This window comes from Hordeum vulgare, chromosome 7H (genome assembly GCF_904849725.1).
Source record: "Hordeum vulgare subsp. vulgare chromosome 7H, MorexV3_pseudomolecules_assembly, whole genome shotgun sequence".
NCBI classification, from domain to species: Eukaryota; Viridiplantae; Streptophyta; class Magnoliopsida; order Poales; family Poaceae; genus Hordeum; species Hordeum vulgare.
Genome location: NC_058524.1, coordinates 315,826,851 through 316,980,283, shown reverse-complemented (window position 1 = coordinate 316,980,283; position 1,153,433 = coordinate 315,826,851). Strand labels below are relative to the sequence as shown.

Below are 1,153,433 nucleotides of genomic sequence, written 5' to 3'. Positions count from 1 at the left end.
TTTTGGAGCTAAATTAGTCATTTTAATGAGCTAACCAAGGTTCTTATAATGTTTTTAACTAACTATGCTAATTATGTCATTTTGGAGGATAATTAACTAAGTATGTGTTTGTTGGGGAAAATAACCTACGTAGAAGAAGAAAGAGAAGAATCAAGAAGAGAAGAAGCAAGAAGAGAAGAAGAAGGAGAAGAAAAAGTAGAAGAAGAAGAAGGAGGAGGAGGAGGATAAGGAGAAGGAAGAGCAGAAGAAGAAGAACAGAAGAAGGACAAGAAAAAGGAGTAGAAGGAGGAGAAGAAGGAGAAGGAGGAGTCCTTCTCCTTCTTCTCCTTCTTCTTCCTCCTTCTCCTTCCCCTTCTTCTTCTCTTCTTCTTATCTTCTTCTTCTTCTTCCTTCTTTTAATTTTTCATCTTTGTTCTCCTCTTGTCCCCTTCTTCGGGCTAAATTAGCTAATTATGCCTTTTTGGAGCTAATTATGTCATTTTGCATGATAATTAGCTAAGTATATGTCATTTTTATTAAATTGGGCCATTTCGGAGCTAACTAAGCTAATTATGTCATTTAGGTGGAAGCCAAGCTAAGTATAGGCCATTCTAGAGCTAACTTGGGTAAAATATGTCATTTTGGAGCCAACTATGATTATTAAGGCATTTTGGCGCTAAATTGGCAAATTATATCATTTAGGTGGAAGTCAAGCTAAGTAAGTAATATTCATGAGCTAACCAAGGTTCTTATGCCATTTTTAGCTTATTATTTCATTTTTGAGCTAAATTGGTCATTTTAATGAGCTAACCAAGGTTCTTATGATCTTTTGACCTAACTAAGCTAATTATGTTATTTTGTAGGATAATTAGCCAATTTAATATTTGTTGGATGAGTCTAAGCTGCGTAGAAGAAGAGAAAGAGAAGAAGCAAGAAGAGAAGAAGAAGGAGAAGTAAAAGAAGAAGGAGGATGAGGAGGAGAAGGAGGAGGAGAAGGAGAAGGAAGAGGAGAAGAAGAAGAAAAGAAGAAGGAGAAGAAGAAGGAGAAGAAGGAGGAGAAGAAGGAGAAGGAGCTTCTATCCTCCTTCTCCTTCTTCTCCTTCTTCTTCTCCTTCTTCTTCCTCCTTCTCCTTCTCCTTCTTCTTCTCTTCTTCCTCTCTTCTTCTTCTTCTTCCTTCTTTTCATTTTCCTCTTTCTTCTCCTCTTGTCCCCTTCTTCGGGCTAAATTAGCTAATTATGCCTTTTTGGAGGTAATTATGTCATTTTGGAGGATAATTAGCTAATTATATGTCATTTTGTTATTAAATAGGCCATTTTGGAGCTAACAAAGCTAATTATGTCATTTAGATGGAAGCCAAGCTAAATATAGGAAATTTCGGAGCTAACTTGGGTAAAATATGTCATTTTGGAGCCAACTATGATTATTAAGGCATTTTGGAGCTAAATTGGCTAATTATATTATTTAGGTGGAAACCAAGCTAAATATATAATATTCATGAGCTAACCAAAGTTCTTATGCCATTTTGAGCTTATTATTTCATTTTTTATCTAAATCAGTTGACAGAAGGCAGATGGCAATGGACTAACACATGGCAAAAATACTATTTGCCATGTGTCGGCCCTTTGCCGTCTGCCAGCGGACGGCAAAGAGACCCAGGGAAGACGGCAAAGAGGACGGGTGGGTCCCATGTGTGCCATGTCCGAAATCCAGGGACCTTTGCTGTCCGCGGGCCTTTGCCATCTGCCGTGGGGCCCTTTGCCGTCTCGGGGCGGACGACAAAGGGGCCTCCCTATAACGACCGTTAACCCCCTCATCCTCACTGTCTCTCTCTCCCCCCGGCCACTCGCTCACTGTATATCTCCACGGCGACCCCCTCCCCGCGGCGACCCCCTCCCTGCGGCGAGCCCCCCCCCCCCCCGCGGCGAGCCCCTCCCCGCGAGAGCCCCTCCCCGCGGCAACCCACCCCCGCGGCGAACCACCCCCGCGGCGACCCACTCCCGTGGCGAGCCCCCTACCGCGCGCCCACTGTCGCTCGCCCACCGCCCCCCTGCCGTCGTCCACCGCCGCCTCCGCCCCCTGTTGTCGTCCACCGTGGTGAGTTGAGTTCTTCTTCTTTTTCTTTTTAAAAAAGTTAATTACTTTAGTTAGTTTATTAGGTTAGTTTTTTATTATATATAGGGTAATTTAGTTAGTTTATTTGGTTAGATTATTAGGCTAATTAGGTTAGTTAGTTAGGTTAGAAGAAAAAAAATAGGAAAAGCAGAAGGAAAAAAATGAAAAAGAAAAAAGGAAAAGAAGAAAATAATTAGAAGAAGAACGAAAATAAGAAGGAGAAGAAGAAGAAGAAGAAGAGTAGGAGGTGGAGAAAAAAGAAGAAGAATAAGTAGAAGAAGAAGAAGAAGAAGAAGAAGAGGAGGAGGAGGAGGAAGAGGAGGAGAAAGAAGAAGAAGAAGAAGAAGAAGAAGAAGAAGAAGAAAAAGAATAGGAGGAGAAAAAGAGGAGGGGGAGTAGGAGGAGAAAGAAGAAGAAGAAGAATAAGAAGAAGAAGAAGAAGAAGAAGAAGAAGACGAAAATAAGAAGAAGACGAAAAGGAGGAGAGAGGAGAAGAAGAAAGAAGAGGAAAAGGGAACCCCGGCACCCCTAAAGTGACCCTCGACCCCCGACCCCTTACGCCCGATGCCATTGACCCCCCGACCATCGACCCCCGACGCCACTGACCCCCGACCCCCGACGCCACTGACCCCCCACAACCGACGCCACTAACCCCCCGACCCCCGATGCCACCGACACCCGACACCACCCACCCTCGACGGCACTGACTCCCGACGCCACTAAGCCCCGACCCCCGACACCTCTTCTGCCTTCTTTTGAACGAGAAGGTGCTTTTCGGCTTTCCAGAGGCCCACGAGGTCATAGTTTTGTAAACTATGAGTTAGGTCACATATTTTCCGATTATGTTAATTATAAAAACATCGTATTTGTGTTGATCGTGTGAATTTCAATGTGCAGTTGTTCGACGACCTCCTCGTTCGTTGGACGAGCTCCGTCCTTGCGTTTGTTGGTGAGCACAAATGACTTCTCCTTCTACCCCCTTAATTTGCTCTGTCTCGGTCTTCGTGCCGATGAAACTTGCTAGCTATAGGTTTCTTCAATCATGAGTATGCGTGACCAGTATGCGTCTCCCGTTCGAAAGGGCGACATCTATAAATATGCATTTGTTTGCATATTTATAATCGCCATCCTTTCGAATTGTCCAACATTATCCATGGACAGCCCGAGTATGTGTAGATTGGGTTTGTTTTCCCGTATGCCGTGCTCCGGATCCGATGCGGAATTACGTCAGTGCCTCCCCTATTGTTCTCCGGGTACACATCCTCTCTGCTTATTGTCGAGACATGTATCAGGAGAACAGCGGGGAGGTGCTGCCGAAATTCTGCGTCGCATCTGGAGCAGAGCATGGGAAAACGAACCCAGTCTACACATACTCGGGTGGGATTAGGACCTATCTTTACCTATTAGCGTGTAGGTTGCATGGACGTAATAAAATTGACAAACTTGATTAGCGTATGAATAAAGATGATGAATTATATATTTATTTCTTGTGCCCCCATAGGTAGCTAGGCAACATGAGTGATCGTGCTTGGATGTACACTGGTCACCCTAGTCAGAAATACATGACCCGTGAATGGTTAACAAAAACCAGGGGGTTTGTGAGAGCCGCATTTGCAAATGGCCAACAAAAAACATGGTGCCCCTGTCCCAACTGCGTCAACTGGAAAAAGGAGACAGAGTTTGAAATGGGTAAACACCTGCAGAAGTGGGGTTTTACGCCTAATTATACGGTGTGGACTTTTCATGGTGAGTCTGACCAACGTGCCAGAGCTGACGTGATTCGTCCTCGGACCGACGAGCATGGTACCGGGATTGAAGACATGGTGCAAGACTTTGATGATGCTCGGGATTCGGATGATGAGATGGAGGAATCTGCAACGGCCTTGTATGAAATGTTGGAGTTTTCAAAACGTCCTCTCCAGGAGCATACTGAGCTTTGTCAGCTGGATGCCATCGCGTAAGTAATGGCTATGAAGGCTCAATTCAACCTAGGCAGAGAATGCTACGACGCGATGATGATGATATTTGGACGCTTTCTACCCAAAGGCCATGTACTGCCTGCAAACCTGTACCAGTCAAAGAAAATCCCCCGTGTACTTAAGATGGCCTATGAGAGGATACATGCCTGTGAGAATGGATGTGCCTTATTTAGGCTTGAGTATGCGGCCTTGAACTATTGCCCCAGTTGCAATTCTTCCAGGTATATTGTGGTAGATAACAGCATGGGTGAGAAGAATCAGACCAAAATCCACATTAATGTTCTTCCGTATCTGCCAATCGTACCAACACTTCAACGTCTTTTCATGGTCGAAGAGACGGCCAGCCAGATGACATGGCACAAATTGGGCAAAAGAACCAAACTAGATGCGGATGGGAACAAGATGCTGGATATTACGTCCATGCAACCTACACGCTAATAGGTAAAGAACCAAACTAGATGCGGATGGGAACAGATGTAGACAATTTTCCTCTCTCTCTCTTTTAGGCGCGTCACAATAAGTTGGAGGCGCCACATATGTACGACATGTATGCGATGGCCCATACTGGCTCGTACAAGAAGGTCAAGGCATTCTCTGAGTCTGACCTCGAGCATCCAGAAAACTTCACCAACCTCCCCTCCCACCACAAGCTCGTGAACTACAGAGATCACGGGAAGGCGAGGAAAGGGGAGGACTTTAACCCGAGCGAGGGGCATGTTGATCCAGAGCTGGTGATGATAGCTGGCAACGGGAGGCCCCATGGCTCGATCGCCATTGGAGACGGCCTAATACGTTGTCCTAGCACTCTCCGGCAGATAAAGGCATGCCAAACGAGCTCTTGTCTGGAGATAACACGTCGTCCACGGCCAGTCGAGCTCGCCATCGAGGTTAGTTTAATGGACTCAACTATCTTTCCGCATTTTGTGGTGCGTTGGAACCAATATGATTACATTGGTAACAATAAGTTGTGTTGAAGGATGCTATTCAGAAAGAGAGAGAGGCAATGCAGGCGGCTATGGCGGAGAAAGATAAGGAAATTAGGGACCTGGAGGAGAGGACGACTACATTGGTGGAGGCGGAGAGGGCACAGAATGATGCGTCTAACAGGGCCATATACGAGCTCTTCGTGGTAAGTTTCTTCTTCATGTTATTTCAAATCTTGCATTTGAATGTCCGTTTCATTAATAAATAAAAAGTTTGACTTGTCCCTCCGTACAGTCTATGTGGGACAAGAACGAACAAGTCCCTCCGTCGATGCCAGTCATTAACGTGGCGGGGACGGTGAGTTTCATTTCAGTGCAGTGATCTTAAGAGTGTCCTCATGCTAAGTACACATTGCAAACGATGTTTGGTGCAGAATATCTCCCGAAATGCATCGCACGACCCTTCTACAGTCGAGCCTTCTCCAGGGCAGCCTTCTCCAGGTGAAACAAGCCAGAGCCACCGTGCTTCACCGCTGTGATGACGATAATCATATGTTATTTCTAGTGTTTTAATAAAAAATAGCTAGACTTCCATCTAAATGATATAATTAGCTTAGTTAGGTACAAGAAAGGCTAAATTGGCTAATTATCCTACGAAATGACATAATTAGCTTAGTTAGCTCCAAAATGACCTATCTAATAAACAATGACCTGTAGTTAGCTAAGTTCTCTCCTAAATGACATAATAAGGCTTACGTAGCTGCAAGATGACCTATTCCCCCTAACTTAGGTATTAAATGGCCTATAATTAGCCTAGCTAGATCCAAAATGGCTTAATAAGCATAGTTTGCTCCGGAATGACCTATTTTACCAAAGTTAGCTCCGGAACGACGTATAGTTAGCTAGGGTTCCACCTAGATGACATAATTAGCTTAGTTAGCTCCTAAATGGAATATTTAATAAAACATGACCTATACTTAGCTAATTATCCTCGAAATGACATAATTAGCTCCAAAAAGGCATTCTAAGCCAATTTAGCCCGAGGAAGGGGACAAGAGGAGAAGAAAGAGGAAAAATGAAAGGAAGGCAGAAGAAGAAGAGGAGAAGAAGAAGAAGGAGAGGGAGGAGGATAAGAAGAAGGAGAAGAAGGAGGAGAAGAAGGAGAAGGAGCTCCTCCTTCTCCTTCTTCTTCCTCCTTCTTCCTCCTTCTCCTTCTCCTTCTTCTTTTATTCTTCTTCTCCTCTTCCTTCTCCTTCTCCTCCTCCTCCTCCTCCTCCTTCTTTTACTTCTTCTTCTCTTTATCTTCTTCTACGTAGCTTAGACTCATCCAAGAAAGGCTAAATTGGCTAATTATCCTACGAAATGACATAATTAGCTTAGATAGCTCCAAAATGACCTATTTAATAAAAAATTACCTACAGTTAGCTAAGTTCTCTCCTAAATAACAAAATAAGGCTTACGAAGCTGCAAGATGACATATTCCCCCTAACTTAGGTATTAAATGGCCTATAATTAGCCTAGCTAGATCCAAAATGGCTTAATAAGCATAGTTTGCTCTGGAATGACCTATTTTACCTAAGTTACCTCTGAAACGACCTATAGTTAGCTAGGGTTTCACCTTGATGACATAATTAGCTTAGTTAGCTCCTTAATGGTCTATTTAATAAAACATGACCTATACCTAGCTAATTATCCTCCAAATGACATAATTAGCTCCAAAAAGGCATTCTTAGCCAATTTAGCCCGAAGAAGGGGCCAAGAGGAGAAGAAAGAGGAAAAATGAAAGGAAGGAAGAAGAAGAAGAAGAGAAGAAGAAGAACGAGAAGGAGGAGGATAAGAAGAAGGAGAAGAAGGAGGAGAAGAAGGAGAAGGAGCTCCTTCTTCTCCTTCTTATTCCTCCTTCTTCATCCTTCTCCTTCTCCTTCTTCTTTTCTTCTTTTCTTCTTCTTCTCCTCTTCCTTCTCCTTCTCCTCCTCCTCCTCCTCCTTCTTTTACTTATTCTTCTCTTTCTCTTCTTGTACGTAGCTTAGACTCATCCAAGAAAGGCTAAATTGGTTAATTATCCTACAAAATGACATAATTAGCTTAGTTAGCACCAAAATGACCCATTTAATAAAAAATGACCTACAATTAGCTAAGTTCTCTCCTAAATGACATAATAAGGCTTACGTAGGTGCAAGATGACCTATTCCCCCTAACTTAGGTATTAAATGGCCAATAATTAGCCTAGCTAGATCCAAAATGGCTCAATAAGCATAGTTTGCTCCCGAATGACCTATTTTACCCAAGTTAGCTCCGAAACGACCTATAGTTAGCTAGTGTTCCACCTAGATGACATAATTAGCTTAGTTAGCTCCTAAATGGTCTATTTAATAAAACATGACCTATACTTAGCTAATTATCCTCGGAATGACATAATTAGCTCGAAAAAGGCATTCTTAGCCAATTTAGCTAGAAGAAGGGGACAAGAGGAGAAGAAAGAGGAAAAATGAAAGGAAGGAAGAAGAAGAAGAAGAGAAGAAGAAGGAGAAGGAGGAGGATAAGAAGAAGGAGAAGTAGGAGGAGAAGAAGGAGAAGGAGCTCCTCCTTCTCCTTCTTCTTCATCCTTCTTCCTCCTTCTCCTTCTCCTTCTTCTTTTCTTCTTCTTCTCAGCTTCCTTCTCCTTCTCCTCCTCCTCCTCCTGCTTCTTTTACTCCTTCTTCTCTTTCTGTTCTTCTACGTAGCTTAAACTCATCCAAGATAGGCTAAATTGGCTAATTATCCTACGAAATGACAAATTAGCTTAGTTAGCTCCGAAATGATCTATTTAATAAAAAATGACCTACAGTTAGCTAAGTTCTCTCCTAAATGACTTAATAAGGCTTACGTACCTTCAAGATGACCTATTCCCCCTAACTTAGGTATTAAATGGCCTATAATTCGCCTAGCAAGATCCAAAATGGCTTAATAAGCATAGTTTGCTCCGGAATCACCTATTTTACCCAAGTTAGCTTCGAAACGACGTATAGTTAGCTAGGGTTCCACCTAGATGACATAATTAGCTTAGTTAGCTCCTAAATGGTCTATTTAATAAAACATGACCTATACTTAGCTAATTATCCTCGAAATGACATAATTAGCTCCAAAAAGGCATTCTAAGCCAATTTAGCCCGAAGAAGGGGACAAGAGGAGAAGAAAGAGGAAAAATGAAAGGAAGGAAGAAGAAGAAGAGGAGAAGAAGAAGGAGAGGGAGGAGGATAAGAAGAAGGAGAAGAAGGAGGAGAAGAAGGAGAAGGAGCTCCTCCTTCTCCTTCTTCTTCCTCCTTCTTCCTCCTTCTCCTTCTCCTTCTTCTTTTATTCTTCTTCTCCTCTTCCTTCTCCTTCTCCTCCTCCTCCTCCTCCTCCTCCTCCTTCTTTTACTTCTTCTTCTCTTTATCTTCTTCTACTAGCTTAGACTCATCCAAGAAAGGCTAAATTGGCTAATTATCCTACGAAATAACATAATTAGCTTAGATAGCTCCAAAATGACCTATTTAATAAAAAATTACCTACAGTTAGCTAAGTTCTCTCCTAAATAACAGAATAAGGCTTACGAAGCTGCAAGATGACATATTCCCCCTAACTTAGGTATTAAATGGCCTATAATTAGCCTAGCTAGATCCAAAATGGCTTAATAAGCATAGTTTGCTCTGGAATGACCTATTTTACCTAAGTTAGCTCTGAAACGACCTATAGTTAGCTAGGGTTCCATCTTGATGACATAATTAGCTTAGTTAGCTCCTTAATGGTCTATTTAATAAAACATGACCTATACTTAGCTAATTATCCTCCAAATGACATAATTAGCTCCAAAAAGGCATTCTTAGCCAATTTAGCCCGAAGAAGGGGACAAGAGGAGAAGAAAGAGGAAAAATGAAAGGAAGGAAGAAGAAGAAGAAGAGAAGAAGAAGAAGGAGAAGGAGGAGGATAAGAAGAAGGACGAGAAGAAGGAGAAGGAGCTCCTTCTTCTCCTTCTTATTCCTCCTTCTTCATCCTTCTCCTTCTCCTTCTTCTTTTCTTCTTTTCTTCTTCTTCTCCTCTTCCTTCTCCTTCTCCTCCTCCTCCTCCTCCTTCTTTTACTTATTCTTCTCTTTCTCTTCTTGTACGTAGCTTAGACTCATCCAAGAAAGGCTAAATTGGTTAATTATCCTACAAAATGACATAATTAGCTTAGTTAGCACCAAAATGACCCATTTAATAAAAAATGACCTACAATTAGCTAAGTTCTCTCCTAAATGACATAATAAGGCTTACGTAGCTGCAAGATGACCTATTCCCCCTAACTTAGGTATTAAATGGCCTATAATTAGCCTAGCTAGATCCAAAATGGCTTAATAAGCATAGTTTGCTCCGGAATGACCTATTTTACCCAAGTTAGCTCCGAAACGACCTATAGTTAGCTAGTGTTCCACCTAGATGACATAATTAGCTTAGTTAGCTCCTAAATGGTCTATTTAATAAACATGACCTATACTTAGCTAATTATCCTCGGAATGACATAATTAGGTCGAAAAAGGCATTCTTAGCCAATTTAGCCCGAAGAAGGGGACAAGAGGAGAAGAAAGAGGAAAAATGAAAGGAAGGAAGAAGAAGAAGAAGAGAAGAAGAAGAAGGAGAAGGAGGAGGATAAGAAGAAGGAGAAGTAGGAGGAGAAGAAGGAGAAGGAGCTCCTCCTTCTCATTCTTCTTCATCCTTCTTCCTCCTTCTCCTTCTCCTTCTTCTTTTCTTCTTCTTCTCATGTTCCTTCTCCTTCTCCTCCTCCTCCTCCTCCTCCTCCTGCTTCTTTTACTTCTTCTTCTCTTTCTCTTCTTCTACGTAGCTTAAACTCATCCAAGAAAGGCTAAATTGGCTAATTATCCTACGAAATGACAAATTAGCTTAGTTAGCTCCGAAATGATCTATTTAATAAAAAATGACCTACAGTTAGCTAAGTTCCCTCCTAAATGACATAACAAGGCTTACGTACCTGCAAGATGACCTATTCCCCCTAACTTAGGTATTAAATGGCCTATAATTGGCCTAGCAAGATCCAAAATGGCTTAATAAGCATAGTTTGCTCCGGAATCACCTATTTTACCCAAGTTAGCTCCGAAACGACCTATTGTTAGCTATGGTTCCACCTAGATGACATAATTAGCTTAGTTAGCTCCTAAATGGTCTATTTAATAAAACATGACCTATACTTAGCTAATTATCCTTGAAATGACATAATTAGCTCCAAAAAGGCATTCTTAGCCAATTTAGCCCGAAGAAGGGGACAAGAGGAGAAGAAAGAGGAAAAATGAAACGAAGGAAGAAGAAGAAGAAGAGAAGAAGAAGAATGAGAAGGAGGAGGATAAGAAGAAGGAGAAGAAGGTGGAGAAGAGGGAGGAGAAGAAGGAGGAGAAGAAGGAGAAGGAGCTCCTCCTTCTCCTTCTTCATCCTCCTTCTTCCTCCTTCTCCTTCTCTTTCTTCTTTTCTTCTTCTTCTCCTCTTCCTTCTCCTTCTCCTCCTCCTCCTCCTCCTTCTTGTACTTCTTCTTCTCTTTCTCTTCTTCTACACAGCTTAGACTCATCCAAGAAAGGCTAAATTGGCTAATTATCCTACGAAATGACATAGTTAGCTTAGTTAGCTCCAAAATGACCTATTTAAGAAAAAATGACCTATAGTTAGCTAAATTCTCTCCTAAATGACATAATAAGGCTTACGTAGCTGCAAGATGACCTATCCCCCCTAACTTAGGTATTAAAATGGCCTATAATTAGCCTAGCTAGATCCGAAATGGCTTAATAAGCATAGTTTGCTCCGGAATGAACTATTTTACCCAAGTTAGCTCTGAAACGACCTATAGTTAGCTAGGGTTCCACCTAGATGACATAATTAGATTAGTTAGCTCCTAAATGGTCTATTTAATAAAACATGACCTATACTTAGCTAATTATCCTCGAAATGACATAATTAGCTCGAAAAAGGCATTCTTAGCCAATTTAGCCAGAAGAAGGGGACAAGAGGAGACGAAAGAGGAAAAATGAAAGGAAGGAAGAAGAAGAAGAAGAGTAGAAGAAGAAGGAGAAGGAGGAGGATAAGAAGAAGGAGAAGTAGGAGGAGAAGAAGGAGAAGGAGCTCCTCCTTCTCCTTCTTCTTCATCCTTCTTCCTCCTTCTCCTTCTCCTTCTTATTTTCTTCTTCTTCTCCTCTTCCTTCTCCTTCTCGTCCTCCTCCTCCTCCTGCTGCTGCTTCTTTTACTTCTTCTTCTCTTTCTCTTCTTCTACGTAGCTTAGATTCATCCAAGAAAGGCTAAATTGGCTAATTATCATACGAAATGACAAATTAGCTTAGTTAGCTCCGAAATGATCTATTTAATAAAAAATGACCTACAATTAACTAAGTTCTCTCCTAAATGACATAATAATGCTTACGTAGCCGCAAGATGACCTATTCCCCCTAACTTAGGTATTAAATGGCCTATAATTAGCCTAGCTAGATCCAAAATGGCTTAATAAGCATAGTTTGCCCCGGAATCACCTATTTTACCCAAGTTAGCTCCGAAACGACCTATAGTTAGCTATGGTTCCACCTAGATGACATAATTAGCTTAGTTAGATCCTAAATGGTCTATTTAATAAAACATGACCTATACTTAGCTAATTATCCTTGAAATGACATAATTAGCTCCAAAAAGGCATTCTTAGCCAATTTAGCCCGAAGAAGGGGACAAGAGGAGAAGAAAGAGGAAAAATGAAACGAAGGTAGAAGAAGAATAAGAGAAGAAGAAGAATGAGAAGGAGGAGGATAAGAAGAAGGAGAAGAAGGAGGAGACGAAGGAGAAGGAGCTCCTCCTTCTCCTTCTTCATCCTCCTTGTTCCTCCTTCTCCTTCTCCTTCTTCTTTTCTTCTTCTTCTCCTCTTCCTTCTCCTTCTCCTCCTCCTCCTCCTCCTTCTTTTACTTCTTCTTCTCTTTCTCTTCTTCTACGTAGCTTAGTCTCATCCAAGAAAGGCTAAATTGGCTAATTATCCTACGAAATGACATAATTAGCTTAGTTAGCTCCAAAATGACCTATTTAAGAAAAAATGACCTACAGTTAGCTAAGTTCTCTCCTAAATGACATAATAAGGCTTATGTAGTTGCAAGATGACCTATCCCCCCTAACTTAGGTATTAAATGGCCTATAATTAGCCTAGCTAGATACAAAATGGCTTAATAAGCATAGTTTGCTCCGGAATGAACTATTTTACCCAAGTTAGCTCCGGAAAGACATATAGTTAGCTAGGGTTCCACCTATATGATACAATTAGCTTAGTTAGCTCGTAAATGGTCTATTTAATAAAACATGACCTATACTTAGCTAATTATCCTCGAAATGACATAATTAGCTCCAAAAAGTCATTCTTAACCAATTTAGCTAGAAGAAGGGGACAAGAGGAGAAGAAAGAGAAAAAATGAAAGGAAGGAAGAAGAAGAAGAAGACAAGAAAAATAAGGAGAAGGAGGAGGATAAACAGAAGGAGAAGAAAGAGGAGAAGAAGGAGAAGGAGCTCCTCCTTCTCCTTCTTCTTCCTCCTTCTCCTTCTCCTTCTTCTTTTCTGCTTTTCTTCTTCTTCTCCTCTTCCTTCTCCTTCTCCTCCTCCTCCTCCTCCTCCTCCTTCTTTTACTTCTTCTTCTCTTTCTCTTCTTCTACGTAGCTTAGACTCATCCAAGAAAGGCTAAATTGCCTAATTATCCTACGAAATGACATAATTAGCTTAGTTAGCTCCAAAATGACCTATTTAATAAAAAATGACCTACAGTTAGCTAAGTTCTCTCCTAAATGACATAATAAGGCTTAAGTAGCTGCAAGATGACCTATTCCCCCTAACTTAGGTATTAAATGGCCTATAATTAGCCTAGCTAGATCCAGAATGGCTTAATAAGCATAGTTTGCTCCGGAATGACCTATTTTACCCAAGTTAGCTCCGAAATGACCTATAGTTAGCTAGGGTTCCACCTAAATGACATAATTAGCTTAGTTAGCTCCTAAATGGTCTATACTTAGCTAATTTCTCTATGAAATAACCTATATATACATTTTTTCATCTAGTATTATTCTTCCAACTTTCTTATTTGTCATTTTGCAGATTACCTTCACTTCACGGGAAGCTTGGATTATATTGATGGAATGCTTGAAGATGATTTCTTGTACCGTGGCTTGTATTGAAACTATTGTAGTATATGGATATATATGAAACTTTGTATGCATGTGGAGGAAACTGGCGTAATATATAGTTTGGTACGGATGCAACTTGCATAATATGTATGCACTATGGATGAGAGTTATCTTAATATGGTTATGAGTACGGAAGGAAATTTATTTATGTCAAATATATATATATATATATCCTGATTATTGTTAAAAATGCTAGATATAATAAAAAAATAATTAAAAAGGGGCTGGTTCCCCCCTTTGCCGTCTGCCCCACATGGAAAAGGGGGATGGCAGACGGCAAAGGGGGGAATCTGCCCCCTCTCTCTCCCCACTTTGCCGTGTGCCCCCACATGGCAAAGGGGGGTGGGCAGACGGCAAAGGGGTGAATCAGCCCCCTCTCTCTCCCCTCTTTGCCGTCTGCCCGAACATGGCAAAGGGGGGTGGGCAGACGACAAAGGGGTGAATCAGCCCCCTCTCTCTCCCCTCTTTGCCGTCTGCCCCACATGGCAAAGGGGGGATGGCAGACGACAAAGAGAGAAGGCCTGCCGTTAACACTTAACGGGGCCGTTGCAGTATATGCCGTTAAAAGGATCAATATGGTTGACTAGAGGGGGGCTGAATAGGCAACGACCACTTTTTAATTAATCTTAGCAAGTTAGGGTAAACAACATACGGGTTCACAAATATAACAACAACGGGGTGAACCGTAATGAAGCTAACAACGAGAGCTACTAAGACAAGTAAGAGATAGACAACAACATAAGCATTCACAAAGTAAAGGTTAGAGATAACCACAAGTGGAACCAATGAAGACGAGGATGTGTTACCAAAGTTCCTTCCCTTTGACAGGAAGTACGTCTCCGTTGGAGCGGTGTGGAAGCACAATGCTCCCCAATAAGCCACTAAGGCCACCGTAGTCTCCTCACGCCCTCGCACGATGCAAGGTACCGTATACTATAGGTGCCCTTGAAGGCGGCGACCGAACCTTTACAAATGAGGTTGGGACAAAATCCACACAAAGCTTGGAGGCTCCCAACAAGGCCACGAAGCTTCACCACAATGGAATGTGGCTTCGAGGTGACCTCAACCGTCTAGGATGCTCAAACACACAAGAGTAACAAGATCCGCAAGGGATTGGTGGGGGAATCAACTTTTGTCTTGGTGGAAGTGTAGATCTAGGCCTTCTCAACCAATCCCTAAAGAATCAACAAGTTTGATTGGCTAGGGAGAGAGATCGGGCACTTTTGAGCTTAGGGAGCAACAATGGAGCTCGGGAGGGTAAGAGATAAGGTTCCACAGCTAGAAGAACCCCTTATATAGTGGTGGGGAATCCAATCGTTTTCCCACTCACAGCCCGTGCCTAGCGGTACTACCGCTGGATGCAGCGGTACTACCGCTTGAACTCCAGCGGTACTACCGCTGGGCCCATGGTAGTGCATAAGCACTACCACCGCCAAGAAAGTCTTCGCAAAAAGGTCCGTCCAAGTTCAACCGCTAGGAAGGCGGTACTAAGCTCCTGGAGCGGTACTACCGCTGACGAGGGGCGGTACTACCGCCAGCTAGCGGTACAACCGCTGGCTGCAGCGGTACTACCGCTAGCACTCCAGCGGTACTACCGCTGAGGGACCATTTGGAAGGAAGAGAGAAACACAAAGGCGGGAGCCACTCCAAAGTTGCCGGCAAGGGGGAAAAGAGGTGAAGTGTGCGCGTGCAAGATTGATTCCACCGAAACCTTTCCACTACGATTCCCCTCTTAATAGTACGGCTTTCCTATGACTCCAATGAAGAGAATCGTAGAGAACACCGTGCTTCTGTTCCATGAAAGAGGGGGCGAGTCGTCTTGTGCTGTTGACGTGTGTTATCTGAAATCTTAACACACACGGTTAGTCCTTTGCGGTACTGTCATCAATCACAAAAATTACTTAGGCATAAACTATGCCCTAACAATCTCCCCCTTTTTGGTGGATTGATGACAATACCGGATTTGCAAAGTGAATAACATGTGAACAAAAAGGTAGAGATATATGAAAATTAGGAGCATATGACTCACAACATATGATGGAAATAAATCTCACACTAGTTCATGTCTCACGTCACACAAAGCAAAGATAGCAAAATAGAAGCAAACCAAGTTCGAAGCAAACACGAAAGATAAGCAAAGTTCAACTCTCAAATCAAAATCAAATCCAGCTCCTAGACTCTCTCCTCCTTTGGCACAAGACACCAAAAAGGGGTACACCTAACGACACAGATGGTCACTCATCATCCTCATCATCCCCAGACTCGTCCGTAGCATCCGGATCGTCCTGCTCCTCTTCATTGTCCTCCTCCTCCTCTTCATCAGACCACTGGTAATGTTGAGCCCGCATCCAAGGAGACTCTGAGTGATGTCGTCCTCTGATCCACTGGAGATGTCAACATCAAGTGTCCTCAGGACACGCTTGTGCCTCTGACGGTTCTCCTTCTGGGCCACGTGCGTCTGATACTGTCCCTTAGCCTGCATACAGAAGAGAGTCTTCATCTTATCCTGCAGTTTCATGACCCAAGATGGCATGGCAAAAGAGCGGGACTGAGAAGCGGTTCCTGTGTCAGCAGCAGTCTCTGTGTCAGTGTCCATGTGCTATGATGAAGTTGATGGGTTGTCCCATTTGTCCTTGATGCGGAGCTTGATAGGATCGTGCACAAAGTAATCAGCCTGAAGGTGGAACTCCTCAAGCGGATAGGTGTCTTGCCACTTCTGACGAATATAGGCAAACAAGTAGGGCCCATAGATGGGAACCTTGCGCATCATGATGCAGTTCCAGAGATCAGTGAACATCACATCAGAAATATCAAGAGGGGCAGAATCCTTAGTCATAGCCTCCTCACAAAGCCGAAGCATCTCAGCCAGAGAGCCATGTACCTCATCGAAGTTGCCAATGCGAGGAAAGAGGGTGTTGCGGAAGATCCGATGCATGATATCCAGGTGCCTGGGGAGCACACCTTTCTTCACATAGAGTTGCTGCAACCTGTCCTTAGCAGGGGCTCTATCAGTGGGAGCTACAACATGAGGACGCGACCCAACTGGAGTGTCAGCTCCCTGAAAGGCAATCTTGAGAAATGCCATGAATTCACGCCAGGAACCTGTCATCTTCTGAGTCCCAGTCATCCAAACCAGGGAGCGGTCCTCATCAGGCGAGAAGTGAACCGTGACATAGAACTGGGCAACAACATCTGGATCAAAGTCTTTCTTGAAGGAGATGATCTCCTTAATGCCCAGCTTGTCAATCAGAGAGAGAGCGTCACCAAAGTAATCCAGGTTTCGCTGAAGGTGAGCCAAGTCAATCCACTGAACAGGAACAAAACTCTTCTTGAAATGCTTGATGATGTCACGATAGATCCTGCAGTGATCCGTTGCCCAAACATGCTCGACATTCCTGATCACAGCCCTCTCTTGGAGATAGTGATTTTGGTGGCGGAACCGCAGAAAATCCTCACGGGGCATAGTGCGAACGTTGACCCCCTTGTCCTTGTGAGTGGCCATCTTGAAGGCCTTCTTTTTGGGTTGCAGACCTGAAGTGGCGGAGCCCTCTGGAGCCTCTGGATTGCGATAATGCTTTGACTGTGTGCCCCATGGGGGGTTCGAGCGGCGAGCACCACGTGTGACACAAAACACACACTGAAAAAGAGCGACAGAAGGAGTCAAGGCAATGAACAAGAAGAGGCATAAAAGTAAACACTCATTGCCAAGAAAATGAAAAGAAGAAATAGAGTATCCTCCTAGCGGTAGAACCGCTACCCCTGGCGGTAGTACCGCTGGGGTTTGATTTTCAGATCTGAATATGAAAAGAATCCATAGAGATGGCTACATGGAATTTATGAGGGCCATGGGCTGTGTATAATCACTAAGAACTCCACCACAGCCCTAACCACATGAGGATCACAAGTACCATCTAAATAAGGACATGCCTAGTCAAGAGAATGCAAGTTTTAGATCTAATCCAAAAATAGAAGAAGTGCTTGATCTAAAACATGAAAATCCTAGGGCATGGCAATATAAAAGCAAAGATTCATAGGACCTACACTCCCCTCGAATACCTCCATCCAAGAACAAAGCACAGTATCAAAGACATGGATCCAAACCACCAATGATCCTAACCCTCGGACAAGAAAATATCAACCAAGAGAAGAAAGGGACGAGCTTTACCGGGGTCCATGGTACTTGGAGGAGGAATGAGAAGTGGAGCAAACCCTTCAACTCAACGGAGAGAAGGGGCTCCACGGATAGAGATCCAAATAGGGGGAGTTCGGGGTTGGGGAGGGAGGAGCCACGAGGAAGAAGAAAGAGGCAGGAAAAACGGGCTCCCCTCCTTTATATAGCCCAAGGGGTACAGGCCAACGGTAGTACCGCTGTGGTCCTGGCGGTAGTACCGCTACCTAGCAGTAGTACCGCTGGTTGCAGCAGTAGTACCGCTGGGGTCCTAGCGGTAGTATCGCTCCCCCTTGAGACAACCCTAAAAATGTCCTAGTTAGGTCGTGGTAGATTGGGGTCCTGGCGGTAGTACCGGTATCCCTAGCGGTAGTACCGCTGGGGTCCTGGCGGTAGTACCGCTGGGGTCCTGGCGGTAGTACCGCTACCCCTGGCGGTAGTACCGCTGGGGTCCTGGCGGTAGTACCGCTACCCGTGGCGGTAGTACCATTGCAAATGTCACAATGGGACCTAGGAGATGAGAAGAACGTGGGCAAATGACAAGTTAGTGAAAATAAGAAAATAGCACCAGCAAGATATACTGACTTGTCATTTTGTATCCTTTCTTCCATATGAGAGAAAGGTGGGGGGGGGCCGAGGCCACCTATGTTTGAGACAAAGGTATGACACCGCGAAGAATTATCCTTGGGTTCATGACCAACGCTCGTCTTTGAAGCACAAGTGCCATTTGACAATGGCCAAAGTGAAAGACTAGATCGATTTATTCATAATGGGGGGAGGAAGAGTTCATTGAGAGAACAACACTCCCCCTATGTCCATGCCTACATCTAGAACAAGATAGAATGCATAGTAAGGTGCAACATGCCTAGATTCAATCCACATTACTTCAATCAATGATATTTAGCTCATGCCTTAACTCCCGAAACCTTGCTTCATCTAGGGGCTTAGTGAAAATATCTGCAAGTTACTCTTTTGTGTGGATGAAGTGAACCTCAATATCACCTAGCTTGATATGTTCACGAATGAAGTGATGGCGAATATCAATATGCTTGGTTTTGCTATGTTGCACTGGGTTGAGGTAAATCTTGATAGCACTTTGATTATCACATAGAAGAGGCACTTTGTCACAAGTGACACCATAATCCTTTAAAGTTTGCCTCATCCATAGCAATTGTGCACAACAACTTGTAGCTGCCACATACTCAGCTTCAGTGGATGATAGAGAGACACAATTTTGCTTCTTTGAAGACCAACTTACCAGTGAGCGACCAAGGAATTGGCATCCTCCAGAAGTTGAATTCCTCTCCACACAATCTCCCGCCCAATCTGAGTCAGAATAGCCTACTAGGTTGAAGTTTTCTCCTTTGGGATACCATAGGCCAAAGTTTGGGGTATGAGTCAAATATCGAAAGATTCGCTTAACAACCATATAATGACTTTCTTTTGGTGCGGATTGAAACCGTGCACATATCCCTACACTCAACATAATATCTGGTCTAGATGCACAAAGGTAAAGGAGGGAACCAATCATGGAGCGATATACCTTTTGATCCACTGCTTTACAATTGGGATCACTGTCAAGCTTGCATCTTGTTGGCATGGGGAACTTGACCGGTTTGACATCTTCAAGCTCGAACCGTTTGAGCATGTCTTGAGTGTACTTGGGTTGTTTGATGAACGTACCTTCTAGGCCTTGTTTAATCTCGAACCCGAGGAAGAACTTTAACTCTCCCATCATGGACATCTCAAATTTCTCAGTTATTAGTGCAGCAAATTCTTCATTGAAGAAAATGTTAGGAGAGCCAAAGATAATATCATCAACATATAGTTGGCGTATGAACAAATCCCCGTTAACCCTCTTAGTAAAAAGAGTGGGATCTATCTTCCCAATTTCAAACCCAGGATCTTGTAACAACTCAGTAAGATACTCATACCACGCACGTGGGGCTTGTTTAAGGCCATAGAGTGCCTTATTAAGTTTGTACACATGTTTGGGGAGCTTGGGATGTTCGAATCTCGGGGGTTGTTTGACATAGACCAACTCATTTAAAGGACCATTAAGAAAGGCACTTTTCACATCCATTTGTTGTAATTTGAAGTTATGATGAGAAGAAAATGCAAGCAACATGCGAATAGATTCTAGATGAGCAACAGGGGCAAAGGTTTCACCGTAGTCGATACCCTCGACTTGGGAGTAGCCTTGAGCCACCAATCTTGCCTTGTTTCGAATCACAATCCCATTGGCATCTTGCTTGTTCTTGAATATCCATTTGGTCCCGATGACATTATGTTCCTCCGTTGGCCTTGGCACTAAATCCCAGACTTGGTTACGCTCGAAGTTGTTAAGTTCTTCATGCATGGCCATAAGCCAATCCTCATCATCGAGCGCTTCCTGTACCTGTTGAGGTTCACAATACGAAACAAATGCATGATGCTCACAATAATTCCAAATCTGTTGACGGGTGGATACTCCCCTTTTTAAACTGGCAAGTACATTCTTCATAAGATGTGACTTGACTCACAGCTTGTTCGCAATCTTGGGTGCTTGACGCTCCAAGATTTCTTCATTGGATAACTGGGGAGCATCGACTTGTTTACTTTGCTTGCCCTTGCGTCTTGAGCCTCCATTGGCACAGCTGTTGGTGCTGCATAAGGGAATTGTGAGACAGTATCCTAATCATCTTGACTTTCGACTTGAGCAGGTTCACTTGTTTGTCCTTGTACTTGTGGTTGCTCTTGATCTTGATCTTGTGCTTCTACTTGGTCTGGATCTCCTGGTTGCACTTGATCTTGATCATGAGCTGGTTCGGAGCCTTGGGTGAGTGCTTGAATATCGTGGGACACATCATCATTGTTGGGCAATTTATCTTGACCTTGAGCTTGTTCATTTTGTTGAGAGTCTTCTCTTTGTTCATCGGAAGCGTGTGGGGCTTGTGGGGGTGATGGCTCCATTTGAGTAGAGCATTGTCCTTCTCCTTCAGCCACAAGGGGTTCCTCAATGGGGAGTATTTGACCAATCCCCTTTCTTCTTATGGCTTGGGGAGGAATTTCATCACCTACATCACGGAGACCACTTTGCTCCACTTGGGAGCCATTATTTTCATCAAACTCCACGTTACACATCTCCTCAATGAGTCCGGTGGACTTGTTGAGGACACGGTAAGCATGAGAGTTTGTAGCATAACCAACAAAGATGCCCTCATGTGCTCTAGAATCAAATTTAGCTAAACATGCACCTTTCTTGAGAATGAAACACTTACAACCGAATACCCGAAAGTACTTGAGATTGGGTTTGTTTCCAGTTAGAATCTCATATGGTGTCTTGTTCAAGCCTTTGCGGATATAGATCCCATTGGACGCATGACATGCTGTGTTGATGGCCTCTTCCCAAAAGTTATATCGAGATTTGAATTCCGCCAACATTGTTCTTGCAGCGTCTATCAAGGTTCGGTTCTTCCTTTCTGCCACGCCGTTTTGTTGAGGGGTATATGGTGCTGAATATTGATGTTTTATTCCATCATCACCTAGAAACTCATCCAAGGTGTATTCTTGAACTCGGTGCCGTTGTCACTTCTAATCATCAAGATCTTTGCTTCATGTTGACGTTGAGCTTCATTAGCAAAGTTGATGACAGTTTGTTGAGTTTCACTCTTACTTTTGAAGAAATATACCCAGGTGTATCTTGAGTAGTCGTCAACAATCACCAAGCAGTACTTCCTGCCTCCAAGACTATCAAATGATGGAGGGCCGAAAAGATCCATATGGAGGAGCTCCAATGGCCTCATAGTCTAGATGAGAGTCGTTGGACGATGAGAAATTTCATGAATCTTTCCTTCAATGCAGGCACTGCAAGCACGATCTTTAGCAAAACTCACATTTGTTAGTCCACGAATATGGTCCCCTGTTAGAAGACTTTGCAGAGATCTCATATTGACATGAGCTAATCGGCGATGCCAAAGCCAGCCCACATCAACTTTAGCCATTAAACACGTCGCGGTCTTAGTGGGTCGCTTTGAGAAGTTCACCACATAAAGACCATTTTCGACATATCCAACATAGGCTACTTTAAGAGTCTTGCTCGACATGAGGACCACAGTATCAAGATTAAAGAATGTGGAAAAACCCATAATTGCAAGTTGACGAACCGAAAGTAAATTGTAGGCAAGTGACTCAACAAGCATGACCTTCTCAATAGATAACTCTTGAGAGACGACCACCTTACCAAATCCCAATACCTTTGACGAGGATCCATCGGCGAATTGGACATGTGTGGGCATAGATGGAGAAGCATGCACATCCACCACTAAGTCCTTGCTTCCGGTCATATGATTTGTTGCTCCACTATCGAGCAACGATGACACCCCACCGGAAGCAAACTCCTGCAATAGATCAAGGCTTGGTTGTAGGTACCCATTTTTTAATGGGTCCTTTCATGTTAGAGACAAGGGTCTTAGGAACCCATATAGCCCATTCAATGTACTCATAGTAGGAACCAACAAATCTGGCATAAACATGCCCATCACTAGCACGACATAAGACATAAGAAGAATTGAGTTTGTTGGCTGTGTTAGTACGAATCGTTTTGCCCTTCTTGACGCTTCCATCGTCCACCTTGTTCTTGTTCACCTCCTGAGTCCCCTCACCCTCTTTGACAAAGATGTCCATGAGGGTAGGAGATCGTTTGTTCCTGTTCCTCCTTTTACCTTTTGACTTGGAGGTAAGTCCAAGTCCCTCCTTTCCTACAACACCTTTTTGAGTGCTGAAGAGGTTGTTCACACTCTTCTCACCTTGTATGCATGCCACAAGGCCCTTCTCAATTTTCTCCTTTAACTTGGCATTTTCCTCCACAAGATGTACATGCTCACAACAGGGATTAGTTGCACAAGCATTATCAATTAACACAAAGGGAGGACAAGTAGAGATCTCCTTGGTAAGCTTTGCTTGGAGTTGAGCATGAGACTCTTTCAGAGAGAAATGAACACCTTTCAAGACCTTGTGGGCCTTGTCAAGTGTGTCAAACTCCACTTTGAGTCTGTCATGGCCAACCCCAAGAGCATACTTCTCAGACTTAAGCATACGAGTAAGAACAGTATCATGATCTAGTTTCTTTTGCATTTTAGCGCAGTCATCGTTATATGACTCCTCAAGACCCAAACGAAGAGTGTGCTCCTTTTCTAGAGCAATGGATAATTCAGCAATTTCATCAGCATAGTCACGACTGTGTCCCTGAAGCTCGGAGATGGTCTCCTCATGAGACTCAATGAGGTCATTGGCCTCACCCAGTTGTTCCAAGAGAGCAACAAAGTGCTTCTTGGATTCTCCCTTAATAGTGCACAGAAACTTGTCAAGATCATGCTCATTGAGTTCCCCAACATCACTATCATCAACACAATTTAACAATGAAGGAGCAGTAGCGATGTTGGTCTTAATGATGGGGGTTACCTGATTGATACCTTTTGCCATGAGGCACTTGGTGATGTGGTTCTCGTTGGGAGCGTTGAAGAGAGACACCTTCTGGGGAGAGGTAGTGGCAATATCAACAGTTGTCGTTGCCACTGTATCATCATCATCATCATCGTCGGAAGGATACTCTTCAAGTGCCACCATCCCTTTCGGGTGGGGTTTCTTCACAAAGTTGTTCTTGATTGGAAATGATTTGGTTTTGTCTTTGCGAATGAGCTTGCCCCCGTTGTCTTCCCTTTTCTCATAGGGACATTCGGCCACGAAGTGGCTCACGTTACCACAGTTATAACATGTCCTCACTCATTGCTTGGGTTTGAACCCACTCGAGTTGTTCTTGGTGAAGGTGGGTCTTGAGTTCCTCTTGTTGCCCCAGAATTGCCTTGACGCAAGAGCCATGTGCTCATGATAGGCATACTTTGTGTCTTCAGGGCAGCTCTCCTCTTCCTCATCCTCTTCTTCTCCTTCAAACATTGCTTTTGCTTTTAACGCAAGGTTCGATGAAGTTGTCTTTGAGCGAACACGAGCAAGTGCATTGTCAGCTGTTTCGTTCATGATTGACATTGCAATAAATTCATCCAACACCTCACTGGAAGACAAGGAGTGGAAGTCTGGTCGCTGACGAATGACAGATGACATGGCTTTGTTGAAAGGCATGATGGCTTTGAGAAACTTGCACTTGACCCCATGTATCATCCACATCTTTGCTCCCATGATCCTTGAGTGCCACAGCAATAGCAGTCACCCTCCGATAGAGATCACGAGGGTCCTCGTCTTCCTTCGTCACAAACTCATCGTCCTTATCAAGTATCACTTCATAGTTGGATCGTTGAATGCTTGAGCTTCCCTTGTAAAGCACCATAATATGCTCCCAACAATCCTTGGCCAAAGTGAAGGGACGCAAGTGAGGAAGATCTTCAGGTGGCACTGCGGACTGGAGAATAAACAAAGCGGAGTGATTGTATTGATTGTCTCCATCTTCTCTTGGAGTGAGGTTGCTTGGATCATGGGGATAATATCCTTGCTCCATGATTCTCCACAAATTTGTTGAGCTTTGATTCAAATGAGACTTAATAGAAAATACCCAGTTAGCAAAGTCACCTTTCACAAGCTTAGGAGGAGGACCAACAGGGTTAAGACGCGGTGTGGGAACGGATCCTCCATAGACCATGGGGGGTGGAACGGAGGCATAGGTTCCAGTCCCATCCTTTTCGTGAGATGAGGAAGGTCGCCTACCTTTAGCCGCTTCCTTAGAGGAATTGGCCTCCGAATCGGTGATGGTGGGTTTAACCACTAACGTCGGTCCGGGTGGACTTTTAAATCCCTCAATTAACTCTTTAAGCATGGTCTTGACTTCGTTCGTCATGGACGTCTTGAGGGCGGCCATAGCCGTATTCAAGTCGTCCCTTGTGACCGAAGTCAAGTCCATGGCCTCGGGTTGCCCATGGGTAATTCCCTCTTCGCCTTCTATACTCTTCGGGTGGTGAAACCCTTAATAAAGAGACGTGGCTCTGATACCAATTGAAAGGATCGATATGGTTGACTAGAGGGGGGGGTGAATAGGCAACGACCACTTTTTAAATAATCTTAGCAAGTTAGGGTAAACAACATACGGGTTCATAAATATAACAACAATGGGGTGAACCGTAATGAAGCTAACAACGAGAGCTACTAAGACAAGTAAGATATAGAGAACAACATAAGCATTCACAAAGTAAAGGTTAGAGATAACCACAAGTGGAACCAATGAAGACGAGGATGTGTTACCGAAGTTCCTTCCCTTTGACAGGAAGTACGTCTCCGTTGGAGCGGTGTGGAGGAACAATGCTCCCCAATAAGCCACTAAGGCCACCGTATTCTCCTCACGCCCTCGCACGATGCAAGGTACCGTGATTCCACTAGAGGTTCCCTTGAAGGCGGCGACCGAACCTTTACAAACGAGGTTGGGGCAAACTCCACACAAAGCTTGGAGGCTCCCAACAAGACCACGAAGCTTCACCACAATGGAATGTGGCTTCGAGGTGACATCAACCATCTAGGATGCTCAAACACCAAGAGTAACAAGATCCACAAGGGATAGGTGGGGGAATCAACTTTTCTCTTGGTGGAATTGTTGATCTAGGCCTTATCAACCAATCCCTAAAGAATCAACAAGTTTGATTGGCTAGGGAGAGAGATCGGGCACTTTTGAGCTTAGGGAGCAACAATGGAGCTTGGGAGGGTAAGAGATAAGGTTCCACAGCTAGAAGAACCCCATATATAGTGGGGGGAGGGAATCCAACCGTTTTCCCACTCACAGCCCGTGCCTAGCGGTACTACCGCTGGATGCAGCGGTACTACCGCTGAGCCCATGGTAGTGCATATGCACTACCACCGCCAAGAAAGTCTTCGCAAAAAGGTCCGTCCAAGTACAACCGCTAGGAAGGCGGTACTAAGCTCCTGGAGCGGTACTACCGCTGACCAGGGGCGGTACTACCGCTGGATGCAGCGGTACTACCGCTAACACTCCAGCGGTACTACCGCTAGGGCTAGTGGTACTACCGCTAGGGCTAGCGGTACTACTGCTAGGGCTAGCGGTACTACCGCTGAGGGACCATTTGCAAAGAAGAGAGAAACACAAAGGCGGGAGCCACTCCAAAGTTGGCGACAAGGGGGAAAAGAGGTGAAGTGTGCGCGTGCAAGATTGATTCCACCCAAACCTTTCCACTACGGTTCCCCTCTTAATAGTACGGCTTTCCTATGACTCAAATAAAGAGAATCATAGAGACACCGTGCTTCTGTTCCATGAAAGAGGGGGCGAGTCCTCTTGTGCCGTTGACGTGTGTTATCTGAAATCTTAACACACACAGTTAGTCCTTTGCGGTACTGACATCAATCACCAAAATTACTTAGGCATAAACTATGCCCTTAGAGCCGTCCCAGTTAATTTGCCGTCTGCCCCCTCATGGCAAAGATTCTTTGTCGTCCGCTTTAAAAAAGCAGATGGCAAAGAACGTCTTCGCCGGATTTTTTTACCATCTAGTTTGCCGTGTGCTGACCGACGACATAGCCTTTGTCGTCTGTGGTTCCCCCCTTTGCCGTCCGCCGTGGCAGACGGCAAATTTCTGAATTTCAGTAGTGGTAGAAGAAGAGAAAGAGAAGAAGCAAGAAGACAAGAAGAAGGAGAACTAGAAGAAGAAGAAGGAGGAGGAGGAGAAGGAGAAGGAAGAGGAGAAGAAGAAGAAAAGAAAAAGGACAAGAAGAAGGAGAAGAAGGAGGAGAAGAAGGACAAGGAGCTTCTCTCCTCCTTCTCCTTCTTCCCCTTCTTCTTCCTCCTTCTCCTTCTCCTTCTTCTTCTCTTCTTCTTCTCTTATTCTTCTTCTTCCTTCTTTCCATTTTTCCTCTTTCTTCTCCTCTTGTCCCCTTCTTCGGGCTAAATTAGCTAATTATGCCTTTTTGGAGCTAATTATGTCATTTTGGACGATAATTAGCTAAGCATATGTCATTTTTTATTTAATATACCATTTTGGAGCTAACTAAGCTAATTATGTCATTTAGGTGGAAGCCTAGCTAAGTATAGGTCATTTCGGAGCTAACTTGGATAAAATATGTCATTTCGAACCAAACAATGCTTATTAAGCCATTTTGTATCTAGCTAAGCTAATTATAGGCCATTTAATACCTAAGTTAGGGGAAATAGGTCATCTTGTAGCTGAGTTAGCCTTATTATGTCATTTAGGAGAGAAATTAGCTAAGTGTAGGTCATTTTTTATTAAATAGGTCATTTTGAGCTTATTATTTCATTTTTGAGCTAAATTGGTCATTTTAATGAGCTAACCAAGGTTCTTATGATGTTTTCACCTAACTAAGATAATTATGTCATTTTGTAGGATAATTAACCAATTTAGTCTTTGTTGGACGAGTCTAAGCTACGTAGAAGAAGAGATTCAGAACAAGCAAGAACGGAAGAAGAAGGAGAAGTAAAAGAAGGAGGAGGAGGAGGAGGAAGAGAAGGAAGAGGAGAAGAAGAAGAAAAGAAGAAGGACAAGAAGAAGGAGAAGAAGGAGGAGAAGAAAGAGAAATAGATTCTCTCGTCCTTCTCCTCGTACTCCTTCTTCTTCTCTTCTTCTTCCCTTCTTTTTCTTCTTCCTTCTTTTCATTTTTCCTCTTTCTTCTCCTCCCCTCCTCTTCTTCGAGCTAAATTAGCTAAGAATGCCTTTTTCGAGCTAATTATGTCATTTCGAGGATAATTAGCTAAGTGTAGGTCATGTTTTATTAAATAGACCATTTTGGAGCTAACTAAGCTAATTTTGTCAATTAGGTGGAAGCCTAGCTAACTATAGGTCATTCCGGAGCTAACTTGGGTAAAATAGATCATTCGTGAACAAACTATGATTATTAAGTCATTTTGGATCTAGCTAAGCTACTTATAGGCCATTTAATACCTAAGTTAGGGGGAATAGGTCATCTTGGAGCTACGTAAGCCTTATTATGTCATTTAGGAGAGAACTTAGCTAACTATAGGTCATTTTTTATTAAATAGGTCATTTTGGAGATAACTAAGCTAATTATTTCATTTAGGCGGAAGCCAAGCTCAGTATATGTCGTTTTGGAGCTAACTTGGGTTAAATATGTCATTTTGCACATAACTATGCTTATTAAGCCATATTGGACCATTATGCGGTTGTTGAGCAAAACACTAGAAATAAGATACCATTATTGTCATCACGGCGGTGAAGCACGGTGGCTCTGGCTTGTTTCACCTGGAGAAGGCTGCCCTGGAGAAGGCTCCACTGTAGAAGGGTCGTGCGATGCGTTTCGGGAGATATTCTGCACCAAACATCGTTTGCAATGTGTCGTTAGCTTGAGGACACTCTTAAGATCACTGCATTGAAATGAAACTCACCACCCCGCCATGTTAATGACTAGAATTGTCGGAGTGACATGGCCGGTCTTCTCGCACATAGACTGTACATTTGGTTTCGACAAGTCAAACTTTTTATTTATTAATGAAACAGACATTAAAATGCAAGATTTGAAATAATACGAAGAAGAAACTTACCACGAAGAGCTCGTATATGGCCCTGTTAGACGCATCATTCCGTACCCTCTCCTCCTCCACCAATGCAGTCGTCCTCTCCTCCAGCTCCCTGATCTCATTATCCTTCCCCGCCAAAACCGCCTGCATTGCCTCTCTCTCTTTCAGAATAGCAGCCTGCAACACAACTCTTTGTTAGCATTGTAATCATATTGGTTCCAACGCACAACATAACGCGGAAAGATAGTTGAGTCCATTAAACTAACCTCGATGGCGAGCTCGACTAGCCGTGGACGAGGTGTTATCTCAGGACAGCAACTTGTTTGGCGTGCCTTTATCTGTCGGAGAGTGCTAGGACAATGTATAAGTCCGTCTCCAATGGCGATCGAGCCATCGGGCCTCCCGTTGCCACCTATCATCACCATCTCTGGATCAATAGGCCCCTCGCTTGGGTTAAAGTCCTCCCCTTTCCTCATCTTCCTGTGATCTCTGTACTTCACGAGATTGTGGTGGGAGGAGATGTTGGTGAAGTTTTCTGGATGGTCGAGGTCAGACTCAGAGAATACCTTGATCTTCTTGTACGAGGAAGTATGGGCCATCGCATACAGTTCATACATCTATGGCACCTCCGTATTTTTGTGACGCGCCTAAAATAGAAAGAGAGGAAAATTGTATTAGTAAAGGGCTCAAGATAGCATTAAGAATGAATTGCATGAGGCATGAAGCAAACCACATACCCAATTCTCGCCAAATTGTATTAAGTTGACGCTCCCTTGATGGTGTCGCACACCAACCATTTTCCCACGCCTCTCCTTGGTGTTGTTGTGGCCGGCCTCCCACATTTTGGAGCACCACTGATCCACCAAGGCATCCCAACAATCCATCTTATCCACACACCATCTCGTGGGTACCTAAGTTAATAAAGAGAAATTTGAGCGCGTAAGAACCAAATCAAGGAAACTAACTACAAAGCCTTAATAATATGTAATTACCTTCATGTAATTCTCCTTCTCCATCTTAGAATCACGACACTTCACCTTGTCCTTCCTAATACGCCGCGAGGCATAGTAGTCTCGAACAGCCTGCACCCGAGCCTCGTGCAGAAAGTTTTGAAGTAGGCGACGACATTCGGTTTCGATAACTTTTGCCGCGTCCTCCTCGTATCCCTCCTCACACTTGTAGTAGGTATGCAAATGAGACAACACCTATTAGTACAATAACTAGCTATGGTTGATTTATAATTGTGTGAAGAAGAAATTACGCAGAACTGTCGGATCACCATGTCGGCCCTCGTGTGGCACAAAACACCGTCGATCTCCACCTTCGGCGGGGCCGGGCCACCCAAGTAGTGCTCCCAGGTCATTCCTGCCTCTCGCTCCCGACCGGGCAACATAACAAACCCTGAGAAGTTTTGATGGCAAAGAACACCAAGGACGATGTTGGGCTTGTGGACACCCTTGGCAATAATCCAACCCCTACAGTATGACAAATTAAAGCCAAAACATTAGATATTTGAGAAAACATGAAGGCAAAAGGTTAAATAAGAGTAAATTAACTTACTTGTCCCCATTTGGCTTAATCGACAACCTCTGCTCGCGGGTCGCCGACACGAGCGGGAGCCCCGAACTACCACGCTGGTAGACGGTAGCCCCCTCACCCAGCTCCTCGTCGCTATCAGCATGGCCACTTGGCTCAGCCCAGGTATCCCACTGGGTCTCTGGGATGTACCCTCATCCCTGCTTTGCTCCGGAGTCGCCTGGAACGAAGCCTCTGGGACACGAGTCTCATGGGTCGAAGGTTCGTCGACCTGAGGCTCGTGAACCGGAGACCGTGTAGCCTCCACCTCATACGAATCCACCCTAGAAGTCCTGTGCTCAGGTGAATCAGCTTGGAGTGGCGGCGAGGAAGGCGTGGCAGCCACCGCCCTACCTCTCCCACCGCCACATGTACCTTTAGTACAACATAAATACCAACATTTGTATTAAAATGTATATAAATACCAACATGCATACAACATGAGTAGAACATAAATACCAACATGAGTAATACCTTTAGTACCTCTCGGCTTCGCGAGGGGTCGACGTCCTCTCATGGTGGGCGCTCCATGCAGAGTAGAGAGCAATGTTCTCCGAAGAGGCGAGGCAGGAATGGAAGTACCCATCCCACCATCCGCCAACGAAGAAGGAGTCATGGAGTGCTTTCGACCCTTTCCCACCATCTTTCAACACCTGTCATGACAAACAGTAAATGAAATTAGTATAACATAAATACCAACATGAGTAATAAAATGTATATAATTTAAGTGTATCATCGTCATAAATACTAACATGACTAATAAAAATTGAATACCTAACATGAACTCAAAATTTATATATAGTAATAGTTGAATACTTGACATGAACTAATAACAATCGTGCTCGTCTATATATGCTTCGGGGTCAATAAATGGATCATGATCATCACTATCATCAATAAATGGATCATCATCATCACTATCAGGAAGAACATGTGGAAGGCCACCATTATGTAATTGGTCAAGAAGTGACAGGTCATCCGCAACAGTAACCTCTTCTTCTTCCAGCTCTTCCTGTTTGGGCTCAGCGGTGAAGACAGATTCACTGTCGCTGTCTACTTCAATGTTCTGGGGTGAAGTAGAGCGGTTCTTGAAACATTTCTTGGACATACGTGTTTCTTGGAAGAATTCTCCTTCATCTGTGTCTAGGTTAATGTGAGCTTCGTAATCCTCTTCATTGAGGGTAGGTGGTCTAAAATGTGGTGGCACTTCATAAACGACATCCCAACCTTTGAGACTTGGATCAGTTTGGTAGGCCCACGGTAGATAGAAAACTTGTCTCACCTGTTGAGCCATAATATAGACATCGGGAACATCTAAGTGGGTGTTTTGGTTGATTTCGACTAGTCCTATATGTTGATGAGTCCTTCTAGTCTCCCTCGGCTCAAACCAATAATATTTGAGGACTACCACGGTCGACGGGTTTTCACCACAGAATAGAAGTTCATAAATTCCGTCAACTCTTCCATAATACTCGGTGCCTCCTTCGCCGATAGCAGAGACAGAACAATTTGTAGTCTTTAGGTCAGGCATAGATAGCTCTTTGCCAAAGGTACGAAAGTGATACCCGTTGCGGTTGTATTTGTCAAATGAACGGACCTTATAGTCAAAACAATTAGCGACTTGTCTTAACTCGTCGTCCACAGCTCTGCATCAACCTACATGTTTAATATGAAAGAATGGATGCATTAGCCGCAAATTAGACCAAGAAATCAAATGGGCCATTAATGATAATTAATTACCATTTGTTTGAACCAAGAGATGAAACCGGGATAGTCGCCTCCATGCTTTGCGAGAAGCTCATACTCTTCGACGGAATCCTTTTCGATGACTGCTCCATCCGAGAATTCGGCGACGTATCGACTATATCAAATATTCGGGAATAAGAGTAGTTCAAAGGAGTTAGAAGTTGCGGAACAATAATTTACCGAGAACTTACTCAATGTACGACCGCACTTCTATTAGGTTGGTGAAGATATACAATGAAATGGTCCGCCATTCTTCGACATCCAAGGATTTCCCTTTCGAAGCACCGGATGGTGCGAGCTTACCTTTGAATAGGCTGAGGTTTGATCGAACTTTTTTTTGATCGCCATTGTTGTACCGAGGCTTCGTAGTGTGTTGTCACGAAGTTTGTCGCCTCCTTAGTAATGAATGCCTCGGCCATCGATGCTTCAATTCTACGTTTATTTTTACACTTATCTCGAAGCGTCTTCTGCATCCTCTTAGAAGAGTAGCACCATCGATTTTGAAGGCCCCCCCCCATTCTTGCCTCGGTCGGGAGATGCAAAATCAAATGCTTCATTGGACTTCAATTCTACGTTTATTTTTACACTTATCTCGAAGCGTCTTCTGCATCCTCTCAGAAGAGTAGCACCATCGATTTTGAACGGGCCCCCCCATTCTTGCCTCGGTTGTGCAAAATCAAATGCTTCATTGGATTAAAGAAGTCCGATGGAAAGATCTTTTATAATTTGCAGATCAACTCTGCCGCCTACTCTTCCATTTCATGTAGCATGCCCGGCGATAGTTCTTTCGCACAAAGAAAATAGAAGAAATAGCTCAACTCTGCCAGTACTAGCCATTCATCCTGAGGGATAAAGTCACGCAACATCACCGGCATTACGCGCTCAATCCATATGTGTCAATCATGACTCTTGAGACCAAATATTTTCAATTTCTCAAGACTCGCTCCCCTCTTTAGATTCGCAGCATACCCATCGGGGAACATCAACCACATTTTCACCCACAATAGCATTTCCCTCATAGCTGCCCTTTCAAGATTGAACCATGCCTTTGGCTTCTCTATGCTTTGCTTTCCTTTCCGTTGTTGCAAGTTTTGCACCGGTCTATGACATAGAGCCTCCAGGTCGATTTTAGCCTTAGGATTATCTTTTGACTTCCCTCTATGCCGAACAATGTACCAAAAATGGCCTCCGCAATATTCTTTTCAGTGTGCAACACGTCGATGTTGTGTGGGCACAGGAGGTATTTGAAGTAAGGCATATCCCATGAGCATGACTTGTGAGTACAGGCGTGTTCCGTATTATACCCTTTGAAGTATCCTGGACGCAAAGGATCAGGCTCGAGAGCGTTTAACTTATCAAGGGTCTGTTGGCATGTCAACGCAGCTGGTGCAGTGTTTTTGACAACTCTACCTTTGATGAAATTCTTCTTGTCTTTTCTGAACTTATGGTCAAGATCCAGGAATTGTCTATGCATGTCGAAGCAAGAAAACTTGCGACCAGCGTGCAGCCAACGGAACTAAAGAGCTGCCTTGCATGTGGTGCATGGGTACCTTCCATGCACACACCAGCCAGCGAATAGCGCAAACGCTGGATAATCATGCGTCGAGTACATGTACCACACATGCATTTTGAAATTTGTTTTGGTAGCCGCGTCGTAGGTCTTGATCCCATTATCCCAGGCTTCTTGCAACTCATCCTTAAGTGGCTGCATGTACACATTCATATTCTTCCCCGGATAGTTGGGCCTTGGAATTATCAACGTCAGGAAAATGTTCTTTCTTTTCATAATCTCTCCAGGTGGCAAATTGAGTGGAATGACAAATACAGGACAACAACTGTATTGTGCTGCCATCATACCATACACATTGAACCCATCCGTGCTGATGGCAAGTCTAGGATGCCTTGGATCTTCCGATTTATCCTTATGTAATGCATCGAAGTGCCTCCATGCAAAACCATCTGAAGTGTGTACCAGCATCTTGTTCCCATCCGCATCTAGTTCGGTTCTTTTGCCCAATTTGTGCCATGTCATCTGTCTGGCCGTCTCTTCGACCATGAAAAGACGTTGAAGTCTTGGTACGATTGGCAGATACTAAAGAACACTAATGGGGATTTTGGTCTGATTCTTCTCACCCATACCGTTGTCTACCACAATATACCTGGAAGAATTGCAAATGGGGCAATAGTTCAAGGCCGCATACTCAAGCATAAATAAGGCACATCCATTCTCACAGGCATGTATCTTCTCATAGGGCATCTTAAGTACACGGAGGATTTTCTCTGACTGGTACATGTTTGCAGGCAGTACATGGCCTTTGGGTAGAAAGCCTCCAAATATCGTCATCATCGCATCGTAGCATTCTCTGCCTAGGTTGAATTGAGCCTTCAGAGCCATTACTTGTGCGATGGCATCCTGCTGACAAAGCCCACTCTGCTCGTGGAGAGGACGTTTTGAAGACTGCAATATTTCATAGAAGGCCTTTGCAGATTCCTCCATCTCATCATCCGAATCCCGAGCATCATCAAAGTACTGCACCATGTCTTTGATCCCGGTACCATGCTTGTCGGTGCAACGACGAATCACCTCAGCTCTGGCACGTTGGTCAGACTCACCATGAAAAGTCCACACCATATAATTAGGCCTAAAACCCCACTTCTGCATGTGTTTACCCATTTCAAACTTTGTCTGATTTTTCCAGTTGTCGCATTTGGGACAGGGGCACCATGTTTTTTGCTGGCCACTTGCAAATGCGTCTCTCACAAACCCCCTGGTTTTTGTTAACCATTCATTGGTCATGTCTTTCTGACTAGGGTGACCAGTGTACATCCAAGAACGATCACTCATGTTGCCTAGCTACCTATGGGCGCACAAGAAATAAATATATAATTCATCATCTATATTCATCCACTAATCAAGTTTGTCAGTTTTATTACGTCCATGCAACCTACACACTAATAGGTAAAGATAGGTCCTAATCCCACCCGAGTATATGTAGTCTGGGTTCGTTTTCCCATGCTCTACTCCAGATGCGACGTAGAATTTCGGCAGCACCTCCCCACTGTTCTTCTGATACACGTCTCGGCAATAAGCAGAGAGGATGTCTACCCGGAGAACAACAGGGAGGCACTGACAAAATTACGCATCGGATCCGGAGCATAACATACGGGAAAACGAACCCAATCTACACATACTCAGGCTGTCCACGGACAACGTTGGACAATTCGAAAGGATGGCGGTTATAAATATGCAAAGACATGCATATTTATGGATGTCGCCCTTTCGAACAGGAGACGCATACTGGTCACGCATACTCATGATTGAAGAAACCTATATCTAGCAAGTTTCATCGACACGAAGACCGTAACAAAGCAAATTAAGCGGGTAGGAGGAGAAGTCATTTGTGCTCACCAACAAACGCAGGGGCATAGCTCGTCCAACGCACTTGGAGGTCGTCGAACAACTGCACATTGAAATTCACACGATCAACACAAATATGATGCTTTTATAATTAACATAATCGGAAAATATGTGGCCTAACTCATAATTTACAAAACTATCACCCCCGTCAGCCTCTAGAAGGCCGAAAAGCACCTTCTCGTTCAACAGTAGGCAGAAGAGTTGTCGGGGGTCGGCTCTTAGTGGCGTCGAGGATCGGTGGTGTCGGGTGTCGGTGGTGTCGGGGGTCGGGGGTTAGTTGCGTCGGTGGTCGGAGGTTGAGGGTCACTGGCGTCGGGGGTTGGGGTCTTTTCGGTCAACAAGAGGCCGAACTGGTGTTGGTGGTCGGGGGTCGAGGATCAGTGGTGTCGGGCGTCAGGGGTCGAGGGTCGGGGGTCGATGGTCAGTGGCTTCGGGGGTCGAGGGTCAGTGGCGTCGGGTGTCAGGGGTCGGGGGTCGAGGGTCAGTGCCGGGGTGCCGGGGTTCCTTTTTCCTCTTCTTTCTTCTTCTCCTCTCTCTTCTTTTTCTTCATCTTCTTATTCTTCTTCTTCTTCTTGATCATCTTCTTATTATTATTATTATTATTCTTTTTTCTCCTCCTCCTCTTCTTCTTTTTCTTCTTTCTTTTCTCTTTCTCCTCCTCTCCTCTTTCTTGTTCCTCTTCTTCTTCTTCTTCTTCTTCTTCTTCTTCTTCTTCTTCTTCTTCTTCTTCTTTCTTCTAGTTTTTTCTTCTATTATTTTCTTCTAAGTTTTTTGTTTTCTATCTACTTTATTCTACCTAATAAACAAACTATCTAATTTAACAGAAAAAAGAAAAACACTGACTATCTAATCTAAAAAAACAGAAAATAAGGGTACCGGAGGCACTCACCGGAGTTGGGGACGACCGTGAGGGGAGCGGCGTCACCGTAAGCTGGTGAGGGGAGGGGGCGGCCCAGGGGCCGGCGCCCATAGCTTGTGAGAGGAGGGGCGACGTAGGAGTGAGGGGAGGGGCGGCGCAGGAGTGAGGGGAGGGGCGGCGCAGGGGGCGGGTGAGGGGAGTGCGACGCAGGGGCGGGGTCGGCGCAGGGGGCGGTGGAGGGTTGGCCAGCCGCCGCTCGTATTGGAGCGAGGCGGGGCGGCGCCGGGGGCGGGTGAGGTGAGGGGAGAGAGAAACAGTGTGTGGGGGTTAGTGGAGCGAGGGGAGGGGGTGACGACCGTTATAGGCTCGTCTCCTTTGTCGTCCGCCCCCGGACGGCAAAGGGCCCCATGGCGGACGGCAAAGGCCCCCGGATGGGAAAGAGTCCCTTCCGTCAAACACGACAGGCATGGGACCCATCTGTCCTCTTTGCCGTCTACCCTAGGTCTCTTTGCCGTCCGCTGGCAGACGAAAAATGGCTGACACATGGCAAATAGTCTGTTTGCCATCTGTCAGCCCTTTATCGTCTGCTTGATGTCAACTGACGGCAAAGAGGTTCTTTGCCATCAGCTAGCAGACGGAAAAAAACTAGCTGATGGCAAAGAACTGGATTCTAGTAGTGAGAGGGTGTGTTTGTGGGTGAAAGGAGGGCAACAATGGTGGAGGAAAGGAGAAAGGAGGAGATAGGGAAAAGGGGGGAGGAAGGGGGAGAGGGGGTGTATGTGGGTGATAGGTAGAAGGAAGAGAGAAGAAGGATCGCAATGGTGGATAAGTAAATATGGTGGAGAAGTAACTTAGAAAGAGGAAAGGAGAAAGGGGGGGATAGGTAAAAGGGGGGAGGAAGGGGAGAGGGGGTGTGTGTCAGTGAAAAGTTGCTCAAACTAACAATGGTAGCAGTAGCGCTGGTTCCGGAGGAGCGCTAATGCTATTGAACTTAGCAGTAGTGCTTTTACCATGCCAGCGCTGCTACAACAACTACTGTCAGTGGCCTCGTTAGCCCCCTTTTAGTAGTAGCGCTGGATGCAGTGCAGCGCTACTGCTATGGACCTTAGCAGGAGCGCGGGAATAGGACCAGCGCTGCTACTATAGCTACTGCGGGTGTCCTCGTTGGGCCCTGTTTATCAGTAGCGCTAAAAAGAGAGCCAATGCTACTACTAAGGACATTAGCAGTAGCACTTTGTATTTCTAATGCTACTCATAAATAGTAGCAGCACGTGCTATTTTCCAGCGCTACTAATAGGCTCCTACCTATAAGGTTTTCTCTACTTGTGTGCCTTGGGCATCCCCAACCTTGAACTCTTGTCTATCCTTATTCTTCTCATATCGATACGTCCTCGATCTTCGTAGACTTTATCAACATAAAACATGATAGAACATTTGTTTGAATGGTAGTACATATAACATAAAATCCCATTATTTCCTGCCATAACATTATTGTATAACCATAATCCAACATTACCTACTATATACTATCACAACTCTATGGCTACTAAGTCAATAGGGCTCAACAAGAACTCAAACATAAGCACAAAAAGCGACTATAACAACAATGTGTGAAAAATAGGACAACCTATAAATATGTAAGTGATACATATACTTCTGTAACTCACAATTTTGAAACATTAGGACATGGTAAAAAATTGTATAACAGTATTGTGTAATTGTTTTAGAAACTTTCGATGTTCGAGTGAAATAAGAAAAATCAAGCACTGTAGCTACAGTTTTAGGTTACCCACTTTATTTTTATTTTTGAAAAGATTTTAGGTTACCCACTTTATTTTGTGTTTTAAATTAATTTAAAAGCACAAACAGAATAAATTTACTTTCTAAAACTTCTCGATTGTCTCCCTGACAGCACTTTCTTTAAAGCCATTAAGCTAAGCATATAGTGCTCGAGTAATTGATCCACCCGGATCCCAAGTTATATAAAATCCAATTTTAATTAACAATGATTGGTAATTTAAGAGTGAGAACAATGTAATATGTAGCATGTAGCAAACATGTCAAACTCTCTTCCTATGCATTGGCCCATGTCTTAAAAGAACAATTCGTTCACATCAAGTAATGGCCAATACATAGCACAAATAGTTTCTTTTAGTTTTATCATATTGGAAACATAGATAGGTGAAGATTTGGTTCCTCTATAATAATAACTGAAATTAGGAGAAGCAAGCACATGCATATTATGTTCATAAAAATCATCAAGTTTAATGGTAAAACGTAACCCATGAACATAATCCTTAATAAGTGAAAACTTCTCTGATATGGTATAGCTGGGAGAATTCAAAAAGATAATATGACTATCATGTGTGGGCGCAATAGAAAAAATTGCTTTCTTAACATAAGTAACTATAGCAAGTTCATCTGCATAAGCATAATTCATATTGGCATCATGGCTACAAGCATAAAGAGCATCAAGTTCATCAAAAAGGGATATTTCAAATGAATCCAAGGGATCATAGCAATCATCATAGCATTCATCCTTCGGTAAGCACGATGGGAAACTAAAAAATGTATGAGTTGAAGATTTACTCTCATTATAAGGTGGGAACGGGTAACTAATCCGCTCGTCCTTATTTCGTTCTTCGCTCTCCTCCTCATCTTTTTCATCTAATGAACTCACAGTTTCAGCAATTTCTACTTCCATAGATTCCTGCAAAATATTAGTCTCTTCCAAGCTAGCAGCCATTCTCTCAATAAAATCATTAATATTGGCATTGTATTCATAATTGTCATAGCAATATTTAAGTATGGCTAAATTTTCAGGTCTGTAAACAACATCATCATAGTTATCATACTTTTCAAAGAAAGATTTAATTTCATAAGCACCCTTAAAAGCAACAAATTCTTCTATTTGTTCCCCATCATAGTAATCATATATACCACTAACATAAAAAGCCAAGGTTTCACTATCATTAAATTCACATTGAAAGGGAAGGTGTAGACCCTTAATCTTAGAGCAACAAGTATAATCAAATCACAAGCATAAATTCCAAGCATACAAACGGAACATTTTAATTTGATCCCATAAGTGTTTCCCTTTTTTAGACAAGTGATAATACCTAAAGTACTAATGTGTCTCCCATTATCAAGTTGAATGGGGATTTCTCAGGATTATCAATGTAGTATTTAATGTTTTTAACATAACCAACATCGAAGGTTTTAGGAGGTTCCCCATCTCAATGAGTTGTAAGTACACCTATTTTTTTTGGCGTTTCGTGTTCCATATCCATAATTAAAGATATAAAAAAACTTATAACATAAAATAAAATTACTTAGTGACAAAGAAAACAATCACACACGGAGAATATCAACCGCTACACTATTGCTCCCCGACAATGGTGCTAGAGAAGGTCTTGATAACCCACAAGTGTAGGGGATCGGTTGTAGCCTTTTTTGATAAGTAAGAGCGAGAAACCCAAAGAGGAGTTGAAGGTAGAATTAATATTCTCTCAAGTTCTATCAACCAACAATACAACTCTATGTATGCTAATGCTTACTTTACCTAGAACAAGTACGAAACTACTTTGCGAGAAGGAAACTAAAAGTACTTAGTAGGTGTAATAGATAGTTTTGCAAGGTAATAAAGAACAAGTAAATAAAAGTTAGGGTTGTTTAGGTAAAGGTTAATTAAGTTAGTTGTTTAATAGAAAGATTTTTTGTGTAATGCAAGAGAAATATTGTCCATAGGCAATTGAATATAACACGATAGATACTTATCACATGCAATGAGGGAGAGGCATACGCTAACACACTTTCCGTACTTGGATCATATGCACTTATGATTGGACCTCCAGAAAGGATATGCAACTAATAGAAATCATTAAGGTAAACCCAATCATAGCATTAAACATCAAGTCCTCTTTACTCCCTGATACTTGTGATCTACGTTGGGTTTTCCGTGAAGAGGGACAAGTGATGCAGGGCAATATAGGTAAGTATTTCCCTACGTAGAGAACCAACGTTTTCTGAACTAATAGGAGTAACAATCAACCCCCGTCTTGAGCAACTGCATAAAAAAGAAACAAACACTTGCACCCAATGAGGGCAAGAGGGTTGTCAATCTCCTTGTCTCGTTATTAGAAATCAAGTAAGTAGTGTCGGTGAAAGTTCGAAAGTGAAAAGTACATAACAAGTAATTAAACTCAGCAAGTGACGATGTACTAAAATATGGGGTCTTTAGTAAGCGGACTTGTACACAGGCAGTCACGGCCCCCGGACCGGCAAGACCCTGCCGGACAGCATCAACCTTCAAGCAATAACAAGCGAAGACCAGAAACAAGGCCCCGGCAAGCCACCTTGCCAGGAGGAAGAAGACGTGACAATCATCGTGCCTGAGAGGGCCCCTCTGCATCTCCACCCGCTCCACCTCACCAGGATGATTGTCAACATCAGTGAGGTGTCGAGCAAATTATGTCACACCATGTGTTTTGCCTCTCTTGACTAAGTAAAAATAGCTCAAAAATTAGGACCAAATAAAACTTTTTTGTGTGCTTGTGATGCTTGACTTGATTGTGTTTGCTTGCTTGCTTGTTTGTGTTTTAATTCACAAAAGTCCTCCTACAGTCATAACTCATCTTCATGATCCAAATCCTTGCCCAATGACCATGCCATGTGTATAGGAAATAAAACTGTTTTTACAAAATATTATTTTCACCAAAAAGCATTTATTTGATTTAGCTTTTAATAAACCTCCGAATTGAGATTTGTACTACAAGTCCTAAAATTAGGGAGGATGTTTTTCCCCAAATATTTTATTTGGATCCTATTATCAAATAGACTTCTCAAATAAACAAAAACTTTATTTGAGAAGTTATTTTTGTATTTTACTAAAATACCTTTTTTGAGGCTAGAAATGGTCTTTTATAAGTGAAAATTATTTCAATGTTTCAAAAATATTTGAGGAAATTTCGGGAAGAAAAGTGGACATATATTTTTCGTATATAAGAGTTTCTACACATGGTCATGTTCAAAATATTTGACAAACCCCTCAAAAACCCTTTGTGCCTATTTCATGTTTTTGAAATATTCTCAAATAAATCCAGGAAAATTCGAGAAAATCCCATATGCCATATGTGTTGATCTTGCCAAGTTTCATATCAATACCAATCATTTTGATTCACCAAAATATTCCAAAACCCTCTCTATCAAGATCCAATCATCCGCGACTTTACATTGCCAAATGTTGGGTAACGTAGCATAAATTCAAAAAAAATCCTACGCATATTCAGATCTTCCTACGGAGATACCAGCAATGAGAGAGGGCTGAGAGCATCTTCATACCTTTGAAGATCGCTAAGCGGAAGCATTGCTAGAACGCGGTTGATGGAGTCGTACTCGCGGCGATTCAGATCGCGGTGTGATTCCGATCTAGTGCCGAACCACGGTACCTCCGCGTTCAACACATGTGCAGCCCGGTGACGTCTCTCGCACCTTGATCCAGCAAGGAGGAGAGAGAGGTTGGGGAAGATCTCCGGCAGCACGATGACGTGGTGTCGATGGAGAGACGAGGTCTCCCGGCAGGGCCGCGCCGAGGGAGAGGGAAAACCGTGTCTCCAAAATCCCAAAAGTGCCCACTTTATATAGGAGGAGGGGAGAGGGGCTGCCACCCCTAGGGCTCCCAACCTAGGTGGTGCGGAAGCCCCCCAGATGGGACGTGCGGCGGCCAGGGCAAGGGGGAGGGTGGCGCACCCCTAGGTGGGCCTTAGGCCCACCAGCGCATAGGGTTCCCCCCCCCCTTCTCCACCTCCTGCGCCTTGAGCTTAGTGTGGGGGGGTGCACCAACCCACCTAGGGGCTGGTTCCCTCCTGCACTTGGCCCATTTAGCCTCCCGGGGTCGTTGCCCCCTTCCGGTGGACCCCCGGGGCCACCTCCAGTGGCCCCGGTGGTCCCGGTACGTTACCGGTGACGCCCGAAACACTTCCGGTGTCCGAAACCATCCGTCCTATATATCAATTTTTACCTCCGGACCATTCCGGAGCTCCTCGTGATGTCTGGGATCTTGTCTGGGACTCCGAACAACTTTCGATAACCTTGTATAACAATTCCCTATAACCCTAGCGTCATCGAGCCTTAAGTGTGTAGACCCTACGGGTTCGGGAGACAGGTAGACATGACCGAGACACCTCTCCGGCCAATAACCATCAGCGGGGTCTGGATACCCATGGTGGCTCCCACTTGATCCACGATGATATCATTAGAGGAACTACGATGTCAAGGATTAAATCAATCCCGTATACAATTCCCTTTGTCTGTCGGTATAGAACTTGCCCGAGATTCGATCGTCGGTATACCTATACCTTGTTCAATCTCGTTACCGGTAAGTCTTTTTACTCGTTCCGTAGCACGTCATCGTGTGACTAACTCCTTTAGTCACATCGAGATCATGATGATGTTCTACCGAGTGGGCCCAGAGATACCTCTCCGTCACACGGAGTGACAAATCCCAATCTCGATTCGTACCAACCCAACAAACACTTTCAGAGGTACCCGTAGTGCACCTTTATAGTCACCCAGTTACGCTGTGATGTTTGATACACCCAAAGCACTCCTACGGTATCCGAGAGTTGCACAATCTCACAGTCGAATGAAAAGACACTTGACATTAGAAAATCTTTAGCATATGAACAATACGATCTAGTGCTACGCTTAGGATTGGGTCTTGTCCATCACATCATTCTCCCAATGATGTGATCCCGTTATCAATGACATCTAATGCCCATGAACAGGAAACCAGGATCATCTATTGACTAACGAGCTAGCCAACTAGAGGCTTGCTAGGGACACATGGTGATCTATTTATTCATGCATGTATTACTGTTTCCTGTTAATACAATTATAGCATGAACAATAGACGATTATCACGAGCAAGGAAATATGATAATAACCATTTTATTATTGCCTCTAGGGCATATTTCCAACTCCAAGTGTCTCCAATTATTTTCAAACCATGTGGACATGTTCTAATCCTCTAATAATGCATCCACCCAAAGTGGTGCATCAAGGACCACATATCCAGTTTTTCAAATCCCCCTAAAGCCATTTCTACTGATTTCTAGAGTTGGGAAATTTTGCATTTTCAAGTTTCTCCAATTAGTCCCAAACTTTTTGGGCATGCTCTAATCGCCAAATGATGCCACCACACCAAGTGGTGCATTAAGGAGAATAGAATTGCATGAATAGATCTTATGAAATCCAATTCTGCCCATTTCTAAGATTTACCAAGTTTGCATTGTCAACTTTCTTCAAAGGAGTTGAAAACTTGTGAGCATGACCAATTGGACTTACCATTTACTCCTGGTAAATCTCACCGCCGTTGAATACCCCTAGATGCCCTAGGAAAAAATCAAACACCTTCAGCCATAAGCTTGTGGACAAGCAAAGTTGACCGAAAAAGGTTCTCTTTGACTCCAACTTTTTAGCACAGTATGTTCTAACCCTGTTTTACCTCTAGTAACTTTGCTATAGCCTCATCTCAATTATTGGGGGGGGGTAACTCCCTCAATTTCCCTCTCTTTTTACCATGGAAGCACCTCTCTTCCCCTCTCCTTCTATCCTGTTTATAAAACTGCCCCCAAAACTTCACCACAATTCTATTTGCATGTTCATGCATCAATCCAACCCCAAAGATGGCATGCTTACGTGGAAAATATGAGCAAACCACCTAAACCTAGACTTTGGGAGTAAATGTGGCTTTGAACTACAAGTGCCATGTCAACTTATCTCCCTAAGCTGAATTTTTGGTGTACTTGTAGTCCCTCTATAGCTAAGCCACACACACAACTTTTTAGCTTTGACGCACTCTAGTAATAACCCCTTATCTGGCCCCCAAGTTTGCTGCTGCAAACCTACCTTATGTAGAAAGCACTCCTAACCAACTCCATATGGGTCCAAACCTCACCAGCACCCTTTACCATGAGTGCCTCACACACTAAAAATTCTTGGTTGACCAAAAATTCACCGTGGACAAGCATTGGCGTGGTGACCACACAGAAACGACGCTCTGCCACTTGTCGTTGTCCTTTAGCTCGTGTCCGAGAGCGGCAGGATGCCCACATGTGCGAGGGAATCCCTCTAAGTCTCCCACGCCCCTCCCCGGCACCATAATGCATCCAAGGCGGCTCTACCACACGTGCTAGTCGCGCCACAGGACCTCGAGCGGCCACCCGAGCCCTCGCGGTCCCCCTCCAACATCTACCTGTCCCCGAGCGCCTCAGATTCCCATGGGCCATTCCATTTCCTCACATGAGCCCCCCCCCCCCCCCCCGAGCCCCATTCATCAACTCTTGCCGTCCATCGACAACCATGGTCGAAGCCTTGCCATAGGCCTCTTCTCAAACTGAAGTTCCTTGTTGCCCCTCTCTCCCTCCTACCCATGGAAAAGGGCCCAAATGACCTCAACAAACCTCCCCTCGGCCCGTTCCTTCTCTCCTCGATTGCAATGCCCTGCCCGAGATCACCGTCATTGCCATACTCCTGCTGGTGTTGTCGTCGCTCCAGTGGACCTCGTCGTCGGCGTCATGCAGGGATTGAGGTATCACGTCCTGTTGGTGTCAAAATCGGCCGATCTCGAATAGGGGGTCCGAACTATGGATATAGTGTTGATGGGTAACAAGAGACGATGGGGACGGTGTTTTACCCAGGTTTGGGCCCTCTTAATGGAGGTAAAACCCTACATCCTTCTCTTGCTATAATTGATTAGATAGTATAGGGGTACAAGGTTGATCTACTCCGAGATCAATGTTGTGGTCTAAACCCTAATTGTAATGAGCTGGATGTCCCCTATGAACTATGACCGCCTGGCATATATAGAAGCCAGGGGTGCAAGAGTTACATGATGATGGTTAAAACAGAAAAGGAATATGGCGATGCATATATCTCCTTTAATGGCACACCAAGTCTTCGGAAGTGGTCATCTAGAATACAACACTTTTGCCAAAGGTTGGACTACTAACAAAAGCCCGACCCAGGCGGATAGGTAGGTGGCCCAAGGACCCCCTAGTCCTGGACTCCCTAAGTAGCCCCCGAACAAGCCTCCAACACAGAGATCCTCCTCCAGCGTTAACGTCATTGGATACAGCCTTGCAAGGCGAGTTCCTCCTTTATTTTTCGACCGAAGATAGCTCGGCTCTAGATGATGCCTTCCCTTTTAACCATGAAATCAAATATATAAATTTCATCTCTAGGCCTACCATTTTAACAACGGGCAGAATCTTTCGCAAAGCAAAAGTGAAAGCTCATATCCTCCCTTGGTGGTTTTCATAATTCATAAAGACATACATTGTCTCTTGGACTAACAAGTTTAACTAGTATATTATAGATATAGTCCACACAGAGCTTTGGCTATAGGATTGTGAGGAGATACCCCTTGATGCAATAAAGGAATAGGATTGGCTCAAGCTTCAAGCAAGAAGACTCCTCATTTTATACTTTCTGAGAAATCACTTTCAGTCCATAGGAAAGCCAATATTATTAAAAGGGGATGAGGTATTATGATAAATTGGTTCCTCAAGTGCTTAGAGGTATCCACCAAAAAATACTCAGCCATTCTGCTGCAAAATATCTCTCTCCGAACCCATATCAGCAAAATCGATACCACCAAACTTTTCCATACGGCCCTACCGATTTTACACTCGATAGAACCTATGCCAAACCCTACCATCTCTGTACCACCTACATTCCTATCGGTGCCACCGAGATTCTGTGACCAACTTTGGATTGAGAAGATTTCACAAATCGGAATTTCCGAGTTTGAAATCGGTCCCTCTCGGATTTGGAAACCAGTCTAGGTCATCGCAAATGGTACCACCGAGATTCCTATATCGGTCTCACCGAGAATTCAAAAGTTGCCACATTTAGTGCAACTTGGTACCACCGAGATTCATTTAGGTGTCACTGAGTATGCCTATATACACCCTCCACCTACCTCTTATTCATAGAGGAAGCACTCAGAACGTTCACTCATGTCATTTGGATATATTATGCTCTTCCTTGCATGACTAACCATTATAGGTGAAAAGTGAACCAAAACAACAAGGGTAGCTCCCAGTTCAAGATGATCTTCATCAAGTTGGAGCATTCACGACAAGTTCACCTACATGCCATGTCATCAACATCATTCGAAGGTTTGTACTCAAATCTTTGATAAAGCATAAATGTGTTTCTGTGGACAAAGACGTGTTTCTATTATTTCCCTTTTATCTTTGTTATTTCCTTTTAATTGATGGATATTTTCTGTCTATTTTGAGTCTAGGAGTTGTTTTTCATTGCAACTCTGTTTCACCAATATGGGAAACTCGGTCCAACAGATTTCTCCGAGAGGCCTTTTATCATTCTCGGTTCTACCGAACCATATGGCCTTGTTGACTCCGAAAACTATTGCTGCCTAAGATTTTCAGATATTTTCTAGATTTTGCCTTAGGGGGTAAGATTGACAATGATCCCTACTTTCATTACCTTCTAAGATCTTATTCAAAATTTTGGGAAACAATATTAGTTTTGTCATTATCTTTGAGGGGGAGAAAACTTCTCTTGGGGGATACAATCTCGATGATCCCACAATATAAGAGGGAGAATCATCCAGGACCCCTAACATAGGGGGAGATAGGTCTAGGAACTCTTATCCATTCTTAAGAGGATAAAACTCAAATTAAAGGAACCCTTATCAAAGAGAGAAGAATCGAGGATCCCTTTCTCTCAATGAGCCCTTACCCTCCGACCTTTTTGGAAATTAATGCCAAAGGGGGAGAAATATCAAAGCTTCCAATAAGCCAGCATAAAGGGGGAGAAATATCACCAATAAGCTTAGACAAAAGGGGAGATACATGTTCCTACGGAAAGGTTTGCCTAAGGGGAGATCTACCTAAAGGGAGACATATGAAACCTTACATACTCAGGGGGAGAAATAACATTAAGGGGGAGAGAGCCAATTTTTTTGAAGATAGCAGTAAACCTAAAGGGAGACATATGAAACCTTCCAATCAGTCTACATTCTACTACTATCTTTTGATTGAACTTGTCTCAGCCTACCTACTCCCAATATCTACATGCTATGATCGAGGGGGAGAGGAAATTTTACATATTCATCTTAGGCGAGAAAGTTCTAAATTATCTTGGAAGATATATCTGTCATCGAATCCTATTTCCAATACGTATTCAATATCTTGGTACTTTTGAAGATCTTTGCATCATTACAATAGAGAACTCTTATGTTATCTAACATTTGTTTTCCAAAGTGTACTCCTACTACTAAGACGCTCAACAACAAGAAGGTACGTATATACATCATATCCTTTTTCATGATGATCTCTTGTCTCTTGGACATACTGTTTGCAAGAGTGACTCTTGAACATGGAAGTTATTTATTCGCATATGTTTGATGCATATAGCAAAGATGTATATGACTTGTCCTGTGCTTCTACCATGTGTGTGCGCATGCAGTCCAAAGCAACTATCCTTAAAAAGGGCGGATTGCACACATTTAGGGAACTTGTACTAGTCATATATTCTTTCAAAGTTGTCATATTCTAATGCTTATCTTTATTTTAACCTTTTTTTGTATGTTGTCATCATTTACCAAAAAGGGAGAGATTGAAAGCACATATGCTTCATTGGTGGTTTTGACAATTCATGTAAACATTCATTGTCTCTTGGACTAACACTTTTACCTAGTATATTTCACGTATAGTCCACACATAGATTTGGATCTAGGATTATGATGAGATGCCCCTTGAGGCAAGAAAGGAATAGGATTGACTCAAGCTTCAAGCAAGAAGACTCTTCATTTTATACTTTGTGAGAAATCATGTTGAGTCCATAGGAAAGCCAATACTATTAAAAGGGGATGAGGTAATTACAATGAATTGGTTGCTCAAGTGCTTAGAGGTATCCACCAAAAAATACTCAGCCATTCTCCCACAAAATATCTGTGTCCAAACCCATATCAGCAAAATCGATGCCAGCAACAATTTCCATTCGGCCCTACCGATTTTACACGTAACAGAATCTATGCCAAACCCTACCATCTTGGTACCACCAACATTCCTATCGGCGCCACCGAGATTGCGTGATCAACTTTTTGTTAAGAAGATTTCACAAATAGGAATTTCTGAGTTTGAAATTGGTCTCACCAAGATTTGGAAACCATTCTAGGTCATCGTATCGGTACCATTGAGATTCCTATATCGATCTCGACGAGAATTCAAAAGTTGCCACATTTAGTCCAACTCGGTACCACCGAGATTCATTTCGATGTCACCGAGTTGAGCAATAATGTTGTAACGGTTGGATTTTTGGGGATGCCCATATATACCCCTCACCTACCTCTCAATCGTAGAGGAAGCACTCAGAACACACATACACTTGCTAGATCCATTTTTATGAGAGAGAGTCACCTACTCATGTGTTGAGATCAAGAGATTCCACTTGAACCATTTGAACCTTGATTTCTAGACTCCCCAAGTTTCTTTCCACAAGATCAATCTCTCCTACTCCTACCAAATCTAAGGAAGAGTGATTAAGTGTGGATGAGATTATCTTTTGAAGCACAAGAGCAAGGAGTCCATCATCTACCACATCCATTACTTTTTGGAGGGTGGTGCCTCCTAGATTGCTGAGGTGTCTCTTGGGAGCCTCCTACTTCGTGTTGTGAAATTGAACCAAGATGTTTGTAAGGGCAAGGGGATCACCTACTTCGTTAATTTCTATCGTCAGTGAGGCTAGTCCACTGTGGATGGAAGCCGTGGTGGAATAGACAAGCCTGATTCTTCGTGGACCCCTTGTGGGTGGAGCCCTCCGTGGATTCTCGCAGTTGTTACCCTCCGTGGGTTGAAGTCTCCTCTAACATTGACGTACGATAGCGCCACCTATCGAAACCATGCCAAAAATAGTTGTATCAACTTCATTGTATTTGATCTTCCTAAACTCTACTCCTTACTACATGTGCAAGTTCTTTACTTTCCGCTGCCATACTTGTTGATTAGCATGCGTAGGGTGCACTAGACTTGTTAGAATCGCTAAAATCTGTCAACCATTAAATTGGGAAATGTCTAGGATTTTAATTTATGCAAGTAGTCTATTCACCCCCCCCCTCTAGACACCTCTTCTATTGATCTCACAGAAAGGTCACAATTTTGTTTTGAACGAGAGGCTCGAGACTATTTTATTTGGCACGTCCCATCATGGATATATTCTTCAATTCCTCCAAATCTTGAGAAGCGACTAAGTTTTACCTCTTTCTCTTCTCTTCCTATTTCCCCCCTTTCATTCTTAGATCTCGGGGCGAGATCTCCTGTTAGTGTAGGAGAGTTGTGACAGCCCGAGACCGACGCTCCAGAAGATTTCCCTTTTATGCCATTGCTGCCGTGTGGCTAGATTGTCTGTCACACTCATCACCGCATCATGCGCATCATCAGCATTGCATTAGCACTCCGTTGCCGCCAGTTTTCAAAACTTGCATCCGTTATTAGTTGTCGGTTCTCTCCGTCTTCGTCGTTGACCGTTTTGAGACGAACCACACACGCACGCACCCGCGACATCGCTAAATTATTGTTATAAAAAGTGTGTATAAATTATTCTCTGATTGGGTTGAAACTTGCCGTGCAATCTTATTTTAATATAGATAGGCCGTCTCCCGAATTTCTTCGCAATCGGAATCCGTTTGATACCCGAATGGTCGACAGTAGCGGCACCGTCTTCGGTTTATCGTCGGACGTTTTTTGGTGTTTTAAATTCTCGTTGCCGGGCCGCACCATTTCCCTCTCACCCCTACATAGCCCAACTACACAGCCTAATAACCTAGCCTAAACCCTAGCCATCGTCGGCGTCGTCCAATCGCGATCATGCGGTCCTAATCGGGGCAAAATTTGCCAACCCTAGCCCCATCTGCTATAAATAAACCTCAAGATCAGAAAACCCTAGCCCCTACCTCGAAAACTGCCCCTCACCAACCCCTAGACGCCGCAGGCCCGCCCGAGCCTATTTGAGGCCCGCCGGTCCCGAATCGCTCGGGGCCAAAACACCTAGTCGCCCCCGAGCCTGCGCTTTCCTGTGCCCGAGAGCAGGAGCCCGAGCTCCCCTCACGCCGCCCCCCTCGCCCTGCGTTGGCTGACCACCGGAGCCGCCGCCATGCCCCTCGCAGCCGCCGTCCGAGCTCCATGGCTGCCTTCGCGAGGTCTCACCGGCCCGATCCGGTAGGAGCCTCCCGGATCCGGCCTCTGGTGCACCCCCGCCTACTTGGCTCCCCTCCGCGCCTCCCCACCGGTGCCAGCCGCCGCAGTGGCCTCCAGCTTGAGGCAAGCAGGGAAGCGGCCGTTCGATCCCAGTTGCTAGCGCGTCGACCTCCAGCTGGGTTGCGTCACCCCAGCCCAGCTGGATCCCGAGCCGGCCCACCTCGTGTGCCAGGACCAGCACCCCGTGGGCCATCTCTGCTCTAAGCCGGCCCAGCCGCCTCCCCCCTGAGCCCCCGATGAGGCCAGTGTGAGCATCCCTAACATAAGCCATGTGTGTTTTCTTATTATGTCACCCCCGTGTACTGTAGGCCCATCTGCTATAGAATCCGACCCGTGTAGTTTTTTTTAGCACCTCCGAATTTATTAATTTCATAGAAAAACATTGATTTTAAAACGTTCGTAGTTTTTAAACCGTGCATCGAACCGGAATAGTTTATATATATAGCATGTAGAATTTCGCGTAGAATATTATTTTCCAACGATCATGCTTGTTTAAAGCTGTTAGACATGTTGTTTGCATCAGTTTATGTGATGACGTGATAGAAACGGTTTAGGTCATAGTTAATTAACCTTAGCTCCGTTGGAGACGAGCCATATATGTAAATGGAATAGAACGACAAGAAGAATCACGTGAACCACTTTGTTTTGCCGTTTAATAAATATAAAATGTGATTAAGAAAAATCTGGACAGAATTAGAATGTAACGCGTGGGGTAGTTTCGGAGATGCTATATGTCATTTCCGGCCTCATTTAAAATGCCTAGAGCGTGGGAGGTGGGGCTCCTCCGGCGGTTCTCTCATGATACTGGTGGTGGTCAGATGCGGCAGACGCGGCGTTCCAACTCCGGCGGTGGTGAGGTGAACTCCGGCTGTGAGCGGCGCCCTCGTGCTACTACAGGGTCCGGCGAGATGGGTTTCGCCCTAGGCGAGGACGGTGGCTACGCGGTGGTCAGGCGAACGGCGGGTGGCAAATCGAATCGGACAGCAGGGAAAAATGAATTGGGACAGGGCTTCGGTCGTGGGACTTATTCCCTCGCGAATAAAAAGAGTCCTACTCGGTTCCTAGCAGAAAAATGAGGCAGGCTGAGTCCAGATCGTGTGCTGGCTCCTAGAGCACCTGGCGATGGAGATGGGGTCCCTTGCGCTGGGACTCTCGCTCGTTCCATGGAGCGCTGGAGCCTCCTGGCTCGTGCAATGGGGCTGGCTGGGGCTCTCGGTCCCGGGAGCTGGTGCGCTCGTGGTTCGGTGCCTGGGCGATGCACAGCACCTAGGGCTGGCTCGATGGGGCATGGTGCGCTGGGGCTCGCTTGCCTCGATGCACTGGTGGGCTAGCCCCGGTGGCACGTGTTGTTTTTTTTAAATAATACTGCTACATGAAAAAAAATACCTACTCATATATATATATATATATATATATATATATATTTCTGGCTAAGAAAATACCAGAAATATTTAAAAAAAATACTATTACACACAACAGAAAATATGAAACTAATATATACTAAAGGAACCCTAGTTCCACCTAATGCATATTTGGAAAATAGATTTTATGCAATAGGCCACACAAGGAGCATTTAAAAACTCGACTAAAAATAATTTCGGAGATTATAAAATTTGCAAAACTAAATCACATAACTCCAAATAATATTCTAAACATTATGAACTTTTTATTCGACAGGGGAGAAGTCACATTATCTCCACTCCAATATAAATTGCCCTCAGTTGCATAATGAATAGAATTTTTGAGAAAGAACAAATAAAGCATAGGAAAATATGAGATGCATATGAATGATCTATTAACATCCTAATTTAAGAAAATTGGGATGTTACAAACCTACCCCCCTTAAGATGAATCTCTCCCTCGAGATTCGGGTTGGCTAGCAAATAGGTGTGGGTGATCCTGCTTGAGATCCTCCTCTCGTTCCCAAGTAGCCTCTTCTTCTGTACGATGATCCCGCTGAACTTTGCATAACCTGATTTTCTTGGTGCGAGTAACTCTCTCTGCTATCTCCAGAATCTTAACAGGCTTCTCCTCATACGTCAAGTCAGTCTCCAACTGAATTGCCTCAAATGGCACTGTATCTCTCAAAGGAACATCTGCCATCTCTGCATGACACTTCTTCAGTTGAGATACATGGAACACATTATGAACTCCTAACAAAGCTTCTGGCAACTCCAGCTGATAAGCTACTTCTCCTCTACGCTCCAAGATCCAGTAAGTCCCCACAAAGCGTGGTGCTAACTTACCCTTGATTCCAAACCTCTTAATTCCACGAAGTGGTGAAACTCTAAGGTATGCACGGTCTCCTACCTCATATGTCACCTCCTTACGCTTTGCATCTGCATAACTCTTTTCTCTAGACTGTGCTATCTTTAGCCTGTCAAGAACCAACCTGACTTTCTCTTCAGCATCTCTAATCATGTCTGGTCCAAAGAACTGACGCTCTCCAACCTCATCCCACATCAATGGTGTCCTGCACTTCCTACCATAGAGAAACTCAAACGGTGCCATCTGCAAAGTAGCCTGATAACTATTATTATATGAGAACCCTGCATATGGTAAATTATCATCCCAACTGGACCCGTAGTCCAAAGCACAAGCTCTCAACATATCCTCCAATATATGATTCACCCTCTCTGTTTGCCCATCTGTCTATGGATGGAATGTTGTACTAAACTCCAGTATAGTACCCAATGATTCATGCAACTAACGCCAAAATTTAGAAGTGAACTGAGTACCTCTATCAGACACTACCTTCCTTGGAACTCCATGCAGACAAACAATTCTGGACATATAAATCTTTGCTAGCTTAGCACTGGTATAGGTAGTCTTTACCGGGATGAAGTGAGCAACTTTAGTCAAACGATCAACAACTACCCAAATAGAATCATAACCTGATCGAGTCCTGGGTAACCCTGTGATGAAATCCATACCAATCTCATCCCACTTCCAATCAGGTATAGGCAAGGGTTGTAACAAACCTGCTGGTTTCTGATGCTCTGCTTTAACTCTCTCGCACACATCACATATTGCAATATACTCAGCAATTTCCCTCTTCTGGCTAGGCCACCAAAATCTCTCCCTCAAATCCAAATACATCTTAGTATTACCTGGGTGAATAGAATAAGGTGAATCATGCGCCTCCTGAAGAATCAACTTCCTTATATCTGCATCCTGAGGTACACAAATACGCTTCTCAAACCATATGGTTCCTTGTCCATCCTCATGGAAATCTTCTGCCTTCCCTTTCAGCATATTCTCCTTTATCTCAGCAATATACTTATCATCCTTTTGAGCTTCTCTAATTCTGTCAAGCAAAGTAGGCATTTCCTCAAGTGTTGCCAAATAGCCTCTAGGGACCATCTCCAGTCTCAGATTTCTGAACTGCTCACATAACTCCGGTGGCATATCATCAATATTAATTGCATTAGCATGGCTCCTATGACTCAATGCATCAGCAACAACATTTGCCTTACCAGGATGATACTGTACATTCAAATCATAATCCTTAATAAGCTCCAACCATCTCCTTTGTCTGATGTTCAACTCCCTTTGAGTAAAAATATACTTCAAGCTCTTATGATCAGTAAATATATCACAATGATTACCAACGAGATAATGCCTCCAAGTTTTCAATGCATGCACAACTGAGGCTAACTCCAAATCATGTGTAGGATAATTATGCTCATGATTCTTAAGCTGACGTGAAGCATAAGAAATGACTTTACCTTCCTGCATCAAAACACTCCCAAGTCCCTGACGAGAAGCGTCACAATATACCTGGAAGTCTTTGTGTATGTCTGGCAGAGTTAAGACTGGTGTTGTAACTAAACGCTGCTTCAACTCCTGAAAGCTAGCTTCACAATCATCGGTCCAAACAAACTGATTCCCCTTCTTCAACAATTCATTCATAGGCTTTGCAATCTTTAAGAAATTCTCAATAAACCTTCTGTAATAACCTGCCAGGCCCAAAAAGCTGCGAATCTCACCAACTAACGTGGGTGTCTCCCACTCTGTAACAGCAGCAATCTTGGATGGATCAACTGCAACTCCATTACCTGATATAACATGGCCAAGGAATGCTACCTCATCCAGCCAAAACTCACATTTACTGAACTTGGCATACAACTGGTGCTCCCTCAGTTTCTCCAATACCAAACGCAGATGCACTTCATGCTCTTTCTTATTCTTGAAGAACACCAATATATCATCAATAAAAACAACCAAAAATTTATCCAAGAACTCCAAAAATACCTTGTTCATCATATTCATGAAGTATGCAGGGGCATTAGTAATCCAAATGACATAACAGTATACTCATACAACCGATACCTTGCAGTGAAAGCAGTCTTTGGAATATCTTGCTCATGAATCTTTAATTGATGATAACCCGAACGAAGATCAATCTTAGAAAACAGAGTAGCTCCCTCCAACTGGTCAAAAAAATCATTTATCATGGGCAAAGGATACTTATTCTTTATGGTTACCTCATTCAGAGAACGATAATCAACACACATCCTCAAGGTTCCATCCTTCTTCTCCACAAACAAAGCAGGGGCTCTCCAAGGTGATGAACTTGGGCAAATAAATCCTTGTTCCTGTAATTCCCTTAACTGCTTCTTCAATTCCTCCAAATCTTGAGGAGGCATTCTGTATGGTCTCTTTGCAATAAGCCCAGTACCAGGCATTAAATCAATGAGAAACTCAATATCTCTATCTGGTGGCATATCTGGCAACTCCTCTGGAAACACATCTGGATAATCCTTCACAACTAGCACCTCTTCCAGGCTACCCCCCTTAAGAGAGTTTACCTGCATCCGGTTATGTTGGTACTTACATACATATTTGATTCTCTTCCCTCCTGGTGCACTGAGAGAAATAGATCGACTAGCACAATCGATAACTCCTTCGTATAATTGTAACCAGTCCATACCCAAAATAATATCCAGACCTTGTGATTTCAATATGATCAAATCTGTAGGGAACTCACTCTAATAGGCATACTCAGGGTTTTGGTGGGAAAGAGTAGATAAGAAATAGATAGAATAGGTCTAAAAGAATATATCATGCCCCCGTTTTCGGGAATATGGATCTCGTCCCATCATGGATATCATGCCCCCGTTTTCGGGAATATGGATTATGGCTTAAGCTTATCCCATGCACCCATAAACGCGATTTTATCGGGCAGTGGTGGAGTTTACAGTACAACAACGAGTCATTCGATAATCTAGCAAGTCATAAAAGGTAAAAATTATCACCTCAATGTCCTCTCGCACATCAGATCTCGCTTGACATTGTCGTGCCCCTTACTCGAAGCTCCAGCGCTCTAATCCATCCTTCTCATTCTAAGCTTTCGAACCCTATCTTCAGTCTGGCAATGGCCAGTGCTAGTTATAGGGGCAAGTGGGAGGTCTCCTCCGTCTCTGAAAAGGACATCTTGGAGCTGAAGTGTCGTGGCTACCTCCCGGAAGACATAGTTCACCATGCGCGGGAGGAGAACCAAGTTATCCCCACCCCAAGGGATAGGGAAAGATTGGTTTTTGTCCCTTATTTCATTAGAGGTTTTGGCTTTATCCTTCACCCCTTCGTTTGGGGGATCAATTTTTATTATGGTCTCGACTTCCACGACCTCCCCCCGAACTCCATTACCCGTATCTCGTCCTTCATCGCGGTCTGCGAGGCTTTCTTGTGGGTCCAAACCCACTTCGGCCTGTGACAAGCCCAAGGTCGTCAATGGTGAGCAGGCTAACTGCAGAGGGGCCATGATTGACAACTCAATGGGGCTACATGGCCATAGGGCACATTCATCGACACTATCAAGTCATGGAAAAAAGAGTGGTTCTACGTCACCAAGCCACGCAACACTGGCGAGGTAGCCCCTCTCGCTTTCAGATCTGGCAATCCCCACGCGCCTCACATCCTGGACGGAAAACGCCCTAGATTGGGAGAGGCTGCAGAATTGAAGGATCTCACAAACAGGATCTTCGACTTAATGGAGAAGATCAACCTTACCAACGTGGTACACGTTATGCTAAATTGCGGCCTTCTCCCCTTCCAGCATCGGTCCGCCTCGATGTGGGAATACGATCCGGCGAATCCGGATAGTTTGGCTGGCCCGGTGCAAAGCTTTTTTCATACCACACTCGAGAAGCTGTGGAAGGCCCTATTCAAGTCACAAAAGACTTGGCCTAACGAGGAGGATGCTGATGGCCTTTCCCTCCTCAATCCTACTGGGTCAGTAATGTTTTTATCAAATTGTTTTGACTTTCATCCCTCCTTTAATAAGTCACTTACCCTTTGTTCCCTAATATCTGCACACGTGGCTAAAGAAATTTGGATGGATTAACTGCTCGACGCCTCTCCCGGAGGACGCTATGTCCCCTCTGCTAGTGGCCATTTTGGTCAAGAAACCGTACACAGCTCCAAGGGAGAAGAACGAACAAAAGAGGGGGAAGAAGAAGATCCGTGGAGGGTCCGATCGAAGGGTCCCTCGAAAACTAAATTTGAAGAGGCACTAGCTACATCCCACATGGAGGGCGAAGAACAGGATGATGAGGAGGAGGTAAGTGACTCCTCTCATACCAAGAAGAGAGCAGAGTCCAAAGACGCAGATGGAGAAGAAGCTCCCATTCCTTCGAAGGAGCCATGGAGGGCCCCATGGGCCTATTCGATAATATTCCGGACTCAGACAAGGAGTCTACGGATCAATCATCGGCCCCTCGAAGGATCCTCACGGTGAAGACCAAGGACAAAAGGTATGTATGAAAAATCTGAATACACCTTCTATCTAATAACGTGGTTCCAAGTGGGCTCATTATTTGTATTATAGCCCATAGCATGATCTTCCCACCGATTATATTTAGGAGGGGGATTCCCTGCGAGCTAACCTGGCTGAAAGCGGGATCGATTCGCCCTACTCACCTCCCCTTATGGCTGAAGGGACCGCAAAAGCGACACCTAAGGAGGCCCCCCTGAGCCGGATACCACGGCCGGGGGTTACGATACTATGGCCGAGGCCGATACTTCGGCCACCAAGGACCAAGAGTATGAACTCCTCTTGGCAATGAAGGAGGGAGGCACTACTGAAATTCAGAAATTTGCCGTCTGCCATGGCAGACGGCAAAGGGGGGAACCACAGACGGCAAAGGCTTTGCCTTCGGTCAGCAGACGACAAAGTAGATGGTAAAAAAAATCCGGTGAAGAGGTTCTTTGCCGTCTGATTTTTTAAAGAGGACAGCAAAGAATCTTTGCCATGAGGGGGCAGACGGCAAATTAAATGGGACGGCACATACTGCAACGGCCCCGTTAAGTGTTAACGACATGCCTCCTCTCTTGTCGTCTGCCATCCCCCTTTGCCATGTGGGGGCTGACGGCAAAGGGAGGAACCAGCCCCCTCTCTCTCCCCTCTTTGTTGTCTGCCATCCCCCCTTTGCCATGTGGGGACAGACGGCAAAGAGGGGAGAGAGAGGGGGCTGATTCCCCCCTTTGCCATGTGGTGGCAGACGGCAAAGGGGGGAACCAGCCCCCTCTCTCCCCTCTTTGCCGTCTGCCATCCCCCCTTTGCCATGCGGGGGCAGACGGCAAAGGGGGGCACCAGCCCCTTTTTAATTCATTTTTATTATATCCAGCATTTTTAACAATAATCAGGATATATATATATTTGACATAAATAAATTTCTTTCCGTACTCATAACCATATTAAAAAATCTCTCATCCATAGTGCATACATATTATGCAAGTTGCATCCGTACCAAACCATATATTACACCAGTTTCATCCACATGCATACAAAGTTTTATATATATCCATATACTACAAGTTTCAATACAAGCCATGGTACAAGAAATCATCTTCAAGCATTCCATCAATATAATCCAAGCTTCCCGTGAAGTGAATTTAATCTACAAAATGACAAATAAGAAAGTTAGAAGAATAATACTAGATGAAGAAGTGTATAAGTATAGGCCATTTAGGAGCTAACTAAGCTAATTATGTCATTTAGGTGGAACCCTAGCTAACTATAGGTCGTTTCGGAGCAAACTTGGGTAAAATAGGTCATTCCGGAGCAAACTATTCTTATTAAGCCATTTTGGATCTAGCTAGGCTAATTATAGGCCATTTAATACCTAAGTTAGGGGGAATAGGTCATCTTGCAGCTAGGTAAGCCTTATTATGTCATTTAGGAGAGAACTTAGCTAACTATAGGTCATTTTTTATTAAATAGGTCATTTTGGAGCTAACTAAGCTAATTATCTCATTTCGTAGGATAATTAGCCAATTTAGCCTTTCTTGGATGAGTCTAAGCTACGTAGAAGAAGAGAAAGAGAAGAAGAAGTAAAAGAAGGAGGAGGAGGAGGAGGAGGAGGAGGAGGAGGAGAAGGAGAAGGAAGAGGAGAAGAAGAAGAAAAGAAGAATGAGAAGGAGAAGGAGGAAGAAGAAGGAGAAGGAGGAGCTCCTTCTCCTTCTTCTCCTCCTTCTTCTCCTTCTTCTTATCCTCCTCCTTCTCCTTCTTCTTCTTCTCTTCTTCTTCTTCTTCCTTCCTTTCATTTTTCCTCTTTCTTCTCCTCTTTTCCCCTTCTTCGGGCTAAATTGGCTAAGAATGCATTTTTGGAGCTAATTATGTCATTTCGAGGATAATTAGCTAAGTATAGGTCATGTTTTATTAAATAGACCACTTAGGACCTAACTAAGCTAATTATGTCATTTAGGTGGAACCCTAGCTAACTATAGGTCCTTTTGGAGCTAACTTGGGTTAAATGAGTCATTCCGGAGCAAACTATGCTTATTAAGCTATTTTGGATCTAGCTAGGCTAATTATAGGCCATTCAATACCTAAGTCAGGGGGAATATGTCATCTTGCAACTACATAAGCCTCATTATGTCATTTATGAGAGAACTTAGCTAACTATAGTTCATTTTTTATTAAATAGGTCATTTTGGAGCTAACTAAGCTAATTATGTCATTTCGTAGGATAATTAGCCAATTTAGCCTATCTTGGATGAGTCTACGCGACGTAGAAGAAGAGAAAGAGAAGAAGAAGTAAAAGAAGGAGGAGGAGGAGGAGGAGGAGAAGGAGAAGGAAGAGGAGAAGAAGAAGAAAAAAAGAAGGAGAAGGAGAAGGAGGAAGAAGGAGGAAGAAGAAGGAGAAGGAGGAGCTCCTTCTCCTTCTTCTCCTGCTTCTTATCCTCCTCCTTCTCTTCTTCTTCTTCTGTTGTTCTTGTTCTTCCTTCCTTTCATTTTTCCTCTTTCTTCTCCTCTTGTCCCCTTGTTCGGGTTAAATTAGCTAAGAATGCCTTTTTGGAGCTAATTATGTCATTTCGAGGATAATTAGCTAAGTATAGGTCATGTTTTATTAAATAGACCATTTAGGACATAACTAAGCTAATTATGTCATTTGGGTGGAACCCTAGCAAACTATAGGTCATGTCGGAGCTAACTTTGGTAAAATGGATCATTCCGGAGCAAACTATGCTTACGAAACCATTTGGGATCTAGCTAGGCTAATTATAGGCCATTTAATACCTAAGTTAGGGGGAATAGATCATCTTGCAGCTATGTAAGCCTTATTATTTCATTTAGGAGAGAACTTAGCTAACTATAGGTCATTTTTTATTAAATAGGTTATTTTGGAGCTAACTAAGCTAATTATGTCATTTTGTAGGATTATTAGCCAATTTAGCCTTTCTTGGATGAGTCTAAGCTACGTAGAAGAAGAGAAAGAGAAGAAGAAGTAAAAGAAGGAGGAGGAGGAGGAGGAGAAGGAGAAGGAAGATGAGAAGAAGAAGAAAAGAAGAAGGATCTCCTTCTCCTTCTTCTTCCTCCTTCTTCTCCTTCTTCTTATCCTCCTCCTTCTCCTTCTTCTTCTTCTCTTCTTCTTCTTCTTCCTTCCTTTAATTTTTCCTCTTTCTTCTCCTCTTGTCCCCTTCTTCAGGCTTAATTGGCTAAGAATGCCTTTTTGGAGCTAGTTATTTCATTTCGAGGATAATTAGCTAAGTATAGGTCATGTTTTATTAAATGTACCATTTTGGAGCTAACTAAGCTAATTATGTTATTTAGGTGGAAGTGTAGCTAACTGTAGGTCGTTTCGGAGCCAACATGGGTAAAATAGGTCATTCCGGAGCAAACTATGCTTATTAAGCCATTTTGGATCTAGCTAAGCTAATTATAGGCCATTTAATACCTAAGTTAGGGGGAATAGGTCATCTTGCAGCTACGTAAGCCTTATTATGTCATTTAGTAGAGAACTTAGCTAACTATAGGTCATTTTTTTATTAAATAGGTCATTTTGGAGCTAACTAAGCTAATTATGTCATTTCGTATGATAATTAGCTAATTTAGCCTTTCTTGGATGAGTCTAAGCTGTGTAGAAGAAGAGAAAGAGAAGAAGAAGTAAAAGAAGGAGGAGGAGAAGGAGGAGGAGGAGGAGGAGGAGAAGGAGAAGGAAGAGGAGAAGAAGAAGAAAAGAAGAAGGAGAAGGAGGAAGAAGGAGGAAGAAGAAGGAGAAGGAGGAGCTCCTTCTCCTTCTTCTCCTCCTTCTTCTCCTTCTTCTTATCCTCCTCCTTCTCTTTCTTCTTCTTCTCTTCTTCTTCTTCTTCCTTCCTTTCATTTTTCCTCTTTCTTCTCCTCTTGTCCCCTTCTTTGGGCTAAATTGGCTAAGAATGCCTTTTTGGAGCTAATTATTTTATTTCGAGGATAATTAGCTAAGTATAGGTCCTGTTTTATTAAATAGACCATTCAGGAGCTAACTAAGCTAATGATGTCATTTAGGTGGAACCCTAGCTAACTATAGGTCGTTTCGGAGCTAACTTGGGTAAAATAGGTCATTCCGGAGCAAACTATGCTTATTAAGCATTTTGGATCTATCTAGGCTAATGATAGGCCATTTGATACCTAAGTTAGGGGGAATAGGTCATCTTGCAGCTACGTAAGCCTTATTATGTCATTTTGGAGAGAACTTAGCTAACTATAGGTCATTTTTTATTAAATAGGTCATTTCAGAGCTAACTAAGCTAATTATGTCATTTCGTAGGATAATTAGCCAATTTAGCCTTTCTTGGATGAGTCTAAGCTGCGTAGAAGAAGAGAAATAGAAGAAGAAGTAAAAGAAGGAGGAGGAGGAGGAGGAGGAGAAGGAGAAGGAAGAGGATAAGAAGAAGAAAAGAACAAGGAGAAGGAGAAGGAGGAAGAAGGAGGAAGAAGAAGGACAAGGAGGAGCTCCTTCTCCTTCTTCTCCTCCTTCTCCTTCTTCTTATCCTCCTCCTTCTCTTCTTCTTCTTCTCTTCTTCTTCTTCTTCCTTCCTTTCATTTTTCCTCTTTCTTCTCCTCTTGTCCCCTTCTTCGGGCTAAATTAGCTAAGAATGCCTTTTTGGAGCTAATTATGTCATTTCGAGGATAATTAGCTAAGTATAGGTTATGTTTTGTTAAATAGACCATTTAGGAGCTAACTAAGCTAATTATGTCATTTAGGTGGAACCCTAGCTAACTATAGGTCGTTTCGGAGCTAACTTGTGTAAAATAGGTCATTCCGGAGCAAACTATCCTTATTAAGCCATTTCGGATCTAGCTAGGCTAATTATAGGCCATTTAATACCTAAGTTAGGGGGAATAGGTCATCTTGCAGCTCCGTAAGCCATATTATGTCATTTAGGAGAGAACTTAGCTAGCTATAGGTCATTTTTTATTAAATAGGTCATTTCGGAGCTAACTAAGCTAATTATTTCATTTCGTAGGATAATTAGCCAATTTAGCCATTTTGGAGCTAACTAAGCTAATTATGTCATTTAGATGGAAGTCTAGCTATTTTTATTAAAACACTAGAAATAACATACCATTATCGTCATCACAGCGGTGAAGCACGGTGGCTCTGTCTTGTTTCACCTGGAGAAGGCTCGACTGTAGAAGGGTCGTGCGATGTGTTTCGGGAGATATTCTGCACCAAACATCGTTTGCAATGTGTAGTTAGCATGAGGACACTCTTAAGATCACTGCACTGAAATGAAACTCACCGTCCCCGCCACGTTAATGGCTGGCATCGGCGGAAGGACTTGGCCGCTCTTCTCGCATATAGACTATACATTTCGTTTCGACAAGTCAAACTTTTTATTTATTAATGAAATGGACATTCGAATGCATGATTTGAAATAACATGAAGAAGAAACTTACCACGAAGAGCTCGTATATGGCCCTGTTAGACGCATGATTCCAAGCCCTCTCCGCCTCCACCAATGCAGTCGTCCTCTCCTCCATCTCCCTAATTTCCTTATCCTTCTCTGCCATAGCCGCCTGCATTGCCTCTCTCTCTTTCAGAATAGCAGCCTGCAACACCACTCATTGTTATCAATGTAATCATATTGGTTCCAACGCACAACATAATGCGGAAAGATAGTTGAGTCCATTAAACTGACCTCGATGGCGAGCTCGACTGGCCATGGACGACGTGTTATCTCCGGACAAGAGCTTGATTGGCGTGCCTTTATCTGCCGGAGAGTGCTAGGACAACGTATAAAGGCCATCTCCAATGGTGATCGAGCCATGGGGCCTCCCATTGCCAGCTATCATCACCAGCTCTGGATCAATAGGCCCCTCGCTCGGGTTAAAGTCCTCCCCTTTCCTCGCCTTCCCGTGATCTCTGTACTTCACGAGCTTGTGGTGGGAGGAGATGTTGGTGAAGTTTTCTGGATGCTCGAGGTCAGACTCAGAGAATGCCTTGACCTTCTTGTACGAGGCAGTATGGGCCATCGCATACAGGTCGTACATTTGTGGCACCTCCGTCTTATTGTGACGTGCCTAAAAGAGAGAGAGAGGAAAATTGTATTAGTAAAGTGCTCAAGATAGCATTAAGAATGAATTGCATGAGGCATGAAGCAAACCACATACCCATTTCTCGCCAAATTGGATTAAGTTGACGCTCCCTTGATGGTGTGGCACGCCAACCATTTTGCCACGCCTCTCCTTGGCGTTGTTTTGGCTGGCCTCCCACGTTTCAGAGCACCACTGATCCACCAAGGCCTCCCAACAATCCATCTTATCCACACACCATCTCGGGGGCACCTAAGTTAATAAAGAGAAATTTGAGCGCGTAAGAACCAAATCAAGGAAACTAACTACAAAGCCTTAATAATATGTAATTACCTTCATGTAATGCTCCTTCTCCATCTTAGCATCACGGCACTTCGCCTTGTCAATCCTAATACGCCGCGTGGCATAGTAGTCTCGAATAGCCTGCACCTGAGCCTCGTGCCAAAAGTTTTGAAGTAGGCGGCGACATTCGGTTTCGATAACCTTTGTCGCTTCCTCCTCGTATCCCTCCTCACACCTATAGTAGGTCTACAAGCGAGACAACAACGATTAGTACAATAAATAGCTATGGTTGATTTATAAGTGTGTGAAGGAGAAATTACGCAGAACTTTCGGATCACCATGTCCGCCCTCGTGTCGCATAAAACACCGTCGATCTGCACCTCCGACGGGGTCGGGCCACCCAAGTAATGCTCCCAGGTCATTCCTACCTCTCGCTCCCGACCGGGCGACGTAAGAAACCCTGGGAAGTTTTTACGGCAAAGCACACCAAGGATGCTGTTGGGCTTGCGAACACCCTTGGCAACAATCCAACCCCTACAATATGACAAATTAAAGCCAAAACATTAGATATTTGAGAAAACGCGAAGGCAAAAGGTTAAATAAGAGTAAATTAATTTACTTGTCCCCATTTGGCCTAATCGACCACCTCTGCTCGGTGGTCGCCGGCACGAGCGGGAGCCCCGAACTACCACGCTCGTAGACGGTAGCCCCCTGACCCAGCTCCTCGTCGCTACCAGCATGGCCACTTGGTTCAGCCCAGGTATCCCACTGGGTTTCTTGGGACATACCCTCATCCCTACTTTGCTCCGGAGTCGCCTGGAATGAAGCCTCTGGGACACGAGTCTCGTGGGTCGAAGGCTCGTCGACCTAAGGCTCGTCGACCTGAGGCTCGTCGACCCGACGCTCGTGAACCGGAGACCATGTAGCCTCCACCTCAGACGAATCCACCCTAGAAGTCATGTTCTCAGGTGAATCAGCTTGGGGTGGTAGCGGAAACCGTGTAGCCGCCACCTCAGAAGGCATGGCAGCCACCACCTTACCTCTCCTGCGGCCACGTGTACCTTTAGTACAACATAAATACCAACATGAGTAATAAAATGTATATAAATACCAATATGCATACAACATGAGAACAACATAAATACCAACATGAATACAACGTGTACCTTTAGTACCTCTCGGCTTCGCGGGGTGACGACCTCCTCTCATGGGCTGCGCTCCTTGCAGAGTAGAGAGCAACGCTCTCCGAAGAGGCGAGGCAAGAATGGAAGTACCCATCCCATCACCCGCCGACGAAGAAGGAGCCGCGGAGTGCTTTCGACCCTTTCCCACTATCTTTCAACACCTGTCATGACAAAGAGTAAATGAAATTAGTACAACATAAATACCAAATGAGTAATAAAATGTATATAATTTAAGTGTATCATCCTCATAAATACCAACATGACTAATAAAAATTGAATACCTAACATGGACTCAAAATTTATATATAGTATAATAGTTGAATACCTGACATGAACTAATAACAATCGTGCTCGTCTATATATGCTTCGGGGTCAATAAATGCATCATGATCATCACTATCATCAATAAATGCATCATCATCATCACTATCACGAAGAACATGTGGCAGGCCACCACTATGTAATCGGTCAAGAACTGACAGGTCATCCGCAGCAGTAACCTCTTCTTCTTCCAGCTCTTCCTGTTCGGGCTCAGGGGTTAAGACGGATTCACTGTCGCTGTCTAGTTCAATGTTCTAGGGTGAAGTAGAGTGGTTCTTGAAACGTTTCTTGGACATACGTGTTTCTTGGAAGAATTCTCCTTCATATGTATCTGGGTTATTGTGAGGTTCGTAATCCTCTTCATTGAGGGTAGGTGGTCTAAAATGTGGTGGCACTTCATAAACGCCATCCCAACCTTTGAGATTTGGATCAGTTTGGCAGGCCCACGGTAGATAGAAAACTTGTGTCACCTGTTGAGCCGTAATATAGACATCGGGAACATCTAAGTGGGTGTTTTGGTTGATTTCGACTAGTCCTATATGTTCATGAGTCCTTCTAGTCTCCCTCGGCTAAAACCAATAACATTTGAAGACTACGACGGTCGGTGGGTTTTCACCATAGAATAGAAGTTCATAAATTGCTTCAACTCTTCCATAATACTCGGTGTCTCCTTCACCGATAGCAGAGATAGAACAATTTGTAGTCTTTAGGTCGGGCATAGATAGCTCTTTTCCAAAGGTACGAAAGTCATACCCGTTGATGTTGTATTTGTCAAATGAACGAACCTAATAGTCAAAACCATTAGCGACTTGTCTCAACTCGGCGTCCATAGACTCTGCATCAGCCTACAAGTTTAATACGAAAGAATGGATGCATTAGCCGCAAATTAGACCAAGAAATCAAATGGGCCCTTAATGGTAATTAATTACACTTTTTTGAACCAAGAGATGAAACCGGGATAGTAGCCTACATGCTTTGCGAGAAGCTCATACTCTTCGATGGAATCCTTTTCGATGACCGCTCCATCCGAGAATTCGGCAACGTATCGGCTATATCAAATATCCGGGAATAAGATTAGTTCAAAGCAATTAGAAGCTGCGGAACAATAAATTACCGAGAACTTACTCGATGTACGGCCGCACTTCTGTTAGGTTGGTGAAGATATACAAAGAAATGGTTCGCCATTCTTCGACATCCAACGATTTCCCTTTCGAAGCACCGGACGGTGCGAGCTTACCTTTGAATAGGCTAAGGTTGGATCGAACATTTTTTGGATCACCATCATTGTACCGAGGCTTCGGGTTATGCAAATGATGATTTTTGGCTTCGTAGTGTGCTGTCACGAAGTTTGCCTCCTCCTCAGTAATGAATGCCTTGGCCATCGATGCTTCAATTCTACGTTTATTTTTACACTTAGCTCGAAGTGTCTTCTGCATCCTCTCAGTTGCGTAACGAGCCCCCCATTCTTGCCTCGGTCGGGAGATGCAAAATCAAATGTTGCATTGGATTAAAGAAGCCCGGTGGAAAGATTTTTTCTAATTTGCAGATCAACTCCGGTGCCAACTCTTCCATTTCATCTAGCACGCCAGGCGATAGTTCTTTCGCACAAAGAGAACGGAAGAAATAGCTCAGCTCAGCCAGTACTAGCCATTCATCCTCAGGGATAAAGCCACGCAACATCACCGGCATTACCCGCTCAATCCATATGTGCCAATCATGACACTTGAGCCAAAATATTTTCAATTTCTCAAGTCTCGCTCCCCTCTTTAGATTCGCAGCATACCGATCGGGGAACATCAACCGCATTTTCACCCACAATAGCATTTCCCTCATAGCTGGCCTTTCAAGATTGAACCATGCCTTTGGCTTCGCTATGCTTTTCTTTCCTTTCCGTTGTCGCAAGTTTTGCAACGGTCTATCACATAGAGCCTCCAGGTCGATTCTAGCCTTAGGATTATCTTTTGACTTCCCCTCTATGCCGAACAATGTACCAAAAATGGCCTCCACATAATTCTTTTCGGTGTGCATCACGTCGATGTTGTGTGGGCAAAGGAGGTCTTTGAAGTAAGGCAGATCCCATAAGCATGACTTGTGAGTCCAGGCGTGTTCCGTATTATACCCTTTGAAGTATCCTGGACGCAAAGGATCAGGCTCGAGAGCGTTTAACTGATCAAGGGTCTGTTGGCCTATCAACGCAGCTAGTGCAGTGTTTTTGACAACTCTACCTTTGATGAAATTCTTCTTGTCTTTTCTGAACTTATGGCCAGGATACAGGAATTGTCTATGCATGTCGAAGCAAGAATACTTCCGACCAGCTTGCAGCCAACGGAACTGAAGAGCTGCCTTGCATGTGGTGCACGGGAACCTTCCATGCACACACCAGCCATCGAATAGTGCAAACGCCGGATAATCATGCGTCGAGTACATGTACCACACATGCATTTTGAAATTTCTTTTGGTAGCCGCATCGTAGGTCTTGATCCCATTATCCCAGGCTTCTTGCAACTCATCCTTAAGAGGCTGCATGTACAGATTCATATTTTTCCCCGGATAGTTGGGCCCTGGAATTATCAACGTCAGGAAAATGTTCTTTCTTTTCATAATCTCTCTGTGTGGAAAATTTAGTGGAATGACAAATACATGCCAACAACTATATTGTGTTGCCGTCATACGATACACATTGAACTCATCCGCGCTGATGGCAACTCTAGGTTGCCTTGGATCTTCCGATTTATCCTTATGTAATGCATCGAAGTGCCTCCACGCAAAACCATCTGAAGTGTGTACCAGCATCTTGTTCCCATCTGCATCTAGTTCGGTTCTTTTGCCCAATTTGTGCCATGTCATCTGTCTGGCCGTCTCTTCGACCATGAAAGGACGTTGAAGTCTTTGTACGACTGGCAGATAGGGAAGAACACTAATGGGGATTTTGGTCTGATTCTTCTCACCCATGCCGTTGTCTACCATAATATACCTGGAAGAATTGCAAATGGGGCAATAGTTCAAGGCCGCATACTCAATCCTAAATAAGGCACATCCATTCTCAGAGGCATGTATCTTCTCATAGGGCATCTTAAGTACACGGAGGATTTTCTCTGACTGGTACAAGTTTGCACGCAGTACGCGGCCTTTGGGTAGAAAGCGTCGAAATATCGTCATCATCGCGTCGTAGCATTCTCTGGCTAGGTTGAATTGAACCTTCAGAGCCATTACTTGTGCGATGGCATCCATCTGACAAAGCTCAGTTTTCTCATGGAGAGGACGTTTTGAAGACTCCAACATTTCATTGAAGGCCTTTGCAGATTCCTCCATCTCATCGTCCGAATCCCGAGCATCATCAAAGTCTTGCACCATGTCTTCAATCCCGGTACCATGCTCGTCGGTGCGACAACGAATCACCTCAACTCTGGCACGTTGGTCAGACTCACCATGAAAAGTCCACACTGTATAATTAGGCGTAAAACCCCACTTCTGCAGGTGTTTACCCATTTCAAACTCTGTTTGCTTTTTCCAGTTGTCGCAGTTGGGACAGGGGCACCATGTTTTTTGCTGGCCATTTGCAAAAGCGGCTCTCACAAATCCCCTAGTTTTTGTTAACCATTCATGGGTCATGTCTTTCTGACTAGGGTGACCAGTATACATCCAAACACGATCACTCATGTTGCCTAGCTACCTATTGGGGCACAAGAAATAAGTATATAATTCATCATCTATATTCATACGCTAATCAAGTTTGTCAGTTTTATTACGTCCATGCAACCTACAAGCTAATAGGTAAAGATAGGTCCTAATCCCACCCGAGTATGTGTAGATTGGGTTCGTTTTCCCATGCTCTGCTCAAGATGCGACGCAGAATTTCGGCAGCACCTCCCCGCTGTTCTCCTGATACACTTCTCGGCAATAAGCAGAGAGGATGTGTACCCGGAGAACAACAGGGGAGGCACTGACAAAATTCCGCATCGGATCCGGAGCACAGCATACGGGAAAACAAACCCAATCTACACATACTCGAGCTAACCATGGATAATGTTGGACAATTCGAAAGGATGGCGGTTATAAATACGCCAAGAAATGCATATTTATAGATGTCGCCCTTTCGAACGGGAGACACATACGGGTCACGCATACTCATGATTGAAGAAACCTATAGCTAGCAAGTTTCATCGGTACGAAGACCGGGACAGAGCAAATTATGTTGGTAGGAGGAGAAGTCATTTGTGCTCACCAACAAACGCAAGGGCGGAGCTCGTCCAACACACGTGGAGGTCGTCGGACAAGTGCACATTGAAATTCACACGATCAACACAAATATGATGTTTTTATAATTAACATAATCGGAAAATATGTGACCTAACTCATAATTTAGAAAACTATGACCCCGTCGGTTTGTGGAAGGCCGAAAAGCACCTTCTCCTTCAACCGGAGGCAGAAGAGTTGTCGGGGGTCGGGGGTTAGTGGCGTCGGGATTTAGTGCCGTCGAGGGTCGGTGGTGTCGAGTGTCGGTTGCATCGGGGTTCGGGGGTTAGTGGCGTCGGTGGTCGGGGGTCCAGTGTCGTCGGGGGTCCAGGGTCAGTGGCGTCAGGGGTCGGTGGTTAGGGGAATTTTCGGTCAACAAGAGGCTCAAGAGGTGTCGGAGGTCGCGGGTTGGGGTCAGTGGCATCGGGGGCGGCGTATTCTGCCAGGGCGTCGTCAGGATGTCGTGTCGGTGTTTCGGGCATCGTGTCGGGGTGTCGAGGTGTCAGGGTGTCATTTTCTTCTTCTTCATCTTCTTTTTTCCTCCTCTTCCTTTTCTTCTTCTTCTTCTTCCTTCCTTCCTTTTCTTCTTCTTCTTCTTCTTCTTCTTCTTCTTCTTCTTCCTTCTTTTCCATTTCCCTCTTCTTCTTCTTCTTCCTTCTTTTCCTTTTCCGTCTTCTTTATTCTTCTCCTCTCTCCTCTTTTTCTTCTTCTTCTTTTTATCCTCCTCCTCCTCCTCCTCCTCCTCTTCTTCTTATTCTTCTTCCCTTATCTACTTATTCTTCTTTTATTCTTCATCTTTTTTCTACTTATTTCAATTATGACTATGTAGAATCTAAACCTATCACTAAACCTACCGCTAAACCTATATAGCACTAAACAGCAAAAAAGATAACAAAAACAGAATCTACCAATCATGAACTAAAAAAGAATCTACCACTAATTAACAAAATAGAATCTACCTCTAAATGAACAAATAACAAATAACCTAGCACCAAATAACTAAACCTAGGACTAAATCTACTATTTAACTAAAACAACTAACTAAACTACCACTAAATCAAATAACTAAATCAACTAACTAAATCTAATTAAATAAAAAAACTCACCTATGGGCGGTGGGCAGCCGGGGAGGAGGGGCGGGAGGGGAGGCGGCCGGCTGCTGGGAGGGGAGGCGGCCGGCGGGCGGGAGAGGAGGCAGCCGGCAGGCGGGAGGGGAGGCGGCCGGCGGGCGGGGAGGAGGGTGTGGGGAGGAGGGCGCGGGGAGGAGGGCGCGGGGAGGAGGGGGCGGGAGGGGAGGCGGCCGGCGGGCGGGAGGAGAGGCGGCCAGCGGGGGGAGGGGAGGCGGCCGACGGGCGGGGAGGATGGGTGCCGTGGGCGGGCACGGGGAGGAGGGGGCAGGAGGGCAGGTGGCCGGCGGGTGGGGAGGAGGGGTGCCGCGGGAGGGAGGAGGGGGCGGGGGAGGAGGCGACCGGTGGGAGGGGACGCGACCGGCGGGCGGGGGACGAGCGGCTGAGAGAAACTGTCGGAGCGGAGGAGACTGGCCAGTGAGAGTGAGAGGGAGAGGGAGACGACCATTAGGGGTGGGGCTCTCTTTGCCGTCCACCCCCCGACGACAAAGAGCAGGAGATAGGGGGGACAGGGTGGGGAAACGGCCGTTAGGGGGGGGGGCTCACTTTGTCGTCCGCCCCCTGACGGCAAAGAGAAGGAGGGCAGACGGCAAAGGGAGCGCCCGTTATGGGGTGGGAGGGGTGTGCGGTGAACTCTTTGCCGTCTGCCCTCCTGCCCTTTGCCGTCTGCCAGCAGAGGCAAAGACAAGACTTATGGAAAGAGTACCTTTGCCGTCCGTCTGCTTATTAGCCGTCACTTTTCTGGTGACTCACAGCAAATAGGGTCTTTGTCGTCCGCTGGCTGACGGCAAAGAAGGGGCTGACGGCAAATAACTGAATTACAGTAGTGAGGGCTCGGACCCTCTAGGTCTCCTTCGAAAACTACTTCGGAGAATCCCCCATCTTCGACGCTAGCAGTAGTGGTCTATCCGCTAAGGGAGACTACTACGATGCACCTGGAGCGACCCATAATGGATCCAGTCCGGACTGGATGGTTAGAGTTAAGGGAGGAAGGTCTAAATGACCCCTCTATTCCCGAAGAATGCCGCATTGCAACGTATTCAGTCCATTTATAGTGGTCTGAAAGGAGCTTTCGAGGCACTGTTAGCGGGCATCAAGGTAATCCACATACTTTTCGGTTTATAACTATGCACTATCTAGAAGTTTTATTATGCCAGTAGCCCCAAACCCCGTGTGATTTGAAAGACTCATGCAGTGGTTAGAATTATTTGTAAAACAATGCGTGCAGCCCCCAAGGCTCTGGTGGTTTAACCAGAATGCATCGTGTCAAAAAGGATATTTGAAAAATGAACAAAATTTGTTCTTTTGTATGCTTGTGCAACAGTCGCAGCCCGCAACTCTCCAGAGTGGGAGGACATGAATCGTAAATTAAAAGTTTCCGAGGAGGAGCTAGATCTCATAAACAAGCATTTTGAAGACGCTCAAAGTGAGTGCATGAGCCTTAGCATTTATATATATTTATGAATTGTTTTGCCTCTAAATGAGAGCTTGTCAACTGATTAACATAGCTATGGCCGCCGATGTTGATAGGCTCAAGGATGAACTAAAACAAGCCAAGTAGGAGGCCACGAAATAGAGGATGGTGGCTATGGAGGCGAAAGCCCTCAGCGAGTGTCTAAAGCTTGGGTCAATGAAGTTCAGTAGGAGCTTAAGGAGGCCATCATTAAGTATGAGGCTCTTGAGCAAAAATGAAAATAAAAATCAACTAAACTGACATTGGTTACTGCTTCCCTTCAAGAAGCATGGAAAGAGGTGCACTATAATACCCAAGATGCGATCATATCCTTATGTTGGGACGAGGGCCTCGACAGGGATAGAAGCACATCTTGTCATTTCACAAGAATGGATGTGGTTACAAATACATGTACAAAAGAGATGAGTATATGGAATTTGCTTACACTTGCCACAAGCTACATCATGAACATTACAATACAACAATACAATCAATCACCATGCAGAACAGAAGGGTCCGACTACGGACGAAATCAAATGATAAAATGACGTCCATCCTTGCTATTCGAGGTTGCCGACCTGGAAACCATCCTATGATCGATGATGAAGAAGAAGAAACTCCAAATAGAACTGTTGGGGAACGTCGCATGGGAAACAAAAATTTTCCTACGCGCACGAAGACCTATCATGGTGATGTCCATCTACGAGAGGGGATGAGTGATCTACGTACCCTTGTAGATCGTACAGCAGAAGTGTTAGTGAACGCGGTTGATGTAGTGGAACGTCCTCACGTCCCTCGATCCGCCCCGCGAACAATCCCGCGATCAGTCCCACGATCTAGTACCGAACGGACGGCACCTCCGCGTTCAGCACACGTACAGCTCGACGATGATCTCCGCCTTCTTGATCCAGCAAGAGAGACGGAGAGGTAGAAGAGTTCCCCGGCAGCGTGACGGTGCTCCGGAGGTTGGTGATGACCTTGTCTCAGCAGGGCTCCGCCCGAGCTCCGCAGAAACGCGATCTAGAGGAAAAACGGTGGAGGTATGTGGTCGGGCTGCCGTGGAAAAGTCGTCTCAAATCAGCCCCAATACCTCCGTATATATAGGTGGGAGGGAGGGGACCTTGCCTTGGGGCTCAAGGAGCCCCAAGGGGTTCGTCCGAGCCAAGGGGGGAAGACTCCCCCCCCCCAAACCGAGTTGGACTTGGTTTGGTGGGAGGGAGTCCTTCCCTTCCTTCCCACCTCCTCTTTTTTTTCTCTTGATTTTCTCTTCTTGGCGCATAGGGCCCTTTTGGGCTGTCCCACCAGCCCACTAATGGCTGGTGTGCCACCCTCAAGGCCTATGGGCTTCCCCGGGGTGGGTTGCCCCCCCCCCCCCCGGTGAACTCCCGGAACCCATTCGTCATTCCCGGTACATTCCCGGTAACTCCGAAAACCTTCCGGTAATCAAATGAGGTCATCGTATATATCAATCTTTGTTTCCGTACCATTCCAGAAACCCTCGTGACGTCCGTGATCTCATCCGGTACTCCGAACAACATTCGGTAACCAACCATATAACTCAAATACGCATAAAACAACGTCGAACCTTAAGTGTGCAGACCCTGCGGGTTCGAGAACTATGTAGACATGACCTGAGAGACTCCTCAGTCAATATCCAATAGCGGGACCTGGATGCCCATATTGGATCCTACATATTCTACGAAGATCTTATCGTTTGAACCTCAGTGCCAAGGATTCATATAATCCCGTATGTCATTCCCTTTGTCCTTCGGTATGTTACTTGCCCGAGATTCGATCGTCAGTATCCGCATACCTATTTCAATCTCGTTTACCGGCAAGTCTCTTTACTCGTTCCGTAATACAAGATCCCGCAACTTACACTAAGTCACATTGCTTGCAAGGCTTGTGTGTGATGTTGTATTACCGAGTGGGCCCCGAGATATCTCTCCGTCACACGGAGTGACAAATCCCAGTCTTGATCCATACTAACTCAACTAACACCTTCGGAGATACCTGTAGAGCATCTTTATAGTCACCCAGTTACGTTGCGACGTTTGATACACACAAAGCATTCCTCCGGTGTCAGTGAGTTATATGATCTCATGGTCATAGGAATAAATACTTGACACGCAGAAAACAGTAGCAACAAAATGACACGATCAACATGCTACGTCTATTAGTTTGGGTCTAGTCCATCACGTGATTCTCCTAATGACGTGATCCAGTTATCAAGCAACAACACCTTGTTCATAATCAGAAGACACTGACTATCTTTGATCAACTGGCTAGCCAACTAGAGGCTTGCTAGGGACGGTGTTTTGTTTATGTATCCACACATGTAAATGAGTCTTCATTCAATACAATTATAGCATGGATAATAAACGATTATCTTGATACAGGAATTATAATAACAACTATATTTATTATTGCCTCTAGGGCATAATTCCAACAGTCTCCCACTTGCACTAGAGTCAATAATCTAGCCCTCACATCATCATGTGAATTACATTGTAATAAATCTAACACCCATACAGTTCTGGTGTTGATCATGTTTTGGCCGCGGAAGAGGTTTAGTCAGCGGATCTGCTACATTCAGATCCGTGTGCACTTTGCATATATTCACGTCCTCTCCCTCGACGTAGTCGCGGATGAGGTTGAAGCGTCGTTTGATGTGTCTGGTCTTCTTGTGAAACCGTGGTTCCTTTGCTAATGCAATGGCACCCGTGTTGTCACAGAACAAGGTTATTGGATTCAGTGCGCTTGGCACCACTCCAAGATCCGTCATGAATTGCTTCATCCAGACACCCTCCTTAGCCGCCTCCGAGGCAGCCATGTACTCCGCTTCACATGTAGAATCTGCTACGACGCTTTGCTTGGAACTGCACCAGCTTACCGCACCCCCATTAAGAATAAATACGTATCCGGTTTGCGACTTAGAGTCGTCCGGATCTGTGTCAAAGCTTGCATCGACGTAACCTTTTACGGCGAGCTCTTCGTCACCTCCATACACGAGAAACATCTCCTTAGTCCTTTTCAGGTACTTCAGGATGTTCTTGACCGCTGTCCAGTGATCCACTCCTGGATTACTCTGGAACCTACCTGCCATACTTATGGCCAGGCTAACATCCGGTCTAGTGCACAACATTGCATACATGATAGAACCTATGGCAGAAGCATAGGGGACGGAGCGCATATGCTCTCTATCTTCATCAGTTGTTGGGCACTGAGTCTTACTCAATCTCGTACCTTATAAAACTGGCAAGAACCCTTTCTTGGACTGTTCCATTTTGAACCTCTTCAAAACTTTATCAAGGTATGTGATTTGTGAAAGTCCTATCAGGCGTTTTGATCTATCCCTATAGATCTTAATGCCTAGAATGTAAGCAGCTTCTCCTAGGTCCTTCATAGAGAAACTTTTATTCAAGTAACCTTTTATGCTCTCCAAAAACTCTACGTTGTTTCCAATCAGTAATATGTCATCCACATATAATATTAGAAACGCCACAGAGCTCCCACTCACTTTCTTGTAAATACAAGATTCTCCAACCACTTGTATAAACCCAAATGCTTTGATCACCTCATCAAAGCGTTTGTTCCAACTCCGAGATGCTTGCACCAGTCCATAAATGGATCGCTGGAGCTTGCACACCTTGTCAGCATTCTTAGGATCGACAAAACCTTCGGGTTGTATCATATACAACTCTTCCTTAAGGAAACCGTTAAGGAACGCCGTTTTGACATCCATCTGCCAGATTTCATAATCGAAAAATGCAGCTATTGTTAACATGATTCTGACGGACCTAAGCATCGCTACGGGTGAGAAGGTCTCATCGTAGTCAACTCCTTGAACTTGTGAAAAAGCCTTTGCCACAAGTCGAGCTTTATAAACGGTCACATTGCCGTCAGCGTCCGTCTTCCTCTTAAAGATCCATTTGTTCTGAATAGCCTTGCGGCCCTCAGGTAGTACCTCCAAAGTCCACACTTTGTTCTCATACATGGATCCTATCTCGGACTTCATGGCTTCTGGCCATTTGTTGGAATCTGGGCCCACCATTGCTTCTTCATAATTCGCAGGTTCATTGTTGTCTAACAACATGATTGATAAGACAGGATTACCATACCACTCTGGAGCAGCACGTGGTCTCGTCGACCTGCGTGGTTCGACAGAAACTTGAACTGGAGTTTCATGATCATGATCATTAACTTCCTCCTCAACCGGCGTTGCAACGACAGAGGTTTCCCCTTGCCCTGCGCCAACATCCAGAGGGATGAGAGGTTCGACAACCTCGTCAAGTTCTATCTTCCTCCCACTCAATTCTCTCGAGAGAAACTCCTTCTCGAGAAAAGCTCCGTTTTTAGCAACAAACACTTTGCCCTCGGATTTTAGATAGAAGGTGTACCCAACTGTCTCTTTTGGGTAACCTATGAAGATGCATTTTTCCGCTTTGGGTTCCAGCTTTTCAGGCTGAAGCTTTTTGACATAAGCATCACATCCCCAAACTTTAAGAAACGACAACTTTGGCCTTTTGCCATACCACAGTTCGTATGGTGTCGTCTCAACGGATTTTGATGGTGCCCTATTTAAAGTGAATGCAGCTGTTTCTAATGCATAACCCCAAAATGATAACGGCAAATCGGTAAGAGACATTATAGATCGCACCATCTCTAATAAAGTACGATTACAACGTTCGGACACACCATTACGTTGTGGTGTTCTAGGCGGTGTTAACTGTGAAACAATTCCACACTGTCTTAAGTGAGTACCAAACTCGAAACTCAGATATTCACCCCCACGATCAGACCGTAGGAACTTGATCTTCTTGTTAAGATGATTTTCCACTTCACTCTGAAATTGCTGCAACTTTTCAAATGTTTCAGACTTGTGCTTCATCAAGTAGACATAACCATATCTACTCAAATCGTCAGTGAAGGTGAGAAAATAACGATATCCGCCGCGCGCCTCTACGCTCATCGGACCACACACATCGGTATGTATGATTTCCAACAAGTCACTTGCACGCTCCATAGTTCCGGAGAATGGAGTCTTAGTCATCTTGCCCATGAGGCATGGTTCGCACGTGTCAAGTGAATCAAAGTCAAGTGACTCCAAAAGTCCATCAGCATGGAGTTTCTTCATGCGTTTTACACCAATATGACCTAAGCGGCAGTGCCACAAAAATATGGCGCTATCATTGTTAACTCTAACCCTTTTGGTCTCAATGTTATGTATATGCGTATCGCTATCAAGATTCAATATGAACAATCCTCTCACATTAGGTGCATGACCATAAAAGATGTTACTCATAGAAATAGAACAACCATTATTCTCAGACTTAAAAGAGTAACCGTCTCGCAATAAACAAGATCCAGATATAATGTTCATGCTCAACGCAGGCACTAAATAACAATGATTTAAGTTCATCACTAATCCTGATGGTAACTGAAGTGACACTGTGCCGACGGTGATTGCATCAACCTTGGAACCATTTCCTACGCGCATCGTCACTTCATCTTTCGCCAACCTTCGTCTATTCCGCAGTTCCTGTTTCGAGTTGCAAATATGAGCAACAGAACCGGTATCGAATACCTAGGCACTACTACGAGAGCCGGTTAAGTACACATCAATAACATGTATATCAAATATACCTGATTTTTCTTTGCCCGCCTTCTTATCTGCGAGATACTTGGGGCAATTGCGCTTCTAGTGACCCATACCCTTGCAATAGTAGCACTCCGTTTCAGGCTTAGGTCCAGCTTTGGGTTTCTTCATCGGATTGGCAACAGGCTTGCCGCTCTTCTTCGAATTGCCCTTCTTGCCTTTGCCGTTTCTCTTGAAACTAGTGGTCTTATTCACCATCAACACTTGATGCTCTTTACGGAGTTCAGACTCTGCGACTTTCAGCATCGCAAACAACTCGCCGGGAGACTTGTTCATCCCTTGCATGTTGTAGTTCAACACAAAGCCTTTATAGCTTGGCGGCAGTGATTGAAGGATTCTGTCAGTGATAGCTTCTTGCGGGAGTTCAATCCCCAGCTCAGCTAGACGGTTTGAGTACCCAGACATTTTGAGCACATGTTCACTGACAGATGAGTTTTCCTCCATCTTGCAGGCATAGAATTTATCGGAGGTCTCATACCTCTCGATCCGGGCGTTCTTCCGAAAGATAAACTCCAACTCCTGGAACATCTCAAATGCTCCATGACGCTCAAAGCGACGTTGAAGTCCCTGTTCTAAGCCATACAAGACTGCACATTGAACTATTGAGTAGTCCTCCTTACGTGCTAACCAAGCGTTCTTAACATCCTCATCAGCCGTAGCGGGTGGTTCATCTCCTAACGCAGCATTAAGGACATAATCCTTCTTCCCAGCTTGTAAGATTAGCTTAAGATTATGAGCCCAGTCTACAAAGTTGCTTCCATCATCTTTCAACTTAGCTTTCTCTAGGAACGTATTAAAATTCAGGATGACTCTCGCGTGAGCCATGATCTACAACACAAATATAATTAAAGTGGACTTATACTATGTTCAAGATAATTAGAGTTTAACTAAATCATATTATTCGCTAAACTCCCACTCAAAAAGTACATCTCTCTAGTCATTTGAGTGGTTCATGATCCACTTACACTAGCTCAAGTCCGATCATCACGTGAGTTGAGTATAGTTTCAGTGGTAAGCATCCCTATGCTAATCATATCATCTATATAATTCATGATCGACCTTTCAGTCTCATGTGTTCCGAGGCCATGTCTTCACATGCTAGGCTCGTCAAGCTTAACCCGAGTGTTCCGCGTGCGCAACTGTTTTGCACCCGTTGTATGTGAACGTTGAGTCTATCACACCCGATCATCACGTGGTGTCTCGAAACGACGAACTGTAGCAACGGTGCACAGTCGGGGAGAACACAATTTCGTCTTGAAATTTTAGTGAGAGATGACCTCATAATGCTACCGTCGTTCTAAGCAAAATAAGGTGCATAATAGGATTAACATCACATGCAATTCATAAGTGACATGATATGGCCATCATCACGTGTTTCTTGATCTTCATCACCAAAGCACCGGCACGATCTTCTTGTCACCGGCGCCACGCCATGATCTCCATCAACGTGTTGCCATCGGGGTTGTCGTGCTACTCATGCTATTACTACTAAAGCTACATCCTAGAAAAATAGTAAACGCATCTGCAAGCACAAACGTTTGTATAAAGACAACCCTATGGCTCCTGCCGGTTGCCGTACCATCGACGTGCAAGTCGATATTTCTATTACAACATGATCATCTCATACATCCAATATATCACATCACATCGTTGGCCATATCACATCACAAGCATACCCTGCAAAAACAAGTTAGACGTCCTCTAATTTTGTTGTTGCATGTTTTACGTGGTGACCAAGGGTATCTAGTAGGATCGCATCTTACTTACGCAAACACCCCAACGGAGATATATGAGTTGCTATTTAACCTCATCCAAGGACCTCCTCGGTCAAATCCGATTCAACTAAAGTTGGAGAAACTAACACCTGCCAGTCATCTTTGAGCAACGGTAGTTACTCGTAACGATGAAACTAGTCTCTCGTAAGCGTACGAGTAATGTCGGTGCAAGCCGCTTCAGTCCAACAATACCGCGGAATCAAGAAAAGTCTAAGGAGGGCAGAAAAACGCACATCACCGCCCACAAAAACTTTTGTGTTCTACTCGAGAAGACATCTACGCATGAACCTAGCTCACGATGCCACTGTTGGGGAACGTCGCATGGGAAACAAAAAATTTCCTACGCGCACGAAGACCTATCATGGTGATGTCCATCTACGAGAGGGGATGAGTGATCTACGTACCCTTGTAGATCGTACAGCAGAAGCGTTAGTGAACGCGGTTGATGTAGTGGAACGTCCTCACGTCCCTCGATCCGCCCCGCGAACAATCCCGCGATCAGTCCCACGATCTAGTACCGAACGGACGGCACCTCCGCGTTCAGCACACATACAGCTCAACGATGATCTCGGCCTTCTTGATCCAGCAAGAGAGACAGAGAGGTAGAAGAGTTCTGCGGCAGCGTGACGGTGCTCCGGAGGTTGGTGATGACCTTGTCTCAGTAGGGCTGCGCCCGAGCTCCGCAGAAACGCGATCAAGAGGAAAAACCGTGGAGGTATGTGGTCGGGCTGCCGTGGAAAAGTCGTCTCAAATCAGCCCCAATACCTCCGTATATATAGGTGGGAGGGAGGGGACCTTGCCTTGGGGCTCTAGGAGCCCCAAGGGGTTCGGCCGAGCCAAGGGGGGAAGACTCCCCCCCCAAACCGAGTTGGACTTGGTTTGGTGGGAGGGAGTCCTTCCCTTCCTTCCCACCTCCTCTTTTTTTTTCTTTTCTCTTGATTTTCTCTTCTTGGCGCATAGGGCCCTTTTGGGCTGTCCCACCAGCCCACTAAGGGCTGGTGTGCCACCCTCAAGGCCTATGGGCTTCCCCGGGGTGGGTTGCCCCCCCCCCTGGTGAACTCCCGGAACCCATTCGTCATTCCCGGTACATTCCCGGTAACTCCGAAAACCTTCCGGTAATCAAATGAGGTCATCCTATATATCAATCTTCGTTTCCGGACCATTCCGGAAACCCTCTTGACGTCCGTGATCTCATCCGGGACTCCGAACAACATTCGGTAACCAACCATATAACTCAAATACGCATAAAACAACGTCGAACCTTAAGTGTGCAGACCCTACGGGTTCGAGAACTATGTAGACATGACCCGAGAGACTCCTCAGTCAATATCCAATAGCGGGACCTGGATGCCCATATTGGATCCTACATATTCTACGAAGATCTTATCGTTTGAACCTCAGTGCCAAGGATTCATATAATCCCGTATGTCATTCCCTTTGTCCTTCGGTATGTTACTTGCCCGAGATTCGATCTTCAGTATCCGCATACCTATTTCAATCTCGTTTACCGGCAAGTCTCTTTACTCGTTCTGTAATACAAGATCCCGCAACTTACACTAAGTCACATTGCTTGCAAGGCTTGTGTGTGATGTTGTATTACCGAGTGGGCCCCGAGATACCTCTCCGTCACACGGAGTGACAAATCCCAGTCTTCATCCATACTAACTCAACTAACACCTTCGGAGATACCTGTAGAGCATCTTTATAGTCACCCAGTTACGTTGCGAAATTTGATACACACAAAGCATTCCTCCGGTGTCAGTGAGTTATATGATCTCATGGTCATAGGAATAAATACTTGACACGCCGAAAACAGTAGCAACAAAATGACACGATCAACATGCTACGTCTATTAGTTTGGGTCTAGTCCATCACGTGATTCTCCTAATGACGTGATCCAGTTATCAAGCAACAACACCTTGTTCATAATCAGAAGACACTAACTATCTTTGATCAACTGGCTAGCCAACTAGAGGCTTGCTAGGGACGGTGTTTTGTCTATGTATCCACACATGTAAATGAGTCTTCATTCAATACAATTATAGCATGGATAATAAACGATTATCTTGATACAGGAATTATAATAACAACTATATTTATTATTGCCTCTAGGGCATAATTCCAACAAGAACAATCATCGTGTTCATGTCAAAGTATCGATTTACCTGTACCTGCAACTGTTGTTGTAGTAATCTGTGAGGCTCAGGGACTCATCAATCTCATTTTCAAAGGTATCAAGACTAGCAAAGCTTAATGGGTGAGGTATGGTTAAGTGGTGAGGTTTCAGCAAGCACTAAGCATTTATTTGGGTGGCTAACTTACGAGTACAAGAATAAGAGGGGGTGATCTACACATAAATGGAAGTGAACTAGAATGATGATGAAGTGATCCTGAACACCTACTTACGAGTCAGACCTAACCTCACCATGTCCTCTTTCGGATATAGAACTCACAAGAAGAGACAGTCACAGTTACACACATAGTTGGCATATTTTTATGAAGTTTACTTCAAGTTTGCTATGATAGGGGTTTAAACAAACTTTATAAGTTGCCACATAACCATGGAAACGGCTTTTCGAAAGATTGAACCCTGCAGGGGTGCTCCAACTAGTCCATCACAAACTACCAGAAGCTGCCCTGGAGAGAAAACCTCAACCTCGAGATAGACCAAGGTATCCTCGATATCCAAGTGCACAAGACTTTCGATAAGAGTAAAAAAAATCTAGCAAGACCACCAGGCACGCAAGATACCAATAGCATCTGCGCATATCTCTTTCTCGGGAACTACCGGATGAGCAATACGTACGGTGGCCAGATAGAAATCCCTCGAGTTGCCTCGGGTGGCCCCCGCAAGTTGCTTTGTTTGGACGAACACTCATGAGGAGCATTGGCCCGGGTTGTTGATTAATTATCCATGGAGGTCGTCTGGTCCCTATGCAAGTTTATTAATTATTAGGCAAATGTAGTACCAATGTTGGGCCTTGCCGAAAGAGTTTTATCCCAAAACAAAAATCAACTGGGTCCCCATAACAACCCCAAGCATGCCAGGAGCGCTCAATATGGAACCTAACACCGTTACAGAAGTAACCAGGGCAGCAAAGGTGGAACAAAACACCGAGCTAGAAGGCCAAGCCTTCCACCTCTTACCATGTATATAGGTGCGCATTAAATTAAATAGCAATAATATGGTGATATATCAAGGAACCCATGTTTTCACATGCAAGCAACTGCACTTGTAACTAGCAACACTATAAGAAAGGCTCAGCAAGTGATAACATAACCAAACAAAGGTTTGCTGGGATGTGCGGGGGTTAGAGGCTTTTCATGGCAATGTTGGGAGGCTTTGAAATAATAGATGGCAGGCAGCGAGACACAACAAAAGAAACGATACAACTAGCATCGCAATGTCAGTAGTGGTATCTAGGGAAATGATCATCTTTCCTGAGATGTCGCTTGGAAGAAGAACGAATCCGTGAAGTAGACGAACCAACATAGTCGAACGAATCCTCACACTCTGTAGCGGTTCGGAACAATATTGAGAAGAAACAATCCGGAAACAACAATAAACACACAATAAGCACCAAAACATATGCAAGACTTGATTCGCAAACAAATATGATGCATGTTCACTTAATTATGCATGGTATGTGAAACAACAACAATCAACTCCTACACATCAAGTGAAGCTCAATATCCAATGAGTTGCATATTGACCAAACTTCACATTTGAATTACGTAGTTCACTCCCGTTTAGGGACACGAAAATGTTAAATGTTTCTAAACATGGCAAGAGGTGAAGCACAATTAAACTACACTGTATAGGCATTTTAAATGGGGTCGGAAACAACATATAGCACTTTCAAAATAACCCCATGTGTTAAGTTCGAAATTGGTCCAGATCTGAACTAAACATATTTTATATTTATTTAACATCAAAATAAAGTGGGCCATGTGATTCTACACGTCATTCTAGTCGATTTACATATATAGATCATTTAAATCGAAGCTATGATCTAAAAGATATGACAACACAAGACGATATGTCATGAATGCAAAATGTATGCAAATGACAGCCACAAGCATGTTAAAACATGGATGAACAAGACACTATGAAACTACATGAAATTCTAGGCAAGTTTAAATGAGGGCGGAACAACGAATAACAATTCTGAAAAGCCCCGATAAGCAAATTAAGATTTCGGTATTGTTCTGCCTATAACCCAATTTTAGAGTTTTGAAATAAAAAATAAATGTCACGAGACATTTTTCTAGTTAAGTTACATTATGAAACATTAAAATTAGAGCTACGGTTAATTAGTTATGAATTAAACCGTTTTTACATGGCATTTGTGCAAATTAAATTAAAACAACAAGTTAAACATTTTAAACATGGATAAAAGTTGGTTATTGTGAAACTACACCAAATTCTAAGCATTTTTCATGTATAAAGTTTTTAATTCCAATGCATGGTTAATTTGCTATGAATTAAATCATTTAAATATGGCATCAAGAAAAACAATGCAAACAACAGGTTTATATATTTGTAACATGTGTGAAAGTGGGATATTATGAATCTACATGAAATTCTAGACATCTTACGTATCTAAATTATTTTAATCCGATCACAGGTAAATAATTATTAATGTTTTTAAATGATGAATTTTATGAAATATGCAATTTACTAGATAATTAGTAAATTCGGTAGATGAAGAAAATCATGAATCGGGCCGAATCTGGAGCTTCGGCCTAGCAGAGCATGAGCACATATACTATACTGCGCATGCAGCGGAGGACAAGGGGCTTGGCGCTCACCTCGTGGGCTAAGGCCCATGCGGAGAAGAGGAGGCAACAGGCCGACTCGGGATTGGGGTGATGGGCCTTGGCGCTACAGCAAGCTCGGCCTTGCGGGCCGATGGTGGGATAGCTTGGCCCGACTAACGGGGCGGCACTGCTAGGCGTGGGGGCAGTGCTGCCTAGAGTCACTCGCGAGTCTGCACTGGCGCTCGACCGTGGAGGCAGGCCTATGGGTGCGGTAGATGGGCCGACCTTGCTGGGTCGTGCGAGGTGAGGCGCTAGCTGCATCGTGCGTTGGCCCAGTTCAGCGGATTGCTCACTCGTAGCCATGGGCACGGTGTCGTCCTCCTTGGACGCACAGGAGGCACAACATGAGGGCGGCGATGCGATCCCTTACCGGTCCTTGCCGGATCCGGTGGAGCTGATGGCAGGGGCGAATGGATCTGGGTGGCAGGGATCCGTTTTAGGTGGCTGTCGACAGTTTCGAGATCCTATAGACTATGTCCATGCTAGGGCTCCTCCCTGCGTGAGAGAGAGAGAGAGAGAGAGAGAGAGAGAAATGAGGCACACAGGGAGACAAGAGGGTGTGAGAGGGAAGGGGTGTGGGGAGGAGGTCCGGCGTTCGCCGGAAAGTGGCGCTGCTTCGACGGAGCTCCGATCAGCGAGCGGCAGGCTCGAAGTGGCGCAGGTTTGGAACTCCCTACCGGCATGTTGTGGGCACGAGCGCTATGGCTGGTTGCAGGAGCGAGCACAACTACGAGGTTGTGTCCATGGACATTGTCCGGGGTGGGGGTTTTCTACGGTTATGGACCCTTAGATCAAGATTCAAAGGCTAAAAACGAGCAGATGGTTAGGGTTATGGGAACTTGAGGGTTTGGGTAACTAGGGGGCGGTTTTGGAGGGGGTGGCTACCAAATTAGCTAGGGGAAACCCTAGAGAGTGAGAAGGGCCTCTCTATGGGTGGTCTTTATATATGAAATGGACAATGGTGGGTTGGACCTCGTCCGTGTGATTATGATCCGAAGGCCACGAATAGGGGGAGGGTCTAGGTGGGTGTACTGGGTTGTCTAGATGGTCTTGGGCCAAGAAGAGAGGGAGGTTTGTGGCCCGTGGCAAGATTTAAAAACACTGAAATATCTCACAATTAAACCGGTTATAGTGTCGCTATAGGTTTGTCCGCTGGGTATCAAACGACCTCCGATTAAGACGTAATTTGGCAAACGATCTACCTACATGATAATAGGACTGCACGCCCACTTTCAAGCCAATCCGAGATCATTTTATGCACACTTTCAAAAACAATATTTTAATAATGCCGTGGGCGCGTTCGTGTGTGGTTTATCCCGAAACTGTCAACGAAGATGCAAGTTTGAAAAAAATGATGGCAAGAGAGTGCCGATTTAATGTGGATGATGCACATGGTGCAATAATGAATGTGACAAGAAAATAAATCACACGACAACAACAGAACAAAAGGGGAATCTTCTGGAGCGTTGGTTCCCGGATGTTACATGCATCACCTCCGGAAGGAGGTTCTTGCGATCAAACAAATCGCAACTGGGAAGCAGTATTTATTGCAATGTACCTTTGGTGGGCGAAGATTTGTATCCCTTAACCGAGTATGGATCTCTTCTATTGAGATGGCCGATCTACCGAAGAGTATGGTCGAGGCTGAAAAGTACTATGCTTCTCAAGAGGATGTGTCACATCAGAGGCTTTTCTAGGCACATTTCCTGAATGCGAAGCATCCTCAATAGGCATCTGACCAGTTGAAACCACTGATAGAGCTGCACAAAATGACTGAGCCGACCATGAAGGACCTATGCATCATGTTGTAGTCGGTCGAACCGTTGCCCAACAGCTACTTCGGCTTGGTTAAGAAGCTAATTGTTGTTTCGCCTCAAATAGATGTCGTGAAGCGCTCGGTTTACATCAAAGGGCTCACATGGTTTTTGCGAAAACAATGATGCACTTGTCAAAGTTGGAGCCCACAAAGATGGCCACGACACCTCCGTCGCTTGGGAAGGAGCACAGGCTCCCCGAACGTTATTCCGCCATTGCTATGGAGGGTGCCCGAGCTATAGAGGCACTATGCACAAAGAACACAATGCTTGACTACAAAATTCTACCATGTAAAAGTTCTCGTATGATACAATGCCTTTCAGTTTTTGCAAGGCAGATTCATGATTTTTGAATTGGAACTGTTATTTTGGTTACTTTAATACTGAATGTTTTGGGTTGTCGACTTTGGGCCCCTGCCAGAATAGAGCAAGGGTCTTTTTGAACTTCCACATATTTACCCTTATCCAACGTCTTGGCACCATGAAGGTGGTAATGCGGGGGAAAACCAGGCAATCAGACCATTGGGCTTTACCACTATCGTTTGACCAGAAGAGCATGATCATGGGTGCTAAGTAGAACACTTTTTTTATTTTTGTCCTATAAGGTGGTGTGAAAAAAACGTTTAATTACTTGGTTTAAATGACTTCAAAAGCTTTCACGAAAAAGCGATGAACCCCTAATGGTTCCTTAGTTTAACACTTGTCTTCGGATTGCGACCAGTTCTACTTATCATGTCGGTTAGTTTTTCACTTTCTCCACTGAGTTACTTGACCACACGAACTGTAAATACAATCGCACTTTTTCTCCTTTTACCCTTTTAGACGAACTATCAGAATGTAAATGGGTAAACATAGGAGTGGGGCAACCCAACGTTTGACCAAAGACATAATTCGGAACTCATGCATATAATGCAAATCCAAGACCCCGCACAAGTGCAATAGCAATATGACAATTTGAAAGGGGTGGTTTGTGGAGACCAAGCTCCATCAATTCAGTCAACATGTGCATGTAAAATAAGACTTGTGTAAGTATTTGGCAAGTATTTTGGTAAAGGCACGAGGCAAGATATTATTGCAAAGCTCATAAGTAAAGAATGAGCTTCTCGTACTTCCGAAGAGTTATGAATTGTATAATCCGTACTTCATAAAGAGCTGTTCATATATAGATGAATAAAAATGGTACATAGTAAAGATTTACACAGATTTGGATATGGCTACTTTGATGTTCCTCTAAGCACCCTGTTGCATGTCTACACATTTAATTATTGGAGGACACCCCTTGGACAGGAGGGATCTTCTTTAAATGGCTCTCGTGGTCAATGGTGGCCTTGAGAAGCTACCGATGTATATATGTGCTTTACGTGGAAATTGGTCCTTGATGGCACATGTGTATGTATAGGGACTACATTCTCCATGGTTCGGTTTATCTGAACAGTAAGCCGTGTGTGATTGTCTCGTATAGCTGCCCATGGAATCTTAAGTGCAAAGTTGTGTCTTAGAGGTACATACTTTGCTAGAGGCAAGGTTCTTCTATGAGGGGTGTATTCCTATTTATCCACCGAGATATGGGACTATGGTGGAGCGCGAGCCTGTTTATGTTCCTTAACAGGTACAGTTGGGTTAGGAGTCGTGTCTGTGGCTTGTACTTCGGCTGCTAGGGTTGCAGTGTGTTCCTCGGTACGAAGGGGTCCTTCGGTGTTACCATTGATAGTGGTAACACCCTTGGGTCCTAGCATTTTTACCTTGAGGTATGCATAATGGGAGGCGCTCTTGAAGCGAGCGAACACCGTACGGTCGAGGAGTCCATGGTACCAACTGTAGAAAGGGACAATATCCAAGATTATATCTTCACTTTGAAAGTTGTTGGGTGAGCCGAACACTACATCTAGGGTTATCATGCCTGAAGAGCCAACTTCCACACCAGGAATTACTCCTTCGAAGGTGATTTTTACTGGGCTTAATTCATAATGGATCAACACCCATCTTCCGCATTGTATCCTCGTAGATAAGGTTAAGGCTGCCGCCCCCGTCCATGAGGACTCGTGTGAGGTGATGTGCATCAATAATGGGATCAAGTACCAAGGCCGCTAAATGTGTGTTATATCAACTAGAGGTGGGTGAATAGGCGATTTTGAATTTCTTCACTGAGGAAATTCCTTGTGAGGAAATTCCTCAATGATGAATTAAGTGTAGCGGAAATAGCGCAGGATCAGGAGTGCAAAAACGACTACAACAGAATACACGATGACGTTTACGAGATTCGGTTTGCACAGTTTGCAAGTACAGAGTACGCAGGTGAAGATTAACTCAAGTGAAGAATTTGAGGTTGAGGAAATTGAACGAAAGTCTTCAGACAAATTCTTCAAACAACACAGATGAATGTCTTCAACATACAATTTGAGGAAATGAAAGAGTTGAAGAAATAGAACACGTAGCTCGATGAAGACAGTTTTTGATGACCTAGTTCCAACTGATGTGACAGTTGTACGTCCAGTTTGGAACGGATTGGTATTGAAACCAAATGAAACATAGTCCCAGGACACACATTCCCTACCGTATTCTCCTTGATCTAAGGACACAAAGTACTCGCCCAATACTCGTGGTATGTCTTTAGGGCAGACTTCCAAACCCTCACAAACTCGGTCACCGGGCGATCCAGAATTGACTACTGGATGCTTTAGACCATGATGCCTAACCGTCTGGAGGATGCACAGTCCTCAAAGGTAACAGGCTTCAGTTCCATACAGGAACAACTTCTTTAGTGATGTTCAATCAGTTGGTTTTTGGTTTGGGTTTGGTGTTTGGAGTATTTCCTCACTTGATGATTTTCACTCGAGGACTCTAAGGAATTTGGGTTGCTCTAAATGAGAAGTGTCAATTTCTCTCGGAGCATCTAACCAGCAAGTTGTTGTGGGGTTGGCTATTTATAAACTTGGAGCATCCTGACATGATTTGACATAAATGCCCTTAAATAATGTGACCGTTGGGTGGATAAGATTAGTTAGGTGGCGCGTGGCGCGGCAACGGTCAGAACTTTCAACTGTGAAAGTCCTCATGTCTCTCATATACCTCAGTTTGAGGCTTTGGTAGATTTAGGCTTGGGTTCAGCATCATGAGGAAATTCATTCCGTAGTTTTACCTGAACCCCCTTTAGCAGTACGGTGTTCCTATGACTCAAGAGTAAAGAAAATGGAACAGAAAGAGTAAATCTTCAGGCTTCAAAGTCTTCAAACTATTTTCTTCATGACACACCGAATTCCTCATCTTCAATATCTTCATGAGGAATATCAATTTCTTCGCAATTTCTTCGCGATCAAAGTCTTCAAGGAAGGACCAAAGTCTTCATCCGAACACATTCAATTTTAGGGGTCGATATTCATCAGATAACTCAAACTCCTCAGCGACTTATAGAGCATGTGTACACTCACAAGCATATTAGTCCCTTAACCTATAAGTCTTCAAACCACCAAAATCACTAAGGGGCACTAGATGCACTTACAACTAGATTCAAACCATCATCTCCCCCTTTTTGGTGGTTGACGACAATTAGGTTAAGTTTTCAACGGGGATAATAATATGGAATGTAAGTACTGAGTTTGAGGAATTCGAAATCAAGATATAAATAAATTCCCCTGAAGATGTGCATATTTTGAGGAATTTGCTTTGAGCAGCACATGCACATTGATGATTTATATCATGGATAGCTCCCCATGTATTTTACAATTCATGCATGTATTTGACATATAGTATGAGGAATTAGATATGCATGACGAAAAATGGTGTCTGACGAATTTCAACATGCCTGCATTAATAAACTTTGAGGAATAAGCAGGCTAGAAAAAACATCCAAAAGAGTCAGAACAACATCGGGCGTAAGTTACAACTCATTACATCAAAAACTTCAGAAGGGCCTAGAGTTTGTAACTTAATAAAGTTTATAAGGCCCATAAAGTATCCCGCTTGAAGACTAACTCTCAGATTTCCCCCTTTCTCATTAAGTGACGAAAAGGGACAAAACTGAGGACTAACACCCTTTAAGAAATTCACTTCTTTGACGACGTAGAGGCGTCAGCATCCTTGGAGACAGGCTTCTTTCTTGGGCCAGTTGAAGTGTCTTCAAGTTCTTCATCTGATTTAGTAGTGCGGAATGAAGAAAATGAATTATCCTCCAAGTCAGGAACTGGAATTGGCTTGAATTTCTTCTTTGGAGGCCACGACCAGTCAAAGTCTTGAGTAAATTCCAATTCTTGAAGTTCCTAGGGAGTCTTCAGGTGAGCCAAGGTGGCCCAAGTGCGATCAAATACCTCATGAAGATAGTAGTGATTTTTCTTCACTACATTTTGAGTCTCGTTGAGGGTTTTCACAATGACACCAAACTGGCGTTTCGCCCATTTATGATTGTAATCGACTTTCTGGTGAAGACTGAGAAGAAGCTCTTTGTTAGTCATAACCCTTCGAGCAGTTGGGCTTGGAGGATCTTGAGTAGCAGTGTCATAATATGAGGAATATGAATCAGCCTTGCGAAATTAGCCATCAAGGGGCCTATTTCCTTCGTCGATCACATATTTGTCTTTGCCTTCAACACGTTCAAAAGATGACTTGATGACTTTGATCGACGGTAGATATCCAAGGTGATTCTGATAATCAGCTTGATAGTTGATGCCTGAACTGTTTCTGATGAATCTCATGATCCAAGGCGCATAAGTCTTCAACTCATATGGTGGCAGCGCATTATCAACCAAATTCCTCAAGAATAAATCATGAAGATCCATAGGGATACCATGAATGACGTTGAAGAGGATATTCTTCATTATGCCTACAATGTCTTCCTCATTGTCATGCCCTTTGATAGGTGCGATGGCATAGGACAAGATCCTGTACACGGTTTTGGGTTCATACTTCAAATCTTGTAGCAGATATCGAGTCTTTGGAGGTTGGCCCTTGGCCAAAGGCTTCATGAGGACTTCCATAAGCTTGTTTGGCAGTTCTCGTTCATCATACATTTTTACTGCGTCCTCTAAGGGAATTGATATAAGGAGAGCTCGAAGCAATTCAGTAGCTGGAGCTTTGTAATGCGTATGATGAGTCATCCAGTCCAATACCCATGTGGTGACGTCTTTTGGGTCGCTTGAGATATGAAGTGTGGCATAAAATTGAAGAATTATTTCCGTTTTCCAATCACTGATATCTGTGCAAAAAGGCAATAACCCAGCTTCATGAAGAACCTTGAGGACTGGGACGAAGCAATGTATTTCTTCCATATCACAGTGAGGAATATGAGTGTGAAGAAATATCCTCTTTCTTCCACAGAGCACAAAGGCATAGTAGTTAAGCTGATTTCTTGTCCAGAATTTCCTGTGTCTGATACGAAGCTTGTCATACGGATTCTTTCCCATGAAGTAATGACGTTCATAAAATAAAGTTTCCTTCTGAAACTTTGGCCTCTTGGAGAAGGGTTGATTTGGCTTCGGCTTAAGATTGTGCTACTGAGCATCTTGAGGAGTTGTGGCTACTATAATGGCAGTTTCAGGATTCACCACGACAAGTGCAGTTTCATCATTTTGGACAAAAGCATTTTCATCAGCTTGAGCATTTTCCTCAGTTTGAGGATTGTCTTCAGCATGAGGAATTTGTTGGCTTGAGGAAGCAGTTGTAGTTTTCGATCCTGCATTTTCTTCAGCTGAGGCAGCTGACTCACGGTCTTTTGCTGAGTTGGAGGAACATGGGCTGTTTGTAGTGAGTTAGGATGAGTCTGTTCCCACAACTCATCATGGATCACAGGAGTGTTTCATCCATTTTCTTCATCACCCTCCTTTTCTTCAGTGGTCATCGAAGGTGTGGTGATTTGACGAATATCATCGATTTGTATTACCTCATCCATTTCTTCATCCTCTTCGGGAATGACATAGTGCTCACCGAAGGGAACAATCATGTATGATGGCGCTACATTGAGAGGAGTAGCATCCACTGGGGCTGATGAAGATTCTGAAGGCATGATCTTCGACATTTGGTTTGTGATGATTCTGAAGCCATTGAAGCTTTTCTCTTTTTAGCTTCTTTTTCAGCCGTTTTGGTCTTCTTTACATCTGATGCAGACGGAGTCACCTTTTTCACTTTTGATGATTTTGGTGACGGAGCAATTTCATCAGGCACTGGTTCATCACTGTTAGGCCTAGCAGTTTCTTCAGCTGGAATACTCTGAGGAATTTCTTCTGCAGCTGGTTCTTCATCTTCATCTTCCTTAGTTAGGTCAACTGTATAACTTGGTTGAGGGTTTGTCTGTGGCTTTGGAGCGGCAGCTCTGCTATTGTCTTCATCAACTCAGCAGAAGCAGCCTTCATGAATTTCACTTTGACCCCTTGACGATCAGAGTGAAGACTTGTATACTTGTCCATGAGGGTTTTGAGTTCAGCCTGAGTTGAAACAAGTACTTCTGGCAACAAGTTGAGGAGATTCTACTTGAGGAATTTCTCATTTTTGACTTTGGCAGCCCTAGCTTGCTTGGCTTCCTACTCTTTCCATTTAGCTTCATTGATAAAAGAAGCAACCATATGGCTTACACCAAGGGGAAGCTTCAAATCATCAATTGGTGTATTTGGGATCTTCGTACCAGAGGTCAATGAAGTCCAGCAATACCTTCGGGTCCATAGCAAGAGGAATGGAACTTCTAGAGGCTTGTGCAACACGTTCATGTTTTGTTTCTGATGATGGCTTGCAGTGTTTCATCATCAAATTCTTCACTTCCTTCTGATGCAGAAGGAACGTTGATGATTTTGTTTGGACTTGGCCTGGTACCTCTATCGACAGTCATTTTAGTATTCAAAAGACTTGGTGAAGACTTTAAGACGAAGCCAACAGCAGATGGCACAGAGGAACTCAGACTTTGAGGCGGAGCCAGCTGCATTTGCGGAGGAGGTGCGAACTGTTTTGCAGTTGATGATTTTAAAGTTGGTGCAACTTTCTGAGGTAATTGCAATTTTGACACATCAGTTGAAGCTTCTGGTTTCTTCAGTAGAGTCTTCTTCTAAGGAATTGCAGTAGCAAAGGCCTCAACAGTTGAAGAGGTGGCAGCAGTGGCTGCAACAGCGGAATCCTCATTGAATTTCTTCATAGCATCTTCTTCCTTTTTCTGCAACTTAGACAAGTATTTTTCTTTCTCATCGGGATAATCCTCAATAGTGGCTACACTTGAGGACTGAGCTTCTTGTTGATCACCCCGTGGAGGCCTTTGCAGGGTGGCTTGATGTAAACTTCTTTGCATATTTTGGAGTCACATATCTGTACTCCTTCCACTCTTTAGCCCACCTGCGCTCAACCTTTTGAAGCCGTATTCTGTGCTTTGCCAGGGTCTTTTTACCATGTATTTGTTCATCAGGTGTACAATAATCAACATATATTTCTTCAAGTATTTCAAAAGCAGTATTATGCTCCAGTTTCTTGCCACCTTTCTATTTCCGGTCTTCTTCCATTTTCTTCACCCGAGGTTTTTTTTGAGGAATTTGAATTCTTGATGATTCTAAAGACACAGGTAAGGTTTCTTCGAGAAATGCTGCAAATGAGTTAATTGATGAGAACCTAGAGATTCATCAGCTAGCATTTTGTGCTAGTGAATAGAGTATAGGTGCGAAGAATTTGGAGAGGTCATATGCGTTCTCAGATTTGAGGAAATTGAATTTTTTTAAAAGTTGAGGAATTTGACAAGTTAGTTGAGGACTTTGAATAAGCATTCTCGTGACGATTTTTTGTAACTTAGTGAAATTCATCAAGTGTTCTAGGCATGAGTGTGCACACGAGAGGAAATTTCTGAGGAAAAAGTGATTTCACGAATCTAATGTGAAATAAAAGATCAACACGGGCATTAAAATAAGATTTTATTTACCATGTGCGGAGAACACGATGAATTGAGGCAGTAAAAAGAAGAAGTTCTTCGGTTCAGATCTTCGGTGCCCTTAACTGGCGACTTAAAACAGCTACGGTGGCGGCGGAGGAGGATATTCCATTGTCGGCGTGAGTCCGGCGACAGCGAAGGCGGGGCAGTGAAGCTCTTCCTCACTGTCGGCGAAGAAGTTAGCGGCAGCACTAGGGTTTGAGCTCGAGCAGAGAAGACGAGAGGGAAGCAAGAGTTTTGAGTGAGGGGGGTAAGGGGATATTTATAGCTCAGGTGAAAAACTGTTCATGCAGAAACATTCAGACCGAACTGCCTTTGCCCCTTTGTCGCCGGTTGACACGTGGTGCCCATGATGGAAGCGGTGGAGATCGTGGTTATTCGAACGTGAGTAGTGGGTGCGGTTACTGTTGCAACGGTTAAAATTTGAATTTTTAGGATTTCGTTACAAAGTCCTCAGCTGACAAGGACTCAGTGAGGATTTTGAACAAGTGTCAAACAGAACACATATGAAGAATTCAGAATTGACTGGGTTGAGCTTAGCATAGAGGGCAGCCGGGTCCGATCACATTCGCTTAGATGAAATATCGAATTGAAGACTGAGCTATAAGTGAACGCTGTTGAGGACTTTGAAAGCTCATTCTATATATATACTCAAATGAAAATCATCAAACATTTTGAAGAATTTGAAGATTTTAAGGATTTTTGAAAATTTGAGGATTTTGGGACAAAGTGTTAGATTGATGAATTTCAGTTTTGAAGGAAAACCAGCTTGAAGAATTTCAATGTTGGGTGGTGGCGTGACCCACCATATAAGAATGATGATTTCAGGCGCCGCGTACAATTGTCGTAGGGCCGTGAGAACCAAAATATTAATTGATTTCTTCACACTTAGAGTGGTTTTCTTCATTGGTTGAGAAAAATCATTGCTTTGTGTGTTGCAAATCTAAGTCATCAATTTTGCATAATTTTTAGGATGTGTGCAAGTTTACAAGACATTCAAAGATTCTAGGATTTTTAGCTCACACTGCAACTTGCAAAACCTTCTCTCATCAAAGGACTTTATTAATATATCAGCTAGTTGATCATCAGTCTTCACATGGTCGATGATGATATTGCCCTTGAGGACATGGTCACGACTAAAATGATGACGAATCTGGATGTACTTGGTCTTCGAGTGTTGTACTGGGTTGTAGGCGATCTTGATTGCACTCTCATTGTCGTAGTAAAGGGGCACATTCTTCATGTTGATGTCGTAGTCTCTTAGGGTTTGCTTCATCCATAGTAGTTGAGCACAGCATGATCCAGCAGCAATGTACTCAACTTTGTCAGTGGAGAGTGATACACAGTTCTGCTTCTTTGAGGACCAGTAAACTAATGATCTTCCGAGGAAATGGCATGTGCCTGATGTTGACTTCCGATCCACACGGTCACCAGCATGATCCGAATCGGAATGTCCAACGAGGTGAAGATTTGAGCCCTTGGGGTACCATAATCCTAGTGTTGGTGTCTAAGTTAAGTATCGAAGAATGTTTTTCACAGCCTTATGGTGTGATTCCTTCGGTTTTCCTTGAAAACGAGCACACATGCAAACACTAAGCAGAATATCTGGCCTAGATGGAGATAGGTACAATAAAGAGCCAATTATAGAGCGATGTACCTGCTGATCAAAATCTTTACCTTGTTCGTCAGTGCAGAGGTGGCCGCTGGTAGGCATAGGAATCTTGACGACTTTGCATTCATGCATGTTGAATTTCCTCATAACGTCCTTGAGGTATTTCTCCTGAGACATGAAGATGCCATTCCGTTGTTGACGAATTTGCAGACCTAAGAAGAATTCCAGCTCCCCCATCATAGACATTTGATATTCTTCACTCATCATGTAGGCAAATTCATCACTGTAACGTTTGTTAGTACAACAGAAAATAATGCCGTCGACATATATTTGGCACAAAAATAGTTCATTGTCATAGGATTTTGTGAAAAGAGTAGGATCAAGTGAACTAGGTTAGAAGCCTTTCTTCATGAGGAATTCCTTCAATGTATCATACCACGCCCGAGGGGCTTGCTTGAGGCCATAAAGTGCCTTTTTGAGTTTGAAGCCTTTGTCTGGATGCTTCACATCTTCAAAACCTAGAGGCTGAGCAACATATACTTCTTGCTCAAGCTTACCATTGAGGAATGCACTTTTCACATCCATCTGATATAGAGTAATATTGTGATTATTAGAATAAGCAAGTAATATTCAAATAGCTTCAAGTCTAGCAACAGGTGCAAAAGTTTCATCAAAGTCAATTCCTTCAACCTATGTGTAGCCTTGGACTAGAAGTTGTGCCTTATTCCTCACTACCTAACCATCCTCATCTTGCTTGTTTCGGTAGATCCACTTGGTGCCGATGATATTGTGCTTGCGAGGATCTGGTTGTTTGACGAGTTCCCACACGTCATTGAGCTTGAACTGAAGAAGTTCATCTTGCATGACTTGAATCCACTCAGGTTCCATGAAAGCTTCATCAACTTTTGAGGGTTCTGTGATAGACACAAAAGAGGAATGCCCACAAAGTTAACTAAATGTGAAGATTTTGAGCGAGTGAGAGGACCTGACGCATTGATGTCATCGTGGATTTTGTCAACTTCAACTTCATTTGCAATCCTCGGATGAGCTGGTTGATGAGTTTGGTTGGTTTGAGGAATTTGATCTGTAGCATTTTCCTCAGGTGCACCTGCTTGAATTTCCTCAGTGTTGGGCACGACTTCTTCAACAAGGGGTTGTTCCTCACTAGGAATGATATCCTCAGTTGCCTTGAGCTTGATGGCTTCCTCTGGAGGTAATTTGTCTGGCACAGGAGGCAGTTGCTCTCTTTGCGAGCCATTAGTTTCATCAAAATGCACATCTACAGTTTCAAAAACCTTGTTGTGATAGGTGTTGAAGACTTTGTACGTGTGCGAGACCTTTCCATAACCAAGCATAAAACCCTCATGTGCTTTAGGTGCAAACTTTGAGATATGGTGAGGATCTCTAATCCAGCATTTTGCACCGAAGACGTTGAAATAACTTACATTGGGTTTCTTGTTAGTGAGGAGTTCATATGAGGTTTTATTGAGGAATTTGGGAATATATACCCTGTTGATGATGTGGCAAGCAGTGTTGATGGCTTGAGGTCAGAAACGACAAGGAGTCTGATATTCTCCAAGCATAGTCCGTGCCATTTCAACCAGGGTCTTGCTTTTGTGTTCAACGACGCCATCCTGTTGAGGAGTATAAGGAGCAGATAATTCGTGAGTTATACCAAGTTCATCAAGATAATCATCAAGACCAGTATTTTTGAATTATGTCCCATTATCACTCGTGATGTGTTTGGTCTTAACATCGAAGTTCGTTGAGGCCCTTGAAGAAAATCGTTTGAAGACTTCCTGCACTTCATTTTTATAAAAATGATGTGTACCCAAGTATAGCGAGAATATTCATTAACGATGACAAAACCATATAAAGATGCTGCATTGGCTAGAGTAGCATGATGAGTAGGTCCAAATAGATCCATGTGAAGCAATTCAAACGGACGAGTAGTAGTCAAGATAGTCTTTGAAGGGTGTTTGGATCTGGTTATTTTTCCACATCCACAAGCACCGCAGAGATGGTCCTTGAGTATTTTGATGGATTCGATGCCAATGCCATGCTTCTTCTTCGCCAACGTGTGCAAATTCCTCATGCGTGCACGACCTTGACGTCGATGCCATAGGTAGCCTTCTGAGGTTTTTGCTAGTAAGCATGTGGCTGGTTGAGGACCTATAGAAAAGTCAACAATGTACAAATCTCTTCTCCCAAAGCCTTCGAAGACTTTGGACTTGTCAGACTCCATGATGACTACGCATCTGTATTTTCCAAAGATAACGACCATATCAAAGCATTGAGACTGACATGCGGTTAAACCCAAGGGATTTGACAAGCATGACTTTGTCCTTGTGCCTGTCCTTGGAGATAGCCACTTTGCCAAGTCCCAACACGTTGCTTTTACCTTTATCAACATAAGTGATTTGCTTCAGTGTTGATGGAGTCAGTGGCATATTCATCAACAAGCTTTTATCACGAGTCATGTGAGTTGTGCAACCACTGTCAAGAACCCACTCTGTATTCTTGGGTTTGTCATCCTGTAGATGAATTAGTAGAGCTTACCATCTCATATGCTTAAGACTTGAAGAATATGATATGAATTTCATCAGATAAGTATTTCATCATAAACAGTAAATTTGAGGGTGTGTGAAATGTTATCATTTCATGAATTTTAGCTTGAGTCCAATCAAACAATTTCCTTAGATCTCCAACAAATTCTTCAGATGATAGCTTTCATGTGGACACCTGACCTGCAGAAGTTATTAGTTTAAAATCTTCACCACCCATATCTGAAGGGGTGGAAAAGAGTTCATCATCCTGCGCGCACCATATGAGAATGGAGGCATTGAGGCTAATGCACTTATTTTCACAGTAGGGGCGTTAGAGTACTCAAATGAATAGGCATAGAAGTTCTTGAGGATTTATGAACTTAATGATTTGAGGAATAACGCTCATATTCATATCCCTTGTAACTTCCCTGCATATCAGAAGCATTAGCACGAGTACGAGCATAGTATTGACCATTTGAGGATTTTGATCCTCGTGAAGACTTTGGTCCACCTCAGGAATTTTATTTGGGGTTCAAGTTCTTCACAGGTGGTGTCATGAGGACATTCACCACAAGATTTTCCAAGCAACTTTTGGGGACCTAGAATTTCCTCAGGGGTGGTCCATTCCTGCATTTAGTTCCAACATATCGAGCAAATACTTCACCAGATTTATTTTTGAACAGTTTATAGTTGGAGTTAAATGACTCATCTAAGGAATAGGATAATTCACATGCAAAGCCTATTAGAGTGGATGGATCGATTGGAGGACCTTTAGCAGCAACCCATGAGGTTTTGGGGTACTACGCGGGTTTCCAGTATTCAAAATCTGCTTTTTGAGCACTTCGCAAAGGGTTTAATGACCTTTGAGACTTTTGTATATGCCTGTCGCATACAATTCCTTTAGCCCTTCATTTTCGTCAGTAGCATTTGTGGTTTCTTCAGGTGAAGAATTTGATACCATAGGAACAGTTGAAGAATTTGTAGCAATAGAAGCATTTGATGATTCTGGTGAGGAATTAGTAGTTTCACGCTCGATGCATTTCAAACATGGTGGAGTGAATTCAACCTCAGCGGTACTGATCTGTTGAGCAAACAATGAATCGTTTTCCATTCGAAGATCATCATGCGACATTTTCAACTTCTCAAGATCAAGTTTCCTTTGAAGAAATTCATAGGAAAGTTTCTCATGATCAGCCAAAAGTGTGCCATAACGATCTTGAAGAATATCATACCTAGACTAAATACTTTTCACATCTTCACTGAGGACTTTAGTCCAATTCATTTCACCATTCAACGGATCATTGCTTCTGTCTAGCAGTTTTTGAAGTTTTTCAATGGCACTTTGTTGCTTAGTGGCAATGTTGGCAAGTTTGTAGTAACTAGGTTTTTGATAGTCATCAGGTTCACAGTCACTAGAATCAGAGTAGGAAGTATGGTTTGGTACCTTTGAACCTTTTTCCATGAAGCCATAGGTTGGAGCAAAGTCATCAGCATTTTCATCAGTGTAGATAGCGTTGTCATTTTTTCTTCAAGGTTGAAGATTGACTTGCACACGAATGTGGTAGCTAGTATAAGACTTGCCAAACCAGACTCTGAATCCTCTTCAAAACCTTCCTCTTCATCACATTCCTCGGATTCTTCTTCAGAATCCATTTCCTTGCCAATGAATGCCCGAGCCTTTCTGAAACTGGTCTTCTTGTGCAATGAGGACTTTGAAGATTTCTTCTTTTTCTTCAAGTCATCAGAACTTTCATCCTTGTATTTCTTCTTCTTTGATTCCTTCACGATTCTCTCTTTTCTTCTTGTTGGAATTCATGAGTATTGAGTCTCTCGAATATATCAGCAGGATCAAGCATTTTGTAGTCTCTTCGTTCTTGAATCGTTAGAACCAGTGTGTTAAATATTGGATCAAGAGATCTTAGCAGTTTCTTCACAACTTCATGGTCAGTGATGTCTCTAGCTCCCAATGCTTGCAGTTCATTTGAGATGTCAGTGAGGCGATCGAAGGTATCTTGACAGCTTTCATTGTCAAGCCTCTTGAAGCGATTGAAGAGCTTGCGAAGAACTTCAACACGAGAGTCACACAGCATTGAGAATCCCTCATTGACTTTGGACAGCCTATCCCAGATAAGCTTAGTTGTGACCAAAGCACTCACTCTGCCATACTGACATTTGCTCAGATGGCCACATATGATATTCTTTTCATGTGAGTCAAGTTTCTTAAACTTCTTCACATCAGCGGCAGAGACAGTAGCAGCGATGGAGAGAATACCATTTTCCACAATATACCAGAGATCACTGTTAATAGCGTGAAGATGCATCTGCATCTTCGTCTACCAGTAGAGAAAATCCTTTCTTCGAAGGTAGGACATCCTGCAGTAATCTTGATCATACCTACGATCGACATAACTAAAACTCCAGGTGGTTAAACCAAAATCACACAGAACAAGGAAGTACCTTGCTCTGATACCAATTGAAAGTGCGTTATATCGGCTAGAGGGGGTGAATAGGCGATTTTTAGAATTTCATTGTTGAGGAAATTCCTTGGGAGGAAATTCCTCAATGACGAATTAAGTGCAGCGGAAATAGCGCAGGATCAGGAGTGCAAAAAGGACTGCAGCAGAATACACGATGAAGTTTACGAGATTCGGTTTGCACAGTTCGCAAGTAGAGAGTACGCAGGTGAAGATTAAATCAAGTGAAGAATTTGAGGATGAGGAAATTCATAGAAAGAATTTAGAAAAATTCCTCAAACAACACGGATGAAAGAATTCACCATACAATTTGAGGAAATGAAATATTTGAAGAAATAGAACCCGTAGCTCGACGAAGACAGTTGTTGATGACCCAGTTCTAAAGATGTGACAGTTGTACGTCCGGTTTGGAGCGGATTGGTATTGAAACAAAAGGACACACAGTCCCTATCGTATTCTTCTTGAGCTAAGGACACACAGTCCTTGCCCAACACTCATGGTAAGTCTTCAGGGAAGACTTCCAAACCATCACAAACTGGTCACCCGACGATCCACAATTGACTACTGGATGCTCTAGACCATGATGCCTAACCGTCTGGAGGATGCACAGTCCTCAACGGTAACAGGCTTCAGTTCCACACAGGAATAACTTCTTTAGTGATGCTCAATCACTTGGTTTTTGGTTTGGGGTATTTCCTCACTTGATGATTTTCACTCGAGGACTCTGAGGAATTTGGGTTGCTCTAAATGACAAGTGTCAATTTCTCTCGGATTAGCGATCCAGCAAGTGGTTGTGGGGGATGGATATTTATAGCCTCAGAGCATCCCGACTTGATTGGACATAAATACCCTTAAATAATGTGACCGTTGGGTGCATAAGATTAGTGAGGTGGCGTGTGGCGCGGCAACGGTCGGAACTTTCAACTGTGAAAGTCCTCATGTCTCTCATATTCCTCACTTTGAGGCTTTGGTACATTTAGGCTTGGGTTGAGCATCATGAGGAAATTCATTCTGTAGATTAATTTACCTCGACCCCCTTTAACAATACGGTGTTCCTATGACTCAAGAGTAAAGAAAATGAAACAGAAAGAGTAAACCTTCATGCTTCAAAGTCTTCAGACTATTTTCTTGAGGACACAACGAATTCCTCATCTTCAATATCTTCATGAGGAATATCAGTTTCTTCGCAATTTGTTCACGATCAAAGTCTTCATGGAAGGACCAAAGTCTTCACTCGAAGACATTCATTTTTAGGGGTCGATATTCATCAGATAACTCAAACTCCTCAACGACTTATAGAATATGTGTACACTCACAAACATATTAGTCCCTTATCCTATAAGTCTTCAAACAACCAAAATCACTAAGGGGTACTACATGCACTTACAGCCGCTGACCCCTCATACCTAATACTGGTAGGGTGGTCTATGCAATAATAGGTGATCCGACAAGTCGACTATGAATTGTACTCTGGGCTACCTGCTCTACGGCGTATATGTTCCGAAGCGCGTGTTTCCTCTCCTTTTTGTGCAGATGGATAACATAGATCATGTTCACTGTCTTTACCTTAGGAGGAATGTGTTTTTTCCCCCATTGTTCGGGCGACGGGGCCCTTCATCATCCTTGTTGCATGGGCTTTTGGCCTGGTCTTCGGTCATACTTTTACGTGACGCTTTGAACACCCAACAATTGCGGTTGGTGTATGTAGTAGGTTTGTCTTTAGTGCCATGTATCTGACATTGCCTCTAGAATATTTTGTCCAACACTGTCAACCAGTCCTGATTTCCCTCGAAGAGCTTCTTCTTGGGTCCACACCTAGAATTGGTGAATCTAGCATCGCTGCTATGTCATCGGCCTCACCACCGTCGTGTCGGTGCTTCTTTTTGTTGCATCATGGTTTTCCATTTTTATCCCGGACTATGGAAGTGCCAGGGTTTGAGGGAGGATTATTCCGCCGAGCCAGCCAAGTATCCTCACGTGCACAATTGGGTCAAGAGGGCGGTGAGAGCGGCCATTTTGCTCGGCCGTTCCAGTCCCAGTGCTTAGGCGATCCACGCATCCCGTATATTATTGCGGAAGGAAGCCACTGCTTCGACGTCTGAATCAAAAATACGGTTTTTCTTCATGAGGCATTTATTCCAGAATTGTCGGGAGGACTCATTGTGCTGCTGGATTATGTGGCTTAAGTCGTTGGACCTAGGCGGCCAATCATAAATGCCTTGAAAATTGTCTTGAAAGGCGTCTTCAAGGTCCTCCCAACTCCCGATAGAGTGTTTGGGGAGGCTGTTCAGCTAGTGCCTTGTCGGTCCTTTGAGTTTAAGAGGTAAGTACTTGATGGCATGGAGATCATCACCATGAGACATATATATATATATATATGTAGGATGAAATATTTGATCCATTCGGCCGGATCTATTGTACCATTGTACTATTCTATATTAACGGATTTAAATCCATAGTGGAACTGATGCCGCATTACCTCGTCTGTGAAGCACATTGGATCAGCGGCTCCCCTTATCTGAGTTGCATCGTGCTAGAGCTCTGTCCGGGTCCTACCGTGCTGAGTGTCCTGAATACCATCGTTCTGGTTGGGATGAGCTTGGTATTTGTTTGGTCTTGCGAGAGTGCGACTTTCAGATCCATAAATAGATTTGGTTTGATCTGCGTTAGAATTAATTTTCTGTCACAGGTCATATCGATCTTTCGTGTAGACCGGATCTTTTTGCTTACCCATCCTCTAGGGATGGTTTGGTTGATCATCTTGTGCGAACCAGGGTGGTGCAGGCTCCAAGGCCTCGTCCTCGAATTCCGGTAACAGGGGCCGACGTGTGTAGCTCTTAGCTGGACCCTGTCGCTCCTGACTATACCATTCTTCTGGAGACATGGCTTTGGTCCATCTTTAACTAATGGAGTCTTGTACGACTTTGAGTTGTCTCTGCCTTAGTTAAGGCTCCGAGCAGTGGCTATGAGATGTTTCCTGAACACCTCTTGGTCTAGTGGGTCTTCGGGGACAATAAAGTTTTCGGCTTCGAGTCTTTCGTCCTCCTCGATTGGAGGAATTTAGTAGCTGTCTTCGGAGTCGTCAAGATCCCCAGGATGGTCAGTATCCATGTATCTTTGTTAATCGGGATTATATGCAGGGTCTGGGGGTTTTGGGGATTTGGCGAGATTTTTCTTATCCTCGGGATCCGGGTTTTCCCCTGTGCTTGTATTGCTTTCCTTGCCCTTACGAGCTTTAGGCTTTTTGCGTTGGCGGCAGTGTTTAACACGCTCGTCGCTGCTGTTTTTGGATGGGGTTTCATCATCACTTTTTTCGGTGACACCTTCGTCCCTCGGAGTCTCCACAATTTATACATCATAATTAGAGGTGGCAGTCCATCATCCCTTGACATTAGGTTCAGGTTAGTGAATAGCTATGTCCATATCTACGACTTCTTCTAGAAAGAAATCTAACAAATCAGTTATGTCTTCAATGGTGGCGAAAAAGTGGTTGGTGGACGGGGAATAAAGTTCCCGGCACGTAGTTCCTGAGCCAAAAAGGTACTGAGTAGGATACCGCTCGTCCAAATAGTAATTGGTTTGTGCTTGTGTCTTAGAATCATTTGACCATGAGAGATCTGCCGGACTTGCGATCGAAGCCTTGATAGGACTGCATTCCGAAGCTCCGGCATGCGAAGTGTGTTCGGGCGAGATGACCCTAGCGCCTTTGAATTGTAACCGGATCTTGGTTCGAGCCCGAATCGTGGTCAAAACCTATTCCGAACTCGAAGTATAGATTAGGGTCCGAAGTTAAAGCTTCGGAGTCTCTGGTGTTTTCGAGCGCAACTGAGTCCTCGGAAAAGATCAGGTCACCCCGAACGTTGGCAAGAAATTCTAACTTGCCAAACTTGAATTCCTACACTGGGGTGATCCCTTTGATCCGATGATGAGTCGCCTTGATATGCGTGGTAATGCAAAAAGCAGAGGTTTGGCTCGACACAAATATATCTCCGGACTCAGTGCCGTTGTTTGCGACCAACCGAGCCATCAATCCTTCTCGTGATCCCGCATTGGAGCTCTGAATGAAAGCATCAATGACAGTGTCAAAACTGGCCGATCTTGAGTACTGGATCCGAACTATGGAGCTAGCGTCTTTGGGTAACAAGAGACGATGGGGACATTGTTTTACGTTGGTTCGAGCCCTCTTAATGGAGGTAAAACCCTACGCCCTGCTCTTGCTTTTTTTGTTGAGGCAGTACAGAGTACAAAGTTGATCTACTCCGATATCAATGTGGTGGTCTAAATCCTAATCGTAATGAGATGGATGACCCCTACAAACTATGCCCCCCTGGCTTATATAGACGCTAGGGGCGTCAAGATTTAGATGAGGTCGGTAATAACAGAAAAGTCATATGCCGATGCCTATATCACCTTGGATTGCATGCCAAGTTTTCACAAGAGTCCATCTAGAATACAACACTTCTATCAAGGGTCGGACTACTGAGAAAAATCCCGGTCCATGCGGATAGGTAGGCGGCCCAAGGACCCCATAGTGCCGAACTCCCTCACATCCTCCCATGCCCGAGGATGGTCGGGGCAACACCGAAGGTGGCCGGTGCCGCCGGTGCAAGCCCCGGCCCCACCTCTCGTGTTCCTTGTTCGCACCGGCGGGAGGTGAGGGAAGGTCCCGCCAAGCGGTCCCCGCTTGTAAGGGGCTATCCGGCTGGGCCCGACATTAAGTGGAGGCGCCTTTGCACAACCGGCCTCCCTACGAAGGAAGCTCATCTGAAGAAATACGTCGTCGGCGTTGCCTCACTCTCCAGGCCAAGTCACTCGGTCGGCCAAGGTCCTAATCGGCGCCCACTGCGCGGCTTAGCCGCTTAGGTAGTTATTTATTTGTTTCTATTTTCTTTTCTAGAAGATAAAATATTCATAGGAAATTCGTTTGAGCTCAAAATTTAACGATGCGGATTCCTAGGAGCTTCTAAAATCATGAGCTATGAAATTATGTGCATTGTACATTTTTCCATGTGGCATTTTGTGCTCCACCATTATTTTTGGTTATTTCTCTCATGTTAACTCCCACTTTGTAATATCTCTAGAGAATTCATTATAGATCCAAATGGAGTGATTCAAATTACCATAGTCTCTAAAAATCTTGCTCTTTTTATCTACCCATGGTCAATATTTTTCCTATGCTTTATTCTGGTTGGATCAAATAAATAGCCCCATTTCCATTTATTTAATCTTAGGAAATTAATACCAACTCCAAATTCAATGAAACAACTTTCTAATTCCTTCAAAAATTACCCCAAGTTAATGAGTTCCTCCACTCATTTTTATGAAAATATTTTCTGTAGACTTCTTGAAGATCCAATAATCCCCCCATTTCCACCTTTCAGAAATTCTAGGTGATCCAAATCTAGTAGAAACTCTTTGTTTATTTTTCTTATAGCGAGAGGTGTCCCATACAAATAACTTCCTAGTGAAGAACACTTTTATTTCTCTGCTTGTTTTGTTTCTTATTATCGTTGTTTTCGGCGGTAGTTGACAAAGTAGACGAAGTGCTCAGAGTTGGACTAGAAACTTGTGAAGGCCTTGAAGACTTTGCTCAACCAGACAAATAACCTTTTGACCATGTCTACGAAAGACTTTCTGCATGGCATATAGCACTTACTTTGTTGCATCCAAATATGAATGAAGTGGTGACCACCATGGTGGGTTACCTGCGTTTCTTTCCTCATTGCTACTTGCACGATACATCACCCTACCTTCCTATGAGGGTTGTGCGGGTGGGAAGTAGTTAGGATGCTAAGTACTTGCTACGCAAGTGGGATGGGAATATGCATGGTGTCAGAAAAGAAATAATTTCAAAGTCTTTTTGAAAACTTCGTCGGCTGCCACTAATGCCCGGGGGAGATGATGTCGAGCTAGGTAACCACTTGAGAAAGAAGTGGTGTACCAAGGCAAGTTGTGTGTGTGTTTTTGAAAATCGAGAGATTTAAGATATCCTGACCTCCCCAACCTTACTTCTGCGACCACGATAGCCTATTACGGGACGGGGTTTGTTGATTACCTTGGTCAATGCTAGCAGAGAGCCCACATTACTAGTGCCGGGAGAGCCGAGTCACTCTCTCGACGCGGGGTCGTGCTTGGTAGCGCGGCCAAGGGATGTTTTCACAAACACCGGGCACACTGTTGTGTGCCCTTAGTGATGGTATGATCTTGAGCGAGTCTCATATTATGTGCATCATGAGTACGTGGGCCAACGAGTGGACTCTTTGTTTAGTGCCGCTAGGGGAAAGGCATTGTTCGGGGGCTTACCTTGGGTATGTAATATACCGTGAGTGGTGGATGACATGGAAGTTCCCCCAATCTTGTGGGTGAAGTGTGCAACCTCTACAAAGTGCAAAACTATTCGAGTAGTCGCGTCTACAATCATGAAAGGTTTCGGTCCTGCTTAAACTGCGTCCATATGTTTCTGCAGAAACTTGGTGTGTGTGTGCGTGGGAGAAAGATGATACTTGACCTAAGTCGGGTGACTTGACATGATAATTGAATATGAGATGTTCAAGCCTTGCTTATATTGATATCTATAACTTGTTCATGTTGATATCTACAACCTCATGATGCATACATCTTCAAGTCGATTGAATGTGACATTGCACCCAAAATTAGCTTTCTGCAACTTACCTACTTAGTGCTATATCATGCATAGTTATTTCCTTCTTCCAAATATGCGTTTCGTGTGAGTATATTCAAAGTACTCATTGGCTTTCCACTGGTTTTTTTGTCTGCCATGCATGAAAGCACATGATATTATGAAGAATACCTTGGTGACGTACGTGCGAGCTAGGATGTTCCCTAGTCAAAATGCGTATAGGGTTATCAAAGATGGCATGGTTCCATGCTATCGTTGAAGACTTATGCTGCAAATATATGAAGACTTGGCCATAAAGGCCATGTTTGAGTAAAATGATATGTAATGTATGTAAGACTTTTGTTGTTTAGTTTCTTTGTGTTCAGCGAGCATTGATCCGTGGGATCATTATGCACATACATTCGGTGATTACGACCTATGAGTCGGGGTACCCACAAAGGTGGTATTAGAGCCATCCTTAATGTAGGATGTTGTAACGCCCAATTTTTTAAATTGGATTTCTTTGACTTTGAGTTGATTTAAAAGGGATTTAAAAATTTGGTTGTTGAAAACTCTTGAGTTTCCTTGAAAACCTTTTAAGAAAATATTTTGAACTTTCTTTCCCAATATGTCTGGTTTAAGAAGTACTTTTGTTGACTATATTCCAAATGAATTGGTTTGAAACTCCTATTTGTTCTTTTATCAAACGATGGAATAAATTTCTCCTTCTTCAATGTTTCTCCATCCTCCATCCCTTATGATTTCTATCTTATTACACCTCTCCATCATCTAGGTTTTCATCGTAGATGGTTTCTCAAAGTTTTAGAAGGGTTTAACCACCTTTCATATTTTATTTGAATTAAAAGGGTTTTCTGTAATCAGTTTAGACCCCACCAAAATGTCAAAGGAACTCATAGTTTCCATTGGACATTGAGACCCATGCTTAGAAGACCTCAGTAACCTAAACCAATTTCGCCAAAAACCTTGGGTTCACAAGTTTGAAATTTTCAAATCTAATTTGACTCAAGTTTGATCAAAATATTATGTTTTTATGAAAAACCTAACTTAAACATTTCCAACAAAATTGAAAAATTGCAGACTATCTCCACACCCAATGAGAGGCCATCTCATCAAAATTCAGCTCCAATACCTTTTCCGCGTGCCATTTTGAATTGATCAAGCACATGGTGTGCATTGGCCACACTCTGTGAAACTAGTTCAGTCAAAGTTCAGAATCTTCACAGCTTCGCTGATTCAGTCTCTGCCGCCTCGTCAATCTCAGCAGTATCAACGCGGATTGCTGGCCCCTATGCATGATCGTATCCCCTTGCCGCACGTTCCCTTGGACGCATGATGGCGTCGATGGTGAGCTAGCTTGAGCCAGCCAGCTCCTGTAGCAGCTCCATCAGTGACTGTCGTGGCCACCAGAGCCCCCTTCTGCAGGCCTCGCTGTTTCGGCACATCCCATCGCCCATGTGAGCTCCACCTGTCCCTAACCTGTAGTGCGCGCCATAGCCGTCGCCACGCCTCGGGCACGGTAGAGCACGACATGTGCTGCCGCCGTGCTCAGAGAGAAACATAATGTCTAGCCGCCTTAGCCGTCGCCACGCCTCATAATGACTAAGCTTGGACCGAAAATGGATTTCCCGAGGTGAGTAGGTACTAACCCGACCACCTAACCATCCGATTAAGCCCCTGGATCACTTAAATTGATCGCCGGAGTTAAGCTCTACAGCACCTCTCTCGGGCTTCTATGAATAGAGCCCCTCCGATGCTGTCGAACTCCTCATCAGCTTTACCAACTCCTCCACTCACTCCGAAGCCTTGCCTAAGTCATAAAAGGGCCTCGGAGAGGCCTTCTTCTCCAACTCCGACCACTTTGATCCACCCCTGTTCTCCATGGCGTTCCAGCAAGGTAAGCGGAGAGGTGAGCCCTCGAGCCTCTCACTAGATCCCTGGTGAGCTCCTCTTCCTAAGACACTCACCAATTTGGTCGCAGACCATTCCTTCGGTGAACCTCGGTGGTGATCGACGTCGTCGTCCGCCGGAGCTACGTCGCCGTCGACAAAGAGCACCCTCTTCAGTCCAATCCATCTCTCATCGACTCGTGGGAACTCAGTGAGTACGTAGGTGACCTCAGCTTGTCCTTCCCCTCCTTCTATCGCTGCCGGTGAGCAGCGGACGGCTTTCGCGTGTGTGAGATTAGAACCAGACAGGGTGGTACACCCTCGTCAGAGTTCTATTCTTTTTTGAACCGTTATTGTCGAAGGCTACTTCTCCAGAAGTTGTTTTCTCTGCGGGTTGGCGCATAACCCTTCGGGCATTTTGAGTTTTCTCAAACTAGACCCTAGACAGATTATGTTTTATTACAAAATGCTTCTTGAACTTGTTTTGCCTATAATTATTAATCTATAACACCTTTTGAATTGCTTATTTTTGCAAAATCTTGCTCTCAGGGTCTAGTTTGTTTTCAGATTTATTTGAAAATTGTTTGGAGATAGTTGCTAGGCCTCAATTCTTACGATGGTATGTGTTGTATGACGTAGATTCCGACGAAGGAAACACCAATGGTAAGTTCACTAAGCTCGATCATGACTACGTGGAACCAGGCAAGCATGTTTGAACTTTTAATGCGTTGTTTGCAAACTAATAGAATTTAACATTCATCCATTGCATAAATCAAGCATATTGCATCTCTCATAAACAATGTTAAAACATGACTATGGCGTGGAATGGTTGTGAGAGGTCATGGATAACCTAGTCACACGGAACGTGATAGGTTATGTCCTGGTCATGACAAGTGCACGATAGTGAGGGAAAGATAGTAATAACTCCAGTATCCACCTAGATCGAGTCTTGTCAGTGTCTTACTTTTATTATCGTTGTGGGGACACCGACTTACGAGTCGAGATCACCGAATGAACGTGTTCAGTGATCCGAGAGATCAATGCGCACCGAACACAGAGAAACAGAATAACGAGAGTCTTACATCCATACATACCATTTTATACAATAAATGACCATTGCAATCAAGTCTTACATATATAGGGCCTTGAAGGCCAACACATCAACTTGACCAATAACAGAGATATAGGTAGAAAGCTTGAACCCATGCCATCAGTCTTAACCTACAGACATTCTGACTGGGAAGCGTCCTAGCTCACAGGAACATCACCAAGTAACTCTTCACCACTTCCTGTTGGCTCATACTTGGTGAATGCATTAACCAGTGGCAAGCCAATGAGTACTTTGAATGTACTCGCAAACAGCCCATGATGTGGAACTAGTCAATAAAGGAACATGAACTAGCATAAGACTATTGCCTTTACGGAAAGCAGGTTTTTCATTAATTGCAGTAACATGGTCAAGGGTAAGTATAATCATGCATCATAAGGTAGATGGTAATCATGAAAACAGGTTACTGATATCAACATATCTGCTAAGGGCTGAACACCTCAGGTTCACTCTATACGCCAAGTAACCAGACATGACAATATCATCTTTCTCAACCACACACACACACGCACTTGGTTTATGCGAAAACACCTGGACGTAGTTTAGTAAGGATTACCCAACTGTCCTTGACCGTGGACACTGCTGTTCGAATAGTTTGACACTCTACAGAGGTTTTATGCGGTACCCACGAGATTCGGGAAACTTCCGTCTCATCCACGACTCACAGTATATAACATACTCGGGGTAAGTACCCGATCAATGCCTTTCTCCTGACGACACTAGAAAAAGAGTCCACTCAATTGGTACCTAGCTCACATGATGTAGGTCCTACGAGCACCAACTCTGGACCATATCATCCATGCCAGGTCCAACGATGTGCTCGGAACATGTAAAAATGGCATAGTCGACCTACCTGGTACGACCCCATCACGAGAGTGACCATATCACTCCCGCCACTAGTAATGCAGACTCTTTTTTAGCACCGACTAAAGTAATCAACGAAGCCCCGTCACATAAAGGTGCATCGTGGTCGCACATGTAAGGTTGGGACAGTCGACACATCACAAATCTAATCCCATTTCCGAAACCACTCACATAAAACCTTTCCGGTACACCACTTCTTTCTCATGTTGCCATCCAGCTCAACACCATCACCCTAGGGCAATAATGGCACCCGACGGGGTTTTTGAAAAACCATTGATTTCATCTTTGTGTTACTATCATCATGCATATGCTTATAGTATGCGTAGCACTACTACTACTTGTCATCTTTTATCAGCGTGAACCTCATAGAAGGTAGGATCATGCTCAATGCAAGTGCTCCAGAGGATATATCGAAAACACCATGCCGGGGTGTACCAATTAATCTTGACTATATGCATCGATATAAAATAATCTACATCTGATGCATAAAACATTTTCTTAAACATGGTCAAAGGGATACTTGCCTTTGCTCACATAAGTACTCGGGGTCTTCGAGGTCTTCCGATCCAACTCGTTGTACTCCATCTACTGTCTCAACTATCGTCGGAAACAATCACACTAAGCCACACAACAAGCAGAAACAAAAGTGCTATATAAATAGGAGTTTTATTTTTCTTGTACCTCTCTGGTCATAAGGAAAATACCTGAAACTTGCTCTAGGAGATTTGGACCCTCAGGGATTTTTTAAAGGACGAAAGGAGGAATAGGTGATCCTTTAAGAAGCCTACATAAAACATTCTTCTAAAAATGAGTGGAGTCACTCATTTAACAGAGCATGCTTTTAGAAACATTTAGGAAGTTGTTTCACTGGATTTGGAGTTGATATGAATATTCTAGGGATTTTACAACACTGGATAAATAGCAAAAAGGAGCTATTTATTTAATGCAACAGAAACATGCTAGATAAAAATGTTGATCAATGCTTCAAAAATGGTGCATGATATTATAAGACTCTAGAAATTGGAATCACTCCATTTGGAGTTGATTTAAATCCTCTAGGATTTTTGAAAGGTGGTGTTTAAAATATTCAAATGGGTATTTGAATATTAACCCCACAGAAAATTCTTTTGGAAAAATGTGCAATGCACATATCTGGATAAATCTTGAATTGAGGAACCTGTTGAAATTTGAATCATGAGATTTGGAATAAAATGAATATATTGTGGATTTAAGAAGTTTCTGATAAAAGAAAAAGAAAGGGGAAGAGGGCTCATCGACTGGCTATGCGGCGCCCAGGGCGTAAGATAGCCAATGGGCCAGCTCATCTGCATTGTGGCGTGACGCCCAGGCTACACCGAAGGCGCATTTCTATGAATGTGTCTCCCACGAGGGGGAGGCGGTCTTCGGCTGAAGGCGCGACCACTTAACGGGTCGGGGCCACCCACCAACCCCACTGGCCAATGATAGGCGGGGCCCGCCCGCTGACGAGCCCGTCTTCAACCTCTCGCTGCGGGGAGGCAGAGGGGGCCCGACAAGTCTTGTCGGTGCCATAGGTCACCACTCCCGACGGCCTAGCCACCGGGGCGCTCATGGGGTCGAGCCACAACCCCCTAGGTGCTTCACCCTCGTCGGAGGCACGAGGCCAAGTGGTGCACCGGCCGCAACGGCCCCGGCGACGGCGGCCGTGGAGGCGGTGTCTCCGGCCACCTAGAAAAGGGAGAGGAGAGCGGAGAGGTTGCAGGGGCTCCTTCGGCACCTCTCCGTAGTAGTAGGAGAAGATGGGCGTCGGGGGAGCTCGGGAAGGTGCGCTGCACTTGCGGCCATGGCGGCGGCCATGCCGGTCGTAGCGGAGGACATATCGCTCGTAAGGAGTTGAGGGCTGGTCCAGGAAGTAGCTTAGGAGGGAGGGAAGTGAATCAGAGGGTCAGGGCACTCGGGGGGCAGCCAAAAGAAGAGGCGGCAACGAGGAGGACCTCAGATGCGCTAGGATGTTCTGCAGACGGTGGCCACGTGTGTGCCTGGCGCCCTTGGCTTGACCCTAGCATCAGGGAGTAATGTTGACGGTCAAGGGAGGCTCTCTGGCGCTCTAGGACACGCTGCCCTCGCTGGACCCGAGCTAGAGCAAGAGGCCAAGGTGCAGAGCACCGTTTCTGCATGCCAGGGAGGATGTGACCACAGGCACATGTGTCTATAGGGCCTTTATGACCACTCAAAGGTGTATGGGGTGTGGGGCATCCTTGCTGGGGTGTGACTGAGGAGTTTGGTCTCTTGTGGATCTTGTTTGAATTGGTTTTGACTGTTGTTTGGTTTGCAACAGCAAACTTAAGGCTGAAAATGAGGGCACTTACTGCAGAGATAATGGGGTGAAACCATGTCTAGTAGTCTTAGGCATGGAAGGACTACAGTTCTACAAAGTTTCAGCTTAGGGGGATGAGTTTACCTAGTAGTTGTAGTGCAAGGCTACAATTCTGCCAGAAATCAAGTTCGAGACGTGCTGCTCATTTTTCCCACATAAACATGCTATATTTTGATTTTAAATGGTGCATTATCATGCTTGAGATGCCCTGGAAGAATGTGGGGCTTTGGCTTAAGCAGAAGTATAGCAAGAGGGGTAAAACAGTGCTGCCAAGGTAGAAGTTGAGAGGTAGATACATGGAGTCATCCTAAAATAATTGACAAGTGGCCATAGAAAGGTTACTGGTGGTAAAAGGGAACTACGGAAGGCTGTGGTAAAAATGAAAGCCCAAGGAGATAAGTGGAAGGGGCGAAAGTAGCAATTTTGATATATGCACACAAGGTGTTTGATGGATGTTAGGGCTACCAGATGGATTCCAATTGATATGAAGCTTAACAAGATCACATAATAGATGAAAATAAGTATGGACACCAAATTGGGGATTTGGTGGAGAAGGTTTCTGATGTAGACTTGAAAAACCCATGAAATGGGCAGAAATGACATTCTGCCTACAAAACCATGCAAATAAATTCCCATAAATCCAAAACTTGGTGTGCGGGCATTATTTGAGCATTAAAGCATGCCCAAAAATTTTGGGATCAATTAGAGAAACTTTATAATGTAAAGTTTCCCAAGGTTAGAAATCAATAGAGAAGGGTTTGAGGGGTTTGGGACAAGTTCATCTATTCTCCTTGATGCACCACTTGTTGTGGATGCATTATTGAAGTATAAGAACATATCCACCAAATTTGAGCACAATTGGAGACACTTGGCAATGTAGAGTTGCTCAAATCTGGATCTGAACAAATAGGGTTTTAGAATAATTAAGTGAATCAAATCAACTTGGATTGAGATGAAACTTGGTAAGATCATCACATATATAATATGTGACATGCTAGAATTTTACAGGAATTTATTGAGAAGATTTCTTATAGAAATATTCCAAAAGCTTGAAATAGGTAGGAAGGGTTTTGAAGGGTTTTGCCTAATATTTTGAACATTACCATGTGTTGAAACTCTTATATATGAAATATATATGACCACTGAGTTTCCCTAATTTTCCTCACATATTTTGAAAGCAATAAAAATAGCTTTCCTTCAAAAGGGACCATTTCTGGCCTCAGAGAAAGGTATTTAAATGAAATTGTGAAAATAACTTTTAAAATAATAATGTTGTGGTTTTGTGAAGGCGTTTTAATAATGGGAAATAAATAAAATATTTGATACTAAATAACTTCCCTAATTTGAGGACTTGTAGTACAAATTCCAACTCTCGGTTTTTTTGAAAGCTTAAATCAAGGAAATGCGTTTTGTTGAAAATAGTATTTGGTAAAATAGTTTCTGGTCCTATGCACATGGCATGATCGTTAGGCAAGGATTTGGGTCAAGGAGGTGAGTCTCGAGAGTAGCGGGAACACTAGATTCAAGCACAAGCAATAGGCAAGCAAGCAACCATTACATCAAGCATCACAAGGATTCACACAATTTTTAATTGGTCCTAATTTTTTAGATAAGTTAAATTAGTCAGGAGAGTTAAAATAGAAGGTGTTACAGATCTTACCCCCTTAATAAAATCTCGTCCTCGAGATTTCTAGGCTAGGCGTTGGAGAGATACTAAATTTTTAGTTGGAGGTAGTCTTCACGTCCCCATGTTGTTGTTGTGGGTCTTGAGGTGCTTGATGATACAGCTTCGAATGCTCTGCACGTCCTTGCGTGACCGTGAGCGGGGTTCTGGCAAAAAGTGAGGCTTGACTGAGGATCAAGGGCTTGGTGCACTATGTTCTCGCAAGTTTCTGACTTGCATGTGTATCCCAAGGTCGGAATACGTGGCAAGGTAACGTGTCTGGGTTGGGCCTCGTCCATGAGTCTAAGCTCAAAGACTCGGTGTTTAGAACATGTTCTACCATCTCGGAAGGTTCGTGAGGGGTCCTGGATGAGATAGCTACCCAAGAGTATAGACCAGTCATCCACTCCCAAAGTTTGTGTCTCGGCAAGCGGGTGAATCACCTTTAGGAGGTTTTCACCATGATCCAATTAGGACCCTCATTCTTGGTTTGGACCTAGAAGAAGCTCTTTGATTTCTCTCGCTTTCCGAAGGTTTCATCGGCTTGAATCGTCGAGGCCTCTTGACATCGTTTATGTAGTCGACGCAGGATCAGTGGTTGACTTCTACTGCTTCTTCTTAATCGTCGTGGTTTCCCTAACCACTGTGGTTCTTTGTGTTGTGTTGGGAAGGATAGACTTCCGTTGTCTTGAGGTCACTTCGAGAAACCCATCCTTTTGAGATAACACCTTACTCCCGAGAGGCATCGCGATCGGTGTTCCTGGGGCTCGTCCAAACAGGACCAAAGTGTTCCTCCTCTTATTGATGGATAAGTATGTCATCCATGAGGATAACAACATACTTCCCCAAGCATCACATAAAGCACAATGCTCATGAGACACGTGAGGAGAACTGGAACTTGCTATGGGTGGTAACTGGCCGACAGGTTCGTGGTCCAACATGATCTGGTACCTCATGCCCATGTTCACCATAGACACGATGGGTGGTGGTCGGGCGGAGTACAGGCCATATTCCAACGACCTAGAGCCATTTCCTATGGTCATAATCCAATCACCTTATAGCTCGGTGAAGCATTGGGGTTTCAAGGAACTTAGGTAGTGAGTGAACATATATCATCTTATCCTAAGCACATTCCTTAGATGCCAATAGTCTGACCTCTCACTCTCGACAAAAATCACCCTATTTCATCAAAGATACCATCTCACATAAGTCAACTCCACACCACTCATGTTAGTCGACTCCGGGGTTGAGGGAGGGACTAAACCCAACACCACAAGTATGATATAGCAACATTGCACATACATTCCTATGCAAGAACCTCGGGAAGGCATACAAGCTCCTAAGCTTGAATTAAGACACCACAAGTCCAAATGTCCAGCTAGATCATGCAATGGACAGGGTAGTTGTCGCATTTCGGGCTCCGCAAAACCCTAAAGATTCGAACTCAGGGGCGTGTACGAAGATCTCTCTTGGGCTCGCCTCACCTAACTCGCTACTCGCTAGGGATAACAGAGAACTCACTTGATGGTGAGGAAGACACAGAACACGGTAGTTTACCCAGGTTCGGGCCACTGAGAAGCGTAATATTCTACTCCTGCTTTGGTGGATTGCCTCCCGTGGAGGTTGGTGGATGAACTAGTACAATGTTGAAGGGCCTACGGAGGCTCGGTGGCCTTTGCGTGGTGCCAGTGGGTGAATGAATGAATCGGTTTGGATCGCCCCTTCTATGAATTAAGCTATCCTCTATACATAGCGGTCGCCCGGGTTGTCTTCCCTTATTGCGAGGGCAGGAAGGGATCCCACAACAGGCAATTTTGAAGGGGAACAGGGGAACATGCTCCCCTGCCCAAAGGTGGTCTTCGCCTGCAAAGTGGCTGCAACGTAGCAGGGGCGGGTCAAGGGATGACGTCCGTCCTACTGGCGGGCGGTGGTGGACTTGTTGCGCCAGAAAGGAAACCTTTGTAAGATGCCTTGGGGACCCATGTACGTCCTTCCCTCCTATGCACGAAAGGGGAAACTGCACCAGCCTGCAATCCGCTCCTCGTGTGTTCTTCCTCCGCGTCATCCTTAACTCCTGAGATCAGGTCTTCGCTCGGAATCTTCGCTGCTCTGGAGGGTTCCTGAGGAGCCCCCCTGCGGGTCTTGGTGCTCCTCCTCCTTGTGAGGCTCGAGCCCTCAATGGGGCCTTGCCCGGAGTGGTGTCGTGCCTGGTTGCGTTTAGTCGATGAAGTGGGACAGCCCTGGTCTGGGTACCCCCATTCCCAGAACACCGACAGTAGCCCCCGGGCCCAAGGCGTTCTTGGGCCTGCCTCGGGGCGGAGCCTTAGGGTTGGCCCGGAGCGCTGCAGGTCCTATATGCCTGCGGGCCAGGTTTGGCAAGCGTCACGCGGCTGTAGTTGGGTTTCCCTTGCCTTTTGTCTTCACTCGAGTTATTAGGAACCCGGCTCGTTGCGTTGGTCCATTATTGCTTTCCTTTCTCCCACACACGCTCTTCCTCCTCGGTCTCCAACTCCAACCGGCGTCTCCCAGATCCAGCACCGCGCCGTTCCCTTGTTGGTTCAGCGATGGCGCCCGCAGACAAGCGGAAGCCAGATACGCAAGGTCCTACTCGGCTCCTCCGCTCCTGGAGTGCGCCCTCTCCAAGCATGTGGATCTTACCCCCATGCTCCCATGGACGGTGGCCGAGTCCAGCGAGCACGGGTGGACCCTGGTCTGGCCCGGCGCCATGGCAAAGCGGCCCACATCGAAGGCGGTTTACCCCTTCTTCCTCCATAGCTTCTTCGCTGGGCTCGTGCCGTCTTTCTCCTCGTTCTTCACCTCCATCCTGAACCACTATGGGATCCAGGATCTTCACCTCCAGCCCAACTCCATCTTGCTCCTGTCCTTCTTTGCTTTCTACTACGAGGCCTTCGTTGGAGTGCGGCCTTCAGTAGCCCTAATCCGCCATTTCTTCAGCATGCGCCTACACGAGGGTGCCCATTTGTCGACGTGCGTCTCCTTCGTAGTGGCCCAGAGCAGCAATTTGCTCCTGAAGGCCAGGAAGAAGGTGGAAAACTTCAGGCACCGTTGGGTTCTTATGATCCTCAAGGACGCCAACCCTCGGCTGGAGGTGCCGAAGATGCTGCCACAGAAGACTTCTGCGTGGATTTCAGCAAAGCTCTCCGACCCTCGGGCCGTGCCCGTCCTGGAGGGCTTCTCCCGTGACATCAGCGCCAAGAGGCTGACCTGTGGGATGATAGTGAAGGAATTCTTGGCGCAGCGTGTGGCGCCCCTTCAGGCCCATTCCACGCCCCTGTGGGACTACCAGCTCGGTGATGACGAGCTGAGGCTCCCAGGACCTTCCCACTAAGGAGCTGAACACATTCGTGGCAACCCTGCTCGTTGATAACCCCGGTCACCTGCCCGAGGCTCTCGTTCCACTGTACCGTCTCGACGACATGGCCGACCTGATCGTTGTGCTGCCTGTCTTTGATGAGCGAGGGCTCTTCCTGGCCGAGGTATCTCGTCCGGGAGAGGTGTCATCAATGACACCTACGGTGGGGAGGACTCGGACAAGACCGTCGTGACTGCCCGGCGAGCTCGCCTCTCCCGTCACAGGACATCCTTCTGCGTGAGGTTGAAGATGATGATGTCACCGGCGAAGTCTCCCTGGTGATCTCCCCGCGCTTGACCAGGATCTCCAGGGGACCCGCGTCGGGCCGCGTGCCACGTGGTCCACGTGCGTGCTCGCCCCCCGGAAGCACGGCGCGGAGTCGCCCTTGCCGCATCCTGCCTCCGCCTGTGGGAAGTATGAGGTGCCGGGCTCGCCCCCCTCCGTGGGGGGACTTGTCGCCCTGCCGTCCTCGGGGAGGAGAGAAAGAGGAGATGGGGCAAGATCCAAGAGTAAGTGACTCATCTTGGCACGCCCCATGCATCCATCGTCCGCGCATGGTTGATTCCCTTTTTGCCTGATGTCCACGGGCGTTGCCCCGCTGGGGGCGAAGAAGATGGTGGGCATCAAGCCGAAGGCGACTCTTGACGCACCGTCGACCATCCCCAATGCACCGCCTCCTGCCGATGAAGATGGGGAGGCTCGCGAGGTGACCTCCCAGGTCCTGGTCGCCGAGCCCCCCGAGCCAACGAAGAGTCCTGAGGCGGTCATGGCGGCGTCGTTGCCCGAGGGGTAGGCTCTTGAGGCCCCTCAGTCCACTGATGTGCCAATGCTCGCAATCTCCAAGCAACCATCGGAGCCCCCTGTCCCTCGTGACGCTGCCTCCCTGACGACACTGCCCGCGGCAGCAATAGAGGCTCCTCAGGGGGAGATCCGGAGGACTCTGGTATACGTCCAGGGCATCCTGCACGAGGCCTTTGGTGCATTGGGCAAGGTTGCGGTTGTGATGGGGAAGGGTCAGAAGGAGGCAAAGGTTGCTCGTGCTACACACGAGGAGGCGTTGTAGGAAGCCGAATCCGCTCGCGCCGCACGTGAGGAGGCGATGAAGGGAGCCGCAACGGCTGCCAAACGCTGCGAAGAGGCGGAGGCTTGCCTAAAGGCCTTCCAAGAAGAGCAAGCCTATCTAGACAATCAGCTTCGATCGTGGGAAGAAGAACTCGAGGCCCGCAAGACCAAGCTCGTCCCCCGGGAGGAAGAGCTGTCCCAGGAGGAAACTTGCCTGGGAGCGAAGCAGACACGCTTGGACCAGCAGGAGAAGAAGATCGCCTCAAAGAAGTCCCTTCTCAATGCCAAGGGTTAAGCCCTCGCCGCGGCCGAGAAGAAGAATGCCGCGGAGATGGTTGGCTTCCTTGACATTGAGCTCAGGCTTCGTACGGCGCTACACACCCTCCGCCGGGAAGGGTTCGACGAGCCTGTTGCCACTCCAGAGGGAGGCTTCACCGTTCTCGCGGCGGAGCTCGTCGTGGCGTTGGAGGACGACGTCATCCAGGTGGACAAGATCATGGACAACGAGTGAAGCGACCTCTTTTCTGAGGCAACGACACGCGTCTTCAGTCACCTTCATCTGCGTGCCCTGGGGTTTGACTTCAACTCCGTGATATTGTTGGTCCCTACCGAGGCCCGTGACAGTGCTAGAGAGGAGGTGAAGGGCCCCGTGGAAGTGTTGGTGAAGAGGTTCGCCTGCGTCGTAGTTCCCCCTTCTCCGGATGCCGTTGAACCTGACGGCGGGGAAGACGACACCACCCACACTGACGACGAGCCCCCTGAAGATGGAGCGACCGGCGGCGGCGGTTCCTCCTGATCTCTTCCCCCTGTTTTTTCCCTGCTATGCACATCGTGCCTCGTGGAGGCATCAAACTCATTTGCATTTTAAGAACTTGTTAAGGCTTGTAATAACTGGGTGGCTTCTTGAATGTTTTCTTCACCCCGTTTCTTTCATGTTTGTTGTGATACTCTGCGTCGGCCCGGCCCGGCCTGCACATACCTCAGCCTCCATTGAACTGACCGGATTCTAGGACGGCCCGAGAGGTGAGAGGCTATGGGTCCAGTCAGGCTCCTGAGTCGCGATGCTCAGGAGTCCCCCTTCACGTGTGAGCAGCCCTCATGATGGGAACGCGGCGAGGAATTTGAAACTTCAGAACACCTTCAACACTCTGCGTCGGCAGGGCCCGCCGTGCGCGTACCTCCGCCGCTAGTGGACTGACCGGATACCAGGACGGCCCAAAGGGGGATGGGGCTACGAGCACAGTTAGACCCCTGAGTCGCGATGCTCAGGAGTCCCCTTGACGTACGAGCGACTCCAATGTACCTCCTAAGAAACTGACAATTTGAGACTCTCGAACTCCTTCAGCACTGTGCGTCGGCAGGGCCCGCCCCGCGTGTACCGTTGCCGCCGTTGGAACGCATGGGCGGCCCAAGAGGGAAGGGGCTACAGACGCAGTTCTGGCTCCTGAGTCACGATGCTCAGCAGTCCCCCTTCACGTACGAGTGACTCCAGCGTTCTCCCTAAGGCATTTTAAATGGCTTGTTGCATGCACAAGGCTCTGCACCGGCAGGGCCCGCCCCCGCGCGTACCTCCTCTGCCTTGAACGGACCGGATTCCAGGACAGCCCAAGAGGGAACAGGCTACGGGTGTAGTTAGGCCCCTGAGTCGCGATGCTTAGGGGTCCCCCTTGACCTACGAGCGGCTCCGTACCTCCAGTTGTGTGTCCCCCGTGATGGGCGTGGGCGTAATCGTAGGTGGACTGGTTGACTTCCTGGCCAGCTGTGGGCATAGTCATTTGTGGACTGTGTTGATTTCCTTGCCAGCTGCGCGCGTAGTCATTGGCAGACTGGGTTGATTTCCTTGCCAGCTGCGGGCATAGACATTGGCGAACTAAGTTGATTGCCTCCGTCTTCTCCCCAACGCGGAGCGTAGGGGTGCCACTAGGCGTGGGCGCGACCCCTCCACGTCCTCGGGGGGCCCCGGGCGCATACAGCCGCACCTTGTTATTACGTGAGAGTGTCATGGTGGGGTATATCTGGGAGGTCACGATGACGCTTTGGCCTCGCGAGAGTCCCTACCCACGAGGCATAGGTGCCTGATTCCTTTTAGGTCTTCACCCAACATGGAGCATAGGTCATCCACTCGGCATAGGAGGGACCCCTCCGCGTCCTCGGAGGGCCCCGGGCATATACAGCTACAACAAGTTATTACGTGAGAGTGTCACGCGGGGGTGTATCTGGGAGGTCGCGAGGACGCTTTGGCCTCATGAGTGTCCCTCCCCGAGTCATAGGCATCTAATTCCTTTTGGGTCATTGGTAAGCCCTGCTGACTTCTTCTTCTTTGGGAGTGAGGTTGGGTGTCTGCTGAGTCAAGGCGTGCAAGGATAGGCTTCGGCTGGAGCCCCCAAGCGGCGGGGGGGGGGGGCGACCGTCCAAAGATGCAAGCAAGGTAGAATGTGGGTTTGACAGAAACAATTGAAGGATACGTAAATGAAAATGGCGGCTAGGGAGTGCCCTGAACTCTTGGAGGCGATATGGCCCTGTGGGCGCCCTTGGGCAGAGTGAGCCAAAAAGTTACCCGGTAGTAGCCAACAAAAAGTCACCTAGCAGCCATGCCGCTGAAGGGCCGAGGGCGCCGTCGTCGCCCAATCTCCTGCTTCCACGATTGCCACCCTCACGGGTCCACCATCTCCCGAGGATCGGGACCTTCTCTTTGCCCGGGTCCTCCTCTTCCTCACCACGCCCCAGCAGTCAAGGCATGAGCATGGCCTTCTGGAGCCACCGGTAGGTAGCAGCAACATTCCCTAGCCCGGAGGGCATGAGGGTGTTGGTTCCCAGGCACACCCATCGATGGTTAGCTGGCGCGGGCCAGAAGGGGCCTTGAGCCATGGCTCTATCGATTGCAAGCGTACCGATGCAGATGCGAGGCCGATCGACCGTGCCGACGACGGGGACTACGATTGGTGATGCAGGGCAGTCCATGCCTCGCACGGCCTGGGCCTCTCAAATTTCTTGGATTGCTCTGATGACGGACTCACGGGAGTTGGGCGGATGCGTGCCGGAGTGCGCCCTCGGGTTGTGCTCGAGTGCCACCCTCGCCTCACTGGTCAGGTCAGGAACCTCCCCGGTGGGAGCCCCTAGTCCTTCCCCAAGGGGGGCGCCGAGCGTGCCTACCTATGCAATGGGAGGCAAGAACCCGTCCCTGGGCATGGAGTCCGAAGCCCCAGGGTGCTCCATGGGGAGGAGCTGCTTCTTCTTATTGTGTGGGTCCCTCCATACTGGCTCATCTTCTTCGTCATCCAAGCGTTCCGCCTCCACGGCTTGGTAGGCGCGCTCGAGTGTACAGACGACATCCTTCTCGTCACAGCCAATGGTGATGGCGTCACCGCTCCCTGGCATCTTGAGGACGTTGTAGCCATGGTGGGTCACTTCACTGAACTTGGCAAGAGATGGGTACCCAAGGATTGCGTTGTACGGTAGGTGGATGTGCACGACGTCGAAGACTATGATCTCAGTGTGGTAGTTCTTGCGCTCGCCAAAGGTGACTGGCAGACGCACCTGCCCGATGGGCACGTTGAGCCTTCCGTGACTCCTGAGAATGTTGCTGAGCCAAAGGTCTCGACAAAGAGGATGTTGACCCCTGTTCCACTGTCGATAAGGGTCTTGGTGATGAGGATGTTGCTGATGGTCGGGGTGCACAGCATGGGGAGCTTGCCGGCCATGCACGAGCACCTGAGCTGATCACTTGGGTAGAAGGTGATGGTGGTCTGGGACAAGTTGAGGGGGTGCATCGCTTCAGGCTTCGGGAGAGCAGCATTCACCTCCCGGGCGAACTTCTTGAAGCTGCGGCTCAAGGCCGGGGTCTCGGCGCCGCCGAGGATGGAGGCCACCGCCCTGACCTCCTGGAAGCCCCCAGCCCCATCATTCAGCCTGTCTTCATCCCTCCTTCTGGGTGGCGGAGGCAGACCAGCCTCATGAGGGCGAATCTCATGAGACCGACCGCGGCATTGCCCCTCCTAAAGATCGTCGAGCCAGCGGTCCTCCTAAGGCTGGTCGCGCCAACGGTCTTCATGAGGCCGTTCATGCCACCCCTGACCTGGCTCCCGGTCATCCTAGAGGCCTCCACTACGACCACCGCCGCGCATGGGGCCTCTATCTCCCCGTCCAGGGTGCCTGCTGATGTGCTCGTCACCGACCTGTCGGAGCTCGTGGCATTCTGTGGTATCATGGCCGCTTGTGCCGTGGAAGACGCATGTTGCCCCCCCTCCTAACGATGCTCTCCCCCTTGGACGTTCTTCGCCTCAGGCTCGGCTACGAGCACCACCGGAGCCTTGCACTTCACCTCCTTGGCCTTGGTCTTATTTTCTTCTGGTTCCGCCGCCTGAGGCCCGAGGAGTGGCATGCGACCTTCTTCAGCCGTCGTGCACTTGTTTGCCAGGTTGAACATCTCCAGTGCAATGCTCATTTCGTCACTCATCGCGAGATCCTCCTTCATCTTGAGGTCGGTGACTCCGTCGGAAAAGGCCGAGATGACAACCTTGTCTGATGCCTTGGGGGTCTTGAGGCGCATGGCCGTGAAGCGCTGCATGAACATGTGAAGGGTCTCCCCTCCTGCTGCTTCATGCGCCGCAGGTCATTCACGGTGGGAGCGCGGTCGCGGGTGCCCTGCAAGTTGGCGATGAAGCATTCACGTAGATCATCCCAGGAAGTGATGGACGCCCTTAGGAAGTTAAGGATCCAAGAGAGTGCGCCGCCCTTGAGCGCCATGGGGAACCAGCATGCCATGACCTTGTCGCCCCCTCCTGCCGCCCTGATACTCAGCATGTAGAGTTGCAGGAACTCAGCCGGGTACAGGGTGCCGTCGTAGCGCGGCGGTAGATCAGGCTTGAACTTGCAGGGCCACGTAGTTGGGTAGAGCTCAGGGGCGATGGCGAGGCACCCACCGGCCTGGCGGATGCAGCACGCGCTCGGGCAACCTGGTCCTCTTGCGCCAACGAGTCTGCTTCGAGCACGGCATGCTCGCGGCGCAGGATATACAGCACCAGGAGCGCACGCGCGTCGGCGCGTGGCCGAGGAACCACCTGACAGCTTGCTTCATCTCCTGGCCTCGCCATGGGTTCACGAGGCCGGTCGCGAGGACACGCTTCCTACCTGGACACGAGGCGCGCGCCACGCAGCGGATGTGGGGGTGGCGCGTCTTGCTCCTCGTCGTTCGCCAGGAATGGCTGGGTTCGAAAAGAGCTGGAGAACACCGCAGAATCACCGGCACCGGCGACAAGCTCCTCGATGCGCTGGAGCTAGTCATTGTGGTGATCAGGGGCGGGCCGGTAACGGAGCAGCTTGCTGGCCATGGCAAGTGCGCGCCGGCCATGCGGCGTCTCCGATAGGGCGTGCGAGGCTGACCCGGAAGCCCGGACGAGCTACAGAGTGGCGGTGCGGCCGTCGGGCTGCTCGGTAGCCGGCTGGGAGGACCTTGCTGTTCTTGAACGTCGGGGCCCGTGGCGGCGTTCACCATGAGCGATGGTGACCAGCACGCGCCGGCGGGGCCCACGGGCGTCGTCTGAGCAACGCGGGTGGCGTGGCGCTCGGCGCGAGCCCGGCGAGCGTCAGCCATCGGAGTGGCAAGGCTTGGTGAAGGCGGAGCTTGGAGGAAACCTTGACACGCCCCCTACCCGGGCCGCCAAATGTTAGATTTCGGGCTCCGCAAAACCCTAAGGATTCTGCCTGAAATCCGACATTTCGCGCGCCAGGTAGGGGGCGTGTTAAGGTCTTCTCCGAGCATCATCTTCCCTAGCCCTGCTGCTCCGATGGCCGGCGCCTAACCAGTCTCTTCGAGCCTCGTCGAGCTGGCCTCCGACGGCCACATCACAGCGGTCGGGAGCACGCATACAAGCGTTGTGGTACCAGGCGGCTCGTACCAGGTCGTCAACATCATCTCCACTGTTGCAACCACCCACGCCACCAAGGCACACGGCTGCTGGGCGGCGTCCCAGGCTCCCACGACGCGCCGCATCAACTTGGGGGACCTCGGCGCGCATGACGCGCTGTTGTTGGCGAGCGAGATGCTCCGACAACGACCGATGCAAGGGGGCTCGACGCATGGGCGGACCGCATCATGGAGTTGATCGCCATCGCCTAGAGGGACATCCAACCCCCGGTCTTCTTCAAGGCGCAAGCGTCGGGCGCTGGGGGCTCACACCTCATGCTGGCCCCCAGGGCGGCAGGCAACGGGGCCCCTCCTATGCCGGGCGGGGCCGAGAGAGACACGCCTCATGCATCCGTCCTCCTCCTCCAGGTTCTGGCGGCCGGCCCCGAGGCGCATCACGCCGACAACCACCAGGGGCGCGAAGAGAACGGCGGAACCATCGATGCACACACCTGTCGGCCCCCGACAGTCCAGGGCGGCCAGACAGGAGCGCTCCCTCCGGCACAGCCAGTAGAAGGCGGAGGCGTCGACACGGGCGAACTACAAGAACGGAGACACACAGGGGCACCAAGGGGGGAGTCAGCACCGAGCGGCGCCGGGATCAACCAACGGCAGCAACACGAACAAGCGACTTTGCGCGGAGGCTTATCGCAGGAAGATATTCGAGCAGCACGGCCGGTGGTATCCCCCTCCGCCATCGAGAGGGACTGCCACCATGGCACTATTGAATGTCTTCGAAGGACGATCGGGTGCCTACATGGAGCCGTACGTACCGGAGTATGAGGCATCACCGGACCCTACCGACGAGGAAGAGCCTCAAGCGTCTCTCCCGGGCGCCTATCCTCCTCAGGAGTGAGGAACACTTTGGGGCCCCTCCTTGAGCCATTCCCAAGAGGCACGGGCAGGGAGGCGCCCCCAAGCCGTGGGGCGTGGCACCAACTACCTTCCCCTCGGAGGAACTACGAAGGGCTGAACCCCGGGCCTTAGGAGGACGAGTCAGATGCAACGACGAGACATAAGTGTCATGGGCCATCTACGGCAGCCACAAAGCTGAAGCAGGCACCGAGTGTCGGGCCTCGCGAGGCGCCCCTCATGTGCGGAGAACCTATGCGAGGTAATTTTTTGGGTTCACTGCTCTAGGGAGTGCCTGCTAACTGCAGGAACTTCGGGTGTTCGCAGCATGCCCCTTCATATCATATCATTTACTCAGGTTTTTGTAACTCCCGCGGCATCCATTCGGAGGCCTGACACATTGCCTTTCTTGCATCTTCGAGCGATCTATCCCCCCCCCCCGCTCGGGGGCTCCGGCCGGTGCGCGTTGCCCCGACTCGGGGGCTAGAGAGGCCCCGCGGCTCCCGAGGGCCACGATCAATGGGATAAAATTTGAGACACTTGAGCGTCAAAAGGGGGCTCCTGAGCACCGCTCCTTAGGGGCCTTACCGGTCACAAGGCCACCTGCCGCCCTTGATATCGTCCACGGACATTCGGTCGTTATCAGGCGTGACAGGGCTTGGCCCCATAGCAAAGATCGTCCATTCGGTCGCAAGTAGCGGCGGTTGGAAAATGTGCAGGACTAGGTCCTGGCAACGCAGAGTCGCTTGAGCGTTAAAAGGGGGCTTCTGAGCATCGCGCCTTAGGAGCCTTGCTGGTCACAAGGCCACCTTGCTGCCTTTGATATCGTCCGCGGCCATCCGGTCATTATCAGGGTTGGCAGGGCTTATCCCCATGGCTACATCCGTTCATTCAGTCCAACACAACAACAACTGGGAAATGTGCAGGACTAAATCCTAGCGATGCAGAGCCGCTCGAACGTTAAAGGGGGCTTCTGAGCATCGCGCCTCAGGAGCCTTACTGGTCACAAAGCCACTCGACCACCCTGGTGCCGTCCAGATTCGGCCGGTTTCGGGGGGTGTGGGGGCCTTACCTCGTGAGTTTCCTCACGACGGCAAGGAAATGCACGGGAGTAGGACCTGTCGACGTAGAACCATAAAAGCCCCCAACCGGCCTGAGGAGAAGAAGTGCACAAGACCTGCATCAACCCGACGCACCTCTGCATTGTCTTTCAATCCTTCCGGTACCTACTTCACATTGTGACACTCTCACATAATAACGAGCCTAGGCTGTATACGCCCAAGGCCCCCTGAGGACGCGGAAGGGGTCCACCCCATGCCTAGTGGAATATCTATGCTCCACATTGGCTACAGATGGAGGAAATCAACATAGTCCATCAATGACATCCCGAATTAGGCGTCTATACCTCGGGGGTAGGGACACTCGCGAGACCAAAGCGTCCTCGTGACCTCCCACATACACCCCCATCGTGAGACCCTCACGTAATAACGAGCCGAGGCTTTATACGCCTAGGGTCCCCCGAGGACGCGGAAGGGGTCCACCCCACGCCTAGTGGAAGACCTATACTCGATGCTGGGTGCACCCACGGGCAATCAACTTAGTACACCAATTACTATGCCCGCATTTGGCAAGGAAACCCATATAGTCCACCAATGACTGTGCCAGCCTAAGTATCGGACGCGGCGTTTGCTTGCTTTTCCTGGATTTCGAACTATCTTCTGCCAGACTCACATATGCCAATTTTAAAACTTGATGTTCGAAAAACAAAAGGGGGGAATTTTATCTTGTGCCCTCTCGTATTCGCCAGTTTCGAAGCCTCTTTTTCTGGATAACTCTCTCTGAGGAGCTAAATGCTCCGCACGGCACCTAGGGGGCATGGAACGATCGCTAGGACTTGTCGTCCCAGGGGCGAACATTTTTGGCGATCAACCCCCGCTCGGGGGTTTAGATCGAAGCACAGTATCACCAAAGAGGCCTCGGGGCGTCCTGAGGTGATGACCAAAGAAACGGGGAAAGGAATCGCTCAAGCACCAAAGGGACCTCCTGAGCATTGAGCCTCACGAGCCTCGCCGGTCAAAGGAGCGGGGCCAGGGTCCACAAACATGGAGGGCCGAAAGGGTCTCCACCCCACCCCGCCTACAGAGAAGGAGCTAGTCAGGAGGGGCTACGCAAGGGACTGGCGCAAACCCACGAGCTAAGTACCACGCAAGCCTAGACAGGGACCAACTGGTTTCACATCAGACTAATGTTGAATTACAAATATGCGCACTAACGAAGGGATACACAGCCTAAGGATTCTGCTGCAGCGAGGAAGGAGGCCATCGACCAAGCGTGCGGCGACGGGGTGGTACCTCGGGATGACTGGACCTCCTAAGGGCCCCTGCCGCCATTACTTTTGAGCAATGGCTGGGACAGCGATGAGCCCTATGCAAAGAAGCCGACCTGCACGACTACCAGCAAGCGAGCAATCGACCTACGAGCGAAAGGAAAAATGGAAAACGACAAAGGTAACAAACAAAAGTTTAACGCCCAATAGGGCAGAGTTCTTGGTCTGACGTTATAGGGGAAGAAAACGGAAGCTGGGAGTCACCTAGGGGGAAAGGCCGCCGATGCCGCCCTTGGCTCCTATGGGCTCGGCGTCAGAGGCCTCCTCCTCGATGGAGACAGGCACCCGGACGTATTGCTCCACCAGGGCATCCACGTGCGGGTGCACTTCGTCCCGGAGAAGGCGCCGGGGATCAGCGGGCACCGGCTCGACGACGTGCTGGAGATCGAGCTCCGGGACAAGGCGGCTCAGGTTAGAGAAGACAAGCGTCAAGGCAAGGCCCGGAAACTCACGCGCGTCAGAAGGCCTCCGCCTCCATGTGGGATACGCGGGCCTCCACTGCCTCCACCACCTTCTCGAGAAAGGCGAGGTAGCCACCGTCGCCCCTCACGTTTGGCAGCGCAGGGGCCTCCCCCGCGAGCCGGCGCGTCGCGTGATCCGCCCGGCCAGGGATGCGAGCGAACTACTTGGCCCGCTCGGACGCCATCATGCGGGCGAACGATGCCTCGTCCTTGGCGGACAAGACGGCTTCGGTTGCCTCTGGGACTTGCTTCTAGAGCGATGTCAGCTCGGCCTTGGCCTCCACTTCGCCCTCGCGGGCAGCCTGGAGGGTGGCCTCACCACTCGCGAGCGGAGCCTGCAGCCCCTCAATCTCCTCCTGAAGCTCACCTAATTCGAGCTTCTTGGCCGAGGGCACTCTAGAGGAAAGGAAAGATCAGCCAACAAGTAGCAGATGAGGCGACAATGAAAGAAGATGCAGACGAGGGGCCTACTCATCGCTCAGGGCCCAATGGTGGCGGACGCGAGGCGACTCGGAGGGCCCTCCGCCGCTGACCCCGGGGACGGACGAAGGCTCGGAAGGTCCCGTGCGCTTCCCCTGTCTAAGATCACCCCCAAGAGACGCCATGAGGACGAGGAATGAAGGGAAGAAGTGGTTTTTTCGCGGCGAAGAAGAAGACGTTGAGAGGGAGCTCAAGGTTGTGGTGCCTCCCCCTTGATGGGGGCGGGGAAGATTTATAGGCAAACCATGGCCACCAACCGTCATGGGAGCGCGAGCGTTGCGCGCCCCACGAGGGTCACGAGGTGGGCCTACTTGAGAGCTCACACTCACATCTCTTCACCTGTCCACCGAGCGGTCACGCATCAAAGGGCCGTCGGGTGTGGTCAGGCCGCACTGACGCCATTCAATGAGAAGAATGATGGCCTGCATGGTTCTTGGAGATCGTGCCGTCGTGGCCTAGCGCACCCCGGACGCCTCGAGGAGCGAGCGCTTCACCACATGGACGCTGGACGGGTGTGCCACCTAGCCCACAGGCAACTAGGGCCTGCGACGCTTCGAGTCGCCATCAAGGCTTTGCCGAGAAGCCAACCCAGGCGTGCCTTGGGCCCGGGGGCTACTGTCAACGTTCTGGGAATGGTGGTACCCAGACCTACCTGCCTACGGCCCAGGGCTGCCCATTTCATCAAGCAGACCAACGAGCCCGGTATCACTCTGGGCAACCCCTCGTGAGGGGCCAAGCCTCATGAGGAGGAACAACATCGAGACCCGTAGAGGGCTTCCTTAGGACCCCTCCGGAGTGGCGTATATTCCAAGGCGAGGCACAATCTCAGGAATAAAGGATGACGCAGAAGAAGGACATGCGAGCAGCTGACAGCAGGACGGAGTAGTTTCCCCTTTGGTGCAAAGGGGGCAAGGACGAACACACGTTCACAAGTCATCTTCTAAAGGCTTCCATTCTGGTACAACAAGACCCTGGCCGCCTGCCGGTAGGACGGACATCATCCCTGTGCCGGCCCCTGCAGGACTGGTAGCTACTTTGCATGCAAAGATCACTTTTGGACAGGGGAAGCATGTTCCCCTATCCCCTTCGAAATTGGACGTTGTGGGATCCCTTCCCCCTGAAACGATTAGGGAAGAGGACCAGGGATGCCTTTATAAATAGAGGATAGGTTGCTTCATAGAGGGGGACCCGGGCCCCAAACCAAATTCATTCACCCACTAGCACCACGCAAGGTCACCCATCCTCCGGAGGCACCCAATCACTATACTAATTCATCCACCAACCTCCACGAGAGGCAATCCACCAAATCAAGAGTAGGGTTTTACGCTTCACAACGTTCGAACCTGGGTAAACTGATGTGTTCCGTGTTTCCTTCACCATCGTGTGAGTTCTTCGCCATTCCCATCGAGTAGAGTGCTAGGCGAGATAGTGTCATCAGAGATCTTGTACATGCCCCTGAGTTCGAATGTTTAGGGTTTTGCGGAGCCCGAAATCCGAAAACACAGAACACGGCAGTTTACCCAGGTTTGGGCCACTGAGAAGCATAATTCCCTACCCCTTCTTTGTTGAATTGCCTCTCGTGTAGGTTAGTGGATGAACTAGTACAATGTTCAAATGCCTCCGGAGGCTAGGAGGCCTTTGCGTGGTGCTAGTGGGCGAATGAACGAATCGGATTGGAGCGCCCCCTCTATGAAGTAACCTATCCACTATATATATCGGCGGCCCTGGTCCTCTTCCCTTATCGCAAGGGCGGGAAGGGATCCCACAATGGCCGATTTTGAAGGGGAACTGGGGAATATACTCCCTACCCACAGGTGGTCTTCGCCTACAAAGTTGTTGTCAACGCAGCAGGGGAGGGTCCAGGGATGACGTTCGTCCTGCCGGCGGGCGGTGGTGGCCTTGTTGCGCCAGAAAGGAAACCTTTGGAAAATGGATTGGGGACCCACATACGTCCTTCCCTCCTTTGCCCGAAAGGGGAAACTGCACCACCCTGCAATCTATTGCTTGCCTATCCTTCCTCTGTGTCATCCTTGACTCCTGAGGCCGGGTCTCGCCTCAGAATTTCCGCCGCTCCGGAGGGGTCCTAAGGAGCCCCCTACGGGTCTTGGTGCTGCTCCTCCTCGCGAGGGCCTTGCCGGAGTGATGCCGTGCCTGGTTGCGTTTAGTCGATGAAGTGGGCAAGCCCTGGGCACAGGCAGGCAGGTCTGTGTACCCTCATTCCCAGAACGCCAATAGTAGTGCATTCCTATAATAAGGAAACACGTAGTATACCAATCCGAGATCTGGTTTCCTTTCTACGAATCCAATCAAGTGGTCCATCAATCCGTTTGGTCATCACTGGACCCATCATCTACAAATCCAATGCTGATGGGGTCCTACATGATCACTTAGAGTCCTCATGTTCCTCATATTATCGCCTGGACTATGTCATAGTGTATCCACCAACTTTCAATATAATGGCCAACTAATGTCCGAAGCCATCTTATATAGGGTCATAATCAATTCGACGACTCCAAGTACTTGTACTTGTGACCCACCGAGAAACATGGTATCGTGATTGAGATCGCCAGGCTAAATCCAATTCACTCCGAACCTTGTGGTCTTTGTCATCAGTGCTACTCTATTGAGATTACCTATTTAAATCCAAACTCAAGTCCATCAAGAACTCTTACTTTCTACTCCAAGTCATTATTGTAAGATCATCAATCTATGACTACTAACTGATAAGGCCAATTTATTATACGATCAAGAATTTCAGATCGGGATCATAATTGTCCTAGTGAATCCAAGCTTACTCCAGGAATATGCAGGTTATGCGGCTATGTCAACTTGTTCCACCAAGTTCATCTACCATCCTAGGGTCATACGATCCACCAAGATAGTCTAGCTATATCCCCGAGACACCTATCATCATCACAACAAACCATGGTCTACAAATCACATATCTGAGAACCGTCACTCCTATAGGATCCGGGTTCTGGTGCTAGCTTTAAGAATGATGGATACTTGTGAGGTTTAGGTTGGTCTAGGCAGGGGTTCCCAATCTCGAGGGATAGCAGAACTTCTACAGGTCAAGCCTGGTTGAATACGTTATAGTCAGTGTCTTTAGTGTCGGTCACTTGTCGAAGTTGATCCTTGGTGCATCTTGTTTGGCTGGTCTCCAGTTTTTGAGAAGGGTGATAGAGAATAGCAACACAGAGGGGAGTGCCTAAGGGGTGCTATAGTGCAGGTGCAATCAAACAAGTGTCGTAAAGTCAACTCAAACATCAAGATAAGACAAGTGATATAATCGTGTACTTGTTGTCTGAGGCAAACGCTTAACTTATTCCAAGGCACAAACAATAAAAACAAGCAACACATAACATGGTTACATCCGAACCATTTCGTGGACTCAACTTCGCATAGGGGATTCATGACTCATCCTACCCTAGGGCTTCTTGGACTCAACGGTCATGCTTGCTTCCTGTCTCGAGAGGGTCTGCTCAGTCTTCTGGTTCTTCTCATGGTGTTGCCATGTCTCTTATTGTTGTCTGCCGAAACGACTTGGGTCGAGATGGAAATAATTATTGACGACTTTTCGCCTGGTGAGCTGCTGACGAATGTGGTTCCTCATGGTTGTCACTGACAGGGTCTTCTATTATCTTTGCAATCTTGTCATTGTCTTCTTGTCTTCCAAGGCATCAGAAGTTCCAAGTGGACAACTTTTATGCAATGACATCAGCAAGGCATCATAGAGTTTCGACGTGTCTTTCATGTTGATCACAATATCGACACCTAGAGTGGGGGATGAAGAGAACCATTTTCCTGCTCACTAAGGTGAGGCGGACCAAATGGAGAGGTTCTCATCCACCGGTGGTGGTCGACATAACCTTGATGTTGACAAGGTTGCTCTATTAGCGATGCAGACCATGGTCGTGCACAGATTACATCCTGATTATCATAAGAATGGAGCCTTTGTGGAAAGCAGGTTTTTCTTTAATTGTAGTAACATGGTCAAGTGTATGTATAATCATGCATCATAAGGTAGATGGTAATCATAAGAACAGGTTACAGATATCAACATATCTGCTGAGGGATAAACACCTCAGGTTCACCCTATACGCCAATTCACCTGACTTGACAATATCATATTTCTCAACCACACACACACACTTGGTTTATGCGGAAACTACTAGACATAGTTTAAGCAGGATTACCCAACTATCCTTGACCATGGACACGACTATTCGAATAGTTTGACACTCTGTCGAGGTTGTACGTTGTACCCCCGAGATCCGGGAAACTTCTGTGTCATTCATGACTCGCTGTATATAACATACCCGAGGGGAGTAACCGATTAATGCCTTTTCCCCGACGACACTAGACAAAGAGTCCACTCGATTTGTACCCAGCCCACATGATGAACGTCTTATGATAACCAACTCTGGACCGTATCATCCATGCGGGGTCGAACGGTATGCCCGGAACACGTAAAAATGACATAGTCGACCTACCTGGTACGACCCCATCACGGGAGTGACCATATCATTCCCGCGAGTAGTAATGCATGCTCTTTGCAAGCACCGACCAAAGTAATCAACAAAGCCCTATCCCATAAAGGGGTATCGTGGTCACACATGTAAGGTTGGGACGGTCGACACATCATAAATCTGATCCCATTTCCGAAACCACTCACACAAAACCTTTCCGGTACACCACTTCTTTCTCAAGTGGCCATCCAGCTCAACACCATCACCCTCGGGCATTAGTGGCACCCGATGGGGTTTTCCAAAAATATTTGATTTCATCTTTGTGTTACCATCATCATGCATATGCTTATCCTATGTGTAGCACTACTACTACTTGTCAACTTTTATCAGCGTGGCCCTCATAGATGGTAGGGTCATGCTCAATGCAAGTGCTCTAGAGGAGCTATCAGAAACACCATACGGGGGTGTACCGATTAATCTTGACTATATACATCGGAATAAAATAATCAACATGCCATCCATAAAACATTTTCTCAGACATGGTCAAAGGGGTACTTGCCTTTCCTCATATAAGTCCTCGGGGTCTTCAGGTATTCCGGTCCAACTCCAAGTACTCCATCTACTCCATCAACTATCATCAGAAACAATCACAAGAAGCCACACAGCAAGCAGAAACAAAATTGCTATATAAATAGGAGTTTTATTTTTCTTTGACCTCTTTGGTCATAAGAAAAGTACGTGAAGCTTGCTCTTGGAGATTTGGACCCTCATGGATTTTTAATGGACGAAAGGAGGAATAGGTGATCCTTTAAGAAGCCTGCATAAAAAATTCTGCTAAAAATGAGTGGAGGCACTCATTTAATAGAGCATGATTTTAGAAACATTTAGGAAGTTGTTTCACTAGATTTGGAGTTGATATGATATTCTAGGGATTTTACAACATTGGATAAATAGAAAAAATGAGCTATTTATTTAATGCAACAGAAACATGCTAGATAAAAATGTTGACCAATGCTTCAACAATGGAGCATGATATTAGAAGACTCTAGAAATTGGAATAACTCCATTTGGAGTTGATTTGAATCCTCTAGGATTTTTGAAAGGTGGTGTTTAAAATATTCAAATGGGCATTTGAATATTAACCCCACAGAAAAGTCTTTTGGAAAAATGTGCAATGCACATGTGGATAGATCTTGAATTTAGGAACCTGTAGAAATTTGAATCATTAGATTTGGAATAAAATGAATTTATTGTGGATTTTAGAAGTTTACTGATAAAAGAAAAAGAAAGGGGAAGAGGGCTCACAGTCTGGCTATGCGACACCCAGGGTGTAAGATAGCTAGTGGGACTCCTCATCTGCACAGTGGCGCGACGCCCAGGCTCTGCCGAAGGCGCATTCCTAGGAATGCATCTCCCACGATGGGGAGGAGGTCTTCGCCTGAAGGCACGACCACTTAATTAGCGGGGGCTACCCGCAAGCCCTACTAGCCAATGACAGGCGGGGCCCTCCCACTACCGAGACCGTCTTCAACCTCTCTCCGTGGGGAGGCATAGGGGAGGCGCCCTGCACTTGCGGCCATGCCGGAGGGCAAGCTCGGGGAGGCGCGTTGCACTTGCGGCCATGGCGGCTGGGAAGCTCGGGGAGGCGTGCTCCACTTGCGGACATGGCGGAGGGGAAGCTCGGGGAGGCGTGCTGCACTTGCGGCCATGGCGAAGGGGAAGCTCGAGGAGGCGCGCTGCACTTGCGGCCATGGCGGGGACCACAACGGTTGTTGGGGAGGACATAGGCCTCAGAAGGAGCCGAGGGCTGGTCCAAGAAGTAGATTAGGAGGGAGGGAAGTGAAACTTAACAAGATCACATAATAGATGAAAATAGGCATGGACATCAAAGTTGGGATTTGTTGGAGAAGGTTTCCAATATAGACTGGAAAACCCCATGAAATGAGCAGAAATGACTTTCTTCCTACAAAACCATGCAAATAAATTCCCACAAATCCACAACTTTCTGTGGGGGCATTATTTGAGCATTAAAGCATGCACAAAAAGTTTTGGATCAGTTCCAGAAACTTTGTAATGTAAAGTTTCCCAAGGTCAGAAATCAAGAGAAATGGTTTTGAGGGGTTTGGGACAGCTTCATCTATTCTCCTTGATGCCCCCACTTGGTGTGGATGCATTATTGGAGTATAAGAACATGTCCACCAAATATGAGCACAATTTGGGACACTTGTCAATGTAGAGTTTCTAAAATTTGGATCCGGACAGATAGGGTTTTAGAATAATTAAGTGAATAAAATCAACTTGGATTGATATGAGACTTGGCAAGATCATCACTTATATCATATGTGAAATGCTATAATTTTACATGAATTTATTTAGAATATTTCTTATAGAAGCATGAAATAGGCAGCAAGGGTATTGAAGGGTTTTGCCTAATATTTTGAACATGACCATGTGTTGAAACTCTTGTATATGAAATATATAGATGACCACTGAGTTTCACCAAATTTTCTCAAATATTTTGAAAGAAATAAAAATAGCTTTCCTTCATAAGGAACCATTTCTGGTCTTAGAGAAAGGTATTTAAATAAAATAGTAAAAAAACTTTTAAAATAACAATATTGTGGTTTTGAGAAGCCATTTTGATAATAGGAATTAAATCAAATATTTGGTGCTAAATAACTTGCCTAATGTGAGGACTTGTAGTACAAATGCCAACTCCGGGTTTTTTTGAAAGTTTGAATCAAGGAAACGCTTTTTGGTGAAAATAATATTTGGTAAAATAGTTTCTAGTCCTATACACATGGCATGATTGTTAGGCAAGGATTTGGGTCAAGGAGGCGAGTCTGGAGAGTAGCAGGAACATTGGATTCAAACACAAGCAATAGGCAAGCAAGAAACCATCACATCAAGCATCACAAGCATTCACAAAAACATTAATTGGTCCTAATTTTTAAGATAAGTTGAATTAGTCAGGAGAATTAAAACACAGGGTGTTGCAATTGTGCTGCCAGAGTTTCTTGAATGAGGATTCGGTTTAGTCGGTCGTAGGCCCATTATTAGTAACACAACAAGTAGAGGGGCCGTGATGAAGGTACCCATGGCCGTGGACTAAATCCAGTCATCTTGTCAGGGGGCATGGGTTTTTCTAGTCTCGGACCGTGAGGGAGGGCACTCCCTTGTAGTGCGAGGTATGAATTTGATCCCATGCTAGTCGAGGTTGGAGCCTCCCCGTCTTATGGTTTTTCCATGGTAGCGCAGTCCGGGTGAACCCGGACTTCGTGGGGGTAAAATGGGTGTGTGCTTATTTTGACTGTCTGCTTCTAAAACACCATACACGGGATTAGTCATATGGACTATCGGAACCCATGAGCTATGGTTAAAGAGTACATCCTCTATAGAGTCAAAACTATTCGAGTAGCCATGCCCATGGTAAAGGACGGTCGTTTAACAGGTGAAGTGTCAGTCTTAGAGTGGATCCTTGGATCACAAGTTGGTTGAACGATAATGGTAGTGGATTTCTAATGATATTGTGGAAAATTTATTATTAACATCTTGGTTGTAAAAATTTCCTGAAGGTTGGTGGTACCACCCGGATAATTCATATACATTTTATACCCTTTTGCGGTATCGCAAAGACGCCCGACTACGGTTGTTATTTATTTTATGCCCGTTTTGTGGTGTCGTTAAGACGCCCAACTGCGGCTTGTTATTTATTTTATGCCCTTTTTGTGGTGTCGCTAAGACGCCCGACTGCGGCTTGTTATTATCTTATGCCCTTTCTGTGATGTCGCTAAGATGCCCAAGTGCGGCTTGTTATTTATTTTATGCCCTTTCTGTGGTGTCGCTAAGACGCCCGACGGTGGCTTGTTATTTATTTTATGCCCTTCCTGTGGTGTCGCTAAGACGCCCGACTGCGGCTTGTTATTTATTTTATGCCATTTCTATGGTGTCGCTAAGACACCCGATTGTGGCTTGTTATTTATTTTATGCCCTGTAGGAGGTGTCACTTAGACGCCCGAAGGTGGTAACTTATTTACTTGTTAACCTTTCAAGGCATCGCTCCAGACACCCGATCGGTTCATTTTATTTTTCTGTTGGGATATCTCGGGAGGATTACCGCCTGATTTATCCACTTAATGAATTTATTTCTAACATCTCTATTTGATAAGTTATGATCTGAACCATGCATATTATCAATTAACTGCATGCATCTCATGTTTTGGGCAAACTATTTGCGAGTACTTTTCGAAGTACTCACTGGCTTGTAGATGTGGCCAGATATGGATGAAGGAGACCTCATGGATGAAGAGTTCGATAGCGAGTCCTATGTCCATAGGAGTCCCAGTCAGTCTTGTGATCTTGGAGTCCACCACTGTATTATTTCAATGCTTCCGCCACCACGAATAAATCGTCAAGCCTCACTCTGACGCTTGGCGTGTAGTAGTACTTGTCATGCCACATTGCTCTGATGTGACATGCCCCCTTTATTGCAAGCATTAGTGTTATCCCATGACCACTGTCGGTGTTGCGAGGTCGACACCTATGGGAATCAACGTGACACCTTTGTGATCATAGGGCGAGGAGAGGTTACGTGAAGAGTAGAGCTAACAATCAACACCCGACAAGCCTTTTTAACCAGGTTCGGGCTGCTTAGTTGTAAAACCCCACGTCCTGCTTGTCTAGTTCTATTAAGCGTTTTTTTGTCGATTCTTACAGTGACCGTTGATGATCGTCTTATGGGTCGATGTCCAAAGAGTCTAACCCCCTCGAAATGAGCTAAGGGCCTCCTTTTATAGGCAAAGGGGTCACCTACAGTGCTTGGTGGTAGGTTCACGAAGAGTTACAGTGAACCTAGGGCATTGCTTATCCATCTACCGCTGTCACGTGCACTTAATGCACGTCTTGTTCTTGTCAGCGATGTGCTGGTGAAGACACGTATCCACGTGTTTCGACACCTGGACGCTGCGCTGGCGCATGCGGAATGCGCTGTCACTTGGGGGGCGGTGGCACTGGGGCAAGGGCGGTTACCCAACAGTGTCCAGGCCTGTCATCCCGGCAAGGAGCTTGCCGGGGCCTTGAGTCTTCATCCCGTCAAGGGAGCTTGACCGGGGCTTCAGTCGTCATCCCGGCAAGGGAGCTTGTCGGGTCTTGTACTTGCTGAGTTCATCATGCCCACCGAATGGGCGCGGCCTTGGTCATCTTCCCGACAAGGCAGGCTTGCCGAGGCCTTGATAATCTTGGGGGTTGCATATTGACTGGGTTCTACCATGCCCTGCCGGCAGGGGCTCTTCGCGCTCGTGCACATGTCTGGGGCACTAGGGACCCCAGTCTTCAATGCACCGACAGGAGCCCCCGGGCCTGGGCCACACACACATGCGAAGCGTTGTTGGGCCACGCCCAAAGTGGTGCATGGGCTTTCGTGGCTGTATTCGCTTGAAGCTGCTTTTCCCCACATCGTGCATTGGACGCGTGAAGTGGGGGGTTGTGCGCGGAGTGGCCTTTCCGCCTCCTGCAACACCTCTTCCACGCGCGTGGCATGCACAGTCATGGGTGGACAGGTGGTAGACGTGGCCTTAAAAGGCGCAGTAGTGGCTGGGCTCGCCCGTGCATGCATTGGTGCAGCAGGGCGGTTGCCTGTTCGCCCGTGAGCACGAGCGATTGGGCGAGAGGGGTGGTGGCTTCTAGAGAAAGGGAGGCTAGTCCCCGCGCACCGTCCTACAAATAGGGAGGGTTTGCGAGGGGTTTTGCTCATCCAACTCCTTCTGAATTCACCAACTCCTCAGCCTTGGTCTCCAGAGTCTTCTTCTGTCTGTAGGTGGTGCTCGCCCCTAACCATGGTTAGGGGACGGGGTCGGCCGCCGTCGAACGCTAGGGTGGCAAGAGGATCCCGTTCAGGTAATGCCACAACTTCTGGGGGCGCCGCGCCGGAGGACGGTCTGAGCGCCCGTGGCGGAGGAAGGGCGAGGGGGCCGCGGTCGTCGTGGAGGTCGAGGTCGGGGGAGGCGGAGCGCTACTCCAACGCCTCCGTCTTATCTGAAGCTTGCTCCTGCGGCGGTCCTCCATGCTGCTTGGGCGAGGCCGTAAGGCCTTTGCCCGCGCCCATCTCCTCGAGGACTGGCATGTCCTCCGCTCCAAGCAAGCGGAAGCGGACATGATGTCCGTCAAGTTTTATGGGCGCCCACGTGTGCTTCTCGGCTGCTGCGAATATTGCTCGAGCGGCATTGAATGCCCCGCTTCGAGCGACGGCGGAGGAGGGAAGCAGTGGTGACGATGCTGGGCCTAGTCCCAAGCCCGGGGGAATCGAACCGGAAAGGCGATTCCCCCAGTTAGGACTGAGTGCTTCCTGCACTGGCATGGCCCGGTCAAGCCCCTCCCTCTCCTGGAAAGGGGGAGAACTCAACCGGATATGTCGCCCCATTCCCGCGGCTTGATGAGGCCAAACCCTCTTCCGTCGATACAACGCTGGTCCCGGGGGAGCTAACATGGATGTACTGCGGGCCTTGCCACGCCTTGTCTTCATGAACTCCAATTCCTCCGCATAGGTTGATCCTCGTCGAAAGACAGTCTTTAGGTTAGGATAACAACGCTTTGTAAGTGGAGTCAAATGTATCCATTCAAATGAATGGAAGGACTGTTTTCCCTTTTCTTGATTCTATTCTTTGTATGATTCGTCTTTGCATTCTCTGGGAGCTTGCCAGCAAGTACTGGCAAGGCTCCTTGCCACGTTCAGTGCAGCCATAGAAATTGCCAAGCATAGCTTGAGACGAAATCGGGCTCTATGTAGCCGCCTGCTCTGTTGATTAGGTTCGAAACAGTTGGAAGGCGCTCTGTAGCTGTTCAGGTCGTTTGAACGAGTTCGAAACAAAGACAAGGTGCACTGATCTTTGGAAAGGTCCCAATATGCGCACACTCCACACACAAAGATTGGAAACTTTCAAAGGGAAAGCAGAGAATATATCTACTTTAGATCTGAATCTTAAACTTAGATCTTATCTGCTCACGCCGTGGTTGCATGGCGCTTGAATCTTTTGCCGGGGCGTCGGGGTCCCCGTCAAGCAGGAAATTACCGCTCCCGACAGCTTTTTCTCCGGGAAAGACTTCTTGCCGACAGTCCGCGACCGTCGTTTGGAGAAAAAGTTGGCCAGGGTGTAACCCCTTTACTTTTCTCTTGCTAGGTTGTGCTTGCGAAGCCCCCAAGCGCATCTTGGGCGATGATACGACGCTCTCAGGGGCACAACACTTACGCTGGAGTGCACGCCGGTGCTTTGGGACCGTTTGGCGCATCCTCAACGACTATGCATCACTCCGCAGAGGTGCGTCTCCTGGAGTATGCACTGAGGCCTCTGTGAAGCTCCCAGGTACGCACTCGACAGATGCGCGTTGGCCCCGAGCGACGCATCGGCCTGACGGCGCCGCCTTTGGAGCCTCCACCTCCCTACCTCGCGATCGCGCAACAACGCGCTCACGCATTCCTCCGGAAGCCGTAGCAGAACATAGCGTCCGCCACGGTACCCCGTTTTCGGGGGAATGGCGGCGCAACACCCAAACTTCCAAGAATCTGGTACTGGGTTTCCTCAGGTTTGCGCAAAACTCCACGCCCCCTATCCGGCGCGCCGAAGATAACGGCGATGTGAGGTCGACACCTATGGGAATCAACGTGAAACCCTTGTGATCGTAGGGCGGGCAGAGGTGACATGAAGAGCACAGCTAATAATCAGCACCCGTCAAGCCTTTTAACCCAGGTTCGGGCCGCTTACACGTAAAACCTTCGTCCTGCTTGTCTGGTTCTATTAAGTGTTCTGTTGTCGATTCTTACAATGACCGTTGATGACCGTCTTATGGGTCGATGTCCAAAGAGTCTAAACCCCTCGAAATGAGCTAAGGGCCTCCTTTTATAGGCAAAGGGGTCACCTACCGTGCTCGGTGGTAGGTTCACGAGGAGTTACAGTGAACCTAGGGCGGTGCTTATCCATCTATCGCTGTCAGGTGCATTTAATGCATGTCTTGTCCTTGCCAGCGATGTGCTGGTGAAGATACGTATCCAGCTGTTTCAACACCTGGACGCTGCGCTAGCGTATGTCGAATGCGCTGGCACTTGGGCGGGGGGGATGGCACTGTGGCTAGGGCGGTTGCCCACCAGTGGCCAGTCACGTTATCCCGGCAAGGAGCTTGTCGGGGCCTTGGGTCTTCGACCCGGCAACGGAGCTTGCTGGGGACTTCAGTCGTCATCCCGGCAAGGGAGCTTGCCGGGGTCTTGTACCTGGTGAGTTCAACACGCCCACCGAATGGGCGCGGCCTTGGTCATCTTCCCGGCAAGGAAGGATTGCCGAGGCCTTGATAATCATGGGGGTTGCATCTTTACTGGGTCCTGTCATGCCCTACCGGCAGGGATTGTTCGCGCCCGTGCACATGTCTGGGGCACTAGGGACCCCAGTTTTCATTGCACCGACAACCACTGTATCATATCCGTCTGTGAGAGACTTGGACATGTTGTAATAATTTGTAGAGCTACCACCGCTCTACTCTGTTTAATATTAAGTACTACTGGTTTTCTGTATCAAGATGAGTCTATCAGTCGGAAATATTTTTCTACACTCGTAACACTCAGAGCGAGGCTGGCTGTAGGAATCCCCTAGGCGCGATTGCTGACCAAATTAGATATTTTTCTTATCCTGCATACTGTAGATACTTTTCTGTTAGTCAGCATATATTTATGTTATGACTATAAGAAAATTTTGTCTACTTTGTAGATGGCTGGCAGTGGGTGCCCGTCTCAGGTGTTCGCCAACGAGATGGCGGGATTCTTGCGAGTACTTTCCGTCATTGCCAAGATCATCATTGGACCGACAACTTGCACCGAGTACACGTTCTACCGTCACAAGATCAGCGACTCCCTGACTATGCATCATGTGTTAGTGCATTTTATGGGTGGGCGACCGGAGGCCCGTCGTCTTTGTTTCGTTGGGAGATACATACCTACAGAGAGGCAAGTTATTCAGATAGCATCCAGGGAGGCGATTGCCCGTCTCCGGGACACCCTCCCAGTGATGAAGACTAGTGCCTTATCACTACCTTCCATGCCATGTGTCGTACACCAGTCACTATGCCTTTGCATGTCCCAGAGGAGAGGAAGACATAGCCTTGGAGTCAGCCTTTGACGACTTAGTGGATGACTTGGTGGTTGCACGCATGGAGGCCCTTACTCGTCCTCACAGCAGGACTGAGCTCCTTCGCCCCGCACCACCTAAATCATGCCCATCTACCTCTGCTTCATGCACTCCGCAAGCCCAGCTTCGCCGCCAGCTGCCTACGATTGAAGAGTTCAATAAAGTCATTAGTCTTGCCCCCATTAGAGTTGCTATGCCTGCTAGTCTAGTTCTTGCTTCATCGTCTCGTGTAGTCTGCCTAGAGCCCGTGCTAGAGGAACTGGACTCCCTAGATCCTCATTTGGGACTTTCCCAGGGCCAGCTGATCTAGGTCCCTTCTGACTCCACCTAGAGGTGGTGCAGCAGAACGTCCCTGCGCTTGTATGATATGTATGATATGTATGATGGTGTGCTCTTACACTGAAGGGAAGTAGTAGGGTTGTGTCATGTAGGACCAGGAGAAGTGCCCTAGCTTAAATAACATGTCACGCATAGGAGAGTACGACCTCGGTGATACGTATAATTATGGGGCGCAGTTCTTCTCCAAACGCAACGGTTATTTTTGAAAAAGATTTTCATGGTGTTTCCTTGGATAATTTTTTTATTTTCATCTTTCCCTTGAACTTGGGTTTCTCATTTGGTTTTTACGACATTAATCCAGCTTTCACTCAAGGACAGTCAAGCCAACACGAGAGCGGCCCATCATTTTCGAAAGTTTGTCGTCTTTGTGAGCAGAGCCACCAACATCACACGAGATGATGAATCAGCTAATGAATATGGGAAATCAGTGTGGGCCACACCCACAACACTCTAGGTTGGTTGAATTACAGAGGACACATCCGCCAACTTTTTTGCACACCAAAAAACCTATGGAAGCAGACGATAGGCTACGTGACATTAAAAAAAAACTTATTATTGCGCAATGTTCCGACCATGAGAAGGTACTCTACGCACCTCACTATCTGACTGGAGCCGCAACCTCGTGGTGGGAAAATATTCTCCGCATACACCCTGACGAGAACAACATCACGTGGGAAGAATTCAAGGAGAATTTTCGTGGTGCGCACATTCGAAACGACGTCATGAAAATCAAGAAGATGGAATTTGAAGTCGTCAAACAAAGGAGTTCCATTGTAATGGAATACTTGGACTAGTATAATCTATTATCTCGTTATGCAAGTGAAGACTTTAAGACAGAAGAGAAAAGAATGGAAAAGTTCCTGGATGGACTTGCTTCGGCATTAAAATGCTAGGTGGTAGTTCATACCTTTCCAGACTTCAAAACACTTGTGGACACGGCCAACATGCTTGAGGCCAAACGTCGCAGTCTGGACGACATTGGTAAGCGTCGTCATCACAACTCGGCACCAACTCGCAACATCAACCAGAAGAATGAGGATACAAAGAATCAAACTCCTCGTGCCCCAACTTCAACCAATAGAGTCAACACACCCTTTTATGCAAGCAACAAGGATTTTACTCCCCGTCCTGGTGTCACATGTTTCGCCTGCGGAGAGGTTGGACACTTCGCTCTATAGTGCCCAAAGGCCGGGAATGGTACGACTAAAGCAAACCCTCCCAGCTATGCAGCATAGAAGTGCAACAACTTCAATCCCAACAACAACCACAGGAAGGGTCACATGAATATTCTCACCCAAGAAGATGCTATGAATGCACCACAAATAGTACTCGGTCAGTTTCCTGTCAACAAAATTCCTGCCATGGTTTTCTTTGGTTCTGGAGCTTCCCATTTGTCCATTTCGGAAAAAAATTCCTTGAAACACAAATTTTCGACCCTCCCCATGGAAATTGGATGACCATCAAGTCCCCGGGAGTACAACAGATTACACAAAAAAATTGCAAGGAGGTTACCATTGAGATCGAAGGTTTGACGTTTTGGGCAAATCTCATCGTGATCGAAAGCAACAAATTGGATGTCATTTTGGAATGGATCGGCTCAATACCAACAATGGATTTATTGATTTCTTCATCATAAAAGAGTAAAAGTTGCAGCATTAGAAAGGAAGAAGTCAACACAAGCTCGACTGAATAAGATGGAAGCTATTGAACTAAAGGAAGTTCTAGTTGTGTGTGAAATTCTAGATGTATTTCCTGACAAACTACCAGGTATGCCACCAGACAAAGAAATAGAATTCGCTATTGAGCTTGCACCTGGTTCAACCCCAATATACAAGAAACCATACCGCATGGCACCTACTGAATTAGTCGAACTCAAGAAATAAATAAAAGAGTTGTTGGACAAAGGATACATCAGACCCAGCTGTTCGCCTTGGGGATTGCCACTATTTTTTGCCAAAAAGACAGATGGCACACTAAGACTTTGTGTCTAATATCAAGCCCTCAACATGGCCACCCTCACGAACAAATATCCACTGCCCAGGATAAAAGATTTGTTTGGCCAGTTAGCACAAGCAAAAGTATTCTCAAAAATTGATTTGTGGTCAGGGTATCATCAGCTTAAGATACATCCAGAAGACATTCTGAAGACAACATTTACGTCACGATACGGATTCTATGAGTTTACTGTAATACCTTTTGGACTAACGAATGCGTCGGCTTACTTCGTGCATTTAATGAATAAGGTATTCATGAAGTACATGGATAAGTTTGTCGTAGTCTTCATCGACGACATACTTGTCTACTCCAGGAATCCTGAAGAACATGCATAACACCTGAGCATTGTGTTGGGAGAACTGCGTAAGCATCAGTTGTTTGCCAAGTTTAGCAAATGTGAGTTTTGGCTGAAACAAGTTGAATTTTTGGGACATGTAGTGACCCAAGAAGGCATAGCCATGGATCTTGAGAAGGTCAAGGCTGTAAGTGAGTGGCCGCAACCGACTAGCGTGACAAATATACGAAGTTTCCTCGAAATGGTGAGATATTACGGAAGATTTACTGAAATTTTCTCCACTATCGCCAAACACATGACCCAGCTACTCAAAAAGGACAAGAAGTTTGAATGGACTCAAGCTTGTGAGAATCGCTTCCAAGAGCTAAAGAAGAGACTGACCACCGCACCAGTACTAATAGTTCTAGACTTAAACAAAGATTTTTGAGGTATATTGTGACGCCTCAAGGAAACACCTCGGATGCGTACTTATGCAAGAAGGGAAACTCGTGGCTCATGCCTCAAGGCAAATACGGCGACACAAAGAAAATTACCTCACACATGATTTGGAGTTGGCCGCAGTGATACACGCTCTCAAGGAATGGAGGCACTTCCTACATGGAAATCGCTGTGAAATATATACATATCATAAGAGTCTCAAATATATTTTCACATAGCCTGATCTCAACCTAAGAAAACATCGTTGGCTGGAATTAATCAAGGATTATGACGTGGGTATTCATTACCATCCTGGTAAAGCTAACGTGGTAGCACATGCTCTCAGCAGGAACCCCACCTCAGACAAAGACCGGGTACCAAAGCTAAGACCTGAAATTGCTAGAGAGTTCGCTCTGCTAAACCTACTTCTTGTCCTAGGAGGCACTCTGGCACAACTAGAAGTACAACCCACGCTGGTTGAGAATATCAAGAAGGCTCCAAAGGAGCACCCCAACATTGAAGGCATAGAGAGAAAGGTAGCCCTTGGTAAGGCACCAGAATTTATTATTGCCGAACACGGAATATTTTGGTACACAGATCGACTATGCGTGCCAGATCAAGAGGACCTAAAAAGTTCAAATTTTGGAAGAAGCTCACAATGTGCCATACTCAATCCATCTCGGAGGTACAAAAATGTTCAAGGATCTACACGCAAAATATTGGTGGCACCGGATGAAAAGGGATATTGCTTCTTTCAATACCTGTTGTGATTCATGCCAACGAATCAAGGCACAACACCAAAAGCCAGCAGGATTGTTGTAGCCTATGAAGGTACCTGAGTGGAAGTGGGATGAGGTAGGAATGGACTTCATTGTCGTACTACCCCAGTCACGACACGGACACGATGCTATATAGATTATCAAATATCGACTCACCAAGGTGGCTCACTTCATTCCGGTAAAGACTACTTACTCCACTGACATGCTGGCGAGATAGTATGTCGCCCATATCGTCTGCTTACACGAGATACCTAAAACTATTGTATCCGATAGAGGAACCCAGTTTACATCAAGGTTTTGGGATTATTTGCAACAAGCATTGGGAACCCAGTTAGTGTTCAACACAACATATCACCCTCAAATTGGATGACAGACCGAACGTGTAAATTAGATTCTCGAAGACATGCTCAGTGCTTGTGTGCTCGCATATGGAAATAGTTGGGAGGACAGCTTGCCTTACGTCGAATTCTCGTACAACAACAACTACCAGGCAAGCCTACAAATGTCCCCTTTTGAAGCCTTATATGGAAGGAGATGTCGTACACCTCTAAATTGGACAGAAACTGGAGATAGTCGTATCTTCGGCCCGTAACTGCTTCAAGAGGCCGAGGACAAGGTAAAGCTCATAAGGGACACACTCAAGATTGGCCAAAGCCGTCAGAAAAGCTATTACGATCAAAAACACCATGACATTTGATCCAAATGATTATGTGTATCTCAAGGAATCACCAATGAGAGGAATACAAACGTTCAAGGTTAAGGGCAAGCTTACGCCCCGCTTCATCGGTCCATTTTGGGTAATCGCTCGAAGGGGCCAAGTTGCCTATCAACTCGACCTACCAGCGGAACTGTCATATGTGCACAACGTGTTTCATATATCTCAACTAAGGAATTGTGTAAGGAACCCTGGTCAAAAGGTAGCCCATGATAGTATGGAAGTGAAACCAGACATGTGCTATCAGGAACACCCAGTGAGAATATTAGAGAGGTCAGAAAGGAGGACATGTCAGAAAGTCACCAAGCTATTCAGAGTACAGTGGAGCAACCATTCAGAGGATGAGGCCACTTGGGAAATAGAAGATTTTCTGCACAAAGAACACCACAGCTTCTGGAGGACTGGCTGAAATCTCGGGGACGCGATTTTTCTTAAGGGGGTAGGTGTTGTAACACCCACAATTTTTATAATTGCATTTCTTTTAATTTCAGTTGTTTTAAAAGGGATTTATTGGATGTTGAAAACTCTTGAGTTTCCTTGAAAACCCTTTAAGAAAATCTTTTGAACTTTCTTTTCCAACATGTCTGGTTTCAGAAGGGGTTTAGTTGCCTCTCCTCAAAATGAAATTGTTTGAAACTCCTATTTATTCTTTTAACAAACCTTGGAATCAATTTCTGTAGGTCCACTTGTCCCCCCTTCTTCAATGTTTCGCCTTCATCCATCCCTTCTGATTTCTATCTTATGACACCTCTCCATCATCTAGGTTTTCATCATAGATGGTTTCTCAAAGTTTTAGAAGGGTTTAACCACCTTTCATATTTTATTTCAATTAAAAGGGTTTTCTGTTATCAGTTTTGACCCTACCAAATTTTCAAAGGAACTCATAGTTTCCTTTGGACTTTGAGACCCAAACTCCCATGCTTAGAAGACCTCACTAACCTAAACCCATTTCACCAAAAACCTTGGCTTCACAAGTTTGAAAATTTGAAATCTGATTTGACTCAAGTTTGATCAAAATATTCTGTTTTTATTTAAAACTTGTCTTAAACATTTCCAAAAATTCTGAAAAATTGCACACTGTCTCTCCACCCAATGAGAGGCCATCTCATAAAAATTCAGCTCCAAAAACCTTTTCCACGTGGCATTTTCAATTGATGAAGCACCTGGTGTGCATTGGCCACACTCTGTGAAACTAGATTAGTCAAAGTTCAGAATCTTCAGAGCTTCGCTGATTCAGTCTCTGTCACCTCGTCAATCTCAGCAGTATCAGTGGGGCTCGCTCACCCCTGTGCACGATCCTATCCCCTCGTCGCACGCTCCCTTGGAGGCATGCTGGCGTCAGTGGTGAGCTGGCCTGAGCCAGCCAGCTCTAGCAGCAGCTTCATCAGCGACTGTCAGGGCCACCCGAGCCCCCCTCCTGCAGCCCTCGCCGTTTCGACACCACCCATCGCCCCTGTGAGCTCCATGTGTCCCCGACCTGCAGTGCACGCCACCTTTGTCGTCGCACGCCCCTGGCACTACATAGCACGACCTGTGCTGCCGCCTCATGCAGAGACAACCGCAACGTCGAGCCACGTCCTGCATGGATGATTGACCTAGCTTGGACCAAAAATGGATTTCATGTGCTGAGTAGGTACTGACCCGACTACCTAACCACCCGATTAAGCCCCTGTATCACCGGAATTGATCGTCGGAGTTAAGCTCCATGGCACCCCTCTCGGGATTCTATAAATAGAGCCCCTCCGATGCTGCCGGACCCCTCATCAACTTCACCTCTTCCTCCACTCACTCCGAGGCCTTGCCCAAGCAAGAGAAGGGCCTCGGAGAGGCCTTATTCTCCAACTCCGGCCACTTCGATCCGCCCCTGTTCTCGACAACGTTCGAGCAAGGTTAGCGGAGAGGTGAGCGCCCGAGCCTCTCAGTAGCTCCCTGGTGAGCTCCTCCTCCTAAGCCGCTTTCCAATTTGGTCGCAGACCATTCCTTTGGTGAGCCTCGGTGGTGACCATCACTGTCGTCCGCCAGATCTAGGTCGCTGTTGACAGAGAGCACCCTCTCCAGTCCAATCCACCTCTCATCGACTCGCAGGAACTCGGGGAGTACGTAGCTGACCTTAGCTTGTCCTTCCCCTCCTTCTATCGCCGTCGATAACCACCGCACGCCTCTAGCGCCGGTGAGATTCGAACCTGACAGGGAGGGACCCCCTCGTTAGAGTTATATTCTTTTCTGAACCGTTTTGGTCAAAGGCGCCTTCTCCAGAAGCTATTTATTCTGCTGGTTGGTGCATAACCGTTCGGGCGTTTTAAGTTTTCTCAAACTAGCCCCTGGACATATTCTGTTTATTACAGAATGGTCCCTAATCTTATTTTCCTTATAACTATTAATCTATAACATGATTTGCATTGATTCTTTATGCAAAATCTTGCTCTGAGGGTCTAGTTTATTTTCAGACTCATTTGAAAATTGTTTGGAGCCAGTAGCTAGGCCTCAACTCTTACGATGGTATGTGTTGTAGGATGTAGATTCCGATGAAGGAAACACCAACGTTAACTTCACCAAACTCGATCCCGACTACGTGGAACCAGGCAAGCATGTTTGAACTTTTGGTGTGTTGTTTGCTCACTAACAGAATTTAACATTCATCCATTGCATAAATCAAGCATATTACATCCCTCATAAACAACATTAAAACATGACTATGGAAAGTAATGGTTGTGAGAGGTCGTGGATAACCTAGTCACGTGGAACATGATAGGTTATGGCCTAGTCATGACAAGTGCATGATAGTGATGGAAAGATAGTAATAACTCGAGTATCGACCTAGATCGAGTATTGTCAGTGTCTTACTTTCATTATCATGCTGCCACAGTTTCCTGAATTAGGATTAGGTATAGTCGGTCGTAGGCCTATTATCCTATACACACCAAGTAGAGGGGCCGAGATGAAGGTATCCATGGCCCTGGACTAAATCCAGTCATCCGGTCAGGGGGCATGGGTGTTTCTGGTTTGGGACCGAGAGGGAGGGTACTCCCTTGTAGCGTGCGGTATAAATTTGATCCCATGCTAGTCGAGGTCGAAGCCTCCCCGTCTTATAGTTTTTACCTAGCAGCATAGTCTGTGTGAAGTAGGGCTTCACGGGGGTTAAGTGGGTGTGTGCTGATTTTGAGTGTCTGCTTCTAAGATACTGTATGTGGGATTAGTCATATGGACTATTGGAACCCGCGAGCTATGGGTAAAGAGTGCATCCTCTACAGAGTCAAAACTATTCGAGTAGACATGCCCATGGTTAAGGACGATCGTTAGACAGGTCAAGTGTCGCTCTTAGAGTCGGTCCTTGGAGCACAAGTTGGTTGAACGATAATGCTTGTGGATATCCAACGGTATTGTGGAAAATTTATTATTAACATCTTGGTTCTAAAATTATCCTGAAGGTTGGTGGTACCACCCGGATAATTCTTAGTGATGTCGCTAAGACGCCCGACTGCGACTTGTTATTTATTTTATGCCCTTTCTGTGGTGTCGCTAAGACGCCCGACTATAGCTTGTTATTTATTTTATGCCCTTTTTATGGTATCGCTAAGACTCCCGACCGCGGCTTGTTATTTATATGATACCCTTTCTGTGGTGTCGCTAAGACGCCCGACTGCGGCTTGTTATTTATTTTTATGCCCTTTATGTGGTGTCGCTATGACGCCCGATTGTGGCTTGTTATTTATTTTATGCCCTTTTTGTGGTGTAGTAAGACGCCCGACTGCGGCTTGTTATTTATTTTATGCCCCTTCTGTGGTGTTGCTAAGACTCCCGACTGTGGCTTGTTATTTATTTGATGCCATGTGGGAGATGTTGCTTACACGCCCGACGATGGTAACTAATTTACATGTGAACCTTTCGAGACGTCGCTCCAGACACCCGATCCGTGCATTTTATTTTTCTGTTGGGATATCTCGGGAGGATTATCGCCTAATTTATCCACTAACTAATTTATTTCTAACATAACTATTTGATAAATCATGATTTGAACCATGCATATTAATAACTAATTGCATGCATCTCATCTTTTGTGCAAACTGTTTGCGAGTACTTTTCGAAGTACTTACTAGCTTGTTGATGTGGCCAGTTATGGATGAAGGAGACCTCATGGATGAAGAGTTCAATAGAGAGTCCGGTGTCTAGAGGAGTCCTAGTCGGTTTTGCAATCTTGGAGTCTGCCGCTATATTATTTCACCGCTTCGGCCACCACGAATAAATGGTCAAGCCTGACTCTCACGCTTGGCGCGTAGTAGTACTTTTCATGTCACATTACTGTGATGTGACGTGCCCCCTTTATTGCGAGCAGTAGAATTATGCCATGACCACTGTAACATACCCGTCTATGTGAGACTTGGACATGTTGTAATAATTTGTGGAGCCGCCTCCGATCTACTCTGTTTAATATTAAGTGCTACTCGTTTTCTGTATCAAGATGAGTCTATTAGTGGGAAATATTTTTCTACACTGGTAGCGCTCATGGCTGATTTCCAATAAATTATTTTATTTGGAAACCGGTACTGACAAACGCCACAATTAGCATGGACGTTAGTTAGGACAAAACTATTTTCCACACCTTTCGGACCACCGTCAAAAACATCCATATTTCTTAACTATTCCAAATTTTCAAAGGAATCAAAGGTTTTTCCTTAGCACATCCACATTTCTCTCTTGGCTCTCCTCATATGCTTTTTCAAAAACTTGCAAACGGTCGATATTACCGTTTTGCCCCTGTCTATTGGGTTCCTTGTAATCCTCGTGTGTAATCTAGAAGGAAGCCACCTTGCCGACATTCACCCACATTTCTTGAATACAAGCTTGGCAACAGCACGACAAAACAATACCAATGGAAGATAATGTTGGTATACTAGAGAATGGGGTCTCGTGTGCCTCAGACTTGTGCACGGGCGCCGGCAACACCCTTGGTGGCAGTACATAAAGAAGGACCAATGGGAAGATAACCCAGGCTCGCAAAGGTCACACCCCTCAAAGGGTGTGAAGCACCAGCCCAAGCTACAAGACCTCGGCAAGCCCTCCTTGCCGAGAAGACCCACAAGGCCCCGGCAAGCCCTCCTTGCTCGGAAGACCCACAAGGCCCCGTCAAGTCCTCCTTGCCGGGAAGACACGTAAGGCCTCGGCAAGCGTTCCTTGCCGGGAAGACGTCCAATGCCCCGGCAAGCCCTCCTTGCTAGGAAGACGCGATAGGCCACCGGCAAGGGCGTGAGGCCGGCAAGCTCCCTTCGCCCGCCAGATGTCCCTCCTCCCACAGTGCCACTGACTGCCACCGCTCCAGCGCATCCCTCATGCGCCAACACAAAAGCCCAGGTGTCAATACACTTGGGTACGTGTCGATGCCACCTTGATGCAGGTCAGGGGCACCTAACAAGAAATTTACTGCCCCATACACTGCGGTAGATAGATAGCGGTATACCATGTTCACTATGCGACCCGTGAACCCACTTTAGAGCACTATTGGTGACCCCTTTGCCTATAAAGGGAGGCCCAAAGCTCAGTTCTAGAGGTTGGACCTTTTTGGGTTTACACTCTTTGATCATCAGCCGAAAGGCAATTACTATAGCAAGTAACCCTATATTAAGCACCCAATACAACAAACAAAGCAGGAGTAGAGTTTTACGCGCCAAGTGGCCTGAACCTGGGTAAAAGACCTTGCCGGTGCTGATCGCTAGTTTTGCTCTTGGCGCCACCTCTCTCCCTCTGCCGAACGGTCAAGGGATCCTTGGAGGTTCCCATAGGTGTCCTTTTTCCCAATAGATCCTTCTCAAGGAATGAGTACATCAATACTCAGAAGATGGTGACACCCTTGGTACTTCCCTAGAAAGATGCAACCTTGGCCTACGATGATCTGGGCATAATATATGCAGGTTAATGATATATATCGCTAATAGAGCAACCCTTCCCTTACCATTGTTGACTGGACAACCATCGATAAATGAAAACCTCTCCATTTGGTCCACCTCACCATAGTGAGCTAGAAAATATTATCTTCATCCGTCGATCTTGGTGTCGATATTGTCATCAACATAATCGACAGGTTGGAAATTTATCATGCCTTGTTAATGTCATTGCATAAAGAATTTCCCACTTAGAACTCTCAATGCCAAGCAAGCCAAGAATACATTGATAGGATTATGAAGACAACATAAGACCCTGTCAATGTCAGCCATGAGGAAGCACCTTCACCGTTAGCTCACCAGAGAGAAGTGGTCAAAGATACTTAAATAACAACCCGGATCATTCCGATGAACAATTACAATGGACATAGCCAAACCTGAGGAAGACCCCGGAGCCTCAAAGTCTTTCTCTCCAAGACACGAAGCAAGCACGACTGTTGAGTCCGAGAACCCATAGGGTAGGATGATTCGTGTATCCCTTATGTGAAGTTGAGTCTGTATGATGGTTCAAATGGAACCATGTTGTGCATTGCTTGTTTTGCTTGTTTGTGCTTTGATATAAGTCGCACTTTTGCCTTAGGCAACAAGTATGCGACTATATCACCTACCTCATCTTGATGTTTGTGTCTGGCCTTTTTGGCACTTGTTTGATTGCACTTGCACTATACCACCCCTTAGGCACTCCCCACTATGTTACTTTCCCTCTCCCCCATCTCGTGAACTAGAGACCATCAAGACAAGATGCACCAAGGATCCACCTCGACAAACAACTAGAGCTGAAGATTTCGACTACAACATACTCAACAACGCGCAATCGTGAAGAGCTATGCTTTTCCCTCAAGATTGAAAACCCCAGCTCAAATCTCCGATCACGTGTTTAACACATGGGACTATGAGATCACCTGTTGATTTTCAATAACCCCTGCTTAGCACTGGGTTCATTATGGAACGAGTGGTCATAGTGAACAAGCATACTTCAACCTTAAGCTAGAACCGAAACCTTGATGCAATAGGAATGATCGTTCTAAGGATATATGACTTGTAGACAATGATTTTAGGTGACTAGAATAGGTGTCTTGAGGATGTAGCTAAACCCCTTGGTGGATCATAAGACCCTTATGTTCATAGATGAACTTGGTGGATCCAAGTTGATAGAATAGCATAACTTACTTCTCCCTTGAGTAAATTGGATTTAGTAGGACAATTATGACCACGAGCTGGAATTCTTGGAGAAGTAAGAATTGGACATGTCCAGATGATATCGTTAGAAAATTGGAGATCTTATGATAATGACTTGTAATAAAAAGTAGGAATTCTCGTGGGTACGAAACTTGGATCTAAATGAATGATCCTAATAGAGTATTAATGACAAATGGGGATTACATGGTTCAGTGTAATTTGGATTTAGTCCAATGATCTTGATCTTGACACCATGTTTCCCAGTGGATGATGACTTAGGAAAATTAGAAGTTGTCACAATTGATTTAAATATATATATATAAGGTTGACCTTGGAGTTTACTAGATCATCATGATGGGAATGGGTGGATATACTATGATAATAGTCCTTTGAATGATTTGTTTATTATAGGTACTCTAGGGGTTTATATGGAACACCATCAATATTTGATTATAGGAGCAGTGTGGCATGAAATGATTGATGGGATTGGTGAACCACTTGATTGGATTCTTAGGAGGGAAACATGATCTTGGATTGGTATGTTACATGTTCCCTTAGCAAAGATGTGCGGCACCTGAGATGTTGGATAGGTTAGATGAGCAGTTGGATTTATAGTATCTTATTCAAGCTTAGCAGCTTGTATGCTCCCGAGGATTTTTACACAGGGATATGTGTGAATTGGCTATAATATACTTATGAGATATGCGTTAGCTCTTATCTCGAAGCCGTGGAGACATGTATAGCATGAGTGATGTTGGAGTTAAATTATATGAAAAAATACTCTCAATGATATAGGATGATTTTGTTTGGAGAAGTAGGAAGGACTATTGGCATCCAAGAACTATGCTCCAGGATAAGATGATAAACGTTCACTCACATCCTAAGCTCCTTGAAACCTTTTGGCTTTACCGAGCCATAACATGGTCGAATTTTAGGCCTTGGATCTTAGCCATGAGATCATAGCCAATACACCACCTCGACTACCACCAATCAGGTACATAAGGAAGAAGGACACGAAGATGTAGATTACGTTGGACCACCAGCCCCTTGGAGAAGTAACTATATGGAATAAATGCCCGCTCCTCTCACAAATCCCATGAGCAATGTGTTTATGCGATATTTGTAGAAATATGTTGTTGTCCTCAAGGATGACATACTTACTCACCCAATAAGAGAAGGAACACCATAGTACAATTTCCATAAGCTCTAGAAGCATTGATTGTCATGCTTCTCAAGTGTAAATTTTTCCCTTGAAGAAGTTGGACACCTCAAAGCACCCTCCAAGCAACATAAGACAATCTTACCCAAGTAAGATGAAGATACAATGTGGTTGGAAGCCACGAAAATGAAGAATAAGCAAAAGAAGTCAACCACTACTACTCTGCGAGCTACATCAGCTAGACTGTGTCGAGAAGCACCGATGTTCAAGCACAACGAAGCCTTTGGTCGTCAAGAGAGATTGAAGGGCCCCCTTTTCGTCCAATCAAGGATGTGAATACTGACTGGATCATGGTGAAACCCCCCTCAAAGGTGGTTTGATACGTATCCAACATATCTACTTTTCCAAACACCTTTGCTCTAGTTTTGGCCTCTGATTTGCATAATTTGAATGAAACTAACCCATACAGCCGCTGTTTTCAGCAGAACTACCTTGGTGTTATTTTTGTGCAGAAATAAAAATACTCAGAATTGGACAAACCTTTTTTGAATTACTTTTGGAATTTATAAGAATTTATGGAGCGAGGACCTGCCGGAGGGGAAGTTCCACGGGGGCACAAGCCAACAATGCCCCCTAGGTTGTGTTCTGATGACTTGTCGGGCCCTCGAGGCTCCTCCGAACATATTTCCACTCCAATAAATTCATATTCCCTGAAAAAAAAATAGGAGTGAATTTTTCATCACGTTCTACGAGACGGAGCCTCTGCCACCTCTTGTTCTTCCTCCGGAGGGCTGATTTGGAGTCTGTTTGGGGCTTCAAAGAGGCGAATTCGTCATCGTCGTCGTCATCAACCCTTCTCCATCAACACCACCTTCATGCTCACCATCGAGAGTGAGTAATTCCTTTGTAGTATCGCTGGACAGTGGTGGGATTGGATGCGACTGATCATGTAATCGAGTTAAGTTTGATAGGGCTTGATCCCTAGTATACACTATGTTCTGAGATTGATGTTACTACGACTTTGCTATGCTTAATGCTTGTCACTAGGGCTAGAGTGTCATGATTTCAGATATGAACCTATTATGTTTTCATGAATATAAGAGTGATTTGGATCCTATCTTCCAAGTTATAGTTACCTATTATGGGTCTTGATCCCCATACCCCAAGGTGACAATAATTGGGATTCTTTCCAATGATTGTCGAAATTTGAGGAGTTACTGTATTCACTACGTGTTAATGCTTTGTTCCAGTTTTGTATTAAAAGGATGCCTTAATATCCCTAAGTTTCCAATAGGACCCTACTGCCACGGTAGGGTAGGACAAAAGATGTCATGCTAGTTCATATCGTAAGCACATATGACTATATATGGAATACATGCCTACATTATATTGATGAATTGGAGCTAGTTCTTTGTCACCCTACTATGTAATTGTTATATGATCAATGTCATCTAAATCATTATTCACTACTGATCCACGTTCCGACATGTTACATATACTGCATATTTCTAAGTTACTACTATTGCTTCTACTTTCACACTTACTACTCAACTGTTACTGTTACTATTAGTACTTGTTCTGCTACTAAATACTTGTTGCACAAAGATATCCCAAGTGCGGTTGAATTGACAACTCAGTTGTTAAGGCCAATAAATATTCTTTGGCTCCCCTTGTGTCAAATCAATAAATTAGGGCAAAAAAATACGTGCACACTATCGTCATTCCCTATACTTGTGGATTATCAAGACCTTTTTCTGGCACTGTTACCGATGAGCATAGCTCTATTTATTGTTCGACCTAAGGATATCCAATTGCCATTATGAAGAATCTGAAAGTTAATCGAATCAAGATCGCCCCATCTCAAACGAGAGGAGGTAAGGAACTATCATCTAGCTCTACTTTTGATTCACCTACTGTTTTGAATCAGCTTGTCACACCACCACATGTTACTCGACTTGTTATGACACACGAATTTGATGATGCTACTTCTGAAAGTAATGATGATATTATTGCTACACATGAGAAAACTAAAATTGCGCCACTGAGTGAATTACTTGATGCCCATATTTCTAGAGCTACTCAACTTGAAATCACTAAAACTGATGAAGACTTTGAAATACTTGCTACACCGAGTCCTCCTAATAGATACGAATTGCCTTATGTACCTAAAGTTTATGTTATGTATGGTGAAGTAGCTAGGGACTTTCTCGATTGTAATCATAGAGATGATTAGTAGAAATTACTAGGCAAAATAGAAAAGAAATCTATGATGCGAAAAATGAAATATGATCCTAAATTTGCAAGTTCTACTATATTTGTTACTGACAAGGACTATGAATTTGATATAGACCCTGAACTGATTCCTATTGTGGAATCTGATCCTTTCCATGGCTATGAAAACAAAACTGTGGTAGAACACCTTGTGAAACTGAATGATATTGTTGCCTTGTTTACCAATGTTGAAAATATACGATACTATTATACCCTTAAGCTCTTTCCTTTCTCACTGAAATGCGAGGCCAAGGAATGGTTCATTTCTCTTGCTCCTGGCTGAATGCGTAGTCCCCAAGATATGCTCTATCACTTTTCTGAAAAATATTTTCCTCATCATAAGAAACAAGCTGCCTTACAGGAAATATTTAAGTTTGCTAAAATTAGAGAAGTGAATATCCCTCAAGGTTGGGGGAGGCTTCTCCAGTTACTAAGAGCTTTTCCTGATTGTCCTCTTAAAAATGAAATTATGGATATCTTTTATAGTGGACTAACAAACTCTTCTAGGGATTTCCTAGAGAGTTGTGCTGGTTGTGTTTCAGGGAAAGAACCTCTCAACAAGTCGAAAATCTATGAAATAATATGCTGCAAAAAGTTGATGATTGGGCACTCCTTGAACCACCACCCGAACCTATCCAAAAGAAGAGAGATATTCTATTTCTCAGCCTTGAAGATATGCAAGAAGCAAAAAAAGAACTATAAAGGAGAAAGGTATTAAAATTGAGGATATTAAGAAATTACCACCGAGCGAAGAAATACATGGACTTGATATCCCGACACAGGTAGTAGAGGTAAACTCTCTTCGTTCCTTTAATGAGAATGATATACCTTATCCTAAGTCTCATGATCAATGCATGGATGAATTTGATAATTACATTGCTAAGCAAGAGCAGTTCAATAACTATGTTAAGGATCTATTGAGAAATAATGCCATGATGATAAATCGTTTGAGTGACTTGATGTTTAGAATTTCTAATGATGTGAAAGGTCTAGGTAAAAATTCCCTATGTTAAGGAGCTAAGTCACAAAATGATTTCCTTACCGAGATGAATAATATTAATGATCATGTTTTTAGAGTACTGACTAGATGAGGTAGAATGACTCAAGAGCCTCTTTATCGTGGAGGTCACCCTAAAAGAATTAAACATGATTCTCAGAGAATGAAGGATGATACACTTAGTCCTTCTAGGAAAGAATGAAATGTTAAACTGATAGGACTTTGCATGCTCCTAGTGAACCCGATATAGAAAAAACTATAGAGAACCACAATGATGTTTCTATTTCTCATGCTCAGACAAAATCTGGTAGTGAACATGCACCTAGTGATAATGAAAATGAAGTGAATAATAGGATACATGTATATGTTCCACCGGTGAGTGATAAAGAACATGATAATGATATAAAGATAGAACCTTCTAAGGGTCTTGATAACCCACCTCCTAGGAATAAATGCTATGATAAGAGAGACATCATTGCTAGAAAACATGGTTAGGAAAGAGAACCATGGGTTCAAAAACCTAGCCATTCCCTCAAAGGTCTTCCAAAAGTAGGTATGATGCAGATTTTGAACGCTTTACTGAAATGATTAGACCTGTCTTTTTGCGTACTCGCTTGACTTATATATTAAAAATGCCTCTGTAGCTAATATATGAAGGATATTATTACCCATAAGAGAAAGATACCTGGAACTGAAATTTCCACCATGATTCCTAATTATTCTTTTGATGGTGGAGTACCTAAGATCGATGTTGGGACATCCTGGTATCCCCACTATACCTTGCTCCATTAAGCAAAATTATGTCAAAACTGCATTATGTGATCTAGGTGCCTGTGTTAGTGTTATGCCTTTCTCCTTTGTAAAAGACTTGAATTGAATAAGCTTACACCCACTGAGATATATTTGCAAATGGATGATAAATCCACTGCCCTACCTATTGGAATTTGCTAGGATGTCCCTGTTGTGCTCAAAAATGTTACTATCTTAACAGACTTTGTTATTCTGGATATGCCCGAGGACGACAATATGTCGATCATCCTTGGTAGACCCTTATCAAATACCGTAGGGGCTGTTATTGATTGCAAAAAAAGCAAGGTTACCTTCAATGTCAATGACAAGCAGCATACGTACATTTTTCGAAGAAGCAAATTTGGGTTAATAATATTAATTTTATTGAGCCTTGCGACACAGTCATCATCGGAGACTTTCAAATTCTTATACCTACTACCAAGGAAAAGGAATATTATAATCTTTACGTTGGGGATATGCCAATCCCCATTGAGGTAACCTAGTGAAGTATGAAAGCTCTTTGATTTCATGTTAATAGGAATCGGTTATTAATAAGACTTGATCAACCTTACTAATGGATCCTCTTTGAAAGACATGAAATTGATGAAATTAGTTTTCACAACACTGTGTACCCCAAGTTTATTCATAGTTCTTTTGTGTGTTTAGAAATAAAATGCCATGACTTTCCTGTTTTCTAAGTTTTCCGTGCATTAGAAAGATGACCCAAAAATAAAAAAGTCTAAGATTGCACCAAATTTTAACACGATTGTTTTTGGAAAAATCAGATTTTTGGAGTAAAAATTGTTGCAGGGAGGTGCACCTGTGGGCCATAGGCCAACTGGGCACCCCCGTGGGGGCGCCCTATTGGCATGTGGGGCCCATAGGGCCCACTGCCTTATCTCTTTAGCTCACATCATCTCCTACCTCTAGAAAAAATTTCATAGCTCTCTCTTTCCCGTGTTCTTCCCCTAGAAACTAAATTTTTTGATCTCTTTGCTCGGGACTCCGTTTTTGAAACTGTTTTGAGGGAATTGCTCCTTGGTATGTGAGTCCTCCATCACTCCAATTAGTTCTCCTTAGTGTTTATATTTTGCTTCAATTACTTCACTTGGTCCTACAGAATATGACCTTGCATGTTAAAATATTTGAGTTCCAAGTATCATGAATGCTTGATATAGCCTCTAAGTACCCATATAAGTAGTTGTTTTCACTCTTGCAAAGATTTATTGACTTAGTTTTTGAGGTCTGGAAATTTCAGAAATTTGTACTTAGGAACATGAGTTTCTTTAGGAGGAGCTCCTGGAGAAGGTGTAATGTTAGTGAATCATCGAGTCAGAGATCAACACGACAAGCTTACATTGAGCCTCAGGCCAATAAGGTAATCATGGCTCACACAAAATCGTGTCCGTGGCCAAGTGATGAGTTAATGAATGGTGCAAGTATCAAGGAGAAATTTGATCATATCATTTATAATACCGGTCTCACCGACTTCCTTGAAGATAAGTGTGCCTAACATTACAACCTTACACAAACTTTCATGAATGGATCCCATTAACTCTCTAGTACTTCTAGAGTATTATTTACTCTATATGATAAAGCCTTTAGCATGAGTCTAGAAGAATTTTCCATTGCATGCAAACACCCACTTTGGTGTTCACTAGAGAAACCTTCAAAAACTGATTATAATATGTTTTCTTGAGATCCGGTGCGTTGGAGAAAATAGAGGAGTAATGCAGGCTAGAATTAAAAGCATTTGTTTTCCCTCTACTCACTACTTTGCACTATTTAATGAAAAATGCGTAGTAGGGAAACAAGATTGCAGTGCGCTATGTGCCCCTGACTTGAGCCTTATTCACACTACTGTGAGTGGTGAGCAACATTATAACCTCGGTGCAATTCTTGCTTGAAGGATGCATTCCAACTCTAGCAATGGTGATTTATATGGAGGAATTTATGCCTCCTGTGTAGCTGCACAATCAGGAGTGGCACCCCAATTTAATGATCCTATTTTGCCTAATAGATATTTATACTTTGAAGCCATGTGTTATCATGAATTTATTGTGAACCGTGCTAGAGTATATGAGTATAACTTAATTTTTGAAGAGTACATTTCATTTCCTGTTTTTTTTCTACACATGGCCTCTTTAATTTCCAGGCTCACCAAAGATACTAAATTATTGTGAACGAAGTGTGGGAGTACAATGCTGCAGTAGAGGCTGCTCGCCTGGTGAAAGAGGCATTCAGGAATGCTCCAACAAGTTACCATCTCAACAACTTACTAGACTACAAGTGGTGATTACTAAGCTAGGCAAAAGCCTAAGCTTGAGGAAGTACGTATTTCCCACCGACATTACATTCATGTTCACACACTTCATATAAATTGTCGGTGTTCATCCTCTTTCACTTTATATTCATGCTTAGCTTAATTTTTTCCGCTTTCTTCATGTGTGTTCAAAAAACTTTAGAAAATCCAAAAGATATTTTGCATTTATTTTCGTTTTTTGGTTCGTGTTTAGTTGGTTGTAGAATTAAAAGTGAACCAAAAATATTTCCTCTTGCTCGTTGGGAGCTTTCTTGTATAAATAGTTTTTCTCATTCTTGATTTCCCTTAGTTTATTTACTTCCCTAAGAAAAACAAAAACTCCAAAAAATATTTTAGAATTTTTCTTGAATTTCTTTTCCCATTGTAATAAGGAGAAGACGACGATGAAAATGTTGAGTTGCACCCACATGCTTTGTTGTTCATCTAACGAAGAGCCAATATTACCATGTCTTGTCCTTTATTTAAAATTGCCCTACAGTTTACAGCTTAGTCCACGACATCCTTGCACTTTTATTATTATCACATCGTTTGGTCGTGCAAGTGAAAGGCAATAATGACGATATATGATGAAGTGATCGTGGCAAAGGAAACGGGTATGAACTCTTCTTGTTTTTCGTTTTTCTAAATATCTTGGCTCGTTCAATCTTGATTCAACATATCATGACTGAACATGTTTTTACGACAATTAGAGATCATAGCTTTTCATGCCATGCTTAAATACCTAGGAGTTGAGATAATTTACCTTGTGTGTAAACATGCATTAAAATGGTTATGATGTTGTTTGTCTCGGAGGCATGGTATTTTCCTGTGAGTAATTCAAGTTGTTTGTCTCGGCCCATGTGTAAACATGTAGTTGATTCAAAACTAATGCAGCCTTCATGATATTTGAATTTAGAATGTTTATATCGTATTCATGCTTTGTCCAAAGTTGATTATTTTCAATGCATGTTCATGACCGTTGTTGCTTTCTAGCTGGTCACTTCTCAATCTTTTGCTAGCCTCCACCTGTACTAAGAGAATATGCTGCTTGTGCATACAAAATCTTTAAAACCAAGTTATTCCACATGAGTCCACCATACGTACCTATATACGGTATTACCCTACCATTCCAAGTAAATTGGCATGTGCCACCTTTAAAAACTTACAAATAAACCTCTATTTTGTGCACTCGTACCGCTCATGGAATGACAGGGCAATCAGTATCAGTAAGTTACAATTAAGATGGGCGTTTATTCGCCATCATTACATGCGGGAGCTTGGTAATAAGGGTGCCTAGCTCTGCTTGACCAAAACTAAATTAAAAGAGAACTCCTTCGGCAAGATGATATCTTGGAGGGCACCCATGAATTCAGATAGCCATGGTTGTGTATGGATGGTAGATGGGAGTATATAATGACTTTAGCATGGAAAATACTGAAACCTTTGTTGTGACGTTGGCAGTAAAGAACACCACTCAAAAACTATTCCTACTCTGCTTTAAAATTTGAGGTCTGGCACCGCTGGAAATCAATGCTTCCCTCTGCGAAGGACCTATCTATTTAACTTTTTATGTTGAATCATCACCATCTTACTAAAAGCACCCGACCAAAGAGCACTATTGTCATTTTTATGCATTGAGTCTAGTCAATGCTGGTTATGAGTATGACTAGGATCTTTTCTATTCTGAATTATAATATTTAGTCACTGCTTGAGTGTGAGAGGTGCTCTGCTTTTATGTTTTGAGGTCTCAGAAAGGGCTAGTGAGATATGACTGCAATCTTTGGCGATGGCTAGACGAATGCTGATGACAAAAAACCTTCCCTTGCAATGGCACCAGAAGAATGCTGCTAACACTCCCCGGCAACGGAACTAGAGGAATGATGTTGATGGCCCACCAGCGCGTGGGTTCGCAGCAGTTTTCGAGGGTAGAGTATTCGACCCAATTTGTTGGTTTGCACGACGGGAGGTGAGAGAATACTCTCAAGTATTAGCAGCTGAATTTACCAGATTCAACCACACCTAAAAGATTAGTATCTGCAAGCACAGTAGTAACAGCAAAGTAACGAGTAACGGCAAAGTAACGAGCAATAGCGACGGCAAGGAACAGCAGTAGTGACAGCAGTAGCAAGTAGCAACAGTAGAAAGCGATAGTAATAGCAACAGTAGTCGCAGGAGCAGCAGAGCAAGACAAGTAACAGCAGTAGCAACAGTAGTAGCAGCAGCAGCAGAGCAAGACAAGTAACAGCAGTAGCAACAGTAGTAGCACTAGCAGCAGAGCAAGACAAGTAACAGCAGTAGCAACAATAGTAGCAGCAGCAGAGCAAGACAAGTAGGAGCAGTAGGACAAACTCGTTGGCAATGGGTCGGTGATTTGTTTGGATGATATTCATCATGCAACAGCTATAACACGGAGAGATATGTGGCTAGCTCCCGTTTGTCAATGTGATGTAGGCACGCATTCCGTGTGTCGTCATACGTGCTTAGGGAAAAGAACTTGCATGACATCTGTTGTCCATCCCTCCCGTGGCAGCGGGGTCCAAAAGGAAACTACGGGATAATAAGGTTCTCCTTTTAATAAAGAACCAGATCAACGCATTAGCACTTGGTGAACACATGAACTCCTCAAACTATGGTCATCATCGGGAGTGGTTACAGGTATTGTCACTCCGGGGTTGCCGGATCATAACACATACTAGGTAACTACAACTTGCAAGATCGGATCTAAAACACACATATATTGGTGACAACATAATAATTTCAGATCTGAAATCATGGCACTCGGGCCCTAGTGACAAGCATTAAGCATGGAAAAGTAGTCGCAACATCAATCTCAGAACATAGTGGATACTAGGGATCAATCCCCATCAAAACTAACTCGATTACATGATAGATCTCATCCTACTCATCACCACCCAGCGAGCCTACAAATAGATTACTCACGAACAACAAAGAGCTTCATGGAATTGGAGAGGCAAGAAGGTTGATGATGACGATGGCGACGATTTCCCCTCTCTGGAGCCCAAGACGGACTCCAGATCTGCCCTCCAGATGAAGAACAGGTGGTGGCGGCGCCTCCATATCGAAAACGCGACGAAAACTTCTCTTTTTATTTTTTCTAGGACGAAAGGGATCTTATAGACCTGCAATTAGGGGCGGCAGAGCCGTGTGGGCCCCACAAGCCTGCCCACCGCCAACAGGGGGGTAGTGGCGGAGCAAGGGCTTGTGGCCCACTGGCCCACCCCCTGAGGTGGAACTTGGCGCAGATATTTTTGATATTTTCCAAAACTGCTACCTGTAAATTTTCACGACGTTTGGAGAACTTTGCTTTCTGCACAAAAATAACACCAAGGCAATTCTGATGAAAACAGCGTAAGTCCAGGTTAGTTCCATTCAAATCATGCAAATTAGAGTCCAAACAAGGGCAAAAGAGTTTGGAAAAGTAGATACGATGGAGACGTATCAACTCCCCCAAGCTTAAAACCTTGCTTCTCCTCAAGCAACTCAGTTGACAAACTGAGAGAGAAAGAAAAATGTTGACAAACTCTGTTTGATCTTGTTGTTGCAACTATGTCTAACTCATAACCAGAATTTCAGCAAGATCACAAGTTAACCACATAAGCAAATGACACAAAGGTCTCATGGTAAACTAATATCAATGGCATAATCACCTAACGAGCAAATAATAATGAGTTTCAAATACCAACACTTCAATCAAAACAAGCATGAAGCAATATGAATAGATGGTATCTCGCTAGCTCTTTCTGAGACCGCAAAACATAAATACAGAGCACTTTCAAAGATCAAGGGCTGACTAAACATTGTAATTCATAGCAACGAAGATCTAGTCATAGTCATACTCAATATCAATCAAAAGAAAAGCATAAAATTGACAGAGATGCTCTCTAATTGGTCCTTATATAAGAGGAGGATGACTCAACAGGAAAATAAATAGACAGGCCCTTCGCAGAGGGAAGCATTGATTTGTAGAGGTGCCAGAGCTCAAGCTTTGAAAATAGAGATAATAAGTTTGGGTGGCATGCTTCTATTGTCAATAGAATGACCAAGAGTTCTCAATATCTTCCATGCTACTCATGCTATAGGCGGTTCCCAAACAGAACAGTAAAGTTTTAACTCCTCCACCACCAATCAATCACACTCCAGGGCTAACCGAATCCTCGGGTACCGTCCATACTAACATCATTCAGGGGGGAGTCTTGTTTTATAGTTATGTTTTCGATTTAAGCGTGGAACTAGGCATTCCAATTACCGACCCCTTTCTCATCGAGGATAAGACTCCTAGCATGGAAGATACAAATAGCCCTCTGTCACCACATGAGCGGTTCGGGCATGCAAAACAGATTATTCTTGAAGGTTTAGAGAATGGCACATGCAAATTTACTTGGAACGGCAGGTAGATACCGCAAATAGGTAGGTGTGGTGGACTCTCATGGAAAAACTTTTGGGTGTATGGAAGTGGATGCACAAGCAGTATTCCGCTTAGTACAAGTGAAGGCTAGCAAAAGACTGGGAAGCGACCAACTAGAGAGCGACAACAGTCATCAAGATGCAAAGAGTTTGAGTAACATTGAATGCAAGCATGAACATGATATAAATCACCATGAACACGAACATCATAGAGGCTATGTTGATTTTGTTTCAACTACATGCATGAACATGCGCTAAGTCAAGCCACTTGAAACATTCAAAGGAGAATACCATCCTATCATACTACATCATAGTCATCTCAAAATCTATGTTGGCATTCAAGACAAACCATTATAAGCTCTCAGCTAAATAAGCATGGCATCAGAAACTATGATCTCTAAGATGTCATTGCAAACATGGTTCTCTCACAACAAAGCTAAATCTGGGTCGTCAAGCTAGTCATATTTACAAAAACAAAATAGATAGAGTTCATACCAACTTTTCAGTCTCAGTCACTTCATCATATATCATCATTGTTGCCTTTCATTTGCACGATCGAACGATGAAAACGATAATGAGTGCATTGGACTAAGCTGAATCTACAGGCACACACAAAGGAGAAGACAAAGTAATATGGCTCTTTGAAAGCTAAACAGGTAAGCATGCAAGAACCAATAGACATTGTAACCAATATCTTCTACCTTGACACAAAGAAAAAGAAAACTATTTACACGGGAAAGCTCCCAACAAGCAAAAGAAGAAAGAAAAATATTTTTGGGTTTTCTCAAAAGGACACAAAACAAGAAAACAAGGAAACGAAAAGAAACTAGCATGGATAATACAGTAGCAAAGTGTAAACACTGGGTAACAAAGTGAAAGCATAAGTATGAATGTAAAGTCGGTGAGAACACGTACTCCCCCAAGCTTAGGCTTTTGGCCTAGCTTGGTCTACTCCCATGGTGGGAAATAACCAGCTCCGAGATACTCTGGAGCAGACTGTGGATGCCACTGCTGTGTGAGCTTCTCTGGTTCCCATTGATAAACTCGCGTCTGGTACTTGACTGGTGGCTCGGGCACGCGCCCCTGTGTTTGGGTCAAGCCCCAATATGCGTAGATGTCCGCAGGCATAATAGTGTACCTGCGTGCCTGAAGATCAAACAAAGAAGGAGCAGGCAAAGTAATAGTCTCTCGAGTACCCTGACTTAACACCAGGTTATAAATCATCTGTCTACTAGCATCTCTATCCAGAAAATCATGGCGAACCATGCTGTCATAATCCAGATATCTCTCAGGGAGAAGCATCTCTCCTTCCTCTCCCAGTCTAATCGGTATCTCAAAGTGTCTGGCAAGACGGGTAGCATAGATACCTACATAGTCGACACCCTTAGAACGGTTCTGGTTCAATCGTTGAGCTACTATAGCGCCCAAGGTATAAGTCTTATCGTTATAAAGGCCTTCGTGCAAAACCACAAGGTGTGGAGAACTAAGTGATCCAGCCTCCCCACGGCCAATCAAACATTTTCCCACAAATAAAGAGAAGTACCGAAGCACAGGAAAATGTATGCTAGCAATTCTAGCGCGAGACACTCCTCTCTCCTCTCCAACAGCAATAGAACCAATGAAATCCTCCAAGTCCCGTGGACGAGGGTCACGGATATCCCCAACATAAGGTAATTTGCATACATTGCAAAAATCCTGCAGCGTCATGCACTGGGGACATCGTATATCATGACCTCAACCATGGGAGGATTCTTCCTCGGATAAAAGTTGAAGCTTTGAACTAAAATATTGGTGAGGAGGAGATATTGTGGGCACTTATCTTCAACAAACGCAATAAGACCTGCGTTCTCCACATAGTAATGTAAGTCTTCATAAAGTCCGGCGGCGCGCAAGAATTCAGCACTTGGCCACTCGCACGCTCGAACTTCTGTGACTCGAGGGACAACGTACTTGGGGTGATTCTTCTCATCCTCCTTGGGGTTACGGCGTGAAGAGCCTCTTAATAACCTCCTCATCTTTTCCTTTTTCTAGCTCTGAAGAATTCTAAAATTTTTAGAGACTTCAAAAGAAGAGTGAATAAGGATTAACCCAACTTGTAGCAACTACTCCTACTAGTGCCTAGAGACCGTATCACGCGCTAAAACTACATGGGACCAGCTAAAATCAACTTTTCAAGCTCAAGAACAGGGTCACCAAGGTAGCAAGAATTCGCGAAGGATAAAGCACTAGAGAAAAAACTAATTGGACCAATGGAGGAGTCACTTACCAAGGAGTAATTTCCCCAAAACAGTTTGGAGAATGGTGCTTTGAGCAAGGAGATCGAAAAGCACAGCCAAATGAGCAAGAACACGGGTTCGAGCTGCGAAACAATTTTTTCTAGAGGTGGAAGAAGAGGCTGGGAGCTGGAATGAGTGGAGGGCGTGCATGTGGGCCCCACAAGCTTGAAACCCCGCCACCAGGGGGTAGGTGGCGGTGGCAGGGCTTGTGGCCCACTGGTCAGGCCCCCAGGCCACCTCTCAGGCCCAGAAATTTTCAAAAATTCCAGAAAAAATCATACTAAATTTTCAAGACCATCGGAGAACTTTTATTTTCGAGGTATTTTTCTCCGGGACGCTAAAACAGAAAACAGGAAAAACTAAACTAATTCTATCATTTTTCTTCTAAGCAACTGAAAAGGAAAACTCAAATCAGAGGTATGTGAATCTTTGATTCATCCATTTCATGGTTATTGAAAAATATCCGTCAATGGGATTGATCAAGTCCTTATGACAAAACCTTCTCGAATCGCAAGAGAGCACGGAGAATTTTTTAATAGCCACTAAGTAACCTCAATGGGGATATGTATCTCCCCAACAAGCAAATCATACTTCATCTTGACACGAGGAATAGGGCATTCAAAGCTCAAAATAGGAATCGATGAAGTCTTTTCGATAGCATTGATGCAATGTACTTGATATCGTTTCTTTGGAAAGTGCATAGTGTGCTCATTACCGTTGACATGGAAAGTGACATTGCCTTTGTTGCAATCTATAACAGCCCCTGCAATGTTTAAAAAGGGTCTTCCGAATATGATAGCCATGGCATCGTCCTCGGGAATATCCAAGATAACAAAGTCTGTTAAGATAGTGGTATTAGCAACCACAACAGGCACATCCTCGCAAACGCCGATAGGGAAAGCAGTTGATTTGTCGGCTATTTGCAGAGAAATTTTAGTGGGTGTCAACTTATCCAACTCAAGTGTACGATAAAGAGAGAGCGGCATAACACTAACACCGGCTCCAAGGTCACATAAGGAAGTTCTTACGTAGTTTCCTTTAATGGAGCAAGGTATAGTGGGCACTCCGGGATCACCAAGTTTCTTAGGAGTTCCACCTTTGAAAGTATAATTGGCAAGAATAGTGGAGATCTCAAGATCTAGTATCTTCCATTTATTAGTCACAATATCTTTCAAGTACTTGGCATACGGAGACATCTTGAGCATATCAGTTAACCGCATCTACAGAAAGACGAGTCTTATCATCTCAACGAAGCGCTCAAAATCCTCATCATCCTTTTTCTTGGATGGCTTAGGAGGAAATGGAATAGGTATCTGAACCCATGGCTCTCTTTCTTTACCATGCTTCCTAGCAGTGAAGTCATTCTTTTCATACTTCTTAGGTTGTGGATTATCCGGATTAACCGTAGTTTCAATCTCCACATCCTCGTCATGGCTAGGTTGAGCATTATTATGAACATCACTGTCCATATTGTCACCAGGTTCATGTTCATCACCAGATTGTGTTTTTGCATCAGACGCAGAGATATCATTAGGTTCTTCAGGTGTGACGGTATTTGGTTAACTGGCGTGCAGGTTTCTATCATCCTTCTTCTTCTCCTTAGGATGACTAGGTGTATCAGCATTTATTCCTTGAGAATCTTGATCAATTCTCTTGGGATGACCTTCAGGATACAAAGATTCCTGAGTCATTTTGCCTCCTCTAGTAATGACTCTGACAGAGTTGTCATTTAATTCATTGAGCAAGTCATTCTGAGCTTAAATACTTGTTGTACCTAAGTAGTAATCATAGAGGCATGTTTACTCAGAAGCTTCAGATCATTGACATTTCTGTCTACACAAGCACTTAAATGGCTAAGCATACGAGCACTTTGTTCCAAATGTCTCCTAACATAATCACTGAAATTCTATTGTTTGGCAACAAAGTTGTCAAATTCATCAAAGCATAGGCTAGCAGGTTTATCAAAAGGAATATCACTCTCATCAAACCTACGCAGAGAATTCACTTCCACTACCTGTATCGGGTTATTGAGACCATGGATCTCTTCGATAGGTGGTAGATTTTTGACATCTTCGGATCTAATGCCCTTCTCTTTCATAGATTTCTTGGCTTCTTGCATACGTTCGGGACTGAGGAATAGAATACCTCTTTTCTTAGGAGTTGGCTTAGGAGGTGGTTCGGGAATAGTCCAAGCATTATCGTTGATCAAGAGGTTATTCAGTAGGGTCTCAGCTTGTTCTACAGTTTGTTCCCTAAAAACACAACCGACACAACTATCTAGTTGGTCTCTAGAGGCATCGGTAAGTCCGTTATAGAGGATATCAAGTATTTCCTTCTTCTTAAGAGGGTGATCAGGCAAAGCATTCTGTAGCTGGACGAGCCTCCCCCAAGCTTGTGGAAGACTCTCTTCTTGGAGTTGAGCAAAGTTGTATATTTCCTGCAAGGCAGCTTGCTTCTTATGGGCAGGGAAATATTTCTCATAGAAGTAATAGACCATCTCCTTGGGACTACGCACACATCCAGGAGCAAGAGAGGTGAACGAGGCTTTAGCGTCATCCTTTAGAGAGAAAGGAAACAGCTTAAGGATATAGTAGCGGCGGATCTTCTCCTCATTAGTGAAAAGGTTGGCTATTTCGGATAGTTTGGCAAGATGGGCTATGACCGTCTCAGACTCATAACCGTGAAAAGGATTAGATTCGACTAGAGAGATTATCTCAGGGTCGGCAGAGAATTGATAATCCTTATCGGTGATAAATATAGGGGAAGTGGCAAACTTCGGGTCATTTTTCATCCTAGCTTCCCGAGATTTTTCCTTCCACTTGAGAAGTAATTTCTCAGTGTCATAGGCATCCTTACACGCAAGAAAATCCTCAGCTATCTCTCCCTCCATAACATAACCCTCAGGTATATCAGGCAATTCATATCTAGGAGAGCTAGATCTAGCAGGAGCAAAAGCAGGTTCTATCTTAATAGTATCGGGAGTTTCAGAAGCATCACCAGCATTGGCAGTAACTCTAGCAATATGAGCATCAAGGAACACTCCTAGTGGAACATCAGGGAAAGGAGTATCTCTAGCAGTATCAAGCATAGCATCATCAGGCAAAATAGCATCTCTAGCATCATCAGGCAAAGCAGTATCAAGCATAGCATCTCTAGCAGTATCAGGCATAGTATCAAGCATAGTATCATCAGGCATAGTATCAAGCATAGCATCTCTAGCAGTATCAGGCATAGTATCAAGCATAGCATCTCTAGCAGTATCAGGCAAAGCAGTATCAGGCATAGCATCTCTAGCAGTATCAAGCATAGTGTCATCAGGCATAGTATCAAGCATAGCATCTCTAGCAGTAGAATCATAAGCATCATCAAGCACAGGCGACATATCAAGATTTCTAGCAGGAGGTGATGCACCAAACTTACTCCTAACTGAAGGTGAATCAAGTGCAGAGCTAGATGGCAATTCCTGACCTCCCCTCGTATTTGAGGGCAAGACTTTGGTCTTCGGATCCTTCAGATTCTTCATAGTGATCAGCAGATATAAATCCCAAGTGACTCAAAGAATATAGCAATACCTCCCCGGCAACGTCGCCAGAAAAATGTTGATTGCAATCTCTGGCGATGGCTAGACGGATGCTGATGACAACAAACCTTCCCTTGCAATGGCAGCAGAAGAATGCTGCTAGCACTCCCCGGCAACAGAACTAGAAGAATGTTGTTGATGGCCCACCAACGCGTGGGTTCGCAGCAGCTTTTGAGGGTAGAGTATTCGACCCAATTTGTTGGTTTGCACGACGGGAGGTGAGAGAATACTCTGAAGTATTAGCAGCTGAATTTGTCAGATTCAACCACACCGGAAAGATTAGTATCTGCAAGCACAGTAGTAACAGCAAAGTAATGAGTAACGGCAGTGTAACGAGCAATAGCGACGGCAAGGAACAGCAGTAGTGACAGCAGTAGCAAGTAGCAACAGTAGCAAGTGATAGTAATAGCAACAGTAGTAGCAGCAGCAGCAGAGCAAGACAAGTAACAGCAGTAGCAACAGTAGTAGCAGCAGCAGCAGAGCAAGACAAGTAACAGCAGTAGCAACAGTAGTAGCAGCAGCAGCAGAGCAAGATAAGTAACAGCAGTAGCAACAGTAGTAGTAGCAGCAGAGCAAGAGAAGTAACAGGAGTAGGACAAACTCGTAGGCAATGGGTCGGTGATTTGTTTGGATGATATTCATCATGCAATAGCTATAACATGGAGAGATATGTGGCTGGCTCCCGTTCGTCAATGTATTAGCACTTGGTGAACACATGAACTCCTCAAATATGGTCATCACCGGGAGTGGTTCCGGTTATTGTCACTCCCGGGTTGCCGGACCATAACACATAGTAGGTAACTACAACTTGCAAGATCGGATCTAAAACACACATATATTGGTGATAACATAATAATTTCAGATCTAAAATCATGGCACTCGGGCCCTAGTGACAAGCATTAAGCATGGCAAAGTAGTAGCAACATCAATCTCAGAACATATTGGATACTAGGGATCAATCCCCATCAAAACTAACTCGATTACATGATAGATCTCATCCTACTCATCATCGCCCAGCGAGCCTATGAATAAATTACTCACGAACGACGAAGAGCTTCATGGAATTGGAGAGGAAAGAATGTTGATGATGACGATGGCGACTATTTCCCCTCTCTGGAGCCCAAGACGGACTCCATATCTGCCCTCCAAATGAAGAACAGGTGGTGGCGGCACCTTCGTATCGAAAACGCGACAAAAACTTCTCTTTTTATTTTTCTGGGACGAAAGGGATCTTATAGACCTAAGATTGGGGGCAGAAGAGCCGTGTGGGCCCCACAAGCCTGCCCACCGCCACCAGGGAGGTGGTGGCGGAGCAAGGGCTTGTGGCCCACTGGCCCACCCCCTGAGGTGGAACTTGGCGCAGATATTTTTGATATTTGCCAAAACTGGTCCCCGTAAATTTTCAGGACGTTTGGAGAACTTTGATTTCTGCACAAAAATAACACCAAGGCAATCCTGCTGAAAACAGCGTCAGTCCAGGTTAGTTCCATTCAAATCATGCAAATTAGAGTCCAAAACAAGGGCCAAAGAGTTTGGAGAAGTAGATACGATGGAGACATATCGAGATACTATGTCACCATATTATATCGTGATTATTTTGACAAATTTTTGGCATGTGAGATATCTTATTATTGCTTAGTAGTTGGTTATGTATTGCCATGATTGTATATGATGCTTAAATTATCATAGTGGATGTGTTTATTTATGATTTATGCTGAAAACTTGAACACTAGCTAACCATGTGTATAATAACGAGAACAAATGAGTTTGTAATTGTTTTCATTATCACTTTCATTTTATCAACTGAATTTCTTGAGGACAAGCAATGAGTTAAGCTTGGGGTAGTTGATACGTCTCCAACGTATCTACTTTACCGAACACTATTTCTGTGATTTTGGCCTCTAATTTGCATGATTTGAATGAAACTAACCCAGACTAACGCTATTTTCACCACAACTACCTTGGTGTTATTTTTGTGCGGAAATAAAGGTTCTCGGAATCGGATGAAAATTTTTGTGATTTTTTTGGAATTTATAATGATTTATTTATCGAATACATGTGGGAGGGGAACTGCCAGGGGGGCACAAGCCAAAACTGTGCCCCCTAGGGCGTGCCTTGATGGCTTGTGGTGCCCTCGAGGCTCCTCCAACCCTAATTCCACTCCTATAAATTCATATTCCCTGAGAAAAAATAGGAGATAAGTTTTCATTGCATTCTACGAGACGGAGCCTCCGCCACCTCCACTTCTTCCTTCGGAGGGCTGATGTGGAGTCTTTTTGGGGCTCCGAAGAGGGGGGGGTTCATCGTCGTCGTCATCACCAACCCGTATCCATTAACACCACCATGATGCTCACCACCGGGAGTGAGTAATTACTTTGTACGCTTTTTGGACATTGGTGGGATTGAATGAGATTAATCATGTAATCGAGTTAAGTTTGATAGGGATTGATCCCTAGTATCCACTATGTTATGAGATTGATGTTACTATGACTATGCTAGGTCTAATGCTTGTCAGTACGGCCTGAGTGACATGATTTCAGATCTAAACGTATTATATTTTCATGAATATAAGAGTGATTTGGATCCTATCTTGCAAGTTATAGTTACCTATTACATGTCTTGATCCGCATACCCCAAGGTGGCAATAATTGGGATTCTTTCCGGTGACTGCTGTAGTTTGAGGAGTTCATGTATTCACTATGTGTTAATGCTTTGTTTTGATTCTCTATTGAAAGCATGCCTTAATATCCCTAAGTTTCCAATAGGACCCCGCTGCCATGGGAGAGTAGGACAAAAAATGTCATGCAAGTTCTCATCGCAAGCATGTATGAATATATATGGAATACATGCCTACATTATATTGATCAATTGGAGCTAGATTTGTGTCGCCCTAGTGTGTAATTATTATATGGTCAATGACAGGGTTATGTCTCCTGTGTACACCAAGGCGGAGGAAACCCCATTCCAAGACATTTGGGGGGCGCCTGGCCCCTAGGCACATTGGCAGCAGACGGCCCGTCTCGCCGTCGTGTTGCTGGCGTGCTCGCGACATCCGGCTTGTCCGGCTGGCCCCAACGGCATCCGATGGGTCATCACCCGTCCCATCCGCCCTTACTGGCATACAACGACAAGTCAGGACCTTGATACGGGGGCACGCATGGCTACATTCCACGTTGACAAGTTCGGCGTGGCTACGGGACCTCGTGATGCAAGCACGGCAAGGCTACACGACCCCCGGTCACTACTGAGGCTGACCGGGCGAGCCGACCCTGTAGCAAAGCCTGTGTGTACCTACTCCATGTCGACCGGCATGCTGGCCACTGTTTCACCCATCTAGCGGGTCCGCACTAGGAAGAGTTGACAGACAGCGGGCCCCACAGCCAGCTATGGAGGCTGGCAGTCTTGTCCCGTCCCTTTTCCCCCACTATTGTAATCCTCTGGCAAGCCTATAAAGCTGAATCCCAGCCCCCACAGAGAGGGGTTGGTTGGCACCCGAATACTCATTACACACGACATTCCAGAACCCACTTAGGCAGCAAGACTGGTAGCGAGAGCTCCATCTTCCTCCTCACAAACAGCTCGAGGAGCACCCTTGTATTGTGATCTCCTATAGTCACGTTGGCAGAACAAGGGGTTTTACCTCATCGGAGGGCACTGAACCTGGATAGATAGGCGTCATGGGTCTTGCGCCTTCACCAGTTCCCAGATCCAGTCAGCGCTTGTCATCCTAAACCACGAACTAAGCCACCCCGTGGCATTTTCCACGGAAATACCACGACAGTTGGTGCCTACCATGGTTTCGGCAGCATCATCGGCCGGAGTAACGTTCCAGGCGGGATCCTTCACCCGTTCCGGTGAGCGCGTGGCACACGGTCTTGACAGGCGTTATGGCGCCCTCGACTTTGTCAATGACTACGCTCACCGCCCCTAGGACACAGGGTTCCCCATCGGCGGCTCCACCGTCCCCTCCCGCATGCAATGTGTCTACATCACGGTGATCCCCGACAAGTAACCTGCCAAGGTGCTTAGCTGCGACGAGTTGTCATCGTTCGACGATGAAGACCTCTTCATCGACCTCGATGACCTCTACACCAATGTGAAGGTAATGACCACAATCTTGCTGAGCGGTACGTCTGCGTGACGGACCCTGCTTCATGCCACAGTAGACAAATTGCACGCGCCCATCCCAGTTGTGGTCGACCCTGCGGCCGCAACCGCATAGCTCGATAGCCATCAGCAGTGCCTGCTCGCAGAGGCACAAGCGCTGGAAGCCACCCAGCGTGAGTTCGAGGCCACTTGGCGCGAGTTAAATATGGCCAAGAACCTCACGTCGGCTTCCCTCAGTCAAGCCTGCTAGGGGAAGTTCGTCGTTACGGCGGTGCCGTCGGCGAGGAGCTGGCTGGTGGCCGCCCTGTCACACCATGTTTTCACTACCACTTTTTCTGTAATTCAAAAATCTGAGTTTAGTAAAACTTTTTCAAACTAATATTATGAGTGCCATGATTGTCATTGTATGCTTGTATGCTTGATCATGTGATGATAAAAACCACATTTCTCAAGATCAAATTATTTTCAAAACCCTTTTCTTATTTCTGGTTAAAGTAAAAACCTTGCTTTGAGTTGCACTACATGCCCTTGATGGCAAGGAGTGTTCTCACCCAAAAATGGTGATCTGATTCTAGAACCATTTTAGTGCACCAAAACCACAAAATAATAATTTTTTAATTATTTTTTCAAATTTATTTGCATGTCCCTTTGTGAGACCATAAATGGTATTCCTATATGGAAAAATACTTTTCTGCCTTAGAAAAATCTGCTTAAATTTGGAGATGATCAAAAGGACATATATTTTCCATACATATGATTTTTAACCCCTATTTATATTAATATTATTTGAGTAAAACCCTGAAAACCATTTGTGTCTGTTTCGACCTTTTGAAATATTTCCAAAGGAAATATTCTCAATAAAATCCTAGAAAATTTCAGTGGTATCCCTAAGCCATATTTGGTGTCCACATAAAGTTTCACCTTGATCCAAGGTGATTAAGGACACCAAATAACAGCAAAACCCCTTCTGTCCAGATTGGAGTTAGAGCAACTCTACATAGCAAAGTTTGTCCAATGGAGTTGAAACTTTGCAAGAGTGCCTAATACCTCAAATGAGAGTTCCACACCAAAAATGGTATTTGTGGGACTTAATTTGCCCACACTCTCCTTGGAAGGTACAGATCTGGTCAAATGGTGAAGTTTTTAAGTTTGCAAACCTAAACTTGTCCAATGGAGCTCAAACTTGGTGAAACCCCATGTTTTAGCACCAAACCCAAAATTGTTAAGTTGCAGAACCAGTGGTGGGGTGCAACCACCCCAAACCATTGTCGAGCACCTTGTGACAGATGGGTAAAAGCCCCTCTAACCTTAGCTAAACCCTAACCCCTTTTCCCCAAACTCTCAGATTAGGTGGCCAATATCAATGCCCAGCCCTAGTCAACTGGCCCCTCTCTGGTTCAAAGTAGAAATGACAAAATCCCCATTCTAAGCTTAAGCCCAAGGCTGACAGCACCTATTTCTCTTGTCTCCCTTGACCAGTCGAAGCTCCCACGGGACTTCAACGGCTAGCCTCATCCCAACCAGTGCCCAGGACATGCTAGACACGTCCAAAGCACCCCAGAGCACACCAACATGCCGTGGCATGCCAAAACTATGCTCTGGGCGCGCTACAGAGAGCACCAAGGTGGGGGCGACGCTCTCGACTAGTTCTAGCCTCCCTCGATGTGTCCAACCTCTTCCCCGACAACCCCTCTGCATCAGGCAACCATCAGGGCCCCTCCTCTCGGGCGCTAAGAGCTGGTGCAACGCGTGCCCACGCGCACCAGAACCGCCCAGGGATGTGCGGCCATGGATGCTCGTCTCCTCTCTCTCTCCCTTCCCCGCACTAGGTTCTGGCAGTCCAAAACCACGTCCTGAGACCGTGGTTTCTACCCCAGCTCCTCTCAGCACCCCATGCACCCCACGGTGAGTCACCGGAGCTCCCGAATCGGCTCACCATCAAGGGCCTATATGTACCTCCCCCTCGCTCCTGCACCCCTCAGACAACATCGCAGCAACCTCTAGCACCTCCCTAGCCACCCAGCAAGCCAACAGAGCCCCGGTGCTCGAGATCGACCGAGGCCCCTCCGCCTCGGATCTCCGGTCGATCTTGGGCTACACATCGGCTCATGCCTCCCTCTTCTCACTAAACCACTCCCCGTGACACCAGGGATCTTCATCTTTCCCAAGCTAATCCGTTCCCCTAGCTACCCCTCCACCTTTGCCCGAAACTCCTCCGCTGCGGCTACCTCATCGTCGGTGAACTTGAGCCCCTCCGTCGTTGTCTCGACCACCATCAGGTAGGCGACGACGAGCCGGACCCATTTTCGTCTTCGTTGGGGCCCGAGGACGTCGGTAGCCACGCCGGTGTGCTCCTCCTCCTCTCTGGCCAGAGGTAGGAGACGACCCCGACAAGTGTGACCCACGTGTCGGTGGCCCATCTCTCTCTCCATCGCTGCCCGCAGTCGCTGACCACAGGGGCCCGCGCGTCAGGTTCAAACCGGACGGCGCGCGTGCCTGGGCAGGCTAGCTGGCTGGCCTTTGCGCCGGCCCAGTCCCAGGCCAAGCCAGGCCAGGGTTTGTAGCCCTTTTTCTTTTATTTTAAAACTTTATTTTCAAATATTTTTATAAAAAGATTTTATCACTGTAAAAATATGATTTTTCCACTGTTATTCTTCTAAAAATGTGTAGTATTTAATAGAACCATTGGATAAATTTTTGCAAGAACTATTCTGTTTTATAATAATAAAAAGGATTAATTTGGAATAGCTTGCTTCTGTTAAGTTGATTTTCAAAATATTCCTCCATTAGACACAGAAGCAAATATTTTTAAAATAACCACCTAGATTTATCAAAATAACCAACATTTTTAAAATGACTTTGTGATTTGTGAGCTACTTATTATTTTATTTTTATACGACGATAGAAAACCCGTGTGATGAAGGAATCGGAGTGGAAGACCTCAAGGACCCCAGATACCTAGCTGACCAAGGCAAGCAGCCCTTTGACCATGACTGAACATATGTTATATTACATGCTAGTGTAGCAAATATTTCCGTTGCATATCATCATAAGTGCCGGTAAATCATCGAGGTGATGTTACCGATGGCTCCTCCGGAGCTCATGTGTTGAGCTTGATCCTACCACCTATGAGGGTCATGCTAATATCATGTTGACAAGTAAAGTTAGAGTAATATTAGCATGAGCATGTTGTTGGTACAAATCAAAGGTTTACGAAAACCCCTTCGGGTGCCACTAATGCCCGAGGGTGATGATGAGTAAGGTGGCCACTTTCGGTGAAGTGGTGCACCGGGTATTTGTGTGAGTATGGTTTTGGAAATGGGAATAGATTTATGATGTGTCGACCGTCCCAACCTTACATGTACGACCACGTTACCCCTTATGGGACGGGGCTGTGTTGATTACTCTGGTCGGTGCTAGCAAAGAGCCACATTACTAGTGGCGGGAGTGATGTGTGGTCACTCTCATGATGGGGTCGTGCCAGGTAGGGTGACTATGTCGTTTTTACATATTCCAGGCACACCATTGGTCCCCGCACGGTTGATATTGTCTAGAGTCAGTGCTTGTAAGACGTACAACATGTGGGCTGGGTACGAATCAAGTGGACCTCTTTGTCTAGTATCGTCAGGGGAAAGGCATTGATTAGGTACTTACCTCGGGTATTGTATATACCGCGAGTCGTGGATGACACAGAAGTTTCCCGGATCTCGTGGGTCCAGCGTACTACCTCTGCAGAGTGTAAAACTATTCGAATAGTCATGTCCACGGTCAAGGACATTTGGGTAATCCTGCTTAAACTACGTCCAGTCGTTTCCGCATAAACCAAGTGTGTGTGCATGTGTTAAATGGTGTTTATATGAAAGATTTGATATGACCAAGTTTGGTGACTTGGCATATAGGGTGAACCCGGATGGTTCAGCCCATGGCAGATATATTGATATTTGTAACCTGTTCTTCAAAAGTAGTTTACTTATGATGCATATCTATGATCATGTTTATTTACCACCAAGAAGATATCCACCAAAGAAGCATGTTATAGTTATCCTTCAGTTGCATTGTTCATATCATGGGCTATTTGCGAGTCCATTCAAAAGTACTCATTGGCTTGTCACTGGTTATATTATTGACCGGACATGGAAGGACCGGAGTTTGGAGATGAGTACGTCTTCGGAGATGCCCCTACGAACTAGGACGCTTCCTAGTGAGAATGCCTGTTTGTGTAGGCTGATGCCATGGGCACCCGCTTAGCCCTAAGATTTCCACTACTAGTTGTATCAGTGTGATTTGGCCTTATAGCTCCTACCGTGTGAACTTGACCATTCAGTCATGTGATGTAACAATTCGGTACTTGGATGTAAGACTCTTAATATTCAGTATATGTGTGTTCGATGAGCATTGATCTCTGGGATCACTGAGCACGTTCATTCGGTGATCTTGACTCATAAGTCAGGGTCCCCATAGAGCTGGTACCAGAGCCATTCTGACTATAGGAAGCCTTAGGTAGCATGGATGATAGCCAAGACGACTAGTGCACTTAGACCTTAACCTGAGATTCTGCACCCACGAGAAACTTTCTAATCTTCTATCCTACATCTTGTAGATGGCCGCCGCACCTGAGATGCTTCTGGAGACGGGCTTTCCCTACTCTTGGGTGATAGCCTCGAGAAGTGCCAAGTATGCCGCACGCCCATCTTCCTCTGCCACGAACACTAGGTCAACGCCAACACCAAGGAGTATCACATGGATGTGAAACTGAAGGCTAATGACTCCTCGACTAGCTGGTTCTTTGAAGGACCACATATGGAGGATTTGATGCCGGCAGTGGAGACAGTCGCACGAGAGGCGCTCGTGCGTCTCCGTGATATCCTTCCCAAGATGGCTGACAAGCCAGCAACTCGTCACCTACCTTGTGTTAAGGATGGGATAGACGGGAGTTGCACACTCAACCCATCTTCCGAGGACGGGACGCCAATAAGGTTTCAGACCTACTTCAGCCTCTCCTCTGACACTTTGACGCACCTTTTGATCAAGGAGTCAACGAAGATTCGCCAAGAACTGCATCAAGTCACGGATCTAATCTGCATGGAAAAGATGAAGAACCACAAGGTGAAGAAGGAAGGAGCACCCGAAGGACGATCAGGCGTTGCTTTCCAAGGAGGAGTACCACCGCTTTAGGCCACTCCTATTCAGAGTCGCCGCCTGACCACGGAAGAGTACACTAAACTCTTCGCTGCCTCGCCAACCAAGAGACATCGTGATGGACCGCTTCCTTCCCCCACCCCTCTGAAGGAGGGAAGTACTGATGAAGATGAAGATGAAGATCGTGCAGAACCCACCTATGAGACCAAGCAGTCCGCCTCTTAGGATTAAGACGTAGGCAATTAGGATTTTCCTCCCCGAGCGTTGGAGTTCATGTATCGGTTCATGTGAACCATGAGTGTTGTGTAAGCATGTTTGGATGCAGGTCGCATTCTGCCTTAGGCAGCTTGTGAGAGACTACATCACTTGTTTTATTCTAATCCATTAACTTTTCCAAAAACCTTTGGCTTAAATATTTCACACTATCACAGCACCAGACACCCCCTTTTTACTGGAACATCATCCCTTGTGATCCGGCCAGTTCGGAAAATTGACCTGTCTACTCCCCTAACAGGATGGTGATTGCAACTCGCACCAGCACCTTCGGCAACCCCGACTCTGCCACTTCAGGTCAGCAGCAGGGAACCGAAGGGGAAGCTCAAGCTGGAGATCACCACGAGCAGCAAGACAATGTTCCACCGCCGCCACCTCCTCCTGAAAGCTTGACTATGGCTCAGTTCCTTCAAGCTCTTCGAGAGGAACGTCAAGCCAATAATGCCGCTATTCAGCAGCTGGCTCAAGTCTTGGTGAACAACCCGCTGCAGAACGGGAATGGCAATGGTCGCTCTACTCTCTCTGAGTTCATGTTAACAATGCCACCCATATTCACGGAGATGACTGAATCATTGGATGCTGATGACTGGATCCGTATAATCGAAGACCTCCTCGCGCTGGTCAAATGCACTCATGATCGTGAGAAAGTCATCTATGCTTCTCACTGTCTTGGAAGCACAGACAGGGCTTGGTGGGATGGATTTCAGATCATGCGAGCAGGGCAAATCATCACCTGGGCTATCTTCAAAGAGGGATTCCGCATTGCTCAAATTCCTCCCGGAATGATGACCATTAAGAAGCGGGAATTCCGAGCCTTAAGGCAAGGCAGTGGATCCGTCAAGGAGTATTTGCAGAAGTTCAACCTCCTGTCAAGATATGCACCTAAAGATGTCAACACTCAGGCCGCCAAAGTGGAACGCTTTATGGAAGGACTGTAGGAGTCACTCCAGTACCAGTTGGTTGTATGTGAATGCCGGGCCTTCAACGATCTGGTTAATAAGGCCCTCATGTTGGAGGATAAGCGTCATGCAATGGACCACACCTCTAAGCGCAAGCTGATGGGTAGTGGAGGACCTAGTAACCCGAAGCCACGCCCATGGTAGTCAGCTCTAGCAAAACCCAATTATCAACAACAGCAGTACAAGTATCCAACATTGCGCCAAAACTACCAGCCTCAGCAGCAAGTCAACACCAAGCCATCATTCAACCCACCAAACAATAGTGGAGTCTAGACCAACCTTCCAGCACAAGTTACATGTTTTAGATGTGGACAAACTGGGCACTATTCCAGGCAGTGTCCCAACAAGAAGCCCGACGCACCGCGCCCCAATGCGCCAAACCAAGGCCAAGGAGCACCAGGCAGGAACCAAGCTCCCCGCAACCAGCAGTATCACAGCAGGGGGCGAATCAATCATATCTCCGCAAAAGAGGCACTGGAACACCCGGACTACATTCTGGGTACGTTCCTCGTCAACTCCACCCCAGCAACAATATTGTTTGATTGTGGTGCTTCGCATTCTTTTGTTACACAAAGATTTGCGGAAAAGGTCGGGATTGTCATCACTGGTATAAGCTTCTCAGCAGACCTCATTGTCATCAAGTCGCAAGGCCTAGAAGTAATTCTCGGCGTGGATTGGTTGGCAAAACGTTAGAGCATCTTGGACTGTGCCAACAGGGCTATTACCATGACAAGCGACCAAGGGGTCAAAGTCAAGTATGTCTCTGAGCCAGTAACCACTCAAGTACCGCAGGTTAACAACCTATCAGGAGAAGATCTCGATCGAGTGCAAATAGTCTGTGAGTACCCGAACGTCTTTCCTGATGAGCTACCAGGGATGCCTCCTGATCGGGACATCGAGTTCATCATTGAGCTCATGCCCGGATCACGACCTATCTATAAGAAGCCTTATAGGATGGGATCCGAAGAGCTAGCGGAGCTGAAGAAGTAGCTGGATTAGCAACTCAGGAAAGGGTCCATTCGTCCGAGTGCGTCACCTTGGGGATCACCTGTTCTGTTCGTGTCTAAGAAGGATGGAACCATCTGACTCTACGTCGATTACCCTTCTCTCAATGAGGTCATGATCAAGAACAAGTATCCACTCCCCAAGATTGAAGACTTGTTTGACCAGTTAAATGTAGCTAAGGTATTCTCCAAGATCGATCTCTGATCTGGATATTAACAACTGAAGATCCGACCTGAGGACATACCCAAAACTGCAATTGTGACCTGGTACGGTCTATGCGAATGCACTGTTAAGTCTTTCGGGTTGACTAATGCCCCAGCTTACTTCATGTACCTCATGAACAAGGTCTTCATGGAATACCTGGATAAGTTTGTCGTCGTATTTATTGATGACATATTAATCTTTTCCAAGTCCGAAGAACAACACGAGAAACACTTGAGGTTAGTGTTGGAAAAGTTTCGAGAGCACCAACTTTATGCCAAGTTCATCAAATGCTAATTCTGGCTGAACGAAGTTGGATTCTTGGGTCATTCCATGACAGCAAACAAATTGGCAGTTTATCCCTCCAAGATTACTATGGTAACCAACTGGGAGTCGCCAACTGATGTGAAGGAAGTCAGGAGCTTCCTCGGGCTGGCGGGATACTACCGCAAGTTTGTAGAAGGATTCTCCTGCATCGCTCGACCCATGACTCAGCTGTTGAAGAAGGACAAGAAGTTCCAATGGACGCCGGAGTGTGAAGCAAGCTTCCAGGAGTTGAAGAAGAGGTTAACTACCGCCCCGGTATTGGCCACTCCAGATATCAACAAGGAGTTTGTGATATATTGTGCTCCTTCCAGGACCAGGCTCGGTGGAGTTCTAATGCAAGACGACAGAGTCATGGCGTATCTGTCACGACAACTGCGTCCGCATGAGGGGAATTTATGCCACCCATGATCTCGAGCTAGGAGCCGTAGTGCATGCTCTAAAGACATGGCGACATTACCTTCTAGGGAAGCGATGTGAAATATACACTAACCACAGAAGTCTTAAGTATATCTTCACTCAGAGGGAATTGAATATGAGGCAACGAAGATGGTTGGAACTAATCAAAGATTACGACCTCAGCATTCAATATCACCCTGAAAATGCCAATGTGGTGGGTGATGCCTTAAGAGGGAAGACTAGCACCTTGAACGTCATGCTCAAGGAAAGGCTACCCGCCTTATATGAAGAAATGGAGAACTTCGTGTTGGAGCTAGTGGAATCAGGATTCCTAGCTAGCCTCGAAGTCAAACCAACGCTGGCTCATGATATCAAGGAGGCCCGGAAGGGGCACAAGAGCATTGAAGGCATCAAGAAGAAGATTCAAGAAGGCAAGGCCCCAGAATTTTCAGTGGATGAACAAGGAGTAGTGTGGTTTGGGAAACGTTTGTGCGTACCCAACAAGACAGAACTCAAGGATTTGATCTTGCAAGAAGCACATGATACACCTACTCTATTCACCCCGGTGGTACCAAGATGTATCAAGATCTCCGAGAAATTTTTTGGTAGCATGGCATGAAGAGGTAAATAGCGTCTTATGTTGCCAAGTGCGATGTGTGTCAATGGGTCAAGGCCGAGCATCAGCGACCTTCTCGACTGCTACAACCTCTCCCAGTGCCAAAATGGAAGTGGGACAAAGTAGGCATGGATTTCGTTACCGGCTTACCAAGGTCTAACAGAGGCCATGACTCTCTGTGGGTCATTGTCGACCACCTGACCAAGGTATTTCATTTCATTCCGGTCAGCACCACGTATGGGGGCGACAAGTTGGCTAGTCTCTATATTGAGCGCATTGTGAGCCTTCACGGAGTTCCCAAGGAGATTGTATCTGACCGAGGCATGCAGTTCACCTCAAGATTCTGGAAGAAGTTCCATGAAGCCCTCGAAACCAAACTCTCTTTTAGCACCGCTTTCCACCCGCAAACGGGCGGAAAACAGAGAGGGTAAACCAGCTACTCGAAGATATGCTCTGCGCATGTGTCTTGGCACATGGAGCCAAATGGGAAGACTATCTTCCGTTCGCTGAGTTCTCATACAAGAACAGCTACCATTCCAGTCTCCAGATGGCCCCATTTGAAGTGTTGTATGGACGAAAGTGCCGCACCCCGCTCAACTGGTCCGAAACCGGTGAAGGATTGATTTTCGGGCCGGAAGTTTTGCAAGAGGCAGAAGAGAAGGTACACCTTGTCCGAGAAAACCTAAAAGTAGCCAAGTCGCAACACAAGAGCTATGCGGACTCTCACCACAGGGAATTGGAGTTTAATCTTGACGACCAGGTGTACCTCCGAGTCACACCTCTCAAGGGAACCAAGCGTTTCCATGTTAAACGGAAACATTCTCCAAGGTTCATTGGACCTTTTAAGATCACGACAAGGCATGGATAAGTTGCTTACCAATTGGAGCTACCTCCGGAACTTTCGGGTGGGCACAATGTCTTCCACGTGTCACCATTTCGGAAGTGTCTTCAAGCGCTAACTGTCCCGATCTTTACAAGGACATTGACCATCAGGCCATCGACCTTTAGCCAGACCTCACCTTCCGCGAGAAGCCGATCCGCATCCTGGATAAAGTAGAGCGTTGCACAGAAGCCGCACCATCAAGTATTACAAGGTTCAATGGAGCAACCACACCGAAGCAGAAGCAACATGGGAACGTGAAGACTATCTCCGATCTGAGTTTCGATACCTTTTTAGGACCTAGCTTAGGAATCTCAGGGACGAGATTCTTGTAAGGGGGATAGGTCTGTCACACCCTGTATTAACTACCACTTTTTTCTGTGATTCAAAAATTTGAGTTTATTAAAACTTTCTCAAACTAACGTTGTGAGTGCCATGATTGTCTTTCTATGCTTGTATGCTTGATCATGTGATGATAAAAACCACATTTCTGAAGATCAAATTATTTTCAAAACCCTTTTCTTATTTCTGGTTAATGTAAAAACCCTGCTTTGAGTTGCACTACATGCCCTTGATGGCAAGGAGTGTTCTCACCCAAAGTTGGTGATGTGATTCTAGCACCATTTTAGTGCACCAAAACCACAAAATAATTATTTTGTGAATTATTTTTCTAATTTATTTGCATGTCCCTTTCTGAGACCAGAAATGGTATTCCTATATGGAAAAATACTTTTCTGCCTTTGAAAAATCTGAATAAATTTGGAGATGATCAGAACGACATATATTTTCCATACATTAGATTTTAACCCCTATTTATATAAATATTATTTGAGTAAAACCCTGAATACCATTTGTGTCTGTTTTGTCCTTTTGAAATATTTCCAAAGGAAATATTCTCAATAAAATCCTAGAAAATTCTAGTGGTATCCCTAAGCCATATTTGGTGTCCACATAAAGTTTCACCTTGATCCAATGGGATTAAGGACACCAAATAACATCAAAACCCCTTTTGTCCAGATTGGAGTTAGAGCAACTCTACATAACAAAGTTTGTCCAATGGAGTTTAAACTTTGCAGGAGTGCCTAATACCTCAAATGAGGGTTCCACACCAAAAATGGGATTTGTGGTTCTAATTTTCCCACACTCTCCTTGGAAGGAACAAATCTAGTCAAATGGTGAAGTTTTCAAGTTTGCAAAGCTAAACTTGTCCAATGGAGCTCAAACTTGGTGAAACCCCATGTTTTAGCAGCAGTGGTGGTGTGCAACTACCCCAAACCACTGTCGAGAACCTTCTGACAGATGGGTAAAAGCCCCTATAACCTTAGCTTAACCCCAACCCCTTTTCCCCAAACTCTCAGATTAGGTGGCCAATATCAATTCCCAGCCCCAGTCAACTAGCTCCTCTATGGTTCAAAGTAGAAATGACAAAATCCCCATTCTAAGGTTGAGCTCAAGGCTGACAGCACCTGTTTCTCTTGTCTCTCTTGACCAATCGAAGCTCCCGCGGGATTTGAATGGCTAGCGTCATCCCAGCCAGTGCCTAGGACATGCTAGACACCTCCAAAGCACCCCAGAGCGCACCAGCATGCCGTGGCATGCCAAAACTGCGCTCTGGGAGTGCTACAGAGAGCACCAAGGTGGGGGAGACACTCTCGGCTAGTTCCAGCCTCCCCCGAGGTTTCCAACCTCATTCGCGACAACCCCTCTGCATCAGGCGACCATCAGGGCCCCTCCTCTCATGCGCTTAGAGCCGGTGCGACGCGTGCCCGCGCGGACCAGAACCGGCCAGGGATGCGTGGCCACGGATGCTCGTATCCTCTCTCTCCCTTCCCCATAGTAGGTTCTACCAGTCCAAAACCACGCCCTGAGACCGTGGTTTCGACCCCAGCTCCTTTCTACACCCCCATGCACCACAACGAGTCACCGACGCTACCGAATCGGCTCAACGTCGCGGGCCTATATATAGCTCTCCACCTCGCTCCTGCACCCTTCAGACATCATCGCAACAACCTCTAGCACCTCCCTAGCCACCCCATCAAGCCAGCAGAGCCCCGGTGCTCGAGATCGACCGAGGCCCCTCCGTCTCAGAGCTCCAATCGATCTACGGCTACACGTCGGCTCCTACCTCCCTCTGTCCACCAAACCACTCCACGTGACACCAGGGATCTTTCCCCCATCTTTCCCAAGCTAATCCGTGCCCCTAGCTACCCCCTCCGCCACGACTTCCTCGTCACCGGTGACCCAGAGCCTCTCCTCCGTTGTCACAACCACCATCTGGTAGGCGACGACGAGCCGGACTCATTTCCGTCTTCGTTGGGGCCTAGGACGTTGGTAGCCACGCCGGCGTGCTCCTCCTCCTCTCTGGCCAGAGGTAGGAGACGACCCCGACAAGTGTGCCCCACCTGTCGTTGGCCCATCTCTCTCTCCCTTGCTGCCCGCAGTCGCTGACTGCACGGGCCCGCGCGTTAGGTTCAAACCTGACTGCACGCGCGCCTCAGCAGGCTAGCTGGCTGGCCTTTGGGCCGACCCAGTCCCAGGCCAAGCGAGGCCAGGGTCTGTAGCCTTTTTTCCTTTATTTTAAATCTTAATTTTCAAAGATTTTTCTAAAAAGAATTAACCAGTGTAAAAATATGATTTTTCCACTATTATTTTTCTAAAAATGTGTAGTATTTAATAAAACCATTGGATGAATTTTTGCAGCAACTATTCTGTTTTATAGTAATAAAAAGGATTAATTTGGAATAGTTTGCTTCTGTTCAGTTGATTTTAAAAATATTCCTTCATTACAAACATAAGCAAATATTTTTAAAATAATAACCTAGATTTATCAGAAATAACCAACATTTTTAAATGACTTTGTGATTTGTTTGAGAGTGAGCTACTTATTATTTTATTTTTATACGATGATAGAAAACCCGTGTGACGAAGGAATCGGAGCGGAAGACCTCGAAGACCCCGGATACCTAGCTGACCAAGGCAAGCAACCCTTTGACCATGACTGAACATATGTTATATTTCATGCTAGTGTAGCAAATATTTCCGTTGCATATGATCATAAGTGCCGGTAAATCATTGAGGTGATGTTACCGATGGCTCCTCCAGAGCACATGCATTGAGCTTGATCCTACAACCTATGAGGGTCATGCTAATATCATGTTGACAAGTAAAGTTAGAGTAATATTAGCATGAGCATGTTGTTGGTATAAATCAAAGGTTTATGAAAACCCCGTCGGGTGCCACTAATGCCCGAGGGTGATGATGAGTAAGGTGGCCAATTTTGGTGAAGTGGTGCACCGAGTATTTGTGTGAGTATGGTTTCAGAAATGGGAATAGATTTATGATGTGTCGACCGTCCCAACCTTACATGTACGACCACGTTACCCCTTATGGGACGGGGTTGTGTTGATTACTCTGTTCGGTGCTAGCAAAGAGCCACATTACTAGTGGCGGGAGTGATGTGTGGTCACTCTCGTGATGGGGTCGCACCAGGTAGGGCGACTATGTCGTTTTTACTTGTTCCAAGCACACCGTTGGTCCCCTCATGGTTGATACTGTCTAGAGTCGGTGTTCGTAAGGCGTACAACAGGTGGGCTGGGTACCAATCGAGTGGACCTCTTTGTCTAGTATCATCAGGGGAAAGGCATTGATCAGGTACTTACCTCGGGTATGTTATATACCGCGAGTCGTGGAAGACATGGAAGTTTCTCGGATCTTGTGGGTCCAGCGTACTACCTCTATAGAGTGTAAAACTATTCGAATAGCCGTGTCCGCGGTCAAGGACAGTTGGGTAATCCTGCTTAAACTACGTCCAGTCGTTTCCGCATAAACCAAGTGTGTGTGCATATGTGTTAAATCGTGTTTATATGAAAGATTTGATATGACCAAGTTTGGTGACTTGGCATATAGGGTGAACCCGGATGGTTCAGCCCGTGGCAGATATTTTGATATCTGTAACCTGTTCTTCAAAAGTAGTTTACTTATGATGCATATCTATGATCATGTTTACTTACCACCAAGAATATATCCACCAAAGAAGCAGGTTATTGTTATCCTTCACTTGCATTGTTCATATCATGGGCTGTTTGCGAGTACATTCAAAAGTACTCATTGGCTTGCAACTGGTTATATTATTGACCAAACATGGAAGGACCAGAGTTCGGAGATGAGTATGTCTTTGGAGACGCCCGTGCGAACTAGGACGCTTCCCAGTCAGAATGCCTGTTTGTTTGGCTGATGGCATGGGCACCCGCTTAGCCCTAAGATTTTCGCTACTAGTTGTATTAGTGTTATTTGGCCTTATAGGCCCTACCGTGTGAACTTGACCATTCGGTCACGTGATGTAATAATTCGGTACTTGGATGTAAGACACTTAATATTCGGTATTTGTGTGTTCGGTGAGCATTGATCTCTAAGATCACTAAGCACGTTCATTCGGTGATATCGACTCATAATTCGGGGTCCCCACATGCCCCGTGTATGATACCCCCATCAAGGACATGAGAGGCGCGTAGGCTGCCGTCAGCGATCTAGGAGAGGTCGAGGGACTGGCCCGCAAAGCGCAGCATGAATGCATCTGTGTTCTTGTGGATGCTGCTAACACGTAGCAGGAGCAGTCGGTCCAGTCGTTCCATGACCCATTCGGTGCTCGCTCAAGGACCAACAACAACCTCATCGAACCTCTTCGGCCCGCGACTGGCCGGCAAGACATGCATCAGGAATCCTCGCCTCTCGATGTGAACCGTCGCGGCGATACCCGCAAATGGGGAGCCGTGGTCGGTGATACCACACCCCGTTGGTTATCAACGGTCGCGCGAATGAGCTGGTTAGCCTGGGCAACACCCAGCCAACGCGTAGAAACCCTCGCGGAGATGGAGACCCTGACTGGGCGGCTGAGCTGCCGACGACTTGTTGCCCGGTTGCCGAACGCGTTGGCCTACATTTGCTGGATGCCTAGGACGCCCACTTCCACCTGGAACGGCTCGCGGAGTCCCAGGTTGTCGAGGAGTAAAGCACAACCAATGCGCCCTGTTGCGGGATGTGCATCCGGAAGGAACAGTTCCCCAAGGGCTTCACCTTGGCGCGCAACACCCCCAAGTACGACGACTCAACCAAGCCTAAGGATTGGTTGACAAACTACACCACCGCCATCGGTATCGTCGGTGGCAACAAGTCTGTGCACATATGCAACGCGCCCATCATGTTATTCGGATCGGTCCGGACCTCGGTTGGCATCCTGCCGGCCGACAGCTTCAACGGCTAGGTGGACTTCTAGGAGGCATTTGTGTGTAACTTCAATGACACGTACAAGTGTCCCGGTCGGCCCCGCCAGCTTGCCTTGTGCGTCCAGTGCCCGAACGAACTCATCCACGACTACGTCTTGGGGTGGACCGAGCTGAGCAACTCCTGCGAGGGCGTCCATGAGGTACAGGTGATCCCGTACTTCATTGAAGGATGCCGAAACGGCATCCTCCTCAAGCGCACGCACATGTGCTCGGAACCAGCGACCCTGGCATAGCTGATAGCCATCGACGATGAGTACACCATGACTGAGTCTTCCATGAATCTCCCGATGCTGGTCGACGCGATTGGCAAGCCCACCTTGGCCAAGACCACTGCCACCCCGGCAGCCGAGCAATCCCAACCGGATCTGGTCAAGCGCAAGACTGACTAGCCGGATGACAGTTATGGCAGCCGACAGGTCGCTGTCGTCAAGGACGGCAAGATGGCTCACGGCCCGAGCTCTAGCCAGCATCAGCGCACCAATGAGTCCAAGAAGCCCTAGCATCCTAAGTACACCTTTGAGGCGATGCTCGATGGGCCCTGCAAGTTCCACAGCGAGGCCAAGCCAGCTACAGACACGGCTCGCTAGTGCAGCTGGTTCACCAATATCGCACGACGCGCCGCCCTGCAGCCCACGCCACCTCTGCCACCACCATCGACGCCCGCTCCATTGGCCGGCAACGCTGGGGATGACTATCCCCGCTAGGACGCAACCTACGTTGTGTTCACCACTGAAGACGATGAAAAGCATGGCCAGCGCACGCGTGCCCTGGAGGTCAACACTATCATCCCTCGGATCCCCTAGTACATGGGTGGGTTGAACAAACCCATCACCTGGGGTCGCGAGGACCACCCGACCGTGATGCCCATGCCGGGCGGTTACACGCTGGTCCTCAACCCCACCTTTGTCTCCAAGCGGACCACCTGCCGCTTCACCTGGGTGCTCGTTGATGGTAGTAGGAGCATCAACATCATCTACCACGAAACCATGGACAAGCTCGTCATCCTGGAGTCTGAGATACAGCTGACCCGGATGATATTCCATGGCATCGTTCCTCTCAACTCCTCCTCCTCGATTGGCAATGTCCTGATCGGAGAAGGTGTTCCGACGCGAGCCCATATTGTTTGAGGTGTTCGACCTCTCCAACCCCTACCAAGCTCTCCTGGGCTAGCCCGACATGGCCAAGTTCATGGCTGTCCCTCACTATGCCTACATGAAGAAGAAGCTGCTGGCCCCGCATGACATCATCATCATCACCACCGACTATAAGAAGTGGACCGAGTGCACTCTGGCCGGCTCTAAGCTACTAGAATCCATCGTCATCCCCGTGGAGCGATGACAAATTGATCGGCTCGTGGTGCTCATTGATACGTCTCCAACGTATCTATAATTTTTTATGGTTCCATGCTATTATCTTGTCAACTTTGGATGTTTTGTATGCATTTTATATCTTTTTTGGGTCTCACCTATTAACTCAGTGCCAAGTGCGAGTTCGTGTTTTTTCCGTGTTTTTGACCCTTTTCGGAGGCGAATATTAAACGGAGTCCAAACGGAATAAAACCTCCGGAAAGATTTTTTCCGGAACAAAAGATACGCAGGGAACTTGAGAACCAAGGCAAAGGACTCCGGGGGAGGCCACAAGCCCCCTAGATGAGGCCTGGGGGCGTGCCTAGCAGGCTTGTGGGCCCCCCGTGGCTCCTGTGCCCTACCTCTTCCACCTATAAATTCCCTAAAAAACTGAAACCACGGGAGAGAGCCACGAAAATACTTTTCCGCCGCCGCAAGCTTCTGTCTCCGCAAGATCCCATCTAGGGACCGTTTTGGTGCCCTGCCGGAGGGGGGATTCGAACACAGAGTGCTTCTTCATCAACACCATTGCCTCTCCGATGATGCGTGAGTAGTTCACCGCAGACCTTCGGGTGCATAGCTAGTAGCTAGATGGCTTCTTCTCTCTCTTGGATCTTCAATACAAAGTTCTCCATGATCTTCATGGAGATCTAACCGATGTAATCTTCTCATGCGGTGTATTTGTCGAGATCCAATGCATTGTGGATTTATGATCAGATTATCTATGAATGTTATTTGAGTCTCCTCTGATCTCTTATATGCATGATTTCGTATCCTTGTAATTCTCTTAGAGTTGTGGGTTTCGTTTGGCCAACTTGATCTATAATTCTTGCAATGGGATAAGTGCTTGGTTTTGGGTTCATACCGTGCGGTGTCCTCACCTAGTGACAGAAGGGGTAGCGAGGCACACATTGTGTTGTTGCCATCAAGGGTAAAAAGATGGGGTTTATATCTATTGCATGAATTTATCCCTCTACATCATGTCATCTTGCTTAAGGCGTTACTCTGTTTGTTATGAACTCAATACACTAGATGCATGCTGGATAGCGGTCGATGTGTGGAGTAATAGTAGTAGATGCAGAAAGTATCGGTCTACTAGTCTCGGACGTGATGCCTATATGTATGATCGTTGCCTTAGATATCGTCATGACTTTGCGCGGTTCTATCAATTGCTCGACAGTAATTCGTTCATCCACCGTAATATTTGCTATCATGAGAGAAGCCTCTAGTGAACACTATGGCCCTCGGGTCTACTTCACTTCATATTTTCAGCTCTACACTTTCACTTTGTTGCACTTTCCGCCTTCAGATCTTACCTTGCAATCAATTGTGAAGGGATTGACAACCCATTTATAGCGTTGGGTGCAAGTTTTTTGGTTTTCCGCAGGTACATTGGTGACTTGCCTTGATACTCCTACTGGATTGATACCTTGGTTCTCAAACTGAGGCAAAATACTTACTGCTACTGTGCTGCATCACCCTTTCGTCTTCAAGGGAAAAACCAATGCAAGCTCAAGAGGTAGCAAGAAGAATTTCTGGCACCCTTGCCGGGGAGTATTCAAAGTGAAGCGTATCCAAGTAACTATCGCAAACTCATCTCTTGCATTTACATTATTTGCCTTTTGCCTCTCGTTTTCCTCTCCCCCACTTCTGAAAAAAAAAATTTACAAAAATATTTTCCTTTTTCATTTGCCTTTCCTTTGCTTGTGTGATATTTGCCTTCAATATGCTTGCATCTTCGCTTGCTGAAAATCTATTGATATGGATCCTCACCCACTTGCTAATCTCTTTAAGAGATCCAATTATGTTGAACCAATTGCTAGTGAGTTTTGCGCACTAGATTATCTTTATGAAGTTTTGCTTGAGATGCGTGAATCTAAAAATTGTGATGAAGAAATTTATGAAGTTCGCGAGGGCTCCTTGAATGAAAAGCATGGTTGCAATGGTTTCACTATAAATTTTATTAATGACAATCATGCTAAAAATATGCAAAACCCTAAGCTTGGGGCTGCTAGTTTTGCTATGTTCACTACTTGTTGCAATGATCATGATTGGGGCGATGATTTTTCTTATAATCTTGAAATTTTGTTTAAGCCTCATGATGAATATGATATTTTCTATAATATTGAAAGTGGGTTTGGAGAAGTCATAACTTTAGTTGATGATAATCCCACTATTTTTGAAGAGTGTCAACTTTGCATGCATGTGGATCATGAAAACAATATCCTATGTGATAGTTATATTGTTGAATTTGAATATGATCCCGCATGTAATTATTATGAGAGAGGAAAATATGGTTGTAGAAATTTTGATATCACTAAATCACCTCTTGTTATGTTGAGATTGCTATTGTCTCTTTCTTCTTCCTTGCATATGGTAACTACTGGTTGTCTTGACAATTTGTTTTCCTATAAAATTCCTATGCATAGGAAGTATGTTAGACTTAGATATGTTTGTCACATGTTTCATGATGCTCTCTTCTTGTCCGATTACTATCTTTTATGTGAGCATCATTGAATTATCAACGCCTAGATAAAGGGCGTTAAACGATAGCGCTTGTTGGGAGGCAACCCAATGAATTTATATTTGCATTTTTGATTTGTGCTTTTTGTGTCCACACCATCATAATTCTGTTATGGTTGTGTTTTTATGTTTCTTTTTGTGTTTATGCCAAGTAGAACATTTATGATCAGTTTTGGTGATGGTTGTTTGATCGTGCTGAAAAAGACAAAAACTTTGCGCTCACTAAATTATTTTTCATTCCTACCCAGAAAGATATTTTGAGTTGATTCTTTTTTCTGCTGGTTGATATGTAAATTGTTCTAATTTTCATAATATTTCAGAATTTTTGGGATAACATAAGTATACGAAGTATATAGATTGCTACAGACCGGTATGTTTTTGACAGATTATGATTTTGTGGTGTTCATTGCTTATTTTGATGAAATTATGGATAGTATCGGGGGGTACTAGCCATGGAAAAGTGAGAATACAGTAATATAACACCAATATAAATAGAAATCAAGTTTGCTACAGTACCTAAAGAGTTGGTAGTTTGTTTTCTTGTGCTAATGATATCACGAGTTTCTGTTTAAGTTTTGTGTTGTGAAATTTTCAAATTTTGGGTGATGTTCTCATGGACAATGGGATAAAGAGTGGAAAGAGCTCAACCTTCGGGATGCCCAAGGCATGCCAAGTGAATTCAAGGACACCAGAAAGCTTAAGCTTGGGGATGCCCCGGGAAGGCATCCCCTCTTTCGTCTTCAATCCATCGGTAACGTTACTTGGCGCTATATTTTTATTCACCACATGATATGTGTTTTGCTTGGAGCGTCGTGTATTATAGGATTCTTTTCTTTTTGTTGTGTCACAATCATCCTTGTTGCACACCTTTTTGAGAGAGACATGCACTCATCGTGAATTTGATAGAATACTCATTGATCTTTGCTTATATCTTTTAAGTTAGGCAATTTAGCTCGCATGCGCTCACTTATATCTTTTGAGCTAGATAAATTTGCTCTAGTGCTTCACTTAGATATTTTTAGAACACGGTGGTGTCATATTTTGGAGAAATAAGCACTCTCGATCTTCACTTATATCTTTTTGAGAGTGCTCTCTCTGAGTAACTTGGTAATTGGCTTGTGCTATGAAAGTAGTCCTAAAGATGATAGGCATCCAAAGAGGACATAATAAAAACTTCCATATTCATGTGCATTGATTAGTAAAGAGAAGTTTGATTCCTCTCAATTAGTTTTGAGACATGGATATGGTAATATTAGAGTTATGTTAGTAGGGTGTTGTGAATCTAGAAATACTTGTGTTGAAGTTAGTGATTCCCGTAGCATGCACGTATGGTCAACTGCTATGTTAGGAAGTCGGAGCATAATTGAATTATTGATTGTCATCCTTTGTGTTGCGGTCGGGATCGCGCGATGGTTAACACCTACCAACCCTTCCCCTAGGAGTATGCATTTAGCACTTTGTTTTGATTACTAATAAAATTTTCGCAATAAGTATATGAGTTCTTCTTGACTAATGTGAGTCCATGGCATAGATGCACTTTCACCTTCCACCATTCCTAGCCTCTCTAATAGCACGCAACTTTTGCCGGTGCACAAACCCACCATATACCTTCCTCAAAACAGCCACCATACCTACCTATTATGGCATTTTCATAGCCATTCCGAGATATATTACCATGCAACTCCCACCATTCCGTCTCATAACACTTCTTGTCACTTTCACATTGCCATTGCATGATCACAAGATAGCTAGCGAGATGTTTCCACATCCCACGCTAAGCTAGATGATTGCACATTCCGGTAAACTGCCGGAGGGATTTCCTATAGAGTCATCGTTGCTCTAAGTATTGAGTTGTGAGTAAATAAAAGTGTGATGATCATCATTATTAGAGCATTGTCCCATGTGAGGAAATAAAAAAGAGAGGCCAAAGATGCCCACCAAAAAAATGAAAGGAAGAGAGGCCAAAGAGCCCAAACAAAAAAATGAGAGAAAAAGAGAGAAGGGACAATGCTACTATCTTTTTCCACACTTGTGCTTCAAAATAGCACCATGTTCTTCATGATAGAGAGTCTCTTGTTTTGATACTTCCATATACTAGTGGGAATCTTCATTATATAACTTGGCTTGTATATTCCAATTATAGGCTTCCTCAAAATTTCCCTAGGTCTTCGTGAGCAAGCAAGTTGGGTGCACACCCACTAGTTTTCCTTTTGAGCTTTCACACACTTATAGCTCTAAGTGGATCCATTGCATGGAAATCCCTACTCATTCACATTGATATCTATTGATGGGCATCTCCATAGCCCTTTGATACGTCGAGTCGATGTGACCAGCTCCTCCTTTTTGCCTCACAACCTCCACCACACTCCATTTCACCTATAGTGCTATATCCATGGCTGACGCTCATATATTGCGTGAGAGTTGAAAAAGGTTTGAGAAAGTAAGAGTGCAAAAACAATTACTTGGCCAATACTGGGGTTGTCCATGATTTCAATTCGTTGTGTGGGGATGATGGAGCATAGCCACACTATATGATTTTGTAGGGATAACTTTCTTTGGCCTTGTTATTTCAAAAGTTCATGATTACATTTCTAGTTTGCTTGAAGTATTATTGTTTTCATGTCAATGGCAAACTATTGTTTTGAATCTTACGGATCTGAACATTCATGTCACATGAAAGAAGTTTCAAAGGACAAATATGTTAGATAGCATTCCACATCAAAAATTCAGTCTTTATCACTTCCCTACTCTAGGACGAGCAGGAGTTAAGCTTGGGGATGCTTGATACGTCTCCAACGTGTCTATAATATTTGATGGTTCCATGCTATTATCTTGTCAACTTTGGATGTTTTGTATGCATTTTATACCTTTTTTGGGACTAACCTATTAACTCAGTGCCAAGTTTGAGTTCATGTTTTTCCATGTTTTTGACCCTTTTCGGAGGATAATATTAAACAGAGTCCAAGCGGAATAAAACCTCCGGAAAGTTTTTTCCGGAACAAAAGATACGCAGGGAACTTGAGAACCAAGGCAAAGGACTCCGGGGGAGGCCACAAGCCCCCTAGCCGCGGCCTAGGGGGCGCGCCTAGCTGGCTTGTGGGCCCCCCGTGGCTCCTTTGCCCTACTTCTTCCGCCTATAAATTCCCTAAAAATCTGAAACCACGGGAGAGAGCCACGAAAATACTTTTCCACCACCGCAAGCTTCTGTCTCCGCAAGATCCCATCTGGGGACCGTTCTGGTGCCCTGCCGGAGGGGGGATTCGTACACGGAGGGCTTCTTCATCAACACCATTGCCTCTCCGATGATGCGTGAGTAGTTCACCGCTGACCTTCGGGTCCATAGCTAGTAGCTAGATGGCTTCTTCTCTCTCTTGGATCTTCAATACAAAGTTCTCCATGATCTTCATGGAGATCTATCCGGTGCAATCTTCTTTTGCGGTGTGTTTGTTGAGATCCAATGAATTGTGGATTTATGATCATATTATCTATGAATGTTATTTGAGTCTCCTCTTATCTCTTATATGCATGATTTCGTATCCTTGTAATTCTCTTCGAGTTGTGGGTTTCGTTTGGCCAACTTGATATATAATTCTTGCAATGGGAGAAGTGCTTAGTTTTGGGTTCATACTGTGCGGTGTCCTCACCCAGTGACAGAAGGGGTAGCAAGGCACGCATCGTGTTTTTGCCATCAAGGGTAAAAAGATGGGGTTTATATCTATTGCATGTATGTATCCCTCTAAATCATGTCATCTTGCTTAAGGCGTTACTCTGTTTGTTATGAACTCACCCACCGTAATATTTGCTATCATGAGAGAAGCCTCTAGTGAACACTATGGCCCTCGGGACTACTTCACTTCATATTTTCAGCTCTACACTTTCACTTTGTTGCACTTTCTGCCTTCAGATCTCACCTTGCAATTAATCGTGAAGGGATTGACAACCCCTTTATAGCGTTGGTACATTGGTGACTTGCCTTGATACTCCTAGTGGATTGATACCTTGGTTCTCAAACTTAGGGAAATACTTACTGTTACTGTGCTGCATCACCCTTTCCTCTTCAAGGGAAAAACCAACGCAAGCTCAAGCGGTAGCACTCACCCGCGAGTCGGTGGCCATGTTCGCGAACAAACTGAAGTAGCCAGCTGGGGAATCCCAGATTGAGGCGGACACCAGCAAGGAGACCAAGAGGGCCCACATGGACCCGGCCGACCACACCAGCATGTATGTCGTGGTGGGGGATAGCCTCGGCTACAAATAGGAAATCAAGGTCGTCGACTTCCTTCGTGAGAATTAGGACATCTAAGCCTCGACTCCAAAGGACATGTCGGGAGTCCCGAGGAAGTACGCCGAGCACTTCTTACACTTCCTTCGTGAGAATCAGGACAAATAGGAAAGCTTGGTCGCAATGTGCATGTCTATGTGGACGACGTTGTGGTCAATACCGAGAAGAGTTGCACCCTCCTGGATGGTCTCAAAGACATGTTCACGAGCCGACGCATGTTCATGATCCGGCTAAACCCGAAGAAGTGTGTGTTCGGTGTCCCGACCGGCCAGCTCTCGCGTTTCCTTGTTTCTGAGTGAGGGATCGAGGCCCATCCGGAGAAGATCAGGGCCATCAAGCGGATGGCTCGGCCGACCAACCTGCCCGGCATCCAGAAGATCACTGGCTACCTCGCCTCACTTAGCTGCTTCATTAGCCGGTTGGGGGAGAAGGCCCTCCCCCTCTAGCGCCTGCTCAAGAAAGCGGACAACTTCGTCTGTAGAGACTAGGCGGATGAGGCCATGCGCGACCTCAAACATGCACTGACCATTGCACCCGTTCTGGCCGCGTCGGCTGACAACGAGCCGATGCTGCTCTAGATCGCGGCGACTAGCCGGGTGGCCAGCATCGTCATGGGTGTCAAGCGCTCGAAGGTGGGACGAGCCCAGCCCATTAAGCGGATTGCTCGGTCGACCCACCTCCAACAAAAACTACACTCGCTACCAAAAGATGTGTTACAACATGTTCCTGGTAGCCCCAAAGCTCAAGACCTACTTTGAGGAGCACCCGATCATGGTGGTGAGCATCGATCCCCTCGGGGAGATCATGGGCAACCGGGAAGCGGCCGACCGGATTGGCATGTGGGCCATGAAACTGGCCAACCACCACATCACCTACGAGTCCCACACGGTCGTCAGGTCCCAAGCCATGGTGGATTTCCTCGTCGACTGGGTTGAGACAAAGTACCTGTCACCGCCTCCCGAGTACACCCATTGGCGCATGCACTTGAATGGACCAAATATACACACCGGTATCAGGGCCGGCATCCTCCTCATTTCCCCAAAGGGTGCCCGGCTGTAGTACGTATTGCAGATCCACTTTGTTGCCTCAAACAATGTGGCGGAGTACAAAGCGCTCACCCACGGCCTTCGTCTGGCTAGGAAGATAGGTGTCCGGTGCATTCTGTGCTTTAGCGACTCCGACCTTGTGGTGCAGCAAGTCACTGGTGAGTGGGACGCCATGGATACGAACATGGCCAGCTACCGCTTCCTTGTCCTGTAGCTGACCGACGGCTTCTAAGGCGACGAGTTCCACCACATCCTTCGAGCCGGCAACGAGGCCGCTGACACGCTCACGAGGATTGGCACCACCCGGCAACAAATCCCAGCCGGCGTGTCCCTCGAGCACCTGCGTAACCCACCCCACCCCCCCACCCTGAATACGCCATCTCTAGAGTCTGAGTCCATCTTCATCCGTGCGAACCCGGGGGCTGTTCCGCCTGCCTAGGGGCTACGTGCACCGACTCGGGGGCTGCCGCCGCCGGCTCTCCAGCCACGGCCCCGACCAACTTACCGGTTGCCTCAGCCGGCCCGGGGACCGCTCCTCCTAGCCCGGGGGCTGCCGGCCCCGACTCAGGATCCACCCCGTCCGGCTCGGGGATCGCGGCAGGAAGCCCGCCGGGTGTCGACCCCGCCTCAACAAGCCTAGCCATGGTGGCTGTGCTAACGATGGTGATGGCTCCATCATGGGGGCAAGTCTTCCTTGACTACCTTGAAAGCGACAAGTTGTCCGCCGACAAGGTCGAGGCCCGACAAATCCAACGGCGCTCCGCCGCGTACACCATCATCAACAACGAGCTTGTCAAACACAGTGTGTCTGGCGTGTTCAAGAATCGCGTCGAGTGAGAGAAAGGTCGCGAGATCCTCGAAGACATCCACCAGGGCGAGTGTGGTCACCAATCTGCCTTGCGCTCCCTGGTGGCCAAGGCTTTCTGCCATGGTTTCTATTGGCCATCCGCCCTCGCGTATGCCAAAGAGTTGGTTGACATGTGCATCGGCTGCAAGTGCTTCAAGGTGCGCACTCACCAGCCGACTGCAGCCCCGCAAACCATAACTCTCACATGGCCTTTCATTGTCTTGGGCCTGGACATGGTGGGTATGTTCAAGACCGCCCGAGGCGGCGTGACGCACCTCTTGGTGGCCAGCGACAAATTAACAAAATGGATCCAGGCCAGGACAATCATGAAGTTTGACGGCACGACAACCGTCACGTTCATCAAAGAGATCCAAGTCCGTTATGGGCTCCCCAATAGGATCATCTCCGAGAACGACACCAACTTCGCCAAGGGCTTGCTCGCTCGCTACTGCAACACATAGAGAATCTGGCTGGACCTCGCGTTTGAAGCCCAACCACAGTCAAATGGTTAGGCGGAGTGGGCCAACGGCCTCATCATGGTCGGCCTAAAGCCACGGCCGGTTGAGCCGCTGGAGCGCTTTGCCGACACCTGGGTCGAGCAACTGCCAACTGTGTTATCAGACCATGCACAACCGGTCAACCGGTTTCACCCCCATCTTCCTGGTGTACGTGGCCGAAGCTATCATCCCCACCGACATCGAGTTTGACTCGCCGCCCGTCACCCTCTACATAGAGGTTGACACAAAAGAAGCTCGAGAAGGCGACGTAAAGCTCCTCAAGGAAGCACGTGAGCTGGCACTGTCCGGGTCAGCCATATACCCGCAAGGCCTACACCGCTATCATAGCCGCCGAGTCAAACTCCTCTCATTCCGAGAGGGCGACCTGGTGCTCCGGCTGATCCAATGGTTAGCCGGCTAGCACAAGCTGTCCGCCCCAAGGGAGGACCCCTTCATCGTCAGCAAAGCGTTGAGCAACAACGCGTACTACATGATCGATGCACAGAAGCCAAGAGAGAGCAAGAAGGACGCCACCGGCTCCGAGGCAAAGCGCCCGTGGAACGCAGAGCTTCTCCGCCCATTTTACAATTGAAGCAAGTCTATTTATGTATCACCTCCTTTTGATAAAATCAATGAACAGCCGACACCCTCCAGCAGGACTCGGACTACCTTTCCATTCCTATCTATCGAATAGTTATCATCATTTTTGAGGGCTAGACCTGGACCGGCGCAGTCCGTTGTGGGACTAGCCCTCCCACCCAATCCCTCCCTGAACAGGCAAAGTACTATACCCCCTCCCCCGCGGCCTAACCCTTGCCCGACTATAGACTAGAAACTGGTTATCCGGACGGAGGGCACACAAGCAAAGGGGCAAATCGGATAGGAAAAATGCAATAAGGGGTGGGTCGGGTCCAGCCACGCTAATTGGTCCGTTCAAAACCAAACTTGCAAAAGCATGAAGTACCAACAGCCTGCCCTCATCCCACGTTCATTTCCCATACCAAGTCATCTGACTTAGCTCAACATCATCTTTATCACACCATCACATTTTTCACAAACACACCCACTTGGTTTATGCGAAAACAACTTGATGTAGTTTAACCAGCACCACCCAACTGTCCTTGACCGTGGACATGGCTATTCGAATAGTTTTACAGTCTGCAGAGGTTGCGCGTTGTACCCACAAGACTCGGGGAGCTTGTGTGTCATCCATGACTCGCGATCTATCACATACCCGAGGTAAGCACGAGAAAAATGCCTTTCACCTGGCGACACTAAACAAAGAGTCCACTAGGTTGTTACACATCCCTCATAATGTACAACATACGAACCTCGCTCTAGATCGTACCATCCATGAAGGGACCAACGTTGTCCCCGGTGCATGTGAACACAGCTCATGGTCACCCTACCTAGCACGACCCCATCACAAGAGTGACGACAACACTCTCGCCACTAGTAATGCGGCCTCTGTGCTAGCATCAACCAAAGTAATCAAGAAAGCCCCGTCCCATAAGGGGTATCATGGTTGCACATGTAAGGTTGGGATGGTCGACAATTCTTAAATGTAATCCTGTTTCCGAAAGTGCACACACAAAGATTTTATTGGTACACAACTTCTTCCTCAAGTGGTCACCCAGTTCACACCTTCTCCCTCGGGCACTAGTGTCACCCGAAGGGGTTTTCGAAAAGCCTTCAAAATCATTTCTTTCATTGTCACCATTCCATTTGTGTAGCAGCTACTAGTAACCTAAGTACTTACCACCTCCACAACCCTCATAGGTGGTAGGGTAATGCTCATGTGCAAGAATCAACGAGGGGTTTCTCGGAGACAAGCCACCAAGGTCGGCACCGACTCACCATGAATCAAATGCAACAGAATATAGTGCTATATGGCATGCAAAATAAAAGGTTTCTTAGACATGGTCAAAGGGCCGCTTGCCTTGCTCCACAAAGTCTTCGGGGTCTTAAAGTCTTTTCTCCTAAATCATTCGTCGGAAATGCAATCTATCGTTGCAATATTAACGGGAAAAATAAGAACACCACAAAAACAGGAAACATAATATGCTCAATAAAATGTCATCCTATTTTTGTAAAATACTAGGGTGTGTGTACGTATTGTAAAAATTGTTGGTTTTTATTTTTGAAGTGTAAAAAGTGTTGGAAATATGCCCAAGAGGCAATAATAAATTGGTTATTATTATATTTCCTTATTCATGGTAATCCTTTATTATCCATGCTATAATTGTATTGATTGTAAACTCAAATACATGTGTGGATACATAGACGACACATTGTCCTTAGTGAGCCTCTAGTTGACTAGCTCGTTGATCAAAGATGGTCAAGGTTTCCTGGCCATAGACAAGTGTTGCCACTTGATACCGGGATCACATCATTAGGAGAATGATGTGATGGAAAGAACCAAACTATGAACGTAGCATATGATCGTGTCAGTTTATTGCTACCGTTTTCTGCACGCCAAGGATTTGTTCCTATGACCATGAGATCATGCAACTCCCAGACATGGGAGGAATACCTTGTGTGTACCAAACGTCGCAATGTTACCGGGTGACTATAAAGGTGCTCTACAGGTATCTCCGAAGGTGTCTCTTGGGTTGGTGTGGAACAAGACTGGGATTTGTCACTCCGTGTGACGGAGATGTATCTCGGGCCCACTCGGTAATACAACATCACAAAAAGACTTGCAAACAATGTGACTAAGGAGTTAGTCATGAGATCTTGTATTATGGAACGAGTAAAGAGACTTGCCAGTAACGAGATTGAACTAGGTACAGAGATACCGACGATCGAATCTTGGGCAAGTAACATACCGAAGGACAAAGGGAACAATATACGGGATTGACAGAATCCTTGACATAGAGGTTCAACCGATAAAGATCTTAGTAGAATATGTAGGAGCTAATATGGGCATCCAGGTCCCGCTATTGGTTATTGACCAGAGAATGTCTCAGGACATGTCTACATAGTTCTCGAACCCATAGGGTCTGTACACTTAAGGTTCAGTGAAGTTTCTGTCTAGTTGAGTTATAGGTTTTGCTCACCGAAGGTTGTTCGCAGTCCTGGATGAGATCCTGGACATCACGAGGTGCTTCGGAATGCTCCGGAGGTAAATATTGATATATAGGAAGTCCTCTTTTGGTCATCGGAAAAGTTTCGGGCATTATCGGTAAAGTACTAGGAGTGACGAATGGGTTCCGGGGTTTTACCGGGAGGGGCCACCCACCCGGGAGAGAACCTAATAGGCCTAAATACACCAGCCCTTAGTGGGCTGGTGCGGCCAGCCCAAGATTGCCTATTTCGGCCAAGCAGCAAAGAGGGAAAAATCCCAAAGGGAGAGGAGGAATATTCCAAGTGGGAGGAGTCCTACTTGTAGTAGGATTGGAGTAGGAGTCCTCCACCTCCAATTTTGGCCAAACCTTGAGGGTTTGAGGCTGCCTCCTCCCCTCCCTCCCTCCTATATATACTAGAGGATTTGAGGGTAGACCTAACACTAATTGCCACGTGCTCCCTCTACTTCATCTAGATCGTTTTCTCCTCTAGTCTAGTTCAGCGGTGCTTAGGCGAAGCCCTGCCGGAATAGTTCCACCACCACCACCACCACGCCGTCGTGCTGGAGAACTCATCTACATCTCCGCCCCACTTGCTGGATCGAGAAGGCGGTGATCGTCATCGAGCTGTACATATGCTGAAAATGGAGGTGTCGTCCGTTCGGCACTAGATCGGGATGGATCGTGATGAGATCGCGGTACGGATCGTGATGAGATCACGGGACGGGCTGAAGATGTTCAACTACATCAACCGCATTATATATGCTTCCACTTAGCGATCTACAAGGGTATGTAGATTCACTCTCCCCTCTCGTAGATGATCATCACCATGGATAGGTACTACATGTGCGTAGGAAAGTTTTTGTTTCCCATGCGACGTTCCCCAACAGAAAGTGGAGAATTATTTTTAACACAAGGTTGAAATGTTGAAAAGTAAGTTTTCAAATAAAACCATGAATAAAAGTTTTTGTAAAAATCACACAAGTGGCATCGTAAAATACTACACATTATTACAAGATTTTAGGTGAAGGAATAAATGGATTTGGATGCATTTTGGCTTCTGTGGAATTTTTGCAAAACAGAAGGAATTGGAAAAATAAAAAGAAAAGGAGGAGGACTAAGTGTGTGGCCAGAGGCGCCAACAATTGGGCCGGCCGAGAGAAATCGGCCCGGGGCGAAGGGGGGATGCATGCGGCAGGTTTGAATTCAAACCTGCACACGAGCCCCTCCACACAGTGGGAGAGGGAGGAGGGGAGAGTCTGACACGCGGTCCCCCCCCCCCTGTAGTTGTCTTCCATCTCTCGACATGAGTGAGAGGAGCTCACCGGCAGTGACCAGCACAGCGGCTCGGGGCGCCGAGGGAAGGAGCTAGCCAATGGCACCTTCGCAAGTCGGGGAGGGATGAGCTAGGCCGTCGGAGGTGGTCGGAACCTCGATGGCATCTAGCCCAAGCAGCGGCTGAAAAGCTCGATGAGGAAGGGCTCGGCTCCACATGCCATACGTCTAGGGGACAAGGGGATTAGCACCATGGGCCACAGGGGAACACAGAGGACGTGGAGAGAGGGGGAATGGGGCTCTACACCTCCCGGACGGTGGCAGTCGGCTCGATTCCGATCAAAGAGAGATGGAAAGGAAGAGGGAGTGGAATGGGGGTTCGATTGGGGTTGTGTTGGGGTGGAAGGGAGGGAGGAGGAGACACCAGGTCCCCTTTTATAGTGGTGGCGCTGGTGTACCGTGCGCTGGTGCTCCAGCAGGCTCGTGGCCGAGGCCAGGGGCCACGAGAGTAGGCAAAATGGGTGGGAGGGTGCTCGAGGATGAGCTCCACGGCCAGGGGAAGCAAGCGGGGAAGAGAGAGACGCGCGCGTGCGAGCTCCCGCATTGACTGGCTCGGGCGGCATCGGGCACGCGCTGGGGCTGGCTGTTGCAGAGAAATAGATAGAGGAGTGCCTCGACTGGCCTGAGGGACTCGCTCGAGGCGGTCTGAATCAGGCAGGAGAGCGAGGTCAAACCCCGGAGAACGGTTTTGGCCGGCATCATTGCGTTGCTGACGCGCTCTGACATGGCATCTCCTGTCTAACAGCTGAGGGAGAGAGTAAACAATGGGAAAAGTAGCATGGGGCACTCTGGAGGCCATCAGAGAGAGAGAGAGAGAGGAGTGGAGAGAGAGATGGGATTCTTCTGTCTAGAAGGGGAAATGGGGGGTTTATCCACCAATAAGTGAGCTAAGGCCATGTGAAACTTACTGGGGTTAGAAGAACACCAGAAGAAGGTGTCGTGGAAATTTGAAGTGAAGGGGGTGAGAAAAGGTGGTGAAAGGAGAAACTTTACGAAACTACGAGAAGGTGTTTGATGATTGTTTGGGAAAGTTAGCATTACCCAATTGATGTGGAAGTTAACAGGATTGAATCATGGTAAAAACCAAGAGTGTTCACCAAGTTTCGGCTCACTACAACAAAATTGGCAATGTAAACATGAAAATCCCCAAAAATAGACCAAATCAGATTCCTGTTGACTTTGCTGAACAAATGAACTCCCACAAATGCACAACTCGGTGTAGCATCCTTAATTGGGGTCTAGATCACATCTGTAAAATTTGGGATCAATTAGATAAACTTGGAAATGTAAAGTTTCTCAAATTTGGTTCTGGACATGGAGGTTTTTGGGGTTCTTAGGTGAACCAAAGCAACTTGGATTGAGATGACATTTTGTAGGTTCACCACATATACCATGTGTGACATTCTAGAACTTTCCTGGAACTTATGGAGAATATTTCCTATGGAGATATTTCAACAGCTTGAAATAGGCCAAAAGGGTTTTGAGTGGTTTTGTCCAATATTTTGAACATGACCATGTGTTGAAACTCATATGTATGGAAAATATATGTCGTGTGAGTTTCCATAAATATTCCCAAATATTTTTAAAGCAAGAAAGTAATTTTTACGGACAAAACATCATTTCTGGCCTCAAAAAATGTGTTTAAATAAAATAGGGAAATAACTTTTAAATTACTTATTTGTGGTTTTGAGAACTCTTTTTGATAATAGAATCCAAATAAAATCTTTGGGGTAAAACATCCCTCCCAAATTAAGGACTTGCAGTACAAATCCCAACTCACAGGTTTTTGAAACCTAAAAATAAATAATTGCCTTTTTGTTGAAATAATATTTTATAAAAATAGGTTTTGGTCCTATACATATGGCATGGTCATTGGGCAGGGGTTTGGGTTCAAGGGGAGGAGTTTTAGAGAGAATAATAATTTTGGTGACTTAAACACAATCAATCACACAAGCAAGTTGCAATCAAATCAATCATCACAAGCACTCAAAAACCTTTAATTGGTTACAATTTTTTTTAAACATAATGTGGCAAAGTGGTACAATCATAGGGTGTGACAGATCTACCCCCCCCCCCACTTACAAGAATATTGTCCCCGAGATTCCTAGGCTAAGCGCTAAAAATATAAGGGAACTCAGATCTAAGGTAGTCTTCATGCTCCCATGTTGCTTGTGATTTTGTGTGGTTGCTCCACTGGACCTTCTAGTACTTGATGGTGCGGCTTCGGGTGCAACGCTCAGCTTCATCCAAGATGCAGATTTGTATCTCACGATAAGTGAGGTGAGGCTGAATGTCGATGGCGTGATGATCGACGTCCTTGTAAAGGTCCGGACGATTGGGAACTTGGAGGCACTTCCAGAGTTGTGACACGTGGAAGACGTTGTGCACATCCAAAAACTCAGAAAGTAGCTCCAGGTCATAGGCAACTTCTCCTCGCCTTGTGGTGATCTTGAAGGGGCCAATTTATCTTGGTGCAAGCTTCCCCTTAACATGGAAACACTTGGTTCCTTTGAGAGGCGTGATGCGGAGGTGTACATAGTCTTCGGTGTTGAGGTCCACTTCTCGGAAGTGTGAGTCGGCGTAGCTCTTCTGTCTCGACTTGGCAGTCTACAAACTTTCCTTGATGAGTTGAACTTGCTCCTTGTCTTCATGGAGAATATATGGTCCAAGGATCCGTCCTTCTCCTGTATCATACCAGTTGAGGGGAGTGCGACACTTTCATACATAGAACACGTCAAATGGTGCCATCTATAGACTGGACTGATAGTTGTTGTTGTAGGGGAACTCGGCAAAGGGCAAACAGTTCTCGCAGTTGGCTCCATATGCCAAAACATAGGAACGGACCATGTCCCCGAGTATCTGATTTACTCGTTTCGTCTGTCCTCCTGTGTGAGGGTGAAAAGCAGTGCTGAAGGAAAGCTTCGACCCCATAACTTCTTGGAACTTCTTCCGTAACCTTGAGGTGAACTAAGTTCCTCGATCTGACACGGTCTCGTTTGGAAATCTGTGTAGACACACGATGCGGTTGATATAGAGGTTGGATAGCTCTCTTCCATCATAGGTAGTATTGACGAGAATGAAATGGGCTACCTTGGTCAGGTGGTCCACAATGACCTAAATGGAATCATGTCCTTTGCTTGATCTGGCTAGACCGGTTATAAAATCCATCCCAACCTTCTCCCACTTCCATTCTGGCACTTTGAGAGGCTGTAACAGTCGAGCTGGTTGCTGATGCTGAACATTGACCCTCTGGCATATGTCACACTTAGCAACATAAGAAGCTATTTCTCTCTTCATGACATGCCACCACAATCTCGCCTTAAGGTCTTGGTACATCTAGGTTCCTCCAGGGTGGATGGAATACAGAGTGTCATGGGCTTCTTATAATATCAGGTTCCTAAGCTCATCCTTGTTGGGTACACAAATGCAATTCCCGAACCATACAACTCCTTGTTCATCCTCTGAGAATCCTGGGGCTTTGCCTTTCTTGATCTTCTTCTTGATAGCTTCGATGCTCTCGTGTCCCTTCTGAGCTTCCTTGATATCATCCATCAACGTAGGCTTTGCTTCGAGGTTGGCGAGAAATCCTGGTGTGACTAGCTCCAATCCGAAGCTTTCAAGCCTCTCATACAAGGCGGGTAGCCTTTCCTTGACCAAATCATTCAAAGAACAAGCCTTTCTGCTCAAGGCATCAGCTCCCACATTGGCCTTTTCGGGGTGGTATTGAGCACCGAGGTCATTATTCAACTCATGTTCAATTATGTTCAACTCCATGTTTGATCAACTCCAACCATCTTCGCAGGCTCATGTTCAACTATTTTTGAGTGAAGATATACTTCAAACTCTTGTGGTTTGGATATATCTCGCATCGCTTCCCCGGAAGGTAAAGTCGCCATGTCTTCAAGGCATGAACTAATGCTGCCAGCTCCAGGTCATGTGTGGCATACTTCTCTTCATGAGGGCGTAGTTGTTTGGAGAGATATGTTATGACTCTGCCTTCTTGTATTAGGACACCTCGAAGCCCGGTCCTTGATGCATCACAATATATCATGAATTCCTTGTGAATATCGGGGGTGGCCAAAACTAGGGCCATTGTGTTGGGGAACGTCGCATGGGAAACAAAAATTTTCCTACGCGCACGAAGACCTATCATGGTGATGTCCATCTACGAGAGGGGATGAGTGATCTACGTACCCTTGTAGATCGTACAGAAGAAGCGATTAGAGATCGCGGTTGATGTAGTGGAACGTCCTCACGTCCCTCGATCCGCCCCGCGAACAATCCCGCGATCAGTCCCACGATCTAGTACCGAACGGACGGCACCTCCGCGTTCAGCACACGTACAGCTCGACGATGATCTCGGCCTTCTTGATCCAGCAAGAGAGACGGAGAGGTAGAAGAGTTCTCCGGCAGCGTGACGGCGCTCCGGAGGTTGGTGATGATCTCGTCTCAGCAGGGCTCCGCCCGAGCTCCGCAGAAACGCGATCTAGAGGAAAAACTATGGAGGTATGTGGTCGGGCTGCCGTGGAAAAGTCGTCTCAAATCAGCCCTAATACCTCCGTATATATAGGTGGGAGGGAGGGGAGGAGGCAGCCTCAAAACCTAAAGGTTTGGCCGAAATTGGAGGTGGAGGAGTCCTACTCCAATCCTACTTGGAGTAGGATTCCACCTTCCCACTTGAAAACTCTTTCCACCTTGTGTTTTTTCCTTCTCAAACCTTATGGGCCTTAGTGGGAACTTATTCCAGCCCACTAGGGGCTGGTTTATCTCTTCCCATAGCCCATGAGACCCCTTGGGGCGTGACACCCCTCCCGATGGTCCCCGGCACCCCTCCCGGCACTCCCGGTACACTACCGATGAGCCCGAAACTTTTCCGGTAATGCACGAAAACCTTCCGGTAACCAAATGAGGTCATCCTATATATCAATCTTCGTTTCCGGACCATTCCGGAAACCCTCGTGACGTCCGTGATCTCATCCGGGACTCCGAACAACATTCGGTAACCAACCATATAACTCAAATACGCATAAAACAACGTCGAACCTTAAGTGTGCAGACCCTGCGGGTTCGAGAACTATGTAGACATGACCCGAGAGACTCCTCGGTCAATATCCAACAGCGGGACCTTGATTCCCATATTGGATCCTACATATTCTACGAAGATCTTATCGTTTGAACCTCAGTGCCAAGGATTCGTATAATCCCGTATGTCATTCCCTTTGTCCTTCGGTATGTTACTTGCCCGAGATTCGATCGTTAGTATCCGCATACCTATTTCAATCTCGTTTACCGGCAAGTCTCTTTACTCGTTCCGTAATACAAGATCCCGTAACTTACACTAAGTTACATTGCTTGCAAGGCTTGTGTGTGATGTTGTATTACCGAGTGGGCCCCGAGATACCTCTCCGTCACACGGAGTGACAAATCCCAGTCTTGATCCATACTAACTCAACTAACACCTTCGGAGATACCTGTAGAGCATCTTTATAGTCACCCAGTTACGTTGCGACGTTTGATACACACAAAGCATTCCTCCGGTGTTAGTGAGTTATATGATCTCATCGTCATAGGAATAAATACTTGGCACGCAGAAAACAGTAGCAACAAAATGACACGATCAACATGCTACGTCTATTAGTTTGGGTCTAGTCCATCACATGATTCTCCTAATGATGTGATCCCGTTATCAAGTGACAACACTTGCCTATGGCCAGGAAACCTTAACCATCTTTGATCAACGAGCTAGTCAACTAGAGGCTTACTAGGGACAATGTTTTGTCTATGTATCCACACAAGTATTGTGTTTCCAATCAATACAATTATAGCATGGATAATAAACGATTATCATGAACTAAGAAATATAATAATAACTAATTTATTATTGCCTCTAGGGCATATTTCCAACAGTCTCCCACTTGCACTAGAGTCAATAATCTAGTTCACATCACCATGTGATTCCAACGAATCCAACACCCATATAGTTATGGGATCTGATCACGTCTTGCTCGTGAGAGAGGTTTTAGTCAACGGTTCTGAAACTTTCAGATTCGTGCGTTCTTTACAAATCTTTATGTCATCTTATAGATGCTGCTACTACGTGCTATTCGGAAATGCTCCAAATATCTACTCTACTATACGAATCCGTTTCACTACTCATAGTTATTCGGATTAGTGTCAAAGCTTGCATCAACGTAACCCTTTACGACGAACTCTTTAACCACCTCCATAATCGAGAAAAAATTCCTTAGTCCATTAGTTACTAAGGATAAATTTTGACCGCTGCTAGTGATTCAATCATGGATCACTCTCTATACCTTTCAACATACTTTGAGTCAAGGCACACATCAGGTGCGGTACACAGCATGGCATACTTTAGATTCTACGGCTAAGGCATAGAAGACGACCTTCGTCTATTCTCTTTATTCTGCCGGGGTCGGGTTTTGAGTCTTACTCAAATTCACACCTCACAACGCAACCAAGAACTCCTTCTTTGCTGACCTATTTTGAACTCCTTTCAAAAACTTGTCAAGGCATGCATCTTGTTGAAACTTCCGTTAAGTGCTTTTCGATCTATCTCCATAGATCTTTGATGCTCAACGTTCAAGTAGCGTAATCCAGGTACTCCTTTGAAAACTTCTTTCAAAACAACCTTGTATGCTTTACAGAAATTCTACATTACTTCTGATCCACAATATGTCAACCACATATACCTATCAGAAATTCTATAGTGCTCCCACTCACTTCTTTGGAAATACAGGTTTCCCATAAACTTTGTAAAAAACCCAAAATCTTTGATCATCTCATCAAAGTGTATATTCCAACTCCGAGATGCTTGCACCAGTCCATTGAAGGATCACTGGAGCTTGCATACTTGCTAGTATCTTTAGGATCGACAAAACCTCATGGTTGTATCTCATACAATGTTTGCTCAAGGAAACCGTTGAGGAAACAATGTTTTGACATCCTACATGCAATATTTCATAAATAATGCAGCAACTACTAACATAATTCTAACAGACTTTCAGCATCGCTACGAGTGAGAAAGTCTCATCATAGTCAACTGTTTGATCTTGTCGGAAACATCTTTGCGACAAGTCGAGCTTTTCTTAATAGTGACTTATCACTATCATCGTCTGTCTTCCTTTTAAAGATCCATCTTTACTCAATAGTCCTATGACCATCAAGTAGTTCTTCCAAAGTCTACACTTTGGTTTCATACATGGATCCTCTCTCGGATTTCATGGCTTCCAGCCATTTGTCGGAACCCGGGCCCACCATCGCTTTCTCCATAACTCGTAGGTTCACTGTTGCTCAACAACATGACCTCCAAGACAGGGTTACCGTACTACTCTGTAGCAGTACGCGACCTTGTCGACCTACGAGGTTTTGTAGTAACTTGATTCGAAGCTCAATGATCATCATCATCAGCTTCCACTTCAATTGGTGTAGGCGCCACATGAACAACTTCCTGCGCCCTGCTACACACTGGTTGAAGTGATGGTTCAATGACCTCATCAAGTTCTACTACCCTCCCACTCAATTCTTTCAAGAGAAACCTTTCCTCGAGAAAGGATCCGTTTCTAGAAACAAACACTTTGCTTTCGGATCTGAGATAGGAGATGTACCCAACTGTTTTGGATATCCTATGAAGATGCATTTATCCGCTTTGGGTTCGAGCTTATCAGACTGAAACTTTTTCACATAAGTGTCGAAACCCCAAACTTTCAAGAAACGACAGTTTAGATTTCTCTAAACCTCAGTCTATACTGTGTCATCTTCAACGGAAATACGCGGTGCCCTATTTAAAGTGAGTGCGGTTGTCTCTAATGCATAACCCATAAACGATAGTGGTAATTCGATAAGAGACACCATAGTATGTATTATACCAAATAGTGCGTGGCTATGATGTTCAGACACATCATCACACTATGATGTTCCAGGTGGCATGAACTGCGAAATAACTTCCACATTGTCTTAACTGCGTACCAAAACTCGTAACTCAGATATTCATTTCTATGATCATATCGTAGACAGTTTATCCTCTTGTTACGACGAACTTCACTCTGAAACAGAATTGAACTTTTCAATATTTCAGACCTGTGATTCATTAAGTAAATACTCTAGTATCTACTCAAATCGTCAGTGAAGTAAGAACATAATGATATCCACTGCGTGCCTCAGCACCCATTGGACTGCATACATCAAAATGTATCACTTCCAACAAGTTACTATCTTATTTCATCTCAATGAAAACAAGGCCTTGCTCATGTGGTATGATTTGCATGTCACTAGTGATTCGAAATCAGGTGAGTACAAAGATCCATCAGCATGGAGCCTCTTCATGCAATTTATACTAACATGACTCAAGCGGCAGTGCCACAAGTAAGTGGTACTATCATCATTAACTCGTATCTTTTGGCACCAATATCATGAACATGTGTGACACTACGATCAAGATTCAATAAACCATTGAAGGTGAATATTCAAGAAAATAGAGTAACCATTATTCTCCTTAAATGAATAATCGTATTGCAATAAACACGATCCAATCATGTTCATGCTTAACGCAAGCACCAAATAACAATTATTTAGGTTTAACACCAATCCCGATGGTAGAGGGAGCGTGCGACGTTTGATCATATCAACCTTGGAAACACTTCCAACACGTATCGTCACCTCGCCTTTAGCTAGTCTCCGTTTATGTCGTAGCTTTCATTTCGTGTTACTAATCACTTAGCAACCGAACCGGTATCTAATACCCTCATGCTACTAGGAGTACCAGTAAAGTACACATCAACATTATGTATATCAAATACACTTCTTTCGACTTTTGCCAGCCTTCTTATCTACCAAGTATCTAGAGTTGTTTCCACCTCAGTGACTGTTCCCCTCATTACAGAAGCACTTAGTCTCGGGTTTGGGTTTAATCTTGGGTCTCTTCATTAGTGCAGCAACTGCTTTGCCGTTTCACGAAGTATCCCTTCTAGCCCTTGCCTTTCTTGAAACTCAGTGGTTTTACAAACCATCAACTATTGATGCTCCTTCTTGATTTCTACTTTCGCAGTGTCAAACATCGCGAATCGCTCAAAAGATCATAGTATCTATCCTTGATATGTTATAGTTCATCACGAAGCTCTCATAGCTTGGTGGCAATGACTTTGGAGAACCATCACTATCTCACCTGGAAGATTAACTCCCACTTGATTCAAGCGATTGTCGTACTCAGACAATCTGAGCACACGCTCAACGATTGAGCTTTTCTCCTTTACTTTGTGGACAAAGAATCTTGTTTGGAGGTCTCGCACCTCTTAACAAGGGCACAAGCATGAAATCACAATTTCATCTCTTCGGAACATCACTTATGTTCCGTGACGTTTTACAACGTTTTCGGCGCCTTGCTTCTAAGCCATCAAGTATCTTGCACTGAACTATCGTGTAGTCATCAGTAACGTGTATGTCGGATGTTCATAGCATCCACAGACGACGCTAAAGGTGTAGCACACCGAGTGGTGCATTAAGGACATAAGCCTTCTGCGTAGCAACGAGGACAATCCTCGGTTTTACAGACTCAGTCTGCAAAGGTTGCTACTATCAATTTTCAACTAAATTTTCTCTAGGAACATATAAAAACAGTAGAGCTATAGCGCAAGCTACATCGTAATTCGCAAAGACCATTAGACTATATTCATGACAATTAGTTCAATTAATCATATTACTTAAGAACTCCCACTCAAAAAGTACATCTCTCTAGTCATTTGAGTGGTACATGATCCAAATCCGCTATCTCAAGTCCGATCATCACGTGAGTCGAGAATAGTTTCAGTGGTAAGCATCCCTATGCTAATCATATCAACTATACGATTCATGCTCGACCTTTCGGTCTCATGTGTTCCGAGGCCATGTCTGCACATGCTAGGCTCGTCAAGCTTAACCCGAGTGTTCCGCGTGTGCAACTGTTTTGCACCCGTTGTATGTGAACGTTGAGTCTATCACACCCGATCATCACGTGGTGTCTCGAAACGAAGAACTGTCGCAACGGTGCACAGTCGGGGAGAACACAATTTCGTCTTGAAATTTCAGTGAGAGATCACCTCATAATGCTACCGTCGTTCTAAGCAAAATAAGGTGCATAAAAGGATTAACATCACATGCAATTCATAAGTGACATGATATGGCCATCATCACGTGCTTCTTGATCTCCATCACCAAAGCACCGGCACGATCTTCTTGTCACCGGCGCCACACCATGATCATCCATCAACGTGTTGCCATCGGGGTTGTCGTGCTACTTATGCTATTACTACTAAAGCTACATCCTAGCAAAATAGTAAACGCATCTGCAAGCACATATGTTAGTATAAAGACAACCCTATGGCTCCTGTCGGTTGCCGTACCATCGACGTGCAAGTCGATATTTCTATTACAACATGATCATCTCATACATCCAATATATCACATCACATCATTGGCCATATCACATCACAATCATACCCTGCAAAAACAAGTTAGACGTCCTCTAATTTTGTTGTTGCATGTTTTACGTGGTGACCAAGGGTATCTAGTAGGATCGCATCTTACTTACGCAAACACCACAACGGAGATATATGAGTTGCTATTTAACCTCATCCAAGGACCTCCTCGGTCAAATCCGATTCAACTAAAGTTGGAGAAACCGTCACTTGCCAGTCATCTTTGAGCAAAGGGGGTTACTCGTAACGATGAAACCAGTCTCTCGTAAGCGTACGAGTAATGTCGGTCCAAGCCGCTTCAATCCAACAATACCGCGGAATCAAGAAAAGACTAAGGAGGGCAGCAAAACGCACATCACCGCCCACAAAACCTTTTGTGTTCTACTCGAGAAGACATCTACGCATGAACCTAGCTCATGATGCCACTGTTGGGGAACGTCGCATGGGAAACAAAAAATTTCCTACGCGCACGAAGACCTATCATGGTGATGTCCATCTACGAGAGGGGATGAGTGATCTACGTACCCTTGTAGATCGTACAGAAGAAGCGATTAGAGATCGCGGTTGATGTAGTGGAACGTCCTCACGTCCCTCGATCCGCCCCGCGAACAATCCCGCGATCAGTCCCACGATCTAGTACCGAACGGACGGCACCTCCGCGTTCAGCACACGTACAGCTCGACGATGATCTCGGCCTTCTTGATCCAGCAAGAGAGACGGAGAGGTAGAAGATTTCTCCGGCAGCATGACAGCGCTCCGGAGGTTGGTGATGATCTCGTCTTAGCAGGGCTCCGCCCGAGCTCCGCAGAAACGCGATCTAGAGGAAAAACTATGGAGGTATGTGGTCGGGCTGCCGTGGAAAAGTCGTCTCAAATCAGCCCTAATACCTCCGTATATATAGGTGGGAGGGAGGGGAGGAGGCAGCCTCAAAACCTAAAGGTTTGGCCGAAATTGGAGGTGGAGGAGTCCTACTCCAATCCTACTTGGAGTAGGATTCCACCTTCCCACTTGGAAACTCTTTCCACCTTGTGTTTTTTCCTTCTCAAACCTTATGGGCCTTAGTGGGAACTTATTCCAGCCCACTAGGGGCTGGTTTATCTCTTCCCATAGCCCATGAGACCCCTTGGGGCGTGACACCCCTCCCGATGGTCCCCGGCACCCCTCCCGGCACTCCCGGTACACTACCGATGAGCCCGAAACTTTTCCGGTAATGCACGAAAACCTTCAGGTAACCAAATGAGGTCATCCTATATATCAATCTTCGTTTCCGGACCATTCCGGAAACCCTCGTGACGTCCGTGATCTCATCCGGGACTCCGAACAACATTCGGTAACCAACCATATAACTCAAATACGCATAAAACAACGTCGAACCTTAAGTGTGCAGACCCTGCGGGTTCGAGAACTATGTAGACATGACCCGAGAGACTCCTCGGTCAATATCCAACAGCGGGACCTGGATGCCCATATTGGATCCTACATATTCTACGAAGATCTTATCGTTTGAACCTCAGTGCCAAGGATTCGTATAATCCCGTATGTCATTCCCTTTGTCCTTCGGTATGTTACTTGCCCGAGATTCGATCGTTAGTATCCGCATACCTATTTCAATCTCGTTTACCGGCAAGTCTCTTTACTCGTTCTGTAATACAAGATCCCGTAACTTACACTAAGTTACATTGCTTGCAAGGCTTGTGTGTGATGTTGTATTACCGAGTGGGCCCCGAGATACCTCTCCGTCACACGGAGTGACAAATCCCAGTCTTGATCCATACTAACTCAACTAACACCTTCGGAGATACCTGTAGAGCATCTTTATAGTCACCCAGTTACGTTGCGACGTTTGATACACACAAAGCATTCCTCCGGTGTTAGTGAGTTATATGATCTCATGGTCATAGGAATAAATACTTGGCACGCAGAAAACAGTACCAACAAAATGACACGATCAACATGCTACGTCTATTAGTTTGGGTCTAGTCCATCACATGATTCTCCTAATGATGTGATCCCGTTATCAAGTGACAACACTTGCCTATGGCCAGGAAACCTTAACCATCTTTGATCAACGAGCTAGTCAACTAGAGGCTTACTAGGGACAATGTTTTGTCTATGTATCCACACAAGTATTGTGTTTCCAATCAATACAATTATAGCATGGATAATAAACGATTATCATGAACTAAGAAATATAATAATAACTAATTTATTATTGCCTCTAGGGCATATTTCCAACACATTGTCAATCTCTTCTTGAGCTCCTGGAAACTTTCTTCACACTTCGGCATCCATTCAAACTTCTTGTCCTTCTTCAAGAGTTGTGTCATTGGTCGGGCGATGCTTGAGAATCCTCCAACGAACTTGCGGTAGTAACTCACCAGTCCGAGGAAGCTCGTGGCTTCCTTCACATTGGTCAGAGGTTGCCACTTTGTCACAGCTTCAATCTTGGCAGGATCGATCGACAATCCTCGTTATGTCATCACGTGACCCAAGAATCCAACTTCATGTAGCCAGAATTCACACTTGCTGATTTGGCATAAAGTTGGTGCTCTCGAAGCTTGTCCAGGACCATCCTAAAGTGTTGCTCATGTTCTTCTTCAGGCTTGGAGAAGACGAGTATTTCATCAATGAAGACAATGACAAACTTGTCCAAATACTCCATGAAGACTTTGTTCATGAGGTACATGAAGTAGGATGTGGCATTGGTTAACCCAAATGACATGACCATGTACAGGCCATACCTGGTTACAAATGCCATCTTCGAAATATCTCCGGGTCTGATCTTCAATAACCCAGATGTGAGATCGATCTTGGAGAACACTCTGGCACCATTTAACTGATCGAATAGGTCTTCAATCTTGGGGAGTGGATACTTGCTCTTTATGGTGACTTCATTGAGAGAACGGTAATCAATGCAGAGTCTGATAGTTCTGTCCCTCTTGCACACAAATAGAATAGGCGATCCCCAAGGAGATGCACAAGGGCGAATAAATTCTTTCCTGAGCTGCTCAGCCAGTTGCCTCTTTAACTCAGCAACTGCTTTGGACCCCATTCTATAGGGCTTCTTATAGATGTTTCTTTCTCCACACATTAGCTAGTAATGAACTTGATGTCTCGGTTAGGAGGTATTTCGGGTAGTTCGTTAGGAAAGACATCTGGATACTCACATACCGCTGGCACTTGGTCCAACTCAATTCCCGAGAAGCAATGAACCTGAGGGGCTTGAGCGGAGGGGGTGGGAACATACTTAACTTCAACTCCCTCGCTCTTGGTCATGGTAACAGTCCTCTTGGCACAGCCCAACTAGCCTTGGTGTTTGGTCAACCAATCCATGCCAAGGATCACATCCAAGCATTGCGACTTCAGGATGATAAGAGCTGCCAGGAAGTCTACGCCGTTCATATTAATCCCAACTCCTTTACAGCCTATCTTATACCTTAATACTGCACCCGGGGTTTGTACTATTACGTGACTACCCAAAGGTGTGGTCTCCATACCACTCTTTTATGCGAACTTGTGAGTAACAGAAGAATGCGAAGCACCACAATCAATCAGAACTATTGCTAGGGTTGGGTTGACAAGGAACATACCCACTATAACAACTGGGTCTTCTTGGGCTTCCTCGACATTGACATGGTTCACACAAGCTTTTCCACAGTTGGGCTGGTTGCGGGGAGTGGGGTTCTTGGGTGGCGCTCCATAGCCTTGTCCTAGATTAGGCGCATTGGGGCGCTGTGCATCGGGCTTCTTGTTGGGGCATGTCCTCGAGAAGTGCCCAGGCTGACCACTACCAAAACATGTGACTTGACCTGGGTTGCTGTTTATGGAACCACTATTGTTGGGATTGTTGTATGCCGGCCTGGGGTTGACACAACGCTAAGGCTGGTAGCTCGGACGAGGTGCATCGGGCTTGAGTTGCTCGGGCTGATAAGTTGGTTTTGCTTGGGCCATCTTCCAGAGGCGAGGCTTCTCATTGTTGGAAGTGCCCATGTTGATCATCTTGCGCTTGCGAGTGTCCTCCATGGCATGACACTCGTCTTCAAGAATAAGAGTGTTGTTGACCAACTCGAAGAAAGTCCGACAGTCGTAGACAACGAATTGATATTGCATGCCTTGCTGGATCCCTTCCATGAAGCGTTCTATGTTGGCTGCCTCAGTGTTGAAGTCTTCAGGTGCATACCTTTACACAAGGTTGAATTTCTACAGGTATTCCTTGATAGAGCTACTTCCTTGCTTCAGCGCTCGAAATTTTTGTTTCTTGATAGCCATAATCCCAGAAGGGATATGAGCGGTGCGGAACCCTTGCATGAAATCAGCTCATGCGATCACATGGTCACCTTGCATGACCTTGAATCCATCCCACCAACCTCTGTAGGATCGAAAGTATGTCTAGAGGGGGGGAGGTGATTATGTCGGATATCGGGCTCCGCAAAACCCTAAAGATTCAAACGCATGGGCGTGTAATAAGATCTCTTACTCGTTCGCCTCACCAAGCTCGCTACTCGCTTGGGATGGCAGGAAACTCACTCGATGGTGAGGGAAACACAGAGCACAATAGTTTACCCAGGTTCAGGCCGCTGCGATGCATAAAACCAAACTCCTGCTTTGGTGGATTGCCTCTAGTGGGGGCAGGTGGATGAACTAGTATAGTGTTCTTCGGCCTCCTGAGGCTAGCTGGGCTTAGTAGTGTGAATATGGGTGAATGAATGGTTTTGTTCGGATCCTCTCCTATGAAGAAACCTATCCTCTATTTATAGTGGCGGCCCCGGTCCTCTCCCCTTATTGTTTCAGCGGGAAGGGATCCCACAACGGCCAATTTTGAAGGGGAACAGGGGAACATGCTCCCCTGCCCAAAAGTGGTCTTCGCCTGCAAAGTGGTTGCCCGTGCTGTAGGGACTGGCCCAGTGATGACGTATCTCCTGTTGGTGGGCAGTGACGGCCTTGTTGCACTAGAAGGGAAACCTTTGGAAGATCCCTTTGGAATCCTGGTAAGTCCTTGCTCCTCTTTGCACTAAAGGGGAAACGGTTCTGCCCTATTGTCTGCTGCTCGCCTATCCTTCCCTTACGTCACCCTTGACTCCTGAGGCCGAGCCTCACCTCAGAATATCCGCCGCTCCGGGGGTCCGGAGGAGGCCCCCTGCGGGTCTTGATGTCGTTCCTTTTCGTGAGGCTTGGTCCCTCACGGGGGCCTTGCCTTGAGTGGTGCCGAGCCCGTTGGTTTGCTTGGTGAAGTGGGCCGACCCTAGGCCGCAGGCAGGCAGGTCTGGGTACCCCCATTCTCAGAACGCCGACAGTATCCCCCGGGCCCAAGTCGCGCCAGGGTCGGCTTCTTGGCAAAGCCTCGAGGTGAGCCTGAAGCGTCGCGGGCCCTAAACGCCTGCGGGTTATGCCTTTAAATGGCGGACCCGTCTTCTTTGTGCAGGAACTCCTGATCCATGCCTATACGCCGCCTCTTCCTCCTATTGATTCCGCCTCCAGTTCTTCCTCCCGGCCCCCGCGCGCCGCGTCGGCTTACCCTCACTCTTCTCGCCATGTCCCCGAAAGGTGTTCCTCGGCCCACGTTGGGCCGGTCAACGATGGAAAACTTCGAGGGGTTGGAGAAGCTCTGACTGGTGGTCGCGGCCGGCTCCAATGAGTTGGGGGCCACCAAGATATGGCCAGGTTCATGGCCTCGGGGCGAGACGGAGTCCCCCGTGGTTCCTATTCATATCCACGCCCTCCTTTTAGTGTACTGCCACCGTTCTCGAGCTTCCTCGGTGCAGTGCTTTCACATTACTAGATCCACGCGCTCCATCTTGACCACAGCTCTTTGGATCTCCTTTCGGCCTTCGCATTCTTGTGCAAGGCCTTTGAGGGTGTCGCCCCTTCCGTAGCATTGCTCCACCACTTCTTCTCCCTTGAATCGATATCCACGGAGCAGTGCTCTGGATGCGTGTCCTTGAAAGCGGCCGACTCATCGGTCCGGGGGGGCCTTGGCACTGAGCTCCTCCCCGAAGCAGAGGGGTTCCGGCCGCAGTGGGTGCAGGTCGAGACTGTCGAGGCCGGGGACCTATTCTAGCCCCCATCGACCCCCGCAATGCCGAACCGGGGGTGGACACGCGAGGAGCTCGATGATCCCCGGCTCGACCGGTCCTGAACCGGTTGGAGAGACTGAAGCGGACGGGGGTGACGAGGGCGATGGTGGTGCGGAAGTTTATCTGTCAGTGGATTGCTCCTCTCCAGCACCACTCCCATCCAATTTGGGCCTATACAGGACCTCAAGACCCAATGAGGATCCAGATCATGCCTCTTTCATCCGACGTCTTGTGCGTGCTGCTCCATAGGCTGACTGGTGGCAATCCCGACGAGCTTCCCTTGAATGGCCTCCCATTATATAACTTCAAGGCCCCGGAAGCTCTCGTCGCAGAGATGCCGCTCTTTGATGAGTGGGGGTTCCTCCCTAGGAAGGAGGTGGCCCCATGGGTTTCGACCCTTGGGGTTCAGTCCCACGGGAACTCTAGTTGTGTCGCCCCTCCCGTAGCCGGAGCGGGCGATGCATCGCCCCCTGCACCCCCGGTCCTTGCTTCGGGTCAAGTCGGGGTCGACGGTTGTGACCGGTCGATGATGAAGATTGTCGCCCCTTCCCTTGAGCTTCGGCTGAGGGACACCAAGCCCACTTGCTAGGCCACCCATGCCGGTTGGAAAAGGAGGTCGCCCGGGGGCGGCCGCCCCCAAACTCAGCGGGCTCTTATGAAGAAGAAGTGGATCGCCATAGATGAGTAAGCTATTGTATCCTCCTTCGTCATTTCCTTCCGCGTCTTCCTTCTGAGCCTTTGTTCCGCAGGCTTCCCACTGGCGACAGAGGAGGAGGGTCAGTGCTGCCTGCCCCTGAGATCACCTTGCATCCTGCGGTCTTGTCCCTTGCATCCCGAGGAGTTCAACCTTCTGAGTCTCTCGTGTGTGAGCCTACTGCGGTCTTCCTTGCCCACGGCCTCCGGCTCTCCGAAGGGGTGACACTCCCCTCGCATCCAATCCCTCCTAGGGTCATGCGGCGCCCCGGCCCCCCTCTGGACCCCCTCCGCTTGGCGATGTGGGGACTCAGGGGGCGCTTACTCCCAATGAGACGCCTGCGCGTGAGCCCCCAGCCCCCAGCCCCCGAGCATGGACTCAGGAAGGGAGGCTCCCCGCGCGCTTCTCCCGTTCGCCGCGCAGAAGGTGAGAACTCTTGTTGGCCACTCGATCCTGTCGTGGGTTCGCGCGTCGTGCCGTGGGGCTTCCTCTGTACCGTGGCGGGTGCACTTCAATACCTGGGGGCGGGGTTTTCTTGTCACGAAGCTCATCGGGAAAGTGAGTGCCGGCACCTAGAGTGAGGGTGACGCCCTCTTGAATTCACCGTGAACCATGGTCGTCTGTAGCAAGAGGACGCCCACGCAGAAGCACAGGCGTATCTTGCCGCAGCGGAGGAAGCCTGCGAGCACGCTCTCTCCGAGGCTCAGGAAGCTGATTGTCAGTGCAGGGCCTTCCAGGATCGCCACAGGGAGCTTCGTGCCCTCATCGCTAACCTTGAAGACCAGGTTCAGCAATGGGCCGCCATAAGGGGTTCGCCTGCTGAGTCCTCCCCTGCCGGCGTGGCCTTTCGGGTGTCCGTCGATTCGCGGGCGCTTGCAGAGGTGGAGCAGAGCCTGGAACATGAGTGCCTAGAAGTGAGAGAGCGCCAGGTGCCGCTTGCCGATGAATCCCTCGCCTCTCGTGAGACGGAGCTTTAGGAGAGGTTGGAGAAGGGGGTGGCGAAGCTCAGCGTTCCCTTCTCCTTTTGACTATCAAGCAAAGCCGAGGCTCTAGGAGTCCCGCTTTCTTGAGAACCGTGGCCACCTGAAAAACGAGGTCAACACCCTCTGGAAAAGGTTGGATCAAGAAGTGAAACACCGACAGGTCGTGCTGGATGCCGAGGCAACTGCCGAAGGTAAACTGTGTCAAGTTTGCAAATAGGTGAAAGGTGTGACTTCCCTGGTTGAAGAGGTCTCCGAGGAGGCGGTCCGTGCTCGCAGCCTCCAACTTGAACGCTCTTGGATGTTCCAATCCCTCGAGAGGAGAGCCTCCCATGCTTTGAGTGACATCTGTGACGAGCGTGCCTATGGCCCCCTGGTCCCCGACGACGGTGGGTACTTGGGCTTCTTCCTCCGCATCGTGTAGCATCTTGAGGAGAGTTCCGCGAGGGCCCTCGCGCTCGCGGAGGAAAAGAGTCGGGACCTCTTGAGTCAAGCGGCCTCGGACGTCTTCAGCCACCTCCTTCGCCTCGACCCAGACTTCTACTTTGCTGAGGTTCTTGATCCAGTGATGAAGACAGTCCGTGCCGCCTTGGCCAAGTGGGTCGAGGTTCACGTGGAAGACCTGGTGGAAAGGCTTGCTCCCGAAGGCCATGGTGTGGACTCTGGCGACGATGCATCCCCCTGATCCACCACTTTGCTCTCCTGATAGGGTTATCTATTTAGTTTAACAACAACTTTGATGTATCTGGTGGGTACCTTTAAACGCGTTTTCTGAAGACGAGGTGCGCATGATACTTCGCTCTTGTCCATGGCCGCTGCCAGCCCGTGTTATCGCAACGCTCACAGTCTAGCCCGCGAGCGTGGCTTCGTTCATGGCGCCTCCTCCCTCCTTGTGGGGTGGTTTGAGGACCCTTTTGGCACTCTTTGTCTGCAGGTCCCGGCCCCGCACATTTCCCCGACGTCATGAGGCACAACCGTTACCAAGGTTGTCCCCCACGGATAAACGCCCCGACGCCCTGGGTGCCAACATGGGTGGCACGTGGGTGGCCAAGTGGCCTTGCGAGCGGCAAGGCTCCGGAGGCGTGTTGCTCAGGAGTCCCCCTTGACACTTAAACCACTCTACGTTGACAGGTCCCAGTCCCGCACATTTCCCCAATGCCGTTAGGTTTGATGCACTTCATGGGGCGGGGCCTCGCCGCTCTTGGCATCGACCTGAGCCCCAGGACGACACCAGGGGTGGCGAGTGGCCTTATAACCGGTAAGACTCCTGAGGCTTGATGCTAAGGAGCCCCCTTTGACACTCGAGCGATTACGCACTCCGCCCCTTTTAACAGTTACCTCGGGAGGCCCGGGGAACTCCCGAAGTTCCCGCGAAACACCAATCAGAACAAAGGGAGAAAGGAACTCGAGTTTGGTAAAACGAGAGAAAACAAAGAAGAAATTATTGCCCTTCTTTTCTTTTCAAAACATTAAGCAAAGAAGCCTTCGAGCCTTCGATAGCTCAGAATACAAAAAAGGGGAGGTTGTGGTGGGCCACAACTTAAAACGCAAGGAAGGAACGAGAAAACGGCCGCACCCGGCTATTCACCGCCTGTGTCTCCCCCCAACGCTAAGCATAGGGCTTCCACTAGGCGTGGGGTGGACCTTGGGGGCCTGGGCGTATAGAGCTTCGGCTCATTATTACGTGAGAGTGTCACGGTGGGGGTGTATCTGGGAGGTCGCGAGGACGCTTTGGCCTCGCGAGTACCTACCCCCAAGGCATTAGGCGCCTAATTCCGGAAGTCATTTGTGGACTGTGTTGATTCCCTCCGTCTTCTCTACTAGGCGTGGTGTGGATCCCTTCCGCTTCCTCGGGGGGCCCTGGGTGTATACAGACTCGGCTTGTTATTTCGTGAGAGTGTCACGGGACGAACTAGGTTCTGGAAGGATTGAAGGACGATGAAGGGTCGATGCAGAGGCGGTGCTGAAGCGGTGCATGGGCGTTGCATAGGCGTCATGGGCTGATGCAGGTCCCGGGCACGCTTCGGAAGCCCCATGCCCCATAGGCGCGTTCCCCGCTCGTAGTCCCCGAGCTCATAGTGGCGTGGCGTGCTCCGTCCTGAGCGAGCCCTTGAGCGTGGGAGGAGCCCCCAGCGCCCGTTGGGCGGAGGGCTCGCCCGGACAGTAGATCTTGAGTCCCTGGGGCGCTGCCCCAACGCACCTCGCCAGGGCTCCCCAGGTTCCCATGTTGGTTCCCTGGGCCATGCCCCCAGGCCGGGCTAGCCCAGCCTAAGAGCAACGGAGGATACCCGAACACCTACTAGCAATCGAACGAAGCATGCACTGGTGACATGGGCGTGTGTTCCACCCTCCGTCTCCAGGCGGGCGTCGCGCGCCCTGGGGGCAGGGGCGGATAGACCACCCCATGCCTCCAGGTTGGGATCGTCTGGCTCCAGAATATGGACGTATGTTCCACCCACAATCCCCAGGCTGGGGCCCCTCACCTTGAACACGAGGATGCGTCCACCCTGTCCAAGGCGAGAGGTCCCCGGTCCCCAGACCCAGACATCTGCTCGAAGCAGCTCCCGACCAGCAAGTGTGCCCCGTGATAACACCTGCGCTGGGCGCCCTCGCAAAGCCACCCCCGCGGTGCTGTTCATACCTGTTCACGTGGGGGTTGCTTACAAGGTCGCGCGTGTGCCTCCTGTTGTAGTGATGGTCTGCATTGCTTCCTCCGTAGCCCGAAGGTGCGCCGATGCGGTCGTCGTCGGACTGTGCGTGCCTCCAAGGGTTAATGTAGTCCGGCCTCCGGTACTCCCTCCTCGCTCCGTGAAGCACGTCGGGGAACGTTGGGTGACGCCTTCCTAGTGAAGCCAAATCTCGTGCCTCCATCAGCTCCCGTCGAATCTCTAGTAAGGGCGGGCATGAGTGGATGTTCGGTGCGCGCCCACGCAGTCCTCCCGTTGCAACCCCTAGCGATACGGGCCTACGAGCGAGGCTTGCATGGGCACGTGCTTGGGTTTCACCGACGGCGTCGCGTCCGAGATTCCACCCGTGACATCTGACGTGGCGGTGTCGCTCGGTGCGCTGGCGCCTGATCTCTTGCGCCACCAGGAGCGCGACATGCCTGTGCGTCGGGTGCTGACCGGCACGGAAGGGGGAAGGAGCTGCCTGGACGTGTGGAAGGGCCGAAGTGATGGGGGGACGCCATGTGGTCGGTAAAGGCGGCAGCCCTCAACGCCCGTTGGAAGCTAGTCCAGCATGGACGCCGGTCGTCGGGGTGGCAGAGCGTCGTTCGGCGTCTTGGCGTGCCTGCATCGTCCGCGCCACGTGGATGGCCCGCCTCTCCGCGCGGATTCGCCATTTCCCCGCCATGGGTGTGATCAGCTTCAGGGAGCCGAGCGCTAGGAGATACCTCGACACGCCCCCTACCTGGTGCGCCAAATGTCGGATATCGGGCTCCGCAAAACCCTAAAGATTCGAACTCAGGGGCGTGTACGAAGATCTCTCACTAGTTTGCCTCACCTAGCTTGCTACTCGCTTGGGATGGCAAGAAACTCACTCGATGGTGAGGGAAACACAGAACACAACATTTTACCCAGGTTCAGGCCGCTGCGAAGCGTAAAACCCTACTCCTTCTTTGGTGGATTGCCTCTCGTGGGGGCTGGTGGATGAACTAGTAAATGTTCTTCGGCCTCCTGAGGCTAGCTGGCCTTAGTGGTGTGAAGATGGGTGAATGAATGGTCTTGATAGGATCCCCTTCTATGAAGCAACCTATCCTATATTTATAGTGGCGGCCCCAGTCCTCTCCCCTTATAGTTTCAGCGGGAAGGGATCCTACAGCGGCCAATTTTGAAGGGGAACAGGGAAACATGCTCCCCTGCCCAAAGGTGGTCTTCGCATGCAAAGTGGCTTCCAGCGCTGAAGGGACGGGCCCGGGGATGACGTCTATCCTGCTGGCTGGCGGCGACGGCCTTGTTGCACTAGGAGGGAAACCTTTGGAATATGCCTTTGGAACCCCGGTACGTCCTTGCTCCTCTTTGCAGTAAAGGGGAAACTGTTCTGCCCTGCTCTCTACTACTCGCCTATACTTCCCTTGCGTCACCCTTGACTCCTAAGGCCGAGCCTTGCCTCGGAATATCCACCGCTCCAGAGGGGTCCTGAGGAGGCCCCATGCGGTTTATGATGTCGTTACTTCTCATGAGGCTTGGTCAACTCACGAGGGTCTTGCCTTGAGTGGTGTCGAGCCCGTTGGTTTGCCTTGTGAAGTGGGCCAACCCTGGGCCGCAGGCAGGCAGGTCTTGGTACCCCCATTACCAGAACACCGACAGATTAGACTACTTGACAAGATTTTTTTGCCTTTTCCCAATTTTACTTGAGAGGGAGCTTTGGCAGTAATAACAAGTCAATTACACCCTACACATGCAGTTCTAATATTATAGCAGTGGAAAGTAAACATGCAAGTATAAATAGAGGAGTAAGGTAGGGAGATCAAACACATGAGGTTGACACGTTGATTTTTGGCATGGTTCCGATAGGTGGCGCTGTCGTATGTCCATGTTAGTGGAGACTTCAACCAACGGAGGGTACGGTTACGAGAGTCCATGGAGGGTTGCACCCACGGAGGGTCCACAAAGAAGCGACCTTGTCTATCCCACCACGGCTTCCATCCACGGAGGACTAGCCTTACTCACGGTAGATCTTCACGAAGTAGGTGATGTCCTTGCCCATACAAACATCTTGGTTTAACTCCACAACACAAAGTAGCGGGCTCCCAAGCGACACCTAACTAATCTAGGAGGCACCACCCTTCACAAGGTAATAGATGGGGTAGATCAAAGAACTCCTTGGTCTTGTGCTTCTAAAGTTAGTCTCCTCAACAAAAATCACTCTCTCATAGAATATGCATGGGTAGGAGAGGTTGATTTTGTGGAAATAAGTTTGGGGAGGCTAGAGATCAAGTTTCGAATGATTAGATTGGAATATCTTGGTCTCAACACATGAGTAGTTCTCTCTCAGAAAATGGACCTAGAAATGAAGTGTGTGTTCTGAGTGCTTCTCCCACAAATGAGAGGTGGGTGAAGGCATATATATAGGCAGCAGCCAAAATCCAACCCTTACACACAAAAGAGCAAACTCGGTGACACCGAAGTTGGAAGCTCGGTGGTACCGACTAGCACTAAAGGTGTGAACTTTTGAATCTCGGTGAGACTGATATATACAACTCGGTGGCACCGAAAAAGGTAACTAACGGTCATATGGCCAAACTAGGTGGCACCGATACTAAAACATGGAAATTATGATTTTGTGTATCTTGGCAACAGAATCTTGGTCACCCAAACTCGAAAGCACCAATGCAGTTTCGGTTGCACAGATTTGGTGGGAATAGCTAGGATTTTGTATGATGTCCAAACTCGGTGGGTCCGATGTGGAAATTTTGGTGACACCGAATTTGTGAATATGGAACTTGACAGAGTGGATATGTGGAAAAAATGACTGAGTGTTTTGGTGGCTAAATTTGAGCATTTGAGCAATCACTTCATGTTACTACCTCACCCCCTTTTAATAGCATTTGCTTTCCTATGGACTCAAAAAGTGATTTCTCACAAATATAAAATGAACAGTCTTCTATCCTGAAGCTTGAGCAAATATTATTACTTTCTTGCATCAAGGGGCATCTCCACAAAAACCTTAAGACATAGCATCTTTTGAACTTTTCTGAAATATACTTGGAAAACACATTAGTCAAATGATGCATATGATGTGATCAATTATCAAAACAACCCTAGGGAGCAATTGTGCTTTCAATCTCCCCTTTTTGGTAATTGATGACAACATATAGATCAAAGCTTCGAAAAAACATATAATCAATGATTAGAGTCGACACTTTGAGAAGTATGTGAAAATAAAGAGCTCCTCCTAAATTTGTCTATTATTAAAAATTTTTGTTTGAATGCAAATGCACAATCGATTAGGATTATGGGTTACTATTCCATGTCACATACATCTTGGTGGTGCGTACAAATAATAGCAATGCACATGACACCAACAAGATAAGTGAGTGATCATCACAAGGATAGCTAAGAGATGATATCATAGCATCACATAGAATAAAGCGTATGATGAATCACACAGATAGGATAAAGTCATCCAACAACCAAATTTTTTAAAACCAAATGAGAGCAAATAAAGTCAAAAGCTCTCTCTCAAATGGTGTCTATGATCTATACCTTTCGCCCCCTTTGGCAACAAGTTACCAAAAAGTTTAAAAGTGTAGAACTACTCGTCTCTCTGGACAGCTGATGATGGAGTCGATAGAACAACGTTAGTGAAGTCATCTGATGATGTCCCTGGAGCCGGAGGAGTTGATTCTGGAGGTGCTTGAGCTGGAGCAGGGGCTGAAGCTTGTCCTGAAGATGTCTAACCAGTCTCCTGAGCTAGAACAACGGATGACCGAGGCCTGGTGCCGAACCTAGTAGTAGTGGAAGGAGGAGACTCATCCTCATCATCATCATCATCTTCATCTTCATCTTCATATTCATCCTCTGAGCGTGGAATCTCGACAGAGTCAACTTCATGTTGAAGCTGTCTGACAATGGTGGTCAATTCAGTTACCTTCATATCCATGTTGTGGAATTTTGTCTCCACAACTCTCTCAAGACTCTTCTGACTTTGCAGTATCTCCTGAATGTTCTTCTCGATGCCTTGGACCATGCTCACTAGAAATGCCATTTCCTTAGCTCGGGTTCTGATCTGTGGAACTGGAGGTGGCCTATTTCTAGCAGCTTCAGTCTCTGCTGCCTCTGCTCCCATTCTTGTTGCAGCTGAGTTGGGATCATTGTCATCCATCACAACCCCACTATCTTCAAATTCAGGCTGAATAGGTATATGGGGACGATCAAGTAGCTATGCATTCTTGCCTAGCTTGGCATTGATGAGCATCTGAATGTAAGGTGCATATCCACAGGATCTCTTCTGATCTGCAGCAGTTCTCCGGATAGTCTCACTCTGAATCTGGTATGAGTGTCTAGAAGGTGCAGCAGGTTGATGGAATGTCCTCTAATCATCTTCTCATCACCTTACTTAGGCATGAGGGTGTATCTCAGAATAGTATTTGTTGTAGGAATGCCAGCTTATAGAAAGTACAGCGAACCCATCTTGTGACTAGCCAAGTACTTGTGTGCAATTGTATTGTACATATTGCCCATTGAGTTGTGGCTCTGCTTTGCTTCTGCATACACATCTACATCTCGATCTTCCTACTTGGGGGCACCAATGATAGCAACCAATTCAACAATTATGGCTTCATACTTGTGACCATCAGTCATCCATACTAAAGAATCATCATAGAAATGGACGCTTGCATAGAATTGCAAGATCATCTCATCATTCCATGGGGTCATCACTTTGCAAACAATATTTTCAATGTTCACTAACCTGAAGTTCTCTTGGACATGGGGAAATAAATTCTTGTTTTCTTTGATATATACCCAGTCGACATACCTCATATCACTGACAGGAGGACTCTTGTTGTTCCTTGGTGTGAAACCTTGGATCAACAAACAGTTCTTCTTCTGACAGCATATGGATCATTAGTTGTACACTTTATTACTCCAGCATCCTTCCTCTTCTTCACATCTTCTGCTATTGGATGAGCAGCATTGTGAATTGGAAGGGTTGGTCTGAGCTTCCTGAGAATTGGTACATTCTCATCTTCTTCCTCCTCTACAGCATAGGCATTGGATGCAGGGCCTTTGCTCTTGACAGCTACAAGTATGTTCTTGGTAGTCCTTTTTTGAGTTACAACCTTCTTTGCTTTGGCAGGAGGCTTAGGAGCAGATTTAATAACATCAGCCATCAACTTCTTCTTCTTGGGAGGAACTGGGATCTCCTCAAGAGCTTCTTCCTCGGCATCTTCTCGGTCTTCATATATTGAAGAATTTCTCCCAACAAGATGAACAGTTCTCTTCTTGGGCCTCTTCACACCAGCCTTCTAGGAAGGTACTCATTGGAAAGTGATGTGCTCTTCCTGGCATATTCTGGTGCTCTCAGATCAGCATGGGTAGCAGTTACTTTCTTGATAGTCTTCCTTGGAGCCTTTGAAGGAGCTGAAGTTTCATCTGGCATAAAATCCAAGTCCTTTTCATCAGAAACCAGCTTCTTCCTTTGCTTGGTGCCTGCCTTGGGCAAACCATGAGAGGTGGGAGAACTTGGGTCTGAAACAAACTTCTCTGGACTAGTGCGTGAGTCCCTATCAACACTCTGCTCTGTGGAGTCATCTTGACTACCTTCTGAACCATACATATCTAACAGGCAAGAATAAACTCAGCAACAAAACCTATGAAGTGGATATAGGTAAGAGAGAAAGGATGAGCATCAGAAAATTCAGATAATTTTGAAAATTTGAAGTCTGAAACTTAGGGTATGATCCTCTAAAGGATGTAAATCGGTAGCACCGAGTTGGCATTTTCGGAGTCACGGAGAAAGCCTACTCGCATAACAGAAACTTGGCAGCCATTTTTGGGGGCACCAAAAAGAGTTGCTCGGTCTCACCGAGTTGCTTCACAGGAACCCTAAAACAAGAATCGGTGGAACCGATTTTACAAACTCGGTCTCACCGAGTTGCATACTGCAGCAGATCAGATCCAAAATTTCCCACTTCTACTAATCTAAGGTTTGCACACGGTGGTATGAAGAATAAAGATTCCAATGTGGGAGAATCGGACAGGGAAACGCAAAGGAGATCGAACCGTACCCTAGCTCGATCGCGGTTCGGCTACGGCGGCGACGGAGGAGTAGATTGCGTCGACGGCGATGAATCCCAGAGGTGGCGGCGCTCAGGGACACAAAGGCGATGACCTGCTGTCTCGGTGGGGAGCGAGGGTTTGGCGAACGAACCATTTTGACGAAGTGATATCAAAGGATTCGGTCCACGGATAAATATACCCGTGCGCTGCCGGTGTCACCGAGATGGCAAAATTGGTGTCACCGAGTTCCTCAACTGTCAGTAGACAAGTAAACTCGGTTTAACCGAGTTGGCAATTTCGGTGGTACCGAGATAGGAAAACCTGATCAACTTTGAAAAATCGGTGGGGCCGAGTTTGTGGAGTTGGTCACACCGAGTTTTTCAAAGAGGTTTTGGAAGGCAGCCTTTGACGATACGAAACTCCGAGTGCACCTTCACACAGGGGGATCGACAAGTCCTGGTTCAAGTTTTGTGATGAAGCAGGAATAGAAATTGAGATGAGATAGCATAGATAGCTAGAGAAGGGTCCTGGGCATTCTTATCCGTCAGATTGGCAAAAGCTAAATCAAAAGCCAAATAACAAGAATTGGATGTCCTCGAATGATCAAACACATGCAAACCAACATGCTCACACAATAAGAATGATGAATAAAACATGGTGAACATGCACAAACATCCTAGCAGCTATCAATCACTTGAGCGATGACAAAGTCATCTATATTTGAGTATATTGACATAGGAGCCAAGTAAGAATACTTGATCATAGGTCATACTCATCATTAAACACAAGTGGGGTTACCACTTTTACATAAGCATTAATGTGTTCATATTCTTAGGAGATGCTTATACTCAAGTCTTAGAGTAAACATCCCCCTTGATATGATATCCCCACTAAGATGGATCAACTAACCTTGGGTTTTATCGTAGAAGACTTCAAGTAGGTGAAGTAGTGTGGGATGCTAAACGTTGATGAAGATCATCTTGAGTTGGGAGCAATACTTGTTGTTCTCATACTCCTTTCACCTACATGGGTTATCCCAAAGCAAATGGAACATATGCAAGAATATCTATGGACATGGAGTGAAGCACACATGGGACAATGTCCAAAGATGCATTAATTACCTTGTTCGTTGCTTACTTTTGAGGGAAGTTGTGACTCCTTCAACTAATGCATATGGTTGAGGTTGATTGCCTATAGTTCTTGCAAAAATGAAGAAGAGTGAATTACATTAGCATAGTCACCCCTAAAGAACGTATAGTTCTTCCTCTTGGTAATCCACACCAAATTGATGGGAATCCTTGGAGTTGTGGTAGCACTTGTTGAGCTAGAACTAGTAGTATCCTTGGTAATCCACTTGACCTTGGCTTGAGGTTCTTCTTCAAATTGGTTAATGTCATCTTGAATCTTTCCCTTGCCTTTCTGGCTTGTGGTAGAAGGCCATCTTGTGAGCTCGTTCCTTTGGAAGGAGTGGAATCACACTTCTCCTCTTGGGGAACAAACTTAGGAGTGGGATATGGACCTTCTTCTCAAACATCTCCATTGATGTTGAAGTAGCCAACACCTTGTTTCTTCTGATGTCCTCCTTTCTTGCGAACAATTTCCTCAAATTGCTTACTTCCGGCAAGACTCTTGAAGACATCTCTCTCTATAATCTGTTTCAATACATCATTTTCTTGCTCAAGTGTAACTTGGCTAACAGAATCGTTAGTGGAATCAATAGAGTTACTTTGAACAACATTATTGGATTTAGCTTTAGCATTTTTGTTACTAGATGAAGAAACCTTCTTGACTTTGTTACTAGTGTTCCTAGGTTAAACTTGTGGAACAAAGTTAGACAAGAGTAACCGTTTGGCTAGATAAGATGAACTCTTCTTATGAAGATCATCATTGATTGCTTTTTAAGAACTCATGCTCTTGCTCCAAGTTGAGCTTCTCGAAGCGTAGCTTCTCATGGGTTCTTGCAAGCTCTCTAAGATCTTATAGAGTAGTCTCATGAGCTAACTTAAGAGTTTTTAATTCTTGAGTTAGTCGTTCAATATCTTTCTTATCATCATCATTCGATTTCTCTTCACCGGCATCATAAATAGCAAGTTCATTTTATGTGCATTCACTAGTTTTATCTAGAAGCAAGTCATCTTCTCCTAACAAGTCATCCTCATCACTATTGCAATCAAGATACTCAGGATGTGATACCTTGGGGCCTTTAGCCATGAAGCAGTTTCCGACTCCCTCATTTGGTGAATCAAATAAGTCATAGGAGTTGGTGGAAATAAGCGCAATCCCGGCAACACCTTCATCTTGACTATAGTTGGAGTTGGAGCGTGATAGCTTCTCTCGAAATGGTGATTAGACTCGAAGCCAGAGACCCATTCACCAACATGATCTTGATGTCTTCTTCTTGAACTTCTCTTGGTGTAGTTGTCGTTCTTCTCTGATACTTGCCTCTCCGTGAGTGTCTTCGTTCATAGTGATCTTCTCTACTCCTTCTCTCTCCGAGGTGACTCATCTCTTGAGCTTCATCTTCGAGGTGAATCTTCTCTTCTTTTGTAGGGAGACAATCACTCATTTGAGTAGTGTTCGGGCTTTCCACAATTGTAGCAGTTTCGGTCACGACTGGACGAGCGTTTCTCATCATGTCTTGAACTTGAGCTTCTATCTTTGCCTCTACTCTTGTAGAACTTCTTGAATTTTCTAACCATGAGGCTTATCTCTTCATGAGCGACAAGATTGTCTTTTGAAGTAGAGGGAGAATCACATGAAGCTTTATAAGCACCGCTTGACTTGTTGTGCAGCTCATCTTTGTCCTTGAGTGACATCTCATGAGCAACAATCCTACCAATGAATTTAGTTGGCTTGAGATCTTTGTAATTTGGCATCATTTGGATCACTGTGCACACTATGTCATACTAGCCATCAAGAGCTCTAAGTATCTTCTTGATCATGAATTTGTCGATATTCTCTTCAATTCCGAAGCCGACAATCTCAATGGTGATGAGAGCTAGCCTAGAGTACATTTCAGCGACTACTTCACCATCCTTCATCTTGAACTTGTCAAGCTGACTTTGAAGCACATCCAACTTAGATTTTATGATAGAATCAGTACCTTCATGCATATCAACCAAAGTATCCCAAATTTCTTTTGCATTGTCGAGACGACTGGTTTTGTTGAATTCTTCGGGACAAAGTGTCGGATTTCGGGCTCCGGAAAACCCTAAAGATTTGAAACCTGGGGCGTCTACGAAGATCTCCCTCGGGCTCACCTCACCTAGCTCGCTGCTCGATGGATAAGTCAGAGAACCCACTCGATGGTGAGGAAGACACAAAACATTGCAGTTTACCCAGGTTCGGGCCGATGTGAAGCGTAATACCCTACTCCTGCTTTGGTGGATTGCCTCTTTGGGGGGTGGGTGGATGAACTAGTACAATGTTTGAGGGACTCCGGAGGCTGGACGGCCTTTGCGTGGCACAGGTAGGTGAATGAATGGATCTCCCCCTATGTGAAGTAACCTATCATCTATATATAGTGGCGGTCCCGGTCCTCTTCCCTTATAGTATCGGCGAGAAGGGATCCCACAACGGCCAATTCCGAAAGGGGACAGGGGAACATGCTTCCCCTGCCCAAAAGTGGTCTTCGCCTTCAAAGTGGCTACCAGTGCTGCATGGACGTGTTCAGTGTTGCATGGTCTTGTAGCACCAGAATGGAAACCTTTGGGAGATGCCTTGGATACCTGTGCGCGTCCTTGTCCCCTTTACACTAAAGTGGAAACTGCACCGTCCTGTTGTCCGCTGCTCTCCTGTCATTCCCCCACGTCACCCTTCTCCTGAGGCTGGGTCTCGCCTCGGAATATCCGTCGCTCCAGAGGGGTCCTAAGGAGGCTCCCTGCGAGTCTTGATATTGCTCCTCCTCGGAGGCTTGGTCCCTCGCGAGGGCCTTGCCTTGAGCGATGTCGGGCCTATTGGTTTTCGATCGATGAGGTGGGCCAGCCCTGGGCCGCAGGCTGGCAGGTCTCGGTACCCCCATTCCCAGTATGCCGACAGTAGCCCCCGGGCCGAAGGCGCGCCTGGGTTGGATTCTCGGCAAAGCCTTGAGGGCGGCCTGAAGCGTCGCGGGGCCTATTTGCGTGCGAGTCAGGCAGCACACATGTCCAACAGCCATGTTGTGACGCTCTCGCTCCTCAAGGAATCCGGGGTGCGCCAGTCCACGATGGCACGATCTCCAAGACCCGCGCAGGCCATCGTTGTTCTCATTGAATGACATCGGTGCGGCCTGACCACAATCAACAGCCCTCGCGGACGTAACCACTCGGTGGATAGGTGAAGCGACGTGGGCGGCAACGCTCCCGTCGACCCACCTCACGACCCGTGTGGGGCGTGCGACGCTCGTGCTCCCACGATGGTTACTGCCCGGGGTTCATCTATAAATCTGCCCTGCCCCCATCAAGGGGGTGGCACTGCAATCTTGAGCTTCTTCTCTGCTTCCTTTTGCTCCATCGAGAGAAACTCCTCTCCTCTTTGTTTCTCTTATTTCCAGGGTGTCTCCGGGTGGCGAACCTGGGAAGGGGAAGCGCGCATTTCCGTTTGCGCCCCCGTCCGCCCATGAGAGCAGCGGCGGGGGGCCTTCGGGGCCGCCGTGCGTCCGTCACCGATGAGCTCTGGCCGACGAGTAAGTCCCTCGCATGCGCCTCTTTTCCTACTTATCCCGTCTGCAGCTTGGTTGTTGATCTCTCCTCTTCTCCAGTGCGCCCACCACAAAGAAACCCAAGCTTGGCAAGCTTCAAGAGGAGGTGCAGGGGCTGCAGGCCTAGCTCAAGAGCGTCGAGGCCGCCCTCCAAGCCGCCCGCCGGGGCGAGGCAGAGGTCAAGGCGGAGCTAGCATCGCTGCATCAGCAGGTCCAGGAGGCGACCGATGCCGTTTAGGCCGCCCAGGACGAGGCAGCGTACGCTCGGATGATGGAGTCCGAGCGCATCCAACAGTTCAAGGGCAGCGCTGGCAGGGCGGCAGGCACGACGTGCCGGTTCGTGGGGGACACCCCGGCGTTGCCGAATGTGAGAAGTGACGGGGGCTACCTCGCCTTTTTCCATAAGGAGGTGGAGATGCTGCAGGCTGGCGTCTCTCGCATGGAGGAGGAGATCGCAGCCGATGTGCGCGAGCTTCTGGGCCTTGCCTTGACACTCGTCTTCTCCAACCTACGTCGCCTCGTCCGAGCGGCTCGACCTCCTGCACGTTGTTGAGCCGGAGCCCGCTGAGTCCCTTGTATTCTCAGGGACGATGTCCGCCCGCACATGGACGTCCTGGTGGAGCGGTACGTCCGGGTGCCCGTCTCCAGCAAGGAGGAGGGCTCGGACGCTGAGCCTGCAGGCACCAAGGACAAGTTCGGCGGCCCCTCCACCTTGGCGCCCCCAGCTGCTTCTTACCTGCTCCTGCGATGTTGGATCAAGAACTCTGCCCTGTTAGGCGTTAAGCTTTTGTGTTATTACCTTTGTCGTTCGTCGTTTTCCCTTTCGCTCTTGAATTGATGGTTTGCTCGCTGGTAGTTGCTGCGGTTCGATTTCCTCGCATAGGTCCTGCCGATGACCCAGCTGTTGCTCGGGGGGAGTGGCGGTCAGGGCCCTCATGAGGTCCCGTCCTCCCGAGTCCCCGCTCTTGCCGTTGCACGCTTGTTCGATGGCATGCGGGGTACTTAACTCGTGGGTTTGCTTCGGTCCCTTCCGTAGCTCCTCCCGAGTAGCTCCTGCTCTGTAAGTGGTATGGGGTGGAGGCCCTTTCGGCACTCTATGCTTGTGGGCCCTGGTCCCGCACCTTGTGATAGACGAGGCTCTTGAGGCTCGATGCTCAGGAGCCCCCTTTGGTGCTTGAGCGATTCCTCCTCCCGTTTGTTTGGTCATTGCCCTAGGACGCCCCGAGGCCTCCTGAGACTCTTTGCGGTGATATCGTGATTCGATTAGGACCCCCGAGCGGTGGTTGATGGCCAAAAATGTTTGCCCCTAGGACGGCAAGTCCTTGCTTTTGCTCCTTGGCCCCTAGGGGCAGTGCGTAGCATGCAGCTCCTCAGAAAATCCAGAAAGAGAGACTTCAAAGCCGAGAAAGCCCAGGAGAAAATTCCACCCTCCTTTTTCTTTTTAAAACATCAACTTATTAATTGACAGATTTAAGTCCGACAGAAGATAGTTCGAAATCCTGGAAAAAGAAAGCAAATGCCGCGTCCGATAGCTAGGCTGGCATAGTCATTGGTGGACTATGTCGGTTTCCTTACCAGATGCGGGCATAGTCATTGGTGGACTGATTTGATTGCCTCCATCTTCTCCCCAGCGTGGAGCATAGGGCTTCCACAAGACTCGGGGAGCTTCCATGTCATCCACGACTCGCAGTATATCACATACCGAGGTAAGGACCCGAATAATGCCTTTCCCATGGCGACACTAAACAAAGAGTCCACTCGATTGGTAACCAGCCCTCATGATGTATATCATACGAGCCCCGCTCTAGATCGTACCATCCATGAAGGGACCAACGGTGTGCCCAGTGCGTGTGAAAAGAGCTCATGGTCGCCGTACCTGGCACGACCCCTCACGAGAGTGACCATGCCACTCTCGCCACTAGTAATACGGGCTCTTTGTTAGCATTGACCAAAGTAATCAACAAAGCCCCGTCGCATAAGGGGTATCATGGTCGCACATGTAAGGTTGGGATGGTCGTCAATTCTTAAATCTAATCCCATTTCCAACACGACACACACAAAACGTTTATCGGTACACTACTTCTTCCTCAAGTGGTCACCCATTTCACACCTTCTCCCTCAGGCATTAGTGTCACAGGACGGGGTTTTCAAAAAGCCTTCAAATCATTTCTTTCATTGTCACCATTCCATTTGTGTAGCAGCTACTAGTAACCTAACTACTTCCTATCCGCACAACCCTCATAGGTGGTAGGGTCATGCTCATGTTTAAGTATCCACGAGGGGTTTCTCGAAGACAACCCACCAAGGTGGTCACCGACACACCATGAATCAAATGCAACGGAATATACTGTTATGTGGCATGCAAAATAAATGGTTTCTTAGACATGGTCAAAGGGCTGCTTGCCTTGCTCAAGAAAGTCTCCGGGGTCTTTAAAGTATTCTGGTCCAAATCCTTCATCACCAGCGCAATCTATCGTTGCAATATTAACGGGCAAAATAAGAACACCACAAAAACAGGGAAAATAATTTGCTCAATAAAATGTCATCCTATTTTTGTAAAATATTAGGGTGAGTGTAGGTATTGTAAAAAGTGGAGAAAAACATTTTAATAAAAGGTTAAAGTGTTAAAGACTATATTTCTAAATAAAACAGTGCTTAAAAGTTTTTGTAAAAATCACACAAGTGGCATCCCAAAATACTACACATTATTACAAGATTTTAGGTGAAGGAACAAATGGATATGAATGCATTTTGGCTTCTATGGAATTTTTGCAATACGGAATGAATTGGAAAAAGAAAAAGAAAAGGACGGGGCCCTCAGTGCGGGGCTAGCTGCTCCAGCAAGTGAGTCGGCCGAGAAAATTAGCCCAAGGGCGAAGGGGGGTGCGTGAGGCACGTATTAATTCAAACCTACACGCGAGCCCCCCCTAGCAGCACGAGAGGGAGGTGGGGAAAGGCTGACGCACGGGTCCCACTCGTGGTCATATTCCACCTCTTGACCGGGGCGAGAGTAACTCATCGGCGGCGATCTGCGCAGCGGCTCGGTGCATCGATGGTAGGAGCTTGCTCAGGGCACCGTCGCTAGTCGGGGAGGGATGAGCTAGGCCGCTGGAGGTGGCCGGAACGTCGGCAGCGTCGAGCCCGAGCGACATACGAGAAGATCAAGGAGGAAGGGCTCTTCTCCGCCTGCAATATGTCCAAGGGACGAGGGGTTAGTACCGTGGGCCACAGGGGAACACGGAGGAGGTAAAGAGATGGGGAATGGGGCTCTGCACCTCCTAGACAGCGGTGACCAGAAGCGTCGGCTGCCGGCTCGATTCCGGGCACAGAGAGAGGGAAATGGAGAGGGAGTGGGACGGGGGTTCGATTGGGGTTGTGTGGTGGTGGAAGGACAGGAGGAGGAGGCACGGGGCCCCTCTTATAGCGGTGGCGCTGGTGTACCGTGTGCTGGTACGAGACAGGTTCATGGCCGAGGCCAGACGCTACGGGGGGAAGCAAAATGGGTCAGAGGGTGCTCGAGGACGAGGTCCACGGCCAGGGGAAGCAAGAGGGGGAGATAGAGAGAGACGAGCGCATGCAAGCTCTCGCATTGGCCGACTTGGGCTGCGTCGGGCACTCGCCAAGGATGGCCGTTGGAGAGAGAGAGGAGAGGGACGACAAGGGAGATTGTCGCGGATGCCCATGCGCCTTTACTGGCTCGAGGGGTGTCTTAAGGCTGTTTGAATCGGGCAGGAGAACAAGGTCAAACCTCAGATGCTCTCTAGCGTGCTCCAGAGCACGGTTTTGGCTGGCATCATTGTGTTGCTGACGTGCTCTGGCATGACCTCTCCTATCCATAAGCCGAGGAAAAGAGTAAACAAAGGGTAAAGTAGCATGGGGCACTCTAGAGGCCATCAGAGAGAGAGAGAGAGAGGAGTGGAGAGAGAGATGGGTTCTGCTGTCCAGAAGGGGAAATACGGTTTTTACCCCACCCATAATTGAGCTAAGGCCGAGGAAAACTTAGTGGGGTTAGAAGAACACTTGAAGAAGGTCTGGTAGAAATTTTAAGTTAAGGGGATGAGAAAAAGTGGCGAAAGCAGCAACTTTATGAAACTACCAGAAGGTGTTTGATGATTGTTTGGGAAAGTTACCTTTACCCAATAGCTGTGAAAGTTAACATGATTGAATTGTGGTAAAAACAAAGAGTGTTCACCAAGTTTCGGCTCATTTGAGCAAAGTTTGCAATGTAAGCATGAAAATTCCCAAAAATAGACAAAATTAGATTCCTCTTGATTTTGGTAACCAAATCAACTCCCACAAATGCACTACTTAGTTTAGCATCCTTACTTGGGGTGTAGATCACCTCTATAAAATTTCGGATCAATTGGATAAACTTGGCAATGTAAAGTTGCTCAAACGTGATTTTCGACGGGGAAGGTTTTGGGGTTCTTAGGTGAACCACATCAACTTTCATTGAGATGAAATTTTTTAGGGTCACCACATATACATGTGTGACTTGATAGAATTTTCCTAGAATTAATTGAGAATATTTCCTATGGAGATATTTTAAAAGCTTGAAATAGGCAGAAATGGTTTTAAGGGGTTTTGTCCAATTTTTTGAACATGCCCATGTGTTGAAACTCATATGTATGGAAAATATATTTCCTTTGAGTTTACCTAAATTTTCTCAAATATTTTTAGAGCAAGAAAGTAATTTTGACCCACAAAAGATCATTTCTGGCTTCAGAAAAAGGTGTTTAAATAAAATAGGAAACTAACTTTTAAAATAATTATTTTTTGGTTTTGGGAAGTCTTTTTGATAATAGAATCGAAGTAAAATCTTTGGGGTAAAACATCATGCACAAATTAAGGACTTGCAGTACAAATCCCAACTCAAGGGTTTTTGAAACCAAAAAATAAATAGCCTTTTTGTCGAAATAATATTTTATAAATATAGTTTCTGGTCCTATAGACATGGCATGGTCATTGGGAAGGGGTTTGGAGGGGAGGATTTTTAGAGAGAAGAATAATTTGGGGGATTTAAACACAATCAATCACACAAGCAAGTTGCAATCATGTCAATCATTACAAGCACTCAAAAAGTTTTAATTGGTTCCAAATTTGGTAAAACATAATGTGGCAAAGTGGTACAAACATAGGGTATGGCAGGTATTGCCGTTGTTCATCTTCTCTTTGGCTTAAGTTTTTGAATATTGGAACTAGGGCAATGCATGCAGTTGTTTGATTTTTTTGCCCAAAATCTAGGCATGAGTAGGACGTGAACTGGATGCTAGATAGAGATAGTAGTTGATGGATATCGAAAGTGTAGATTTTTGGTCACTAGTACTATCGGATACTTGTCGAAGAAGTGGCACCGAGGTCTAGGTGGTACTACCGCTGGTGCTCGACCGGTACTACTACTTTGACACCACGTTACTACCACTTAGCTCTTAGCGGTACTACCGCTGCTAGGCGTGGTACTTCCGCTTGTGACCTTGTACTCCAGACTTCCTATGTTTTTGCCTTCATTCCTTCTTTGTGAGTTACAGGTGACGGTAGCTCCGTTCCTCTAGTTCACTGCATGAATCCATGTAGGTCTGGTGGTTCCAAGCGTTTCTGATCGTCTGAGGAAACCGAGGCTAGTTCAAGTGCTCAACCCCAGCGACAATTTATGAAGAAGACAGTTGGCAAAAAGAAGGCTGCCAGAGATCCTGAGGATTTGAATGCGAAGGAGTTTTTGGAGTTTCATCTATGCAACCCATATCAACATCCTCAGGACAAGACACTTGTTGGATATCCCTTCTAGAACAAGGCTCAGTCACTCATATATGTGGGAGTTCTAAAGCACAAGAGGAACCTCTACATGGATGTCAAATCTATTAACATGGTGTACATGGGCAGCAGTCCTCACATTGAGTACTTTACCGAACCTCATGCTCTCTGTGTGCAGTGGGTTCTTTTTGCCATTCTCAGTTTCAACAATGACTTTGAGAGCGAGATTGTGGCTCAATTCTATGTCACTGTTCATTTTCACCAGGATGAGGAGAGAAACTTGACAAGGATGACTGGTAGCACACTGTTGCACTCCAACTAGAAGACCTTCATGTCACACCCTGTTTTTCACCACAAGTATTTTTATGTTGCAAAATCAGAGCTTGTTAAAACTTTTTCAAATAATGTTGTGAGTGCAATGTAAGCCCTTGTATGAGTGAATGCTTGCTTGCTTGATGACTCAAACCCATGAAAAACTTATTATTTTGTTCTCTTCAAAACCCCTTTTTCCTTTATATCAAGATCACCTTCATCATGTTGGGATACACTACTAGCTCATGAAGCCAAGTGGCACTTCCAACCAAAGTTGGTGATCTCATCCAAATATTATTTTCATTCATTAAAAACATTAATTGGTGATTTAAAATATTATTTTCCAATTTTATATTTATGTTTGTTTCTAAGGCCAGCAATGATATTCCCACAAGGAAAATTGATTTCCTGCCTTAGAAAATTCTGAGTAAATTCATGGAAGCTCGGAAGGACATATATTTTCCATATATAAGATTTTCAACCCTATTTTATATTAATATTATTTGAGTAAAACCCTGAAAACCATTTCTGTCTGTTTTAGCTTTTTGAGATGTTTCCAAAGGAAATAATCTCAATAAATTCCCATAAAATTACTGGAGCCTCCCAAGCCATATTAGGTGCTCACATAAAATCTCACCTTGATCCAAGGTAGGGAAGTGCATCAAATGAGCCCAAAACCCTCTCTGTCGATAGAAGAGTTGGAACAACTCTACATTGCAAAGTTTCTCCAATGGAGCTGAAACTTTGCAGAGGTGTTTGACACCCCAAATAAGGACTCCACACCAAAGATGAGATTTGTGAGACTCTGATTCGCCACACTTCCTTTGTAAAGGACAGAACTGGTCATTTTGGAGCATTTCCAAGTTTACAAAGCTAAACTTGTTCCATGGAGCTCAAATTTGGTGAAACCCCATGTTTTTACCCCAAGACCAAACCTGTTAAGTGTTAGTTCTAGTGGTGGAGTGGAAGCACCCCAAATCACTGTCGAACACCTTCTGACAGGAAGGTAAAAACCCTCCTAGCCACTCTTTTACCCAATGACAAAGCCCCAAACTTGGTGAGTTAGAGCCCCAGAACACCCTGAGCACACAGTCAACCAGCCCCTCCCCAACTCGAAGCACAAGTGACAAGATCTCCAATTTGAGCCACAGGCCAGGGCTGGCAACACTGGTGTTCCTTGCCTCCTTTGACCAGCTCGTGCTCCCACTAGCACACAACAGCTAGGCACACTCCCAGCAACACTAAGGACATGGAGGACACGTCCAAAGTGCCCCAGAACACACCAGCATGCCGTGGCATGCCAAAACTGCGCTCTGGACGCGCTACAGAGAAGCTCCAGCAAGGGGACGTCGCCCCCGGCCAGTTCCAACCTCCCCAGTAGTGTCCAAACGCTCCGCCGACAACCACTCTGTGCAAAGCTACCATCAGGGGGGCCCTCTCCTCGTGCAAGAACTCAGGCGACGCGTGCCCGCGCACGCCCGACGCGGCCAAGCATGCACGAACGCTGCGGCTCAACCCCACTCGCTCTCCCTCTGAGGCCGATGCACCAGAAGGTCCTAAACCAAGTCCCGAACCCGTGGTTTCGCGGCCAGCACCTCACTGTGCACACACGCGCGCCACGGTGAGTCATCGGCGCGCCCGAATCGGCTCACCGTTGCTGGCCTATAAATAGGTCTCCCCAGTGCCCCAGCACCCCCCAGGCAGCTTCAGCACAACCACTAGACTCCCCCTAGCCGCCCAATCGAGCTCGCAGAGCCCCGGTGCTCGAGATCGACCAAGGCCCCTCCGCCTCGGAGCTCCGGTCGATCTCCGGCTACACGCCGGCTCCTGCGCCGCCCGACCTCCCATTGCACTTCCCTTGACGCCACGATCATTTCCCCCAACTTCCCCGAGCGAATCCGTGCCCCTAGACACTAGCTCGACGCCATCCCGAAACCTTTCCGCCACGGTCACCTCATCGCCGGCGGCCTAGACCACCTCCGGTGACGTCCCGACCACGAGCAGATAGGCGGAGGAACGAGGGACCCATTCCCGCTCCTAGATTGGCCTAAGGGCAACGGAAGCCTCGCCAGCGTCCGTCTCCACCTCTCTGGCTGGAGGTAGGAGAAGGACCCGACAGGTGGAGCCCACCTGTCGGTGTCCCGGGGCAGCCAGCGCGCGCAGCCGCTGACGCTGACCCCAGGGGCCCGCATGTCAGGTTTGAACCTCGCACGCGCGCGCCTGGTGGCCGGTCTGCTGGTTGGGCCGGCTAGGTCCCCCCCCCCCCCCCCCGCGCTGGCCTTTTCGTTTATTTTTAACCTGCAAGCTTAAATGATTTTTATAAAAATATTTAGCCAGTAGAAAAATATGATTCTTCCACCAACAATTTTCTAAAAATGTGTAGTAATTGATTATGTAGTGTTTGACATTTTTCAAAAACAGAATCTGTTTTGGTATAATAAAATGATATTAAAAGCATTTGTTTGCTCCTGTTTGCTTTTAAATAAATATGCTTAGCTAATAAAAACCATAGGAAACATTTTCCAAAATAATAATCTGAATTTATTCAAGCTTTGCAACATTTTTAAAAGCACCTTGTGATCTGTTTTGGTGTGAGCTATTATTTATTTATTCCTTTCTTGACGGTAGAGTTACCGAGTGACGGTGGATTCGGAGCGGAAGACCTCGAAGACCCCGGATACCTAGCTGACCAAGGCAAGCAGCCCTTGGACCATGACTTGAGCACATACATTGATGCGTGCTAGAATAGCAAGTACTTTTTGGTTGCATGAGATCACAGTGCCGGTTCATCATTCGTGTGATGGTACCGAAGGCTTCTTCGAAGCACTTGCATGATAGTGATGTTATTCATATGGCTCCTCGGAGCACAAGCATGATGAGCTTGACCCTACCATCTATGAGGATCATGCTACTGTCATGTTGACTAGTAAAGTTATAGGATCATTACACTGAGCTTGACCCTACCCCTTGAGGGTCACGCTTATACCATGTTGACAAGATAGAAGCATATTATCATGAGCATGATGATGAGTTAAATAAAGAGTTTATGAAAACCCCGTCGGGTGCCACTAATGCCCAAGGGTGATGATGAGTTGGTGATCACTTTTGGTGAAGTGATGCACCGGTGATTTTGTGTGAGTACGGTTTCGGAAAGGGGATTAGATTTATGATGTGTCGACCGTCCCAACCTTACCAGTACGACCACGATTCCCCTATATGGGACTGGGCTTTGTTGATTACCCTGGTCGGTGCTAGCAAAGAGCCACATTACTAGTGGAGGGAGTGATTGTCATCACTCTCGTGATGGGGTCGTGCCAGGTAGGACGACTATGCCATTATTATGAGTTCCAGGCACACCGTTGGTCCATGCATGGTTGATACTGTCCAGAGTCGGTGCTCGTAAGACGTACAACATGTGGGCTGGGTACCAATCGAGTGGACCTCTTTGTCTAGTATCGTCAGGGGAAAGATGATGATCGGGTACTTACCTCGGGTATATGTGATATACCGCGAGTCGTGGATGACACGGAAGTTTCCCGGATCTCGTGGGTCCAGCGTACTACCTCTGCAGAGTGTAAACTATTCGAATAGCCGTGTCCACTGGTTATATTATTGACCAGACATGGAAGGACTGGAGTTTGGCGACGAGTACGCATTCGGAGACGAACCTGCAATCTAGGACGCTTCCAACTCAGAATGCCTGTCGGTGTAGGCTTGATGGCATCGGCACCGCTTAGCCCTTACGAGTTTCCGCTACCGGATGTATCTGTTTAATTGGCTTTAAGCTTCGCTCTTGAACCTGACCTTCTGGTCGTTTGATGTAATAATTTCGGTACTTGGATGTAAGACTCTATTATTCAGTATCTGTGTTCAGTGAACATTGATCCTTGGGGTCACTGGGCACGGCAAACTCGACTTGCTAGTCAGGGTCCCCACAGAACTGGTATCAGAGCCAGGTTGACTATAGGAAGCCTTAGATAGCATGGACGTTAGCCGAGAACGTTAGAACGCCAGCCTTGCACAAAACGTTTGCACATACAACCTTCTGACTTCTCTCCTATACCTTGTAGATGATTGCCGTACCTGAGATGCTTCTGGAGACCGGCTTTCCACTACTCATGGAGGATTGTCTCGAGAAGTGCCACGTACGTCGCACGGCCATCTTCCTCTACCAGGAGCACTGGGTCAACACCGACACTAAGGAATATCACGTGGACGTGATAGTGAAGGCTAATGACTCCCCGTCTAGTTGGTTCTTCGAAGGACCACAGATGGGAGAGCTGATGTTGGTAGTGGAGACGGTCGCACGAGAGGTGCTCGTGCGTCTCCGCAGCATCCTCCCTGAGATGGCTAACGAGCCTGTCACTCGTCACCTACCTTTCATTAAGGAGGGAGTGGATGGGAGTTGGACACTCATCCCAGCCATGGAGGATGGGATGCCATTAAGGTTTCAAACCTACTTCAGCCTCTCGTCGGACACCCTGACGCACTTCCTCGTTAAGGAATCAGCCAAGCTTCGCCAAGAGCTGCACCTAGTCAAGGGCCTGCTCCGCACTGAAAAGATGAAGAATCGCAAGGTAAAGAAGGCAGGCGCACCTGAAGGAAGGACAGCTGTTGCTACTAGGGGTGGTGTGTTACCCACCCAGGCAGTCCCTCTTCGGAGTCGCTGCCTGACAGCGGAAGAGTACACTGAGATCTTCGCCGCCTCGCCTAAGAGATGTCGTGATGTGCGGATTCTTTCTTCCACTCCTATAAAGGAAGAAGATGTTGATGAAGACGAAGACGAAGATGAGGATCCTGTTGAACCCGCCTATGAGACCGAGCAGTCCGCCGCGTAGGATTTAGCGTAGGCAATTAGGAATACCCCGAGCATAGGGTATCCATGTATCCGTTTTTAATTTACGTATGTGTGTATGATGGAAGTCACATATTGCCTTAGGCAGCCTGTAAGTGACTACATCACCTAGTTTTTATGAATGCAATTTCCGTTTGTCAAAAACTTTGGTTTTGAAAACTTTGCACTTGCACGCATTGGACCCCCTCTTACTAGGAACGAATCCTTGTATTTCCGAGCAAGGTGGCATTTTGACATGTCTGTTTCTATGACAGGATGGTGAATGCAACCCGCAACATCACCTTCGGCAACCCCGGCGCCGGCTCCTCAGGAACGCCGTAGGGAACCGAAGGAGAAGCTCACGCTGGAGGTCACCACGAGCAGCCTAGCGACATTCCGCCACCACCTCCTCCTGAGAAATTGACGATGGCTCAGTTCCTTCAAGCTCTTCGGGAGGAGCGTCAAGCCAGCAATGCCGCTATTCAGCAGCTGACTCAAGTCCTGGGGGACAACCCGCCACGGAATGGGAATGCCGGTGGCCGCTCTACTCTTTTTGAGTTCATGCGGACTACGCCCCCCATATTCACGGAGACGACTGAACCACTGGACGCCGATGACAGGATCCGCACCATTGAAGACCTCCTTGCGCTGGTCAAGTGCACCGACGATCGTGAGAAGGTCCTTTATGCTTCTCACTGTCTCGGAGGCACCGCCAGGGCATGGTGGGATGGATTCCAGATCATGCGGATAGGGCAACTCATCACTTGGGTGATGTTCAAGGAAGGATTTCGCGCGACTCACATTCCACCTGGGATGATGACCATTAAGAAGCGGGAATTCCGAGCCTTGAGGTAGGGCAGTGGAACTGTTAAGGAGTACCTGTAGAAGTTTAACCTCTTGTTGAGGTACGCGCTCGAAGATGTTAACACTGAGGCCACTAAGGTGGAACGCTTCATGGAAGGGTTACAACAGTCCCTGCAATACCAGCTGGTGGTTTGCGACTGCAAGACCTTCAGCGAGTTGGTTAACAAGGCGCTTATGGTGGAAGACAAGCGTAGTGCGATGGACGACACCCGCAAGCGCAAACTGATAGGCAATGTAGGACCCAGTAGCGCAAGACCAAGACCATGGCAGTCAGCACCTGCAAGACCCAACTTTCAGCAGCAGCAGTACAAGCACCCGGTGTTCCGTCGGAATTATCAGCCTCAGCAGCAAGCCAAGCCAATAGTCAACCCGCCTAACAACGGTGGAGTCAAGACCAACCCTCCGGGGCAGGTCACCTGCTTTGGGTGTGGTCAGACCGGGCACTATTCCAGGCAGTGCCCCAACAAGAAGCCCGACGCACCGCGTCCCAATGCACCCAACCCCGGTCAAGGTGCACCAGGAAGGAACCAGGCTCCCCGCAACCAGCAGTACAATGGCAGGGGCCGGATCAATCACATCACTGCAGAAGAGGCGCAGGAAGACCCGGACTGCATTATGGGTACGTTCCTCGTCAACTCAACTCCAGCAACAGTGTTGTTTCATTGTGGTGCCTCGCATTCTTTTTTTACTCAAAGGTTGCGGAGAAATGTGGTTTAAAACCCACTCTACTCCGTGGGCAGATGGCAATTCAAACCCCGGGAGCAGTATTGAGGACCAGCCTAGGGTGTAGAAGGGTCGAGATAGTTATCAATGGAACGAGTTTCTTGGCAGACCTCATTGTGCTTAATTCGCAAGGTTTAGAAGTAATCCTCGGCATGGATTGGTAGGCCAAGCACCAGAGTCTTTTGGACTGTGCCAACAGGGCCATTACCATGACAAGCAACCAAGGGGTCAAGGTCAAGTTTGTCTCCGAGCCAGTATCGGCTCAAGTGCCTCGAGTCAACAGTCTATCCGAGGTAGAGCTTGATCAAGTGCGTGTAGTCTGTGAATACCCGTACGTCTTTCCTGACGAGCTACCCGGAATGCCTCTTGACCGAGACATCGATTTCATCATTGAGCTCATGCCCGGATCAAGGCCTATATATAAAAAGCCTTACAAGATGGGTTCCGAAGAGCTGGCAGAGCTGAAGAAGCAGCTGGATGAGCAACTCAGGAAAGGGTTCATCCGTCCGAGTGCATCACCTTGGGGATCACCTGTTCTATTTGTTTCAAAGAAGGATGGTACCATTCGACTATGCGTCGATTTCCGTTCTCTTAATGAAGTCACAATTAAGAACAAGTGCCCGCTCCCCAAGATCGAAGACATGTTTCACCAGTTAAACAGGGCCAGGGTATTTTCCAAGATCGATCTTCGATCGGGATATTACCAGTTGAAGATTCGACCCGAAGATATACCCAAGACTGCATTCGTGACCCGATACGGTCTATATGAATGCACTGTCATGTCTTTCGGTTTGACAAATGCCCTAGCTTACTTCATGTACCTCATGAACAAGGTCTTCTTGGAATATTTGGACAAGTTTGTCGTCGTGTTCATCGATGACATATTAATCTTCTCCAAGTCCGAAGAGGAGCATGAGCAACACCTGAGGTTAGTTCTGGGAAAGCTTCGAGAGCACCAACTTTATGCCAAATTCAGCAAGTGCCAGTTCTGGCTGAACGAAGTTGGATTTCTGGGTCATACCATGACGGCAAGTGCATTGGCCGTAGATCAGTCCAAGATTACTACAGTGACCAACTCGGAATCACCAATGGACGTGAAGGATGTCAGGAGTTTCCTCGGGCTCGCGGGATACTACCGCAAGTTTGTAGAAGGATTCTCCAGCATCGCTCGACCTATGACTCAGCTCTTGAAGAAAGGCCGAAAGTTCGAGTGGACACCGGCGTGTGAAGCAAGTTTCCACGAGTTGAAGAAGAGGCTAACTACCGCCCCGGTATTGGCTACCCCACACATCAACAAGGAATTCGTGATATATTGTGATGCCTCTGGAACCGGGCTCAGTGGAGTCCTGATGCAAGATGGAAGGGTCGTGGCGTACTTGTCATGGCAACTGCGACCGCATGAGGAGAACTACGCCACCCATGATCTCGAGCTAGCAGCCGTAGTGCATGCTCTGAAGACGTGGCGACATTACCTTCTGGGGAAGCGATGTGAGATATATACAGACCACAAAAGTCTGAAATATATCTTCACCCAAAGGGAGCTGAATATGAGGCAGCGGAGATGACTTGAGTTAATCAAGGATTACGACCTCAGCATTCAGTATCATCCCGGCAAGGCGAACGTGGTAGCCGATGCCTTAAGCCGGAAGACAGGCTCCTTGAACGTCATGCTCAAGGAAAGGTTACCCGTCTTGTATGAAGAGATGGAGAGCTTCGGGCTTGAGATAGTCGAACCAGGATACCTGGCCAACCTAGAAGTCAAGCCTACTCTAGCAGATAACATCAAGGAAGCCCAGAAGGGACACAAGAGTATCGAAGGCCTCAAGAGGAAGGTGCGAGAAGGCAAAGCCCCAGGATTCTCGATTGATGAGCAAGGAGTACTGTGGTACGGGAAGCGCTTATGCGTACCTAACAAGGCCGAACTTAAGGACTTGTTCCTGCAAGAGGCTCATGACACACCGTACTCTATCCATCCAGGTGGTACCAAGATGTACCAAGACCTCCGAGAACGATTTTGGTGGCATGGCATGAAGAGAGAAATTGGCTCCTATGTCGCTAAATGCGATGTATGCCAGCGAGTCAAGGCTGAACACCTGCGACCTGCTGGATTGCTGCAACCTCTTCAAGTGCCGGAATGGAAGTGGGATAAAGTCAGCATGGACTTCATCACCGGGTTGCCCAGGTCGAATAAGGGTCATAACTCCATTTGGGTCATAGTCGATCATTTGACCAAGGTGGCCCATTTCATCCCCGTTAACACCACCTACGATGGCAGCCAGCTGGCCAGTCTATACATTCATCGAGTGGTGAGTCTCCATGGAATTCCCAAGGAAATCGTGTCCGACCGCGGCACGCAATTCACCTCAAGATTCTGGAAGAAGTTTCAAGAAGCTCTCGGAACCAAACTCTCCTTCAGTACAGCTTTCCACCCGCAAACGGGCGGACAGACCGAGAGGGTAAACCAGATACTTGAGGACATGCTCCGCGCCTGTGTTTTGGCTCATGGTGCCAAGTGGGAAGATTGCCTGCCATTTGCTGAGTTTTCTTACAACAACAGCAACCAGTCCAGTCTTCAGATGGCCCCATTCGAAGCGTTATATGGGCGGAAGTGCCGCACCCCGCTCAATTGGTCCAAAACCGGTGAAGGACTAGTTTTCGGACCAGAAGCACTACAGGAAGTAGGGGACAAGGTTCAGCTTGTCCGAGAGAACTTGAAGGAAGCTAAGTCAAGGCAGAAGAGCTATGCGGACCCTCGCCGCAGAGATGTGGAGTTTATTCCCGGAGACCAAGTGTACTTGCGAGTCACGCCTCTCAAGGGGACCAAGCGTTTCCATGTCAAGGGGAAGCTAGCTCCAAGGTTCATTGGACCCTTCAAGATCACAGCAAGGCACGGGGAAGTAGCTTATCAGTTGGATCTAACTCCTGAGCTTTCGGGTGAGCACAACGTGTTTCACGTGTCACAGCTTCGGAAGAGTTTGCAAGTGCCGAACCGTCCCGATCTTTACAAGGACATTGATCATCAAGCTATTGACCTTCAACCGGACCTTACCTACCGCGAGAAACCGATCCGCATTTTGGATGAAGCCGAACGTTGCACCAGAAGCCGCACCATCATGTTTTTCAAGGTTCAGTGGAGCAACCATACCGAAGCAGAAGCCACGTGGGAACGTGAAGACTATCTCCGATCCGAATTTCCCGAGCTATTTAACGCTTAGCTTAGGAATCTCGGGGACGAGATTCTTGTAAGAGGGATAGGTCTGTCACACCCTGTTTTTCACCACAAGTATTTTTATGTTGCAAAATCAGAGCTTGTTAAAACTTTTTCAAATAATGTTGTGAGTGCAATGTAAGCCCTTGTATGAGTGAATGCTTGCTTGCTTGATGACTCAAACCCATGAAAAACTTATTATTTTGCTCTATTCAAAAACCCTTTTTCCTTTATATCAACATCACCTTCATCATGTTGGGATACACTACTAGCTCATGAAGCCAAGTGGCACTTCCAACCAAAGTTGGTGATCTGATCCAAATATTATTTTCATTCATTAAAAACATTAATTGGTGATTTAAAATATTATTTTCCTATTTTATATTTATGTCTGTTTCTAAAGCCAGGAATGATATTCCCACAAGGAAAATTGATTTCCTGCCTTAGAAAATTCTGAGTAAATTCATGGAAGCTCAAAAGGACATATATTTTCCATATATAAGATTTTCAACCCTATTTTATATTAATATTATTTGAGTAAAACCCTGAAAACCATTTCTGTCTGTTTTAGCTTTTTGAGATGTTTCCAAAGGAAATAATCTCAATAAATTCCCATAAAATTACAAGAGCCCTCCCAAGCCATATTAGGTGCTCACATAAAATCTCACCTTGATCCAAGGTAGGGAAGTGCATCAAATGAGCCCAAAACCCTCTCTGTCCAGAGAAGAGTTGGAACAACTCTACATTGCAAAGTTTCTCCAATGGAGTTGAAACTTTGCAGAGGTGTTTGACACCCCAAATAAGGACTCCACACCAAAGATGAGATTTGTGAGATTCTGATTGGCCACACTTCCTTTGTAAAGGACAGAACTAGTCATTTTGGAGCATTTCCAAGTTTACAAAGCTAAACTTGTTCAATGGAGCTCAAATTTGGTGAAACCCATGTTTTTACCCCAAGACCAAACCTGTTAAGTGTCAGTTCCGGTGGTGGAGTGGAAGCACCCCAAATCACTGTCGAACACCTTCTGACAGGAAGGTAAAAACCCTCCTAGCCACTGTTTTACCCAATGGCAAAGCCCCAAACTTGGTGAGTTAGAGCCCCAGAACACCCTGAGCACACAGTCAACCAGCCCCTCCCAAACTCCAAGCACAAGTGACAAGATCTTCAATTTGAGCTACAGGCCAGGGCTGGCAACACTGGTGTTCCTTGCCTCCTTTGACCAGTTCATGCTCCCACTAGCACACAACGGCTAGGCACACTCCCAGCAACACTCAGGACATGGAGGACACGTCCAAAGTGCCCCAGAGCGCGCCAGCATGCTGTAGCATGCCAAAACTGCGCTCTGGACGCGCTACAGAGAACCTCCAGCAAGGGGACGTCGCCCCCGGCCAGTTCCAACCTCCCGGGTAGTGTCCAAACGCTCCCCCGACAGCCACTCTATGCAAAGCTACCATCAGGGGCCCCCTCTCCTCGCGCAAGAACTCAAGCGACGCGTGCCCGCGCACGCCCGACGCGGCCGAGCATGCACGGACGCTGCGGCTCGACCCCACTCGCTCTCCCTCTACGACCGATGCACCAGAAGGTCCTAAACCACATCCCGAACCCATGGTTTCACGGCCAGCACCTTACTGTACATGCACGCGCGCCACGGTGAGTCACCGGCGCGCCCGAATTGGCTCACCATCGCTGGCCTATAAATAGGTCTCCCCGGCGCCCCAGCACCCCCGAGGCAGCTTCAGCACAACCACTAGACTCCCCCTAGCCGCCTAATCGAGCTCGCAGAGCCCATGTGCTCGAGATAGACCGAGGTCCCTCCGCCTCGGAGCTCCGGTCGATCGCCAGCTACACGCCGGCTCCTGCGTCGCCCGACCTCCCATTGCACTTCCCTTGATGCCAAGATCTTTTCCCCCAAATTCCCCGAGCGAATCCGTGCCCCTAGCCACTAGCTCGACGCCATCCCGAAACCTATGCGCCACGGTCACCTCGTCGCCGGCAACCCAGACCACCTCCGGTGACGTCCCGACCACGAGCAGGTAGGCGGAGGAACGAGGGACCCATTCCCGCTCGTAGATTGGCCTGAGGGCAACGGTAGCCTCGCCGGCGTCCGTCTCCACCTCTCTAGCTAGAGGTAGGAGAAGGACCCGACAGGTGGAGCCCACCTGTCGGTGTCCCGAGGCAGCCAGCACGCGCAGCCGCTGACGCTGACCCCAGGGGTCCGCATGTCAGGTTTGAACCTGGCACGCGCGCGCCTGGTAGCCGGTCTGCTGGCTTGGCCGGCTGGGTTCCCCCCCTGGCCTTTTCATTTATTTTTAACCTACGAGCTTAAATTATTTTTATAAAAATATTTAGCGAGTAGAAAAATATGATTCTTCCACCAACAATTTTCTAAAAATGTGTAGTAATTGATTCTGTAGAGTTTGACATTTTTCAAAAAACAGAATCTGTTTTGGTATAATAAAATGATATTAAAAGCATTTGTTTGCTCCTGTTTGCTTTTAAATAAATATGCTTAGCTAATAAAAACCATAGGAAACATTTTCCAAAATAATAATCTGAATTTATTCAAGCTTTGCAACATTTTTAAAAGCACCTTGTGATCTGTTTTGGTGTGAGCTATTATTTATTTATTCCTTTCTTGACGGTAGAGTTACCGAGTGACGGAGGATTCGGAGCGGAAGACCTCGAAGACCCCGGATACCTAGCTGACCAAGGCAAGCAGCCCTTGGACCATGACTTGAGCACATACATTGATGCGTGCTAGAATAGCAAGTACTTTTTGGTTGCATGAGATCACAGTGCCGGTTCATCATTCGTGTGATGGTACCGAAGGCTTCTTCGAAGCACTTGCATGATAGTGATGTTATTCATATGGCTCCTCGGAGCACAAGCATGATGAGCTTGACCCTACCATCTATGAGGATCATGCTACTGTCATGTTGACTAGTAAAGTTATAGGATCATTACACTGAGCTTGACCCTACCCCTTGAGGGTCACGCTTATACCATGTTGACAAGATAGAAGCATATTATCATGAGCATGATGATGAGTTAAATAAAGAGTTTATGAAAACCCCGTCGGGTGCCACTAATGCCCAAGGGTGATGATGAGTTGGTGATCACTTTTGGTGAAGTGATGCACCGGTGATTTTGTGTGAGTACGGTTTCGGAAAGGGGATTAGATTTATGATGTGTCGACCGTCCCAACCTTACCAGTACGACCATGATTCCCCTATATGGGACTGGGCTTTGTTGATTACCCTGGTCGGTGCTAGCAAAGAGCCACATTACTAGTGGCGGGAGTGATTGTCATCACTCTCGTGATGGGGTCGTGCCAGGTAGGACGACTATGCCATTATTATGAGTTCCAGGCACACCGTTGGTCCATGCATGGTTGATACTGTCCAGAGTCGGTGCTCGTAAGACGTACAACATGTGGGCTGGGTACCAATCGAGTGGACCTCTTTGTCTAGTATCGTCAGGGGAAAGATGATGATCGGGTACTTACCTCGGGTATATGTGATATACCGCGAGTCGTGGATGACACGGAAGTTTCCCGGATCTCGTGGGTCCAGCGTACTACCTCTGCAGAGTGTAAACTATTCGAATAGCCGTGTCCATGGTCAAGGACAGTTGGGTGGTGCTGCTTAAACTACGTCCAGCGTTTCCGCATAAACCAAGTGTGTGTGTGTGTGTGAGTTCGGTGAATGGTGTTAATAACCGGAGTTACTTGAGGAATTGATATGACCAAGTTCAGTGACATGGCATATAGGGTGAACCCGGTGTGTTCAACCCTTGTCAGATATGTCGATTCTGTAACCTGTTCTTCAAGAGTAGTTCTTTAACTTGTTGCATATACGTGATCATTCCACCAAATTTTATTCCACCAAAGATACATGTTACTGTTATTCTTCACTATCAATGTTCATATCATGGGCTGTTTGCGAGTACATTCAAAGTACTCATTGGCTTGCCACTGGTTATATTATTGACCAGACATGGAAGGACCGGAGTTTGGCGACGAGTACGCCTTCGGAGACGAACCTGCGATCTAGAACACTTCCAAGTCAGAATGCCTGTCGGTGTAGGCTTGATGGCATGGGCACCGCTTAGCCCTTACGAGTTTCCGCTACCCGATGTATCTGTTTAATTGGCTTTAGGCCTCGCTCTTGAACCCGACCTTCTGGTCGTTTGATGTAATAATTTCGGTACTTGGATGTAAGACTCTATTATTCAGTATCTGTGTTCAGTGAACATTGATCCTTGGGGTCACTGGGAACGGCGAACTCGACTTGCTAATCGGGGTCCCCACACTTCATGAACTCTTTGGGATATGCTGATCGAGGCCTCGATGAGGATATTGGACTCAGGCCACCCACTGCATTTGCAGCAATTCACAAGTCCAAGCTTATTCGTTATTCCAGGGTGGTGCAGACTTCCAAGGGTTCCCGCAACGAGCTTACTTGTTTTCTGGACATTATGCTCCATATCTTTCGCAACAATATGTTTCCTTGCGTTGGGAACAAGGATCAGGTTCACTGTTATCTTGTGAATATGCTCCTTATGGGCATGAGGGAGAAGGGCAACGAATCTACTTTGTATGTTTCCGAAATTATGTGAAGGATCTTTGTTTAGCTGTGCTTGACATGAAGGTTCCTATATATGACACCTATCTCTTTAAGCCGATTGAGGGTACTTGGACTACTATGTTCCGCGATGAGCATCTTGAGACTGACCACATGGTGATTCTTAAGCTCCATGTGAAGGAGAATTGGGGCATTCCTCCTTTGGTTCCTGAGGTTGCCCCACTTTCCCGAATGATGATCAAGAGACGGACTATGAGTTTACTCTAGCATCTTAGAGTGAACCTTCATGGGCTTCCAAGCTTAAGGCAAAGATGAAGAATGTTCTCTGCTTCCCTGTCAAGGGTCAATACAAGGCACATGTAGAGGCCAAGAAGGCTCCAATTCGTGACAAGATGATCATGAGGAAGATTGGTCTGGATGTTCAAAGAGGGGCTGAGGACAGGATCACTAACGAGGAGGAGTGGATCAAGAAGAAATGTCCATGGGTTGAGTCAAAGGAGGGTGTATCTTCTACTTCTACTGAGTCAGAGGAGGAGGATGATGAAGAGGATTGAGCTCGCCATCACATTGGATCGTCTTAGTCCGCTATGCCCCTTTTGGTGTCTCGATGCCAAATGGGGAGAGAGTGTTTATGGATTTGTTGAGTCACAAGTGTTTTATCATTATCTATGCGTTTCTTCTCATGTGAACTCGTTTATTTGTTTGCTCTCGTTTGTGTTGTCCATACTTGTGAGTGCTTAACTACGGTGTAAGCCATATGCTATCTTGCTACTTTTTATTTTGTCTACATTACTTATTGCGTGATATTGTACTTCCCATGCTTTCTTACATCTTCATAACTCTTATTTCGCAAGTTTGCAAGTATATGGCCATGTCTATAAAATATAGAGGGAGTGTTGGTCATAGTGTGTGGTCTTTGCATTTCGGAGGCATATTGAAATAGAGCACGCATCTAGGGGGAGCCTCTCTATATTTTGTAGACGTTGGGTTTGCTTCAACCTCATTGTATATCTTAAATAGCAAATCCCGTGTTGTCTACAAGCCACCAAAAAGGGGGAGATTATAAGAGCATATTTTCCCTAAGTAGTTTTTGTGGTTAATGACAATGACATTTGCGGACTAACCGTGTGCATTAAGCTTTCAGATATTAACAGGTGGCATGAGACAGTTTTCTGCCTCTAGTGGGTAAAAGAGAGGACGGTTATTTTCTGATGATTTAGAGTTGGTGGACTTGAGTCATAGGAAAATTTGTACTATCAAGAGGGGGTATGCATTTGGAAAGGTTGGGTGGAATCATCATGTACACACTTGCACACCTTTCCCTTCCCCGCACTTTGGAGCTCATGTTCCCTCCCTGATAACCTCAGTTTCACCTAAGCGCCAGCGGTACTACAGCTCCATGGTGCACTGGCCACTTCCGCCTAGAGGAACTAATGGAGCCTTTGCCTTGTTTAAGCGGAAGTACCGCTGGGCTGGAAGCGGTAGTACCACTCGGGCGGTACTGCCACCCTCCACTTCTGGGGTACTACATCTTATTACATTGCCCCTGGGTAACTGCCTTGCTCGAGCCAAACCAGAGAAACAATGGACAACGATAGTACCGCTACACACGGTACTTCCCTCGTGTGGTTTGGCTAAGTCCCTCTTTCTCTATAGTGCTTAGTGGAAGTACCGCCGGGAAGGAAGCGGTAGTATCGCTCTGGCAGCAGTACCGGCCCTATGGCTATGTTAGTTGTATGGGTGCCCGGAACTTCCGCTCAAGTGGAAGTACCGCTCACCTGAGCGGTACTACCGCTTATGTGTGTCATGTGAGTAGAAGACGGTCGAATTCTTTTGCACTATATAAGTGGGTCTTCTTATCCAAGTGAACTCACCTCTTTTCCCAAAAATCTCAATTGTTACTCCTAAGCTTATTTTTCCACAATCTCTCTCCCTAGCCATCGAATCTTGTTGATGCTCTGGGGTTTGGAGGAGAAGGCCTTGATCTACACTTCCACCAATACAAATTTGATTCCCCCACTAATCCCTTGCGGATCTTGTTACTAGTGGGTGTTTGAGCACCCTAGATGGAAGAGGTCACCTTCAAGCCATATTCCATTATGGTGAAGCTTCATGGTGTTGGTGGGAGCCTCCAACTAAATTGTTTGTAAAGGTCCGGTTGCCGCCTTCAAGTGCACCGCTAGTGGAATCACAGCATCTCGCATTGTGTGAGTGCGTGAAGAAACTATGATAGCCTTAGTGGCATCTTAGGGAGCATTGTTCCTCCTCACCACTCCAACAAAGGCGTACTTCCCCGGAGTGGAAGGAACTTTGGTAACACATCCTCGTCTTCATCAGTTCCACTCGTGGTTACTTCTTAACTTTACTTTGTATTTGTTACTTGCTTGTTGTTATTGTTGTTAGCATCATATAGGTTGCTCACCTAGTTGCATATCGAGACAACCTATTTGTTGCCAAACCTAATTTCTTAAAGAAAAGCTAAAAATAGGCAGTTTCCTATTCACCCGCTCTCTAGTTAACCACATCGATCCTTCCATAAGAGGTAACCTTCCGTGGACTACAAGGATAAAAGGAATTTCCACTGCAGTCTAGCAGTAATAAGGCTATATGCTTCCGTCATTCTGCACGCAAGATTGAGTGAAAAGCAGATTAGACATGAAGATAAGAGGTACACTACCTCTCTAGTCATTTTTTTTACCAAGGGAGCCAACCAAAATTTTCCAAGCGAATACTCCTGTGTTTGTTAAGCAAGTAATCTCCAAAGTAGGAAAGTGGGTATTCTAGCATGGAGAGGTATTCACCACCTTGTGAATTTTACCACGGGAAACATATCCTAACAACATGGCCAACTAAAGCACCATACATGATTTTCATATTATTTGTTACTTTCTTTCTAACTTGTAAGGCAATCGGGAGACAACGAAAGAAGAAAAATAAGATAAAATATGGTCATTATGTAAACTTTCAAAGGATGCACATGAAAGGAATCATTGTAAAATAAGTTTAATTTTTTGGATTTCTATCTTGCATACAATTTGCGTACTTTGAACTTTCAAACTAAATCATTATCTGTTTGTTTTAACTTTTTTTGTAGCCCTACTATTATTGATTATGACGGCTACTACGTGAGTCTCAAAGAACTTGCACACTGAATGAAGAATTAGGGATTTGTTAAGAGTCATGTTTTCGAACTAATTATCGAGTCTATATTGCATAACTTTCCTCCAAACTCAAAGAAGATTATCACGCGAGATAGATTTTCGGCAAATATTCATTAAACTCTCTTGTGTCTGTTTGATTATTTGTTGCATCTTCTCTCTTATAAAGACCACTTTTTTACTTAATATATTGCAATTTTTTAGAAGCAGCATGATAGTTTTCTGCTCATTCATTTTTCAACACATGGTATACGATTAATGTTACATACATAGTGGTCTAAGTATGAACCATGAGAGTTTGTATAAATTGATATTTCCGTCTTACACTATGTAGGACTACAAAAATAGTATAAGTTTATCTGCATCGATTAGAAGCACAAACAAGAATTGGTCTGTAGCCATAATATTTTTTACTTTAGAAGAACTCCATGGTTTTTTAAGCAAGGGTTGTGTACAATCACATATGTATTTGCGTACATAATCAACAAGAGTTGCTATGAGATTTCTAAAATTATTATGAAACACACAATATTTTTTCGTTCCCACTTTGGTGTACTCATGTGCATTCATACTATTTCTTTACTAAGCATTCCATTTCTTAGACAAAATACCACCTTCTTGAGTTGCGTGTTGTCATAGAAGCACTTTGCCTACATGGTTGAAAAGACTTGCTAATAATTTCCATGTTGTTTTCTTATACCATATAAGTCTTGAGCAAATGATTTGGTACATATAAGACATAAGGAACATATTCAACAAGAAAAATCACTTGGTTCAAAAAGATATTTTCAGCATCCCTTTTGATTAGACAGTTTTTCGTTGATCAACTGTGCCATTTTTAATTTTCTCGGAGCAAATATATATAAATGATTTCCTGACTTCATCTTCTGTTTATTCATCACGTCATGTAGATAATGTTCCCAATTCTGGAGAACCTAGAAACTGCAAATCTTGTAAAGAGAATCATTATTGGTTGTCCAATGCAAACATGTGGGATCAGAGGTTCGAGGTTCTTGAGTCATGGAGAATTCTGTGACAGAGCAAAACTCTAGACGACAATGCAAGGTTCATTGCAACAACAATGTGTTCCCCATGGGACCAACAGTACAATGAATCCCGTGTAAACCTGAATGATTTTGTCATCCAGGATATCAATATACCAAAACAAGACAATGAGTACGTTTTTCATCCTCCTCGTGTCTCTCTCCTATGTACAAAAAATACAAAACATCCTTTGTGCCCCTCTTTTTTCTACAATTCTCACAACTTCTTTGGCATTTTATTCTTTTGGTGCACAAGGTTCGATTGCAGGATTTTTGCTGCGACATTTGCAAATATTTGTGAAGCCAGAGTTGTGCCAAACTTTGGTCCTAGCAATATCACTAACAACATGAGGATTCTCACATGTGCATTAGTAAATACCAAAGTGAACAAGGTGCCATGGCGCAATGTCCTAACGTTCTCAACATGATGACGGCTAGTTTTCAAGGTTTATTTTTTCCACACCATATTTTTGTATTATTTTTGTGTACCTTAAAAGTTACATACTTTTGCCTATAGTTTTCTCATTAGTTTCCCAACATGTGGGATCAAACCATCATAGCATTAATAATATATGAAACCCTTTTGTTGCGACATTTGCTGGAGTAGCCCTTTTTTGTCTAAAGGCCAAGAGCGATAATAAACAAAATGTGAAAACTTGGAAAACCCCAAAGCCTTCACCAAAAAGGACTAAGTACAATAGAAAATTTTAAAGCAAAACAAAGGTCAAAAAATATAATTATTACATCACAAGCAACACCCAAAAGATAAAACCAAATGTATGACTTCATTCAAATTCTTCTAGTCCAACAAAATCATAGATTCCTCATGCATGATACACCAGTTACTTGTGTTCCATACATAAATTTCTAACTTACAACTAAAAATTCAAAATAGGGAGTTATACTCCAACATCCAATGCGAACATGAAGCTTTTAGCATAGTAACCACCTTCCCCACCACGTTATCTTTTACGACCTCTCAAACCAACCGACCTAGCAATTTACAATATTGTGGTCAGCTGGACTACAAATGGATCATTTGTTCTTTATCTTTGGATGCAACTCAAGTAACAAGTCCAACATTTTACTCTTCGCGTGCACATTAGTCATTCATTTAGGTGGATCCCTAGGAACTCCTGTAATTGGTGCAGACCCACTTAGGCATGATGTGGTTGTCCCACCTCTAGAGGGTGTCATATGAGTAGTAGGGTGTGTTGTACGACCATCTAGTGTAGGCATATGACAAATAGGAGGAAGTGCAGGGGTGCTAGTGTGTTGTGTAGAGCCAACCAGGCGTGATGGCTGACCGTGTTATGGATCAGCAAGTCCTTTTGTCTTCTTTTCTTTGACTTGTTAAAGAAGTTAAGTTATATGTGTGTTTCCTTCATGTGCTTCTTTAGAACTGTTGCAGTAGCACCTCACTCACTAGCAACCTTGCAAGACTAGCAAAATCCATCGATAAGTTTGTATGATGGAGGTTCTTCTTCGATGCTGGTGGCATCACATTAGACTCTGCCTGACGAGTGCACGCTGCTTCTGGTATATCTTGTTGTGTCCACCTCCTAAGTATGTACTCGCTAGGGATTTCGTCAACACTAAGGCGTGTAAAAATCTTCAAAATGTGGCAACACAAAGTTCTATCTTTGGACATTTTGCAGCAAACACACTTGTACTCTTGAGCATCAACTTATATTGTCAAAAAATAGCTTCTAGGGCCATAATTAGCAACCCATCCTTCTCTGTTTGGATAAAGCTCATAGATGTGACCGCCATGGGGACTCACATTGTACTTTCCAATCAACTCAAACTCGGTACGAAATTGATGGTAAATGTTTGTAGTGTATGCAACATAGGATTGCTTCTAAATTAGGAAACCGGACCACAACTCAGCCTACACGTGGTGTGTCATGTAGTCATTCCCACCCTCTTGGACTAGCACATGCGTCCGAATCTTCTTGTACTGCTTCACAAAATCCAAACAGAGTTGTGTGGGATAACCTAACCCTTAATAACAACATTGAATCCTTCACTACATTCCATTGACTACAAGAAGTGGAAAACATATGCTTTAAGTAACATGGCACAAACATTGCCCGCTACTCTTAGAGCTTATCAAAGTGAGTGCCAACAACAACCGGCCACTTTAGTAGAAAAGAAGCCCACTTTGCCACAAACTCTTCAGGTGTGATGCTGAAGTCAATGCAATCATTCAAATCAGCTGACATTCTTCATTTTCTCCTTAACAAGCCACCACGTTTTTCTAGAGCTTTCTTCATGACATGCGAGCGACATCAACATTGCAGAGTAGTAGGGAAGATGTTTTGAATTGATTGCGCCATCGCACCATCTTGGTCAGTGACTATGTTGTCGGGTGCTTGACCATGCATTGCTTCAAGGAATGTTCCAAAATCCAATCAAAACTAGTTTCCAATTCTTGCCTAATAAAACCACACCCCAACATGAATGACCGTCCATGAGGATTGATCCCAATAAATGGAGCAAATGGCATGTTATACATGTTAGTCATGTATGTTGTGTCAAAGAAAATACAATGTAGGGCCATAAACCCAGAATATATTCTCCACCTTATCCTTTGCACAACGCTTTACCTTATAAATGAAATCAGGATCTATCTTGTGTACGCAACCGTCTCAACCAAATCACCCTCCTTTGTTGCATTTCTTTTCAAGCTCGACTTGAGGTTTGGGATGTGCTTGGTAGTATAAGGAACAATCAAATATGTGTCGTAGTACTCTGACATGATGTGCATCATTCATCGTGTGTGAAAAAATAGTATATTACTAGGTAGTCAAAATGGAATATAACAACTACACAGGCAACTTAAGGCAACTACAGAGTAGATGTAAGCAACTAGCACCCAATCTTAAGGTAATTTTTTGCTATATTTTAGAATCCATAGAGTGGTACTAGTTAGTGTATGTCACTAGGTAAACCAAGTTAGACTATGATATTTATATTTGGTGACCACAAGCAATTGCACACAGCACATGAAAGCAACTAAGACAAAATCTAAGGCAATTTGTTAAACATATTAGAAGTCGGAATACAAAAATAGATAAACTGCTTTTACCCTGCAAATAATTGTTTTCAAAATATGTTAAAATTCAAGAGGTTACTAAGGTTACAAGAGATTATAAAGAAAACAATACTAACTACGATAATTTCCCCTGCTCAACTACACACAATAGATGCAAGCAACAAATGTTGAGGCAATTTTTGTATGTAGGGCAATGAAACAATTTTTTTGTTAATATCACCACATACCTGTAGTCAAGTTACAGTTATGAGGGTTCGTTAGGAACAACCTCTCTTCTCGGGGGATGCCTTGGTGTGACCACAAGTATTTAGACAAATGCGGCTTGTCGACCCATGTATGGTTATGCTCAACAATGAAATACATCACCTCCCATTGCCAATTAATCAATTTAAGCATCTTCTTGGCTTTTCACCCTGTCTGAATTATTTTCTCTCTTTTCCATTTCTTGCCCTTCTTCTTTTGTTCAGTAGCATCATCAACAAGTAGAATGACATTGTCTTCTCCATCATCACCATTTGCACCTTCACAAGTATCTCCAAGTGAATGAACTATAGGTGCAGCCTTAGCACCTTGGTTATCATTTTCTGGTTTTCTAAACTTGTGGCACACTACTTGGTACTCCTCCATATGTCCGATAATATCAGACCATCTTCATGTATTCATCTTGATTGGGAATCCCTTTTGCAAAGAATAAGCATTGTAGTGCTCTCTTGCACCTTGCAAAGTGTAAAATCTCAAACCAATGAAGGATCATTTGGCCGAGGCCATGCTTCATCATCATTAACTGCCGCCTCTATTTCACCCTCATTGCCAATAGTACCCCCTAAGTATTTGTACCATCAAGTGTGTTCTCTTCTCTCTAGAATGATTTAACCTCAGGGGCAGAAAAATTCCATGTGACAAAAGGGCTATTAGATTCAGCGACAAACTCAACGTTTTTTGCCACAAACCCACGTGCACTAGGTTGCGTGTAGAACATGGGATCACCATTTTTGACTCAAACACTAGGTGGTAACTCATCATTAAGGTCACGTAGTGAGTCATTAAGATCGATCATCTCTCCCTGCATATATTGGTTAAAACATATATATAAAACATGAGTATGATTTTATCCTTGAAATTTGGCATTTTTGTACTTGGTAGAAACTGCTCAATAATTAAATGGCAACAACACAGTAACATTAGGAAACAAACAAAACTACAAGAAATTTTTTTGTACCTCTTTCTGTTTTACACGGGGAGTACCTATGCAGAGGAGCAACGAAATGTGTGATGCATCCTTTTCTGCCTTGAAAATCCAGGCGGTAACAAAAGGGGTGACTAAACATGCTTAATTTTATTCCATATGGATTTGAATGTTGAAAGTATTTATGTAGTAATTTTGAGTGCTAGAAGACATGTTTTTGCCTTTGAATGCTTGTTCTAGTTTAAATGAAAGATTATTCCACGAACAAGTCTGACATGTACACAATTGAGTCTCCTGCTCTTTTCCTACATTTTTCATATATTTTTAGGGGGGGTCAGATTATTTGTATATATGAAGGAGTCTAGGGTGGTGTCATGTATGAAGAAGTTGCCCAAAATCAAAATCAGGAATTCAAGGTAATGTGTGAACGTTCTGTGACAACAAGTAGTTGCACCAACTTGCATCTCAAGTTGATTGCTAACCTGCCAAAAGTTAACGGATTTTTGGCCTGACGACTAATATCCACATAGGCATAAGGTTCTTATGAATAGTCGCAACTAAAACCAAGTAGCTTCTAATTTATTTCTTCATATAAAACTTTAAATTTCCAACAACCTACAGGCAAACTTCCTTAACAAGTAGGGTTAGGTGCTTGTTAGTATACATGTAGGTTACCTCACTACACCACCTTTACTTGCCTAAATAGCAAAGAGTTTTCACAAAATTACAGGTTGCTCAAACTGAGAATGTGAAGTGTGCCCCACTTTTTTTTCATATTGTTATACAGTCCAAGCTGCTTAAGCCAAAAGTTGCTTATTGCACATTCATAGAGTTGCCTACATACTCAACAACACTTGATGCACTTTTGGTCAGAAAATATGGAATGGACAAGCATAAACAACACACATAATAAAGTTTATCAGTCCTAGTACTTATGCATAAAGAAACAATTCAACTTGTCTAAAAAGGATCACAATAGTCACAACATGCTCCCACAATCATATAAAATCGGTAACAAAATTGTAGAAATTGCTTGCGAGACGTATGACTTTGACTTTATCTTAAACAAAAATTTACAAGTTGCTATTGTTTTTGAATGCATGTTCATGGTTGCCATGTCTCCTTTTTCGTTTTCTCATTTTTTGCCTGCTAAACTAATTACAGTTGCTTCATCTATGTGTTTATATTTTCTGCAATAGATGCATGAGAAACAAGCATCAACAGATCCATCAGATTAGAAAAAAGAAGAGGCAATTAGGGGGAGGATCTTGGGGGAGAGAAACGAGTATCAACAAATCCATAGATGAGAAAAAAGAAGTGGAAATAAGCGGCAAGCTATTGGGGAGAGCAGCAAGCATCATATGAGAAAACAGAAGTGCAAATCAAAGGGACGCACATAGGGGAGAAGGGTAATTTTCTGTCCTTATTTTCTTGTTCTAGAGTTTGATCTAGAGTCTTACTTCAATTGCGGATGGTGTAGCCATTGCAGGTCTCTAATGTTGCGGCCATTGCAGATCTCTGGAACTGGGATGGAGAAGTTCCCTTGGGGAGCATAAGAGGATGGAGGTGCGAGATGGAGGGGTAATATTTTATCAAGTTCTATCGACCACCGATACAACTCTACAAGCAACAATGTTCACTATACCTAGTGTCGGGGGCACACAAACGGGGGTGTTTATTTCCCCCTAACTTGTGCACGAACGATAAGACTCAGACCCGAGGGCCTAAGGCTGCCGAGGAATGCTACTGCTCCATCAAGACGTCGCCCAGGCCAGAGAAACCGCTCTACGAGAGATCAAGGAGCGCATCAAGAAGACCAAGACCCAAACATATGCAACCTCCGATGGCCAACTACCCCGGCAAGACCTATACAGCAGGCCACGATGGGCCTAGGCCACGCCAAGAACCCCCAACACCTACCGGGGAACAAGGTGCATGCATCCTTAAGAAGACCCGGCAAGTCATCCCTCCCGCAAGCACGAGCCAATCTGCCATTGCTCCACTTCATCGCTACACCAATCACATTTCGGTAAGGTGTCGAGCTCCCAGATGGCTAAGTGGCTCTCGCTGGGCATGTGACTATGTGTGGGAAGACAGATTATGACCAGTTGACACCCGCACAAAGGCATGTCAAGACACCAATTAATAGCTAGCTAAGCGGTGGCATTAGCTTGCCGAGGAAGCACCCCCACGCGCCACCTAAGGCTGCATTGTGGCATTTTGTCTTGAGTGCCAGAGTTAGGTATGATAGCACTCTTAGCTTTCTAATCATATATGTTTGCCACTGTGGACGCCCCTTGAGCTATTAAAGGAGGCACAAAGTTACCTACCTGGGGATTCGGACCCAAGAATAGTTGTATGCACGTAGTAGTTGTCTATGGCCACCCTTCCCGGGGCAGAACGTTGTGCGAGCTCCATCTTCCCCAAACCAATCCACCAAAGCAGGAGTAGGTTTTTACGCTTCTCAACAGCCGGACCTGGGTAAACGTCTCGAGTCTCATCATCATGATGTCTTGTAGTTTCTGCTCTTCATGCAACGCGATCTCCTAGCCGAACCACGAAGGGACCAATGGCTCCATAGGTGATCGAGTGCAACTTGCCCCGACATAATTAGCACGCCATGGAGGGGGAGTCATTCATGCACAAACTAAAACTATGAGCAACATGCTAATCTTTGTCACCGTTTCCTTTTCCTCATGACTTCCAAGAAGAAGACCAGCGCAGCCGCCCATCCTTCTACTTCGAAGGCCACGATGCTTGCGGCTGCGGACACTACTGACACCGCGGTGGCGTCAGGCGATGTGATCGGCATGGGAGGAGCCACCGTCGAGTCACCCACGACCGAATCCGGAAGAAAGAGCACCATAGGTGAGCAGCAACAATGTCCTGGCGAGCTTGGCCCTTGTGTTGCCGGCGGAAGGGACATGCAGAATCCACGCTTACGCCGCGTTAGTGCCCGCGGTCACAATAGCGATGCCCAATCCAAAGCAAGCTGCGATCCACTGGCTACGTCTGTCACGGGCGCGGCTGTTGGGTCCGTGCCTCGTCCAGAGCAAGACGGAGTGCTGAGCGGAGCCGTGGATCCACGAGCTTAGCCTCCCCCACGTCAGACCGCCATGACGACCGGTGCACGGCGACAAGGGCGTGAAGACGCTCCTCTTGGTTCCACCAGGAGTCAAGCAATGTCGCGGTCCGCCTCTCTGCCCAGGCCGGACACAGCCATGGGCTCAGATGTTGTTAAGTTTTCGATGAGTAACTGACAAAATGGACGAGTGGAGGGGCACCATCCAGAGTTTGATTGGCTTCACCGAAGCGAGCAAACTGCAACATGCAGGACCGTCCCGTCGTCCACGGATGACGATGGAGGCCCGGACTAATGGTCATGTTGAGGGGGCCACACCAACGGTGTAGTCCCCGCCTCGACAACACACCCAAGGGCTGCTGCAACAAGCTTCGCACACTGACGGGCCCGACGAGGAATACATGGCCTCATCTGGCCCACGTGACCAGCGAGACCAGCAGTGTGTCCGGGAAGACCGGTGGAAGGAGGACACGCGTATCACCATTACACGACGTCGCGAAGCACACCATCAATCTCTCAGGCACAACACATAGACACTCGCCACCCCGCACCCAGTGTTGGTGGATACCTACCTTACGAGGTCAGTTGTCCTACCTTCACTCGCGAGTTGCGACGGCTCCGCTGGCCGTCGAGCTAAGATTTCAAGCCTGAACTAACAAAGAAGTATGGTGGAAATCTCAACCCGGCGGAATTCCTGGGCATCTACACGATAGCCGTCCAAGATGCTAGAGGGAGGGATGAGAAGATGCTCGCCAACTATTTCCCTTTGGCACTCAAGCCAAATGTGAGGTCGCGGCTGATGCACCTATCGGAGAATTCCATTCTGTCATGAGCTGACTTGTGCAATGAGTATGTTGGCGCCCTCACAGGTGGCCACCAGGAGCCAGGACAACGCAGCGACTTGTAGGTCCTCCCTCAGAAGGAGGTTAAACCCTCCAGAATTATATCCAGAGGTTCGGTACAGTGCACCGCAACATTGCTGAAATACACCCCGCAACGGTGATTGTCGCGTTCCATTCGAACATGCACAATAGGAGGATGAGGGCCAAGATGAATGTCAAATTCCCCAAGACCGTCAACGATTTCTACACGTTGGCAGACAAGTGTGCTCGAGCTGAAGGAGGAAGGCGACTCCCTGAAGAGAAGGTGAGTGTCGAAGTTGACTGTGATGACAACGACGATACCCCTGGACCAAAGGGGAGAATAGAAAAAGTAACGAGAAGCACAAGGGAAAGGCAGTATTGGCCATAGAAAACTCGGGTGATCTTAGCGCTGACAAAAAGGCAAAAGCCGAGACCCCCAGCAAGGGAGCTACCTCGTGCGCTGATTGCTGGGAGGCCACAACGGCAGAGAAAACTGGAAAGTCCGATGGGCCATATTACAAGATCCATCGCACCAAGGGCCATGATCTCCAAGAATGCTGCCAAGTTGAGCAGCTTGCTGAAAAGAAAAAAAGAAAAAGAGTACGAGCAGCGCGACAAGGAGAAGGGCCAAGATGGTGCTATCGGGAAGTGACACAGTGGAAGAGCAGGCCGCCGCAGTAAGGCTCTGCAGCAAAAGGAAAAGGCTGCCAGAGGCCATGAGAAGAAAGGAGAAAATGACATGAGTGATGATGAAGATGATGGAGAGGATTCTAGTGATAAAGAATTCCAGAGGGCAACCGATGCCATGTGTGTTGATGGGGCTAGATCCTTGCACTCCTCTTGCCGCCAGCTCAAGCAGTGGGCACGCAAAGTTAACGGCATGGAGCCAGCGACAAAGTCTAGACGGCTGCTCGAGTGGTCCCACACAACTATCATTTTTTATGGAGAGGTTCACCCTGTGTTTGGGTGTCTGCCGCTGTTGGTTTCCATGAAAGTCCGCAACCTCAAAGTTAGTAAGATGTTAGTTGATGGCAAGGCAGGGTTGAACCTGATTTCCCCGAGGTGGTTAATAGATTGTAAATCCCTGACGTTGGGCTCAAGCCTACGGGTTCATTCCAAGGAATTAACCAAGGCAGAGGCCATCCCAAGGGGAAGATAACTTTGTGTCGTGGTTTTGTCTCGGCATATGTCCTCGTGAAAGGACTTAAAGATGGAGCCATCGCACCTTGGTGGCGACTCAAAGGGGGTGCACGAAAGCGAGACTCAGATTTACCCAAGTTCGGCCCCTCGTGTGGAGGTAAAAGCCTACGTCCTGATTTGTGTAGATTGATGATGGTTTCGATTACAAGGAGGGCGTAACTCGCCTGACCTGGCTCTCGATGATTTCTAACTTGCCCTATCTTTCCCATGGACTCGCCTTTATATACAGGTCGAGGCCCTAGGCTTTACAAGAGTCCTGGCTATGCTACAAATCGTAGCTTTCCCTATCTCTAAGTCGTCGTGCCTTCCAAGATTGGAAACCTCCTTGGCAGTTTATCTTCTGTATAGCTCTTGAGCCGCCATCCGGCTCCTGGGCCAAGGGTCGTACTACCAATGGTTGAGTCGCCCTTTTGATGACCCGGCCCATCTAGGGCGGGTTATACCGGAGGTAATATCCCCAACATTAGGCCCCAGATTGTCTTGAATTCATTCACGCCAATAAACCTTCACCCACTTGGGGCGACTTATACCATCCTTACTTTTCGACGGATAACAAACCGCCATTCATCATGGATTTGTTTGATCCGACATGTAATCTTTGATGACATCACCTTATCCCTTTAATTCCGGGGGTTTAATGTCGGAACCACCCAACGGACCTATTGCTCCACATTTACTTATCCCAAAAATCCACGCGCCATCATTGTAGATTCTCGATCTGTCGCCTCGATCCCCGCTCTGGCCGCCTCGATTCCCGCTTTGGCCACCTCGATTCCCGCTCTGGCCGCCTCGATTCCTGCTCTGGCTCTTTAAATAGCCGCAGGGGGAGTGGGGGCATCGTCACCTACCCCCACTTCGGCCTCCTCGCGACCTTCGTCTTCCTCGCGCCCTTCGTCTTCCTCGTGCCAGTGCCTCGGCTTCCTCACCAGCCCCCGAAGCTTCATCGCCAGCCGTGGGTTCCTGGGCGTCCCCGAGCTAACCGAAGGCGTGAGGTTCTCCGTGTCCATCTCCGGTGCCATTCTCCTCTCCTAGGTAAACACATTTCCCCATTAGGATTAAACCGAGAACACCATTATTCCTGCAAGTTAGCTTTGAAATCCAACCTCGTTCACCGACTATCTTGAACGAGGTTTTAAGCTGCCCGGGTCAAAGTTTTTCAGAGACACTCTGCCTTTTCTTAACGTTCATCCTCAAAATCTGGGACCCAATTCCATCAGGAATCTCTGCCACTTCCAAGCGTTTTGCGAGGTATACCTCCAAAGAGAGCCCGCAGTTCCTTTGTTCTGGAACTTCTTTCATTTGAATCGCCAGACTGAATTCTCTAACGAACCCAATCATGAACTAGGAGGGGTCAATATCCAAAGACGCCGTGATTGTGGGTTTCCATCAGTCCTTCCGCCCAGCCATCCCAAAGGCTGGACCGAGTCATGGTTCTACTGTCGCGACACCTCTCCTCCTGGCGAGAACCCACTTCCGGGTTATAGAGAAGATAGCCTGCCCATGGATTTCAAGCTACCCGAGAAGCTCACAGAAGAAGAAGAATCAGAGTTCATTCCCATCTTCTCCGAGTTACGGTACTTGACCAATTACGGGCTCATTGGGATTGATCTGTTCCATTGTTGGGTGGAATGGAACATTCTTCCTCTGACTCGCAGGGACGGATTGATGTGTGAATATGATGGTAGCGTGGACCATCCGCAATGCTTCCACCATAAAAAAACTTGCAGAGAAGGACATTTATGGGACAATTAAGAAACTAACCAGCGAGTCTTTGGAAGATTGTGCCAAAATCGGGCTTAAGTCCTTCTGCCGCTCCAACCCGGCTCTGCCGGTAAGAATCTGAGCCGCCTTCCTTTATCTAATAAATACACGTGCCAACGCTCCGGGTTTGAAATTTTATTCTGTCCATCAAAAAAGTGATCCCTTTTGGCAAAGGGGTCCAAAAGTGACCGCCCAAAAGAACACCAAACCGCCACCAAAGAAGAAGAAGAAAGCAAGCAAAGGCAAACCCGTCGTCAAGGATTCATCCATTGTCGGCGAGTCACAAGCTATTGAAGAACATTCAGAGGTAAAACTTCCCCTTTACTTATCATCCTTATGTTCTGACTCATGCTTATACCCTGTGTCCTTATGTGTAGGGTAATGACGACGAGAGCCAAAATGATGCGCTTGAGGTAATTTCCATTTCTTCCGACTCAACTTCCTCTTCACCTAGGCCAGCCAGGCGGATCTGTGGGAAAGTTCCCATGTCTCACCCATATGCTTATATGGACCCTGATTTCCTTTTGAAGAAGGTCAATATCCTCCCAAGCGCAAAACCCGGAGCCGCTCTTGTGACTTAATTTCCGGTTTGCCTGAGAAGACATCCGGTCGGAAGCGCACAAGCGAGGTATACTCTCGTTCAAACACACTATTCCTTGTGGAAAATGTGATTCACAACTCCCTCAGTCTTCAAACTTTTATTCTTTCAGACTTCTTCACCTTTATCTGGCCACTCAGCAATGTCAGCTCTCCTGCCAATGATTCATGTACAAGGGTGAGTTCCTCTATTAACTCTTTTTCTTCCCAATAATGATATTTGCCCTAATCTTGGTACCTTCATCTCAGAGCACAAACAAAGAAAAGAAAGACTGGCGACTCATCTTCTGCTCCTAAGACGACTGAGTTCTTAGGCATGAGCGCCTCTGTCCTAGAGCTTGATGAGGACCACGTGGCGGCTCATGAAGTTCCTATGGATGATATCCCCGATGTCCGGGATGACTCGCCAGGCATTTTGAAGAAAACTGTTGATAAGGTTAGCCCGCCAAGCCCTCTCAAGGCGATTGAAGACCTAGATGCCGTCATAATCACTCGTACTGGCTACTCCACTCCTACGATGGCAGTGTTATCTAAGCACACCTCAAAGGAATCCCATCCTTCCACCGAACAAGATGTCAGTAAGTTGAAACTTCCCCAGTATGAGAAGCTGGAATTTGATCAACTCTGCTCTAGCTTCACAAGTCGCCTAGAGACGAGTTACGAAATGAACAAAAGCTTGATCCACCCGATGAAAGTTAAAGATGAGGTACGTCTATTATGTATTCTCTTCCACCCATTAGCCTTCCAACCGACTAGTCTTTGCTTGATGAAATTATTTGCAATGTCTATCAGACCCGTATCCGTAAATAGCCCCCAAGGGCTGGGTCATCTTGTGAAAGATGCGCCGGGTCTTGTAAAAAAACTTCAACCTGTAGCCCCCAAGGGCCGGCTCATATTTTGAAAGATGAGCCAGGTCTTGTATGTAGTTAAAATCTTCAACCTGTAGCCCCCAAGGGTCGGGTCATCTTTTGAAAGATGAGTCGGGTCTTGTTTTTTAGAAAAAATCTTCAACCTCTAGCCCCCAAGGGTCGGGTCATCTTTTGAAATATGAGCCGGGTCTTGTATGTAGTTAAAACTTCAACCCGTAGCCCCCAAGGGCCGGGTCATCTTTTGAAAGATGAGTCGGGTCTTGTTTTTTAGAAAAAATCTTCAACTTGTAGCCCCCAAGGGCCGGGTCATCTTTTGAAAGATGAGCCGGGTCTTGTATGTAGTTAAAATTTCAACCCGTAGCCCCCAAGGGCCGGCTCATATTTTGAAAGATGAGCCGGGTCTTGTTTTTAAGAAAAAATCTTCAACCTGTAGCCCCAAGGGCCGGGTCATATTTTGAAAGATGAGTCGGGTCTTTTATGTAGTTAAAACTTCAACCCATAGCCCCCAAGGGCCGGGTCATCTTTTGAAAGATGAGTCGGGTTGTATTTTGTATGACTTCAAATAGAATCGTACATTAGCCCCCAAGTGTCAGGAATATTGCTTGCAATAGTTTTCAAACTTGTCTCCCCAAATTTTGTTTTGCAGGAATATGTGACCCAGACTGAGTCAACCTTAGCCGACTTATGGAAGAATCTAGCCGAACAGCAAAATGCACGATCTGAGTCGGAGAAGAAATATCACTTGGTTCTGGCTGAACTAGAAAGAATGAAAGCTGATCACCAGAAACTGGAGAAGAAGGCCAAAGCTGACCAAGCCGCCATCCTGAAGCAGACTAAGCAAGCCGAGGGAAAACTTGAAGCTGCCCAGCAAGAGCTCTCCGGCTTGAAAAAGCACATCTCCAACATGACTCTAGCCATGTTTGGTAAGTATTAAACCTCTTCATTGAAAAATCAGTCTAGTTTCCCAAGACTAACAAACACTAATGTGTCCTTTGTAGGTTCACGAGCCGCCAATCTCCAAGATGACTGCATGCTGAAACTAAAGGCTATGTATACCTTCACCGAGTAGTTATATACAGGGAGCGTTCTGACAATTAAAGCAGTGATGGGCAGCAAAGAGCCAGTTAAATCCATCAAGAACATGCTCAGCTACGTGTCCACGTTGCGTCCTCAAATAGAGGAGCTGAAGAGATCAGCCGCCCGGACGAGAGCCCTGAATACCCTAAGTCGGTGTTCGGCCTATGCTCCGTAGCTGAAACCAGAAGAGGTAGCTGCTGGCTATCCTGAACTGAAAGACGACGAGTCAGAGTTCACCGAGGAGGACTACCACCGAGTAATCAAGAAATCCCGCTTTGCGGCTACTCAGATGGCAGTCCGCTTGGATTTAAACAAATACCAAGCCGCATATGATGATAAGAACAAGAAGGTGACTCCTCCCTCGTGCGAAATTACTAGCTTGGCTCCTCGCCGGCCCAAGAAACCCTTTGATCCTGACGTAGATCTATCCCTCTTCCTTAATGATGAAGATGAGTTCGTCGCCTTATCCAAGTGTAACTAGAAGCTGGGCGTCTTACAAATTGAAGTTGGAGAGAGCTCGAGGCAAGGTGACCCGAGTGCGGCTTGAGTCTTCTCAAGATGTAATCATTGCCTTTAAAAGACAATCTGATCCTTTCTTTATCGGGGGATGACGCCCGACTTGGCCATGCAAGCCATGTAATAGTTTGTTCGATTTTGTAGGGAAACAATCTGTCACTCGTGCCTTTTGATTGACATCCCTGAATAACTTATCCCTTTAGTCTATTCATGAATCGCCCTTTAAAAATCTTCGGATTTGATAAGCAAGGAAGTGTCACAGTTTGACATAAAAGCCTTCAACCTGTGTGTTAGGAAAAACATAAGCCGACTCAGTGAGTTATGGCAGAGGATAAACCAGCCCCCGGGGTTATGGAAAAAAATAAACCAGACCCTTGGGTTATGGCAAATAGCGGTTAAAACTGTCCCAATGAGTCGTGGCGAGTTATGAACAAAAACCGACTCAATGATATTATGAAACCTTGTTGTCGTGCCATCAAGAAATAAAATTTGTCGGCTCAATGAGCTGCGACAGGACAAGATGAGTTTGCAAAACTATAGTGTTACCCCTAGAAGGCTTTTGCAGCAGCCTATATTGTTTAGACCGGCTGATCAGGCGCGAGTCAAGCTTAAGTGAAGCAGGTTCAGTGAACCAATGGTTTCTCTATTTTCCATGTGTGGCTCTGGCCGGTACCTTTTATGTTTTAACCAAGGCGAGTTCAGGGTTCAAATGACGGATTGACTCGCCCAGAGTACATAGGTCCATGTGGCGACTTCTCCAACACATAGTCCAGTATAACCATTTGTAATGCGGTAATTTTTTGCTAGCCAAGCGAGTATTCAGGCTGAACTCAGTGAGTGGAAGCCCCCAAGTGACCTATGATTTAGGAAAAGTTGTGCATAGGATTGCAGAAGCGCTTACGCTCTTACTGAAAGTGCGTTATATCGACTAGAGGGGGTGAATAGGAGATTTTTAGAATTTCAACGCTAAGGAAATTCCTTTTGAGGAAATTCCTCGTTGATGACTAACTTACAGCGGAAACGGTTACGGATCAAACGTGCAAACTTTCACAATAGCAGTATTACAAAGTGAAGAATGTGAAAACAGATTGCACAGTAAGCAGGCACGCAGAAAACAGATGATGATTAACTATAGTGAAGAATTTGGGGGTTGAGGAAATTCAGAGAAAGTCTTCAGCAAATTCTTCAAACAGTCACAATGAAAGTCATCAACACATAATACAGAGAAAGTAAAGAGTTGAGAAATTAGAACCCGATTCTTGGTGAAGACTGTTGTTGATGACCCAGTTCGAACTGCTGTGACAGTTGTACATCTGGTTTGGAACGGCTTGGTATTGAAACCAAAGGACACCCAGTCCCGGGACACACAGTCCTTACCGTATTCTCCTTGAGCTAAGGACACACAGTCCTCGCCCAACACTCGTGGTAAGTCTTCAGGGCAGACTTCCAAACCCTCACAAACTCGGTCACCCGGCAATCCACAATTGACTGCTGGATTGCTCTAGACCATGACGCCTAACCGTCTGGAGGATGCACAGTCCTCAAAGGTAAAAGGCTTCAGTCCCACACAGGAACAACTTCTTCAGTGATGCTCAATCACTAGGTTTGGTTTGTGGTTTCGGTGGGTGGTGTATTTCCTCACTGATGATTTACTCTCGTAGGCTCTGAGGAATTTGGGTTGCTCTTATGACAAGTGTCAGTTTCTAACGGAGCAGCCAACCAGCTAGTGGTTGTGGGGGGGCTATTTATAGCCTGGGAGCATGTCGACATGATTTGACATTAATGCCCTTAAATAATATGACCGTTGGAGTGGATAAGACCAGTGACTTGGCGTGGCTTATCGAAACGGTCGGGACCCTCAACTGTGAGAGTCCTCATGTCACTCATATTCCTCACTTGAGGCTTTTGGTAGGATTTGGCTTGGGTTGAGCATCATGAGGAAATTTATTCCATAGCGTTACTTTCACCCCCTTTAACAGTACGGTGTTCCTATTCATCAAATGCGAGGAAAGTAAAACAGAAAACGTAAATCTTCATGCTTCAATTTCTTCAAAATGATTTTCTTCAGGAACCACCGATCTTCTCAATATCAATATCTTCATGAGGAATATCAATTTCATCGCAGATTCCTCGTGATTCATTTCTTCAGCTTCAGACCAATTTCTTCAACTGAAGACATATATTTTTAGGGGTCGATATTCTTCAAATATCTCAAACTCCTCAATGACTTATAGATCCTGTGTACACTTATAAGCACATTAGATACTTAACCTATAAGTCTACAAACCACCAAAATCACTAAGGGGCACTAGATGCACTTACAATCTCCCCCTTTTTGGTGGTTGATGACAATTAGGTTAAGTCTTCAACGGGGATCAAAAATATGAAGTGTAAATACTTAATTGAGGAATTTGAAGACAAGATTCACAGAGACTCCCCCTTAAGATGTGCATACCTTGAGGATTTTGCTTTTATAGCATATGCACATTGATGATTTATATCATGGAGATCTCCCCCTGAATCTTGTAAATCATGCATACATATAACATATCATATGAAGAAAATGAAGATGCATGATGGCAAATGGTATCTCACGAATTCTTGCATGCGTGCATTAAAACTTGAGGAATAAGCATGCGAAGAAAAACGTTCAAAAAGCGTCAGATTTTTTTGGGTTTGTCATCCTGCAGATGAATTAGTACAGCTTACCATCTCATATGCTTCAGATTTGAAGAATATGATACTAATTTCATCAGTTCAGTGATTTCATCATAACAGAAATGTAAGGACGTGTGAAATATTTCTATTTCATCAATCATTAGCTTGAGTCCTATCAAGCAGTTCCTCAGGTCTCCAGCAAATTCTTCACATGATGATTTTCATCTGGAGACCTGACCTGCAGAAGTGATTAGTTTGATTTCTTCACCACCCACATCTGAAGGGGTGGCAAAGCGTTCATCATCCTGCGAGCACCATATGAGAAAGGTGGCATTGAAGCTAATGCACTTCTCTTAACAATAGGGGGGTTAAAGTACTCATATGAGTATGAAGAGAACCGGTTTGATGATTTATGAACATAATGATTTGAGGAGTAGCGCTCATAATCATATTCCTTGTAGTTTCCCTGCATGTTAGACGCATAAGCACGGGTACGAGCATAGTTTTGACCAGTTGAGGATTTTGATCCTCTTGAAGACTTTGGTCCTCCTGAGGAATTTAATCTGGGGTTCAGATTCTTCAGAGGTGATGTCATGAGGACATTCACTTGAAGATTTTCAAGACAGCTTTTGGGAACCCAGATTTTCCTCAGAGGAGGGTCATTCCTGCAGTTAGTTCCAACATATCGAGCAAATACTTCACCAGATTGATTTTTGAACAGTTTATAGTTGGAATCAAATGACTCATCCGAGGAATAGGATAATTCACATGAGAAGCCAGTTAGATTAGATGGATCAAAAGGAGGCCCGGTAGCAGCAACCCATGAGGTTTTGGGATACTGCTCAGGTTTCCAATAAGATCCATCAGCATTCAATTTCCTCTCAAAGGCAATTCCTTCTTTCCTCGGGTTCCTGTTCAAGATCTGCTTTTTGAGCACATCACAAAGGATTTGGTGTCCTTTGAGGCTTTTGTACATGCCTTTCACGTACAATTCCTTCAACCCTGCATTTTCATCAGTAATATTTGTGTTTTCCTCAAGTGAGGAAATAGACACAGCAGGTGTAGTTGAAGAATTTGTAGCATTTGATGATTCTGGTGAGGAATTTGCAGTTTCACATTCAATGCATTTAAGACATGGAGGAATAAATTCAACTTGAGTAGCGCTAATCTGTTGAGCTAGTAATGAATCATTTTCCATACGAAGATCATCATAAGACATCCTCAGCTTCTCAAGATCAAGCTTCCTTTGAAGAAATTCGTAGGAAAGCTTCTCATGATCAGTGAGGGGTGTATCATAACGATCCTGAAGAATATCAAATATAGACTGAAGATTTTTCATGTCATCAGCGAGGATTTGATTAAGATTCATTTCATCATTCAACAGATCATCACTTTTGTCTAGCAGTTTTTGAAGCTTTTCCAGAGCAGTTTGTTGTTTAGTGGCAATGATGGCAAGTTTACTGTAACTGGGTTTTTTGTAATCATCATGTTCACAGTCACTTGAATCAGAGGAGGAGGCATTATGTGATACCTTTGAACCTTTTGCCATGAAGCAATAGGTTGGAGCGAAGTCATCAGCATAGTCATCAGTATGGATGGTGCACTCATTTTCTTCAAGATTGAAGATTGACTTGCTGACGAAATTGGTTGCTAGTGCAAGACTAGCCTGTCCGGATTCTGAATCTTCTCCAGAGCCTTCTTCATCATCACATTCTTCTGATTCTGCCTCAGAATCCATTTCCTTGCCAATAAGTGCCCGAGCCTTTCTGAAGCTAGTCTTCTTGTGTGAGGAGGACTTTGAAGATGAGGATTTTGAAGATTTCTTCTTCTTCTTTGAGTCATCAGAACTGTCATCCTTGTATTTCTCAGATGCAGATTTTGATTTCCTCATGTCTCTTCTTGATGATTTACCGAACTGGCCTCGTCGTGTAAATCTCTGGAATTTCCTCACAAGCATTGCAAGTTCCTGACCCAATTCTTCAGGGTCACAACTGCTGTCATCTGTGTCTTCTTCTTCAGATGAGGAAATTGCTCTTGACTTCAGTGCACGTGGTCTGGAATAGCTTTTTCCATATAGATCTCTCTTTTCTTCTAGCTGGAATTCATGAGTATTTAGCCTTTCGAGGATATCAGCAGGATCTAGCATCTTGTAGTCTGGTCTTTCTTGAATCATCAGAACTAAAGTGTCAAATGAAGAATCCAAAGATCTCAGCAGTTTCTTCACAACTTCGTGATCAGTGATGTCTCGAGCTCCCAGTGCTTGCAGTTCATTTGATATGTCAGTGAGGCGATCAAAGGTGTCTTGGCAGCTTTCATTGTCATGTCTCTTGAAGCGATTGAAGAGATTGCGAAGAATATCAACACGAGAGTCGCGTTGGGTTGATACTCCTTCATTTACCTTCGTGATCAGTGAATCATCAGAACTAAAGTGTCAAATGAAGAATCCAAAGATCTCAGCAGTTTCTTCACAACTTCGTGATCAGTGATGTCTCGAGCTCCCAGTGCTTGCAGTTCATTTGATATGTCAGTGAGGCGATCAAAGGTGTCTTGGCAGCTTTCATTGTCATGTCTCTTGAAGCGATTGAAGAGATTGCGAAGAATATCAACACGAGAGTCGCGTTGGGTTGATACTCCTTCATTTACCTTGCACAGTCTCTCCCAGATCAGTGTTGCAGAGCCTAAGGCACTTACTCTTCCAAACTGGCCAGGGCTCAGATGACCACAGATGATGTTCTTCGCTTGAGAATCGAGTTGCTTGAATTTCTTCACATCAGCTGCAGTGACACTAGCAGAAATGATGGGGACACCATTTTCCACAATATACCAGAGATCATTGTCTATAGCTTGTAGATGCATTTGCATTTTGTTCTTCCAGAAGGGAAAGTTCTTTCCCTCGTAGGTAGGACATGCTGCAGTCACCTTAAACATGCCTGCAGTCGACATAACTAAAACTCCAGGTGGTTAAACCAAAATCACACAGAATAAGGGAGTACCTTGCTCTGATACCAATTGAAAGTGGGTTATATCGACTAGAGGGGGGTGAATAGGAGATTTTTAGAATTTCAACGCTGAGGAAATTCCTTTTGAGGAAATTCCTCACTGATGACTAACTTACAGCGGAAACGGTTACGGATCAGACGTCCAAACTTTCACAATAGCAGTATTACAGAGTGAAGAATGTGAAAACAGATTGCACAGTAAGCAGGCACGCAGAAAACAGATGATGATTAACTATAGTGAAGAATTTGGGGGTTGAGGAAATTCAGAGAAAGTCTTCAGCAAATTCTTCAAACAGTCACAGTGAAAGTCATCAACACATAATACAGAGAAAGTAAAGAGTTGAGGAATTAGAACCCGATTCTTGGTGAAGACTGTTGTTGATGACCCAGTTCCAACTGCTGTGACAGTTGTACATCTGGTTTGGAGCGGCTTGGTATTGAAACCAAAGGACACCCAGTCCCGGGACACACAGTCCCTACCGTATTCTCCTTGAGCTAAGGACACGCAGTCCTCGCCCAACACTCGTGGTAAGTCTTCAGGGCAGACTTCCAAACCCTCACAATCTCGGTCACCCGGCAATCCACAATTGACTGCTGGATTGCTCTAGACCATGACGCCTAACCGTCTGGAGGATGCACAGTCCTCAAAGGTAAAAGGCTTCAGTCCCACACAGGAACAACTTCTTCAGTGATGCTCAATCACTAGGTTTGGTTTGTGGTTTCGGTGGGTGGTGTATTTCCTCACTGATGATTTACTCTCGTAGGCTCTGAGGAATTTGGGTTGCTCTTATGACAAGTGTCAGTTTCTAACGGAGCAGCCAACCAGCTAGTGGTTGTGGGGGGGCTATTTATAGCCTGGGAGCATGCCGACATGATTTGACATTAATGCCCTTAAATAATATGACCGTTGGAGTGGATAAGACCAGTGACTTGGCGTGGCTTATCGAAACGGTCGGGACCCTCAACTGTGAGAGTCCTCATGTCACTCATATTCCTCACTTGAGGCTTTTGGTAGGATTTGGCTTGGGTTGAGCATCATGAGGAAATTTATTCCATAGCGTTACTTTCACCCCCTTTAACAGTACGGTGTTCCTATTCATCAAATGCGAGGAAAGTAAAACAGAAAACGTAAATCTTCATGCTTCAATTTCTTCAAAATGATTTTCTTCAGGAACCACCGATCTTCTCAATATCAATATCTTCATGAGGAATATCAATTTCATCGTAGATTCCTCGTGATTCATTTCTTCAGCTTCAGACCAATTTCTTCAACTGAAGACATATATTTTTAGGGGTCGATATTCTTCAAATATCTCAAACTCCTCAATGACTTATAGATCCTGTGTACACTTATAAGCACATTAGATACTTAACCTATAAGTCTACAAACCACCAAAATCACTAAGGGGCACTAGATGCACTTACAATCTCCCCCTTTTTGGTGGTTGATGACAATTAGGTTAAGTCTTCAACGGGGATCAAAAATATGAAGTGTAAATACTTAATTGAGGAATTTGAAGACAAGATTCACAGAGACTCCCCCTGAAGATGTGCATACCTTGAGGATTTTGCTTTTATAGCATATGCACATTGATGATTTATATCATGGAGATCTCCCCCTGAATCTTGTAAATCATGCATACATATAACATATCATATGAAGAAAATGAAGATGCATGATGGCAAATGGTATCTCACGAATTCCAGCATGCGTGCATTAAAACTTGAGGAATAAGCATGCGAAGAAAAACGTTCAAGAAACAACCATGGCAGTCTCTGGGTTGAGCACAATGAATTCATTGTCAGGGGCGGGAACATTTTCTTCAGCAGTGTCCTTAGGTTGAGGAATTTCATCAGCTGGTATTTCTTGCTCTGGCTGAGCTTGAGGCTGAGGAATTTCTTCTTCCTCCTCAGCTTGAGGAGTTTGGTCAGCCTGTTCAGTGGGAGGAGCCTGCTCAGACTGGACATATTCTTCAGCTTGTTTTTCATCAGCTGACTTTGTGGCAGAAGCAGATTCATCAGCAGCTGCAGCTGAAGCTTGAGTAGTCTCTTTCTGAGGAATATGAGGTTGAGGACTGTCATCAATCTGTATTTTCTCATCAGTATGCTCCTCAGAGGCAACATCCTTCATTTCCTCATCTGCCCTTGTAGTTTGGTCACCAATGACGACCATTTCATATGAAGGTGCAACATTTAGAGGCACCGGGTCCAGAGGGGCAGATTCTTCAGTTTCCTTGAGGCGTTTTGCCTCAATCTTTTCTTCTGCTGAGGAAGCTTTTCTCTTCTTCGCTTCCTTCTCAGCAGCTCTTGTCTTTTTCGCGTCTGATGCAGACGGGATTAACTTCTTCACCTTTGAAGCTTTTGGTGAAGGTGTTTTCTCGACAGATTCTTCAGCTGGCAGTGAGGAACCAGCTAGAACAGAGTCATCAGCCTGCTTTGGTGAAGCAGCTGGATCAGTAGCAGTTGCATCAGGGGTTGCAGTTTCATCAGTGGTGGTCTTGGTGATGATTTCTTCAATGGACGGCTCATCAGCTCGGCGCTCTTGGTGTTGTTCCTCACTTTGAGGTATTTCCTCCTCATCAGGAGATGCATCTTTTGGCTGTTCAACCATGGGCTGAGGAGTTGGTGCTGGTTGTGGGTGTCGCTTGTTGTAGTCATCAACAGCACTAGTAGCTAGCTTGATGAAATTGCGTTTGATGCTTGTGCGGTCTGACAGTTTCTCACACTTGTCAGTCAAGACTTGCAGCTCTGCCTGGGTTGACACCAATGCTTCAGGCGTCAGCTTGAGGACATTTTGCCTGAGGAATTTCTCCTTTCTGGCCTTTGCAATCTTTGCCTGCTTGGCCTTCTGTTCCTTCCACTTGGCTTCGTTTATGAAGGTAGCCACCATGTGGCTGACGCCAGGAGGAAGTTTCAAATCATCAATGGGTGTGTTTGGGTCTTCATACCATACATTGATGAAGTCAAGGAGGACCTTGGGGTCCATGGCCAGAGGAATAGCACTGCCTGATGCTTGTGCTACCCGTTCTTGCTTGTTTCTGATGATGGCTTGCAAAGTTTCATCATCATACTCATCACTTCCCTCTGATGCAGACGGGACTGCGATGATTTTGCTGGGGCTGGGCAGAGGTGCAGGTTCAGTAGTTGTCAAAGTCTTCACAAGGGGAGTTGACGACTTTGTCTCCGAGCTAGTTGCAGCTGGGAGTGAGGAGCTGGAGCTGGCAGTCGTAGTCTTCATGACTTTCTTATGTACTGCCTTTGGAGGTGGAGCTGAGGACTTTGGTGTAGATGAGATGGGTGCTGAGGGTTTTGGCGCTGATGGTTTTGGAGTTGACGGTTTTGGAACCGAGGGTTTTGGAGCTGAGGGTTTTGTGACAGAAGCCTGTCCAGACTTCTCTTGAGGCTTTGGAGCCTTTGGCTTTGATGGCGCAGACTGCTTTTGAGGAATCTCTGAGCCTGAAGTTTCTGCTGCTGAGGAATGAGCAGCACCGGAGGCAGCAGCTGAGGATTCATTAAATTTCTTTACTGCTGTTTCGGCTTGCTTCTTGAGCTTGGCCAGATGCCTTTCTTTTTCATCTGGGTAGTCATCAAGTGTCATAAGACTTGAGGGATGAGCTACTTGATGATCCTCAAGTGGAGCCCTTCTGCCAGGAGGCTTCAAAGCGAATTTCTTCGCATATTTTGGGGTCACAAACCTGTACTCCTTCCACTCCTTTGCCCATCTGCGTTCAATTTTCTGCAGCCTAATCTTTCTTTTAGGCATTGTCTCAGGTTCATCATCACGCGTGCAATAGTCCATGTATATGTCATCAGGAATATCAACAGCTGTGTTCTGCTCCAGTTTCTTTCCTCCCTTCTGTTTCCTTTCTTCCTCCATTTTCTTCAAACGAGGAATTTGCTGATGATTTTGAACTCTTGAAGATTCTGATGAGCCTTGAAGAGTTTCTTCCAGAAACGCTGCAAATGAGTTAATGTGATGAGAACCGAGAGATTCATCACCTGGCATGTGTGTACCTGTGAACAGAGTATAGTTGCGAGGAATTTGGAGAGGTCATATGCGTTCTCAGATTTGAAGAAAATGAAAAAGTTTGACAGTTTGAGGAATATAACCAGTGGTTGAGGAATTTGCTTAAGCATACTGTTCTTGGGTTCCAGAGTTGTACAGATCCGAAAATTCGCACAATTGAGGAATCTCGTGAAAATCTTAGATGCTTAGCTAGTTCATCAATGATTGTGGTGATGGATGGTGCTTGAGGAATCATGTGTGCATCGTATCTTGAGGAAAAACAGATTTCACATGGGAGAGGTAAAATTTCAGATCTAATCTGTTGTAAAAATGGGATATATTTACCCTGGAAGGTGCGAACGAAGAACACAAAAAGGTGGTGTTGGAGAGGCTCTTCGGTCAAGTGTCCAATGCACCCTAACTTGGCAGCAGAGGACGTCTACGGCGGCGGCGGACGTAGATGTTCCGACTCCGGCGTGATCCTGGCGGCGAGAAGGTTGAGGCAGTGAAGCTCTTCCTTGCCGGCGACAAGACTACCAGCGGTGGCGCTAGGGTTCGGTGTGCTGTGGCAGGAGAGCGATGAGGCGAAGAAGATGATACCGAGGGGGATAAGGACATATTTATAGCCCGAAAGTTACTGTTTGGCGCGAAAGTTTCGGACCGAATAGCCCTTGCCTCTACGTCTCCGCAGGACACGTGTAGCTCCCATACGACGCGGTGGAGATAGTGGAGATCGTGGTTATCCGATCGTGGGAAGTGGGGGTTCAGTTACTGTTCCTTTGAAGAAAACAATTTTTGAAGATTTGAGGATTTTTGTTACAAAATCATCAGCTGACAAGGATGCAGTGAGGATTTTGAACAAAGTTTCAAGTAGAACGCATATGAAGAATTGAATAGACTCGATAAGTATAGCATAGAGGGAAAATAGGGTCCGATCACATTCACTTAGCAGAAATATCAACTTGAAGAAATAGCAATAAGTGAATGCTGTTGAGGACTAGAAATCACAGTCTACCTAGGCAAATGAAAGTCATCAAGTGTTTTTGAAGATTTTGCAATAGATCATCACAATGAACAGCTGTTTTGAAGAAAAATGCATTGTGAGGAAATTGATCATTTGAAGAAAATAAACTTGAGGAATTTCACATTGGGCGGTGGCGTTACCCACCATATAAGAATGTTGATTACAGACGCCGCGTACAATTGTCGTAGGGCCCTGAGAATCAATTTCTTCGTTAATTTCTTCACATTCAAAGTGACTTTCTTCATTGGTTGAAGAAAATTGTTTCATCATGTGTTGCACATCTAAGTCATCAACTTTGCATAAGTGTTAGGATGTGTGCATGTTTTTACAAAACATTTGAAGACTCTAAGATATTTAGCTCACACCGCAACTTGCAAAACCTTTTCTCATCCAAGGGCTTAGTGAAGATATCAGCCAGTTGATCATGAGTCTTCACATGGTCGATGAGGATATTGCCCTTGAGGACATGGTCCCGAAGAAAATGATGACGAATCTGGATGTGCTTGGTCTTCGAGTGTTGTACTGGGTTATATGCAATCTTGATAGCACTCTCATTGTCACAGTAGAGAGGCATATTCATCATGTTAATGTCGTAGTCCTTGAGGGTTTGCTTCATCCATAGCAATTGAGCACAGCAAGAACCAGCAGCAATGTACTCAGCTTCGGCAGTCGAGAGTGATACGCAGTTCTGCTTCTTTGAGGACCAGCAAACTAGTGATCTTCCGAGGAAATGGCATGTGCCAGATGTTGACTTGCGATCCACACGGTCACGAGCATAGTCTGAATCAGAATACCCTACCAGATGAAGATTGGAGCCCTTGGGATACCATAATCCTAGTGTTGGTGTGTGAGCTAAGTATCGAAGAATATGTTTCACAGCCTTATGGTGTGATTCCTTCGGTTTTGCTTGAAAACGTGCACACATGCAAACACTAAGCATTATGTCTGGCCTAGATGCACATAGATACAATAAAGAGCCAATCATAGAACGGTATACCTGCTGATCGAAATCTTTACCATTTTCTAGTGCCGAGGTGACCGTTGGTAGGCATTGGAGTCTTGGCACCTTTGCATTCATGCATGTCGAATTTCCTCACAACATCCTTGAGGTATTTCTCCTGTGATATGAAGATTCCATTATTTTGTTGAGGAATTTGAAGATCTAAGAAGAATTTCAGCTCTCCCATCATGGACATCTGATATTCTTCACTCATCATATAGGCAAATTTATCACTATATCTTTTGTCAGTACAACCAAATATGATGTCATCAACATATATTTGACATACAAACAGCTCATTATCATAAGATTTTGTGAAAAGAGTTGGATCGAGTGAACCAGGTTTGAAGCCTTTCTTCATGAGGAATTCCTTCAATGTATCATACCATGCCCGAGGGGCTTGCTTGAGGCCATACAGAGCCTTTTTGAGTCTGAAGACTTTGTCTGGATTCTTTGGATCCTCAAAACCTGGGGGCTGAGCAACATATACTTCTTCCTCAAGCTTACCATTGAGGAATGCACTTTTCACATCCATTTGATATAAGATGATGTTATGATGATTAGCATAAGCAAGTAGAATTCGAATAGCTTCAAGTCTAGCAACAGGTGCAAAAGTTTCATCGAAATCTATTCCTTCAACCTGGGTGTAGCCTTGGGCTACAAGTCGTGCCTTGTTCCTCACCACTTGACCGTCCTCATCTTGCTTGTTTCGGAAAATCCACTTGGTGCCGATGATGTTATGCTTGCGAGGATCTGGTCGTTGGACGAGCTCCCATACGTCATTTAGCTTGAATTGAAGAAGTTCGTCTTGCATGGCTTGGATCCACTCCGGTTCTAGAAAAGCCTCAGCTACTTTTGAGGGTTCTGTGATGGATACAAAAGAAAAATGCCCACAAAAGTTAACTAAGTGTGAAGCTTTTGAGCGAGTGAGAGGACCTGGCGCGTTGATGCCGTTGAGGATTTTGTCAAGTTCTACTTCATTTGCAATCCTCGGATGAGCTGGTTGAGGATTTTGTCTGGGCTGTGGAAGTGGTGTTGTTGCAATTTCCTCAGGAGCATCTTCTTGGCTTTCATGAGCGATGTGAATCGTTTCTTCACCAATTTCCTCAGTGGGGACAATGTCTTCAGTAGGCTTAAGCTTTATTGCTTCCTCAGGAGAGAGCTTATCTGGATTAGAAGGCAATTGCTCTCTTTGCGAGCCATTAGTTTCATCGAACCGCACATCTACAGTCTCAACAACTTTGTTGTGATAGTTGTTGAAGACTCTGTAGCTGTGCGAGTCCTTTCCATAACCGAGCATAAAACCTTCATGTGCCTTAGGTGCAAATTTTGAGCTATGATGAGGATCTCTAATACAGCATTTTGCACCGAAGACTTTGAAATAACTTACATTGGGTTTCTTATCAGTGAGGAGTTCATATGAGGTTTTCTTGAGGAATTTGTGAAGATATACCATGTTGATGATATGACATGCAGTGTTGATTGCTTCAGGCCAGAAGCGACGAGGAGTCTGATATTCTTCAAGCATAGTTCTTGCCATTTCAATCAGAGTCCTGTTCTTTCTTTCGACGACACCATTCTGCTGAGGAGTATAAGGAGCAGACAATTCGTGAGTAATGCCAAGTTCATCAAGATAATCATCAAGACCAGTGTTTTTGAACTCGGTTCCATTATCACTCCTGACATGTTTGATCTTGATGCCGAAGTTCGTCGAGGCCCTTGAAGAAAATCGTTTGAAGATTTCCTGCACTTCAGTTTTATACACTATAATATGCACCCAAGTGTATCTGGAATAATCATCAACTATGACAAAGCCATATAGAGATGCTGCATTGGTTAGTGTTGCATAGTGAGTAGGTCCAAATAAATCCATATGAAGCAATTCAAATGGACGTGTAGTGGTCATGATGGTTTTGGAGGGATGCTTGGATCTGGTCATTTTCCCAGATTCACAAGCACCGCAGAGATGATCCTTGAGGAATTTGACTGATTCGATGCCAATGACATGCTTCTTATTTGCAAGTGTGTGCAAATTCCTCATGCCTTCATGACCTAGTCTTCGGTGCCACAGCCATCCTTCTGAGGTTTTTGCTAGTAAGGAAGTGGCTGGTTGAGGACCTGTAGAGAAGTCAACAATGTACAAATCCCCTCTTCTTACACCTTCGAAGACTTTGGATCTGTCAGATTCCATGATGACTACACATCTATATCTACCAAAGATAACAATCATATCAAGATCACAAAGCATCGAGACTGACATGAGGTTAAAACCAAGAGATTCAACAAGCATCACTTTGTCCATATGCCTATCCTTGGAAATAGCTACTTTGCCAAGTCCCAATACCTTGCTTTTACCTTTATCAGCATATGTGATTTGCTTCAGAGGTGATGGAGTTAGTGGCATATTCATGAGTAGGCTTTTATCACCAATCATGTGATGTGTGCAACCACTATCGAGAACCCACTCAGTATTTTTGGGTTTGTCATCCTGCAGATGAATTAGTATAGCTTACCATCTCATATGCTTCAGATTTGAAGAATATGATACTAATTTCATCAGTTCAGTGATTTCATCATAACAAAAATGTAAGGACGTGTGAAATATTTCTATTTCATCAATCATTAGCTTGCGTCCTATCAAGCATTTCCTCAGGTCTCCAGCAAATTCTTCAGATGATGATTTTCATCTGGAGACCTGACCTGCAGAAGTGATTAGTTTGATTTCTTCACCACCCACATCTGAAGGGGTGGCAAAGCGTTCATCATCCTGCGAGCACCATATGAGAAAGGTGGCATTGAAGCTAATGCACTTCTCTTAACAGTAGGGGGGTTAAAGTACTCATATGAGTATGCAGAGAACTGGTTTGATGATTTATGAACATAATGATTTGAGGAGTAGCGCTCATAATCATATTCCTTGTAGTTTCCCTGCATGTTAGACGCATAAGCACGGGTACGAGCATAGTTTTGACCAGTTGAGGATTTTGATCCTCTTGAAGACTTTGGTCCTCCTGAGGAATTTGATCTGGGGTTCAGATTCTTCAGAGGTGATGTCATGAGGACATTCACTTGAAGATTTTCAAGACAGCTTTTGGGAACCCAGATTTTCCTCAGAGGAGGGTCATTCCTGCAGTTAGTTCCAACATATCGAGCAAATACTTCACCAGATTGATTTTTGAACAGTTTATAGTTGGAATCAAATGACTCATCCGAGGAATAGGATAATTCACATGAGAAGCCAGTTAGATTAGATGGATCAAAAGGAGGCCCGGTAGCAGCAACCCATGAGGTTTTGGGATACTGCTCAGGTTTCTAATAAGATCCATCAGCATTCAATTTCCTCTCAAAGGCAATTCCTTCTTTCCTCGGGTTCCTGTTCAAGATCTGCTTTTTGAGCACATCACAAAGGATTTGGTGTCCTTTGAGGCTTTTGTACATGCCTGTCACGTACAATTCCTTCAACCCTGCATTTTCATCAGTAACATTTGTGTTTTCCTCAAGTGAGGAAATAGACACAGCAGGTGCAGTTGAAGAATTTGTAGCATTTGATAATTCTGGTGAGGAATTTGCAGTTTCACGTTCAATGCATTTAAGACATGGAGGAATAAATTCAACTTGAGTAGCGCTAATCTGTTGAGCTAGTAATGAATCATTTTCCATACGAAGATCATCATAAGACATCCTCAGCTTCTCAAGATCAAGCTTCCTTTGAAGAAATTCGTAGGAAAGCTTCTCATGATCAGTGAGGGGTGTATCATAACGATCCTGAAGAATATCAAATCTAGACTGAAGATTTTTCATGTCATCAGCGAGGATTTGATTAAGATTCATTTCATCATTCAACAGATCATCACTTTTGTCTAGCAGTTTTTGAAGCTTTTCCAGAGCAGTTTGTTGTTTAGTGGCAATGATGGCAAGTTTACTGTAACTGGGTTTTTTGTAATCATCATGTTCACAGTCACTTGAATCAGAGGAGGAGGCATTATGTGATACCTTTGAACCTTTTTCCATGAAGCAATAGGTTGGAGCGAAGTCATCAACATAGTCATCAGTATGGATGGTGCACTCATTTTCTTCAAGATTGAAGATTGACTTGCTGACGAAATTGGTTGCTAGTGCAAGACTAGCCTGTCCGGATTCTGAATCTTCTCCAGAGCCTTCTTCATCATCACATTCTTCTGATTCTGCCTCGGAATCCATTTCCTTGCCAATAAGTGCCCGAGCCTTTCTGAAGCTAGTCTTCTTGTGTGAGGAGGACTTTGAAGATGAGGATTTTGAAGATTTCTTCTTCTTCTTTGAGTCATCAGAACTATCATCCTTGTATTTCTCAGATGCAGATTTTGATTTCCTCATGTCTCTTCTTGATGATTTACCGAACTGGCTCGTCGTGTATATCTCTGGAATTTCCTCACAAACATTGCAAGTTCCTGACCCAATTCTTCAGGGTCACAACTGCTGTCATCTGTGTCTTCTTCTTCAGATGAGGAAATTGCTCTTGACTTCAGTGCACGTGGTCTGGAATAGCTTTGTCCATATAGATCTCTCTTTTCTTCTAGCTGGAATTCATGAGTATTTAGCCTTTCGAGGATATCAGCAGGATCTAGCATCTTGTAGTCTGGTCTTTCTTGAATCATCAGAACTAAAGTGTCAAATGAAGAATCCAAAGATCTCAGCAGTTTCTTCACAACTTCGTGATCAGTGATGTCTCGAGCTCCCAGTGCTTGCAGTTCATTTGATATGTCAGTGAGGCGATCAAAGGTGTCTTGGCAGCTTTCATTGTCATGTCTCTTGAAGCGATTGAAGAGATTGCGAAGAATATCAACACGAGAGTCGCGTTGGGTTGATACTCCTTCATTTACCTTGCACAGTCTCTCCCAGATCAGTGTTGCAGAGCCTAAGGCACTTACTCTTCCAAACTGGCCAGGGCTCAGATGACCATAGATGATGTTCTTCGCTTGAGAATCGAGTTGCTTGAATTTCTTCACATCAGCTGCAGTGACACTAGCAGAAATGATGGGGACACCATTTTCCACAATATACCAGAGATCATTGTCTATAGCTTGTAGATGCATTTGCATTTTGTTCTTCCAGAAGGGAAAGTTCTTTCCCTCGTAGGTAGGACATGCTGCAGTCACCTTAAACATGCCTGCAGTCGACATAACTAAAACTCCAGGTGGTTAAACCAAAATCACACAGAATAAGGGAGTACCTTGCTCAGATACCAATTGAAAGTGCGTTATATCGACTAGAGGGGGTGAATAGGAGATTTTTAGAATTTCAACGCTAAGGAAATTCCTTTTGAGGAAATTCCTCACTAATGACTAACTTACAGCGGAAACGGTTACGGATCAGACGTCCAAACTTTCACAATAGCAGTATTACAGAGTGAAGAATGTGAAAACAGATTGCACAGTAAGCAGGCACGCAGAAAACAGATGATGATTAACTATAGTGAAGAATTTGGGGGTTGAGCAAATTCAGAGAAAGTCTTCAGCAAATTCTTCAAACAGTCACAGTGAAAGTCATCAACACATAATACAGAGAAAGTAAAGAGTTGAGGAATTAGAACCCGATTCTTGGTGAAGACTGTTGTTGATGACCCAGTTCCAACTGCTGTGACAGTTGTACATCTGGTTTGGAGCGGCTTGGTATTGAAACCAAAGGACACCCAGTCCCGGGACACACAGTCCCTACCGTATTCTCCTTGAGCTAAGGACACACAGTCCTCGCCCAACACTCGTGGTAAGTCTTTAGGGCAGACTTCCAAACCCTCACAAACTCGGTCACCCGGCAATCCACAATTGACTGCTGGATTGCTCTAGACCATGACGCCTAACCATCTGGAGGATGCACAGTCCTCAAAGGTAAAAGGCTTCAGTCCCACACAGGAACAACTTCTTCAGTGATGCTCAATCACTAGGTTTGGTTTGTGGTTTCGGTGGGTGGTGTATTTCCTCACTGATGATTTACTCTCGTAGGCTCTGAGGAATTTGGGTTGCTCTTATGACAAGTGTCAGTTTCTAACGGAGCAGCCAACCAGCTAGTGGTTGTGGGGGGGGGCTATTTATAGCCTGGGAGCATGCCGAAATGATTTGACATTAATGCCCTTAAATAATATGACCGTTGGAGTGGATAAGACCAGTGACTTGGCGTGGCTTATCGAAACGGTCAGGACCCTCAACTGTGAGAGTCCTCATGTCACTCATATTCCTCACTTGAGGCTTTTGGTAGGATTTGGCTTGGGTTGAGCATCATGAGGAAATTTATTCCATAGCGTTACTTTCACCCCCTTTAACAGTACGGTGTTCCTATTCATCAAATGCGAGGAAAGTAAAACAGAAAACGTAAATCTTCATGCTTCAATTTCTTCAAAATGATTTTCTTCAGGAACCACCGATCTTCTCAATATCAATATCTTCATGAGGAATATCAATTTCATCGCAGATTCCTCGTGATTCATTTCTTCATCTTCAGACCAATTTCTTCAACTGAAGACATATATTTTTAGGGGTCGATATTCTTCAAATATCTCAAACTCCTCAATGACTTATAGATCCTGTGTACACTTATAAGCACATTGGATACTTAACCTATAAGTCTTCAAACCACCAAAATCACTAAGGGGCACTAGATGCACTTACACTTACTGCAAAACGACTTGGGAACTTGTAGCCCCCAAGTAAGATGGCTTAATTCTCAAAATCATATAAGTCGCCTATGTTTGAACCGTGCAACATGGCGACTGGTCCTCTTTGGCTTACCACGACCCAATTTTGAAATAAGTGCAGCATGGCGACTTATGCTCTTTGGCCCTGATAGCGTCCATGTTTGGACGACTCATAGAACAATAAAGACTCATGCTTTCCGGAAGCTGAAACGGCAAAGGACCCCGAAGTTCGTGGGTGTCGGCTTTATTGCTTTTATAATGAATGGATTACAATTTCTAAAATTTGGAAAAAAGAAAGGAGCCCATGGCTCTAAGTGTAGTAAGGCCGTAGGTGGGCTATATTCCACTGGCGCGTTGTCTCAACCTCTGTAGTTGGCCTATCTGGGCGAAGATCCACCAAGTACTATGAGCCGTTTCGAAGATTCTTGCTGATGACAAATGGTCCTTCCCATGGAGGTGATAGCTTGTGCATACGAGTGTGATCTTGAATCAACCAGAGCACTAAGTCGCCCTCTTGAAAAGTCCGGCTCTTGACACGGCGGTTGTGGTAGCGTCGCAAGTCTTGTTGGTAGATCGCCGACCGTGACGCGGCCAAGTCACGCTCTTCCTCCAAAGCATCCAACGAGTCTTGGCGTGCCAACTCATTGTCCTGTTCCACATAGGGGGCGACTCCCAGTGAATCGTGTGTGATGTCTCTTGGTAACACCGCCTCTGCCTCGTAGACCAGAAAGAAAGGATTAAAACCCGTGGAGCGATTTGGAGTAGTCCTGATGCTCCATAACACTCAGGGCAGTTCTTCCACCCAACACCCTGGAGTACGTTCAGAAGGTACCATGAGTCGGGGCTTGATTCCCCGCAATATTTCCTAATTCGCCCATTCTGCCTGCCCATTAGACTGGGGATGTGCGACCGCAGAAACGTCAAGCCGGATATGTTCTCGACTACAAAACTCTTGCACTGCACCTTTGGATAGATTAGTACCATTGTCAGTAATGATACTATGAGGGTATCCAAACCTAAAAATCAATTTTTTCAAGAATTTGACAGTCATATCTGCATCACAGCTACTAACGGGCTCTGCCTCAACCCACTTAGTAAACTTGTCAACCACCACCAATAGGTGAGTGTTTTGATTAGACGACATCTTGAAAGGGCCAACCATGTCAAGCCCCCAGACTGCAAACGGCCAAGTGATTGGTATCATCCGCAATTCCTGAGCCGGCACGTGCATCTGACGTCCAAATTTCTGGCAACCATCACATCGGCGAACTATCTCCTCTACGTCTGCATGAGCCGTCAGCCAATAGAACCCATGTCTGAAGGCCATAGAAACCAAAGATCGTGACCCAGCATGATGACCACAGTCGCATGCATGAATCTCACTGAGGATCATACATCCTTCTTTAGGAGAGACGCACCTTTGAAATACCACTGAAGTGCTTAGTTTGTGCTACTCGCCGTTTGTGTATGACCATGGATTTGCACCGACGGACGATTTGGCGAGCCAATAATTCATCTGCGGGTAACTCGCCTCGGGTGAGATACACCACATAGGGAGCCGCCCAATCCGGAGTAGCACGAAGAGCCGCCATGAGTTGAGACTCGGGGTCCGGCACCGCCAAGTCTTCCTCTGAAGGCAGTATCACCGAAGGGTTGTGTAATACATCCAAAAAGACATTGGGAGGGACCAGCTTACGCTGTGAACCGAGACGGGAAAGAGCATCCGCTGCTTCGTTAAGTCGTCGGTCGATGTGGTCCACTTGATAGCCATGAAAATGACTCGCTACATGTGACACAGCTTGCCTGTAAGCCGCCATTAAGGGATCTCTTGAATCCCAGGTGCCAGAAACCTGCTGTACCACCAAATCCGAGTCGCCCAAACATCTGACTCGCGTGAGGTTCATCTCTTTGGAGAGTAACAATCCATGGAGCAAGGCTTCATACTCTGCTGCATTGTTGGTACATGGGAACATGAGCCGAAGGACATAGCAAAAATTTTCACCCCGAGGCGAAGTTATCACCACGCCAGCCCCGAGCATTCCAGTTGCCCGGATCCGTCGAAATAGATGGTCCAATAGGTATGATTGGGCCTATCCTCTGGGATTTGCAACTCACTACAATCATTGATGAAGTCCACTAGTGCTTGAGATTTACTGGCCGTCCGGGGAGTATACCGCACGTGATGGGGCCCTAACTCGATGGCCCACTTAGCAATCCGTCCGGTTGCTCTCGATTTTGTATGATGTCGCCATGGGGGCAGAACTGACGACCGTGATGGGATGTTCTTGGAAGTAGTGCTTCAGCTTCCGACTTGCCATAAACATCCCAAAGACCAGCTTCTGCCAATGCGGGTAGCGTTGCTTGGAGAAGGTCAGGACCTCGCTGATAAAATACAGTGGTTGTTGGACCGGATACTCCTTTCCTTCTTCCTTCCGCTCGACAACCGTTGCCACACTAACTGCCTTGGAATTGGTCGCGATGTACACGAGCATAGGCTCCTTGTCCGTCGGAGCCGCCAATACTGGCGGGTTAACTAATTGCCACTTCAAGGCTTCAAAGGCTTCGTTGGCTTCGTCTGTCCATACGAATTGATCAGTTTTCTTGAGCAGCTGATAGAAAGGGATGGCCTTCTCCCCGAGGCGGCTTATGAAGCAGCTTAGAGCTGCGATACGACCCGCCATGCACTGGACTTGGTTAATGTTAGCCGGCTTCCCCAGCGAAGTAATTGCTTCAATTTTGTCTGGGTTAGCTTCAATGTCGCGTTCCGACACCAAAAAAACAAATAACTTTCCTGCACGAACACCAAACACAGACTTGGTGGGATTAATCATCATCTGGTAGACACGCAAGTTGTCAAAAGTCTCCTTGAGATCCTCCAAGAGTGACTCCTTCTTCTGAGATCTGACCACGATGTCGTCCACATAAGCGTGGACATTACGACCGAGCTGGTTATGCAAACAATTTTGCATGTAAAGCTGATAAGTCGCCCCCGCACTCTTGAGCCCAAAATGCATAGGCACGTAACAAAAGGCTCCAAAAGGGGTTATAAAGGACGTCTTCTCCTGGTCCGCCACCGCCATCTTGATCTGGTGGTACCCTGAATAAGCATCCAAGAAACACAAACGCTCGCAACCCGCCGTTGAATCAATGATTTGATCAATGCGGGGAAGGGCGAAGGGATACTTCGGACAGGCTCTGTTGAGGTCAGTGTAGTCGATGCACATGCGGAAAGTGCCATTCTTTTTTAGAACCAGGACCGGGTTAGCCAACCATTCAGGATGGAAAACCTCGATGATAAACCCGACGGCCAAAAGTCGGGCGACTTCCTCTCCGATCGCCTTACGACGCTCTTCATTAAACCTCAGAAGGTATTGCTAGACTGGCTTTACGTTGGGGTCAGTATTAAGATGGTGCTCAGCGAATTCTCTCGGTACACCTCGCATGTCAGAAGGTTTCCATGCGAAGATGTCCCAATTCTCATGGATGAATTCGATGAGCGCGCTTTCCTATTTGGGATCCAGACCCATCCAAATAGTGAACTGCTTGGTGGAGTCGCCAGGGGTGAAGTCTATGACCTTGGTATAGTCCGTCGGTTTAAACTTGAGGGGCGGCTCAGAGTCGATTGTTGGCCTCTTGAGTGGCGTCATGTCTGCTGGATCAACATTGGCTTGGTGAAACTTGAGTTCTTCGGCCGCGCAATCCAACTCAGCATAAGATGTGTCTCCCTCTTTGCATTCTTGGGCTATATTCCTATCTCCGCTGATTGTCATAGGTCCCTTAGGACCAGGCATCTTGAGCTTGAGATAAACATAACATGGGCGAGCCATGAATCGGGCATAAGCCGACCTCCCAAACAATGCGTTGTAGGGGCTCTTGATTTTGACCACCTCAAACATGAGAGACTCGCTCCTGTAATTAGACTCTGTGCCAAAGGCCACGTTAAGTTTAATCCACCCAATTGGGTATGCTGACTTACCGGGACGATGCCGTGGAAGACTGTGGACGATGGCATCAAGTCTTTCTCCAAGAGATTCATCCATCAAGAGGTGTCAAAGTATAGGATGTTAATGCTGCTACCCCCATCCATGAGGACCTTGCAAAGGGTGTATCCTCCAACTTGGGGAGCCACGACCAAAGCCAAGTTGCCAAGGTTATCCACCCGAGGTGGGTAATCCTCCCTGCTACGGGTTATGGGCTGTTCAGACTAGTGAAGGTACCGGGGGAGCGCCGGCTCGACCACGCTGAAGGTTCTATCCTTCACCTTCTGGTCCCGTTTGCAGGTGCTGGTGGTGAACACGTGATACTGCCCGCTGTTCAATTGCTTAGGATTATTCTGGAAACCGCCACGATCATCCTGTTGCTGAAGATCACCTTGCGGGGGTGGTTGCTGAAACACTCTTGGTGGGTTGTACTGCTGGTTGTGAACTTGGTATTGTCCAGCGTTGGGTTGCGACCCGCCCTGTGGTCCCGGGTTAGGAAAGTTGTTGAACGAGCCCTGGCGTGACCCGGGCGCGCCGGGCTGCTCCTGTCGTTGGACCTGATCACCACCCTGACCTCTTCTGAGCGCCTCGGCCCGGAACTCCTGCATCACGTAGCAATCCTCTCAAGAGTGAGTTGTCGGTCGATCAGCCGTAGCATGCTGTGGACAAGGGCCTTTGAGCATCTCGTGATAATTGTGTGGCTTCTTCCCACTGAAGCCCCGCTTCTTCTGGCGTTGTTTTTCGTTGCCGGTATTGGTAATAGTAATGAAATTTGTAGGACCTTCCTGTTGTCTCTTTTTGCCTTGCCCACCATGATGGTGGTTGCCCCGGCCCTGAAACTAAGAATGGCCCTTCGACGACTCACCCTTCCTGGCGGAGCTAGCTTTTTCGTCGTCCTCTCCAGGATCCTTGGTGTCATCTGACTCGGCATATCTAGTGAGGGTATCCTTCAACTCGCCCATGTCCTGTACTGTTCGCTTAAGTCGCCCCAGCTTCAGTACCAGAGGCTCGTAATGACAGTTTTACTCCAAGATCAACACTGCCTAAGCCGCCGAGATGCCCTCTAATGAATGAATAACTTCTGCGACTCGCCGAGTACAATGATGGGCCGACTCATCCGGCCGTTGAATGCAGTGTTGCAGATTGACAATGATCATCGGGAGTTTGCAAGTCCCTCTGAAATTCTTGATGAAGCGCTCTTTTAGCTCTGCCCAGGTGTTGATGGAGTCAGGCAGTAACTTTTTTAACCATGCACGTGTCGTTCCTTCGAGCATCATAGTGAAATACTTGGCGCAAACCGCCTCATTTACATCGAGCATGTCCATTGCAAGTTCGTAACTCTCAATCCATGACCCTGGTTCGAGATCTGGCGAGTAATTAGGCACCTTCCTTGGTCCTTTTAAGTCCTTCGGCATCCGCTCATTACATAGAGCGGGCACGAGGCATGACACACCAATGTGCTTGCCTCTGGCGTCGAGAGGCGCGGGAGGCTTCTAGGTGTAAGCCGGATAGCCCTCACCCGCCACAGCTGATGTTTCCATCTGACGTGCGGCTCGCGTTGCATCCACAATGTCTTGGGCTCGTGTGTCGGGCATCCCAAGTGGGTCGTTTTGAGGAAGGCGTCGTTGCCCGCTGGTTACTACGGGCAAGTCCTTGTGGCAACTTCTGGTGTGACTCGCCTGGGGCGTGGAGTGTACCGGTCGAGGCTATGAGAATATTGAGCATGTTGGACCACAGCCGTCTTTAACATCTCGATGGCATTTCTCGCCTCTATCTCGGCCGGGGAGTTTCCGTAAATCGGGAGGGACTCCAGGTGGCGGGTTGCCGCCAGCACATTATCCACGGGATTTGAGAAGTGGCCTCGTGGCATCTGGAAACGAGTCGCATCGCATCCATTGGTTGAGGCGGCGGCGGGTTAGGTGGTTGAACTGGACCTCCCCTTGGAATAGCTTGTAAAGGTCGATCAGGATGCGCCAAACAGTGCAGGGACACGAGTCGAGGAAATGCTGTCCTCCTGACCCATGTCCAATTTGCACATTTACCGCAGGTTGTGGGGTCGTTGAACAGTAGCCGTTGGGGAGTAAAAAAAGGAGGAACTATAAGTAAAAAAACGGTAGTTCCCTGTGGCGATAGCGAGGAGCCAGGCCCCAATGCATGGGCCCCATACATAAAGAAGGGATCTCACAAAGGGGGCGCTGCTCATTCACATGTGTCCCTCCCTCCTTCTACTCGTATTGTGATGTATGTATGTTCTTGTCGTGCAGGACTCCTTGCCAAGTTTGTGCAGGAGGCAAGTATCAAAGGGGGAGTGAGTCCCCTGACAACATACGAGCACCGTCCCAAGGCAAGGCCCCTTGTCGGTATCGGCGCGGTCCCTCCCAAGGCTAATAAGCGATAAGAAGTGAAGGACGGCTCGTCCCGACAAGGGGTCCTCTCGTGCAGAGAATTCCATTGTACACAATTGGAAAGGAGTGGCATGGATTTCCTTAAGGGGAGGAAGGTAACCGAGCTTAAGATAAGGTGATTTAAACTTATCTCCTTAGGGGAGATCCCCTTGACGGGGCGATGGTTCGCCGTCCTTTCTTTCCGTTGTCTACTGTTTACCTAGAGGTCAAACATACAGAGCAAAAAAGAGGCTCCGTCCTCTGGGAAGAGGGAAGATGCGATAACAAGGATTATAAGTCCATAAGCACTCTTAATAACTTGTAAACTAAGGCATAATGAACATGCAAATGATGATATGATGCAATGCCTAACTTTATTTATGCATAGGGTCTGCGCGTGGCTTTGTACAAAGGTTTACATGAACTGCGGCAAAGCTTGTACAAAAGGTGGTTGCCAGGGACTGGGCCCGGCAACCGCGCCTTACGGGTAGAACTTACGAAGGTGCTCAATCTTCAATTAGTTAAGCACTTTGATGCCATCTTCGGTCTCCACACGTACTGCGCTAGGTCTGGTGACTTGTACTACCCGGTACGGGTCTTCCCACTTTGGCGTCAACTTGTTAGAACCCTTAGCGTACTGAACGCGCCTAAGGACAAGGTCGCCTTCCTCAATGCTCCCTGCATGGACCCTACGGCTATGATTGCGTCGCAGGGCCTGCTGATAGCATGCAGCACACACAGCGGCCCAGAACCGATCTTCCTCAAGGAGTATGGCATTGTCATGTGGTAGCTGCTCTTGCTCTACTTCATCGTAGGCAAGCACTCGAGGTGACATGTATATGAGTTCCGTGGGGAGAACTGTTTCTGCCCCATATACTAGGGAGAAAGGTGGTTTGCCCGACTGAGGGACCAAAGAACCACCGGCAACTCATCAATCTAGTGCTTGCCGCATCTTCGAAGTCTGTTGAAAGTTCTTGTTTTGAGTCCTCACGACACTTCAACTTTCATCCTCTCGAGATGCTGTTGCTCCTTGGGTATGCAACATAGGCGAAGGAGACCTTGCTTCAAAGGTTTCGGATGTACTGCATTGTTGCCAGTCGGGTTTTGCTGAGGATGCGCCGCCCCTCCCATATAGATGGCGATTTGTCGATGGGATCTCTCATGGATCTCGGGGTCCATTGCTAGTGACAGCCCTCCGAGTTGTCCTTCGTGAAGAGGACGGATTGAATCTGTCTCGCCCATGGATGACTCGCCGTCAGAATTGACGGGGGTGACCTCCTGGGTCGCCGGTTTGTCTTGTACGTTATTTCCCTACGTAAAACCAACGAAAGAACGGCGACACCTGTCCTGTCATGTGATGGGGAGGACGTACCTGGTCGGCTCGACGATGTCGGTGGAGATGTCCGGCTCAGGCACGGGTGTTCCAATCATGCTGATGAAGATGTTGATTTTGCCGAAGGGAACTCGGTAACCAGATTCGACTGAATCAGCTTCTGGCCCCCACAGCGAGTTGTCGATGTAGTACCTTCCGCAGTGGCTCTTCGTCATGATGCCGACCGCATAGCTTTCTCACCCTGGTAGGGCTCCCTTTGAGAACTCAACTCCACCGTGCGCTAGCCCCACGGTGGGCACCAACGGTCGTGGTTTTGTCACGGCAGATGTCCTCATGAAAGGACTTAAAGATGGAGCCATCGCACCTTGGTGGCGACCCAAAGGGGGTGAGCGAAAGCGAGACTCAGATTTACCCAGGTTTGGCCCCTCGTGTGGAGGTAAAAGCCTACGTCCTGATTTGTGTAGATTGATGATGGTTTCGATTACAAGGAGGGTGTAACTCGCCTGACCTGGCTCTCGATGATTTCTAACTTGCCCTATATTTCCCAGGGACTCGCCTTTATATAAAGGACGAGGACCTAGGGTTTACAAGAGTCCTGGCTAAGCTACAAATCGTAGCTTTCCCTATCTCTAAGTCGCCGTGCCTTCCAAGACTGGAAACCTCCTTGGCAGTCTATCTTCTGTATAGCTCTTGAACCACCATCCCGCTCCTGGGCCAAGGGCCGTACTACCAATGGTTGAGTCGCCCTTTTGATGACCCGGCCCATCTAGGGCGGGTTATACCGCAGGTAATATCCCCAACACTTTACGTGTTACATTTGGCGGAGAGTTCAACTACCGGACCGAGAAGGTCATATTTGACATGGTCGAACTCTCCCTTCCGTACAATGGAATTCGTCGTCACCCAACCTTGGCAAAATTAATGGCAGCATCCCACTATGCTTACAACATTCTGAAGATGTTAGGCCCGATGGGAGTAATCTACATCCCGTATGACAAGAAAGATGCAGTTATTTGCATAGAACAGATGTATATAGATGCTGTAGCAGCTGAGGCCCAGAAGGACCCACTCCTACTAGAAGCCTAAAGAAGGAAACAAAATCTAGCAGGAACACTGGCAAGGACTCCGGGAAGCGCGCCTCCACAGAGTGTGTTGCGCATGTTGCCGAATATGAAGGGCTCCTTGCAGCACTCATAATCGCAGCAGAGTTGGGAATCAAGAAACTGATCATTAGAGGAGACTCTCAGCTTGTTGTGAAGAAGATCAAGAATGATTACCAAAGTCCGTTGATGGATGCTTACGTAGAGGAAGTGAGGAATTGGAGAAACGCTTTGATGGATTGCATGCAAAACATGTGCCACGTGTAGAGAACAGCGTTGTCGATCACCTCTCAAAGTGCGCTGCACAGAAACTTCCTATGGAACCAGGAATTTTTATCCTTCACCTCACTCAACCATCTGTATCCCCTTCAACAATGACCAGGAAGAGAAGAAATCTGAACTCCGGCAAACATTTCCCGACAGAGCTTCCTGAAGCCTCCGGTAGAGAAGTTGTCGGGAGCGGTTTCGGTTCGCATGGTGAGTCGCTCCCTCCCATGTAACTCCAGGTTCTCACGGTAGAGGTAAGAGCTCTCACGAACGCGAAGATGTTGTTAGTCCTTGTGCTCGAGCCACAGGCTCCAGCTTGGGCACACCATATTGTCCAATTCCTTCAAACAGGAGAACATCTTCAAGAGCAAGAAGAGGCCGAAAAAGTAGCCCATCAGTCTAGTATGTACCAGTTTGTGGACAACACTCTGTACAGAACGAGACCCAACGGCGTGAAATTAAGGTGCATCTTCAGAAGGAAGGACTAAAGTTGTTGGCAGAGATTCATGAAGGCGTATGTGGGTCACATATAGGATCAAGGGCCCTTGTCGTAAAAGCATTCCGGTAAGGTTTCTATTGGCCCACAGCCCTCCAAGATGCAGCTGAGTTGGTCATCAAGTGTGAGGCATGCCAGTTCCACTCCAAGAATATTCATCAGCCAGCGCAAGCCCTCCAGACGATCCCTTTATCCTGGCCATTCTCGGTCTAGGGGCTCGATATTCTGTGCACCTTTCCCTGCACTGTCGGGGTTTCGAGTTCTTCTACGTAGAAATCGACAATTCACGAAACGGCCTAAGGTGGAGCTAGTGAGAAAGGAGACCACACAGTTAGCTATCAAGTTCATGAAAGGACTGGTGTGCCGCTTTCGAGTACCCAACAGAGTAACCATTGATAACGACACCCAGTTCACAAGCCACATATTCATGTAGTACATCCGAAACCTTTGAAGCAAGGTCTCCTTTGCTTATGTTGCATACCCAAGGAACAACAGCAGCTCGAGAGGATGAATGTTGAAGTGTTGTGAGGACTCAAAACAAGAACTTTTAACAGACTTCGAAGATGCGGCAAGCACTAGATTGATGAGTTGTCGGTCGTTCTTTGGTCCCTCAGTCCGGCCAACCACCTTTCTCCCTAGTATATGGGGCAGAAATAGTTCTCCCCACAGAACTCATATACGTGTCACCTCGAGTGCTTGCCTACGATGATGTAGAGCAAGAGCAGCTACCACATGACAATGCCATACTCCTTGAGGAAGATCGGCTCTGGGCCGCTGTGCGTGCTGCATGCTATCAGCAGGCCCTGCACCGCTATCATAGCCGTAGGGTCCACGCCCAGAGCATTGAGGAAGGTGACCTTGTCCTTAGGCACGTTCAGTACGCCAAGGGTTCTAACAAGTTGACGCCAAAGTGGGAAGGCCCTTACCGGGTAGTACAAGTCACCAGACCTAGCGCAGTACGTGTGGAGACCGAAGATGGCATCAAAGTGCTTAACTAATTGAATATTGAGCATCTTCGTAAGTTCTACCCATAAGGTGCGGTTGCCGGGCCCAGTCCCTCGCAACCACCTTTTGGACAAGCTTTGTCGCAGTTCATGTAACCCTTTGTACAAAGCCACGTGCAGACCCCATGCATAAATAAAGTTAGGCATTGCATCATATCATCATTTGCATGTTCATTATGCCTTAGTTTACAAGTTATTAAGAGCGCTTATGGACTTATAATCCTTGTTATCGCATCTTCCATCTTCTCAGAGGACGGAGCCTCTTTTTTGCTCTGTATGTTTGACCTCTAGGTAAACAGTAGACAACAGAAAGAAAGGACGGCCAACCATCGCCCCGTAAAGGGGACCTCCCCTACGGATATAAGTTTAAATCACCTTATCTTAAGCTCGGTTACCTTCCTTCCCTTAAGGAAATCCTTGCCACTCCTTTCCATTGTGTATAATGGAATTCTCTGCACGAGAGGACCCCTTGTCGGGACGAGCCGTTCTTCACTTCTTATCGCTTATTAGCCTTGGGAGGGACCGCGCCGATACCGACAAGGGGCCTTGCCTGGGGACGGTGATCGTATGTTTTCAGGGGACTCACTCCCCCTTTGATACTTGCCTCCTGCACAAACTTGGCAAGGAGTCCTGCACGACAAGAACATACATACAACACAATACGAGTAGAAGGACGGAGGGACAGATGTGAATGAGCAGCGCCCCCTTTGTGAGATCCCTTCTTTATGTATGGGGCCCACACATTGAGGACTAGATCCTTGCTATCGCTACAGGGAACTACCTTTTTTTACTGTCAGTCCCTCCTTTTTTTACTCCCCAACGGCTACTGTTCATCGACCCCACAACCTGCGGTAAATGCACAGATTGGACATGGGTCACAGGGACAGCGTTTCGTCGACTCATGTCCCAACGGCATGTATGGCTCAGGCCCGGGGGCTTTTGTCGGGGTACACAAACGGGGGTGTTTATTTCCCCTTGAATTGTGCCCGATGATAAGCCTCCGACCTGATGGCCTAAGCATGTCGAAGAATGCTACTGCTCCATCAAGACCTGGCCCAGGTCAGAGAAACCGCTCTATGAGAGATCAAGGAGCGCATCAAGAAGACCGAGACCCCGGCAGATGTAGCCTCTGATGGGAAGCGACGCCGGCAAGAACTACACATCATTCTAGGACGAGCCCAAGACGCGCCAAGAACCCCCGACACCTGCCGGGGACAAGGCACATGCATCCTAAAGAAGACCCGACAAGTCATCCCTCCAGCGAGCGCAAGCCAATCTGCCACCGCTCCACCTCATCGCTACACCAATCACTTATCGATGAGGTGTCGAGATCCCAGAAGGAAAAGTGGCTCTCGCTGGGCACGTGGCGACACACAGGAAGATAGATTATGACCAGTTGAAACCCGTCCAAAGGCGTGTCAAGACACCAAGCAATAGCCACCTAAGTGGTGGCATGAGCTTGTCGGGGACGCACCCCCGCGCGCCACATAACGCTGCATTTATGGCATTTTGTCTTGAGTGCCAGAGTTAGGTATGATAGCATTGTTAGCTATCTAATCATATCTTTTTTCCACTTTGGATGCCCCTTGAGTTATAAAAGGAAACCCAAGGCAACCTAACAGGGGATTCGGACCCAAGAACAGTTGTACGCACATAGTAGCTCTCCCCGGCAACCCTTGCTAGGGCAAAATGTTGTGGGAGCTCCGTCTTCCCCAAATCAATGCACCAAAGCAGTTGTAGGATTTTACGCTTCTCAGCAGCCCGAACCTGGTACAAGAAATAAACTACTTTGCGTAATAAAACTATAAATACTTTGTAGGTGTAGTAAGATAGTTTCACAAGATAATAAAGAATATGGAAATAAAAGTTATGTTTTGTTTTAATAGAGGAACAATAATGTAAATATAGAGAGTGTGGAAAAGTGGTGGTAGGATTTGCGAGATTGTTCCGATGTGATTGGCTAAGTAACAAGACTGATAGCAAGTTTTTATGTGGGAGAGGCCACTCCTAGCATCCCTTACCTGGTGGGAACTAAAGGACTTCAACATAACCGAAAGCAAATTAAACCAACCATATCAATTCACCAATCACCCATAGGCCAACATAAGTATACTCAAACATCGTAGGATGGCAACACATCATTGGAAAATAATATGAAGCATAAAGGACCATGTTCAAGTAGGGGGTACAGCGAGTTGCGGGAGAGTGGACCGCTGAATTGTAAGTGTGTTCTGAGTGCTTCCTCTACAAATGAGAGGTAGGTGGAGGGGTATATAGGCATCCCCAAAATCCAAGAGTTACAAAATTATTGCCCAACTTGGTGACACATAAATGATTCTCGGTTTGACCGAGCGGTAGTAAATGTGGCACTAAATGTACTAGTTTCCAAACCTCGGTGAGACCAATTTCAAGCTCGGAAATTACGATTCTTGAAATATCCTCAACAGAAAGTTGGTCACTAAATCTCAGTGGCACCTATAGGAATGTTGGCGGTACCGAGATGGTAGGGTTTGGCATAGGTTCTATGAAGTGTAAAATCGGTAGGACCGAATAGAAATTGTTGGTGGCACCAATTTTGCTGGTTTGGGTTTGGACACAAATATTTGGTGAGAGAATGACTATGTATTTTTGGTGCCTACCTCTAAGCACTTGACCAAATCAATTCTTCATAATACCTCATCCCCTTTTAATAGTATTGGCTTTCCTATGGATTCAAACTAATTTCTCGCAAATATAAAATGTAGAGTCTTCTTTCTTTAAGCATGAGTGTCAGTGTCAAAACCGGCAGATCTCAGGTAGGGGGTCTCGAACTATGGAGCATAGATCTATGGGTTGCAGGAAAAAGGGGGAGGCGGCGTTTACCCAGGTTCGGGCCCTCTGGAAGAGGTAAAACCCTACGTCCTGCTTGATTATATTGATGGGGAAGGATGGTTAGAAAATTGATCTATCTAAAAATCATATAAGATAACCCTATATGAGATAACCTGCCTCTAGCATAAGAGCCCCTAGTATATATAGACACCAGGGCCCCTAGGGTTAAAGGTTACCGACATAGATCAGGGGTAGATGGGCCGAACTGGTCCTCCTGCCTTGGAGTGCAGGCCTAGTCTTCGGCACTTTCCATCTTGATTATGCAGTCGCCAGATAATCCGGTCTTCAATGACGCATCCCATATGATCGGCCCATAAGGGACAACACCGACCGAGGACCCCTTAATCTGGAACTCCCTCAGTAGCCCCCGAACTGGCCTTCATGCCTATGTGTATAGTCTTCGGCAGCCGAGCACATAGAAAAGTTGGCTTGCACATCGAGTTCCCTTTATATATGGTTGGTATTGGTTTAGTCGCACCAATGATGTAGTATTCTCGAAAACAAGCGTCATTAAATCCAGAGGCTTTTATAGGCCCGAAGGTGAATAATAACCCATCTGACAACTCTTCTGACGAAAAGTCACAATAACAAGTAATGAGTAAAATCGAGTCGTGGCTCGAGACCACTTTCCTCGAGGCACATCCTATCCACAACATACATCATGTCCCGTCTTTAAGGGGATTTCTAATTAATGACCCGAGCCAACCTATGCATTTTCCAACGGTGCGGCTGCTTCGGGAAGTGGCGGAGCTAGTGGCGCAGTAAGCGGAAACATTTGGTTTCACGACCTCTCTTTAAAAGGGGAAGGAAGATCCAAAGCCCACTAGAGGCATTCCAAACCATTGCTCCTTCTCCCTCCAAGCTCAAACGCCCAGATACATTCCGTCTCCCACCCTTTCCAGTCGACCTCTGCCTCAATCTCTGCAAATGGCCAGCTCAGGCTCTCAGGGCAAATGGGAGGTCTCCTGTGTCTCTAAAGGAGATATCCAGGAGATGAAGCGTTGCGGCTACATCGTAGCTGGCATTGCCCATCAAGCATCGAAAAAGGGCCAGGTGGTTCCTACGCCAAGGCCCGGGGAGAGGGTGGTGTTCGTCCCCCACTTCCTTTGGGGACTTGGCTTCCCACTTCACCCCTTCGTCAGGGGTCTTATATTTCACTATGGGATAGATTTCCATGACCTCCCCCCCAAATTCCATTATGCGCATCTCCATCTTCATCCCCGTCTGCGAGGCTTTCCTGCTGGTTTATCCACATTTAGGTCTCTAGCTCAAGGTATTCAATATCAATCCAGAACTGGTCAGTAGACAGCATGCTGACTGCGGTGGGTCTGTTATAAGAAAGATCTGTCACGTGCCATGGCCAGAGGGCACACTGATCAACAGCATCAGGAACTGGCAGAAGGAGTGTTTCTATATCATAGAACCATGAGAAGAAAACTGGGCGGTGCCCGCCGGTTTCAGGTCTGGTCCCCCTGTGTCGCTGACCTCATGAGTCTGGAAACTGTTGCACTGGAGCTCGTCTTTGGATGTCCAACAGTTGCAAAAAATGCATCACGCAAATGGTGGAGTCCAATATCCGTCTGGCCAATGTGGTCCAGGTTACGCTCCATCGCCGTATCCTTCCCTGCCAGAATCGGGACAACCCGATGTGGTCTCACAAGGCCGACGAGCCTTAGACGGTGCTCGAGTTCTACCACAACACCCATGAAGATTTTTGGCAGGTACTGCTCAAACCGCAATAGGAGTTGCCGGCCGAGGGTGAAGATACCAACTTGGACGACAATACTCCCTCGGTGGAGGTACGTCCGAGCTCTTATATCCACTCAGAGTTTTGTTTTTATCAAAGGTCTTACTATCCTTTTATTTTGTAGGAGTGGAAGGAATTGGCTAAGAACATAGAAGGCCCAACTCCCCTGCCCGAGGAACCCCGGACTCCTCCGCTGGAGTTGATGCTACTAGAGTCACAATATGTGGTGCCAGACAATAATAAGGAGACCAATGGGGGTCTCCGTTCGAGTGGTCCCCCGGATATGATATCCGAGGATACCCATGCCTCCTCTACCCACGAGGGGGAGGAGGCAGACGAGGAGGAATAGAGTGATTCTCTTCATGCGAGGAAGAGAGGCACCGGAGGGGGCCAAAGAGGGACTACCTCCTCGGGCTCTGAAAAAACCTTGCAAGCGTAAGGTTTCCCTTGTCGGTGCAAGCCTGGACTCCATCGAAGAGGTTGGAGCCTACCGGACGGCTCCTCGCCGAACACTTAGGGTCAAGCCCCGCCCGAAGGTACGGAGTCCACTCCCTAATTTAATAGAGTTATACCAAATTTTTATCAACAATGAGAACCGAGATTTTTCCTATCACAGTGGTAACGCTTAGGGTCCGAGATCTTCCGATATATCGAGTGTCGGAGGTGGATTTACTGCCCGCCGAGCTGGCTGAGAGTGGGAATGCCTCCCACAACACCCCTCCCCGGTCATCGGACAAGCTAGCCGAGGTGACGTCCCATCAAGCCTCGCTGAGCACTACCGAGGCGGTATTTGTCGAGGAGGATACATCGGGCGTCAAGCATGAGGAGGTACCGGCTGAAGAAGATACATCAACCTCCGGGGACGAGAGGTTCCGGCTGGTGTTAGTACACCGGTCGTCGAGGACCAGGTGATATTTGGCGAGGTACATACCTCGATCATTGAGACTCATGGGGCATGTTCCTTCTCTGTAGGTGGAGAAAAGAACCAAATTGCCTCCGAGCATTGCCCAGAGACTACTTCCAGGGGACCTGATGCTCCGGCATCTTCTGAGCCGCCCCCAGCGCCGCCCAAAACAGAACAAGATATGGCTAGGTGGCCGACCATAATGGAGGACCCCTTGATCGGCTCCTCTATAGCCGAAGAACATCGCACCCTTATTGGTGTGGTCTTCAAAAGTATTCAGTCCATCAACATCAGACTAACCGAAGCCTTCAATGACTTGTTGATGGGCTTTAAGGTAAGGAGTGTAATATTGTGGGTTTTATTTTGCAAAGTTATATTTACGCCTTTATGGGTATAACAGCCCCCGAGCCACGGGTGGGTTTGAAATAAAAACTCGGCCATGGCTCAAAAACTAATTCGTGAAAAATAGCCCGAAGACTTTTTTAAACTGTTCGTTTGAGAATTTTGACTGAGAAATGTTCGCCCCGATAATCCGGAACTAGACGAACATGTTGGTTTGACCTTGCACGCCTCGTCCTCGGCTGCCAACGGCAATGCATTGAAAATAGCCGATCTAAACTGGAAACTTAGAGTTTTCGATGAAGAGCTTGACGACATAAATGGTTGGCTCAACGAGAAGCACGGGAAGCTAGTTCAAAAAATTCTTACCATCCATTAACAATTTTTAAGGAGCGTCCTACCCGTGCCAGATGACTCTTTGTATTATAATTTCATTAGCAGCCCAAGATCAAGAGCTTGATAAGCTTAGGGCCGAGGTGGAGAAAATGAGAGGCCGCTGCTCACAAGGTGGCGGCTGAACAAGTTGTTGCTGAGATGGACGCCCTCAAGGTTGTCAGCAGCAAACATGAGGCCAGGGTGACGGAGATCCAGCAGGAGCTGCAAGAGGCGAGCTTTACATGTGAATCCTTGGACCAGAAAGCTCAAGAGCACATGGCCAGTCACACCAAACTGTCCACCGAGCTTCAGTCAGAGCGGGGGAGCGGAGGTTCTGTGAAGAAGAAGTGCGCCAAGCCAAGCTTATGGCAGTCGGTAAGCCATACTTACTGCAATGTGCCTTTGGTGGTAACAGGTATACCTTTCTTGCGCGGATATGACATTCCGCACGCGCCTTCATGAACCTCCCGCAGAGTGTGGTGGATGTGGCCAAGCATTTTGTGACCCATGACGGGGATGCCAAGCAACGACTATTTTGGGCTCGGTTTGAAACTCGTTAGTCCAACCCAAGTCTGAGCTATCAAATGAAGAAGTTGATGGAACTGCATAGGATGGCAGAGCCAGCCATGAAGGATCTTTGTGTTTAGCTATGGCATGCCGAGCTCCTACCGAGCTGCTACCTTGCATTAGTGCAGAAGTTGGTCGACGTTGCGCCACGGATTGAAGTCGTGCAGTGCTCTGCTTGTATGGAAGCGGCTCGGATGGCCTTTGCTCGAACGATGGTGCACATGCTGGGGATAAAGCCCCTTAAAATGGCCACTGATCCACCGCATGCTGTAAAGGAGCATAGGCACCCCGAGCTGTATTTCTCCTCTGCTATGCAACGTGCTCGGGAGATCGAGTCCTAGTGCTCAAAAGATGTAATGTTAGAATGAATATTTGTTAGTATATCTCAGAACAATCTATTTGATAAGATGCATATCCAAAGTGGAGTACACTTTGTGTTATTTTGATTCCTATTTTGGATGTTTTAATCTGGAAGTTACTAGTCGTCGGCTTCAGTCCCCATGTAAAGACTACTTGGGGTGTTTCATCGTCCGCACTGTAAACCTTAGCCATTGTATCGGGGGCCAAGGGCGGTAGTGCATGCGGGAAACAAGGCGATCGGACTATATGGATTTATCGCTTTCTTAGCCTTAGGAACTTTGAATACGGGGGATAGTGACAAGCCCCTAGCCTTTTACGTTAATCGGCAAAACCGGAAATAATTATCGCAAGGTTTGAATAAGTGCAAACCCATCCACATTACGCGGCGTAGCCTCTATCGACTTTGTAAATGAGTTCGGATTGTGGACCAGTTCTCGCTTATTATGACACTCAGTTTTTGGCTTTCTCCACTCAAGTATTTCGAACCAGGCGAGCTGGGAATACAACCACAGTGGTTCTCCCTTTACCCCTTTAGCCGAACTAGCGGAATGTAAGGGGGTAAGCACAGGAGCAGGGAAATCCAACTGTGGACCCAATACATAATTTGGAACCGATGCATATAAATCAACATCTTGAGAAACTAAACACTTAGGAGAAGAAGCAGCGACAGTGTAGTAACCGGGGTGGTGTTACCATCCAATCCCCCCGTGTGTGATTGATAAGCATAAAGTGTATGTATATAAAAGTACTTGAAATAATGTGTGCGATGAATTTTTATAACTCGTAACACAAAGGCAGTTGTTATAGGTAACTATCTATACATGTATTTTGAAGCAACTTTTCAAGCCACCTTACATTGGTGACTTGACGTCCTTCCTATGTTCGGTCGCACTATATCTAATGCCCCTGCTAGGGGTCGGGGTACTATCCTTTACAGGAAGTTCCTGTCAGCAAGCGGACCTTGAGTAGAGGGTCTTAAGAAGCTGTTGAAGAACAGAGAAACTTGACGCTTGGGCTCTTAATGATGCCGTGTCTTTGGTTCGTAGGAGTGTATTGGACCATAGTTCGGTTCACACGATTACATAGTCCCTTGTGGGTTGCTCCCATGCCTGCCCATGTAATTTTAAGGATGAAATTATTTTGTTGAGGGACAGACCATGATGGTGTTCAGGCCGCACCGTGGGAGCCGTATCCCTATGTACTCTCAGCCATAGAAGTATCCGACTGGTTGGATTGAGCTCGTGCCTGTTTGCCCCCTCCGCACCTTTGTTGCCAGCCAGGGGCTTGAAGTGTCATTGTCGTGTTGACATTCAGCTGCTAGTACATCTGTGTGCTCCTCAGTCCGGAGAGAATGCTCTGTATTTACGTTTACTGTGACGACTCCCTTGGGTCTAGGCATTTTGAGCTTCTTGTAGGCATAGTGGGGTTCGGCATTAAAGCGGACAAAAGTTCTGCGGCCGAGCAGTGCATCATATCCACTTCGAAAGGGGACGATGTCGAAGATCAAGTCCTTGCTACGGAAGTTGTCGGGAGAACCGAACACGACTTCCAGTGTTATCGTGCCCTAGCAGTGGGCTTCAACGCATGGAATCACTCCTTTGAAGGTAGTGCAGTTTGCCTTGTTGCTTGATGGGTTTATGCCCATCTTTTTCATCATATATTAATAGATCAGATTAAGGGTACTTCCTCCGTCCATGAGGACTCGAGTGAGGTGGAAACAATCGATAATGGGGTCGCGGACTAGAGCGGCGGACCCTCCATGACGGATGTTGGTCGGATGATCCCTGTGGTTGAAAGTGATCGGGCAAGCCAATCACGGGTTGTATTTTGGTGCAAAGGGCTCTACGGCGTATACCTCCCGCGGTGCTTGTTTCCTCTCTTTTTTGGTATATGGGTGACATGGACAATGTTCACGGTCTTGATCTCAGGAGGGAACTGCTTTTGGCCTCCATTGTTTGGGCCACGATGCGCCTCGTCGCCTTCACTTCGTGGTCCCCTATTTTGCTCATATCTGGCAAGCTTGCCTACCTGCTTGAACACCCAACAATTACGGTTGGTGTGGGTGGAGGTCTTGTCTTGGGTGCCTTGAATCTGGCACGGCCATTCCATGATTTTAACCCATGGAGTTGGTCCATCCCTATTCCCTTTGATGGGTTTCTTCTGTGGTCCAAGTTTTGTACTGTAGAATCCAGCAATGACTATTGTATCGTCGGTATCACCATTACGGTGGCGGCATTTGTTCTTCTTTTTCCTTGGCTTGCCATTTTTGTCCCGAACTTCAGAGGTTCTGGGGTCGTTCTCATTATGGTTGCACCAAGCTAGCCAATTATCCTCACCTGCGCAAAAAGGGTCATGAGGGACGGAAGGGCGGACAAAGTTCTCGACCTTTCCTAGCTGACTTGTGTGGCTAGCCATTCGTCCCAGATGTTGTGTCAAAAATAATCTATTGCTTCGGCATCCGGAAAGTCTACCATTTGATTCTTCTTGGTGAGGAACCGGCTCCATAATTCTCTGGCTGATTCCGCCATATTTTGGATGACATTACTAAGATCGGATGTATACGGTGGCCGAACATATGTATAAGTTGGATAGGAAAACCTCCTCGAGATCTTCCCAGCATCCAATGGAATCTTCAGGTAGGCGTTTAGCCAATGACGTGTCAGTCCTTTGAGTTTTAATGGTAAATATTTTATGGCGTGGAGAGCATCTCCTCTGGCCATATGAATGTGGAGAAATAAAATCCTCTATCCACGTGGCGGGATCTGTTGTCCCGTCGTAATGTTCTATGTTTACGGGTTTAAACCCTTCCGGAAACTGGTGTTGCATGACCTCATACGTGAAACACAATGGGTGAGCGGTGCCTTTGATCTGGGCTATGTTGTGTTGTAGATCGGCACCGGGTTGAGCCCGATACGTTTCCCGGCCTCTGATTCTGTAAGCGCCCCGAGGTGGTTCGTCCTCCGATCGAGTGAGAGAGTACCTCCTGGATCCGTAGATGGACCTGTTGCGATCCGATTTGACGTATCATGGGCCGGGTCTGTCCCCATGGTGCATATGACCTTTACCTTTTTTGCATGAAGGTTTGGGTATATACCCATTCTCTCTGGTTGTTCTGTTGTGTCCTCGCAGTGGGCGATCAGGCTAGTCGTATTCGGTGCATTGAGGGGACATGTGTTCTGGGGCCTCATCGTAGAACTGTGGGAGCAGTCGTCGGCGTGGGTATGTTTTCTTCTGGTCTCGCCATTCTGCATCGTATGCTTCTTTGGCCGCTAGGATTTTGGTCCACCTGTTATTGATGGTATTTTGTTCATCCTGGAGGTGTTGTTGATTTGCTTTTAAACTTTGGGCGGTGGCCATAAGCCGCTGCCAAAATTTCTCCTGATCTTCAGGGTCTTCGGGAATTACGAACTCTTCGGCTTCAAGTTCGTTGAGGTCGTCGGCGGGAGGGAGGTAATCATCATCATCGTCTGAATTGTTGCGGCCATCGGGATCGTCATTGGTCAGTTCCTCTAGTTGGTGCTTGGGAGCTTCGATGTTTCCGTGGCCCTTAGGGCTCGCGTTTTCCCGTGTGGCTTGTGCGGAGCCCCTTCCCTTGTTTGCCATGGAGCGCTTACGCGACTTTCGGCGTTTGAGGGATCTTATGTGGGCTTATCACCGTTTTGCTTGGGTGTGACGTTATTTGTATCGCGAGACGTGTCTACCATGTAGACATCGTAAGTAGATGGTGTGGTCTACTTCCCGGTGTTTATGGAGGTGGGTAGTAGGCCTCATCGTCCATACCTTGATCTCTTTGGAGGTACAATCCAATGCATTGGTTAGATCTTCGACAACGTTGATCAAGTGGGTGGTGGGTGGGCCTGTAAAAGTCCCCATAATCTACCTCGGAGCCGACCTTTGAACACTTCGGACTTCGGGTAAGCGAGATTTGAATTGACTGGCTCTGGTCGAGCGTCTTGTTTAACATGAAGAGGCTAACCTAACCAATCCTCTGTATGCTTTTGGAGTTAACCTTTGTGACTTCTAGAGAGGAAGGCAATTTGGCAGTAGCCGTTTCCCGCTGTCCGTACATAGTGGTCGGATCTGAGCTCGAAGCCTCCTCTACGAAAAAGAGGGGACCAAGACCATGGTCGGACAGGGGACCCGGAGATAAGGCGTTGTCATTTTGCCATTCATCGGCCGAGGCCGTGAGGTTAGAAGGGAACAGATTGCCTCGCGAGTCTGTGGAGACTTCAAATTCTCTGAACCTTATTCAGTGATCGGGGACAAAACCACTCATCTGGCCAGGCTGGTCGGTTAGGTCCATGTTCGGCGTGAAGCTGCCGAGCACGAAGACGTGTTCAGGGGCGAAGATGCCCTTGTTGCCAACTCGATCGTTGATTATCAAGCGAGCCATCGATCCTTTCGGTGATCCAATCGCGGAAGTTTCAACGAAAGCACCAATGTGGGCGTCAAAACTGGCAGATCTCGGGTAGGGGGTCCCGAACTATGGAGCATGGAATGATGGGTTGCACGAGAGAGGGGGATGCGATGTTTACCCAGGTTCGGGCCCTCTAGAATAGGTGAAACCTTCCGTCCTACTTGATTATATTGATGGGGAATGATGGTTACATAGTTTATCTACCTCGAGATCATATAAGCTAACCCTAGATGACATAACATGTCTCTACGCATAAGAGCCCCTGGTTTATATAGACACCAGGGCCCCTAGGGTTACATGTTACCGACATAGATCAGGGGTAGATGGGCCGAACTGGTCCACCTGCCTTGGAGTGCACGCCTAGTCTTCGGAGCTTTCCATCTTGATTATGCAGTCGTCAGATAATCCGGTCTTCAATGATGCAGCCCATTAGATCGGCCCATAAGGGACAACCCGACCGTCCGAGGACCCCTTAATCCGGAACTCCCTCAATGAGCCAATCCCATTCCTTCCTTGCATTAAGGGGAATCTCCTCACCATCCTATAACCAAAGCATCTTTGAACTTTTCTGAAATATACTTGAATAAACTCATTAGTCCAATGATGCACATGTTGTGATTAATTACCAAACTGACCTTAGGGAGGAATTGTGCTTTCACCTGACACATGCACATCTAAGAGTATAACAGCGGAAAGTAATGACATGCAAATGCAAAGTAGAGGGTAAGGTAGGGAGATCAAACGCAAAGGTTGACACGGTGATTTTTGGCATGGTTCCGATAGGTGGCACTATCGTATGTCCATGTTAGTGGAGGCTTCAACCCATGGAGGGTAACGCCTGCGAGAGTCCATGGAGGGCTCCACCCACAAGGGGTCCACAAAGAAGCGGCGTTGTCTATTCCACCACGGCTTCCGTCCACACAAGACTAGCCTCACTCATGGTAGATCTTCACAAAGTAGGCAATCTCCTTTCCCTTACGAACTTCTTGGTTCAACTCCACAACACGAAGTAGGAGGCTCCCAACGACACCAAACCAATCTAGGAGACACCACCCTCCAAAGGGTAATAGATGTGGTAGAACGATGAACTCCTTGATCGTGGACTTCAAAAGATAGTCTCCTCAACAATCAACCAGTCTCTTATAGATTTGGCATGGGTCGGAGAGATTGATCTTGCCGAAAGCAACTTGGGGAGGCTAGAAATCAAGGTTCAAATTGCTGGATTGGAATCTCTTAATCTCAACACATGAGTAGGTGGCTCTCTCTTAGAAAAATAGACCTAGGAAGTGTAAGTGTGTTCTGAGTGCTTCCCCTACAAATGAGAGGAGGTGGAGGGGTATATATAGGCATCTCCCAAAAGCCAACCGTTACAACATTATTGCCCAACTCAGTGACACTGAAAGAATCTCGGTGGTACCCGGTTGTACTAAATGTGGCAACTTTTGAATTCTTGGTGATACCAAAATATGGACCTCGGTGGTACCAATATGATGAGCTAGACCAGTTTCCAAATCTCGGTGAGACTAATTTCAAACTCAGAAATTCGGATTCTTGAAATCTTCTCAAGAAAAATTTAGTCATTGAATCTCGGTGGCACCGATGTGAAAGTTGGTGGTACCGAGATGGTAGGATTTGGCATAGGTTTTGTCAACTGGAAAATCAGTAGGGCCGAGTGGAAATAGTTGGTGGCACCGATTTTGCTGATATGGCTTTGGACAGAGATATTTTGTGGGAGAATGGCTTAGTATATTTGCTGGCTACCTCTAAGCACTTGAGCAACGAATTCGTCATAATACCTCACCCCTTTTGATAGTATTGGCTTTCCTATGGACTCAAAGTGATTTCTCACAAATGTAAAATGTAGAGTCTTCTTGCTTCAAGCTTGAGCCAATCCTATTCCTTTCCTTGCATCAAGGGGCTTCTCCTCACAATTCTATAACGAAAGCATCTTTGAACTTTTCGGAAATATACTTGAATAAGATCATTAGTCCAATGATGCATATGTTGTGATCCTTTATCAAAACCACTTTAAGTGAAGAGCTTTAAATGTTTTCTAAGGCAAAGAAGAGCTTCATAAAAAGTAAAGAGGTGAATACAAACCTTCAAGTGACACTCCAACTACTGTGAATGACAACCTTGTTACCAATGAATAGATAAGCCTCATGGTTAGGAAATTTAACAAGTTCTACAAGCATAGAGGCAAAGAGAGAAGATCCAACTCAAGATATGAAGATAAGAGTTCATCTAGTCATGATCGTAATTTCTACAATTTTGGAAGGCCCCGACACTAATCCAATGAGTGCATGGCCCTCCCACAAAAGGAGACAAGAGTCACCTAGAAGACGAAGCTCCAGAGATGAGTCACCTCAAAGAGAGAGAAGGAGTAGAGAAGATCGTGATGAACGAAGACCCTCCTAGAGAATCAATGAATCAGAGAAGAAGGAAAAGTACACAAAGAGCCACTCAAGAAGAAGACATCAAGATCATGTTGGTGAATGGGTATCCGACTCCGAATCCGACAACCAATCCGAGAGAAGCTACCACTCCAACTCCGACCATAGTCAAGATGAAGGTGTTGCCAGACTAGCACTCATGTCCTCCAATTTCTATGGCATATTTGATTCAACAAATGAAATATTTGGAAATTTCTTCATGGCTAAAGGCCCCAAGGTATCACACCTCGAATAATTTAACTTTAATAGTGATCAGGATGACTAACTTGGAGATGATGACTTCTCTTTGATAAAACTTGTAATGTTAGCCAAAATGAACTTGATGATAGAAGGAGTTGAGAATCTAACTAAAGAATTAAACACTCTGAATTTACCCCATGAATCTACTCGAGAAGATCTTTGAGAGCTTGTAAGAACTCATGCGAAGCTACGCCTCAAGATGCTAACTTTAGAGCAAGAGTATGAGTTTCTCAAAACGATCAATGATGATCTTCGAAAGAGGAGTTCTTCTTATGTATCCAAAAAATTAATCTTGTCTACTTTTGTCCCACAAGTTAAATCTAAGAAAACTAGTAACAAAGGCATGAAAGTTTCTTCATGTAGTAACAACAACACTAATGCTAAATAAAATGATGTTGTTTCTAGTAGCTCTATTGATTCCACTAAGGATTCTCCTAGACAAGTTACACTTGATCAAGAAAACAATTTGTTGAAAGGAAATATAGAGAGAGGTGTCTTCAAGAGTCTTTTAGGAAGTAAGCAATTCGGAGTTAAAAAATATAGATATGTTGGAGACGTATCATGCATCCCTAAGATTAATTCCTACTCGTCCTCTAGTAGGTAAATGATAAAAACAGAATTTTCGATGTGACAAGCTATCCTTGATGTAACCATATGCATGTGTGCTCGTTGAGAAACAATGAATTAACACATATTAACACAACAATACTTATAGGATTAAGCAGCAAATTATTAATTTTTTAAAGTATACGATCCTCAAAGATTGATTAACCCCCCATCCATCTTTATTATATTAACAAGACACGGCTCCATCTTCACCACATTAATACAAATGTCAAGCACCATAGTGTTCAACTAAGGCAATTGAATCATACTTTTTTAATATGCATCAACTTTTTATTCTTCACGTAATACATGAGTGTGAACCATTGGACATAACATAAATGTGGAATAGAATATGGTGGTAGGTTTCAAAGTGGTAAAAGTGGAGAAGATGGTCTCACATCAACTACGCCTACCAACGAGCTATGGAGATGCCCTTCGATAGATATTGATGCGAGGAGTAGGGATTGCCATGCAAATGTGCACAAGAGCTATAAGTGTATGAAAGCTCCACTGAAGCTAAGTGGGGTGTGCATCCTACTTGCTTTATCATGAAGACCTCGAGCATTTGAGGATGCTCGTCAACAGAATATACGAGCCAAGTTTCTGAAAAAGTGATTCCCACTAGCATATGGATGATATAACATGAGGCTCTCTACATGAAGAACAAGGTGCCACTTTGAGCACAAGTGTGGTAACGGATAGTAGCAAAGTCCCTTCTCTCTTTTCTCTCATTCATTTTTTTATTATGGTGTGCTCATTTGGCCTCCCCCATTTTTATTTCCTCGCTGGGAAAATGCTCTAATAATGATGATCAACACACTTTTATTTACTTACAACTCATTGACAACTCGATATGATGAAATATGAAGTGACATGACTCCAGTATGAATGCCTCTGGTAGTGTACCAGTATCTGCAATGATCTAGCGTGACATGTATCAAAAATATGATGAACGGTGGCTTTGCTACAAATACTAAGTCAGCTCTATATGATCATGCAAAGCAATATTATGATGAGTGAACTAGTCATGTGAAGTGACAATGGCATTTGCATAGCAATATATCTCAGAATGGATATGGAAATGCCATGATAGATAGATACAGTGGCTGTTTTGAGGAGGATATAAAATGGTTTATGTGCAACAGAGTGAGTCATGTCACGGGGTTTGGATGCACCGACGAAAGTTGTGCCGATTCTCAAGGTGAGAACGGGAGATGCATGGTACCAAACAGGATAGCAAATATGAGGAGATGAGAGTGCATACGTCCATGTTGTCACATTAGTCATGAAGAAATCATATACTTTTTGCAAAGTTTTATTAGTTTTATCACAAATCAAAGTACTACTCGCATGCCCCGTGGAAGAGGGTTGGTAGGAATTAACCATCGCGCGACTCCGACACAAAACAACACAAGGAATTCAACGATGAATAAAAATGCTCACACATCAGCACCATGCCCTTTTAATTTTTTAGATGAACCAGAATTTTCACATCTCTTAATATCGAAACCTATCTGAATTCATAATAATGCACTCACACCTTTTTCATATCACCATATCAACATCATTAACCCACAACTTCTCTATATGTGCTACATGATGGTTTTTATCATCATTCATTGGATACTTATTATTATTGATCTAGTCTTATGACTCACGCAAATTACCATCACTATTTGTCCAGCTCTCAAACAAATCTAAGTGAATAACAAGATCATGATATTTCTATGAAATCTACACACCACCGTGTTTAAAAAGATATAAGTGAAGTACTAGAGCAACTACTAAGCTCAAAACTATAAGTGAAGCACATATAGTATTCTAACAAATTTTGATGATGTGGTGTATCTCTCAAATAGGGGTGTCCAGCAAAAAATAATTGTGGCAAACTTAAAGTAAAATAAAACAAAAGTAAATTAGGCTCCAAGAAAAACTCATACCATGTGATGAATAAAAATATAGCTCCAATAACATACCGATGGATTGCGATGAAAAGAGTGGATGCCTTCCAGGGCATCCCCTAGCTTAGACGCTTGATTCTTCTTAAAATATGACCTTGGGGTGACTTGTGTATCACATATCTTAGGCTTTTGCTGCTTCTAAATCCTTTTTCCATCGGGACAATACCCAAAACTTGAAAACTTCAATAACATAAAACTCAACAAAACTTCGTGAGATCCATTAGTATAAGCAACATATCAAATACTTTTTAGTTGCTGTTAAAAATTTATTATTATTTTATTTTAGCATAGGTAATGTATGTTAACACCCCCATGGCTTATACCCCCGATACAATTCATAGCATCATCAAAACAAGCAAACTACACATCCAAAAACAGAATCTAACTGAAATAGAACAGTATGTAGTAATCTGTAATGAATCTATACTTCTGTTACTGCAAAATTTCTGAAACATTTACACAACATGAGTAATTTTTATAGAAATACTACGTAAAACATTCAGCTTAAAAAGACGTTTTAGTAAAATCAGAGAAATTCTGCACTGGACGTTGAAGTTTCTGTTTTTGCACCGTATCAATTCTACTCATCGTGCAAATCATCCCAAAGGCTTTACTTGGCACGAAAACTAACTAGAAAATAAAAAAAAATCATTATAGAGGCATTAATCATGTTATCACACACTAATATAAATGAAAAGCAAAAATTAAACATAACTATTGAGTTGCCTCCCAACAAGCGCTATTATTTTACGCCCCTAGCTAGGCATATTGCATAGTTTCAAGTGTTGTCATCTTTGACACTCAACACATAAGTGGATCTCATGATTTGAGTCATATGGTGGCGTAATTATCTTTGTCTGTAAGTGTGCCATCCCTTTCCTTAATGGAAATTGGAACCTTATATTTCCCTCTTTCATGTCAATGCTTGCACTTATAGTTCGAAGGAAAGGCCTTCCAAGTATAATTGGACAAGTATGGTTGCAATCAATATGAAGCACAAGGAAATCTACAGGCACATAATTTTAATTTTCAATTATTAGCACATAATTTATTCTGCCCAAAGGTTTCTTGATGGTAGAATCCGCAAGATGCATGTTTAGGGAACATTCTTCAATATTTCTGAGACCAAGCACATGACATAAAGTTTTAGGTATAGTTGAAACACTAGCACCAAGGTCACACAAAGCATTGCATTCATATTTATTTATATTAATTTTGATAGTAGGTTCCCAATGTCTTGCAACTTTCTAGGAATAGAAACTTCATGCTCAATTTTCTCATCATAAGATTTCACCATAGCTTCCACTGTATGTTGAATAAAAAGCATTGTTTTGTTCATGTGCATTGGATGAGATAATAATAGATTGCAACAAGGAAATACATTCTACTAAAGATCAATTATCATATTTAATGTCCTTGTAATCCAAAATAGTGGGCACATCACTAGTTTAAGTTTTGACCTCTCCAAACCCACCTTTTTAGCATTAAAATCAACCCCCCCCCCCTCCAAGCAAACAGGATGCTCCTTCACTAGAGTTGACTCATCTCCACTCCCTTTATCATTAACATTCAGAGAAATAAACAAAGATTCAAAAGGATAAGTAACAATCATTTTAAGATCTTGATCATGATTATGGTAAAACCGGATGGAAGAGCTTTTTCTAAGAATTCCCGCTTAACTTTCAACTTAGCGATCCTCTCATTACTTTCATTAATAGAAACTTGGATAGATTTAGTAGTCTCATTAAAATCATGCTTAGGAGGCAAAGATTTTTTTATCGTTTCTACAAGCATGAAGAGGAAGGGGTTATCGCAACACAAAATAGGAACATCAACCACAACCTTCTTCAGCGGCTACACGCAAAAGAACAAACAACTTGCACCCAACACGGGCAAGAGGGTTTTCAATCCTCTTGTCTTGTTATTTGCAAGCAAGTGCCGTGTGTAGATAATTGTAGATAGCAAAAAAACAAATAAATGGCAGAAAAGTATTGAAGGTTTTATCAATATATTGTGAATACACCCCGGGGGCATAACTATCCCTAGTGGCATCTCTCATGAAATATAGAATACGGTGGGTAAACAAATTACTATTGCGCAATTAATAGAAAAGCGGTTAGGTATACGATATTCACGTCAATGATAATGTGTATATAGGCATCACGTCCATAAACAAATATCCCTACTCATGCCTCCGCCTATTGCTATTACTTCACTTCAAGAACGCTCACTACAAGAAATAAGGTCAATTATGACTCCCTATATTGGTCATTGATTCGTCATTGTTGTTGTTTATTGACCCTTTTTGACCAAATTTACAAGGTCAATAGTTGGCCGTCAAGAATGAACAAACTTGACCTTTCTAAAATTTTGGTCATGGAGCTCTATTGACCAAAATTTTGGTTTGGTCATTACCCATTTGTGTGAGGCACGTAGGATCTGACGTGGCTGTGCTGACAATGGCATTGCTAGTGATCAAATGGAATTATCATAAATTTCACAGCCCAATTCAATAATCTAGCCTACATGGCAATTTAGGCTGGTGCATTATTTGGCCAAAAGCATATATATCTCACGATAGGACCATTAAAAAACAAGTACAAGATTGCAAATTAGTTGTATATATTTCATTTCAGTAGCACATCACATGAATTACAATACATCATCCATCGACTCCTCTATACATAAAGGTTCAAGACCCAACAAATGCACAAAAAAATAGTTCTACAAATGCAGGTGTACAGCAAAAGGTCCCAACAAGTGCATAATCACACATCAATATAGTTCGACAAAGATTGAATGAGAAGCACAAGTTTTTGTTGATCACACATAACAACCTTATAATAAACGAAACTTCTTGTTCCCTCCTCCTGTCCTGTCCTCTACTTTTTCTGGGTGCTTCAGATCACCCTGGTAATTCAAATAATCAAACATAAGAAAGCATACAAAATATTCAAATATTATAATGTATAAGTAATAAATAAATTAGAACTATTTCGTCCTCCAACAATGGTAGTGTATTGAGCTCTGACTACCCGTATGTTTGCATGTATGTGCAGTTTAATATATGGTGCAAGCTTACACATCAGATCTATGTATCAAGAGAATATGTGGTCGACTTGGCGAACGTCGTATGTTCTGATGGAATATGTACATGTTGGACTAGCTCCTTATGTATGCTCTTACTATTAAGCTACTAATTAATCCATACAATATCTCTCATCATCTGTTACATAAAGTCATGAATTGGCGTAAAAGTTATATAATTTGTCTCATCTTCTGTTACATAGACGCAGGATTAAGGTGTCAACAGTACATAAATATGTTCTGTGTCTACTAATTTGTCGTTTGCATGGCTGGCTATACTCGGTCGATGCTACTCAAACATATCAATTTATGTAATTCTGTCACAAAGGAGATATCCCCGGACGACGCACACACATTTTATTAAGCATAAACATATTAATTTATTGTTGTGATATCCCCGGCCGGTGCAGCAAAGACAGTAATGAGTTCAATGTATTGTATTTCATAGTTTTCTTTTACTTGATCTCAGCAAGATTTAATAAAAGAAACTCATTTTAGTTCCACATGCAAGATGCAAGAAGGCAGAAGAACTTATTTTCTGCACTATAGTTCAAAAAAAGAAGAAGTTTGACATGTGAAAAGCTCACAAAAAACTCTTCTCCTAGAACAGAAGACATCCTACCAAAGAACCTGTAGCAACGTCACCGCAATTTCACACTATAATAATCGCTCACAAATTTCAACATATTCCTGGTTGATTACATGATTTCTGCACACTTACATCTCATCTTGCAGACTGATGTTCTTTCCTCAACTCCCAAAGAACATCATTCTTCTAGTACTACTGATGTTGTTCAGCCTTCACGGTTGTAAATTCATCTGTGAACAGAACAAAAATATAGGTTCAGGTTTCATGTACCAAACATACTTTCTTTAAAAAAATTAACAGTGTAGTTTCTTTCAGAAATTTCAATCTATTTAACTGGAAGCAGCAGACTGTTGTTCTTTGAAAAATTAACCCTAAGATTTATGTTACTCTTACGATGAAAAAAAAGACCCAAAATACACATGACAAGGCCCAAACCGGAACTAACCTACATAGGGGATATTTTCTTGCATGTATCAAATAGCACAGGGGATGTGTGGTTATTTTTTTTAATGGTGGAAGACTAAAACAATTTACTCCACAACTTAAGAGACCACCCTACATATGTAAATTAAATATGAACCTAGAGCATAACATCGGGTTACTCAGTAAAAAGGATTACCACATCTCATTATTATTTGCAAATTGGTTTATGGGTAATGAGGTCGAAGGAAAAAAAGGACAACCATTTGCAGCTAAAGAGAAGTAACTTGGAAAAAAGTCCTTGTGAAGCATCAAATTCTCATGACACTGATCTGATATATGGTTGAGTTAAGGTAAGATCCTACAACAACAATTACCGACAATGAAACCTAAATATATGGTTGGGTTAAGGTAACTTTTTTATAAGTTAGAAAGGACAATAAGGTGTAGATGTAAAATCTGGACTCCATCCCATTGCAAAAAATGGTGACGATATTCCGAAGATAATCTCAACATAAGAAACTTGTTACTTGATCCGAATCTGGCAAATCTGCAGTATAATTTCTGGTTTTGTTAAGTGTACATAACAGATTATCAGAGAAAGTGCATGAAAAAAAGATAAATTGCAAATTATATGAATCGGAAAGCTATGTATGTTAGTTCTCATAGCTTCCATGGTGGACATGTTTAGAGCTGGAAAAATAGCATAATCATGTAACGTATTTGCAGCAATATAAATACGATTATCAGTACTTCACTCTACAGTAGTAGAAACCGGAGCTACGCATTAGCAAAACTGGAACGAAGTGATGATTAGTTCAGTTTTGTGCTCGAGCAACATGAGGAAACACTTTACTATTAGAGCGTGAGGAGTGATTAATTATGAATAACAAAAATTTCAGGAGACATAAGCCTTCACACAAACTGAGCATAATCATAGAAATAACAGAAGACGTAAAACATCATAAACGTAGTAAAAAATGGGAGCGTCGAGTAACCTAACTAGCACAATACCACTAAACTACCACATGATGGCTACGTCACATGGAGCTGGGAATCAGGTTTCTTACATCAAGGCGAAGAGGTAGCCACCCAGAACCTGCAGGAGCCGGTAACAGCACCACCACAATAGGCCGATTCAAAACCATGGTGTCCGACCTCGGCAGGCAGCCACAGCCTGGGACGCGGATGAGAGGAGTCGTCGATGGAGGCTCATGTTTCGGATGACAACATACTGCCTCCTGATGGCCTCCTTGTTTGTCGGTGCTAAGTGAGCAGCTCCTCCGCCTGCTGTTACCTACGCATCGACATAGACAACCCCTAAAATCACTTTAAAAAATAGTGGTAAAAGGGAGGGATTCATGCCGAGTTGTGGTCACTAGCAATGCTCTTCTATAGCTTAGACATGAACACAGATATCCGATCTGCTATTCTACAATGAGAAGATCGCAAAAGTCTTGACCACTCGAGATTTGAGGAGCGTGGGGTGGGGGTTTCCTAGGGCGTATGGTAAACAGAGTATCATGGGAAAAGGAAGCTAACAATTAGCCTTTCCATTGAATTTTCAAGTTTGCCAGATATGCGTAGATATGTCATGCTTTGAATTTACACCAAAAGCTCCATCTGCTTGCAAAGAAATAATGTATTGCTTTGTCCATTGCTCTACGGTGGTTCCTCTTTCTGTAATCTCAATTCTTTGTGGAGAAACATATTCATGAGGGATATTATTATTGTTTTATTTGTGTCACTCAAGAATGCAGAGATGTGTATTACAAATAAATTGAGATTTGTTCTGATTCTGTTAGTCAAGAAAGGGAGATTTAGACAGCTACTTCAAGACAATAAACAAATGATTTTTAAATTCTCTTCGTATCCCTAACAAAACAAATCTCTAAGCCTAAGTATTGGATTCTAAACAGGAGCTTAGCAGCGAGTGTTAAAGTTTTGACTCGAGTACACGCCATCATATAAGATACATTGAGCAACCTTCAGAAAGTGAACCATTAATGTGCTAAATCTAAACAGAATTTTGCTCATGATTTAGATGGGCAGATTGCAAGAGAGAAAAGTGAAAATAGAAGATTGGAGTTGCAGACAAGCCTTACCGTCTAGCACAGGCATCTGGTCTTGATGGTGGTGTGGTGTACGCCAGTTACAAGCTTACCAGCGTGCAGCCATTGTCAGTGCCGCATCTCTTATGCGGGAAAGCGTGCTGCCGGTGGCAGTCCCGTCGATGGCCGGCACAACGTCCCGCGCTCATCACCGGCGACACACCACGACGTGGCGAGGCCCCATCCCGGCTACACAGCCCGACAGACAGAGGCTGCTCCGCCCTCGATGGAACGGAAGCCTTCATCCCAGATTGCACAGCAGCCTCCATCCTGGAGCGCACGATGGACTCCCAAGCAACGACGGATGCAGACAATGGTTGGCACACAGCTGGGAAATGCCCTCCGACGCGCAGACCAACCCTAGGAATCACACGATGATGGTCTAAATCCACTAACTGGTTAGAGTAATTAGTCGAGTCGAGTCGACTCGACTCGGCCAGAGTAAGCCTAGAAATGTCGAGGCGGACTCGGCCGGAGGGGTGCTCACCATGGCCATCTCTGAGAGGAGGGGATCCGATGGTGGCCTTGTCGCAGAGGAGAGGATCCGATGGTGGCCTTGTCGGAGAGGAGGGGATCCAGCGGCAGAGAGTAGATGATGCAACGACGGCCTTGTTAGGGAGGAGGATCTCACACGCGGCACCACCATCGCCGAGGATGTTCATCTCGGTTGCGAGCATGAGCAGGAGGCCGCCGGCGACGAGGTCCACCCCACCACTGAAACCGTAGTGGGAGGAAGTGATGCGGGCCGAGGGGAGGAGGGGGCGGAAGGAGGTGATCACGGCTGTGCGCTCGGAGCCGCCGATTGCCGCTGGATCTGGGCCGAGGGGAGGATCGGCCGCCATAGGTCATGAGGGAGAGAGAGATGGGGATCGCCAAGAGAGATATGTGGCCGTGGGGGAGAGAGAGATGGGGATCGCCAAGAGAGAGATTGGCTTTCACTTTTTTTTCTAGTTTCTTTTTACTTTGGGCAGCCAGCCTATCACATGAGAGGCCACGGATCACTCCCCCTGAAACATATCCTGGCTATCCACTCCTCCTACATCCAACGCTTCAAAACCCTCCCCTCATCCAACACACCTCTATCACTTTTTCTCTTCTTTTTTTTCAACCGGTAGCACTTAATGACCAATTTGTGCAATATTATCATGACCTAATGGACACAAAAGGTCATAACATTATGGGCTTTGGACCCTCTTAGACTTGTCATGACTAATTTCGGAATTTTGGTCATGGAACAATGACCAATTAAACCAGCGTCATTATTTTTTATCATAATTGAGCATTTTTCTTGTGGTGACTTCTATGCTTTCCTCTCTATGTATTAAATTTAAGTAATGTATGGAGTAAGATGACATGATGTAGACAAAGTAAACTCAAGCAATATGAATAAACCCCATTGTTTTATCCTTATTAGCTGCAACACAAAGAAACGTCTTGTCTGCTTCTGTCATTGGGATATATAAATTCGGCAGGTTGAACCTACTACAACGCACCTCTCTCATCAAAGAAATATCAATCTAGTTGGCCAAACTATTTCAATAGGTTGGAGAGAAATAGGAAGCTATAATAATCATGCACGTAAGAATCGTATAAGTATTCACATGAGACTCAAATACTTATCATGAATAATTTGAACATAAACCCACAGTTCATCATATCCCAACAAATGTACCACACAAAAGTGAATACGTCATGTCGATCAAAGCGAAGATGCGATGATTATTGTATTGAAGATCAAAAGAGAGAGAGAGAGAGAGAGAGAGATTTCCATCTAGGTACTGCCATGGACTCATAGGTCTAAGGTAAACTACTCATACATCATAGAGAGGACAACAAGGTTGATGTAGAGGACCTCCATGATAGGTAGGCATGGTGGCTGTTTTGAGGAAGACATAAGGTGGTTTTATGTGTGATAGAGTGTATCATATCACGGGTTTTGGATGCACCGGCGAAGGCTGCATCGATCCTCGAGGTGAGTATGGGCAATGCATGTTACCGAAGAGGCTAGCAATTATGGAAAAGCGGGAGTGCGTATATCCATGGATTCACATTAATCATATAGAAATCACATACTTATTGTAAAGCTTATTAGCTCTCTCAAAGCAAAATACTACTTGCATGTCCCTAGGGACGAGGTTGGTAGGAGTTAACCATTGTGCACAGCGCAAAGGATTTCAATCAAGGATAAATTATGCTCCAACCTCATCACATAACTAGAGACTATACATACATGCTTCGAGAATAACAAACCTTAACACCAATATTCTTACTAAACCACAATCATTTTCTAACACCCCCCACATATTACCATATTAATGTGGCAAAACTATTCAAGGAATCAAGCATATATTCAGTGATCTACAAGTTTTGAGTAAGATTTTATGACTAACCATGTGAATGCCAATTCCTGTTAACTCTCTGAATATGTATAAGTGAAGCAGGAGATTTAATTTATTTCTAAAAAAGACAACGCTCTAATAAAATAAGTGAAGCAAAAGAGCATTCTACAAATAACAGGTTTCCATATTTAGCACACTAAAGCTAAGCCTAAAGCGAGTCTTCTCAGCGATTTGCATTTTTAACCATCCGTTCTCAAGATCGAAACATTTCTAGCCATCCGATCTCCGTTGGCACCTCATCTCTTGCTCAATGTGCCTGCTATCCTAGAGGGATGCTACCTTGACAGAAAAATCGATGTGTTCGTGTTGATTGGGCATGATCGGCAGGAAAGACCATCTCAGTCTCACGAATCCCTCAAAGAAAAAAATAAATCAGCGTGATGTTTCTCCTCACCCATTCACGAGTCCACGACCCTGGTCACGCCTCCGCCGTCCCACAAGAGGCCGCCACCACCGCCGCCTCCTCCATTGCCACAATCAGCTTTCGTTGGCCATCTCCATTCTTCTACGCTGGTGGGATCTTGCATTCCTCCATAACCTTGCACCTCGTTGATTCCCTCCCGACCGTAGCCGTAGCCAACGTCTGATATGATGGTGATCGTCTCCAGGTCACATCTGATCCAAGGTAGGTGGGCCACTTCCATGTATCTGCTACTGCAAGGTAAATCTGCTGACTAGATATGTCTAGATGCGAGGTCCTCATCGATGCCCTTCCTGGCCCACCAAACAGTTTTTCGGCACGCTCATGCCCTCCACGCTGCTGGCCGCCGGCATTCTCTCTCCATGTTTGAGAAAGAGAAAGGTGTGATAGCTCCTCAGTTCCTAGGTACCCTCTATGAATAGTAAAAAATAAGTAGAAAACAAAATAAAAAAAATCTGAAACTTTGCAGCATAAAAAATGACCAAACTTTGTAGGGATTTGCAAGTTTCATGTCAAAATATCATGTAGAGAAAGGTGTACAAACGAGTTTCATATTTCAGTGCTAAAAGTGCTCAAAACTTCAAGCACTGAAAAAAAATTCGTGTGTAGAGATCCTTGAATAGTTTTTTGGCATGAAAACTTGCAAACACTTATAAAGTTTGATCATCTTTGATGCTACTAAGTTTCATATTTTTTATTTTGTTTTCTATTTCTTTTGATTTTACTATTCCTACAGGTTTCCTAGGCACACCTAGACTTTCCCATTAGCGTATACTAGGAGGGGGCTGTCATCCCGCATGCAGAAGACAACGATCAATAGTGCCTCTCAAGCTCTTCATTAGATCAACATCACCTTGAATCGTCTCTACAACCATATTACTGCTGGCTGGGGGTTTAATATATTGGATTTATGGGTTTGTTTTGTGAACTCGTGTTGTTTCAATAAGCAATGCGGTACGTTGTGGATTTGTTGATTTATAAATTGACAATCTACATTAATTATGACTTTACGATAAAGTTGCAGAAAAAATTGGATGCCAAGAGGTGCAAGTCGGGTGATGCAGAGTAAAAGGTGTTAGCGGTGAAGCCAACGGTGGTTTGAGGATTTGAAGCACACGAAGCACAAGGGAAAGAATTTCAAGCATGTGCCACCACCCGAAGAAACACATCCATGTCTTATTAGAAGGAATTATTAAGGAGATGATGTAGTGTGACCGATGCACACTGCCGAGACCAGTCTTTAGTGAGAACTAGCACAAATGCCTGTGCGTTGCAACGGGACAAAAATTTAAAGTATATTTCAATTTTAAGCAAATACACATTCAAATCTAATCAATTGCATCATTCAAATAAAAGTATATATTTGGATAAAAATATCCCTTTATGCTCTATGAATTTTATTTCAGAAACATACAAATTTTGAAGGAGCAAACATTTTTGTGAATGCATGAACTTTATTTGAAATTGTAGAATAATGGTGGACAAAGCGACGAGAGAGATGGTAAAACAGAGTGGAGTGCCCCCCCCTCCCAGCTCGCGTGCCGGGCCAAAACAGGACGCGGACAACATGCTCTCTCTTCATCCCTCCATCTCCTCTCCGTATCTCGTCAACAACATCAATGACATCCCGAGTTGAGGGGTCGTTAAAAATTAAAATATAGAAAAAATAATGAATATAAAAACATACCCATTTTTTTTGTTTTTGCAACCGGTAGTACACATAGCATGCAACATCTAGCAACTTGTGATAGGTGTAACCATTTAACCTTTAAAAATAAGCAAAGCAAATAGACCAAAAATCCCCACCTAGAGAGCTCCCTTATCCACATAGCGCTGCTCATTCTGAACTTTGATTGTGATTGGTAGCACATAACAGATCCAACAGCGATGCAACCATCAAAAAAGCGAATAGACCAAAAAATCTCCCTTATCCAAACATAGTTGCTTGTCATCAACCCACCACCGCAAGGAGAGCTTCTCCAACCCGCCCCAGTTCTTCCCTTCGTGCTCTCTCCAGCCACACACGCGCCCGTGCTCCAGCCACACCCCCACTGTGCCGCGTACTTTCTATTCCCTCCTCCATTCCACATGCATCCTCAGGGACCATGGCGCCAGATCGAGCGAGCAAAGATGTGCGCGGTAAGGATCCCCCTCCCGCCCCTGATTCCCCCCTTGGTGGCCTCGCACCTCTCCGCGCCTATGATACACTACGCCTCCTGGAGTGCGCCGGGGCCGGCGAGGGGCGGGGTTGAGACGGTGTGGGGAAGGGGGCCACACGATCCAGCCGGTGGCGGTGTGTTTGTCGAGTGCACGCCGTGCGCTCCCGACTCTGCTCTGCTCCAACGCCCGACCTTGTGTGTCTGCCGAGTGCACGTCGCCCTACATCACCAGCACCTACAGCCCCGAGCATCGTCGCCGTTTCATCGAGCAGCATCGAGGAAGGAGACCTGCTTCCCCTGAATCGAGACGAAGCTGCGAGGCCAGCTCGCGTCCTCCATCCTCCCACGCCGCCGAACCGTAGCCGTATCCGCAGAGGAAGGGGATGAATACGGTCTGGATCTGGGTTGGATAGGGGGTTATCCTGTAAAAAGGAAATGTTATCTCAGTAAAAACAGGACTGCGGGTTAATTATCAAAAAACAGGAGGGCTTTTTTGCAAAACTGACACGGCGGGTTTTCCGACAGAAGCAATAGCCTCTTTATTATTAGGTAAAGATTGTACCACTAGAGGATATTACAAAGCTCCATTGCGGGGCTATGTAAGTGGCATTCTGTTTTTTCCTTTGCCTTTTGCTTTAGGTAAATCACATTAAGCTCCTTCATTTTGTGATAATCAAGTGAGCAATGGTTGGCGTTTTCATTTCGTTGTTGATATAATGTTATTGTTCCGTTGTTTCAGCAAGAAGTGCACGGACCCAAAGCATAGAAGGATTATATGAGCTCGTTCATAGAATGTATAAATTTCATGTAACTGTTTTGTCATGTTCTGCATAATTCGGATACTTCTCAAATTTAAACTCTGTTTGTTCATGTTCATTATTTTTTGCATGATTCAGTCTGATGATGAATTATTTGGATGAATCACTGATGTTGATATTGTTTGTACCTGCTACTATTTTGGCATCATCCAGTCTAATTCATCCATGACAAACCCCAAACACTTCCAACTCGGAATAGAGTGGTATGGAAAAGACGATTTGGAATTATTTTTTTGAATAACTGATCATCAATTTCATTTTTGTCTATTTTTTTTTCTTTAGTTGGAAAATTTTGACCAGTAAAATAATCTATTTGTCTATATGGAATAGTACAAGAGTGTCTACCTAATCAGTGATGCCTCATTTTTTTATTTTATATCATCAGATTAGATTTTTTATTATTATATTGATGCAAGAAATATATGTGTGCAATACGTACTAGCCAACTTGAGAAGTGATATGAAGGTTATCACTAGGAAATCTGAAATTATAAGGTTGCACTTGCTTATCAAGAAATACCATCTCAAATTAGGTATAGAAATAGTATGCTACAAATCATCTTAGTTTATACTAGCAAAAGAGCCCGTGCATTGCAACGGAAGAGAAAATAATACATGCTTTGAACGCAATATATTTTCACATGACATCACATTTGTGTTGCCGACGATGGCTTTAGTGCTCACACAATGAAAACGCGTTTGAATATACAGTCACTCGGAATAAGATGAGAAATATGTTGTTTCTCCCCACGAGGTTTTCCAAAGGTGTGCATGTGTTGTTAACGATGTTTTCTTTCCTCTCAATTTGGTTTTAATTTAATGAATTTTTATTGCAATTCATATCGTTGCCGGAAAGAGGAAAAAAAGGACCGTGCACTATAGATTAAGTTTGCACCAAAAATAATATTTAAGAAGTATTCAACAGCTAAAAATAACATCCTATTTAGATTCTACATATTTTTTTTGATCAAATTTCATATATAACATGTTAAAATCGGAGTTGCGGTTTAAAAGATATGAATAGTTTTGTTTTAGATAAAATGTGGATTGATTAACTGAAAAGTTAGTATTTTTTTTGTTAAACTACGGAGGGCGGGTTGATTAACTGAAGCATCAGGAGTTTTTTGGAAAAATGTAAAAAAACGATTCGTTTTCTGACTTAAATCCGGACTGCGGGCTGATTACCTGAAACATCAGGGGGGTTCTGCAAAATGCAAAAAACGATTCGTTTTTTGACTTAAAAACGGACTCTGGGTTGAATATCGAAAAAGCGAGGGGTGTTTTTGAAAAAAACGAAGACGTACGACAGAAACGCTGCGCGCTTTATTATTATTAGAGGAGAAATCTCCCACTTACTGTTTTACGCGTGGGGGAGAGTTGATTGTAGTATACTAAAATCATTCTTGGTTGCCAAAGTTCGTGTCGCACAGCTCGAGATTATCACTTTTTCTGAAGGAAATCAATTGATCACTTAACCATGTATATTTTTTATCCATATAATTTGGTTATTGGGAATCAATTACAACAATGATGGCATATTTATCTATTTCATATTCCTCTAGCTTATTTGGTTAATTTATAAATGTATCGTTATTACCTTTTAGGTTTTTTTTATTTCTGTGCCCCTGGTTCACTAGCTCTACTTATTCATCTTACGCTCTTAATTTTTGCTCACTTTCCCCACTCCTTTGGCTGAAACCCTCAGAACTGGTCACAGCGGACGTTGTCGTCAGGTCAATGCTTTGATCATTAACTCTGACGAGTGGGGCCACGCTGGACTGTGTCACCCGTTGGACCTGACAATTGGGGCCACGTCGAACGATGCCACTATTCGCTCGTTGGCCCGTGGTTAGATTGTTGGGCCATGCGTGTGCCGTAACGACATGAGCCTGCTATGCATGCACGTAGCTAGCTTGCCTCCATGCGCTGATGCCCGCCGCCACGATGCACTGACCTCCCCTCTTTCTGCACACGAGCCGCCACGTACGCTGACCGGCCTCTTTCTGCATGCTAGCCGCCACGGACGCAGGTACGGTCGTTGTTGGGCCCTGCGCGCGCCGTAACGACATGAGCCTGCTATGCATTCATGTAGCTAGCCTGCCTCCATGCACTGATGCCCGTCGCCACGATGTGCTGACCTCCCCTCTTTCTGCACACGAGCCACCATGTACGCTGACCGACCTCTTTCTGCATGCTAGCCGCCACGGACGTAGGGACGGTCACTGCTGCTGGTTCGTCTCATGTCACACGCTTGTCTCCCCGATCCACTCGCATCTATTCAACGTGGAAATTAAAGTGGCGAGCCGCCATGATTTCTGCATGCTAGCCGCCACGATAAGCCTGCTATGCATGCGCGACATGAACTGCCTGCCTGCCTGCCAGCATGCGGCGATGCACCCCACCACGGATGCAACCTTCCTGTGAGCCGCCACGGGACGCAGCGTCTGTCGCCTCCTCGATCGATTCAGAGTTCACACCGTCTCAGCCTTTGACCACCACAGCATCAATTGAGCATGGCAATTAAACTCTAGGGCATACCGATCGACGTGCGCCGCCATGATACCAAAGGCTGTTGTGCATGCCATGTGATCGAGCTAGGCTACCTGCATGTGCGCCGTCACGGACGCAACGATAGTCGCTGCCACTGGTTCCTCTCTTCTCGCACGCATCTCCACCTTCCAAGTGCCACAAACCAAGGCTAGGGTGCAGTGCTATGTTTAGGGTTAGGGTTTAGGTATTTTAGGGTTTAAGGCTTTGAAGCATCAACAAAAAGCATGTAATATATTTTTTGAAGCATCAACAAACATAGCTTAGAGAGCATAATAACGAAAGCATATATGCTGAAGCATCGTCAAACATAGCTCACAGAGCATAATAACGAAAGCATACAATATAGGGAAGCCTACGATATATATCCTGCGTACTGCCTAGTGCACTCTGCGTCTTCGTAGTCGGAGATGGATTGATCCGCCTGCACCGGGGTCTGGTCCTCCTGGGGCACCACTTGTGCGTCCTTCTGCGCTTCTGATCGGATGGAGTTGAGTATCACCACTTGGTCAGGCCACAGATAGTAGATCGGCGGTGCCTCCACTTCCGGCTCCTACAGCGGCGCCTCCACCTCCGGCTCCTACGGCGTCGCCTCCTCCTCCGGCGATTCCTCCACCTCCGGCTCCTGCGGCGGCGCCTCCTCCTCCGGCACCTCCTCCTCCTGCTCCTCAAAATCCTTTAGAGGTAGCCTCGCTTGTAGAGACGTTCTTCGATCATGTAGTACTGGCGGCGAGGTGGCATGGCTGATGGGCTGGGAGAGGGGAGTGCTCGGGTCCGGGCGGGAAAATGGAGCAGGCGAATGAGCTACGGCTGGGGGAGGGGAGTGTCCGTTCGGCTTAAATAGCCATTGTAACCTAAACCCTAAACCGCCCCGTTTTCACACCCACCGCGGCATCAGGAGTGTACACGCGTGGGAAACTATGGTTGGTTTGATGAGTGGACTGTGATCGGGGTCAAATGTGAAAGAGCCAGCACATTCACACATGATGCAACAAAACGATGCAAAAAAACGACGTGATTCGACGGCCCAACTAGAGCTTGGTTTCCTTTTGGGCCCAACACCATTGGGTTTTTTTCGCGGATTTAGTGGTGGGCGAGCAGCCGAGCACAACCAACGGGATCGCCTCTCGCGGATCGCCCCATGATCCAACGATGCGGAGCCGTCCTTGTGATCCAACGGCCCGGAGCCTGCACGCAGCCTGCCCACCGAATTCCTTCTAGAAGACCACATATGAGGGCTGTTGTTTGGCTCCAGGGTGTGATCGGACGGCTGACGTTGGGAGCTAGGGTTAGGAAAAACCCCGTGGGGTTTAGAGGGATTTTGAGCTGGTCAACGGGGTTACGAAAGCTTTGACTGAGCATAACTAATTTAAAAAAAATCGAAAAAATATGAAACCTTCGCCGTTCGTTGTTTTATAAGACATAGTAACGAGGAAAAATACGAAACTTGGTCTATGGTCTTGATTCTATGCATTCAAAAACCACATCGATCACTTGTATATTAATGTATTATATTTGTACACACATTGATCAAAAACCCCAATATGGCATTCAAATAACACATTGATCATTCGTCATGCACACACATTGAAGAACAGAGCTAATATAAATACATATTCAAAAACCCCAATATGACAAATTTACACAGATTGAATCAAATTTATAACTTCTTAATTTCATTTGGGCATATGACATTCAAAACCCCAATCCGAGTAGCTTTATTTCAAAGTGAATAAGAAGGATCTGAACTTAGTTTTACATTTTCATATTTCAAACATGTTATTTTAATAGTTTTTATATTAAAGCATATTTTTCAAAAGAAAATGTAAAAATATGAATATTAATTCAAAAAATAGTGAGACTTCGAATCTACACTATATAGATTGAATATGTGTTAATAAAAAACATTTGGCTCATTTAGAGTAGATCCATAAAAACTTGATTACAAATGGGGTTGTTTACCCTAGCCTGGGAGCTCATTTGGAGCACATTCTCAAATTGAAATTTCTTTGATATCCTCTAAATCACCTCAAATTTTGCACACATGATCTCCTATACAAACATAAATAGTTTGCCAAGGTTTTTTTTGCAGCATGTCTAATCAGTGAAGCAACACTGAAACAACATGCGTGATCATTGCAACACCTAAACTCATAGCTCACAACATCTAAACAGAAGTAACCATACACCACAGGAAAATTTAAGGACAGACAAATATAGATAGCATAATACATTGGGTACCCTAATACAGTACTACCATAGATTCAGTTCATCACATCATAAACAACCACATTCAGTTTACCAAAAGTATCCCAAAAGATAAAGATAAAACATGCTGCCACATTCAGTTCATCACATCATCACATCACACCAGAGTCAGTGCCTTCGCGAGGGCAGCATGCTGCCCCCTCATCATGTAGTCCTCCCCGCAAATCGCACCGTCCTCTACATGAGACACAAGGTGATCGAAGCGGCCATCCTTCGGCTTTGGCTTGGTGGTGCAGTAGGGGCAGCGCCACTTCTTGATCTTGCAGTTGTAGAAGGAAGCAAATCACTTGGCCTTTATCTTCTCCACCTCCTTCGCTGTGAAGGATGCGAAGTTGCCCTTGTACACATCTTGTCCAGAATCACAATGCACACTGATACGTCCATTTTGCATCATGCTTTCATGTTGATATTTATCGCTTCATGGGCTGTTATTATACTTTGTGGAACCTTACTTATGCCTTTTCTCTCTTATTTTGCAATGTTTATTTGAAGAGAGAGAATACCGGCAGCTGGAATTCTGGACTGGAAAAGGAGCAAGTCTGAGTGCTCTATTCTGCGCAACTCCAAATGCCCTGAAAATCAACGTGGATTTTTTTTGGATTTTATAACAAATACTAGGAAAAAGAAGTGTCAGAGGGGAGAAACCAGGGGCCCACAAGCCTGGTTGCCGCGGCCTACCCCCCTGGCCGCGGCACCAGGGCTTGTGGGCACCCTGACGGCCCATTGGCCCCCCTCTTTTGCTATATGAAGGGTTTCGTTCCAGAAAAAATCATCCGGGAGCTTTTTCGTGGTGTCGCCGCAGCCACGAGGTAGAACTTGAGCAGATCCAATCTAGAGCTCCGGCAGGACGATCCTGCCGGGGAAACTTCCCTCCCGGAGGGGGAAATCGTCGCCTTCGTCATCACCAACACTCCTCTCGTCGGAGGGGAGGCATCTTCATCAGCACCATCTCCTCTCCAATCCCTAGTTCATCTCTTGTAACCAATCTTCGTCTCGCAACTCCGATTGGTACATGTAAGGTTGCTAGTAGTGTTGATTACTATTTGTAGTTGATGCTAGTTGGATTACTTGGTGGAAGAGTTTATGTTCAGATCCTTGATGCTATTCATTACACCTCTGATCATGATTATGATTATGCTTTCTGAGTAGTTACTTTTGTTCCTGAGGACATGGGATAAGTCATGCTAATAATAGTCATGTGAGTTTCGTATTCGTTCGGTATTTTGATATGCTGTATGTTGTCTTTTCCTCTAGTGGTGTTATGTGAACGTCGACTACATAACACTTCACCATATTTCGGACTAGAGGAAGGCATTGGGGAGTAGTAAGTAGATGATGGGTTGCTGGAGTGACAGAAGCTTAAACCCCAGTCTATGCGTTGCTTCGTAAGGGGCTGAATTGGATCCACTAGTTTAATGCTATGGTTAGACGTTGTCTTAATTCTTCTTTTGTAGTTGCGGATGCTTGCGAGAGGGGTTAATCATAAGTGGGATGCTTGTCCAAGTAAGGGCAGTACCCAAGCGCCGGTCCACCCACATACCAAACTATCAAAGTAACGAAGGCGAATCATATGAACATGATGAAACTAGCATGACAGAAATTCCCGTGTATCCTCGGGAGCGCTTTTCCTCTTATAAGACTTTGTTCAGGCTTGTCCCTTGCTACAAAAGGGATTGCGCCACTTGCTGCACCGTTGCTACTACTTGTTACTTGTTACTTTTCGCTTGCTACGTTTCACCTCACTACACCATCACTTGTTACCGCTACTTTCAGTGCTTGCAGTTATTACCTTGCTGAAAACCGTTTATCAGAGCCTTCTCCTCCTCGTTGGGTTTGACACTCTTACTTATCGAAAGGACTACGATTGATCCCCTATACTTGTGGGTCATCACACACATGAATGAATTGCATTAATACATTATAGATTCATATACACCATGTCGAAGGAACTAAATGAACAATCTAAATTTCAAGTAGGCTTATCTCATATTCTTCGTCGTCACTATACTCTGGATCGTACGGGTAGACCCCAGTAAAGGCCAACTTCCTCTTTTTAGCCCATCCATCATCCTCCTTAATATACAATTACATCCATCACTAGTAAATACAGAAGCCAATTGAAAATTTAGAGATGCACACATGACACATTGATCATAGGGCTAATATACTATGATCATATTTGCATTTCCATTGTCATGCACACACATTTAACAATAGAGCTAATATAACTACATATTGTCGACAAATTTATATACTAATGAATCAAATAACTTCTTAGTCAATGGATTCCATATGGGCATATGACATTCAAAACCCCAATCTGCGTAGCATTCAAAAACAAATCTAATAGGGACCCAATCTAATAAGCATACATGTCTGTAGCATTAAAAAACCCAATTTGTGTAGCATTAAAAACAAATCTAATAAGCATACATATGTGTAGCATTGAAGCACGGAGATCCCTATCTCTCATACAGATCTATCTAGCATTTTTGCAACGAAAAAACCACTATCCGCCCATATAGAAAACCCCGGCCCATCCGTCAAACCAACTACTCTAACCATCTGTACTACAGTATGAATCACAATCTAACCAATGCAACTAACTCTACAAGCTAATATCCTAAATATTGCAACTAACAAGCAAGTGAAAATACCTCCCGCTCCTTGCCAAGTTGCCCATCGGGGGTATCGGGATGGACTGCGTCGCTCGACGCCGTCACCTTCTGCTCCGGCAGCACTGAGGCGGAGACCACCACCTCCTTCTCCACATCCGCAGCGGTTGCGAGGTTCCTCGCACCACCAAGGACGCCACCAACATCCTTCACTTCATCCGCGGTCACCGCTCCCTGTAACTTCACTACATCTCCGGCCGCTACGCCGGCGTCATGATGAGCTTCCGCCATCTTACAGATGGAGGCGATGAAGGTGAGGAAGAGGATGCGGTGGGGGACAGCGAGACGGTGCGGTGGAGGCAGTGGAGGAGAGCGAGACGAGCCGGTGGGGGAGAGGAAGATGATGCGGCAGGGAGGGGATTTGGGGGAAATGGTAGGGGCGATGGAGGTGGTTGCCCTCTTTATATGATGGGACATTTCGGACATATCCATGGACATGTGCTACCCGACGATCGTGGTCTCGCGTGCGCCCACGTATACGCGGCCCCACTCGTCAGCTAACGGTCAAAGGCATTGACCCGACGACAACGTCCGTTATAACCTGTTCTGAGGGTATCAGGCAAGGGAGTGGGGAAAAATCAGCAAAAGTTAAACAGAGTGGGGATGAATGAGTAGATCTAAGGAACCAGGGGCACAAAAATAAAAATCCCTATCTTTTAATATGCATGGCATTACATCTAGATAATAGTTAGAGTCATTTTATAGTGCACACGGTCGATATGGACCATCCGTCGGAGCGAATTCGACGGCCCAGATCCGATGCAATACATAGACTTCAGGTGTATTATATCTGACCCTAAGGGGCATTTTCGGGAGAAGAAATATTTCGAACTGTCAGCGGTTTCGCTCCCAAATATTTCGAGGGCATTTTTGGTATCCATTTCAGGGGTATTTTCGGTTCGGTTTTTATCCCATTCGCTAGGGTTTCGCCGCGGCAAGGTGTTGGCAAGATACGCGCCGGCCAAGATCCTCGCCGGCGGGGAGGGGCCGCGGCAAGATCGCCGCCGGGGAGGGGCCGGCGGGGAGTGTCGGAATAGGATCTTGCCGCGGCCCCTTCCCGCTAGCGAGGATCTTCCCACGCGTCACGACCCCTCCCTCCGTCCACCCGCATTCCCTCACGCTCTCATCGACGTGCCAAACTATCCGCCAGATCTCGCCGGCCGCCATGTTGCACCCCAGGTCGTTCAAACCTCGTCCGTGCCACCTCGTAAGCGACATGGCAGTGTCATCGTGCAAGGCGCCATATCCACAACCCCTACAGGGCAGGCACGCAAATTCGCCGCTGTTTGTGATTCTGGGGAGGCCTGTGCCTGCCCGGTAAGGCAAGGTCTCTGGTGTCACAGGCAAGAAGCTGGGCTTTAGTGCAACCCTGTCAACTCCTCGACCGGTTGCACCGGTGAGAGCAACACCGAGGATGCCCGTGGACGACTATGCTACTACCGCGTCCAACTTGTTCTACGAAATGGGCGAAAGGTATGAAACTTTTTAACTTGTCTATTTATACGCTATTTACATTTGTTGGTCAATTATAAGTCATAATTGTAGGGACGACTTGCACAATGCGACTGCCGAGTTTGCGAACTTGTTGGCCGACAACACCATCGACATCGAGCAAGCACCAATCCGTTATTATGGTTATAATGAGTTGGATGGTGGCGTGCGTGATTATGGTGAGGAAGGCAAGGCGGCGTTCAACCAAGAACAAGCAAAAAAAGGTGCAAGATCCAAAAACTAAACTCCATTGGAAGATCAAATCTTTACCAAGGCGTGGAAAGTTGTGCCTCTTGAATGACGTCCTTTAGTGGCTTGATCGAAAACTATGGCTTAATATGTGCGCAAATTATGTTTGATTGTTTAAATTTGCTGCAAGTTAGCCGAATTGATGTCAAATTTTATAGTTTGTGGGTTGGCAAGGGCCGCGGTAGAACATAACCCACATCACAAATATTCTGTTTTACGGTTCTGCGATGCATGTTCTGTTCTACTGCGGCTCTCACCATCCCGTAAAAAGCGTTTTTTGTGAACTGTTAACAAGAATCATATATAGTTTCAAAACTACGCTCACCAACACATGGGAGCTGATTATTCATAAGCACTTCTTGAACAATAATTAAAGATGGATGTCCTAATCTTGCATGCCACTGTTGTGAAGAAAGTTTGATGACATGACAAACTTGGTTATTGAAGCTTCTAAATTTGGGAATCAACGAGTAGAGCCCATGCACACATATACCTCGGTAGAGAATGTACCTCGTGACCTGATCTCGGATCAAAAGGAAATAGGGGTAAAACTCAAAAAATACTTTATTGTCAAGAGCAACACAATGAATTGAAAGGAGATATTTATTTCAAGCAAAGTAGTGTAACCAATATTATTGAAGTTTTACAACTTGACTCATCTGCAATGGACTAAGAACACGGCTAGGAAACCTTCTTCGGGACTAAAACCCAACTACACCCTACTCTACCTTTTTATGACCAAGTGTACACTCCACATGTAAGACTAAACCACACCGCTGGACTAACTCTTTGCATCTTCGTCGTCTTCAACCGCAGTTGCATCCGGTAGCCTAGCATGGTACTGCTTGAACCTTTTCCTGTATTTCATTTTTTTGTAGGGTGAACCGACAAGCACAACAGGTACATCTCTTCTGAATTTGTGGATGTAGGCCTGCATGCGAGGATATGATAGTATCGTTCCATAAGTTTCAGAAAATGACACAATTTTTGGTGTTACTCTACGTACTTGGTGATATTGCATCCTTAGTTTTTCTCACGTAAATAATTCGATGCTCTTCAGCATGTATAGTGCACTACAACATTTTATTTTGTTAGATCAACATTTCATATATTAACAATCTAAAACAGAAACAAAAGCTAATATTGTTGACTGACCTCCCATCGCCTTTTGGCACTATAATATTCTGTACTGGCCATCGTGTCACGTTAATGTCTTCCCATGCATTGCTTTCTATCCCATTGATTCACATCGCTGCTCTCAGATGTGCTTCCATCCCACATACCTGCAAGCCCAATGGGATGAGAAGTTGCCTACGACTAATACTTACATACGATGTTAAATCCTTTGTTATAATTAAATATGTTGAAATTCTCACCACGTTATTTACTTATGTGGGTACCATATAGTAGAAAAGTGAATCAAGAACCTGAATCTCCTTCCTTCTGGGGTTTACATCCACAAGGAACCAGTGGACCTTTAAACTGCGAGTAGGTAGGAAAACCTGGAGTGCACAGATAATTAGATCAACTTGTATAGTAATAAAAAAAACTGTCTACGTCAGGTTAAAATACCATATCATGTTTCAGGTAGCTGGTGACTTGTGTTGTTCCAGGAATGCCTGCCAAAGCATCCTCGTAGCACTTCTCTATCCTACCATCTCTTTCGAGCTTAGCGACGCCGGCCACCCTCTCAATGTAAACCAATTGTCCATCCCTTGTGTCAATTGGTTCATCATGACGCATGATCTGGATCGCAGCATCAACCACCTAAAACAATAATCAAGTTAATTGTATCATACAAAAATGAAACTTCATAAACTAATTTGTGAAATATCTTACTTCGTCACCCAACCATGGGATTGCAGTTGATTCATCTTTTTGGGTGATGCATTGCAAATGCTTCGTTAGCACGACAATGTCATCAACTAAGACCATTTGTTCTTCACGATTTGTAGTGTTGATCAGTGACGCCACGAAATCCTGTCGAACCACGTCTAGCTGGTCCCTCAGGGTTTCAGGAACTTCTGACCTCTTTTTTAAGTTGCTAGAGCCGATTTTCCTCTTTTAATTGTTCGTGTCCTCGGAATCATTTGTAGACTCTGATGGAGTCTTGTTTTTCCTTTTTTCTTCTCAGTAGAGTAGGAAACATACTCATCATTCTTAAATAATTGCAATGCCATCCTTTTCTTTTAGCCCCCATGATTTGGTGGCGTCGATTCAACCACACTTACTTCTTTCTGCGTTCGAAAGGATTCATCATGGCTGTCCTCATCTGTGAAGGCACGGGACTCTTCAGGCTCTCGCGATCCCGTAGCCTTCACAGAGCGGTGCTTACTCCATCCGTTGAACGGATTTTGTCATGCAAAATAAACCGTGTGTTATCCTTTAGCAGATTCTTGCTCAATTATAGGTAAAATGTGCATCACCTGGAAAGTTTCAAGGCTTGTCATGGCTTTGGAATGCATTTGCCGTTCCAAACTAAGAGCACCCTGGATATCATCCGCCTCTTTCAAAAGCTTATGAATATCATTGAGATCCTGTTTCATTTTTACAGCAATTCTTTCAACTGATTCTTCCTGTACGTGGAATATCACATGTTATTTCTGAAACGAGAATGATTGTTTCATAATTAAGTTAACATGCGTACGTCAAAATCTTCAACAAGGTTCTTCATGGGGGATTCATGTCATCATTTTTTATTCCCTGCTTACAACGGTGCTTAGCAGCGACCTCCGAACATCATTTAGTCCCAAACAAGTTGGGGTAGGCTAGAGGTGAAACCCATAAGATCTCGCGACCAACTCATGGTTCTGGCACATGGATAGCAAGCTTCCACGCACCCCTGTCCATGGCTACTTATTTGTTGATGCTCCAATCCTTTAGATCTCTCTTTACAGACTCTTCCCATGTCAAGTTCGGTCTACCCTGACCTCTCTTGACATTATTAGCATGCTTTAGCCGTCCGGTATGCACTGGGGCTTCTGGAGGCCTACGCTGAATATGCCCAAACCATATCAGACGATGTTGGACAAAAATTCTGAAACTTCTACCTAGCGATTGAAAAAATTCCGAAACTTCTAACTAGCAATGTAATTGTTCTGAATCTTGTCCAGACTCCGACGAAACTTAAATATAAGTTTTAGAATTCAGTTAACCTTCCTAAGCTTCAAAAGTTGTGGTTGTAAAAAGAAATATATGTTTCAGGTCTCCCATCCAGACCAAATTTATTTTAAGAATAATATTTGGAACCAGTACTGTGAAGTATTACAACTTGATTAATCCGCATTGGACTAAGAACATGGCTAGGAAACCATCTTTCGGACTAAAACCAAACCACACCCTACTCTACCGCTTCATAACCAAGTGTACACTCCATATCTAAGAATCAACCACTGCTGGACTAACTGCTTGCTTCTTCATGATCTTCAATCACAATTGGATCCGATAGGCTAGCATTGTACGTCTTTAGCCTTTTCATGGATTTCAATTTGTTGTATGGTGAATTAAGAAGGTCAACAAGCAGCTCTCTTATATAATTGTTGATGTATGCCTGCATGGGAGGATATGTTAGTATCGTTCCGGATGTTTACAAAATTGACAGATTTTTAGGTGTTACTCTACATACTTGGTCATAATGCAGCGTAAGATCTTCTCCCGTTAAGAATTCGATATTCTTCAGCAGGTAGAGTGCAGAAGAAGAACTGCAACAATTAATTCTGTTAGCAACATTTCACGTATTAACAATGAAAAACATAATTAGAACCTAATATTGTTGACTGACCTGTCATCTTATCTTGGCACATGAACATGCTTTACTGTCCATTGGGTCACGTAAATGTCTTGCCATGCATGGCTTTGTGGTCCATTGATTCGCAACAATGCTCTTAGATGTGCTTCCACCCCACGTATCTGCAGAGTCCATGGGATGAGAAGTTGCTCACGGTTCATGGTTAGGTATGATGCTAAATCGTGTGTTATATTGAAAGACATTTAAAATCTCACCACGTAAACAACTTGTGTGCGTACTACGAAGCTGAAAAGTGAATCAAGAATCTGAATCTCCCTCCTTTTGGGGTTTACAACCACAAGGAACCAGTGGGTGTTCACACTGTTCGTAGGTAGGAAAACCTAGATAGCAAATATGATTACATCAACATGCATAATAATTAGAAAAATAAATGTGTTTATGTCATGGTTAGATGGTGCCAGATCATGTGTGAGGTAGTTGTCTCCTTTTGTTGTTCCATCACTGCCCGCCAAAGCGGCCTCGTGGCAGTTCTCTACCTTACCATCTGTTTCGAGCATAGCGACGCCGGCCACCCTCTCAATATAAACGAGTTGCCCGTCCCTGTTGTCCTTAGGATGATCATGCCGCATGATCTCAATCACAGCATCAACGACCTAAAACAAAATTCAAGTTAATTGTACTGTGCAAAAGAAAAATGATAAACTAATTTGGCAAATATCTTACTTCGTCACCCAACCATTTGTCATCTTCGCCTCCATCTGTCATGGTGAGGCATTGCAAATGCCGCTGTAGCAGAACAATGTCATCAGTTACCACTAATTGTTTATCAAGATCTGAGGTGTTGATAATTTCGGCCACGTAAATCTGTCGAAACTTGTCAAGGTCGGTCTCCAGCCTCGAAGCACCTGTATGTGTATCTTTTAAATTTCTTGCATGGTTTTCCTCTTTGTATTCTTTGTGTCCTTGGAATCGTTGGTAGACTCCGATGGAGTCCTGTTTTTCTTTCTCTTCTTATCACTATCATATAGAACAAAATCTTCATTGCTCAATAGTGAAGATACCACTCTTTTCCCGCTGCTCGCACGAGTTGGTAGCATGGAATCAACCACACTATCTTTTCACTACTTTGCTAAAGAATCATCATAGTTGTCCTCATCAATTGGGAAGACATGGGGCTCTTTGGGATCCCTCATTCCCTTAGCCTTAGCAGACCGGTGGTTGCTTTTGGTACCTGCCTCTCCCCCACCTCAATACTGAAATCTCCGTCATCTTGATTTCTTCTTTCTTCGGCCTTTCACACATTCTTATTGTGCCTCAAATTCAAAGGATCCTGTGATTACAAATAAAGCACTTGTTAGTTTGTAATCTGCGCGAAAGAAAAAAACCCAGTTAACTGTAAAATGTGCATCACCAGGAAAGCTTCAAGGATTGTGGTGGCTTTGGAATGCTTTCATGAATCCAAACTCGGAGCACCCTATGAAGCATCCAGCTCTTTATAAAGCTGTGAAACATTCTTGAGACTCTCCTTGGAAGCTGCACCAACAGCTCTGTCTTCTTCATCTTGAACGTGGAAGATCATATGTTAGCTACGAATCCGCGTTCACTTAAAACAAAACCTATTAGATGTAAAATGTGTATCACCATGAAAGCTTCAAGGGTTGTGGTTGTTTTCGAATGCTTTCGCGACTGCAAACTAGGAGGAGGTGGAAAATTTTCAGCTACGTTCTGCACGGGGGCATCCATGTAATCCTTTGGTATTCCCTTAGCAGAAATGACTTTGGCATTGACCTTCGTGTCATCTTTTTGTTTTTGCTCGTGAGTAGTATTCTCTCATGGGACCTCCATTGGTTCCGCAGGTACTTCCAGGTAAGATAGTTGTATGTCCTCGACTCCTGGGCGATCAGCATCAAATATTCCATAGCGGTGGTTCTTTAAAAACATGTGTTAGTGTGGAGTGTATTGATAGTAAAATTATTTATAGAAACTCATAATGGTATACTTACATTGAATTCTGTGATGAGGTCGTCCGTGCGTGTGCCGTTCGCAAGGGTACACCTAAGGCACTCGTCCATTTTTTTCAAGGGTGCACATCCTATCAAATTGTTGCGCACTGGCCTCCCTCAAAATGGAGGCAACTTCTTTCAAATCAGCCAATACACGACCGTTGAGCGCCTTATCCTGCAAATTGCAAGCAGTTAGAAGCATATGACTTCGATTGTACTTGCAAAGTTACAATATATATTTGTGCCTGATGTTCATCATTTACCTGACCATCAGTCTTCGGTTTGACCGACGTCCCAACTAGTGGCGGATTGAAAGGCCGCAGCAGGTCATCGACATACTGCATGTTAATGTCGTTAGTATCATTCAAAACATATGGTAGATAATCCACGCACACAGTACTAACACTTTACCTCTACAACCCCTATATATTTTTTGTTGATTATGTTGCAAACCTTCTGTGCCTTCTCGTCACTCTAGTTTTGCATCAGCGGCCTTAACCTTGATGCATACGAGATGGTACAGTCCAATTGGTGTACCCTCCACTTCTCGTAGTACCATGTCTGCATTACAACAAAAACAACTTAGAAAATTTTCAATAGAATTAAATGTATGGTATGTTAATAATGATTATATTACCTGCAGAAGTGGTAGGTTCCCCTCCATATTTGCTCCACCATTTACAAATTTCCTGCCTCTAGCCATAAGATGGTCAAGTATAAGCTGTCCAAAACTGGTGCTCTTTATTGTCTCAACATTTCTAACAATCCCAAGGTATATGTTATCCACATATTGTTGTGTTGTCAGGCATACATATTAGCCTATGGTGTACAAGACAAATGGCCTAACAAAATTTGGTGTGTTGTCGCCTTTCATCTTGGCTCGCAATCCTTTCAAAGTTACTTTTGTGTCATTGGGGTCTTTCAGTTCCTTCCACAACTCCAAAGTATCATTGTGATTTGAAGAGATGTGATTCTTCCCCATGCAGGGCAGGCCTGTTATATGCTCCACATCTTTTAGTGTGATCCTACATGGTCTCCCATTGACTATAAAGGCATCCCGATCTGCATCATATGAATAAGCGATGGCCTGGCACAATAGACAATTCATTCTCATGCCAGGAGTCTTGAGAAGTTCACCCAGTCTAATCAACTTTATGCACGTCAGTTGTTGTTGGTTTAATTCTTTTATGAACTTCTCGTATTGCAGCAAAGAAGCAACCTGAGTTCCCTGAATGTAAAAATAGTGTGATTAATTTCTGTATGGTATTCATTCAAACACGCATGAAATCATAGAGCTTCTAGGCCATACAATGAACACCAAATATAGATTTTATGTCATTGATTTTATGCTAAACGACAACACGGAATAGCTTGAAATCTCAAAGCATATCATCTATTATCCATTGATCCTACAACAATACAACACGAAATAGCTCATAGATTTTTGCCTTGTTCTTATATAACAAGTCACCGACCGTTGTCGTCAAACTAGAAATAGTTGGTTTGCCGGCCACCGGGAGTCCGAGGTCACTATCTGCTTGTCGATTAATCGACGATATGACGGATAGAACAACCCCAGTAGCCGCATGTGTGACATGGCCGACCTTGCTACATGCCTACATCCATCAGATCTGAACGGACGTAGAGTAAGGGAAAGGGACAAAGATGCTTTGAGATCTGTATTGCGACGTGGATTCTTCTAAGAGGGGTCTCAGGTGAAGAGAAAATAGACCTGGTCTCATAGGATTTTTTCCCAACTAGATGTAACTAAACGAGATCAAAAGGCAAGTGTGTCGTAAATTATGGGATTGCATGCAAAAAATTAGACTTGGGAAGGAGGGAGTATACAGAATAGAAGGATCTCCATCGTTATCGGAGGATTCTCTTGATGGCGACCGGCTCCATTGTGTTCTCTTTCATCTTTTGCTTCGCCAGTTTCTCCGACGTGCCCTTCTCTTTCGTCGTCTTCTCTGACCTGGGAGGTACTTTGGGCGGCGTGGGGTGGTAATTCGATGTAGTCATGGAAGGCTAGGTCTGGGAGGCGCGTGGGGTGGGAGGCGTGGGGTGGAGTATACAATCGTGGCAGGCGCGTGGGGTGGAGTATACGATCGTGAAAAGCTTTGTATTTATAAGGGATTCTCTAACAACCGGGATCTCACAAAGAGGCTGGCCCATGTTGTTTGCATATCCTTTTTCTTTTCTGTTTTTCACATATTCTCTTTTATTTATTATTATATAGTTCTAAAACAAAGGTTGTTTTAAAGGCACAAAACTCCTTCAGCCTCTCACCATCACGTTCACGTTGAACTCACCCTAAAATCAAGGAGTGGTCAATCTAATCTCCCCACGGGGGTAACCTCCATGGAGTAGCTAAATACGGTTACTTGAGATTTTCTTCCCAAGTCATTTTTTGAGGGGAAAATACTTTTTTCTTTTTTCCTCCAATATTTTTGGCGAAATACATGGAACAAAAATCGTGGGAGGCATGGGGCTACCTGTTTTTTCCCTCCAAAAGTGCACTTGTTGACAAAATGCATGTGAACGTGTCATATTTCACATTTTCCTTAAAACATGTCGTACACCTATACAAACAATTGAATTATCATTTTCATTTGTTATCAATTCCTAAATCTTGAATTTCAGCATGCACCTATCCCATGGCGTCTCATCCAAGCTCCGACATCAACCGTGCAGATTATTCTACCATGCACGTGTGCTGCTCCGGCGTCCGGTACAAGAGAGGGGAATCTTGATATGATGCGATGCGATTCATGTTGAACCATAGCATGCACCGCTAGGCAACCGGGTCGACAACATGCACCGCAGGCCAGTGTGGATAGATGGTGTGGGTCAACAAATCGAGGTGGGGTAAAGGGTGGATAGATGGTGTGGGTCAACTTGGCTAAAGGTTTACGGTGGGTGTCTACGTGGCCAAGTGTGCATGCATGATGTGAATCCAGCTGTGTGTGATGCACTGGACGGGCCTTTTGAATAGGGCCCACATGAAGTGATGACGAGTTGATGTATATACTTCTCGCCCCTCGTTGGTTACCCCAAATGGAAGGTGGAGATATAGTTAGCAGCAAATTTCCCTCACACACAGATTGTAAGGTTTATCGAACCAGGACGATTCCTAGGCTCAACAAGTAGGTGTCTTCCATGCTGGCGCTAGCAGAAGACGTGGACCTGCACACACAACAAATAACTTTGTTCCCAACGAGTATAGAGAGGTTGTCAATCTCTACGGCCTTGTAGTTTGCAAAGGATCAGAACACAAGCAGGAAGGTAATAGTGATTGCAACGGAAAAGTAAATGAAAGCGGTAAATGATGGAGGTGTAAACAATGATGATGATATGGACCGGAGTCACATGATGTTCACTAGTGATGTCTCTCTCCTAAAAGACGATAAACAACTATGCTAGGGTAAACATATCACAGTTGGGCAATTGACATAATTATGATCGCACTGCAATGCTAATTATGCTCCTTGATAGTTAGAGGTTCAATAGTAATGGACAATACGCCAATACAAGTAGACTGTTTATTCATCAGCATCTACTTACTAATCATCCACCTTGAGGTATCTATCCTGAACACCTCTCCGATATTAAGTTGTAAACCCCACCCAAAGTGTAAACTCAAAGCAACGGACAACTGCATTAACGAACTATGCGTAAGGTAAACAATCCATGCAACCATGGTCACAAGCACCGTTGTTTTCTCCCCTAGTGGCAACAAGCACATCCCCTAGTGTCATGTTTTAGTCACTGAAACTAGACATTGAGGGGCCCGAACCCATAATCATGCATAACGCTCCCTCTTGGAGTTACGATCTACTACTTGGCCAAAGCAATAAAAAGCAATGGAGAACATGCATGAATCACTAAGGAACATAATATAAAAGGATAATCAAATATATAACTCATAACAATCTGAACATAATCTCATAATCCATCGGATCCCAACAAACCGAGCATAGCAATAGCAAGAGAATTGCATAGATGCATTGATCATGTAGGGCAGCTCCCAAGGACTAACCATTGAAGCACAAGATTGGAGAGAAGACATCACATAGCTACTGGTAATGTACTCATGGTCCAAGGAGGACTACTCACGGCACATCCGGGAAGCGTCCATGGCAGTGGAGAAGCTCCCGGAGGTCAATCCTCCATCCGGCAGGGTGCCGGGAAGAGGTCTCCTCATGCTCCCGATCTCGGAAGCACTGCGGCAACGGAACGATGGAGAAATTCGCGATTCCAGAAAGTCTGCGACAGTTTCCTCTCGGGACTCTAAATATAGGCCAAAGGAGGGCACCGGAGGAGGTGGGACCCACCCAGGCGACCTCCTGGCGCGGCCTAGGGCCTGGTCGCGCCAGCAGGCCGCCTGGGAGGCCCCTCGCCCCCCTCTGGCCCTCCTTCGGTGATCCAGAAGCTTCTGTTTCGCTGATTTTTTATATATATTTTTGGGCTTCGGAAAATTGGGTAAAAGCCCCTGCAAAATAGACATCAACAGACACAAACTTGCACTAGGTGCACTGAGTTAGTAGGTTAGTCAAAATATGTGTAAAATGATATAAAAGTGCAGCGAAATATATAACAATGTCACCGAAAAGATCATGGAACAAGCAGAAATTATAGATACGTTTGGGACGTATCAACATCCCCAAGCTTAATTTCTGCTCGTCCTCGAGTAGATAAATGATTGTGACATGTGAGCACACATATAAGAACTTCAAAGTAAAGCAAGTAAGATATGCAATTCAATTCCAGACAATAACAAGCTAGAGTTTGAATCTAGTATTGAATTGAGCAAAGTAAGAACATAAAGGTGCAAGAGCTCTCGCTGTCCGTGACTCGAATGTCTCTAAATGGTGTTTGCATGCCAGAAGTGGGAGACGGGTTGAGATTATAAAATATTTTCTTAATTTAGAACTCAATCTACTAAACCTCACACTTAGTCTCCTTCGGAATCTTATTTTGACTCATCCCCAGACCACTAGTCAGGCACAAGTAAAAATGATTCTCTCCCTTTCGACTTTGAGCACTCATGCAATGGATGAGCGTAAGCAAGATATGTTGGCACTTAGGATGGCAAATAGAATATTGATGGGGAAGGAAGACAAAAAGGTGTGAAAGGCTCACATCAATGAGGACAACCATACGCGAGAGAAAGCCATATGATAGATATGATGTGAGGAGTAGGGATTGCCATGTAACGGATGCACATATGAGCTAAGGTAAGCTCTCCAATGGAACTAGTGGGGGTGCATCCAACTTGTTTGCTCATGAAGACCTAGAGCTCATTTGAGGAGGCTCATCATTGGAATATGCAAACCAAGTTCTATAGTGTAAGGGTGCCCACATAGTTATGCATGAATGATAATTTGTATGTAGTACCAATATAGCAATGGAGTACTAGTGTGGATCTTTCAAAAGGAATAGTAGTGTTGCCCCTTCTCTCTTTTTTATTTCTTTTTCTTTTTCTCTTTTTTTTGTCGCTTCTTTGGCTCTTTATTTTTATCTCTCATTTGCCTTCTTTGGGATCTTTTGTTTTGTCCACTTTGGGATCTTTTCCTCACTTAAGGACAACACTCTATGTTTTACATGAACAGAAAGAAAAATCATCACATTTTATAAGAAGTACTCAACATAAATACAAGTGAAAACTATCATGATGTATGCAAATGTATGCCTCTGCCAGTGTAGCAAGATATGCAATGATTCTAGCGCGTCATGTAGCAGTAATGAGGGCAAGGCCCAACTAGCATGCGGATCTAAGATCAAGCAAAAGCATGCATGACATGAAGATCAAGTCATGAGATGGTGGATGTTGCATGGCAATGTATCTCGGAAAGGCTACGAAAATTCCCTAATAGGTAGGTATGGTGGTTGTTTTAAGGAAAGATATAATGAGGCTTATGTATGACAGAGCGTATCATGTCATGGGTTTGGATGCACCGGCGGAGTTTGCACCAACTCTCAATGTGAGAAATGGCAATGCACGGTACCGAAGAGGCTTGCAAAATATGGATGGTGGAAGTGCCAACAATCGAATACTCACATTAGTCCGAAGAACTCATACACTTATTATCGGTAACTCTCTATCTAGTTAGGAAATTCACAAAGATACAAGTACCCCGAGGAGGAGTGTTTGGGGGTTTGGATATCCTTGCTCATCCTCGACTCATGGTAACGTGAAGGTACTCTATATATTCCAACCCCTCTAGAGGTTAGCAATCAATTTAGTAGATAGAGTTCTCAACTAATTTTTAGTTTTTTGAAAAACACACGGATTTGCCAAAATACGACACCTATCACTAATAGGCTCAAGATCTTGGCACCAATAGTCCAACATTACTCAAATCAATACCTCAAAACTATTGCAGGTTACTAGTATACTTAAATAGCAATCTCAATTACCTACTCATGCAAGACACACAACTCAGTGCAACAAGCCAACTCTCTAAACAAGATAAGCATGATTACTCAAGAGAGTTCCAGAATCAACCTAAATAAAAGCTCTTAAACATATAAGCGTGAAAACTAAGAGCTAAGCATGAGAGTAGCTACAAAAAGATGAAGAAAACACAAAAAGAAGAAGATGAAAACCTATGTTGTGCTCTAGACTGGAATGGAGCGTGTGTCTCTCCCAAATAGGGTAGGCTAGGTTTCGACTTGTTATGAACAGCAAGAAAAACTAAAACAAACTAAAAAGCAAAGAGCGGACGCTCCAAGCATAGCACATATCATATGAAGTGATGCAAATATAGCATGGAGATGGACGAACTGATGATTGTTGATAGAGAAGGGGATGCACAGGGGCATCCCCAAGCTTAGACGCTTGAGTCTCCTTGAATATTTCTTGGGGATGCATGGGGGCATCCCCAAGCTTGAGCGCTTGACACTCGTGTATCTTCTTTCATCATCTCTCCCATCACATACTTGAAAACTCCCTTCATACAAAACTCATCATAAGTTGATTAGAGTGGTTAGTTCCCTTAATGAAATAATTCAATACCTACTGGAAATAAAGATTTTTCATGAAAATCTACTGCTTCTCATGATTGCCAAAAGGTTTTTGCAAATAAAAAGCAAGCTTAGGATTCACAAAACAATGAAAACACAAAACATGGCAGAATATGTGAAAAACAGAACAACAGGTAGTAAATAATTTATTCGAGGCACTTCTGCAACTCAAATCAAAAAACTCAGAACAGATGCCAGAAATACAATTATATAGAGCATGCTTTCAAAAACATTCAGATCAAAAAGATGATCTGGTGATGTTTGGCGAATTTTTCCGTCAAGCAAACAAAATCTGTTTCTGGACAGCATGTCAACACTTTTGAATTTTCTTGCAATCAAAGGCTATAACTTGGCACAAAGATTAAAAGTAAAGACACAATGATGTTGCTACAGTAGTAACAAGCATCAAGACCACTAAAACAAAAAGTAAAAACTCAAAGTAAAGATAACAAGGGTTGTCTCCCTAGAGCTCTTTCTTTATAGCCATAAAGATAGGCTTAAGATTTTAATGATGCTCTCGTAGGAATAAGAGTTGTAAAACAAAAGAGAGCATCAAGAAGCAAGTACCAAGAAGATTTAAGTCTAACATGCTTCCTACGCATGTGAATATTGCAATAGGATAATTCATTGAAGCACAAAGCAATAAGCATAGGAAGGCAAAACAAGTGCAGCTTGAGAACCTTCAACATAAAGAGAGGGAACTTAATATTATTGAAATATCTATAAGCATATGTTCCCTTCTCATAACAATTTTCAGTGGGATCATGAATAAACTCAACAATGTAAGTATCAATAAAGCATTGTTACCATGATCCACATGCAAAAAGGTACTCTTACTCTCCACATAAGCATAATCTTTTGGGAGCCCATGGTTAGGACATTTTAGCATTAAAGTTTTCAGTCTCCCCAAGATTGAGCTATGCTCTCTCTGTCGTGAGGATAGAAATTATAAAAATGATTCCTATTCTCATGGACTTCATGAAGAGGATAAAACTTGGAGTAAAGGAGAGACTGAATCTCTTCCCAATCCCGTAGGTGAGAATCATCTAGTAGCCTATACCATTCCAATGCGTTTCGTTTCAGTGACAAGGCACATAATTTCCTCATGACTCCATCTCTTGTCAAACCTGAAATCTTAAACAACTCACAAAGTTCTATAAGTTTCAACAAATAAATACTAGGATCGACTGCTCCATCTCCTGCATAACAATCATTCCTAATTATTTCAATTATGCCAAGTGGTATTTTGAATGGGATACATTCAGTAGGTGGAGGAGACTTCTCTACCACGGGTGTGGTAACGCGGCCTTCCCCAAGCAGTGAACTAAGAGTGCAGTTTTCCCTAAGCCTAACTAGTCGTGCCAATCATGAAAAGAAAACTAACAAGACTAAAAAGCAAAGGTAAAAGATAGCGTGCAACTCCCCTATCTTGAAGACTGGAGTCCCCGGCAACGACGCCAGAAATTTGCTTGATGACGAGTTGATGTATATAGTTCTCGCCCCTCGTTGGTTACCCCAAGTGGAAGGTGGAGATGTAGTCAGCAGCAAATTTCCCTCACACACAGACTGTAAGCTTTTTCGAACCAGGAGGACTCCTAGGCTCAACAAGTAGGTGTCTTCCATGCTGGCGCTTGCAGAAGACGTGGACCTACACACACAACAAATAACTTTGCTCCCAACGAGTACAGAGAGGTTGTCAATCTCTCCGACCTTGTAGTTTGCAAAGGATGCAAACACAAGAGGGAAGGTAATAGCGATTGCAACGGAAAAGTAAATGAAAGCGGTAAATGATGGAGGTGTAAACAACGATGATGATATGGACCGGAGTCACATGATGTTCACTAGTGATGTCTCTCTCCCAAAAGACGATAAACAACTATGCTAGGGTAAACAAATCACAGTTGAGCAATTGGCAGAATTACGATCGCACCGCAATGCTAATTATGCTCCTTGATAGTTAGAGGTTCAATAGTAATGGGGAGTACGCCAAGACAAGTAGACCATTTATTCATCAACATCTACTTACTAATCATCCACCATTGAGGTATCTATCCAGAACACCTCTCCGGTATTAAGTTGCGAGCCCCACCCAAATTGTAAACTCAAATCAACGGACCACTGCATTAACGAAGTATGTGTAAGGTAAACAATCCTTGCAACCATGGTCACAAGCACCGTTATTTTCTCCCTGGTGGCCACAAGCACATCCCCTAGTCTCATGTTTCTATCACTCAAGCTAGACATTGAGGGGACCGAACCCACAATCATGCATAACGCTCCCTCTTGGAGTTACGATCTACTACTTGGCCAAAGCAATAAAAAGCAACGGAGAACATGCATGAATCACTAAGGAACATAATATAAAAAGATAATCAAATATATAACTCATAACAATCTGAAAATAATCTCATTCTCCATCGGATCCCAACAAACCGAGCATAGCAATAGCAAGAGAATTATATAGATGCCTTGATCATGTAGGGCAGCTCACAAGGACTAACCATTGAAGCACAAGATTGGAGAGAATACATCACATAGCTACTGGTCATGGACTCATGGTCCAAGGAGGACTACTCACGGCACGTCCGAGAAGCGTCCATGGCGGTGGAGAATCTCCCGGAGGTCAATCCTCCCTCCGACAGGGTGCTGGGAAGAGGTCTCCTGACGCTCCCGATCTCGGGAGCGCTGCGGCGGCAGAACGATGGAGAAATTCGCGATTCCAGAATGTCTGCGAGGGTTTCCTCTCGGGACTCTAAATATAGGATAAAGGAGGGCATCAAAGGAGGTGGGACCCACCCAAGCGACCTCCTGGCGCGGCCTAGGGCCTGGCCGCGGCAGCAGGCCGCCTGGGAGGCCCCTGGCCCCCCCTATGGCACTCCTTCCGTGATCCAAAAGCTTTTGTTTCGCTGATTTTTTATATATTTTTTCTGGATTTTTTCGGGGTTCGGAAAATTGGGTAAAGTCCCCTGCAAAATAGACATCGGGAGACAAAAACTAGCACTGGGTGGACTAAGTTAGTAGGTTAGTCCAAATATGTGTAAAATGATATAAACATGTAGAAAACATATAACAATGTCACCCAAAAGATCATGTTACATGCAGAAATTATAGATACGTTTGGGACGTATCATGAAGCGACACAGAAATTTGAGGGAAATGAAGGAACGGGCCCTGCACTTCGTCAGCATGCCGAACTCGTTCCCTCCATTGGCTAGATCCAGCATGCGATATGACATCGTTTCCACATGGCCCGCGTTAGGGCTTATGCATGCCGCTCTCGGTGTTTGACCGCACCCTCCATCAGTCATACGATGAGACCGCGCTTGGCCCCGTGAAGCATCGCCTAGGCGCAAACCGAACGCGTTACCTCTCGGTAGCTAGATTCAAACCATGCACCCCCGCCGTCTAGACCTACGTGGAGCATCACGTAGACACATGACTCACACCACTAACGCGAGTCCCCGAACCATCATCCTCGCCATTTAGACTCATACGTGGACATGTGTGCATGCATGTTGTGGGTCCAGTTGAGTGTGATGCATGGGACAGGCCTTGGTTACTAGGTCTAACATCACATGGCATCAAGATTTGAGGCAAATGAAGGAAATGGCCCCGCACTCCCTTCACAGGCTGGACACATTCTCTCTCGATGGCTTGATCCGTCTTTCGATATGGTCCCTTTGCACACAGCCTATGTGAGGGCCGATGCATGTCGCTCTCGATGTATTACCACACCCTCTAGTGGTTGTATGATGACACCACGCTAGGTCCCGTGAATTTTTAGCCCCTCACGTATTTGCATTGATTATAACAATAGCAGACGCGCATCATAGCCCTAGAGAACAGCGTCGAGGCCACGCCTCCTGTTGGTAGCATATGGCACATATATGGACCAAAGAGCTTAACATGGGGCACTCATCCCATTCCCTGCTATGATTTCCTGTGGCCGCGTAAGATCTTGAACTTTCGAGGTTACAACCATAGAAATGCGGTAAATGGCCCGAATATGCGAAGGATGGAGGGGGGTGGGGGCGAGAATGGCCACGCAATTACCTACCCCCATTATTGAAGTTTGTTTTTTCTGGAAAGAAACATTTTTCTTATAAATAAGAAATTTTTAGCACTTATTAATGACGATTTTATAATTTCACATTCTAAGGTGCATTTTTTCTCTAAAGCAAAGGTGTTGTAAACGCACAAAACTCCTCCTTGAGCCTGTCACCATCATCATCACATTGAACTCCTCCTTGAGGCTCTCACGTTCACGTTCACGTTGAACTCACCCAAAATCTCCAAACCAGGGGGAGAGGGGGCAACCTCTCCACGCAGTAGCTAAATAAATGTTTATTTGAGAATTCCCCTATTTTTTACGATTTTCCTTTGTTTTTGTTTTTTTAGACAAAAGGGTTTTCCTTTGTTTTTTTATTAGTAACATAGGGTTGTTTCTTTACGAACTGGACCCACATGCCGTTATTTTATGTGCTTGACACGGAGAGGGTCCGTGTCATCACCCACATCGCCCACACACCCCTGCCCCCCTCACCCCCACCCTTCCCCCGCCGTGACCCCGCCGCCTACACGCCTGGTCGCTCTCGACGGTTGGAGCAGAAGAGCGCGAAGAGAGATTGGGAGGCCGCCAGCAAGCCCCTAGCGACTACCGGCGACTAGGTGAAGTGAGAAACCCTAACTTGTAATATTCAACTTCTTTGTTCCTTGTTGTGTTGCCGTTTCGGGAGTTGGATATGGTTTTCAAAGTCGGATATTAGATAGTTAGGATTTTCAAATCGGAGGTTAGATGGAAGGTGATGCACAGATTGATGGAAGTTTTCTACATCGGTAGCATGATCGGTATTTTTTTTCTGGGGTTTCGGTATTGCAAGGTTTTCATAACAATGAGCAAGTGCAGATGTGTAACACAATAGCAGCAAATATCAGCAAACCGTTCTTTAAAAACTTAAAAAAATTGGCCTTGTGCCGTGGCGAATCGAGGAAGAAACCGGAGGGTGGGCTCAAAACTTATAAGCTCGGCTAGCGGATTAAATTCCTTTTTAGGACGAAATTAGGTTGGGTTTAGTAAGGCAGCCATTAACTTGTAGTCCTAGATTGCAAGTCAACTAAACATTTCTCAGAATAATATTTACTCAGTGTTTTTTTTTGCAGAATACGAAATTTTGATCCAAATATTTGTATCTTTCTAGGGAAATAACAATAACCTCTTAATTATGTTGCCCAAATTAATTTCATATTTTAAAGATTATAAATGTGAGGGCGTACAATATATCAAAGTTTTTACGAATTATTTTAATATTTATTTTGTGTGCTTATGTAGTACCAGGAAAAAGTGAAGTAAGTTCATTTTCTCCAATATGACACACAAGTGGCTAATTGAGTTGGTTACCCTGACGATCCTTCGTCCTTCTAGAACATATTTTCTTTTCTTTTTCCAGGAATAAATTGTTGGATGCGTATGTATGTAGATGGGTTGTATGTTGAAGGTGTGCATGTGTACATTCGGGTGGGCCGAGTAACATCAGTAGTAGGATTTATGTTTTGATAGGACTTTTCTCAGAGATTACTTCTCAGTCTCACACACTACCTCTGTTGTGCTGCAGAGGAGGAGGAGCCAATGTCGCGCGTCAATGCTCGGGGTGAGCCCATGATGCCGGTCGAGGATCAAGAGAAGGACATGTCTGAATTACAAGTTGTGGTGCGGCGGGCACGCGTTGCATTGCGGGGTTATGAGGAGTGGAGGGCGAGCCATCCGCTCAGTTCAAGTGTATGATTGTTGATTACTAATGCAGTACCTTTGTTGATTATACTGTATGATTGTTACCTAGTGTGTTTACATGCATAAGCCCTTTTCTTAAATTCTCATCCTTTGCTTTTCTTCATTTTATTTTGTTTACACAGGTGGTGTGCATAACCTGTCGACAATACTGCAACATGCCCAATGCCACTAGGTTGACATTTACCATCAGGTTAGACGGGGACACTTCAGTTGTGGTATAAATACTCATGTCAATTTTTACTTTATTATGTTTGTTCCCCTCTACTTTGAAGATCAACAAAATGTAGGAAATAAATAGCAGTTCAGTGCCATCCCAGACAGTTCATTGCCTTTTCCAGCGAGAGGGAGCCGCACGTATGATTTTGGCATGTATAAAGGGAATTCAAGGGCGATCATCAATGCTGAAAACTGGTGCAGGTTTGTTGAAGACTTTGACCTACGAGAGGTGACATGTTGATAGAAACAAACAACTACTCTACAACAAGTTACATGGCATGAAATTTAACAGGGTGACAGAGGGGCGACATCTACTATAAATCACTAGCATTGAGCATGAGGTGAAACATCAGAGAAACTATGGCAGCATCTCCTAAAGATGGCATGAAAATAACTACATATTCGCAAACTTAGTCAATTTCACAAAGGGGAATTTGCAGCAATTTCTAACAACATAGCAACTTTGACACAAAATAACTCTAACATGCAAAACCTATTTATCAAGGTGAAGGTACCATCTACAGAGGACAACAAGCACAACAATTAATGGCATTGTACCAAACACAAAGGAACAATAAATTCATGGAAATCATCAACACAACATGGTAAGAAAGTTACAGATTCCATCAAAAAGAAATATTTAGCATGTGAAATTAGCATAATTTTCTTAGCTACTTTGCAGCAAGAAACCCACTAAACTACAAGCTTATCATAGCAAATAAAAATACCAGGGCCTAGTACCCACAAAACACTAACACATCCATGTTGACAAGTTCATCATATCATGCATGAATTAAATCCTACAAAAATCAAAAAATGACACCTCATGACAAAATAACATTTTTGCAAACTTTCCCAAATGAGAGAAACAACGCCACCATTGGATTCAATGTAAAATTATACTCCAATTTCATATATTACACTAACATGTTTCTATAGGAAAATCTCACACAAACCTAAAAGGAAAAATTCACAAAAACATCGATTCACTTATAAGTCAAAAGTTGCCCTATTTTGCCACTTGAAAATCTGGCGATGTCCAAAACTGGACTCTTTCCTAATTAGTCAACATCTAAAATGAAATTAACAACACAAAAATACACAACAAAAAAAATAAAGAAATGCTAGTCCCACTTGGCATAGGCACCACGGCTCATGTAGGAATGACACATGGAGCCCACTGTCGTACACACCCATACAAGCATGATACAGTGAATAAAAGGGGCTCAGTGGTGACTCGAACCCGAGACCCCCTCAAAGCTAATGTCGTAGCTAGCCACTATGTTGGATTGGTGATTGTGGTACAACATGGGATTGATCTAGGTTAAGCCTGGTGCATTTACTCCGAATGCCACAAAGGGGAAAAATACCAGCAAAACAACAATTCCCCGAGGGACATGGGTATTGAACCCATGGCCTCCAACATGCGGCGCGTGTCATGGGAATTAACCTGAGAGTAGAGATGTAGGATACGAAAGGAGAGGGAAGAGTCCTAGCTATGGCAAGCTTGTACGCAAGATGTATGAGTTCAGGACCCTCTCGTGGAGGTAAGAGCCCTACGTCTGAGTGCTCTGGAGCTCTTGCGGTGTGGAATGTGTATTAGAGGGGGTGAGAACCCTTGAGCCAGAGTGGAGTGGTGGCTTATATAGAGTGCGCTATCCCTCATCAAGTCCTAGCATCTAAGGGTTCGATCAATAGAGTTTAAAGGTGTATGTTACTGATAACGTACGTAATTAATGCTATTCATGACGACCAGTCGACCGCTCGCCTGTTGGCCTCCCTGGAGTGGCTTATGGTCTTCTGCGTCGAATAGTTTCTTCCGAGTGGAAGTTCGTTGTCGACTGAAGGGGAAAATACTCCGAGTGATTTCTTACTAAGTGACTTAGACGCCACGGTTTTCCAGTCGGAATCTTCCTTGTGACCTTCAAGTCTTTAATGAGGTACCCTTAGGTAGGACATCTAGGTCAGGACTATGACCCTACCCTAGGTACATATCCACATCATTAGCCCCAAATGGATTGGGGTTCGAGTGAGGAAGAGGTCAATGCAGATTATGTCGAGGAATATCGATCTTGAACGTACTTCTGAGCTTAATAGAACTGTGTGTCGACTGAAATCTTCGTCATTTACCCTAATCAATTCTGTTGTGAAGCACATCCCAGTAAATTTAAGCATTGAGGTTGATTCGAGCGGTTGACGAGATCTTGAGATGTGACGGACACTTCGTCGGGTCCGGATTTCACGGGATTCAAATTTTTTGTTAGCACGCGCTGCGCGATGATGACGCAACAACCAGGGCAAATGGGGCAGCAATGCCTCGATTATCACGCCACCCTTTTTGCCACATATCGCGCCTCCTCTGTTATGGGGATAGACAATGATCCGACAGGTACACCATTGAGTGACTCACTCGGGAGGTTATAAATATTGCCGGCGCTAGGGTTGAAGCAGTGCTTTCCACTGATTCTCCCCTGCTTCCTCTCCACTTCCGCCTCGCAGCTGCTGCTTTGGTCCGTCTCCGCCACAAGGGCAATGACGAAGGGCAAGACGAGCCAGCTCAAGCGCGCCAAGAAGGGCAGAAGGTCGAAGAAGCCAGGCGGCCGATCTCCGTTGCCGCCAGGGTGGATTGAGGGAGATTTTCTCCCGTCAAATGTCTGGAAGGAGGACGTTCTGGAGCTTTTTGAACAGGGGATGGTGGCTGAAAAGTCGTGGAGGTTGCCTGAAGGAGAGCTCGAACCAGAGCCCCGCGAAGGGGAACGAGTCCTCCTCCTTACTCACATTGAGCGATGTTTCTCTGTGCCCCCTCATCCTTTCATCCGTGATTTCCTGCATTATTTTGGTGTGCAACTTCATCATCTTCCTCCCAACTCCATCGTGTATCTTGTTGCATTCGTTATGCTGTGTGAATGCTTTCTGGGCTGTCCTCCTCACTAGGGACTATTTAAATGCATCTTCAATGTGCGCTCCCAAGCAGTTAAGAAAGCAAACCCGAGTGATAGTAGGACTCATGTCATTCAGTTGTGCGGTGGTCTGGGATTCAAAAGAGGAGTAGAAGTACGTATCCTCAGATGACCCTTCCCGAGTCAGTCCGGAACTGGTAGTCGACTTGGTTTTACTGTAATGATATTGCATCTCCAAACATGTCGACTGGCCTTCCCCCATTCACCTTGGAGCGACCGACTGCTCCTAGGACGATAAATTTTCTATATCATGCATGAATTAAATCCTACAAAAATCACAAAATGACACCTCATCACAAAATAACATTTTTGCAAAGTTTCCCAAATGACAGAAACAATGCCACCATTGGATTCACTGGAAATGTTTACCCCAGTTTCATATATTACACTCATATGTGTCTATAGGAAAATCTCACACAAACCTAAAACAAACAATTCACAAAAGCATCAATTGACTTAGAAGTTAAAACTTTCCTTATTTGACCACTTCCAAATCTGGCCATGTTCAAAATTGGACTCTTTCCTAATCTGGGCAGAATCTAAAATGAAATTAACAACACAAAAAATACAACAAAAAAATAAAGAAATGCCAGGCCCACCTAGCCTAGACACGAGGGCTCCTATGGGAATGACAAGTGGAGCCCACTTCATACATACCCATACAAGCATAATACATAAAATACAAGGGGCTCAGGGGTGACTCAAACCCGAGACCCCCTGATAGCTAACGCCGCAGCTAGCCACTGCACTGGATTGGTAGTTGTGATACAAGTGGATCCCACTTCTACACACCCATAGAAGCATAATATAGAAAATAAAAAGGGCTCAGGGATGATTCAAACCCAAGACCCCCTGATATCTTCCGCCGCAGCTAGTCACTGAACTAGATTGGTAGTTGTGATACAAGTGGAGCCCACTTCATACACACCCATAGAAGCATAATACAAAAAATAAAAGGGGCTCAGGGGTGACTCAAACCCAAGACCCCCTGATAGCTAACGCCGCAGCTAGCCACTGCACTGGATTGGTGGTTGTGATACAACGTGGGATCGATCCAGGTTATGCATCTACTCCAAATGCCATAAAAAGGGGGAAAATACCAACAAAACAACAATTCACCGAGGGCATGGGTTTCGAACACATGATCTCCAACATGGGGCGCATGCATGGGCAAGGGCTAGGGCGCGCGGGACTCTCATCTGCGCTGCTGCTTCTGCCATGGCTGCGGCGGAAACAAGCGGGACGACGGTGATGCAAGAGAGAGAGATAGGGGGAGAAGCAGGTGATGTTCGAGCCCATAGCAGGGAAACTCGTGGCAGTGCACGACACTGGACGGGGCGTCGGACACAAGGACGACGCGTTGCAGAAGCTCCAGCGCGAGCCTCCGAAGACGGGGACGAAGGGGACAACAAAGACGACGGTCCCTTGGCTCTCCCTCTACGTGAAAATGGAGCATCCAAGGGACGGCGGGATCGCGGGACCTGCCGGAGACGATGAGCGAGCATGCTAGGCCGCCGGCAAGATCAAGCCCGAGCCGAGCATGGTGACGGCGACGCAGGAACGTGCCTAACAACGCTAGAGAGGAGGAGGGGCGAAATGGACAGGGGTTAGGGTTCTAGGGTCGCTGGGGCTGCTAAATAGGGACGGGGGCGACGCAGAGGCTATAAAATCGTGTGGACGGCGACGTGGCACCAGCGGATGATCTATCATACCAAGAAGGACGACACTCCTGTCGCTGGTGGGCTGCCAGCGCTACAGGGTTGTGGCTTGCGGGAGACTGCTTCTGGTCCTGCGGGCTGCACAAAAGAGGCCTAGGAGTGTGGCTTCTCTATCACCTCAAAACAAAGAGCGGTTTCCCTTTTTATAAAAACCCCACATGCAAATAAACACACAGAAAAAAGAGGTGGGTTTTGGATGAAAAGAAGATATTTTTGGACTCATAAAAATATGCACCAATTAATAAAAATGTCGAGGACATTTTAGGAGAAGGAAAAATAATCGCTTTTAAAATTATTAAAGGGATTATTTTTGCAAAACCACCCACATAAGGAGAACACCACAAGTCACCAAGTGTAGATTAAAAATACGTACTGAATATTTTGGAGCTATGGAACATTTTTAATAACCGAATTGAGCAAGTTCCAAATCACATAAAGTTCAAATTGGAAATAAAGGGAGTTTTGCATAGTTTTAAAGAAAGGGTTTTTTGCATGGTTTGAAAAGGAGTTGCAATGGACCAACTCACCACTTGCAAGCACACTTCACCCACAACTTCTCACATAGCACTTCAACAAACATGATGCAACAAAATGATATGATGATTATGATGCCATGATGCAAGATGATGTGAAGGAAAATAATATTATAACTCAACCACGTGTGGCATAGTTGGAAGGTTCAACATGGGATACATTACAAATAAGGCAAGGGGTGCACTTGGGCTGTTACAGAAAATCTATATGATTTCATATGGATAACATTCTTCACACATTGTTATTTTAAAAGTACATGATAGTTTGCTAGTAAACGTGAGTAGTTTATATTTTTGTGAAATGATAGACTATTGCCTTGAATCACTTGTATCTTAATATTCATGCCATGATTAGACATTTGTTCTAGACTATGTTAGGTAGCATTCCTCATCAAAAATTATGTTTTTATCATTTACCTACTTGAGGACGAGTAGGAGTTAAGCTTGGGGATGCTGATACGTCTCCGTCGTATCTATAATTTTTGATTGTTTCATGCCAATGTTCTACAACTTTCATATACTTTTGGCAACATTTTCTATTAATATTGGGACTAACTTACTTATTCAGTGCCCAGTGTCAGTTCCTGTTTGTTGCATGTTTTTGTTTTCCAGAATATCCATATCAAACAAAGTCCAAACAGGATAAAAATTGATGGAGAATTTTTTTGGAATATATATATATATATATATATATATATGTGAATTTTGGGAGTTGGAATTAATGTCAAAGGAGGCCCACGACCTCCACTAGATACCAAGGCACGACCCATATCCCCTAGCGCACGATGGTGGTTAGTGGCCACCCCGTAAGTCGGTTGTGGCTCTACTGCGGGCGCAAGAAATATATTTTATGGATACAAATCGTGTACAAATTTCAGCCCGATCGGAGTTACGCATCTGTGAGAATTCGAGAGACGGTGAAGGGCAAAAAACCAGGAATGCGAAACAGAAGAAAACAGAGAGGGAGATCCAATCTCAGAGGGGCTCCTGCCCCTTCGCCGCCATGGAGGCATGGACTCGAGGGGGAACTCTCCTCCCATCTAGGGCGAGGCCAAGGAAGAAGAAGAAGGAGGGGGCTCTTTCTCCCTCTCTCCCGATGGCGCTGGAGTGCCGCAGAGGCAAGGAGCATGATGGCGATCTACATCAACAATCTTGCCGCCATGAACACCAACTCTATCCCCTCTTTGAAGTGGTGTACCACCTCTTTTCCCACTATAACTCTCTACTTAGACATGGTACTCAACACTACATGTTATTTCCCAATCATATGTGGCTATCCTATGATGTTTGAGTAGATCCGTTTTGTTCTATGGGATAATTGGTGAAATTGCTATGATTGGTTTAATTTTCTTGTGGATATGTTGTTGTCCTTTAGAGCCCATCATATGAGTGCGCGTGTGTATCACACCATAGGGTTACTTGTATGTTTATACGACTATACATTGGAGGGAAAGAGTGATAAAGTACTTCTTCCTAACATAGAAATGTATGCATACGGGATTGAAGGGGACTAATATATATCTTATTGGTATGGTTGGGTTTTGCCTCAATGAACGTTAGTAGTTGCGGATGCTTTCTAGTAATTCGGATCATAAGTGCATAGAATTCCAAGTAAGGGATGACATGCTAGCAGTGGCCTCTCCCACATTAAAACTTGCTATCGGTCTAGTAACGTAGTCATTTTCCTAGGGGAAAATCCTTCTTTTGTGTTACAAAAAGCTTGCTATTACACTAATATATTTATTAGCTTGCAATTTATTTCTAGTTTTATTATCGCAAAGTACTTCTAGTTTTATTCTTGTTTTAGGTAAAGCAAACGTTAAGTGTGCGTAGAGTTGTATCGGTGGTCGATAGAAAGTTGAGGGAATATTTGTTCTACATTTAGCTCCTCGTTGGGTTTGAACTCTTACTTATCGAAAAGGGCTACAAACGATCCCCTACAGTTGTAAAGTATCACTACACTACCGACCAGAAGGCCAAGTCTAAGGGATCCGGCAAGGATGTTGTCGCCTGCTTTGGAGACGACGAGGCCATGGCAAGAGAGAAGACCGGCAGGCCATACTGCAAGATTTACCTCACCAAGGGCCACGACATCATTGAATGCTGCCAAGTAGAGAAACTTGCTAAGAAGTAGAAGCAAGATTATGAAAGGCGTGACAAGGAGAAGGGCCGGGACGGTGCGGGTGGTTCTTGCAATAAGAACCATGGCAAGGCCAAGCAGCAGAAGGAGAAACGTGCTCGAGGCCGAGACAAGAAATCTGATGACGAAGAAGCAGACGATGATGAAGATTAAGAAGGATCTAATTGTGAGGAGTTCCAGAAGGTCTTGGACGCTATGTGTGTTGACGGAGGTGCATGTTTGTACTCCTCGCACCAAGAGCTCAAGCAATGAGCTCGTGAAGTCAACACAACAGAATCAGCGGCGGAGGCAAGGGAACACCTCAAATGGTCCAACACTCCCATCATCTTTGACGTAGAGGATCACCTCGACCGCACAACCACCATCGAGTCTATGCCATTGTTTGTCTCACCAACAAATCTCAACCTCAAGGTGATAAAGATGTTGGTCGATAGTGGGGCTGATTTGAATTTGATCTCACCCGACATGATCAAGCGGCCGCAGATTCCCGACACAGATCCCAAGCCGACAGAGTCCCTCTAGGGGGTCAACCTAGGTAAACTACAACCCAAGGCGAATATAACTCTGTCGGTGACATTTGGCAACGAGCTCAACTTAAGGACAGAAAGGGTCACCTTCGACGTCTCGAAGATGTACCTTCTATATAATGGGGTCTTGGGTCGACCGGCACTCGGAAAGTTCATGGTGGCATCCCATCACGCCTACAACATGCTCAAGATGCCAGGGCCGCTGAGCATCATCACCATCCACACTCACAACAAGGACGTGGTCCTATGCATCGACAAGTTGTACCTGGAGGCAGTTGTAGCATCTTCCAACAAGGCACTCGCTCCTGCCGGCAAAACTCTTGGGGAGAAGAGGAAGAGCAAGAAATCTGGCAAGGACGCCGACAAGGACTCCGGGAAGCACACCTGAGAGTGATGCACACTCGTCGATTACTCGCCTAAGATTTCCGCCGCTAGGAGCAAGAAGAACAAAGTGACCATCCCCAATATGAAGCAAGTGGCTACGCGGGAATACGACGAGGGCGGCACTTTCACCATAATTTCCACCCTCAACAGCAAATAGGAAAGCATGCTCGCCTCCTTCCTATGGGCGAATGTAGATGTGTTTGCCTAGCAACCATCTGACATCTTCAGTGTTCCCAGGGAGGTGATGGAGCACCACCTTGCCGTCTTTCCCCACGCGTGCCATGTCAAGCAAAAGGTCCGAAAGCAAGCACTAGAGCATCAAGAGTTCATTGCTGAAGAGATCAAGAAACTGGAAGCAGCAGGCCTGCTCAGAGGCGTCCTTCACCCAACGTGATTGGGGAACCTTGTGGAAGTTTGCAAGGCGAATGTGAAGTGGAGGCTTTGCATCGACTTCAATGATGTCACCAAGGCTTGCCCGAAGGATCCCTTCCCTTTGCCGCGCATCGACCAGATAGTGGACTCGACTGTCGGCTACGACCGTCTATCCTTTCTTGACGCCTAATCCGGTTATCACTAGATTTTCATGGCCAAGGAAGATGAAGAGAAAGCACCATTCATCACTCCTTGTGGCATGTACTGCTTTAGGTGCATGTCATTCGGACTGAAGAGTGCAGAATCAACTTTCGCGAGGGCTATTTAGATAGGTCTCGGTCCACAACTGCACAAGAATGTGCATGCTTGCATGGATGATATAGTGGTCAAGACCAAGGACAAAGCCACACTGGTTCAAGACCTTGAAGAAACCTTTATAAATTTGCGCAAGATCAACTTGAAGCTCAACCCTGAGAAGTGTGTGTTCAGGGTCCCATTCGGCAAGCTCCTCGGTTTCTTTGTATCACGGCTGGAATAGAAGGAAACCCCACCAAGATTGAAGGCATTGTTCAGTTGGAAGTTCTGAAGCGCGTCAAGGACTGAATCTGCGCCCTTAGTAGCTTAAAAAAATGTCTTGTGAAATGGACTCTCGAGGCGGAGGCTACACTGCCAGACTTGAAGAGGTACATGTCCTCTGTGACAACCCCATTCGCACCCAAATTTGAGGAACCGTTGCTGCTCTATTTGTCGGCAACAAACCAAGTGGTTAGCGCTGCACTAATGGCACAGAGGGAAGCCAAGGAAGACGAGGCAGCAACCCCTAAGCTGGTAAATGATAAACCAGGGTCATTTCTATCAAGCCAAGAAGCCGACATCAAGGGGTGGGACAGGAGGCTGGACGGCAGGCTATGCAAAGGAAGAAGACGGTGCAACGCCGAGTGTACTTTGTCAGCTCTCTCTTGCAGGGGGCTAGGTCAAGGTACTTCGGGATACAAAGATAGCTCTTCGGCCTTCTGATGGCCTCCCGGAAGCTGCGCCACTACTTCCAAGCGCACCACATCACCATCACTCGCCTCCCGCTATAGCATATCCTTAGGAACACAGAGGCAACCAGAAGGACTATTGAGTGGTCATTGGAACTAGCTAGCTTGAACTTAAGTTTACGAGAATTCATTGTTGAATGGACACTAACACGAGATGAATAAATCCGAGAAACGGCCCTTCATGCCAAGGAGGAGCCTCAAGAATGGAACTTTTACTTTGACAAAGATTTTTTGTTGCAAGGTGTCGGTGCAGGAGTGCTTCTTGTCAAACCCACTGGAGAGCACCTCAAGTACGTGATCCATATGCACTTTTGATGAGAAACATCAACCAATAACACAACTAAGTATGAAGGTCTGCTTGTCGAATTGCGAATAGCGACCGACCTTGGTATCAAGAAAATGATAGTCCAAGGGGATTCTCAGTTCGTTTTGCGCCAGATGAACAAAGATTACCAGAGTCCTCTAATGGAAGTGTACGCTGATGAAGTGAGGAAGTTGGAGGAGCGTTTTGATAGTGTGCAAATGAGCACGTCCCTTGTGCGTAGAATGACATTGTCGATGACCTGTCAAAACGAGCCGCTCAGGAGTCGCGTGTGGAGCCACACACTATTGTACTCTGACTTACTCAACAATCCATCGCGACATCACATCTATGAGCCAAGAAAAGGATGGTCAACTCCAGCGACTATTTCCAGGCAGATCCACCAATGGCCGCTAAGAAGGTTGCCAAGGATGACAGAACACTTGACGGTGAGCAACAGGCTCCGGCGGGCCCAACAACCTTTGTTGTAGAAGACAGTGCTCGCCTTTAGTCATTGTCATCAAGCCCCTGGTTCCGTCATGGGCGCAACAGATTGTATGATTCCTCCAAACCGGAGACTCCTCGAAGATCAAGAGCAAGCCAAAAGAGTAGCCTGACAGTCAGGTATGTACTAGTTCATGTACATTGTTCTATACATAAGGAGACCAAATGGGGCGAAATTGAGGTGCATCTACCGGGAGGAAGGACGGTAGCTATTGGCAAAGATATATGGAGGGATATGTGGCTCCCAAATTGGGTCGCGGGCTCTTATCGGAAAGGCGTTCTGACAAGGTTTCTATTGGCTCACCAGCCTCCAAGACACCTTGGCAGTGGTGACGACATGTGAAGCGTGCCAATATCATGCCAAGCAAACACATCAACCCGCACAAGCCCTTCAAACTATACTTCTCTCCTGGCCTCTCTCTATCCGCGGATCGACATATTCGGGCCCTTCCCCCGTGCTATCGGGGGCTTCAAATTCTTGTTCGTCGCAATCGACAAGGTCACAAAGTGGATTGAGGTAGAGCCAGTGAGAAAGGTACCAGTGCCGGCGGCTGTCAAGTTTCTCACACGAATAATATGCCGTTCGGTTTGCCCAACAAAGTCATCACAAACAACAACATACACTTCACGAGCAATACTTTCATGCAATATTGCCAAGACGTCGGTGCCAAAATCTGTTTTGCGTTAGTTGTTCAACTAAGGAGAAACGGCCAAGCAGAGAGGGCAAACGCTGAAGTGCTGCGGGGCCTCAAGACGAGAACTTTTGACAAGTTGCACAAGCATGGAAGGCAGTGGGTTGACGCGCCCCCGACGGTTCTTTGGTCAATCAGAATGACACAAAATCGAACCAACGGCAATACACCCTTCTCCCTCGTCTATGGGGCAGAAGCTATGCTCTCTGTGGAACTCACATATGGGTCACCTCGAGTCCAATCCTTTGACGAGGACTAGCAAGAGCGGCTACGGCAAGACGAGGCCACGCTCCTCGAGGAGGATCGTCTCTAGACCACACTGCATGCCACTTGGTACCAACAAGCCTTGCGCCTCTATCATAGCCGCAAGGTGCGCGCTAGGAATGTTGAGGAAGGCGGCCTTGTTCTTCGACGGATTCACTTTGTGAAGCGATCCAACAAGTTGACGCTAGAGTGGGAAGGTCCTTACCGAGTAGTACAACTCACCAGCCTTGGCGCTGTCCGCTTCGATACCGAAGATGGCACCCCGGTGCAGAACTTGTGGAATATCGAGCATCTTCGCAAGTTCTACCCGTAAGGCATGATTGTTGGGCCCCTCGAAAACCACTTTTGTACAAGTATCGCGATAAAGTATGTAATACTTTGTACAAAACCAGGGGATGAGCCTGTGCGTAGTAGGTAAAGCTAAGTATTCCCTAATCTTTTGTCAAAGTACATATTTATGTTATGTATTCTTTCATAAATTGTTGTGATCACTAAGTCCAAGGTGGATACAGGACCACCAAGGTTCCTAGCCTCCTTTATTTTCTCTTCTTTCTTTTTCTCAAAAAGGGAAAAGAATCCCCGCGTGCAGCTATCCCGGGGGGAGTCACGACAAGGACATCTACGGTCCTGGCAACAACCACCTCGCGGCAAGGGAGGAGCGAGAGAAAAGGCTAAGTAAAAATTTCTCAAAAAATTTCCGCAGCCCAATTGGCACTCCTATGAAAAGACCTGCAAGCGGAGGGCCTTTATCGAATTGTTTTGCGCTTAAGTGCTTCCAGCTTACTCCACACCTCGAGCAGCCGTGGCAAGGACGCCAAAGTGGTCTTGCCGGAGGCGATGCCATTGCTGGGATACTAAGGACTTGGTCCTAATACACCTTGGGTGAGGACGTGCGCACCGGCAGGCGGCACATAGGGCCCTTGTCAAAGTTGTTGCATGCTTGGGTGTCTTAGCTAAACACTCCAAGTAGTCACGGCAAGGATGGCAAGATGGTCCTACTGATAGAACGTCAGCAAGTATTCCTGGAAAGTGTAGGAAGTATACACACACGTGTGTGGGTTCATGCCAGAAAAAGAGAAAGAGAAGGAAAGATCAGCTTTTCATCAAGACACGGCAGAAATTTAAAACATTTAACACAGTAGGACCCAATGATTTCTTTTTGTGATCTTCACAAGGTTACATTGCATATCGTCTAAACACAAAAGGACATCTACCACTACAATGTGGCAATCGACCCAAAAAATAAATCTTGCGGATGGAGCCTCGTTTCAGCGTAAATCGTCACATCTCCACGGCCTAGCTTTGGGACCGAGCGCGGCTAGTCGGAGTCCTCATGCTTGATGCCTAAGACATTGGTGTTGTTGTCACTATCGCTAGAGGAGTCGAAGTCGCTGCTGCTTGAGCTCTACATGCATCACTCTAGGTAAAAACCAAATACCCCAGAGAACTTCACGGTGAGGGTGGCGGAGCCGTCGAACCTGCAGTGAAGGAGGTGCCCGGGGCCAAGAATTCGGAAGCGGGCGAATGATGACCCACAAGTATAGGGGACCACAATAGTCTTCGCGGGTAAGTTAACCCAATTTATTGATTCGAAAAAAGGGGAGCCAAAGAATATTTATAAGATTTAACAGCTGAGTTGTCAATTCAACTGCACCTGAAATATACTTGCTTGGCAACGAAATATTAGTAGCAACGGTGATATGAGAGTGATTGTGGCAACAGAAATAATGGTGGCAAAGCAACGAAAGTAAAACAACTAAAGAAGAGCAACTGGTGACTACAATATTAAAACCCTGTAGGCTAGGGAGATGGATGGTTGGTCATGGATGAGAGATATCACGTATTTAACTTGGGGCAAGGCACATAGAAAAGTAATGATCATCTAGGAAAATATCAAACATTAGGCATGTATCCCAAGGTAGTCGTGTGTGCTTGCAATAAGAACTTGCACAACATCTTTTGTCCAACCATCCCGCTACCAACGGGGCCAAAAGGAACTTATGTAGATTAAGGTGCTCCTATCAAAGAGCACCGGAACAAAGCATTAAAAATCAATGGATACATGGAATCTTCAAACTATAGTCTATCCCCTTTGGTGTCCCAAGCTGTCACCATTGCTATCGCCGGTTCCGGACTATAATAGGTGCATACTACTCATAGATAGGATCAAGAACACAAATATATTCATGTAAACATAAGGTATTCAGATCTGAAATCATGGCACTCGGGCCCAAAGTGACAAGCATTAAGAGTAACAAGTACTAGCAAAGATGGTAAACACCATAGTAGATGATAGGCAACATGCCCCCAACAATCCGACAAACTATTACATGATCTAACTCATCCAATCCCTAGCATCCCCTTCACCTACAGCAGGGAATTACTAACACATGATGGGGGAAGCCATGGAAGGGTGATGGAGTGGTGATGGTGATGACGATGGTGATGATTTCCCCTCTCCGGAGGCCAGGGCAGACTCCAGATTAGATCTCCCGGAGAAGAACCGAGGGTCGCGGCAGCTCCGCCTCAAGAACTTGCAAAACGACTTCTGTTATGGGATTTCCCCGTCACGGGTAAAAATAGGAGCCAAAGTAGGGCACTAGAGGGGGTGGACCCCACCCAGGCGGTCTCCCAACGCGGCTAGGGGGCAGGCTGTGCCCATAGGTCACGTGGAGGCCAGGTGGCCCCCCTCTGGCCCATCGTATGGCCCGTGTTTCCTCCCGGTGCATGGATTTTCTCTATTTTTATTGGAATTTTCTGGGACGTCTAAATATCCATTTTCCTGCACACAAGAAAACCATACAAGCAGCTCTGCTGAAAACAGCTCCAGCACGGGTTAGATTCATTCAAATCATGCAAGAATGAGGCCAAAGCAATAGCCAAAGGTGTTTGGAAAAGTCGATACATTTGAGACGTATCAACTCCCCCAAGCTTAGCATATTGCTTGTCCTCGAGCTATTCAGTTCAACGAACTGGACGCGATAAATAAAACTTTAACAAACTCATTTGCTTCATCATATGTATATAAGCATGCACTACGAACAAGTCCAACAAGTATTGAAGCAATGCTACAAAGACAATGCGCGAAGCAATCCTTTGATCATGTGAAGAGTTTCGCACAACTAAGAATGAATAATATGGAACTGAAAATCATGACGAGATCACAATGCTCATGACTCAGACATACTAGAGTGGTATCTCGCTAGCCCCCATGAGTGAAGCAAAACATAAAGTAGACGCTCCTTCGGAGTCTTAAAGGAGACTAGAAATAAATATTTCAGAATGAGCAATATCACAATCATATAGAAGACAATGTGGTGCTTTGGGACAATGCACATTACACTCAGAATGACAATTATGCTCTCTATAGTCAGTGCTTTTTATAGGAAGAGGATGACTCAAGAGTAAGTTAAAATAGATAGGCCCTTCACCGAGGGAAGCATTGATTTGTAGAGGTGCCAGAACTTTGAGCTTTTAAAAGAGAGATAAATCAAACTTTTGGGTGGTATGCTTTCATTGTGAACATAACAACTAAGAGATCTCAATATCTTCCATGCTAAATACATTATAGGAGGTTCCCAAACAGAAAAGTAAAGTTTTTACTCCCCCTCCACCAACCAATCACACTCCACGGCGGGCCAAATCCACGGGTACCGTCCATACAAACAACAATCCTGGGGGAGTTTTGTTTCATTAAATTTGATTTGACTTTGAGCATGGAACTGGGCATCCTGGTTACCAACCACTTTCTCGTGAATGATAGTGAATCAACACATATCTTGACAATAACCTACTTAGTATGGAGGATACTAATAGCCCCTAGTCACTACATGAGCGGTTCGGGCATCGAAACAAAATATCTATTTGAAACATTAGAATAAGGCACATGCAAATTTACATAGGATGGTACATAAATACCGCATATAGGTAGGTATGGTGGACTCATATGGCGCAATTGGTTTCAAGGATTTTGGATGCACAAGCAGTTAGTCCACTTAGTACACGCGAAGGCTAGCAAAAGGCGGGGAAGCGACCAACTAGAGAGCAATAACGGTCATAATCATGCAGAGCGACAAAGCAACATTGAACCGGGCATGAAAGCGATATAACTGTTCTGAAATAAAAAGGTCATTAAGGCTTTATAGACTTCTAGTCATAAACATGTGAAAGCATGTGCCAAGTCAATCCAAAAACTCTCCGAAGGGAAATACCACTCTAATATGCCAAACCATGAACAATGCAATGCATGCAAATCATTTCGATAACACATTCTGCACTCCAGCTATTTAAGACTAGTCACAAAGAAAGCATGAACTACTGGGAAGGCATTGTAAACATAGCACTATGTCGCTACAAGCTGGTCTCTAGATCATAAATACATGCATATGTACAAAAGTAGAAACAAATAGAGTTCATACCGGCTTCCCTTGTTGCATCCCTTCCGTCGATCTTCCTCATTATTGGATCATCACTTGCATGATCGAATGTAGAAAGATATAATTAAGTGCAATTGCAACCATGGACATGAGCTGAAATCTGCAAACAAAGTAAACTAAAGAGAGAAAAGAAATCTTTTTGGGTTTTCCAAAGGTTAAACGATAGCAAAAGAAAAGATAAATCTTTTTGTTGTTTTTGCGAAGAAAGAACAAAGAAGAACGGGCAAAAACTTCGAAAAGATTAAAAAGGAAACCATGGATGATATAATGAAAGGGTAGAAGGGTACATACTCTCCCAAGCTTAGGCTTTTGGCCTAAGTTGAGCTCGGCTATTGCGGGCTCCAGGAGCTCCCTCCGGCTCTGGAGTGGTACGGGTGGATCCAAGAATCATACGAGGCCTCGGGTGCGTACACTGATGTCCGGCTGGCCTCCCAAGAAGAAGGCTCTTCTTCCTCGGGAACAACCCCCTCCATGGGGTTGTGGAATTGCTGCTGGATCCCGAACTCGTCCAACTCAATCGAGGTGAAGGACCATCCATTCCTTCTAGCGTAATCAAGCAAAAGTGGTGCACCTAGACGGATCTCGCGAGTAGTAAGCTCGCAAAACCTCATAATATAAACAAGTTTACCAAACTCAGAAGTCCTAGTAACAAACTCATGCCTCTTCATAGCGGTAAGATCAAAGCTTATCAATGAAAAAGGCATACCATCCGTGCGTACAGTGCGCCCGAGGTGCTCGAGGATAAGCGTGGCATAAATGCCACCAGAGTGAGTCCCTTTGCCGGTATGAGCGACAAGGTGACGAGCAATCAAAGCACCAATATTATACGTGTTATCTCCTAAGAGGGCAACTGCCAAGATATCAAGATCCGGAGCCGAAATGTTGCTCGTGTTATTACGAGCTAACACACCTTGAGCAATATACTATGCGAAATACCTGATGTGGGGAAGCAAGATGCTGGAGATGTTCCCCCGGTCAATGTCTCGCGGATCCTTGCTGCAAATGGAAGCGAATAGGGTATTTCAGCTTGTAGGGCTAAACTTTCCTATTGGTCATCTTCCCCACATTCCGCACACCTATAACGTCACAAAATTCTGCCAAATACATGGTAAAGACATCCTCATATAATCTGAATTCAATCATGGAAGTTTTATCATTATATCTAAACAAGTTGGCAAAATAATAGGTGAGTTTTGGATATTGTTGCACACGTCGTATTACGAGACGTGTCAAACCTGCAGTTGCATAGAGGTTATCAAACTTATCCTTAATTCCTGCCGCCATAAGGAAATCTGAACATGGGTATGCCATGGCACGTGCCGTGTCCGTCTCATGGAGAAACTCCAGTGGCACGATATCATCACTGTAACTTGTCCTCATAGTGGAAGATGAAGCTGCAACTCTAGTTAGTTTGTCGGTAGGCTCGAGTTTCTTCTTCCCAAGCCATCCTTTTGCTTTTCCAAACAAACTCATTTCTGAAATTTTTGATGCATTACAAAAACGAAGGTTTAAGCAAAAATGAGTTGGAGCAAACTATTCTACTCCCTTCCCCGATGCATAAGCTTACGTCAAAACTTCATAAATAAATTCCTAATCATGCATGCAAGCTCATATGAACAGCACCAAGAACTCCTAAATACCCACAAATAAGACTACCAAAGAAAATTCTAATTAGAGGAGTGGAGGAGTCACATACCAAGGAGCAAATGCTCAAATTCTCAATGCAAATGATGGGCTGTAGAAGGAGATCGAAATTTGCCACCAAGAACAGCAAGAACTCGAGCTCCCGGAGAAAAATCAGGATTTTTGGAGTGAGAGAGAGAGAAGGGAGGAGGAAGTACCTCTAAAGGGGACCAGGTGGGCCCAGGCGACCTGTGGGCGCGGCCACGGGCCAGGCCGTGCTAGCTGGCTGCCTGGACCAGGGGTGGCCCCCTGGTAGGCCCCAGGTGCCCCTGCGTCTCTTTTTCGATGGAAATTTTTATTATGATTTTTCTTGAATTTTTCTGACAATTTCACTTTTGAAAAAAAATTGAAGTACCGAAAGCTGCAAAACTTCCGGAAAGCTCGAAACAATGGTTAAACATATGAAGCTTCAATAATATAAAACCTTGGTACAGCAAGGAGGATGAAGGATAAAAGAAATGAAAACATAACAAGCTTCTCTTTTTACTCATATAAAACATATTTGTTAGCAAGGTTGATCAAGTCTTACTACCAAACAGGTATTATATCGAGCAAAAAGTTTCACTTCTTATAAAGCAATCATGGTGCCTTTATTTTAAAGGATATTGTCCCCACCATAATGGTTTTGTATTTGTGGTGCACATGTAGAGGATAATCCCACTCTACAACCTTCACGGTCTCAATATTTTCTCAATAGAATTAACGCCATGCCTTTTATCAATCTTTTTCGGAAAATATACAGTGTGCTCCTTCTCATTAACATTGAAAGTCACCTTTCCTTTATTGCAATCAATAATAGCACCAGCTGTGTTAAGAAAAGGTCTACCAAGAATAATAGTAATGCTCCCATCCTCGGGCATGTCAAGCACAACAAAGTCAGTAAGGATCAAGCAATTAGCAACTTCAACAGGAACATCCTCACAAATACCAACAGGAACGACCGTTGACTTATCAGCCATTTGAAGAGAGATATCTGTAGGGATTAGTTTATCTAAATAAAGCCTTTTCTAAAGCTATAAAGGCATAACACTCACTCCTGCACCTAGATCACATAAAGTAGTTCTGACATAATTATTTTTTATGGAGCATGGAATGGTGGGTATACCTGGATCACCAAGCTTCTCAGGAATCTTACCACTGAAAGAGTAATTAGCAAGCATAGTAGATATTGCCTCATTAGGAACTTTTCTTTTATTAGTAACAATATCTTTAATATACCTCGAGTACGGAGGCAACTTAATAGCATCAGTCAAAGGAATTTGAAGAAAAAGAGGTTTCATCCATTCACAAAATTTATTGTAATGCTCTTCTTCTTTTGTTTTGAAAGACTTACCTGGGAAGGGCATTGATTTTTGTACCCATGGTTCTCTTTCCTTCCCATGTCTTCTTGCAACAAAGTCTTCTCTAGTATATCTCTTGCGCTTGTCGGGTGCTTCTTCTTCTTGTACCTCAGGAGGATCATTCTTATCACTATCTTTATCAGGTTCGGCACCATCTTCAGTGTCAGCATCGGAAATAGATATACTATAAGGATCAACAACAGGTTCTTCATCAATTATGGGATCATTGGAGTTGTCATCTTCCTTGTGTTTGTTCTTTATATTGGGGGAGCTGACGACGTCTTCTTCCTGCATTTGAGAATCTTGCTCGATCCTCTTTGGATGCCCCTCCAGATAGAGGGGGTCCTCAGTGTGTGTACCTCCTCGGGTCTTTATACCATATTCCTTTATCTTTAATAGACTTCTTGGCTTCTTGCATAGCTTCGGGGCTCAAGAAAAGCATACCCCTCTTCTTGGATGCTGGAGGTCGTTCGAAAATGGGCCAATCATCATGTTTTTTAGCTATCTTGCCCATTAGTTCTTCAGCATCGTCCGATGTTCTTTCTCTGAAAACACAACCAGCACAACTATCCAGATAGGTTCTAGATTCATTGGTTAGACCAGCATAAAATACATCAAGCAATTCATTCTTAGGGACTCCATGTCCCGGTCTAGCCTTGAGTAAAGTGCAATACCTCGCCCAAGCTTTAGGGAGGTGCTCATCCTGCAACTGTTTAAAGTTATATATTCTTTGTAACGCAACATGTTGCTTATGAGAAGGGAAATATTTAGCAACAAAAGATTGAGCTAAATCTTGAGTACTCTTAATGGAACCACATGGTAGTGCATCATACAACATCTTCCTTCAAAGAGAAAGGAAGTAGCTTAGTAACATAATAATTTCTCTACTTGTACTCTATAGTGAATAAGTCACCCAACTCAGTGAGTTTCGTAAGGTGTGCAATAGCATCGTCATTTTATCTGCCATAAAAGGGGTCACCTTCAACTGTGGATATAAGTGAAAGATCGACAGAGAAATTAAAATCAACATCCTCAATGCAAATATGAGATGAAGCAAATTAAGATCAGGAGTAAATTTGTTCTTCATAGAATGCTTTTCAAGCAGCTTCTTAACAAAAGCAGGGTCAAAGTCAACACATTTGTAAGCTCCCTGCATAAATCATCATCAAGTTCAATATAATCATCATCAAGAATTCTTTCGCTGAGACCACTCAAGTCTGGGTAACCGAAGGATATACCAATGGGGTAGCGTGTAACAGGAATTTCAACCCCATACTGCTCCGTAGCCTTAGCAATCTCAGACTCAATAAAATAACCAAGTAAATCAGTGTCATCAATAGTAGTATAAGCATCATCAAAAGTATCAGGCATAGTGACGGACTCGGTAGAAGTAGCATGTGGTGGTGAAGCAAACTTGCTCATAACGGGAATCAAGTGTAGCGCTAGTGCTAAGAGCAGTACCTTTTCATTTAGTGGATGGTAAAATTGGAACCTTGGGGTCTCCTTTCTTACCCATAGTGGATAAATATCAGCAAGCAAAATAACTCCAAGTAGACTTGTAATTAAAGCTATGCTCCCCGTCAACGGCGCCCGAAAATAGTCTTGATGACCCACAAGTGTAGGGGATCGCAACGGTATTCGTGGGTAAGTTAACTCAATTTATTGATTCGACACAAGGGGAGCCAAAGAATATTTATAAGCTTTAACAACTGAGTTGTCAATTCAACCACACTTGAAAGATACTTGCTTGGCAATGAAATATTAGTAGCAACGGTGATATGAGAGTGATTGTGGCAACGGAAATAGTGGTGGCAAAGCAACAAAAGTAAAACAGCTAAAGTAGAGCAACTGGTGACTAGCAGGATTAAATCACTGTAGGCTAGGGAGATGGATGGTTGGTCATGGATGAAAGGTATCATGTATTTAACTTGGGGAAAGGCACATAGAAAAGTAGTGATCGTCTAGGAAAATATCAAACATTAGGCATGTATCCCAAGGTAGTCGTGCGTGCTTGCAATAAGAACTTGCACAACATCTTTTGTCCTACCATCCCACTACCAACGGGGCCAAAAGGAACTTATGGAGATTAAGGTGCTCCTATCAAAGAGCACCGGCACAAAGCATTAACAATCAATGGATAGATGGAATCCCAAACTATAGTCTATCCCCTTTGGTGTCCCAAGCTATCACCATTGGGATCGCCGGTTCCGGACTATAATAGGTGCATACTACTCATAGATAGGATCAAGAACACAAATATATTCATGAAAACATAAGGTATTCAGATCTGAAATCATGGCACTTGGGCCCAAAGTGACAAGCATTAAGAGTAACAAGTAGTAGCAAAGATGATAAACACCATATTAGATGATAGGCAACATGCCCCCAACAATCCGACAAACTATTACATGATCTAACTCATCCAATCCCTACCATCCCCTTCACCTACAGTAGGGAATTACTCAGACATGAAGGGGAAAGCCATGGAAGGGTGATGGAGTGGTGCCGATGGCGGCGATTTCCCCTCTTCGGAGGCCAAGGCAGCCTGCAGATTAGCTCTCCCGGAGAAGAACCGAGGGTGGCGGCGGCTCCGCATCGAGAACTTGCAAAACGACTTCTATTCTGGGATTTCCCCATCACGGGTAAAAATAGGAGCCAATGTAGGGTACCAGAGGGGGTGGACCCCACCCAGGCGGCCTCCCGGCACGGCTAGGGGGCAAGCCGCGCCCATAGGTTGCCTGGAGGCCTGGTAGCCCCCTCTGGCCCATCTTCTGGCCCATGGTTCCCCCCGGTGCGTGGATTTTCTCTATTTTTTATTGGAATTTTCTTGGACGTCTAAATATCCATTTTCCTGCACACAAGAAAACCATACACGCAGCTCTGCTGAAAAGAGCGTCAATCCGGGTTAGTTTCAGTCAAATCATATAAGAATGAGGCCAAAACAATGGCAAAAGTGTTTGGAAAAGTCGATACGTTTGAGACGTATCAGCGAACGACTTCCACCCCACCTCAGAAACATTGTGCTCCCACGGGTGAGAGCAACTGCCATCTAGACGGGCCCGTTGCAAAGCCGTCCGCCCGGAGCCACAATCCTTGGGGTTGGATGCCTTCCATAGCCGGTGCGAAGTGGTCAGGAAGGTGCAGCCAGCTCCGGTGTCAGCGGGGCAGTGCCATGACGAACTCATGCATCTCCTCCCCCGCGTGGGTCCTCACGTGAGGCTGCAGGTGAGGAGTGCCACCACGACAACCGTGGTTTGCCGGAGCCGCCCTTCCTCGACCCCTGGATGTCGTCCTTTCATGGGAATTGGAGTCCACCCCCGCCACCATCACCACAATTTGCATCGGGCTCTCGGGAGTGCCCCTCGCAGGGGAACGAGGCCCACGAGCGTGACGGTGACCCCTTGCCATCTCGAGTGCGGCGTGGTGAAGAAGATGGCGAGAAAAAGAAGAAGGCGTTGGTCAGTGTATTGTCAAGGGGGGAAGCAAATGAGCAGTGTCCCCTCGATCGACCCCCCCCCCTAGAGGGGTGAGGGGAAGGGGTCGGCTCTTCGTAACCAGAGGCATGCATGCTGGCACTCTCATCTCTAGTAACCACCCCTCCCGGCCAATACAAGGCCTCGCCTACGACACACATCACTAGAAGTGTGACATAAGACGAAAGAGGAGAAGGTGGGGTATAGTGACGAGAAGTGAAGGAGCGCCGCCCGCCGTTTTCCTTCCTTCCTTCGAAGGGACTCGGGGGTTGACTGATCACTGCCGACATGGCCGTTCGCAACTAAGCGTGCTGGCTTGGACGATCACCCTTCTCCACCAATGGCACTCAACTTAACAAGTGCGACTCCTCAAAACAACCACCTCACTCCACCACTCACACGACAGACAATCAATGCACGCTATGGGAAAGCAGTAAAAATCATCATAACCACAGGGAATTGTGGTCACATGTGCCTATAAACTGTTTTTTGCTCCTAGCCGACAAACGTCATGAACAGATGTGTGTCCCAGTCCCGGGGGCTACTGTCGGTGTACTAAAATATGGGGGCTTTAGTACCCAGACTTGTACACACACAGTCGAGGCCTCCGGACCGGCCAGACCCTTCCGGCCAACATCAACCTTTAAGCAACACCAAGCGAAGACCACAAACAAGTCCCCTACAAGACACCTTGCCAGGAGGGAGAAGGCCTGACAACCATCATGCCCGGCAGGACCCCTACACATCTCCGCCCGCTCCACCTCACCAGGTTGATTATCAACATCAGTGAGGTGTCGAGTGGGCGGCGGTTAGATGGACCTGGTCAAACGCCGTTGTCAGTAGTCAGCAACGTGCAGCAACTTGAATGACATTCAGACCATGGCGTGTCAGGTAAATAAAAGGTAGCTGGGCGAACGACATAGAAGGAGTGGCAATCCTTGCGGGGGAACGTCGCCAGTGCACCACCTCACGATGCATTTAATGCTTCTACCTCTGTCCATCAGAGTTAGGTATTTCCCACGATAGCTTGTGTCAGTATTTTTGGCACCTATCATGTGGACTATTCTCCCAAGAAAAGGTTGTTTTAGCCATTGTGATAACCACTTGGACTATAAAAGGAGGTCATGGCTACCTTTAGAAAGGTCGACTCCCAGTTCATTCTACAAGCATAACTGCTACCCTCGAACATCCTTGTCGGGCGAGCACACTTGTACTGTTAACATCCATATAATCCACCAAAACATAGGACATGGGATTTTACGCTTCCGAGCGGCCCGAACCTGTCTAAACCACCTTGCATGCAGCCATCGATGATGCTCTTTATGCACCCATAGTCCCCGCAGAACCATAGCAAAGGGGCCTTGCCGGTCCCATAGATCACTGTAGGGAAATCACCCAAATAAGAACCAACACCACCATCGTTGGTAGATGCATTATAAATCATTACTGTCATCACTCTGTCTATACCCCATTCAGCCATGCATTTAACCAAGTTTTTCCTGATATCTTCACCCTTGTACCCCTTAACCAAGAATAAATTGATGAATTTCTTGTGCAGAATCCAGTTTTCATCAATAAAACTCGTCGTCATGGTCATATATACATCTAGCTACTGAGATGACCAATAGTCTATTGTTAAACAAACTCTTTGACAAGAATCTTGCAAAAGTTTCTTTACATTGCCTTTTTCTTTCAAGAAACGACAAACAACATCTCTGGTGCAAGTTCTTCTAGATGGCGGAATGAACCGTGGGCAATCCTTGGTCATAAATTTCCTGAAGCCTGACTTCTCACCAAAGAAAATTAGAGGCTCATCTTCAATTTTATACTCATCAAAAGGAACTCTGAGAGCTTCAGCATCATAGCTCCACGTCACATTGCCTTCCCCTTGAATTGCTTGCGAAGTACCTTGCTTAGGATCTTTGTTGAACTTGTTAGGATTGCGCTTGAAAACTCCAAAGTGTCTCTTCAAGGATGATGTACCATGCCCCTTTGATTTAGCCTTGATTTCACGATGGGAATATTTGCATTTACCAGCCTTCATCAAGTTATTACCATCCTTCACCTTGATGAAGTGTTGCGATCACTCCGACCTTGGTTCCATCTCCTTCCTTCCCTGTTCTTTATCTGGTTCCTCTCGAGTGGCATCATCATCAGTTTCCTCACTACTTTGCTCATGTGGTTGTCCGGATGCATGAGAAGGTTGCTTTGTTGATGGTTGTGAACGAGAGCAAAACTCATGTCATGGTTGTGAGGATCTGTCATAATCCATTGTCACAACATAATTGCCCACTTGGTCTGTTTCTGCCATCTATAATACAAGTAGAAAACAAATTTTTTGTCAAAAAACAGACTGCAAAGTCTAACAAAAATGAAAGTATTGACAAAAATGAACATTTGTAAGAGAACAACACATAATGCAAGAACATCTAAGTGTAAAATAGATGATAACATCTATAATAGTGCATGATTACACAAGAATTGCAAAAGAAACATTCTCTCCTGCATCAGTAGATGTGTGGCAAGTGCATGATTACATAGTTCATAATTCATAATCCATGTGAATCAATATACAAAATAGAGGAAACATGAAAGGACATAGTGTTAGGCCGGGAGGGTGCAACTACATAGATCAATTCGGACATTCGGTGACATGGAAAGCGATGGTGGGCATCACGGCGGGCCGTCGGTTATGGCATCATGGTCATGGACGTTGGTCGAGCCTGGGGGAATATGATGTCGTCGCATGATAGGGAGGACACCGGGTGAGGTCATGGTCGCGGTCCATCAGTCATGTCATCATGGACTCATGGTCGTGGAGGTCGATCGCACCATCGAGGAAGACAATGTCGTCGCGAGCTTGCAGGACGGGGAGGACACCGGTCATGGTCATGGTCCTGGTCGCGAACCGCCGGGGCATACATTGTAGTCGCGGGATCGCAACCTCATGGGGCGCCTCGTGGCTCCACGTCGATGGATAACAATGGCGCGACCCCGGGGCTCCGTGCTAGGAGAGAGATCAATGACGGAACGAGGTGGAGTGATGGGGGCCGCGAGTGGGGCGGGCAGCGGCGAGTGGGGTGAGAGTCAGTGAGAAAGGGGTTTCCACTAGGTTTCTCTCCTCTTGGGGAGTTGGGGTGGTAGGCTACTGCGCGAAGGTGTGTGGGTTATTGGGCTGCGGAGCTGCGTGCTCGGCATCCTCTACATGAGCACTCTAAAGGTCGTGCCTAATTTTACTAGGCTCTAGAAAGTTTCGAGTTATTGGGGATATTCGGGTACTGGGGCCTTATACCCGAATTACCCAAATATATTTCGGATTTCGTGATATGCTTCCCAATATATCGATCGTGTTTTTTGGGTTTGGGCTATACGGGTTCGGGTTTGGCTGTTTCGGGTTTGGGCTTCGGGTTTTGGGTTTTATAACCGGTGTGAGTGACAATGGGGTATTTTATGCATATGGGTCGATACATGTTCTTGTCCTACTTTCTCCCATAGAATTCTTGGGGTAAACATTGAAGTTCTTTGTGTTGGACTGAACATGATGAATCTGAAATTATTTGATGCATGTCGAATAATTAACCCACTAATACTTGAGGTGACATTAGGGTTGATTGATGTGTATCATTGGTGTTCTTCTAGTACAAACTCCAGGGTTGTTTGTGACACTAATAGGAATGGCTCAGTATATTGATCGAAAATGATAACTTTGAGGTGGTTCTACTACCTACAACAATTTCATCTTATGTTCTCCGTTATATATGATCTTTGGAGTGATTCTTTGTCACACGTTGATGGATGATCATATGATTCTATTATGTTAGCATTGTTGAGAGATTGCACTAGTGAAAGTATGAACCCTAGGCCTTATTTCAAAGCATTGCAACACTGTTTATGCTCACTTTTGTTACTTGTTACCTTGCTATTTTTATATTTTCATATTACAAAAACCTATATCTACTATCTATATTGCACTTGTATAACCATCTCTTCGCTGAACTAGTGCACCTATCCAATTTACCATTGTATTGGGTGTGTTGGGGACACAAGAGATTTCTTGTATTTTATTGCAGGGTTGTTTAAGAGAGACCCTCTTCATCCTACACCTCCCACAGATTGATAAACCTTAGGTCATCCACTTGAGGTGAAATTGCTACTATCCTAGAAAACTTTGCGCTTGGAGTCGCAACAAAGTCTACAAGAATAAAGTTGCATAGTAGACATCAGGTCCATCTACGTTAAGTTTCTTTTTGAAACCCAAACCCTCTTTATTAGGGTTCTTTACAAAGTTTTTCAGGTTGGAATTTTCATCAAAAAGTGTAACAAAATCCTGGGAGGAGGGGTTAGAAACATCATTGGTAATAGTTTCAAGATTCGTAGTTGTAGCATTTGATATTTAAGTAGTAGACTCATTATTGCAACCTTCTAGGCATTAAAAAGGGAGGAACAAAGTTGTTAGTAAGTTTTTTGGACTTCTTAGCGAAAAGAAAAGGTTTTTCTTTCAGCAGTGCATAATAAGTCCCTTTGAGTGCCTCTAGTTCTTGATTCCTGTTAAGGAGATATTTTCATAAATTTTCGAAGTAAACTATGAGATAAGTATAGTGATAGGAAATATCATCAATAATTGAGGAAAGAGCACCATGCTCTTCAGCCCACTCTTGATTTTGCACCATCTCTTTGACTAACAGTCCTTCAGACTTCCTCAAATTATTCTCAAGTTATTCAAGTTCATATAGCTGTGATTTAGCTATCTTAGGAAGTCATACGTCTCGAACGTATCTACGTTTCCAAATACTTCTGCTCTTGTTTTAGGCTCTAATTTGCATGAATTGAATGAGACAAACCCGGACTGATGTTGTTTTCAGCAAAACTACCTTAGTGTTATTTTTGTGTAGAAAGAGAAGTTTTCAGAATCGGACAAAACTTTTTGTGAATTTTTCTAGGAACTATAAGGAATTATGAAGCAAAGGTCCATCGGAGGGGGGTTGCCTGTAGCCCACGAGGCAACAAGGCGCGACCACCCCCATAGTTCATGCATGTTGTGTGGTGGGGCCCATGAGGCTCTGTCGACCCTATTTTCAGTCCTCTAAATTTACATATCCAAAGAAAAAAAATAAAAGAGAAGTTTTTACCACGATCAACGAGACGGAGCCGACGCCACCTCATGTTCTTCCTTTGGAGGGCTGATCTGGAGTCTGTTTTGGGCTCCGGGGAGGGGTATTCATCATCGTTGTCATCATCAACCATTCTCCATCAACAATTCCATCATGAGGGAGTGATTAATTCCTTTTTAGGCTTGCTGGTTGGTGATGGGGCTTGGATGATATTGATCATGTATCAAGTTAAGTTGATAGGGTGTGATCCCCAGTATCCATTATGTTTACTGCTTGTCACTAGGGCTCGACTCACAATATTTTAGACCTCAACTTATTATGTTATCTCTGACTATGGGAAGTGTTTAGATCATATCTTGCAATTGTATGCACCTATTACGTGTCTAGATCTGCATACCCCAAGGTGACAATAATTGGAATTCTTTCTGATGATTGCCGTAGTTTGAGGAGTTAATGTATTCACCATGTGTTAATGATTTGTTCTGGTTCTCTATTAAAAGGAGGCCTTAATATCCCTTAGTTTCCAATAGGACCGTGTTTCCACGGGAGAGCACAACAACAAATGTCATGCAAGTTCTTATTGCAACCACGTATGACTATATACGGAATACATGCCTACATTATATTGATGAATTGGAGCTAGTTATGTGTCGCTCTATTGTGTAACTGTTACATGATCGATGTCATCCATATATTTTCATTGCTGCACAATGGCCTATGCTTTACATATACTGAACTTTGCTAAGTTACTATCGTTGTTGTCTCTGTCACTACTGTTACAAAGTTGCTCCTATTACTATTATTGCTACTACTATTATTTGTCGTGCTACTAAACCTTTGTTACTAAATATTTATAGCCCAGGTACGGTTGACTTGACAACTCAACTGTCAAGGCCTACAAATATTCTTTGGCTCCCCTTGTGTCGAGTTAATAAATTAGGGTGAAATACTACCCATGAAAATTGTCGCGATCCCCTATACTTGCGGGTTATCAAGACCTTTTTCTGACGTTGTTTCCAGGGAGCATAGCTATATTTATTGAGTTAACTTGAGGATATCCAATTGCTACTATGAAGAATCTGAAAGATACTCGAACTAAGATCGTCCTCTATCGTATGTGAGAAGATGAGGAACTTCCATCTAGCCCTGCTTTTGATTCTCGTGCTGTTTTGAATCAGCTTATTACACCACCACTAATTGCTCGTTCTTATACATCACTTGAACTAGATGGTGCTATTTCTGAAATTAATGCTGATACTAATGCTATATTTGATGAAACTGATATTGTGCCACTGAATGAATTACTTGATTCCCATATTGCTAAAGCTAAAGGACATGAAAATGTTGAAACTGATGAAGATTTGGAATCACTGTGAGAACCCGGAATTTACTTCCAGACCCTCTTGTGTATATTTGTCAACCCCAGGATCATAGTTGACAACACAGCGAAATGGTATCATTGCACAATACGTAAAATTAATTAATACATATTGCCACAAGGCATACATTGACAAATGTCTCATGACATTTATTATAATAAGAAAACAATGGAAAATACAATGCGTAGTCCACGTGCCCTCACTCCTACGGATCGCCATAGTAGTCGTAGTCGTCACCTTCATCTTCATGTAACTCTATTGTCAACAAAATTATTTCCATGAGTACATTATGTAGTCAACATGCCTCCCTCGGAGAAGGACCTAAGAGTTACATGTGGCTTGAAAGGAAGGCTATATGGCTCATTTGCATAAAAGCTAATTTTATTAAAAAACAATAGCATTTGGATAAAAGCAGTTTTTGATGAAAACATGTTTATATCGAGAGTAACTTTCATCAAAGTGAGGATCCTCGATCAACTGACACTCACCATAGGTTCCAAGAATTGGGGCAAAGAGGGAAGAATCAAGACAGGTCCTGTATGTCAAGAAACATTCATGTGTCGTCCATGACCGTGGACATGGCTATTCGAATAGTTTTACACTCTGCAGAGGTTATACACTTTACCCACACGACACAATCTCGTCATGATGCCACCAGTGGCCGTTGGTATAGTACACCATTTGGTATACCGACAGGGAGATTGGGACGAAGTCTTTAGACTAGATCCCCAAACATGTGACATGCCCACCGGGTCTGGCGCACGGAACTAAGAGTACGTCCTCAAACCGGTCCCCCCATCTTTGCCGAGGATACTCCTCATAAGGCAGCTATCCCATCTGCGGTACGACGATGGCGACACCTAAGGCTGGCTAGCTTACTTGACCAAGGCAGTGCCCATATAGCATGTGGTTGTATTGTTTACACAATCTTCAAATCCAAGACTTATTAGGCCTCATGCGGCACAGATGACTGATTGCTTCCTTCACCTTGGTCAGCCAATCACTCCTTCAATCCTTGATTCAGCTCTCGCCCGCGCCAGTATTCAGATGGTAAGTTTCACCCAGAGTAGAAGAGGATAGAGAAGGTCAACAAGGCCAACTGGCCAGCTCAGCGGTAAGTTTCAAGTATCAATGACTCAAGAGTCATTCAACAAAGCACCTATAGGTAATAATCATGGCTAAGCATTTCTACTCTACGGGAATACTATATACTACTACTCAGGTGTCAAGTGGATAGGAGACAAGAAAATCAAGGTAATGTGTCAATCGACACGCTAACTACAATATTAAAACATGCATATTGTAACCATAAAACTCAATGCAATTTATAAAACATAGGATAAGTATGATCAAAGAAGGAGGCATGCCTTCATTGTTGAGTCCTTCTTCAATAACTTGTTTGTCTCCATGTCCAACATCGTCACTCCCTACTCATCGTAACGATAGCAAAAGACAAACAATAAATACCAAAGCAATAAATTCCAAATAGCATCCAAAACAACAATAAGAGTGGATGGGTAGCAAGATATTGTTCAAGATGGATATTTTGATATGAGGTAGCACGATTGGAAGGTAAGAGATAGGATTCAACGAAGTGACATGGTTAGTTGACACGGCTAACGAAGTCTTGGAGATCAGGACTAACGTTCCGATATGAATTATGCTACTAGCACTAGTAGTGTCTACAACACATCACGACTAACAATATAGGAAACTGCCATATAGTAATCACAATGGCAAGAACAAACATGGAATGGAACCACCCTATGCATTTTAAACACAATCAAAACATGGCATGATAAATATAAAAGTTAACCACAAATAGATATTTAGATACTAATAAATCTTTATAATGATTAACATCAAGTAGAACCAAACATCAACCATAACTACTATCATCAACAATCTATAACAAAGGCCAACCAACACTATGGTCAAAGCTATTTGAGCAACTGAATAATATGACCCATCTCATACGAGGTATGCAAGTACAAAATAACAAAGAGGTATTATCTATTAACACAATCATCACACATACGAGGTAGCATGAGAAGATACTAAACTAGGACATGGAATTACTGCTAAAGAGTAACTAGTACGAATAACCTCTAACAGTCATACTAACACCACAACACAACTCAACTAACATGAAGGTAAATATCCTAAGCATGGGATGAACTATTGCATCAAGTATAAAACACTAACATGTGACAAGGCCAATCACCTATAAGAAGCACAAGGACTAAGTACTCTACTATAACACATGGAGCATAATAAGACATGAAAGGTCACTATCATGACAAGATGTATAGGCTTAAGCATACAAAAATGTAATAGATAGATCAGTAGATATAGTGACTAATCATGGTTTATCATCACATGAGATACCACATTATTCTACCAATACAATACAACACCTAACTTAGTTTATATAGACTAAATCAAATAGCAAGCATACCAATAGGACACAACTCTAAACGACTACTAGATATGCATGAACATCGAAGCATGAAAGTAGCACACAACAATTGTTATTTATAACAAGAAAACACATGGACACATCATACTAAGCATGTAGGCAAATTAAACCACTAAATCATGTCATCAACAATAAAGCACTATACTAAAATGAGTAACAAGATGACATGCGTTCCTATGTAGTACACTCTATACTTGCAAATACATAGACAACTTAGGCATGATCTAATACATGAATTGGTACACCACATGGAATGTCAATCAACTAGGCATGCACAACCACCATCCTAGGTAAACAAAACACCTACTATAATTAACAAGAATTAGTAAACTAAGTTCTATGATACAAGCATAAACCATACATAGCAATACAAATATGAATCATGACATGAAGCAACCAACCATGATATAATGGTACAAATATCTAGAAAACAAGATGATCAACTAGGCAAGAATATTTTATGCAACGAACTATGATGTAGTCACCTCCAATAACAAAGCATTTCATTTCACATCTAGCATAATTAACATATGCATAACACAAGAAATAAAACAACCATGCATGACTAAATGTTAGTCGACCACGATAAATATTAGATAACTCTAAATATTTGTATAGATTAAATGGCATTTCACTAGATGCAACAACCATGGATTAACCTTGGATTCGTTTAGATTATAGCAACTCTAAAACAATACCAACTCTACAATAAAATCTAATGTAACATAACATGCTCATGGTAACTACTAAATGGAAATTAAATATATAACACATATGATTGGATAAGCACTAACCTACAACATGCCTTGACTTCACACATAAACAAATCACATATGCAACATGATTGAGAACGAAAATATGAAATAATCTAATATATCTGCCATGTAAGCAAAAATAAAAAATCCACAAGAAATATTCCATAACTAAAGAAATGAAGCAAAACTTGGAATAACCCTACATGAGTATACGCATGATAATAAATCACAAAAATTGGCACATATTATATCATACGACTATATAGAGCACTAACAATTATGACATAAAATGACACATAAAACATTGTTGTAACTTAAACAATCCTACAAATGAATATAGTAACGGACAAATTACTACTAAAAGTCCAAAGTAATTATGACTCATTCCTCACGTGTTAATCAAATATTGTACGCGTGCACAAGAGAGGACCACATGATGTATCTAATATTATCAACATGAGACGACACATACACTATATTTAATAACTTAAACAAAATCCTGGTTAAATATACCAATCATGACAATATTCATAAAATTCAGTACACCCGCACAAGAAGAACTATAGGCAAATTCGAGTCGAAACAATACGTGCAGCAACTTTAACAATTCTAACAAGACTAAAATCAATCTAATAAATCATATGTGGCTTAAAATTATGACATAACTTAGGATGACTCAAAGGTATGTCACAAGCCTAATACAAATAATAGACTAACAAGAAACGGCTACAGGCTTACGTTAAAATTAACATGTTAAATCTATACAAAACTGATTTGAACAATCAAACGATCTAACTTCGTCCCCCGGTTGACTACAAGATTATCCGATGAACAATATTTGACAAGTCTATGCCATTAATGTTGGAACCGAGGACCGACAAACAATCACAAGAACACGAGGATACGGTTTTTTCAGGGCGAAGAACAACCGTGGCGACGAACGCCCGCCCCGGCGACGGAGGCCAGGGCCTTTTTCTCCTGTGTATTCAACTTGGCTCATCAAGGACAAAGTGATTACATGACGTTTTATACCCACGGCACTTAGCAACTGCTTCCTGCGGCACTCGGGCACACACATGCATGAGCTCCTGCAGACCCGGTCTGTTCAAGTAAGTGAGCCATTTGATCAACCGCACACTACAAGGGCCTTCCGAACTGACCGATAGCCATGCTAAGGACTCTCCATTTCTAACGCATGCAGTAACTACGACTGCCATGGGCGCGCGTACACGGACACGGTACGACCACGAACCAGTGCCCGACTCGACTAGCACGCACACGCATGTACACTGATCACCGCCGTCGTAGCTTATTCCAACAATCAAATGGACTGAGTTTCGGACTCGCGTGGCTAACGAAGTGAATAATCTGAAACATGATGTCTAGGGAATAAAACGAAAGGCATTAAGGAGGTGTGCAAAATGAATTGGATATTCGCTCACCGAGCATGAAAATGCGAGGAACTCGACGAACAGTGTACACGGATATGTGAAATTCTTCACGTGTGGTTGACGGATCGCGTTCTTTCTTCTCTGAATGGAGTTGCGGTGTGGTGAAGAATCTTTTGGCGCAAGGGGACGGATGGAGATGCTTGGAGTCACCAGCACCAACGTCCATGGACAGGAGTAGTTCAAAAAAACTTGAGAGAACTGGAATAGAAGAGAGGAGGGGTTGCTAGCGGATTGGAAGAGGAGGTTAGGACGCACTTATATATACTCATGGATTTGGAAACGGTTGAGAATTAAGAGGATCAGAGGAGGAGGAGAGTCATGGCTGTACGTTTCTTGGATGAACGTTTTCTGTGAGTGGAGTAGGCAGAGGACGCGCTCGGGTTAGCGATGGGAGACTGACCAAATTAGGAGTAATAAGCGAATGGGGAGTGACATGGAATTAAAGGGCATGCACACGATTTCTTTGTGTAGTCTGTACTTGTACTTGTGTTTCTCCTGTATGTAAATAAGAAAGAAGAAGGTTTTTTTTTGAGGGGTAAGGCCAAATTTTATTCATCAAAAGCCACAACTGGTGGGATACAAATCGGGTCATGGGGTTGTCCTAACCAGACATGACGCCCCGGACCCCTACCAAGAGAGAACTTAGCTAGGTTGTGTGCTTCGGTGTTCGCATCACGACCTTCAAAGCAAAAATTACAATGAAAAAGAGTAGCTCTAAGAGAAATTTCATGAACTATGGATCCATTCCGACCTCTGGCACCGTTCTTTATATCAGGAATTGCTTGTTTGGAGTCGGAGGCTATGATCACATGTGTTAGGTTGAGATCTTCTGCTAAAGCCAAAGCCTCGCGACAAGCAATGGTCTCAAGTATCGCTGGGTCTTCCATACCTGCGATTACAAGGGCCGAGCTCCCCAGGTAGTTTCCTTGTCTATCCCGACAGATGGCTGCCGCTGATCCTCCTCTTCCCCTCCTTACACCGGCATCAACGTGAATCTTAACATAATCCATCGGTGGGGCTCTAGGCCGCATAACCCGGGGATATGGTAACCTCTCAACAGGTGTTTGTTGCTTTATAGTTTGCAGCTCCGAGATAAACCTCTTGACAAAAGCATTTGTCCCTGCCGGTGATTGGAAGATACCTTCATGGATGGCTTTGCGCCTTGCATTCCATATCGCCCAAAGTGTTACAACCAGAGTGACAAACAACTCATGCGATAACGCTTCCATCATCGTAAACAACCACTTCTTGGCGTTGGGTTCCGTCGTTGCTACTATGGTCTGTGCAAGATCATCATCCACTAATGCCCAGCTACATCTGGATGTCGTGCAATCAATAAGGGAATGCCTCCACGAATCTGGCGAGCCGCATAAACAATAGAGTGAATTTTCCGCCATGTGTCGGTGTGATCTAACATCTTCTGTTGGCAATGAATGTTTGGATAGTCTCCATAGGAACATCTTAAGTTTTTCTGGTACTTGCGTTTTCCACATGGTCTTCCATGAGCCTTCTTCAGAGATAACAGAGGAGGTCGCAGCACTACCTTCGAGCCATGCTTCGCGTCGGTTTCGCATTGTGATGAGCATGCGATATGCCGACTTGATAGAGAAGATACCGCTTGGTTCGAACTACCAGCTCCAGAAATCTTCAATATTCCGTGTGCACAGGGGAATGCTTTTGATAGTGCGAGCATCCATAGGAAATAAAACTGACGAGATGCGTGCATGGTCCCAGGTAGCCGATGTGTGATCAATAAGTTCCGCAACCATTGTCGGCGGATCTGCAACTAGACACCCATATGGTCGCAACATCTCATCTCTGGGCAGCCATGTGTCTTCCCAAATCCTTGTTGATTCACCATTCCCTATTCTTCGTATCAATCCTTGTTTCAGAACATCTCTTCCTTCAACTATAGCTCTCCATATCTGACTCGGATGGTTACCAAGTGTAGCCTGCAGAATCGTGGAGTTTGGGTAATAGATACTCTTCAATAGCCGAGGCTGAGCGAGCCTGGTGATTGCAACAACCTCCATGCCTGGCGAGCTAACATGGCAAGATTAAAGAGCTCAAAGTCTTTGAAATCTAAACCTCCCAATCCTTTTGGTTGTGTCATTGCTTTCTACGAGAACCAATGGGGCTTCCGTTTACCATCTTTACTGCCCCACCAAAACTTCTGAATGAACATGTTTAGATGTTCGCATAGGCCTCTTGGGAGCTTGAAACAAGACATGGAGAATACCGGGATGGCATGTGCCACCGATTTGACAAGCACCTCTTTCCCCGCGGTTGACAAACAATTCTCAATCCAGCCCTGCACCTTACTCCATAGGCGATCTTTTAAGTATTTGAAAGCCCCATTCTTAGAACTTCCAATATCTGAAGGCATACCAAGATACTTTTCATTTAAAGTCTCATTTGGGACGTTGAGCAGAGTCTTGATTTCCCCTCTAACATCTTCTGGCACCCCTTTGCTAAAGAAGATGGATGATTTTGCAAAGTTAATACGCTGACCTGAGGCTTGGCAATAGCTGTTCAAAACTAGGTTCACCTCATTCGCTCTGAAACTGTTGGCTTTGCAAAATAGCAGGCTGTCATCAGCAAATGAGAGATGGTTTACAAGTGGTGCAGAGGATGCAACCGGTATACCATTCAAGTTGGATGACTCACTTCTGGATTTCAACATGCACGAAAGGCCCTCTGCTGCTAGTGAAAATAGATAGGGAGAGATTGGGTCCCCTTGTCTAATCCCTCGTGTTGGCTCAAACTCTTTAGATTTCTTACCATTGATCATGACAGAGAATTTCACTGTAGTGACCAGCCCCATCACTATGTTCACCCATCGTTCAGTGAAGCCCAGTTTTAACATGATTGCTCTGAGATATGGACATTCCACCCTGTCATAGGCTTTCATCATGTCAAGCTTCAGAGCAAAAGCTTGATGCTTCTTAGCCTTGTTTCTTTTCATAAAATGAAGACACTCATAGGCTGCAATGATGTTGTCAGTAATCAACCTTCCTGGCACGAAGGCAGATTGTTCTTCAGAGACGATGTCAGGTACCACGACTTTCAGGCGATTAGAGATTACCTTCGAAGCAATCTTATATAGCACGTTGCATAGGCTGATTGGACGAAATTGGGTTAGCAAGGTGGTTTTTTTAACTTTGGAATAAGAACCAGGACAGTCTCGTTGATGCATTCTGCGGATTCCGTGCCCTCCACTATTTTTAGCACCACCTTCGTCACTTCATCCCCGCATATCTCCCAGTGTCATTGGAAGAAATGGGCAGGGAATCCATCCGGTCCAGGCGCCTTGATGGGAAACATATGGAAAAGAGCTGTTTTTACTTCCTCGTTACTATATGGTGCATTCGACGTGTCGTTCATCGCCTGTGAGACCTTTTGGGGGACTGTATCCAGCACCTGTTCCATGTTCCGGACCCCCTCTGCCATGTATAGGGTTTTATAAAAGGAGGTGGCCATATCTTCCATCTCTATCGCATTCTCAGCTATTTGCCCACCCGGCTTCTGCAGTGATCGAATGTGGTTCTTTCTCCTTCGTCGGCTTGCTCGTTGGTGGAAAAAATGGGTATATTTATCTCCATGCACAAGCGAGTCGACTCTAGATCGCTGTCACCACAAAACCTCCTCGCGATGGAACAGTTCAACCAGCCGATCACCTATTTTTGTTTCATGACTGCTTGGTTCGGTTCTGCCCGGTATTTCCCGGAGTAACTTGAGCTCCTGTTTCAGGGTTGCAATTTCCTTTCGAACATTACCGAAGTGCGTTCGCTCCCACGAGGTTTGTACACCTGACAACAAATGGAGTTTGTCTGTTACCTCGCCCACTGAATCTCCAGAGCCGACAGCCCAACTGCTTCTCACCTGATCGGTCAACGACTACTCCCGCTCCCAACATCATACGTGAAGGGCTTCGTGCCACGTCTGCGTTCCTGCCTTTCTTGCAGCCGAAGCAATAGGGGGGTATGATCGGATGTAGCAGCCGTGAGATGTTCGACTGAAACATTCGGATAGGCTATCATGAGTTCTGTGTTCGCGACACCCCTGTCCAATATAACCCTCGTGAAGGACCCCCCCGCAACCTTCTTCTCAAACGTCCAGGGTTGTCCTTTGTATCCGATGTCTGACAGCCCACAAGTGTCCAGCACGTCTCGGAACGCATCCATCTGTGCTTGGCTGCGGCTGCCCACTCCATCATGTTCATGTGCATAAATCACCTCATTAAAATCTCCTATGACCACCCATGGCTCATTGCCTGTGCCTGTAATGCCTCACAGCATATCCCAGGTTCTGTGTCGCTCATTTTCCTGAGCCTATCCATAGACAAAGGTGATTCTTGTTTCTATGCCTGTTAAATCTTTCACAAGAGTGTCAATATGGTATTCCTTATAACCAAGAATTTCTAGCTTTATTTCCTCATTCCAAAAGATACCAAGCCCCCCACTTCTACCAGAGCTGCTAACCGCAAAACTTTTGTTGTATCCTAGAGATCCTACCAAACCCTCCACATGGGAACCTTCTATTTGTGTTTCGAGAATGCACACAACAGAAGGGGCAAATTGCTTCGAGAGGTCCCGAAGCTCTCGAACTGTCACAGGTTTGCCAACCCCGCGACAGTTCCACACTAAGCAACTCATTGCACTAGGCGCGACCCATCAATTTGTGTATTTGCCGCCTTGCTCTTCCCATGGTTCTTCTCTGCTGTGGACAAAGTTGGTTTAGATCTCTTTGGTTCATGCTTGGACGAAGGACTTGCTGGAACGGAAGCATCCGATAGCATGGGGGCATCCCCCTGTGATGGTGCTACTCCTGGAGCAGGAAGTAACGATGAATTGGCTAGGGTTCCTCTTTTGCGGTTCATGACTACATCCTCCATATCGGCATCACCATCATCTGTGTGCACGAACTTATCATCATGATTTTGTTCCGATCCCCTGCCACCACGGCCAAAGCGTCCATTACCCCGACCTCCCTGGTTTCTAGTTCCTCTTCCAGCCCTTCCTTCACCCGGCCCGCGCCCCGGTCCCATGAACCATGCAGCACGTAAGTCCTTGAAGACGAGAGCTTTGGGTGGGTGAACCCCGTCTCCACACTCCTTGTGCAGGTGCCCTAGATGGCCACAAACAGCACACCAATCTGGTAGCCTTTCATATTTAACTCTGAAGATCTCCCTCTTCCTATTCTTTACTAAAGAAACAACATTCTTCAGTGGTTCTTTAACGTTTATCTTTACTCGAACACGAAAGAAGCTGCCTTCAAAGTCTTGGGATTTTGGTTGTGCAAAAACAAATTCCCCAATGGTTGCAACTAGCGACTTGATCAGCGGGAAATAGCCTTCTGGGAAATCATGGATCTGTGCCCAGATCTCGAGTTTGTCCAAGACAATGGTGGAGGGTCTAGTAAAACCATCGTATGGCGCTATCACCACTTCCTTGCCCTTGAACGACCAGGGTCCTTCTTCCATAACCCTCTCCCAATCTCCGAGACACTGAAATTGCAGGGTATATAGATTCTCATCAAGTGGGCGGATTTTAACTTCTTGTGCAAGATCCCATGTGACCCTCGTAGTGCGATAGAACCAATACTGGCTGTATGATTTCGGGGTATGAACTCTAGAGATCGCCATCGAACACGTGGATTCTTCAGGGAGGTCCTTTTCATCCACAACTAGATCTTGCAGGTTTTCCTCGTTCAATCCGTGCTCCTCCATCAAGGCTTCCAGATCAGAAGCACCCGAGGTCGAAGCCTTCGTCGCCATATTTTCTCTTGCCTGTGGAGATATAGCGGGCGATAAACCCTAAGCAGAGAACTACCCCCGGTCCCCGTGCCTGGAGCACAAGTCTCCGGCAAACGGTGATGGGAGGGAGATTGCAGGGGAGTAAGATCTCAACGCAGTCGACGATCGCCGCCATCGCCCGCGAGAGGAACAAAAACCCTAACAAGAGGGGTAGTTTCAGTACGTGTATAGCTATATGCTCACGAGTGAGGCGTTGGAGAGGAAGAAGAAGGTGGAACTACCACGTGATGGAATGGCCAAGGCCCAGGTGGAAATGAAATAGAGGAAAATGGACTTGGCCCCATTCGGTGCAGGAAGGAAAAATAGAATGAGTTAGGCCACACCTAGAACAGAGATAGAGAAAAATAAAATAAAAACAAAAGTGAATGTTGGAATTGAACAATTCAGTGGACAAAAGAAATTTAGGTACACACCGAAAAGAGATAGATAGATTGGGACTTGGAATTCTGTCCGGAGTTTCATAGATGAAAAATAAATAATTTGCATTTTAGGACAAACCAAAAATGGACAAGAGCACCAACAACAAAAAATAAACTTAATAAAAACCAAGAAAATAATTAGATGTGCATAAATTAAAATGCTAAAAACAAAACCCAACTAAAAGTGGATAACAAAACATTAGTCTAAATTTAAGTTGGTATTTAATCAAATTCGAATCGCCAAACTATAAAAACTTGATTCACACTTTTATTAAAGTATAAAACAAACAAAATTTTCTGGCCCTAATTTTTGTAAAAAGTTTTTCTTAAACATTCCGAACATCGGGATGTTACAATCACCTACTACACCTTGCTCTCCCAATAAATATGAATTACCTTATGTACCTGAAGGTTATGTTATGGATGGGGAAGTTTCTAGGGACTCTCTTGCTTGTGAAAATAGAGATGACCTGAAGAAACTACTATGGAAACTGAAAGAAAAATCCATGATGGAGAAAATGAAAAGTGATCCTAAATTTGCTACTACTCCTATATTTGTATGGATAAGAATTATGAATTCTCTATAGACCACGAGTTTATTCCTATAATAGGATATCATCCTTTCCATGGTTATCAAATTGAAACTGTTATTGGACATCTCACTAAACTGAATGATACTACCGCTTTGTTTACTAACGAGGAAAAGATATGTTACTATCATCCTTAATCTTTTTTCCTTTCTTTCTAAAAGGTGAGGCCAAATAATGGTTCCTTTATCTTTCTCCTCATTGTGTGCGTAATCCCTAGGATAGGCTTTATTACTTATGTTAAAAATATTTTCCTGCTCATGAGAAACAAGCTGCCTTAAAAAGCGACATTTAACTTTGTGCAAATTGAAGATGTGAACCTCCCTCAAGCTTGGGGAGGCTTCTCCAGTTACTTAGAGCTCTGCTTGATCATCCCCTTAAGAAAAATGAAATAATTGATATCTTGTATAATGGATTAACCGATGCTTCTAAGTATTTCCTAGATAGTTATGTTGGTTGTGTTTTCACGGAAAGAACTGTTGGACAAGGTGAAGAACTATTAAATAAAACATATTGCAAAATGACGATGATTGAACACTTGTCGAACCACCACGGGAGCCTATTCAAAAGAATAGAGGTATTATATTCCTCAGTCCTGAAGATATGCAAGAAGCCAAAAGATCTATTAATGAAAAGGGTATTAAAAGTGGAGATGTCAATAAATTACCACCTATCGAAGAAATGCATGGACTTGACACCCCGACACAGGTAGTAGAGTTAAATTGTCTCTGTACCTTCAATGAAGGTGATATAGTCAATGTATGGATGAATTCGATAATTATATTATTAAGGAAAAATATTTTTAAATTATGTCAAAGATCAAATAAGACCTAATGCTATGATGATAGATCGTTTTAGTGACTTGATGTTAAGAATTGCTAATGATGTTAAAGGTCTAGGTAAACATTCTCCTATGGTTCACACCCAACTAGACCACATTGCTAACTTGCAAAATTGTTTTCTTGTTGAGATAAATGATAATATGAATGGCAATGATGTGAGAGTAATGACTAGAGGAAGTCGCATGACTCAGGAACCTCTTTATCTTGAAGGTCATCCTAAAATAATAGAACATGATCCTCAGAGAATTAATGATGATACACCTAATCCTTCTAAGAAGAAAAAATAAAATGAAAAACGATAGAACTTTGCATGCTTCTGGTGAACCTGCTATTGAAAAATATGCTCACAATCATAATGATGTTTATGTTTCTGATGTTGAGACACAATCTGGTAGTGAACATTAACCTAGTGGTAATAAAACAAATATGATAATGATGATGTTCAAGTAGATGCTCAATCGGATACTAATAAATAAAATGATAATGATGTGGAAATATAACCTGCTGAAGATCTTAATATCCCACCTCGTAAAAATAAACATTATGAGAAGAAAAATTTTGTTGCTAGAAAGCGTGGGAAAGAAAGAGAGCCACGGGTTCAAAAACCCATGTCATTCCTTTATAAGCCTTCTAAGAGTGAGGACGAGGAGGACTTTGAGCGCTTTGCTGAAATGTTTGGCATGTCTATTTGCGCACTCGGTTCACTGATATTTTGAAAATGCCTATGTATGCTAAGTATATGAAGGATACTATTACCAGCAAAAGAAAAATATCTCACACTAAAATTTCTACTATGCGTGCTACTTACCTTTTTTATGATGGAGTGCCTAAGAAGTTGGGAGATCCGGGTATACCTACAATACCTTACTCCATTAAAATAAATTATGTTAAAACTGCTTTATGTGATTTAGGATCTCGTGTTAGTGTTATGCATTTTTCCCTTTGTAAGAGACTTGATTTGAATAAGCTTACACCTACCGAGATATCTTTACAAATGGCTGATAAGTCCACTGCTTGATCTATTGGAATATGCGAGGATATATGTACAACATACCGTGCATTTTCCGAAGAAGAAAACTTTGGTTAATAACATTAAATTCATTGAGCCAATTTCTACAGGACCCACTCGAGATTTCAAAATTCCTATTCCTATTGCCAAGAAGAAATATTATACTCTTATTGCTCGGGATATGCAAATCCCGAGTGAGGTAACTTAGTGTCATACAAGAAAATCGGTTTCATGTCAATTGAAAACAGTTATTAATAAGACTTGATCAACCTTATTAACGGATCCTTTTTGAAAGACATGTGATCCATCAATTTAGTAGCCACAACTCTGTGTATAATTAGTTTGCTCTCTCTTATTTTTGGTTGACTAAAATAAATGCCATAATTATCCTATTTTCTAAGTTTCCCATGCAATAAAAAATGACCCAAAAATGAAAAGTCTCAGAATGTCACAAAATTTTAACATGATTTTTTTGGAATATTTAAGAACTTTTGGTGCTGAAAACACACCAAGAGGGGACACCTATGGGCCACGAGGCAAGAGGGCGCGGCCACCCCCCACGGAGCGCCCTGTTGTGTGGTAGGGCCCACAGCGGTCCCTACCTTATATCTTCGTCCTACGTCATCCCTTACCTCGAGCAAAAATTTTGGAGCTCCATCACTTTCGTGTTCTTCCTCCTGAAACTGAGTTTTTCGATCTCTTTGCTTGGAACTCCATTTGTGAAACTGTTTTGAGGAATTGCTCCTTGGTATGCGGCTCCCCCGTTCCTCCAATTATTTTTTGCTTTAGTGGTTAATATTTTGCTACACTTGATGCTACTGACATGATCTTGCATGTCTAATTCTTTGAGTTCCGAGTAGTGGGAATGCTTGATATGTCCTCTAGGCATCTATATGAGTAGTTGCTAGTAATCTTGCAAAGTTTTAATGGCATAATTTTGTGGTCTGAAAATTTGATAAATTTGTCATTAGGAAGATGAATTTCGTTAGGAGGAGCTCTTCAAGAAGGTGTTCTTCGAGAGAATCATCGAGCAAGGGCTCGGTGCGACAATCTTATGTCGAACCCCGAACAAGGTTGATAGTCATGGCTGACACTAAGTCATGATGTTGGCCATCCGATGAGTTCATGAGCAGTGTAGGCATTAAGGAGGAGTTCGATCAGTACATCTACAACACCGGCCTCACCAACTTCCCGGTAGATAAGTATATCCAACGACATGACCTTAATTGTTCGTTTATGCATGAATTACGATATCATCCACATATTTCTAAATTGTTGTATAATCTCTACGATAAGTCCTATAGTTTATCACTAGAAGAATTTTGTGACGCATGCAAACTCCCATTCTCAAGTTCACTCAAAAAACCTTCATAAACTGATTATAATATGTTCCTCAAGAGACTTTGCGTAGGATAAGATAGAGGAGTGAAACAGGCTAGAATAAAAAGTCTTCATTTTCCCTCTATTCGTTATTTTGCGTTGTTCAATGGGAAATGTCTAGTAGGTAAACCAGATTGTAGTGCACTGCGCTCCTAATCAGAGTCTTATTCACACTGCGTCGATTGGTGAAAGACATTATAACCTCAGAGAAATAGTTGCCCGAAGGCTGCACTCTAGCTCAAGTAGTGGTGATTTGTATGGAGGAATATATGCCTCCCGTGTAGCTGCAAAATTAGGAGTCTCACATCAACCTAAAGATCCCACGTTGCATGACAGATATTTAGGTTCTAAAGTCATGCATCATCATGACATCGTTTTGACTAGTGCGAGGGGTTATGAGTACAACCTAACATTTGATAAATATAGACATATACCTGTTATGTTACATGCTTGTGCTCTCTTTGATTTTTAGAACAAGCGAAGATACTATGTTATCAAGAATGAGGTGCAAGGCTACAAAGATGTACTGGAGGCTAATAGCTTGGCCGAGGAGGCGGCGCAAAACACCTGCATGAGCTATCACTCCAACTATTATCCCAACCAGCCATGGTGAACACCAAGATAGGCAAAACCTAAGCTTGGGGGGTATGTATTTCTCACCAACATTACATTCATGTTCGCACACTTCATATATAATGTCGGTGTTCATCCTTTTTCATTGTATATCCATGTTAGTTTTATTATACAACTTTCTTCTTGTGTGTTTGAAAAACATAGGAAAACAAAAAAATATTTCTTGCTTCTTTTGGGTTTTTCTTTCCTATTTAATTAGTTGTAAAAATTAAAAGAAAACCCAAAAATATTTCCTTTACTTGTTGGGAGCTTTCCCGTGTAAATAGTCTTCTAGTTTTTGTCTTTCCGTTGCCTGTTTGCTTTCTTTGAGAAAAATCAAAAACTCCAAAGATATTTCACTGTGTTCCTCTGAATTTATTTTTCTTTTCTTTGAGTCGTCCAAAGGATAATACCAAAATGAAAATGTCGGGTGGCTCTCATATGCATTAATGTTCATCTAACCAAGAGCCAACATTACCATGTCTTCTCCTTTGCACAAATGCCTTTCAGATTCGAGCTTAGTTGACGACACTCCTCCACTATTTCACATTGTTTGATCGTGAAAGTGAAAGGCAATAATTACGATATTTTATGAAGTGATCGTAGCAAAGGAAGCTCATATGAACTCTTCTTGTTTTCAGTTTTTGTAAATATGTTTAGCTCGTCGATCTTGATTCAATATATCTCGAGTGAACATGTTTATGATGAAATTAGAGATTATAGTTTCTCATGGCATGCTTAAATATCTAGGAGTTGATAATGATCTATCTTATCTGTCAACATGCATTAAAATAGTTATGATGTGGTACTGTATTTCCCTCTCAGTAATTCAAGCGGCTTGACTTGGACCATGTGCAAACATGTAGTTGATTCAAAACTAAAGCAACCTTCATAATCTTTAAATTCACTGTATTTATATCCTACTCATGCTAATACCCAATACTAATTATTCACAATGCATGCTTATGACCGTTTTGCTCTCTAGATGGGCGCTTCCCAATCTGTTGCTAGCCTTCACCTGTGCTAAACGTGAATGTTGCTTGTGCATCCAAATTTCTAAACCAAAGTCGTTCCACATGAGTCCACCATACCTACCTATATGTGGTATTACCCTGTCGTTCCAAGTAAATTTGCAGGTGCCACCACTATTTTTTATTGTTCCATGCTATTATGTTATCATTGTAGAACACTTTTTAGGCACTTATCGACCAACTTATATTATTTTTGAGAACTAACCTATTGACCCAATGCCCATTGTCACTTGTTGTTTTCTTTGTGTTTTTACACTTTTCAGGTTCCACTACCAAACGAAGCCCAAATGGCCTAGAACTTTTTGTGATTTTTTTCTAGACCAAAAGAAGACCGTGGAGCATCTGAAGAAGGCCGGGAGGCACACGAGGCCCCGCAACCCATCAGAACGCCTCATGGCTCTCCTTACCCGCTTCTCTAGCATATACATTCCTACTTAGCCTAAAAACTCTAGAGGAGGTCCCAAAACACTTATTACCCCTCCGCAAGTCTCCGTTCCGATAGGAGTCCATCTAGAGCTCCGTTCTGGCACTCTGTCGGAGGGGGAATCAATCACGGAGGGCTTCTTCATCAACCTTGTTGTCCTCATGATGATGTGTGAGTAGTTCACCACACACCTACGGGTCCATAGCAGTACCTAGATGGCATATCGCTCTCTCTCCCTTTCTCTCTTTGATCTTCAATACAATGATCATCGCATCTTCGCTTTGATCCATATGATGTAACTCTTTTGTACAATGTGTTTGTTACGATCCAATGAATTGTGGGTTTATGTTAAGATTATTCATGATAAACATTTAAGTCTCCTCTGATATATAATATGATTCTCATGTGCATCATTATGATAGCTTTGTAATTCTCTCTGATCTATTGAAATAGTTTGGCCAACTAGATTGATATTTCTTCGGTGAGAGAAGTGTGTTGTAGTAGGTTCAACCTGGCGAGTTTCTATATCACAGTGACAGAAGGGGACAAGTTGCATCTTTTTGTTGCTGCTACTAAGGGTAAAACGACGGGGTTTATTCATATTAGTTCAGTTTACTTTTTCTACATCATGTCATCTTACTCCAAGCATTACTTCGTTTGTCATGAACTTAATACGTAGAGAGGAAAGCATAGAAGCGCTCTTGAAGTGAAGTAATAGTAATAGGTGCAGGCAGGAGTCGGCCTATTTATTTATGGACGTGATGCCTATATTTACATGATCATTGTCATGCAAATTGCATAACAATCCACTCTTCTATCAATTGGCCAACAGTAATTTGTGTACCCAATGTATGCTTATTTTCACGATAAATGCCACTAGGGAAGTTTTTAGGGTAAATAGGAATTTAGAAGCCAAAGAACGAGGTCGGGAGAGCCATGAGGCGGCCATAACTATCAGCCCCCTCATGCCGCGGTCTGATGGTGTGGGGGGGCCTCGAGTGCCTCCCGACCTTCTTCTGATGCTTGACGGTCTTCTTTTGATACACAATAAATTGACAAAAAGTATCAGGTCAATTGGGCTTCATTTGGTACTGGAACCGAAAAGTGGGAAAATACGTAGAAAACAGCTACTCGCACTAGGCCACGAGAAATGCCACTTATCTACCCATTTAGATTATTTTTGAGCACTAACCTATTGACCTAGTGCTCAGTCCGAGTAGATGTTTTGTGTGTATTTTCCCAATTTTCATATTCCAGTACCAAACGAAGCCCAATTGACTTGATACTTTATGTCAAATTTTTCTGTACTAAAAGAAGACTGTCAAGCATCGGAAGAAGGCCGGGAGGCACACGAGCCCCTCACACGCCATTAGACCGCCGCCTAAGGGGGCTGATGGTTATGTCCGCCTCGTGGCTCTCACGACCTCATTCTTTGGCTTATAAAATCATATTTCCACTGAAAACTCCAAAGGACGTCCCAAAACACCTTTTCCCCCACCGCAAGTCTCCGTTCCGACGGGAGGCCATCTAGAGCTTCGTTCCGGCACTCATGATGATGTGTGAGTAGTTCACCACAGATCCACGGGTCCATAGCAATACCTGGATGGAATCTCTCTCTCTCTTTGATCTTCAATATAATGATCATCTCATCTTTGCTTTGGTCCATATGATGTAACTCTTTTGTACGGTGCATTTGTTTGGATCCGATGAATTGTGGGTTTATCTTTAGATTATTCATCATAAGTAATTAATTCTCCTCTGATATATAATATTATTTATATGTGCATGATTGTGATAGCTTCATAATTCTCTCTGATATGTCAAAATAGTTTGGCCAACTAGATTGATATTTCTTCAGTGAGAGAGGTGAGTTGTAGTAGGTTCAACCTGGCGAGGTTCTATATCCCAGTGATAGAAGGGGAGAAGTTGCGTCTTTTTGTTGCTGATACTAAGGGTAAAATGATGGCGTATATTCATATTAGTTGAGTTTAATTTGTATACATCATGTCATCTTACTCCAAGCATTACTTCGTTTGTCATGAACTTAATACGTAGAGAGGCAAGCATAGAAGCGTTCTTGAAGTGAAGTAATAGCAATAGGTGTAGGAAGGAGTTGACCTATTTGTTTATGGACGCGATGCCTATATTTACATGATCACTGCCGTGAAATTCGCATAACTATGTGCTCTTTTATCAATTGCCCAACAATAATTTGTTTACCCACCGTATACTTATTTTCATGAGAGATGCCACTAGGGAAAGCTCTGGCCCCCGGGTCTATTCATAACATATTGCTAAAACCTCCAACACCTTGCTGCAATTTATTTGATTTTACATTTTACAATTATCTATACACCTCATTCGCTAGAAATAACGACACCAAAGGGATTGACAACCCTCTTACCTGTGTTGGGTCCAAGTTGTTTGTTCTTTTGTGTGCAACCAATGAAGACGGTTGTGGATTGATATTCCTATTAATTCGATGACACTAAGGTAAATACTTACCGACTTCGTGTTGCGATTACCCGTTCCTCTTCACGAAAAACCCAACGCGGATCTCGAGTAGGATTCAGTGAGCCATGGTTTGTGTATGGATGGTGGATAGGAGTAAACTTTACAATTCGGTTTGGGAACTGCCAATAATAAATTTAGCATGGAAGATATTGGAAACCTTTGTCGTAACATTGACAGGAAAAGTGCACCACACAAAATTACAATTTCAACTGTGTTTTTAAAACTTGAGCTCTGGCACACCTGCAAATCAATGCTTCCCAATGCGAAGGGCCTTTCTATTTAGTTTTATGTTGTTCCTCAGTCATCATCTTCTTACTAAAAGCACCAGACAAGAGAGAACTATTGTCAATTTTATGTATTGAGTCTAGTTAATTGTAATGTTTAGTCGCTGCTTGAATCTCACACGTGTTGTGCATTTATGTCTTACAGTCTCACAAAGGGCTAGCGAAATACCATGTCATCATATTATATCGTGATTGTCTTGAAAAATTGTTTGGCATGTGAGATATCTTATTATTTCTTACTAGTTGGTTATGTATTGCCATGAGTGAATACGATGTTTAATTGTTATCATGGATATGGTTATTTATGATTTATGGTAAAAACCATAACACTAGCTAAGCATATAAATGGCAAAGAGAACATAAGAGTTTGTAAAAAAATTCTTTATCACTTTTAGTTTAGCAACTGAATTACTTGAGGACAAGAAATGAGTTAAGCTTGGGGATTTGATACGTCTCCAATGTATCTACTTTTGCAAACACTTCTGCTCTTGCTTTGGACTCTAATTTGCATTATTTGAATGAAACTAACCCAGACTCACATTTTTTCAACAAAATTACCTTGGTGTTATTTTTGTGCAGAAATAAAAGTTCTCGGAATTGGACGAAACTTTTTGTCAACTTTTTCTGGTAATTTGAAGGAATTATGAAGCAAAGATCCACCGAAGGGGGCTGCCTGTGGTAATTATAAGGCAAGAGGGCGCAACCACCTCCTTAAGCCACGCCCTGTTGTGTGGTGGGGCCCACGAGGCTCCGCCGACCCTATTTTCAGTCCTATAAATTCACATATCCGGAGGAAAAATCAGAAAGAATTTTCATCGCGATCTACGAGACGGAGTCGTCGCCACCTTATGTTCTTCCTCAAGAGGGCTGATCCGGAGTTTGTTTTTGGCTCCCGAGAGGGGGATTCGTCACCGTCATCATCACCAACACTCCTCAATCAAACATTCCATGATGCTCACCACCGGGAGTGAGTAATTCCTTTGGAGCTTGCTGGTCCCTGATGGGGCTTGAACGAGATTGATCATTTAATCGAGTTAAGTTGATAGGGCGTGATCCCAAGTAAACATTATGTTCTGAGATTAATGTTGCTATGACTTTGCTACGCTTAATGCTTGTCACTATGGACCGAGTGACATGATTCCAGACCTAAACTTATTACGTTCTCTTTGAATATGAGAAGTGTTTAGATCCTATCTTGCAAGTTGTATGCACCTATTACGTGTCTAGATCCGCTTACCCCATGGTGACAATAATTTGGATTCTTTTTGATGATTACCGTAGTCTGAGGAGTTCATGTATTCACCATGTTTTAATGCTTTCTTCCGGTTCTACATTAAAAGAAGGCCTTAATATCCCTTAGTTTCCAATAGGACCCCGCAGCCACGGGAGAGGAGGACAACAGATGTCATGCAAGTTCTTATTGCAACAACGTATGACTATATACGGAATACATGACTACATTATATTGATGAATTGGAGCTAGTTCTGTGTTGCTCTAGTCTGTAACTGTTACATGATTGATGACATCCATATCTTTCCATCGCTGCACCATGGCCTACGCTTTACACATACTAAACATTGCTAAGTTACTATTCCTGCTGCCACTATCACTACTTTTACAAAGTTGATGCTATTACTGTTACTGCTATTACTATTATTGGTTGTTCTACTAAAGATTTGCTGCACAAAGATATCACATGTACGGTTGAATTGACAACTCAACAATCAAGGCCTATAAATATTCTTTGGCTCCCGTTGTGTGAAATCAATAAATTAGGGTGAAATACTACCCGTGAAGACTGTCGTGATCCCCTATATTTGTGGGTTACCAACAAATTTAGAGAAAGCTATGCTTCCCAAAGAGATGTCAATCAAATATTTGCGGTGTTTGGAAGATACTCGACCTTTTGATGATTTTTCCATGCAACAAAGTTTTGATTTTCCTTCAATGATGATTTCCTCATCGGAGATAAATAATTCATCTGAGGCGAGATCAATGTGAGCACTTCCTAAGACACGTCAATTATAGAATCCATCATCTTCATCCGAACTAGCATTAGACATACCATTCGTATAGTCCATAGTCATTCCAATGAAGGCACCTGCGATGGCAGACATATTTTTCATGTAGGCAGCAATCCGTGCACTTGGGTTTACGTTGGTGAGTGGTCTCACTGAAGATGATTGATGTTTTTCATTCGGGAGCATGGTATGACATTCGACGAACCTCGTGTACTGAAGTGCCTTCCATCTTTTGCTTGGTGTCTCTATGTACCATGCTTGGAAATCAATGATGAAATGATCGAATCATTTGAACTTATAAGGTTGCATTTCTACAGGAGGAGCCTTGATGAAGAAGCTTGATCATTTGAAATTTGCTCACACAGAGTTAGATTTTGCCTTTTAAGAATGTTTGATTATTCGATCAATCTGTCTAGTTCTCTATTCATGGAATGTTGATATTCTATGTTTTTGTACGAACCCCCATAGTCCAAAAAGATTTCATCATATTCTTGGGAGGATGAGTGTGAGTCGTGGTTTAGGTTCTCCATCGAGTATTCATGAATGACAATAAGTTCTATGATTTCATGATATTCAAGTTCATACAAATCTGGTCTTTCTTTCCTGTGAGATATGACTATATCAAATGAGTCATCAAGAGGATTGAATAGTTTATGAACAACCTCTTTATTAGTGATGTCTTGGATGCCTTTCTCACATAGATGAGTGACAATGCTACCGAGGCATTCAATGATTTTGGTGATGCTTTCACTTCGAATCCTTGTGAAGTGCTCAAACATTACCCGAAGCATTTCAGTATGATTGTTGGCTCTACAACTGACAAGTCAATAACGTCCTATATAGCATCCGGGGTCTGCTTTCAATTTCTAACTTTTAAACTCGAACGAAAATGTCTCTAGCCATGTTGTCAGAGATGATATCTTTAGGTTGAGCTTCTAGTTGAATGTTTGTGGGGTCTTCGAGAGTTGGTTTGTTTGGATCACCAACAACATATCAATTTTCAATCCTTTCTCACATCTCGATGCTTCTGGCTTGAATCTTATTTCTCATTCAATCTTTCCATTGAATATAATCATTTTCATCGAATATAGGAATCCTATCATAGTGCATGGATCCACTTGCGCGCGACATACTCAACTCCAAGGTTGTTAGACCATAGTAAGCAAATACAAGGATGTGATAGACTGGGTTATTAGGGATGATAGACTACTCATATCAATAAGGAATTCCTTCTTTGGAAGCCCATTCGAACAGAACTCCAAGTTAAGCATGCTCGGCTTGGAGTAGTTCTAGGATGGGTGACCGATCGGGAAGTTGATCCCGGGTGCGCATGAGTGAGGACAAAGTGTGCACAAAAGACGAGTATTGATATGTGGGGCTAGTCTAGATCCCATCAGGAGTAACGACCGATGTACCATGACGTGTGTTACGACGGGTGACAAACGTCATGAACAACATGACCGCACACCTGTCCGCAAACATCCATGTAACCATGAGGGTCGGCTCTGATACCAACTTGTAACGCCCCGAACACACCCACGAGCGGTCATTACTCCTTCCGGAATCTAGACTAGCACCACGTATCAATACTAGTCTTTTCTGCGCACTTTGTCATCACTCATGCGTACCCGGGATCAACTTCCCTGGTCGGTCACCCATCCTAGAACTACTCCAAGCCGAGCATGCTTAACCTGGGAGTTCTGTTCGAATTAGATTCCGAAAAAGAAGGAATTTCTTATTGATATGAGTAGTCTATCATCCCTAATAAGCCACGCTATGTGGCAACTTGTAAGGCCCCGGACACACCCGCCGACCGTCATTACTCCTGGCAGGATCTAGACTAGCCCCACATATCAATACTAGTCTTTTCTGCGCACTTTGTCCTCACTCATGCGCACCCGGGATCAACTTCCTGGTCGGTCACCCATCCTAGAACTACTCCAAGCCGGGCACGCGTAACCTGGGAGTTCTGTTTGAATGGGCTTCCAGAAAAGAAGGAATTCCTTATTGATATGAGTATTCTATCATCCCTAATAAGGCAAGCTATCACAAAGGAGTACCTTACTCTGATACCAATTATAGGGACCAAGAGTATATCGACCAGAGGGGGTGAATGGGAGATTCAAATTTTCTTTCAAAATTTTGAAAGATCCTAGACACTCGAGCGGAAAGTAATGAACGAGTGAAATTCATGAGACAGAGGTGAAAGAGGAACAAAGAGAGAAGTAACTTAGATGGGATGGTGAGCAAATTTGTTGAGAAAATACTTGATTACTCCTATAGCATAGAGATTGATAACATTCACATATATGATGGTGGAACATCAAGAGAGTATTTCAACTAACATAATAGAAAGTGTCTATAAAGGGAAAGTACCAAAAGTATTAAGCAGAGCAGTTACACAATAGTAAACAAAGAACAACAATAACTATACAAGGAGAGTAAATTGGCATAAAAAATACCAGAAAATATCATGGAACAATCAACAAGGTAAAATATGAGAGGAGTGAGTGAACCAGCGGTGCTCGAAGGTGACAAATGATTTGGTAGACTAGTTCACTCTTCTGCAAAAGAGATACATATGGTTGGAGGGACTCATGATTTGAAACACGAGAAAAACTCTCTCCATCCTATTCTCGCTCAACTCGAAGGTGATAAGACTCCGATTGATTTCACTCATGGTAGATACTTTTCGGTGATCTCCAAACCTTTGACAAACTTAGTATTTGGTGACCGCAACCTCTCTTGTGCACACAGCGAACCACAATTACTCTTGGTTCCCATAAACTAACTTGGAGACGACAATTTCTCTTCGACACTCAACCCGACACCTATCCGTCTAGAGAGTGTGCAACTCTCAAGAGTAGTAAGCACAAGCACACTAACTTAGATCTAGTGTGATTCTCAACCACTATCTAAGTTTTGGTTCTTGATTTTTCTCTTTGTGCATTCTAAACTCAAATCTTTCGAACAGGGGATGCTCAATCAATCATATCAGAAATCTCAAGTGGAGCAGACAACTATCAACGTTGGAGGGGTGGCTATTTATAGCCACTGCCTTCCTTAAAGGGGAATGACCCAATTGGACATGTGTATCAACCAATGGCCAAATGACAGGGTTCTAACGGTCGGAAATTGGGTACAACGCTAAAATTTCTTATTGAGTAAGAAATGTTAACTCCTCAGTCTGAAAGATGTCTCCTGCACCACCGAAGAACATCGTCTTGTGCTGAATGGTAATCTTTTGAAGCATAAAGAGGTTTCTCTTAATGTCTCAAGGGTTTAGGTTAACCATCAATGCAAGCCTAAGCTTCAAGAACTTATACCCCTCTTACTAGTACGGTTGTCCTATCACTCACACAAGAGAAAGAGAAACAGTAAAAAAATGCTACCTCTTTGTGTCGAGGGTGCGACGATCTATGGGACCTATAGGAGGTGATTTTTACAGGTTCAATAGTGGGAGAACGCATGCACAAAGAACATCGCCAACCCCGTATGCGCTGGGGGTTTAGACCGGTTCAGGCCGCTCGGGAGTGTAAAACCATAAGTCTTGTGTTTGTGAATTATATGTATCCAAGTATAGGAGCACGACAACCCGACAAGGATGGACGAGGAGTTCAGCTACGCGTGCAAATGGACAAGGTGTCAACCTTTGTAAAGGTAGCCATGGATCTACGTATATACGTCAAGGGGTTACTACATGGGCTAAAATGGTGTTTACATGGGGTGAATAGTGAATCCTAAAGCTGCCCAAACTACTAACTGAAGCTACAGTAGTAAATATCTAGCCGTGGCGGATTAGGATGGGTGCAATAAATGCTTCGTGAGGTGTCACGTTGGCAACGTCTTCCAGCAAGGATTTCTCTCCTTCTGTGTGGTTCGCCCAGCTGCCTCTAATTTTCTTGCCACACCGTGGGATGGGTGTCTTTGAAGCTGTTGTAAGTCTTTGGGGCTACCAGAGGCCTCTAACAAGGCTCACCTAACCGCCTTCCCGCTCGACATCTTGTTGATGTTTACAATCAGCCTGATGAGGTGGAGTGGTGAGGTGGTAGTGAAGTCTTTCCATGCATGGTGATTGTTGGGTCTTCCCCACCGGCAAGGCGGCTTGACGGTGGCTTCTCAGTAATGCTTCTCTCTTGTGTTGGCTGCCTTGTCTTCCCGGTAGGGCTTGTCGGGTATGTGGCCGTTGTCGTGTGTGCACAAGTGAGGGTGCTAAATGACGTGTTCTTTAGTACACTGAAAGTAGCCCTGTTCTTGGGCCACACTGATGTCCGTGACGCACTTGGGCTAGGCCCAAAAGTAGTGCACACATACGTGGCCGATTTTTACTCTCGTTGTGATGATGATTTTCACTATTTCCCCATGATGTGTGTTCAGTGTGGGTCGTGGGCGTGGTGGAGCAAAACGACACCCGCAAAGCGCGCTTGGGGAAATGCACGAACGCCGGGCGAGTAGAGGCAACCTCTGCGCATTCCACTCTTGTAAAAAATGGAGGGTGAGAATCCGCACGGGTGTTGCTAATCTTGGTCCAACTTCCTATGCTCGACATCCCATCCATTACGGGTTTCTGTGTGATGTGTGATGCATGCAAGACAATGTATTGGTAGAGAAGGGTGGTCGCTGGGGTGGTGCGCTTGGTAGTGCACAACCATTTCATGTAAAGAGACGCCCCCCTGGCTTCTCCATATAAAAAGGAGGTCGCACGGGGCATTGCTCATCCACCTCTTCCTCCATCTGACTGGAAGCCACACTCGCCATCTTTCTTCATCCTCTTATCTTCTCCGAGAAGCCACCATCGCAATGGAGAGGAGAACATGTCATGGTAGAACCCAAGCATTTGCGACGGCATCGAGGGCCTCCCCCCAGACGCGTCTCATGGTCACTTCAGGAGGGTCTAGTGTCGGCTCCCATGGTAGGAGCGCGGTTCTAGGCCACAGAGGATGAGGCGCACTGAGCCGAGGCGGCCATGGCGACAAGCGCTTTCCATCAACCCACGTGGATCCCCCAGATGTCTAAGCACGCTTCTATTCTCGTAGACTATGTTGGGCCTCCAAGCGCATAGGTTTGTAGGACAACAACAATTTCCCTCAAGTGGATGACCTAAGGTTTATTGAACTCACGGAAGTAGAGGTTGAAGATGGTCTCTCTCAAGCAACCCTGCAATTAAGATACAAGAAGTCTCTTGTGTCCCCAAACACACCTAATACAATTGTCAGTTTTATAGGTGCACTAGTTCGGCGAAGAGATGTTAAAAGACAAGTGATATGGATGGTAAAACAAGGTATTGTAAATCTGAAAGAAAAAATGGCAGCAAGGTAGCAAGTGACAAAAGTTAGCATAAACGGTGTAACAATGGTGAGAAGCAAGGCCTATGCTTCATACTTTCACTAGTGGCAACTCCCAACAACATTAACATAGTCTAATCACATGATATTTCCACTAAAACATGCAATGGTGACATACTCGGAGGTCATTCCTTTGTGATCAAGAGAGGACGAGAATTGTGTAGGGCTACAAAAGCACACCTCAGAGTTCGTAGTTCTCATCTATAGATTTCCCAATGTCACCGCGACCATCCAAAGAGAGTACCACAATCACCACAACGTGTCTCAAGGATAGTCAAAGACAAGCACCAAGAGACTCTCAATCTTCAACAATTCACAAAAGAGGAAATATTTTTCTAATCCATGTCCAATAGACCACTGTCACCATGGTCTTGGGGATTATACCAGATAAGATCAAGTGAGTATATCAATCCAATACATAGAAGAAGGGGAAACATCATGGGAACACCCTAGATTAACATAACCTATTATCACAATCAAGATCACATCATGGGAGAGAGAATTAACCACATAGCTACTGTAGAAGACCTCGGCCCCGAGGAGGAACTACTCCCGCTCCATGGAGGGAGGAAGCAACATCGATGGAGATGAATCCGAGACCACTTCCCCATCCCGGCAGGGTTCCGGCACAGGAATTCTGGTCCCCCGAAACTTGTTGGCGATGGCGGCGGAGATCGGAATTGCTTTTGGATAAAATGGTTCAGGAGTCAGCGTTTCCTCCACGGGGGTAAAAATAGGAGCCAAGGTAGGGCACCACAGGAGGTGGGCCCCACCCAGGTGACCTGTGGGCGAGACCAGGGGGTAGGCCGCCTAGGCGACTGATACGTCCATTTTGCATGATGTTTTCATGTTGATATTATCGCTTCTTGGGTTGTTATTTCACTTCACGATACAATACTTATGCCTTTTCTCTCTTATTTTGCAAGGTTTACATGAAGAGGGAGAATGCCGGCAGCTGGAATTCTGGCCTGAAAAAGGAGGGAAGTTGAGATACCTATTCTGCGCAACTCCAAATGCCGTAAAAATCAACGATGATTTTTTTCCAGATTTATAAAAAATACTGGGCCGAAGAAGCGCCAGCAGGTGGCCACAAGCCTCCTTGGCGCGGCCATCCCCCTGGCCGCGCCAAGGGGGCTTGTGGGCAGCCTGCTGGCCCACTGCCCCCTCTTCTGCTATATGAAGGGTTTCGTCCAGAAAAAAATATCGAGGAGGAGCTATTTCGTGGATTCGCCGCCACCACGAGGTGGAAGTTCAACAGAACCAATCTAGAGCTCCGGCAGGACGATCCTGCCGGGGAAACTTCCCTTCCGGAGGGGGAAATCGTCACCATCGTCATCACCAACACTCCTCTCATCGGAGGGGACTCGTCACCATCAACATCTTCATCAGCACCATCTCATCTCCAAACCCTAGTTCATCACTTGTAACCAATCTCCATCTCGCGACTCCAATTGGTACTTGTTAGGTTGCTAGTAGTGCTAATTACACTTTGTAGTTGATGCTAGTTGGATTACTTGGTGGAAGAGTTTATGTTCAGATCCTTGATTCTAGTCATTACCTCTCTGGTCATGAATATGATTATGCTTTGTGAGTAGTTACTTTTGTTCTTGAGGACATGGGATAAGTGATGCTAATAGTAGTCATGTGAATTTTGTATTCGTTCAGTAATTTGATGTGTGGTATGTAGTTTTTCCTCTAGTGGTGTTATGTGAACGTCGACTACATAACACTTCACCATTATTTGGGCCTAGAGGAAGGCATTGGGAAGTAGTAAGTAGATGATGGGTTGCTAGAGTGACAGAAGCTTAAACCCTAGTTTATGCGTTGCTTCGTAAGGGGCTGATTTGGATCCACTAGTTTAATGCTATGGTTAGACTTTGTCTTAATTCTTCTTTCGTAGTTGTGGATGCTTGCGAGAGGGGTTAATCATAAGTGGGATGCTTGTCCAAGTAAGGGCAGTACCCAAGCACCGGTCCACCCACATATCAAACTATCAAAGTAACGAACGCGAATCATATGAACATGATGAAAACTAGCATGACAGAAATTCCCGTGTGTCCTCGGGAGCGTTTTTCCTCCTATAAGACTTTGTCTAGGCTTGTCACTTGCTACAAAAGGGATTGGGCCACTTTTCTGCACCGTTTCTACTTTTGTTACTTGTTGCTTGCTACGAATCATCTCATCACACAATCATTTGTTACCGACAATTTCAGTGCCTGCAGATTTCACCTTGCTGAAAACCACTTGTCAGATCCTTCTGCTCCTCGTTGGGTTCGACACTCTTACTTATCGAAAGGACTATGATTGATCCCCTATACTTGTGGGTCATCAAGACTCTTTTCTGGTGTCGTTGCCCGGGAGTGAAGCGCCTTTGGTAAGTGGAAATTGGTAAGGAAACATTCATATAGTGTGCTGAAATTTATTGTCACTTGTCACTATGGATACTAATCCTTTGAGGGGCTTGTTCGCAGTATCTTCACCTCGAACGGAAGCACAAAGAGTTGCTCCTCAACCTGCTGCACCTACTGAAAATATTTGCTTTGAATTTCCTTCGGGTATGCTTGAGAAACTGCTGACTAATCCTTTTACAAGAGACGGAACATCACATCCAGACTTGCATCTAATCTATGTAGATGAAGTTTGTGGTTTATTTAAGCTTGCAGGTTTGCCCGAGGATGAGGTCAAGAAGAAGGTCTTTCCTTTATCCTTGAAGGATAAGGCGTTGACATGGTATAGGCTATGTGATGATACTAGATCATGGTACTACAATCGGTTGAAATTGGAATTTCATCAAAAGTTTTATCCTATGCATTTAGTACATCGTGATCGGAATTATATTTATAATTTTTGGCCTCGTGAAAGAGAAAGCATCGCTCAAGCTTGCGGGAGGCTTAAATCAATGCTATATTCATGCCCCAATCATGAGCTCTCGAGAGAAATTATCATTCAGAACTTCTATGCTTGGCTTTCTCATGATGATCGCACCATGCTCGACACTTCTTGTACCGGTTCTTTTATGAAGAGAGATATTGACTTCAAATGGAATTTATTGGAGAGAATTAAACACAACTCTGAAGATTGGGAGCTTGAAGAAGGTAAGGAGTCAGGTATGAATTTCACGTTTGATTGCGTTAAATCCTTTGTTGAGACAAATAATTTTTGTGACTTTAGCGCTAAGTATGGACTTGACTCTGAGATAGTAGCTTCATTGTGTGAATCCTTTGCTGCTCATATTGATCTCCCCAAAGATAAGTGGTTTAAATATCATCCTCCTTTAGAAGTCAATGTAGTTAAACCCACTCCAATTGAAGAGAAATTCATTGCCTATAATGATCCTGTGGTTCCGAGTGCTTACATTGAGAAACCACCTTTCCCTGTTAGAATAAAGGATCATTCTAAAGCATCAACTGTGATACATAGAGGCTATATTAGAACACCTACACCCCCTGAGCAAATTAGAGTTGAACCTAGCATTGCTATCTTCAAAGATCTTTTGTCCGACGATGTTGAGGGACATAATGTTCACTTCTGTGAAGATGCTGCTAGAATTTCTAAACCTCACACTAGAGACAAACATAGGCCTGTGGTTGGCACGCCTGTTGTTTCTGTTAAGATAGGAGATCATTGTTATCATGGTTTATGTGACGTGGGTGCTAGTGTTAGTGCAATACCTCAATCCTTATACGATGAAATCAAAGATGAGATTGCACCTGTTGAGATAGAGCCTATTGATGTCACTATTCAGCTTGCCAATAGAGATACTATCTGCCCTATGGGAATTGTTAGGGATGTTGAAGTCTTGTGTGGTAAAACAAAGTATCCTGCTGATTTCCTCGTTCTTGCTACCGCACAAGATATCTTTTATCCCATCATATTTGGAAGACCCTTCCTAAATACTGTCAATGCTCATATTGATTGTGAGAAGCAAACTGTCACTGTTGGCTTTGAAGGTGTGTCAAATGAGTTCAATTTCTCCAAGTTTGGTAGACAACCTCATGAAAAAGAGGTGCCTAGTAGGGATGAAACTATTGCCTTAGCTTCTATTGCCGTGCCTCCTACTGATCCCTTAGAGAAATATTTGCTTGAGCATGAAAATGATATGCATATGGATGAAAGGGATGAAATAGATAGAGTTGTCTTAGAACAATATCCTATCCTTAAGAATAATCTGCCTGTTGAACTGCTTGGGGATCCACCCCCACCAAAGGGTGATCATGTGTTCGACCTTAAACAGTTGCCTGATACTCTTAAGTATGCTTATCTTGATGAAAAGGAGATATATCCTGTTATAATTAGTGCTAGCCTCTCAGAGCATGAAGAAAAGAAGTTGCTAAAAACTCTGAGGAAGCACCGTGCTCCTATTGGATATACTCTTGATGATCTTAAGGGCATTAGTCCCACTCTATGCCAGCACAAGATTAAAACTGATCCTGATTACAGACCAGTTGCTGATCATCAAAGGAGATTAAATCCGAAGATGAAATAGGTAGTAAGAAAAGAAATACTAAAGCTCCTGGAAGCGGGTATTATTTATCTTGTTGCTCATAGTGATTGGGTGAGTCCGGTGCATTGCGTCCCTAAGAAGGGAGGCATTACCATTGTCCCTAATGATAAGGATGAATTGATCCCACAGAGGATTATTACTGGCTATAGGATGGTGATCGATTTTAGGAAATTGAATAAAGCCACTAGGAAAGATAATTACCCTTTGCCTTTTATCGACCAAATGCTAGAAAGGTTGTCTAAACACACACACTTCTGCTTTCTAGACGGTTATTCTAGTTTCTCCCAAATACCAGTTGCACAATCTGATCAGGAGAAAACCACTTTCACCTGCCCTTTCGGTACCTTTGCTTATATATGTATTCCTTTTGGCTTATGTAATGCACGTCCCACCTTTCAAAGATGTATGATGGCTATATTCTCTGACTTTTGTGAAAAGATTGTCGAGCTTTTCATGGATGACTTTTCCGTTTACAGGTCTTCTTTTGATGATTGCCTCAGCAACCTTGATCGAGTCTTACAAAGATGTAAAGACACCAATAATTTCTTTAATTGGGAGAAGTGCCACTTTGTGGTTAATGAAGGCATCGTCTTAGGACATAAAACTTCTGAAAGAGGTATTGAAGTCGATAAGGCTAAGGTTATGCAATCGAGAAAATGCCATACCCCACACATATCAAAGGTATAAGAAGTTTCCTTGGTCATGCTGGTTTCTATAGAAGGTTCATTAAAGACTTCTCTAAGATTTCTAGGCCTCTTAGCAATCTCTTACAAAAGGATATTCCTTTTGTCTTTGACGATGATTGTGAGGAAGCCTTCGAAATACTTAAGAGGGCTTTGATAAGTACACCTATTGTTCAACCAACTGATTGGAACTTGCCTTTTCAGATCAGGTCTGATGCTAGTGATTATGTCGTTGGTGCTGTTCTAGGGCAAAGAGTCGATAAGAAGTTGAATGTTATTCACTACGCTAGTAAAACTCAAGACAGTGCCCAGAGAAACTATGCTACTATGGAGAAGGAATTTTTAGCAGTCGTGTTTGCATGTGAAAAGTTCAGGTCTTACATAGTTGATTCCAAAGTCATTATTCACACTAATCATGCTGCTATTAAGTACCTCATGGAGAAGAAAGACGCTAAACCTAGACTTAACAGATGGGTTCTCTTGCTACAAGAATTTGATTTGCACGTTGTTGACAAGAAGGGTGCTGATAACCCAGTAGCAGATAACTTGTCTAGGTTGGAGAATATTCTTGATGACCCACAACCTATTGATGATAGCTTTCTCGATGAGCAACTGAATGTCATCAATGCTTCACGTAGTGCCCCGTGGTATGCTGATTATGCAAACTATATCATTGACAAATACATACCACCTAGTTTCATGTACCAGCAAAATAAGAAATTCTTCTTTGACTTGAGACACTACTTTTGGGATGATCCTCACATTTATAAGGAAGGAGTAGATGGTGTTATTAGACGTTGTGTACCTGAACATGAACAGGGACATATCCTACAGAAGTGTCACTCCGAGGCCTACGGAGGACACCATGCGGGAGATAGAACTGCACACAAGGTATTGCAATCAGGTTTCTATTGGCCCACTCTCTTCAAGGATTCCCGTAAGTTTGTCTTGTCTTGTGACGAATGTCAAATAATAGGTAATATAACAAACGTCAGGAAATGCCTATGAACTATTCACTTGTCATTGAACCATTTGATGTTTGCGGCTTTGATTATATGGGACCTTTTCCAAAATCCAACGGGTATACTCATATCCTAGTTGCTGTTGATTATGTCACTAAGTGGGTAGAAGCTATCCCATTAGTAGTGCTTATCACAACACTTCTATCAGGATGCTTAAAGAAGTTATTTTCCCTAGATTCTGAGTCCCTAGATATCTAATGACCGACGGTGGTTCACACTTCATTCATGGTGCTTTCAGTAAAACGCTTGCTAAGTGCGATGTCAACCATAGAATTGCGTCTCCCTACCACCCTCAGTCCAGTGGTCAAGTAGAGCTAAGCAATAGAGAGATTAAACTAATTCTGCAAAAGACTGTCAACAAATCTAGAAATAATTGGTCTAAGAAGCTCGATGATGCACTATGGGCTTATAGAATTGCCTATAAGAATCCCATGGGCATGTCTCCGTACAAAATGGTGTACGGTAAAGCATGTTATTTACCTCTTGAGCTAGAGCATAAAGCTTATTGGGCAATCAAAGAGCTCAACTTTGATTTCAAACTTGCCGGTGAGAAGAGGTTATTTGATATTAGCTCGCTTGATAATTGGAGAATTCAGGCATATGAGAATGCCAAGTTGTACAAAGAAAAGGTTAAGAGGTGGCATGATAAGAGGATACAAAAGAGTGAGTTCAATGTAGGTGATTATGTCTTGCTTTATAACTCTCGTTTAAGATTCTTTGCAGGGAAGCTTCTCTCTAAATGGGAAGGTCCCTATGTTGTTGAGGAAGTATATCGTTGCAGTGCTATTAAGATCAACAACACGGAAGGTAATTGTCCGAGAGTTGTAAATGGGCAAAGAATCAAGCATTATATCTCAGGTACTCCCATAAATGTTGAAAGCAATATTATCAATACCATAACTCCGGAAGAATACCTAAGGGATATTTATCAGCCTCTTTCAGACTCCGAAAACAAAGAGGTATGTGATTTGGTAAGAAAACAGAGTCCAAAACTTTTCCAGTAGGAAATTTTCTCCGTTTTGGAATATTTGAAAAAATACAAAAATTGGAAGTAGTCCGGAAAGTGCGCGAGGAGGCGACAAGCCTGCCCGGCGCGGGCCCACCCCCTGGCCGCGCCGGGATGGCTTGTGGCAACCTCATGCACCTCCCGGACTCCGTTTTCGTGTGGGGTACTCCTTCTGGTCTGGAAAAAATCATTATATATACTCCCGTTTGGTCTGACCCCTGCATCACGCAGATTTCCTTTGTTTTCGTTTCGAGCCTGTTTTCTGCCGCAGATTTAGGGAAAGATGTCTTCTCAAGATTCAGAGGGGGAGAGCTTTGTGGCAGATTACCTTGCTAACCTAAAGGTCTATGGGGACTTGGATCCTTATGGTGGACCACTGATGAGGAGGAAGATTATGATCCGAAGGCGAAGGAACAAACAAGTTCCGATGAAGAGGAGGCTCCTCTACCTCAACCTGGACACATGCATGTGGACTTCAAGAAGTCGAGCCTCCCTGACTCAAGGAAGAAGTCTAAGACTTTGTCTATCCCTTCTTGTTTCTTGCAGGAGAGTAAGCAGGAATTATGCCAAAGGGTATTGAAGCTTGAAGAGGAAAATAATGATCTTAGGGAGCAGAATTTTATGCTCAAGTGGAAATTAAACAAGCTTAAGACCTCTGCAACAACTCCTCCACCATCACCAACAAAGGAAGACAACTAAACATGGGTATGGGCAATCCCCTTGGCTTGTGCCAAGCTTGGGGGAGTTGCCTCGGTATCGTATCACCATCACATCTTTTGCCTTTACCTTTGTTTTAGTTTGTTCCTTTTCAGTTTTCTTTTTTCTCTTGTAGAATAAAAGTCTTAGTGTTTTAGTCCTGAGTGTTGCTTTGTGTCACCCCCGATGTATTTGAGCTCGTGATCCATATAATAAAGAGTGTCTTAGTTGAAGGTCTTTGCCTCTTGCCACGATCAAAAGAGTGAGAAAAGAACAAAAGCATGAAAGATCATGTAATGATCTTATGGGAAGTGATGGCTTCACATATAAAAATAATGATGATTGAAACTTGTTGAGGGTAGACAAACGTAGACCTTGGTCATTGTTGCAATTAATAGGAAGTGATAAAGAAGGAGAGGTTCACATATAATTATATCATCTCTCACACCATCTATGATTGTGAACACTCACTAAACTATTGCATGCCTAGAAGTAGATGTTGGACAAGGAACAACATAATGAATTGTGTTTGCTTCGCTCCGAACAATATTATATGATTAGAGATCCCTTAGCATGTGACGATTGCTTCCACCTCACATTAGCCAAACCTCCCGCACTAAGTAGAGATACTACTTGTGCATCCATAAACCATCAACCCAGTTTTGCCATGTGAGTCCACCATACCTACCTTTGGATTGAATAAGATCCCTCAAGTAAGTTGTCATCGCTGCAAGCAATAAAAATTGCTCTCTAATATGTATGACCTATTAGTGTGTGGAAAATAAGCTTTGTATGAACCTGTGATGAGGAAGACATAAAAGCGACAGACTGCATAATAAAGTTCTTTATCACAGGAGGCAATATAAAGTGACGTTCCTCCGCACTAAGAGGACACGCATCCAAACCTCAAAAGCGCATGAAAACCTCTGCTTCCCTCTGCGAAGGGCCTATCTTGTACCTTTACTTTTTGCCCTTGAAAGAGTCATGGTCATCTTCACCAATTCCTTATTTCGCCTTTATCTTGGCTAACGTCATATGCTTGGGAAAGATCTATATTCATATGTCAACTTGGAAGTAAGTGTTCATGAATTATTATTGTTGACATTACCCTTGAGGTAAGCAGTTGGGAGGCAAAACTGTAAGCATCTATCTTTCTCTGTGTCCAGCTGAAACTTTGATCTCATGAGTACCACGTGCGTTGTAGCAATTGTAGAGAACTAAAGAATGATTGAGTATGTGGATTTGTTTTACAAGCTCTTATTTGACTCTTTCTGATGTTGTGATAAATTGCAATTGCTTCCATGACTAAAGGCTATTGGTTGTTACTTCTCGGTAAGGTTCTTTATCCATGCCTTACTTGTGAAGGAATTATCACTTTAGCATGAGAGATAATATGTTGGTATGGTTGTTCTGATCATGATCATGATGCATCCATGTTCGTATCTTGTTTTGTCGACACCTCTCTCCCTAAACATGTGGACATATTTATTGACCTAGGCTTTCGCTTGAGGATAAGCGAGTTGATACATCCATTTTGCATCATGTTTTCATGTTGATATTTATCGCTTCTTGGGCTATTATTTCACTTCACGGTACAATACTTATGCCTTTTATCTCTTATTTTGCAAGGTTTACATGAAGAGGGAGAATGCCGGAGCTGTAATTCTGGCCTGAAAAAGGAGCGAAATTGAGATACCTATTCTGCGCAACTCCAAACGCCGTCAAAATAACCGATGATTTTTTTCCGGATTTATAAAAAATACCGGGTCGAAGAAGCGCCAGAGGGGCGCTAGCAGGTGGCCACAAGCGTGCTTGGCGCGGCCACCCCCTGGCCGCGCCAAGGGGGCTTGTGGGCAGCCTTCTGGCCTACTGGCCCCCTCTTCTGCTATATGAAGGGTTTCATCTAGAAAAAAATCGAGGAGGAGCTACTTCGTGGATTTGCCGCCGCCACGAGGCGGCACTTGAGCAGAAGCAATCTAGAGCTCTCGTAGGATGATCCTGCCACGGAAACTTCCCTCCCGGAGGGGGAAATCGTCGCCATCGTCATCACCAACACTCCTCTCATCGGAGGGGACTCGTCACCATCAACATCTTCATCAGCACCATCTCATCTCCAAACCCTACTTCATCACTTGTAACCAATCTCCGTCTCGCGACTCCGATTGGTACTTGTAAGGTTGCCAGTAGTGTTAATTACTCTTTGTAGTTGATGCTAGTTGGATTACTTGGTGGAAGAGTTTATGTTCAGATCCTTGATGCTACTCATTACCTCTCTGGTCATGAATATGATTATGCTTTGTGAGTAGTTACTTTTGTTCCTGAGGACATGGGATAAGTCATGCTAATAGTAGTCATGTGAATTTGGTATTCGTTCGGTAATTTGATGTGTTGTATGTTGTTTTTCCTCTAGTGGTGTTATGTGAACATCGACTACATAACACTTCACCATTATTTGGGCCTAGAGGAAGGCGTTGGGAAGTAGTAAGTAGATGATGAGTTGCTAGAGTGACACAAGCTTAAACCCTAGTTTATGCGTTGCTTCGTAAGGGGCTGATTTGGATCCACTAGTTTAATGTTATGGTTAGACTTTGTCTTAATTCTTCTTTCGTAGTTGCGGATGCTTGCGAGAGGGGTTAATCATAAGTGGGATTCTTGTCCAAGTAAGGGCAGTACCCAAGCGCCAGTCCACCCACATATCAAACTGACAAAGTAACGAACGCGAATCATATGAACATGATGAAAACTAGCATGACAGAAATTCCCGTGTGTCCTCGGGAGCGTTTTTTCCTCCTATAAGACTTTGTCCATGCTTGTCCTTTGCTACAAAAGGGATTGGGCCACTTTTCTGCACCGTTGCTACTTTTGTTACTTGTTGCTTGCTATGAATCATCTCACCACACAATCATTTGTTACCGACAATTTCAGTGCCTGCAGATTTCACCTTGCTGAAAACCACTCTTCAGATCCTTCTGCTACTCGTTGGGTTCGACACTCTTACTTATCGAAAGGACTACGATTGATCCCCTATACTTGTGGGTCATCAACGACGCCTCGCTCCCCTCTGGCCCACCTTTGGTGCTCTCGAAGCTTCCGTCACGCTGATTTTTATATAATTTTCTTGGGATTTTTGGGATCGGTAAATTGGGGTAAAAGTCCCTACAAAAAATACATCAACAGACAGAAACTGGAACTAGGTGCACTGAGTTAGTAGGTTAGTCCAAATATGTGTAAAAAGGTATGAACGTGTAGCAAAACATATAACAATGTCACCCAAAAAGATCATGGAACAAGCAGAAATTTTAGATACGTTTGGGACGTATCAACATCCCCAAGCTTAATTCCTGCTCATCCTCGAGTAGTTAAATGATAACACAAATAATTTTTGTGGTGACATGCTAACACACATATAAGAACTTCAAAGTAAAGCAAGTAAGATATGCAATTCAAGTCAAGACAATAACAGGCAAGAGTCTATATTTAGTATTGAAATTAACAAAGTAAGAACATAAAGGTGCAAGAGCTCTCGCTGTCCGTGACTTGAATGTCTCCAAATGGTGTTTGCCTGCAAGAACTGGTAGATGGGTTTAGAGCATAAAAATATTTTTTAATTGAGAACTCAATCTACTAAAATTTCACACTTAGTCTCCTTCGAAATCTTATTTTGACTCATCCCTAGACCACTAGTTAGGCACAAGTCAAAATGATCCTCTCCCTTCCGACTTTGAGCACTCAAGCAATGGATGAGCGCAAGAAAGATATGTTGGCACTTAGGATGGCGAAGAGAATAATGATGGGTAAGGAAGACAAAAAGGTGTGGAAGGCTAACATCAAGGAGGACAACCCGAGGCGAGAGAAAGCCAAATGATAGATATGATGTGAGGAGTAGGGATTGCCATTCAACGGATGCACATATGAGCTAAGGTAAGCTCTCCAATGGAACTAGTGGGGGTGCATCCAACTTGCTTGCTCATGAAGACCTAGATCTCATTTGAGGAGGGTCATCATTGGAATATACAAGCCAAGTTCAATAGTGTAAGGGTCCCCACATAGTTATGCATGAATGATAATCTCTATGGAGTACAAATATAACAATGGAGTACGAGTGTGGATCTTTCAAAAGGAATAGTAGTGTTGCCCCCTTCTCTCGTTTTATTTCATTATTTGTGGCCTCTTTGGTTCTTTCTATTTATTTCTCATTTGTCCTCTTTGGGGTCTTTTCATTTATCCTCTTTGTGATCTTTTAATTTGTCCTCTTTGTGATCTTTTCCTCACTTAAGGGCAACACGTACTCTACGTTTTACAAGAATAAAAAGAAGATCATCACACTTTATAAGAAGTACTCAACATAAAGAGAAATGAAAACTATCATGATGTATGCAAATATATGCCTCTGCTACTGTACCAGGATATGCAATGATATTACCGCTTCATGTAGCAATAATAAGGGCAAGGCCCAACTAGCATGCGGCTCCTCGATCAAGCAAAAGCATGTATGACATGAAGATCAAGTCATGAAATGGTGGATGTTGCATGCCAATGTATCTCGGAAAGGCTATGAAAATGCCTTAATAGGTAGGTATGGTGGCTGTTTTGAGGAAAGATATAATGAGGTTTATGATGACAGAGCGTATCATGCAAAGGGTTTAGATGCACCGGCGAAGTTTGCGCCAACTCTCAAGGTGAGAAAGGGCAATGCACGGTACCGAAGAGGCTAGCAATATATGGATGGTGGAAGTGCCAACAATCTAATACTCACATTAGTCTGAAGAACTCATGCACTTATTATCGGTAACTCTCTATCTAGTAAGGACATTCAAAAAGAGACAAGTACCCCGAGGAGGAGTGTTTGGGGTTTTTTTATCCTTGCGCATCCTCGACCCATGATAACGTGAGGGTACTCTATATATTCCTACCCCTCGAGAGGTTAGTGATCCATCTAGTAGCTAGAGTTCTCAACTAATTTTTTAGTTTTGAAAAGCACATGGATTTCGCAAAATACGACACCTGTCACTAATAGGCTCAAGCTCTGGGCACCAATAGTCCAAAATTACTCAAATCAATACCTCAAAACTATTGCAAGTTACTAATATACTTAAATAGCAACCTCAATCACCTACTCATGCAAGACACACAACTCAGTGCAACAAGCCAACTCTCTAAACAAGATAAGCATGATAGCTCAAGAGAATTCCAAAAAAACCTAAATAAATCTCTTAAAAAGACAAATCATGAAAAATAAGAGCTAAGCATGACTGTTGCTATGAAAAAATAAATAAGACACAAAAAGGATAAACATGAAAACCTACGTTGTGTTCTAGGGTGGAGTGGAGCGTGTTTCTCTCCCAAACAAATAAGGGTAGGTTCCAACTTGTTATGAACATCAAGAAAAACTAAAACAAACTAAAAATTAAAGAGCAGGACGCTCCAAGTATAGCATATAACATATGAAGTGATAAAAATATAGCATGGAGATGGACAAACTGATGATTGTTGATGGAGAACGGGATGCACAGGGGCATCCCCAAGCTCAGACGCTTGAGTCCCCTTGAATATTTCTTGGGTTGCATGGGGGCATCCCCAAGCTTGAGCGCTTGACACTCCTGGATTTTCTTTCATCATTTTCCATCGCATACTTGAAAACTCCCTTCATACGAAACTCATCATAAGCTGATTAGAGTGGTTAGTACCCATGATAAATAATTCATTACCTACTGAAAATAATGATTTTCATGAAAAGCTACTATTTATAATGATTGCCAAAAGGTTTTTGCAGAGGAAAAGCAAGCTTAAGATTTGCAAAATGATGAAAACGCAAAACGTGGCAGAATCTGTGAAAAACAGAACAATAGGTAGTAAATAATTTTTTCGGGGCACTTATTGAGCTCAAATCAAAAAACTCATAACCGATGCCAGAAAGACAATTATATATATCATGTTGTCAAAACAATTCAGATCAAAAAGATGATCTGGTGATTTCTAGTGAATTGTTCTGTCAAGCAGACAAAATCTGTTTCTGGACAGCATGTCATAACTTTTAAACTTTCTTGCAATCGGAGGCTAAAACTTGGCACAAAGCTAAAAAATAAAGATACAATGATGTTTCTACAGTAGTAACACACATCAATACCACTAAGAACTGAAAGTAAAAACTGAAAGTAAAGATAACAAGGGTTGTCTCCCTAGAGATCTTTCTTTATAGCCATAAAGATAGGCTTAAGATTTTAATGATGCTCTCATAGGAATAAGAGTTGTAGAAGAAAATAGAGCATCAAGAAGAAAATACCAAACATATTTAAGTCTAACATGCTTCCTATGCATAGGAATATTGCAATAGAATAATTCATCAATGCACAAAGCAATAAGCATAGGAAGGCAGAACAAGTGCAGCTTCAAAACCTTCAACATAAAAAGAGGGAACTTTATATTATTGAAATATCTATAAGCATATGTTTCCTTCTCATAATAATTTTTAGTGGGATCATGAATAAAGTCAAAAATATAAGTATCACATAAAGCATTGTTACATGATCCACATGCAAAAAGGTACTCTTACTCTTCTCATAAGCATAATCTTTGGGGAGCCCATGATTAGGACATTTTAGCATTAAAGTTTTCAGTCTCCCCCAAGCTTGAGCTATGCTCTCTTCATCATGAGGATAGAAATTATAAACATAATTCCTATTCTCATGGACTTCTTGAAGAGGATAAAACTTGAAGTAAAATAGAGGCATAAGATCTTGCAAATTTAGCAAATGAGAATTATAAAGAAGCCTATACCAATCAAAAGCCTTATCTTTCTTCTATTTACTAATTGGAGGCACCAAATGAACCTCCAGGTTAATCCACATCGCTAATATTATTTTAACTGTTCATTGTATGTAATTGATTTATCTTGACCCTACGATTTATGTTACATTAATATTATCCAAAAGATACACAACCTGACCCAATCTACGCGTACGTAATGACTAGCAGAAAAAAAATCAAAAAAATCCACATGTACGTGAATGGATTGGACCTACACATTTGCAAGGGATTAAATGCACATCTATACCTAATAATGAAGAGACTATTGCTTCCGTCGGAAAATCCACCACGTCATTTTTATAAAAAAGCCTTTGTAATTTTTGTTATTCAACCTGCGCTCCATCATTTATCTGCAACGCAAAAAAAATGATTCGCTGTAAAAATTATACCCGTACGCATGGCCTTCTTCCGTCGACCCTGGGCCACCCTCGCGTGTGCCCAGGCCGCCGTCACACCACTCGCCGTCGCGGCCGACCTCAACCGCCACCGCTGTCGATCTCAACCCACCCGCCTCCGCGGCAGTACCTCTCGCCGCTCACTGCCCCCGTTGCGGCGCTCGAGCGCATCGCGTCGACCCTGATCCACCCTGGCCTGTGCCCAGGCCGCTGCCACACCACTCGCCGCCGCGGCTATACCTTTCCCCGCTCATTGCCCCCGTTGCGGCGCTCGAGCGCATCGCGTCGACCCTAGTCCACCCTGGCCTATGCCCAGGCCGCTGCCACACCACTCGCCGCCGCGGCCGACCTCAACCACCACTGTTGTCGATCTCAACCCACCCGCCTTCGCGACCGTACCTCTGCCCGCTTGCTGCCCCCGTTTCGGCGCTCGAGCACAGCTTCTGGATCAAATCAACGCAACAGCTACAGTGATTGGGGATGATGCGTCTGTTCGATGCAGAACGGCGACGGCGCGCGAATAAGGCGCGCGGAGCAAAGTACTTGCAGGTGGAGGCGGGCCTCCATGGCTCACACGGGGAACTCCGAGGTTATGACGCGGCAACGGCGACTCCTTATGGCCAGATAGAGACGCCTAACCCTTGCTCCCCTCATCGTATCCCCTCCTCCGGCAGGAACTCATCATCTGGTGAGATCCCCTCCCCATGCCTCCAACCGTGTGCCAAGCACCCGCAAGAAATTTTGTTTTGTGGGGATTTGTTTGCTGATGAATGAATGTATTGAATGTAAGATTGTATTGTTGTAGAGACAGAGAATGGAACACCACCTTTAGTTTGTCATCTCATCCCATATTTTCTATCCCATGAGTGAAATAAGATAACAGTTCATTGATCAATTCACGTAGCCTCTTTGTTTTGCTTTGCTTGTCCCGCTCAATTTCTCATCATGGTGAAATTAACAATGGACGGGTTGATTTCTCAACAAAATAGGATAGGACTAACTACATTAGTTAGTTAGCTTATTATTTTCATAAATCAAAATGATTATAAAAAATTAAAAGTATGTGGTATTTTTTTCTCCCGTTGCAACGCACGAGCCCTTTTGCTAGTGTATACCAAAAATAAAAGATGACGTTTACACAGGAAAAATAACTCCCATCACGTGATGTAAAAAATAAAAGATTTCACAACGTGTACATGTAAAATATAAACTCACACATCATAAGAAATAGTAGTCCCTAAACTTCTACACGTACATTCAGAAAAATAGAACCCCATGGTAAAAAAGCACAACTAGAGCCCGGAGTACCCACGTCTAAGCCACCATGCCCATAACAAATACCATCAATAAAAAAAGTTCTCAAGACCCACGCCCAAGAGCTTTAATGTAAAAAAACACCCACGGCCAAGACCTACATGTGTAAAAATGAGTCATACTCCCTCCGTTCTTAAATATAAGTCTTTCTAGAGATTCCACAGATAAACTACATACGGATGTATATAGACATATTTTAAAGTATGTAGATTCACTTATATTGTTTCATATGTAGACTTCTAGTAAAATATCTTAAAAACTTATATTTAAAGAAACCTACGTCCAACTTCCAGAATAAAACACCCATGCCCAAGATGCTATGTTGCAAGCAGTATTCGTATGGTCGCAAGCAGCTATCCCATCGATGGAAGGGAGCATGTGTATAGGCCTTCCAGATACTACTTAATTAATGTACACATATTTTCTGATGAAAACTACTTAAAATTCCATCTAGGTACAAAATACAATATATTAAACTCTCACGTCAAAAAATAAAAAGAATCCTCAACACTCACGTCCATGTTCCCAGATAAAACCACATGCCTTATCCTTGCAAAGAAAGTACATGTACGCTCCAAACAAAAGAAATATGGCACAAAAAGGAGAGTACCCTCAATCAGCATTAATGTAAAGGGTTGCACTCACGTGCATAAAATGAGTCACGTGAAAAGATAGTTCTCTTTCTAAGAAAATGGTAGTTTGCACCACGTTTGAAAAAAAAGATTAAATCCACATGTCCCAAGAATAAAAAGAGTCCTGAGCACCCACGTCAAATATCGTGCATAAAAGCATGTGTCTTCTCCTTGCAAAAAAAGGCACGTATATACTAATAAAAGAGCTTCATGCACCACGCTAAAAATAGATCACACATCTCAACACCCACGGAAATAAAAACCACTTGCCTTTTTCGCTTAGACAAAGTAAAACGGCGCGTACAATCAGACTGTCCTCAAGCCTCAACTAACCAAACTGAGATGCTTGATGAAAAAAAAACATAGTAAAAAAGAAGACGTTGCAAAGTTCGGTTAATCATTGATGAACATACAAAATCATTGCTCTAATGGCTCCTTGATACACCAGCACTATCATTGTCATATATTTTGACATGTGAAATCGCCTAATTCTGGCACAAGTAGAAAACTATGCATAAATTGTCATGCATTAGAAAGTATAGTCATAATCATCTTAATAAATATATTTGGCAAGGAAGACTCTTGGTGATTGAAAACAAGATTATTTTGCAATGGCATCACTTAAAGAAAAATAGATTATGTAGGTGGTGTGAGTAGCATTGTAGTTGTGGTACATATATACACCATGTAAATGGAACACATACCGACTGAACAATATTCACAAGAAATATCTCTTAAAATAGCGTATACTCCTTCTAATAATTTAGTATATGCAAATAATAGATATAGACATCACCATTGGAAACATGAATCTTACCATGCGGCATATGCCTCTCACACTTCAAATTTTGTTTAGCGGTAGATGTGCGTAATGTACCTTTCTTGCAAATTTTGTTGAGTTGTTCTGATATGCTACAAATGTGGATCGAAATTCAGGAAGAAGTGTATTTTCCATATGGATCTAATTTAGCCATAGTATGCCGATATCTTAGTAGGGGTGTCAAATTCACAAAGAGGTGCATCTTGCCACTATAACATGAAGGCTTCATTCAGACCAGTGATGGCAGTTTGCACAACGTAAATTGGAAATCGTATGCATTCTTCCCTATAATGAAGTTTATAATATGTGTGTTTTTATTTGTTATAATTTCTCAATGACTTGCCATATGTCCAGTTGTATTATATGCAAACTTTAAACACTTGCATTTTACAACTAAGTTTAAATTTTATTAACAAATTAAAAAACTACTGGGCCATGCAGTTGCACTAGTGGATGAGTAGTTAATGATAGAGAGACTAGCTTTCTCATAACACAATCCATCGATATACCTGCAAGCTTAAATAAGGAGCATAGTTGTGAATGATATAACAAATGTTCGCCTCGATGTCTACCTCCTGCATATCGATTGACCAAGGCACAATCAATAATACCGGTTGGTATTTTAAAGGGCACAATTTCCGTAGGTGGGGGAGGCTTTTCCACCACAATAGCGGTGGGGCGGTTCCCCGCAAGCAACAAACCAAGAGCAGGGTTTTCCGTAAGCCTAACTAGTGAAAATAAAAACAAGAAGCGAAAAGATTTAATTGCAAGATCTAAAGATATACCTTCAAGCACTCACCTCCCCGGCAACGGCGCCAGAAATAGCTTGATGTCTACGCACACTTCTATTCTTGTAGACTATGTTGGGCCTCCAAGCGTAGAGGTTTGTAGGACAGCAGCAATTTCCCTCAAGTGGATGACCTAAGGTTTATCGAACTCACGGAAGTAGAGGTTGAAGATGGTCTCTCTCAAGCAACCCTGCAATTAAGATACAAGAAGTCTCTTGTGTCCCCAAGACACCTAATACAATTGTCAGTTGCATAGGTGCACTTGTTCGGCGAAGAGAGATGTTAAAAGACAAGTGATATGGATGGTAAAACAAGGTATTGTAAATCTGAAATAGCAGCAAGGTAACAAGTGACAAAAGTGAGCATAAACGGTGTAACAATGGTCAGAAACAAGGCCTAGGCTTCATACTTTCACTAGTGGAAACTCCCAACAACATTAACATAGTCTAATCACATGATATTTACACTAAAATATGCAATGGTGACGTACTCGGAGCTCATTCCTTTGTGATCAAGAGAGGACGAGAATTATGTAGGGCTACAAAAGCACACCTCAGAGTTCGTAGTTCTCATCTATGGATTTCCCAATGTCACCGCGGCCATCCAAAGAGAGAACCACAATCACCACAACGTATCTCAAGGATAGTCAAAGACAAGCACCAAGAGACTCTCAATCTTCAATCTATTCACAAAAGAGGAAATCACTCATGAAAATATTCTTCTAATCCATGTCCAATAGATCGCAGTCACCATGGTCTCTGGGATTATACTAGATAAGGTCAAGTGAGTACATCAATCCAATACATAGAAGAAGGGCAAACATCATGGAATCATCCTAGATTAACATAGCCTATAATCACAATCAAGATCACATCATGGGAAAGAGAATTAACCACATAGCTACTGTAGAAGACCTCAGCCCCGAGGAGGAACTACTCCTGCTTCAGGGAGGGAGGAAGCAACATCGATGGAGATGAATCCGGGGGCACTTCCCCATCCCGACAGGGTGCCGGCACATGAATTCTGGTCCCCCGAAACTTGTTGGCGATGGCGGCGGAGATCGGAATTGCTTCTGGAGAAAAGGGTTTCGGAATCAGCGTTTCCTCCACGGGGGTAAAAATAGGAGCCAAGGTAGGGCATCAGAGGAGGTGGGCCCCACCCAGGCGACCTGTGGGCACGACCAGGGGGTAGGCCACGCAGGGAGGCCGCCTGGGCGACGCTTGGTTCCCCTCTGGCCTACCTTTGGTGCTCTCGAAGCTTCTATCACGCTGATTTTTATATATGTTTCTCGGGATTTTTGGGACTCGGTAAATTGGGGTAAAAGTCCCTGCAAAAAAGTCCGTGCAAAAAAGAAATACTAAAGATCCTCGAAGCGGGTATTATTTATCTTGTTGCTCATAGTGATTGGGTGAGTCCGGTGCATTGCGTCCCTAAGAAGGGAGGCATTATCGTTGTCCCTAATGATAAGGATGAATTGATCCCACAGAGGATTATTACTGGCTATAGGATGGTGATCGATTTTAGGAAATTGAATAAAGCCACTAGGAAAGATAATTACCCTTTGCCTTTTATCGACCAAATGCTAGAAAGGTTGTCTAAACACACACACTTCTGCTTTCTAGATGGTTATTCTGGTTTCTCCCAAATACCAGTTGCACAATCTGATCAGGAGAAAACCACTTTCACCTGCCCTTTCGGTACCTTTGCTTTTAGATGTATTCCTTTTGGCTTATGTAATGCACGTGCCACCTTTGAAAGATGTATGATGGCTATATTCTCTGACTTTTGTGAAAAGATTGTCGAGCTTTTCATGGATGACTTTTCCGTTTACGGGTCTTCTTTTGATGATTGCCTCAGCAACCTTGATCGAGTCTTACAGAGATGTAAAGACACCAATATTTTCTTTAATTGGGAGAAGTGCCACTTTGTGGTTAATGAAGGCATCGTCTTAGGACATAAAATTTCTGAAAGAGGTATTGAAGTCGATAAGGCTAAGGTTATGCAATCGAGAAAATGCCATACCCCACACATATCAAAGGTATAAGAAGTTTCCTTGGTCATGCTGGTTTCTATAGAAGGTTCATTAAAGACTTCTCTAGGATTTATAGGCCTCTTAGCAATCTCTTACAAAAGGATATTCCTTTTGTCTTTGACGATGATTGTGAGTAAGCCTTCGAAATACTTAAGAGGGCTTTGATAAGTACACCTATTGTTCAACCAACTGATTGGAACTTGCCTTTTGAGATCATGTGTGATGCTAGTGATTATATCTTTGGTGCTGTTCTAGGGCAAAGAGTTGATAAGAAGTTGAATGTTATTCACTACGCTAGTAAAACTCAAGACAGTGCCCAGAGAAACTATGCTACTATGGAGAAGGAATTTTTAGCAGTCGTGTTTGCATGTGAAAAGTTCAGGTCTTACATAGTTGATTCCAAAGTCATTATTCACACTAATCATGCTGCTATTAAGTACCTCATGGAGAAGAAAGACGCTAAACCTAGACTTATCAGATGGGTTCTCTTGCTACAAGAATTTGATTTGCACGTTGTTGACAGGAAGGGTGCCGATAACCTAGTAGCAGATAACTTGTCTAGGTTGGAGAATATTCTTGATGACCCACAACCTATTGATGATAGCTTTCTCGATGAGCAATTGAATGTCATCAATGCTTCACGTAGTGCCCCGTGGTATGCTGATTATGCAAACTATATCGTTGCCAAATACATACCACCTAGTTTCACGTACCAGCAAAATAAGAAATTCTTCTTTGACTTGAGACACTACTTTTGGGATGATCCTCACCTTTATAAGGAAGGAGTAGATGGTGTTATTAGACGTCGTGTACCGGAACATGAACAGGGACAGATCCTACAGAAGTGTCACTCCGAGGCCTACGGAGGACACCATGCGGGAGATAGAACTGCACAGAAGGTATTGCAATCAGGTTTCTATTGGCCCACTCTCTTCAAGGATTCCCGTAAGTTTGTCTTGTCTTGTGCCGAATGTCAAAGAATAGGTAATATTAGAAAACGTCAGGAAATGCCTATGAACTATTCACTTGTCATTGAACCATTTGATGTTTGGGAATTTGATTATATGGGACCTTTTCCAAAATCCAACGGGTATACTCATATCCTAGTTGTTGTTGATTACGTCACTAAGTGGGTAGAAGCTATCCCACTAGTAGTGCTTATCACAACACTTCTATCACGATGCTTAAAGAAGTTATTTTTCCTAGATTTGGAGTCCCTAGATATCTAATGACCGACGGTGGTTCACACTTCATTCATGGTGCTTTCCGTAAAACGCTTGCTAAGTGCAATGTCAACCATAGAATTGCGTCTCCCTAGCACCCTCAGTCCAGTGGTCAAGTAGAGCTAAGAAATAGAGAGATTAAACTAATTCTGCAAAAGACTGTCAACAGATCTAGAAAGAATTGGTCTAAGAAGCTCGATGATGCACCGTGGGCTTATAGAATTGCCTATAAGAATCCCATGGGCATGTATCCGTACAAAATGGTGTATGGTAAAGCATGTCATTTACCTCTTGAGCTAGAGCATAAAGCTTATTGGGCAATCAAAGAGCTCAACTTTGATTTCAAACTTGCCGGTGAGAAGAGGTTATTTGATATTAGCTCGCTTGATAATTGGAGAACTCAGGCATATGAGAATGCCAAGTTGTACAAAGAAAAGGTGAAGAGGTGGCATGATAAGAGGATACAAAAGCGTGAGTTCAATGTAGGTGATTATGTCTTGCTTTATAACTCTTGTTTAAGATTCTTTGCAGGGAAGCTTCTCTCTAAATGGGAAGGTCCCTATGTTGTTGAGGAAGTATATCGTTGCGGTGCTATCAAGATCAACAACACGGAAGGTAATTGTCCGAGAGTTGTAAATGGGCAGAGAATCAAGCATTATATCTCAGGTACTCCCATAAATGTTGAAAGCAATATTATCAGTACCATAACTCCGGAAGAATACCTAAGGGATATTTATCAGCCTGTTTCAGACTCCGAAAACAAAGAGGTATGTGATTCGGTAAGAAAACAGAGTCCAAAACTTTTCCAGTAGGAAATTTTCTCCGTTTTGGAATATTTGAAAAAATACAAAAATTGGAAGTACTCCGGAAAGTGCGCGAGGAGGCGACAAGCCTGCCCGGTGCAGGCCCACCCCCTGGCCGCGCCGGGCTAGCTTGTGGCCACCTCGTGCACCTCCCGGACTCCGTTTTCGTGTGGGGTACTCCTTCTGGTCTGGAAAAAATCATTATATATACTCCCGTTTGGTCTGACCCCTGCATCACGCAGATTTCCTCTGTTTTCGTTTCGAGCCTGTTTTCTGCCGCAGATTTAGGGAAAGATGTCTTCTCAAGATTCAGAGGGGGAGAGCTTTGTGGCAGATTACCTTGCTAATCCAAAGGTCTATGGGGACTTGGATCCTTATGGTGGACCACTGATGAGGAGAAAGATTATGATTCGAAGGCGAAGGAACAAACAAGTTCCGATGAAGAGGAGGCTCCTCTACCTCAACCTGGACACATGCATGTGGACTTCAAGAAGTCGAGCCTCCCTGACTCAAGGAAGAAGTCTAAGACTTTGTTTATCCCTTCTTGTTTCTTGCAGGAGAGTAAGCAGGAATTATGCCAAAGGGTATTGAAGCTTGAAGAGGAAAATAATGATCTAAGGGAGCAGAATTTTATGCTCAAGTGGAAATTAAACAAGCTCAAGACCTCTGCAACAACTCCTCCACCATCACCAACAAAGGAAGACAACTACACATGGGTATGGGCAATCCCCTTGGCTTGTGCCAAGCTTGGGGGAGTTTCCCCGGTATCGTATCACCATCACATCTTTTGCCTATACATTTGTTTTAGTTTGTTCCTTTTTAGTTTTCTTTTTTCTCTAGTAGAATAAAAGTCTTAGTGTTTTAGTCCTGAGTGTTGCTTTGTGTCACCCCCGATGTATTTGAGCTCGTGAGCCATATAATAAAGAGTGTCTTAGTTGAAGGTCTTTGCCTCTTGCCATGATCAAAAGAGTGAGAAAAGAACAAAAGCATGAAAGATCATGTAATGATCTTATGGGAAGTGATGGCTTCACATATAAAAAGAATGATGATTGAAACTTGTTGAGGGTAGACAAATGTAGACCTTGGTCATTGTTGCAATTAATAGGAAGTGATAAAGAAGGAGAGGTTCACATATAAATATATCATCTCAGACACCATCTATGATTGTGAACACTCACTAAACTATTGCATGCCTAGAAGTAGATGTTGGACAAGGAAGACAACATAATGAATTGTATTTGCTTCGCTCCGAACAATATTATATGATTAGAGATCCCTTAGCATGTGACGATTGCTTCGACCTCACATTAGCCAAACCTCCCGCACTAAGTAGAGATACTACTTGTGCATCCATAAACCATCAACCCATTTTTACCATGTGAGTCCACCATACCTACCTTTGGATTGAATAAGATCCCTCAAGTAAGTTGTCATCGCTGCAAGCAATAAAAATTGCTCTCTAATATGTATGATCTATTAGTGTGTGGAAAATAAGCTTTGTATGAACCTGTGATGAGGAAGACATAAAAGCGACAGACTGCATAATAAAGTTCTTTATCACATGAGGCAATATAAAGTGACGTTCCTCCGCACTAAGAGGACACGCATCCAAACCTCAAAAGCACATGAAAACCTCTGCTTCCCTCTGCGAAGGGCCTATCTTGTACGTTTACTTTTTTGCCTTGAAAGAGTCATGGTGATCTTCACCAATTCCTTATTTTGCCTTTATCTTGGCTAACGACATATGCTTGGGAAAGATCTATATTCATATGTTAACTTGGAAGTAAGTGTTCATGAATTATTATTGTTGACATTACCCTTGAGGTAAGCAGTTGGGAGGCAAAACTGTAAGCATCTATCTTTGTCTGCGTCCAGCTGAAACTTTGATCTCATGAGTACCACGTGAGTTGTAGCAAATATAGAGAACTAAAGAATGACTGAGTATGTGGATTTGTTTTACAAGCTCTTATTTGACTCTTTCTGATTTTGTGATAAATTGCAATTGCTTCCATGACTAAAGGCTATTGGTTGTTACTTCTCGGTAAGGTTCTTGATCCATGCTTTACTTGTGAAGGAATTATCACTTTAGCATGAGAGATAATATGTTGGTATGGTTGTTCTGATCATGATCATGATGCATCCATGTTCGTATCTTGTTTTGTCGACACCTCTCTCCCTAAACATGTGGAAACATTTATTGACCTAGGCTTTCGCTTGAGGACAAGCGAGGTCTAAGCTTGGGGGAGTTGATACATCCATTTTGCATCATGTTTTCATGTTGATATTTATCGCTTCTTGGGCTATTATTTCACTTCACGGTACAATACTTATGCCTTTTCTCTCTTATTTTGCAAGGTTTACATGAAGAGGGAGAATGCGGCAGCTGGAATTCTGGCCTGAAAAAGGAGCGAAGTTGTGATACCTATTCTGCGCAACTCCAAATGCCGTAAAAATCAACGAGGATTTTTTTCCGGATTTATAAAAAATACTGGGCCGAAGAAGCGCGAGAGGGGCGTTAGCAGGTGGCCACAAGCATGCTTGGCGCGGCCACCCCCTGGCCGCGCCAAGGGGGCTTGTGGGAAGCCTTCTGGCCCACTAGCCCCCTCTTCTGCTATATGAAGGGTTTCATCTAGAAAAAAATCGAGGAGGAGCTATTTCGTGGATTCGCCGCCGCCACGAGGCGGCACTTGAGCAGAAGCAATCTAGAGCTCTCGCAGGATGATCCTGCCGGGAAAACTTCCCTCCCGGAGGGGGAAATCGTCGCCATCGTCATCACCAACACTCCTCTCATCGGAGGGGACTCGTCACCATCAACATCTTCATCAGCACCATCTCATCTCCAAACCCTACTTCATCACTTGTAACCAATCTCCGTCTCGCGACTCCGATTGGTACTTGTAAGGTTGCTAGTAGTGTTAATTACTCTTTGTAGTTGATGCTAGTTGGATTACTTGGTGGAAGAGTTTATGCTCAGATCCTTGATGCTACTCATTACCTCTTTGGTCATGAATATGATTATGCTTTGTGAGTAGTTACTTTTGTTCCTGAGGACATGGGATAAGTCATGCTAATAGTAGTCATGTGAATTTGGTATTCGTTCGGTAATTTTATGTGTTGTATGTTGTTTTTCCTCTAGTGGTGTTATGTGAACATCGACTATATAACGCTTCACCATTATTTGGGCCTAGAGGAAGCCGTTGGGAAGTAGTAAGTAGATGATGGGTTGCTAGAGTGACACAAGCTTAAACCCTAGTTTATGCGTTGCTTCGTAAGGGGCTGATTTGGATCCACTAGTTTAATGTTATGGTTAGACTTTGTCTTAATTCTTCTTTCGTAGTTGCGGATGCTTGCGAGAGGGGTTAATCATAAGTGGGATGCTTGTCCAAGTAAGGGCAGTATCCAAGCGCCAGTCCACCCACATATCAAACTGACAAAGTAACGAACGCGAATCATATGAACATGATGAAAACTAGCATGACAGAAATTCCCGTGTGTCCTCGGGAGCGTTTTTCCTCCTATAAGACTTTGTCTAGGCTTGTCCCTTGCTACAAAAGGGATTGGGACACTTTTGTGCACCGTTGCTACTTTTGTTACTTGTTGCTTGCTACGAATCATCTCACCACACAATCATTTGTTACCGACAATTTCAGTGCCTGCAGATTTCACCTTGCTGAAAACCACTTGTCAGATCCTTCTGCTCCTCGTTGGCTTCGACACTCTTACTTATCGAAAGGACTACGATTGATCCCCTATACTTGTGGGTCATCAGCGACGCCTCGCTCACCTCTGGCCCACCTTTAGTGCTCTCGAAGCTTCTGTCACGCTGATTCTTATATAATTTTCTCGGGATTTTTGGGACTCGGTAAATTGGGGTAAAAGTCCCTACAAAAAATACATCAGCAGACAGAAACTGGCACTAGGTGCACTGAGTTAGTAGGTTAGTCCAAATATGTGTAAAAAGGTATGAAAGTGTAGCAAAACATATAACAATGTCACCCAAAAAGATCATGGAACAAGCAGAAATTTTAGATACGTTTGGGACGTATCAACATCCCCAAGCTTAATTCCTGCTCATCCTCGAGTAGTTAAATGATAACACAAATAATTTTTGTGGTGACATCCTAACACACATGTAAGAACTTCAAAGTAAAGCAAGTAAGATATGCAATTCAAGTCAAGACAATAACAGGCAAGAGTCTATATTTAGTATTGAATTTAACAAAGTAAGAACATAAAGGTGCAAGAGCTCTCGCTGTCCGTGACTCGAATGTCTCCAAATGGTGTTTGCGTGCATGAACTGGTAGATGGGTTTAGAGCATAAACATATTTTTTAATTGAGAACTCAATCTACTAAAATTTCACACTTGGTCTCCTTCGAAATCTTATTTTGACTCATCCCTAGACCACTGGTCAGACACAAGTCAAAATGATCCTCTCCCTTCCGACTTTGAGCACTCAAGCAATGGATGAGCGCAAGAAAGATATGTTGGCAATTAGGATGGCGAAGAGAATAATGATGGGGAAGGAAGACAAAAAGGTGTGGAAGGCTAACATCAAGGAGGACAACCCGAGGTGAGATAAAGCCAAATGATAGATATGATGTGAGGAGTAGGGATTGCCATTCAACGGATGCACATATGAGCTAAGGTAAGCTCTCCAATGGAACTAGTGGGGGTGCATCCAACTTGCTTGCTCATGAAGACCTAGATCTCATTTTAGGAGGGTCATCATTGGAATATACAAGCCAAGTTCGATAGTGTAAGGGTCCCCACATAGTTATGCATGAATGATAATCTCTATGGAGTACAAATATAACAATGGAGTACGAGTGTGGATCTTTCAAAAGGAATAGTAGTGTTGCCCCCTTCTCTCGTTTTATTTCATTATTTGTGGCCTCTTTGGTTCTTTCTATTTATTTCTCATTTGTCCTCTTTGGGATCTTTTCATTTATCCTCTATGTGATATTTTAATTTGTCCTCTTTGGGATCTTTTCCTCACTTAAGGGCAACACTCTACGTTTTACAAGAATAAAAAGAAGATCATCACACTTTATAAGAACTACTCAACATAAAGACAAATGAAAACTATCATGATGTATGCAAATGTATGCCTCTGCTAGTGTACAAGGATATGCAATGATATTACCGCTTCATGTAGAAATAATAAGGGCAAGGCCCAACTAGCATGCGGCTCCTCGATCAAGCAAAAGCATGTATGACATGAAGATCAAGTTATGAGATGGTGGATGTTGCATGTCAATGTATCTCGGAAAGGCTATGAAAATGCCTTAATAGGTAGGTATGGTGGCTGTTTCGAGGAAAGATATAATGAGGTTTATGATGACAGAGCGTATCATGCAAAGGGCTTAGATGCACCGGCGAAGTTTGCGCCAACTCTCAAGGTGAGAAAGGGCAATGCACGGTACTGAAGAGGCCAGCAATATATGGATGGTGGAAGTGCCAACAATCTAATACTCACATTAGTCTGAAGAACTCATGCACTTATTATCGGTAACTCTCTATCTAGTAAGGAGATTCAAAAAGAGACAAGTACCCCGAGGAGGAGTGTTTGGGGTTTTTTTATCCTTGCGCATCCTCGACCCATGATAACGTGAGGGTACTCTATATATTCCTACCCCTCGAGAGGTTAGTGATCCATCTAGTAGCTAGAGTTCTCAACTAAGTTTTTAGTTTTGAAAAGCACATGGATTTCGCAAAATACGACACCTGTCACTAATAGGCTCAAGCTCTGGGCACCAATAGTCCAAAAATTACTCAAATCAATACCTCAAAACTATTGCAAGTTACTAATATACTTAAATAGCAACCTCAATCACCTACTCATGCAAGACACACAACTCAGTGCAACAAGCCAACTCTCTAAACAAGATAAGCATGATAACTCAAGAGAATTCCAAAAACAACCTAAATAAAATCTCTTAAAAAAATAAATCATGAAAAATAAGAGCTAAGCATGACTGTAGCTATGAAAAGATAAATAAGACACAAAAAGGATAAACATGAAAACCTACGTTGTGTTCTAGGGTGGAGTGGAGCGTGTTTCTCTCCCAAACAAATTAGGGTAGGTTCCAACTTGTTATGAACATCAAGCAAAACTAAAACAACCTAAAAATTAAAGAGCAGGACGCTCCAAGTATAGCACATAACATATGAAGTGATAAAAATATAGCATGGAGATGGACAAACTGATGATTGTTGATGGAGAAGGGGATGCACGGGGGCATCCCCAAGCTCAGACGCTCGAGTCCCCTTGAATATTTCTTGGGTTGCATGGGGGCATCCCCAAGCTTGAGCGCTTGACACTCCTGGATTTTCTTTCATCATTTTCCATCGCATACTTGAAAACTCCCTTCATACGAAACTAATCATAAGCTGATTAGAGTGGTTAGTACCCATGATAAATAATTCATTACCTACTGGAAATAATAAACTAATCCTGGCTACTATTTATCATGATTGCCAAAAGGTTTTTGCAGAGGAAAAGCAAGCTTAAGATTTGCAAAATGATGAAAACGCAAAACGTGGCAGAATCTGTGAAAAACAGAACAATAGGTAGTGATGGGGTTATAGTCCTAGGGTAGGGTCATAGGCCTGCCCTGTAGGTCCTACCCAAGGACTACCCCTCACAAAGGACAAGGCCCTTTGTCAGCTCTGACTGAATTAAGGAGTCCCCCATCATCCAGTCGGTAACAGGTCCTCGATCATCCAGTCGGTAACAGGTCCTCGATCATCCAGTCGGAGACTAGCATTCGGAGGTTATCAAGCTAACCGACTGGATACCACTCGGTACATCGTAACCCCCCTGGAGGGAAATGGTCGTACGTTTCCAGGTGCATTTATTAGCATTTAGGACGTACGTTACCTGTAACGTACACATTCAATCGCCACTACTCCACCCCTGTACCGGAGCCGTTGTGGAGGGCAGCGCACTCTATATAAGCCACCCTCCCCCGCTGGTAGAGGGGTTAGCAACTCATTGTATTCCATATTCCACTCGACAACAAGCTCCCCGAGCACTGAGACGTAGGGCTATTACCTCCACCGCAGAGGGGCCTGAACTCATACAACCTCGCCGTAGCTAAGGCTTTGCCCATCCTTTTCATACCCTACACTTCTACTGTCAGGCTTATACCCACGACAGTTGGCGCCCACCGTGGGGCAGGCGTCTAAGCGACTTCCGGCGAGTTTGTGACTACTTCCTTTCGTCATGTCGTTCGGTGGAGGTTCGAGCATGGGTCACCAGATCTTCTTCGACGCTCTCTCCTTCATCATCGACGATTCGGCGTGGCTTCGGGATGCTCCTCTCGACGTCGAGGCGCTTCCCCGTCGTGGGGCTACGCACTTCCGTGCCGGCACCCGCGGCATTCTTCTTCTCCAACAGTCGGCTCCGGTGTCGACCTGCACCGCCATCACACACCGCAGCAAGCGGTCTCGCCGCCCGCGGTTCCAGCGTTGGGTGCAACACGCCCAGGCGCGCCAGAACGCGTCTTCACAAGTGGCGGTTCTAGAGTCCGCCGTGGTTGCCCCGCGGTCCCAGCACTCGGACTCGGTTCCGACTGAGTTTCCTTTCGAGTATGCGGGTCGCGGGCCTGCAGCAGAAGTACACATGGCCAACTCCCATGAAGATCCCTGTCAAGCTGGCCGGAACGAGCACAAGATCGGAGAAACGCCCGGCCCACGTCGTCCGCCTCGCCGTTCTGCCAGTCGACACACTCGGTGGAGCAACGTGGAGTTGTTCCGCACGCCCCTCCTCAATTTGGCGGCGGCTGCCAAGATAGCCGATTCCCTTCAACCGACTGATTCAGAGGCTGGCAGGGGAATCGAGCAAATCCGCGCCTTGTTGCACACGGCGCAGCAGCAGAATTCGGCAGTCTCCCAGTCGCATAACAGGATCCATAATAGTTCCGTTCATGCGAATACGCATCGGTCGGTTCACAACCCTGGTTCCCATCAGCGGCACAGAGGAGGCAGCCGTTCCATAGATCACGAAGATCGTCGCCGTTCACGCACCCCTCCGCAGGGTGGGCCCTACGGGCCCTGACATCATGATGATCTGCGTTCTGTCGGTGACACTTACGACCCAAGGCCTGACGCAAGAGGGCGTATCGCTCAGCAAAGGGTCGACAGGGGCCGAGCCCACCGCGAGGGTCATGATATTGACCGTCCGAGTGGAAGCAGGGCCATCGTTTCTGGTCCCGAGTGTTTCAGTCGAGCCATCCGTTCGGCTGACATCCCTCCCAACTTCCGATTGGTGACGGGAATTAGCAAGTTTACAGGGGAGTCCAAGCCGGAAACGTGGCTGGATGATTACCGAGTAGCAGTCCAGATCGGAGGAGGAGATGACCATGTCGCCATGAAGCACCTCCCTTTGATGCTCGACGGCTCGGCGCGGGCGTGGCTGAATCAGTTGCCCCCCTCAAGCATCTATAGCTGGGCAGATCTGGCCCGAGTGTTCATCAGGACCTTCGAAGGGACGTGCAAGCGCCCTGCTGGCCTCGTGGAGCTCCAGCACTGCGTCCAGAAACAGAATGAGCCCCTGCGAGATTTCATTCAGCGTTGGACAACTCTCTACCACACGGTGGAGAACGTCACCGAGCATCAAGCAGTCTGCGCCTTCAAGGCAGGCGTGCGGTACAGGGAACTGTACCTGAAGTTCGGCCGAACAGGCGACATCTCCATGAGCAAGATGATGGATATAGCAACACGCTATGCAAATGGCGAAGAAGAGGACCGCATCCGAAGCCGCAAGCACAAAACAGTCGGTGATGGAGATGGGGGCAACACTCGGAAGCAGAAGCAGAAAGCTCCGACTGCTCCGCAAGCAGAAGCTGCAGCCATAACCAATGCCAAGTTCAAGGGCAAAGGGAGGGCTCAGTTCACCCCCAAGAAGAAGCAGTTCAATAACCCCATCCTGGACCAGCCATGTCCGGTTCATACGAAGATGGATGAAGAGGGCAACCCCATATATGCGAAGCATACCACTCGACAGTGTCGCCTCCTGATCCAGGGGTTCAACGAAGGGCAACCGAGTGAGAAGGACCATGAACAGGATGAGGAGGATAAGGAGGATCCGTTCCCCCAAGTCCATGCAACCCTGATGATTTTTGCTGACGTCGAGAGCAAGAGTCGACTGAAGCTGGTGAACAGGGAGGTGAACATGGCCACCCCTGCCAGCCCCAAGTTCCTCAAATGGTCTCAGACTGCGATCACCTTTGACCAGTCGGATCATCCAGCACATGTACCCACCCTGGGGAGACAGGCTCTGGTCGCCGACCTGGTGGTGGAAGGAGTCCGACTGCGCAAAGTCCTCATGGATGGCGGCAGCGGCTTGAACATCATGTACGCCGACACACTCAAGGGGATGGGCATCCCGATGTCCAAACTCAGCAAGAGCAACATGCAGTTCCATGGAGTCGTCCCTGGACGGAAGGCCAAGTCACTCGGCCAGATCGCGTTCGACGTCCTTTTCGGCTCCGACAAGAACTTCCGCAAGGAAAAGCTGACGTTCGAAGTGGTCGACTTCCAGCCCAGCTTATGCGCGTTTCATGGCCCGTCCATGTTACGTATACCTGAAGCTGAAGATGCCAGGCCCGAAGGGTGTGATCACCATCACGGGCAATTGACAGCAGCCGAAGAGTGCCTGTAGAAGGGATCAAGAATCGCCGACCAGCAGATGGCCATCCTCGAGCTCGATGAGTACAAGAAAACAGCCGACCCCGCCGACCTGATGCACTCGAAGAAGCCAGCTTCAGAGTCTGCATTCCAGTCGGCGGGAGAGACGAAGAAGGTCAGCATCCACCCGACGGACGCCACAGCTGCCCCGACGAACATCTCCACCACCCTCGATCCTAAATAGGAAGCCGAGCTCACCCAATTCCTCCGTGAGAACTGGGACATCTTCGCATGGAAGCCCTCTGACATGCCAGGTGTGCCTAGGGAGTTGGCTGAGCACCGACTGCACGTGGATTCCAGTGCTCGGCCTGTCCGAGAGCGCCTGCGCCGGTCCGCCGCGCACAAAAGGAAGGCAATCGGGGAAGAGGTGGCTAAGCTGTTGGCGGCCAACTTCATTCGCGAGGTTCACCACTCCGAGTGGCTCGCCAATGTTGTCATGGTGCCCAAGAAGGACAAGTCGCTCCGAATGTGCATCGACTTCAACCATCTCAATAAGGTCGGCCCGAAAGACCATTTCCGCTCCCCGGCATAGATCAAATTATCGATTCGACTGCGGGTTGCGAGCGTCTATCATTTCTTGATGCCTACTCGGGTTATCATCAGATCCGTCTGTATGGTCCCGATGAGTTAAAAACAGCCTTCATCACCCCATTCGGGTGCTTCTGCTACATCACTATGCCATTCGGTTTGAAGAATGCAGGAGCTACCTTTATGCGCATGATCCAAAAATGTCTCCTCGACCAGATCGGTCGGAATGTGGAGGCGTACATGGATGATATTGTAGTCAAGTCACGCAAAGGTTCCGACCTGCTGACTGACTTGGCAGAAACATTCGCCAACCTTCGTAGGTACGATATCAAGCTCAACCCCGCCAAATGTTCATTCGGTGTTCCCAGCGGAAAGTTACTCGGTTTCTTCGTTTCCGAACGAGGGATCGATGTCAACCCCGAAAAGATCGGGACCATCGTCCGAATGGAGAGGCCGGTCAGAATACACGATGTTCAACGGCTCACAGGTTGCCTAGCGGCTTTGAGCAGGTTCATCAGTCGACTCGGCGAGAAAGCACTTCCTCTATACCGACTCATGAAGAAATCAGATACTTTCGAGTGGACAGACGAAGCCCAAGTCGCATTCGACGACCTTAAAGTCCTACTTTCCACCCAGCCGGTTCTTACTGCTCCGCTCAGTAAAGAGCCCCTTCTTTTGTATATCGCGGCTACAAATCATGTCGTCAGTACTGTTCTTACAGTCGAACGAGAAGAAGAAGGCAAAGCATACAAAGTTCAGCGGCCAGTGTACTACATCTCCGAGGTCCTCACTCCTTCCAAGCAGAGGTATCCCCACTATCAAAAACTGATCTACGGGATTTACATGACTGCGAACAAGGTGGCTCATTATTTCCAAGACCATTTGGTGTCTGTCGTTTCTGATGCTCCGTTGTCGGAAATTCTCCACAATCGAGACGCGTCAGGCCGAGTGGCGAAATGGGAAATGGAGATGCTGTACTGCGATATCAAGTTCGAGGCCAAGAAAGCTATTAAGTCTCAAGCTCTGGCTGACTTCATAGCAGAATGGGTAGAACAACAGCAACCGACCCACATCTGCTCGGCCCATTGGACAATGTTCTTCGATGGGTCCAAGATGTTGAATGGCTCGGTGCTGGCGTTGTGATCATATCACCAAAGGGCGACAAGCTCAAGTACGTGCTACAGATACACTTCGATTCCTCCAAAAACGAGGCAGAGTATGAAGCTCTCCTCTACGGGTTGCGTATGGCCATCTCACTCGGCGTCCGTCGCCTGATGGTCTACGACGATTCGGATTTGGTGGTCAATCAAGTGATGAAAGAGTGGGACGTCAAGAACCCCACCATGACCACATACTGCAATGCATTGAGGAAGCTTGAGAAGAAGTTTGAAGGTCTAGAACTTCACCATGTTCCGAGACTGAAGAACCAAGCAGCGGATGAGTTGGCAAAACTCGGATCCACTCGGAGACCAGTCCCGAGTGACGTGTGCCTCGAGCACCGTCACCTCCCTTCAGTCAAAGAAGATCCTTTTACAGATGAACCAGTACAACCAAAGAGTTCAACAGATCCGACTGAAGTCGATGTACCTGCTGTGGTTGATCTGGTCATGGAGATTCTTACTGTCATCCCCGATTGGACTGTGCCGATCATTGCATATATCCTGAGATAGGAACTACCGGAAGACGAAGTCCATGCCAGGCAGATAGTCCGCAGGTCGAAGTCATTCACTATCATTGATGGCCAATTGTACAAGGAGAGCGTTTCAGGCGTTCTCCAACGATGCATCTCCCCAGAGGAGGGGCAGCTGATCCTGGAAGATATTCACTCGGGAACATGCGGTCATCATGCCTCTTCGAGAGCAATCGTCGCCAAGGCATTCAGGGCTGGATTTTTCTGGTTGCAGGCAAACGAGATGGCTAAAGATATGGTCGACCGATGTGAGGGGTGTCAGTTCTACTCCAACAAGTCCCACAAGCCGACATCTGCGTTGAAGACAATCCCTCTTGTGTGGCCGTTTGCAGTTTGGGGATTAGATACAGTCGGACCATTCAAGACAGGCCAAGGGGGATACACACACCTGTTGGTGGCAGTCGACAAGTTCACGAAATGGATCGAAGCTAAGCCCATCAAGAAACTCGACGCCTCAACAACCGTCAAGTTTATCAGGGACATCATCTCCAGATTCGGTGTACCTCACAGCATAATCACGGACAACGGGACAGACTTTGACTCGGACAGATTCAAAGCTTTCTGTGCAAGCCAAGGTACATCCTCAATCCAATGGACAAGCAGAGCGGGCGAATGGGCTTATTCTTCAAGGTTTGAAGCCCCGACTCCTGCGAGAGGTGGGACACGCCGCTGGCGCATGGGTCACCAAGTTACCTTCAGTACTCTGGGGTCTCCGCACAACCCCGAACAGATCTACAGGGCGATCACCGTTCTTCCTCGTTTATGGAGCAGAAGTAGTCCTTCCGAGTGACTTGCTTCACAATGCGCCACGAGTCGAACTCTTCTCCGAAGCTGAAGCAGAACAAGCAAGGCAAGATGGAGTGGACCTTCTGGAGGAGGAGCACGAGATGGCACTGACTCGCTCAACCATTTATCAACAAAATCTGCGGCGTTTTCATGCACGCCACGTCAGAAGTCGCACGTTCCAAGCAGGCGACCTGGTGCTCTCAGTGGATCAACAAAGACCTCACAAGTTGGCTCCGGCCTGGGAAGGACCCTTCATCATCTCCAAGGTGCTAAACAACGGAGCATACATACTCTACAACATCGAGAGGGAGACAGACGAGCCGCGTGCATGGAACGGAGACCTCCTGAAGCGCTTCTACACGTGATCGTCGACTGAAGCAGTGTAAAGAACAAGCATTGATGAAATAATATAAAGCAGATTCAGTTTTTGCAGATTCAGAATTCTTCCGCGGTCGCAGACTCCGGTCACACAGACAAAAAAAAACTTAGTTGCGATCCAGAATCGCCTAAGTTCTAACTTCCTCCGAGTGTGCACTAAACGTCGCACTCGGGGACTTAGCTTTGATCAAGAATCACCTAAGTATTACATTCCTCCGAGTGTGCACTAAACATCGCACTCGGGGACTTAGCTGCGATCCAAAATCGCCTAAGTTTTAACTTCCTCCGAGTGCGCACTAAACGTCGCACTCGGGGACTTAGCTGCGATCCAGAATCGCCTAAGTTTTAACTTCCTCCGAGTGTGCACTAAATGTCGCACTCAGGGGCTTAGCTGCGATCCAGAATCGCCTAAGTAATACATTTCTCCGAGTGTGCACTAAAACGTCGCACTCGGGGACTTAGCTGCGATCCAGAATCGCCTAAGTTCTAACTTCCTCCGAGTGTGCACTAAACGTCACACTCGGGGACTTAGCTGTGATCAAGAATCACCTAAGTAATACATTCCTCCGAGTGTGCACTAAACGTCGCACTCGGGGACTTAGCTGCGATCCAGAATCACCTAAGTTTTAACTTCCTCCGAGTGCGCACTAAACGTCGCACTCGGGGACTTAGCTGCGATCCAGAATCGCCTAAGTTTTAACTTCCTCCGAGTGTGCACTAAACGTCGCACTCGGGGGCTTAGCTGCGATCTAGAATCGCCTAAGTAATACATTTCTCCGAGTGTGCACTAAAACGTCGCACTCGGGGACTTAGCTGCGATCCAGAATCGCCTAAGCTCTAACTTCCTCCGAGTGTGCACTAAACGACGCACTCGGAGACTTAGCTGTGATCAAGAATCACCTAAGTAATAACTTTCTCCGAGTGTGCACTTAACGTCACACTCAGGGGCTTAGCTGCGATCCAGAATCGCCTAAGTATTAACTTTCTCCGAGTGTGCACTTAACGTCACACTCCGGGACTTAGATGCGATCCCGAATCACCTAAGTATTAACTTTCTCCGAGTGTGCACTTAACGTCACACTCGGAGGCTTAGCTGCGATCCAGAATTGCCTAAGTATTAACTTTCTTCGAGTGTGCACTTAACGCCACACTCGGGGACTTAGATGCGATGCAAAATCGCCTAAGCACCCACATCCACTCGGTGATCATACAGATCCAATCGGCAATTTTACGGACCCTCAATCAGCCTCATGCAGATGTCAAGACAACTGACATGTTCCGAATGTTTGCCTTTGGCTTCACCAAGAAACGCCAAACAAAAACTCGAGTCAAAATTGCAACAGAAGAGCAAAAGATTCGATTCAAAGTTCAACCAAAGATAGTGCCTCGGTGTGGATCAAGCTTACCCACACCGAAACAAGAATGTGACGGCCAACTGCAGTGGCCAAAGTTTCTTACACATCAACACTCGGCATACCGAGGATCAAGTTTTCTTACGCGTCGTCTGGAGTAGCGCCAGGGTTGGAGGGCTCCACGAAGGTGTCCAGGTCGATTCCGTCGGCGATGCGGGTAGCACTTTCAAGGAAGGTTTCCATGAAGTCTTCAAATCGAAGTTTCTTCGTGTTGGCCACCTTCAATGTCTTCAGCTTCTCCTCACGCACCTCCTTGCAATGGACTCGGACCAGGGACAGAGCAACATCTGCACCACAATGAGCTGCAGATTTCTTCCACGACTGCACTCGGTTCGGAATCTCCTCCACTCGAGCCATCAGGTTCTCCATCTCCTGCCGCGACTCATCTTCTAGCCAAAGCTCCTTCTCAATTCGGCCGACGACTTCTCTCAGTCGACCGATGAAAGGGCCAACTTTGCCCACGCGGATGTGCGCCCGGAGCATATCCCGATTGGCGTCCTCGTCGAGTGGAACGTTCTCGAGAATCGACCGCTCCACATCAGCTGCTTCAGCTTCAGCGTCAAAGCAAAAATCTGCGACAACAGGACAAGCAAACAATAAGCGTCGAGTGTGACGCGCATAACACAAGCACTCGGAAAAAGCAGGACTTACCAGCCAAACGCGTCATCATTTGCCGAGCCCAGTCGCTGACATATTTCTCCTGCGCTTTGCACCGTTTGTTCAGCACGTTCATTTGTCCCATCAGAGCAGTCCTTTGTTTCCCCATCTTCTCAAGTTCCTCAGTCAGCACTTTGTTCGCTTCACGAGTCTCCTCCAGCGACTTCTCTCGCTCCGCCAGAACCACCTTCATGCCATCCATTGCAAGCAGTGCCGCATCCCGCTCACCAGCAAACTGAATCTTCTCCGCCCTCAGAGTCTCATATGCGGTCCCCTTCTCACAAGTTTTCTGTCAGCCAGCACCAAGAGACAATCAGATAATTCAACAATAAAAGTCTAAGTTCTTTAGACCCCTGCGGACTACACCTAGTGGGTTCACTGAGAGTGACCCCACTGGCATGCAACTCAAGCAGACCCGCCCTATTGACATGCATGTTACCACCTACGCCTACGAGGCCAATACTACCCGACCTGAGTACAAATTACTCTCGGGGACTCTTACAGTAAGTGCACTCCGAGTGCCACAACTGCTCGCAGTCGGTCATATTATTTACACACCTGACCAAAGCAAAGACAATATGTATAAAGACAACTGCCGGTGCAAGCACTCGGCAGAAGTCTCGGGGACTACACCCACTAGGTTCACTCAGAGTGAACCCATTGCAAACAACAGATGCTATCCAAGAACACCCAGTGGGTTACAAGAGAAAAGTAAATACTTACTAGCCCACTTACTCGGATATCATCCCGCAGCTCCAAGCTCCGCTGGTACAAGGATGCGACGGAGTCGTAGGCCCTCTTGGCTTCTCCAGCCATCAGCTCCGCCTGCACCATAGCACCCTTGGCCGCTCCCACCTGCTCCTCAGGGAGACGCTGGATGTAGAACTCGACATTCGACGAGCCTGGCATCGTCGGAAGTTCCTGAGGCATCCCAAGGTCCGCTCCAGTCGGCTCTTCAACCACCAGCGCCGGTTCAATCGGTGGCAGCGCCTCAGTCGGCAGCACGTCGGCGGCGAGAGCAGCAACTAGCGGGACGGCCTCAAGGATAGGCTCTGCGGCTGGCTCAGGCCCCTCCTGGCCACCCTCGCCCACATAAATCGCCCCTGCCAGACCGAATGTCGCGAGATCTCAGAAAAAGAGAAGGGCAAGACCGAAGATAGAATTCGAGACGCGATGGTATAAAACACTCGGAGTCACTACAACGCACCTGGCTGGGACGAGACGACGTTGTCCGTGTCCATGGGGTCATCCTCCTGGCGCGCCGGAGAGGTGGCAGAAGTAGCGACTCTATCGAGTGAAATCCATTCGACCAATAAGCAGGAGTTCACTCGGATATCAGAAGAAATTAGAAGATCGATGCACTTACGTGGAGGTGACGGGGACAGAAACCCTCATCCGCGGCAGAGCCTTATGAGGTTTGGACCCACTCGGTTTGGCCGCCTTGGAAGACTAACCCGCAGGCTCAGCGGCAGCATCCCTGGCCCTCTTGGTGCTCTGAGCACTCGGGACCACTAGGGTAGTGGGCGGAGCACTCGAAGATGCCGAAGGGACCGAGGGAACGACAGGCTCGTGTCGGCGCTTGGTCCGATGCTCTAATTGCGGGGGCGGCGAGTCCTGCTCCTCGTCTTCCTCCTCTTCCTCGCTAGTCTCTTCCTCCGACTCCCCGCTGTCGGAGACATACTCAGCGCTCTCCACGCTGCCCTCTTGGCTGCCTTCTTCCTCCTCCTCGTCCGGGTTCCCGTTCGAGACATGAGAAAACCAGTTGGTCCACTTCTGCGTGAAAAACAGTCGGCGACATCAAGCGACAGGCAGAGATTCAAGAAAGCAATGAAACTAAAACAGATACGTGCACTTGGCACATGGTACTCACCCGATTCGGAGGAGGATTGTCCGCGCTGAAAGCCCTCACTCGCCGAGACCCCCTGGGGTTCTCGCAGGCGCCTGTGATCTGGAGCACCCACGACGCCACCTTCTCCTCGGTCACGCTCAAGACGTTAGTCCGAGTGGAGTCCTCGGTCCCCGAGTAGTGCCACATGGCATGGTCGCGAGCCTGCAGTGGTTGAATGCGCCGGCCAAGGAAAGTCTCCAGCAAATCCATGCCGGTGGCTCCTCTCCTGACGACGTCTACGAGTGCGTCGACCAGGGGCTGGATGTCGAGCTTCTCCGCCTTCGTGAGCGCGAGCTTCTTAGGCGGAGCGGGACGATCTAGGCTAAAAGGGGGCAACCCAGAAGAGGCATTCAGACAGGCAACATCTTGGCAGTAGAACCACATCGACTGCCAGTTCCTGACCGACTCGCTCAGCTGAAGAGCAGGATAACTACTCCGACTCTTTTTCTGGAAACCTAAGCCTCCGCAGAGTTGGAGAAGATGCGTTTTATCATCCGACTGGCTAAGTCGTTTGATAGTCTGAGATCTAGCGGAGAATATATGTTTGAACAACCCCCAATGGGGGGGGCAGCCGAGGAAACACTCTCACATAACGATGAAAGCACAGAGAAGGGCAATCGCAATCGGAGGAAAGTGGTGAAGCTGTGCCCCGAAGTGGTTCAGGATGCCCTTAAAGAAAGGATGCGGGGGCAGGGAGAAACCTTGGTAGACATGGCTGAGCAGCAAGACGCGCTCCCCCTCCCGGGGTGCCGGCTCGACCTCGTTCTCGGCGGGCAGCCTCCAAGACTTGTGGACGATCATCCCGTCCTCCACCAGCTGCAGCAGATTCCCCTCCGTCACCGTGGAGGGGAGGAAGTTGCCTTGAATCCACCCCGCCGGCAACGGCCGCTGCCGCCGCTGAGCAGGAGCTGCCGCCTTCCCCTTCTTCTTCCTCGCCTCCATCTTGCTGGTTTGACCCTTGGTCATGGCGGAAGTGGCGAGTTCTCGGAGAGAGGGGAGGAGTGGGGAGGTTAGGTGCGCTGGAGGAGGCGAGGAGGACGAAGCAATGGCAAAAGACCCGGCGGGCGTAATGAAAAACCCTTGCCACCGGGATTTAAGTCAGGTTCCGACTGGGTCGCTGGCAGGTGGCCCCGAAACCTTATCCCCCGACCGGCCGCGGCGATATCAGTGGAGGAGTTGAAGGCGCGAGAATCGAGGCGTCATGCGCTAATCGAGTGCGCTGGCGTCATCCCCGCTGAGCGTGCGGAAACCGAAATTTGAAGATCCCGGAAAATCCGCTACTGTCAGTTGACGGGTCGCGTCAAGAGATACCTTGAATACACTCGGTTTTCGACAGTTTGTTCCACGGAGATTTCCACTCGGATCGTTGGTCAGAAAAGATAAAATGGATCGAGGCAAGCAACGCCCAAGCCAAGTCCGTTCCAGTCGGGTCCAAACTTCAAGCATCGCTTCGTCGTTCCAACCCCAGTCCATTCGGGGACTAATGATGGGGTTATAGTCCTAGGGTAGGGTCATAGGCCTTCCCTGTAGGTCCTACCCAAGGACTACCCCTCACAAAGGACAAGGCCCTTTGTCAGCTCCGACTGAATTAAGGAGTCCCCCATCATCCAGTCGGTAACAGGTCCTCGATCATCTAGTCGGTAACAGGTCCTCGATCATCCAGTCGGAGACTAGCATTCGGAGGATATCAAGCTAACCGACTGGATACCACTCGGTACATCGTAACCCCCCTGGAGGGAAATGGTCGTACGTTTCCAGGTGCATTTATTAGCATTTAGGACGTACGTTACCTGTAACGTACACATTCAATCGCCACTACTCCACCCCTGTACCGGAGCCGTTGTGGAGGGCAGCGCACTCTATATAAGCCACCCTCCCCCGCTGGTAGAGGGGTTAGCAACTCATTGTATTCCATATTCCACTCGACAACAAGCTCCCTGATCACTGAGACGTAGGGCTATTACCTCCACCGCAGAGGGGCCTGAACTCATACAACCTCGCCGTAGCTAAGGCTCTGCCCATCCTTTTCGTACCCTACACTTCTACTGTCAGGCTTATACCCACGACAGTTGGCGCCCACCGTGGGGCAGGCGTCTAAGCGACTTCCGGCGAGTTTGCGACTACATCCTTTCGTCATGTCGTCCGGTGAAGGTTCGAGCATGGGTCACCAGATCTTCTTCGGCGCTCTCTCCTTCATCATCGACGATTCGGCGTGGCTTCGGGATGCTCCTCTCGGCGTGGCTAAGGCTCTGCCCATCCTTTTCGTACCCTACACTTCTACTGTCAGGCTTATACCCATGACAGGTAGTAAATAATTTTTTCGGGGCACTTATTGAGCTCAAATCAAAAACCTCATAACCGATGCCAGAAAGAAAATTATATAGATCATGTTGTCAAAACAATTCAGATCAAAAAGATGATCTGGTGATTTCTAGTGAATTGTTCTGTCAAGCAGACAAAATCCGTTTCTGGACAGCATGTCATAACTTCTAAACTTTCTTGCAATCGGAGGCTAAAATTTGACACAAAGCTAAAAAAATAAGATACAATGATGTTTCTACAGTAGTAACACACATCAAGACCACTAAGAACTAAAAGTAAAAACTCAAAGTAAAGATAACAAGGGTTGTCTCCCTAGAGATCTTTCTTTATAGCCATAAAGATAGGCTTAAGATTTTAATGATGCTCTCATAGGAATACGAGTTGTAGAAGAAAAGAGAGCATCAAGAAGCAAATACCAAACATATTTAAGTCTAACATGCTTCCTATGCATAGGAATATTGCAACAGATTAATTCATCGATGCACAAAGCAATAAGCATAGGAAGGCAGAACAAGTGCAGCTTCAAAACCTTCAACATAAAAAGAGGGAACTTCATATTATTGAAATATCTATAAGCATATGTTTCCTTCTCATAATAATTTTTAGTGGGATCATGAATAAAGTCAAAAAATATAAGTATCGCATAAAGCATTGTTACATGATCCACATGCAAAAAGGTACTCTTACTCTTCACATAAGCATAATATTTGGGGAGCCCATGGTTAGGACATTTTAGCATTAAAGTTTTCAGTCTCCCCCAAGCTTGAGCTATGCTCTCTCCATCATGAGGATAGAAATTATAAACATAATTCCTATTCTCATGGACTTCTTGAAGAGGATAAAAGTTGGAGCAAAATAGAGGCATAAGATCTTGCCAATTTAGCAAATGAGAGTTATCAAGAAGCCTATACCAATCAAAAACCTTATCTTTCTTCTATTTACTAATTGGAGGCATCAAATGAACCTCCAGGTTAATCCACATCGTTAATATTATTTTAACTGTTCATTGTATGTAATTGATTTATCTTGACCCTACAATTTATGTTACATTAATATTGTCCAAAAGACACACAACCTGACCCAATCTACACGTAGGTAATGACTAGCAGAAAAAAAATCAAAAAAATCCACATGTACGTAAATGGATAGGACCTACACATTTGCAAGGGATTAAATGCACATCTATATCTAATAATAAAGAGACTATTGCTTCCGTCGAAAACCCACCACATCATTTTTATAAAAAAGCCTCTGTAATTTTTGTTATTCAACCTGCGCTCCATCATTTATCTGCAACGCAAAAAAAAATGATTCGCTGTAAAAATTATACCCGTACGCATCGCCTTCTTCCGTCGACCCTGGGCCACCCTCGCCTGTGCCCAGGCCGCCGTCACACCACTCGCCGTCGCGGCCGACCTCAACCGTCACCGCTGTAGATCTCAACCCACCCGCCTCCGCGGCCGTACCTCTCCCCGCTCACTGCCCCCCCCCCCCCGCGTCGACCCTGGTCCACCCTAGCCTATGCCCAGGCCGCTGCCACACCACTCGCCGCCGCGGCCGTACCTCTCCCCGCTCACTGCCCCCGTTGCGGCGCTCGAGCGCATCGCGTCGACCCTAGTCCAACCTGGCCTATGCCCAGGCCGCTGCCACACCATTCGCCGCCGCGGCCGACCTCAACCACCACTGTTGTCGATCTCAACCCACCCGCCTCCGCGACCGTACCTCTGCCCGCTTGCTGCCCCCGTTTCGCAGCTCGAGCACAACTTCTGGATCAAATCAACGCGACAGCTACATTGATTGGGGATGATACATCTGTTCGATGCAGAACGGCGACGGCGCGGATAAGGCGCGCGGAGCGAAGTACTTGCAGGTGGAGGCGGGCCTCCATGGCTCACACGGGGAACTCCGAGGTTATGACGCGGCAACGGCGACTCCTTATGGCCAGATAGAGGCGCCTAACCCTTGCTCCTCTCATCGTATCCCCTCCTCCGGCAGGAACTCATCATCTGGTGAGATCCCCTCCCCATGCCTCCAACCGTGTGCCAAGCACCCGCAAGAAATTTTATTTTGTGGGGATTTGTTCGCTGATGAATGAATGTATTGAATGTAAGAATGTATTGTTGTAGAGACAGAGAATGGAACACCACCTTTAGTTTGTCATCTGATTCCACATTTTCTACCCCATGAGTGAAATAAGATAACAGTTCATTGATCAATTCACGTAGCCTCTTTTTTTTGCTTTGCTTGTCCCGCTCAATTTCTCATCATGGTGGAATTAACAATGGACGGGTTGATTTCTCAACAAAATAGGATAAGACTGACTACATTTGTTAGTTAGCTTATTATTTTAATAAATCAAAATGATTATAAAAAATTAAAAGTGTGTGGTATTTTTTTTCCCGTTGCAACACACGGGTCCTTTTGCTAGTGTATATCAAAAATAAAAGATGACGTTTACACAGGAAAAATAACTCCCATCACGTGATGTAAAAAATAAGAGATTTCACAACGTGTACATGTAAAATATAAACTCACACATCATAAGAAATAGTAGTCCCTAAACTTCTACACGTACATTCAGAAAAATAGAACCACATGGTAAAAAAACACAACTAGAGCCCGGAGTACCCACGTCTAAGCCACCATGCCCATAACAAATACCATCAATAAAAAAAGTTCTCAAGACCCACGCCCAAGAGCTTTAATGTAAAAAACACCCACGGTCAAGACCTACATGTGTAAAAATGAGTCATGCTCCCTCCGTTCTTAAATACAAGTCTTTCTAAAGATTTCACTGGTAAACTACATACGAATATATATAGACATATTTTAGAGTATAGATTCAGTTATTTTGCTTCATATGTAGACTCCTAACAAAATATCTTAAAAGACTTATATTGAGAAACGGAGGGAGTAGAAACCAACGTCCAACTTCCAGAATAAAACACCCACGCCCAAGATGCTATGTTGCAAGCAGTATTCGTATGGTCGCAAGCAGCTATCCCATCGATGGAAGGGAGCATGTGTGTAGGCCTTCCAGATACTACTTAATTAATGTACACATATTTTCTGATGAAAACTACTTAAAATTCCATCTAGGTACAAAATACAATATATTAAACTCTCACGTCAAAAAATAAAAAGAGTCCTCAACACTCACGTCCATGTTCCCAGATAAAACCACATGCCTTATCCTTGCAAAAAAATTACATGTACGCTCCAAACAAAAGAAATATGGCACAAAAAGGAGAGTACCCTCAATCAGCATTAATGTAAAGGGTTGCACTCACGTGCATAAAATGAGTCACGTGAAAAGATAGTTCTCTTTCTAAGAAAATGGTAGTTTGCACCACGTTTGAAAAAAAAAGATTAAATCCACATGTCCCAAGAATAAAAAGAGTGCTGAGCACCCACGTCAAATATCGTTCATAAAAGCATGTGTCTTCTCCTTGCAAAAAAAGGCACGTATATACTAATAAAAGTGCTTCATGCACCTAGCTAAAAATAGATCACACATCTCAACACCCACGGAAATAAAAACCACTTGCCTTTTTCGCTTAGACAAAGTAAAACGGCGCGTACAATCAAACCGTCCTCAAGCCTCAACTAACCAAACTGAGATGCTTGATGAAAAAAAAACATAGTAAAAAAGAAGACGTTGCAAAGTTCGGTTAATCATTGATGAACATACAAAATCATTGCTCTAATGGCTCCTTGATACACCAGCACTATCATTGTCATATATTTTGAGATGTGAAATCGCCTAATTCTGGCACAAGTAGAAAACTATGCATAAATTGTCATGCATTAGAAAGTATAGTCATAATCATCTTAATAAATATATTTGGCAAGGAAGACTCTTGGTGATTGAAAACAAGATTATTTTGCAATGGCATCACTTAAAGAAAAATAGATTAAGTAGGTGGTGTGAGTAGCATTGTAGTTGTGGTACATATATACACCATGTAAATGGAACACATACCGACCTGAATAATATCCACAAGAAATATCTCTTAAAATAGCGTATACTCCTTCTAATAATTTAGTATATGCAAATAATAGATATAGACATCACCATTGGAAACATGAATCTTACCATGCGGCATATGCCTCTCAGACTTCAAATTTTGTTTAGCGGTAGATGTGCGTAATGTACCTTTCTTGCAAATTTTGTTGAGTTGTTCTGATATGCTACAAATGTGGATCGAAATTCAGGAAGAAGTGTATTTTCCATATGGATCTAATTTAGCCATAGTATGCCGATATCTTAGTAGGGGTGTCAAATTCACAAAGAGGTGCATCTTGCCACTATAACATGAAGGCTTCATTCAGACCAGTGATGGCAGTTTGCACAACATAAATTGGAAAGCGTATGCTTTCTTCCCTATAATGAAGTTTATAATATGTGTGTTTTTATTTGTTATAATTTCTCAATGACTTGCCATATGTCGAGTTGTATTATATGCAGAATTTAAACACTTGCATTTTACAACTAAGTTTAAATTTTATTAACAAATTAAAAAACTACTAGGCCATGCAGTTGCACTAGTGGATGAGTAGTTAATGATAGAGAGACTAGCTTTCTCATAACAAAATCCATCGATATACCTGCAAGCTTAAATAAGGAGCATAGTTGTGAAAGATATAACAAGTGTTCGCCTGGATGTCTACCTCCTGCATATCGATTGACCAAGGCACAATCAATAATACCGGTTGGTATTTTAAAGGGCACAATTTCGTAGGTGGGGGAGGCTTCTCCACCACAATAGCGGTGGGGCGGTTCCCCGCAAGCAACAAACCAAGAGCAGGGTTTTCCATAAGCCTAACTAGTGAAAATAAAAACAAGAAGCGAAAAGATTTAATTGCAAGATCTAAAGATATACCTTCAAGCACTCACCTCCCCGGCAACGGCGCCAGAAATAGCTTGATGTCTACGCACACTTCTATTCTTGTAGACTATGTTGGGCCTCCAAGCGTAGAGGTTTGTAGGACAGCAACAAGTTCCCTCAAGTGGATGACCTAATGTTTATCGAACTCAGGGAAGTAGAGGTTGAAGATGGTCTCTCTCAAGCAACCCTGCAATTAAGATACAAGAAGTCTCTTGTGTCCCCAAGACACCTAATACAATTGTCAGTTGCATAGGTGCACTTGTTCGGCAAAGAGATGTTAAAATTCAAGTGATATGGATGGTAAAACAAGGTATTGTAAATCTGAAATAAAAATGGCAGCAAGGTAGCAAGTGACAAAAGTGAGCATAAACGGTGTAACAATGGTCAGAAACAAGGCCTAGGCTTCATACTTTCACTAGTGGAAACTCCCAACAACATTAACATAGTCTAATCACATGATATTTACACTAAGATATGCAATGGTGACGTACTCGGAGGTCATTCCTTTGTGATCAAGAGAGGACGAGAATTATGTAGGGCTACAAAAGCACACCTCAGAGTTCGTAGTTCTCATCTATGGATTTCCCAATGTCACCGCGGCCATCCAAAGAGAGAACCACAATCACCACAACGTATCTCAAGGATAGTCAAAGACAAGCACCAAGAGACTCTCAATCTTCAATCTATTCACAAAAGAGGAAATCACTCATGAAAATATTCTTCTAATCCATGTCCAATAGATCGCTGTCACCATGGTCTCTGGGATTATACTAGATAAGGTCAAGTGAGTATATCAATCCAATACATAGAAGAAGGGCAAACATCATGGAATCACCCTAGATTAACATAGCCTATAATCACAATCAAGATCACATCATGGGAAAGAGAATTAACCACATAGCTACTGTAGAAGACCTCAGCCCCGAGGAGGAACTACTCCTGCTTCTGGGAGGGAGGAAGCAACGTCGATGGAGATGAATCCGGGGGCACTTCCCCATCCCGGCAGGGTGCCGACACAGGTATTCTGGTCCCCCGAAACTTGTTGGCGATGGCGGCGGTGATCGGAATTGCTTCTGGAGAAAAGGGTTTCAGAATCAGCGTTTCCTCCACGGGGGTAAAAATAGGAGCCAAGGTAGGGCACCAGAGGAGGTGGGCCCCACCCAGGCGACCTGTGGGCACGACCAGGGGGTAGGCCACGCAGGGAGGCCGCCTGGGCGACGCTTGGTTCCCCTCTGGCCCACCGTTGGTGCTCTCGAAGCTTCTATCACGCTGATTTATATATGTTTCTCGGGATTTTTGGGACTCGGTAAATTGGGGTAAAAGCCCCTACAAAAAAGACATCAGCAGACAGAAACTAGCACTAGGTGCACTGAGTTAGTAGCTTAGTCCAAATATGTGTAAAAAGGTATGAAAGTGTAGCGAACCGTATAACAATGTCATCCAAAAGATCATGGAACAAGCATAAATTATAGATACATTTGGGACGTATGACCCCCCTCCGTGGAACGATGAACCGGCGTCCCCATAGTTGGCTGCGACTCCCCGACCCTTTCGCCAAGGCCTTGGAAGACAGCAGGCCCTTAGGCATGTGGCTCCGGGCAGACGGTTGCTGCAACGGAACCGCCTGGGTGGCAGTCGACCTGTCCTCTAGAAGCGCCATGTTCTTGGGGCATGGGTGGAAGTCATTTGCCCGCTCCCGCGGCCTCGGTTTGGGGCATATTATACAATTCAAGTTCGATGGAGATGTCACACTCTTTGTGAAGTTCTTCACGAGCTCTGGCAGCAGGCTCGAATGCTGCGCAGAAAGCTCGAGCGACAGCAAACTTGAGACCTCCAGCGAGAGCGACAACAGCGATAGCTCCCCGAACATCAAGCTCGAGGGCGAAGACTTCGAGTAGGCGCGTCAGCGTTGTTGCGGGATTCGGAAGAGGACACCGTGATTAGTCTCGTTGATGCGTTGGTTTTCCTCCTAGCTTAAAGGGTGATGTAGCACATTGGCGACAAGTATTCCCTCAGTTAAGAAACCAAGGTATCAATCTAGTAGGAAGATCCACAAGACTATGTAAGCAACACGTGCACACAAATGGAAAATCTTTGCAACCCAACACATGGAGGGGTTGTGTAAGCCCAAAATACGGTCCTATCCTTATTTTGGCACGAGGGCCTCAACAGGGATAAAGACGCATCTCGTTGTTTCGCAAGAATGGATATCGTTACAAGTACATGTACTGAAAAGATGAGTATATTGAATTGGCGTACACTCGCCACAAGCTACATCAGAGTCACATCAGTAGAATACATACAATAATCATGATGAAGATCAAGGTCCGACTACGGACGAAAACAAACGATAAAAGAACAACGTCCATCCTTGCTATCCCAGGCTGCCGGCATGGAACCCACCCTAGATTGATGAAGAGGAAGAAGAAGAAGCAAGAAATAGCACAATCAATGCGCTCACGTCAAAGTAACTTTTACCTCTATATGCATCTGGTGTTGTCATAATCTATGAGCCATAGGGGACTCAGCAATCTCATTTCCAAAGGTATCAAGACTAGCAAAGCTTAATGGGTGAGGTATGGTTAAGTGGTGAGGCTGCAGCAAGCGACTAAGCATTTATTTGAGGTGGCTAACTTACGAGTAAAACAATAAGGGGGGGATGATCTACGCATAGCGAACGTGAACTACTGATGATCAAATGAATGATCCTGAACACCTACTTATGTTAGACATAACCCCACTGTGTTCTCGATCGGAGAAGGATCTCACGAAAGACACATTCACGGTTACGCACTCAGTTGGCATATTTTAATTAAGTTTACATCAAGTTATCTAGAACCGGATGTTAAACAAAGTTTCCATGTTGCCACATAATTGCGGGCCCGGCTTTCTGAAAGATTTATCCCTGAAGGGTTGCTCCAACTAGTCCATCACAAACTACCACACGTTGCGATGGAGTGACCTCGATCAGCGAAACCCGTGATATCCTCGGGTTCCCATTGGAAAACCTCAACCTCGAGATAACTCAAAGCATCCTCCGAATCCCTCGGACAAGACGCTTGAGAAAGGTAAAACAAGTCCAGCAAGGCCGCCCCGGGTGTCGACGATCCCGATAGGAGCCGTGTATCTCGTTCTCAGGAAACGACGGATGAGCACTACGTACGGTAGTCGGATAGACATCCCTTAGGTTGCCCCAGGTGGCCCCGCAAGTGGCTCTATTTTGGACCAGCACCATCAGCACTGGTCCTCCCTGTATTATGTTGAATTACTCCTCGGGTTCATGACGCCCTAAGTTTTTTGGTATTAACATAATTATTAAGTTGGGCAAATATAGTACCAATGTTGGGCCTTGCCAGACGAGCTTTATCCCAAAACGAGAATCTAGGGGGTCCCATAACAACCCCAATCATGTTAGAAGCTCTCATTTATGGAACATAACACCGGTAGCCGGAACTAAGGCGGCAAAGGTGTAACAAAACACCAGGCTAGAAGGCCAAGCCTTCCACCTTTTACCAAGTATATAGGTGCATTAAATTAATTAGCATTAATATGGTGATATAACAAGGAACAAAAGTTTTCACATGGAAGCAACTGCACCTGCAACTAGCAACGCTATCCAATGGTTAAGCATGCGGTAACATAGCCAATCAGTGGTTTGCTAGGATGTGAACAGGTTAAAGGTTTTAATGGCAATGTTGAGAGGCATATTAAACAGGTGGTAGGCATCGAGATGTAATGAAAGAAATGAGACAACTAGCATGGCATGGATAGTAATGGTATCTAGGGAAATGATCATCTTGCCTGAGATCCCCCTTGGAATAAGAACGACACCGTGAAGCACACGAACTGACGTAGTCGAATGGATCCTCACATTCCGACACCCTTGCAGAACTCTATCAAGAGGAAGCAAACCAGACAGAAGAATCAACACACAATATTCACCACACACATGCACGACACGATGCACAACGCATATGATGCATGATCAGTTTCAATTATGCAAGGTATGGCATGGCAATTCACAATAGTCAAACGCTACACATTAAGTGAAGCTCAATATGCAACGAGTTGCATATTAACGGAACTCCACATTTAATTATTTAGTTCACTCCTGTTTATTAACATGACAATATCAAAATGTTGTTAACATGACAAGGGGTGAAGCACAAATTAATCTACCTATCTACGCATTTTAAAAGATGTCGAAAACGACATATAGCATCTCCGAAACGATCCCATGCGTTAAATTCTAATTCCGTCCGGATTTGTCGTAACCACATTTTATGTTTGTTAAACGGCAAAACAAAGTGGTTCATTGAAACTACGCATCGTTCTAGTCCATTTACAAATATGGCTCATCTCCAACGGAGCTACGGTTAATTAACTACAACCTAAACGATTTTAGCATGGCACTACAGCAAAACAAAGGAAAATAGCAAGTTAACCACTTTAAACACATGTGAGAGTTGGTTATAGTAAAACTACAAAAAATTATAAGCAACCTGCATATATAACATGTTTCATTGACCTAAGCATTTAAAACATAAGAACAACAACAAAATGTATGCAAAACTGCCAAATGTGCCAAAGAGCAAAAGGGAAAAACAATATTGAAGGCACTGGGCCGAATCCCTGAACACTGTGAGGTCCAATGCTAACTCGGCCCATGGGGCTAAGTGTGTGTGCGCAAGAGAGAAAAAAATAAACATGGCGAAAATATTAGGTCGTATGAGAATCGACCCGAGTACCTCTCTCTTGCAAAGTAGAGCGCTGACCAACAGGCTGCCTACATGCTTGTGACACAACAGGGATCAATGTTAAGTGGACCTAATGCAAAATCTTATCTTGTAGTGATGAAAAAAAAACTTGCAAACAATGCATCCGTGGGGACTCGTACCCTCGAACCCCTGGTTAAGCATCTCAATTGCTACCAGTCGAGCTAGCTTCATGTCCTGGCAAGAGGGGGCTTCGGCCTTAGAAGAGATGACAGAGAGGTGGAGCTCACCTCGGGCCAAATCGGGTCGGCTGGAGGAGGGATTGGGCATGAACGGTCAATACGAGCGCTGGAACCGCGTCGTGGCCGAGCGAGCGCTCGGGCGCAGCCATCGTCACGTGCAGGAGAGAAGGCCACGAGGCCCACATGCTCAACGCATGGAGAGGGTGGCACGACCGTTGTCTACAGCTTGGCGGTGCAAGTTGGTCAATGGGGAGGCGCAGGAGCTCGCTATGCTGAGGCCCTCTCGATGTGGAGCCAATCGGCGACGGGGAAGGTTCCCACACATTGGATCCGGTGGCTGATTCCATTCCCAACGGCGACAGAGTTTAGCACCGAGAGGTCGGCCCGCGGCGAGTTTCGGACATGGATCCTAGGGAAGGAAAAGAGAAAAGAGCTCAGCATGGGGGAGAAAGACCATGAGAGAGGAAGCGGAGCAGGGTACTGCGAAGGTGGCGCTGGCCTGGTCGAGGTCGTCGATGGGCAAGGTCACCGGAGGTGCGCGGGCTCCCACGGATCGAGTCTGCACTTGTTCCAGATCGGGGAGAGGCTCCGGTCATGGGAGTTGCAGGGTCGCGAGGCGCCCTGGGTCGAGGAGGTCATTGGGCGCAGGGGCTTCGCGGAGCTGCTGCTACTGGTGCTCGTGGTCTCCTACAAGCGTGGCCGAGGGCGTCGGCTGGAAACGCACGACGAGGAGGTTCCACGGGATTGGGCAGGAGGGGGAAACAAGAAGGAGACCAGATCCTAGTGGCGGCGGCTAGGAGGATTGGGACAAGCTGCCTAGAATTTAGGGTTGCATCCACTTATAATAAGTGGGACTAGGGTAGGGGTTTTGCACCGTTTTCGGGCCGTCGCATCTCAATCGGACGGTCCGAAATGGAGGGTGTAGGCTAGGTGGCGGTGTTTGGCTGTGTAGAATGGGCTAGCTAGGGATGAGAGGGAAATGGTGCAGCCCGTGACACGCGTTTTAAACTGCCGAAAAACGTATGATAATAACCCGATGACCGTGCCGCTACGGTCGATCATTCGGGTATCAAACGGACTCCGATTGGGACGAAATTTGGCAGGCGGCCTACCGACACTAAAATAAGACAGCACGCCAAGTTTCAACTGAATCCATGGATATTTTATACACATTTTGGAAAATAATATCTTAACGATGCCGGGGGCGCGCGTGTGTGTGGTTAGTCTCAGAATGGTCAACGATAAAAACGGAGAGAACCGACAACTCATAACAGATGCAAGTTTGAAAACTGGTGGCAACAGAGAGCCGATGCAATGTAGATGATGTGCATGATGCGATGATGAATACGACACACAATCTTATTGCACGGCGGCAACGAAATAAAAGGGGAACCTTCTGGAGCGTCGGTCTCAGGCTCTCACAGGTTGTCAATCCCTCGAGTGTATAGTAAGGATAGATTGATAGATGCAAATAATAGTGATATAAAATAGAACGCAACAAGGTATTTTTTTAGTTTTTTGATAATATATATTTGAAAATAAAAGAGAAAATAAATTAGAAATGCAAATAGCAAAGTAGAGATTGCAAATAGATGATGTGAGGTAGACCCGGGGGCCGTAGGTTTCACTAGTGGCTTCTCTCGAGAAATAGCAAATATTGGGTAGACAAATTATTGTTGGGCAATTTATAGAAGAGCAAATAATTATGATGATATTCAAGACAATGATCATGTATATAGGCATCACATCCAAGATAAGTAGACCGACTTCTGCCTGCATCTACTTCTATTACTCCACACATCGACCGCTATCCAACATGCATCTAGTGTATTGAGTTCATGGAGAAAGAGAGTAATTCCTTAAGTATGATGACTTGATGTAGAAAAGATCTATTCATGTAGGAATATACCCCATCATTTTATCCTTGATAGCAACGATACATATATATACCCCATCATTTTATCCTTGATAACAACGATACATATGTGTCATGTCTCTTTCTGCCACTAAGAATGAGTACCGCAAGATCGAACCAATCACAAAGCACCTCTTCCCATTGCAAAATAAAAGATCATGTTGGCTGGACAAAAACCAAATATCAGAGCAGAAATACGAGGCTATAATAATCAAGCATGAATATGTTTTCATAGATCTGATCATAAACTCACAGTTCATCGGATCCACACCACAAAAGAAAGAGTTGCATTATATGGATCTCCAAGAGACCATTGTATTGAGAAACAAAACGAGAGATAAAGCCATCTAGCTACTGCCAATGGAGCCGTAGGTCTGATATGTACTACTCATGCATCATCGGAGGGCACCAATGAGGATGGTGAACCCCTCCATGATCATGTTCCTCTCTAGAATGTTCTCTACATTGGATTTCGTGGCTCTCGAACTTAAGGCGGCTGAAATGATTTTTCATCAATTCCTCTAGGGTTTATAAATATTGGGGTATTTATAGAGCTCACAGGCGGTGGAGGAGCTTCCCAAGGGCCCCACTAGACACCAAGCCACGTCAGAGGCCTCTGGCGCCCTGATGTCTAGTGGGCCCGTGGATCTCGTCTGCTGCTCATTCTTGACTCCCAAGTTTCCTTCTGTTCCAAAAAATTCTCCATAAAGTTTCATGGCAATTGGACCTCATGTGATATGGATTTTCTGTGAAGTAAAAAACTGCAACTAGCACTAGGCACTGTGCCAATAGGTTAGTCCGAAAAATGATATAAAGTTGATAAAAATGATTATAAAACATCCAAGAATGATAATATAATAGCATGGAACAATTAAAAATTATAGATATGTTGGAGATGTATCAACATCCCAAGTTTAATTCCTGCTCGTCCTTGAGTAGGTAAATGATAAAAACAAAAAAATTGATGTGGAATGCTGCCTCACGTGTCCATCATGTTCTTTTTCTTTTCAACATGGTCATATGGACTTGTAGATGATGCAAAACACTAGTCTATAATTTTACATGAACATTTCAATATTCATGCATATTAGCAAGCAACCAAGTCTTTCAAAATATCAACGCTAAAGAAAGTTATCCCTAGCCCATCATGCTCTATCATTGATCCATTCACGCAACACACTCAAATATTAACTACATCCAATGCTCAAGTATGATAATGGTGTTCCTTAGTTGGTACTTTATAAGAGAAGATGGAGACTCAAATTCAAAAAAATAAAAAATTGCATAAAGTAAATAGATAAGCCTTTCGCAGAGGGAAATAGGTATTTGTAGAGGTGCGAGAGCTCAAAGTGAAAAACTTAGAGACACATTTTTTAGGTCGCATGCTTTTCCTATCTACGAGAATGACCAAGTGTTTCCAATATCCTCCATACTAAACATTATAGGCGGTTCCCAAACTGGAAATAAAGTTTACTCCTTTTTTCACCATTCTTTCACATTCCACGACTAGCCGTATCCACGTGTACTGTCCATACCAACACTTCGCAAGGAATTTATTATTTGACAACATAAAATATATATTTTTTCTTTTTGGGACTAGGCATCCCTACTACCGCCATTCTCTTGTGCAATTATAAGTGAATAAACACTCATCTTGAGAATAACCTATTTAACTTGGAAGATACTAGCCACCCCTAGCCGCTTAATGAACTATACGGGCACACAAATCATGAATTAATTTTGAACTTTAGAGTTGGAACTTGCAAATTTGCTTGTAATGGAGTGGAAATACCGCATATAGGTAGCACTACTGGAATCAGAGAATTTTCCATCTGCTGCTTCTTTGCCGTCTGCTGGCTGATGGCAAAGACCCTCTTTGCCATCAGCTACCAGAAACCAGACGGCAAAGAGCAGACTGATGGCAAAGTTACTCTTTGTCATCAGTCTGCTCTTTGTCGTGTGCTAGCTGACGATAAAGAGCATTCAGGAAGACGACAAAGAGCACGGGGCGGCCCATCCCTCACCCCCTCTCTCCCCCTAACAACCTCTCTCTTTGCCATCTGCCTTGTACGTCTTTGCCGCCGGGGGGCAGACGACAAAGAGGATGGCGCCCTAACGACCGTCGCCCCCACCCCCACACCCCTCTCTCCCCTAACGGTCATTGCCCCACCCCCACCTATCTTCCCTACCGGATCTCTCTCTCTCCCTAAAACCCCCACCACCGCCGGAGCTCGCCGCCCTCCCCTACTCCCCACGCGCGAACCGCTGTCGGGGCTCGCCCCTTCTCCACCACCGCGCCCTCCTCCTCCCTACGCCCCTCCTCCACCACCGCCCCCTTCTCCACCAATGCGCCCTCCTCCTCCCCGGGACCTCCTCCTCCACCACCGCCACAGGAGCTCACCCCTTCTCCACCACCGCGCCCTCCTCCTCCCTGCGCCCCTCCTCCACCTACGCCCCCTCCTCCAACACCGCGTCGTCCTCCTCCCCGGGACCTCCTCCTCCACCACCGCCTCCGGAGCACCGCCTCCTCCCCGCGCCCCTCCTCCTCTACGGTTGTCCTCCCCGCGCCGTCCTCATCGCCCGACCGCCCCCCTCGGGTGAGTCCTTATTTGTTCCTTTTGGTTTAATTTGTTAATTAGGTTAGTTGTTAATTAACGACTGTTAGTTAGGTTAGTTAGGTTAGTTGTTAGTGGTTACCTACTATTAATTATGTTAGTTAGGTCAGTTGTTAGTTTTTAGTGGTAATTAGGTTAGTTGTTAGTGGTATTTACCTACTGTTAATTAGGTTAGTTAGGTTAGTTGTTAATTACCTATTGTTAGTTAGGTTAGTTTTTAGGTTTGTAGTTGCCCATGTAGAACCCTCCGGCCACCACCTATGCTTGCACTAGCCACAATGTTAGGAAACGTCGGTGAGCTTGTCACGCACCTACCATGGCTATGACGCCATCGAGCTCACGAGCTGCAACAACGATGCTGCTGCAATCACCCCCATGAGGTTGGTGCAGAAACATTACTGCTGTGACCACCCCCTTGAGGCACCGGTGATCTTCCACTTCAGCACCGAGGATACTCCAACAGCTCGGCGAGGCTCCACTTCAGACACCGGTGGCAACGGTGGGGAAGAAGAATTAAGTGAACGAGCATTGTTGCATGAGATGAGGCAAAGGAGGTTGAACAATTCCCACGCCGGCCACCATCGCATCTATACCCACAAGAACGCCGATGGATCTTGAAGGTTCATTGGTGGGTGGCTTGCAGTAGACCATGGTGTGGACGCCAAAATAGATCGCAACAGTAGTTGTCATCATCACTAGAAGCATCATGAGTGGGGTGGTTTGCATCAGCTCATGCATGTATGGTGAGCTGATCTGCATCTTTGGAGCATGGGCGCTGGCCGGCCTGGGCTACAGTAAGGCTATCCTTCTCGCACAAATGGTGTGACGAGCTCTCCTCTTTTACGATGAGAAAGGAACGGAAGAATGGGTGGATCATGGGGGAAGAATCGAAGAAGGATGAGTGGTTGGAGAGAGAGGAACAAATGATAAAGGTTTGTTGAGGGATGAGCTACATGGGGTGAGGTAGGAGCTGACAAGTACATGAGACAAGGACGCGTGGCGTGCCAGCACCGCGGCTGATTTCTTCCAGTAATGAGCCGACTGATTTTAAGTGTTTTCCTAGTAGATAAGGGAAGAAGAATAAGAAGAAGAAGAAGAGGAGGAGGAGGAGGAGGAGAAAAATAAGAAGAAGAAGAAAAAGAGGAGAGAGGAGAAGTATAAAGAAGAGAAAAAAGGAAAAGAAGGAAGAAGAAGAAGAAGAAAGAAGAAGAGGAAAAAGGAAAAGAAGGAAGAAGAAGAAGAAGAAGAAGAAGAAGAAGAAGAAGAAGAAGAAGAAGAATAGAAGAAGAAGAAGAAGAAGAAGAAGAAGAAGGAGAAGAAGAAGAAGAAGAAGAAGAAGAAGAAGAATAATTAGTAGAAGAAGAAAGGGAAGGAAGAAGAAGAAGAAGAAGAAGAAAAGGAAGAAGAGGAAAAAAACAAGATGATGAAGAAGAAAACGAAACCCTGACACCGCAACACCAGACACGAGGCCCAAAACCCCGACACGATGCGCCGACACGACATCTCGACAACACCCCGGCACGAAATGTTTTTATGGAACCCTAGATGACATCTATATAGGTCATATATTTGTGCTAGGTCATATATTTTTCGATTTTTTTAATGAACACAAAATATTTGTGTTGATCGGGTGGATTGACATGTGACAGTTGTCTCGTTGATGTGAGGTCTGCTGTGTGAAGACCTCCCCGTGCGTTCTACGAGCTCCGCCCCTGCATTCGTGGGTGAGTACAAATGTCATCTCCTCCTCGCCCCTTCATTTGCTGTGGGTTGGTCTTCGGATGAAACTTGCTAGATATAGGTAATTAAATTAATTTATCAGTATGCGTGACCAGTATGCGTCTTCCATTCGAAAGGGTTACAGTTATAAATATGCCAGCATTTGCACATATTTATAACCGTGATTCTTCCAAATTGTCCAACGTTATCCACGGACAGCCCGAGTATGTGTAGATTGGGTTCGTTTTCCCATATGTTTTGTTCCAGATCTGATGCATAATTTCGTCACTGCCTCCCTGTTGTTCTCCAGATACACATCCTCTTTGTTTATTGCAAAGACGTGTATCAAGAGAACAGCAGGGAGGTGCTGCCGAAATTTTCCGTTGGATCCTGAGCAGAGCATGGGAAAACAACCCAATCTACACATACTTGGGTGGGATTAGGACATGTCTTTACCTATTAGCGTGTAGGTTGCATGGACATAATAAAACTGGTGAACTTGATTAACTGATGAATATATATGTTGAATTATATATAAATATATTTCTTTTGTGTTTAGTAGCTAGGCAAGATGAGTGATCGTGCATGGATGTACACCGGTCACCCTAGTCAGAAAGAGATGACGAAAGAATGGTTTCTAAAAACCAAGGAGTTTGTGAAAGCTGCATTTGCAAATGGCCAGGAAACAAACTGGTGCCCTTGTCCTGGATGCGACAACTATAAAAAGAGGATAGAGGCTGTAATGATTAAACACCTGCAGAGGAGGGGTTTTAAGCCTAATTATACGGTGTGGACATTTCATGGTGAGTCTATACAACGCACCAAAGCTGAGGTGGTTCGCCGTCGCACTCACGAGCATGGTACCGGGATCGAAGACATGGTGCAAGACATTGATGATGCTCGGGATTCAGAAGACGAGATGGAGGAATCTGCAAAGGCCTTCTATGAAATGTTTGAGTCTTCAAAACGTCCTCTCCATGAGCAAAGTGAGCTTTGTCAGCTGGATGCCATTGCACAAGTAATGGATCTGAAGGCTCACTTCAACTTGGGAAGAGAATGCTACGACGCGATGATGACACTATTTGGACGCTTTCTACCCAAAGGCCATGTCATGGCTGCAAACCTGTACCAGTCGGACAAAATACTTCATGTACTTAAGATGCCCTGTGAGAAGATAGAAGCCTGTGAGAATGGATGTGCCTTATTTAGGAAGGAGTATGCACACTTGGACTATTGTCCCATTTGCAAGTCTTGCAGGTATCTTGTGGTAGACAACGGTATAGGTGAGAAGAGGCGGACCAAAATTGCAGTTAATGTTCTTCGGTATATGTCAATCATACCAAGGCTTCAACGTCTTTTCATGATTGAAGAGACAGCGAGACAAATGACATGACACAAATTGCGCAAAAGAACCGAACTAGATGCGGATGGGAATAAGATGGCGGTACACACATCAAGGAAAGCGTTGAAAGAGTATGATAGATTGCATCAGGATAAAGCGGCAGATCCAAGGAATCCTCGAGTCTGCGTCGCCACTGATGGTTTTAATCCCTTCATCATGATGGAAACCCAATACAGTTGTTGGCCTGTATTTGTCATTCCACTCAATCTCCCCCCCCGGGCAGATTATGCAAAGAAATAACATATTTCTGGTGTTGATAATTCCAGGGCCCAATTATCCGGGGAAGAATATGAATGTGTACATGCAACCGCTTAAGGAAAAATTGCAAGAAGCTTGGGATAATGGGGTTAAGACTTATGATGCCGTTAGAAAAGAAAACATCAAAATGCAGGTGTGGTACATGTACTCTATGCATGACTTGCCGGCGTATGCGCTATTCTCTGTATGGTGTGTGCATGGAAGGTTCCCTTGCCCCCACATGCAAGGCAACTCTTGAGTTTCATTGGTTGCGGGAGGGTCGGAAGTATTCTTGCTTTGACTTGCATAAACAGTTCCTGGATCCTGACCATAAGTTTAGAAAAGACAAGAAGAACTTTACCGAAGGTAAAGTTGTCAAAAACTTGGCACCACCTGCGTTCACAGGCTGTGGCACCCCGATAGAGGGCCGACGCACGCCCGTCCCCAGGATAAGACCGGACGCACGCCAAAGACATGATACCGCAATTCCAGGCAAAAATGGCTTTATTAATATAATGGAGTTTTGCAATACTGTTGCTTACGACAATATTACACAATCTCCAAAGCTAACTAATTGGCGGCAGAGGTCTTGATTCAACGGCCAGGACATCTCTGGCTGGGCTCCATAACTCGTAGGACTGGCTGGGTTAAGATCTAGCACGACGAGTCTTCTCCTACAACTGGCCACGTGCAAGGCCAGGTGAGTACTTTGAATGTACTCGCAAGACAACCAAATACATAGAATGCAAACAAGCAGATAACAAAGATATCTCTATAAGTATATATTGATTATTCTAAGCATGGCATGGAATTAACAGGAAAGCATAAATCAAGCATAACATGACATGGATCAAACATGTAATCTACCAAACTAGCATGGCAACGATCACAACAAGTGTATAACTTACTTACTGTTACCGAATGTCAACTTACTCTTTTCTGGGTTGTTCCACAACTCTCGATATACTCGTAATACAACCTAAACGATTCCAAATCATATGATCATTCGACCACTCATCATAAAGCCTTCTCTTGGCTAACATATTATGTTCCCGACATCCTCCGATGTCCACACAAGATGAGTTCTTAAATTATTAAGATCATAGTTACGGTTGACCACCTACTGAGGTCTGGCGGGCTGTCCAATACCATGGACTCGGCTATTTGAATAGGTTTGACACTCTGCAGAGGTTGCACACTTTACCCACATTATGAAGCACTGACCTCGTGATCCCATTCGGGTGGACCAACATTGCTCCAACGAAACCTGCCTGACCCGTGATTCTCTCATCGTACCACCGACAATCATCCTCCTCCGGAGTCCTGTCCTGGGTGGCCCTGTGTCCTCATGACACCTGCCACCGTCGTTGACAATCATGGCATGAGATCAAACCCTAATACTATCATGTAAAAATAATTATTAGCATGATAATATGCAAACAATTCATGTTATTAGATGGAAAGTGATGCTAGTAGTTACTACCGATATCATCATAGGTGCACGCAAATGCAGGCTACAGATAAATACGAAGAGTGCAAGCAAAGTCATCACACAAGTTCGGAGCTAATGATAAGAGGTTGGCTCGCCTGGGGGCGACGAATACTCCGGGAAGAAGCGCGATAAAACGCCGGAAAGATTTGCCGGAGAGGTTTAACTCTCGGAGGGCTCAATTAGAGGGCAAGGGCAAAACAGTCATTTGTACTGTGCAAACAAATTATGAAAATCATACTATCGAAACGGGCTCGACGAGACGAAAGCGTGGGCGCTGGTTTTACCTCAATCGGAGCTGCGTTTGCGAAGATACGCTCGCTAGAGCACGAGGGACCAATATGTAAAAGGAATTACTTCAAACAGGTCCCAAGAGCTAAAACAGAAAACACATTCTGGCGGAGTACACTTTCAAAACAGGAAAGCGCCTTTTAGAAAATGCACTTCCACTTAAAACAGCTCGGGCCCAGGGGTTTGATCTCTCTCTCACTTACGGGCGGGGCCCGCCCCATTTCTCTCTCTCTCTCCTCCTCCTCCTACCTTCTTCTCCAACGCGACAAGGGGTAGGGGAGGGCGCCGGCCGCCGCAGCTACCACTGCTCCGCCGCGAGGGAGGGCTGGCCGAAGGGCCCAGGGGAACGGCTGCTCCTCTCCGCACCCGGGGGTGGCCGCGGGGTCACTCGAAGTGGACCATAGCGCCACCGCTACGACAGAGGTAGAGCCGGCGCCGGTCGGACTCGATGCCGACGCGTGGGGCCATGGTGGTGCCCGTGGAGGGTCGGGGCAAGCTCCTTACTCCTCTGGGGCTCGGGGCACGCCCTTTAATACCTGCGGGGAGGGGTTCTCACGACGCCGGGAGAAGCTCCGAGAGCCATGGCAAGATTCCATCGGCATACGCCTCCAGGGGCAAGGGGACGAGGGGGAGATTGTTCTAGAGGGTGCGCGAGAGTGATGGGTAACTCCGTGGCACTCGAGGACAATCTGGAACCCGCTACACATGCGCTCCCGTTGACCTCAAGGCACAGAGCTCCGATTTGGCATGCTCTGCCCATGGTCACCACGCGTCCACGACATTGCCACGCAGCACACACATCCAAATCATGTCTAGGGCCTTCTCCAAGCTTCACTGAGGTGACCTATGCATATAGACTACACTGGGGAGCACTGGTGTGACTGAACCAAGGCCAAGTAGTCTCCAACAGCAAGGTGTTTGATCTATGCAGTGGCCACCACAGTGCTCCTATTGGCATGATCTTTGGTTGAGGTTGAACACTCACTAAGGTCACTATCGTGGCCAAAATTCAGCAGAAACAAATAAGTCTAGGGGGTACTTCCTTTCTAACTTGGCAATCTGACCAAAAATGAATAAGATGATGCTGGGATTAATTGGCTAAAAGAAAGTGTCTCAAATTTGGAGGAGACCAATTATTTAAGCATATGGAGTCACTGTAAAAGTTTCATACCATTTGCATAAATATAAATGGTAGTTCCTTCATAGTGCTCCATTCTGGACAGAAACATAGATAAATTGCTGAGGAAGGATAGATTGATGGAATGGGATAAATTTTGTTTGACAAGGATAATCTATCATAATGAACTACCCTGCAAAATTTCAGCTCAAGGGAATCAAGGAATCAACCATTTCCTTTGCAAACAGGAAATCTAGACAGAATTTGCAAAGGGATGTTGTGCTAAACCTTTGAATTAGGGAACTTGATATTTTGATGGAAATGATGAATATATGTATATGAGAAGCTCCACCAATTATTTGGGATTTTTCCTAGCTACCAAAATGGTAGTTCCTTTGGAAAGGCCCCAAAATGCAATATTGGCTTTAAATAGGAAAAAGGCATTTTTCTCCACTTAGTGATGGCCAATATTTTATGACAGCTCCATATGATCACAAAGAATATCTCCTCAAGTTTTCATGACCTTGGAAGATGGAAAGATATTTTATTGGATTTAATTCCTCAGAAAGGAAGAAATAGGAATTAATTCTAGAGGAGAAATATTGCATATGGCTTGGCAATATTTTTGCACATCTAGGGTTTATGAGGAAAGAATGGTCTCTGGGAATTTTTGGAGGATTAACAGAGCAAGGGAAATGATGGCTCTTTGCAAACACAAATGTAGGATTCCCAGTTCCAATATTTTAGAGCTAAGGTTTCAAAGAGGTTCGGGGTTTACTCAACAAGGGCAAGCTGGCACAAGGTCATGGGAAAAGCACTGAGAGGTTGAGAATAGAATGGATTCACCTCGTCATTTGCCAAATTGTAGAGGAAAATTTTGGGAGGGAAAAGATAGGAAGGAATAAGAGCACAAAAATTGTTAACCCGATTTTTGGTGTGTTACATAGGCCAACAGATCCTGGATCAGTTAAACGCCCTCGAGGCTGATCCAGAGCGTCCAGGGTATTTCAAGGGGTATAATTCCAAACACGCATGGACTCACAAGCCATGCTTGTGGGATCTGCCTTACTTCAAAGACCTCCTTATTCCACACCATATCGACATGATGCACACTGAAAATAATATCGGAGAGGTTATTTTTGGTACATTGTTCGACATAGATGGGAAGACAAAGGATAATACTAAGGATTGAGTCGATCAAGAGACACTATGTGATAGACCGTTACAAAAAATGGGAGAAGGCAAAGGAAAGCAGAAGTGGTCGAAGCCAAAGGCCTGGTTCAATCTTGGAAGGCCACCTATGAGTCCAGAAGTGGTCGAAGCAAAATGCACTTGATGTTCCCGCGATGGGTATGCGTCGAATCTAAAGAGGGGAGCGAGTCTTGAAATATTAAAAATCTTTGGTCTCAAGAGTCGTGATTGGCACATATGGCTTGAGCGGATAATGCCGGTGATGTTACGTGGCTTTATGCATGAGGCTAAATGCCTAGTACTGGTGGATCTGAGCTATTTCTTCCGTGTTCTTTGTGTGAATGAATTGTCGCCTGGCGTGGTAGATGATATGGAGGAGTTTGCACCGGAGTTGCTGTGCAAGTTAGAGAAGATCTTTCCAATGGGGTTCTTTAATCCGATGCAACATTTGATTTTACATCTACCGACCGAGGCAAGACTGGGTGGGCCCATGCAAAATCGTTGGTGCTATGCAATTGAGAGGATGCAGAAGACGCTTCAAGCTAAATGTAAAAATAAGCGTAGAATTGAAGCATCGGTGACTGAGGCATTCATTACTGAGGAGGTGGCAAACTTTGTGACAGCACACTACGAAGCCAAAAATCATCATTTGCATAATCCGAAGCCTCGGTACAATGATGCAGACCCTAAAAAAGGTGGTTCCAACCTCAGCCTATTCAAAGGGAAGCTCGCACCAGCCGGTGCTTCGAAACCAATAACGTTGGATGTTGAAGAATGGTAGAACATATCGTTGTATATCTTCAACAACCTAAGAGAAGTGCCGCCATACATCGAGTAAGTTCTCGGCACATTTTTCCGTAACTTCTAATTCCTTTGAACTTCTCTTATTCCTAGATATTTCATATAGCCGATACGTCGCCAAATTCTCGGATGGAGCAGTGATCGAAAATGATTCCGTCGAAGAGTATGAGCTTCAGGCAAAGCATGGAGGCAGCTATCCCGGTTTCATCTCTTGGTTCAAACAAATGGTAATTATCAATAATGGACTATTTCATTTCTTGGTCTAACTTGCAGCTAATGCAACAATCGTTTCATATTAAACTTGTAGGCTAAGTCAGAGTCTATGGACGGCGAATTGAGACAAGCCGCTAATGGTTTTAACTATAAGTTTTGTTCTTTTGAGAAATACAACATCAACGGGTATCTTTTTCATACCTTTGGCAGGGAGCTTTCTATGCCCGACGAGAAATCTACAAATTGTTGTGTCTCTGCTATCGGCAAAGGTGGTATTGAGTATTATGGAACAGCTGAAGCAATTTATGAACTTTAATTCTATGGTGAAAAGCCACCGAATGTCGTAGTCTTCAAATGTTATTGGTTCAAGCCGAAGGAGACTAGAAGGACTCATGAACATATAGGACTAATCGAAATCAATCCAAACACCCATTTCGATGTTCCTGATGTCTATATTACGGCTCAACAGGCGACCCAAGTTTTCAATCTACCGTGGGCATGCCAAACTGATAAGAATTTGGAAGGTTGGTATATTGTTTACGAAGTGCCGCCACATGTTAGACCACCTCCCCCAAATGAACATGATTATGAACCTCACATTAACCCAGACACATATGATGGAGAATTCTTCCATGAAACACGTCTTTCCAAGAAACGTTTCAAGAACCGCCGTGCTTCACCCCAGAACATGGAAGTAGACAGCGACAATGAATTCGACTTCACCCCTGAGCTAGAACTAGGAGAGCTGGAACTAGAAGAGGTTACTGATGTGGATTACCTGTCAATGCTTGACCGATTATAGAAAGGCCTTCCACAACTTCATGACGTTGAACCCGATGAGCACGTCATCCATGAAGAGATGCGTGATAGTGATGATATGCATTTATTGATGATGATTAAAAGTTTGTAAGATTTCCAATTTCAATTATATATGTACGTATTATTATTCATGTCAGTTATTCAATTTTTTTATGTTGTATTAATTTCTTTTAATCTTTATCATGGCAGGTCAACAGGTGTTGAAAGATGGTGGGCGCGGGTCCAGATCGCTCGATGGGTTCTTCTTCGGCGGTCCACACAAGGGGTGGTACTTGCATTCCACCCCTATCTCTCCGTAGAGCCTTGGCAGATAGTCCGACGACACAACCCGCGGGTGCTTCTTCGTTGGCGGCATTGCCCACTGGGAGAGGTGTTGGTCAGGTAGGGAAGAATGGGAAGGGTATAGGGAGAGGTGGTGGCCGCAGAAGATGTAGGCGGACCTTTGTGCCGTCCTCGCCACGATCACCGACTCATTCACCCGAGCACAAGACTACTATGGTGGACCCATTTGCGGAGGAGGCTAAGGGACTCCGGTCCAGGAGCCTCGGGTGGACGGGCATTCGGCCCATGAGACTCCGCTCCAGGATCAGCCTCGGGTCGAGGTGCGTTCGGCCCATGAGACTCCGGTTCCTAAGGCTACGTCCCAAGAGACTCCTGCCACATAGGCTTCGGCCGACGTGGAGACATCCGGATGGGGTCCCTGCCGGACCAGATCGAGGTGCCGGATTGGACCGAGGGTCCAGGTGGCTATTCTGTTGATGGCGGGGATGAGGCTACGGATAGTGAGGGTGGTATGCAGTTGGACGGGGCCACCGTGTACAAGCGTGGTTGTACCCGTCTCCCGGTCGTGACGGCTACCCGCGAGCAAAGGCCGATGATTAAGCCTGAAGGGGATAGGTAAGTACATTTACTCTTTTTTAGCTTTTTTCCTTCAAGTTTCTTCAAATATCTAATGCGTTGACCTTATCATACTACAGGGGTGGAAAAACCCTATTGGAGTCCGCAAGCCGAACACCGTCCTTGGTGTGCTTTGCCGAAGAAATTTCCTGGGGTTTATCACGTTGCCTGGTGAGGGTCAGGTTCCTACACTAGGATTTACCTCGGAGCACTACCTGGCTGCGCAGGCCCCGTCGGAGGAGATTATAGATGGTGTCTTGTGCGACATGAGGGCTGAGATAGTGATCAACAGCTTTTGGGTAAATTATCCTTTTACACAATATAAATTAACAATATAGCTAATTATTGTACTAATCGGTGTTGTCTCGTTTGATTGCAGACCTTCTATAGGTGTGAGGAGGGATATGAGGAGGAGGCGGCCATGGTTCTCGAGGACGAGTGTAGGCGGTTATTATAGATCTTAGGCCACGAGGCTCGGCCGCAGGCTATTCGACACTACTACGCCACACGTGGTATTAAGAAGAAGAAGAAGGAGTGCCGCGGAAAGTATCTCAAGAAGGAGCAGTACATGAAGGTAATTACCTATTCTTAAGGCCTTGTACATAGTGTTCTTGATTTGATTCATAGGCGTAGCTCTCAAAATTCTTTCTAATAACTTATAGGTGCCCCCGAGATGGTGTGCGGATAAGATGGATTGTTGGGAGGCGTTGGTGGATGAGTGGTGCACAGGCAATTGGCGAGCCATCCACGACAATGCGAAGGATCGGCGTAGCCAAATGGTTGGTGTGCCATACCATCAAGGCAGTGCCAACTTCCTTCAGTTCGGACGAAACTGGGTATGTGGTTTGCTTCATGATTCATGCAATTCATTCTTCGTGCTAGCTTGATCCCCTTACTAATACTTTGTTCCTCTATTTTAGGCGCATCCCAATAAGACGGAGATGCCATAGTTGTACGACCTTTATGGCATGGCACATACTGCCTCCTACAAGAAGGCGAAGGCATTCTCTGAGTCTGACCTGGATGATCCAAAGAACTTCACCAACATCTCATCCCACCACAAGCTCGTGAAATACATGGACGTGGGGAAGGCTTGGAAAGGGGAGGACTTTAACCCGAGCCAGGAACCTTTGGATCCAGAGCTGGTTATGATATCTGGTGGCGGGAGGCCCCATGGATCGATAGCCATTGGAGATGGGATAATACCTTGTCCACTCACTCTCCCGAAGATCAAAGCGCGCTAGTTGAGCTCCTGTCCTCAGATAACGCCTCGTCCACTGCCAGTCGATCTTGCCATCGAGGTTAGTTGTACGGACTCAGAAAACTTTACCCATTTCATTGTGTGTGTGTCCATCGATCATTACTGTGGTAACGAATAATGGTGTTGCAGGTTGCTCTTCAAAAAGAGAGAGTGGCAAACAAGGCTGCCCTTGAGAAAGAGAGATTGGCAAGCTAGGCTGCTCTTCAGGAGAGGGACTTGACCACGGCTCGGTTGATTGAGGAGGAGAGGGCCCGGAATGAGGCGGGTCACCTGGCCATGTACGAGCTTTTTGTGGTAAGTTTCTTTTTCACATTAGCCAAATGATGTGTGTAATGTCTGTTTCATTACTAACTAATATGACCGACTCTTCAAAACCAAATGTGCAGTCTATGTGCGAGAAGACCGGTCAAGCCCCTCCGCCGATGCCCGTCTTCTCTACGATTGCCACGGTGAATTTAATTTCAATGGTCATTATAAACTAGTATTAACAATTGAGTGTCATCATGCTAACTCAGACATTGGAAAATATGTTTTCTGCATAATAACTCCCGAGCAGCATCGCACGACCCTTCTCTAGGGAAACCGTCTCCAAACGAAGCAGTCGCGAGCAACCCTGGTGCTTCTCCTCCTTGACGACCCCGACGGTAAGTTTTCTCTAGTTCATTTATGACATAATTAGCTAGTATATCTTGAAAAATACGTACTTAGCTAATTTAGCTCCAAAATGACATACTTAGCTAGTTTAGCTCTGAAAAGGCATACTTAGCTAATTGAGCTCCAAAATGACATAATTAGCCCATTTAGATCAAAAAAGACATACTTAGCTAATTTAGGTCCAAGAAGAGGAGAAGAGGAGAAGAAATAGGAAAAATGAAAAGAAGGAAGAAGAAGAAGAAGAGAAGAAGAAGAGAATAAGAAGGAGAAGGAGCCCTCCTTCTTCTCCTTATTCTTCTCCTTCTTCTTCTCTCCTCCTTCTCCTTCTTCTTCTCCTTCTTCTTCTCCTTCTTCTTCTCTTCTACTTTTCTTCTTGTCCTCCTCCTCCTCCTTCTCCTTCTCCTTCTCCTCCTCCTCCTCCTCCTTCTTCTTCTTCTTTTTCTTCTCCTTCTCCTTCTCTTCCTGCATCTTCTCTTTCTTCTTCTACATAGCTTATTTTCCCCAACAAAGACATACTTAGCTAATTAACCTCCAAAATGACATAATTAGCTTAGTTAGGTAAAAACATCATAAGAACCTTGGTTAGCTCATAACTTAGCTAATTTAGCTCCAAAATGACAGAATAAGCTCAAAATGGCTTAAGAACCTTGGTTAGATCATGAATATTATATACTTAGCTTGTTTATCTCCAAAATGACATAATTAGCCCATTTAGCTCCAAAAAGACATAGTTAGCTAATTAGCTCCAAGAAGAGGAGAAGAGGAGAAGAAATAGGGAAAATGTAAAGAAGGAAGAATAAGAAGAAGAGAAGAAGAAGAGAAGAAGAAGAGAAGAAGAAGGAGAATAAGGAGGAGAAGAAGGAGAAGGAGGAGAAGAAGTCCTACTTATCCTCCTTCTTCTCCTTCTTCTTCTCCTTCTTCTTATTCTCCTCCTCTTTCTTATCCTCTTTCATATTCTCCTTACCTTATTTTCCCCAACAATGACATAATTAGCCCATTTGGCTCCAAAAAGACATACTTAGCTAATTTACCTCCAAGAAGAGGACAAGAGGACAAGAAAGATGAAAAATGAAAAGAAGGAAGAAGAAGAAGAAGAGAAGAAGAAGGAGAAGGAGGGGAAGAAGGAGAAGGAGCCCTCCTACTTCTCATTTTTCTTCTTCCCTTCTTCTTCTCCTTCTTATTCTCTCCTCCTTCTCGTGCTTCTCCCCTTCTTCTTTTCTTCTTCTTTTCTTATTATTCTCGTCTTCCTCCTTCTCCTTCTCCTTCTCCTCCGCCTAATACTCCTCCTCCTCCTTCTTCGTTTTCTTCTCCTTCTTCTTCTCTTCTTGCTTCTTCTCTTTCTTCATCTACGTAGCTTATTTTCCCCCAACAATGACATACTTAGCTAATTATCCTCCAAAATGACATAATTAGTTTAGTTATGTAAAAACATCATAAGAACCTTGGTTAGCTCATAACTTAGATAATTTAGCTCCAAAATGACATATTAAGCTCAAAATGGCATAAGAACCTTGGTTAGCTCATGAATATTATATACTTAGCTTGTTTTCCTCTAAAATGAAATAATTATCCCATTTAGCTCCAAAAAGACATACTTAGATAGTTTAGCTCCAAGAAGAGGAGAAATTCAAAGAAGGAAGAAGAAGAAGAAGAGAAGAAGAAGGGGAAGAAGAAGGAGAAGAAGAAGGAGAAGGAGGAGAAGGAGGAGAAGGAGTCCTACTACTCCTCCCCCTTCTTCTCCTTCTCCTTTTTCTTCTCCTTCTTCTTTTCTTCTTCTTCTTCCCATACTCCTTCTTCTCCTCTTTTCATATTCTCCTTACCTTATTTTCCCCAACAATGACATAATTATCCCATTTAGCTCCAAAAAGACGTAATAAGCTCAAAATGGCATAAGAAGCTTGGTTAGCTCATGAATATTATATACTTAGCTTGTTTTACTCTAAAATGACATAATTAGGTTAGTTAGGTCAAAAATGGCATAAGAACCTTTGTTACCTCATAAATGTCAGATAGTTAGCTTATTTCCATCCAAATTAACATAATTAGCTTAGTTGGCTCAAAAAATGGCATAATAACCTTGGTTAGCTCAAAACGGCCATATAATTAGCTTATGTTCCTCCAAAATGACATAATAAGCTAAAATACGTCATATGTTGATGTTGTTCTTCTTCTCACTTTCTTATTTCCATTTTGCACATTGGATGTGCTACATGCATGGAAGCTGGCATTGATGGAGTGCTTTAGTTATAGTTTTCATTTGAGTTGATGAACAATGTGGTACTATATGTATATGTATATATGGATGAACAGTATATGTGGAACTATATGTATATGTAAATATATGGATGAAACTTTGTATATGTTGGTTCTTTCGATATATGGGATGTACATTGATGAACAAATGGCATTGATGAACTTTATACGTATATCATATATGTGTTGTGACCTATATATCATATATGTGCTATGAATTATATATATATGTGCTGTGGAATAATATAAAAAGACAAAGCTGTGACAATATGGGATCTTTGCCATCTGCCAGCTGATGGGAAAGGCCTTTGCCATCAGGTAGCAGACAACAAAGGTGCCACGTGGCATCCAGCTATGCAACCTGGGGCAGCAGCAGCTGGCCCATATAGGCTCTTTCCGTCCGTTACCCTGCACTAGCAGACGGCACAGAGCCCGAGGGAGGTAGATGACACAGAATATGAGGGAGGCAGACGACAACGAGTATGAGCAGCTGGCTGGGCCAACTGAGGGTTGGCCCATATAGGAAGACGACAAAGCTAACGGAGCGAGGCAGACGACAAAGATGATGAGGGAGGCAAACGACAAAGCTTCCGTTAGCCCCTAATGGAGGTGTTTCCAGTCGGTTGCCGTCTAAAGATATTTGTCGTCTGCTTTGTGCCAAAGGCTGACGGCAAAGGCCTTTGCCGTCTGCTTATGGCAGACAGACGACAAAGAAGGTTCTATGCCGTCGAAAGTAGTCGTAGGAACTTTGCCGACAGGAGGCAGACGGCAAAGACCTTCGCCGTCGGTGGAACACCTCTTTGCCTTCTGTTATGGCAGACGACAAAGTGTCTGATTCCTGTAGTGTAGGTATGGTGGACTCATTTGGCACAACTTTGGGTTTAGGATTTGGAAGAACAAACAATATTCTCTCTTAGTACAAGTGAAGGCTAGCAAATAGATTGAGAAGCGCCCAACCACGGAATGAAAATCATCATAAGTGAACATTAAACATACCTAACACCAAATAATGCAACACAAGTAGGATGTAATTTCATAGCATAATTATTGACTTCATGTGCATGCATAGGAAATCACAAACCTTAACACCAATATTATTACGAGAGCCTAATTACTCATCAACATAACTCACATATTACTATCTTCATATCGCAAAACTATTTCAAAGAATGAAGCTTAATATCCAATGATCTTCACGAATGTTTTTATTATATCTTTCCTGGACATTCATCACTTTAGGACTATGTTACTTTAAAATTTTCAACTCCCAAAATTATATAAGTGAAGCAAGAGAGGATTGCTTCAAAATTTTAGTAACTCCCAAAATAATCTAAGTGAAGCATCAGAGAAAATTTCTTCAAATAACAGCACCACCGTGCTCAAAAATATATAAGTGAAGTACTTGAGCAATTCCATGGCTAAAAAAAGAGCGATTCTAACAAACCATAACATAATTTAGCAGTCTCAAATGGGTGTGTCCAGCAAGGTTTATTATAACAAGCTAACCAGCAAATAAAGCAAAGAAACAAATGATACAATATGCTCCAAGCAAACTCATGATATGTGAAGAATAAAAATATAGCTCCTAGTAAAATTACCGATGGTTTTTAGAAGAAAGAGGGGATGCCTACCGGGTGCCATGGGGCATCCCCAAGATTATCTGCTTGGGGCATCCCCAAGATTATCTATTGGAAATATGCCCTAAAGGCAATAATAAATTAGTTATTATTATATTTCTTTGTTCATGATAATCGTTTATTATCCATGCTATAATTGTATTGATTGGAAACACAGTGCATGTGTGGATACATAGACAAAACACTGTCCCTAGTAAGCCTCTAGTTGACTAGCTCGTTGATCAAAGATGGTCAAGGTTTCCTAACCATAGGCAAGTGTTGTCACTTGATAACGGGATCACATCATTAGGAGAATCATGTGATGGACTAGACCCAAACTAATAGACGTAGCATGTTGATCGTGTCATTTTGTTGCTACTGTTTTCCGCGTGTCAAGTATTTGTTCCTATGACCATGAGATCATATAACTCACTGACACCGGAGGAATGCTTTGTGTGTATCAAACGTCGCAACGTAACTGGGTGACTATGAAGATGCTCTACAGGTATCTCCGAAGGTGTTCGTTGAGTTAGTATGGATCGAGACTGGGATTTGTCACTCAGTGTGACGGAGAGGTATCTCGGGGCCCACTCGGTAATACAACATCACACACAAGCCTTGCAAGCAATGTGACTTAGTGTAAGTTGCGGGATCTTGTATTAAGGAACAAGTAAAGAGACTTGCCGGTAAACGAGATTGAAATAGGTATGCGGATACTGACGATCGAATCTCGGGCAAGTAACATACCGAAGGACAAAGGGAATGACATACGGGATTATATGAATCCTTGGCACTGAGGTTCAAACGATAAGATCTTCGTAGAATATGTAGGATCCAATATGGGCATGCAGGTCCCGCTATTGGCTATTGACCGAGGAGTCACTCGGGTCATGTCTACATAGTTCTCGAATCCGCAGGGTCTGCACACTTAAGGTTCGGCGTTGTTTTATGCGTATTTGAGTTATATGGTTGTTTACCGAATGTTGTTTGGAGTCCCGGATGAGATCACGGATGTCCTGAAGGTTTCCGGAATGGTCCAGAAACGAAGATTGATATATAGGATGACTTCATTTGGTTAAAGGAAGGTTTTCGGGCATTACTGGTAATGTACCGGGAATGACGAATGGGTTCCGGATCTTCACCGGGAGGGGGGACCACCCACCCGGGAGGGCCCAAAGACCTTGGGGGTGGCGCACCAAGTAGGTGTGGTCAGCCCAAGGCTGTCTTGCACAAGAGAGAAAGAAAAACCAAAAGAAGAGAAATAGAAAAAAGGGAAAGGTGGGAAGGAAGAGAAGGACTCCTCCTTCCTATCCTAGTTGGACTAGGATTGGAGGAGGACTCCAACTCCTCCTTGGTGGCGCAGCCCTTGGGGCTCCTTGAGCCTCAAGGCAAGCCTCCTCTCCCCTCCTCCTATATATATGGAGCTATTAGGGCTGATTTGAGACAACTTTTGCCACGGCAGCCCGACCACATACCTCCACGGTTTTTCCTCTAGATCGCGTTTCTGCGGAGCTCGGGCAGAGCCCTCCTGAGATTAGATAACCACCAACCTCTGGAGCGCCGTCACGCTTCCGGAGAACTCATCTACCTCTCCGTCTCTCTTGCTGGATCAAGAAGGCCGAGAACATCGTCGAGCTGTACGTGTGCTGAACGCGGAGGTGCCGTCCGTTCGGCACTAGATCGGAGCGGATCATGGGACGGATCGCGGGACGGTTCGTGGGACGGTTCGCGGGGCGGATCGAGGGACGTGAGGACGTTCCACTACATCAACCGCGTTTCTTAACGCTTCTGCTGTGCGATCTACAAGGGTACGTAGATCGGAAATCCCCTCTCGTAGATGGACATCACCATGATAGGTCTTCGTGCGCGTAGGAAATTTTTTGTTTCCCATGCGACGTTCCCCAACAGTGGCATCATGAGCTAGGTTCATGCGTAGATGTAATCTCGAGTAGAACACAAAAGTTTAGTGGGCGGTGATGTGCGTTTTGCTACCCTCCTTAGTCTTTTCTTGATTCCACGGTATTGTTGGATCGAAGCGGCTCGGACCGACATTACTCATACGCTTACGAGAGACTGGTTTCATCGCTACGAGTAACTCCATTGCTCAAAGATGACCGGCGAGTGTCGGTTTCTCCAACTTTAGTTGAATCGGATTTGACCGAGGAGGTCCTTGGATGAGGTTAAATAGCAATTCATACATCTCCGTTGTGGTGTTTGCGTAAGTAAGGTGCGATCCTACTAGATACCCATGGTCACCACGTAAAACATGCAACAACAATTAGAGGACGTCTAACTTGTTTTTGCAGGGTATGCTTGTGATGTGATATGGCCAACGATGTGATGTGATATATTGGATGTATGAGATGATCATGTTGTAATAGTTAATATCGACTTGCACGTCGATGGTACGGCAAACGGCAGGAGCCATAGGGTTGTCTTTAAACTAACGTTTGTGCTTGCAGATGCGTTTACTATATTGCTAGGACGTAGCTTTAGTAGTAATAGCATGAGTAGCACGACAACCCCGATGACGACACGTTGATGGAGATCATGATGATGGAGATCATCGTGTGACGCCAGTGACAAGAAGATCGTGTCGGTGCTTTGGTGATGGAGATCAAGAAGCACATGATGATGGCCATATCATGTCACTTATGAATTGCATGTGATGTTAATCCTTTATGCACCTTATCTTGCTTAGAACCACGGTATCATTATGAGGTGATCTCTCACTAAAATTTCAAGACGAAATTGTGTTCTCCCCGACTGTGCACCGTTGCGACAGTTCTTCGTTTCGAGACACCACGTGATGATCGGGTGTGATAGACTCAACGTTCACATACAACGGGTGCAAAACAGTTGCACACGCGGAACACTCGGGTTAAGCTTGACGAGCCTAGCATGTGCAGACATGGTCTCGGAACACATGAGACCGAAAGGTCGAGCATGAATCGTATAGTTGATATGATTAGCATAGAGATGCTTACCATTGAAACTATTCTCGACTCACGTGATGATCAGACTTGAGATAGTGGATTTGGATCATGTACCACTCAAATGACTAGAGAGATATACTTTTTCAGTGGGAGTTCTTGAGTAATATGATTAATTGAACTAATTTTCATGAACATAGTCTAATGGTCTTTGCGAATTACGATGTAGCTTCGCTATAGCTCTACTGTTTTTATATGTTCCTAGAGAAAATTTAGTTGAAAGTTGATAGTAGCAAACTTTGCAGACTGAGTCTGTAAAACCAAGGATTGTCCTCGTTGCTCCGCAGAAGGCTTATGTCCTTAATGCACCACTCGGTGTGCTGCACCTCGAGCATCGTCTGTAGATGTTGTGAACATCCGACATACACGTTTCTGATGACTACACGATAGTTCAGTACAAAATACTTGATGGCTTAGAAGCAAGGCACCAAAGACGTTTTGAAACGTCACGGAACATAAGAGAAGTTCTAAAGAGATGAAATTGTGATTTCATGCTTGTGCCCTTGTTAAGAGGTATGAGACCTCCGACAAGATTCTTTGTCCACGAAATAAAGGAGAAAAGCTCAATCGTTGAGCGTGTGCTCAGATTATCTCAGTACGACAATCGCTTGAATCAAGTGGGAGTTGATCTTCCAGATAAGATAGTGATGGTTCTCCAAAGTCACTGCCACCAAGCTATGAGAGCTTCGTGATGAACTATAACATATCAAGGATAGATACAATGATCCTTGAGCGATTCGCGATGTCTGACACTGCGAAAGTACAAATCAAGAAGGAGCATCAACAGTTGATGGTTAGTAAAACCACTAAGTTTCGAGAAAGGCAAGGGCTAGAAGGGATACTTCGTGGAACGGCAAAGCAGTTGCTGCACTAATGAAGAGACCATAGATTAAACCCAAGCCCAGGACTAAGTGCTTCTGTTATGAGGGGAACGGTCACTCAGGCAGAGCAACTCTAGATACTTGGTAGATAAGAAGGCTGGCAAAAGTCAAAAGAAGTATATTTGATATACATGATGTTGATGTGTACTTTACTAGTACTCCTAGTAGCATGAGGGTATTGGATACCGGTTCGGTTGCTAAGTGATTAGTAACACGAAATGAAAGCTACGGCATAAACGGAGACTAGCTAAAGCCGAGGTGACGATACATGTTGGAAGTGTTTCCAAGGTTGATATGATCAAATGTCGCGCGCTCCCTCTACCATCGGGATTGGTGTTAAACCTAAATAATTTTTATTTGGTGCTTGCGTTAAGCATGAACATGATTGGATCGTGTTTATTGCAATATGATTATTCGTTTAAAGAGAATAATGGTTACTCTATTTGCTTGAATAATCACCTTCAATGGTTTATTGAATCTCGATCGTAGTGTTACACATGTTCATGGTATTGGTGCCAAAAGATACGAGGTAATGATGATAGTACCACTCACTTGTGGCACCGCCGCTTGAGTCATGTTGGTATAAATTGCATGAAGAGGCTCCATGCTGATGGATCTTTATACTCACTTGATTTTGAATCACTAGTGACATACAAATCATACCACATGAGCAAGGCCTTGTTTTCATTGAGATGAAACAAGATAGAAACTTGTTGGAAGTGATACATTTTGATGTATGCAGTCCAATGGGTGCCGAGGCACGCAGTGGATATCATTATGTTCTTACTTCAATGACGATTTGAGTAGATACAAGAGTATTTCCTTAATGAATCACAAGTCTGAAATATTGAAAAGTTCAATTCTGTTTCAGAGTGAAGTTCGTCGTAACAAGAGGATAAACTATCTACGATATGATCGCAGAAATGAATATCTGAGTTACGAGTTTTGGTACGCAGTTAAGACAATGTGGAAATTGTTTCGTAGTTCATGCCACCTGGAACATCATAGTGTGATGATGTGTCTGAACGTCATAGCCACGCATTATTCGGTATGGTGCATGCTATGATGTCTCTTATCGAATTACCACTATAGTTTATGGATTATGCATTAGAGACAACCGCATGCACTTTAAATAGGGCACCGCGTGTTTCCATTGAGATGACACAGTATAGACTGAGGTTTAGAGAAATCTAAACTGTCGTTTCTTGAAAGTTTGGGGCTTCGACACTTATGTGGAAAAGTTTCAGTTTGATAAGCTCGAACCCAAAGCGGATAAATGCATCTTCATAGGATATCCAAAACAGTTGGGTACATCTCCTATCTCATATCCGAAAGCAAAGTGTTGTTTCTAGAAACGGATCCTTTCTCGAGGAAAGGTTTCTCTCGAAAGAATTGAGTGGTAGGGTGGTAGAACTTGATGAGGTTATTGAACCATCACTTCAACCAGTGTGTAGCAGGGCGCAAGAAGTTGTTCCTGTGGCGCCGACACCAACTGAAGTGAAGGCTGATGATGGTGATCATCGAGCATCGGATCAAGTTACTACAAACCTCGTAGGTTGACAAGGTCGCGTACTACTGTAGAGTGGTATGGTAACCCTGTCTTGGAGGTCATGTTGTTGAGCAACAGTGAACCTACGAGTTATGAAGAAAGCAATGGTGGGCCCGGATTCCGACAAATGGGTGGAGGCCATGAAATCCGAGAGAGGATCCATGTATGAAAACAAAGTGTAGACTTTGGAAGAACTACTTGATGGTCATAGGAGTATTGAGTAAAAATGGATCTTTAAAAGGAAGACAGACGATGATGGTGATAAGTCACTATTAAGAAAAGCTCGACTTGTCGCAAAGATGTTTCCGACAAGATCAAATAGTTGACTATGATGAGACTTTCTCACTCGTAGCGATGCTAAAAGTCTGTTAGAATTATGTTAGTAGTTGCTGCATTATTTATGAAATCTTGCACATAGGATGTCAAAACATTGTTTCCTCGACGGTTTCCTTAAGCAAACATTGTATGTGATACAACCAGGAGGTTTTGTCGATCCTAAAGATACTAGCAAGTATGCAAGCTCTAGCGATCCTTCAATGGACTGGTGCAAGCATCTCGGAGTTGGAATATACACTTTGATGAGATGATCAAAGATTTTGGGTTTGTACAAGGTTTATGAGAAACATGTATTTCCAAAGAAGTGAGTGGGAGCACTATAGAATATCTCATAAGTATATGTGGTTGACATATTGTGCATCAGAAGTAACGTAGAATTTCTGTAAATCATACAAGGTTGTTTGAAAGGAGTTTTTCAAAGGAATACCTGGATTGCGCTACTTGAATGTTGAGCATCAAAGATCTATGGAGATAGATCGAAAGCGCTTAATAGAAGTTTCCACAAGATGCATGCCTTGACAAGTTTTTGAAGGAGTTCAAAATAGATCAGCAAAGAAGGAGTTCTTGGTTGCGTAGTAAGGTGTGAATTTGAGTAAGACCCAAAACCCGACCCCGACAGAATATAGAGAATAGACGAAGGTCGTCTTCTATGCCTTGGCCGTAGAATTTGAAGTATTCCTTGTTGGGTACCGCACCTGATGTGTGCCTTGACTCAAAGTCTGTTGAGAGGTACAGAGAGTTATCCATGATTGAATCACTAACAGCGGTCAAAATTTATCCTTAGTAACTGATGGACTAAGGAATTTTTTCGATTATGGAGGTGGTTAAAGACTTCGTCGTAAAGGGTTACGTCGATGCAAGCTTTGACACTAATCCGAATAACTATGAGTAGTGAAACGGATTCGTATAGTAGAGTAGGTATTTGGAGTATTTCCGAATAGCACATAGTAGCAGCATCTATAAGATGACATAAAGATTTGTAAAGAACACACGGATCTGAAAGTTTTTGAACCGTTGACTAAAACCTCTCTCACGAGCAAGACGTGATCAGACCCAATAACTATATGGGTGTTGGATTCGTTGGAATCACATGGTGATGTGAACTAGATTATTGACTCTAGTGCAAGTGGGAGACTGTTGGAAATATGCCCTAGAGGCAATAATAAATTAGTTATTATTATATTTCTTTGTTCATGATAATCGTTTATTATCCATGCTATAATTGTATTGATTGGAAACACAGTGCATGTGTGGATACATGGCCAAAACACTGTCCCTAGTAAGCCTCTAGTTGACTAGCTCGTTGATCAAAGATGGTCAAGGTTTCCTGACCATAGGCAAGTGTTGTCACTTGATAATGGGATCACATCATTAGGAGAATCATGTGATGGACTAGACCCAAACTAATAGACGTAGCATGTTGATCGTGTCATTTTGTTGCTACCGTTTTCTTCGTGTCAAGTATTTGTTCCTATGACCATGAGATCATATAACTCACTGACACCGGAGGAATGCTTTGTGTGTATCAAACGTCGCAACGTAACTGGGTGACTCTAAAGATGCTCTACAGGTATCTCCGCAAGTGTTCGTTGAGTTAGTATGGATCGAGACTGGGATTTGTCACTCCGTGTGACGGAGAGGTATCTCGGGGCCCACTCGGTAATACAACATCACACACAAGCCTTGCAAGCAATGTGACTTAGTGTAAGTTGCGGGATCTTGTATTTCCGAACGAGTAAAGAGACTTGCCGGTAAACGAGATTGAAATAGGTATGCGGATACTGACGATCGAATCTCGGGCAAGTAACATACCGGAGGACAAAGGGAATGACATACAGGGTTATATGAATCCTTGGCACTGAGTTTCAAACGATAAGATCTTCCTAGAATATGTAGGATCCAATATGGGCATCTAGGTCCCGCTATTGGATATTTACCAAGGAGTCACTCGGGTCATGTCTACATAGTTCTCGAACCCGCAGGGTCTGCACACTTAAGGTTCGACGTTGTTTTATGCGTATTTGAGTGATATGGTTGGTTACCGAATGTTGTTCAGAGTCCCGAATGAGATCACGGACGTCATGCGGGTTTCCGGAATAGTCCGGAAATGAAGATTGATATATAGGATGACTTCATTTGGTTACCGGAAGGTTTTCGGGCATTACCGGTAATGTACCGGGAATGACGAATGGGTTCCAGATCTTCACTGGGAGGGGGGACCACCCACCCGGGAGGGCCCAAGGACCTTGGGGGTGGCGCACCAAGTTGGTGGGATCAGCCCAAGGCTGTCTTGCGCAAGAGAGAAAGAAAAACCAAACGAAGAGAAAGAGAAAAAAAGGGAAAGGTGGGAAGGAAGAGAAGGACTCCTCCTTCCAATCCTAGTTGGACTAGGATTGGAGGAGGACTCCAACTCCTCCTTGGTGGCGCAGCCCTTGGGGCTCCTTGAGCCTCAAGGCAAGCCTCCTCTCCCCTCCTCCTATATATATGGAGCTATTAGGGCTGATTTGAAACAACTTTTGCCACGGCAGCCCGACCACATACCTCCACGGTTTTCCCTCTAGATCGCGTTTCTGTGGAGCTCGGGCGGAGCCCTGCTGAGATTAGATCACCACCAACCTCCGGAGCACCGTCATGCTGCCGGAGAACGCATCTACCTCTCCGTCTCTCTTGCTGGATCAAGAAGGCCGAGATCATTGTCGAGCTGTACGTGTGCTGAACGCGGAGGTGCCGTCCGTTCGGCACTTGATCGGAGCGGATCGTGGGACGGATCGCGGGACGGTTCGTGGGACGGTTCACGGGGCGGATCGAGGGACGTGAGGACTTTCCACTACATCAACCGCGTTTCTTAATGCTTATGCTGTGCGATCTACAAGGGTACGTAGATCGGAAATCCCCTCTCCTAGATGGACATCACCATGATAGGTCTTCGTGTGCGTAGGAAATTTTTTGTTTCCCATACGACGTTCCCAACATTATCTGCTTGGTACTCCTTAGATATTGCCTTGGGGTACCATGGGGCATCCCCAAGCTTAGGCTTTTATCACTCCTTATTCCTTCATCCACCGTGATCTCACTCAAAACTTGAAACTCTCAATCACACAAAACTCAACAAAACATTTGTGAGATCCGTTAGGATAAGAAAACCAAACTTTTCTATCGGTACTATTGAAAACCTATTCCAATTTTGTGTGTGTATTATACCTACTGTATTATAACTTTACCATGGCTTATGCCCACTGATACAAGCCATGGAATTATCAAAATAAGCACATAACGCAAAGAAAACAAAATATGTGAAAAACAGAATGATCTGTAAAGATTCAAAATTTACTTATACTTTTGTAACTCCAAAAATTCTGCAAAATTAGGAAAACGTAGGGAATTTGCATATTAATCTTGTGTAAAAAATTCAGACACTTCTGATGTTTCCATGATTTTTAGGATTGTTTTTACTCGACGCATTTTTCAATAGGATTAATGCAACTAACACCCCACATGATCCCCAAGGATTTACCTGGCACAAACAGCAAATAAAACACAAAAAACACAATTATAACAGTAGTATAATTGTGCAAACACTCAAGAAGAGAAAGCAAAACTGAAAATAATTTTTATTCATTGGGTTGTCTCCCAACAAGCGCTATCGTTTTACGCCCCTAGCTAGGTATATAGCATAGATTTTAAGTGATGTCATCTTTAGTTTCCAACTCCTCAATCACATATCCCTGATTTCTTAGATATTTGGCACGCATATTCGAAAAAATTACACTCCTAGGGATAAAGTTAAAGAACTCATTCATATGAGGACGTTCACTCAAATTGAAGTGAGCCCTAATCATCTTAAGAACTACTTTGTTGCTAGAAGAGGCATCCTTGTTCTTGGAGTTTGGGTAGTTTTCTTGCCAAGAGGATTTTTTTCAATATTTTAAATGGAAGAAAACGTTGTGCTCAAGTTACTGAAAATTTCCTCTAATTTATCAATTCGAGCTGGACTCTCTACTACCGTTTTATTAGTTATGGGTTCTTTCACTTTTAGAATTTTAATAGCGTCTCCCATCCTTGAAGAAATACAACAAGATCTTGCATCCTTTTATCCAAGTTATCAACATGTTCTTTGGTAAAAAAAATCTTCTCAATATCATCTATCCTTTTCATACCATGATCAAGAGTTAAAAAATGTTTCATTTATAATGATAGGTGGAGACCCCAATAGAGTTCCCATGGCATTGAGAGCATCGGAGGGTGGATAACTTAAGAAATTTCCTCAGTGATAGTATCAAGAACAAATCTATACCAAGTAGTAATTCCCACATAAAAGTTTCAAAGAAGTACCGTAGTAGATTGTTTGTGGATAGATCTATCACGAGCATTGCAAATCCTATACCAAGCATCTTTCATACTTTCTCCTCCCCTTTGCTTAAAATTGAGAACTTCAATCTCATAGGTACTCATAACGAGGGGTGAGTTTGCCATAGCAACAAAAGATACGGCAAGAAAACGACAAATGGAAAGAGGGAAAATTAAAAAGGCAATTTTTTCTGAAGTGGGGGAGAGGAAAATGAGAGGCAAATGACAATTAATATAATTGCAAGGAGATGAGAGTTGTGTGTAGGAACGTGATAGATCTTGACTTGTTCTTCCCTGACAACGGCGCCAGAAATCTTGCATAGTCTCGCTGATGCGATGGTTTCCCTCCAAGCTTAAAGATGATGTATCAGAATGATGGCAAGTATTTCCCTTAGTTAAGAAACCAAGGTATCAATCAAGTAGGAAGATCCACAAGACTATATAAGCAGCACATGCACACAAATAGCAAATCCTTGCAACGCAATGCGTGGAGGGGTTGTCTATCCCTCGTGGGTAAAGTAATGATAGATTGATAGATGCAAATAAGAGTGATAGCAAATAGAATGCAGAAAGGTGTTTTTGGGTTTTTTGATAATAGAGATCTGAAAACAAAAGAACAAACAAAGAAGAAACGCAAATAGCAAAGTAGAGATTGCAAATAGATGATGTGAAGTAGACCTGGGGGGCGTAGGTTTCACTAGTGGCTTCTCTCGAGAAATAGCAAATGGTGGGTACACAAATTACTGTTGGGCAATTGATAGAAGAACAAATAATTATGAAAATATTCAAGACAATGATCATGCATATAGGCATCACGTCCAAGATAAGTAGACCAACATCTGCCTGCATCTACTTCTATTACTCCACATATCGACTGCTATCCAGCATGCATCTAGTGTATTGAGTTCATGGAGAAACGGGCCAATGCCTTAAGAACGATGATATTATGTAGACAATATTTATTCATGTAGGAATAGATCCCATCATTTTATACTTGATGGCAACGATACGTGCGTGTCATGTCTCTTTCTATCACTGAGATTGAGCACCGCAAGATCGAACGCATCACAAAGCACATATTCCCATTGCAAGATAAAAGATCAAGTTGGCTAGACAAAAACCAAATATTGGAGAAGAAATATGAGGCTATAATAATCAAGTATGAATATGTTTTCATAGATATAATCATAAACTCGGAATTCATCGGATTCCAACAAACACACCGCAAAAGAAAGAGTTACATCATATGGATCTCCAAGAGACCATTGTATTGAGAGAAAAACGAGAGAGAAAACCATCTAGCTAGTTCCTATGGACCCTAGATCTGATATGAACTAGTCACGCATCATCGAAGGAGCACCAATGAGGATGGTGAACCTCTCCGTGATTGTGTTTCTCTCCAGAACGGGCTCTAGATTGGATTTCATGGCTATGGAACATTGGGCGGCTGAAACAATTTTTCGTCGACTCCTCTAGGATTTTTTGAATATTGGGGCAGTGGAGGAGGGGCCCGAGGGCCCCACTAGATACGAGGCCCCGTAAGGGGCCTCTAGCGTGCCCTGATATCTGCTGGCCCCCCTGGCCTCGTCTGCTGCTCATTCTTGGCTCCCAAGTTTCCTTCTGGTCAAAAAAATATGTGTAGTGTTTTGTGGCAATTGGACCTCATGTGATATGGATTTTTTGTGAACGAAAAAATAGCAAAAAACAGCAACTGGCATTAGGCACTATGTCAATAGGTTAGTCCCAAAAAATGATATAATGCTGCTATAAAATGATTATAAAACATCCAAGAATGATAATATAACAACATGGGACAATAAAAAATTATAGATACGTTGGAGGCGTATCACAACGTGCTTTGGCTTGGCTGGTCTGGACATGGATCTCCATCCGTGAGGCCTCGTTTCCGGATCAATCGCCACATCATAGTGTTAGATCTCCTATTGTGTTTAGATAGTACCCTATGTAATCCTGCAGGTACAGAAAAGAAAAGTTTTCGCGTACTATAATGGTTTTCTCACAGCAGATGTCCTCATGATAGGACTAAGTCTAGGAGCCATTAGAACTAGGTGGTTGCTTGGATGGGGTTGATCGGAAACAAGAGACAATAGTTTACCCATGTTCGGCCCATCCAATGGAGGTAAAAGCCTATGTCCTTCTTTTGGTGTTATTGATGATGATCTCGATTACGAGGGTGGCTAACCTAGCTCTCGAGGATTTCTAACTTGTACTTTCTACCTCAGGGCTATCCTTTATATATAGGTTGAGGCCCTGAGATTACAACAGAGTCCGGGGCATATTCCAACCCGTGACATATTCTAATTCCTAATCATTGATAACCCACAAGTATAGGGGATCACAACATTTTTCCAGGGTAGAGTATTCAACCCAAATTTATTGATTCAACTCAAGGGGAAGCCAAAGAATATTCTCAGGTATTAGCAGTTGAGTTGTCAATTCAACCACACCTGAAAGATTTAGTATCTGAAGCAAAGTATCAGTAGCAAGGTAGTGTGATAGCAACAGTAGCAACAGTAACCAGTAGCAGCAAAGTGACAACAGTAGCAGCAAAGTAACAATAGTAGAAACAGAGTAACAGTAGCAGCAGTGACAACAGTAGCAGCAAAGTAACGTAGCAAGGACCAGTAGGAAAAAATCGTAGGCATTGGATCGGTGATGGATTATTATGCCGGATGATGTTCATCATGCAACAGTTATAACACGAAGAGATATGTAACTAGCTCCAGTTCATCAATCTAATGTAGGCATGTATTCCGTATGTAGTCATACGTGCTTAGGGAAAAGAACTTGCATGACATCTATTGTCCATCCCTCCCGTGGCAGCGGGGTCCTAATGGAAACTACGGGATATTAAGGTTCTCCTTTTAATAAAGAACCGGACCTACACATTAACACTTGGTGAATACATGAACTCCTCATACTATGGTCATCTCCGGGAGTGGTTCCGGCTATTGTCACTCCGGGTTTGCCGGGTCATAACACATAGTAGGTGACTACAACTTGCAAGATAGGATCAAGAACACACATATATTGGCGAGAACATAATAGGTTCAGATCTGAAATCATGGCACTCGGGCCCTAGTGACAAGCATTAAGCATGGCAAAGTACTAGCAACATCAATCTCAGAACATAGTGGATACTAGGGATCAATCCCCGTCAAAACTAACTCGATTACATGATAGATCTCATCCAACCCATTACCGTCCAGCAAGCCTATGATGAGATTACTCAAGAACAGTGAAGAGCATCATGGAATTGGCGATGAAGGAAGGTTGGTGATGACGATGGAGATGATCTCCCCTCTCCGGAGCCTAGAACGGTCTCCAGATCTGCCCTCCACAGGAAGAACAGGAGGTGGCGGCGCTTCCGTATCGTAAAACGCGATGAACTCTTCTCCCTGATTTTTTTCGGACAAAAGGGACTAAATATACCTGAGATTGGAGGCGGTGGAGCGTTGTGGGCCCCACAAGCCTGCAGGCACGGCCAGGGAGGGCCCGCGCCTGGTGGGCTTGTGGGTTCACAGCTCCACTTCTTCCGTTGATTCTTGCGCCAGTATCTTTATATATTCCACAAAAATTCTCCGTAAATTTTCAGGTCATTCCGAGAACTTTTATTTCTGCGCAAAAACAACACCATGGCAATTCTGCTGAAAACAGCGTTAGTCTGGGTTAGTTCCATTCAAATCATGCAAATTAGAGTCCAAAACAAGGGAAAAAGAGTTTGGAAAAGTAGATACGATGGAGCCGTATCACTCATCTTGCCATCCAAAACAGGAAAGCTTCTTGTGTCTTCTGCTTGAGTCGGCCCATCAGGTAATGGGCCATGAGCCGGCCTCCCCTATCGAGCCGCCTCCTAGGCCTTTGCTCCTAAGGGTCTTCTTAGCCACAATGGTATGCTTGCCGGGTTGCTCCCCGAAGGGGTCAACCCCTGGGGTATATCCCCAACATTACCCCCCTCTTTAATTTCGATTCATCCATGTTAAACTACATCCTAAAAAAGAAAAACACCTCAAACGTGAAGGCTAAATCAAATTTAATCCTTGAGCCGACATTTGTTTTCTTCTTGAGAGAGCTATGTCCATGTTAATATTCTGCCAGGTTGTCTTCCTTTTTCAGGACTTAATCTTTTATCACCCACTTTTATCATGATGTCACCGTGTTGATCACTAAAGTTCTCATGTCAGCATGACAAATCTTTTTTGATTAGTTGTGAAATCTAGCCGGGAACGAAAATCTAGACGTCCTTCTAGCCACAAATTACTCCGGCCATTCCATTTATTATGTCGCTTCGGGCTCCCGTCTTATTATAAATAGACCCAAAGCCATGTGGATTCATTTATTACTTCTTCTTCTTCCTCTCGTGTCCAATCACACCCTCGAGCTCACCGGCACCCCCTCATCTGCAAGTGAGTTCGTCCTTGCACCATCGTTACCGGAGTTCATCTTCACCACGAGCGGACTTTTCTCGAAACGCGGTCGTCACCAACTATCCTCTCCACCAAGCTCTATAAGTCCTCATTAATAGTCTAGGTCATTGTCGTTCTTCATAGTTCATCACTAGTACGTCGTTGCTCACTGTAAATCTTAGTTCTCGATCAATGGCTTTCGTAGCTCTTTGTTAATAGTACGCAATTTACCTCCACCATACTCCCATGATATTTGTAGATCCATAGCAATTTTCCATGAGATCTTGTAGACGCTTTGCTTTAATTTATTCCACTAGTCTTTTTAGGGTATTGATTTTCCTTTTCCCGCAATTGCTAGACCTGTTCATCCCCTTGCTTTGGCGGACAATAGTTTTGCGCGTAAATTGTGCTAATCCCCATGGACATGTACTTCATCATTTAATCGGCTTAGCTTGTAACTCATTTTCTTTTAAGCGGAATAACTCTTCGATCGACATGTTGGATTATCTAGTTATACCATTGTTTTCTCATATGCTGGCCCATTTTAGTACACCGGTTCATCTACACATTCCGGCTTGTTTTTCTGTTTCCTTGTAGTGTTGCTACAATAGTCGCAATGGCCCCCAAGATTAGTAAAGTTGTCGGTTGGGTCTGGTCTAGAGTATCAGTGCTTACTTTGGAAGATCTTGTAGGCCAAGGGCTTATGCTGGCTCAAGAGGAAACCAAATGGCGAGTCCCTGAAAAAGAAGCTACTCCGTAACCCATACAGGGAAAAGTTTTCATTTTTGCTGATCATCCGCTTAGGGGTTTTCGGCCGCCCACGTAAAAACTCTTCAGCGATCTACTACATTTCTTCCACCTTAGGCCCCAAGACATTGGTCCCAATTCCATGACTAATATCTACAAGTTTCAAGTTCTTTGTGAGGTATATCTCAAAAGTGAACCTACTATCACTCTCTTTAGGTAGTTCTTCTATATCAACCACCAAACTAATATGAAGAATTGTCCGAGTGTAGAGCTTGGTGGGATTTTGATCCAGAAAAGGAAGAAAAGTGACTTTCCTGAATCAAAATTGGTGAGTCATCCTAAAGGTTGGAACTCCACTTGGTTTTATTGTAAGGACACTTCTCCAGCAGGTTAGAATCCTTTGTCGGGTTACAGACCTAACCGGCTCAATGTCGCGAGCGAATTTCTGGGTTGGCCAAGTGAGGTATACCACAAATTTTTGGCACCCACACTCTTGAGGCCAAAGGCATTAACTACTCATGGTCTCACCGGGATTGACCTGATCTGGTGTTGGATAAGCTGGAGAATACAAGTCGTTAGTCTAAGGTGTGATTTGATGTGCAATTGTGCCCATGAATCAAAGGATGCCCATCGCTTCACCAAGGAAGACTTGTCCAAAAATGAAATCAACAAAGCCACCAAGAAAATGTTTGGCGACTCAAAAGAGAAGTGTAGTGTGATTGGCTTAGCAACATTCTACGGGGACAACCCTGTTCCGCCTGTAAGTACCTTTATGAACTTGTCTACTTCCTTTATCACTACTTTTTCATTTTTGCTCTTATGTTTCCGGCTTATGCTATTTCTACAGGCAAATTCTAGGTTTTGGAGGGCTAGGGCCAGGACCCCTATTCCTCCTCCTCCTGGTGAAATGGATGACCTAGCACATGAAGTCACCTTGCGAGGAGAATTTGAGGTAGAACTTAACTCACTTGGTCTTCTCTTTGTTGAACTTGCTAATGCTTCTTCTCCTTAGGGCAACACGAAGATTAGTCAAGCCGGAGATGTTGAGGTAATTTCAATCTCCTCCAACTCATCATAAACATATGTTATGATGAGGACAAGGCGAGCCGTCAAAAAAGTTAAGTTTTGGCACCCAACTTCTTATTTAGATCCACACTTTCTTTTGAAGCAAACTCCACACGTCGGTCAATGGAAGCGCAAGCCCTAGAGTAGCTCCGGGGAATTGTCTGCTAGCTTACCTCAGGAGCTGGCCGCTGATACGTCTCCAACGTATCTATATTTTTTTATGGTTTCATGCTATTATCTTGTCAAACTTTGGATGTTTTGCATGACTTTTATTTATCTTCTGGGACTAACTTATTAACTCAGTGCCAAGTGCGAGTTCCTGTTTTTTCCATGTTTTTGACCCCTTTCAGAGGAAATTTTGAAACGGAGTCCAACGGAAGAAAATCCCCGAAAAGATTTTTTCTGGAATGGAAGAAGATCGGAGGACTTGGGAGCCAACCCAGAAGAGACCCAGGGGCCCCACAAGCCCCCACCCCGCGGCCAGCGGGGCGCCATCCAGGCTTGTGGGCCCCCTGGAGGTCCCCTGACCTAGATCTTGCACCTATATATTCCCAAATATTCCCAAATATTTCCAAAACAAATCAAGAGACGGTCACAATTACTTTTCCGCCGCCGCAAGCTTCTGTCTCTGCAAGATCCCATCTGGGCACGTCCTGGTGCCCTGCCGAAGGGGGGATTCGGATATGGAGGGCTTCTTCATCAACACCATGACCTCTCCGATGATGCGTGAGTAGTTCACCATAGACCTAAGGGTCCATAGCTAGTAACTAGATGGCTTCTTCTCTCTCCTGGATCTTCAATACAAAGTTCTCCACGATCTTCATGGAGATCTATCCGATGTAATCTTCTTTTGCGGTGTGTTTGTCGAGATCCGATGAATTGTGGATTTATGATCAGATTATCTATGAATCTTATTTGAGTTTCTTCTGATCTCTCTTATGCATGATTTCATACCCTTGTAATTCTCTTCGAGTTGTGGGTTTTGTTTGGCCAACTAGATCTATGATTATTGCAATGGGAGAAGTGCTTGGATTTGGGTTCATACCCTGCGGTGACTTCTCACAGTGACAGAAGGGGTAGCGAGGCACACATCGTGTTGTTGCCATCAAGGGTAAAAAGATGGCGTTTTCATTATTGGTTGGAGATTATCCCTCTACATCATGTCATCTTGCTTAAAGCGTTACTCTATTTGTCATGAAGTCAATACACTAGATGCATGCTGGATAGCGGTCGATGTGTGGAGTAATAGTAGTAGATGCAGAAAGTATGGGTCTACTTGTCTCGGACGTGATGCCTATATGCTAGATCATTGCCTTAGATATCGTCATGACTTTGCGCGGTTCTATCAATTGCTCGACAGTAATTTGTTCACCCACCGTGATATTTGCTATTATGAGAAAACCTCTAGTGAACACTATGGCCCCCAGGGTCTACTCCACACCATATTTCTAGCCTTACACTTTTTACTTCGTTGCACTTTCCGCCTTCAGATCTCACTTTGCAAACAATCTTGAAGGGATTGACAACCCCTTTGAAGCATTGGGTGCAAGCTTGTTTGTGTTTACGCAGGTACTTTGGACTTGACGAGGCCCTCCTTCTGGATTGATACCTTGGTTCTCAAACTGAGGGAAATACTTACTGCTCCTGTGCTGCATCACCCTTTCCTCTTCAAGGGAAAAACCAACGCAAATCACAGAAGTAACAAGAAGAATTCCTAAACGCCAGGGAAGGACTTTTGTTGCCGGAGCAGAAGAATTTCTAGCGCCATTGTCGGGGAGGAAGATCAAGTTGAGAACTCATCCAAGTAGGTGTCGCAAACTCATCTCTTGCATTTACTTTGTTTGCTAGTTGCCTCTCGTTTTCCTCTCCCCCACTTCACCAATTTGCCTTTTTCGTTCGCCTTTTCGTTCGCCCTTTTTCTCACCCGCTTTTTGTTTGCTTGTGTGCTTGCTTGCTTGCTGAAGTCACCATGAACAAAAACGCCAAACTTTGTGACTTCTCGAATACTAATAATAATGATTTTATTAGTACTCCGATTGCTCCCGCCAATAGTGCGGAGTCATACGAAATCAATGCCGCTTTGCTGAATCTTGTTATGAAAGAGCAATTCTTTGGCCTTCCTAGTGAAGATGCCGCATCCCATCTCAATACCTTCATTGAGCTCTGCAATATGAAAAATAAAAAAGATGTGGATAATGACGTGATTAAATTGAATCTTTTTCCTTTCTCGTTGCGAGATCGCGCAAAAACTTAGTTTTCTTCTTTGCCCAAAAATAGTATCGATTCTTGGGATAAGTGCAAAGATGCTTACATGTCCAAGTATTTTCCGCCAGCTAAGATCATCTCTCTCCGTAATGATATCATGAATTTCAAGCAACTTTATCATGAACATGTTGCACAACCTTGGGAGAGAATGAAATTAATGATTAGAAATTGTCCCGCTCATGGCTTGAGTCTTTGGATGATTATTCCAATCTTTTACGCTGGCTTGAATTTCGCTTCTAGAAATATCTTGGACTCCGCCTCAGGTGGGACGTTCATGGAAATCACGTTAGGAGAAGCCACAAAGGTCTTAGACAACATCATGACAAACTACTCTCAGTGGCACACTGAAAGGTCACCTACTAGTAAGATGTTACGCGCTATAGAAGAAATTAACTCGTTGAGTGCTAAGATGGATGAGTTAATGAATTTGGTTGCTAGTAGAAGTGCTCCTTTGGATCCTAATGATATGCCTTTGTCTTCTTTTATGGAGACTAGCAATGCTAGCTTGGACGTTAATTTTGTTGGTAGGAATAACTTTGGTAACAACAATGCTTTTAGAGGAAACTATGTTCCTAGGCCTTTTCTTAGTAACTCCTCTAATAACTTTGGCAACTCCTACAACAATACCCATGGAAATTACAATAGATTACCCTCTGATCTAGAGAGTAATATCAAAGAGTTCATCAACTCTCAAAAGATTTTCAATGCGTCCATAGAGGAAAAACTACTAAAAAATGACGATTTGGCTAAGAGCGTTGATAGGATTTCTTGTGATGTTCATGCTTTGAAAGTTATATGTGCTCCTCCCAAAATCAACATGTATGAAACTTTGAAAGCTATGCGTGTTTCCATAATTGAGAGCCAAGAAAGAACCGCCCAAATTCGTGCTAGACATGAATGGCTTAAAAAGGCGTGTTCCTGTGATGAGAATCACGAAGATCTTAAAGTGCTTGGTGTGACTCCCATTGAATCTTTGTTTTCTTGTGTCAAACCTATTGATTATGGGGCTGGATATGAATCCACTTTGGTTGAAAAGTGCCACAAGGATTCGGAGTCCATCTATCTTGATGCTAAAAGCATTAAAAGTGGAGTAGAAGACGTTAAAACTTTGAGTAGTATTGAAATTAGTACCGTGGATTTCAAGGAATTCAATTATGATAGTTGCTCCTTGATTGAATGCATTTCTTTGATGCAATCCATGCTGAACTCTCCACACGCTTATAGCCAAAACAAAGCCTTTACTGATCATATCGTCGAAGCTATGATAAAAGCTCTTGAAGAGAAACTTGAATTGGAAGTCTCTATCCCTACAAAACTTCATGATGAGTGGGAACCTACCATCAAAATCAAAATAAAAAACTATGAGTGCAATGCTTTGTGTGATTTGGGTGCTAGTTTTTCTGTGATTCCAAAGTCTTTATCTGATATTCTGGGTTGTAATGAGATTGAAGAGTGTTCTCTTAATTTGCATCTTGCTGATTCTACTATAAATAAACCCATGGGAAGGATCAATGATGTTCTTATGATTGCAAATAGGAACTATGTACCCGTGGATTTCATTGTGCTTTACATAGATTGCAGTCCTACATGCGCTATTATTCTTGGTAGACCTTTCCTAAGAACTATCGGTGCCATCATCGATATGAAGGAAGGGAATATTAGATTTCAATTTCCATTAAGGAAGGGAATGGAACACTTTCCTAGCAAGAAAATAAGATTGCCTTATGAATCCATGATGAGGGCTACTTATGGTTTGAGCACCCAAGATGACGATACGTGATTCTATCGCTCCTATGCCTAGCTAAGCGCGTTAAACAATAGCGGTTGTTAGGAGGCAACCCAATGAATTTATCTTTTTATTTCTGTTTTGTTGCGTCCACACTTTCATAATTCTATTGTGATTGTGTTTTTTGTGTTTCTTTTTGTGTTTGAGCCAAGCAAAACCTTTATGACCAGTCTTGGTAATGGTTGTTTGATACTGCTGGAAAAAGACAGAAACTTTTCTCTCACGAGATGATTTTTCATTTTTATTCAGAAAGAGATTTTGAGTTGATTCTTTTTGCTGCTGATTGATATGGTTTTTCCTCACACCGTCATAAGTTTTCAGATTTTTTGAGGTACCATAAGTATACGAAGTATACAGATTGCTACAGACTGGTCTGTTTTTGACAGATTCTGTTTTTGTTGAGTTGGTTGCTTGTTTTGATGAAACTATGGTTAGTATCGGGGGGTACTAGCCATGTAAAAGTGAGAATACAGTAGCCCATCATCAATATAGATGGAATTCAAGTTTTCTACAGTACCAAAAGAAGTGGTAGTTTGTTTTCTTGTACTAATGTTATCACAAGTTTCTGTTTAAGTTTTGTGTTGTGAAGTTTTCAAGTTTTGGGTGACGTTCTCATGGACAAAGAGATTAGGAGTGGAAAGAGCTCAAGCTTGGGGATTCCCAAGGCACCCCAAGCCAAATTCAAGGACACCAAAAAACCCTAAGCTTGGGGATGCCCCAGGAAGGAATCCCCTCTTTCGTCTTCAATCCATCGGTAACATTACTTGGAGCTATATTTTTATTCACCACATGATATGTGTTTTGCTTGGAGCGTCTTGTATCTTAGGAGTCTTTTCTTTTTGTTGTGTCACAATCATCCTTGCTGCTCACCTTTTTGAGAGAGAGAGAGACATGCACTCATCGTGATTTTGCTAGAATGCTCATAGTGCTTCACTTATATCTATGTAGCTAGATACTTTTTATCTAGTGCTTCACTTATATCTTTTGAGCTAGATACTTTTGCTCTAGTGCTTCACTTATATATTTAGAGCATGGCGGTGTGTGATTTGGTAGTTGGATTACGCTATGAAAGTAGTCCCAAATGTGCTAGGTACCCAAAGAGGATGCAAAAACCTCCATCTTCATGTGCATTGAATAGAAAGAGAAGTTTTGATTCCTCTCAATTAGTTTTGAGACGTGGATTCAGTAATATTGAAAGTTAAGTTAGTAGGGTGTTGTGAATATAGAGATACTTGTGTTAGAGTTAGTCATTACCGTAGCATGCACGTATGGTGAACCGCTATGTTAGGAAGTCGGAGCATAATTGATCTATTGATTGTCATCCTTTGTGTTGAGGTCGGGATCGCGCGATGGTTTACACCTACCAACCCTTCCCCTCGGAGTATGCGTTTAGCACATTGTTTCGATTACTAATAAAAACTTTCGCAATAAGTATATGAGTTCTTCATTACTAATGTGAGCCCATGGAATAGATGCACTTTCACCTTCCACCATTGCTAGCCTCTCTAGTACCGCGGAACTCTCGCCGGTGCACAAACCCACCAAATTCCATCCTCAAAACAGCCACCATACCTACCTACTATGGCATTTTCATAGCCATTCCGAGATATATTGCCATACAACTCCCACCGTTCCGTCTCATGACTTGTGCCGTCACTCTAATATTGCCATTGCATGATCATACTAGATTGTTGCACATTCCGGTACACTGTCGGAGGCATTTTCTATGGAGTCATCATCATTCTGATCTTTGACCTTTGAGTAACTAAAAAGTGTGAAGATCATCATTATTAGAGCATTGTCCCATGTGAGGGGGAAAAAGAGGCCAAAGAGCCGAAAAAGAAAAAAAAAGAGAAAACAAAAAAAGAGGCCTAAGAGCCCAAATAAAAAAAGAGAGAGAAAGAGAGAAGGGACAAGGCTACTCTCTTTTTCCACACTTGTGCTTCATAATAGCACAATGTTCTTCATGATTGAGAGCCTCTCGTTTTTTCACCGCTATATGCTAGTGGGAATCTTTATTATATGACTTGGCTTGTATATTCCAATGATGGGCTTCCTCAAATTGCCCTAGGTCTTCGTGAGCAAGCAATTTGGATGCACACCAACTAGTTCTCCTTTAGAGCTTTCACATACTTATAGCTCCAGTGCATCCTTTGTATGGCAATCCCTACTCATTCACATTGATATCTATTAATGGGCATCTCCATAGCCCTTTGATACGCCGAGTCAATGTGACCAACTCCTCCCATTTTGTCTCACAACCACCACCACACTCTATTCCATTTATAGTGTTATATCCATGGCTCATGCTCATGTATTGCGTGATAGTTATAAAAGGTTTGAGGAAGTAAGAGTGTGAAAACACTTACTTGGCTAATACCGGGGTTGTGCATGAGTTAAATTAGTTGTATGAGGATGATGGAGCATAGCCAGACTATATGATTTTGTAGGGATAACTTTCTTTGGCCTTCTTATTTTGAAAGTTCATGATTACCTTGCTAGTTTGCTTGAAGTATTATTATTTTCATGTCAATAGCAAACTATGGTTTTGAATCTTACGGATCTGAACGTTCATGTCACACGAAAGAAGTTACAAAGGACAACTATGCTAGGTAGCATTCCACATCAAAAATTCAGTCTTTATTATGTGTTGCATTAGCACCCAAGTGCCATATAGAATGCATGCATCTGCCTGGGACTTGGATGAATTTTGTGTTGTGTAGACCCCGAGGGTTGGGTCATCTGCTTGCGATTGCTCACGGCTTTCTACACTTCATTTTCATACTGATGTTTTTTGTGGGTGTTGTTGAATAATGCTGAGTCTGTGTCAGCCAACGTGAGTAGGCAACTCAAGAAAGAAAAGAGGTTGAAAACTGATGTGGAACTGGTGGCGGCTTGGCACGAGGGTTCTTTAATCCAGGATGATAGTAATTTGGAGCAAATAAAAACCAAGTTCAATGAGGAAAAGGTCGTCTTATTAGCGCCAGAGGAAGAGGCTGAACAAAAACTTGGTTCAGTTACTACCGAGTTGGGCAAGCTGAAGAAAGAAATGACTCTTGTAATATTTGGTATGATTCCTGATCTTTCTGCTGTTGTTTTCTGGGTCATCGACTATTGCAGGCTCATTTTTATGATTGTTAACATGCAGGGCAAAAAAGCCACAATCTCTTGCAAGAGCTAATAGTTAAGCTCAAAGCAATATTCACCAGATCTGTTTATTCCATTATGGTGGTACAAAACCTTGAGCAGCCTCCTAAAAGAATGAAAGACATGTTGAATCATGAGCCAACAATACCACAATGGGTTGAACAATTCAGAAGATCGACAACTAGTCTTGGACCAAATATGGTGCTTGCTCGTGCAAAGGCTTATTTGCGTGAGTTAGATGTGATGGGAGTGGAAGACGGGTTCCCTGAATACAAGATTGATGGCTCGGAATTTTCACATGAGTATTTAGCCAATTGTGTGAGGGAGACCCGCCTAGTGGCAACTATGATTGCAAACAAGCTAGATGTGATGCATTATCAACCCGCTTATTCAATGGAGAACACACGTATTGACCCGCCCAAAGACAAACCCTTTGAGTTAGTGATGCCTTGCCGTAAGCATCCTTTTGTCCCTAGTCATGGTAATTCCGCGAAAGATGGCAGGGGGTGGCTTAAATCGTTATTTTGGGGCCGACGGGCGCCCGCGGCGTCTGGGAACGGGTGTAGGCTCAAGACACGTGACACCGATATACCCAGGTTTAGGGACCTCCGGTGAGGTAAAACCCCTAGTCCTGTTGGTGTGACTATAGGTTATCATAGTACAATGGTGCTCCTCGAGATTTTCGTGGGGAAGGGGATATAGAGATCTCCCTGCAGGTCTCAGTTGCTCTCTGGTGTGCTACGTGGGGGTTACAATATTGCACTGTTCGCTCGGCACTCTCTCGAGGGGCCGGGGTTTGGCTTTATAGTCCAGCCAGGGATGTAGAATAGTGGGGAAAAGAAGGAGGCAGAGCCCTGCTGCCAGCCTCTCCGACTAGCTGCGGGGCCCGTCGGCCAAACGCTATAGTGGCCAGCACGTCGGCCGTCAATGAGTAAGTAGGCTTAGGCATGGCTATACGGTCGCCTCACCCGGTCAGCCTCATGGGTGACCGGTGGCCCTATAGCCTTGCTGCCCTCGCATCGTCACGCCCGTGGCCACGCCGAACCTGTCAACATGCACTTGAGCCACGCGCGCCTCTGCATCAGGACTCCGCTCTTATCATCGTACGTTGGTACGGACGGATGGGACGGGTGGTGACCTGCTGGCTACCTTTGGGGCCAGCCAGCCGGTAGATCGAAAGTAGGGCGGGCCGTCTACCACCAAGAGGCCCCCAAATGTCTTGGAGAAGGGTTTCCTCCAGTTTGGTACACCCAGGGTCTATTACCTCGTGAGTATCCCCTGAAATCGTTGGGGGTACGGAAGCCTCATGGCGAGTAGGGCCAGCGGTTTTCCCTACCCCTAGAGAGTGACCGTTGTTGGAGTTGACGCTCCGAGAGGGGCCAACGGGCGAGTCACCTAGCCACCGATTGGTTGTGGTGACAGCCGTACGAGGGCTAGTCAAATGTCGCCATGCATGGGGCGGTAGCTGGCTAAGGGCTAGTCGAAGACCGCGGTGCATGGGGCCCCGTGCCGATGCTTCGGGATCATTGCTAGCAGGCGCGCGGCACGTGTGGCCTGGTCATGGGCGGCAGGCCCACCACCACGCGCGGAATGGGACATTATTGTAGGCCTCGCCTGACAGGCCTCGGCCCATGGACGGAATCCTCTGTGGCTGCGGGCTGCCGATTGGGCTGCCCCGCGCGGTTAATGTGCGTGGGCGTCGTGGGTTAGTGGGGGCATGGGCGTAACTGATCCCACGCCCCCACATCTCCCTGGATTTAGAAGGGGGAGGGGGAGGCCAAGCATTACGTTGCCTTCCCACTCCTCGCCTCCATCTCGCCCTCGTGATGCTTCGGATCTCGCTGTTGTTCACCCTTCCTCCTCACGCCCGCAGCGCTCGCTGTTGTCGTTTCTCCCTACTCGTACCCATAGAGCTCTCCCGCGGTCTATCTGTTGGGCGACACGTCTCGAGCCTCTTCTTCTCCGCCCCACCGCTGACGAATATCGAGATGGCCGCGCCACCCATCGGTTCGTGGGAGGGCTCCATGATGACTGATGACCACATCGAGTACCTCCGGCAGACGCACAAGATCCCGTCTATGGAGCACCTAGAGGCGCGTGCGCCAAGGGGCAAGCGCGTGGCGGAGCCCCATGCCGATGAGCATGTCGTGTTTGGCACATAGTTCACCATAGGCTTTGGGCTACCGGCGAGCAGCTTCCTACGACAGTTCTTGGATTTCCTCGGGCTCCAGATGCATCATCTAGGGTCGAACTCCGTGTTGTACCTTGCGTGCTTCTTCCATTTCTGCGCCCAAAAGAACGATGACGTGACATACTCCTGTGGCGGCACGATGGTGTAATCGCGGTGGAACGGGCTCTTCCCGAAGATGAGGTGGATCGACTCCTTCAAGAAGTGGCAGTGGTTCTTCTTCTATGTCCGTAGCGTCGAGGAGGGGAGGGACTGGGTCAACCTCCCGTCGTTTGCCGACACGTTGCTGACTGGTGCAAACTGGAGTCTCGAGGTACGTAACGACAAGATGCCGGCGATCGCGGGCCGTCTGAAGGAGCTCTAGGTTTCCAAGGGGTTGATGCTCGTGGACTTGGTGGCGGCCTTCGTCTCCTCCTGGGTGCCTCTGTTGCAGGAGCGGGCGCACCAGATCTGTGACATGAGTCTCTGCAAAGACCCCTGCCGTTTGTCGACTGTCGACCTCCTTCCACGCAAGATCTATGCGAGGGTGACCGCGATCACCCGATTCAGGCTGGACGAGGAAGGGTAGTGGTTTGGCATGGATCTGTTCTATCGTAGCAAAGGTTCGCAGCAAGTAAGTTTTGTCCGGTTCGAGTTGCTCCTACTTTTCCTTGTGGCGACTAACACACGGTCGCGCTTCTCTTCAGCTCTTCCCTCAGAAAATGACATCGGATAGTTTTTCGTGGGAATGTGCCTGGCAGTACAGGTTAGGGGTACGTAAGGAATGGCAGAGTCCTAGCTACGACGAGATTGTACACATGGATCTATGAGTTCAGGCCCCTGTCGTGGAGGTAACAACCCTACATCTCAGTTATCGGGAGCTTCTGTCGTGTGGAATGTGTGAGTTACAAGGGGTGTGAACCCTTGTGCCAGAGGGGAGGGGTGGCATATAAAGAGTGCGCTGCCCCTCATCAAGGCCGTGCAATCAAGGGTTCGATTAATAGAGATAAAGGCGTATGTTACTGATAACGTACGTAACAAATGTTACTTATGATGAGCAGTCGAATGTCCGCTTGTTGGCCTCCCTGGAGTGGCTTCTGATCTTTCGCGGTTGACTCGCTTCTATTTTTCAAAGTTGAAGTCTTTCGTCGAGGGAAAGGAGAAAGTCTCCGAGTGGATTGATATGTCTCCAACGTATCTATAATTTTTGATGGTTTCATGCTATTATCTTGTCAAACTTTGGATGCTTTGTATGCCTTTTATATCTTTTTTGGGACTAACTTATTAACTCAGTGCCAAGTGTGAGTTCCTGTTTTTTCCGTGTTTTTGACCCCTTTCAGAGGAGGATTTTAAACGGAGTCCAAACGGAACGAAACTTCCAAAAAAAAATTCGAAACAGAAGACGATCGGGGGACTTAAGAACCAAGGCAGGGGGCCACCAGGGACCCAACAAGCCCCCTAGCCGTGGCCAGGGGGGCACGCCCCTCTCAGGCTTGTGGGCTCCTTGGGCTACCTCTGCCCTAGATCTTTCGCCTATATATTCCCAAAAAATCCAAAACAAATCAGGAGAACATCGAAAGTACTTTTCCGCCGCCGCAAGCTTCTGTCTCTGCAAGATCCCATTTGGGGCACGTTCTGCTGCCCTCTCAGAGGGGGATTCGGATACGGAGGGCTTCTTCATCAACACGATGACCTCTCTGATGATGCGTGAGTAGTTCACCATAGACCTATGGGTCCATATCTAGTAGCTAGATGGCTTCTTCTCTCTCTTGGATCTTCAATACAAAGTTCTCCATGATCCTCATGGAGATCTATCCGATGTAATCTTCTTTTGCGGTGTGTTTGTCGAGATCTGATGAATTGTGGATTTATGATCAGATTATCTATGAATCTTATTTGAGTTTCTTCGATCTCTCTTATGCATGATTTCATATTCTTGTAATTCTCTACGAGTTGTGGGTTTTGTTTGGCCAGCTTGATCTATGATTCTTGCAATGGGAGAAGTGCTTGGTTTTGGGTTAATACCGTGCGGTGACCTCACCCATTGACAAAAGGGGTAGCGAGGCACGCATCGTGTTGTTGCCATCAAGGATAAAACGATGGGGTTTTCATCATTGGTTTGTGTTTATCCCTCTACATCATGTCATTTGCTTAAGGCGTTACTCTGTTCGTCATGAACTCAATACACTAGATGCATGCTGGATAGAGATCGATGTGTGGAGTAATAGTAGTAGATGCAGAAAGTATCGGTCTACTTGTCTCGGACGTGATGCCTATATGTATGATCATTACCTTAGATATAGTTATGACTTTGCGCGGTTCTATCAATTGCTCGACAGTAATTTGTTCACCCACTGTAATATTTGCTATTTTGAGAGAAGCCTCTAGTGAACACTATGGCCCCCGGGTCTACTTCACACCATATTTTCAGCCTTACTCTTTTACTCTGTTGCACTTTCCGCCTTCAGATCTCACTTTGCAATCAATCTTGAAGGGATTGACAACCTCTTTATAGCGTTGGGTGCAAGCTCCTTTGTGTTTGCGCAGGTACTCTGGACTTGATGAGATTCTCCTACTAGATTGATACCTTGGTTCTCAAACTGAGGGAAATACTTACTGCTCCTGTGCTGCATCACCCTTTCCTCTTCAAGCGAAAAACCAACGCACGCATGTCTCTGTCAATGTGTCAATTTCTGATGCTGTTGTTTGAGAAGTAGGAGAAGGATTTCTGGCGCCGTTGTCGGGGAGGATCGAGTCAAGAACTCATCCAAGTAAGTGTCACAAACTCATCTCTTGCATTTACTTTTTTTTTGCCTCTCGTTTTCCTCTCCCCCACTTCTGAAAAACAAAAATTACAAAAACATATTTTGCCTTTTTCGTTTGCCTTTCCTTTGCTTGTGTGCTTTGTGCCTTCAATATGCTTGCATCTTCGCTTGCTGAAAATCTATTGACATGGATCCTCATCCACTTGCTAATCTCTTTGAGAGATCCAATTATGTTGATCCAATTGCTAGTGAGTTGAGTGCACTTGACTTTCTCTATGGTGTTTTGCTTGAGATGCGTGAATCTGAAAATCGTGATGAAGAAATTTATGAAGTGATTCATGAGGGCTCCTTGAATGAAAAGCATGATTGCAATGGTTTCACTATAAATTCTATTAGTGACAATCATGCTAAAAATATGCAAAATCCTAAGCTTGGGGATGCTAGTTTTGCTATGTCCACTACTTGTTGCAATGATCATGATTGGGGTAATGATTTTTCTTATGATCTTGAAAATTTGTTTAACCCTCATGATGATTATGATATTTGCAATAATATTGAAAGTGGGTTTGGAGAAGTCATGACTTTAGTTGATGATAATGCCAGTATTTTTGAAGAGCGTCAATTTGCATGCATGTGGATCATGAAAATAATATCCTTTGTGATAGCTATATTGTTGAATTTGATTATGATCCCACGTGTAATTGCTATGAGAGAGGAAATTATTGTGGTAGAAAATTTCATGTTACCAAATTACCTCTCATTATGTTGAGATTGCTATTGTCTCTTTCTTCTTCCTTGCATTTGGTAACTATTGGTTGTCTTGCCAATTTGTTTTCCTATAAAATGCCTATGCATAGGAAGTATGTTAGACTTAGATGTGATTTTCACATGCTTTATGATGCTCTCGTTGTGCTCCCATTCTTGTCTTTTGTGTGAGCATCATTGAATTATCAATGCCTAGCTAAGGGCGTTAAACAATAGCGCTTGTTGGGAGGCAACCCAATGAATTTATCGTTTTCTTTCTGTTTTTTTATGTCCACACCATCATAATTCTGTTATGATAGTGTCTTTTGTGTTTCTTTTTGTGTTTGAGCCAAGCAAAACCTTTATGACCAGTCTTGGTGATGGTTGTTTGATCCTGCTGGAAAAAGACAGAAACTTTTCGCTCACGAGATTATTTTTCATTTTTATTCAGAAAGAGCTTTTGAGGTTATTTTTTTTTGTGCTGGTTGATATGCCTTTTTCCCACGCATTCGTAATTGTTCAGAATTTTTGAGGTACCAGAAGTATACAGATTTCTACAGACTGGTCTGTTTTTGACAGATTCTGTTTTTGTTGAGTTGGTTGCTTGTTTTGATTAAACTATGGATAGTATCGGGGGGGGGGTACTAGCCATGGAAAAGTGATAATACAGTAATCTAACACCAATATATATAGAAATCAAGATTGCTACAGTACCTAAAGAGGTGGTAGTTTGTTTTCTTGTGCTAATGATATCACGAGTTTCTGTTTAAGTTTTGTGTTGTGAAGAATTCATTTTTTGGGTGATGTTCTCATGGACAAAGGGATAAAGAGTGGAAAGAGCTCAAGCTTGGGGATGCCCAAGGCACCCCAAGCCAAATTAAAGGACACCAAAAAGCCTAAGCTTGGGGATGCCCCGGGAAGGATGAGTATCCTCTCTTTCGTCTCCAATCCATCGGTAACATTACTTAGAGCTATATTTTTATTCACCACATGATATATGTTTTGCTTGGAGCATCTTGTATCGTAGGAGTCATTTCCTTTTTGTTGTGTCACAATCATCCTTGTTGCACACCTTTTGAGAGAGACACGTACTCATCGTGATTTTGCTAGAATGCTCATCGTGCTTCACTTATATCTTTTGAGCTAGACCATTTTTGCTCTGTGTGCTTCACTTAGATCTTTTAGAGCACGACGGTGCGTGACTTGGTAGTTGGCTTGTGCTATGAACGTAGTCCCAAAGGTGATAGGTACCCAAAGAGGATACAAAAACCTCCATCTTCATGTGCATTGAGTAGAAAGAGAAGTTTTGATTCCTCTCAACTAGTTTTGGGACGTGGATTTGGTAATATTAAGAGTTATGTTAGTAGGGTGTCGTGAATCTAGAAATACTTGTGTTGAAGCTAGTGATTCCCGTAACATCCACGTATGGTGAACCGCTATGTTAGGAAGTCGGAGCATAATTGATCTATTGATTGTCATGCTTTGTGTTGAGGTCGGGATCGCGCGATGGTTAACACCTACCAACCCTTCCCCTAGGAGTATGCATTTAGCACTTTGTTTCGATTACTAATAAAAACTTTCGCAACAAGTATGTGAGTTCTTCATGACTAATGTGAGTCCATGGTATAGATGCACTTTCACCTTCCACCATTGCTAGCCTCTCTAGTGCCACGCAACTTTCGCCGGTGCACAAACCCACCATATGCCTTCCTCAAAACAACCACCATACCTATCTACTATGGCATTTTCATAGCCATTCCGAGATATATTGTCATGCCACTCCCACCGTTTCGTCTCATGACTTGTGTCGTCACCCTTATATTGCCATTGCATGATCGTAAGATAGCTAGCGAGATGTTTCAACATCATACGCCAAGCTAGATCATTGCACATCCCGGTACACTGCCGGAGGCATTTCCTATAGAGTCACCATCATTCTGAGCTTTGAGCTGTGAGTAAATAAAAGTGTGATGATCATCATTATTAGAGCATTGTCCCATGTGAGGAAATAAAAAAAGAGGCCAAAGACCCCAAATAACAAAAAAGAGAAAACAAAAAAAAGATAAAAAAAGAGAGGCCCAAGAGCCCAAATAAAAAAAGAGAGAGAAAGAGAGAAGGGACAATGCTACTATCTTTTTCCACACTTGTGCCTCATGTTAGCACCATGTTCTTCATGATTGAGAGCTTCTTGCTTTGTCACTACCATATGCTAGTGGGAATCTTTATTATATGACTTGGCTTGTATATTCCAATGACGGGCTTCCTCAAATTGCCCTAGGTCTTCGTGAGCAAGCAATTTGGATGCACACCAACTAGTTCTCCTTTAGATCTTTCACATACTTATAGCTCCAGTGCATCCTTTGTATGGCAATCCCTACTCATTCACATTGATATCTATTAATGGGCATCTCCATAGCCCTTTGATACACCGAGTCAATGTGACCAACTCCTCCCTTTTTGTCTCACAACCACCACCACACTCTATTCCACTTATAGTGTTATATCCATGGCTCATGCTCATGTATTGCGTGATAGTTATAAAAGGTTTGAGGAAGTAAGAGTGTGAAAACAATTACTTGGCTAATACCGGGGTTGTGCATGAGTTAAATTAGTTGTATGAGGATGATGGAGCATAGCCAGACTATATGATTTTGTAGGGATAACTTTCTTTGGCCTTCTTATTTTGAAAGTCCTGATTACCTTGCTAGTTTGCTTGAAGTATTATTGTTTTCATGTCAATAGCAAACTATTGTTTTGAATCTTACGGATCTGAACGTTCATGTCACACGAAAGAAGTTGCAAAGGACAACTATGCTAGGTAGCATTCCACATCAAAAATTCAGTCTTTATCAGTTCCCTACTCGCTGACGAGCAGGAGTTAAGCTTGTGGATGCTTGATACGTCTCCAATGTATCTATAATTTTTGATGGTTTGATGCTATTATCTTGTCAAACTTTGGATGCTTTGTATGCCTTTTATTTATTTTCTGGAACTAACTTATTAACTCAGTGCCAGTTCCTGTTTTTTCCATGTTTTTGACCCGTTCCACAGGAGGATTTTAAACGGAGTCCAAACGGAACGAAACTTCCAAAAAGATTTTTTTCGAAACAGAAGATGATCGGGGGACTTGGCAACCAACGCAAGGGGCCACCAAGGACCCCACAAGCCCCCTAGCCGCGGCCAGGGGGCCCGCGCCTCCCAGTCTTGTGGGCTCCCTGTGCCACATCTGCGCTAGGTCTTTCGCCTATATATTCCCAAAAATTCCAGAAAAAATCACGAGATCATCGAAAGTCTTGTGGGCTCCCTGTGCCACATCTACCGCAAGCTTCTGTCTCCGCAAGATCCCATCTGGAGCACGTTCTGGTGCCCTGCCGGAGGGGGATTCGGATACGGAGGGCTTCTTCATCAACACCATGACCTCTCCGATGATGCGTGAGTAGCTCACCATAGACCTACGGGATCCTCAATACAAAGGATGGTTGTCGAGATCCGCTAGATGGCTTCTTCTCTCTCTTGGATCTTCAATACAAAGTTCTCCATGATCCTCATGGAGATCCATCCGATGTAATCTTCTTTTGCGGTGTGTTTGTGGAGATCCGATGAATTGTGGATTTATGATCAGATTATCTATGAATCTTATTTGAGTTTCATCTGATCTCTCTTATTGATGATTTCATATCCTTGTAATTCTCTTCGAGTTGTGGGTTTTGTTTGGCCATCTTGATCTATGATTCTTGCAATGGGAGAAGTGGTTGGTTTTGGGTTCATACCGTGCGGTGACCTCACCCAGTGACAGAAGGGGTAGCGAGGCACGCATCGTGTTGTTGCCATCAAGGGTAAAAAGATGGGGTTTTCATCATTGGTTTGAGTTTATCCCTCTACATCATGTCATCTTGCTTAAGGCGTTACTCTGTTCGTCATGAACTCAATACACTAGATGCATGCTGGATAGCGGTCGATGTGTGGAGTAATAGTAGTAGATGCAGAAAGTATCGGTCTACTTGTCTCGGACGTGATGCCTATATGTATGATCATTGCCTTAGATATCGTCATGACTTTGCGCGGTTCTATCAATTGCTCGACAGTAATTTGTTCACCCACCGTAATACTTGCTATTTTGAGAGAAGCCTATAGTGAACACTATGGCCCCCGGGTCTACTTCACACCATATTTTCACCCTTACTCTTTTACTTTGTTGCACTTTCCGCCGTCAGATCTCACTTTGCAATCAATCTTGAAGGGATTGACAACCCCTTTGTAGCATTGGGTGCAAGCTCTTTTGTGTTTGCGCAGGTACTCTGGACCTGACGAGATTCTCCTACTGGATTGATACCTTGGTTCTCAAACTGAGGGAAATACTTACTGCTCCTCTGCTGCATCATCCTTTCCTCTTCAAGAGAAAAACCAATGCAAGCAAGTCTCCTTCAACGTGTCAATTTCTGACGCTGTTGTTTGAGAAGTAGCATGGATGTTCTACCGAGTGACCCATGCACCATGGCGAGTGAGTCGGAGACATACAACATGTACTCCAACTCCGAGGACTAAGAGTCGGACAGGATTGACCCTACCGGCCCCGGGTACTCGGAAGCACCGGAGGCGGGAGAGGAGGAGGAGGCACCGACTAGCGCAGCCGCTCGTTGGGTTGGGATGTCAAGCGGTCCCCACCCTGAGGTGACTTTGAAGGACTGGATCGATGACGATGACGAGGATGACGTGCACATCGTGGATGTGCCGCCTGCAGCGACGGGGCTGCCCCGGCGTCTCCGGCGAGGAGGGAGGGCGGAGCTCCCGGCTAGGGGCCAACCGGCTTGGGGCGAGATGGCTACAGGGCAGCCAGCTCGCACCCAAACGACGGAGGAACAGCACGGGGAGAAGCGGTCGGTCATCGCCCCGGCCGCCAAGAAGGCTCAGTCAGCTGTGCTACTGTCAGGCACCCGTCTGCCAGTGCAGAAGGGGTCGAGGCGGGGTGCTCGTTCGATTCCCCTCGCTTCGAGGTAAGTTTCCTTCATGGCATGTGCCCTTTTTTTCATTTTGTCCTCACCACGTGGCATTGAGCTTGTGCCCTTTCTTTTGGGCACTGAGGCCATCGATCTCCCGTCGACGGTCCCATCGGGTCCCGAGGGGCGAGAGGGCTGCATAGCTGGCCTCGGAGCACGCGGCAACGACACAACTCGAACGGGAGCACGCCTCTCATTTACGTGCGGCCAAGGCGAAGGCCGCGACATCTACGGTGGCCGGCTCGGGCGGTCCTTCGGCCAGGGCGACGAGCGGCACCTTGACGCTTGTGACCCTTGAGGTTCGTGCCTCGGAGGCCTCGCTGGTGTGCATGGAGACGCGCCAGAAGTCGTCCCCGGAGACAGAGGCGCCGCCGACTGTGGAGCCGGTGGGGGAGGAGTTGTTAAGTCCGTCGAATGACCAGGGGTTCCAGGCCGGGTCTGAGGCTAGGGGCGTTAATGACCGGGCCCTGGTTGTTTCATCAGTGCAGCCGAACCCAGCAGTGCCGTAGGCGGCAACTACCGGCAAGGCCGGCCGGACGGGGTTGTCGATGTGTGCCATCACGGACGAGTGGACCGAGCTGAGCCACTCCCTAAGGTCGGCCGGGTGACCTTCTCGACCGGCGGGCAAGCCCTTGTGTCGGACGGTGTACCTGATTTGATGGCGCGGTACCACCAGGGCATAGCAGCCTTTGCCTAGTCACCGGTGAATAACTTTGCACTGGTGGAGAAGGCGGTTCATTTAAGCCGTGTGGAATTTTTTCACTTCGCGTGATTTTAGTGGGGGTGCGCGAGCGCACCAATTGGGTGTTGTCCCTGAGATTGGGCCAGCTGCACGGCTGTGTGGAAGTCGGGATAAATCTTTGTCCTCTGATCTTTTTTCCTGTGTTCTTCTCAGGCTGACATGGTGAAGCGCGACGCGCTATTCAAGTACAATAAAACTTTGTACTTCAAGGTCCGGAAAGAGCTCGAGCCGCATAAGGCTAAGCTGCAGAAGGCTCGCGGTATATCTTTGAATTGGTGGGTGCGCGCGAGCGCACCCACTGGGTGTAGTCCCCGAGATTCGAGCCAGCTGCGCGACAGCGTTGCAGCCAGGCCAAATCTTTTTTCCTTTGGATGTTTCTTCGTGGAGTCGGTTGTTGACTTCGAGATTTGTGCAGAGTGGGTGTTTCCCAGGCCGAGGTGGCGAACTGCATTGCTCTCTTGCTGACGTCTAGGGCTAGCGCGACCAGGTGGTTGACGACCGCGACGGGCTTGGGAAGGATCTTGAGGCTGAGCGGGAGGCCGCAGGGCAGCTGAAGGCGGAGGTGGAGCAGCTCACCGAGGCATTTCAGTGTGAGGCGGCGGCCAAGGAGGCCGCATCGCAGGCGTCGGTCACTAGCAGGCAGGAGGTGGAGACTCTCCGCATCGAGGTTTCTCGTCTTAGAGAGGAGGTCCGCCGTGCGGGGGTGGCCAAGGCAAGGGCAGAGCGAGAGGCGGCCCCCGCGCTCAAGCTCCTCCACAAGATGGATGCGATCTTTGTCGATGAGTGTCTTGGTCCTCATTTGTCGTGTTTTGATGATCCTTTGTCTTATCATCTTTCCTCGGCCCAGCTTGCTTTCAAGAGACCCAAGTGCGACCGGAGCGGGCCATGGAGGCCCACCGGGAGGAGCTGCGCTGGGAGGGGTGCGACATGGATGCTAACGTCGGTCGGGGATGAAGGAGGTGGCCCATGCCTGTGAGGCCTGGCAGACCCATGTGCGCTTGTTCTACGAGCGGCTTTAGGCGACGGGCAGGAGCCTTGTCCAGGCTCTTTGGCCCAACCGGTCGGTGGAGATTCCCGTCAACCGGGTCACACGGTGGCTTGAGCATGTCGTTGATTGGTTTGACGCTTGGAGGGCATCGACGGCAAGGGGTGGTGCTCGAATGGCACTGATCTTCGCCCTCTCTTGGTACCCGAGCATTAGCCTGGACCAGGTGGCCACCATGCGGCAGAGGCATAGGTGTACTTGGCGCGACGCGACGAGGCTATTGGCTTTTGGGCCAACGAGCTCGCCAACAACATTGCGGTGGATACGTATTGCCTCGAGCTGGGGCAGGATGGTGCGCTCATCCCGGACGACGAGTTCGGCGTCCCCATGAGCTGCAGCAATGAGGAGGTAGGCCCCAGCTCGGAGGATCCTGCTCCGGATGATGAGGTCGACGAGGCAGACGACGGAGGGGCGTCCGCGTCCTCTATGGGGGCGGCAGTGCCGCTTGGCGACGATGCTGAGTCGGGCCAAAGAGACTCCGCTAGCTGTCGAGGCGGAGGCCAGCCGACATGCTTCACCGGCCGACGATGCTGACGCGAGCAAGAAGACCGTGTCGGCGGGGGACGTGGAGATGCTCCAGCAAGAAGCTTTGCGGGTTGTTGACGCGGAGGCCAGCCGACAGGTTCCATGACTTTGCCGTGGGCGAGACTCCCCAACCGGTCTAGTGACGGGCATGCGACACTGCAGCCGTTCGTTGTGTAATTTTTAGCTTCCTACTCCCCTTACTCATGAACTTTGTTACAAACAATCCCACCCACTAGGGGTGTAGGTTTGATGGAGTGCACTTTCGACCTGGATCCACTATCGTTTATTTACGTGTTGCACTTATTTTAACTTGGTTCCCATCTGCCAGTCCGTTCGGTTCTTTTCTTGCCTTAGTCATTTTTCCCACATGCCCTGGTCCTTTGCCTTTTCTCCTATCGGACAGCCGGCTTGCAAATTGTCGCCGGGCAAGGAGTGGGTTGGGGGAGGCAGGGTGTTGGTACTTTTGGCTCTTGCAAGTTGGGTTTTGAGCGGACCGAGTAGCACGGCCGCACCTGGCCCGCCCGTTGTTGACTTTTCCTATCCGCCCGGCCCTTTGCTTGTGCACCCACTGTTAGGGCAGCGAGGTTGTGGTCTGTAGCCGGCAAGGGTTAGGCCACTGGGGAGGGGTGTAGTACTTTGCTGAGCCGGGGTGGGGGATTGGGTGGTTCGGTGAGTCCCCGACCCGGCTGAGCGAGTAGGGGGCGGCCGGTGAAAGGAAAAAACTAAGCCATATATAGGAATGGAAAGGCAGTACCCGAGTCCTGTTCAAGGGTGTCGGTTGTTCATTGATTTGAAAGGAAGTGATACATACATATACTTGCTTCAGTTGTAAAACAGGCAAAGGAGCTCTGTGTTCCACGGGCGCTCCGTCTCGGATCCGGAGGCATCCTTCTTGTTCTTTCTTGGCTTCTATGCATCGATCAGGTAGTAGGTGTTGTTGCTCAATGTTTTGTTGATGATGAAGGGTCCCTCCCATGGGGCAGACACCTTGTGCTAGCTGGCTATCCATTGGATCAGCCGGGGCACCAGGTCGCCCTCTTGGAACGAGAGGGGCTTGACCCGGCGGCTCTGATAGTGACGCAGACCATGCTGGTAAATGGCTGAGATGGACAGCGCCAGCTTGGGTGCCTCCTCGAGGAGGTCAACGCTGTCTTCTCGAGCTTATTTGGCGTCAGCCTCTATGTAGAGGGTAACTCACGGCGAGTCAAACTCGACGTAGAGAAGGATGATTACTTCGGCCCCATACACCACGAAGAAGGGGGTGAAACCAGTTGACCGGTTCGCAGGCTCCATAGCACAGCCGGCAGTTCCTCGACCCAAGCGTTGGCCGAGCGCTCAAGCGGCTCGACCAGCCAGGATGAGGCCGTTGACCCGCTCTGCCTGGCCGTTTGAATATGAGTGGGCCATGGATGCATGGTCCACCATGATTCCTTTCTTGTTGCAGTAGCGAGCAAGCGCGCCCTTGGCAAAATTGGTGTGTTTGTCTATGATGATTCTATTGGGGAGGCCATAGCGGACGGCGATGTCCTTGATGAATGTAACTGTCATCGAGCCGTCAAGCTTCTTGATTGGCCTGGCCTCCGTCCACTTCGTGAACTTGTCGTTGTCCACCAGGAGGTACGGCACACCGCCTCGGGCGGTTTTGAACGGGCCCACCATGTCCAGGCCCCAGACGGTGAAAGACCAAATGAGTGGGGTTGTTTGCAGGGCTGCGGTCTACCGGTGGTTGCGTGCTTTGAAGAGCTGGCAGCCATTGCACTTGTCGACCAGCTCTTTGGCATCCTTCAAGGCAGATGACCAATAGAATCCGTGGCGAAACGCCTTGGCCACCAGGGAGCACAAGGCGACATGGTTGCCACATGAACCCTGGTGGTTGTTGAGGAGGATTTCACGACCCTTTTCGGCCTAGACGCAGTAGTAGAACACCCCAGACACACTACGCTTGACGAGCTCGTTATCGATGATGGTGTAGGCGGCGAAGCCACGTTGGATCTGTCGGGCCTTAACCTCGTCGGCAGCCAGTTTGTCATTTTCGATGTAGTCTAGGAAGGGTTGTGCCCGAGCCGGGGCCGTGACCACTGTTAGCACGACCGGTGTGACTGGGCTTGCTAGTACAGGCCAACAGCCGACAGGCCAACTGTCGCATTCCCTTAGTCAAGCGAGAGGGGCCCCGAGGGAAGGTCGGCAGCCCCAAGGTCCGGGGCAAGCAGTCCATAGGCCGGCCGAAGCGGTTGGTAGCTTGGCGAGTACTGCAGCCGGATGGTCAGCTGCGGCAGCCCCCGAGTCGAACAAAGTCTGCCGGGATAAAGATGGACTAGGACTCTGGAGATGGCGTAATGGAGGGCTTACGTAGATGCTCCAGGGATACGCCAGCTGGGATAGGTTGCCGGGTGGAGCCGATCTTCGCGAGTGTGTCAGCGACCTCGTTGCCGGCTCGAAGGATGTGGTGGAACTCACAGCCTATGAAACCGCCAGTCAGCTGCTGGACCAGGAAATAATAGCTGGCCATGTTTGCGTCTCTAGTGTCCCACTCGCCAATGACTTGTTGCACCACCAGGTCAGAGTCACCGAAGCACAGGAGGCGTTGGACACCAATCTCCCTAGCCAGCCGGAGGCCATGGATGAGCGCTTCATACTCCGCCACATTGTTCGACGCGGCGAAGTGGATCTGCAAGACATATTGCAACCGGTCCTTCTTTGAGAAAGAGAAGACAATGTCGGCCCCAAGGCCGGTGCGCATCTTCGATTCGTCGAATTGCATGCACCAATGGGTGGAGTCGAAATGCGAAGGCGGATACTCCGTCTCCGCCCAATCGACGATGGACTCCACAAAGGCCTATGACTTGACGGCTGTGCGAGACTCGTAGGTGATGTGGTGGTCAGCTAGTTGGATGGCCCACTTGGTGATTCGGTCGGCCGCGACCCGGTTGCCCATGATCTCTCCGAGGGGAGTGGAGCTCCCCACCGTGACCGGGTGCTCCTGGAAGTACGACTTGAGCTTCCAAGCCGCGAGGAACATGCTGTAACACATCTTCTGGTAGTGAGGGCAGTTTTGCTTGAAGGCGGACAACACCTTGCTCAGATAGTAGACCGGTCGCTAGACCGGCTGAGCCTGGCTCCGGGCGCTCGACGGCCATGACGATGCTGACCATGTGGTTGGTTGATGTCATGTAAAGCAGCATCGGCTCCTTGTCGGTCGATGCGGCCAACACGGGCGTGTTTGTCAGCACGTGCTTGAGGTCGCGCAGGGCCTCATCCGCCTGGTCGCTCGAGACGAAGTTGTCCACCTTTTGAGAAGACGGTAGAGGGGGAGGGTTTTTTCTCCCAACTTGTTGATGAAGCGGCAACCAGTGATCTTCTGGACACTGACCAGGTTACTCGACCGAGCCGTCTGCTCGATGGCCCAGATCTTCTTCAGATTGGCCTCGATCCCCATTCAGAAACAAGAAAACCGAGGGTCTGACCGGCTGGGACACCGAACATGCAGTTCTCCAAGTTCAACCGAATCTCGAACTCACGCATGCTCGCAAACGTCTCTTTGAAATCATTGAGAAGCGTGCGACTGTCCTTGGTTTTGACCTATAACTTCCAAGATGCGATCATATCGTTATTTTGACTCGAGGGCCTTGACAGGGATAGAAATGCATCTCGTTGTTTCGCAAGAATGGATATTGTTATAAGTACATGTACAGAATAGATGAGTATACGAAATTGTCTTACACTCTCCACAGGCTATAGCATGAACAACACAATACAACAATATATGTAATCACCGTGTAGAAGAGCAGGGTGCGACTACAGACAAAAACAAACGAGAAAAGAACGACGTTCATCCTTGCTATCCCAGGCTGCCGGCCTAGAACCCATCCTAGATCGACGATGAAGAAGAAGAAACTCCAAGTAGAACAATCATGACACTCATGTGAAAGTATCGCTTTACCTGTAACTGCAACTATTGTTGTAGTAATCTGTGATACACAGGGACTCAGCAATCCCATTTCCAAAGGTATCAAGAGTGGCAAAGCTTAATGACTAAGGTATGGTCAAGTGGTAAGACTGTAGCAAGCGACTGAGCATTTATTTGAGTGTCTAACTTACAAGTACAATAATAAAAGGGGCATGATTTACGCATAAACAAACGAGAACTAATAATGACCATGAAGTGATCCCGAACACTTACTTACGTCAAACATGACCCCTTCGTTTCCTCTTCCGGATGCAGAACTCACAAGAAGAGACAGTCACAGTTACGCAAATAGTTGACATATTTTAATTGAGTTCACTGCAAGTTCGCTTTTACCAAATGTTAAACAAAGTTTCCAAGTTGCCACATACCGCGGGCATGACTTTCTGACAGATATAACCCTGCAAGGGTACTCAAACTAGTCCACCGGAAACTACCACAAACTGCGTTGTAAACCTCGACCATAGAAAACACGTGATCTCCTCAGATTCCTGGTGGAAAACCTCAACCTCGAGATAACCCAAAGTAACCACAGAATTCCTTGCACAAGACATTCAAGAAAGGTAAAACAAATCCGGGAAGGCCGCCCAACGTGTCGACGATCCCGATAGGAGCTGTCTATCTCATTCTCACGACACGATGGATAAGCAAAGCGTATGGTCGCCTGATAGAAATCTCCCGAGTTGCCCCGGATTAGCCCGACACGGTGCTTTGTTTGGACCAGCATCATCAGCAGTGGCCCTCCTGTACTATGTTGAATTAATCCACAGGTGCGCTAACTCTCTATGTGTTACTAATGGTGTTTAACATTATTATGTTGGGCAAATATAGTACCAATGTTGGGCCTTGCCGAAAGAGTTTTATCCCAAAAGTAAAGCCTAGGGGGTCCCATAACAACCCCAAGCATGTTAGGAACGCTCAATTATGAAACATAACACGGATACACAAGTAACTAGGGCGGCAAAGATGGAACCAAACACCAGGTTAGAAGGCCAAGCCTTCCATCTTTTACCAAGCATATAGTTTCATTATATTAATTAGCAATAATATGATTATATAACAAGGAACACATGTTTTCACATGGAAGCAACTACACGTGCAACTAGCAACGCTATAAGAACAATGAGCAAGCAGTAACATAGCCAAATAAGGGTTTGCTGGGATGTGGAGAGGTTAGAAGATATTCATGGCAATGTTGGAAGTCTTACATTTAAGTGGTACACAGCGAGACAAAGCGATAGAAACGAGACAACTAGCATGGCAATGATAATAGTAGTATATAGGGAAATGATCTCCTTACTTGTGATCCCGTTTGGAAGAAGAACGAATCCGTCAAGTACACAAACCACGTAGTCGAACGGATCCTCAAACTCCGACATGCTTGTGGAACTCTATCGAGAAGAAGCAATCCAGAAACAACAATCAACACACGATAAACACCACGACATATGTATGACATGATGCACAAACACATATGATACATGTCTAGTTTAATTATGCAAGGCATGGCACATCACAACAATCGAATACTACACATTAAGTGAATCTCAATATATAACGAATTCCATATTAACGAAACTCCATGTTCATATATTTATTTCACTAACGTTTAGGTACTCATCAATATTAAATGTTGCTTAAGCATGGCAAGAGGTGAAGCATAAATAAACTACCTATCTAGGCATTTTAAATGAGGTCGGAAACAACATATAGCGTTTTCGAAATAACCACATATGTTAATTTTTAAATTCGGTCAAGATCTGAACGAACACATTTTATATTCGTTTAAGCAACAAAATAAAGTGGACCATGTGACATTACACATCATTCTAGTCGATTTACATATATATATATATATCATAAAAACGGAGCTACGTTCAAAAAGATATGAGCAACACAAGATGATATGTCGCGAATGTAAAATGCATGCACGTGACAGTCACAACATGTTAAATCATGGATGCAACGATATATTATGGAACTGCATGAAATTCTAAGCAAGTTTAAATCAGGTCAAAACAACTAACGACAATTCCGGAAAGATACTATATGCAAATTTAGATTTCGGTACTATTCTGTCTAAAACATAATGTTAGAGTTGTTAAATAGGAAAATAAATACCACCTTGTTATTCTACACATTTTTCTAGCCAAGTTACATATATAAAACATTTGAATCGAAGATACAACTATTTATTGACGAAATAAATTATTTTAACATGACATTTATGCAATTTAATGCAAACAACAAATTTAAACATCATAAACATGGATGACAATGACATATTATGAATCTACATGTAATTGTAAGCATTTTTTGATATTTCAAACATTTCAATCTAATGCATGATTAAGTGTTAATAAGCATTTGAAATAATGGCATTTCTAGAAAAAATGAAATTACTCAGTAATTAATAAATCACATGAGGAATATATATGGGCCATATTACAACCACGTGCAACTGCCGAGGGAGATTGTGTAACTACAGGCACTGGAATTTGATCCCACGACCTCCTAATGTAGATGTGAGGAGCTGGCCATTGCGGCTACTCGCACGCCCGTGTTCACAAATAGAGACCACACTATAAACTCTAGAAGCTAGAACAGATCTCTACTACTATTAAACAAGCAAACAAGAACTTTCCTACGTGCACCGAGTAAATTGTCCCACAACACCGCACGAACCGATCAATACCGTACGATTATCCCCACAAATCTTAATCTAACGACCATCACTAATTTAATAGTTTTACGGTGTGCATTTAGCAATTTCCAACGACTAACCATACTCCACCAGCGTAGGATGACCGCATCTCTTCTCGCCCCACCCTCCTCGCACATATCACCACCGCCCCTTGCTAAAAAATAACGCACACGCACGACAGCACACAACCCTCCTCCATCGAGTAGCAGTAGCAGAGCAGGGTGCAGCAAGCTCAGCCTACGTCGACGGGCGGCTTTGTCTCTCTCCTCCATTGAGCAGCGGCGGCCATGCAGGACGCAGCAAGCTCTGCTTTCGTTGGCGGCTACGGGGTCCCTCTCCTCTATTGACCATCCGTGGCAACGCGAGACGCAATGGGCGGCCAAGGACGACGCTGGGTGTGGGGCCTGGCGGTGAAGCTGAGGGAGACGACCCTTGTGGCGCGGGCGTGCGACGGTGCCATGGAGCGTGCGTGAAGGCGGCGCGTTCCTCCCGCTTCCGGCATGCCGCGGCATGGGCGTCTCTACTATCATCGTGCTCCCTGATGCCAACTCCTCCTTCTTCCTGCCCTGGACATGCACAACACCCTACCTTGCCCTCAGCCCGATGGCCATAGAAAGGTAAGTAGCATCATTCTTTTTTTCCTTTGAAGCAAATAGAAGATTAATAAATTATCTCGCCCACTATTCCATCTCGTGGAATGAGTTGGGATCCTGCATACTTTTTGTTTACTCATGCCTCAGATCTAGCATAAATAGAATAATCCAATAAATAATTGGACCACCAAGTGTTTGTGTTTGTGCATACAAAGATTTTCATTCTCTATTTTGATGGTCTGAACATTCCAATTGAGGAGAAACCTATTCGTGCCCTGAGTGCATCGATTCTATGCAGCTATAAAGGTGAATGAATCAAACAAAAAGTTACAGTATGGAAAAAAGTATGCAGAGAAATCACCTAAATGAACAACAAACATAGGTTGTTCAGGTGGGGTGCGTGGCCTTGATCCCATGCATGCAAGCACGCAACTCATAGATGGCCAAGAGCGGGATGGGTAAGGAAATGCAAGTTTACCCTTTAGAATGCATTCCTTATAGGAGAGAAATGGACTCTACAACAATACCAGTGATACATGCTCAAAACTTTCCTGACACAATCTAGAAACATAGGAACCAACAAACTACGCTGCAATATTTAATAATAGATGCAAGACAAGGAATAATTGATCCACTATGAAAAACTAGTCAATGGCACTATTCTCACATAGATATGTAGATTCTATCCAATTTTATTATTCACACGCAACAGAAAATATTATTAGTGTGAGGAAATTGTAATGGATGCATGTAAAACAACAATTTGTGCTTCAAACATGTTAGTAATGGGTCCATGGAAACCAATAATTTGTGCTTGAAACATGTTAGTTACAGCACAAACAGTTGTTGCAGTACGAAAAAGAAAATGTATGGTATATGAAGCAAGTAAGTATTCATAGCAGCGCGGTTGTGTGTTGGAAAGAGTAACTTGCAAGACTAAACAGATTCCTTATACTTACAAGGAGAATAACAAGGCCGGTCTAAATTGTTAGGAATGCATACAGAAGAGGAATAATCTGCAGTTTCACTTTGACAACAAGGATATAACTAAATGTTGTGCTCCAGAAAAGTAGTCAGAGAAGGACAATAATTTATAGTATTGTCAAGAGGCCTATCGAGAGTTGGATGTGCACGGGTCTGGTGAACACGACCTCGATCTGCACGGATCCGGTAACGGTGATCTCGATCTGCACGAATACGTCGATGACAAGTTGGATCTACAGAAGGGATGGTCATGGCAGTAATGCCATCACTACAGATCGACATGCAGGAACGCATGTTGCGCGGACAGGGAATCCATCTGTTGTATCTGGATATAAGAACACTTCCAGAAGTGAATGTAGAAGTGTTGAGACAACAAATGCATCATTCTTCAGTCTTTTCGTCCTGAGATCTTAGTTATATATAGGTCTTCAGACCCTCTTGTTTTATTCTTTTGTCTTTGTCAATCCATGTTTTTGGTCATGTTACCTAGAAAACAATCTGTCCTTACAGTATTCGTTCTTCAGTCTGTTTTTTTTTCAACTATATGATCTCATTCCATAATTTGCACGCATCAGTGAGCAATATGGATGATGCAGGTGAACAGATTGGCACTGCCATCTCCACTACACTGAAGGAGATCAAGCCTATTTCCATCAGCATCAACTGGAACCTTCCCTTGACATGCATCCTTCTCCTTTTTTTTTCTCCCGAGGTAAGTCGGCATACTCCATGTTCGTGCATAAGGACGATGAGATAGATTTTTGTTCGATATTACTGATTTTGAGGAACTGCTCATTCGTTAGCCTGTCAAACCAGATGAGCCTCAAAGGAACTAAGAGAAATGACTATTCATTTACCACTCTTGTCATCCTCTCTATTGTGAATTTGTCATTCTAGTGGTCCTTGAATGTATTAGTAGACAAAACGACATGTTTTTTATTAGCTATGATATGTCTTTCCACTGGAGACTTTCCGCTTTCCGATGGGCAGATTTTAGCTTGAGAAGATTTTTGCGAAAACATAGCGGTGCTTTTGCTATGATGGAAATTCAGAATACGGTGTTCCATACTAGATTTATACACGTAGGAATTTGTGATTGATTTTCATGCTCAGAGATAGATAACTGCTCTCTGATACGTCTCCAACGTATCTATAACTTTTTATGGTTCCATGCTATTATCTTGTCAACTTTGGATGTTTTATATGCATTTTATATCTTTTTTGGGACTAATCTATTAACTCAGTGCCAAGTGCCAGTTCCTGTTTTTTCCGTGTTTTTAACCTTTTTCAGAGGAGAATATTAAACGAAGTCCAAACGGAATAAAATCCACGAAAAGATTTTTTCCGGAACAGAAGATACGTAGGGAGCTTGAGGACCAAGGCAAAGGCTCCCGGGGGAGCCCACAAGCCCCCTAGCCGCGACCTGGTGGGGCGCCTAGCAGGCTTGTGGGCCCCCCGTGGCTCCTTTGCCCTACTTCTTCCGCCTATAAATCCCCGAAAATTCTGAAACCACGAGAGGGAGCAACGAAAATACTTTTCCGCCGCCGCAAGCTTCTGTCTCCGCAAGATCCCATCTGGGGCACGTTCTGGTGCCCTGCCGGAGGGGGGATTCGGGAACGGAGGGCTTCTTCATCAACACCATTGCCTCTTCGATGATGCGTGAGTAGTTCACCACAGACCTTCTTGTCCATAGCTAGTAGCTAGATGTCTTCTTCTCTCTCTTGGATCTTCAATACAAAGTTCTCCATGATCTTCATGGAGATCTATCTGATGTAATCTTCTTTTGCGGTGTGTTTGTCGAGATCCGATGAATTGTGGATTTATGACCAGATTATCTATGATCTTATTTGAGTTTCCTCTGATCTCTTATATGCATGATTTCATATCCTTGTAATTCTCTTCGAGTTGTGGGTTTCGTTTGGCCAACTTGATCTATAATTCTTAAAATAGGAGAAGTGCTTGGTTTTGGGTTCATACCTTGCGGTGTCCTCACCCAGTGACAGAAGGGGTAGCAAGGCACGCATCGTGTTGTTTGCATCAAGGGTAAAAGGATGGGGTTTATATCTATTGCATGAATTTATCCCTCTACGTCATGTCATCTTGCTTAAGGCGTTGCTCTGTTTGTTATGAACTCAATACACTATATGCATTCTGGATAGCGGTGGATGTGTGGAGTAATAGTAGTAGGTGCAGAAAGTATCGGTCTACTTGTCTCGGACGTGATGCCTATATGTATGATCATTGCCTTAGATACCGTCAAGACTTTGCGCGGTTCTATCTATTGGTCGACAGTAATTCGTTCACCCATCGTAATATTTTCTATCATGAGAGAAGCCTCTAGTGAACACTATGGCCCCCGGGTCTACTTCACATCATATTTTCAGCTCTACACTCTTACTTTGTTGCACCTTCCACCTTCATATCTCACCTTGCAATCAATCGTGAAGGGATTGACAACCCCTTTGTAGCGTTGGGTGCAAGTTTGTTGTTTTGGCGCGGGTACTTTGGAGACTTGCCTTGATACTCCTACTGGATTGATACCTTGGTTGTCAAACTGATGGAAATACTTACAGCTACTATGTTGCATCACCCTTTCCTCTTCAAGGGAAAAACCAACGCAAGCTCAAAAGATAGCAAGAAGAATTTCTCACGCCATTGCCGGGGAGTATCAAGTCAAGAATAGTCTTCCTCCAACGTGTCAATTTCGGGCACCGGGGACTGTTCTAAGTGAAGCTCATCCAAGTAACTGTCGCAAACTCATCTCTTGCATTTACTTTTTTGCCTCTCGTTTTCCTCTCCCCCACTTTTGAAAAACAAAAATTTACAAAAATATTTGCCTTTTTCGCTTGCTTTCCTTTGCTTGTGTGCCATGTGCCTTCAATATGCTTGACTTGATACTATTGATATGGATCCTCATCCACTTGCAAATCTCTTTAAGAGATCCAATTATGTTGAACCAATTGCTAGTGAGTTGAGTTCACTTGACTTTCTCTATGGAGTTTTTTTTAGATGCGTGAATCTGAAAATCGTGATGAAGAAATTTATGAAGTGATTCAAGAGGGCTTCTTTAATGAAAATCATGATTGCAATGGTTTCATTATAAATTCTATTAATCACAATCATGCTAAAAATATGCAAAACCCTAAGCTTGGGGATGTTAGTTTTGCTATGTCCGCTACTTGCTGCAATGATCATGATTGGGGTAATGATTTTTCTTATGATCTTGAAAATTTGTTTAAGCCCCATGATGAATATGATATTTGCAATAATATTGAAAGTGGGTTTGCAGAAATCATGACTTTAGTTGATGATAATCCCACTATTTTTGAAGAGCGTCAACTTTGCATGGAATTGGATCATGAAAAGAATATCCTATGTGATAGCTATATTGTTGAATTTGAATATGATCCCACATGTAATTGTTATGAGAGAGGAAAATACTGTGGTAGAAACTTTCATGTTACTATTTTACCTCTCGTTATGTTGAGATTGATATTGTCTCTTTGTTCTTCCTTGCATATGGTAACTATTGGTTGTCTTGACAATCTGTTTTCCTATAAAATTCCTATGTATAGGAAGTATGTTAGACTTAGATGTGATTTTCACATGCTTTATGATGCTCTCATTGTGCTTCAATTCTTGCCTTTTGTGTGAGCATGATTGAATTATCAATGTCTAGCTAAGGGCGTTAAACAATAGCGCTTGTTGGGAGGCAACCCAATGAATTTATGTTTGCTTTTTGCTTTTGTTTTGTTGTGTCCACACCATCATAATTCTGTTATGATTGTGTTTTTTGTGTTTCTTTTTGTGTTTGAGCCATGTAAGACCTTTATGACTAGTTTTGGTGATGGTTGTTTGATCGTGCTGAAAAAGACATAAACTTTGCGCTCACGACATTATGTTTCATTCCTATCTAGAAAGAGATTTTGAGTTGATTCTTTTTGCTGCTGGTTAATATGCCAATTGCCGAAATTGTCGTAATTCTCCAGAATTGTTTAGATACCAGAAGTATACGAAGTATACAGATTCCTCCAGACTGGTCTGTTTTTGACAGATTTTGTTTTTGTTGTGTTGATTGCTTATTTTGATGAAACTATGGATAGTATCGGGGGTACTAGCCATGGAAAAGTGAGAATACAGTAATCTAACACCAATATAAATAGAAATCAAGTTTGCTACAGTACCTAAAGAGTTGGTAGTTTGTTTTCTTGTGCTAATGATATCACGAGTTTGTGTTTAAGTTTTGTGTTGTGAAGTTTTCAAGTTTTGGGTGATGTTCTCATGGACAATGGGATAAAGAGTGGAAAGACCTCAAGCTTGGGGATGCCCAAGGCATCCCAAGCCAAATTCAAGGACACCAAAAAGCCTAAGCTTGGGTATGCCCCGGGAAGGCATCCCCTCTTTCGTCTTCAATCCATCGGTAACATTACTTGGAATTGTATTTTTATTCACTACATGATATGTGTTTTGCTTGGAGCGTCGTGTATTATAGGAGTCTTTTATTTTTATTGTGTCACAATCATCCTTGCTGCACACCTTTTGAGAGAGACATGCACTCGTCGTGAATTTGCTAGAATACTCATTGAGCTTCGCTTATATCTTTTGAGTTAGGCAATTTAGCTCGCATGTGCTTCACTTATATCTTTTGAGCTAAATAACTTTGCTCTAAGTGCTTCACTTAGATCTTTTTATAGCACAACGGTGTCATATTTTGGAGAAATTAGAACTCTCGATCTTCACTTATATCTTTGGAGAGTGCTCTCTATGAGAAACTTGGTAATTGGCTTGTGCTATGAAAGTAGTCCTAAAGATGATAGGCATCCAAAGAGGATATAACAAAAACTTCCATATTCATGTGCATTGATTAGTGAAGAGAAGTTTGATTCCTCTCAATTAGTTTTGAGACATGGATTTGGTGATATTAGAGTTATGTTAGTAGGGTGTTGTGAATCTAGAAATACTTGTGTTGAAGTTAGTGATTCCCGTAACATGCACGTATGGTGAACCGCTATGTTAGGAAGTCAGAGCATAATTAATTTATTGATTGTCATCCTTTGTGTTGCGGTCGGGATCGCGCGATGGCTAACACCTACCAACCCTTCCCCTAGGAGTATGCGTTTAGCACTTTGTTTCGATTACTAATAAAAACTTTCATAGTAAGTATATGAGTTCCTCATGACTAATGTGAGTCCATGGTATAGATGCACTTTCACCTTCCACCATTGCTTGCCTCTCTAGTGCCGGGCAACTTTCGCCGGTGCACAAACCCACCATATACCATCCTCAAAACAGCCACCATACCTACTTACTATGGCATTTTCATAGCTATTCCGAGATATATTGCCATACAACTCCCACCTTTCCGTCTCATGACTTGTGCCGTCACTCTCATATTGCCATTGCGTGATCATAAGATAGCTAGCGAGATGTTTCAACGTCATATGCTAAGCTAGATCGTTGCACATCCCGGTACACTATCAGAGGCTTTTCCTAAGAGTCATCATTGTTCTAAACATTGAGTTGTGAGTAAGTAAAAGTGCGATGATCATTACTATTAGAGAATTGTCCCATGTGAGGAAATAAAAAAAATGGAAAGAGGCCAAAGTGCCCAAACCAAAAAAAGAGAGAGAAAAAGAGAGAAGGGAAAATGCTACTAACTTTTTGCACACTTGTGCTTCAACAATAAGCACCATGTTCTTCATGATAGAGAGTCTCTTGTTTTGACATTTCCTTATACTAGTGGGAATTTTCATTATATAACTTGGCTTGTATATTCCAATTATGGGCTTCCTCAAAATTGCCCTAGGTCTTCGTGAGCAAGCAAGTTGGGTGCACAACCACTAGTTTTCCTTCTGAGCTTTCACACACTTATAGCTCTAAGTGCATCCGTTGCATGGTAATCCCTACTCATTCACATTGATATCTACTGATGGGCATCTCCATAGCCCTTTGATACGCCGAGTCGATGTGACCATCTCCTCCTTTTTGCCTCACAACATCCACCACACTCTATTTCACCTATAATGCTATATCCATGGCTCACGCTCATACATTGCGTGAGACTTGAAAAAGGTTTGAGAAAGTAAGAGTGTGAAAACAATTACTTGGCCAATACCGGGGTTGTGCATGATTAAAATTCATTGTGTGGGGATGATGGAGCATAGCTAGACTTTATGATTTTGTAGGGATAACTTTCTTTGGCCTTGTTATTTCGAAAGTTCATATTACCTTGCTAGTTTGCTTGAAGTATTATTGTTTTCATGTCAATAGCAAACTATTGTTTTGACTCTTACGGATCTGAACATTCATGTCACAGGAAAAAAGTTGCAAAGGAAAAATATGTTAGGTAGCATTCCACATCAAAAATTCAGTCTTTATCACTTCCCTACTCGAGGACGAGCAGGAGTTAAGCTTGGGGATGCTTGATACGTCTCCAACGTATCTACAATTTTTTATGGTTCCATGCTATTATCTTGTCAACTTTGGATGTTTTGTATGCATTTTATATCTTTTTTGGGACTAACCTATTGACTCAGTGCCAAGTGCCAGTTCCTATTTTTTCGTGTTTTTAACGTTTTTCAGAGGAGAATATTAAACGAAGTCCAAACGAAATAAAACCTCCGGAAAGATTTTTTTTCCAGAACAGAAGATACGCACGGAGTTTGAGAACCAAGGCAGAGGCTCCAGGGGGAGGCCACAAGCCCCCTACCGCGGCCTGGGGGCGCGCCTAACAGGCTTGTGGGCCCCCGTGGCTCCTTTGCCCTACTTCTTCCGCCTATAAATCCCCGAAAATTCTGAAACCACGAGAGGGAGCCACGAAAATACTTTTCTCCGCCGCAAGCTTCTCTCTCCGCAAGATCCCATCTGGGGCACGTTCTGGTGCCCTGCCGGAGGGGGATTCGGACACGGAGGGCTTCTTCATCAACACCATTGCCTCTCCGATGATGCGTGAGTAGTTCACCAAAGACCCACGGGTCCATAGCTAGTAGCTAGATGGATTCTTCTCTCTCTTGGACCTTCAATACAAAGTTCTCCATCATCTTCCTGGAGATCTATCCGATGTAATCTTCTTTTGCGGTGTGTTTGTCGAGATCCGATGAATTGTGTATTTATGATCAGATTATCTATGAATCTTATTTGAGTTTCCTCTGATCTCTTATATGCATGATTTCATATCCTTGTAATACTCTTCGAGTTGTGGGTTTCGTTTGGCCAACTTGATCTATAATTCTTGAAATGGGAGAAGTGCTTGGTTTTGGGTTCATACCGTGCGGTGACCTCACCAAGTGATAGAAGGGGTAGCGAGGCACGCATCATGTTGTTGCCATCAAGGGTAAAAAGATGGGGTTTATATCTATTGCATGAATTTATCCCTCTACATCATGTCATCTTGCTTAAGGCGTTACTCTGTTTGTTATGAACTCAATACACTAGATGCATGCTGGATAGCAGTCGATGTGTGGAGTAATATTAGTAGATGCAGAAAGTATCGGTCTATTTGTCTCGGACGTGATGCCTATATGTATGATCATTGCCTTAGATATCGTCATGACTTTGCGCGGTTCTATCAATTGCTCGACAGTAATTCGTTCACCCACCGTAATATTTGCTATCATGAGAGAAGCCTCTAGTGAACACTATGGCCCCCGGGTCTACTTCACATCATATTTTCAGTTCTACACTCTTACTTTATTGCACTTTCCACCTTCAGATCTCACCTTGCAATCAATCGTGAACGTATTCTCAACCCCTTTGTAGCGTTGGGTGCAAGTTTGCTGTTTTTGAGCAGGTACTTTGGAGACTTGCCTTGATACTCCTACTGGATTGATACCTTGGTTCTCAAACTCAGGGAAATACTTACTGCTATTGTGCTGCATCACCCTTTCCTCTTCAAGGGTAAAACCAACGCAAGCTCAAGAGGTAGCACTCTCTGCTTTTCACCTATCTTTGAACTCTTTTCCTCTTTCTTGTTGTCATAATGTGTCCATTAGTCTGTATTCTAGCTGAAAGTTGCTGAGTTTTCAATTATTTTTGGAACTCGGTTCACATAGTAGCTGGTCCTTTTTTGGAACATATTTGTTGTATCTTTTCCCCCATTTAGTCTTGTATTTTGTTGCACACAGTTCAATTAGCTTCAAGTTCAACATAGGACCGAGTATGACACCCCACTCGATGGTCTTATATTCTTCAAGCAAGGATGGAAGAAGTTCCTCACTTATTTCAGACCGTATGTAGTATACATTGAAATATTAAAACACATATTATATTTGTGCATGTAGAGAGTATTTTCATAATTATCATGTGCGGTTATAATATTAGTTGAGACGTGCATTGCACGTGCGTACTTACTAGTCTAGGAAAAACAAATGAAGCTTTAGGCCATGGAGGGACTGCTTACAACGGGGAAACAAGGGATCGACGGCGTGTTCGGCTGGCTCGGGGACCCAGTTGAAGCTGGGCAACGCACGTAGGGCAGGTCGCAGTTGGCCCAGTCATTGCGGCCCACCCATGGCGCGAGGCAGGGCAGAGGAATGGCTGGCTGGGGTGACCTGCAGGCGAGGAGCGAGGCGCGGCCGGTGATGGAGTGGAATTGGCTCGGAGTGGCCTTCGTCGGCGACACGAGACCGTGCGCGTGGCAGTGGACACTTGAGCCCCATGGCCACTCGGACGTCGGCGAGGCAGCCTGCAGGAACAGAGAAAATGAGGGATTGAGAGTAATTATATGAAGGTAGAAGAAGGAAAAGGAGGAGGGAAGGTGATGGCGGTCTGGTCGACCTCCTCCAGCAGGACGTCGGCAATGAGGCGCGGCATCTCTCAATCGCAGTGAGGCGCGAGAGGAATGAGGCTCAGGCGAGCGTTCACAGGCTCGGGCCTCGGCTGCAGCTCTTTTTTTCTCTGGCACAGACGCAAATGAACAAGAAAGGGAGAGAAATTAGAGGAGGAAGGAGAGTTCAATGGAAGATAAGGAGCATAGAGGAAGGGGCACTCATATTCTAGCTCCGGTGAGCTAGAGGGGGTCGGGGAGGTCCTTGGTTGCCCTACGAGGATTCTCGGGTGAGGTGGATCAGTGGACCGGCGGGATTGGGTGGAGGAGTAAAACAAGGAGAAGGGTGATCACAGGCTGGCGGCGGGTTGGGACAAAGGTCATTTTAGGGTTGGCTTAGGTCTATATATATATAGGAAAGGGACTAGCTTTAGACCTTTCGATTTAATGATCGGGGAAATAGGTTAGGAGTCCAACTAAAAAATCGATGATGGTTTGGGGTATTACGGGGTCGATCCGGACCCAACGGTCATGACCGTATGTTTCGGGTTCCGGGAGGTTTTCCGGCGAGGTTGCGGTAGGGTTTGTGCATTGTGTAGAGGGCTTAGGTATAGAAAAGAGGGAAAACATCTTATAATTTGACCGGCTATAGTGCCGCTATAGGTTTAGCCGATGGAGTAACAAACGACCTTCGATTACGACGATATTTGACAGGCAGTCTACCTACTCTATGGTAAGATCGAATGCCAACTTTTGACCCAATCCGAGAAAGTTTTATATATAGTTTCAAAAACAATATTTTAACGATGCCACGGGCATGTGCACGTGTCGTTGGTATCGGAACAGTCAATGACAAAACAAAGAGAACCGGTAACTATGAATGGATGCAAGTTTTTGAAAAAAAATGACGGCAACGTAGTGTCGATGCAATACGGATGATGCGCATGGTCCGATGATGAATGCAACAGACAAATAAATCACATGGCGATAGCGAAATAAACGGGGAATGTTCAAGAACGTCAGTTCCGGGCTGTTACATGACCACAACGTCGTCCATGTAGATGTGTATGTTGCGGCTAAGCTGCCTGTAGAGGCATCGCTGCATGTAGCGCTCGAATGTGGCATCAGTGTTTTTCAGCCCGAACGCCATGGTGATGTAGTAGAACGAGGGGGTTATGGAAGTTGTTTTAATCTGATCGGCTAGATTAAGATTGATCTGGTGGTATCCTGAGTAGGCATCCAAGAAGGAAAATAGCTCGCCCCCGGCCGTCGAGTCGATCACTTGATCAATACGGGGCAGAGCAAGTGGATCCTTGGGGCAGGCCTTGTTCAGGCTTGTGTAGTTGATATACATGCACCATGTCTTGTTCTTCTTTAGCACCAACACCGCATTCACTAACCAGTCCAGGTGGAAAACTTCCATGATGAAGCCGGTTGCGAGCAGTCATGCGATTTCTTCACCGATGGTCTTCCACTTCTCCCCGGAGAAGTGGCGCAACGGTTGCTTAACCGGGTTTGCATCCGGTCGGACGTGTAAGAAGTGCTCGGCATACTTCCTCGGGACTCCTGGCATGTCCTTTGGGGTCCACGTGAAGATATCTCGATTCTCATGAAGGAAGTCGACAAGCTCAATTTCCTATTTCTCACTGAGGCCGGCCTGAAAGTGCGTTCAACTAGAGGGGGTGAATAGGAGATTTTTAGAATTTCATCACTGAGGAAATTCCTTGTGAGGAAAGTCCTCAGTTATGAACTTAGTGCTGCGGAAATAGTACTGGATCATGAGTGCAGAAACGACCACAACAAAGTACTCGATGAAATTTAAGAGATTCAGTTTGCACAGTTCACAAGTACAGAGTAAGCAGGTGAAGACTAACTCAAGTGAAGAATTTGAGGTTGGGGAAATTCAGAGAAAGTCTTCATAGAAATTATTCAAACATCACAGATGAAAGTCTTCAACATACAATTGAGGAAATGAAAGAGTTGAAGAAATAAAAACCATAGCTTGATGAAGACAGTTGTTGATGACCCAGTTCCAACTGTTGTGATAGTTGTACGTCTGGTTCGGAGCGGCTTGGTATTGAAACCAAAAGGACACATAGTCCCGGGACACATAGTCCATATCGTATTCTCCTTGAGCTAAGGACACACAGTCCCGGGACACATAGTCCCTACCATATTCTCCTTGAGCTAAGGACACACAGTCCTCGCCCAACACTCGTGGTAAGTCTTCAGGACAGACTTCCAAACCCTCACAAATTCGGTCACCAGACAATCCACAATTAACTGTTGGATGCTCTAGACAATGACGCCTAACCGTCTGGAGGATGCACAGTCTGCAAAGGTAACAGGCTTTAGTTCCACACAGGAACAACTTCTTCAGTGATGCTCAATCACTTGGGTTTTGGTCTGGGTTTGGTGTTTGGGGTATTTCCTCACTTGATGATTTTATCTCGAACACTCTGAGGAATTTTGGTTGCTCTAAATGACAAGTATCAATTTCTGTCGGAGCAGACAACCAGCAAGTGGTTGTTGGGGGCTGCTATTTATAGCCTGCCAGCATCCCGACATAATTTGACATAAATGCCCTTAAATAATGTGACCGTTGGGTGGATAAGATCAATGATGTGGCGCGTGGCGGGAGAACGATCGGAACTTTCAACTATGAAAGTCCTCATGTCTCTCATATTCCTCACTTGGAGGCTTTGGTAGATTTAGGCTTGGGTTGAGCCTCATGAGGAAAATCATTCCGTAGTTTTAGCTCGACACCCTTTAACGGTACGGTGTTCCTATGACTCAAGTGTGAGGAAAATGAAACCGAAAGAGTAAACCTTCACGCTTCAAAGTCTTCAGAGTGTTTTCTTCAAGACACACCTAATTCCTCGTCTTCAATATCTTCATGAGGAATATCAATTTGTTCGCAATTTCTTCGCGATCAAAGTCTTCAAGGAAGGACAAAAGTCTTCACCCGAAGACATACATTTTTAGGGGTCGATATTCATCGTATAACTCAAACTCCTCACCGACTTATAGACCCTGTGTACACTCACAAACATATTAGTCTCTTAACCTATAAGTCTTCAAACCACCAAAATCACTAAGGGGCATTAGATGCACTTACACAGCCCCACAATGACGTACTTGCCAGGGGGGTCAGCCGGGTCCAAGGAGGGCCCTCTTGGTGTTCTTGCGGGTGGACGGCTGTAATTGGGCTTACACGGTCGGTTGCTTCAGCTTGGGCTCGAAGATGGCTAGTGGTCACACGTAAGGGCCACGACTCATTGATATGTCGTCGTTCCTCGGTAATGACGAGGGATTCGGCCAGCTTGGAGCCGGCCAGAGCGCACTCGTTCGACTTCTTGTAGTCGCCGGTGACGGTGATGATGTCGTGCAGGCTTGGCAACTTCATCTTCAGATAGGCATAGTGGGGGATTGCCATGAACTAGGCCAGGGCAGGCCGGCCCAAGATGGCCTGGTAGGAGCTGGAGAGGTTGACAACGTCCAACCAGATGGGCTGGCGGCAGAATTTCTTCGACGAGCCATATAGCATGGCTAGATGGACCTTGCCGATTGGGGAGCAAGTGTGGCCCGGAACGATGCCATGGAGCACCGTCTGGGTCGGCTCAAGCTCAAACTCCAGGATGCCGAGCTTTCCCATGGTGTCGCGGTAGAGGATGTTGATGTTGTTACCTCCATCAATGAGCACCCACATAAAGCGGCAGGTGCTCCGTCGGGAGATGAAGGTGAGGTGGAGGACCAACGCGTAAACACTAGGTCTAGGCATAACGTCCGGTTGATCCCCGTGTCCCCAAGTGATGGGTTTGTCCAATTAGTGCATGTGTTGAGGGACAGGAGGGACGATGGCATTGACCTCCAGCACACGCATGTGCTGGCTATGCTTGTCATCGTCCTGAGTGGTGAAGACGATGTATGTCGTGTCCTGCTAGGGGTAGTCCTCGTGGGCTCCGTCGGCTCCCGGAGCAAGCGGCGGCGGAGGCAGCACGTCGCCTCGCGCGATCTTGGTGAACCAGCTGCATTGGCGGCCAGTGTGTGTAGCCAGCTTGGCCCCGCCGTGGAACTTGCATGGCCCATCGAGCATAGCCTTGAATGTGTACTTGGCTTGCCACGACTGCTTTCCCTCGTTGGTGCATTGATGTTCCCTGGAGCTCGGGTCGTCGGCCATTCTGTCGTCCTCGACGGCGGTGACCTACTTGTTACTTGATGGGCATCTGGCTGGTCCGTGTTGCGCTTTCCCGGATCTAGCTGGGATCGGCCGACTGCCAGGGCAGCAGCAGGCTTGGCCACAGTTGGCTTGCCAGCCACGTCTACAAGCACCACGAGCTTTATGGAAGCCTCAGCCATGGCGTACTCATTGACGACGGCCAACAGCTACGCCAAGGTCAGAGGTTCCTCACGCATGAGCTTGTGCTTGAGGAGGGTGCTGTCTCAGCAGCCGTCGATGAAGTATTGGATAGCGTGCACTTCATGGATGCCATCACAGGAGTTGCAGAGCTCGGTCCATTGCGTGAGGTAGTCACAGAGGAGCTCGGTCAGGCCATGTACGCACAGGGAGAGTTGGCGGGGCCGGCTAAGACTCTTGTACGTGTCAGTGATGTTGCGCATAAATGCCTCCTGGAAGTCGACCCAGCCGTTGACGCTGCCGGCCGGCAGGCTGTTAAGCCAGGTCCGGGCCAAGTCGAGCAACATGAGGGGCGCGTAGCACACTTCCATGTGCTTGTTTCTGCCGGCGATGCCGACGGCAGTGGTGTAGTCAGTCAATGAATCCTCTGTCTTGGTCAAGCCGTTGTACTTGGGGGTGTTGCTCGCCAAGGTGAAGCCCTTGGGGAACGTTTCCTTCAAGATGCGCAGAACGAAAGAGGGCGTACCGGCTATGCTCTCTTCCTCGGTGGCCTGGGATTCCGCAAGGCGCTCCAGACGGAAGCGGGCATCCTAGTCGTCGAGCTGACGTGGCCAACATGCTTGGACACTGGACGCCGAGGCGGCTGCTGCACGAACGTCCGGTTGTGATCTTCGCGGTGGATACTTTGTGTCGGCTCGCGGTTGCCCTGGCCAGCCGACTCATTTGCGTGGCTGTTGACAACTAACGGGCTGCGGTCCAGCTGACCGTGGCGGCCCGTGTGACGGATATCGTAGTGACAGTATGCTTTGACAATCGAAGATGCGAGGTGCATGTCTCGCCGGCAAGTCGCGACCCGACGAGGGTCGACAGGGTCATTGTTGGTTCTCGAGAGGGAACCGACCGGGTCGCGGAACAGCTCGGCCGACCGCTCGAGTTGCGCGTTGGTAGCCTCCACGAGAACGTGGATGCGCTCCTCTAGCGCCTCGCAGGATGGTCCCTCTAGCCATCCTGGCTCGCTAAGGGCGGCTTGCGCAGCTTGCATTTTCTTGACGCGGGTGTCGTAGACAGGGCGGCCACCGGCCAGCTCCTCGCCGACAGTGTCGTCGTGGTGCTGCACTTCCCCCACCGACTAGGCGCAGGGGCAGTCGGCATATGGTTATGAGGCGCGTTGAACTCGCGCCGTGTGGCCTCAAGCTCATGATGGGTATCCTCCAGCGCTTACGCCTCTGTGATCATGTGGTTGCGGTGGTCGTCCAGCTCCATGATTGCACATCCATGGTGGCCACCACAGGGATGGGTGCCTGCAACGTGTCCGTTGCGGCGCGAAGCGGGGTCCGGTACCCTGATGTACTACCCAACGAAATGGCGGTCATTACCTCTACACGGGTGAAGAGGTCACCAAGGTTGGTGAAGAGGTCGTCGTCGTTGGACGGCAAAAGTTCGTCACAGGTGAGAACCTCGGTGGGATGCTCATCGGGTACGATCGCGATGTAGACGCAGTGCAACCGAAGGGGGCGATGGAGCCATCGACGGGGAAGTCCGCGTCCTCGAGGCGGTGAGTGTTGTGGTTTACGCAGTCGAGCGCGTCGTAGCACATGACCAAGCCGTGCACCACACGCTTGCCACAAGGGGTGAAGGGTCCATCCTGGAATGTTACTCCTGCCAGCGTCGCTCCTGTCCCCATGGTGGGCGCCAACTATCATGGTATTTCCTCGGCAGATGCCACGGAGTGGCTTAGATCGTGGTTTGGGGCTGATTCACACCAACGGTGTTTGGGAATGGGTGTAGACGCAAGACACATGATGCCGATATACCCAGGTTCAGGGCCCTCCGGTGAGGCAAAACCCCTAGTCCTGTCGATGTGACTATAGGTGATCATAGTACAATGGTGCTCCTCGAGCTGTTCATGGGGAAGGGAACGAAGCTCTTACTGCCAGTCTCGCTTCCTCTTTGGTGCGCTACGTCGGGGGTTTCTATATTTCGATGTTCACCAGCCACTCTCTCGAGGAGTTGGGGTTTGGCTTTATAGTCCAGCGAGGGATGTACAGTAGTGTGAAAAAGTAGGAAGCAGGGCCTGGCTGCCAGCCTCACCGGCTGGCAGGAGGGCCCACCGGTTGTCGGGTCTTGTCCGATGCGGGGCTCATTGAACACTATGTTGTCTAGCACACTGGTTGTCAGTGAGTAGGTAGGCGTAGGCATGGTTACAGGGCCGCCTCGCCCGGTCAGCCTCGGGGGTGACTGGTGGCCCTATAGCCTTCCTGCCCCTCGCATCCTCACGTCCATGGCCATGTCGGACCTTCTACTACTTCTCAAACAACAGCGCCAGAAATTGACATGTTGACGGAGACTTGCTGGCGTTGGTTTTTCCCTTGAAGAGGAAAGAGTGATGCAGCACAGGAGCAGTAAGTATTTCCCTCAGTTTGAGAACCAAGGTATCAATCCAGGAGGAGAATTTCGTCAAGTCCAGAGTACGTGCACAAACACAAAAGAGCTTGCACCCAACGCTATAAAGGGGTTCTCAATCCCTTCAAGATTATCACGGAAAGTGCAGCACCACGACAAAGTGAGATCTGAAGGCGGAAAGTGCAACAAAGTAAAAGAGTAAGGCTGAAAATATGATGTGAAGTAGACCCGGCGGCCATAGTGTTCACTAGAGGCTTCTCTCAAAATAGAAAATATCACGGTGGGTGAACAAATTACTGTCGAGCAATTGATAGACCACGCAAAGTCATGACGATATCTAAGGCAATGATCATACATATAGGCATCACGTCCGGGACAAGTAGACCGATACTTTCTGCATCTACTACTATTACTCCACACATCGACCGCTATCCAGCATGCATCTAGTGTATTGAGTTCAACACAAACATAGTAATGCCTTAAGCAAGATGACATGATGTTGAGGGATAAACTCAAACCAATGATGAAAACCCCATCTTTTTACCCTTCATGGCAACAACACGATGCGTGCCTCGCTACCCCTTCTGTCACTGGGTGAGGTCACTGTACGGTATGAACCCAAAACCAAGCATTTCTCCCACTTCAAGAATCATAGATCAAGCTGGCCAAACAAAACCCACAACTCGAAGAGAATTACAAGGATATGAAATCATGCATATAAGAGATCAGAAGAAACTCAAATAAGATTCATAGATAATTTGATCATAAATCCACAATTCAATGGATCTCGACAAACACATCGCAAAGAAGATTACATCGGATAGATCTCCATGAAGATCATGGAGAACTTTGTATTGAAGATCCAAGAGAGAGAAGAAGCCATCTAGCTACTAGCTATGGACCCGTAGGTCTATGGTGAACTGCTCACGCATCATCGAAGAGGTCATGGTGTTGATGAAGAAGCCCTCTATATCCAAATCCCCCTTCGGCAGGGCACCAGAACGTGCCCCAGATGGGATCTTGCGGAGACAGAAGCTTGCGGCGGCGGAAAAGTATTTTCGTGGCTCCCCTCATTTTTTCTGCGATTTTAGGGAATATATAGGCGAAAGACCTAGGGTAGACGAGGCCCAGGGAGACCACAAGCCTGGGAGGCGCGGGTCCCCCTGGCCGCGGCTAGGGGGCTTGTGGGGTCCCTGGTGACCCTCTGCCTTGGTTCTCAAGTCTCCCGATCGTCTTCTCTTTCGGAAAAAATCTTTTTGGAAGTTTCATTCCGTTTGGACTCCGTTTAAAATCCTCGTGTGAAAAGGGCCAGAAACACGGAAAAACAGGAACTGGCACTTGGCACTGAGTTAATAAGTTAGTCCCAAAAAAGATATAAAAGGCATACAAAACATCCAAAGTTTGACAAGATAATAGCATGAAACCATCAAAAATTATAGATATGTTGGAGACGTATCAAGCATCCCGAAGCTTAACTCATGCTTGTCGTCGAGTAGGGAAGTGATAAAGACAGAATTATTGATGTGGAATGCTACCTAGCATAGTTTTCCTTCGTAACTTCTTTCATGTGACATGAATGTTCAGATCCGCAAGATTCAAAACAATAGTTTGCTATTGGCATGAAAACAATAATACTTCAAGCAAACTAGCAAGGTAATCATGAACTTTCGAAATAACAAGGCCAAAGAAAGTTATCCCTACAAAATCATATAGTCTGGCTATGCTCCATCGTCCTCACACAACTAATTTAAATCATGCACAACCCCGGTATTGGCCAAGTAATTGTTTTCGCACTCTTACTTTCTCAAACCTTTTACAACTATCACGTAATACATGAGCGTGAGCCATGGATATAGCACTATAGGTGGAATAGAGTGTGGTGGTGGTTGTGAGACAAAAAGGAGGAGATGGTCACATTGACTCGGCGTATCAAAGGGTTATGGAGATGCCCATTGATAGATATCAATGTGAATGAGTAGGGATTGCCATACAAAGGATGCACTAGAGCTATGAGTATGTGAAAGCTCAAAAGCAGAACTAGTGGGTGTGCATCCAACTTGCTTGCTCACGAAGACCTAGGGCAATTTGAGGAAGCCCATCATTGGAATATACAAGCCAAGTTATATAATAAAGATTCCCACTAGCACATGGTGGTGACGAAACGAGAGGCTCTCAATCATGAAGAACATGGTGCTATTTATGAAGCACAAGTGTGGAAAAAGATAGTAGCATTGTCCCTTCTCTCTTTTTCTCTTTTTTTTTATTTGGGCTCTTTGGCCTCTTTTTCTCTCTTTTTTTGTTGGCAACTTTGGCCTCTTTTTTTTATTTCCTCACATGGGACAATGCTCTAATAATGATGATCATCACACTTTTATTTACTCACAACTCAATACTTAGAGCAATGATGACTCTATATGAAATGCCTCCGCCAGTGTACCGGGATGTGCAACGATCTAGCTTGGTGTATGACGTTGAAACATCTCGCTAGCTATCTTACGATCATGCAATGGCAATATGAGAGTGACGGCACAAGTCATGAGATAGAACGGTGGGAGTTGCATGGCAATATATCTCGGAATGGCTATGAAAATGCCATAGTAGGTAGGTATGGTGGCTGTTTTGAGGAAGGCATATGGTGGGTTTGTGCACCGGCGAAAGTTGCGCGGCACTAGAGAGGCTAGCATTGGTGGAAGGTGAAAGTGCATATATACCATGGACTCACATTAGTCATGAACTCACATACTTGTTGCGAAAGTTTTTATTAGTAATCGAAACAAAGTGCTAAACGCATACTCCTAGGGGAAGGGTTGGTAGGTGTTAACCATCGCGCGATCCCGACCTCAACACAAAGGATGACAATCAATAGATCAATTATGCTCCAACCTCCTAACATAGCGGTTCACCATATGTGCATGTTACGAGAATCACTAGCTTCAACACAAGTATTTCTAGATTCACGACACCCTACTAACATAACTCTTAATATTACCAAATCCACGTCTCAAAACTAATTGAGAGGAATCAAAACTTCTCTTTCTACTCAATGCACATGAAGATGGAGGTTTTTGTATCCTGTTTGGGTACCTATCACCTTTGGGACTACTTACATAGCACAAGCCAACTACCAAGTCACGCACCATCGTGCTCTAAAAGATCTAAGTGAAGCACATAGAGCAAAAATGGTCTAGCTCAAAAGATATACGTGAAGCACGATGAGCATTCTAGCACAATCACGATGAGTGCGTGTCTCTCTCCAAGGGTGTGCAGCAAGTATGATTGTGACACAACAAAAAGGAAAAGAATCCTACGATACAAGACGCTCCAAGCAAAACACATATCATGTGGTGAATAAAAATATAGCTCCAAGTAATGTTACCGATGGATTGGAGACGAAAGAGGGGATACCTTCGTGGGGCATCCCCAAGCTTAGGCTTTTCGGTGTCCTTGAATTTGTCTTGGGGTGCCTTGGGCATCCCCAAGCTTGAGCTATTTCCACTCTTTATCCCTTTGTCCATGAGAACATCACCCAAAACTTGAAAACTTCACAACACAAAACTTAAACACAAACTCGTGATATCATTAGCACAAGAAAACAAACTACCACCTCTTTAGGTACTCTAGCAATCTTGATTTCTATTTATATTGGTGTTAGATTACTGTTTTCTCACTTTCCATGGCTAGTACCCCCCCCCCCCCCCGATACTATCCATAGTTTCATCAAAACAAGCAATCAAATCAACAAAAAAGAATCTGTCAAAAACAGACCAGTCTGTAGCAATCTGTATACTTCGTATACTTCTGGTATCTCAAAAATTCTGAACAATTACGACTGCCTAGGAAAAAGGCATATAAACCAGCAGCAATAATAATCAACTCAAAAATCTCTTTCTGAATAAAAATTAAAAATAATCTCGTGAGCAAAAAGTTTGTCTCTTTTTCCAGCAGGATCAAACAACCATCACCAAGACTACTCATAAAGGTTTTTGCTTGGCTCGAACACAAAAAGAAACACAAAAGACACAATCATAACAGAATTATGATGGTGTGGATGCAATAAAACAAAAATATAAAGATAAATTCATTGGGATGCCTCCTAACAAGCGCTATTGTTTAACGCCCTTAGCTAGGCATTGATAATTCAATGATGCTCACACAAAAGACAAGAATTGAAGCACACCGAGAGCATCATAAAGCATGTGAAAATCACATCTAAGTCTAACATATTTCCTATGCATAGGAATTTTATAGGAAAACAAATTGGAAAGACAACCAATAGTTACCAAATGCAAGGAAGAAGAAAGAGACAATAGCAATCTCAACATAACGAGAGGTAATTTGGTAACATGAAAGTTTCTACCACAATATTTTCCTCTCTCATAGCAATTACATATGGGATCATAATCAAATTCAACAATATAGCTATCACAAAGGATATTCTTTTCATGATCCACATGCATGCAAAGTTGACGCTCTTCAAAAATAGTGGGATTATCATCAACTAAAATCGTGACTTCTCCAAACCCACTTTCAATATTATTGCAAATATCATATTCATCATGAGGCTTAAACAAATTTTCAAGATCATAAGAAAAATCATTACCCCAATCATGATCATTGCAACAAGTAGTGGACATAGCAAAACTAACATCCCCGAGCTTAGGGTTTTGCATATTTTTAGCATGATTGACACTAATAGGATTTATAGTGAAACCATTGCAATCATGCTTTTCATTCAAGGAGCCCTCGTGAATCACTTCATAAATTTCTTCACCACGATTTTCAGATTCACACATCTCAAGCAAAACTGCATACAGAAAGTCAAGTGCACTCAACTCACTAGCAATTGGATCAACATAATTCGATCTCTTAAAGAGATTAGCAAGTTGATGAGGATCTATACCAATAGATTTTCAGCAAGCAAAGATGCAAGCATATCGAAGGCACATAGCACAAAAGCAAAGGAAATTCAAACAAAAAAGGCAAAAAAAAATTGTAATTTTTGTTTTTCAGAAGTGGGGGAGAGGAAAACGAGAGGCAAAAAAGTAAATGCAAGAGATGAGTTTGAGACACTTACTTGGATGAGTCCTTGACTTGATCCTCCCCGGCAACGGCACCAGAAATCCTTGTGCTACTTCTCAAACAATAGCGCCAGAAATTGACACGTTGACAGAGACTTGCTTGAGTTGGTTTTTCCCTTGAAGAGGAAAGGGTGATGCAGCACAGGAGCAGTAAGTATTTCCCTCAATTTGAGAATCAAGGTATCAATCCAGTAGGAGAATCTCGTCAAGTCCAGAGTACCTGCACAAATACAAAAGAGCTTGGACCCAACGCTGTAAAGGGGTTGTCAATCCCTTCAAGATTGATTGCAAAGTGAGATCTAAGGGCGGAAAGTGCAACAAAGTAAAAGAGTAAAGCTGAAAATATGGTGTGAAGTAGACCCAGGGGCCATTGTGTTCACTAGAGGCTTCTCTCAAAATAGCAAATATCAAGGTGGGTGAACAAATTATAGTCGAGCAATTGATAGAACCGCGCAAAGTCATGACGATATCTAAGGCAATGATCGTATATATAGGCATCACGTCTGAGACAAGTAGACTGATACTTTCTGCATCTACTACTGTTACTCCACACATCGACCGCTATCCAGCATGCATCTAGTGTATTGACTTCATGACCAATAGAGTAATGCCTTAAGCAAGATGACATGATGTAGAGGGATAAACTCAAACCAATGATGAAAACCCCATCTGTTTACCCTTGGTGGCAACAACATGATGCGTGCCTTGCTACCCCTTCTGTTAGTGGGTGAGGTCACCGCACGGTACCAACCCAAAACAAAGCACTTCTCCCATTGCAAGAATCATAGATCAAGCTGGCCAAACAAAACCCACAACTCGAAGAGAATTACAAGGATATGAAATCATGCATATAAGAGATCAGAAGAAACTCAAATAAGATCCATAGATAATCTGATCATAAATCCACAATTCATCGGATCTCGACAAACACACTGCAAAGAAGATTACATCGGATAGATCTCCATGAAGATCATGGAGAACTTTGTATTGAAGATCCAAGAGAGAGAGAAGAAGCCATCTAGCTACTAGCTACGGACCCGTAGGTCTATGGTGGACTACTCACGCATCATTGGAGAGGTCATGGTGTTGATGAAGAAGCCCTCCGTATCCGAATCCCCCCTCCGGCAGGGCACCAGAATGTGCCCGAGATGGGATCTTGCGGAGACAGAAGCTTGCGGCGGCGGAAAAGTATTTTCGTGTCTCCCCTAATTTTTTCTCGGATTTTAGGGAATATATAGGCGAAAGACCTAGGGCAGACGAGGCCCAGGGAGCCCACAAGCCTGGGAGGCGTGGCCCCCCTGGCCGCGGCTAGGGGGCTTGTGGGGTCCCTGGTGACCCTCTTCCTTGGTTCTCAAGTCTCCCAATCGTCTTCTGTTTAGGAAAAATCTTTTTGGAAGTTTCATTCGGTTTGGGCTCCATTTAAAATCCTCCTCTGAAAAGGGTCAAAAACTCGGAAAAAACAGGAACTGGCAATTGGCACTGAGTTAATAAGTTAGTCCCAAAAAAGATATAAAAGGTATACAAAACATCCAAAGTTTGACAAGATAATAGCATGAAACCATAAAAAAATATAGATACGTTGGAGACGTATCACCTGTCAGCACGCATTGTAGGCACACACACCTTTGCATCAGGAGTCTAGTCTTGTCGTCGTACGTTGGTACAGCCAGATGGGATGGGAGCTGACCCACCGGGTGCCATTGAGCCCTGCTGGATAGGCCGGGTGTCGCCAGCCGGGAAGTAGCGCAACGACCGGGCGGGCCGTCTGTCGCGAGCAGGCCAAGGTGGCCAGCCGGCCCCCAAATGTCTTGGAGAAGGGTTTCCTCCGCTTTGGTATACCCAGGGGCCATTACCCTGCCATCCCTGATGTCGGTACATCTTTTATCTCATCTTAAGATACGAATTTTGAGGCTCTGACCACAATCCAGTTGGTTCTAAGGGACCTCCACATCTAACAGGATGAGCCAGCTCAAGCAGGTCAAGAAGATGCTGGCGCACCCGATGAGCGCGAAGCAACTAACGCAGAAGACGCACAAGCTGACCAATAGTAGTATTTTTTACTGGTGAAAATACTTTGATATATTTGTGGCTTTCTGAATGAAGATGTAATATGAGTAGCAAAATTGTGACATGTCTGTCGCGTCATCATGCGCATAATAGTCTGTTGACCTTGTTTCTACTTTAGCAGTTTTGTCAACATGTTTGCTTTGCATCTCACTTTTTAAGCCATTTTTTTCCTATGTATGATGAGACGTCAAGATAAGATCACGCTTGGATATGACGAATTCCCTGTAATTCAATATACACATAAAATTATAACATAAGTTATAAGCCGGCTTTGTAAGCTCTATTTTCAAGGCTGGCTTTTTATGCTCAAGTATTTCTTCAATGAAGCTCGTGTCATAGCGCATGGTTTATCCTCACTCTCTTTAAGGTGGCTCTCATGTGACTTAAGCTGGTGTTTTAAATTGTATAAGTTCACAGTCCATGTGGATTGACTTATCAGAGTACACCAGGTCACATTTTCGGAGTAGCATCTTGCGAACAGGAAGGTTTAACCAAGATTGTAGTGGCTTATAGCCGAGTGAAGTGGGTATTAGAGGCTTGCCCATTGAGTCGGGAGCCCCCAAGTGACTTATGTTCAAAAAATAAAGGCTTGTGCACAATTTTTTGAGATGAAACGACAGACACCACAAGTTTTGACGGTGCCGGCTTTATTATATTGAACATGATGATATATACATAGGTATATACAATGATGTGGAGCGAGTGGTTGTGAGTAAAATAAGGACAAAGATGAGGAATATTCCAAGGCCTGTTGGTCTCCTCTTCAGAGGTATGGGACTTCTGGTGTCCCTTATGTCAACAAGGTAATATGACCCATTGTGGAGATTTTTGCTGATGACAAAAGTCCCTTGCCAAGGTGGTCAAAGCTTGTGCATGCCTATTTGGTCTTGAATCAAATGGAGCACTAAGTCACCTTCCTTGAAAGTTTGGTTGCAAACTCTATGACCATGATAGCAACGTAGGTCTTGTTGATATATAGCAGATCTAGATGTTTCGAGATCACGTTCCTATTGAGGTGCGTCCGAGGAATCCTAACGAGCTTGTTCATTATCAGCCTCAACATAAGCGTTGACCCTGGAGGAATCATGTCTGGTGTCACTTGGTAAAATAGTTTTTGCTCCGTAAACCAAGAAAAACATCGTATAGCTTGTGGATCTGTTTGGTGTAGTCTTATGCTTCATAGTACTACGGGGAGTTCCTCAACCCAACAACCATGAGTTCTCTGAAGGGGGATCATAATTCTGGGTTTGATTCCATGCAATATCTCAAGGTTCCCTCGCTCGGCTTGTCCATTAGACTGTGGATGTGCAACAGAGGCTAAATCAAGTCTAATGTGCTCTTGTCAAAACTGTTCCATAGCTCCTTTGGATAGACTGGTGCCATTATGTGTGATGATGTTGTGAGATATCCAAAACAATAGATCAGTTTTTTTTAAATCACCGTTGTCTCGGAATCACAATTGTTGACCGACTCTGCTTCGAACCACTTGGTTAATTTCTCAATTGCGACCAAGAGGTGGGATTTTTTTATTTGAGGATGGTTTAAACGGATCAACCATGCCAAGCCCCCAGACTGCAAACGGTCAAGTGATTGGAATCATTTGTAACTCTTGAGCTGGTACATGAGGTTGTCCTGCAAACTTTTGGCAACCATCACACTTTTGCATGATATCTTCAGCATCAACGTGGGCGGTAAGCCAATAAAAACCATGAAGGTAAGCCTTGGCAACCAATGATCTTGAGCCGGCATGATGACCATGATCTCCAACGTGAATCTCATTAAGGATTTCTCTAAGGACATGGATGTCGCCTAGAGGGGAGTGTATGGGCGCTTTAAAATAATTATGGTTTAGGCTTGAACAAACGCGGAATAAAACTAACGTTTAATTTGTCAAGCACAACACATAAAACAACTAGCCTCATCTATGTGCACCAACAACTTATGCAAAGCAAGATAAATAACTAAGTGATACCAAGATATATAACAAGAAACAATATGGCTATCACAAAGTAAAGTGCATAAGTAATGGGTTCAGGTAAGAGATAACCGAGGCACGTGGAGACGACGATGTATCCCGAGGTTCACACCCTTGCGGATGCTAATCTCCGTTTGAAGTGGTGTGGAGGCACAATGCTCCCCAAGATGCCACTAAGGCCACCATAATCTCCTCATGCCCTCAAACAATGCAAGATGTCGTGATTCCACTACGGGACCCTTCAGGGCAGTCACCGAACCCGTACAAACAAGGTTGGGGCAATCTCCACAACTTAATTGGAGGCTCCCAACGACACCATGAAGCTTTACCACAATGGCATATGGGTTCAAGGTGACCTCAAATGCTCGGGGCGATCTCCACAACTTAATTGGATACCCCAGACGCTTGCCCGGAGCTTTACACCACAATGATCGAGCTTCGAGGCACCACTAAGATTGTAGGACGCCAAAGAATCCACGAAGAACAATCTCTAGGTTACCAAGTACCAAAGGGTAATAAGTTTCTCAAACTTCACTTCCACGTATCACCATGGAGAACTCAAACCTATGCACCAAATGCAATGGCTGGGGCACACAAAGTGCCCAAGTCCTTCACTCCCAAATCCCACCAGAACAACTAATGCTATGCTGGAAAATGAGAGGAAGAACAAAGAAGAACACTAAGAACTCCAAGAATGAGATCCGAAGAACACTAAGAACTCCAAGAACGAGATCCAAGGGGTTCCCCTCACATAAATGAGTGCAAATGTGGACCCAAATCTCCTCTCTCTTTTCCCTCAAATAGGATAAAGATTCATTGGAGGGATTGAGAGTGAGCAAGCTCTAAGAAAGTCATCAATGGGGGGCAAAAACGAGCTCAAGAGATGGGGAACCGTTGGGGAAGAAGACCCCCTTAAATAGGCCCCCACAAATCTGCCCGTTATGTGCAAAAATACACATGGGAAGTACAAGCGGTGATGCGGGTGGTACAAACGGTTTACGTAATATAGGGGTACAACTGCCCAACCACCGCCCAAGAACCGCACCAAAACAGAAACTTGGTCGCTGGGCGTGGCTAAGTCCCAAGCGGTACAACCGCTTGGAACACCGATAGTACCGGCTATATTTGAAATAGAGGTACAACCGGGCCACCACCGCCCAATTGCCATAGCTAAACAGAGCCGTGACTAGTTGTGGACTGGAGTTGGGCCAGTACAACCACCCAGGGGTTGAGCTGTACAACCACCCATGGCAGCGGTACAACCGGCCAGTCAGGAAGAAAAGAGGAAAAACCAGAACTGCCATAACTTTTGCATATGAGCTCTGAATTGAGCAAACTCAAGCTTGTTGGATCCATGACGACAAGCGCTATCCAAACAGTGACAAAAATGCCAATGATATAGAGATGTGAGACCTCTATGAATGAAGAACCGACAAAAACTTCCGACATCGAAAACATCATAGAAGATGCATATGGACTCCTTTTTCTATGAACTGGAGCTTGTCATGAAAATGACCATCAGCTCTAAAACTCACAAAGAGAAACACCAAAAAAGAACCAAGAAATATGATGCAAGTACGCAAATGGTTTGATCTCTCAACGAACGATACGATCAAGCTACTCACTTGAGACCCCCCCCCCTTGATAGTACGACAATCTATCCTAAAATAGAAAACCCTATCAAGGGCAAACCTAAACCTTGCACCTATTCCTCTTGAGCTAGATGATGATGATCTTGGCTTCCTTAATATGGAAGACCATTCTTGATTACATTGGCTTGATGAAGACTAGTAAATTTCTCCCCCATACCCCACTATGCATGAGCCACAGTTCAGCACATCTTGACAAGTCCATTGCCACCACAATGGACGGCACGCTTCAAACATGATATCTTCATGATGCTCCATTTGAACTTGCACACCGCAATCTTGACAACGGTCACCACTTGATGTCATCATTCATGGGTTCAATGAGATCTTCCTCTTGACACAAGCCCCTGGAAAGACACCTAACCCCACATAGAACTCTCAACAAGACCATGGGTTAGTACACAAAAGCGTAATGGCCAATGCTTACCATACCATGGATCACTTGGTCCCTCGCGGTACATCTTGTACACTTTGTGTGCTGATCAACTTGTTTTAATCTTTGACCTAGTCTTGATCAACCTTGAGTATTTATGACCACTCTTTGTATAATACCTTGAATACTACCTTGGTCATCATATAAACTCCTTGAAACCAACAGATGGACTTCAAGAAGTGCCTATGGACAAATCCGTCAAATATAACATAAGGCAACCATTAGTCAATAGGGATTGTCATCAATTACCAAAACCACATATGGAGAAATATGCCCTAACAATTTCTTAGCCTTCTGCAGGAGAAATACAATGTTGGAAGACACTAGTGACGCTTCGACGGTGTAACTCGCCATTGACTATTGTAATGGACTTGTAATGCATGATAATTTGCTAGGCAATGATTTCCTCATTAGGGAGCTCGCCATGTGTCAAATAAGACAAATAAGGAACGGTCCAATCAAGGATTGCATGAAGATCCTCTACAAGATGTGCCTCTGGGTCTGGAATAGCTATGTCCTCATCTGATGGCAATTTGAGTGAAGGATTGTGAAGTACGTCAAGAAAAATATTGGGTGGAACCGGCTTATGTTGAGAGTCAAGTTTGTACAAAGCATCTCCAGCCTTGTTGAGCCGGTGATTAACATGATCAATTTGGTAACCTTGAAAATGACGAGCAATAACCGTGACTCCGCGTCGATAACTGGCCATCAGAGAGTCCTTTGAATCCCAAGTTCCTGACACCTATTGATCCACCAAATATGAGTCACCCAAACATCTGACCCGGCTAAGGTTCAGTTCCTTAGCCATGCAGAGTCCACGAAGGAGAGTTTCATACTCAATTGTGTTGTTAGTGCAAAGGAACATGAGTCATAAGACATAACAAAACTTGTCACCTCATGAGGAAGATAGAATAACTCCAGCACCCAAGACTCCCAGCTGCCTTGACCCATCAAAGTGTATAGTCCAGTACGTGTTATTGGCTTCTCCTTGGGGACTTGTCATTCATTCCAATCATTAATGAAGTCCACCAAGGCATGAGATTTGATGGTTATCCTAGGTACATACTTCACTTGGTGTGATCCAAGCTTTGTTGCCCATTTAGCAGTCCCATCGGTTGCCTCTCTATTCTGTATGATATCTCCAAGAGGAACTGAACTAACCACGGTAATTGGATGTTCCCGTAAATAATATTTAAGCTTTTGACTAGCCATGAAGACACCAAAGACCAGCTTCTTCCAATGTGGATATCTATGTTTTGATAAGGTCAAAACTTCGCTCACGTAATAGACAGGCCATTGCACTAGATACTCCTTTCCTCCCTCTTTGCACTTGATGACAACTGCTACACTCATTTATTTTTATTTGCAACGATGTACAGGAGCATGGGCTAATAGTCAACCGGAGAGGCTACGATGGGTGGCTCAACCAGCTCCTTCTTGAGTGCCTCAAAAGCGTCGTTGGCAGCATGAATCCACACAAAGTTATCAATTTTTTGAATAGTTGATAAAGAGGAATCTATTTCTCACCGAGGCGGCTTATAAACCAGCTCAATGCTGCAATTCGACCCGACATGCATTGTACATCATTGATATTTTCTGACTTGTCCAGGGTGGTCACCAATTTTATCTTATTCGTGTCAGCCTTAGTGACATGCTCTAAGACCAAAAATCCCAGTAGCTTGCCTACAGGAACACCAAATATGCATTTTGTTGGGTTAAGCTTCATCTTATACACCCGCAGGTTATCAATTGTTTCTTTGAGGCCATCCAACAGACTCTCCTTCTTCTGGGATTTAACCACAATATCACCAACATAAGCGTGAACTGAAAGTGCGTTATATCGACTAGAGGGGGGGTGAATAGGAGATTTTTAGAATTTCATCACTGAGGAAATTCCTTTTGAGGAAATTCCTCACTGATGACTAACTTACAGCGGAAACAGTTAAGGATCACTTGTGCAATTGTTCACAACAGCGGTATTACAGAGTGAAGATTATGAAAACAGATTGCACAGCAAGCAGGCACACAGAATACAGATGATGATTTACTCAAGTGAAGAATTTTGGGGTTGAGGAAATTCAGAGAAAGTCTTCAGCAAATTCTTCAAACAGTCACAGTGAAAGTCATCATCACATAATACAGAGAATGTAAAGAGTTGAGGAATTAAAACCCGATTCTTGGTGAAGACTGTTGTTGATGACCCAGTTCCAACTGCTGTGACAGTTGTACATCTGGTTTGGAGCGGCTTGGTATTGAAACCAAAGGACACCCAGTCCCAGGACACACAGTCCCTACGGTATTCTCCTTGAGCTAAGGACACACAATCCTCGCCCAACACTCGTGGTAAGTCTTCAGGGCAGACTTCCAAACCCTCACAAACTCGGTCACCCGGCGATCCACAATTGACTGCTGGATTGCTCTAGACCATGACGCCTAACCGTCTGGAGGATGCACAGTCCTCAAAAGTAAAAGGCTTCAGTCCCACACAGGAACAACTTCTTCAGTGATGCTCAATCACTTGGTTTGGTTTGTGGTTTCGGTGGGTGGTGTATTTCCTCACTGATGATTTACTCTCGAAAGCTCTGAGGAATTGGGTTGCTCTTATGACAAGTGTCAGTTTCTAACGGAGCAGCCAACCAGCTAGTGGTTGTGGGGGGCGGCTATTTATAGCCTGGGAGCATCCCGACATGATTTGACATTAATGCCCTTAAATAATATGACCGTTGGAGTGGATAAGATCAATGACTTGGCGTGGCTTATCGAAACGGTCGGGACTCTCAACTGTGAGAGTCCTCATGTTACTCATATTCCTCACTTGAGGCTTTTGATAGGATTTGGCTTGGGTTGAGCATCATGAGGAAATCCATTCCATAGTGTTACTTTGACCCCCTTTAACAGTACGGTGTTCCTATTCATCAAATGCGAAGAAAATAAAACAGAAAGCGAAAATCTTCACGCTTCAATTTCTTCAGAATGATTTTCTTCAGGAACCACCGATCTTCTCAATATCAATCTCTTTATGAGGAATATCAATTTCATCGCAAATTCTTCGCGATTCATTTCTTCAGCTTCAGAACAATTTCTTCAACTGAAGACATATATTTTTAGGGGTTGATATTCTTCAAATATCTCACACTCCTCAATGACCTATATATCCTGTGTACACTTATAAACACATTAGATACTTAACCTATAAGTCTTCAAACCACCAAAATCACTAAGGGGCACTAGATGCACTTACAATCTCCCCCTTTTTGGTGGTTGATGACAATTAGGTTAAGTCTTCAACACTGAACAAAAATATGAAGTGTAAATGCTCATTTGAGGAATTTGAAAACAAGATTCAGAGAGACTCCCCCTGAAGATGTGCATACCTTGAGGATTTTGCTTTTATAGCATATGCACATTAATGATTTATATCATGGAGATCTCCCCCTGAATCTTGTAAATCATGCATACATATAACATATTATATGAAGAAAATGAAGATGCATGATGGCAAATGGTATCTGACGAATTTCAGCATGCGTGCATTAAAACTTGAGGAATAAGCATGCGAAGAAAAACGTTCAAAAGCATCAGAGTACCATCGGGCTTAAGTTACAACTCATTACATAAAAACTTCAGAAGAGCCAAGAGTTTGTAACTTAAATATAGTTCATAAGCCCCCAAAATAAATCCCGTTTGAAGACTAACTCTCAAGTTTCTCCCCCTTTGTCATCAAGGGACAAAAAGGGACAAACTGAGGACTAACGCCCGTGAAGACTTCATTGCTTGGCAGTTGATAAAGATCCTTGGCGCTTCTTTGGTGTAGTCTTCTTCCTTGGGCCTGTCGCGGTGTCAAGTTGTTCCTCATCAGATTCGGCGGTGCGGAAGGACGAGAAGGAGCTTTCTTCAAGATCTGGCACTGGAATGGGCCTGAACTTCTTCTTGGGAGGCCACGACCAGTCAAAGTCCTGCTCAAAGTTCAATTCTTCAAGTTCAGTATGGGTCTTCAGATGTGCAAGGGTAGCCCAGGTGCGATCAAAAACCTCATGCAGATAGTGATGATTAAGCTTCACACTGTTCTGTGTCTCAGTGAGGGTTTTCACAATGGCACCAAACTGGCGTTTGACCCATTTGTGGTTGTGATCCACCTTCTGATGAAGAATGAGAAGAAGTTCTCTGGTGGTTAGCACGCGAGGAGGAACTGGGCTTGGCGGACGAGTCTCAGTGTCGTCCCATGAGGAATATGCATCTGGTTCTTTGAACTGGCCATCAAGGGGCTTGCTTCCTTCAACAATCACAGACTTTCCTTTTCCCTCAATGGGCTCGAAAGTCTTCTTGTTGACCCGGATAGGAGGCATATAACCAACATGGTTCTGGAAATCTGCGTGAAAGTTGATGCCTGTCCTTGTCCTGAGGAATCTCATGATCCATGGTGCATAGATTTTGTGATCATAGGGGCACATTGCATTGTCAGCCAAAGTCCTCAAGAAGAAATCATGGATATTAATGGGGATACCGTGAATGATGTAGAAGAGGATGTTCTTCATGAGGCCGACGACATCTTCGTCATCATCATGGCTTTGATTGGTGCTAGCACACTGCAGAGAATGCGGTAGACAGACCGTGGTGTGTGCTTTAGCTCATGGACGAGGAATGTGGTTCTTGAGGGTTTTCCTGCAGCCAAAGGCTTCATGAGGACTTCCATCATTCCATTTGGCAGCTCACGCTCACCATAAAGCTTCACTGCCCCTTCTGAAGGAATTGGTACGGGCAGTTCTCTGAGGAGTTCAGACGGTGGAGCCTTGTAGTGAGTATTTTGGGTCATCCAGTCGAACACCCAAGTGTTGATGTCATTAGCATTGCCCAAGATGTGCAGAGTTGAATAGAACTGAAGAATTAGCTCACTATTCCAATCTGATATGTCGGAGCACATAGAGAGCAAACCTGCATCATGTAGTACACTGAGGACTGGTTCCATGCAGGGAATTTCTTCAAGGTCAGCATGAGGAATGTGCCTGTGCTGGAATAGCTTGTTGCGGCCACAGAGCACAGAAGCATAGTAGTTCATCTGCGTCCTTGTCCAAAACTTCAGATGCCTCATTTGAGGCTTGTCATAAGGATTCTCTCCGATGAAATACATACGTTCCTTAAAGAAATTCTCTTTCTGAAACTTGGGCCTCTTCGAGAATGGCAGGCGCTGAACTGGATTGAGATTGTGCTGAGGAATGGGAGGGGAAACAACCATGGCAGATTCTGGGTGGAGGACAATGAATTCATTGTCAGGGGCGGGAACATTTTCTTCCGCAGTTTCCTCAGGATGAGGAATTTCTTGTTCTAGCTGAGCATCAGGCTGAGGAATTTCTTCATCCTTCTCAGCTTGAGGAGTTTGATCAGCTTGTTCAGTGGGAGGAGCCTGCTCAGACTGGACATTTTCTTCAGCTTGATTTTCATCAGCTGACTTTGTGGCAGAAGCAGATTCATCAGCTGCTGCAGCTGAGGCTTCAGTAGTCTCTTTCTGAGGAATATGAGGTTGAGGACTGTCATCAATCTGTATTTCCTCATCAGTATGCTCCTCAGAGGCAGCATCCTTCATTTCCTCATCTGCCCTCGTAGTGTGGTCACCAACGACGACCATTTCAAATGAGGGTGCAACATTAAGAGGCACCGGGTCCAGTGGGGCAGATTCTTCAATTTCCTTGAGGCGTTTTGCCTCAATCTTTTCCTCTGGTGAGGAAGCTTTTCTCTTCTTCGCTTCCTTCTCAGCAGCCCTTGTCTTTTTCGCGTCTGATGCAGACGGGATTAACTTCTTAACAGATTCTTCAGCTGGCAGTGAGTAACCAGCTAGAACATAGTTATCAGCCTGCTTTGGTGAAGCAGCTGGATCGGTAGCAGTTTCATCAGGAGCAGTCTCAGTGATGATTTCTTCAATGGCCGGCTCATCAGCACGGCGCTCTTGGTATTGTTCCTCAGCTTGAGGAATTTCCTCCTCAACAGGAGATGCATCTTTTGGCTGTTCAACCAGGGGCTGAGGAGTTGGTGCTAGTGGGGGGTGACGTCTGTTGTAGTCATCAACAGCACTAGTGGCTAGCTTGATGAAATTGCTTTTGATGCTTGTTTGATGTGACAGTTTCTCACACTTGTCAGTCAAGACTTGCAGTTCTGCCTGGGTGGACACCAATGCTTCAGGCGTCAGTTTGGGAACATTTGCCTGAGGAATTTCTCCTTTCTGGCCTTTGCAATCTTTGCTTGCTTGGCCTTCTGTTCCTTCCACTTGGCTTCGTTTATGAAAGTAGCCACCATGTGGCTTACACCAGGAGGAAGTTTCAAATCATCAATGGGTGTGTTTGGGTCTTCATACCACACGTTGATGAAATCGAGGAGGACCTTGGGGTCCATCGCCAGAGGAATAGCACTGCCTGATGCTTGTGCTACCCTTTCTTGTTTGTTCCTGATGATGGCTTCCAGAGTTTCATCATCATATTCTTCACTTCCCTCTGATGTAGACGGGACTGTGATACCAATGATTTTGCTTGGGCTGGGCAGAGGTGCAGGTTCAGTAGTAGCCAAAGTCTTCACATGGGGAGTTGAAGACTTTGTCTCCGAGCTAGTTGCAGCTGGGAGTGAGGAGCTGGAGCTGGCAGTCGTAGTCTTCACGACTTTCTTCTGTACTGGCTTTGGAGATGGAGCTGAGGACTTTGGTGTGGATGCGATTGGTGCTGAGGGTTTTGGCGTGGACGGTTTTGGAACCGAGGGTTTTGGAGATGAGGGTTTTGAAGCTTTTGCCTTTGCTGGCACATACTTTGGTTGAGGAATCTCGGAGCCTGAGGTTTCTGCTGCTGAGGAATGAGCAGCACCGGAGGCAGCAGCTGAAGATTCATGAAATTTCTTTACTGTTGTTTCTGCTTGCTTCTTGAGCTTGGCCAGATGCCTTTCTTTTTCCTCTGGGTAGTCATCAAGTGTCAGGAGACTTGAGGGATGAGCAACTTGATGATCCTCAAGTGGGGCCCTTTTGCCAGGAGGCTTCAAGGCGAATTTCTTCGCATACTTTGGAGTCACAAACCTGTACTCCTTCCACTCCTTTGCCCATCTGCGTTCAATTTTCTGCAGCCTAATCTTTCTTTTAGGCATAGTCTCAGGTTCATCATCAGGCGTGCAATAGTCCAGGTATACGTCATCAGGAATGTCCACAGCTGTGTTCTGCTCCAGTTTCTTTCCTCCCCTCTGTTTCCTTTCTTCCTCCATTTTCTTCAGACGAGGAACTATCTGAGGATTTTGAACTCTTGAGGATTCTGATGAGCCTTGAAGAGTTTCTTCCAGAAACGCTGCAAATGAGTTAATGTGATGAGAACCGAGAGATTCATCAGCTGACATGTGTGTACCTGTGAACAGAGTATAGTTGCAAGGAATTTGGAGAGGTCATATGCGTTCTCAAATTTGAAGAAAAAGGAAAAGTTTGACAGTTTGAGGAATATAACCAGTGGTTGAGGAATTTGCTTAAGCATTCTGTTCTTGGGTTCCAGAGTTGTACAGATCCGAAAATTCGCACAATTGAGGAATCTCGTGATAATCTTAGATGCTTAGCTAGTTCATCAATGATTGTGGTGATGGATAGTGTGTGAGGAATCATGTGCGCATCGTATCTTGAAGAAAAACAGATTTCACAAGGGAGAGGTAAAATTTTAGATCTAATCTGTTGTAAAAATGGGATATAATTACCCTGGAAGGTGCGAACGAAGAACAGAAAAAGGTGGTGCTGGAGAGGTTCTTCGGTCAAGTGTCCAATGCACCCTAACTTGGCAGAAGAGGACGTCTACGGCGGCGACGGACGTAGATGTTCCGTCTCCGGCGTGATCCTGGCGGCGAGAAGGTAGAGGCAGTGAAGCTCTTCCTTGCCGGCGACAAGACTACCAGCGGTGGCGCTAGGGTTCGGTGTGCTGTGGCAGGAGAGCGATGAGGCGAAGAAGATGATACCGAGGGGGTTAAGGACATATTTATAGCCCGAAAGTTACTGTTTGGCGCGAAAGTTTCGGACCAAATAGCCCTTGCCTCTACGTCTCCGCAGGACACGTTTAGCTCCCGTACGATGCGGTGGAGATAGTGGAGATCGTGGCTATCCAATCGTGGGAAGTGGGGGTTCAGTTACTGTTCCTTTGAAGAAAATAATTTTTCGAAGATTTGAGGATTTTCATTACAAAATCATCAGCTGACAAGGATGCAGTGAGGATTTTGAACAAAGTCTCAAGTAGAACGCATATGAAGAATTGAATAGACTGGATAGGTATAGCATAGAGGGAAAAATAGGGTCCGATCACATTCACTTAGCAGAAACATCAACTTGAAGAAATAGCAATAAGTGAATGCTGTTGAGGACTAGAAATCACAGTCTACCTAGGCAAATGAAAGTCGTCAAGTGTTTTTGAAGATTTTGCTATAGATCATCACAATTAAGAACAGTTGTTTTGATGAAAAATGTATTGTGAGGAATTTGATCATTTGAAAAAAATCAACTTGAGGAATTTCACATTGGGCTGTGGCGTTGCCCACCATATAAGAATGTTGATTACAGACGCCGCGTACCATTGTCGTAGGGCCCTGAGAATCAATTTCTTCGTTAATTTCTTCACATTCAGAGTGATTTTCTTCATTGGTTGAAGAAAATCGTTTCATCATGTGTTGCACATCTAAGTCATCAACTTTGCATAAGTGTTAGGATGTGTGCATGTTTTTACAAAACATTTGAACTCTAAGATATTTAGCTCACACCGCAACTTGCAAAACCTTTTCTCATCCAAGGGCTTAGTGAAGATATCAGCCAGTTGATCATCAGTCTTCACATGGTCGATGAGGATATTGCCCTTGAGGACATGGTCCCGAAGAAAATGATGACGAATCTGGATGTGCTTGGTCTTCGAGTGCTGTACTGGGTTGTAGGCAATCTTGATAGCACTCTCATTGTCACAGTAGAGAGGCACATTCTTCATGTTGATGCCGTAGTCCTTGAGGGTTTGCTTCATCCATAGTAATTGAGCACAGCAAGAACCAGCAGCAATGTACTCAGCTTCAGCAGTGGAGAGTGATACGCAGTTCTGCTTCTTTGAGGATCAGCAAACAAGTGATCTTCCGAGGAAATGGCATGTGCCAGATGTTGACTTGCGATCCACACGGTCACCAGCATAGTCTGAATCAGAATACCCTACCAGATGAAGATTGGAGCCCTTGGGATACCATAATCCTAGTGTTGGTGTGTGAGCTAAGTATCGAAGAATATGTTTCACAGCCTTATGGTGTGATTCCTTCGGTTTTGCTTGAAAACGTGCACACATGCAAACACTAAGCATTATGTCTGGCCTAGATGCACATAGATACAATAAAGAGCCAATCATACAACGGTATACCTGCTGATCGAAATCTTTACCATTTTCATCAGTGCCGAGGTGACCGTTGGTAGGCATTGGAGTCTTGGCACCTTTGCATTCATGCATGTCGAATTTCCTCAGAACATCCTTGAGGTATTTCTCCTGTGATATGAAGATTCCATTGTTTTGTTGACGAATTTGAAGACCTAAGAAGAATTTCAGCTCCCCCATCATAGATATCTGATATTCTTCACTCATCATATAGGCAAATTCATCACTGTATCTTTTGTCAGTACAACCAAATATGATATCATCAACATAAATTTGACATACAAATAGTTCATTATCATAAGATTTTGTGAAAAGAGTTGGATCGAGTGAACCAGGTTTGAAGCCTTTCTTCATGAGGAATTCCTTCAATGTATCATACCATGCCCGAGGGGCTTGCTTGAGGCCATACAGGGCCTTTTTGAGTCTGAAGACTTTGTCTGGATTCTTTGGATCCTCAAAACCTGGGGGCTGAGCAACATATACTTCTTCCTCAAGCTTACCATTGAGGAATGCACTTTTCACATCCATTTGATATAAGATGATGCTATGATGATTAGCATAAGCAAGTAGAATTCGAATAGCTTCAAGTCTAGCAACAGGTGCAAAAGTTTCATCGAAATCTATTCCTTCAACCTGGGTGTAGCCTTGGGCTACAAGTCGTGCCTTGTTCCTCACCACTTGACCGTCCTCATCTTGCTTGTTTCGGAAAATCCACTTGGTGCCGATGATGTTATGCTTGCGAGGATCGGGTCGTTTGACGAGCTCCCATACGTCATTCAGCTTGAATTGAAGAAGTTCGTCTTGCATGGCTTGGATCCACTCTGATTCCAGAAAAGCCTCAGCTACTTTTGAGGGTTTTGTGATAGATACAAAAGAGAAATGCCCACAAAAGTTAACTAAGTGTGAAGCTTTTGAGCGAGTGAGAGGACCTGGCGCGTTGATGTCGTTAAGGATTTTGTCAAGTTCTACTTCATTTGCAATCCTCGGATGAGCTGGTTGAGGATTTTGTCTGGGCCGAGGAAGTGGTGTTGTTGCAATTTCCTCAGGAGCATCTTCTTGGTTTCTGTCAGCGATAGGGATTGTTTCTTCTTCAATTTCCTCAGTGGGAACAATGTCTTCAGTAGGCTTAAGCTTTATCGCTTCCTCAGGGGACAGTTTATCTGGATCAGAAGGCAATTGCTCTCTTTGCGAGCCATTAGTTTCATCGAACCGCACATCTACAGTCTCAACAACTTTGTTGTGATAGTTGTTGAAGACTTTGTAGGTGTGCGAGTCCTTTCCATAACCGAGCATAAAACCTTCATGTGCCTTAGGTGCAAATTGTGAGCTATGGTGAGGATCTCTAATCCAGCATTTTGCACCGAAGACTTTGAAATAACTTACATTGGGTTTCTTCTCAGTGAGGAGTTCATATGAGGTTTTCTTGAGGAATTTGTGAAGATATACCCTGTTGATGATATGGCATGCAGTGTTGATTGCTTCAGGCCAGAAGCGACGAGGAGTCTGATATTCTTCAAGCATAGTTCTTGCCATTTCAACCAGAGTCCTGTTCTTTCTTTCGACAACACCATTCTGCTGAGGAGTATAAGGAGCAGACAATTCGTGAGTAATACCAAGTTCATCAAGATAATCATCAAGACCAGTGTTTTTGAACTCGGTTCCATTATCACTCCTAATGTGTTTGATCTTGATGCCGAAGTTCGTCGAGGCCCTTGAAGAAAATCGTTTGAAGATTTCCTGCACTTCAGTTTTATACAGTATGATATGCACCCAAGTGTATCTGGAATAATCATCAACTATGAAAAAGCCATATAGAGATGCTGCATTGGTTAGTGTTGCATAGTGAGTAGGTCCAAACAAATCCATATGAAGCAATTCAAATGGACGGGTAGTGGTCATGATGGTTTTGGAGGGATGCTTGGATCTGGTCATTTTCCCAGATTCACAAGCACCGCAGAGATGATCCTTGAGGAATTTGACAGATTCGATGCCAATGACATGCTTCTTCCTTGCAAGTGTGTGCAAATTCCTCATGCCTGCATGACCTAGTCTTCTGTGCCACAGCCATCCTTCTGAGGTTTTGGCTAGTAAGCAAGTGGCTGGTTGAGGACCTGTAGAGAAGTCAACAATGTACAAATCCCCTCTTCTTACACCTTCGAAGACTTTGGATCTGTCAGATTCCATGATGACTACACATCTATATCTACCAAAGATAACAATCATATCAAGATCACAAAGCATCGAGACTGACATGAGGTTAAAACCAAGGGATTCAACAAGCATCACTTTGTCCATATTCCTATCCTTGGAAATAGCTACTTTGCCAAGTCCCAATACCTTGCTTTTACCTTTATCAGCATATGTGATTTGCTTCAGAGGTGATGGAGTTAGTGGCATATTCATCAGTAGGCTTTTATCACCAGTCATGTGATGTGTGCAGCCACTATCGAGAACCCACTCAGTATTTTTGGGTTTGTCATCCTGCAGATGAATTAGTACAGCTTACCATCTCATATGCTTCAAGTTTGAAGAATATGATACTAATTTCATCAGTTTAGTAATTTCATCCTAACAGAAATGTAAGGACGTGTGAAATATTTCTATTTCATCAATCATTAGCTTGCGTCCTATCAAGCATTTCCTCATGTCTCCAGCAAATTCTTCAGATGATGATTTTCATCTGGAGACCTGGCCTGCAGAAGTGATTAGTTTGATTTCTTCACCACCCACATCTGAAGGGGTGGCAAAGCGTTCAACATCCTACGAGCACCATATGAGAAAGGTTGCATTGAAGCTAATGCACTTCTCTTAACAGTAGGGGGGTTAAAGTACTCATATGAGTATGCAGAGAACTGGTTTGAGGATTTACGGACATAGTGATTTGAGGAGTAGCGCCCATAATCATATTCCTTGTAGTTTCCCTGCATGTTAGACGCAGAAGCATGGGTACGAGCATAGTTTTGACCAGTTGAGGATTTTGATCCTCTTGAAGAGTTTGGTCCTCCTGAGGATTTTGATCCGGGGTTCAGATTCTTCAGAGGTGATGTCATGAGGACATTCACTTGAAGATTTTCAAGACAACTTTTGGGAACCCAGATTTTCCTCAGAGGAGGGCCATTCCTGCAGTTAGTTCCAACATATCGAGCAAATACTTCACCAGATTGATTTTTGAACAGTTTATAGTTGGAATCAAATGACACATCCGAGGAATAGGATAATTCACATGAGAAGCCAGTTAGATTAGATGGATCAAAAGGAGGCCCAATAGCAGCAACCCATGAGGTTTTGGGATACTGCTCAGGTTTCCAATAAGATCCATCAGCATTCAATTTCCTCTCAAAGGCAATTCCTTCTTTCCTCGGGTTCCTGTTCAAGATCTGCTTTTTGAGCACATCACAAAGGATTTGATGTCCTTTGAGGCTTTTGTACATGCCTGTCACGTACAATTCCTTCAACCCTGCATTTTCATTAGTGACATTTGTGTTTTCCTCAAGTGAGGAAATAGACACAACAGGTGCAGTTGAGGAATTTGTAGCAGTGGTAGCATTTGAAGATTCTGGTGAAGAATTAGCAGTTTCACGATCAATGCATTTAAGACATGGAGGAATAAATTCAACTTGACTAGCGCTGATCTGTTGAGCTAGTAATGAATCATTTTCCATACGAAGATCATCATAAGACATCCTCAGCTTCTCAAGATCAAGCTTCCTTTGAAGAAATTCGTAGGAAAGCTTCTCATGATCAGTGAGGAGTGTATCATAACGATCCTGAAGAATATCAAATCTAGAATGAAGATTTTTCATGTCATCAGCGAGGATTTGATTAAGATTCATTTCTTCATTCAACAGATCATCACTTTTGTCTAGCAGTTTTTGAAGCTTTTCCAGAGCAGTTTGTTGTTTAGTGGCAATGATGGCAAGTTTACTGTAACTGGGTTTTTTGTAATCATCATGTTCACAGTCACTTGAATCAGAGGAGGAGGCATTATGTGATACCTTTGAACCTTTTGCCATGAAGCAATAGGTTGGAGCGAAGTCATCAGCATAGTTATTAGTATGGATGGTGCACTCATTTTCTTCAAGATTGAAGATTGACTTGCTGACGAAATTGGTTGCTAGTGCAAGACTAGCCTGTCCGGATTCTGAATCTTCTCCAGAGCCTTCTTCATCACATTCTTCTAATTCTGCCTCGGAATCCATTTCCTTGCCAATAAGTGCCCGAACCTTTCTGAAGCTAATCTTCTTGTGTGAAGAGGACTTTGATGATGAGGATTTTGAAGATTTCTTCTTTTTCTTTGAGTCATCAGAATTGTCATCCTTGTATTTCTTTTTCTTTGATTCCTTTCCCCAGCGAGGACAATCAGCAATGTAATGGCCTGATTTCTTGCACTTGTGACAGGTCCGTTTCTTGTAGTCCTCAGATGCAGATTCTGATTTCCTCATGTCTCTTCTTGATGATTTACCGAAGTGTCCTCGTCGTGTAAATCTCTGGAATTTCCTCACAAGCATTGCAAGCTCCTGTCCAAATTCTTCAGGGTCACAACTGCTGTCATCTGTTTCTTCTTCAGATGAGGAAATTGCTCTAGCCTTCAGTGCTCGTGGTCTGGAATAGCTTGGTCCATATAGATCTCTCTTTTCTTCTTGCTGGAATTCATGAGTATTTAGCCTTTCAAGAATATCAGCTGGATCTAGCATCTTTTAGTCTGGTCTTTCTTGAATCATCAGAACTAGAGTGTCAAATGAGGAATCCAAGGATCTCAGCAGTTTCTTCACAACTTCGTGATCAGTGATGTCTCGAGCTCCCAGTGCTTGCAGTTCATTGGATATATCAGTGAGGCGATCAAAGGTGTCTTGGCAGCATTCATTGTCATGTCTCTTGAAGCGATTGAAGAGATTTCGAAGAATATCAACACGAGAGTCACGCTGGGTTGATACTCCTTCATTTACCTTGCACAATCTCTCCCAGATCAGTGTTGCAGATCCCAAAGCACTTACTCTTCCAAACTGACCTGGGCTCAAATAGCCACAGATGATGTTCTTCGCTTGAGAATCGAGTTGCTTAAATCTCTTCACATCAGCTGCAGTGACACTGGCAGAAACGAGGGGAACGCCATTTTCCACAATATACCAGAGATCATTGTCAATTGCTTGCAGATGCAGTTGCATTTTGTTCTTCCAGAAAGGAAAGTTCTTCCCTTCGTAGGTGGGACATGGTGCAGTCACCTTGAACATGCCTGCAGTCGACATAACTAAAACTCCAGGTGGTTAAACCAAAATCACACAGAACAAGGGAGTACCTTGCTCTGATACCAATTGAAAGTGCGTTATATCGACTAGAGGGGGGTGAATAGGAGATTTTTAGAATTTCATCACTGAGGAAATTCCTTTTGAGAAAATTCCTCACTGATGACTAACTTACAGCGGAAACAGTTAAGGATCAGTTGTGCAATTGTTCACAACAGCGGTATTACAGAGTGAAGATTATGAAAACAGATTGCATAGCAAGCAGGCACACAGAATACATATGATGATTTACTCAAGTGAAGAATTTTGGGGTTGAGGAAATTCAGAGAAAGTCTTCAGCAAATTCTTCAAACAGTCACAGTGAAAGTCATCAACACATAATACAGAGAATGTAAAGAGTTGAGGAATTAAAACCCGATTCTTGGTGAAGACTGTTGTTGATGACCCAGTTCCAACTGATGTGACAGTTGTACATCTGGTTTGGAGCGGCTTGGTATTTAAACCAAAGGACACCCAGTCCCAGGACACACAGTCCCTACCGTATTCTCCTTGAGTTAAGGACACACAGTCCTCGCCCAACACTCGAACCCTCACAAACTCGGTCACCCGGCGATCCACAATTGACTGCTGGATTGCTCTAGACCATGACGCCTAACCGTCTGGAGGATGCACAGTCCTCAAAGGTAAAAGGCTTCAGTGCGACACAGGAACAACTTCTTCAGTGATACTCAATCACTAGGTTTGGTTTGTGGTTTCGGTGGGTGGTGTATTTCCTCACTGATGATTTACTCTCGAAAGCTCTGAGGAATTGGGTTGCTCTTATGACAAGTGTCAGTTTCTAACGGAGCAGCCAACCAGCTAGTGGTTGTGGGGGGGGGAGGCTATTTATAGCCTGGGAGCATCCCGACATGATTTGACATTAATGCCCTTAAATAATATGACCGTTGGAGTGGATAAGATCAGTGACTTGGCGTGGCTTATCGAAACGGTCGGGACTCTCAACTGTGAGAGTCCTCATGTTACTCATATTCCTCACTTGAGGCTTTTGATAGGATTTGGCTTGGGTTGAGCATCATGAGGAAATCCATTCCATAGTGTTACTTTGACCCCCTTTAACAGTACGGTGTTCCTATTCATCAAATGCGAAGAAAATAAAACAGAAAGCGAAAATCTTCACGCTTCAATTTCTTCAGAACGATTTTCTTCAGGAACCACCGATCTTCTCAATATCAATCTCTTTATGAGGAATATCAATTTCATCGCAAATTCTTAGCGATTCATTTCTTCAGCTTCAGACCAATTTCTTCAACTGAAGACATATATTTTTAGGGGTTGATATTCTTCAAATATATCACACTCCTCAATGACCTATAGATCATGTGTACACTTATAAACACATTAGATACTTAACCTATAAGTCTTCAAACCACCAAAATCACTAAGGGGCACTAGATGCACTTACATGAACATTGCACCCGATCTGACTGGGTAGGCAGTTCTGGACACAATGTTGATACATAGCCCCCGCACTCTTAATCCTAAAGGGCATAGAGACATAGTAGAAAGCTCCAAAAGGGTTAATAAAAGTTGTCTTCTCTTGATCCTCAACAACCATCTTGATCTGATGATAAATGGAGTAAGCATCCAAGAAGCACAAACTCTCACAACCGGATGTAGAGTAAGTAATCTGGTCAATACGAGGAAGAGAAAACGGGACCAGATGATAGACTTTGTTGAGATCGGTGTAATCAACACACATGCGACTTGCATCGTTCTTTTTTAAAACAAGCACTAGATTTGCCAACCACTCTGGATGAAATACTTCGATGATGAATCTAAAAGCTAACAGATGGGCTACTTCTTCACCAATAGTTTTTCATCTCTCCTCGTTAAAACAATGGAGGTATTGAAAAACGGGTTTCATCTTAGGATTAATGATAAGGTGGTTCTTAGCTAGTTTTATCAGTACACCAGGCATGTCATATGGTTTCCATGCAAAGATGTCATGATTCTCACGGATGAACTCGATGAGCGTGCTTTCCTATTTGGGACTCAGGCATGTCCCAATGTTGAACTGGTGGGAATAATGACTCGAAGGAAAATCCATCTGCTTAGTGTCCTCGTCCGGCTTAAACTTGAGGGCCGGTTCAGATTCTGTGGTGGGCTTTTTGAGGGAGGTCATATCTGCCAAGTCAACGTTAGCTGTGTAAAACTTCAGCTCTTTAGCCGCACAGGCTGACTCCGCGTAAGCTGCATCTCCTTCCTCACACTCTTAAGCAATTTTCCGATATCCATCAATGGTGATTGTTTCGGGGGGGGGGGCAGGCATCTTGAGATTGTGATATACATAGCAAGGCCACGCCATGAAACACGCATAAGACGACTGACCGAAGAGGGCATGATAAGGGCTCTTAATTTTGACAATCTCGAAAGTCATGCACTCACACCGGTAGTTAGATGTCGAAACTGCTACCCCCATGCATGAGTACCTTTGTGAGCGTATAACCCCGAACTTGAGGTGCTTCTACCAGGGCAAGATCACCTGGGTTGTCAACCCAGGGAGGGTGATCCTCTCTACTCCAAGTGATCAGTACTCATACCAGTTTAGGCTTGTTGAGACAGCCGGTTCAACCATATTGATAGCTCTATGCTAAAGCTTTTGATCACGCATGCAGGTACTAGAGGTAAACACATGATATTGGCCCCCGTTCAGCTGCTTCGAATTACTCTGAAATCCAGCTTTATCATTCTGATGGTGGTTGCCATGCCGTGAACTTTGATGACCACCATTATCATTGTCATGACCCTGGAAATGGCCACCTAAGCCGCCTGAACCTGGAAAGCCTTGACCTGCAAAACCACCGGATGAGCCCGCACATGACCCGTCGGCACCGGGATGACCTGGATTTTAGTCGCTGCTACCTCCATGGTGACTCTGGAATGCTTTGTTGCGGAACTCCTACATGATATAACAATTTTTCCATGAGTGAGTGGCTGGCTTATCTAGGAAGGTGTGTTTTGGCCAAGGAGCATTGAGTACTTCCTCATAATTACTGGGTTTGTTCCCATTGTAAACCTTGCCAGAGTTATTATTCCGCCATTGGTTCTTGAAGCGAGTATTGGTGTTAGCAAAAAAATCTGACCCGCATCAAGATGCTTGTGCTTTCCACCATTGCCTTGATTGTTATGATTTCCATTGTGCCCAGAATTGTGTTGCTGGTGAACCTTACTATTATCACAATTGTTTCCCTTGCCTGATTTATCACCATGTGAACTAGAATCTTACGTGTTGTTTGACTCAGCATATCTAGTAAGGACATCCATTAGGTCTCCCATATACTAACAAATCCGCTTGAGGCGCCCAAGCTTATGAACAAGTGGTTGGAAGTGGCAATTTCTCTCCAAAATGAAAACGGCTTGCGTTGTTGTGATACTGTCCGAAGAGTGAATTTCTCCACGACCCGGTGATACATCTCCAACGTATCTATAATTTTTGATCGTTCCATGCTATTATCTTGTCAACTTTGTATGTTTTGTATGCATTTTATATCTTTTTTTGGACTAACCAGTTAACCCAGTGCAAAGTGCCAGTTCCTGTTTTTTCCGTGTTTTTGACCTTTTTCAGAGGAGAATATTAAACGGAGTCCAAACGGAATATAACCACCGGAAAGATTTTTTTTCCGGAACAGAAGATACACACGGAACTTGAGAACCAAGGAAAAGGACTCCGGGGGGGGGGGGGGGGGCACAAGCCCCCCGTGGCTCCTTTGCCCTACCTCTTCCGCCTATAAATTCCCTAAAAATCTGAAACCACGGGAGAGACCCACGAAAATACTTTTCTGCCGCCGCAAGCTTCTGTCTCCGCAGGATCCCATATTGGGACCTTTCAGGTGCGCTGCCGGAGGGGGGATTCAGACACGGAGGGTTTCTTCATCAACACCATTGCCTCTCCGATGAAGCGTGCGTAGTTCACCACAGACCTTCGGGTCCATAGCTAGTAGCTAGATGGCTTCTTCTCTCTCTTGGATCTTCAATACAAAGTTCTCCATGATCTTCATGGAGATCTATCCGATATAATATTCTTTTGCAGTGTGTTTGTCGAGATCCAATGAATTGTGGATTTATGATCAGATTACCTATGAATGTTATTTGAGTCTCCTCTGATCTCTTATATGCATGATTTCGTATCCTTGTAATTCTGTTCGAGTTGTGGGTTTTGTTTGGCCAACTTGATCTATAATTCTTGCAATGGGAGAAGTGCTTTGTTATGGGTTCATACCGTGCGGTGTCCTCACCCAGTGACAGAAGGGGTAGCGAGGCACGCATCGTGTAGTTGCCATCAAGGGTAAAAATATGGGGTTTATATCTATTGCATGAATTTATCCCTCTACATCATGTCATCTTGCTTAAGCCGTTACTCTGTTTGTTATGAACTCAATACACTAGATGCATGCTCGATTGCGGTGGATGTGTGGAGTAATAGTAGTAGATGCAGAAAGTATCGGTCTACTTGTCTCGGACGTGATGCCTATATGTATGATCATTGCCTTAGATATCGTCATGACTTTGCGCGGTTCTATCAATTGCTCGACAGTAATTCGTTCACCCACCCTAATATTTTCTATCATGAGAGAAGCCTGTAGTGAACACTATGGCCCCCGGGTCTACTTCACTTCATATTTTGACCTCTACACTTTCACTTTGTTGCACTTTCCGCCTTCAGATCTCACCTTGCAATCAATCGTGAAGGGATCGACAACCCCTTTATAGCGTTGGGTGCCAGTTTGTTTGTTTTTGCGCAGGTACATTGGTGACTTGCCTTGATACTCCTACTGGATTGATACCTTGGAGAAATAAGATCTCTCGGTCTTCACTTATATCTTTTTGAGAGTGCTCTCGCTGAGTAACTTGGTAATTGGCTTGTGCTATGAAAGTAGTCCTAAAGATGATAGGCATCCAAAGAGGATATAATAAAAACTTCCATATGCATGTGCATTGATTAGTAAAGAGAAGTTTGATTCCTCTCAATTAGTTTTGAGACATGGATATGGTAATATTAGAGTTATGTTAGTAGGGTGTTGTGAATCTAGAAATACTTGTGTTGAAGTTAGTGATTCCCGTAGCATGCACGTATGGTGAACCGCTATGTTAGGAAGTCGGAGCATAATTGAATTATTGATTGTAATCCTTTGTGTTGCGGTCGGGATCGCGCGATGGTTAACACCTACCAACCCTTCCCGTAGAAGTATGCGTTTAGCACTTTGTTTCGATTACTAATAAAACTTTCGCCATAAGTATATGAGTTCTTCTTGACTAATGTGAGTCTGTGGTATAGATGCACTTTCACCTTCCACCATTGCTATCCTCTCTAGTGCCACGCAACTTTCGCCGGTGCACAAACCCACCATATACCTTCCTCAAAACAGCCACCATACCAACCTACTATGGCATTTTCATAGCCATTCCGAGATATATTGCCATGCAACTCCCACCATTCTATCTCATGACTTGTGCCGTCACTTACATATTGCCATTGCATGATCATAAGATATCTAGCGAGATGTTTCAACGTCACACGCTAAGCTAGATCGTTGCACATCCCGGTACACTGCCGGAGGCATTTCCTATAGAGTCATCATTGCTCTAAGTATTGAGTTGTGTGTAAATAAAAGTGTGATGATCATCATTATTAGAGCATTGTCCCATGTGTGGAAAAAAAGAGGCCAAAGATGCCCACCAAAAAAATGAAAAAAAGAGGCCAAAGATCCCAAACCAAAAAAAAGAGAAAAAGAGAGACGGGACAATGCTACTATCTTTTTCCACACTTGTGCTTCACAATAGCACCTTGTTCTTCATGATAGAGAGTCTCTTGTTTTGACACTTCCATATACTAGTGGGAATCTTCATTATATAACTTGGCTTGTATATTCCAATGATGGGCTTCCTCAAAATTGCACTAGGTCTTCGTGAGCAAGCAAGTTGGGTGCACACCCACTAGTGTTCCTTTTGAGCTTCCACACACTTATAGCTCTAACTGCATCCGTTGCATGGAAATCCCTACTCATTCACATTGATATCTATTGATGGGCATCTCCATAGCCCTTTGATACGCCGAGTCGATGTGACCATCTCCTCCTTTTTGCCTCACAACCTCCACCACACTCTATTTCACCTATAGTGCTATATCCAGGGCTCACGCTCATATATTGTGTGAGAGTTGAAAAATGTTTGAGAAAGTAAGAGTGCGAAAACAATTACCTGGCCAATACCAGGGTTGTGCATGATTTAAATTTGTTGTGTGGGGATGATGGAGCATAGCCAAACTATATGATTTTGTAGGGATAACTTTCTTTGGCCTTGTTATTTTGAAAGTTCATGATTACCTTGCTAGTTTGCTTGAAGTATTATTGTTTTCATGTCAATAGCAAACTATTGTTTTGAATCTTACAGATCTGAACATTCATGTCACATGAAAGAAGTTGCAAAGGACAAATATGTTAGGTAGCATTCCACATCAAAAATTCACTCTTTATCACTTCCCTACTCGAGGACGAGCAAGAGTTAAGCTTGGGGATGCTTGATACGTCTCCAACGTATCTATAATTTTTTATCGTTCCATGCTATTATCTTGTCAACTTTGGATGTTTTGTATGCATTTTATATCTTTTTTGGGACTAACCTATTAACTCAGTGCCAAGTGCCAATTCCTGTTTCTCCGTGTTTTTGACCTTTTTCAGAGGAGAATATTAAACGGAGTCCAAACGGAATAAAACCTCCGGAAAGTTTTTTTCTGGAACACAAGATATGCAGGTAACTTGAGAACCAAGGCAAAGGACTCCGGGGGAGGCCACAAGCCCCCTAGCCGCGACCTGGGGGCGCTCCTAGGAGGCTTGTGCCCCCCCCCCCCCCCGTGGCTCTTTGCCCTACCTCTTCCGCCTATAAATTCCCTAAAAATCTGAAACCACGGGAGAGAGCCACGAAAATACTTTTCCGCCACCGCAAGATTCTGTCTCCGCAAGATCCCATCTGGGGACCGTTCTGGTGCCCTGCTGGAGGGGGGATTCGCACACAGAGAGCTTCTTCATCAACACCATTGCCTCTGCGATGATGCGTGAGTAGTACACCACATACCTTCGGGTCCATAGCTAGTAGCTAGATGGCTTCTTCTCTCTCTTGGATCTTCAATACAAAGTTCTCCATGATCTTCATGGATATCTATCCGATGTAATCTTCTTTTGCTGTGTGTTTGTCGAGATCCGATGAATTGTGGATTTATGATCAGATTATCTCCGAATGTTATTTGAGTCTCCTCTGATCTCTTATATGCATGATTTCGTATCCTTGTAATGCTCTTCGAGTTGTGGGTTTCGTTTGGCCAACTTGATCTATAATTCTTGCAATGGGAGAAGTGCTTGGTTTTGGGTTCATACCGGGCGGTGTCCTCACCTAGTGACAGAAGGAGTAGCGAGGCACACATCATGTTGTTGCCATCAAGGGAAAAAGATGGGGTTTATATCTATTGCGTGAATTTATCCCTCTACATCATGTCATCTTGCTTAAGGCGTTACTCTGTTTGTTATGAACTCAATACACTAGATGCATGCTGGATAATGGTAGATGTGTGGAGTAATAGTAGTAGATGCAGAAAGTATCGATCTACTTGTCTCGGACGTGATGCCTATATGTATGATCATTGCCTTACATATCGTCATGACTTTGCGTAGTTCTGTCAATTGCTCGACAGTAATTCGTTCACCCACCGTAATATTTGCTATCATATGAGAAGCCTCTAGTGGACACTATGGCCCCCGGGTCTACTTCACTTCATATTTTCAGCTCTACACTTTCACTTTGTTGCACTTTCCGCATTCAGATCTCACCTTGCAATCAATCTTGAAGGGATTGACAACCCCTTTATAGCGTTGGGTGCAAGTTTGTTTGTTTTTGCGCAGGTACATTGGTGACTTGCCTCGATACTCCTACTGTATTGATACCTTGGTTTTCAAACTGAGGGAATATTAATGCTACTGTGCTGCATCACCCTTTCCTCTTCAAGGGAAAAACCAACGGAAGCTCAAGCGGTAGAACCCGACGAGTCCAATGATGGGCAAATTCATCAGTTCGTTGAATACAATTCTGAAGATCAACAATAGTCAATGGTCTCTTGCATGTACCATGATTTTTTTTATGAATCGCTCCTTCAACTCTACCAAAGTGCTAATTGAATTAGGGGGTAGATTTTCAACCATGTACGAGTCAGCCTTGTAGCATCATGGTTAGGTACTTGGCACAGATTGTGTCGCTTACGTCCAACATGTCCATGGTTATCTCATAACTCTCAATCCAACTTGTCGGCTCAAGACCTGCCATGTAGTTTGGAACCTTTCGAGGGCCTTCAAAATCCTTGGGCATATGCTCATTACGTAGAGCCGATGCAAGGCAAGGTATGCCAAACGTCCTGCTGCTCAGACCCGCCCCTGAGGAGTCAGATAGGGGTGTGGAAGGTGGCACCTGACCCGCTGCCACCGCTGCCCCTACTTCCCGTAAAGCCCGAGCCATGCCGACAATCGCTTGGGCATCTCACACTATAGGCCGGGTTGGGGAATTCAGGGGTTGTTGTCTGCGACCACTGCTAGAGACCGATGGTGAATCGTGGTGGGTCTTACTATGACTTGCGTAAGGAGTAGAATGAACCCGGTCTCGGCTATAAGAATATTACTCCTGTTGGCTGATTGTAGTTTTCAATATCTCAATGGCAATCTTGGCTTCAACTTCAATCGGGGTGTTTCCTATGATCGGGAGTGCTTCAAGGTTAGGAGTCTCCACCAGCATGTTGTCTACTGCATTTGATTGAGCCAGCGGTGGCTGTTCCATCTGGCACTGTTGGGTTGACTGATGGGTTGATTCTCCTTAGGTTGTCTAGTCCATCTTCTGCATTGCGGAGTGTTTAAAAGGCATGTTGGTTCAACATTAGGGGTATGTGACTCTTGTGTCTCCTATAGTGAATAGCCTCCGAGGCGTCTCAATGAAGACCTAGCTGCCAGGCTTCTTCCTTCAAGTGTTCCGCCTTGCTCTGGATATGATCCTGCAAATCTGCCATGCGAGCATTCTCGACATCAATCTCCTCCTGAATCTTGTCCATCTTCCCATGATGCTTAGTCAAGTCTGTATTATGTTCCTCCTAATTTTTGGGGGCCACTTGTGAATCCACGAGTTTTTTCATCTCTGCAATCAAGTCGTACATAGCCTCAGTCGTCGTTTTGCTTGCCCCGACAACGTCTGGAGTTGGTGTTGAGCCACTGGGGCCGTTAGCTGCTCCCGCCACGGTGGAATTGTGAGCCGCCATGGCCCCTGCCATGTAAACAACGGCTTAACATGGCGGCTCAAGGAAATCCTGGTCGTCAGGGCAGCTCCCAAATCTACCATAAAAATGCAGGCAGATCGATTCTGTATCCACAACGGATGACTTGCGGTCAGAATAGAAGAGAGTATCCCCGCTGGTTATGGTATTATCTATGAGCTCAACCCCCTAATTAAAACCAACGAGGACATGGTTTCGGCCGGCTTCAGATCGACCAGGTTGAGTGCACCGAGCCGGCTCGACGATGTCGATGCAGATGTCCGGCTCGAGTCCTGACACGCCAATCTTGCCGATGATCACGTGAATCTTGCTGAAGGGGAACCGGTACCCATACTCGATTGAGCTGTCCTTGGGGCCCCAACCTAAATCATCGATGTAGAGCTTGTTGTGGCGACTTTTGGTCATCTGGCCGATCGTGTATCCCTCTATCACTAGAACAACTCCCTCCAAGGACTCAACACCACCATGCGCTAGCCCCACGGTGGGTGCCAACTTTCATGGTTTTTTCACGGCAGATGTCCTTGTGATACGACTTAGTCTAGGAGCCATCTCAACTAGGTGGGGTTGATTGGGAACAAGAGACAAGAGTATCCCAGGTTCGGCCCCTCCAATGGAGGTAATAGCCTACATCATGCTTTTGGTGTTGTTGGTGATGATATCGATTACAAGGGTACGGAATGGCTAACCTAGCTCTCGAGGATTTCTAACTTGTCTTCTCTACCTCAGGGGCTCTCCTTTATATATAGGTTGAGGCCGTGAGATTCCAATAGAGTCCGGGTCGTATTGCAACTCGTGACTTATTCTAATTCCTACTCATCTTATCATCCAAAACAGGAAAGCTTCTTCTGTATTATGCTTGACCCGGCCTCCCCTATCGAGCCATCTCCTTGGCCTTTGCTCCTATGGGAGTTTGCAACCCAAATGGCAGCTCTGTCGGGTTCCTCCCCGGGCGGGTCAACCCGTGGGTAGTTGTTTTTCCCTCGTGTTCTTATTCCACACTTGTATGTTTCTCATCCATACACTTACTCGGAATGCCTGCCAGCGCACGTATTTTTTCCGTGAGCGTCGTAGGAATGGATCCTTTGCAGCTCGGAATAAACGCGGTTGTGGGCCATGCCACCTTGCCGTTCTTGCTGCGGCTACTCGAATTGTTGAGCGGACTCGAAACAACAAGGAAAGCAGACAACTTCGGCAAGGGTCCTTCACGTGCAGGTTTTCTCATACAAATTGAATTGTTTAAGGGAAAATATCCTACAATCAAGGATTTTTTTAAGCTTTTGTGACTTAGATTTCTCTTCGCCACATTCCTTACCGCAAGGTGACCGGGCATAGATGTATTTGTGGGTGTCAATATAGTCACTCCCCCCCCCCCCCCCCCCGAGAAGACTTGCACGCGAGAATCCTTCTTCCCTTTGATAAAAAGAAAGAATAGAAAATAGAGGAGGCTAGGAACCTTGGCGGTTCAACGGTTTCCTTAAGCAAGTCAAAAGTGATCACAACATCTCATGTATGATACATAACATAAATATGTGCTTTGACAATAAGTTGTAGAATACTTAGCTTTATTGACTGCGCTTGGGGTCTTTGTCTGGCTTTGTACAAAGGATTACAAGCCTTGTTGGGCCGACTTGTACAAAAGAGGTTGCGGGCAGCCCAGCAACCACGCCTCATGGGTAGAACTTGCGAACATGCTCCATATTCCATGAGTTTCGCATCAGGGTGCCATCTTCGGTCTCCACGTAGACTGTGTCGGGCCTGGTGACTTGGGCCTTCCCACTTCAGCGTCAACTTGTTTGATCCCCTCGCGGACTGCATCCATCAAAGGACAAGGTCACCATCCTCAATGCCCCTGGAGCGCACCCTACGACTATGATAGCGGTTGAGGGCTTGCTGGTACGGGGCGACACGAACACAACCTCGAGACGATCTTCCTCGAGAAGCGTGGAATCATCTTGTCGCAATTTCTCTTATTGTTCTTCATCGACACCTTGTACTCGGCGTGACCCGTATTTGAGCTCCGTGGGGAGCACCGCCTCTACACAATAGACTAGGGAGAATGATGTCTTGTCGGTGGCTTGATTTGGTGTTCTTCCGATCAACCAAAGAACCACTGGGAATTCATCAATCCAGTGCATCACGTGCTTGTGCAGCTTGTCGAATGTCCTTGCCTTGAGGCCCCACAACACTTCAGCATTTGGCCTCTCCACTTGTCCATTGCTCTTGGGATGTGCCCAACGCGAAGCAGATCAATGCACCGATGTCTGGGCAATATTGCATGAAGATGTTGCTAGTGAATTGCGTGTCGTTATCACTCATGATCCCGTTGGGTACTTCAAAATGGCAAACAATCCCTCTGATGAACTTGACTGTCGCTTGCATCGTTACCTTCCTCACTAGTTCCACTTTGTAAACTTATTGATTGCTATGAACAAGAATTCAAAGCCCCTGGAAGCACGGGGGGAGAGGGCCGATGATGTTGATCCCCCAAATAGCCAAGAGGGTGGTATGGTTTGGAGGGCTTGTGTTGGATGATGTATTTGCTTGGCGTGGAATTGTCATGCTTCACATGTAGTGACCACCGCCAAGGTGTCTTGAAGGGTTGTGGGCCAATAGAAGCCTTGCCGGAATGCCTTTTTGACAAGGGCTCAGGATTCCGGGTGGGAGCCGCAGATCCCTTCTTGTATCTTTGCCAGCAACTATTGTCCTTCTTCCCGGGGAATGCATTTCAATTTGACCCCATTTTCTCTGCTCTTGTACAGAGTGTTGTGCATGAACCAGTACACGCTCGACTGCCGGTCTACTCTTTCATCTTTTTCTTCTTCTTTGGGAAGGTCACTTCTCTAGAGGTATTGGACTATTTGCTACGCCCATGTCGGATCTTGTGGATCGACGACAAGGGCTAAAGATATCTCTTCTGTTGTGGGAGCGCTGGCTTCAATGATGAATATCACAAGGTTTGTCAGAACTTGCTGCTCACGAACATGCGTTCTGTTATTTCTGGCAACCTTCTTGGTTGCAGCTGGTGTTGGGATTTACGTAGATGTATCACATGCAAATTCAAAAAACTACTACGCGGAGAACAACAAAGAACATGCTATGGAGATGGATCACAGATGGTTACACTATACATGCAGTGTTGTGCAGCGGAACTAGAGTTGTAGCAACACGTGTGCGAGGTACGTATCGTCCTCTCCGATCTCCCTCGAACAACTGGTTGCCGGATCCCACGCACAAGTTCTCTGGAGCGGCACAAGTGCACTACCTCTAATGGTATCCGCGTGTGCAGGAGGAACACCACGCGGCAGACTGCTAGGTCTGTTCACATAGTCTCCGGCGAGTGGAGATGGCTAGTCGCAACACACGCAAAACCCTGGCAGCGCTAAAGCGATCGGCTGATTAAGTGTGTTGCACCTTGACTATATAAAGGCATCCGTCACGGGCTCAACTCTTGGTCTTCGCATGGATCCTAAAGCCCACGTGTTCCTTCCCTTTAGCACGTGATCCCTTAGATTCTCGTTCACTCGGTCTCGAGTCAGATCACATCTGGCTCGACTAGTCGGTAGCGGCCTCTAGCAAAGCACCCTGACTCCAAGTGTTTGATGAAGCTGGTTAGGCGAACCTGTACTCCATACTTCTGTCACCTTTGCCACACGATATACTTTGTCGTGCTCAAGGCGACATGGTCATCCTTGTTACAACATGACCTCTTTCTAGTTCCGGTGAATCGGACGAACACTTTGGATTATTTCATAATCCTCATCGCATGGCCGTGTTTATCCAGGTCGGATCACCCGATGGCCCAGAGTATATCTTTCATGATCGGAGGATCAAATCCCATCTTGCTCAACCATGTCTCGCAGCATAAGTCTGGACAAGCCCAAAACCTACCTTTGTAACTACCCAATCATGGAGTAGCCTTTGTTTGGCCCACAGCAGGCCTGTCACCATTTCGAGTACATGCGCCAGCTCGGGTCTTAGGACATAGAATGTATGTTGTACTAGAGACTCGTAGATGACCTATCACTGCGTCTCATAGTTGGCTCTGTCCAACTCTGACCTTATCATAACTCGGATCCGACTACGTCGAATCTGACGAGATCTTTCTGAGTCCATATTATCTGGCTAGCATCCAATGCTACATGGTCAGTGAGTCCAAGAATCCATCATGTCATATTCTAGTCTGATTAGTTGCGCGTCCACACAACCCTTTCGACTAGCGACCATTTAGGACAGTCATCATACAATGCATAGTCTCACCAACAAGTCACGTACTTGTTAATATACATCATTGATAATGTCCAAGGAATATCTTTATTCATAAACACAAAGGAAATATTATCATACATGATTGCATTTAGGGCATATCTCCAACAGTCTCCCACTTGCACTAGAGCCAATCAAATAGACATCGAATGCCCATAGTTCTAACGTGCCCCTGATGCTTAGGTTGTGGAAGCGGCTTAGTCAATGGATCTGCAACACTTACATCCTTGTGGATCTTGCATAAATTAGTATCACCATTTTGTACGAGCTTTCATATCAAGTGATATTTTCAATCTATGTGCCTGGTCTTGTGGTGTTCTCTCGGCTACTTGGTATATACGATGTCACATGAATTATCGCAATAAAGGTCCAACGGTTTTGACCAGCTCAGGAACACACCAAGATCCTCCAAGAATTTCAGAATTCAAACACATTCCTTTTCGGCTTGACAGGCCGCAATATAATCAGCCTCTGTTGTAGAATCGGCCATCGTCTCTTGCTTGGAACTCAGCCAGCTCACTGCTCATCCCTTCATGACATACACGAATCTAGTTTGCAATCAACAATCATCCTTGTCAGTTCAGAAACTAGAGTCAGTGTAACCCTTTATGCAGAACTCCTCCTCACCTCAATAAATAGGAACATCTCTTAAGTACTTTTCAGGTACTTCAGAATAGCTTTCACCGCTGCGAGTGACTCTCATTGGGGTCGGCCTGGTATCTTCTTATTAAGCTTATTGCATAGTCAACATCAGGCCTGGTACATAACATATGCCACAAAGAATTCAACGAGATAAGCCGACTTGAGAATGCAAAGGAAATTTGGGATACTTTGGTTGATATGCATGAAGGAACCGAATCCATGAGGGAATCTAAGTTAGATGTGCTACAAAGTCAACTTGACAAGTTCAAGATGAAGGATTTCGAAGGAGCCGCTCAAATGTACTCTAGGATCGCTCTCATCACAAATGAGATTGTCGGCTTAGGAAACAAAGATATGACCGACAAATGCATCATCAAGAAGATCCTTAGAGCCTTAGCTGGAAAGTATGACATCTTGTGCACATTGATCCAAATGGTGCCAAACTACAAAGATCTCAAGCCTATGGAAGTCATTGGAAGGATTGTTGCTCATGAAATGTCACTCCAGGACAAAGAAGAGCTTCACAACCATTCAAGCGGTGCATACAAAACCTCAAGCGACACTCCCACTACCTTAAGTGACAACCTTGTTACCAATAAAAAGATAAGCCTCATGGTCAGGAAATTAAACAAGTTCTACATGAATACAGGCAAAGAGAGAAGCTCCAACTCAAGATACGAAGAGAAGAGTTCATCTAGACGTGACCGAAATTGTTAGAATCGTGGAATGCCTGGATACTTTTACAATGAGTGCTCGACCCCCTCCAAGAGATTATAAGAGTTACCTAGAAGAACAGGCTCAAGAATGAGTCACCTCATAGAGAGAGAAGGAGCAGAGAAGATCGCTATGAACGAAGAACCTCCAAGAGAAGCAATGACTTGGAGAAGAAGGACAAGTACACCAAGAGCAACTCAAGAAGAAGACATCAAACTCATGTTGGTGAATGGGTATCCGACTCCGAATCCGACAACCAATCTAAGAGAATCTACCACTCCAACTTCCACTATAGTCAAAACGAAGGTGTTGCCAGACTAGCACTTGTTTCCTCCAACTCCTATGATTTATTTGATTCACCAAATGAAGGAATCGGAACTTGCTTCATGGCTAAAGGCCCCAAGGTATCACACCCCGAATACGTTGACATTGATAATGATGAGGATGACTTACTAGGAGATGATGACTTGCTCTTTGATAAACCTACTGATACCAATGAAAGTGAACTTGGTAATAATCCTGCTAGTCAAGATAAGTCGTGTGATGATGATAAGGAGATTGAATGGCTAACTAAAGAACTAGACACTCTTAAGTTAGCTCATGAATCTACTCAAGAAGATCATAGCGAGCTTTTAAGAACTCATGAGAAGCTATGCTTCGAGAATCTAATTTTAGAGCAAGAACATGAGTTTCTTAATACTATCAATGACGATCTTTGAAAGAAGAGTTCATCTTATTAGCCAAACAATTACTCTTGTCTACATTTGTTCCACAAGTTAAAACTAGGCAAACTAGTAACTAAGGCAACAAAGGTGCTTCATCTAGTAGTAATAATGACAATACTAAATCAAATGATGTGACTTCCAGTATCTCTATTGATTTCACTAATGATTGACTTAGCCAAGTTACACTTGATAAATAAAATTATTTATTGAAAGGGATTATAGAGAAAGGTGTCTTCAAAATCTTGCCGGAAGTAAGCAATTTGAGAAGATTGTACGCAAGCAAGGATGGTGAAAGGACATGGTTGTCGCCTAGAGGGCGTTGAATAGGCCCTTTAAACTAATTATGGTTTAGGCTTGAAGAAATGCGGAATAAAACTAACGTTTAATTTGTCAAGCACAAAACCTAAAATAACTAGGCTCACCTATGTGGACCAAAAACTTCTGCTAAGCAAGATAAACACCTAAGTGATAGATATATGACAAGAAACAATTGGCTATCACAAAGTAAAGTGCATAAGTAAAGGGTTCGGGTAAGAACCCGAGGCACGCGGAGACGACGATGTATCCCGAAGTTCACACCCTTATGGATGCTAATCTCAGTTTGGAGCAGTGTGGAGGCACAATGCTCCTCAAGATGCCACTAAGGACACCATAATCTCCTCACGCCCTCGCACAATGCAAGATGCCGTGATTCCACTAAGGGACCCTTGAGCGCGGTCATTGAACCCATACAAAAAATGAATCCTTTTGTAGCTCATCATTTATTGGCAAAGATAGAAAGGGTAAATATGAAGGAGGAGAAAGAAACAAGGTTTGGGCAATCTCCCCAACTTAATTGGCTCCCACCAACACCACAAAATTTAACCACAATGGAATTTGGCTTCGAGGTGACCACAAATGCTCGAGAACATCTCCACAACTTATTTGGAGACCCCGACACTTGCCCGGAGCTTTACACCACAATGATTGAGCTTCGAGGCACCACCAAGCTTCTAGGATGCCAAAGCGACCATGAAGAACAATCTCTAGGGGTACCAAGCACCCAAGGGTAATAAGCTTCTAAACTTCTCACTTCCACGTATCATCATGGAGAACTCAAACCGATGCAATTAATGCAATGGCAAGAACACACGAAGTTCTCAAGTCCCTCGCACTCAAATCTCTCTACAACAATAAAAGCTATGGACAAATACGAGAGGAAGAACAAGGAGCACACAAAGAACTACAATATCAAGATCCAAGGGGTTCCCCTCACATAGAGTAGAAAGTGATTGGTGGAGATGTGGATCTAGATCTCCTCTCTCTTTTCCCTCAAGAATAGCAAGAATCATTGGAGGGATTGAGAGTTAGCAAGCTCTAAGAAGCTCAACAATGGGGGAAGAACACGAGCTCAATGGACGGATAAGATCCAATGGGGAAGAAGACCCCCTTTATATAGTAGGGGAAAGATTATGCCCGTTACCCCCACTTTCAGCCTCAGCACAGCGGTACTAGCGCTGCTAGGAGCAGAACTACCGCACGGTCGATCCAACTGCCACGGAAGTAAAAAATTACTTCCCTGCCTACCTCCGCAGAGGCTGCGGTTGTGCAAAAGTCCGACGACATGATACTGCCGAACGGTACTACCGCCAGAGAGCGGAAGTAAAAAAACTACTACCGCTCGCACCAGTGGTACTACCGCTGGCCACTGAAACTGCCATAACTTTCGTAGACGAGCTCCTAATTGAGAAAACTCAAGCTTGTTGGATTCAGGATGACAAGAGCTATCCTAAGAGCGGCCGACAAAATGCAGTTATGAAACTGCTAATGATATAGAGATGTGAGACCACTATGAATGAAGAACCGGCAAAAACTTCCGACATTGAAGACATCATAGAAGATGCATATGGACTCCGTTTTCGATGAACTCGAGCTTGTCATGAAGATGACCATCAGCTCTGTCACAAAGAAAAACACCAAACAAGAACCAAGAAATATGATGCAAATGGTTTGAGATCTTAACGGACGATACGATTAAGCTATTTACTTTAGAGCGTCCCTTGATAGTATGGCAATCTATCCTAAAATAGAAAAACCTATCAAGGGCAAACCTATACCTTGTACCTAGTCCTATTGAGATAGATGATGATGATCTTGGCTTTCTCAAGGTGGACCAACTTTCTTGATTTCTCTCCCGTACTCGCTATTGGTGAACAACTCTTCAACACATCTTCACAAGTCCATTGCCACCACAATGGACGGCAAGCTTCAAGCATGATATCTTCGTGGTGCTCCAATTGAACTTGCACATCGCAATCTTGATGATGATCACCACTTGATGTCATCCTTCATAGGTTTAATGAGATCTTCCTCTTGACGCAAACCCATGGAAACACACCTAACCCCACATAGAACTCTCACGAAGACCATGGATTAGTACACAAAAGCGTTATGGACAATGCTTACCATACCATGGGATCACTTGATCCTTCTTGGTACATCTTGTACCCTTTGTGTGTTGATCATCTTGATTTACTCTTTGTCTCAGTCTCGGTCAACCCTGTGTCTTTATGACCATTCTTTGGATAATACCTTGAATACTACCTTGGTCATCATATAAACTCCTTGAAATCAACAGATGGACTTCAAGAAGTGCCTATGGACAAATCCTTTGAATATAACTTTGGGCAACCATTAGTCCATAGGGATTGTCATCAATTATCAAAACAACATACGGACAAATATGCTCTAACAATCTCCCCCATTTTGGTAATTGATGACAATCACTACAAGAGAGTTTATATAAGGAAATAAGCATAACCAAGCGCGCAGATACAAAGCAATATTGCATGCGTACAAAATGTAAATGCTTAAGCAATAAAAGCAAAACCCTCTAAACATCACCAAACTAAACTCTCTATGCTTCTCCCCCATTGGCATCGATTGCCGAAATGGACAAAGAGTTTAGAAAACCAATATAGTAGGTGGTCCTCCAAAAAATGTGTACTTCTCAACAAATGACGGTAAAGAAATACACTTATACAATGGTAAGTAATTGGAGGAAAACAAACTATAACAAGGACCCAAGATTGCAAAAAAAGGATCGGATGCCACAAAGACATACAAAAGAGCGAAGCAATCAATCAAAAGATACCAAATCGAACAAACAATCACATGGTCCTTCAAACCACATGAATCAAACATATTATGATATGGGAAATGAGCATTTTATCAAAACTAGAGAAGCTCTCCATGACTTGTGCAGTAATAATATTTTTTTGTATTTGATACAAGTGCACAAAATAGGATCCTTGCTCCCCCAGAATTAATAAAAACACACAACAATTGCAAGAAAATAGATGAGACAATAACCATATCACTTGCGAAAAACATATGGTTGAGCACCATGTAAAAGAGGCAACTTGAGAATAGGCTGAACCAAAATGATGTGTTAGTCATGGCAAAGCACATGAGAAGACTACGATAAGGATGAGCATTACTCATCAACATAGTCTTGAAGAAATGAGAAACAAAGTGCAAGACATATCCTTCCCACACACACACCCTAGAAAATGGACACACCAGCTTACTAATAACCAAATTAAGAACCAATTCTTGTGCCAAACCATGGTGAAGATAGGAAATCAAAAGCTTGTCAAGAGGAGGAATACCAACAGAAATTGGCAAAACCCTCGTCAAAACGAGTATGAGGAAAATAATCTTCACCACCAAAGAGTGCATCAAGATGCAAGGATACAAAACTCGCATCAAGACAAATGCTTTCATGAAGCCACCAAAAACTGAAAAAGGAAATGCTATGGTAGACGTAAAAGAAAAGAGAATATCAATTAGAGATGTAACTTCTCTCATGTGTAAAAGATTCTAGGTAGAATACAATCATGATTATATATATCCACAAAGAAGGATGTACGCTTGAAATTGTTAAAAGAAGGAACAAACAAGATATCCAAAATGAAGTCATAAATATGCGAATAAGATCTTTGCTTGAAAGCAAAGCTTATTCCCTAAAAATTTCTTATCGTACATAAATGAACTTCCAACTCACGAACATAAAAGACATCACAACTAGCAATGAGACATCATCGTTGGTATGCTTTGACAAAAGGAAACAAGTACCACAAGAACGAATCAAGAAATTCATGCCATGAGGTAACCTACTTGGGAGAGAGAGAGCCACAAGAAGAGGGGATGGACGGGTATGGGGGTGAAGGAACTTGTAGTCCCGACGGCGTGGTAGTACCGCACATCATCACGGTAGTACCGCCTGGCGAGCGGTAGTAAACTTTTACTACCGCTCGCTCGGCGGTAGTACCGTTCGTCCAGGGGCAGAAGAAAAATATTGTCATGCTGGATGTTGTAGTACTGTGCCGGTGCTGCTACTTCACGAGTGCAGGAGTAAGACCTCTCCAGCGGTAGTACCGTGGCTATCCACGGTAGTACGTGTCAGCCAGGAAAACACAGGTTTGGGCCTTTGCAAGAAATGTATGCATGAAGTAGATACTTGTTACCGAGACAACATTGGATTGATGTAGTAGATAGTTGTTCATTGATCATCCTAACTTGGCTCCAATAAGCACATGGTGGAAAACCTTCCTTGTAGGTGAGACGATCATCCAATGCTTCTCCAATTCTTGCTAGAACAACAAAACAAACAAAATGGTGCCCAAACTCATTGGGACCAAAGAGTTAGAAAACCAACAATACATAGGACAAACTCCACATAAATATGTGCATATAGATATGAAATTGAATTTCATGCACACTTTAGCCAATTTATGACAAGGTGGAGTTTCCCCTATATATTGGGTCAAAGAAAGAAAGCATGAAACTATATATAGTAAATATGTATGCTCAGGGCTTTTGTCGGGAAGATGACACCTATGGGAAGCTCTAAGGGTACCTTGATAGTTCGACGGAGGGAGAGAGGTGGCGCCAAGAGTGGAACAAGCGATCAACACCGGCAAGGTCATTTACCCAGGTTCGGGCCGCTTGGCGCGTAAAACCCTACTCCTGCTTTGTTTGTATTGGGGGCTTACTGTAGGGTTATTTTCTAGAGTAACTTAGTTGGTGATTAGGGAGTCTAAAAACCCAAAAGGTCAAACCCCTAGAAATGAGCCTCGGGCCTCCTTTTATAGGCAAAGGGGTCACCAACAGTGTGCTCACAGGCTGCATAGTGAACAGGGTTCACCGCTTATCTTTCTACTATGGTGTCAGGGCAGTAAATTCCTTGGCAGGCCATCTGACCAACATCAAGGTGGCTTCGACACGTACCCAGGTGTGTTGACACCTGGGCTTTGTGCTCGGGCATGAGGGATGCGCTGGAGCGGTGGCGGTCAGTGGTACTATGGCAGGAGGGGCATCTGGCGGGCGAAGGGAGCCTGCCAGCCAGGTGTCCTTGCCTTTGGGCACGCCCATCTTCCCGGCAAGGATGGCTTGCAGGGGTCTTGAACATCTTCCCGGCAAGGAGGGCTTGTCGTGGCCTTGAAAGTCTTCCCGGCAAGGAGGGCTTGCCGGGGCCTTGTGAGTATTCCCTGCGAGGAGGCTCGCCGAGGCCTTGTGAGTCTTCCCGTCAGGAGGGCTCGTCTGGGCCTTGTAGTCCGGGCTGGCTCTTCACACCTTTGGTGGGGCGTGGTCTTGGCAAGCCTGGGGTTGACCTTTCCGTCGGCTGTCTTGGTGTGATGTCGCCAAGTGTGTTGCGGGTTCCCGTGCACAAGTCTTGGGCACAGGACACCCCAGTCTCTAATGCACCGACAGGAGCCCCCGGGCCTGGGCCATGCATGCATGCGAGGCGTAGCTGGGTCAGGCCCTTCCCCACGTCGCGCATCGAGCGTGCGAGGTGGAGCAGTGTGTGCATAGTGGTCTCCCCACCTCCCGAAGCATTACTGCCATGCATGAGGCATGCGTAGTAATGGTCAGGCAAGTGGCGTTTGTGGCCTTAAAGGCTGTAGTCATGGTAGGGCCCGCCCCCGCATGCATTGGTGCACCAGGGAGGTTCCCTGTTCACTCGTGATCATAAGTGATTGGGCGAGAGGGGCGTTAGCTTCTGGAGTGAGGAGAGCTAGCCCCCGCGCCTAGCCCTATAAATTACGAGGTTTGCGAGGGGGTTTTGCTCATCCATCCAACTCCTGAAACACTCAGCATCCCCGGCTTGTGTCTGCAGTGTCTTCTTCAGCATCAGGTGGCGCTCGCCCCTAACCATGGCTAGGGGACAAGGACGGCCACCATCGGCTGCCAGGACGGCAAGAGGATCCCATTCGGATCATGCCATAGCTTCAGGGGCCGCAGCTGCGGACGGAGGCCTGAGTGCCCGAGGTGGTGGAGGGGCGAGGGTCCACGGTCTCCGCGGAGGCCATGGCCGGGGAAGGCATAGTGCTACTCCAGCACCCTTGTCTTCTCCTAGGCTCGTTCCCGCGGGGACTCATTTTGAAAGGACGCCTTTGGAGTTTCTCGTCAAAATACAAGGTCACATCAGGACCCGACTTCAACTCCCCATCGCCTTCGCCAAGGTGAGGAGCAAAGAGAAGCTCCTGATGTTGTGGCTTCGGGTGCATGGCTGCGGCAACGGTGTTGTACCGGTGGTCGTGGAGCAACTGGGGCCTCGTCTCCTGTTCCTCGGTTGCGGGTGGAAGAGCTTCTCCCCTGCCCATAATCTTTGGGATGGGCACGTTCTTCGCTTCAAGATGAGGGCGGACAACCTGCTCTCCCTCGAAATATATGGGAGCTCCGGTGTGCGCCTCAGCTGCTGTGAAGAGAGCTCGAGCGGGACTGAAAGCCCTTCCTCGCGTGAGGACGACGAGGACGGGACATACAGTAGCGACAGCGGGTATGGGTCAGATCCTCGGCAAGTTGAGCTTGGGTACGAGGATCTGGCCTCGGACTGCCTGTCGGTCGCACCATCACCGTCAGTCCGTGATCCTCCTCCTCCCTAGTTGGGACTGACGAGCCGGAAGAACCGACGCTGCCAAATATTGCGGGAAGCGCTTGGTTCCCATCTCTGCCATTCCTCCTAGCTCCGTTCTCCTCCCCGCAATGCTGGTCCAGGAGGAGCCAGCCTGGGTTGCGCTGGAGGCCTTGCCGCCTTTTGTCTTCTTGAACTTCTGTCCTACAAGCATGTCCCTCGCCAAAAGACAGTATCATAGGTTAGAGTAGTAAAAATCATCCATGTAATATGTCTGAGTTCGCCTCAAACAGATGAATGAAATGTTGTTTCATTTTTGTTTGATCCTTTTCTTTCTATGATACTCCCTTTGCGTTTTCTGGAAGCTAACCGTTGTGATTGGTCCTTCCACTAGTGCTTTGAGGAACGGATCCTTAGCAGTTTGTCGGAGGGGTCGTTACAGGCAAGACTTCTTGCCGCACTCAGTGCAACCATTAGATCATTGAGCGCGGCTCGAGGCGAAGTAAGGTGATGCGTAGCCGCTTGGTTTGTTGAACCAGTTCGAAACAGTGAGAAGGCGCTCTGTGGCCATTCAGGTCATTGAACGAGTACGAAACAGAGCCAAGGTGCACTGATCCTGACAAGATTCCATGTGTGCGCGCGTTTCTCAAACAAAGATTGGGATTTCTAGAAAGTAAACAAACTATCTACTCGAAAATTTCATCTAGAATCTGTATCACTTATCGGTTGTGCCATGGCACTTCTCGCCGTGGCATTTGGGTCTTTTGTCGGGGCCTCAAATCCCCGAAAAGCAGGATGTTACACTATCCCGGCAACTTCCCCACCGCGAAGGTTCTTGCCGATAGCCCTTGACTATCGTATAGGAAGGGGGTTGTCGGAGTATAGTTCCTTTTTCTCTTTTGCCAGGCCGTGCTGGCGGAGCCCCCGAGCGCATCTTCGGTGCTGACGCGACACTTCAAAGGGGGAAAATGCTTCTGCTGGAGTGCGTGTCTGGGCTTCGGGGCCTGTTGGCGCATCCTCGACGGCTATGCATCACTCCGCGGAGGTGTGTCGGCCGGAGTAAGCGTCGGAGGTCTCGCCGAAGCCCCTATGTACACCCTCGACAACAACGCACTATCCTGGAGTGGTTCATCAGCCTGATGCCTTCAAGCTCGGGGTCTCCGCCTCCTTGGCCTGCGCTTGCGCAGCGGCGTGCCCACGCTGGCGTTAGGAGGCCATAGCAAAGTGGAGCGACTACCGTTGTGTTCCGCCTCTGGGAACCGCGGCTGTTCGCTCAACTTCCCATGATCTGGTGCGGAACTTGCTCGAATCCGCGAAAAAGCTCTAGGCAGCCTATCCCTACATGGAACGCCAAATATGTCGGGAAGACGACGCGCCTGGGAGGCTCTAAGGGTCCCTTGATTGTTCGATGGAGGGAGAGAGGTGGCGCCAAGAGCGGAACTAGCGATCAGCACTGGCAAGGTCGTTTACCCAGGTTCGGACCACTTGGCGCGTAAAACCGTACTCCTGCTTTGTTTGAATTGGGGGCTTACTGTAGGGTTATTTGCTACAGCAACTTAGCTCGTGATTAGCGAGTCTAAAAACCCAAAAGGTCCAACCCCTAGAAATGAGCCTTAGGCCTCCTTTTATAGGCAAAGGGGTCATCAACAGTATGCTCACGGGCTGTATGGTGAATAGGGTTCACCGCTTATCTTTCTACTATGGTGTCAGGGGCAGTAAATGCCTTGACAGGCCCCCTCACTAGCATCAAGGTGGCTTTGACACGTACACAGGTGTGTTGACACCTGGGCTTTGTGCTGGTGCATGAGGGATGCGCTGGAGCGGTGGCGGTCGGTGGTATTGTGGCAGGAGGGACACTTGGCGGGCGAAGGGAGCCCACCGGTCTGGTGTCCTTGTCTTCTCCAAGCCCATCTTCCTCGCAAGGATGGCTTGTCGGGGTCTTGAACATCTTCCCGGCAAGGAGGGCTTGTCGGGGCCTTGCATGTCTTCCCGGCAAGGAGGGCTTGCCGGGGCCTTGTGAGTCTTCCCGACGAGGGGGCTCGTCGGGGCCTTGTGAGTCTTCCCGGCGAGGAGGGCTCGCCGGGGCCTTGTAGCCTGGGCTAGCTATACACACCTTTTGTGGGGCGTGATCTTGGCGAGCATGGGGTTTAACTTAATCCGCTATCTTGGTGTGATGTCGCCAAGTGTGTTGCGGGTGCCTATCCACAAGTCTGGGGCACAGGAGACCCCGGTCTTTAGTGCACCGACAACTTTCAAGAATCAAATCAACACATAGTTGATAAGACACCAAAATACAAGGTATCCATTGATAATAATAAACCAAACAAAAAACTATGAGTTGAAGGATATCAATGAAAACATACATCAAGGAATGAGATATCCATTGACATATGCCAAAAAAGGAAATAAGATACCAATTGAAGGAAAACAAACACGAGGCATCTAGTATCCAAAAGAGAGCTAGGTTCCAAACAAACCAAACTCTCGACAATTTTTCATGAAGAGCAAGACTTGCCTCTCACCAAGACACACTTGATGGGGATCAATTTTTTTATGATAGACGTATAAAGACAGTGTTCTAAAGAAAATAGGATAACTCCCCCAAGGGATTTGCATTCTATAGAATTTGCATTTGAATATAAAATGCACAAGATGGTGCCATCACTTTCTCTATATTTGTAGAACACTAGACATGTTCAAACCAATCCACAAGAGGCAAGGAAGATAAACGATACATAAAATCCAAGTAAAGATGATTAGCAATTTCTACCACATGAAGGGAATACGAATTTTCAAAGGACAAGAAGTATTTGGAAACAATTCCTACTAGTAGATTGCAAAAATATACAACATCATATTTACTCCTAAAACGCAAGCAAATGACACTTGTAGAGCTAACATGCCACCTAGGAACAAGATAGTTTACAATATCAACACTAAGTTGCAATACCTCAAATATACACATTTTCTAGGCTTGTAATATACACATAGCATATTACTCCCCCATAATGTGATAGCCTAACATTTATTGACAAGTGGCAAATGAAAACCAACAAGAGATAATTAATGGACCATTTAGAATTTGAATTTTTCATGAGTAGGACATACCACATAGAGACTAGATAAATTTATAATATCAATACTAAGTGGTATTACTCATGTATACACATTTTTAGAATTGTGAGGTGCGTAGAGCACATCACTCCCCCACAATGGGATAATCCATTAAGCTCTCAAAAGAGCCAACAAAGATACAAACAAGATGGAAAGAGGCTGAATAGAAGACTCGCGTGTACATGCTGTGCAAACCAATATACACATACTCTATTACTCACGATAAGCAAGTTGGAAGCACAACATATACAAACGCATGCACGTTACAAAACCACAACATGCAAAGGGGTAAGTAACTAACTATGTACACAAATTAAGTACAAGTTACCGTAAGGAGGCACATTGGATATAAGATAGAAACTCTATAGTCCATATGACTTGGCTTGAGATAATATGAATTATGAAGGTCCAAGAATTCTTACAGATGAAGCCATGTCTCCAGTGTCCTCCACCATCACCTATTGATCAAGTGTGAGCTTGTTGGTCCCCAACCACGTTGGGTCTTAAGAGGTTAATCACAATAGGCTTGGCAACCCAAATGGTACGTTTCCTAAAACCACTTTGAGTACCAACAAACTTGGAAAACACATTGCCAATCTAATCCTTCCCAAGAGGATAGATATCATCAATAATGATTGGGTTGGATAAATTACCTCTCGTGCAAGAAGAAGCAAAGTGATCCTTCTCACGACATAAGTAGCAACATCTACCCTTTGCTTTCTTGCCAATTTATTTCTCAACTTGAGGAGTGTTGGCTTGGGTCTTCTTGGGAAGATGCCTTTCTTCAACTTGTGGTTGAGTACGTGATTGAACTTGTGGCCACTTCCCTTGTTGCTTGTGACTTTGGGACTTCTTCTTTAATGGGCAATATCTAACATGGTGACTTTCAATTTTGCACTTGAAGAAAACAATCTTGGACGGATTCTTGACTTGTTCTTCGCCCTTCTTCTTGAAGATTTTGGACTTCTTATTCTTGTTGGACTTGAATCCAAGTCCACCTTTGTCATTTGTGGATTTTTGCCCACACAAGGTATTGTTGAGTGTGTACATCCCTTCATGACTCTTTTCCAAGACTTTCTTTAAGGAAGTGACTTGGGCCTTGAGCTCTTCGTTTTCCTATACATGGTTAGTATCAACACAAGTACTGGAGGAAGTATAAACATCATTATTAGAGCAACAAGGCAAGGAAAGTAATTCATCACAAGATGTAGCAACATTATGTGTAGATAAATTACGAGGACTAGCACATGGCAATATATAGTATTTTGACAAGAAGTAGTGCTAATGTCCACATGAGGCTCACTTGATGTTACCTGGGTAGTAATAACCTCATGAGCTAATTTTAGCACATTATGGGATACTAGAAGATCACCATGAGAGATTGTGAGCATTACATGACTTTCTTTCTATTTCACATCATTGCTAGATAGCAACTCAAGTTGAGCCCTTAGCTCAACATTCTCCTTTAAAATGGATGCTTCACAAGAAATAGAGTTAGTAGCACAAGCATCATCATTAACAACAAGAGGAGAAGGCAACTTGGCAAGCTCTTTAGCATAAGAAGCTTCAAGTTGGGCATGAGACTCGGTGAGTTCGAAGAGCAAATTGTTAATAGCCCTTGAGCCATTTTTGAGGTGCTCATAGTCCTCAAGGAGTTTAGCATATGCTACTTAAAGCTTATCATTTTTTGTTCTAAAATCATTGGCCACCTCAAGGGCTCTATCATGGGATTCCTTTAATCTAGATAATTCTAGAGTAAAGGTCTCCTCAAGAGATTCCTTGGTGGTTTGTTCATTTTCAAGAGCTTGGGATAGCTCCACTATCTCCTTAGCATAATTACGCTCATGGCCTTCCATTGTCACAATGGTGGCCTCATGCTCCTCGAGATGAGCTTCCAACTCCTCAATGTATGTCTTGCGTTCAGTGGCAATAGACATGATTTCCATGAAATTGGAACAAGCAAGTTTATTCTTATAAATAGATTTAAAAATCATTCCACCCTTAAATTTTAAGGATGCAATATTATCACTCTTTTCATCATTATCATCATCATCATCATCACGAGATATATATATTGGGATTCAAGGTAGGAGATACCTTTGAAGCCTTGGCCATAAGGCAAAAGTGAGAAACAATAGATGACAATGTAGGATACCTTGAAGCATCATTCAAGGCCACATCTTGTTCTCTAGAGTGATGGATTTCCTCTACATTGTTAGCACAAAATCTCGAGGAAATAGATACATTTTTATCATGGAAACAAGATAAAGAAAGGATATCATCATGAGATTTAGTCAAGCAATTTTTACATGATATGCAAGGACTATTCACACAAGCATGTAAAACATTTAGAGTGCTCAAACTGTTAACGCACAAAAATGAAGCATTGCAATAATATAGTGATGAAGGATCATCAACAATAAGCCCACTATCATCATTGCAATGATCACCACTACTCACCATATCATTACCTTGTGGAAATCCACATGTAGGTGAAGCAGATAAAGTTGAGAAGACCACACGACCGGAGGTGGAGGGAGAACAATCATTCCCACAAATCTTGGACACATCATATATAACACCCAGTATGCGGTCCTATCCTTATTTTGGCGCGAGGGCCTTGACAGGGATAGAAACGCATCTCGTTGTTTCGCAAGAACGGGTATCGTTACAAGTACACGTACGGAAAAGGTCAGTATAAGGAGTTGGCATACACTCTCCACAAGCTACATCAATATCACATCAATACAACAATATACAATCATCATGAAGAAGAGCAGGGTCCGACTAGAGACGAAAAGATAAAAGGACGATGTCCATCCTTGCTATCCCAGGCTGCCGGCTTGGAACCCATCCTAGATCGATGAAGAAGAAGAAGAAACTGTGAATAGCACTATTAGTGTGCTCACGTCAAAGTAACTCTTTACATGTATCTGCAACTGATGTTGTGGTAATCTGTGAGCCACAGGGGACTCAGCAATATTATTTCCAAAGGTATCAAGACTAGAAAAGCTTAATGGGTGAGGTATGGTGAAGTGGTGAGGCTGCAGCAAGCGACTAAGAAATTACTTGAGGTGGCTAACTTACGAGTACAAGAATAAGAGGGGGATGATCTACGCATAACGAACGTGAACTAATGATGACCAAATGAATGATCCTGAACACCTACTTACGTCAGACATAACTCCACCATGTCCTCGATCGGACAAGGGACTCGCAAAGAGACAATCACGGTTATGCACACAGTTGGCAAGTTTTATTTAAGCTTTCAGTTTATCTAGAACTGTATGTTAAACAATGTTTCCAAGTTTTCACATAATCGCGGGCATGACTTTCCGAAAGATTTAACCCTGCACGGGTGCTCCAACTAGTCCAACACAAACTTCCCCACGCTGCGCCGGAATGACCTCGATCAGGGAAAATCCATGATCTCGTCGGATTCCTATTGGGAAAACCTCAACCTCGAGATAGCCCAAAGTATCCTCGGAATCCCACGCACAAGACGCTCGAAAAAGGTAAAACAAGTACAGCAAGGCCGCCCGGCGTGTCGACGACCCCGATAGGAGTTGCCTATGTCGTTGTGAGGACACGACGGATGAGCAATACGTACGATGGCCGGATAGACATCCCCGAGTTGCCCCGGGTGGCCCCGCAAGTGGCTCTGTTTTGGACCAGCACCATCAGCACTGGCCCTCCCTGTATTATGTTGAATTACTCCTCGGGTTTATGACGCCCTATGTTTTTCATTATTATTATGTTGGGCAAATATAGTACCAATGTTGGGCCTTGACAGACGAGTTTTATCCCAAAACAAAAATCTAGGGGGTCCCCATAACAACCCAAGCATGTTAGAAGTGCTCACTTATGGAACATAACACCGGTAGCCGAAACTAAGGCGGCAAAGATGGAACAAAACATCACGCTAGAAGGCCAAGCCTTCCACATTTTACCAAGTATATAGGTGCATTAAATTAAATAGAATTAATATGGTGGTATAACAAGGCACCCATGTTTTCACATGGAAGCAACTGGACGTGCAACTACCAACGCTATAAAAAGGTTGAGCAAGCAGTAACATAGTGTGACAACCCGAGACCGACGCTCCAGAAGATTCTACTTTTATTCAGTTGCTGGCGTGTGATTATTTTATATGTCGCTTCATCATCGCATCATGCGCATCATCTGCATTCCATTGGCACTCTGTTGCCGCCAGTTTTCAAAACTTGCCTCCGTTGTTAGTTGCCGGTTCTCTTCGTTTTCGTCGTTGACCGTTTCGAGACCAACTACACACGCACGCGCCCACGGCATCGATAAAATATTGTTTTCAAAAGTGCGTATAAAATATTCTCGGATTGGATTGACACTTGGCGTGCGGTCTTAGTATAGTGTAGGTAGGCCGCCTGCCAAATTTCATCGCAATCGGAGTTCTTTAGATACCCGAACGGTCGACCATAGCGGCACAGTCATCGGTTTATCGTCGGACGTTTTTCGGTGTTTAAAATCTCTGTCGCCGGGTTGCCAGTTTTCCCTCTCTTTCCCGCCTAGCCCCTCTACACAGTGCACCGACCCTACACGCAACATAGCCCGAAACTCCCCCCCAAGACCTGAAAGTACGCTCGTGACCGTGGGGTCCGTATCAACCCCGTTTTACTGCAAACGTCATAGGTTTGTTTATTGGACTCTCCTAACCTATTTAACCGCAGTCGTCCGATTATGATCGAAGGGTCCGAACCTAACCTATTTTCCTATTTATTGACCTCCTAGACCTAAATCTAGTCTAACCCTAATAACTAGGAGGCTTGTCCCAACCCGCCGCCGCTAGCCTCACCTAGCTCGGAATCATCCCTAATCCAACCCTCCTGGCAGTCTGTGCTTGACCAACCGCATCCACCATCTCCCCAACGCTAATCTGAGCCGCCGGATCCCTAATCCAACGACCCATGGGCCTCCTAGCGCCTCGGCCTTGCCTCCCGCAACGCTCGATCGAATCTAGATCGAGGCAACCGCCTCCGCCCGAGGACCCGACCGTCGCCGGTGACTGATTCAGCAGTAGGTCATGCCGTCGGCCTCCTCCCTCCCTTCCTCCTTTGCGCGCTCTCCCTCTGATCTCTCTCCTCTCATCTCTTCTGCAGGAGCACAAGCATGGACCGCATGGACAGCGCAATGGAGTTCTGTTGCCGTTCCATGGTCAACCACGATAAGACCCGCCTCCAGGAATGGAGCACGCGCCCCGGATACACCTCCCTCGACCTCGTCGCACGGTCCTCGACAGCCGTCGGGCTTAGTTGTAGCCTCTGCACCGAGCAGAGGAGGGGGGCCGCCTCGCCCTGGACTTCCACGCCATCCAGAGACGTGAGGAACCGCACCCCCACCTCCTTACGCACGCCGCCTATGGTCCAGCATCGACGCGACCCGGATCTGCCTCGATTCCCCCGTCCATGGCCTCCGAGCCCGCCGTCGTTGCCGGGGCAGCCCCAGCCCGCCGGTCTCTGAAGTCTGAACCCTGATATGAGCAATCCCCGTAACTGAATCTATGTTGTTTTTCTTAGCCCCCTTCATGTAAGCATATGTTGTTTGGACTAGGAACCATTTCTGTCAACAAGCAGATTGCTAGCTCAGTTGGCTAGAGCGGCCAACTACCATGCTGGAGGTCTCTGGTTCGAGTCCCATGCGCAGCACATTTCTTTGACACTGGTCTTTTTATTTCCCTTCACATATGCAATGTGTTGTTTAGCTAGTTCTTCTGAATGAACGCTATATATTGTCAATAACACGGCTGTAGCCCACTGGCTAGCACCAGCAGGTTTCATCCGAGAGATTTGGGGATCAAATCCTAGCAAATCATTTTGTTTTATTTTGGGCAGATTCAAATGCCTTTTTTGTAAAATTCATATAATTTTAACCGTCCACTGGATTAAAATGAGTTCGACATGTAAGGTGCTTAGAATTTTCTGTAGTTTCACAATAACCAACTCTCACATGTAGTTAAAGTGGTTAACATGTAATTTATTTTGTTTTGCAACAATGCCATGTCATAACGGTTTAAACCTTAGTTAAACAACCGTAGCTCCGAATTAAATAAATGAGGTATGTATCTTGGCTAGGAAATCGTGTAGAACAACAAGGTGACATTTATTTTGTCATTTAAATAATATTTAATGTTGTCTTGTACCTAAACGGGAGTGAATTAAGTAAATCAAATGTGGAGTTTCGTCAATATGCAACTCGTTGCATATTGAGCTTCACTTAATGTGTAGTGTTTGATTGTTGTGAATTGCCTTGTTGTGCTTTGCATAATTAAACCGTACATGCATCATATGTATTGTGCATCGTATCGTTCATTTGTTGTGGTGTTACCATGTGTTGATTGTTGTTCCGGATTGTTTCTTCCCGATAGAGTTCCCCAAGCGTGTCGGAATGTGAGGATCCGTTCGGCTATGTTGGTTCGTCTGCTTCACGGATTCGTTCTTGTTCCAAGCGGGATCTCAGGCAAGATGAACTTTTCCCTAGATATCATTACTATCAATGCCATCCTAGTTGTATCGTTTCTATCGCTATGTCTCGTTGCCTACCACCTGTTAAATGTCAGCCTCTCAACACTGCCATGGTCCCTTCAACATGTTCACAACCTACAAAACCACTGATTGGCTATGTTACTGCTTGCTTAATGATATGTTAGCGTTGTTAGTTGCAGGTGCAGTTGCCTCCATATGATAACATGGGTTCCTTGTCATATCACCCTATTAGTTGCTAATTATTTTAATGCAACTATATACTTGGTAAAAGGTGGAAGTCTCAGCCTTTCTAGCCTGGTGTTTTATTCCACCTTTTCCCCATTAGTTTCGGCTACTGATGTTATGTTCCATAATTGAGGGCTCCTAACACAATCGGGGTTGTTATGGGGACCCCCTTGTTAATTCGTTTTAGATTAAAACTGGTCTCGCAAGGCCCAAGTTTGGTACTACATTTGCCTACTAACTAATGAACCGCATAGGGAGTAATTAACCCGAGGATATTTAATCAACCCCCGGGCGAGTGCTCCACATGAGTGTTGGTCCAAATTGGCAGACTACGGGGCCACCGCGGGGCAACACGAGGTTTGGTTTTACTCCTAGTGTGACTCATCCGTCGTGTCCTGAGAACGAGATACGCGTCTCCTATCGGGATCGTCGACACGTCGGGCGGCCTTGCTGGATTAGTTTTACCTTTGCCGAAATATCTTGTGCATCGGGATTCCGATGATGCTTTGGGATTTCTCAGAGTTGAGGTTTTCCACTAAGGAATCCGACAAAGTCACGAGTTTCGTGATCGAGGCTTTCTATGCGGCTTGTGGTAATTTATGATGGACTAGTTGGAGCACCCCTGCAGGGTTAAATCTTTCGGAAAGCCGTGCCCGCGGTTATGTGGCAACGCGGAAACTTTGTTTAACACTGGTTCTAGATAACTTGAAGTTAACTTAATTAAAACTTGCCAACTGAGTGTGTAACCGTGACTGTCTCTTTTGTGAGCTCCTTCTCCAATCGAGGACATGGTGAGGTTATGTTTGATGTAAGTAGGTGTTCATGATCATTCATTTGATCACTAGTAGTTCACGTCTATTATGCGTAGATCATTCCCCCCTTTTATTCTTGTACTCCTAAGTTAGCCACCTCATATAAATGCTTAGCCGCTTGTTGCAACCTCACCACTTAACCCTTCCTCACCTATTAAGCTTTTCTAGTCTTGATACCTTTGGAAATGAGATTGTTGAGTCCCTTGCGGCGCACAGATTACTACAACATCAGTTGTAGGTATAGGTAAGGTGATTAAGACGCGAGTGCGTTGATTGTTCATTTGGAGTCTCTTCTACTTCTTCATCATCGATCTAGGATGGGTTCCAGGCCGGCAGCCTGGGATAGCAAGGATGGACGTCGTTCTTTTATCGCTTATTTTTGTCCGTAGTCGGACCCTGCTCTTCTACATGATGTTTATGTATTGTACTGATGTGACTCTGATGTAGCATGTGGCGAGGGTAAGACAATTCCATATATCTCTTCTTTTCAGTACATGTACTTGTAACGATATCCATTCTTGAAAAATGACGAGATGCGCTTCTGTCCCTGTTGAGGCCCTCATGCCAGAATAAGGATCGGGTCGCATCTTGGGCGTTACAAGTTGGTATCAGAGCAGTACCGACCTAGGAGCCCCTAGATTGATCGAAGTTGGCCGAGTCGAATCTAGTGAAAAAACTATTTGGAGTCTTAGTTATATCGGAGAGTAGGTTTCTTTTTTTCTCCTCAACTATGCTCTGGTGAGGTTCACGACTTAGGAATTTTAATTATACTCCTCTTCTCGCTCAAAAAAAATTTAGGATCATGCGAATATTTTTGGAGTCTATATGATGCCGATGTGACAGAGTTCTGTCTTGGTGCCTCCTGTCTGACTTGATTTCTTTCGGGGAGTTGAGCTCCAGGGGATTCTTGAGCACATCATAATCATTCAGATTTCATAGTATCTCAGGACGAAGGATGTTCGAAATTGCTTCAATACTAGTAGTGGCGAGAGGAGTCCGACTTCCTTAGTACTGGTGTAGAGAGCTCCCGATGTATCGCCATACTTTGTATCGTTTTGATTACGAGTGTCTAAGATAGATGAGTTTCCGAGATTCTGGTTATGTGTTGACGGATGTGATACACTGGACGAGTTAGTATAGGAGTTGAGTGATATATTACTCCTTGTATCCGTGGACCAGATTGCATGACCAGAAAATTTTGGGAGTTCTTAGGTGGGAATTCAAGTAGTTACTTATATTACAATCTTCCAAGAAATGCATGATGTTAGGTTGGGGTTCGACATCTAGTGGATTCATTTGTTCACGGTCGACTTACATCGGTTCTCGTTGTGTCTTAAAGAGTCCTTGTAGCTTGCTACGACTCGGGGACGCTTCGTATGTCGCGTGCATTGCTTTGTACGTGATGGCTACTGTAAGGATCGAGCCCGTGCGATCCTGTCCATGAAAATATCTGATGGATTCTCTGTCATGAATTTGTTCTGGCTGTCTCGTAAGCCTCATCCTTGTTTTTGTTGGTGTATGGTAATTCGAGTTGCTTCGATGTCAAATGGTGATTTCATATCTTTTCCAAGAGGTGTTCTCATATTTTTATGGGAGTGCTAATTCTTTTTCTCAATCTATTATCTTATCAATTCTTTCAACCAAAGTTTTCTTGTCAATTCTTTTCCAACCGGTGTGCTTATCTACAGTGAATTCAATCCTCTCCAATATTTGCAAGATCAATCTCTCTTTTCTTTCCGGAGTTATCTCATCTGTCCCAACTTGTCTTTGTTTTCCCCGCCCTCCCACCCTTTTCTTCAGTGATTCAATTATCATCCAAGTATCTTCCGTTCATTATTTCTCCCGCTATATTTTCCTTCTTTTGTTACCGGTATTTCATGGTGAAGATTATCAGGAGCTTCATGTTCGTCTTTATTCAATCTTGTTATCTTTTCCGGTGAATTCAATTTTGTTATCCGTGTTCATCATATCCTTTTCATCCTTTAAATTCTTTCCCATGTTGAAAAATTCTTATCAAGTCTTCTTGTTGTCATTTCTCTCTATTTTATCCGGAGCGTTGAAGTTGTCTCAGAAGTTCTTGTTTTCAATTATTTCTATTATTTCGAGGGTCTCACCTCATCTAGTTTTCATTTATACCGGTGCAATCAATCCTTCTAATCAGTTGTTTCAACGGTGGTTTCTTTGAGTGGGCCCATAACCTACAGGTTCTTCCCAGGATCTTATCTGGCTCTTCTAATATTTCCCGGAGATCTCTAAGTCTTTTTAAATTTTACGTAAGAATGAATTTCATCAGTCATATCCCTCCTCCAAGATCATTTCAAATTTATTCTCATATTTCGCTCAACCTTTCATTCATCATTATTCCGGAGTGTCTGGGTTATTCTTGGCGGTGTTGCTCCTCATCATTTTCAGCCTGAAGACGGAAGGAGTGTTTCTCTCAAATCTTGCTCCATTCTTGTGAAGATTGTCATCTCAGCTTTGTGTTATCTTCTTAATTGTTGTCAATCATGAGTATTCCTTCCATATCTATTCGGTGCATTTAAGGGTTGTTTCATTTCTCGATCCTCCGAAGGCCATCAATTTTGAAGATTTCTTCGGTCTCAGCTTTCATCTTTCATTCTCAAATTCTTCTCAATTGTTGTCTCTTCGTTTGTCTCAATTATTACGGTGCCTTGTTGTAGTTTTATCTCAGGTGGCTCATGATCTCTTCATTCTTATGTATCTTCATTCATTCTTGGCGTCCTCATTCAATTGTGAATTCTTGTCGGTGTTTCTTCCAAGGCTTCTTCGGTCTGTGCTCTATCTATCTCTCTTCAATCTTTTCAACAAGAATAAGTGGTATGCTAAAGCCACAAGCAAGAGGGACCTCCATGGACGGCGGTAGTAGGCTCCGATGTGTTCCTCTCAGGGAAGAAACAAGCAAGAGGGGGAGAAATTAGAGGAGGAATGAGAGGGAAGGAGGGGTCACAGGAAGGAGCACATCGCAGAGGAGCGACCTGTTCTCTCCAGCGACACATCAATGTCGGGGTTGCGGCGAGCTGGTCCAGTGGTCGGAGCTTCGCCAAGAGGCTTTGGAATGAGGCGGTCTGGTCCAATGGAATGGCCAGCACGAGAGATGGGGCAGGTGCGCGCGAGCACCATGGCTTGCTTCTCCCTTGACGTGAGCGAGGGGCGGGCCTTGCATCCAATCCAGCAGAGAAGCTGATGGGTAACGTAGCATAAATTCAAAATTTTCCTACGCCATATTCAGATCTTCCTATGGAGAGACCAACAACGAGAGAGGGGAGAGTGCATCATCATACCTTTGAAGATCGCTAAGCGGAAGCGTTGCTAGAACGTGGTTGATGGAGTCGCACTCTCGGCGATTCAGATCCGCTGTGATTCCGATCTAGTGCCGAACCACGGAACCTCCACGTTCAACACACGTGCAGCCCGGTGACATCTCCCGCACCTTGAGCCAGCAAGGAGGAGGGAGAGGTTGGGGAAGATCTACGGCAACACGACGGCATGGTGTCGATGGAGAGACGAGGTCTCCCAGGAGGGCTTCGCCAAGCACCGTGGGAGAGGAGGAAGAAGAAGAGCAGGGTTGCGCCGAGAGAGGGATGGAAAACCGTATCTCCAATGGCCAAAACCCCCGCTATATATAGAGGAAAGGGAGGGTGGCGCCCCCTTTAGGGTTTCCCCCTTGAGGGAGCAGCCCTAGATGGGGGGAGGGGTGGCGGCCAGGAGGGGAGGAGGAGGTGGCGCACCCCCTGGTGGGCCTTAGGCCCACTTGCGCTAGGGTTCCCCCCTTCCCCCTCTTAGGCGCCATGGGCTGGGTGTGGGGGCGCACCAGCCCACCCAGGGGCTGGTTCCCTCTCACAATCAGCCCATGTAGCCTCCTAGGGCTGGTGGCTTGTCCCGGTGGGCCTCCGAAACCCTTCCGATGGTCCCGACACTTTGCTGGTGGTGTCCGAAACATTTCCGGCGTCCAAACTCATCCATCCTATATATCAATCTTTACCTCCGGACCATTCCGGAGCTCCACGTGACGTCTGGGATCTCATCCGGGACTCCGAACAACCTTCGGTAACCTCGTATAACAAATCCCTATAGCCCTAGCATCATCGAACCTTAAGTGGCTAGGCCCTACGGGTTCGGGAGGCATGCAGACATGACCGAGACATCTCTTCGGCCAATAACCATCAGCGGGGTCTGGATACCCATGGTGGCTCCCACATGTTCCACGATGATCTCATTGGATGAACCACCATGTCAAGAATTCAATCAATCCTGTATACAATTCCCTTTGTCTGTCGGTATAGAACTTGCCCGAGATCCGATCGTCGGTATACTTATACCTTGTTCAATCTCGTTACTGGTAAGTCTCTTTACTCGTTCCATAGCACGTCATCATGTGACTAACTCCTTAGTCACATTGAGCTCATGATGATGTCCTACCGAGTGGGCCCAGATATACCTCTCCGTCACAGGGAGTGACAAATCCCGATCTCAATTCGTACCAACCCAACAGACACTTTCAGAGATACCCGTAGTGCACCTTTATAGTCACCCAGTTACTTGTGACGTTTGATACACCCAAAGCACTCCTACGGTATCCGGGAGTTGCACAATCTCACGGTCGAAGGAAAAGACACTTGACATTAGAAAAGCTTTAGCATACGAACAACATGATCTAGTGATATGCTTAGGATTGTGTCTTGTCCATCACATCATTCTCCCAATGATGTGATCCCGATATCAATGACATCTAATGTCCATGATCAGGAAACCACGATCATCTATTGATCAACGAGCTAGCCAACTAGAGGCTTGCTAGGGACACATTGTGATCTATTTATTCACACATGTATTACTCTTTCCTGCTAATACACTTATAGCATGAACAATAGACGATTATCATGAACAAGGAAATATGACAATAACCATTTTATTATTGCCTCTAGGGCATATTTCCAACAGTCTCCCACTTGCACTAGAGTCAATAATCTAGTTACATTGTGATGTATCGAACACCCATAGCATTGTGGTGTTCATCATGTGTTGCTCGAGAGAGAGGTTTAGTCCACGGGTCTGCAATATTCAGATCCGTGTGTACTTTACAAATATGTATTACTCCTCTCTGGACCTGGTCCTGGATGGAGTTGTAGCGGCGTTGGATGTGCTTCGTCTTCCGGTGAAATCTGGGCTCCTTGGCTATGCCAATGGCTCCAGTGTTATCACAGAAGAGTGTTATCAGACTTGACGCGCTTGGAACAACTCCAAGGTCGGTGATGAACTCCTTCATCCAGATCCCTTCATGAGCCGCTTTCGAAGCAGCTATGTACTCCGCTTCACATGTAGATGCTACCACGACGTCTTGCTTGCTGCTGGACCAACTCACTGCCCCACCATTCAAAACATACATGTATGCAGTTTGTGACTTAGAGTCATCTGGATCTGGGTCGAAGCTAGCATCGGCGTAACCCTTTACGACGAGCTCTTCGTCCCCTCCAAAAATGAGAAACATCTCCTTCGTCCTTTTCAGGTCCTTAATGATATTCTTGACCGTTGTCCAGTGTTCCATACCGAGATCACTTTGGTACCTCCCTACCAAACTTATGGCAAGGTTTATATCAGTTCTAGTACACAGCATGGCAAACATTAGAGAGCCCACGGCTGAAGCGTTGGGGACAGTTCTCATCATCTCTCTATCTGCTGCCGTGGTCGGCGACTGAGTCTTACTCACTTTCATACCTTGTAAAACTGGCAAGAACCCATTCTTTGAGGTTTCCATATTGAACTTCTTCAATATCTTGTCAAGGTATGTACTTTGTGAAAGACCTATGAGGCGTCTCGATCTATCTCTATAGATCTTGATGCCTAATATGTATGCAGCTTCTCCAAGGTCCTTCATTGAAAAACTCTTGTTCAAGTAGGCCTTTATGCTCTCCAATAACTCTATATTATTCCCCATCAATAGTATGTCATCCACATAAAGTATGAGGAAAGCTACAGAGCTCCCACTCACCTTATTGTACAGACAAGCTTCTCAACAAACCTGTATGAACCCAAACGCTTTAATCACCTCATTAAAGCGAATGTTCCAACTCCGAGATGCTTGCACCAGCCCATAGATGGAGCGCTGGAGCTTGCATAGCTTGTTAACACTCTTAGGATCGACAAAACCTTCTGGTTACATGATGTACAACTCTTCCTTATGATACCCGTTAAGGAACGCTGTTTTGACGTCCATTTGCCAAATTTCAAAATCATGAAAATCGGCAATTGCTAACATGATTCGGACTGACTTCAGCTTTGCTACGGGAGTGAAAGTCTCTTTGTAGTCAACTCCTTGAATTTGTCGAAGACCCTTTGCGACAAGTCAAGCTTTTTAAACGGTCATATTACCGTTTGCGTCAGTCTTCTTCTTGAAGATCCATTTATTTTCTATGGCTCGCCGATCATCGGGCAAGTCCACCAAAGTCCGTACTTTGTTCTCATGCATGGATCCTATCTCGGATTTCATAGCCTCAATCCATTTGTTGGAAACCAGGCCCGCCATTGCTTCTTCATAGTTCGAAGGTTCACCATTGTCTAACAACATGATTTCCATCACAGGGTTGCCGTACCACTCTGGTGCGGAACTTACCCTTGTGGACCTTCGCGGTTCACTAGCAACTTGATCCGAAGCTTCATGATCATCATCATTAACTTCCTCTTTAGTTGGCGTAGGCGCCACAGGAACAATTTCCCGTGCCGTGCTACTCTCCGGTTCGAGAAGGGGTGTAATTACCTCATCAAGTTCTACTTTCCTCCCACTTACTTCTTTCGAGAGAAACTCTTTATCTAGAAAGGATCCGTTCTTGGCAACAAAGGTTTTACCTTCAGATCTAAGATAGAAGGTATACCCAATAGTTTCCTTAGGGTATCCTATGAATACACATTTCTCCGCTTTGGGTTCGAGCTTCTCTGGTTGAAGTTTCTTCACATAAGCATCGTAGCCCCAAACTTTAAGAAACGACAACTTAGGTTTCTTGCCAAACCATAGTTCATACGATGTGGTCTCAACAGATTTAGACGGTGCCCTATTAAAGTGAATGCTGCATTTTCCAATGTGTATCCCCAAAATGATAGCGGTAAGTCAGTAAGAGACATCATAGATCGTACCATATCTAATAAAGTGCGATTACAACATTCAGACACTCCGTTACATTGCGGTGTGCCAGGCGGCGTGAGTTGTGAAACAATTCCACATTTCCTTAGGTGTGTACCAAACTCGTGACTCAAATATTCTCCTCCACGATCAGATCGTAGACACTTTATTTTTCTGCCACGTTGATTCTCAACCTCATTCTGAAATTCCTTGAACTTTTCAAATGTTTCAGATTTGTTCTTCATCAAGTAGATATACACATACCTACTCAAATCATCGGTGAGAGTGAGAACATAACGATAGCCACCGCGAGCTTCAACGTTCATTGGACCACACACATCAGTATGTATTATTTCCAATAAGTCGTTTGCTCTCTCCATTATTCCTGAGAATGGAGTCTTAGTCATCTTTCCCATGAGGTACGGCTCGCATATGTCAAATGATTCAAAGTCAAGAGACTCTAACAGTCCATCAGTATGGAGTTTCATCATACGCTTAACACCGATATGACCAATGCGGCAGTGCCACAAGTATGTGAGACTATCATTATCAACTTTCCATCTTTTGGTATTCACACTATGAATATGTGTAACATCACGATCGAGATTCATTAAGAATAAAACATTCACCAGCGGAGCATGACCATAAAACATATCACTCATATAAATAGAACATCCATTATTCTATGACTTAAATGAGTAGCTGTCTCGCATCAAGCAAGACCCTGATACAATGTTCATGCTTAAAGCTGGAACTAAATGACAATTATTAAGGTTTAAAACTAATCCCGAAGGTAGATGTAGAGGCAGCATGCCGACGGCGATCACATCGACCTTGGAGCCATTCCCGACGCGCATCGTCACCTCGTCCTTGGTCAGTCTCCGCTTATTCCGCAGTTCCTGCTTTGAGTTGCAAATGTGAGCAACAACACCAGTATCAAATACCCAGGAGCTACTACGAGCGCTGGTAAGGTACACATCAATAACATGTATATCATATACACATTTAACGTTGCCGGCCTTCTTATCCGCTAAGTACTTGGGGTAGTTCCGCTTGCAGTGACCTTTTCCCTTGCAATAGAAGCACTCAGTCTCAGGTTTGGGTCCATTCTTTTTCTTCTTCCCGGCATCTGGCTTACCGGGCGCGGCAACGGCTTTGCCGTCTTTCTTGAAGTTCTTCTTACCCTAGCCCTTCTTGAAACTGGTGGTCTTGTTGACCATCAACACTTGATGCTCTTTCTTGACTTCTACTTCTGCAGATTTGAGCACCGAGTTCAAGTCGAGAATGGTCTTCTCCATCCCTTGCATGTTGTAGTTCAGCACAAAACCCTTGTAGCTTGGTGGGAGAGACTGGACGATTCTGTCAATTACAGCGTCATCCGGAAGTTCGACTCCAACGTGAGTCAGACGTCCATGCAACCCAGACATTCTGAGAATATGCTCACAAACAGAACTGTTCTCCTCCATCTTGCAGCTAAAGAACTTGTCGGAGACTTCATATCTCTCGACCCGGGCATGATCTTGAAAAACTAGCTTCAGCTCTTGGAATATCTCATATGCTCCGTGTTGCTCAAAAAGCCTTTGGAGCCCCGGTTCTAAACTGTATAACATGCCACACCCAACCAGAGAGTAGTCATCACTCTGCAATTGCCAGACATTCTGAACATCTTGGGCTGCCGCGGGAACAGGGGGGTCACCTAGCGGCGCATCAAGTACATAATCCTTCTTGGATGCAATGAGGATGAGATTCAAGTTGCGGACCCAGTCCGCATAGTTGCTACCATCATCTTTCAGCTTGTTTTTCTCTAGGAACGCGTTGAAGTTGAGGTTGACAGGTGCGTTGCCATTGGATCTACAATATTTGTAAAGACGACTTTTAGACTAAGTTCATGATAATTAAGTTCATTTAACCAAATTAAGTATGAACTCCCCCTTAAATCGACATCCCTCTAGTCATCTAAGTGATACATGATCCATGTCGACTAACCCGTGTCCGATCATCACGTGAGACGGACTAGTCTTCATGGTGAGCAACTTCATGCTGATCGTATTCAACCATACGACTCATGTTCGACCTTTCGATCTCTTGTATTCGAGGTCATGTATGTACATGCTAAGCTTGTCGAGTGAACCTAAGTGTTTTGCTTGTGTAAATCTGTCTTACACCCGTTGTATGCGAACGTTAGAATCTATCACACCCGATCATCACGTGGTGCTTCGAGACAATGATCCTTTGCAACAGTGCACACTTAGGGGAATACGTTCTCGAAATTTTATGAGGGTTCATCTTATTATGCTACCGTCGTTCTAAGCAATAAGATGAAAAACATGATAAACATCATATGCAATCATATAGTGACATGATATGGCCATTATCATCTTTGCTCCTTTGATCTCCATCTTCGGGCATCACATGATCATCATTGTCACCGGCGTGACACCATGATCTCCATCATCATGATCTCCATCATCGTATCTCCATGAATTCGTCACGCCAACTACTACTATTACTACTACTATAGCTAACCGTTAGCAATGAAGTAAAAGTAGTAAACACATGGCGTTGCTTATCATACAATAAATTAAGACAACTCCTATGGCTCCTGCCGGTTGTCATACTCATCGACATGGAAGTCGTGAATCCTATTACAAGAACATAATCATCTCAGACATCACACATGTAACATCACAACCTTTGGCCATATCACATCACATGCCAAACCCTGCAAAAATAGGTTAGACGTCCTCTACTTGTTGTTGCAAATTTTACGTGGCTGATTTGGGTTTCCAGAAAGAACACCTTCTTACCTACGTGACAGCCACAACGATGATATGCCAAAGCTATTTACCCTTCATAAGGACCCTTTTCATCAAATACAATCCGACTAAATTGGGAGAGAGACAAACACCCGCTAGCCACCTTATGCACCTAGTGCATGTTGGTCGGTGGAACCTGTCTCACGTAAGCGTATGTGTAAGGTCGGTCCGGTCCGCTTCATCCCACAATACTGCCGGAAAAGAATAACACTAGTAGCGGCAAGCAATTGACAAAATCATCGCCCACAACCTTTTTGTTTTCTATTCGTGCATAGAATCTACGCATAGAAAACCTGGCTCGGATGCCACTGATGGGTAACGTAGCAGAAATTCAAAATTTTCCTACGCCATATTCAGATCTTCCTATGGAGAGACCAGCAACGAGAGAGGGGAGAGTGCATATTCATACCTTTGAAGATATCTAAGAGGAAGCATTGCTAGAACGCGGTTGATGGAGTCGTACTCGCGGCGATTCGAATCGCGGTGCGATTTCGATCTAGTGCCGAACCACGGCACCTCCGTGTTCAACACACGTGCAGCCCGGTGACGTCTCCCGCACCTTGATCCAGCAAGGAGGAGGGAGAGGTTGGGGAAGATCTCCGGTAGAAGGACGGCGTGGTGTCGATGGAGAGACGAGGTCTCCCGGCAGGGCTTCGCCAAGCACCGTGGGAGAGGAGGAAGAAGAAGAGCAGGGTTGCGCCGAGAGAGAGATGGAAAACCGTGTCTCCAATGGCCAAAGCCCCCGCTATATATAGCGGAAAGGAAGGGTAGAACCCCCTTTGGGGTTTCTCCCTTGAGGGGGGCGGCAGCCCTAGATGGGGGGAGGGGTGGCGGCCAGGAGGGGAGGAGGGGGTGGCGCACCCCCTGCTGGGCCATAGGCCCAACTGCGCTAGGGTTCCCCCCTTCCCCCTCATAGGCGCCATGGGCTGGGAGTGGGGGGCGCACCAGCCCACCCAGGGGCCGGTTCCCTCTCACAATTGGCCCATGTAGCCTCCTGGGGGGCTACTGGCCTCTCCCGGTGGGCCTCCGGAACCCTTTCGCTGGTACCGGCACTTTGTCGGTGGTGCCCGAAACGTTTCTGGCGTCCAAACCCATGCATCCTATATATAAATCTTTACCTCCGGACCATTTCGGATCTCCTCGTGAGGTACGGGATCTCATCCGGGACTCCGAGCAACCTTAGGTAACCTCGTATAACAATTCCCTATAACCCTAGCGTCATCGAACCTTAAGTGTGTAGACCCTACCGGTTCAGGAGGCATGCAGACATGACCGAGACATCTCTCCGGCCAATAACCATCAGCGGGGTCTGGATACCCATGGTGGCTCCCACATGTTCCACGATGATCTCATCGGATGAACCACGATGTCAAGGATTCAATCAATCCAGTATACAATTCCCTTTGTCTGTCGGTATAGAACTTGCCCGAGATTCGATCGTCGGTATACATATACCTTGTTCAATCTCGTTACTGGTAAGTCTCTTTGCTCGTTCCGTATCACGTAATCCTGTGACTAACTCCTTAGTCACATTGAGCTCATGATGATGTCCTACCGACTGGGCCCAGAGATACCTCTCCGTCACACGGAGTGACAAATCCCGATTTCGATTCGTACCAACCCAACAGACACTTTCAGAGATACCCGTAGTGCACCTTTATAGTCACCCAGTTACGTTGTGATGTTTGATACACCCAAAGCACTCCTACAGTATCTGCGAGTTGCAAAATCTCACGGTCGAACAAAAGACACTTGACATTAGAAAAGCTTTAGCATACGAACAACACGATCTAGTGCTATGCTTAGGATTGGGTCTTGTCCATCACATCATTCTCCCAATGATGTGATCCCGTTATTAATGACATCTAATGTCCATGATCAGGAAACCATGATCATCTATTGATCAAAGAGCTGGCCAACTGGAGGCTTGCTAGGGACAACTTGTGATCTATTTATTGACACGTGTATTACTGTTTCATGTTAATACAATTATAGCATGAATAATAGACGATTAACATGAACAAGAAAATATGATAATAACCATTTTTTATTGCCTCTAGGGCATATTTCCAACAGAAGCAAGGTGTTGCGGGAGCACGTGGTTGCACAGGGCTGGAGACAGCTCTCCAGAGGACGTACTCGTCTCCATGCGCTGCGGCTGCGGGATCGAATGTGGATCCGGTTGGCTCGATGCGTCCATGGCTGTGGGGTGGCTTGCGCTGGTTGGCAGGTTGGGGAATTCGAGGGATGAGGAGACCAGGTTGTGGATAAATTGCGGTGGGAGGCGATGGTTGGCTAGCAGAGAAAACGAGGCGGGAAACGAGAGGGAGATGCTGCGTAGGAGGCTGTGGTCGCCCGTACGTGTCTGTTTTCACCACGGACATGTGTGGTAGGTGATACGTCTCAAACGTATCTATAATTTTTGATGGTTTCACGCTGTTATCTTGCCTTCTTTGGTTGTTTTATGTACCTTTTATATCTTTTTTGGGACTAACTTATTAATTCAGTGCCAAGTGCCAGTTCCTGTTTTTCCTTGTTTTTGACTCTTTTCAGATCTGATTTTGGAACGGAGTCCAAACGGAAGAAAAACCCCGAAATGATTTTTCCCGAACGGAAGAAGACCAGGGGGCTTTTGGGCCTAGCAAGGTGGGCTCCAGGGAGCCCAGAAGCCCCCACTCCGCCACCAGGGGGAGGCGGCGGTGGGCAGCCTTGTGGCCTGCCTGGCCGCCCCCTGACCTAGGTCTTTGGCCTATAAATTCCCAAATATTCCGCAAAAAATCGGGGGAGCCTTGAAAATACTTTTCCGGTGCCGCAAGCTTCCGTTTCCGTGAGATCTCATCTGGAGACCCTTCACGGCACCCTCCCGGAGGGCACTTTGGAGTTGGAGGGCATTTTCATCATCATCATCGCCCTCCAATGACTCGTGAGTTGTTCACTTCAGACCTACGGGTCCGTAGTTAATAGCTAAATGGTTTCATCTCTCTCTTGGATCTTCAATACAAAGTTCTCCATGATCTTCATGGAGATCTATCCGATGTAATCTTCTTTGGCGGTGTGTTTGTCGAGATCCGATGAATTGTGGACTTGTGATCAGATTATCTATGATATATATTTGAGTCTTTGCTGATTTCTTATATGCATGATTTGATATCCTTGTAAGTCTCTCAAAGTCTTGGGTTTTGTTTGGCCAACTAGATCTATGATTCTTGCAATGGGAGAAGTGCTTGGTTTTGGGTTCTACCACGTGGTAACCTTTCCCAGTGACAGTAGGGGCAGCAAGGCACATATCAAGTAGTTTCCATCAAGGGTAAAAAGATGGGGTTTTTATCATTGGTTTGAGATTATCCCTCTACATCATGTCATCTTGCTTAAGGTGTTACTCTGTTCTTATGGACTTAATACACTAGATGCATACTGGATAGCGGTCGACGTGTGGAGTAATAGTAGTAGATGCAGAAAGTATCGGTCTACTTGTTTCGGACGTGATGCCTATAGAAACAATCATGGTATAGATATCGTCACGACTTTGCGCGGTTCTATGAATTGCTCGACAGTAATTTGTTCGCCCACCGTCTACTTGCTTTCATGAGAGAAGCCACTAGTAAACACTACGGCCCCCGGGTCTATTCACATCCATCGCTTACACCTTCACTTTTACTTTGCTTTGTTACTTTGTTGCTTTCAGTTCTCACTTGGCAAACAATCTATAAGGGATTGACAACCCCTTCATAGCATTGGGAGCAAGTTTTTGTGTTTGTGCAGGATCTTGAGATACTCCTCCACTGGATTGATACCTTGGTTCTCAAACTGAGGGAAGTACTTACCACCATTACGCTACATCACCCTTTCCGCTTCGAGGGAACACCAACGCAAGGCTCCAAGGCCACGGGGGAAATCCTTTGCATACTTGCCTAGGAAGTCCCTTAAGGCGTGGCCGCAGCTGAAGGATTCCTGGTGCCGTTGCTGAGGAGTATCAAGCAACACTCCTATTTCTCGCGCCGTTGGAAGGTCTTTTGTTGAAGTAGCAGTAGGTCAGGACTTTGGTGATTTGGGCCCATTGGATGGGGATCCAATGGTCCAGATTTAGACATGGGGTAGGATTACGGGGGAGAGAGGAGGTGGAGCTAGCAGGTGGAATGTGTAGATTGGTTGTGGCTGAGAAGAGAGGGAAAACAGGCAACCCGGTGATGGAGTTTTAAAACGCGAAAACGTCTTAGGAATAAACCGATGACGGTGCCGCTACGTTCGACCGTTCGGGATTCAAACGGACTCCGATTGTGGAAAAAATGGACACGCGGACTACCTCCACTATATTAAGACGGCACGCCAAGTTCCAACCGAATCCGAGAATATTTTATACACACCTTTTTAAAATAATATTTTAATGATGTCGTGGGCGCGGGCGTGTGTGGTTGGTCTCAAAACGGTCAACGACAAAACGGAGAAAACCGGCAACTAATAACGGATGCAAGTTTTTTACAACTGACGGCAACAGAGTGTCGATGCAATGCAGATTATGCGCATGATGCGATGATGAATGTGACGAACAAATAAATCACACGACAGGAAAGGAATAAAAGGGGAATCTTCTGGAGCGTCGGTCTCTAGCTTTTACAACTCTCCTACACTAACAAGAGATCTCGCCCCGAGATCTAAGAATGAAGAGGGCAAGAGGATGAGAAACAGAGGTAAAACATAGTCGCTTCTTTGACAAACGAGTGAAACCAATGAATCTTGAAAGTTGCACAGAGATGAAGAATGGTATGAGGAACAAGAGAGAATTCACAAGAAATTTTGATAGCACTTCGGTAGGAAATTGAGGAAAAAAATTGATAAGATGGAAAGATCTTGAAAAGATTGACAAGACAACAACTAAATAGAAAAGTAAGGAAAGAATATGAACTTGAAAGAACAAGATGATAGATTGAAGAGAGCAACATCACAACAACTCCGGAACAAGAGAATAGAAACTATAAGGTGTTGAATAGAAAAGTAAGGAAAGAATATGAACTTGAAATAACTTTGTGGGAACAATAATAAGAATTATGTTATAGCTTATCCTTCATCAAGTTAACTTGATGACAATCACAGATTTAGCATGCCACTTATTCTTCTTGAAAATATTGAGGACAGATATGAACACAAACTTGAAGAAGACTTGAAGGAACCACCGGTAATAATTTGGAATGAAATAGAATAATACAAATGAACTCGGCCACATGAGGACAAAGATAGCATTATTCAATTAGAGAATGCTTGAACAAGCCACCGGAGTAATTGAGAGGCGAACAAAGAGACAACAATTTAGAAGAATTTGAGAACGAAAGCTGAAAGCTGAGAACGAATAATCTTCTGAAATGATGGCCTTCGGAGGATCAAGAAATGAACACAACACTGAAATGCACGAGATAGATATGGAAAGAATTCTCAATATTGAAAACAATTGAGAGGATAGCATGAAGCTGAAACGAGAATCTTCAAGAAAATGGACCAAGATTTGAGAGAAACACTCCTTCGGTCTTCCAAGCTGATAATGGTGAGGAGAACACCACCAAGAATAACTGAGACACTCCGAAATAATGACTAAGAAAAAGGTTGAGCCAACGATGAAAAAATAAATTTGAAGCGATCTTGGAGAAATCTATGACTGATGAAAATCATACTTACGTCTTATTTAAAAAGAATTAGAGATCTCTCGGAAAGATTAGAAGAGCCTACAAAAATCCTGGGAAAGCCTGTGGGTTATGGGCCCACTCAATGGAAAACACCAACGAAACAATTTCTTAGAAGAAGAGATATTGTACCGGTAAAAATCAAAACTTGATGAGGTGAGAACCTCGAAATAATTGAAAGGATTGAAAACAAGAAACTTCTGAGATATCTTCAACACTCTGGATAGAATAGAGAGATGAAAAACAAGAAATACTTGATATGAATTACAAACATGGGAAATAATTTAAAGGATGGAAAGGATTTGATGAACACGGAGAGCTTGAATTGGATCCACCGGACAAGAAAACAAGAATGAAGAATGATGAACTATCAACTCCTGAGAATCCTCACAAGAATCACCGGAAAGAATATGGAAGAAAAGAGAGCGGAATCATTGATGAAAAGAAAGGCACTTGAATGATAATTAAATCATTGGAGAAAAGGGGTGGGAGAGTGGGGAAAACAAATTCATCTTGGGACAGACGAGACAAACTCCATGTTGGAAATATGCCCTAGAGGCAATAATAAATTTGTTATTATTATATTTCCTTTTTAATAATAATAGTTTATTATCCATGCTAGAATTGTATTGATTGGAAACTCAAATACATGTGTGGATACATAGACAACACACTGTCCCTAGTGAGCCTCTAGTTGACTAGCTCGTTGATCTAAGATGGTCAAGGTTTCCTCGCCATAGACAAGTGTTGTCAGTTGATGACGAGATCACATCATTAGGTGAATGATGTCATGGACAAGATCCAAACTATAAACGTAGCATATGATCGTGTCAGTTGATTGCTACTATTTTCTGCATGTCAATGTATCTGCTCCTGTGACCATGAGATCATGCGACTCCCAGACACCGGAGGAATACCTTGTGTGTATAAAACTTCGCAGTGTAACTGGGTGACTATAAATGTACTCTACACGTATCTCCAAAGGTGTCTGTTGGGTTGGCATGGATCAACACTCGGATTTGTCACTCCATGTGACGGAGAGGTATCTCGGGGCCCACTCGGTAATGCAACATCACAACAAGCCTTGCAAGCAATGTGACTAAGGAGTTAGTTACGAGATCTTGTATTACGGAACGAGTAATGAGACTTGCCAGTAACGAGATTGCACTAGGTATGGAGATACCAATGATCGAGTGTCGGGCAAGTAACATACCGAAGGATAAAGGGAATACTATACGGGATTATATCAGTCCTTGACATAGAGGTTCAACCGATAGAGATCTTCGTAGAATATGTAGGAGCCAATATGGACATCTAGGTCCCATTGTTGGTTATTGGCTGGGGAGTGTCACATGTCATGTGTGCATAGTTCTCGAACCCGTAGGGCCTGCACACTTAAGGTTCGGTGACGTTTCGGTATAGTTGAGTTATATGTGTTGGTGACCGAAGCTTTGTTCAGAGTCTTGGATGAGATCGAGGACGTCACGAGGAGTTCCGTAATGTTCTGGAAACATAGATTGATATATAGAAAGTTGGTGTTTGGATTCCTGAAGGTTTTTGGGCATTGCCGAAAGTGTACCGGGAGTGACGAATGGGTTCCGGGGGCCCACTGGGTGGCCCACTACGCCCCAAGGGGTCCACATGGGTTTATTGGATGTGCAATAAGGCATAATGGGCTGACAAAGTCATCCAAGGAAAGCCCTTGACGAAAAAGTGGAAAATCCAGAAGAGGTGGGAAATTGAGGAAGGAGTCCTAATCCAAGTGGAGTTGGAGAAGGACTCCTCCCTACTCCACTTTGGCCAACCCAAGGGAGCCTCCCTTGTGGTGCCAAGGCTGCCTCCTCCCTCCTGCAATATATACTAGATGTTTAGGGCGTTTTGATACACAAATTTTCCACGTGATGCCCTCTCCTCTAGATCGTAGTTCTTCCTCTAGATCGGTTTTCTGCGGAGCTCGGGCGGAGCCCTGCAGGAATAGATTACCACCACCACCGGAGGGCCGTCACGCTATCGGGGAACTGATCTACATCCTTGTGTCTCTTGCTGGATCAAGAAGGCGGAGATTGTCATCGAGATGTACGTGTGTGGAACGCGTATGTGCCGTCCGTTCGACACTTGATAGGGACGGATCGTGGGACGGATCGTGAGATGGTTCGCGGGACGGATCATGGGAAGGTTCGTGGGATGGATCGTGAAGACGTACCACTACATCAACCACGTTTATTAACGCTTCCGCTTAGCGATCTACAAGTGTATGTGGATCCGATCTCCCTCTCGTAGATGATCATCACCATGATAGGTTTTCATGTGCGTAGGAAATTGTTTGTTTCCCATGCAACGTTTCCCAACAATCGAGAAAGAAATGAGAGATTGATCTTGCAAACATTGGAAAGGATTGAATTCACTTGAATAGAAGCACACCGGTTGAAAGGAATTGACATGACGACTCCAGTTGAAAAGAATTGATAAGACAACTTGATCGAGTAACAAAATTTGCATTCCCATAAAAATATGAGAACAACTCTTGGAAAGTTATGAATTCGCCACTTGACATCAAAGCAACTCGAATGACCGTACTCCAACAAAACAAAGGATGAGGCTTACGAAACAAGCCGGAACAAATTCATGACAAAGATTTCGTCCCATATTTTCATGGATAAGTTCGCACAAGCTCTATCCTATAGTAGCCATCATGTACAAGTCAGTGCACACAACATACGAAGTGTCCCCGTGTCGTAGCAAGCTACAAGGACTCTTTAAGACACATCGAGAACCACTATAAGATGACCGTGAACAAACGAATCCACTAGATGTCTAACCCCAACCGAACATCATGTATCTGTTGGAAGATTGTCCTATAAGTAACTACTTGAATTCCCACCTAAGAACTTACGTAATTTTCTGGTCATGCAACCGGGTCCACGGATACAAGGAGTAAAATCCATCACTCAACTCCTAGCAATAACAATACCCGTCTAGTGTATCACATCCATCAACATATAACCAGAGATCTCGGAAACTCATCCATCTCAGACCCTCGTAATCACAACGATATTAAGTATGGTGGTACCCCCGAAGTCTCTGCACCAGTACTAGGGATGCTGGGCTTATCTCGCCACTACTAGTATTGAACCAATTCTAAACATCACCCGTCTGGAGATACCAAGAAATTTGAATGATAACGATGTGCTCAAGAATCCCCTGGAGCTCAACTCCCCAGAATAAAATCAACATAGTAGGAGGCACTAAGACAGAACTCCGTCACATCGACATCATATAGATTCCAAAATATGTATGTGATCCTAAATTTTTTAGTGAGAAGAGGAGTAGAATGAAAATCATTACGTCAAAATTCCACACGAGAGCATAGAAGAGGAGAAAAAAGAAACCTACACTCCGACACATAATTAGACTCAAAGCAGTTTTTCACTAGATTCGACTCGGCCAAGTTCGATCAATCAAGGGCGCTCCTAGGTTGGTAGTGCTCTAATACCAACTTATAACGCCCAAGATAGGGTCATATCCTTTGGCGTGAGGGCCTCGATAGGGATAGAAATGCATTTCATCGTTTCGTAAGAATGGATATCGTTACAAGTACATGTACCGAAAAGAAGAGTATAAGGAGTTGGCTTACACTCTCCACAAGCTACATCAATATCACATCACCACGGCAATATACAGTCATCATGAAGAAGAGCAGGGACTGACTATGGACAAAAACAAATGATAAAAGAACGACATCCATCCTTGCTATCCCAGGCTGTCGGCCTGGAACCCATCCTAGGTCGATGAAGAAGAAGAAGAACAAGGAACTCCAAATAACACTATCATGGCGCTCACGTCAAAGTAACTCTTTACATGTACCTGCAACAGGTGTTGTAGTAATCTGTGAGCCATAGGGGACTCAGCAATCTCATTTCCAAAGGTATCAAGACTAGCAAAGCTTAATGGGTGAGGTATGGTGAAGTGGTGAGGCTGCAGCAAGCGACTAAGCATTTATTAAGGTGGCTAACTTATGAGTACAAGAATAAGAGGGGGATGATCTACACATAACGGACGAGAACAAATGATGACCAAATGAATGATCCTGAACACCTACTTACATCACACATAACCCCACCATCTCCTCGATCGGAGAAGGGACTCGTGAAAGACACAATCACGGTTAGGCACACAGTTGGCAAGTTTTTATTTAAGTTTACTTTAGGTTATCTAGAACTGGATGTTAAAGAAAGTTTCCAAGTTGTCACATAACCGCGGGCATGGCTTTCCGAAAGATTTAACTCTGCAGGGGTGCTCCAACTATTCCATCACAAACTTCCACACGCTGCGCCGGAATGACCTCGATCAGGGAAAACCCATGATCTCCTCGGGTTCCTATTGGGAAAACCTCAACCTCGAGATAGCCCAAAGTATCCTCGGAATCCCATGCATAAGACGCTCGAGAAAGGTAAAACAAGTCCATCAAGGCCGCCCGGCGTGTCGACGATCTCGATAGGAGCTGCGTATCTCGTTCTTAGGACACGACGGCTGAGAAATACGTACGGTGGCCGGATAGACATCCCCCGAGTTGCCATGGGTGGCCCCACAAGTGTCTCTGTTTTGGACCAGCACCATTAGCACTAGCCCTCCCTATATTATGTTGAATTACTCCTCGGGTTCATGACGCCCTATGTTTTTCAGTATTATTATGTTGGGAAAATCTAGTACCAATGTTGGGCCTTGCCAGACGAGTTTTATCCCAAAATAAAAATCTAGGTGGTCCCCATAACAACCCCAAGCATGTGAGGAGCGCTCATTTATGGAACATAACACTGGTAGCCGGAACTAAGGCGGCAAAGGTGGAATAAAACACCAGGCTAGAAGGCCAAGCCTTCCACTTTTTACCAACTATATAGGTGCATTAAATTAAACAGTACTAATATGGTGATATAACAAGGAACCCCTGTTTTCACATGGAAGCAACTACAGCTGCAACTGGCAATTCTAAGAAAATGTTGAGCAAGCAGTAACATAGCCATACAATGGTTTGCTAGGTTGTGGATAGGTTGGACATTTTGCATGTCATTGTTGGGAGGCTGACATTTAACAGGTGGTAGGCAGCGATACATAGCGATAGAAACAAAACATGTAGCATGGCAATGATAGTAGTGATATCTAGGAAATGATCATCTTGCCTGTAATCCTGCTTGGAAGAAGAATGCATCCGTGAAGCAGACGAACTGATGTAGTCGAACGGATCCTCACACTCCGAAAAGGATCGGAACTCTATCGAGAAGAAGCAGCCGGAACAACCATCAACACTCGATAACACCATAGCGCATGCATGATATGATGCACAACACATATGATGCATGATTGGTTCAATTATGTAAGGCATAGCATGGCAGTACACAACAATCAAACACTACAAATTATGTGAAGCTCAATATGCAACGAGTTGCATTTTGACGAAATTCCACATATGAAGTATTTAGTTCACTCCCGTTTAGGTACACGACAATAATAAATGTTGTTAAACATGGTAAGGGGTGAAGCACAAATAACCTACCTATCTAGGCATTTTAAATGTTGTTAAACATGGTAAGGGGGATCGGATTTCGGGCTCCACAAAACCCTAAGGATTCGAACACAGGGGAGTGTATGACGATCTCTCTCGGCTCGGCATACCCTGGCCCGCTACTCGATGGAAATAACGAAGAACTCACTCAAAGGTGAGGGGAACACAAAACACAGTAGTTTACCTAGGTTCGGGCCGCTGCGAAGCGTAAAACCCTACTCCTGCTTTTGGTGGATTACCTCTCACAAAGGTTGATGGATGAACTAGTACAGTGCTCTCGGGCCTCCGGAGGCCAAGTGGCTAGGTGTGTTGTTCGACGGTTTCGATGATTCGATCCCCCTCCCAAGTGTTCTACCCTCTCTATTTATAGATGGGTCCTCTTCCCTTATCATAGGAATGAAGGGATCCCACAACGGCCAGTTTTGGTGAGAGACAAGGGAACATGCTTCCCCTGCCAAAAGTGGTGTTCGCGTGCAAAGTACGTGCCCGCGCTGCAGAGACAGGCCCATGGCTGACGGTTGCCCTACTGGCGGGCGGCTACGGCTTTATTGCACCAGAGGGGAAACCTTTGGGAGATGCCTTTGGAAACCCTCTACGCTCATGCCTCCTTTGCACCAAAGGGGGATCTGCCCCATCCTGCCATCTGCTGCTCGCCTGTCCTTTCCTGTCGTCACCCTTGACTCCTGAGGCTCGGCCTTGTCTCGGGATGTCCGCCGCTCCGGAAGGGTACTAAGAAGGCCCCCGCGGATCTGGGCGCTGGTCCTCGTCGCGAGGCTTCGCCACTCGCGAGAGCCTTGTTCCGGTAGGTGTCGTTCCAGTCGTCCGTGTGTCGATGAGGTGGGCCCGCCCTGGGCCGCAGGCAGGCAGGTCTGTGTACCCCGGTTCCCAGAATGCTAAAAGTAGCCCCCGGGCCCAAGGCGTGCTTGGGTTGGCTTCTCGTCGAAGCCTTTGATGCGGCTAGAAACAACGTGGGCCCCATTTGCCCGCGGGTCGGGCCTTTAAAATGGAGAGCCAATCCTATCTGCACTGCATCTCCTGACTTGAATGTGTCGCCCGTATCCGGCCCCTATCCATTCCGCCGCTGGTTCTTCCTTCTGATCCACGCGTGTCGAGTCGTCTTTGCCTTGCTCTCTCCGTCATGCCTCGGAAAGGGGGAGAAGGCGGGGGATCGCGGGGCCCACTTTTCCCGTGGTGCCTCGGCCCGCGCTGGTAAACCTCGAGGGGTTGGAGAAGGTTCAGCTAGTAGTTGTCGCCAACTCCAATGAATGGGGGGCCACCAAGATCCGGCTGGGCTCATGGCCTCGGGGGGAGAGGGTGTCTCCTGCGGTTCCTCACCATTTCCACGCCCTCCTTTCAGGTGTGCTGCCGCCATTGTAGGGCTTCTTTGACGTAGTGCTTTCGCACTACCAGATCCATGCGCTCCCTCTGGACCCCTCCTATTTGATCCTCCTCTGTGCCTTCGCGTTCTTGTGTAAGGCTTTTGTCGGCATCACTCCATCCGTGGCATTGCTCCGCCACTTCTTCTCTCTTGAGTTGGGCTCCGAGATGCAGTGCTCTGGGTGTGCGTCCTTGAAACTTGATGGCGCATCAACCCTCGGGATCCCATGCATCGAGCTCCTCCCCGAGGTGGAAGGGTTCCAGCGGCAGTGGGTGCAGGTTGAGGCTGCCGGGGCTGGAGCTCTATTCCAACCTCCTCCGTCCCCCGCGACGCCGAACCGGGGGTGGGAACGCGAAGAGCTCAACGACCCCCGGCTCGTGCCGTCTTGATCCGCCTGGGACAACGAAGGCGTGTGGGGGTGTCGATGGCGATGGTGGTGCGCGAGTTCATCTTTCGGCGGATTGCTCCCCTTCAACGCCACTCCCACCCCATGTGGGGTTATGCAGGGCCGAGCGACACGATGAGGTCTCAAGTCACCCCCTTTTCCCATGATGTCCTGCGTGAGCTGCTTCATCGGTTGACCGGCGGCAATCCTGACGAGCTTCCCCGAACAGCCACAATTGTACCGCCTCAAGGCCCCAAAAGCTTTCACCACGGGGATGCGCTCTTCGATGAATGGAGGATCCTCCCTGAGGGGGGAAAACGTTTTCCGGAGGCCGCGCCCCCTAGGGTTTAGCCCCGCGAAGACCCTGATTGTCTGGTTGCCTCTGGGATCATGGTGGGCGACGCACCGGAACCCGCCCCCCTCCCCCCCAGCTGTGGCTCCGGGTCAGGCCGGGATTGGTGGTGACGATTGGTCGACAATGGAAAGTGTTGCTCCCGCAACCGAGCCTCGCTCGATGTCTGCCGAGTCCCTCCGCCGCGGCGCCCCCGCCAGTCGGAAGAGGAAGTCGTCCGACGGCGGTCGGCTCCTGGTGCGTGGAGATCCGGCGAGGAATAAGTGGGTGGCCATTCAAGAGTAAACGCTTGTCACCATCCTTGTCCTCCTTTACACGCCTATCTTCTAAGCATCTATTCCTCAGGTCTCTGTTCGACGGCCACGGGGGCGGATCAGCATCCCCTGCTCTGGAGGGTGATGGGCGTCCCGCGGCTTCTTCCCTCGCACTCCACGGAGCCCGACCTTTGGAGCTTCCTGTGCACGAACCCCCTGCGGTCTTCTTCGTTGGAGGCCTTCAGTTCTTTGAGGGGATGCATTTCCCCTCGCGTGTGGAACCTTCGGGGGCCATGCCGCACCTTCCCCACGGACGCCTCCAGCATGGTGATGAGGGGCCTCATGGGGTGCTTATCATTGATGAAACGGCTGCAGGGGAGCTCCCAGCCCCCGAGCACGAGCTTGGGTCAGGTGACCCCTTGCGCGCTACTCATGTTCGTTGTTTGAGAGGTGAGAAACCCCGCCTGCCTCTGGAGCCTGTCGTGGGTTCCCCCGCTGCACCCTCGGGCTTGCTCCGCACCGATGCGGATGCGCTTCAACGTCTGGGGGTGGGGCTTGCCAGTCATGAGGCCCGCCGGGAAGGTGAAGGCCAGTACCTCGCGTCAGGGGTGGCGCCAGATTGAGGTTGCGGTGAACCTCGGCAATTTGCAGCGGGAGCGCGCTCGCGCAGAGGCAGAGATATCCCTTTTTGTGGCGGTAGAAGCCCGCGAGCGCGCCCTTGCCGAGGCCCTCGAGGCTGATTGTCGGCGTAGGGCCTCCGAGGACCACCACACGGAGCTCTGCGCCCTCATCGCTCGTCTCGAAGCGCAAGCACCACCGATGGTTCTCTAGGGGGGCCCGCTGGCGGAGTCATTCCTTCTTGGTCCTCGAGCATCTGCCGACTCGCTGGTGCTTGCAGAAGTGGAGCACTGCTTGGAGCAGGAGCATCTAGAGAGGCGGGAGCGCGTGTTGTTGCTTGTCGAGGAGTCCCTTGCCTCTCATGAAGCAAAGCTTCAGGAGGAGATAGACAGGAGGGTGGCGGAGGCTCGACGTTCCCTTCTCCTTGATTATCGCATGAAGTTGAGGCTCCAGGAGTCCCGCTTCCTCAAGCATCATGACTGCCTCCAAAATGAGGCCAGTGCCCTCCGGAGGAGGTCGGATCAAGAAATGGAGAGCCAACAAGATGTGCTGGACGCACATGCCATTGCCGAGGGTAAGCTGTTTAACATCTGCAAACAAGTGAAAGGCGCGTCTTTCCTGGTTGGAGAGGCTTCCAAAGAGGCCGCCCGTGCTCCCAGCTTCCTGCGCCCTGGGCGACATCTGCGGAGAAGGTGTCTTGGGTCCCCTGATTCCTGACGACTCCAAGTACTTGGGATTTTTCTACCGCATCGTGGAGCATCTCCAGGCAAGCACCGAGAAGGCCTTTGCGCTCGCGGAGAACAAGAGCCACGACCTTTTGGGTCACGTTGCCTCAAACGTCTTCAGTCACCTTCTTCGCCTCGACCATGATTTCGACTTTGCTTCGGTTCTAGACCCGGTGCCAGAGACGATCCGTGTCGCCCTCGCTGAGTGGGTTGAGGTTCATGTGGAAGACCTGGTGGCAAGGCTTGCTCCAGAGGGCCACGACATGGGCTCCGATGAAGACGTTCCCTCATGATCCACAGTCGTGTACTCCTGATAGGTTCATGTGTTAAGTTTAACATCAGTTAGTCATATCTGGTGGGTACCTTTTAACGTGTTTACTAGTGTCAAGGTACGTGTGGCGCTTCTATTGTGGCCGCGACTGTCGCCAGCCTGAGATGTCGCAATGCTAATGATTTATCCTGCGAGCGTGCGCTCATCCGCGTGTCTCCTTCCTGCTTTTGGGGCGGTTTGAAGACCCTTTCGGCACTCTGTGTGTGTAGGTCCCGGTCCCACACATCTCCCTGCCGCCGTGCGGTGCAACCCGTTACCAAGGTGGCTCCTCACGGGACAAAGCTCCGGTGCCCTGGGGGGCCGGGTGGCATTGTAACCAGTGAGGCCCCTGAGGCATGCTACTCAGGAGCCCCCTTTGACACTCAAGCCGCTCTGCGTCTTCAGGCACCGGTCCCGCACATATCCCTGCCACCGCGGAGCTCACGCTTCACTGGGCGGGGCCTCACCACTCCCTACGCTGACCAGGTCATCGCCGATACTGGCGACTGGCATTATGACCAGTAAGGCTCCTCAGGTGGGACCCAGGAGCCCCCTTTGTGGCGCTCGAGCGTTTCCGCATTCTGCCCCTTTTTGCGATTGCCTCGGGAGAACCGAAGACCCCCAAGGTTCCCGCGAAATATCAATCAAAGCAGAGGGGAAAAGGGAACACGAGTCCGACGAAATGAGAGAACATAAAAAGTGAAATCCCCACCCTTATTTTTTTTCAAAACATCAAGCAGGGGAACCCGCGAGCCCTTGACAACTCAGGATACATTAGAAAGGGAGAGGCCTTAGAGGGCCTCAACAAAATACGCAATGAAGAAACGAGAAGAAACCGCATCCGATATCCTAGCTATTCACCGCCTCTGTCTCCCCCCAGCGCTGAGCATAGGGCTTCCATTAGGCGTAAGGTGGACCCCTTACGTGTCCTCAGGGGGCCGTGGGCATATACATCCTCGGCTCGTTATTACGTGAGAGTGTCACGGTGGGGGTGTATATGGGAGGTCGCGAGTATGCTTTGGCCTCGCGAGTGTCCCTAGCCCCGAGGTATTAGGCGCCTTATTCCGGAAGTCATTGGGGGACTGGGTTGATTCCTTCGTCTTCTCCACTAGGTGTGGTGTGGAAACCTTCCGTGTCCTCGTGGGGCCCTAGGCATGTACAGCCTCGGCTCCTTCTTACATGAGAGTGTCACGAGATGAAGTAGGTTCCGGAAAAATTGAAGGACGATGCAGAGTCGATGCAGTAGTGGCACTGGCCATCGCGAGGCTGCGCAGAGGTGCTAGGGGTTGATGTGGGGCCCGGGGATGCTTTGGGGGCTCCATGCCCCATGGATGTGCGCCCCGCTCGCGATCTCTAGGCTTGTAGCAGTGTAGCATGGCCCGCCCTCAGCGAGTCCCTGAGCGTGTGGGGAGCCATCTGCGCCCTCCGGTCGGAAGACTCGCCCAGGTGGTGGATGCGGGATCCCCGGGGGCATGTCCCAGCGTGCCTCGCTGGGGTCCCCCGAGCTCCCCGGCTGATACACTCGGCAGTGGCCCCCGACCGGTCTGGCCTAGCCTAAGGGCAATGATGGGTATCTGAACAGCTGCTGGTATCCGAACAAAGCCTGCACCGGTGACATGGGCGTGTGTTCCATCCTCCTTCCCCAAGTGAGCGTCGCGCGCCCTAGGGGCGGGAGCGGGTATACCACCCCGGCCCCCAGGTTGGGTTTGTCTAGCCCGGGAACATGGGCGTATGTTCCACCCTCCGTCACCAGGCTGGGGCCCTTCGACCTGGACATGAGGGTGCGTCCACCCTGTCCCAGGTGAGAGGTCCCAGTCCCCAGACCCAGACGCGTGCCTGAGGCAGCTTCCAACCATCAGGTGTGCCCCACGAGCGTACCCGCACTGGGCACCCTCGCGGAGCCACCCCCTTGGATCACCCCCACAGCGTTGTTCATACATGTTCGTGCGGGGGCGGTCCGTGGGGTCACGCTCGCGCCTCCTGCTATAGTGATGGCCCGTGTGGTCTCCTCAGTGGCGCGTAGGCGTGCCGGTATGGTTGTCATCAGCTCGCGTGAGCCCTAGAGGGTTGATGTAGTCGAGCCTCTGGTACTCTCTCCCTGCTCCGTGAAGCATGCCGGGGAACGCTGGATGACGCCCTCCAAGCGAAGCCGAGTCTTGCACCCCCATCTTCCCCCCGCCTGATCCCCTGCGGGGACGAGCCATTATGGAGGTTTCACGCACGCCCACACGGTCCTTCTGTAGCTAGTCCCGGCGGCGCGGGCTGACAGACACGGCTCGCGCGTGGACGATGTCGGGCTTCGCCGGCGGCAGAGAGCCCTAGGTGGCGCACGTGACCTCTGGCGCGGTGGTGACGTGCGATGCGCTGGTGCCTGAGCTACACCACCAGCAGTGCGACATGCCTTAGCGTCGGGTGTTGGCAAGCTCGGATGAGGGGAGGGGCCAACGGGACGCGTGGAAGAGCCGGGGCGACGCGGGGATGTTGTACGGTTGGTGAAGATGGAAAACCCTGGCGCTCGCTGAAGTCTGTCCAGCATGGTCGTCGGCCATCGGGGTGGATGGGGGCAGCTGGGCGTCGTGGCCCTGCCCACGCTGTCCGCGCCACGCGGGCAACACGTCTCTCCGCGCGGACTTGTTGTTTCCCCGCCATGGATGCGGTCAGTTTCGTTGAGCCGAACTTTGGGGGAGACCTCGACACGCCCCTTACCTGGCGTGCCAAATGTCGGATTTCGGGCTCCGCAAAACCCTAAGGATTCGAACACAGGGGCGTGTATGGCGATCTCTCTCGGCTCGACCTAACCTGGCCCGCTACTCGACGGAAACAGCGAAGAACTCACACGAAGGTGAGGGGAACACAAAACATAGTAGTTTACCCAGGTTCGGGCCGCTGGGAAGCGTAAAACCCTACTACTTGTTTTGGTGGATTGCCCCTCACGAAGGTTGATAGATGAACTAGTACAATGCTCTCGGGCCTCGGGAGGCCAAGTGGCTAGGTGTGTTGTTCTAGGGTTTCGATGATCCAATCCCCCTGCCAAGTGTTCTACCCTCTCTATTTATGTGGAGGCGAGGGTCCTTGCAGCGGCAACAAAAGTCCTTCCTTGGCGCTAGGAATTCTTCTTGTTACTTCTCTGGTTTGCATCGGTTTTTCCCTTGAAGAGGAAAGGGTGATGCAGCACAGGAGCAGTAAGTATTTCCCTCAGTTTGAGAACCAAGGTATCGATCCAGAAGGAGGGCCTCGTCAAGTCCAGAGTACCTGCGCAAACAGAAACAAGCTTGCACCCAACGCTTCAAAGGGGTTGTCAATCCCTTCAAGATAGTTTGCAAAGTGAGATCTGAAGGTCGAAAGTGCAAAGAAGTAAAAAGTGTAAGGCTGAAAATATGGTGTGGAGTAGATACTGGGGGCCATAGTGTTCGCTAGAGGCTTCTCTCATAATAGCAAATATCACGGTGGATGAAAAAAAACTGTCGAGCAATTAATAGAACCACACAAAGTCATGAAGATATCTAAGGCAATGATCATACATATAGGCATCACGTCCGAGACAAGTAGACCGATAGTTTCTGCATCTACTACTATGAATTACAAGGATATGAAGTCATGCATTAGAGAGATTAGAAGAAACTCAAATAAGATTCATAGATAATTTGATCATAAATCCACAATTCATCGGATCTCGACAAACACACCGCAAAAGAAGATTACATCGGATAGATCTCCATGAAGATCATGGAGAACTTTGTATTGAAGATCCAAGAGAGAGAAGAAGACATCTAGTTACTAGCTATGGACCCGTAGGTCTATGGTGAACTACTCACGCATCATCGGAGAGGTAATGGTGTTGATGAAGAAGCCCTCCATGTTAGAATCCCCCCTCCGGCAGGGCACCAGAGTGTGCCGCAGATGGGATCTTGCGGAGACAGAAGCTTGCGGCGGCGGAAAAGTGATTTCAATGATCTCCTGTTTTTTTGGGAATTTATAGGCGCAACCCCTAGGTCAGGGGACGCTCAGGGGGCCCAAAAGCCCGTGGGCCGCGGCCTAACCCCCTGGCCGCGGGGTGGGGGCTTGTGGGGCCCCTGAGGCTCCCCTGCCTTGGCTCCCAAGCTTCCCGATCTTCTTCCATTTTGGAAAAAAAATTCGGGGATTTTCTTCCGTTTGGACTCCGTTTCAAAATCTCCTCTGAAAGGGGTCAAAAACATGGAAAAAACAGGAACTGGTACTTGGCACTAAGTTAATAAGTTAGTCCCAAAAAATATATAAAAGGCATGCGAAACATCCAAAGTTTGACAAGATAATAGCATGAAACCATCAAAAATTATAGATACGTTGGAGACGTATTAAGCATCCCCAAGCTTAACTCCTGCTCGTCCTCAAGTAGGGAAGTGATAAAGAATGAATTTTTGATGTGGAATGCTACCTAGCATAGTTGTCGTTTGCAACTTCTTTCACGTGACATGAATGTTCAGATCCGTAACATTCAAAACATTAGTTTGCTATTAACATGAAAACAATAATACTTCAAGAAAACTAGCAAGGTAATCATGAACTTTCAAAATAACAAGGCCAAAGAAAGTTATCCCTACAAAATTATATAGTCTGGCTATGCTCCATCATCCTCACACAACTAATGTAAATCATGAACAACTCCGGTATTGGCCAAGTAATTGTTTTCGCACTCTTACTTTCTCATACTTTTTATAACTATCACGCAGTACATGAGCGCGAGCCATGGATATAGCACTATAGGTGGAATAGAGTGTGGTGGTGGTTGTGAGACAAAAAGGGAGGAGATAGTCACATTGACTCGGCGTATCAATAGGCTATGGAGATTCCCATTAATAGATATCAATGTGAATGAGTAGGGATTGCCATACAAGAGATGCACTAGAGCTATAAGTATGTGAAAGCTCAAAAGGAAAACTAGTGGGTGTGCATCCAACTTGCTTGCTCACAAAGACCTAGGGCAATTTTGAGGAAGCCCATCATTGGAATATACAAGCCAAGTTATATAATGGAGATTCCCACTAGCATATGGTGGTGACCAAGCAAGAAACTCTTAATCATGAAGAACATGGTGCTATCATGAAGCACAAGTGTGGAAAAAAATAGTAGCATTGTCCCTTCTCTCTTTTCTCTCTTTTTTTCATTTGGGCTCTTAGGCCTCTCTTTTTTCCCTTTTTTTGTTTTTGGGCTCTTTGGCCTCTTTTTTTCCTCACATGGGACAATGCTATAATAATGATGATCATCACACTTTTATTTACTCACAGCTCAAAGATCACAATGATGATGACTCCATAGGAAATGCCTCTGACAGTGTACCGGGATGTGCACCGATCTAGCATGGCGTATGATGTTGAAACATCTCGCTAGATATCTTACGATCATTCAATGCCAATATGAGAGTGACGGCACAAGTCATGAGACGGAACGTGGGAGTTGCATGGCAATATATCTCGGAATGGCTATGAAAATGCCATAGTAGGTAGGTATGGTGGCTGTTTTGAGGAAGGCATATGATGGGTTTGTGCACCGGCGAGAATTGCGCGGCACTACAGAGGCTAGCAATGGTGGAAGGTGGAAGTGCATCTATACCATGGACTCACATTAGTCATGAAGAACTCACATACTTGTTGCGAAAGTTTTTCTAAGTAATCGAAATAAAGTGCTAAACGCATACTCCGAGGGGAAGGGTTGGTAGGTGTTAACCATCGTGCGATCCCGACCTCAACACAAAGGATGACAATCAATAGATCAATTATGCTCCGACTTCCTAACATAGCGGTTCACCATACGTGCATGCTACGGGAATCACTAACTTCAACACAAGTATCTCTAGATTCGCAACACCCTACTAACATTGCTCTCAATATTACTTAATCCACGTCTCAAAACTAATTGAGAGGAATCGAAACTTCTCTTTCTACTCAATGCACATGAAGATGGAGGTTTTTGCATCCTCTTTGGGTACCTATCACATTTGGGACTACTTTCATAGCATAAGCCAACTACCAAATCACGCACCGCCGTGCTCTAAAAGATCTAAGTGAAGCACTAGAGCAAAAGTATCTAGCTCAAAAGATATAAGTGAAGCACTATGAGCATTCTAGCAAAATCATGATGAGTGCATGTCTCTCTCTCAAAAAGGTGTGCAGCAAGGATGATTGTGACATAACAAAAAGAAAGACTCCTACGATACAAGACGCTCCAAGAAAAACACATATCATGTGGTGAATAAAAATATAGCTCCAAGTAATGTTACCGATGGATTGAAGACAAAATAGGGGATGCCTTCCCGGGGCATCCCCAAGCTTAGGATTTTTGGTGTCCTTGAATTTGGCTTGGGATGCCTTGGGCATCCCCAAGCTTGAGCTCTTTCCACTTCTTATCTCATCGTCCATGAGAAGATCACCCAAAACATGAAAACTTCACAACACAAAACTTCAACAGAAACTCGTGATAACGTTAGTATAAGAAAACAAACTACCACTTCTTTTGGTACTATAGCAAACTAGAATTCCATCTATATTGGTGTTGGGCTACTGTATTCTCACTTTTCCATGGCTAGTACCCCCCCCCCCCCCCCGATACTAACCATAGTTTCATCAAAACAAGGAACCAACTCAACAAAAACTGTATCTGTCAAAAAAAGACCAGTGTGTAGCAATTTGTATAATTCGTATACTTATGGTACCTCAAAAAATCTGAAACATTACGAAGGCCTGGGCAAAACGGATATCAACCAGCAAAAAAAGAGTCAACTCAACAGCTCTTTCTGAATAAAAATGAAAAATCATCTCGTGAGCAAAAAGTTTCTGTCTTTTTCCAACAGGATCAAACAACCATTACCAACACTAGTCATAAAGGCTTTGCTTGGCACAAACACAAAAAAAACAAAAAAAAACAATCACAACAGAATTGTGATGGTGTGGACTCAACAAAACAGAAAGAAAAAAAGATAAATTCATTGGGTTGTCTCCCAACAAGCGCTATTGTTTAACGCCCTTAGCTAGGCATAAAAGCGATAGAATCACGTATCGTCGTCTTTGGTGCTCAAACCATAAGTGGCCCTCATCATGGATTCATAAGGCAATCTTATTTTCTTTCTAGGAAAGTGTTCCATGCACTTCCTTAAAGGAAATTGAAATCTAATATTCCCTTCCTTCATATCGATGATAGCACCCATAGTCCTTAGGAAAGGTCTACCAAGAATAATAGGGTAAGTAGGATTGCAATCAATGTCAAGCACAATGAAATCCATGGGTACATAGTTCCTATCTGCAACAATAAGAATATCATTGATCCTTCCCATGGGTTTCTTGACAGTAGAATCAGCAAGATGCAAATTAAGAGAACACTCTTCAATCTCATTAAAACCCAGAACATCACATAAAGACTTTGGAATTGCAGAAACACTAGCACCCAAATCACACAAAGCATTGCACTCATAGTTTTTGATTTTGATTTTGATGGTAGGTTCCCACTCATCATGAAGCTTTCTAGGGATAGAGACTTCCAATTCAAGTTTCTCTTCAAGAGATTTAATCATAGCTTCGACGATATGATCGGTAAAGGCCTTGTTTTGGCTACAAGCGTGTGGAGAGTTTAACATGGATTGCATCAAAGAAACGCATTCAATCAAGGAGCAACTATCATAATTGAATTCCTTGAAATCCACTATAGTAATTTCATTACTACTCAAAGTTTTAACATCTTCTACTCCACTTTCAATGCTTTCAGCATCATGATAGATGGACTCTGAATCATTGGGGAACTTTTCAACCAAAGTAGATTCATATCCAGCCCCATAATCATTAGGTTTGACACAAGAAAACAAAAATTCAATAGGAGTCACACCAAGCACTTTAAGATCTTCGTGATTCTCATCACGAGAACACGCCTTTTTAAGCCATTCATTTCTAGCACGAATTTTGGTGGTTCTTTCCTGGCTCTCAATCACGGAAACACGCATAGCTTTCAATGTTTCATCCATGTTGATTTTGGGAGGCGCACATCTAACTTTCAAAGCATCAACATCATTAGACATTCTATCAACGCTCTTAGCTAAATCGTCAATTTTGAGTGGCTTTTCCTCTATGGACGCATTGAAAATCTTTTGAGAGTTGATGAACTCTTTGATATTACTCTCTAGATCAGAGGGTAATCAATTGTAATTTCCGTGGGTATTGTTGTAGGAGTTGCCTCTAAAAGCATTGTTGTCGCCAAAGTTATTCCTACCAACAAAATTAACGTCCAAGCTAGCGTTGCTACTCTCAATCAAACAAGACAAAGGCATATCATTAGGATCCAAAGGAGCACTTCTACTAGCAACCAAATTCATTAACTCGTCCATCTTAGCACTCAACGAGTTAATTTCCTCTATAGCGTGTACCTTCTTACTAGTAGGTGACCTTTTAGTGTGCCACTGAGAGTAGTTCGTCATGATGTTGTCTACGAGCTTTGTGGCTTCTCCTAACGTGATTTCCATGAACGTTCCACCTCAGGCAGAGTCCAAGATATTTCTAGAAGCGAAATTCAAGCCAGCGTAAAAGATTTGAATAATCATCCAAAGGCTCAAGCCATGAGTGGGACAATTCCTAATGATTAATTTCATTCTCTCCCAAGCTTTTGCAACATGTTCATGATCAAGTTGCTTGAAATTCATGATATCATTCCGGAGAGAGATGATCTTAGCCGGCGGAAAATACTTGGATATATAAGCATATTTGCACTTATCCCAAGAATCGATACTATTTTTGGGCAAAGAAGAAAACTAAGTTTTTGTGCGATCTCGCAACGAGAAAGGAAAAAAGCTTTAATTTAATCATGTCATTATCCACATCTTTCTTCTTTTGCATATCGCAAAGCTCAATGAAGGTATTGAGATGGGATGCGGCATCTTCACTAGGAAGGCCAGAGAATTGCTCTTTCATAACAAGATTCAGCAAAGAGGCATTGATTTCGTATGACTCCGCACTAGTGGCGGGAGCAATCGGAGTAGCAATCGGAGTACTAATAAAATCATTATTATTACTATTCGAGAAGTCACAAAGTTTTGTGTTTTCATTCATGGTGACTTCAGCAAGCAAGCAAGCACACAAGCAAACAAAGAGCAGGTGAGAAAAAGGGCGAACGAAAAAGGCAAACGAAAAAAGCAACTTGGTAAAGTGGGGGAGAGGAAAACGAGAGGCAACTGGCAAACAAAGTAAATGCAAGAGATGAGTTTGTGACACCTACTTGGATGAGTCCTTGACTTGATCTTCCTCCCCGGCAACGGCGCCAGAAATTCTTCTGCTACGGTAACAAAAGTCCTTCCTTGACGCTAGGAATTCTTCTTGTTACTTCTCTGGTTTGCGTCTGTTTTTCCCTTGAAGAGGAAAGGGTGATGCAGCACAGGAGCAGTAAGTATTTCCCTCAGTTTGAGAAGCAAGGTATCGATCCAGAAGGAGGGCCTCGTCAAGTCCAGAGTACCTGCGCAAAGACAAACTAGCTTGCACCCAACGCTTCAAAGGGGTTGTCAATCCTTTCAAGATTGTTTGCAAAGTGAGATCTGAAGGCGAAAAGTGCAACGAAGTAAAAAATTCTAAGGCTGAAAATATGGTGTGGAGTAGACCCTTGGGCCATAGTGTTCACCAGAGGCTTCTCTCATAATAACAAATATCACGGTGGGTGAACAAATTACTGTCGAGCAATTGATAGAACCGCGCAAAGTCATGACGATATCTAAGGCAATGATCATACATATAGGCATCACGTCCGAGACAAGTAGACTGATAATTTCTGCATCTACTACTATTACTCCACACATCGACCGCTATCCAGCATGCATCTAGTGTATTGAGTTCATGACGAACAGAGTAACGCCTTAAGCAAGATGACATGATGTAGAGAGATAATCTCAAACCAATGATGAAAACCCCATCTTTTTACCCTTGATGGCAACGACATGATGCGTGTCTCGCTACCCCTTCTGTCACTTGGTGAGGTCACCGCACGGTATGAACCCAAAACCAAGCACTTCTCCCGTTGCAAGAATCATAGATCTAGTTGGCCAGACAAAACCCACAACTCAAAGAGAATTACAAGAATATGAAATCATGCATAAGAGAGATCAGAAGAAACTCAAATAAGATTCATAGATAATCTGACCATAAATCCACAATTCATCGGATCTCGACAAACACACCGCAAAAAAAGATTACATCGGATAGATCTCCATGAAGATCATGGAGAACTTTGTATTGAAGATCCAAGAGAGAGAAGAAGCCATCTAGTTACTAGCTATGGACCCTTAGGTCTATGGTGAACTACTCACGCATCATCGGAGAGGTCATGGTGTTGATGAAGAAGCTCTCCGTGTCTGAATCCCCCCTCCAGCAGGGCACCAAAACGTGCCCTAGATGGGATCTTGCGGAGACAGAAGCTTGCGATGGCGGAAAAGTGATTTCGATGATCTCGTGATTTTTTTTTAATTTTTAGGGAACTTATAGGCGCAACCCCTAGGTCAGGGGCGCTCAGGGGGCCCACAAGCCTGTGGGTCGCGGCCTACCCCCCTGACCGCGGGGTGGGGGCTTGTGGGGCCCGTGAGGCTCCCTTGCCTTGGCTCCCAAGCTTCCCGATCTTCTTCCGTTCCGGAAAAAATCTTTTTGGTGATTCTCTTCCGTTTGGACTCCGTTTCAAAACCTCCTCTCAAAGGGGTCAAAAACATGGAAAAAACATGAACTCGCACTTGGCACTGAGTTAATAAATTAGTCCCAAAAAATATATAAAAGGCATGTAAAACATCCAAAGTTTGACAAGATAATAGCATGAAACATCAAAAATTATAGATACGTTGGAGACGTATCAGTCCTCTTCCCTTATTGTAGGCGAGAAGGGATCCCACAACTGCCAGTTTCGGTGAGAGACAAGGGAACATGCTTCCCCTGCCAAAAGTGGTCTTCGCCTCCAAAGTACCTGTCTACGCTGTAGTGACGGGCCCATGGGTGATGATCGCCCTACAGGAGGACGGTTGCGGCTTTGTTGCACCAGAGGGGAAACCTTTGGGAGATGCCTTTGGAAACCCTGTACACTCACGCCTCCTTTGCATCAAAAGGGGATCTGCCCCGTCCAGCCATTAGCTGCTCGCCTGTCCTTTCGTGTCGTCACCCTTGACTCCTGAAGCCTAGCCTTGTCTCCGGATGTCCGCCGCTCCGGAGGGGTCGTAAGGAGGCCCCCTAGATCTGGGCGCTGATCGTCCTCGCAAGGCTTGGCCCCTCGCTAGTGCCTTGTTCCGAGAGGTGCCGTTCCAGTCATCACGTGTCGATGACGTGGGCCCGCCATGGGCCGCAGGCAGGCAGGTCTGGGTACCCCGGTTTCCAAAACCCCCATGGTTAAAAGTTACAGGCGTTTTAAAATAAGCATCTAATCTGAAATCCGTCGTAATTAGCTAAAAATGTTGAACAAAAATAATAATAATGCATGGGCCGAATTGCAACATAGTGCAGGGCTAAAATCGGCCCAAGGAAATGTGTGTGTGCAAAAAATAGAAGACACACCTTTGGGGATTTGAACCCTGGCAGACCTCTGATTCGAACCCCAGATCTCTGGGATAGGATGAAACCGAGTGGTGCTAGCCATCTTAGTTGCACTTGATTGCGTGAATTATCAGCAGGTAAGTAAAATACAACTAAAGAAATGGCGGTTGGAGCTCACCACGGGCTTTGGCCCAGCTCGTTGAGGATGTTGGGCTTGGCGTGTTGAGTGCTACGAGTGGTTCCTGCTCATTCACATGCGCGGTCAATGGCGGCCATGGCAGCTCCACGCGCAGGAACTTGGGTGTCGTAGGTGTCAGACCCGACGATCGTATGAACACTTTCAGAGAAGAACAGGGCTAATTCGAGGTGATTTCAGGGGCGAATTGCCAAGTATTTGGTTACAGCAAGAGGCACCTAAGCCGGCCAGGAACACTGGCGGCGCAAGAGGGGGAAACCCTAGAGAAAATCATAGCTCCACGAGCTGGAAATCCTTGGCTTTATAGCCTTACAATGCAGTAAAAACGATAAAAGGGGGGTAGAAAGGTGGCCGGCGCTCGGCGCCGTTGTCGGACGTCTATAGCGACGCGGGAGAGTCTCGCAGCCGTCGGATCATCCATCGAGGGCTCCAGGAGTAAGGGGCACGCGCGAACCGGTACGGGCGACTAGAGGGCGTAGGATCAAGGATCGACGGTTGTTGTCGCTTGGCGCCATCGTTTGAATTCGAACACCGCTGCCATCGTCTTCGTTGGGTCCTAACAACTCCCCCCGCGCAACATCAGACCTGTCCTCAGGGATGAATTGTGGGAAAACTTTTTGAATGAAAGCGGCGTCTTCCCAAGTGGCCTTGCTCTCCTCCAAGTTGGTCCATTTGATGAGCCAACGAACCACTGCCACTTGTATGTCCCCTTGTGTTCTTGGAACAAGCTTGCGCTGCAGCAGCCTCTCTGGTTCTAGGAGGATGGAACCATTCTCATGGAGAAGGGGTAGGTTGGGGTTGGGTACTGCTTTTGGCCCCAAGTGTAGCTTGAGTTGACTCACATGGAAGGTGGGGTGGAGCTTGCAGTGGTCAAGTAGGAGTAGTTTGTATGCCACTGGTCCCACCTTCTATATGATCCTAAAGGGGCCATAGTACTTGGAATGAAGTTTTAGGCACCTGTGGACACTCAGAGTGGTGTGCCTGTAAGGTTGTAGCTTTAGGTAGACCATGTCACCCACTGCAAGTGATCTCTCTGATCTCTTCTTATCTGCAAAATGCTTCATTCTTTCTTGAGCCTTGATCAGGTTGGCTTTAATTTGAGCAGCCACTTGTTCTGCAGTTAGGATGGAGCTGAACTCTTGTGTGTGCTCTGGTGGATATAATGCAGCTTCAGTCAACATAGATGGGGGCCTATTGTAAAGTGCTTGGAATGGAGTAACCTTCAAGGAAGTGTCGTAGCTAGTATTGTACCACCATTCTGCTAATGACAGCCAGTGCATCCATTTCTTGGGCTGCAAGAAGGCCATGCACCTGAGATAGTTTTCCAAACACTGGTTCACTCTTTCTGTTTGGCCATCAGACTGGGGGTGGTAGGAAGTGCTCATTTGTAGTTTAATGCCTAGCTTCCTGAATAATTCTTGCCACAGATAGCTGGTGAAGATTCTGTCTCTGTCAGTAACAATGACAGAGGGGAGCCCATGGAGTTTGAATACGTTATCTGTGAATGCAGTGGCCACAGTGCTGACAGTGATTGGGTGCTTCATTGCAATAAAATGCCCATACATGGTGAATCTATCCACCACCACCAATATCATATCCTTGTTCTGTGATGTGGGCAAGCCCTCAATGAAATCCATACTGATATGACACCATGCAAAATCAGGGACATGAAGTGGTTGGAGCAGTCCAGGATACTTACAATGTTCTAACTTGTTGATTTGGCATGTCGGGCATTGTTTGATGAAATCTACAATAAACTGTTTCATGCCAGGCCAATGGAACAACAGCTTAACTCTCTGGTAGGTGGCCCTGTGCCCAGAGTGTCCACACAGTTTAGAGTTATGCAAGGGAGCTACTAGTTTGTTTCTGAGGGTAAGATCATTCCCAATTACTATTATGTTCTTGTATCTTATAATTCCCTGCTGAAGAGTAAAGTTTGGGAGTGCAGCATCAGAAGTGGCCAGTTTGGTTAATAAGTCTTTGCATTTATGGTCTTGAACATAGCTGTTGGTTACATCAGAAATCCACACAGGTTGTGCTTTAGAAGCAATCAAGGAGTGCAGTTTATATTGGACTCTGGATAATGCATGAGCTACCCTGTTGTTTTTGCCTTGTTTATATTCCACCTTGAAGTTGTAACCTAGCAGCTTGACTAGTAGTTTGTGTTGTATTCCTTCAGTCAGCTTTTGTTCTTGGATATATTTGTGGCTCTGTTGGTCTGTTGTGATGATCAAGGCAAAAGCAACAAAGTAATGCTTCCAGTGTTTAAATGCTTCAATGATGGCCATTGCTTCTTTATCATAAGTAGACATAGCAGCAACTTTTGGTCCAATGGTTTTATTGAAATATGAGAGGGTCTTTCCCTCTTGCATTAGTACAACACCTATACCATAAGCACATGCATCAGTTTCCAGAACAAATGGAAGTGTGAAATATGGTAGAGCAAGCACAGGAGCCTGGGTCATCTTGTGCTTAAGTAAGTTGAAAGCTTCCATTTGCTCAGTGCCCCATTTATAATTATCCTTTTTGAGGGACTGATACAAGGGTTTACAGATGTAACCATAGTTCTGGACAAATATTCTGTAGTACCCAGTGAGTCCAAGCAAGCTTCTTAACTGTGTGACATTTGCAGGAGTAGGCCACTTCACAATGGCTTCAATCTTGGAAGGGTTAGTAGCAACACCATCACCTCTAATAACATGTCCCAAGTATTCCACTTGTGGTTGAGCAAAGGAACATTTGCTGAGCTTAGCAAATAATTGGTTATCTTGTAAAACTTTCAGAACTAGTTGCAAGTGTAACAAGTGCTCTTTCATATTTCTACTGAAGATAAGTATATCATCAAAGAATACTAGCACAAACTTCCTTAAGTAAGGGGCTAGGATGGTGTTCATTAACAGCTGGAAGGTTGCTGGTGCATTAGTTAATCCAAAGGGCATGACCATGTATTCATAGTGTCCACAATGGGTACTAAATGCAGTTTTTGGGATATCTTCCTCCTTCATTCTTATCTGGTGATAGCCACTTCTGAGATCAAGTTTGGAGAAAACTGTAGCTCCTTTTAACTCATCCAGCGGATCCTCAATGACAGGGATTGGGTATTTGTTTTTGACAGTTTGCTCATTAACTTTTCTAAAATCATTGACCAGCCTCCAAGTCATATCCTTTTTCTTAACCAGAAGAGCAGGTGATGAATAAGGACTGGTGCTGTCTCTGATTACTTGATTCTTGATCATGTCTTTCACTATGCCTTCCATAACATCCTTTTGGTGGTGAGGAAGCCTATAAGGTCTTTGATTGATGATTTTAGCCTGAGGAGTGAAAGTGATCACATGATCAATGGATCTTTTTGGAGGGAGGGTTGTGGGTGCACTGAAAACAGGGGGAAATTTATCTAGTATCTGTTGTACTGGTTCAGGCACCACAGGGTCCAGCTGTTCCCCCATTGAGATTCTATTAAGGAATAAAACAGCTCCACACACTGGCTCCTCAGAAAGGCTCTCCTTGATTGCTAGTTCAGGAACAAGGGCAGTAGGAAAACTTTCATCTTTGAGAATAAGCTTTTCTCCATCTTTCAGTGTAAGTTGTACTTGCATCTCATCAAAGTCAAGTTCTACTGGGCTGAAAGATGCCATCCAATCAGCTCCTAAGATAATATCATATCCTTGGAGTTTGAGAACTCTGAAGTCTGTGGAGAATTCTGTTCCTTGCAGGGAAAATGGTGCTTGTAGAGCAATGAATTCAGACCATAGTGTTTCACCATTAGCAACTAGGACTTGTTTTCTCTTGGTGGGGGTTAAGGAGTACTTAGCTAGAGCTGCTATTTTTGGTGTAATGAAAGTGGCAGTGCTACCACTGTCAATTAGGGAAGTAGCAGGTATTGAGCCCATCGTCACAGTCACTGTGAAACTCAGCTTTTTAGCAGTACTCAGGCCCATCAAGGCATGCATAGATATTTGGAGAGGGGTATCATCAGCTTCTGGGAAGGGAGGTGGTTCACCATCTTCAGTGATTTCAGTGTAATACACCAGTTCAGCATCATCAGGGTAAGTTTCTTGGAGAGCATTTATCTGAGCCTGATTTGCTAACTTGCACACTTTCTTATGACCAGGGAACCAAGGTTCTTTGCACTTGTAGCAGAGACCTTTAACTCTAGCTTGTTGGATTATGGAAGCAGTGTTAGTTGGGCTAGGTTTGCCAGGATCAAAATGTAACTGTTTCCTTGCTTGCGAGGGGTAATTAGGAGCAGGGGAAACTTTTCTTTGAGGCTGAGCCTGTTCCATCCTTCTGGCTAGCCAGATGGCTTTTTGTAAATCAGGGGGTTCATGGCATTGTACATGATGCTGGATGTTATCATTTAACCCAGAAATGAAACTGTGTTTGTAGTAATCATTTGGTAGTACTGGGTTGTCCCTTCTCATTAAGTTCATAGCTTGTTCAAACTGGAGAACATAGTCATTAACAGTACCAGACTGAGACAGGTTGTGAAAAGCTCTCACATTGTCACAAACAGATGTTTCAGAAAACCTATCACCCACAAATCTGCAAAATCTGTACTAGGGAATAGTATTTGCCACCATACAAGTGCCTCTCCACCATTCAATAGCTGGTCCCTTCAGGTAAGTTACAGCAATCTCTGTTTTCTGCTCTATTGGTGTTCTAGTAGCTTCAAAGTACATCTCAATTGTTTGTATCCAAGAATCAGTGCCAACACCATCAAATTCAGGAATATTGTATTTAGCAGGCTTAACTAAGGTGAGTGGCCTTCTGTTATCCTGTGGTGTTCCCAGTCTTCTGTCCACATTAGCATCCCTCTGTTCTGGATCTAACCGAAGAACTTGCTGGGGTGGATTAGTTGCAGGTTGTGATCTAGCCTCTAGTGGTTGTTGCTTACCAGCAAAATGCGGGTGTTTCAGACAGCCATCCAAATTTAGCTCTTTTCTTGTGTGCTTATCCACTAAGGTTGTTGAACCCACTGTATCAGGGGATTTAAAATGATCCTGCCCTCTCTGAATTGGCCCTTGTGGTGTGTGAATGACAACACTAGCTTGGGGAACATCCATAGGGTTGGGAGGGTTTTCTTTGGGCTTTGGGAAACCAGATAAGAATCCTGATAAGGTGCCCTGTAGATCAGCTAGTGATTTTTGGACTGAACCAAAGTTTGTTTGCACATATTCTCTGAATTCATCAAACTCCATACGGTCCTAATCTCTATTCCTTTAGAGCAACTGGACATCTAGATGGAGGGAGGTGAATTCTAACTGGTCTGTGGAGGTAGAATTACCAGGGGCTCCCATGAGATGAACTAGGAGGTGTTCTTGCTAGCAGAGACCAGAAACTTTGTTGTAGACATTTACAGGCGCAAAGGAGGGGATTTTCCCACAGCCTGAGATGCAACCTGACCTTTGTGCTGTGAATCCTGCCGCCGCCTGCACCGCCGTCTACACCCGCCGCCAAGTACACCGGATCTGGGTGGGAGGTGGGATTTTAACACGCAAGCAGGGAGCTTGGGCAACCACTTACCGGCACCAGACCTGTACCGAACATCGCCGCCGCCAGCGCCACCAGCATCACCGGCGCCGCGATCCGAGGAGAAATAGGGGAATTTTACAGCTCCTCCAACCCCTTTTCGGCCTCCAGATCGAAGACGCCGCCAAGGAACGAGGCTCTGAATACCACTTGTCAGACCCGACGATCGTATGAATACTTTCAGGGAAGAACAGGGCTAATTCGAGGTGATTTCAGGGGCGAATTGCCAAGTATTTGGTTACGGCAAGAGGCACCTAAGCCGGCCAGGAACACTGGCGGCGCAAGAGGGGGAAACCCTAAAGAAAAGCATAGCTCCACGAGCTGGAAATCCATGGCTTTATAGCCTTACAATGCAGTAAAAACGATAAAAGGAGGGTAGAAAGGTTGCCGGCGCTCGGTGCCGTTGTCGGATGTCTACAACGACGCGGGAGAGTCTCGCAGCCGTCGGATCATCCATCGAGGGCTCCAGGAGTAACGGGCACGCGCGAACCGGTACGGGTGACTGGAGGGCGTAGGATTAAGGATCGACGGCTGTTGTCGCTTGGCGCCATCGTTTAATTTCGAACACAGCTGCCATCGTCTTCGTTGGGTCCTGACAGTAGGGGGGCGAACTACACTAGTTTGCCAGCGGAGAACGGGAGGATACGGTAGATCCGGGCACGGGAAATCCATTCCGAGCGACGAGAGCTCTTGGGGAGGCGCGGACGGGCAACCTCCATGGACGGCGGTGGCGGGCTCCGATGTGTTCTTGTCAGGGAAGAAACAAGCAAGAGGGAGAGAAATTAGAGGAGGAAAGAGAAGGAAGGAGGGTCACACGAAGAAGCACAGCGCAGAGGAGCGACCTGTTCGCTCTAGCGGCTCATCGGTGTCGGGTTTGAGGCGAGGTAGTCCGGTGTCCGGAGCTTTGCCAGGGAGTCTTGGGGCGGTCTGGTCCAATGGAACGGCCGACGCGAGAGGTGGGGCAGGCGTGCGCGAGCGCCATGGCTTGCTGGTCCCTTGACGCGAGCGAGGCGCGGGCCTTGCATCCAATCGAGCACAGAAGCAGGGTGTCGCGGGAGCAGGTGGTTGTGCAGGGCTGGAGATGCCTCTGCGGACGAGGTACTCGGCTCCATGTGTTGCGGCCGCGGGATCGACTACGGATCCGGTTGGCTGGATGCGTCCATGGATGTGGGTTGGCTTGTGCTGGTTGGCAGGTTGGGGAATTCGATGGAGGAGGAGACCAGGTGGTGGATAAGTTGCGGTGGGAGGCAATGGTTGGGTGGTGGAGAAAATGAGGTGGGGAACGAAAGGGAGAGGCTGCGTGGGAGGCTGTGGTCGCCTGTATGTGTCCGGTTTGACCACATACATGTGTGGTGGGTGGGGACTTTGGCAATATAGGGCCATTTGATGGGAATCCAATTGTCCAGATTTAGACATTGGGTAAGATTTTGGGGGAGAGAGGAGGTCGAGCTAGCACGTGGAATGTGTGGCGGGGTTGTGTCTGAGAAGAGAGAGAAAACAGGCAACCCGGCGACAGAGTTTTAAAATGCGAAAACGTCCCACGAATAAACTGATGACGGTGCCGCTACGTTCGACCATTCAGGAACCAAACGGACTCTGATTGCGTCGAAAATTGACACGCGGCCTACCTATACTATATTAAGACCACACACAAAGGTCCAACCCAATCCGAGAATATTTTATACACACCTTTTTAAATTAATATTTTAATGATGCCGCGAGCGCATGCATGTGTGGCCGGTGTCAAAATGGTCAACGACAAAACGGAGAAAACCGACAACTAATAACAAATGCAAGTTTTTGAAAACTGGCGGCAACGGAGTGTCGATGCAATCCAGATGATGTGCATGATGCGATAGTGAATGCGACGAACAAATAAATCACACGCCGGTAACATAATAAAAGGGGAATCTTGTGAAGCGTCGGTCTCGGGCTGTTACGCCATATTTGTCTTGAAGCTTTATCCATAGCTCATGATCATCCCAGAATGGCATGAGTTGAAATATAACTACATTGCTCAAAGCATCAAAAATCACATAAGAAGCTTGAGCATTGAGATAAGAGTTTTTCTCATCCTCTTAAAGATATATTTTGAGAATCCTTTGGAGGAGAAAGGCCCATATCTACAATTCGCTCTAAATTTAGGTCCATGACCCTAAAGAGATTAAGTATACGAATTGACCAAACATCAAAATTTGTGCCATCAAAACTAAGAGTGTCGAAGAATCCTAATCTCCTAGTCAACATCCTTACTCTCTAGGTGTTTAAACCTAATAATGAGAGACCTAGCTCTAATATCAATTGAAAGGTCGTGGATGTCGCCTAGAGGGTGGTGAATAGGCGCTTTAAAATAATTATGGTTTAGACTTGAAAAAATGCGGAATAAAACTAATGTTTAATTTGTCAAGTACAAAACCTAAAACAATTAGGCTCACCTATGTGCACCAACAACTTATGCTAAGCAAGATAAAAAACTAAGTGATAGCAAGATATATAACAAGAAACAATATGGCTATCACAATGTAAAGTATATAAGCAAAGGGTTCGGGTAAGGGATAACCGAGGCACGCGGAGACGACGATGTATCCTGAAGTTCACACCCTTGCGGATGCTAATCTAAGTTTGGAGCAATGTGGAGGCACAATGCTCCCGAAGATGACAATAAGGCCACCGTAATCTCCTCATGCCCTTGCACAATGCAAGATGCCGTGATTCCACTAAGGGACCCTTGAGGGCGGTCACCGAACCCGTACAAACAAGGTTGGGGCAATCTCCACAACTTAGTTGAAGGTTACCAACATCACCACGAAGCTTCACCACAATGTCATATGGATTTGAGGTAACCACAAATGCTCGGGGAAATCTCCACAACTTAATTGGAGACCCCGACGCTTCCCCGGAGCTTTACTCCACAATGATTGAGCTCCGAGGCACCACCAAGCTTCTAGGATGTCAAAGCATCCATGAAGAACAATCTCTAGGGGTACCAAGTACCCAAGGGTAATAAGCTTATCAACTTCTCACTTCCACGTATCACCGTGGAGAACTCAAACTGATGCAACTAATGCAATGGCAAGAACACACGAAGTGGTCATGTCCCTCACACTCAAATCCCTCCACAACAACAAAAGATATGGAGAAATATGAGAGGAAGAACAAGGAGCTCACAAAGAACTCCAAGATCAAGATCCATGGGGTTCCTCTCACATAAAGGAGAAAGTGATTGGTGGAGATGTGGATCTAGATTTCCTCTCTCTTTCCCCTCAAGAATTGGCAAGAATCATTGGAGGGATTGAGAGTTAGCAAGCTCTAAGAAGGTCAACAATGGGGGCAGAACACGAGCTCAACGGATGGGTAAGATCCAATGAGGAAGAAGTCCCTCTTTATATTGTGGGGGAAATAATCTGCCTGTTACCCCCACTTTCAGCCCGAGCACAGCGGTACTACTGCTGCTAGGATCGGTACTACCGCTTCTAGGAGTGGTACTACCACAAGGTAGATCCAGCTGCCATGGAAGTAAAAAATTACTTCCGTGCCTAAATCCGCTGAGGTTGCGGTTGTGCAAAAGTCCGATGGCACGGTTGTACTGGAAGGTACTACTGCCAGAGGATGGTAGTAGAAAACTACTACTGCTCACACCCGCGGTACTAACGTTGGCACGTGCGGTACTACCGCTGGCCACTAAAACTACCATAACTTTCGCATACGAGCTCTGGATCGAACAACCTCAGGCTTGTTGGATTCAGGACGACAAGACTATCCAAACAGCGACCGGCAAAATGCAGCTATGAAACTGCCAATGATATAGAGATGTGAGACCTCTATGAATGAAGAACCGACAAATACTTCCGACATCGAAGACATCATAGAAGCTGCATATGGACTCCATTTTCCATGAACTCGAGCTTGTCATGAAGATGACCATAACTCTCTCATTAAGAGAAACACCAAACAAGAACCAAGAAATATGATGCAAGGATGCAAATGGTTTGAGCTCTCAATGGATGGTATGATCAAGCTACTCACTTGAGAGCCCCCATTGATAGTATGGCAATCTATCCTAAAATAGAAAAACCTATCAAGGGCAAACCTATACCTTGCACCTAGTCCTCTTGATCTAGATGATGATGATCTTGGCTTCCTCAAGATGGACCAGCTTTCTTAATTGCTCCCGCATACTCACTATGGGTGGGCCGCTCTTCAGCACATCTTCACAAGTCCATTGCCACCACAATGGACCACAAGCTTCAAGCATGATATCTTCGTGGTGCTCCACTTGAACTTGCACACCGCAATCTTGATGACGATCATCACTTGATGTCATCCTACATAGGTTGAATGAGATCTTCCTCTTGACGCAAACTCATGGGAACACACCTAACCCCACATAGAACTCCCACGAAGACCATGGGTCAGTACACAAAAGCGTTATGGACAATGCTTAGCATACCATGGGATCACTTGATCCTTCTCGGTACATCTTGTATGCTTTGTGTGTTAATCATCTTGATTTACTCTTTGTCTTAGTCTTGATCAACCCTGTGTCTTTATGACCATTCTTTGGATAATACCTTGAATACCACCTTGGTCATCATATAAACTCCTTGAAATCAAAAGATGGACTTCAAGAAGTGCATATGGACAAATCCTTTGAATATAACCAAGGGCAATCATTAATCCATAGGGATTGTCATCAATTACCAAAAAAAATACGGAGAAATATCCTCTAACAAATGGCGCCGGAAGTACCAAGGCATTGGTTATTTCAATGCAAATGGAGTTTAATGGGAAGAAGGTCAATACCCCAAGACAAAGTTTGTTCCCCATAAGGATAAGTATGACCCTACTCTCTCTAAGGGAACAAAAGCTTAAGATGATCTTCCACCACAAGACCACGAGCTCAAGGGAAAGACAAGCTTCAAGAGGGGATTGCATCATTCGAGGAAGAAACTCAATCCATGGTCAAGTGGGTTCCCATGGCCACTACTAGCTCTACATCATCAGGTGCTACTTCAACTCCAAGGATCCCCATCAAGTTGATGTGGGTCCCCAAGAAAAATAACTAGATAAGTTCTTGAGGAGTGACTCCACCAACAAATTCACTTACACTCATTTTTGGCAAGAACTATTTGGAATCAACTCCAACCTTATGCAATTGTTCAAGGAGTCACACATTCCCTCATTGGTAAGCAAGGGACCAGGTAATTAATGTACCAATGGACATCATCATGTTTGTGCTTCGCTCCATGTCCATGGATATCCTTGTATTTGTTCCTTGTGTGAGACAAACCCATGTAGGTAAGAAGAGTATAAAACAACAAGGATAGATCCCAACTCAAGATGATCTTCATCAACATAGAGCATCCACTACTACTTCACCTCCATGAGGTCTTCAACAACAAACCCAAGGTTAGTTTATCCATAAAAAGGGGGATGTCACATCAAGGGGGAGCTTTACTCTAAGACTTGAGTCAAAGTATCTCACAAGGTGTGATGACATTAAAAACTTTATGTAAAAGTGGCAACGCCACGTGCGGTTAAACAATGAGTATGACCTATGATCAAGCACTCCTGCTTGGATTATTGGGTCAAGATACTCATATATAGATGACTACGTCATCGCCAAAGTCCTTGGTAGATACTATAGTGGTTGTGCATGTTGACATATTCTATTTGAGATCTTATTGTCTGAGCATGTTTGTATGCATACTTTCACTCATTCGAGGACATCCAATTGTTGCTCATTTGGCTCTCATTTTCCTTTGGACAATTGGATGTAAAAGAATGCCTACGTACCCCCTCTAGCTATCTATGCTTTCTCCTCTCAAATTCTATCCATGCTTCATCACAAAATTTGATCATGAACTTCTCGGACTTTGTGTGTGAGGAGCACTCGGAGACACTGTTTGGACAATGGCTGACTTCCAAAAACTCCCAAGTGCATCTCGGTGTGACCAACTATTAGAGCATATTTATCCATATGTCGTTTTTTATTGATGACAATCCGTGTGGACTAATGGTTGCCTTGAGTTATATTCGAAGGATTTGTCCACAGACACTTGTTAAAGTACATCTGTTGGTTTCAAGGAGTTTATATGATGACCAAGGTGGTATTCATGGTTTTATCCAAAGATTGGTCATGAAGACACAAGGTTGATCAAGGCTTAGTCAAATATTGAATCAAATTGATCAACACACAAAGCATACAGTATGTACCGAGAGGGATCAAGTGTGTTTCTGTGGGCTTGCGTAAAGTGGAAGATCTCATTCAACCCATGGAAGATTGCAGTGTGCAAGTTCAATTGAAAGCATCACGAAGAGATCACACTTGAAGCTTTCTGTACACTATGGCTCACCCATAGTGGTGTATGGGGGAGCAATCTACTAGTCTTCGTCAAGTTGGCGCAATCAAGAAAGGTGGTCCATCTTAAGGAGGACAACACCATAATCGTATAACTCAAGTCTACTATCCGCAAGGCAAAGGTTTATCCTTGATAGGTTTTCTATTTTACCGGTCTCAGTGTGTTAGTTGGGAGACCAGGTTATAGGATAGACTGATGTACTATCAAGGGGGGGCTGTCAAGTGAGTAGCTTGATCGTATCACCCATTGAGAGCTCAAACCATTGCATTCTTGGCATCATCATCTTTCTTGGTTCTTCCTTGGTTTTTCTCTATGTGGGTTTTTGAGTTTATGTTCATCTTCATGGCAAGCTCGAGTTCATCGAAAACAGAGTTCACGTGCATCTTCTATGATGTTTTGGATGTTGGAGTTTTTGCCGGTTTTTTATTCATAGAAGTTTCACAACTCTATATCATTGGCATTTTCATAACTGCATATTCTTAATATATTACTCGTCATTGCTATTCAACAAGCATCAGTTTGCTCAATTTGGACCTCGTATGTGAAAGTTATGCCAGTTTTTGTAGCACGACAATCTTTCTGTGTTAAGAGAAACTATCGCTCGGAGCAGAGTGGTAGTACCACTCGGGCGGTACATCTGCCCTCCCCTTCCGTCCTACTTCCTCTTAGTTCTTATCTCTCACATCGTCCGTGCGTTTCACCACTTTGAGCGGAAGTATCGTTTGGGGAGAAGCGGTAGTACCCCTCAAGTGGTATTGCCGCCCTCCCTATCCGTCCTTACTTCCGCTTAGTTTTTCCTTCTAGCATCTTCGATGCATTTGACCATTTTGAACGAAAGCTGTGCTATCATTGGAGCGGTAGTACCGCTCAAGCGAAAGTATCAGTCAGCCAAGCGGTAGTACCGCTTGTGCACGACTAGTGCACATAAAGGTTGGATTTGGGGGAACCTATTTAAGGGTGTCTTCTTCCTCAATGGTTCCCCATCCTTTGAGCTAATATTTGCCCCCCCCCCATTGTTGACCTTCTTAGAGCTTTCTAACTCTTAATCCCTCGAATGATTTTTGCTAGTTCTTTAGGGAAAAGAGAGAGGAGATAAAGATCCACATTTCCACCAATCACTTTCTCCTCTATGAGAGGGGAACCCATTGGATCTTGATCTTGGAGTTCTTTGTGAGCTCCTTGTTCTTCCTCTCATATTCCTTCATGTGTTCTTGCCATTGCACTAGTTGCATCGGTTTGAGTTTGAGTGTGAGGGATTTATCCACTTCATGTGTTCTTGCCATTGCACTAGTTGCATCGGTTTGAGTTCTCCATGGTGATACGTTGAAGTGAAGTTGGAGAAGCTTATTACTCTTGGATGCTTGTTACCCTAGAGCTTGTTCTTCTTGTGTGCTTTGGCATCCTAGAAGCTTGGTGGTGCCTCGGAGCTCAATCATTGTGGTTTATAGCTCTAGGAAGGCGTCGGGGTCTCCAATTAGGTTGTGGAGACTGCCCTGAGCATTTGAAGTCATCTCGGAGCCACAATCCATTATGGTGAACATTCATGGTGTTGTTGGGAGCCTCCAATTAAGTTGTGGAGATTGCCCCAACCTTGTTTAAATGGGTTCGGTGACCACCCTCAAGGGTGCCTTACTGAAATCACAAAATCTTTCATTGTGCGAGGGCGTGACAGATTACGGTTTCCTTAGTGGCTTCCTGGGGAGCATTGTGCGTCCACATCGCTCCAAACAGAGATTAGCATCCGCAAGGGTCTGAACTTCAGGATACATCATCGTCTCCGCATGCCTCGGTTATCTCTTACCTGAGCCATTTGCTTATCCACTTTACTTTTTGATAGCCATATTTTTTCTTGTTATATATATATCTTGCTATCCCTTAGTTCTTTATCTTGCTTAGCATAAATTGTTAGTGCACACACGCGAGCTTAGTTGTTTTAGGTTTAGTGTTTAACTAATTAAACGTTAGTTTTATTCCGCATTGGTTCAATCCTAAATCGTAATTATTTTACAGTGGCTATTCACGCCCCCCTCTAGGTGACATCCACGTCCTTTCACCAACTCATATATCTCGATTGTACCAAGCACTAGGGTTGATCTAGTTTATGAACCTCGGTACCACAGATTGAAAAATCTTGGTGCAAGCACTAGGGTTGATTTGGTTTTTGAACCTTGGTATCACCTATTAAAAAATCTCGACGCCACCGAGTTGCCTTGCCAACAGGCACGTAAGCATCTTGGTGGAACCGATTTCTACTAATCGGTGTCGCGAACAGCAGATGGGTATATATATATATATATATTCCCGGCCTCGGACTTGAAAATTTATTCAAATCTTGGGTAGCCCGCACCCCACTGATGCCTCCACCCCCGTCTTCTAGAATTCACAGTTGATTCCCATGCGCACTCAACACAGGAATCCACTACCGTCAATGGAATCTTTGATTCCCCCGCTGGCGCTGCTGTAGAAAACATCTGCCAAACTAGGGTAAATCTTTGATTCCGTTTGCGCTCAACATCTGATTCTTGCGCATTAGGTTATTTTTTGATATCTGGCCATGATTTTAAATACTCTCATCCTTGAGAAAACTCCTTTGAAATAGGTTGAATGAGAAAAAATAGGGTTAGGTTTCCGCCACATGAATTTTCAACGTCACCGAGTCGAGTCATCTCGGTGCCACCGATACGGGATCAGCCAAAACACCAAGGGCTTGTCGGTGAAACCGAAAGTCCAATCGGTGTCACTGAAATGAAGTTTTATTGTTTTGGAGAACAACTTTGGTGAGACAGAGGCACTCTTCAGTGAAGCCGAGATGAGTGACCAAGTCTCTCTTAATGATGTTTGTTGCTTCAGAGCCGGCAAAACATAACACTTGCTGGAACCAAAACTTCGTCGTGTGAAAACCTAATACTAATTTTTTAAGTTCAAACTTGCAAAAATCTATGAATTTTGTGATGCTCATATTTTCTACTCCCCTACATCTATTCACAGGGTCATAGACGAGCTGAGTCATGTCAAGTTCAGAGGATAGTCAAAATGATTTCAGAGAGGAGAGCATGGATCTTGATGTAGACACATGTTGGGTAACGTAGCATAAATTCAAAATTTTCCTACGCATATTCAGATCTTCCTATGGAGAGACCAGCAACGAGAGAGGGGTAAGATAATATTCATACCTTTGAAGATCGCTAAGCGGAAGCGTTGCTAGAACGCAGTTGATGGAGTCGTACTCGCAGCGATTCCGATCGCGGTGTGATTCCGATCTAGTGCCGAACTACGGCACCTCCGCGTTCAACACACGTGCAGCCCGGTCACGTCTCCCTCACCTTGATCCAGCAAGGAGGAGGGAGAGGTTGGGGAAGAACTCCAGCAGCACGACGGCGTGGTGTCGATGGAGAGACGAGGTCTCCCGGCAGGGCTTCGCCACGCACCGGCAGAGAGGAGGAGGAAGAAGGGCAGGGCTGCGCCGAGGGAGAGGGAGAAGTCTGTCTCCCAAGGGCCAAAACCCCTCTCTATTTATAGGAGGAGGGGGAGGGAGTGCGCCACCCCTAGGGTTCCCCCTAGGTGGTGCGGCAGCCACCATATGGGAGGGGGGCGGCGGCCAGGGCAGGGAAAACGGGGGGCGCCCTAGGTGGGCCTTGGGCCTCCCCTGCGCCTAGGGTTCCCCCCTTCCCCCTTCTCTGGTGCGCATGGGCTGGGGGGCGCACCAGCCCACCTAGGGGCTGGTTCCCTTCCCCACTTAGCCCATCTAGCCTCTTGGGGTCATTGCCCTCCTTCGGTGGACCCCCGGGGCCACCTGCGGTGCTCCCGGTGGTCTCGGTACGTTACCGGTGACGCCCGAAACACTTCCGGTGTCCGAAACCATGCGTCTTATATATCAATCTTTACCTCCAGACCATTCCGGAGATCCTCGTGACGTCCGGGATCTCATCCGGGACTCCTAACAACTTTCCGTAACCTCGTATAACAATTTCCTATAACCCTAGCGTCATCGAACCTTAAGTGTGTAGACCCTACGGGTTCGGGAGACACGCAGACATGACCGAAACACCTCTCCGACCAATAACCATCAGCGGGGTCTGGATACCCATGGTGCCTCGCACTTGCTCCATGATGATCTCATTGGATGAACCACGATGTCAAGGATTCAATCAATCCCATATAAAATTCCCTTTGTCTGTCGGTATAGAACTTGCCCGAGATTCGATCGTCCGAATACCTATACCTTGTTCAATCTCGTTACCGGTAAGTCTCTTTACTCGTTTCGTAGCACGTCATCGTGTGACTAACTCCTTAGTCACATTGAGCTCATGATGATGTTCTACCGAGTGGGCCCAGAGATACCTATTCGTCACACGGAGTGACAAATCCCGATCTCGATTCGTGCCAACCCAACAAACACTTTCAGAGGTATCCGTAGTGCACCTTTATAGTCACCCAGTTACGTTGTGGTGTTTGATACACCCAAAGCACTCCTATGGTATCCGGGAGTTGCACAATCTCACGGTCGTAGGAAAAGACACTTGACAATAGAAAAGCTTTAGCATACGAACAATACGGTCTAGTGCTATGCTTAGGATTGGGTCTTGTCCATCACATCATTCTCCCAATGATGTGATCCCGTTATCAATGACATCTAATGCCCATGATCAGGAAACCATGATCATCTATTGACTAACGAGCTAGCCAACTAGAGGCTTGCTAGGGACACATTGTGATCTATTAGTCACACATGTATTACTGTTTCCTATTAATACAATTATAGCATGAACAATAGACGATTATCATGAACAAGGAAATATGATAATAACCATTTTATTATTGCCTCTAGGGCATATTTCCAACAGTCACTACTGGAATTCCTATATTTGCCGTCTGCCAAATCTTTGCCATCAGCCAGCAGACGGCGAAGAAACTCTTTACCGTGTGTTGGCAAAAAACAGACGGTAAAGAGGAGGCTGATGGCAAAATACATATTTGCCATTAGCCACCTCTTTGCCGTCTGTGAACAGACGGCAAAGGTAGGGATGGCAGACGGCAAAGCTATCCCACCCCACCCCTCCTCTCTCCCCATCCCACCCCGGCCCACCCACCCCTTTGCCGTCTGCCTGACTAGCTTTGCCGTCCGTGGCAGACGGCAAAGGGGATCAGTGGCAGATGGCAAAGGGGATGGACCCCCCAAACGTTAACGGTCGCCGCGCGCCCCACCTCTCTCCTCTCTCCCACGCACTCTCTCTCACTGCTCTCCCCTCAGCGCCGCCGCAGCCCCTCAGCGCCGCCACAGCAGCCCCCGGCCCCCACCGCCGCCGCCGCCCCACCGCCGCCGCCGCCGACGCCACCCCCACCCCACCGCCGCCCTGCGCCCCCCCCCCTGCGGCCCTCCTCCTCCTCCCTGCGCCCCCGCCGCCGCCGCCGCCGCCGCCACCCCCCACCCCACCTCCCCACCCCACCCCACCGCTGCCCTGCACCCTCCTCCACCGCCGCCCTCCTCCCCCTGCGGCCCTCCTCCGCCTAGTAAGTTTCTGTTTCTTCTTTTTTTAATAGTTTTTGTTCAATTAGTTCTTACTTTTAGTTTAGTTTTAGTTTCAGTTTTAGTTTAGGTTTAGTTAGGTTAGTTTCAGTTTTAGTTTAGTTAGTTTCAGTTTTAGTTAGGTTAGTTTCAGATTTAGTTAGGTTAGTTTCAGTTTTAGTTAGGTTAGTTTCAGTTTTAGTTTAGTTTTAGTTTTAGTTTCAGTTTTAGTTTAGGTTTAGTTAGTTTAGGTTTAGAAGAAGAAGAAGAAGGAGAAAGGAGATGAACAAGAAGGAGAAAGGAGAAGAAAAAAATAAGAAGAAGAAGGAAAAGAAGAAGAAGGAAAAGGAAGGGAAGGAGAAGAACCAAGAAGAAGAAGAAGAAGAAAAATAGGAGAGGAAGAGAAGAATAAGAGGAAAAAAGAAAATAAGAAGAAGAAGAAGAAGAAGAAGAAGAAGAAGAAGAAGAGAAGAAGAAAACAAGAAGAAGGAGAAGAAGAATAAGAGGAAAAAAGAAAAAAGAAAATATGAAGAAGAAGAAGAAGAATAAATTAGTAGATTTAGTAGGTAGTTTCTGTTAGTTAATTAGTAGATTTAGTAGGTAGTTTCCTGTTTAGTAGAAGAAAATAAGAAAAAGTAGAAGAAGAAGAATAAGTAGAAGAAGAAAAAAGGAGAAGAAGAAGAAGAAGAGCTAGAGGAGGAGGAGGAGAAGAAGAAGAATAAAAAGAAGAAGAAGAAGAAGAAGGAAAATAAGAAGGAATAAAAGGAAAATGCAAAAGGAAAATAAGAAAAGAATAAGAAGAGTGGAGCCCGTATCCAGCAGGGCGACCAGCTGCTCGCCATGGATCGTGACGGGCAGCAACATGGTCCGCTCATGGCGGATGCCGGCGAGGGCGTGGAGAGAGACGACGCAGGCCGTCGCCGTAGAATCTGCGGCCGGGTCTGGTGCGTCGTTCGTCTCGTCCGCCTCGGTGTAGTCGACCGTCTCCAAGTAGAAGAGGCGGGGGCAGACATGTGTCGGCGTGTAGGGCTCATCGCAGTTAAAAGCAGAGACCCTGACGTCGACGCTCCTGCTGCTCGGCCGGGGACAACCTGCGGAAGGTCCGTGTGGCGGCCGGAGGTGCGGCCGTTGCGGCTGGCGGAGGCCGGCCCGGTGCTGGAAGGGTCAGCACGGGTCGACTGAGCTGGCGGCTGCCCCGCCCGGGCGGTTGCTGCAGTGCCTGTGCCTGGGTATAGATCGGACCCGAAGATAATCCGGCTGCCCACGCGGGAATTGGCGATGGCGATGACGGGAACTGCACCTGGTGCAGGGGCCGACCGGTGGTTCGAGGCGCTGGAGGTGCTGCTGTCGATGGCGGCGGCGGCTGCTGGTGCGGCGCCGAAGCCTGCGCCGTGGTGGCCGGTAGCGACTGGTGGGGCAGCCCCCCCAGCGGCGCGGTGGTGGCCAGCCACACCGGCCAGGGAGTGCCCGCGGCGTGGTAGTGCTGCAGCAGCAGCTGCGGCGGCGGCGGCGGCGCCCCTCCGTGGAGTGGCTGGAAGGCCGGGGTGGCCCACGGCAGCGACGGCGGCCCGTAGGTAGTGGGGGCGACGCTCGGCGGCGGGGGTTGGTCCCAGCGGGGCAGTTGTGGTGGTTTGCGGCAGTGGGGCGGTGGTGGTGTTGAGCGGCGGCGGTGGTGGAGGGAGCGACATGATCAGCCCGAAATCTCAGGATACCAAATTGGTAGGACTAGGGTTCCTACCGGGCCTCCGGCGTAGGTTGTAAGGGCAGGGAGGAGGGGAGCGAGGGCTGGAGCGGACGCGCCGGCGAGATGGCGCCGTCGCGGCTAGAGTTAGGTGCGGCGGAGGCTAGGGTTCCGGCTCCTTGGAGAGCCGGGCAAAAGAAGATAATATCTTTATTGCTTGATCTCAATTGATGTCTTACAACTAGTATTTATAACTCGAGCCTAAGATAACTTTCCTAAAGTAATTTACCTAAGATAACTTGCGGGCCAAGCCGCTAATATTAACGCCCAATGGGCCTACGCCGGCCATAGGCCAAGCCGGTCATAACAGAGGAGGAGGAGGAGGAGGAGAAGGCCAAGGACCTTCTATCCTTCTCCTCCTCCTCCTTCTCCTCCTCCTCCTCCTTCTTGATTTCTTCTTCTTCTCCTCCTCCTCCTCTTTCTTCTCCTCTTTCATATTATGCTTGCTTTAATTAACCCAACAATGACATAATTAGCCCATTTAGCTCCAAAATACCATAATAAGCTCAAAATGGCATAAGAACCTTGGTTAGCTCATGAATATTATATACTTAGCTTGTTTTCCTCTAAAATGACATAATTGGAATATTTGTGTTGATCGGGTGCATTTACATGTGATAGTTGTCTCGTCGCTGTGAGGTCTGCTGTGCAAAGACCTGCCCGTGCGTTGTACGAGCTCCGCCCCTGCATTCGTGGGTCAGTACAAATTTCATCTCCTCCCCGCCCCTTCATTTACTGTGGCTCGGTTTCCGGATGCAACTTTCAAGATTTAGGTAATTCAATTAATTTATCAGTATGCGTGACCAGTATGCGTCTCCCGTTCGAAAGGGCGACATCTATAAATATGCATGTCTTTGCATATTTATAACCGCCATCCTTTCGAATTGTACAACATTATCCATGGACAGCCCGAGTATGTTTAGATTGGGTTCGTTTTCCCGTATGATGTGCTCTGGATCCGATGCAGAATTTCGTCAGTGCCTCCCTGTTGTTCTCCGGATGCACATCCTCTCTGTTTATTGCGGAGATGTGTATCAGGAGAACAGCGGGGAGGTGCTGCCGAAATTTTGCGTTGGATCCGGAGCAGAGCATGGGAAAACGTACCCAATCTACACATACTCGGGTGGGATTAGGACCTATCTTTACCTATTAGCGTGTAGGTTGCCTGGACGTAATAAAAATGGCGAAAGATGAATATAAATGCTAAATTATATATAAATATATTTCTTCTGTCTTTAGTAGCTACGCAAGATGAGTGATCGTGCGTGGATGTATACCGGTCACCCTAGTCAGAAAGAGAAGACGAAAGAATGGTTTTTAAAAACAAAGGAATTTGTGAAAGCCGCATTCGCAAATGGCCAGAAAAGAAACTATTGCCCCTGTCCTGGATGCGACAACTATAAAAAGACGACAGAGGCTGTAATGATTAAACACCTGCAGAGGAGGGGTTTTAAGCCTAATTATACGGTGTGGACATTTCATGGTGAGTCTATACAACGCACAAGAGCTGAGGTGGTCCGTCGTTGCACGGACGAGCATGGTACTGGGATCGAAGACATGGTGCAAGACTTTGATGATGCTCGGGATTTGGAAGATGAGATGGAGGAATCTGCAAAGGCCTTTTATGAAATGTTGGAGTCTTCAAAACGTCCTCTCCATGAGCACACCGAGCTCTGTCAGCTGGATGCAATTGCACAAGTAATGGCTCTGAAGGCTCAATTCAACTTGGGAAGAGAATTCTACGACGCGATGATGACACTATTTGGACGTTTCCTACCCAATGGCCATGTCATGGCTGCAAACCTTTACCAGTCGGACAAAATACTTCGTGTACTTAAGATGCCCTATGAGAAGATAGATGCATGTGAGAAAGGATGTGTCTTATTTAGGAAGGAGTATGCACACTTGGACTATTGTCCCAATTGCGAGTCTTGCAGGTATCTTGTGGTAGACAACGGTATGGGTGAGAAGAGGCAGACCAAAATCGCAGTTAGTGTTCTTCGGTATATGCCAATCGTACCAAGACTTCAACGTCTTTTCATGGTCGAAGAGACAGCCAGACAGATGACATGGCACAAATTGGGCAAAAGAACCGAACTAGATGCGGATGGGAATAAGGTGATGGTACACACATCGGATGGGGAAGCGTGGAAACATTTCGATGGATTGCATCAGGATAAAGCGGCAGATCGAAGGAATCCTCGAGTCTGCGCTGCCACGGATGGTTTTAATCCCTTCGGCATGATGGCAACCCAATACAGTTGTTGGCCTGTATTTGTCATTCCACTGAATCTCCCCCCGGGCAGATTTTGCAAAGAAAGAACATATTTCTGACGTTGATAATTCCAGGGCCCAATTATCCGGGGAAGAATATGAATATGTACCTGCAACCGCTTAAGGATGAATTGGAAGAAGCTTGGGAAAATGGGGTCAAGACATACGATGCCGCTAGAAAAGAAAACTTCAAAATGCATGTGTGGTACATGTACTCTATGCATGACTTGCCAGCGTATGCGCTATTCTCTGGATGGTGTGTGCATGGAAGGTTCATGTGCCCCCAATGCAAGGCATCTCTTCAGTTTCATTGGTTGAAGGAGGGTCGGAAGTATTCTTGCTTTGACTTGCATAGACAGTTCCTGGATCCTGACCATCAGTTCAGAAAAAGACAAGAAGAACTTTACCAAAGGTAAAGTTGTCAAAAACTTGGCACCACATGCGTTCACAGGACAACAGATCCTGGATCAGTTAAACACCCTCGAGCCTGATCCAGAGTGTCTAGGGTATTTCAAGGGGTATAATTCAAAACACGCCTGGACTCACAAGCCATGCTTCTGGGATCTGCCGTACTTCAAAGACCTCCTTCTTCCACACAATATCGACATGATGCACACTGAAAAGAATATCGGAGAGGCCATTTTTGGTACATTGTTCGACATAGATGGGAAGACAAAGGATAATATTAAGGCTAGAGTCGATCAAGAGACACTATGTTATAGACCGTTACAAAACATGCGAGAAGGCAAAGGAAAGCAGAAGTGGTTGAAGCCAAAGGCCTGGTTCAATCTTGGAAGGCCAGCTATGAGGGAAATTATCTTGTGGGTCAAAATGCACTTGATGTTCCCCGATGGGTATGCAGCGAATCTAAAGAGGGGAGCGAGTCTTGAAAAATTAAAAATCTTTGGTCTCAAGAGTCATGATTGGCACATATGGCTAGAGCGGGTAATGCCGGTGATGTTACGTGGCTTTATTCCTGAGGATGAATGGCTAGTATTGGCGGAGCTGAGCTATTTCTTCCGTGTTCTTTGTGCGAAAGAATTGTCGCCTGGCGTGGTAGAAGAGATGGAGGAGTTTGCACCGGAGTTGTTGTGCAAGTTGGAGAAGATCTTTCCACCGGGCTTCTTTAATCCAATGCAGCATTTGATTTTACATCTACCGACTGAGGCAAGATTGGGTGGGCCGGTGCAAGATCGTTGGTGCTATGCAACTGAGAGGATGCAGAAGACCCTTCGAGCTAAATGTAAAAATAAGCGTAGAATTGAAGCATCGATGGCTGAGGCATTCATTACTGAGGAGGTGGCAAACTTTGTGACAACACACTACGAAGCCAAAAATCATCATTTGCATAATCCGAAGCCTCGGCACAATGATGGAGACCCTAAAAAAGGTGGGTCCAACCTCAGCCTATTCAAAGGGAAGCTCGCACCAGCCGGTGCTTCGAAACTAATAACGTTGGATATCGAAGAATGGCGGAACATTTCTTTGTATATCTTCAACAACCTAACAGAAGTGCGGCCGTACATCGAGTGAGTTCTCGGCACATTTTCCCGTAACTTCTAATTCATTTGAACTGCTCTTATTCCCGGATATTTCAAACACCCGTTACATCGTCAAATTCTCGGATGGAGCGGTGATCGAAAATGATTCCGTCGAAGAGTATGAGCTTCTGTCAAAGACAGGAGGCGGCTATCCCGGTTTCATCTCTTAGTCTAACTTGCGGCTAATGCAACAACCGTTTCGTATTAAACTTGTAGGCTAATTCAGAGTCTATGGACGCCGAATTGAAACAAGTCGCTAATGGTTTTGACTATAAGGTCCGTTCATTTGAGAAATACAACATCAACGGGTATCTCTTTCGTACCTTTGGCAAAGAGCTATCTATGCCCGACCGTAAATCTACAAATTGTGGTGTCTCTGCTATCGGCGAAGGTGTTATCGAGTATTATGGAAGAGTTGAAGCAATTTATGAACTTCAATTCCATGGTGAAAACCCACCGAACGTCGTAGTCTTCAAATGTTACTGGTTCCAGCCGAAGGAGACTAGAAGGACTCATGAACATATAGGAGTAGTCGAAATCAATCCAAACACCCATTTAGATGTTCCCGATGTCTATATTACGGCTCAACAGGCGTCCCAAGTTTTCTACCTACCGTGGGCATGCCAAACGGATAAGAATCTGGAAGGTTGGTATGTTGTTTATGAAGTGCCGCCACATGTCAGACCACCTCTCCCAAATGAACAGGATTATGAACCTCACATTAACCCAGACACATATGATGGAGAATTCTTCCAAGAAGCACGTCTTTCCAAGAAAAGTTTCAAGAATCGCCGTGCTTCATCCAAGAACATGGAAGTAGACAGCGACAACGAATCCGACTCCAGCCCTGAGCCGGAACCAGAAGACCTGGAACTCGTAGAGGTTACTGATGCGGATGACCTGTCAATGCTTCAACGATTAAAGGAAGGCCTTTCACAACTTCACGCCGTTGAACCCGATGAGCACGTCATTCATGAAGACATGCGTGATAGTGATGATGATGCTGCATTTATTGATGATGATTATTAGTTTGTAAGATTCACAACTTAAATTATATATATTTTAATATTTATTATTCATGTACATATTATTATTCATGTCAGTCATTCAATTTTTTTATGTTGTATTAATTTCTTTTAATCTTTATCATGGCAGGTGTTGAAAGATGGTGGGCGCGGGTCCAGAGCGCTCGACGGGTTCTTCCCAGGCGCCCCCCACGAGGGGTGGTACTTCCCTTCCACCCCTATCTCTCCGTAGAGCCTTGGCAGACAGTCTTTCGACACCAGCCGGGGGTTCTTCTTCGTCGGCGGCATTGCCCGCTGGTAGAGGTGCTGGTCGGGTAGGGAAGAAGGGGAAGGGTACAGGGAGAGGTGGTGGCCGCGGAAGATCCAGGAGGACTGTTGAGTCGTCCTCGCCACCACCACCAGCTCATTCACCCGAGCATAGGACTAGTATGGTCGACCCGTTTGCGAAGGAGGCTACGGGGACTCCGGTCCAGGAGCCTGGTGTTCACGGGCATTCGTCCCATGAGACTCCGGTCCAGGAGCAGCCTCGGGTCGAGGTGCATTCGGCCCAGGAGCAGCCGGAGGAGACTACGGTTCCGGAGGCTTCACCCGACGTGGAGAGGTCCGGATGGGAGCCTTGGCCGGATCGTACCGAGTTGCCGGATTGGACCGAGGGTCCGGGTGGCTCAGGGGGCGGGGATGGCGGGGATGAGCTTACGAATAGTGAGGGCGATGTGCAGGTGGACGGGGCCCCGGCTACCGTGTACAAGCGTGGTAGTACACGCCTCCCGGTCGCCCCGGCTACCCGCGAGTAGAGGCCGGTGATTAAACCTGAAGGAGATAGGTAAGTACATTTACCCTTTTTTTAGCTTTTGCCTTCAAGTTTGTTCAAATATCTAATGCGCTGACCTTATCATACTGCAGGGGATGGGTACACCCTCTTGGAGTCCCCAGGCCGAACTCCGTCCTTGGTGTGCTTTGCCGGACAAATTTCCCGGGGTTTGTCACGTTGCCTGGTGAGGGTCAGGTTCCTACATTAGGATTTACCTGGGAGCACTACCAGGCTGCCCAGGCCCCGCCGGAGGAGATTATAGATGGTGTCTTGTGCCACACGAGGGCCGAGATGGTGATCAGGAGCTTTTGGGTAAATTATCCTTTTACAGAATCTAAAATTAAGCATATACCTAATTATTGTACTAATCGGTGTTTTCACGTTTGATTGCAGACCTTCTATAGGTGTGAGGATGGATATGAGGAGGCGGCGGCCAGGGTTCTCGAGGTCGAGTGTAGGCGGTTACTACAGAACTTGCGCCACGAGGCTCGGCCGCAGGCTATTCGAGATTACTACGCCACGCGTGGTATTAAGAAGGAGAAGAAGGATTGCCGCGGAAAGTTTCTGAAGAAGGAGCAATACATGAAGGTAATTACCTATTCTTAGGTCCTTCTACGTAGTTTTCTTGATTTCATTCATAGGCGTAGCGCTGAAAATTCTTTCTAATAACTTACAGGTGCCCCCGAGATGGTGTGCGGATAAGATGGATTGTTGGGAGGCGTTGGTTGATGAGTGGTGCACAGGTAGCTGGCGAGCCGTCCACGATAATGCGAAGGATCGGCGTAGCCAAATGGTTGGTGTGCCACACCATCAAGGCAACGCCAACTTACTTCAGTTTGGACGAAACTGGGTATGTGATTTGCTTCATGATTCATGCAATTCATTCTTATGCTAATATTTTGTTCCTCTCTTTTAGGCGCATCACAATAAGACTGAGATGCCACACTTGTACGACGTTTATCGCATGGCCCATACTGCCTCGTACAAGAAGGCGAAGGCATTCTCTGAGTCTGACCTGGATGATCCCAGTAACTTCACCAACATATCATCCCACGATAAGCTCGTGGCATACAGGGACGCGGGGAAGGCTACGAAAGGGGATGACTTTAACCCTAGCCAGGAACCTTTGGATCCAGAGCTGGTGATGATATCTGGTGGCGGGAGGCCCCATGGCTCGATAGCCATTGGAGATGGGACAATACGTTGTCCACTCACTCTTCCGGAGATCAAGGCGCGCCAGTCGAGCAACTGTCCTGAGATAACGCGTCGTCCACGGCCAGTCGAACTTGCCATCGAGGTTAGTTGTACGGACTAAGAACACTTTCATCCATTTCATTATGTGTGTCAGCATAGATCATTACTGTGGTAACGAGGAATGGTTTTTCAGGCTGCTCTTCAGAAAGAGAGAGCAGCAAACCAGGCTGCTCTTGAGAAAGAGAGATTGGCAAGCCAGGCTGCTCTTCAGGCTGCTCTTGATGAGAGGGACCAGAGCACGGCACGATTTCTTGAGGAGGAGAGGGCCCGGAATGAGGCGGGTCAACGGGCCGTGTACGAGCTTTTTGTGGTATGTTTTTTTTCACATTAGCCAAATCATGTGTGTAATGTTTGTTTCAATACTAACTAATACGACCCACTCTTCAGGGTCTGTGCGAGAAGAGCGGTCAAGTCCCTCCGCCGATGCCCGTCTTCTCTTCAATTGGCACGGTGAGTTTCATTATAAACTAGTATTAATAATTGAGTGTCATCATGCTAACTGAGACATTGCAAAATATATTTTCTGCAGAATAACTCCTGAGTGGCATCGCACGACCCTTCTCTAGGGCAACCGTCTCCAAACGAAGCCGGCGCGAGCAACCGTGGTGTTTCTCCTCCTTGATGACCACTACGGTAAGTTTCTCCTCGAAACTTAGCTTGTTTTCCTCTAAAATGAGATAATTAGCCAATTTAGCTCCAAGAAGACATAATTAGGTAATTTAGCTCAAAAAAGACATAATTAGGTAATTTAGCTCAAAAAAGACATAAAGAGGAGCAGGAGGAGGAGGAGGAGGAGGAGGCCAAGGCCAATTTGGCGTCCCAGCCGCCAGAATGTCATCGTGAGGGCGTCGAAGTCCCGGATATGCCTGGCGCGTGGCATGCCAGGGCTTGGAATCGGTCGGCGTAGTCCTGGACCGTTGAGGTAAATGGTAAGCAGCCGAGGGCGGCCAGTCGGCTGCCACGGATGGGGGGGCCAAACCGGAGAAGGCAGAGCTCGCGAAAGCGGTCCCACGGTGGCATGCCGCCCACGTCCTGCTCGAGGGCGTAGTACCAAGTCTGGGCAGTACCACGGAGATGATAGGACGCGAGCCAGGTGCGATCCGACGCGAGCGTCCGCTGCCCCCGAAAGAACTGCTCGCACTGGTTGAGCCAGTTGAGGGGGTCTTCCGCGCCGTCGTAAGTGGTGAAGTTCAGCTTAGCGAACCGAGGAGATGTCGGCCCGCCGTGTCCGGGAGCCGCGGATGTCGGTGGCCTCGCGTATGCCGGGTCGGGAAACTCCGGGCCGTAGGGCGCCGAGCTGGAGGACCACTCGAACGGCAGAGAGGGCGCCGGGTGTTCCGGTGCCGGGGTATAGATCGGACCCGAAGATGATCCGGCTGCCCACGCGGGAATTGGCGATGGCGATGACGGGAACTGCACCTGGTGCAGGGGCCGACCGGTGGTTCGGGGCGCTGGAGGTGCTGCTGTCGATGGCGGCGGCGGCTGCTGGTGCGGCGCCTGAGCCTGCGCCGTGGTGGCCGGTAGCGACTGGTGGGGCAGACCCCCCAGCGGCGCGGTGGTGGCCGGCCACACCGGCCAGGGAGTGCCCGCGGCGTGGTAGTGCTGCAGCAGCAACTGCGGCGGTGGCGGCGGCGCCCCTCCATGGAGTGGTTGGAAGGTCGGGGTGGCCCACGGCAGCGACGGCGGCCCGTAGGTAGTGGGGGCGACGCTCGGCGGCGGGGGTTGGGTCCCAGCGAGGTAGAGGCAGATGCCTCGGACCGCTTGGACAAGCTCCCGCAGGCTGCCCGATATCGCCTCGGGCGAGAGTATGGGGAGCGGCTCCTCCACGGTGATGATCGGCACTAGCGAGGGAGCGGTCCCGGACATGAGCGGCAGCGGCGGCGGGGCGGTGGTGGTGGTTTACGGCAGTGGGGCGGTGGTGGTGTTGAGTAGCGGCGGTGGTGGAGGGAGCGACATGATCAGCCTGGAATCTCTGGATACCAAATTGGTAGGACTAGGGTTCCTACCGGGCCTCCGGCGTAGGTTGTAAGGGCAGGGAGGAGGGGAGCGAGGGCTGGAGCGGACGCGCCGGCGAGATGGCGCCGTCACGGCTAGGGTTAGGTGCGGCGGAGGCTAGGGTTCCGGCTCCTTGGAGAGCCGGGCAACAGAAGATAATATCCTTCTCCTCCTCCTCCTTTTATCCTTCTCCTCCTCCTCCTTCTTCTTGATTTCTTCTTCTTCTTCTCCTCCTCCTCTTTCTTCTCCTCTTTCATATTATCCTTTCTTTAATTAACCCAACAATGACATAATTAGCCCATTTAGCTCCAAAATACCATAATAAGCTCAAAATGGCATAAGAACCTTGGTTAGCTCATGAATATTATATACTTAGCTTGTTTTTCTCTAAAATGACATAATTAGCCCATTTAGCTCAAAAAAGATATAATTAGGTAATTTAGCTCCAACAAGAGGAGAAGAAGAAGAAGAGATGAAGAAGAAGAAAAGAAGGAGGAGGAGGAGGAGGAGGAGAAGGCCAAGGACCTTCTATCCTTCTCCTCCTCCTCCTCCTTCTTCTTGATTTCTTCTTCTTCTCCTCGTCCTCCTCTTTCTTCTCCTCTTTCATATTATCCTTGCTTTAATTAACCCAACAATGACAGAATTAGCCCATTTAGCTCCAAAATACCATAATAAGCTCAAAATGGCATAAGAACCTTGGTTAGCTCATGAATATTATATACTTAGCTTGTTTTCCTCTAAAATAACATAATTGGAATATTTAGCTCAAAAAGACATAATTAGGTAATTTAGCTCCAACAAGAGGATAAGAGGAGAAGAAATAGGCAAAATGAAAAGAAAGAAGAAGAAGAGATGAAGAAGAAGAGAAGGAGGAGGAGGAGGAGGAGGAGGAGGAGGAGGAGGCCAAGGACCTTCTATCCTTCTACTCCTCCTTCTCCTCCTCCTCCTCCTTCTTGATTTCTTCTTCTTCTCCTCCTCCTCCTCTTTCTTCTCCTCCTTCATATTATCCTTGCTTTAATTAACCCAACAATGACATAATTAGCCCATTTAGCTCCAAAATACCAAAATAAGCTCAAAATGGCATAAGAACCTTGGTTAGCTCATGAATATTATATACTTAGCTTGTTTTCCTCTAAAATGACATAATTGGAATATTTAGCTCAAAAAGACATAATTAGGTAATTTAGCTCCAACAAGAGGAGAAGAGGAGAAGAAATAGGCAAAATGAAAAGAAAGAAGAAGAAGAGATGAAGAAGAAGAGAAGGAGGAGGAGGAGGAGGAGGAGGAGGAGGAGGAGAAGGCCAAGGACCTTCTATCCTTCTCCTCCTCCTCCTCCTCCTCCTCCTCCTTCTTGATTTCTTCTTCTTCTCCTCCTCCTCCTCTTTCTTCTCCTCTTTCATATTATCCTTCCTTTAATTAACCCAACAATGACATAATTAGCCCATTTAGCAACAAAATACCATAATAAGCTCAAAATGGCATAAGAACCTTGGTTAGCTCATGAATATTATATACTTAGCTTGTTTTCCTCTAAAATGACATAATTGGAATATTTAGCTCAAAAAGACATAATTAGGTAATTTAGCTCCAACAAGAGGAGAAGAGGAGAAGAAATAGGCAAAATGAAAAGAAAGAAGAAGAAGAGATGAAGAAGAAGAGAAGGAGGAGGAGGAGCAGGAGGAGGAGGAGGAGGAGGAGAAGGCCAAGGACCTTCTATCCTTCTCCTCCTCCTCCTCCTTCTTCTTGATTTCTTCTTCTTCTCCTCCTCCTCCTATTTCTTCTCCTCTTTCATATTATCCTTGCTTTAATTAACCCAACAATGACATAATTAGCCCATTTAGCTCCAAAATACCATAATAAGCTCAAAATGGCATAAGAACCTTGGTTAGCTCTCGAATATTATATATTTAGCTTGTTTTCCTCTAAAATGACATAATTGGAATATTTAGCTCAAAAAGACATAATTAGGTAATTTTGCTCCAACAAGAGGAGAAGAAGAAGAAGAGATGAAGAAGAAGAGAAGAAGGAGAAGAGGTGAAGAAATAGGCAAAATGAAAAGAAAGACGAAGAAGAGATGAAGAAGAAGAGAAGAAGGAGGAGGAGGAGGAGGAGAAGGCCAAGGACCTTCTATCCTTCTCCTCCTCCTCCTTCTCCTCCTCCTCCTCCTTATTCTTGATTTCTTATTCTTCTCCTCCTCCTCCTCTTTCTTCTCCTCTTTCATATTATCCTTGCTTTAATTAACCCAACAATGACATAATTAGCCCATTTAGCTAAAAAATACCATAATAAGCTCAAAATGGAATAAGAACCTTGGTTAGCTCATGAATATTATATACTTAGCTTGTTTTCCTCTAAAATGACATAATTGGAATATTTAGCTCAAAAAGACATAATTAGGTAATTTAGCTCCAACAAGAGGAGAAGAGGAGAAGAAAAAGGCAAAATGAAAAGATAGAAGAAGAAGAGATGAAGAAGAAGAGAGGAAGAAGGAGGAGGAGGAGGAGGAGGAGGAGGAGGAGGAGGAGGAGAAGGCCAAGGACCTTCTATCCTTCTCCTCCTCCTCCTTCTCCTCCTCCTCCTCCTTCTTCTTGATTTCTTCTTCTTATCCTCCTCCTCCTCTTTCTTCTCCTCTTTCATATTATCCTTGCTTTAATTAACCCAACAATGACATAATTAGCCCATTTAGCTCCAAAATACCATAATAAGCTCAAAATGGCATAAGAACCTTGGTTAGCTCATGAATATTATATACTTAGCTTGTTTTCCTCTAAAATGACATAATTGGAATATTTAGCTCAAAAAGACATAATTAGGTAATTTAGCTCCAACGAGAGGAGAAGAGGAGAAGAAATAGGCAAAATGAAAAGAAAGAAGAAGAAGAGATGAAGAAGAAGAGAAGGAGGAGGAGGAGGAGGAGGAGGAGGAGAAGGCCAAGGACCTTCTATCCTTCTCCTCCTCCTCCTTCTCCTCCTCCTCCTCTTTCTTGATTTCTTCTTCTTCTCCTCCTCCTCCTCTTTCTTCTCCTCTTTCATATTATCCTTGCTTTAATTAACCCAACAATGACATAATTAGCCCATTTAGCTCCAAAATACCATAATAAGCTCAAAATGGCATAAGAACCTTGGTTAGCTCATGAATATTATATACTTAGCTTGTTTTCCTCTAAAATGACATAATTGGAATATTTAGCTCAAAAAGACATAATTAGGTAATTTAGCTCCAACAAGAGGAGAAGAGGAGAAGAAATAGGCAAAATGAAAAGAAAGAAGAAGAAGAGATGAAGAAGAAGAGAAGAAGGAGGAGGAGGAGGAGGATGAGGAGGAGAAGGCCAAGGACCTTCTCCTCCTCCTCCTCCTCCTCCTCCTTCTCCTCCTCCTCCTCCTTCTTCTTGATTTCTTCTTCTTCTCCTCCTCCTCCTCTTTCTTCTCCTCTTTCATATTATCCTTGCTTTAATTAACCCAACAATGACATAATTAGCCCATTTAGCTCCAAAATACCATAATAAGCTCAAAATGGCATAAGAACCTTGGTTAGCTCATGAATATTATATACTTAGCTTGTTTTCCTCTAAAATGACATAATTGGAATATTTAGCTCAAAAAGAAGGAGAAGGAAGAAGAAGAAGAAGAAGAAGAGAAGAAGAATAGAAGGAGAAGGAGAAGAATAAGGAGGAGGAGGAGAAGAAGAAGAAGGAGGAGGAGAAGAAGAGAAGAAGGAGGAGAAGAAGAAGGAGAAGGAGAAGGAGCCCTCCTTCTTCTCCTTCTTCTTGTCTCCTTCTTCTCCTCCTTCTTCTCCTTCTTCTTCTCTTCTTTTTTCTTCTTCTCCTCCTCCTTCTCCTTCTCCTTCCCCTTCCCCTCCTCCTCCTCCTCCTTCTTGTTTTTCGTCTCCTTGTTCTCTTATTGCTTCTTCTCTTTCTTCTTCAATTTAGCTTATTTGTCATATATATGTTGTTGTTCTTCTTCTACTTACTTTCTTATTCCCATTTTGCAGATTGGATCTACTACATGCATGGAAGCTGGCGTTGGAGTGCTTTAGTTTCCGTTTTTATTTCAGTTGATGAACAATGTGTTGGTTCTTTGTATGTGTTGATGAACAATGTGTTGATGAACAATATATGTGCAACTATATGTATGTATATATGGATGAAACTTCGTATGTGTTGGTTCTTTTGATATATGGGATGTACGTTGATGAACAAATGGCATTGATGAGCTTTATATGTATATCATATATGTGTTGTGATCTATTTATGATATATGTGCTCTGAATTATATGTATATGTGATGTGAAATAGAAAAAATAAATAAAAATGGGACAATATAGGATCTTTGCCGGCCTTTGCCATCAGCTAGCAGACGGCAAAGGTGCCACGTGGCGCCCAGCTGTGCAACCTGGACAGTAGCAGCTGGACATATAGTCTCTTTGCCGTCTACCTGCTGGTTGGGCAGACGGCAAAGAAGAGGGCACAGAGGAGGGGGCAGAAGACAAAAGTGGAGAGAGGGGAGGACACGGCAGACGACAAAGATAGTCAAGGGGGCGGACGGCAAAGATTGCCGAGGAGGCAGACGGCAAAGATAGTCAAGAGGGCAGACGGCTAAGATAGTCAAGAGGGCAGACGGCAAAGATAGTTAAGAGGGCAGACGGCAAAGGCTCCGTTAACCCCTAACGGAGGCAACGCCTCTCGGCTGCCGTCCCAAACTCTTTGCCGACTGCTCCTCAGGAAAGCAAACGACAAAGAGCTTTGCCGTCCGCTTTAGGGGGGCAGACGGCAAAGAAGGTCCTATGCCGTCGTAGGCTGACGCAGAAAATTTGCCGGCCGTGACAATCTTTGCCGTCTGTGGGATTGTCTTTGCCGTCCGGGTATTTGTCTTTGCCGTCTGTGATGGCAGACGGCAAAGAAGGTGATTCCTATAGTGAGTCTCCCACTTGCACTAGAGTCAATAATCTAGTTACATTGTGATGTATCGAACACCCATAGCATTATGGTGTTGATCATTTTTGCTCGTGGAAGAGGTTTAGTCAACGGGTCTGCAACATTCAGATCCGTGTGTACTTTACAAATATCTATCACTCCACTCTGGACATGGTCCTGGATGGAGTTGTAGCGGCGTTTGATGTGCTTCGTCTTCCTGTGAAACCTGGGATCCTTGGCTATGGCAATGGCCCTAGTGTTATCACACAAGAGTGTCATTGCACCCGACGCGCTTGGAACCACACCAAGGTCGGTGATCAGCTCCTTCATCCAAATTCCTTCATGAGCCGCTTCTGGAGCAGCTATGTACTCCGCTTCACATTTAGATGTTGCCACGACTTCTTGCTTGCTGCTGCACCAGCTCACTGCCCCACCATTCAAAACATATACGTATCCGGTCTGTGACTTAGAGTCATCCGGATCCGTGTTGAAGCTGGCATCGGCGTAACCCTTTACAACGTGCTCTTCGTCACCTCCATAAACGAGAAACATTTCCTTAGTCCTTTTCAGGTACTTAAGGATATTCTTGACCACTGTCCAGTGTTCCATACCGGGATCACTTTGGTACCTCCCTACCAAACTTATGGCAAGGTTTATATCAGGTCTGGTACACAGCATGGCATACATTAGAGAGCCTACGGCTGAAGCATAGGGGACAGAACTCATCTTCTCTCTATCTGCTGCCGTGGTCGGCGACTGAGTCTTACTCAATCTCATACCTTGCAAAACTGGCAAGAATCCTTTCTTTGAGTTTTCCATATTGAACTTCTTCAATATCTTGTCAAGGTATGTGCTTTGCGAAAGACCTACGAGGCGTCTCGATCTATCTCTATAGATCTTGATGCCTAATATGTAAGTAGTTTCTCCAAGGTCCTTCATTGAAAAACTCTTGTTCAAATAGGCCTTTATGCTCTCCAACATCTCTGTATTATTTCCCATCAATAATATGTCATCCACATACAGTATGAGGAAAGCTACAGATCTCCCACTCACTTTCTTGTACAGACAGGCTTCTCTGTAAACCTGTATGAACCCAAACGCTTTAATCACCTCATTAAAGCGAATGTTCCAACTCCGAGATGCTTGCACCAGCCCATAGATGGAGCGTTGGAGCTTGCACACTTTGTTAGCACCCATAGGGTCGACAAAACGTTCTGGTTGCATCATATGCAACTCTTCCTTAAGGTTCCCGTTAAGGAACGCTGTTTTGACGTCCATTTGCCAAATTTCAGAATCATAAAAGGCGGAAATTGCTAACATGGTTCGTACTGATTTCAGCTTCGCTACGGGGGAGAAAGTCTCTTCGTAGTCAACTCCTTGAATTTGTCGAAAACCCTTTGCGACAAGTCGAGCTTTATAAACGGTTACATTACCGTTTGCATCAGTCTTCTTCTTGAAGATCCATTTATTTTCTATGGCTCGCCGGTCATCGGGCGAGTCCACCAAATACCATACTTTGTTCTCATACATGGATCCTATCTCGGATTTCATAGCTTCAAGCCATTTGTTGGAATCCGGGCCCGCCGTCGGTTCTTCATAGTTCGAAGGTTCACCGTTGTCTAACAACATGATTTCCATCACAGGGTTGTCGTACCACTCTGGTGCGGAGCGTGCCCTTGTGGACCTTCGCGGTTCAGTAGTAACTTGATCCGAAGCTTCATGATCATCATCATTAACTTCCTCTTCAGTTGGTCTAGGCGCCACAGGAACAACTTCCCGCGCTGCGCTACTATCCTGTTCGAGAAGGGGTGTAATTACCTCATCAAGTTCTACCTTGCTCCCACTTACTTGTTTCGAGAGAAACTCTTTCTCTAGAAAGGGTCCGTTCTTGGCAACAAAGGTTTTACCTTCGGATCTAAGATAGAAGGTACACCCAATAGTTTCCTTGGGGTATCCTATGAATACGCATTTCTCCGCTTTGGGTTCGAGTTTTCTGGTTGAAGTTTCTTCACATAAGCATCGGAGCCCCAAACTTTAAGAAACAACAACTTAGGTTTCTTGCCAAACCATAGTTCATACGGTGTCGTCTCAACGGATTTAGACGGTGCCCTATTTAAAGTGAATGCTGCAGTTTCTAATGCGTATCCCCAAAATGATAGCGGTAAGTCGGTAAGAGACATCATAGATCATACCATATCTAATAAAGTGCGATTACGACGTTCAGACACTCCATTGCGTTGCGGTGTGCCAGGCGGCGTCAGTTGTGAAACAATTCCACACTTCCTTAGGTGTGTGCCAAACTCGTGAATCAAATATTCTCCTCCACGATCAGATCGTAGACACTTAATTTTTCTGTCCCGTTGATTCTGGACCTCAATCTAAAATTCCTTGAACTTTTCAAATGTCTTAGATTTGTGCTTCATCAAGTAGATATACCCATACCTACTCAAATCATCGGTGAGAGTGAGAACATAACGATTGCCACCGCGAGCTTCAACGTTCATTGGACCACACACATCAGTATGTATTATTTCCAGTAAGTCGGTTGCTCTCTCCATTATTCCTGAGAATGGAGTCTTAATCATCTTGCCCATGAGGCATGGTTCGCATGTGTTAAATGATTCAAAATCAAGAGACTCTAATAGTCCATCAGTATGGAGCTTCTTCATGCGTTTAACGCCGATATGACCAAGGCGGCAGTGCCACAAGTATGTGGGACTATCATTATCAACTTTACATCTTTTGGGACTCACACTATGAATATGCGTAACATCATGATCGAGATTCATCAAGAATAAACCATTCACCAGCGGAGCATGACCATAAAACATATCACTCATATAAATAGAACAACCATTATTCTCTGACTTAAATGAGTAGCCGTCTCGCATTAAGCAAGACCTTGATACAATGTTCATTCTCAAAGCTGGTACTAAATAACAATTATTAAGGTTTAAAACTAATCCTGACGGTAGATGTAGAGGTAACGTGCCGACGGCGATCACATCGACCTTGGAGCCATACCCGACGCGCATCGTCACCTCGTCCTTTGCGAGTCTCCGCTTATTCTGCAGTTCCTGCTTTGAGTTGAAAATGTGAGCAACAGCACCGGTATCAAATACACAGGAGCTACTACGAGCGCTGGTAAGGCACACATCAATAACATGTATATCACATATACCTTTAACGTTGCTGCCTTCTTGTCCGCTAAGTATTTGGTGCAGTTCCGCTTCCAGTGACCTTTTCCCTTGCAATAGAAGCACTCAGTCTCAGGCTTGGGTCCATTCTTTTTCTTCTTCCCGGAATCTGGCTTACCGGGCGCGGAAATAGCTTTGCCGTCTTTCTTGAAGTTCCTCTTACCCTTGCCCTTCTTGAAAATAGTGGTCTTGTTGACCATCAACACTTGATGCTCTTTCCTGATTTCTACTTCTGCAGACTTGAGCATCGATTACAACTCGGGAATGATCTTCTCCATCCGCTGCATGTTGCAGTTAAGCACAAAGCCTTTGTAGCTTGGTGGGAGAGAGTGGAGGATTCTGTCAATTATAGCATCATCCGGAAGTTCGACTCCAAGTGAAGTCAGACGACCGTGTAACTAAGACATTTTGAGTATGTGCTCACTGACAGAACTGTTCTCCTCCATCTTACAGCTAAAGAACTTGTCAGAGACTTCATATCTCTCGACATGGGCATGAGCTTGAAAAACTAGCTTCAGCTCTTGGAACATCTCATATGCACCGTGTTGCTCAAAACGCCTTTGGAGCCCCGTTTCTAAACTGTATAACATGCCACACCTAACCAGAGAGTAGTCATCACTCCACGTTTGCCAGACGTTTAGAATGTCCTGGGCTGCTGCGAGAGCAGGAGGGTCACCTAGCGGCGCATCAAGGTCATTAGCCTTTTTAGCTGCTTCAAGGATGAGCTTCAAGTTGCAAACCCAGTCCGCATAGTTGCTACCATCATCTTTCAGCTTGTTTTTCTCTAGGAATGCGTTGAAATTGAGGTTGACGTTGGCCATCTACAATATTTACAAAGACAACTTTTAGACTAAGTTCATGACAATTAAGTTCATTTAATCAAATTAAGTATGAACTCCCACTTAAATCGACATCCCTCTAGTCATCTAAATATACATGATCCATGTTGACTAACCCGTGTCCGATCATCACGTGAGACGGACTAGTCACCATGGTGAGCAACTTCATGCTGATCGTATTCAACCATACGACTCATGTTCAACCTTTTGGTCTCTTGTATTCGAGGTCATGTCTGTACATGCTAAGCTCGTCGAGTCAACCTAGATGTTTCGCGTGTGTAAATCTGGCTTACACCAGTTGTATACGAACGTTAGAATCTATCACACCCGATCATCACGTGGTGCTTAGAGACAACGATCCTTCGCAACGGTGCACACTTAGGGGAATACGTTCTCGAAATTTTAAGAGGGTTCATCTTATTATGCTACCGTCGTTCTAAGCAATAAGATGAAAAACATGATAAACATCACAGTGCAATCATATAGTGACATGATATGGCCATTATCATCTTTGCTCTTTCGATCTCCATCTTCAGGCATCGCATGATCATCATCATCACCAGCGTGACACCATGATCTCCATCATCATGATCTCCATCATCGTGTCTCCGTGAAGTCGTCACGCCAACTACTACTATCACTACTACTATAGCTAACGATTAGCAATGAAGTAAAAGTAGTAAGCACATGGTGTTGCATCTCATACAATAAATTAAGACAACTCCTATGGCTCCTGCCGGTTGTCATAGTCATCGACATGCAAGTCATGAAACCTATTACAATAACATGATCATCTCATACATCATACATGCAACATCACAACTTTGGCCATATCACATCACATGTCAAACCCTGCAAAAACAAGTTAGACGTCCTTTAATTGTTGGTGCAAGTTTTACGTGGCTGATTTGGGTTTCTAGCAAGAGCGCTTTCTTACCTACGTGACAACCACAACGATGATATGCCAACGCTATTTACCCTTCATAAGGACCCTTTTCATCAAATCCAATCTGACTAGAGTAGGAGAGACAGACACCCGCTAGCCACCTTTATGCACGGCGTGCATGTTTGTCGGTGGAACCAGTCTCACGTAAGCGTACGTGTAAAGTCGGCCCGGGCCGCTTCATCCCAAAATACCGCCGGAGAAAAATAAGACTAGTAGCGGCAAGAAATTGAAAAATCATCGGCCACAACCTTTTGTGTTCTACTCGTGCATAGAATCTACGCATAGAAAACCTGGCTCTCATACCACTGTTGGGTAACGTAGCATAAATTCAGATCTTCTTGTGGAGAGACCAGCAACGAGAGAGGGGTAAGAGCATCTTCATACCTTTGAAGATCGCTAAGCGGAAGCGTTGCTAGAACGCAGTTGATGGAGTCATACTCGCAGCGATTCCGATCGCGGTGTGATTCCGATCTAGTGCCGAACTACGGCACCTCCACGTTTAACACACGTGCAACCCGGTGACGTATCCCGCACCTTGATCCAGCAAGGAGGAGGGAGAGGTTGGGGAAGAACTCCAGGAGCATGACGATGTGGTGTCGATGGAGAGACGAGGTCTCCCGTCAGGTCTTCGCCAAGCACCAGCAGAGAGGAGGAGGAAGAAGGGCAGGGCTGCGCCGAGGGAGAGGGAGAAGTTTGTCTCCCAAGGGCCAAAACACCTCTCTATTTATAGGAGGAGGCGGAGAGAGTGCGCCACCCCTAGGGTTCCCCTTAGGTGGTGTGGCAGCCACCAGATGGGAGGGGGCGGCGGCCAGGGCAGGGAAAAGGGGGGCGCCCTAGGTGGGCCTTGGGCCTCCCCTGCGCCTAGGGTTCCCCCCTTCCCCCTTCTCTGGTGCGCATGGGATGGGGGCGCACCAGCCCACCTAGGGGATGGTTCCCTTCCCCACTTAGCCCATCTAGCCTCCCAAGGTCATTGCCTCCCTTCGGTGGACCCCCAGGGCCACCTCCGATGGTCCCGGTACGTTACCGGTGACGCCCGAAACACTTCCGGTGTCCGAAACCATCCGTCCTATATATCAATCTTTACCTACGGACCATTCCGGAGCTCCTCGTGACGTCCGGGATCTCATTTAGTACTCCGAACAACTTTTGGTAACCTCATATAATAATTCCCTATAACCCTAGTGTCAGCGAACCTTAAGTGCTTAGACCCTACGGGTTCGGGAGACAGGCACACATGACCGAGACACCTCTCCGGCCAATAACCATCAGCGGGGTCTGGATACCCATGGTGGCTCCCACTTGCTCCACGATGATCTCATTGGATGAACCACGATGTTAAGGATTAAATCAATCCCGTATACAATTCCCTTTGTCTGTCGGTATAGAACTTGCCCGAGATTCGATCGTCGGTATACCTATACCTTGTTCAATCTTGTTACCAGTAAGTCTCTTTACTCGTTCCGTAGCACGTCATTGTGTGACTAACTCCTTAGTCACATTGAGCTCATGATGATGTTCTACCGAGTGGGCCCAGAGATACCTCTCCGTCAAATGGAGTGACAAATCCCGATCTCGATTCGTGCCAACCCAACAGACACTTTCAGAGGTACCCATAGTGCACCTTTATAGTCACCCAGTTACGTTGTGACGTTTGATACACCCAATGCACTCCTACGGTATCCAGGAGTTGCACAATCTCACGGTCGAAGGAAAAGACACTTGACATTAGAAAAGCTTTAGCATACGAACAATACGATCTAGTGCTATGCTTAGGATTGGGTCTTGTCCATCAAATCATTCTCCCAATGACGTGATCCCGTTATCAATGACATCTAATGCCCATGATCAGGAAACCACGATCATCTATTGACTAACGAGCTAGCCAACTAGAGGCTTGCTGGGGACACATTGTGATCTATTATTCACACATGTATTACTGTTTCCTGTTAATACAATTATAGCATGAACAATAGACGATTATCATGAACAAGGAAATATGATAATAACCACTTTATTATTGCCTCTAGGGCATATTTCCAAAAACACTAGTCCTGAAGCTATCTCTTTAGACCCTCGCACCCCTAGCTCTCATGATCTGCCCGAGGTAGCCACGGGGCTAGGAAGAAGAAAAACTCAAATGAGGGAGAAGCAGATTTTATTCCCGAGGAAAATATTTCCAAAAGGAATCCAGTCAGAAAGGAGTATTCTAGCACTCATGCTATGACAGCTCTCGAGTCAGTTGCAAAAGGAGAAATGAAATCTCTTGAAGCCCCTAATACCTCCAAGAAATCAAAGGCATTGGCTAAAAAGTTAGGGCAGAAAAGGCAAAGAACAATATTTGTGAAAGTTCTTGTGGACCCTTCCACTCGAGAATATCCTAATGATGGGGAGGAAGAGGAAGACGGGGTCCCAGCTACTAACCTCGTCCTTCCAAGGAAAGAAAGCTCGTGAAGGATGCTATCCCAACAAGCCACCTTCTAAGGCAAAGCCCTCGGTTCCCAAGGCCAAGCCTATAGCAACCAAGCCAGATGCCTCTAAGCCTAAAAGGACAGCCAGAGACATTCCAGCTACTGATAAGAACAAGGGTTCTACCTCCAAGGATGATGTTGTGGAAGAGGAAGACATAACTGTTTTGAAGAAGCTCAAACCTCATCTGCCAGATCATAATGATGATCATCTAGTGGTAGAGAACATGAAGGAGAGAGAGGATCAAGGTCTCGTGAGATGGAGAGCCAATGATCCCTATGTTGTGAGGCAAAGGACTGTTGTGGATGCTAGATTTGACACCATGGAGCAGAAGGACTTCTATGAGACTGTGCTGCTTGATAAGAGCCCATCTGTCAGTGATATGAGGTGTGTGGATTGGAAGTACATCAATTCCAATGAGCATTACTTCCCCCATATCCCGCAGAACTTCACGATGATAGATATTGAAGATTTTGTTGGCAGAGTGATGACTTCCTGGAATGATGAGATGAGCATGCAGTTCTACTCCACTGCACACTTTTATCCCGATGGAAGGATTGTTTGGGTTACTGAGGGCACCAGAAACCAGTCAATAGTTTATGAGTGGGCTATCATATTAGGATTCCCAAAGGTGGAGGAAGGAGACTTAGATGTGTATTCTGAAGCTAAAATGTATCACAACTCTATGAGAAACATGTACGCACCAATTCCCCAAGCATATCTGAAGACCCACAAGTTTGGTTCTGTGTATTTTCTCCAAGCAGGTCTTACTACCACCAATACTTTCTTGAGGAAAACTGTGATGCCCAAATCAGGTGACGACAAGATGAATAGTGTGTGTTGTTTGTGCCAGGGAAAATAGTGAAGAACCACATAGCAAAATCAAGTTATACTTACAGAATGCCAGCATGATGCTATCTGCTTTATCATAACCTGATGAATACCAAATAAAAACCCTTCTCAAAATGTAAAAAGTCACACATTTGTTCCATAGTAAGAACATTTCAAAACCATATCTATGTTGGACCGAAATGACATATGAACAATGCCTAAATTCGTAGACGATAAAATAGCAAATTGATAATTTAATTGATACCCAAACCAAAAAATATTGTACAGACCTTCAGATTCTCATCAATCCCATACACAACAAACACCTCACAATTGACATGCATCAGATCTCAAGCCAGTTTAGTCAAGAGCAGTGAAGGCACTAATCGGTAACTGATGGGATCACATTCCTCCAGGAAATGAAAATCATGTTGTTAAAACATGTTGTTTGTTATAGAATCCAATTTAGATGGAGTGCTCTTCAGTTTAATAGTGTGACGCCCTCGATTTGATCGTACGCTAATCATACACGCAAATGCGTACGACCAAGCTCAAGGACTCACGGGAAGATATCACAACACAACTCTAGGCACAAATAAAAGCATACAAGCTTGATATTACAAGCCAAGGGCCTCGAGGGCTAGAATACAGAAGCTCGAGAACACACGAGTCAGCGGAAGCAACAAATATCTGAGTACAAACATGAAACATGATAATGCCTTAGAGAAGTCTAGCGCAAAAGATACAAAGATCGAACGAGGCTAGGCCTCGTGCCTGGGAACCTCCTAAACTACTCCTGGTCGTCAGCGGCTTCCACGTAGTAGTAGGCACCGTCGGTGTAGCAGACGTTATCGGCGGGATACGCCATCTCCTGGGTTCCATCATCTAGTCGCATCAACGTATCAAGGGGAAAAGGAGGAGCAAAGCAATGGCGAGCACTCATCCAAAGTACTTGCAAGACTGATCACAACTATGCTAAGTATGCATCGGTATCAAAGGAAAGGGGTTTAATGTGGACTGACTGTAGACAAGCGAGAATAAAGAGAGGGGGCTAGTCCTATCGAAGACCAGCATCTTCAGTGTCTTGCAGCAATAGACGAGAGTAGAGAAAGCAACACAAATAAATATTCATATTGTTGCAGCAATATTAATTAAGGTCATGCCAGAGATTCTTCCTCGACTCGCTGCGAGGAAGCAGTCCCGGAGCAACATTCCAGTGAAGTAACAGTTGTAGTTGTATAAGATCGGGGCACAACTCCAAGTCATCCTGTAACCATGGACACGGCTATTCGAATAGTTAATTTTCATCCCTCTAGGGGTGCACCATCTTAACCGTCACGCTTGATGAACTCTGGCCAGACACACTTTCCACGGTCATGCCCGGACTCGGAACATCAACACGTCGCAGCCCTAGCTAGGCTCAACAGAGAGGCCAGCCCACCGGTCTAAATCCTAAATGTGCAGGGTTCATGGGCCCATCACCCTTTGCACTCTTACATGTTGCGTGGGCGGCCGATATCAGACCTGGAACCTCTTATAAAAGAGTGATGTTTATCCAGACCACTCAGGAACGCGCCGCTCCATTGTTGACATCTGAAGAGCTTCGAGTGATAGCACGACGTCGTGTACCCATAACTTCTCCCACATCGAGAGTGAGTGCGAAAAGGTCTACAACTAACCTAGATCAAATACCCAAATCCATTAGCATTTTAATTAACACATCGTCACATCCACACAAGAATCCACCCGGAACACCCTTTCATTTTCCTAGTAGCACGATCAATAACTATGTGGTTGAAACATCAGAGGGATCTGAGGTATCACCCTCGATGGATTCTGAATGATTTAATCGTCAAGGTGGCCAGGGAGGAATCACCCTCGATGGACCACGCCTGATGGGTTGTACGATAGAGTTGTTATCAGAGGTGGTGAAGGAGGAATCACCCTCCGAGAACCACCGCGGGTCAACTACGCTATAGAACTAACATCAGGAGTACGTATCGAGGTGTCACCCTCGGTACTCGATTGTAGCTCTATAGTGCCGTACAACTAAGGGGGTGTGAGTGATGTGACGGTTCTTGGCTCGTCGATTAGATTATCTAGGCTTGACGAAAAATCAGGGGCAACTGGACTAATGGTCAAAGGGATCATTGCTCCACCTATACTAAGCAGTTTAAAGTATGGTACAATAAGGTAACAGTTCATAAAAAATCGGCTATGCATGAGATATAGGAGCTAACTACAACAGTAGCAAAATCTAATGCAAGCATGAGGGAGAAAGAAATAGGCAATACAAGAATAATCAAGGGGGGTTTGCTTGCCTTCTTGCTCGGAGGCAAAGGGCTGGTCGTCAAGGGGTAGTTGTACTCGGAAGTAGCGTTAGTCTCTGGGACTACCGGTAAGGAGAGGGGGAAGAAACAATAAATACAATGCATAGGTGCAACAATGCATCACATGGCAATATGCAGGGCCAGGCATGCACTAACGCAGTATTAGTCGTTATAGAGGAATCGGGGAAATATCTGACGATATTTCCCGGGTCTGTGGCTAGTACCGCACAGGCGAAATGGATGGAAAAGTTCCACGTTCACTATGATAGAGATGCATGACACACGGACACATAGCGTATCCGGGTTCGTCTTGTTTTTCTCATCAACTTTCATGTACAAATTATTTTCATCCGAATTATGGATTATGTTAGATTATTTTGTAGGTTTTATTTATTAAATAAGAATTAACATGTTTAATTAAATTCAACAATTATAAATGACATCATCATGACGTCACTATGACATCAACAGTTAACAGTCGTGTTGACTGGTCAACTCTGACTAGTGAGTCCCACTTTCATAGACCTAGTTTTAATTCAGTTGAATTTAATTAAATTAGGTTTAATAAATAGGGTGGGACCCACATGTCATTCACCACTTATACTATTAATAAATTTCATTAAGCACATTAAATTTAATTATTCTAATTAGTTATTCCAGTTAATTATGCAAGTTAATCAAGAGTAAATTAGATAACTAACTAACTTATTAATTTATTAGTTAATTAATTAATTTTACTATCTTAATTACATTATTATTTATAAAAACTTTTTAACAAGGGGGTGGCTCCGTTTTGCCATCCTCTGTGAGGGGAGGGACTAGCCCGAGTGGGGTGTTATCCCAAGTTTACCACACATCACCCACGGCCGACCGAAGGTGTCACAGCCTAACCCGGAGGCATCGGGGCTGGCCAAATGGGGCGGTGTCGGCGACAGTGGCGGGAGGAGGGGCGAGCGGAAAACGAGCGCGGGAAGGGGCGTAGTGAGGTGTGTGCGCGGGTGGAGGCGGGCGCAGCGCCGCCAGGGGGAGGCTCTAGGGCGGAGCGACGGCCAGCGTCAGCAAGGCAGCGGTGGCCTGGGCCAATGGTGGGGCAGCAGCGGCCCCGACAAAGCATGGCCGGAGGCCGGTGAGGGGGGCTACCCGGGGCTCGCCGAAGCATGGCCGGAGAAGGGAAAGGCGTGGGGAAAAGGGAGGGGGAGCCCCGTGGCTCATAATCGTATCTGGGGTAGCAGAGGCGAGGCGAGGCTCGACGGAGCCCTTGGGGAGTAGGCGGACGGCGGTGAGGTGGGGAGGCACCGTGGCCGACGGTGGAGCCGACCGGAGGGGACGGTGCAGGCACCGGTCGTTGGGGGTGAGGCTGGTCGAGCGGGACAACGCAGCCGCCAGGGAGGGATCTCGGGGGGGGGGGGTTGAGGGGGAAGCGAGTGGGGAGGTTAGGGTTACTCGAGGAGTGGGGGAGCTTATATACCCCACGGGTATTGTGGGCCGGTTGGCCGGTGGGGGCGTGGCCACGCTGGGTATTCCTTTAAAAGAAAAAGGAATATTCCTAGGGAAAAGAATATTGGGATTGGCTAAAGAGGGAAATGACAAGGTCTTGGGATGGTTTGAGGATTGGCAAGCCACTAGGAAATAGGAATCAAGGATGATCCCTTTAGGTTTCAAAACTGTGAAGTCACAAAAAAAGCAAAACCATACCAAAATCAAAGGAAAAAGAAATAGGCAAAATCCAGGATGTTACATACTTCCGCACGATAGTTAGTTTTAGTTCTTCTCTATTTGTCTAGTAACATTAAGATAAACTAAATCATCATCATAGGTTGTCACACACCATCTTCTCATTATGAATTAAGAAATGTCGATGTGAATAATTAAGAACCGTTTAGTTTCTCGGGTTCTAGTTTTGTCTTGAGCCCTGCAGAAAATGACCATGAGAAAACTCTGTTCGAGCCACCACACTTGTAAACTCTGAGCCCAAGTAGCACAATAGAAAATAATCTTTGTGACATTGATCGCTTCTCCAACCACATTGATTGATGTGTCTATCCAAGAACAATATTCGTTATAATAGAAGTTGGTAGGCAGACATGGTAAATTTCGAGGGATAGAAGAGAAATTATGTAGCGAGGGAGCAAAGTGAAGCTTGGACTGAACTTGCAAGTCCCAACATATGATGCTAATCTACTTGACGCGATCATACATCTCCAACGATCGATAATTTATGAAGTATTCATGTCTTATTTTCCTATGTTTATAATACTTTAATAAGGTTTTCATGCACTTTATATGATTTATTTAGAGCTAACAAAGACCGATGATGTTTTCAGCAGAATTATCGTGGTATTGTTTTTGTGGAGAAAATTGAAGTTCTCAGAATTGCCCAAAACTTTTTTTTCTAGGGAAAAAAGAAATAATGCAGTGAAGAACTACCGCACGGGAGCCACCTGTGGGACACAAGCCCTGGTGGCTTCGTTTAGCATGATTCCAACACCAAAAAAATTGCATATATACAAAAACCCTCAAAAATAAACAAGGAACTTCCGCTCCGTCGTCACAACTCCATGTATCAACAAAAAAATTGTGTTGAGTCTTTCCTGTACCATGCCGAAGGGGGGAAATCATCTCTGGTGGCCATCTTCATCATCTCGGCGAAGGCCGTGACAAGGAGGGAGTAGTTCACCCTCAAGGCGGTATGTACGAGTAGCTATGTGTTCAGTCCCTCTGTCTCTCATTTTCTTGAGATGTCCCAATCTTTATGTATCGTGGGCTTTGTTAATATAGTTGGATCATATGGTGTTTGTCCCTTGCTTGTTGGGATGAAATGAATCTTCCCCTTTGAGATCTCTTTATGGTGGATTGAATATTGGATTTGAGAACACTTGATGTATGTCTTGCATGTGGATACCCGTGGTGACAATGGGGTATTCTATTGATTCACTTGATATATGTTATGGCATTAACTTGCGGATTCAGGTGACCTTGTGGATCTATGCATAGGGGTTGATTGAACGTTTTCATTCTACGTTCTCCGATTGAAATCTTGGGGTACTCTTTTGAAGTTATTTGTGTTGGATTGAATATGATGTATGTCTAATTGTTAGATGCATGTCATACAATTAGCCCACAGATATTTGAGGTGACATTGGAGTATCTAGGGGACATTAGGGTTGATTGATACGTATCATGGGTGTTATTCTAGTACGAACTGTAGGGTTGTTTGTGAAACTTATAGGAATATCTCAAAAGATTGATCGGAAAGAATAAATTTGAGGTGGTTCTACTACCTACACCAATTTCATCTTATGTTCTCTAATACTTATGAACTTTGGAGTGATTCTTTGTTGCATCTTGAGGGGTGATCATATGATTCTACTATGTTAGCATTGTTGAGAGATTGCTCTAGTGAAAGTATGAACCCTAGGCCTTATTTACAAGCATTTATACAATGTTTTGCTCATTGTCTGCCACTTGGTAACTCGCTGTTTTTATATTTTCTGATTAAAAACAACATATATCTACTATCCATATCACACTTATATCACAATCTCTTTGCCGAACTACTGCACCTATACAATTTGCCATTGTACTGGGTGTGTTGGGGACACCAGAGATTTCTTGTATTTGATTGCAGTGTTGTTTGAGAGAGACCATCTTAATCATACACCTACTATAGTTGATAAACCTTAGGACATCAACTTGAGGGAAATTCGTTGTTGTCCTACGACACTCTGCACTTGGAGGCCCAACAATGTCTACAAGAATAAAGTTGTGGAGTAGACATCAAACTCTTTTCTAGCGTCATTGTCGAGGAGTAGGTGCTTGAAGGTATATCTTTATATCTTGCAATTGAATCCTTTAGTTTCTTGTTTTCACTAATTTGGTTTTATAAAAACAAAACTACAAAAAATGGAATTTAGGTTGCCTCAATTGCTTTGCCTTTTTAATGTCTTCTATGAAAATGATGGTTCGAAAAATTGTCCTCAATTAGTAGAGGATAAATTTATGAAGATGCTTAATGTGAAATCCTTTAGTGATGAGCATTATAGAAATGTTGTTAGTATAATTGTCTGAATATCCATGATGCTAATGATGATTGCACTAGTTATGATAAACATATTTCCTATAAGCATGTCAATTTTTGTGGAGTGAATAAACTTTGTGAAGATTTTGTAAGAAGCATAAACAGGATGAAACCAATTGGTCACTTGAGGTGATAGATCAATTTGCCACAATATTATGCTACATTCAGCCCATTACTTTTGAACTTTGCAATACGGTTGGTCATCTTATTTTCCAATGCATCCATTTTAATGATCCAACCGTCTCCAAATATTGTGATAATTTGATCTCTGGTGAACTCCATAATGAACTTTGTTTATTTTTGGGATGTGAAGAATTCTCACGTAAAAATGATTCGTTCGATATATTCCTTATCACTAATGATGATGAAACTAATATACAAGAAATCTATATGTTTTGCGTAGTTAATTACAATGGGAATGCTTATATTGCCAACTAAGGAAAAATAGGAAAACCGGTAGAACATAAAAGGAATACTAATGAAAGGGTAAAGGTCTCCCAATACCCTCTTGTTGTTTTTCATAATGAATGAGGTTGCAATGAGGACCTTCCCATATCTTCAATAATAAGCTCGGGTAAATTACTTAAACCTACACATAAGGTGGTCAACAAGAACAAAAGAAGGAAAAGTATAGGTAAAAGGTATCTCTCACAAATAATGTTGAGAATGAATACGAAATAGCATGGACGATGATACACTTGATGATTATTTTCTAATGCCTACTACTTGTTGTAATGAGGATGATCGGGAAGATAATGATACCCCTTATAATATTGAAAATATTTTTGGCGCCAACTTGGAAAATTGTGATGATAATAATTGTTACACTATTAATGCTATTCATGCTATTGATGATTATGCTAATGATATGCAAACCCACAATCTTGGGGATGGTATGCTTGATGGGATGACATATTTGAAAATATATTTTCTGAAATTGATGTGTGTCCCAAGATTGGGGATTTTATGCCTAATGAAGAAGATCTTTTTATCCCCCCTACTTTGAATGACCAATTTTTTTAAGATGATTGTATGCCTCCTATTTATGATGATTGGATCTTTTATGAAAGTGGTTTTGGAAGAGTGACAACTCTAGGTACTAATGATCCCACTATTTTTGGAGGGTGTTGAATATTATTATTATGATAAAAGTGGATTTGGAGAGGTCATGACTTTATTTAGTAATGATTCCACTATCTTGGAAGAGGTTTCAAGTGATTATGATGAGAACAAAGTTGCTACTTACGATGACTATTGTGATGATACTTATGCTATAAAAAGTAGCGATGATTATTATTAAAAAACTTGTCATAATTATGAATACCCCTTTTCCAAACATTACTGTTTTAATGAGGAACCAATTTATAGTATTCAAGTTCCATATGATACTCCCATTGTTATGTATGAGAAGCTTGCCTATGGGGAGAGTAATAAAAATTCTATGCTTGTGCATCATGAAAAGAATACTTTATGTGATAGTTACATTGTTGAATTCCTTCATGATGCCACTGAAAATTATTATGAGAGAGGAACATATGCTTGTGGGAATTGCAATAATTTCAAGTTTCCTATCTATGTGTTCATAGTTTTGAAGTTGCACTTGTTTTAACTTCCTATGCAAGTTGCTCATTGCTACAATATTTTTTTGCTTGCAAAATAACAATGCATAGGAAGTGGGATAGACTTAAATGTTTATGCTGTGTGATGCATGATGCTCTCCTGCATGTTTCAGTTACTACCTTCTTATGTGACCATCATTTAAATCATCATGCCTAGCTAAAAGGCATTAAAGAAAAGCGCTTGTTGAGAGACAACCCAACCCTACTATTTTTGAGTGTTAAAATGATTAAGTTGTTGTAGTAATGATGTTTTATAGCTTTTATTTCAGTAAGGTGCCAAGTAAAGCCTTTAGGATAGTGTGGATAATTGTTTATTTGATTATGTGCAAAAATAGAATCTTTCACATCCAGTATATGAATTATTTGATTTTATAGGAGAGTCAAAAAATTCAGAATTTTTTACACACAGTTGCCATGGAAATTCTATGTGTTTTCCTATTTCTTCCGAATGTTTAGAGAGAGGGAAGTATGGTGTTCATTCAGATCTTCATACATTGTTCTTTTTTGACAGATTCTATTTTGCATGCATAGTTTGCATGTTTTAGTGTTCCCATATCTTATATTGAGTGATATAAATTATGAGAATTATATAACACAGTAGGTATCATGTGATAACAATTATGAATCTTGTCTTGATAGTACCTAAGAGAATGATCTATCTTTACCACACTTCCCATCTCACGAAGTTCCGTTAAGTTTTGTGTGATTGAACTTTTCAATTTTTGGGTCAGATGCCAATATGAGGTGAATAACAAGCATCAAGAAAATGATCTTGGGGATTAACGAGGCACCATCAAGGTAATATCCGAGGAAGACTCAAGCATATAAGCTTGGGAATGCCCCGGAAGGCATCCCTTCTTTCGTCTCCAACACTATCGGTATATCTTACTTGGTACTATATTTTTATTTGTCACATAATATGGGTTTTCTTGGAGAATCATTGTATTTTGTTTTTATGTGTTAACTAAAAATTTCCAAGAATGTCCTTTAGAATGCTTGAATTACATTTGTGATGTGTGTTGTACAAAAACAGAAACTTTGAGTGTAGTATTTGAATTATTATATTTTACTGGAACCCAAAAATTTTCTGAAATTTTTACACAGTACTTCCATACAAATTATTTATCATGTCCTAAAGTTTTAGGATTTTTGGAGTTACATAAGTACACTGTTTAAATAGATTGCTACAAATTGTTCTGTTTGGACAAATTGCTGTCATAGTTTTGTTATCTTACTATCCTAGAGTTTTCATGGTTTATGTAGGTAGATATAAATTGTGGAAATGATAGCATACATTACCTAATGTTTTATAATTATTGTGAAACTTTTCTTGGCAGTACATGAAGTATTGATTTGTTCTTATGTGTACTACCCTATCTAACGTGTTCTTCAAGTTTTTCTGGATGAAGTTTTTGAGACTTAGGTGAAACCAGGATATGAGAGGATTGAATGAGATACAAAAGCTCAAGCTTGGGGATTCCAAATGCACCCCAAGTAAGTATTTCAAGAAGTCTCAAGCATCTAAGCTTGGGGATGCTACGCATCCCATCTCTCTTCATCAACAACTACCAGTTAGCCTATGTTGATACTATGTTTTTATTTGTCCACATGATATGTGCTATCCGTGGAATGTATTTTTGTTTTATTTTCTATTTTAAATAAATATTAGATATGAAAATCTTTATTGAGAGATAGTCCTCACATAGCTACTTAATTGTTTGACTACTTATTGATCTTCACTTATATCTTTTGAGAGTAGTTTGATGTTTACTCTTGTGCTTCACTTATATCCTAAGAGTAAATTGTGAGTGAATGAAATGCAATAAATCTGAAATTATCAATGTGCTTTATGCCTTGTAGTAGTTTCACATTTGGTTTAGAAAGAAAATCTATTTATGTTTGACAATCACAATATTGGTCATACAAGCAATTCATGAATGATTAGTACAAGGAAGACAACTTTCACATATAAATATAATATCTTGGACATCTTTTATGATTATGCATACCCATTAATTATTTTAAACCTTGATCTAATAGTTGAATTTGGGAAAGGAAGACAATGTAATGGTTATGTTTGGGTATATTTGCATAGAAGTTATGTTGTTATGGATCCTCCAATGTGGGGTGCTTTTTTAGGACCTTTTACTAGCCTAACCTTCGTACTAAGTAGAGATAGTACTTGTACATCCAAATATTTGAGCCAAGTTTCTTCCATGAGAGTCCACCATACCTACCTATATAGGGTATTTCACTACCATTCCAAGTAAATTTGCATGTGCCGCCTATAACATTCAAATAAACATTTATTTTGTGTGATCGTACCGCTCATGGAGAGATGGGACGGTCATTATCTTCCATGTTAAGCGGGTTATTCTCAAGATGAGTGTTTATTCACGTGTCATTGCACGAGAGAGGCTGCTAAAAAGGATGCCCAGTCCTGCATAATACAAAAATAAATAAATAAGAATTTGTTGGGGAACGTTGCATGGGAAACAAAAACTTTCCTACGCTCACCAAGATTAATCTATGGAGATCAACAGCTACAAGAGGGGGTGTGCATCTACATAAGAGTTGAGAAGCTCGGTTGATGTAGTGAACATCTTCGCGATCCAATCACGATCAGTCCCGCGATCCAATCACGAACGTCCCGATCAAGTGACGAACGGACGACACCTCTGCGTTCAACACACGTTTAGCTCGATGATTCCTTCAGCACCTCGATCCAGCGAGTGTAGGTGAAGTAGTAGCTGAGTTCTCCGGAAACACGACAACATTGTGGCGGTGGCGGTGGTGTTATTCCCGAAGGGCTACGCCGAGCGCTACCGAAACCATAAATGAAGGAAAAAATGATCTAGGCAGAGAGAGGGGCGCCAAGGGCTTGGTGTGTCATCTTGGGGCACCCCCTCCCTTCTATATATAGGTGGAAGGGCATGGGGGAACATCCCCTCCAAGCCTCAGGGCGCAACCAAGGTGGGAGTAGGTGGAATGCTAGTCCTCATCCTTCCCTTCCCTAAAAGGTGGACTTTCCACCTTTCCCAACTGCATGGGCCTTGAGGGAGTTATGCGCCTGACCCAATAAGGCCACGGTGCCTCCCCTCAGACCATGCAATCACTTGGGATGTGGTGGAACCCTTGGTGTTCTTCCGGAGTCCTCTAGAAGTTTCCAAAACCTTCTAGAAGCTTCCTGATACAATAACAAAAAAACTCAAACCTTTTCGTTAGCCAAAATATTACTTCCCATATATAAATCATTACCTCTGGACCATTCTGGAACTCCTCGTGACGTGTGGGATGTCATCCGGGATTCGTAACAAGATTTGGTCACCAACACAATCACTCAACTGTGTCTATATCGTCATTGAACGTTAAGTGTGCAAACCCTACGGGTTCGAGAACTATGCAGACATGACCGAGACACCTCTACGGTCAATAACCAATAGCGGGACCTGGATGCCCATTATAGTTCCCACACATTGTACAAAGCTATCGATCGAACCAATGATGTCAAGGATTCAGTTAATCCAGTGCACATTTCCCTTTGTCCATCAGTATATTACTTGCCCGAGATTCGATCGTCGGTATTTCCATACCTAGTTCAATCTCATTACCTCCAAGTCTCTTTACTCATTACGTAATACAAGATCCCGTGACTAACTCCTTAGCCACATTGCTTGCAAGCACATTGGGATGTTGAATTACCGAGTGGGACCCAGATACCTCTCTGTCATGCGGAGTGAGAAATCCCAGTCTTGATCCATGCCAACTCCACAAACACCCTCGAAGATACCTGTATAGCATCTTTATAGTCACCTAGTTATATTGTGACGTTTGATACACATAAGGAATTCCTCCAGTGTCGGTGAGTTGCATGATCTCGTAGTCATAGGAACAAATACATTGACATGCAGAAACGAATAGCAGTAAACTTGATACGATCAAACGCTATGCTTAAGGTTTGGGTATTGTCCGTCACATCCTCCTCCTAATGATATGTTACCATTATCAAATGAAAACTCATGTCTATGGCTAGGAAACCTTATCCATATTTGATCAACGATCTAGTCCAGTAGAGGCTCACTAGGGAAATAGTGTTGTCTATGTATCCACACATGTACTGGAGTTTCCAATCAATACAATTTAGCATGGATAATAAATGATTATCATGAACAAGGAAATATGATAATAACTAATTTATGACTGCTTCTAGGGCATATTTCCAATAGTATTCCACTTGCACTAGAGTAAATAATCTAGTTCATATCACCATGTGATTAACACCCAATGAGTTATGGTGTTTGATCATGTTTTTCCTATGAGAGAGGTTTTAGTCAAAGGGTCTGCAACATTTGGATTTGTGTGTACTTGACAAATCTCTATGTCATATTGTAGATGCTGCTACCTTATACGTCCATTTTGCATCATGTTTTGTTACTCTTATTTATAGTGCTTTTATGCATTTTGCCACTTGGTGGAGTAATTCTAATGCCCTTTCTCTCATAATATGCAAGGTTTACATCAAGTGGGAGAATGCAGGAAAATGGAATTCTCGACCTGAAAAAGCTACGTCAGAGATACCTATTCTGCACATCTCCAATTGGGATAAAAATTTATGTAGATTTATTTCATAATAAATAAAAATTACTGGAGCAAAGAAGTGCCGGAGAGGGGCTCTGAGGCGCCCACAAGACACCAGGGCGCGCTAGGCCCCCTTGCACAGCCTGATGTCTAGTACCCCCTGGCCCAGCTCTGGCGATCATCTTCCGGTAAAAGTTCTCTTTTACCCTATAATAATTAAAGTGAGGACTTTCGGGATGAAGCGCGGCCGTCTTGAGGTAGAACGTGGGAAGGAGCACTTCCGATGGAGCGATTCCGCCAGAGGAACTTCCCTCCCAGAGGGGGAAATCAACCATCATCATCACCAAGAACCCTCTCATCTTGATGTCGGGAAAACGACATCTATGGGAAACTCTAAGGATCCCTTGATCGCTTGGCGGAGGGAGAGAGTTGGCGCCAAGAGTGGAACTAGCGATCAGCACCGGTGAGGTCGTTTACCAGGTTCGGGCCACTTGGTGCGTAAAACCCTACTCCTGCTTTGTTTGTATTGGGTGCTTACTGTAGGGTTATTTGCTACAGTAATTTGGTGGTGATCAAAGAGTGTAAACCCCACAAAGGTCCAACCTAGAAATGAGCTTTGGGCCTCCTTTTATAGGCAAAGGGGTCACCAACAGTATGCTCACGGGCTGCATAGTGAACATGGTTCACCGCTTATCTATCTACTGCGGTGTCAGGGGCAGTAAATGCCTTGTCAGGCCCCCTGACCAGCATCAATGTAGCTTCAAAACGTACCCAGGTGTATTGACACCTGGGCTTTGTGCTGGCGCATGAGGGATGCGCTGGAGCGGTGGCGGTCGATGGAACTATGACAGGAGGGACACGTGGCGGACGAAGGGAGCCTGCCGGCCTGGTGTCCTTGCCTGCGGCCTAGCCCGTCTTCCCGGCAAGGAGGGCTTGCCGAGGCCTTGGACGCCTTCCCGACAAGGAGAGCTTGTCGGGGCCTTGCAAGTCTTCCCGGCAAGGAGGGCTTGCTGGGGCCTCGTGAGTCTTCCCGGCAAGGAGGGCTTGCTGGGGCCTCGTGAGTCTTCCCGGCAAGGAGGGCTTGTTGGGGCCTTGTAGCCTAGGCTGGGTCTTCACACCTTTGCTGGGGTAGGGTCTTGGCGAGCCTAGGGTTTATCTTCTCGTCAGCTCTCTTAGCGTACTGCCACCAAGGGTGTTGCGGGAGCCCATGCACAAGTATGGGGCACAGGAGACCCCAATCTCTAGTGCACCGACACTTGCAGAGGCCAATATTCATCATCATCTTCCTGAGCACCATCTCCTCTCAAAACCATTGTTCATCTCTTGTACTCAATATTGTACCAGAACATCGGATTGGTACCTGGGGTGTGACTAGTAGTGTCGATTACATCTTATAGTTGATGCTTTTTGTTTTTTTGGCGGAAGATCAAATGTTCAGATCCATTATGCTATCTAATACCTCTATGATCATGAACATGTTTATCACTTGTCAGCAGTTACTTTTGTTCTTGAGGCCACGAGAGAAATCATGTTGCAAGTAGTCATGTGAAGTTGATATTCGTTCGATTTTAGATGATATGAATGTTGTGATTCCCTTAATGGTGTTATGTGAACATCGACTACATAACACTTCACCATATTTGGACCGAATGGAATGCATTGTGGAGTAGTAATTAGAGGGTGGGTTGTGAGAGTGACACAAACTTAAACCCTAGTCTAGGCACTATTCTGTAAGGGGCTGATTTGGATCCCTATGTTTAATGCTATGGTTAGAATGTATTATGCATACTTTTCTCGTAGTTGCGTGGGAGGTTTTTTCAAGTAAGAACAACACCAAAGCATCAGTACTCACACATATCAAATTATCAAAATACCAAACGCGAATTAACCCAACATGACGAAAGTTGCTATATGAAATCCCCGTGTGCCCTTAAGAAGGCTTTGCCTATTTTAAGAAATTGTTTTGGCGTGTCCTTTGCCACAAAAGTACAAAGCTACCTTGCTGCACCTATTGTTACTATTGCTACTTCCCACTTGTTACAATTATCTTGCTATCAAACAACTTGTTACCGCTATTTCAGTGCTTGCAAAAATTACCTTGCTGAAAACCGCTTGTCATTTCCTTCCGCTCCATGTTGGTTTCGACACTCTTACTTATCTAAAGGACTACAATTGACCCCCTAAAATTGTGGGCCATCAAGACACTTTTATGGCATCGTTGACACGGAGTGAAGCGGAATTTGGTAAAGGAAAATTTATATTACATGGTGAAATTTACTGTTACTTCAGACTATGGAAAGTAATCCTTTGAGGGGTTTGTTCGGGGTATCTTCACCTCGACCAGAAACATCAAGAGTTGTCGCTCAACCTTATGAACCTACTAAAAATATTTATTATGAATTTCCTTTGGGTATGAGAGAGAAATTGGTAGCTAATCCTTATGCAGGAGATGGAACAAAATATCCCGATATGCACCTAATTTATGTGGATGAAGTTTGTGGATTATTTAAGCTTGCAGGTTTATCCGGAGATGAAGTAAAGAAAAAAAAATCCCTTTATCTTGGGGGGGGGGGATATTGACATGGTATAGGCTATGTGATGATATAGGATCTTGGAACTGGAAGCGGTTGCAATTGGAGTTTCACCAAAACAATTATCCTTGCATATTGTTCATCGTGATCGGAATGTTATCTATAATTTCTGGCCTCGTGAAGGAGAAAGTATCTCTCTAGCTTGGGGGAGGCTGAAGTTAATTTTATATTCGTGCCCCAATCATAAGCTCTTGAGAGAAATTAATGTTCAGAATTTTTATGCTCGGCTTTCTCGTAATGATCTAACCATGCTCGATACTTCTTTCTTTGGTTCTTTTATGAAGAAGACTATTGAATTCAGGTGGGATCTTTTGGAAAGAATTAAGTGCAACTCTGAAGATTGCGAGCCCGACGAAGGTAAAGAGCTAGGTATAAAACCTAAGTTTGATTGTGTTAAATCTTTTATGAATACCGATGCTTTCAATGATTTTAGCACTAAGTGTGGACTTGACTTGGAGATAGTAGCCTCATTCTGTGAAACCTTTGCTCCTCATGTTGATCTGCCTAAAGAGAAATGGTTTAAATATCATCCACCTATTAAATAAAAACTTGAAGAATTGAAAAAAGTTGAGGCTGAAACTATCATTTACAATGTTGACCTACTTGTGCGTACTGCTTATATTGATAAACCACCTTTCCCTGTTAGGATAAAGGAGCATGCTAAAGCTTCAACCATGGTTCACGAAACTTATGTCAGAACAACCAAACCCACTGAGAAAATCAAGGTAGAACCTTGTGCTGCTATGGCTAAAGATCTCTTGGTAGACAATATTGATGGGCATGTTATTTATTTCTGTAATGAAGCAGCTAGAATTGCCAGACATGATATAAAAGATAAGAATATACCTGTTATTGGCATGCTTGTCATTTTAGTCAAAATAGAAGATCATTGCTATAATGGTATACATGATATGGGTGCTTGTGTTAGTGATATCCCTTTGATCTTATATCAAGAAATTATGCATGAGATAGCACCCGCTGAAATAAAAGACATGGATGATACTATTAAATTTGCTAAGAGACACACCATCACACCACTTGGGATTATTAGAGATGTTGAAGTCTTGTGTGGAAAAGTAAAATACCCGAATGATTTTCTAGTACTTGGCTGACCACAAGATAGTTTTTGTCCCCTAATATTTGTTAGACCTTTCTTGAACACCGTCAATGCTCAAATAAATTGCAAAAAGGAAATTTTCAACGTTAGTTTTGGTGGTATGTCTCATGAGTTTCATTTCTCCAAGTTTAGTAAGCAACACCATGATAAAGAATTGCCTAATAAAGATGAAATTGGTCTTACTTATTATGTCATTCCTCCTACTGATTCATCAGAACAATATTTGCTAGACCATGAAAATGATATGCATATGGCAAAAGAAATGAACCAGATAATATGTCCTCTCAGGAAAAACCTATCCTTAAACACAGCTTGCCTCTTGAAACTCTAGGGGGTACTTCTCCACCCAAGGGTGGTCCTGTGTTTGAATTAAAGCAATTATGTGACACTTTCAAATATGCTTATCTCGATGAAAAGAAGATATATCATGTTATTATCAGTGCTAACCTTACGGAGCAGGAGGAAGAAAGATTGTTAAAAACTTTAAGGAAGGACCAAGCTTCTTTTGGGTATACTCTTGATGATCATAAGGGCATTAGTCCCACTCTTTGTCAGCACAAGGTTAATATGGAACCAGATGCTAAACCCATTGTTGATCACCAACAAAGATTTGATCCCAAACTAAAAGAAGTGGTAAGAAATGAAATATTAAAGCTTCTCGAAGAAAGTATAATTTATCCCATAGTTGATAGTAGATGTGTAAGTCCCGTTCATTGTGTTCCCAAGAAAGGAGGTATTACTGTTGTTCCTAATGATGAAAATGAACTCATTCCACAAATAATTGTGACTGGCTATAGAATGGTAATTGATTTTAGAAAATTATACAAAGCCACTAGAAAAGATCATTATCCTTTACCTTTCGTAGACTAAATGCTAGAAATATTATCGAAGCACATACATTTTTGCTTTCCAGATGGGTATTGTTGTTTCTCTCAACTACGTGTGTCACAACCTAATCAAGAGAAAACCACCTTTACTTGTCCTTTTGGAACTTATGCTTATAGACGTACTCCTTTTGTATTATGCAATGCACCTGCTACCTTCCAAATATGTATGACTCCTATATTCTCTGATTGTTGAGGTCTTCATGGATGATTTTTCCATTTACAGAACTTTATTTGATGATTTCTTAAGGAACCTTGATCGACTTCTGCAAAGATGTGACCAAACTAACCTTGTCTTGAATTGGGAGAAGTGCCACTTTATGGTAAATGAAGGTATTATCTTGGGTTGTACAATTTCAGAATGAGGTATTGAGGTGGATAAAGCTGAAGTTGATGCAATTGAGAAGATGCCATGTCCTAAAGATATTAAAGGTATTCGTAGTTTCCTTGGTCATGTTGGTTTCTATAGGAGGTTTATTAAAGATTTCTCTAAAATTTCTAGGCCTCTTACTAATTTATTACCAAAGGATGTTCCTTTCATTTTTGATGATGATCGTGTACAAGCCTTTGAAAGACTTAAGAAAGCCTTACCTGGTGCACCTATTGTTCAACCACCTGATTGGAACTTGTCTTTTGAAATAGAAGACATAGATGTTACTATTAAACTTGCTAAGGGAGACACCACCACACCACTTGGGATTGTTAGAGATATTGAAGTCTTGTGTGGAAAAGTAAAATACCCTACTGATTGTCTAATACTTGGCTCACCACAAGATAGATTTTGTCCCATAATATTTGGTAGACCTTTCTTGAACACTCTCAATGCTCAAATAGATTGCAAACAGGAAATTGTCAACGTTAGTTTTGGTGGTATGTCTCATGAGTTTCATTTCTCCAAGTTTACTAAGCAACGCCATGATTAAGAATTGCCTAGTAAAGATGAAGTAATTGATCTTGCTTCTGTTTCCATTCCTCCTACTGATCCATTAGAACAACATTTGCTAGACCATGAAAATGACATGCATATGCGTGAAAGAAATGAACTAGATAATATGTTTTTTGAGGAAAAACCTATCCATAAACACAACTTGCCCGTTGAAACTCTACGGGGTACTCCTCCAACCAAGGGTGATCCTCTGTTTGAATTAAAGGAATAACCTGACACTTTGAAATATGCTTATCTCCGTGAAAAGAAGATATATCATGTTAATTTCAGTGCTAACCTTACATAGCATGAAGAAGAAAGATTGTTAAAAACTTTAAGGTAGCACCAAGGTGCTTTTGGGTATACTCTTGATGATCTTAAGGGCATTAGTCCCACTCTTTTTCAGCACAAGGTTAATATGGAACCAGATGTAAACCCGTTGTTGATCACTAACAAATACTGAATCCCAAAATTAAAGAAGTGGTAATAAATGAAATATTAAAGCTTGTGGAAGCAGGTATAATTTATCCCATAGCTGATAGCAGATGGGTAAGTCCCGCTCATTGTGTTCCTAAGAAAGGAGGTATTACCGTTGTTCCTAATGATGAAAATGAACTCATTCCACAAAGAATTGTGACTGGCTATAGAATGGCAATTGATTTTATAAAATTAAACGAAGCTCTAGAAATAATCATTATCATTTACCTTCCATAGACAAAATCCTAGAAAGATTATCGAAGCACATTCATTTTTTGTTCCTAGATGGTTATTCTGGTTTCTCTCAAATACCCGTGTCACAACCTGATCAAGATAAAACCACCTTTGCTTGTCCTTTTGGAACCTATGCTTATAGACGTAGGACTTTTGGATTATGCAATGCACATGCTATTGTTCAAAGATGTATGCCTGCTATATTCTCTGATTTTTGTGAAAAGATTGTTGAGGTCTTCATGCATGATTTTTCCTTTGACGGAACTTCTTTTGATGAATGCTTATGCAACCTTGATTGAGTTTTGCAAAGATGTGAGCAAACTAACCTTGTCTTGAATTGGGAGAAGTGCCACTTTATGGTAATGAATGTATTGTCCGGGGTCATAAAATTTCCGAACGAGGTATTGAGGTGGATAAGGGTGAAGTTGATGCAATTGCAAAGATGCCATGTCCTAAAGATATTAAAGGTATCCGTAGTTTCCTTGGTCATGCTGGTTTCTATAGGAGGTTTATTAAGAACTTCTCTAAAATTTCTAGGCCTCTTACTAATTTATTACAAAAGGACGTTCCTTTCGTTTTTGATGATGATTGTGTACAAGCTTTTAAAACACTTAAGAAAGCCTTACCTTCTATACCTATTGTTCAACCACCTGATTGGAACTTGCCTTTTGAAATGATGTGTGATGCTAGTGATTATGCTGTTGGTGGTGTTCTAGGACAAAGAGGTGACAAGAAATAAAAAATTATTCATTATGCTAGTAAAACTCTAGAAAGTGCCGAGCGAAATTATGCTACCACTGAAAAAGAATTCTTAGCAGTTGTATTTTCTTGTGATAAATTCAGATCTTACATTGTTTTTATAAAGTAATTGTTCACACTAATCATGCTAATATTAAATATCTTATGGAACAGAAAGATGCTAAGCCTAGGCTTATTAGGTGGGTTTCCTTCCTCTAATGGGTATACACATATTTTGGATACTGTTGATTATGTCACTAAATGGGTAGAAGCTATTCCAACCAATAGTGCTAATCATAACACCTCTATGAAAATGCTTAAGGAAATTATTTGCCTATGTTTTGGAGTCCCTGGATAATTAATTACTACTAGTGGTTCACATTTTATTCACCATGCTTTTCATAAGTTGCTTGCTAGATATGATGTTAACCATAGAATTGCATCTCCCTATCATCCTTAGTCTAGTCGTCAGGTAGAATTAACCAATAGAGAAATAAAATTAATATTGCGAAAGACTATCAATAGGTCCCGAAAGAATTGGTCTAAGAAATTAGATGATGCATTGTGGGCCTACAGAATAGCTTATAAAAATCCTATGGGCACGTCTCCTTATAAAATGGTTTATGCGAAAGCATGTGATTTACCCCTTGAGTTAGAATTGAACATAAAGCTTATTGGGCAATTAAAGAACTGAACTATGATTTCAAACTTGCTGGTGAAAATAGGTTATTTGATATTATCCCCTTAGATGAATGGAGAACCCAAGCCTATGAAAATGCCAAACTATTCAAAGAAAAAGTGAAAATATGGCATGGCAAAAGAATCCAAAAGCAATAATTCAAAGTTCGTGAATATGATCTATTGTAAAATTCTCGTCTTAGATTTTTTGCAAGAAAACTTCTCTGCAAATGGGAAGGACCATATATCATCAAAGAAGTTTATCGGTCTGGAGCTATTAAGATCAATAATCCCAAAGGCACTAACCTGAAGGTGGTCAATGGACAAAGAATAACGCACTATATTTCAGGTACACCAATTAATGTTGAAACAAATATTATCCAAACCATGACATCGAAGGAGCACATTAGTGGGACCTTCGAGAACACTCGAGAACCCTTAAAAGGAAGAGCCATGTGATACGGGAAGTAAGCGGGCTCGGAAAAATCTACAAAACTATTTTCCATCAGTTTTGGAATCTTAGAAAAAATAGGAAACTAAGAAACTCACGGGAAGGCAACCCAGGTGTCCGCTAGACACCACGGCACGCCAACCCCCCTAGTGCGTCATGATGTCTAGTGGGCCCCTCGGGCACCTTCCTGGCTTCGTTTTCTTGTGGAACACATATTTCCTTGTATAAAAATTATCTATATATATCTCCCGATTATTTGACCCTTGTACCATGGAGAAATCCTATGTTCTTGTTTCGTGCTATTTTTCTGTCAGAGCTATGAAGTCGGGCATCATGTCTTCTCCTTCTGCCAACCAGGTAGAATAAGATGCTTGGCTCATGAAGATGGAGCTGAAAAGGGAGGAACCGAAAGAAACTTTCAAATAGGAATTCACTTCTCCCCTTCAATATGATGGCTCGCACGAGGTATTCACGATCTCAGTCCTGCCAGATTCGGTTAAATCTCCTAATGCTAAGTTCATCTCTTACAATAACTTGAAAATGAGTGTTGCTTTTTCCCTGTAGCCAAGATGCATCTATGGGTGGAAGGTGATTTAACTATCAACGGAAATCTACGCAAGGAAATAATGGAGCTCGAATAACTAGTTAACAAGCCCCGGGAGGAAAATCATATCCTGAGGGGCATCATTGCCAAGAATCTACTATCATCTTCACCACCAAAGAAGGAGACTTGAGTACACGGGTATGTGCACTCCCCTTGGCTTGTGCCAAGCTTTGGGGAGGCCCCCCAGTATCGTATCACCATCAACTTTATTTATCTTTATCCATCTTAGTTTCATCTTTAGTTATTTCATGATTTAGTCAAATAAAAGTTTAGTTTGATCCCTTTCTTTTGAGTGCTAGTTTCATGATCAATCTATCTATCGATGTAATCAAGTGAGAGTTATATAATAAAGTTTAGTTCGAATTTTAATTCGTTACTTTCTTGCTGCCATCAAAATAAAGGAAAATAATGAAAATGATCATATGCCAATCTTATAGTAAGTAGTGACATCACATAAGAAAAAGTATAAGGGGTAAAATTTGTTGAAGGTTGACAAACATAACATTGGTCAATGATGCAACACATGAAAGAATTAATAACGGAAGATAAGATTTACAAGCAAATACATTATCCTTGACATCAATTATGATTGTGATCCCCCATTAATTATAATATTCAAAAATTGTTGACACTGGACAAGGAATACAACGTAATGATTTATGCTTGTTCATATTCACATAAAAGTTATATTGTTATAGATCCTCTAGAATGTGGTGCTTGCTCAATACCTTTGCTACCCAAAAATCTGCACTAAGTAGAGATACTACTTGTGCATCCAAAACCTTAAACCCTAATCTATGTTTCGAGAGTCCACCATACCTACCTATGGAATGAGTAAGATCCTTCAAGTAAGTTTTCATCGGTGCACAAAGAAATGAAAATTGTTTCTAAACATGTTCGATCATTTAGTGTAAGGGAAATTAAGTGTTGTACAAACTTGTGATGGCGATAATAAAAGTGATGTATTGCATAATAAAGGTTGCCATCGCAAGGAGCAATATAATGTAACGTCCCTTTGCAGTAAGAGATTTAGGATACAACCAAAAAGCACATGACAACCTCTACTTCCCTATGCGAAGGGCCAATCTTTTACCTTAATATATTTAATTTTGTGCAAGATTCAAAGTATTTTCCTCTACTTCATTTATCTTCTCTTTGGCTAGCATCATGTGGTGGGGAAAGATCTAGATATATATATCTAGTTGAATGTGGGTGGTCATGAGTTATTCTTGTTAACATCACCCTTGAGGTGAATACGTTAGGAGTCAACACTATAAGCCCCTATCTTTCTATGTGTCCGGTTGAAACCTTTTGCTCATACATATGCGGTGAGTGTTAGCAATCATAGAAGAATAAATGATGGTTGAGTATGTAGACTTCCTTAAAATCTCTGATATGTGACCCTTCCTCAAAGTATGATGAATTATGTTGCAAAGTTGACTGAAAACATAGTTTGTTAGTTTTCAATAGAGTTTATGCTTCATACTTGAATGATGTGATGAATTGCTACTTGTTTATAAGAATCCTTTATGATAAAAGTTATATGATGAAAATGTTATGACAAAGTATTTTATATATTTTTATTTGTTGTTATAATAATGAGCATGATGCTACCATGTCCGTATTTTTTTTATCAACACATCTCTCTCAAAGCATGTTGTCATGATTTTAATTATCGGCTTTCGCTTGAGGACAACCGAGTTCTAATCTTGGTGGAGTTGATACGCCCATTTTGCATCATCTTTTGTTACTGTTATTTATAGTGTTTTATGCATTTTGCCACTTGGTGGAGTAATTGTAATGCCTTTTCTCTGATAATATGAAGGTTTACATCAAGTGGGAGAATGCTGGCATATGGAATTCTAGACCTGAAAAACTACATCGGAGATTCCTATTCTGCACATCTCAAATTGAGCTAAAATTTATGGAGATTTATTTTACAATAAATAAATAAATATTTTAGCCAAGAAGTACCAGAGGGGGGCTACTAGGCGCAACAGGATGTCTAGTGGGGCCCCTAGCCCACCTCTGGCGATCATTTTGTCGTATAAATTTTCTTTTACCGTGAAAAAATTAAAGGGGGGACTTTTCGGACAAAGCATCGCCGCCTCTAGGCGGACCTCGGTAGGAGCACTTTTTCCCTCCGGTGGATCGATTCCGCCTGAGGAACTTCCCTCCTGGAGGGGGAAAAAAAGACCATCGTCATCACCAACAATATCAACATATTCATCAACACCATCTCCTCTCAAAACTCTAGTTCATCTCTTGTACTCAATCTTGTACCGGAACCTCAGATTGGTACATCGGGTGTGACTAGTAGTGTTGATTACACCTTGTAGTTGAAGCTTTATGGTTTATTTGCAGGAATATCATATGTTGAAATGCATTATGCTATTTAATACCTCTCTGATCATGAACATGTTTATCACTTGTGAGTAGTTACTTTTGTTCTTGACGCCATGGGAGAAATCATGTTGGAAGTAGTCATGTGAAGTTGATATTCGTTCGACATTTTGATGATATGAATGTTCTGATTCCCTTAGTGGTGTTATGTGAATGTCGACTACATAGAACTTCACCATCTTTGGTCCTAGGGGAATGCATTGTGGAGTAGTAATTAGTGGGTGGATTGCGAGAGTGACAAAAACTTAAACCCCGGTCTAGGCACTAGTCCCTAAGGGGCTGATTTGGATCCGTATATTTAATGCTTTGGTTAGAATTTCTTCTTAATACTTTTCTCGTAGTTGCGGATGCTTGTGGGAGGGTTAATCATAAGTGGAAGGTTTGTTCAAGTAAGAACAACACCCAAGCACCGGTCCATCCACATATCAAATTATCAAAATACCGAACGCGAATTAACCCAACATGACGAAAGTGACTAGATGAAAATACCGTGTGCCCTCAAGAACGCTTTTCCTATTATAAGAAATCCTTCTTGCCTGTCCTTTTCCACGAAAGGATTGGGCTGCCTTGCTGCACCTATTTTTACTATTGCTACTTGTCACTTGTTACAGTTATCTTGCTATCAAATAACTTGTTAGCGCTATTTTAGTGCTTGCAGAAATTACCTTGCTGAAAACCGCTTGTCATTTCCTTCCGCTCGTCGTTGGGTTCGACACTCTTACTTATCGAAAGGACTATGACTGGCCCCCTATACTTGTGGGCTGTCACTACCACACTCAATTTGGAACTATTCCAAATGACTACTCCACTATACGAATCCGGTTTGCTACTGAGAGTCATCTGGATTGGTGTCAAAGCTTGCATCAGTGTAACCCTTTACAATGAACTGTTTTACCACCTCCATATTCTATAAACATTTCCTTAGTCCTCTAGTAACTAAGTATACTTTTTATCGATGTCCAGTGGTCCACTCCTGGATCACTCTTGTACCCCTTGACAGACTCATGGCAAGGCACACATCAGGTGCGGTACACATCATGTCTTACTATAGAGCCTACAGTTAAGGCATAGGGGACGACCTTCGTCGGTTCTATTTCTTCTGCCATGGTCGGGCTTTGAGTCTTAGTCAAACACATATCTTAGGATACAATCAAGAACTCCCTGTTTGACTGATCCATTTTTAACTTCTTCAAAATCTTGTCAAGCTATGTCTTTATTGAAAGTCTTATAAAGCGCCCCGATCTATCTCTATAGATCTTGATGCCCAATATTTTCAGTAGCTTTATCCAGGTTTTCCTTTGAAAAACTCCTTTCATACAACCCTTTATGCCTTCTAGAGATTCTACATCATTTCCGATCAACAATATGTCAACGACATATACTTATCATAAATTATATAGTGCTCCCACTCACTTTCTTGTAAATACAAGTTTCTTCATAAACTGTGCATAAACTAAAAGCTTTGATCACTCATCAAAGCACTTATACCAACTTCGAGATGGTTGCACCGGTCCATAAATGGATCGCTAGATCTCGCATACCTTTTAGGTCCTTAGGATCGACAAAACCTTCTGGTTGTATCACATACAACCTTTCCTCAAGGAAACCATTAAGGAAACAATGTTTTGACATCCATGTGCCAGATTTCATAATTGAAAAATGCAGCAACTCCTAACATAATTCCAATAGACTCTAGCATTCCACGGGTGACAAATTCTCATCATAGTCAACTCCTTGAACTTATCGGAAAATTCTTTGCGACCAGTCAAGCTTTATGAATGATGACACTTACCATCACCGTCTGTATTTATTTTAAAGATACATTTGTACTTAATAGCCTTACAACCATCAAGTAGTTCTTCCAAATTCCACACTTTTTTTGATACATGGATCATATCTCGGATTTCATGGCCTGCGACATTTGTGGGAATCCGGGCCCAGACTCGCTTTTCCATAGCTCGTAGGTTCATTGTTGTTCAACAACATGACCTCCAAGATAGGATTACGATACCACTTAGGAGCAGTACGTGTCCTTGTCGACCTACTCGGTTACGTAGTAACTTCATCGGAAGCTTCATGATCACCATCATTAGCTTCCTGTTCAACTGGTGTAGGCGCCACAGAAATTTTTTCATGTGCCCTCCTACTCTCTAGTTGAAGTGACGGTTCAGCAACCTCATCAAGTTCCACCACCCTCCCACTTAATTCTTTCGAGAGAAACTCTTTCTCGAGAAAGGACCCATTCTTAGCAACAAACACTTTGCCCTCAGATATGAGATAGAAGATATACCCAATTGTTTCCTTTGGGTATCCTATGAAGATGCATTTATCTGCTCTGGGTTCGAGCTTATCAGGCTAAAGCCTTTTGACATAAGCGTCCTAGTCCCAAACTTTAAGAAACGACAACTCGGGTTTCTTGCCAAACCATAGTTCATATGGTGTCATCTCAACGAAATTATATGGTGCCCTATTTAAAGTGAATGTGGTTGTCTCTAATGCATAACCCCAAAATGATAGTGGCAAATCGGTAAGAGACATCATAGTACACACCATATCAAATGCAACACGGCTACGATGTACGGACACACCATCACTCTATGGTGTTCCAAGCGGCATGAGTTATGAAACAATTTCCACATTGTCTTAAATGTATAGCAAACTCGTAACTCAGATATTCACCTCTTGTCACAATGATCTACAACTTCACTCTAAAATTGCTTGAACAGTTCAAAATTTCAGACTTATGATTCATCAAGTAAATATACTCGTATCTACTCAAATCATTTGTGATGTAAGAAAATAACAATATCCAATGCGCGCTTCAGCACTCATTGGACTATATACATCAAAATGTATAATTACCAATAAGTTACTTGCCCATTTCATCTCACTGGAAAACGAGGTCTTCAGTCATCTTTCCCATGAGGCATGGCCCGCTTGTCTCAAGCGAATAAAATTGAGTGAGTCCAAAGATCCACCAGCATGGAGTTTCTTCACGCGTTTTACACTAATAGGCATGGTACACATGTATCAAGCAATTCAAAATCGAGTGAGCCCAAAGATCCATCAGCATGGATTATCTTCATGCATTTTTATACCAATATGACCTAAGCGACAGTGCCACAAGTAAGTGGTACTATCATTACTAACTTTGCATCTTTCGGCATCAATACTATGAACATGTGTATCTCTACGATCGAGATTCAATAAACCATTCATCTTGGGTGCATGATCATATAAGATATTATTCATGTAAACAGAATAACCCATTATTCTCTAACTTACATAAATAATCGTCTCGCAATAACCAAAATCAATGTAATGTTCATGCTCACAGAAGACATGAAATAACATTTATTTAGGTTGACCACTAGTACTGAAGGTAAATGGAGTGTGCGATGATGATCACATCAACCTTGGAAACACTTTGAACACACATCGACACCTCGCCTTTAGCCAGTCTCTGTTTATTCCGAAACTCCTCTTTTGAGTTACTAATATTAGCAACAGAACCGGTATAAAATACTCAGGGGCTACAACAAGCACTAGTAAGGCACACATCAATAACATTTATATCAAATATACTTTTGTTGACATTGCTAGACTTCTTATCTGCCAAGTATTTGGGGCATTTCCGCTTTCGGTGACCATTCCCCTAACAGCAAAAGCACTCAGTCTTGGGTTTGGGTTCAACCTTGGGTTTCTTCATTTGACCGACAGCTGGCTTTCCATTCTCCAAGTTTCACTTCTTGCTCTTGCCCTTCTTGAAACTAGTGGTTTTACTAACCATCAAACTTGACGCTCCTTCTTAATTTCTACCTTCATGGTGTAAAACATCGTGAATAGCTTAGGGATCATCATCTCCATCCCTGGCATGTTATAGTTCATCACAAAGCTCTAGTAGTTGGTGGTAGTGACTTGGAGAACTATGTCAATCACTATCTTATCTAGAAGATCAACTCCCAATTGATTCAAGTGATTGTAGCACCCAGACAATCTGAGCACATGCTCACCGAGTGAGCAATTCTCTTCATTTTTAGGCAAAGAATCCTATCGGAGGTCTCCTACCTCTCAACGCGGGCACGAGTGTGAAATCCCAATTTTAGCTCTTGGAACATCTCATATGCTCCATGATGTTCAAAACGTCTTTGGGCCCTCAATTCAAATCCATAAAGCATTACACACTAAACTATGAAGTAGACATCGAAAGCGTGTTTGTAAGATGTTCACAACATCCATATCTCATTCTTCGGTTTGTCACACTAAGTGGTGCATCAAGCACATAAGCCTTCTGTGTACAACAAGGAAAATTCTCAGTTTTACGGACCCAGTCCGCATAATGACTACTATCATTTTTCAACTTAGTTTTTCTCGAGGAAAGCATAAAAAAATACGGGGGAGCTACAACGCGAGCTATTGTTCTACAACGTATTTTTCAAATACAATTTAGACTATGTTAAGGATAATGAGTTCAATTAATCATATTACTTCAGAACTCCCACTCAAATTAACATCCCTCGTGTTATTCGAGTGCAACATGATCCAAATCCACCAACCCAAGTCCGATCATCACGTGAGATGAGGTGGTTTCAATGGTGAACATCTCCATGTTGATCAAGTTGCATGTCTATCGGTTGAAGAAACTGACACCCGTCAGCCAACCACATTTATGAAAAACAAGTTGCATGTCTGTCGTGGAAGAAACTAACACTCGCTAGCCACCTTTATCCACCAACCCAAGTCTGATCATCACGTGATAATAGCAAGAACCGTTCTTACCTACGCAAAGCCACAACATTGATATTCAAGTTGCTATTTAACCTTCTACAAGGGCCGCCTCTGTCGAATCTGATTCAACCGAAGTGGGAGAGACACACACCCGCCAGCCATCTTTATTGAACAAGTTGCATGTCAGTCGATGGAACGGGTCTCTCATACGTGGACGAGTAAAGTTCATTCGAGACGCTTCATCCCACAATACCGCCGAATCCAAATAAGACTAAGGAAGTAAGCAATCTGAACATCAACGCCCACAAACTCTTTTGTGTTCTAGTGTGCATGTTATCTATGCATAGACCTTGCTCATGCTGCCACTATTGGGGAACGTCGCATGGGAAACAAAAAATTTCCTACACTCACCAAGATCTATCTATGGAGATGAACAACTAAGAGAAGGGGAGTTCATCTACATACCCTTGTAGATCGCTAAGCAGAAGCATTCAGAAATGCAGTTGACGTAGTCGAACGTCTTCATGATCCAATCATGATATGTCCCGCGATGCAATCACGAACGCCGTCATCAAGTGTTGAACGGATGGTACCTCCGCGTTCAACACAGGTACAGCTCGATGACGCCTTAACCACCTCGATCCAGCGACTGTGTGTGAAGTAGGAGTTGAGTTCTCTGGCAACACAATGGCGTGGTGACGGTGGTGGTGGTGCTATTCCGGACGGGCTATGCCGAGCGCTACCGAAATCGCAAATGAAGGAGGGGAGAGAGAGAGGGGCCCCAAGGGCTTGGTGGTCCTCTTGGGGCGCCCCCTCCCCTCTATATATAGGTATAGGGTTGTGGGAAACAGCCCCTCCAAGCCCTAGGGCGCACCCAAGGTGGGAGGAGGTGGAATCCTAGTCCTCCTCCTTCCCTTCCATACAAAGGTGGACTATCCATCTTTCCCAATTGCATGGGCCTTGAGGGAGTTGTGCGCATGGCCCATTAAGGCCAGGGCGCCTCCCCTTAGCCCATGTAAACCCTTGGGATGTGGTGAAACCCTTGTGGACTTTTGGCCTCCTCCGAAAGTTTCCATAACCTTCTAGAAGCTTCCCGGTACAATACCGAAAAAACCTGAAACCTTTTCGGTAGCCAAAATATGACTTCCCATATATAAACCTTTACCTACGGACCATTACGGAGCTCCTCACAATGTTTGGGATCTCATCCCTAACTCCGAACAACATTCGGTCACCAACACAATAAATCAACTATGTCTATATCGTCACAGAATGTTCAGTGTGCACACCCTACGGGTTCGAGAACTACGCAGCATGACCGAGACACCTCTACGGTCAATAGCCAATAGAGGGACCTGGATGCACATATTAGTTTCCCAACATTCTACGAAGATCTATATCGATCGAACCGATAATGTCAAGGATTTAGTTAATCCCATATGGAGTTCCCTTTGTCCATTGGTATATTACTTGCCCGGGATTCAATTGTTGGCATCTCCATACCCAGTTCAATTTCGTTACCCGCAAGTCTCTTTACTCGTTCTGTAATATAAGATCATGTGACTAACTCCTTAGCCACATTACTTCAAGCTTATTTTGATGTTGTATTACCTAGTGGGCCCCGAGATACCTCTTTGTCATACAAAGTGACAAACCCCGCTCTAGATCCATGCGAACTCCACACACACCCTTGGGGATACCTATAGAGCATCTTTAAAGTCACACAGTTACGTTGTGATGTTAGATACACACAAGGAAATCCTCTGGTGTCAGTGAGTTGCATGATCTCATAGTCATAGCAACAGATACATTGACATGTAGAAAACAATAGCAGTAAACTGGATATGATCAAATGTTATGCTTAAGGTTTGGGTCTTGCCCATCACATCATTCTCCTAATGATGTTATCATGTTATCAAATGATAACTCATATCTATGGCTAGGAAACCTTGTCCATATTTGATCAACGAGATAGTCCATTAGAGGATCACTAGGGACACAGTGTTGTCTATGTATCCACACATGTACTTAAGTTTCCAATCAATACAATTATAGCATGGATAATAAACGATTATCATAAACAAGGACATATTATAATAACTAATTTATTATTGCCTCTAGGGCATATTTTCAACAAAAGTCCCTCTAGAAAGTTGATTGTTTGGATGGTACCCATGGATACGGCTAGCCATTGAATGTGTTTGAATGGTGGAGGAGGAGTAAAATTCAAATTCTGTTTGGGAGCCCCAATAATGTGATTAGCATGTAATATATTGAAAACTCTGTTGTGATGTTGACATGAAAGGCACACCATGCAAAATTACATATTCATCTCTGTTTTAAAACAATGAGCTCTCGCACCTCTACAAATGTGTGCTTCCCTTTGCGAAGGGACAATCTACTTACTTTCATGTTACTTAGTTTTCATGTTGAGTCAACTTCTTATTCCAAACTCAATCTATTAGTTGAGCATCATGTGGTGGGGAAAGATCCAAACACATATATACAGTCAAATATCTTCATATCAAGTATGTGGGAGGCAATATGACGCTGTCTTTCTATGTGTTCGATGGATGTAGTTTGTTCTGAAAATATGCCTTGAGTATTAGCAATCATAGAAGACTATATGATAATTGAGTATATGGAGCTCTTACTTAGACTTGATGATGCATTGAAGTTATTTGGTAACTAAGAATATGGGTTGTTAAGTTTCAAGAAAATGCATTGTTTGAACCATGACATGTGAATTGATGGATACCCAACCATGATCATTTTTAGAAAAAAGTTTCTCGTTGTGATGCTAGAAAAAGTGATTGGGACTATCATTGATCGAAATTATATACTATGCTTGCATTCACAGTAAATTATTTCCTCTATCATTTATCTACTCGGGGACGAGTAGGAATTAAGCTTGGGGATGCTGGTACGTCTTCAACGTATCAATAATTTATGATGTATTCATGCCATATTGACCATGTTTACAATACATTTATATGGTTTTGATGCACTTCATATGATTTATTTAGAACTAACCCAGACTAACGATGTTTTCAGCAGGATTGTCGTGGTGTTGTTTGTGTAGAAAATAAAAGTTCTCAGAAATAAAAAAAATATATGATTTGTTCTAGAGAAAATAAGAAATACTTGAGTGAACAACCAGTGGAGGGGAGCCACATGTGGGCCACAAGCCAACAGGGCACGACCACCCCCGTTGTGGTGCCTTGATGGCTTTTGGAGCCCACGTGGCTCCGTTTAGCGTGATTCCAATGCCGAAAAATCCCATATATACAAAAACCCTCAAAAATAAACAGAGAACTTCTTCTTTGTCGCTGCAACTCTCTATATCGATGAAAAACCCATCTGGTGCCTTTAGAGCACCCTGTCGGAGGGGGAAATCATCTCCGATGTCCATCTTCATCATCCCGGTGGCGGCCATGATGAGGAGGGAGTAGTTCAACCTCAGGGATGAGGGTATGTATCAATAGCTATGTGTTCAATCTCTCTCTTTCGTGTTCTTCAGATGTCCCGATCTTGATGTATCATGGACTTTGTTAACATAGTTGGATCATATGGTATTTATCTCTTGCTTTATGTGATGAATTGAATCTTTCCCTTTGAGATCTCGTTATGTTGGGTTGGATATTGGATTTGGGAACACTCAATGTATGTCTTGCATGTGGATATCCATGGTGACAATGGGGTATTCTATTGATTCACTTGATATATGTTATGGCATCAACTTGTGGATTTCGGTGACCTTGTGGATCTATGCATAGGGGCTGATTGGACGTTTTCATACTACGTTCTCCGGTACAAATCTTGGGGGTACTCTTTGAAGTTCTTTGTGTTGGATTGAATATGACTAATCTAAAAATGTTTGATGCATGTCGAATAATTAGCCCACGGATACTTGATGTGACATTAGGGTTGATTGATATTTATCATGGGTGTTATTCTAGTATGAACTCTAGGGCTGTTTTGTGACACTTACAATGAAAGATTCAAGATGGACCTAGAGGGTGGGGCTGAATAAGTACAATTGCAAATTTTAGTTGTTACTTAACATTTATTAGGCAATAAAGTGGAATATGAAATGTAGCCTAACAACTTCAAATTCGATAAGGTGGCAAGTATGATATACTAGTTAAGCACCTAAATAGATAAACAAGCCACAATATTAAACAAGTGAATCACGTAAGGATACAAGTAACCACAAGTAAGTATCTAGGGTTAGGAATAATAGCAACTCTGAGAGACAAGGATGTATCCCGGTGTTCACTTCCTTGGAGGGAAACTACGTCACCGTTTACAGAGGTGGATGTTACCACGAAGGCACACCAACACCACAAAGGCTCACCCTATTCTCTCCTTGAGTCAACACCATGAAGGCATTTCACAACCACTAGTGGTAGGCCTTGAGGTGGCCTCCAACACCTCACAAACTTTTCGCGGGAAATCACAATGAACGGTTCCTTGCCGGAGTACTCCAACCTCCTAGGAGTCTCCAACCTCCAAGAGTAACAAGATGCACCATGAAAACAAGGGGGATTCAACTTTTGCTTTGTTGACTGTGTAGAACAGGAACTTCTCCTTCACTCCTCAAAAGACCAAGAGCTTTAGCTGGATAAGGAGGGATAACTCCAAGAAATGGAGGTCTAAAAATGGTGGAGAGATAAATGGACTCCTCACATTCTTCGCGGGGAAGAAGAAGATTATTTATAGGTGTGGACATAATCCAGCCGTTGGATCCAGATTCCTGTGAAGCTCGGAAGTTTCGAGGATGCACGAAAGTTCCCGGTAGGTTCCGGGCTATCCACAGAGTTTGCGTCTTCTCTGGGGTACCCCCGAAGCTGCTAGAACTGTGGACAGAAGTTCCACGGCCTAGAAGTTCCGGCAAGCCCAGAAGTTCCGGCCTGGTTCCAGCCAGGTACCGTGCTATCCATAGAGTTTGCACAAAAGTGCAATTTTTATAGGTGACCCGGAAGCTTGCCGGAACCATCCTTCACCTTCTGGTCCCCGGATGTCCCAGAAGTTCCGGCCAGATCAGAATCATTTCACGAGTATATTATCCGGACCACTTTTGAGAGTTAGTTGTGCGAGATCATATGTGTACATGAAGTTGAATCCCGGTTGTTTTCATGATGAACCCCTCTTAATAGTGCGGCTGCCCTAAGGAGTCAATAAATAAGAAAACAATATGGCCCACACTTTTACCTTTTTCGCGTAGAGGGGGAATAACCATGCATGCTTCACTTCAAATTTGACGGTGTTGTTTACACTAGAGCATGTGGTTAGAAACACAAATGAGGTTGTCATAGATGTCAAAAACAATTAAGGGCAACAATGCACTTCAAATCTCCCCCTTTTTGTCATAGATGTCAACTTTGCTTGAGAGGGCAGCCACAAGATATGTATGATGTAAAGCATTTTTAATGAAAGAAAGAAACTCCCCCACAACCAATGTATTATTTTAGATTTGCATTTGAATACAAAAGAGACAGTTGGAAGCAGCTCCACCTCACAGTGTGCAACCTGCACAAGAAGGACATAACGACATAAAATGATTTACTAACCTTGTTTTTCACATGTGATGACACATATAAGGATATATTTATCATGATAGATGTATCTCATAGTATGAGATGAGAATATAGAATATCGCCATGCAACACATTGTAGCCCATGAAGTTCTCACACATGGATAGATAGTTAAGAAACATATAACGGTAAGGTTCAAGCAAGAGCAAAGGTTCCAATAAGCGAAATGGAATAGGCAAATGAAGAATGATAAGTCAGCACCTAAGCCTATCAAGCAACAAAACATCTCCCCTTTTGTCATCAAGATGTCAAAAAGGAAAAACGAAAAACGAGGGATGCACTACTCCGGCTCCTGAGAGAGGGAAGCAGACGAGTCGACGATTGACTCTTCAAAGGACACGGTCCCATGAGTGTGACGAGAAGAGGCTTCATATCCAGCCTCGACATCAAATCGAGCATGTTGTATATATATCCAGCCTAGACTAGTATATATCAAAAGGAGTCACATTAGACTCGAAACCACGAGCAAGATGCATACCAGATGCACGCATGCCATCCTTAAGGTCCTTTAGGCCCTCCTTCCTAGACTTGTTCTCCTCCCACTGCTTCTTGTGCATATGTTTCTGCAGACAAAACATGTTCTTGAGAAGACGCCAAAGTTTGTTACTCTTTCTATACCCGGAGTCACTAGGTTCCCCACGATGATGAATATGAGAGTGAGAGCAGAGTTCAAAGTGGTGTGCACCCCTAGCATGAAGATCCTCTTCCCCATCAGCCTCAGCCTCATTAACTCTAGCCTTGCCTTTCTTAACCAACAAGTTAACACTGGGATGAACAGTCAGACGAGGACCAATATATTCTTTAGGAGCAACCTCAGCATTCAAGGCAGTGATATAGGGAGCATATAACGGTACCTTGTGGTTCATCACCACACTATACATTTCATGCCATATAAATTCCATCACATCAATGGGGCCCTGATGAGGGTTATGACAAGTGTAGTGGAGAAGATTGATGAGCTGACCATGAATCTTGTTTTTGTCACCTATTTTGACTACAAGAACTTCACGAAAGATCTGGTGCATGATATCATAAAAGGGTAGAAGGTCACCTACAGACCCAACCTTCCCGCAAGGAGGGTATAAATTAGCCACGTGGTGGATCAAAAATACCCCTTTTTCATGGATCTTGTACCCACGATGTGCGGTAGTGTGAGTGTACTGATAGCCCAAAAGACGAGCCAGCACAGAGAGCAGGGTAGAGAACTTTGCATCACGAGACATCCAAGTAAGAGTATGTTGCATATCTGTCCCAAAATGCACCATGGCATAGAATTGAGACACAAGAGGTAGAGACACATCGTGCTCAAAACTCTTGAGAGGAAGGATGTTGAGCTTGATGCACATACTCTAGAGTCTTGTCAAAATGAGTTGTGTTGATACTCTTCTGAATGAAACATTTGTTGAAAACTGAGTGAAAATCTCATCATGGGTGCATTTCTGAAATCGAGTACAAAACTTGGGGTCAACCGCATGTTCACGATCGTGATGATAAGAATTGTCCCTACGTCGAGCAACCCACTCTGATGCTGGCAGTTCTTTCATAGATACATGCATGGGTGCAGGAGGATGAACAGGAACTGGCTTGGCCTTCTTGGAAATAGTATTTTACTTCTTGGAGCGAGTGGGAGTAGGAGGAGAGGTTCCATGGTATTTGGACTTAGCATTAGCCTAAGGATGGCAGTCAAACATGTTGTGAGGACCTAACACAATATCCCTAGTCTTCTTGACCCTCTCTTTGGGTTTCCATTCATACACCTTGGATATGCAAGCACACGAGCTAGAACCGCCTGCTTATTCCATGGAGACGGAGAAGAACACACGAGATGCCCTGGAATAAGATGAAAAGGGAGGAAGGACGGAGGTTTCGGGGGCCGACATCTTGCCCGGATGACGTCGATGGGAGAGGGGTGCCATAGGGAAAGGGGATGAGAGGGACAGAAGAACAAATGCGGGAATACCCCTTTGCACCCGCCACGACCACTGTTAAGAGTCCCAAACTCGTGATGCGCAGAAGTTCCAGGAAAATCCGAAAGTTCCGGCTGCCGGAAGTTCCGGGCCGTTCCCCGAAAGTTCCAGTTTATCCAGAGAGAATGCGGTCTCTTTGAATTCCTAAGAACTGAAGGGAGATGGACCAAAAGCTGCGAGGACCACCATGATATGTCTCTGTCATATCTATAATTTTTATTGTTTCATGCCAATATTATACAATTTTCACATATTTTTGGCAACATTTTATATGATTTATTGGACTAACATATTGATCCAGTGCCAAGTGCAAGTTCATGTTTGTTTCTTGTTTTTGTTTTACGGAATATCCATATAAACGAAGTCCAAACGCGATAAAAATCTACAGAGAATTATTTTGGAATATATGTGATTTTTGGGAGATGCAATCAACGCAAATGGAGGCCCACATCCTCCACTAGGGATGAGGGCGCCACCCATACCCTTTGGCGCGGGGTCCTTCTTAGTGGCCACCCTGTAAGTCAGTTGGGGCTCTTCTTCGGGAGCAAAAAAGTTAATTTATGGATAAAAATCCTCCCAAACTTTCAGCCCGATCGGAGTTACGTATCTCCGAGAATTTAAGAAATGGTGAAGCGCCAGAAAACAGGAACATGAAACACAAGAGAACAGAGAGGGAGACTCAATCTCAGAGGGGCTCCTGCCCCTCCGCTGCCATGGAGGCCATGGACCAGAGGGGGCACTCTCCTCCCATCTATGGGGAGGCCAAGGAAAAATAAAAAAATAGGGGGCCCTCTCCCCCTCTCTCCCGGTGGCGCCGGAGTTCCACCGGGGCAAGGAGTGTGATGGTGATATACATCAACATTCTTGCCGCCATCAACGCCAACTCTCTCCTCCTCTATGCAGCGGTGTAACATCTCATTTCCCACTATAACTCCCTACTTAAACATGGTGATCAACACTACATACTATTTCCTAATGATATGTGGTTATCCTATGATGTTTGAGTAGATCCGTTTTGTCCTACGGGTTAATTGTGATATGATCTTATTGATATGAGTTCTGTGTTGATATGGTGCTGTCCTAAGGTGCCTTCCGTGATGCACACACGTGAAGGATACACGCTGGAGGGTTTGCAATATGTTCATGATTCGATTATAGTGGGTGGCGAGAGTGACAAAAACTTACACCTGAGTAAGGGAGTTGTGCACGTATGGGGTAAAGAGGACTTGATGTTTAATTCTATGGTTGGGTTTACCTTAATGATTTCTAGTAGTTGCGGACGCTTGCTAGAGGTCCAAACATAAGTGCATACGATCCAAGTACGGGAAGTGTGTTAGCGTATGCCTCTCCCTCATTGCACATCATAAGTATCTATCATGTTATATCCAACTCCCTATGGACAATCTTTTCTTGCGTTACACAAAAGCCTTTCTACTAACCAGCCCCAAACTTCTATTTACTTTCTCTTTATTTTCTTGCAAAGTACTTCTAGTTTTATTCTTGTTTCAGGTAAAGCAAACGTTAAGTGTGCGTAAAGTTGTATCGGTGGTCGATAAAACTTGAGGGAATATTTGTTCTACCTTTACCTCCTCGTTGGGTTCGACACTCTTACTTATTGAAAAAGGCTAAAAACGATCCCCTACACTTGTGGATTATCGCACCACAAACCCAACAACATTTAAGTGTATGGATGAGGCTTGTGAACCAAGAAATTGTTGGAGATATTCCCTAGAGGCAAGCATGTATGATGATATTTCCTATGTGTTTATGAATAAAGATAGACCTTGGACATCATCAATTATGTGTATTAACAAGTACGTGACTTGTTTTTGAGACTATGCATTGTATGATGATTGTCCTAAAATGGTCCCTAGTTGAAAGGGTTGTGTGGACACACAACCAATTATACTAGCATATGACACAGTGGATGGTTCGGTCTCATTGACCATGTAGCATTCGATGCTGCTGGATAACATGGACTCCAAAAGATCTGGTCGGATTCGATGGAGTCGGATCCGAGCCGAGATAAGGTCTCAGTTGGACAGACCCAACTATGAGATGCAGTGATCGGTCATTTGTGAGTCTCTAGTACAACATACGTTCTATGCCCTAAGACCTGAGCTGGCGCATGTACTCGAGATTGTGACAAACTTGCTTTGGGCCGACCAAACGCTACTTCGTGACTGGGTAGTTACAAAGGTAGGTTTCGGGCTTGTCCAAACCCTTGCTTTGATACATGGTCGAGCAAGATGGGATTTTCCCCTCCGATCAGGAGAGATATACTCTGGGACCCTCAGGTGATCCGACCTAGATAAGCATGGCCATGCGACGAGGATTATGAGATAATCCGTAGTGTTGGTCAAATTCACCAAAACAAGAAAGAGGTCGTGCTGCAACAAGGATGACCATGTCGCGTGATACGTCTCCAATGTATCTATAATTTTTATTGTTCCATGTTGTTATGTTATCATTCTTGGATGTTTTATAATAATTTAATAGTAAATTTATATCATTTTTTGGGACTAACATATTGACATAGTACCTAGTTCAAGTTGCTGTTTTTTGGTGTTTTTCTTCGCAGAAAATCCATATCAGATGAGGTCCAATTGCCAAGAAACTTAATGGAGATTTTTTTTGGACCAGAAGGAAACTTGGGAGCCAAGAATGAGCAGTAGAAAAGGCCGAGGGGCCCCACTAGACACCACGGCGTGCTAGAGGCCCCTGGCGCGGCCTGGTGTCTAGTGGGTCCCTTTGGAAGCTTCTCCATCGCCTCTAAGCTCTATAATTACCCCAATATTCAGAAAAATCTAGGGGAGTCGACAAAAAATTGTTTCAGCCACTGTAAGTTCCAAAGCCACCAAATCCAATCTTGAGCGCATTTCAGAGAGGAACACAATCACAGAGGGGTTCACTATCCTCATTGGTGCTCCTCTGATGATGCGTGACTAGTTCATGTCAGTCCTACGGGTCCTTAGGAAGTATCTAGATGGCTTTCTCTCTCGTTTTGTTTCTAAATCCAATGGTCTCTTGGAGATCCATATGATGTAACTCTTTCTTTTGCGGTCTATTTTTTGGGATCTGATGAATTGCGTGTTTATGATCAGATCTATGAAAACATATTCATGCTTGATTATTATAGCCTCGTATTTCTTCTCTGATATTTTGCTTTTGTCTGGCCAACTTGATCTTTTGTCTTGCAATGGGAAGAGGTACTTTGTGATGGGTTCGATCTTGTGGTGCCAATCTCAGTAACAGAAAGAAACATGACACACATGTATCATTTATATCAAGGATAAAACGACGGGCTCTATTCCTACATGAATAGATTTTGTCTACATGTCATCATTCTTATGGCATTACTCCATTTCTCCATGAACTCAATACGCTAGATGCATGCTGGATAGCAGTCGATGCGTGAAGTAATAGAAGTAGATCTAGGAAGAAGTCGGTCTACTTATCTTGGACGTGCTGCCTATATACATGATCATTGTCTTCAATATCTTCATAATTAATTGTTGTTCTATCAAGTTCCCAATAGTAATTTGTCTACCCACCGCTTGCTATTTTCTCGAGAGAAGCCACTAGTGAAACCTATGCCCCAGGTCTAGTTCACATCATCTGTCTGCAATCTCTACTTCGCTATTTGCATTTCTACTTTACTTGCTCTTTTGTCTTCAGATCTATATTATCAAAAAAAGAACAAAAAATACCTTACTCCGTTCTACTTGTTATCACTCTTATTTGCATCTATCAATCTATCCTTACTTTACCCACGAGGGATTGACAACCCCTATACGCATTGGGTTGCGAGGATTTTCTATTTGTGTGTAGGTGCTACTTACATAGTCTTGTGGATCTTCCTACTGGATTTATACCTTGGTTTATTAACTGAGGGAAACACTTGGCGTTTCTATGCTACATCACCCTTTAAGCTTGGAGGGAGACCAAGACACCTACGAGGAGTCACAAGATTTCCGGCGCCGTTGCCGGGGAAGATCAAGTCAAGATCTATGAAGTTCTTACATACAAATATCATCTCCTTGCAATTACATTATTTGCCATTTGCCTCTTATTTTCCTCTCCCCGACTTCACAAAAATTCGCCTTCTTATTTTCCATCTTTCGGTTTGCCTTTTTCTTGCCGGATCTCTTTTTACTTGTGTTTTTGCTAGTTGCAATCATGAGTGATTTTGGTATGGCAGAAATCGATGATGGCAGAACTCCTGAAATTGGACGTCCTGGTAATATGGATGCTAAAACCTTTGTTTTGGGACAAGGGAATGTTATGGGAAAAGTAGATATCCAAGAATCATTTAATTGTGTTGGAACTTTGTCTTGTGATAACACTCCTATACTTCAAAGAACCAAAACTTATCCGAAAGCTATGTGAGCACTAGTTATAAAACTTGAGAATAGATTTATCTGTACTCATCCTACTTTGGAAGATAGTTTTATGAACTACCTGTTATAAAGGATCCTAAATCTAAGAAGATAGATACCCTTCTTCTTATGGATGAATTTGATCTTATAGTACGGGAATCCTGGGAAATCTTTGATTATTATGGTATGAACTGTGAGAAGCCGGTAGTAAATGAAATTCTCAATAATATTGATTATGTTTTGAGACATTTGCTCGATGATAATCAGATCTTTGATGGTACTCTTAAAAAGGTAATCCCTGTTTTAGATATGATCTAACAAGTTTTCAACAATGTTAATCAACAATATTCTTGGATTGTTGCCGGTAATCAAAGAGGATACGTAGATGGGCAACTTGAAAATCCTAAAATTACTATGGATAATGTGTTTTGGGTTATTTTTGAGAAATCTCCTCATAAGAATGCATCTTTGGAAATTAAGGATAACAGTACATAAATCTACGATATATGTCAAGCTAGGGGCGTAAAACGATAGCGCTTGTTGGGAGTCAACCCAATGAATAAAATATATCTTCATTTTCGTTTTTTGATCTTGAGTGTTTGCACAGTTATGCTACTATTATATTTTTTTGTGTGTTTTATTTAGTGGTTGTACCAAGCAAAGCCTTTGGGTTCGTGCGGGGTATTAGTTGCTTTAAACCTGTTGTAAAACAGAAACTTTTGCGTCAAGTAGAAAATCCTAAAAATCATAGAAATGTCAAAAGTGTCTCAATTTTTACCACGATATTGATATACAAATTCCCTATGTTGTCATATTTTTTCAGAATTTTGGAGATACATAAGTATAAGTAAAATTCGAATCTTTTCAGAATGCTCTGTTTTTAACAAATTCTGTTTTCTTTGTGCTGTGTGCTTATTTTAATGGTACTATGGTTTATATCGGGGGCATAAGACATGGTAAAGTTAGAATACAGTACGTGTAATTCCAAAAAAAAATTGGAATGCGTTTTAAATAGTACCTCTATTAGAGTTTGGTTTTCTTATACTAACGGATCTCACGAAATTTTGTTGACTTTTGTGTGATTGAAGTTTTCAAGTTTTGAGTGAGATCACGATGGATGATGGAATAAGTATTTTATAAAAACCTAAGCTTGGAGATGCCCCATGGAACCCCAAGACAGTATCTAAGGAGTACCAAGAATCTAAGCTTGGGGATGCCCCGAAAGGTATCCCCTCTTTCTTCTAGAAACCATCGGTAATTTTACTTGGAGCTATATTTTTATTCATTACATATCATGAGTTTTGCTTGGAGCGTCTTCTATCATTTGCGCCTTCGCTTTATTTGCTGGTTAGTTTTTCATAACAAACCTTTATGTACACACCCAGTTGACAGACATAAATTATGCTATGATTTATTTGAATCCCCCTTTGTGCTTCACTTAATTTTTTTGACCCATGGAATTGCTCAAGAACTTCACTTATATATTTTTGAGCACGGTGATGCTGTTATTTTGAAGAAATTTGCTATCATGCTTCACTTAGATTATTTTGAGAGTTGCTAAAATTTTGAAGAAATCTTCTCTTGCTTCACTTATAAAATTTTGAGAGTTGAAAATTTTAAAGAAACTTGTGCTCTCGTGCTTCACTTATAATTGTTTGAGAGCTTGTTATTTGCATTGATAATTTGCTTTAAATGAAAAGTAGTCCCAAAGTGATGAATTTCCAAGAAATATATAATAAAATTTCATGAAGATAGTTGGACATTAAGCTTGATTCTTTACAATAGTTTTGCGATACGAAGATAGTAATATGTGAATTATGTTGATGAGTAATTATGCTCTAGTAAGAATATTGGTGTTAAGGTTTGTCATTACCTATGCATGCACATGAAGTCAACAATTATGCTATGAAATTACATCCTACTTTTGTTGCATTATTCGGTGTTATTTATGTTCAATGTTCACTTATGATGATTTTTATTCCTTAGTTGGGCGCTTCTCAATCTATTTGCAATCCTTCACTTGTACTAAAAGGGAATAGTGTTTGTGCGTCCAAATCCTAAACCCAAAGTTGTGCCAAATGAGTCCACCATACCTACCTATATGCGGTATTTCAATGTTAGTCCAGGTAAACTTGCAAGTGCCCACTCTAATATTCAAAATAAAATCATGTTTTGTGTGCTCGAACCGCTCATGAGGCGGTGAGGGTGGTCGGTAACTTCCATTTTAAATAGGTTGTTCTCAAGATGAGTCTTTATTCACTTGTCATTGCATGAGATATGGCGGTAAAAGGGATGCCCGGTCCTAAAAATAAAAATATATATTTTATGTTGTCAAATAATAAATTCCTTGGAAAGTGTTGGTGTGGACGGCACCCGTGGATACGGCTAGCCATAGGATGTGAAAGAATGGTGGAAAGGATTAAACTTTATTTTGAGTTTGGGAACTGCCTATAATTTGTTTAGCATGGAGGATATTGGAAACTCTTAGTCATTCTCGTTGACAAGAAAAGCATGCCACCCTAAAAAATGTATTCCTAAGTTTCTCACTTTGAGCTATGTGACCTCTACAAAATCGTGCTTCCCTGTGCGAAGGGCCTATCTATTTAGTTTATGCATTTTTTTTGAATTTGAGTCTCCATCTTCTCTTATAAAGCACCAACTAAGGAACACCATTATCGCACTTCAGCATTAGATGTAGTTAATACTTGAGTGTGTTGCATGAATGGATCAATGATGGAGCACGATGGGCTAGGGATAACGTTCTTTAGTGTTGATATTGTGAAAGACTTAGTTGCTAGTTGATATGCTTGAGTATTGAAATATTCATGTCAAATTATAGACTATTGCTTTGCATCATATACAAGTCTACATGTCCATGCTGAAATAAAAATAATATTATGAACATGTGAGGCAGCATTCCACATCAAAAACTCTATTTTTATCATTTACCTACTCGAGGACGAGCAAGAATTAAGTATGGGGATGCTGATACATCTCCGACGTATCTATAATTTTTTATTGTTTCATGTTGTTATGTTATCATTCTTGGATGTTTTATAATCATTTTATAGCATTCTTATATCATTTTTGGGACTAACCTATTGAACTAGTGCCTAGTGCGAGGTGTTATTTATTTCCTTTGTAGAAAATCCATATCAGATGAGTCCAATTGCCATGAAACTTTACGGAGATTTTCTGGACCAGAAAGAAACTTGGGGGCCAAGAATGAGCAGCAGCCAAGGTCCAGGTGTCCCACTAGACACCATGGCGTCCCAAAGGCCCCTGGCGCTGCCTGGTATCTAGTGGGCCCCTCTGGAAGCTTCTCCACCACCTTTGAGCTCTCTAAATACCCCAATATTTAGAAAAACCTAGGGGAATCGACGAAAAATTGTTTTAGCCGCCACAAGTGACAGATCAACTAAATCCAATCTAGACCCCGTTCCGGAGAGGAACACGATCATGGAGGGCTTCACCATCCTCATTTGTGTTCCTCCGGTGATGCGTGAGCAGTTAATATCAGACCTACGAGTTCGTAGGCAGTAGCTAGATTGCTTTCTCTCTCGTTTTGTTTCTCAATTCAATGCCCTCCTGGAGATCCGTATGATGTAACTCTTTCTTTTGCGGTGTGTTTGTTGGGATCCGATGAATTTTGAGTTTTTAACCAGATCTATGAAAACATATTCATGCTTGATTATTATAGCCTCGTATTTCTTCTCTCATATTTGGTTTTTGTGTGGCCAAATTTATATTTTATCATGCAATGGGAAGAGGTGCTTTGTGATGGGTTCGATCTTGCGGTGCTCAATCTCAGTGACGGAAAGCGACATGACACACATGTATCGTTGCTATCTAGGATAAAATGATTGGGTCTATTCCTACATGAATAGATCTTGGCTACATCATGTCTTTGTTCATAATGCATTACTCCGTTTCTCTAGAAACTCAATACACTAAATGCATGCTGGATAGCGGTCGATGTGTGTAGTAATAGAAGTAGATGCACGCAGAAATAATTGCGTTCATTAATTGTTGGGTTCGCATGTATCAAGACTAGGATTTGTCACTGTGTATGACAGAGAGGTATCTCTAGGGCCTACTCGGTAATACGACATCACAAGAAGCTTGCAAGCAATGTGACTAAGGAGTTAGTCATGAGATCTTTATTACGAGACGAATAAAGAGACTTGTTGGTAACGAGATTGAATTAGGTATGGATGTACCGACGATCGAATCATGGCAAGTAACATACCGATGGAAAAAGGGAAGAACATGCAGGATTAACTGAATCCTTGACATAGAGGTCCAACCGATAGCGATCTTCGTAGAATATGTGGGAACCAATATGGGCATCCAGGTCCCGCTATTGGTTATTGCCGGAGAATGTCTCGGTCATGTCTACATAGTTCTCAAACCCATAGGGTCTACAAACTTAAGGTTCGATGCGTTTCGGTCTAGTTGAATTATGTATGTTGGTGACCGAAGGTAGTTTGGAGTCCCGGATGAGATCCCGTAAGTCACGAGGAGTTCTGGAGTGGTCCAGAGACGAAGATTGATATATAGGAAAGAGGTATACGGGTTTCAGAAAGGTTTTGAGCACTCCCGGTAAAGTACCGGGACCGACGAATGGGTTTCGGGGGTTCACCGGGAGGGGCCACACACCCGAGGGGGCCACATAGTCCTAAGAGGTGGCGCAACAGCGTGTGATGGGCTAGGCAGCCAGCCCCTATGGGCCTATGCGCCAAAGTATGAGGAGGGAAGGGAGTCCGAATTGGAGGAGGACTCCTCCTCTTGGGCCACCGGCTAACCCTAGGGATTTTCCCTAGGGCGCCACCCCTTCCCTCCCTCCTATATATGTTGGAGAGGAGAGAGCGTAGACACACCCAAGCCACGACGCAACTCTCTCCCCTCCTCTAGTTAGTTCCACCTATAGATTGATTCGATAGTGCACGGCGTAGCCCTGCTGGATCAGCTCCACCAGAACCACCACCACGCCGTCGTGCTCTCACGCAATTCATCTACCTATCCGCTCCTTCTTGCTGGATCAAGAAGGCGGAGATCTTCATCGAGATGTACGTGTGCTAAACACGGAGGTGTAGTCCGTTCGACGCTGGATCGAGATTGGATCACGGGACGACTTGCGATTTGGATCGTGAAGACGTTCGACTACATCAACCACGTTTCTTAATGCTTCCTGCTTAGAGATCTACAAGGGTATGTGTTGGAAATATGCCCTAGAGGCAATAATAAATTAGTTACTATTATATTTCTTTGTTCATGATAATCGTTTATTATCCATGCTATAATTGCATTGATTGGAAACACAATGCATGTATGGATACATAGACAAAACACTGTCCCTAGTAAGCCTCTAGTTGACTAGTGAAAGTGCGTTATATCGACTAGAGGGGGGTGAATAGGAGATTTTTAGAATTTCATCAATGAGGAAATTCCTTTTGAGGAAATTCCTCACTGATGACTAACTTACAGCGGAAACAGTTAAGGATCAATTGTGCAATCGTTCACAACAGCAGTATTACAGAGTGAAGATTATGAAAACAGATTGCACAGCAAGCAGGCACGCAGAATACAGATGATGATTAACTCAAGTGAAGAATTTGGGGTTGACGAAATTCAGAGAAACTCTTCAGCAAATTCTTCAAACAGTTACAGTGAAAGTCATCAACACATAATACAGAGAATGTAAAAAGTTGAGGAATTAGAACCCGATTCTTGGTGAAGACTGTTGTTGATGACCCAGTTCCAACTGCTGTGACAGTTGTACATCTCGTTTGGAGCGGCTTGGTATTGAAATCAAAGGACACCCAGTCCTAGGACACACAGTCCCTACCGTACTCTCCTTGAGCTAAGGACACACAATCCTCGCCCAACACTCGTGGTAAGTCTTCAGGGCAGACTTCCAAACCCTCACAAACTCGGTCACCCAGCGATCCACAATTGACTGCTGGATTGCTCTAGACGATGACGCCTAACCATCTGGAGGATGCACAGTCGTCAAAGGTAAAAGGCTTCAGTCCCACACAGGAACAACTTCTTCAGTGATGCTCAATCACTAGGTTTGGTTTGTGGTTTCGGTGGGTGGTGTATTTCCTCACTGATGATTTACTCTCGAAAGCTCTGAGGAATTTGGGTTGCTCTTATGACAAGTGTCAGTTTCTAGCGGAGTTGCCAACCAGCTAGTGGTTGTGGGGGCCGGCTATTTATAGCCTGGGAGCATCCCGACATGATTTGACATTAATGCCCTTAAATAATATGACCGTTGGAGTGGATAAGACCGGTGACTTAGCGTGGCTATCGAAACGGTCGGGACCCTCAACTGTGAGAGTCCTGATGTCAATCATATTCCTCACTTGAGGCTTTTGGTAGGATTTGGCTTGGGTTGAGCATCATGAGGAAATTCATTCCATAGCGTTACTTTGACCCCCTTTAACAGTATGGTGTTCCTATTCATCAAATGCGAAGAAAGTAAAAACAGAAAACGTAAATCTTCATGCTTCAATTTCTTCAGAACGATTTTCTTCAGGAACCACCGATCTTCTCAATATCAATATCTTCATGAGGAATATCAATTTCATCGCAAATTCTTCGCGATTCATTTCTTCAGCTTCAGACCAATTTCTTCAACTGAAGACATATATTTTTAGGGGTCGATATTCTTCAAATATCTCAAACTCCTCAATGACTTATAGATCCTATGTACACTTATAAACACATTAGATACTTAACCTATAAGTCTTCAAACCACCAAAATCACTAAGGGGCACTAGATGCACTTACAATCTCCCCCTTTTTGGTGGTTGATGACAATTAGGTTAAGTCTTCAACAGGGAATAAACATGTGAAGTGTAAATGCTTAATTGAGGAATTTGAAGACAAGATTCACAGAGACTCCCCCTGAAGATGTGCATACCTTGAGGATTTTTCTTTTATAGCATATGCACATTGATGATTTATATCATGGAGATCTCCCCCTGAATCTTGTAAATCATGCATACATATAACATATCATATGAAAAAATGAGGATGCATGATGGCAAATGGTTTCTGACGAATTCCAGCATGCGTGCATTAAAACTTGAGGAATAAGCATGCGAAGAAAAACATTCAAAAAGTGTCAGAGTACCATCGGGCTTAAGTTACAACTCATTACATAAAAACTTCAGAAGAGCCAAGAGTTTGTAACTTAAATATAGTTCATAAGCCCCAAAAATAACTCTCGTTTGAAGACTAACTCTCAAGTTTCTCCCCCTTTGTCATCAAGTGACAGAAAGGGACAAACTGAGGACTAACGCCCGTGAAGACTTCATTTCTTGGCAGTTGATGAAGATCCTTGGCACTTCTTGGGTGTAGTCTTCTTCCTTGGGCCTGTTGCGGTGTCAAGTTGTTCCTCATCAGATTCGGCGGTGCGGAAGGACGAGAAGGAGCTGTCTTCAAGATCTGGCACTGGAATGGGCCTGAACTTCTTCTTGGGAGGCCACGACCAGTCAAAGTCCTGCTCAAAGTTCAATTCTTCAAGCTCAGTCTGGGTCTTCAGATGTGCAAGGGTAGCCCAGGTGCGATCAAAAACCTCATGCAGATAGTGATGATTAAGCTTCACACTGTTCTGTGTCTTAGCGAGGGTTTTCACAATGGCACCAAACTGGCGTTTGACCCATTTGTGGTTGTGATCCACCTTCTGATGAAGACTGAGACGAAGCTCTCTGGTGTTTAGCACGCGAGGAGGAACTGGGCTTGGCGGACGAGTCTCGGTGTCGTCCCATGAGGAATATGTATCTGGTTCTTTAAATTGACCATCAAGAGGCCTGCTTCCTTCATCAATTACAGACTTGCCTTTTCCCTCAATGGGCTCGAAAGTATTCCTGTTGACCCGGATAGGAGGCATATAACCAACATGGTTCTGGAAATCTGCGTGAAAGTTGATGCCTGTCCTTGTCCTGAGGAATCTCATGATCCATGGTGCATAAATTTTGTGATCATATGGGCACATTGCATTGTCAGCCAAAGTCCTCAAGAAGAAATCATGGATATTCATGGGGATACCGTGAATGATGTTGAAGAGGATATTCTTCATGAGGCCGACGACATCTTCGTCATCATCATGGCCTTTGATTGGCGCTAGCACACTGCAGAGAATGCGGTAGACAGACCGAGGTGTGTACTTGAGCTCATGGACGAGGAATGTGGTTCTTGAGGGTTTGCCTGCAGCCAAAGGCTTCATGAGGACTTCCATCATTCCATTTGGCAGCTCACGCTCACCATAAAGCTTCACTGCCCCTTCTGAAGGAATTGGTACGGGCAGTTCTCTGAGGAGTTCAGACGCTGGAGCCTTGTAGTGAGTATTTTGGGTCATCCAGTCGAACACCCAAGTGTTGATGTCATCAGCATTGCCCGAGATGTGCAGAGTTGAATAGAACTGAAGAATTAGCTCACTATTCCAATCTGATATGTCTGAGCACATAGGGAGCAAACCTGCATCATGTAGTACACTGAGGACTGGTTCCATGCAGGGAATCTCTTCAAGTTCATCATGAGGAATGTGCCTGTGCTGGAATATCTTGTTGCGGCCATAGAGCACAGAAGCATAGTAGTTCATCTGAGTCCTTGTCCAAAACTTCAGATGCCTCATTTGAGGCTTGTCATAAGGATTTTCTCCGACGAAATACATGCGTTCCTCAAAGAAATTCTCTTTCTGAAACTTTGGCCGCTTTGAGAATGGCAGGCGCTGAACTGGATTGAGATTGTGCTGAGGAATGGGAGGGGAAACAACCATGGCAGTCTCTGGGTTGAGCACAACGAATTCATTGTCAGGGGCGGGAACATTTTCTTCAGCAGATTCCTCAGGTTGAGGAATTTCTTGCTCTGGCTGAGCATCAGGCTGAGGAATTTCTTCTTCCTTCTCAGCTTGAGGAGTTTGGTCAGCCTGTTCAGTGGGAGGAGCCTGCTCAGAGTGGACATTTTCTTCAGCTTGATTTTCATCAGCTGACTTTGTGGCAGAAGCGGATTCATCAGCTGCTGCAGCTGAAGCTTGAGTACTCTCTTTCTGAGGAATATGAGGTTGAGGACTGTCATCAATTTGTATTTCCTCATCAGTATGCTCCTCAGAGGCAGCATCCTTCATTTCCTCATCTGCCCTTGTAGTGTGGTCACCAATGATGACCATTTCATATGAGGGTGCAACATTAAGAGGCACCGGGTCCAGAGGGGCAGATTCTTCAGTTTCCTTGAGGCGTTTTGCCTCAATCTTGTCTTCTGCTGAGAAAGCTTTTCTCTTCTTTCCTTCCTTCTCAGCAGCCCTTGTGTTTTTCGCGTCTGATGCGGACGGGATTAATTTCTTCACCTTTGAAGCTTTTGGTGAAGGTGTTTTCTCAACAGATTCTTCAGCTGGCAGTGAGGAACCAGCTGGAACAGAGTCATCGGCCTGCTTTGATGAAGCAGCTGGATCAGGAGCAGTTCGATCAGGGATTGCAGTTTCATCAGGAGCAGTCTCGGTGATGATTTCTTCAATAGCCGGCTCATCAGCACGGCGCTCTTGGTGTTGTTCCTCAGCTTGAGGAATTTCCTCCTCATCAGGAGATGCATCTTCTGGCTGTTGAACCAGGGGCTGAGGAGTTGGTGCTGGTGGGGGTGACGTTTGTTGTAGTCATCAACAGCACTAGTGGCTAGCTTGATGAAATTGCGTTTGATGCTTGGGCGGTCTGACAGTTTCTCACACTTGTCAGTCAAGACTTGCAGCTCTGCCTGGGTGGACACCAATGCTTCAGGCGTCAGCTTGAGAACATTTTGCCTAAGGAATTTCTCCTTTCTGGCCTTTGCAATTTTTGCCTGCTTGGCCTTCTGTTCCTTCCACTTGGCTTCGTTTATGAAGGTAGCCACCATGTGGCTGACACCAGGAGGAAGTTTCAAATCATCAATGGGTGTGTTTGGGTCTTCATACCACACATTGATGAAGTCGAGGAGGACCTTGGGGTCCATCGCCAGAGGAATAGCACTGCCTGATGCTTGTGCTACCCTTTCTTGCTTGTTCCTGATGATGGCTTCCAGAGTTTCATCATCATATTCTTCACTTCCCTCTGATGCAGACGGGACTGTGATGATTTTGCTGGGGCTGGGCAGAGGTGCAGGTTCAGTTGTGGTCAAAGTCTTCAAAAGAGGTGTTGAAGACTTTGTTTCCGAGCTAGTTGCAGCTGGGAGTGAGGAGCTAGAGCTGGCAGTCGTAGTCTTCACGACTTTCTTCTGTACTGGCTTTGGAGGTGGAGCTGAGGACTTTGGTGTAGATGCGATTGGTGCTGAGGGTTTTGGCGCTGAAGGTTTTGGTGTGGACGGTTTTGGAACCGAGGGTTTTGGAGCTGAGGGTTTGGTGACAGAAGTCTGTGCAAACTTCTCTTGGGGTTTTGAAACTTTTGGCTTTGTTGGCACATACTTTGGTTGAGGAATCTCGGACCCTGAGGTTTCTGCTGCTGAGGAATGAGCAGCACCGGAGGCAGCAGCTGAGGATTCATGAAATTTCTTCACTGTTGTTTCTGCTTGCTTCTTGATCTTGGCCAGATGCCTTTCTTTTTCATCTGGGTAGTCATCAAGTGTCATAAGACTTGAGGGATGAGCTACTTGATGATCCTCAAGTGGGGCCCTTCTGCCAGGAAGCTTCAAAGCGAATTTCTTCGCATATTTTGGAGTCACAAACCTGTACTCCTTCCACTCCTTTGCCCATCTGCGTTCAATTTTCTGCAGCCTAATCTTCCTTTTAGGCATAGTCTCAGGTTCATCATCAGGCTTGCAATAGTCCAGGTACATGTCATCAGGAATATCAACAGCTGTGTTCTGCTCCAGTTTCTTTCCTCCCTTCTGTTTCCTTTCTTCCTCCATTTTCTTCAGATGAGGAACTTTCTGAGGATTCTGAACTCTTGAGGATTCTGATGAGCCTTGAAGAGTTTCTTCCAGAAACGCTGCAAATGAGTTAATGTGATGAGAACTGAGAGATTCATCAGCTGACATGTGTGTACCTGTGAACAGAGTATAGTTGCGAGGAATTTGGAGAGGTCATATGCGTTCTCAGATTTGAAGAAAATGAAAAAGTTTGACAGTTTGAGGAATATAACCAGTGGTTGAGGAATTTACTTAAGCATCCTGTTCTTGGGTTCCAGAGTTGTACAGATCCGAAAATTCGCACAATTGAGGAATCTCGTGAAAATCTTAGATGCTTAGCTAGTTCATCAATGATTGTGGAGATGGATAGTGTTTGAGGAATCATGTGCGCATCGTATCTTGAGGAAAAACAGATTTCACATGGGAGAGGTAAAATTTTAGATCTAATCTGTTGTAAAAAAGGGATATAATTACCCTGGAAGGTGCGAACGAAGAACACAAAAAGGTGGTGTTGGAGATGCTCTTCGGTCAAGTGTCCAATGCACCCTAACTTGGCAGCAGAGGACGTCTACGACGGCGGCGGACGTAGATGTTCCGACTCCGGCGTGATCCTGGCGGCGAGAAGGTTGAGGCAGTGAAGCTCTTCCTTGCCGGCGACAAGACTACCAACGGTGGCGCTAGGGTTCGGTGTGCTGTGGCAGGAGAGCGATGAGGCGAAGAAGATGATACCGAGGGGGTTAAGGACATATTTATAGCTCAAAAGTTACTGTTTGGCGCAAAAGTTTCGGACCGAATAGCCCTTGCCTCTACGTCTCCACAGGACACGTGTAGCTCCCGTACGATGCGGTGGAGATAGTGGAGATCGTGGCTATCCAATCGTGGGAAGTGGGGGTTCAGTTACTGTTCCTTTGAAGAAAACAATTTTTCGAAGATTTGAGGATTTTCGTTACAAAATCATCAGCTGACAAGGATCCAGTGAGGATTTTGAACAAAGTTTCAAGTAGAACGCATATGAAGAATTGAATAGACTGGATAAGTATAGCATAGAGGGAAAATAGGGTCCGATCACATTCACTTAGCAGAAACATCAACTTGAAGAAATAGCAATAAGTGAATGCTGTTGAGGACTAGAAATCACAGTCTACCTAGGCAAATGAAAGTCATTAAGTGTTTTTGAAGATTTTGCAATAGATCATCACAATGAAGAACAACTGTTTTGAAGAAAAATGCATTGTGAGGAATTTGATCATTTGAAGAAAATCATCTTGAGGAATTTCACATTGGGCGGTGGCGTTGCACACCATATAAGAATGTTGATTATAGACGCCTCGTACAATTGTCGTAGGGCCCTAAGAATCAATTTCTTCGTTAATTTCTTCACATTCAGAGTGACTTTCTTCATTGGTTGAAGAATATCGTTTCATCATGTGTTGCACATCTAAGTCATCAACTTTGCATAAGTGTTAGGATGTGTGCATGTTTTTACAAAACATTTGAAGACTCTAAGATATTTAGCTCACACCGCAACTTGCAAAACCTTTTCTCATCCAAGGGCTTAGTGAAGATATCAGCCAGTTGATCATGAGTCTTCACATGGTCGATGAGGATATTGCCCTTGAGGACATGGTCCCGAAGAAAATGATGACGAATCTGGATGTGCTTGGTCTTCGAGTGTTGTACTGGGTTGTAGGCAATCTTGATAGCACTCTCATTGTCACAGTAGAGAGGCACATTCTTCATGTTGATGCCGTAATCCTTGAGGGTTTGCTTCATCCATTGTAATTGAGCACAGCAAGAACCAGCAGCAATGTACTCAGCTTCGGCAGTGGAGAGTGATACGCAGTTCTGCTTCTTTGAGGACCAGCAAACCAGTGATCTTCCGAGGAAATGGCATGTGCCAGAAGTTGACTTGCGATCCACACGGTCACCAGCATAGTCTGAATCAGAATACCCTACCAGATAAAGATTGGAGCCCTTGGGATAGCATAATCCTAGTGTTGGTGTGTGAGCTAGGTATCGAAGAATATGTTTCACAGCCTTATGGTGTGATTCCTTCGGTTTTGCTTGAAAACGTGCACACATGCAAACACTAAGCATTATGTCTGGCCTAGATGCACATAGATACAATAAAGAACCAATCATAGAACGGTATACCTGCTGATCGAAATCTTTACCATTTTCATCAGTGCCGAGGTGACCGTTGGTAGGCATTGGAGTCTTGGCACCTTTGCATTCATGCATGTCGAATTTCCTCAAAACATCCTTGAGGTATTTCTCCTGTGATATGAAGATTCCGTTGCTTTGTTGACGAATTTGAAGACCTAAGAAGAATTTCAGCTCCCCCATCATAGACATCTGATATTCTTCACTCATCATATAGGCAAATTCATCACTGTATCTTTTGTCAGTACAGCCAAATATGATATCATCAACATATATTTGACATACAAACAGTTCATTATCATATGATTTTGTGAAAAGAGTTGGATCGAGTGAACCAGGTTTGAAGCCTTTCTTCATGAGGAATTCCTTCAATGTATCATACCATGCCCGAGGGGCTTGCTTGAGGCCATACAGAGCCTTTTTGAGTCTGAAGACTTTGTCTGGATTCTTTGGATCCTCAAAACCTGGGGGTTGAGCAACATATACTTCTTCCTCAAGCTTACCATTGAGGAATGCACTTTTCACATCCATTTGATATAAGATGATGTTATGATGATTAGCATAAGCAAGTAGGATTCGAATAGCTTCAAGTCTAGCAACAGGTGCAAAAGTTTCATTGAAATCTATTCCTTCAACCTGAGTGTAGCCTTGGGCTACAAGTCATGCCTTGTTCCTCACCACTTGACCGTCCTCATCTTGCTTGTTTCGGAAAATCCACTTGGTGCCGATTATGTTATGTTTGCGAGGATTTGGTCGTTTGACGAGCTCCCATACGTCATTCAGCTTGAATTGAAGAAGTTCGTCTTGCATGGCTTGGATCCACTCCGGTTCCAGAAAAGCCTCAGCTACTTTTGAGGGTTCTGTGATGGATACAAAGGAAAAATGCCCACAAAAGTTAACTAAGTGTGAAGCTTTTGAGCGAGTGAGAGGACCTGACGCGTTGATATCGTTGAGGATTTTGTCAAGTTCTACTTCATTTGCAATCCTCGGATGAGCTGGTTGAGGATTTTGTCTGGGCTGAGGAAGTGGTGGTGTTGTAATTTCCTCAGGAGCATCTTCTTGACTTTCATCAGCGATGGGGATTGTTTCTTCACCAATTTCCTCAGTGGGGACAATGTCTTCAGTAGGCTTAAGCTTTATTGCTTCCTCAGGAGACAGCTTATCTGGATCAGAAGGCAATTGCTCTCCTTGCGAGCCATTAGTTTCATCGAACCGCACATCTACAGTCTCAACAACTTTGTTGTGATAGTTGTTGAAGACTCTGTAGGTGTGCGATTCCTTTCCATAACCGAGCATAAAACCTTCATGTGCCTTAGGTGCAAATTTTGAGCTATGATGAGGATCTCTAATCTAGCATTTTGCACCGAAGACTTTGAAATAACTTACATTGGGTTTCTTGTCAGTGAGGAGTTCATATGAGGTTTTCTTGAGGAATTTGTGAAGATATACCCTATTGATGATATGACATGCAGTGTTGATAGCTTCAGGCCAGAAGCAACGAGGAGTCTGATATTCTTCAAGCATAGTTCTTGCCATTTCAACCAGAGTCCTGTTCTTTCTTTCGACGACACCATTCTGCTGAGGAGTATAAGGAGCAGACAATTCGTGAGTAATATCAAGTTCATCAAGATAATCATCAAGACAAGTGTTTTTGAACTCGGTTCCATTGTCACTCCTGATATGTTTGATCTTGATGCCGAAGTTCGTCAAGGCCCTTGAAGAAAACCGTTTGAAGATTTCCTGCACTTCAGTTTTATACACTATGATATGCACCCAAGTGTATCTGGAATAATCATCAACTATGACAAAGCCATATAGAGATGCTGCATTGGTTATTGTTGCATAGTGTGTAGGTCCAAATAAATCCATATGAAGCAATTCAAATGGACGTGTAGTGGTCATGATGGTTTTGGAGGGATGCTTGGATCTGGTCATTTTCCCAGATTCACAAGCACCGCAGAGATGATCTTTGAGGAATTTGACTGATTCGATGCCAATGACATGCTTCTTCTTTGCAAGTGTGTGCAAATTCCTCATGCCTACATGACCTAGTCTTCTGTGCCACAGCCATCCTTCTGAGGTTTTTGCTAGTAAGCAAGTGGCTGGTTGAGGACCTGTAGAGAAGTCAACAATGTACAAATCCCCTCTTCTTACACCTTCGAAGGCTTTGGATCTGTCAGATTCCATGATGACCACACATCTATATCTACCAAAGATAACAATCATATCAAGATCACAAAGCATCGAGACTGACATGAGGTTAAAACCAAGGGATTCAACAAGCATCACTTTGTCCATATGCCTATCCTTGGAAATATCTAATTTGCCAAGTCCCAATACCTTGCTTTTACCTTTATCAGCATATGTGATTTGCTTCAGAGGTGATGGAGTTAGTGGCATATTCATCAGTAGGCTTTTATCACCAGTCATGTGATGTGTGCAGCCACTATCGAGAACCCACTCAGTATTTTTGGGTTTGTCATCCTGCAGATGAATTAGTACAGCTTACCATCTCATATGCTTCAAATTTGAAGAATATGATACTAATTTCATCATAACAGAAATGTAAGGACGTGTGAAATATTTCTATTTCATCAATCATTAGCTTGCGTCCTATCAAGCATTTCCTCAGGTCTCCAGCAAATTCTTCAGATGATGATTTTCATCTGGAGACCTGACCTGCAGAAGTGATTAGTTTGATTTCTTCACCACCCACATTTGAAGGGGTGGCAAAGCGTTCATCATCCTGCGAGCACCATATGAAAAAGGTGGCATTGACGCTACTGCACCTCTCTTAACAGTAGGGGGGTTAAAGTACTCATATGAGTATGCAAAGAACTGGTTTGAGGATTTATGAACATAATGATTTGAAAAATAGCGCTCATAATCATATTCCTTGTAGTTTCCCTGCATGTTAGACGCATAAGCACGGGTATGAGCATAGTTTTGACCAGTTGAGGATTTTGATCCTCTTGAAGACTTTGGTCCTCCTGAGGAATTTGATCTGGGGTTCAGATTCTTCAGAGGTGATGTCATGAGGACATTTACTTGAAGATTTTCAAGACAACTTTTGGGAACCCAGATTTTCCTCAGAGGAGGGCCATTCCTGCAGTTAGTTCCAACATATCAAGCAAATACTTCACCAGATTGATCTTTGAACAGTTTATAGTTGGAATCAAATGACTCATCCGAGGAATAGGATAATTCACTTGAGAAGCCAGTTAGATTAGATGGATCAAAAGGAGGCCCAGTAGCAGCAACCCATGAGGTTTTGGGATACTACTCGGGTTTCCAATAAGATCCATCAGCATTCAATTTCCTCTCAAAGGCAATTCCTTCTTTCCTCGGGTTCTTGTTCAAGATCTGCTTTTTGAGCACATCACAAAGGTTTGATGTCCTTTGAGGCTTTTGTACATGCCTGTCACGTACAATTCCTTCAACCCTGCATTTTCATCAGTGACATTTGTGTTTTCCTCAAGTGAGGAATTAGACACAACAGGTGCAGTTGAAGTATTTGTAGCAGTGGTAGCATTTGAAGATTCTGGTGAAGAATTAGCAGTTTCATGATCAATGCATTTAAGACATGGAGGAATAAATTCAACTTGACTAGCGCTGATCTGTTGAGCTAGTAATGAATCATTTTCCATACGAAGATCATCATAAGACATCCTCAGCTTCTCAAGATCAAGCTTCCTTTGAAGAAATTCGTAGGAAAGCTTCTCATGATCAGTGAGGAGTGTATCATAACGATCTTGAAGAATATCAAATCTAGACTGAAGATTTTTCATGTCATCAGCGAGGATTTGATTAAAATTCATTTCATCATTCAACAGATCATCACTTTTGTCTAGCAGTTTTTGAAGCTTTTCCAGAGCAGTTTGTTGTTTAGTGGCAATGATGGCAAGTTTACTGTAACTGGGTTTTTTGTAATCATCATGTCCAGAGTCACTTGAATCAGATGAGGAGGCATTATGTGATACCTTTGAACCTTTTACCATGAAGCAATAGGTTGGAGCGAAGTCATCAGCATAGTCATCAGTATGGATGGTGCACTCATTTTCTTCAAGATTGAAGATTGACTTGCTGACGAAATTGGTTGCTAGTGCAAGACTAGCCTGTCGAGATTCTGAATCTTCTCCAGAGCCTTCTTCATCATCACATTTTTCTGATTCTGCCTCGGAATCCATTTCCTTGCCAATAAGTTCCCGAGCCTTTCTGAAGCTGGTCTTCTTGTGTGAGGAGGACTTTGAAGATGAGGATTTTGAAGATTTCTTCTTCTTCTTTGAGTCATCAGAACTGTCATCCTTGTATTTCTTCTTCTTTGATTCCTTTCCCCAGCGAGGACAATCAGCAATGTAATGACCTGATTTCTTGCACTTGTGACAGGTCCGTTTCTTGTAGTCCTCACATGCAGATTCTAATTTCCTCATGTCTCTTCTTGATGATTTACCGAACTGGCCTCGTCGTGTAAATCTCTGGAATTTCCTCACAAGCATTGCAAGTTCCTGACCAAATTCTTCAGGGTCACAACTGCTATCATCTGTGTCTTCTTCTTCAGATGAGGAAATTGCTCTTGCCTTCAGTGCACGTGGTCTGGAATAGCTTTGTCCATATAGATCTCTCTTTTCTTCTAGCTGGAATTCATGAGTATTTAGCCTTTCAACGATATCAGCATGATATAGCATCTTGTAGTCTGGTCTTTCTTGGATCATCAGAACTAAAGTGTCGAATGAAGAATCCAAAGATCTCAGCAGTTTCTTCACAACTTCGTGATCAGTGATGTCTCGAGCTCCTAGTGCTTGCAGTTCATTTGATATGTCAGTGAGGCGATCAAAGGTGTCTTGGCAGCTTTCATTGTCATGTCTCTTGAAGCGATTGAAGAGATTGCGAAGAATATCAACACGAGAATCACGTTGGGTTGATACTCCTTCATTTACCTTGCACAGTCTCTCCCAGATCAGTGTTGCAGAGCCTAAGGCACTTACTCTTCCAAACTGGCCAGGGCTTAGATGACCACAGATGATGTTCTTCGCTTGAGAATCAAGTTGCTTGAATTTCTTCACATCAGCTGCAGTGACACTAGCAGAAATGATGGGGACACCATTTTCCACAATATACCAGAGATCATTGTCTATAGCTTGTAGATGCATTTGCATTTTGTTCTTCCAGAAGGGAAAGTTCTTTCCCTCGTAGGTAGGACATGCTGCAGTCACCTTAAACATGCCTGCAGTTGACATAACTAAAACTCCAGGTGGTTAAACCAAAATCACAAAGAACAAGGGAGTACCTTGCTCTGATACCAATTGAAAGTGCGTTATATCGACTAGAGGGGGGTGAATAGGAGATTTTTAGAATTTCATCAATCAGGAAATTCCTTTTGAGGAAATTCCTCACTGATGACTAACTTACAGCGGAAACAGTTAAGGATCAGTTGTGCAATCGTTCACAACAGCAGTATTACAGAGTGAAGATTATGAAAACAGATTGCACAGCAAGCAGGCACACAGAGTACAGATGATGATTTACTCAAGTGAAGAATTTGGGGTTGAGGAAATCAAGAGAAAGTCTTCAGCAAATTCTTCAAACAGTTACAGTGAAAGTCATCAACACATAATAAAGAGAATGTAAAAAGTTGAGGAATTAGAACCCGATTCTTGGTGAAGACTGTTGTTGATGACCCAGTTCCAACTGCTGTGACAGTTGTACATCTGGTTTGGAGCGGCTTGTTATTGAAACCAAAGGACACCCAGTCCTAGGACACACAGTCCCTACCGTACTCTCCTTGAGCTAAGGACACACAGTCCTCGCCCAACACTCATGGTAAGTCTTCAGGGCAGACTTCCAAACCCTCACAAACTCGGTCACCCGACGATCCACAATTGACTGCTGGATTGCTCTAGACCATGACGCCTAACCGTCTGGAGGATGCACAGTCCTCAAAGGTAAAAGGCTTCAGTCCCACATAGGAACAACTTCTTCAGTGATGCTCAATCACTAGGTTTGGTTTGTGGTTTCGGTGGGTGGTGTATTTCCTCACTGATGATTTACTCTCGAAAGCTCTGAGGAATTTGGGTTGCTCTTATGACAAGTGTCAGTTTCTAACAGAGCAGCCAACCAGCTAGTGGTTGTGGGGGGCGGCTATTTATAGCCTGGGAGCATCCCGACATGATTTGACATTAATGCCCTTAAATAATATGACCGTTGGAGTGGATAAGACCAGTGACTTGGTGTGGCTATCGAAACGGTCGGGACCCTCAACTGTGAGAGTCCTCATGTCACTCATATTCCTCACTTGAGGCTTTTGGTAGGATTTGGCTTGGGTTGAGCATCATGAGGAAATTCATTCCATAGCGTTACTTTGACCCCCTTTAACAGTACGGTGTTCCTATTCATCAAATGCGAAGAAAGTAAAAACAGAAAACGTAAATCTTCATGCTTCAATTTCTTCAGAACGATTTTCTTCAGGAACCACCGATCTTCTCAATATCAATATCTTCATGAGGAATATCAATTTCATCGCAAATTCTTCACGATTCATTTCTTCAGCTTCAGAGCAATTTCTTCAACTGAAGACATATATTTTTAGGGGTTGATATTCTTCAAATATCTCAAACTCCTCAATGACTTATAGATCCTGTGTACACTTATAAACACATTAGATACTTAACCTATAAGTCTTCAAACCACCAAAATCACTAAGGGGCACTAGATGCACTTACAACTAGCTCGTTGATCAAAGATGGTCAAGGTTTCCTGACCATAGGCAAGTGTTGTCACTTGATAACGGGATCACATCATTAGGAGAATCATGTGATGGACTAGACCCAAACTAATAGACGTAGCATGTTGATCGTGTTATTTTGTTGCTACTGTTTTCTGCGTGTCAAGTATTTGTTCCTATGACCATCAGATCATATAACTCACTGACACCGGAGGAATGCTTTGTGTGTATCAAACGTCGCAACGTAACTGGGTGACTATAAAGATGCTCTATAGGTATCTTCGAAGGTGTTCGTTGAGTTAGTATGGATCGAGACTGGGATTTGTCACTCCGTGTGACGGAGAGGTATCTCGGGGCCCACTCGGTAATACAACATCACACACAAGCCTTGCAAGCAATGTGACTTAGTGTAAGTTGCGGGATCTTGTATTATGGAACAAGTAAAGAGACTTGCCCGTAAACGAGATTTAAATAGGTATGCGGATACTGACGATCGAATCTCGGGCAAGTAACATACCGAAGGACAAAGGGAATGACATACGGGATTATATGAATCCTTGGCACTGAGGTTCAAACGATAAGATCTTCGTAGAATATGTGGGATCCAATATGGGCATCCAGGTCCCGATACTGGATATTGATCGAGGACTCACTCGGGTCATGTCTGCATGGTTCTCGAACCCGCAGGTTCTAGACACTTAAGGTTCGACGTTGTTATATGCGTATTTGAGTTATATGGTTGGTTACCGAATGTTGTTCGGAGTCCCGGATGAGATCACGGACGTCACGAGGGTTTCCGGAAGATTTATATATAGGATGACCTCATTTGATTACCGGAAGGTTTTCGGAGTTACCGGGAATGTACCGGGAATGACGAATGGGTTCCGGGTGTTCACCGGGGGGGCAACCACCCCGGGGAAGCCCATAGGCCTTGGGGGTGGCGCACCAGCCCTTAGTGGGCTGGTGAGACAGCCCAAGAATGCCCTATGCGCCATAGGAAGAAAATCAAAGAGGAAAAAAAAGAGGAGGTGGGAAAAAGGGGAAGGACTCCACCTTCCAAACCTAGTTGGATTCGGTTTGGAAGGGGAGGACTCCCCCCCTTGGCTCGGCCGACCCCCTTGGGGCTCCTTGAGCCCCAAGGCAAGGCCCCCCCTCTCCCACCTATATATACGGAGGTTTTAGGGCTGATTTGAGACAACTTTGCCACGGCAGCCCGACCACATATCTCCACGGTTTTACCTCTATATCGCGTTTCTGCGGAGCTCGGGCGGAGCCCTGTTGAGATTAGATCACCACCAACCTCCGGAGCGCCGTCACGCTGTCGGAGAATTCATCTACCTCTCCATCTCTCTTGCTGGATCAAGAAGGCCGAGATCATCGTCGAGCTGTACGTGTGCTGAACGCGGAGGTGCTGTCCGTTCGACACTATATCGTGGGACGGATCGCAGGACGGTTCGCGGGGCGGATCGAGGGACGTGAGGACGTTCCACTACATCAACCGCGTTTCTTAACGCTTCTGCTGTGCGATCTACAAGGGTACGTAGATCGGAAATCCCCTCTCGTAGATGGACATCACCATGATAGGTCTTCGTGCGCGTAGGAAATTTTTTGTTTCCCATGCGACGTTCCCCAACAGTATGTGCATCCGATCTCTCCTCTCGTAGATGGTCATCACCATGGATAGATCTTGTATGTGCATAGGATTCTTTTTGTTTCCCATGCAACGTTCCCCAACAGTAGCATCTTGAGCTAGGTCTATGAGTAGATGACATATCTAGCACAATACAAAGGAGTTTGTGGGCGTTGATATTCAAATTCCTTCCCTCCTTAGTCTTTTCTTGATTCAGCGGTATTGTTGGATGAAGCGGCCCGGACCACCGTTACTTGTCCACGTACGAGAGACCGATTCCATCGACTGAGATGCAACTTGATGCATAAAGATGGCTAGCGGGTGTTTGTCTCTCATACTTTAGTTGAGTCGAATTCAACACAGGTGGTGCTTGTAGAATCTTAAATAGCAACTTGCATATCACCGTTGTGGTTTTTGCGTAGGTAAGAAGCGTTCTTGCTAGATACTCATAGCAGCCACTTACACATGCAACAACAAATTAGAGGTCATCTAACTTGTTTTTGCAGGGTATGATGTGATATGATATGGACAAAGACATGATGATATATTTTTTATGTATGATATGATCATGTTTTAATAGTTAATATCGACTTGCATGTTGATGCTACGACAACCGACAGGAGCCACAGTGTTGTCTTTAATTATTGTATGACCTTCGTGTCACTAATTAAGCGCTAGCTATTGCTTTACTTTATTGCTAAATGGTAGAAATTGTAGTACAAACATGGTTGGTGCGACAACCTCGATGGCAACACAATAATGGAGAGCATGGTGTGTCGATGACAATGGAGATCATGCCGGTGCTTTGGATATGAAGATCAAAAGCACAAGATCATGGCCATATCATGTCACTTATGATTTGCATGTGATGTTAATCCTTTTTATGCACCATGTTTTGCTTAGGACGACGGTAGCATTATATGGTGATCCCTCACTAAAATTTCAAGATAAAATTGTGTTCTCCCCGAGTGTGCACCATTGCGAAAGTTCATCGTTTCGAGACACCACGTGATGATCACGTGTGATAGACTCTATGTTTTCATACAACGGGTGCAAGACAGTTTTGCACATGTGTAACACTCGGGTTAAACTTGACGAGCCTAGCATGTACAAAGATGACCTCGGAACACAAGAGACCGATAGGTCGAACATGAGTCATATAGTTGATATGATCAACATGAAGATGTTCACCATTGAAACCAGCTCATGTCATTGGATGATCAGACTTGGGTTGGTGGATTTGGATCATGTGTCACTCGAATGACTAGAGGGATGTCAATTTGAGTGGTAGTTTATAATATGACTAACTAAACTCATATCTTGAACAATAGTCTAAGTAATCTTTGCAAATTTATGTTCTAGATCGATGGCTCGTGTAGTAGCACCCCTGAATTTTAATGCATTCCTAGAGAAAGCTAAGTTGAAAGATGATGGGAGCAACTTTGTAGACTGGGCCCATAATTTGAGGTTCGTCATCACGGTTTCCCAAAAGAGTTATGTCTTTGATGCACCGCATGGTGATGCGCCCCCTTCCCGGCGGCTGAAGACGTTATGAATGTCTGGCAGTCGCGTCTAGATGATTACTTAGTAGTTTAGTGTGCAATTTTGTATGGCTTAGAACCAGGACTTCAAAGACAGTCATGGAGCATATGAGATGTTCCAGGAATTGAAGTTTATCTTTGAGAAGAATGCCCGGATCTAGAGGTATGAGACCTCTGATAAGTTCTATGCTTGCAAGATGGATGACAACGGGTCTGTCAGTGAGCCTGTACTAAGGGCGTCTGGGTATGCCAACCGTCTGGCTAAATTGGGAGTTGTTCTCCCGCCGGAGGCAATCAATGACAGAGTTCTTCAATCACTACCACCTAGCTATAAAAGCTTTGTGATGAACTACAACATACAAGGGATGAATAAATCAATCGCCGAGCTGTTTGCGATGCTGAAAGTAGCCGAGTTAGAAATTGAGAAGGAACATCAAGTGTTGATAGTCAATAAAACCATCAGTTACAAGAAAAATGGCAAGGGCAAGAAAGTTAACTTCAAGAAGAGTGGAAAAGTAGTTGCCCCTCCCGTGAAAAAAACCAAGGTTGGACCCAAGCCAGAAATTGAGTGCTATCATTGCAAGGGGACTGGTCACCGGAAGCAGAACTGCCCCAAGTATCTGCCCAACAAGAAGGCGAGCAACGTCGAACAAGGTATATATAATACGCATGTTATTGATGTGTAGCTCACCAACTCTCGTTGTAGTGCCTGGGTATTTGATACCGGTTCGGTCACTCACATTTGCAACCGTATTTTACCTTCTGCTATATGAAGATTTATCACCTGAAAAAAAAATCATATTTTACCTTTCGGGATGAGGCGCCGCCGTCTCTTGGCGGAACTTCACGGAACCAATCTAGAGCTCCAGCGGAGCTATTTCACCGGGGAAACTTCCCTCCCGGAGGGGGAAATCGAAGCCATCGTAATCACCAACGATCCTCTCATTGAGAGGACCTCAATCTCCATCAATATCTTCATCAGCACCATCTCCTCTACAAACCCTAGTTCATCTCTTGTATCCGGTCTTTGTCTCAAAACCTCAGATAGGTACATGTGGGTTGCTAGTAGTGTTATTTACTCCTTGTAGTTGATGCTAGTTGGTTTATTTGGTGGATGATTATATGTTCTGATCCTTTATGATTATTAATACTACTCTGATTATGAATATGAACAAGCTTTGTGAGTAGTTACGTTTGTTCTTGAGGACTGAGGATAAGTCTCGTTATAAGTAATCATGTGAATTTGGAATTCGTTCGATATTTTGATAAGATATATGTTGTCTCTCTTCTAGTGGTGTCAGGTGAACATCGACTACATGACACAACACCATTATTTGGTTCTAGAGGAAGGCATTGGGACGTAATAAGTAGATGATGGGCTGCTAGAGGGATAGAAGCTTAAACCCTAGTTTATGTGTTGTTTCGTAAGGGGCTGATTTGGATCCATATGTTTAATGCTATGGTTAGATTTATCTTAATTCGTCTTTCGTAGTTGCGGATTCTTGCGAGAGAGGTTAATCATAAGTGGAATGTTTGTCCAAGTAATTGCAGCATCCAAGCGCCAGTCCACCCACATATCAAATTATGAAAGTCACGAACGCGAATCATATGAGCATGATGAAAACTAGCTAGACATAAATTCCCATGTGTCCTCTGGAGCGCTTTTCTTTATATAAGAGTTTTTCCAGGCTTGTGCTTTGCTACAAAAGGATTGGGACACCTTGCTGCACCATTGTTACATTTGTTACTTGCCACCCATTACGAATTACCTTATCATAAAACTATCTGTTACCGATAATTTCAATGCTTGCAGAGAATACCTTACTGAAAACCGCTTCCATTTCCTTTTGCTCCTCGTTGGGTTCGACACTCTTACTTACTGAAAGGACTATGATAGATCCCCTATACATGTGGGTCATCAAGAGTCTTTTCTAGTGCCGTTGTCGGGAAGTGAAGCTCCTTTGATAAGTGGAACATGGTAAGAAAAAATTTATATACTGTGCTGAAATTTACTGTCACTTGTCACTATGGAAAATAATCCTTTGAGGGGCTTGTTCGGGGTATCTTCACCCCGACCAGAAGCACAAAGAGATTCTCCTCAACCTGCTGCACCTACTGAAAATATTTATTAAGAAAATCCTTTGGGTGTGATAGAAAAACTGCTAGCTAATCCTTATGTAGGAGATGGAACACTACATCCTGATTTGCAACTAAACTATGTGGATGAAGTTTGTGAATTATTTAAGCTTCCGGGTCTTCCCGAGGATGATTTCAAGAAGAAGGTCTTTCCTTTATCTTTTAAGGAAAAGGCGTTCCGTGATTTTAGCACTAAATATGGACTTGATTCTGTGGTAGTAGCTCATTTTGTGAGTCTTTTGCTACTCATGTTGATCGTCCCAAGGAGAAGTGGTTTAAATATCATCATCACATTGAAGTTAAAGTGGTGGAACCTATTAAAGTTGAGGAAGAAACTATTATTTATAATGTTGATCTTATTATTCCTACTGCTTATATTGAGAAGCCACCCTTTCCTGTTAGGATAAAGGAACATGCTAAAGCTTCAACTGTGGTTCGTAAGAGTTGTACTAGAACACCTATACCTCGTGAACAAATTAAAATTGAACCTAATATTTCTATGGTTAAAGATCTCTTGGTGGATAATATTGATGGGCATGTCATTCACTTCCGCGATGAAGCCGCTAGAATTGCTAGACCTGATACTAAGGGTAAACTTAGACCTATTGTTGGCGGGCCTATTGTTTCTGTTAAAATAGGAGATCATTGTTATCATGGCTTATGTGATGTGGGTGCTAGTGTGAGTGCAATTCCATTTACCTTATACCAAGAAATTAAGAATGATATTGCACCAGCCAAATTAGAGGAAATTGATGTTACCATCAAGCTTCCTAATAGAGATACTATTTCACCAATTGGGATTGTTAGAGATGTTGAAGTCTTGTGTGAAAAAATAAAGTAACCTACTGATTTTCTTGTTCTTGGTTCCCCATAACATGATTTTGTCCCATTATATTCGGTAGACCCTTCTTCAATACTGTTAATGCTAAGATTAATTGTGAAAAAGAAGCGGTTATTGTAAGTTTTGGTGATGCATCTCATGAGTTCAATTTCTCTAAATTTCGTAGACAACCCCATGACAAAGAGTTTCCTAGTAAAGATGAAAGTATTGCTCAACATTCCCAACAGTGGCATGATGAGCTAGGTTCATGCGTAGATGTTATCTTGAGTAGAACACAAAGGGTTTTGTGGACGGTGATGTTCGATTTGCTGCCCTCCTTAGTCTTTTCTCGATTCGGCGGTATTGTTGGATTGAAGCGGCCCGGACCGACATTATTCATACCCTTACGAAAGAGTGGTTTCATCGATTGACATGCAACCTCGTTGCATAAAGATGACTGGCGGGTGTCGGTTTCTTCATCTTTAGTTGAATTGGTTTTAACCGAGGCGGTCCTTGGAGAGGTTAAATAGCAATTTGCACATCCCCGTTGTGGTTTTTGCGTAAGTAAGATGCGATATACTAGATACCCATAGCAGTCACGTAAAACATGCAACAATAAATTAGAGGACGTCTAACTTATTTTTGGAGGGTATGCTTGTGATATGATATGGCCAATGACGTGATGTGATATATTGGATGTATGAGATGATCAGGTTGTAATAGTTAATATCGACTTGCACGTCAATGGTACGGCAACCGGCAGGAGCCATAGGGTTTTCTTTAAACTAACGTTTGTGTTTGCAGATGCGTTTACTATATTGCTAGGACGTAGCTTTAGTAGTAATAGCATAAGTAGCACGACAACCCCCATGGTGACTGCTACGGCAACAGACAATAGCGCCAGAAATTGACACGTTGACGGAGACTGGGCTTGCGTTGGTTTTTCCCTTGAAGAGGAAAGGGTGATGCAGCATAGGAGCAGTAAGTATTTCCCTCAGTTTGACAACCAAGGTATCGATCCAGAAGGAGGGTCTCGTCACGTCCAGAGTACCTGCGCAAACACAAACGAGCTTGCACCCAACGTTTCAAAGGGGTTGTCAATCCCTTCAAGATTGTTTGCAAAGTGAGATCTGAAGACGGAAAGTGCAACGAAGTAAAATGTGTAAGGCTGAAAATATGGTGTGGAGTAGACTCGGGGGCCATAGTGTGCACTAGAGGCTTCTCTAAAAATAGGAAATATCACGGTGGGTAAACAAATTACTGTCGAGCAATTGATAGAACCGCGCAAAGTCATGACGATATCTAAGGCAATGACCATACATATAGGCATCACGTCCGAGACAAGTAGACCAATACTTTCTGCATCTACTACTATTACTCCACACATCGACCGCTATCCAGCATGCATTTAGTGTATTGAGTTCATGACGAACAGAGTAACGCCTTAAGCAAGATGACATGATGTAGAGGGATAATCTCACAACTCAAAGAGAATTACAAGGATATGAAATCATGCATAAGAGAGATCAGAAGAAACTCAAATAAGATTCATAGATAATCTGATCATAAATCCACAATTCATCGGATCTCGACAAACACACCACAAAAGAAGATTACATGGGATAGATCTCCTGGAAGATCATGGAGAACTTTGTATTGAAGATCCAAGAGAGAGAAGAAGCCATCTAGTTACTAGCTATGGACCCGTAGGTCTATGGTGAACTACTATCGCATCATTAGAGAGGTCATGGTGTTGATGAAGAAGCCCTCCGTATCCGAATCCCCTCTCCGGCAAAGCACCAGAACGTGCCCCAGATGGGATCCTGCGGAGACACAAGCTTGCGGCGGCGGAAAAGTATTTTCGATGATCTCGTGATTTTTTTTGGGATTTTTAGGGAATATATAAGCGCAACCCCTAGGGCAGAGGGCGCCCAGGGGGCCCACAAGCCTGGGCATGGGGTGGGGGCTTGTGGGGCCCGTGGGGCCCGCCTGCCTTGGCTCTCAAGCTTCCCGATCTCCTTCCGTTACGGAAAAATCTTTTCGGGGATTTTCTTCCGTTTGGACTCTGTTTCAAAATCTCCTCTGAAAGGGGTCAAAACCATGGAAAAAACAGGAACTGGCACTCGACACTGAGTTAATAAGTTAGTCCCAAAAATATATAAAAGGCATGCAAAACATCCAAAGTTTGACAAGATAATAGCATGAAACCATAAAAAATTATAGATACGTTGGAGATGTATCAAGCATCCCCAAGCTTAACTCCTGCTCGTCCTCGAGTAGGGAAGTGATAAGGAATGAATTTTTGATGTGGAATGCTACCTAGCATAGTTGTCCTTTGCAACTTCTTTCACGTGACATGAATGTTCAGATCCGTAAGATTCAAAACAATAGTTTGCTATTGACATGAAAACAATAATACTTCAAGCAAACTAGCAAGGTAATCATGAACTTTCAAAATAACAAGGCCAAGGAAAGTTATCCCTACAAAATCATATAGTTTGGCTATGATCCATTATCCTCACACAACTAATGTAAATCATGCACAACCCCGGTATTGGCCAAGTAATTTTTTCGCACTCTTTCTTTCTCAAACTTTTTATAACTATCACGCAATACATGAGTGTGAGCCATGGATATAGCACTATAGGTGGAACAGAGTGTGGTGGTGGTTGTGAGACAAAAAGGAGATGATGGTCACATTGACTCGGCGTATCAAAGAGCTATGGAGATGCCCATTAATAGATATCAATGTGAATGAGTAGGGATTGCCATACAAGAGATGCACTAGAGCTATAAGTATGTGAAAGCTCAAAAGGAAAACTACTCGATGTGCATCCAACTTGCTTGCTCACGGAGACCTAGGGCAATTTTGAGGAAGCCCATCATTGGAATGTACTAGCCAAGTTTTACAATGAAGATTCCCACTAGCATATGGTAGTGACAAAACAAGAAGCTCTCAATCATCAAGAACATGGTGCTATTATGAAGCACAAGTGTGGAAAAGGATAGTAACATAGTCCCTTCTCTCTTTTCTTTTTTTCATTTGGGTCCTAGGCCTCCCTTTTTTTCTCCTCTTTTATTTTTATTTTTGGGCTCTTTGGCCTCTTTTTTTTTATTTCCTCACATGGGACAATGCTCTAATAATGATGATCATCACACTTTTATTTACTCATAGCTTCAAAGCTCAAAATGATGATGACTCTATGGGAAATGCCTCCGGCAGTGTACCAAGATGTGCAACGATCTAGCATGGCATATGACGTGAAAACATCTCGCTAGCTATCTTACGATTATGCAATGGCAATATGAGAATGACGGCACAAGTCATGAGACAGAACGGTGGGAGTTGCATGGCAATATATCTCGGAATGGCTATGAAAATGCCATAGTAGGTAGGTATGCACTACTGATATTGAGAAATTTGCCGTCTGCCATGGCAGACGGCGGGGGGAATCACGGACGGCAAAGGCTTTGCCGTCGATCAGCAGACGACAAAGTAGACGGCAAAAAAATCCGGTGAAGAGGTTCTTTGCCGTCTGCTTTTTTAAAGCGGACGGCAAAGAATCTTTGCCATGAGGGGGCAGACGGCAAATTAAATGGGATGGCAGATACACCAACGGTCCCGTTAAGTGTTAAGGGCAGGCCTCCTCTCTTTGCCGTCTGCCATCCCCCCTTTGCCATGAGGGGGCAGACGACAAAGGGGGAACCATGCCCCCCTCTCTCCCCTCTTTGTTGTATGCCTTTCCCCCCTTTGCCATGAGGGGGCAGACGACAAAGGGGGGAACTGACTCCGTAATAGCAGACCTTCCCTTGCAACAGCACCAGAAGAATGCTGCTAGCACTCTCCGGCAATCGAAACTAGAAGAATGTTGTTGACGGCCCACCAGCGCGTGGGATCGTAGCAGTTTTCGAGGGTAGAGTATTCGACCCAAATTTGTTGATCGCCAAACATGAGGTGAGAGGATACTCTCAAGTATTAGCAGCTGGATGCGTTAGATTCAACCACACCTCAAAGATTAGTATCTGCAAGAAAAGTAGTAACAACAAAGTAGTATGATAACAACGGTGTCAATAACAATCTGTTGACACGGTAGACTATTTCTAATGATTGTATCAATGGCGCCAAGTTGCCTCGTTGATGGAAATTGTCAGTTCCCGTCAACGACAACGAATCAGGATTGTAGCAGGTAGCAATAGTGTAACGAGTAATAGCAGTGGCAAGGAAAAGCAGTAGTGACAGCAGTAGCAAGTAGCAACAGTAGCAAGCGACAGTAGTAGCAACAGTAGCAGTAGAGCAAGACAAGCAACAACAGTAGCAACAGTAGCAACAGAGCAAGACAAGTAAGAGCAGCAGTAGGAAAAACTCGTAGGCAATGGGTCGGTGATTTGTTTGGATGATATTCATCATGCAACAGTTATAACACGGAGAGATATGTGGCTAGATCCCGTTCGTCAATCTGTTGTAGGCATGCATTCTGTGTGTCGTCATACTTGCTTAGGGAAAAGAACTTGCATGACATCTATTGTCCATCCCTCCTGTGGCAGCGGGCTCCAAAAGGAAACTACAGGATATTAAGGTTCTCCTTTTAATAAAGAACCGGACCAACGCATTAGCACTTGGTGAACACATGAACTCCTCAAACTATGGTCATCACCGGGAGTGGTTCCGGTTATTATCACTCCGGGGTTGCCGGATCATGACACATAGTAGGTAACTACAACTTGCAAGATCGGATCTAAAACACACATATATTGGTGACAACATAATAATTTCAGATCTGAAATAATGGCACTCGGGCCCTAGTGACAAGCATTAAGCATGGCAATATAGTAGCAACATCAATCTCACAACATAGTGGATACTAGGGATCAATCCCCATCAACACTAACTCGATTACATGATAGGTCTCATCCTACTCATCACCGCCCAGCGAGCCTACGAATAGATTACTCACGAACGACGAAGAGCTTCATGGAATTGGAGAGGGAAGAAGGTTGATGATGACGATGGCAACGATTTCCCCTCTCCGGAGCCCAAAACGGATTCCAGATCTGCCCTCCAGATGAAGAACAGGTTGTGGCGGCGCCTCCGTATCGCAAACGCGACAAAATCTTCTATTTTTTTATTTTTTCTGGGACGAAAGTGAACTTATAGAGCTGAGATTGGGGGCGGCAGATCCGTGTGGGCCCCACAAGCTTGCCCACCGCCACCAGGGGGTGGCGGAGGCAGGTCTTGTGGCCCACTAGCCCACCCCCTGAGGTGGATCGTCGCGCAGGTATTTTTCATATTTTCCAAAAATGATCTTCGTAAATTTTCAGGACGTTTGGAGAACTTTGATTTCTGCACTAAAATAACACCAAGGCAATTCTGCTGATAACAACGTCACTCCAGGTTACTTCCATTCAAATCATGCAAATTAGAGTCCAAATCAAGGGCAAAAGAGTTTGGAAAAGTAGATACGATGGAGACGTATCAACTCCCCCAAGCTTAAAACCTTGCTTGTCCTCAAGCAACTCAGTTGACAAACTGAGAGAGAAAGAAAAACTTTGACAACCTCTATTTGATCTTGTTGTTGCAACTATGTCTAACTCACAACCAGAATTTCAGCAAGATCACAAGTTAACCACATAAGCAAGTGACACAAAGGTCTCACGGTAAACTAATATCAATTGCATAATCAGCTAACGAGCAAATAATAATGAGTTTCAAATACCAACACTTCAATCAAAACAAGTATGAAGCAATATTAATAGGTGGTATCTCGCTAGCTCTTTGTGAGACCGCAAAACATAAATGCTGAGCACTTTCAAAGATCAAGGGCTAACTAAACATTGTAATTCATAGCAACGAAGATCGAGTCATAGTCATACTCAATATCAATCAAAAGCAAAGCATGAAAATGACATAGGTGCTCTCTAATTGGTACTTATATAAGAAGAGGATGACTCAACAGGAAAATAAATAGACAGGCCCTTCGCAGAGGGAAGCATTGATTTGCAGAGGTGCCAGAGCTCAAGCTTTGAAAACAGAGATAATAATTTTGGGTGGCATGCTTTCATTGTCAACGCAATGACCAAGACTTCTTAATATCTTCCATGCCACTCATGCTATAGGCGGTTCCCAAACAGAAAAGTAAAGTTTTAACTCCCCCACCACCAATCAATCACACTCCACGCCTAGCCGAACCCTCGGGTACCGTCCATACTAACATCAATCCGAGGGGAGTCTTGTTTTATAGTTATGTTTTTGATTTAAGCGTGGAACTGGGCATTCCAATTACCGGCCCCTTACTCGTGAATGACAGTGAATAAACACATGTCAAGGATAACACTCCTAGCATGGAAGATACCAATAGCCCCCTGTCACCACATGAGCGGTTCGGGCATGCAAAACAGATTATTTCTTGAAGGTTTAGAGAATGGCACATGCAAATTTACTTGGAACAGCAGGTAGATACCGCAAATAGGTAGGTATGGTGGATTCTCATGGAAAAACTTTTGGGTTTATGGAAGTTGATGCACAAGCAGTATTCCGCTTAGTACAAGTGAAGGCCAGCAAAAGACTGGGAAGTGACCAACTAGAGAGCGACAACAGTCATCAAGATGCAATGGGTTCGACTAACATTGAATGCAAGCATGAACATGATATAAATCACCATGAACACAAACATCATAGAGGCTATGTTGATTTTGTTTCAAGTACATGCATGAACATGCGCCAAGTCAAGCCACTTGAAACATTCAAAGGAGAATACCATCCTATCATACTGCATCATAGTCATCTAAAAATCTATGTTGGCATTCAAGACAAACCATTATAAAATCTCAGCTAACTAAGCATGGCATCAGAAACTATGATCTCTAAGTTGTCATTGCAAACATGGTTCTCTCACAACAAAGCTGAATCTGGGTTGACAAGCTAGTCATATTTACAAAAGAAAAATAGACAGAGTTCATACCAGCTTTTCCAGTCTCGGTCACTTCATCATATATCATCATTGTTGCCTTTCATTTGCACGATCGAATGATGAGAACGATAATAAGCACATTGGACTAAGCTGAATCTGCACGCAAACACAAAGGAGAAGACAAAGTAATATGGATCTTTGAAAGCTAAAGAGGTAAGCAAGCAAAAGCCACTAAACATTGAAACCAATATCTTCTACCTTGACCCAAAGAAAAAGAAAACTATTTACACGGGAAAGCTCCCAACAAGCAAAATAAGAAAGAAAAATCTTTTTGGGTTTTCTCGAAAGGACACAAAACAAAAATAAACTAGCATGGATAATACAGTGGCAAAGTGTAAACACTGGCTAACAAAGTGAAAGCATAAGCATGAATGTAAAGTAGGTGAGAACACGTACTCCCCCAAGCTTAGGCTTTTGGCCTAGCTTGGTCTACTCCCATGGTGGGAAATAACCAGCTCCAAGATACTCCGGAGCAGACTGTGGACGCCACTGCTGTGTGAGCTCCTCTTGCTCCCACTGATAAACTGGCGTCTGGTACTCAACTGGCGGCTGGGGCACGGGCGCCTGTGGTTGGGCCAAGCCCCAATATGCGTAGATGTCCGAGGGCATAATAGTGTACCTGCCTGCATGAAGATCGAACAAAGAAGGAGCAGGCAAAGTAATAGTCTCTCGAGTACCCTGACTAAATACCAGGTTATAAATCATCCATCTACTAGCATCTCTATCCAGAAAATCATGGCGAACCATGTTGTCCTAATCCAGATATTTCTCAGGGAGAAGCATCTCTCCTTCCTCTCCCAGTCTAATGGGTATCTCAAAGTGTCTGGCAAGACGTGTAGCATAGATACCTCCATAGACGACACCCTTGGAACGGTTGGTGTTCAATCGCTGGGCTACTATAGCACCTAGGCTATAAGTCTTATCGTTATAAAGGCCTTCGCGCAAAACAACAAAGTCTGGAGAACTAAGTGATCCAGCCTCCCCACGGCCAATCGAACATTTTCCCACAAATAATGAGAAGTACCGAAGCACAGGAAAATGCATGCTAGCAATTCTAGCGCGAGACAGTCCTCTCTCCTCTCCAACAGCAATAGTACCAATGAAATCCTCCAAGTCCCGTGGACGAGGGTCACGGATATCCCCAACATAAGGTAATTTGCACACATTGCAAAAATCCTGTAGCGTCATGCACTGGGGGACATCGTATATCATGAACTCAACCATGGGAGGATTCTTCCTCGGATAAAAGTTGAAGCTTTGAACGAAAATATTGGGGAGGAGGAGGTATTGCGAGCACTTATCTTTAACGAACGCAGTAAGACCTGCGTTCTCCACCAAGTAATAAAAGTCTTCATAAAGTCCGGCGGCGCGCAAAAATTCATCACTTGGCCACTCGCACGCTCGAACTTCTCTGACTCGAGGGACTACGTACTTGGGGTGGTTCTTCTCATCCTCCTTGGGGTTACGACTTGAAGAGCCTCTCAAGAACCTCTTCATCTTTTCCTTTTTCTAGCTCTGAAAAATTCTGAAATTTTAAGAGACTTCGAAAGAAAAGTGAATAAAGATTAACCCAACTTGTAGCAACTACTCCTACTAGTGCCTAGAGACTGTATCACGCGCTAAAACTACTTGGGACTAGCTAAAATCAACCTTTCAAGCTCAAGAACAGGGTCACCAAGGTAGCAAGAATACACGAAGGATAAAGCACTAGAGCAAAAACTAATTGGACCAATGGAGGAGTTACTTACCAAGGAGTAATTTCCCCAAAATGATTCGGAGAATGGTGCTTTGAGCAAGGAGATCGAAAATCACAGCCAAATGAGCAAGAACACGGGTTTGAGCTGCGAAACAATTTTTTCTGGAGGTGGAAGAAGAGGCTGGGAGCTGGAATGAGTGGTGGGGGTCCCTGTGGGCCCCACAAGCTTGCCCTCCGCCAACAGGGGGGCTGGCGGTGGCAGGGCTTGTGGCCCACTGGTCTGGGCCCCAGGCCAGATCTCTGGCCTAGTAATTTTCAAGAATTCCAGAAAAAATCATACTGGATTTTCAGGACAATCGGACAACTTTTATTTTCGAGGTATTTTTCTCCGAGACGCTAAAATAGAAAAACAGGAAAAACTAAACTAATTCTATCATTTTTCTTCTAAGCAACAGAAAATGAAAGCTTAAAACCAGAGGTAGGTGACTTTTTGATTCATCTGTTTCATGGTCATCGAAAGAAATCCGTCAATGGGGTTGATCAAGTCCTCATGACAAAACCTTCTCGAATCGCAAGAGAGAATGGAGAATTTTCGAGTAGCCACTAAGTCACCTCATTGGGGATATGAATCTCCCCAATAAGCAAATCATACTTCATCTTGACACGAGGAATAGGGCATTCAAAACTCCCTATGAGAATCGATGAAGTCTTTTCAATAGCATTGATGCAATGTATTTGATATCGTTTCTTCGAAAAGTGCACGGTGTGCTCATTACCATTGACATGGAAAGTGACATTGCCTTTGTTGCAATCTATAACAGCCCCTGCAGTGTTTAAAAAGGGTCTTCCGAGGATGACAGCCATGGCATCGTCCTCGGGAATATCCAAGATAACAAAGTCTGTTAAGATAGTGGTGTTAGCAACCACAACAGGCACATCCTCGCAAATGCCGATAGGGAAAGTAGTTGATTTGTTCGCCATTTGCAGAGAAATTTTAGTGGGTGTCAACTTATCCAATTCACGTCTACGATAAAGAGAGAGCGGCATAACACTAACACCGGCTCCAAGGTCACATAAGGCAGTTATTACGTAGTTTCCTTTAATGGAGCAAGGTATAGTGGGCACTCTGGGATCACCAAGTTTCTTAGGAGTTCCACCCTTGAAAGTGTAATTGGCAAGCATGGTGGAGATCTCAAGATCTGGTATCTTCCGTTTATTAGTCACGATATCTTTCATGTACTTGGCATACAGATACATCTTTAGCATATCAGTTAACCACATCTGCAGAAAGATGGGTCTTATCATCTCAACGAAGCGCTCAAAATCCTCATCATCCTTTTCCTTGGATGGCTTAGGAGGAAACGGCATAGATCTCTAAACCCATGGCTCCCTTTCTTTACCATGCTTCCTAGCAGTGAAGTCATTCTTGTCGTATTTCTTAGGTTGTGGGTTATCAGGATTAACCGTAGGTTCAATCTCCACATCCTCATCATTGCTAGGTTGAGCATTATTATGAACATCACTGTCCATATTGTCACCAGGTTCATGTTCATCACCAGATTGTGTTTCCGCATCAGACGCAGAAATATCATTAGGCTCTTCAGGTGTGACAGTGTTTGGTGAACTGGCACATAGGTTTGTATCATCCTCCTTCTTCTCCTTAGGATGACTAGGTGTATCAGCATTGATTCCTTGAGAATCTTCATCAATTCTCTTAGGATGACCTTCACGATACAAAGGTTCCTGAGTCATTTTGCCTCCTCTAGTAATGACTCTGACAGAGTTGTCATTTACTTCATTGAGCAAGTCATTCTGAGCTTTAAGTACTTGTTCTACCTGAGTAGTAATCATAGAGGCATGTTTACTGAGAAGCTTCAGATCATTGACATTTCTGTCTACACAAGCACTTAAATGGCTAAGCATACGAGTACTTTGTTCCAAATGTCTGCTAACATAATCATTGAAACTCTGTTGTTTGGCAACAAAGTTGTCAAATTCATCAAAGCATAGGCTAGCAGGTTTATCAAAAGGAATATCACTCTCATCAAACCTACGCAGAGAATTCAGTTCTACTACCTGTATCGGGTTATCGAGACCATGGATCTCTTCAATAGGTGGTAGATTTTTGACATCTTCAGATCTAATGCCTTTCTCTTGCACAGATTTCTTGGCTTCTTGCATATCTTCGGGACTGAGGAATAGAATACCTCTTTTTTTGAAGTTGGCTTAGGAGGGGTTCGGGAATAGTCCAAGCATTATCGGTGATCAAGATGATATTCAGTACAGTCTCAGCTTGTTCTACAGTTCGTTCCCTAAAAACACAACCGGCACAACTATCTAGGTGGTCTCTAGAAGCATCGGTAAGTCCGTTATAGAAGATATCAAGTATCTCGTTCTTCTTAAGAGGGTGATCAGGTAAAGCATTCTGTAGCTGGACGAGCCTCCCCCAGGCTTGTGGAAGACTCTCTTCTTGGAGTTGAGCAAAGTTGTATATTTCCTGCAAGGAAGCTTGCTTCTTATGGGCAGGGAAATATTTCTCACAGAAGTAATAGACCATATCCTGGGGACTACTCACACATCCAGGGGCAAGAGAGGTGAACCAGGCTTTAGCGCCATCCTTTAGAGAGAAAGGAAACAACTTAAGGATATAGTAGTGGCGGATCTTCTCCTCACTAGTGAAAAGGGTGGCTATATCTAGTAGTTTGGCAAGATGGGCTACGACCGTCTCAGACTCATAACCGCGAAAAGGATCAGATTCGACTAAAGAGATTATCTCAGGATCGATAGAGAATTCATAATCCTTATCGGTGATAAAGATAGGTGAAGTGGCAAACTTCGGGGCATATTCATCCTAGCTTTCAGAGATTTTTCGTTCCACTTGACAAGTAATTTCTCAGTGTCATAGGCATACTTACACGCAAGAAAATCGTCAGCTATCTCTCCCTCCATAACGTAACCCTCAGGTATATCAGGTAATTCATATCTAGGAGAGCTAGATCTAGCAGGAGCAAAAGGAGGTTCTATCTCAATAGTGTCGGCAGTTTCAGAAGCATCACGAGCATTCGTAGTAACTCTAGCAATATGAGCATCAAGGAACACCCCTAGTGGAACATCAGGAAAAGTAGTATCTCTAGCATTATCAAGCATAGCATAAGGCATAGCATCTCTAGCAGTATCGGGCATAGTATCAAACATAGCATCATCAGGCATAGTATAAAGCATAGCATCATCAGGCATAGTATCAAGCACAGGCGACATATCAAGATTTCTAGCAGGAGGTGATGTCGCAAACTTACTCATAACTGAAGGTGAATCAAGTGCAGAGCTAGATGGCAATTCCTTACCTCCCCTCATAGTTGAGGGCAAGACTTTGGTTTTCAGATCCTTCAGATTCTTCATAGTGATCAGCAGATATAAATCCCAAGTGACTCAGAGAATATAGCAATACCTCCCCGGCAACGGTGCCAGAAAAATGCTGACTCCGTAACAGCAGGCCTTCCCTTGCAACGGCACCAGAAGAATGCTGCTAGCACTCTCCGGCAATCGAAACTAGAAGAATGTTTTTGACGGCCCACCAGCGCATGGGATCGTAGCAGTTTTCCAGGGTAGAGTATTCGACCCAAATTTGTTGATCGCCAAATAGGAGGTGAGAGGATACGCTCAAGTATTAGCAGCTGAATGCGTCAGATTCAACCACACCTGAAAGATTAGTATCTGCAAGAAAAGTAGTAACAGCAAAGTAGTATGATAACAACAGTGTCAGAAACGATATGTTGACCCGGCAGACTAAATTTAACGATTGTATCAATGGCGCCAAGTTGCCTCGTTGACGGACATTGTCAGTTCCTGTCAACGACAAGAGAATCAGGATTGTAGCAGGTAGCAGCAGTGTAACGAGCAATACCAGCGCCAAGGAAAAGCAGTAGTGACAGCAGTAGCAAGTAGCAACAGTAGCAAGCGACAGTAGTAGCAACACTAGCAGCAGAGCAAGACAAGTAACAGCAGTAGCAACAGTAGCAGCAGAGCAAGACAGGTAACAGCAGCAGTAGGACAAACTCGTAGGCAATGGGTCGGTGATTTGTTTGGATGATATTCATCATGCAACAGTTATAACACGGAGAGATATGTGGCTATCTCCCGTTCTCAATGTGATGTAGGCATGCATTCCGTGTGTCGTCATACGTGCTTAGGGAAAAGAACTTGCATGACATCTATTGTCCATCCCTCCCGTGGCAGCGGGGTCCAAAAGGAAACTACGGGATATTAAGGTTCTCCTTTTAATAAAGAACCAGACCAACACATTATCACTTGGTGAACACATGAACTCCTCAAACTATAGTCATCACCGGGAGTGGTTCCGGTTATTGTCACTCCGGGGTTGCCGGATCATAACACATAGTAGGTAACTACAACTTGCAAGATCGGATCTAAAACACACATGTATTGGTGACAACATAATAATTTCAGATCTGAAATCATGGCACTCGGGCCCTAGTGACAAGCATTAAGCATGGCAAAGTAGTAGCAACATCAATCTCAGAACATAGTGGATACTAGGGATCAATCCCATCAATACTAACTCGATTACATGATAGATCTCATCCTACTCATCACCGCCCAGCGAGCCTACGAATAGATTACTCATGAACGACGAAGAGCTTCATGGAATTGGAGAGGGAAGAAGGTTGATGATGACGATGGCGACGATTTCGCCTCTCCGGAGCCCAAAACAGACTCCAGATCTGCCCTCCAGATGAAGAACAGGTTGTGGCAGCGCCTGTGTATCGCAAATGCGACGAAATCTTCTCTTTTTTATTTTTTCTGGGATGAAAGTGAACTTATAGAGCTGAGATTGGGGGCGGCAAAGCCGTGTGGACCCCACAAGCTTGCCCACCGCCACCAGGGGGGTGTGGCGGAGGCAGGCTTGTGGCCCACTAGCCCACCCCCTCAGGTGGATCTTCGCGCAGGTATTTTTCATATTTTCCAAAAATGACCTCCGTAAATTTTCAGGATGTTTGGAGAACTTTGATTTCTGCACAAAAATAACACCAAGGCAGTTCTGCTGAAAACAACGCCACTCTAGGTTAGTTCCATTCAAATCATCCAAATTAGAGTCCAAAACAAGGGCAAAAGAGTTTGGAAAAGTAGATACGATGGAGACGTATCAGGAACCAAGCCCCCCTCTCTCCTCTCTTTGTCGTCTGCCTTTCCCCCATTTGCCATGAGGGGTCAGATGGCAAAGGGGGGAACCAAGCCCCCCTCTCTCCCCTCTTTGTCGTCTGCCATCCCCCTTTGCCATGTGGGGGCACACGGCAAAGGGGGGAACTAGCCCCTTTTTATTTTGTTTCTTATTATATCCAACATTTTTCACAATAATCATGACATATATATATATATTTGACATAAATAAATTTGTTTCCTTACTCATAACCATATTAAAATAACTTTCATCCATAGTACGTACATATTATGCAAGTTCCATCCGTACCAAACCATATATTACACGAGTTTCATCCACATGCATACAAAGTTTCATATATATCCATATACTACAATAGTTTCAATGCAAGCTTCTGTGAAGCCATGGTACAAGAAATCATCTTCAAGCATTCCATCAATATAATCCAAGCTTCCCGTGAAGTGAATGTAATCTACAAAATGAAAAATAAGAAAGTTAGAAGAATAATACTAGATGAAGAAATTAGCTAAGTCAGAAGAAGAAGAACAACAACATATGATGTTTATGAGGTAATCAACAACAACAACAAAAATGTGAATATGAAAGAGGAGAAGAAAGTGGAGGAGGAGGAGGAGAAGCAGAAGAAATCAAGAAGAAGGAGAAGAAGAAGGAGAAGGAGGAGGAGAAGGAGGAGAAGAAGGAGAAGGTCTATCCTCCTTCTCCTTCTCCTTCTCCTCCTCTCCTCCTCCTTCTCCTTCTCGTCTTCTTCTCTTCTTCTTCTTCTTCTTCTTCCTTCTTTTCATTTTTTCTATTTCTTCTCCTCTTCTCCTCTTCTTGGAGCTAAATTATCTAATTATGTCTTTTTGGAGCTAAATGGGCTAATTATGTCATTTTAGAGGAAAACAAGCTAAGTATATAATATTCATGAGCTAACCAAGGTTCTTATGCCATTCTGAGCTTATTATTTCATTTTGGAGCTAAATGGGATAATTATGTGATTGTTGGGGAAAATAAGGTAAGGATAATATGAAAGAGGAGAAGAAAGAGGAGGAGGAGAAGAAGAAAAAGAAATCAAGAAGAAGGAGAAGAAGAAGGAGAAGGAGGAGAAGGAGGAGAAGGAGGAGAAGAAGGAGAAGGTCTTCTCCTTCTCCTTCTTCTCCTCCTCCTTCTTCCTGTCCTCCTCCTTCCCCTTTTGTTCTTCTTCTTCTTCTTCCTTCTTTTCATTTATCCTATTTCTTCTCCTCTTCTCCTCTTCCTGGAGCTAAATTATCTAATTATGTCTTTTTGTAGCTAAATGGGCTAATTATGTCATTTTGGAGCTAAATGGGCTAATTATGTCATTGTTGGGGAAAATAAGGTAAGGAGAATATGAAAGAGGAGAACAAAGAGGAGGAGGAGAAGAACAAGAAATCAAGAAGGAGGAGAAGAACCTTCTCCCCCTCCTTCTCCTTCTTCTCCTCCTCCGCTCCTCCTCCTTCTCCTCCTCCTCCTTCTCCTTCTATCCTTCTTCTCTTCTTATTCTTCTTCCTTCTTTTCATTTTCCTATTTCTTCTCCTCTTCTCCTATTCTTGCAGCTAAATTTTCTAATTATGTCTGTTTGGAGCTAAATGGTCTAATTATGTCATTTTGGAGCTAAATGGGCAAATTATGTCATTGTTCGGGAAAAAAGGTAAGGAGAATATGAAAGAGGAGAAGAAAGAGGGGAACAAGAAGAAGAAGAAGAAATCAAGATGAAGGAGAAGAAGAAGGATAAGGAGAAGGAGGAGAAGAAGGAGGAGAAGAAGGAAAAGGTCTTCTCCTCCTTCTCCTTCTTCTCCTCCTCCTTCTTCTCCTACTCCTCCTTCTCCTTCTCTTATTCTTCTCTTCTTCTTCTTCTTCTTCTTTCTTCTTTTCATTTTTCCTATTTCTTATCCTCTTCTTGGAGCTAAATTTTCTAATTATGTCTTTTTGGAGCTAAATGGGCTAATTATGTCATTTCGGAGCTAAATTGGTCATTTTGAGCTTATTATTTCATTTTTAGCTAAATTGGTCATTTTAATGAGCTAACCAAGGTTCTTATGATGTTTTCACCTAACTAAGCTAATTATGTCATTTTGTAGGATAATTAGCCAATTTAGTCTTTCTTGGATGAGTCTAAGCTACGTAGAAGAAGAGAAAGAGAAGAAGAAAGAAGAGAAGAAGAAGGAAAAGAAGAAGGAGGAGGAGAAGGAGAAGGAAGAGGATAAGAAGAAGAAAAGAATAAGGAAAAGGAGAAGGAGGAAGAAGGAGGAAGAAGAAGAAGAAGGAGGAGCTCCTTCTTCTCCTCCTTCTCCTTCTTATCCTTCTTCTTCTTCTCTTCTTCTTCTTCCTTCCTTTCATTTTTCCTCTTTCTTCTCCTCTTGTCCCCTTCTTCGGGCTAAATTAGCTAAGAATGCCTTTTTGGAGCTAATTATGTCATTTCGAGGATAATTAGCTAAGTTAGGTCATGTTTTATTAAATAGACCATTTTGGAGCTAACTTGGGTAAAATGTGTCATTCATGAGCAAACTATGCTTATTAAGCCATTTTGGATCTAGCTAAGCTAATTATAGGCCATTTAATACCTAAGTTAGGGGGAATAGGTCATCTTCGAGCTACCTAAGCCTTATGATGTCATTTAGGAGAGAACTTAGCTAACTATAGGTCATTTTTTATTAAATAGGTCATTTTGGAGCTAACTAAGCTAATTATGTCATTTAGGTGGAAGCCAAGCTAAGTATATAATATTTATGAGCTAACCAAGGTTCTTATGCCATTTTGAGCTTATTATTTCATTTTTTAGCTAAATTGGTCATTTTAATGAGCTAACCAAGGTTCTTATTATGTTTTCACCAAACTAAGCTAATTATGTCATTTTGTAGGATAATTAGCCAATTTAGTCTTTCTTGGATGTGTCTAAGCTACGTAGAAGAAGAGAAAGAGAAGAAGCAAGAAAAGAAGAAGAAGTAAACGAAGAATAAGGAGGAGGCGGAGGAGGAGAAGGAGAAGGAAGAGGAGAAGAAGAAGAGAAGAAGAAGGAGAAGGAGAAGAAGGATAAGGAGGAAGAAGAAGGAGAACGAGCTCCTCCTTCTCCTTCTTCTCCTCCTTCTCCTTCTTCTTATCCTTCTTCTTCTCTTCTTCTTCTTCTCTTCTTCTTATTCTTCCTTCCTTTTATTTTTCCTCTTTCTTCTCCTCTTGTCCCCTTCTTCTAGCTAAATTAGCTAAGAATGCCTTTTTGGAGCTAATTATGTCATTTCGAGGATAATTAGCTAAGTATAGGTCATGTTTTATTAAATAGACCATTTTGGAGCTAACAAAGCTAATTATGTCATTTAGATGGAAGCCTAGCTAACTATAGGTCATTTCGGAGCTAACTTGGGTAAAATGTGTCATTCATGAGCAAACTATGCTTATTAAGCCATTTTGGATATAGCTAAGCTAATTATAGGCCATTTAATACCTAAGTTAGGGGGAATAGGTCATCTTCGAGCTACCTAAGCCTTATTATGTCATTTAGGAGAGAACTTAGCTAACTATAGGTCATTTTTTATTAAATATGTCATTTTGGAGCTAACTAAGCTAATTATGTCATTTAGGTGGAAGCCAAGCTAAGTATGTAATATTCATGAGCTAACCAAGGTTCTTATGCCATTTTGAGCTTATTATTTCATTTTTTAGCTAAATTGGTCATTTTAATTTGCTAACCGAGGTTCTTATGATGTTTTCACCGAACTAAGCTAATTATGTCATTTTGTTGGATAATTAGCCAATTTAGTCTTTCTTGGATGAGTCTAAGCTACGTAGAAGAAGAGAAAGTGAAGAAGCAAGAATAGAAGAAGAAGTGAAAGAAGAAGAAGAAGGAGGAGGAGGAGGAGGAGAAGGAGAAGGAAGAGGAGAAGAAGAAGAAAAGAAGAAGGAGAAGGAGAAGGAGGAAGAAGAAGGAGAAGGAGGAGCTCCTTCTCCTTATTCTCCTCCTTCTCTTTCTTCTTATCCTTCTTCTTCTCTTCTTCTTCTTCTTCCTTCCTTTTATTTTTCCTCTTTCTTCTCCTCTTGTCCCCTTCTTCGGGCTAAATTAGCTAAGAATGCCTTTTTGGAGCTAATTATGTCATGTCGAGTATAATTAGCTAAGTATAGGTTATGTTTTATTAAATAGACCATTTTGGAGCTAACTAAGCTAATTATGTCATTTAGATGGAAGCCTAGCTAATTTTTATTAAAACACTAGAAATAACATACCATTATCGTCATCACGGCGGTGAAGCACGGTGGCTCTGGCTTGTTTCACCTGGAGAAAGCTTCCCTGGAGAAGGCTCCACTGTAGAAGGGTCGTGCGATGCGTTTCGGAAGATATTCTACACCGAACATTTTTTGCAATGTGTCGTTAGCATGAGGACACTCTTAAGATCACTGCACTGAAATGAAACTCACCGTCCCCGCCATGTTAATGACTCGCATCGGCGGAGGGACTTGGCCGCTCTTCTCGCACATAGACTGTACATTTGGTTTCGACAAGTCAAACTTTTTATTTATTAATAAAACGGACATTAAAATGCAAGATTTGAAATAACATGAAGAAGAAACTTACCACGAAGAGCTCGTATATGGACATTAAAATATCATTCCGTGCCCTCTCCGCCTCCACCAATGTAGGCTTCCTCTCCTACAGCTCCCTCGTCTCCTTATCCTTCTCCGCCATAGCTGCCTGCATTGCCTCTCTCTCTTTCTGAATAACAGCCTGCAACACAACTCATTGTTAGCAATGTAACCATATTGGTTCCAACGCACAACATAATGCGGAAAGATAGTTGAGTCCATTAAACTAACCTCGATGGCGAGCTCGACTGGCCGTGGACGAGGTGTTATCTTCGGACAGGAGCTCGTTTGGCATGCCTTTATCTGCCGGAGAGTGCTAGGACAACGTATAAGGCCGTCTCCAATGGCGAGCGAGCCATGGGGCCTCCTGTTGCCAGCTAATATCACCAGCTCTGGATCAATAGGCCCCTCGCTCGGGTTAAAGTCCTCCCCTTTCCTCTCCTTCCCGTGATCTCTGTACTTCAAGAGCTTGTGGTGGGAGGAGATGTTGGTGAAGTTTTCTGGATGCTCGAGGTCAGACTCATAGAATGCCTTGACCTTCTTGTACGAGGCAGTATGGGCCATCGCATACAGGTCGTACATCTGTGGCACCTCCATCTTATTGTGATGCGCCTAAAAGAGAGAGAGAGAGGAAAATTGTATTAGTAAAGGGCTCAAGATAGCATTAAGAATGAATTGCATGAGGCATGAAGCAAACCTCTTCTTCTTCTTCTTCTTCTTCTTGATCATCTTCTTCTTCTTCTTCTTTCTCCTCCTCCTCCTCTTCTTCTTTTTCTTCTTTCTTTTCTCTTTCTCCTCCTCTCCTCTTTCTTCTTCTTCTTCTTCTTCTTCTTCTTCTTCTTCTTTCTTCTAGTTTTTTTATTCTATTATTATCTTCTAAGTTTTTTCTTTTCTATCTATTTTATTCTACCTAAAATAACTATCCTCTAAGTTATTTTTTCTATCTAGTACCTAATAATCTAACTATCTAATTTAACAGAAAAAATAGAAAAAAATAACTATCAAATTAAAAAAAATATTATTACCGGAGTTGGGGATGGCCGGTGAGGGGAGGGGCGTTGCCGGAAGCCGGTGAGGGGAGGGGGCGGCGCCGGGGGCGGCGCCCGCAATTGGTGAGAGGAGCGGCGGCATCGGGGGCGGGTGAGGCGAGGGGCGACACAGGGTGCGGGTGAGGGGAGGGGCGGCGCAGGGGGCCGCGCCGGCGGTGAGTGAGGAGAGGGTGCGGCGCAGGGGGGCGGTGCAGGGGGCCGACGGCGAGTGGGGAGAGGGGGCGCAGGAGGCCGGCGGCGAGTGAGGAGAGGGGGCGCAGGGGGGCGGCAGCGAGTGAGGAGAGGGGGCGGCGCAGGGGGCTGCACCGGGGGCGGGCGGCGCAGGGCGCTACACCGAGGGACGTCGGAGCGGCGCGGTGAGGGGAGGGACGTCGGGCGGGGTGGATTCGAGCAGGCCTTGGGCTACGTGGGAGGAGGGGGTTGGCTTGATGGTGGTTGGTGGGCCGCCCCTTTGCCGTCCGTCGTGCCCCTAGGCAGACGGCAAAGGACCCCAGGCAGACGGCAAAGGGGCTGGGTGGGGGTAATCGCCATCCCCTTTGCCGTCCGCCATGCCCCTAGGAAGACGGCAAAGGGGAGGGGTGGGTGGGGTGGGGGTTTCGGCCGTTTGGGTGGGTGGGGGTGGGGGCTTTGCTGTCCGCTCGCCCTTTGCCGTCCGCATAGATATTTTTTGCCGTCCGCTGGCGGATGGCAAAATAAACCTTTGCCGTTAGCACTTCAACAGCAGATGGCAAAGAGTACCTTTTCCATGCATCAGCAGATGGTAAAGGCCAGGCAGACGGCAAATCTATGAATTCCAGTAGTGATGGTGGCTGTTTTGAGGAAGGCACATGGTGGGTTTGTGTACCGGCGAGAATTGCGCGGCACTAGAGAGGCTAGCAATGGTGGAAGGTGAAAGTGCATTTATACCATTGACTCACATTAGTCATGAAGAACTCACATACTTGTTGCGAAAGTAATTCTTAGTAATCGAAACAAAGTGCTAAACGCATACTCCTAGGGGAAGGGTTGGTAGGTGTTAACCATCGCGCGATCCTGACCTCAACACAAAGGATGACAATCAATAGATCAATTATGCTCCGACTTCCTAACATAGCGGTTCACCATACGTGCATGCTACGGGTATCACTAACTTCAACACAAGTACTTCTAGATTCACAACACCCTACTAACATAGCTCTTAATATTACCAAATCCACGTCTCAAAACTAATTGAGAGGAACCAAAACTTCTCTTTCTACTCAATGCACATGAAGATGGAGGTTTTTGCATCCTCTTTGAGTACCTATCACATTTGGTACTACTTTCATAGCATAAGCCAACTACCAAGTCACGCACCGCCATGCTCTAAAAGATATAAGTGAAGCACACAGAGCAAACGTATCTAGCTCAAAAGATATAAGTGAAGCACTACGAGCATTCTAGCAAAATCATGATGAGTGCATGTATCTATCTCTCAAAAAGGTGTGAAAGAGGGATGATTGTGACACAACAAAAAGAAAAGACTCCTATGATACAAGACGCTCCAAGCAAAACACATATCATGTGGTGAATAAAAATATAGCTCCAAGTAATGTTACCGATGGATTGCAGACAAAAGAGGGGATGCCTTCCCGGGGCATCCCCAAACTTAGGCTTTTTGGTGTCCTTGAATTTGGCTTGGGATGCCTTGGGCATCCCCAAGGTTGAGCTCCTTCCACTCCTTATCTCTTTGTCCATGATAACATCACCCAAAACTTGAAAACTTCACAACACAAAACTTAAACAGAAACTCGTGATAACATTAGCACAAGAAAACAAACTACCACTTCTTATGGTACTGTAGAAAACTTGAATTCCATCTATATTGGTGTTGGGCTACTGTATTCCCACTTTTCCATGGCTAGTACCCCCCGATACTAACCATAGTTTCATCAAAACAAGCGGCCAACTCAACAAAACAGAATCTGTCAAAAACAGACCAGTCTATAGCAATCTGTATACTTCGTATACTTCTGGTACCTCAGAAATTCTGAAAAGTTACAAATACCTTTCTGAATAAAAATGAAAAATCATCTCGTGAGTGCAAAGTTTCCGTCTTTTTCCAGCAGGATCAAACAACCATTACCAAGACTAGTGATAAAGGTTTTGCTTAGCTCAAACACAAAAAGAAACACAAAAAACACAATCACAACAGAATTATGATGGTGTGTACGCAACAAAACAGAAATAAAAAGAAAAATTCATTGGGTTGCCTCCCAACAAGCGCTATTGTTTAACGCCCTTAGCTAGGCATAAAAGCGATAGAATCACGTGTCGTCGTCTTTGGTTCTCAAACCATAAGTGGCCCTCATCATGGATTCATAAGGCAATCTTATCTTCTTTCTTGGAAAGTGTTCCATGCCCTTCCTTAAAGGAAATTGAAATCTAATATTCCCTTCCTTCATATCGATGAAAAGCACCGATAGTCCTTAGGAAAGGTCTACCAAGAATAATAGGGCATGTAGGATTGCAATCAATAATAGGGCATGTAGTTTCTATTTGCAATAATAAGTACATGATTGATCCTTCGCATGGGTTTCTTGACAGTACAATCAGGAAGATGCAAATTAAGAGAACACTCTTCAATCTCATTAAAACCCAGAACATCACATAAAGACTTTGGAATCGCAGAAACACTAGCACCCAAATCACACAAAGTATTGCATTCATAGTTTTTGATTTTGATTTTGATGGAAGGTTCCCACTCATCATGAAGCTTTCTAGGGATAGAGACTTCTAATTCAAGTTTCTCTTCAAGAGATTTTATCATAGCTTCGACGATATGATCGGTAAAGGCCTTGTTTTGGCTATAAGCGTGTGGAGAGTTTAACATGGATTTCATTAAAGAAATGCATTCAATCAAGGAGCAACTATCATAATTAAATTCCTTGAAATCCACGATAGTAATTTAATTACTACTCAAAGTTTTAACATCTTCTATCCCACTTTCAATGATTTTAGAATCAAGATAGATGGACTCCGAATCATTGGGGCACTTTTCAACCAAAGTGGATTCATATCCAGCCCCATAATCATTAGGTTTGACACAAGAAAACAAAGATTCGATGGGAGTCACACCAAGCACTTTAAGATCTTCGTGATTCTCATCACAAGAACATGCCTTTTTAAGCCATTCATGTCTAGCACGAATTTGGGCGGTTCTTTCTTGGCTCTCACAATAAAATCCCCGAAATGATTTTTTCCCGAATGGAAGAAGATCAGGGGGCCTGTGGGCCAAGCCAGGAGGGCTGTAGGGAGCCCACAAGACCCAACTCCGCCACCAGGGGAATGCGGCGGTGGGCAGGCTTGTGGCCTCCCTGAGCACCCCCTGACCTACATCTTGCACCTATATATTCCCTAAAAATCAGAGAAAAGATCAAGGGATCCACGAAAATACTTCTTCGCCGCCGCAAGCTTCCGTTTCCGCGAGATCTCATCTGGAGACCCTTCCCGGTGCCTTGCCGGAGGGGACTTTGGAGTTGAGGGCTTCTTCATCATCATCGCCCCTCCAATGACTCGTTAGTAGTTCACTTCAGACCTACGGGTCCATAGTTAGTATCTAGATGGCTTCTTCTCTCTCTTGGATCTTCAATACAAAGTTCTCCATGATCTTCATGGAGATCTATCCGATGTAATCTTCTTTGGCGGTGTGTTTGTCGAGATCCGATGAATTGTGGATTTGTGATCAGAGTATCTATGATATATATTTGAGTCTTTGCTGATTTCTTATATGCATGATTTGATATCCTTGTAAGTCTCTCCGAGTCTTTGGTTTTGTTTGGCCAACTAGATCTATGATTCTAGGAATGGGAGAAGTGCTTGGTTTTGGGTTCTTACCATGTGGTGACCTTTCCCAGTGACAGTAGGGGCAACAAGGCACACATTGAGTAGTTGCCATCAAGGGTAACAAGGTGGGCTCTGTCGTTGATATGAGATATTCCATCTACATCATGTCATCTTGCTTAAGGCGTTACTCTGTTCTTTTGGACTTAATACACTAGATGCATGCTGGATAGCGGTCGACGTGTGGAGTAATAGTAGTAGATGCAGAAAGTATCGGTCTACTTGTTTTGGACGTGATGCCTATAGATATAAACATTGCCATAGATGACGTCACGACTTTGCGTGGTTCTATCAATTGCTCGACGGTAATTTGTTCACCCACCGTCTACTTGCTTTCGTGAGAGAAGCCACTAGTAAACACTATGGCCCCCGGGTCTATTCACATCTATCGTTTACACCTCCGATTTTACTTTGCTTTGTTACTTTGTTGCTTTCAGTTCTCACTTTGCAAACAATCTACAAGGGATTGACAACCCCTTCATAGCGTTGGGAGCAGGTTCTTTGTGTTTGTGCAGGCTCTTGTGATACTCCTTCACTGGATCGATACCTTGGTTCTCAAAACTGAGGGAAATACTTACCACCGCTGCACTACATCACACTTTCCGCTTTGAGGGAACACCAACGCAAGGCTCCAAGGCCACCGGGAAATCCTTTGCATATTTGCCTAGGAAGTCCCTAAAGGCGTAACCATAGCAGAAGGATTCCTGGTGCCGTTGCTGAGGAGACTCAAGACAAGAACAGTCTCCCGTCAGCACGTGTTTCTGGCGCCGTTGGAAGGTCTTTTGTTGTAGTAGCAGAAGTATTTCTGGTGCCGTTGACTTGGAGGAGAGATTTATCCAAGTTGGTCTCACAAACTCATCTCTTGCATTTACTTTTTTGCCAGTTGCCTCTTGGTTTCCTCTCCCCCACTTCACATTTGCCGTTTTCATTTGCCTTTCTCCTTTGTCGTTTTCTCTTACTTTTGCCGTTTTCCTTTGCCGGTTTTCTTGCTTCCTTGTGTGCTTGTTTGTTTGTTGAAGTCATCATGGCTGAAAATACCAAACTTTGTGACTTCTCGAGCAATAATAATAATGATTTTATTAGTACTCCGATTGCTCCCGCCACTTGTGCGGAATCGTATGAAATCAACGCAGCTTTGCCGAATCTTGTTATGAAAGAGCAATTCTCTGGCCTTCCTAGTGAAGATGTCGCATCCCATCTCAATACCTTCATTGAGCTTTGCGATATGCAAAATAAAAGAGATGTGGACAATGACGTGATTAAGTTGAAACTTTTTCCTTTCTCGTTGCGAGATCGTGCAAAAACTTGGGTTTCTTCTTTGCCTAAAAATAGTATCAATTCTTGGGATAAATGCAAAGATGCTTACATATCCAAGTATTTTCCGCCGGCTAAGATCATCTCTTTACGTAACGATATCATGAATTTCAAGTAACTTGATCATGAACACGTTGCACAATCTTGGGAGAGGATGAAGCTTATGATTAGAAATTGTCCCCTTCATGGCTTGAGTTTGTGGATGATTATACAAATCTTTTACGCTGGCTTGAATTTCGCTTCTCACAATATCTTGGACTCCGCCTCAGGTGGAACGTTCATGGAAATCACGTTAGGAGACGGTACAAAACTCCTAGAAAATATCATGACCAACTACTCTCAGTGGCACACTGAAAGGTCGCCTGCTAGCAAAAAGGTGCACGCTATAGAAGAAATTAACTCGCTTAGTGCTAAGATGGACAAGTTGATGAATTTGGTTGCTAGTAGAAATGCTACCGTAGATCCTAAGGACATTCCACTATGTTCCTTGATTGAGAGTAGCAACGCTAGTTTGGACGTGAATTTTGTTGGTAGGAACAATTTTGGCAACAACAATGCTTTTAGAGGAAACTATGTTCCTAGGCCTTTTCCTAGCAACCCCTCTAACAATTATGGAAAATCCTACAACAACGCTTATGGAAATCACAACAAATTACCCTCTGATTTAGAGAGTAATATCAAAGAGTTCATCAACTCTCAAAAGATTTTCAATGTGTTCATAGAGGAAAAACTACTCAAAATTGATGATTTGGCTAAGAGCGTTGATAGGATGTCTTGTGATATTGATGCTTTGAAAGTTAGATGCGCTCCTCCCAAGGTCAACTTGGATGAAAATTTGAAGGCTATGTGTGTCTCCATGAATGAGAGCAAAGAAAGAACCAACCAAATCCGTGCTAGGCATGAATGGTTTAAAAGGGTGCGTTCTAGTGATGCAAATCACGAAGATCATAAAGTGCTTGGTGTGTCTCCTCTTGCATCTTTTTTTTGCATGTCAAACCTATTTATGGAGGGGCTGGATATGAATCCACTTTGGTTGAAAAACGCCCCAATGATTCGGAGTCCACCCATCTTGATGATAAAGGTGTGGAGAGTGGAGTAGAAGAAATCAAAATTTTGGGTAGTAATGAAACTCCCACTTTGGATTTCAAGGAATTCAATTATGATAATTGCTCCTTGTTTGAATGTTTTTCTTTGATGCAATCCATTGCAAACTCTCCACATGCTTATATCCAAAGCAAAGCCTTTACCACGCATATCGTAGATGCTATGATGAAATCTCTTGAAGAGAGGCTCGAATTAGAAGTCTCTATACCTAGAAAACTTGATGATGAGTGGGAACCTACTATCAAAATAAAGATAAAAAACTATGAGTGCAATGCTTTGTGTGATTTGGGTGCTAGTGTTTCCGCGATTCCAAAGACTTTATGTGATATTCTTGGTTTTCATGAGATTGAAGAGTGTTCTGTTAATTTGCATCTTGCGGATTCTACTGTTAAGAAACCCATGGGAAGGATCAATGATGTTCTTATTGTTGCAAATAAGAACTATGTACCTGTGGATTTCATTGTACTTGACATAGATTTCCATCCTTCATGTCCCATTATTCTTGGTAGACCTTTCCTAAGGACTATTGGTGCTATCATCGATATGAAGGAAGGGAATATTAGATTTCAATTTCCTTTAAAGAAGGGCATGGAGTACTTTCCTAGAAAGAAAATAAGATTGCCTTATGAATCTATGATGATGGCTACTTATGGTTTGAGCACCAAAGATGACTATACGTGATTCCATCACTTTTGCCTAGCTAAGGGCATTAAACAAAAGCGCTTGTTGGGAGGCAACCAACGAATCTATCCTTTTTCTTTCTGTTTTGTGTTTTCCACACTTTCATAATTCTGTTATGATTGTGTTTTTCTGTGTTTCTTTTTGCGTTTGTGCCAAGCAAAACCGTTATGATTAGTCTTGGGGATGATCGTTTGGTCATGCTGGAAAAGACAGAAACTTTGTGCTCACAAAAAGAATTTTCATTTATTTTATGTTAGAGCTTTTGAGTTGATTCTTTTTTCTGCTGATTTCTACGCAAATTCTTCAGATTTTCGTAATTGTTCAGAAGTTTTGAAGTAAAAAAAGTACACGAAATATACAGATTGCTACAGACTGGTCTGCTGCTAACAGATTCTGTTTTTGTTGGGTTGGTTGCTTATTTTGATGAAACTATGGACAGTATCGGGGGTATTAGCCATGGAAGATTGAAAATACAGTAACCCAACATCAGCATAAGTAGAATTTAAGTTTGCTACAGTACCAAAGGAAGTGGTGGTTTGCTTTCTCATACTAATGTTATCACGAGTTTCTGTTTAAGTTTCGTGTTGTGAACTTTTCAAGTTTTGTGTGAAGTTCTTATGGACAAAGAGATAAAGAGAGGCAAGAGCTCAAGCTTGGGGATGCCCAAGGCACCCCAAGAGATTCAAGGATGACTTAAAAGCCTAAGCTTGGGGATGCCCCGGGAAGGCATCCCCTCTCTCGTCTTCAATCCATCGGTAACGTTACTTGGGGCTATATTTTTATTCACCACATGTTATGTGTTTTTTCTTGGAGTGTCTTGTATCGTAGGAGTCTTTTATTTTTGTTGTGTCACAATCATCCTTGCTGCACACCTAGAGAGAGAGACATGCACACACCGTGATTTTGTCGAGCTTCACTTATATCTTTTGGTAGACAATTCAGCTCACATGTGCTTCACTTATATATTTTGAGCTAGATACTTTTGCTCTATGTGCTTCACTTATATATTTTAGAGCGCAGCGGTGAGTGGCTTGGTAATTGATCTATGCTTTGAAAGTAGTCTCAAAAGGGGTAGTTATCCAAAGGGATACGAAAACTTGCACCTTCATGTGCATTCAATATTTAGAGAAGTTTGATTCATCTCAATTCGTTTTGAGTTGTGGTTTTGGTAATATTGATGTTATGCTAGTAAGGTGTTGTGGATCTAGAAATACTTGTGTTGAAGTTAGTGATTCCCGTAGCATGCACGTATGGTGAACCGCTATGTGATGAAATCTGAGCATGATTAGTCTATTCATTGTCATCCTTTGCGTGGCGGTCGGGATCGCGCGATGGTTTATACCTACCAACCGTTCCCCTAGGAGTATGCGTTGAATGCTTTGTTTCGATTACTAATAAAACTTTTGCAACAAGTATATGAGTTCTTCATGACTAATGTTGAGTGAGTCCATGGTTTATATGCACTTTCACCTTCCACCATCACTATCTTCTAAGTCCCGTGCAACTTTCGCCGGTGCACAAAACCCGCCATTAGCCTCCCTCAAAACAGCCACCATACCTACCTACTATGGATTTTTCAAAGTCATTCCGAGATATATTGCCATGCAACTACCACCATGACATGTGCCACCACACCTACATTGCCATTGCATGATCGTAAGATAGCTAGCATGATGTTTCCATTAATGTCTATGCCATGCTAGATCATTGTCACGGTACACTACCGAAGGCATTTCATATAGAGTCATCGTTGCTCTAAGTTTTGAGTTGAAAGTGCGATGATCATCATTAATGGAGCATTGTCCCATGTGAGGAAATAAAAGAGTCCAAAGATGCCCACCAAAAAAAGAGAGGCCAAAGAGCCCACCAAAAAAATGAGAGAAAAAGAGAGAAGGGACAATGTTACCACTTTTCCACACTTGTGCATATTAAGCACGATGATCTTCATGATTGAGAGTCTCTCGTTTTGTCACCACCATATAGCTAGTGGGAAATTTTCATTATATAACTGGCTTGTATATTCCAATGATAGGCTTCCTCAAAATTGCCTTAGGTCTTCGTGAGCAAGCAAGTTGGATACACACCCACTAGTTTTCTTTAAGAGCTTTCACATACTCTTAGCTCTAGTGCATCATTTGTATGACAATCCCTACTCATTCACATTGATATCTATTGATGAGCATCTTCACAGCTCATTGATATGCCTAGTTAATGTGACTATCCGCTCCTTTTTTGTCTTGCAACCTCCACCACACTCCACACCATCTATAGTGCTAAAACCATGGCTCACGCTCATGTATTGCGTGAGAGTTGAAAAGGTTTGAGAAAGTAAAGGTGTGAAACAATTACTTGGCCAATACCGGGGTTGTGCATGATTTAAATTCATTGTGCAATGATGATAGAGCATAGCCAGACTATATGCTTTTGTAGGGATAACTTTCTTTTGGCCTTGTTATTTTGAAAGTTCATGATTACCTTGCTAGTTTGCTTGAATTATTATTGTTTCCACGTCAATAGCAAACTATTGTTTTGAATCTAATGGATCTGAACATTCACGTCCCATAGGAGGAGTTACAAAGGACATCTATGCTAGGTAGCATGAAAGCATCAAAAATTCATTCTTTATCACTTCCCAACTAGAGGACGAGCAGTAGTTAAGCTTGGGGATGCTTGATACGTCTCAAACGTATCTATAATTTTTTATGGTTTCATGTTGTTATCTTGTCATCTTTGGATGTTTTATGTACCTTTTATATCTTTTTTGGGACTAACTTATTAATTCAGTGCCAAGTGTCAGTTCTTGTTTTTTGTGCGTTTTTGGCTCTTTTCAGATCTGATTTTGGAACGGAGTCCAAACGGAATAAAATCCCTGAAATGATTTTTTCCTGAAGAGAAGAAGATCAGGGGGCTTGTGGGCCAAGCCAGGAGGGATTCAGGAAGCCCACAAGCCCCCACTCTGCCACCAGGGGGGAGGCGGCGGTGGGCAGGCTTGTGGCCTCCCTAAGCGCCCCCTGACCTAGATCTTGCGCCTATATATTCCCTAAAAATCATAAAAAAGATCAAGAGATCCACGAAAATACTTTTCTGCCGCAGCAAGCTTCCGTTTCCGCGAGATTTCATCTGGAGACCCTTCCCGGTGCTCTGCCGGAGGGGACTTTGGAGTTGGAGGGCTTCTTCGTCATCATCACCGCCCCTCCAATGACTCGTGAGTAGTTCACTTCAGACCTACGGGTCCGTAGTTAGTAGCTAGATGGGTTCTTCTCTCTCTTGGATCTTCAATACAAAGTTCTCCATGATCTTCATGGAGATCTATCCGATGTAATCTTCTTTGGCGGTGTGTTTGTCGAGATCCGATGAATTGTGGATTTGTGATCAGATTATCTATGATATATATTTGAGTCTTTTCTGATTTCTTATATGCATGATTTGATATCCTTGTAAGTCCCTCCGAGTCTTGGGTTTTGTTTGGCCAACTAGATCTATGATTCTTGCAATGGGAGAAGTGCTTGGTTTTGGGTTCTTACCATGTGGTGACCTTTCCCAGTGACACTAGGGGCAGCAAGGCACACATTGAGTAGTTGCCATCAAGGGTAACAAGGTGGGCTCTGTCGTTGATATGAGATTGTCCATCTACATCATGTCATCTTGCTTAAGGCGTTACTCTGTTCTTTTGGACTTAATACATTAGATGCATGCTGGATAGCGGTCGACGTGTGGAGTAATAGTAGTAGATGCAGAAAGTATCAGTCTACTTGTTTTGGACATGATGCCTATAGATATAATCATTGCCATAGATGACATCACGACTTTGCGCGGTTCTATCAATTGCTCGACGGTAATTTGTTCACCCACCGTCTACTTTCTTTTGTGAGAGAAGCCACTAGTAAACACTACGCCCCCCGGGTCTATTCACATCTATCATTTACACCTCTGCTTTTACTTTGCTTTGTTACTTTGTTGCTTTCAGTTCTCACTTTGCGAACAATCTATAAGGGATTGACAACCCCTTCATAGCGTTGGGAGCAGGTTCTTTGTGTTTGTGCAGGCTCTTGTGATACTCCTTCACTGGATCAATACCTTGGTTCTCAAAGCTGAGGGAAATACTTACCACCGCTGTGCTACATCACCCTTTCTACTTGGAGGGAACACCAACGCAAGGCTCCAAGGACACGGGGAAATCCTTTGCATATTTTCCTAGGAATTCCCTAAAGGCGTAGCCGTAGCAGAAGGATTCCTGGTGCCGTTGCTGAGGAGAATCAAGACAAGAACAGTCTCCCGTCAGCACGTCTTTCTGGCATCGTTGGAAGGTCTTTTGTTGCAGTAGCAATGAACTCTTTGATATTACTCTCTAGATCAGAGGGTAATCTATTGTAATTTCCATGGTAATTGTTGTAGGAGTTGCCAAAGTTATTAGAGGAGTTACTAGGAAAAGGCCTAGGAACATAGTTTCCTCTAAAAGCATTGTTGTTGCCAAAGTTATTCCTACCAACAAAATTAAGTCCAAGCTAGCGTTGCTACTCTCAATCAAAGAAGACAAGGGCAGATCATTAGGATCCAAAGGAACACTTCTACTAGCAACCAAATTCATTAACTCGTCCATCTTAGCACTCAACGAGTTAATTTCTTCTATAGCGTCAACCTTCTTACTAGTAGGTGACCTTTCAGTGTGCCACTGAGAGTAGTTCGTCATGATGTTGTCTAGGAGCTTTGTGGCTTCTCCTAACGTGATTTCCATGAACGTTCCACCTGAGGCGGAATCCAAGATATTTCTAGAAGCAAAATTCAAGCCAGCGTAAAAGGTTTGAATAATCATCCAAAGACTCAAGCCATGAGCAGGACAATTTCTAATCATCAATTTCATTCTCTCCCAAGATTGTGCAACATGTTCATGATCAGGTTACTTGAATTTCATGATATTATTACAGAGAGAGATGATCTTAGCCGTCGAAAAGTACTTGGATATATAAGCATCTTTGCACTTATCCCAAGAATCGATACAATTTTTGGGCAAAGAAGAAAACCAAGTTTTTGCGCGATCTCGCAACGAGAATGGAAAAAGCTTCAATTTAATCACGTCATTATCCACATCTTTCTTATTTTGCATATCGCAAAGCTCAATGAAGGTATTGAGATGGGATGCGGCATCTTCACTAGGAAGGCCAGAGAATTTCTCTTTCATAACAAGATTCTGCAAAGCGGCATTTATTTCGTATGACTCCGCACTAGTGGCGGGAGGAATCGGAGTACTAATAAAATCATTATTATTAGTATTCGAGAAGTCACAAAGTTTGGTGTTTTCATTCATGGTGACTTAGGCAAGCAAGCAAGCACACAAGCGAACAAAGAGCAAGCGAGAAAAGGCGAACGAAAAGGCAAACGGAAAAAGGCAAACGAAAAAGGAAAATTGGTGAAGTGGGGGAGAGGAAAACGAGAGGCAACTCGCAAACAAAGTAAATGCAAGAGATGAGGTTGCAACACCTACTTGGATGGGTTCTTGACTTGATCTTCCTCCCCGGCAACGGCGCCAGAAATTCTTCTGCTATGGCAACAGACAACAGCGCCAGAAATTGACACGTTGACGGAGACTCGGCTTGTGTTGGTTTTTCCCTTTGAAGAGGAAAGGGTGATGCAGCACAGGAGCAGTAAGTATTTCCCTCAGTTTGACAAACCAAGGTATCGATCCAGAAGGACGGTCTCGTGAAGTTCAGAGTACGTGCGCAAACACAAACGAGCTTGGACCTAACTCTTCAAAGGGGTTGTCAATCCCTTCAAGATTGTTTGCAAAGTGAGATCTGAAGGCGGAAAGTGCAACAAAGTAAAAAGTGTAAGGCTGAAAATATGGTGTGGAGTAGACCCGGGGGCCATAGTGTTCACTAGAGGCTTCTCTCAAAATAGCAAATATCACGGTGGGTAAACAAATTACTGTCGAGCAATTGATAGAACCGCGCAAAGTCATGACGATATCTAAGGCAATGATCATACATATAGGCATCACATCCAAGACAAGTAGATCGATACTTTCTGCATCTACTACTATTACTCCACATATAGATCGCTATCCAGCATGCATGTAGTGTATTGCGTTCATGACGAACAGAGTAACGCCTTAAGCTAGATGACATGATGTAGAGGGATAATCTCAAACCAATGATGAAAACCCCATATTTTTACCCTTGATGGCAACAACATGATGCATGCCTCGCTACCCCTTCTGTCACTGGGTGAGGTCACCGCACAGTATGAACCCAAAACCAAGCACTTCTCCCATTGCAAGAATCATAGATCTAGTTGGCCAAACAAAACCCACAACTCGAAGAGAATTACAAGGATATGAAATCATGGATAAGAGAGATTAGAAGAAACTCAAATAAGATTCATAGATAATCTGATCATAACTCCACAATTCATCGGATCTCGGCAAACACACTGCAAAAGAAGATTACATCGGATAGATCTCCATGAAGATCATGGAGAACTTTGTATTGAAGATCCAAGAGAGAGAAGAAGCCATCTAGTTACTAGCTATGGACACTTAGGTCTATGGTGAACTACTCACGCATCATCGAAGAGTTCATGGTGTTGATGAACAAGCCCTCCGTGTCCGAATTCCCTCTCCGGCAGGGCACCAGAACGTGCCCCAGATGGGATCTCGCGGAGACAGAAGCTTGCGGCGGCGGAAAAGTATTTTCGATGATCTCCGTATTTTTTGGGATTTGTAGGGAATATATAGGCGCGACCCCTAGGGCAGAGGGCGCCTAGGGGCCCCACAAGCCTATGTGCCGCGGCCTCCCCCTGGCTGCGGGGTGGGGGCTTGTGGGGCCCCTGGGCCCCCCTGCCTTGGCTCTCAAGCTTCCCGATCTTCTTCCGTTACGGAAAAATCTTTTCGGGGATTTTCTTCCGTTTGGACTCTGTTTCAAAATCTCCTCTGAAAAGGGTCAAAAACATGGAAAAAACAGGAACTGGCACTCGACACTGAGTTAATAAGTTAGTCCCAAAAATATATAAAAGGCATGCAAAACATCCAAAGTTTGACAAGATAATAGCATGAAACCATCAAAAATTATAGATACGTTGGAGACATATCAGCGACACGTTGATGGAGATCATGGTGTGGTGCCAGTGACAAGAAGATCGTGCTGGTGCTTTGGAGATGGAGATCAAGAAGCACAAGATGATGGCCATATCATGTCACTTATGAATTGCATGTGATGTTAATCCTTTTATGCACCTTATTTTGCTTAGAACGACGGTAGCATTATGAGGTGATCTCTCACTAAAATTTCAAGATGAAATTGTGTTCTCCCCGACTGTGCACCGTTGCTACAGTTCGTTGTTTCGAGACACCACGTGATGATCAGGTCTGATAGACTCAACGTTCACATACGACGGGTGCAAAACACTTGCACATGCGGAACACTCGGGTTGAACTTGACGAGCCTAGCATGTGCAGACATGGCCTCGGAACACATGAGACCGAAAGGTCGAGCATGAATCGTATAGTATATATGGTTAGCATAGTGATGCTTACCGCTAAAACTATTCTCAACTCATGTGATGATCGGACTTGAGTTAGTGAATTTGTATCATTGTATTGAAGATAGTCTAAGTCCACTTTGAAAATTTGTGTTGTAGATCAATGGCTCACTCGATAGTCACCCTGAATTTTAATACGTTCCTAGAGAAAGCTAAGTTGAAAGTTGATGGAAGAAATTTTGTAGACTAGGCTCATAATATTAAGTTGCTCCTGCAAGCTGGGAAGAAGGATTATGTCCTTAATGCTGTGCTAGGAGATGAATCACCCTCTAGGCTAACCAAGATGTTAAGAACGCTTGGTTAACACGTAAGGAGGACTACTCAGTAGTTCAATGTGCAGTCTTGTATAGCCTAGAGCTGGGACTTCAACGTCACTTTGAGCGTCATGGAGCATTTGAGATGTTCCAGGAGTTGAAGTTTATCTTTTAGTAGAACGCCCGGATCGAGAGGTATGAGACCTCCGATAAATTCTATGCTTGCAAGATGGAGGAGATTTCGTCTGTCAGTGAACTTGTGCTCAAAATGTCTGGGTACTCAACCCGTCTAGCTGAGGTGGGGATTGAACTCCCGCAAGAGGCTATCACTGACAGAATTCTTCAATCACTGCCACCAAGCTACAAGAACTTTGTGTTGAACTATAACATGCAAGGGATGAACAAGTCACTCGGCGAGTTATTTGCGATGCTGAAACTCGCAGAGTCAGAACTCCAAAAAGAGCATCAAGTGTTGATGGTCAATAAGACCACTAGTTTCAAGAGAAACGACAAAGGCAAGAAGGGTAACTCCAAGAATAGTGGCAAGCCTGTTTCCAAGCCGACGAAGAAACCGAAGGCTGGACCTAAGCCTGAAACAAAGTGTTATTATTGCAAGGGACTGGGTCACTCGAAGCGCAACTGCCCCAAGTATTTGGCTGATAAGAAGGCGGCCAAGTAAAAATCAGGTATATTCGATATACATGTTATTGATGTGTACTTAACCAACTCTCGTAGTAGTGCATGGGTATTCGATACCGGTTCTGTTGCTCATATTTGCAACTCGAAACAGGAACTGCGGAATAAACGAAGGCTGGCGAAAGATGAAGTGACGATGCGCGTGGGAAATGGTTCCAAGGTTGATGCAATCGCAGTCCGCACAGTTTCACTTCAGTTATCGTCAGGATTCGTTATGAACTTAAATAATTGTTATTTACTGCTTGCGTTAAGCTTGAACATTATATCTGGATCTTGTTTATTGCGAGACGGTTACTTGTTTAAGTCAGAGAATAATGGTTGTTCAATTTCTACGAGTAATATCTTTTATGGTCATGCACCCAATGTGAGAGGATTGTTTATATTGAATCTTGATAGCGATTATACACATATACATAACATTGAGACCAAAAGAATTAGAGTTAACAATGATAGCGCCATGTTTTCGCGGCAGTGCCGCTTATGTCATATTGGTGTAAAGCGCATGAAGAAACTCCATTCCAATGGACTTTTGGAGTCATTTGACTTTGATTCACTTGACACGTGCGAACCATGCCTCATGGGCAAGATGACAAAGACTCCGTTCTCCGAAACAATGAAGCGTACAAGTGACTTGTTGGAAATCATACATACCGGTGTGTGCGGTGCGATGAGTGTGGAGGCGCGTGGCGGATATCGTTATTTTCTCACCTTCACTGACGATTGGAGTAGATATGGTTATGTCTACTTGATGAACCACATGTGTGAAACGTTTGAGAAGTTCAAGCAGTTTCAGAGAGAAGTTGAAAATCATCGTAACAAGAAGATCAAGTTCCTATGGTCTGATCGTGGGGGTGAATATCTGAGTTTCGAGTTTGGTGCTCACTTAAGACAATGTGGGATTGTTTCATAGTTGACACCGCCTGGAACACCACAGCGTAATGGTGTGTCCGAACATCGTAATCGTACTTTGTTAGAAATGGTGTGATCTATGATTTCTCTTTCCGGTTTGCCATTATCGTTTTGGGGTTATGCATTAGAGACATCTGCATTCACTTTAAATAGGGCACCATCAAAATCCGTCGAGACGACACCATACGAACTGTGGTATGGCAAAAGACCAAAGTTGTCGTTTCTTAAAGTTTGGGGATATGATGCTTATGTCAAAAAGCTCCAGCCTGAAAAGCTGGAACCCAGAGCGGAAAAGTGCGTCTTCATAGGTTACCCAAAAGAGACAGTTGGGTATACCTTCTATCTCAAATCCGAGGGCAATGTTTTTGTTGCTAAAGACGAAGCTTTTCTTGAGAAGGAGTTTCTCTCGAAAGAATTGAGTGGGAGGAAGATAGAACTTGAAGAGGTTGTCGAACCTCTAATCCCTCTAGATGGTGGCGCGAGGCAAGGGGAAACCCGTGTCGTTGTGATGCCGGTTGAGAAGTAAGTTGATGATGATGATCATGAAACTTCGGAGCAAGTTCCTATCAGACCTCGCAGGTCGACAAGATCACGTACTGCTCCTGAGTGGTACGGTAATCCCGTCTTATCAATTATGTTGTTAGACAACAATGAACCTGTGAATTATGAAGAAGCAATGGTGGGCCCGGATTCCAACAAATGGATGGAGGCCATGAAGTCCGAGATAGGATCCATGTACGAGAACAAAGTGTGGACTTTGGAAGTACTACCTGAAGGCCGGAAGGCTATTCAGAACAAATGGATCTTTAAGAAGAAGACGGGCGCAAACGGTAATGTGACCGTTTATAAAGCTCGACTTGTGGCAAAGGGTTTTTCACAAGTTCAAGGAGCTGACTGCGATGAGATGTTCTCACCTTTGGCGATGCTTAAGTCCGTCCGAATCATGTTAGCAATAGCTGCCTTTTACGATTATGAAATCTGGCAGATGAATGTCAAAACGGCGTTCCTTAACGATTTTCTTAAGGAAGAGTTGTATATGATGCAACCCGAAGGTTTTGTCGATCCAAAGAATGCTAACAAAGTGTGCAAGCTCCAGTAATCCATTTATGGACTGGTGCAAGCATCTCGGAGTTGGAATAAGCGCTTTGATGAGGTGATCAAAGCATTTGGGTTTATACAAGTGGTTGGAGAATTTTGTATTTACAAGAAAGTGAGTGGGAGCTCTGTGGTGTTTCTAATATTATATGTGGATGACGTATTGCTGATTGGAAACAACGTGGAGCTTTTGGAGAGCATAAAGGAATACTTGAATACAAGTTTCTCTATGAAGGACCTAGGAGAAGCTGCTTACATTCTAGGCATTAAGATCTATAGGGATAGATCGAGACACCTGATAGGACTTTCACAAAGCACATACCTTGATAAAGTTTTGAAGAAGTTCAAAATGGATCAGTACAAGAAAGGGTTCTTGTCGGTGTTACAAGGTATAAAATTGAGTAAGACTCAGTGCCCAGCAACTGCGGAAGATAGAGAACAAATGAGTTACGTCCCTATGCTTCAGCCATAGGTTCTATCATGTATGCAATGTTGTGCACTAAACCAGACGTCAGCTTGGCCATAAGTATTGCAGGAAGGTTTCAGAGTAATCCAGGAGTGGATCACTGGACGGCGGTCAAGAATATTCTGAAGTACCTGAAAAGGACTAAGGAAATGTTTCTCGTTTATGGAGGTGACGAAGAGCTCGTCGTAAAAGGTTACGTCGACGCAAGCTTTGCCACCGATCCGGATGACTCTAAGTCACAAACCAGATACGTATTTATTTTAAATGGGGGTGCAGTAAGCTGGTGCAGTTCCAAGCAAAGCGTCGTAGTAGATTCTACATGTGAAGCGGAGTACATGGCTGCCTTGGAGGCAGCAAAGGAGGTGTTTGGATGAAGGACTTCATGACGGGTCTTGGAGTTGTGTCGAGCGCACTAAATCCAATAACTCTGTTTTGTGACAACATTGGTGCCATTGCCCTAGCAAAGGAACCAAGGTTTCACAAGAAGACCCGACACATCAAACGATGCCTCAACCTCATGCGCGACTACGTCGAAGGAGAGGACGTGAATATTTGCAAAGTGCACACGGATCTGAATGTAGCAGACCCGCTGACTAAACCTCTTCCATGGGAAAAATATGATCAACGCCAGAACTGTATGGGTGTTAGATTTATTACAATGTAAATCATATGGCGATGTGAGGACTAGATTATTGACTCTAGTGCAACTGGGAGACTGTTGGAAATATGCCCTAGAGGCAATGAAAAATAGTTATTATTATATTTCCTGTTTAAAGATAATCGTTTATTATCCATGCTATAAATGTATTGAATGAAAACATAGATACATGTGTGGATACATAGACAAAACAATGTCCCTAGCAAGCCTCTAGTTGGCTAGCCAGTTGATCCATGATAGTTAAGGTTTTCTGACTATATGCAAGTGTTGTCACTTGATAACTGGATCACATCATTAGGAGAATCATGTGATGGACTAGACCCAAACTATGAATGTAGCATATTGATAGTGTCGTTTTATTGCTATTGTTTTCTACGTGTCAAGTATTTGTTCCTACGACCATGAGATCATATAATTCACTGGCACCGGAGGAATACCTTGTGTGCATCAAACATCACAACATAATTGGGTGACTATAAAGGTGTTCTACAGGTATCTCCGAAGGTGTCCATTGAGTTAGTAAAGATGAAGACTGGGATTTGTCACTTTGTGTGACAGAGAGGTATCTCGGGGCCCACTCGATAATACAACATCACACCCAAGCCTTGTAAGCAATGTGACTAAGTGTAAGTCACGGGATCTTGTATTACGGAACGAGTAAAGATACTTGCGGGTAACGAGATTTAAATAGGTATGCGGATACTGACCATCAAATCTCGGGCCAGTAACATACCGAAGGACAAAGGGAATAACATACGGGATTATATGAATCCTTGACACTGAGGTTCAACCGATAAGATCTTTGGAGAATATGTAGGATCCAATATGGGCATCCAGGACCCTCTATTGGATATTGAGCGAGGAGTACCTCGGGGCATGTCTACATAGTTCTCGAACCCGTAGGGTCTGCACACTTAAGGTTCGATGATGTTTTAGTATAATTGAGTTATATGTGTGGTTACCGAACGCTGTTTGGAGTCACGGATGAGATCACAGACGTCACGAGGGTTTCCGGAATGGTCCGGAAACGAAGATTGATATATAAGATGGCTTCATTTGGTTACCGGAAGGTTTTCGGGCATTGCGAGGAATGTACCGGGAGTGACGAATTGGTTCCAAAAGTTCACCAGGAGGGGGGTGCACCAGCCCTTAGTGGTATGGTGGGACGGCCCAAGAGGGCCTTGGTGCCATAAGAAGAAAACCAAAGAAAAAAAGGGGAGGTGGGAAGGAAGAGAAGGACTCCACTTTCCAATCCTAGTTGGACTAGAATTGGAGTAGGACTCCTCCTCTCCCTTGGCCGGCGCACCCTTGAGGGTTTGGCCATCAAGGCAAGCCTCCTCCCCCTCCCTCCTATATATAGTGGTGATTTAGGACTGATTTGAGAAAACTTTTGCCACGTGCAACTCAGATCTAGACACCATAGTTTTACCTCTAGATCGTATTTCTGCGGAGCTCGGGCAGAGCCGTCCAGGAGTAGATCCTCACCACCACCGGTACGCCGTCACGCTGCCAGAGAACTCATCTACTTATCCATCTTGCTTGCTGGATCAAGAAGGCCGAGATCATCGTCGAGCTATACGTGTGCTGAACGCGGAGGTGCCATCCGTTCGGCGCTAGATCGGAACGGGTCGTGGGACGGATTGCGGGACGGTTCGAGGGACGTGAAGACGTTCCACTACATCAACCACGTTTCTTAACACTTCCTGTTGTGCGATCTACAAGGGTACGTAGATCCAATATCCACACATAGATGGACATCACCATGATAGGTGTTCGTGTGCGTAGGAATTTTTTTGTTTCCCATGCAACGTTCCCAACACGTGGTGCGTAAAACCCTACTCCTACATGTGTTTGGTTATTCGTTTTGGGTTACTATAGATCTATCCCTTTTTACAGCCTTTCGATTTGCCAAAAAGCCAAAAAAAAACCCTACTACTGAGCCTCGGGCCTCATTTTATAGGGAAAATGGTCACCACAGTGGCTCAGTGGGTGAACGGTGGGTGAACGGGTGAAACAGCGCGGACTGGTAGTTCTAGTGTTACTGCCTTATCAAAGGTGCAATAAATGCTTCGACAAACTTCCCTGACCTCGTCAGGGGGGGTTGGACATGTACCCACAGGTGGCAACTCCGGGGCGTTGCGCTGGCATGCGGGCGGACGCGTGGCGCATGCATCATCAATGGCGTGCTCGTTGGTGGAGGCGTTCCCGGCAGGGTTACCTTTTCGGGGCTCTTCTGTTCCTCTCAGCAGGGAGGTGATGGCCTACCGAGGCCTTGTCAGCCTTCCCGGCAAGGGTGTCTTGCCGTGGATCAGTCCTTCTTCCTCGGCGGGAGGGTCTCACAGTGGCATTGTCTATCTCCCCGGTAGAGAACTCTTGTCGGGGCCTCTTCTTCCTTCCCAGGAAGCGAGTCTTGTCGGGGCTTGCAGTCTGCACTTGGTGGTTTTTTAGTCTCGGTTTCGCCCTAAGCCCTAGGGACGCGCCTTGCCATTGTGCAGGGGCTACCGGAGTCCGTGCACAAGTGTGGTGCATTGGAGACCCCAGTCTTTAGTGCACCGACAATGAGCCCATGCCTTGGAACATGGAGGACAAACTTCCAACCTCACCCACAACTCCAACATCACCACCTCTGAAGAAAGACAACTAAACACATGGGTATGGGTACTCCCCTTGGCTTGTGCCAAGCTTGGGGGAGGTGCCCCGATATCGTATCACCATCACACCTTTGTACTTTTTTGTTTTCCTTCATTCGATCCTTTTAGTTATATTTTGATCTAGTAGAATAAAGTTTTAGTGTGATCTAATTTTGTTTTTTCTTTTTGTTCCCTCTATGTAAGTAAGTCCGAGAGTTATATAATAAAGAGTAGTTTTGAGTCAAGGGATTTGCTTGCTTTCCATATGATCTTAAGAAAAAGAAATAGAAAGAAGTATAGAATAAAAGAAAAAGAACATGCATAATGATCTTATGAGGAGTGATGACTTCACATATAAAAAGTATGTCGATTGAAATTTGTTGTGAGTTGACAAACAAAGCTATTGGTCATTGTTGCAATTATGAGGAAGTAATAAAGAAATAGAGGTTCAGATATAAATATATTATCTTAGACATCTTTTGTGATTGTGAGCACTCATTAAAACGTCATATGCCAAAAGGTTGATGTTGGACAAGGAAGACAACATAATGAATTTTGTCTGCTTATTTCCGAATAGAAGTTATAGGGTTGTAGATCCTTCAACATGTGTCGCGTGCTTCCACCTCATATTAGCCAGGAAAACCAGCACCAAGTAGAGATACTACTTGTGCATCCAAAAACCTTTAACCCAGTTTTGCCTTGAGAGTCCACCATACCTACCTATGGATTGAGTAAGATCCTTCAAGTAAGTTGTCATCGGTGCAAGCAACAAAAAGTGCTCTTGAAATATGTGTGGTTTCTTAGTGCGAGGAAAATAATCTTTATACGAACTTGTGATATAGAAGAAATAAAAGCGATGTACTGTATAATAAAGGTCTTTATCATGAGGGGCAATATAAAGTGACGTTCTTTTGCATTAAGGGATTGCACATCCAACTATAAAAGCGCATGACAACCTCTGCTTCCCTCTGAGAAGGGCCTATCTGTTACTTTTACTTTTCTAGTACTTACCTTTATGTAAGAGTCGTGGTGATCTTCACCATTTCCTTTATTTCGCCTTTATCTTTTGGCAAGCGTCATGTGTTGTGGAATGATCTAGACAAACATAACCACTCGGATGTGGGTGATCATGAGCTATTATTATTGACATTACCCTTGAGGTAAATAGTTGGGAGGCAAAACTATAAGCCCCTATATTTCTCTGTGTCCGATTGGAGCTTTGACCTCATAGGTACCGCATGAGTGTTAGCAATTATGAAAGACCATAAGAAGATTGAGTATGTGGATTTGCCTTACAAGCTGTTATATTGACTCTTTCCTACATTGCGATAAATTGGAATTGTCTCAATGACTGAAATCATAGTTTGTTAGTTCTCAATAGAGTTCTCGATTCATATTCTACCTTGTGAATGAATTATTACTTTAGTATAAGATATTCTATGTCAATATATATTAATGTTCTAAAGAAAATCATGATGCCCTCATGTCCGTATTTTATTTTATCGACACCTGTGTCTCTAAACATGTGGGCATATTTACTGATCTCGGCTTACGCTTGAGGACAAGCGAGGTCTAAGCTTGGGGGAGTTCATACGTCCATTTTGCATCATGCTTTTATATAAATATTTATTGCATTATGGACTGCTAATTCACATTATGGTAGAATACTTATGCCTTTTCTCTCTTATTTTACAAGATTTACATGAAGAGGGAGAATGCCAGCAGCTGGAATTCTGGACTACAAAAGGAGCAAATCTTAGAGACATATTCTGCACACCTCCAAAAGTCCTGAAAAGTTACAGGGATTTTTTTGGAATATATAAAACATATTGGGCTAAATAAATACCGGAGCGGACCCACCAGGAGCTCACAAGCCAACGGGGCGCGACCTACCCCCCTGGTCGCGCCCTGCAGGGTTGTGGGCCTCATGGGAGTCCTCCGGTGCCCATCTTCTGCTATATGAAGGGTTTTGACCTGGAAAAAATCATATCTGACCTTTTGAGACGAGGGACGCCGTCTCGAGGCGGAACTTCGAAAGAACCAATATAGAGCTCTCGCGGAGCTATTCCACCCGGGAAACTCCCCTCCCGGAGGGGGAAATCGAAGCCATCGTCATCACTAATGATCCTCTCATCGAGAGGGGGACAATCTCCATCAACATCTTCATCAGCAACATCTCCTCTCCAAACCCTAGATCATCTCTTGTATCCGATCTTTGTCTCAGAACCTCAAATTGGTACATGTGGGTTACTAGTAGTGTTAATTGCTCCTTGTAGTTGATGCCAGTTGGTTTATTTGGTGGAAGCTTATATGTTTAGCTCCTTCATGATTATTCATAATCCTCTAAATATGAATATGAATATGCTTTGTGAGTAGTTACATTTGTTCCTGAGGACATGGGATAAGTCTCGTTATAAGTAATCATGTGAATTTGGTATTCGTTCAATATTTTGATAAGATATATGTTGTCTCTCCTCTAGTGGTGTCATGTGAACATAGACTACATGACACTTCACCATTATTTAGGCCTAGAGGAAGGCATTGGGAAGTAATAAGTATATGATGGGTTGCTAGAGTGACAAAAGCTTAAACCCTAGTTTATGCATTGTTTCATAAGGGCTGACTTGGATCCATATGTTTAATGATATGGTTAGATTTATCTTAATTATTTTTTCGTAGTTGCGGATTCTTGTGAGAGATTTAATCATAAGTGGGATGTTTGTCCAAGTAAGGGCAGCACCCAAGCGCCGGTCCACCCACATATCAAATTATCAAATTAACGAACATGAATCATTTGAGCATGATGAAAACTAGCTTGACGTAAATTCCCAGGTCTCCTCGGGAGCGCTTTTCCTTATATAAGAGTTTCTCCAGGCTTCTCCTTTGCTACAAAAAGGATTGGGACACCTTGCAACACCATTGTTACATTTGTTACTTGCCACCCATTACGTATTACCTGATCACAAAACTATCTGTTACTGATAATTTCAGTGCTTGTAGAGAATACCTTACTAAAAACCGCTTGTCATTTCCTTTTGCTCCTCGTTGGGGTCAACACTCTTACTTATCGAAAGGACTACTATAGATCCCCTATACTTATGGGTAATCAGTCATGCACCCAATGTGTGGGGTTTATTCTTATTGAATCTCGATAGTAATAAGACACATGTTCATAACATTGATGCGAAAACATGTATAGTTGATAATGATAGTACCACTTTCTTATGGCACTGTGGCTTAGGTCGTATTGGTGTAAAGCGCACGAAGAAACTCCATGTTGATGGACTTTTTGAGTCACTTGATTTTGAATCACTTGACACATGTGAACCATACCTCATGGGCAAGATGACCAAAACTCCGTTCTCCGGAACAATGGAGCGAGCAAGTGACTTATTGGAAATCATTCATACTGATGTGTGTGGTCCGATGAGCACTGAGGCGCGCGGTGGATATCGTTGTTTTCACACCTTCATTGATAAATTAAGTAGATATGGTTATATTTACTTAACGAAACACAAGTCTGAAACGTTTGAAATGTTCAAGCAATTTCAGAGTGAAGTGGAGAATCATCATAACAAGAAGATCAAATTCCTATGATCTGATCGTTGAGGAGAATATCCGAGTTATGAGTTTGGCACTCACTTAAGACAATGTGGAATTGTTTCATAGTTGATGCCGCCTGGAACACCACTGGTGCAAGCATCTCGGAGTTGGAATCAGAGTTTTGATGATGTGATCAAGGCGTTTGTGTTTATACAAGTTTGTGGAGAAGCTTGTATTTACAAGAAAGTGAGTGGGAGCTCTATAGCGTTTCTAATATTATATGTGGGTGACATATTGCTGATTGGAAACAATATAGAATTTTTGGGAAGCGTCAAGGATTATTTGAATAAAAAAATTTCAATGAAGGACCTAGGAAAAGCTTCTTACCTATTAGGCATCAAGATCTATAGAGATAGAGCAAGACGCTTAAGAGGACTTTCAGAGAGCAGATACCTTAACAAAGTTTGAAGAAGTTCAAAATGGATCAGCCGAAGAAAAGGTTCTTGCCTGTATTGCATGGTGTGAAGTTGAGTAAGACTCAATACTGAGTGACTGGAGAAGATAGAGAAAAGATGAATTGCGTCCCCTATGCTTCAGCCATAGGCTCTATCATGTATGCAATGTTCTGCACAAGACCTGATGTTAGCCTTGCCATAAGTATGGCGGGAATGTTTCAGAGTGATCCATGAATGGAACACTAGACAATGGTACAAAATATTCTGAAGTACTTGAAAAGGACTAAGGAAACGTTTCTCGTGTATGGAGGTGATCAAGAGCTCGTCGTAAAGGGTTACGTCGATGCAAGCTTTGACACTTATTCAGATGACTCTAAGTCGGATACCGGATACGTATGTATTCTCAATGGGAGGCGGTAAGCTGGTGTAGTTCCAAGAAAAGCGTGGTAGCTCATTCTACATGTGAAGAGGAGTACATAGCTGCCTTGGAGGCAGCTAAAGAAGGTGTCTGGATGAAGCAGTTCATGACAACTCTTGGAGTTGTGCCTAGTGCACTGGATCCAATGACTCTGTTCTGTGACAACACTGGTGCCATTGCTCTGGCCAAGGAATCAAGGTTTCACAAGAGGACTAGACACATAAAGCGATGCTTCAATTCCATCCACGATTACATCAAGGAGGATGTCATAAATATTTGCAAAGTGCACATGGATATGAATGTTGCAGACCCGTTGACTAAGCCTCTTCCACGAGTGAAACATTATCAACACGAGAACTGTGAAGGTGTTAGATTCATTACAATGTAAATCACATAGTGATGTGAGCTAGATTATTGACTCTAGTGCAAGTGGGATACTATTGGAAATATGCCCTAAAGGCAATAATAAAATAGTTATTATTATATTTTCTTTGTTCAAATAATCGTTTATTATCCATGCTAGAATTTTATTGATTGGAAACTCAAACACACATGTGGATACATAGACAACACACTGTCCCTAGTGAGCCTCTAATGGACTAGCTAGTTGATCAAAGATGGTCAAGGTTTCGTGGCCATAGACATGAGTCGTCATTTGATAACGGGATCACATCATTAGCAGAATGATGTGATGGACAAGATCCAAACTATGAACATAGCATATGATCGTGTCAGTTTATTGCTATTGTTTTCTGCGTGTCAAGTATCTGTTCCTATGACCGTGAGATCATGCAACTCCCGGACACCGGAGGAATGCATTGTGTGTATCAAACGTCACAACATAAATGGGTTACTATAACGGTGCTCTACAGGTAGCTCCGAGGGTGTCTGTTGGGTTGGCATGGATTGAGACTAGGATTTGTCACTCCATATGACGAGAAGTATCTCTAGGGCCCACTCGGTAATACAACATCACAAGAAACTTGCAAGCAATGTGACTAAGGATTTAGTCATGGGATCTTGTATTACGGGACGAAAAAAGAGACTTGCGGGTAACGAGATTGAACTAGGTATGGAGATATCGATGATCGAATATCGGGAAACTAACATACCGATGGACAAAGGGAACAACATAATGGATTAACTGAATCCTTTACATAAAGGTTCAAATGATAGAGATCTTCGTAGAATACGTGGGAACCAATATGGGCATCCAGGTGCCGCTATTGGTTATTGACCGGAGAGTGTCTCGGTCATGTCTACATAGTTCTCGATCCCGTAGGGTGTGCACAATTAATGTTCGGTGACGTTTAGGTATAGTTGAATTTGTTGGAAATATGCCATAGAGGCAATGATAAAATAGTTATTATTATATTTCCTGTTTCAAGGTAATTGTTTATTATCCATGCTATAATTGTATTGAATGAAAACATAAATGCATGTGTGGATATATAGACAAAACTTTGTCCCTAGTAAGACTCTAGTTGACTACCTAGTTGATCGAGGATGGTTAAGGTTTTCTGACCACATACAAGTGTTGTCACTTGATAACTGGATCACGTCATTGGGAGAATGATATGACGGACAAGACCCAAACTACAAACGTAGCATGTGATCATCTCATTTTGTTGCTATTGTTTCTGCGTGGCAAGTATTCATTCCTAAGACCCTGAGATCATGTAACTCACTGACACCGGAGGAATACCTTGTGTGTATCAAATGTCGCAACGTTACTGGGTGACTATAAAGGTGCTCTACAGGTATCTCCGAAGGTGTCCATTCAGTTAGAATGGATCAAGACTTAGATTTGTCACTCCGTGTGATGGAGAGGTATCTCGGGGCCCACTCGGTAATACAATGTCACATATAAGCTTTGCAAGCTATCTGACTAAAGTGTTAGTCATAGGATCTTGTATTACGGAACAAGTAAAGAGACTTGCCGGTAACGAAATTGAAATAGGTATAGGGATACCTGCGATCAAATCTCGGGCAAGTAACATATCGAAGGACAAAGGGAATGGTATATAGGATTATATGAATCCTTGGCACAGAGGTTCACCCGATAAGATCTTTGTAGAATATGTAGGATCCAATATGGACATCCAGGTCCCTCTATTGGATATTGACCAGGGAGTGTCTCAGGTCATGTCTGCATAGTTCTCGAACCCGCCGGGTCTGCAGACTTAAGGTTCGGTGACGTTTCGGTATAGTTGAGTTATAGGTGTTGGTGACCGATGGTTTGTTCGGAGTCCTGAATGAGATCACGGACGTCACGAGGGTTTCCGGAATGGTCCGGAAACAAAGATTGATATATAGGATTGTTTCATTTGGCTTCCGGAAAGATTTCGGGCATTACCGACAGTGTACCGGGAGTGATGAATGGGTTCCGGGTTTTTACCGAGAGGGGCCACCCACCCGGGAGAGAACTTAATAGCCCATGGGTAGAGCACCTGCCATTGGTGGCTTGGTGAGGCCAACCCAATAGGCCTATTTTGGCCAAGATAAAAAATCGAAGGAGAAAAAAAAGGAGGTGGGAAGGAAGGAAGGGACTCCTTCCAAACTGAATTAGAGTGGGAGTCCCTCCCCCTCCACTCGGTCGACGCCCTAGGTGTTCCCTTGAGCCCCAAGGCTTGCCCCTCCCCTTCTCCTATATATGCTAGAGGTTTTAGGGTCTTTGAGACACGGCTTTCCCACGTGCAACCCTAAACCTCTACTTCGTAGTTCTTCCTCTACATCGGTTTTCTACGGAGCTCGGGTGGAGCTCTGCAGGAATAGATCATCACCATCACCGGTGCGCCGTCACGCTGCCGGAGAACTCATCTACTTCCTCGTCTCTCTTGCTGGATCAAGAAGGCGGATATCGTCATCGACCTGTACGTGTGCCGAACGCGGAGGTGCCGTCCGTTCGGTGCTAGATCGGGACGGATCGTGGGACGACGGTGATTTGAATCACGAAGCTGTTGCACTACATCAACCGCGTTTCTTAATGCTTCTCTCTTAGCGACCTACAAGGGTATGTGGATCCGATCTCCCTCTCGTAGATGAACATCACCATGATTGGTCTTCGTGTGCGTAGGAATTTTTTTGTCTCCCATTCAACGTTCCCCAACAGAATATTGTATGTTGGTGATCGAAGGTAGTCCGGAGTCCCGAATGAGATCCCAAACATCACGAGGAGTTCCGGAGTGGTCCGGAGATGACGATTGATATATAGGAAAGAGGTATACGGGTTCCGAAAAGGTTTCGGGCACTGCCTGTAAAGTACCGAGAGTGACGAATGGGTTCTGGGGGTTCACCGGGAGTTACCACCCACCTCCGGGGGGGGCACATAGGCCTAAGAGGTGGCGCACCATCCCCTGATGGACTGGGCGGTTAGACCCTATGGGCCTATGCGCTGAAGTATGAGGAAGGGAGGGAGTCCAAATTGGAGGAGGACTCCTCCTTGCGTCTCCACCTCCGTGATTGGAGGAGGACTCTCCTCTTGGGCCGCCAGCCAACCCTAGGGATTTTTCCTAGGGCGCCACCCCTTCCCTCCCTCCTTTTTATATTGGAGAGGAGAGAGGGCAGCCGCACCCAAGCCACAGGGCAGCTCTCTCTCCCTCCTCTAGTTCGTTCCACCTCTAGATTGATTCAGTAGTGCACGACACAGCCCTATCGGATCAGCTCCAGCAACACCTCCGCCACACCGTCATGCTGTCGGATAATTCATCTACCTCTCCACTCCCTCTTCTTGGATTAAGAAGGTGAAGATCATTATCGACCTGTACGTGTGGTGAACGTGGAGGTGCCGTCCGTTCGGCGCTAGATCGTGATTGGATCGCGGGACGACTTGTGATTTGGATCGTGAAGACGTTCGACTACATCAACCATATTTCTTAACACTTCCCGCTTAGCGATCTACAAGGGTATGTGGTTCCGTTCTCTCGTCTCGTAGATGGTCATCACCATGGATAGATCGTGTATGTGCGTAGGAAATTTTTTGTTTCCCATGCAACATTCCCCAATAATATCATCATAATTATTTTCTTTTCTACCAATTACCCAACAGTAATTGGTCTACCACCGCTTGCTATTTTCTCAAGATAAGCCACTACTAAAACCTACGGCCCTGGGTCTACTTCACATCATCTATTTGCATTCTCTACCTATTTGCGTTTCTACCTTATTTGCAACTTTGTTTTCAAATCTATACTATCAAAAAACCCAAAAATACCTTACTGTGTTGTACTTGCTATCACTCTTATTTGCATCTATCAATTTATCCTTACTTTACCCATGAGGGATTAACAACCCCTCTACGCGTTGGGTTGCGAGGATTTGCTATTTGTGTGGAGGTGTTGCTTACATAGTCTTGTGGATCTTCTACTGGATTGATACTTTGGTTTCTTAACTAAGGGTAATACTTGTCGTCGATGTGCTACATTACCCTTTAAGCTTGGAGGGAGACCAACGGACCCGTGAGGAGTCATCGCCTTGTGCATGACTACATATATCGTGTGGCAAAGGGAATAGAAGATGAAGTATAGATTTGCCGAACCAGCTTCATCGAACACTTGGAGTCGGCACGCTTTGCTAGAGGCCGCTATAGACTGGTCAAGTGGGTGTGATCTGACTTGCGACAAAGTCAACAAGAACCTAAGGGGTGCACACTTAAGGGCAGGAACACATGCGCTTTAGGATCTGTGTGAGGCCCAAGAGTTGAGCCCGTGCGGGATGCCTATATATAGTGGAGGTGTGGCACACTCATTAAGATGATCACTTCAGCGCTATCGTTAGGGATTTGCATGTGTTGCCCCTAGCCACCTCCACTTTCCACCGCCGACTGTGTGATCCGGACCTAGGAGTCTGCCACACGATGTTCCTCCTGCACGGATACCATTAGACGAGATGCACTTGCACCACTCCAGTGAACTTGTACGTGGGATCCGACGGCCGGCTTTTCGAGGGAGAGGACGTGGAGACTAGTTGTTCGAGTGAGATCATACAAGGAGGAGACAGACCACGCAAACGCGCTGACCCAACTCTACTTCTACTACATGGCAATGCGCGTTTAGTGGTAATGATCTGTGATCCATCTCCATAGCATGTTCTTGGATGTTATGCATTTAGGAAATTTTTAATTCACATGTCATGCACCTACGATAGATCCCAATAGAAAATATCAGAGGTTTTTGAGAGAAGAGAGTCTTAGGAAGAACCTGAGCTAAGGTCATATAGATCGACTACCCACATTTTGTAAAGGGAAAAATCAAACCGAGAGAAGAAGCCCCAAGTATGTATTGAAGAAAACCAGAGAAACAACAATACCATGAGAGATGAAAATAGTCCAACCTTTGGAAGAGAGAGTGCTGGTCGGATCCACCATGTTTGAGTATATGTGACTTGGCACTGCGAAGATTTTAATCTTGAGCTCAACATCACAACGCCATCATTTAAAGTACTAAATCACAAATGTGAAACATAGTAATTTTGAGAGTGTTTGGTTGGTTTATGCGTCATATAGGGTGAGAGAACTCATGATTTGAATGCCCCCCAAAATACACGCCTCCATCTAGACAAGACATGAAGTAATTGTATGCATGTGGACCTGATTTTACATATTGCTATGAAGCTCCAGTATACCAAGTTCATGCCTAAATTGATAGAACCATGCTTCATCCAATGGTTTGGTGAATATGTCGGCAAGTTGCATATCCATGCCAACATGAGCAATAACAATGTCACCCTTTCGCACATGATCTCTTAAGAAGTGATACCGAATGTCAATATGCTTGGACGAGGATGATCATTAGGGTTTTTGGCAATCTTGATGGCACTTTCATTATCACATAAAAGAGGTACGTTTCTATAGGTGATACCAAAATCTTTCAAAGTTTGCCTGATCCATAGCAGTTGTGTTGCACAACTTTTGTTTGCAATATATCCGGCTTCAGAAGTGGAGAAGGAGACATAGTTTGGCTTCTTCGAGGGCCAACTTACCAAAGACCGTCCAAGAAACTGACATGCCCAGAGGTATACTTCCTTCCCACTTTGTCTCCGGCCCAATCTGCATCCGTGTACCCAATGAGATCAAACTTGGCATCTTTGGGGTACCATAGACCCAACTTTGGGTGTGTATAAGGTATCTAAGAATATGCTTAACCGCCTTATGACGACTTTCCCTAGGGGAAGCTTGAAATCTTGCACATATGCCTACACTTAACATGATGTCCGGTCTAGATGCACAAAGATAAAGAAAAGAACCAATCATAGAGTCATAAAGAAATGGGTTAAATGGCATACTGTTTGTATCTTCGTTATGAGCAAGTTTGGTTGGCATGCGTGTCTTGCATGGACTGCGTCTGTCATTCCGAACTTGGCAAGAATTTCTTGAGATACTTGGTTTGAGGCAAGGAAATTCCTTCTTCACATTATTTAATTTGAAAACCGAGGAAGAACTTCAAGTCCGCATTAAGTGACATCTCAAAGATCTTGGTCATGGAATCAACAAACTTCATGCATAAATGGATGTTAAAAGAACCAAAAATGATATCATCTATGTAAATTTGGCATAAGATCAAGTCACCATTTTCCCTCTTTGTGAAAAGAGTCGGGTAGATCACCCCTCTCGCAAAACCATCATTGAGTAGAAACTTCTTAAGATCATCATACCAAGCACGAGGTGCTTGCTTGAGGTCATACAAAGCCATCTGAAGTTTGTGATGTAACGATTGCCCGATCTTTCAATGAGAGTGGGGATAAGTATCGATTAGGTGGATTTTGACCTTGACGATCCGACTATACCATACCCGACGATACGCCTTAGTGATCGCTAAACCAATCTCCGATGGTTATTGACCTTGCCGTACACACGATCAACCTGAACAACGAGGTTCGAGTTCCTGCAAGCAACCGAAGAACCGAAAAGAACAATGATGAATTGCAATCTGAATTGCTGATATGAATTAAGCACAAGATAACGGTGGGGTTCCATTGTGGATCTGACAAGGTGGTAGTTCTACACGTCTCGTAGATGCAAATTGTAGCGATAGCTAGACAATACAATAAAACCCAAAATCTAAACCCTAGAATGTGACTACTATTTATAAAGAGAGACAAATGTGTTGGTGTGTGAGTTGTCTCGGAGTCCATCTCCTCGCGTCCGTGGAACTCGACCAGGCCGGCTCCACCATGTACCTTGTCTTGGGCTGCGTGACGTTTCTTGCACACGCGCGTGTGTGCATGCCTTAGCAGGTCGGTCCTCCTTGTGACATACATGCATGAGTAAAGCTCCCTCGCGTTGGTGCGTGTAATCATGAATACATGTATGTGTGATCTTGTACAGTCATGGCACCTCTCTCCACCAAATTGATGACGGTAGCTCCCAAAGTAGTGCAGATACGTCTATATATGTGCATGTACAAATCTTTGTTTCCTGTCGCTCATTTTAACTCTCGGCTTGTGTAAATATTTTGTATATGTGTCAGTAAGAAATAGATGTGTAGTATTTTTGTCCTTGATAGTAAAATAAAATAAATTATATTTACCACAAGAATTCACCTGAAAAATATGGATGTCTATAATAGTTTCGATCAAATTCGAGGTAGGCATGTCCTTATCATCCTTCCGTTCTTCAAAACAAAGTCGTCCTCGGCTTTGCATAATATGAAAATAGACTAAACAAAGATACAAGGTGTATACATGGTATATGTCCAAGTAATCCGTTTTATTGTTTCTCCATTGCTGCATTAGTAATAACGTGTTACATGAGTAATTTGAATTAGAATATCTCATGGGACAAAGGTCCACAGAATTATTACGAGAAACACACCAACATGAAATATTACTTAATTTACACATATAATTGAAGCATATATTCATATAACCTGATTTGTAATGCTCATAATTAAACCATCACAACATAGACAGACACCTAAAAGGAATATACGAATTAGCATGTGTGTATAAGCAATCATGTGACATGATATTTGAAATGTAATCAGCAACCATGTAGGGGCACATTAAAATGTCTAGGCATTGGCATAATAATATTATCTTTCAAGCTACTAAGATCATCGCATGTGATGCAAATTCTATGCACGAAAAATTCATTGTCTATTGAGGCCTCTTCAATCAAGTTAAAAGTAAATTTTCGCGCATGAACACTTTTTAGCCGACTCAAACACGTGATCTCAACTATTTTAGTTCTTGCATGTGAAAAAGGCATAGGTGGATCCAACAAAACAGAATACAAAGAATAAGCATTGAAAATTCTAGCTAATACTTCATTATGTTGAACCAATTGTATGTGATCCAAACCAGATTGAATAATCAAGTCACATGGGGTAATTTCAATTGCTTTTAGTTTCGTGGATGCACCTAAACCAATGAGGGAATCAACATTTGTAGTTAGTAAATGCAAAACAATAGGTGTTGCTGTTGGTTGTTCACATGATTTATCCAAACAATTATCCAGAATAACTGGCATGATTAAAATAGATGGCATTTCATCACACTCAACATATGAAGTTTTTAATTCGACAAGACATGGAACAATCTCATATGGAAGGGTCGATCCAATACCTTTCTTATTACCTTGTATGGTTGACTCAGAATATGTAGGCATGGTCGATGGCATCATGTCATAAGATGGAAGTGGTGCAACTCTCAAAGAAACAGGTGGAACAACCATAGTATGTTTTGCACCAGAGGAAGCAAGTGGGATACAACTTGGTGCACAAAATGGAAACGAATGTTCGCTCGTTTCATGGGCACGTCTATTAATTTTTTGTTTAGCTTTACGAGAAAGATAAAAAAATCATTCAAGGAATAATATTCTTTGTGCACTTATATTATAAAGATCACGGTTCAATCCCCTCAAAAATCTATTCATGACAGCTTCTTCACATTCTTCTAATTGAAGATGAAGGAAAGCAATACACAAACTATCATAATATTCTTCAACAGTGTTATTGCCTTGTGCTAAGTGTTGCAATTTTCTTAGCAAATCACGAGCATGGTATGAAGGAACAAATTGGTTACGCATAACAAGTTTTAAATATTTCCAAGTAGTATATATATTATTAATATTTTCCCGACAATAATTTCTCCACCAAACTAAAGCAAAACCGAAAAAACATTTAGTCACGTCACTTATTTTCTTACGCTCGGAAAAATAATGGCTACCAAAGATTTCCTCTACCTCCATCTCCAAATCAATATACAAATCGGGTTTATATCTATCCTCGAATTGTGGCAAAGGGATAACCTGATCATGTACGCTTAGACCTCGATATACATCTTGTGATGATCGACGTACCGTCTATAGCGGAACATAGTGACTCGCATCTGTATATGGAAAATCATCCCTAACAATAGATGTAGCCCAACTATTGGTCACTCTAGAACCTGCCATAATTAGTACGAACAAGAACAAAATCACAAGTATAATGTTCCTATAGTATTGAGGATGTGGCTGATTTTTCTCTCTCTCAACACTCTAGCAATTACCAAGCTCTTACCTGTTCTCACCGTGCTCCAGTGGTTGTCGATGTTTGGCGTTGTCAAAAGTTATCAGAAATCAGATATAGCGATTACCGAGGGACCGAACAAAATATAGTATAGAAAGCAGAGCTTGGTGAAAGTTTTCTCAACTCACAATATGTGGCACAATTAAGCAAAAAGTAATGCAAGCTGAATAATTGCTCAAACTCCTAATTAGTGTTGGCAGTCGACTAGTAAGAGACAAAACAATCTAAGCCCAAATACTGAATCAAATGAGTGAAAGCTAGTGAAATTATGATAGCTCGAAGGAACTAGATATAAATGAGGTACAAACGGCAGTGTAGAGTGGCCAAGAGAACAAAATGTGTAGCAAACACCACATATCTAATCAAAGTAAAGGTTCAGGACGGATATTCGAAAAGATGGTAACCGGCCGATTATTTTTCCTTTTTTTCTTTTTTACTCATTTTGTTTTTCCCGATTTTTTTGGGCCGTTCACCCTCAAAAATGACGACACAAAGATGAGACTGACAAGCACGAAGGCACCTTCTTGGAACTTTTGCAAACAAAGTAGAGAAGACAACCGATAGGTGACGGTGTGTGTCAATGTAACAATGATGATGTCGCCAATACAACCAACCGTGTCTATAGTCCAAATAAAAACAAAGTACGAAGGAAAAATAAACTAGACACGTGACAAGGCTGGACTGACCAACGCGTCGCTTGGAAAGCGGCGAACGAGCCGAACAAGTGATGGGACACATAGCAAATGGATCGAAGCGCGGCCAACTCGTTAAAATGATGGACTGGTGTAGAGACACAACCTGAGTAGGACATTTTTTTAAGATCACGGACAAGCTTGCGCCGGATAATATGATGGACAAAAATAAGTTCGATCTAGTAGATAATTTTCTTCCAAATTAATCTAAACCGACACTAATACTAGGATGGAAGCAACAAAAAATTCAACAAACCAAAAACTAGATGCAAAAATTGCTAAAGCCAAAAAACATAGGTGCAGCGGATGAACTAATACTTTTTTTTGGCTTTTTTGGGTTTATAGGACATAATAATAACTAATATATGAAAACTGTAAATCTCTGGCCGATGAACGTGAAAACTGATACCACTTGATGTAACGATTGCACGATAGGATAACTATCGATTTGGTGGATTTTGACCTTGATGATCCGACTATACCTCCGATGGTTATTGACCTTGTCGTAGGCACGATCAACCTGAGCAACGAGGTTCGAGTTCCTGCAAGCAACCCAACAATTGGCAAGAACAATGATGAATTGCAATCTAAATTTCTGATATGAATTAAGCACGAGATAATGGTGGGGTTCCACTGTGGATCTAACAAGGCGGTACTTCTATTCGTCTCGTAGATGCAAATTGTAGCGATGGCTAGACAATACAATAAAACCCAAAATCCAAACCCTAGAATATGACTACTATTTATAAAGGCAGACAAATGTGTTGCCGTGCGAGCTGTCTCGGAGTCCATCTTCTCGCATCCATGGAACTGGACCAGGCCGGCTCCACCATGTACCTTGTCTTGGGCTGCGTGATGTTTCTTGCACATGCGCGTGCGTGCATGCCTTAGCAGGTCAGTTCTCCTTGTGACATACATGCACGAATAAAGCTCCCCCACGTCGGTGCGTGTAATCATGAATACATGTATGTATGATCTTGTACGGTCATGACACCTCTCTTCACCAAATTGATGGCGGTAGCTTCCAAAGTAGTACACATACGTAAATATATGTGGATGTACAAATCTTTGTTTCCTCTCGCGCATTTTAACTCTTGGCTTGTGTAAATCTTCTCGATATCTGTGAGTAAGAAATAGATGTGTAATATTTTTGTCCTTGATAATAAAATAAAATAAATTATATTTACCACAAGAATTCACCTGAAAAATTGCATGTCTATAATAGTTTCGATCATATCCGAGGTAATCATGTCCTTATCAGTTTGTACACATAGTCTTTCTGATCGGGGTCAACGAAACTGGGCGGTTGTGATGCATATACTTCTTCTTGTAAAGGACCGTTAAGAAAAGCACTCTTCACATCCATTAGATCTAAAGTAAAATCATTGAAAGCAGCATAAGCAAGTGAGATGCGAATTAAATCAAGACGGGCAACGGGGGCAAAGGTGTCATCAAAGTCCAAACCTTGAATTTGTGAGATCCCTTGAGCCACTAAACTTGCCTTGTTTTTGATGATTACGCCATTATCATCTTGTTTGTTCTTAAAGATGCATTTTGTTCCAATGACATTGTGCTCCTTGGTTGGTCTTTTGACTAGATACCACACTTTGTTGCGCTCGAAGATGTTCAACTCTTCTTGCATCGCAACAAGCACTGGTGGAAAAAGGGCCTTTGGTCGCGGTTCGCAACTGCCATTAGTCGCGGTTGCGCAACCGCGACCAAATAGGCGCGACTAAAGGCCCCCTCCTTTAGTCGCGGTTGCTTAAGAACCGCAACTAAAGGCCCGTCCACGTGGGCGCCACGCGGCCGTCGGGGCGGAGGACCTTTAGTCGCGGTTCTTCTGCCCAACCGCGAATAAAGGCCCCCCCCCTAAACCTGTTTTCTGTTTAATTTGTATTGTTTTATTTCTTTTGTGCTTTATTTTAATTTTGAAGGAGTTTCACATATTCTACGGTACTACATACATGCATATGAATGTACAATTTCAAACAAATTTGAAATTAGAACCAAAAAGAATTCAAGAGGAATATACAATATATATTCAATATCATCGGATGACCATATACAATTTTGAACAAGTTTCCATACATAATTTAATGCATATGAAGTTCTACGTCCTCGTAATGGTGTTCTCCTTTACGATGGAGGACTTCCCTCCTGAACCATCCAGCTAGTTCCTCTTGAAGTGGTCGGAAGCGAGCTTCTGGACTAAGCATCACCCGGAGGTTATTCCGCTGAGCATTGGTATCACTCGGAACCCGCTCAGAGGTGTATCTCCGGATCATCTCACAGACATAGTATCCACATAGATTGGTCCCCGCTGGCTGAATATCCCCACCATTCTTAGCCTTTGACCTTTTGAATTCTAGCTCTTTTTTGAATTCACCGACCTTTGTATCTACGAACCGTCTCCAAACCCTACGAGGCAAAGAAAATTAAATGAACAAGAGAGTTATTAGTTACTTGATATTAGGAAATGAACGAAATAGGCCGATCGATATAGAGCGCAAATGAATGAAAATAATTACTTCTGCAGCATTCTTCTCATGCCGCCCCAAAGCTTTGGATCCATATTCAGAGAGTCGTGGACGAGACATTCTGAGGTGTCAACTTCAATTACTAGCAGAATCCAGTGGAACCTGCGGACACGATACATGCACAGTACGTCATGCATAACTCATCGATTAGCCAGCCACATATCATGCATGGAGTAAACAAAAGAGAATGTGCTCAAGACAGAAACACTCACCCAAAATGGTAAGGAAATAGAATATCACTTTTGAGTTCCTGCTTTGTAAGAAACTGCCACAGGTCTGCCTCCATGCCGGCGGGGTGATGCTCCAACACATATCCATTAACGATGTGTGGGTCAATGAACCCAACATCATGGATGTTCCTTACTCTGCATTCCTTAATCTTCATTCTGCATGTATAATAGCGGACACAACAATATAGTTACGACATATATATAGTGCAGGCAATATGAACGAGATGGGGTATAAATAAATCACTTACAGAACGTAGCAACTGATGATAGATTTGTCGAGCTCGCGCAGATTGAAAAGCTGGAACAATTCACTCAGATGAATTTGTACATAGTAATGTTTGAAGTGATGCTCATATCTAACTTCCGCATAAATATAATCTTTGGCGTTTTTATTTTTTATGTAACCCTTGTACCATTTCAGCAGACCTTTCATTTGTGGAGGTAGATCCTCTTCCTGCGCAGGCTCGACGAGAGGCCCATTCTTCACATATGTAATTACTACCTCCTTCACTGGCGCCTCATCAAGGCCTAACATTTCACGAAGAGTAATACCTAAGTTGGCCGCTTGTTCTCTGGCACTCGTTACAGTCAATCCATGTGCTGCCGCAGCTGCTATGATATCGGGGTCATCCGGACCGGCGGCTTTCACTATAAGCGGGGCAATCGATTGTTTACTTTGTTCCCCGAGCTGGGCAACTCGTTTCCCGCTTTTTTTACTTTCTAATTCCGTTTTCTCGGCCTCCTCCAAGGCTTTGTTCTCCTGGTTCTCCGCCCGCTCTTTCTTCTCCTTCAACATGAGTGCCTGCCTACGAAGTTCACGTGCATAGTCGTCAGGCAGATTCTTCGCGGCTTGGGACGGTGTGCTCAAAAATGACTTAGCCCACTTCTTTTGCTCATCAGAAAATACTGGCTTGGGCTCGGGCTCTCTTTTCTTCTTGCAGTCCGCCTTCCATTTCTCATGATCAGCAGCCTCCCTCGCGGCAGTTTCCTCGGCACTACGTTCCCAAGGCCTTGTGGGGAGAGGCTTCAGTGATGGCTCCGGTACCTTTGTGGTCTTAGGTACATAAGGGTCCGGGCTAATAATCCAGGACTGCTTCTGCTTCTTTGCCGGAGGTGGATTGGGGGGTGGCGTCTGATCACCCGCCGGACGAGGACTGGGGGGCGGCGTCTGATCACCCGCCGGACGTTGTGGACTGGGGGGCGTCGGCTGACGTGACGGAGGTGTAGGTGAACCGTCACCACCACCACCACCACCACCACCGCCACCACCACCACCACCACCGTAGGGGGGTGGACTTGTTGTCCTTGGCACCTCGCCTGGAAACTTGATAAACTTCTTTTGCCATAGAATGAAATGGCGCTTGACATCTCCAAGTCTTTTCTCCCCTTCAGGTGTAGCAATGTCAATCTCCAGGTCCTCAAACCCTTGGACTATGTCCTCCACCGTGACACGAGCATAGCCATCTTGAATGGGGTTGTTGTGGTGGAGTGCTCCAGGTAAACATGGTAAAGCACTGCCGATGGCTACCTTCATGGACATGTTCCCGATAGGATAATACAGATGACATTCTTTCATCTCCTTTATATCGTCCACGGGGTAGCGAGGAGGCTCCGGTGCAGTAATTTCGACCACCAGAGGCTCCGGTGCAGTAATTTCGATCGTCGGTGCATCTGCACCAGCTGGTGGGGCCTCCGTGGAAGCCACGCTGCTTCTCCGCTGCTGGCTTCCGAGATCCGCTGGATGATCTTCATGCTGCGCCCGAACATCTCTTTCGGCTAATAGTACACTCACGGTTTTCTTCATCACATCCATTTCCGATGCCAACCGCGCCACAACATCTGCTTCCCGATCCATCTTTCTCTTACGGCTTCTGTAACCGTACGGGTCATCGTTCTGGGGGAACCCTATTTTCCACGGAATGTTCCCCATGCCTCGTACACGTCCTCCGTGTTCAGGATTCCCGAGGGCTTTTGTCAGCGCGTCGTTCTCTCTGTTGAACTTGATCTTCCCCTCTTGAGCATCCCTCATTGCGTCAATAAGGGCTTGGGTGGGTTTAATTAATTTGCCCCGGTAAACACACTCCCCTGTCTCCGGGTTCAGCGTTCCCCCATGCCCGTACCACCAGCTTTTGGCCCTTTGGTCCCATCCCTCCGTACCTGGACGGATTCCTCGCGCCCTCAGCTCGTTCTCCATCTTCTCCAACCTAGGCACCCAAATGCGATACCCTCCTGGCCCCATAATATGATTGTACTCCTTCTTAGCCGCATTTTCCTTATTTCTTTTCGATATTTGAATGAACTGCTCCGATTTCTTTTGCTTCACAAATTCTGGCCAATCATGTTTCAGTTTCTCATATTGTCCTTTGAAATCCGGAGTCTTGTTCTGCTTGACAAAGTCATGGGCTAGATTTTGCTTGAATTTCCGGAATGCGTCGGCCATCTTATGAAGAGCGAACTGTTTGACTAGCCTCCTCCTCTCCTTGTTTTCCTCAATCTTGTTACCCTCCTCATCGAATTTGTTGTATTCCGGAGGTAGAACGAAATGTTCCATAAGCTTCTTGAAGCAATCTTTTTTTGTTCTCTTATCGACAAAAGTGAAACCAACATTTCGTGCCTTCTTTGGCTCATTCCACTCCTGGACGGTGATCGAGACGTTGTCTCTAACAACGGCTCCGCATTGGCTGACAAACTTGGTGGCGTTCTTGCGGGGCTCCAGCGGCCTGCCGGTTGCACTGTCGACAACCTCGATGGTGCATGTTTCTCCTTGTTTCATCGTCTTGGTTGCGCCACGCTTTGACGACGTACTCGATTGTTTCGACGATCCGGCCGAGGGCTAAAATAAGAAAGAGAGTCGCGCGCGTTAGTACACACATATTTATTCAAATCAGTTAGTTTGTATCACCAGAGGCTCAATGTATATATATACCTCGGCGCCGGAGGTGGTTGCTACTTCCATTTGAAGATCGTCGTTTATCGACGTTTGTTCGGCATCATCTTGCTGACGGCGCCCTTCATCTTCACCGTCAAGGTTCAGATAAGAAGAGATATCATCTTCTTGATCTTGTCCGGTCGGCACATATAGAATATCGCCGTTTATGATGCCGAACATATGTGCTTCACCGTCCGGATCATAGTTGTCCATAATCGGGTCAGCTCTATCGTCCGCCATTATGTCAGTCCTGAAAACATGTAGTAAAAACAAATTAATTAAGTGAAGAAGGGGGGCGGTGGCGGTGGCGGTGGCGAAAGGGCGGTGGCAAAAGGAGGGGGCGAGGAAGGGGTCAAACACTCATGCCCGTCTATTGACAAGTACCCCCTCTTGTTTGGTTTTACTCCGTGTATAAAATTTGACTGATGTTGAACTTCGTCAAGTTCGATCGAATGCGTGTTAAGAAACATCAATATCCACAACACTAAAGTTTAACTTCAAACGAATCATGTAAAAAAAGGAACGAAGGGAGTACTGCATCGCCTGTCGCTAGAAAGGATAAGCGTTAAACCTTGAGCTTTGATCTCTATTAGGCTAGGATGCAATCACCATCGGTCGGGTGCCATGCTACTGATTGAAACAACAGCCTATAACGGTCTCGGATCCAACTTGGGCTCATGTTCTGAGATCACTTTACATTTTTTGACAAAACAAATTGACATCAGATGATTATACATTTTTATTGTCTGTTTGTTTGCCATATTGTGTGTTTTTTCATCTTAATAATGTTAATTTTACGAACTTGTCTAAACAAGACTAATACGGTTTTATTCAACTATTACTTATCCATTAACTCATTTTTATGCCTGACGTGCAAAGTGATATTAGCGTGTTATAGCCCACCAGAGGAATGCACAATGCACGTAGATTCACTCATCTATTTCTTAATCAATGGAATGTGACACCATGACACATTTAGTCGCGCGCCCAAGTTGGATCCGAGACCGTTATAGACATACTTTAGAACGTAGATTCACTCATTTTGCTTCGTATATACTCATCTAATGAAATCTATAAAAAAAAAACTTAAAAACGTAGATTCACTCATTTTAGGAACGGAGGGAGTATACTAAGTGAATCAAGTATCCAACGGTGCATCAAGGTTAACGGCAATCAAGATTCATAGTGCAATTCTTCAATCCTTCTTGCACTTGCACATAGGTTAACGGCGCCGTACGTGGGCGAGACGGCGGGCGGCGAGGGCGAGGGGCGACGGCGGGCGACGGCGGGCGGCGTACGTGGCCGGGCAAGGGCGAGGGCGGGCGGCGAGGGCGGCGTCGAGGGCAAGGGCGACGGCGGGCGGCGAGGGCGGCGTCGAGGGCGAGGATCGGAGAAGACGAGAATCGGAGAAGACAGCGGCAGGCCTTGTATTTATAACCCCCACCTTTAGTCGCGGTTGGGGAGGCGACCCGCGACTAAAGGTTACCTTTAGTCGCGGGTCGCCTCCCCCACCGCGACTAAAGGGTTTTTGGCGGGTTTTTGCGTTCCCGCGCCCCCCCCCCTTTAGTCGCGGTTGGGGAGGCGACCCGCGACTAAAGGTAACCTTTAGTCGCGGTTGGCTAAACCAACCGCGACTAAAGGGTTTTTTCGTTCCGGCGCGCAACGACCTTTAGTCGCGGTTGGTCTGGCCAACCGCGACTAAAGGTATTTTTCAAAATACTTTTCTTTTTCAATATCTTAAAAATACAAATAATATATCAAAAAATTCAGAAAAATAAAACTAATTCAATTCAATATGTTAAAAACACAAAAATTATATCAAAAAATTAAGAAAAATAAAACTAATTCAATTCAAAATGTTAAAAATACAAATAATATATCAAAAAATTCAGAAAAATAACACTAATTCAATTCAAACGTCCTTATCCCACCGACAGTTTTCTTAGATGACTCAAAAACCACATTTAGTCCCGGTTGCACCAACCAGCCGGGACTAAAGGTTAGATGACCAGCTCTGGATTCCTCTTCTTCCCGCCATTTCTTCCCTGTCTTCCCGCCTCTTTCTTCCCGCCACTTTCTTCCCGCCTCCTGTCTTCCCGCTCCCATTTTTCCCGCCATTTCTCACTACATATATGTAGCCCGGCTTGGCCAGCATTATCACATCTCTACAATCTCTCATCACTCTCTCATGGCTTCCACCGCACCCACTCTAACCTACCAGTAGGTGGAGGAGCTTTGCGCCTCGAACTACCCTTGTCCACCGGGCTACCGCGTCCCCACCGGCTGGAGCCTAAGCGCCGGCGGCGTGCCGGTCCCTCCCGTCCCTCAGGGTACTGCGCGCCGGGCGGCCATCACGAACCACTACTACCTCGACCTCACGCCGGAGCAGCGGATGAATCCCCGCTGGCATCCCGATAACCAGCATACTTGGGACGCCTTCTTCATCAATCGGCGTGAAAGGGCGCTCGCCAGGTATGAGGGGGACGGTCTGCCTCCTGGGAACTTCCACGAGGCCGGCCGTCGGCTATGGTGGTACGGCCGGACTCTGCAGAGCGTCATGGACTACATCACGGCCGGCGATATCCCCCGCCTGCGCTACCCTCAGTTCGAGCCACGAGCGCCGCCCGACGACAGCAGCGACGACGACGGCGGCAACTTAGAAGGCGACGACTACCAGTACAACGACGACAGCAGCTATGAAGACTACGAGTATGCATATTATACGCCTAGGCAGGAGTATGACTAAATCACTCCAAATTTCATGTATCATCAGTGGTATCTCGAATCATTCGAAAATGGACACCAAACACATCACGGGTAATATAATTCACATGATCCATTCAACAAAGTTTGGTACAATAAATTATTACACATCATTTCTTCCCTTGTGTCCCTGCTTGCTTACGATTGTGCCGTATCCATGGAGCATCCTCATCATTTAACTTAATGCTTGGGTCGGTGTTCACTTTGAAGGGCGGAATTTCAGCAAACATATTATAATCTTCTGACATGTCTGTCTTGTCCTCCACTCCCACGATGTTTCTTTTCCCTGAAAGAACAATGTGGCGCTTTGGATCATCGCATGATGTACTGATCATTTTCTTATCTTTCCGTTTCCTCGGTTTGCTACTCATGTCCTTCACATAGAAAACCTGAGCGACATCTTTCGCTAGGACGAATGGTTCGTCAAGGTAACCAAGATTGTTGAAATCCACCATTGTCATTCCGTATTGCTGGTCCACCTTTACCCCACCTCCTGTTAGCTTGAACCATTTGCACCGGAACAAAGGGACCTTAAAGGAGGGTCCATAGTCAAGTTCCCATATCTCCTCTATGTAACCATAATATGTGACCTCTTGCCCATTCTCGGTTGCTGCATCAAAGCGGACACCACTGTTTTGGTTGGTGCTCTTTTTATCTTGGGCGATCGTGTAAAATGTATTCCCATTTATCTCGTACCCTTGGAAAGTCGTTATAGTCGAAGATGGTGTCTTGGCCAACATGTACAGCTGATCTACAACATCATTGTCATTCATTAAATGTTTTCTCAACCAACTGCCGAAAGTCTCCATGTGGGCCTTCCTAATCCAGGATTCAGGCTTCCCCGGGTTGTCCGAGCGTAAAATATTCTTGTGTTTCTCAAAGTACGGAGCCACCAAGCTGGAATTGGTCAGTACAGTGTGGTGTGCTTCAGTCAGAGAATGGCCGTCCATACATATCGTTGTTTTCCTTCCGATCGTGCCTTTTCCACTTAGTCTCCCCTCGTGCCGCGATCGAGGAAGACCAATCGGCTTAAGGTCAGGAACAAAGTCAACACAAAACTCAATTACCTCCTCATTTCCATAGCCCTTGGCGATGCTTCCTTCTGGCCTAGCACGGTTACGAACATATTTCTTTAATACTCCCATGAACCTCTCGAAGGGGAACATATTGTGTAGAAATACAGGACCGAGAACGAAAATCTCTTCGACTAGGTGAACCAGGAGGTGCGTCATAATATTGAAGAAGGATGGCGGGAACACCAGCTCGAAACTGACAAGACATTGGATCACATCGTTCTGTAACCGTGGTAGAACTTCTGGATTGATTACCTTCTGAGAGATTGCATTGAGGAATGCACATAGCTTCACAATGGCTACTCGAACATTTTGCGGCAGGAGCCCCCTCAAAGCAATCGGAAGCAATTGCGTCATAATCACGTGGCAGTCGTGAGACTTCAGGTTTTGGAACTTTTTCTCCGCCATGTTTATTATTCCCTTTATATTGGACGAGAATCCAGACGGGACCTTCATACTGCTCAGGCATTCAAAAAAGATGACCTTCTCTTCTTTGGTCAGAGCGTAGCTGGCACGACCTTGAAACCATTCCGGATGCCGGTCATCAGGGTCTTTCAAACGTTGCTGGTCCTGCCGTGCTTCCTTTGTATCATTTGTCTTCCCATACACGCCCAAGAAGCTTAGGAGGTTCACGCAAATATTCTTCGTAACGTGCATCACGTTGATTGCAGAGCGGACTTCTAGGACTTTCCAATATTCTAGCTCCCAGAATATAGATTTCTTCTTCCACATGGCTGCGTGCCCGTCAGCTCCCTTCGGAACTGATTGTCCGCCAGGACCCTTTCCAAAGATGACTTTCAAATCCTTGACCATATCAAATAACTCAGCACCAGTGCGTTCCGCAGGCTTCGGCCGGTGATCTGCCTTGCCGTTGTAATGCTTGCCTTTCTTTCTTACTGGATGAATTTTCGGAAGAAATCGACGATGCCCAAGGTACACGTTCTTCTTACAATTTGGCAAATGTACACTTTTAGTCTCATGTAAGCAGTGCGTGCATGCATTGTATCCCTTATTTGACAGTCCCGAAAGGTTACTAAGAGCAGGCCAATCGTTGATGGTTACGAAAAGCAACGCTCGTAGGTCAAATTCCTCTTCTTTGTGCTCATCCCACACACGGACACCAGGTCTGCCCCACAGCTGTAAAAGTTCATCAACTAATGGCCTTAGGTACACATCGATGTCGTTGCCGGGTTGCTTCGGACCTTGGATGAGCACTGGCATCATAATGAACTTCCGCTTCATGCACAACCAAGGAGGAAGGTTGTAGATGCATAGAGTCACGGGCCAGGTGCTATGGCTGGAGCTCTGCTCGCCAAAAGGATTCATGCCATCTGTACTTAGACCAAATCTTATGTTCCTTGCGTCAGCTGCAAAATCTTTGAACTCTCTGTCGATCTTTCTCCATTGCGTTCCATCTGCGGTGTGTCTCAACTCCCCGTCCGACTTACGGTCCTCTTTGTGCCATCGCAACAACTTGGCATGCTCTTTGTTCCTGAACAAACGTTTCAACCGTGGTATTATAGGAGCATACCACATCACCTTGGCGGGAACCCTCTTCCTGGGTTTCTCGCCCTCAACATCGTCACCAGGGTCATCGCCTCTGATCTTATAACGCAATGCAGTGCATACCGGGCATTCATTCAAATTCTCGTATTCACTGCGGTAGAGGATGCAGTCGTTGATGCATGCATGTATCTTCAGAACCTCTAAACCTAGAGGGCATACAACCTTCTTTGCTTCGTACGTACTGGCGGGCAACTCGTTATTCTTTGGAAACATATTCTTCAACATTTTCAGCAAGTTTTCAAATGCCGAGTCAGCTACACCTGCCTGTGCCTTCCATTTCAGCAAATCCAGTGTGCAGCCCAGCTTTTTCAGACCATCATCGCATCCGGGGTACAACGACTTTCTGTGATCCTCTAACATGCGATCCAAATTCTCCCTCTCCTTTTCAGTTTCGCAGCGTCTCCGTGCATCAGCAATGGTCCGACCAAGATCATCAACGGTCTCATCACGTGCCTCTTCTTCACCTTCACCTTCCCCTTCACCTTCCCCTTCACCTTCAGCATCCTCCATGAAAGTATCACCGAAATGAGCAAGATAGCTTTCATCCATGAAATCATCCCCTTCTTCATCTTCTTCCATTATAACCCCTCTTTCTCCATGCTTGGTCCAACAATTATAGCTTGGCATGAAACCGTGCCGAAGCAGGTGCAGGTGAACTTCTCTTGAGGAAGAGTAACCCTTCTGATTCTTACAGTCAACACATGGACAAATAACAAAACCCTTCTGCTTGTTCGCATTAGCCACTACGAGGAAATCTTTCAAACCCGTAGTGAATTCGCGGGAGAGTCGGTTACCGTACATCCATTGCCGATTCATCTGCATTATTATAATATAAAATATATAATTAACCATCATGCATTTGTTAAACTAACTAGGTATAAACAATAGAAATTAAACAATGAACAACACACATGCATATATATTTTATCAATGACACACATGCATGAAAGGTTCAAGTTGCTAACCGCGATCGAGGAGGAAAAAATAAATGAGGAACCTCAAGTGTGGCTCCAACACTTCATATCATGTTTGTTTCACGCTCTTGGGGCATTTCATCAAACACCTTGTGTGCATAAGAGGAACCAAAAGCAAACCTACACCCCCTTGTGAAGCTTGTGAAGAGAAGTGGCACCAAATGGCTAAGTGAGTGTGCTGAACTGGTATCTATAGGGGAGGAGATTTAGTCGCGGTTGGCATGGCAAACCGCGACTAAAGGCCTTTGGGCACCTTTAGTCGCGGTTGGCCTGGCCAACCGCGACTAAAGCCCCTCACGTGCACCAGCTGGCCACCGAGCGCCCTGGCCCAGGCCTTTGGTCGCGGTTCGTCTGCCGAACCGCGACTAAAGAAATCATTAGTCGCGGTTCCTACAGTGTCGCGACTTATGGGGCTGGACGGAAGCCTCTTTTTCTACCAGTGAAGCTAGTCGTTATCCGTCAACACATCTTGTGCCTTTAGTGGCACAACACTAGAGGCAAACAAATAGTGAGCAAAAAGTTTGCCAATTGTTTACGAATGACTCTACCTTCCGATATCCTGGTAAGAATTTTATTAACATCAACACGACCGGCCACACGAGGCATGATGGCGGTTAAGGTTTCACGAGGTTCAACTTCATTCCCATCATCAACATCTTCAACATAAAGGTCTATAATGTGTGGTAGAATATCTTCTTCTTCATGCATCATTTGTTGTGGTTCACTATCATCAGAAGGTTCGTCATCGTCAACATGTGCATGTTCTTGTTCTTGTACTTGATGATGAACTTGTTCATGCTCTTGTAATTCATGGTGAATATCCTCTTGTTCTTCAATTATGGACTCCTCTTGAGGAATGAGACCTTGTGGTGAAGAAGTTGTAGTAGTTGGTTCAGCATGACAGGTGATTGTGTCCTCATCTTCACCTTCACAGGGAACATGTTCCATTGGAAGGACATCACGCACAACCATGGTTAAAATGTCTTGTGAAGGATCTTCATCACATGCATCACTTAGATCAACTTGTTTCCCATGGTAGCCATTAAATTCATAAAACACCATGTCAAAAATTTCCACAACGCATCCGGTGGATTTGTTGTAAACCCTATCAGCATGGGAATTTGATCCATAAGCAACAAATATTCCTTTTGTTGTTTTAGATTAAAGTGTTCCTAACCGTTCTCTCTTTTTAGGAATGAACCATTTGCAACCAAATACCCGGAAATACTTTACATTTGGCTTTTTTCCGATTATGAGCTCATATGGCGTCTTCTCCAAGATCTTGCGAAGGAAGAGACGATTTGATGCATGGCATGCGGTGTTGACGGATTAGTCCCAAAAGCTATGATGTGATTTGTACTCGTATAAAATGGACATTTTAATCTCCACAAGTGTGCGGTTCTTCCTTTGCCTACCCCATTTTGTTGTGGGGTACATGGTGCGCAATATTAATGCTCAATTCCTTCATCACTAAGAAACTCTTCCAAGATGTAGTTTTCTTGAATTCGGATCCATTGTCACTTCTTGTTGCCAAGATTTCTTGGTCAAACTTGTGTTGACCATGCCTGGAAAAATCAATAAAGGTGATCTTTGTATCGCCCTTGGATTCGAGAAAGAAGAGCTCTTAGAGCATATTTCTCCAGATGTTGTTTTGGTAATTGATGACAATCCCTATGGACTAATGGTTTCCTTAAGTTATATTCGAAGGATTTGTCCATAGGCACTTCTTGAGATCCATCTGTTGGTTTCAAGGACTTTACATGATGACCAAGGGGGTATTCAAGGTATTATCCAAAGAATATTCATAAAGACACTAGGTTGATCAAGACTAAGTCAAAGAGTGAATCAAGTCGATCAACACACAAAGCATACAAGATGTACCGAGAGGGATCAAGGGATCCCATGGTATGGTAAGCATTGTCCATTACACTTTGTGTACTAACCCATGTTCTTCGTGAGACTTCTATGTGGGGTTAAGTGTGTTTCCATGGGCTCGCGTCAAAAGGAAGATCTCATACAACCCATGGAGGATGACGTCAAGTGGTGATCGTCATCAAGTTTGCGGTGTGCAAGTTCAAGTGGAGCATCATGAAGATATCATGCTTGAAGCTTGCCGTCCATTGTGGTGGCAATGGACTTGTGAAGATGTGCTGAAGAGTGGCTCACCCATAGTGAGTATGGGGGAGCAATAAACTAGTCTTCATCAATACAACACAATCAAGCACATGTGAACTATGTACAAGGTATAGGTTTGCCCTTGATAGGTTTTCTATTTTAGGACAGAATTTCGCACTATCAAGGGGGGATCTCAAGTGAGTAGCTTGATGGTATCGTTCGTTGAGAGCACAAACCATTTGCATCCTTGCATCATATTTCTTGGTTCTTGCTTGGAAGCTCTCTTTGTGAGTTCTGGAGCTTATGGTCATCTTCATGACAAGCTCGAGTTCATCAAAAACGGATTCCATTTGTATCTTCTATGTTGTTTTCGATGTTGTAGTTTTTTGCCAGTTCTTCATTTATAGAGGTTTCACATCTCTATATCATTGGCATTTTCATAACTGCATGTTCTTAACATACTACTCGTCGTGTGCTATCCAACAAGCTAGAGTTCCTCAATTCGGGGCTTGTATGCGAAAATTATGGCAGTTCTCGGGAGGTTTTCTCTCTCAAGCGGAAGTACCGGTGGGGCTGAGCGGTAGTACCGCTGTGGTGGTACTGTCGCCCTCCCCTGCCGGACTCTCTTTCGCTTATAATTTCTGTCTAGCTTCATCGGTGCATTTTTCCACTTTGAGCGGAAGTACCGCTTGGGCGGGAGTGGTAGTACCGCTCCAGCGGTACTGCCGCTCTCCCCTTCCGTCTCTACTTCTGTTTGTTTTTTCTCTCTGGCTTCCGATGATCCATTGACCTTTTAAGCGGAAGTACCGCTTGGGTTGTGTGGTAGTACCTCTTAGCCTAGTGGTAGTACCGCTTGTGCACGACCTGTGCACATAACGGTTGGATTTGGGGAGGCCTTTAAAGGGGGTTTGCTTCCCCGATGGTTTTCTATCCGTTGAGCTCGTGTTCTTCCCACATTGTTGACCTTCTTAGAGCTTGCTAACTCTCAATTCCTCCAATGATTCTTGCTAGTTCTTGAGGGAAAAGAGAGAGGAGATCTAGATCCACATTTCAACCAATCACTTTCTCCTCTATGTGAGGGGAACCCCTTGGATCTTGATCTTGAAGTTCTTTGTGAGCTCCTTGTTCTTCCTTTGATATTCCTCCATAGCTTTTGTTGTTGTGGAGGGATTTGAGTGTGAGGGACTTGACCACTTCGTATGTTCGTGCCATTGCATTAGTTGCATCGGTTTGAGTTCTCCATGGTGATTCGTGGACGTGAAAAGTTTGAGAACCTTATTACCCTTGGGTGCTTGGTACCCTAAAGATTGTTCTTCGTGGATGCTTTGGCGTCCTAGAAGTCCAGCAAGTTTTTCTTGCCGACAATCCGCGACCGTCGTCTGGAGAAAAAGCTGGTCAGGGTGTAACCCCTTTGCTTTTCTCTTGCTAGGCTGTGCTTGCAGAGCACCCGAGCGCATCTTGGGCAACGATACGACGCTCTCAGGGGCACAACACTGACGCTGGAGTGCGCGCTGGGGCTTCGGGACCGTTTGGCGCATCCTCAACGACTATGCATCACTCCACAGAGGTGCGTCTGCCGGAGTATGCACCGAGGCCTGTGTGAAGCTCCCAGGCACGCCCTCGACAACTGCGCGTTGGCCCCGAGCGACGCACCGGCCCGACGGCGCCGCCTATGGAGCCTCCGCCTCCCTGCCTCGCGCTTGCGCAGGCCTTAGTAAGTCGTAGAAGAACAGAGCGTCCGCCGCGGTACTCCGTTTTTGGGGGAACGCGGCGTAGCGCCCAAACTTCCAAGAAGCTGGTGCTGAGTTTGCTCAGATTCACGCAAAACTCCGCACCCCCTACCTGGCACGCCAAGGATGTCGGTGATGTGAGGTCGACACCTATGGGAATCCACATGAAACACTTGTGATCGTAGGGCGTGGAGAGGTGACGTGAAGAGCAGAACTAACAATCAGCACCCGATAAGCCTTTTTACCCAGGTTCGGGCCGATTACGCGTAAAACCCAACGTCCGACTTGTCTGGTTGTATTAAGCGTTTTGTTGTTGATTGTTACAGTGACTGTTGATAACCGTCTTATGGTCCAATGTCCAAAGAGTCTAACCCCTTCAAAATGAGCTCGGGGCCTCCTTTTATAGGCAAAGGTATCACCTACAGTGCTTGGTCGTAGGTTCACGAGGAGTTACAGTGAACCTAGGGCGGTGCTTATCCATCTACCGCTGTGAGGTGCATTTAATGCACGTCTTGCCCTTGTCGCGGGAGGAAGTCGACAATCTCGGGGTGGTCGCAGGAGCCGCCGGAGTGGAGGGAATCGCCGGCGACAAGGTCCTGTGGCGGAGGATCCTCGGGAGGTGATCGGAGGTGGCTCTCCAGATTGCAAAAAGCACGGGAAATTGGGGTAAATGCATCGACAACTCGTTGTGGTTCCAGAGGGAGAAAAGAATGTCCGGAGAAGCCACCTACCATGGGAATCGACGGCGGCCCAAAGCGGCGATGCCAGGCTCGATTCCAAGCACCAAGAGGGGGAAATGCAATGGGAGTGGTGGAGGGGGCGATTGGGGTCGGGTGAGAGTGGAAGGGGGGCAAAGGGAGGCTCAGGTGTCTTTAAATAGGTGTGGTCGCAGTGCACCAAAGGTTTGGTGCGTCGGCGAGCTCGGGTTCGAGGCCAGGGGGCATGGGAGTGATATGGGGGGAGTCCGAGGTGTTCCTGGGATTAATCCAGGGCGAGGGAAGAGAAGAGGGGGAGCGGGGTGGCCTTTGCACACGAGGCCTGCGATTGACCAAAATGGGCGACGTCGGGCACATGCCGGGAAGGCCTTTGGAGAGGGAGAGAGGATGGGGCCGACAGTTGAGAAGGTTGCGGATGCCCACGCGCCTCTACTCGTGCAAGGGGAGTGTCGGCGATGTGAGGTCGACACCTATGGGAATCAACGTGAAACCCTTGTGATCGTAGGGCGGGGAGAGATGACGTGAAGAGCAGAACTAACAATCAGCACCCGGCAAGCCTTTTTACCCAGGTTCGCGCCGCTTACGCGTAAAACCCTACGTCCTGCTTCTCTGGTTGTATTACGCATTTTGTTGTTGATTGTTACAGTGTCTGTTGATAACCGTCTTATGGTCCAATGTACAAAGACTCTAACCCCTTCAAAATGAGCTAAGGGCCTCCTTTTATAGGCAAAGGGGTAACCTACAGTGCTCGGTGGTAGGTTCACGAGGAGTTATAGTGAACCTAGGGCGGTGCTTATACATCTACCGCTGTCAGGTGCATTTAATGCATGTCTTGTCCTTGTCAGCGATGTGCTGGTGAAGACACGTATCCAGGTGTTTCGACACGTGGACGTTGCGCTGGCGCATGCGGAATGCGCTGGCACATGGGGGCCGTGGCACTGTGGCGAGGGCGGTTGCCCACCAGTGGCCAGGCCCGTCATCCCGGCAAGGAACTTGTCGGGTTCCTTGTCGGGGCCTTGAGTCTCCGTCCCGGCAAGGGAGCTTTCCTGGGGCTTCAGTCGTCATCCTGGCAAGGGAGTTTGCCGGGGTCTTGTACTTGGTGACTTCATCACGCCCATCAAATGGGCGAGGCCCTGGTCATCTTCCCGGTAAGGCAGGCTTGCTGAGGCCATTATCATCTTGGGGTTTGCATTTTGACCGGGTCCTGCCATGCCCTGCCAGCAGGGTCTCTTCACGCCCATGCACAAGTCTGGGGCACTAGGGTCCCCAGTCTTTAGTGCACCGACAGGAGCACCCGGGTCTGGGCCACACACACATGTGAAGCGTTGTTGGGCCAGGCCTTAAGAGGTTAACATGCTTTCGTGGCTAGATCCGGTGGCAGTTGCATTTCCACACGTCGCGCATTGGACATGTGAAGTGGGGGGTCGTGCGCGGAGTGGCCTTTTTGCCTCCTGAAACGCCTCTGCCACGAGCGTGGCATGCGCAGTTATGGATGGACAGGTAGCTGGACCGCCCGTGCATGCATTGGTGCAGCAGGGCGGTTCCCTGTTCGCTCGTGAGCACGAGCGATTGGGCGAGAGGGGTGGTGGATTCTGGAGCAAGGGAATCTAGCCCCGCGCCCCATCCTATAAATTGGGAGGGTTTCGAGGGGTTTTGGTCACCCAACTCCTCCTGAATCCACCAACTCCTCAGCCTTGGTCTTCAGAATCTTCTTCTGTCTGCAGGTGGCGCTCGCCCCTAACCATGGTTAGGGGACGGGGTCGGCCACCGTCGTCCGCTAGGGCGGCGAGGGGATCCCGTTCGGATCATGCCACAGCTTCTGGGGGCGCCGCGATGGAAGACGGCCCGAGCGCCCGTGGGGGAGGTAGGGTGAGGGGCCACGGTCGTCGTGGAGGTCGAGGCCGGGGGAGGCGGAGCGCTACTCCAGCGCCTTTGCCTTCTCCGAGGTTTGCTCCTGGAGCGGTCCTCCATGCTGCTCGGGCGAGGCCGAAAGGCCTTCGCCCGCGCCAATTTCCTCGAAGACTGGCATATCCTCTGCTCCAAGCTAGCGGAGGCAGACATGTGATACGCCTCAAACGTATCTATAATTTTTGATGGTTTCATGTTGTTATCTTGTCATCTTTGGATGTTTTATGTACCTTTTATATCTTTTTTGGGACTAACTTATTAATTCAGTGCCAAGTGCCAGTTCCTGTTTTTTCTTTGTTTTTGGCTCTTTTCATATCTGATTTTGGAACGGAGTCCAAACGGAATAAAATCCCTGAAATGATTTTTTCCCGAACGAAAGAAGATCAGGGGGCTTGTCGGCCAAGTCAGGAGGGCTAGAGGGAGCCCACAAGCCCCCACTCCGCCACCAGGGGGCGGCGGTAGGCAGGCTTGTGACCTCCCTGGCGCCCCCCTGACCTAGATCTTGCGCCTATATATTCCCTAAAAATCAGAAAAAAAATCAAGGGAGCCACGAAAATACTTTTCCGCCGCCGCAGACTTTCGTTTCCGCAAGATCTCATCTGGAGACTCTTCCTGGCGCCCTGCCGGAGGGGACTTTGGAGTTGGAGGGCTTTTTCATCATCATCATCGCCCCTCCAATGACTCGGGAGTAGTTCACTTCAGACCTACGGGTCCGTAGTTAGTAGCTAGATGGCTTCTTCTCTCTCTTGGATCTTCAATACAAAGTTCTCCATGATCTTCATGGAGATCTATCCGTTGTAATCTTCTTTGGCGGTGTGTTTGTCGACATCCGATGAATTGTGGATTTGTGATCAGATTATCTATGATATATATTTGAGTCTTTGCTAATTTCTTATATGCATGATTTGATATCCTTGTAAGTCTCTCTGATTCTTGGGCTTTTTCTAGCCAACTAGATCTATGATTCTTGCAATGGGAGAAGTGCTTGGTTTTGGGTTCTTGCCGTGTCGTGACCTTTCCCAGTGACAGTAGGGGCAGCAAGGCACACATTGAGTAGGTGCCATCAAGGGTAACAAGGTGGGCTCTGTCGTAGATATGAGATTGTCCATCTACATCATGTCATCTTGCTTAAGGCGTTACTCTGTTCTTTTGGACTTAATACACTAGATGCATGTTGGATAGCGGTCGATGTGTGGAGTAATAGTAATAGATGCAGAAAGTATCAGTCTACTTGTTTTGGACGTGATGCCTATAGATATAATCATTGTCATAGATGACGTCATGACTTTGCGCAGTTCTATCAATTGCTCGACAGTAATTTATTCACCCACCGTCTACTTGCTTTCATGAGTGAAGCCACTAGTAAACACTACGGCCCCAGGGTCTATTCACATCTATCGTTTCCACTTTTGCTTTTACTTTGCTTTGTTACTTTGTTACCTTCAGTTCTCACTTGGCGAACAATCTATAAGGGATTGACAACCCCTTCATAGCGTTGGGAGCAAGCTTTTTGTGTTTGTGCAGGCACTTGTGATACTCTCCACTGGATCGAGACCTTGGTTCTCAAACTGAGGGAAATACTTACCACCGCTGTGCTACATCACCCTTTCCTCTTTGAGGGAACACCAATGCAAGGCTCCAAGCCCACGGGGGAAATCCTTTGCATATTTGCCTAGGAAGTCCCTTAAGGCGTAGCCGTAGCAGAAGGATTCCTGGTGCCGTCAACACACCTATTTCTGGCGCCGTTGGAAGGTCTTTTGTTGCAGTAGCAGAAGTATTTCTAGCGCCGTTGCCGGGGAGGAGAGATCTATCCAAGTAGGTCTCACAAACTCATATCTTGCATTTACTTTTTTTGACAGTTGCTCTCGTTTTCCACTCCCCCACTTCACATTTGCCGTTTTCTTTTGCCTTTTTGCCTTTGGCGTTTTCTTTTGCCTTTGCCGTTTTCCTTTGCCGGTTTGCTTGCTTGCTTGTGTGCTTGTTTGTTTGTTGAAGTCATCATGGCTGAAAACACCAAACTTTGCGACTTCTCGAGTACCAATAATAATGATTTTATTAGTACTCCGATTGCTCCCGCCACTAGTGCGGAATCATATGAAATCAACGCAGCTTTGCTGAATCTTGTCATGAAAGAGCAATTCACTGGCCTTCCTAGTGAAGATGCCGCATCCCATCTCAATACCTTCATTGAGCTTTGTGATATTCAAAAGAAAAGAGATGTGGATAATGACGTGATTAAGTTGAAACTTTTTCCTTTCTTGTTGCGAGATCGCGCAAAAACTTGGTTTTCTTCTTTGCCTAAAAATAGTATCGATTCTTGGGATAAGTGCAAAGATGCTTACATATCCAAGTATTTTCCGCGAGCTAAGATCATCTCGTTACGTAACGATATCATGAATTTCAAGCAACTTGATCATGAACACGTTGCACAAGCTTGGGAGAGGATGAAGCTTATGATTAGAAATTGTCCCGCTCATGGCTTCAGTTTGTGCATGATTATACAAATCTTTTACGCTAGCTTGAATTTCGCTTCTCGTAATATCTTGGACTCCACCTCAGGTGGAACGTTCATGGAAATCACGTTAGGAGACGCTACAAAACTCCTAGACAATATCATGACCAACTACTCTCAGTGGCACACTGAAAGGTCGCCTGCTAGCAAAAAGGTGCACGCTATAGAAGAAATTAACTCGCTTAGTGCTAAGAAATTAACTCCTAGGCCTTTTCCTAGTAACTCCTCTAACAATTATGGCATTTCCTACAACAAAACTCATGGAAATCACATCAAATTACCCTCTGATTTAGACAGTAATATCAAAGAGTTCATCAACTCTCAAAAGATTTTCAATGCGTCCATAGAGGAAAAGCTACTCAAAATAGACGATTTGGCTAAGAGCGTTGATAGGATGTCTTGTGATATTGATGCTTTGAAAGTTAGATGCGCTCCTCCCAAGGTCAACTTGGATGAAACTTTGAAAGCTATGTGTGTATCCATGAATGAGAGCAAAGAAAGAACCTCCCAAAATCTCGCTTGGCATGAAAGGTTCAAAAGGGTGCGTTCTAGTGATGCAAATCACGAAGATCTTAAAACACTTGGTGTGTCTCCTCTTGCATCTTTGTTTTCGCGTGTCAAACCTATTGATGGAGGGGCTGGATATGAATCCACTTTGGTTGAAAAACGCCCCAATGATTCGGAGTCCACCCATCTTGATGATAAAGGTGTGGAAAGTGGAGTAGAAGAAATCAAAATTTTGGGTAGTAATGAAACTCCCACTTTGGATTTCAAGGAATTCAATTATGATAATTGCTCCTTGTTTGAATGCATTTCTTTGATGCAATCCATTGCAAACTCTCCACATGCTTATAGCCAAAGCAAAGCCTTTACCGCGCATATCGTAGATGCTATGATGAAATCTCTTGAAGAGAAGCTCGAACTAGAAGTCTCTATACCTAGAAAACTTCATGATGAGTGGGAATCTACTATCAAAATCAAGATCAAAAACTATGAGTGCAATGCTTTGTGTGATTTGGGTGCTAGTGTTTCCGCGATTCCAAAGTCTTTATGTGATATTCTTGGTTTTCATGAGATTGAAGAGTGTTCTCTTAATTTGCATCTTGCGGATTCTACTATCAAGAAACCCATGGGAAGGATCGATGATGTTCTTATTGTTGCAAATAAGAATTATGTACCCATGGATTTCATTGTACTTGACATAGATTGCAATCCTTCAAGTCCCATTATTCTTGGTAGACCTTTCCTAAGGACTATTGGTGCTATCATCGATATGAAGGAAGGGAATATTAGATTTCATATTCCTTTAAAGAAGGGCATGGAGCACTTTCCTAGAAAGAAAATAAGATTGCCTTATGAATCTATGATGAGGGCTACTTATGCTTTGAGCACCAAAGATGACTATACGTGATTCCATCACCTTTCGCCTAGCTAAGGGCGTTAAACAAAAGCACTTGTTGGGAGGCACCCCAACGAATCTATCCTTTTTCTTTCTGTTTTGTGTTTTACACACTTTCATAATTCTGTTATGATTGTGTTTTTTGTGTTTCTTTTTGCGTTTGTGCCAAGAAAAACCGTTATGATTAGTCTTGGGGATGATCGTTTGGTCATGCTGGAAAAGACAGAAACTTTACGCTCACGAAATGAATTTTCATTTTTTTCTTCTATAAGAGCTTTTGAGTTGATTCTTTTTTTATGCTGATTTCTACGCAAATTCGTCAAACTATCGTAAGTTTTCTGTATTTTTGAATTACCAGAGGTATACGAAATATACAGATTGCTACAGACTGGTCTGCTGTTAACAGATTCTGTTTTTGTTGTGTTGGTTGCTTATTTTGATGAAACTATGGATAGTATTGGGGGGGGGGGTATTAGCCATGGAAGATTGAAAATACAGTAACCCAACATCAGCATAAGTAGAATTTAAGTTTTCTACAGTACCTAAGGAAGTGGTGGTTTGCTTTCTCATACTAATGTTATCACAAGTTTCTGTTTAAGTTTCGTGTTGTGAAGTTTTCATGTTTTGGGTGAAGTTCTTATGGACAAAGAGATAAAGAATGGCAAGAGCTCAAGCTTGGGGATTCCCAAGGCACCTCAAGAGATTCAAGGATGCCGTAAAAGCCTAAGCTTGGGGATGCCCCGGGAAGGCATCCCCTCTCTCGTCTTCAATCCATCGGTAACGTTACTTGGGGCTATATTTTTATTCACCACATGTTATGTGTTTTTGCTTGGAGCGTCTTGTATCATAGGAGTATTTTATTTTTGTTGTGTCACAATCATCCTTGCTGCACACCTAGAGAGAGAGAGACATGCACTCACCGTGATTTTGTTGAGCTTCGCTTATATCTTTTGGTAGACAATTCAGCTCACATGTGCTTCACTTATATCTTTTGAGCTAGATACTTTTTCTCTGTGTGCTTCACTTATATCTTTTAGAGCACAGCGGTGCATGGCTTGATAGTTGATCTATGCTTTGAAAGTAGTCTCAAAAGGGGTAGTTATCCAAAGGGATACGAAAACTTCCACCTTCATGTGCATTCTATAGTTAGAGAAGTTTGATTCATCTCAATTAGTTTTTAGTTGTGGTTATGGTAATATTGAAGTCATGCTAGTAAGGTGTTGTGGATCTAGAAATACTTTTGTTGAAGTTAGTGATTCCCATAGCATGCACGTATGGTGAACCCCTATGTGATGAAATCTGAGCATGATTAGTCTTTTGATTGTCATCCTTTGCGTGGCGGTCGGGATCGCGCGATGGTTTATACCTACCAACCCTTCCCCTAGGAGTATGCGTTGAATGCTTTGTTTCGATTACTAATAAAACTTTTGCAACAAGTATATGAGTTCTTCATGACTAATGTTGAGTCCATGGTTTAGATGCACTTTCACCTTCCACCATCATTATCTTCTTAGTGCCGTGCAACTTTCGCCGGTGCACAAAACCCACCATTAGCCTCCCTCAAAACAGCCACCATACCTACCTACTGTGGCTTTTTTCAAAGTCATTCCGAGATATATTGCCATGCAACTACTACCATGACATGTGCCATCACGTCTACATTGCCATTGCATGATCGTAAGATAGCTAGCATGATGTTTCCATTAATGTCTATGACATGCTAGATCATTGCCACAATACACTACTGAAGGCATTCCATATAGAGTCATCGTTGCTCTAAGTTTTGAGTTGAAAGTGTGATGATCATCATTAATGGAGCATTGTACCATGTGAGGAAATAAAAGAGGCCATAGAATCCCACCAAAATTAAAAAAAAGAGGCCAAAGAGCCCAGCAAAAAAATAAAAAAAATAAAAAATGAGAGAAAAAGAGAGAAGGGACAATGCTACCACTTTTTCCACACTTGTGCATATTAAGCACCATGATCTTCATGATTGAGAGTCTCTTGTTTTGTCACCACCATATAGCTAGTGGGAAATTTTCATTATATAACTTGGCTTGTATATTCCAATGATAGGCTTCTTCAAAATTGCGTTAGGTCTTCGTGAGCAAGCAAGTTGGATGCACACTCACTAGTTTTCTTTAAGAGCTTTCACACACTCTTAGCTCTAGTGCATCATTTGTATGGCAATCCCTACTCATTCACATTGATATCTATTGATGAGCATGTCCACAGTTCATTGATATGCCTATTTAATGTGACTATCTTCTCCTTTTTCTCTTGCAACCTCCACCACACTCCACACCACTTATAGTGCTAAAACCATGGCTCACGCTCATGTATTGCGTGCGAGTTGAAAAGGTTTGAGAAAGTAAAGGTGTGAAACAATTACTTGGCCAATACCGGGGTTGTGCATGATTTAAATTCGTTGTGCAATGATGATAGAGCATAGCCAGACTATATGCCTTTGTAGGGATAACTTTCTTTTGGCCTTGTTATTTTGAAAGTTCATGATTACCTTGCTAGTTTGCTTGAATTATTATTGTTTCCACATCACTAGAAAACTATTGTTTTGAATCTAATGGATCTGAATATTCACGTCACATAAGAGGAGTTACAAAGGACATCTATGCTAGGTAGCATGAAAGCATCAAAATTTCATTCTTTATCACTTCCCTACTCGAGGACGAGCAGGAGTTAAGCTTGGGGATGCTTGATACGTCTCAAACGTATCTATAATTTTTGATGGTTTCATGTTGTTATCTTGTCATCTTTGGATGTTTTATGTACCTTTTATATCTTTTTTGGGACTAAATTATTAATTCAGTGCCAAGTGCCAGTTCCTGTTTTTTCTGTGTTTTTGGCTCTTTTCGGATCTGATTTTGGAACGGAGTCCAAACGGAATAAAATCCCCGAAATGATTTTTTCCCGAATGAAAGAAGATCAGGGGGCTTGTGGACCAAGCCAGGAGGGCTACAGGGAGCCCACAAGCCCCCACTCCGCCACTAGGGGGGCGGCGGTGGGCAGGCTTGTGGCCTCCCTAGCGCCACCCTGACCTAGATCTTGCGCCTATATATTCCCTAAAAATCACAAAAAAATCAAGGGAGCCACGAAAATACTTTTCCACCGCCGCAAGCTTCCGTTTCCGCGAGATCTCATCTGGAGACCCTTCCCGGCGCCCTGCAGGAGGGGACTTTGGAGTTGGAGGGCTTCTTCATCATCATCATCACCCCTCCAATGACTCGTGAGTAGTTCACTTCAGACCTACGGGTCCGTAGTTAGTAGCTAGATGGCTTCTTCTCTCTCTTGGATGTTCAATATAAAGTTCTCCATGATCTTGATGGAGATCTATCCGATGTAATCTTCTTTGGCCGTGTGTTTGTCGAGATCCGATGAATTGTGGATTTGTGATCAGATTATCTATGATATATATTTGAGTCTTTGCTGATTTCTTATATGCATGATTTTATATCCTTGTAAGTCTCTCCGGGTCTTGGTTTTTTTTGGCCAACTAGACCTATGATTCTTGCAATGGGAGAAGTGCTTGGTTTTGGGTTCTTACCATGTGGTGACCTTTCCCAATGACAGTAGGGGCAGCAAGGCACACATTGAGTAGTTGCCATCAAGGGTAACAAGGTGGGCTGTGTCGTTGATCTGAGATTGTCCATCTGCATCATGTCATCTTGCTTAAGGCGTTACTCTGTTCTTTTGGACTTAATACACTAGATGCATGCTGGATAGCGGTCGACGTGTGGAGTAATAATAGTAGATGCAGAAAGTATCGGTCTACTTGTTTTGGATGTGATGCCTATAGATATAATCATTGCCATAGATGACGTCACGACTTTGCGCAGTTCTATCAATTGCTCGACAGTAATTTGTTCACCCACGGTCTACTTGCTTTCATGGGAGAAGCCACTAGTAAACACTACGGCCCCCGGGTCTATTCACATCTATCGTTTCCACTTTTGCTTTTACTTTTCTTTGTTACTTTGTTACCTTTAGTTATCACATGGCGAACAATCTATAAGGGATTGACAACCCCTTCATAGCGTTGGGAGCAAGATTTTTGTGTTTGTGCAGGCACTTGTGATACTCCTCCACTGGATCGATACCTTTGTTCTCAAACTGAGGGAAATACTTACCACCGCTGTGCTACATCACCCTTTCCACTTCGAGGGAACACCAACGCAAGGCTCCAAGGCCATGGGGGAAATCCTTTGCATATTTGCCTAGGAAGTCCCTTAAGGCGTAGCCGTAGCATAAGGATTCCTGCTGCCGTCAACACACCTATTTATGGCGCCGTTGGAAGATCTTTTGTTGCAGTAGCAACATGCTGTCCGTCAAGATTTAGTGGCGCCCATGTGCGCTTCTCGGCGGCTGCGAAGATCGCTCGAGCGGCATTGAGTGCTCCGCTTTGAGCGACGGCGACTAGGGAGGACGGCGGCGGTGACGGTGCCGGAACTAGTCCCAAGCTCGGGGGAATTGAATCGTTTGGTGATTCCCCTGGCCGGGACTGAGTGCTTCCTGCACTAGCGCGGCCCGGTCACGCCCCTCCCTCTCCTTGGAAGGGGGGATCTCAACCGGATCCGTCCCCTCCTTCCCGCGGCTTGACGGGGCCGAACCCACTTTCGTCGGTACAGCGCTGGGGGAGCCAGCATGGATGTACCGCGGGCCTTGCCGCGCCTCGACTTCATTAACTCCAATTCCTCCGCTTAGGTTGATCCTCGTCAAAAGACAGAGTCTTTAGGTTAGGGTAAAAACGCTTTGTAAGTGGAGTCAAATGTATCCATTCAAATGAATGAAAACACTATTTTCCCTTTTTCCGATTCTATTCTATGTATGATTCGTCTTTTCATTCTCTGGGAGCTTGCCGGCAACTATGGGCAAGGCTCCTTGCCGTGTTATGTGCAACCATAGAAATCGCCAAGCGCAGCTTGAGACGAAATGAGGCGCTACGTAGCCGCTTGCTCTGTTGATCAGGTTCGAAACAGTTTGAAGGCGCTCTGTGGCCGTTCACGTCGTTTGAACGACTTCGAAACAAATACAAGGTGCACTGATCTTTGGAAAGGTCCCAACATGCGCAGACTCCACGCACAAAGATTGGAAACTTTTAAAGGGAAAAACAAAGAATCTATCTACTTCAGATCTGAATCTTAAACTAAAAAACTTATTTGCTCACACCGTGGTTGCATGGCAATTGAATCGTTTGCCGGGCCGTCGGAGCCCCCGGCAAGCAGGAAATTACCGCTCCTGGCAGGTTTTTCTCTAGCAAGGGTTTCTTGCCGAAAGTCCGTGACTGTCGTTTGGAGAAAAAGCTGGCTAGGGTGTAACCCCTTTGCTTTTCTCTTGCTAGGCTGTGCTTGCGGAGCCCCTGAGCGCATCTTGGGCGATGATACAACCCTCTCAGGGGCACCACACTTACGCTCGAGTGCGCGCTTTTGCTTCGGGACCGTTTGGCGCATCCTCAACGACTATGCATCACTCCGCAGAGGTGCTTCCGCCGGAGTATGCACCGAGGCCACTGTGAAGCTCCCACGCATGTCATCGGCAGCTGCGCGTTAGCCCCGAGCAACGCATCGGCCCGAGGGCGCCGCCTTTGGAGCCTCCGCCTCCCTGCCTCGCGCTCGTGCAGCAACGCGCTCGCGTAGGCCTTGGGAAGCCGTAGGAGAATAGAGCGTCCGCCGCGGTACCCCGTTTCAGGGGGAACGCGGCGTAGCGCCCAAACTTCCAAGAATCTGGTGCTGAGTTTGCTCAGATTCACGTAAAACTCCGCACCCCCTACCTAGCGTTCCCAGGATGTCGGTGATGTCAGGTCGACACCTATGGGAATCAACATGAAACCCTTGTGATCATAGGGCGGGGAGAGGTAACGTGATGAGCGGAACTAACAATCAGCACCCGGCAAGCATTTTTACCCAGGTTTGGGCTGCTTACGCGTAAAACCCTACGTCCTACTTGTCTGGTTGTATTAAGAGTTTTGTTGCTGATTGTTATAGTGACTGTTGATAACTGTCTTATGGGCCAATGTCCAAAGAGTCTAACCCCTTCAAAATGAGCTAAGGGCCTCCGTTTATAGGCAAAGGGGTAAACTACAGTGCTCGGTGGTAGATTCACGAGGAGTTACAGTGAACCTAGGGCGGTGCTTATCCATCTACCGCAGTGAGGTGCATTTAATGCATGTCTTGTCCTTGTCAGTGCTGTGTTGGTGAAGACACGTACCTAGTTGTTTCGACACCTGGACGTTGTGCTGGCGCATGCGGAATGCGCTGGCACTTGGGGGCGGTGTCACTATGGCGAGGGCGGTTGACCACCAGTGACCAGGCCCGTCATCTCGGCGAGGAACTTGTCGGGGCCTTGAGTCTCCATCCCGACAAGGGAGCTTGCCGGGGGCTTCAGTTGTCATCCCGGCAAGGGAGGTTGCCGGGGTCTTGTACTTAGTGATTTCATCACGCCCATCAAATGGGTGCGGCCTTGGTCATCTTCTCGGTAAGGCAGGCTTGCCGAGGCCTGGATCATCTTGGGGGTTACATCTTGACCGGGTCCTGCCATTCCCTGCCAGCAGGGGCTCTTTGCGCCCGTGCACAAGTCTGGGGCACTATTGACCCCATTCTTTAGTGCACCAACAGGGAGGCTTGAGGCGGTCGGCAGCGTCGGGCAGAGGGAGGCTACAGTGCGGCTGGGCACTATAGCGCGCTCCAGAGCACCCAAATTGCAAGCCAAGCACGCCAATGACGACTTTTGCGCGGCCAAGCGTGACCATGGGATCAAGGGGGAAAAAAGTTTGCAGAGGCTTTGGATGCTGTGGAGATTCGACAGTGAAAGAGAGAGGAGTGGAGAGAGAGGAAAGGTCTTGTTTTCCATGAGGGGATTAGGGGTTTTACCCCACAAATAATTGAGTTATGGCCATGGGAAAGTTACTCGGGTAAGAAGCATCACGAGGAGGAGTTGTGGCAGGAAAATGAAGTGAAGGAGATGACTAAACGTGGTCAAAGCAACAACTTTACTAAACTACCAGAAGGTGTTTGATGATTTCTTAGGCAAGTTACTTTTACCAAATTGATGTGAAACTTAACAGGATTGCATTGTGGTAAAAATCAAGAGTGTTCACCAAGTTTTAGCTCATTTGACCAATTGGCAATGCAAACGTGAAAATACCCAAGGATTGGCAGAATTAGATTCCTGATGACTTTGGTGACCAAATCAAGTCCCGCAAATGCACAACTTGGTGTGACATCCTTATTTGGGACCTAGATCACCTGTGCAATTTTTGTGATCATTTGGATAAACTTGGCAATGTAAAGTCGCTCAAGTTTGGTTCTGGACAGGAAGGGTTTTGGGGTTCTTAGGTGAACCAAATAAACTTGGACTGAGATGAAATTTTGCAGGGTCACCACATATACCATGGGTGACTTGCTAGAATTTTCCGGGAATTTCTTGAGAATATTTCCTTATGAAATATTTGAAAACCTTGAAATGGTAAGAAAGGGTTTGGAGGGCTTTTTTTTCAATATTTGGAACACGACCATGTGCTGAAACTCATATGTATGGAAAATGTATGTCCACTGAGTTTCCCTAAATTTTCTAAAATGTTTTTAAGGCAAGAAAATACTTTTTCCCTATGCAATACCATTTCTGGCATCCGAAAAGGGTGTTCAAATAAAATAGGAAAATAACTATTAAAATAATTAATTTTTGATTTTGGGAAGTCATTTCGATAATAGAATCACAATAAAATCTTTGGGATAAAACATCCTTCCTAAATTAAGGACTTGCAATGCAAATTCCAGATCAAGGGTTTTGAAACTTCAAAATAAATAAGTGCCCTTTTGTTGAGATAACATTTTTATAAAAGTAGTTTCTTGTTCTATACATATGGCATGGTCATTGGGCAAGGGTTTGGATGAAGGAGAGGAAGTCCTTAGAGAGAATAATAAGTTTGGTGACTTAGCACACAAGCATGTTGCAATCAAACAACCATCACATGCACTCAAAAAGTTTTAATTGGCTCCAAATTTTGCAGAATCATAATGTGGCAAACTCGTACAAACACAGGGTGTGGCAGACCTACCCCCTTACCAGAATATTTTCCATGAGATTCCTAGGATAAGCGCTAAAAAGGTAAGTGAACTCGAATCTAAAGTAGTCCTCATGCACCCATGTTGCTTCTGCTTCGTTGTGGTTGCTCCACTGGACCTTGAAGTACTTGATGGCGCAGCTTCTGGTGCAACGCTCAGCTTCGTCCAAGATGCGGATTGGTCTCTCACGATAAGTGAGGTATGGCTCAAGGTCGATGGCCTGATGATCAATGTCCTTGTAGAGGTCCGGACGAACCTGGAGGCACTTTCGGAGTTGTGACACGTGGAAGACGTTGTGCACATCCGAAAGCTCGGATGGTAGCTCGAGCTGGTACGCAACTTCTCCTTGCTTCGTAGTGATCTTGAAGGGGCCAATATACCTTGGCGTGAGCTTTCCCTTGACGTGGAAATGCTTGTTTCCCTTTAAAGGGGCAACTCGTAGGTAGACGTGGTCTCCAACACAGAAATTCACTTCTCGGCGGCGCGAGTCGGAGTAGCTCTTCTGTCTTGACTTGGCGTTCTCCAAACGTTCTTTGACAAGTTGAACTAGCCCTTTGGCTTCACGGAGAATATATGGTCCAATGATCGGTCCTTCTCTGGTCACAGACCTGTTGAGGGGAGTTTGGCACTTGTGTCTATACAACACCTCAAATGGTGCCATGTGCAAACTGGACTGGTAGATGTTGTTGTAGGAGAACTCGGCAAAGGGCAGGCAGTCCTCCCGCTTGGCTCCATATGCCAAAACACAGGCACGGAGCATGTCCACGAGTATCTGATTTACTCGTTACATCTATCCGCATGTTTGAGGGTGAAAGGCAGTGCTAAAGGAGAGCTTGGTCCCCGTAGCTTCTTGGAATTGCTTCCAAAATCTTGAGGTGAACTGAGTGCCTCGATCCAACACGGTCTCCTTAGGAACTCCGTGGAGGCTCACGATATGCTCAATGTAGAGACTGGCTAACTTGTGCCCATCATAAGAGGTCATTCCGACAATGAAGTAGGCCACCTTCGTCAGACTCGGAGAAGATGAGTATGTCGTCAATGAAGACAACAACAAACTTGTCCAAATACTCCATGAAGACTTTGTTCATGAGATACATGAAGTAGGTTGGGGCATTGGTTAACCCAAATGACATGACCGTGCACTCGTACATGCCATACCGTGTTACGAATGTCGTCTTTGGAATATCTTCGGGCCTGATATTCAGTTGGTAGTACCCAGACCTGATATCGATCTTGGAGAACACTTTGGAAAAAATTCAACTCATTGAACAAGTCTTCAATCTTGGGGAGTGGATACTTGTTCTTTATCATGACTTCATTGAGGGAATGGTAGTCAAAACAGAGTATGGTAGTTCCGTCCTTCTTGGACACAAATAGAACAGGTGATCCCCAAGGAGAGGCACTAGGGAGAATAAATCTTTTCCTGAGCTGCTCACCCAGTTGTCTCTTCAACTCGGCCAATTCTTCAGACCACATTATATAGGGCTTATTATAGATGGGTCCTGATCCGACCATAAGCTCAATAATGAACTCAATGTCTCTATCAGGAGGCATCCCGGGCAATTCATCATGAAAGACATACCGATACTCACATACCACCGGCAATTGGTCCAACTCAATTCCAGGAAGGCAATTAACCTAAGGGTCTAGAGCGGCAGGGTTGGAAACATACTTAACTTCAACTCCCTGACTGTTGGTCATGGTGACGACCCTCTTGGCATAGTCCAACAAGCCTTGGTGCTTTGTCAACCAATCCATGCCACGGATTACATCTAAGCCTTGCGACTTCAGGATGATAAGATCTGCCAGGAAGTCTACGACGTTGATATTAATCCCAACTCCTTTACATCATATCTTAGACCTTAATACCACACTCGGGGTTTGTACCATCACGAGACCACCCAAAGGTGTGGGATCCAAAAAACTCTTTTGTGCAAACTTGAGAGTAACAAAAGAATGTGAAGCACCATAATCAAATAGAACTGTTGCTGGGGTTGAGTTGACAAGGAACGTACCCAGTATGAAATCCGGGTCTTCCTGGGCTTCCTCAGCAGTGACGTGGTTCCCACGAGCCTTGCCATAGTTGGGCTGGTTGTGGGGAGCGGGGTTCTTGGGTGGCGCTCCACGACCTTGTCCTTGATTTGGTGCATTGTGGCGTGGTCCATCGGGCTTCTTGTTCGGTCACATCCTCGAGAAGTGCCCAGGTTGTTCACATCCAAAACAGGTGACCTATCCTGAGTTGTAGTTGTTGGTACCACTATTGTTGGGATTGTTGTATACCTGCCTGGGGTAGGCATACTGCTGAGGCTGGTAGCTCGGACGAAGAGAAGGGGGCCTGACTTGCTGAGGCTGATAAGTTGGTTTTGCTGGGGCCGGTTGCCAAGGGCAAGGCTTCTGGTTGCTGGAGCTGCCCTTGTTGATCATCTTGCGTTTGTGAGTGTCTTCCATGGCACGATGCTTGTCTTTGAGCATAGGACTCTTGTTCACCAGGCCGAAGAAGGTCCGGTAGTCACAAATAAGAAGTTGGTATTGCAGGGCTTGCTGGAGCACTTCCATGAAGCATTCTATCTTGGCTACCTTAGTGCCGACGTCTTCAGGTGCATACCTTGATAGAAGATTGAACTTCTGCATGTATTCCTTGATAGACTGAATTCCTTGCTTCAGCACTCAAAATTCCAGTTTGTTGATTGCCATAATCCCAGAAGGGATGTGAGCGGTGCGGAACCCTCGCTTGAAGTCAACCCAAGTGATCAAACGGTCGCCTTGCATGACCTTGAACCCATCCCACCAAGCTTTGGCGGCACCTCTGAGGCAGTAAGAGGCATAAAGAACCTTCTCACAATCCTCATTGTAGTTGACCAACGCAAGGAGGTCCTCAGTGGTGCGGATCCAGTCATCAGCATCCAAAGGATGTGCATTCTCAGTGAAAGTTGGTGGCGAATTTCTCATGAACTCTGACAGAGTAGTCCATCCATTGTCGTTCCTGCCCTCCTACTGGTTGTTCACAAGGGTCTAGGCCAACTGCTGCATAGCGACAACATTAGCTTGGCGCTCCTCCCAAATAACTTGAAGAAACTGAGCTATGGTCATGTTCTCCTGTGGAGGTGGTGGCGGGGAAATGTCGCCTTGCGGCCGCTCCTGGCGACTTCCATCTTGAGAATACCTACTAGCCTCCGGATGCTGGCTAGTGCTGTCGGTGCTAGGGTTGCCAAAAGTGCTGGTGCGAGTTGCAGTCACCATCATGTTTGGAGGAGACGAGTCAAACAAGTGATATAGGCAAGATAAGGGGGTTGGTAACGTGCAAGTGTGACAAACAAAAGGTCGAGAAGACCCAACTCATACCATTAAGATAAGATAGGAAATGTAGTCACTTACATGTTGCCTAAGGCAAAAGTGCGACTTGCATCGATAAACAAACAATAAAACAAACAACAAAATGCACACATGGTTTCCTATGAACCATTACACGGACTCGACTTCACATGTCTTATCCTACCCTAGGGGTTCTTGGATTCAGGTGGTGGACTGCTCAGTCTCGTAGTCACGTTCCTGTGGGTCTTCATCCTGGTCATCATCTGTATGGGCATCGTCTCTCGTCGAAGGGGTCAGAGGACGAAGAGGTTCATCCCGATGATGCTTCGCCAGTGGAACAGTGAAGAGCCCATGATACTCCTTCGCGCTCATGCGATGACGCCGTGCGGGTGCATCTATGGCTGTGGGTACTCCTCCTCAGTATGTGATACGTCTCCAACGTATCTATAATTTTTGATGGTTTCATGCTATTATCTTGTTAAACTTCGGATGTTTTGCATGCCTTTTATATATTTTTTGGGACTAACTTATTAACTCAGTGCCAAGTGCCAGTTCCTATTTTTTCCATGTTTTTGACCCCTTTTAGAGGAGATTTTGAAACGGAGTCCAACCAGAATAAAATCCCCGAAAAGATTTTTTCCGTAACAGAAGAAGATCATGAGACTTGAGAGCAAAGGCAGGGGGGCCCAGGGGCCCCACAAGCCCTCACCCTGCGGCCAGGGGAGGAGATCACGGCCCACAGGCTTGTGGGCCCCCTGGACGCCCTATGCCCTAGGGGTTGCGCCTATATATTCCCAAAAAATCCCAAAACAAATCAGGAGATCATCGAAACTACTTTTCTGCCGCCGCAAGCTTCTGTCTCCGCAAGATCCCATCTGTGGCACGTTCTGGTGCCTTGTCGGAGGGGGGTTCGGATACGGAGGGCTTCCTCATCAACACCATGACCTCTCCGATGATGCGTGAGTAGTTCACCATAGACCGACGGGTCCATAGCTAGTAACTAGATGGCTTCTTCTCTCTCTTGGATCTTCAATACAAAGTTCTCCATGATCTTCATGGAGATCTATCCGATGTAATCTTCTTTTGCGGTGTGTTTGTCGAGATCCGATGAATTGTGGATTTATGATCAGATTATCTATGAATCTTATTTGAGTTTCTACTGATCTCTCTTATGCATGATTTCATATCCTTGTAATTCTCTTCGAGTTGTGGGTTTTGTTTGGACAACTAGATCTATGATTCTTGCAATGGGAGAAGTGCTTGGTTTTGGGTTCATACCGTGCGGTGACGTCACATAGTGACAGAAGGGGTAGCGAGGCACGCATCGTGTTGTTGCCATCAAGGGTAAAAAGATGGGGTTTTCATCATTGGTTTGAGATTATCCCTCTACATCATGTCATCTTGCTTAAGGTGTTACTCTGTTCATCGTGAACTCAATACACTAGATGCATGCTGGATAGCGGTCGATGTGTGGAGTAATAGTAGTAGATGCAGAAAGTATCGGTCTACTTGTCTTGGACATGATGCCTATATGTATGAACATTGCCTTAGATATCGTCATGACTGTGCGCGGTTCTATCAATTGCTCGACAGTAATTCGTTTACCCACTGTGATATTTGCTATTTTGAGTGAAGCCTCTAGTGAACACTATGGCCCCGGGTCTACTCCACACGATATTTTCAGCCTCACACTTTTTACTTCGTTGCACTTTCCGCCTTCAGATCTCACTTTGCAAACAATCTTGAAGGGATTGACAACCTCTTTGAAGCGTTGGGTGCAAGCTTGTTTCTATTTGCGCAGGTACTCTGGACTTGACGAGACCCTCCTATTGGATCGATACCTTGGTTCTCAAACTGAGGGAAATACTTACTGCTCCTGTGTTGCATCACCCTTTCCTATTCAAGGGAAAAACTAACGCAAGCTCAAGAGACAACAGAAGGATCTCGGGCACCACTGCCAGGGAAGAACTTTTGTTGACGTAGCAGAAGGATTTCTGGCGCCGTTGCTGGGGTGGATCAAGTCAAGAACTCATCCAAGTAGGTGTCGCAAACTCATCTCTTGCATTTACTTTGTTTGCTAGTTGCCTCTCGTTTTCCTCTCCTCCACTTCACCAATTTGCCTTTTTCATTTGCCTTTTTCTTTTGCCTTTTATTTCGCCTTTTTCCTGCTTGCTCTTTGTTCGCTCGTGTGCTTGCTTGCTTGCCGAAGTCACCATGAATGAAAACACCAAACTTTGTGACTTCTCGAATACTAATAATAATGATTTTTTTAGTACTCCGGTTGCTCCTGCCACTAGTGCGGAGTCATACGAAATCAATGTCGCTTTGCTGAATCTTGTTATGAAAGAGCAATTCTCCGGCCTTCCTAGTGAAGATAATGCATCCCATCTCAATACCTTCATTATGCTTTGCGATATGCAAAAGAAAAAGATGTGGATAATGATGTGATTAAATTGAAGCTTTTTCCTTTCTCGTTGCGAGATCGCGCAAAAACTTGGTTTTCTTCTTTGCCCAAAAATAGTATCGATTCTTGGGATAAGTGCAAAGATGCTTACATGTCCAAGTATTTTCCGCCAGCTAAGATCATCTCTCTCCGTAATGATATCATGAATTTCAAGCAACTTGATCATGAACATGTTGCACAATCTTGGGAGAGAATGAAATTAATGATTAGAAATTGTCTCACTCATGGCTTGAGTCTTTGGATGATTATTCAAATCTTTTACTCTGGCTTGAATTTCGATTCCAGAAATATCTTGGACTCCGCCTGAGGTGGAACGTTCATGTAAATCACGTTAGGGGAAGCCACAAAGCTCTTAGACAACATCATGACGAACTACTCTCAGTGGCACACTGAAAGGTCGCCTACTAGTAAGAAGGTACACGCTATAGAAGAAATTAACTCGTTGAGTGCTAAGATGTACGAGTTAATGAATTTGGTTGCTGGTAGAAGTGCCCCTTTGGATCCTAATGATATTCCCTTGTCTTCTTTGATTGAGAGTAGCAACGCTAGCTTAGACGTTTATTTTGTTGGTAGGAATAACATTGGCAACAACGATGCTTTTAGAGGAAAGTATGTTCCTAGGCCTTTTCCTAGTAACTCCTCTACTAATTTTGGCAACTCCTACAACAATACTCATGGAAATTACGATACATTACCCTATGATCTAGAGAGTAATATCAAAGAGTTCATCAACTCTCAAAAGATTTTCAATGTATCCATTGAGGAAAAGCTACTCAAAATTGACGATTTGGCTAAGAGCGTTGATAGAATGTCTAGTGATGTTGATGCTTTGAAAGTTAGATGTGCTCCTCCCGAAATCAACATGGATGAAACTTTGAAAGCTATGCGTGTTTCCATGATTGAAAGCCAAGAAAGAACCGCCAAATTCGTGCTAGACATGAATGGCTTAAAAAGGCGTGTTCTCGTGATGAGAATCACGAAGATCTTAAAGTGCTTAGTGTGACTCCCATTGAATCTTTGTTTTCTTGTGTCAAACCTAATGATTATGGGGCTGGATATGAATCCACTTTGGTTGAAAAGTGCCCCAATGATTCGAAGTCCATCTATCTTGATGCTAAAAGCATTGAAAGTGGAGTAGAAGATGTTAAAACTTTGAGTAGTAGTGAAATTACTACCATGGATTTCAACGAATTCAATTATGATAGTTGGTCCTTGATTGAATGCATTTCTTTGATGCAATCCATCTTAAACTCTCCACACACTTATAGCCAAAAGAAGGCCTTTACCGATTATATCGTCGAAGCTATGATAAAATCTCTTGAAGAGAACTTGAATTGGAAGTCTCTATCCCTAGAAAGCTTCATGATGAGTGGGAACCTACCATCAAAATCAAAATAAAAAACTATGAATGCAATGCTTTGTATGATTTGGGTGCTAGTGTTTCTGCGATTCCAAAGTCTTTATGTGATGTTCTGGGTTTTAATGAGATTGAAGAGTGTTCTCTTAATTTGCATCTTGCTGATTCTACTGTCAAGAAACCCATGGGAAGGATCAATGATATTCTTATTATTGCAAATAGGAACTATGTTCCCGTGTATTTCATTGTGCTTGACATTGATTGCAATCCTACATGTCCTATTATTCTTGGTAGACCTTTCCTAAGGACTATCGGTGCTATCATCGATATGAAGGAAGGGAATATTAGATTTCAAATTCATTTAAGGAAGGGCATGGAACACTTTCCTCGAAAGAAAATAAGATTGCCTTATGAATCCATGATGAGGGCTACTTATGGTTTGAGCACCAAAGACGACGATACGTGATTCTATCGCTTTTATGCCTAGCTAAGTGCGTTAAACAATAGCGCTTGTTGGGAGGCAAACAAATGAATTTATCTTTTTATTTCTGTTTTGTTGCGTCCACACCATCAAAATTCTGTTGTGATTGTGTTTTTTGTGTTTCTTTTGTGTTTGAGCCAAGCAAAACCTTTATGACTAGTCTTGGTAATGGTTGTTTGATCATGCTGGAAAAAGACAGAAACTTTTCTCTCACGAGATGATTTTTCATTTTTATTCAGAAATAGATTTTGAGTTGATTCTTTTTTATTCTGGTTGATATGCCTTTTGACCAGGCCATCGTAATGTTTCAGATTTTTTGAGGTTCCAGAAGTATACGAAGTATACAGATTTCTACAGACTGGTCTGTTTTTGACAGATTCTGTTTTTGTTGAGTTGGTTGCTTGTTTTGATGAAACTATGGTTAGTATGGGGGGTACTAGCCATGGAAAAGTGACAATACAGTAGCCCAACACCAATATAGATGGAATTCAAGTTTGCTACGGTACCAAAAGAAGTGGTAGTTTGTTTTCTTGTGCTAATGTTATCACGAGTTTCTGTTTAAGTTTTGTGTTGTGAAGTTTTCATGTTTTGGGTGATGTTCTCATGGACGATGAGATAAGGAGTGGAAAGAGCTCAAGCTTGGGGATGCCCAAGGCATCCCAAGCCAAATTCAAGGACACCAAAAAGCCTAAGCTTGGGGATGCCCCGGGAAGGCATCCCCTCTTTCGTCTTCAATCCATCGGTAACATTACTTGGAGCTATATTTTTATGCACCACATGATATGTGTTTTGCTTGGAGCGTCTTGTATCTTAGGAGTCTTTTCTTCTTGTTGTGTCACAATCATCCTTTCTGCACACCTTTTGAGAGAGAAAGACATGCACGCATCGTGATTTTGCTAGAATGCTCATAGTGCTTCACTTATATCTTTTGAGCTAGATACTTTTGCTCTATGTGCTTCACTTATATCTTTTAGAGCACGAAGGTGCGTGATTTGGTAGTTGGCTTGTGCTATGAAAGTAGTCCCGAATGTGATAGGTACCCAAAGAGGATGCAAATACCTCCATCTTCATGTGCATTGAGTAGAAAGAGAAGTCTTGAGAGCCAAGGAAGGGGGGCCCAGGGGCCCCACAAGCCCTCACCCCGCGGCCAGGGGGAGGCCGCGGCCCACAGGCTTGTGGGCCCCCTGGACGCCCTCTGCCATAGGGGTTGCGCCTATATATTCCCTAAAAATCCCAAAACAAATCAGGAGATCATCGAAACTACTTTTCCGCCGCCGCAAGCTTCTGTCTCCGCAAGATCCCATCTGGGCACGTTCTGGTGCCTTGTCGGAGGGGGATTCGGATACGGAGGGCTTCTTCATCAACACCATGACATCTCCGATGATGCGTGAGTAGTTCACCATAGACCGACGGGTCCATAGCTAGTAACTAGATGGCTTCTTCTCTCTCTTGGATCTTCAATTCAAAGTTCTCCATGATCTTCATGGAGATCTATCCGATGTAATCTTCTTTTGCGGTGTGTTTGTCGAGATCCGATGAATTGTGGATTTATTATCAGATTATCTATGAATCTTATTTGAGTTTCTACTGATCTCTCTTATGCATAATTTCATATCCTTGTAATTCTCTTCGAGTTGTGGGTTTTGTTTGGCCAACTAGATCTATGATTCTTGCAATGGGAGAAGTGCTTGGTATTGGGTTCATACCGTGCAGTGACCTCACCCAGTGACAGAAGGGTTAGCGAGGCACGCATCATGTTGTTGCCATCAAGGGTAAAAAGATGGGGTTTTCATCATTGGTTTGAGATTATCCCTCTACATCATGTCATCTTGCTTAAGGCGTTACTCTGTTCATCATGAACTCAATACACTAGATGCATGCTGGATAGCGGTCGATGTGTGGAGTAATAGTAGTAGATGCAGAAAGTATCGGTCTACTTGTCTCGGACGTGATGCCTATATGTATGATCATTGCCTTAGATATCGTCATGACTTTGCGCGGTTCTACCAATTGCTCGACAGTAATTTGTTTACCCACCGTGATATTTTCTATTTTGAGAGAAGCCTCTAGTGAACACTATGGCCCCCGGGTCTACTCCACACCATATTTTCAGCCTTACACTTTTTACTTCGTTGCACTTTCCGCCTTCAGATCTCACTTTGCAAACAATCTTGAAGGGATTGACAACCCCTTTGAAGCGTTGGGTGCAAGCCTGTTTGTGTTTGTGCAGGTACTCTGGACTTGACGAGACCCTCCTACTGGATTGATACCTTGGTTCTCAAACTGATGGAAATACTTATTGCTCCTGTGTTGCATCACCCCTTCCTCTTCAAGGGAAAAACCAACGCAAGCTCAAGAGACGAGAAAAGGATCTCTGGCACCAATGCAGGGGAACAACTTTTGTTGACGTAGCAGTATGTGATAGTTGGTCTTCCCTCAGGGGATTGATGACCCATAAGTGTAGGGGATCTATCGTAGTACTTTCTATAAGTAAGAGTGTTGAACCAAACGAGGAGCAGACAAGCGCATTTCAGTAAGGTATTCTCTTCAAGCACTGAAATTATGGGTAACATACAGTTTTGTGATAAGGCAATTTGTAACGGGTAGCAAGTAACAAAAGTAAAAAGGGTGCAACAAGGTGGCCCAATCCTTTTTTTAGCAAATGACAAGCCTGAACAAACTCTTATATAAATAAAAGCACTCCCGAGGACACATGGGAATTTCTGTCAAGCTAGACTTCATCATGCTCATATGATTCGCGTTCGGTACTTTGATAATTTGATATGTGGGTGGAACGGTACTTGGGTGCTGCCCTTACTTGGACAAACAACCCACTTATGATTAACCTCTCTCGCAAGCATACGCAACTACAAAAAAAGAATTAAGATAAATGTAACCATAGCATGAAACATATGGATCCAAATCAACCCCTTACGAAGCAACACATAAACTAGGGTTTAAGCTTCTGGCACTCTAGCAACCCATCATCTACTTATTACTTCCCAATGCCTTCCCCTAGGCCCAAATAATGGTGAAGTGTCATGTAGTCGACGTTCACATGACACCACAAGAAGAGAGACAACATACATCTTATCAAAATATCGAACGAATACCAAATTCACATGATTACTTATAACAAGACTTATCCCATGTCCTTAGGAACAAACGGAACTACTAAGAAAGCATATTCATGTTCATGATCACAGGAGTATTAATAATCATTAAGGATCTGAACATATAATCTTTCACCAAATAAACCAACTAGCATCAACTACAAGGAGTAATCAACACTAGTAGCAACCCACACGTACAAATCTCAGGTTTTGAGACAAAGATCGGATACAAGAGATGAACTAGGGTTTGGAGAGGATATGGTGCCGATGAAGGTGTTGATGGATATTGTCCCCCTCTCGATGAGAGGATCGTTGGTGATGACGATGGCTTCGATTTCCCCCTCCCGGAGGGAAGTTTCCCCGATGGAATAGCTCCATCGGAGCTCTAGATTGGTTATGTCAAAGTTCTGCCTCGTGACGGCGGCGCCTCGTCCCGAAAGATCTTATATGATTTGTTCGAGGTCAAAACCCTTCATATAGCAGAAGATGGGCACCGGAGGCATGCCAGGGGGCCCACAAGCCTGCAGGGCGTGGCCAGGGGGGTAGGCTGTGCCCCTTGGCTTGTGACTTCCTGGTGGGTCCCACCGGTATTTATAAATTCCAAAACTATTCTCCGTAACTTTTCAGGACACTTGGAGTTGTGCAGAATAGGTCCTCAGATTTGCTCCTTTTCTTGTCCAGAATTCCAGCTGCCAGCATTCTCCATCTTCACGTAAACCTTGTAAAATAAGAGAGAAAAGGCATAAGTATTAAACCATAATGTGTGTTAACATCCCATAATGCATTAAATATCGATATAAAAGCATGATGCAAAATGGACATATCAACTCCTCCAAGCTTAGACCTCGCTTGTCCTCAAGAGAAAGCTGAGATCAATAAATATGCCGACATGTTTAGAGATAGAGGTGTCGATAAAATAAAATACGGTCATGAAGGCATCATGGTTATATTTAGAACAACAACACATATAGAATATATTATTCTAGAGTAACAATTCATTCACAAGGAAAAATATGAATCTAGAACTCTATTGAGAACTAACAAACTATGATTTCAGTTATTGAAGCAATTCCAATTATCGCAACTTAGGAAAGAGTCAATATAAGATCTTGTAAAGCAAATCCACATACTTAATCATCTTATGGTCTTTCATAATTGCTAACACTTATGCGGTACCTATGAGGTCAAAGCTTCAATCGTATAGAGAGAAAGATAGGGGCTTATAATTTTTCCTCCCAACTATTTACCTCAAGGGTAATGTCAACAATAATAACTCATGATCACCCACATACGAGTGGATATATTTGCCTAGATCATTCCCCAACACATGACGCTTGCCAAAAGATAAAGGCGAAATAAAGGAAATGGTGAAGAACACCACGACTCTTACATAAAGGTAAGTACTAGAAAGTGAAGGGAACAAATAGGCCCTTCGTAGATGGAAGCAGCGGTTGTCATGCGCTTTTGTAGTTGGATGCGCAATACCTTAATGCAAAAGAACGTCACTTTATATTGCCCCTTGTGATAAAGAACTTTATTATGCAGTTTGTCGCTTTTATTTCTTATATATCACAAGTTCGTATGAAGTTTATTTTCCTGGCACTAATAAATCACACATATTTAAAGAGCAATTTGTATTGCTTGCATCGATGACAACTTACTTGAAGGATCTTACTCAATCCATAGGTAGGTATGGTGGACTCTCAAGGAAAAAATTGGGTTAAAGGTCTTTGGATACACAAGTAGTATCTCTACTTGGTGCAGAAGGTTTTGGCTAATATGAGGTGGAAGCAAGGAACACATGTTGAAGGATCTATAACGATATAACATCTATTTGGAAATAAGACAACATGACTCATTATGTTATCTTCCTTGTCCAACATCATCTTCTTAACATATAATATTTAATGAGTGCTCACAATCATAAAAGATGTCCAAGGTAATATATTTATATGTGAACCTCTCTTTCTTTATTACTTCCTTATAGTTGCAACAATGACCAATAGCTTGGTTTGTAAACTCAAAACAAATTTCAATCAACATACTTTTTATATGTGAAGTCATCACTCCCCATAAGATCGTTAAGTATGCTCTTTTGCTTTTATTCTATACGTCTTTCTATTTCTTTGTCTCAAGATCATAGCAAGAAAGCAAAGCCCTCAATTCAAAACTACTCTTTATTACATAACTCTCGGACTTTCTTACATAGGGGGAACATAAAGAAAAACTCAAAACTAGATCACACTAAAACTTTATTCTACTAGATCAAGATATAACTAAAAGGATCGAACGAAGAAAAATGAAGAAAGTAAAAGGTGTGATGGTGATACGATACCGGGGCACCTCCCCCAAGCTTGGCACAAGCCAAGGGGAGTGTGTCACACCCAAGATGCGACTCTATCCTTAATTTGGCACGTGGGCCTCGTCAGGATAGAAGCGCATCTCATCGTGTCGCAAGAATGGATATCGTTACAAGTACATGTACTGAAAGGAAGAGATATTTATATAGAATTGGCTTACACTCGCCACAAGCTACATCAGAGTCACATCAGTACAATCCATCAACATCATGAATAAGAGCAGGGTCCGACTACGGACGGAAACAAACGAGAAAAGAAGAACGACATCCATCCTTGCTATCCCAGGCTGCCGGCCTGGAACCCATCCTAGATCGAAGAAGAAGAAGAAGAAGAAGAAGAAGAAGCAACTCCAAATGAACAATCAACGCGCTCGCGTCAAATAACCTTTACCTGTACCTGCAACTTGTGTTGTAGTAATCTGTGAGCCACAGAGGACTCAACAATCTCATTTCCAAAGGTATCAAGACTAGCAAAGCTTAATGGGTGAGGCATGGTTAAGTGGTGAGGTTGCAGCAGCGACTAAGCATATATTTGGTGGCTAAACTTACGAGTACAAGAAATAAGAGGGGGATGATCTACGCATAATGGACGTGGACTACTGATGATTAAATGAATGATCCTGAACACCTACCTACGTCAAACATAACCCCACCATGTCCTCGATCGGAGAAGGAACTCACGAAAGAGACAGTCACGGTTACGCACACAGTTGGCAAGTTTTTAATTAAGTTAACTTCAAGTTATCTAGAACCAGTGTTAAACAAAGTTTCCACATTGCCACATAACCGCGGGCACGGCTTTCCAAAAATATTAAACCCTATAGGGGTGCTCCAACTAGTCCATCACAAATTACCACAAGCCGCATAGAAATCCTCGATCAAGACACTCGCGATGTCGTCGGATTTCTTAGTGGAAAACCTCAACTCTGAGATTAACCAAAGCATCACCGGAATCCCGTTGCACAAGATATTTCGTCAAAGGTAAAACTAATCCAGCAAGGCCGCCCGACGTGTGGACGATCCTGATAGGAGCCACGTATCTCGTTCTCAGTACACGACAGATGGGTCACGCTAGGAGAAACCAAACCTCGGGTTGCCCCGCGGTGGCCCCTTAGTCTCCCAATTTGGACCAACACTCATGAGGAGCACTGGCCCGGGGGTTGATTGAATTATCCTCGGGGTCCGGAAAGTCCCTATGCAATTTTATTAGGTGTTTAGGCAAATGTAGTACCAAAGTTGGGCCTTGCCAGACCAATCTTAACCTAAAACGAATTATCAAGGGGGTCCCCATAACAACCCCGATCGTGTTAGGAGCGCTCCATTATGGAACATAACACCGGTAGCCGAAACTAAGGGGGCAAAGGTGGAACAAAACACCAGGCTAGAAAGGCCGAGCCTTCCACCTTTTACCAAGTATATAGGTGCATTAAATTAAATAGCATTAATATGGTGATATAACAAGGAATCCATGTTATCACATGGAAGCAACTTCACCTGCAACTAGCAATGCTAACACATCGATAAGCAAGCGGTAACATAGCCAATCAGTGGTTTGCTAGGTTGAACAGGTTGAAGGTTTTCATGGCATTGTTGAGAGGCTGATATTTAACATGTGGTAGGCAACGAGACATAACGATAGAAACGGTAAAACTAGCATGGAAATGATAGTAATGGTATCTGGGGAAATGGTCATCTTGCCTGAGATCCTGCTTGGAAGAAGAATGACTCCGTGAAGCAGACGAACCGATGTAGTCGAACGGGTCCTCACTTCCGACAAGCTTGCAGAACTCTATCGAGACGAAGGAAACTGGAAACAAAAATCAACACACGATATTCACCACACGATGCACAACACATATGATGCGTGAGCAGCTGAATACATGCAAGTCACGACATGACAATTCACACAAACAAACACTACACATTAAGTGAAGTTCAATATGCAACAAGTTGCATATTGACGAAACTCCACGTTTAGTTATTTAGTTCTATCCTGATTAGGTACACGGCAATATTAAATGTTATTAAACATGGCAAGAGGTGAAGCGTAATTAAACTACCTATCTAGGCATTTTAAATGAGGTCGGAAATGACATATAGCACCTCCGAGACGACCTCACATGTTAATTTACAATTCTGTCCAGATCTGAACTAACATGTTTAATTAGTTGTTAAACAGCAAAACAAATAGTTTCATGTGATTCTACGTGTCGTACAAGCAATTTACACATAGAGAACATCTCCAACGGAGCTACGGTTCAAAAGATACAACCACCTCAAGATATGATGGCATGAATGCAATATGTGTGCAAATGGCATTCACAACATTTCAAAGCACACAACCAGCAAGACAAACTGAAACTACACGAGATTCTAAGCAAGTTTCATATAGGACATGATCAAATCGGAGCTACGGATCAACAACTACGAGCAAAACAAGAAATCACTACAAGCTGCCAAAATCAGCCACATAGCATTTTCTACTCCCCACAACTACGAGCTACAAAATCCCAATATACTCAACCAAGACATGACATGATAGAGGGCAAGAAGCACTACAACATACAACCAACAACATCTAGCATGGCATCATGGAACACTAGGAAAAGAAGTCACAAAATGGCTACTCACACACTATTTCAGACTTAGTGAAAATAGCAGTTTATGAAGCTGCAGTTTTTGATCTGAAGGCATATTGACGGCAGCAAAACTATAAGCTACAGGACTCCAAATGGCATGAAAAATCACAATATGCTAGAGAATCACAAAGTCTATAACTAACTCCGTTGGACCAACCTCAAAAGAGCTACAGATCACAAGATAGAAGCAAAACAATACAACAACAAAATATAACAGATCTCAGACTTAGAAATATTTCAGCATCTCTAAAACATCACTATTTCTAGGAACTTGAGAGCAAGCAAACCACTGCTGAACATGCATTACTATTGCAACCAAAATTACCAGGGGCTAGTCTAAACACCCAAGAACAACTCCCTAGTTGACAACTTAATCAAACGAAGCACGGAATAAATCCTACGAAATAGACAAGAGGGCAACATGGCAAAATATCACGCGAACTAACTTGCTCAAAAGCTAAAACTAAATACATAGAAAAATCCCGAAAACATATAAAACATGTGGGGTTGCAACACAAAAATATTCCCACACGAAAATGCGAGATAAAAACCTAAACAAAAAAAAAAAATAAACTAGCGACAAATCCCTATGCGCAAAAATACCAATGACTACTCTAAAATACATGGCAAGAGGGCTCCTAAACCACGGACATTTCTACTACGACATTCGGGCTATCCGGACACGCACGAGAAATAACTACAGAATGGATCCTATAGAAACAACACGTTAATCTATGCATTTGGCACACTAGACTACGTCAAACAATTATGCAAGTTGTGAAATCGTATTCTACGCGCAAAAATTCCCAAAATCCATATGCTACACGCCTTGTTCCGACATACGGTTTAAAAGTTACGGGAGTTTTATTATACGTCTAATTTCTGGAATTTATCAATTCCGAAATTCCTAAATTATCTACATGGGCCGAAACTAGTCTAATGCTACAAGGGGGGGGGTGGCGCAGGTTAAAACCTAGCGCCTAGTGCGCGATATATGCTACAGAGGGGGGCCTCACCTTTGAGGGCTTGGCCCAAGCGGAGGAGAAGGCAGTGGGCCGAAGGGGGCCTGGTGCGCGGGGAAGGGAAGCTGGGCCTCAGGGGCGCCACAGCTGTAGGAGGTGGCCGGCCCAGGCGGGCGCTCGGGACGAGCCGTCCCCGTCATCCCGCACGGGACCTGAGGCCCTGGTGGCTACCGGCGGTGGCTACAGCTGGAGGCGGGGAAGACGCGGAGGGAGGCGAGGAACCGACGGCGGGGTTAGATCCGGCCACCAGGACTCCGTTGCCGGTGGTGGCAGCTTGAGGGGGCGATTGGGCGAGCAGATTAGTGGCGGGGGATCTGGCAAGGTTCCTGGCTCAGGCAGTGGCCGTGTCGGGCGGCTGGAGCTGCCTGGAGGCGCGGCGAGCCTGGCAGGGAGCTACAGGCGGCGGGGTCCACCCCGGGCAGGCGGCGGCCGCGGCTCCGGCGCGGGGCACGGGCGGAGGCCGGCGACGAGGGCGCCCTGGTGAGGAGCAGAGGAGCTCGGGGAAGGAGAAGAGTTGGCATGGGGCGGATCTGGCTGTTGGATCTCCAATCTCACGGTCGAGATCGCTCAGATCGGATCTAAGGATTAGCTGGAGAATGTGGAGGCTAGGGTTTGCACAAATTTCGAGGAGAGAGGGGGTTGGCTGCCTAAAAAATAGGAGGGGGTCTATTTATAACAAATGGGGGGACTAGGTTTAGCGAAATTCCGCCCCGGTTTCATTCGCGCGGTCAGATTCGAGTAATTCCGAATGCGGGAACGGGTAAGTGGTCGTGTAGTGTAGTTATCCGGAGACGAGAGGGAAAACGGGCGACGCGGCAATGATTTTTAAAACACCGACAACCGTCGGACGAATAACATAAGACGGTGCCGCTACGGACGATTGTTCGGGTACCAGACGGACTCCGATTGCGACAAAACTTGACAGGCGTCCTACCTGTATAAAAAATAACACCGCCCGTCAAATCCCAACCCAATAATAGAAAGTTTTACGCACACTTTTAAAAACAAGATTTGACGATGCCACTGGCGCGTGCGTGTGTGGTCAGGCTCAGAACGGACAACGACGAGAACCGGCAACTAACAACGGATGCAAGTTTGAAAACTGGTGGCAACAGGATGCCGATGCAATACTGATGATGCGCATGATGCGATGATGATGCGACAAATAAAAATAGACACACGACGAAAACGGAATAAAGGGGGGATCTTCTAGAACGTCGGTCTCGGGCTGTCACAGAGTGCCCATACCCATGTGTTTAGTTGTCTTTCTTCGGAGGTGGTGATGTTATATTCTTGGCGATGATGCCCCTCATAATGCGATTCTCCTCCTCAAGCTTATTAATTCGCCGAGTGAGAATCATGATTTCCTTGCAAAGTTTTCCAATGACGGTTAGAGCTCCCATAACCCATGGATGTTCCATTGATGGCTTCAGTTTGTAAACGAGATGCAACTTCTTGGTCTTCCTCCATAGCATCTATCATTTTCAAGCCAGCGTCCATCTTTTTCTCCATGTCCTGCCCGAAGTGGTTGTCTTTGCTGAATGCCGCGACCCCTGGTGTCAGATGTAAGGCACGGTTCTCCCCGACCGACTCTTGTGAAGACATCTTGCTCTAAATTTGCTGCAGAAACAACTCAAAACAAGAACATAAGATATTGTCGCCTCCTCGTGCACTTTGCGCACTGCTTTAAATTTTCCTAATTTTTTAAATGTTCCAAAACTGATAAAAATTTCAATTGCAAAAGTTTTGGAGTCGGTTTGCTTACCGTAACACATACATATTCCTTTTCGGAGTCCGAAACATTATGATAGGTCTCCTTAATATACTCTTCCGGAGTTATGGTATTGATAATATTAGTTTCAACATTTATAGGAGTACGTGAGATATAATATTTGATTCTTTGCCCATATACCACCTTCGGATTTGTGCCTTCGGTGATGTTGATCTTGATGGCACCGGAATGATATACTTCCTCGATAATGTAAGGCCAATCCCATTTAGAGAGAAGTTTTCCTCCAAAGAATCTTAAACGAGAATTGTATAGCAAGACATGATCACCAACATTGAATTAACGCTTTTGAATCCTTCTATCATGCCATCTCTTAACCTTCTCTTTAAACAACTTAGCATTCTCATAGGCCTGGGTTCTCCATTCATCAAGTGAGTAATCTCAAATAACCTCTTTTCACCAGCAAGTTCGAAATCATAGTTAAGCTCTTTAATTGCCCAATAAGCTTTATGTTTTAGCTCAAGAGGTAATTGACATGCTGTACCATAAACCATTTTATAAGGAGACATACCCATACGGTTTTTGTAAGTGGTTCTATAAGCCCATAATGCATCGTCAAGTTTCTTAGACCAATTATTTCTAGATCTATTAACCGTATTTTGCAAGATCGATTTAATTTCTCTGTTGCTCAATTATACTTGCCCACTAGACTGAAGATGATAAGGAGATGCAATTCTATGATTAACATCATATCTGGCAAGCAATTTATGGAAAGCACCATGAATGAAGTGTGAACCACCATCAGTCATTAAATATCTAGGGACTCCAAATCTATGGAAGATAACTTCTTTCGGCATTTTAATAGAAGTGTTATGATCAGCACTACTAGTTGGAATAGCTTCTACCCACTTAGTAACATAATCAACAGCAAGTAGACTATGAGCATACCCATTGGACTTTGGAAAAGGTCCCATATAATCAAAACCCCAAACATCAAATGGTTCAATAACAAGAGAGTAATTCATAGGCATTTCCTGACGTCTACTAATATTACCAATTCTTTGACTTTCATCACAAGACAAGACAAACTTACGAGCATCTTTGAAGAGAGTAGGCCAATAAAAACCAGATTGTAATACCTTGTTTGCAGTTCTATCTCCAACGTGATGTCTTCCGTAGTCCAGAGAGTGACACTTGTGTAGGATCTGTCCATGTTCATGCTCACGTACACAACGCCTAATAATACCATCTACTCCTTCTCTATAAAGGTGTGGATCGTCCCAAAAGTAATGTCCTAAATGATAGAAGAACTTTTTCTTTTGTTGGTATGTGAAACTACGCGTTATAAATTTAGCAACAATGTAGTTAGCATAATCAGCATACCAAGGGGAATTGCATGAAGAATTTATGAGAGCTAATTGTTCATGGCGGAAGCTATCATCAATAGGTAGTGGGTCATCAAGAACATTCTCTAATCTAGACAAGTTATCTGCTATGGGGTTATCAGCGCCCTTTCTATCAATAATATGCAAATCAAGTTCTTGTAGCAGAAGAACCCATCTAAAAAGTCTCGGTTTGGCATCTTTCTTTTCCATAAGGTACTTAATAACAGTGTGATTTGTGTGAACAGTTACTTTGGAATCAACAATATAAGGTCCAAACTTATCACAAGCAAATACAAGTGCTAAAAATTCCTTTTCAGTGTTAGCGTAGTTTCTTTGAGCACTATCTAGAGTTTTGCTAGCTTAATGGATGACATTTAATTTCTTATCAACTCTTTGTCCTAGAACAGAACCAACTGCATAATCAGTATCATCACACATAATTTTAGAGGGTAGGTTCCAATCAGGTGGTTGAACAACATGTGCAGTGATCAAGGCTCTCCTAAGAATTTCAAATGCTTCTACACAATCATCATAAAAACGAATGGAACATCCTTCTGAAAAATATTAGTGAGAGGCTTAGAAATCTTAGAGAAGTCTTTAGTAAATCTCCTATAGAAACCAGCATGACCAAGGAAAGTTCTTATACCTTTGATATCTGTTGGACACGACATTTTTTAAATAGCATCAACTTTAGCTTTATCAACTTCAATACCTCTTTCGGAGATTTTGTGTCCCAAGACAATGCCTTCATTAACCATAAAGTGGCACTTCTCCCAATTCAATACAAGATTAGTTTCTTCACATCTCTCCAAAACTCGATCAAGGTTGCTCAAGCAATCATCAAAAATAATTCATAAACGGAAAAATCATCCATGAAAACCTCAACAATCTTTTCACAATAGTCAGAGAATATAGCCATCATACATCTTCGAAAGGTAGCAGGTGCATTGCATAAACCATAAGGCAAACGTCTATAAGCAAAGGTACCGAAAGGGCAAGTAAAAATGGTCTTCTCTTGATCCTCTTTTGATAGAGGTATTTGAGAGAAGCCAGAATAACCATCTAGAAAGCAAAAATGTGTATGTTTGGATAGTCTTTCTAGCATTTGATCAATAAAAGTTAACCGGTAATGATCTTTAATAGTATCCTTATTGAATTTCCTGAAATCAATTACCATTCTATATCCTGTAACAATTCTTTGCAGGGTCAATTCATCTTTATCATTAGGAACAACGGTCATACCTCCCTTTTTAGGGACACAATGAACGGGACTAACCCATCTACTATCAGCAATAGGATAAATTATACATGCCTCGAGAAGCTTTAGTATTTTAGTTCTTACCACTTCCTTCATTTTAGGAGTTAATCGTCATTGGTGATCAACAAGTGGTTTAGCATCAAGCTCCATATTGATTTTGTGCTGACATAGAGTGGGACTAATGCCCTTAAGATCATCAAGAGTATAGCCAATAGCGGCACGGTGCTTCCTCAAAGTTTTCAGTAATCTCTTTTCTTCATGCTCTGAAAGGTTAGCACTAATAATAACACAATATATCTCTTTTTCATCAAGATAAGCATAGTTGAAAGTATCAGGTAATTGTTTCAGCTCAAACACGGGATCACCCTTGGGTGGACGACGATTCCCGAGTATTTCAACGGGCAGGTTGTGTTTCAAAATAGGCTACTGATCAAAGAAAAGCTTATCTATTTCATTCCTTTCATTCATATGCATATCATTTTCATGGTCTAGCAAATATTGTTCTAAGAGATCTGTAGGAGGCACAACGATAGAAGAGAGACCAATAATTTCATGTGTACTAGGCAATTCTTCATCATGGGGTTGTCTACAAAATTTAGAGAAATTGAATTCATGAGATGCATCCCAAAAACATAGAGTAACTGTTTCTTTTTCACAATCAATCTTAGCATTATTAGTATTCAAGAAGGGTCTACCGAATATAATGGGACAAAAATCATCTTGTGGGGAACCAAGAACAAGAAAATCAGTAGGATATTTTATTTTCCCACACAAGACTTCAACATCTCTAACAATCCCAATTGGTGCAATACTATCTTTATTAGGAAGCCAGATGGTAACATCAATTTCCTCTAATTTGGCTGGTGCAATATCATTCATAATTTCTTGGTATAAGGTAAAGGAAATTTCACTCACACTAGCACCCACATCACATAAGTCATGATAAGAATGATCTCCTATTTTAACTAAAACAACAGGCGCGCCAACAATAGGTCTATGCTTCCCTTTAGTATCAGGTCTAGCAATTCTAGCAGCTTCATCACAGAAATGAATGACATGCCCATCAATATTATCAACCAAGGAATCTTTAACCATAGAAATATTAGGTTCAACTATAATTTGTTCAAGAGGTATCTGTGTTCTAGTACAACTCTTACGAACCACAGTTGAAGCTTTAGCATGTTCCTTTATTCTAACAGGAAAGGATGGTTTCTCAATATAAGCAGTAGGAATAATAGGATCAGCATTGTAAATAATAGTTTCTTCTTCAACTTTAATAGGTTCAACCACATTAACTTCAATGGGAGGATGATATTTAAACCACTTCTCGTTGGGGAAATCAACATCAGTAGCAAAAGATTCACGGAATAAAGCTACTACCTCAGAGTCAAGTCAATATTTAGTGTTAAAATCACGAAAAGCGTCGGTGCCAATAAAGGATTTAACACAATCAAACTTAAGGATTATACCTAACTCATTACCTTGTCATGTTCACGATCTTCAGAGTTGCGTTTAATTCTTTCCAATAAGTCACATTTGAATTCAATATCTTTCTTCATAAAGGAACCAACACAAGAAGTGTCGAGCATGGATTGATCATTACGAGAGAGCCGAGCATAGAAATTGGGAATAATTATTTCTCTTGGGAGCTCATGTTTGGGGCATGAATATAACATTGACTTAAGCCTCCCCCAAGATTGAGCGATTCTTTCTCCTTCACGAGGCCAAAAATTATAAATATAATTCTGATCACGATGAACCAGATGCATAGGATAAAACTTCTAATGAAATTCCAATTTCAGTCGGTTCTAGTTCCATGATCCAACATCAACACATAGCCTATACCATGTCAATGAATTTTACTTCAAAGATAAAGGAAAGAATTTCTTATTGATATCATCCTTGGGAAGACCTTCAAGCGTCAATAATCCACAAACTTGATCCACGTAGATTAGATGCAAATCAGGATGTAGTGTTACATATCCTGCATAAGGATTATCTAGCAGTTTTTTATCATACCCGAAGGAATTTAAAAATAAATATTTTCAGTAGGTGTAGAAGGTTGAGGAGCATTTCTTTGTGCTTCCGGTCGGGGTGAATATATCCCGAACAAGCCCCTCAAACGATTATTTTCCATAGTGACAAGTGACATTAAATTTCAGCACAATATATAAATGTTTCCATACCAGGTTCCACTCACCAAATGTGCTTCACTCCCCGACAACGGTGCTAGAAAAGAGTATTGATGACCCACAAGTTTAGGGGATCTATCGTAGTCCTTTCAATAAGTAAGATTGTAAAACCCAGCAAGGAGCAGAAGGAAATGACAAGCGGATTTCAGTAAGGTATTCTTTGCAAGCATTGAAATTATCGATAAGAGATAGTTTTGTGATAAGGCATTTTCTAACGGGTAGCAAGTAACAAAGTAACAAAGTTGCAGCAAGGTGGCCCAATCCTTTTTGTAGCAAAGGACAAGCCTGGACAAACTCTTATATAAAGAAAAGCGCTCCTGAGGACACGTGGGAATTTCTGTGAAGCTAGTTTTCATCATGCTCATATGATCTGCTGTCGGGACCCCGATCCTAAGTCATAGGAACCCAGCCTGTAACATATCACATCACTTTGCGGCCTCACGCACGGTAAACTCCACGACTGCCACCTTACCTTGGCCGGGACCGTTTGCGTCTTTTGGCTCACGTATGTGAATATGTTGCTAGCGTTCAAACGACAAAGAACCCGGGTCGACATGACTAGTTATAAACCCAAGCGATACATCCGTACAGGGACAGACATACATAACCCAGCAAAGCAGGTGTCGGTCATCAGCGTGAGTAGACGAGTTGTAGCAAGCTACAAGGACTCCATTACACCGCGTGATATTTCCGTGAGGGGACACACACATTAGCAAAGAAGGATACATGCCGGTCAATCAATGTGTTCCGAGTAGTAGCAAGCTACCAAGGCCCGATGGAAACACAAAGAGGCATTTCCCTGTAAAGAGTACTACTAAAGGCAAACAACTAGGTGTCGAATCCCACACATATAATGCATTTCAAACATACACACATTATGCACGATATGTGTAGATACAACATGGCATCACAACATAACTCTATGACTCAAGCATTTATTAAAGACTCATAAGAGTCAACATAGTATGATATTAGAAACAGGGGTCTCGTGACCCAACACACAAGTCATACAAACAACAAGCGGAAGAAAATCATGTCTGGGTACAGACATCTAATAAAAGTGGCTGGAAGAGCCTGAAAAGCTACTACGACCCTACCAAAGGAGCCAGACCTCTGTCTGGGATTCCCAAGCTATTCCGGTCAACATCGAACACATCGCGTAGAACCTTTTAATGAATCTAAGTCTTCTCTGCAAAAACATAAATAAAGCAACCGTGAGTACAAAGGTACTCAACAAGTCTTACATCAGAACTATCTACATATGCATCATGTTTCAATGAAAGGATTGTGGAGTTTGATTGCAGCAAGCCAACTTTGACTCTTGGCTAACCTGTACTACGACTACAAGTTCTCTCTTTGAGGTGGGATAGCGCACACGAGTCCACATATTCACCAATTCAATACACCACTATGGATCCACTCTCGTCTCCCTACGAGAAGGCCTTCCATAGCACGCACACTTATCTTGCATGTTTTAGAATATCCATTTAAATTGTCTATGTACCATGTAATGTTTCCAAGTAGTCCATATCCGAGGACGCGGCTATTCGAACAGATTAAATCACCCTGCAGGGGTATACTTCTTCACACATGCTCTCACCACTTAGCACCATATGCACGTCATGCATCTCGGCAACCTTCAAGCGGAATCACTAGCGTGGGTGTCGGCCACGACCGTTAACCACACAAGACCCTAGTCCAGGTTTATCGTCTATTTGAGACTGAACCCGCAAGGAAGTCCGGCTGAGGTTTCCTCTACGGCCCCAAACGATGTGCGCATGGTTCCCAAGCCCACCATCCGAGTGCCACTTGGTACAACGTGCCACTGTGTATCTACCGTAGTGAAGCCTACCCCTTCGGGCAGAGCTAAATACGGCCGCCAACACTTTTGCTACAAACACCAGAAACTAATTGCAACTCCTGGACAGGGATCTAGGCAATTAATAAGCTGAGCGGGGTCATATTTCAGGGCCCAATGCATGGTAGTATCTTGTCTTGGAAAACATACACGAAACTCTGTTCTTAAGGACGGTCCCAATGAGACAACCCACCATGTACTCCTACATGGCCTCTCATCTCTACCTTTACCAAATCGGATTCACACTTTTACTCTCACACTGTAGAACATGATCACAACCATTCCGATTCATCATCCAGATGGATCAGACCCGACACGACTCTAAGCATAGCAGGCATTGTAAACAAGCATGGATGAGTAAGCACAACAAGGCTCAAGCAGTTTCTACTCATGCTAAATGGTTTCAACTATTTACTGTGACAAAATCAGGTCATGCAAAGGAATGGGTTCAACTACCGATAACATGTACAGTTGAATCGTGTTTGTCCTAATGCAGTAAAGGAGAGCAGGAGTGAGAGAGTGGGTTTATATCAATATGCTCAAGGGGGGTTTGCTTGCCTGACACATCTGAAGATAGCAATGAGTCTTCATCAATGTCAACGATCACATCGTCGGAAACATCGTCTACCGGGAGGGAACAACACCGGCAAACAACAAAGGAACAACAATCACTTCACGGAAATGCAACACTATGATGCATGCTCAAGACATGAAATGAAAGGTGGCAGGGCTAATGTGGCTATCATTTCTTAAGTTGAAGTTGGTTTGAATTAGGATTCAAACATCACTTCAAGCCGGTTATCTTTCCAAGTACCCTTATAATTGATTCGACCTGATGCTCATAACAAATTGTTCCAACATGCATGGGGTTAGTATTTTGAGGTACTGATTTGCATTGACCAATGTTTGGTCATAACAATTGAAGTGGAATTCAAATAAGTATCAATTTCCATCTCCAAACTAAATATGAAATTTATCCTATACACCATTTTGCCTATTTGGTGATGTTAACTATTTCAAAGATGCATGAACATGCCATAATCAGATTCTTTGGATTTTTCTGATCCTTTTTCATATACAAATTATTTCCATACGAGTTATATTTTAATTTCTATGATTTTTACAAGTTTTGCTATTATTCTGGAATTTCTTTTATATTAGCAAATCCTTTATTGCGTCATAGTGACGTCTCTGGTCAACAGGGACTGGGCCAGGTCAAACCTGACTAGTGGGGTCCACTGGTCAGTGACCAGGGGCTAATCCCCGAGTTGACCAGCCCCTAACTGGGGTTTGACCCACCCTAGGGCCCACGGTCAGCGGCTAGGGGGGTGTTAGTGGGTTAATTAGCTGACCACATCGGGCCCCACCGGAATGTGGCCGGCGGCGACCACGGGCGCGACGGAGGACTCACCGGAGTTGAGCTAAACGGCGCTACAGGGCACCAAATCGGACGCGGTTTGCGGCTACACGAAGCTGGCGAAGCGCCTGATCTGGCAGGGACATCAGGCGGAGCTCAGGTCACCGGAGAGAGTGCTGGCGACGAGCCGACGCGGCGGCGGGGTTCGGCCATGGTGGGGCTAGCGCTGCGGACGCGGAACGGGACAGGGAGATGGGGGAAAATGGTCAGCGGCTCACGGTGATTCGAACGGAGTCGACGCCCAGGTCGGAGGTGCATCGGAACTAGCGAGTCGACGACGGCATCTGGCGGCCGAGGCGGACGACGGCGATGGCGGCATCAGGGGGCTCGGGCCTCGATTCCTTCAGCGGGGAGGTGTGGCTCGTCGTTGCGGGGTCGAAGGACAGGTCGGGGTAGGCTAGCAGGGCCGAAGGGGGCGGTGGAGAGCTTGAGCCCGAGCTCGTCAATGGCGGGAGGAAGAAGAGAGAAGAGAAGGGGAGGAAGAAGATGAGGCAGAGGGGACGGGTGCGGCTCAGCGGCGCGAAGATAAGGGAGAGGAGGGCGATGAGGCAGGCACGCAGGGAGGAGGTGGAAGCAGGAGGTGGCGAGGCACGACGGCAAGCTCGCCACGGCTCTGCCCGTCCTCCTGGGAGAGGAGGAAGATGACCTCCTAGCCCCTGGTGGACTGGGCCTGGAGGGGCGACAGGTAAGCTTTCTATTTTCTTCTCTTTATTCTTTTCTGTTTTCTATTTGCTAACATTTGTGTTGATTTGAAAATAAAACCAAATTATTTTGCAAAATCCTTATAATATTTTTATGTGGCATAAATATAAATGTCCAATACCACATAATTGTTTTAGTATTTACAAAGCTATATTTATATATAGAAAATATAATTCCATTTAAAATAGTTGTTTGATTAAATCAAAAATCCAATATAAAAAGTTTCTGTGATCCAAAATATTGGTTGACATTTTTATTTCAGTCCAATATTTTATTGGAAAATCTGGGACATTTCCTTGAATCAATTTGAAGCAATATTTATGTTGCTTGTTTGACAAAAATTTAAATGATGAGGCTTGATCACTCCTCATTTCATTTCCAAAAGAAAAAAATAATAGGAATGCATGCATGAGATGCAAAGACAAACAATTCTAGGTCTGGGCTGTGACAACTCACCCCCACTAACAAGAATCTTGTCCCGAGATTCAAGCGTAGTCGGGAAGAGGAAGAGGGGACACTAAACTATCACAATATTCACGATCCATTTTCTCCTCTCGAGGACGTTGATTCATCGCACCATGTTGATCTTGACATCTTTGTCCTTGAGGTCTTCATCTAACTTGACGACAAAAGAACAGAGAGACGACATAAGATTCGATCTCCTCGAAGATCGAGCAACTCAAGATCAACTCATAGAATGAGACGTAGGAACGTCCCTTGAGATGAGACACAACACACATAACACGGACGAGGAAATGAGACATATGACAGAGGTTCAATTGGTAGGCAACAAATTTAGGCTTAAAACAGATGCTGGCGAGGTTTCAAAGTAGTGAGGATTAGGTTGCCCTTCATACCACAAGGGGCACCTTAGGAAGGTGACTCTTAGAGTTATTCCCCTCAAGTGGGAAAAGAATTACTTTTGATCCTAAGATCATTGAAACTCTTCATACCAGGGTAAGGAAATTCACAAATGATTGTTGGAGGAATTTGAAAGAATGGCATACTCAATTGGAAAGAAACTAGGGTTATAGAACAACTCAACGAACGGAAGGCACATTCCAATTATTACCGAGAATATAACCTAGTGTCTGAGCGTGCTCTCAAGAACTTGAGCATTTCCATATTCATCAAAGTTTTACCAATATATGTGCCAAGATCTTGGTGACACAACCTACTACTATGATGAACAGAGATGGAGGATGCAGATGCAAAGGAAGACAACACTTCCTCAGATTTCACCTTAGCTGTGCCAAGGAAACGATATCTGGTTGATCGACCGAGAGACATTTAGCACTCCGCTTCTAATGTTCTCCTTGATGTACTAGCACAACCCAATTATAGGTCATGCTCTATATCTAGCACATCAAATATAGGTCGGACTTCAGGCTCAAAGGGGATCCATGAGGAACAACTTATAAAATAGGTCATACAAAAACCACACGGAAGATGGCTAAGATTGCTGATGCAAGATATTATAATATCAAGTCTTCCGGCTAGGTGTGTTAGCCATTTCACCACTTTACCGGGTTACATAGAGACCAATATTATAATTCTTGGGAAAGTTCCAACCATTATAACTGCCTGAGATTCAGCTCCGATTGGTGTCACGATGCTTCAGACTCAGCATGTCCGAAAATATGGTTTGCAACACAAATCGACGAGATAACGTTGTGTGATTCTTAGGAAATGAACTACGGAAGACAACTCCAAAACATGAGCTGGATCGCAAGACCCACGTGAACACACTGCCCAAGACAACTGTGAACACATGAAAAGTCTTACAACAGAACACTACCGAGTTCTGGATGGGAACCATCATTGCGGATAACGAAGCCATGTGCAAGTCCGTGTGGGCCCTTCGAGAATGACACCTAACTTCTTTTCCTTAAACAAATCAATCAGTGGCTTGGTGTGCTAGGAGATACATATGGAGTGAAGATGATGAGTCTATCAAACCATAGAATACTTCGCACTTGCATGATTGACTTGGAATGATTCCGAAGAAACAAATTAACTTTTCTCGAACTCACGACAGCAACTTGTATCAGGTGCCCATCAATTAGAGGAAGTCACTTCTTACACCTAACATATACCTCATGAATAGACATGAAGACAATGTCTTAGAAGTTTCCAGCACTAGCTTAATGTCCAACATAGATCATGGAACAAATTACCATGTTGCCGATGGGCTCAACAACAATTCATCACGATACCCATATAAATGGATTTCCACAACTATGTGAGCAAGATAATAGAATTGGTCAGATCAAAGAATATAATGGTGTATGCTCAGAGAAATCCATGAATAAGATACTGTTACTAAATCTTTGGTTCTGAGTTGGATTTGACAATAGCCCATGCTCAAATCAAAATTGAACAAGATAATATATGCAACAATTGATCACATGAATCAACCGATGAAAATATCATCTCTCTTCAGACTCACACAACAGGAAAAATATCGTTTTTAAATGAGCTAAGTTTAGTCGAAGCTTTTATCTTCCAACTCTCCAAGTTGTTGTTTAGCTTAACCAACTAGCTCGGGCTATCCAATACTGATTCTTGGAGAAGGGGTTGGTTTATAGAAAAAACCTAACTTGATCACGAGCTCTATCATAACAGTCAGGAAACAACCTGGTAATACTTCCGAGAAGATATTCAGAAAATCACGAACCACCGATATGTTATTAAGCTTGGGAACAATCTCGCTTTTCAGGGCAAGATGATGTGATCAATAGAGCGAGGGATTGACAAAATCCTAATTCATTGATCAAAAAGTGCACCATGAAACATGGACTAGGTAGCACTGTCAATCTTAGGATGATGATTCGATCACCATCACCATAAGAGTGAATTTTCTGTCCATTAACTACTAAACAATGGCATTGCTAGGAGTATTGATTTCACACATCATGGTTCACTTGTCGATATTCCAGTTACAACCATAATGAAAACCGAGGGATGAACAATGATAGCGAGAAGTATCACTACATCAAGAGTTCCCTAGAGATGGTGCAATTCTCACGACATTCTTGACAACAAGAGGGTAACACTCCAAGATAGAAGAGCACAAAAGCTGGGTTAGCATTTCGATCTGCGGAATACAACTACTTTCTCCCAATCCAAGAAATGGATGTGGTACTGGAGTTTGCTTCTCCCAGTCTTTCGAGAATAGAACAACTTGACAGACCACAAAATAGAAGACATCGATGACATGAATGCACAACTACTCTTGACTATCCTTTGAATGATGAAGGTCAAAATACAACTAGATAGGGCCAGCTCAAGAGCACATGATTTTCTTGAGTTATGGATGCATGGATTAGAATGTCGAACGAGTTCAACATAATTTTTCCAGATAACCCATGCAGAAGAGCGGAGTAGGCAGAATCGCGATATGGAGTAGAGAACTCATCACGAGCACTCTTGTTATGATCTTTAGTTCACGGAGAACTACTACCAAAGATGATTCATGGTGTTGGAAGAATGATATACCATGAACCTTGGGAGCTACAACAAGGTTACTAATCATTATATAGAAACTAGCAACACTACCAAAGGAGACGAGCAGAATGATCCTTGGATTCAAAGACCCAGAAATAGAGTACCTACAAGCAATTTAACATCACGAGATGTTTTCCGAAAATGATGGCCACAACTATCACTGGAAGACATACCACACATCTAGACTATTGTGTAGTTTTTGGAGTAACATGTTTTCCTAATACTTCAACAAAACATCGAGGTAATAAAGTACCTCAACACAATTATTAGTGTGCTTTGTACGGCCAAAAGACATTGGGAAAAAGGAAGGAATTTGCAATCGCATCAGACTATTTGGGAACTTTGGAAAACTCGGACAGCATAACGGCTATACGGGCATGAAATATGAGGCAACCTGCAAGAAAACTAACAACATAACAATTGAATTCTTATGGAGACACTGATCGAGGAAGACAACAACTTCTCTATAAGTCTCCAACATAGTAACTCGTCATCCTAATGAATAGATGAGAAAGCCTAATTCTTAAACCCTGTAGAATAAAGAAGAGGGTGACTGAGAATGAGAATGACACAAGGAAAAGGGTAAAAATAGCCTTACGTTCCCTTCCACAAACAATTCCCTTATATAACTAAAGAGTTGCTAGACTCAACATCGACCAGTTTGGCTTGGTTATCCTACAGGCAGTCAAGCTCTGATACCAAAACTGTCGGGACCCCGATCCTAAGTCATAGGAACCCAGCCTGTAACATATCACATCACTTTGCGGCCTCACGCACGGTAAACTCAACGGCTGCCACCTTACCTTGACCGGGACCGTTTGCGTCTTTTGGCTCACGTATGTGAATATGTTGCTAGCGTTCAAACGACAAAGAACCCGGGTCGACATGACTAGTTATAAACCCAAGCGATACATCCATACAGGGACAGGCACACATAACCCAACAAAGCAGGTGTCGGTCATCAGCGTGAGTAGACGAGTCGTCGCAAGCTACAAGGACTCCATTACACCTCGTGACATTTCCCTGAGGGGACAGACACAGCAGCAAAGAAGGATACATGCCGGTCAATCAATGTGTTCCGAGCAGTAGCAAGCTATCAAGGCCCGATGGAAACACAAAGAGGCATTTCCCTATAAAGAGTACTACTAAAGGCAAACAACTAGGTGTCGAATCCCACACATATAATGCATTTCAAACATACACACATTATGCACGATATGTGTAGATACAACATGGCATCACAACATAACTCTATGAATCAAGCATTTATTAAAGACTCATAATAGTCAACATAGTATGATATTACAAACAGGGGTCTCGTGACCCGACACTCAAGTCATACAAACAACAAACGGAAGCAAATCATGTGTGGGTACAGACATCTACTAAAAGTGGCTGGAAGAGCCTGAAAAGCTACTACGACCCTACCAAAGGAGCCAGACCTCTGTCTGGGATTCCCAAGCTATTCCGGTCAACATCGAACACATCGCGTAGAACCTTTTAATGAGTCTAAGTCTTCTCTGCAAAAACATAAATAAAGCAACCGTGAGTACAAAGGTACTCAACAAGTCTTACTTCAGAACTATCTAAATATGCATCATGTTTCACTGAAAGGATTGTGGAGTTTGATTGCAGCAAGCCAGCTTTGACTCTTGGCTAACCTGTACTACGACTACAAGTTCTTTCTTTGAGGTGGGATAGCGCACACGAGTCCACATATTCACCAATTCAATACACCACTATGGATCTACTCTCGTCTCCGTACGAGAAGGCCTTCCATAGCACGCACACTTATCTTGCATGTTTTAGAATATCCATTTAAATTGTCTATGTACCACATAATCTTTCCAAGTAGTCCATATCCGAGGACGCGGCTATTCGAACAGATTAAATCACCCTGCAGGGGTACACTTCTTCACACATGCTCTCACCACTTAGCACCATATGCACGTCATGCATCTTGGCAACCTTCAAGCGGAATCACTGGCGTGGGTGTCAGCCACGACCGTTAACCACACAAGACCCTAGTCCAGGTTTATCGCCTATTTGAGACTGAACCCGCAAGGAAGTCCGGTCGAGGTTTCCTCTACGGCCCCAAACGATGTGCGCAGGGTTCCCAAGCCCACCATCTGGGTGCCACTTGGTACACCGTGCCACTGTGTATCTACCGTAGTGAAGCCTACCCCGTCGGGCAGAGCTAAATACGGCCGCCAACACTTTTGCTACAAACACCAGAAACTAATTGCAACTCCTGGACAGGTATCTAGGCAATTAATAAGCCGAGCGGGGTCATATTTCAGGGCCCAATGCATGGTAGTATCTTGTCTTGGAAAACATACACAGAACTCAGTTCTTAAGGACGGTCCCAATGAGACAACCCACCATGTACTCCTAGATGCCCTCTCATCTCTACCTTTACCAAATCGGATTCACACTTTTACTCTCACACTGTAGAACATGATCACAACCATTCCGATTCATCATCCAGATGGATCAGACCCGACACGACTCTAAGCATAGCAGGCATTGTAAACAAGCATGGATGAGTAAGCACAACAAGGCTCAAGCAGTTGCTACTTATGCTAAATTGTTTAAACTATTTACTGTGACAAAATCAGGTCATGCAAAGGAATGGGTTCAACTACCGATAACATGTACAGTTAAATCGTGTTTGTCCTAATGCAGTAAGGAGAGCAGGAGCGAGAGAGTGGGTTTATATCAATATGCTCAAGGGGGGTTTGCTTGCCTGACACATATGAAGATAGCAATGAGTCTTCATCAATGTCAACGATCACATCGTCAGAAGCATCGTCTACCGGGAGGGAACAACACCGGCAAACAAGAAAGGAACAACAATCACTTCACGGAAACGCAACACTATGATGCATGTTCAAGACATGAAATGAAAGGTGCAGGGCTTATGTGTCTATCATTTCTTAAGTTGAAGTTGGTTTGAATTAGGATTCAAACATCACTTCAAGCCGGTTATCTTTCCAAGTTCCCTTATAATTGATTCGACCTGATGCTCATAACAAATTGTTCCAACATGCATGGGGTTAGTATTTTGAGGTACTGATTTGCATTGACCAATGTTTGGTCATAACAATTGAAGTGGAATTCAAATAAGTATCAATTTTCATTTCCAAACTAAATATGAAATTTATCCTATACACCATTTTGCCTATTTGGTGATTTTAACTTTTTCAAACTTGCACGAAAATGCCATAATCAGATTCTTTGGATTTTTCTGATCCTTTTTCATATAATCATATAAATTATTTCCATCTGAGTTATATTTTAATTTCTATGATTTTTACAAGTTTTGCTATTATTCTGGAATTTCTTTTATATTAGAAAATCCTTTATTGCGTCTCTGGTCCACAGGGGCTGGGCCAGGTCAAACCTGCCCAGTGGGGTCCACTGGTCAGTGACCAGGGGCTAATCCCCGAGTTGACGAGCCCCTAACTGGGGTTTGACCCACCCTGGGGCCCACGGTCAGTGGCTAGGGGGTGTTAGTGGGTTAATTAGCTGACCACGTCGGCCCCCACGGGAATGTGGCCGACGGCGACCACGGGCATGGCGGAGGACTCGCCGGAGTTGAGCTAAACGGCGCTACAGGGCACCAAATCGGACGCGGTTTGCGGCTACGCGAAGCTGGCGAAGCGCCTGATCTGGTAGGGGCATCAGGAGGAGCTCAGGTCGCTGGAGAGAGTGCCGGCGACGAGCCAAAGCGGCGGCGGGGTTCGGCCATGGTGGGGCTAGCGCTGGGGATGCGGAACGGGACAGGGAGATGGGGGAAATGGTCAGCGGCTCACGGTGATTCGAACGGAGTCGACGACAAGGTCGGAGGTGCATCGGAGCTAGCGAGTCGACGACGGCATCCGGCGGCCGAGGGGGACGACGACGATGGCGGCATCAGGGGGCTCCAGCCTCGATTCCTTCAGCGGGGAGGTGTGGCTCGTCGTTGCGGGGTCGAAGGACAGGTCGGGGTAGGCTAGCAGGGCCGAAGTGGGCGGTGGAGAGCTTGAGCCCGAACTCGTCAATGGCGGGAGGAAGAAGAGAGAAGAGAAGGGGAGGAAGAAGATGAGGCAGAGGGGTCGGGTGCGGATCAGCAGCACGAAGATAAGGGAGAGGAGGGCGATGAGGCAGGCACGCAGGGAGGAGGTGGAAGCAGGAGGTGGCGAGGCACGACGGTGAGCTCGCCACGGCTCTGCCCGTCCTCCAGGCAGAGGAGGAAGATGACCTCCACGCCCCTGGTGGACTAGGCCTGGAGGGGCGACAGGTAAGCTTTCTATTTTCTTCTCTTTATTCTTTTCTATTTTCTATTTGCTAACATTTGTGTTGATTTAAAAATAAAACCAAATCATTTTGCAAAATCCTTATAATATTTTTATGTGGCATAAATATAAATTTCCAATACCACATAATAGTTTCAATATTTACAAAGCTATATTTATATATAGAAAATATAATTCCATTTAAAATAGTTGTTCGATTAAATCAAAAATCCAATATAAAAAGTTTGTGTGATCCAAAATATTGGTTGACATTTTTATTTCAGTCCAATATTTTATTGGAAAATCAGGGACATTTTCTTGAATCAATTTGAAGCAATATTTATGTTGCTTGTTTGACAAAAATTTAAATGATGAGGCTTGATCACTCCTCATTTCATTTCCAAAAGAAAAATAATAATAGGAATGCATGCATGAGATGCAAAGACAAACAATTCTAGGTCTGGGCTGTGACATCTGCGTTCATTACTTTGATAATTTGGTATGTGGGTGGACCAGTGCTTGGGTGCTTCCCTTACTTGGAATAGATCCCACTTATGATTAACCTCTCTCGCAAGAATCTCCAACTATGAAAGAAGAATTTAGATAAATCTAACAATAGCATGAAACATATGGATCCAAATCAGCCCCTGACGAAGCTCTAGATGAGAGATCGTTGGTGATGACGATGGCTTTGATTTCCCCGTCCGGGAGGGAAGTTTCCCTGGGGGAATAGCTCCACCGGAGCTCTAGATTGGTTCTGTCGAAGTTTCTCCTCGTGACGGTGGCGCCTCGTCCCGAAAGATCTCATATGATTTTTTCCAGGTCAAAACCCTTCATATAGCAGAAGATCGGCACCGGAGTCCTGCCAGGGGGCCCACAAGATTGTAGGGCACGGTCAGGGGGTAGGTCGCGCCCCTTGGCTTGTGACTTCCTGGTGGGTCCCCTCTGTTATTTATTTCGCCCAATATTTTTTCTAACTTCCAAAACAATTCTCTGTAAATTCGTAGGACTTTTGGAGTTGTGCAGAATAGGTTTCTCAGATTTGCCCCTTTTCAAGTCTAGAATTCCAGCTGCCGGCATCCTCCCTCTTCATGTAAACCTTGTAAAATAAGAGAGAAAAGGCATAATTATTGTACCATAATGTGTATTAACACCCCATAATGCAATAAATATCGATATAAAAGCATGATGCAAAATGGAAGTATTAGGGCTCCATCCTTCTTGATCTTGTCTATCTTCGCCTTGGCCATTCGGAGTAGCTCACGAGTGTGGTGAAGTTCCTCATGGAGCCTCACAGACTCCTTAATGAGGCTGCAAGCTAGACTGTCGTCAGAGAGGCTAAAGTAGGTGTGGAATCTAAGCAGTGTTCCATCCTCCGTCGATGGGGTTAATGTCCATCTCTCGCCAATATCATCCTTTCGGAACGGGAAGTGGCGAGTAGCTGGCTCATCATTCATCTCTCGAATGATGTCTCGAAGGTGGACGAGTGACTTCCATGCAACTGTCTCAACTGCTAGCGCCAAGGTCTCCATCGATGGTCCTTCAATGAAGCAACTCCTCGGGGAGTCGTTTTCCTTCATGACCACCTGAAAGTGGTACTCCTTCGTGGTGGCATCGACCCAGTGCTCGTGCTAGAGGAGAACGGGTGATCAACAGAGCTAGAACTTCTCCAGGCCGTCCTCAAGGAGTAGGGGAAAGTCGGATGCTAAGAGGTTTCCCGGTACGACGGCCGTCTACAAAGTTTTAAGGAGAGGGTGTCAGTATGCTTTTAAAAGTAGAGTGGAAGAGGTAAGAAGTGCAGAAATTCTGAAGTATAATTATTAGTATAGTCTCGGAAAAAGGCGTTTATCCTATCTGACGTCCATGCTAACTAAGGAAAAAAGCGTCCTAGTTCCCGTGCTCGTCCTCAACGAACTCTTCTCCATATTCATGTTCTTCCATGCCCAGCCAACTAAATAACCAGTGGCAAGCCAATGAGTACTTTGAATGTACTCGCAAGCAACCCATGATCTGGAACAAGGTAATAATAATGCATGACATAGTAGTAAGTAGGTGAGTTTTGCGGAAAGCTAATTTTTGAGTGGATTGACATGATAAATCTTGTAAAATCATGCATCAACTTGTCGTAAATATGCATATGAACACGTTATGTCTATCATCGTAGGTCGATGTTGAACATCCCATGTTCAAATCCCATACCTAGTCATCAGACTTAGCTCAAGTATCACCTTTGTCATATCATCATCTTTTCCACATACTCACACACACAATCTTTTGGTTTATGCGAAAACATCTGGACGTAGTTTAAGCAGGATTACCCAACTGTCCTTAACCCTGGACATGGCTATTGAAATAGTTTTACACTCTGTAGAGGTTGCGCAATGTACCAACAAGACTCGGGGAACTTCTGTGTCATCCACGTCACGCGATATATTACATACCTTAGATAAGCACCTGAACAATGCCTTTTCCCCTGACGACACTAAAAAAGAGTCTACTTGATTGGCACCCAGCCCACATGATGTACATCATACGAGCCTCGCTATGCATCATATCATCCATGCAGGGACCAACGGTGTGCCCGGTGCCTGTGAAAACAGCTCATGGTCGCCCTACCAGGCAAGACCCCGTCTCGAGAGTGACGAGGCCACTCCTGCCACTAGTAATACGGGCTCTTTCCTAGCATTGACCAAGGTAATCAACAAAGCCCCGTCCCTTAAGGGTTATTGTGGTCGCACATGTAAGGTTAGGATGGTCAGAAAATCTTAAATCTCTCCTGTTTTCGAAACCACACACACACAAAACTTTTCTCGGCACACCACTTACTTCCCATGTAGTCATCCATCTCAACATCATCACCCTCCGGCATAAGTGGCACCCGTCGGGGTTTCCAAAAATCCTTGGAATCACGTTCTTTCATCGTCACCATGCATAGTCCCATCCCATTTTCGTAGCAACTATTAGGAACCTAACTACTTCCCACACGCACAACCCTCATAAGTGGTAGGGTCATGCTCAGGTGCAAGTGTCAACAAGGGCTTTCTTGGGGACAACCCACCCAGGTGGTCACCGACTCATCATGAATCAAATGCAACGAAATATAGTACTAGATGTCATGGAAAAATAATTAGTTTGTTAGACACGGTCAAAGGGCTACTTGCCTTGCTCAACAAAGTCTCCGGGGTCTTCAAAATCTTCTGGTCCAAGTCCTTCGTCAGCAACGCAATCTATCGACGCAATAATAACGGGCAAAAATAAGCACTTAACAAAACAGGAAAAAATAAATTGCTTGGAAAAATGTCACCCTATTTTTGTAAAATAGTACGGTGATTGTATGCAATGTAAAAATTGCTAGGTTTTATTTTTGAGGTGTAAAAAGTTGTGAATTTTTTTTAACAGAAGATTAAAATGTTTAAAACTAGGTTTTCAAATAAAATTCTGTATAAAATTTTCTGTAAAAATTACACGAGTGATGTTATTAAATACTACACATTTTTAGAATATTTGTGGTGAAAGAATAAATGTATTTGGAGGCATATTGGCTTCTCTAGAATTTTTCCAAAACAGAAGGGAAAAAGAAAATGAAATATGGCCCTATGCCCCATTGGGTGAGAGGCGGCTAGCCAACCTAGCCTAGCACACTAAGCCAGCCCAAGTGAGGCGTGGCGCTTGTGCCGCCAAGTTTAAATAGGACACACTAGGCCTAGCGGACAACGGTAGAGAAGGGGAGAGGCAGAAGCGAGGAGAGGCAGGGCAGAGGCTGACGACCGGGTCTCACTGGTAGGTCGTGGACAACCTCTATCCACTAAGGCGGCAGTGCTCACCAGCGACGATTCTGACAACGGCGAGGGAAACTGACGGAAGGAATGGAACCAGGAGGCAGTCGCCGATCTGGGTATGGTCACGGGAGCCGCCGGAGTGGATGGAATCGCCGGTGGCGAGGTCCCACGGCGGAGGATCCTCGGGAGGTGATCGGAGCTGATGCTCCATGCTGCCAAAAGCACGGAAAATGGGGGGAATGCATTTGTAACTCGTTGCGATTCTAGAGGGAGAGAGAGAATGGTCGGAGATGCCACCTACCGTGGGAATCGACAGCAGCCCAAAGAAGCGACACCGAGCTCGACTCCGAGCACTGCGAGGGGGAAATGGAGTGGGAGTGGTACATGGGTGATTGGGGTCGGGTGAGAGCGGAAGGGAAGGAGAGGGAGGATCGAGGGCCTTTAAATAGGTGTGGACACGGTACCCCGAAAGTTTGGTGTGTCGGCAAGCTCGGGTCGAGGCGAGAGGGCATGAGAGTGAGATGCGGTGGATCTGGGGTGTTCCTGGGGTCAGTTTAGGGCGCGAGAAGAGAAGAGGGGTAGCGGGGTGGCTTGCGTGCGTGAGGCCCCCTGTTGGCCAAAATAGGCAGCGTCGGAGACGCACCGGGAGGGCGTTGGAGAGGGAGAGAGGAGGGGGCCGACAGGTGGGAAGGTTACGGATGCCCACGCGCCTCGACTGACACAAGTGGGGGGCTCAAGGCGGTACGCATCGTTGGGCAGAGGGAGGCTATAATGCGACTCGCACTCTAGTGCGCTCCAAAGCACCCAAATTGCATGAAACGCTATGTAGATTCGAGAGAGAGAGAGAGAGAGAGAGAGAGGATTGGATAGAGAGGAGAGATCTTGCTGCCCATGAGGGGATTTGGGGACTGTGGGAAAGTTACTTGGGTAAGAAGCATCACCAGGAGGAGTTGTGGCAGAATAATGAAGTGAAGGAGATGAGTAAAGGTGGTGAAAGCAACAACTTTACTAAACTACCAAAAGGTTGTTGATTATTGCTTGGGCAAGTTACCTTTAACCAATTGCTGTGAAACGTAACGGGATTGCATTGTGGTAAAAATCTAGAGTGTGCACCAAGTTTCATCTCATTTGATCAAAGTTGGCAATGCAAACTTGAAAATACCCAAGGATTGGTAGAATCAGATTCCTGATGACTTGGGTGAACAAATTAAGTCCCACAAATGCACAACATGGTGTAGCATCCTTGTTTGGGGACTAAATCACCTCTTCAAAATTTGAGATCATTTGGATAAACTTGGCAATGCAAAGTTTCTCAAGTTTAGTTCTGGACACGAAGGTTTTGGGGTTCTTAGGTGAACCAAATCAACTTGGATTGAGATGAAATTTTGCATGTTCACCACATACACCATGGGTGACTTGCTAGAATTTTCCTGGAATTTATTGAGAATATTTCCTTCCGAAATATTTCAAAAGCTTGAAATAGGCATAAAGGGTTCGGAGGGGTTTTTCAATATTTTGAAGATGACCAAGTGCTGAAACTCATATGTATGGAAAATATATGCCCACTGGGTTTCCCTAAATGTTCTCAAATATGCTTAAGGCAAGAAAATAATTTTTCCCTACGAAATATCATTAATGGCATCCGAAAAGGGTGTTTAAATAAAATAGGAAAAAAATTAAAATAATTATTTTGTGATTTTGGGAAGTCATTTTGATAATAGAATCAAAATATAATCAATGGGTAATCATCCTTCCTAAATTAAAGACTTTTACTGCAAATCCAAATTCACAAGTTTTGCAACTTCAAAATAAATAAGTGCCCTTTTGTTGAGATAATATTTTTATAAAAGTAGTTTATGGTTCTATACACATGGCATGGTCATTGGGCAAGGGTTTGGATCAAGGAGCGGAAGTCTTTGGAGAGAAGAATAACTTTTGTGACTTAGCGCACAATCAATGACCCAAGCATGTTGCAACCAAACAACCATCACATGCACTCAAAAAGTGTTCATTGCCTCCAAATTTTGCAAAATCATAATGTGGCAAAGTGGTACAAACACAGGGTGTGATACTCCTTAGCCGAGCCAACGGCCCGTGGGCAGGCAGGTACCCGTGCTCTGTCGTGCAGGGGGCTCCTCTATCCTCAACTTGCATGTGTGAGATCTGTTGTTGGGCGGGGCCGGCGCACCAGGGCCAGGGTGCTTTTGTTGCTGCCTTGCCCCCCGCTGCTGCAAGCGGGGGGGGGGGGAGCATGGAACTCGGGGAGTCGGCCCAGGCATGTGTAGGTGCGACATGCCCTCGGTCAGCAATGACGCCACATCACGTCGGGGGCGGTGCGAGGTCGCGTGCATCCTAGGCGGAGCCCAAACACCGGGAGACGGCCAACACTCCAAGTCGTCCTTCCGTAGGGTGGGCGCGACTCTCGATGGTGTGCACCCCCACCATCGGCGGGCTAGGTATCACCAAGACCCTCATCGACAGGGGTGTCGGGCTATCAGTCACGGTCTTTGAGGCGCTTCAGGTTCCTTGCAGACGGCTGCAGCCTACCAGGCCCCTCTATGAGGTGGACAGCAAAGTCGCCACCTCTCTCGGCAAGATCCGCCTTCTCGTCACCTTCATCACGTGTCGCAACTACCGCACCAAGCTCATCAACTTCGACGTGGCGCGCATCAACCTCTTGTACAATGTTTGTCTTGTGGTACCCCACGCTCACCAAGTTCCTGGCGACGACTCATCCGGGGTGTAACATCATCAAGATCCCCCGTAGCGACGGTGCCCTAACCATCAAGTGTGATGAGAGGGATGCGGTGGGTTGCCTCAAGCAAGCGCTTGGAGCCACGACCCTGGTGGTTGTTTGCGGCAAGACGGGGCGAGGCGGCAACTCCCGAGAGCCTTCTCGAGGCAGCCTCGACGAGGAAAAAGCTGCAGTTTGCAAAAGCCCAGACTGAGATGAAGAAGGTGCCGCTGGATGATAGTGGCTCGGGCCTCACCTTCACCATTGACGCCGATCTCTCTCTTGAGCAAGAAAGCACACTCATTACCTTCCTTAGGGCCAACACGGATGTGTTTGCGAAAGTGTGTTATATCGACTAGAGGGGGTGAACAGGTTATTTTTACAAATTCATCACTGAGGAAATTCCTAGTGAGGAAAGTCCTCAGCCAGGAACAAAGTGCAGCGGAATAAGTACTCAAATAGGTATGCAAAAGCGGCTATAGCTTAGTCCTCAGAGTGAGGTCAAGTGTTTGGTTTGCACTGGTCACGTGAACAGGATAAGCACGTGATGAATAACTTAAGTGAACAATTTTAGGTGAGGAAATCAGAGAAAGTCTTGCGTCAAATTCTTCAAACAGTACAGATCAAAGTCAACAACATACAATTGAGGAAACGAAGGAGTTGAAGAAATAGAACCCGTAGCTCGATGAAGAAAATGGTTTGATGACCCAGTTCCAACTGTTGTGACAATCATACATCTTGATTGGAGCGGCTTGGTATTCAAACCAAAGGACACATAGTCCCTACCGTATTTTCCTTGAGCTAAGGACACACAGTCCTCACCCAACACTCGTCGTAAGTCTGCAGGGCAGACTTCCAAACCCTCACAAACTCGGTCACCCGACGATCCACAATTAACTGTTGGATGCTCTAGACCATGACGCCTAACCATCTGGAGGATGCACATTCCTCAAAGGAAATAAGTGTCGGTTCCACATAGGAATAATCTCTTCAGATATGTTCAATCAATTTGAGTTATGGGTTTTGGTTTGGGTGTTTGGCATTTTTCCTCACTTGATGATTTTCGCTCAAAGTCCTCGAGGATTGGATTGCTCTAAATGACAAGTGTGAGTTTCTCTCGAAGCAACCAACCAACTAGTGGTTGTGGGGGCGGCTATTTATAGCCTGGGAGCATCTCAAGATGATATGACATTAATGCCCTAGTGATATGACCGTTGTGTGGATAAGACTGGGGATAGGTGGCGCGCGGTGCGGCAACAGTCGGATCTTTCAACTGTGAAAGTTCTCATGTGTCTCATGTTCCTCACTGCTAGGCAGTTTGTACTCGTGAAATCCTAACTCCTCAGTTAGTGCAATTTCTTCAGCGACGAGAAGAAGTTCGTCTCTGTCACTTAAGACATCGACTAAGACGTGAGAGATTTTAAAAGGCTTAATTCGAAGGATTTGGTATATGTAGGTTTGAGTTGAAAATCATGAGGAAATCTTTCCTTAGTATTACCATGACCCCTTTAATAGTATGGTGTTCCTATGACTCAAGAAAGAAGAAAATAAAACAGAAAGAGTAAATCTTCAAGCTTCAAAGTCTTCAGAGCATTTTCTTTAGGATACACCGAATTCCTCATTCTCAAAGTCTTCATGAGGAATAGCAATTTCTTCGCTATCAAAGTATTCAAGGAATGACCAAAGTCTTCACCCGAAGACATACATTTTTAGGGGTCGATATTCATCGAATAACTCAAACTCCTCAACGACTTATAGAGTTTGTGTACACTCACAAACATATCAATCTCTTAATCTACAAGTCTTCAACCCACCAAAATCACTAAGGGGCACCAGATGCACTTAGAATCTCCCCCTGTTTGTTGGTTGATGACAAATAGGTTAAGTTTCAACGGGGATAAATATATGAAGTGTAAGTATATAGTTTGAGGAATTCGATTGCAAGATATAGAACTCCCCGTGAAGATGTGAATATTTGAGGAATTTGCTTTGGACTGCAAATTCACATTGATGATTTATACCATGGATTTATCCCCCTATATCTTGTAATTCATACACACACTTAACATATAGTATGAAAAAATTGAAATGCATGATGAAAATGGTGTCTCACGAATGTCAGCATGCATGCATTTAATCAACTTGAGGAATGAGCATGCGAGGAAAAGCGTTCAAAAGTGTCAGACCACCATCGGTCTTAAGTTACAACACATTACAACAAAAACTTCAGCAGAACGATAGTTGTAACTTAACAAAGTTTATAATATCCCATCAAGTGACGAAAAGGGACAAAAACTGAGGACTAACGCCCCTAAAGAATTTCAACTTGTTGATGGATAAGGAGCACCATTATTCTTGAGGTCAATCTGCCTGGTTGGGGTAACAACTGTATCAATAAGATCTTCATCATCACCAGCAGAGCGTAATGAGGAAAATGAACTGTCCACCAAGTCAGGAACCGGGACCTTCTTGAATTTCTTCTTTGGTGGCCATGACGAGTCGAAGTCTTGAGTGAGCTACATTTCCTTCAGTTCCTCGTGAGTCTTGAGGTGTGACATTATGGCCCAAGTGCAATCAAATACTTTGTGAAGATAGTAGTGGTTTTTCTTCATTGCATTCTCAGTTGCGTTGAGGGTTTTCACAATGGAGCCAAACTGACACTAAACCCACTTACAGTTGCGATCAACTTTCTGATGAAGACTGAGGAGGAGCTCCGGGCTGGTCATCACTCTTGGGATAGTTGGGCTTGAAGCTTTTGCCTTACCATCACACTCATGTGATGAATTGTCATCATTGGTGGAATATGCTACAGCTTGATGAAATAGACCATCCAGCGGCCGAGTTCCTTCGTTTATCACTGATTTTCCCTTGCCCTCAATCAGTTAAAAAGATTTCTTGAGGACTTCAAGAGGAGGGAAGTAGCTGAGGTGATTCGGATAATTAGCTTGATATGACATGGAGGATCTGGTCCCGATGAATCTCATGATCCAAGGTGCATATATCTTCAGCTCAAATGGTGACAAGGCATTTGTGGCCAATGTCCTCATGAATAAATTGTGATGATTTATCTGGATTCCATGAATGATGTTAAAGAGCATATTCTTCATGATTGCCACAACATCTTCTTCAGAGTCATGACCTTTGAAAGGAGTGATAGTTTGGGCCAAGATCTTGTAGACAGTCCTGGGCACATATTTCAATTCCTTCACCAGGAATTGAGTCCTTGGAGGCTTGGCACGAGCTAAGGGCTTTATGAGCACTTCCATCAGATGACTTGGTAGGTCTTTCCATCATATAAACATATGGCCCCTTCTGAAGGAATTTGAACTCGTAGTGCTCGAAGCAATTCAGTGGCTTGAGCAGTAAAGTGAATTTTGTGTGTCACCCAGTCCAAGACCCACGAATTTATGTTTTTGTGGTAACTATAGATGTGCAGAATGCATAAAATTGAAGAACAAGCTCTTCATTCAAATCGCAGATACCGGTGTAGAATTGAAGTAACCCTGCATCTTGAAGAACAATCAGAACTAGTGTAAAGCATGGAATGTATTCCATATCTCCATGAGAAATATGTCGATGGTGGAATATCTTGTTCTTTTCAACAAGCACCACACTATAGTAGTTGAGTTGAGGGCTTGTCCAAAACCTCTTGTGCCTCATGCGAAGTTTTTCATATGGATTTGCACCAATGAAGAAATGTTGTTCATCATAGAACATTGCCTTGTGAAACTTCGGCCTCCTGGAGTAAGGCTCGTGAGGCTTTGGTTGAAGATTTAGCTAAAGATTTTCATCATACTGAAGAATTTTAGCCACCACAACTGTTGTGTGACGATTTGCAACAAGTGGTTCATCAGGAGTTTCTTCACTTTGTGTAGGAGCAGTTTCTTCACGCACATGTTCTTCCATCTATGGAATATGCTAAGCCAATGTATCCATTCCTGGCACAACAGTTTCTTAAACATTTTTAGTTTCATCAGCTGATGCAGCTGATTCTTGCTCCGGGGCACACTTCATCGGAGAGCTCTTTTCTTCTGATCGAGTAAGAACTTTAGTGGCTGCATGAGACTCATGTACTTGAGGAATTGGAGAGACCAATGGCGAATTGGGATGAGCCTTTTCCCAAAAGTCATCATGTATCACTGGTGTGTTGCAGCCAATGTCCACATCGTCATCCTTTTCTTCAGCAGTCATCTCTGTGTTCTGAGGAGGAGTTGAGGCTAGAGGAATTTGATCAACTTCAATTTCCTCATCGATGGGTGTGCAAGCAGCATAGCGATTTTCCTCCATTTCTTCGTCCCTTTCTTGGATGACATCCTCCTCACCAAAGGGCACAATTGTATAGGCAGCTGCAACATTGAGAGGAATTGCATCAATTGGAGCAGTTGAAGAAGTTGTCAAAGTCCTCAAGCGGTTTTCCTCTGAGGACTCTGAAGTTGTTGATGCCTTTCTCTTCTTGGCTTCTTTTTCAGCTGCTTTGGTTTTTTTCACTTCTGATGCAGAAGGAAGAGTGATTTTCTTCACTGTTGAAGACTTTGGTAAAGGAGAATTTTCTTCATGCATAGCATATTCATTTGCTGGCCTGGCAGATTCATCAGTAGCGGGTTCATCAGTTGCAGGTTCATCACGAGCATGTTCTACAACATTTTCATCAGCCAGCTAGACAGTGTAGCCGGCCTGAGGAATTGATGGTTGCATTGGGGCTGCAACCTTGTTGTTATACTCTGCTATGGCTTCACTAGCAGCCTTGACGAATCTCACTTTGGCTCCTTTCCTTTCAGCATGATAGCTTGTGAATTTTGCATTGAGGGTTTTCATCTCAGCTTGAGTGGAGACAACTTGCTCTGGCATCAAGGTCGGAAGATTCTGTTGTAAGTACTTCTCCTTTTGAACCTTTGCCTTTGGAGATTGTTTGGCTTGTTGTGCCTTCCATTTCTCTTCATTGATGGATGTGTGTGATACATTGCGAACGTATCTACTTTTCCAAACTCTATTGCCCTTGTTTTGGAGTCTAATTTGCACGATTTGAATGGAACAAACCCAGAATGATGTTGTTTTAAGCAGAGCCTTGGTGTTATTTTTGTTCAGAAATAAAATTTCTCGGATTGACCTGAAAATTTACGAAGAACGTTTTTGGAATTAATAAAAATTACTGGAGAGAGAATCTATCGGAGAGGGGCCACACCCTGGCCACAAGCCAGCAGGGCGCCCCCTAGGTTGCGCCCCGTGGCTTGCGGGGTCCCTAAGGCTCCATCGACCTCGTTTCCACTTCTATATACTCCTATCCGAGGAGAAAAAACCCAGAGAGAAGAGTTCATCGCGTTTTACGATACAGAGCCGCCGCCACCTCCTGTTCTTCCTCGGGAGGACACATCTCGAGTGTGATTTGGGCTCCGGAGAGGGGAAATCTACGCCGTCGTCATCACCAACCATCCTTCATCACCAATTTCATGATGCTCTCCATCGTTCGTGAGTAATTCTAGCGTAGGCTTGCTGTATGGTGAGGGGTTGGATGAGATCTATCATGTAATCAAGTTAGTTTTGTTAGGGCTTTATCCCTAGTATCCATTATGTTCTGAGATTGATGTTGCTATGACTTTGCTATGCTTGATGCTTGTTACTAGGGCCCGAGAGACATGATTTCAGATCTGAACCTATTATGTTTTCATGAATATATATGTGTTATTGATCCTACCTTGCAAGTTATAGACACCTATTACGAGTTATGATCTGAATCCCCCGGGGTGACAATAACTGGGATTCTTTCCGGTGATTACCATAGTTTGAGGAGTCCGTGTATTCACTAAGTGTAATGCTCTAGTCTGGTTCTCTATTAAAAGAAGGCCTTAATATCCCTTAGTTTCCATTAGGACCCCGCTGCCACGGGAGGGTAGGACAAAAGATGTCATCCAAGTTCTTTTCCATAAGCACGTATGACTATATATGGAATACATGCCTACGTTACATTGATGAATGGGAGCTTGTTCTGTATCACCCTATGTTATGATTGTTGCATGATGAATGTCATCCGACATAATTATCCATCACAGATCCATGCCTACGAGCTTTCCACATATTGGTCTTTTCTAAGTTACTTTTCCGTTTCTATTGTTACATTCACTACAAAACTGCTACTGTCACGTTTGCCACCGTTACCATTACATCCATACCATTTTGCTACTGAATACTTTGCTGCAGATATTAAGTTTATCAGGTGTGGTTGAATTGACAACTCAGCTGCTAATACTCGAGAATATTCTTTGGCTCCCCTTGTGTCGAATCAACAAATTTGGGTTGAATACTCTACCATCGAAAACTGTTACGGTCCCCTATACTTGTGGGTTACCAATACCTTTTTCTAGCGCCGTTGTCGGGGAGCATAGCTTTATTGTCTGAGTCACTTGGAATTTATATCTGTTGATCACAATGAAGAATATTAAAGACACTAAAACCAAGATATACCCCTCAACTTCAAGGGTAGGTAAGGAATTGCCATCTAGCTCTGCACTTGATTCACCGTCTGTTATGAGTAAATTTGAGACACCACCACCTACTACTGAATCTGATATATCACAAGTAAATGATGATGCTACTTCTTCTATGCATGATTCTTATGATGATACTTTGCTTGATACTATTGTGCCACTTGGTGAATTTCTTGATGAACAAATTGCTAGAGTGAATGTTGAAACTGATGATATTGCTCATTATGATGAAACTGGACACTATGATTCACTTGCTAGACCTAGCTCTCCTAGATATAAATTGCCTAATATACCTGAGGGTTATGTTATGGAAGGAGAAGTAGCTAGGGACTTTCTTGCTTGTAAGGATAGAGATGAGCTTAAGAAATTGCTATGGAAGTGGAAGGAAAAATCTTTGAACGCTAGAATGCAATATGATCCCAAGTTTGCTACTTCACCTATCTGTGTTACTGATAAGGATTATGAATTCTCTGTCGATCCTGAGTTAATTACTTTGGTAGAATCTGATCCTTTTCATGGATATGAATCCGAAAACTTTTGTGGCACACCTTACTAAATTGAATGATATAGCCACCCTATTTACTCATGAGGATAAGATTAGTTATTACTATATTCTTAAGCTATTTCAGTGATCATTAAAGGGCGATGCTAAGATATGGTTTAATTCTCTTGCTCCTGGTTGTGTGCGTAGTCCCCAGGATATTATTTACTACTTCTCTAAAAAATATTTTCATTCCCATAAGAAACAAGCTGCCTTGCAGGAAATATTTAACTTTTTGCAAATTGAAGAAGAGAGTCTCCCACAACCTTGGGGGAGGCTTCTCCGGTTACTTAATGCTTTGCCTCATCACCCTCTCAAGAAAAATGAAATACTTGATATCTTTTATAATGTACTAACAGATGCTTATAGGGACCACCTACATAGTTGTGATGGTTGTGTTTTCGGGGAACGAACTGTTGAAAAATTTGAACTACTATTGAATAATACATTGAGCGATGATAGTGATTGGACTATTCCCGAACCACTTCCAAAACCAACTCCGAAGAAATGAGGTATTCTATTCCTCAGTCCTGAAGATATGCAAGAGGCAAAGAAATCTATGAAATAAAAAGGTATTGAGACTGAAGATGTTAAGAATCTACCACCTATTGAAGAAATACATGGTCTTGATAACCCGACACAGGTAGTAGAGGTAAATTCTCTTCGTAGATTTGATGAAGGTGACGTTCCTTAAAATAAGTTTGCTAGGCAATGCTTGGATGAATTTGATAACTTTGGTGTTAAACAAGAAAATTTCAATGCTTATGTTAGTAGACAATTGAAACATAATGCTTACATGCTTGATCGCTTGGGTGATCATATGAGTAGAACTGTCAATGACCTTAGGATTATTAGTAAGCATGCTTCCATAGTAACTACTCAAGTAGAACATGTACTTAAGGCACAAAATGATTTGCTCAATGAGATGATTAAAAGGACAATGATCATCCTGTTAGAGTTGTGACTAGAGGTGGTAGAATGACTTAGGAACCTTTGTATCCTGAGGGCCATCCTAAGAGAATTGAGTAAGATTCTCAGAGAGTCTATATTGATGCACCTAGTCCTTCTCATAAAAAGAAAAAGAATGATGATAGGTCTTTGCATGTTGCTAGTGAACCTGTTATAGAGTCACCTGAAAACCCAAATGATATTTCTATTTGTGATGCTGAGACACAATCTGGTAATGAACATGAACCTAGTGATAATGTTAATGATGAGGTTCATGTCGATGCTCAACCTAGTAATGACAATGACGTGGAGATTGAACCTAATGTTGATCTTGATAACCCATAACCTAGGAATAAGAGATATGACAAAAGAGATTTTGTTGCTAGGAAGCATGGTAGAGAAAGAGAACCATGAGTTCAGAAACCCATGCCATTTCCTCCTAAACCGTCCAAGAAGAAGGATGATGGGGATTTTGAGCGCTTTGCTGAAATGGTGAGACGTGTCTTTGTACGTATGCACTTAACTAATAATCTGAAAATGTCTCCTTATGCTAAGTACATGAAAGATATTGTTACAAATAAAAGAAAGATACATGAAGCTGATATTTCCACCAAGCTTGCTAATTATACGTTTGAGGGTGGAATACCAAAGAAACTAGGAGATCTTGGAGTACCCACTATACCATGCTCTATTGAAGGAAATTATGTTAAAACTGCCTTATGCGACCTCGGAGCTGGTGCCAGTGTTATGCCTTTCTCTTTATATTGTAGACTTGATTTTAATAAGTTGACACCTACTGAAATCTCGCTGCAAATGGCTGATAAATCAACTGCTTTACCGATCGGTATTTGTGAGGATACGCCTGCTGTGATTGCAAACGTTACTATCCTAACAGATTTTATAATTCCTGATATTCCCGAGGACGACAGTTTGTCGGTCATCCTTGGTAGACCCTTTCTAAGTGCTGCAGGGGCTGTTATTGACTACAACAAAGGCAATGTCACTTTTCATGTTAATGGTAATGAGCATATGGTACACTTTCCGAAGAAACAACTTCAAGTCCATAGTATCAACTCCATTGAAAAAATTACAATGTTTACTATTGGAGACTTTGAATTTCTTCTCCCTACTGTAAAGAAGAAATATGATATACTTATTGTCGGGGACATGCATGTCCTCATTGAGATAACCTAGTGTTATTCGAAAGTTCTCGGGTTCCATGTCATTCGAAAAAAGTTTGTCAATAAGACTTGATCAACCTTATTGATGGATTCCTTTTGAGGGGCATGAGATGCATGAATTTAGAAAGCACAACCTTCTGTACCCAACCTTTATTTTTTGTTTCGGAGTTTCAATTTAGTAAAAAAGTTATTATTTCTTTGTTTACCGTGTTATCCGTATATTAGAAAAATGACCTAGAAATAAAAGTTCTCTGAACGCCGTGAAAATTTAGTATGATTTTGTCTCGAATATTTAAGAATTTTTGGCACTAAGAATACATCAGGGGACTGCACCAGTGGGCCACAAGCCTGCAGGGCGCCCCACTGGGTGCACCCCCTGGCTTGTAGGTCCCACGTGGGGCCCCTTCACTTATTCCAGTACCCATCCACTCCTTCTTACTCCAGAAAAAATCCCACCATTGCTCAAACCCGTGTTTTAGCTCATCTTGCTGCCATTTTAGATCTCCTTGCTCAAAGCTCCATCTGCAAAACTATTTTAGGGCATTGTTCATCGGTTTGTGACTCCTCCAATGGTCCAATTAGTTTTTGTTCTAGTGCTTTATATATTGCAAAATCTTGCTGCTGTGGTGACCTTGATCTTGAGCTTGAATGTCAAATTTGTAGGGTCACAAGTAGTTTTGATGCATGATATAGCTTCTAGGCACTTGAGGGAGTAGTTTCTATAAGTTTGGATTGAGTTTTGTTCATTTTTATGTGGAGTCACTAAAAATTTCAGATTTATTTTTCAGAGAAAGAAAAGATGAGGAGATTGTTGAGAGGCTCTTCAAGTCGTGGTTTTAAAGAAAATAAAAATGAGAAGCCTTGATACAATATTCCCCGCATCGTGGAAATTTGACCATGTTAATGGCCACGGGATTTATGAATGTTTCTACTATCTGGTGGAAAATGCACGCATCACCTAATTCCTCAGCGATAAGTGTGACCAGTATCTCCTACTTACTAATACTTTCATGCAAAATTTCCACTTTTATCCTAGGAAGAATCCTCCCATGGTAGAATTTCATTTATATGATGTGCCTAAGGAAATGTCACTTTACAATTTTTGCATTGTTTGCAAAATACCTTTTGAGGGTAGCATCGGTGAACCACGTCCTAGAGACATGGAGGATTTTATTTCCGCAATCACTGTAGGAGAAGAGAGAGGGGTGTCAAAGGCAAGAGCGGACAACATACATTTTCCTGTTCTACGTTATTATTCATTATTTGCTGGGAGATGTTTAGTTGGTCGCAGCGAGAGTGGAAGCCCCAGTGCTCCCGCCCTCACTATTTTGCGCCACGCTTTATTTGCTGATAGAACTTTTAGTCTGGGCGCTATAGTGGCCCAACGGTTGAACTTAAACCCTTCGAAGGGCCCTATATTCAGAGGTACCTATGCATCTCGTTTAGCGAAACACTTTGAGATGCCTATTAGGCTTGACGAGGAAGAGGAAATGCGACTTCCCATAAGTTATCTAGATTATGATAGGATGGTAGCACATGATTTTATTAAGAAAGACAATAATAAGAGGCTACTTTATGACTTAGTACTTAGTCAGGGTACTTCTGATATTATTACTTTGCGTGCTTCTTCTTTGTTCAATATCCATTCAGGCAGGTACACTATTATGCCCGATGACATTTACAATTATTAGGGCCTATCGCAACCCCCTGGACCTGAGCCTACACCAGCTCTCAATCCATATCTGGTTCCAGTTTTTCACTTGGAGCCGCAGGAGCTCGCAAACCAATAGAACCCTCAGGATCCCCCGGAGTATCGAGGAGAGGGTTATTTCCAGCCATGGCCTGAGACCGACTTAGGACAAAAGCCTAAGCTTGCGGGAGTACGTATTTCTCACCGACATTACATTCATGTTCACAGACTCATTCCAGTTATCGGTGTTCATACTTTTTCCTTGTAACATCCATGGTAGTTTATTTCTTCCTTTTGCTTTCTTTTCGTGTGTTCCATTAACCTTGAGAACATCCGAAAAAAATAGTTCTAGCTTTACCTTCTAGTTTGTTTAGTTGTAGTGTTAAAAGAAAACCCAAAAAGATTTTTCGTTCTTCTTTTGCTTGTTGCAGGCTTTCCCGTGTAAATGGTATTTCTTTCTTCTTTGGGTCATAAGGAGAAGACCAAAATGACATGTTGAGTGGCTCTCATATCCATTATCGTTTATCTATCAAAGAGTCCATATTACCTTGTCTTCTCCTTTGAGTTATTGCTTGTAGATTCCAGGTTAGTCCAATGCACGTGCACTCTTATTATTATTTTTCACATTATTTGGTCATGCAAGAAAGGCAATAATGACGATATATGATGAAGTGACGGGGATGGAAAAAAGCTGGTACGAACACGACCTATTTTGTTTCTGTAAATATGATTAGCTCATCATTCGGGATTCAGCTCGATATGGACTGAACATGTTTGCAATGAGAATTAGAGGTTATAGTTACTTATGCCATGCTTAATTAGCTAGGAGTGAGTAATGGTTTGTCTTGAGTGCCAACACGCATATTAAAAATTTTGTGATGTAGTATGATAGAATGGTATCCTCCTACGAATGATTCGAGTGGCTTTACTTGACACATGTTCGCGCATGTAGTTGAAACAAAACCAACATAGCCTCTACGATGTTTATGTTCATGGTGATTTATATCCTACTCATGCTTGAACTCAATGTTGGTTAATCTCAAAGCATGTTTATGACAGTTGTCGCTCTCTAGTTGGTCGTTTCCCAGTCTCTTGCTAGCCTCCATTTGTACTAAGCGGGAATACTGCGTGTGCATCCATTTCCATAAACCCAAAGTTGTTCCATATGATTCCACCATACCTACCTATATGCGGTATCTACCTATCGTCCCAAGTAAATTTGCATGTGCCATACTCTAAACCTTCAAATAAATATTCCGCTTTGTATGCCCGAATCGCTCATGCAGTGACAAGGGGTTGTCAGTATCTTCCATGCTAGGTGGGTTATTATCAAGATATGTGTTGATTCACTATCATTCACGAGAAAGTGGCTGGTAATCGGAATGCCCAGTTCCATGCTCAAAAGTCAAAGCAAATTTAATGAAACAAAACTCCCCCGGGATTGTTGTTTGTATGGACGATACCCGTGGATTCGGCCCGCCGTGGAGTGTGATCGATTGGTGGAGGGGGAGTAAAAAGCTTTACTATTCTGTTCGGGAACCACCTATAATGTATCTAGCATGGAAGATATTGAGATCTCTTAGTTGTTATGTTGACAATGAAAGCATACCACCCAAAATTCTAATTCATCCCTCTTTTAAAATCTTGAGCTCTGGCACCTTTGTAAATCAATGCTTCCCTCTAAGAAGGGCCTACCTATTTTACTTTACTGTTGAGTCATCCTCTTCTTAGAAAAATGCACCAGTTAGAGAGCACCTCCGTCATTTGTATTCTTTGTTATTAATTGATATTGAGTCTGAGTATGACTGGATCTCTTTTACCATGAATTACAATGTCTAGTCAGTCCTTGTTCTTTGGAGGTGCTTTGCATTTATGTTTTGCGGTCTTAGAAAGGGCCAGCGAGATACCAGTTTATCTTATTGTATTATGATTGTTTTGATGAAATTCTTGTCATTCGAGACTTATTATTATTGCTTGCCAATTGATTGTTCCATTGATATAAGTAAATATGATACCTAAATATTATTGTGAATGTGGTTAGTCTATAATCTGAGATGAAGATCTGAACATAAGTTAGACATATTTACGAAAACAAGATCAAACAGAGTTTGTAAAAGTTTTTCTTTATCACTTTCAGTTTATCAACTGAATTGCCTAAGGACTAGCAAAGGTTTAAGCTTGGGGGACTTGATATGTCTCCAATGTATCTACTTTTCCAAACTCTTTTGCCCTTGTTTTGGACTCTAATTTGCATGATTTGAATGGTACTAACCCGGACTGACGTTGTTTTCAGCAGGATTGCCTTGGTGTTAATTTTTTGCAAAAATAGAAGTTCTCAGATTGACCTGGAAGTTTACGGAGAATGTTTTTGTAATTAATAAAAAATACTGGCGAAAGAATCTACCCGAGAGGGGCCACCCCCTGGCCACAAGCCTGCAGCCCCCTAGGCCGCACCCACTGGATCATGGGGTCCCTGAGGCTCCATCGACCTCGTTTCCACTTCTATATATTCGTATATAAGGAGAAAAAATAATAGAGAAGAGTTCATCGCATTTTACGATACGGAGCCGCCGCCACCTCCCGTTCTTCCTCGGGAGGGCACATCTGGAGTCTGATTTGGGCTCCGGAGAGGGGAAATCGACGCCGTCGTCATCACGAACCATCCTTTGTCACCAATTTCATGATGCTCTCCATCTTTCGTGAGTAATTCCATCGTAGGCTTGCTGGACAGTGAGGGGTTGGATGAGATCTATCATGTAATCGAGTTAGTTTCGTTAGGGTTTGTTCCCTAGTATCCATTCTGTTCTGAGATTGATGTTGCTATGACTTTGCTATGTTTAATGCTTGTCACTAGGGCCCAAATGCCATGATTTCAGATTTGAACCTATTATGTTTTCACTAATATATATGTGTTGTTGATCCTATCTTGCAAGTTATAGACACCTATTACGAGTTTTGGTCTGCATCCCCTAGGGTGACAATAACTGGTATTCTTTCCGGTGATTACCGTAGTTTGAGGAGTTCATGTATTCACTAAGTGATAATGCTTTGGTTCGGTTCTCTACTAAAATGAGGCCTTAATATCCCTTAGTTTCCATTAGGACCCCACTGCCATGGGAGGGTAGGACAAAAGATGTCATGCAAGTTCTTTTCCATAAGCACGTATGACTATATATGGAATACATGCCTACATTACATTGATGAATTGGAGATAGTTCTATATCACCCTATGTTATGACTGTTGCAAGATGAATGACATCCGACATAATTATCCATAACTAATCCATTGCCTACGAGCTTTCCACATATTGGTCTTTGTTAAGTTACTTTTCCGTTGCTATTGTTACAATCACTACAAAACTGCTACTTTCACGTTTGCCACTGTTACAATTATTTCCATACCACTTTGCTATTGAATACTTTGCTGCAGATATTAAGTTTTTTAGGTGTGGTTGAATTGACAACTCAGCTGCTAATACTCGAGAATTTTCTTTGCCCCCCCCCTTGTGTTGAATCAATAAATTTGGGTTGAAAACTCTTCCCTCGAAAACTGTTACGATCCCCTAGGGTTATCGGTGTCCACCATGTGACTAGGTCCAGATGGAAGCTTCAAATCATCAATGCGTTTCTAGGGATCTTTGTACCAAAAATTGATGAAGTCCAATACCACCTACGGATCAAGTGGGGGGATGGTGGTACCTTTTGCTTGGGTGACTCTTTCTTGTTTGTTTCTAGTGATGGCTTCAAGTGTTTCATCATCATATTTATCATCATCCTCTGATGCAGAGGGGAGATTGAGGACAACTCTCTTTGGGGTGGACCTTGTTCCTCTCCCAGCAGTCATCTTTTTCTTCAGTATGCCACCTAAAGACTTGTGTGCAGAGCAAAGGCATATGGTCTTGAGGGAATTGGGGTCCCTGTTGGATGCTTACTTGACTCGGGTTGCACAAGAAGTGAAGACTTTGCTGCAATTGACGGCATTGCAGCAACACTTGGAGTTGGCTCGTAATTTTGCTGTTTTGATAGTGATGTTGAGGACTTGGGCTTTACACCTGGTGTCTTCATGATGGCCTTATTGGGAAGTGGCTCAATGGCAGAGGCCTCAGCAGTAGAGGATAAGGCAGCAGCAGCTACAAGAGCATATTCCTTATTGAAAGTCGTCACAGCTTCTTTGGCAACTTTCCTCATTTTTGCGAGATACTTTGCTTTTTCCTCAGGATCGTCTTAAAAAGGGACCATGCTTGAGGGATGAGCACTTTGTTGATCTCCCAGAGGAGGTCTGTTGCAATGAGGCTTTTGGGAAAATTTCTTTGCATACTTGGGAGTGACATATTTGTATTCCTTCCGCTCCTTAGCCCATCTTCGTTCAATCTTCTGAAGCCTGATTTTGTGCTTCCCAGTGGTTTCCTTCACATAGACTTTTCCATCAGGTGTGCAATAATCAACATAAATGACATCAGGAATCTTGAAGGAAATGTTCAGCTCTGCCTTCTTTCCACCCATCTGTTTCTTCTCATCCTCCATTTTCTTCAGTTGAGGACTCTGCTGAGGAATTTGAATTCTAGAGGAATCTGATGACACTAGCATGTTTCCTTCAAGAAACTTTGAAAATGAGTTAAGTTGATTAGAACCTAGTGATTCATCAGCTGACATTTTGTACCTGTGAACAGAGTATACGTGCGAACAATTTGGAGAGGTCATATGCGTTCTGAGAGTTGAGGAATTTCAAAAATGACTCAAGTTGAGGAATTTGACCAATACTATGTTGAAGAATTGAAAGTGCGTTATATCGACTAGAGGGGGTGAATAGGAGTTTTTTAGAATTTCATCACTGAGGAAATTCCTTTTGAGGAAATTCCTCACTGATGAACAACTTCCAGCGGAAACAACAAAGGATCAGGGGTGCAAAGTATCACTACAGCAGTTTTCAAGATGAGGATTATGAAAAACAGTTCGCACAGTATGCAGGCACAGAGTAAGCAAGTGAGGATTAACTTGCGTGAGTAATTTGAGGTTGAGGAAATTCAGAGAAAGTCTTCAGCAAATTCTTCAAATAGTGACAATTAAAATCTTCAGCATACAATATTGAGGAATTGAAAGAGTTGAAGAAATAGAACCCGTAACACAGTGAAGACACTGGTTGATGACCCAGTTCCAATTGCTCTGATAGTTGTACCTCTGGTTTGGAGGGGCTTGGTATTGAAACCAAAAGACACACAGTCCCGGGACACATAGTCCCTACCGTATTCTCCTTGAGCTAAGGACACATAGTCCTCGCCCAACACTCGTGGTAAGTCTTTAGGGCAGACTTCCAAACCCTCACAAACTTGGTCACTCGGCGATCCACAATAGACTGCTGGATTGCTCTAGACCATGACACCTAACCGTGTAGAGGATGCACAGTCCTCAAAGGTAAAAGGCTTCAGTTCCACACAGGAACAAATTCTTCAGTGATGCTCAATCACTTGGTTTCTGGTTTGTGGTTTGGTGTTCGGGGTATTTCCTCACTGATTATTTACTCTCTAAGACTCTGAGGAATTTGCGTTGCTCTAAATGACAAGTGTCAGTTTCTCACGGAGCAACCAACCAGCTAAAGGTTGTGGGGGCGGCTATTTATAGCCTGGGAGCATCCCGACACGATTTGACATAAATGACCTTAAATATTATGACCGTTGGTGTGGATAAGATCGGTGATGTGGCGCCAATTGCGGCAACGGTCGGGACCCTCAACTTTTAGAGTCCTCATGTCTCTCATATTCCTCATTTGAGGCTTTTGTAGGATTAGGCTTGGGTTGATCATCATGAGGAAATTCATTCCTTAGTGTTACCTCGACCCCCTTTAATAGTACGGTGTTCCTATGACTCAAGAGTGAAGAAAATGAAATAGAAAGAATAAATCTTCACGCTTCAAACTCTTTGTATCGTTTTTCTTTAGGACACACCGAATTCCTCATCTTCAATATCTTCATGAGTAATATCAATTTCATCGCAATTTCTTCGTGATCAAAGTCTTCGGTAGAAGACCAATTTGTTCAGCCGAAGATATACATTTTTAGGGGTCAATATTCATTGTATAAGTCAAACTCCTTAGCGACTTATAGATCATGTGTACACTCATGAACACATTAGATACTTAACCTATAAGTCCTCAAACCACCAAAATCACTAAGGGCACTAGATGCACTTACAATCTCCACCTTTTTGGTGGTTGATGACAATTAGGTTAAGTTTTCAATGGGGATTAAAAAAATATGAAGTGTAAATACCCATTTTGAGGAATTTGAAATCAAGATACTGACAGACTCTCCCTGAAGATGTGCATATTCTGAGGATTTTGCTTTTCATAGCAAATGCACATTGATGATTTATATCATGGAGATCTCCCCCTGTATCTTGTAAATCAAGCATACAGATGACATATAATATGAAGAATTTGAGAATGCATGATGAGAAATGGTATCTGACAAATTTCAGCATGCGTTCCTTAATATTTTGAGGAATAAGCATGCGAAGAAAAACGTTCAAAAGCGTTAGAGTACCATCGGGCTTAAGTTACAACTCATTACATAAAACTATTCAGAAGAACCAAGAGTTTGTAACTTATAAAGTTCATAAGCCCCAAAATATATCCCACGTGAAGACTAACTCTCAGATTCCCCCCCCCCCTTGTCATCAAGTGACGAAAAGGGACAAAACTGAGGACCAACGCCCCATGAAGACTTTCACTTCTTGGCTGATGAAGAAGATGCGTGAGGATTATTGGCGACAGGATTTTCCTTGGGCCAGTGGCAGTGTCTTCTGGTTCTTCATCAGATTTTGCAGTGCGGAATGAAGAAAAGGAACTGTCCTCAAGGTCTGGAACTTGAATTGGCTTGAATTTCTTCTTGGGAGGCCACGAACAGTCGAAGTCGTGAGTAAATTCTAATTCATCAAGTTCTTCTTGAGTATTCAGATGAGCCAGTGTGTCCCAGGTACGATCAAAAACCTCATGAAGATAGTAGTGATTTTTCTTCACTGCATTCTGAGTCTCGTTGAGGGTTTTCACAATGGCACTGAATTGACGTTTGACCCATTTGTGATGGCGATCGACCTTCTAATGAAGACTAAGGAGTAGTTCTCTGTTAGTCATTATCCTTGGGGCAACAGGGCTACGTGGATCCTGAGTTGCAGTGTCATCATATGAGGAATATGCTTCTGGTTCACGAAACTGACCATCAAGGGGCCGACTCCCTTCATCGATAACAGATTTTCCTTTTCCTTCAACAGGCTCAAAGGTCTTCTTGATGACTCTAATCGGAGGCAGATATCCAATGTGATTGTTGAAATCAGCACGGTAGTTGATGCCTGACCGTTGTCTGGTGAATCTCATGATCCACGGAGCATAAATCCTCATGTCAAATGGCCACATTGCATTGTCAGCCAAAGTCCTCAGGAAGAAATCACGAAGATTTATTGGTATGAAATGGATGATGTTGAATAGGATATTCTTCATGATGCCTACTACATCTTCTTCATCATCATGGCCTTTGATTGGAGCGATGACATTGCACAGAATCATGTAGACGGTGCGCGGTTCATACTTCAAGTCTTGAACCAGAAAGCGAGTCCTTGGAGGTTGATTCTTGGCCAGAGGCTTCATGAGGACTTCCATCAGTTTGTTGGGCAGCTCCCGTTCATCATACAGCAACACTGCTTGTTCTGAGGGAATTGAAACTGGAAGCACTTGAAGCATTTCAGTGGCATGAGCTTTGTAATGAGTGTGATGTGTCATCCAGTCTAGCACCCAAGTGTTGATATCCTTCGGGTCTCCAGAGATGTGCAAAGTAGCATAAAATTGAAGAATGATATCGCTATTCCAATCACATATATTAGTGCTGAGAGGCAGCGGTCCAGCTTCATGAAAAACATTGAGGACTGGGGCGAAGCAAGGAATTTCTTCCATCTCAACATGAGGAATATGCTTGTGCTGAAATATTCTATTCCTCCCACAAAGCTCAGAGGCATAGTAGTTGAGTTGAGTCCTTGTCCAAAACTTCATGTGCCTGATGCGAATCTTGTCATATGGATTGTCGCCGATGAAATACATCCGTTCTTCATAGAGCGCTTCCTTCTGAAACTTTGGCCTCTTCGAGAAGGGCTGATTTTTCTTTAGTTGAAGATTACGCTGCTGTTCTTGAGGAGATACTATCATTGTTGTTTCAGTGTTGACCACAACAATAGCAGTTTCGGTATTGGGTGCAGGAGCATTTTCTTCAGCCTGTTCCTCGGGTTGAGGATTTTCTTCTGGTTGGGGATTTTCCTCAGGTTGAGGATTTTTCTCATGTTGAGGATTTTCCTCTGGTTGAGGATTTTCCTCAGCTTGAGGAATTTTTTTGGAGGAGGAGGCAAAATCTTCAGCTGTTGCAGCTGATCCTTGAGCAGGTTCATTAGACGTCTTGTGAGGAATGAAGGACTGAGGAATATCATCAATTTGAATTTCCCTATTCATTGTTTCTTCAGATTCAGCATCTTTCATTTCCTCATCTTCTTCAGGAATGACATAGTCAATTCCGAAGGGAATCAATGTATATGATGGAGCTACCTTCAGAGGCACAGCATCCACTGGAGCAATTTCATCAAGTGTCTTGAGGCGCTTGGCCTCTGATGATTCTGAGGTCAAGGAAGCTTTTCTTTTCTTTGCTTCTTTCTTAGCAGTCTTGGATTTCTTCATGTGTGATGCAGACGGAACCATCTTCTTCATCTTTGAGGATTGAGGTGAAGGAATTTTCTCTTCAGGAGTTGGTGCAGTATCAGTCCTGGCAGTTTCCTCAGCTGAAGCATTTTCTTCAGCTGGAGCAGATTCATCAGCTGGAGTGTCTTGAGGTATTTCTCAATTACAGGTTCATCAGCTCGATTATCTTGAGGCATTTCCTCAGTAGTAGGTTCTTCTTCTTATTCATCTTCCTCAGTCAACTGAACATAATAGCTGGACTCAGGCTGCTTTGGTTTTAATGGAGGAGCAGCCTTCTTGTTATATTCATCAACTGCATCAGTTGCAAACTTAATGAAATTTGACTTGAGACTTTGCCGATCATATAGTTTCGTGTACTTGTCGGTCAATGTCTTCAGATCAGCCTGGGTGGACACAACATCTTCACGTGTCACGTTGAGGAGATTCTGCCTGAGGAATTTCTCCTTCTTCAGTTTTGCAGCCTTTGCTTGCTTGGCTTGCATCTCTTTCCATTTGGCCTCATTGATGAATGTGGCCACCATATGACTAATACCTGGGGGAAGCTTCAAATCATCAATGGGGGTGTTTGGATCTTCATACCAGACATTGATGAAGTCCAGCAGAACCTTGGAATCCTTGGCAAGAGGAATAGAGCTGCATGAAGGTTGTGCAACTCGTTCCTGCTTGTTTCTGATGATGGCTTGAAGAGTTTCATCATCAAATTCATCACTTCTTTCTGATGCAGAAGGGATGTTGATGACTTTCCTTGGGCTGGGCCTGATGCCCCTTCCAGCAGTCATTTTAGTCTTCAATGGTGTTGGTGAAGACTTTGTCTCTGAGCTCATGGCATATGGTACAGAGGAGCTGGAGTGAGCACGCTGTTGCTTGACAACCTGCTTGTGTTCAGGCTTTGAGGCCTGTGTATCTACTAAAGGTTCTGTCGTAGGTGCAGCCTTCTGAGGCAATTGCTCTTTAGGATTTGAAGCCTTTGGTTTCTATGGCACATACTTCAATTGAGGAATAGTTGTACCAGAAGCTTCAGCAACAGAAGAGGTGGCTGCAGTGGCAGCAGCAGATTCCTCATTGAATTTCCTCACTACAGCTTCTGCTTTCTTCTAAAGCTTAGACAAGTGTTTTTCTTTCTCCTCAGAGTAATCCTCAACAGTTTTGATGCTTGAGGGATGTGCAACCTGATAATCACGAGGAGGAGGCCTTTTACAAGGTGGCTTGAGAGCGAATTTCTTCGCATACTTTGGAGTGACGAAGCGATATTCCTTCCACTCCTTAGTCCACCTGCGTTCTATTTTCTGAAGCCTAATTTTGCACTTCGGCATAGGTTTTTGCTCATCTGGCGTACAGTAATGAAGATATATATCCTCAGGGATATCAATTGTAGTGTTCTGTTCAAGTTTCTTTCCACCCTTTTGCTTTCTGTCATCTTCCATTTTCTTCAAATGATGCTTTTGCTGAGGAATTTGCGCTCTTGAAGATTCTGATGACACTCGCATAGTTTCTTCGAGGAACGCTGCAAATGAGTTAAGTTGATGAGAACCTAGAGATTCATCAGCTCACATTTTGTACATGTGAACAGAGTATAGGTGCGAGGAATTTGGAGAGGTCATACGCGTTCTCAGATTTCAAAAAATTGAAATTTTAAAAGTAGAGGAATTTGCCCAATGGGTTGAGGAATTTGTCTAAGCATTTTGATCTTCGGTTCTAGAGTTGTGCAGATTCGAAAATTTGCACAATTGAGGAATCAGGTGAACAATTCTAGTGGCTTAGTGAAATTCATCAAGTGTTCGAGGACTAGAGTGTGCGAAGCTGATAGACACTGAGGAAAAACAGATTTCTCGAATCTAAGGTAAAATAGTAGATCGAAAGGGACAGTAAAATAGGATTTTAATTACCCTATATGGCAAGCACGAAGAACAGAGGCAGTAACAGTAAGGTGCTCTTCGGTTCGAGTCTGATGCGCCCTAACTTGACGGCAGAAGACAGCTACGGCGACGACGGATGAAGATGTTCCGCTTCTGGCGTGAGTTCGGCGACGGAGAGGTCGAGGAAGTGAAGTTGTTCATCGCCAGCGACGAGATTGCTAGCGGTGGCGCTAGGTTTGTGCTTGAGGCGGAGAGAAGGACGAGAGGATGAAGAGTTTGGACAGAAGAGGTAAGCACGTATTTATAGCTCAGGTGAACATGGTCTGGCCGAAACTTTTGGACCGAACTGCCCTTGCCCATTCGTCTCTGCATGACACATGTGGCATGAGATTAAAGCGGTGGAGATCGTGATTATCTAATCGTGGGAAGTGGAGTTCAGTTACAGTGTAAAAATATATAATTCATTTTTGAAGATTTGAGGATTTCGTTGCAAAATCCTCAGCTGCCAAGGACACGGTGAGGATTTTGAACAAAGTTTCAAGTAGAACACATATGAAGAATTGAATAGACTAGGTTGAGTATAGCATAGAGGGGAGTAGGGTTCGATCACATTCACTTAGATGAAATATCAAATTGAAGAAATAGCTATAAGTGAATGTTGTTGAGGAGTTTGAAATCACAGTATATATATATATATATATATATATATATATATATATCTAGGCAAATGAAAATCATCAAGTGTTTTGAGGATTTTGAAGATTTTGAAAAACTTTAGGATTTTGTGCCAAAGCGCCAGGTTGATGAATTTCAACTTTGAAGAAAAATAGCTTGAAGAGTTTCAAAGTTGGGTGGTGGCGTGACCCACCGTATAAGAATGATGATTTTAAGCACCGCGTGCAATTGTCATAGGGCCTTGAGAACCAGATTCTTCATTAATTTCCTCACATTGAGAGTGATTGTCTTTATTGATTGAAGAAAATCGATTCTTCATGTGTTGCACATCTAAGTCATCAATTTTGCATAAGTGTTAGGATGTGTCCATGTTTTTACAAAACATTTGAAGATTCTAAGATATTTAGCTCACACCGCAACTTGCAAAACCTTTTCTCATCCAAGGGCTTAGTGAAGATATCAACTAGTTGATCGTCAGTCTTCACATGGTCGAGGATGATATTGCCCTTGAGGACATGGTCCCGAAGAAAATGGTGACGAATCTAGATGTGCTTAGTCTTCGAGTGTTGTACTGGGTTGTATGCAATCTTGATTGCACTCTCATTGTCGCAGTAGAGAGGCACATTCTTCATGTTGATGTCGTAGTCCTTGAGGGTTTGCTTCATCCATAGCAATTAAGCACCGCATGATCCAGAAGCAATGTACTCAGCTTCGACAGTGGAGAGAGAAACGCAGTTCTGCTTATTTGAGGACTAGCAGAATAATGATCTTCCGAGGAAATGACAAGTGCCAGAAGTTGACTTGCGATCCACATGGTAACCAGCATAGTCAGAATGAGAATATCCCATGATGAAGATTTGAGCCCTTCGGGTACCATAATCCTATTGTTGGTGTGTGAGGTAAGTATCGAAGAATATGCTTCACAGCCTTATGGTGTGATTCCTTCGGTTTTGCTTGAAAACATGCACACATGTAAACACTAAGCATTATATCTGGCCTAGATGCACATAAATACAGTAAAGAGCCAATCATTGAGCGATATACCTACTGATCGAATTCTTTACTATTTTCGTCAGTGCAGAGGTGGCTGTTGGTAGGCATGGGAGTCATGGCGCCTTTGCATTCATGCATGTCGAATTTCCTAAGAACATCCTTGAGGTATTTCTCCTGTGATATGAAGATGCCATTGCATTGTTGACGAATTTGAAAACCTAAGAAGAATTCCACCTCCCCAATCATAGATATTTGATATTCTTCACTCATCATGTAAGCAAATTCATCACTGTAACGTTTGTTAGTACAGCCAAATATGATGTCATCGACATATATTTGGCACACAAATAATTCATTGTCATAGGATTTTGTGAAAAGAGTTGGATCAAGTGAACCAGGTTTGAAGCCTTTTTTCTTGAGGAATTCCTTCAATGTATCATACCACGCTCGAGGGGCTAGCTTGAGGCCATATAGTGCCTTTTTGAGTCTGAAGACTTTGTCCGGATTCTTCGGATCCTCAAAACCTGGGGGCTGAGCAACATATACTTCTTCCTCAAGCTTACCATTGAGGAATGCACTTTTCACATCCATTTGATATAAGGTAATGTTATGATGATTAGCATAAGCAAGTAGTAGTCGAATAGCTTCAAGTCTAGCAACAGGTGCCAAAGTTTCATCGAAGTCAATTCCTTCAACCTGTGTGTAGCCTTGGGCTACAAGTCATGCCTTATTCCTCACCACTTGACCATCCTCATCTTACTTGTTTCAGAAAATCCACTTGGTACCGATGATATTGTGCTTGCGAGGATCTGGTCGTTTGACGAGCTCCCACACATCATTTAGCTTGAATTGAAGAAGTTCATCTTGCATGGCTTGAATCCACTTAGGTTCCATGAAAGCCTCAGCAACGTTTTAAGGTTCTGTGATAGACACAAAAGAAGAATGCCCACAAAAGTTAACTAAGGACCTGGCGCGTTGATGTCATCGAGGATTTTGTCAATTTCTACTTCATTTGCAATCCTCGGATGAGCTTGTCGAGGATTTCGCCTGGGCTGAGGAATTTGTTCTGGAGCAATTTCCTCACGAGCATCTTCTTGATTTTCATCAGTGCTCGGAGTGATTTCTTCAGCAATTTACTCAGTAGGAACAATGTCTTTAGTAGGTTTGAGCTTGATTGCTTCCTCATGAGATAGTTTATCTGGATCAGGAGGCAATTGCTCTCTTTGCGAGCCATTAGTTTCATTAAACTGCACATCTACATTTTCAACAACCTTGTTGTGATAGGTGTTGAAGACTGTGTAGGTGTGCGAGTACTTTCCGTAACCAAGCATAAAACCCTCATGTGCTTTAGGTGCAATTTTTGAGCTATGGTGAGGATCTCTAATCCAGCATTTTGCATCGAAGACTTTGAAATAACTTACATTGGGTTTCTTGTCAGTGAGGAGTTCATATGAGGTTTTCTTGAGGAATTTGTGAAGATATACCCTGTTGATGATGTGGCATTCAGTGTTGATTGCTTCAGGCTAGAAACTACGAGGAGTCTGATATTCTTCAAGCATGGTCTATGGTATTTCAACCAGAGTCCTGTTCTTTCTTTCGACGACGCCATTCTGTGCAGGATTATAAGGAGCAGACAATTCATGAGTAATACCAAGTTCATCAACATAAGCATCAAGACCAGTGTTTTTGAATTTTGTCCCATTATCACTCCTGATGTGTTTGATCTTGACGCCGAAGTTCGTCGAGGCCGTTGACAAAAATCGTTTGAAGACTTCCTGCACTTCAGTTTTATACAGAATGATATGCACCCAAGTGTATCTGGAATAATCATCAACTATGACAAAGCCGTATAAAGATGATGCATTTGTTAGAGTGGCATAATGAGTAGGTCCAAATAGATCCATGTGAAGCAATTCAAATGGACGCGTAGTAGTCATGATAGTCTTCGAGGGGTGTATGGATCTGGTCATTTTTCCAGACTCACAAGCACCGTAGAGGTGGTCCTTGAGGAATTTGACTGATTCGATGCCAATGACATGCTTCTTCTTCGCCAACGTGTGCAAATTCCCCATGCCTCCATGACCAAGTCTTCGATGCCATAGCCAGCCTTCTGAGGTTTTTGCTAGTAAGCATGTGGCTGGTTGAGGACCTGTAGAAAAATCAACAATGTACAAATCTCCTCGTCTTACACCATCCAAGACTTTGGATCTGTCATATTCCATGATGACTACACATCTATATTTTCCGAAGATAACAACCATATCAAGATCACAAAGCATTGAGACTGACATGAGGTTAAACCCAAGGGATTCAACAAGCATCACTTTGAACATATGCCTGTCCTTGGAAATAGCCACTTTGCCAAGTCCCAATACCTTGCTTTTACCTTTGTCAGCATAAGTGATTTGCTTCAGTGGTGATGGAGTCAGTGGCATATTCATCAACAAGCTTTTGTCACCATTCATGTGGTGTGTGCAGCCACTATCAAGAACCCACTCAGTACTCTTGGGTTTGTCATCCTACAGATGAATTAGTACAACTTACCATCTCATATGCTTCAGACTTGAAGAATATGATATCAATTTCATCACATAGAAATTTCACCATAAACAGTAAATTTGAGGACGTGTGAAATGTTATCATTTCATCATGTTAACTTGCGTCCAATCAAGCATTTTCCTCAGGTCTCCAGCAAATTCTTCAGATGATGATTTTCATCTGGAGACCTGACCTGCAGAAGTGATTAGTTCAATTTCTTGACCACCCACATCTGAAGGGGTGGTAAAGAGTTCATCATCCTGCGAGCACCATATGAGAAAGGGGGCATTGAAGCTAATGCACTTCTCTTCACAGTAGGGGGGTTAGAGTACTCAAATGAATAGACAGAGAAGTTCTTTGAGGATTTATGAATATAATGATTTGAGGAGTAATACTCATATTCATATCCCTTGTAATTTCCCTACATATCAGTAGCATTGGCACGAGTACGAGCATAGTTTTGACTAGTTGAGGATTTTGATCCTCTTGAAGACTTTGGTCCTCCTGAGGAATTTGATCTGGGGTTCAGATTCTTCAGAGGCGGTGTCATGATGACATTCAACTGAAGATTTTCAAGGAAACTTTTGGGGACCCAGATTTTCCTCACGGGTGGTCCATTCCTGCAGTTGGTTCCAACATATCGAGCAAATACTTCACCAGATTGATTTTTGAACAGTTTATAGTTGGAGTCAAATGACTCATCTGAGGAATATGATAATTCACATGTAAAGCCTGTTAGGTTGGATGGATCAACAGGAGGCCCTTTAGTAGCGACCCATGAGGTTTTGGGATACTGCTCAGGTTTCTAGTATGATCCATCAACATTCAGTTTCCTTTCAAAGGCAATTCCTTCTTTCCTCTGGTTCCTATTCAAAATCTGCTTTTTGAGCACATCACAAAGGGTTTGATGCCCTTTGAGACTTTTGTACATACCTGTCACATACAATTCCTTTAGCCCTTCATTTTCGTCAGTGACATTTGTGGCTTCCTCAAGTGAGGAATTTGATACCACATGAGCAGTTGAAGAATTTGTAGAAATAGAAGCATTTGATGATTCTGGTGAAGAATTGGCAGTTTCACGTTTGATGCATTTGAGACATGGTGGAATGAATGCAACCTGAGCGGTAATGATCTGTTGAGCAAGCAATAAATCGTTTTCCATTCGAAGATCATCATGAGACATCCTCAGCTTCTCAAGATCATGTTTCCTTTGAATAAATTCATATGAAAGTTTCTCATGATCAGCCAAGAGTGTGCCTTGACGATCTTGAAGATTATCAAATCTGGACTGAAGACTTTTCATATCTTTAGTGAGGATTTGGGTAAGATTCATTTCATCATTCAACAGGTCATCGCTTCTGTCTAGCAGTTTCCGAAGCTTTTCAAGGGTAGTTTGTTGTTTAGTTGCAATGTTGGTAAGTTTACTGTAAGTAGTTTTTTATAATCATCCGGTTCACAGTAACTTGAATCAGAGGAGGAAGTGGCATTCGGTACCTATGAACATTTTGTCATGAAGTAATAGGTTGGAGCAAAGTCATCAGCATAGTCATCAGAGTAGATGGCGTTGTCCTTTTCTTCAAGGTTGAAGATTGACTTGCTGACGATTGATGTAGCCAGTGCAAGACTAGCCACACCAGACTGTGAGTATTCTTCAGAACGCTCCTCTTCATCACATTCCTTAGATTCTGCCTCAGAATCCATTTCCTTGCCAATAAGTGCCCGAGCCTTCCTGAAATTGGTTTTCTTGTGTGATGAGGACTTTGAGGATGAGGATTTTGAAGATTTTTTTTTTGAGTCATCAGAACTTTCATCCTTGTATTTCTTCTTATTTGATTCCTTCATCCAACGAGGACAATCAGCAATATAGTCGCCTGATTTCTTGCATTTGTGGCAGGTTCTTTTCTTGTAGTCCTCAGATGAAGATTATGATTTCCTCACATCTCTTCTTGAAGATTTACCAAACTGGCCACGTCTTGTAAACTTCTGGAATTTCCTCACGAGCATTGCAAGCTCCTGTCCAACTTCTTCAGGATCACCAATGCTGCAATCCGAGTCTTCTTATTCGGATGAGGAAATTGCTTTCGCCTTGAGTGCACGAGGTCTAGAATAGCTTGGTCCATATAGATCTCTCTTTTCTTCCTCTTGGAATTCATTAGTATTGAGTCTTTCGAGTATATCAGCAGGATCAAGCATCTTGTAGTGTGGTCTTTCTTGAATCATCAGAACCAGTGTATCAAATGATGAATCCAAAGATCTTAGCAGTTTCTTCACAACTTCATGGTCAGTAATGTCTCGAGCTCCCAGTGCTTGCAGTTCATTTGATATGTCAGTGAGGCGATCAAAGGTATGTTGGCATCTTTCATGTCAAGTCTCTTGAAGCGATTGAAGAGATTGCAAAGAACATCAACACGAGAGTCACGCTGAGTTGATACTCCTTCATTGACTTTGGACAGCCTTTCCCAGATTAGTTTTGCTGAGCCCAAAGCACTCACTCTGCCATACTGACCTTTTCTCAAATAGCCACAAATGATATTCTTCACTTCAGAATCAAGTTGCTTGAATTTCTTCGCATCAGCGGCAGAGACAGTAGCAGTGATGGAGGGAACACCATGTTCCACAATATACGAGAGATCATTGTCAATAGCTTGTAGATGCATCTGCATCTTGGTCTTCCAGAATGGAAAGTCATTTCCTTCGAAAGTAGGACATCCTGCAGTAACCTTGATCATGCCTACACTCGACATAACTAAAACTCCAGGTGGTTAAACCAAAATCACACAGAAGAAGGGAGTACCTTGCTCTGATACCAATTGAAAGTGCATTATATCGACTAGAGGGGGTGAATAGGAGATTTTTAGAAATTCAACGCTGATGAAATTCCTTTTGAGGAAATTCCTCACTGATGAATAACTTCCAGCGGAAACAGCAATGGATGAGGGGTGCAAAGTATCACTACAACAACTTTCAAGATGAGGAATATGAAAAACAGTTGGCACAATACGCGGGCACAGAGTAAGCAGGTGAGGATTAACTCGCGTGAAGAATTTGAGGTTGAGGAAATTCAGAGAAAGTCTTCAGCAAATTCTTCAAAGAGTGACAATGAAAATCTTCAGCATACAATACTGAGGAATTGAAAGAGTTGAAGAAATAGAACCCATATCACAGTGAAGACAGTGGTTGATGACCTAGTTCCAACTGCTGTGACAGTTGTACGTCTGGTTTGGAGCGGCTTAGTATTGAAACCAGAAGACACAAAGTCCCGGGACACACAGTCCCTACCGTATTCTCCTTGAGCTAAGGACACATAGTCCTCGCCCAACACTTGTGGTAAGTCTTCAGGGCAGACTTCCAAACCCTCACAAACTTGGTCACCCGGCAATCCACAATTGACTGATGGATTGCTCTAGACCATGACGCATAACCGTCTGGAGGATGCACAGTCCTCAGAGGTAAAAGCCTTCAGTTCCACATAGGAATAAATTCTTCAGTGATGCTCAATCACTTGGTTTTTGGTTTTTGGTTTGGTGTTTGGGGTATTTCCTCACTGATGATTTACTCTCGAAGACTCTGAGGAATTTGGGTTGCTCTAAATGACAAGTGTCAGTTTCTCATGAAGCAGCCAACCAGCTTATGGTTGTGGGGGTGGCTATTTATAGCATGGGAGCATCCCGACATGATTAGACATAAATGCCCTTAAATATTATGACCGTTGGTGTGGATAGGATCGGTGATGTGGCGCGAATGGCGGCAACAGTCGGGACCCTCAACTGTGAGAGTCCTCATGTCTCAAATATTCCTCACTTGAGGCTTTTGTAGGATTAGGCTTGGGTTGAGCATCATGAGGAAATTCATTTTGTAGTGTTACCTCGACCCCCCCCCCCTTTAACAGTACGGTGTTCGTGTTACTCAGGAGTGTAGAAAATGACATAGAAAGAATAAATCTTCACGCTTCAAAGTCTTCGGATCGTTTTTCTTCAGGACACACCGAATTCCTCATCTTCAATATCTTCATGAGTAATATCAATTTCATCACAATTTCTTCGCGGTCAAAGTCTTCAGCAGAAGACCAATTTCTTCAGCCGAAGATATACATTTTTAGGGGTCGATATTCATCGTATAATTCAAAATCCTCAACCACTTATAGATCCTGTGTACACTCATGAACACATTAGATACTTAACCTATAAGTCTTCAAACCACCAAAATCACTAAGGGCACTAGATGCAGTTACCAGAATTTTGCTAAGCATTCTTTTCTTGGGTTTCATAGTTGTGCAGATTCGAAAATTTACACAATTGAGGAATCTCGTGAAGAATTTACTAACTTAGAGGAATTCATCAAGTCTTCTAGACATGGATGTTTTCATCTGAAAAAATTTCTGAGGAATAATAGTTTTCACAGATCTAATGGAAATATGAAGATCAACAGGGCCACTAAATTTAGATTTTAATTACCCTATGTGAATAACACGACAAACTCGATGAACTGAGAAGGGTAGAATTGAAGCACATTGGTTCAGATCTCCAGCGCCCTAACTTGGCGGCCGAAGACAGTTATGGCGGCGACGGAAGATGATCCGTAGTCGGCATGAGTCTGAGGTCGAGGCAGTGAAGCTGTTCCTCACCGGTGATGAAGATTTCCAGTGATGGTGCTAGGTTAGAGCTCGAGTGGGGGAATATGAGAGCAAGAGTATTAGATTTTACTGAAGGCGTAGGGGCTATTTATAGCTCAAGTGAAAACGGTCTGAAGCGGAAGTTATGGATAGAAATACCCCTTACCCTTCCTCTCCGCTTGAAACGCGTTACCCACGTACGAACTGGTGTATTTAGTAGAGATCGTGCTTATCTTATCGTGGGTACTCGGTGCGGTTAGAGCGGTAACGGACGAAAAATTTAGTTTAAACTTTTTGAGTATTTTGTTAGCAAAGTCTTGATCTGACAAGGACTCAGTGAGGACTTTGAACAAGTGTCTAAAAGAACACATATGAAGATTTGAGAATAGTTTGGATTGAGCTTAGCATAGAGGGGAGACGGGTCCAATCACATTCACTTATAGGAAAAACCAACTTGAATACTTAGCAATAAGTGAATGCTAATGAGGACTTTGAAAGCTCATAACTTAGTATGTAGTCATTGAAGAACATCACATACAAGTTTTTGAAGAATTTGAATTATATTTTGAGGATTTTGAAAATTTTGAAGACTTTGAAGATTTGAAGAATTTGCAAAAGGTCTTAGTTTTGAAGAATTTCAGCTTTGAAGAAATTCAAATTGAAGAATTTCAAACTGGGTGGTGGCGTGACCCGCCGTAAAAGAATGAAGATTTCACGCACCGCGTACAATTGTCGTAGGGCCCCGAGAATCAAATTCTTCATTAATTTCTTCACACTCATAGTGTTATTCTTCATTGATTGAAGAAAAATGTTACTTCGTGTATTGCACATCTAAGTCATCAATTTTGCATAAGGGTTGGGATGTGTGCGTTTTCACATAACATTCGAAGACTCTAAGATATTTAGCTCATGCCGCAACTTGAAAAATCTCTTCTCATCCAAGGGCTTAGTGAACATATGCGGTAGCTGGCCTTTAGTCTTTACGTGGTCGATGATGATGTTGCCCTTGAGTACATGATCATGAAGAAAATGATGACGAATCTCGATGTGCTTGGTCTTCGAGTGTTGTACCGGATTGTAAGCAATCTTGATTGCACTCTCATTGTCATAGTAGAGTGGCACATTCTTCATGTTCATGTTGTATTCCTTGAGGGTTTGCTTCATCAACAACACTTGAGCACAGCAAGAACAAGCAGCAATGTATTCAACAATGGCACTGGAGAGTGACACACAATTCTTCTTCTTAGAGGACCAACACACTAAGGATCATCCGAGGAAATGGCACGTGCGTGATGTTGACTTGCGATCCACACGGTCACGAGCTTAATCAGAATCGGAATATCCAACGAGACGAAGATTTGAGCCCTTGGGGTACCGTAATCCAAGTGTTGGTGTGTGATCTAGATATTGAATATGTTTCACAACCTTATGGTGTGATTCCTTCGGCTTTGCTTGGAAACATGCACACATGCAAACACTAAGCATAATATCTGGCCTAGATGCACATAGGTACAATAACTAGACAATCATAGAGCAATATACCTGTTGATCGGAATCTTTACCATTTTCGTCAGTGGAGAGGTGGTCGTTGGTCGGCATGGGAATTTGGACGCCTTTTCACTCATTCATGCCAAATTTCTTCACATCATCCTTGAAATATTTCTCTTGAGAAATGAAGATGTTGTTGTGTTGTTGACGAATTTGACGCCCTAGGAAGATTTTCAGCTCCCCCATCATGGCCATTTGATATTCTTCACCCATCATGTAGGCAAATTCATCACTATAACGTTTGTCTATTCAACCGAAGATGATATCGTCCACATATATTTGGCATACAAATAGTTTATTACCATAGGATTTTGTGAAAAGAGTGGGATCGAGTGAACCGGGTTTGAAGTGTTTCTTCACTAGGAATTCCTTCAATGTACCATACCACGCCCGAGGGGCTTGCTTGAGGCCATAGAGTGCCCTTTTTGAGTCTGAGGACTTTGTCACGATGATTCGGGTCTTCAAAACCTGTGGGCTGGGAAACATATACTTCTTCCTCAAGCTTACCATTGAGGAATGCAGCTTTGACATCCATTTGATACAGTGTAATATTTTGATGCTTACTATAAGCAAGCAATATACGAATAGCTTCAAGACTAGCAACACGTGCAAAAGTTTCATCAAATTCAATTCCTTTAACCTGTGTGTAGCCTTGGGCTACAAGTCATGCCTTGTTCCTCACTACGTGACCATCCTCATCTTGCATGTTTCGGTAAATCCACTTGGTACCGATGACATTTTGCTTGTGAGGATCAGGACTTTTGATGAAATCCTAGAAGTCATTCATCTTTAATTTATGAAGTGCACATTGCATGGCTTGAATCCACTCAGGTTTCATGAAGGCTTCATCAACTTTTGAGGGTTCTCTGATAGAGATAAAGGACAAATGCCCACAAAAGTTAATTAAATGTGAAGCTTTTGAGAGAGTGAGGGGACCTGGCGCATTGATTTCATCGAGGATTTTGTCAATTTCCACTTCATTTGAAATCCTCGGATGCGTAGGTTGAAGACTTTGTTGGGATCGGAAATATGATCTGGAGCAATTTCCTCAGGTGTACCCGCTTGAATTTCGTCATTCTTGGGGACGATTTCTTCAACAGGAGGTCGTTCCTCAGTAGGAATGATATCTTTGGTAGCCTTGTGATTAATAGATTCCTCGGGAGTCAATTTATCTGGAACAGGAGGTAGTTACTCTCTTTGCGAGCAATTAGTTTCATCGAACCGCGCATCTACAGTTTCAACAACCTTGTTGTGGTAGCTGTTGAAGACTCCATAGATGTGCGAGTCCTTTCCGTAATCGAGCGTAAAACCCTCATCTGCTTTCGATGCAAATTTAGAACTGTGGTGGGGATCTCTAATTCGGCACCTTGCACCGAAGACTTTGAAATAACTTACATTGGGTTTCTTGTCAGTGAGGAGTTCGTGTGAACTCTTCTCGAGGAATTTGTGAAGATATACCCTGTTGGTGATGTGGAACGTAGTGTTGATTGCCTCAGGCCAGAAGAGACGAGGACTCTGGTATTCTTCAAGCATAGTTCGTGCCATTTGAACCAGAGTCATGTTCTTTCGCTCGACGACGCCATTTTGTGGAGGAGTATTAGGAGCAGACAATTCGTGAGTAATACTGAGTTCATCAAGATAGTCATCAAGGCATGTATTCTTGAATTATGTCTCATTGTCACTCCTGATATGTTTGATCTTGACACCGAAGTTCTTCGAGGCCCTTAAGGAAAATTGTTTGAAGACTTCCTCCACTTCAGTTTTGTAAAGCATGATATGCATCCAGGTATAACGAGAATAGTCATCAACGATGACAAAGCCATATAGAGATGATGCATTGGTTAGAGTAGCATAATGAGTAGGTCCAAAGAGATCCATGTGAAGCAATTCAAAAGGACGAGTAGTAGTAATGATAGTCTTCGAGGGGTGCTTAGTCTTTGAGGGGTGCTTGGATATGGTCATCTTTCCAGACTAACAAGCCCGACAGAGGTAGTCCTTGAGTAATTTGATGGTTTCGATGCCAATGACATGTTTCTTCTTAGCCAGTGTGTGCAAAGTCCTCATGCCCGCATGACCAACTCGTCGATGCCATAACCAGCCCTCTCTAAGTTTTGCTAGAAGACATGTGGCTCCCTGAGGATATGCACAGAAATCAACAATATACAAGTCTCCTCTCCTAAAGACTTTGACGACTTTGGATTTGTCAGATTCCATGATGACTACACATTTATATTTTCCAAAGATGACAATCATATCAAGATCACGAAGCATTGATACTTACATGAGGTTGAACCTAAGGGATTCAACAAGCATAACTTTGTCCATGTGTCGGTCCTTTGAGATAGCCACTTTACCAAGTCCCAATACCTTGCTTTTACCTTTCTCTGCGTAGGTGATATGCTTCGGTGGTGATGCTTACCATCTCATAAGCTTCAGATTGAAGAATATGATATCAATTTCATCAGACTTGAATTTCATCACAAAAAATTATATTTTGGACAAAATGAGGATGAGTGAAATGATAGATCATTTCATCAGGATTAGCTTGCACACTATCAAGCAATTTCCTTAGGTCTCCAATAAATTCTTCACATGATGACTTTCATCTCAAGACCTGACCTGTAGAAGTGGTTAGTTCGATTTCTTCACCACCACATCTAAAGGGGTGGTGAAGAGTTTATCATCCTGTGAGCACCATATTAGAATTGAGGCGTTGAAGCTAATACACTTCGTTTAACAAGAGGGGGGTTAGAGTACTCAAATGAATAGGCAGAGAAATTCTTTGAGGACTGATGAACATAGTGATTTGAGGAATAATGCACACATTCATGTCCCTTGTAGTTTCCCTGCATATCAGAAGCATTAGTGTGAGTATGAGCATAGTTTTGACCATCTGAGGAATTTGATCCTCGTGAAGACTTTGGTTCATGTGAGGAATTTGATTGGGGGTTCCTATTCTTCACTGGTGGTGTCATGAGGACATTCACGTGAAGACTTTCCAAGCTGCTTTTGGGACCTAGATTTTCCTGAGAGGTGGTCCAATTCTGGAGTTAGTTCCAACATATCTAGCAAATACTTCACCAACCTGATTTTTGAAGAGTTTATAGTTAGAGTCGCATGACTCATCACAAGAATAAGATAGTTCATATGAAAAGCCTGTTAGAGTAGATAGATCAACAGGAGGTCCTTTTGCAGCAACCCATGAGGTTTCGAGATACTGCTCAGGTTTCTGGTATGACACATCAACATTCAATTTCCTCTCAATGGCAATACCCTCTTTCCTCGGGTTCCTCTTCCGAATCTTCTTTTGAGCATATCGCAAAGGGTTTGATGCCCTTTGAGACTTTTTTATATGTCAGTCACATACAATTCCTTCAACCCTGCATTTTCGTGACTGACATTTGTGCTTTCCTCAGGTGTGGAATTTGTTACCACATAGAAAGTTGAAGAATTTGTAGAGATAGAAGCATTTGAAGTTTCAGGTGAAGAATTAACAGTTTCACGTTCGATGCATTTCAAACATGGTGAAGTGAATTCTTCCTGACTGGTACTGATGTGTTTAGCAAGCAAAGAATCAGGTTTTATTTGAAGATCATCATGAGATTCTTAGCTTCTCAAGATCTTGCTTCCTTTGAAGAAATTCATAGGTACGCTTCTCATGATCACCCAAGAGTGTGCCATAACGTTCTATAAGACTAACGCTTCTCATGATCACCCAAGAGTGTGCCATAACGTTCTTGAAGACTAACAAACCTATACTGAAGACTTTGAACATCTTCAGTGAGGATTTGAGTCTTATTTATTTCATCACTCAACATGTCATCACTTTTGCCTATCAGTTTCTCGAGCTTTTCAATAGCAGTTTGTTGCTTAGTGGCAATATTAACAAGTTTGTAGTAACTGGGTTTCTTAGTCACTAGAGTCAGAAAAAGAAGTGTGGCTTGGTACCTTTGAACCTTTTTCCATGAAGCAATAGGTGGGAGCAAAGTCGTCATCGTAGTCATCGGTGTTGTCGATGTTCTCATTTTCTTCGCGGTTGAAGATGGACTTGTTGACGACTGTGGTAGCAAGAGCTAGGCTAGCCACACCAGACTATGACTCCACTTCAAAATCTTCCTCTTCATCACATTCCTCAGATTCTTCTTCACAATCCATCTCATTGCCAATAAGTGTCCGAGCCTTTCTGAAGCTGGTATTCTTGTGCGATGAGGACTTTGAAGATTAGGAATTTGAAGACTTCTTCTTTTTCTTCGAGTCATCTGAACTGTCATCCTTGTACTTCTTCTACCTTGATTCCTTCACCCAACGAGGACAATCAGCAATGTAGTGACCAGATTTCTTGCATTTATGGCAGGTTCTTTTCTTGTGGTCATCGGGTGAGGATTCTCATTTCCTCACATCTCTTCTTGAAGACTTTCAAAACTGACAACACCTTGAGAAGTTCTGGAATGTCCTCACGAGCATAGCAAGTACCTGACCAAGTTCTTCAGGATCACCAAGACTACAATCAGAGTCTTCTTCTTAAGATGAGGAAACAGCCTTTCCCTTCAGCGCACGAGGTCTTGTATAGCTTGGTCCATAAAGGTCTATCTTCTCTTCTTGTTGGAATTCATGAGTATTGAGTCTCTCAAGTATATCAGCAGGATCAAGTAGCTTGTAGTCTCTTCGTTCTTGAATCATCAGTACCGGTGGGTCAAATGATGGATCAAGGGAACGTAGCAATTTCTTCACAACTTCATGGTCTGTGATGTCTCTATCTCCAAGAGCCTAAAGCTCATTGGAGATGTCAGTGAGGCGATCAAAGGTATCTTGGCAACTTTCATTATCAACTCTCTTAAAGTGGTTGAAGAGATTGCGAAGAACATCAACTCGAAAGTCACGTTGTGTGGAGACTCCTTCGCTGACTTTGGACAATCTTTCCCAGATAATCTTCGCAAAGGCCAAAGCACTCACTCTTCCATACTGACCTTTGCTCAGATGGCCACATATAATATTATTTTCTTGAGAGTCGAGTTGCTTGAATCTCTTCACATCAGCGAAAGTGATATTTGAAGTGACAGAAGGAACACCATTTTCCACAACATACGAGAGATCATTGTCAATTAGTTCTAGGTGTGTGTGCATCTTGTTCTTCCAGTAGGGGAAATCATTTCCTTCAAAGGTAGGACAACCCTCGGTAACCTTGATCATACCTGTGGTCGACCTAACTAAAACTCCACGCGGTTAAACCAAAATCACACAGAACAAGGGAGTACCTTGCTCTGATTCCAATTAAAAGTGCATTATATCGACTAGAGGGGGGTGAATAGGCGAATTTTACTAATTCATCACTCAGGAAATTCCTAGTGAGAAAAGTCCTCACACATGAACAAAGTGCAGCGGAATAAGTACTCAAACAGATATGCAAAAGCGGATATAGCTTAGTCCTTAGAGTGAGGTGAAGTGTTCGATTTGGACTGGTCGCGTTAATAGGATAAGCAGGTGATGAATAACTTAAGTGAATAATTTGAGGTGAGGAATTCAGAGAAAGTCTTCAGTCAAATTCTTCAAACAGTATAGGACAAAGTCGTCAACACGCAATTGAGGAAATGAAATAGTTGAAGAAATAGAGCCAGTAGCTCGATGAAGACAATGGTTTGATGATCCGGTTCCAACTATTGTAACATTCATACGTCTGGTTTGGAGCAGCTTGGTATTCAAACCAAAGGACATAAGTCCCAGGACACATAGTCCCTACAGTATTCCCCTTGAGCTAAGGACACACAGTCTTCGCCCAACACTTGCGGTAAGTCTTCAGGGTAGACTTCCAAACCCTCACAAACTCGGTCACCCGGCGATCCACAATTGATTGGTGGATGCTCTACACCATAATGCCTAATCGTTTGGAGGATGCACAGTCCTTGAAGGTAACAAGCATCGGTTCCACACAAGAACAATCTCTTCAATGATTCTCAATCACTTTCGATTTTGGGTTTTGGTTTGGATGTTTGTGGTTTTTCCTCACTTGATGATTTTCGCTCAAAGTCCTCGAGGACTGGATTGCTTTAAACGACAAGTGTCAGTTTCTCTCAGAGCAGCCAACCAACTAGTGATTGTGGGGGCGGCTATTTATAGCTTAGAAGCAACCCAACATGATATCACATTAATGCCCCCAATGATATGACCATTGTGTGGATAAGATTGGTGATAAGTGGCGTGCGGTATGGCAACGGTTGGATCTTTCAACTATGAAAGTCCTCATGTGTCGGTGTTCTGGGAATGGGGGTGTCCACACCTGCCTCCATGTGGCCCACAGCTCGCCCACTTCATCAAGCAAGCACAACCAGGCACGGCACCGCTCAGGGCAAGGCCCTCGCGAGGGCCCGAGCCTCGCGAGGAGGAGCAGCACCAAGACCCGAAGGGGGCCTCCTCAGGACCCCTCCGAAGCGGCAGAGATTATGAGGCAAGACCCGGCCTCGAGAGTCAATGATGACGCGGAGGAAGGACACGCAAGCAGCAGACAGCAGGACGAAGCAGTTTCCCCTTTAGTGCAAAGGGGGCAAGGACGGACGGGGGTTCCGAAGGCATCTTCCAAAGGTTTCCTTTCTGGTGGAACAAGGCCACCATCACCCACCAGCAGGACGGACGTCATCCCCAGACCCGTCCCTGCTGCGTTGATAGCCACTTTGCAGGCGAAGACCACCTTTGGGCAGGGGAGCATGTTCCCCTCTTCCCCTTCAAAATTGGCCATTGTGGCATCCCTTCCCTCCCTTGCGATAAGGGAAGAGGACCCAGGCCGCCGCTATATATAGAGGATAGGTTACTTCATAGAGGGGGCCCGATCCGATCCGATTCATTCATTCGCCCACTGGCACCACGCAAAGGCCACCCAGCCTCCGGAGGCCCTTGAACACTGTACTAGTTCATCCACCAACCTCCACTAGAGGCAATCCACCAAAGCAGGAGTAGGGTATTATGCTTCTCAGTGGCCCGAACCTGGGTAAACTATCGTGTTTTGTGTCTTCCTCGCAATCGAGTGAGTTCTTTGCCATCCCCAGCGAGTAGCGTGTTAGGTGAGGCAAGCCCGAGAGAGATCTTTGTACACGCCCTTGAGTTCGAATCTTTAGGGTTTTGCGGAGCCCGAAATCCGACATTTGGCATGCTAGGTAGGGGAGTGTCAAGGTTTCCTCCAACCTCTGCCTTCACCAAGCTTCACCGCTCCGATGGCTGACGCTCGCCGAGCGCCGTGCCACACACGTTGCTCAGACGACGCCCGTGGGCCCCACCGGTGCGCGCCGGTCACCATCGCCCATTGCGAACGCCGGTCACCGGCTACCGAGCAGCCCGACGGCCGCACTGCCACTCTGTCGCTCATCCGGGCTTCGGGGTCGGCCTTGCGCACCCGGCCGGAGATGCCGCATGGCCGGCGCGCGCTTGCCATGGCCACCGAGCTGCTTCACTATCGGCCCGCCCCTGACCGCCACAACGACTGGCTCCAGCGTATCGAGGAGCTCGTCGCAACAGCCGGTGATCCCGGAGCGCTCTCCTGCTCGTTTCTACCCCAACCGTCCGTGGCAAACAACGAGGTGCAAGACACGCCACCCCCACCTCCGCGACGTCATGCGCACCCCGAGTTCATGCATGAAGCGTGTCCCCCCGCGACTAGCCTCGCGAACCGAGGAGCAAGACGCGCGCGCCCCTGGCGCTGCAAATCCCGCGCCGCGAGCGTGCCCTGCTCGAAGCAGACTCATTGGAGCAACAGGACCAGGTCGCCCCCGCGTGTGCTGCACCCTTCGGCATGATGGGGTGCCTCACCATCGCACATGAGCTCTACCCAACTGCGTGGCCCCTAGAAGTTCAAGCTCGACCTACCCCCGCGCTACAACGACACCCTGGACCCAGCCGAGTTCCTGCAACTCTATACGCTGGGTATCAGGGCGGCAGGAGGGGGCGACAAGGTCATGGCATGTTGGTTCCCCATGGCGCTCAAGGGTGGCGCGCTCTCTTGGCTCCTCAACATCCCAAGGGCGCCCATCACCTCTTGGGATGATCTACACGAACACTTCATTGCCAACTTCCAAGGCACTCGCGACTGTGCTCCCACCGTGAACGACCTGCGACGCATCAAGCAGCAGGAGGGGGAGACCCTGCACAAGTTCATACAGCGCTTCACGGCCATGCGCCTCAAGATCCCCAAGGCATCGAACGAGGCCGTCATCTCGGCCTTCTCCGACGCAGTCACCGACCTCAGGATGAAGGAGGAGCTCGCCATTTGTGATGAAATGAGCACTGCACTAGAGATGTTCAACCTGGCAAACAAGTGTGCCAGGGTTGAAGAAGGTCGCCTGTCACCCCTCAGGCCTCAAGCAGTGGAACCAGAAGAAAAGAAGACCAAGGCCAAGGAGGCAAAGCGCAAGGCTCCGGTGGTGCTCGCAGCCTAGCCTGAGGCGAAACATGGCCGAGGGGGAGACCGTCCGTCAGGAGGAGGGCCAACGTGCATCTTCCATGGCACGAGCGGCCATGATACCTAAAAATGCCATGAGCTCCTACTGGTCCGTGATGAGCACTTCAGCAGGCACAGTGAACAGGGAGACAGAGGCCCCGTACACGGTAGTGGTCAAAGTGGAGGCCGCTGGGATGACCGGGAGCCGCGTCACGGGTGGCACGAACAGCCTCATGAAGACCGTTGGCGCGGTCAGCCTCAGGAGGACCGCTGGCACGACGACCTTCAGGAGGGGCAACGACACGGTCGGCCTCGTGAGGTTCACCCCCGTGAGACTCCGCTGCCTCCGGCACCCATAAGGAGGGATGAAGACATGCAGAATGATGGGGCTTGGGGCTTCCAGGAGGTTAGTGTGGTGGCCTCCATCCTGGACGGCGCCCAGATCCCGGCCTCGAATCGAGCCTTCAAGCAATTCCTTGGGAGGTGAGTGCCTCTCTACGGAAGCATGAAGCGATGCGCCACCTCAACTATTCTCAAACCACCATCACCTTCGACCCAAGTGCTCAGCGGAGGTGCTCGTTCATGGCCAGCAAGCTCCCCATGATGTGCACCCGACCATCAGCAACGTCCTCGTCACCAAGACCCTTATCAACAGTGGAGAGGGGCTCAACATCCTCTCTGTCGAGACCTTCGAGACACTCCAGCTACCGTACGAACAGCTCATGTCGACCAAGCCCTTCTTAGGAGTCACAAAAGGGTCCACTGTGCCCATCGGGCAGGTGCATCTGCCGGTCACCTTCGGCGAGCGCAAGAACTACCACACTGAGATCATCGTCTTTGACATCGCGCACATCCACCTGCTGTATAATGTCATCCTTGGGTACCCGGCTCACGCCAAGTTCATGGTAGTGACCCACCATGGCTAAAACGTCCTCAAGATGCTAGGGAGCAGCGGCGTCATCACCGTCGCCTGCGACGAGAAGGATGTCGTCTGTACACTCGAGCCCGCCTACTACGCCGCGGCGGCAGAATGCTCGGACGACGAAGAAGACGAGCCACTACGTGGGGACCCACGCAAGAAGAAGAAGCAGCTCCTCCCCACGGAGCGCCCCGAGGCTTCGGTCCCCGTGCCCGGGGACGGGGTCTTGCCTCCCATCGGATAGGAAGGCGCGCTCGGCGCCCCCCTTGGGTCAGGGCTGGGGGTGTTGGGGAACGTTGCATGGGAACCAAAAAATTCCTACACACACAAAGACCTATCATGGTGATGTCCATCTACGAGAGGAGATTTGGATCTACCTACCCTTGTAGATCGTACAGGAGGAAGAGTTAAGAAACGCAGTTGATGTAGTGGAACATCTTCATGTCCCTCGAAATGTCCCACGAACCGTCCCTCAATCCGTCCCACGATCCGTTCCGATCTAGCGCCGAACAGACGGCACCTCCGCGTTCAGCACACTTACAACTCGACGATGAGCTCGGCCTTCTTGATCCAGCAAGCAAGACGTGGAAGTAGATGAGTTCTCCTGCAGCATGATGATGCTCCGGTGGTGGTGATGATCTTCTCGGGCAGGGCTCCGGCCGACGTCTGCATAAATCCGATCTAGAGGTAAAACTACGTGGTATAGGTTTGAGTTGCACGTGGCAAAGTTGTGTCTCAAATTAGCCCTAAACCACCAATATATATAGGAGGGAGGGGAGGGCTAGCCTTGAGGCACAAGGCTTCAAGGTGTGCCGGCCAAGGGAGGACGAGGACTCCTCCTCCAATTCGGTTTTGCGAAGGAGGAGTCCTCCTCTTCCTTCCCATCTCCCTCTTTCCCTTTTTCTTTTAATTTTCTTTTGGTACTTCTTTATGTGGCACCATGGGCTCCTTGGGCTGACTCCAGGAGCCAACTAAGGACTTGTGGTGCCACCCTAGTGCCTTGGGCTCACTCCCGGGTGGGTGGGCCCTTCCCGGTTAACTCCCGGAACCCATTCGTCACTCCCAATACACTGCCGGAATTTCCCAAAACATTCCAGTGACCAAATGAAACCATACTATATATCAATCTTTGTTTCCAGACCATTCCGGAAACCCTCGTGATGTCCGTGATCTCATCCAGGAGTCCAAACAATATTTGGTAACCACACATATAACTCAACTATACTAAAACATCATCGAACCTTAAGTGTGCAGACCGTGCGGGTTCGAGAACTATCTAGACATGCCCCAAGGCACTCCTCGGTCAATGTCCAATAGCGGGACTTGGATGCCCATATTGGATCCTACATATTCTCCGAAGATCTTATCGGTTGAACCTCAGTGTCAAGGATTCATATAATCCCGTACGTCATTCCCTTTGTCCTTACTTGCTAGAGATTCGATCGTCGATATCCGCATACCTATTTCAATCTCGTTCCCAGCAAGTCTCTTTACTCGTTCCGTAATACAAGATCCCGTGACTTACACTTAGTCACATTGCTTGCAAGGCTTGTGTGTGATGTTGTATTACCGAGTGGGCCCGGAGATACCTCTCTGTCACACCGAGTGACAAATCCCAGTCTTGTTCCATACTAACTCAACGAACACCTTCGGAGATACCTGTAGTGCACCTTTATAGTCACCCAATTACGTTGCGACATTTGATGCACACAAGGTATTCCTCTGGTGTCAGTGAGTTATATGATCTGATGGTCATAGGAATAAATACTTGACACGCAGAGAACAGTAGCAATAAACAACACGATCAATATGCTACGTTCATAGTTTGGGTCTAGTCCATCACATGATTCTCCTAATGATGTGATCCAGTTATCAAGTGACAGCACTTGTATATAGTCAGAAAACCTTGACTATCATTGATCAACTAGCTACCCAACTAGAGGCTTGCTAGGGACATTGTTTTGTCTATGTATCCACACATGTATTTATGTTTTCATTCAATACAATTATAGCATGGATAATAAATGATTATCTTTAAAAAGGAAATATAATAATAACTATTTATCATTGCCTCTAGGGCATATTTCCAACAAGGGGCACCCACCGGGGAGGTTCCCGGCCGGACTAGTGAGGCGAGGGTGGCGCTCGAGCACAACCCGAGGGCGCACTCTGGCGCGCGTCCGCCCATCTCCCGTGAGTCCGTCGTCGGCACGGTCGATCGGCCCCGCACCTGCATCAACACGCTCGCAATCGACAGAGCCGCGCCTCAAGCCCCTTCTGGCCCGTGCGAGCTGACCATCGATGGGTGTGCCCGGGTACTGGCACCCACATGCCCTTCAGGCTGGGGAACGCAGCTGCTACATACCGGCGGCTCCAGCAAGCCATGCTCATGCCTTCCGTGCTGGGGCGTTGTGAGGAAGAGGAGGAGATGCTCGAGCCAAGCAAAGGTCCCGAGCCTCGGGGGACGGCGGACACGTGAGGGCCGCGATCGTGGAAGCAGGAGATCGGGCGATGACGGCGCCCTCGGCACTCTAGCGGCATGGCCGCCAGGTGACTTTTTGTTGGCTGCTTCCACGTAACTTTTTGGCTCACTCTGTCTGAGGGCGTCCACGGGGCCATGTGGCCTCCAGGAGTTTAGGGCACTCCCCAGCCGCCACTTTCATTTACACATCCTTCAGTTGTTCCTGTCGCACCCACTTCGAATCCTAACGTTCTACCTTGCTTGCATCTTTGCGCGATTGGCCCTCCGCATTGGGGCTCCAGCAGAAGCTTATCCCTGCAGGCCTCCTGAGGCAGCAGACACCCAACCTTACTCCCTAAGAAAAATAAGTCAACAGGGTTTACCAATGACCCAAAAGGAATCAAGCGCCTATGCCTTAGTGATAGGGATACTCGCGAGTCCAAAGCGACCTCGCTACCTCCCAGATACACCCCCACCATGACACTCTCACGTAATAACGAGTTGCGGCTGTATACGCCCAGGGCCCCCCGAGGACACGGAGGGGTCCCTCCCACACCGAGTGGATGACATATGCTCCGCACTGGGTGAAGACCCAAAAGGAATCAGGCGCCTATGCCTTGGGGGTAGGGACACTCGCGAGGCCAAAGCATCCTTGCGACCTCCCAGATACAACCCCATCGTGACACTCTCACGTAATAATGAGTTGTGGCTGTATACACCCCCCCCCCCCGAGGACGCGGAAGGGTCCCTCCCATGCCTAATGGCAGCCCTACGCTCCGCGCTGGGGAGAAGACGGAGGCAATCAACACAGTCCACCAATGACTATGCCCAAAGCTGGCCAGGAAGTCAACCCAGTCCACCTGCGACTACGCCCACGCCCAGTGCGGGGGACAAAAAACTGGAGGTACGGAGCCGCTCCTATATCAAGGGGGACCCATGAGCATCGCGGCTCAGCGGCCTAACTGTGCCCGTAGCCCCTTCCCTCTTGGACCGTCCTGGAATTCGGTCGGTTCAACGGCGGTGGAGGTACGCATGGGGCGAGACCTGCCGACGCAGAGCCTAGTGCGCTCAACAAGCCACTTAAAATCTCTTAGGGAGAATGCTAGAGTCACTCGTACGTCCAGGGGGACTCCTAAGCATCGCGACTCGGGATCCTGAACTACGCCCGTAGCCCCTTCCCTCTTGGGCCGCCCAGGTGGTCCAACAGTGGCAGAGGTACGCACGGGGCGGGCCGTGCCGATGTAGAGTGCTGAAGGAGTTTGGGAGTCTCAAATTATCAGTTTCTTAGGAGGGACATTGGAGTCGCTTGTATGTCAAGGGGGGACTCCTAAGCATCGCGACTCAGGGGCCTAACTGTGCTCGTAGCCCCTTCCCCCTTTGGGTCGTCATGGTATCCGATCTGTCCACTAGAGGCGGAGATACGCACGGGGCGGGCCTTGCAGACGCAGAGTGATGAAGGTGTTCTGAAGCTTCAAAATCCTCGCCGCGTTACCCTCATGTGGGTTGCTGGCACGTCAAGGGGGGATCTTGAGCATCACGACTCAGGAGCCTAACTAGACCTGTAGCACCTCACTTCTTGGGTCGTCCTGGAATCCGGTCGGTTCAATCGCGGCTGGCGTATGCGCAGGCCGGGCCCTACGGACGCAGAGTATCATAACAATTATGAAAGAAACGAGGCGAAGAAAACATTCAAGCAGTCACCAGGTATTACAAGCCTTGACAAGTTCTTGAAAACGCAAATGAGTTTGACGCCTCCACGAGGTGTGATGTGCATTGCAGGGAAAAACAGGGGGGAATCAAGAGGAACCGCCGCTGCCGGTCGCCTCATCTTCAGGGGGCTTGTCGTCGGTGTTGGTGGTGTCGTCTTCCCCACCGTAGGCTTCAGCGGCATCCGGATATGAGGGAACTGCGACGCGGGCGAACCTCTTCACCAACGCCTCCATGGAGCCCTTCACTGCCTCCGCAGTGTTGTCGCGGTCCTCAGTAGGGATCGGCAGGATCACAAAGCCGAAGTCAAACCCCTGCTCACAAAGATGAAGGTGACTGAAGACGCATATCGCGGCCTCAGAAAAGAGGTCGCGACACTCATTGTCCAAGATCTTGTCCACCTGGATGACGACATCATCCAATGCCACGGCGAGCTCCGTCGCGCATCAACCCGTCCCAGTAGAGGGTGTGGAGCGTCGTGTGAAGCCTGAGCTCAACGTCAGGGAAGCCTACCAGATCCACGGCCCTCTTCTTCTCGGCCGCAGCGAGGGCTTCCCCCTTGGCATCGAGAAGGGTCTTCTTCGAGGCGGTCTCCTTCTCCTGCTCGTCCAAGCGTGCCTGCTTCGCACCCACGCGAGTTTCCTTCGGGGACAGATCTTCTTCCCGGGCGGCGAGCTTGGTCCTCCGGGCCTCGAGTTCTTCCTCCCGCAGACGAAGCTGCTCGGCTTGCTTGGTTTGTTCTTCTTAGAAGGCCTTCAGGCAAGCCTCCGCCTCTTCGCAACGTTTGGCAGCCGATGCGGCCTCCTTCATCGCCTCCTCACGCGCGACGCGAGCGGATCCGGCTTCCTCCAGCGCCTCCTCGCGCGAAGCGTGAGCGGCCTTGGCCTCCTTCTCGCCCTCCACCATCACGACCGCAACCTTGCCCAGGGTAGCGAAGGCCTTGTTCAGGACACCTTCGACGTATACTGAAGTCCTCTGGATATCCTCCTGAGGAGCCTCCAGTGCTGCCACGGGCGGGGTCGTCAGGGAGGCAACATCACAAGGGACAGGGGCTCTGTAGGCTGCTCGAAGATTGCGAGCATCGGCGCATCGGTGGAGTGAGGGGCCTCAAGAGCCTGCCCCCTCGGGCAACGGCGCCACCACGATCGCATTAGGACGCTTCAGGGGCTTGGGGGACTCGGCGACCAAGGCCTGAAAGGTCACCTCGCGAGCCTCCCCTTCTTCATCGGCAGGCGGCGACGCGTTGGGGAGGGCCGCGGTGCATCAGGAATCGCCTTCGGCTTGACGCCCGCCTTCTTCTTCTTCGCCCTCGGCGAGGCAATGCCCCTGGACATCACGCAAAAGGGAATCAACCATGCGCGGACGATGGACACGCGGGTGTGCCAAGACGAGTCACTTACTCTTCGACGTCGACCCATCTCCTCTTACTCTTTGCCCCGGCGACGGTAGGGGCGATAGGGCCCCCCATGGAGGGGGCGAGCCCGGCTCCTCGGACTTCCCGCCAGTGTAGGAAGGATGCGCCAAGGGCGACTCAGCCCCGTGCTTCCGGGGGGCGAGCACGCTCGCGGACCACGTGGTGCACGGGCCGACGTGGGTCCCCTGGAGATCCTGGTAAGGCGCGAGAAGATCACCACGGAGACTTCGCCGGTGACATCATGATCTTCAAGCTCGCGCAGAAGTACGGCCTGCAATGGGAGAGGCGCGCTCGCCGGGCAGTCGTCGATGGTCTTCTCTAAGTCTTCCCCCCAAAGGTGTCGTCCGATGACACCTCTACGGGACCAGATCCCTCGACCGGGGAGAGCCCCCGCTCATCGAAGACAGGCAGCGCGGCAATCAGGTCAGCCCAGGTCGTCGAGATGGTACAGCGGAACCAGAGCCTCGGGCAGGTCACCACGGTCACTGCCCAGCAGGGTCGCCACAGCCCTGTTCAGCTCCTTAGTAGAGAGGTCCTGGGACTGAAGCCTGAGCTTGTCGTCACAGAGGTGGTAGTCCCACAGGGGCCTGGAATGGGCCTGAAAGGGCGTCAGGCGCTGCACCAAGAATTCCTTCACTATCATCCCACCGGTCAGCCTCTTCGCGCTGATGTCGTGGGAGAAGCGCTCCAGGACGGGCACGGCCCGAGGGTCGGAGAGCTTCGCTGAGCTCGACGCAGATGTCTTCTTTGACACCTCCAGCCGAGGGTTGGCGTCCTTGAGGCTCATGAGAACCCAACGGTGCGTGCAGTTTTCCACCTTCTTCCTCGCCTTCAGGAGGAAATTCCCGCTTTGAGCTGCTACGAAGGAGACGCATGCCGACACATGGGCGCCGTCGTGCAGGCGCATGCATAAGAAATGGCGGAAGAGGGCTACTGAAGGCCGCACTCCTATGAAGGCCTTGAAGTAGAAAGCAAAGACGGACAGGAGCAAGATGGAGTTGGGCTGGAGGTGAAGGGCCTTGATCCCACAGTGGTTCAGGATGGTGGTGAAGAACGAGGAGAAAGGCGGCACCAGCCCGGCGAAGACGCTATGTAGGAAGAAGGCGTACACCGACTTTGACACGGGCCGCTTTGCCGTGGCGCCGGGCCAGATCAGGGTCCGCCCGTGCTCGTTTGACTAGGCCGTCGTCCATGGGAGCACGGGGGAAAGATTCACATCCTTGGAGAGGGCGCACTCCAGAAGTGGAGGAGCCGGGGAAGGACCTTGCGTCTCTGGCTTCTGCTAGCCGACAGGCGCCATCGCTTAACCAACAGGGGAACGACGTGGTGCTGGATCTGGGAGACACCGGTTGGAGTTGGAGACCGAGGACGAATAGTGTGTGCGGGAGAAAGGAAAGCAATAATGGACCGACGCAGCGAGTCAGGTTCCTAATAGCTCGGGTTGAGACAGAGGGGAAGGGAGACTCGACATCACCGGTGTGACGCGCACCGGCCTGGCCCACAGGAATTTAGGGCCCGCGGCGCCTCAGGCCGTCCCTAAGGCTTCTCCCACAAGCCGACCCGAGCACGCCATGGGCCCGGGGGCTACTGTCGGCATTTCGGGAATGGGGGTACCCAGACCTGCCTGCCTGTGGCCCAGGGCTGGCCCACTTCATCAAGCATGCACAACCAAGCACAGCACCACTTAGGGCAAGGCCCTCGCGAGGGCCCGAGCCTCGCGAGGAGGTGCAGCACCAAGACCCGCAGGGGTTTTCTCAGGACCCCTCTGGAGCGGTGGATATTCCGAGGCAAGATCTGGCCTCAGGAGTCAAGGATGACGCGGAGGAGCAATAGGCGAGCAGCACACAACAGAGAGGAGCAGTTTCCCCTTTAGTGCAAAGGGGGCAAGGAAGCCCGGGGTTCCGAAGGCATCTTCCAAAGGTTTCCTTTCTGGTGCAACAAGGCCACCACCACCTACCAGGAGGATGGACGTCATCCCTGGACCCGTCCCTGCTGCTTTGATAGCCACTTTGCACGCGAAGACCACCTTTGGGCAGGGGAGCATGTTCCCATGTTCCCCTTCAAAATTGTTCATTGTGGGATCCCTTCCCGCCCTTGCGATAAGGGAAGAGGACCTGGTCCGCCGGTATATATAGAGGATAAGTTAGTTCGTAGAGGGGGCCCGATCTGATCCGATTCATTCATTAGCCCACTGGCACCACGCAAAGGTCACCCATCTCCGGAGGCCCTTGAACATTGTACTAGTTCATCCACCAACCTCCACGAGAGGCAGTCCACCAAAGCAGGAGTAGGGTATTACGCTTCTCAGTGGCCCGAACCTGGGTAAACTATCGTGTTCTCTATCTTCCTCACCATCGAGGGAGTTCTCTGACATCCCCAGCGAGTAGCGAGTTAGGTGAGGCGATCCCGAGAGAGATCTCCGTACACGCCCCTAAGTTCGAATCTTGAGGGTTTTGCGGAGCCCGAAATCCGACATCATGTCTCTCATGTTCCTCACTGATAGGCAGTTCGCACTGGAGAAATCCTAACTCCTAAGTTAGTGCCATTTCTTCAGTGACCAGAAGAACTTCGTCTCTGTCACTAAAGACTTTGACTAAGGTGTGTGAGATTTTCAAAGGCTTCATTCGGAGGATTTGGTATGTGTAGGTTTGATTTTACCATCATGAGGAAATCTTTCCTTAGTGTTGCTTCGACCCCCTTTAAGAGTACGGTGTTCCTATGACTCAAGAAAGAAGAAATGAAACACAAAGAGTAATCTTCAAGCTTCATAGTCTTCAAAGCATTTTCTTCGGGATACCACAAATTTATCATTTTCAAAGTCTTCATGAGGAATAGCAATTTCTTCGCTATCAAAGTCTTCAAGGAATGACCAAATTCTTCACTCGAAGACATACATTTTTAGGGGTCGATATTCATCGAATAACTCAAACTCCTCGGCGACTTATAGAGCATGTGTACACTCACAAACATATCAGTCTCTTAACCTGTAAGTCTTCGATCGACCAAAATCACTAAGGGGCACTAGGTGCACTTACAATTCGCCTCAAAGGCGACTCACCTAACCGGGGTACCAAGGCACACGATTGATCATCACTTGGTGGTGTGCCCCGAATGTGTGCCCTGTCAAGCAGAAGGTACGGCGCCAAGCGCCGGAAAAACAACACTTCATCGTGTAGGAAGTGTTAAAGCTGCAAGAGGCCGGTGTCATTCGTGAGGTGGACCACCCAGTGTGGTTTGCTAACCCCGTCGTCGTCCCCAACAATGGCGGCAATGAAAGGATGTGCGTCGACTTCACCAACCTCAACAAGGCGTGCCCGCTGGACCCTCCCCGCTCATGCGCGTCGACCAGATCGTGGACTCTACCGCCTGCTGCGATCTGTTATGCTTCCTGGACTCCTTCTCGGGCTACCATCAGATCAATATGGCATAAAAATATGTGGACAAAACGGCCTTCGTCTCCCCTTGCGGGGTATACTGCTACTTTAGCATGCCCTTCGGCCTGAAGAGTGCAGGCGCCACCTTTCAACGGCTGATGCAGATCGCTTTGGGGCCTCAGCTCGGGAGAAACACTGAGGCTTATGTTGATGACATCATGGTCAAAATGAGCAAGGCCAGAATGCTCGTCGAGGACCTGGATGAGACCTGCTCCAAACTGCAAAGGGTCAACCTAAAGCTTAACCCCGACAAATGTGTCTTCAGAGTCCCCTCCGGCAAGATCCTCGGCTTCCTCGTGCCCCACCAAGCCATCGAGGCAAACCCAGAGAAAGTCAAAGCCGTCGAGCAAATGAGCCATCCCCGAACCCTCAAGGAAATGCAGAAGCTGACGGGATGCCTAGCCTCCTTGGGGCGCTTCATCTCAAAGCTTGGCGAGTAGGCGTTGCCATTCTTCTAACTGATGAAGAGGCCAGGCCTGTTCGCATGGAATCCAAAGGCCGACACTTCCTTCGCGGACCTAAAGAGGTACCTCACGAGCCCTCCCATCATGTTTGCTCCGCGGCCTCGTGTTCAGGCCCTCGTACTCAGCAATGTTGTTGGAGACCTTCATGTTGTGCTTGAAGCACAGCTAGACTGCTAATAGAGCTTGCCGCCTTTTGGCAAAGTGAGCAACTTGCCAGCCCTGCGAACTATATGGAAAAGGCGTTGTCAAAGTACATGACCCAACCACGAGGCGCTTCGTCCCCAGGCAAGGTAGACTCACCCTCGTGAGGGTCCCGTTCACTAAAATTCGCCCACTCCGCGGCGAAGTACGCCAGGTTTCGCACCCTTGATGACTCTGGTGGTGCAAAATTCCAACTCGAAGGCTTGCGATTCGATGACCCACTCAACAACCCTGCTAGCGGTGTTTGAGATGCGCGGATTCTTCTCCAGGGGGTAGGCAGAGATAACCTTGATCGGATGCCCCTGAAGTAGTGGTGCAGCTTTCTATAGGCGATGAGGAGCACGAGGAGGAGCTTCTGCTGCATGGGTTAATGCTCATGCACATACCTCAGTACCGTGTTGACGTAGTACACGGGGTTCTCCACGTGCCTCGTTACCATGGCGTCATCGTCGTACTCATCAAAGAGCTCGCGGTGTGAAGCCGCGAGGACCGTCAAAGGTGCAGAGTCGCGGGTCTAGGGAGCCCCCGACGGTGAAGCAGCCTCCCAAGGCGGGATGTCCTTCAAGGGAGATCAGCCTCCTAAGAGGGGACGCTCCAAAGGATAGTGGAGACCTCCTGAGATCAATGGACTCCGGTACAATAGCGGCATGCCGGACTGTGGCCAGTCGTCTAGAGATCGGTTGCTACTCACACTTGAGCCTCAAGAGGGCGATTGGACTGTTGAACTCAATGCCTACCTCACCCGTGGTGACCTCCCCGTGACGGACGAGGATGCGGACTATGTCGTTCGACACGCCACCGCCTACTACCTATGGGACGGGGAGCTATACCGTAGGCGTCCCAAGAATGTCTCGTTGCGGTGCATCTCAGAGAAGCACGGGCGTGAGCTGCTTGTCGACATCCACGGAAGAGATTGCGAGCATCATTCCTCCTCGCGCACCCTTGTCGTCAAGGTGTTCCACAACGGTTTCTACTGGGCCACCATGCTTTGCGATGCCACTGATCTGGTCCAGTCCTGCGCGGCATGCGAGTTCTACGCCAAATAGATCCACCAACCTGCACAGGGGATGCAAACCATTATGTTCTCCTGGCCCTTCGGGTGTGGGGGCTGGACATCCTGGGCTCCTTCCCGTGCGCGGCCAGCGGATACCACTACCTCTACGCCATCGTCGACAAGTTCATCAAGTGGACGGAAGTCAAAGCTGCTCGCACCATCCTAGACGGCTCAGCCATCAAGGTCATCAAGGGTCTCGTGCGCCGCTTCGTCATCCCTAACCGCATCATCGCTGACAATGGGTCCTAGTTCACAAGCGGTCTTTTTAAATCATATTGTCCTAACCCTGGCATGCACATATGTTATGGCTCTGTGGCGCACCAACGCGGTACCGGCCAAGGTGAGAGCGCTAACGCCGAATTCCTCAAGGGCCTCAAGACTAGGAGCTTCAAGAAGAAGCTCGAAGCTTGCGGGAAGGGCTGGCTTGATGAGCTACAGTCTGTGTTGTCGTCTATCCGCACCACTACGACCAAGCCCACCGACGAGACACCTTTCTTCCTCGTCTATGGTGCACAGGTTGTCCTCCCCGTGCAGCTCAAGTACGGTTCCCCACGGGTGTCAGCTTTTGATGAGGCGCATCAAGCCAGCTCGCGGGAAACCGACCTCCTACTCTTCGCGGTGGCCTGCCGCCGGGCCGCCCATCGCACTGCAAGATACCAGCAAGCCCTGCGGCGCTACCACAGTCGTCACGTCCGACCCCGCACCCTCTAAGTTGAAGACCTATTCCTGAGGAGGGTCCTCTCTAGGATGGCCTTCACAAGCTCTCCCCTATGTGGGACGGCCCCTTCAGGATGGCCCATGTCTCCAGGCCTGGCGACGCACTCTTGAAGACTAAGGGTGGGTGCACGGTGGCCAACGCGTGGAACATTTAGCATCTCCGGAGTTTCTACCCGTGACCCTCTCACATAATAACGAGGGGGTGCAAACGCCCGGGCCTCCTATGCGTAACCGCACGACGAGCCGCGTCGTGGTCGCGATGGATGTCCCTCCCACGTCCAATTGTGGAAGTCCATATGCTCCGCGCTAGCAGAAGGACTGTCGAGCTGTTACTATGCCCATATCATAGTGGAAGCTCTTGCATCGCGCCTAGGATCGATCGAAGAAGATGTCTCGCGAGCCGCAGCTAACACTTCTTCTAGGTTGACCCATACTGAATACGGGAGCCGCCCTTTCTTTCTAGGTTGACCTTAACTAAATACGGCAACCAATTGTTTTCCCCTTTTTACTGGCAAGCTAGATCACTAGGCTGGCTCGTGCAGGACACGGCAGTCGTATCTCCCCTTTTTTGGCTTGTAAACGAGTTTGCCTGTGGTTTTAATAAAGATTTGGCTCTTCTCGTTTTAACGGAGTTTTGTTGGTTTTCTCTTTTCTCTCCACGTATGCTCGCCACCTCTCCTTTGAACGCCATGCGAGTGGGGGCTTGAAAGTGTGTTATATCGAGTAGTGAGGGGTGAATAGGCGATTTCTAGAATTTCATCGCTGGGGAAATTCCTTTTGAGGAAATTCCTCACTTATGAATAACGTGCAGTGGAAATAGCGAAGGATTAGAGGTGCAAAGATTACAACAGCGGTTTACTTGATGAATATTATGAGAATCGGTTTGCACAGTATGCAGGCATAGAATAAGCAGGTGAAGATTAACTAGTATGAAGAATTTGAGGTTGAGGAAATTCAGAGAAAGCCTTCAGGAAATTCTTCAAACAGTGACAATGAAAGTCTTCAACATACAATATTGAGGAATGGAAAGAGTTGAAGAAATAGAACACGTATCATGATAAAGACAGTTGTTGATGACCAAGTTCCAACTGCTGTGACAGTCGTACGTCTGGTTTGGAGCTGCTTGGTATTGAAACCAAAGGACACACAGTCCCGGGACACACAGTCCCTACCGTATTCTCCTTGAACTAAGGACACACAGTCCTCGCCCAAAATTTGTGGTAAGTCTTTAGGACAGACTACCAAACCCTCACAAACTCGGTCACTCGGCGATCCACAATTGACTGCTAGATGCTCTAGACCATGACGCCTAACCGTTTGGAGGATACACAGTCCTCAAAGGTAAATGGTTTAGTTCCACACAGGAACAAATTCTTCAGTGATGCTCAATCACTTGGTTTTTGGTTTGTAGTTTGGTGTTTGGGGTATTTCCTCACTGATGATTTACTCTCGAAGACTCTGAGGAATTTGGGTTGCTCTAAATGACAAGTGTCAGTTTCTCGCGGAGCAGCCAACCAGCTAGTGGTTGTGGGGGTGGCTATTTATAGCCTGGGAGAATCACGACATGATTTGACATAAATGCCCTTAAATATGTGACCGTTGGTGCGGATAAGATCAGTGTGGTGGCGTGTATCGCAGCAACAGTCGGAACTCTCAACTGTGGGAGTCCTCATGTCTCTCATATTCCTCACTTGAGGCTTTTGTAGGTTTAGGCTTGGGTTGAGCATCATGAGGAAATTCATTCAGTAGTATTACCTCGACCCCCTTTAACAGTACGGTTTTCCTATGACTCCAGAGTAAAGAAAACGAAACAGAAATAATAAATCTTCACACTTCAAAGTCTTCGGACCGATTTTCTTCAGGACACATCGAATTCCACATCTTCAATATCTTCATGAGGAATATCAATTTCATCGCAATTTTTCCGCGATCAAAGTCTTTGGCATAAGACCAATTTCTTTGGCCGAAGACATTCATTTTTAGGGGTCGATATTCATCGTATAACTCAAACTCCTCAACGACTTATAGAGCATGTGTACACATATAAACAAATTAGTTACTTAACCTATAAGTCTTCAAACCACCGAAATCACTAAGGGCACTAGATGCACTTACAATATCCCCCTTTTTAGTGGTTGATGACAATTAGGTGAAGTTTTCAACGGGGATAAAAATATGAAGTGTAAATACTGAGGTTGAGGAATTTGAAATCAAGATACTAAGAGACTCCCCCTGAAGATGTGCATATTTTGAGGAATTTGCTTTTCACAGCACATGCGCATTGATGATTTATATCATCGAGATCTCCCCGTGTATCTTATAAATCATGCATACATTTGACATATAAAATGAGGAATTTGAGAATGCATGATGAGAAATGGTGTCTGACGAATTTCAGCATGCCTGCATTAACATAATTTGAAGAATAAACATGTGAAGAAAAATTGTCAAAAGAGTCAGAGCACCATCGGGCTTAAGTTGCAACTCTTTACATAAAACAGTTGAGAAGAACCAAGAGTTTGTAACTTAATAATGTTTATAAGCCCCAAAATAGATCCCATTTGAAGACTAACTCAGATTTCTCCCCTTTGTCATCAAGTGACGAAAAGGGACAAAAATGAGGACTAACGCCCCATGAAGACTCTCACTTCTTGGTTCATGAAGAGGCCTGAGGATTGTTGGCGACAGGCTTCTTTACTTGGACCAGTTGCAGTGTCTTCTGGTTCTTCATCAGACTTAGTAGTGCGGAATGAAGAAAATGAATTGTCCACAAGATGAGGAACTGGAATTGGCTTGAATTTCTTCTTAGGTGGCCAAGACCAGTCGAAGTCCTGAGTAAAGTCCAATTCCTCAAGTTCCTCTTGAGTCTTCAGATGAGTCAAGGTGGCCCAGGTACGATCAAACACCTCATGCAGATAATAGTGATTTTTCTTCACTCTGTTCTGAGTTCGTTGAGGGTTTTCACAATGGCACTAAATTGACGTTTGACCCATTTGTGATTGTGATCGACCTTCTGATGAAGACTGGGGAGTAGCTCCCTGTTATTCATCAGTCTTGGGATAGTTGGGCTTGGAGGTTCTTGGGTAGCAGTGTCATCATATGAGGAATATGACTCTGCTTGACGAAACTGGCGATCAAGGGGCCGATTCCCTTCATCAATCTCATATTTGCATTTGCCTTCAACAGGCTCAAATGTTTTCTGGTTGACTCTGATTGGCGGCAGATATCCAATGTGATTAGGAAAATCAGTATGGTAGTTGATGCCAGACCTGCTTCTGATGAATCCCATGATCCACGGTGCATAAATTTTCATTTCAAACGGCGATAGTGCATTATCAGCCAAAGTCCTCAGGAAGGAAGCCATGAATATTCATAGGTATGCCATGGATGACATTGGACATGATATTCTTCATGATGCCCACACATATTCTTCATCATCGTGGCCTTTGATAGGAGCGATGACATTGGCCAGGATTTTGTAGACTGTTCGTGGTTCATACTTGAAGTCCTGAACCAGAAAGTGAGTCCTTGAAGGTTGGTCCTTGGCCAAAGGCTTCATAAGGACTTCCATCAGTCTGTTTGGCACCTCACATTCATCATACATCAGCACTGCATTTCTAAGGGAATTAAGACTGGAAGAGCTCGAAGCAATTCAGTGGCAGGTGCTTTGTAGTGTGTGTGATGAGTCATCCAATCCAAAACCCAAGTGTTGACATCCTTTGGGTCTCCAGAGATGTGCAGTGTGGCGTAGAACTGAAGAATGATGTTGCAGTTCTAGTCGCCAATGTCAGTGCAAAGAGGCAGCAATCCAGCTTCGTGAGGAATGTTGAGGACTAGAGTGAAGCAAGGTATTTATTCCATGTCAAAGTGAGGAATATGCTTGTGCTGAAATATCTTGTTCCTCCCACGGAGCACTAAAGCATAGTGGTTGAGTTGGTTCCTCGTCCAAAACTTCCGGTGCTTGATGTGAAGCTTATCATAAGGATTTGTGCGAGTGAAGTACATACGTTCTTCATAAAATGCCTCCTTTTGAAACTTTTGCCTTTTGGAGAAAGGGTGATTCTGCTACGGATGAAGATTATGCTGCTATTCTTGAGGAGGAGCTACTATCATTGTAGTTTTTGTGTTTACCACAACAATAGCAGTTTCAGTATTTGGGGCAGGAGCATTTTCTTCATGATGAGCATTTTCATCAGGTTGAGGATTTTCCTCAGCTTGAGGAATTTTCTTGTTGGAGAAGGCAGTTGTAGCATTAGTCGCTGCATTATCTTCAGCTGATGCAGCTGATTCTTGAGCAGTTTCTTCCCAGAATTCATCATCAATAACTGGAGTGCTGCACCCGGTTTCATCATCACCCATAATTTCATCAGAGGTCTTTTGAGGAATGGCAGGTTGAGGAATATCATCAATTTGTATTTCATCATCCATGATTTCTTCAGCTTCAGCATCCTCCAAATCCTCATCATCTTCAGGAATGACGTAGTCAACTCCAAACGGAACCAGTGAGTAGGATGGAGCTACATTGAGAGGCGTAACATCCACAGGGGCAGTTGAAGACTCTGTCTGAGTGACCTTTGGGCGCTTGGCCGTTGAGGATTTTGAGGTCATTCAAGCTTTTCTCTTCTTTGCTTCTTACTCAGCAGCTTTGGTCTTCTTCACGTATGATGCAGACGGAATCATCTTCTTCACCTTTGAGGGTTGAGGTGAAGGAATAGTTTCATCGGGAGCTGGTGCAGACACAGTCCTGGCAGTTTCCTCAGCTGAAGCATTTTCTTCAACTGGAACAGTTTCTTCAGCTGGAGCAGTTTCTTCCGCTGGAGTATTTGGAGGAATTTCCTCAGTAGCAGGTTCATCAGCTTCATCTTCCTCTGTCAGCTAAACCGCATAGCTAGACGCAAGTAGCTTTTGCTCCATGGGAGGAGCGGCCTTCTTCTTGTATTCATCAACTGCACCTATTGCAGCCTTGATGAAATTGACCTTGACACTTTGACGATCAGATAGACTTGTGTACTTATCTGTCAAGGTTTTCAGTTCAGCCTGAGTTGATACAAGAGCTTCAGGCGCAGCTTGAGGAGATTCTTCTTGAGGAATTTCTCCTTCTTGAATTTAGCAGCCTTTGCTTGCTTGGTTTGTTGTTCTTTCCACTTTGCTTCATTGATGAAAGTTGCAACCATGTGGCTTACAACAGGGGGAACTTCAAGTCATCAACTGGAGTGTTTGTATCTTCATACTAGAGGTTGACGAAGTCCAGCAGAACCTTCGGATCCTTGGCCAGAGGAATAGAGCTCCGTGAGGCTTGATCAACTCGTTCTTGCTTGTTTCTCATGATAGCTTGAAGAGTTTCATCATCAAATTCCTCACTTCCTTCTGATGCAGAAGGGACGTTGATGACTTTGCTCGGGCTGGGCCTGATGCCTCTTCCAGCAGTCATTTTAGTCTTCAAGAGAGGTGGTGAAGACTTTGTAGCAGAACTCGTGGCACATGGCACTCAGGAACTTGATTGAGCAGGCTGATGCTTAATTATCTGCATCTGTTGAGGCTGTGAGGACTATGGGTGTTGTTAAAGATTTTGGCACTGGTGCAGCCTTCTGAGGCAATTGCTCTTTTGGTACTAAGGCCTTTGGTTTCTTCGACACAGTCTTCTTCTGAGGAATAGTTGTACCAAAGGCCTCAGCAGCTGAACAGGTGGCAGGATTGGCAACAGTAGCTGAGTCATCGTTGAATTTCTTCATGGTTGCTTCAGCTTTCTTCTGTAGCTTAGACAAATATTTGTCTTTTTCATCAGGGTAATTCTCAATTGTTTCAACGCTTGAGGGATGAGCAGCTTGTTGATCACCCTGACGAGGCCTCTTGCATGGTGGCTTGAGGGCGAATTTCTTTGCATATTTTGGAGTTACATAACGGTATTCCTTCCACTCCTTAACCCACCTGTGTTCAATTTTCTGAAGCTTTGTCTTGCGCTTCACCCTGGTTTCTTTGCCATATATTTCCTCATCAGGAGTGCAGTAGTCAGCGTATATATGTTCAGGAATATCAAAAGTTGTGTTCTGTTCAAGCTTCTTTCCTCCCTTCTGCTTCCTGTCATCTTCCATTTTCTTCAACTGAGGCTTTTGTTCAGGAATATGCACTCTTGAATATTTTGATGACAGTGGTAAAGTTTCTTCAAGGAACGTTGCAAATGAGTTAAGTTGATGAGAACCTAGTTATTCATCAGCTGACATTTTGTACCTAGGAATAGAGTATGGGTGCGAAGAATTTGGAGAGCTCATATGCATTATGAGATTTGAAGAAATTTAAAAAAATTAAAAGTTGAGGAATTTGACGAGTGGGTTGAGGAATATGACTAAACATTCTGATCTTGGGTTCCAGAGTTGTGCAGACTTGAGAATTTACACAAATGAGGGATCTCATGAAGAATTTGAGTGGCTTAGTGAAATTCATCAAGTGTTTGAGGAATGAGTGTGCGTGGCTGAAAAACAGTCTGAGGAAAAAAAAGATTTTGCGAGTCTGAAGTGAAATAATAGATCAACAAAGGCAGTAAAATAGGATTTTAATTACCAGGAGCGAAGAACACGAAGAACAGGAGCAGTAAAAGAGAGAAGCTCTTCGGTACAGATCTTCCACGCCCTAACTTGGTGATGGAGATCAGCTACGGCGATGGTGGAGAGAGAGATTCTGCTTCCGGTGTGAGTTTTGCGATGGCGAGGACGAGCTTGCTAGCGGTGGCGCTAGGGTTGAGCTCGAATGGAGAGAAGATGAGAGGGCGAAGAGTTTTGACTGAGGGGGGGTAAGGGAATATTTATAGCTCACGTGAAAAACTGTTCGGCCGAAACTTTCGGACCGAACTGCCCTTGCCCAATCATTTTTGCACGACACGTGGAGCCCACGATTGAAGCAGTGGAGTTCATGGTTATCCGATCGTGGGAAGTGGGTCGAGTTACTGTGTAACATTATAAAAATTGATTTTAGAAGTTTTGAGGATTTCGTTGCAAAGTCCGCAACTGACAAGAACTCAGTGAGGATTTAAACAAGTTTCAAGTAGAACGCATATGAAGAAATGAATAGACTGGGTTGAGCTTAGCATAGAGGGGAGTCGGGTCCGATCACATTCACCTAGATGAAATATCAAATTGAAGACTGAGCTATAAGTGAATGTTTTTGAGGACCTAGAAATCTCAGTCTATATATATATATATATATATATATATAGGCAAATGAAAATCATCAAACGTTTTGAAGAATTTGAAGATTTTGATGATTTTTAAAAAACTTTAGGATTTCGTGACAAAGTGTCAGATTGCTTCATCCATAGCAGTTGAGCACAGTAGGATCCAACAGCAATGTACTCAGCTTCGGCAGTGGAGCGAGAAACACAATTCTGCTTCTTTGAGGACCAGCAGACTAATGATCTTCCAAGGAAATGGAAAGTGCGAGAAGTTGACTTGCGATGCACACGGTCACCAGCATAATCAGAATCAGAATATCCAACGAGATGAAGATTTGAGCCCTTGGGGTACCATAATCCTAGTGTTGGTGTGTGAGCTAAGTATCGAAGAATATGCTTCACAGCCTTATGGTGTGATTCCTTCGGTTTTGCTTGACAACAAGCACACATGCAAACACTAAACATTATATCTGTCCTAGATGCACATAGATACAATAAAGAGCCAATCATCGACCGATATACCTGCTGATCGAAATCTTTACCATTTTAGTCAGTGCAGAGGTGGCCGTTGGTAGGCATAGGAGTCTTGATGCCTTTGCATTCATGCATGTCGAATTTCCTCAGAACATCCTTGAGGTATTTCTCCTGCGATATGAAGATGACATTGCGTTGTTGACGAATTTGAAGACCTAAGAAGAATTTCAGCTCCCCCATCATAAACATCTCATATTCTTCACTCATCATGTAAGCAAATTCATCATTGTAATGTTTGTGAGTACATCCAAAGAAAATGTCGTCGACATATATTTGGCACACAAATAGTTCATTACCATAGGATTTTGTGAAAACAGTTGGATTGAGTGAACCAGGTTTGAAGCCTTTCTTCATGAGGAATTCCTTCAATGTATCATACCACGCTCGAGGAGCTTGCTTGAGGCCATAGAGTGCCTTTTTCAGTCTGAAGACTTTGCCTGGATGCTTCAGATCCTCGAAACCTCGGGGCTGAGGAACATATACTTCTTCCTCAAGCTTACCATTGAGGAATGCACTTTTCACATCCATTTGATATAGAGGAACATTTTGATGGTTAGCATAAGCAAGTAATATTCATATAGCTTCAAGTCTAGCAACAGGTGCAAAAGTTTCATCAAAGTCAATTCCTTCAACCTGTGTGTAGCCTTGGGCTACAAGCCATGCCTTATTCCCCACCACTTGACCATCCTCATCTTGCTTGTTTCAGAAAATCCACTTGGTGTCGATGACATTGTGCTTGCAAGCATCTCATTGTTTGACGAGTTCCCACACGTCATTTAGCTTGAATTGAAGAAGTTCATCTTGCATGGCTTGAATCCACTCAGGTTCGATGAAAGCTTCAGCAACTTTTGAGGGTTCAGTGATAGACACAAAAGAAGAATACCCACAAAAGTTAACTAAATGTGAGGCTTTTGAGCGAGTGAGAGGACGTGGGGCGTTGATGTGATCGAGGATTTTGTCAAGTTCTACTTCATTTGCAATCCTTGGATGAGCTGGTTGAGGATTTTATCTAGGCTGAGGAATTTTATCTGGAGCAATTTCTTCAGGAGCACCTTCTTGAATTTCATCATTGCTGGGGACGATTTCTTCAGCAATTTCCTTAGTAGGAACAATGTCTTCGGTAGCTTTGAACTTGATTGCTTCCTCAGGAGATAATTTATCTAGCACAAGAGGCAATTTCTCTCTTTGCGAGCCATTAGTTTCATCGAACCGCACATCTACAGTTTCAGCAATCTTGTTGTGTTAGGTGTTTGTTGGTGCACTAAAGACTGGGGTCCCTAGTACCCTAGACTTGTGCACGGGCACAGAGGTCCCCTGACGGCAGGGCATGGCAGAGTCCAGACAAGATGCACCCCAAGATTACCAAGGCCCCGGCAAGCCTGTCTTGCAGGGAGGATGACCAAGGCCATGCTCGTTTAGTGGGCATGATGAACTCACCAGCCACGAGGCCTCAGCAAACCTCCTTTGCCGGGATGACAACCGAAGCACCCGGCAAGCTTCCTTGCCGGGATGAATACCCAAGGCCCCGGCAAGCTCCCTTGTCGGGATGACAGGCTAGGCACTGGAGGGCAACCGCCCTTGCCATAGGGCCACCGCCCCTCAAGTTCCAGCACATTCCGCATGCGCCAGCGCGGCGTCCAGGTGTCGAAACGCCTGGACACATGTCTTCGCCAGCAAATCGCTGACAAGGACAAGACGTACATTTAATGCACCTGCCAGTGGTAGATGGATAAGCACCACTCTAGGTTCAGTGTAACTGCTCGTGAACCTACCACCGAGCACTGTAGGTGAACCCTTTGCCTATAAAAGGAGGCCCTTAGCTCATTCACAAGGGGTTAGACTCTTTGGACATTGGCCAAAAGACGGTTATCATCAGTAATTGTAACGAACAACGAAACTCTTAATATGATCAGATGAGTAGGACGTAGGGTTTTACGCGTAAGCGGCCCGAACCTGGGTAAAAAGTATTGCCGGGTCTTGATTGTTAGCTCCGCTCTTAACATCGTCTTTCCCCGCCCTACGATCAAAAGGGTATCACGTTGATTCCCATAGCTGTCAACCTAGCAACGCCGACATCTTTGACACGCCAGGTAGGGGGCGTCAGAGGGATGCGTGAATCGGAGCAAACTCAGGACCGGCTCCATCGAAGTTTGGGCGCTATGTCGCGTTCCCCCGGAAACTGGGTACCGCGGCGGGCGCCCGGTTCTGCTACGGCTTCCCAAGGTATGCGCGAGCACATTGCTACACGTGCGCGTGGGGCAGGGAGGCGGAGGCTCCAAGAGCAGCGTCGTCAGGTCAATCCATTGCTCGGGGGGGCAACGCACAGCTGTCGAGGGCGTGTCTGGGCGCTTCACAGAAGCCCTGGCGCATCCTCCGGCGGGCGCACCTCCGCGGAGCGATCCATAGCCGTTGAGGATGCGCCACATGGTCCCGAATCCCCGGCGCGTGCTCCATTGCGAGTGTTGCTCCCCTGAGAGCGTCGCATCGTCGCCCAAAGACGCGCTCGGGGGCTCCGCAAGCACACCCTAGCAAGAGAAAAGCAAAGGGGTTACACCCTGGCTGGGTTTTCCTCCAAACAACGGTCAAGGACCGTCAGCAAGAAGACTTTGCTAGAGGAAAAAATCATCGTGAGCGGTGATTCCCTGCTTGCCGAGGGCTCCGATGCCCTGGCAAAACAGTCAAACGCCATGCAACCACAACGTGAGCAGATAAGTTTTTAAGTTTAAGTTTCGGATCTGAAGTAGATAGATCATTTGCTTTTTCCCTTCGAAAGCTTCCAGTCTTTGTGTGTGGAGTTTGCGCGTTTTGGGACCTTCCCAAAGTTCGGTGCCCCTTGTCTGTGTTTCGAACTCATTCAAACGACCTGAATGGCCACAGAGAGCCTTCAAACAGTTGTGAACCTGATCAACAGAGCAAGCGGCTACGTAGCACCCGATTTTGTCTCAAGTTGCGCTTGGCAATTTCCATGGTTGTACCGAATGCGCAAGGAGCCTCGTCGGTAGTTGCCGGCAAGCTCCTAGGTTATGCAAAAACGAATCATACAAAGAACGGAATCGGAAAAGGGAAAAAATGTGCATTCATTTGAATGGATACATTTGACTCCACTTACAAAGCATTGTTATCCTAACCTAAACACTCCGTCTTTTGACGAGGATTAACCTACGCGGAGGAATTGGAGTCCATGAAGATAGGACGTGGCAAGGCCCGTGGTACATCCACGTTGGCTACCCCAGTGCTGTACCGGCGGAAGCTTGTTCGGCCTCGTCAAGCCGCGAGAAGGGGGCGACGGATCCAGTTGAGATCCCCCTCCCCCTCCGAGGCAAAGGAGGGGCGTGGCCGGGCCACGTCAGTGCAGTAAGCACTCAGTCCCAGCCGGGGGAATCGCCATCCGATTCAATTCCCCCGGGCTTGTGACTAGGCCCGGCACCCTCACCGTCGCCATCCCCCTCGTCACCGTCGCTCGAAACGGAGCTCCCAATGCCGCTAGAGCGACCTTCTCGGCAATCGAGGAACACACGTGGGGGCCCCTAAAGCTACATGGGGGGTGCCACAGGAGCAAGCCCCGGGGAAGACAGAGGCGTTGGAGTAGCGCTCCGCCTCCCCCAGCCTCGATCTTCGCGGCAATCTCGGCCCCTCGCCCTTCCTCCACAACGGGCGTTCGGCCCGTCTTCCGCCGCGGCACCCCCAGAAGCTGTGGCATGATCCGAACGGGATTCCCTCACCGCCCTGGCGGCCGACGGTGGCCGACCTCGTCCCCTAACCATGGTTAGGGGCGAGCGCCACCTACAAACATAAGAAGATTCTGAAGGCCAAGATCAAGGTATTGGGGGATTCATAGGGAGTTGGGTCAGCAGAACCCCTCGCAAACACTCCCAATTTATAGGACGGGGCGCGGAGGCTAGCCTCCCTTGCTCTAGAAGCCACCACCCCTCACGTCCAATCGCTCGAGCTCACGGGCGAACAGAGAACCGCCCGGATGTGCCAATGCATGCACGGGCGGGCCCAACCACTAATACGCCTTTCAAGGCCTCGTTTGTCACCTGTCCATCCATGACTGTGCATGCCACACGCGTGGCAGAGGTGTTTCAGGAGGAGGAGAGGCCACTCCGCGCACGACCCCCACTCCGCACGTTCAATGCACGATGTGGGAAAGGCAACCACCAGCAGATCCAGCCACGAAGGACCGTGCACCTCTTTGGGCCTGGCCCAACAAAGCTTCGCGCGCGTGTGTGGCCCAGGCCCGGGGGCTCCTGTCGGTGCACTAAATACTGGGGTCCCTAGTGCACCAGACTTGTGCACGGGCACAGAGGGCCGCTGACGGCAGGGCATGGCAGAGTCCAGACAAGATGCAGCCCCAAGATTACTAAGGCCCCGGCAAGCCTGACTTGCCGGGAGGATGACCAAGGCCACGCTCGTTTAGTGGGCCTGATGAACTCACCAGGCACGAGGCCTCGGCATACCTCCTTTACCGGGACGACAACTGAAGCCCCCGGCAAGCTTCCTTGCCGGGACGAAGACCCAAGGCCCCGGTAAGCTCCCTTGCCGGGATGACGGGCTAGGCACTGGAGGGCAACCGTCCTTGCCACAGTGCCACCGCCCCTCAAGTTCTAGCGCATTCCGCATGCGCCAGCACGGCATCTAGGTGTCGAAATGCCTGGACACATGTCTTCGCCAGCACATTGCTGACAAGCACAAGACGTGCATTTAGAGAACCTCACAGCGGTAGATGGATAAGCACCGCTCTAGGTTCACTGTAACTTCTCATGAACCTACCACCGAGCACTGTAGGTGACCCCTTTGCCTATAAAAGGAGGCCCTTAGCTCATTCACAAGGGGTTAGACTATTTGGACATTGGCCAGAAGACAGTTATCATCAGTCATTGTAACAAACAACGAAACGCTTAATACGATCAAACAAGCAGGACATAGGGTTTTACGCGTAAGCGGCCCGAAACTGTGTAAAAAGGCTTGTCGGGTGTTGATCGTTAGCTCCGCTCTTAACGTCGTCTTTCCCCACCCTACAATCACAAGGGTATCCTGTTGGTTCCCATAGGTGTTGACCTAGCAACGCCGACAGTGTTGAAGACTCTGTAGGTGTGCAAGTCCTTTCCGTAACCAAGCATAAAACCCTCGTGTGCTTTAGGTGCAAATTTTGAACTTTGGTGAGGATCTCTAATCCAGCATTTTGCACCGAAGACTTTGAAATAACTTAGATTGAGTTTCTTATTAGTGAGGAGTTCATATGAGGTCTTCTTGAGGAATTTGTGAAGATATACCCTGTTGATGATGTGGCAAGCAGTGTTGATTGCTTCAGGCCAGAAACGACGAGGAGTCTGATATTCTTCAAGCATGATCCGTGCCATTTCAACCAGAGTCTTGTTCTTGTGTTCAATGATGCCATCCTGTTGAGGAGTATAAGGAGCAGATAACTTGTGAGTAATACCAAGTTCATCAAGATAATCATCAAGACCAGTATTCTTAAATTATGTCCCGTTGTCACTCCTGATGTGTTTGATCTTGACGCCAAAGTTCGTCGAGGCCCTTGAGTAAAATCGTTTGAACACTTCCTGCACTTCAGTTTTATACAAAATGATATGTACCCATGTATATCGAGAATAGTCGTCAACAATGACAAAGCCGTATGAGGATGCTGCATTGGTTAGAGTAGCATAATGAGTAGGTCCAAACAGATCCATGTGAAGCAATTCAAACGGACGAGTAGTAGTCATGATAGTCTTCGAGGGGTGTTTGGATCTGGTCATTTTTCCACACTCACAAGCACCGCACAGGTGGTCCTTGAGGCCGATGCATCGCTTGGGGGCCAACGCACATCTGTCGAGGGCGTGTCTGGGTGCTTCACACAGGCCCCGACGCATCCTCCGGCGGGCACCTCCGCGGAGCAATGCAGAGTCGTTGAGGATGCGCCACACTGTCCCGAAGCCCTGGCGCGTGCTCCAGTGCGAGTGTTGCTCCCCTGAGAGTGTCACATCATCGCCCAAAGACGCGCTCGGGGGCTCCGCAAGCACAACCTAGCAAGAGAAAAGAGAAGGGGTTACACCCTGGCTAGCTTTTACTCCAAACAACGGTCAAGGACCGTCAACAAGAAGACTTTGCTGGAGGAAAAACTCATCATGAGCGGTGATTCCCTGCTTGCCAAGGGCTCCGACGCCCTGGCAAAACACTCAAACGCAATGCAACCACAACGTGAGCAGATAAGTTTTTAAGTTTAAGATTCGGATCTGAAGTAGATAGATCCTTTGCATTTTCCCTTCGAAAGCTTCCAGTCTTTGTGTGTGGAGTTTGCGCGTGTTGGGACCTTCCCAAAGTTCGGTGCACCTTGTCTCTGTTTCGAACTCGTTCAAACGACCTCAATGGCCACAGAGAGCCTTCAAACAGTAGTGAACCTGATCAACAAAGCAAAGCGGCTACGTAGCACCCGATTTCATCTCAAGCTGCGCTAGGCAATTTCCATGGTTGTACCGAACGCGCCAAGGAGCCTCACCAGTAGTTGCTGGCAAGCTCCCAAATTATGCAAAAACGAATCATACAAAGAACGGAATAGGAAAAGGGAAAAATGTTCATTCATTTGAATGGATACATTTGACTCACTTACAAAGCATCGTTATCCTAACCTAAAGAATCTGTCTTTTGACAAGGATTAACCTACGCGGAGGACTTGGAGTCCATGAAGACACGACGTGGGAAGGCCCGCAGTACATCCACGTTGGCTCCCCCAGTGTTGTACCAATGGAAGCTTGTTCGGCCTCGTCAAGCCGCAAGAAGGGGGCGACGGATCCGGTTGAGATCCCCCTCCCCCTCCGAGGCAAAGGAGGGGCGTGGCTGGGCCGTGTCAGTGCAGGAAGCACTCAGTCCCAGCCGGGGGAATCGCCATCCGATCCAATTACCCCAGGCTTATGACTAGGCCCGGCACCCTCATCGTCTCCATCCCCCTCATCACCGTCGCTCAAAGGGGACCTCCCAGTGCCGCTAGAGCGACCTTCTCAGCAATCGATAAGCACACGTGGGCGACCCTAAAGCTACATGGGGGGCGCCACAGGAGCAAGCCCCAGGGAAGGCAGAGGCGTTGGAGTAGCGCTCCGCCTCCCCCGGCCTCGACCTTCGCGGAGATCTCGGCCCCTCGCCCTTCCTCCACAATGGGCGTTCGGGCCGTCTTCCGCCGCGGCACCCCGAGAAGTTCTGGCATGATCCAATCGGGATTCCCACACCGCCCTGGCGGCCGACGGTGGCTGACCTCGTCCCCTTACCATGGTTAGGGGCGAGCACCACCTACAAACAGGATAATATTCTGAAGGCCAAGATCAAGGAATTGGGGGATTCATAGGGAGTTGGGTCAGCATAACCCCTTGCAAACCCTCCCAATTTATAGGACGGGGCGCGGGGGCTAGCCTCCCTTGCTCCAGAAGCCACCACCCCTCACGCCCAATCGCTCAAGCTAACGGGCGAACAAAGAATCGCCCTGATGCGCCAATGCATCCACGGGCGGGCCCAGCCACTACTGCGCCTTTCAAGGCCTCGTCTGTCACCTGTCCATCCATGGTTGTGCATGCCACGCGCGTGGCAGAGGTGTTTCAGGAGGCGGAGAGGCCACTCCGCGCACGACCCCGCACTCCGCATGTTCAATGCGCGATGTGGGGAAAGGCAACCGCCAGCAGATCCAACCACGAAGGCCCGTGCACCTCTTTGGGCCTGGCCCAACAACGCTCCGCGCGCGTGTGTGGCCCAGGCTCGGGGGCTCCTATCGGTGCACTAAAGACTGGGGTCCCTAGTGCACCAGACTTGTGCACGGGCGCAGAGGGCCGCTGACGGCAGGCATGGAAGAGTCCAGACAAGATGCGGCCCCAAGATTACCAAGGCTCCGGCAAGCCTGCCTTCCCGGGAGGATGATCAAGGCCACGCTCGTTTAGTGGGCGTGATGAACTCACCAGGCACGAGGCCTCAGCAAACCTCCTTTGCCGGGATGACAACTGAAGCCCCCGGCAAGCTTCCTTGCCGGGACGAAGACCCAAGGCCCCGGCAAGCTCCCTTGCCGGGATGACGGGCTAGGCACTGGAGGGCAACCGCCCTTGCCACAGTGCCACCGCCCCTCAAGTTCCAGCGCATTCCGCATGTGCCAGCGTGGCATCCACATGTTGAAACGCCTGGACACATGTCTTCGCCACCATGTTGTTGACATGGACAAGACGTGCATCTAATGCACCTGACAGCGGTAGATGGATAAGCACCGCTCTAGGTTCACTGTAACTTCCCATGAACCTACCACCGAGCATTGTAGGTGACCCCTTTGCCTATAAAACGAGGCCCTTAGCTCATTCACAAGGGGTTAGACTCTTTGGACATTGGCCAGAAGACGGTTATCATCAGTCGTTGTAACGAACAACGAAACGCTTAATACAATCAAAACAAGCAGGACATAGGGTTTTACGCGTAAGCGGCCCGAAACTGTGTAAAAAGGCTTGTCGGGTGTTGACCGTTAGCTCCTCTCTTAACGTCGTCTTTCCCCGCCCTACGATCACAAGGGTATCACGTTGGTTCCCATAGGTGTTGACCTAGCAACGCCGACAGTGTTGAAGACTCTGTAGGTGTGCGAGTCCTTTCCGTAACCAAGCATAAAACCCTCATGTGCTTTAGGTGCAAATTTTGAACTTTGGTGAGGATCTCTAATCCAGCATTTTGCACCGAAGACTTTGAAATAACTTAGATTGGGTTTCTTATGAGTGAGGAGTTCATATGAGGTTTTCTTGAGGAATTTGTGAAGATATACCCTTTTGATGATGTGGCAAGCAGTGTTGATTGCTTCAGGCCAGAAACGACGAGGAGTCTGATATTCTTCAAGCATGATCCGTGCCATTTCAACCAGAGTCTTGCTCTTGTGTTCAACAACGCCATCCTGTTGAGAAGTATAAGGAGCAGATAACTTGTGAGTAATACCAAGTTCATCAAGACCAGTATTCTTAAATTATGTCCCGTTGTCACTCCTGATGTGTTTAATCTTGACGCCGAAGTTCGTCGAGGCCCTTGAGTAAAATCGTTTGAATACTTCCTGCACTTCAGTTTTATACAGAATGATATGTACCCATGTATATCGAGAATAGTCGTCAACAATGACAAAGCCATATCAGATGTTGCATTGGTTAGAGTAGCATAATGAGTAGGTCCAAATAGATCCATGTGAAGCAATTCAAACGGACGAGTAGTAGTCATGATAGTCTTCGAGGGGTGTTTGGATCTGGTCATTTTTCCACACTCACAAGCACCGCACAGGTGGTCCTTGAGGAATTTGACGGATTTGATGCCAATGACATGCTTTTTCTTCGCCAGCGTGTGCAAATTCCTCATGCCTGCATGACCAAGTCTTTGATGCCATAGCCAGCCTTCTAAGGTTTTTGCTAGTAAGCATGTGGCTGGTTGACGACCTGTGGAAAAATGAACAATGTACAAATCCCCTCTCCTAAAGCCTTCGAAGACTTTCGATCTGTCAGATTCCATGATGACTACACATCTATATTTTCCAAAGATAACAACCATATCAAGATCACAAAGTATAGAGTCTGGCATGAGGTTAAACCCAAGGGATTCGACAAGCATCACTTTGTCCATGTGCCTGTCCTTGGAAATAGTCACTTTGCCAAGTCCCAATACCTTGCTTTTACCTTTGTCCGCATAAGTGATTTGCTTCAATGGTGATGGAGTCAGTGGCGTATTCATCAGCAAGGTTTTATCACTAGTCATGTGGTTTGTGCAACCACTATCAAGAACCCACTCAGTACTCTTGGGTTTGTCATCCTGCAGATAAATTAGTACAGCTTACCATTTCATATGCTTCAGACTTGAAGAATATGATATCAATTTCATGAGATAGGAATTTCATCATAAACAGTAAATTTGAGGACGTGTAAAATGTTATCATTTCATCAATTTTAGCTTGCGTCCAATCAAGCATTTTCCTCAGGTCTCCAGCAACTTCTTTAGATGATGGTTTTCATCTGGAGAACTGACCTGCAGAAGTGATTAATTCAAGTTCTTCACCACCCACATCTGAAGGGGTGGCAAAGAGTTCATCATCCTGCGAGCACCACACGAGAAAGGGGGCATTGAAGCTAATGCACTTCTCTTCACAGTAGGGGGTTAGAGTACTCAAATGAATAGGCAGAGAAGTTCTTTGAGGATTTATGAACATAATGATTTGAGGTATAATGCTCATATTCATATCCCTTGTAATTTCCCTGCATATCAGAAGCATTAGCACGAGTACGAGCATAGTTTTGACCATTTGAAGATTTTGATCCTCTTGAAGACTTTGGTCCACCTCAGGAATTTGATCTGGGGTTCAGGTTCTTCACAGGTGGTGTCATGAGGACATTCACCTGAAGGTTTTCCAAGCAACTTTTGGGGACCCAAATTTTCCTCAGAGGTGGTCCATTCGTGCAGTTAGTTCCAAAATATCGAGCAAATACTTCACCAGATTGATTTTTGAACAGTTTATAGTTAGAGCCAAATGACTCATCTGAGGAATAGGATAATTCTCATGCAAAGCCAGTTAGATTGGATGGATCAACATGAGGTACTTTAGCAGCAACCCATGAGGTTTTGGGATACTGCTCAGGTTTTCAGTATGATCCATCAGCATTCAGTTTCCTTTCAAAGGCAATTCCTTCTTTCCTCGGGTTCCTGTTGAAAATCTTCTTTTTGAGCACATCGCAAAGGGTTCGATGCCCTTTGAGACTTTTGTATATGCCTGTCACATCCAATTCCTTCAGCCCTGCATTTTCGTCAGTAACATTTGTGGTTTCCTCAAGTGAGGAATTTCATACCACAGGAACAGTCGAAGAAAGTGTAGCAATAGAAGCATTTGATGATTCTCGTGAAGAATTGGCAGTTTCATGCTCGATGCATTTGAGACATGGTGGAGTGAATTCAACCTGAGCGGCTGATCATCATGAGACATCTTCAACTTCTCAAGATCAAGTTTCCTTTGAAGAAATTCATAGGAAAGTTTCTCATGATCAACCAAGAGTGTGCCATAACGATCTTGAATACTATCAAATCTGGACTGAAGAATTTTCACATCTTCAGTGAGGATTTGAGTATGATTCATTTCATCATTCAACAGGCATCACTTTTGTCTAGCAGTTTTTGTAGCTTTTCAATGGCACTTTGTTGTTTAGTTGCAATGTTGGCAAGTTCACTGTAACTTGTATTTTATAATCATCAAGTTCATAGTCACTTGAATCAGAGGAGGAAGTGCCATTTGGTACCTTTGAACCTTTTGCCATGAAGCAATAGGTTGGAGCGAAGTCATCATTATAATCATCAATATAGATGGCATTGTCATTTTCTTCAAGGTTGAAGATTGACTTGCTAACGAATGTGGTAGCAAGTGCAAGACTTGCCACACCAGACTCTGAGTCTTCTTCAAAAACTTCCTCTTCATGACATTCCTCAGATTCTTCCTCAGAATCCATTTCCTTGCCAATGAGTGCCCAAGCCTTTCTAAAACTAGTCTTCTTGTGCGATGAGGACTTTGAGGATAAGGATTTCGAAGATTTCTTATTTTTCTTCGAGTCATCAGAACTTTCATCCTTGTATTTCATTATCTTTGATTCCTTCACCCACCGAGGACAATCAGCAATATAGTGACCAGATTTCTTGCATTTGTGGCAGGTTCTTTTCTTGTAGTCTTTAGATAAAAATTCTGATTACTCATATCTCTTCTTGAAGATTTACCAAACTGGCCACGCCTTGTAAACTTCTGGAATTTCCTTACGAGCATTACAAGCTCCTGTCCAAGTTCTTGAGGATCACCAATGTTGCAATCTCAGTTTTCTTCTTCAAATGAGGAAATTGCTTTGGCCTTCAGCGCACGAGGTCTAGAGTAGCTTGGTCCATACAGATCTCTCTTTTCTTCCTGTTGGAATTCGTGAGTATTGAGTCTTTCCAGTATATCAGCAGGATCAAGCATCTTGTAGTGTGCTCTTTCTTGAATCATCAGAACCAATGTATCAAATGATGGATCGAGAGATCTTAGCAGTTTCTTCACGACTTCGTGGTTAGTGATGTCTCGAGCTCCCAGTGCTTGTAGTTCATTTGAGATGTCAGTGAGATGATCAAAGGTATCTCGGCATCTTTCATTGTCAAGCCTGTTGAAGCGATTGAAGAGATTTCGAAGAACATCAACACGAGAGTCACGTTGAGTTGAAATTCCTTCATTGACTTTGGATAGCTTATCCCAGATAAGCTTTGTTGTGCCCAAAGCACTCACTCTGCCATACTGACCTTTGCTCGGATGACCACAGATGATATTCTTTGCTTGAGAATCAAGTTGCTTGAATTTCTTCACATCAGTGGTAGAGACAGTAGCAGCAATGGAGGGAATCCCATGTTCCACAATGTACTAGAGATCATTGTCAATAACCTGAAGATGCATCTAAATCTTGGTCTTCCAGTAGGGAAAGTCCTTTCCTTCGAAGGTAGGACATTCTACAGTAACCTTGATCATACCTGCACCCAACATAACTAAAACTCCAGGTGGTTAAACCAAAATCACACAGAACAAGGGAGTACCTTGCTTTGATACCAATTGAAAGTGCGTTATATCGACTAGAGGGGGTGAATAGGCGATTTTTAGAATTTCATCGCTGAGGAAATTCCTTTTGAGAAAATTCCTCACTGATGAATAACGTGCAGCGGAAATAGCGTAGGATCGGAGGTGCAAAGATTACAACAGCGGTTTACTTGATGAAGATTATGAGAATCGGTTTGCACAGTATGCAGGCATAGAATAAGCAGGTGAAGATTAACAGGTATGAAGAATTTGAGGTTGAGGAAATTCAGAGAAAGTCGGCGAATTCTTCAAACAGTGACAATGAAAGTCTTCAACATACAATATTGAGGAATTGAAAGAGTTGAAGAAATAGAACCCGTATCACGATGAATACAGTTGTTGATGACCCAGTTCCAACTGTTGTGACAGTCGTACGTCTGGTTTGGAGCGTCTTGGTATTGAAACCAAAAGACACACAGTCCCGGGACACACAGTCCCGGGACACACAGTCCCTACCGTATTCTCCCCGAGATGAGGACACATAGTCCTCGCCCAACACTCGTGGTAAGTCTTCAGGGCAGATTCCAAACCCTCACAAACTCGGTCACCCGGCGATCCACAATTGACTGCTGGATATTCTAGACCATGACGCCTAACCATCTGGAGGATGCACAGTCCTCAAAGGTAAAAGGCTTCAGTTCCACACAGGAACAAATTCTGCAGTGATGCTCAATCACTTGGTTTTTGGTTTGTGGTTTGGTGTTTGGGGTATTTCCTCACTTATGATTTACTCTCGAGGACTCTAAGGAATTTGGGTTGCTCTAAATGACAAGTGTCAGTTTCTTGCAAAGCAGCCAACTAGCTAGTGGTTGTGGGGGTGGCTATTTATAGCCTGGGAGCGTCCCGACATGATTTGACATAAATGCCCTTAAATATTGTGACTGTTGGTGCGGACAACATCGGTGAGGTGGCGCATATCGCGGCAACGGTCAGAACTCTCAACTGTGAGAGTACTCATGTCTCTCATATTCCTCACTTGAGGCTTTTGTAGGTTTAGGCTTGGGTTGAGCGTCATGAGGAAATTCATTCCGTAGTATTACCTCGACCCCCTTTAACAGTATTGTGTTCCTATGACTCAAGAGTAAAGAAAATGAAACAGAAAGAATAAATCCTCACGCTTCAAAGTCTTCGGACTGATTTTCTTCAGGACACACCGAATTCCTCATCTTCAATATCTTCATGAGGAATATCAATTTCATTGCAATATATTCACGATCAAAGTCTTCAGCATAAGACCAATTTCTTCAGACGAAGACATTCATTTTTAGAGTTCGATATTCATCATATAACTAAAACTCGTGAGCGACTTATAGAGCATGTGTACACTTATAAACACATTAGTTACTTAACATATAAGTCTTCAAACCACCAAACTAACTAATGGCACTAGGTGCACTTATAGGGCTGGGGCATGATGCCTACGCCTGGGACACGAGCTACGTTCACGGGCCTATCAGGTTCTGTATACGAGGCCATTCCCGTGTGCCCCAAGGCCGTAACACCTTGCTTCCTCGCGTGGTGCACAAAAGCAAGCCGACAAGCATATGTCGTGCGACACCCGACGAAGGATGACCTATCGGGCATACACTTCGGGAAGGCCCCAGCCTGCCTAGGGTACTCCCACTACTTGACCCCGCACCAGTGATCACATCCCGGTCGCTGGGTGGTACCAGGCCTCGCATACACGACATGCGATGGGCGACACAGGGTATGAAATGACAACATTGGCACCAGAATTCATGCAAAACAAACACTCATGACAGGAACGACAGGTTCAAGAAAAAGTTTTCGGCTTCACGCCATGGCGAAATTACAAGCTAGCAGAGCCATGGGGCCAGAGAGGCCTAGAGAGACGCACAACTCTCATCTCCATGACCGTCGACCTTGTGGGCTTCGGCCTCATCATCGTCTTCACCAACTACGGCCTCGGCACCCCACTGGCCGTCGAAGCCATCGGGAGCGAACTGCACGCTCAGTGCCTCTTCATGGTCTTCAACTGCCTTCTCCAGGATGTTGCGGCTCGCCTCTGCATCAGGCGCCATCACGGCCTCAAAATTGAAGTGGGGATCGGTGTGGAAGAGATTGCTGAAGACACGCGTCAGCGCTTGGGACAAAAGGTTGCGACTTTCCTTCACGATCAAGGCCACCACTTCCTGAGCGCCTGCCTCAAGCCATTCCATGACCTTGGTAAAGAAATCGAGGTACTCGGCTTCATCATGCACGAGAAGGCTGGAGACGCTTCCCGTGCACATGAAACCTAAGTCTCGACGCGCCCATCGCTCGAGACCCCAAAACATCTTCAAGAGCTGAAGCTGAAGTCCTCGGCCTCTTTCGCCTTGCTAGTCGCGCGCTCCACGAGGGAAGCGGCGACACTCACTTGCCCCTGGAGTAATGCCAGCTCGGCCATGGTGGCTGCCTGAGCCCGAAGCATGGTTTCCTCCCGGCCTCCTGCAAGGGTAAGGGCCTCCTTGAGGCCGTCTATCTTGCATTGCACCTCTGTGCACCGAGTCGCGGAGCAGCCCTCCTGCAGTTGCAGCTTGCTTCTATAATCCCCGCGGGCCTGCTCGACCCACGCGTCAGCATCCCCTTGGATCTTTTTCCCTCGTTGGTTGTAGGTGGCCTCGATGCGGGCGACGTCCTGATCTAGCGCCTCTAATCGCTCACAATCCAAGGCCAGATCCAATGATACCAAGGCAAGTTGTTGCTCGAGGTCCCAAAGGTCAGCCTCGCGAAAGGCGAGCTCCTCCAGCACCGACCTGAAGTTCTCGCCCGCTTTGTCGGCCTCACAGAGGGCGCGTTCGCACGCCACCCTCGTCACGGCAGAGGACGCCTCGACCTTCGCACGGGCCTATTCATGCTGACGGCAGCTTAGCTTGGTAGCCATGTCAAATTGATGCCACCCGCGAGCCAAACGCAAGCATTCCTTGGTGAAGCTTGCGTCTACGTCCTAAAGCTCTGCCCCAAGCTACTTTACCATGCTCAAAGTGCCCCTCGAGAGGTCATGATGGGCCGAGGTCGTGGAGGCCACGAGCTCCATGGCCTAGTCTAGCTCGGGCCAGGCCCTTTCGCTCATGAGTAGGGGCCCGCAGGCCGAGGCCCCGCTTGTTGGGGGCTGGGGGTTGGACGATGTCCAACCGCCCCCTTCGTCATGGCGGGTGCTGTGGGCTGCGGGCTCGAGGCTTAACCCTGGGCGGCTAGCCCCACTGAATCCTCAACGGCGTCTGGAGAGGCATCGGGGGCGACTGGGGGCTCTGGCCCCCTCGGCGCATCCTCTCCCACGGGCCTCCCCGCGGGGGACGCTAGGAGCTTTGTCCCCCTTTTCCCTACGTCATCAATACGCGAGGACGAGACCGCGTCGTGACTAGACGCATCGCGTGCACGGAGACCTACTGTGCCAAGTTCGCTCCCCCAGCACCGGCCGGCGGCAAGAAACCGCACGTCCGACCCGAGGGCTGACCAACCCTCTTGCCGACCGAAATCCTGCGTGGAGAGGGATCAATCACACCTGAAGTGAGAAGGCAAAGGGAATGGAGGGGCGTTGCTCACCCATCTTTGACGGTCCACCTCCTCCTCTTCTTTAGCACCCTCGACAAAGCTCGAGTGTTGCCCTCAGGACAGGCCTGGGGCGTGGGCCCACCCTCTCTCGCTACCGTAGCTAGGGGCTCTGAGCCAACCGAGGCCCCGGCTCGGAGGCCACCAAGCGAGCAAAGTCTTCCTCGTTCTTGTATGTGTACAGGGGGTGCCCTTGCGGGGGAGTCCCTCGACAGACTTGCTGAGCAGAACTTGGAGCACACCGTTGATGTTTGTTGTGTATCCCTTCCAACGACGCCAGAAATAGTTGTGTCGACGGCACCAGGAATCCTTCAGCTGCGGCTACGCCTTATGGGACTTCCTAGGCAAGTATGCAAAGGATTTCCCCCGTGGCCTTGGAGCCTTGCGTTGGTGTTCCCTCGAAGCGGAAAGGGTGATGTAGCACAGCGACAGTAAGTATTTCCCTCAGTTTGAGAACCAAGGTATCAATCCGGCGGAGGAGTATCTCAAGATCCTGCACAAACACAAAAGCTTGCACCCAACGCTATGAAGGGGTTGTCAATCCCTTATAGATTGTTTGCCAAGTGAGAACTGAAAGCAACAAAGTAACAAAGCAAAGTAAAAGCGGAGGTGTAAACGATGGATGTGAATAGACCCGGGGGCCGTAGTGTTTACTAGTGGCTTCTCTCATGAAAGCAAGTAGACGGTGGGTGAACAAATTATTGTCGAGCAATTGATCGAACCCCGCAAAGTCGTGACGATATCTATGCAATGATTATTTCTATAGGCATCACGTCCAAAACAAGTAGACCGATACTTTCTGCATCTACTACTATTACTCCACACGTCGACCGCTATCCAGCATGCATCTAGTGTATTAAGTCCATAAAAACAGAGTAACGCCTTAAGCAATATGACATGATGTGGAGGGATAGTCTCAAACCAATGATAAAACCCCATCTTTTTACCCTTGATGGCAACTACTTGATGTGTGCCTTGCGACCCCTACTGTCACTGGGAAAGGTCACCACATGGCAAAACCCAAAACAAAGCACTTCTCCCATTGCAAGAATCGAAGATCTAGTTGGCCAAACATAACCCAAGACTCGGAGAGACTTACAAGGATATCAAATCATGCATATAAGAAATCATCAAAGACTCAAATATATATCATAGATAATCTGATCACAAATCCACAATTCATCGGATCTCGACAAACACACCGCCAAAGTAGATTACATCGGATAGATCTCCATGAAGATCATGGAGAACTTTGTATTGAAGATCCAAGAGAGAGAAGAAGCCATCTAGCTACTAACTACGGACCCGTAGGTCTGAAGTAAACTACTCACGAGTCATTGGAGGGGCGATGATGATGATGAAGAAGCCCTCCAACTCCAAAGTCCCCTCCGGCAGGGCGCCGGGAAGGGTCTCCAGATGAGATCTCGCGGAAACGGAAGCTTGCGATGGCGGAAAAGTATTTTCGAGGCTCCCCTGATTTTTTGCGGAATATTTGGGAATTAATAGGCCAAAGACCTAGGTCAGGGGGCGGCGAGGGAGGCCACAAGCCTGCCCACCGCCGCCTCCAACCCTCGTGGCGGAGTGGGGGCTTGTGGGCTCCCTGGAGCCCACCTGGCTTGGCCCAAAAGCCCCCTGGTCTTCATCCATTCAGGAAAAAATCATTTCGGGGTTTTTCTTCCGTTTGGACTCCGTTCCAAAATCAGATCTGAGTAGCGTCAACAACACGGAAAAAACAGGAACTGGCACTTGGCACTGAATTAATAAGTTAGTCCCAAAAAAGATATAAAAGGTACATAAAACAACCAAAGAAGACAAGATAACAGCATGAAACCATCAAAAATTATAGGTACGTTTGAGACGTATCAACCGTCGAGCGTGTCACCAGGCACGCGCCTCGTGTGAAGCCGCATGGGGTCATCCGGCCCGAGGAAGCACCACATCATGCGGGAGTGACATTGAAGCGGGGCAATCCGCCGCCTCAGGAACTCCTTCACGATCAGCGCAGCGGTTACCCCCGCTTCCCTCAAGGTCTCAAATCTCACCCACACCAGCGACAACCTTGGGTCGACAAGTGGCGCGTGCTCCCACCTGGAGCTCGGCGCTGCCAAGGAAGATGGGGATAGCAGAAGGGGGTTATACTGCCCCGCGTACACAAACACCCATTGTCACGTGAATCCCCTCGGCGAAGTGACCGATCTCCATATTGATGCACTCGCTCGTCGTCGCATCCGCTGCCTGGAAGGATATGCACTCGGAGCGTTGGTCGGGCGCGGTCAACTAGAGGAAGAAGAAGTGCCGGAGCAATGCCACCGAGGGAGAGACACCAAGGAAAGCCTCGTAGAGAAAGGCGAAGGATGAGAGGAGGAGAACATACTTCGGATCAAGGTGTGGCGCAAGAATCTGGTAATGCACGACCACGGCGTCGAAGAACTTCGAGACTGGAGGGAGAAGGCCGGAAAGAATGTCGGAAGGTGAATAGCAATGGAAGTTGCTAACATCTCAGTAGGGGGTCGAAGCCGGCAAGATCTCAGGTAGTCCCCACTCGCTCGAGTCGACCACGACCATGGGAGGATCTTGTTGAGCTCTTCATGATTCAGCACCGAGGACCTGCCCAATGAGGGTACCAGAGCCTGACGAAGCCTTCCGCCACCATTCTCATGCTCTCCCTGCTCAGAGGGGCTTTGGCGGTGCCAAGTGGGGAGGGGCGGCGACTGTTCAGTGGATGGAGGCAATCTTATGTGAGAAGCAAGGTGGAGGGAGGCGACACATGGCAAGGGAGAATAGTGACGGGACAAATGCAGGCGCAGGCTTTATGCGAGCCCAGGGTGGTTACCAAGGCATCGTGCGAAGCAGCAAGGGAGTTTCATGGCTAACTGACCGCTACATCGCGCCAGGTCCACATGCAGTTGGAGCCCATGTTGCATCGCCCCTCTCGTTGTGAGGAGTCGTGCCCAACACGGGCTCGGGAGCTACTGTCGGGCCTGGGGAACCGGGGGTGCCGAGGCCCGTTGGCCTATAGCCCGGAGCGCAAAGTGGCAGGATATGCATGGCTCAGCCCATTGGCGAGCATGGCAAGGAGGATCCTCGTGAGGGCCCTTGCCTCACAAGGTGAGCACTGGAAGATCGTCTCCTAGGGTCTTTGGAGGGCGTCAATCACGAGGCCCTTTCCTTTGAGGTCCTCGCGGGGCAAGCCCGCCGAGGATGCCCTGGAAGGGTCCCATGACCTAGCTCCTTCTCGTCAGTGAGACAGGCCGCGCAGGCGGTGCAGAAGCAATGCCAACGATTGTGTATGAGCAGGGTCTCCCCTTCCGTGCTATATAAGGTTGGACAGTTGACGTGCATCTCGTAGTGACCCCCAAGGGTTTCCCGTTCGGTGCAAGGAAGCTAAAGCTGGAGGCTCCACAAGGTGGAGGTCATCCCCGATCCCACCAACGGGTCACAGAGAGAAGCTTTTGCATGCGAAGACCACCTTTGTCATGGCGGACTACAGTCATCTCGCCCTTAAAAAGTGGTCGTTGTGGCAACCCTTCCCGCCAATGTTTTCTGGGCGAAGAGGACTAAGGCCCATATATTATTGGTTGGTTCGACAGGGGAAGCGAAATATTATTCTCGAGTATTAGTAGCTGAGTTAGTCAGATTCAACCACACCTGAAAGATTAGTGTGTGCAAGCAAAGTATCAGTAGCAAAGTAGTATGATAGCAACGGTGTCAGAAACAGAACTGTTGACGGCAGACTATTCCTAATTGTTGTATCAATGGCACCAGTGTTGCACGTGGGCGAGGAACTATTCTTTCCCAACAACGGTGTCGAAAAAGGGTCTTGCAACAAGTAACAGCAGAGTAGCAAGGAACAACAGTAGCAGCAGAGTAACAGCAGTAGCAACAGTAGTAGCAAAGTGGCCCAATCCCTTTTGTAGCAAGGGACAAGCCTAGACAAAGTAACGTACCAAGGACTAGTAGTAAAAGACTCGTAGGCAGTGGATCGGTGATGGATGAGTATGACGGATGTGATTCGTCATGTAACAGCTATAACACGGAGAGATAAGTAACTAGCTCCCGTTCGTCGATCTAATGTAGGCATGTATTCCGTATGTAGTCATACGTGCTTAGGGAAAAGAACTTGCATGACATCTATTGCCCATCCCTCCCGTGGCAGCGGGGTCCTAATGGAAACTACGGGATATTAAGGTTCTCCTTTTAAAAAAGAACCGGACCAACGCATTAACACGCGGTGAATACATGAACTCCTCATACTATGGTCATCTCCGGGAGTGGTTCCGGCTATTGTCACTCCGGGGTTGCCGGGTCATAACACATAGTAGGTGACTACAACTTGCAAGATAGGATCTAAAACACACATATATTGGCGACAACATAATAGGTTCAGATCTGAAATCATGGCACTCGGGCCCTAGTGACAAGCATTAAGCATAGCCAAGTAGTAGCAACATCAATCTAGAACATAATGGATACTAAGGATCAATCCCCGTCAAAACTAACTCGATTACATGATAGATCTCATCCAACTCATCACTGTCTAGCAAGCCTACGATGAGATTACTCAGGCATGTTGTTGCCATGCTTGTTGTTTCTGTTAAGATAGGAGATCATTGTTATCATGGTTTATGTGACGTGGGTGCTAGTGTTAGTGCAATACCTCAATCCTTATATGATGAAATCAAAGACGAGATTGCACCTGTCGAGATAGAACCCATTGATGTCAGTATTCAGCTTGCCAATAGAGATATTATCTGCCATGTGGGAATTGTTAGGGATGTTGAAGTCTTGTGTGGTAAAACGAAGTATCCTGCTGATTTCCTCGTTCTTGCTACCACGCAAGATAGCTTTTCTCCCATCATATTTGGCAGACCCTTCCTCAATACCGTCAATGCTCGTATTGACTATGAGAAGCAAACTGACACTGTTGGCTTTGAAGGTGTGTCACATGAGTTCAATTTCTCCAAGTTTGGTAGACAACCTCATGAAAAAGAGTTGCCTAGTAAGGACGAAACTATTGCCCTAGCTTCTATTGTCGTACCTCCTACTGATCCCTTAGAGCAATACTTGCTTGAGCATGAAAATGATATGCATATGGATGAAAGGGATGAGATAGATAGAGTTGTATTAGAACAATATCCTATCCTTAAGAATAACTTGCCTGTTGAACTGCTTGGGGATCCACCCCCACCAAAAGGTGATCATGTGTTCGAGCTTAAACAGTTGCCTGATACTCTTAAGTATGCTTATCTTGATGAAAAAGAGATATATCACGTTATTATTAGTGCTAGCATCTGAGAGCATGAAGAAAAGAAGTTACTAAAAACTCTGAGGAAGCACCGTGCTGCTATTGGATATACTCTTGATGATCTTAAGGGCATTAGTCCCACTCTATGCCAGCACAAGATTAAAACTGATCCTGATTCCAAACCAGTTGTTGATCATCAACAAAGATTAAATCCTAAGATGAAAGAGGTAGTAAGAAAAGAAATACTAAAGCTCCTGGAAGCAGGTATTATCTATCTTGTTGCTCATAGTGATTGGGTAAGTCCGGTGCATTGCGTCCCTAAGAAGGGCGGTATTACCGTTGTCCCTAATGATAAGGATGAATTGATCCCACAGAGGATTATTACTGGCTATAGGATGGTGATTGATTTTAGGAAATTGAATAAAGCCACTAGGAAAGATCATTACCCTTTGCCTTTTATCGACCAAATGCTAGAAAGACTGTCTAAACACACACACTTCTTCTTTCTAGACGGTTATTATGGTTTCTCCCAAATACCAGTTGCACAATCTGATCAGGAGAAAACCACTTTCACCTGCCCTTTCGGTACCTTTGCTTATAGACGTATGCCTTTTGGCTTATGTAAGGCACCTGCCACCTTTCAAAGATGTATGATGGCTATATTCTTTGACTTTTGTGAAAAGATTGTTGAGGTTTTCATGGATGACTTCTCTGTTTACGGGTCTTCCTTTGATGATTGCCTCAGCAACCTTGATCGAGTCTTGCAGAGATGTAAAGACACCAATCTTGTCTTGAATTGGGAGAAGTTCCACTTTATGGTTAATGAAGGCATCGTCTTAGGACATAAAATTTCTGAAAGAGGTATTGAAGTCGATAAGGTTAAGGTGGATGCAATCGAGAAAATGCCATACCCCACAGATATCAAAGGTATAAGAAGTTTCCTTGGTCATGTTGGTTTCTATAGGAGGTTCATTAAAGACTTCTCTAAGATTTCTAGGCCGCTTACCAATCTCTTGCAAAAGGATATTCCTTTTGCTTTTGACGATGATTGTGAGGAAGCCTTCGAAATACTTAAGAAGGCTTTGATAACTGCACCTATTGTTCAACCACCTGATTGGAACTTACCTTTTGAAATCATGTGTGATGCTAGTGATTATGTTGTTGGTGCTGTCCTACGGCAAAGAGTTGATAAGAAGTTGAATGTTATTCACTATGCTAGTAAAACTCTAGACAGTGCCCAAAGAAACTATGCTACTACTGAAAAGGAATTTTTAGTAGTCGTGTTTGCATGTGAAAAGTTCAGGTCTTACATAGTTGATTCCAAAGTCACTATTCACACTGATCACGTTGCTATTAAGTACCTCATGGAGAAGAAAGACGCTAAACCTAGACTTATCAGATGGATTCTCTTGCTACGAGAATTTGATTTGCATGTTGTTGACGGGAAGGGTGCTGATAACCCAGTAGCAGATAACTTGTCTAGGTTGGGGAATATTCTTGATGACCCACAACCTATTGATGATAGCTTTCCTGATGAGGAATTGAGTGTCATCAATGCTTCACGTAGTACATCGTGGTATGCTGATTATGCAAACTATATCGTTGCCAAATATATACCACCTAGTTTCACATACCAGCAAAAGAAGAAATTCTTCTTTGACTTGAGACATTACTTCTGGGATGATCCACACCTTTATAAAGAAGGAGTAGATGGTGTTATTAGACGTTGTGTACCTGAACATGAACAGGGACAGATCCTACAGAAGATTCACTCCGAGTCCTACGGAGGACACCATGCGGGAGATAGAACTACACACAAGGTATTGCACTCAAGTTTCTATTGGCCCACTCTCTTCAAGGATGCCCGTAAGTTTGTCTTGTCTTGTGACGAATGTCAAAAAATAGGTAACATCGGTAAACGTCAGGAAATGCCTATGAACTATTCACTTGTTATTGAACCATTTGATGTTTGGGGCTCTGATTATATGGGACCTTTTCCAAAATCCAACGGGTATACTCATATCCTAGTTGCTGTTGATTACGTCACTAAGTGGGTGGAAGCTATCCCGACTAGTAGTGCTGATCACAACACCTCTATCAGGATGCTTAAAGAAGTTATTTTCCCTAGATTTGGAATCCCTAGATATCTAATGACTGACGGTGGTTCACATTTCATTCATGGTGCTTTCCGTAAAACGCTTGCTAAGTATGATGTCAACCATAGAATTGTGTCTCCCTATCACCCTCACTCCAGTGGTCAAGTAGAGCTAAGCAATAGAGAGATTAAACTAATTCTGCAAAAGACTGTCAACAGGTCTAGAAAGAATTGGTCTAAGAAGCTCGATGATGCACTGTGGGCTTATAGAACTGCCTATAAGAATCCCATGGGCATGTCTCCGTACAAAATGGTGTACGGTAAAGCATGTCATTTACCTCTTGAGCTAGGGCATAAGGCATATTGGGCAATCAAAGAGCTTGATACGTCTCCATCGTATCTACTTTTCCGAACTCTTTTGCCCTTGTTTTGGACTCTAATTTGCATGATTTGAATGGAACTAACCCAGACTAACGCTGTTTTCAGCAGAATTGCCATGGTGTTGTTTTTGCGCACAAATAAAAATTCTCGGAATGTCCTGAAAATTTACGGAGAATTTTTCTGGAATAAAAGAAAAATACCTGCGCAAAGATCCACCTCAGGGGGCGTGCTAGTGGGCCACAAGCCCACAGGCCGCGGCCACCCCCCTAGGCCGCACCGTGAGGGCTTGTGGGGCCCACGTGGCACCACCGCCCCCAAACTCAGCTCTATATCTTCTGCCTCGCCCGGAAAAAAATTAGAGAGAAGGTTTCATCGCGTTTTAAGATACGGAGGCAACGCCACCTCCTGTTCTTCATCTAGAGGGCAGATCTGGAGTCCGTTCGGGGCTCCGGAGAGGGAAAATCGTCGCCATCGTCATCATCAACCTTCCTCCATCGACAATTCCATGATGCTCTTCATCGTTCGTGAGTAATCTCATCGTAGGCTTGCTAGACGGAGGTGAGTTGGATGGGATCTATCATGTAATCGAGTTAGTTTTGACGGGGATTGATCCCTAGTATCCACTATGTTCTAGATAGATGTTGCTACTACTTGGCTATGCTTAATGCTTGTCACTAGGGCCCGAGTGCCATGATTTCAGATCTGAACCTATTATGTTGTCGCCAATATATTGTTGGAATTATGCCCTAGAGGCAATGATAAATAAGTTATTATTATAATTCCTGTATCAAGATAATCGTTTATTATCCATGCTATAATTGTATTGAATGAAGACTTGGATACATGTGTGGATACCTAGACAAAACACTATCCCTAGCAAGCCTCTAGTTGGCTAGCCAGTTGATCAAGGATAGTCAGGATCTTCTGATTATGTACAAGGTGTTGTTGCTCGATAACTGGATCACATGATTGGGTGAATCATGTGATGGACTAGACCCAAACTAATAGACGTAGCATGTTGATTGTGTCATTTTGTTGCTATTGTTTTCTGCGTGTCAACTATTTATTCCTATGACCATGAGATCATATAACTCACTGGCACCGGAGGAATGCTTTGTGTGTATCAAATGTCACAACGTAACTCGGTGACTATAAAGATGCTCTACATGTATCTCCGAAGGTGTCCGTTGAGTTAGTATGGATCAAGACTGGGATTTGTCACTCCGTGTGACGGAGAGGTATCTCGGAGCCCACTCGGTAATACAACATCACACACAAGCCTTGCAAGCAATGTGACTTAGTGTAAGTCACGGGATCTTGTATTACGGAACGAGTAAAGAGACTTGCCGTAAACGACATTGAAATAGGTATGCGGATACTGACGATCAAATCTCGGGCAAGTAACATACCGAAGGACAAAGGGGATGACATACGGGATTATATGAATCCCTGGCACTGAGGTTCAAACGATAAGATCTTCGTAGAATATGTAGGATCCAATATGGGCATCCAGGTCCCGCTATTGGATCTTGACCGAGGAGTCCCTCGGGTCATGTCTACATAGTTCTCGAACCCGGAGGGTCTGCACACTTAAGGTTCGGCGTTGTTTTATGCGTATTTGAGTTATATGATTGGTTACCGAATGTTGTTCGGAGTCCCGGATGAGATCATGGACGTCACGAGGGTTTCCGGAATGGTCCGGAGACGAATATTGATATATAGGAGGACCTCATTTGATTACCAGAAAGTCTTTTGCATTACCGAGAATGTACCGGGAGTGACGAATGGGTTCCGGATGTTCACCGGGGGGCAGCCCACCCCGGGGAAGCCCATAGGCCTTAGGGGTGCCGCACCAGCCCTTAGTGGGATCGTGTACAAGCCCAAGAAGGCCCCTGCGCAGGAGAGAAAGAAAATCAAAGAGAAAAAAAGGGAAGTGGGAAAATAGAGAAGGACTCCACCTTCCAATCCTAGTTGGACTAGGGTTGGAGGAGGAATCCTCCTCTTCCCACTTCGGCCGACCCCTTGGGGCTCCTTGAGCCTCAAGGCAAGGTCCCTCCCCTCCCTCCTTTATAAACTGAGGTATTAGGGCTGATTTGAGACAACTTTGCCACGGCAGCCCGACCACATACCTCCACGGTTCTTCCTCTAGATCGCGTTTCTGCGGAGCTCGGGCAGAGCCCTGCTGAGATAATATCACCACCAACCTCCGGAGCGCCGTCACGCTGCCGGAGAACTCATCTACCTCTCCGTCTCTCTTGCTGGATCAATAAGGCCGAGATCGTCGTCGAGCTGTAAGTGTGCTGAACGCGGACCTGCCGTCCGTTCGGCACTAGATCAGAGCGGATCGTGGGACGGATCGTGGGACGGTTCGTGGGACGGTTAGCGGGGCGGATCGAGGGACGTGAGGACGTTCCACTACATCAACCACGTTTCTTAACGCTTCCTGTTGTGCGATCTACAAGGGTACGTAGATCGGAAATCCCCTCTCGTAGATGGACATCACCATGATACGTCTTCGTGCACGTAGGAAAATTTTTGTTTCCCATGCGACGTTCCCCAACAGTGGCATCATGAGCTAGATGTCATCTCGAGTAGAACACAAAAGTTTTTGTGGGCGGTGATGTGCGATTTGCTGCCCTCCTTAGTCTTTTTTTGATTCCGCGGTATTGTTGGATCGAAGCGGCTCGGACCGACATTACTCGTACGCTTACGAGAGACTGGTTTCATCGCTACGAGCAACCCCGTTGCTCAAAGATGACTGGCTAGTGTCGGTTTCTCCAACTTTAGTTGAATTGGATTTGACCGAGGAGGTTCTTGGATGAGGTTAAATAGTAATTCATACATCTCCGTTGTGGTGTTTGCTTAAGTAAGATGCGATCCTACTAGATACCCATGGTCACCACGTAAAACAAGCAACAACAATTAGAGGACGTCTAACTTCTTTTTGCAGGGTATGCTTGTGATGTGATATGGCCGACGATGTGATGTGATATATTGTATGTATGAGATGATCATGTTGTAATAGTTAATTCGACTTGCACGTCGATGGTACGGCAACCGGCAGGAGCCATTGGGTTGTCTTTAAACTAATGTTTGTGCTTGCAGATGTGTTTACTATATTGCTAGGATGTATCTTTAGTAGTAATAGCATGAGTAGCATGACAACCCCGATGGCGACATGTTGATGGAGATCATGGTGTGGCGCCGGTGACAAAAGATCATGTCGGTGCTTTGGTGATGGAGATCAAGAAGAACGTGATGATGGCCATATCATGTAACTTATGAATTGCATGTGATGTTAATCCTTTTATGCACCTTATTTTGCTTAGAACGGCGGTAGCATTATGAGGTGATCTCTCACTAAAATTTCAAGACGAAATTGTGTTCTCCCCGATTGTGCACCGTTGCTACAGTTCGTCGTTTCGAGACACCACGTGATGATCGGGTGTGATAGACTCAACGTTCACATACAACGGGTGCAAAACAGTTGCACACGTGGAACACTCGGGTTAAGCTTGACGAGCCTAGCATGTGCAGACATGGCATCGGAACACATGAGACCGAAAGGTCGATCATGAATCATATAGTTGACATGATTAGCATAGGGATGCTTACCACTGAAACTATCCTCAACTCACGTGATGACCGGACTTGAGCTAGTGGAACTGGATCATGAACCACTCAAATGACTAGAGAGATGTACTTTTTGAGTGGGAGTTTAGCAAGTAATTTGATTGCTTAAACTCTAATTATCTTGAACATAGTCTAAGTCCACTTTGAATATATTTCTGTTGTAGAACAATGGCTCACGCGACAGTCACCCTGAATTTTAATACGTTCCTAGAGAAAGCTAAGTTGAAAGATGATGGAAGCAACTTTGTAGACTGGGCTCGTAATCTTAAGTTGCTCCTGCAAGCTGGGAAGAAGGATTATGTCCTTAATGCTGCGCTAGGAGATGAACCACCCGCCACGGCTGACCAAGATGTTAAGAACGCTTGGTTAACACGTAAGGAGGACTACTCGGTATGTCAATGTGCAGTCTTGTATGGCTTAGCGCCAGGACTTCAATGTCGCTTTGAGCATCATGGAGCATATGAGATGTTCCAGGAGTTGAAGTTTATCTTTCAGAAGAACGCCCGGATCGAGAGGTATGAGACCTCCGATAAATTCTATGCTTGCAAGATGGAGGAGAATTCGTCTGTCGGTGAACATGTGCTCAAAATGTCTGGGTACTCAAACCGTCTAGCTGAGCTGGGGATTGAACTCCTGCAAGAGGCTATCACTGACAGAATTCTTCAATCACTGCCGCCAAGCTATAAGGGCTATGTGTTGAACTATAACATGCAAGGGATGAACAGGTCACCCGGCGAGTTATTCGCGATGCTGAGAGTCGCAGAGTTAGAACTCCGTAAAAAGCATCAAGTGCTGATGGTGAATAAGACCACTAGTTTCAAGAGAAACGGCAAAGGAAAGAAGGGCAATGCGAAGAAGAGCGGCAAGCATGTTACCAATCCGACGAAGAAACCCAAAGCTGGACCTAAGCCTGAAACGGAGTGCTATTATTGCAAGGGTATGGGTCACTAGAAGCGCAACTGCCCCAAGTATCTGGCTGATAAGAAGGCGGCCAAAGAAAAATCAGGTATATTTGATATACATGTTATTGATGTGTACTTAACCAGCTCTCATAGTAGTGCCTGGGTATTCGATACCGGTTCTATTTCTCATTTTTGCAACTCGAAACAGGAACTGCGGAATAAGCGAAGGCTGGCGAAGGATGAAGTGACGATGCGCGTGGGAAATGGTTCCAAGGTTGATGCAATCGCCGTCGGCACAGTTTCACTTCAGTTACCATCAGGATTAGTTATGAACTTAAATAAATGTTATTTAGTGCCTGCGTTAAGCATGAACATTATATCTGGATCTTGTTTATTGCGAGACGGATACTCGTTCAAGTCACAGAATAATGGTTGTTCTATTTCTATGAGTAATATCTCTTATGGTCATGCACCCAATGTGAGAGGATTGTTCATATTGAATCTTGATAGTGATAATACACATATACATAACATTGAGACCAAAAGAGTTAGAGTTAACAATGATAGCGCCATGTTTTTATGGCATTGCCGCTTAGGTCATATTGGTGTAAAGCGCATGAAGAAACTCCATACCGATGGACTTTTGGAGTCACTTGACTTTGATTCACTTGACACGTGCGAACCATGCCTCATGGGCAAGATGACTAAGACTCCGTTCTCCGGAATAATGGAGCGTGCAAGTGACTTTTTGGAAATCATACATACCGATGTGTGTGGTCCGATGAGTGTGGAGGCACGCGGCGGATATCGCTATTTTCTCACCTTCACTGACGATTTGAGTAGATATGGCTACTTGATGAAGCACAAGTCTGAAACATTTGAAAGTTCAAGCAATTTCAGAGTGAAGTTGAAAATCATCGTAACAAGAAGATCAAGTTCCTACGGTCTGATCGTGGGGGTGAATATCTGAGTTTCGCGTTTGGTGCTCACTTAAGACAATGTGGAATTGTTTCACAGTTGACACCGCCTGGAGCACCACAGCGTAATGGTGTGTTCGAACGTCGTAATCGTACTTTATTAGAGATTGTGCAATCTATGATGTCTCTTACCGATTTGCCGTTATCGTTTTGGGGTTATGCATTAGAAACAGCTGCATTCACTTTAAATAGGGCACCATCAAAATCCGTTGAGATGACACCATACGAACTGTGGTATGGCAAAAGACCAAAGTTGTCGTTTCTTAAAGTTTGGGGATGTGATGCTTATGTCAAAAAGCTTCAGCCTGAAAAGCTGGAACCCCAAGCGGAAAAGTGCGTCTTCATAGGTTACCCAAAAGAGACAGTTGGGTATACCTTCTATCTCAAATCTGAGGGCAAAGTGTTTGTTGCTAAGAACGGAGCTTTTCTCGAGAAGGAGTTTCTCTTGAGAGAATTGAGTGGGAGGAAGATAGAACTTGATGAGGTTGTCGAACCTCTCATCCCTTTGGATGGTGGCGCAGGGCAAGGGGAAACCCCTATCGTTGCGACGCCGGTTGAGGAGGAAGTTAATGATAATGATCATGAAACTCCGGATCAAGTTCCTATCGGACCTCGCAGGTCGACGAGATCGCGTACTACTCCAGAGTGGTACGGTAATCCTGTCTTATCAATTATGTTGTTAGACAACAATGAGCCTGCGAATTATGAAGAAGCAATGGTGGCCCCGGATTCCAACAAATGGCTGGAGGCCATGAAGTCCGAGATAGGATCTATGTATGAAAACAAAGTGTGGACTTTGGAAGTACTACCTGAAGGCCGCAAGGCTATTCAGAACAAATGGATCTTTAAGAAGAAGACGGACGCTGACAGTAATGTGACCATTTATAAAGCTCGACTTGTGGCAAAGGGTTTTTCACAAGTTCAAGAAGTTGACTACGATGAGACGTTCTCACCCATAGCGATGCTTAATTCCGTCAGAATCATGTTAGCAATAGCTGCATTTTTCAATTATGAAATCTGGCTGATGGATGTCAAAACGGTGCTCCTTAACGGTTTCCTTAAGGAAGAGTTGTATATGATGCAACCCGAAGGTTTTGACGATCCTAAAAATGCTAACAAAGTGTGCAAGCTCCAGCGATCCATTTATGGACTGGTGCAAGCATCTCGGAGTTGGAATAAACGCTTTGATGAGGTGATCAAGGCATTTGGGTTTATACAAGTGGTTGGAGAATCTTGTATTTACAAGAAAGTGAGTGGGAGCTCTGTGGCGTTTCTAATATTATATGTGGATGACATATTGCTGATTGGAAACAACGTGGAGCTTTTCGAGAGCATAAAAGGTTACTTGAATAAAAGTTTCTCTATGAAGGACCTAGGAGAACCTGCTTACATTCTAGGCATTAAGATCTATAGGCATAGATCGAAACGCGTGATAGGACTTTCACAAAGCACATACCTTGATAAAGTTTTGAAGAAGTTCAAAATGGATCAGTCCAAGAAAGGGTTCTTGCCAGTATTACAAGGTATAAAATTGAGTAAGACTCAGTGCCCAGCAACTGAGGAAGATAGAAAGACAATGAGTTCCGTCCCCTATGCTTCAGCCATGGGTTCTATCATGTATGCAATGCTATGCACTAGACCGGACGTTAGCCTGGCCATAAGTATGGCAGGCAGGTTCCAGAGTAATCCAGGAGTGGATCACTGGACGGCGGTCAAGAATATCCTGAAGTACCTGAAAAGGACTAAGGAGATGTTTCTCGTATATAGAGGTGACAAAGAGCTCGCTGTAAAGGGTTACGTAGATGCAAGCTTTGACACAGATCCGGACGACTCTAAGTCGCAGACCGGATACGTATTTATTCTTAATGGGGTTCGGTAAGCTGGTGCAGTTCCAAGCAAAGCGTCGTAGCTGATTCTACATGTGAAGCGGAGTACATGGCTGCCTCGGAGGCAGCTAAGGAGGGTGTGTGGATGAAGCAGTTCATGACGGATCTTGGAGTGGTGCCGAGCGCACTGAATCCAATAACCCTGTTTTGTGACAACACGGGTGCGATTGCCTTAGCAAAGGAACCACAGTTTCACAAGAAGACCAGACACATCAAACGAAGCTTCAACCTCATCCGCGACTACGTCGAGGAGGAGGACGTGAATATATGCAAAGTGCACACGGATCTGAATGTGGCAGACCTGCTGACTAAACCTCTTCCACGGGCAAAGCATGATCAACACCAGAACTGTATTGGTGTTAGATTTATTACAATGTAATTCGCATGGTGATGTGAGGGCTAGATTATTGACTCTAGTGCAAGTGGGAGACTGTTGGAATTATGCCCTAGAGGCAATGATAAATAAGTTATTATTATAATTCCTGTATCAAGATAATCGTTTATTATCCATGCTATAATTGTATTGAATGAAGACTTAGATACATGTGTGGATACATAGACAAAACACTGTCCCTAGCAAGCCTCTAGTTGGCTAGCCAGTTGATCAAGGATAGTCAGGGTCTTCTGACTATGTACAAGGTGTTGTTGCTTGATAACTGGATCACATCATTGGGTGAATCATGTGATGGATTAGACCCAAACTAATAGACGTAGCATGTTGATCATGTCATTTTGTTGCTACTATTTTCTGCATGTCAAGTATTTATTCCTATGACCATGAGATCATATAACTCACTGGCACCAGAGGAATGCTTTGTGTGTATCAAACGTCACAACGTAACTGGGTGACTATAAAGATGCTCTACAGGTATCTCCGAAGGTGTCCGTTGAGTTAGTATGGATCAAGACTGGGATTTGTCACTCCGTATGACGGAGAGGTATCTCGGGGCCCACTCGGTAATACAACATCACACACAAGCCTTGCAAGCAATGTAACTTAGTGTAAGTCACGGGATCTTGTATTACGGAACGAGTAAAGAGACTTGCCGGTAAACGAGATTGAAATAGGTATGCGGATACTGACGATCGAATCTCGGGCAAGTAACATACCGAAGGACAAAGGGAATGACATACGGGATTATATGAATCCCTGGCATTGAGGTTCAAACGATAAGATCTTCGTAGAATATGTAGGATCCAATATGGGCATCCAGGTCCCGCTATTGGATATTGACCGAGGAGTCCCTCGGGTCATGTCTACATAGTTCTCGAACCCGCAGGGTCTGCACACTTAAGGCTCGGCGTTGTTTTATGCGTATTTGAGTTATATGGTTGGTTACCGAATGTTGTTTGGAGTCCCGGATGAGATGACGGACGTCACGAGGGTTCCTGGAATGGTTCGGAGATGAAGATTGATATATAGGATGACCTCATTTGATTACGAGAAAGTTTTCGGCATTACCGGGAATGTACCCGGAGTGACGAATGGGTTCCGGATGTTCACCGGGGGGAGCCCAACCCGGGGAAGCCCATAGGCCTTAGGGTTTCCGCACCAGCCCTTAGTGGGCTGGTGGGCAAGCCCAAGAAGGCCCCTGCGCAGGAGAGAAAGAAAATCAAAGAGAAAAAAAAGGGGGAAGTGAAAAAATAGAGAAGGACTCCACCTTCCAATCCTACTTGGACTAGGATTGGAGGAGGAATCCTCCTCCCCCCAATTCGGCCGACCCCTTGGGGCTCCTTGAGCCTCAAGGCAAGGTCCCTCCCCTCCCTCCTATATATACTGAGGTATTAGGGCTGATTTGAGACAACTTTGCCACGGCAGCCTGACCACATACCTCCACGGTTCTTCCTCTAGATCGCGTTTCTGCTGAGCTCGGGCGGAGCCCTGCTGAGATAAGATCACCACCAACCTCCAGAGCGCCGTCATGCTGCTGGAGAACTCATCTACCTCTCTGTCTCTCTTGCTGGATCAAGAAGGCCAAGATCATCGTCGAGCTGTACGTGTGCTGAACGCGGAGGTGCTGTCCATTCAGCACTAGATCGGAGCGGATTGCGGGACGGTTCGTGGGAGGTTCAAGGGGCGGATCGAGCGACGTGAGGACGTTCCACTACATCAACCGCGTTTCTTAACGCTTCCTGCTGTTCGATCTACAAGGGTACGTAGATCAGAAATCCCCTCTCGTAGATGGACATCACCATGATAGGTCTTCGTGCGCGTAGGAATTTTTTTGTTTCCCATGCGACGTTCCCCAACATATATGTGTGTTTTAGATCCTATCTTGCAAGTTGTAGTCACCTACTATGTGGTATGAACCGGCAACCCCGGAGTGACAATAGCCGGAACCACTCCCGGAGATGACCATACTATGAGGTGTTCATGTATTCACCACGTGTTAATGCGTTGGTCCGGTTCTTTATTAAAAGGAGAACCTTAATATCCCGTAGTTTCCATTAGGACCCCGCTACCACGGGAGGGATGGACAATAGATGTCATGCAAGTTCTTTTCCCTAAGCACGTATGACTACATACGGAATACATGCCTAAATTAGATTGACGAACGGGAGCTAGTTACTTATCTCTCCGTGTTATAGCTGTTAGATGATGAATCACATCCTACATACTCATCCATCACCGATCCACTGCCTACGAGTCTTTTACTACTGGTCCTTGCTACGTTACTTTGTCCTGGCTTGTCCCTTGCTACAAAAGGGATTGGGCCACTTTGCTACTACTGTTGCTACTCATGTTACTCTGCTGTTGCTGCTACTGATGTTCCTTGCTACTTCGCTGTTACTTGTCGCAAGATCCTTTTTCGTCACCGCTGGCGGGGAAGAATAGTTCCCCGTCCACGTGCAACACTGGCGCCATTGATACAAGAGTTAGGAATGGTCTGCCGTCAACAGTTCTGTTTCTGACACCGTTGCTATGATACTACTTTGCTACTAATACTTTGCTTGCAGACACTAATCTTTCAGGTGTGGTTGAATCTGATAAACTCAGTTGCTAATACTTGAGAATATTCTTTCGTTTCCCCTTGTGAGTGAATCAACAAATTTGGGTCGAATACTCTACCCTCGAAAACTGTTGCGATCCCCTACACTTGTGGATTATCAAGACCTTTTTCTGGCGCCGTTGCTGGGGAAGCACAGCTATATTCTCTGGGTCACTTGGGATTGACGTATGCTGGTCACTATGAGGAATCCGAAAGATCCAAGAACTAAAATATTGCCTTCCACTACAAGGTGAGGTAAGGAACTGCCATCTAGCTCTGCACTTGATTCACCTTCAGTTTTGAGTAAGTTTGCGACATCGCCTCCTGCTAGAAATCTTGATATGTCGCCTGTGCTTGATGATGCTACTTCTGCTGCCCATGATGCTTATGATGATGCTATGCTTGATACTATGCCTGATGATGCTATGCCTGATACTGCTTTGCCACTAGGTGCATTCCTTGATGCACAACTTGCTAGAGTTGCTGCTAGACGTGATGATACTTCTGAAACTGCTGATACTATTGAAGTAGAACCTGCTACTATGCCTGAATTGCCTGTTATGCCTGATACGCGCTATGTTATGGAGGGAGAGACAGCTGAGGACTTTCTTGCGTGTAAGGATAGCTATGATGTTGAGAAACTATTGCGCAAGTGGAAAGAAAAATCTCTGAACGCTAGGATGAAATACGACCCGAAGTTTGCTACTTCGCCTATCTTTGTGACCGATAAGGATTATGAATTCTCTGTCGACCCTGAGTTAATCACTCTAGTCGAATATGATCCCTTTCACGGTTATGAGTCTGAAACGGTTGTAGCCCATCTAACCAAACTACACGATATAGCAACCCTATTCACTAGTGAGGAAAAGATCCGCCACTACTATATCCTCAAGCTGTTTCCTTTCCCGCTAAAGGATGATGCTAAGACTTGGTTCACTTCTCTTGCTCCTGGTTGTGTGCGTAGCCTCCAGGATATGGTCTACTACTTCTCTGAAAAATATTTCCCTGCCCATAAGAAGCAAGCTGCCTTGCAGGAAATATACAACTTTGCTCAAACTGAGGAAGAGAGTCTCCCACAAGCTTGGAGGAGGCTCATCCAGCTACTGAATGCTTTGCCTGATCACCCTCTTGAGAAGAATGAAATACTTGATATCTTCTATAATGGACTTGCCGATGCTTCCAAAGACCACTTAGATAGTTGTGTTGGTTGTGTTTTTAGGGAACGAGCCGTAGAACAAGCTGAGATTCTATTGAATAACATCTTGTGCAATGAGAATGCTTGGACTATTCCCGAACCACCTCCTAAGCCAACTCCGAAGAAAAGAGGTATTCTATTCCTCAGTCCTGAAGATATGCAAGAAGCTAAGAAATCTATGAAAGAGAAAGGCATTAAATCTGAAGATGTCAAAAATCTACCACCTATCGAAGAGATCCATGGTCTCGATAACCTGATACAGGTAATAGAAGTAAATTCTCTGCGTAGGTTTGATGAGAGTGATATTCCTTTTTATAAACCTTCTAGCTTATGCATGGATGAATTTGATAACTTCGTTGCCAAACAACAATGTTTCAATGATTATGTTAGCAGACAATTGGAACAAAATGCTCGTATGCTTAGTCGTTTAAGTGCTTGTGTGGACAGAAATGTCAATGATCTTAAGCTTCTGAGTAAACATGCCTCTATGGTTACTACTCAGGTAGAACAAGTACTTAAAGCTCAAAATGACTTGCTCAATGAGTTGAATGACAATTCCATCAGAGTCGTCACTAGAGGCGGTAGAATGACCCAGGAACCTTTGTATCCTGAGGGTCATCCGAAGAGAATTGAACAAGATTTTCAAGGAGTTAGCACTGATGCACATAGTCATCCTAGAAAGAAGAAGAAAGATGATAGGAACCTGCACGCTAGCAACCCTGTTGCTGCTACACCTGAGAGTCCAAACGATGTCTCTGTCTCTGATGCTGAAACACAATCTGGTGATGAACATGAGCCTAATGATAATATCAATAGTGATGCTCATGTTGATGCTCAACCTAGCAATGATAAGGATGTGGAGATTAAACCTGTTGATCTTGATAACCCACAGCCTAAGAATAGAAGATATGATAAGAATGACTTCACTGCTAGGAAGCATGGTAAAGAAAGGGAGCCATGGGTTCATAAACCCATGCCCTTTCCTCCCAAACCATCCAAGAAAAAGGATGATGAGGATTTTGAGCGATTCATTGAAATGATCAGACCTGTCTTTCTGCAAATGTGTTTGACAGATATGCTCAAAATGTCTCCGTATGCGAAGTACATGAAGGATATTGTGACTAATAAGAGGAGGATACCTAAGGTTGAGATTTCCACCATGCTTGCTAATTGTACCTTCAAGGGTGGAACTCCTAAGAAACTAGGTGATCCCGGTGTGCCCACTATACCTTGCTCCATTAAAGGCAAATATGTTAGAACTGCGTTATGCGACCTTGGAACTGGTGTTAGTGTTATGCCTCTCTCTCTTTATCGTAGACTTGAACTGGATAAGTTGACACCCACTGAAATCTCTCTGCAAATGGCCGACAAATCAACTGCTTTCCCTATCGGCATTTGCGAGGATGTGCCTGTTGTGGTTGTTAATGTCAGTATCTTAACAGACTTTGTTATCTTGGATATTCCCAAGGACGATGCCATGGCGGTCATCCTTGGAAGACCCTTTTTAAACACTGCAGGGTCTGTTATAGATTGCAACAAAGGCAATGTCACTTTCCATGTCAACGGTAATGAGCATACGGTGCACTTTCCGAAGAAACAATATCGAGTACATTGCATCAATGTTATCGAAAAAACTTCATCGATTCTTATTGGGAGCTTTGAATGCCCTATTCCTCGTGTCAAGACGAAGTATGATTTGCTTGTTGGGGATATAAACATCCCCATTGAGGTGACCTAGTGACTATTCGAAAATTCTCCGTTCTCTTTTGCGATTCGAAAAGTTTTGTCGAGGAGGCTTGATCAACCTCACTGACGGATTTCTTTCGATGACCATGAGATGGATGAATCGAGGAGTCACAAACCTGTGTTCCAAGCTTTCACCTTTAGTTGCTTAGAAGAAAAATGATAGATTTAGTTTAGTTTTCCCTGTTTTCTGTTTTAGCGTCCAGTAGAAAAGTACCCCAAAAATAAAAGTTCTCCGAACGTCGTGAAAATCTGGTATGATTTTTCCTGGAATTTTTGAAAAATTCTGAGACAAAGAACTTGGTTGGGGGCTGCACCAGTGGGCCACAAGCCCTTGGGGCGCGGGCACCCCACTGGCCGCGCCACCCAGGCTTGTGGGGCCCACAGGCACCCCCTCCACTCCTTCTTGCTCTTATCTCCTTCTCCTACCTCCAGAAAAAAATTGTTTCGCAGCTCAAATACGATAGCATGGTTCGCCATGATTTTCTTGATAGAGATATAAATAGAAGGATGATTTATAACCTAGTATTTAGTCAGGGTACTCGTGAAACTATTACTTTGCCTGCTCCTTCTTTGTTCAATCTTCATGCAGGCAAGTACATTATTATGCCCTCGGACATCTACGCATATTGGGGCCTAGCCCAACCACAGGTGCCCGTGCCCGAGCCACCAGTCGAGTACCAGACGCTAGTTTATCAGTGGGAGCCAGAGGAGCTCACACAGTACTGGCATCCTCAGTCCACTCCGGAGTACCCCGGAGATGGTTATTTCCCTCCTTGGGAGTAGACCAACTTAGGCCAAAAGCCTAAGCTTGGGGAGTATGTGTTTCTCACCGACTTTACATTCTTGCTTATGCTTTCACTTTGTTAGCCGGTGTTCACACTTTGCCACTGTATCATCCATGTTAGTTTATTTCTTTTTCTCGTTTTCTTTTCATGCGTCTGTCTAGTTTGAGAAAACCCAAAAAAGATTTTCTTGTTCTTCTTTTGCTTGTTGGGAGCTTTCCCGTGTAGATAGTTTTCTTTTTCTTTTGGTCAAGGTAGAAGATACTGGTTACAATGTTTAGTGGCTCTTGCATGCATACCTGTTTAGCTTTCAAAGAGCCATATTACTTTGTCTTCTCCTTTGTGTTTGCCTGCATATTCCAGCTTTAGTCCAATGCACGAGCACGCTTATTATTGTTCACATCGTTCGGTCCTGCAAGTGAAAGGCAATAATGACGATATATGATGAAGTGACTGAGCCTGGAAAAGCTGGTATGAACTCGATCTATTTTGTTTTTGTAAATATGACTAGCTCATCATGCCTGATTCAGCTTTGTTGTGAGAGAAACATGTTTGCAATGACAACTTAGAGATCATAATTGCTTATGCCATGCTTACTTAGCTAGGAGCTTATAATGGTTTGTCTTGGATGCCCACATGAATGTTGAGATGACTATGATGTAGTATGATAGGATGGTATCCTCCTTTGAAGGTTTCAAGTGGCTTGACTTGGCGCATGTTCACACATGTAGTTGAAACAAAATCAACATAGCCTCTATGATGTTCATGTTCATGGTGATTTATGTCCTACTCATGCTTGCACTCAATGTTAGTTAATCTCAATGCATTTTGATGACTGTTGTCGCTCTCTAGTTGGTCGCTTCCCAGTCTTTTGCCAGCCTTCACTTGTACTAAGCGGGAATACTGCTTGTGCATCCACTTCCATAAACCCAAAGTTGTGCCATATGAGTCCACCATACCTACCTATATGCGGTATCTACCTGCCGTTCCAAGTAAATTTGCATGTGCCACTCTCTAAACCTTCAAGAAATAATCTGTTTTGCATGCCCGAACTGCTCATGTGGTGACAGGGGGCTATTGGTATCTTCCATGCTAGGCGTGTTATCCTCGATATGTGTTTATTCACTATCATTCACGAGAAAGGGGCCGGTAATTGGAATTCCAAGTTCCATACTCAAATCAAAAAGATAATTGCAAACAAAACTCCCCCAGGATTGATGTTGGTATGGACGGTACCCGAGGATTCGGCTAGCCGTGGAGTGTGATTGATTTGTGGTGGGGAGTAAAAACTTTACTTTTCTGTTTGGGAACCGCCTATAGCATGTGTAGCGTGGAAGATGTTGAGAACTCTTAGTCATTGTGTTGACAATGAAAGCATGCCACCCAAAATTATTATCTCTGTTTTCAAAGCTTGAGCTCTGGCACCTTTGCAAATCAATGCTTCCATCTGCAAAGGGCCTGTCTATTTATGTTCCTGTTGAGTCATCCTCCTCTTATAAAAGCACCAATTAGAGAGCACCTCTGTCGTTTTTATGCTTTGCTTTTAACTGTATTGAGTGTGACTATGACTGGATCTTCATTTCCTTGAATTACAATGTTTAGTCGGCCCTTGGTCTTTGAAGGTGCTCTGCATTTATGTTTTGCGGTCCCAGAAAGAGCTAGCGAGATACCATCTGTTCGTGTTGCTTCATGTTGTTTTGATTGAAGTGTTGACATTTGAGGCTTATTATTATTTGCTCGCTAGTTGATTATGCCATTGATATGAGTTTACCATGATACCTAGATGTCATTTGCTTATGTGGTTTGCTTGTGATCTTGCTGAAATTCTGGTTATGAGTTAGACAAAGTTGCAACCACAAGATCAAACAGAGTTCGTCAAAGTTTTTCTTTTGTCTCTTTCAGTTTGTCAACTGAATTGCTTGAGGACAAGCAAGGCTTTAAGCTTGGGGGAGTTGATACGTCTCCGTCGTATCTACTTTGCCGAACTCTTTTGCCCTTGTTTTGGACTCTAATTTGCATGATTTGAATGGAACTAACCCGGACTAACGATGTTTTCAGCAGAATTGCCATGGTGTTGTTTTTGTGCAGAAATAAAAGTTCTCGGAATGTCCTGAAAATTTATGGAAATTTTTTCTGGAATAAAAGAAAAATACCTGCACAAAGATCCACCTGAGGGGGCGTGCCACTAGGCCACAAGCCCACAGGACGCGGCCACCCCCCTAGGCCGCGCCGTGAGGGCTTGTGGGGCCCACGTGGCACCACCGCCCCCAAACTCAGCTCTATATCTTCCGCCTCGTCCGGAAAAAATCAGAGAGAAGGTTTCATCGCGTTTTACGATACGGAGGCGCCGCCACCTCCTGTTCTTCATCTGGAGGGCAGATCTGGAGTCCGTTCGGGGCTCCGGAGAGGGGAAATCGTCGCCATCGTCATCATCAACCTTCCTCCATCGACAATTCCATGATGCTCTTCATCGTTCATGAGTAATCTCATCGTAGGCTTGCTGGACGGTGATGAGTTGGATGGGATCTATCATGTAATCGAGTTAGTTTTGACGGGAATTGATCCCTAGTATCCACTATGTTCTAGATTGATGTTGCTACTACTTGGCTATGCTTAATGCTTGTCACTATGGCCCGAGTGCCATGATTTCAGATCTGAACCTATTATGTTGTCGCCAATATATGTGTGTTTTAGATCCTATCTTGCAAGTTGTAGTCACCTACTATGTGTTATGACCCGGCTACCCTGGAGTGACAATAGCCGGAACTACTCCCGGAGATGACCATAGTATGAGGAGTTCATGTATTCACCACGTGTTAATGCGTTGGTCCGGTTCTTTATTAAAAGGAGAACCTTAATATCCCGTAGTTTCCATTAGGACCCCGCTTCCACGGGAGGGATGGACAATAGATGTCATGCAAGTTCTTTTCCCTACGCACGTATGACTACATACGGAATACATGCCTACATTAGATTGACGAACGGGAGCTAGTTACTTATCACTCCGTGTTATAGCTGTTACATGATGAATCACATCCAGCATACTCATCCATCACCGATACACTGCCTACGAGTCTTTTACTACTGGTCCTTGCTACGTTAGTTTGTCCTAGCTTGTCCCTTGCTACAAAAGGGATTGGGCCACTTTGCTACTACTATTGCTACTCCTGTTACTCTACTGCTGTTGCTAGTGATGTTCCTTGCTACTTCATTGTTACTTGTCGCAAGATCCTTTTTCGTCACCGTTGGCGGGGAAGAATAGTTCCTCGTCGACATGCAACACTGGCGCCATTGATACAACAGTTAGGAATGGTCTGTCGTCAACAGTTCTGTTTCTGACACCGTTGTTATCATACTACTTTGCTACTGATACTTTGCTTGCAGACACTAATCTTTCAGGTGTGGTTGAATCTGATAAAGTCAGCTGCTAATACTCGAGGATATTCTTTCGTTTCCCCTTGTGAGCGAATCAACAAATTTGGGTCGATTACTCTACCCTCGAAAACCGTTGCGATCCCCTACACTTGTGGGTTATCAGAGCTCAACTTTGATTTCAAACTTGCTGGTGAGAAGAGGTTATTTGACATTAGCTCGCTTGATAAATGGCGAACTCAGGCATATGAGAATGCCAAGTTGTTCAAAGAAAAGGTTAAGAGGTGGCATGATAAAAGGATACAAAAGGGTGAGTTCAATGTAGGTGATTATGTCTTGCTATATAATTCTCGTTTAAGATTTTTTGGAGGCAAGCTTCTCTCCAAGTGGGAAGGTCCTTACATTGTTGAGGAAGTATATCGTTCCGGTGCTATCAAGATCAACAACATGGAAGGTTATTGTCCAAGAGTGGTAAATGGGCAGAGAATCAAGCATTATATCTCAGGTACTCCCATAAATGTTGAAAGCAATATTATCAATACCATAATTCCGGAGGAATACCTTAGGGATATTTATCAGCCTGTTTCAGACTCCGAAAACGAAGAGGTATGTGTTTCGGTAAGTAAATAGACTCCAAAAGTTTTCCACTAGGAATTTTTCTCCGTTTTGGAAGGTTTAGAAAAATAGAAAAAAAATTAAGTAGTCAGAAAGCGCACGAGGAGGCGACAAGCCTGCCAGGCGCGGGCCACCCCCCTGGCCGCGCCTAGGGGGCTTGTGGCCACCTCGTGTGCCTCCCGGACTCTATTTTCTTGCGAGTACTCCTTCTGGTCGGAAAAAATCATTATATATTCTCTTGTAAGGTCTGACCCTCGTATCACGCAGATTTCCTCTGTTTTCGTTTCGAGCCTGTTTTCTAGAGCAGATTTAGAGCAAGATGTCGTCTCAGGAATCTGTGGGGAGAACAATCTCCCTCAACTCTATGGAGAAGTAAATTCTGATTTGAAAAGAATGGAGGTCATGGAGGCCAAGGAAAAGGATACCTGAAGAAACCAAGGGCAAAACTAAGGAGGAAAATCAGGCGTGGGACGAAGGGCAATCTATGTTCAACAAGGAAAAAGTTGAAGAAGTGGATTCCCTTCAACCCTACCTACACCTATTGTCTCCGTCCTTGATTGTACTCTTGAGGTTTTGTGAAACAACTCGTGCTTGCAATACTTATCTCACTCGTGAAGTTGTTTTGCTGGAGAAACATATCACAGATCTCCAAGGTATAAATCAAAGATTGATGGCCCTCTTGGAATCAAAGGACATAACAACTCCACCACCATCACCTCCAAGGGAAGACAACTAAGCATGGGTATGGGCAATCCCCTTGGCTTGTGCCAAGCTTGGGGGAGTTGCCCCGGTATCGTACCACCATCACATATTTTGCCTTTACCTTTGTTTTAGTTTATCCCTTTTCAGTTTTCTTTTTCTCTAGTAGAATAAAGGGCTTGGTGTTTTAGGCTTGAATTTTGCTTTGTGTCACCCCCGATGTATTCGAGCTCATGAGCCATATAATAAAGAGTGTTTTAGTCAAGGGCCTTGCATCATGCCATGATCAAAAGGATGAGAAAAGAACAAAAGCATGAAAGATCATGCAATGGTCTTATGGGAAGTGATGGCTTCACATATAAAAAGAATGATGATTGAAACTTGTTGAGGGTAGACAAACGTAGACCTTGGTCATTGTTGGAATTAATAGGAAGTGATAAGGAAGGAGAGGTTCACATATAAATATATCATCTTTAACACCATCTATGATTGTGAACACTCACTACACTATTACATGCTTAGAAGTAGATGTTGGACAAGGAAGACAACATAATGGATTGTGTTTGCTTGGTTCTGAACAATGTTATATGACTAGAGATCCCTTAGCATGTGACGATTGCTTCCACCTCATATTAGTCAAACCTCCCGCACCAAGTAGAGATACTACTTGTGCATCCATAAACCTTCAACCCAGTTTTGCCATGAGAGTCCACCATACCTACCTATGGATTGAATAAGATCCCTCAAGTAAGTTGTCATCGGTGCAAGCAATAAAAATTGCTCCCTAATATGTATGATCTATTAGTGTGTGGAAAATAAGCTTTGTACGAACCTGTGATGAGGAAGACATAAAAGCGACGGACTGCATAATAAAATTCTTTATCACAGGAGGCAATATAAAGTGACGTTCCTCCGCACTAAGAGGACGCACATCCAAACCTCAAAAGCGCATGACAACCTTTACGTTTTGCCCTTATTCCTTATTTCGCCTTGAAAGAGTCATTGTGATCTACACCAATTCCTTATTTCGCCTTTATCTTGGCTAACGTCATATGCTAGGGAAAGATCTATATTCATATGTCAACTTGGAAGTAAGTATTCATGAATTATTATTGTTGACTTTACCCTTGAGGTAAATGGTTGGGAGGCGAAACTATAAGAACCTATCTTTCTCTGTGTCTAGCTGAAACTTTGATCTCATGAGTACCACGTGAGTTGTAGCAATTGTAGAGAACAAAAAGATGATTGAGTATGTAGATTTGCTTTATAAGCTCTTATTTGACTCTTTCCGATGTTGTGATAAATTGCAATTGCTTCAATCACCAAAGGCTATCGGTTGTTAATTCTCAGTAAGGTTCTTAATCCATGCTTTACTTTGTGAAGTGATGGGGTCATAGTCCTAGGGTAGGGTCATAGGCCTACCCTATAGGTCCTACCCAAGGACTACCCCTCACAAAGGACAAGGCCCTAGTCAGTCCCGACTGAATTAAGAGGTCCCCATCATCTAGTCGGTAACAGGTCCTCAACCATCTAGTCGGAGACTAGCATTCGGAGGATACCAAGCTAACCGACTGGCTACACTTGGTACATCGTAACCTCTCTGGAGGGAAACTGCCGTACGTTTCCGGGTGCATTTATTAGCATTTAGCGCATACGTTACCTGTAACGTACGCATTCAATCCCCACTACTCCACCTCTGTACCGGAACCGTTGTGGAGGGCAGCGCACTCTATATAAGCCACCCTCCCCCATTGGTAGAGGGGTTAGCAAATCATTGTATTCCATATTCCACTCGACAGCAAGCTCCGAGAGCACTGAGACGTAGGGCTGTTACCTCCACCGCCGAGGGGCCTGAACTCATATAACCTCGCCGTAGCTAGGACTCTGTCCATCTCATTCGTACCCTACACATCTACTGTCAGGCTTATACCCGCGACAGTTGGCGCCCACCGTGGGGCAGGCGTCTAAGCGACTTCCGACGAGTTTGCGACTACTTCCTTTCGCCATGTCGTCCGGTGGAGATTCGAGCATGGGTCACCAGATCTTCTTCGGCGCTCTCTCCTTCATTGTCGACGATTCGGCGTGGCTTCGGGATGCGCCCCTCGACATCGAGGCGCTTCCCCGTCGCGGGGCTACGCGCTTCCGTGCCGGCGCCCGCGGCATTCTTCTTCTCCAGCGGTCGGCTCCGGTGTCGACCTACACCGCCGTCACGCGCCGCGTCAAGCGGTCCCGCCGTCCGCGGCTCCAACGTTGGGTGCAACACGCCCAAGCGCGCCAGAACGCATCTTCGCAAGTGGCGGTTCTTGAGTCTGTTGTGGTTGCCCCGTCGTCCCAGCACTCGGACTCGGTTCCGACTGAGTTTCCTTCCGAGTATGCGGGTCACGGGCCCGCAGCAGAAGTACACATGGCCAACTCCCATGAAGATCCCCGTCAGGCTGGCCGGAACGAGCACGAGATCGGCGAAGCGTCCGGCGCACGTCGTCCACCTCGCCGTTCTGCTAGTCGGCACACTCGGCGGAGCAACGTGGAGCTGTTCCGCACACCACTCCTCAACTTGGCTGCAGCTGCCAAGATAGCCGATTCCCTCCAGCCGACTGATTCAGAGGCTGGTAGAGGGATCGAGCAGATCCGAGCCCTGTTGCACACGGCGCAGCAGCAGAATTCAGCGATCTCCGAGTCGCACAACCGGATCTATAATAGTTCCCTCCACGCGAATACGCATCGGTCGGTTCACAGCCCTGGTTCCCATCAGCGCCACAGGGGAGGCAGCCGTTCCATGATTCATGAAGATTGCCGCCGCTCACGCACCCCTCCGCGGGGTGGGCCATACGGGTCCCGACATCATGATGATCGGCGTTCAGTCGGCGACCCTTACGACCCAAGACCCGACGCAAGAGGACATATCGCCCAGCGGAGAGTCGACACAGGTCGAGCCCACTGCGATGGTCGTGATACCGACCGTCCGAGTGGAAGCAGGGCCACTGTGTCTGGTCCCGAGTGTTTCAGTCGAGCCATCCGTTCGGCTGACATCCCTCCCAACTTCCGATTGGCGACGGGAATTAGCAAGTTCACAGGAGAGTCCAAGCCAGAAACGTGGCTGGATGACTACCGAGTGGCGGTCCAGATCGGAGGAGGGGACGACCATGTCGCCATGAAGCACCTCCCTCTGATGCTCGACGGCTCGGCGCGAGCGTGGCTAAACCAGTTGGCCCCCTCAAGCATCTACAGTTGGGCAGATCTGGCCCGAGTGTTCATCGGGACCTTCGAAGGGACGTGCAAGCGCCCTGCTGGCCTTGTGGAGCTCCAGCACTGCCTCCAGAAGCAGAATGAGCCCCTGCGTGACTTCATCCAGCGCTGGACAACTCTCTATCACACGGTGGAGAACGTCACCGAGCATCAAGCAGTCTGCGCTTTCAAGGCAGGCGTGCGGTACAGGGATCTGTACCTGAAGTTTGGCCGAACAGGCGACATCTCCATGAGCAAGATGATGGAGATAGCAACACGCTACGCAAATGGTGAAGAAGAGGACCGCATCCGGAGAGGCAAGCACAAAACAGTCGCTGATGGCGATGGGGGCAACACTCGGAAGTAGAAGCAGAAAGCTCCGACCGCTCCGCAAGCGGAGGCTGCAGCTGTAACCAATGCCAAGTTCAAGGGTAAAGGGAAGGCTCAGTTCACCCCCAAGAAGAAGCAGTTCAATAACCCCATCCTGGACCAGCCATGTCTGGTTCATACGAAGATGGACGAAGAAGGCAACCCCATATATGCGAAGCATACCACTCGACAGTGTCGCCTCCTGATCCAGGGGTTCAGCGAAGGGCAACCGAGCGAGAAGGACCATGAACAGGATGAGGAGGATAAGGAGGATCCGTTCCCCCAACTCCATGCAACCCTGATGATCTTTGCTGACATCGAGAGAAAGAGCCGACTGAAGCTGGTGAATAGAGAGGTGAACATGGCCACCCCTTCCAACCCCAAGTTCCTCAAATGGTCTCAGGTTGCGATCACCTTCAACCAGTCGGATCATCCGGCACATGTACCCACCCCGGGGAGACAGGCCCTGGTCGTCGACCCGGTGGTAGAAGGAGTCCGACTGTGCAAAGTCCTCGTGGATGGCGGCAGCGGCTTGAACATCATGTACGCCGACACCCTCAAGGGGATGGGCATCCCGATGTCCCAACTCAGCGAGAGCAGCATGCAGTTCCACGGAGTCGTCCCTGGACGGAAGGCCAAGTCACTCGGCCAGATCGCGTTGGACATCGTTTTCGGCTCCGACAAGAACTTCCGCAAGGAAAAGCTGACGTTCGAAGTGGTTGACTTCAAGAGCGCTTATCACGCAATTCTGGGTCGCCCAGCGTATGCGCACTTCATGGCCCGTCCATGTTACGTGTACCTGAAGCTGAAAATGCCAGGCCCGAAAGGTGTGATCACCATCACAGGCAATCGGCAGCGGGCTGAAGAGTGTCTGCAGCAGGGATCAAGAATCGCCGACCAGCAGATGGCCGTCCTCGAGCTGGACGAGTACAAGAAAACAGTCGACCCCGCCGACCTGATGCGCTCGAAGAAGCCGGCTTCAGAGTCTGCATTTCAGTCGGCGGGGGAGACGAAGAAGGTCAGCATCCACCCGACGGACGCCACTGCTGCCCCGACGAACATCTCCACCACCCTCGATCCTAAATAGGAAGCCGAGCTCACCCAATTCCTCCGTGAGAACTGGGACATCTTCGCATGGAAAACCTCTAACATGCCAGGTGTACCCAGGGAGTTGGCTGAGCACCGACTGCACGTGGATTCCACGGCTCGGCCTGTCCGAGAGCGCCTGCGCCGGTCCGCCGCGCACAAGAGGAAGGCAATCGGGGAAGAGGTGGCCAAGCTGCTGGAAGCCAACTTCATTCGCGAGGTTCACCACTCCGAGTGGCTCGCCAATGTTGTCATGGTGCCCAAGAAGGACAAGTCGCTCCGAATGTGCATCGACTTCAAGCATCTCAATAAGGTCTGCCCGAAAGACCATTTTCCGCTCCCCCGCATAGATCAAATTGTCGATTCGACTGCGGGCTGCGAGCGTCTGTCATTTCTCGATGCCTACTCGGGCTATCATCAGATCCGTCTGTATGGCCCCGATGAGTTAAAAACAGCCTTCATCACCCCATTCGGGTGCTTCTGCTACATCACTATGCCATTCGGTCTGAAGAATGCAGGAGCTACCTTTATGCGCATGATCCAAAAATGTCTCCTCGATCAGATCGGTCGGAATGTGGAGGCATATATGGATGATATCATAGTCAAGTCACGCAAAGGTTCCGACCTGCTGACTGACTTGGCAGAAACATTCGCCAACCTTCGTAGGTACGATATCAAGCTCAACCCAGCCAAATGTTCATTCGGTGTTCCCAGCGGAAAGTTACTCCGTTTCTTTGTTTCCGAACGAGGGATCGACGTCAACCCCGAAAAGATCGGGACCATCATCCGAATGGAGAGGCCGGTCAGAATAAACGATGTTCAACGGCTCACAGGTTGCCTAGCGGCTTTGAGCAGGTTCATCAGTCGACTCGGCGAAAAAGCACTTCCTCTGTACCGACTCATGAAGAAATCAGATACTTTCGAGTGGACAGATGAAGCCCAAGTCGCATTCGACAACCTCAAAGTCCTGCTTTCCACCCAGTCGGTTCTTACTGCTCCGCTCAGTAAAGAGCCCCTTCTTCTGTATATCGCGGCTACAAATCAAGTCGTCGGTACTGTTCTTACAGTCGAACGAGAAGAAGAAGGCAAAGCATACAAAGTTCAGCGGCCAGTGTACTACGTCTCCGAAGGCTTGACCCCTTCCAAGCATAGGTATCCCCATTATCAAAAACTTATCTACGGGATTTACATGACTGCGAAGAAGGTGGCCCATTATTTCCAAGACCACTCGGTGTGTGTCATTTCTGATGCTCCATTGTCGGAAATTCTCCACAATCGAGATGCGTCAGGCCGAGTGGCGAAGTGGGCGATGGAGATGTTGTACTGTGACATCAAGTTCGAGGCCAAGAAAGCTATTAAGTCTCAAGCTCTGGTTGACTTCATAGCAGAATGGGTAGAACAATAGCAACCGACCCACATCTGCTCAGCCCATTGGACAATGTTCTTCGATGGGTCCAAGATGTTGAATGGCTCCGGCGCTGGCGTTGTGATCATATCACCAAAGGGCGACAAGCTCAAGTACGTGCTACAGATACACTTCGATTCCTCCAACAACGAGGCAGAGTATGAACCTCTCCTCTACGGGTTGCGTATAGCCATCTCACTCGGCGTCCGTCGCCTGATGGTCTACGGCGATTCAGATCTGGTGGTCAATCAAGTGATGAAAGAGTGGGACGTCAGAAACCCCACCATGACTACATACTGCAATGCAGTGAGGAAGCTTGAGAAGAAGTTTGAAGGTCTAGAACTTCACCATGTTCCAAGACTGAAGAACCAAGCAGCTGACGAGTTAGCAAAACTCGGATCCACTCGGAGACCAGTCCCGAGTGACGTCTGCCTCGAGCACCTCCACCTCCCCTCAGTCAAAGAAGATCCTTTCACAGAGGAACCAGTACAACCTAAGAGCACAACAGATCCGACTGAAGTCGATGTACCTGCTGTGGTTGATCTGGTCATGGAGATTCTAGCTGTCATTCCCGATTGGACTGTGCCGATCATGGCATATATCTTGAGGCAAGAACTTCCAGAAGACGAAGTACAAGCCAGGCAGATAGTCCGCAGGTCGAAGTCATTCACTGTTATTGATGGCCAATTGTACAAGGAAAGTATCTGAGGCGTTCTTCAACGATGCATCTCCCCAGAGGAGGGGCAGCTGATTCTGGAGGATATTCACTCGGGGACCTGCGGTCATCACGCTTCTTCGAGAGCAATCGTCGCCAAGGCATTCAGGGCTGGCTTCTTTTGGCTGTAGGCTAACGAGATGGCTAAGGATATGGTTGATCGATGTGAGGGCTGCCAGTTCTACTCCAACAAGTCCCACAAGCCAACGTCTGCGTTGAAGACGATCCCTCATACAGTCGGCCCATTCAAGACAGGCCAAGGTGGATACACACATTTGTTGGTGGCACTCGACAAGTTCACGAAATGGATCGAAGTGAAGCCCATCAAGAAGCTCGACGCCTCAACAGCCGTCAAGTTTGTCAGGGACATCATCTTCAGATTCGGTGTACCTCACAGTATAATCACGGACAACGGGACAAACTTTGACTCGGACAGATTCAAAGGTTTCTGTACAAGCCAAGGCATCCGAGTGGATTTTGCTTCCGTAGCACATCCTCGGTCCAATGGACAAGCAGAGCAGGCAAACGGACTTATTTTGCAAGGTTTGAAGCCCCGACTCCTGCGAGAGATAGGACATGCCGCTGGCGCTTGGGTTACCGAGCTACCTTCAGTGCTTTGGGGACTTCGCACAACCCCAAACAGATCTACAGGGCGATCACCGTTCTTCCTCGTTTATGGAGCAGAAGCGGTCCTTCCGAGTGACTTGCTTCACAATGCGCCACGACTCGAACTCTTCTCCGAAGCCGAAGCAGAACAAGCAAGGCAAGACGGAGTGGATCTTCTGGAGGAGGAGCGCGAGATGGCATTAACTCGCTCGACCATTTATCAACAAAATCTGCGGCATTTTCATGCACGCCACGTCAGAAGTCGCACGTTCCAAGCAGGCGATCTGGTGCTCCGAGTGGATCAGCAAAGACCTCACAAGTTGGCTCCGGCCTGAGAAGGACCCTTCATCATCTCCAAGGTGCTGAACAACAGAGCATACAGATTCTACAACATCGAGAGGGAGACAGACGAGCCGCGTGCATGGAACGGAGATCTCCTGAAGCCCTTCTACACATGACCGTCGACTGAAGCAATGTAAAGGACAAGTGTTGGCGAAATAATATAAAGCAGATTGAGTTTTTTGCAGGTTCAAAGTTCTTCCGCGGTCGCAGACTTTGGTCTCAAAAAAAGGGGGGCTTAGCTGCGATCCAAAATCGCCTAAGTATTAACCTTCTCCGAGTGTGCACTACACGTCACACTCGGGGGCTTAGCTGCGATCCAGAATCGCCTAAGTATTAACCTTCTCCGAGTGTGCACTACACGTCACACTCGGGGGCTTAGCTGCGATCCAGAATCGCCTAAGTATTAACCTTCTCCGAGTGTGCACTACACGTCACACTCGGGGGGCTTAGCTGCGATCCAGAATCGCCTAAGTATTAACCATCTCCGAGTGTGCACTACACGTCACACTCGGCGGCTTAGCTGCGATCCAGAATCGCCTAAGTATTAACCATCTCCGAGTGTGCACTACACGTCACACTCGGGGGCTTAGCTGCGATCCAGAATCGCCTAAGTATTAACCTTCTCCGAGTGTGCACTACACATCACACTCGGGGGCTTAGCTGCGATCCAGAATCGCCTAAGTATTAACCATCTCCGAGTGTGCACTACACGTCACACTCGGCGGCTTAGCTGCGATCCAGAATCGCCTAAGTATTAACCTTCTCCGAGTGTGCACTACACGTCACACTCGGGGGCTTAGCTGCAATCCAGAATTGCCTAAGTATTAACCTTCTCCGAGTGTGCACTACACGTCACACTCGGGGGCTTAGCTGCGATCCAGAATCGCCTAAGTATTAACCTTCTCCGAGTGTGCACTACACGTCACACTCGGGGGCTTAGCTGCGATCCAGAATCGCCTAAGTATTAACCTTCTCCGAGTGTGCACTACACGTCACACTCGGGGGCTTAGCTGCGATCCAGAATCGCCTAAGTACTAACTATCTCCGAGTGTGCACTACACGTCACACTCGGGAGCTTAGCTACGATCCAGAATCGCCTAAGTATTAACCTTCTCCGAGTGTGCACTACACGTCACACTCGGGGGGCTTAGCTGCGATCCCGAATCGCCTAAGTATTAACCTTCTCCGAGTGTGCGCTAAACGTCACACTCGGGAGCTTAGCTGCAATCAAGAATCGCCTAAGTATTAACCTTCTCCGAGTGTACTCTTAACGCCACACTCGGAGACTTACGGAATTCCACGGACCCTCAATGAGGCTCACGCAGATGTCAAAACAACTGACATGTTCCGAATGTTTGCCTTTGGCTTCACCAAGAAACGCCAAACAAAAACCCGAATCAAAATTGCAACAGAAGAGCAAAAATTCGATTCAAAGCTCTAGCAAAGATAGTTTATTCGGTGCGGATCAAGCTTACCCGCACCGATCTAAGAATGTGACGGCCAACAGCAGTGGCCAAAGTTTCTTACAGATTAACACTCGGCATACCGAGGATAAAGTTTTTTCACGCGTCAGCTGGGTCGGCGCCAGGACTAGAGGGCTCCACGAAGGTGTCCAAGTCGATTCCGTCGGCGATGCGGGTAGCACTCTCAAGGAACGTCTCCATGAAGTCTTCGAATCGAAGCTTCTTCGTGTTGGCGACCTTCAGTGTCTTCAACTTCTCCTCGCGCACCTCCTTGCAATGGACTCGGACTAGGGACAGAGCAACATCTGCACCGCAACGAGTTGCAGATTTCTTCCACGACTGCACTCGGTTGGGAATCTCCTCCAGTCGGGCCATCAGGTTCTCCATCTCCTGCCGCGACTCATCCTTTGGCCAAAGTTCCTTCTCGATTCGGCCGACGACTTCTCTCAGTCGACCGATGAAAGGACCCACTTTGCCTACGCGGATATGCGCCCGGAGCAGATCCCGATTGGCGTCCTCGCCGAGTGGCACGTTGTCGCGAATGGACCGCTCCACGTCCGCCGCTCCAGCTTCAGCATCAACGCAAAAGTCTGCAACAAAAGGGCAAGCATATAATAAACGCCGAGTGTCACGCACACAGTACAAGCACTCGGCAAAACATAAGATTACCAGCCAGTGCGTCATCATCTGCCCGGCCCAGTCGCTGACATACTTCTCCTGAGCGGTGCATCGCTTATTCAGGACTACCATCTGATTCGTGAGAGCAGTCCTCTGTTTCTTCATCTTTTCCACTTCCTCAGTCAACACCTTGTTCGCTTCACGCGCCTCCTCCAAGGACTTCTCTCGTCCCTCCAGAGCATCCTTCATGCCGGCCATTGCGAGCATAGCCGCATCAAGCTCCCCAGCGAACTGGTTCCTCTCCGCTCTGAGAGCCTCATAGGTCGTCCCCATTTCACAAGTTTTCTGCCACCAAGCACCAAGGAACAATCAGAAAGTTCAACAGTTAAAAGTCTAAGTTCTTCAGACCACTGCCGACGCAAGCAGTCGACAGCGCTCTCGGGGACTACACCCAGTGGGTTCACTAAGAGTGACCCCACTGGCATGCAGCTCAAGCAGGTCTGCCCTATTGAGATGCATGTTATCACCTACGCCTACGAGGCCAATAATACCCGACCTGAGTACAAATTACTCTCGGGGACTTTTACAGTAAGTGCACTCCGAGTGCCACAACTACGCGCACTCGGGCATGTTATTTACAGACCTGACCAAAGCATAGACAATATGTATAAAGACAATTGCCGGTGCAAGCACTCGACAGAAGTCTCGGGGACTACACCCACTGGGTTCACTCAGAGTGAACCCACTGCGAACAACAGATGCTATCCAAAAACACCCAGTGGGTTACAAGAGAAAAGTAAATACTTACTAGCCCACTTACTCGGATATCATCCCGCAGCTCCAGGCTCCGCTGGTACAAGGACGCGACGGAGTCGTAGGCCCTCTTGGCCTCCCCAGCCAGCAGCTCCGCCTGCACCATGGCTCCCTTAGCCGCTCCCACCTGCTCCTCCGGGAGACGCCGGATGTTGAATTCGGCATTCGACGAGCCTGGCATCGTCGGAAGCTCCTGAGGCATCCCGAGGTCCGCTCCAGTCGGCACCTCAACCACCGGCGCCGATTCAGTCGGCGGCAGCGCCTCAGTCGGCAGCACGTCGGCGGCGAGAGCGGCCGCAGGAGGAGCAGCCTCAAGAACAGGCTCCACGGCTAGGTCGGTTCTCCTCTGGTCCCCCTCGTCCAGGCAAATCGCCCCTGACAGGCCGAATGACACGAGGTCTCAGAAAAACAAAGCGGCAGAACCTATGGTAGAATAAAACACTCGGAGTCACTACAACACACCTGGCTGGGACGAGACGACGTTGTCCGTGTCCATGGGGTCATCTTCTTGACGCGCCGGAGAGGTGGCAGAAGTAGCGACTCTGTCGAGTAAAATCCATTCGACCAATGAACAAGAATTCACTCGGATATCAGAAGAAATTAGAGGATCGATACACTTACGTGGAGGTGACGGGGACAGCAACCCTCATCCGCGGCAGAGCCTTCCGAGGTTTGGACCCACTCGGTGTGGCCGCCTTGGAAGACTGACCCGCAGGCTCAGTGGCAGCATCCCTGGCCCTTTTAGTGCTCCGAGCACTCAGGACCACCGGGGCAGTAGGTGGAGCACTCGAAGATGCTGGAGGGGCCGAGGGAACGACAGGCTCGTGTCGGCGCTTGGTCCGATGCTCTGTTTGTGGAGGTGGAGAGTCCTGCTCTTCGTCTTCCTCCTCTTCCTCGCTGGTCTCTTCCTCCGACTCCCCGCTGTCGGAGACATATTCAGCGCTCTCCACGCTGCCCTCCTGGTTGCCTTCCTCCTCCTCGGCCGGGTTCCCGTTCGAGACGGGGGAGAACCAGTTGGTCCACTCCTGCATAAAATTCAGTCGGCGGCATCAGACATCACACAGAGATATAGACAAACGACAAGAATTAAGACAGTTCAGTGCACTCGACAAGTGTCACTCACCTGATTCGGTGGAGGATGATCCGCGTTGTAAGGCTTCACTCGCCGAGATCCTTTGGGATTCTCGCAAGGGCCCGTGATTTGGAGCACCCACGAGGTCACCCTCTCCTCAGTCACGCCCACCACGTTGGTCCGAGTGGAATCTTCGGGCCCCGTGTAATGCCACATGGCATGGTCGCGAGCCTGCAGAGGCTGGATCCGCCGACCAAGGAAGACCTCTAGCAAGTCTATGCCGGTGACCCCCCTCCTGACGACGTCCACGAGTGCCTCGACCAAGGGCTGAATGTCGATCTTCTCCGCCTTCGAGAGCGCGAGTTGCTTAGGCGGAGCGGGCCGATCTAAACTAAAAGGAGGCAGCCCAGTAGACGCATTCGGACAGGCGATATCCGGACAGTAGAACCACGTCGACTGCCAGTTCCTGACCTACTCACTTAACTGAAGAGAAGGATAACTACTCCGACTCTTCTTCTGAAAACCTAAACCCCCGCAGAGCTGGAGGAGATGCGTCTTGTCATCCGACTGGCTAAGTCGTTTGATGGTTTGGGATCTGGCGGAAAAGATGTGTTTGAACAAACCCCAATGGGGAGGGCAGCCGATGAAACACTCGCACAAAACTATAAAGGCAGAAAGATGGGCGATGGCATTCGGAGGAAAATGGTGAAGTTGGGCCCCGAAGTGATTCATGATGCCCTTGAAGAAAGGATGCGGGGGAAAAGAAAACCTCGGTGGACGTGGCTGAGGAGCAGGACGCGCTCCCCCTCCTGAGGCGCTGGCTCGACCTCGTCCTCCGCCGGTAGCCTCCAGGACTTATGCACGATCATTTCGTGTTCCACCAGTTGCAGCAGATCCCCCTCCGTCACCGTGGAGGGGAGGAAGTCGCCCTGAATCCACCCCGCCGGCAGCGGCCGCTGCCGCCGCTAAGTAGGTGCCGCCGCCTTGCCCTTCTTCTTCCTTGCCTCCATCTTGCTGGTCTGACCCTTGGTCATGGAGGCGATGGCGAACCCTCGGGAGGAAGGAGAAGGAAGGAGTGTAGGAGCGCTGGAGGTGGCGAGGAAGACAGAGCAGGCGAGAGCGAAAGATTCGGCGAGCGTAATGAAGAAGCCTCGCCGCCGTGATTTAAATAGGGTTCCGACTGGGTCACTGGCGGGTGGCCCCGAAACCTTATCCACCCGACCGGCCGTGGCGATATAAGTGGAGGGGTTGAAGGCGCGAGAATCGAGGCGTTAGGCGCTACTCGAGCGCGCCCGCGTCATCCCCACTGGACGCGCGGAAACCAAAATTTGAAGATCCCGGAAAATCCGCCGCTGTTAGTTGACCGGTCGTGTCAAAAGATGCCGCAGAAGCACTCGGCTTTTGATAGTCTGTTTCGCAAATACTTCCACTCGGATCGTTGGTCAGAAAAGATAAAATGGATCGAGGCAAGCAACGCCCAAGCCAAATCTGTTCCAGTCGGATCCAAACTTCAAGCACCGCTTCGTCGTTTCAACCCCAATCCATTCGGGGACTAATGATGGGGTCATAGTCCTAGGGTAGGGTCATAGGCCTACCCTATAGGTCCTACCCAAGGTCTACCCCTCACAAAGGACAAGGCACTAGTCAGTCCCGACTGAATTAAGAGGTCCCCATCATCCAGTCGGTAACAGGTCCTCAACCATCCAGTCGGAGACTAGCATTCGGAGGATACCAAGCTAACCGACTGGCTACACTCGGTACATCGTAACCTCTCTAGAGGGAAACTGTCGTACGTTTCCGGGTGCATTTATTAGCATTTAGTGCATACGTTACCTGTAAAGTACGCATTCAATCCCCACTACTCCACCTCTGTACCAGAACCGTTGTGGAGGGTAGCGCACTCTATATAAGCCGCCCTCCCCCACTGGTAGAGGGGTTAGTAAATCATTGTATTCCATATTCCACTCGACAGCAAGCTCCGAGAGCACTGAGACATAGGGTTGTTACCTCCACCGCTGAGGGCCCTGAACTCATACAACCTCGCCGTAGCTAGGACTCTGCCCATCTCATTCGTACCCTACACATCTACTGTCAGGCTTATACCCGCGACATGAAGGAACTGTCACTTTATCATAAGAGTTGATATGATGGTATTGTTGTTCTGATCATGATCGTGATGCCTGCATGTTTGTATCTTGTTTTGTCGACACCTCTCTCTCTCTAAACATGTGGGCATATTTATTGATCTCGGCTTTCGCTTGAGGACAAGTGAGGTCTAAGCTTGGGGGAGTTGATACGTCCATTTTGCATCATGCTTTCATGTTGATGTTTATCGCTTTTTGGGGTGTTATTACACTTCACGGTACAATACTTGTGCCTTTTCTCTCTTATTTTGCAAGGTTTACATGAAGAGGGAGAATGCCAGCAGCTGGAATTCTGGCCTGAAAAGGAGAAAGTTTGAGATGCCTATTCTGCGCAACTCTAAAAGCCGTGAAAATCAACGTGGATTTTTTTGGGGATTTATAAAAAATACTGGGCCGAAGAAGTGCCGGAGGGGCGCCAGCAGGAGGCCACAAGCCTGTTAGGCGCGCCCCCCTGACCGCGCCTAGGGGGTTTGTGAGCTCCCTGCTGGCCCACTGGCTCCCCTCTTTTGCTACAAGAAGGGTTTCAATTTGGAAAAAACCAAGAGGAGGCTTTTCGGAGGATTCGCCGCCGCCACGAGGCGGAACTTGAGCAGAACCAATCTAGAGCTCCGGCAGGACGATCCTGCCGGGGAAACTTCCCTCCCGGAGGGGGAAATCGTCGCCATCGTCATCACCAACACTCCTCTCATCGGAGGGGACTCATCACCATCAACATCTTCATCAGCACCATCTCATCTCCAAACCCTAGTTCATCTCTTGTAACCAATCTCCATCTCGCGACTCCGATTGGTACTTGTAAGGTTGCTAGTAGTGTTAATTACTCTTTGTAGTTGATGCTAGTTGGATTACTTGGTGGAAGAATATATGTTCAGATCTTTGATGCTACTCATTACCTCTCTGGTCATGATTATGATTATGCTTTGTGAGTAGTTAATTTTGTTCCTGAGGACATGGGATAAGTCATGCTATAAGTAGTCATGTGAATTTGGTATTCGTTCGATATTTTGATGTGTTGTATGTTGTTTTTCCTCTAATGGTGTTATGTGAACATCGACTACATAACACTTCACCATTATTTGGGCCTAGAGTAAGGCATTGGGAAGTAGTAAGTAGATGATGGGTTGCTAGAGTGACAGAAGCTTAAACCCTAGTTTATGCGTTGCTTCGTAAGGGGCTGATTTGGATCCACTAGTTTAATGCTATGGTTAGACTTTGTCTTAATTCTTATTTCGTAGTTGCGTATGCTTGCGAGAGGGATTAATCATAAGTGGGATGCTTGTCCAAGTAAGGGCAGTACCCAAGCGCCGGTCCACCCACATATCAAATTATCAAAGTAACGAACGTGAATCATATGAACATGATGAAAACTAGCTTGACAGAATTTCCCATGTGTCCTCGGGAATGTTTTACCTCCTATAAGACTTTGTCCAGGCTTTCCCCTTGCTACAAAAGGGATTGGTACACTTTGCTGCACCGTTGTTACTTTTGTTAGTTGCTACTTGCTACGAATCATCTCACCACACAACTACTTGTTACCGATAATTTCAGTTCTTGCAGATATTGCCTTGTTGAAAACCACTTGTCACATCCTTCTGCTCCTCGTTGGGTTCGACACTCTTACTTATCAAAAGGACTATGATAGATCCCCTATACTTGTGGGTCATCAATGGTCCTTGAGGAATTTGACAGATTCGATGCCAATGACATGCTTATTCTTTGCTAGTGTGTGCAAATTCCTCATGCCTGCATGACCAAGTCGTCGATGCCATAGCCAGCCTTCTGAAGTTTTTGCTAGTAAACATGTGGCTGGTTGAGGACCTGTGGAAAAATCAACAATGTACAAGTCTCCTCTCCTAAAGCCTTCGAAGGCTTTGGATTTGTCAGACTCCATGATGACTACACATCTATATTTTCCAAAGATGACAATCATATTAAGATCACACAACATTGAGACTGACATGAGGTTAAACCCAAGGGATTCGACAAGCATGACTTTGTCCATGTGTCGATCCTTAAGAGATAGCCACTTTACCAAGTCCCAATACCTTGTTTTTACCTTTATCAGCGTAAGTGATTTGCTTCAGTGGTAATTGAGTCCGCGGTATATTCATCAATAAGCTTTTATCACCAGTCATGTGATTTGTGCAACCACTGTCAAGAACCCACTCTGTATTCTTGGGTTTGTCATCCTGCAGATGAATTAGTACAGCTTACCATCTTATATGCTTCAGACTTGAACAATATGATATCAATTTCATCAGACAAGAATTTCATCATAAACAGTAAATTTGAGGACGTGTGAAATGTTAGATCATTTCATCATGTTTTAGCTTGCGTTCAATCAAGCAATTTCCTCAGGTCTCTAGTAAATTCTTCAGATGATGACTTTCATCTGGAGACCTCACCTGCAGAAGTGATTACTTTGATTTCTTCACCACCCACATATGTAGGGGTGGCAAAGAGTTCATCATCCTATGAGCACCATATGAGAATGGGGGCATTGAAGCTAATGCACTTCTTTTCATAGTAGGGGGATTAGAGTGCTCAAATGAATAGGTAGAGAAATTCTTTGAGGACTTATGAACATAATGATTTGAGGAATAATGCTCATATTCATGTCCCTTGTAGTTTCCCTACATATTAGTAGCATTAGTGCGAGCACCAGCATAATTTTGACCATTTGAGGAATTTGATCCTCGTGAAGACTTTTGTCCACCTGAGGAATTTGATCTGGGGTTCTGGTTCTTCACTGGTGGTGTCATGAGGACATTCACCTAAAGATTTTCCAAGCAACTTTTGGGGACCCAGATTTTCCTCACGGGTGGTCCATTCTTGTAGTTAGTTCCAACATATCGAGCAAATACTTCACCAGATTGTTTTTTGAACAGTTTATAGTTGGAGTCAAATGACTCATCACAGGAATAGGACATTTCACATGCAAAGCCTGTTAGACTGGATGGATCAATTGGAGGGCCTTTAACAGCAACCCATGAGGTTTTGGGGTACTGCTCAGGTTTCCAGTATGATCCATTGAGGGATCGATAGAAGATGTGTCTAGAGGGGGTGAATATACTACTTGTCAAGATAAAAAAAATTAGCCTAACCTAATTTCTAGGAGGCACAAATCTAGCAGTTCTAACAAGTCTAGACACCCTACAGAAGCAGTTCTAAGAGTATAGCAGCGGAAAGTAAAACATGCAAGTGTAGTGTAGACGAGAAAGGTAGGGAGATTAAACACATGAGGTTGACACGGCGGTTTTTTGCATCGTTCCGATAGGTGGCGCTATCGTACGTCCATGTTAGTGGAGACTTCAACCCACGGAGGGTAACGACTGCGAGAGTCCACACATGGCTCCAGCCACGAAGGGTCCACAAAGAAGCGGCCTTGTCTACCCACCACGGCTTTCGTCCACGGAGGACCAGCCTTACTCACGGTAGATCGTCACGAAGTAGGCAATCTCCTTGCCCTTACAAACATCTTGGTTCAACTCCACAACACGAAGTAGGATGCTCCCAAGCGACACCTAACCAATCTAGGAGCTCCAAAAGGCAATAGATGGGGTAGATCAGTGAACTCCTTGCTCTTGTGCTTCTAAAAATAGTCTCCTCAACACAAATCTCTCTCTCACAGAATATGCATGGGTAGGAGAGGTTGATTTGGTGGAAAGCAGTTTGGGGAGGCTAGAGATCAAGATTCAAATGATTGGATTGGAATATCTTGGTCTCAACACATGAGTAGGTGGTTCTCTCTGAGAAAATGGATCTGGAAATGAAGTGTGTGTTCTGAGTGCTTCTCCCACGAATGAGAGGTGGGTGAAGGGGTATATATAGGCATCAGCCAAAATCCAACCGTTACACACAAAAGTGCAAACTCGGTGACACCAAAGTGGACAACTCGGTGGTACCGACTAGTACTAAAAGTGTGAACGTTGAGTCTTGGTGAGACCGATATATAGAACTCAGTGGCACCGAAAAGGTGACTAACTGTCAGATGGCCAAACTCGGTGGCACCGATACTCAAACTCGTAAATTCCAATTTTGTGTATCTTGGCAACAGAATGTTGGTCACACTGAACTCGGTAGCACCGATGCAGTTTTGGTTGCACCGATTTGGTGGGAATGGCTAGGGTTCTGTCTTAGGTTCAAACTCTATGGGTCCGACGTGGCAATGTTGGTGACACCGAATTTGTGAATGTGGAACGTGAGAGAGTGGATATGTGTGAAAAATGACTGAGTGTTTTGGTGGCTAACTTTGAGCATTTGAGCAATCAGTTCATTTTACTACCTCACCCCTTTCAATAGTATTGGTTTTTCTATGGACTCAAAAGTGGTTTCTCACAAAAATAAAATGAAGATTCTTCTATCTTGAAGCTTGAGCCAATATTATTCTTTTCTTGCATCCAGGGGCATCTCCACATGAACCTTAAGCCATAGCTCTTCATGGACTAAACCTGAAATATATAGGTAAAAGTGTTAGTCCAAGAGGCAATGTATGTTGTCATGAATTATCAAAATCACCAATGGAGCATATGTGCTTTGAATCTCCCCCTTTTTTGTAATTGATGACAACATACAATCAAAGCTTCAAATAAAGATAATCATAAGGATATGACAGCTTTGATAGACATATGACTAGTACAAGCTCCCCTGAATGTGTGCAATCCCTTTAAAGGATAGCTGCTTTGGAATGCATGGGCACACACAAGGTAGAAGGACAAGACAATTCATATGGATCTTGGTTGTATGCATCAAACATATGTGAATGAAGGACTTCCATGTTCAAGACTCCCTCTTGCAAACAATATGTGCAAGAAACAAGAGGTCATCGTGAACAAGGATATGATGCATATACTTACCTTGAGAATCTTGAGCGTCTTGACATAGAAGTAAACTTGGGAAAACAAATGTTAGATAACACAAGAGTACCCTGTTGTAAAGATGCAAAGAACTTCAAAGATACCAAGATATTGAAGAAATATGTCTTCAATATGTAAGAATATTTCTCCCCTAAAGATAATTATGTAAAGTTTCCTCTCCCCCTGAATCATAGCATGTAGATATAGGGAGTAGGCAGGAAAAAAAGTTCAAACCAATAAAGCCACGTTTATCTCTCTCCCCCTTAATGTGTAAGGTTTGATATAGATATCTCCCCTTAGTGTTGTTGCTCCCTTTTTTGTATAAGATTATTGATGATATGTCTCCCCTATAAGTAGGTTCATTGAATGGAAGCTTTGATGATATTTCTCCCCCTTCGGCACAATTACCAAGTTTACAAGGCAGAGGGTAAGGGCTCATTGAGAGGTAGGGATCCTGGATACTTCTCTCTTTTGTAAGGGTTCCTTGAATTTAGCTTTTCTCCCCCTAAGATATTTTGTAGGGCTCATCGAATGTTCTCCCCCTTAGGTATGGATAAGAGGTCCTTGAATGATCTGCCCCTATGGTAGGGATCCTTGATAATTCTCCCTCTTATATTGCATGGGATCACTCATATTTTTCTCCCCTTAGAGAAGTTGTCTCCCCCTAAGACAATAGTCCGGAAGAAATTTATGAGAGCAACAAAATCAGTAAAATCGGAGTCACCAAGGCATAATGATTCAGTAGAACTGAGATTAATATTTGTGCCTCTCGGAGAAATCGGTTGGACCGAGTTTCCCAATCTGATGAAACCGAGTTGCAATGATAATCAACTCTTTAACAGAAACTAGGTTGATCGAAAGTATTGTTTCAAAAGTCCAGCGTAAGAAGAATAATAATTCCAACTCAGAGAGTTAAAAAAAGTAGGATTTTTTTTGAAAATACACACATATAGATGAGAGAGGGATGGTTCTAAGAATGTGAAAAATCAAATGTGAGCCATACGATATTCTCCATCCAGATGTGTGGCGATCACTAGGTCACCTATATTAGAGTATTTGACTTGAGGATTCAAGCAAGGATGCTTGATCATAGGTCATACTCAACGTTAAGCTTGAAATGGGGTTACCATTTTTCGATTAAGCATTTCGATCTCTTCATATCACTTGAGTTACTTTACTCCATTAATTGGTGTAGAGCTTTATCAAGGATATGAGTACATACCTTTGAATGATGTTGTTGACGTAGCATGTAGGTGAACTTGTTGTGGATGCTCAAGTTTGATGAAGATCATCTTGTGTTGGGAGTAACCCATGTCGTTTTGGTTCACTTTTCACCTACACAGGTTAGTCAAGGAAGAACATAATATATCCAAATGACATGAGCGAAATTCATAATCATAGTGTTGTCAATGATATGATTTTGTTGTCTTCTTCCTTCATCTCCGAAGAAATAGGTTGTTGATACTTGGCCATGTCAAGATTGCTTTTGTTTGGAGTTCGTTACAATATTGTGGAGTGTATTTCATCCAAGTACCTACAAAAGGTTAGATACAATACAAGGGAGCATAGTTTCCCAAACATAACATGGTCATATCAATGACATCAAGGAATAGTCAGTCAAGCTCATGCCCTTGCATGCATCCGAGTGAGTCTAGCTCAAGTTTGAAGCATCAATGATGTTCAACTCACTCCTCAAATGGCAGAACACTTTCCCATCAAGTGGTTTGGTGAAAATATCGGCCAGTTGTTTGTTAGTACGAAAATGCGTGAGATCAATATCTCCTTTGGCAACATGATCACGGATGAAATGATGTCGCACTTGGATGTGCTTAGTTCTAGAATGTTGCACAGGATTATATGCAATCTTAATAGCACTTTAATTGTCACACAATAATGGGACTTCTCCAACATGAATGCCATAATCCTTAAGCGTTTGAGACATCCATAGTAATTGAGCACAACATGATCCAGCGGCAATGTATTCAGCTTCGGCGGTTGATAAGGATACCGAGTTTTGTTTCTTGGATGTCCAGGAGACAAGAGATTTCCCAAGAAATTGACATGTACCCGAGGTGGATTTTCTATCAACCTTGTCTCCAACATAATCCGAGTCGGAATAGACAACAGGATCAAAAGAAGATCCCTTGGGATACCATATGCCAAAGTTTGGTGCATGTATAAGGTATCTCACTATCCTTTTCACTGCCAATAGATGACATTCTTTAGGTGCTGCTTGATAGCAGGCACACATGCAAACACTTATCATGATATCAGGACGAGAGGCTCATAGATATAACAACGATCCTATCATTGATCGATAAACCTTTTGATCAACGGGTGCATCATCCATAGTGAGGTCAAGATGTCCAGTAGTATGCATGGGGGTTCTCATACCTTTGCATTCTTGCATGTTAAACTTCTTGATCAAGTCCTTGGTGTACTTGGTTTGAGAGATGAACGTACCTTCTCTCGACTATTTGATTTGTAATCCAAGGAAGAACTTCAGTTCACTCATCATGGACATCTCGTACTTCTCTGACATCATCTTTCCAAACTTTTCACTAAAACGTGGGTTAGTAGAACCAAAGATAATATCATCCACATATATTTGACAAACAAATAGTTCACCATTTACTCTTTTAGTAAATAAGGTTGCATCAATTTTCCCAATCTCAAAACCCTTCTCAATGAGAAACTTCATTAGGCATTAGTACCAAGCTCTAGGTGCTTGTTTAAGGCCATATAAAGCTTTGCGAAGTTTGTAAACATGAACGGGTTTCTTAGGGTTCACAAAACCAGGAGGTTGTTTAACATAAACTTCCTCTTCAATTTCTCCATTGAGAAAGGCACTTTTAATATCCATTTGGTAGAGAGTTATATCATGTTGATTGGCATAAGCTAGAAGAATACGAATGGCTTCAAGTCTAGCAAGAGGAGCATAAGTCTCACCATAGTCCATACCTTCGACTTGCATGTATCCTTGGGCTAGGAGACGTGCTTTTTTGTGTACAACTTGTCCGTCTTCATCTTGCTTGTTCCGAAACACCCATCGTGTACCAATGATATTCTGCTCACCTTCTGGTTTTTCAACAAGTGTCCAAACTTGGTTCCTTTCGAAGTTGTGTAGCTCTTCATGCATGGCATTCACCCAATCTGGATCTTCGAGATATTATTCTACCTTCAAGGTTTCAATGCTAGATATGAAAGAATAATGCTCACAAAAGTTAGCTAGTCGAGATTTAGAGAGAGTGATTCTCCTGTTGTTTATGTCACTGTAGATTTGTTTCAGCGGATGATCTCTCTCCACTCTTTCTCTAACTCTTGACGGTTTGTTCTTGTTTGGTGGAGGAGCTTCTTATTATTCATCAACATCTTGAGCATTGTCGTTGGCATCATCTTCTCCTTGAGGTGGTGGTGAGGAAGGTTGAGGTGGATCATCATGATGTACTTCTTCCTCTTCTTCATCATGTTGTGTTCCGCTTGTGGATGCTTCCATGTCATTTTGTGGTTCACCTTGGCGTGAAGTAGGAGCTTCCACTTGAGTTGATGAAGTGCTTTCCTTCACCTCCATGGGATGAACCTTGCCAATGGACAAATCTTTGATAGCTTCCGAAGGTTCCTTATCTCCTATATCAATTGGCAATTGTTCGACTTGCGAACCGTTAGTCTCATCAAACTTCACATCTACCGTCTCTTCAACTTTTCAAGTGAAGTTGTTGTAGACACGGTAGGTGTGAGAGTTTGATCTTTAACCAAGAAGGAAACCTTCATAAGATTTAGGTGCAAATTTAGATCGATGATGCTTATCAAGAATATAGCACTTAGAGCCGAGTACTTGAAAGTATCCAACTTGGGCTTTGTTACCGGTTAGTAGCTCGTATGCCATTTTACCGAGAAGCTTGTGCAGGTAGAGTAAGTTTATGGCATGGCAAGCTGTTTCCACGGCTTCTACCCAAAAGTGTCTTGGAGTGTTGTATTCGTCAAGCATCATTCTCGCCATCCCTATGAGCGTCCGGTTCTTCCTCCCAACAACTCCATTTGGTTGAGGTGTGTATGTCACGGAGAACTCATGTGAGATACCTTCTTCATCAAGAAAAGTATCCACATTAGTGTTCTTGAACTACGTTCTATTGTTGCTCTGAACCTTCTTGATATTCACTTCAAACTGGTTCTGAGCTTTTCGAGCGAAGTTCTTGAAGATCATTTGTACCCGTGACTTATCATTGAGAAAGAACACCCACGTAAATCTGGAAAAATCATCAACAATAACTAGACCATAGGAATTTCCACCAAGGCTCTTGTAAGCATTGGGACCAAAGAGATCCATGTGAAGAAACTCGAGGGATCTTCTTGTGGTCCTGATGTTCTTCACGGGGTGACTTCCTCCAACCTGTTTTCCTGCTTAACGGGCACTACAAAGTCTATCTTTGTCAAAGATAACATCTTTAACACCAAGAATATGATCACCTTTGATAAGTTTCTCAAGATTACGCATACCAAAATGTCCAACCCTTCTATGCCATAACCAATATTTAGAAGATTTTGCGACAAGGCATCTATGGGGTTTGGAAATCTTAGAGAAATCAACAATGTATAGACCACCTCTACGGAAAACAGTAAAGACGATGTTATGATTGTCGCTATGAAATACTCGGCATTCGACTTTTGTAAATAGCACATCAAAACCGAAATCTGCTAGTCTAGATACGAAAAGTAGATTGTATCCAAGAGATTCTACTAGCATTACATTCTGAATAGAACTGTCATGAGATATGGCCACCTTACCGAGACCAAGTACATTACCTTTGGAATTGTATCCAAAAGTTGCATACCTTCGAGGTCCACGATTCGGTGTGATTTCATGGAACATGTCTTTATCTCCGGTCATGTGATCAGTGCGTCCATTGTCGAGAACCCACTCCTTTCCACTGGCCATGTAGTCTTTAAGGTTAGCCATCAGACTGAGATTCTTCATGGTCTTCTCATATTCGATGTCAAATTATCCATCTTCATTGTAGTAGCCATGCTCCACATTGTCATCATCGGATGAAGTTCCCTCATCATAAGAAACAAGAATTTCATCACAAATTTGACTATGACAATGTTCATGTTTATGCATCCGAATGGCTTCAACAATGATATTCTTAATAGTAATGACATCTCCTTTAGCACGCATGAGGTCTTGAAGCTCAAATAGGCATATATCGAAGTTAGGATTGTTTGGCTTCATTTTGTGAAAAGCAATGCATTTCTGGAAAATGATATCAAGATTTTTCAATGAATAATTTGGATATATTTTCTCTAAGTATTTCCACAAAGTATGAGCACACTCAAAGTTTTGCAGCTAATTAAGCGCATTTCTTGGTAAACCTCTAATGATAAGATTGACAGTGTTAAGGTTACCAAGCATGTTTACTTCATCATCATGAGAATGATGTATGGGGTTAATGGGAGGCGCAAAGGGATATTCAATATACTTGCGCAAATGGAACTCATCGAATATGTCAAGCATTTCGTCTTTCCATCGTCTAAAGTACTCCCCATCAAGAATAGGCACTCTACACCTAAAAATTAGGGAACTAGTCACATTCATATTCCTCCAATGGTTGTTAAACCAAGGTTTTGGAGACCTTGCTCTGATACCAATTGAGATTGATAGAAGATGTGTCTAGAGGGGGGTGAATAGACTATTTGTCAAGTTAAAATTTCTAGCCTAACCTAATTTCTAGGAGGGACGAAATCTAGCAGTTCTAACAAGTCTAGACACCCTACACAAGCAGTTCTGAGAGTATATGAGCGGAAAGTAAAACATGCAAGTGCAGTGCAGAGGAGAAAGGTAGGGAGATCAAACGCATGAGGTTGACACGGCGATTTTTGGCATGGTTCCAATAGGTGGCGCTATCGTACGTCCATGTTAGTGGAGACTTAAACCCACGGAGGGTAACAAGTGCGAGAGTCCACGGAGGGCTCCAGCCACGGAGGGTCCACAAAGAGGCGGCCTTGTCTATCCCACCACGGCTTCCGTACACGGAGGACTAGCCTTATTCGCGGTAGATCTTCACGAAGTACGCGATCTCCTTGCCCTTACAAGCATCTTCGTTCAACTCCACAACACGAAGTAGGAGGCTCCCAAGCGACACATAACCAATCTAGGAGGCACCACCCTCCAAAAGGTAATAGATGGGGCAGATCAATGAACTCCTTGTTGTTGTGCCTGTAAAGATGGTCTCCTCAACAAAAATCTCTCTCACACAGAATATGCATGGGTAGGAGAGGTTGATTTGGTGGAAAGCAATTTAGGGAGGCTAGAGATCAAGATTCAAATGATTGGATTGGAATATCTTGGTCTCAACACATGAGTAGGTGTCTCTCTCTCAGAAAATGGATCTGGAAATGAAGTGTGTGTTCTGAGTGCTTCTCCCGCGAATGAGAGGTGGGTGAAGGGGTATATATAGGCACCAGCCAAAATCCAACCGTTACACACAAAAGTGCAAACTCGATGACACCGAAGTGGACAACTCGGTGGTACCAACTAGTACTAAAAGTGTGAACTTTGAATCTCGGTGAGACCGATATATAGAACTCGATGGCACTGAGAAGGTGACTAACGGTCAGATGGCCAAACTCGGTGGCACCGATACTCAAACTCGTAAATTCCCATTTTATGTATCTTGGCAACAAAATGTTGGTCACACTGAACTCGGTAGCACCGATGCAGTTTCGGTTGCACTAATTTGGTGGGAATGGCTAGGGTTCTGTCTTTCTTTCAAACTCGGTGGGTCCAATGTGGCAATGTTGGTGACACCGAGTTTGTGTATGTGGAACTTGACAGAGTGGATATGTGGGGAAAATGACTAAGTGTTTAGGTGGTTAACTTTGAGCATTTGAGCAATCAATTCATTTTACTACCTCACCCCCTTTTAATAGTATTGGATTTCCTATGGACTCAAAAGTGATTTCTCACAAATATAAAATGAAGAGTATTCTAGCTTGAAGCTTGAGCCAATATTATTACTTTCTTGCATCCAGGGGCATCTCCGCATAAACTTTAAGCCATAGCTCTTCATGGACTAAACTGAAATATCTAGGTAAAAGTGTTAGTCCAAGAGGCAATGTATGTTGTCATGAAATATCAAAATCACCAAGGGAGCATATGTGCTTTCATCCATCAACGTTCAATTTCCTCTCGAAGGCAATGCCCTCTTTCCTCGGGTTCCTGTTCAGAATCTGCTTTTTGAGCACATCGCAAAGGGTTTGATGCCCTTTGAGACTTCTGTATATGGTTGTCACATACAATTCCTTCAATCCTGCATTTTCGTCACTAGCATTTGTGGTTTTCTCAAGTGAAGAATTTGATACCACAATGACAGTTGAAGAATTTGTAGTGATAGAAGCATTTGATGATTCAGGTGAAGAATTAGCAGTTTCACGCTCTATGCATTTTAGACATGGTGGAATGAATTCTTCCTGAGCGGTATTGATTTGTTGAGCAAGCAATGAATCATTTTCCATTCGAAGATCAACATGAGACATTCTTAACTTCTCAAGATCAAGCTTCCTTTGAATAAATTCATAGGAAAGTTTCTCATGATCAGCCAAGAGGGTGCCATAACGATCTTGAAAACTATCAAATCTAGACTGAAGACTTTGAACATCTTCAGTGAGGACTTGAGTATGATTCATTTCATCATTCAACAGATCATCGCTTTTGTCTAGCAGTTTCTGAAGCTTTTCAATATCACTTTGTTGCTTAGTGGCAATGTTGGCAAGTTTATAGTAACTCGGTTTTTGATAATCATCAGGTTCACATTCACTAGAATTAGAGGAGGAAGTGTGGTTTGGTACCTTTGAACCTTTTGCCATGAAGCAATAGGTTGGAGCGACGTCGTCAGCATATTCATCAGTGTAGTTGACGTTGTCATTTTCTTTAAGATTGAAGATTGACATGCTGACGAATGTGGTAGCCAGTGCAAGACTTGCCACACCAGATTCTGACTCCACTTTAGAACCTTCCTCTTCATCACATTCCTCAAATTCTTCTTCAGAATCCATTTCCTTGCCAATGAGTGCCCGAGCCTTTCTGAAACTGGTCCTCTTGTGCGATGAGGACTTTGATGATGAGGATTTTGAAGATTTCTTCTTTTTCTTCGAGTCATCAGAACTTTCATCCTTGTATTTCTTCTTACTTGATTCCTTCACTCGGCAAGGACAATGAGCAATGTAGTGACCAGATTTCTTGCATTTGTGGCACGTTCTTTTCTTGTAGTCCTCTGATGAAGATTCTTATTTTCTCATATCTTTTCTTGAAGATTTTGTGAACTAGCCATGCTTGGTGAATTTTTTGGAATTTCCTCACGAGCATTGCAAGTTCCTGTCCAAGTTCTTCGGGATCACCAAGAATGCAATCCGATCTTCTTCTTCAGATGAGGAAATAGCCTTAGCCTTCAGCGCACGAGGTCTTGAGTAGCTTGGTCCATACAGATATCTCTTTTCTCCTTGTTGGAATTCATGAGTATTGAGTCTCTCAAGTATATCAGCAGGATCAAGCATGTTGTAGTCTCTTCGTTCTTGGATCATCAGAACCAGGGTGTCAAAAGATGGATCAAGAGATTGTAGCAGTTTCTTCACAACTTCATGGTCAGTGATGTCTCTAGCTCCCAGTGCTTGGAGTTCATTTGAGATGTCAGTGAGGCGATCAAAGGTATCTTGGCAGCTTTCATTGTCAAGCCTCTTGAAGCGATTGAAGAGATTGTGAAGAACATCGACACGAGAGTCACGCTGTGTTGAGACTCCCTCATTGACTTTGGACAGCCTATCCCAGATAAGCTTCGCTGTGTCCAAAGCACTTACTCTGCCATATCGACCTTTTCTCAGGTGGCCACAGATGATATTCTTCGCTTGCGAGTCAAGTTGCTTGAAGATGCAACTTCTTCACATCAGCGGCAGAGACAGTAGCAGTGATGGAGGGAATACCATTTTCCACAATATACCAAAGGTCATTGTCAATTGCTTGAAGATGCATTTGCATCCTGGTCTTCCAATAGGGGAAGTCCTTTCCATCGAAGGTAGGACATCCTGCAGTAACTTTGATCATACATGCAGTCGACATAACTAAAAATCCAGGTGGTTAAACCAAACTCACACAGAACAAGGGAGTACCTTGCTCTAATACCAATTGAAAGTGTGTTATATCGACTAGAGGGGGTGAATAGGCGATTTTTACAAATACATCATTTAGGAAATTCCTAGTGAGGAAAGTCCTCAGTCATGAACTGAGTGCAGCGGAAATAGTACATGATCAGATGTGCAAAAACATCTACAAGAAAGTACTCAATGTTATTTCAGAGATTCGGTTTGCACAGGTCACGAGTACACGGTAAGCAGGTGAAGATTAACTCAGGTGAATAACTTGAGGTGAGGAATTCAGAGAAAGTCTTCAGTCAAATTCTTCAAACAGTACAGATGAAAGTCTTCAGCATGCAATTGAGGAAATGAGAAGGTTGAGGAAATAGAACCAGTAGCTCGATGAAGACTATTGTTGATGACCCAGTTCCAACTATTGTGACAGTTGTACGTCTGGTTTGGAGCGGCTTGGTATTGAAACCAAAGGACACACAGTCCCTACTGTATTCTCCTTGAGTTAAGGACACACGATCCTCGCCCAACACTCTTGGTAAGTCTTCACGGCAGACTTCCAAACCCTCACACACTAGGTTACCCAATGATCCACAATTGACTGTTGGATTCTCTAGACCATGATGCCTAACCGTCTGGAGGATGCACAGTCCTCAAAGGTAACAAGCGTCAGTTCCACACAAGACAACTTCTTCAGTAATGCTTAGTCACTTGGGTTTTGGTTTGGTTTGGGTGTTTGGGGTATTTCCTCACTTGATAATTTTCACTCAAAGGCTTTGAGGAATTTGGGTTGCTCTAAATGACTAGTGTGAGTTTCTCTTGGAGCAACCAACAAACTAGTGGTTGTGGGGGTGGCTATTTATAGCCTCGGAGCATCACAACATGATTTGACATAAATGCCCTTTAATAATATGACCGTTGGGTGGATAAGATCTATGATAGGTGGCGCGGAAACAGTCAGAACTTTCAACTGTGAAAGTCCTCATGCCTCTCATATTCCTCACTTTGAGGCTTTGGTAGATGTAGGTTTGGGTTGAGCATCATGAGGAAATTCGCTCTATAGTTTTAGCTCAACCCCCTTTAATAGTACGGTATTCCTATGACTCAAGTGTAAAGAAAATGAACAGAAAGAGTAAATCTTCAAGCTTCAAAGTCTTCAGAGTGTTTTCTTTAGGACACACCAAATTCTTCACCTTCAATATCTTCATCAGGAATATCAATTTCTTCACAATTTCTTCGCGGTCAAAGTCTTAAAGGAATGACCAAAGTCTTCACCCGAAGACATACATTTTAGGGGTCGATTTTCATCGAATAACTCAAACTCATCAGCGATTTATAGAGCCTGTGTACACTCACAAACATATGAGTCTCTTAACCTATAAGTCTTGAAACCATCAAAATCACTAAGGCACACTAGATGCACTTATAGAGACTCATGGTCATGTTACAAAGATTGTGAGTTTATTATGCTATATCCTTAATTGAAGTGTCAAGGAAGCAAGCTACAAAGAGTGAGTTCGGGCAGACTAAATTGATGCAAAATAAGTGCACTATTGAAAAAATGAGAATGATTTCGAATAACTGATGTACATCGACGGTGCAATACTGGGACCTTCGACCATAATAGTGAGATGTACAAAATGGATCTAACATATAAAAATAACCAAAATATAAAAGAATTTGTAATGTCTTCAGCAAAATTAAAATCTACATGATATTCGAGGTTCAATGCATGATTCCAGTATGAAAATAGAAAAAACAACCAGTTTATGTGAAGTAAATAAATAACAAGCATGCAATATTATATATTAAATAACATTTTATCTAATAACTTCAAAGTAAAAAAATCCAGCATTAGTCTAACTAGATTACAAATGAACAAGATAGACAATATAAGTTGATAGGCCATGCATTAAAAAATTGATACTTTTTTGAGCATTTTTATAGTACCCTATACTGCTAGGGAAAATTAGGAGTATAGATCTTATCTCGCCGTTAATTTTGTGAGGGTAGTTTAGACACTAATCATCACACTAAAACTCTTTGTATGTATCTATCATTCCGGTCGAGAGGAAACACCACCGGGCAAGCTCACCTCCGATCATTGCCCCAAGCAATCGTCCCCCATATTGCACGCCCAACCAGTAGTCCAACTGCCCTCGGGCGCTCTTGCTACTGCCTCCTTTTCACTGCGTTAGTTTGCTCCATCCATCTCGCTTTCGCCATGCTCCTCTTGTGGACCTTCAGTCTCACAAAGACATGACCTTGCGGCAGGCCTCGGATCATCGGTTGCCTTGTTATGGATTACAAGTTCAGTTATCCATGTTTGGTTTTGGTTGTAGATAGTATGATTGCATCTTAGAAATTGAATGACGTTAAATTTTTCTATAGATGCTAGTTGCAGCTGCTAGGAAATAATTGAGCCATCACTCAAATTGCCAACACCTTGAACTAATAAAACATGAATTTGCATTGGACATGACCAACTCTACAAAGGTGAACGATAAACTATCCGTACACATGTCGCCTACATCCTGCTCCTTGGGACCTGTGGTAGAGATAACATATTTTTGTATGGCTTTCTTGTCAACGACAGCGAGGCCGGCGAGCTCATCAATTGTGTCCGGTGGTTTCACCGCCACTGCCATGAAGCGGGCCATCGATGAGCAGCTTAAGCCATTCTTCACATACACGGCCTAGCGAGGAAGAAGACGTCGGGCAAGCCCTGCACTATGCTACCGAGCGCCTCTCCTGGGAGCTCGGGCTTGCCGAGGAAGGGATGGGAGATGGGCTTGCGGAGGAAAAGGATGCATGCAATCTATGTGATGAGCTCACAATTAATCTTCCCAAATTGCCATCGAATTACATATATTGCTCGCGCCGACCGATTAGTGCAGGTTGTACTGCCAATCCAATTCAAACAATATACATCTTTCAGGGACGTTGGATCTTCACGAATGAACGGTCAGTATTCATTACAGGGTACCATAAAAGAGCTCTTTTTTACAAAATAGGTGTGTTCACTATGGCAGTATATACAACCGGTGGGAATACATGTTCCAAGTCTAAGCGCAAATGGAAGGGGGTGATCAAGCAACACAAGAAATACTAATAGGAATCACAACCGGAAGCTACCTATGTTTGAGTTTTGAAAATTGTAAACTATGTATCAGAAAAAATGTTTCATCCTGTAGAGGGGTCCAAAGTGTATATTCTTTGAGACCTGGATAGCAAGAAAGAAGAGTAATTGGACTATTGGAGATGATTGAGATGTGCTTCTACCTGAAGCACGAATGCCAATTATCATGGACTCATTTCAATCTCGGTGTATGGATGTTCGGAAAGATTTGATACACCAAACATCATGGAAGCAAACATGAACGATTTCCCTATTCATAAATTTTCACGAATGCAGGTCCGATCAAATTCAGTTTGCATGAACCATTTTAAAATGAAGTTTTTGATGTTCCAAAATATTTTTTAGAGAAGAAATCACCTAAAATAAACAAAAACAATGATCAAAGATCAGGTGTTGCCGACAAGCTCATGCGACCTGCTCGATCTAGATCACCGGCTCAAACCTACTAGCGCACATGGAGGTTAGATACAATGATCGGGTGCAGAGGGCGCGATGGATCATGCCACCGCCACATGCCCTTATCCCCGACCACCAGTCCATCCACATGGCTTTGCTGCAGATTGAGAGAAACTGGAGAGTAGAGAGAGGGAAGAAGTTGTAGAGAGAGAGAGAGGAGTGTTACTGGCTTCGAAAGGAGCCTGCTTGGAGCAACAGTCACCTTCAGCAACGGTCCCACCCCATCATCCTTCTTCCACTTCTCCATCGTTGAACAGTCGCTGCTTAGTGTGGCGGCAACATCAAGCGTCCAGCAGGAGCGCAAGAGCGAGCGGTGGCTGCAGGGACGAAGTGCGGCAGGCGGCGACCCGTGCGGAGGAGGGACGGCTTGGTGGCTAGGGCCCCAACGTGGCGGTGGTGGCAGTCCGCTCTTGCATCTCTAAGGCGGCTGTTAGCCTTAATAAAGCTCACGTCGCCTGGTATGGTCATTTTGTTGTTTTAAATAATGTGTGCATGCGGGATGATGTCACCCGGACATGCACGTAGCTAGGTTGTGGATCAAGTGTTGTTGCACATGCACTGACCATGTTTTCCTTTTCCTGTTTTTCCTCCTGGTGAGGGCACGCGCTGTGGGACATGGTCGTGCGATGGTGATGTCTACGCATGCTTCTATTCTTGTAGACTATGTTGGGCCTCCAAGCGCAGAGGTTTGTAGGACAGCAGCAATTTCCCTCAAGTGGATGACCTAAGGTTTATTGAACTCACGAAAGTAGAGGTTGAATATGGTCTCTCTCAAGCAACCATGCAATTAAGATACAAGAAGTCGCTTGTGTCCCCAACACACCTAATACAATTGTCAGTTGTATAGGTGCACTAGTTCGGCGAAGAGATGTTAAAAGGCAAGTGATATGGATGGTAAAACAAGGTATTGTAAATCTGAAATAAAATGGCAGCAAGCAAACATGAAACAAAACTGAAAGTAAATGGTGTTCAATGGTGGAAAACAGGGCCTAGGCTTCATACTTTCACTAGTGGCAACTCCCAACAATATTAACATAATCTAATCACATAATATTTCCACTAAAACATGCAATGGAGACGTACTTGGAGGTCATTCCTTTGTGATCAAGAGAGGACAAGAATTATGTAGGGCTACAAAAGCACACCTCAGAGTTCGTAGTTCTCATCTATGGGTTTCCCTATGTCACCGAGGCCATCCAAAGAGAGTACCACAATCACCACAACATATCTCAAGGATAGTCAAAGACAAGCACCAAGAGACTCTCAATCTTCAATCAATTCACAAAAGAGGAAATCACTCATGAAAATATTCTTCTAATCCATGTCCAATAGACCGCTGTCACCATAATATCAAGTAAGTACATCAATCCAATACATATAAGAAGTGGAAACATCATGGGATCACCCTAGATTAACATAGCCTATGATCACAATCAAGATCACATCATGGGAGAGAGAGATGACCACATAGCTACACGTAGAAGACCTCAGCCCCGAGGGAGACTACTCACACATGGCCATGGCTAGCAAGAGGTTGACGGAGAGGTGCAACCCGGAGAGGAGACTGTCACGCCCAAGATGCGACCCTATCCTCAATTTGGCACGAAGGCCTCGTCAGGAATAGAAGCGCATCTTGTCGTGTCGCAAGAATGGATATCGTTACAAGTACATGTACTGAAAAGAAGAGATATATTTACAGAATTGGCTTACACTCGCCACAAGCTACATCAGAGTCACATCAGTACATTACATAACCATCAAGAGTAAGAGCAGGGTCCGACTACGGACGAAAACAAACGACAAAAGAAGAACGACGTCCATCCTTGCTATCCCAGGCTGCCGGCCTGGAAACCATCCAAGATCGATGAAGAAGAAGAAGAAGAAGCGACTCCAAATGCACAATCAACGCACTCGCGTCAAGTAACCTTTACATGTACCTACAACTGGTGTTGTAGTAATCTGTGAGCCACAGGGGACTCAGCAATCTCATTTCCAAAGGTATCAAGACTAGCAAAGCTTAATGGGTGAGGTAAGGTTAAGTGGTGAGGTTGCAGCAGCGGCTAAGCATATATGAGGTGGCTAAACTTACGAGTACAAGAAATAACAGGGGGAAGATCTACGCATAACGGACGTTACTACTGATGATCAAATGAATGATCCTGAACACCTACCTACCTCAGACATAACCCCACCGTGTCCTCGATCGGAGAAGGAACTCACGAAAGAGACAGTCACGGTTACGCACACAGTTGGCATATTTTAATTAAGTTAACTTCAAGTTATCTAGAACCAGTGTTAAACAAAGTTTCCACGTTGCCACATAACCGCGGGTACGGCTTTCCGAAAAGATTTAACCCTGCAGGGGTGCTCCAACTAGTCCATCACAAATTACCACAAGCCGCATAGAAATCCTCAATCACGAAGCTCGCGATCTCATCGGATTCCCTAGTGGAAAACCTCAACTTTGAGATTACCCAAAGCATCACCGGAATCCCGATGCACAAGATATCTCGTCAAAGGTAAAACTAATCCAGCAAGGCCGCCCGGCGTGTCGACGATCCCGATAGGAGCCGCGTATCTCGTTCTCAGGACACGACGGATAAGCGAAGCGTACGAGTGCCAAACCTCGAGTTTCCTCGCGGTGGCCCCGCACGGTGCTCTGTTTTGGACCAACACTCATGAGGAGCACTGGCCCGGGGGTTGATTAAATTATCCTCGGGGTCCGGAAAGTCCCTACGCAATTTTATTAGGTGATTAGGCAAATGTAGTACCAATGTTGGGCCTTGCCAGACCAGCTTTAATCTAAAACGAGTTATCAAGGGGGTTCCCATAACAACCCCGATCATGTTAGGAGCGCTCAATTATGGAACATAACACCGGTAGCCGGAAACTAAGGGGGCAAAGGTGGAACAAAACACCAGGCTAGAAAGGCCGAGCCTTCCACCTTTTACCAAGTATATAGGTGCATTATATTAAATAGCATAATATGGTGATATAACAAGGAACCCATGCTTTCACATGGAAGCGACTGCACCTGCAACTAGCAACGCTAACACAAGGTTAAGCAAGCAGTAACATAGCCAATAAGTGGTTTGCTAGGTCGAACAGGTTGAAGGTTTCATGGCATTGTTGAGAGGCTGATATTTAACATGTGGTAGGCAACGAGACATAAACGGTAGAAGCGATAAACTAGCATGGCAATGATAGTAATGGTATCTGGGGAAATGGTCATCTTGCCTGAGATCCCGCTTGGAAGAAGAATGCCTCCGTGAAGCAGACGAACCGACGTAGTCGAACGAGTCCTCACAATCCGACACGCTTGCGGAACTCTATCGAGACGAAGCAAACCGGAAACACAAATCAACACACGATATTCACCACACGATGCACAACCCATATGATGCATGAGCAGCTGGATACATGCAAGTCACGGCATGACAATTCACACAATCAAACACTACACATTAAGTGAAGTTCAATATGCAACGCGTTGCATATTGACAAAACTCCACATATGAATTATTTAGTTCACTCCCGGTTATTTACATGGCAAAATTAATGTTGTTAAACATGCAAGAGGTGAAGCGGAAATTAAACTACCTATCTAGGCATTTTTAAATGAGTTCGGAAATGACGTATAGCCTCTCCGAAATGACCCCATAATTTGATTTATAATTATGACCAGATCTGTCCTAATCATATTTTATGTTCTTTAAACAGCGAAACAAAGTGGAGCATGTGATCCTACATGTCGTCCTACTCGATTTACATATATAGATGATCTCCAACGGAGCTACGGACAAATAGTTACGACCTAAACCGTTTTCGACATGACGTCCCGCAAACCGATGCAAACAGCATGCTAAACAACTCCAATTATGCATGAGAGTTGGAAAATATTAATATACGCAAAATTCTACACGTTCTACATATCTATGATTTTGCACGCGATGCACGGTTGATTTAATATGGACTTTAGCAAAATGCTTGTCCAAAGCAAAAAAAAAAGGAGGGCACTAGGATTTGATCCCAGGTGCTCATGGATGTGTGCGTGGAGTGCTTGCCACTAGGCTAGCTGAGTGTCCATGATGAAATAGCAGAAATAACTTAACTGAACAAGCTGCTCTAACAAACCTGAAGAAAAAAACAAGGCAAAAGAAAATAATAGGGCGTGCCTGGGATTTGAACCCAGAACCCCTTAGATAGAATCCAGAGGCACTAACCACCTCGGCTGCTACTGTGCTTGTGCAAAAATAGACATGGAAATCTTAATAAGCCCAACAACGAGAATGGATCTGAGAAAACAAAACAAAGTTCAGATCGGGGCATACAACAGGGGGAAAAACAGAAGCGGCGCTTGCTGCTGCCTGCCCACGAACTGATCGAAGCAGTCTCGTCTCCTCACCCTGTCCACACGCGCAGGAGGCAACGACACGAGGCCGGGGCTGGAACTCCTCCAACGGTGGCTCAGATCCGGGCAGGGGGACTCGTTCCTGGCGCTCGAGGCCGCGGGCGGAGCTCCTGGCGGCAGGATTCACGGCGTCGGCGGTCATGGGGCTTCTGCTGCTGCTGGAAGGAGAAACGAAGAAGGGGGGTGAGAGAAAAGAGAGGGGATGACGAAGAAGAGAGGGATGCAGGGGACGACCACGGCAAGAGGGTGACGGGGTCGGCCAGATCCGTCTGCGAGAGGTCCGGCCTTGACGTCCATGGCGGCGATTGAGGACCTCCTCGGCTGCTCCTACGGGTCAGAGAAGAGGGAGAGAATGATCGTGAGGGAGAGAGAGGAAGGTAGGAAGAGAGATGGAGGAAGGGCGGCACGAGGGGACCATCCTGATCGCCTGCTGGTGGAGCTCCGAAGAGGCCGGTCGGCGAGGTGAAGTTTGGGGCTCCGGCCAGCACGACGAGAGCTCCTACTCCTGCTTGTTGCGGGGCTACAGGCAGCTGGACACGTCCACGGGGAGAGGAGCTGCGGGATGGATTTGGCTGCGGTTTTGCTTGGCGGAGAAAACGAGGTGGGCGGCGGCTGCTGCGGGACAAGACCCCTAGGAGTTAGGGTTTGTTCCTAATTAGGTAGGGGTGGACTACAAATATAGAGGGTTAGTTAGATTAGGGGTTATTTGGACCCTCCGATTTGAATCGAACGATCGAAAAAAATAACTAGGTTAGCGAGTCCAGTGGACAAACCGATGACGATTTGCGGTATAACGGGGTTGATCCGGACCCAACGGTTACGACCACCGGGTTCGGGTTCCGAGAGGTTTTCGGACTGGCCGCGTGTAGGGTCGACGCATTGTGCAGAGGGGCTAGGCAAAGATGAGAGGGAAAACGGGCGACCCGGCAACGTATTTTAAAACACCGACACATGTCCGACGGTAGACCGAATACGGTGCCGCTACGATCGACCGTTCGGGTACCAGACGGTCTCCGATCGCGACGAAATTCGACAGGCAGCCTAGCTATATCTAATCGCGACCGCGTGCCAAGTTTCACCTCGATCAGAGAAAGTTTTACGCGCACTTTTAAAACAGTGTTTCGAGCGATGCCGCGGGCGCGTGCGAGTGCGGTCGGGCTCAGAACGAACAACGATGATAACCGGCAACTAACAACGGATGCAAGTTTTGAAAACTGGTGGCACGGAGATGCCTATGCAATGCAGATGATGCGCATGATGCGATGATGATGCGACAAAAGAAAATAGACACACGACGAAAACGGAAAGAAGGGGGAATCTTCTGGAACGTCGACATCGGGCTGTCACAACTCTCCTACACTACAAGAGGATCTCGCCCCGAGATCCAAGAATGAAAGGGGAGAGGATGAGAAAGAACAAGAGGTGAAATTTAGTCGCTTCTTTGACAAACGAGTGAAACCAACAATCCTTGAAGGTTGCAAAGAGATGAGGACTGATATGAGAAGGAAGTAAAAATTCACGAAAAAATTCGGCAGCACTTCGGTAGGAAAATGGGACAAAAAAAATTCGATAAGATGGAAGAAATAGACAATATACACAACAACAAACAATAGAGTAGGAACTAGCTCAAGCAGAAGAAAACAATGAAGCAAGAGAATGACAACTATCATCACAATAGATTTGAAGAGCCTCCGGACAGAGAATTGACTTAGTAGTTGGAAAACCAACAGCGAAAAGAACAAGATAGTAGTGGGCTTGTGAAAATCATCTCAACAAATATGAGGTTACAACCAACCACTAAAAGAAACAAGGATTGATTGGGAGAAACAAGATATGAACAATTCTTACACCAAGAGGATACAATGAGAACTTGGATTAATGATAAGCACCATGATAGCAACAAACCATAGGAAAAGCTTTAGGTGAAATCCAAACCAAGATAGCTCAATGAAGAAATCATGGGTTGAAATATCTCATGACCAAAGGATTGGTGGATTTAATTATCTCATTCTGGAAAGGAAATGTCTTCGAAGCTCCTACACTAACAAGAATGCTATAATACCACCTCAAAGGACAAAGGAAGAACAATTACACATAGAAATTCAAGAGAAAAGATACTTGAGGTTCTCCACCTAGAATCTTGAAGAACACTTGAGAATGAATTGAAACCTTGATGAACCACCATGAAGACCTCCGTATACAAATGAATGATGCAACGATATGAAGGTAGAAAAGAATAAGATTATGACCTTGCCAAAATTTAGATGAAGCCTCACAAAGAGATACTTAAAAGAACTTGGAACTCCGGAAAAGAAAAGATAATAACAGTTGAGAAAAAGGAATTGATATCATGAGCCACTCTGGAAGGAGAATTGAAATCATTTAATGAAGCAAGAATAAGAATTATGTTATGCTTATCCTTCATCAAGTTTAATTGACGACCAGCAACGGATTTAGCATACAACTTATTCTTCTAGAAATGATTGAGGAGAGAGATAAGCATCACTTGAGGCATGATTGAAGGACGCACCGGCAAGAATTCACAACTGAATGGGAATTCAAAGAATGCATGGAAGCACATGAGAATGAAGAGATCATGATCCACCTAACAGAAAACTTGAATAAGGCACCGGAATAATCGAGAGACGAACGAAGAGGCAACAATTGAGAAGAATTGAGGATGAAATCTGAAAGCTGAGAACGAAGAATCTTCTAAAATGATGGCCTTCGGAGGAACGAGAAATAAAAACAACTCAGAAATGCACCGGATAGCAAGAAAGGGATTACTCATGATTGACAATAAATGAGAGGATACACGAAGCTGAGATGACAATCTTCAAGAGAATGAACCAAGATTCGAGAGAAACACTCCTTCGGTCTTGAAAGAAGAGAATGATGAGAAGAACACCACCAAGAATTAATGAGACACTCCGGAATAAGAACAAGGAAAAATTTAGCCAATGACGACAAATAAATTGGAAGCGATCTTGAAGAAGGAATATGAATGATGAAATTCATGCTTATGTCATAGTTGAAAAGAATTAAAGATCTCCGAAAAGATTACAAAAGCCAGATAAGATCCTCGGAAAGAACCTGTGGGTTATGGGCCCACTCAAAGAAACCACCGTTGAAAAGATTGCTAGAACGAGAGATATTGCACCGGTATAAGAAAACTAGACGAGGTTAGCACCTCGAAATAACTAAAGAATTGAGAACAAGAATTCTGAGATAACTTCAACGCTCCGGATAGAATAGAGAGAAATGACAACAAGAAGATAGACTGATAAAAAATTTCCAACATAGGAAAGAATTACAAGGATGAAAAGGATATGATGACATGGACAACTGAATTAAATTCACCGGTAAGGATGACAAGAATGAATAAAGATGAACATGAAGCTCCTGAGAATCTTCACAACGAATCACCGGGTAAGAGAGAAAAGAACACAGTGGTAGCACAATGAAATGAATGCACTTGGATGAAAACCAATCACGGAAGAAAAAGGGTGGGAGGGCGGGGAAAAACAAAGACAACTTGGAACAGATGAGATGAACTCCGGAAGACATGAGAGATTGATCTGCAACAATTGGAGAGGATTGAATCCACTTGGAGAGAAACACACCGGTTGGAAAAGAATTAACATGACGGCTCCGGTTGACAAGAATTGATATGACAATTTGACTGAACAAAAGAATTTGCATTCTCACGTAAAAACTATGAGAACACCTCTTGGAAAGATCTGAAATCACCACTTGACATCGAAGCAACCTGAATTACCATATTCAACATGACAAAGGGAAAGGCTTATGAATCAAGCCAGAACAAACTCATGAGAAAGATTTCGTCCGATATTTTCGTGGACAGGAATCCACTAGATGTCGAACCCCAACCTAACATCATGCGTTTGTTGGAAGATAGTCCTATAAGCAACTACTTGAATTCCCACCTATGAATTTCCGAAATATCTGGTCATGCAATCTGGTACACGGATACAAGGAGTATTATCATACCTGTATCACATCCGTCAACACACGGCCAGAATCTCGGACCTTCATCTACAACAAACCCTCGTGATCACAACGATACAAAGTATGGCAGTACTCCCGAACAATCTGCACCAGTACTGGGCACATCGGGGTTATCTCGTCACTACTAGTATTAAAGCAATTATGAACATGCTTCGTCCTGAGATACTAAGAAATCTGAATGATAACGGTGTGCTCAAGAATCCCCTGGAGCTCAACTCCCCTGAGACTTAGAGCAGATAGGAGGCACCAAGACAGAACTCCGTCACATCGGCATCATATAGATTCCAAAAATATCCGCGTGATCCTAAAAAAAATTTGAGTGAGAAGAGGAGTAGAATAAATTATTACGTCAAGATTCCTCACCAGAGCATAGAAGAGGAGAAAAAAGAATCCAACTCTCCAATATATAACTAGACTCAAAGCAGTTTTTCACTAGACTCGACTCGGCCAAGTTCGATCAATCAAGGGGGCTCCTAGGTCGGTACGGCTCTGATACCAACTTGTCACGCCCAAGATGCGACCCTATCCTCAATTTGGTATGAATGCCTCGTCAGGGATAGAAGCGCATCTCGTCGTGTCGCAAGAATGGATATCGTTACAAGTACATGTACTGAAAAGAAGAGATATATTTACAGAATTGGCTTACACTCGCCACAAGCTACATTAGAGTCACATCAGTACATTACATAATCATCAAGAGTAAGAGCAGGGTCCGACTACGGACGAAAACAAACGACAAAAGAAGAACGACGTCCATCCTTGCTATCCCAGGTTGCCGGCCTGCAACCCATCCTAGATCGATGAAGAAGAAGAAGAAGAAGCAACTCCAAATGCACAATCAACGCGCTCGCGTCAAGTAACCTTTACCTGTACCTACAACTGGTGTTGTAGTAATCTGTGAGCCACAGGGGACTCAGCAATCTCATTTCCAAAGGTATCAAGACTAGCAAAGCTTAATGGGTGAGGTAAGGTTAAGTGGTGAGGTTGCAGCAATGGCTAAGCATATATGAGGTGGCTAAACTTACGAGTACAAGAAATAAGGGGGGGAACATCTACGCATAACGGACATTACTACTGATGATCAAATGAATGATCCTGAAAACCTACCTACGTCACACATAACCCCACCGTGTCCTCGATCGGAGAAGGAACTCACGAAAGAGACAGTCGCGGTTACGCAAACAGTTGGCATATTTTAATTAAGTTAACTTCAAGTTATCTAGAACCAGTGTTAAACAAAGTTTCCACGTTGCCACATAACCGCGGGCACGGCTTTCCGAAAAGATTTAACCCTGCAGGGGTGCTCCAACTAGTCCATCACAAATTACCACAAGCCGCATAGAAATCCTCAATCACGAAGCTCGCGATCTCGTCGGATTCCCTAGTGGAAAACCTCAACTCTGAGATTACCCAAAGCATCACCGGAATCCCGATGCACAAGATATCTCGTCAAAGGTAAAACTAATCCAGCAAGGCCGCCTGGTGTGTCGACGATCCCGATAGGAGCCGCGTATCTCATTCTCAGGACACGACGGATAAGCGAAGCGTACGAGTGCCAAGCCTCGAGTTTCCTCGCGGTGGCCCCGCACGGTGCTCTGTTTTGGACCAACACTCATGAGGAGCACTGGCCCGGGGGTTGATTAAATTATCCTCGGGGTCCGGAAAGTCCCTATGCAATTTTATTAGGTGATTAGGCAAATGTAGTACCAATGTTGGGCCTTGCCAGACCAGCTTTAATCTAAAACGAGTTATCAAGGGGGTCCCCATAACAACCCCGATCATGTTAGGAGCGCTCAATTATGGAACATAACACCGGTAGCCGGAAACTAAGGGGGCAAAGGTGGAACAAAACACCAGGCTAGAAAGGCCGAGCCTTCCACCTTTTACCAAGTATATAGGTGCATTATATTAAATAGCATAATATGGTGATATAACAAAGAACCCATGCTTTCACATGGAAGCGACTGCACCTGCAACTAGCAACGCTAACACAAGGTTAAGCAAGCAGTAACATAACCAATAAGTGGTTTGCTAGGTCGAACAGGTTGAAGGTTTCATGGCATTGTTGAGAGGCTTATATTTAACATGTGGTAGGCAACGAGACATAAACGGTAGAAGCGATAAACTAGCATGGCAATGATAGTAATGGTATCTGGGGAAATGGTCATCTTGCCTGAGATCCCGCTTGGAAGAAGAATGCCTCCGTGAAGCAGACGAACCGACGTAGTCGAACGAGTCCTCACAATTCGACACGCTTGCGGAACTCTATCGAGACGAAGCAAACCGGAAACACAAATCCACACACGATATTTACCACACGATGCACAACCCATATGATGCATGAGCAGCTAGATACGTGCAAGTCACGGCATGACAATTCACACAATCAAACACTACACATTAAGTGAAGTTCAATATGCAATGAGTTGCATATTGATGAAACTCCACATATGAATTATTTAGTTCACTCCCGGTTATTTACATGGCAAAATTAATGTTGTTAAACATGCAAGAGGTGAAGCGGAAATTAAACTACCTATCTAGGCATTTTTAAATGAGTTCGGAAATGACGTATAGCCTCTCCGAAATGACCCCATAATTTGATTTATAATTATGACCAGATCTGTCCTAATCATATTTTATGTTCTTTAAACAGCGAAACAAAGTGGAGCATGTGATCCTACATGTCGTCCTACTCGATTTACATATATAGATGATCTCCAACGGAGCTACGGACAAATAGTTACGACCTAAACCGTTTTCGACATGACGTCCCGCAAACCGATGCAAACAGCATGCTAAACAACTCCAATTATGCATGAGAGTTGGAAAATATTAATATACGCAAAATTCTACACGTTCTACATATCTATGATTTTGCACGCGATGCACGGTTGATTTAATATGGACTTTAGCAAAATGCTTGTCCAAAGCAAAAAAAAAGGAGGGCACTAGGATTTGATCCCAGGTGCTCATGGATGTGTGCGTGGAGTGCTTGCCACTAGGCTAGCTGAGTGTCCATGATGAAATAGCAGAAATAACTTAACTGAACAAGCTGCTCTAACAAACCTGAAGAAAAAAACAAGGCAAAAGAAAATAATAGGGCGTGCCTGGGATTTGAACCCAGAACCCCTTAGATAGAATCCAGAGGCACTAACCACCTCGGCTGCTACTGTGCTTGTGCAAAAATAGACATGGAAATCTTAATAAGCCCAACAACGAGAATGGATCTGAGAAAACAAAACAAAGTTCAGATCGGGGCATACAACAGGGGGAAAAACAGAAGCGGCGCTCGCTGCTGCCTGCCCACGAACTGATCGAAGCAGTCTCATCTCCTCACCCTGTCCACACGCGCAGGAGGCAACGACACGAGGCCGGGGCTGGAACTCCTCCAACGGTGGCTCAGATCCGGGCAGGGGGACTCGTTCCTGGCGCTCGAGGCCGCGGGCGGAGCTCCTGGCGGCGGGATTCACGGCGTCGGCGGTCATGGGGCTTCTGCTGCTGCTGGAAGGAGAAACGAAGAAGGGGGGTGAGAGAAAAGAGAGGGGATGACGAAGAAGAGAGGGATGCAGGGGACGACCACGGCAAGAGGGTGACGGGGTCGGCCAGATCCGTCTGCGAGAGGTCCGGCCTTGACGTCCATGGCGGCGATTGAGGACCTCCTCGGCTGTTCCTACGGGTCAGAGAAGAGGGAGAGAATGATCGTGAGGGAGAGAGAGGAAGGTAGGAAGAGAGATGGAGGAAGGGCGGCACGAGGGGACCATCCTGATCGCCTGCTGGTGGAGCTCCGAAGAGGCCGGTCGGCGAGGTGAAGTTTGGGGCTCCGGCCAGAACGGCGGGAGATCCTACTCCTGCTTGTTGCGGGGCTACAGGCAGCCGGACACGTCCACGGGGAGAGGAGCTACGGGATGGATTTGGCTGCGGTTTGGCTTGGCGGAGAAAACGAGGTGGGCGGCGGCTAGTGCGGGACAAGACCCCTAGGAGTTAGGTTTTGTTCCTAATTAGGTAGGGGTGGACTACAAATATAGAGGGTTAGTTAGATTAGGGGTTATTTGGACCCTCCGATTCGAATCGGATAATCGAAAAAAATAACTAGGTTAGCGAGTCCAATGGACAAACCGATGACGATTTGCGGTATAACGGGTTTGATCCGGACCCAACGGTTACGACCACCGGGTTCGGGTTCCGAGAGGTTTTCGAACTGGCCGCACGTAGAGTCGACGCACTGTGCAGAGAGGCTAGGCGAAGATGAGAGGGAAAACGGGCGACCCGGCAACGTATTTTAAAACACCGACAGATGTCCGACGGTAGACCGAATACGGTGCCGCCACGATCGACCGTTCGGGTACTAGACGGTCTCCGATCGCGACGATATTCGACAGGAAGCCTAGCTATATCTAATCGCGGCCGCGTGCCAAGTTTGACCTCGATGAGAGAAAGTTTTACGCGCACTTTTAAAACAGGGTTTCGAACGATGTCGCGGGCGCGTGCGAGTGCGGCCGGGCTCAGAACGGACAACGACGATAACCGGCAACTAACAACGGATGCAAGTTTTGAAAACTGGCGGCACGGAGATGCCGATGCAATGCAGATGATGCACATGATGCGATGATGATGCGACAAAATAAAATAGACACACGACGAAAACGGAAAGAAGGGGGAATCTTCTGGAACGTCGATATCGGGCTGTCGCAGAAACAGCGGCCAATGACGGCCACGGTGGCGGCCACGGCCCTTGGGGGCGGCGGACCATGGCCCCCCTTCTTCCTTGGAGATGGTGCTGGTATGGAGGTGGTTCTCTGTAGTGCCCCAAGTGTGTAATTGCCATATTTGGAACCTTTCCATGTGGGTCCAGCTTGTCATTGTCTTGTGAGCTTCAACGTTTATGATTTCATGTGATGACTCCTTGTAGTTCTCCTTGCATGCATTCATACCATATCATATCTTTCATGTGACCTTGTGACTTTGTGATTGCTAGTGTTGTGGAGATGATGTGGTGTCTTGTGGATTCATGTGGTGATGGTGCATATGTGAGGAGATGGGTAGTAGTAATAGTGTTGTGTTGGATCTTTGCAAAACCCTTGCTTAAAAAAAGCCCTCTCTCTCTTTATTCCCTAGTTCAAATATTTACTTGCTCCTAAGCTGATTTAAAAATGTCTTTTATTTAGGGGATATGGGTGTTAAGTTGTGCAAGTTTGGTGATTTTAAAAGTGTTTTAAACAGGTGCAATAAATACAAAATAGAGTCATCTAATTCTGTTTTGTGAAATATTACTTGCTCCTAAAAATCTTGTTTTTGGTTTTATTTAAATAGGTCATATTTTTCCATGACCAGGGGGTATTTTCTTTTGATTTATCCCCAGTAGTTTTTGCCTTGTTTTATTTTTTTTCTTTGTGGCCTTTCCTTTAAATAGAAGAGGCCACAGGGTTTTCCTTTTCTTTTAAGTGGCGCCACCTGGTGGGCTATCCTTCTCCTGGCCGGCCCATCTCCTCCCTCCCACGTGCAGGTGGCCCATCTCTCTTTCCTTCCTCCTCCCTGACGCCGTCTCTCTCCTTCCTCCTCCCTGACGCCGTCTCTCTCCTTCCCTCGCTTTCCGTCAGCGTGCAGAGAGAGCGAGCAGTGCTGCCGTGAGGCACAAACGTCGAGGGGCCCCCTTATAACCTGGGTGTTCGTGCCTCCCCTCTCCTAGGGTTCCCTCTCTCCCTCTCCAGCGTCGTCGCCTCCTTCCCCATCTCTCTTTCTTCCCCAGGTGAGTCTCTACTAGGTTCAGACCAGAGAGAGAGAGCAGCTCCTCGCCGGCGTCTTCCCCGCTCCCGTCATCGTCCGCCGCCGCCGCCATGTCCAGGGGCTCGGGGGTGCACCCTGCGCTCCACTCCCATCGTCGTTGAGGACGAGGAGCGTCCTCACCGACGAGCTCAACCTCGTCAACGGCTCGGCCCCGGTGGTCTCTCCGTCCTGCTTGGGTTCGACAGGGCAGGGGCTCCTCTGAGCATCTTCTTCCTCTCCGGTCGGCCTCCTCCTCCGATCGGTTCCTCCTTCCTTCCCCAAGGTGAGCAGATCACCTCCCCTTCCTTCTTCCTCCTTGGTTCCGTCTTAGATCCGCCGTGGTGGTGCGCCGTGCTTCTCTGTCAGCAGATCGGCAGCAGTAGCAGGGGCTGTAGTTGTGAGGTGCAGGGTGTCTTGGGCGTGTGGTTGCGAGGAGGGCCTTGCTTCCCCGCGTAGCCGTCGAGCAGCAGCAGTAGGTGGTTCCCTTCATGCACAGCAGCAGCAGTAGCTCAGCCCGGCGTTCCTGTCGCCAGCGAGCAGTAGTAGACGCGCAGGTGCAGAGTAGTTTCAGCTGAGGTGCTAACCTATCTCGGTTTAGCCCTCCCCTTTGCCAGTCTTCCGTAGCGTAGCGCAGTGGCTAGTGTTTGTGTTTGTTCTCGTGAGGTTTCCGGTTCGAGTCCCCCCTCGGCCCTTTTGTGTATTTTGCTTCATTCGGCACAGTAGTCACCAGGGAGGCTTTACCTTGCTGAATCTCCCTCTGTTGTCGAGCACTTGATCAGCGGCACAGTGGTAGGATGCAGTGTGGTGCACTATGGGGTACAGGGTTCGAATCCCTTCCAGCCCCTTTTGCTATTTTCTTCTTTCTTTCTTATTTTTGTTTTCTTTGCTATTCTTTGCTACTTCTTGTGCCTAAATAATGGGCATTAAAAGGAGTGCAATTATTTTTCCTTCCCGCAATGCATTAGTGGTGTGGTTCATATATGTGTGATGTGTAGGTGGTGTGTTGTGCACATACATGGTGATGTGCATGTGTGTGTGTGTGTATGTGTGCACATGGTGATGTGCATGTGTATGTGTGGTGATGCTAGCATAATGGATGTTTGTAGATGCACTTGGTAGAATTTCATGTGTAGGTGTTTTTGTCTATGTTGTGCTTGGCTCAAGAGCATGATGTGTTGTGGGTGATATAGTGAGAGAAGTGTTTGTGTTGTTGATGTGCATGACACCAACATGGAGTCCAAACCCTCATGTCCATATTGTCTTTGTGCACATGAGAATAGCTATGTGATAGTTGTTCTAGTGAGAGTGGCATGATATGTTGCACTATACACTCAGGGACGAAGCTAGAAAAAAAGCTTAATGGGGTCATATCCATGGCAATGGGGTCATCTTCTATAAATCAACAGTGATTAGTATGAAGTTAATGAAGGATTTAGTTATTTCATTGGGGTCAATTGACCCCAATGGCTACATGCCAGCTCCGTCTCTGTATACACTATTTTGGATTCTATGTAGTTTTTCCTTCCTAGTTTGAGATCACTTGCTCCAAGCAAGTGCATATGTTTTATATATGGTTTTGGGGTAGAAAGATCCCAGGAATCCATTGGTGAAATCATTTTTTCCATTGGAACATTTTCTGGAGATGACATATTTTCATTTTCTTCTATGTTTAGAGCTTGGTTCCATGAGTTGTGATGTGCTCTTGTATTTGTTTCTTGGTTGTGGTAGTAGAGGGTGACCCCCTCTACCATATGTTGGTTTCCATTCATGATTTGGAATCCATGTGTGAAAGTTGTGCCCATCCAAAGTAAGCATGGGGCTGAAATTCCAGATTAGTGAAAATCTGAGATTTTCACTAAGTCTGAGAATCTGTTTATATTTTCTTCTCCTGTAGATGAGGTTGTGCTGGTCATTGTGTTGTGATCTAGCCTCATCTTTCAACTATAAAGTTGGACTTGATATGTTTGTCTAGCTCCCTGTAAAATTTAATTGGATTTGAAGCCCTGTAGGTGTTGTTTTGGCTGCTGTCAAAATGCTTCAGAGCATAGACAGAAAGTGAGAATCTGGAATTTTCACTAAGTCCGTGAAAACTGATGTTTTTGGGCAAGTTTGCAGCCTTATAACTTTCTGTGTTTAATTACTTTTTGTGTGATTCTTGCTTGTGCTTGTAGTATTCTTGGCCAGCTACAGCCACATATATTATTTGTCATAGTTGGGTGGCTGTAGGTGCTTTGCATGTAGCTCACAAAGTGCTATGATGCAGTTTATGGCAGATTGTGTAGTTTTGACATTTTGTTGCTTGTGAGTGCTTAGTTGATGTCGTGGTGTTCTTCCTTGCTCCACCCCATCCATGATGGTTTGTTTTACGTCTTGGCAACTTGGGAATACCAGATTTGTGCCATTTGAGTGTGTGGTGATGATTTTGATACGTAGGGCTTCATATCTTGTTTCGTTGTTTCCCGTTGATCCGTAGCTCCGATTGTATTGTTCTTTATATGGTTTTGCATCGTTTTCACGAGACGCATCTGATAATGTCATTCTCATGCATGTCAAAATAGGTTAGCATGCAGTTCTGTCCAGGAAGTTGTTTTAACTCCTTAAGCTGGTGTTAGTGATAGAAATAGTGACGCATGCTCATTTTCATCTCATGCATCATGTGCTTGTTGCATCTTGAGGTGCTGTTGTTCATTGGATGTTATTCTTATGTTGGGTAGCACCGGGATCGGAGAACGAATACGTGGAGTCAGGAGAGTACGTGCAGGACGATCAAGAACCATTCCAAGCTGAGGATATCACAGGCAAGATGATATGACCTTGATTCCATCTCTAGACTTGTTATGCTAGATTATGTTTCCTTTGTCATATTCTCGCTGCCTACCACTGAAATATTTGCCTCTTGATATGCCATGAACCCAAACACCGATCCCTTCCTAGCAAACTTGAATGGCTAAGTAGGCTTTGCTCAGCTACTAATGTTAGCGTTGCTAGATGCAGGTGCTTTGACTCATGTGATAACATGAGCTTGATATCATTATCTTAAATTCTGTTATTTAAATAATGCACCTATATACTTGGTAAATGACAGAAGGCCTATCCTTTTGCCGGGTGCTTTGTTCCGTTATTGCCGCCATAGTTACCGGCTACCAGTGTTTGATTCCATATTGATCGCTCCTAACACGTCCGGGGTTGTTATGGGGACCCCCTCGATAAATCGCGTAGTGCTAAGGCTTGTCCGGCAGGACCCAACATTGGTGTTAGTTTGCTAATCACATAATAATAATCTGCATAGGGAATGTCCTACCCGAGGAATTTAATCAACAACCCGGGCCAGTGCTCCTCATGAGCGTTGGTCCAACCCAGAGAAGCTTATTACGCTCCCCGGGGCAACTCGGTGTTTTGGCGTGGTAACCATCGCTCATCCGGCGTGTCCTGAGACTGAGATACGCGGCTCTTATCAGGGTCGTCGACACGTCGGGAGGTCCTACTAGCCTTGCCTTACCTTAGCGATATATCTTGCGTATAGGAATCCCGGTGAAACTTTGGTTCTCCCCAGAGTTGAGGTTTTCCTCTAAGGAATCCGACGAGATCACGAGATTCGTGGTAGAGGATTACTTTGCGGCACGTGTACGTTTGTGATGGACTAGTTGGAGCACCCCTGCAGGGTTTAATCTTTCGAAAAGCCGTGCCCGCGGTTATGTGGCAACTTGGAATATTTTGTTAACATCCGGTATTAGATAACTTGAACAAAAGCTAATAAAATTGCCAACTGTGTGCGTAACCGTGACTGTCCCCTCGAAGATCTCTCTTCGAGCGGCAACACGGTGGGGTTATGAATGACGTAGGTAGGTGTTCAGGATCACTTAGTGATTAAGTATTCCTGACCACTAGAATAGTCCACCTTCATAAATGTTCTACGCAAGTTAGCCACCATTTCAAGCTTAGGATGATGTAACCTTACACACTCAACCTATCCAACCTAATCACTTGACTAGTTATGGCATCAAGGTCATAGATTGTTGAGTCCTCGTGGCTCACAGATTCCTCCACAATACCAACAGGTTCAGGTACACCAGAGACAAATGATCCCGACGGCATGCAACTGGCGTGGCAGTACGATGAGGAGACCGACCGCGTGTACGTGAACTATCCAGAAGATTGAGGCGTGGTCGTGATCGTGGGCCAGCAGGCAGGGTAGCATAGCCTTTTCTCTTGTTTTTTAGTCCGTAGCGGAACTACTTTGGTTATATGCGTGATGTACTCTAATATATTTATGAGAAGGCAATTGAATCCCTGGTTGTCTATCTTTATTATTATGTATGTGATGTGTTTACCTGTTTGCGAGACGCTTAGATGCGCTCCTTTCCAATTCGGGGCTTCGATCCCCAAATCGGAAAGGACTGCATCTTGGTCGTTTCATTCTCCATCCCAAGGCGGCGGCGTGGGAGGAGGAAATCTCGTAGCTCTTGGTGGCCCCCAAGAAATCAGGTTTTTCCTCTCCTTATATGAGTCAGGACGATCATGATTGGCCCTCCGATGGATGCCCCTTTGATACAAGGGCTCTTGGGCACCTCTAGAACCTTCCTACGAACCCCTCTCAGCCCTAATGAGGTCCTCAAGTCGTGGCTTGGCCGAATCCATCTAATATGGTAAGAGTTGGACTCAATCACGTCACTGATTCCCGTAATCCTGTAATCAGATATTTGTCCTCCATTAAAACGGGCTTCCCTGGAGCGTCCGAACACCAAATGGGCCGAATTTTATGTCTAGAATTATCAGAATAAAAATCCCCACAACTTTTGGATGTATTATTTTTTCATTTGACGTCATCTTAGAGGTGGAAAAAGACGCTCTATGAAATATGTAGGGGAACAAATTTCACGAAAGTCACAGTCCTACTCCAATAAGGTTTCCTCTTCTATTTTTGATAGTTCCTACACATCAAAGTGTAAAACAATAACATTGTGCACTTTTGCAACTATTAGTAGGTTAGTTCAAATAAATCATAAACTTAATATAAAAACAATTATCAAAAGCATAAAAGTAGCATGAAATCATCAAAAAATATAGATACGTTTTGGACGTATCAGATGGCGTGGTTGTCGCGGATCATGACGTGCTTGCTTGGAGGTAGTTAGCTACTCTTCATATCAGTCGTTGTAAGATGATAAGAGGAGATAGGGAATAAGAGAAAGAAAGAGCTGCGAAATTACAGCGAAAAACTTCCGCACACCCTCTCTCCCTCGTTCCATCCTCGTTCCTCGCTTCCCCTCGTTCAATCGACAACGACAGTTGGTATCAGAGGCCACGTGGTGTTCGATCCACTCTCTAGTGGCCAGCGGTGTTTGATTCGCGGCAATCATGTCAGACGACGAGTCGAAGAAGAAGAGCTAGAAGAAGGGCACGGCGCCGCTCGCGCGCCTCACCGGCGGGGGCAGTGGCGAGATGCGCGTCATCGAAAGGGTGGTGTGGGAGAGCGAGATCTCGTCCTCACCCGTACCAACTACATGGAATGGGCCCTCCTCATGCAGGTCAAACTGCAAGTCGCGGGTGTATGGTCAGTGGTGACTAACAGCGTCGCCAAGGAGCATGATGACCAGCATGCACTCCAGATCATCCTCATGGGGGTTCCACCGGAGATGCTCTGGGTGTTGGCCGCCAAGGACACGGCGAAGACCGCTTGCGAGACGATCAAGATGCTCCGCATGGAGCGAGAGGGCTCGCAAGGACAAGGCGCACGTGCGCTGCCACAAGTTCGAGGAGCTCCCCTTCAAGGACGGTGAAACCATCGAAGATTTTGGGCTGCGTCTCACCGGACTTGTCGCCCATCTAGAGCTGTACGACGACCCCATCACCGAGCACAAGGCCGTCCAGAAGTTCCTCCGAGTGGTGTCACGGAGGTACCGTCCGATGGCCATGGCGATCGAATCCCGGATTAACATAAAGACCATGTCCATCGAGGAGCTTGTCGGGCGTTTCTCTGCATGCAAGGACCACTACGATATCGATGATGGGGTGCAATCTCTCACGCGCCTTCTGCTCACAAGTGAGGAGTGGGTAGCCCGTGAGAAGCTGGACGGCGGTGGCGGTTCGTCGTATGGTGGGTGCGGAGGCGGCAAGAACAGATCCCCTACCAAGGCCAAGTCACATGGCGGCGGAAAGGGCGCGCCGGGGAACGCGGGCACGGGTGGCTCTGGCGGCTCGGATGGCAAGAGAAAAAGGGGGAAATGCCACCACTGCGGGATCCCAGGGCACTGGAAAAAGGAGTGCTGCACTTGGCTCCGTGAGCAGGAGCAGAAAGGGCAACAAGAGCAAGCTAGCCTTGCCAAGGCTGGGGATGAACACGACGATGGCCTCTACATGGCCATGGTCACAGAGGTCACAATGTCCCAGATCGTGGCGCCACAAGAGGTGTATCTCAACGAGGAGAGGGTCATGCCCGAGCCCACTACGGATGGTGTGTGGTGCTTTCACACCGGCGCCAACATCCACATGGTGGGTAACAAGCGTTTACTCATCTCTTGATGAGTCTGTGCAGGGCATAGTGAGATTTGGTGACGAGCCCGTCGTGGCAATTCGCGGGCGCGGCTCTGTGGTATTTCGCTGCTAGAGCAGAGACCAGCGCGTGCTCACCGTAGTGTTCTTCATTCCCAGTTTACGCACCAATATCGTCTCGGTGGGACAGCTCGATGAGGCGGGCTGCACCGTCAGTGTAGAGGGTGGGGTCATGGTGATTCATGACCCTTCACGATGGATCCTGGTGCGCATCAAGTGCACGGGAAATAGGTTGTACTCCGGCGCCCTCACGGTGGACTCTTCGATCTGTTTGATGGAGAAAGGCGATGACGAAACCTGGCGGTGGCATGCCCGCATGGGCCACCTCCACTTCCGCGTGCTCTGGGCCATGTCAACCAAGCAGCTGGTGCACGGGATGCTTGTCATAGACCACATCGAAGAGTACTGTGACGGGTGCATTGAGGGGAAGCAGCACCGCACAACATTCCCGCAGGCCGCCGCGTACCATGCAAAGCGCGGACTGGAACTCGTGCACATGGACCTTTGTAGTCAAGCCCATGATGCCACGAGGTAACAGATACTTCCTGTTGGTAGTTGATGATTCATCGATACATGTGGCTGGAACTTCTGAAACCAAAGGACGAGGCATTCCACCGTTTCAAGAAGATATAGTCTATGGCGGAGGCCAACGGCCACTGCAGGCTGCTTGCGCTCAGGTCGGACCGCGGCGGCGAGTTCAACTCCACGGAGTGCAAGGACTATTGTGAGCAGCGCAATATCAAACACTTCACCACTTCGTCGTACTCCCCACAACAAAATGGGGTGGTCGAGAGGCGCAAACAAACGGTGGTGGAGATGGCGCGATGCATGCTAAAGAGCATGTCCATGCCGATGTTCTTCTGGGCAGAGGTCGTGCGGACGACCATCTACCTGCCGAATCACGCGCCAACGAGAAGCCTGGAAGGTGTCACTCTCTATGAGGCGTGGCATGACCGCAAACCCGCGGTGCATCACATCCGCACGTTTGGGTGCACGGTTCACGTGAAGAGTGTCGGGCCAGGCATCACCAAGCTGAGCGATCACTCAACACCGATGATCTTCGTCGGCTATGAAGAAGGCTCCAAGGCCTACCATGTCTACGACCCTCCAACTAAGAAGGTACGAGTGATGCGTGATGTAATCTTTGAGGAGAGCAGGACCTGGACGTGGCACGCTCCGGGCGCGACCACTGACACCACATCGCCAACGACGTTCACCGTGGTTTACACCATGAGACTCGGCGTCCAGGAGATGGACAGCGGGTTGGACACAATGCCAACAATGTCGGGGAGTCTGATGAATCCATCCTCATCGATGCAGAGGACACCACCATCTACAGCGGGCGCCACGCCCGCATCGATCATGCCCACCACTCCGCAGACTGAGCCGACAACGCCTGCTGCCCCAGCAGAAATCCGTTGGGCCACCCCTTCGACCCATGATGATGGGCGGGATACCGACTCGGGGCCGATCCGCTATCGCCGCCTCTGATGCGTCCTCGACAAAACTGAGGGGGAGGTCATCCAGGAGGCCATAGAGAGCTGCCTAGTGAGTGCCAAACAGCGAGGCAATGTGGATGAGGCCCTGTGCAACGCCTCGTGGAAGGGGGCCATGGATGCTGAGATGGAATCCATTGCAAAGAACTCGACATGGGAGCTCTCGCCGCTCCCTCGGGGTCACAAAGCGATCGGGCTCAAGTGGGCCTTCAAGGTGAAGCGTGATCCCAACGGCAACATCATCAAGCACAAGGCGCGTTTCGTGGCGAAAGGGTATGCTCAGCGAGAAGGCGTCGACTTTGAGGAGGTGTTCGCGCCCGTGGCGTGAATGGAGACCGTGCGCATCTTCCTCGCTCTTGCTGCACACTCCGGCTGGGAGGTTCACCATATGGATGTAAAGTCTGCGTTCCTGAATGGCGAGCTAGCCGAGGAGGTGTACGTGGCGCAACCGCCTGGCTACGTCGCAGAACGCAACGAGCAACAAGTGTTGAAGCTTCGAAAGGCTCTCTACGGCCTTCATCGGGCTCCATGAGCTTGGTATGCCAAACTTCATGAAACTCTGAGCTCGCTTGGGTTCGTCGGAAGCCCATTGGAACATGCAGTCTACCGGCGAGGCGATGCGTACTCATACCTTCTAGTGGGGGTGTATGTGGACGACCTTATCATCATGGGTACAGACAAGGCTCACATCACTGAATTCAAGAATCAAATGCAGAGTCTCTTCAAGATGAGTAACTTGGGCCTGCTGAGCTACTACTTGGGCATCGAGGTAACTCAGTCCATGTATAAGATCACGTTGTGTCAAAAGGGGTATGCAGAAAAGATACTTGAAGCGGCAGGAATGAAAGAGTGCAACGGGTGTCACACGCCCATGGAGTGCAGACTAAAGCTAAGAAAGGATGATGGAGGGAAAGTTGCTGATATTTCAGTCTATCGCAGTGTGATAGGGAGCCTGAGGTACCTGGCACACACTAGACCAGATATAACACATGCCGTCAACATCGTCAGCAGGCTCATGGAGAAGCCAACAACAACGCATTGGGCCATTGTCAAGCATATCTTGAGGTACATACACAACACTTTGAGCTACGAGTGCCAATATGTGCGGGAGGCAGTGTTGTTCTGCTTGTGTACAACGACAACGACCATGCTGGTGATATCGGAGATCGCAAGAGAACATCAGGTCAGATCTTCTTCCTGGGTGAGAACCCCATATCGTGGACTTCACATAAGCAACAGATAGTGGCGATCAGCTACTGCGAAGCAAGGTATGTGGCTGTTGCTGCGGCAACCTGTCAAGGGCTTTGGCTGAGCAGACTAATTGGAGAAATGATGGGAGAAGAACCAGCAGAATTCAGGCTCACTGTGGACAACAAATATGCGATTGCATTGGCAAAGAATCCCGTTCACCACGATCGGATAAAACCCATCGATGTTAAGTTCCACTTCATCCGAGATTGCATGAAGACAGGTTAGGTCAAGATCGATTTCGTTGGTACTCATGAGCAGGTTGCAGACGCACTGACGAAGGCACTAGGACGAGTGCGCTTTATAGCACTGCGGCAGAAGCTGGGGGTACGACAAATCGGTGAAGGACGCCGAGCTTAAGGGGGAGATTTGTTAGCCTTAATTAAACTCACGTCGCCTAGACTGTTTTAAATAATGTGTGCATGCGAGATGATGTGACCCGGACATGCACGTAGCTAGGGTGTGGATCAAGTGTTGTTGCACATGCACTGACAACGTTTTCCTTTCCCTGTTTTTCCTCTTGGTGAGCGCACATGCTGTGAGACATGGTCGTGGGATGGCGCGGCCATCGCGGATAATGGCGCGCTCGCCGGGAGGTAGTTAGCTACTCTTCCTCTCAGTCGTTGTAAGATGATAAGAGGAGATAGGGAAAAACAGAAAGAAAGAGTTGCGAAGTTACAACGAAAAACTCCCGCACACCCTCTCTCCCTCGTTCCAGCCTCGTTCCTCGCTTCCCCTCGTTCGATCGGCAATGACAGCGGCAGCCGCCCCACACTCATGTCCATGTGGCAGATTCGAAGGAGCGGCGGGGCGATCCGCTCCGCGCTCGCATCCGTCACGTAGAAGAGGAGATCGGTCGTCGGTGACCAGGCTGGATGGTGACGTTTTAGTCACACTGCTTTGATGGGCTGATCTGTTGGTATGCCATGGCAAGATTGAAATTTTGTTGCATAATGATGACCACGCTATACTTCGACCAAATCCTCAATGGTCTGCGATCTGCTGAATTTCAACTAACAAATAATGGTTGAAACTTTTTTTAAATGCAATGCTCAAATGTAGCAAGAACTCACTTCCTTCTTTACAAGAACATGCATGAGAAATGTGCGTGTATAAATATATTAAGAAGGAAATAGTACATGTCGACACCACCACCGTGCGCCCTTCGCCCGCAACTTAGGGTGCGTTTGGGAGGAAAGTGTTTTTAGAGTTTTTATAGGAATACTATAGTTTTTGAAAAAATCTTGGTATTAAATACTTTGGAGTGTTTGGCTAAAAAAACACGGTAGTTTAAAATATTGTGATATCTTTTAGATTGCAGTTTTCCGTAGTATTTTAAAAAGAGGCCCCGAGCACTTTTTAAAAAACCTAACAAAACTGAGTGTGTCGACGTTGTTATCTATGCAAACTAAATTCGTTGGGTGCTCATTGCTTTCTGCACGTCTTCGATGAATTCGCTATATGCTATATTTTCAACGAACTATAGGATTTGTTGTTGGAGCACACTCGTACACACAAGGCTGGCTTGGTGCATGGCGATGTGGCTACACGTGATTAATCTGATCATGTTGCTTTTTAAGTGCTGCTGAGTTAACACTTGATATACATTGGTTATCACTAAAAACTGCAGCAAAACAACATCAGCCAAACGCTTAGGTGGACTTGACAAAACTGAGAAAAACTACAGTTTATAAAAACCAGAGTATTGGTTGCCCACACGTAAGAATACTATGGTTTTAGAATACTTTTGTTTTTCATAAACTATGCTACCAAACTATTATTGTGTTTGACTGGAAAGGAGCCGCCGAGCTTATGTTGGAGTTATATACCTTGTTTCCACAAAATTATGAAATTCCATCGCCCTAGCAGCCCATCCACTAGTTGACACATGCTTATGGGTCCTTTTACGTCTTAACCTTTCATGAAACATTGTAGCCAGCCACATCGTGATGCTTCGAGTAAATCCACCAAGCATACCATTTTAATTTTTTTGCAAGACCTTATTCTTTTGCAAGACATTTGGAAGTTTGATTACTGAAAAAACAGTGATTGAGCATGAAGACCATGACTCTACCTGACTGATCCAACTGATCAGCACTATGCACTATATCTTGATGTATGACATATATGTTCTCCTTGGTGTTCAACTTCAAATACGCCCATGATGTTGAACACGTAGATGTTTCAGCATCCTCTTCTCAGCCCTCAAAACCTGGCACCAGTCGCCTAGAAAATAAAAAAACATAAAAACTTCATTATTTATGTATAGCAAGCTATTCAATTTGGGATGGATTTGCATTGTCCATTCTATAATATTTAGTAGTATCCAAATATTTGCCATTAATTATGGAATAGGAAGTTTCTAAGATACCACCATAAAATTTTGGATCGCAGGTTGCACAGGTCGGGGCTTATCCTCCTTTTCGGAAAAACATAACAAAAATTTGTAGGGAACAGAAATTACAATAGTTTTGCTAAAACACATCTAGATGTGAGATAGTATTACACATCTAAGTCCTATAACATTGATCTTACGTGGAGATTTGTGTGGGTATTTTCTTTTTCCTTTTCTTTTCCTTTTTACGCTTGATTTAGTCATTTAGATGTGCAATAACCATGTCACGTCTAGAATTCTAGATGTGCCCTAGACACACCCAAATTACAAACACATAACGGTTTTAGGTGCTAGTTTTACACACATATTATAATGTTGGAATTCGTTAATACATGAGGAAGAAAGGGAATATAAAGAACTTACTAAGCACACAATCTTGCTCTTCTCCATAATCAATTAGCATCTTATCTTTTACTAAATCTGCATCGTTCAGACTAACCCTGGACGCACAAATGGGCCGAATGTCGTCAATGAGTACCGCTTAAGCCCCTTGCTTGTGCCTAAAAACCTTTTTTGACTGCAGTAATTAGCGGTGCATAATCAAGAGTTAAGAAAAATTCAAAATAAAAAGGTTAAACAACTAGGCTGAAATTATACTACATGTTTGCGCGAAAAATGAGCCATACTGTACCCAACAGGGCGATAGAAATCAAATTGGAAAAATCGATAGGTTCCTTACCTCTTTTACTAATCCTATACGCTCACTTATCTGTCATGATGGCTTATTTGCATCACAACATCAACAAGAAGTAAGGGATTAATAACTATTAAATCAAGAGGACGTCCAACATGTTGGTTCTATTGTAGATATGCACATTTCGAAATTTCAATCCCCTATTCAACAAGTTAAATTCTCCAAACCGACATAACCGCAACAAAATCACGCAACAGCCCCACGGCTTCAAGGTCCAAATCTCACAAGTCAACATTTTTTTGAATGCGTTTAAAGACCACAAGCTGCCAATCCTAACCTAAAGGTACTATAAAAACACTGCTAAACAGTTATACTTATACCCTAACGGTGAAGGCACCACCACCTGTCACAAACGACCGGCAGTTCAAGCGTTTCGTTGAACAGCCTGCAGGCGCAACCGCACGGGGAGGGGGGGGTGCGGCGAGACCTCCTCCCACATCAACACAAAGGACAGGGAAAGCAAGCAAGCGCACAGAGCACAGGGGCAGCTTGTCGTTACCTGAAGCGGCGGGCGGTTGACAATAGGAGGTGAGGAGCCCCGGCAATCGTCGGCGGGCGTCCACGAGAGCAGAGGAGAAGCGAGAAGTGCGAGATCGGAGAGGAGGAGGAGCGAAAGGTGGAGGCGAGCGCGGCGCCCGACGCGGGCGGGGCGAGCGTGGCGAGCGGGCGACGACCGGCGCGGGCGGTGCGAGCGTGCGGGGCGAGGGGGGTGGCGACCGGCGTGGCGCGACACGGCGTGGGGCGAGCGGGGTGCGGGGCGAGCGGGCGATGACCGACGCAGGTAGATCCAGCGGGCGGCGACCGGCATGGGTGACCGTGTGGGGCGATCGTGAGGGTGCGTGCAGGGTTGAGCAGGTCGCCAATTATTGGGAAGAGGACGTGCGAGGTGTGGTGCAGAGGGAGGATTAGTGATAGTGAAGATTTTGTTAGTTTCATCAACGAAGTAATTAGATCATTGATTCAGTAATTGAAGGGTCCAGATTTATAATTAGATGTGTCCTTTGTTTTTTAGTAGTGAACACATCGAGCCTTCGAGGAGACTTATCCTATAATCTCACGCCTAAAATATCCCTACGAAATCTCTACCCCAAAACGTTTCCCCAATTCCGCCATGTCGTTGACATCCCCTTCCCTCCTCTCTTCCCCGCTCCCCTCCGGCGGCTCCCTCGTCTCCAAGAAGCCGTCTGCTTCGTCGCTCGCCGTCTCAACGGCGAGGCGTGGAGTCCGGGTGGTAGCAGAGGCCGCGGCGGTATCGTTCTCCGCACCGTCGGTGTCGGCACAGCGGACCCAACCGTCGGCAGCCGAGGTGGCGCGGACGGTGGTTGAGCTCGCGCCTTCCGGGACGCTGTCCGTCGTCGGCGCCGACGGCTGGCCGCTCGGTGTCGGCGCTCGTTTTGTCGCCGACGCCACTGGCGCGCCCGCGCTCTGCCTGGCCACAGCGGGAGTGACCGTGCCAGATGCGCGGGCAAGTTTTCACGTTGAGGTGAGGGAATGCGGTAGTTCGACTTCATCACAGTCGAAGACCCCACAGTGGTATGCGCCAATTAAGACCACCAAAGTCCTGTGGGAAGTAAAGTGTGGGTTAAGATCTAATTTCCACACTAGTGGTACACCACAGTCATGTCGTTATTGGAGGTTTTGAGTGTCTTGGGACTCATTTTGCGATGAATATCGAGCTAGAGTTCGGAGACGCAGTTGTGTGCCCTTAATCAAAACTACATAACTATTTTTTTTGAAGACAACCCTTGAGCGGAAGATTATATGTTTTGTTGTTGTTATTGTAGAATTTCTCTGATGGATAGCATTGATTTTATTGCTCTTTAATTGCACTGTAACTGAAAAACGAGAATTATGATCTTCCAGAGGGTTGTCTTGATGCTTTTCTCGTCCCTTATCTTGATGTATATTTGTTTCTGTCATCTCGTGTTGGATATAACTAAGAGATGTTTTGCAGTTGAAACTTTGACCCAATGAGTTGCCCGTGTCAGTTTGGATTTGATGTGTTAGATTGTTGTGTCATTTTGAGAATGTTCCCACATTGTTGGGTGTCCAGTGATATTTGGTTCATTCTACTTATCACTTTGGTTTTGTTCATGTTTAGAGCACTTGTATTTTGATCTGCTATTGGTAACAGTATAGCTGTGGTGAATTTGTTCCTCAGATCTCATTCTTTCTGAATGTGAAGTTATGTCTTGATTTATTTGTTGTTGTTGAACCAATGGCCGAATTCCTAATTACTTTACTGCTTTCAATTTTGTTGCTGCATTGTTGTATTGATGTATTTCACGAAAAACACTTTTTTGTTTTGCTTCATCGTGGTTTGTAAGTTTGTTGATTCAATTTCACCCTTTGATTTGGCATTTTGCACTGTAGACACAGTACAAACACATTTTAGTCTTCAGAGTTTGATGGAAAATCAGTGTTAGTTGTAAGGGTGATTAGCTTCGCCATCGATTGATGTGCCAAAATTATTACCTTATTATGAAATCATATAGGGCCCATAGTCTAACTTCGATATCTATGATGTGTATCATCTTCATGTTATACTCACAGTTTCTTCTTCTACTTTTGGTGGCTGCAGTTTCAGCAAAGTGGAGCCAGGACACCACAATGTACTTTTCTTGGTGCCTTGGCTAAACCTAGTGATGAATATGAGCTCAAGGTAAAGAAAAATTATATCGCATTGTGCTAAGGAGATGTTCGCATTACACCTGCGAACTTCAATTGATTACGAAAGGAATTGTCTACTCTAGAAGTATGGGCTTACGAACTATGTTGGGCACACTAATGATGGCGTGGTGCCATCTCGGGCCTCCTCGTCATCTACCTGTGGGCGCAGGGGCGACACACCAAATCCTAACCGCCGCCGGCATCCCGTGCCCTTCCATCCCCCTCACTACTGCTGGAGGAGGCTGCCGGGCAATGCCCGCACGGCGGACGGTAGCCGTGAGGCGTTTCTCAGCTCATTGAGGTGGCGGGTGGACTTTAGCCATGTCGATGAATGTTGTTTGTTGCGGCTGCGTGTCCCCTAGTCGAGCGCCCTTGGTCGAAGGGCATGAGGCGTGGACTTGTCGTCGGGGGTAGCATGTGGCTTGACGTTCCAGCGTCACTTGTGGTGGCTAGGGTGTGTGACGGGCCTTGTTTTGGCATTCAGTGTCTGCCGATGGCAATCTTAGGTCGACCGACAATAGCCGCGGTGAGTCTAAGGGCCACCTCTGCCTACTTCCCCCTCCTACTCTCTCATGTACCTCCTCGCCTTGGGGCCCGGTGCTATGCCTTTGCACACTTGTGGTGCGGTTGCGTGCTCCATTAATGCCATGGGCTTCTTTGCTGGTGGGCGGCGAGGCTGGGATCTGAGTCCTGTGCTGATCAGTGAATTTAGGGCATCGTGATGGCTGCAAAGGCGCAACCTTTTTCCTGGTTGGCTAGTACTGGTCAGCGGATCGAGGACAAAATGGTGGCTGCAAAGGCCCATTGCTGACTCAGGGGAAATCGACAACAATGAGTAGTCTGCCGATATTTTCTAGCTCGGTTGGTTTGAGGAGGTTTTTTGCGGCCCTCGGGACAAGAAGAGCAGTCGTTTGCTCGACGACCAACAATAGGTCAGTGTGGGTAGGCGATGTTGGAGATTCTCCTGGCGTAGTAACTGTATTCGGTAGCTACGTGCGGTCGTCTTGGTGCTCGATTGGAGTCTGTCTTCGGTTGGTGCCCTGACATGGTGATTTGCAGCATGTCGCAAATGTCCAGCGATGCTTGCCTTATTACCTTGCCTGGTGGCGCTCGTATTCATGCAGTTATTCCCCTTCCCTCGTAGTCGATGTCAATTTTTGCTTGCGGCCATGGGTGTTGCCATGTGTGCAAGCATCATACCACATATCTGGGCATCCTTGTCGTCGATCTGGATTGCCTAGTGCAAGGGCCCTCTGGCCACAGGGCGGCGCCTTGGCTGGTCCATGTTGATCTTTGATGTGTGACGTGTGTTGGCCTGAGTTGGCGGGGCAGTGAGCCATTCATGTTATCTAGCAAGCGTGATTGTAGGTAGAGCTAGGATCTTGTTGTTCTGACTTGGCGGGGTTGCTGTTGATGCGTGAGTTGTGGTCATGAGACTCCGGGAAAAAGCCATGCATGGCCTTTGTCTGTGCTGGTGTCACTGCCTTTGAGCGTCGTTTCCTCCTTGGCGTCGTCGTCGAGTAGTCCAGGTCCACATTCGTCCTTTGTGGACTAATCCCTGCCTTTATGGTCTAATCCCTGCATGAAAACCTAGATATGGCTTGCCGGATCGGATGCCGACGGCATCGACGATGTCGCTCTCTCCCTTGAGGCGTCGTTCTTGGTTGTCTGACCCTAGGTTGACGAGCGTGCATGTGGCACGGGCTATGCACATGCTCTGGCACTGTCTGTAGCTGATAGGTTAGCTGATAGGTCCGCCTGTATCACGTCCGCATGAATACCATGGATGGCATGGCTAGCAGATTGCGGAGGATCCCTTGTTATGTCATCTTGGTCACATAAGGGCATGTGATGGATCTTGACTGATGAGTGTTGGCGGAGGTTGCAATTAGCGAGGGTTGTAGCGATGTGTGGTGGTGTGGCGTTCATAACGCAAGTGCGTATGGTGTTATGATGGCCTCGACACCCGTGGCGGTGTGTGGCCAGCGGGCTGCGACGTCATCGACTATGTCGCCTCCAATGAACGAGCGACCTAGTTCCGCCCTAATGAAACCGCCAGTAGTCGCAAATATCTCCTTCTTCGCAGAGTCAAATGCTCTCTTCTTGTGCATGCGCGCGATTGTGTGTGTGAGTGTGTGTGTGGGGGGTGTGGGGGGGTGGGGTGGGGTGGGTCTGTGATCTATGCGAATGGCATCTAGGCACTTGTTTGGTGGCGCCAGTTGTAACAAATGTTTTGCGACAATTGGTTGTCGTCTTGTCTTGAGTGGTCGGTTGTTTTGGCCTAGCGTTAGGCTTGTAGATTGTTACTTCTATCCTTCCTATCAATGCGTCGATCGAGACAAGCCTTGTGTTTTCTCAAAAAAATTAATAATGTTATGGCGTATGTGAATGAGCAAATCGAACTACAATGCTTGGTTGTGATTCCGGTCTCTTCCTTGAAGTAAGTTAGTATTTAATTTGTTTGGAATGTTTCTGTTAGTTCTATTCCCTCAAAACTTAATGCATTATGAATGGCATATTGTTCATTTCTTGTGTAGTTGGATTAATGGTTTGTAATGTATTGAATTGAATTACGCAGAAGCTGTCTACTAGGTGGGAAACCAAATTTGGGGAGGAGATAGATGAAGATCGTTTGTATCTAATATCTGTAGAGCGGATCTTGCACATGGAAGACTTCAACGAGGTAGATCACATTTATTTCTTTTAGTACTTGGGTTTCCGCATATTGTGATGTTAGTAGAGGGTCCTTAGTCTAATACTACTAGCATGTTTGTTGTAACAATCCCAGTTCCAAACTAGATTAGACCTCCCTACTTAGATCCAACCCCATATGGGTAGCAACTGGGTTAGTCTAATACTACTAGCATGTTTGTTGTAACAATCCCAGGTCCAAACTGGATTATACCTCCCTACTTAGACCTAACCCTATATGGGTAGCAACTGGGTTGTGTTTTAGTCCCGCTTCATGCAAAACAATCGGTTGGTATCTACTACCATCGGATACTCAAGCTTATATGTTGGGTACGACTTCTCTTCTTAAGAAAGGTGGACTAGTCCCTACAACTGCACATATACCATGGCCACGCATGGACCAAATCCTGGACTGAACCTTGCTGATACTTGGTAAACCGCATGGGTGGCCCGATCATGAATTGGAGGTTGATTTGAGGAAGCAACAAGAACAAGGGTAAACAAAGGGGAACAAGAAGAAAACACTCAAATAGGACAAGATCCACAACAAGTACTCCTCAAATTTCAAGTCAATACGAGAAGTGCATCTTAGATTCAAGAACAACAAAGGAAATAAAGGGCAACAAGGGTAGTTCTTCCCCAATCTCTAGGAGATATAGAGTTCTTGAGAGATGGTTCTTCTCCAATTTCTAAGAAGTGGAGGTCTTGAAATTCATAGGTTTTCTTCTCCACTTGGGAGGTTTTGATCCTCAAAGAGGAGACAACATGAGCAAAGCTCTCTCAAGGTCTAGTTTATGCTAAATCCTAGAAAAATGAAGGTGGTACGACTATATAGGTCCTAGGGAACGAGGAATAAGTCAGGGGTACAAAGGACATACCCATAACTCACAGGCAGACCTGTGTTGGGGGGGGGGTTGTGCGCGGTCCTGGGCTTGGGATTGTCCAAATAGCTTATGGCTTGATCCCGTGGGAATGGGTGTCCAGGAACCCGTGCGGATGCGGTGTCTAGAGAGTTTTTGCTTGCTTTTGAACACCATATGCCGTCTTCTTTTCCTCCTTGCCGCTCCCTTTGTACCTGGCAAGCCCTCCTCACTTTCCCTTTGTACCTGGCAAGCCCTCCTCACTTTCCCTTTGGAGGTCGTCATTGTACCTCTTGGAGATGATAGAGCTAAGTTTCCCGATGTTTCAATGACATGAGAGCTACCGATTTTGGTGGAGTCGACTTTGACGATCAGACCAAATGTGTGTTGATGTTGCGCCTTAACAATCGCTAAACCAACTCCGAGAGGCTATTGGCCACGCCAGAACATGATCAACTTGACTACGGAGGTCTAATCCCTGCAATCAATCGAAGAACAAGCAAGAATTAGGATTTGCAATCTGAATATTGCGAATAAAAGATGAATGGCTATTGATGGAAGTTGGGGTTTCATAAGCGATCTTGGCCTGGTTGTTGGACACAAAATATGTCCTCACAAACGACGTACACGAAGTTGCTCCAATCCTAACTTTTAACTATAAACAAACCCAAGTTTAAACGACGCCCTAAGGGTTGTATTTATAGAAAAGGGGGGAATTTCGTCCACCCTTGGCAAGGTTGGACTAAAATCCTTCCCAAGTCGTTTACCCTATTAACATGGACTCTTAAACAGCCTGCAGCGAACTATTATAAGCAAATTCATTATGCGGCAAACATTCTTCCCATATTTCCAAATTATTCTTCAAAATAGCCTTAAGCATGTTGGACAAAGTTCCGTTGACTAATTTAGTTTGTCCATCAGTTTGGTGGTGACATGTAGTACTAAAAAGCAATTTAGTTCCTAACTTAGCCCATAAATATCTTCAGAAGTGGCTAAGAAATTTAGAATCACGATATGAAATAATACTATTTGGCATACCATGCAAGCGGATAATTTCACGAAAGAACAAATCAACAACATTAACAACATCATCGTTTTTATGACATGTACCGTATAAAGTGTGTCATTTCTGAAAATCTGTCGACAATAAATATGCTATCCATCTCCTTCTTTGTTCAATGTAAAGCTAAAACATAGTCCATGTATTTGTCCTCCCACGGAACATTAGGTACTGGCAAAGGCATATATAAACCACGAGGATTGAGTCGTGACTTAGCTTTTTCACATGTAGTGTGGCGAATAAGAAAACGCTCAACATCCCATCTCATCTTTGGCCAAAAGAAATGTGTAGCAAGTACGTCCTTCGTCTTCTTCATGCCAAAATGTCCCATTAATCCTCCTTCACATGCTTTCCGCAACAACAAAAGACGAATGGAGCTAGCTGGAATAGATAGCTTGTTAGCATGGAACACAAATCTATCATTAATAACGGACTTGTTCCATGTTCTTTTTTCTTTACAATTCTGCATTACATCTTTAAATTCAGCTCATGTACATATTGATCTTTGATGGTCTCCAAACTAAACATTTTAAAGTCAAATTATGAAAGCATAGTACATCGATGAGACAATGGATCCAATAACATTTTCTTTACCCTCGTTGCGTTTAATGACACACAAAGGTCTCAATGAGTTGCGTTTAATGACACAAAGAAAGTCTCAATGAATTCAACCCATTTAGCATGTCTACGATTCAGTTTTTGCTTGAGTTCTATTATGTTTCAAAGATGCATGAGTAGAATGTATAAAAAACTCTTTGGGCCATAAATAATGCTGCCAGGTTTCTAAAGTCCGAACAAAAGCATATATATCTTTTATCATAAGTAGAATATTTTAGACTAGGCCACTCAATTTTTCAGAGAAGTATGCAACATGTTTACCATCTTGTAATAACATACCTCCTAAGCCAATACCACTAGCATCACATTCAAACTCAAAAGTCTTATTAAAATCAGGAAGTTGGAGCAAAGGAGCATGAATTAACTTCTCTTTCAATACCGTGAAGGCTTCTTGTGCGGTAGCCCATAGCCCAAACAAAAGATACATAATTTTTGGTAAGCTCATTAAGATGCGCATGAATGGTGCTGAAATCTCTCACAAAACGTCTACATAAACAAGCTGAGTCCAAGAAAACCTCCCACTTGTGTGACCATTTTGGGCCGCGGCCAACTCTCAGTCGCTTTGATCTTGGCTTTATCAACTTCAATTCTCAGTGGAGTAACAACATAATCAAGAAACTTTCCTTGGTCGGTGCAAAACGTGCACTTCCCATGGTGCAATAAAAACGCAAAGGTGTTTGGTCGATGACGTTGAAGGTGTCGCTCACGGAGTACTTGGTCGGGGGGATGTCAATCTTGTAAGCATTGTTGTTGATTCTTTGGATGACCATGAATGGACTATTGACTCGAGGGAGTAACTTGGACTTCCGTTCTTCCGGAAATCTGTGATAAGTAAAGTTTTCGTTTCTAAAACACCCCTGTATGAAATATAGTAAAATTGTCTTTCCCATTTCCCCCACTGCGATCCTTGCGAAGATGCACCCACATGGGGTCACTGGGGTTGATCGGGAGTTTACCACCCCCAAGGAGGGTGATGCCGGCTTGGAAGTAAGAACGGCGGGAGCAAGTCATCGTGAGCACTCCCGTCCTGTCAGTAGGGCCCGGGATAACTTGTTGGTAATCTCCACCGATGAAGAAAGGGATGACTCATATGAAGGTTGCCGCCACCGCCGTGGAGTGCAAATGGGGTCCTGCAATCCCCTCGCCATCGAAATCCGAGAAACTCTTTTCCCTGGCAAGTTCAAGCAGCTGGTCTTCAAGGCTTTCTCCCCAGATCACAACCCACTATAGTTCCTGGAGATGTAGTGATACGGGCAAACTGTTGGGTCGATTTGAGGAAGAACACGAGAGGAAATCGGGGGAAAACACAAGAGGAAACACAAGGGATAAGTCTCACCACCAAATACTCAACCAAATTACAAGGCAATACAAGAGGTACATCTAGATCCAAGAACCACAAAGGACACAAGTAACTAGGTAGTTCATCCCCAAACCCATAGGAGAGATAGAGGTCTTCATGGAGGGCCTCGTCCAGCTGGGTCGCTAGCTCCTTGAGCATGAGGTTGATGTTGCCGCCTTCGACTTTGTCATCGTCCACCATCGTAGAAGATTCTGATGGTAGATGGAACACACTTTAATTACTCGGACTAATAGATAGTAATACTCTGAATTCCGATGCTTTATTGATGTTGGGAGAAGCCCAACATATAGGAGGAATACCGACTCAGAAGGAAATACAATCTGGACTCTGAAACAGCTTCTAATCTGGACTCTGAAACAGCTTCTAATCTGGACTCTGTGCCTAATACGAATCTGAACCTAATAACTAATCTGGACTCTACACCTAATACAAATCTGATCCTAATAACTTGTAGCAGTACAGGAATCCTAGCCACTTTCGGCTGGACCAGGGGGTGGTGCGGCCAGCGCGGAGGCCCTCAGACCATGTGGTTCCCCACATAACAATGATGCTAACTGAATATTATACAGTTACAAAGATGGTTTCTCAACTGCTTTTATTTTGCTAATTACCTTTAGTATCATATATTTAACGTAGTGGTGAAGTACTCCCCACTTGTGCCAAGAGGTCATGGGTTCGAACCAGCCTCTCTGCATTGCAGGGGTAAGACTAGGTTCCTATAATCCCTCCCCAGACCCCACCTTGTGTGGGTGCTTCTATGCACTGGGTCTGTCCTATCATATATTTAAGATCCATCTTTAGCATGTTATGAATTTACTGATTTGTGTGTTACTCCATTTTTTTTCCTACTTATAGATACATGTTTGAAGAGTCTACAATACCTTAGTACATTGTGGTTTTCATTTTGCATCAAAGGATTAATGCTTTGAACTTTTCTGTACTTGGATTTTGCCAGCGCAATTTGGCACTAGGAATTTGCTAATGATTGAGATGGCGATGTTGCATACCTTTTCTATTTTGCCAGTGCAATTTGGCACTAGGAATTTACTAATGATCGAAATGGTGATGTTGCATACTTTTTCTATCCAGGGCCGTGTGTGGGTAGTCCCGTCAGAATACAGTGATGCAGAACCAGATCCCCTTCGAAACTTTGCTGAAAGCGTTGTTGAGGAAATGAATAGCGAACATGCTGAGGACGTTCATAGGATATACAGTATTTACGTCGAATCAGATTTTCAGGTAAGAACTTATTCTGTTAATCCTTGGTTTGTTTCTCAATTGTTGGAAAAAAAAACTATGGAAGAACATATTTTGTTTCCTTGGAAGTTAACATAGAGCTGTAGAGTTATTTATATCCAGCTTCTTACACTTCAAAGCAAAAAGGCACAACTAACTTGTGCATCAGGCATATGAGTTATGAAATTGAAGAGGGATATAAATATAGCATCTTTTTTGTTCCTTTTTCGAAGAAACATAAATTTATATGCTGGTGTAGGAAATTTCTGATTTCATTTTTCTAGAAAACCTCATTTTATATTCCCAAGATACCATATGCAACTTTGAACAAGAATCAGAGAGGAAGCATCCCTTTGGGTTCGGGCTGGGGCCACTGGCCTTGGGGTGATCATGCCGCTGACCTGGGACGTTCACTAGTTTTTTGCTTTTTTGAACCCCTGTAAACCTCCTCCTCGGAGGCGTGTACTGTTAAACTCTCTCCCTATTCAATGAAAAGAAATGCAAAGTCTTTGCGTTTTCTCGAAAAAAAAAATTTGAACTGCTTTGCTACAGAAGAATTAACAATCTCCCATGTGTGGTAATAGGCATTGGATGTAAAGATGATTTGGGTAGACAGACTTGGTTTTGACTTGCACGTTCATTCTGAGGAAGGCATCTTCGCTGTTCGGATACCTTTCTCAAGGCAGGTCTCTGACCAGAAGGCGGTGAAATCGTCATTCAACATGATGTCTCATCATGCATGGGAGGTGGAAAAGAGTTATGCCACCCCAGAGTTTGAGAAGGTACAATTCTTGAAGAAGGTCACATAGATGGTGTGATATCTGTATTCGATACGATACCTCCATGGTCTGTATTTTTCTGTCATTTAGATGACTAGTTGTGATATTCTCTGCCTCTTAACACATATTATCTTTGTGTATTTCCATCCATCTCTTTGCCTTGTTTACCATAGATTAGTGCCATTCTGTAATAAGAGCAATGAATTTAGACGGTAATGTTTGATATATATTGTAGTTGGTTCACCATAGTTTCACTTTCACCTGTATCTTTCATGTCGGAATTGTTATCCTCCGTTCCTAAATATAAGACCTAGAGATTACACTATGGATTACGTACGAAGCAAAATGATTGAATATACACTCTAAAATATGTCTATGTATATTCATATGTACTCCCTCCGTTTGAAAATATAAGTCTTCTAAAAAAATTCATTAGGAGTCTACATACAGAGAAAAATGAGTAATCTATACTTTAAAGTATGTTTATATACGAATAATATGTTTATATACATCCATATGTAGTCCACTAGTGAAATCTTTAAAAAGACTTATATTTAGGAACATATGTAGTCCACTAGTGAAATCTTTAAAAAGACTTATATTTAGGAACAGAGGGAGTAGTTTATAGTGGAATGTCTAAAATGTCTTATATTTAGAAACGGAGGGAGTAGTCCGTATTGTTCTGTGGTCAGATTTCTGTTTTTCTTGTCTTCAGTTTCTAAATATAAGTATTTTAGAGGTTCCATTAATGGATTATATATGAATGTATATAGACATACTTTAGAGTATAGATTCATTTATTTTATTTCGTATGTAGACTCTTAGTGAAATCTCTTGAAAGAATTATATTTAGGAATGGAGGGAGTAGGTACTAACCTTGTCATCTTAAGGTCATGGATTCGTTAAACAATACTTCCTTCGTCCGATGATTAGTGTACATATATATATTTTAGGATAAATTATGAAATGGAGTAAAAAATGTTATCTCCCCTCTTTAATTACGCACCCTCAGTGAGCTAAGTGCATGTAGAAATTAAGGAGACTATGTATATAATGTTATTGTTTTTTATTAGAAACATTTTTTTCTATTTTGAAATGCATTGGGAAGATAAAAATACATTTTTTTATGGATAAATTTTAAAGTCAAACGTACATTCTACACTGGATTCTTCACTGGACGAAGGGAATATGTATTACTTGTAGGTTTTTGAATCATGTTGTCTGGGTCCTTAAATTAGACAACATGCATCTTGCTCATCATAGATAAACAACTTAATAATTAATTATAAAACTACTATAAAAAATAATCAGAAATCTGTGATGTCATTTTAAATCTGTGATGTTGAATACATGTATTTTTATTAAATTTACAAAACAAGTATACATGATTTTTATTTGTGTATAAAGGATTTGTCAAAAACCTGTGTGGTCAATAGCCACTGCTGTATCTCCCACGCCTATGAGGACTTATTCAAGGCATGGAAGGAGAAGAATAACAAACATGAAGATCAAAGGACCGTATCAATGTTATTGTAAAGTACTGCAAGATGAATGATTTATTTGTTCGCAATGTTATCTCCTCTTTTGTTTGATCTTTCTTCACGGAAATGAGTAGGAAAGTTTTTTTGCCGTTGTCTCATTTCTCCGGATATTGGTCTATTTCCTCTTAATATGTTTAGACCTGCACAACAAGCAAGGAAACAAGGTTTTTGTATCGAAGTGTTATCGTTAGTAAAAATGGGAGAACCAGCAAAAACCCTTTGAAAGATCGATCAAAACACACAATTGAAAGTATCAAATTAAGGAGGCATCAAGTCCCGCAAGCTCAAACATTGCTCGCACTCGAGCAAACAAGAAATAAAAAGAATGGAGTTGAAATTGACAATTAGGTTAAAATATCTTACGAGCTTGTGAAGAAGTAATATATCCATTCTCACAAATCCTGCAATCTTAATTTAGAGAATACTTACATTTGAATGGTTGCATCGAAGCTTGCTACCTAGTCACGAATAGTTTTCGTAACATTAGTTCTAGTTCACAATGCAAGTCTCCCTAGGTAGCTAGGCGCAAAGCAAACTAAGGCACTTATCTAATAGAATGTTTTTTTGTTTTGTTTTGGTTCTTTTCTTTGAAACATAAACAAGAGGCAATTTTTAAAGAAAACATGGACTTGAGTACCTCACCAACATTGTTGGGAAAATCGTTAACTGGTAGCTGCTCGGTTGGCTAGTAAGCAGATGATTAATAGGCTAATCGACAAGTTAATCATCCATCTAATCAATTAATCGGATGATTTATTAGTTTATCGGCTACTCGGTGACCCTATAAGTAGAGATCACTCGACAAGTTAATTGGTTAATCGAACGAATTCTTGGACAGCGCTCACCAACACCCATGACTCGCAAGTGTTAAGATTAAATTACAATATGTAATAAAGGGAAAATCTCCCCTTGCTCAACGGACGTGCGCTTGCACCCGCACGGACGCTTATGTCCCTCTGCAACCGAGGCATCTCCCTGGAACCAACGCCTCATGTAGATCGTCGTGTCTCTCCGGGAGATATATAAGCATCCTGTAATTCATTGATCAAGATCATTTAATCACTTGATTCAAACATGTTATCAACACTTGCCTACCATAAAGAGCGAAAGAGAATAGAGAAAGAGAGAAGGGAAGGAGCATTCACCGCCGATGAGATGCCAAGCCCTGTCTCCTTTTTCCTTCGCCTCATGTGCTAGGACGGTCGCCGCTACCACCTCATCTCTCGTCGTCGCCATGGAATGGGTGGACTCCGACGTTTCCGTCGCCAGATGCAGGCCATCCGCCGCTGGACGCAACCACCATGGCACTAGGAAGGGCGCGCGTGGAGGTCACCGCGCCTCTAGATGCGGCTGCCACGCCGTTGGATGCGCCCACCGCGGTGCTCCTCGCGCCCGTGGACATACGTCGATGGGGTTTGACCCCTGGCTTTGACCCCTGGCTGGTGGCCGGCCCGAGCGCCCCCGCGGAGCATGGGGCCACAACTGCACCTGCTACGCCCCCGGGTCTCCGCCTCCACCCCCTCCACCTTCGCTGACCCAGCTCGCGCCGTAGACGCCCACGCCGATAGCTGAGAATGTCGGCCCGAGCCGTGGCCCTCCTGGCTATGCTCGTGTCCCGATGCGTGCCTTCATGGGCGAGGAGGCCGCTCTCGGCATCGTCTTAGCACGCGCCCACGATGCCTCCCGCGTCATCCACCTCAGAGTTAGGGTGGAGGGCGTCGATGCCAATGCCCCGCCACCGCAGCACAGGAACGCGGGCTCGAGCAACCGCGTGGAGCGACACTTCGTCCGCCTCTTCAGGCACGCCGTCGCTGCCCTCGACCGTCGCCCCGGCGACCGTGTCGGCTCGTGAGATCCAACGAGCCTCGGTTTCTTCACCGCTCCGTTGAGGGAGGTCCTCACGGCCACGTTGTCGCCGTTTCTTTCTTCATCGGACGAGGCAAGCTGCTCTCTGCTATGCCAGTGACGCAAGGTGGGGAGGCGCTGAAGGCCTTGTTGACGTCGGCGGCCTCTCCTCCCGTCGTTGCTTTGAGCGGAGGTGGGGATCTATTGATGGATTGGATAGGGTATGTGACCCTTATCCGTAACCACCCTCTCCCCCTCTCTTACGCGGTGGCTGGTCTGGACCGGCCAAATGCCGGGGCGGCCTAGGCCCAGACGTCTGGCTACCTTCTTCTGCTCAGCTCTAGGCCGGCCCGAGCGGGACTCGTTTTCATTTTTCTATCTCTTTTAGTTAACTTCAGTACTAATTATTGTATTAGTGCAGTTCGCCTATTACTTACATTCTAGTCGAGTTCTAGATTTATTCTAGTTAGGACTTCTATAATTAGCTGTGTTTATATTATGCAATGGCTTGATAATTTAAATAAAACTAGATTTCATCTGGGAAGAATGACATGTTCTATGTGTTTACCACGTATCAAGTTCCTTGAACATGTTTTTGCGATTGAGATCATCTTCTCTCGCGTATCAAACCTACAATTTTTTGAATATTTGTCCCTTGTTATATTTGGAATCACAAACTAATGATTTGCTATGTATTGTCCATTCGCACACTATCCCCTCTTACTATGAGGTGTACGCTTCATCAATCTCGACAAGCGATTACCTGCAATGTGTATTCCTTGTATTCAAATTGTAGCATACACAAGGTAATAGCAATGCAGCCTATTACTGTGAGATCTAAGTGATCTTCAATGTGTTATGTTCACACAATTGAGGTTGAGATTCTTTCAAGTTTTCACTTGACTATCAATTTTTTGCATTCTCATTACACAACCACGATGGTCTTTAATTTACCCATCGTAAATTAATTATCTCTCATTTCCCGTGTAGGCAAAGATGACTGCCAAATAGTTTGAGGAGCTTGCACTCAATGGCCACAACTACCCTACACGGGTTATGGACTTCAAGATCAATCTTGCATCCCGTGGGATAGCGCGTGCAATCCAGCACCCGGAGACTCCTCTCTTGAGCGGAGCCACGTCGCTGAGAGAACAACAGAACTATGATGCTTTATTCATCATAAGAGCATCTTCAACAGCCGCCCAAAAAGTGTTCCATGCGCTAAATTATTCTTTTTTGGGCGCCGGACAACTCCAACAGAGGCTGCAAAATTATGCGCGCGCTGGAAAGTTTTGGGCTCGTGCTGAAAAACGCTATCGCGCTCACTATATTTGAGGCGCCGGCTAGCGCGCACAGCAAACATTGGGTCGCTGCAGGTGGGGACGCTGGATTGGGCGCCACGCTAGCGCGCGTATGTTGGAGATGCTCCGGTCCCCGCGCATTAAAAGTGCTACAGTGGCGCCCTAAAACTTTTATTGGGCGCGAGTTTTTTGTGCGGTTGTTGGAGATGCTCTAAGGCATCATATTCATCCAGATCTCTAGTCTGAATATTTATAGGAGGAATCTCCTAGTACTCTGTATCTCACCTTCAAAATGAGGTATGAACAACAGAAGGCAGTAGTCCTGCTAGAAGCACTCCATGATTGGACTCGTCTCCACCTTCAGGATTTCAAGTCCATTGGTGAGTAAAATCATGCTCTTCATAAGATATGTTCCAAACTGTTTTTGTGAGAAGGAACCTACTGAGGGGGAGAAGATAGATAAAACTTTGTCTACTTTTCTCCCTTTAGATAGGATCCTCCAACAGCAATATCGTGCTCGTAACTAGACTGTCTATTCGGAGCTGTTCACATGTTACTTCAGGCTGAAAAGCATGATGAGCTAATCGCTGAGAATGGCTCTCAACGCCTAGTTGGGGCACTGTTGGAAATATGCCCGAGAGGCAATAATAAATTAATTATTATCATATTTCCTTGTTCATGATAATCATTTATTATCCATGCTATAATTGTATTGATTGGAAACTCAAGTACATGTGTGGATACATAGACACCACTCTGTCCCTAGTGAGCCTCTACTGGACTAGCTCGTTGATCAAAGATGGCTAAGGTTTCCTAGCCATAGACATGAGTTGTCATTTGATAATGGGATCACATCATTAGAAGAATGATGTGATGGACAAGACCCATCCGTTAGCATAGCATATGATCATTCAGTTTATTGCTACAACTTTCTTATTTGTCAAATACATGTTTCTTCGACCATGAGATCGTGCAACTCCTGGACTCCGAAGGAATGCCTTGTGTGTATCAAACGTCACAATGTAACTGGGTGATCATAAAGGTACTCTACAGGTATCTCCGAAGGTGTCTGTTGAGTTGGCATGGATTGAGATTGGGATTTGTCACTTCGTATGATGGAGAGATATCTATGGGGCCTCTCGTTAATACAACATCACAAGAAGCTTGCAAGCAAAATGACTAAGGAGTTACTTACGGTATGATGTATTACGGAACAAGTAAAGAGACTTGCTGGTAACGAGATCGAACTAGGTATTGAGATACCGACGATCGGACCTCGGGCAAGTAACTTGATGATAGACAAAGGGAACTACATATGTTGTCATAAATGTTCGACCGATAAAGATCTTCGTAGAATATGTAGGAACCAATATGAAAATCCAGGTCCCGCTATTGGTTATTGACCGGAGAGGCGTCTCGGTCATGTTTACATCATTCTCGAACCCACAGGGTCTGCACACTTAAAGTTCATTGACAATATAGTATTATGTGAGTTATGTATGTTGGTGACTGAATGTTGATTCGGAGTCCCTCATGAGATCATGGACATAATGAGGATCTCCAAAATGGTTTGGAGGTAAAGATTGATATATTAGATGGTCTCCACAAGGGTTCCGGAATTCACCGGAGGAGTTTCAGATGTTTTCCGGAAATGTTCTGGTGAGAGGATACTTTGGTTGGGCCAAGGGGTAAGGCATACGGGGCTTTAGGTTGGTGCAAAAGGAAGTTTTGCCGAGGTCACGGACCAGACGCCACGGACCCTGGCGTCTGGACCTGGACGCCGAGGATCGTGGAGTCTGGTGTGAGAGTCTAGGAAGGACTCTTCCTTGCGTTCCAAACCGACTTTGGGCAGGCCCTCTCCCCAAGTTACGACCCGAGGGCTCAACATATAAATAGAGGAGCAGAGCTAGCCCCTAGAGCACAATCTTTTAGAGCCTCCTCTAGTTGATCTAGTTCTAGTTCTAGTTGGTCCTAGTTGACTAACTAGAGCTAGCCCTAGCTACCTCTAATCCTCATAATTAGAAGCACAATGTGGTTCTAATCTCCTTCTTCTAGTTCATACTTCTCTCTAAATCCGTTGTTCTTGGCGAGGCCCTGCGGAAATAGTTTCACCACCACCGACACCATTCCTTCATGCTGCGGGAACTCATCTACTACTTCACCCTTCTTGCTGGATCAAGAAGGCGAGGACATCATCGAGTTTTTTGTGTGCTGAACGCGGAGGTGTCGTGCGTTCGGTGCATGATCGGAGCAGATCATGAAGGTGTACAAATATATCAACCGCATTGATAAACGCTTTCTCTTAGCGATCTACAAGGGTATGTAGAAGCTCTCCCCCTCTCGTAGCTATGCATCTCCATGGGTAGATCTTGCGTGTGGGTAGATTTTTTTTGTTTTTCATGCAACGTTCCCCAACAGTGGCATCATGAGTCAGGTCTATGCGTCGATGATATGCACGAGTAGAAGACATAGGAGTTGTGGGCGGTGACATTCATATTGCTTACCATCAATGTCTTATTTTGATTTGGCGGTATTGTGGGATGAAGCGGCCTGGACCAACCTTACATGTCCACTTACATGAGACCGGTTCCACCGACAGACATACAACTTTTTTTGCATAAAGGTGGCTAGCGAGTGTCAATTTCTCCCATTTTAATTGAATCGAATTTGACTACGGCGGTCCTTGCAGAAGGTTAAAAGGCAACTTGATAATCACCGTTGTGGTTCTGCGTAGGTAAGAACGGTTCTTACTAGTTGCCTGTAGCATCCACGTAAAACTTGAAACAACAAAGTAGAGGACGTCTAACTTGTTTTTGCAGGGTATGTTGTGATGTGATATGGTCAAGACATGATGTGATATATGTGGATGTATGAGATGATCATGTTTTGTAATAGGTGCACGACTTGCATGTTGATGAGTACGACAACCGGCAGGAGCCATAGGGTTGTCTTTAATTTATTAAATCATCATATAATTGCTTTACTTTATCACTATGAGTTAGCAATAGTTGTAGAAGCAATAGTTGGTGAGACGACCACGTGATAACACGATGATGAAGATCAAGATGATGGAGATTATGGTGTCATGCGAGTGACGATGGAGATCATGACATTGCTTTGGAGATGGAGATCAAAAGCAAAAGAAGATAATGGCCATATCATGTCACATATTTTTTTAGTGCATGTGATGTTTATCCTTTATGCATCTTATTTTTCTTAGAATGACGGTAGCATTATAATATGATCCCTTCACCTAAATTTCAAGATAAAGTGTTCTCCCCGAGTATGCACCATTGCTAAAGATCGTCGTTTCGAAGCACCTCGTGATGACCGGGTATGATAGACTCTATGTTCGCATACAATGGGTGTAAGCCAGATTTACACACACAAAATACTTGGGTTACACTTGACGAGCCTAGCATGTACAAACATGGTCTTGGAACACTGGAGACCGAAAGGTCGAACATCAGTCATATAGTAGATATGATCAACATGGAGATGTTCACCATTGATGACTACCACATCTCACGTGATGATCGGACATGGGTTAGTTGATTTGGATCTTGTATCACTTAGACAACTTGATGGATGTGGATTTAAGTGGGCGTTCATTAGTAATTTAATATGAACTAAAATTTATCATGCACATAGTCAAAAAGTCTTTGCAAATTATCTTGTAGATCAACAGCTCATGTTGTAGCTCCCTAGTATTTTGATATGTTCCTAAAGAAAACTAAGTTGAGAGTTGATAGTAGCAATTATGCGGACTAGATTCGTGATCTCAGGATTGTCCTCATTGCTTCACAGAAGGCTTATGTCCTCGATGCACCGCTCGGTGCACCACCCCCTCGAGCATCGTCTGTGGATGTTGTGAACGTTTGGCAGACACGTTCTGATGACTAGTTGATAGTTTAGTGTGCCATGCTTTACGGCTTAGAACTGGGGCTTTAAAGACGTTTTGAACGCCATGGATCATATGAGATTTTACAAGAGATGAAATTAGTATTCCAGGCTCATGCCCGTGTTGAGAGGTATGAAACCTCTAGCATGTTATTTGCTTACAAGATGGAGGAGAATAGCTCAGTCAGTGAGCATGTGCTCAGAATGTGTGGGTGCTACAATCGCTTGAATCAAGTGGGAGTTCATCTTCTAGATAAGTTAATGATTGACAGAGTTCTCAAAGTCAATGCCACCAAGCTACTAGAGCTTTGTGATGAACTATAGCATGCCAGGGATGGAGATGATCCCTGAGCTATTCGCGATGTTTGACACCGCGAAGGTGGAAATCAAGAAGGACCATCAAGTGTTGATGGTTAGTAAAACCACTATTTTTGAGAAGGGCAAGGGCAAGAAGAGAAACTTCATGAATGGCAAGGGAGTTGCCGCTCTAGTGAAGAAACCCAAGGTTGAATCCAAACCCAAGACTAAGTGTTTCTATTGTAAGGGGAATGATCACTGATAACGGAACGACCCCATATACTTGGTAGATAAGAAGGATGGCAAACATCCACAGAATTATATTTGATATACGTGTTATTTATGTGTACCTTACTAGTACTCCTAGTAGCACTTGGGTATTAGATACCGGTTCAGTTGCTAATATTGGTAACTAGAAATAAAAGCTATGGAATAAACAGAGAATAGCTTAGGGCGAGGTGACGATGTGTGTTGGAAGTGTTTCCAAGGTTGATGTGATCACCATCGCACGCTCCCTCTACCTTCGGGATTAGTGTTGAACCTAAATAAATGTTATTTGGTGTTTGCGTTGAGCATGAACATGATTAGATCGTGTTTATTGCAATATGGTTACTCATTTAAGTCAGAAAATAATGGTTATTCTGTTTACATGAATAATACCTTCAATGGTCATGCACTCATTGTGAACGGTTTATTGAATCTCGATCGTAGTGATACACATGTTCATAATATTGATGCCAAAATATGCAAAGTTAATAATGATAGTACCATATACTTGTGGCACTGCCGCTAAGGTCATATTGGTGTAAAGCGCACGAAGAAACTCCATGTTGATTGATCTTTGGACTCACTCGATTTTGAATCGGTTGAGACATGCAGACCATGCCTCATGCACAAGATGACTAAGATCATGTTTTCTGGTATGATGGAGCAGGCAAGTGACTTATTGGAAATAATAAATTTTGATGTTTGCAGTCCAATGAGTGTTGAAGCACGCAGTGGATATCATTGTTTTCTTACTTCACAGATGATTTGAGTAGACACGGATATATTTACTTGATGAATTGCAAGTTTGAAATGTTGAAAAGTTCAAGCAATTTCAGAGTGAAGTTGAAGATCATCATGACAAGAGGATAAAATGTCCACGATGTGATCATGGAGGTGAATATCTCAATTACGAGTTTGGTATACATGTAAGACAATGTGGAAAATGTTTCACAACTCATGCCACCTAGAACACCATAGTGTGATGGTGTGTCCGTACGTCATAGCCATGCCCTATTGGATATGGTCCGTACTATGATGTCTCTTACCGATTTGCCACTATCGTTTTGGGGTTATGCATTAGAGAAAACTACATTCACTTTAAATAGGGCACCACATAATTCCGTTGAGATGACATTGTATGAACTGTGGTTTGGCAATAAACCTAAGCTCTCGTTTCTTAAAGTTTGGGGCTGCGATGCTTATGTCAAAAGGCTTCAACCTGGTAAGCTTGAACCCAAGGCGGATGAATGCGTCTTCATGGGATACGCAAAGGAAACAGTTGGGTATACCTCCTATCTCAGATCTGAAGGCAAAGTGTTTGTTGCTAAGAACGGGTCATTTCTCGAGAAAGAGTTTCTCTCGAAAGAATTGAATGGGAGGAAGGTAGAACTTGATGAGGTTATTTAACCATCATTTCAGTTGGATGGTAGCATGACGCACAAAGATGTTTCTGCGGTGCCTACACCAAATGAAGATGAAGCTAATGACGATGATCATGAAACTTCAGATCAAGTTACTACCAAGCCTCGTAGGTTGACAAGGAATCGTACCGCCCCTAAGTGGGACGACAATCCTATCTTGGAGGTCATGTTGTTAGAAAACAGTGAACCTACGAGCTATGGAGAAGTGTGGTGGGCCCTAATTCTAACAAATGGATGGAGGCCATGAAATCCGAGATATGATCCATGTATGAAAACAAAGTGTGGACTTTGGAAGAACTACTTCATGGTCGTAAGGCTATTGAGTACTAATGGATCTTATAAAAGGAAGACAGACAACGATGGTAAATGTCACCATTTAGAAAGCTCGACTTGTCGCAAAGAGGTTTCCGACAAGTTCAACGAGTTGACTATGATTAGACTTGCCCACCCGTAGCAATGCTGAAGTCTGTTGGAATTATGTTAGCAGTTGCTGCATTTTTCAATTATGAAATCTCGAAGATGGATGTCAAAATATCATTTCCTTATGATTTCCTTGAGGAAAGGTTGTATGTGATACAACTAGAAGGTTTTGTCGATACCAAGGATGCTAAAAGGCATGCGAGATCCAGCCATGCATTTGTGGACTGGTGGAAGCATCTTGGAGCTGGAATAAGTGCTTTGGTGAGTGATCAAATCTTTTGGTTTATACAGAGTTTATGAAGAAACTTGTATTTACAAGAAAGTGAGTGGGAGCATTATAGAATTTCTGATAAGTATATATGGTTGACATATTGTTGATCGAAAATGATGTAGAATTTTTGGAAAGCATATAGGGTTGTTTGAAAGGAGTTTTTCAAAGGAAAACCTGGATTAAGCTACTTAAACATTAGGCATCATGATCTATAGAGATATATCAAGACGCTTGATAAAACTTTCAATGAATACATACATTGACAAGATTTTGAAGGAGTTCACAATGGATCAGTCAAGGAAGGAGTTCTTGCGTGTATTGTAAGGTGTGAATTTGAGTAAGACTGAAAGCTCGACCACGAGAGAAGAAAGAGAAAGGACAAAGGTCGTCCCCTATGCCTTAGCCGTAGGCTCTATAGTATGCCATGTTGTGTACTGCACGTGGTGTGTGCCTTGCCATGAGTCTATCGAGGGGTACAATAGTGATCCAGGAGTGGATCATTGGACAATGGTCAAAGTTATCCTCAGTAACTAGAGGATTTAGGAAATGTTTCTCGATTATGGAGGTGATAAACGAGTTCGTCATAAAGGGTTACGCCGACGCAAGCTTTTCTAGATGACCCTGAGTAACAAATCGAATTCATATAGTGGAGCAGTGATTTGGAATAGTTGCAAGTGGAGCATGGTAGCAGCATCTACAGTATGACATAGAGATTTGTAAAGTACACACGGATCTGAATGTTGCAGACCCATTGACTAAAACCTCTATCATAAGCAAAACATGATCAAACCCCAGAATTCATTGGGTGTTAATCACATGGTGATGTGAACTAGATTATTGACTCAATTGCAAGTGGGAGACTTTTGGAAATATGCCCTAGAGGCAATAATAAATTAGTTATTACCATATTTCCTTGTTCATGGTAATCATTTATTATCCATGCTATAATTCTATTGATTGGAAACTCAAGTACATGTGTGGATACAAAGACAACACCGTGTCCCTAGTGAGCCTCTACTAGAGTAGCTCGTTGATCAAACATGACTAAGGTTTACTAGCCATAGACATGAGTTGTCATTTGATAACGGGATCACATCATTAGGAGAATGATGTGATGGTCAAGACCCATCCGTTAGCATAGCATATGATCGTTCAGTTTATTGCTACAACTTTCTTATTTGTCAAATACATGTTTCTTTGACAATGAGATCATGCAAATCCCGTACTCTAGAGCAATGCCGTGTGTGTATCAAACGTCACAATGTAACTCGGTGATCATAAAGGTACTCTACAGGTATCTCCGAAGGTGTCTGTTGAGTTGGCATTGATCGAGATTGGGATTTGTCACTCCGTATGACAGAGAGGTATCTCTGGGCCCTCTCGGTAATACAACATCACAAGAAGCTTGCAAGCAAAGTGGCTAAGGAGTTAGTTACAGGATGATGTATTATGGAACGAGTAAAGAGATTTGACGTTAACGAGATTGAACTAGGTATTGAGATACGGATGATCGAACCTCGGACAAGTAACGTACCGATAGACAAAGGGAACTACGTATGTTGTCATAAAGGTTCGACCGATAAAGATCTTCATAGAATTTTTAGGAACCGATATGAACATCCGGGTCCCACTATTGGTTATTGTCCGGAGAGCGTCTTGGTCATGTCTACATCATTCTCGAACATGCAGGGTCTGCACACTTAAGTTCGTTGATGATATTGTATTATATGAGTTATGTATGTTGGTGACTAAATGTTGATTCCGAGTCCCTGATGAGATCATGGACATAATGAGGAGTTCCATAATGGTTTGGAGGTAAAGACTGATATATTGGATGTGATGAGGACATCAACACCATTGTTACACCCACAGCCCGAGCTGTTATACATACTGCACTAGTTACTAGAGCTCGCGCACGCCAATTGAATTATCAATACTTTCGTTTCTTGGAAACATTTCTAATTTTCATGAACATATGATGTTGCCTAAGTTAGATGATTTTGTTGTACTTATGAATGAAGGACCTAGCATGGACAAGAAGGATATCCGTTGGAGCAGGATCAAGCATGGAGAAGAAGGTGCAGGTGCGGGAGAGAACAATGGAGCTGCCACTGGTGATTTTCATACTTTAAAGCCACCATAAGGAGAGCATGAAGGCTTTGGACGAAATATTCAAGACGCCACTTTATAAATTTCGTCCATATGCTATTATAGGTGTTGCACCACCTTATTTTTGGGCCAGGCCCATGTAATTTCTAAATACCATAGTATAGGCTGTTTTTAGAGTCCGTATGTGTGGGGAAACCGAGTTTAGGGATGTTTTCGGACCCCTCTTCGAAGGGTCTCGAAATTGCCTCCCTATTCCCTTATATATACAGCCCTTAGGGCACCGTTTAGACTTGGGTTTTGTTTAGATTACAAGTTTGCCATAGCTGCAACTTCGCGTTCTTCGTTTGTGTTCCACGGCCAGACAAAGGCATCACAGAACCCCACCTTCATCAATAAAGCTTTCCTCTTATATTCGCAATATCTTGATTGCAATCTTGGTTTCTTTCTTGGTCTTCATTTGCGTGCAGGAAACATACCTTCGTGGTCAGGCCGATCATGCTGCGGCGTGATCAATAACCTCTCGGAGTTGGTTTAGCGATTGCTAAGGCACGACGTCCTCACACGTTCGTAGTCGGATCGTCAAAGTCTATTCCACCAAAACGATACCCACGATCCATCAAAAGACACGGGCAACTTCGCCTCTATCAGGATGGTCTCGAGAAGGGTTCTGGAATTCACTGGAATAGTTTTGGATGTTTCTGGAAATGTTCTGGTACTTTGGTTGGGGTAAGGGGTAAGGCCCACGGGGCTTTAGGTTGGTGAAAAAGGAAGTTTTGCCGAGGTCAGGGACCATACGCAAGGGACCCTTGTAACAACCCGGAACCGACGCTCCAGAAGATTCCCCTTTTATTCCCTTATCGCCATGTGTCTTATTTGTTTGTAGCTTTCATCATGTCATCATGCCATCACATCATTAATTCTTTGCAACTCAAATAAATAAATGGTATGGATCCTTGATCCATTTAAATCAAGGGAATTCACATGGTGATTTCTCTATATAACATATCCTCCCAATATTATTAGGGGGCTATAATAAAATATTCTAATCATAACACACTTGCAACTTAACTCCATACTTCCATTGTAATTCTTGCCTTCAAACTTTTTCCATATTTCTTGTGCTTTATGTCCAGCCACCCTCTCAAATTCCCCCATCCATAGTTCATTTAAAAGGGAGTTGGAATTCAAATATAACGAATTTAATTCATTATGTTTGGTTTTACTTCCTTCTTAAATGTTCATCTTGTGCCCATAAATCATATATATTATGTAGGGCCACCCTGTGTAATTGCAAGCCATTGGATTTGGTTTGGTTGGGTTTTAAATTTAAACAAGTTTGATATAAATTCAAACTTGTTAAAAATTTATAGCCTGTAAAATTCCTCCAACCATTTTTTAGCAATTCTACGCATTTTTCTGGTTCCAAGGAAAATATATATATCTCTATCTATTTATTTTCCCAACCGTACCTTTATTTTCTCTCAACTTCCTATTTTATTTTAAATAGAAAAGAGAGAAGATTTTGAGATAGAGGAAGAAGCTGGCCCAGCCACTAACCTGTTGTAGAACCATCAAGCCCAAGCCCACCTCTCCTCCTTCTCCTACCTAGGTCACCTCTCTACGAACATACATCAGCCATCAGATCACCATGGCACCGCTCGATGGGCTGTCGTACGATTCCCTAGCACCCTATATACGACCCCCTCGATGTCTGAGCCCTACCTAGCTTCTCCTTCGCCCTCCAACGCCGCCACAACTCTATCCTTCCTCAAGAACATAGCACCCGAGAGAATAAAAACGTCGGTGTCCACCGTCGTTCTCATGGTCGTAGCGCGTCAAGCTCGTCTACAGCATGTTCTCTCGCACCCCGTCTCCATCCTCGACCGATTCTGGTCGCTCGCAGCACTAGACCGCCTCCACACCGCTGACTCCTTGGTTTTCTTCCTTTGCGCCGCAGCCACCTCGGAGTCCGCATTCCCCAACCAGCAAGCTCCCCAGCACCGCGCCTAGCAGCAACAACAACCAGGTCGCCGTGCCTCGAGCTCCTTCTCCTTTCTCATCCCTCTCTCTTCTCTCTCCCTCACCCCGTTTCTTGTGTCCTTCTGTTGGAGGAGCTCCCGCGATAGCAGCCATGGATGAGCTCGAGCCTCTTATGTCCGGATCGAGCTCCCGACGCCGGGAACGGAACTTCCCCGGCCGGATCCACCCATTCTGGCGAAAGACCCTGCCCGAACTGGCTTCTCCGCGCCTCCCGTGTCCGCCCGACCTCATCCCCGCCATGGCCCTACCTCTCGTACACGGGAGGTCGAGCGCCTCGCTCCCCTCTGCTCGCCATGCATGGGCCAGTTGCCGCCAAGGCCCATCCGCGCCAGCTGTCACGCCCAAGATGCGACCCTATCCTCAATTTGGCACGAAGGCCTCGTCAGGGATAGAAGCGCATCTCGTCGTGTCGCAAGAATGGATATCGTTACAAGTACATGTACTGAAAATAAGAGATATATATACAGAGTTGGCTTACACTCGCCACAAGCTACATCAGAGTCACATCAGTACATTACATAATCATCAAGAGTAAGAGCAGGGTCCGACTACGGACGAAAACAAACGAGAAAAGAAGAACGACGTCCATCCTTGCTATCCCAGGCTGCCGGCCTGGAACCCATCCTAGATCGATGAAGAAGAAGAAGAAGCAAATCCAAATGAACAATCAACGCGCTCGCGTCAAGTAACCTTTAACTACACCTGCAACTGGTGTTGTAGTAATATGTGAGCCACAGGGGACTCAGCAATCTCATTTCCAAAGGTATCAAGACTAGCAAAGCTTAATGGGTGAGGTATGGTTAAGTGGTGAGGTTGTAGCAACGGCTAAGCATATATTTGGTGGCTAACTTACGAGTACAAGAAATAAAAGGGGGAAGATCTATGCATAACAGACGTGAACTACTGATGATCAAATGAATGATCGTGAACACCTACCTACGTCAGACATAACCGCACCGTGTCCTCGATCGGAGTAAGAACTCACGAAAGAGACAGTCACGGTTACGCACACAGTTGGCATATTTTAATTAAGTTAACTTCAAGTTATCTAGAACCAGTGTTAAACAAAGTTTCCACGTTGCCACATAACCGCGGGCACGACTTTCCGAAAAGATTTAACCCTGCAGGGGTGCTCCAACTAGTCCATCACAAATTACCACAAGCCGCATAGAAATCCTCAATCACGAAGCTCGCGATCTCGTCGGATTCCCTAGTGGAAAACCTCAACTCTGAGATTACCCAAAGCATCACCGGAATCCCAATGCACAAGATATTCCGTCAAAGGTAAAACTAATCCAGCAAGGCCGCCCGGCGTGTCGACGATCCCGATAGGAGCCGCGTATCTCGTTCTCAGGACACGACGGATAAGCACAGCGTACGGTGGCCTGATAGAAATCTCCCGAGTTGCCCCGGGTTGGCCCCGCAAACGGCTCTAGTTTTGGACCAGCACCAACAACACTGGCCCCCCTGTATTATGTAGAATTACTCCTCGGGTAGCGCTAACTCCCTATGCATTTCATTTTTAACATAATTATTATGTTGGGCAAATAGTACCAATGTTGGGCCTTGCCAGACCAGCTTTAATCTAAAACGAATTATCAAGGGGGTCCCCATAACAACCCCGATCGTGTTGGGAGCGCTCAATTGTGGAACATAACACCGGTAGCCGAAACTAAGGGGGCAAAGGTGGAACAAAACACCAGGCTAGAAAGGCCGAGCCTTCCACCTTTTACCAAGTGTATATGTGCATTAAATTAAATAGCATTTAATATGGTGATATAACAAGGAACCCATGCTTTCACATGGAAGCGATGCACGTGCAACTAGCAATGCTAACAACATGGTTAAGCAAGCAGTAACATAGCCAATCAGTGGTTTGCTAGGTTGAACACGTTGAAGGTTTCATGGCATTGTTGAGAGGCTGATATTTAACATGTGGTAGGCAACGGGACATAATCGATAGAAACGGTAATACTAGCATGGCAATGATAGTAATGGTATCTGGGGAAATGATCATCTTGCCTGAGATCCCGCTTGGAAGAAGAATGCCTCCGTGAAGCAGACGAACCGACGTAGTCGAACGGGTCCTCACATCCGACACGCTTGCGGAACTCTAATGAGACGGGGAAAACCGGAAACACAAATCAACACACGGAATTCACCACACGATGCGTAACACATATGATGCATGAGCAGTTGAATACATGCAAGTCACGGCATGACAATTCACACAATCAAACACTACACATTAAGTGAAGTTCAATATGAAACGGGTTGCATATTGACGAAACTCCACATATGAATTATTTAGTTCACTCCCGATTAGATACACGGCAATATTAAATGTGGTTAAACATGGCAAGAGGTGAAGCGCAATTAGTCTACCTATCTAGGCATTTTAAATGAGGTCGGAAATGACTTATAGCATCTTCGAAACGACCTCACATGTTAATTTTCAATTCTGTCCTGATCTGAACTAATGCATTTCATTAGTTGTTAAACACCAAAACAAACAGGTTCACGTGATTTTACGCGTCGATACAAGCAATCTACACATAAAGAACATCTCCAACGGAGCTACGGGTCAAAAGTTACAAGCATCGCAAGATATGATGGCATGAATGCAATATGTGTGCAACAACGGTCACGAGCACTTCAAGACATACAACCAGCAAGAGAAAATGAAACTACACGAGATTCTAAGCAAGTTTCATGTAGGACACAATCAAATCGGAGCTACGGATCAAAAACTACGAGCAAAACAAGAAAACACTACAATCTGCCAAAATCAGCCATATAGCATATTCTACACCCCACAACTACAAGCTACACAACTCCGATATGCTCAAGGAAGGCATGGAAAGGAAGAGGGAAAGAAGCACTACAACAAACAACTAACAACAACTAGCATGGCAGCAAGGAACACTAGGAAAAGAAGTCCCAAAATGGTATCCCACACACTATTTCAGACTTTGTGAAAATTTCACCTCATGAAAGTGCAGTTTTCGATCTGAAGCCATATTGACAGCAGCAAAACATATAGCTAATGTACTCCAAATGACATGAAAATTTACAGCATGCTAGAGAAACACAAGGGGTACAACTAACTCCATTGGACCAACCCCAAAAGAGCTACTGATCACAAGATGCAAGCAAGACAAGACAACAACAAAATATAAAAGATTCCAGACTTAGAAATATTTCAGCTCCTCAAAATCAACACTATTTATAGAAACTTGAGAGCAAGCAAACCACACCTAAACATGCATTTCTATTGCAACTAAAAATACCAAGGGCTAGTCTAAACATCAAAGATCAACTCCCTAGTTGACAACTCCGTCAAACGAAGCACGAAGTAGTTCCTACGAAATAAACAAAAGGGCATCACGGTAAAATATCGCGCGAACTAACTTACTCAAAAGCTAAAACTAACTTCACAGAAAAATCCAATGGGAAGGGAAGGCGAGGAGGTGGAGCTCGGGGCTGCCATGGGAGGAGCTCGGGAGGAGGAGGGAGCCGGCGGGGATGGCTCGCTGCATGCGGTCACCCGGACATGTCCGAGTTGGCCACAGACGTGTCCGGTAGGTGGGGTTTTTGGGCAAATCTGGGCCTTTGGATGGGTATCCAATGGTCCAGATCTGACCTGAGATTGGATTTCGGGGAGAGAGGAGGTGGAGCTAGCAGGTGGGATTTTTCAAGGGGGGTGGCTGCAAAAATGACTAGGGGGAACCCTAGTGGAGTGAGAGAGATCTCTCCATGGGGGTGGAGCTTATAAAGGGTTGGTCTAAGGTGGGGTGGACCTCATCCGTCCGATCGCGATCCGACGACCACGAACGGAGGAAGTGGCTAGGTGGCACTACTGACCTGTGTAGAAGGGCTATGTAGGGATGAGAGGGAAAACGGGCGGCACGGCAACGAGTTTTAAAACACCGGCAAACGTGCGACGAAGAACCGGAGACGGTGCCTCTATGGTCGACCGTTCGGGTACCAGACGGACTCCGATCGCGACGAAATTCGACAGGCGTCCTAGCTATAACTGATTACGACCGCATGCCAAGTTTCACCCCGATCAGAGAAAGTTTTACACACACTTTTAAAAACAGGGTTTCGACGATGCCGCGGGCGCGTGCGGGTGCAGTCGGACTCGGAACGAACCACGACGAGAATCGGCAACTAACAACGGATGCAAGTTTTGAAAACTGGCGGCAACGGAGATGCCGATGTAATGCAGATGATGCGCATGATGCGATGATGACGCGACAAAAGAAAATAGACACACGACGAAAACGGAAAGAAGGGGGAATCTTCTGGAACGTCAGCATCGGGCTGTCACAACTCTCCTACACTACAAGAGGATCTCGCCCCGAGATCCAAGAATGAAAGGGGGAGAGGATGAGAAAGAACAAGAGGTAAAAACTTAGTCGCTTCTTTGACAAATGAGCGACACCAACAATCCTTGAAGGTTGCAAAGAGATGAGGAATGATATGAGAAACAAGCAAGAATTCACGAAAAATTTCGGCAGCACTTCGGTAGGAAAATGGGACAAACAAAATTCGAAAAGGTAGGAGAATTAGACAATATTCATAACAATCAAGTAAATAGAACAAGGGAACACCATTATCTTGATAGAACAACAAGATTGACCCAAAAGAGCAACAACACAAGGCCTCCGGAAGAAGAGAATATGAACTAGCACATACGGAAGAAGAGAATGAAGAAAGAATGACAACTACTAAGTCCAATGAACTTGACAAGCACCCTTGCAAGAAGAATTGGACGGAGTTGTTGGAAAAACAACAACGAAAAGAACAAGATAGTAGTGGGCTTATGAAAAGCTTTTCAAACCAAAGAAGTGACAACCAGCCACTAACAGAAACAAGGAATGATTGAGAGAAACAAGATATGAGCAATTTCTTACACCAAGAGGATACATTGAGAACTTGGATTAATGACAAGCACCATGATAGCAACAATCCATAGGAAAAGCTTTAGGTGAAATCCAAACCAAGATAGCTCAATGAAGAAATCATGGGTTGAAAATATCTCATGATCATAGAATTGGTGGGTTTAATTATCTCATCCTTGAAAGAAAACTCTTTGAGGCTCCTACACTAACAAGAAGGCTATAATACCACCTCAAAGGATAAAGGAAGAACAATTGCACACCTAAATGCGAGAGAAAGGATACTTGAGGTTCTCCAACAAGAATCTTGAAGAACACTTGAGAATGAATTGATATCATGAGCCGCTCCGGAAGAAGAACTCAGATTACTGTGAACAAGAATAAGATTTATGTTATGCTTATCCTTCATCAAGTTTAATTGATGACAAGCAACAGATTTAGCGTACCACTTATTCTTCTAGAAATGAATCTTGAAGAGACAGAGAGATAAGCACCACTTGAGGCATGATTGAAGGACGCACCAGTAAGAATTCACAACCGAATGGAAATTCCAAGAATGCATGGAAACACATGAGAATGAAGAGATCATGATCCACCTAACAGAGAACTTGAATAAGGCACCGGATAATCGAGAGACGAACGAAGAGACAACAATTGAGAATAATTGAGGATGAAAGCTGAAAGCTGAGAACGAAGAAGTCTTCTGAAATGATGGCCTTCGGAGGATCGAGAAATAAAGACAACTCAGAAATGCACCAGATAGCAAGAAATGAACCACTCATGATTGGAAACAAATTCAAGATGATAACACGAAGCTGAAATGATGAATATCAAAGAGAATAGACCAAGATTTGAGTGAAACACTCCTTCGGATTTGCAAGCTGAGAATGATGACGAGGAACAACACCAAGAATAGCTGAGACACTCTGGAATAAAGAAGAATGCAAGGTTGAGCCAAATATGAGAATTAATTCAAATAGATCTTGGAGAAGGGATATGACTGATGAAATTCATACTTACGTCATAGTTGAAAAGAATTAAAGATCCCGGAAGATTACAAGAGCCAGACAAGATCCTGGGAAAACCTGTGGGTTATGGGCCCACTCAAAGAAACCACCCTTGAAAAGATTGCTAGAACGAGAGATATTGCACTGGTATAACGAGAACTAGATGAGGTTGGCACCTCGAAATAATTAAATATATGAAACAAGAAACTCCAAGATATCTTCAACACACCGGATAGAAAAAGATGAATGAATAACAGGAAATGTTGATAAGAATCTCCAACATAGGAAGAATTACAAGGATGAATGGATAAGATGACACGGACAACTAAATTGAATTCACCGGAAAAATAACAAGACTGAACACGGATGAACATGAAGCTCCTAAGAATCTTCACAATGAATCACCGGGTAAGAGAGAAAAGAACAGACAGCGGAAGCACAATGAAAAGAAAACTCTTGGATGGAAATTGAATCACTAAGAAAAAGGGAGGGAGGGCGGGAAAAACAAAGACAACTTGGGACAGATGAGATAAACTCCGGAATAAAATGAGAGAATGATCTTGCAAAATTGGAGAGGATAGGATTACTTGAAGAGACACACCGGTTGAAAAAGAATTAGCACAACGACTCCGGTTGACAAGAAATGATAAGACAATCTGATTGAGCAAAGTATTGCATTCACATAAGAACTATGAGAATACCTCTTGGAAAGATCTGAAATCACCACTTGACATCGAAGTAACACGAATTACCATATTCAACAAAAACAAAAGGTGTGGCTTGCAATTAGCCAGAACAAACTCATGAGAAAGATTTCGTCCGATATTTTCGTGGACAGGAATCCACTGGATGTCGAACCCCAACCTAACATCATGCATTTGTTGGAAGATTGTCCTATAAGCACTACTAGAATTCCCACCTATGAATTCCTGAAATATTTGGTCATGCAATCTGGTACACGGATACAAGGAGTAATTACACACAACTCCTATACTAACCCGTCACCTGTATCACATCCGTCAACACACAACTAGAATCTCGAACCTTCATCTACAACAGACCCTTGTGATCACAACGATACAAATTATGGCAGTACTCCCGAACAATCTGCACCAGTACTGGGGACATCGGGGTTATCTCGCCACTACCAGTATTGAAGCAATTACAAACATCCTTCGTTCTGAGATACTAAGAAATCTGAATGATAATGATGTGCTCAAGAATCCCCTGGAGCTCAACTCCCCTGAAACTTAAAGCAGATAGGAGGCACCAAGACAGAACTCCGTCACATCGGCATCATATAGATTCCAAGAATACCCGCGTGATCCTATAATTTTTTTTGAGTAAGAAGAGGAGTAGAATTAAAATATTACGTCAAGATTCCTCATCAGAGCATAGAAGAGGAGAAAAAAGAATCCTACTCTCCGATATATAACTAGACTCAAAGCAGTTTTTCACTAGACTCGAATCGGCCAAGTTCGATCAATCAAGGGGGCTCCTAGGTCGGTATGGCTCTGATACCAACTTGTCACGGCCAAGATGCGACCCTATCCTCAATTTGGCACGAAGGCCTCGTCAGGGATAGAAGCGCATCTCATCGTGTCGCAAGAATGGATATCGTTACAAGTACATGTACTGAAAAGAAGAGATATATATATACAAAGTTGGCTTACACTCGCCACAAGCTACATCAGAGTCACATCAGTACATTGTTGGGGAACGTCGCATGGGAAACAAAAATTTTCCTACGCGCACGAAGACCTATCATGGTGATGTCCATCTACGAGAGGGGATGAGTGATCTACGTACCCTTGTAGATCGTACAGCAGAAGCGTTAGAGAACGCGGTTGATGTAGTGGAACGTCCTCACGTCCCTCGATCCGCCCCGCGAACAATCCCGCGATCAGTCCCACGATCTAGCACCGAACGGACGGCACCTCCGCGTTCAGCACACGTACAGCTCGACGATGATCTCGGCCTTCTTGATTCAGCAAGAGAGACGGAGAGGTAGAAGAGTTCTCCGGTAGCGTGACGGCGCTCCGGAGGTTGGTGATGATCTTGTCTCAGCAGGGCTCCGCCCGAGCTCCGCAGAAACGCGATCTAGAGGAAAAACTATGGAGGTATGTGGTCGGGCAGCCGTGAGAAAGTCGTCTCAAATCAGCCCTAATTGCTCCATATATATAGGAGGAGGGAGGGGGACCTTGCCTTGGGGTCCAAGGGACCCTCAAGGGGTCGGCCGAGCCAAGGGGGGGAGGACTCCCCCCCCAAACCGAGTTGGACTTGGTTTGGTGGGAGGAGTCCCCCTCCCTTCCCACTTCCTCCCTCTTTTTTTTTCTTTTCCTTTGATTTCCTTTTCTTGGCGCATAGGCCCCCTTGGGGCTGTCCCACCAGCCTACTAAGGGCTGGTGTGTCTCCCCAAAGCCTATGGGCTTCCCCGGGGTGGGTTGCCCCCCCGGTGAACTCCCGGAAGCCATTCGTCATTCCCGGTACATTCCCGGTAACTCCGAAAACCTTCCGGTAATCAAATGAGGTCATCCTATATATCAATCTTCGTTTCCGGACCATTCCGGAAACCCTCGTGACGTCCGTGATCTCATCCGGGACTCCGAACAACATTCGGTAACCAACCATATAACTCAAATACGCATAAAACAACGTCGAACCTTAAGTGTGCAGACCCTGCGGGTTCGAGAACTATGTAGACATGACCCGAGAGACTCCTCGGTCAATATCCAATAGAGGGACCTGGATGCCCATATTGGATCCTACATATTCTACGAAGATCTTATCGTTTGAACCTCAGTGCCAAGGATTCGTATAATCCCGTATGTCATTCCCTTTGTCCTTCGGTATGTTACTTGCCCGAGATTCGATCGTCAGTATCCGCATACCTATTTCAATCTCGTTTTACCGGCAAGTCTCTTTACTCGTTCCGTAATACAAGATCCCGCAACTTACACTAAGTTACATTGCTTGCAAGGCTTGTGTGTGATGTTGTATTACTGAGTGGGCCCTGAGATACCTCTCCGTCACACGGAGTGACAAATCCCAGTCTTGATCCATACTAACTCAACTAACACCTTCGGAGATACCTGTAGAGCATCTTTATAGTCACCCAGTTACGTTGCGACGTTTGATACACACAAAGCATTCCTCCGGTGTCAGTGAGTTATATGATCTCATGGTCACAGGAATAAATACTTGGCACGCAGAAAACAGTAGCAACAAAATGACACGATCAACATGCTACGCCTATTAGTTTGGGTCTAGTCCATCACGTGATTCTCCCAATGACGTGATCCAGTTATCAAGCAACAACACCTTGTTCATAATCAGAAGACACTAACTATCATCGATCAACTGGCTAGCCAACTAGAGGCATGCTAGGGACGGTGTTTTGTCTATGTATCCACACATGTAAATGAGTCTTCATTCAATACAATTATAGCATGGATAATAAACTATTATCTTGATACAGGAATTATAATAATAACTATACATTTATTATTGCCTCTAGGGCATAATTCCAACATACATTACATAATCATCAAGAGTAAGAGCTGGGTCCGACTACGGACGAAAACAAACGAGAAAAGAAGAACGACGTCCATCCTTGCTATCCCAGGCTACTGGCCTGGATCCCATCCTAGATCGAAGAAGAAGAAGAAGAAGAAGCAACTCCAAATGAACAATCAACGCGCTCGCGTCAAGTAACCTTTAACTGCACCTGCAACTGGTGTTGTAGTAATCTGTGAGCCACAGGGGACTCAGCAATCTCATTTCCAAAGGTATCAAGACTAGCAAAGCTTAATGGGTGAGGTATGGTTAAGTGGTGAGGTTGCAGCAGCGGCTAAGCATATATTTGGTGGCTAACTTACGAGTACAAGAAATAAAAGGGGGAAGATCTACGCATAACGGACGTGAACTACTGATGATCAAATGAATGATCCTGAACACCTACCTATGTCAGACATAACCCCACCGTGTCCTCGATCGGAGTAAGAACTCACGAAAGAGACAGTCACGGTTACGCACACAGTTGGCATGTTTTAATTAAGTTAACTTCAAGTTATCTAGAACCAGTGTTAAACAAAGTTTCCACGTTGCCACATAACCGCGGGCACGACTTTCCGAAAAGATTTAACCCTGCAGGGGTGCTCCAACTAGTCCATCACAAATTACCACAAGCCGCATAGAAATCCTCAATCACGAAGCTCGCGATCTCGTCGGATTCCCTAGTGGAAAACCTCAACTCTGAGATTACCCAAAGCATCACCGGAATCCCGATGCACAAGATATTCCGTCAAAGGTAAAACTAATCCAGCAAGGCCGCCCGGCGTGTCGACGATCCCGATAGGAGCCGCGTATCTCGTTCTCAGGACACGACGGATAAGCACAACGTACGGTGGCTTGATAGAAATCTCCCGAGTTGCCCCGGGTTGGCCCCGCAAACGGCTCTAGTTTTGGACCAACACCAACAGCACTGGCCCCCCTGTATTATGTAGAATTACTCCTCGGGTAGCGCTAACTCCCTATGCATTTCATTTTTAACATAATTATTATGTTGGGCATATAGTACCAATGTTGGGCCTTGCCAGACCAGCTTTAATCTAAAACGAATTATCAAGGGGGTCCCCATAACAACCCCGATCGTGTTGGGAGCGCTCAATTGTGGAACATAACACCGGTAGCCGCAACTAAGGGGGCAAAGGTGGAACAAAACACCAGGCTAGAAAGGCCGAGCCTTCCACCTTTTACGAAGTGTATATGTGCATTAAATTAAATAGCATTTAATATGATGATATAACAAGGAACCCATGCTTTCACTCGGAAGCGATGCACCTGCAACTAGCAATGCTAACAACATGGTTAAGCAAGCAGTAACATAGCCAATCAGTGGTTTGCTAGGTTGAACAGGTTGAAGGTTTCATGGCATTGTTGAGATGCTGATATTTAACATGTGTTAGGCAATGCGACATAATCGATAGAAACGGTAATACTAGCATGGCAATGATAGTAATGGTATCTGGGGAAACGATCATCTTGCCTGAGATCCCGCTTGGAAGAAGAATGACTCCGTGAAGCAGACGAACCGACGTAGTCGAACGGGTCCTCACATCCGACACGCTTGCGGAACTCTAACGAGACGAGGAAAATCGGAAACACAAATCAACACACGGAATTCACCACACGATGCATAACACATATGATGCATGAGCAGTTGAATACATGCAAGTCACGGCATGACAATTCACACAATCAAACACTACACATTAAGTGAAGTTCAATATGCAACGGGTTGCATATTGACGAAACTCCACATATGAATTATTTAGTTCACTCCCGATTAGATACACGGCAATATTAAATGTGGTTAAACATGGCAAGAGGTGAAGCGCAATTAATCTACCTATCTAGGCATTTTAAATGAGGTCGGAAATGACTTATAGCATCTTCGAAACGACCTCACATGTTAATTTACAATTATGTCCAGATCTGAACTAATGCATTTCATTAGTTGTTAAACACCAAAACAAATAGGTTCACATGATTTTACGCGCCGAGACAAGCAATCTACACATAAAGAACATCTCCAACGGAGCTACGGGTCAAAAGTTACAAGCATCGCAAGATATGATGGCATGAATGCAATATATGTGCAACGACGGTCACGAGCACTTCAAGACATACAACCAACAAGGGAAAATGAAACTACACGAGATTCTAAGCAAGTTTCATGTAGGACACAATCAAATCGGAGCTACGGATCAAAAACTACGAGCAAAACAAGAAAACACTACAATCTGCCAAAATCAGCCACATAGCATATTCTACACCCCACAACTACGAGCTACACAACTCCGATATGCTCAAGCAAGGCATGACACGGAAGAGGGCAAGAAGTACTACAACAAACAACTAACAACAACTAGCATGGCAGCAAGGAACACTAGGAAAAGAAGTCCCAAAATGGCATCCCACACACTATTTCAGACTTAGTGAAAATTTCATCTCATGAAAGTGCAGTTTTCGATCTGAAGCCATATCGACAGCAGCAAAACCTATATCTACAGGATTCTAAATGGCATGAAACTTTACGGCATGCTAGAGAAACACAAGGGGTACAACTAACTCCATTGGACCAACCCCAAAAGAGCTACAGATCACAAGATGCAAGCAAGACAAGATAGCAACAAAATATAAAAGATTCCAGACTTAGAAATATTTCAGCTCCTCAAAATCAGCACTATTTCTAGCAACTTGAGAGCAAGCAAACCACACCTAAACATGCATTTCTATTGCAACTAAAAAAACCAAGGGCTAGTCTAAACATCAAAGATCAACTCCCTAGTTGACAACTCCGTCAAACGAAGCACGGAATAATTCCTACGAAATAAACAAAAGGGCATCACGGCAAAATATCGCGCGAACTAACTTACTCAAAAGCTAAAACTAACTTCACAGAAAAATCCAATGGGGTTTTCTACCCCGAAAACATATAAAATACGTGGGGTTGCGCAACAAAATAATGCCACACGAAAAAGCGAGAAAGATAACCTATACACGGGAAAATAAACTACCGGCAATCCATACATGCAAAAATACCTATGATCGCTCTAAAATACATGGAATAATGGTCCCTAAAACATAGGCATTTTACCTAAGGCATACGAGACATTCGAACTCGCGCGGAAAATAAATACGGGCACTATTCTAATGGGACAACACGTTACTCTAGGCAAACAGTGGGTCAAACCTCATCAAACATTTTTGCAAGTTGCAAAACCGGATACTACGCGAAATTCTACACCAAATCCATATAAAGATCACCTCGATCCGACTTACGGAATATAAGTTACAAGGGTTTTAAAATAGCTATTTTCTGGAATTTACTAATTCCGAAAAAATAACTAATATCTAATGGGCCGGATCTACTACTAGGCCGAACACAACTAGCACAACAACATCAACAAGAAAAAACGGACAGGCGCAGGGGGGTGCTCACCCTGGCCACTTGGGCCGAATTGGGAGGAGGGAGCTTCGGGCAGGCGCTGGCGGTGGGGAGAGGCCACGCGGTCCTGGGTCGGACGCCTGGGCTCGAAGGGAGGCGGCCCACCCAGTGGTCAACAGGGACGCGCGGAACCGGCGGCCTCCCTATCCCGCTGGATCGAGGAACGGGGCCGGCGGCGGGGCTTCACACGGCGGCAACAGCCAAGGGGGGCCGGCGACGCAGAGGTCCGGCGGCGGGGCGGCGGAGGCCGAGGACGGCGACGGATCTCGCTGTCTCGCGAGGAGCAGGGCTCTAGGCTGCAGCGGGGCCTGAGGGGTGCGGGACTGCGGCCAGGGGAGGCAGCACATGGCGAGCACCGGCGGGAGCCGCGGCGCACGTGGGGATCCGGGGCTCCGGCGGCCGAGCTGCTCTATCCGGCGAGCTCTAGCCGGCGCCGATGAGAGTTTCGGCCGGCTGCCCCCGGGAAGGCGAGGAGGTGGAGCTCGGGGCTGCCATGGGAGGAGCTCGGGAGGAGGAGGGAGCCGGCGGGGATGGCTCGCTGCATGCGGTCACCCGGACATGTCCGAGTTGGCCACAGACGTGTCCGGTAGGTGGGGTTTTTGGGCAAATCTGGGCCTTTGGATGGGTATCCAATGGTCCAGATCTGACCTGAGATTGGATTTCGGGGAGAGAGGAGGTGGAGCTAGCAGGTGGGATTTTTCAAGGGGGGTGGCTGCAAAAATGACTAGGGGGAACCCTAGTGGAGTGAGAGAGATCTCTCCATGGGGGTGGAGCTTATAAAGGGTTGGTCTAAGGTGGGGTGGACCTCATCCGTCCGATCGCGATCCGACGACCACGAACGGAGGAAGTGGCTAGGTGGCACTACTGACCTATGTAGAAGGGCTATGTAGGGATGAGAGGGAAAACGGTTGGCACGACAACGAGTTTTAAAACACCGACAAACGTCCGACGAATAACCGGAGATGGTGCCTCTATGGTCGACCGTTCGGGTACCAGACGGACTCCGATCGCGACGAAATTCGACAGGCGGCCTAGCTATAACTGATTACGACCGCATGCCAAGTTTCACCCCGATTAGAGAAATTTTTACACACACTTTTAAAAACAGGGTTTCGACGATGCCGCGGACGCGTGCGAGTGCGGTCGGACTCGAAACGAACCACGACGAGAACCGGCAACTAACAACGGATGCAAGTTTTGAAAACTGGCGGCAACGGAGATGCCGATGCAATGCAGATGATGTGCATGATGTGATGATGACGCGACAAAAGAAAATAGACACACGACGAAAACGGAAAGAAGGGGGAATCTTCTAGAACGTCGGCATCGGGTTGTCACACCAGCCTCCGCAGCACTAGCCTCCACGAGCCACGTTCCTGCGTCGCCACATCTAGCATCGTCGTGGGCGTCAATCTGCTTGTTTCCCCCGCTGTGAGAAAATCCCCCCGTAACTGGAACTCTGTTCGTTTGTAGGTTTGCGTGTCAACGTGTCAAAAATGATTCAGGTCGTAGTTAATTAACTGTAGCTCCGTTGGAGATGAGCCATATATGTAAATGGACTAGAATGACGAGTAGGATCACGTGAACCACTTTGTTTTGCTGTTTAACAAACATAAAAATGTGATTAGGACAAATCTAGATAGATTACAAAGTTAATGCATGGGGTCATTTAGGAGATGATATATGTCGTTTCCGGCCTCATTTAAAATGCCGAGACAGGTGGTTTAATTTGTGCTTCACCCCTTACCATGTTAACAACATTTTAATATTGCCGTGTTAGTAAATAGGAGTGAACTAAATAATTAAATTTGAAGTCTCGTCAATATGCAACTCGTTGCATATTGATCTTCACTTAATGTGTAGTGTTTGATTGTGTGAATTACCATGCCATGCCTTGCATATTTGAAACCGATCATGCATCATATGTGAATTGCATCATGTCGTGCATGTGCCATGGTGAATACTATGTGTCATGGTTTTCTCACGGCAGGTGTCCTAGTGAAAGGACTTAATGATGGAGCCATCGCACCTTGGTGGCGACTCAAAGGGGTTTGAGTGGAAGCGGGACTCAGATTTACCCAGGTTCGGCCCCTCGTGAGGAGGTAAAAGCCTACTCCTGCTTTGTGTTGTATTGATGATGTTTCGATTACAAGGAGGGCGTAACTTTCCTGGCCTAGCTCTCGATGATTTCTAACCTGACCTCCCCTCTCCAGGGACTCGCCTTTATATACAGGTCGAGGCCCTAGGGTTTACAAGAGTCCTTGGCATAACACAAGTCGTGATTCCTTTAATCTCTAAATCGCCGTGCTTTCCAAGACCGGAGGACTCCCTGATGACTTATCCTCCATGTAGATCTTGAACCGCCATCCAGCACCTGGGCCTTCTAGGCCAAAGCTTGAACCACCAAAGTATGAGTCGCCCACTTGGTGACCCGGCCCAACTAGGGCGGGTCACATGTCAGATGATATCCCCAACATTAGGCCCCAGATTGACTTGAACATGTTCACGCCAATAAACTTTTACCTAGTTTAGGAACGACTCATTCCACCTTTTTCGTGCACCATACACTTAAGCCGCCATCCACCATGGAAATACCCAAGTCGCAAAACCGTTTCTGATGACATCACCTTATCCCTTTAATTTCGGAAAATGATGACGCAATCCCCAACGGATCTCTCGGCGCAAATATCCCGAAAATCTTGGCGCCATAAGTGCGAATCTTTAATTTGCCCCCTTCGGTTCCCGCACGAGGCGCCACGATCCCCGCACCCGACCTATTAAATAGGCTCGGGAACAGGGGTGGAGGGAATCTTTGCCCACTCGTCTTCTGTTTCTTCTTCTTCCTCGTAGCCACGCAAGGAACTTCGCCGCCGCCCGACGAGCTCCATCGCCGCCCGAGGGTCTCCCGCATCGTCCGAGGGGCTCCGCCACCGTTCGGGGAATTCCACCGCCGTTCGAGGGGTTCCGCCGCCGTTCGAAGGACTCCGCCGCCGCCCGAGGGACTCCGCCGCCGCCCGAAGAACTTCGTCGTCGCTTGAGCAACTCCGCCGCCGACCACTGCGTCCGTCGCATCGTCGAGCTAAACAGGGACACCATCTCCACTGCGGGTCTGTACAACCGCCTCCGGACGGCGTAAACAGGTTAGTCCTCCGTCATTACGAACAGATCCGAGCTTTTCAATGTTCGCCATTCGCTGCGCCCTAGAACTCCTCGAACTCCTCGGCGTTTGCCATTCGATTCAAAATGGTAGCTTAGCATATTAGCACCAACCGCATCTCCAATCCATTTAATTTCGGTTTGGAGAACCAAGAGGGCTTTGGTTAAATCACCCCTGTCGTAGTTGCTTTCAACCTGACCTGTTTCACTTTATCCAGGCTTTCTCCGTTATTTTACCTTGCTCATAGATCCACATTGCATTGCTTGCTATGTAGAAGACTGTTTGTAGATTCATACTTCGTCATTTTTCTGCATGTTTTTGATGCCCTGAGATACCTCCTCTGAGTAATGGGAAATTCCTCAATCGCCCTCGTGCCCAAACTTGGTCCCTTGTTGGCGAGTTAATAGATTCCTCCAGCCACTCGACAAGTTTTTTGGCGGGTTAACTTACCCATGACCTTTTCCTCTGTAGCTATGGGTACCGTCGTTAAGGCCGACTGGCTCCCGACCAAAATTGACGACACCTTCCTCAAGCAGTGCGTAAAGACAGGGAACCTTGACCCGAAGGAAGTCATTGGATGGCGATCTGGACTAGGCGACGGAATTCCCAACCCGGCCGAAGGGGAAATAGTTGTTTTTGCTGACCACCTCGAACGAGGTTTTAAGCCGCCAGGGTCAAATTTCCTTAGAGATGCTTTGTTTTTCATGAACGTCCGTCTCCAAGACCTGGGCCCCAACTCGATCAGCAACATGTGCCAATTCCAGGTATTCTATGAAGCTTACCTACGGATGGAACCGTCGGTCACTTTGTTTTGGCACTTCTTCCACCTGAATCGCCAGACCGAGTTCTCCAATGGCCCTAGCTTAGAACTTGGAGGGGTTAACGTTCAACAACGCAAGGACTGTCCATTCCCATCACTCGCGATGCCCAGCCACCCCAAAGGCTGGGCCGATTCTTGATTTTATTATCGGGACACTTCTCCTCCGGGTGAGAACAAACTCCTAGGCTACAGGAAGGAGCGTCTGCCCACAAACTTCAAACTTCCTGACAAGCTCACCGAAGAAGATGAATCGGATTTCATTCCAGTGCTATCCGAGTTATGATCTTTAACAAACATTGGTCTTACCGGAGTTGATCTGATCCGCTGCTGGGTGGAATGGCGCATCCTTCCCTTGAGTCACCGAGACGGCTTGATGTGCGAGTTTGATGGTACTTTGAACCATCCTGAATGCTACTTCCACACAACTCTCACAGAGGAAGACATTTTGAGCATCGTCAAGAAGCAAACCGGCGAGCCTTTGGCCAAGTGTAGCAAAATAGGGCTTAGGCCATTTTGCAAGGTTAACCCGACTCCTAAGGTAAATAATTTGACCCGCCCTTGGTTCACTCTTTCCGACTTATCCGGATTCTGACTTGCATAATGACAATTCCACCTTAGAAGGGCGACCGATTCTGGTCATGAAGGCCGAAGAAGCTTGCCCTAAAGAAAACCAAACCGCCTCCCAAAAAGAAGTCCAAGGGTAAAAACCAAGCCGCTGTCGCCGAATCGTCTGATGTGGGAGAATCCCAAGTCAGCGAAGTGTCCTCAGAGGTAAAATTTTATCCTTTTTGTCTTGATGCCCTTTTACTCTAATTTGTGCTTATATCTCTGCATTTCCATGTATAGAATGATGATAACGAAAGCCAGGATGACGCCGTAGAGGTAATTTCCATTTCTTCCGACTCAACTTCTCCTTCGCCTAAGCCGGCCAGGCGAGTTTGTGGGAAAGTTCCTATGTCTCACCCGAATGCTTGTCTGGACCCTAATTCCCTCTTGAAGAAGGCGCAACACACTTCCTTTCAGAAAACTCGAAGCCACTCAGGGGATTTGATGTACGGGTTACCAGAAAAAACCCCTACCAAGAAACGGCGAAATGAGGTACCCTCTATCAATTTCTACCTTCGTTTTCTTTTGGATCACACTTGTAACTCGCTCATATTTTGAGATATTACTTTTGTAGACTTCTCCCCCTTCATCGAACGACTCAGTGATGTCGGCCCTTCCGCCAATGATTCACGTACAAGGGTAAGTCCTTATAATACCTATGTCTTTCCTGATGATAATGATGCTTGCTTTAAACATGACCCTCTTTTTCTTAGAGCGCAAGCAAAGAAGAGGAAAACCGGCGGCTCAACTTCCACTCCTTCTGCTCCAGAGCTTAAAGAAGACCCAACACCGGCTCATGTTGACCCGACAAAAGATATACCTGATGACCGAATTGACCTTCCAAGTTCTCCCAAGGAAGGTATGGAAACAACCAACCCGCCAAGTCCGTTGAAGGCGGCTGAAGATCCTGATGCTGTGGTCATTACTTGTACTGGCTTCTCTAAGACAGCTTCGGCAATCTTATCGAAGCATGTATCAACATCGTTCCATCCTCCCACCAGACATGAGATATCCAAGGACAAACTTCCTCAATATGAAAAACTTGAGTTTGATGAACTCTGATCCGGCTTCGCAAGTCGCGTGGAAACAAGTTATTAAATGGAGAAGAACGTGCTCCATATGATGAAGAATAAACATGAGGTACGCCTTAATGCATACCCTCCTCATTAGCCCCCAAGGGACGGGTCATCTTATTAAAAGATGAGCCGGGTCTTGCGTTGGAAAATCTTCCGACCTGTAACCCCCAAGGGTCGGGTCATCTTTTTGAAAGATGAGCCGGGTCTTAACTTAGAAAAAATCTTCGACCTGTAACCCCCAAGGGCCTGGTCATCTTATTGAAAGATGAGCCGGGTCTTGCGTTAGAAAATCTTTCGACCTGTAACCCCCAAGGGCCGGGTCATCTTTTGAAAGATGAGCCGGGTCTTGACTTAAAAAATAATCTTCGACCTGTAACCCACAAGGGCCGGGTCATCTTATTGAAAGATGAGCCGGGTCTTGCATTAGAAAATCTTCCGACCTGTAACCCTCAAGGGCTGGGTCATCTATTGAAAGATGAGTCGGGTCTTGCTCATGGTATAATTTTGTTTTTAAATTTTCTTTATACAGTAGCCCCCAAATGTCAGGGATGTTGCTTGCAACAATTCAGAGACTTGTCCCTCCAAAATATGTTGACATGAATCTATGGCCCAAGCCGAGTCGACGTTGGGCGACTTAAAGAAAAGTTTAGCCGACCAGCAAGACGCGCGGGCTCAAGTAGAAGAAAAATACCAGGCGATCTTAGCTGATATGGAAAAGCTGAAAGCCGCCAACAAGAAATCTCAAGTTGATCAAGCCACCATGCTAAAGCAAGCTGAAACGGCTGAAACAAAACTGGGAGCCGCGCAACAAGAGCTGGCCGGTTTAAAGAAACATATTTCCAGCATGACACAGGCCACCTTTGGTAAGAAGGAATTCCTGGTTTCGTATCTTTGAAAGAAAAAATTAGTGTGAAAAAAACAAAGTACTAACCATCATTGTCTTTCTCACGCAGGCCCGAGAGCCGCCAACCTTCAGGACGACTCCATCTTGAAGTTAAAGGCGATTTACACACTGACTGAGCAGCTGTATACTGGGAGCATGCTGACCATGAAGGCAGTGATGGGCACCAAGGAACCAATCACATCAATCAAAAAGATGCTTGGCTGCTTATCCACCCTTCCGCCTCAGATAGGTGAGTTAACCCGATCAGCCGCCCGGAAGGGGGCGCTGACTACCTTGAGTCGGTGTTTGGCGTATGCTCCAGAACTAAAGCCCGAAGAGGTAGCAGCAGGCTTCCCACAGCTCAAGGATGATGAGTCGGAGTTTACTCAAGATGATTATCATCGCGTCTTCAAGGAATCACGCTCGGCGGCGACTCAGCTAGCAGCAAGCTTGGATTTATCAAAGTACTAAGCCACTTATGATGACAAGAACAAGAAAGTAAACCCGCCTACATTTGTGAAAACCAGCTTAACTCCTCGTCGGCCCAAGAACCCTTTTGATTTGGAGTCGGATCTCTTGGCATTCTTGAACGATGAAGACGAATTTGCCGCTCTATCCAGGTGTAATTGGGTACTAGGCGATTTACAAACTGAAGTCAGCCAGAGCTCGAGGCAAGTTGACCCAGAGGCACCAGCAGAATAGACCCTACTGATTTGGCCATCTGAGCCATGTAATAGGTTATTGTAGAAAACAATCCTTTGCTTATGTCTGTTGTGGAACTCTTCTGTGACCTTTGAAAAAACCTTGTGCTGCCCTTGGGGTGCCATGATGCTTGACCCGCCATGTCAGTAAAGATTCGATCACCAACCTGTTTGGATAGCAAAAGCATATAGCAAACCATCTCAATGAGTAATGGATGATGATAAATAATAACCGACTCAAGGTGTCTTGGCGAATTGTATGAAGAAAACCGGCTCAACGAGACACGGCGAGTCTCATAAATCTATGAAACCTTGTGGCAGTGCCAGGAAGGTGATAGTAAGAATTTCGTCGGCTCGTTCAAGTCGCGATAGGATAGGACGAGTTAGAAAAACTCAAGTGCTACCCAAAGGAGACTTTTTGTATATAAAAGCTCAAGTATTTAGACCGGTTGATCAGGCACGAGTCAAGCTTCGGTGAAGAAGGTTCAATGAACCAATGGTTTCTCTATTTTCCATGTGGGGTGCTAGCCGGTACCATGCATGTTTTAACCAAGGTGAGTTCAGGGTCCAAATAGCGGATTGACTCGCCAAGAGTTCATGGGTTCATATGGCGATTTGGCCAACACACAGTCCAGTATAACCATTTGTAGTGCGGTAATTTTTCGCTAGCCAAATGGGTAGTTAGGCTGATCTCAGTGAGAAGAAGCCCCCAAGTGACCTATGATTAGGGGAAAGACCGGTCATAGGATTGTAGAAGCGTATATGCTCTTACCACAAAACAACTTGGGAGCTGATAGCCCCCAAGTAAGCCGGCCTAATCCTCAGAATCATATAAGGCGCCCATGTTTGAATCGTGCGCTTGTAGCGACTTGATCCTCTTTGGATTATCGATACCCAATGTTGTAATAAGTGTAGAATGGCGACTTATGCTCTCTGGTATTGATAGCGTCCATGCTTGGGCGACTTGTTGAAGAACAATAAAGATCCATGCTTTCAAGAAGATGAAGTGGCAGGAAAACCCAAAATTCGTGGGTATCGACTTTATTGCTTTATATAAACAAAGGACTTACAATTTCCAAAGATGGGAGAGAAAGGAAAAAAGGGGAGCCAATAGCTCAAGTGTAGTAAGGCCGCAGATGGGCTATGTTCCACGGGCGAGTTGACTCAGCCTCCGTGGTTGGCCGATCAGGCCAAAGATCCACCAATAGTATGACCCGTTGCGAAGATTTTTGCTGACGACAAATGGTCCTTCCCATGGCGGTGACAACTTATGCATGCCAGTGCGATCTTGGATCAACCGGAGCACTAAGTTGCCCTCCTGAAAAGCTCGGCTCTTGACCCTGCGACTATGATAACGCCGCAAGTCTTGCTCATAGATAGCCGATCGGGAGGCAGCCAAATCGCGTGCTTCCTCCAAAGCACCCAAAGAATCTTGTCGTGCCAACTCATTATCCTTCTCCACATAAGCGGTGACTCATGGCGAGTCATGTCTAATGTCACTGGGAAGAACGGCTTCTACTCCATACACCAAGAAGAAAGGAGTAAAACCCGTAGAACGATTCGGGGTGGTTCAAATGCTCCATAATACCGAAGGCAACTCCTCAACCCAACACCCTGGGGTGCGTTCCAGGGGAAACATAAGTCGGGGTTTGATTCCCGGCAGCACTTCCTGATTCGCCCGTTCTGCCTGTCCGTTAGATTGTGGATGAGCAACCGCAGACACATCAAGCCGGAGATGCTCCCGGTTGCAAAACTCCTGCATCGCCCCTTGTGATAAGTTGGTACCGTTATCAGTGATAATGCTGTGTGGCTATCCAAACCGGAATATCAACTTTTTCAAGAATTTGACAGCTGTTTCCGCGTCACAGCTGCCAGCAGGCTCTGCTTCGACCCACTTGGTGAATTTATCGACCGCCACCAGTAGATGAGTATTTTTATTGGATGACATCTTAAAGGACCAACTATATCTAACCCCCAGACTGCAAAAGGCCAAGTGATTGGGATCATCCTTAATTCTCGAGCCGACACATGAACCTGTCGTCCGAAACGTTGACAACCATCACATCGACGAACTATCTCTTCTGCATCCGCATGAGCCGTCAACCAAAAGAACCCATGTCGGAACGCCTTGGAAACCAGGGAACGTGACCCGACGTGATGCCCGCAATATCCTGCATGGATTTCGTTGAGAATTATGCACCCTTCTTCAGAAGAAACGCATCTTTGAAATACCCCAGAAGTACTTCGCTTGTATAACTCGCCGTTGATGACGACCATGGATTTGCTCCGACGAACGATTTGACGGGCCAACACCTCATCCGAAGGTAACTCGCCTCGTGGGAGGTACACCAAGTAAGGAAGAACCCAATCCGGCATAACACGTAGAGCCGCCACAAGCTGAGACTCAGGATCTGGTATCGCCAATTCCTCTTCCGAAGGCTACTTCATAGAAGGATTATGCAGAATATCCAAAAAGACATTAGGAGGAACTGACTTACGTTGCGAGCCGAGACGCGAGAGGGCATCAACTGCTTCGTTGAGTCGCCGATCGATATGATCGACTTGATAACCATGGAAATGACCCACCACATCAGACACAGCCCTACTGTAAGCCGCCATCAGGGGGTCCCGGGAATCCCATGTACCTGAAACTTATTGTGCCACCAGATAGGAATCGCCCAAGCACCTGACGCGTGTGAGGTTCATCTCCTTGGCGAGTCGCAAACCATGAAGCAGGGCTTCATACTCCGCAGCGTTATTGGTACACGGGAACATGAGTCGGAGAACATAACAAAACTTGTCTCCCTGGGGTGAAATCAACACCACGCCAGCCCCCGAGCCGTCCAATTGCCTAGACCTGTCAAAGTAGATGGTCCAGTACGTGAGATCATGCCTGTCTTTGGGAATCTGTAACTCGGTCCAATCATTGATGAAGTCGACCAATGCCTGGGACTTGATAGCCGTGCGAGGCGTATACCGCACGTGGTGTGGCCCGAGCTCAATTGCCCACTTGGCGATTTGTCCCATTGCTTCTCGGTTCTGGATGATATCCCCAAGAGGGGCAGAGCTAACCACCGTGATAGGATGTTCTTGGAAATAATGCTTTAGCTTCCGACTCGCCATAAACACCCCATAAACCAACTTCTGCCAATGTGGATAACGTTGTTTGGAGAGGGTTAGAACCTCGCTGATAAAATACACCGGGCGCTGTACCGGGTATTCCTTTCCTTCTTCCTTCCGTTCAACAAGAGCATAGGCTCCTTTTCATTGGGGCGGCCAGAACCGGCGGGTTGACCAGTTACTGCTTCAGGGCTTCAAAAGCTTCGTTGGCCTCGTCCGTCCAAACAAACTGATCAGCTTTCTTAAGCAACTGATAGAGGGGAATGACTTTCTCCCGCAGGCGGCTTATAAAGCGACTCAAGGCCGCAATTCGACCCGCCATGCGTTGGACTTGATTAATATTCGCTGGTTTCCCAAGCGAGGTGATTGCTTCGATTTTGTCCGGGTTGGCCTCAATGCCGCGTTCTGACACCAGAAAACCCAAAAGCTCTCCTGCACGAACACCAAAGACACAATGGTGGGATTAAGCTTCATCTGATACACACACAAATTGTCAAAGGTTTCCTTGAGATCCTCCAAGAGCGTCTCCTTCTTGCGAGATTTAACCACGATGTCATCAACGTAAGCATGGACGTTGCGTCCGATTTGGCCACGGAGACAATTTGGGATACAACGCTGGTAAGTCGCCCCAACGCTCTTGAGCCCAAACGGCATAGATACATAGCAAAAAGCCCCAAACGGGGTTATGAAGGCCGTCTTCTCCTGATCTTCCACAGCCATCTTGATCTGGTGGTATCCGGAGTAGGCGTCCAAGAAACACAAACGCTCGCATCACGCAACCGAGTCAATGATTTGATCAATGCGGGGAAGGGCGAAAGCATCTTTTGGGCAAGCTCTGTTGAGGTCAGTGTAGTCGATGCACATGCGAAAAGTGCCGTTCTTCTTGAGCACCAGGACCGGGTTAGCCAACCATTTAGGGTGGAAGACCTCAACGATGAATCCGGCGGCCAAAAGACGGGCGACTGCTTCTCCGTTCACCTTGCGTCGCTCCTCATTAAATCTGTGAAGATATTACTGAATCGGCTTTGCTTTAGGGTCAACATTAAGATGGTGCTCAGCGAATTCTCTCGGTACACCAGGCATGTTAGAAGGTTTCCATGCGAAGATGTCCCGATTCTCACGGATGAATTCGATGAGCGTGCTTTCCTATTTGGGATCGAGACCTGCCCCAATAGTGAACTGCTTGGACGAGTCGCCAGGAGTGAAGTCCACCATCTTAGTGTCGTCCGTCGGCTTAAACTTGAGGGGCGGCTCAGCATCAGTTGTTGGCTTCTTGAGAGGCGACATATCCGCCGGGTCAACATTGGCTTGGTGATACTTGAGCTCTTCCGCGGTGCAAGCGGTTTCTGCGTAAGCCGCATCTCCTTCCTCACACTCCTTTGCTATCCTCCTGTCACCATCGACCGTGATGGGTCCCTTAGGGTAAGGCATCTTGAGTTTAAGGTAGACATAGCAGGGGCGAGCCATGAACCGGGCGTAAGCCGGCCGCCCAAACAATGCATGATAAGGGCTCTTCAGCTTGACCACCTCAAATATAAGCGACTCACTCCTGTAATTGGATGCTGTACCAAAAGCCACGTTAAGTTCGACTCGCCCAATTGGGTATGCCGACTTACCCGGAACGATAGCATGGAAAACTGTGGTTGACGGCATTAGGTCCTTCTCCAAGAGGTTCATCCTTCGAAAGGTGTCGAAATATAATATGTTGATGCTGCTGCCACCATCCATAAGAACCTTTGAAAGGGTATATCCCCCGACTTGGGGGGCCACGACCAGTGCCAAGTCGCCGGGGTTGTCAATTCTGGTCGGGTGGTCCTCCCTACTCTAAGAGATAGTTTGCTCAGACCAATGGAGGTACCTGGGGAGCGCCGGCTCGGACACGCTATGCGTCCAGTGCTTCACCTTCTTGTCTCGCTTACAGGCACTGGTGGTGAATACATGGTATTGTCCGCTGTTCAATTGCTTGGGATTGCTGCAGAATCCGCCATTATCATCTTGCCCCTGGGGAGCCCCCTGCGGGGGTGGCTACTGAAACACTCCGGGCGGGTTATACCAATACTAGTTATGCACAGGGTACTGGCCACTGCTTGGTTGCGAGCCGCCCCGGGGTCCTGGTTCGGGAAAGCCGCCGAACGGATTCCGACGTTGATTAGGCGCACCGAACTGTTCCTGCCGTTGGCTCTGGTCGCCGACTTGGCCTTTCTTGAGTGCCTCCTCCCGAAATTCCTGCATCACGTAGCAGTCTTCCCAAGAGTGGGTTGCCGGTCCTTCCGCCGTGGCATGATGCGGGCAGGGGCCCTTAAGTATCTCCTTATAATTGCGTGGCTTCTTGCCACTGTAACCCCTCTTCTTCGGGCGCTGGTTGCCATTGTTAGCGTTGGTATTGGCGACGAAGTCCGTGGGTCCTTCCTGCTGCCTTCTCTTGCCATTTCCACCATGATTATGGTGGGCGCGTCCTTGAAACTAGGAGTGATTCTTGGATGACTCGCCTTTCCTTGGCGGGTTGGCCTTGCTACCGTCCTCTCCTGGATCTTTGGTATCGTCCGCTTCGGCGTACTGAGTGAGGGTATCCATCAATTCGCCCATATCCTGGACCTTGAGCTTGAGCCGCCCCAGCTTCTGTACCAGGGGCTCGTAGTGGCAGTTTTTCTCCAGAATCAGCATGGCCTGAGCCGCCGTGATGCCGTCCGACGAGTGGATGATTTCCGCAACCCGCCACGTCCAATGATGAGCCGACTCGTCAGGCCGCTGAATGCAATGCTGTAAGTTGACGATCGTCATTGGGCGTTTGCAAGTTCCCCGAAAGTTTTTGATGAAACGCTCCTTCAGTTCAGCCCAAGTGTGGATGGAGTTGGGTGGCAGGTTTTTCAACCAAGTGCACGACGTTCCTTCGAGCATGATTGTAAAGTACCTGGCACAGACCACTTCACTCACGTCGAGCATGTCCATCGCGAGTTCCTAACTCTCAACCCACGATGCCGGCTCAAGATCCGGGGTGTAGTTGGGCACCTTCCTTGGTCCTTTGAAGTCCTTCGGCATTCGCTCGTTGCGCAGGGCAAGGGCCAAACACGACACCCCGACGTGCCTGCCGCCTCCGCTCAGTGACGCTGGGTGGGTTTGGATGTGGCCTTGATGATCCTGGCCCGTCGCACCAACGGTGTTGCGGGCGGGAGGGTCCCGATGGTCGGGCAGGTTACCCTGAGGTAGGTGCCGCGGTCCGCTGGTTACGGCGGCTGGATCCTCCGGCTGGCTTCTGGTGCGGCTCGCCTGGGGGGTGGAGTGCAGCCGGTCGAGGCTGTGTGAGAATTGCACGTTCTGGACCACTGCCGTTTTCAACATCTCAATGGCGTTTCTTGCTTCTATTTCAGCCGGGGAGTTTCTATAAATTGGAAGGGACTCCAAGTGGTGAGTTGCTGCGAGCACGTTGTCCATGGGGTTGGAAAAGTGGCCCTCAGGCGTCTGGAAACGGGGAACACGAGCATCCGCTGGCTGAGGCGGTGGGTTTGGTGGCTAAGCCGGCCCTCCCCCTGGAACGGTTCCTGTCCCGAGGGTACGCGGAGTGTCGAAAAGGAGGGTAGGGTTCAGATCAGGGGGTAAACGCCCTTGGTGCCTCCTCTGATGGACAACGTCGGACGCGCGCTGCTGTCTTTCAAGTCACCAGCTCTCGATGTTTAAGCGGGCCGTCTCTGCGGCGATCTGAGCTTGCTGGGTCGCAATCTTGGCGGCTTCTGCCTCTGAATCTCGCTAGGCCTTCGTCATCTCATCTCGTAGCTTTGCCAACTCGGCGTTGATCGTTCCCTGGTTTTCTGCCGTCACAGGCGTTGCCATGAGCCTCGTTATCTCCGCCGACAGGTCCACCAGGACCTCAGCTGGGCTTTTGGATGGGCCGCCAGCCTCGTTGTTGCCTGCAGGGTCTGGCTGGGGCTGTGTTGCCCCCGCCATGTATACTACGATCTGACGACGGGTCCGGTCGAGGACTTCGGGATCCATCGCCAGCGACAGATCTCCGAGGCGGATTTCATGCAGTGACTGGATTGAATCTGTGTCGCCCATGGATGACTCGTCATCAGAGTTGACCGGCATGGCCTCCCGAGTCGCCAACCGTTCTGGCTCATCAGATCCCTGCGTGAAGCCAACGAAAACTGGGCGCGTCAGGCTTTGTGGCGTGACGGGACGGACATACCTGGCCGGCTCGACGGTGTCGGTGAAGATGTCCGGCTCAGGCATGGGTGCTGCGACCATGCCGATGAAGATGTTGACCTTGCCGAAGGGGACTCTGTAGCCGGATTCGATCGAATCGGCCTCGGGTCCCCACATCGAGTTGTCGATGTAGTACTTTCCGCGGCGGCTCCGGGTCATGAGCCCAACCGCGTAGCTCCCTGACCCTGGTAGGGCTCCCTTCGAGAACTCAATTCCACCATGTGTAGGCCCCACGGTGGGCGCAAACTGTCGTGGTTTTCTCACGGCAGATGTCCTAGTGAAAGGACTTAATGATGGAGCCATCGCACCTTGGTGGCGACTCAAAGGGGTTTGAGTGGAAGCGGGACTCAGATTTACCCAGGTTCGGCCCCTCGTGGGGAGGTAAAAGCCTACGTCCTGCTTTGTGTTGTATTGATGATGTTTCGATTACAAGGAGGGCGTAACTTGCCTGACCTAGCTCTCGGCGATTTCTAACCTGACCTCCCCTCTCCAGGGACTCGCCTTTATATACAGGCCGATGCCCTAGGGTTTACAAGAGTCCTTGCCATAACACAAGTAGTGATTCCTTTAATCTCTAAATCGCCGTGCTTTCCAAGACTGGAGGACTCCGTGATGACTTATCCTCCATGTAGATCTTGAACCGCCATCCAGCTCCCGGGCCTTCTGGGCCAAAGCTTGAACCGCCAAAGTATGAGTCACCCACTTGGTGACCAGGCCCAACTAGGGCGGGTCACATGGCAGATAATATCCCCAACACTATGTGTTGATTCTTGTTTCCGGTTTGCTTCGTCTCGATAGTTCCGCAAGCGTGTCGGAATGTGAGGATCTGTTCGACTACATCGGTTCGTCTGTTTCATGGAGTCGTTCTTCTTCCAAGCGGAATCTCAGGCAAGATGATCATTTCCATAGATACCATTACTATCTTGACATGCTAGTTGTTTCGTTTCCATCATTATGTCTCGCTGCCTACCACCTTTTAAATATCAGCCTCCCAACATTGCAATGAAGACCTTCAACCTTTCTACAACCTAGAAAACCACTGATTGGCTATGTTACCGCTTGTTTAACCATTGGATAGCGTTGCTAGTTGCAGGTGCGGTTGCTTCCATGTGAAAACATGGGTTCCTTGTTATCTCACCGTATTAATGCTATTTAAATTAATGCACCTATATACTTGTAAAAGGTGGAAGGCTCGGCCTTTCTAGCCTGGTGTTTTGTTTCACCTTTGCTGCCTTAGTTTCGGCTACCGGTATTATGCTTCATAAATGAGCACTCCTAACATGCTTGGGGTTGTTATGGGGACCCCCTTGACTTTTGTTTTGGGATAAAACTTGTCTGGCAAGGCCCAACATTGGTACTATTTGCTAATAACAAACTAAAATATGCATAGGGTTTGATCACCCCGTGGATAATTAATCAACCCCCGGGCCGGTGCTCCACATGAGTGTTGGTCCAACCTGTCAACCGCCGGTGGCTACCAGGGGCAACTCTGCGATTGGCCTACCGAAAGTTTGGACAATCCGTCGTGTCCTGAGAACGAGATACGCGGCTCCTATCGGGATCGTCGACACGCCGGGCAGCCTTGCTCGACCTATTTTACTCTTCTCGAACATCTCGCGCGAGGGACACTGAGGATACTTTGGGCTATCTCGAGGTTGAGGTTTTCCAATAGGAACTCGAGGAGATCACAGGTTTCCCTGATCGAGGTCATTCCAGCGCAGCGTGTGGTAGTTTGTGATGGACTAGTTGGAGCACCCCTGCAGGGTTAAATCTTTTGGAAAGCCGTGCCCGCGGTTATGTGGCAAACTTGGAAACTTTGTTTAACATCCGGTTCTAGATAACTTGAAGTAAACTTAATTAAAAACTTACCAACTGAGTGCGTAACCATGTCTGTCTCTTTTGTGAGGTCCTTCTCCGATCGAGGACACGGTGGGGTTATGTCTGATGTAATTAGGTGTTCAGGATCATTCATTTGATCATCAGTAGTACATGTACGCTATGCGTAGATCACCCCCCTCTTTATTCTTGTACTCGTAAGTTAGCCCCCAAATAAATTCTTAGTCGCTTGCTGCAGCCACACCACCCATACCTCACCCATTAAGCTTTGCTGGTCTTGATACCTTTGGAAATGAGATTGTTGAGTCACTGTGGCTCACAGATTACTACAACACCAGTTGTAGTTACAGGTAAAGAGTTACTTGACGCGAGCGCGTTGATTGTTCATTTCGAGTTTCTTTTGAGTCTTCATCGATCTAGGATGGGTTCAAGGCCGGCAGCCTGGGATAGCAAGGATGGACGTCGTTATTTTATCGTTTGTTTTCGTCCGTAGTTGGACCGTGCTCTTGTTCGTGATGATTGTATGTATTGTACTGATGTGATTCTGATGTAGCTTGTGGAGAGTGTAAGCCAACTCCTGATACTCATCTTTTCAGTATATGTGCTTGTAATTGTTGGAATTATGCCCTAGAGGCAATGATAAATAAGTTATTATTATAATTCCTGTATCAAGATAATCGTTTATTATCCATGCTATAATTGTATTAAATCAAGACTTAGATACATGTGTGGATACATAGACAAAACACTGTCCCTAGCAAGCCTCTAGTTGGCCAGCCAGTTGATCAAGGATAGTCAAGGTCTTCTGACTATGTACAAGATATTGTTGCTTGATAACTGGATCACATCATTGAGTGAATCATGTGATGGACTAGACCCAAACTAATGAACGTAGCATGTTGATCGTGTCATTTTGTTGCTACTGTTTTTCTGCGTGTCAAGTATTTATTCCTATGACCATGAGATCATATAACTCACTGGCACCGAAGGAATGCCTTGTGTGTACCAAACGTCACAATGTAACTGGGTGACTATAAAGATGCTCTAAAGGTATCTCCGGAGGTGTCCGTTGACTTAGTATGGATCAAGACTGGGATTTGTCACTCCGTGTGACGGAGAGGTATCTCGGGGCCCACTCGGTAATACAACATCACACACAAGCCTTGCAAGAAATGTGACTTAATGTAAGTCACGTGATCTTGTATTACAGAACGAGTAAAGAGACTTGTCGGTAAACGAGATTGAAATAGGTATGCGGATACTGACGATCGAATCTTGGGCAAGTAACATACCGAAGGACAAAGGGAATGACATACGGGATTATATGAATCCTTGGCACTGAGGTTCAATCGATAATATATTCGTAGAATATGTAGGATCCAATATGGGCATCCAGGTCCCGCTATTGGATATTGATGGAGGAGTCCCTCGGGTCATGTCTACATAGTTCTCGAACAAGGTTCGGCGATGTTTTATGCGTATTTGAGTTATATGGTTGGTTACCGGATGTTGTTCGGAGTCCCGGATGGTATCACAAATGTCACGAGGGTTTCCGGAATGGTCCGGATACGAAGATTGATATATAGGTTTGTCTCATTTGGTTACCGGAAGATTTTCGGGCATTACCGGCATCGTACCGGGAGTGACGAATGGGTTCCAGGAATTTACCGGGAGGGGGGGAACCCACCCGTGAGTGGCCCAAGGCCTTAGGGGTGACACACCAGCCCTTAGTGGGCTGGTGGGACAGCCAAGAAAGGCCCATGGTGCCACCAAGGAAAACCAAAGAGAAAAAAAGAGAGAAAAAAAGGGGAAGTGGGAAGGTGGAGAAGGACTCCACTTTCCAATCCTAGTTGGACTAGGATTGGAGGAGGAGGAGTCCTCCCCTTGGTTCGGCTGACCCCTTGGGGATCCCTTGAGCCTCAAGGGAAGTCCCTCCCCCTCCCTCCTATATATACTGGGGTATTAGGGCTGATTTGAGACAACTTTGCCACGGCAGCCCGAACACATACCTCCACGGTTTTTCCTCTAGATCGTATTTCTGCGGAGCTCGGGCGGAGCCCTGCTGGGATAGATCACCACCAACCTCCGGAGTGCCGTCACGCTGCCGGAGAACTCATCTACCTCTCCGTCTCTCTTGCTGGATCAAGAAGGCCGAGATCATCTTCGCGCTGTACGTGTGCTGAACGCGGAGGTGCCGTCCGTTCGGCGCTAGATCGGATCATGGGACGAAGAGTACAACTACGATGATTTGAATCACGCAAGCTGTTCCACTACATCGTCCTAGTTTCTTAACGCTTACCGCTGTGCGATCTACAAGCGTACGTAGATCGAAAATTCCCTCTCGTAGATGGATATCACCATGATAGGTATTGCGTGTGCGTAGAAAAGTTTTTGTTTCCCGTACCACGTTCCCCAACAGTAATGATTCCAATTCTTGCGAAACAAAGAGATGCGTTTCTATCCATGTTGAGGCCCTCGTGCCAAAATAAGGATGGGACCGCTTCTTGGGCGTTACAACCCTAGCGTGTGGCCCTGGACGCCGAGGACCATGGCGTTTGGTGCGAGAATCCGGGAAGGACTCTTCCTTGCGTTGCAACCGACTTTGGGGAGGCCCTCTCCCCAAGTTACGACCCTAGGGCTCAACATATAAATAGAGGAGCAGGGCCAGCCCCTAGAACACAAGTTTTTAGAGCCTCCTCTAGTTGATCTAGTTCTAGTTCTAGTTGGTCCTAGTTGACTAATTAGAGATAGCCCTAGCTACCTCTAATCCTCATAATTGGAAGCATAGTGTGGTTCTAATGTCCTTCCTATAGTTCATTTTCCATTCTAAATCTATTGTGCTTGGCGAAGCCCTGCGAAAATAGTTTTACCACTACTGACACCACGCCGTCGTGCTGGGGGAACTCATCTACTACTTCGCGTGCCTTGCTGGATCAAGAAGGTGAGGACATCATCGAGCTGAACATGTGCTGAACATGGAGGTGCTCTGTGTTCGGTGCATGATCGGAATGGATTGTGAAGGTGTACGACTACATCAACCGCGTTGATAAACGCTTCCGCTTAGCGATCTACAAGGGTATGTAGAAGCTCTCCCCGTCTCATAGCTATGCATCTCCATGGATAGATCTTGCGTGTGCATAGAATTTTTTTGTTTTCTATGCAACGTTCCCCAACAGGCACAATCTTTACCTGAATTTCATCTAAATGTTGTGAATAGACAGAAGTTTAATGGTACCCTTCAAGGTAAACATTTCAATTTTGAGCACAAGCAAAAATGCAATGGGAACAGGAAATCCAGAAACCCGGACAAAGAAAAAGGCACTACAAAGCCCAGATTGATAAATCTAAGCTTTGCAACAAGTGTGGATGCTACTCTTCTATTGAAAAGTGCACAATGCGCAAGCATCTATTTATGTTGTACTAGCAATCTCACGGACACAACGCACCTCAAAGGAAAAGGTTTGAAGCCAACTTCAACCTTCATCCGCATAGCACAAATGGAGCTGGTGGTTTGCACGATGTTCCTCCTAGACCGAGCAATGCCATGATTCCTTATCCACTTGAGGACCGCGCTGAAACGGAGGACATGTTGCTTGAGTAGACCTCAAATAATTTGTTTGACAAGTTTGACTAGTCCCTCAATCTCCTTAGTGTTCTACTTAATCATGTCCATTTATGATGATTGTAATAAGAACATAATTTTGTTGTTGTATTTATATTATATTGTATCAGCTCATTTTACATAATAAGATTGTATTCTATGTATCAACATAAGGTTTTCTTATTGAAAATTCTTTTGTTTTATATAGTTTCTCAATGGGGACAATCCGATGGAAGTGGAATTATGCCTTCTGGACAGTGGTACCAAAAACTCCATACTAAGGGAGATATATTTCCAAACTCTGAAAAGATGAATGGAGATATTCTAACTATCCTTGGACGTGATATAGTGATTGTTGGTACTGGACGTGCCATATTCACCCTCCCATGTGGTACATAAGTGACGATTGAGGATGCTTTATGGTATCCCAACTCATCACGTATCCTCATGAGTTATCGAGATATCCGTAAGGATGTTTTCCATATTGAAACCCATGAAGACAACAACGAGGAGTATCTACTCCTTACTAAAGATCATGGAAATGTCAAAAAGGTACATGAGAAAATTCCTTCTCTATCATCTAGTTTGTACTATACCTACTAAAACCCATGGAACATGTTGCATACAAAGTAACTCTTCAGAATGTTGACGCATTCCGAAGCTGGCAGGATCTCGTGGGCCTTCCCATAATCGGGATGATGAGAAAATTACTAGCGATCCCATTGGTCATAATTTGCTTGAGTCAAAATTTCCTCAATCTTCTGATTTTATGTGCACATCTTGTGCCACAAGAAAGCTAATTTTGTGGCCTTCGCACCTCAAAATACAAGCTGAACCACTTCAGTTCCTTGAACATATTCAAGAAGACATTTGTGGTCCCGTTCAACCATTATGTAGACCTTTTAGGTATTTCATGGTTCTGATTGACGCATCTACACGATGGTCAAATGTGTGTCTTCTATCCACACATGACCATGCATTTGCCAAGATAATGAGGCAAGTCATTAAGTTGCAAGCCCATTATACAGAAAGTCAAATTAAGTCAATTCGAATGGACAGTGCTGCAGACTTCTCCTCACGTGCATCGGAAATCCCCTCTCGTAGATGGACATCACCATGATAGGTATTGCGTGTGCGTAGAATTTTTTTTGTTTCCCGTACCACGTTCCCCAACAGTGACATCATGAGCTAGGTTCATGCATAGATGTCATCTCGAGTAGAACACAAAAGTTTTTGTGGGCGGTGATGTGCGATTTGCTCCCCTCCTTAGTCTTTTCTTGATTCCGTGGTATTGTTGGATCGAAGCGGCTCGGACCGACATTACTCGTACGCTTACGAGAGACTGGTTTCATCGCTACGAGCAACCCTGTTTCTCAAAGATGACTGATGAGTGTCGGTTTCTCCAACTTTAGTTGAATCGAATTTGACCGAGGAGGTCCTTGGAGAAAGGTTAAATAGCAATTCATACATCCCCATTGTGGTGTTTGCGTAAGTAAGATACGATCCTACTAGATACCTGTGACTGCCTGAGACCGACGTCCGAGAAGATTCCCCTTTATTTCCGTTTTGCTCGGGTGATTAGTTTTATTTGTTGCATCATCATGTAGTTTGCATCATGGCATCATGCATGGCATCATGTCAACTGTGTTTTGTCGGTGTTGCTTGTTGCTCCGTGTTGTTGGGTGTTATTGCTTGTGAGTGCTTGTGAGTGTGGCGTTGTTCGATGCCATGATGAGAGTGGGTGCAAGAGAGCCGCCTCAAACACTGTTGCACCGCGGACCTAAAACCTTCTCTCCCCTCTTATTATATTTCGTGGTTGCGTTCACATCTCAGTTGAAACCCTTTTTTTTTAAAAGGTTCGTCTTCTTTTAAAGAAATTCATTTTATTAAATGTGGGGGCAACCCCTTGGGTTTTTCTTTTATTTCTCCTCTTGTTTTATTTTAAAACAGTCTCATTTTCTTTTCTTCTTTAAGGAGCTTTTATTATATTCTTTAAATAAAAGAGGTTTTATTTTATTCTTCAAAAGGGTTTTATTTTTATTTGTTTAAAAATGCCCAAGCTATTTTTATAGTTGGGGTATATTTTATTTTCAAGAAGCCAAAAACATTTATTTTTATTTTGATTAAACATTTTTTCTTTTGTTTATGTTTTCTGTTTTTTTAAAAGAGAGAGCAAATAGGGAGAGAGGGTCATGCCAGCCTCGGCCAAGCCGGCCAAGGCCCAGCAGACCCAGCTCCCCCTGCCCTAGCGACCGATCCCCCTCGTCCCTCCTACGCCGTCTTCCCCCTGTTTCCTCGATCCCCATCTTCCTCCCGCGTCTTCCCCGATCCCTGCGCCACATGGCCTCGCCCCTCGCCCCGCCGAAGGAGCTTGTGCCCCTGGCCTCCCTTCGCTGCCTGAGCTGGTCGCCATGCGCCCGCGCTGGTGCCGCGCCGCCGCGCTGTTCCCCTCGCCCCTCGCCCTCGGCCTCACCCCGCCATGGCCTACTGCCGCCATGCTCGCTCCGTCGCCGCTCCTCCCTCGGCTCGCCTGCCCGCCGCGCCCGCCTCGCCGCCTCCCCACGTGCCTCGTGCGCTGCCTCGCCTCCCTGCCGAGCAAGCCGCCACGCGCCGCCCTCGGCCCAGGTGCCCGAGCCTTGCCTCGCCGTGCTCTGCCCTCGGCGCGCCGCCGTGGCCTCGCCGTCCCCGCCGCCCTCGTCCCGGTGCACCGTCTGCCGCCAGGAGCTCCTCCTGCCTGCTGCCCATGACGAGCCGATGTGTGCCTGTCCCTGTTGCTGATTCATTTGCCTATACGCAGTGTGCTGGTGTGTTGCTATTTGCTCCTGCTAGTGCTTGCCGTGGCCGATGCATGCTAGGTAGATAGTCGCCAGCTACTTGCTGTAGTTCCTGTTGGTTGCTGGCTGCGATAGCTGCTGTTTGCTTGTTGCTGTTTATTGCCTCCTCCTGCCGATGCTAGGCTTGCTGCTAGTTATGTTGCTGCTGCTGTAGCGTAGATGCTCTTGCCTGCTGCCGAGTTAGATGCTGCTGCTTGCCATTTTGTTGCCTGGCTGATGCTAGCTGCTGCTGCTTATCCCTGTTGTTGCCTGTTCCTGTTGTTGCTTGCTGCTAGCTGTAGTTGTTTAGGCTAGGTTGTTAGTTGCCGTTAGTAGTTGCCGTAGTTGCTTGTTGCTAGCTAGTTGGTAGCCGCTGCTGTAGGTTGCTGTTGCTAGGTACATTTCGCTGCTGCTTGCTAGCTGTAGCTGCCAGATAGATTTGGTTGCTTGCTTGCCCTGCTTGCCGTGTTTCTTGCTTGTGTTGCCGATTGCCGTCGCCGCGTGCACCATCCCCGCCGCCGTGGAATCGATGAGTTCACGAGTACCACGACATCCTCGATGACCCCGACCATCTTCGGAATGTGTTCGACTCCCGACGCCGAAGACCGTGTACCAACGACAAGAGAACGACTACCGTCGACGAGACCCGACGACCGTTGTTCTCCTGCACCGAACCGAACCCCTCCGGTTCGCATGCTTCGAAGGTATACCGGTGGAACGTGTCGTGACCACAATGGAGAAGAAGTGAGGATGAAAGCTGAAAGCTGAGAACGAAGATTCTTCTGAAATGATGGCCTTCGGAGGATCGAGAATGAAAACAACTCACAAAACCACCGGATAGCGAGAAATGGATTCTCATGATTGGAACAAATAAGATGACGACACCAAGCTGAAATGATGAATCTCGAAGAGAATGGACCAAGATTCGAGAGAAACACTCCTTTGGTCTTGAAAGAAGAGAATGATGAGAACAACACCACCAAGAATTAATGAGACACTCTGGAATAAAGAAGAATGAAATGTTGAGCCAATATGAGAATTAATTCAAATAGAACTTGGACAAGGGATATGACTGATGAAATTCATACTTACGTCATAGTTGAAAAGAATTAAAGATCTCCGGAAAAGATTACAAGAGTTAAAAGAACCTGGGAAAAACCTGTGGGTTATGGGCCCACTCAAAGAAACCACCGTTGAAAAGATTGCTCAGAGAGAGAGAAATTGCACCGGTATAAGAGAACTAGATGAGGTTAGCACCTCGAAATAACCAAAGGATCGAGAATCAGGACTTCTGAAATATCTTCAACACTCCGGATAGAAAGAGAGAGGAATGAATAACAAGATAGGCTCAATGAATTCCCAACATAGGAAAGAATTACACGGATGAATGGATAAGATGACACGGACAACTAAGTTGAATTCACCGGTAAGGATGCCAAGAATGAATAAAGATGAACATGAAGCTCCTGAGAATCTTCCCAATGAATCATCGGTTAAGAGAGAAAGAACAGACAGCGGAAGCACAACGAAGAGAAAACTCTTGGATGAAAACTGAATCACTGAAGAAAAGGGTGGGAGGGTGGGGAAAAACAAAGACAACTTGAGACAGAAGAGACAAACTCCGGTAAGAATTGAGAGGATGGTCTGCAACAATTGGAAAGGATTGAGTTCACTTGAAGAGAAGCACACCGTTTGAATGGAATTGATAAGACGATCTGAATGAGCAAAGAATTTGCATTCGCATAAAAATATGAGAACACAGATTAGGAACGATATGAAATCACCACTTGACATCGAAGCAACACAAATTAACATATTCAGCAAAACAAAGGGATGAGGCTTATGGAACAAGCCAGAACAAACTCATGAGAAATATTTCGTCCGATATTTTCGTGGACAGGATCGCACGGGATCGATTTTAAAGGAGCCATCAAGTGCAAGGCAGTGCACCCGACATACGAAGCGTCCCCGAGTCGTAGCAAGCTACAAGGACTCTTTAAGACACAACGTGTACCGCTGTAAGTCGACCGTGAACAAACGAATCTACTAGATGTCGAACCCCAACCTAACATCATGCATTTGTTGGAAGATTGTCCTATAAGGAACTACTTGAATTCCGACCTAAGAAATCCCGAAATATCTGGTCATGCAATCTGGTACACGGATACAAGGAGTAATATTCACACAACTCCTAAACTAACCCGTCACTTGTATCACATCCGTCAACACAGGACCAGAATCTCGGACCTTCATCTACAACAGACCCTCGTGATCACAACGATACAAAGTATGGCAGTACTCCCGAACAATCTGCACCACTACTGGGGACATCGGGGTTATCTTGCCACTACTTGTATTGAAGCAATTACGAACATCCTTCGTTCTGAGATACTAAGAAATCTGAATGATAACGATGTGCTCAAGTATCCCGTGGAGCTCAACTCCCCTGAAACTCAAAGCAGATAGGAGGCACCAAGACAGAACTCCGTCACATCGGCATCATATAGATTCCAAGAATATCCGCGTGATCCTAAAAATTTTTTGAGTGAGAAGAGGAGTAGAGTAAATTATTATGTCAAGATTCCTCACCAGAGCATAGAAGAGGAGAAAAAAGAATCCTACTCTCCGATATATAACTAGACTGAAAGTAGTTTTTCACTAGACTCGACTCGGCCAAGTTCGATCAATCAAGGGGGCTCCTAGGTCGGTCCTTGCTCTGATACCAACTTGTCACGCCCAAGATGCGACCCTATCCTCAATTTCGCACGAAGACCTCGTCAGGGATAGAAGCGTATCTCGTCGTGTCGCAAGAATGGATATCATTACAAGTACATGTACTGAAAAGAAGAGATATATATACAGAGTTGGCTTACACTCGCCACAAGCTACATCAGAGTCACATCAGTACATTTCATAAACATCAAGAGTAAGAGCAGGGTCCGACTACGGACGAAACAAACGAGAAAAGAAGAAGGGCGTCCATCCTTGCTATCCTAGGCTGCCGGCCTGGAACCCGTCCTAGATCGAAGAAGAAGAAGAAGAAGAAGCAACTCCAAATGAACAATCAACGCGCTCGCGTCAATGAACATTTACCTGTACCTGCAACTGATGTTGTAGTAATCTGTGAGCCACAGGGACTCAGCAATCTCATTTCCAAAGGTATCAAGACTAGCAAAGCTTAATGGGTGAGGTATGGTTAAGTGGTGAGGTTGCAGCAGCGGCTAAGCACATATTTGGTGGCTAAACTTACGAGTACAAGAAATAAGAGGCGGAAGCTCTACGCATAACGGACGTGAACTACTGATGATCAAATGAATGATCCTGAACACCTACGTACGTCAGACATAACCCCACCATGTCCTCGATCGGAGAAAAGAACTCACGAAAGAGACAGTCACGGTTACGCACACAGTTGGCATTTTTTATTAAGTTAACTTCAAGTTATCTAGAACCAGTGTTAAACAAAGCTTCCACGTTGCCACATAACCACGGGCACGGCTTTCCGAAAGATTTAACCCTGCAGGGGTGCTCCAACTAGTCCATCACAAATTACCACAAGCCGCATAGAAATCCTCAATCACGAAGCTCGCGATCTCGTCGGATTCCCTAGTGGAAAACCTCAACTCTGAGATTACCCAAAGCATCACCGGAATCCCGATGCACAAGATATCTCGTCAAAGGTAAAACTAATCCAGCAAGGCCGCTCGGCGTGTCGACGATCCCGATAGGAGCCGCGTATCTCGTTCTCAGGACACGACGGATGGAACTAGCTACGAGTGCCAAACCTCGGGTTTCCCCGTGGTGGCCCCGCAGGTAGACCGTTTGGGACCAACACCATCAGCACTGGCCCCCCTGTTTATGTAAAATTACTCCTCGGGTTCATGACGCCCTATGCATTTCAGTGTTAACAAAATTATTATGTTGGACAAATGTAAAACCAAAGTTGGGCCTTCCCGGACCAGCTTTAATCTAAAACTAATTATCAAGGGGGTCCCCATAACAACCCCGATCGTGTTAGGAGCGCTCGTTTATGGAACATAACACCGGTAGCCCAAACTAAGGGGGCAAAGGTGGAACAAAACACCAGGCTAGAAAGGCTGAGCCTTCCACCTTTTTACCAAGTATATAGGTGCATTAAATTAAATAGCATTAAATATGGTGATATGACAAGGAACCCATGTTATCACATGGAAGCAACTACACCTGCAACTAGCAACGCTAACAACATGGTTAAGCAAGCGGTAACATAGCCAATCAGTGGTTTGCTAGGTCGAACGGGTTGAAGATAATCATGGCATTGTTGAGAGGCTGGTATTTAACATGTGGTAGGCAACGAGACATAATCGGTAGAAGCGATAAATCTAGCATGGCAATGATAGTAATGATATCTGGGGAAATGGTCATCTTGCCTGAGATCTCGCTTGGAAGAAGAATGACTCCGTGAAGCAGACGAAGCGATGTAGTCGAACGGGTCCTCACAATTCGACACGCTTGCAGAACTCTATCGAGACGGAGGAAACCAAAAACAAGAATCAACACACGATATTCACCACACGATGCACAACACATATGATGCATGAACGGACTAATGCAAGGCATGACAATCACAACAATCAAACACTACACATTAAGTGAAGCTCGATATGCAACGAGTTGCATATCGACGAAACTGCACATTGAATTATTTAGTTCATTCTCGTTCAGGTACACGGCTATAATAAATGTCGTTAACATGGCACGAGGGTGAAGCACAATTAATCTATCTAGCTAGGCATTTTAAATGAGACCGGAAACGTCATATAGCATCTCCGATATGACCCCATGCTTTAAATCTTAATTCTGCCCAGATTTGTCCTAATCACATTTTAGGTTTGTTAAACAACGAAACAAAGTGGAGCATGAGATTCTACACGTCGTTCTACTCAATTTACATATATAGAACATCTCCAACGGAGCTACGGTTAAATAACTAAGACCTAAACCGTTTCTATTGCGTCGACATGCAAACCGATGCAAACAGCACACTAAACAGTTCTAATTATGCATGAGAGTTGGAAAGTATTAATCTACGCAAAATTCTACACGTTCTACATATATAACTCGTTCCGGTCCATTACACTGTTTAAAAGTTACGGACGGTTGAAGAACATGCTATTTCTGCAATCTAGCAAATTCGCTAGTTAATAGGACAAGCGTAGACAGCGAAAAAAAATAGTTATGGGCCGAATTCGAAGACACAGTGCAGCCTAGTGATAGATCAGGCCCGAACGTGTGACAACAAATATAAGGGAAAAATAAAATAAAATGGGGCAACTGGGATTTGATCCCAGGACCCCTGGGTCTCACTAGAAGGCTCAAGCCAGTGTGCTAGCGCTATGGTTATGACTAACATGGTAGCACCGCGCCACATAACAGGGTCCTTAGCGAACATAAATCAACAAAAAATACTAAATGGGAAAATCGGGGAGCGTGGGATTCGAACCCCAGATCGCCTGGGTCAAATACGTGGTGGTAACCAGCTCGGCTATCGCGGCACACTCGTCGTTAAACAGATCCCTAATCTAGATGAACAAGAACCAGAGCGGACTGAACCTGAAAAAAAACTGAATCGTAAGGATTTAACTTCACCTGAATAAAATAGCAGGTCGGCCTTGGCTCTGCTTGTGGCGGCGCGGCGCTGCAGGAAGCTCTCCGGCGCGGGTCTTAGGGGAAACGGCGGGGCTGACGGAGGCCGGGAATGGGCTGATCTACCAAGGGCCGACCGGATCCGTTGGGGAACGACGGCGGTCGGCGAGTTGCGAGGCGGCGAGGGCATCCATGGCGGGGCTGCAACAGCCTTTGCTCCGTTCCTAACAGGGAAAAAACAGGAAGAGAGGAGAAGGATTAGATGAGGAAGGAGAGGGAAGGAGAGGTCGCAAGGAAGGAGCACGCGCGAGAACTCGATCTCACCGGCGTGGTTCAGCATGAGGCGGAGCGGACGGGAGGCTGCCGGAGTTGACGGCCTTGACGGTTGCTGTTGCCTGAAGCAAACAAGACACACAGGAGGTTTCAGATAAGAAGGAAAGAGAGGGCAGGGAAGAAGAAAGATAGAGAGAGGGCAGGGCACGACGCTCCCGTGCTAGACCGACGAGGCTGGGCAGCGGTGCTCGCCGGCGACAGTCCGGCGCTTGCACGGGCATCCACGGTGGCTAGCTCCAGCAGCTAGGGGAGGGAGTCAGGGAGGAGCTCGGGGATGAGCTCGTGCTCATGCGCGGGAGGCCGGCGCAGGGCTGCTGCAAGTGGATCAGGAGGGGCTCAATGGTTGGGGGATTGGATCTGGAGTGGATCCCGATGAAGACAGTGGCGGCGGACAACGGATGGATGGGACATTCGTCCTAGGATCTAGGGTTGACTGCTTAAATTAGGTAGGTGGGTTTGGATAGGGCTGATCTGGACCCTCCGATTCGATCGGACGGTCGAGAAATATAGGTTAGAGTATCCAAATGTAAAACCGGTGATGGTTTAGGGTAAAACGGGGTTGATCCGGATCCAACGGTCACATCCGCCCGGTTCGGGTCCCGGGAGGTTTTCAAACTAGGTTGCGTGTAGGGTCGGTGCACTGTGCAGAGGGGCTAGGCGTAGATGAGAGGGAAAACGGGCAGCCTGGCAACGAGATATAAAATACCGGAAAATGTCCGACGATAGACCGAATACGGCGCCGCTACGGTCGACCGTTCGGGTACCAGACGGACTCCGATTGCGACGGAACTTGACAGACGGCCTAGCTACAACTAATTACGACCGCACGCCAAGTTCCAACCCAACCAGAGAAAGTTTTAAACACACTTTTAAAACAGGGTTTCGACGGTGCTGCGGGCGCGTGCGAGTGCGGTCGGACTCAGAACGGACAACATCGAGAACCGACAAGTACTAACGGATGCAAGTTTTGAAAACGGGCGGCAACGGGATGCCGATGCAATGCTGATGATGCGCATGATGCGATGATGATGCGACAAAAGAACACAGACACACGCCGAAAACAGAAAGAAAGGGTAATCTTCTGGAATGTCGGTGTCGGGCTGTCACAACTCTCCTACACTACAAGAGGATCTCGCCCCGAGATCCAAGAATGAAAGGGGGAGAGGATGAGAAAGAACAAGAGGTAAAAAACTTAGTCGCTTCTTTGACAAACGAGTGAAACCAACGATCCTTGAAGGTTGCAAGGAGATGAGGAATGATATGGGAGAGAAGCAAGAATTCACGGAAAATTTCGGCAGCACTTCGGTAGGAAAATGGGACAAAAAAATCGATATGAAGAGAGAATTACACAATATACATAGCAAACAACTAAATAGAGCAAGGGAACACCATGAACTTGGTAGGATAACATGATTGACCCAAAAGAGCAACATCACAATGCCTCCGGAACAATAGAATAGGAACTAGCTCAAATGGAAGAAGAGAATGAAGAAAAGAATGACAACTACTAACTCCAATGAACTTTGCAAGCATCCTTGCAAGAAGAATTGAACGGAGTTTTTGAAAAAAAAAACAATCAAGAAAAGAACAAGATAGTAGTGGGCTTATGGAAACCTTTTCAAACTAATGAAGTGACAACCAACCACTACAAGAACCAAGAATAGAAGAAAGCAAGGATATCAAAACTTCTTACACCAAGAGGATACGTTGAGAACTTGGATTAATGACAAGCACCATGAGAGCAACAATCCATAGGAAAAGCTTTAGGTGAAATCCAAACCAAGATAGCTCAATGAAGAAATCATGGGTTGAAAATATCTCATGATCAAAGAATCGATGGATTTAATTATCTCATTCTTGAAAGGAAAACTCTTCGAGGCTCCTACACTAACAAGAATGCTATAATACCACCTCAAAGGATAAAGGAAGAACAAATGCACTCGAGATGCAAGAGAATGAATACTTGAGGTATTCCAACAGCAATCTTGAAGAACACTTCAAAATGAATGAAATTTGACGAACCACCAAGAAGGACCTCCGTATACAAATGAATGATGCAAAGATATGAAGGTAGAAAAGAATAAGATTATGACCTTGTCTAGATTTAGATGAAGCCTCATAAAGAGATTCTTGAGAAAACTTGGAACTCCGGAAAAGAAAAGATAAGAACGCTTGAGAAAAGAATTGATATCAAGAGCCACTCCGGAAGAAGAATTCAGATTACTATGAACAGGAATAAGAATTATGTTATGCTTATCCTTCATCAAGTTTAATTGATGACAAGCAACGGATTTAGCATACAACTTATTCCTCTTGAAAGAATCTTGAAGAGACACAGAGAAAAGCACCACTTGAGGCGTGATTGAAGGAAGCACCGGTAAGAATTCACTGTTGAATGGAAAACCAAGAATCAATGGAGAAACATGAGAACGAAGAGATCATGAGCCACCTGAGAGAAAAAATAGAACAAGGCACCGGAATAACCGAGAGACGAACGAAGAGACCACAATGGAGAAGAAGTGAGGATGAAAGCTAAAAACTGAGAACGAAGATTCTTCTGAAATGATGGCCTTCGGAGGATCGAGAATGAAAACAACTCAGAAAACCACCGGATAGCGAGAAATGGATTCTCATGATTGGAACAAATAAGATGACGACACCAAGCTGAAATGATGAATCTTGAAGAGAATGGACCAAGATTCGAGAGAAACACTCCTTCGGTCTTGAAAGAAGAGAATGATGAGAACAACACCACCAAGAATTAATGAGACACTCTGGAATAAAGAAGAATGAAATGTTGAGCCAATATGAGAATTAATTCAAATAGAACTTGGAGAAGGGATATGACTGATGAAATTCATACTTACGTCATAGTTGAAAAGAATTAAAGATCTCCGGAAAAGATTACAAGAGTTAAAAGAACCTGGGAAAAACCTGTGGGTTATGGGCCCACTCAAAGAAACCACCGTTGAAAAGATTGCTCAGAGAGAGAGAAATTGCACCGGTATAAGAGAACTAGATGAGGTTAGCACCTCGAAATAACTGAAGGATCGAGAATCAGGACTTCTGAAATATCTTCAACACTCCGGATAGAAAGAGAGAGGAATGAATAACAAGATAGGCTCAATGAATTCCCAACATAGGAAAGAATTACACGGATGAATGGATAAGATGACACGGACAACTAAGTTGAATTCACCGGTAAGGATGCCAAGAATGAATAAAGATGAACATGAAGCTCCTGAGAATCTTCCCAATGAATCACCGGTTAAGAGAGAAAGAACAGACAGCGAAAGCACAACGAAGAGAAAACTCTTGGATGAAAACTGAATCACTGAAGAAAAGGGTGGGAGGGTGGGGAAAAACAAAGACAACTTGAGACAGAAGAGACAAACTCCGGAAAGAATTGAGAGGATGATTTGCAACAATTGGAAAGGAGTGAGTTCGCTTGAAGAGAAGCACACCGTTTGAATGGAATTGATAAGACGATCTGAATGAGCAAAGAATTTGCATTCGCATAAAAATATGAGAACACAGATTAGGAAGGATCTGAAATCACCACTTGACATCGAAGCAACACAAATTACCATATTCAGCAAAACAAAGGGATGAGGATTATGAAACAAGCCAGAACAAACTCATGAGAAAGATTTTGTGCGATATTTTAATGGACAGGATCGCACGGGCTCGATTTTACAGTAGCCATCAAGTGCAAGGCAGTGCACCCGACATACGAAGCGTCCCCGATTCGTAGCAAGCTACAAGGACTCTTTAAGACACAACGTGTACCGCTGTAAGTCGACCGTGAACAAACGAATCCACTAGATGTCGAACCCCAACCTAACATCATGCATTTGTTGGAAGATTGTCCTATAAGCAACTACTTGAATTCCCACCTAAGAAATCCCGAAATATCTGGTCATGCAATCTGGTACACGGATACAAGGAGTAATATTCACACTACTCCTATACTAACCCGTCACTTGTATCACATCCGTCAACACAGGACCAGAATCTCAGACCTTCATCTACAACAGACCCTCGTGATCACAACGATACAAAGTATGGCAGTACCCCCGAACAATCTGCACCAGTACTGGGGACATCGGGGTTATCTCGCCACTACTAGTATTGAAGCAATTACGAACATCTTTCGTTCTGAGATACTAAGAAATCTGAATGATAACGATGTGCTCAAGAATCCCTTGGAGCTCAACTCCCCTGAAACTCAAAGCAGATAGGAGGCACCAAGACAGAACTCCGTCGCATCGGCATCATATAGATTCCAAGAATATCCGCGTGATCCTAAAAAAAATTTGAGTGAGAAGAGGAGTAGAGTAAATTATTACGTCAAGATTCCTCACCAAAGCATAGAAGAGGAGAAAAAAGAATCCTACTCTCCGATATATAACTAGACTCAAAGTAGTTTTTCACTAGACTCAACTCGGCCAAGTTCGATCAACCAAGGGGGCTCCTAGGTCGGTCCTTGCTCTGATACCAACTTGTCATGCCCAAGATGCGACCCTATCCTCAATTTGGCACGAAGACCTCGTCAGGGATAGAAGCGTATCTCGTCGTGTCGCAAGAGTGGATATCATTACAAGTACATGTACTGAAAAGAAGAGATATATATACAGAGTTGGCTTACACTCACCACAAGCTACATCAGAGTCACATCAGTACATTACATAAACATCAAGAGTAAGAGCAGGGTCCGACTACCAACAAAAACAAACGAGAAAAGAAGAACGGCGTCCATCCTTGCTATCCCAGGCTGCCGGCCTGGAACCCGTCCTAGATCGATGAAGAAGAAGAAGAAGAAGCAACTCCAAATGAACAATCAACGCGCTCGCGTCAAGGAACATTTACATGTACCTGCAACTGGTGTTGTAGTAATCTGTGAGCCACAGGGGACTCAGCAATCTCATTTCCAAAGGTATCAAGACTAGCAAAGCTTAATGAGTGAGGTATGGTTAAGTGGTGAGGTTGCAGCAGCGGTAAGCACATATTTGGTGGCTAAACTTACGAGTACAAGAAATAAGAGGGGGAAGCTCTACGCATAACGGACGTGAACTACTGATGATCGAATGAATGATCCTGAACACCTACCTACATCAGACATAACCCCACCGTGTCCTCGATCGGAGAAAAGAACTCACGAAAGAGACAGTCACGGTTACGCACACAGTTGGCATGTTTTAATTAAGTTAACTTCAAGTTATGTAGAACTAGTGTTAAACAAAGCTTCCACGTTGCCACATAACCGCGGGCACGGCTTTCCGAAAGATTTAACCCTGCAGGGGTGCTCCAACTAGTCCATCACAAATTACCACAAGCCGCATAGAAATCCTCAATCACGAAGCTCGCGATCTCGTCGGATTCCCTAGTGGAAAACCTCAACTCTGAGATTACCCAAAGCATCACCGGAATCCCGATGCACAAGATATCTCGTCAAAGGTAAAACAAATCCAGCAAGGCCGCCCGGCGTGTCGACGATCCCGATAGGAGCCGCGTATCTCGTTCTCAGGACACGACGGATGGAACTAGCTACGGGTGCCAAACCTCGGGTTTCCCCGTGGTGGCCCCGCAGGCAGACCGTTTGGGACCAACACCATCAGCACTGGCCCCCCTGTTTATGTAAAATTACTCCTCGGGTTCATGACGCCCTATGCATTTCAGTGTTAACAAAATTATTATGTTGGACAAATGTAAAACCAAAGTTGGGCCTTCCCGGACCAGCTTTAATCTAAAACTAATTATCAAGGGGGTCCCCATAACAACCCGGATCGTGTTAGGAGCGCTCGTTTATGGAACATAACACCGGTAGACGAAACTAAGGGGGCAAAGGTGGAACAAAACACCAGGCTAGAAAGGCCGAGCCTTCCACCTTTTACCAAGTATATAGGTGCATTAAATTAAATAGCATTAAATATGGTGATATGACAAGGAAACCATGTTATCACATGGAAGCAACTGCACCTGCAACTAGCAACGCTAACAACATGGTTAAGCAAGCGGTAACATAGCCAATCAGTGGTTTGCTAGGTCGAACGGGTTGAAGATAATCATGGCATTGTTGAGAGGCTGGTATTTAACATGTGGTAGGCAACGAGACATAATCGGTAGAAGCGATAAATCTAGCATGGCAATGATAGTAATGATATCTGGGGAAATGGTCATCTTGCCTGAGATCTCGCTTGGAAGAAGAATGACTCCATGAAGCAGACGAAGCGATGTAGTCGAACGGGTCCTCACAATCCGACACGCTTGCGGAACTCTATCGAGACGGAGGAAACCGAAAACAAGAATCAACACACGATATTCACCACACGATGCACAACACATATGATGCATGAACGGACTAATGCAAGGCATGACAATCACAACAATCAAACACTACACATTAAGTGAAGCTCGATATGCAACGAGTTGCATATCGACGAAACTCCACGTTGAATTATTTAGTTCATTCTCATTTAGGTACACGGCTATAATAAATGTCGTTAACATGGCACGAGGGTGAAGCACAATTAATCTATCTAGCTAGGCATTTTAAATGAGACCGGAAACGTCATATAGCATCTCCGATATGACCCCATGCTTTAAATCTTAATTCTGCCCAGATTTGTCCTAATCACATTTTAGGTTTGTTAAACAATGAAAAAAAGTGGAGCATGAGATTCTACACGTCGTTCTACTCAATTTACATATATAGAACATCTCCAACGGAGCTACGGTTAAATAACTACGACCTAAACTGTTTCTATTGCGTCGACATGCAAACCGATGCAAACAACACACTAAACAGTTCTAATTATGCATGAGAGTTGGAAAGTATTAATCTACGCAAAATTCTACACGTTCTACATATATAACTCGTTCAGGTCCATTACACGGTTTAAAAGTTACGGACGGTTGAAGAACATGCTATTTCTGCAATCTAGCAAATTCGCTTGTTAATAGGACAAGCGTAGACAGCGAAAAAAATAGCTTTGAGCCGAATTCGAAGACACAGTGCAGCCCAGTGATAGATCAGGCCCGAACGTGTGACAACAAATACAAGGGAAAAATAAAAAAAAATGGGGCAGCTGGGATTTGATCCCAGGACCCCTGGGTGTCACTAGAAGGCTCAAGCCAGTGTGCTAGCGCTATGGTTATGACTAACATGGTAACACTGTGCCACATAACAGGGTCCCTAGCGAACATAAATCAACAAAAATTGTTAAAAGGGAAAACCAGGGAGCGTGGGATTCGAACCCCAAATCGCCTGGGTCAAATACGTGGTGGTAACCAGCTCGGCTATCGCGGCACACTCGTCGTTAAACAGATCCCTAATCTAGATGAACAAGAACCAGAGCGGACTGAACCTGAATAAAAACTGAATCATAAGGATTTAACTGCACCTGAATAAAACTGCAGGTCGGCCTTGGCTCTGCTTGCGGCGGTGCGGCGCTACAGGCAGCTCTCCGGCGCGGGTCTTAGGGAAAACGGCGGGGCTGACTGAGGCCGGGAATGGGCTGATCTACCAAGGGCCGACCGGATCCGTTGGGGAACGACGGCGGTCGGCGAGTTGCGAGGCGGCGAGGGCATCCATGGCGGGGCTGCAGCAGCCTTTGCTCCGTTCCTAACAGGGAAAAAACAGGAAGAGAGGAGAAGGATTAGATGAGGATGGAGAGGGAAGGAGAGGTCGCAAGGAAGGAGCACGCGCGAGAACTCGATCTCACCGGCGTGGTTCAGCATGAGGCGGAGCGGACGGGAGGCTGCCGGAGTTGACGGCCTTGACGGTTGCTGTTGCCTGAAGCAAACAAGACACACAGGAGGTTTCCGATAAGAAGGAAAGAGAGGGCAGGGAAGAAGAAAGATAGAGAGAGGGCAGGGCACGACGCTCCCCTATTAGACCGATGAGGCTGGGCAGCGGTGCTCGCCGGCGACAGTCCGGTGCTTGCACGGGCATCCACGGTGGCTAGCTCCAGCAGCTAGGGGAGGGAGTCAGGGAGGAGCTCGGGGATGAGCTCGTGCTCATGCGCGGGAGGCCGGCGCAGGGCTGCTGCAAGTGGATCAGGAGGGGCTCAATGGTTGGGGGATTGGATCTGGAGTGGATCCCGATGAAGACAGTGGCGGCGGACAACGGATGGATGGGACATTCGACCTAGGATCTAGGGTTGACTGCTTAAATTAGGTAGGTGGGTTTGGATAGGGCTGATCTGGACCCTCCGATTCGACCGGACGGTCGAGAAATATAGGTTAGAGTATCCAAATGTAAAACCGGTGATGGTTTAGGGTAAAACGGGGTTGATCCGGATCCAACGGTCACATCCGCCCGGTTCGGGTCTCGGGATGTTTTCAGACTAGGTTGCGTGTAGGGCCGGTGCACTGTGCAGAGGGGCTAGGCGGAGATGAGAGGGAAAACGGGCAGCCCGGCAACGAGTTATAAAATACCGGAAAATGTCCGACGATAGACCGAATACGGTGCCGCTACGGTCGACCGTTCGGGTACCAGGCGGACTCCGATTGCGACGGAACTTGACAGACGGCCTAGCTACAACTAATTACGACCGCACGCCAAGTTCCAACCCAACCAAATAAAGTTTTAAACACACTTTTAAAACAGGGTTTCGACGGTGCTGCGGGCGCGTGCGAGTGCGGTCGGACTCAGAACGGACAACGTCGAGAACCGGCAACTACTAATGGATGCAAGTTTTGAAAATGGGCGGCAACGGGATGCCGATGCAATGCTGATGATGCGCATGATGCGATGATGATGCGACAAAAGAACCCAGACACACGACGAAAACGGAAAGAAAGGGGAATCTTCTGGAACGTCGGTCTCGAGCTGTCACAGTAGATCACCCCCTCTTTATTTCTTGTACTCGTAAGTTAGCCACCTCATATATTCTTAACCGCTGTTGCAACCTCACCACTTAACCATACCTCACCCATTAAGCTTTGCTAGTCTTGATACCTGTGGAAATGAGATTTCTGAGTCCCCTATGGGTCACAGATTACTACAACACCAGTTGCAGGTACATGTAAAGGTTACTCAACGCGAGCACGTTGATTGTTCATTTGTAGTTGCTTCTTCTTCTTCTTCTTCTTCTTCTTCATCGATCTATGATGGGTACCAGGTCGGCAGCCTGGGATAGCAAGGATGGACGTTGTTCTTATTTTTCTCGTTTGTTTTCATCCGTAGTCGGACCCTGCTCTTTCTCTTGATGAATATGTAATGTACTGATGTGACTCGGATGTAGCTTGTGGCGAGTGTAAGCGAATTCTATTATATATCTCTTCTTTTCAGTACATGTACTTGTAACGATATCCATTCTTGCGACACGATGAGATGCGCTTCTATCCCTGACGAGGCCCTCGTGCCAAATTGAGGATAGGGTCGCATGTTGGGCGTGACAAGTTGGTATCAGAGCAGTATCGACCTAGGAGCCCCCTTGATTGATCGATCTTGGCCGAGTCGATTCTAGTGAAAAACTACTTTGAGTCTAGTTATATACCGGAGAGTAGGGTTCTTTTTTCTCCTCTTCTATGCTCTGGTGAGGAATCTTGACGTAATAATTTATTCTACTCCTCTTCTCACTCAATTTTTTTTAGGATCACGCGGATATTCTTGGGATCTGTATGATGCCAATGTGACGGAGTTCTGTCTTGGTGCCTCCTGTCTGACTTGATTTCTTCCGGGGAGTTGGGATCTAGGGGATTCTTGAGCACATCGTTATCATTCAGATTTCTGAGTATCTAAGAACGAAGGATGTTCGTAATTGCTTCAATACTAGTAGTGGCGAGGTAACCCCGATGTCCCCAGTACTGGTGCAGATTGTTCGGGAGTACTGCCATACTTTGTATCGTTGTGATCACGAGGGTCTGTTGTAGATGAAGGTTCGAGATTCTGGTTGTGTGTTGACGGATGTGATACATGTGACGGGTTAGTGTAGGAGTTGTGTGATTATTACTCCTTGTATCCGTGTACCAGATTGCATGGCCAGATAAGTTCGGGAATTCTTAGGTGGGAATTGAAGTAGTTACTTATAGGACAATCTTCCAACAAATGCATGATGTTAGGTTGGGGTTCGACATCTAGTGGATCGTTTGTTGACGGGTTGACTTACAGCGGTTCTAGTTGTGTCTTAAAGAGTCCTTGTAGCTTGATACGACTCAGGGACGCTTCGTATGTCGGGTGCACTGCCTTGCACTTGATGTCTAATGTAAGGTTCGAGCCCGTGCGATCCTGTCCACGAAAATATCAAACAGAAATCTCTCTCATGAGTTTGTTCTGGCTAATTGCAAGCCGCATCCTTTGTTTTGTTGAATATGGTAATTCAAGTTGCTTCGATGTCAAGTGGTGATTTCAGATCTTCCTAAGAGTTGTCTCATATTTTTATGTGAGAATGCAAATTATTTTGTTCATTTAAATTGTTATATCAATTCTTGTCAATCAGAGTTGTCATATCAATTTTATCCAACCGGTGTGCTTCTCTGCAACTGAATTCAATCTTCTCCAGCTTTTGCAGATCATTCTCTCAATTCTTACCGGAGTTTGTCTTATCTGTCCCAAGTTGTCTTTGTTTTTCCTGCCCTCCCGCCCTTTTGTTCGGTGATTGGATTTCATCCAAGTGCCTTTGTTTTCAGTGATGCTGCCCCTATCTCTTCTTCCTTTCGTAGCCGGTGATTCCTTGTGAAGATTCTAAGTAGCTTCATGTTCATCTGTATTCATTCTTGTCATCTTTTCCGGTGAATTTAATTCAACTGTCTGTGTTCATCATATCCTTTTCACCCTTGTAATTCTTCCTATGTTGGAGTTTCTTGTCAGCCTATCTTGTTGTCTTTTCTCTCTTCCTATCCGGAGTGCTGAAGATATCTCTGAGTTTCTTGTTTCAGATCTTTCATTATTTCGAGGTGCTAACCTCATCTAGTTTTCACTTGTACCGGTGCATTCAATCTTTCTTTCAATCCTTTCAACGGTGGTTTCTTTGAGTGGGCCCATAACCCACAGGTTCTTTCCCAGGATCTTACCTGGCTCTTTTAATCTTTTCCTGGAGATCATTAAATATTTTCAACTATGACGTAAGTATGATTTCCATCAGTCATATTACTTCTTCAAGATCTATTTGAATTATTTCTCGTCTTTGGCTCAACTTTTCATTCTTCATTATTCCGGAGTGTCTCAGTTATTCTTGGTGGTGTTCTTCTCATCATTCTCAGATTGCAATTCGAAGGAGTGTTTCTCTCGAGTCTTGTTCCATTCTTGTGAAGACTGTCATCTCACCTTCGTGTATCCTCTCATTTGTTGTCAATCATGAGTAATCCCTTTCTTCCTATCCGGTGCATTTCTGAGTTGTTTTTATTTCTCGTTCCTCCGAAGGCCATCATTTCAGAAGACTTCTTCGTTCTCAGCTTTCAGCTTTCGTTCTCAAATTCTTCTCCATTGTTGTCTCTTCGTTCGTCTCTCGATTTTCCGGTGCCTTGTTTAAGTTTTTTTTCTCTCAGGTGGATCATCATCTCTTCATTCTCTGTGTCTCCATGCTTTCTTGATATTCCATTCAATTGTGAATTCTTACCGGTGCGCCTTTCAATTATGCCTCAAGTGGTGCTTATCTCTCTGTCTCTCCAAGATTCTTTCAAGAGGAATAATATGTATGCTAAATCTATTGCTTGTCATCAATTTAACTTGATGAAGGATAAGCATAACATAACTCTTATTCTTGTTTCATCAGATGATTTCAATTCTTCTTCCGGAGTGGCTCTTAATATCAATTCCTTTTCTCAAGTGTTCTTATCTTTTCCTTTCCGGAGTTCCAAGTTTTCTCAAGTATCTCTTCGTGAAGCTTCATCGAAGACTTTGCAAGGCTTCAATCTTATCTTGTCATCCTTCATATCTTGCATCATCCTTTTGATACGGAGGCTCGTCATGGTGGTTCTTCAAGGATGTGATTTTCTCAAAGTGTTCTCAAGATTCTTGTTGGAGAACCTCAAGTATCCTTTCTCTTGCATTTCTATGTGCAATTGTTCTTCCTTTATCCTTTGAGGTGGTATTATAGCATTCTTGTTAGTGTAGGAGCCTCGAAGAGATTTCCTTTCAAGAATGAGTTAATTAAACCCACCAATTCTATGTTCATGGGATATTTCAACCCATGATGTCTTCATTGAGCTATCTTGGTTTAGACTTCACCTAAAGCTTGTCTAAGGATGTTGTTATTATGGTGTTTATCATTGATCCAAGTTCTCAAGGTATCCTTTTGGTGTAAGAAGTGTTCATATCTTGTTGCTCCCAATCTATCCTTGTTTCTTTTAATGGTTGGTTGTCACCTCATATTTGTTGAGATGGCTTTCATAAGCCCACTACTATCTAGTTCTTTTCGTTGTTGGTTTTCCAACTACTACGTCAATTCTCTGTCCGGAGGCTCTTCAATTCTTTTGTGTTGATAGTTGTCATTCTTTTATTCATCCTCTTCTTCCGCTTGAGCTAGTTCATATTCTCTTGTTCCGAAGGCATTGTGATGTTGCTCTTTTGGGTCTGCCATCTTGTTCTATCAAGATCATGGTGTTCCCTTGTTCTATTTAGTTGTTTGTTATGTATTTTGTCTAATTCTACCATCTTATCGATTTTTTGTCCCATTTTCCTACCGAAGTGCTGCCGAAATTTTCCGTGAATTCTTGCTTATTTCCCATATCATTCCTCATCTCTTTGCAACTTTCAAGGATTGTTGGTGTCACTCGTTTGTCAAAGAAGCGACTAAGTTTTTACCTCTTGTTCTTTCTCATTCTCTCCCCCTTTCATTCTTGGATCTCGGGGCGAGATCCTCTTGAAGTGTAGGAGAGTTGTGATAGCCCGAGACCAACGCCCTAGAAGATTCCCCTTTATTTCCGTTTTCGTCGGGTGATTAGTTTTATTTGTTGCATCATCATGTAGTTTGCATCATGGCATCATGTCAACTGTGTTTTGTTGGTGTTGCTTGTTGCTCCGTGTTGTTGGGTGTTATTGCTTGTGAGTGCTTGTGAGTGTGGCGTTGTTTGATGGCGTGATGGGAGTTGGTGCAACAGAGCCGCCTCAAACCCTGTTGCACCACGGACCAAAAACCTTCTCTCCCCTCTTATTTTATTTCGTGGTTGCGTTCAGATTTCGGTTGAAACCCCATTTAAAAAAAGGTTCGTCTTCTTTTAAAGAAAATCATTTTATTAAATGTGGGGGCAACCCCTTGGGTTTTTCTTTTATTTCTCCTCTTGTTTTATTTTAAAACAGTCTCATTTTCTTTTCTTCTTTAAAGAGCTTTTATTATATTCTTTAAATAAAAGAGGTTTTATTTTATTCTTCAAAAGGGTTTTATTTTTATTTGTTTAAAAATTCCCAAGCTATTTTTATAGTTGGGGTATACTTTATTTTCAAGAAGCCAAAAGCATTTATTTTTATTTTGATTAAACATTTTTTATTTTGTTTATGTTTTCTAATTTTTTTTAAAAGAGAGAGCAAATAGGGAGAGAGGGTCATGCCAGCCTGGGCCAAGCCGGCCAAGGCCCAGCAGACCCAGCTCCCCAGTGCCCTAGCGACCGATCCCCCTCGTCCCTCGTGCGCCGTCTTCCCCCTGTTTCCTCGATCTCCATCTTCCTCCCACGTCTTCCCCAATCCCTGCGCCCCATGGCCTCGCCCCTCGCCCCGCCGAAGGAGCTCGTGCCCCTGACCTCCATTCGCTGCCCGAGCTGGTCGCCATGCGGCCGCGCCGGTGCCGCGCCGCCACGCTGTTCCCTGTGCCCCTCTCCCTCGGCCTCGCCCCGCCATGGCCTGCTGCCGCCATGCTCGCTCCGTCGCCGCTCCTCCCTCGGCTCGCCGCGCCCGCCTCGCCGCCTCCCCGGGTGCCCCGCGTGCCGCCTCGCCTCCCTGTCGAGCAAGCCGCCACGCGCCGCCCTCAGCCCAGGTGCCCGAGCCTTGCCTCGCCGTGCTCTACCCTCGTCGCGCTGCCGTGGCCTCGCCGTCCCCGCCGCCCTCGTCCCTGTGCGACCTCTGCAGCCAGGAGCTCCTCCTTCCTGCTACCCATGCCGAGCCGATGTGTACCTGTCCCTGTTGCTGATGCGTTTGCCTGTACGTAGCGTGCTGGTGTGTTGCTGGTTACTCCTGCTAGTGCTTGCCGTGGCCGATGCATGCTAGGTAGATAGTCGCCAGCTACTTGCTGTAGTTGTTGTTGGTTGCTGGCTGCGATAGCTGCTGTTTGCTTGTTGCTGTTGATTGCCTCCTCCTGCCGATGCTAGGCTTGCTGCTAGTTATGCTGCTACTGCTGTAGCGTAGATGCTCTTGCCTGCTGCCGTGTTAGATGCTGCTGCTTGCCATTTTGTTGCGTCGCTGATGCTAGCTGCCGCTGCTTATCCCTGTTGCTGCCTGTTCCTGTTGTTGCTTGCTGCTAGCTGTAGTTGTTTAGGCTAGGTTGTTAGTTGTTGTTAGTAGCTGCCGTAGTTGCTTGTTGCTAGCTAGTTGGTAGCCGCTGTTGTAGGTTGCTGTTGCTAGGTAGATTTCGCTGTTGCTTGCTAGCTGTAGCTGCCAGATAGATTTGGTTGCTTGCTTGCCCTGCTTGCCGTGTTGCTTGCTTGTGTTGCCGCTTGCCGTCGCCGCTTGCACCATCCCCGCCGCCGTGGAATCGACGAGTTCACGAGTACCACGACATCCTCGACGACCCCGACCATCTTTGGAACGTGTTCGAGTCCCGACGCCGAAGACCGTGTACCAACGGCAAGAGAACGACTACCGTCGACGAGACCCGACAACCGTTGTTCTCCTTCACCGAACCGAACCCCTCCGATTCGCACGCTTCGAAGGTGAACTAAATAACTAATCGTGGAGTTTTGTCGATATGCAACTCGTTGCATATCGAGCTTCACTTAATGTGTAGTGTTTGCGTGAGGTGAATTACGATGCCATCCCTTGCATCATTGATCTGTTCATGCATCATAGTAGGTTGTGCATCATGTTGTGCATCGTGTGGTGAATATTTGTGTTGATGTTTGTTTCCGGTTTGCTCCGTCTCGATAGATATCAGCCTCTCAACAATGCCATGATAACCTTCAACCTGTTCGACCTAGCAAACCACTCATTGGCTATGTTACCGCTTGCTTAACCATGTTGTTAGCGTTGCTAGTTGCAGGTGTAGTTGCTTCCATGTGATAACATGGGTTCCTTGTTATATCACCATATTAAATGCTATTTAATTTAATGCACCTATATACTTGGTAAAAGGTGGAAGGCTCGGCCTTTCTAGCCTGGTGTTTTGTTCCACCTTTGCCCCCTTAGTTTCGGCTACCGGTGTTCTGTTCTATAAATGAGCGCTCCTAACATGATCGGGGTTGTTATGGGGACCCCCTTGATAATTCGTTTTAGATTAAAGCTGGTCTGGCAAGGCCCAACTTTGGTACTGCATTTTCCTAACAACTAATGAACTACATAGGGAGTAATTAACCCGAGGAAATTTAATCAACCCCCGGGCCAGTGCTCCTCATGAGTGTTGGTCCAAAATGGAAAGACTGCGGGGCCACCCCGGGGCAAATCGAGGTTTGGCACCTGTAGGCTTTTCCATCCGTCGTGTCCTGAGAACAAGATACACGGCTCCTATCGGGATCGTCGACACGTCGGGCGGCCTTGCTAGATTAGTTTTACCTTTGATGAGATATCTTGTGCATCGGGTTTCCGGTGATGCTTTGGGTAATCTCAGAGTTGAGGTTTTCCACTAGGGAATCCGACGGGATCGCGAGCTTCGTGATTGAGGATTTCTATGTGGCTTGTGGTAATTTGTGATGGACTAGTTGGAGCACCCTTGCAGGGTTAAATCTTTTCGGAAAGCCGTGCCCGCGGTTATGTGGCAACGTGGAAACTTTGTTTAACACTGGTTCTAGGTAACTTGAAGTTAACTTAATTAAAATATGCCAACTGTGTGCGTAACCGTGACTGTCTCTTTCGTGAGTTCCTTCTCTAATTGAGGACACGGTGGGGTTATGTCTGACGTAGGTAGGTGTTCAGGATCATTTATTTGATCATTAGTAGTTCACGTCCGTTATGCGTAGAGCTTCCGCCTCTTATTTCTTGTACTCGTAAGTTTAGCCACCAAATATGTGCTTAGCCGCTGCTGCAACCTCACCACTTAACCATACCTCACCCATTAAGCTTTGCTAGTCTTGATACCTGTGGAAATGAGATTGCTGAGTCCCCTATGGCTCACAGATTACTACAACACCAGTTGTAGGTACATGTAAAGGTTACTCGACGCAAGCCCGTTGATTGTTCATTTGGAGTTGCTTCTTCTTCTTCTTCATCATCGATCTAGGATGGGTTCCAGGTCAGCAGACTGGGATAGCAAGGATGGACGTCGTTCTTATTTTTCTCGTTTGTTTTCGTCCATAGTCGGACCCTGCTCTTACTCTTGATGAATATGTAATGTACTGATGTGACTCTGATGTAGCTTGTGGCGAGTGTAAGCCAATTCTATTATATATATCTTCTTTTTAGTACATGTACTTGTAACGATATCCATTCTTGCGACACGACGAGATGCGCTTCTATCCCTGACGAGGCCCTCGTGCCAAATTGAGGATAGGGTCGAATCTTGGGCGTGATAATAGCCATGGCAACCACGTAAAACATGCAACAACAATTAGAGGACGTCTAACTTGTTTTTGCAGGGTATGCATGTGATGTGATATGGCCAGTGGCGTGATGTGATATATTGGATGTATGAGATGATCATGTTGTAATAGTTAATATCTAATTGCACGTCGATGGTACGGCAACCGGCAGGAGCCATATGGTTGTCTTTAAACTAATGTTTGTGCTTGCAGATGCGTTTACTATATTGCTAGGACGTATCTTTACTAGTAATAGCATGAGTAGCACGACAACCCCGATGGCGACACGTTGATGGAGATCATGGTGTGGCGCCGGTGACAAGAAGATCGTGCTGGTGCTTTGTCGATGGAGATCAAGAAGCACATGATGATGGCCATATCATGTTACTTATGAATTGCATGTGATGTTAATCCTTTCATGCACCTTATTTTGCTTAGAACTACGGTAGCATTATGAGGTGATCTCTCACTAAAATTTCAAGACGAAATTGTGTTCTCCCGACTGTGCACTATTGCTACAGTTCGTCGTTTCGAGACACCACGTGATGATCGGGTGTGATAGACTCAACGTTCACATACAACGGGTGCAAAACAGTTGCACATGCATAACACTCGGGTTAAGCTTGACGAGCCTAGCATGTGCAGACATGGCCTCAGAACACATGAGACCGAAAGGTCGATCATGAATCATATAGTTGGTATGATTAGCATAGGGATGCTTGATACGTCTCCAACGTCTCTATAATTTTTTATGGTTTCATGCTATTATCTTGTCAAACTTTGGATGTTTTGCATGCCTTTTATTTATTTTCTGGGACTAACTTATTAACTCAGTGCCAAGTACCAGTTCCTGTTTTTTCCATGTTTTTGACCCCTTTCAGAGGAGATTTTGAAACGGAGTCCAAACGGAAGAAAATCCCCGAAAAGATTTTTTTTGGAATGGAAGAAGATCGGAGAACTTGGGAGCCAAGCGAGAAGAGCCCCAGGGGCCCCACAAGCCACCACCCCGCGGCCAGGGGGGCCGCGCCATCCAGGCTTGTGGGCCCCCTGGAGGTCCCCTGACCTAGATCTTCCTCTCAATTAGTTTTGAGACATGGATTCGGTAATATTGAGAGTTATGTTAGTAGGGTGTTGTGAATCTAGAAATACTTGTGTTGGAGTTAGTGATTCCCGTAGCATGCACCTATGGTGAACCGCTATGTTAGGAAGTCGGAGCAGGATTGGTCTATTGATTGTCATCCTTTGTGTTGAGGTCGGGATCGCGCGATGGTTTACACCTACCAACCCTTCCCCTCGGAGTATGCTTTTAGCACTTTGTTTTGATTACTAATAAAAACTTTTGCAATAAGTATGTGAGTTCTTCATGACTAATGTGAGCCCATGGTATAGATGCCCTTTCACCTTCCACCATTGCTAGCCTCTCTAGTGCCGTGCAATTCTCGCACATGCACAAACCCACCAAATTCCTTCCTCAAAACAGCCACCATACCTACCTACTATGGCATTTTCATAGCCATTCCGTGATATATTACCATGCAACTCCCAACGTTCCATCTCATGACTTGTGCGGTCACTCTCATATTGCCATTGCATGATCATACTAGATCGTTGCACATCCTGGTACACTACCGGAGGCATTTCCAATGGAGTCATCATTATTATGATCTTTGAGCTGTGAGTAAATAAAAGTTTGATGATCATCATTATTAGAGCATTGTCCCATGTGAGGAAATAAAAAAAGGCCAAGGAGCCCAAAACAAAAAAAAGAGAAAAGAAAAAAGAGAGGCCTAAGAGCCCAAATAAAAAAATGAGAGAAAAGAGAGAAGGGACAATGCTACTATCTTTTTCCACACTTGTGCTTCATGTTAGCACCATGTTCTTCATGATTGAGAGCTTCTTGCTTTGTCACTACCATATGCTAGTGGGAATCTTGGTTTTATAACTTGGCTTGTATATTCCAATGATGGGCTTCCTCAAAATTGCCCTAGGTCTTCGTGAGCAAGCAAGTTGGATGCACACCCACTAGTTTTCCTCTTGAGCTTTCAGATACTTACATCTCTAGTGCATCTCTTGTATGGCAATCCCTACTCATTCACATTGATATCTATTAATGGGCATCTTCATAGCCTATTGATACACCAAGTCAGTGTGACCATCTCCTCCTTTTTGTCTCACAACCACCACCACACTCTATTCCACCTATAGTGCTATAGCCATGGCTCGCGCTCATGTATTGCGTGATAGTTATAAAAAGTTTGAGAAAGTAAGAGTGCGAAAACAATTACTTGGCCAATTCCGGGGTTGTGCATGATTTACATTAGTTGTGTGAGGATGATGGAGCATAGCCAGACTATATGATTTTGTAGGGATAACTTTCTTTGGCCTTGTTATTTTGAAAGTTCATGATTACGTTGCTAGTTTGCTGGAAGTATTACTATTTTCATGTCAATAGAAAACTATTGTTTTGAATCTTACGGATCTGAACATTCATGCCACGTGAAAGAAGTTGCAAAGGACAACTATGCTAGGTAGCATTCCACATCAAAAATTCATTCTTTATCACTTCCCTACTCGAGGACGAGCAGGAGTTAAGCTTGGGGATGCTTGATACGTCTCCAACGTATCTATAATTTTTCATGGTTTCATGCTATTATCTTGTCAAACTTTGGATGTTTTGCATGCCTTTTATTTATTTTCTGGGACTAACTTATTAACTCAGTGCCAAGTGCCAGTACCTCTTTTTCCATGTTTTTGACCCCTTTCAGAGGAGATTTTGAAACGGAGACCAAACGGAAGAAAATCCCCGAAAATATTTTTTTTGGAACGGAATAAGATCGGAGAACTTGGGAGCTAAGCCAGAAGAGCCCCAGGGTCCCCACAAGCCCCCACCCCGCGGCCAGGGGGGCCGCACCATCCAGGCTTGTGGCCCCCCTGGAGGTCCCCTGACCTAGATCTTGCACCTATATATTCCCAAATATTCCAAAAAAATCAAGAGACGATCGCAATTACTTTTCCATTGCCGCAAGCTTCTTCCGCAAGATCCCATCTGGGGCACGTCCTGGTGCCCTGCCGGAGGGGGATTCGGATACGGAGGGCTTATTCATGAACACCATGACCTCTTCGATGATGCGTGAGTAGTTCACCATAGACCTACGGGTCCATAGCTAGTAACTAGATGGCTTCTTCTCTCTCTTGGATCTTCAATACAAAGTTCTCCATGATGTTCATGGAGATCTATCCGATGTAATCTTCTTTTGCGGTGTGTTTGTCGAGATCCGATGAATTGTGGATTTATGATCAGATTATCTATGAATCTTATTTGAGTTTCTTCTGATCTCTCTTATGCATGATTCCATATCCTTGTAATTCTCTTCAAGTTGTGGGTTTTGTCTAGCCAACTAGATCTATGATTCTTGCAATGGGAGAAGTGCTTGGTTTTGGGTTCATACCGTGCGGTGACGTCACCCAGTGACAGAAGGGGTAGCGAGGCACGCATCGTGTTGTTGCCATCAAGGGTAAAAAGATGGGGTTTTCATCATTGGTTTGAGATTATCCCTCTACATCATGTCATCTTGCTTAAAGCGTTACTCTATTCGTCATGAACTCAATACACTAGATGCACGCTGGATAGAGGTCGATGTGTGGAGTAATAGTAGTAGATGCAGAAAGTATCGGTCTACTTGTCTCGGACGTGATGCCTATATGCATGATCATTGCCTTAGATATCGTCATGACTTTGCTCGATTCTATCAATTGCTCGACAGTAATTTGTTCACCCACCGTGATATTTGTTATTATGAGAGAATCCTCTAGTGAACACTATGGCCCCCAGGGTCTACTCCACACCATATTTTCAGCCTTACACTTTGTACTTCGCGGCACTTTCCGCCTTTAGATCTCACTTTGCAAACAATCTTGAAGGGATTGACAACCCCTTTGAAGCGTTGGGTGCAAGCTTGTTTGTGTTTGCGCAGGTACTTTGGACTTGACGAGGCCCTCCTTCTGGATCAATACCTTGGTTCTCAAACTGAGGGAAATACTTACTGCTCCTGTGTTGCATCACCCTTTCCTCTTCAAGGGAAAAACCGACGCAAACCAGAGAAGTAACAAGAAGAATTCCTAAGCGTCAGGGAAGGACTTTTGTTGCCGGAGCAATGCTTACCACTGAAACTATCCTCAACTCACGTGATGATCGGACTTGAGCTAGTGGAATTGGATCATGAACCACTCAAATGACTAGAGAGACGTACCTTTTTGAGTGGGAGTTTAGCAAGTAATTTGATTAGTTAAACTCTGATTATATTGAACATAGTCTAAGTCCACTTTGAATGTATTTGTGTTGTAGATCAACGGCTCACGCGACAGTCACCCTGAATTTTAATACGTTCCTAGAGAAAGCTAAGTTGAAAGATGATGGAAGCAACTTTGTAGACTGGGCTCGTAATCTTAAGTTGCTCCTGCAAGATGGGAAGAAGGAGGACTACTGAGTAGTTCAATGTGCAGTCTTGTATGGCTTAGAGCCGGGACTTCAACATTGCTTTGAGCATCATGGAGCATATGAGATGTTCCTGAAGTTTATCTTTCAGAAGAACGCCCGTATCAAGAGGTATGAGACCTCCAATAAATTATATGCTTGCAAGATGGAGGAGAACTCGTCTGCCAGTGAACATGTGCTCAAAATGTCTGGGTACTCAAACCGTCTAGCTGAGTTGGGGATTGAACTCCCGCAAGAGGCTATTACCGACATAATTCTTCAATCACTGCCACCAAGCTATAAGTGCTTTGTGTTGAACTATAACATGCAAGGGATGAACAAGTCACCCGGCGAGTTATTCGCGATGCTGAAAGTCGCAGAGTCAGAACTCCGTAAAGAGCATCAAGTGTTGGTGGTGAATAAGACCACTAGTTTCAAGAGAAACGGCAAAGGAAAGAAGGGTAATTCAAAGAAGAGAGGCAAGCCTGTTGCCAATCCGACGAAGAAGCCCAAAGCTGGACCTAAGCCTGAAACGGAGTGCTATTATTGCAAGGGTATGGGTCACTGGAAGCGCAACTGCCCCAAGTATCTGGCTGATAAGAAGGCGGCCAAGAAAAAATCAGGTATATTCGATATACATGTTATTGATGTGTACTTAACCAACTCTCGTAGTAGAGCCTGGGTATTCGATGCCGGTTCTGTTGCTCACATTTGCAACTCAAAACAGGAACTACAGAATAAGCGAAGGCTGGCGAAGGATGAAGTGACGATGCGCGTGGGAAACGGTTCCAAGGTTGATGCGATCGCCGTCAGCATAGTCTCACTGCAGTTACCATCGGGATTAGTTATGAAATTAAATAATTGTTATTTAGTGCCCGCGTTAAGCATGAACATTATATCTGGATCTTGTTTATTGCGAGACAGTTACTCGTTTAAGTCAGAGAATAATGGTTGTTCTTTTTCTATGAGTAATATCTTTTATGGTCATGCACCCAATGTGAGAGGATTGTTCATACTAAATCTTAATAGCAATGATACACACGTACATAACATTGAGACCAAAAGATGTAGGGTTAATAATGATAGCGCCATGTTTTTATGGCACTGTCGCTTAGGTCATATTGGTGTAAAGCGCATGAAGAAACTCCATTCAGATGGGCTTTTGGAGTCACTTGATTTTGAATCACTTGACACTTGCGAACCATGCCTCATGGGCAAGATGACTAAGACTCCGTTCTCCGGAACAATGGAGCGTGCAAGTGACTTGTTGGAGATTATACATACCGATGTATGTGGTCCGATGAGTGTGGAGGCACGTGACGGATATCGTTATTTTCTCACCTTCACCGACGATTTGAGTAGATATGGTTATTTCTACTTGATGAAGCACAAGTCTGAAACGTTTGAAAAGTTCAAACAATTTCAGAGTGAAGTAGAAAATCATAGTAACAAGAAGATCAAGTTCCTACGTTCCGATCGTGGGGGTGAGTATCTGAGTTTCGAGTTTGGTACTCACTTGAGACAATGCGGGATTGTTTCACAGTTGACACCGGCTAGAACACCACAACGTAATGGTGTGTCCGAACGTCGTAATCGTACTTTACTAGAGATGGTGCGATCTATGATGTCTCTTACCGATTTGCCATTGTTGTTTTGGGGCTATGCATTGGAGACAGCAACATTCACTTTAAATAGGGCACCATCGAAATCCGTTGAGACGACACCATATGAGCTGTGGTATGGCAAAAGATCAAAGTTGTCGTTTCTTAAAGTTTGGGGATCTGATGCTTATGTCAAAAAGCTTCAGCCTGAAAAGCTGGAAGCCAAAGCGGAAAAGTGCGTCTTCATAGGTTACCCAAAAGAGACAGTTGGGTATACCTTCTATCTCACATATGAGGGAAAAGTGTTTGTTGCTAAGAATGGAGCTTTTCTCGAGAAGGAGTTTCTCTCGAGAGAATTGAGTGGGAGGAAGATAGAACTTGATGAGGTTGTCGAACCTCTCATCCCTCTGGATGGTGGCGCAGGGCAAGGGGAAACCCCTGTCGTTGTGACGCCGGTTGAGGAGGAAGTTAATGATGATGATCATGAAACTCTGGATCAAGTTCCTGTCGGACCTCGTAGGTCGACGAGACCGCGTACTGCTCTAGAGTGGTACAGTAATCCCGTCTTATCAATTATGTTGTTGGACAACAATGAGCGTGTGAATTATGAAGAAGCAATGGTGGGCCCGGATTCCAACAAATGGCTGGAGGCCATGAAATCCGAGATAGGATCTATGTATGAAAACAAAGTGTGGACTTTGGAAGTACTACCTGAAGGCCGCAAGGCTATTCAGAACAAATGGATCTTTAAGAAGAAGACGGACGTTGACGGTAATATGACCGTTTATAAAGCTTGACTTGTGGCAAAGGGTTTTTCACAAGTTCAAGGAATTGACTACGATGAGACATTCTCAACCGTAGCGATGCTTAAGTCCGTCCGAATCATGTTAGCTATAGCTGCATTTTTCGATTATGAAATCTGGCAGATGGATGTCAAAACGACGTTCCTTAACGGTTTCCTTAAGGAAGAGTTGTATATGATACAACCCGAAGGTTTTGTCGATCCTAAAAATGCTAACAAAGTGTGCAAGCTCCAGCGATCCATTTATGGACTGGTGCAAGCATCTCGGAGTTGGAATAAACGCTTTGATGAGGTGATCAAAGCATTTGGGTTTATACAGGTGGTTGGAGAATCCTGTATTTACAAGAAAGTGAGTGGGAGCTCTGTGGCGTTCCTAATGCTATATGTGGATGACATATTACTGATTGGAAACGGCGTGGAGCTTTTGGAGAGCATAAAGGATTACTTGAATAAAAGTTTCTCTATGAAGGACCTAGGAGAAGCTGCTTACATTCTAGGCATATAGATCTATAGGGATAGATCAAAACGCGTGATAGGACTTTCGCAAAGCACGTACCTTGATAAAAGTTTTGAAGAGGTTCAAGATGGAACAGCCCAAGAAGGGGTTCTTGCTAGTTTTACAAGGTACGAGATTGAGTAAGACTCAGTGCCCAGCAACTGATAAAGATAGAGAGTATATGAGTACCGTCCCCTATGCTTCAGCCATATGTTCTATCATGTATGCAATGATGTGCACTAGACCAGACGTTAGCCTGGCCATAAGTATGGCAGGCAGGTTCCAGAGTAATCCAGGAGTGGATCACTGGACGGCGGTCAAGAATATCCTGAAGTACCTGAAAAGTAAAAAGGAGATGTTTCTTGTATATGGAGGTGACAAAGAGCTCGTCGTAAAAGGTTACGTCGATGCAAGCTTTGACACAGATCGGGACGACTCTAAGTCGCAGACCGGATACATATTTATTCTTAGTGGGGGTGCGGTAAGCTGGTGCAGTTCCAAGCAAAGAGTCGTAGCTGATTCTACATGTGAAGCGGAGTACATGGCTGCCTCGGAGGCAGGTAAGGAGGGTGTCTGGATGAAGCAGTTCATGACGGATCTTGGAGTGGTGCCGACCGCACTGAATCCAATAACCCTGTTTTGTGACAACACGGGTGCCATTGCCTTAGCAAAGGAACCACAGTTTCACAAGAAGACCAGACACATCAAACGACGCTTCAACGTCATCCGCGACTACGTCGAGGAGGAGGACGTGAATATCTGCAAAGTGCACACGGATCTGAATGTGGCAGACCCGCTGACTAAACCTCTTCCACGGGCAAAGCATGATCAACACGAGAACTATATGGGTGTTAGATTTATTACAATGTAATTCAGATGACGATGTGAGGACTAGATTATTGACTCTAGTGCAAGTGGGAGACTGTTGGAATTATGCCCTAGAGGCAATGATAAATAAGTTATTATTATAATTCCTATCAAGATAATCGTTTATTATCCATGCTATAATTGTATTAAATGAAGACTTAGATACATGTGTGGATACATAGACAAATCGCTGTCCCTAGCAAGCCTCTAGTTGGCTAGCCAGTTGATCAAGGATAGTCAAGGTCTTCTGACTATGTACAAGATGTTGTTGCTTGATAACTGGATCACATCATTGAGTGAATCATGTGATGGACTAGACCCAAACTAATGAACGTAGCATGTTGATCGTGTCATTTTGTAGCTACTGTTTTTCTGCGTGTCAAGTATTTATTCCTATGACCATGAGATCATATAACTCACTGGCACCGGAGGAATGCCTTGTGTGTATCAAATGTCACAACGTAACTGGGTGACTATAAAGATGCTCTACAGGTATCTCCGAAGGTGTCCTTGAGTTAGTATGGATCAAGACTGGGATTTGTCACTCCGTGTGACGGAGAGGTATCTCAGGGCCCACTCGGTAATACAACATCACACAAAAGCCTTGCAAGCAATGTGACTTAATGTAACTCACGGGATCTTGTATTACGAAACGAGGAAAGAGACTTGCCGGTAAACGAGATTGAAATAGGTATGCGGATACTGACGATCGAATCTCGGGCAAGTAACATACCGAAGGACAAAGGGAATGACATACGGGATTATATGAATCCTTGGCACTGAGCTTCAATCGATAAGATCTTCGTAGAATATGTAGGATCCAATATGTGCATCCAGGTCCCGCTATTGGATATTGACCGAGGAGTCCCTCAGGTCATGTCTACATAGTTCTCGAACCCGCATGGTCTGCACACTTAAGGTTCGGCGATGTTTTATGCGTATTTGAGTTATATGGTTGGTTACCGAATGTTGTTCGGAGTCCCGGATGGGATCATGGACGTCACGAGGGTTTCCGGAATGGTCCGGAAACGAAGATTGATATATAGGTTTGTCTCATTTGGTTACTGGAATTTTTTCGGGCATTACCGACATCGTACCGGGAGTGACGAATGGGTTCTGGGAATTTACCGGGAGGGGGGGAACCCACCCGTGAGTGGCCCAAGGCCTTAGGGGTGACACACCAGCCCTTAGTGGGCTGGTGGGACAGCCAAGAAAGGCCCATGGCGCCACCAAGGAAAACCAAATAGAAAAAAAGAGAAAAAAGGGGAAGTGGGAAGGTGGAGAAGGACTCTACTTTCCAATCCTAGTTGGACTAGGATTGGAGGAGGAGTTCTCCCCTTGGTTCAGCCAACCCCTTGGGGCTCCCTTGATCCTCAAGGCAAGTTCCTCCCCCTCCCTCCTATATATACTGGGGTATTAGGGCTGATTTGAGACAACTTTGCCACGGCAGCTCGACCACATACCTCCACGGTTTTTCCTCTAGATCGTACCTGCGGAGCCCTACTGGGATAGATCACCACCAACCTCCGGAGCACCATCACGCTGCCGGAGAACTCATCTACCTTTCCGTCTATCTTGCTGGATCAAGAAGGCCGAGATCATCGTAGCGCTGTACGTGTGCTGAACGCGGAGGTGTCGTCCGTTCGGCGCTAGATCGGATCGTGGGACGAAGAGTACGACTATGGTGATTTGAATCACGCAAGCTGTTCCACTACATCGTCCGCGTTTTTTAACGTTTACCGCTGTGCGATCTACAAGGGTACGTAGATTGAAAATCCCCTCTCGTAGATGGACATCACCATGATAGGTATTGCATGTGGGTATAATTTTTTTTGTTTCCCGTACCACGTTCCCCAACAGTAATGATTCCCATTCTTGCAAAACAACGAGATGCGTTTCTATCCATGTCGAGGCCCTCGCGCCAAAATAAGGATAGGACCGCATCTTGGGCGTTACAACCCTAGCGTGTGGCCTTGGACGCCGAGGACCATGGTGTTTGGTGTGGGAATCCACGAAGGACTCTTCCTTGCATTGCAAACCGACTTTGGGGAGGCCCTCTCCCCAAGTTACGACCCCAGGGCTCAACATATAAATAGAGGAGCAGGGCTAGCCCCTAGAACACAAGATTTTAGAGCCTTCTCTAGTTGATCTAGTTCTAGTTTTAGTTGGTCCTAGTTGACTAATTAGAGATAGCCCTAGCTACCTCTAATCCTCATAATTGGAAGCACAGTGTGGTTCTAATCTCCTTCCTATAGTTCATCCTCCATTCTAAATCTGTTGTGCTTGGCGAAGCCCTGCGAAAATAGTTTCACCACTACTGACACCACACCGTCGTGCTGGGGGAACTCATCTACTACTTCGCGTGCCTTGCTGGATCAAGAAGGTGAGGACGTCATCGAGCTGAACGTGTGCTGAACACGGAGGTGCTGTGTGTTCGGTGCATGATCGGAACGGATTGTGAAGGTGTACGACTACATCAACCGCGTTGATAAACGCTTCCGCTTAGCGATCTACAAGGGTATGTAGAAGCTCTCCCCGTCTCATAGCTATGCATCTCCATGGATAGATCTTGCGTGTGCATAGAAATTTTTTGTTTTCCATGCAACGTTCCCCAACAGGCACAATCTTTACCTGAATTTCATCCGAATGTTGTGAATAGACAGAAGTTTAATGGTACCCTTCAAGGTAAACATTTCAATTTCAAGCACAAGCAAAAATGCAATGGGAACAGGAAATCCAGAAACCCGGGCAAAGAAAAAGGCACTACAAAACCCAGATTGATAAATCTAAGCTTTGCAACAAGTGTGGATGCTACTCGCATTCTATTGAAAAGTGCACAATGCGCAAGCATCTGGTTAGGTTGTACTAGCAATCTCACGGACACAACACACCTCAAAGGAAAAGGTTTGAAGCCAACTTCAACCTTCATCCGCATAACACAAATGGAGCTGGTGGTTTGCACGATGTTCCTCCTAGACCGAGCAATGCCATGATTCCTTATCCACTTGAGGACCGTGCTGAAACGGAGGACATGTTGCTTGAGTACACCTCAAATAATGTGTTTGACAACTTTTACTAGTCCCTCAATCTCCTTAGTGTTCTACTTAATTATGTCCATTTATGATGATTGTAATAAGAACATAATTTTGTTGTTGTATTTATATTATATTGTATCAGCTCATTTTATATAATAAATTGTATTCTATGTATCGACATAAGGTTTTCTTATCGAAAATTCTTTTGTTTTATATAGTTTCTCTATGGGGACAATTCGATGGAAGAGGAATTATGCCTTCTGGACAGTGGTACCACAAACTCCATACTAAGGGAGATGAAATATTTCCAAACTCTGAAAAAGATGAATGGATATATTCTAACTATCCCTGGACGCGATATAGTGATTGTTGGTACTGGAGGTGCCATATTCAGCCTCCCATGTGGTACATAAGTGACGCTTGAGGATGCTTTATTGTATCCCAACTCATCACGTATCCTCATCAGTTATCGAGATATCCGTAAGGATGTTTTCCATATTGAAACCCATGAAGACAACAATGAGGAGTATCTACTCTTTACTAAAGATCATGGAAATGTCAAAAAGGTACATGAGAAAATTCCTTCTCTATCGTCTAGTTTGTACTATACATACATAAAACCCATGGAACATGTTGTATACAAAGTAACTTTTCAGAAAGTTGACGCATTCCGAAGCTGGCAGGATCTCGTGGGCCATCCCATAATCGGGATGATGAAAAAATTACTAGCGATCCCATTGGTCATAATTTGCTTGAGTCGAAATTTCCTCAATCTTATGATTTTATGTGCACATCTTGTGCCACGAGAAAGCTAATTTTGAGGCCTTCGCACCTCAAAATACAAGCTGAACCACTTCAGCTCGTTGAACATATTCAAGAAGACATTTGTGGTCCCATTCAACCATTATATAGACCTTTTAGGTATTTCATGGTTCTGATTGACGCATCTACACGATGGTCAAATGTGTGTCTTCTATCCACACATGACCATGCATTTGCCAAGATAATGAGGCAAGTCATTAAGTTGCAAGCCATTATACAGAAAGTCGAATTAAGTCAATTTGGATGGACAATGCTGCAGACTTCTCCTCACGTGCTTTCAATGTTTATTGCATGGCATTGGGGATTGAAGTTCAGCACTATGTTCGATATGTCCATACACAAAGTGGTTTGGCTAAAGCATTGATTATGAGGATTAAACTCATTGCAATACCTTTGTTGACAAATTGCAACTTGCCAACCTCTTGTTTAGGTCACGCTGTTTTACACACTCTTGAATTGATACAATTGAGGCCTATTGCATATCACAATTCTTCCCCTTTCAGTTTGGCACGTGGAAATCCTCCTAGCATTTCCAATATGCGTATGTTCGGATGTGCTGCATACAAGTCGATCTCACCACCACAGCGGACATCTATGGTCCCACACAGGAAGTTGGGGATCTATGTGGGGTACAAATCACCGTCAATTATTAAGTACCTGGAACCCCTTACTGGGGATCTATTCACAACCCGTCATGCTGATTGCATATTCAACAAGGAACATTTCCGGCATTAAGGGGAGATTTCAAGTACCAGAAAGAATGACCGGAAATTTATTGGAATGCTCGTGCCTTTTCATCCTCTAATCCACGTACCCATGAGACCGAACTTCAAGTTAGGAAGATCATTAATTTGCAACATCTTGCAAATAATCTGCTAGATTCATTTACTGATCTGAAAGGTGTTACAAAATCCTTAAATCCGACCACAAACGCGCCAGAAAGAGTGGAGGTACCAATAAAAACCACTCAACTCCCTATTCCTAAAAATAGGGGGAGTAGTACGGCCTCTGACATGGAGCAAGCTTCTAGCAAGCAGCAAAGGAAACCGAGCAGAAAAACCTCGGAGTTAGTAAATGCAGGTCAACTCAACATTGACAAACACCTGATAGCTAGTATACACCAAGAGGAAGGGCAACCTTCACAACCCAGCTCCAGTGTGCGCAAACTGGCTGGAACATCGAAACACCAAGACTCAATCGTATTGGGAAATCACGAAGAGTCTCTAGGGGCGTAGGAAATTTCCATCAACTATGTTGATTGTGGAGAATCATTTTACCATAAAACTATGACTGTCCACATACATTTTGCTGAAAATATTGCAGACACCCTTCTCACTGATCATGAGCCAAGGTCTATCATTGAGTGCCAAAGGCGCTCCGAATGGCCTGAACGGAAGGATGCTATCCAAACAAAAATTGCCTCGCTTAACAAAAGAAAGGTATTCACTTAAGTAATAGCTACACCTTGCAATGTTTTCCCTCTAGGATTCAAATGAGGTTTTCTCCGGAAATGGAATGAGAACAATGAAGTGATGAGATATGAAGCAAGGCTCATAGCACAAGGTTTCACGCAGAAACCCGACATTGATTTCAATGAAACATACTCTCTAGGAATGAGTGGAACCACTTTGCGATATCTTATATCCTTGGCAGTGCAAAATCGTCTATCCATGCAGTTGATGGACTTCATGACCACATATCTTTATGGGTCACTAGATTCCCATATATATATATATATATATATATGAAGGTTCCTCACACAACCTGTGTCCCGAATAAAAGTGCAAAACGCAACATGTATTGTGTAAAGCTGAATAAGTCATTATACGGCTTAAGGCACTCGGGACGGATGTGGTACAACCGACTCAATGAGTTCCTTGTTCATAAAGGTTACTCCAATAGTGATGATTGCCCATGTGTATTCATCAAGAAGTCCTCTACAGGATTTTGCATCATTTATGTGCACGTTCATGATCTCAACACCATTGGCAACACACCAGAAATTGATGACGCATGCAATCATCTAAAGATGGAGTTTGAGATGAAGGATTTGGGTAAAACCAAATTTTGCTCCGGTATTTAACTTCAGGACCTTCCCTCAGGAATCATGATACACCAAGCTGCCTATATCAATAAAATATTGGAGAAATTCAATATGGACAAATCCTATCCATCTAAAACTCTTATGGTGGTTCGATCCCTAGACATACAGAAAGATTCGTTTAGGCCAAGGGATGATGGAGAAGAGGTGTTGGGTCCAGAAGTTCCATAAATCAGTGCCGTTGGAGCGCTTATGTATCTTGCAAATTGCACAAGATGTGATATTGCATTTGCGGTGAATCTACTTGCTAGACATAGCGCAGATCCCACCAAACATCAATGGTCTGGAGTGAAGAGTATCTTTCGATATCTCCAAGCCATAAATGATCTTGGCCTATTTTTACAGTTACAGAAAAATCACGACTCTGATATGATTGGATATGCACATGCCTACTATTTCTCTGATCCTCATAATGCCAAATCACAGATCGGCTTTGTGTTCCTACATGGTGGTACTGCTATATCAAGGAAGTCTTCAAAACAAACACTGGTGACAACATCTACCAATCATTCTAAAATAATTTCATTATTGGAAGCATGATGTGAATGTGTATGGATTCGCAAAATGATAAACCACATATAACAGTCATGTGGAATTGGTTTGATAGAATCACCCACCATTATCTACGAGGATAATACGACATGTGTTGCACACATGCAAACATGACACATCAAGAGTAATATCACTAAGAATATTTCTCCTAAGTGGGTTTGCCCCATAATCTTCAGAAAAGCACGAAAATAAACATCTTGCAAGTCAAATCATGCGACAACCTTGCAGATTTATTGACCAACTCTCTACAAAATTCTACATTCCAGAAATATGTACATGGATTCGATATGCAACGCCTTGAGGACTTGCAGGAGTCAGGGGAGTCTATCCTTGATATATCCTTGTTTAATGACATGACATTATGCTATCTCTTTGTGAGTTTATGTTTTAGGTTCTGATCAAATTTTCAAGAAGAACTTTTTGGAGGAGAATCCTTTTGACATGATAGCACTACCCCGACAATTGTAAGATTATTGTACATGGTCAAGCATAGATTAGGTGGAGTGTTAAGAATAAATTACAATGCGTAATTAAGGGGAAATCTCTCCTTGCCCAACGAACGTGCGGTTGCACCTACACGGATGCCTATGTCCCTCTGCAACCGACATAATGAGGTGATGAGATATAAAGCAAAGCCCATAGCACAAGGTTTCATGCGGAAAACCGACATTGATTTCAATGAAACATACTCTCTAGGAATGAGTGGAACCACTTTGCGATATCTTATATCTTTGGCACTTCAAAATTGTCTATCCATGCAGTTGATGGACGTCATGACATCATATCTTTACGGGTCACTAGATTCGCACATATATACGAAGGTTACTCACAGAACGTGTGTACCGGATAAAAGTGCAAAATGCAACATGTATTGTGTAAAGCTGAATAAGTCATTATACGGCTTAAGGCAGTCTGGACGGATGTGGTGCAACCGACTCAGTGAGTTCCTTCTTCAAAAAGGTTACTCCAATAGTGATGATTGCCCATGTGTATTAATCAAGAAGTCCTCTACAGAATTTTGCATCATTTATCTCCACGTTGATGATCTCAACACCATTGGCAACACACCAAACATTGATGAAGCATGCAATCATATAAAGATGGAATTTGAGTTGAAGGATTTTGGTAAAACCAAAATTTGCTTCGGTATTCAACTTGAGGACCTTTCCTCAAGAATCATGATACACCAAGCTGCCTATATCGATAAAATATTGAAGAAATTCAATATGGACAAATCTTATCCATCTAAAACTCCTATGGTGGTTCGATTCCTAGACATAGAGAAAGATTCGTTTAGGCCAAGGGATGATGGAGAAGAGGTGTTGGGACCTGAAGTTCCATACCTCAGTGCCGTTGGAGCGCTTATGTTTCTTGCAAATTCCACAAGATGTGATATTGCATTTGCGGTGAATCTACTTGTTATACATAGCACAGATCCCACCAAACATCATTGGTCTGGAGTGAAGAGTATCTTTCAATATCTCCAAGGCATAAAGGATCTTGGCCTATCTTTACAGTTCCAGAAAAATCATGACTCTGATATGATTGGATATGCACATGTCGGCTATTTTTCTGATCCTCAGAATGCCAAATCACAGACCGGCTTTGTGTTCCTACATGGTGGAATTGCTATATCATGGAAGTCTTTGAAACAGACTGTGGTGGCAACATCTACCAATCATTCTAAAATAATTTCATTATTTGAAGCATCATATGAATGTGTATGGCTTCGCAGAATGATAAACCACATATAACAGTCATGTGGAATTGGTTTGATAGAATCACCCACCATTAACTATGAGGGTAATACGACATGTGTTGCACACATGCAAACATGATACATCAAGAGTAATATCACTAAGAATATTTCTCCTAAACAGGTTTGCCCCATAATCTTGAGAAAAGCAGGGAAATAAGCATCTTGCAAGTAAAATCATGCGACAACCTTGCAGATTTATTTACCAAGTCTCTACCAAATTCTACATTCCACAAATATGTACATGGATTCGGTATGCAACGACTTAAGGACCTGCAGGAGTCAGGGGGAGTCTATCCTTGATATATCCTTGTTTAATGACATCACATTATGCTATCTCTTTGTGAGTTTATGTTTTAGATTCTGATCAAATTTTCAAGAAGAAATTTTTGGAGGAGAATCCTTTCGATATGATAGCACTACCCCGACAATCGTGAGATTATTGTACATGGTCAAGCATAGATTAGGGGGAGTGTTAAGAATAAATTACAATCTCTAACTAAAGGAAAATCTCCCCTTGCCCAATGGACGTGCGGTTGGACCTACACGGACGCCTATGTCCCTCTGCAACCGACACAGTGAGGTGATGAGATATAAAGAAAGGCTCATAGCACAAGGTTTCACGCAGAAACCCTACATTGATTTCAATAAAACATACTCTCTAGGAATGAGTGGAACCACTTTGCAATATCTTATATCTTTGGCAGTGCAAAATCGTCTATCCATGCAGTTGATGGACGTCATGACCGCATATCTTTACGGGTCACTAGATTTGGACATATATATGAAGGTTCCTCACAGAACCTGTGTCCCGAATAAAAGTGCAAAACAGCAACATGTATTGCGTAAAGCTGAATAAGTCATTGTACGGCTTAAGGCAGTCGGGACGGATGTGGTACAACCGACTGAGTGAGTTCCTTTTTCATAAAGGTTACTACCAATAGTGATGATTGCCCATGTGTCTTCACCAAGAAGTCCTCTATAGGATTTTGCATCATTTATGTGCACGTTGATGATCTCAACACCATTGGCAACACACCAGACACTGATGAAGCATGTAATCATCTAAAGATGGAATTTGAGATGAAGGATTTTGGTAAAACCAAATTTTGCTTCGGTATTCAACTTGAGGACCTTCCCTCAGGAATCATGATACACCAAGCTGCCTATATCGATAAAATATTGTAGAAATTCAATATGGACAAATCCTATCCATCTAAAACTCCTATGGTGGTTCGATCCCTAGACATAGAGAAAGATTTGTTTAGGCCAAGGGATGATGGACAAGAGGTGTTGGAACCTGAAGTTCCATACCTCAGTGTCGTTGGAGCGCTAATGTATCTTGCAAATTCCACAAGATGTGATATTGCATTTGCGGTGAATCTACTTGCTAGACATAGCGCAAATCCCACCAAACATCATTGGTCTGGAGTGAAGAGTATCTTTTGTTATCTCTAAGGCATAAAGGATCTTGGCCTATTTTTACAGTTCCACAAAAATTGCGACTATGATATGATTGGATATGCACATGCCGGCTATTTGTCTGATCCTCATAATGCCAAATCACAGACCGGCTTTGTGTTCCTACATGGTGGTATTGCTTTATCATGGAAGTCTTCGAAACAGACTCTGGTGGCAACATCTAACAATCATTCTAAAATAATTTCATTATTTGAAGCATCATGTGAATGTATATGGCTTCACGGAATGACAAACCACATATTACATTCATGTGGAATTGGTTTGTTAGAATCACCCACCATTATCTATGAGGATAATACGACATGTGTTTTACACATGCAAACATGATACATCAAGAGTAATACCACTAAGAATATTTCTCCTAACTGGGTTTGCCCCATAATCTTCAGAAAAGCAGGGAAATAAGCATCTTGCAAGTCAAATCATGTGACAATCTTGCAGATTTATTTACCAAGTCTCTACCACATTCTACATTCCAGAAATATGTACATTGATTTGGTATGCAATGACTTAAGGACTTGCAGGAGTCAATGGGAGTCTATCCTTGATATATCCTTGTTTATAGGAGTTTGGAAGAGTTTGGAAATTTTTGGAGGAGAATTCTTTTGAGATGATAGCATGATACGTCTCCATCGTATCTACTTTTCCAAACTCTTTTGCCCTTGTTTTGGACTCTAATTTGCATGATTTGAATGGAACTAACCTGACCGACGCTGTTTTCAGCAGAATTGCCTTGGTGTTGTTTTTTGTGCAGAAATGAAAGTTCACGGAACGTCCTGAAAATTTACGGAGAATATTTCTGGAAAATATGAAAAATACCTGCGCAAAGATCCACCGGAGGGGATGGGCTAGTGGGCCACAAGCCCTGTAGCCGCCACCCCCTGGTGGCGGCTAGCAAGCTTGTTGGGCCCACGTGGCTCTGCTGCCCCCAAACTCAGCTCTATAAATTCACTTTCATCCCAGAAAAAATAAAGAGAGAAGATTTCGTCGTGTTTGCGGTATGGAGGCGCCGCCACATCCTGTTCTGCATCTGGAGGGCAGATTTGGAGTCCGTTTTGGGCTCCGGAGAGGGGAAATCGTCGCCATCGTCATCATCAACCTTCTTCTCTCTCCAATTCCATGAATCTCTTCATCGTTCGTGAGTAATCTATTCGTAGGCTCGCTGGGCGGTGATGAGTAGGATGAGATCTATCATGTAATCGAGTTAGTTTTGACGGGGATTGATCCCTAGTATCCACTATGTTCTGAGACTGATGTTGCTACTACTTTGCCATGCTTAATGCTTGTCACTAGGGCTCGATTGCCATGATTACAAATCTGAAATTATTATGTTGTCACCAATATATGTGTGTTTTAGATCCGATCTTGCAAGTTGTAGTTACCTACTATGTGTTATGACCCGGCAACCCCGGAGTGACAATAACCGGAACCACTCCCGGTGATGACCATAGTTTGAGGAGTTCATGTGTTCGCCAAGTGATAATGCGTTGGACCGGTTCTTTATTAAAAGGAGAACCTTAATATACCGTAGTTTACTTTTGGACCCCGCTGCCACGGGAGGGATGGACAATAGATGTCATGCAAGTTCTTTTCCCTAAGCACGTATGACGACACACAGAATGCATGCCTACATCACTTTGACGAACGGGAGCTAGCCACATATCTCTCCGTGTTATAACTGTTGCCTGATGAATATCATCCAAACAAATCACCGACCCATTGCCTACGAGTTTGTCCCACTGCTGTTGTTACTTGTTTTGCTCTGCTGCTGTTACTACTGTTGCTGCTCGTGTTACTTGCTTGCTGTGCTGTTACTTGCTACTGTTGCTACTTGCTACTACTGTCACCACTGATGTTCCTTGCCACTTCTGCTACTCGTTACACTGCTACTACATGCTACAATACTGGTTCGCATGACGTTGACGGGAAAGAATATTTCCCGTCCACGGGCAACTTCTGGCGCCATTGATACAATCGTTAGGAATAGTCTGCCGTCAAGAGATCGTTTTTGACATCGTTGTTATTATACTACTTTGCTGTTGATACTTTGCTTGCAGATACTAATCTTTCAGGTGTGGTTGAATCTGACACATTCAACTGCTAATACTTGAGAGTATCCTCTCACTTCCTGTCCGGCGAATCAACAAATTTGGGTCGAATACTCTACCCTCGAAAACTGCCTTGATCCCACGCGCTAGTGGGCCATTGCAAGACAATTTCTAATTGTTGAGCAATCGAGAATAACATTTGTCTAGCCATTGCCAGGGATCTGCTAAACATCATTTTTCTGGCGCCGTTGTCGGGGAGGCGATTGCTATATTCTCTGAGTCACTTGGGATTTATATCTGCTGATCACTATGAAGAATCTGAAGGATCCAAAAACCAGAGTTTTGCCCTCAACTACGAGGGGAGGTAAGGAATTGCCATCTAGCTCTGCACTTGATTCACCTTCAGTTATGAGTAAGTTTGCGACATCACCTCCTGCTAGAAATCTTGATATGTCGCATCTGCTTGATGATGCTTATGATGCTACTATGCCTGATACTGCTAGAGATGCTATGCCTGATACTGCTAGAGATACTATGCGTGATACTGCTAGAGTTGCTATGCCTGATACTGCCAGAGATGCTATGCCTGATACTGCTTTGCCTGATGATGCTAGAGATGCTATTTTGCCTGATGATGATATGCTTGATACTGCTAGAGATACTATTTTGCCTGATGTGCCACTAGGGGTGTTCCTTGATGCTCATATTGCTAGAGTTACTGCCAATGCTCGTGATGCTTCTGAAACTACCGATACTATTGAGATAGAATCTGCTTTTGCTCCTGCTAGATCTAGCTCTCCTAGATATGAATTGCCTGATATACCTGAGGGTTACGTTATGGAGGGAGAGATAGCTGAGGATTTTCTTGCGTGTAAGGATGCCTATGACGCTGATAAATTACTTCTCAAGTGGAAGGAAAAATCTCTGAAAGCTAGGATGAAATACGACCCGAAGTTTGCCACTTCACCTATCTTTATCACCGATAAGGATTATGAATTCTCTGTCGACCCTGATAATCTCTCTAGTCGAATCTGATCCTTTTCACAGTTATGAGTCTGAGACGGTCGTAGCCCATCTTACCAAACTACACGATATAGCCACCCTTTTCACTAGTGAGGAGAAGATCCGTCACTACTATATCCTTAAGTTGTTTCCTTTCTCTCTAAAGGATGACGCTAAAGCCTGGTTCACTTCTCTTGCTCCTAGATGTGTGAGTAGTCCCCAGGATATGGTGTATTACTTCTGTGAGAAATATTTCCCTGCCCATAAGAAGCAAGCTGCCTTGCAGGAAATATACAACTTTTGCTCAACTCCAAGAAGAGAGTCTCCCACAAGCTTGGGGGAGGCTCATCCAGCTATAGAATGCTTTGCCTGATCACCCTCTTAAGAAGAACGAGATACTTGATATCTTCTATAACAGAGTTACCGATGCCTCAAGAGACCACCTAGATAGTTGTGCCGGTTGTGTTTTTAGGGAACGAACTATCGAACAAGCTGAGATCCTCCTGAATAACATCTTGATCAACGATAATGCTTGGACTATTCCCGAACCACCTCCTAAGCCAACTCCTAAGAAAAGAGGTATTCTATTCCTCAGTCCCGAAGATATGAAAGAAGCCAAGAAATATATGCAAGAGAAAGGCATTAGATCTGAACATGTCAAAAATCTACCACCTATCGAAGAGATCCATGGTCTGGATAACCTGATACAAGTAGTAGAAGTGAATTCTCTGCTTAGGTTTGATGAGAGTGATATTCCTTTTGACAAACCTGCTAGCCTATGCTTTGATGAATTTGACAACTTCGTTGCCAAACAACAGAGTTTCAATGATTATGTTAGCACACATTTGGAACAAAGTACTCGTATGCTTAGCCATTTAAGTGCTTGTGTAGACAGAAATGTCAATGGCCTGAAGCTTCTGAGCAAACATGCTTCTATGATTACTACTCAGGTAGAACAAGTACTTAAAGCTCAGAATGACTTGCTCAATGAATTAAATGACAACTCTGTCAGAGTCATTACTAGAGGAGGCAAAATGACTCAGGAACCTTTGTATCCTGAAGGCCATCCTAAGAGAATTGATGAAGATTCTCAAGGAATTAATGCTGATACACCCAGTCATCCTAAGGAGAAGAATAAGGATGATAGAAACCTACATGCCAGTTCTCCAAACACTGTCACACCTGAAGAACCTAATGATATTTCTGCGTCTGATGCAGAAACACAATCTGGTGATGAACATGAACCTGGTGATAATATGGACAGCGATGTTCATAATAATGCTCAACCTAGCAACGATGAGGATGTGGAGATTGAACCTACGGTTAATCCTGATAACCCACAACCTAAGAGATACGATAAGAATGACTTCACTGCTAGGAAGCATGGTAAAGAAAGGGAGCCATGGGTTCAGAGACCTATGCCCTTTCCTCCTAAGCCATCCGAGAAAAAGGATGATGAGAATTTTGAGCGCTTCGTCGAGATGTTAAGACCCGTCTTTCTGCAGATCCGGTTAACTGATATGCTCAAAATGTCTCCATATGCCAAGTACATGAAAGATATCGTGACCAATAAACGGAAGATACCAGATCTTGAGATCTCCACCATGCTTGCCAATTACACTTTCAAAGGTGGAACTCCTAAGAAACTTGGTGATCCCGGAGTGCCCACTATACCTTGCTCCATTAAAGGAAACTACATAAGAACTGCCTTATGTGACCTTGGAGCCGGTGTTAGTGTTATGCCGCTCTCTCTTTATCGTAGACTTGAACTGGATAAGTTGACACCCACTGAAATCTCTCTGCAAATGGCCGACAAAAAAACTGCTTTCCCTATCGGCATTTGCGAGGATGTGCCTGTTGTGGTTGCTAACACCACTATCTTAACAGACTTTGTTATCTTGGATATTCCCGAGGACGATGCCATGGCTGTCATCCTCGGAAGACCCTTTTTAAATACTGCAGGGGCTATTACAGATTGAAACAAAGGCAATGCCACTTTCCATGTCAACGGTAATGAGCACACAGTGCACTTTCTGAAGAAACGATATCAAGTACATTGCATCAATGCTATCGAAAAGACTTCATCGATTCTTATTGGGAGATTTGAATGCCCTATTCCTCGTGTCAAGATGAAGTATGATTTGCTTGTTGGGGAGATACATATCCCCACTGAGGTGACTTAGTGGCTATTCGACAATTGTCCGTTTCTTCTTGCGATTCGAAAAGGTTTTGTCATGAGGATTTGATTAACCCCATTGATGGAATTCTTTCGATGACCATGAAATGGATGAATCAAAGAGTCACATACCTCTGTTTTAAGCTTTCACTTTCTGTTGCTTAGAAGAAAAATGATAGATTTAGTTTAGCTTTTCCTGTTTTCTATTTTAGCATCCCGAAGAAAAATACCCCGAAAATAAAAGTTCTCCGATGGTCCTGAAAATCTAGTATGATTTATTCTGGAATATTTGAAAAATACTGGGACTGAGAGCTGGCCTGGGGGCCAAACCAGTGGGCCACAAGCCGTGCAGCCACCGCCCCCCTCATGGCGGCTAGCAAGCTTGTGGGGCCCACAGGGACCCCCTCCACTCATTCTAGCTCGCATCCTCTTCTTCCACCTCGAGAAGAAATTGTTTCGCAGCTCAAACCCGTATTCTTGCTCATTTGGCTGTGATTTTCGATCTCCTTGCTCAAAGCACCATTCTCCAAACCCTTTTGGGGAAATTACTCCTTGTTAAGTGACCCCTCCATTGGTCCAATTAGTTTTTGCTCTAGTGCTTTATCCTTCGCGTATTCTGGCTACCTTGGTGACCCTGTTCTTGAACTTGAAATGTTGATTTTAGCTGGTCCCATGTAGTTTTAGCGCGTGATACGATCTCTAGGCACTAGTAGGAGTAATTGCTACAAGGTGTGGTTGGTCTTTATTCACTTTTCTGTTGAACTTCAAAATTTCAGCAAAGAGAAGTTATGTTCAGGAGGAAGTTTCATGGTGGTTCCTCAAGTAAGAAGGGTCCCCGTCTTTCTTTTCGGGAGCCCGAACCTTATCAACTAAGGGACGCACCGGTACAACCATGTGAATGGCCTTCCGATGAGTTCATGATCGAAGCAGGCTTCAAGGATGAGTTTGATACACTTGTCCGCAATGCCGGGTTAGCACAATTCCTCTCAGATAAATGTGAACAGTATGCTATGCTCACTGCCTCTTTCGTGCGTAGATTTAAATTTTGAGTTGGGCGTGACTCATCCATACTGTTTGATCTGTATGATAAATCCTACACCATGGATTTGGAGGATTTCAATAGGATTTCCAAGATACCCGATGGGGGTAGTATTAATGATCCTGCTAAGTCTTCGGTCAGAGACTTTGTCTCCATTATAACTGTTGGAGAAACTAGAGATATCACGCAAGCTACCATAGGAAGCATTCATTTCCCTGCCTTGCACTACTTTGCCCTCTTCATAGGTAGGTGCATTAACGGCAAGGGTGCACATTGTCACCTATGCGCATCCGACCTTAGTATCCTTAAGAGCGCAGTAACAGGTGACATGAGCTTCAACATGGAGCTATAATAGCAAGGAGGCTGAATAATAATGCCATTGAGGGGGATTTCTTTGGTGGAATTTATGCTACACACTTAGCAAATTTTCTTGGAGTATCCACCCGTTCAGGAGACCCCCCTCTCCGTACAGCCTACCTTGATCGCGTCGCTCTAACACGCTACCAGTTCCTTGAGAGGGATGATGGATCCCTCCTATACCGTTTGATATTTAACCGGCAGCTTGTTTTCCATATTACCCTTCCTTCTCCTACTTTCTTTGACTTTCAGGTAAAACGAAGATACTGCATAACCATAGGAGAGGCAGAGGAGTATGAGAGGGAGGCGACGGCTGCTCGACTTCATGAGGCAGCTATTCAGGCAATGGCTGCAGCACTCCCGTATAACACCCATTATGATTTTGGGTTTCGCTAGGACCATCCTTGGGAGTAGACCAAGCTAGGCCAAAAGCCTAAGCTTGGGGGAGTACGTGTTCTCACCGACCTTACATTCATGCTTATGCTTTCACTTTGTGAGTCGGTGCTTACACTTTGCCACTGTATTATCCATGCTAGTTTATTTTCATTTTCTTGTTTTCTTGTTTTGTGTCCTTTTGAGAAAACCCAAAAAGATTCTTTCTTTCTTCTTTTGCTTGTTGGGAGCTTTCCCGTGTAAATAGTTTTCTTTTTCTTTGGGTCAAGGTAGAAGATATTGGTTACAATGTTTAGTGGCTCTTGCATGCATACCTGTTTAGATTTCAGAGAGCCATATTACTTTGTCTTCTCCTTTGTGTTTGCCTGCAGATTCAACTTATTCCATTGCACGAGCACTCTTATTATTGTTCACATCGTTCGATCGTGCAAATGAAAGGAAATAATGATGATATATGATGAAGTGACTGAGACTGGAAAAGCTGGTATGAACTCTATCTATTTTGTTTTTGTAAATATGACTAGCTTGTCATGCCTAATTCAGCTTTGTTGTGAGAGAACCATGTTTGCAATTACAACTTAGAGATCGTAGTTTCTGATGCCATGCTTAGTTAGCTGAGAGCTTATAATGGTTTGTCTTGAATGCCAACATAGATTTTGAGATGACTATGATGTAGTATGATAGGATGGTATTCTCCTTTGAATGATTCAAGTGGCTTGACTTGGCACATGTTCATGCATGTAGTTGAAACAAAATCAACATATCCTCTATGATGTTCGTGTTCATGGTGATTTATATCATGTTCATGCTTGCATTCATTGTTAGTCAAACTCATTGCATCTTGGTGACTGTTGTCGCTCTCTAGTTGGTCGCTTCCCAGTCTTTTGCTAGCCTTCACTTGTACTAAGCGGAAT

At 45.0% G+C, this 1,153,433-nt stretch overlaps 2 protein-coding genes across 4 annotated transcripts; one reads left to right on the top strand and one right to left on the bottom strand.

Annotated features, from left to right (window-relative positions):
- Positions 1-324,630: 324,630 nt before the first annotated feature.
- On the bottom strand, positions 324,631-329,173 carry LOC123408060. 3 transcript variants are annotated; one of them, XR_006612713.1, is made up of 5 exons: positions 328,723-329,148; positions 328,230-328,595; positions 327,195-327,421; positions 325,837-325,934; positions 324,631-324,938 (listed from the first exon to the last, which is right to left on the bottom strand). XR_006612713.1 is itself a non-coding variant. In XM_045101266.1 (4 exons), the coding sequence occupies exon 1, from the start codon at positions 329,075-329,077 to the stop codon at positions 328,277-328,279; it is 801 nt and encodes a 266-aa protein (XP_044957201.1). In that variant the 5' UTR covers positions 329,078-329,173; the 3' UTR covers positions 324,631-324,938; positions 325,837-325,934; positions 327,195-327,421; positions 328,230-328,276. The 3 variants fall into 3 exon arrangements, 2 of the variants coding, with proteins under 2 accessions (XP_044957201.1, XP_044957202.1); XM_045101266.1 differs by having other exon boundaries at positions 328,230-329,173; XM_045101267.1 differs by lacking the exon at positions 327,195-327,421 and having other exon boundaries at positions 328,230-329,173.
- Positions 329,174-1,043,572: 714,399 nt separating this feature from the next.
- On the top strand, positions 1,043,573-1,054,053 carry LOC123409838 (glutamyl-tRNA reductase-binding protein, chloroplastic). Its single transcript, XM_045102708.1, has 5 exons — positions 1,043,573-1,044,014; positions 1,045,113-1,045,193; positions 1,047,780-1,047,884; positions 1,052,880-1,053,029; positions 1,053,611-1,054,053. Exons 1-5 carry the CDS (start codon positions 1,043,643-1,043,645, stop codon positions 1,053,833-1,053,835), a joined length of 933 nt encoding a protein of 310 aa, XP_044958643.1. The 5' UTR covers positions 1,043,573-1,043,642; the 3' UTR covers positions 1,053,836-1,054,053.
- Positions 1,054,054-1,153,433: the final 99,380 nt, after the last annotated feature.

Excerpts from the sequence above, each read along its gene's own strand:
- LOC123408060 (XM_045101266.1), bottom strand. The coding sequence starts at position 329,077 with ATGGCGGCCGATCCTCCCCTCGGCCCAGATCCAGCGGCAATCGGCGGC.
- LOC123409838 (XM_045102708.1), top strand. The coding sequence starts at position 1,043,643 with ATGTCGTTGACATCCCCTTCCCTCCTCTCTTCCCCGCTCCCCTCCGGC. Across the intron at positions 1,044,015-1,045,112 it reads GGGCAAGTTTTCACGTTGAG|TTTCAGCAAAGTGGAGCCAG; the intron begins GTGAGGGAATGC and ends TGGTGGCTGCAG. Across the intron at positions 1,045,194-1,047,779 it reads GTGATGAATATGAGCTCAAG|AAGCTGTCTACTAGGTGGGA; the intron begins GTAAAGAAAAAT and ends TGAATTACGCAG.